Source organism: Mesoplodon mirus, assembly GCF_964341445.2.
Source record: "Mesoplodon mirus genome assembly, chromosome: 10".
Taxonomy (NCBI): domain Eukaryota; kingdom Metazoa; phylum Chordata; class Mammalia; order Artiodactyla; family Ziphiidae; genus Mesoplodon; species Mesoplodon mirus.
In genome coordinates, this window is record NC_138986.1 from 56814926 (window position 1) to 57968358 (window position 1153433).

Genomic DNA, 1153433 nt, shown 5'->3' on the forward strand with positions numbered 1-1153433 from the left:
ATATACTTTTTTCATGTGACCCGTACAACAGCCCCCAGAGTAGTTATTATTGTCTCCAATTTACAGCAAAGATCACTCGGGATTCCACCAGCCCCAAAGCCCTTCACAGCCTCTCTCAGGTCACCTTGTCCTGCCAGGAAAGACCCTCAGCTCTCAACTCAGTGTCTGTGCCTCAAACCTCAACCTCTGGCTCATTGTGGCATCCAGGTTTCTCTCTCCTCCTCTTCCACCTCCTTAAAATCATAGAGGCTGGAAAGGGGGTGTCTTTTTCTTTCTTTTTTTTTCTTTTTTTTTCTTTTTTTTTTTTTTTTTTGCGGTACGCAGGCCTCTCACTGCTGTGGCCTCTCCCGTTGCGGAGCACAGGCTCCGGACGCGCAGGCTCAGCGGCCATGGCTCACGGGCCCAGCCGCTCCACGGCATGTGGGATCCTCCCGCCCGGGGCACGACCCGTGTCCCCTGCATCGGCAGGCGGACTCTCAACCTCTGCGCCACCAGGGAAGCCCCCCTGCTTTTTAATAAAGAATTATATTTTGTTGGGAATATGAACATGGCGCATTTACAGGACTCCTAATACCAACTGTCCACGTCTGAAGACAGTGTGCATGGGATACACTAAACAGGCAAGTGCTGTCATGTGCAGGAAACCTTATGCCCCTTAACCTAATTGAGTGTTGGAAATTTCTCCTCTTTACAAAGAATGTTCAATCAATAGTTATAATGTATCCACGGCAGGCCCAGTAACAAAGCAATGACATGTATTCTCATTTTTCAAATGGCCAAACTGATGTTACAGACAACTTCTACTCTGGTAAATAATAACACAAGTTAAGTTTGTTTAGGTCAAACACTCTCCTCCACACATACACAAACACTCCAAGTACACACACATAAGATAAAACCCTCCTTTCCTTGAGGAAGTCTGTTCTCTTTTTCTCCCTTCTTATAGACCTGAGACCTTTTTATGGCTCCTGACCAAGAATTTTTCCAGGTTGCCACTGAGAGGAAAGATGTTAATTATCTACTTAGCACTTTCTTTTTAGACTCTCAGTAGTGAATGCTCTTCATTTCTCTGCCAAGGTAATTCTTGGTCTATTATCAGAGCTCTAAGGTCCTTATGCCACCATTCTGACTCGCAGCTGTGAACTGCCCTGCTCAAAATACAAGGTAAGAAGGACGGCACATACATAGTTAGGGTGGGCACTACGTCTCTTTAGTTAAGTGTTAATGAAATATTTTAGAGTGACAAGGGTATAAGTTTTCCTGGTCCTATGTGAATTCTCTCTTTCATCTGCAGTACTGCTGTCTTCTTAACATGCCACTTACAAAAGCAAGGTTCTTGTGGTTCTTGTATTAGAAATAACAGGCAAATAACTATTTTTAAAGCATTTTGACCAAACAAGATCTGATCCTGTTCACACGTGTCACTCCCACTGGATGCTGTTGGGGACAACAAGATCACTAAGACTTTTACTGTTCCCAAGAGAACTTACAGTGAAACGACAACGCACACACAAAATTAGTATTTTAGACGTGGGGTGAGGTGCAAATATATATATGTTTAATTTTTGGTAAATAAGTCATTTGATTTTTCATAAGGCTTTATTTTAGAATTTCAGTGTAGCAAACTCTAATAAGAAACCTAAGAATTTGAGAGGAGAAAGAAGAATCATAAAGTAAATTTGAGAGAATGATTTTGTGATGCAGTGGAAGAGCTGGGAGACATAGCCCAGTGCAGACTAACACTGATCGGTGACTAACACTCACATTCCTTATGGGAGGAAATGAGGGTATTGGATGTAATGGTTTCTACATTACACTCTGCTTTTAAACTCTATGGTTTTATGGATTCTCATTATATTTGCTTTTCGTAAAAAAACTAACACATGGATTTTCATTCCTGCTTCGTTCTTTATAAAAGTGGAAGTTTTCAAATTGCTTGATCATGTTAACAATTTCCTTATGTAACTACAAGAAGCTCTTTCAATTTCAATATACTTTCTTGTATTTTATCAAAGCCACCATAGGCTTTTAAAAATCAAACAATAGTAAAAACTGATACTCTCATCCTACAAAGATTTAAAAAATTATTTTCCAAATGTTAATTTTTTGTAGTGACCCAAGCTTTAAGCTTGTTCTTTTGTGTTGACAACTGACTGACAAAAGGCATTCTCAGTTTTGCTCTTCTCATTTAATGCTGTGAAAATAGCTACCATCAGTGAAATGCATTTTCCTCACTTCAAAATGGAGGGAAACATTAAAACGCTGCATGTTAACAAGTGAAAGCTGTACTAAAGAATTCTCAGGGCATAACTAGCCAACAGAGTTAACAACAAGGTAATCATCAGGCTCAAGAGAACCCTTGCTTTTTTTTTTTTTTTTTTTAACATCAGTGATTCATGTTCAGAAATTATCACTGTGTGTTGGTTGGGTTCACATGAAAGAAAATCACTGACATTTTTGTTTATGGATGATAAAATGCAGACTATTACTTCCAACAGAAGTATTAATTCTTAATGAGCTAATTAAAGAAAAATGGATCATAGCAGGATGTATTGAGCAAAAGATGTCTCCAAAACCACTTCCTAAGTAGATAACCCTAAGGGTAAAAAATACTACATTTTGCCTCTGTGACCCATTAGATTACCCCAGAAATTTTACAACAATTTAAAGACCACCAATATCTTTTAGTTACAAACTGTTGGCATTCACTGAATGAATGAATAAATGAATGATAGACAAATTGACTGACAGACTAAAGATAAAGAACCCACTAACAGACTGATCAATTCACTTAAATGAATCATTTAATTTTACAAAACATTTCAAATTTGTATTTCCTCACAGAATTCACAGATAGAAAATACTACCATAACACAAACCTGGTCATTTATTTGCAATCGGTGTGCAAAAGTACTAGAAAGCTTAGGTATTTACATTCTTTTCTGGGAAAAAAAAAAATTGAATAGTGCTGGTTGAAAGTTATTCACTCAGCAAATATTGTCAGGCTGCCTACTAGGATAAGAGCACCAGGGTATGGAATCAGAGATGAAAAGCTTATGGTCTCTACCTTCAAGCAGGTTTTCTAGTTATTTAGAAAATCATACATAATTATATGTGTTCATGTACAAAATAACTATAAAAAAGGCAGACAAATGTGTAACTTCCAAAATAGAGATATTTAGGAGGGCAATGGGATTTCAGAAAGGTAGAGCAATAAGAGTGAAGGTGGCATGTCATCTAGGTCTTCCTCAATATGCAGGAATCTCAACAAAAGCTCAATGAACAACAGGAAGCAGAGTCAAGAGGTAGGCACCTGGCCAGGGCTGACATTCTATCCATATGCCTCAGTTTGAACATGGAAGTTGTTAAAATATTGAGATACTTCCATACTAGGTGGTAACTGGAAATATTTTCATTTCTCCATTTTTATTTTTTCACTACATATGTAATGACACATAACTTTACATAGATACATAAGTATGCTCATGTTGCTTCCTCCTTTTTTTCCCCCCTTTTCCTTTTCTGTCTGATTCCTCCCTTTGGTCTTCCCATTCACATCCATATTTCCCACATATATCCATGCCTTTTCTCCTCCAGGCATCTGTGTTAACAAATCAATAGTCCTTCTCTGTATTCATATAATTTCATACAGAGCTATACCTAAAAATGCATGGGCACACATACACACATAGACTCATTCAGAACACACACACACAGATATAACATGTGCACATATATTTACACATGCATTTTTGTCAGTTTTACCAAAAAAAGGAGGAAAATATTATGTATATATATTATACTTATTGTTTTCTCATTCAACAATATCTTTGGAAAACCCTCTAAGTCATCTGGTATAGTCCCAATTTACTCTTCTTAGTATAGATAAAATGTTACATGGCATGAATATATAATTTATTCAATGATTCTCTTTTTTCTTGAATTTTATTTATTTTTTTATACAGCAGGTTCTTACTAGTTATCTATTTGATACACATTAGTGTATATATGTCAACCCCATTCTCCCAATTCATCCCACCATCACCACTCCCACCCAGCTTTCCCCACTTTGTGTCCATACTTTTGTTCTCTACATCTGTGTCTCTGTTTCTGCCTTGTAAACCGGTTCATCTGTACAATTTTTCTAGATTCCACATATATGCGTTAATATATTTGTTTTTCTCTTTCTGACTTCCTTGTCTAATGTAACATTCTTTATTTTAAAGTCTATTTTATCTAATATGAGTTTTGCTACTCCAGCTTTCTTGTGATTTCCATTTGCATGGAATACCTTTTTCATTCCCCTCACTTTCAGTCTGAATGTGTCCCTAGGTCTGAAGTGGGTGTCTTATAGACAGCATATATATGGGTCTTGTTTTTGTATCCATTCAGCAAGCCTGTGTCTTTTGGTTGGAGCATTTAATCCATTCACATTTAAGGTAATTATCGATATGTATGTTCCTATTACCATTTTCTTAATTGTTTTGGGTTTGTTTTTGTAGGTCCTTTTCTTCTCTTGTGTTTCCCACCTAGAGAAGTTCCTTTAGCATTTGTTGTAGAGCTGGTTTGGTGGTGCTGAATCCTCTTAGCTTTTGCTTGTCTGTAAAGCTTTTGATTTCTCCATCAAATCTGAATGAGATCCTTGGCCACGTAGAGTAATCTTGGTTGTAGCTTCTTCCCTTTCATCACTTTAAATATGTCATGCCACTCCCTTCTGGCTTGTAGAGTTTCTGCTGAGAAATCAGCAGTTAACCTTATGGGAGTTCCCTTGTATGTTGTCATTTTTCCCTTGTTGCTTTTAATAATTTTTCTTTGTCTTTAATTTTTGTCAGTTTGATCACTATTTGTCTTGGCATGTTTCTCCTTGGGTTTATCCTGCCTGGGACTCTCTGCGCTTCCTGGACTTGGGTGGCTATTTCCTTTCCCATGTTAGGGAAGTTTTCAACTATAATCTCTTCAAATATTTTCTCAGGTCCTTTTTCGCTGTCTTCTCCTTCTGGGGCCCCTATAATGTGAATGTTGGTGTGTTTAATGTTGTCCCAGAGATCTCTTAGGCTGTCTTCATTTCTTTTCATTCTTTTTTCTTTATTCTGTTCCATGGCAATGAATTCCACCATTCTGTCTTCCAGGTCATTTATCCGTTCTTCTGTCTCAGTTATTCTGCTATTGATTCCTTCTAGTGTATTTTTCATTTCAGTTATTGTATTGTTTGTCTCCGTTTGCTTGTTCCTTAATTCTTCTAGGTGTTTGTTCTTTAATTCTTCTAGGTCTTTGTTAAACATTTCTTGCACCTTCTTGATCTTTGCCTCCATTCTTTTTCTGAGGTCCTGGATCATCTTCATTATCATTATTCTGAATTCTTTTTCTGGAAGGTTGCTTATCTCCACTTCATTTAGTTGTTTTTCTGGGGTTTTATCTTGTTCCTTCATCTGGTACATAGCCCTCTGCCTTTTCATTTTGTCTATCTTTTTGTGAATGTGGTTTTCGTTGCACAGGCTGCAGGATTGTAGCACTTATTCTCACTCTTGCTGTCTGCCCTCTGGTGGATGAGATTATCTAAGAGGCTTGTGCAAGCTTCTTGGCAGGAGGTGGTGGGTAGAGCTGGGTGTTGCTCTGCTGGGCAGAGCTCAGTAAAACTTTAATCCACTTGTCTGCTGATAGGTGGGGCTGAGTTCCCTCCCTGTTGATTGTTTGGCCTAAGGTGACCCAGCACTGGAGGCTACCCAGCAATTTGGTGAGCTAATGGTGGATTCTGGGAGGGCTCACGCCAAGTAACACTTCCCAGAACCTCTGCTGCCAGTGTCCTTGTACCCGCGGTGAGCCACAGACACCCCCCCCCAACCTCTGCAGGAGACCCTCCCAACACTAGCAGGTAAATCTGGTTCAGTCTCCTATGGGGTCACTGCTCCTTCCCCCTGGGTCCTGATGCACACATTACTTTGTGTGTGCCCTCCAAGTGTGGACTCTCTGTTTCCCCCAGGCCTGTCAAAGTCCTGCAATCAAATCCCGCTAGCCTTCAAAGTCTGATTCTCTGGGAATTCCTCCTCCTATTGCCGGACCCCCAGGTTGGGAAGCCTGATGTGGGGCTCAGAACCTTCACTCCAGTGGGTGGACTTCTGTGGTGTAAGTGTTCTCCAGTTTGTGAGTCATTCACCCAGCGGTTATGGAATTTGATTTTGTTGTGATTGCGCCCCTCCTACTGTCTCATTGTGGCTTCTCCTTTGTCTTTGGATGTGGGGTATCTTTTTTGGTGAGTTCCAGTGTCTTCCTGTCAATGACTGTTCAGCAGTTAGTTGTGATTCCAGTGCTCTCACAAGAGGGAGTGAGTGCAGGTCCTTCTATTCCACCATCTTGAACCAATCTCGATTCTCTTAATAGAAATTTACTGTATTTCCTTTTTTTTGCCACAACAAACAACACTGAGATAAAGAACCACTTATTTATGTCTTTACACATAGTGCATTTATTTATGTGGGATAGGTTCTTACGAGTATATTGCTTGTGTGTATATATTTAATTTTAATAGATACTGCCAGATTGCTTTCCAAAAAGGCTGTAATGCTTCACATTTCCACCAGCAATGTATGAAAGTACCCTTTCCCCCACATCCTAGCCAGCAATACATGCAAAAGCTCTATTCTTTTTCTGCCAGGCTGATGAGTGTGAAGTGATATATTGCCTATTTTCAATTTGCCTTTCCCTGACTGCTAGTAAAGTTGAACATCTTTTCATATGCATATTGGCCAAGAGCCCTTAAAAATGAAGAAGTTCATTTTTTCTTCTTTTTTAGGGATACCCCATAGGGCTTTTTAAAGTATACCCAAGAACAAGCTTATCTAGCCAACCCATGTGAGTAAAATGGGATTTTCTCCAGATATTCAAAACTAAATCAGTCTGGAAAAGATACTCAGCTGTATTTCATATAGAGTCATTGAGGATTTCCCTAGTTCCCACCTGAAGTATCTAAGTGTTCAATTTGGCCAAGGGTTTGTCTTGTGGGGTTGTGGACTGAGAGAAAGAGAGTAAGGCATGAAGACCGAAGTTCATCTGTGGAGTCAACTGGGTAGTCAGCACTGCCTTCAGACTTTTTATATTTAGCATGTGTAATAGTACATAAGCCCATCTGCTCTCTGGTAGGACACATCCCATGTGGTAATAAATTAAAATCAAGACAGCACTGAGGTATTGTGGCAACATGAAAGTTCATATGTATTCCCATAAGAGCCGTAAGAAAAAAATTCAAGGAAAATATAAAGAAGACTCTATACTGAGTTCTAAGAGGTGTCCACATATATTCACAGAATTGGTTTTCCTGGTCATGTTCTAATGTTGAAAAATTCAGGGAGGAATATACACATGACATTTAAATCATGTCATTTGATTTTTAATGGTAAAGAAATATTTGTGAGCACTATATTGAGTTTATATTCAAAAGCGTCTTTTTTTTTTTTTTTTTTTTGTCTTTTTGTCTTTTTACTCAGGAGTAGGGGTGGAGTAAATATGAAAGGCTGGGATTATTTCCTTCCAAAAATGTACTCGAAATTTTAAACTTGAATTGTTTCTCTAAAAGGACTGAAAAAGAAAGGAAGACTTCATCAGGTAGGTCGTAAAAGTGTTAAACATTGAGAAATCAGAGCCATAATGATGCTCCAAATTAGCTTCCCTGAGGAGGGGATTCTGGCCACAGCCCTTGTTAAGTGCTGTAATGTGTAGTGAGTAAAATGAATTATTCATGTAATACTTGAACATACTCTGGGAATTTCTGACAGACTCCAGGAAAAAAATATGAGTTGTCTTTCAGGTGATAAGAAGAATCTGGATCCTGATTTCAAGCAAATAATACAATTCAAGAGCAGCTTGCATTGATTTCATAATCTTTAGAATCCACCCCCCTCCCCAGTAAAAGCAGAGAAAATATAATTTAATCAATTGGGTAAGAACCTGTGCTGATTATCTGAGCACTCTTATGATATTCTCAGAGACAGGACTGCCATTCCTAATGCAGGATTTGTATTCAGCCTGCCTTTCTAAGTACACAACTGCTGTTATTTGTGTATGTGAATTATTTCTTCGATAACAAGGCTGGAATTACATTTGGGAATTTAATTCAAATTAAGTATTAATAATAGGAGCAACTTTTTTAATGTCATAAAAAGTGCCATTGGTACTCAAAACATAAATTGTCACAAAGCATCCTCCCTCTCCCTGCATACCTTCAGGTTCTAATCCCATCATTAAATTTTCTGTCAATGTATTTTCTAAGTTATTACCAATGGAATGAAGGGAATCCAAGTGAGAGTCAATGCTCATTTATTTGAAATTGCTTTAAAATTCTGTTGGTTTTTTTTAAAGAACATTCAGCTAATATTTACTCCCTTTTCTTTGGGAACCTGGTGGCACAAATGGCCTAAGGATGCTTTCAAAAAGAGCAGGGATTTATTCAAGCTGCATTACTTGTACTTAAGTGCTATTTATTAAAAGTTGGCTATTAAAGAATTAAGGAAATGAACCCAGGATGATAATAACTTCAAATAGTACTCAGCAAGGTAATGTTCTTTAAACTTTCAGGACTCATGCTTTGGTAAATGGAAGAGTATTGGGAATGTCTCCCTTTGAGAGGACAAAGAGTTAATGAACACAGATTAAGGATCCACCCCACCCCCACCCCCGCCCCAGACAATGGAAGGTCCCAGTCACTGCTCTTCATACCCACTGACCCTGCCTCCTCCTCTTCTGTCTGGGTGACTATTACATAGACCAACCTCTAGGCTGCTAAGGGCAGAGCCATCCTTTATGTCATGCTGCACAGCTCATTGAAAAGACAAAGTTCTGGAATAAAGCACACCTTGCCATCTGCCCCAGAATGACACTCCTCAGAGCAAGAGGTAGCAGCAGATCAGTAGCTGGATGAACCAGCTGGCTGAAGGCTGACCAAGTCCTACCTTGAACATTCCTAGTTTTCTCATGCTGAAGAGTGGACTTTTGCACTCCTCCCACCCCCAGTAAGGTCTCAAAATGCAAGAGAGCCACTCCTAGAGGCAGGGTGAGGGGAGGGGCAGAGAAGGGGCCCAAGATGCCTGGATTCGACTGCACTAAGCACTGAGCACTGTCCCCCCGCCCCATTCCCACACACTCGTCCCTGGATCTGTTTTTGTTTCACTTGGTCTTACCCTCCCCTGTGATGAGAAGACAACCCTTTTTCCATTCTAATTTTGCCTCTGAAGACTCCTGTCTTTTGGCAGAGATTTAGAAAATCTAATAAAAATATAAATATCACTAAAAAGAATAACTCAATATTTGTGAAAACTCTGTCCTTTCCAGTAAGGTATAAACTCTTTAAGGGCAGGAACAATGTCCATTTCTGTTCATGCTGTAAACCCAGTGGCTAAAACACAGCACGTGACACAAAGTAACCTCTCAATAAATATATTAGGTTAACCAGTGGTTTTAAATTTGCCTGGGTAAATTTGAAAACCACCTGGAGGTCTTGTTAAACCACAGGTTGCTAAGCCTCATCCTCAGTTTCTGATGCAATAGATCTGGGGTGGGATCTGAGAATTTGCATTTCTAATAAGTTCCCAGGTGGTAATGCTGCTGGTGGTCCAGGGACCACATTTTCAGAAACACTGCATTAAACCATATGAAATTATCATTTTTGTTGGTCCAAAAATGGCCAAATATTAACAATTTCACATGACTTAGTTTAGCATGTTTATGAGTTAATAGATATGAATAGATAGATAAATATAATGTAGGCATTTATATTCTTTCTTGAGCTTATTGCAGAAGCCAGCATAAATGCATACGGCATGTTAGAGAGCATGGGCTCTGGAGCCAGAGAGACCTGCATTTAAATTCTCACTCTGACACTAGGTGTAATGCCCCAGATAACTCACTTATCTTCTTGGAACCTCAGTTTTCTTGTCTCTAAAATGGGGGTGATGGACTTGCAGTGAGGAATGAATGAGATAACATATGAAAAATACCTGCATTGTATCTGGCCTGCGACAGATATTCAATAAAGAGTAACCATCATCATTATTAATTTCACCATTATTATTATCATCTTAACATTGGGCCACACTCTAGAAATTAGAATAACTCATGTTCTTCTATGCATTTTCTCTCTGTAAGAAGTAAACCAGAATTGGGAAAGGCTGCTTGAGGGTTATTTCAGAAGAGCAATGGTTCTTCATGCTGAGGAAAATATTCTTGTTATGGCATGCAATGCCTGCTCTAGGTTCAACAGTGGGCTTGGAGAATCCCACATCCCAATCATAGAGCAGCAAAATTCAACTAAATTCTACCAAAATTTATTGAAATGAAAGGATCAGAAGACTTACTATCAGTCTAACCCAGCTTCAAACTCCTCAATATCTGGAACATTTGGGAAAAGTTATTTAACTTTTCTCAGCCTGTTTCCTCATCTGTGAAAGGAGACTAAGAGCACCTACTTTTTAGGCTTATTATAGGAATTAAATAAATATTGTGTATGCAAATGCATACAAAATGCAAACCATTAAACAAGTATACCTGTGCAACATGCAATAAGACAGTCCCAGTTTCAACCACACTATCCCACTGTCCCTATAAGTCCACCTGTACATGTCATACCTATGTGTTGATTTAAAGTTTCTAAAATGTGGTCATTGTAGCTGTACAATCTCTAATTATCTCAGGATCTCAGCCATCCTTCAATGTTACCAGTGAGCCCAAATACCTCCACCACCACCCAGCCCCATTGCACAGGCCCGTATGAGATTTTGGTAATTTAACAAAGCCACTAGTTACACAAAGAGTGAAAGAGATACATTGAAAATAGGATGATTATGAGTAAAAGGAAATGGAAGTGGGTTCTGCAAAGGTGGGAGGGTGATGGGAAAAGATCCTACGCCCCTGTGAAGAATAGATCATATGATAGAACCAAGTAAAAGAAGTGAGTAAAACCAGCTTGCTGCCTAGGCTGAGGAAGATGAAAAAAGACAAGGCATTGGAGCTGTCCACAGGGAAGGAATGAGTCCGAGAAATGTAAGTAAGAGGGAAAACAATGTAAGTTGTATGAGAGGCTTTCTTCTTTCCTATCTTGGGTGCAGCTAACTGACACTCATCTCTGCTCTTAAAGGCTAGGGAAATCATGTAGACATGACCACATTAAGAATAGTGCATTCAAGACTTTCCAGTAAAGATTTGAAATCTCCTTGGCATGTCAGGGTGACCCTGCTACTGGAGCTCTCAAATAAATGAGAGGAAATGGATAATAACCTGGGTTTGGGGGCTCGTTCTCTTCTAGAACGCATAGCTGTCATTTTGCAGATGCTGTTTAGAGTAGCTATTTCTCATTCAATTGATGTTGAGTACACTGACATTTCCATTATAATAATTTAAGAAAAGAGGAACAAACGGTGATTGATGAGAGGAGATTAGCAGAGAGAACAAAGGCGTCTCCTCTCCAACCTTCCCTCACCTGCCCAACCAGCACCCTCACAGAAAGCTGCAACCACCCATCATGCTGCCTTGGAAAGACCACATGGACAGCTGCCTTTTTGGCCAACCAGTGTGAAATGAAACAACAAGGAAAGAAGTGAAGCACAAGAGACAAGCATTTGCAACGCTTAGTCTCAGACTTTTGTAGGGTAGAATTTTGCTTCATGGAAACTTGAATACAAAATTTTACAAACTTTAGTGGAAAAACTATCTTCACCCCACCCCTCCATATGTAGTCTGGTACCAGTCCATAAAAGGGTTGTTAAACTCTGCATAGACCACTTCATAAAAATAGGCTCTTTTATCTGCTGCCAGAGAGCAACAAAAGAACTCTTGCGTGTCTGTGGAGATTCTAGGATGATGTTAGGATGGATAATAGAAAGACAAATACTTGCTAAAATACTGTCTGTTACTCCCAGAATCACTATAGCAATACCCAAGCCAAGCAGCTGAGAAAAGCTTTAACACACTATGCAATTCAAATGCAACCCATCACTGCTGCTGTAATTACAGGCGCCTGCCTTCCTCCTCTCAGATCTGGGGATAAAAGCCTAGGGCTGAATTTGTATCTCAGCTGCACAGAAGCCGAAGCTAGTAGTCAATAAACACAGAGGACTCTGCGTTTGACAGACAGGCTCTTGTAGGATAGACAGCTAACCTATTGTTCAACAGTTCGTCCACACTCAGATTATCAGGATGACAGAAAGGAAAGGGACGTTTTTGGATGCTCCCTAAATGCAAGGACTTTCATTTAAGCCCCACAACAACCATAGAAGTGGGTGTTATTATCCTTATTTTTTAAATAAGAAAAATGAGGCTCAAAGGTTGAGTCATTTGCCTCAGGTCGCACAGCTTTGTAAAGTGTGGGATTGGCCCTGGAATCCCGATCTTTCTGACCACGCTGTCCATGTCTTTTCCAGCTCAGTCTGGAATTGGGCTCCTGGCAACAGTAGGTTATTAGCAATGGGCTGTGGTGCTCATAACTTGTAAACTCTCAAAGGCTGATGCATGGCAATTTTCAAATGAGAATTCTGCACCTCCATCCTTTTAGGGGAAGGTAGAGTGATCAAGATTTAAGATTCCACCGTGGCTATATCCGTGTGCTGGTGGATCAGAAAATATTGAATGTAAGGGCAATCTAAACGATTAAAAAGAGCACATCAGGGCTACTAGAGAAGGAATACTTAAGAAGGCACAGAGAGGCAAGACTTCGAATCTCTAGAATCTCTGTCTTCTTAAAATGGGACTGCAAACATCTGTGCTGAGGTTACATAGACTCTATTAGAGGATGGGGGAGAGTGCCCACCAGCCACGTGGCAATTTTCCTTCGTACACAGAAGTTATTCTCAGATTTTTGCTGTACTAACATTGAATCCACTTCCTTCTCTCTGAGCAGGCCAATAGGGATCTCCTTCCAGTGATGTAGGCTCCTCTCAAATATAGATCCCAGGAGAATCACCTCCAATTTCCCACTCTGTAGATCACAGCATTAGTCTATCTCAAAGGCTCCAGCCACACGTTTTTATACCACTTTACTAGGAATTTATGAAAACTTCACATATCCAGTTTTTTAAAATATGGTCTTAAATACATAGAAAAAAATAAATCTACTATTGAAAAGTATGCCCTTTAAAGAAAAAATTGGGTAAACCTAGCAACAAACCCTGAGGAATGACCCATTTCAAAATGTTGTTATGTGGAAGTGGCTTTGAAGTTCAATTTAATTTCCTGGAAGCCCCAAACAACTCTATTTCCCTACAGAAAATAATTAAGCATGAGGGATGATAATGTGATTAGCAAGTAAAACACCTGGAATTTGCTTAGCAAATCAGAAAGCAAAGAGAGGACTGCTGTGAAACTGCAGCAGTTCCTGCCCTGCCCAACCTCATCACCAGCGCTGAAGAGCCATCCTCATCTTCAGAAGTAGGCAGGGGGGTCAGGCCTGCCATCGTAGAGAAATACCCCACTATTTGTCACCTGCCTAAAGGCCTATTGGGTCCTGGTTGATCGTCTGGCCCCTCATGTTCCTGAAGGGCACCCCCATGGGCCTGAAAAAAAACCACATAGGACTTCTGGGATGTGGGGGGGTGTCCAATCATCCTTCTGAGAATAACATAATATGTAGACGCATCTGATCTAAATGAGCCTGAACCAATTACAGAAATCAGTACTTTGTGTTGCAAAACTAATTAAATGACTGACCAATTGATTGATTAAATTAACATTTAGGTTCTTACATGCCAGGCCCTTCACTAAGCACTATATGTGTTATCTCTTAATCCCAAGAATAACTTTATAAGGTGAATAATATTATCATTCCCATTTTATAAGTAAGGAAACTAAAACTTAGGAAGATTCAGCAGCAATGTTCCAATCATATAGCTCAAAAGCAGCAGAGCCAGGTTCAAATTCAGATATGTGTGTATCCAAAAGCCAAGCTCAGGACCTTACAACAGAAGAACTGGTTAATAAATAACAAACATCTATACAGTGGAAAGTTAGACATTTAAAAAAACGTTACACAAAAATACTTGAAAGGGCTTCCCTGGTGGCGCAGTGGTTGACAGTCCGCCTGCCGATGCAGGGGACACGGGTTTGTGTCCCGGTCCGGGAAGATCCCACATGCCGCGGAGTGGCTGGGCCCGTGAGCCATGGCCACTGGGCCTGCGCGTCCAGAGCCTGTGCTCCACCACGGGAGAGGCCACAACAGTGAGAGGCCCGCGTACCGCAAAAAAAAAAAAAAAAAAAAAAAATGGAATGTCTGAGTAAAGGCCTCAGTAGATCACAAGTCTCAGAGAAACATGCAAACAGCAGGCTTTAGAAATCTTTCCATGCAGATGCGGCTAGATGCCTCTCTTCATGTTAGAATAATTATTTACATGTTACTACTGTGTGCACTTGTCCCACTGTTTTGCAATTTTCTTTTATGTGGTTACCTATACCTGTAGATTATGAGATGCAGAGACCAGTTCTTTTTACTTTCAACTTCTTAGTGTCCTAGAGCCCAATACAGTGTCTGGCATAAGGTAAGCAGTTAAACATTTGTTAAATGAACGAACAAATAACACACTGGATTATTGGTTGCTTGTACAAACAGACTTAAATACTAAGGTATATATTACAAAGAAGCAACATATTAGAAGGTATATATTAAAGCACAAACTCTAGATATTAGAGAAAAATCATCTCCAAGTATATATACATTTTGATAAGTTATATCAAACTAAAAGTGAATTTCAATATGGTGGATTCTTCAATTCTATCAAGGTATTGAAATAAAATATTGAAACAGAGCCTACAGTATGGAACTGAAAAATATACATCTTAGGGCTTCCCTGGTGGCGCAGTGGTTGAGAATCTGCCTGCTAATGCAGGGGACACGGGTTCAAGCCCTGGTCTGGGAGGATCCCACATGCCGCGGAGCAACTAGGCCCGTGAGCCACAACTACTGAGCCTGCGCGTCTGGAGCCTGTGCTCTGCAACAAGAGAGGCCGCGATAGTGAGAGGCCCGCGCACAGCGATGAAGAGTGGCCCCCACTTGCCACAACTAGAGAAAGCCCTCGCACAGAAACGAAGACCCAACACAGCAAAAATAAAAATAATTAATAAACTCCTACCCCCAACATCTAAAAAAAAAAAATATATATATATATATATATATATATATATATATATATACACATCTTACTGCCTATCAGAAAAAAAACAGTATCATTAGGAACCTCTATATAATGTATTTTATAATAACCATATTTTGGGGAAATTTTCATATTTACTGAAATTTTAGTTATGTCTTGCTTTACAATTATTGTATTATGTCAATCGATAATCAAAGAACTGGATCAGATACCAATGCTGAATAAATATCTGTTGAATTTAAATGGAAATTTAAATCAAAAATGGAAGCAAAATTGAAAGAGTTGATAGGAGGCTTTTGGCATCCTCCCTACAACCACAGTATAAAGCATTACTTTATTTTCTGGTAAGCAAATTTAGTTTTATATCCCTTTCTTGAAGAATAGCAACAAAAAAGAGAGAGGGAGAGAGATTACTTATACTAAATACGGCTTTTGCTTATTAATACGTAGTGATCTTTTTATATTCATTTAGTTCCCTTATAACATACGCAGTACAGGAGTAAAATAAACAAATTTGAGCATTAAAATTCTCTCCACAGTTCACTTAGAAAAATATGCTACTTTGAAATCTTAGCTAAGAGTCTATCCCTGTTTATATTAAAAATGCTGATGTAGTCTGGCCACCTGCTAGGCAATAAAAGATGTATAAAATTCAAAGAACTTTGAGCAATTCACTTCCATTACCACTGCCTTGTGGCTGTCAAGTTTAGTAAAGTCAGAGACTCCAACCTAAAGCCAATAAATGAGTATCCTTGAATAAATGTAAATGTGTTAATAATATTATCTACTGTGTACATTTTTTCATATCCAACGCATATATATAAAGTTATCCTAAACAAATGGGAAGGTTAAAGGCATAATAATTCTAACTTATAACTGGATGAATATACAGGATTAAAACCTACTGTGAGTCTATCTCTATTTGTAAATAATTTCATTTATATCATTTTTTTTAGATTCCACACGTAAGTAATAGCATATGATATTTATTTACAAAACAGAAATAGACACAGACATAGGAAACAAACTTATGGTTACCAAAGAGGAATCAGGGGAGGAATAAATTGAAGTTTAGGTTTAACAAATACACACTAATATATATAAAAATAGATAAACAACAAGGACCTAGTGTATAGCACAGGGAACAATATTCAATATCTTATAATAACCTATAATAGAAAATAATCTGAAAAAGAATAGATACATATACAAATGTATAACTGAATCACTTTGCTGTACACCTGAAACTAACACAACATTGTAAATCAATTATACTTAAATTAAAAAAATTCAGATAAAAATTTAAAAAAAACTTACTGTGAAATTCATGCCATAAAAAAGGATTTTTCATAATATGTCTTCCAGAGAACTGCACAGCACTGGATACAATTTTTTGAAAGTACATACTTCCATGCTGTCAATCATTAAATCCCCTTTGAACTATTTTAATTAAAATAACTAACAATATTTAAACACATATTAGTAAACATAGTTGAGCTCCAATAAGAAAAATTCTGAGGAATAGTAAAGTTAACTCAATGAGCTTCTTCAATATTTATCTTAAAATTATCATTAGCATGTAATTATGATGATTTCAATACTTTAGAAAATCTAACCAATCTATAATTGTGCCACTGTTAACGGTACCATCAATAAGGTGTCTCCTATACATAATTTTGTATAAAGTCTCCCAGATGGCAAGTTAAATTATAGGAATATACTTAATTAACTGGTGTTTTACCTATTGGCAATAAATATGGAAAACTCTTAGTTACCAATAATTTGGACGGATAAAGATATTATCAGTTTTAGTACTAAAGCAGCATATATAATTATTGACAATGTCCACCTGAAACAAATATACGAGCATTCTGGCTTCATTCCAAAAGTAGTGTCCAGATTTCAACTCTTGGCACCATGACCTAACAATGACTCAGATAGTATTGTCACAGCAATGGGCTGGGGGAGGGGTGGACACGGTTTAGTCCAGGGGTTTCTAATGAACACCTAGGCTGGACTCTATTTTCAGCCCAGATTCTGGGCCATTTACATGTATTCATGGCAACTGAGTTGGGGTCTTCTTAACTAGAGCAGATGTCTGCTGGAATTTTTTTTTTTGATAGATTTTGGGAAAATAACATTTTAAGATGATCTTTTAGGGGCGACTCTAGTAGGAGGCTGAGAGGGAAAGGTCCCACAAGTATTCATCATCTTCGACATTATTTGTAAAACAACACCTGCTTAAGATTCCCTTGGGCGGTGGGGTTGGTTATATGAGTGTAAATATTCTAAATGCTTAGGTTGTAAAGGATCAGTCAGCCCATCAGTGGTATGCTGAGAGCCCAACACTGTGTGTTCTGAGAGGGATGATAAAATATCCAAGCCACAACCCTTATCTACAAAATTTACTCATTGTTTTACACAGCCTAGTCATGATTATCAATTGCCAGTCCAGAAAGCTGATGCACCCGCCCAGAGGAATTATAATTTTAGGGTCAAAAACTCCTTAGGATTAACTAGCTCAGTGATTGATTTTCAACCTGCCTGGGAGTTTTGTTTTGTTTCTTTTAAGTGCATTTCTTAAGAGTTTTCTAAAAAAGTGAAGGCACTACAACTATGCAGTTGTGGAACTACGCAGCTGTGAAAAATGAAACATTTTAAACCACAGAATCTCCAGGTTTGGGAATCAGGAATTTAAATTATTTAAAGCTCTTTCCATTCTGATGTAAAACAAGGTTTGGGAACCATGGATCTGATCAAACTTGCTTGAATTTATTCTACAGAATCCCTATCTAAAACAGACGTTTTGGAGGAGACAAAACAATCTAGATTTTTAAAAGGATAGTTGATGTATGGAACAGTAAAAGGAAGAGAAATGTATCTTAGAGAACAAGCTGACGGTGAGTCATTGAAACATCACCCCCAGTCCCCAGGAAGGCTTCTTGAGGGATCAACCCAGAATCCTCAGGGAAAGATGACAGAATGGAATACTGCCCTGTCCTTCAACCACTGGAAGCAGGAACTCAACTGCAACTTCACATAGTCCAACATCAGTTCTGCTATGATGCAGAACTGCTTCCAGAAACCCCAAACCAGACTTAAGACAGGGGAGTATTTTTCAACCTGCATTTAGGCCATTCATCCTTTGGATTATCATAAAAATCTGAGACTGCCTCTCCTTCATCCAACTGCTGAAAGTTAGAAATCAGTGCTCCAAAACTTCATTATCCTCAACATCCAGGAAATTTTCCTAATAAACTTCATATTCCAAAGTTTTTAAAACTTTAAAAAATGTTTCCAAATATAAAAATGTATTATAAGTTGAATACACTTTTCAAATGGTCTCCTGGATGCTCTAATGTGGCACCACTGGTGTGGAGTTGAGGGGGTTCCTCATCTCTCTCTACTCACCTCTATGCTGCTTCCCCAACACTGGGTTAGAGCTTATAAAAAAAGAGCCAAAAGTAATTCAGAGGGGCCTTAAGCAAGAATGATGAGGTGAGTGCTGTATGGGTGACACCAGAGTCTGTCGAGCCTTAAAGAGTAAGTCCCAGAAAGACTGCCTAGGACAGCTCCTTGATGAAGATGCCAACATCACCAGAGAAAAGTCCCCCTTTTCTATCCCAAACAACTGTAGTAAATCTGAGTGTTTGTGAAACTTTCCCAAATCAATACAGTCACTTGTGTACCTACAAAACTTGAATAATAGCTAAAAGTTCATAACAGGCAGATGGATGAAGAATTAAGTATATATAAAATCAGGCACAGCTTTTCAGAAAATGTTTTTAAACATAAATTAGAAAGACTACGCCATTGTGAAAAAGTGAAAAATCTTAAACCACCAGACTTAGCATGATTTCTTTGCTTATTATTTTGGCTTTTAGTTGTGATATGTTTCTTACTTATATTGTGGATATTTGATAATGCCAATTAAATTCCTGATATACAGAGAAGGAAACTATGGACTTGCTCTTCTGTCAAGCTACCAACTCAGAAGAAAGTCTGTTCTATTAGTCAATAATCCTTTTCAACATGTTCATAATCACTTCAGGTGCAATCCAAGGAAGTCTATTCATGAACAGTTTAGAAAAGACAGACTATTGAAAATGTTTACGCACATTTTAAGAAGTTGAGTGAAATATACACAAGTGATAACAAATTTGACCTTGCTCTACACATACACAGTAAATGAACAACTACACCTTCAATCCCCAAAGTCCTTTTCTACCAATAAGCCCAGAGTTCTATGTATTTTCCTATTAATTCCAACATTATCCTTGGAAGTTAGATAACAAGTAATACCCATTATACAGAAATAGACATCAAGACCTAATGAGATTTAATTATTTTTCCTAATTTACAGCCACTAGATGACAAAGTCAAGAGTAAAATTCCTAGCTCATACAGGTCTGGGGCCCTGCGTTCATGCAGAATTAGAAAATATCACTACAATGAATTCATTCTACTAAAATTGCTTTTAATTTTATCTTAAATTCTGATTTGAAATAATTTTATTATATATTATATTAAATGATACAATTATTATATATATACATACATATATATGTGTGTGTGTGTGTGTGTATATATATATATATATATATAGTTTCAGGTAATGGAACTCTCTTGGAATTAGACAAAAAACGTTGAGTATGCCTTACAGGCAATATACTATATCCCTCAAGGAAGCTAAGGGTACTTTTAAATAGTCTTCCAATGCATTCTCCTTTAGATAAACTGAAAACTTTTCCTTGCTTAATCATTTGATCTGGCCATGTGTTAAAAAGATAGTCCTTTATTTCATTTAAGAATTTCACTTAAGAAGTATCCGTGATTCCATATTACTTAGTGGTAAAAAGAAATGAACCATGAAGTCATGGAGGAACACAGAAAAACCCTAAATGCCTATTACTAAGCTAAAGAAGCCGACTTATAAAGACTATACACTGTATGATTCCACCTATATAACATTCTGAAAAAGGCAAAACTGTGGAGAGGGTGGAAGGATCTGTGGTTGTGGGGTGGCGGGGGCGGGGGGCGGGGAGATAAGGAGAGGGAGATAGAGCACAAAGGATTTTTAGGACAGTGAAACTCCGTATGATACTCCGTATGGTAGATACATGCCATCATCCATTTGCAAAACCCACGGAATGCACACCCAGAGTGGATCCCAGTGTAAACTATGGACTTGGAGTGATACTGACGTGTCAATGTAGGTTTACCAATTGTAACAAATATACCACTTGATAGTCGGGGAGGCTGCTGTCTGTTTAGGTGCAGGGGTATATGGGAAGTCTCTATACCTTCTGCTCAAATTTTGCTGTGAATCTAAAACTTCTCTAAAAAAAAAGAAAGTGTTTTTTGGGCTTCCCTGGCGGCGCAGCGGTTGAGAATCTGCCTGCTAATGCAGGGGACACGGGTTCGAGCTCTGGTCTGGGAGGATCCCACATGCCACGGAGCAACTAGGCCCGTGAGCCACGGCTGCTGAGCCTGTGCATCTGGAGGCTGTGCTCCGCAGCAAGAGAGGCCGCAATAGTGAGAGGCCCGCGCACTGCGATGAAGAGTGGCCCCCACTTGCCACAACTAGAGAAAGCCCTCGCACAGAAATGAAGACCCAACACAGCCCTAAGTAAATTAATTAAGTAATTTTTTTTTTAAAAAGTGTTTTTAAAAATCTGAAAAAAAGAAGCATCTGTGATTCCAGACCAAGAACTTCTTAAAGGTTTCAATGATCAAGGACAAGGGTGTGTCCTTTGCTTCCATTTCAATAACACAGAGAAAAGAGATCCACTTATTCTTCATCAAATGTAAGCAGCAGACTGAGAAACCACTTGACTGCTTGTTGCAGCCCAAGTCAAGCCGACCCTTTCACTTTCAACTGCTTTCTAGGGGGTGACAAACAGGAGAAGAAACCCTATAGCCTAAATAGTAAAGCTCTGAAAAAGCAAGGCCTTAACTATCCTCTGATAGGGCCAGTCCATTCCCTATCCCAAAGCTCACCTTCTTAACTTCTGCCTAAATTCCTTTTCTTGTTCTGAGTCTTCTGCCAATGATATATTTCCCTGTCTTCTTCCCTATCACACTTTTTTTTTTTTTTTTTTTACAGGTCCTAGCCGGAGTCTAATCTCGCCTATAAAAATGCAAACCCACAATAATCTCCTTTAAACAACAATGTATATATTTTCTGCACCACTCAATTTGTACTTTAATATGTATATGTCTTTTCTCTTTAATTGGACTACAAACTCCTTGAGGTCAGAATCTGGGTCTTAGAACTGTATTTGCCTGGCACACAATATGTATTCAATTACTATTTGCTGAATAGATGGATGTGGTCAAAGTTTTGGACACAGGGAGAAGAATACTCTGGCAGGCATGGGAGAGGGAGAGGGAGATGGAAGGAGCTACAGACAAAGGAGACAAAGAAAAGGGATAACCTATGCAATAATGTTCTATGAAAGAAAAGGTGGAAGAAACAAAGGAGGCAAATGTCTAGGGGAAGCTACCAGAACCACTGACTCTTCCTATAATTGATGCAAAGCACAGAGAATCAGAGGCTACCCTGGAAAAATAGAATAATTCACTGAAAAACATCACTCGACCAGCAGTCAGGATATTCATGTTTTGGTCTAAAACCTGACACTAACTAGCTGTGACCAGAAAAAGAGATTTAACTGCTCTTGGCAACTCATATCTAAACCTAGGATACTAGACTTGATCTCTAAAGGCCCCTTTGGCTCACATATTACATGATTCGATATTTTTCCTTCATCTTGAAAGAGTTTTCATTTCATTTCTTCTGGGCAAGGAGGGGTCTGAATGCACTAAAAGGTATAATAAACAATACGGAGGCTTTCGCTGGTAGAAAGATGAGCAGGATTAAAAAGACAACATAAAATAAACCAAATGCCTATGATGATACTGAAGCAGAACACGTCTTTGATATTTGCGTTGCTTATTTGATCATTTTAGCTGAGCAATATTCCCATTGTGATAGGTCAAGGACTCAGAGTGAGGCAGAGCTGGAGACAGAAGTGGGAATTAGAGGCAACACCTTTCAAACACTTGCTTTCCTTCAATGATGGAAAAGCACCTTGTTGATTTAAAAGGGTGTGAAAAGCATTTAAAGATCCTTTTGATTGGGAGGAGATATGTCAATGTAAGAATATCATTGACATCTGATTTCAAATCATCACATATGCTCAAAGACTTGGACTAATACAAGCAAAAAGACCAATTTACAACGCATTGAAATGTCTGGCAGTAAAGCTAGAAAAGACTGTGTATCAAACAGCATTTGGCGTCCCTCTTTTTTCAACCTTCCCTTCACATCAGTGCTAATCACTCAGCACTCCCTTAGTACCTGGAATTCTCTTTTATATCTGAGCATCTCTATCACAGACAGAATCGATTGATCTAATAAACTTATCCTAACTTTACAGTCTAGGGACTATGTGCTCTCCCTTTCAGAATATACTTGTCTTAAAACAAGGCCCCGGAAGAGGGCAAGTGCTAAACCAAAAACAAAGACTGATAGAATTACATGTACCCGTGGGAAAAACATCTGAAAGCCACAATGTCCCCAGACCCTTTCAGATCTTTACACATACTCTGCTGTCCAGTGACCTGTCTCTATTAAAAGAATGTTTAGTTTTTAAATAAGGAAACAAAGGATTCAAGTCAATCAATAGGAAAATGCTATATTTGAATGCTGTGGTAAATGAAGAAGAGCCTCAAAGCCCAAATATAAAAATAAAATGGAGGGCTTCCCTGGTGGCGCAGTTGTTGGGAGTCCGCCTGCCGATGCAGGGGATACGGGTTCGTGCCCCGGTCTGGGAGGATCCCATATGCCGCGAAGCGGCTGGGCCCGTGAGCCATGGCCGCTGAGCCTGCGCGTCCGGAGCCTGTGCTCCTCAAAGGGAGAGGCCACAACAGTGAGAGGCCCGCATACCGCAAAAAAAAAATAAAAAAAAAATAAAATGGAAAATAAAAAATTTTGCAGGAAGATCTTAAGGGTCTTCTCTAACCTCCCATTCAGTTTTACCATATTAGTTTTATCTGATAAGCTAATTGTCATTTTGAAAATACAACAGTATAAAATGTTTGGCCCTAATGATGTGAGGCAAGAGACAAATAAGCCTACTTGTTCAGGGATCAATGAGGAGTGGGGACGTGGGGTGGGCAGGAGGGTGAAAACTGGTGGCTAGGCTACCTCCTAACCAGCTGAGTGCTTTCGGTTTGGTCAACTTGGAATTTTTTTAAACAATTTTTTAAATTATGTACAATCAAAACTGGGGAGATTTTTATATAAAAACTTGGGTTTGGGGTTTTTTTAGAATAATCAAAGGAACAGACAACTTTGAGAGGACAATTTCACAAGGCAAGAAGCAGTTGGAAGGAACAATCCCATAAGAGACTGAAGCTTGACTTTCACCATGTGAAAATGAGAGCATTAAATGTGTTCTCAATGTGAAGCAAAGAATTGCCCTTTTTCCAGGGGCAGAAGGAACCTGAACGCATTAAAGTATGGTAACCTGAATGGATACGTTTCATTAAGGAAAAACAAGGGCAGGATTAAAAAGACAGCATAAAACCTAAGTCAGATACCTATGACTCTATTGAAACTGTAGAAGAACATTTTTTGAACTTATTTTTGCGGTTTCTCTAGTACAGATAAGCATTGCTTATAAGAAAAAATTGCCAAAAACAAAACTTTTAAAGAAAAGTCAAATTTGTTCCTTTCAGTTACTGAAAAGAAAGGATTTGTCATCAACACTTACCCTCAATACCCTGGATCCTCTCAAAGAATTTTACACGTCTTTTGTTTTTGAAATAAGAAACGTATGTAATTCCATTTATGAAATGAGCTCTTAAAAATATTTCCTTATTGAAACTTGGTCCTCAACCTAAGTTCACAGTATATGGTGAAGGTCTAAAGAAAGCTTATTTAACCTATATTAAATCTTGATAATGCATTAACGAGTCTTTTAAAGGGATAATTTTAATTCCCCAATCTTCAACCATAAAGACTATATAGTGCTAATCTGCCTTGCCCTTTCGATTAAACTTGTTAAGGGCATTCTATTTAGTCAGCACCCGGAAAGGGCCATTAAAATTCTTGCTCGGTAAGAGTTGTGTTCAATGCTCTGTTGTTTTGAATTCCATTAAATCCAAATGGTCTTTATCGCCACATGACCACCGTGACTTCAATCAGGCAATTTAATTATCTTACAAAATTGTCAGCAGAAGCAGCAAAGAAAAACAGAAAGCCCTATCACGTTATCAGATTGAAATCTTCCTCTTCAGTGTTTAATCTAGACCAATCAATAATGATGATGTGCACCTACTTCCTCCTCTTTCAGGGGATTTTGACCTTACCTTTCATGCTAAGATTTAGGGTTTAAGATTCATTTGAAGCACTTCTAGTACCTTGATAACTGGATTACAAATTGAAAGTCCACAGAAGATAAAGCTTCACCACCCAAATGCAAAACAATCAACAATTCCATTTCAATACTTTAGACCATCCTACCGAGGAAAACTTAGGATCTCCTGCAAACCCCAGGTATTATGGATGCAGTAGATTAAAGCCTTAAGGCTATTACAGTTGAAAGACAGTGAACTACTTTCTACTCTGATGTGTAAAAATGGACATCAACAACTTCCAGGGAATCAATGGAATTGGAGCTACAATAACCGAGTAAAATCCTAAGAACAGAAAGAAAATAAATCCCTCTCACTTGAATTTCTACTACAAAAGAGCAAGACATTTATCAGAAATTTTGATAATTAAAAGAAAATCAAAGATTACGTCATCATTATCATAGGCAACCCTTTATTTAATGGTGAATAGACTTGAAAAGGCTCTGATAACCAATGATACATCCTGTGTTTGGTCTATGTTATGTTCCTCCTTTTGTGGGAGCAATTCACATTAACTTTCCTGTGCTGAGTAAATGTTGAAACAGTGTCATTTGAGAATTCAGGACTGAACACACTGCAGTGATCACTTGAATTAAGCTAAAAAGCAAAAGGTGTCTATCTGAAGAAATGTCTACTGACATATAAACCCTTGTTCACTTCTTAAAGACAACCTCACAAAGCCAGAAAACATGTTGAGTCCCATGTGTCTTGGTGGAGAAGAGGTGCTATTTCTAGAGGACGAAAAGATCATTTTTAAGTCATTTTCTGAAACGAGTGTGCCTCCGTTGATGGATCACATCAGAGTTATTCTTTGAAGCTTTAAGAATAAGTGCGAACTTACGTGAAGAAAACAGATCAGATTCTTTTTCTTTTTTTTTTTTAGCGTGGCCCTTGTGTTGGCGATTCTTGGAAAGATTTCCCTCCCCTGCTTTCCAGAGCTCAACTGAGCAGGTGTTCCGGCTTTATCTGTTTCAGACAGTAGCCGCTATTACTCCCCCATCCCCACCTCCCAAGAACCAGTTTTCCAGCTTCCAGCTGTAAAGCCACTCCCCCCTCCCGCCCACCTCACCTCCTAAAGGAAGAAAAATCTCTTCCAAAGATCTTGTAGAGAGCGGCGGCTTCTAAGCCCAGCCAATTCATTCACACTCCTCGATATTGTAGCACATCTGCAACTAATGATTCTATCTGGGAGCACATGGGATAGCCAACAAATAGGGGGTTTTCCATAGGAACACTTTCCGTTCCCTCTCACTCTGTGGGTTTTATAATCCGGGCTGGCCCTGAGCTGGTGGCCTTCACCTTTGGCTTGTGCGCAGGGAGGTGGCTAAGCGCTGTGCCATGGAGCCAGCGCACAGTGCCAAGGAGGTCCGAGCGCGTCTGGGGGTACACCTCGCCTGGGAAGCCTTTTTAAAAAGCCGTCCTACTGGAACGCCGAAAAGAAAAGCTAAGTCGAAACACCTGAAGGGAATGAGTGGCCTACCACAATCTCGGCTCCTCTGAAAGGACTGTCTTGGAGAAGCTGCCCACGAGTTTGGGAGAAAGTTTGTGTTCCTGTCTTCTCTTGGCATTCTAACTGCCATTTCAGATAAGGAATTTGGAAAATCCGATCTCGAAGATCGTAAACAAGTGGTGGCTTGGGAAGTGATTCCTTAAAGAAGATGCCAAAGCCGCCCAACCCCCAAACTCCGAGACGGACTGCTAGCCCTGCGTGGAGCCCCGCCCGGAGCTGGCTTCTAGCCCTTCCCACGCTTTCCCAGGAACAGAGGTCGAGTGAGAAGAGAAGGGTGGCTAAAGTAACAAAAGAAAAGTTCAAGTACCTCGGAGCCACTGTGGTGCTGGGAGACCTTGGAACTGGGACTCGCGCCTTCGCCCGTCCAGCCTCTAGCAGGGCCGGGCCGCAGCTGAGGGGAAACAAAGGTGCCTCATTTACATTGCGCGGCGCCGCGGGCTGCCGGGCGGGAGTTCACGCGAGAAGCCCCGCGGGGGGCGTCGCAGCCTCCGTGCCTGAACACGCCCACCCCAGGACTTCTGACCTGACCTGGAGCGGGGAAACTGACCCTCTAAGTGTCCAAGATCCACCGTGTCCCCCGACAACGCGCCCGCTGGGTGGTCGCCCTGGAGAAGCCAAGCTGGGCCAAGCCAAGATCAAAGGCGGGGAAGCTGCCACGACCCGCTCACGGCGCGGCGCCGCCCGCCCGCGGGCGAGGAGCTGACCCTTGGCTGACCCTCAGGTCTCTTCCCCATCTCCCCAGGCTGCCTGGAAGCTTCGGGAAAGCTCCCTGGGGTCGGCGCTCGGGGGACTTTCTCTAGAAGGTGTTTACAAAGCGGCCTCGGAGTACCAGGCCCTGGTGGGCAGCCCCGAGGCCAGGCGGGGTGGGAGGGGGCGCCAGGATACAGGCGCTCGCGGATGCGACTGCAGGAAGTTTTCCTGGGGACCAGAGAGGAGTCATTGTGCCAGAGTGTTGGACTTGCTTCGCTAGAGTGCATGTGTCCGCGCGCGCGTGCGTGCGTGCGTGTGTGTGTGTGAGAGAGAGAGAGAGAGAGATTGAGCACTCGGAAGATGGGCGGGGGTGGCGAGGGACTCGGCATGTGTCAGCACCCTAGGCTGCTCTCCGATCCACACTCGTTGGTAGGAGGACGCAGACTCAAGTCACAGCACTAGCGGGAGCGGGGGGAAGGCCGGCAGAGAGCCCTTGAAGGTGGTTTGCCACCACCTACGGGAAGAGGGCTTGGGGATGGCCGCCGCGCGGGGCCCCGCGGTTGCCATAGCGCCGCCGCAGAGGCGCCAGGCGGTTGGCAAAGGCCAGCCACACCGGGGTCGGTGGGGAAGGGGCTGGATGCCACCTCCTCAGTAGAGGCGGCGGGTCTCACCCGCACCCCAGGGGCAGCTGCTTCACCAGCGATTCCAACCCCTTCCCGTCCAAGGCACTGGGCCAGGGATGAGGCTCTGGTTCGCCTTTTCAGCTGAAGTTGAAAATAACCTTTCTCAAGAGTGGCTCATACGCGCGCAACCAATCTCCACCCCACTCAAAACATGTTTTTCCCAGAAGAAAATAAAACTCCTGCCATTGCATCAAAACATCCCCAACAGGTAAATGTTCCAAAGATTATCACGTATACAGTCCTTCACCACAGCTCGGATCAGAAATCAGAGAAAATGATCTCCACGTGGAAGATGTTCGAAGTTAATGGAGAAAATAACAAGTTATCTAGAAACTGGGCTGTTGGTTTAAGGTAACAAGGCACAGGTGGGAACGTGTCTGCCTACCCGCCCCATTTCTTACAGACATTCTTAGTAAGCACTGGTCTAGGAAAATGTTTTTTGTGTGTGTGTCAGCTCTTTTGGAAAGCTGCTACACACTGCTACAGTCGCCAAGATTTTTAATATGAAGATATGAAATGATCAGCGAATGTAACAATCTAATGATTCAGCACATATTATGCTGCAAGACCAGAGCAGCAATAATTAAATCTTTAGAGTATTGGTGGCAGTCTTCGGGCTCCCAGGCTTCTTTATTTTCCCCACCCAGTCCTCAAACGCATTAAGACACACTCATTCACAAACACACTTCAGAAGACACCTCAGTATTCCAAATAAGTAGGTTGTACTACTCAAAATATTGGGCAAAACTACCAAACTGTAGCACTTACCATGCTTGAAGCAGAACAGCTGAACACACACACATTTCCAGCAATACAGGGACCTGTTTAATCTCATCCAAAGAAACAAGCATTCCTGTGGACGCTTGTTGCTAAGAGCAACGTGCTTAAGTACCATCTAAAGGCATGAAGAAAGCAGGAAAACTACTACAGCAGGAATCCAGTTATAACTCATTGTCTTTTCTTGTCATTACCAGTCTTCTGGACTCCAAGTGTGTCTATGTATTGGTGGGGGAGGGAAGGTAGGGTTCCCTTTTTCAGTATGTGAAAGCATTCCTACCCTGGTTCCACAAAGCCTGAGATAGATGGTGAATTTTATCATTATAGAAAAAGCATATGGGAAAAAGGCAAGAGAGAAGATATTGCTGACATAATAGGAAGTACAGGCAATCACTCTTCGATTTAAATTTGACCAAGTGACTTAATGTATCTGCTTTTATCTCAGACATATACTCAGGATTATACGGTTTCCTGCATTCTTTGGTCTAAATCCACTCGAACTGTCAAAGGAGGCGCCCACAGTGGGAGCGTTTACCCAGCTGGCTTTCTCCTCTCTGGCTCTTATCTACTTAAGGGAACTTTCCCTGACTAGTTCTCCTACTGAAACTCCATTGGCCATCGAAAGCAGCTGAGCGTTGCCCACGCTTCATTTCCTCCAAGCAAATCTTCTGACCAGCGATTCCACCGGAGTCTCACGTTTAGATTTTCCTTCGAGCCCCAAGGAAACCTGATTCCTTAGAAAAGCAATGGGTTCCCTTCATACAGAATGGCCACCTCGGCTTTTTTTTTTTTTTTTATCATGCTACAAGTGAAATAAAGATGCAGACTTAGACTCCCATACACAGACTCCCTCCGCCCCAGTCACCACTGTCATCATGTATTATTAGTCCAGGACGCTCAGTGAGAAACCTGTGAGGAGGACTCACAAGTTTAAAACAAACAAAAACTCTCCCTCACGACGCTATTTCTCTCAAACAGCAGCCTCGCCTTGTTAAGTAGAGCCTTCAACCTTACAACAATATCTTTAAAAGCTCCGCGTACCCATAAGGGCACCAGGGATGGAAAAACCGGTAGAATGAACCGAAAAGGCTCTCTGATGGCAAATCAAAACGGTTAGCGCCTTTCACTTGTGGACCTGCCCAGGTCCCAGGCGGAAGCGGACAGAGGCCAACTTGCCAAAGAGTTACCAGATATTAACTCATCGGCCGGGCCACCTGAGAAGCGTGTAGCCCCAGCGCGCACGTTCTTGGGGAAGGAGCAGCTGGCCAAGCCGGGAGGCTCCCGGGGAGAAAGGAGGGAGCAGCGGCGGTGGCCATACCCCCAGCGTCATTACCGTCTCTGAGACTGGCTACCATGGGGACGCAACGCAGCCACCACTACCACACACTGACACTCACTTCATCCTCCCGCGGCTAATTTTTTTTTTTTTTCAGTAAAGGGGTGGGGTGGGGAGAAAAGAAATGAAAAGCACAGTGGGTCCTTTCAAACCCTGGGGTCGAAATGCACCGAGCCCACCCGCCTAGAGGAGCGAACAAGTCTGTTTACATCCGGCTGCCTCTGAGCCGGATACCAGGCGATGGAGAGGGATGGGAAATCTTACCAAATCTTAATACATGCGTGGTTCCTTGAGAATATCCAATCCACAGTAAGCACAGCAGGAGTTTAATGGTGCGCCTGAAGACTGGATTACTTAGAATCGGGGAAATAATCTTCATGGTGTTTCTGTGTCCACACGCGCGGCACCCACTTCCCCGATCTAGCGTTAGGCTCCCGGTTCGGGTAGGAATGAGGATGCGTCGAGTGGTGGCCGCAGACACGATCACGGCATGGTCACAGACAGAGAAAGGAGTCTCCGCTTCCCAATCCCATTAGCAATCGCTGCATGTTCTTCACTCACTGCGCCAAGGAGCAACCTTCCACTGCAAGGGATGGTGGGACATCCATGTTAGTCGGGAAGCATCCGGGAGAAATCCAGCACGCACACCCACAATGTCCGGCCGCGCGAGCCTGGGGAAGCAAAGGAGGAGGAAAATCAATAGGAAGCCCAGCCTTGGAAACCGCCGAGGCGTCGGTAGCGAGCCACAGTCCCAGCACAAAAGGCGCTTTGCTCGCAAAGGTTTTGCCAGGCCCTATTCTACTGCACTGCTGCACAGCTTCTGACGTGAAGCCAAGATTAAGTGAGAAAAATTGAGATAGCTGCTTGCCTCTTAAGGCTTCCTGCCAGTGAGCCTCCCAACATCTATTATGCAACAGATCTGGTCGCCCACCTTGAGCTGCAAGGAAGAAGTCGGATTTATCTGCGTGGAAAAAAAGTGCATTTATTTCCAGTAAGAGTCTTTACTAAGGTAGTGACTGATGTATGCAAGCGGACTTCCTACATCAACTGATGAATTTTAATAAATGACAAGCTAAGACAAAGTCACTTTGCCTAGGAGTTGTAAAAAAGGAAGTGGTCTAACACGGAGGAATTTACTGCAAATGTAAACTGTTTTCAGGCTGAAAGAGGGTCTTTTTGTACTTTTAAAACTCTGCCCAGGAATTAATATAGATTGAAGTGCAATTGGAGAGGTGAAGATAGTCTTTAAAAACTTAAGTGGGACATTCCTTGATTACTACCCAGCAATAAAAACAGATTTCTGCAAGTGGCCTTTTAGGGGGGAAAATGTTGAATTAAAAGGAGGGAATCATATTTCCCACCCATTTTTACCTTATCTAAAGTAATTGTGCATATATTAAAAGACAATGATATTTGAATGGGTGCAGCAAACTCCAAAGGCTTCAATAATTTATGCCCAAATTTCTTCTCACTTTGTTTTTCTGAATATCTGTTTCTTGAAGAGGTAAAATATGGAATCATAGCTTGAGCAACATTGAGTGGCACAGTTTTGTCTAAAAATACCTTATTATTTTCTAGTGTTCTGATCAGAATATTCAGAGTCCCCAGACAGTGACTGTCTTGGCTTTCACAAGTAGCAATTTATTCAAGAAAAAAAGTACAGAAATATATTTACTTTTAACATAAAAATATATTTTATTATTGAAACAGGTAATATGCTGTCCTCCGTGCATATAGATTAAAATACCCAATCCTAATATTTTACATTAGTAAGTGAAACTAAGATGGATAGTGATAAATATATTACTAATATTAATATTTTAAAGTGATCAGGAAGCACAAAACACAAATTGCTGGACTTGTATCTTAAAATTAATCTTTTTCATAACCAACTAACAGAGCATAGGTTAACCCTTATGAAAAAATTATAAGATCATATCATATTTAAAGAATATCTAAGTTTTAAGTAAGGAGCGATATGAGTACTATTTCTTCCAGATAGCAAAATTTTTAAAATCTATTTTAAATCTATTTTTTCTTAAGATATTATAAAATGCTTATTTGAAAATAAACCTACATTTCGCAAAGGCATTAAGTGGGCATTGATTTTTTTTAAGATGGAGGCATAACTGCAGTGTCAAAAATAAGTATCATGAATGGCTAGTTCTGCAATGTAGCAGGCAATTCAATCAAGTAATTTGACTATTTGAGCACTTTAAAAGGAACACCTTGTGCTAAAACCAAGGGTATCTAGCGACTCCTTCAGTCCATGTTTAAAATACCTCTTGTAAAGCATGTACAGCCCAACATGTCCTGTCTTGTATTTGCTGTCTCATTTATTCCATTCTATTTGTTCCTTTTCTTTTTGATCCTTGCAGAGATAATAATGACTGCCAGGGCAACAATAAATATTCTTATATTTTCATCCGTCAATATAATTGATATCTACTACCTGAAAGTAGCATGCTCTGTTGTGACTAATCAAAATACTGCAGTTTTGATGTCTGGTTGGCATTTAATGGAACTTGAGAAAACAAAATGTACCATAACTCCTTGTTCATGTATTCTGTTAACATAATGGCATCTGACATTACAGTTGTAGCTTTTCTACTTAAAACTAGCATTCTAAACTATTTAGCTTTTGTGGGATTATTTATTGGGTGTCTAGTTGAAAAGTGAAAGATCAAGCTTCTAATTTCATGAAGTTCTTACACAGTAAATTAAGCAGTAAAAAGTCTATCACAAATTTTTCTTACTATTAATTGGTCCCCAAAGAACCAATTTTGCACATATGCTAAATTAGGCTCATTTACATCCATCAGCTAATCCGAAAGGCTTCAACACCACAGACAGCAACTCCACCTGTCCAATTGAACTTCTGCAAGACAGGAGACGACCTTTCTTCAGTACCGCGGACAGCGCTCCAGACATCAATTTATTCTGGAGCAGTACCTTGAAAGTGGTACATTGAATGGGTAGTGTGCCATTTGAAGTGACAATGTGCATATTTCTGCTGTACAGACTCTGGGAGTTTGAATTATTGCACTGTTCACATCGTCAGAAGGACTATTTTGTCAACTGTGTTGTGTGTATATTTCAGTGTGACTTAACTGGGATTGCTTAGCATACCCAGGATGTGCGAATAGCCATCCCTTTCCAGGGCAAACTACTACAAAAGCCACTTACATTAACTGTGAGTTCCCTTATGAGCACTAAACTTCTTGTTTCTCAGTACAGAAAATTGCCTGAAAGTCCACCAAAATTCAGAATACTGAATAATGCTGTCAATGTTCAGTGGCTAAAGACATTTCTAAAATGTACAATTAGTTATTGCTTTAGAATTCTCCACCTCCAGATTTCCATCTGTTACAAGGGTTATCAGATTAATTTTCATTCTTTCTCATTAAACTTCACTCACTCCCAGGGCAAAAACAACAACAAAAACCCTAAAATTACCTCCCCAATACTAGAACAAAATGATTTGGTGGTATAGAAGATGCCTTATAGTAAAGCAATTGTGAAGTTATTACAAGTTTCTCCACAATACTGATACCATACATCATAGTTCTGGGGCAATATGAAGGATTGATAGAGTCATTATATAGTATTCACTGACCAGATTTAACTCATTTTTAAATTTGTCATTTGCTCCTTTCTCAAAGGAAAAAACAAACAAACAAACCCACTGTTTGATGTCAGACGATCGTATATATTTAGCAATAATGAGATTTACACACCTTATTCCATGGTTTCATTTGCTTTTTTTCTCATTTTAACCATATGGCAACCTTTATTTCTAGAAGCCAAAGCTCTGTAGGTTCCAAGGTCAAAGCAGAGATGACAAACTGCAAATGCACACACATATGCATGCACACACAGGAGCTGTGTCTATAAGTAAGCCTCAAAAAAAAAAAAACCACATAGAAGGCTGACATGAAGAAATATCAAGCCTATGATAAATTAGCAAAGAACAAAATGCATTTCATGTTCATGCAGAGCTTGTTCCAACAACAACAACAAAAAGCCATTAGCTTCATCTTGCACTCTATTTTTATATTTACTGACACTAATGACCTCTTATTCTTGGGCACTATTACTTGAGAAGCAATTTTAGTTTTCTGTCCTCCCAGTGAAAATGAATCTTATTCTAGTTAGCTGCCACCTGCTGGGGCATGTACAAATGTGTAATAATCCTTACAGCACAATGTTTCAATAGACAATGCCTAAACCTTTTGCAAGAAACAGCAAATACATATCCCAGGACAACTTGAATTTCAAAGGTTCTTCCATGTTATATCTATATTTAAGTTTTTCACATGAAATTCTTTTTAAGAATTCCACTTGACGTGTCACTGAAGTCCTGCTGTTGTGTGACATTTGAGAAACCTCATCTTATAGTAACACCTGACCTATTCTTCCACACATGTGGCCTGTTGTATTGCAGCTAAGCTAAAATAAACAGCCTGTTCATCCATGGCATTAGAGGTGCCAGAGAATAATGTCAGAGCTCATATCAGTTAAAACCACACTGTTGCGTATTTGCACTTCACCCTTCCTAACTATGAATGCTATGCTATGCAATCCCTTGTGATTCTGAACACATTTCAGCTGTTCCACCAACATTCTGCTTCACTGATGATTAATGACATTTAGAGTTTTAATTTTTAGATGCGAAAAGAAATGTATCTTAATTAAGAAATTGAATTAGAATAGATTTACATGACCTGTAATCTTTTTTTATTTTTATTTTTTTAATTTCAGAGCTGTGCAGTCTTAAACGGGTTTGAATAGAAGAAAACAAGCAGGTAAGACTTCTAGCATCACTTATTTCTCTAACACCTTCCTCAGTGTGTTTCGTTTTGTTTGTTTAATTAATAGGTTCTTAGGGCCATTGGAAGCTGCCTTGGTGATTACAGGAATGGTTTCTATAAAAAGTTACAAGGTAATGAACTTAGACAAATCAAGATTGAAATATCAGTGCCTATCTTCCAGTAACTAAACTACAAATTAAGATTCAAATGAATCAATCATCTCGTGAAATTAAAATAATCATTAATCCATAAGGTAATTTCTGATGGCATAATACTTACAGCATGAAGATGAAGAAATGATAGAAGGTAATCTGTGCGTTACCAAAAGGATAACAGTAGTAGTAAGTTGTCTAACATCCCTTAATCCCTAAATTGGAAATCATTTTCTAAGAAGGCTCAGCTTGGTCCCCTTGTTTAGTAAAGAACTCCTTGAAGGTAAAAATATCGGAGGATGAGAGTCATTAAAAGTTCTTGACGTTTGTGATCCACCCTGGTGACACTTCTCCCCTCGCCCTAATGGGACGCCCTCCGAGTTTTTTCAGACGCTCTCAACACTGGCACCGGACAAAATGAATGTCTGTACTTTCTCAGCACGGAACTAGGGAGCATGGTTAATGGAAGAATGGGAAGATGGAAGGAAGGCTGGGGAGTTTGTCAGACCCGCAGGCAGACACACAGCTTCTTGCCATCTGCCTCTCTTAGCCTCGCGTGAGTCCCAGTAGCTGAGGCCACTTCCTGACCCGTCCACTTGTTAAATTATTTTATGGGAAGAACGCGAGCGCCTGCAGGGGAATTGGCTGAAGCGAGCGGGACAAAGCCGCTCGCACGGACTCGGTCCAGCGGGTGCCCCGAGCGCACCGGCTCCGCCGCGCCGCTTTTCGCCTTCTTCCTCGCCAGGCGGAAAATGCCCCTCGCCCACTCCGGGTCCCTCCTATCCTCGTGGGAACAGACACCTCAGGAGGCTGCCCGGAGCGGAGCCCACCGGAGGGGAGCCCTTACCTTTCGCAGGGGGTGAGATGGGCGGAGAGGGGGAGGGGTGGTCCTCGGGGAGGAGCAGCCGGAGGAGGTCGAGCTGGAAGTCTCTGGCTCCCTGACGGAGCAGCGCAGCCGCGGGCGCCGAGCGCAAGTGACGGCGGCAGCTGAGACGGAGACCGTGGAGCAGCAGCGGCGGCGGCGGCGGCTGCGGCGGCGGCGGAGACAGACACGCCTCCTGGCGGGGGTTCCTCGCCTCTTGCTTTAAAGGCGCCGCGCTCTTTTCCCCGCGGTCCCGGCGCGCTCTGGGCCGCCGCGGCCACCAGGGCGCAGCGCTCTCCCCTGGACCGCAGGAGAGAAAGTGCGACAATTCTGGGCGCCCACACAGACTTCCACGTTATGAACTCCCCGGCCTGGACTTCGTCCCCAGCGTACAGCCCTGCCTACTCTGAGATGGGGCGACTGGGAATGTGATGCTAGGTTAGGGAGTGATGCAAATCGCCAAGGAATTTGCCTGGCCCTGGGTGGTTGGCAACACGTATAAGTAGCCCGAGCGCGTTTGGTTCTGGGTGGTGGCTTTCATGCCTCTCCGAAACCATGGCAACGAAACTTCTCAGCTGCCAGGATTTGAGGAGCAGCTGGTAGTCTCCAAAGTGGCCCTCTTAGTCCAACTACTGCCATTTCCCTTTGAATTCCACGGGAAAGAACTTGACCTGCGCCTCTCCCCCACCTCTACCTCAAGTGCACCCTACCAATGCGCTTCCCCCTTGCTGCCTGTACCCCCTGAGACGTCCGGAGTCACGGCGCCCCTCTCCCTGCCTTCGTTTCTAAAAACAGAAAGGGACACTCCCGAGTGTAGGGGGCTGGGGGCGGGAGGGTCGGCGGACAGTCTCTGTGCCGGTCTGGCGCCTTAATGGCCGACGCCTCCTTTCCTCCCAGGTCCCTGACCTCCCAAATGAATTGCAGAAAGGAGTTGGGTTTGAGATCTGGTGGGCACCAAACCGGTTGGTCGCAGACTCAAAGGTTGGAGAAAGAAGCCTGGGGAGCATTCCAGGCCTGGCTCTATAGTCTAGAAGACTTCTTAAATAGGCCCGAGTTGGGGAAGGGCGCCTAAGTCCCCTAGTCTTCCGGCAACCCGGCTTCCAGGGAGGGGCCGCCGGCGGCGAGCACACCCGGCTCCCCGTGCTTCTCAGTAGAAACGATTAGCTTCTGCAAACAATCCCCGATCTCCGCTCCTCTGGGTCGGAAAAGTCAACATCTATTCAATACCGTTGCTATTTTATCCTTGGCCCTACACTATTATCTAGAGCAGAGACTTTGCAAGTTGCCCCCAGAGGAAGCTGGCGAGCAGCGATTCGCTGGGAGGTTTAAGTGAGGCTGAGCGGGAACAGGCCGGGCGCGCTCGGCCGGGGCACAATTTTCCACCAGGCTGTGTAAGGAAGGGGCCAGGTGAGATCCCGTGGCTCTCCTGAGTGCTCGAGCTGCACTCATCCCTGGGGACACTGTAGTTTCTAATTCCCAAGGCCAGGGAAGTAGAGAGACTCTGCGTCCCCAGGGACTGGTCGTCTGGGCTGGAGACAAGCGTTTGTCCTTTTGTTGCTTCTTCCCTGCAGGCCTGGTAGAGTTAAGCCCTCCTCCGCGCCGGCCGCAGTATTGCCGCCCTCCACTCCCTGGGGCTAGCGCCTGACTCAGCCCAGCCCTAAAACTTGCAGAAACTCAGTCCTGACAAACCCTCCCCGGCTCTCAAGCAAAAGCACCAGTCTACCCTCTGGATCACCACCTCCTGGCTCTCAAGCTCCCTACAAGCCTATTGCACCAGACCAGGTAGGGGAGACTTGGGTCGTAAAGAGGGTAAGGAGAGATGAGTTAGTGGCAGTGTAGAGCCCGTTAGTCATTTAAAGATCCTTGGGGTGGCAGGGAGGCTCCCGTAATTAAGTCAACAGCGGCCTTATTGTACGGAGTAAATAAATAGTCAATGACTCCATTGTACCTCGTGGAGCGGGCAGCCCAGACGCGTGACCGGCTCTGGGCGCCTGGGATCCAGCTGCTGTGACCTGCAGCCTAATGGGCCCTCCAGGCACAGCCAAGTTTGGGCCAGGCCCAGAAAAATACCCCATTCAATCCCATGCCCCCATAGGAGTAATGAAGACAACTTGTCTACTGGCCAAAGACACTCTCCTTGTCGTCATCCAATTGGCCTCCCCACTTCCAGGGAGGGAGGAGCAAAACACTGGACACAGAGTAGATTCCAGTGCAAATCCCTGGGTGAAGGCACCCAGCTTTGTTTTGGTGTGACTCTGAGAGTGTGTCTCATTTAACTTTGTGATCAGCATAGGGTCTGGCATGTAGTAGGTGCTGAATGAAAGAATGAAGGGATTACTGGCTTGATCTTCCACCTTCCACCCTGTTGTCCCCAAGACCACATTGTATCTGGGGAAGGAGAGGGTTCAGACAACTTCCTCGAAGTGCTATGTGTGTGTTCTTAGAACCTAGTCATAAACTTCTTTTCCAACCTAGTCATGAATTTCTTTTCCAGAGCAAACAGGACACACTTATAAAGAGAGAAATAACAGGCGCTAGCAAGAGCGTGAGGTGCAGGAGGAGAGAGCTGGGAGGAAGGTGGAACAAATCAAAATTATGCACGTTGTTGACAAATTCATTTTCTAAATAAAATGTTATCTGGACCCTAATGAGAAAAGCAGACTAACAAGGGAGCTTTAGTCTATACACACCCATTTAAACCTTCAAAAAAAATTCTCCAACACTGTAAGATCTTTTCCATGAATCAGATCCCAAGTCTCTTTGGAGGAGGCAGTGAATCTTTTTCTTCTCCATTCCCAGTCATCCTTAAGACCTGACCTCCCATCTTTGAGAAGGTCACTGAGTCCCTCCTCTAGAATCCTACGCAGGAACCACCTCTCCATCTTCCCTCTCAGAGTGCTCTTAGAACATTACCATGTCTGGGATTCTGACTCCTACGGACCCAGCAGGGACCAGTGTGAATTCCCAAGCTTACTTCCTTCCAGGTTGTGTTTCTTACTGTTGGTGTGGTTTGTTTGAATTACCTGTACTCCTTCAATTGGAAAATAATATTGTGGATAACCTAGGCCAATGCCTTCATTTTATAAGCGATATAAACCAAAGTGAGAAAAGAGGAATGACTTACTCAGGTTGTGGCAGAACTGAGACTGCATTCTAGCCGTGCAGAGCAACATCAGCCTGTATCCCGCCATCCACTTTCAAAACTTAGAATCATATGAAGTTAGGACTATAAGTAACTTCAAGGACTTCTACTCCATTTCAGGGTCACAGATCTTTCTATGAGGGAAAAAAAAAAAAGTACACATGTGCACACAGCCTGAAAATTTTGCATACAACAATAGGAGATGCATGCAGCACCTGAAGCTCATTGTGGGCTGATGAGTCCCTCGACCCCAGGCTAAGAACCACCAACCTAGTCCAACAACATCATTTTACAGATGATGAAATCTAAACAAACAAACTTACTCACAGTCCCATTGTGGGTTAAGGACAGTTCCAGGACTGGATACCTGGTGTCCAGACTAAAAGTTCCAAGGGGAACAGTGGGAAGGTTTTGGATTTGGAGATATACATAGCAATCTGGAGATAAAAAGTGATACAGGATGACCTGGAAGACCCCAGGCTTCTTGTAAGGACTACTATAAATAGGGAGAAAAGGCAAGTTGGGATTAAGCCTAATGGTCTTCAAGGCATAAGGTGGTGCCAGGTTCTATTATGTGTGGGGTGGGCTTGTTCTTGGACCCTGTTTTTACTTCTGCCTGTGAAAGTGTGGGTTAGAGAAGGTCATGATTGCTGGACCTCAGAACCCTCGAGGCTTTTGCCTGCTATTTTTCCTAGAGGAGATGTCCCTCCATCCCTCAGGGAGGAAGGGGTGGCAGAGAGAGCTAAGTACCTCCTCCAGTGCACTTTCTCCATCTCACCGGGCACCTAGGACATACGACTGATCCTCTTTATCCTGGATAAGACCGTATCCAGACTCAACAAGTCCATGAGACCTCCAAGTCACCTGAAATGAGTGAATCATTTGCTTTTATAAAATCAGTTCACTGTTTCACGTGTAAACCAGTTTTCATTTAGCATCTTCCACATTTAATGCATTCCAACTTTCTCAGCGTCAAAACTTACTCAGTCATTTCACTTTTGCCTGCACTCCTGAAACAATACCAAAACCATAGTACTTCTCAAGTATTCTACTTGAATGACTTACAAATGTGTGAGCATTCCAAAGATTCTCCCTCACCCCTTGTACTAATATAAGTTTTAGATTCTTGAGGTTACCTCGTACTGTCTCGCCGCCTCCTCCTCACTACTATCGCGCCTTTCCCTCACCAATCTCTAAATGTCCAGGTCCTTCTGCAACCCCTAGCTAATTTATTTATTTATTTTTTTAGCAAGTATGTGTTAAATGCCTATTGTGTTTTAGGGGAAAAAACAATGAGGAAAAATGTAGGCAATATACTTTGTAAGATATTTCTTTTGGTTTTTTTAAATAAATTTATTTATTTATTTTTGGCTGCGTTGTGTCTTCGTTGCTGTGCACAGGCTTTCTCTAGTTGCGGCAGGCGGGGGCTACTCTTTGTTGTGTTGCGCGGGCTTCTCACTGTGGTGGCTTCTCTTGTTGAGGAGCTCTAGGTGCGTGGGCTTCAGTAGTTGCGGCTCGTGGGCTCTAGAGTGTCAGCTCAGTAGTTGTGGTGCATGGGCTTAGTTGCTCTGTGACATGTGGGATCTTCCCGGACCAGGGCTTGAACCCGCGTCCCCTGCACTGGCAGAAGGATTCTTAACCACTGCGCCGCCAGGGAAGTCCAATACTTTGTAAGATATTTCTAAAGACACATGGTAACTCCTATTAGCAAGACCATGATATTCCTGCTCCTCCCTTTGTAGAAAGCACTGATAGAAAAGTAGGAGTGTATTGCACACAAGTGGCATCTTTTAGAGAGGCATTGTACTAGAAAATATTTCTTATTAGACTCCCCATCCCACCTGCACAAAGGAGGGAAGAAACCATGCAAAGGCGATGAAGATCTTTACGTGTATAGACAAGTAGAGAGGGGGGCCCACTCTGGGTGAGATAAGGCACACAGGGACATGTTTCCTCAAAGCACAGGATCTAACTTGTCAGATCATGAAGGAACTGCCAAACACAAATCCTCAGGACCATTCCCCACCTACCCTTAGTCTCTACTCTTTCTTGGAAGCTTAATGCAAGGTTTCAGGGGAAGAAAACTGTTATTTATTTAAGTCCTACTCTATTCTAGAACACTTTCATATAAAATATCACATATGACTCTTCGAATAGTCTTCTCAAATGTATAATTACTATTTTAAGGACGATAAAACTAAAACATAGAGAGGTATGTAACTCACTTATGGACACACAGCTAGTGAAGGCAAAACTGGGATTCAAAACTTTGTAGTTTATTGTTCTTGCTGGCACATCAAAGGAGGCAGGCGGAATAAAGTAGTATGTGCCCCAGCTCTTCGTCTCTTATCCTGAGTGTTTCCAATGTGTTATTAACTGTGAGGGATAAAGCCCAACAGTTTAGGCTGGGAATATGGAGGGCAGGAGAATATGGAGCAACTCGGGTTGAGCAGATTTGCTCCCTCAGAAACCCCATGAGAAAAGGATTTGTCTGGAGCCAGAAATCAGAAGCAGTGGCCTCTCAGAGGGGAAGCCAGCTTAAAAGCAAGCAGAGGGCTCTTCTGTTAGAGAGACTTTGTTAGAGTCCAAGGAAACCCCCAGAACTTGATCTGATCCCTTAAGGGTGTTCTCAACAGAAACTAAAGGATATCCTTTGCCAAGAGCATAATTCTTGCAATAAGCGAGAACTAAAGATAAAAACACTTCTGGTAATAACCATTCGTCCGTAAGAATAATACATAATACCTTCCTAGTTGTTCCTTCTATATGAGAATCTATACCTGCCAACTATTATACTAACTTTCTGACTGTATAGCTGTCCAGCACCCTCCAAGAACATCGTGTTCATGGGTTGTTCCAATGATAGGATAGAGTTCACCTGAATATGTCATAGGATTCAAGCAAACTTTGTAAACTGGTTCAGAATGTTGAATAAGGCTCTATATTTAGTTTTCATTCAGCACTGAAACATTCTGATTGATTCAGTATATCATAAAAGCAGTTGTCAGATACAGAATTAAGACTGTTTCCTTAATGGACCCTGCCTGGAGAGGTTATCCATGCTGTAGAAAGCTGTTATAGAGGGACTGACCAGGGTGTCAATAGGTTTTTCCTCCTCTGCTTTAATGTAGTGATGCTAATTAGCAGTTTTGAATCTCTTATTGCAGGTGAGCCCAGCTTCAAGGGCTGACATTCATTAAGGATATGGATACTGCTGACCTCCTACCTTTCACATACCTTCGGACCAAAAGATCACACGGGCTGCTGGATTAGGGCTGCCATGGGCTTGTTTGGACGTGCACTGTTGGAGAGCACGCAGCAGAGGTAATAGAATTCAGTTATGGTTTTTAATTCTGTAAATTAAATTTAAAATGAAAAGAAAATGACCAGTCAGTAGGCTAGGATCAAAATGTAGGCCCAGGCTCTGTACACAAAGGGAAAGTGTGAGAATTGGAAAATAAACTTTTATTTTGCAATCTCTTGTCCCCACAAACTTTTAATATGTAACTGTTTCGAGCTGCTTCCAGATCAGTGTCCCTTTGTAAACACACGTGAAGTTTGAGTACAAAGAGATGAGCAGCAATGCATCACTTAGCTGCATCAATATTTTATGCAGTTGATCATGTAAGAATCAGAAGCAGATTTAGCCTTCCCTGTGGACTGTAGGGACTAAGGTTCTGTTGACCACATTTCCACTTCACAAACAGAGCTATCCAACCAAGACTTGTTTACAAACTGGAAATGTGCTCAAACACACTGTCCCTGATATTTTGTTTGCTCTTCTAGGCTGACAAATTGCTAACTTTAGAGTTATCTCCACAATACTAGATACATATATAATTAGGAAAATAGAAGAAACAAAGTCGTGATAGGGAAACGTCTCTGATGACATCTGATCATTAGAAATTGCTATTTGGGGGGATAAAACACAAGAAATGTAGTAATTTCTATAATATTTTCCAATATTTACTGATTTTAAAGTAAGACATAGGTTTCATGTTTATATGCACTTCACTTTATTTATTTCACTATAATAAGGGACTTAGGAATCAAGATCCAAAGGTCAGTAGCCAGAATTATTGAAAATGGTCTAAGCCAGAAGAGAGGTGAATCTAGGATTTGCAAATTTCTTTTATTTATTTCTCCTCATTCTATACTTACAACAACCACTAAAGAGAGTCATGGGTTATATTCTCCTCACTTTATAAATAAGGAGCAAAAGTTTTAGAACAGTTGTAAGCATAGCAAAAACAACACTGCACTACGAGTCCCACCAGCTGAACCTCTACTTAATTATAATGTCTTTGGTAATTCAGTTAATTCCTGTATGCTTCTGTTTTCTCATTTGTAAACTCTGGAGCAGGAATTTATTTTGAAATCTATGAGGTGCTGAAATCTTTAAAAAGTGATAGTTTCTTGACAGACCCAGGACCACATTATAGTCATTGGTGGAATGGGAGTAGTACCCAGCCCTCCAGAGTTTGGCCATTATCCAGATGATGAAACATTTCTGAAATTAAAAGCTGAACTGCAAAAAATATGTAGTTCTTTGCTTTGATCTTTCATTCCAAGTCATCAGAAACATGCAAAACTCACAATCTAACTTGAAGACAAATAATTCTATAAAAAGAGACAAATTTTGTTCATTTAGCAAAAATCACTAAAAGAACTAATTTAATAATTCTTGGCTAAAATTAATGTGTACAGGAAGTGGTACCATAATAATTTTTTAATAAATATCACCCTGATTAAAACTCACTCAATATTTGGACCCAACTAATAAACATTTCTAGAGAAAATCATAGAACTGAGATATACTGAGTTGAATAGTGTCTCCCCAAAATTCATGTCTACCTAGAACCGGTGAATGTGGCCTTCTTTGGAAAGAGAGTCTCTGTACCTGTAGTCAAGTTAACATTTACTGATGAAGTCTTATTATCCCACAAGTATTATGCAAAATGTAACTAATTTAATTACAAAGATTTTGTACTTTCTAACATGTAAAGTACCACATTATATAGTATATATCACATATTTTTGTGTCCATGCATAATTACTAGTTAAAATATTACAAAATTATTTCCCCGAACTTACAAACTTTACAACTGCTTTTTTTTTCAGAGATGGCGTTTGATAATTAGATACAAGGAATGATCACTGCAGATGGCTAAGTTTTATAAGTAAGCCTCCATCTTGCTAGTGATTGGACAATTCCAGAAGATAGCAATTCCATCTGATTGTGCTTAGAAGGGCTACGGCTTTTAGTGCATACACCAGCAGCACATTGGCCCCTTTGCTGTCGCTAAGACAAAATTATTGGAACATCCTTTATATTCTAATTATTTCTCCTCTTTCCCAAGATTACTCATTTGTCACTGTTTAAGGCTCTGGCAGGTGATCCATATTCAACTTTCTCCTATAAAACCTGATTGCGAGATTATACTGTTACTTTTTTCTTGGTCCTTATACTCCTTTTAGGATTGAAAAAGAAACAGATCTTTGTTGAATAAATTACATGGAGACAGTCCACTAGGTGTTTTGCATAGTTATCTCACTAAATCTTCCTAAAACAATCCTTCAAGGAAGGTATGGAGACCGACATTAAGGGGTCTTCAGATCCTCAGTCTAGTCGTGATTGCGGAGCATAGTTCTCTTACTTCTAAAGTTCAGATTCTTTTCACTCTACTCCCTAGGAATGGCTTTAATAACAAACAAACACCATTTTTTACATGAAATGTATTAGGTAGATAGGAGGCCTTCCCCTGGCTGAGTGTATACTTTGATAATATGCTTGGTTTCACATCAGTACTATCAGTCGATTTTCAAACTAGTAGTGTTCCCCTATTTTCTATAAATGTGGTTTTATTGAAGAAGGACACCTCTCAACATTTTGAAAGTAAACTAATTTTCAGGGCTTTATCTCAGCATATTGTTGAAATGTCTTGTTTATATGTCAGTTTTCTTATACTTCTTCATACAGAACACAAAAAACAATTGTTGATTTTTTTTTTCCTGGTTGACATACCCTTTACACAGAAAAGAATCCTAACTTTCAACTCCATTGACCCTATGTAAACTCTTCAAGTTCAAAACTGATTTTAAGTTTGACACTTTCTATTGCCTGCAATAGAAAGGTGAGGGAAATCTAAGATTAGACCTTCGAGTGTGGGAAAGAAAGATGTAATTGATAGAAAACAGGAGATGTGTGCCCCCAGCTCACTTCTACTGCAAAATGAGAACTACCATTTTGGACAGAGATATTTTTAAAGACTGAAGAATACTGAAGAAAAAAATTCTAAGACTGTGATGAAAGTCCTCTTGTATATTTAACATGTTGATTAATTTATATACATCTATATATCCCTTAATGTAGAATTGGGACACATGATCTGAATATAAAACAAAATAATTGAAATCTGAAGTTTTCCAGAAAAATTTAAAGTTATATTTACAGAAGAATGCATAGTGTTTCCTAATTTAAGGAACAAGAATACTTCATAGTGTGGGGACTTGTTACAATTACATAATAATTTCTGCATTTACTTTTTAACCTTCTCTATCTCCCTTAGGAGTACACAGACATATAATGATTTTTCTCTCTGTCAAAGAAGGTACTACAATTTCTAAAGCTGCCCATTGAGTGTTTCTGAGCCATAGTCAAAAGCTATTTCAAAATGAGGACAGATTTCTTTTCTCCCTGGGGACAGACAGCATGATGCTTCCTCAGCCCTGCGTTCTAAGCCTTTTGTCCCTCAGATCTTGTTCAATCCTAGGCATAAAAAGATACTTCTTCCACTATTAAAATGCTGACAGCAATCAAGGTGGGAGTACATCCATTTTTTATTCATTTCATGTTAAATTAAATCATCTGTAGTTCTGTAACAATGAATTTGGCCATACACTTAAAGAGAAACAAAACGAGTCCACTGGAAAAGACACAACTACCAAATTGCTCTGATATGGGTCAAGAACAGGTCATTGTGAGTATAGCTGAATGTAATTATGACATACATTCGTAAAATCCTGGCATTGTCTCCACTCTCATCAAAGACTGTGCATAGAGGATGCTTTAGATACCAACGGTTACAGCCATTTCATCTGCCTGACCCATCACTGTGTTTTCTCAAGGCTGGCTTGAGAAAACCAGCTCCCCCTCCATCGTATTTGCATCTGTTAGAGTAAAACAACAACGCATTCAGTTATTGTTGCAGAATTTTCCTAATATAGTGCCTTTTTCATATTCTCATAGAGCTTGAACAACCTGCAGATGGATTCTCACAACATCCCTTCAGACTTCCCACGTGGATTCAAACACAATATGCAATTATGTCATTTATATCAGTACAGAGAAACGAAGAAAGGTTAATGTTCCAATGCTTTTAACGGAGTTCTTTCTGCATCATACCATTTTATTTCTCTGTGAGAAAAAAAATGCAGTTACAGATGGTAATAAAAGAACTGAACCAAATAGGCCTGGATCATATTAGTGATATTGAGTCAAGCCTTGGCCCTCAGAAATATCCCTAACTTGCTACAATGCAAGCACCCATGAAGCTACCAACATTCTTTTTCACTGTGTTTGGATTTTCTACCTATTTAACTTCCAGGATGGGATGGGGAGAGGGAGAAGGGAAAGTAATACATTTTGCATGCGAATCATTTGCTTTATAAAGAACAGCAGTGTTGGGCTTCCCTGTTGGCGCAGTGGTTGAGAGTCTGCCTGCCGATGCAGGGGACACAGGTTCGTGCCCCAGTCCGGGAAGATCCTACATGCTGCGGAGCGGCTGGGCCCATGAGCCATGGCCGCTGAGCCTGCGCGTCTGGAGCCTGTGCTCCGCAACGGGAGAGGCCACAGCAATGAGAGGCACGCGTACCGCAAAAAAAAAAAAAAAAAAAAAAAGGGAACAGCAGTATTTGATAAGGTTCAAAATTTTCTAATATTAATCCCATTTTGAAATGAAAATAAGAAAAAATATTTTAATAACTCATTTTGATTTATCTTAACTATTATATTAGTGTTTTTTATCTTAACTATTATATTAGTGTTTTGGGTATGTATCTATGTGTCTGTGTGTGAATTTTTTATTGGAGTCACATGGCCTTTGTAGATTTCTCTCCCCAGGACCAAGATTCCAGTTTGCTGCTTAGAAAAGGCTTGAGTTTTGCCAAGAGCAAATGCATAAACATTCCTATAGCATTACTGCTGTTCCCTGCCTGTCAACTGCCATACCAGGGCCCTGGCAAGGATAAGACTTCACACAAGGGAAGGCCAAGCAAACTTGTGGGTTTAGCAGAAGCCAGGGACTTACACAAGGACAGTTGTCAATGAGATACCAAGTTATGCAGCAGGAAGAAACATGGATCTAAGATGAGAGATGAAAATGGTACAGATGAACTTATTGGCAAAGCAGAAATAGAGTCACAGATGTAGAGAACAAACTTATGGTTACCAAGGGGGGAAGGGAGGGATGGGATGAACTGGGAGACTGGGATTGACATATATACACTACTATGTATAAAACAGATAACTAATGAGAACCTACTGAGAGGTTAACTAATAGATAACTAATGAGAGGTTAGATAACTAATAGATAACTAATGAGAACATAAATAATGAGAACTCAATGATCTGTGGTGACCTAAATGGGAAGGAAATCTAAAAAAGAGTAGATATATGTATACGTATAGCTGATTCACTTTGCTGTACAGCAGAAACTAATACAACATTGTAAAGCAACTAGTCTCCAATAAAAATTAATTTTAAAAATGAGAGATGAATGAGTAAAAGGAGGAGGGCTGACAGAACTCAAGTTCTGAGGATCAAGATCTCAATAAAGATGCAGATGTAGAGAATGGACTTGAGGACACGGGGTGGGGGGAAGGGTAAGCTGGGACAAAGTGAGAGAGTGGCATGGACATATATACACTACCAAACATAAAATAGATAGCTAGAGGGAAGCAGCCGCATAGCACAGGGAGATCAGGTCCAGCTCGGTGCTTTGTGACCACCTAGAGGGATGGGATAGGGAGGGAGGGAGGGAGAAGCAAGAGGGAGGAGATATGGGGATATATGTATATGTATAGCTGATTCACTTTGTTATATAGCAGAAACTAACACACCATTGTAAAGCAATTATACTCCAATAAAGATGTTTTATTTAAAAAAAAGATCTCAGCAGCAGAGATGGAGACTCACACTTAAAGAGAGAACACTTGGGGCTATATCTAGGCACAGAGAGACTTGAAGTCAAGGGTAGGAATCCAGAAAATTAAAGATGGTACCCTCTTTAGCACAAAAAAGAAACGAACTATCTATGAAAAGACGTGGTGATTTTTTTGAAACATATATAAAAAAATCACTGTGCTGTGTACCAGGAACTAACAGAGTGTTGTAGGTCAATTATACTTCAGAAACAAACAAACTCACAGAAAAAGAGACTGGATTTGTGAGGTAGGGGGTAAAGGGAGAGGGAACTGGATGAAGGTGGTCAAAAGGGACAAACTCCCAGTTATAAGATAAGTAAGCACTAGGGATGTCATGTACAACGTGATAAATAGAATGAACACGGCTGTATGTTCTATATGACAGCTGTTAAGAGAGTAAATCCTAAGGGTTCTCATCACAAGGAAAAAGTCTTTTTTTCTATTTCTTTAATTTTGCATCTATATGAGATGATGGAGTTTCACTAAACTTATTGTGGTCATCATTTCATGAGGTATATAAGTCAACTCATCGTGCTGAGACTTATACAGAGCTATCTGTTGATTATATCACAATAAAACTGGAAGAAGAAAAAAAAGACACCATTGAGAAAATGAAAAGACCACTCAGAGAATGGGAGAAAACATGTGTAAGCCATATATTCGATAAGGGACTTATATCCAACACATAAAAAAAAAAAAACCTTACAACACAACAACAAAATGACAATAACCCAATTAAAAATGGGCAAATGATTTGAAGAGACATTTGTCCAAAGAAAATATACAAATAGCCAATAAGCATGAAAAGATGCTAAACATTAGTCTTTTGGGAAATGTAAACCAAAACCACAATGAGATACCACTTCACACCTACCATGATGGCTAAAACCAAATAGTCAGATACTATATGTGTTGCTGAGGTTGTGGAAAAACTAGAGCCTTCATATATTACTGTTGTAAATGTAAAATCATGCAGCTGCTTTAGGAAACAGTTTGAGAATTCCTCAAAGATTAAATCCAGAGATACCATATGACACAAAAATTTTACTCCCAAATATATATCACAAGAGAATTAAAAACGTCTTCACACAAAAACTTGTACAGAAGTGTTCATAGCAGTCTTATTCACAATAGCCAAAAAGCAGAAACAACCCAAATTTTCATCAACTGATGAATGGATAAAGAAATGTGGTAGAGCTACACATTAGAATATTATTCAGACATAGAAAGGAATGAACTTCTGATACATACTACAGCACAGATGAACCATGAAAACACTATGCTAAGTGAAAGAAGCCAGTCACAAAAGGTCACATATGTATTGACCCTTTGTATGAAATGTCCAGAATAGGCAAATCCATAGAGACTGAAAGTGAATTAGTGGTTGCCAGGGACTGGGGGAAGGAGGATGGGGAATGACTGCTAATGGGTACTGGGTTTCTTTTGGGGGTGATGTAAATGTTCTAGGATTGGATAGTGGTGACTGAGGCACAATTTTGTGAATACACTGAATTGTATGCCTTAAAAGGGTGAGCTTTATGATATGTGAATTATATTTCAACAAAGCTGTTTTGTTTATCAAATGGATTAAAGATCTAAATGTACTAAGACTTGAAACCATAAAACTCCTAGAAAAGAACATAGGCACAACATTCTTTGACACAAATTGTAGCAATATTTTTTTTGATCTGTCTCCTAAGGCAAAAGAAATAAAAGCAAAAATAAACAAATGGGACCTAATTAAAGTTAAAACCTTTTGCACAGCAAAGGAAAACATCAACAAGATGAAAAGACAACCTATGGTTTCAGAGAAAATATTTGCAAATAATATTATTGACCAGGGCTTAACATCCAAAATATGTAAACAGCTCGTACAAGTCCATACTGAAAAAAGCAAACAATCAAAAAATGGGCAGAAGACCTGAATAGACATTTTTCCAAAGACATACAGATGGCTACCAGGCATGTGAAAAGATGTTCAACATCACTAACTGTTAGAGAAATGCAAATTGAATCAACAATGAGATATTACCTCACATCTGTTATAATGGCCATAATTAAAAAGTCTACATATGTTGCTAAGGCTGTAGAGAAAAGGGAACCCTTGTACACTGTTGGTGGGAATGTAAATTGGTGCAGCCACTATGGAAAATGGTATGGAAGTTCTTCAAAAAACCAAAAATAGAACTACCACATGATCTGGCAATTCCACTCCTGGGTATATATCTAGAAAAAACAAAAACACTAATTTGAAAAGATACATGCATCCCAACGTTCATAGCAGCACAATTCACAATAGCCAGGACATGGTAGCAACCTAAGTGCCCATCAACAGACGAATGGATAAAAAAATATGTTGTGTGTATATATATATATATATATATATATATATACAATGGAATACTACTAAGCCATAAAAGAGAATGAAATTCTGCCATCTGCAGCAACATGGATGGACCTAGAAAATATTGTGCTTAGTGAAATAAATCAAACAGAGAAAGACAAATTCTGTATATCACTTATATGTACAATCTAAAAACTAATGCAAATGAATGTATATGTAAAATAAAAACAGACTCAGAGATATAGAATACAAACTTGTGGTTACCAAAGGGGAGAGGGAAGGGAGGAGAGACTAATTAGGAGTATTGGGTTAATAGATACAAACTCACTCATTCTCTCTCTCTCTCTCTCTCTCTCTCTGCCTCTCTCCCTCTCTCCCTCTCTCCCTCTCTCTCATGTGAGGACACAGTGAGAAGGAGGCCATTTGAAAGCCAGGAAGAGAGCTTTCACCAGGACCCAACCATACTAGCACAGTGATCTCAGATTTGCAGCATCCAAAACAGTGAGAAAATAAATCTTCGTTTAAAGTCACCCAGTCTATGGTATTTTGTTATGGCAGCCTTAGCCAACAAAAACAGGCGATATCTTTCAGGTCCCACTTCTCCTGAATGAATGTTCCTAAATACTAATCTAAATGGGGCGGGAGGTGGGGAAACATAACCACTGCTTCCATTTAATCAGGTGTGTTTGTCCAATAGGCATCGCTATCCAGACAGAGAGCATAGTTTTTGTAAAGGGAGGGGGAGGACTGAGTGGTGGCTGAGTTGGGGTTAGGGGGTTCAATTCCATGGTTAGGTTAGGATTTCCCTTCTTGGAGGGAAGTTCCATTACTTATAAGGTTATAACCGACTTTCTATTACAAGTGAGAATTAGGGTAGAAGGGTGGGAAATTAGGTAGGGAAACACCCTAGATCTCCTGGTGTGGTGCTTCCCTTGCCTGGGGCTAAATGCCCTGACAAGCTCAGCATAAATGGATGGATAGCTCTACCTTAAAAGAGAAAGTTCTTGTTGTTTGCTCCCCCATTTATAACACAAAGCAAAGTAGTATTTTTATATTTAAATGTAAAAACAAAAAAATTATATATATGGGTGTGTAAATAAATGTGTGTTTTTTCCTCAGGGAGAAAAAACCATTCTGGTCACTGGGGAGTCAAATTTGAGATGAAAGGACTGGTTAGAAATAAGGGTCTCCTTTTGAGTGTGGGGAGGGGGTGGGAGAGGCAGTGCTTGAAAAGCTGGCTGCTTGGGGCTGTTATTCCCTCACTACCACTTCAGGGCTTCTCTGTGCCCTGCCCACACTTCTGGGGAGGCTGACAATGGTTAGTTAACAGGTGGAAGCCCGTGCTAGCAGTAGCAGTCACCTGAGCCCCAGAGATTTGGCTTAAAAGACACACATGTACACACAGGGGTTTGGAAATATGAGTTGGCTGGTCAACTTGAGCATGCTATTGGGGTTATTTTCTGGTGGGACTAGCATGTCACTAAAGCAGGACTTTTGATAGATTTTAAAAAAGTGTTTTTTAAAGCAAAACAAGTTTAGATTTTAATCATATTTGTAGGGTTTCTAAGTCTTTGTTTTACAGAATTGCTTGTTTGCTTCAGCTGTCTCCTTCCCATCTCTGCTCTTGGAGGAAATGGGAACAGGAATGGAGTCAAAACACTTGTAATTTTATATCCTGGTGTCTATTCTCTGAGTGTGAAATATTCCCTTCCTTTGTTAAGATTCCTGAGGAGTTTTTTTTTTTCTTTTATAATAAAAACAAACCCCACCTTCGTCCCTACATTTCCCCTACTGTTTCTGGCTGGTTCTGTGTTGCTGCGGCAGGCGGGCTGTGGTTTCCTCTTACCATGGCAACTTCTAATTGCCATGTACAGTATGTTCAGAGTTAGGTAACTCCTTCCTTATTGTAAACAAACTGTGTTAAAAGCCCAGAGCAGCTCTTATAAGTCAACCTAACATTTCATAAATAAATAAATTAAATTAAATTTATATGTGGCAGATCTTGACCAAACTTCAATCACTGCTGAAGGCAAGAAAACGTATTTAGATATCTACAATCCAACTTGCTTTGGGAACAAGTACTATGTTACTCTGAATGAATACCTATTCTTCAGTATAAAAGATGTGAAAAATCTTTAAGAATATAAAAGTAACTAAGGTGGTGAGTGTACCCACAAGTCCCCTCGGCCCTTCTCTGTTGAGTGACAATGCAAAGGAAAATAGAGGAAATATGGATAAATATGATGCTTTATTTGTTTTTAAAACCCTGTCATTAGAATCACTTCAAAGAAGAGTTGCCCTCCGGCTTTTCTATTCTTGTATTTGCTGAATAATTCCACACTCATCATAGCCATTTCCCACTTATTCTGACTCTTATTTCCAGAGTAACTCAGCCTCATCGTCAATCTACATTCACAAGTTGCCCTAGTGGTGTTTTCTTTTTGCTCTTCCCTCAAGGGACAATGATCAGAATCTGGTGACGTGACCCAGGCAATTGCACACTGAAGCTTAGTGAAGGGTCAGCGATAAAGGCTTCCCCAGCCCTTCCTGGCTCTCTGGTCAGGGGTTGAGTGTGGAGGTGTGGGCTCACAGTCCTGCCTCCGTGAAGCAACCTGTATGTACAAAGTAATATGATCACTCCCTCTGCTTCTGCTAGTTGCAGTAAGAAAATGAAGCTCTGAAAATTCTTTTTGGATGTGATGCTGAAGATGCAAAGAACAGTAATAGAAGCTAAAAATTTCTATTTCAATTTCAATTAGAGGAGAATCTCAACATTCCCATAGGCATTAAAAGAAGGAAATCTGAGGACACCCTAGCAGAGAAGGAAGAGTGGGAAAAATAACATTCAGGGGCAAAGGCAGAAGTTAGAAATTATCTTGACCCCTAGGGTTAGCCTCTGTGGACCTCATGGTACTAAAGTGTCCCCACAGTGAACTGGCTGCCACGTCCTCCCAGCCTGCATCAGCTTGCATTCTGTCTTCCCAAGATACCCTGTTCTAGAGGCAACCAGTCCTCCGCAGTACTACAGCTCATTAGAATGACTACTTGTACTAGGGCCATGTATTGAGGGCCTACTAAGTGCTACACACATTCTCTCATTTAATATTTAGACCAAACTTCAGAGAAGTCCTTACTCTGACTTTTTTATTCAGGACATAGATTCAGAGCCGGTAACTAAGTTGACTAAGGTCACAAGACCAGCAAGGATGAGAGATGGAATTTTACCCCATACTTCTAGAACTATAGCCTATTTAGCCAGAAGTATGTGGTGCTATGTTGGGATTATAACTAGTAAGCAATTTGACACATTATTTTATATTAAAATAAGTATGCAGGGCTTCCCTGGTGGCGCAGTGGTTGAGAGTCTGCCTGCTAGTGCAGGGGACGCGGGTTCGTGTCCCGGTCTGGGAAGATCCCACATGCCGCGGAGCGGCTGGGCCCATGAGCCATGGCCGCTGAGTCTGCGCATCCGGAGCCTGTGCTCCACAACGGGAGAGGCCACAACAGTGAGAGGCCCACGTAACGCAAAAAAAAAAAAAAAAAAAAAAAAAGTATGCATGGCTATCTTATATAACATAATGCCAATTTTATAAGGATTTTAAGATAAGATGTGGGACTTCAAAGAAACTTCTAGGTGTATTAAACCACCATAGGCTCTGTCCCAGGTCCTCTTTCAGTTTCATTCTCCTATGTTGTTGGATTGAAAAGTGTGGAGTATGTTCCTTCCATGCGACTACTTTGACAACAGAGTTTCAGCTTTTCTAAATAAATTTTCTGAGGAAAAATGGAAGAAAGCATGACAAATAAAAATGCAAAAGCTTAGACACAGGAGAATGATTTAAAATGTAGATCTTTTGTGTTTTGGTTGACATAAGCACCAAGTTCTCACTTCATTCCTGTCTCATTGGGCACTAGACAAGACTACCGGGCCAGCCAGCCTGATGTGGGTTTGAGTTGCCATTGTGCTTATCTCGGAGGCTTTCTCAGGTTCTCCCCACAACCTCCTTCCTCGCCCCCTTTCAGGTATGAGCCCCACATCTGGCCCAGGCTCTGCTCCAGTTCAGCTCCTCAGCCATCCTGGCCCGAGGAAACACCAAATATCCCTACGACAAGCCACTCTACACTAACTCTACAGAGGACTTCACCATCTGAAAGCCAGGGACGTGGGCTTGCAGATGCCACCCCCACGATGCTTTCTTGTTACAGCTACCCCAGCACAGAACACACCCCTTTCCACCTTCTTCATTCCTTTGAACCATAACTACTATCCCCACCACTATTTGCAAATTAGCTCACCTTCCAGTCTAAAAGAGCTCGAGAAGCTGGTCTCCTGAGCATTCCAATGGCTTCAAAGTTGGTTGACATCACCTAATCAGAGTCACTATCTCTTGACACTCTGGACCAGGCTATCACTACCTAGCAGGAGTGTTTTACCAAAGTAGGAAAATTTGGCAACTATAGCTGAGAAATCGTAGGGTTTTACCCTAGGTTTTTATAATTGAGAAACCAAGTAAAAGCCTATCATATACAGTAGACATAGAGTTTTTAAAATGGAGACAAGATCTGGGAACACATGTCTGAGCCACGTGTCTCCAGAGGCACAGTCTCCTTTACCTCTTCTTCTGTTCTATCCACTGGGCTCCCATCAAAGTCTCCAATCACTGAAACAGATCCTAAGGCAGTTTACAGGAAACGATGAATGAACAGTGAGTCCAAATGTCCCTCCCCAAATTAGAACTTACTGACTCAAATGAATCTGCTGTCGGTGAAGTAGGTGGAAGAGCTCCCCGTGCAGGCAGACAGGCTCTACTCATTTCCATCACCACCTTGCAAACGAGCAAGGCCGGCAGCAAAATTCATGGAATCACATGGCCTAATGCCATTCACCTGCTGTCCTACCTTTTGAAAAAGGCTTCGTTCCCGTCAGTAACAGTGAAAGCAGTCTTTCAGTACCAAAGAATATATTTTTTAAACTATAGTGGAAAGTATCCAAATACAGAAGTTTTCTACCCCGCTTTTCCCTATTTTTGCTATGCAGCAAATTCTATAATGAAAAACTGGAAAGAAATAACTCCTCATTGTCCCCGTCCCTTTCCAAATGAATTTGCAAATCTTCTGGTCTGCCCTTCCGTCAAAAATTTTCTAGTTTGGGAAGCCTGCAAGATATGACCCAAATTCACCCCATTCTGCCTCCAATCACAAAAGCATAATACCTTTTCATTTTTTAAACGAACATGACTTTGGTGTAGAAGTTCTTTATTTTGATACAAATCTCATTCTGCAAGAAAACATGAATAGTCAATATTTCCTCATGTATCATGCTGTTCATCTGCAATAACCAATTTATTCAGAGATTTATTACCTTACCCCAGCCCAGTGCTTAGCACTGACAAAGCTGATAAGAAATTCACCGAAACTCCAGCCCTTTGGGTTAGGTAAAAACGGTACACGTAAAGATGTGCAATAGCTATCTTTTTATGTTACTGGAGATAGAATCACAGTGTGTTGAAACTGACAGAGCCACCTTACGGAGCCAAGTGTTGCCAAACCTGGCTGAGGGTCTCCTGGGCTCCCACTTAGGAGCGCTTCTGTTAAACAGAAACTGTATGTACGAAAATGCTAAGTCCTTCACATCTTTGACAAGTATGTGTCAGTGTTAAGTTCCCATTAAATGCAAATTTGATCTTTTATAAAATCGTGCTTAAAGCTAATATCACAGAGCATCAATTAGACTTCTGTATGCTTTTAGGAGGCTGAATAATTGCATTCACTTCAAAGCTACCTTGTGATATGTATAAAACAGAAATTTCATCAAGTTTAACTAATCACAAGTCAAATTCCATTCCCAATATGTAAATAAAGGCACCCCACTGTTGTTTATTTACTTGGTTCCTTTTTCCTCTGAAGAATTCTGGTCCCTGAAATCAATAGTAACTGATTTATTCTGCAGTCATGCTTTATTTACCAGGCATGAGAAACTTTGGAAAAAGGGAGGATTGCCCATCTTTTAAACTATACTTTCAAACCTTAAAATTTTTTAATAACATAATCTTACAAATATACTTTACACATTTCAGTTCCTCAAAGAGCAGCATTATTCAATTAGATTGAACCCTCTCCTCCCTCACTCTGCAAGGTTAGGAAAACAAGTATTTTCACTGAACAGAGGGAAAAAAATGAAAGCTCATAGAAGTTAAATGACTTTCAAAGTTACTTATCTTGTAAGTGGAAGACACAATATCAGAATCTTCAGACTCCACAAAAAGTGCTCTTTTCATCAATAAAGGCTTTTAAAAATATACTTAGCTCTCTGCTTTATAAAATAGAAGTTTCTCAAAATATTTTTAAACTTTCTTGATGAATCAAAAATTTATGAACAACTGACAAACTGAACTACGCAGCAATATATTGCTATTTTCTGCTCTTTGAAGTATGAAAGATTGCTTTCCCCAACACTGTATAATTCCAGAATGCTGTGCTGTTCTAATTGGTGAGCCTTAGTCTTAAATTGGCACTAAGAATCCCTAGAGGGTTACTGAGTCATGTAGAACCTAACTTGTCCTTACACTAAGTGTCCTCAGAATATTGTAGTGTTTGAATGGGTGTTTCTCTCTCTCTCCTCATTGTTATCTGGGGACACTCTCACCACTGATCACATGTCAGCAAGTTGTCCCCACTACCATTTTTAATCCCTGAAGGTACTTCCAGTATCATCTTTTTCTGCTGTCCCTATTTTTCTCTGTCTCTGTCTTCTTTAGCCTCGCTAAGACTTAAGTCATTACATTTAACATCGAGTGAGAGTTCCTTTCTTCAGTTTGATAAATTATTACATTGCATCTCCTATTGCCTTTTTATCTTTGTATCTGTGACTCTTTTCAGCAATTTTTATCACTGTTCACACTTAAAATATATATATATTTAATTTTGAGATTTGAATTTGTGCTTGCTTAAAATTGTGGTTACAAATAAGTGGAGATATTGCTGTTGTAAATAGAACAAATTATTCCAAACATATAATACTTAAATTGCTTTTGAATTAATAAAATAAAATAAAGTGATAACTCTCAGTGGTAGATAAAGTAACCCAAGAATATTTGTATCCATTTGGTTCCTGAGTGAAGACTGTGGAACATCTCTAGTGGAATAATGGGATCATGGAATGTTATGGTGTAGAGAGCCTTAGTGACCACCTGAATTAGGCCCTGAAGTTCTCAACCTCTTTTTCTGAATCCACCAATAAGATAATTCTCACAAATATTCCCAAGTTTATTCCTGGAACATAAGCTACACATCTATCCTTTTTTTTCTTCCTACTCAATATCTGCATATAGGAATGAAAATTATTGTGAATGATATTATTCTAGGTATAGCTACCCTAAAATAAAATGTCCATCCTTGGCAAATTTGGCACTTTATGTACCATTAGAAACAAATTAATCTCAAAACACCTCACATAGACTTTGATATAGCTAAGTGTCGGAGATGAGAGTCCAAGTCTTTATGCAGAAACTGGGTTCCAGAGAGGGAGAGTGTCTTATCTAAGGTCACACAGTAGGTGGTAGTTGTGCTAAGGTTGGAGACCACCTCTTCGAGTCTACTGCTGCTCAGAACATATCATGCTGCCTCACAATTAAAATTTAAGACCATGATCTATTAAAACACTGAAGAAAGAAAACACTGAAGAAAGACAGTACAATGATTTTCAAACTGCACTATAATATTGGAGCCGAATATTATTTTTCTGCACAATGTAAGCCATAATGATTGTTTAAAAGTATTAATAGCGATAAGTTAACAGCCAGTGAAAAATTTCTACCATAGAAAAATTACCTCAAGGACAAAAAAAAAAATTCCACAAAAAACTCTTAAAGTGCGACTAGTTAGCACATTTGCTATCATAAACATCCTATTTCTATGCCATATTAGTAAGAAAAGGTTCCAAAGCAATAGCGTCATAATAATCAATAAATATGTATGTGATGCAAGAGGTAATTTTGATACTGAACAAAGTAGTTTCCAGTAAGCTTGTATCTACATGTCCAAAGTAGCAGATGCAAAAAAAAAACTGTCTTCTTGCAGACTGGTGCCTTCTTGCTGTAGACAGAGGGAGAGGGAGAGTGACAGGGACAGGGACAGGGAGGGAGAGAGGGTGAGAGAGAGTACACTCTGGGTGTCTTCTTATAAGGGCACTACTTACATCATGAGGCCCCCCCCACCCTCGTGACCTCATCTAAACCTAATTACCTCCCAAGGGCCCCACCTCCTAATAGCATTACATTGGGGGTTAGAGCTTTGACATATGAATTTTGGGGGAACAAACATACAGTCCATAACAAGATCAAAGTGTTAGGTTTTGTGATTTAATGGCAGAAGTAGATTTTTATCACCAGCTAATAATCAGCGTACTTACAGTACCTATATATATATATATAATATGTATATATTCAAAAACACTACTTATAATTCAATAGAATGTGCCTTGCTTTTCCTTACAGGTGATTTTAATTCTGTTAGGCTATCTGCAGACAAACTGCTTGTCAGATACATGAAATATCTCATCTATTTCTCACACGGTTCACTTACCTGCAGTGATAAACCTTATTCCACATATTCTTTGGGGGTGAAAAAATCACATTCTACTCTTTGCTTGATCCTGAAACACCTCCTCTATGCTCTGTTACCCTTTATGGGTGATGATGCAGATTATATATACATATATCACATCATAAAACAAGATACACTTGACTTGAAACCATTCTGGCATCAAAGCAGTGTTTAATGCTGCTCACTTATCTGCTCTTTTGACATAGGATAGAAAAATCCTCTAAATAAGCCCAGCCCCCTTTTAAAGTGCAGCAAACCAGTACATCACTGGAAAACAACTAGGACAAATCAACAAAATTGGCGTTGCCAATAAGAACTGTGTGATTCATCTTGAACAAAGATCCTGAAGGAAAAAAAAAAAAAAATTGACAGAGTCACAGGCTGCAATAGTGGTTTGAATTGCACCCTCACCTAGCAAAGGAAAAAAAAAAAATCTTTAGACATACAAATAAACATTTTCTCCAAAAGTGAAAGGCAAATTTTGTAGAGATAGTTGAAGGTGAAAGATTAAACAATTTTTGTAAAACAATTTTTGTAAAAGCAGATTCTTTTTTGGCAAGCTTTTTCTCTTGGTGCACATTAGGAAATTCAGAATGCATTTAGTATAATCAGATTTAAATGTAGTATGATTTGAAGTCTTAAATGTGCAGCTAAAATATTTAATGCTTCCCAGTCTATATATGTCAAGTACTTTGAACTTACAGACAGCCATCAACAAATAATCATTAGCAATTCGTCTGGTGGGAAAAAAAAAAAGGAAAAGAAAGGAAAACACCTAGACTGTTCAATGTCTTAAAGACATGAATCTATTTTAGAAAGAGTTGAGGCTAATTGAGGATGTTAAATAAATGGTAAGAAAATGTCTCAAACTGTTTTGTTCCAAAGTTCAGCAGAACAGATTTTATTCTTTATTAGCTTAGTATTCTATTAACTTGTGTTAATCTGATTACAAAAAAAAAAAAAAATCCCTAACCACCACTGCGTAAAAGCCTGAGAAATTTAGTTATATATACATAAAGTAATTTGAAGAATATTGACCAAAAAGGACATGTTAGAAAATAAATATTCCTTTATTCAAAACACCTTTGAATTCCAAATTCCAAACAATTTAAAAATTCAGTACCTTAATAAAATTTGAGGAGTAGCAGTTCTAATATTTATTAGATATATATAATATTATATGTATAATACTCTAATAATATAGGGTATTTTAAAGGTATGAATTTTATAATTATTTTCAAATATATTCAACAAAACTAAAATATCAATTAACCCCATATTGAGTCTACTTTTAGCCATTAAATTCATTTCTTGTATATTATACTTAAGTTCATAAATTATTAATGTTTTATTTCTAAAATATTTAAGAAACTAATTTCAGAGTAGTTCAAAGATCACTCAGCTCCAGGTTTATTCATCTGTACCTTTAAGAGGAGAATATTTCTAAGCAAAACAGGACAAACTTAGCCCCTGCCTAAACTTAGCCCCTGTCTAAAATTAATTTAGATTTTAGGAATTGGTATTGACGTGGTTTATTTCCAAGAGTGTAAACTCCAAGATGGTATTTTTGTCTGTTTTGCTCACTATTATATCTCTAGCATCTAGAATAATGTTGAGCCCATGATGGGTACTAAAATCTTTGTTGAATGTTGAATAAATATATTGTATTCCCAGCTCTACTCCTGGAGAGAGTCTGTTGTTCTTTTCTCTGGAAGACAAAGGCTTGCAGCAGAGAAGTTCTGCAATTTGACTTTTGTCATATGGTCCAGACTTGTCTTGGTCTCAAAGTTAGTATTTTCTCCAGTAATTGCATGCTGTTATTTCCAGAAATAAGATTTTAGTATACGATGTTGCTTTTTTTTTTTTTTTTTTTTTTTTTTGCAGTACGCGGGCTTCTCACTGTTGTGGCCTCTTCCGCTGCAGAGCACAGGTTCTGGATGCGCAGGCTCAGCGGCCATGGCTCACGGACCCAGCCGCTCCGTGGCACGTGGGATCCTCCCAGACCGGGGCACGAACCTGCGTCCCCCGCATCGGCAGGCGGACCCTCAACCACTGCGCCACCAGGGAAGCCCTACGATGTTGCTTTTAATCACGTTGAATTGCAGGATCTTTTAGAAAGCATAAAGTCACTTGGGTATACTTAAAGAAAAAAGCTCCTTGCTAAGCTTCCTCCTCAAGGAAGTTAACTGGCTAAGTGCAAATGTTCCAATTTATTCAGTGTAACCAGGAGACTGATGTGAGCTGGAAATTTAAAAAATGTTCCAAGGATTAGCATTTCAAAAAGACGTATTACTAAATCCTTTTTTTTTAACTGCTCATGCTCAATTTACTTTGAGAACATTTCTCAAACATTAGTAGAAATAAAATATTTCAAAAGATAAAATAAAGATTAGAAAGAGTCACTTTTTTTTTTTTTTAGCATATCCACTGACAGAAGTTAATAAGTAAAACACTGCTTGGAGTTCATCTCCTTTGAGACAATATATTTCAGAACTCATATAAGAGAGATCACATTGCACATTTTGTTATCTATTACCCAGAAATAATCCATCGTTTTTTATTTCCCAGAAACTATGTTTAGAGATACTGTATACATTCTTTAGCCTGACTTGTAGTCCTGGATCTCTGTTAGATGACACCTAAAATATGTTTCAGGAATGTCTTTACACTTACTGCTTCCTTTTAATCTTTTTAAAACTCTGTTTTGTGCTTTAAGAAAATTCATTCTCCTTGTTAAAAAATGTTAACGAAATATGTGAGGTAGAAATTGAAAGTACCCAAGCCTCAAAATTAATAACTATTAACAGGTAATGAACATGCTTCCTAATTTCTTTTACTCCGCATATACTAAAATGTGTGTGTTGTGTGTTCAGACAGACAGCCATGTATGTATATTTTTACAAAAATGTAATCATACCAAATATATTGTGTACACACTATATTATGTACTATATTGTGTGCTTTTTGGCCTGACAACATATCTTGTAAACCTTCCCATGTCATTACAAGTGGATAAATCTCATTTTGTAAAACAGCACCTACTATTTTATAACAATACTATAAAATATCAATATTTATTTAATACCAGACTGATATGTAAGTTTTCCTTTTTTTCCCCTTCTTACAAGTGAACACTCTTTTTTTAATATATATATTTTTAAATTTATTTATTTATGGCTGTGTTGCATCTTTGTTGCTGCACGCGGGCTTTCTCTAGTTGTGGTGAGTGGAGGCTACTCTTTGTTGCGGGGCACGGTCTCCTCATTGCAGTGGCTTCTCCTGTTGCAGAGCATGGGCTCCAGGCACACGGGCTAATTGTGGCTCACTGGCTCAGTAACTGTGGCATGTGGGCTCAGTAGTTGAGGTGCACAGGCTTAGTTGCTCCGCAGCATGTGGGATCTTCCCGGACCAGAGCTCGAACCTGTGTCCCCTGCATTGGCAGGTGGATTCTTAACCACTGTGCCACCAGGGAAGTCCCGCAAGTGAACACTCTTGCATTTAGATTTTTCTTGTGTGCTTCTGTAAGATGAGTTTTCTAGAAATAAAATTTCTGGGTCAAAGGGTATATATACTAGCCAAATTTCTCTAGAAAAAGATGGTATCAATTGACTCTTTCACCAGTATGAATGAGAACATATTTTACTTCACATTTGCCAACATTAAGTATTAATATTTTTAATACTTGAAAATATTTTAGGTGATAAATATCTAATTTTAATTTGCATTTTAATTATTGCTAAATTTACTGGGTAGTTAATGTGCTTTATTTCTTTGTGGATTATTTAAGTTGTTTATTTTCTAGTTTGGTTGTGAAATTATATATATATATATATATATATAATTATATATATATATATATATATATATATATATATATATATATATATACATTGCCATAGAGATGGTTTGTGCCATGCTTAGTAAGATCTTCCTTATATACAAATATATACAACATAAATAGGTGGGAGAGTAGCCTCAAAATATTTAGCACTATCCCAACTTGAGTTTAGACTTATGCACTAAAATGGTAGAGATAGATGGATAATAGATAGATAAGAGATAATGCTATATATTCCATGCAACTGCTTTGCCTATACTAGTATGTACAAACAATATCAATTCTGTACCTATGTTTTCTTTTATTTCTTTGATGGTTTAAATTTTTACATTTAAGTTTTTATCCACATGAAATGTATTTAGTATAAGGAGTGAGGTAGGGACTATAACCCAACCTCCCAAAAGGATAATTATTCTATTATCATTTATTTATTAAATAATTCATTTTAATCCCGTGATATGAAATACATCTTTGTTTTGTATAAATTGTACAGATATTTCAGGGTGAGAATGTTTCAGAAAGACAAAGCAGCAGCAAGGAAGCCAGTGTGGTGGGAGAGGTGTCAGCTAGAGCAAGAGGAGCAGGAAATGGGAGGACTCATGTCATGTAGGACCTCCTGAGCCACTCTGCATCTGAAGAATTTTTTGCTGATTTCCTTTGCTTTGTTGGTTTATTTGTTGATAGCTAGGAATCAGTATAGATTTTTTTAAATCTCCCAATTGATCTCATTCTTACTTGCTCACTTAATTGTCTTTTCTTTTCAGATCAATTTTGATCATTTATATTTTTAAAAAACACCTACTTTATCCAGGACTTTTCCTTAATTCATTAATATGGAAAGGTGCAAAGAAATCTCTTAACATTTGAAGTAGGTATTTCCCCTCAATTAATAGGATATTGCTTTTTTTCATTCCTATTTATGCTTTGCTTTCTTTATTTTTTCCTTCGTTGAGGTATCTAGGAGCTTAGCTTTTTCAAGAGGATTTTTTCATGAAGACGGCTCTTTGATTTATCTATGCCATTGCTTTCCTTTTTTACTAATTTGTTAATTTACATTTTTATTTTAACAATTATTTTTCTCTGTATGCTTTGAGTATATTTTCATTTTCCTAATTTTTTGAGTTTGACATTTAAGGGATTCATTTTTATTGTTTTGTGTTTAACAAGTTAAATGTTTAATGCTTCGTATTTTCCTCTGAGTACATTCTTAGCCATATCCTAGAGCTTTTGATTTATAATGTAGTATCTTTATTTCCTAGAAATTCTACAATTGTTTTGTTTTGATATTTTCTTTAATTATGTTTTGATATTTTCTTTGATCTAAGAATTGAATTGTGAGCCGAACAGAAATTATTTTTTAAAATTAAAAAAAAAAAAGAAATGAATTGTGCAGGAGGAGAGAGGTTTGGTTATATGTCTGGGTTTTTTTGTTTGTTTGTTTTATTTTTTTTAATGTTTTCAGTTTTTCTTGGTTTCTTTTTTTTACTATAACCTCCTGCTTTATGGCTCTTTGTCAAAAATGTGGGGTTTTTTACTGCTTTTATTTCTTAAACCTTTAGTTTTTACATTTGTGGTCTGAGATTCTTTAAAAATTTTTAATAGGTACATTTACACTTAATAGTAAATCTGAATTTAATATTTAAAATTTATTCAAATACTTTTTCCCTGAACTGGTAAAAATCATAGAATAAGCCAAAATCACTACTTTTCATTCATAAAATAAACTGAAATCACAACTTGGCTTTAATGGATCTGATCAATGCAAATCCAACTGAGTCCCAACAATGTGTCAGGTATGGAAATTATTTTATGAATGAGAAAGTTGTAGGCGATTACCAAAAAAAAGAAGACAGAGGGCCACACACAAAGTCTGCTGAAAGAACACAGTAGGGAGAAATTAATTCTGAGAGAAAGATAAATGAAGGCAGTAGGGAATTATTGCCTTTCGTAACAGGGTCTCCAGTATATATTGCTCAACATGTCAGCCTACGACTGAGATCAGAAAAGACAAGGATTGCCTATATGTATATGCATGTATGTGTGTGTGAATATATATATATATATATATATATATATATATATATATATATATATATATATATATATATATATATAGGCTCAAAGTAGCATGAAGTCTGTGCTGTAGATGTCATGGTTTGGATCATAAACCCATGAAATATCTCATTACACATCTTCCAATGACGATTTTCTGGCAAGACATACTAATCTATTTCTCAGCTAATAGCAACCCCCTACCCTGCTTCAACCCACACAATTGAAAAAGATATGTCTTAAGGGAATTTATATTTGAAAGTATGAATCTCTGAGGTCATACTAAAAGCTAGTGAGAAAAAAAAGACCATCAGAAAGGAAAAATAGGTTTTATAAAACAAAATGGGACATTTCTCTTATTATTAAAACATGCCAACATGCCATGGAACTCTAGGGATTGTGGTGCTCAGGTGCAGAATAGCGAGCCTTGATTTGGCAATGGAAAATTCCATGAAGGGTCCAATAATATGTTATGCTTCATTAATATAAGAATTTTTACATTTATACTGTGATTTTCACCCTTCATTATCCTAAAATGCTTTATTAACTGAAGCTACTATGAAGAAAATCTCACCATCACCTTGGGAGAAGCTCCTTGTGATATGTTTTTAAATTAAAATATGAAAAACAATTTTGTTTAAGGAAGGAAGAACAAAATGATACCTAAATAGAAATTTCATAAATACCTAAAGCCAGCAAATCTTAGCACCATCACATTTTAAGTTTAGATTTATACAGAGTCATTATTTTCACTGAGAGTTAGGACAAAGGGCAGGACTGAAGTGATGGTTTAAGAGTGGATTTGGACATCTACCCTGCTGCTTGGCAAAATCCTTGAGTGACAGTCTCTGGAAGACCAGATGTAAAAATGCTACATGACACTTCATACAGTCTCTGTATGAGCAGAGTGGTGAGCAACTCTTCAGTCTGCCCATTCCCCTGTCCCTGAGAAATATGATTTCATTCTCCCCAGCCCCCTTCTCTTCTACCAAAGTTTTCTCTGATGCTCCTCACAGAAGAAATGTCGAGAGATAACAACAGAGTCCTCTGCCTTCCCCTGGGCATGCTAGCAAAGGGGAGATCTCTCACCTCCAGCAGAAACATACACTCCATGAACTGAGGTTGCTCTTCCGTATTCTTGTTCTGAACAGTCAGAGTTAGGGAGTCACACCAGTGCTCTTGGTTTAGGCTTCACTGAAGACTGCATGGGCTATTTCCCAAGGTGTCTTCCCTGGGATAGAAGAAGCAGCCTCATCCATAACAGGCTGTCAGGGAAGCTGATGGCCGGTGGTTAGTAGTGGCAGGGGAAAGTGGTCAGAAGGAATGAATTGAGTCTCCTTGCCCTGACAGGGTCACTGTGATCACATCACCTCTCCAGGCTTCTCTTTTGAAGCAGGATAATATATAAAATGGTTTTTAGAGAAAGCAAATGCAATTTTTTATTCATCAAAAAAAGCAGAAGATCAGACTTGATCTTCAAAGCCCTCTACTGCCACAGCTCTAATTCTTCCAGACTTTGGGTGGCTTCTGTCCAGTGTGGTATCTAACACATACTTCCTCAGAACCAAAAACTATTTCCTAGGTTGACTTTTCTAATAGTGTAGGAGTATGAGCTCTTAAGCTTATGAGTTGGGTGACCTTGGCAAATTGCCTAATCACTTCTTGCCTACATGTCCCCACTTGTAAATGGGGAAAATAACCATACTTACTTCATAGGTTTACAAGGAAAGTGCTTAGAGTAGTAATTCACGTATGGAACGTACTTTACATAAACTGTTATTGTTAATGGTCAGGTTATACAAGGTATAATCAGATACACAGTTTTGAAAATACAAAGCAACGAACTATAAAAAATAATTACAAATCAAAATAACCACCCAGCAATGCTTTACAAATTTACATATTTAAAAGCAAGATGCCTGGCATTTCCCTTAATATAATGGGAGCCTTTTCTCCTATCATTAGTATTTTCAAAAGTGGTTTTATTACAGTCTTTCATATGAGGATATATTGTGATATAGTTAAATGCCCCTATTTAAGAAACAGATTGTTTCCAATCTACTATTTGAAAAACGCTAGGATAAATGCTCTTGTATACAAACATTGGACTAAATTATTGCTGTTTATTTCCTCAGGATATACTCTATGAATGAGATTTCTTGGTCAACAGAAATTATCATCCTCAGGGCATAGCTCCCAATTGCTTTCCCAAAGGGCTGTCCTAATTTGGGGTGTGAGGGTCCTTATCAAACTGCACCCTAGGGGCTTCCCTGGTGGCGCAGTGGTTGAGAGTCCGCCTGCCGATGCAGGGGACACGGGTTCGTGCCCCGGTCCGGGAGGATCCCACATGCCGCGGAGCGGCTAGGCCCGTGAGCCATGGCTGCTGAGCCTGTGCGTCCGGAGCCTGTGCTCCGCAATGGGAAAGGCCACAACAGTGAAAGGCCCGCATACCCCACCCCCCAAAAAAACAAAACAAACAAAAAAAACCTGCACCCTATTCAGCATTGAATATTACCTTTATGTAATCTTTGTCAATTTGATAGATAAAAACTGTGTAAAACTAATATGTTAATTTGAATCTGTTTGCTTAAAGTGAAATTAAACTTTGTCTTCTCATAGTTAAGTAAATTTTGTATTTCTTCTGTAAATTATCTGTTCATGTTTTTTGATCACTTTTTTTAATTATAGTATTTATGTTTTACTATGTATTGTTTTATTATATAACTCTTGGTCATATTTTGATAAAGTTTTCCTCACAATTGCTATTCACTCTTACTTTTGTTTCCAATGATACTTTAGTTATTCAACAGGTATTTATTGAGTACCAACTATGTGCTGATCACTGCTCCCAGCTCTGGAGAAACAAGACAATATTTTCTACAAAGCAAATAGGATAGAGAAGTCCTTGATTTCACAGAACTTACAGTCTGGTCTGGGAAACAGATGTTAACCAAGAAAATAAGTAAGTAAATAATATAATAAATAATATTATAAAAGTGATGTTCAAATGGCATGGGTCATTTTCACCTGCCAGAATACCACAATATAAGATATATTATTAATTATAAAGTCTAGGCAGTGTTTCTCAGAATAGAAAAACTAGAGGAGTTTTTCCTTGACAGTTTACAGGATAATAAAAGCCTTCCTTTTCTTCCCAAAAGAGGGTTCTCAGCTCTAGCTGCTCTTAGAAGCACCAGGTTTTTAAATTCCCATGCCTGCCCACCCCTTCTATCCCATGAATTGGTCTTGGGTGAGGGCTGGGCATTGCTATTTTTTTTTAAGCTTGTCAGGCAAGTCTAATGTGAATTCAGTGTTGAGAATAAAGGGTTGAGGAAGAACTTACTAGTGCCTTCCTGCTCTCTCAGCTTGAATACAAAGAGACCAAGACCTGGCTTTTATGTTAAAACTAAAGGCACTAAACTAGGTCACCTTGGGACAGTGCTGAGAGACACAACTCTCCTCATTCCTGAGTGAAATCCAGATGACTGGAAATCAGTCCTCAAATCGCCTGTTAATAGTTAAAGGGAAAGACTTTGAGAGTATGACTAATCCCACAACTGAAGATAAAACTAAGAGACATACGGGGCAGTGTGAAGGGAAAACTGAACAGCGAGGAGAGGTATATATACAGCACAGAAGGCTGTATTAGTCAGGATAGAAGTATATTACAGCATGATAACTAGAAATGCTAACTTTTAGTGGTTAAAAACCATAGAAGCTTATTTCTTGCTCGGGGTAAATTTCCTGCAAGAGTTGGCAAGGAGCTCTACTTCATAGTCACACTTAGAATTTTAGGCTAACACATGAATTTAAATGCAAAGAAATAAAAGAAAATGAAAATCAAAGTAGCACTCTTTCCAAGTTGGGCCGATGCCAATAAGATTACTGCTTTTTGCTCTACATTCTCAAAAAGAATGGTAGCTGGTTGCTACTCTGGTACCTGAGTTGAAGTGCTCCTTATTTATTATTGTTAATGGTCAGATTATACCTCAAGGCAAAACTGGGCTTATTATTTCCTATCCAAAGCTGAATTTGGATAGGGTAAATAAAGCTGAGTTAATCAACTTTTTATATATGCTGCCCCTGCTCATCAGGGCTATGGTTTAAGAATTTACCCATTCAGTTAGCAACTCCTCCTCACATCTGGATGGGTGTAAGAGTGGTTGGTGGATGGAATTAAGAAAGAACATGAAGGCACAAAGCCATTTACTCCTCCTACATAGTTCTTGACAGTTATGAATAATGAAATGGCATGGAGTGTGTATTCTATTTTTCTAAACTGTTACTGTTTAGTGTATTATGTGGAAAAGACCAGACCCAACAAACAGTGTCACGCCTCCAAAAGAAAACATCAGGTAATACTGAAGGACATAGTTTTTAATATCATCATCTGATCTATGCTGACTCAAGTGGATGGTGTTGTATGGGGCATTGGTTCAACTGATTGAATGCCATGTTCCTGAAAAATCAGTCAGCACTGTGATCCAAAGAAACCTCTTCCCCAAATCCATATGTGACTATCCACTTCTTGGAAATAAAAGCGGATGATATGAAAGAGGTTGGGTTGATTACTTCAAATACTTCCCCATTATTAGGAAAGGAAGTCAGAGTATGGACCTCTTTTAACTTTAAAAGCAACACTCCAGGAATAAAACAGTAGTCTTTCCCCAACTCCCACTGTGTTCTTGAAATACTCTGCATGAAAAAATTTACTACTGAGGAATTTAAGACTATGTGGAAATGGGTTTAGGGAATTGATGACATGAGGGGACCTGTGAAAGCCCTATAAATATTTTTACATTAACCAAAATTAATATAGTGTATTAAACAGAATAGCAAGAACACACTGTATATCTTTCAATGAATAATAACTAACACACTACAATTAATTTCCATTTTCTTTTCCTTCCTTGCTGGAGTTATTTCAGGATATTCTGTCCCACTGTTTTATTGAGAAACTTATAATTGTCTTTGTTTTGTAGCAGCTTATAAAGTATAGTGAAGAGGAGCCTGGACCCTCATAAAAAGTTCAACATCTTTCTGCTCTTATGACCTACATTGTTGAGTTCTGCTTCCAGAAATACAAGAAAACCAAAAGAATTTGTATACTGGACATATTGAGATGAAGGGGAAAAAAGAAGCCACAACAAAATTGTGGGCAATCTTATAAGTTTTTCAATGTATTACAGAGGAGTAGATCTTATCAAGGCCTAACCTCTCCCCTGGAACATGCCAAAAGACCAAGAGACAAAGTTTTTCAGGATTAGCTTCACCCATGAACATAACCAATTGCAACATAAATTAAACACAACAGAAGACATGGACTTGACTCTGTGAAACCTCTGACACTTTTTACCTGCTTCCTACCTAACAGAGAAGGCTTAAGGCTATTTGCCTCATCTTCCTATATCTGTCCTTTAAGGCAACACTGCAAAACCCTCTACCACGCAGTGCTGACCACCATTGTTTTATCTATCTCTATGTTAGAGAGATGAAAAAAGTTCCCTTCCTAGAGTGTGGTGTTAGGTGCTTCCAAAAGTGATGGGCTAATCAATCTCTGTTTTTAACTTCTGCTTTAACCAAGAAATAAATATATGAACAAAAAGGAAAAAAAGAAAAAAAGGAAAAATTACCATCCGCTACCGAATGAATTGTGTCCCCCCAAGTTGAGATTCTTTCTCTCTCAATCTCTCTCCACTTGTCATGTGAGGACACAGCAAGAAGATGGCCATCTACAAGCCAGGAAGAAAGCCTTCACCAGGAATCAAACCAGCACGTTGATCTTGGACTTCCCAGCCTCCAAAATCGTGAGAAATAAAGTTCTGTTGCTTAAGCCACCCAGTCTATGTTTTTGTTTTTTTAAAATGACGACTCAAGCAGACTGTCCCAGAATGATGATGTATCTTTCATAAATCTGTGGATAATTCTAGCATGTTTCTAAGGGTTATCATTTTTTTTCTTCTTATTCAGAACCTGGGGCACGATACTGTGATACTGAGGAGAAGCAACAGAACTATCCTGCCCTTATGGTTTCTCCCCTGCACCTCCCCTGGGGCTCCTTTTCTCTCCCAAGTCTCACCCAATTTTCTGCCACAAAATTGCTTCAACATCCACATCTCCTAAAACTGAAATTCTCCATTTGAGGAGGCACTTTATGAACCCAACTTTCAAGAGAAAGAAACTTGTATGGGGACAGACTAACTTAAGAAATTTCAACTCAAAAATCTGTTATGGTATTTTTTTGTATTATACATATGGTGCATTAATAAGGTAATGTTTAATTTAACAATATTTTCCTCAGATGGAAGCATTTGCTCTTTCCCTAACTTTAAGTAGACTTCAAAATTATGACTGATTCCTTTTTAATGTTATGTTTGAGAGGGTGAGCGGATAAAAATGATCTCACATTTTGATTTTAGAAGAAAAATTATTATTTTGTATAGAAAGCCCTGTAGCCTTCATATCCAAGGATTTCTCAGACACAATCTGATGAATATGAACATGTTAAAGATATGATCTCCTTTGAGGCTGGACCTTGTTACTGACCCTAGGGAGAAATGGACTGTTTTAGGATACCCTTATGTGGTTCTGAGCTATGCTGCTACACTAACCTTGGTGGCTTAATTCTTCCTCTTCAAAGGAGAATTGGGGCCTCAAAGGAGAATTGGGGACTTCAGTGTTGCCCTCACGCTTCATGGGTTCCTTCGGGTATAATATCCAAGCTGGACCTGTAATGGAATTCCTAGGGAAGCTTAGAGAAAGTCTGAAGCATGAGTTGGAGGCTCACAAAATTTAAAAATGCATTTATTGAAGACCTACTGTGTTTCCCTCACAATTTTTCTTCCCTTCTCTACTTGTAGGTAAATGCTCAGTTTATCAATTCATAGCTTCATTTTTCTTCAAAGGCAAATATTTTAACGAAATGATTTTGGTATTCTTCCTCTTCTAATAAGAAAAGGCAACATAATTTGAAAGCTCTATTCCCTTTGCAAGAATCTCAGAAAATACTCAACTTATAAATCAACATTACTGCTAATCATTTCAAACTTTAAGGACTACCATTATGTTTGCTTCTTCATCTTCCTTTATGTTTGTTTTCCATGTGTTTAAAGTGCTAATGACATTTATTGCTTTTGAGATTTATCAGATTAGCACCACCATAACAGTTTATGGTGTTACATTTTATAAGATTCACTTAATATAATTTTAATTATCACTGAAAAATGGCTTCTAGTCATAAAAGTGCTTTAAAAATTACAAGCTAAAGCCACCCTAACTTAAAAGTCAGGGCTTGTGCTGTTAATAATTATTTTATAAAGGAGAACATCACATGGCACAGTAGTTCAAAATTGAAATATTCATATTTTAGATAATAAAATACATTTAGAAATATAAAACTGCCAAATAAAATGGGTTCTTTGTGATAATGCTTTACGGCATTGTAGAAAATTACCTGTATGACAATTACAGGTTATTAGTAATGTGTATTATTTCAAGAAACAAGATTTAGTTTGGAATCTTGGCATTCAACCTCTATATGGTACTTCCAAAATATTATAACATGATGGTGAAAACAGTGCAAGAATCAATTCTATGCTAAGCATTACGAGGATTGCACTTGCATAAAAGTTATACTTAATTTTGAATCACCTACAAATAGAAACTCAATAAAGGCTTTAAATATTGACTCTGAGGAAACAATACTGCTAAGGATCTCCAAAAGATTTTGCCAATTTTTTAAATTCTAGAAGCTCATTTCAGAGGATATTATAAACAAAAGTATCAACTCTTTATTCCAATCAAAACCACTATATAAAAAGGACATTTATTATTTCACATAACTGCTTCGACCTCCCTAAACTTGCTCTAGGATTACTTCTCTAATTTTCCTTAAATTACTTCCCCTACCTCTTACTAGTACGCTTTCCATTTCTCAATAACCTCTTATTACCCACCTCAATTTGCATTAGGTCTTATATTAATTTCAAGACTTTGTTCAAGTCTTGAACAAAACAAAACAAAAACCTTCAAGATTACATATAATTCCTGTCTAGGGTTAGACAGGTGCTGAGTCCTGAAAGGTTGGACAACAATGGCAGGGATTGAGGACATTAGTAACTTAAAACATGAGATCGTGGGTCCAAAGGAAGATATAAAATTTGGAGATGAGTTAATCAAGGGGAAAGAACAGATAGGACCAAAATATGACTAGTCAAAGGTTCTAGACCTTACCTGAAATTCAAGTCATCCATTCAAGCCGGGTGTTTGGCGACAGCAAAAGAGCGGGAAGACAAGTAGCCAGCATTTGAAAATCTGGGAACAGATATTGGAAAACCAGTTCTGGGAAGGTGGTTTAACAACAGAAAATTCATTCTTCTGGAGGTCTAGGGCAGGGATGGGGTGGCAGGTAGGGAGGGACTCATCCACAGAAGCCCAGTGGGAGCTTTATTATTGGGGACTTGAGGCATAAGAATTTACTTCCAGATTCACAAAACAGGAACTCAGATAACAGGTGGGGTACTGAGGCCAGAGTGGAGGCAAATACCCTAAGAACCAGAATGGCCTAAGGCTTCGGGCAGGAGTCATCCTACACTGGGAGTTGGGAGCCTCAGCCATACACCAGAGAAAAGTTTTCCTTAGCCCACTGAAAATTTGACTCCCCACCAGAAAATAAGGACATAGAAACAAAAATTGCCATGCAATTTCAGAAGACCCCTGTCATTTCTGAAGTTCATCTGTGGATCCTTTGGTAGTACATGGATCACTTTCACAACAACTAGGTCTCAAGCTACGAGGTTGAAGCCTAGAAGACCATTGCCCTCCCTCCCTATGGAGCTTTCCACCTGCCCTAGCCTTGACTTCTGAACTCCTGTAGTAATTATTATTTCCCTCATTTATTCAACATTTAGAATATGTTACCAGTGTATAGTTTTAAAAATATATTTATGTTTATGAACTCCATTTCCTCTGAAGTCCGAGACAATGTTTTAAATCTCTTTGCCCTTTATTTCCCAGGAGGCTGGCACACTGGGTATTAATAATAGTTTGCAGATGATGGTGAGTTTATACGACAGGATGGGGAGAGTTGGCAAATACATTGACTTTGAAAATTCAAAATGTTCAACAACTTTGAGGGAAAGGGGTAAATTTATTTACCTTGAAAACTGGATATTGCTCCAGTGAGCTTCCAAATATCAGAAACACAGCTGTTCAGATTAACCAGATAAACTTTAAGTCATTGCCAAGAGAATCTCACAGTTCTCAATATTATGAGAGAAAGAGGAGGAGAGAGAAAGGGTGCAGTATGATTAACTTAAAATTATTTAAATGAGTAGAATTTTTATAATCATCTTTCAAACACATAGAAAGTGATTAAACACATTGAAAAGGGAAAATTTTAAGAGGCTTTAAAAGTGTATGATTAAGATGAAATGAATGGAAAGAAGAAAAAGGAAATGAGGCTCAAAATCAGGAAAGATTTTGGTAGCAGAGCCATTATCCTGAAGTATATAGAAGCGGAGAGCAGGATTAAAGATACTGTGAATAGACAAAACTTTTCATTGCCCCAGAGAACAGACTAGATTTCTAAGTTAATCTTTTCCCATCCAACTAGTGAGATGCTTTGTGAACTAATTGGTACTATTGTGGTTCTGAAAAACCTTGCTCTCATTTTGCTTGTAAGAGTTTCTGAAAGAATTGATGGTTTTCTATCTCAGGACCATATCTTCTTTTCTTTTGTGCTGGTGGCACCTCATATACTCACATTCATTCAACAAGCACACATGCGCGCACACACACACACACAGCAGGAAAAGGAGTAATCTGTGTTCCATGTAGCTTCGAGATATGAACTTAGAGATACCTTATTTGCAAATTCTTGAGTACTGTCATGACTTACTTATGAGTCCTATTGATACTAAATGAAAAGACAGACTCACCAGCCCCATAGTTAAGTTGTCTCACCAGTTGGCCTTAGTGATTGACATATGTGTGCCCAGAGTACCGCTTGTGGACATGGAAGCTCCACTCACCTCATTTCCCCAATTGGGAAGGGGCAGATGTGTGACAATGGTAAGTTACTAAGGGCAAAGGGGAACAGGAGACACACTTGTAAAATGCACTGAAGTGTTACATAGCTGTATAATGTAGGCTGCAAGCAGCAGTCAAGGTAGATCTTAGAATGTAAATTCATAGGCTATTATGCTGGAAGGAACCTTGGGGCTCTCCCAGAACACCCTAACTTGCCCTCCTTAGATGAAGAATTGGAGGCCCAGTGAAACAAAATTATTTGCCTGGGGTCATATGCCCTGGTCAGCAATGGTGAGTTGACTAACATTACAAACTTTTGGAGACAAGACTCTGAGTGACATGGTGTTAAAGGCAGTTTGCTAGCCAATCCATGTAAAGATTTTCATGTAGAAAACAAGGGCAAGACTTTATGCAGGAATAATGGAAATACATGCTGGCTGCCAATACTTTTTTAAAACTCCTTTCAATTATATAGATATGCATTCTTCTTGGTAGTGACATCATCAAAGAAGAGAGAGTATCACATAATGGTACATAAACTGAATAAGAACTATCGTCTTCACTCAAATCTCTCACTTAGCAACAGTGGCCCTACTAATTGAACTCAGCAGCTTTGCTCTACTCAGGGGAAGCCCCTGCAAATGCACGCTGCTTCCTGGTTTAAAATGCCACTTGCCCTCATTTCATTCCATTAGTCTCCTAAGCACACATATATTCATTCATTCATTAACCCTCTCATTCAATAAACATTGTGTGTCTATGATGTTCCAGACACCATCCTACATTACAGGAATAAGGAAGGTGACAAAATAGAAAAATCCCTTTCATCATTGGACTTAAATTCTGGTGGATACAATAAAATAGACAGAATATCACATGACTTTTATGAGGTTGCACATTTACAGTTTAAACTATCTCTTACAAAAGGAAAGATTCACCTAAATGATTTTCTGCTGCCTTTTTTAGCCTTGTCATTTTATACCTGTCAGAGTAATTGCTAGATATTAGAAGTGTAATCATAACTGAGAATTTAAACATCCCCTAATTACAAACTCCCATTCAAAGAGTAAAACCACAATATCCAAACATGGTGCTTTTTCTCTTTTTTCACTGGGCAGTCCCATTTATATTTTCTATAAAGAATCACCATTCCTGCCTCTCACCTCAGAATAATAAAATATTTTAGGGAAAATAAAAAATTTTATTCAGCTATCTAGGAACCAGCCAATCCTAGCCAAGTTCAGGGTGATTTCAGTTCCTTTCTGTCCCTCCCACCCTCCCTGCCTCTCGTTCCTCCTCCCAGCACTTGTGTGATACCCAGGGCTCCATAAATGAAGCACTTGCTGTGATGGGAACAAGAAGTCACCTTCCCCTTGATCTCTTCCCTGGAGCCCAGCAGATGGAAAATGTACCTTTTGTTTTCTGAAGATAATCAATACAGATCCATACCCTAATGTAACTCAGATCAGGTAGATGTGAAAAGAAATGAGAAAATAAAATACTATAACCTCCAATACTCCAGTCCTTTTCATTTTGTTATAAGTGCTCTGGTGGACACAGATTTAACACAGAAGAAACTAAGATAAAACCTCGTGATATAATCAGTAAATAGGTTGCTTCACATTTATTAGCTTTGTTATTCTAAAATACAATTACTAGCATTTTTCTATGTCCTCTAATTCCACTCTCCTAAACCTGATTTCCTGAGGAATATTAATATTAAATCACTGTGAAGTGGCGTATTATTCATAGGAAATGTAGGTGCCAACTAAACAACGTATCAAAATTCAAGTTTGATTTTTAAAAATTTCATGGTTTTATTTATTGCTCCTGAGATATGCTCATGTGCCTCTGAAACCGTAGAAAAGTGTAGGGGTCTGTGCTTTTCTTAATCAAAAAATATTTATGTGGTAAATAGAATGCCTTTGGCCAAGAACTAGCATGTTGACTTGCATTCTGATGAAAATTTAAATAGCTGATTAAACTCCTCAAACACAGGATTTATAATGGATGCCACTATCATTTTGCAAAGTAATTTAGTGCATATTTAGTGCAATTATCATGTGCTCTCTTTTCATAAGGAGACCCAGCTGTGATTCTGCAAGTGCAAGAAAGAGAGCAACTGGTATAAGGGTAGCAGTTTGTTGAGACTTGTGTGAAGAAGGTCTTCTGATCCTCGCTTCACTAGAGATATATAATTGTAGCTTTGAAAAAATCTCAATATGTTGCTACTAGATATTGTATGCATTTTGGGTAAAGCAGACAAACAAATGTAATATTCAATACTCAAGGACTGAAAAAATCTATCTGGAAGTTCCTATTGCTAATTAGATAAACACATCTAAATGAGCACACTCCTATGGTGTAGCCCTTAGACTATGGAGGACCAAGGGAGCTAAAGATTTAGGATGGTGGGCAGAGTAATGCCTCATAACGCATGCGCGCGCACACACGGAACAAATGAAGACTAACTAATGTCACTCTTTTTACCACTACGTGAATGAACCATAAACACATCTATCTTAATTAAGCCAAACAAAAATTCTTCTCCTAATTTCCAAAGATTGTGCTTTCCTCAGAAATTATCCCTGAACTCTCTCAAGTTGAGTACTAATTTTAAAAAATTTTATTATTATGAACTCTCACTTTATGTTCTTCTAGTAGAATGTTCAGATCAGTTTTTGCAAAGAAACCATAGAAAACATGGTACTTCACAGAGAGAGAAAAAGGAGATAGAGAGAAGCCAAAATAAAGGACGAGAAATATATTTTCAGATGAGAGTTAAAATGAACCTAACTAATGTTGTCTCGTAATTTATGTCAAGTTGACTGGAGTCTGCACCATGAACATATTCCAATTTTGGTAGCCTTTTATGAAGAGAAAAAGAAAAAAAAAGAGGCTTACTCCATATATCATATTTTTCATGCTTTCTTTCTGTTGCTTTTAATGAAAATGTTACCAAATCTTTGCAGTGCATTTTGGCATCACTGACTCACAGTGCCTGGCCTGTGTGTGAATGCCTGAAGCAGCCTTCTTCCCATAAGCACCTGAAATCCGTTAGCACCAACTCCCCACCCAAGAAGCATAATAAATGCTTTGGTCCTCTGAACCTCACTTACATTGACATGTTTAGAATACTAACTAAAACTATGCCAATTTCTCACCTCTCTTTAAATGAAATCCAAGATTAGCTACAGAAATGGAAAATAACTGGGAAAAACTGGTCTAGAAAATAATACCCTTTAACATAAATAATATTTGAGAAACATTAATAGTTTGCAATAAAGGGAATGTAATAAAGGTGCCAGGTGCTATCTCCATCATTCCCTCAATCTGGTGCTTTATGGGGGAAAGACAGAGCTGGGAGGGAAGACAAGCTTCCCACTTTTTAAAATGGGAGAATAAGCAATAAAGAGCACCAAGATGTATATATATTTTTAAGTTGGGTTTACGTTAGTATAAGAAAATGCACTAGGGCCTTGGGAACTTCTACAAGAGTTAGTCAGTTTAGTTGTTTTGATTTCTATGAATCAATCCTCTCAACCTAGTGCTTGAAACCAAAAGGTAACCTGGGGCAGCCAAGAAAAAATGTTGGTCCAGAGCTTCTATTTATCAGGTCTTTTCTTAACTAAATTCTCAGGGGAGCTGCAACATTAAAACTTTGGAGTCTATATTTAATAATCACTGTTGACTTTTTCAGTGCTTATGTACTTGTTTATGCTTTTCAGCAGGAGCCTGGAGGGAAGAAAAGCATTCTTTCAGTAGCCCTCCAAGTAGCTCAGCTTTACTGGAAAGGAGAGTGGGAGCAATGGGCAGCAAAGAGGAGGGACAGACTTAAAGGACTTTCCTTCCAGAGAAATCAGGAAACTGAGGCAGAATTTGGAGAGTTTTGCTCAAAGTACATCAACTTTAGAAATCCAACCTCAGAACTGAGAGGGAAAGAGAGAGGTTAAAGACTTAAAAGCACCGGGGTAAGAAACTGAAGTTGCTGTTTTTCAACTCCCTCTGAATTATGTTTTCACAGAATAATTTAATATGTGCTCTTGAAATGTATATATTACAGAAGTGTCAGATACAGTCATATTCAGAACCAAAAATAACATTAAATTATTTGGCAGGCAATATTTGCGATTTTGCATTACAAGCTTCATTGCTCCATTTCACCAGTCGACTTCAATCCACAGTTTAGCAAGTATTTCTTGAAGCTCTACTGTCCATCTGGCCTTGAACTATGAAGGCAGGGGATGGATTAAAAAAAAAACAAAACTGTGATCTGATATATGATCTACACCCTAGAGAAACCTACAGTTTAACTGAGATGTCTACATCCAGAGTCTTCCTACTGATTACAGGAATGTTTGTCCCCTGTTCTGAGTGGACAGGAAATAGAGCTTCATCAAAGGGATTCTGTATGAAGAGTGCAATTCAGTGGCAGGCTGAACCAGTTCCACTGACTTTTCTAGTTTATTTTATTTTATTTATTTATTTACTTTTTTTTTTTGCGGTATGCGGGCCTCTCACTGTTGTGGCCTCTCCCGTTGCGGAGCACAGGTTCCGGATGCACAGGCTCAGTGGCCATGGCTCACGGGCCCAGGCGCTCCAAGGCATGTGGGATCCTCCCGGACCAGGGCACGAACCCGTGTCCCCTGCATCGGCAGGCGGACTCTCAACCACTGTGCCACCAGGGAAGCCCCTGACTTTTCTAGTTTTGAATTCATGTTAATAAAGAGAGTTTTTATAGTTATCAAGAATTAGAGTAACAGGTTGTTCTGTGTTCTCTTGAGCTACAGGTCTGCCAGTGAGTTTTCTACAGCTTAACCCAAATTGAGTGAGTTCTACAACCGACATTATTTCTCTGCTGTTATCCCTGTTCCTGTCTTTCATTTTGGTTTTTTTGGCAAGCAATTGTGATTGAATAAGGTAGTTAACCTGTGTGTCAGCAACACTGCTGGAAATGCTGTGTAGACACAAGGGAGGATTACCAAACTAGAACTTGTGATGCAAGTTTTAGAACAGCTTGAAGAATCTTCAAGAGAAAGGTCAAAGAAACAGGTAGTGAAAATCAACATGCATTCAGGGATTGGAGGAAGCCTAACTTACTAAGGGCACCATGTAATTACTGCAATTGGGGAGGACACACCAACAAATGCACCAACAGTAGCTGGAAGAAAGTATGGTTGGAGGTGCATCAGGATGTTGGGGATTTGAAGAGAAGAGTGATTACTCATGTGAGCTTCCGGGAGCAAGACTCAGCAGAGCTGCACTATAGTAACCCTGTAGAGAAAGGATCTAATTTGAGTTCCCACTTCCAAGAATGCATCCCTACCACCACCAGAGCCTGACTGCATCTTTTCTTAGGATAACAGAGCAAGTTTCTGCTTAGGTATGCCCAATGGTAAAAAGGTTTTGAGCATGTACTCTGAATATGTGTAGACCTACATCTTCTTCTTAACACAGAACAAATTAAAAAGGATGACATAAAGATAAATAAAAAATAATTATAAATATTCTTTGTAATTAATGGGACAAACATATTTTGCTCCTTATAATAAGTGTGGCAAAAGATGTTTTATAATTTTTTTAATTGGCTTAAACTTTGTGATTCATTTATTTGAAGGTCTGGTTTTTTAAGTCCAGTTTATCTGAATCCTTGATTTTATTTGCTATCATAGTTGAAAAGATAGCTCAAAAATATACAGTTTGAAATAGAAGTGTATCACTAGCTATGTTTACAAAATCACAAAACTCATTGCCATCTACCAAGTATATAAAAAATTTTTGCCAAAATTCAGAGCAAAATGTCCATCTTTCCTGATTTAATCAGATGTTCTTACATACAAATTGGAAGACATTTTTCCTTATCTTTTAAAAACAAAGCAGTTCAAAATTCACTGAATAACTTCATTTGGAAGATTTTTAAAACAGGTTAGGGAATTCAGTTCCCCTGTTTTGTAAATACATAGATTTTGTAAATACAAGAGTTTTTATAGGTGACACATTATTTTCAGCAATAAAATCATACAGCAGTGGAAACATCTGCAAATATTCATTTTTGAAGGACTCACACTGTAGTGAGATTTTCTTTTTTAAGTAGCATTTACTTTCTCACTTATTGTTTAAATGTCATCTTTACCTTCGAAAGGGACAGATTTGGTGGGATTTTTTTTTTTTTTAGTATCTCCTAGACAGCATACTGTTGAGAGCCATTTCCCTCACAAAAATATTTAGCAAATTTAAAATATTTATCTTTTCATAAAATAAAAATGTAGAAGTTCTACACTTCAACAACTGTCTTAAATATTATGCCACAAGATAAATGGCAAACCTCTGTGTGGAACATATTTTCAAAGTCATTCCACCTCTCACTGCAAAGCATTTAAAAATTATAATATTTTCAGGTCTTGCTTTTATGAAAATAATCACCTTGGTGGCAATATATGGCAAATAAACTACACTTTTGTCACAAGATAGTAAAATCAAATGAGTGAGGGCAGCCCTGTCAACACCTCCATGTTGAGAAACTTCCATTTTTCCTTCAGGATGCCTCAAGGGCCTGGGTTACTGGCTGAGATGTCAAGGGTGTGGGATCCAGTGTTAACTCATATACGGATTATTAGAAAAGTTATACTTTTTATTTGAAAAGTAATAAAGAGAAGCTCTAGTTACTTTTTTCTCTGCTCTGATGAATGTCCTTGCACACTCCAGGGAGCATAGCCACCATGAAGACCACTGTATTGTGTGGTGGCTCTTTTCTGGATTTTTCTATACAACCATGAGCAGAGGAACTGTAGAAGAATAAGGGCAGGTTTGGGATTTGAACCCAGGTGTTATAAGCTCCAGAAGTCACCTTTAACCATCTCACACAGCCTTTGCAGTGGGGGGATGGGAATGACTGGCCTGCCCCACTTGCCCAGATGTATGTATGACAAGAGACAAAGTCAGAAGAGACCCACCTCCTAAGAACCCAGGTGTCAAAGAGGAAAGTGGACCGCTTGTTTCTGCCCCTGGACCACAGAGACCTTACCATTCGTATAAGGACCAAGGAGCACACCGAACATTGACCAGAATATCATGTTCTTCTTTCCTGGGTAGAAGGACTAAAAGGGGAGGTATATGAAGGAGTAACTAATTCCCACTGACACTCTCCCAAATTGAAAGAATAAAGGGCAAAATCTCCCCTATGGGCTGAGCTTCCCTGTCACCTCTCGACAGACAGGATAATTTCATTCAACCCCTTTGAGCCTCTGTGTCCTCCCTCTGTAAAACAGAGATAGAATTCCTGCTGCCAGGGTGAAATGAACATGTTTAATGAAGTGCAAAATATTGTAACTGCGGGGCTGGATCAGGTGGAAAGGAATGGAGAGGACCTTCACTGTCCTCAGTGGTTCCAGACATGGAAAACATCCAGTGCCCGTGCCTGACTGGTGGGTGAATCGAGGAAGAGAATACTTTTAACTAAGGCAAAGTCAAAGAAACTGGTTTTCAATTCACAGCTTGAGTGGGTACACCTGTTCCACCCACAGCCAGCTGTGCACAGAGAAAACCTAGTCCTGGATTGGGTGGCACCTGGGCTGGCTAGAAAGTTTGAGAAACAGTTCTATTTCTGGTCATCTCAAAACTCCCCAAGCACTCCTCCACAACACGCAATTTACTCAGTGCTTTCCCTGGACCGCCTGTCTTCTCTTTATTAGTATTACATGTTATAAAGTTTTTAGAGATGCAAAGAATTCTCATTAACACCACTTTTTGTCTTCCCAAAAGAGTTAACCAAAACATGACCCCCTTTCCTCAAGCTGTGGAAATCTCATTCATCAAGGAATAAAAAAATGATCCTCTTGTCTAAAAACTGTTTTTTTTCTATAAATGCCTGAACTTCACTCTTATAGAATTGCTTATGAAAGCTTCTTTCAGTTCAGTATTGTGTACAAATGATAAATGAAATGAATAGCATAATTCACAACGAGATATTTTGTAAGTCTTTTGCCTTTGCTAAGAGTCAGGACTCTGCTATGCCTCCCTTTATTAAAAGCCCCCAAATAACCCAACTTATTATAATTCTGGTGCTCTGTATGTTATATGTCTGAAAGGCAGATATTATGTAATGGATCTGAAAATAAACCAGATACAATTATGAATCAATTTTCATTCTTCTAAAGCTACTACTCTGAGTTTCTCCTTCTCTTAACCATTATACGTCTGCGATGAGCAGTCTGTCTCACTGTCACAGTCTGTAGCCTGCTTTCCTTTCTCATCACTGGACTGGAGCTGCTCTCTGGGAGATCATCAGCTGAAACCTCATCTATCTTAAAGTCATGGAACAGTTGACATTAACTCCTCTCCTAGAAATCCTCTCCTCCACTGATATCAAGCTCGTTTCTTCATTCCTTCTCACCCCTCCAGTGGCTTGTACACAGTTGCTTTTGCTGGTTCCTCTCCCCAGCTCCAAGCCTTAGATGATCCACCCACAGGTCTCCCTTTGGCCTTGTTCCCTTGTGATCATTTTACAAATGCCCCCCCCTGGTTTGGCCCTTCTCATCTCTAACCTACAGTCCTTGTAGGTTGGGACTACCCTGTAGGGTAGATGTAGTCCTTCATCTCTAACCTCGTCCTTCTGACTGGTCTGTCACTCTCAAGTTATATTTTATTTTAATAACTTTTTCAGTTATTTCCACCAAATATAGGCTAAATCACATCATTCACCTCCTTAAGAAACTCTGTGGCTTCCCAATCCTTTTACAATAGTGTGTAAACTCCCTAGACTGATGGCTCTCTCAAGACCTGATTCCAGCCATGCTTTCAGCCTCATTTCCCAGCCATTTCTGTGAGAATTCTTCTCTCAAGGGATGCCAGATGTCTTATTGTTCTCTGAGGGCACTGTGCAGTTTTCATATCTCTGTTCCCTAGAATGCTCCACCTGAAGAATGAATGGGATTTCAATAAAGCCCAACAGAAATGGCCCCACCTCTGAGCAACCTTTCCAAATGCTCAATGGAATTCCACCTATCCTGCCTTTGGCCCTCCCCTCCCTCTACACACAGAGCATAGAGCCTGTCCTTTCTGCTAAAGCATTACCGTGACTGCAGCTTGTGTTAGCTGTCTACATGCATGTTTAGCAAAGGAGACTTTAAAACAGAAAACGCTCAGTGAAATACCTAATACAGGATATTAGATTGTATTGACTTGCTGTAGGTGAGGGGGAAGGGGGGATAATTTTTTAAATTATATAAAATTCTAAAATAAAGGGCAAAAAATATTGTAACAAACACTAATGTACCATCCAGAAATAATAAATAAATAAATAACAAGTGTTGATATTTTGTGTTATTTACCACATTTAAAAAAAAATTTAACAAAGCATTTCTGATACAGTGTAGTCCCCTTAGTATTCAATCCACAGTTTCATTTTCTTCTCTCTCTCACTAGAAGCAACCTCTCATGGAATCGCTCTATATCTGATTCACCTGAGTTTTTCATTTTTAATACTTCTTATATGCTCAATAATCCATAAGCTATGTTAGTATTGTATTATGCATTCTAAAAGTTTAAATAAATGGTAACACTATGTAACTTGCTTTTTCCACTCAGTATTAATACTTTTGAGATCGGTCCATATTGGTGCGTATGGATCTAATTCATTCATTTGAATTGCTACGTATGTCATTTTATAAATATACCACAATTTATGTATTCACTCTGCTATTAATGGATATTAAATATTTCCCCAGCTTTCTGGTGGGGAAACAGTGCTGCAACGAGCATACTTGTATCTGTCTCCTCTGCATACATTCAAGTGTTTCTCTGGAGTATAGGCTTAGAGCAGAATTATTGGTTCACGAGTATGGTTTGTTCATTTTCATTCCCAAATTTAATAAATATTGCCAACTTGATCCCCAAAATGGTGGTTGAAGATGGAGATATTTTAATGAAACTTGAATGTAACTGACAAAAGAAAGACTTATTTATGTCATCAATGATGTTCAGAGCTAACTAAAACACCAGGAAGTTGAGGAATACTCATACATTTCAGGAATTGGCCTAATTTATAAAGGCACCAGTGTCAGCAGTTTCTGCCATCTTTCCTAGTATAAATTTTACCATTCTTTAGCAAATATGAATCTTGATGAAAATCTCAAGTAAGCAAAAGCTGAGGCGTTTCTCTTTTTTTCTTTAAATCAACTACATTTTGACAAATCTCTCTATTCTTCTTTTGTACCCACAACCCCCCGAGATATGCAGAGCTTCCAGGAACCTACATAACATCAGGGCTCCCCACAGCCCTCTTCAGTGACTACTCTGGGCTCATCACTGAAACCCTTTGTCCCAGGGCGTGCAGGTCATTCAGAACTGGAAGCTTTGCTTCTCATGAGCCACGTGTAGAGCACAGGAATCTTTGTTGAAGCAGTGGGTCCCTGTGCGTAGGGTCCAGAGGACTCAGAAAACACTATGCAGGCTTCTAAGGCTTTTGCCCCCTCTGTGGGCCACTCTTAGGGAGTGAGGATCACCTAATCTTGAGACTTTACTGCTTTTGCCCTTTTCTCCAGTCTCCTGGAATCCAACACCTCTCTCTCTCTCTCTCTCTCTCACAATCTTTCTTCCTACCCATTTTCTTCAAAGACCTTTCTCTCTCTCTTCCACTCCAAAATATTTAGAAAAATATCCATGGTTGATGATAACAAAGAACTTCTGTCCTATGCTCTGTGGGATTCTATAAGTTTTAAACTTAAGTCCTACGTATTTCAGGGTCAACTGCCACTTTTTGTTGATTAACACAAAAGGTAATTAAGGATACCAATTATGCAGAAGCATTACTTTAATTAGATGAAGTAACTATTTTCTACAGGACTTGGAAGAAACATGAGTAAACCACTTCTTAAACTACTGAGCAGTTTGGGGAAGACAGTTTTAGAATTACCAGTTCTCATTTCTCCCCAACTTTTCTCAAATACTTTGGGCACAGAGTGTTCAAGCTCAGAGTGAGCCCCCATGCAGGACCGTTACCAGCTAATACAAGTTGGCAATGCTCTACCAATTATAAAGAAATAAAAATTATTGTGGCTTAGACCTTACTACAGTTTTGTGAAAAACTGTTTCCTATTAAACTGCTCAATTATTTAATTCTATTTTATTAATGAACAGTTGGGGAAAGTCAAGAAAATCAGGAGAAACCAACTATGTGATTTGATTCCCAGCCCAATTCACCTCCAGGTTTCCACATTTTCTTAGAGCTCTGGGTAGACACTAAGAACAGATCGTCAGGACCTGGTATATAACCCAGCGTGAGCCTTGCTGTAGCTTCTGCTGACCATACTCTACAATTTCCTTATGCACCCAGGTCCCAGCTTTGAGAGTTTAGAGGCTGAGCTATACCAAGACAAAAAATAGGACTAAAGGCCAAAATCTTTTGTGAGCCCATCTGACTGAAAATGAAAGCCTGTGTTCTGCATACAAATTAGGACCTCTGGTGTTAAAAGTAGTCATCACTAACAAGGAACATGCATGTGGATGGCCATAATTTACTCACAATTTACATACCTGAGCCAAATTCTATATATCAAGTGGCAATAGTGGGTGACCATACCAGCTGACTATAAATTTCACTGCTTTATCTCACACTAAGTCTCAACAAAATATATGCAGGTGTGCTTTTCAGCTGCTTTGCTTACAGACCATTAAAAATATTCTCTGGGGGTGAGGGGTCAGTAGAATTGGGGGAAGAATACAGCCCTGAAGGAATTATAACTCAGAATTGGCCTCAGCTCTCTTGCCAAGGCAGTGGCTTGGGTAACCATAAACATATGGCAGTTGACAGATCAATACCTCCTCTGTTGGTGAGGAATTCTGGAGGAAAACCCAATAAACTGGTATTTAACTAAAGGAAGACCTTACTCTGAGAGAGTTATTTCTCAGCATATGGTATCTAATCAGGAGTGAAACTTTAAAAGCCTTTTTTGCAACAGGATGACTTGAGCTTGCTGGAATGAAGGAATCAAGATACTAACCTTTTATTTTTTCTAAGATGGCCACTCAAATAGAGAGATATCACTGAATGCTGTTAAAAATGACAGGGAAACGTACCTGTGAACAGAAGACACAAAAATGAATCTAGTACATGACTTTTTTAGTACTTGACAAAAATATACCTCAGTTGCCCTTAAATACATATTTTGAAGATGGGAAAAGGGGTCAATAGAACTGGGATCAGTGTTCAGTATTCAGCTAAGACAAAGAAAAAGTAAAGAGAGCCACCACTGCTTCTCACTCCACAGGATGGAATAAATAACACTATGAGGCCAGAGTTAAGGTGGGGCGAGGTGCTAGAAGAGAAATCCACAGAACTGGAAAATTCATGGAAAGTTGGTAATAGTTGATCTCTGCAAGCTAACTTCTTACCCATTGGAAAGAAATCCTAGGGTTGTTCCTATGTATATAAGAAAGAAGAGCGGGGCTGGGATTTAAAGTAGCCCACAGGAAAATATGCAGAATAAGGGCAGAAAAGTTAGAAACCAGCAACCAAATAGAGAGTGAGGAGGGAAAGTCAAGCACTGAGGCAGAGAGGAAGATAGGAAAGTGTTTGTACATGAACACAAGTCTTTACACCTGTGCAAAACTGTTTAAACTGGAAAAACCACAAAGATGACTGGGAGACTGATGGGGGCAGAAGAGTTAGGACATCTAACTCTGTAGGGAGGAGAAACTGTCCAAGAGGAAAAAACTTGAAGGAATAAGTGAATAGCAAGTACCAGGTGGAGAAAGATATTGGAAATAAAAAAGTAGTAACACTTAAATAGTTTATGAGCAAAAAAATAAAAATTGTAATGGAAATTAGACAATACTTGGAAAAGAATGATGGTAAACTTACACCATAGCAAAACTATGGTATGCAGGCTGAATATTCCTTAAAGGATGACTTATTGTCTTAACTGCTTAGAGAAAAAAAGGTAGAATAAAAATTACTGAGTTAAGTGTTGTACTTATGAAGTTAGAAAAACAACAGCAGACTAAATTCAAACCATATGTAAAGAATAAAATAAATATGATACTAAATATTATGAAATAGAAAATAAAGATAAATAGAAAGAATCAATGAATCTAAAATATGTTTTTTGAAAAGTCTAAGGAAGTTGACATAAGATTTATCAAGAAAAAACAATATTAACAATGATAAAAGTCATAACTATAAAGTAAAAAAATTAAAAATAAAAGAATTCTATTAATGACTTTATGCTAATAAATGTGAAACTCTGAACAAAATAAACTGTTTTCTGAAAAAATAACAAAAATGAATCAAAATAAATGAGAAACATGAGTAAAACTAACCATTCAATCAGTCATTAAAAATTTATCAACTTCGTCCCAGCTCAGTGCTTTGTGACCACCTAGAGGGGTGGGATAGGGAGGGTGGGAGGGAGACACAAGAGGGAGGGAATATGGGGATATATGTATACGTATAGCTGATTCACTTTGTTATATAGCAGCAACTAACACAGCAATGTAAAGCAATTATACTTCAATAAAGATGTTAAAATAAATAAATAAATAAATAAATAAAGTAGATGGGATAAGGAAGAACAGCTATCAACTTTAATGCATTTTGAGTTTATTTTTGTATATGGTATTAGAGAATGTTCTAATTTCATTCTTTTACATGTGGCTGCCCAGTTTCCCAGCACCACTTATTGAAGAGGCTGTCTTTTCTCCATTGAATATTCTTGCCTCCTTTATCACAGATTAATTGACCTTAAGTGCGTAGGTTTACTTCTGGGCTTTCTAGCCTGTTCCATTGATCTATATATCTGTTTTTGTGCCAGTACCATACTGTTTTGATTACTGTAGCTTGGTAGTATAGTCTGAAGGCAGGGAGCCTGATTCCTCCAGCTCCATTTTTCTTTCTCAAGATTGCTTTGGCCATTTGGGTTCTTCTGTGTTTCTATACAAATTTTACAATTTTTTGTTCTAGTTCTGTGAAAAATGCCATTGGTAATTTGATAGGGATTGCACTGAATCTATAGATTACCTTGGGTAGTATAGTCAATTTAACAATATTGATTCTTCAAATCCAAGAACATGGTGTATGTTTGTGTTGTCTTCAGTTTCTTTCATCAGCATCTTATAGTTTTGGGAATACAGGTCTTTTGCCTCCTTACATAGGTTTTTTTCTTAGGTATTGTATACTTTTTGATTTGCTAGTAAATGGGATTGTTTTCTTAATTTCTTTTCCTGATCTTTCTTTGTTATGGTCAGTTGATTTTTGACAACTGCCATTACCATTCAATAGGGAAATAATGGTCTTTTCAACAAATGGTGGTGGGATAACTGGATATTAAACATATTAAAAATGACTTTTGACCCCCTACCCCATACCATATACAAGAGTTAACTTAAAATAGCCTCCTTTCCCTGAGTTTTATTGACCTAAAGAGTTAATTTCCTTTATATTTTTTAAAGAAAATATTAAATATCAACTCTCTCCAAAAAAACAAAACAAAGAAACAAAACCCCTCAAAATAGATCAGATATCTAAATGTAAGAGCCTGAAGTATAAAACTCTTAGAAAACTTAGGTGTAAATCTTTGTAATCTTGGATTATCAACATTTCCTATGATTTGATAGGTCTATCAACGTTTTCAATCCTACTACATTCATTGCATTCTAACTTCAGAAACTATCCCTAATCCTGCCTATACCTCTGGCTCTCTGTCCCAGCAAAGATTAATTTTGGAGTATTATTCTTTGTCCTCAGACTTTACTGTGATAGTTATTTTCTAATTCTTGTCAATAATTAGATCTGTTCCAACCTTTCACTGAATTCCACTCATGTCCCTCTCCCTTGAACCGCTAGGGCCCAGGGTCCACCATGAAATGTACATTCTGTTCCCACTCCAGAATATACTCTCTTCTAGCCCTCAGTTATATTTAAATATGTCTGACCATAGCTGATTGTTCATTACATTAAAAAAAAAATCCCAGATTTAAGTTAAGACACACAAATAGAATGTAAAATTAACTAAAAAGTTATCCTTCTAATTTTTCAAACTATTGTTACTTAAGAAAAAAATAAACTACTTCATCTTTTAGGTGACTGATTTGTAAATTATAAAAGTAAATAAAAATTTTATTAAATATTTTCTAAAATGAAGAGTGAACAATGGGGCTTCCCTGCTGGTGCAGTGGTTAAGAATCTGCCTGCCAGTGCAGGGGACATGGGTTCGAGGCCCTGGTTCAGGAAGATCCCACATGCCGAGGAGCAACTAAGCCCTTGTGCCACAACTACTGAGCCAGAGCTCTAGAGCCCGCAAGCCACAACTACTGAAGCCCACATGCCTAGAGCCAGTGCTCCACAACAAGAAAAGCCACGACAAGGAGAAGCCTGCACACTGCAACGGAGAGTAGCCTCTGCTCACCTCAACTAAAGAAAGCCCGTGTGCAGCAGTGAAGACCCAAAGCAGCCCAAAATAAATAAATAAAATAAATTTATAAAAATAATAATAAATTTTTAAAAAAGAGCTAAACAATGGAGAAAAATTGAATATTGACATTTTATTACATTTCCTCACTTATACATGAACTCTTTTTACGTTGTTTGTCATATTTCCTAGATTGAAAATTTGCAGTGTTTTCACCTTTTTCAATATGTATTGCAGTTTTAATAAGCTGCATTGAATATTTATAAACACAATTAAACATTCCCTATTGATTGGGAAATTAAGCCATGAAAGGAAGAATTAGAAATTGAATTCAGAGAGACAGTTATACATGTTTAGAATGCAAAGGTTTCTTTCATGAGTCAGACATCCCATGAAACCAGTTGTAGATATTTCATATCAATTTTAGAGATCTCTCCTGGGTTAATGAGATCTAACAATAAATTTAAATTTTCTTTTTGGGAAAACAATCCAGTAATTAATCTATATATTAACACACATATCTTTAGTTTCATCTTTGGCAATAAGAACTTAGTCTTTGACAACTAAATCACCTACTCTTTCATTTTTAACATAAAGAAAATTTTAGGTCTCTAAAATGCAAACTGAGAGCTAAGTGACTTACCAAGTTTGCATGGCAGGTAAGGTACAGAAAGAGGATTCAACATGAATCTTAGGGATTTTGAATATCATACTTTCTCATGACATCATATCATAAGGTTATAAAGTATGGAAAATATTAATATTAATTTATACAGTGGAGCCAATGGCCTGAGAGTCAGGCTTAGTAGAAAATAAGAGGAACAAGCCCAAATGTAAGAGACCACAGAGGGATGATAAACAAGCTAAACAATACTATCTCTTTAGAAGACCAACAACTAAAACTACGTTCTCCTTACGCTGAAGCAGTTTTAATATATCACAGAAGCTTCCAGCGCCAAGTGCCTGACTCTAGTAATGAATATACAATAATTGTCTTTGTACTCATGAATCTATTTCTCTAAGAAAAAATACATCATTTAATCCAACTGCCTATTTAATAGATAATACTAAGATATTACCCACTAAAAAATTGATCCTAATGGATTGTACTTCTGTATAAATACACCAATCACTAACTCCTAAATCTAAGCAAGAAAACACCATATTCTGGGCAAAAGCAAATGACATAAAACACTCAACAATTACTGCTTCATTAGAAGGATTTTGTCCCTAACTACACTTTCAAATCATTTCTTTGCTTTTGCTGTTCTAAAACCTAGTTACATATAAGAATCACCTGGAAAGCTTTTAAGAAAAATACTTATGCAAACACCTTCAATAATGAATAGATCAGTCAGGCAGAAGTAAAGAAATAGAGGACTTGAACAACAGAAAAAACAAACCAAAAACAACCAGGTCTAACAGACACATACAGAAGACTCCACCCAAATACAGCAGAATATACATTCTTCTCAAGTGCACATGGCACACTCTCCAGGATAGAACATAAGTTAGGCCACAAAACAAGTCTTAATAAATTTAAAAAGACTGAAGTCATATAAAGTATCTTTTCAGACCACAAACGGAATGAAGTTAGAAATCAATAACTGAAGGAAAACAGGAAAATTCACAAAAATGAAGACTCAAACAATGCACTCTTAAACAACCAAAGGGCCAAAGAGAAAAAGGGAAAAAAAAGGAAAGTTAGAAAATACTAAGAAGCAAATGAAACCAAAAACACAATATGCCAAAACTTATGTGATTCAGAAAAAGCAGTACTCAGAGGGAAATTTACAGCTGTAGATGTTTACATTAAAAAAGAAGAAACATCTCAAATATATAACCTAACTTTATACCTTAAGGAACTAGAAAAAAATTAGCAAACTAAATGCAAAACTAATGAAAGGAAGGACATACTAAAGATAAGAGCAGAGATAAATGACATAGAAAATAGGAAAATAATAAAGAAAAATCAATGAAAACAAAAGTTTATCAATAAAATTGACAAACTTTTAGGTAGACTAACAGAGAACAAAAGAGAGAAGATACAGGGCCTCCCTGGTGGCGCAGTGGTTGAGAGTCCGCCTGCCGATGCAGGGGATACGGGTTCGTGCCCCGGTCTGGGAGGATCCCATATGCCGCGGAGCGGCTGGGCCCGTGAGCCGTGGCCGCTGGGCCTGTGCATCCGGAGCCTGTGCTCCACAACGGGAGAGGCCACAACAGTGAGAGGCCCGCATACCGCAAAAAGAAAAAAAAAAAAAAAAAAAAAAAAAAAGAGAGAAGATACAAATAACTGATATCAGAAATAAAAGTGGGGCTATTACTACCAACCTTACAGAGATAAAAAGGATTATAGGATAATACTATGAATAACTGTACATTAACCAATTAGATAACCTAGAAGAAAATGAAAAATTCCTTGAAACACAAAATCACCTAAACTGACTGAAGAAATGAAAAATTTCAACAGCTTTATAACAAGTAAAGAGATTGAATAGGCAATCAATATCTACCCAAAAAGTAAAAGTTCTGGACCAAAGAATTGACCAATAAATTCTATTAAATGTTTAAAGAAGAAATATCATAAGTCCCTCTAAAACTCTTCCAAATTTGAAAAGGAAGGGAAAACTTCCTAATTCATTCCATGAAGCTAGCTAGCATTACTCTGATACAAAATCAGATAGGCATTACAAGAAAATTTCAGACCAATATCTCTTAAAAATATAAATATGAATCTCCTCAACAAAACATTAGTAAATCAAATCCAATAGCATATTAAAAGAATTATTCACCATGACCAAGTGGGACTTAACCCAGAAATAAAAAGGTGTTTTAACACAAGAAAGTCAATCTATGTAATACTACACATTGATAGAATGAAGGAGGGAAAAACACATAATCATCTCATTTGATACAGAGAAGGCATCTGACAAAATCCAACACCTTTTCACAATAAAAACTTTCAGAAAACTAGAAATAGAGGGAAGACTTCTCAACATGATAAAGTGTATTTATGAAAAACCCACAGTTTACATAATACTCAGTGGTAAAAGACTGGAAAGCATTCCCCTAAACTCAGAACAAGAAAAGGATAAAGAATAAAGTCAGAAGACTCACATTTCTCAATTTTGAGCCTTAATTACAAAGTCACTACAATCAAGAGAGTATGGTACTGTCATGAGGACAGACATATAGACCAATATAGAATTGAACAGGGAGCCCAGAAAGAAACCCTTATCTATATGGTTAACTGATTTTGACGAGGGTGCCAAGAGCATTCAATGAGGAAAGGACAATCTTTTCAAAAAACAGTTCTGGCAAAACTGGATATCCGCATGCAAAAGAAGGAAATCGGACCCTTAATTTACACCATTTACAAGAATTAACTCAAACTGGATCAAAGACCTGTACTTAAGAGCTAAAACTATAAAATTCTTATAACATTGGAGAAAATCTTCATGATGTTGTATTTGGCAATGACTTTAAGAATATAACACCAAAAGCACAGGCATGCAACAACAGAAAATATAGATAAATTGAAATTGATCAAAATTAAGAATTTTTATATGTCAAAGGGTACTACCAGGAAAGTGAAAGACAACTTACTGAATGGGAGAAAATATTTGTAAGTCATATTTGTAAAAAATACATACAAATAAACCTGTGTAAGTTGTATCTGATAAGACACTGATATCTGGAATGTAAACAACTCCTAAAACTCAACAACAAAAGAACAAACAACTCAGTTTAAAAATGGGCAAAGGGGATTGGAACCAAGATGGTGGAGTAGAAGGACATGCTCTCAATCCTTCTTGCGAGAACACCAGAATCACTACTAGCTGCTGGACAATAATCAATGGGAAGACACTGGAACTCACCAAAAAAGATACCCCACATCCAAAGACAAAGGAGAAGCCACAATGAGATGGTAGGATGGGCGCAATCACAGTAAAATCAAATCCCATAACTGCTGGGTGGGTGACTCACAGACTGGAGAACACTTATACCACAGAAGTCCACCCACTGGAGTGAAGGTTCTGAGCCCCACGTCAGGCTTCCCAACCTGGGGGTCCGGCAACAGGAGGAGGAATTCCTAGAGAATCAGACTTTGAAGAATACTGGGATTTGATTGCAGGACTTTGACAGAACTGGAGGAAGCACAGACTCCACTCTTGGAGGGCAAACACAAAGTAGTGTGTGCATCAGGACACAGGGGAAGGAACAGTGACCACAGGGGAGACTGAACCAGAAATACCTGCTAGTGTTGGGGGGTCTTCTGCAGAGGCAGGGGGTAGCTGTGGCTCACCGTGGGGACAAGGACACTGGCAGCAGAAGTTCTGGGAAGTACTCCTTGGCATGAGCACTCCCAGAGTCCACCATTAGCCCCACCAAAGAGCCCAGGTAGGCTCTAGTGTTGGGTTGCCTCAGGCCAAAAACTGAACAGGGAGGGAACCCAGCCCCACCCATCAGCAGACAAGTGGATTAAAGTTTTACTGAGCTCTGCCCAGCAGAGCAACAGTCAGCTCTATCCACCACCAGTCCCTCCCACAAGGAAACTTGCATAAGCCTCTTAGATAGCCTCATCCAACAGAGGGCAGACAGCAGAAGCAAGAAGAACTACAATCCTGCAGCCTGTGGAACAAAAACCACATTCACAGAAAGAGACAAGATGAAAAGGCAGAGGGCTATGTACCAGATGAAGGAACAAGATAAAACCCCAGAAAAACAACTAAATGAAGTAGAGATAGGCAACCTTCCAGAAAAAGAATTCAGAATAATGATAGTGAAGATGATCCAGGACCTCGGGAAAAGAATGGAGGCAAACATCGAGAAGATGCAAGAAATGTTTCACAAAGACCTAGAAGAATTAAAGAACAAACAAACAGAGATGAACAATACAATAACTGAAATGAAAGCTACACTAGAAGGAATCAATAACAGAATAACTGAGGCAGAAGAACGGATAAGTGACCAGGAAGACAGAATGGTGGAATTCACTGCTGTGGAACAGAATAAAGAAAAAAGAATGAAAATAAATGAAGACAGCCTAAGAGACCTCTGGGACAACAATAAATGCAACAACATTTGCATTATAGGGGTCCCAGAAGGAGAAGGGAGAGAGAAAGGACCCGAGAAAATATTTGAAGAGATTATAGTCGAAAACTTCCCTAACATGGAAAAGGAAATAGCCACCCAATCCAGGAAGTGAGGAGAGTCCCATACAGGATAAACCCAGGGAGAAACACGCTGAGACACACAGTAATCAAATTGGCAAAAATTAAAGACAAAGGAAAATTATTAAAAGCAGCAAGGAAAAAAAGACAAATAACATACAAGAGAACTCCCATAAGGTTAACAGCTGATTTCTCAGTAGAAACTCTACAAGCCAGAAGGGATTGGCATGATAAAGTGATGAAAGGGAAGAAGCTACAACCAAGATTACTCTACGTGGCAAGGATCTCATTCAGATTCGATGGAGAAATCAAAAGCTTTACAGACAAGCAAAAGCTAAGAGAATTCAGCACCACCAAACCAGCTCTACAACAAATGCTAAAGGAACTTCTCTAACTGGGAAACACAAGAGAAGAAAAGGACCTACAAAAACAAACCCAAAACAATTAAGAAAATGGTCATAGGAACATACATATTGATAATTACCTTAAAGGTGAATGGATTAACTGCTCCAACCAAAAGACACAGGCTTCCTGAATGGATACAAAAACAAGACCCATATATATGCAGTCTACAAGACACCTACTTCAGCCCTAGGGACATATTCAGACTGAAAGTGAGGGGATGGAAAAAGATATTCCATGCAAATGGAAGTCAAAAGAAAGCTGCAGTAACAATACTCATATCAGATAAAATAGACTTTAAAATAAAGAATGTTACAAGAGACAAGGAAGGACACTACATAATGATGAAGGGATCAATCCAAGAAGAAGATATAACAATTATAAATATATATGCCCCCAACATAGGAACACCTCAATACATAAGGCAAGGGCTAACACCTATAAAAGAGGAAATCGACAGTAACACAATAATAGTGGGGGACTTTAACACGTCACTTACACCAATGGACAGATCATCCAAAATGAAAATAAATAAGGAAAAGAAGCTTTAAATGACACAATAGACCAGATAGATTTAATTGATATTTATAGGACATTTCATCCAAAAACAGCAGATTACACTTTCTTCTCAAGTGTGCATGGAACATTCTGCAGGACAGATCATATCTTGGGTCACAAATCAACCCTGGTAAATTTAAGAAAACTGAAATGATATCAAGTATCTTTTCTGACCACAACACTATGAGATTAGAAATGAATTACATGGAAAAAAACATAAAGAACCCAAACACATGGAGGCTAAAAAATACGTTACTAAATAACCAAAAGATCACTGAAGAAATCAAAGAGGAAATCAAAAAATACCTAGAGACAAATGACAATGAAAACACGATGATAGAAAACCTATGGGATGCAGCAAAAGCAGGTCTAAGAGGGAAGTTTATAGCTATACAAGCCTACCTCAAGAAACAAGAAAAATCTCATTTAAACAATCTAACTTATACCTAAAGGAACCAGAGAAAGAAGAACAAACAAAACCCAAAGTTATCAGAAGGAAAGAAATCATAAAGATCAGAGTAGAAAAAAATGAAATAGAAACAAAGAAAACAATAGCAAAGATCAATAAAACTAAAAGCTGGTTCTTTGAGAAGATAAAGAAAATTGGAAAACCATTAGCCAGACTCATCAAGAAAAAGAGGGAGAGGACTCAAATCAATAAAATTAGAAATGAAAAAGGAGAAGTTACTACAGACACTGCAGAAATACAAAGCATCCTAAGAGACTACTACAAGCAACTCTATGCCAATAAAATGGACAACCTGGAAGAAATGGACAAATTCTTAGAAAGGTATAACCTTCCAAGACTGAACCAGGAAGAAATAGAAAATATGAACAGACCAATCACAAGTAATGAAATTGAAACTGTGATTAAAGATCTTCCAACAAGCAAAAGTCCAGGACTAGATGGCTTCACAGGTGAACTCTATAAAACATTTAGAGAAGAGCTAACGCCAACCTTCTCAAACTCTTCCAAACAATTGCAGAGGAAGGAACACTCCCAAACTCATTCTATGAGGCCACTATCACCCTGATAGCAAAACCAGACAAAGATATCACAAACAAAGAAAAATACAGACCAATATCACTGATGAATATAGATGCAAAAATCCTCAACAAAATACTAGCAAACAGAATCCAACAATACATTAAAAGGATCATACACTATGATCAAGTGGGATTTATCCCAGGGATGCAAGGATTCTTCAGTATATGCAAATCAATCAATGTGATACATCATATTAACAAACTGAAGAAGAAAAACCATATGATCATCTCAATAGATGCAGAAAAAGCTTTTGACAAAACTCAACATCCATTTATGATAAAAAACTCTCCAAAAAGTGGGCACAGAGTGAACCTACTTCAATGTAACAAAGGCCATATATGACAAACCCACAGCAAACATCATTCTCAAGGTGAAAAACTGAAAGCATTTCCTCTAAGATCAGGAACAAGACAAGGATGTCCACTCTCACCAGTATTATTCAACATAGTTTTGGAAGTCCTAGCCACGGCAATCAGAGAAGAAAAAGAAATAAAAGGAATACAAACTGGAAAAGAAGACGTTAAACTGTCACTGTTTGCAGATGACATAATAATATACATAGAGAATCCTAAAGATGCTACCAGAAAACTACTGGAGCTAATCAATGAATTTCGTAAAGTTGCAGGATACAAAATTAATGCACAGAAATCTCTTGCATTCTTATACACTAAAGATGAAAAATTTGAAAGAGAAATTTAGGAAACACTCCCATTTACCAATGCAAGAAAAAGAATAAGATACCTAGGAATAAACCTACTTAGGGAGACAAAGACCTGTATGCAGAAAACTATAAGACACTGATGAAAGAAATTAAAGATGATACCAAGAGATGGAGAGATATACCATGTTCTTGGATTGGAAGAATCAATATTGTGAAAATGACTATACTACCCAAAGCAATCTACAGATTCAACACAATGCCTATCAAATTACCAATGGCATTTTTTACGGAACTAGAACAAAAAATCTTAAAATTCGTATGGAGACACAAAAGACCCCCAATAACCAAAGCAGTCTTGAGGGAAAAATACAGAGCTGGAGAAATCAGACCCCCTGTCTTCAGACTACTATAAAGCTACAGTAATCAAGACAATATGGTACTGGCACAAAAACAGAAACATAGATCAATGGAACAAGATAGAAAGCCCAGAGATAAATCCACGCACCTATGGTCAACTAATCTATGACAAAGGAGGCAAGGATATACAATGGAGAAAAGACAGTCTCTTCAATAAGTGGTGCTGGGAAAACTGGACAGCTACATGTAAAAGAATGAAATTAAAACACTCCCTAACACCATACACAAAAATAAACCGAAATGGATTAGAAACCTATATGTAAGACCAGACACTATAAAACTCTTAGAGGAAAACATAGGCAGAACACTCTTTGACATAAATTGCAGCAAGATCTGTTTTGATTCATCTCCTAGAGTAATGGATATAAAAACAAAAATAAACAAATGGGACCTAAACTTCAAAGGTTTTGCACAGCAAAGGAAACCATAAACATGACGATAAGACAACCATCAGAATGGGAGAAAATATTTGCAAACGAATCAATGGACAAAGGATTAATCTCTGAAATATATAAACATCTCTTGCAGCTCAGTAGTAAAAAAACAAACAACCCAATCTGAAAATGGGCAGAAGACCTAAATAGACATTTCTCCAAAGAAGACATACAGATGGCCAAGAAGCACATGAAAAGCTGCTCAACATCACTAATTATTAGAGAAATGCAAATGAAAACTGCAATAAGGTATCACCTCACACCAGTAAGAATGGACATCATCAGAAAGTTTACAAACAACAAATGCTGGAGAGGGTGTGGCGAAAAGGGAACCCTCTTGCACTCTTTGTGGGAATGTAAATAGATACAGCCACTATGGAGAACAGTATGGAAGTTCCTTAAAAAACTAAAAATAGAACTACCATATGACCCAACAATCCCACTACTGGGCATATACCCTGAGAAAATCATAATTCAAAAAGATACATGTACCTCAATGTTCATTGCAGCACTATGTACAATAGCCAGGTCATGGAAGCAACCTAAATGCCCATCGACAGATGAATGGATAAAGAAGTTGTGGTACATATATACAATGGACTATTACTGAGCCGTAAAAAGGAACAAAATTGAGTCATTTGTTGAGACGTAGATGGATCCAGAGACTGTCATACAGAGCGAAGTAAGTCAGAAAGAGAAAAACAATATCATATATTCACGCATATATGTGGAACCTAGAAAAATGGTACAGATGAACCAGTTTGCAGGGCAGAAATTGAGACATAGATGTAGAGAACAAGTGTATGGACACCAAGGGGGGAAAGCCGCGGGGGGTGGTGGTGGTGGTGGTGTGATGAATTGGGTGACTGGGATTGACATGTATACACTGATGTGTATAAAATTGATGACTAATAAGAACCTGGTGTATAAAAAAATAAATAAAATTCAAAACTTAAAAAAAGAAGGGGGCAAAGGATTTGAATAGCCATTTCTCCCAAGAAGATATACAAATGTCCACTAAGCACATGAAAAGATAACATCATTAGTTATTAGGGAAATACAAACCAAAACTACAATGAGCTACCATTTCACATCTACTAGGATAGCTATAATTGAACAAGCATTAAATAACAAGTGTTGGTGAGAATGTGGAAAAACTGGAACCCTTGTGCATTGCTGGTGGGAATGTAAACCTTTCCAGCCTCTGTCAAAAACACTGCTTTTAAAATTTTTACTTTACTTTGGAAATTTTTAAAAATTTCTATTTTATATTGGAGTATAGTTGATTAACAATGCTGTGTTAGTCTCAGGTGTACAGGAAAGTGATTCAGTTATATATATACATGTATCTATTCTTTGTCAAATTATCTTCCCATTTAGGCTATTACAGAATATTGAGCAGCGTTCCCTGTGCTATACAGTAGGTCCTTGTTGGTTATCTCTTTTAAATACAGCAATGTGTACATGTCAATCCCAAACCCCCAGTCTATCCCTCCCCCAACCCTTCCTCCCTGGTAACCATAACTTCATTCTCTAAGCCTGTGAGTACATTTCTCTTTTTAAAATAAGTTCATTTGTATTATTTTTTTTGGATTCTGCATATAAGCAATATTATATGATATTTGTCTTTCTCTGTCGGACTTACTTCACTTAGTATGATCATCTCCAGGTCCATCCATGTTGCTGCAAATAGCATTATTTCATTCTTTTTAATGGCTGAGTAGTATTCCATTGTATATATGTACCACATCTTCTTTATCCATTCAACTGTTGATGGACATTTAGATTGCTTCCTTGTCTTGGCTACTGTAAACAGCACTGCAATAAACACTGGGGTGCATTTGAACCATGTTTCTCTCCAGATATATGCCCAGGAGAGGGACTGTTGGATCATTTGGTAGCTCTATTTTTAGTTTCTTAAGGAGCTTCCATACTGTTCTCCGTAGTGGCTGTACCAATTTACATTCCCACCAGCAGCGTAGGAGGATTCCCCTTTCTCCACACCCTCTCCAGCATTTATTTTTTGGAGACTTTTTGATGATGGCCATTCTGACTGGTGTGAAATGATACCTCATGGTAGTTTTGATTTGCATTTCTCTAATAATTAGCAATGTTGAGCATCTTTTCATGTGCCCCTTGGCCATCTGTATGTCTTCTTTGGAGAAATGTCTATTTAGGTCTTCTGCCCATTTTTGGATTGGGTTGATTGTTTTTTCGTTTTTTTTGATATTGAGCTGCATGAGCTGTTTGTGAATTTTGGAGACTTATCCCTCATCTGTTGCATCGTTTGCAAATATTTTCTCCCTTTCTGTGTGTTGTCTTTTCATTTCATTTATGGTTTCCTTTGTTGTGCAAAATCTTTTGAGTTTAATTAGGTCCCATTTGTTTATTTTTGTTTTTTTCATTACTCTAGGAGATGGCTTGGAAAAGATATTGGTGCGATTTATGTCAAACAGTGTTCTGCCTATGTTTTCTTCTAAAAGTTTTATAATATCTGGTCTTACATTTAAGTCTTTAATCCATTTTGAGTTTATTTTTATGTATGGTGCTATGGAATGTTGTCATTTCATTCTTTTACATGTAGCTGTCCAGTTTTCCCAGCACCATTTATTGAAGAGACTACCTTTCCTCCATTATATAGTATTGACTCCTTTGTCATAGATTAATTGACCATAGGTACATGGGTTTATTTATGGGCTTTCTATCCAAAACAGTGGTTTTTTGAAAAAAGTTAAGTATAGAACTACCATATGACTTAGCAATTCTACACCTAGATAGATATCTGAAAGAATTGAAATTGGGGTCTTGAACAAATATTTATACACCAATATTCATAGCAGCATTATTCACAATAGTCAAAATGTGCAAACAACTCAAGTGTACATCAACATATAATGAATAAACAAAATGTGTGTATATATATATGTATAATATGCAATGAATTACTGAATAATGAAATATTATTTGTCCATAAAAAAGGAAATTTTGATATATGCTATATAACATGGATGGACTTTGAAAACATTATGCATAGAAAAAGTAGCCAGAAACAGAACAAATATTGTATGTAAAATGACAGAGTCCACAGATGAGGTACCTATAACAGGCAAATTTACAGAGACAGAAAGTAGAATAGAGGTTGCCAGGTGCTGGGGAGAGGAGGATAGGGGAGGACTACTGTTCAATATGTACAGGGATTTTGTTGGGGATGATGAAAATTTTTATAGATAGTGGTGATGGTCACACAACATTATGAATGTATTTAATTCCAATGACATGTACAGTTAGTAATGGTTAATGTGATAAATATTATGATATGCATATTTTGCTAAAATGAAAATGTATTATTGCAAAACCAAAACCAAAAACATTACATGAAAGGATAAGTATAGCCAAATATCTCTTATGAACAAAGGTACAAAAATCCTCAACGATATGATAGCAGATCTAATCCTATAATGTATAAAGAGAATTATGACCGCAACCAAGTGGGATTTATTCCAGATTTGCAAGGCTGGCTCAACATCTAAAAATCAATTAGTGTAATCCACCACATCAACAGGCTAAAGAGGAAAAATTGCATGGTATACCAATTGATGTAGAAAAAGGATTTGACAAAATCCAACACCTATTTATGATTTTATGAGCAAGCTAAGAATGGAGGGGAATTTCTTCAACTTGATAGAGAACATCTAAAAAATAAAAACAAAAACAAAAACCAAAAACTAAAGTTAACATCATACTCAATTGTGAGAAATTGGATGGTTTTACTCCAAGATTAGGGAAAAAACAAAGAAATCCCTTGCATCACTGTTATTTGATATCATATTAGAAGTCCTAGACAGTGAAATAGGAAAGAAAAATAAATAAAACGTATAAGGATTGAGAAGCAATAAAACTATCTTTGTTCACAAATGACATGACTGTCTATGTAGAAAATTCTAAAGAATCAACAAAAATATCCTGAAATTAATAAGTAATTCTAGTAAGGTCACAGAATACAAGGTAAATGCATAAATGTCAACTGTTTTCATTTATACCAGTAATGAATAATTGAAATCTGAAATTAAAAAAATATCATTTGCATTAGCATCAGAAAGATTAACTATGTATTTATAAATTTAAAAAAATATGTACAGGGTCTGTATGCACAAAACTACAAAACACTGATGAAATTGAAGAAGGTTTGAATAAATGGAGATATATTCTGTGTGTATGGGTTATAAGACTTAGTACTGCTAAGATGTCATTCTTTCCAACTTGATCCATAGATTCAATGCAATCTAGTCAAAAACCCAGTAAGTGATTTTTTCAAGATTGCTAAAGTGATTATAAAGTTTATATGGAAAGGCAAAAAACACAGAATAGACAATACAACACTAAAGAAGAACACAGTTGGAGAATTGACATTACTGGACTTCAAAACATACTATAAAGCTACAATATTTGAGACAGTGTGGTATTGGTGTATTGGCAGGAAAAAAAAAAAGACATCTTGAAAAGTGGAACAGAATAGAGAGTCCAGGAACAGACCACACAATTATAGCCAACTAATCTCTGACAAAGGAGCAAAGGAAATTCAATGGAGAAAGGATAGTCCCTTCAATTAATGGTGCTGGAACAACTGGATACAGAAAAGATACTAGACATAGCCCTTACACCTTTCACATAAATTAACTGAAAATAGATCATAGTCCGAAGTGTAAAATTAAAACTATAAAACATCTAGAGAAAAACATAGGAGAAATCTAGGTGACCTTGGGTTCAGTGATAAGTTTGTAGATACAGCGCCAAAAGTAGGATCCATTGAAAGAAAAATTGATGTAAGACATTATTAAAATTAAAAGCTTCTGCTCTGCAAAAGACATTGTTAAGAGAATGAAAAGACAAGCCACAAACTAGGGGAAAATATTTGCAAAATACATTACCTGATAAAGGACTTCTACTGAAAATATACAAAGAACTCTTAAAACTCAGCAATAAGAAGACAAACAACCTAACTGAAAATGCTAAAAGGTTTGAACAGACACCTCAACATAGAAGATATTCAGATGAAAATAAACATATGAAAAGGTGACCAACATCATTTGTCATCAGGGAAATGCAAATTAAAACAACAATGAGATATCGCTATACATCTATTAGAATGGATAAGATCAAAAATTGACAATACCAAATCCTAGTAAGGACATGGAGAAACAGAAACTCCCATTTACTGCTGGTGGGAATACAAACTGGTACAACCACTTTGGAGGACAGCCTGGCAGTTTCTTACAAAGTTAAACATAGTCTTATCATACAATCCAACAATCATGCTCCCAGGTATTTACACTATGAGTTGAAAACTTACGTTTACAAAAAAAAAAAACCTGTACACGAATGTTTATAGCATCTGTATTCATAATCACCAAAAACTGGAAGCAACCAAGATGTCTTTAAATAGGTAAATGTATAAACAAACTATGGTACAGTTATAAAATGGAATATTATTCAGCAATAAAAAGAAATGAACTATCAAGCAATTAAAAGATGAGGAGAAAACTTGAGTGCATATTGCTCAGTGAAAAGTCTACAAACTATATGATTCAAACTATATGTCATTTTGGAAAAGGCAAAACTACAGAGATAGTAAAAAGATTAGTGGTTACTAGTGGTTCAGGGGGATGGGGGGCAGGGATAAATAGGTGAAGCACAAAGGTGAAGCTTGTATTCTGCATGATACCATAATGGTGGATATTTGACATTGTGCATTTATCAAAACCAATAGAACTTTACACGCAAAGAGTGAAGCTTAACATATGCAAATTTTAAAAACTTATTTATATTATTTTCAATAAAGATTCTAGATTATTGAAAATATTTTTTTAATTCCATGCTTTCAGAGGTTTGCTAATTATTCCCAATGACATGGGAATTAAAGGTGATTGATGAGTATTCCTTATGAGGATTCAGATTTGGGGGCTGTGGTGGTAGGCAGAATGTCCCCCAAAGATATCCACATCCTGATCCCTGGAACATGGGGAAATGTTACCTTGTATGGTAAAAAGGATTTAGATATAATTAAGGTTACAGAATTTAAAATAGGTAGATTATCCTGTATTATATTGCTGGCCTCAATCTAATCACATGAGCCCTTAAAAACAGAAAATTTTCTCTGGCTGAGGCAGAAGAGATGCAGCAGCAAAGTCAGAGAGATTCAAAGTATGACAAGGACTCAACACGCTGGCTCGAAGATAGAGTGACAAGGAATGCAGGCAGGCTTAAGGCGGTAAGGGAAGCTCTAGCTGAAATTCAGCAAGGAAATGGGGACCTCAGTCCCAGCGTTGCACGGACATGAATTCTGCCAACAACTTGAAGAAGTCTGAAAGCAGATTCTCTCTCAGAGCCTCTGGATAAGAGCTCAGGCTGCTGACACCTTGATTTCAACTTTGTGAGACCCAGAGTAGAGGACTAAGCTGAACCCACTCAGACATCTGGCTTACACACCATGAGATAATAAATTTGTTTTAAGCCACTAATTTTATGGTAATTTGTTACAGGAGCAAATTTTGATTTTGCCCGACTTGAAAAAAGCTTTTAGTTTAATAAAAGAAATGCTAAGAAACACTCAGAGTTTATACCCCTCACATAATGTAAAACTGAGCACCATGCAAGAAGATACCAGTGAAGAGAGGATTATACACATACTCCTAGACACTGCACTACGACTGCTATCCTGCTCTTGGGTATTAATTCATTCAATTCATTCATTCATTCAACAGATATTTTGAAATGGAAGATACAAAAAGTCTTGAAAGAGAAAAACATGAAGAAAATAAAGCAATATAAATGTAAATGAAATAAGAAATTATCAGTCGATTCAAGAAGAAAAGAACAAAAGCATAGAGAAAGAACAATGAGAAAAGCAAAAATTCATGGTTATCTTACAGGTGGTTTAATAAAAATGTAACAGAAAAGAACAAGCCTGACTCCATATTGGATCTATTCCTTTAGCTTTGTGCTCTGTTGCCTGTGCTTAGTCATGCTGGCCTTGCACCTCTGTAAAAGAATGTTGCCTATAGCTTGAAATATACATGATAGTCCATTCTCAAGGCTCTGACCTTTAAAGATATAACACTTTTCCATTCATATAAAGATGAAAAGTTGCAGAACAGAAAATAACAATTGTTCTGTTGGAGATTTACAGGAACATTATGATCAGACCTACATGGACAGATGCAAGAACAAAGGATTCCAGCACCAAGAAGTTTGCAGCAACCTTCCACACCTCTCTCCCTTTTAGTATAAGAGAAGCTTGAATTCTAACTCAGGTAAGGTGGTTCTTTGGGACACCAGTCCACCATCTTTTCAGTCTGCTGGCTTTCTGAATAAAGTTGCTATTTATTGTCGCAACACCTCGTCTCTCTATTTATTGGCCTGTCAAACAGCGAGCCTGGACCTGGTAACAAAAGGAGTGGTAGAGGCCTAAATTCTAGTTTCAGTTCTGCCTCTGGTTGGACCAGAGCTTTAAACAACTTTATTAGTTTCATTGGCTCCTCGGTGAGCTGACAGAACTTTTCTAGATCCTTCCAGATTTCAAACTAATAAGAGAAAGAGGGAGAGAGAAGATAGTTGGGGAGTGCCTCTCTGGAAAAATATTCTTGTATTCATGAAGTCCTTCCCTCTGACATCATTACTATGGACTTTAAAGTATCTCAGAATAGGGTCATGACTTCCTGTGGGGGTGGGATGCACTTTGAAAAGGCAATTATGAAAAATCCAGAGAAAGCTAGGCTTTCTGTGAAAACAGAAAGTGACTGTTTAAGACAAAATTCTTTTTAAGGGACTGAAGTGATACAAATGAAAACTAGAAAATCATGAATATGATCTTTTTTCAGCAAAATGATAGCTCTCCGAAGACTTAAGAACTTAACAGACTATTGAAAATTGAGTTTAAATAGAAAGTTTCACCAGTTTGTTCTTCTGTACTGACATCTCATTCAATTACACTTTTAATTTAACTGTTATTGAGATAGTCTGACGCTAGCAAGTTGACAACTTAGTGGGGGCAATAAGGGGAATTCATTTTGGCCATTAACTACTCCCTAAAGGTTTCCATCTGAATGTTTCATCTCATTGAAACTGAAACTAAGTTTGTGTAAAAATTCCCATAAGGGTAAATTGCAGGATTCTCTATGTTTCTCTTTTTCTTTGAAAAGTTGTTTAAGGTAACATTGGCAATGAGTGGGAAACACAATAACGTCATTTACCTAATTACTATCATTACAAGCTTTAAATGAGAAACATGAGTGATTAAGACTTGATGTTGAAATCAAGGTTGTATAAGTTGTTGTCTGAGGACCTGCCAACTCCAGTGGAGAGGGGCTTCTCTCAGGCTGGGGAAGTGAGCTTTCTGCAACTATCTGAGTGTAAAAGGGTGACAATGTCTTCATAGATCCATTATGCTAATGTAACCTGTGGTTGAATAAGATTGTAAACTGTATGCACATTATAACTTAAAAAATTCTGGCTTTCTTCATACAATTTGGATTTTTGAGAAAAATTGAAGAGATTAATTAAGAAAAAGAAAGCCCAGATCAAGGACACTGAATAGGGAAATGGAATGAGTAAAGGGAAAGAAGCTGAAGTTATTTTTGCTTGTTGTCTTTGCTTTTTGTGTCAAATGCAGAAAATCATTGCCAAGATGGGTGTCAAGTTACTTACTACCTATGCTTTCTTTTAGACATTTTATGGTTTCAGGTCTTATTTTGAGTCTTTAATCCATTTTGAGTTAATTGTGCATGGTGCATGAGTGGTCCAGTTTCATTCTTCTGTGTGTGACTGTTCACTTTTCCCAACACTATTTTTTGAAGAGACTATCCTCTCCTCATTGTATATTCTTGGCTCCTTTGTCAAAAATTAACTGAGCTTATTCTGATGGGTTTATTTCTGGGCTCTCTATTCTGTTCAGTTGATCTATATGTCTATTTTTTTGCCAATGCCATTACTGTTTTGATTACTACATCTTTGTAATATAGTTTGAAATCAGGAAGTGTGATGCCTCCAGCTTTGCTCTTCTTTCTTAAGACTGCATTGGCTATGCAGGGTCTTTTTTGGTTCTATACAAAACTTAGGATTTTTCTCTATTTCTGCGAAAAAAAATGCCATTGGAATTTTGATAGGGATTGCATTGAATGTTACATATAAGTTTAATATTTCCTTGAGTTCTACATCTAATAATATTAGCATGTAAATCAGCATTAATAAAACCTTGAATGTATGTATCACTATGGTGTCTACAAAAAATGTTCATATACAATATATTATTTCATCTTCACAACAAACGTGTGAGATATTATAATGCTCGCTTAACTAGTGGCTCATTAATTAGCCATCTCAATTATTGAGAGTATGATCAAGCATCTGGAGAGAAGCAAAAAACAAAACAAAACATTTTAATCACTCAAACCAAGGTCTGAAAAGGCCACCTAATAAAATTTACCTACTCTACTATTAGGATAGGCCCTCAGTTTTACTCTGAACCTACCTATTATTACTTTGGGCACAACTCTAAGAAAATCGGGCACACCTGATTAGAAAACAACTAGAAGAGTTATGCAGCAAAGAAGCAACATGCTGCTATGATGTACACATTGTTTAAGGATAGTAATAAATGGTGTCTGATATTTGAAACACTGACACATTATTTTTATTTTAAAGCAGACTTACGACTGCAGAATGGGATCATTTATTGGAGGCACAAATGCCTCTGAGTTATGTTATCAAGTATGATATATTAATTCTAGCTATTCATATTTATTGACTAGTGCTATTCAAACTATATATACATTATGAGGTAATGCTCACCACAGTACTATGACATGGGAACCTTTAGTATCCCCATTTGACAGATGATGAATCTGAGACACAGAGAATTTAAGTAACTCGTCCAAGGTCTTACAGCTAAACTAGGATTCCTACCCAGGCGGTCAAGCTCCAGAGCATATGCTTCTAACAGCTCTATTCTAATTCACATAATGACCCAACCAAAGGACAAATCTATTATATACAGTATACATGCTTTTAGAAAACAGGGAAATGGTTAGGTTTTTAAGAAACATTTTCTACAAAAATATTTTCACATTTTTAGTTTGTTTTTTAAGTTTATACATTTGTTATTAAAAAATTAAAACTTCCATTCTTCAATAATACTAGGGGTTTTTGTTTGTTTGCTTGATTGGCTGGTTGGTTGGTTTTACTGTATTTAAAATTTCTGGCTACCTACAGCCCAACTGTCCTGCTGGAAAGTTAAATAGCTAGAAAGACCCAAGTGAGAAACTATCTCTGACTACTTTATTAGAAGGAGAATGGAAGAAGATAATAGGCAGTTCACATTAATTTGAATTGATTGTCCTCTGTATGCTGGGTTTTACACATCAGGTGGCAGAGAGGAGAGTTTCTCCCAGCCCATGGAGAAGCTGGAGGTATAGAGGTTCAGCTAAGTGTGGAAGTCTCAGCCCAGTCCCTCCTGTGCCTGAAGAAATGGCTGGACTTCAGGAGTAAATGGCTGTATGAGGGTGACTACACAGTACGGTTCGCCTGGACAGGCCCCTTATAGGTCTGTTAAGTCAGTAGGGCCCTCATTAACTCTCAAATGTATTGATTTGGATTACAAATTTGGTGTAGCTAGAAAGGTTGAATGCTAGGCACGAAGTTCCCAGGCCAGTCAGGTATCTTCAGCAACAGAAACAGAACAGAGGGCTTGGACCAGAAACATTTCAGTGGCAACCAGTGCAGACGAGAGACCAGGAGCCTTCAGTGTCTATGAGGCCTCTGACCTTTAAGCTGGGGTGCTCGAGAATGTGGGCTTGTCTGTCATCTAGTAGAATGGGATTGGGGGAATCATTTTCATGTTAAAGGTAATAATAACATAATGTGAGATTTCTACACTCTGCACCTGAGAACAGGGCTGGCCTCACCGGCACGCACAGGGACCCATGGTCAGAAAGGCCTTGTGCTTGGTTTAGAGATCTGTTGTTGCTATATTGAAATTCCTGGTTTTTGATCAATGGACCCCACATTTTCATTCTGTACTAGGCCCTGCAAATTATATAACTAGTCCTGTTCGTGAATATGCAGAGTTAAACTCACACCTACTACATAGTATTTTGGATACTTTTTATACCTCCACTCCACCTGACTTGAACCTTATAGCAACTAGTCAGGAAATCTTAGAGCTGAGTTAAAATTCCACACCAAATACAAATAAAATCTCACACCAAAGATAATTATTCTTTTGTTTCACAATTTAATAATCTTGTTATCAGATTAAATGTTAGAGCACAAAACCTTCCAGGCAAAGTGGGTTAAAAAAATCCTTCTGGAAATGTATATTTTTAAGCCAAGTAATAATTGAATCCCTGCAGACTAAACAATATCACTTAGCAGCCTGCACAATGTGAAAGACTAAAAGCTTTTAATTAGACTTTTACTCAATAGGGGAGGAAAAAATAATTTAAAAGACTCAGGGCTAAAGCTGAATTGTTAGTTTTAACTTTGAACACAATGAAGAAACAATTTGACTAAATTAGTTTAGCTGTGCATTCATTAGCCTTTAATAGAAATGTGAATGCAAACTGACTCCAGATTATTGTACTTAGAGCCAGCTTTTTAATTAGTGATTGGCAAAATGTTTATCTAGTTTGTTGTCGGAATATTGAACCATCTACACAGCAGGACTGTTGTAAACCTTCATGTAATCTTAATTGGATCTTTCAGGAGAACAAGATTTCATGTACATAAAATCACAAACTCTAGTAATAAAGTTAGCTAATTTATATCAAAGTTGGTATTTAAAAAGAAGTTGTGCTATGTAGCTCACTGAGGTGGAGAAATGGTTAACATCTATTTAAACTTAGTTAAATGTGATGCTCAGTTGAACTTGGCCAAACCTTGGTTATGATTGGCTTTGAAGTTAGACAGACCTGGTTTCCAGGTGGCAAATGGGTTACTAATCCTATGATATTGGGCACATTAATTAGCCTTTCTGAGCCTCAGTTGCCTTATCTGTAGAATGGGTATTATGGTCTTAAACAGTCATTGTGAGCATTGAATATTCAAATTCTACAAAATTCAAAAGGTACAAAAGGGCATACAGAGAAAAGTCATCTCCCATTCACCATGAATAATGTGGCATTATGTGCATGGTTCAATAAGTTGCTAATATGTCATAATAATATTACGTGATCATATAATAGTAATTTATCCTAGAGCTCATTCTATATCAATATACATAAAACTTCCTCATCCTTTTTAATGGCTACATGGATATACCATAATTAAAATAAGTAGTGCCTTATTATCAGAAAATTAGCTTACATCCACCCTTTTGCAGCTATAAAGATCACTGAGGTTAATATCCTTAGGCATAGATTATTTTGACCCATGTGAGTATAGCTTGAGGATGAATTTCTAGAGGCAATATCGGTGGTGAAAGCATATGTGTATTTTTTTCATTTTGATAGATATTACAAATTGCCCTCCACAGAATTGTCACAATTTACATTTCTACCAGTAACTGTAAGTGCTCATTTTCCTGCACGCTCACCTACACTGTATCATTTTTTTCAAAAATCTCTGCCAATCTTACACATGAACATTTTCTCCTTATAGTTTCAATTTTCTTTTCTTTTCTTGTGTGTGAAATTTAGGCCCTTTTTATGTTTAAGAGTAATTTGCATTTCCCCTTCTATATACTATTTCTTCCTGGTCTTGTCTCACATTTAATTTTTCTGAAATTTATTTTTTAGGAAAACTATATGTACTCAGAAAGTCCATCCTTTGTCAATTGTATTTATTTTTATTCATTTAATCTTCTCATATTTATTTTATTTTATGTAGTTATATATCCTTTCTTTTATAGCTTAAATGTTTTATATTATCTCTAACAAACTGTCTCTTTCCAAGATTTTTTAAAAAGTCTTTCATGTTTTTTCCAGTATATTTCTGCTTTCACTTTTTATATTTAAATCTTTGAATTTGTTTTAGTTATCCACTTAGGTGCTCCAGCCTAATTTGCTGAATAATTCATCTGTTCACCATCAGAATACAATGTGATTTTGATCATATGCTAAAATCATTTATTAATAAATTGTATCTTTTTCTGGACTCTATTTAGTCTTACTGATCTATTTGCCCTGCCAACTGTTTTAAATTCTGTAGTATTTATACTATTCCCTTATGTGTAACATAGCCAGTTCATTACTACTCTTTTTTTAAATAAAGTTCAGAATCATATTATGCGTTCTAAAAAGATAATTATTACTATTTTATTGAAATTAAGTAAATTTTCAGATTAAGTTAGAGAAAATAATACTCTTATGATTTTATGTCTTCCCACTCAAGCACAGAAAAATAGAAAATGCCTTTTCTTTTTTCAGTTATAATTTTGGTATCTTATTAATATATTAGAGCTTTCTTTGTATATGTCTTTCATATTCCTTATGTTTGTTACTAAATATGTTTTTTTCTGTAACTGAATCTTGTTCTCAATTATATTTTCAAATTGGTGTTTATGTAACTACATAAAAATCCTATTAATTTTGGTTATTATTTTTATACAAAAACAGCCCTCAGCGATATTACTGGCTTTCTTACTATTTGGAAATTATTTTGATTCTTTGGATTTTTCAGGTATGATATATCATCTATTGAGAAAAGGAATCATTTTACCTTTTGCTTTCCAGCTTTATATCTCTCATTTCTTTCTCTTATCTAATTGTTGAGCTTGAAACCTTCAGACTAAGTTAAATAATAGTGGTGAGAGTGGTTACCACTACACTAATGGACATGTTAATTATTTCACTGGTTTGGAAGCTGAGATAGATTTATTTTATCAAGTTAAGAAATCATCTATCCAATCCAACTTTATTTTTAAAAATTAAATAAATATTGATTTTTTTAACTGCATTTTTATTATCTTTATAAATAATCATATAATTTCTTTCACTGGAATTATTCATTTAGTGAATTTTATTGAATCATTCCTATGTCACAGTATAACAATAGAAACTTTGGTCAAGGTCCTAAAGTGAGAGATAGCAACTACCTAAATGCGTGGTAAGAGAGAACACTCAGAAGAACTTGCAAAAAATTAGTAGCCTAGAACAAGTTACAGTAGAAAGACACCAGCCTCCTCCTTCTCATTGCTTACAAGTGTCTATCAGCAGTAATCTCTTCCTTGAGGAGAGAGGAATACAAGAAAATCAGAGTATCCATTTTACTTAAGCATGGACATTCTAATTGCTAAATTAATGTAATATTTTATTATTTCAGTGTGACCAAAAAGTCATGGTACTGCTCCATGGACAGAGATTAAAAAAGAAAAAGCAGGCTCATTAAGCAAATTTCAGAGGACGGTAGCAGACAAGAGTAAACTTGCTTTGTGACTGAACCTTCAATTACAACTCTTCCTTTAGGCTGAGGAAGAGTTTGTAGCATTTTAAATTATCTTTATTTAATGATCCAATAGAATTCACCTCTGTTATATTTTGTCCTGGTGCATTTTGTCATGATGTTCTTTAATGACTTTCTCTCTACTATAGTAATTGGTTTGTTTAGAATTTCTGTCTTTCTAATTTCATTTTCAATAATTTATACTTATAAATTACATTTATATTTTCCTGCATTTATATTTTCAAATAGAGTCTCTGGCTCATTATAGTCTCTTATGACTCTAATTTCCACCAAAGTCCTGGATATTTCTCTATTCTCATGTAGTATTTGGATAAGCTATTGATAATAATTATTCTACTGTCTTCTTCTTTTTTTTTTTTTTGCTGTACGCAGGTCTCTCACTGTTGTGGCCTCTCCCGTTGCAGAGCACAGGCTCCAGACGTGCAGGCTCAGTGGCCATGGCTCACGGGCCCAGCTGCTCTGCGGCATGTGGGATCTTCCCAGACCGGGGCACGAACCCGTGTCCCCTGCATTGGCAAGTGGACTCTCAACCACTGCGCCACCAGGGAAGCCCTACTGTCTTCTTATTAATGCTACTGATATTGTTGCTTTTACTAAAACAGCTCTTGAGTTTTTGTTTAGCTATAGCACTTTTTGTTTTCTGATTTTATGTCCTCTGTCTTTTTTCATTGTCAATTCCTTTCTTCTGTTCTCATTTAACCAATTTTTTTCTTGTTTTTATAACTTCTTGAGTTGGATGCTTAATTTATTTTTATCCTTAATCTTTTAATTATATGGTTCTTAAGTGTATGTATTTTCTCTGTGTACTATTTTAGCTGGATACAAATGGTTCTATTAGATAGTGATATAATTATTATACTGAATAATTTTCTAGATATTCTGAATTTTTGGTTGGGAGTTCCTTCAATCACAAGGGTTTTCTAATTGAGTTTTAAATTTTCCAGTGATAGGATTTTTATTTTTTTAAAGAATTTATTATTTCTTTATTGGCTGTGCTGGGTCTTCGTTGCTGCATGCGGGCTTTCTCCAGTTGTGGTGAGCAGGGGCTACTCTTCATTGCAGTGGGTGGGCTTCTTATTGTGGTGGCTTCTTTTGTTGCAGAGCACAGGCTCTAGGAGCATGGGCTTCAGTAGTTGTGGCTCACAGGCTCTAGAGTGCAGGCTCAGTAGTTGTGGTGCACGGGCTTAGTTGCTCTGAGGCACGTGGGATCTTCCCAGACCAGGGCTCGAACCCACGTCCCCCGCATTGGCGGGCGGATTCTTAGCCACTGTGGCACCAGGGAAGCCCCTGTTTTCTAGTTTTATTGTTTTATTGAACAGAAAATGTTGTCTTTATTCTTTCTACTTTTAGAAAGGTATTTAGTTTTTGACATGCATAATACATATTTGTAATATACTAGGAGGCTTTAAAAGAAGGTATATGCTCTATTTCTTTGAAGAGTTTGATATTTATTTATTTATACTCAATTAGACATAAATTATTGTTATTTGGTTCTTCTATGCCTCTACTTATTTTTCATCTTTTTAATTGACACTTTTCTGAGAAATAAATTTAAATCTCCTGCTACCAATGAAATCCTGTCTGCATCACATTGTATTTTTATAATTTGAATCTTGTATTCAGTAAAATAAAAGGAATGAATAAATGGGAAAACCATAAAATCAAAAGCTGTTTTTTAAAAAAAACAATAAAATTGAGGAACTCTAGATATATGAGACATACTGGGAGACATTTAAGAGAGAGAGAGGAAGAGACAGAGTGAACAAGTTTACCTCTACGGGATATGGAAGAGGGGCCATCACAACAGGTCCTAGAAATAACAAAAGAATAATAAACAGATATTAGGGCTATATTTATGCCAATCGATTTGCCAACTTAATCAAGCAGGCAAACTACTTGAAAGACAAAAAATTATCCAAAGTGATCCAAGAAAAAACAGAAATTCTGAGTAGCCATATACCTATTAAAGCATTTCAATTTACAGGTACAATAAAGAAAATCCCAGGCCCAAATGGCTTCAATATGAATTCTATCAATCATTAAAGGAAGAAATAATACAAAAACTACATAAACTCTTTCAGGAAATAGAAGATATGGAAACACTTGCCAATTTATTTTATAAAGCTAACTCTGCCTTGATACCAAGGTAAGACACAGATATTACAAGAACCTCTTATGAATATAGACATAAAAACCCTCAGCAAAATATTATCAAGACAAATCCAACAATCTCTAAAAAGGTTACTACACCATGACCAACTACATTTTCCCCCAGGAATGCATGGTTAGTTCAAGATTTGAAAATCAGTCAATGTAATTCAACATATTAACAAAGGAGGAAAACCACATGATTATCTCAATAGATGTTAAAAAAAAAAGCATTTAACAAAATTTGACATCCACTTATAAATTAGTAATAGAAATGAGCTTCTTTAATCTAATAAATGATGTCCACAAAAAGTCTTCAGCTAATATCTTCAATGATTAAAAATTAAATCTTTTCCCTAACATTTAAAACAAGAAGGGAATGCTTGCTCATCCCACTTTTATTCCACACTGCAAAGGAGGTTATAGCCAGTGCAATAAGGCAAAAATAAAAAAAAAAAAGAAAAGAAACAAAAGGCATGGAGAGAGGTAAAAATATGTTAAAAAAAACCATTCTTACTCTAAGACAACATAATCCAGATTATGTACATTGAAAATCCTAAGGATCTACTAAAAACTACCAATATTATAATTCATAAGCAAATTAGCAAGTCCACAGGATAAAAGGGGTCTATAAAAAATCAACTGTAGTTGTATATGCTGACAATGAAAAACTAGAACTTGAAATTTTAATTATTACTATTTTCATTATATTTAAACATTTAGGGGTAAATTTAATCAAAATACATGCCAGATCTGTACACTATAAACTGTAAACCATTATTGACAAAAACTAATGCTCTAAATTGATGTAAAGGTATGCCATATTCATGGATCAGAAAGACATAATATTGTTAAGATGTAATTTCTACTCATATTGGTCTATATATTCAACATAATCTCAATAAGAACCTCAGAAAGGTTTCTTGTAGAAATTGACGAGCTGATTCTAAAACTACACTGTAAAGAAGGGATCTACAAAAGCCAGACAAACATCCTGTTCAAAGTTAACTCTGGTAATCAAGAAGGGAATGGACTGGAGAGTGGCAGGTCTACACACAGAGAGGTTAGTGGACTATAAGTCCAAAGTTGAGGATTTATTTTAAAAGTAGAGTAATTAAGACAGTGTGGTATTGGCATAAGAACAACCATATAGAATAATGGAAGACAGTACAGAAATAGATTCATTAATGTAACACCAAATCATTTGGAATAAAGGGGTCAAGGTAATTTAATAGAGGAATGGATTTTTTTTTTATTTTTTATTTTTTGCAGTACACGGGCCTCTCACTGTTGTGGCCTCTCCCGTTGCGGAGCACAGGCTCTAGACCCGCAGGCTCAGCGGCCATGGCTCACAGGCCTTGCCGCTCCGTGGCATGTGGGATATTCCCGGACCGGGGTACGAACCCATGTCCCCTGCATCGGCAGGCGGACTCTCAACCACTGCACCACCAGGGAAGCCCGGAATGGATACTTTTTAACAAATAGTAATGGAAAACTGGATTGCCATATAGAAAAATATAAACCTCAATCTTACCTCACAACACATGAAAATTAACTAAAATAGCTATAACTGTAAAAAACTATGTTTTAAAAAATTCTGGAAGAAAAAATCTTTGTTCTCTAGGGATGGGAAAATATTTCTTAGGTCACAAAAGAAAAACTGATAAGTGGATCATATAGAAATTTACAACTTTTGCTTTTCAAAAGACATTATTAAATATATATATATATAATATATATATATATATGACCACAGATTTGTACTCATATATTAATAACTCTTACAACTTGTGAAGTAATAAGAAATATATATTATATATTGGTCTCTGCCTCCTGTTCCTGCTAATATTTGATTTTTGATCCCAGTTTCTGACACAGAGCTTCTAAATCCCTTGAAATTTCTAGGTTATAGAGATAACTTTTGCTCTAATGAGGTGACTCTTGGTGGGCTCCTAGATGGGGGCTTTAGAAAGACCAAGCCATGATTAGAAGCTTGGAACTTTCAGCTCTGCACCCCATTCTCTGGAGACGGGAGAGGGGTTGGAAATTGAGTTAATTATTGATCATGCCTATATGATGAAGCCTCCATTAAAAATCCCAAAAGTATAGAGTTGGTGAACACACCCATGTGCCAGGAGGGTGGCACATCCCAACTCCACAAAGACAAAAGCTCCTGCATTCAGGACTCATCCAGACCTCCTCCTATGTATCTCTTCATCTGGCTGTTCATTTGTATCCTTTGTAATAAATTGGCAATAGTAAGTAAACTCTTTACCCGGGTTCTATGAGCCACTCTAGCAAATTATCAAACCTAAGAAGAGGATCATGGGAACCTCTGATTTGTAGCTAAGCCAGACAGAAGATGCAGGTAACCTGGGACCCACTGCTTGTGATTGGCATCTGAAGTGGGCAGCAGTCTTGTGAGATTGAGCCCTTAAACTGTGGGGTATTCACTAACTCTGATTAGTGTCAGAATTGAGTTGAAACGTTAGGATACTAAGCAGCTGTCAGAGAGTTGGTCAGTGGGGAAAAATCCACCCATCTGGTATCAGAAATATTCTCAGTGGTGAGTAAAGAAAATATTGGGGTGGCCAAAAAGTTCGTTCGGTTTTTTCCATACGATGGCTCTAGTAGCACTTAGTTGTCTTTAACTTCATTCGAAACAATTTTGTTAGATTGTATTGTGACAGCTGTCATATCAGTGTGCATTTAAAAAAGAATCAAAATTGGTGAATTTTTGTGTAGCCATTTTAATATTGAAGATGGAAGAAAAAAAGCAACATTTTTGGCATATTATGCTTTATTATTTCAAGAAAGGTAAAAATGCAACTGAAACACAAAAAAAGATTTGTGCAGTGTATGGAGAAGGTGCTGTGACTGATCCAACGTGTCAAAAGTGGTTTGAGAAGTTTCAGGCTGGAGATTTTTTGCTGGATGATGCTCCACAGTCGGGTAGACCAGTTGAAGTTGATAGCGATCCAATCGAGACATTAATTGAGAACAATCAACATTATACCATGCCAGAGATAGCCGACATATTCAAAATATCCAAATCAAGTGCTGAAAATCATTTGCACCAGCTGGGTTATGTTAATTGCTTTGATATTTGGGTTCCACGTAAGTTAAGCAAAAAAAACCTTCTTGACCATACTTCCGCATGTGATTCTCTAACTTAAAGGTAACGAAACCGTTCCATTTTTAAAACAAATTGTGACGGTGATGAAAAGTGGATACTGTACAATAATGTGGAACAGAAGAAATCATGGGGCAAGTGAAATGAACCACCACCAACCACACCAAAAGCCAGTCTTCATCCAAAGAAGGTGATGTTGTGTATATGGTGAGATTGGAAGGGAGTCCTCTATTATGAGCTCCTTCCAGAAAACCAAACGATTAATTCCAACAAGTACTGCTCCCAAGTAGACCAACTGAAAGTGGCACTTGACAAAAAGCGTCCAGAATTAGTCAACAGAAAATTCATAATCTTCCATGAAGATAACTCAATACCTTATGTTTCTTTGATGACCAGGCAAAAACTGTTACAGCTTGGCTGGGAAGTTCTGATTCATCTGCCATATTCACCACATGTTGCACCTTCGGATTTCCATTTAGTTCAGTCTTTACAAAATTCTCTTAATGGAAAAAATTTCAATTCCCTGGAAAACTGTAAAAGGCATCTGGAACAGTTCTTTGCTCAAAAAGATAAAAGTTTTGGGAAGATGAAATTATGAGGTTGCCTGAAAAATGGCAGAAGGTACTGAAACAAAACGGTAAATACATTGTTCAATAAATTTCTTGGTGAAAATGAAAAAATGTGCTTTTTATTTTTACTTAAAAAACTGAAGGAGGGCTTCCTTGGTGGCACAGTGGTTGAGAGTCCGTCTGCCGATGCAGGGGACGCGGGTTTGTGCCCCGGTCCGGGAGGATCCCACATGCCGTGGAGCGGCTGGGCCCGTGAGCCATGGCTGCTGAGCCTGTGTGTCTGGAGCCTGTGCTCCGCAACGGGACAGGCCCGCGTACCGCAAAACAAACAAATAAACAAACAAAAAACGAAGGAACTTTGTTGGCCAGCCCAATAAGTGTTGTTTTTACAACTTGATAAGAAAACAACCTGATAGAAGGTAAATAAATAGCCAATAAGCACAGTAAAGATGCTCAACATCATTAATCACAAAGGAAATGAAAAATAAAGCTATAATGAAATCCAATACATATCCACCAGGATGGCCAAAATTAAAAAGAATGATGCTACCAAATCTTGAAGAGGAACTCATATATAGTTACTGGGAATGCAAAATGATACACTACTTTAGAAAAGATTGGGAAGCTTCTCATAAAATTAAAACATGCCATAAAACACAAAAATTCCATCTCTAGATATTTACCCAAGAGAAATTAAACACATGTTCATAAAAAATCTTGTTCAAGAATATTTACACAGCTTTATTTGTAATAGCCAAAATATGGGAATAAACTAAATGTCCATCAATAGGTGAATGGGTAAGCATATTGTGGTATATCCCTACAATGGACTCAGCAAGAAAAAGAAACAAGCTACTGATATATGCAACAACAGAACTGAATCCCCAAAAGCAGTATACTGAGCAAAAAAGCCAGATATAAAAGAATACTATATGATTCCATTTATATGAAAGTCTGAACACAGGAAATTCAGTGTATTGTGACAGAAATTATAGTGGTTGCTAGGGGCCAGGGTGGGAGGTGAGGATTGACAGGAAAGGGGCATAAGGAAACCTTTTGAGATGATAGAAATTTTCTATATCTTGATTGTGGTGATGGCTATATATGTCAAAACTCATGGAATGCTATACTTATAATGGATCTTTTTTCACATAAATTATACATCAATGGAATTGCTATTTTGAAAGTGAAAGCTGATTTTTTTATACTGGTGGTGAGACTGTATGTGAGTGATGGATTTTATAATGAGGTGCTTGGTTTGCGGTGAGATTTTGTAGAGCAGATTCTAAGAGGAAATAGATTGTGGACTTTGGCTCTGATTAATTTCTTAACGTCCTCCTTTATTAGATAGGAATAATAGTATCATGTGAGGGAGAAACCACAGTGTTTGGGCAAATCAGTAAGGCTTCATGGAGTTAGTGACATTTAAACTTCTTTTATTCACAGGTAGGCTATCAACAGATGAGAGGAAGAATGCACCATTTGAAGCATAACACTGCTTTCAGCAAAGGAACAGAGATAAGAAATTACAGCGTGTACTTGACAACTACTCCAGTTTGTATATGGAATGGCAAATTATTAGGAGAGATGTGGGAGATAAGACATCAAGAGGGTCTTGAATGCCAAAATACAGAATGTGGATAGTATAATTACCAATGGGGATAAATAAAAGCTCTTGACCAAGAGAGTGATTCATCAGAATTATACTTTAGGAAGAACATTCTGGTGATGAAAAGAATAATTGGAGTTTGAGAAAACAGTTACCAAAATTCAAGAGAGTGGTAAATAGGAGTTTATAAAAAATCGGACATCAAGTCGGTTATAAGATACATCATTATTTTTTGTACTATTCTGAAATAACAGAAAGCACTGCTAATTAAACTACAAAAGTCCAAATACACCATTAATTGTAGGACACATTCTAGTTTCAGAGATGTTAACATTTGAACAAATATGGATGTCAGAATTGATGAAATATAATGATTGTAATGAAAAGGAAGAAGAGATTAAAAGTTTTGACAGAATATAACTGAATTACTAAAAGTAGAGTGGGAAAAGAAGGAATTAAACATGGAGCTAAGATTTTTAGTTTTCTTTCTTAATGCCAGTATCAAAAAACGGGAATGATTTCATTAGGGTGCCACTGAAACTTCTGGGGTGCTGTCAATCAAAGAGTTGGAAATGTGGACTAGAACTAGAAAGCATGGTTGTTATTTGAGAGTGATATGTGAAAATCATGTACTTAAGGCTAAGTTATTGAAGTCATGTGAATATGTGAGCTCACTAAGGAACAGAGAATATAGAAAGGAGAGAATAGGATTAAAGACAGGAAGATACACTTTTGGAGGAGGAAAAAGGAACAAAGAAAACAGGCGAAAAAGAATTACAGAATAGAAAAACAGTCATTCTAGGACAGAGAACTCAGATCAGGGAAGAAAAAAGTTTCCAGAAGACTGAGTTGGTCATTAGTGCTAGTGCCTGTAGAACAGTGAAGAAAGCTAACTACTGGAGAAAAAAACACGGCTCTGTTCCAACCAAAGTTAATTAAGTGAAGTTAAGGTTTTATTTCTTGAAAAATATTCTCAAAGAAACATGCTGAACAGATTTCATATTCTTGCCTTTGTTTGAGAAATTTCCAGCATTTAAGAGGGACACATTTTGTTTTAAAAGCTAGTATATAGGTGTTAGAATCTGCCCCAAATTTTTAAAAGCTAATGCATGCACTTTACCAGTAATCTTAACTGAATCTGAAATATAGCTGTCATAATAACTTCTCTAGTTCCCAGTGCTGCAGATGGTCATTAGAATTTTCAAAGAGAAAAAAATAAATGTAGCATCCAGAAATATAAAAACAAAGAGCAGAACATTTCTCCAAATGAATAAATAAATATTAATATGAATCGTATTACAAGTACTTTCTAACAGAGGATAAAGATGTCTGGTGTATATTCTTCTGGAGCCATGAACTCTACCTGGTGACACCTTCCCAAAGGCAGCATATTTTCATTGGGAGGAAGCACCACAACTTGTGCCAAGCTTTTCACTCACCCCCAAAACAACCTGCTTATGTCACATGAAGAAAGAGTGGGACAGAATTCTAGGTCCCTACATGTGCACGGACCTCTCTTCTCCCATCCCAGTTTTGTTTTTTTCCCCCCAGCTTCTATTGTGTTTTTCAATGAGAAGAATAGCCAAGCATCCTAATTCATCTTATTGCTGGACATTATGGCTTCTGGGGAAATGTTAAAGTTAAACCCATTTCTAAGACTATGCCTGGGAAAAGAAAAGGAGGTTAGGGAGAAGCAAACCACTTTATTCAACTACCTCCACTCTGAATATTTCTATACTGGCAAAATCATAGTAAAATGAACATCAGGGGAAGCCTTGACGTAGAAAACGTAGCCTCAAAAAGTAGGGGTGGAAACTAACATTTGTCGAGCATTTAACAATGAGCCGGATCATCTGCTAGATGCTCTAGTGACATTTTTAAATTTTATTCTCAAAACTACACTGTGAGATGTGTATCATGGGTCCCATTTTACAGGTTCTCATACTGAAGACACAATAGGTTATTTATACCGTGTGACAAATCAAGATTTAAATTCAGGTCTGACTCCAAAATGTAGTTTGACTTTTCCCCCAACACAAGTGAGGACAGAGGCCCGAAGCTATGTTTGGAGCATAGTTGACTGTGTATGTGAGGCCTCAGTCCTCTTTTTTGCCATCAGCTTAAGGGGGACATCATCTTCCTACCACATGCTTTCTGTGTCAGTGCTCTCCTGTCCACAGCAGAGAGGCATTGAACTTATCCGACCTAGAATTTAAACCAGTTCATACTTTAAATACTATATAAAGCACTGCTTTTATAAACTAGATAAACATACTTTGTTGTTACCTCTTTCTATCTGCATGTAAATAAGACCCTAAAAGTCTTTTCAAATTATCTTTTGAATGGGATAAATGTGCCCCACCAGGCAAGTTTTCTTACTAGAAAGCCTCTGCTTTTTCTATTCTAATATGTTAAATATTAACTTTTGACAAAGAACTGTAGAAATACAGCTGCTGTATCTCAGATTGCCTTAGGAAGGTGGGCCCCTAATGTGTGAAACAAGTATAACAATATCTACCTTCTAATATGGTTGTGAATACTAAGGATAATTTATTCATTCAAAAAATATTTGTTGAGCACCTGGTATGTACCAAGAACAGTTCTGGTTATGCAAGTCCACAGCACTATGCATGGCACATACCTAGTGCTGAATAAATAAGGGCACCGACCACATCTCATAGGATCACAAGAGAACAGAAAAGAAACTACGACTAAAGGGACGGCTCCTGACTTCTGAGAGGTGTCCTTTTTCCTTTGTGCGCTGGCAGCACAGTGATGGCTGAAGAACAACTGCTCTTTCATCAGTGGCTGCTGTCCCATGCTTTCTTTCCCTACAGCTACATACCTGGGTAACACACTGTTATATAAATGGGCCAAAGATGCCCTGTGTACATTGGCTTCTATGTTGTTTACTTCCTCACAGCAGGCTAGGACTGTTATGCGAAAGCCTGCCAAACTCAAATTCTGACACATGCATGGCTTTAAATACAGCCCCAATGAGCGTATTTTTAGCCATATAGAGTCTGCCTGCTTTGCCCACCCTGTGAAACTGCACCCAACATCTGCTACTCATAGATAAGTCACAGTAAATAAGCACAAACAACAACAAAAAACATGTGTAAGAAACTAGAGAATTGCTGTTCAATGGGTATAAAGTTTCGATTATACGGGATGAATCGATTCTAGAGATCTGCTATACAACACTGCGCCTGTGGTTAACAACACTGTATTATGTACTTAAAAGTTTGTTAAGAGGGTAGATCTTAAGTGTTCTTACTAAAATAAAAAAAATACAAGAAACTAGTCATAAGGAAAAAAATGCATGTTTCCAAAAACAGAATGATACCCTCCCTCACACACAAACACAAAATCTCTAATAAAGGACCATAGGTCAAAGCTTAAGACTAAGCTTAAGACTAAAACAAATAAATTGAAAGAATTGGTACTTATTTTGCCACCTTATATGCAAAGTTAACTCTACCTTATTAATATGCTAACTGTGGGCATTTGAGATACAGTAGCTGTATTTCTACAGTTCCTTGTCAAAAGTTAATACACAGTATATTAGAATAGAAGTAGGGGGCTTTCTAGCAAGAAAAATTATGTGGTGGGGCACATTAAAAATAAAAAAAACATAAAAAAACATAAAAAAACATAAAAAACATTAAAAAACCCATTAAAAATACAAGTTGAAAAGGTTTTAGCGTATTATTTATGTGCAAATAGAAATAGCTGATAGTAAACTACATTTATCTAGCTTTTAGAAGCAATGTTTTATATAGTATTTTAAAATGTGGATTGGGTTTAAATTCCAGGTTGGCCACTTACTAGCTGTGCAGCTGGGCAAGTTACTTATCTTCTCTAGGCCTCAGTGTTTTGATCTATAAAATAGACAGAATAACATTTAGGATGGCCCATATGGAATTGCTGATATCCAATAGTTTTGATCTATAAAGAGGGCAATTTCATGTGGTTTAATCTAATAATGAACTCTAATATGTATGCTGAGGGGATTAGAGAGCCAATATGTGAAGAGCATCTAGCCCACTTCCTGTAATATATTCAAGCCTCAGTAATGTTCCCTCACATTCCTCTCAATTCTCCATGGATGCTTCTGACCTTTACGTATAATCTGTTCTCAATTTTCTGTGTTACTGAAGATAGCCATGGGATGGAAAACCAAATACTACAAGTGATAATCATACACTCTAAGAGCTGAATTGGACCTTAGGTATAAATTGCTCCAGCCTGCTAATTTTTCAGATGAGGAATCTGAACTCAGTCGCTCACAAAGAACCCCACCCCCATCCTAGGTTAGGCTCATGGTCTATAAAAGCCTGCAATTTTTCTAACAGGCCCAGTCCATCAGGATATCACAGAATAGCTCTCAACCCAAAGTTTAAATGCCAAAACATCTGAAAGTGTCTCTTCATGATCATTTTAAAGTTTAAAACATAATCTAACATCAGTGGCCATTTAGACTGATATAAATATGCTAAACAATACAAACTGTAATCAGTTGGGTCACCAAGAACACTTATTAAAACACGTAGAGAAAAAAAAATCCCTAAAATAGAGCTAAAACATTAAATTAGCTCTAATTAAACAATATAGATTTAATATAGTTTCCATACTACTTCCTCTGACTTTCTTTCCCTTATGTCAGGTATTCATATATCTTTGGGGCCTCCGAGGTTTACTTTTTCCATGCATACTTCAACATAATAATACAATATTCACAAAATTTTAAAAAAGAACAGGCCTCCTTGATTTTAGGCATGCTGTTGGTTTACATACTGTCACAGTGTATATGTATGTTATATCTGAAATAAGAATACCAGCTGCTGGAAATAGTGGAGTGTCATGACCACTTCAGTTAAGAAGTGTAGTCATTTGTTAGCTTAATTAAGACTCTAGGTTTTGATTCAGAAAAGTGTTGACTAGAGTTTGGTCTCAACTAGATTCCAAGATGGCAAAAAGTAAACATATTAATATATGGTCACGAATGGCTGACAGTCTTGTAAAAGTCTGGGCAAAAAACAAGAAATTATTTTCTGGGTATAAAACATAAGCATATCATAATCCATTTTCCTTGCTTATACCCTGTCAGTGGTATTATTATATTAACTATGGAATTCAAACTGCAAAGCAATCTTTTTTTTGCTAATGTTGTACTACTGCGCCAGGTAGGACAACAACTCAGAAATATAAAACCACAACTACAGCCCATTTTCAATAAAGAGGAAATAATTGGCTAGGTTTTTATTTAGTGTATGTAGTAGGGTTGCTATCCATAGACAAGGGAAAAAGTAAAGTGGAACAAATTAGAGGGAAAAAAAGAAAAAGTAAAAAATGGCCTCAAAGAGGACTCAAAGGTAACAAGGCCACCAAAGAGTCAGGATCAGAGCACCTCTTTGTCATTTGTTTTCTCAAAGTGTACTCAAAGGGTGCTTCTGGCTTTTGAGTTAAGACCCTGAAGCAATTCTAGCAGTACTTGTCTCTGTCCCATCTATGTTCTGCTCACTCCCTAGCCTAGCTGGATATCACTTCTTATTTTTTTTTTCTGATTAAATTTACAAGAATAATGCAAAACAATTGCATTGTGAATTTTGCCTCTGATACCCCAGTCAACCGAATGTAAAAGTGGCATATGGCACAAAAGCAAGCTGCAGATGGCCCAACAGCAGCCGTGTACATCTGGCACATGGCTGTTTGATTTTGTATTTGCCAACTTGGAGAGAAGCCCAATAACAGAAATTCACTCATCTTCCTTCTTCTACAGGCTCAATGCTTCAGCCACTCTTTTCACCCTCATCAGTACAATCCCAAACAATCATGGGTTCCCGGCCCTTCTAAAAGAAAAAAAAAAAAAAAAAAAATTTCTCCAGCTCAGTTTGATGGTAAATAGTACCCAAGTTTTCTGCTTTTACAACCTCTGTAACTAATTCAGAGCTTTATCTTTGGGAGCTAGTTAGATAGCCTATAAAACGGAAGAACATTTGGTACAATGATTATGTGGGGGTAAGAATACATTGATAGAAATTCAGGAATATCAATCTTCCTCCAAAAGCTTTGCAGCTAGATATTGGAATCAAGCTGCCAAGCTATTTTAAAGTTCATCCAATTTGACACTAGGGGTCCATTTGAAATAGAATGTGAAGAAATCACTCTTTGTTACAAAAATTATTTTATATGGTAGATAATTTATATGTTCTAGGGAAAGAGTGCATGCTCTCTTTAAGTATGAACTATCTGCATAAGATGTCTGTGGTAGTTATTTTTGCTCATCTCCTTACATTTCCAGCTTTACCAAACAATTTGCATTTACCTAAATATCCCATGATTCATCATATCTTCCTGTATTTGCATGTTTTTCACTCTACCTGAAATATTTTCTACTTAATACCATCATTCATCATTTAAAATTCAAAATATTACCATTTCTATAGATTTCTCTTCTTCCTTCTTTCCCCCAACTCCTAAAAATACCTCCTTTGTGTTTTCATAGTGCTTTGAGTACTTTTTTAAAAAATGCGCTCATCCTAGTTTATCACCTTTTTCAGTGTATTGGTTTGCTAGAGCTGCCATAACAAAGTACCACAGACTGGGTAGTTTAAACAACAAAAATTTATATTCTCACAGTTCTAGAGGCTAGAAGTCAGAGATCAAGGTATTAGCAGGGTTGATTTCTTCTAAGGTCTCTCTCCTGGGCTTTTAGATGACTGTCTTCTCCCTGTGTTCACATGGTTTTCCCTCTGTATACATCTGTGTCCTAATTGCTTCTTTTTATAAGTATACGAGCACAACCTCTAATGCATAACTTGAAAGAAAGATATCAAATCATTTCTTCTAGGAATAATTAAACGGAGATGGAAGTTGAAGGTCAGGCCAAATCCATAGGTAGGAGAGGTCATAAAGAGGACATGTGAGGGCTTCCCTGGTGGCGCAGTGGTTGGGAGTCCACCTGCCGATGCAGGGGACGTGGGTTCGTGCCCCAGTCTGGGAGGATCCCGCATGCCATGGAGCGGCTGGCCCCGTGGGCCATGGGCGCTGAGCCTGTGCGTCCGGAGTCTGTGCTCCGCGACGGGAGAGGCCACGGCGGTGAGAGGCGCGCGTACCGCAAAAAAAAAAAAAAAAAAAAAAAGAGGACATGTGAATAGCATGAGGGCACAGGATTAATCAATGACCTAGGGGCCTATGCAGTCATGCTGTTGTCCAGGCAAAGGATAATCATAAAAGGTAAAGAAGCTATTTTTACTGAGGATAGGGTGTGTTCAGCCACAAGTATTAGGAAACCAGGATACAAACCAGCAAATGTAGTTCCAGACAGAAAAAAGAGTAAGTCAGGAATCCTAACACAGAAATGCAGGACTATCACTGGTGTGAGCTTTTTAGTAGTTGTGCTGTGCATTAGTCAGTTATTACCACATGATGCTATGTAAAACCCACTCAAAATTCATTGGCTTAAAACAGCAATCTTTATGCTTACTCAAGTATTTGTGGTTCGGCTAGGGGATTACTGATCTGCTCTGGCTAAACTGGTCAGCTCCGCTTTAAGTTTTCCTTGGGTCTAGGCTTATTTACTCATTACAGGTTGGATCAGGGCAGCTCTGTGTATGTTCATTCTGGGACCATGCTGAATAGGCAGCATCTACCCAGGGGAGGTTCTTCTCATGGGGACAGCAAAAGTGCAAGAAGGCAAACTCAATCATGCGAGTCCATTTCAAGCTTTTGCTTGCTTATCTGCTAACAGCTCATGGGTCAAGTAAGTCACAGGGTAAGCAGAAAGTCAAGGTGGGAGCTCACTCTACCTTTAGTGGGAGGGACAGCAGTGTCACACAACAAAAGCCACGGATACAGGGAGTAATGAACATTTGGGGCCAGGAATACAATCTACCATAAGCCTTTTGAGATCTTGAGGGTAACTTTACAGGAGACAAAGAAGTTGCCTCTCAATCACTTTGCAAATTGTTTTATCTAAATAATTTTCTTTTAAAAATAACGTAATTCCTCAAATAATATACAGAGAGATTCATGTTGTCATCACCACAGAATTATACAACCTGCCCTCAGTTTCAGCTCCCTCCCAATACAACACCTCACATGTGGCTAAATTCTACTTCTCACCCAGCTCCCAGCATAGACACACTGTCTGTGTTAACACACTGCTCTGTGCACTCACAGCACTGTCGACTCTCCGGATCTTTGGAACTTCCACACTTCCTTTACCACAGAGACGACCAGGTCTGGGCTATAATGTTAAGTGCTATTACCTGAACATCTAACACATCTGTGTACGACAGCACATAGTACGTACCAAGTAAATCTGTGTTGAATGAGAAGGAACGATGTCTTTGGCTTAGAGGCAGGCTTCTCAGATTTAAGGGGTAAATCTAATCCTGGACGTCTAATGAGAATAATTTGAAGCTAGACTCATAAATTTTGATGAGAAAGTACTACTGGACCTTAGGAAGGCCCAAGAGTGAATCCTGTATCTCAGTGAATAGGACTTCTAAAGGATGGGTCACCAGGCCTCTGGATACAAAGTGAATGCAGTGACTGACCTCATTTTAGGTTCACATTTGGGCTCTTCTGGTCTACAGAATAATGTTTTTTTTCATCATTATACTTCTTTACTAGAGCACATAAGTGTTCCTTCAGGATAATTTTTTTTGGTTTTTGATCCTTGGGATCAGAATATATAGGTTAAATTCACTTTGGGGAGGTCAGTGGAAAGTCTGAAACTGAATGCAAGTATCTTGTTAACAACAGAAATCCTTCGGGAATTAGGAGTTAACTCAGGTCTATGCCTGTAGCTTGAGTGAAAACCCCAGATGATCTTCTGTATATCTGATAAACCAACAGAGGCAGTGGCAGACAGCTCCTATGGCCCAGGAGAAAGGTGTTGATGGTTCAGAGGAAGGTGGCTGAGGCATTGGGCCCCTTAGGAGAGATCAACAGGGATCCTGAAAAACTTAATGTTCCTAAATTTGCTACCTTCTTATATGGTAGGTTATTGAAAGCACTAAAATAATGAAGGCCCTATATTAAAACAACACTGGTATTCCAGTTCTCACCCTCCAAAAATATTGTTAAAGGCTTGTCTAAAGATAATACCCAGTTTGAGTGGCTTTTGCGGTGATCAAGCAGCAACTTAATTAGGCAGTTGGATAAAACCATCCAAACCCCTCACCCCAGCTTTCAGGGCCTTGGCAATCTGCCCTCCCAGCCTCACCAGCCCCTTCTCATCCCAGAAGGATCCTTGTTCCCTGTGGTCTAGGTACTCCGGTATTGATTCTGAAGCTCTGAAACTCGAATATACCAAAGTCTTTCTCATCTCTCTGCTTTTATTTCTACCATTTCCTCTACTTGGAATTTTTTCCTAAAATATCTTCCCGTGGTGTCTCCATCTCCTCATGCAGGTCTCTGTTCAAATGCCGTCTGCTGAGAAAGGCCTTCCCTGACCATACTTCCCAGCAGTCTCCCCAACTCCACCTACCTTTGGTTCCTTCACTTGACTTTTCTTCATAGTCCTTATCATTCGCCAAAATGATCTGGCCTGTTAATATATTTCTTGTTTATCATAATATTCTCTACTAGAATAGAATTCCCTCAAGGGCAGAGAGTCAATAAACATCTGTTGAATGAATAAATGCATGAATGGACAAAGTAATTCAAGCAGAACCTGCAGTAAGACTGATGCTGAACTTGAGACTATTGACAGAGGGTCCTGGCAGCCCTTGTTATAGGATTGATCCCGAAGTTTGATGTGGGACTGAATTAGAATAATTAGAATTAGAACAATAATTATTAATAAATATCAATTCACATATATAGAACATTTACATGGGCCAGATACTGTCAAGCACTTTATATTCATTAACACTTAATCTTTAAATAACCCTATTAGATAGGTACCATTTTTACCTCTGTTTTACAGGTAAAGAAACTGATAGTTACAATGGCTAAGCTACTTGTTGAAGGACTTTTGGAAAGTAAAGGGCACAGAGATAGGATACAGAGATGTTTTATTTAAAGTGTAAGCCCAATGCTGCATCACCTTGCTACACACAGGCAACCCCTTTGCATTTCTAATAATTATCCCACTAAGGTATGTATGTAATTACCTCACAGTTTTTCTTTTGGCTTCCTTCTCACTCCTGCTTTCCCTCATGCCACAGAGGACTTGAAATCTAGAATAAATCTTATTTCAACTCTCCCTTTCCATCTGGGGTCATCAAGACCTTGCTGACCCATGAGGGTTCTGCAGATCTCTCCCTACAGGCCCCTAAGTCCTTGCAACATGGACATTTCCTTTACTGTCTATTTTGGTTACTTCTTGGCAATCATGCTTTCCTTGCCCATTACTCATGTCTACTGCTCTCTGTCACTGACTACTGAAGGTCACAGAACATTCTAAAGAAACTTATAACCTCTTTAGTACATAAAGTTAGATTGTCCACACACAAATTGGAAATTCCAACTTACTAGTGAATTTACTTTCTGTTTTGAGGACTTCAACATTCCCATCAGAGTCAGAGCATTTCAGACTGAAAGAAACATTTCCCAGGGAACCTCCAAGATTCTAATTTTTCGTTTTGGTTCCTATACCTGGCATATACACAAACATTTAAATACCTAAATTCTATGTGAGGCAAGCATGTTTGTGATTATAGATTTGGGACTAAACTGTTTCTTCTTTTCAGCGTATCCACAAAAACAACAGAATGTTGAGCGAAGAAATAACTGGGACACCAATTATCTAAGCAGAGACAGGGATTATACTTAGTGTCAATAGCAGCAGTGGTAAGGGCAACACTGGAAAACTGAGCTGAGGGTGGTCAAAACTAGGCTAGGTTCCTAGGAATTATGAATCCTGGCCTTGGAAGAGGGAACCATGGGATAGGGTTTTGTTTCAAGTGTTGACTAGTTCCAGTCTATGTATTCTTTCTTCTAATTCACAACTCTAAATGTGGGCTTATCCTTTTATTTTTGGTACATTTTCACATGGTTCCTTTAACTTAATATTTTTACATATGACTGGTTAAATATAAAGTGGCATGAAAATCAAAGTTAAATAAATTATAATCAAAAGAACAAAGCAAAAACAGTCCACATCAATAGGGCTTTGTAAGGAGGGGGCTTAGTGGTAATTGAGACATGTATTTGAGGATTGCTTCTGCAACCAAACATTGCTTCTCCAATGTTTCTCTGGAGAAACATCTATGTTCTAATCAGATTCTATCTTAATAGGAAATGCCATACATGAAATACCATGTGTAAGAAGGTCTAAGGTCATGGCTCTGGAATTAATCCTATACTAAATCCACACATCAAACTCCATGAACTTTAACTGAAGTTGGGAAAGACAATTTCAGAACCTGGCTGTAGGTGGGTAATTTATGATGTAGTGTGAAATAAAGAACTCTCTATACCTGAGCAACACAAAGGGATAAATTTACTGTCATCAATTACTTCTATACAACAGCAGGGTCAGCCTCTGCCCCCAATTACTCATGTACAGAAACAGACCTGATAGCAAGAAAATCAACAGATCATCAGAGGTTGTAAAAGAAACCTGGAAGTGGACTGAGCAGATAACACTGGTCTCTCCATCCTCTGCCCTGGGAACAAGGAAAGCTCTGTGACCCTAAGAAACTCACAGTCAGGCTTTCTGAAATTCTGATTCTTAAAAAATGACTTGAGTTTGGTTCTCCTTATACTATGTGTAAGGGTACAGACGAAGGAGATGCTGGAGCCTAACTGGAGTATCTTGCACCTATCTTTTTTCTCCTGCATTGACTGAAGCAGGTCAGGAGTGCTGTCTAGAAACCATAAACCTCTTGAATGAAGACATTTTATGCAGCAGAAAAAGGTTTCACGCACCAGCTCAACAGGACTTAGCCTCTGCCTATACATGGTACACGCCAACTCTATCAAAGTGAATAAGACAAAAGATAGCTGTGGACTTGCCAAAGTTCAGGCCCAGTCTTCTCTCCATCCCCATGACCTATTTTCTACCTGCATGTTAGGAGTATGGGCCTGGACCAGGAGATATTGGTCACATCTTCTAACCTCTAAGTCAGTTATTTCCAACAGTGCTCCACTACCTAGGCTACCTCCTACTCCTTTGTTCAACCAGAGAATCTCTGAATTTATTAGAGTTGTAAAAATGGGATTCCAGGTAAGGTTTTATTAGAATAAAGTGTATGTGGCTAAAGATTTTGAAAGTCACTGCAGAAGTGGGAGCTCAAATTTTTCTTTACTCTTCACTTCTACATTTGAACTTCTCCTCTTGAAAAGATGAACAAAATGTAGTTCTAAGGAGACCATGAGGCCAGATTCTATGGAGGTACAGCTTTTAGTAAGTGGAATTATACATTGAACTTGAATAGAACCACTCTTTTGAAGGGGTCTGTTTCCATTTTTCTCCACAGAGCTCTCTCCATTCACTCCCATTTAAGATGAGCTGAGGAAGTTAAGGAGGAGGGTGGAATAATAATACCTTTTAATAAGGAAGCCTTATGGGACCAGAGTGGTGTTAAAGTCAGGAGACACAAATGGGGCACTTCCACCAATGTGAGATGAAGTTCCCCTTTTCTTCTTTCCCAATTTTCTCCCCCTGTTTTTTGAGTGGAAACTAAGGGCAAAACCATATACATATCTAGTGGAAGGAAAAAGCCTTTTTCTGCTTTTAGTCTTGTCCATTATAGAATGAAGGTAAAAATGTTCTTGAGGCTCACTTGTGGTTTAGACCAGCTTCACTGGAGTAAAAGATAAGATAGGGGTTGGAGTTCAATGCTCTAGCTAGTGATAATGTATATACACATTGCTTGGTGCCTTCTGAGGATATATTGCAAGGATGACAGAGCTATGATAAGTTCAAGATTTAGATTGAAGTTTCATGACCCCAGAGATCTTCCTTTAGAAGAAACATGAATAATAGAGTGGTCTAAGGGGCAGAGATCAGGTGTTTATAGAAGTGAGTTACACCCATTTAAAATGCCCACAGTGGCTAGAGACCTCTCCCAGGGACTAACTTGGAAGAATGGTCCCCAGGCAGACATAAATTTTCTGGAAAGATAGATAATCTAAATAATTTTTCTTGCCTTCAGCAATTTCTTCTGCCCCTAGTGAAAGGTTTAAATTCACCTGGTTATGGAGCAAAGACGAAAAGGCCTGATAGTTTGCAAGTATTGAAGAGTACAGTCAACATCTACTACATCCAAAGTCGAGGGTGGGCTTTGGGGATGTTGATTCAGGAGAAGTGGGACCTGGCAGGTTATCACCTGTCTTAGTCTGCTCAGGCTGCCATAACAAAATACCATAGACTGGGTGATTTACACAATAGAAATGTATTTCTCACAGTTATGGAGGCTGGAAGTTGAGATCAGTGTGCCAGCGTGGTGAGGTGTGAGTGAGAGTTTGCATTCTGGCTTGCAGACAGCCACCTTCTCCTGGTGTCCTCACATGGCGGGAGTGGGTGGGGACTCTGGTGTCTCTTCGTATAAGGATACTAATCCCATCATGAGGACCCTACCCTCATAACCTCACCTAAACCTAATTATCTCCCAAAGGCCTCACCTCCAAATGCCATCACATTGGGGGTTAGGGCTTGAATATATGAATTTGAGGGGGACACAATTCAGTCCATAGCATAGTTTCTAAATACTTATACTACTGTCACGTACCTATAAGCATGCAAAATACCAAAATTATTATGATGAAGCATTAAGAAGGAACAGGATTAAGAAGCCGTCAGGAATAGAACTAAACCTTTAAGAGATGCAGCATGATTTAGTGAAATAAATATGGGCACTTGGAGCTGGGCAGATTTGTCTTGAAATTGTACACTAGCACATGCTATCTCTGTGACAGTAGAACTCTGGACAAGAATAATACGAATTCCTTTCTAACAGAATTGCTGGGAATATTAGTGAAATAATGTATAAAACATCTAGCACCACGGCTGGTACTTAGTAACTACTCATAAATATTAATTTACCCTGTTGCCTTTTATTGTTAGGAGTGTTTTGAGCACAAATAATAGCAGCTTTGTCAGTAAATACAATTAATTGTTGCTCAAAATTAAGAAGTCTGGAAGTGTAAAGATCTAAGCCTGACACAGTAGCTCAACAGTGCCCTCAAGGACTGCTGATATTTTTTCTCCACCACCTTAGCATTGTTTTATCAAACAAGAACATTATCAATCGATGGTCAAGAGAAACATGTGCACACTTGTACCCAGATGGCTTGGTATACATGTTTGTGACGCCATTGTCACCAGGTGGCCAATGTAGCTCAAAGAATCATTCCTATATTCCATACAGGAAGGAAAAGCTCTGGGAATACCTGTTTATTTTATCAGGAAAGCAAAGGCTTCTCAGCTGCTTTCCAGTGAATTCCCTCTTAATGGTTCATTGGCCAGGTCAGATAGTTATCCTACCTGGAAGGGAGTCTGGAAAACCAGTGGCTTTCCAGCTTCTATAAGGCATATGGTATAGGAGAAAGCAATTAGGAGTGACAGATAGGTTAGCCATCTGTGGCAGGCAGAATTCTAAGACGTGCCTCCAAATTCTCAGCCTCTGGTGTACACACAGCTTCTCTCAGTTATACAATCAAACTCTAATATAAGTACTGCAATGAAGGGATTTTTGCAGATGTAATTAAGGACCTGAATCAGTTGTCTTTAACAAAGGGAGATTATCTGGGTGGTTTTAAGCTAATCACATAGCCCTTAAATATGCCAAGAAGCCAAGGAGAGCTCAAGGCACCTTTCCTGGCTGGGTGATGGGGAAGGTCACAAGGCAAGGAAGGTGGCAACCTCAGGAGCTTAGAGTGCCCCCAGCCGACAGCAGGCAGGGACATGGGGACCTCCGACTATCACCTCAAGGAACTGAATTCTGCCAAGAAGAATGAGCTTGGAGGAAGATATTTTCCCCCAGACCCTCCAGGCAAGAACTCACTTCAGCTGATGTCTTGATTTCAGCCTGTGAGACCCTGAGCACAGCCATGCTGAGCTGGACGTCTAATCTATGGAATTCTGAGCTAATAAATGGGTATTGTGTCAAAGCCACTAAGTTTGTGGTAATTTGTTACACAGCATTAGAAAACTAATACACCGTCCACTAATAATAAACTAATACACTGCCTACCACATCCACTGATTTTACTATTAAAATACTCTTATAAGAAGTATAACAAGTCATATTTATACAGTCAAAGTAATTTAGGAAAACAGTGCATAGGGAGGAGGTGAGAAAAATACTTTGAGGAAAAAGATGATACATTAAAGTCAGCAAAATGAAAAGAGGCAGAAACAAGGAGCAGTAGTGAGCTTTGACTGAAGTCTCTAGACTGGAACAATTTGAGCCTTAAACTTAAAAGTTCCAGGAAAATTAGACACTTAGCTAGTAAATCAAATTTTCCTAAAATAAGGAAGCTTTAAAACTTAATCCAAAGGATGACAAAATTAACATTATTTTATAAAGCAATAACACCATCACTTGTCCCAAAAGAAACTTGGACATTAAACTAAGATATGAACTTGTTTATACTATGGTTTTACTAAAAAGGCCTATTCTACGAATCTTAAGAGGCACTATTATAAATTAAATTTACTTAGACTCTGAATAAAATAGAGCTTCAAAAGTCATAACTGATTATCCAACAAACATGCATTTAATCTAAATACATGTAACATCACTCCCCCAATATTCTAGTTATAGGAATTAAAATACTGAGTGAAAAGCCACTAAAATAAACATGCAGTATCTATATCAATGTCAGATAAGTTGGTCGCCATGGGAGCCTTTGACACATTTAGAAATGGAGAATCACTACTTGATTCCAAAGGGTCAACCAGAACATTGACCCTGGGGCAGGTGAGAACTTACCAAACCTTCCCCTTTGCTGGAAAAAAGAAAACAAGCCAGATGTGTCCACGATCCAATCAATCCCTGGCATCTTATAGAAAACATGGTCATTTGTCAGATTGACATCTGGATACTTTGAGGAGAGTGTGAACCCTAAATATCATTCAGCACATTAGGATTCTAGAAGAGAAAAGTAAAAATCACCCTGTCACTTGGTGGAACTGAAGGCTAGAAAAATTAAACTTCCTTGTGATTAATGTTAATACCTTCAGCTTCCGCTCTGTCACCTACTTGTATGGAATCTGGGTTTACATTGTGGGCAGGAAGAATCAGTTAAAGCACGCATCAAGGCAAAAACAGAGCAAGCTTTTAAAGAAAGATTGCTTTAACTCTTCAAAGAACCTCCCCTTTCACATACATCATATCTCTTTCAGTGGCTGGCTCAGATCAGCGAGTATAATTAGACTGAATCTCTGGTGGCAGGGCAGGTGGCAGCTGAATGGCTAGAAAATTACACACTTTGCTGCTAGGCTGCCAGAAGCTCCTGTTTTCCTATTTCTGATTTTGTTCTTTGAAAAAAATAAGTTTTTTCAAAGAACAAATTGAAGTAAAGCTACATTCAGAATCATTATAAAATAGCTAATTTTGTGGGAAGACAGTACATAAATATAAAATCTTGTTGAAAATGATCTGTAAGTTAATAAAATGTAATATTAATACCAACCAGACAGGGTAAAAAAGAAAAGTAGTGAGATCAATTATATACAACTATTTTAAGTTCATATAAAAATCTAATTGAACTTATTCCTTGCAAAAGTTGAAGGTAAGATCTTGACCCTTATAGTCTTAAGTAAGCGTGTTTATTTTCATCCTTGAGACCTTTAAGAATTAGCTAAAATTATGAACCCTCTCCACATGATAAATATATGTGCACACATGGTATAGTACCAGGACCTATAAATTCTAGAAACATTGGTTTCAAATCTTTTTCAATTAGAATTCTATTCATGATAGATAACAGATTTTAAAAACTCAAAAATATGAGAAAGATATATGAGTATGAAAGAACAATCCATTCCTTCAAGAAGTGTACATCCCAAACTGGACAACTGTCCAAATGTGACAGTTCCTTTCTCAGAAGTAGTATCTAAGATTGATGAAGGTATACCATGAGATAAATTAAGGAAGGCCTTCTTTCAAAGCAAGCTTTAAACTTAAGAAGAGATTGACAGAGACCAGTAAATTATTTAAGAAAAGGGATAGTGGGGAAAAATATTAGACAAGGCTTTACTAGATGAAGTAAGAAAAAGGAGGGGCTGGTTATTTGAATGGAGGCAAGGGAAAGGACAGAGCATATATAAAGATGTACAGAGGACACTGAAAGAGTGCTCTGAAACCAGGAAAGGACTCTGTTGCAAAGAGCAACAGATGGACATGTGAAAACTGTAAAGGGTGAGGATCATTTTCAACGTGGTGTCAAAAGAAAGAAGCAAAGGAGTTAGAAGAAATGAAGTTGATGGAAAAGAAAGTTTATTACTTGACTAAAGAAATTAAGAAACATGGGCTTCCCTGGTGGCGCAGTGGTTGAGAATCTGCCTGTTAATGCAGGGGACACGGGTTCAAGCCCTGGGCTGGGAGGATCCCACATGCCGTGGAGCAACTAGGCCCGTGAGCCACAACTACTGAGCCGCGCATCTGGAGCCTGTGCTCTGCAACGAGAGGCTGCGATAGTGAAAGGCCCGCGCACTGCGATGAAGAGCGGCCCCCGCTTGCCACAGCTAGAGAAAGCCCTCTCACAGAAACGAAGACCCAACACAGCAAAAATAAATAAATTAATAAACTCCTACCCCCAACATCTTCTTTAAAAAAAAAAAAAAAAGAAAGAAATTAAGAAACACAAAGCATGGAATTCAAAAATAAATGACAAAGTTTAGAAATCATAAAATGAGTGTCAGAGGCTTGAGGGTATGATTAATGAATAACTATTGTGACAATTTTTACAACTAAAGTCATCACACTACTTGACTTATGTTTGCAAGGCTGTAGTCCAAACATGACCCAGGGGTTGTGGGATGGGAGGTGGAGAGACCCTTTCCTGGTTGTTCTCACTTGCCTGGAAGAATCACCTTTCAATAGGATACTTTCAGGGATTTCCAGAATATCTGCTTTGCATAGATATTCCCTAATATCCATGAGATATCCTTTGGTCTCTCAATTCATTCCCAAACAAGAATCCATGACCACACCAAGGGACGGATTCTTGCCCTCCCGAACCTCTTAATTTCTCTTCTTTATCTACTGGCTGTCTCTGATTGGAGTCAGCTTCAGTGATCTATGATCTCTCCCAAATCCATGTCTCCAGCTCTCTCTCTCAAGTTCTAGCTCTGTATTTGCAATTGCTTCAATTTGCCTATAGGAAGAGGTCAAGATCCCTCATCAGCATAGAGAAGCTCTTCAGAATCACCTGTTGATCTCTCTGCCCTCATCACCTTCACCTCTTGCTCTGTATTCCACTTACAGCCAAACTCAACTTCCCCAAACACATGAGCAGTGTGCTCCTTCAGCCTGACCAGGAAGATTCTACTCGCTTTTGGCAAAGCTCAAATATTACTTCTCAGAAGCCCCTGCCCTCCCTATAGCACAGCTGTATATCTGCCTTGTCTAAGATATTTTGAATCCCGAGACAAATATGACAACATGCTCATCTCTGCTTCTAATACAGGGCCTGCTACGTCTCATAAATTACTACAAATGCTGAAGCTTCAAATTCCTGTTTCAACCTACAGTTTTCCTTACATACATTATTTTACCCAATGTATAGAGTATACATATGCCTCCAGAAAGAAATATGTTAGAATATAATAGGAAAGGATATTTGCCAGGTGCTTAGAAGTAGTTAGGAGGGGAATTAGAAGCATGCATATTGTTTTGCCATATTATATTCAGAGCAAATATCAAAATAATACTCTGGATATAGCATGACCTGCATTTAAAAAATACAAATCGGTATGTAATCAAATGGATGGTTATCAACGTCATGAAAGAACACAGAGGAAAATAAGGGCAGTTGGGATTTTCCTCCAATAATTAAACTAAGAAAGCAAATACAGTAGATATAAAGACATGGTCTTTAGCCAACAAGAATTGACCATAACCTAATCAACATTATTGATATAACTGAGCTAAGAAAACGTCATTCAAAAAAAGATTGTGCAGCTATAAGAGCACAAAAAAAGATTGTCACAGAGGTAAACATCCACAATGGTAATACAAACACTTACGGGAGAGAAGATACCTTTCCAGGCAGACACAAGCATAGACCTGACCTGGCTGGAGTATTTCTGTTGTATAGCTGGACACCATAAGCTCCTAAAGATGGTTGCTATTACACATCAAGTCAATTTAACTAATACCCCTCACTCTAATTATATCATCACTAATCCCACATAGTTGGTCTATAGAGAGGGGGGGCAAGTCATGCCAAGAGAAATACTTGATTTTTCTATTAACTATATTTCTCATTTTAAATTAATAAGCTACATTCTTGTTTTTATACTGGTCGTTTGTGAGGTCTGTTTGCATGATTCAACATGCCAGCATCTTATCACTTTGGAGTACAGATGAGATTGGATTTCTAACTTTACAAGGCTGTGTGCCAGGTTCACCAGTCATACCTAAGACACACCTTTTATAATTACATGCTTTCTTCCAACACAAATTACCCCAATAAAAAGAGGGAAATATAGAGCAATTGGTAGCAGTCTTAAGAAAACAATCTCCCAGAGAATGATGGTAACTGGGATAAGTTAAAGCAAAAAACCCTTAGACAAAGGTCAAAAGATCCATCAAAAATAAAAGAACAAGAGTGGAGGAAAAAACTATTCCTCTAGATCCTGAAGTGTGATTTCAAAGAGGAAAAAGAAACAAAGGCAATGATGAACTCCAGAAGGAGAAGTAATGAGATTATACACTTGGAATTGGTAATAAGGAGGTGATTTTAATGGACCAGAAACTAGACTGCTGAGAATCCAAGAGAAAGCAAAACAAAGAAAAGGCAATAATATAAATCTTGTAATGCACAAGGAAAAGTGACACAGTAAGATTCACATCCACACAAATCTGAGAGCCTATATAAATCTGGGATTTTGCTCTCAGATCTACAGCAAACCATTTTGGTCATGTGACAGCAGACATGACGGTAAGCAGGAGATTTCAGAAAGGTAGTGGCCAAAAAAAGAAGATGGTGGTCAATGCTAATTATATAAAATAAGAACTAAAGTGGCTCTGCAATCCTTGTGTCTCACACCAAACCAGTCCCAAGAAGAAAAGATCAAAGTTTAGGTGGCAATACAGAGAATGCTGTATCCACTGTAGATAGCAATGCTAGGTTCCTGCTGCTTTACTGCAACAAAATCAAGACTGTTGTGGCCTGTTTTGCACTCAAGTACAGTTTTGCCACGAATTTATGGTCAACTCAAGGAAGACTCTCAAGCCCAAATTTAAAAGGTTAAGAAGCTTTTCTTTTACTGTAAATACTTGTGGATTCCTCTTACAGAGAGGGACAACGTTCACTGTTTTTGAAATGAAAATTTGAAGAGTAAGAGGATCAGTAACACATAGTTGGCAAAGATAATCTTAGCTACTGACGTTGATCAGGATTGATCTAGATTTTAGTATTAGAATGCTTTATATTATAATTTAAATATAGAACAGGTATAAGCCCAAGCAGTTATTTGTTCTCTGAAATGGTCTCCTAAGGCAAGCAGTTCAAGTTTAGTAATTTAATATTGCTAAAGTGAAAATTATCTCCAGGGCTATTGAGAAGGTAATCCTTCATTGGCAGAGGACCAGGCTGACAAATGGGTCTTTTCCATCTTTTATTTCTTCATGGAGAGTGAAAATTCTGAGACCATTCAACTCTCATGGGATTAGACAAACATGAACAGTAAGCTTTCTAAAAGTTGATGAAACTCCCCTTAAAGCAAGGCCCTATGTTCTAACACACTAAAGCAGCTGAGCAAAGCTCAAGCTCTGTAGCACATTATGTGATGCTGAGCAGGGTCAGTGTTTTTATTTAGTTCCACAGGGAGCTAGAGAAATGAGAAGAGAAGAAGATGAAACATACAACAAATATAAATTATAGTTATTTAAATTCTTGCAAATATTAATAAACTGCTCATCCAACATTAAAAGTGTATGTAGAAAAAATTGGAAACAATATTCCCAAGCATCAATTACCTACTTAACTATTTTTTCCTGAAGATCATGGGTCACTTTTAGACTTTCATGGTTCACTCCCTAGTAAGTCACAAACACACACACATAGACATACATACATGCACATATACAGAAACTGACACACCTCACAATACTGCAATGAATTTCACAGGCTTTATAGATCCACTGAAACAAAAACTATTGAATCTATCCTGGCTCTCTCCAAATGCCCTCCTATGATAAAATTGTGCTCTCTGTTCTTGCTATGTGTCAAACTTACTGGTAATTGCAGCCCATCAAGGTCTTACAAAACATAATGCAATTGTAGCTAGCAGAGGTCAAAACTCTGCCTGAGAATTCTCAAAATTCACAAAAAACATAGTTTCATTTAGTGAAAACTAACAGTATATCACACCGAGATACCATTTCACACCTACTAAAATAGATAAAATCGAAAATACTAACAGTACAAAATTTTAGTAAGGATGTGGAGCAACTGGAACTGCCCTTCATTGCTGGTGGAAGTGTAAAATACTACAACTTTGGAAAACTCTTAGGCAGTTTCTTATAAAGTTAAACATGCACCTATATACTATGACCCAGTAATTCCATGCCTTGATATTTACTGAAGAGACATGAAAACATAAGTCCATACAGAGACTTGTTTTAAAAATGTTCATAACAGTTTTACTTTAAATGGCCAAAAAGTGGAAGACAGCCCGAATATTCACTGTTAGGAGAATGGATAAACTAAATGTACTATAGCCATAAAATGGAATATTACTTGGCAATAAAAAGAACAAATTATAGGGCTTCCCTGGTGGCGCAGTGGTTGAGGGTCCGCCTGCTGGTGCAGGGGACGTGGGTTCGTGCCCTGGTCCGGGAGGATCCCGCGTGCCACGGAGCGGCTGGGCCCGTGAGCCATGGCCGCTGGGCCTGCGCGTCCGGAGCCTGTGCTCCCCAGCGGGAGAGGCCATGGCAGTGAGAGGCCCACGTACCGCAAAAAAAAAAAAAAAAAGAACAAATTATTTATATAATATGGATCCCTAAAAAATTACATTGGGTAAAAGAAGTCAGGCAGAAAAGAGTGCATATCATGTAATTCCCTTTATATGAAGAATAGAAAATAATCCATGGATAAAAGTCAGAACAGTATTTATCTCTTGGGGAAAGGGTGGATGAAAGGCAATCCAAGGGAATTTCCTGGGGTGTTAAAAATGTTTTATATTTTGAGTAGGGTATGGGTTAAATGAGGTTAAATATCTTTCAAAATTCATCAAACTATATGTTTAAGATCTGTGCATTTCAGGGCTTCCCTGGTGGCACAGTGGTTAAGAATCCACCTGCCAATGCAGGGCACATGGGTTTGAGCCCTGGTCGGGGAAGATCACACATGCTGCGGAGCAACTAAGCCCATGCGCCACAACTACTGAGCCTCTGCTCTAGAGCCTGCGAGCCACAACTACTGAGCCCGCATGCCACAACTACTGAAGCCTGCATGCCTAGAGCCCATGCTCTGCAACAAGAGAAGCCACCAGAATGAGAAGCCCATGCCCTGCAACGAAGAGTAGCCCCCGCTCGCCACAGCTAGAGAAAGCCCACATGCAGCAACAAAGACCCAACGTAGCCAAAAATAAATAAATTTAAAAAAATTTAAAAAAAGATCTGTGCATTTCACTGTGTATATATTATACCTTAATTTAAAATTTTTTTAAAAAATCTAAGGATAGACATCAAGCTTACTCTGAAACAAGAGAAACCTTAAGAAAGAGGAAGAGCTTAGTGAAACCAGAAGGAAAGATCTAGAAGGAGGTAGCCAGGGACCTTACTGCAGGGACATTCTCCAGACAAATATAAGTCATAGAATCTGCATGTGGAACTCCATCACGTATATTATCCAGCCTTTACCTATTTATTTTTTTGTTTAATTAAAGTATAATTGACAGCAATATTATATTAGTTTCAGGTGCACAACATAGTGATTTGATATTTTCATACATTAAAAAATGATCACAACAATAAGTCTAGTTACCATCTGTCACCATACAAAATTACTGCAATATTATTGGCTATATTCCCTATGCTTTCACCTCTTTAATCTTAGATACTTCCTAGCACTTGCCTCTCTGGAACTTAATCCCTTGCTTTTAGCTCTGCCCAGTGGTACTCACAGATGATAGTGAGTCCTTCCTCCATGGGATAGCATTTAAAATATTTATTGAGAGTCATCATGCCTCTTTAGTCTTCTCTCATCCAGTTCCTTACTTCATTTATATCCACCATGGAACCCAAGGCCCTTCTCTACTCAGATCCCTCTCTTCTTAACAGATCTCCATTTGCTAATGGGCTATGCTTTTATTAATTAATCTAAGTTTATAGTTGCATATTTGGAAGTCATGTCACTTTTTCAAATGAACTGCTACTAAGCCATGTTTCTCCTGTGCTATGCATGGGCAGCGGATCAAAATCACAGAATGTTAAATGCAGAAGGTGCCTCAAGAATTGTCCAGTCCAAACTACTCCTTAAACACCTGAAGAAACTGAGGTTCAAAGACTGATCAACCAGAAGTTTTCAGCACGTTTATGCGGAAATCAGATCAACGTCCTGTCCTTGTTTCCCTGTAACATCTACTACTGCCACATGTGTAGTTTCAGTCTCTAATCTTTAGAACTTTTTGAACTTGCAAAACTGAAACTCTATACCCATTAAACAATTCCCCATTTTTCCCTCTCCCCAGCCCCTGATAACCACCATTCTACTTTGTTTCTATGAGTTTGACTATTCTAGACACCTCGTATACATGGAACCAGACAGTATTTGTCTTTTGGGGACTGCCTGTTTCACTTAGCATAATGTCCTCAAGGTTCATCCATGTTTCAATATGTGTCAGAAAGTCCTTCCTTTTTAAGGCTGAATAATATTCTATTGTATGAACGTGCCACATTTTGTTTATCCATTCCTCTGCTGATGGACACTTGGGTTGCTTCCACCTTCTAGCTATTGCGAATAATGCTGCTATGAACGGGGGTGTGCTCAAATGAAAAAAATTTAATGATTTTTCTTCGTAGTTATAAATGATAATTATATCAGAAGTTAGCAAAACTAGAAGCCAATAAATCAAACATTATGCTCTTGGCAATAGACTAATAAAAGTTTCCATATAAAGTATAAACAGTCAATTTAACAGTCTTTACCAAGTTCAATATGAAAAATCCTGTACTTGCCAAATATATAATTAGAAGAAACTTTTAGAAAAAGAAAATAGTATGCTTCAGTTTTACATACATTATATATGTAAAGTTTCTAATTTTACTAAATTCGTTGAATAATTAAAAGCTAAAAGCAGATATAATGCCGTCACTTGAAAAGTATTCAAGGTAATACAAGGAGTTATTTCCTTATTAATCACTGTAACTAAACTCCTTCAAAATAATTGTCCTGTGTTAATAAGAAAATATCTTGAGATTCATTCCACAGTGTTTTTGGAGAATAGCAGCTAAAGACTTTTTAAAAACTGTGTACACTGAATAAGAGAAATGATTTAAACATATGGCTAGTTCTGCAGCTATAACTTGGCAGATGGTTAATACTAAGTTTGAAAAACTGAAATGGAGTTTCGCACCATCTTAATATACCATGTGATCTTATTTACCTGTTTAATAACCTCTGTGTCTTTCTATGATATAGATTGTCTACATAATGGCTGTATGAGACAAGATTATAGAAAATACGTGTTACAGGGAGATCAGCTCGGTGCTTTGTGACCGCCTGGAGGGGTGGGATAGGGAGGGTGGGAGGGAGGGAGATGCAAGAGGGAAGGGATATGGGAACAGATGTATATGTATAACTGATTCACTTTGTTATAAAGCAGAAACTAATAAAAAAAAAGAAAAAAAAAGAAAATCCGTGTTAAATATAAGAAAAGGAAGTGAAACAACCATAACAATTTACCTCAAAATAATAACACTGATTTACTTATAAAGTCTTTAAATAAAAGTATAGTAAACCTAATCACCTTATTATACGTTCTACTAAATCATGTCCCTCACGTCCTACACATGTAACTCTTACTCTAATGCAGGAAGCCTCTAACAGTAGTGTTAAGTGTTGTGGTTCTTCCACCTCTAGGTATATGATAGAGTTCTATGCCTCTAAAAATAATAAAACATCTACAAAGACCAGTCCCCTACCCAAGCCAGGCTCATGCATTTACTAGAAAATTTTCCGGTTGGATTGTGATGTGGCCATAGAGAGGAAATTTTTAAATCTTTACCTATAGTCTGCATATTTTAATTTTTCATGCATAGAGTCTGAAAGTGTCCATTATTTCTGATTGTTCACACATGGAACAGACCAGAGTTGTACAAAAATTTGTTTAGGGAAATAAATATCTAATAGTTTTAAAAAGGATTACTCACTGACATAAAGTAATGAAGAAATTCCATTTGGTAGGAGACAAAAACACAAAGGTGATTAAATACATACAGCTGATTCTCTCTATTTGCAGTAGTTATATTCTATAAGGTTGCTACCAACGCTGAACTATTGCTCCAGGGAGAAATACAAGGTTAGGTTCCTATGAGCCTCTGGCCACAAAATTTTCATCAACCAAAACACCCCTTGCCATTATACAGGTGCATTTTCCAATGTACTTGTTAAACAAGCCAGTCTCATCTGTACTGAAAACCCATAACCCTTTCTCTGTGTAACACTTTACAGGTATTTTTGAATTCTTTGGCAGCATCCTGATCTGCAGAACTTGCCTCACCTTCAGGTTTAACATTTTTCACACCATATCACCTTTTGAAAGGTGTGAGCCAGCCAGAACTAGCCAAGAAGGATTTAATATTTTCCTGACCCTGAGTAATATGACCATAAATTTCTTTGGCTTTCAGCATTTCAGCCTCACAACAATGCTATCCACTGCATTTTAAAAATCAGTTGCCATCTCATAAATCTACCAATATAGCCACTTATCCATAGCTTTATCACACACCATAGATGTTATTTTAGCACTGGAGCAGCCTCACACATGGATTGAAGAATTTCCTCTGGTTCCATCAGTCTCCAGACTGAGATCACCTAAGTCTAGCTACAGCCCCCAGGTTAAGTGTGATCCTGAGGCGCTTGACCACTGTGGCCTTTATAATCTCCCTGACAGTAGGAGAAACTATTTTTGTTCTTTTCTCTCCCCATATAATCATAAACCAGAAATTCAAAGAAATAATTTCTAGAGGGGCTGATTTTTCTAATTTTCTAATTTTTTCAAGCAGCTGTATCACAGTAATATAAAATAAACTGCACATATTTAAAGTGTATGGTTTGATAGGTTTTGATACATGGATAAACCCATGAAACCATCACTACAATCGAAATAATGAATATATACACACAAAAGCTACCTCGTATCCTTTTACAATCCTTCCCTCCTACCCATCCCAGTCTCTCTCCCCATGCCTCCACTGATCTGCTTTTCATTACTATAAATTAATTTGCATTTTCTAGACTTATATATAAATGAAATCATCATGAATTTTTTTTTGGTCTGGCGTTTTTTATTCAGCACAATTTTTTTTTTGAGATTCATCCATGTGGTTGTATATTTCAACAGTTCATAGCTTTTTTATTATTGAGTGGTATTCTATTGTGTGGGTATATCACAACTGTTTGTTCATTGATCTGTTGCTGGACACTTGTACTGTGTCCAGTTTGGGGCTATGAGTATTCATGTACAAGTTGTATACAGACATTGTTGGGAAACAATGTTCAATGAACATTTTCACTTTTCTGTATGGGTCAGAGCTTTCTGAGCAAAGAAAACTGGCATTTGTGTTAAGAGATAACTGAGTAGTACCCTTAAGGATAGAGACAACCAGAGAGATGTGAAGTCTTATCTCTCCCTAAAGACATTATTTATTTACATTTCAGAGGATAATGACCCTAGAGACTTTCTCTCCCCTCCCCAGAGAGGCTTTGCTTACATTCAAACCTTGCTCTATATCTCTCTCTTTCTCTGGAAGGGAAAAAGGGATATATTTGCCAGCTGCTGTATGTAAAATTCATAATTTTGGAATTCCTCTCCTGTGGTGAAAATCCCTCCCCATGCACAGGACTGTTAGGCCCTCACTGTGTCAGCCGTGGATTATTGAGGCATGAAGGAATGGCACTAAGATGCTCCGTGAGTAAATAATTGCTTTGCTCTCTGACCCAGCAACTTTGTGCTTCCTGTCAGGATAAATGAATAAAGATACAAAAACTTAACTGACATATGCTTTCATTTTTCTTGGATAAATAGCTAGGAGTGAAATAGCTAGGAGTGAAATAGCTAGATCATAAGGTAGGTATATTAAACTTTTAAAGAACCTTCCCAACTGTTTTATAAATTGGATGTACCACTTTACATTCTCACAAGCAATATATGAGGACTCCCATTTCTTCTCATTCTCTCTAACACTTGATATTGTTGATCTTTTTTTACAGTAACCATTCTAGTAAATAGTTTCATCTCACTGTGGTTTTAATTTGCATTTCCCTAATGATTAATAATATGGAGTACCTTTTCATGTGCTTATTTGCTATCTGTAAATCTTCTTTGGTGATGTTTCTTTTCAAATTGTTGGCCCTGTTCAAATTTTTCATTTTAATTGGGTGGTTTGTCTCATTACTGAGTTGAAAGATTTAGGTACATATTCTAGGATACAAGTCCTTTGTCAGATATGTGTTTGGCAAACAGTTTCTCATGAAAGGGCTTGACTTCATGTTCATAACAGTGTCTTTTGAAGAGTAAAACATTTTAATTTAGAGTCCAACTTAGTAACTTTCTTTTTTAGTTCATGATTTTTGTGCCCTGTTTAAAAAATCTTTGTCAAACCCAAGATCACTATTTTCTACTATACTTTATTCTAGAAGTTTTATATATTTACATTTTAAATTTAAGAATATGATCAATTGTAAGTTCATTTTTATATATGCTATAACATGTGGATCCAAGGTGCTTTTTTCTTTGCAAAGGAATACTCAGTTATTCTAGCACCATTTCTTTCTCCATTGCATCTTTGTTAAATATAAGTTGTCCAACATGTGTGGGTCTATTTCTCAGCTCTCTCTTCTCTTCCATTAATCTAGTTGTCTATCTTTATTCAAATGCCACATCATCTTGATAATTGTGGCTTTACAACAGGCTTGAAATTAGTGTTAGCCCTTTAACTGTGATTTTTTCTGTCAAACTTGTTTTGCTTATCCTAGGTCCTTTGTAATTCCATATGAATTTTAGAATTAGCTTGTCATTTTAAAAAAGCTTGCTGGTATTTTGACTGGGACTGCATTGGATCTATACACCAATTTGTGGAGAACTGGCATCTTAACAATATTGTGTCTTCTGACCCATCAACACACTGTATCTCTACATTTTTTAGGTTTTTAATTTCTCTCATCAGTGCCTTTAGTTTTCAGTGTACAGACTGTACAACTCTTATTAGATTTATCTCTAAGTATTTGTATTTTGATGCTATTATATTGTTTTCCAATTTCAACTTTGTCGCTAGCATATAGAAACACAATTGATGTTTGTATATCAGTTGCATATTCTGTAACCTTGATGAACATGCTCCTTTTTGTCTAGTTACATTTGTGTGACTTTTTAGTTACTTTTATGTAGATGCCATAGCTCACTGATGCCCTTTCCTTATTTCCCATCTTTTTCTTGGTTTCATTTTGTATAGTTTCTATTGTGAAGTCTTCAAATTCATTCATCTTATCTTTTTTAGTGTCTAATCTGTGTATTTTTATCTCAGTGTTTTAATCATATACAGTGTATTTTTCATCTCAGACATTGTAGTTTTCATCTCCAGAAATTTAATTTGGGTCTTTTAAAAAATATCTTCATGTTTCTACTTAAATTTTTGAAGATAAGGTCTACAGTTATAATTGATCGGTGTCCTTGCCTGCTAATTCTAACATCTGTGTCATTTCTGAATCAGTTTCTATCGTTAATTTTTTCTCATTATGGGTTGTGTTTTCCTGCTTCTTTGCATCCCTGGTAATTTTTAATTGGATATCATAACTTGTTGGGTGCAGGATATTTTTGTATTCATAAAAATATTATTAAGGTTTTTCCTTGATCCAGTTAAGTTGCTGGGCAACAGTTTGATTCTTTCAGGTCTTGCTTTTTTAAGATTTGTATGGAAGAGCTAGAGTCATATTTACTTTAAAGCTAATTATTTCCCTCTGTTGAGTCAAGACTTCTGCATACTCTATCCACTTCTCTGTGAATTCTAAGATTTTCTAGTCTGGCTTGTAGGTCTATTCCTAGTCCTGTAGTGAGCATTAGGTACTATTTCCTCTAATAATTTTGAATGGGTCTTTTCATAGCCTTAAATCCTTTCCCTGTCACTGAAGTAAGGATACCCAGTATGGTCCTGATTGAACTTGAGTGGCTTGGCATTAGTCAGGTAACTATCCCAAAGCAATCACTGTGGCTTGGGAGATGCTGTGTTGTGCTTGGAACAGGGATTGAATCCCTGTCAATCCTAGGACCAGGATGCACTCAACAGCGCCACACTACATGGGCTGAGAGTCAGGTAGAAATGCCTCCCCAGAAGGTAATCAGGGCAGATGGGATGGCTAAGTGCAGAAAAATAGAACAAAACAAAACAAAACCAAAAATGACACCTGTTATATGATTATTATGAGAATTATGAGAAAGTAAGTAGAGAAAACTTACTTTAGTCATTCAATTAAAAAGTTGTAGGTCTTTTTGTTTTCCTTTTTTGGTTTGTTTTGCTTCTGAGTCATTTTGTTAACAGTTATAGTTTCATAATAATTCAACTGAGATAAATTAATTATATGGTTCAATATTATAAATGCTCTCTGTTCAAGATCATAAACAAAATACATTTTTATTAATAAAATATTCCCAGTGCAGAGAAAATACTAAGAAAATACTGAAAATAATAAGAAGCCTTGTGTTCATCATTAGTCTAAAGTAAACTTTTACATCACTTTGTCAATTATTTAACTTTTCAAGATATATTTTTACAATTCTGTAAAATAAAGACTTTCATGATTTATTTTATACTAAAGACCAGGAATATGCAAACATATAGCCATTGTTAGTAAAGATTTCAAAAATTTATCTCGCCTTAAATTAATTTAAATAAGGTGACCTATCCCTTGTTGACGAGTGGATTTCACACTGCCTCTTGTCAACAGAGCAGATGAGGTGAAAGTACACATTTCTTCCCCCTTTATTTGTATTTGTAAATGATTTATGAGTAGGTAAATATATCCTAAGTAAGATAACAACATTGTCATCAAAGCATGTATTACTGGGCTTCCCTGGTGGCGCAGTGGTTGAGAGTCCGCCTGCCGATGCAGGGGACACGGGTTCGTGCCTCGGTCCGGGAAGATCCCACATGCCGTGGAGCGGCTGGGCCCATGAGCCATGGCCGCTGAGCCTGCGCGTCCGGAGCCTGTGCTCCACAACGGAAGAGGCCACAACAGTGAGAGGCCCGCACACCACAAAAAAAAAAAAAAAAAAAAAAAAAAGCGCATGTATTACTTATTTTTCAATGACCTTTTCTACATTTTCCAGAGTTTCTTTAAAAGTAGGATCACCATTAAAACATAATTAAAAAGTGTTAATCAATATATCTTTCACTTTTTTTTATCATGAATGAGTAACAAGGAATCAAGCAGTTTATACTAGAATCCTTTCTGTCTCCTAACTGCAGCTGTTTAAAGTGGCATAAAATTCATTTTAAAACTTTCAAAAGTCATGAACTAAGAGTTCTTTAAATTAAAATTTTGTGACATAAGTAAAGGTATATCTGCCTACCCTTCAGAATAATGCAATGCCTAACTAGGAAGTGCTAGCTGGAGTCACCTCTCTGGATGCATTTAATCTACAGCTGGCCTACTCCTCCTCACAAACCACCCCTAATTGCCAGTATAATTATATAAAGTTTGAATTACTTTTTTTTTGCATGCATCAGTGCATCATTTCAGATACGCTTAAGCTTTCCATTTGTCCTCTATGATTTTTCTAAAACGTTAGTTCTTTGAAGAAAATGATATAGTAGCTCATCAACTTAAATTGAATAATCCTTTTCATCCTATGGACTACATCAATGCTATCTATATGATTTTATTATTTTTTTCTCATCTTAATGGATGGTGTTGATTTGCCTCTACTTAAATTTTAAAACTACCTAAAACTCTTTTTCAAAGTTATAAAAGAGTTTTTAATTATAGGACTCTTTCTGACTAAATTTACAAAAATAATGACTTAGAATGATAGTTGCTAAAACAATTAGCATTTTTCTGGTTTATTTTAGATGGCTACATAACGTGATTTTATTTTTCAAGATATTTTTACAAACTTTCCTTATTCACCTTATCTCACCACAGTGTCAATTGAGCTGAGTAGCAGCTACTCAGAAACTTACCACATAACCTTAAAAAGTGTATATTGATTTGTGACACAAACTCATCACCCAGCATGTTTTAAATGACCAGCTGTTAAAACATTAATAGATGATTCTTTAATATATCCACTTAAAGATTAAGTATTCAGACTCTGATATCAGAAACCCCAAACTTCCTTAAATGGATTAAATCTATATTTTGTTAAAAAGCAATCATAGAACTGACCAGGAATTCCAATTATGGCCAACATGAAAATACAGATACTGAATGTGAAAAAATTGAAACCATTAAAAACAGGTAGCAGGCAATGAAAGACAGTGATGCCTAAAAGACAGGAAACAAAGGAAGTAATTAAGCCTTACTATTGCTCCAAACCACTGTCTTGACAACATTTCCAGGCTGTGATCTACGATGGGGAACACAGGCAGAGCCTGGAAGAGTCTATAGCTGAAGAGGTAGAGCTGAGAGTTCATGGAGACCAGAGCAGATAGAGTTCTCAAGACAGAGAACCAGAGATGAGAGAGCTACAAAGAAAAAGAACCCCAGAGTTCTGAAAAGGGTTTCGCTCAACTATTTGAAGTACTGATCAGATCATGCATGCTAAGAAACTACCTGAGTCTAGAGAACGAATCATCTGAAAACAATAAAGTACCTCAGACAGGGCCAGAAACAATGAATGTTCCCACAAGTCAAGTTGGAATACTTCGTAATTCATGGGATAATTGGTAGAGTTACTAGAACTGTATTGCCTCATTAGAGTAATGTTTGACCTCACATAACAAATCTTAAAAGCAAACCAAAAATATCAAACTGTTCTCAAGTAACTTAACTACATTCTCGAACAAAGCTCAAGAATATTTATAATGATACAAAAATATTCAGTATAGATAACATTACAAGGTCTGGCATGCAATAAAAACTTACTAGATATGCAAAAGTATGGGAAAAAACATGAAAACAAAATCTACCAAAATCAACCCATAACTGACATGGATGTTAGAATTAACAGACAAGTACATTAACAGAGTTATTAAAACTCTATTCCAGGGACGTCCCTGGTGGCACAGTGGTTAATAATCTGCCCTCCAATGCAGGGGACACAGGTTTGAGCCCTGGTCCAGAAAGATCCCACAAGCCACGGAGCAAGTAAGCCCGTGCGCAACAACTACTGAGCCTGTGCTCTAGACCCCATGTGCCTAGAGCCGATGCTCTGCCACAAGAGAAGCCACTGCAATAAGAAGCCTGTGCACCACAATGAACAGTAGCGCCCACTTGCCACAACTGCATAAAGCCCACATGCAGCAACGAAGACCCAACACAGCCAAAAAATAAATTAATTTTTAAAACTTCTATTCCATATGATAAGAAGCTACAGAGAGATTTGGCTTTTCAAATAGAGACACAGAAGACATAAAAATTATAAATTAAATTCTAGAGGTAAAATCTACAACATATGACATGAAAAATGCACTGGATGAGAGTAACAGCAGACTAAACTTTGCAAAGAAAAATTAGAAGAAATAGCAACGCAAACTATCCAAAATGAAAAAAAAATGATAAAAAGACTCAAAAATAAATGAAGAGAGAATTAGTGACCTGTGGTACAATTTCAAATGACCTAATATCTGTATAATTCAATTGTCCAAAGGTAAAGAGAGAGGAAAATTACTTGAGAAAATACTGGATAAAAAATTCCCAAAATTTATTAAATGTATAAACCCACACATCCAGAATATCTACAAAGTCCAGACAAAGAAAACTACAGAAAGTCACATCACAATTAAACTTCTCTAAAAAGAGCATCACTATGGAAATAAATTTGAAATCAATAACAGAAATATCTGTAAAATACCACCAATTTTTAAAAAGTAAATAATGCATCCAAGTAACCATGGGTCAAGAAGAAATCAAAAGGAAAATTATAAATAGTTGAAGTGAATGAAAATGAAAATATATACAATTTGTGGGATGAAGATAAAGCAGTACTAGGTTAAGAAATTTACAGAACAAGTTGCCTTTATTAGAATAGGTGAAAACGTTCAAATAAATCTCAGGTCTGTTTTATAAAACTAAGAAAGCAGAGTAAGCTCAACCTAAAGTAAGCAGAAGAAAAGATATAATAAAGATTAAAGCAAAAAAAATCAATGAAATGAAAAATAGAAAAATAATAGACAAAAACCAATAAAACAAAGAGCTAGTTCTTTGAGAAGATCAATATATTTAATCAAGTCCCTAGCCATAACGATCAATTAAAAAGGCCACAAGTTACCAATATTAATAATGAGAGATGTGCATTACTATATATTCTATGGATATTAAGAGGATAATAAGGGGACATTATGAATAATTTTATATTAATAAATTTGACAATTTTGATAAAATTGGACCAATTCTTTGAAAGACACAAACTACCAAAGCTCTGTAATAGGACCTGAATATCCCTAAATCTATTAGAAAAATTGAATTTGTAGTTAAAAACATTCTTACAAAGAAAATTCCAATTTCAAGTGACTTCACTGGTGATTGTTTTCAGAAAACCAAAGGGAATACTTTTCAATTCATTCTATAAAGCCAACATTGACCTAAAAGCAAAACAAAGCATTATACAAAAGTATAACTAGAGACCAATACCTCTCCTGAATATAGATGAAAAGTTATTAACAAAATTTTAGCAAACAAAACTCAATAACATAAAAAAGGGATAATACATTTTAATCAAGTGGCATGTAAACCAGAATGCAAAGTTTAACAACTGAAAATCAATAAATATAATCCATTATAATAGAAAACTAAAAGATAAAAAATCACATAATCATCATCCCTATTAACACAGAAAAATCATTTAACAAAATTCAACTGCCATTCAACATTTTTTAAAATCCTTCAATAAACTAGGAATAGAAGGGAACTTCCTCAATATGGATAAAGAGTGTCTACAAATAATCCTACATGTAGCATCACACTTACTGGTGAAAAACTAAATGCTTTCTCCTTAATATCTGCTCTCTCAAGAAAAAGAAAGAAATGGTATTTGTATTTGAAAGAAAGAAGTAAAACTACCTTTATTCACAGATGACATTATCATCCATGTAAAAAAATCCTATAGAGTCTAGAAAAAATAAAGAATAAGTGAGTTTATTAAGGTTGGAAGATACAAAATAGATATGAAAAATATATTGTACACTAGCAGTGAACAATCAAAAATTGAAATTGGAAGAGATACAAGAAAGTTACTGTTTCTTCCCTCAGAAAATCTATGAGCTTCTTTCTGGAGCATACATTTTACTCAAAATAATAAACATAGCTATTTTAATAGTTTAACTAAAGAGACACATTTTGGAAAAAATTTTAAAATTGGAAAGCAATACTGTAGAATCAAAAATGTGAAATAATTAGGGATGAATCTAACAAAAGATGTGCATGGTTTACATGCTGAAAACTAAAACACACTGCTATGAGAAGTCAAAGATGACCAAAATAAATAGAATGACAAACTGTGTTGATGAATCATAAAACCCAGTATTGCTAAGACAGCAATTTTCTACAAATTGACATGTAGATTTGATGCCATCCCAATTTAAATCCCTGTATGCTTTGCTTTAGAAATCGACAACCTAATTTTAAAATCACACAGAAATACACAAGGACTTATAATAAGCAAAACAACTTTGATAATGAAAAGTTGGAGAACTAATACTACCTAATTTCAAGACTGACTTTAAAGCTGTAATAACCAAGGCAGTGTGATTCAGTGTACAGATAGAGAAATAGATGAATAGAACAGAATAGAATCCTATAATAGACCCACACATATATAAACAGCTAATTTTGGATAAACATTTAAAGACAAGTCATTAAACAAATATAATGATTTCTACAAATGGTGCTAGAACAATTTGATATCCATATAAAAAAAATTGAACTTTGATCTATACCTTGCACTGTATACAGAAGTTAGCTTAAAATGGATCATAGGGGACTTCCCTGGTGGTCCAGTGGTTAATACTCTGCTTTCCAATGCAGGGGGCACAGGTTCCATCCCTGGTCGGGGAACTAAGGTCCCATATGCCATGGGGTGTGGCCAAAATTTTTTTAAATATATAAATAAATAAATAATCTATTTGATGGCCTAAAACTGGTGTTTTAGGATCAATGGTTCAAAAAAAAAAAAAAAAATGGATCATAGGTCTCACTGTAATACATTAAGCCATAAAACTCTAGAATAAAACATAAGAGAATATTTTTCTTAGATTAGGCAGAGACTTCTTAGATACAACAACAAGAGTATGATGCAGAAAAGAAAAATTGTTAAACCTGACTGCCTCAAAATTAAAAACTTCTGTTCCTTGAGAGACACTGAAATGAGAATGTAAAAACAAATCACAGACCAAGAGAAAATATTTAAAAACCTGTATCTGATAAAGGACTTGTATCTACAATATATAAAGACCTCTCAAAACTCAATAATAAGAAAACAAACAACCCAATGTTTTTAAAAAATGGGTCAAAAATTTGAACAGAGATTTTTGCCAAAGAAAATATATCAATGGCAGGTAAGTATATGAAAATATGATCATCATTAAGCATTATGAAAATAAAAACTCAAATGAAAATGAGATGCTACTACATATCTATTAGAGTGACTAAAACTAGAAACACCACACCAAGTATGATAAGTACACTGCTGGTGAAAATGTAAATTGGTACAACCACTTTGGAAAACAACTTGGCAGTTTATTAAGAAGTTAAAAGGATACCTATCCCATGATCCAGCTATTTCACTAATAAGCTTTTACCTAGGAGAAATGAAAGCACATGTCCATACAAAAGCTTGTGCATGAACGCTCATAGTAGCATTTTTGTTTTGTGATAGTCCAAAACTGGTAATGCCCAAGTGTCCATCAATAAGTAAATGGATAAACAAACTATGGTGTTTCCATACATTAGATTAATTACAGCAATAAAACAGAATTGATACACACAACAGTATGGATGAATTTCAAAATAATTATGCTGAGTAAAAGGAACTAGACAATACACACTGTCCAATTCCTTTTCAGTGAAAACTAATCTATAGTGACAGAAAGCAGGAAAGGAGTTGTCTGGGAATAGAGGGGGAGGGGCAGGATTACAAACGAGCAAAAGGAAACTTTGGGGGATAATAGATATATTTACTGGGTATTTGCATGAGTCAAAATATATCAAATTGTACATTTTTGATATGTGGATTTTATGGTATGTCAATTTTATATCAATAAACTGTTTTAAAATTAAACAAAACTAAACAAACAAAAGACAAGTAGAGACCAGAAATTATCAGGTCTGTGTAGCACAGTGGATCTAGCTGGGCCTAAGGCGAGATCTGCCCCAGCACTTTGTAGTTCAGTGTGTGAATAAACTTAATCTCTGAGGAAGTTGTTTTAGGTTGGATTTACTGTCAATAGAAACAAAGGAAGTTTTAACTGATATAAAGTGTCTTTTCTACCTTATCCTCTGGGGTGAATTCTTAATCGTTCAAAATTATACCAATTACATTAAAAATTGAGATTTGACATAACCACTAAAACCCTACCTGGTCTCCCAAGGCCTTGTTTTCATATATGCTTCACTCCCAGGAACCACAAGGTAGAAATAAAGTGACTGCATTTCCTCTGCATCCCATGAGCTAGCAGTATCTACTGATGATAAATCATCACTGCTTTTATCCTCACTAGGTCTATTAGGGTTTAGCAAATAAAAATACAAAGATTGCATTGGACGTGCTTATACTAAAATATTATTTCTTGTTTATCTGAAATTCAAATTTAACTGGGCACTGTGTATTTTATCTGGAATCTCTAGGTGAGATAAATAATCCCAGATTTATATCTTTGACAGTTTATATCTATATCTTTATATCTATATCCTGGAACTATTTCTGTTATCAAACAGAAATCACTTTAGGTATCTCAAGCAGAATGAGATTGAATAAAGAGAATTCTATACTTACAAATATGTTGGAAGGAAGAAAAATAAAGGTCAGAGAAGTTTCCTTCTATATCGCAAGTGTACAACTAGATTTCAGGAAATCTAGTGCTTGGGTCAGAAACTGCTAAAAACCAGTTCCACTGGTCATGGCTACCTAACGGCAACTTATAGACTGGGAGAAAATATTTGCAAACCTCATGTCTGATAAGGGGTTAATGTCGAAATCTCCAAAGAACTTATATGACTCAGTAGCCAAAAAATAAATAACCCAATTTAAAAATGAGTAAAAGAAGCTGAATAGACATTTTTTCAAAGACATACAAATGGCCAACAGGTACATGAAGAGCGCTCAACATCACAAACCATTGGGGAAATGCAAATCTAAACCACAATGAGCTATCACCTCACACCTCTTAGGACATCTATTATCAAAAAGATAAGAAATAACAAGTGCTGGTGAGGATGTAGAGAAAAGGGAATTCTTGTAAACTGTTAGTGGAAATGTAAACTGGTATACCGATTATAGAAAACAGTACAGAAAGTTCCTCAAGAAATTTAAAACAGAACTACCACATGATCCAGCTATCCCAGTTCTGGGTATTTATCCAAAGGAAATGAAACCAGGATCTTGAAGAGATATCTGTACTCCCATGTTCATTGCAGCACTATTCACAATAGCCAAACATTAGATATGTAAACAACCTAAGTGTCTGTTGACGGATGGGTGGATGAAGAAAATGTGAGATACACACACACACACACACACACATACACACACACACACAATGGAGTATCACTCAGTCTTAAAAAAGAAGGAAATCCTGCCATTTACAACAACATGGATGAACATGGAGGGCATTACGCTAAGTAAAATAAGTCAGAGAAAGAAAAAGAAAAATAGTATATGATTTCCCTAACATGTACAATCTAAACAAAAAAAGTTGAACGCACAGAAACAGTAGAAAAGTGGTTGTCAGGGGCTGGCAGGGTGGGGTGATAGGAAGAGGTTGGTAAAAGGTTACAAACTTTTAGCTATAAAATGAATAAGGTCTGAGGATCTAATGTATGACATGATGACTACAGTTGATAATACTGTATTGTATAATTTAAATTTCCTAAGGAAGTAGAATTTAAGTGTTTTCACCAAAAAAAAGAAGTAAATATGTGAGGTGATGGACGACAATGTATACATATATCAAATCATCACATTATACACTTTAAATATATTATAATTCTGTTTGTCAATTATATTTCAATAAATCTGAGGGTGGGGAGAGCACATACTGTGTGCATTAATTTATATGAATTTCAAAAATAAGCAGAGATGATCTAAGGTGTTAGAAGTCAGAAGAGTGGTTATCTCTATGGTTGGAGGGTGAGACTGATTGACATGTAACAGGAAGGATTCTTCTTGGGTGCTGAAAATATTCTTGTCTTTAACAGGGTATTGATTACATAGATAAATACACACATAAATATTCATCAAGCTATAAATTTAATATTAATGTACTTTATAGGGTACATGTTCTATTCCAATTAAAATGTTTTTTCAAAAGTCACGTATGCTGAAGCCAACACATTTATTTATCACTACCAGAAGAAGAACAATATCCTCTACTTTCCTTACAACTTTCAAATTTCATCAAATGTCTCTCACTGATGAAAACTGGAGTCATACCAGCAAGAGATTCTGGGGAATTTAGTTCCCAGGATTCTGGGCTTACAAAACAGGGAATAGTATAAAAGGAAGTAAGAATAAGTGCCGAGTATCCCTAGCAATCCATTAATCTTGTGAGAATTTAATTAAAAGCAAAGAATAAAAAGTGTTCTAGAATATGGCACTATGGATGATATTTTTAAAATATTCCTCTTGGAATATCCTAGGATTCATAATTAAAATCCAAGAGAGGTGCATGTGCGTGTGTGTGTGTGTGTGTGTGTGTGTGTGTGTGTGTGTGTTTTAACCAGGATAGCAATATGAGGGAAACATGGTTACCTAGGAACTAGAGTATTAAAATTATGAGTCCCGAGGCTTCCCTGGTGGCGCAGTGGTTGAGAGTCCGCCTGCCCATGCAGGGGACACGGGTTCGTGCCCCGGTACGGGAAGATCCCACATGCCGCGGAGTGGCTGGGTCCGTGAGCCATGGCCGCTGAGCGTGCGCGTCCGGAGCCTGTGCTCCGCAACGGGAGAGGCCACAACAGTGAGAGGCCCACGTACCACACACACAAAAAAAAAATTTCTGAGCCCCTGTACAATTCCGTGATTAAAATTTAAATGTTCTTAGAATGTAGGAATGGCAACTTTAATTAGACTATACTTTAACAGAACAAAACACAAGCATTGATTCTCTAACAAAAGAATTGTTATTGAAATAATAGAAAACGCAACAAAATTAAAATAACACATTTCAACAACTCTCTTAACATAACCAATGATATAAAAAATAAGTATACCTTATTTATGTTTTTATTTTCCTTCTTTTATTTACTTTGCTTAGAAACTTAATCTTTGAATGTACCACGTCTAGCTTCAAGCTTATCAATCCAGTTTTATGATTTTTTTAATTAGCACATTTTACTAGAAATATTTTGCATATTATAAAGTGTCTTGCCATTAATGGTGTGCTTTTCAAGTTTTTTCCAAATTAAAAAAACCTGATTATACATGCCATAAACCAATAGTTCAATGTTTTATCGCACCATATTACAACTCCAAAACCTATGTTGTTACAGAGAATCATAAGTTTGTAAGGCTTACAAAGAACAGTGAAAGTACTTTTAAAAGATTTGTTGCATACTCCTCTGTGAATTTTCATCTTTAATGCTATCCCCATTGCTACAATTTGCCATGTGTTCTCGCCCATCCTCCTGCTACTGCCTAGACAATATCATCTGACAAGTAAAGCCCATATAACTCTTTTTCATTTGGAAGCCTCTAATTGTAGTCTTACCTTGGTATAAATTTGACACGTCTCCTTATGAGGAGGAACATAGGGCTACCCAAAAAATAAAGATACTTTGCCTCACTCCACCTGTCATTTGATCTTTTCCCACCTCTACTGAGAGTGGGAACCCTAGGTTCATTTGAATGTAGTGTCCTCACGTATTTCAGCATGGTCCTAAGGAGAAAAACACAGTCTCTCTAATGGAAAGTATTCTCCCTATCTTCCTCAAATAGCATATTTTGCAGTTTCAAGTTGACTGATCATTTCCTTCTGATTTATCATATACCACTGTGCTGCATGTGTCATCCAATAAACTATTCATGAGAACATTTGCAGCAGGATTACTAGGAAAAAAAAGACAACTCAAAAACTACATTTACCAACATCAAGGTCCTCTCTCTTGCCATTCTCTTTTTTCACGAACATTATTACCCCCTTATTTCAATATTGTAGTCATTTGACATTTTCCATTCATCATTGAAGACTTTTGTCTGAGTTGGATGAGAACATTTTCAAACATGCAGAATTCAGCACCACATCTCTGACCCACCATAACATCTGTAACTTTACTGTGAAAGCTTTTGTTTCTTCATCACTTCTTGGACTTCCATGTGCTATTTGGCATTCTTTCCCTAATTCTGTTTTCTTAGTGATCTCTGAACTTATTTTACAAAATATTTTCAATTCTTCCCCTCTTCTTTGTTACACTCATCTAAATCTGACCATAATTGTCTTTGCTTGAATATGTTTTAGTATATGTAAGTTGCACCTACTTGCTTGTTTGTGGGTTTTTTTTTTTTTGCCTTTTCACCATCTCTTAACTATATTCTTTCTTTTAACTATTTATGTTTTAATTTACACTCTCACTTTTTTCTATCTATGCATACAAGAGGCCCCATGATACAATGGGAAGGCATTGGAGAGGCAAGAGATCTGGGGTTAATCCTGGCATATTAACTCTCTCTTTGACTCTAGGCAAACCACTGTCCCTCTGTGGGCCTCACTTTCCTCACTGTAAATGAGGAAGCTGATTGGGATGCTCTGTGAAGTTATGCTAGTGCTAGAAATTCTGTAGTTCTAAGAATCAGTAACTATATCTATGTCTATAGGCCATATCTATACCTATCTATCTATTTCCCTGTTAGTCGATCTATTTCTTGGACAAAAATAGGATCAAACTTTTTCTCCCAGTTTTCAGTTCTAAATTCTGCAATATTATATTACTTTTTTGGTTCCTTTTTACTTGAACTCCTACTTTATTTGTTGTCTACTTCTTCCTGTTTTGGGTCTGGACTCTAGAGAAATGAGACTGTAAAAGCTGTAAACGTTCTGCTCTGTAAGTCTCAAACCTGGCAACATTTGTGAAGCTGCTCAGTTTGTGAACACATGTGCACATACACATACATGCACACATACACACAATTTGCTGCTTCTGGAATCATACTGGTCTAAGGTCAAACCCTAGCTATACACTTCCCTCTCTAAGCCATAGTTTCCTCAAATGTGAAAAGAAAGTAGTATCCCATAATATCTGTTATGAGAATTAAATAGGATCACGATGTATATACAGTGCTCCACACAGCGCCAGTATGTAGTAGGTCTTAAGCTGTTCTCCTTCTCCACCTTCTCATTATTTTAATATTATTTCACATATAAAATGTAACTCAGCTCCTTGAGGCAAGTCAACTTCCTTCGTCCTCCACACCAGGCACCAGAACTGTGACTCCAGTGGAAAGATGGGGTCCTTCAGATCCCTGGATCTATTTTTAATAACACTTAGAAGAGTTCTTTATTTAAAGATTTTCTGGCAATAATATAAGGATTTGTTGGCAATGACTAAATCAACTCTCCATAAGGAAACTACATAAAGTTTATTCTAAGGTGTAAACGTCAGTTCCAGAACACCCCCTCTTCCCTGAGGAAATGGCACCTCACTGGGCCAGTGTAATCAAGGTGATAACATTTGCCTTGGCCCTGCATGGAACCTCTTCCAGATTTTGTAACATGCAGATTCCTTCTTCTTTGCCCCAATAGGAACTCCTTTGTCTTCTCACCACGAAATCAATGACTCTAACTGTATCCTTACCCTTACCCTTATTCTTCGCCTTCTCCTCCGTTATAGTGGAAGCCATGACTTGCCCACCCTCCACTGGTGCTCCAGATCCTGCTTCCATTCACCTTCTCGGAGGCTTTTACTCCATGGTCACCTCTTTCTCTCCTGCATTACTGATTCCATCTCAACCATGTCATTCCCGTCTGCTCTTGACATGTTCTAGGATGTACTCTCCTTAAAAAGTAAACCTTCTCCCTCAATCCTAAATCCTCCTGTAGCTGATACTCCACCTCTGATCCCCCTTAACAGCAAAACTTCTCAAAAATCTGCTCTACTCTTCATTTCCTCAACTTCCATTCATTCTTCAATCATTCTGGCTTCCTTCACGATTGAATCAGAAGTTTTCTTTGTATGGTAACCAATAAACCATCATCTGGTCAAATCCAAGCCCCTCTTTCTGGTCTTCTCTGCCTTGGCCTCTTAACAGCATTCACAGAGCACTCACTTTTTCTTAAAATATTTTCCCCTCCACTTCCATGTTGCCACACAATCTTGGCTTTCCTTTTATTCTAGCCTCTATCTCCTTTGCTGGATCATCCTCTTTTCCAACATCTAAATATTGGAGAACCTTGGGGCTCAGTCCTGAGAGATTTGATCTTAATCTTTCTAAATTTAGTTTCTCCATCTGTAATCTCCTCCAGCTCCCTAAACAGAATTGCTGCTTTTCAATTGACTTCCAAAATCTTAACTCTATCACCAAGCTCCTCCCTTATATATCTTGTATTTCTACCTAGATATCCAATAGGCATCTACTTGACATGTTCTAAATCAACCTCTTAATATAACCCCCTCAGTTCTTCCAATCCTTCCCATCTCAGTAAATGGCACCATCATCTTTCCTGTTATTCAAGCTAAACACATAGCTTTACCCTTGACTCCTCTTTCCTCCCCTCCCCCAATTTAATCTAGTTAAATCCTGCCTATTATTTCCAACTACGAAATATATCTCAAAATACCCATTTTTCTTTGCCTCAGATGCCAAAATGCCCAGTTAAGCCATCATCATGCTTTCATGTTACCTGGGCAGAGAACTTGGAGTGAAGGGGCATTAAATCATAATGCTGATATATTTACATGGCAAGGAGTTTCCCCAATCTTCAGCTCTGTCTTTTTTTTTTTTTTTTTTCTTGCGGTACACGGGCCTCTCACCGTTGTGGCCTCTCCCGTTGCGGAGCACAGGCTCCGGACGCGCAGGCTCAGCGAGGCCATGGCTCACGGGCCCAGCCGCTCCGCGGCATGTGGGATCCTCCCAGACCAGGGCTTGAACCCGTGTCCCCTGCATTGGCAGGCGGACTCCCAACCACTGCGCCACCAGGGAAGCCCCCAGCTCTGTCTTTTCAAGAAGGAATTTTAATGGATAGGGGAGGCATACAATGTACACTTACTCCATTAGAAGAAGAACTGGAGTGAAGAAGAAATGCGATTACAAATACAAAGAACACATTGACCAAATGGATATGATATTCCTTTTTTGGAAGGTCCCTAAGTATTGACTAGTAGGAAAGCATAATGGTAATAGTTTAAAAATTAAATTAGAAATAAATCCATGCTTTGAATGTGTTAATCCAAAATGACTCCAAAATGCAATAGTTCTGTCTTTCTAATCTGAATATGTTAAATCTGCAACTTTTTCTGAAGGCTCAAAATCATTGTGTTTTCAATATGTTGTAGCAATAAATGAGATTTGGTAGAAAATATATCTTCATGTGTGAAGTTAGAACTTAAAATAATTCTCATTTATTCTTCTTGTATCCCCACATCCCCACCTCTCATACAGTCCAAAAAATAGTCATTTGGGACACTGCTATGTAATTCCTTCATGCTCTAAAGTAATAAATTACTGGCACATAAATGCATAATTTAATATTGACTCAGTTTTTATTGTGGGATCTAACAAATATCTCTTGCAATTCGAGTTACCTTCCAATTCTCCTATTGGTTTCTTCACTTTGGGGAGCAGGGAGTTCCTAATTTTTTTTATTTGCTTGTTTCCTTGGCTCTATGCCACCTTTCTGAAGCCTAGCATAGGGCAGATGAGGCAATGTAATGACGGAAAGATGGCCACCCTCTGTGAATCCTCTGTTTATATTTACCTCAGTGGTTGGCTTTCCCTGCTCTCTAGAGAAGACAGAGTCTCTGCTCTGGTCTTTCAAATATTTTAAGAGAACTAAAATCTTAACTTTGGTTTCTCTCATTGCCATCTTTATTTTTCTAGCTTCTACCAAACAATAATTTTTCTCTTGTCCTCCACCTCCCAGATGACTTCATTCCCCTCAGCTATTCCTTTAAATCTTTCTCTGCCAATCAGAATTCCAATGCTACCCTACTCTATAGTATGTTCTCACTGTAATTTTGTGAAATACATGTGTGTCAGTTGACTCAAGACATCCTTTGAATTTCTCTCTTGCCCTACTGCCATTCTGACTGTATCTTTCAACTCTATTTCTTTCTTATTCTCTATTTCCACTTGTTATAGCTTCTATATTTTTACCTCTATCAAAGTCACAGTGTCTCTTAGCCACACCTTTTCTGATCTTTACTTTATTGAGTGATATTCTTTATTCTTGGCTTATTCAGAGGAATCACTAAAATCATTCTGAAGTCCTGGCCTCTCTTCCCTCATGTATCCTCCAAAGTCTGATCCATTTTTTTTCCCCACCAATATGAAGCTTACAGAAAATTCACTATTAACAAGGATTTTAATTATCTCAAACATGTCTCTTGCGTTCAATCCAACTGAGTTTCTGATCAGCGCTCCCTGGTTAAACAACTCTTCTCAGCCCCCTGTGGCAAGCCTTCATTGTGATTCTTCCCTCGAAGGCACCGCCAGCAGCATCCTCTTAGAGCCTGAACATCTTTCAAGCTTATTCTCAAGCTCCTCCCCACACTAGTCCTTATTTAAAAAAAATCTAAGCCAACAAGGTGAGTTTGTTTTCCTTTTCCTCTCCCTTCTTTTGTTTCTCTTTTCCACACTAACTCATCTTCTCATTATCACTCCTGTCTTTGAAAGTCCCCATTTGCAGGGCACCTAGACACTGACACGGGCTTGGCTTGAGCTGAGGACCACCGCTGAGAGCTCGTCACAGGCAAGCATCACCTGGTGGGCACCCGCTGTGGCTTTCCTCTTCCACGAGGACCACAGTAGCCTGAACAAATGCTCACCTGTTGCTTTCCCCTGACTCCTCCAACACCTGAACCACCTGAGCTTTTAGCTGCAGATTGAAAATTGGAAGCAGTGAAAATTGTTTTAGGAGTCCTGGGCCCTTTACTCCTAATATTTCCTGTAAATTAAACGTGGTTTGCTTTCCTCACTCTTTGCTCTTCCTTTACCCCTCATCCCAGGGACAGTCATGCTGCCTCATCAGAAATACAAGCCTCTCACACAGGTAAAAGAGGGTCCACAAACTACATTTGATAGGAAAGCTATTCGAACTGCATTTGCTTTAGTACTTGTAATTACTTCTAACCTGGAAATTATAGGGGTCTGCTGTGATCTAGTCTGGCAGGGTGTCACAATCAAAGAAACATAGTCAAACAAACAAAAGTAAATAAAAATTATTTCAAATCTGCATTCTTGCCTTAAGAAAGCCCAAAAGGCAGAGTAAAAGATCATTAAAATCCTTTATAGCCATCATTGCCACTCTCAATACTCTCCACACAGGCAGATCCTCACAAAAACTCAACCTATATTTTCTCTCTTTCCATATTTTCTCTCTTATGTTAATGGCTAAAAATCACTCCTTCTTTAGCTCATGAATGCAACTCCCTTGGTCTACACACTACTTTCCCATTTCCCTCCTTCATACTCATGCCATCACTTCATCCACCATGTCTTCCCCAGAAACCCAAGATCTCCACTTATCGAACATTCCAAAGTGCAGAGGAAAGAGGTGTAGTGAATCTGCTTCTCTCACAAAAATCAGCACATCAGCCAAACTCTATACAACAAAGGAGAGCCCATGAACTGACCCATTACTGAAGAATAGAATTCTCCCTCCTTTAAAGTGGGCACAGGAGTGAGAAAAACTATGAATATGGTGAGTAGCTTATTGTATTTTCTTTTTACAAAGTTCAAATCCATATTACTTGACCATCTCCTGCACAGAAAAGCTTACAGAGATATTTTCTGACAATACTCCTACCTCTATGATGTATTTAATGTAACCTTTCTACATACAGGTCTAGAATTAATCAATATATAATCAATATATAATCAATATATTGTCTACTATTATGAGAAGCATGAAATTACTAGTGTATACAGAGCACTTCTGGAATACAGTAGTGAAAAGAACATTAGTCTAAGAGTTAGAAGACCTAGAACTGAACTCTGCACTATCACTGGCTGAATGACACTTAACAAGTCACTTGCTGTCTTAGTTTGGGTTCTCCAGAAGCAGACCCTAATATAAATATTTAAGTACAATTAGCTGACATGGACGATGACTCCAAGAAACATGAGTTATTGAGTAGCAAAGTGAGATAGAAAAAGGCAAGAAGTCAGTAACAGATGTATTATGCCCCATTGTGAGAAACTGGAACTTAATCCTGCTGGGAACTCTAAGAGACTGTATAGGAGATACCCTAGAAGTTATCCCCCTCCAGGATGAAGGAGACGGGATATTCAAATAGCAATTTCTATCAGACATTGGTTGAGGAGTTCTTTTGTGAGGAGAGGAGGTATTAATTCTAGTCTGCCCTTAGAACAGACAGAGAAGGATCTATTGATCAGAATAAGCACTCAAAGAGTCACAAATCCTATCAGTTGGAAGATTTTACAGGGAACATGGAAATAGTAAATATCAAGGGGCTATGAGTAGGCACTTGTAGTGTCTTGCTACATTCCTCCCCTTGCACCACTCAGATTCACTCATACCTCATGAAGGTCCTTCCATCCTGTCACCAATTCACAATTTCTTTTGTAAAATTACCTTAGGAATGTTAGTGGAATAAGCTACAGTCCTCACTGCTTCAGCTGACTATGAGACCATAATTGATATGTCCTTTCTTTATCACTCATGCTAGCTTTTTCTTCCTCCTCAACCAGCGCTTCAGCTTCTCTCAGTTGCTTGCCTGTTAAGGTTCCCCAGCCTCTCATCCCTGAGGGATCTGCATCCTGGTTCTTGTACCCTTGTCAGAAGTGGCTGCTGCAGTGTGCATTCAAAGTTATCAGGCATGGAAGAACCAAGAGGCACCTCACTGAATCCTCTGGGCTCCAGACAGGCTCTTTCTTTCCCCCATTAGGTACCAGCAACTCTATCTCCTCTTGATAATCAGGGTCAGTTATCCTGCCAGTATGGTAATGTGTTTCTTTGCCTGCTTGTCTACTATTATGAGAAGCATGAAATTACTAGATGATAGTCCTAGCTAAGATCTAATGGAACACTTATCATGTCTGTTGGCAAAAGACTTACTTCCCATTCTGGGACCCAAGACCTCTAATCCAGCAGAGTTTAAAGTTGTGGAAGGAGGAATCATAAATTCCCCCAATCAAACTGATGTTAAGAATAGCCACTCTGACTGGTTCCTTTTCTATCATCAGGGACACAGAGCCATAAAATGGCAAGCAATTCAAGTATATAAGACCTCTTGAAAGCGGCACCTCACCTCCTCAAAGCTTCATCCCCAGCTGGCTTCATAACCATGCCTTTAAGAACTAAATTACACAGTATTCCATCAGGCCAGCAGTTTCTGGGTGATGCATATAATGGTAGAATGGGTCCCTAGGTCATATGTTCATTGTTGAACCTCTAACCCTGTGAGTGCTTCCCTTGATCCAAGGAATGCCATGTGGAATTCCATTATGATAAATCAGACACTTTGTGTGTCCCTCTGATTGCGGTTGCTGGAAATGCAAAAGGTCACATTTATTGTCAATTTGAAAGCAATCTGGCATGCACAGAAATGAGAAATGTCAAAGGGATATGGGTGGGGCACTGACATTATCGGCAAAGTGCCTGAATCTGTCTCCTCATCTATAAATTGGACCAAATAATAATATATCTCAAAGGATTTCTATGGGAACCTGCTTTTGAAGTAGTATAGAAATGTAAGCCTTAAATAATCAGTGTTTTGATAGAAGCTGCAAAAGAAATAAATATCATACTCCAGTCTCCAGAAAATGAGAACCTGGAGTGTTCTTTTGGATTATATTTCATACTTAGCCACCTGTGGTTAATATGTGACTTTAAGATATAAAAATGAGGCAACTAAAAAGAAAAGCCATCTTAACTTACAAATGAAAAACAGAAAATAAAGATTTCCATTTTCAAAAGGATTGTTGCTCTTAATAAAACATACAAAAGAAACTAAGAATAATTAATTTTTTTAAAATAAAGTCTGTAATTAAATAATTGGGCAGTTGATGGAGGGGAAGGTCATTTACTGGTTTATCTTAGAAAATATGATCACTTAATGATACCCTCGATTTCAAAAATTAATAAGAGTAATCATTAAAGTAGATTTTTAAATATTATTTCAAAACATTAAATTGCTTTAAATATATCAATAGTATTTTCTTTCTATGAGGATCAACTAAAACTATTTTATACTCAGTAAGTACATATTCATTTTTGTGAAAATCCAGTTTCTGTTAAGCTGTATTAATTTTTGTGAAATTTATAGGGAAAAATGATGGCATGGCCTTAGGAACATGAGGCTATATTGTGAAATGCAAGAGCCAGTCTTGTAGAAAGAAAAGTTGACTAGGAAAGAAAAGGCACTAGGCTGAGACTATAAAGAATAAGAAAGAAAGTTTAATGGCGCAGAGAGAGCATTTTTGTACCAAGAAGTTATTTTTAAGAGAAAGAACAGATCTGACCTACTTGGTCCAAATATGAACGTTCATGAGTGAGAATAATCTCAGGGAGACAGAAGAAGTTCTCTCAGAAGAATGAGAGTGTCAACCGTCAGATTTGGTAATCAATTAAATCTTTGAAAAATACTGTTATTTTTAAAAAGAGACAGTTTCCATTTGCAGAAATTTTCTTTGTCTTTCTTTGTCATTTGTTATTATGGTTAATTGTAATTGCTTTAACTAAAAAATATATATCTTGTTATAAATAAATATCAACATTAACTTTTATGAGACCACTGTAAAATCTTCACATTCCTGAGGTTGTTCAGTTATTCTCTCATAGCTAAGGAATATCTAGTATCTCTTCTCACCCAGTGCCAGTAACAAATGACTTAGCACAAAATCTTAGCTGCAGCTGAGAAATCTAGTTAGATCTGTCTCAAACCTCAAAGTAATAAGAAAAATAGTGGTCAAAGTCACACTCGGTAAAAAGACATGATGAGATCCCTTACATCTTTTCACAAAGGGCAAACATGAAAAGAAAAAATTCATTAATGACAACAAATGCCTGTCTCAAGGTTTCAGGCTGGACAAATCAGGACTTATAACTATACCAATATTCAACATTAATGTTCTCTTCTGTTCACATGGAGGACCCGAGACATGATTAAAGGTCTGTCTCTTGACCACATCCCCTCTAGTACTCTTTCTGCAAACAAAGAAATGCTTTCCTTCTCATCATCCTTAGAGATAGCTATACCATATTCTCATCCCCACACTCAGGAAAAATTTATATAATATTGTGAAGCAGATTGACTTCATGTATCTTACCACCTGTGGCATAAAAGCTGGTACATATGTATATATATATTCATATGCACTTATGTATATATTTATAATATATATATTTTATATATGCAATAAGTTTTATTCTTAACTTCTTGATGAGTTATGCTTGTCTTCTATCAGCATAGAGGTACTCCCCTGCAGTATTTAAAACTGGTGTTCTAGAGGAAATAATACTTTTGGCAATACCGGGGGGAGAGTTTATTTTTTCCATTACAATGCAAATGCAGAGAAGTTTGTTTCTTTTACACCTTCACACTTGGACGATATTTTAGATATTATTTTTCAAACTACCTTAAAAGAAATGTGCATCTCAAGGTATCTAATGATGAGTTCAATTCCCAAAAACCAGGATATATGCAAAAAGGAAAAAATGAAATGTTTAAGAAGAGAAAAAAGTTACATGATTGCCAGGACAGGAATTATTTTTAATTACAAGGTAATGATGAGAATCAGAATTCCAAGCCCCTGGTCTTACAGTTTATAGTAATATAATTTTCTATGAAATTTAAATATGTAAAAATTGGAATAAATTGTGTCAAAATGGAAAACTAGATCAAATATTTTGTCAAAAAAGGATGCTCAATTCAACTTAAAATTTTTAAACTGACTGCCAGTTACATTATACAAATTGAAGCGGTTTTGTTCTATTCAAAGGAGAATACAAAAGAGTTAAAACACAGAGTTTCTGATTTACAGTATCTGGAAGATTATATTTTATATATTTATTCTGTTATGCTTTCTTGTTGAGCAATTTTATTTAGACTTAATTTGCATTACTGACAAGATATTCAACTAACCTGATCACCATACCACAATTCGAAATATTAAACAGATACAAGACAAGGTTGATTTTCCGTATTTGCTTCAAAGACCTGGCATTTCAAAGATAGAAAATTTTAATGAAAAGGAAATTCTGTGAACTAAAGATGCCACCTTTATGTAATACTGCTATTAAATGCTTACTACAATCATTTTATAAATTTACAACTGTCTTAGAACACTTCAATTAATGTACACTTAAGATGTTAAACAAAAAAAATGTGGTTCTAATGCAAATTCAAATATATAAAACTATCTTAACAAGTAAACCTAATAAGTAAATGTATCTGAGTTCAACAATAAGAATGTGCTCTGAATATTCTGAATTCTCCTCAAATGACTATACAAAAAAACATGAAAAAGAATGGAGAAAAGGATGGGAAAGGAACTAATATTTATTGAATGCTTTTCTCTGTGTTTTTTCTGTTTTAAGTATATTACATAGATCATCTTAAATAGCAATTGTCTTCCCTTCTGTACTCTGAATCAAGGGTTGGCAATCTTTTTTCTATGAAGAGCTAGATATAGTACATATTTTAGGCTTTGCCTGTCTCTGTCACAACTATTAACTGTCAATGTAGCATAAAAGCAGCCACAGACTGTACATAACTGAACGAAGCACCTGTGTTCCAATAAACCTTTATTTATTAACACTGAAATTGGAGTATCATAAAATTTTTATGTCAAAATATTCTTCTTGTAAATTTTCTGAGCTATTTTTAAAGGTAAAAATTATCCTTAGCTTGCAATTGTACAAACAGTTGTCACGCTGAATTTGACTCACAGGCTGCAGTTTACTAACCTCTGCTCTAAATTTATCTCAGTATGATCTATATTTTAACAAATTAATGTATTGATATTCTACCAAATTCAATTAAATTGATGGCTTAATTAAAGATCTATTTACTTTTATTCATCTCTTATGCCTCTATGGATTACATTTCCTTTGTGTTTATTTTTCAGCACCCAAAACAATCCCATAAACTTGGGTAGAAATTGATAACTAAAGTCAAGGTGATTATTGCAAGATTAAAATTTTAAATTTCATTAATTTTAAAATGAAATCTAAAATTTAATGCCTATGGTCTACAATGAATGCTAAGGTACTTTTTTTTTCTTAACATCTTTATTGGCGTACAATTGTTTTACACTGCTGTGTTCGTTTCTGCTGTATAACAAAGTGAATCAGCTATGCGTATACATATATCCCCATATCCCCTCCCTCTTTCATCTCCCTTCCACCCTCCCTATCCCATCCCTCTAGGGGGTCACAAAGCACCGAGCTGATCTCCGTGTGCTATGCAGCTGCTTCCCACTAGCTATCTATTTTACATTTAGTAGTATATATAAGTCCATGCCACTCTCTCACTTCCTCCCAGCTTACCCTTCCCCTTCCCCATATCCTCAAGTCCATTCTCTACTTCTGCATCTTTATTCCTGTCCTGCCCCTAGGTTCTTCATAACCTTTTTTTTTAGATTCATATATATGTGTTAGCATACAGTATTTATTTTTCTCTTTCTGACTTCCTTCACTATGTATGACAGACTCTCGGTCCATCCACCTCACTACAAATAACTCAATTTCGTTACTTTTTATGGCTGAGTAATATTCCATTGTATATACATGCCACATCCTCTGTATCCATTCATCTGTCGATGGACACTTAGGTTGCTTCCATGTCCTGGCTATTGTAAATAGGGCTGTAATGACCATTGTGCTACATGACTCTTTTTGAATTATGGTTTTCTCAGAGTATATGCCCAGTACTGGGATTGCTGTGTTGTATGGTAATTCTATTTTTAGTTTTTGAAAGAACCTCCATACTGTTCTCCATAGTGGCTGTATCAATTTACATTCCCACCAACAGTGCAAGAGGGTTCCCTTTGCTCCACATCCTCTCCAGCATTTACTTTCTGTAGATTTTTTGGTGATGGCCATTGACTGGTGTCAGGTGATACATCATTGTAGTTCTGACTTGCATTTCTCTAACGATTAGTGATGTTGAGCATCCTTTCATGTGTTTGTTGGCAATCTATATATCTTCTTTGGAGAAATGTCTATTTAGGTCTTCTGCCCATTTTTGGATTGGGTTGTTTGTTTTTTTGATACTGAGCTGCATGAGCTGCTTGTAAATTGTGGAGATTAGTCCTTTATCAGTTGCTTCATTTGCAAGTATTTTCTCCCATTCTGAGGGTTGTCTTTTCATCTTGTTTATGGTTTCCTTTGCTGTGCAAAAGATTTTAAGTTTCATTAGGTCCCATTTGTTTCTATTTGTTTTTATTCCATTTCTCTAGGAAGTGGGTCAAAAAGGATCTTGCTCTGATTTATGTCATAGAGTGTTTTTTTGGCTGTCTTTTATCCATTGTATACTCTTGCCTCCTTTATCAAAAATAAGGTGATCATATATGTGTGGGTTTATCTCTGGGCTATCTCTCCTGTCCATTGATCTATACTTCTGTTTTTGTGCCAGGACCATAGTGTCTTGATAACTGTAGCTTTGCAGTATACTCTAAAGTCAGGGAGCCTGATTCCTCCAGCTCCGTTTTTCTTTCTCAAGATTGCTTTGGCCATTTGGGGTCTTCTGTGTTTCCATACAAATTGTGAAATTTTTTGTTCTACTTCTGTGAAAAATGCCACTGGTAGTTTGATAGGGATTGCATTGAATCTGTAGATTGCTTTGGGTAGTATAGTTATTTTCACAATATTGATTCTTCTGATCCAAGAACATGGTATCTCTCTCCATCTGTTTGTATCATCTTTCATTTCTTTCATCAGTGTCTTATAGTTTTCTGCATACAGGTCTTTTGTCTCCTTAGGTATGTTTATTCCTAGATATTTTATTCTTTGTGTTGCAATGGTAAATGGGATTGTTTCCTTAATTTCTCTTTCAGATTTTTCATCATTGGTGTACAGGAATGCAAGAGATTTCTGTGCATTAATTTTGTATCCTGCTACCTTACCAAATTCATTGATTAGCTCTAGTAGTTTTCTGGTGGCATCTTTAGGATTCTCTATGTATAGTATCATGTCATCTGCAAACAGTGACAGCTTTACTTCTTCTATTCTGATTCCGATTCCTTTTATTTCTTTTTCTTCTATGATTGCTGTGGCTAAAACTTCCAAAATTATTTTGAATAATAGTGGTGAGAGTGGGCAACCTTGTCTTTTTCCTGATCTTAGAGGAAATGGTTTCAGTTTTTCACAATTGAGAATGATGTTCGTTGTGGGTTTGTCATATATGGCCTATATTATACTGAGGTAAGTTTCCTGTATGCCTACTTTCTGGAGGGTTTTTATCATAAATGGGTGTTGAATTTTGTTGAAAGCTTTTTCTGCATCTATTGAGATGATCATATGGTTTTTCTCCTTCAATTTGTTAATATGGTTAATCACATTGATTTGTGTATTGAAAAATCCTTTCATTCCTGGGGTAAACCCCACTTGATCATGCTGTATATCCTTTTAACGTGCTGTTGGATTCTGTTTGCTAGTATTTTGTTGAGGATTTTTGCATCTATGTTCATCAGTGATATTGGCCTATAGTTTTCTTTCTTTGTGACATCTTTGTCTGGTTTTGGTATCAGGGTGATGGTGGCCTTGTAGAATGAGTTTGGGAGTGTTGCTCCCTCTGCTATACTTTGTAAGAGTTTGAGAAGGAACAGGGTTAGCCCTTCTCTAAATGTTTGATAGAATTCGCCTGTGAAGCCATCTGGTCCTGGGCTTTTGTTTGTTGGAAGATTTTTAATCACAGTCTCAGTTTCAGTGCTTGTGATTGGTCTGTTCATATTTTCTATTTCTTCCTAGTTCAGTCTCATGTTCTTCTTTGCTAAGAATGTGTCCATTTGTTCCAGGTTGTCCATTTTATTGGCATATAGTTGCTTGTAGTAATCTCTCATGATCTTTTGTATTTCTGCAGTGTCAGTTGTTACTTCTCCTTTTTCATTTCTAATTCTATTGATTTCTGTCTTCTCCCTTTTTTCCTTGATGAGTCTGGCTAATGGTTTATCAATTTTGTTTACCTTCTCAGAGAACCAGCTTTTAGTTTTATTGATCTTTGCTATCTCTTTTAGTTGGAGCATTTAATCCGTTTACATTGAATGTAATTATCGATATGTATGTTCCTATTACCATTTCCTTAATTGTTTTTGGTTTGTTATCGTAGGTCTTTTCCTTCTCTTGTGTTCCTGCCTAGAGAAGTTCCTTTAGCATTTGCTGTAAAGCTGGTTTGGTGGTGCTGAATTCTCTTAGCTTTTGCTTGTCTGTAAAGGTTTTAATTTCTCTGTCGAATCTGAATGAGATCCTTGCTGGGTAGAGTAATCTTGGTTGTAGGTTTTTCCCTTTCATCACTTTAAATATGTCCTGCCACTCTCTTGTGGCTTGCAGAGTTTCTGCTGAAAGATCAGCTGTTAACCTTATGGGGATTCCCTTGTATGTTATTTGTTGTTTTTCCCTTGCTGTTTTTAATATTTTTTCTTTCTATTTAATTTTTGATAGTTTGATTAATATGTGTCTTGGTGTGTTTCTCCTTGGATTTATCCTATATGGGACTCTCTGTGCTTCCTGGACTTGATTGATTATTTCCTTTCCCCTATTAAGGAAGTTTTCAACTATAATCTCTTCAAATATTTTCTCAGACCCTTTCTTTTTCTCTTCTTCTTTTGGGACCCCTATAATTCAAATGTTGGTGCCCTTAATGTTGTCCCAGAGGTCTCTGAAACTGCCCTCAATTCTTTTCATTCTTGTTTCTTTATTCTGCTCTGCAGGAGTTATTTCCACTATTTTATCTTCCAGGTCACTTACCCATTCTTCTGCCTCAGTTATTCTGCTATTGATTCCTTCTAGAGAATTTTTAATATCATTTATTGTGTTGTTCATCATTGTTTGCTTGCTCTTTACTTCTTCTAGGTCCTTGTTAAAGTTTTTTTGTATTTTCTACACTCTGTTTCCAAGATTTTGGATCATCTTTACTATCATTACTCTGAATTCTTTTTCAGGTAGACTGCCTATTTCCTCTTCATTTGTTTGGTCTGGTTGGTTTTTACCTTCCTCCCTCATCTGCTGTGTGTTTCTCTGTGTTCACATTTTGTTTAACTTCCTGTGTTTGGGGTCTCCTGTTCACAGGCTGCAGGTTCGTAGTTGTTTTTGGTGTCTGCCTCCAGTGGCTAAGGTTGGTTCAGTGTGTTGTGTAGGCTTCCTGATGGAGGGGACTGGTGCCTGTTTTCTGGTGGATGAGGCTGTATCTTATCTTTCTGTTGGGCAGGACCACATCCAGTGGTGTGTTTTGGGGTGTCTGTGAACTTAGTATGATTTTAGGCAGCCTCTCTGCTAATGGTTGGTGTTGTGTTCCTGTCTTGCTAATTGTTTGGCATAGGGTGTACAGCACTGTAGTTTGCTGGTGGTTGAGTGGAGCTGGGTCTTAGTGTTGAGATGGAGATCTCTGGGAGAGCTTTTGCTGTTTGATATTATGTGGAGCTGGGAGGTCTCTGGTGGACCAATGTCCTGAACTTGGCTCTCCCACCTCAGAGGCACAGGCCTGACACCCGGCCGGAGCACCAAGACCCTGTCAGCCACACGGCTTTTGGGAAGTCTGAGGTCTTCTGCAGGCATTCGGTAGGTGTTCTGTAGGAGTTGTTCCACATGTAGATGTATTTCTGATGTATTTGTGAGGAGGAAGGTTATCTCCACGTCTTACTCCTCTGCCACCTTGAAGGTCTCCCCCCAGGGTACTTTTTAAAACATAAACCTTTAAGAGATGGTTAATATAATAGTTTAAAACTATATTTCATAGTATATAGTTAAGTATGTTCACTTTGAAAAATTGTAATAAGAAATATGAATTCAAAAACATATAAACTAGGATTCAGACCAAGATGATGGAGTAGGAGGGTACAGAACTTCCCTCTCTCCATGAACACATGAAAAATACATCTACATGTGGAGCAGTTCTCACTGAAAACTAACCAGAGACTGGTAGAAAGACTATAGTACAACCAAAACTGTAGAAAGATCCACAGGGAATTGGGTACGTAGGGAAGAGGAGAGATCAGGTCAAGACCTGTGACCCTGGGAGGGGACTTAGAGCAAAGGGGAGAATACACAGGTGGAGATTCTCCCTGGGGAATGAGCGGTTTGAGCCACATATTGAGCACCCCAGCCTTGGGGTCCAACTCAGGGAAGACAAGTCCCCCTAGGATGGTTAGAAAACAAGTGAGACAAGCAAGAGGTCTGTAAGAAACCTAGGCTCCACTCCTGAAGAGCACACAGATGCTTGCTTACTCCTCAAACAAGGTGTAGATAACGGACTGAAACTGCATGGGACTTTGGCCAGTTTCCCATTACTGCTCTGGTGCACACCCCAGCCTGAGTCACATGCTCACTCTGCCCCCCCCCCTTGCTCTGCAATGCAGCTCTACACTAGGGCTGCCATGGGTGAGGGGAATGCTCAACTGAGAGGGATGGGAGCCAGTCCATCCCAGAAATAGCATCTGAATGGGGGTGGAAGTAGGGCAGTCCTTATTGGCAATGGTAGAGGCAGTCCATCAGAAGCAGACCTGGACTCTGCAGCCAGAACCAGCATAGCTTACTCCCACACTAACACCAAGCCCCACTGCAGGCCTTCTTGCTCCAGCACTGCTCCCCTCTGGGGTGAGGGTTCTGGAGCCGGGAGGGGGAAGAGCACACACTTAGAGGGAACAGAGCCAAGTTGGACCCGAACTTCAGGGCTTCTGTTCCAGCAACTTGGGACCCGACTCCACCCCCAATAGGATAGTGTTGGCCACTGAGCAGAGGAGAAGCCCTGGGTCACAATTTGCTCTAGTTCTAGCTCCTCCATCTCCAGCCCCACCTCCTACCAAGGTGATAGCTGACAGCACACCCTGGGGAAAGATGTGACTCACACTCACATCAGATCCAGCTCTGCCACCAAAGCCATTGGGAACACGCAAAGTGTACAGGGACACTCCCATATATGGACATCCCTTCAAGACTGAAATAGGTAACTGATTTCATAAAGACAGAGAAAGTTAAGCAAAATAAGAAGACAGAGGAATTTGTTTCAACTGAAAGAACAGGAGAAAACTCCTGAAAAAAAACTAATGAAACAGAAATAAATAACTTGCCAGGTAAGAGTTCAAAGTATTAGTAATAAGAGTGCTAACTGAATTGGGGAAAGAAAAGATGAACACAGTGAGAATTTTAAAAAGGAACTAGAAAATATACAGAAGAACCAGTCAGAGCTGAAGAATAAAATGACTGAAATGAAAAACACACTAGAAGGAATTAACAGCAGACTAAGTGATACAGAAGAATGCATAAGTGATCTGGAAGACAGAATGATGGAAATCACCGAACCAGAACATCAAAAAGAAAAACAAATTAAAAAAATAATAACAGTTTAAGGAACCTCTGGGACCATCCAAAACCAACAGAGTACACTTTCTTCTCAAGTACTCATGGAATATTCTCCAGGATAGATCACATCTTGGGTCACAAATCAAGCCTTGGTAAATTTAAGAAAACTGAAAACATATCAAGTATTTTTTCCAACTTAAATGCTATGACACTAGATATCAATTACAGGGAAAAAAATGTAAAAAATACAAACACATGGAGGCTAAACAATATCCTACTAAATAACCAAGAGATCACTGAAGATATCAAAGATGAAATAAAAAAGTACCTAGAAACAAATGACAATGAAAACACAACGACCCAAAACCTATGGGATGCAAAAAAAAACTGTTCTAAGAGGGAAGTTTACAGCAATACAATCCTACCTCAAGAAACAGGAAAAATCTCAAGTAAACAACCTAACCTTACACCTAAAGCAATTAGAGAAAGAAGAAAAACAACAACAAAACCCCCCCCACAAATTTAGCAGAAGGAAAGAAATCATAAAGATCAGATCAGAAAGAAATGAAAAGGGCTTCCCTGGTGGCGCAGTGGTTGAGAGTCTGCCTGCCGATGCAGGGGACACGGGTTCGTGCCCTGGTCTGGGAAGATCCCACATGCTGTGGAATGGCTGGGCCCGTGAGCCACGGCCGCTGAGCCTCCACGTCTGGAGAGGCCACAACAGTGAGAGGCCCATGTACCGTGAAAATAAATAAATAAATGCAAAAGAAATGAAGGAAATGATAGCAAAAATCAATAAAGCTAAAAGCTGGTTCTATGAGAAGATAAACAAAATTGATAAACCATTAGCCAAATTCATCAAGAAAAAAAGGGAGAATACTCAAATCAACAGAATTAGAAATGAAAAAGGAGAAGTAACAACTGACACTGCAGAAATACAAAGGATCATGAGAGATTACTACAAGCAACTATATGCCAATAAAATGGACAACCTGGAAGAAATGGACACATTCTTAGAAAAGAACAACCTCTGAGACTGAACCAGGAAGAAAGAGAAAATATAAACAGACCAATCACAAGCACTGAAATTGAGACTGTGATTAAAAATCTTCCAACAAACAAAAGCCCAGGACCAGATGGCTTCACAGGCGAATTCTATCAAACATTTAGAGAAGAGCTAACCCCAATCCTTCTCAAATTCTTGCAAAATGTAGCAGAGAGAGGAACACTCCCAAACTCATTCTATGAGGCCACCATCACCCTGATACCAAAACCAGACAAAGATGTCACAAAAAAAGAAAACTATAGGCCAATATCACTGATGAACATAGATGCAAATATCCTCAACAAAATACTAGCAAACAGAATCCAACAGCACATTAAAAAGGATCACACACCATGATCAAGTGGGATTATCCCAGGAATGCAAGGATTCTTCAACACATGTAAATCGATCAATGTGATACACCATATTAAGAAACTGAAGAAAAAAACCATATGATAATCTCAATACATGCAGAAAAAGCTTTCAACAAAATTCAACACCCATTTATGATAAAAACTCTCCAGAAAGTGGGCATAGAGGCAACCTACCTCAAAATAATAAAGGTCATATATGGCAAACTCACAGCCAACATCGTTCTCAATGGTGAAAACCTGAAACCATATCCACTAAGATCAGGAACAAGACAAGGTTGCCCACTCTTACCACTATTATTCAACATAGTTTTGGAAGTTTTACCCACAGCAATCAGAGAAGGAAATGAAACAAAAGGAATCCAAAGCGGAAAAGAAGAAGTAAAGCTGTCACTGTTTGCAGATGACATGATGCTGTACATAGAGAATCCTAAAGATGCTACCAGAAAACTACTAGAGCTAATCAATGAATTTGGTAAGGTAGCAGGATACAAAATTAATGCACAGAAATCTCTGGCATTCCTGTACACTAATGATGAAAAATCTGAAAGTGAAATTAAGGAAACACTCCCATTTACCATTGCAACAAAAAGAATAAAATACCTAGGAATAAACATACTTAAGGAGACAAAAGACCTGTATGCAGAAAACTATAAGACACTGATGAAAGAAATGAAAGATGATACAAACAGATGGAGAGAGATACCATGATCTTGGACTGGAAGAATCAACATTGTGAAAATGACTATACTATACAAAGCAATCTACAGATTCAGTGCAATCCCTATCAAACTACCAATGTCATTTTTCACAGAACTAGAAAAAAAAATTTCACAATTTGTATGGAAATGCAAAAGACTCGAAATAGCAAAAGCAGTCTTGAGAAAGAAAAATGGAGCAGGAGGAATCAGGCTCCCTGACTTCTGACTATACTACAAAGCTACTATAATCAAGACAGTATGGTACTTACACAAAAATAGAAATATAGATCAATGGAACAGGAGAGAAAGCCCAGAGATTATCCCACACACATATGGTCACCTTATTTTTGATACAGGAGGCAAAAATACACAATGGAGAAAAGACAGTCTCTTCAATAAGTGGTGCTGGAAAACTGGACAGCTACATGTGAAAGAATAAAATTAGAATGCTCCCTAACACCGTATACAAAAATAAACTCCAAGTGGATTAAAGACCTAAATGTAAGGCCAGACACTATAAAACTCTTAGAGGAAGACAGAGGCAAAACGCTCTATGACATCAGTCACAGCAAGATCCTTTTTGACCCACCTCCTAGAGAAATGGAAATGAAAACAAAAAGAAACAAATGGGATCTAAGGAAACTTAAAAGCTTTGTACAGCAAAGGAAAACATAAACAAGACGAAAGACAACCCTTAGAATTGGAGAAAATATTTGCAAATGAAGGAAGTGACAAAGGGTTAATTTCCAAAATATACAAACACCTCATGCAGCTCAATATCAAAAAAACCAAACAACCCAATCCAAAAATGGGCAGAAGACCTAAATAGACATCTCTCCAAAGAAGTTATACAGATTGCCATCAAACACATCAAAGGATGCTCAACATCACTAATCATCAGAGAAATGCAAATCAAAACCACAGTGAGGTATCACCGCACGCTGGTCAGAATGGCCATCATCAAAAATCTACAAACAATAAATGCTGGAGAGGGTATGAAGAAAAGGGAACCCTCTTGCACTGTTAGTGGGAATGTAAATTGATACAGCCACTATGGAGAACTGAATGGAGCTTCCTTAAAAACTAAAATTAGAGCTACCATACAACCCAGCAATCCCATTAGTGGGCATATACCCTGAGAAAACTGTAGTTCAAATAGAGTCATGTACCACAATGTTCATTGCAGCTCTATTTACAATAGCCAGGACATGGGAGCAACCTAGGTGTCCATCGACAGATGAATGGATAAAGAAGATGTGGCACATATATACAATGGAATATTACTGAGCCATAAAGGAAATGAAGTTGAGTTATTTGTAGTGAGGTGGATGGTCCTGGAGTCTGTCACAGAGAGTGAAGTAAGTCAGAAAAAGAAAAACAAATACCGTATGTTAACACGTATATATGGAATCTAAAAAAAAAAAATAATGGTTCTGATGAACCTAGGGGCAGGGCAGGAATAAAGACACAGAAGTAGAGAATGGACTTGAGGACATGGGGAGGGGGAAGGGTAAACTGGGATGAAGTGAGAGAGTAGTACTGACATATATACACTACCAGATGTAAAATAGATAGCTAGTGGGAAGCAGCTGCATAGCACAGGAAGATCACCTCTGTGCTTTGTGACCACCTAGAGGGGTGTGATAGGGAATTGGGAGGGAGATGCAAGAGGGAAGAGATATGGGGATATATGTATACATATAATTGAATCACGTTGTTATACAGCAAAACTAACACAACATTGTGAAGCAATCATACTCCAATAAAGATGTTAAAAAAAAAAAAGGAAGGGCAGATAAACCAGCTGAGGAATTTCCCAGCCAACCCACAGAAGCAGGGGAAAAAATAAGTTGGTGGTGTTTTTAAAACAAACAAATAAATAAATAAATAAATAAAATTTATTTAAAAAATATGCATAGTAAACGAAGAAGTTAAGTGAAATATTTAAATAGTTATCATATGTGTCCTTGATCTCAGTATTAGGGGAAAAAGTAAATTTCAATAATTCCATTTGAATTTAATAAAGCTTGTATTTAATCCAAGAATCCAAACTAAACTCAGGTAATATTTCATTTGCCTGTAACCTCAGTAATCAAGCAAAAAACAGTTCTTCTTGAAAATAGACAAAATGAAATTCATTATTGAAACAACAGTTTGCACAACTATTTGAAGTGAAAAACAGTAGAGCCCTATGCTGAAAAAAACAAAGGGCAGGGTAGCATACATGTGCAATTACCCAGGAGCCTAAATCAATGCTACCCATCTGTGGAACATTGATGACTTGCTGGACTATCTCTGCAGAGAATTCTGAAGTAGAAGAGGGGGGGATATAGGGATGGAGCAGAAATTGAGAGGGAAAAGGGAGAATTAATGGTCTGAGGCTTTAGGAGAGGCAGGCAGGGTCCCTTGGAGTTTGCTAGAGAGAAAGAAAGAATTGAATCGACAAACATGACTTGATCCACTGAGTCAACAAACGTCTGAATGCTTGCAACATGCCAGACCATGGTCCAGGCATTAATGACATTAATTTCAAATACTTGAAATAATACCTTCCAAGACATAGAACTCAGTAGTCCTTGATAAAATATTATATAACTGAAGCAAAGTAAGAAACGTGAGTACCAAGAAATGCAGAGCAAATGGCAAGAGTCGACATGAGCAAATAAGCAGGACCGATAACTGCTGGGTTCGACTGTCACGACTAAAGCCTATCATCAGTTGAGGGATGCTAAAGCACTTGTGTTCCATTGTTTTTATTTTTCTCTTGGAGAAATATGCTTTTTACCAGCCTGTATATTGGAACATGACTTATATTTCATAATATAAAGAGTCAGTTTTAAGTTGATGAGAGCAACAGTTCTTTTTTTTTTTTCTGGTAGCGCACATGGAACGTGTGGTCTCCTCTGAACCCCAACACACACACTCCTGATGTTCTTATTTAGATTTATTTGCAGTTTGGAGCAAGATTTATAACTGCAAAACCTCTAAACATAATGGTGACTAAAATTTTATTTGCTTGACAAAATGAACAGTGTTGTAGACCTAAGATCAACAGATCTATAAATCTAAGATAAAAGCTTACTTTGAAACATATAATATTTCAAGGCTCCAGGGCCATATATGTCCTTACAGTGTCAACTACTTTCTTTTGCCCCCACTCTATTTGAAAAACTGCTGTGGTGTCTTCTTTCCTAATCTGAGTTAAGCATCACATTTTTCCTCTGGTCTCAGCCTCACTGAGAGTCGCTTAAAGACAGGTGCCGTCCTTCTGTCAGCTGCTTGCTGCTCATCACTCACTGAAATAAGAAGACTCACATAAAACCTTAGTCTGCTCTACCCCTATTCATCTGAGGGGAAACTTCTTAGGAAAATACCAGGTGCCGTGTATAATTTTATAAATTATAATCCAGTTAGAAAACAAAAACTAAGTGATTATTACCACAAACATCCAAAAGATACATTCTAACATCTTAAGCATAATAGAAATTCAATAAATATTTGCTCAATCAGCACACAGATGAATGATAAAATCAACCTGCTTTTTTATTCACTATAGGGTTGAATTATACACATCTAATGGTATGATGTTCTATTTACTTGTTCTGCATAATATTTTCCATGATTTTATATTACTGTTCTCTTTTCTAACCTATGAAATACTATATTCTGCAACTTAAATATATAAAAATTTTAATTACAAGTGGCACATTTGTAGACTGGGGTCTTTTCTCCTTAATAAAAACTATTTTTGACCCAGAAGATAACAGAGCCAAGACCACTTCCATCTATTTGGTCAATGATAACTGACCTAAAATGTCCTAAATTAGGTCATAGCACAAGACACCATACTGGCTGAAACAAGTCATTAGGCTGTTTCAACTTCTGACTTCTTTGGATTTTTCTAGATAATTATAAAAACATAATTTTTTTAAAAAAAGGAGAAAAAATTTAAAAAAACTTTTTATACCCTCATACAGACATGACATTTAGACCTTCATAGTTCATAATTTCCACAAAAGCTAAATGACTATTGCCAGTCATCTAGAGCTGTCATAGATTATAAAGCAGTTAAGACCTTTTTAAGAGCTCATAATGACTATTTTTTCCTAGAATATTATGGCAAGCAACAAATGACATTCAGCTGCATTTAAGTCATTTTAATGGTTTGATTGGATCACATTTATCATTAGGATGAAAAACTCAGAAGGCACATTTTTCATAATCTGTACAAATTATTGTTGCACATGCATTACATAGACTCTTCTCAATTCCTGGGTTCAAGGTCATAAAGGTAGTCTTGAAATTTTAGCTTTACCTCTATTACCTTGAGTTGGTGCATTAACACTAGACTGTATCCTCAGCATTTTATAGGAACTCTTTCTGTTGCCATAGGGCCTTCATGTCTACATATTTTTATGCATGAGAAGATATATAGAGCTATGACCAGAAGGAAGTATTTCTGAAAGCAAGCCACAACCATAGATAAGTCTTTTAAATGATATGGAAGACAAGTGTAGTGAGCAAATCTGTGTACTGGCTGGAGTGACAGGTAAAGATAAAGTCAAGTTCTGGTTATCAAGAAAGGACAGAAAGAAGCTCAGTGCTTAAGAAAAGTGAGTGGAAATGTGCTGCCTGAATGCTCTGAAACAGACACTGAGGTCTGGATGACAGCTTCCATTCTCACTTACTGCTTACACAAGATTGATGACAAGTGGTAGACGAAGGAAAAAAGATCGTCCCAATCCTATATATACACAGCATCTTTCAGCAGTTTCCTTGGGAATATTAAAGTTATTGTTTTTAAAGCCTAAACCCAGATATAGTTCTAAAGGGTAATCAAGAATCTAACCAAAATTATATTAACACACAGGATTTGAAAGCATGGAATAATGAAAGCTAAAAATACATTTAAGAAGAGAGGTTTGAAATTTAAATTAGTCTTTCATAATATTCAATATATAATTGATCTGATGCATGCACTTAACTTTACAGGATGTAAAACAGCATTCGGTGACATTTTATTTTTACTAAACTTAGGTAACCACACTTTTTTGGAATGCCATCCATGAGTCATGGTACATGTTGAAATCATTCCTCTTTGGTAGCATGAATATATAGGCCTTTAACCAAACATTAAACTATCTCCTATCATTTCTGAAATAGAGTAGATTCAAGGATAGAATCGGATAATAATGGTTCGCTGGTTTTGTATTTGTCATCTCCCTGGTGTATCATCCCTTTCTTCAGTCATAGTGTCAATTGTCATCATCACCATTGTCATCATTATCATCCTCTAAAATGATAGAATGGGGCCTCCCTGGTGGCGCAGTGGTTGGGAGTCCGCCTGCCGATGCAGGGGATACGGGTTCGTGCCCCGGTCTGGGAGGATCCCATATGCCGCGGAGCGGCTGGGCCCGTGAGCCACGGCCGCTGGGCCTGCGCGTCCGGAGCCTGTGCTCCGCGACGGGAGAGACCACAGCAGTGAGAGGCCCGCATACCGCAAAAAGAAAAAAAAAAATAAATAAATAAAATAAAATGATAGAATGTTTGTACTAGAAGGAACAGTAGAGATAAAGTTGCCAAAGTGCTTAATTTTCAAGAAATTAAGGTCTAGAGAAGCTAAACAATACAGGACAACCTGGCAAAAGGTCGGGAATTCAAGTATCACCACACATAAGCCAATACTTTGCTGCTAATTTTGCGTGACTCTGAATGGCTGCTTCTATTATATTGTATTTCATTTCATTCATAGTAAGGCACTATCAAGTATATGGCATATAGTTATTTTATATACCATTTTAAAAACTGATAATGGACATTAAACTATGATACACCGCCAACTGTATGCCACATCTTCATTTCAAAGATGTTAATTGTGAAAAAATAGGAGTCTTAGAACTGCTGAAATATGGTATCACATACTATACATGAAGGAAAGGATCACTTCTTGGACTAATCAAATTCATAATTAGATAACTGATGATTATCTAATTCATACAACTTTAATTTTATAAGCAATTGAGATCCAGAAGAGCAAGTGACTTTCCTTAAATCACATAGAGATCTGATATAAATATTAAGACTTAAACACAAATTTGGACCAGCTGTGATGGCAGCTTTCATAACTTTAATTCCTGTCTCAAACAGTAGGTCACTCTGTGACAGCGGGTGAGTCATAAGGCCCTCTCTCTGAATTACTGGCTTAAGAAAAGAGGTCTGCAATAAAAAGGTAGCACCCAGTGATCTGTGCAAGTCCTTCCAGACCTAATCGTCTTTAATTATTATGCATGTATGCAATAGAATATTCTACACACAATATATCACGGTCCTTATTAATTACTTGCAAGAGAAATGCAAACATTTATTGACATCTTTTCTCTATCTTATACTGAATTCAGTAGAAAAGCTATAAAATAAAAATTCTAAATGTTTATGAAGGATCTGATTCTCACCATGTCTACTACAATCACCACTTTCTTTCCACTCTCCCATTTCATGAAAAAATTTATTGAAACTTCAGATATATGTTGGACATCAGTATCTTTGTGGTCATAATTTGTAGATTGTAACAGAGTCTAATGTTCACTATTCACATCTAGACCCAACATATTAGGGTTTGTTAAGCATAAAACCCTGAGAATTCACCACTCATTACACTTGTAGGACTACGTGTTGCCCTTCCAGTCTCCTGAGACTGGAGGTTGAGACTAGACATAGGTCTGGACCCTGCTTGGACCAGCCATCCTGGGGCAGGACCTTACAGTGATAATCTAGGCAGCCACCTGGGAGAGACACTACAAGGGGACTGAGGGACCAGCACAGAAACCACACAGAGGTTGGGGTACTGGAGGGGATGCTTTGGTATCCCATCCAGATCACCCATTTGGGACTGAGGCACTTATTCCTCCAGCTGCCAGGAGTGTTCACCAACAACGGTTCACAGCTGAGTCCCACTATAAGTAAGCATTGCCCTTAACCAAAGAGAGTTGCTTCACCCAAGCTTACGCCCTCCCCAGGGGCAACCTATATCCAATGACTGAGCAGTGTGGGGTACAAAAGCCCAATATCCTTGCCTCAAGTCAGGACAACTCTGAGAGTCCATAGCAGCCCCAGAGATCCCCATGGGGTCCACTGACCATTGCAACTGCATGGTAATTCAGCTTCTCCCCCTGCCCAGTCCATATTCCCTCTCTCCCTCACAGGTGTTTTTCCCAAAAGCACTCCCAATACATCACTTGCATGTAAATCTCTGTTCCAGAGTCTGATTTCCAGGGAAACTGACATAAGAAAGGAACTGTGGCCTTCTGCCCATACTACCTCCCCCTTTTTGGGAAAAGAGGTTAAATTTATATAAATTAGATAATATTATGTTGAATAATATTTTTGTTGCATTAAGTAATTCTATAATAAATATAAGTATTTTGAAAATCTACCTTTGTCAGTGTCCACATCTTTACATTAAAACCACCTAATATGTTTTACACTGTGGGCTTTAGACCTGCAGTTGTTTTGTTACTGCCTTCATATATATTTGTAAACCAATTGTTGAATACTATTCAAATATATATAAATACTACAATCTACTTAGCTAAATCACTATCCATATATTTGTTTTTAGACTAGCTTTTATATAATGTATATAATTTCTGCATATGATAGAAAAAATAGTAACTACACAGAAGAATATAAAATAAGTAACTTCTCCCTTACACTTCTCCTTGACTTCTAGGTCCCAATGGTAACCACTTTATATTGTCTGTTTTTTATTTTTTGGGGGGACTTCCATTACAACTCTAAATAATATAATTGAACTTCTTTTTTCATAGTTTATAAATATAAATAGTATCTGTTGATACTTCTTATTAAAGATAAATTTATACTATATTTTATCACTCTTGCCACCTCTTCACTTTGTTTCACTATGTTATTATATGTAGTTCTTCTAATGGTTTCTCTTTTACATTTAAAAAGTACACTGAAGCCTCAGATTCTTGATTCACCATTGTGAGACATTATTCATTACCTTCCCACTACTTATGATAATAGTAAGTAGTGAGACTGGGCCTAAAGTGAAATAATTATAATTCTCTTCCCCTTAAAAGAAAAGCAACCGTGCATCTAGTTCTTCTGAATTCTCTTTTAATTTTTTTCCTGAATTTCATCACTTTTCTTAGATATAATCACCTACCTTTACTTATTGTATCCTGTTCCATCTTTCTTTATTCATTTTATTGTTTTGGTCATTTTACTGACTTACTCCCTGAGAATGATATTTTACACGTAGAGTGTATGAACAGTAGATGTTCCAAGTACTATTGCGTCCACATTTTTTTATTTTTCTGATAACTTAACTGGATATAAAATTCTGGGATTAAAACCCTCAAAAATTTGAAGAAATTGTTCCATGATCTTCTGATATCCATTGATGCCAGAGTAGTTCTCATCCCTTTGAAGTGACCTGTTTTTTCACTTTTTCTCTCCAAAAGGCTTTAGAATTTTCTTTGTCCTATGGGTCTTAAATTTCACCAAGTTGTATCTAGGTGTGGTTTGGGGTTTTTGTTCAGTTTTTATTTTTCTTTTTATTAAACACACTCGGCATTTGGCAGACCCTTTCCATTTAAAGACTACTTCTTCAGACCTGAGTTGGCATTTTGTTTTTTCTATTTAATGGCTCATTAGTATCCTCTCCTCTCTCGACTTTATTTCCTTTTTTTTTTGGCTGCACCTCATGGCATGCAGGATCCTAGTTCCCCAACCAGGGATCGAACCAATGCCCCCTGCAGTGGAAGCGCAGAATCTTAACCACTGCCAGGGAATTCCCCCTTTATTTCCTATTTTTAAACTTCACATTAGAAGAATATTGCATCTCTTAAAATATTCATACATGTATTTTAGTTTTTCTCATTTTTTTAAACTTTTTATTGCCTAGCTCTGTGTTCTCAACTTTATCTTCCAAATAACAAGCTTGGTACTCATACAAGTCTATTTTGTTTCTCATTCATCCACTGAATGGTGTTTATTTAAGGAAACATAATTTTAAGTTCTTTCTTGTTCTCTATTTCTTTTTCATTAAGGTTTATTCTTGATTTATGGGCACAATTCTTCTGAGGTTAATAATTAGATTTTTTTATATGTATTTCTTATTTAACTGAAATGCTTCCCTTTCTAACAGAGTTTTTGAGCCTTGATGATGGATACTGTGGTGTGCTGCCCACATGCCCATACAGGAAGAGCTTGTTACCCTAACTGTGAGAGTATTCTGCTGTCAGCCACATCAGTTGCAGAGAGCCCCATTCCACAAGACCACGTCCCTTCCCAGGATTTCCCACATCTCATGAGGGCTTGACCTGGCCTAACCTGGGACAACTCTGAAGGGACACTCCAGTCCAGAGCTCCCCTTATCATTGGCTGAGGCTCTCATTAGGCCTCCATCACAGCTCAACTTCTCTCTATGCCACGAGAAAGAAGGAAATATGGAATATTATTCAGCCACGAGAAAGAAGGAAATCCTGCCACCTGCAACAATATGGATGGGCCTTGAGGGCATTATGCTAAGTGAGATAATCCAGACAAAGAAAGACAAATACTGTATCATATTACATGTGGAATCTAAAAAAGCTGAACTTATAGAAACAGAGATAGAATGGTGATTACCAGGGGCTGGGAGAAAAGGGGATAGGGGAGATCTTGTTTAAGGGTACAAACTTACAACTAACAGATAAATTAGTTCTGGATGTCTAATGCACAGTGTAGTGATTACAGCCAACCGTACTGTATCCTTCACACTGATAAGAGCATAGTTCTTAATTGTTCTCCCCACCCAAAAAGAAATGATAATTATGTGACGTGATAGAGGTGTTAAGTAATGCTTTGGAGGTAATCAGACTGCAATGTATAAATGTATCAAATCAATACTTTGTACACTCTAAATTTATACAATGTTATATGTCAATTATATCTCAATTTAAAAAAAGAATGAATGTATCACTTCTGTTTCTTAACTGGAAAAAGGATTCAGAGAAGAGGTGAGATTTTATAGATGTCATAAAAGATGATGTTGACTTTGTCTCTAATCCATTTTGAAAATGCTGGATAATAGCAGATCTCCATACATGTATACATCACAGCAACACTAAATGAAAGTAACAGTTCTACTTTCCCCCTTTAATACTTTATGCTACCAAGAAAATCTCTTTGAAGAGAGTGGTTTTGAAATAAGTATTATTGATTGACAAAACCTGAAGAAATTTTAAATATTTTAAACCATTGCCTCATTTCCATTTTCAAAAATGAGAGCTCACTGAGCTCCTCTGAAGTCAAAGCAGCTTGGAAAGTATGTGATAATTTGAGGGCAGGCCAACAACCTGATCCAAAACATTTCATATGCCTAGAATAGATGTAAAATGCATCTCAACACTATAAAGATATGGTTAATCCTATTCACATGGAGGGGGAAATGTGAGATCAAATTTACTATAAACTGATTATCTTCCTTCCTTCCCTGAATTCAAGTTTTCTAAATTTCAAGCTATGAGTAATGACAAAGAAATGGACTAAATCCTATGTTGTCTGAATCTAACCATCTGCTATTCAAAATTATGTTTAGAAAAGGACACATAGGGACAAAGCAATCAGAATATCTTCTACTGCAAACATTCTATAAATTAAAAAAAAATATTTCCTTAAATAGCAAGAATCTCCCAAGAAAATAAATCTTGAAAATTCAGTCATCCACTTGACCATGAAAAACAAAGCATCAAGATATTTTGAATAAAAATGTTATATCAGTTTCAGATTTGAATCTAGCACTTTTAAAATATAAAGTACTTAAAATTGCTTACAGTGTTATTTTTGTTTGTTTTAACAAGACTGATTCCATATATATGGCTTTTTTTTTTTAAGCCAGCCACAGATAGTAAAAATTTGGAACTTCTAGTCTTTAAAACACACACACACACACACACAGTAACTTCATAGCTATATACAGATAAAAGTAAAATTTTAAACACATTATTTCTAGCACTTATCTCTTATGAATATAGTAGATTTTCTGGGTATTCCCATAATTATGTAGCTATGTTTTCTATGTCTAGTTTAATTAGTTCTTATTTTTCATATTAATGAATCAAATCACAATCATAGATAGACCAAAATAGTACAGAACCTTCCTTCCACAAAAAAACAAAACAAAAAACACTTTTCATTGGAAAATAATTCTGTCTTTAAGTCTCAAGAGGCAGAATGTGAAATGGCTAAAAACATGTGCTTAGAGTCAGACGTCCTAGGATGGATTCCCAGCCTCACTATGTATGACTGTGATTCTGAGCAGATTTCACAATCTATCTAAGCCCTAGTATCCTCATCCACAAAACTGGAGTTGCTGATAATACCTACCTGGTAGAGTGATTGTGTAGATTAAATTAGTTGAAGCATATGAAGTTCTCTGAACAGCTTCTAGCACATAAGTGACTAATAAATGTTAGCTGGTAGTAGTAGACATAGCAGTACTAGCATTCTGGAAATCCGCTGCAAACAAAATTATAAAACCACAAAGGAGGTGATTTTATAACTTAGGAGGTTTTAGGATCCAATATTTACCATACGTACAGATCAGTGAAATTAAACTCACTATAATTTAAAAGTTGAACATCACAGGGCCTGACAGCTGAAAGGCTGCCTCCTGACAACACTCTCACAATTAGGGTAATAAGCTCTTCCTTGAGGGGGATCTGGGCAACACATCACAGGATCCAAAAAGAATCAAAGGCCCTGTTAGAAAGAGGGACATTTCAGTAAAATAAGATACATATATTATATATATATATATATATAATTATTATCCTCAGAGGAATTTGTACCTGTAAGTCAAAAATAAGCTTTAACAAAAAAGGAACAATCAGGGAACCAGAACAAACTAAAAATATGCTTACTTTAAAAAAAAATTCAGTGGATCACTGGAAAGAAACCAAAGGAGCTGAGAGTTGTAAGAATGGGTATAAAATACTAAAAATCAAACAAATTCAGAGTTTAGAAGAAGCAATAGTCTGGATTGATGCTAAAGTATCTATTTCACTAAGAAGTTAGAAAACCTAGAAGACTAAACAGTGAAATCAAAGTGAGGAAAGAATGTCTATAACAACTTTAGCCCAGTTACTTTATCATTCCTGTGACTCTCCTTGCTTGGAAGATGAATCCAAGGAGTTTCAGCAATAGAAAGAGATGAGAGAGTCCCTGCATAATTTTTCTCCATCTTTCTAGCTTGATTTCACTTGGAAGTAGGAAATACTAAATGATAATGAGAAGCTAAAAGGTAGTTTGAAGACTCCCCTCAAAATGTAATGAGCAATGGGCCAAACCTATGATGTCCCATCAGGGGCTGTTTCAAAGAACAGAACCTGAGGGTTGAAGTGACAGCTTCCTTCATAATGAGGTGGCAGTTCAGGGAGAAAGACTGCAGGGATTCTAGGCCAACGCACTGAGCTGCCAAACAATGGCAGAGGTGCCTGCTGCAGATGACCCCCGAACACTTCAGCTCATAAGAGAAGTAGTTTCAGAATTAATGCCTCTAGCACCTAACTGAAAGACAGTGAGAATGAGTGGTATTGAAAAGACCTTGCATTGAGCCTAGCTTCTTGTTGCTTTCAACTCTTGTTCCTTGTATATGTCCATATTTATTAGCTTCATGTAGCAGTGTTTATTTTAATCATATTCATTCCATGAATTTTCATTCATTCATTCCAAAAAAAATGTTTTTAACTTTATCGGTATCTGCTTTAATATGTTCCCAACTTTCTGCCTGTACGCCCCAGTCTGCACTCACCACCAAGTGCCTTCTCCGCCTTATATCAGTTCCTTCAATTTGCAGAAATGAGCCTGAAGGCAGTAATGAGCCTAAAGAGGGCATGCCTTGCCACCATAATATGATTTTAGTGACAGCCCATAAGATTTGTACCCCTCATTTTAGGTAAGGACTCTGAAGCCAAAAAAGATTTGTAGAAAAAAAAAGTGTCCAAGATCATATGGCTGCTTCTGCCACCACCACCCGCCCTGTGCTGGGCTGGGCTATGTCAGCCTCTATTACACCCACTAGGCCAGGAGCTGCCACAGCTCCAGGCCCCAAGCCCAACCCAAGATTTTGGCTTCTTCCACTCTTCCATACTCAGATGAAGTGTCATGCCATGGGATGTAGGATCCATCTTTCAAGTGGCAAAACACGGAAGTATAGGAGAGGACGATGAGAGGATGCTGACAGATCTCTCTCCCTTCCTCCCTCTGTGAGACTGTTCTGAAGTGCAGTGGGCTCCACAGCTCACCTCATCCACAAATAGCTGTGGTTTTTCATCAAGTCATGCAAGTTTGGTAATGAACCACCTCACACTGACTGATTCTCCTCCCCTGCCTCTCCTTGCGTTTCCCCTCATTACTGACCTGGGATTACATTTACACTAAGATACCACCACAAAAAGTTTTGCCTCGGGCTCTATTTTCTGGAGATCCCTAGCTAAGACTAAATATTTTGAGTCACTCCTCCAGGAAAGGTACTCCACAAGTTGAAACACATGTGTGTGCTGTTTCACCACCTAAGGACTGTATTTCCATAGATGAGTGGTCCTAATTTGTACCTGCAATAAAATTTTAATGTTGCTCTACTAGTCTTGGTTCTTTTATAATTCTCAGATATGCATTCCACTAAAACTGTCTAAGTATACTTGAAAGTCTTTTTCTTCTAGTTATTTTACTCCACCAAGCTTTTCATAAGCTTTAATTTGAAAGTATACTGTTTAAGCTTGAAATATTTCCACACTTCAACAAAGCTTTTATAGTACAGATTTAAAATTTTTTTCTCAATTAACTCAAAGTTTTAAAAGGGAAGAATGTTGTTCTTAAAATTGCAGAGCATGAGTATATATAAGAATAGAAGGCTTAACAATTCCTTCTCTATCTAAAGTGGACGTGTAAGACACATTTTTTGGAGGATACAATATAAAAAGAAGTGATAGTTCTTAAAATACTGTTCCATCACCTCTAGATTACTGAGTAAAGAAAAGGTCACACCATCAAAAGAAGAGAATTACTGTATTAGCAGGGAAGACTGAAAGGATATCAGATTATGCATACCTAACTTACAGGAAGTAAGGAGGTTTTGTTTGTTTCCATTGAATCAGTTGATTCAATTGAAGCTTTCAGATATATGTACTAATTATGCTCAACGATAGTGATACACTGGAGATGAATTACATTTTCATAAATAAAATGTACAAAGGATCCAGAGAGGCTGTACTAGGTCCTAAAGGGGGTTACTGTAGATAGTCAGTCCAACTTGAGGACAGGGCATTCAAACAGTGGCAGCTTGTCATAGGTCATTGCAACCGAACAGAGTAAATGAAGAATTCACAACAGTACAGGCTCTCAAAGAAGGAAAATATTAGGCTCCCTTGCCTTTAAAAATAAATTTTCTACTGGATTTTTTAAAGTTGTTTTCCCTGAGATACAGTGAAAGCTAAAGAATCTTAAAAGCTTTCATTAAGCAGGTTCCAACGTAACACCACGCAGAGAATATCAATTGAAATCTCAGCACAGGGGTGGTGATGTCTTACCAACAACAAATAATAGACCTAAGACTGAGTGAGCAGATGTCTACCATTTTAGGGAAGTAGCTACACATCCATCTTGTTTTCCTCTGTGGAAAGTTGTGTGGATTATGGCATATGCTTCCTTCTCAGTTTTTGACACACTTGCCTTTGAGAAAGTCACCAAATCCCTGAGAACATGAATTTCCCTTCCGCCAATGCAGCCTTCATTTAAATGAGGCAGCCATAGGAGAAATTTATAAAACTCTTCTAAATGTGATGGTGACTCCTTTGCCTGAATCAAATAAGAGTACACAGCTTACACATCTCACATATCTTTTTCAGAAAATTAGGCACCCCTGATCTATACAACTGGTGAATAGGGATGATTAAAAAAAGCACTTAGAAAATCATGCTTTTTAAATAAAATGTGTTCATTATATTAAAAAATGTGTTTGAATGGGTAGGAAGAAAGAAGTAACTTTGAAATCAGCGGTCTACTTGCTTCAGTAATGAAAACTTTACCTTTAGAAGCTAATGATTAGGAGGGAAAAGGAAGAGAGAAGGGATGAACCGAGTAGGGTGGTTGCCTTGGCCAGCATAAAAATAGAAATAGCCTGTGACAGAAGCTTGGAAACATATAACTATTGCTGATTGAAGGCTGGCATCACAGGGAGACAGGAGAGAAAAAGAGAGAGAAGGAATAGCATATTTTCTATTTTTATCTGAAATAGGCAACATCAAGCAGTGGCCCTTCTAAGAAATGTACTATAAACCAGCCTCCTAGACCGTGAGCTCCTGGAGAACAAGGTCTGTGTCTTCTTTATATCTTTATCCCCGGCCAGCACACAGTATGTGACTCAGAGAAGGTGGGCGATAGATGTTTATTGAATGAATAAACGACCATGCAGCTCTTTAGTAAGAGGGAAGCACAACCAAGCAGGATACAGACCCACAGGAAGTTAGCTCATGGAAGATATTATCTGTCAGTGACCACCACACACAAAGGAGCAGAGACACATACAGCCTGAGAAACCCCTTGTCTTTTAGCTACTGTCTCCACCATTCAAGTTTTATGAGATTCCTAAACAGAAGCCATTTTGTGCAAAGAGGTTGAAGGTATTTCGTATTTTTTTTTATATTTTAATCACTGCGGAAACTAAAATTCCTTCTTGAACTATTAGAGTATCTTCTCAAATGGTGCTATTAGAGGCTAGAACATCCATACCTCAACCATGGTCTCACCTTCTTTGCCTATTTGTTCTACGGGCAGCTCAGTTTTACTTCTATATCAAAGTTATGCATATTCAGAATCACATTTACCTTATTTACTCGTGAAGCTCACAAATTCATGGTACCCATTTGATTGTGGAATGGCTTGAGAATATATTCTAGTCACATTTTATGTTTATAATTAAGAAAAATATTGGCTCAAATCCCAATCTGTAGATATAACTCCTCCTCATCAACCGCTAAATGTATTCCGTGGCTATTTGTCTGGGAGGTTTTATGTCCCCAAAAACCAATTCAAAACAGAACACAGGGTAAGTCATTACTTAAAGCACAGCCACACTTTAAACTGAGTGTTTAAATGACATTGTGAATTTGTTTTTTCTAGGTGACATTCACATTGTTTTATTATTTAACACACCAGTGTGTGATTCTCCTGAATACTAACATGAAAAAGCACTGCTTATACTACTGGACACTCCCCATGATGTCTCCTTATAGCAAGTATGCCTGTCCCAGGAGCACTGGCCACTCAGCACATACGGGGGCATCCAGACCCACGTCCTCCTTGGGTGACTCTCACGAACTAGCTGACACCTTGGTTTGACACACAGTCCTTGTCAATCCTAGTTTTCTAACCTTGGCTATTTTCTTGTTATGGCTACATCTCTCCATTTTGGCAAATGATCCCATAAACAAAGCACTTTTGTTTCTACCCAAACTAGAACTCTTGGACCCACATACCACCCCAGGGGGTAGTTTTCATCAGGTTTGTCCCCAAATTGCAGAAAGAATTTGTACAATATTTTGATCTACAATGGAATGTACCATATAAATCATGCATTATTATATGCACTAATAAATTGTTTAACTATAGACTTTCTCAGCATGACAAATAATCAATCAAATAGATAATATGAAGCTCATCCTTTCAACTCTCACCTTTTGCCAGCTTTGTCGACTAAATATTGTAGCCACAAAAATAAACACACCCACCTGTGACCACACCCATCCTGATTTACTGTTGTTCAAGGATTAGCAGACCTCACTTCAACCCAAGCAATGACCTCACAGCACAACTCCTTTGGTCAGATTCCACTCTTGAGCCTCACCTCCCTTGGAAGTTCCCTTTTGCTCCATTTTGACCATCTGTGTCTCAGTATTCTATTGACATCTACTTATCCTCTCAAGGACAGACTCTCCCACTAAAACTAATACATACTAAGTTGCTGGTAAAGCTTATTATGGAAAAGCTTATTAGAGTAGCTTCATTCTAGTGATGGACAATTGTTTACTAATGGTCAAATCTCAGTCATCAGCGACAAAATTAAGAGGAGATATTCCAGGGAAGAAACCCTTCTCACAGGAAACTACTTACCTCCTCTACATAAAATGGACTGACCTCCTATCCTCAGTCCTCAGTCTTCCCAAGTGTAAGTGATCAATAGGACTAAACTCTAAGCATCCATTGAATGACAGCCTCTCCTATCACTGCCAGTAATTAGATTTCCTATAGGTCCTATTGTTTCCTGTTAACCAAATGTCAATTTCACTAATTCAATAAAATAGATATAACATCATCTCAGGATGTACCTGATGAATTCTACAGTGTTCTTCATTCAATAAAATATCTTCTTGACCCCTAGAGTCAATTACTTCATAAAGGAAAGCCTGAGATTTAATCGAGCAATATTTAGCAAATTCCATTGCTAAGAGCTTTATTTATGTGCCACTAAATGATCAGGCCATATTAAACTAGAAGGTCTCTTTTCAGAGTTGACCTCCATACCGCAGGCCAGAAAATATCTCTCAAGATAAAAATAGTAAACCTTCTCCATTAAGGCAGAAAAGACAAAATTTGATTGTTAAGAGTGACTTAAGTAGAAAAACTTATGTTTAGCAAGAGTATAGAATGTCCCAGTCTCAAAAGTAATTATCCTAAAAGTAATGGTGAATGAAATTGAGTTTAAAATTCAATCTTAAAATTGAAGGGCATTATCAATTCTAAATCTGACATAAAAACAAAACTTGCTAGTTTTCACATCATGCCCACGTGCGATGATTCTATGCCTCTGTGCTAGCTCTTCCCTCCAACTGGAAATCACCACTCTCCTTAGAGAGCGTGGTGATTTAGAGAATTAGAAACTAATTATCTGAGTCTTTCAAGACTCTATTCAAATGCAACCTCTTCAATGGAGCCTTTCCAAATACGGTGGGACACTAGTGATGGGATGACTGGACATTATATGCTTCATGATATGGAGGTGATACATTAGGAAATATTCACCTCTACCTATAAAATATTCTTGCAAAAAAGTAGAACCTCTATCGAATAAAGCTCTATCTAATAAAGCTCCTCAATCTAACAATCAGTTTATAGGAAACATATGAACAGAAAAACCAGTTAAATGATACCCCAAATAAGCAATTAGACAAATACAGAACATTGGATGTTCTCCAGTACAAATTAGTGAGATTTAAAATGTTAGGGTCACTTTCACAGAATAAAACTTACAAAGAGACATAATAATCAAATGCAATAGGTGGATCTTATTTTGCTCCTGATTCTAACAAAATAACTCTAAAAAGATATTTTTGAGATAATTAGGCAACTTTGAATATGTACTGGATATTAAATGATATTAAGGAATGGTAATTAGGTATTATAATGAGGTGGATCTTATATTGAAATATTTTTTTCAGTTAGAGATTCATGTTAAGTGAAATGACATGGGATTTGCTTTCAAATACTTGAGCAAAAAAAAAAAAGAGTAGATAACAGTTGAAATAAGATTGGCAAAATGATGGAAATTATTGAGGCTGGTGGTAGGTACATGAGAGTTCATTAAACAATATTCTCTATTTTTGTGTATCTTTGAAATTTTCCATAATAAAAAGTTTAAAAATGCTAAATGTCTACAGTGTGGAATAAAGCCACAGGGCATAAACATGATGGCCATCCTAGGGTCTGTCTGCTACCTGTATAAACAATATTTATACCATAATATTACCATAAATTAATTTGTTTTAATTTTTAGAATCAACTTACAAAGTATAGTTATTAATAGTCATTATAAAGTTTTTAACAGGAGAGATGGAAAGTATTAAAAGACATGTTCTAAAGTAGGTAAATGAATAAATGAAGAGAATGTTATTTAAAGCCATAAAGGTAACCACTGGAAAAACTAAAAATAAGACATTAATGTAATAGATTCTTCATCTTTTATAAAGGGAGTCTATATTTTCTGGTAGTGAAACTAGAAATCAAGCCACAAGTATATTGTTTAAATGGTAATCACTGGAAGAAGTGAAAACCAGAAACCATTAATGCTTGCTTGTGTGACACAGACCAGTGGTGGGAACAGGGGAGAAAGGAGACTCTTAATTTTTCTTTAGACCCTTGTGTACTACTTGATTTCTTTTTACCATCGCATTATTTTCATATTATTTTTAAACTTTTTTTAAACATAAGACATTTTAAGGAATTGGGTGACAATATTTACATCAAATATAAAGCCCTGAAAGGAACATAAAGATTATCAACACCATACTCTCCTTTTTACAGCCACAGAAACTAAGTCAGAGAGAAATCACATTGTTTATTCCAGATCACCCTGCGGACTCTAGACAGAGCCATGAGTAGAACCTTGGTCTTTTGATTCTAAAACTATTTCCCATCCCTGTATAGCATACTGCTCAAATACATTTAGTCAAAAGGCAGGACAGCTGGGTTCTGGGTTCTGGGTTCCAGTCCTGGATCTGCCAATAATTTGTTTGGGGCAAGTCATTAATTGAGCTTCAGTTTCCTCGTGTATAAACTTCACGGTCACGTATAGATCGATGATTTTTAATCTTTTTTTTAAAGCAGCAAAATTTATTGTTCAAACGAAATACTGGAGTCTCAGATTTGACAGAAGCTTGAAATGAAAGGGAAAAAAAGTCAAACCTGAGCTTCTCTGATTGAAGAGGGCAGAATGAACACTTCAGGCTCTCTACAGCCCTGAGAGACCCTCTTTCAGAGTCTATAAAGTTCTTTGGTCCAAGTATGTGAAAACCATCGTTAGATCCTAATTGAGAGGCTGGGTGGGTAGGAAGGCAGAGAGTCCACATTTCTAACAAGACTCCAGGTGGTGCTAATGTTGCTGGCCTTTTAGCAAGTCGCTAGATGATCTCAAGGTCTTTTCTAATGCCTAGGTAGATTTTATCTTTTCTTCATTTCACTACTTAACACTCATTTTTATGAGCCCATTGACAACAGAGACCAATCTCAAAGAGCATGCTAGTTCTCTATTTACTAGTGAAGGAGCTTACTAGTGAAGGAGCAGAACCATCTGAATCTGCACTGAGGCAGCAGAGCACAGTGATGGACAACATAAACTCTGAATGTGACAGAACTTGAGACTCAGGTCTCAATTGTCCCACTTACTGTTTGGGTGACCTTGGCAATTAACTTCATCTCTGTGAGTGTAAGGTATCTTATCTGTAAAATGGAGATAAAAGTATCAGTCTTCAAGGTTGTTGGGAGGATTATAAGTGGTATTATTCTTTAAGGTCCTTAGCATGGTCCCTTGAATATAACAGGCATTCAATAAATGTTAGCTATTAAAGGGGCATAAAGGATATTTTAAAGAATTGTTTGCAAAACCTCAAGTCTAGTATCAAAGCACTTATGTATAAAGAATTCTAACCTGTGGTTGTTAGACTCAAATCAAAGGTACAATGTACAGAGCAGAAGTGCATGAAGAGTTCAGCAGAAATAAACTACATTATTTCACCAGGGCCCTACTGACTATTTATAGCCTATCAGGAGAATAGTGTCATGATTTCATTACAGTTACCCAGTGCATCACCAGAAAGTATTGTTCATGTAATGTGTCTTGTAAGAACAAGTTATAAATAAAATACAATAAGAACAGATCTTTTCTGTTATAACTAATTAAATCTGTCCTGAAACATTGATTCCATCTCCTTAGCTTTTCTGTCATTTTTTTCCTGCTAAAAACTCTACTATTACAAGAAAAAATACATATTTTATACTCATCCTCAAAACAAAGATTAACATTCTTTCCACCATATCAAAAATATTCCTTCTAATATTTTCCCCCAGCTCACCACACACAAATTACCAAAGTAAATTTTTTTGAAGATTCTACAGACTTCTAGATTTAAACAGGAAGTTATGCCACATTACCGGGAAACATACTCAAGAATGCTCTGGTTCTTTCTGATTTTCTTTGAAGTGGCACTTCCCATGACAATACAGCTCACTGTATGGGGTAGCCAAGGAATTTAGTGATTTGGGGCTAAGGCATCATGCTAAATTTTGGCAGAATGTTGTGCAAAGATCCAACCTCTGTCCAAATGCAATTCCAGAAAGCTGAACCGTGAATAGACAGCTAATTTAGAAAATAATCAAAAAGTTTAATCTGTTAGTAGAACATGAAAGAATAAAGAAAAAAATGCTAAAACTTCATCAAATGACTATTGACTAAAAGCTGCACATATTTCCAAAAATAAAGCTTAATTTACTAGAAGCATATACATTGCAGAAGGGCAACAACGCAAGGCAAGAAAGGAATTGGTTGAGCCTTAGTGAGTTTCCCAGACAATACTAAAGAAAAGAAGGTGAGAGATGAAGCTCATCTACATGTTCCAATAAAATGTACTTTGTTTTCTCACATTCAAGAAGTAATGTATTGTCATTTTTATAACTTCTAGATTAAAAAGTGAATTGATTTCTTTCCCAGTTTTACCTCTAATGGGTTGTATGACCTAGGGCAAGCCATCCAATTTCTCTGAACTTTGACTTTTTAATTTATTCAATGAAGGGATTGATCAATTCAATTATAATTTTATTATAAACATTATATTTATTCTAATATAAATATGCTCATTATTCATTTTATTAAAATATAAATTTATATAAAAATTTCTAATTTTTTATATTTGTTCTCTTTTTTTTTAACATCTTTATTGGAGTATAAGTGCCTTACAATGTTGTGTTAGTTTCTGCTGTATAACAAAGTGAATCAGCTATACGTATACATAGATCCCCATATCTCCTCCCCCTTGCGTCTCCCTCCCACCCTCCCTATCCCACCCCTCTAGGGGGTCACAAAGCACCAAGCTGATCCCCCTGTGCTATGCAGCTGCTTCCCACTAGCTAGCTATTTTACATTTGGTAGTGTATATATAATTTTTTATATTTGTTCTGTGCTTATTTCTGTAACCCTTTCAATACCCATCTCTTTCACTTCGTTTCAACTTTCAGAAACTTAGAGTAACAAATTTTTAAATGGTTAAAATAAATTGTATTTGAGAAGGAGAATTGTATATGTGAGAAAGAGAGACACAGAATTCACGCCTGAAAGAATACATATGTTTTTAAGATAAATGAATATCTCTTTCTAAAACAAACCCAGGTTTTAGTTTTATTTGAATTGTGTATTTACACTGCTACCTCCTGAAGGAGAAGGAATCCTGCTTCAGAATGATTCTGCACAGCGCCTGTTATGGTCTCACAGGCACGTAGGGAGTTATAAGGCATCATGCCCAGTAGAATTGTTTCTTCCCTAAACAATTGCTCTCTTCCTTCTCTTCCATGACAGTTCTTATTTATTTCCCAAAAGGCACAGTGTCTTATATGTGTTGGCACTCAGTAAATGCTTGTGGAACGGAATTGAATGCTAGCCAATGCGAAAATAGAGCAAAAGGAGCAGTGTCTCCTTCTGAACTTTTTCTCCTATGTCTGTAAGTGTCTTTCTCTTACTTTGATGTCTCAGTGTCCATCCTACCAAGGAAGTCTGCCCTTTCTCTACTTCTCAGCCTGGAAACCTCCTGCAGCTCAGCCACCTGCTTCGGATAGAGTTAACCAGCATGCGCCTCCCACACCAGATGGCTCCCTTCCCCTGCCTCTGCTTGTCAAGAATTTATAAACATGTTTCCATGTGTCCAGACCAGGACATGCATGGACACATTCAAGGGTCAAGATTCTGTGTAAACATCAGCAGAAGAGGCCCAAACAGCCCAAATGAACTTGGAAGATCTGTGCCACTATACCATTTTGAATTCTTTTTTGTTTACACTGTTGGTGTTTTGGTTTTTTTTTTTTTTTTTGCATACAAATACTTTGTTCTAGAAGCTTTGTTTCCCCCATCCATCTTCAGAATTCCTCACAAATTTTTCAAGTTTCCTCAACAAAGCCATATCAGAGAACTGAAAAGATTTCTTTAATCTCAGTTTCATATTTACCTCACAATTTTGTGTAACCATCAGTCCCAGCACCACCGGGATAGTGAAATAAAGGCTGGAGTGCTTCTGTAGTGCAGCTAGAATTAGAGGTTTGGGAGGGGAAAGTGTGTGGAGGAGGCAGACTTTAGAAGCTGCCTGGAAACCAAACTGGCAGATCACTTGTACAGGCCAAAAAAGCAAATTTTTCTATCCACATTTCAGAGATGCCTATCACTTCTCTCCTTCTTTTGATTTAAATTGTTCAAAAATGAATCCAGTTTTCAAAATGGGACTATAGAGTTGAAACTGAAAGAACTTTCTTTCCTTCTGGTCCGTCTGTTATGGAGCTGAAGGAAGGAATCAAGTCTTACTTATACCTCAGTTCTTCCTATTATACTGTATAAACTAATGTAAAAAGGGAGCTGAAAGTAGAACAGAGCAGCCTTGGAAAAAAGAGAAGCAAGAATTTAATTCTCAATCTCTTTAACAACTACCTTCCTTCACTAAAAATCAGTGACATGTCTGAGCCATTTAGCTCAGTTGGTTAGATCCATGGTCTCAAAATATAGGCAAGGAACGGTGAATCCTTAAGGTATACCAGGTAAACTCTGGGGTGGTCTTAAATCATGACATTTATGATATTGCTGAGCCTAAGCTAATAACTGTAGAGTAACTGAGTAATTTGTCTAAAAGTTTTAGTAGAAAACTTTTACTGATAACATTTAAAAACTATCAACTTGCCCCCTCTGTCCAGTGAAGTTCCTTGGCTGGTCCACTTGGTTGGGAGGTTGGTTAAGGTAGAAGTCAAAACATGGTTTGAATGGTCCTTGGCTGTTTCTAGACATTATCAGGGCCACTGCATATATATTCCAACTATTATGTATTTACTAGCATGTCTCCCAACCTCACAAAATTATCCTCCCCACACCTGGAGAAGGAAATGAGAAAACCAAAAAGGTGATGTCTTTGAATAATTTCCACTTTTACAAATATTTTTCTCTCCTTGAAAGAACAATCAAGGCAAAAGCTTTATCAGTTTCACAGCCGATGGGAGGGAGAAAATCTTGTACATCCATCATTTTCTTAAACATTTTCCTTTAGTTCAAGGAGATCCTTCCATTAAGGATCATTGACACTGAGCCACACAGACGGTTAAAACAAAGACACAGTGAAGGTTCTGAATATCTATAGCTGCTTCACCCCTGCCCTCCCACTGTTGTTGTCTGTCTCCATTATTCCTCATTTGAACCAGTCTAGCGTAATGCTCTTCCTGTGGACCAAAGGTTCTGAAGCCAAAAGCCATAAGTTTGAAAAAAAGGAAAGTAATGAACATAAACATCACTTCTCAATCACTTTGCTTGCTTCCAAAAGCATTGGTGCATTCATTTTTATTGCCTTCCTAAAGACACTTCCCCTAAATTGCTCTCAAGAAATAGCTGAGGAAAGAAGTCAGGGAAGGAGGGAAGAAGAGAGAGAGAAATAAGAGACCAAGGTTAAGGGTTGGCGTTCTAAGTAGCACTGGGTGTGGCTGTCTACCTTGTGTCCTTTCAGAAAGGCTTCCTCGCCCCACAAATTTCCTTACCCCACCAGCTTTCTAAGGTTGAAAATGCCATCTTTAGACTTAGACAAGTTTGAATTAAGATGCTAGCTCCTATTGAAATACAATTGCAAACTCTGAGAAACCTTAAATGATTTATGAGATCCATTTATAAGACTAGATTTTGATAGCAGTAGTGGAGGACAAACATGAGAAACCTGAGGATGAATTAAAAAAAAAAAATGACCAAAAAAAAAAAGAGAGAGAGGAAAACATAAGAAGAGAGGAAAACATACAGAAAAATTATTGCCTGACATGCGACAGATAAACTGCTACTGCCTAACTTTGAGGTCAGCGTTAGGTTTTTAGTAACAAGAGAGAGAATCGCAGGTTCTGGTAATACATTCACATTATTTGCTGACTCTCTCATAGAGCAGTGGTGAAATGTGCAGACTCTGGCATTAGAGTGCCTGCTTTGATGCCTGGCTCTACCACTTGCAATCTATGTAACTTTGGGCATATCACATAACCCCTTCCAGTTTCAACTTCCTTATGTGTGAAATGGGTATAATAACAGTGCCTGTGCATGTAAAGATTAGTGATATGTTACACATAAAATGCTTCATTCAGTACCTGCTACATTTCAAAACCCTAAAAAGTGTTTTCCATCATCATCATAATTATTATATGGGAAAACTATGAAGGAACATAGACATTGTGTAAGAAAATTAGATAGTAAAATGGTTAATTTAAAAACAATTCCCTGAGGGAAGGGATGTGGGAACAGATGTATATGTATGACTGATTCACTTTGTTATAAAGCAGAAACTAATGAAAAAAAAATACTGAAAAAAAAAAAAGACAGCAAAAAAAAAAAAAAACAATTCCCATTTCATACTAATATTCCCTATAAATGAAACTCAGTGTCAAATTGCAGTTGGCTTATCTTGAATGATAATAGTCATCATTTATTGAGCAACTACTAAGTACAAGCACTATATTATTTACTATATACATTCACATTTAATCTAAGACATGATACCCTCTACAAAGTTTCAGTAACACATAATGAATAAGCTCTGGACAACACAGGGCCTATAGTTAACAATACTGTATTGTATACTTAAAATTTTGCTAAGAAGGTAAATATTATGCTAAGTGATCTTACCACAAAAGAAAAAAAAATATTTTTAAAATAAATAACAGGGGCAGGAGCTAATTTTTGGAAGTGATGGATAAGTTTATGGCCTTGATAGTGATAGTTTCATGGGTGTATATTTATCTCCAAACTCATCAAGTATTAAACATTAAATATGTACAACTTTTTGTATGACAACCATACCTCAACAAAATGGTTTTAAGAAAAAAAAAGAAAAAGAAGACACAGTACCCTGGAGAAAAGCCAATTTTTCCTAAATAAGCAGATTACATTTTAAAATTTCTTTTCACACAGCAATTTACCTTCTAGAAATTTTCCTAGGGGAAAACATCAATTTATGCACAGAATTTTATATACAATGTTTATAGCAGCATTACCTATAATGTCAAAACAGTGGGAAGAAAACCTGGATGTCTGAAAATGTAGAATTGGGTAAATATAAAATATTCACCCTTTTGATGAAATACGATTAAGCTATTTAGAAGAGAAATATTCAATGCCATGGGAAATTATTCAAAATATTTAAGTAAAAAAGGCATTTTACAAAACATTATTTATTGTATTATTTCACCTGTATAAATATTGGTACAAAGTATCTAGCACAGAGCCTAAATCAAATGATATTTGTTAAATATATGTAAATCCAAAGAACAAAGACAGTAAGGATGTTTAATGCTACCAATGGTTATGTAGGGGTAGAGGGATTACATGGGATCCTTGCATTCTTCTTTATAATTTTCTGAATTCTCCAAATTTTATATAATAAGCAGATATTATTATTGTAATTCAAGAGAAAACAACAACAACAACAAAACCTCATTCTGACTATCTCAGAAAGTAAACAATTCTAAGAAGCTCAGCAGAGGGGGAGCATTTATAGGAAACAAGAATGAAAATCCTACAAGGCAGGTAAGTGAGGGCTTTAAAGATTGAGAACAGGAAGCAGAACCTGGACACATTTCCTTAGCGGGACAAAGGGGAGCTGCAGCTGTTATTATTACACGCAGCAGGCATGAACCAGGAAGTAGGTGTTAAAGGTTCCAATCCACCTCAACATTCATTAGTGTCAAAAAAATTAATGGCTACTATTACTGCTTAAAGCATATAGACATGTTCCAGAAAGTTGTTCACTGCCCCCTACAGGAGACCCCATGTGACCAATTCTTCTTAGTTTAGTACCAAAAGGAACGCCTTCTTCTCTGAAAGAAGTTTAGATGTACCCTCTTTAGCTCAGGTGTCTGCATGTGGAAAATTAATGTTATAGTAGTAACTACTTCATGGGTTTTAATGAGGACTAAATGAGATACTACATGTGTGATTGAAATCACTCATTAATATTAGCTGTTTTTATTACTGCTATCAGATAATGAAGTATATATGTCAGACAGTCTTTCCCTATTTGCCTAGGCTTCCAGGGAGTCCTGCGTAAAATTTAACCTTCAATTATACTAACTAAATTACCCCTTGTGAATAGACTATTTTCTTAGTTGGCTTTTACAAAATTTTACTTTTTTATTTTATGTTTAGACAGCATCGAATATTTAACCTTTTTCACAAAATGACACAAATTATTTTCTAAAGGAAGTAACTATTTTTTTTAAAAAAATCTCTCCATTCTATTTCTCTTTCTAGCTCTCAGCCTATCTCATCTCCTTCATGCTCAAACTTCTCCTAAGGATTTTCTATATTCACTGCCCAATTTCCTTTTTCCTCAAACCTCTGTAATCTGATTGTGCTCTGTTGTGGCCCAATCACACCACTGAAGAGCCTCCCTCCAAGGTCAGCAATGGTATATGAGTAACTAAACTCACTGGATATTTTCAGGGCTCCTTTTACCTGACACTCAACAGTGCTTATCATGGTGGGTTACTCCCTTTTAGAAACATTCTCTTTCCTTGGCTTCCACGACACACCTCACTTAATTTTCCTTCAAAAATCTCTGCCTCTGCCTTCTCTGTCTTAACTCACTGGCCTCCCTCTCCCCACGCTAGCCACTAAATGTGGATATCTTCAAGTGCCACACTTAGCGCCTCTCCCTGCAGAGGATGTATCTATCGATCTCCCTGGGGATTTCCCCTAACTCATGTCATAATCCATCCAATGATTCCCAAATTACTTCCAGCTCTAGGCCTGAATAACCAGCTGCCTACTAGATTTCTCCACTTAGATGTCTCAAAGGATGTTTAAGTTGTTTTCTCAAATCCGAAGTCACAGTTTTCCCCCAATGGTTTGAATGGCTTCATGAACCAACAACGACAACAAAAATAATTCCCTTTCTCTAACCCCACACACGGTCGATTAATCCGTTTTACATAATTTACTTCTCTCTTCTCCCCTGAAACCAGCTTGGCTTAAACTATCACCCCACACCCAGACTAGTGTAATAGCCTCTTAATCGGTTTCCCCAGGTCCATTTTGCCCAGCACAAGATCATTCTCCATGTATCTGTCAGAGTATTCACCTTAAATTATAACCAAATGTCTCGCTGCTGTTTTAAATCCTTTGTTTTGGGGCTAAAGCACAAAGACTTAATCTGACCTCTGAGACCTTGAATGATCTGGCCTCATTTCATGGCCTTGCTCTCCTTTCATACTGCTCTCTCTCTATTCCTCTGCTTCAACTTCATGTGTCTCCACCCAGTTGACTGAATGTTAACACCAGTTTCTCTTTCACCTTGAGCTTTTGAATAAGCTGGTCCTTCTGCCTAGAATACTCTTCCACCCCCCTCCCCATCTTTTACGTGTAATTCTTACCCATCCTGATTTCATATCTAACATTACTTCCTCAGGGAACCTTTCCCTGCATCACAAGCTTGGGTCAGATCTCCTACTCCATGCTCTTCTAGCACCAAGTTTATTCCCTTCATAGCCCTGTGTTTGCAATTACATAATTATGCAACTATTTGAATAGTTTCTTGCACACTACTATATCATATACCTTATGAAGGCAAAGACCATTCCTCTTTTGCTCACCAGGATTATTTCAGAACCTAGCAGAGTCCAAGGTATCCAGTACATATTAATTGAATGAAAGCACAGCATAATTTATTCATCCACTTCTTCCCATTCCTACTGCCTCTTCAAAATCAGACCTGCATTATCACTTTCCTAGGCTACCGCAATACTCCTTAACTAGAATTCCCACCTCCCAGTCTCTTCCCCCTTTAGCATATATTACAATTTACTGCCAGATTAATCTTCCAGAAGCATAGCCCTGATCATTTCATTCCCAGCTCAAGAATCTTGAGTAGTTTCCTGTTGCCCACAGAATAAATCCAAATTCCTTTTGGCCTCCAGCCAAACTTTCAAATCTTATTTCCCCACTAATCTTCACATGCCCTGTGTTCTAGTTAAAATGAACTGTGTGTGATCTGACACATTCTGTAATTTTTTTGCCACACATGGGATCCTTTTTTTCACACTGTTTCTTACACCTAGAATATTTTACTAATGCCTCTACCATCTCCACATACTCAAATCTTTGTGATTTTCTGAATTTAGCAAAAAACTAATTCCTCCAAGAAGCTCTTTTTGATTTCTTCCAACTAGAAATAATCTCTCTTGCTTCTGAATCCCCATCCTTCCTTTCCTGTACCTCTTGAATCAAGATTGTCATTTTCTACCATTCGTTAGAGCTATTTATCATGTGCAAGCTCCACTAGACTGCAAACTCTTTGGAGACGGGACTGGAACACCCAATCACTGCCTTGTGCTACACAAATATTCACTGAATTTTTGACTTGTGCAAGTATGTGAATTATTCTAGTCAGATGCTCATTAAAGATTATTTCATAATTAGAAAGGGAGAAAATCCATCTACATTACCACTCCTTTGAGGAAAGAAGTTGGTTTTCATTGACCCAGTAGGTAATTTTCTTTGTTTACTTGCTTAATTTCTTCTAATCACTAAAGTGGCAAAAAAATGATACAGGAGAAAATTACATGTTTAGCCATTTCCTTCCCTTTGATGGTAACTTCAGGAAACGTCTGCTAGAGATCCTTTCGATAGAATATAATTATAATCTATAGTTTTTATCTGTTTCTTGTTAATTCCATTCAGGGGCTCCTGATGGCAATTGAAATTCTTAGTTTTTCTTTTTGCCTGAACTGCTGCTTCCAGCTAGATTGGACAGCTCATGCTGTGCACCCAAGCCATTTCTCTCAAGGGGCTCCTGCTTCCTCTTTTGAAGCAAGGAGGCAAATCAGTGAGAGAAAGTGCCTTTCCTGATAAATTTAAAGCATTTAAAGGCAGAAAGAGGGAATTAACCCATCAGCATAGCAATGTGGACTGTTGTCACAACTTTATTCTCAAAAATTCAGAATCAAGTGAATTCTAGGAAAATGAATTCAGATTAAGAGATCTCATAATTATGGCTTTAAACTTGTTTTGTATATTTAGTGCGGTTATACAAATACAAGACATTGTTAATACTAACCAGATGTGATCCAAAAGACTGATACAGATATAACATTTAATTATGCATGAAGGATGTGCCGCATAATGTTTGAGAACCTAAAGTTTTTAAACAGGAAGTGACTCCATTCCTACCTCTCAGGCAGAGTGGCCCACTACAGTGAAAGTCAGGAAACCTGGTTCCATCTGCCCCTTGCTGATCATGAGTCGCTGGGTAAAGTACTAGACCTCTCTGAGCTGAAGATTTATTTTCCCTGAAATGTAAAGAATATCTATTCTACTGCCCCTCTGGATATTTTTTGAGAATAAAATGAGAACAAATGAAATATACAAAAGCATGCTGTAAACTGAAAGCACATGATTTCAGTGACACATTTTCAGCCTGAGTTAATATATGACATGAAATTCAAATATTTCCAAAAATATTTACCATAAACCAAATTTTAAATTTGTCCACCCATATGAAAGGCGATAATAGCACACCTTCATACATAATTGAGTGTAGTCCTTATTTCTTCAAATAATCTGTTTGATTTAGGTAAGACTACTACCTTGAGCCTTTTCTTACATGGCCTATTCCCTCAAAGTTAAAATCAGTCCTCATTTTCTCTTCACCTTTTCCAAATTTCCAAAATCTGATTTAAAAGGCTGATCTTAGCAGTAGACAGACTGAGCCAATGGATACCAATTTGTGGTTGTCCTTATTACCTTACACAGTTCTTCCTTCAAGCTATATCTCAACACCTATTCACTTATCCTACCATCATTCATTCAATAGCATTTATTGAGCACATATTATATGGAAGGCAGTAGAGAATGCATTCAATGTAGAGAATACAAATTTGTGTTTGATTCTATCTTGGCTTTCAGGAGTTTACACTTCTGATAAAGAGATAAAACATGCAGACAGGTAATACTGTCAGAGAATGGTTCAGTGTCAACAAAAAAACAGAGAAATTTTTTTTTATCTGTGGAAGCTTTATTCTAAGAAAGTAGCTTAGACATTCATGCTGTCCCATGAAAGGATATTTTTTACTTTTCTCAGGAGCAGTTACGTATGTAAATTCTCAGAATCCTAGGCTAGCAGCATCTGTTAACTTTCTTCACATGTTTAAACAACATTCTTCTTTACCAAGACCAGGAGACCTCCTGAATCTAATCCAGGCCCTCTCAGACTGTGTTGCTGTTTCATTTTTAGGCATGAGACAATGATGTTTTTATTATGTCCAATAGCACTGACTCCAAATGAAAATAGAACCCAATATGGCACTTTCAAGTGAAATAGGATGTTAGAAATCTTCTGATTCAAGCTCTTATTTTACAGATTTGGCAAATTGAAGCCCAAAGAAATTAGCCTGAGGTTCTATAAGTAACTAGTAACTAATCTATGACTGTCTCTCCTCCCAGGCCAGTGCCTGTTCTACTACACTTCAAAAGACTGCTTTGCACAGCTGGAAACCATAAACAAAATGAAAAGGCCACCTACTGAATGAAAGAAAACATTTGCAAATCATATATCTGATATGCGATTAATATCCAAAGTGTATAAGAGTATAAAACTCATTAGTAAAAAAACCCAAACAATCCAATAAAAAATGGGCAGAGGATCTGAATAAACATTTTTCCACAGAAGACATACAGAGGGCCAACAGGTACATGAAAAGAGGCTCATCATAACTAGTCACCAGGGAAATGCAAATGAAAACCACAGTGATGTATCACCTCACACCTGTTAGAATGGCTATTATCAAAAAGACAAGAAATAAAGTGTTGGTGAGCATGTGAAGAAAAGGGAACACTTGTGCACTGCTGGTAGGAATGTGAATTGGTGCAGCCACTATGGAGAACGGTATGGAGGTTCCTCGAAAAATTAAAAATAGAACTATCATGTGATACAATAATTCCACTTCTGAGTATTTATCCAAAGAAAATGAGAACAGTGACTCGAAAAGATATATGCACCCCCCATGTTCACTGCAGCATTATTTAAAATAACCAGGATATGGAAGTAATCTAACTGTCCATTGATGGATGAATGCATAAAGAAGATGTGATTAAATATAATGGAATATTATTCAGTCACAGGAAAAGAAGGAAATCTTACTATTTGCGACAACATGGACAAAACCAGAGGGCATTATGCTAAAAGAAATAAGTCAGACACAGAAAGACAAATACCATATGAGCTCATTTATACGTGGAATCTAAACAAACAAACAAACAAAAAAGTCAAGTTCATAGATACACAGAACAGATTGGTAGTTGCTGGCAGTGGGGGTTGGAGGCTGGGCGAAGTGGGTGAAGAGGGTCAAAGGGTACCAACTTGCAGGTATAAGACAAATAAGTCATGGGGATGTAATGTACAGCACGGTGACTAGAGTTAATAATACTGTATTACGTATTTGAAAGTTCTTTGGAGAGTAAATCTTAAAAGTTCCCACCACAAGAAAAAAAATTGCAATTATACATGGTGGTGAATGGTAATCATTTTGCAATACATACAAATATCCAATTATCATGTTGTACACATGAAGCTAATGTTGTATGTCAATTATATCTCAATTTAAATTTTATTTTAATTTAGAAGTTTTAAAAAGGACTTTGTCTTTCAGAGATGAAGATGCAGGAAGAAAAAATAAATCCCATGGAAGGATGAAAGAAGCTCTGGGCTCCACGACCCTACCTATTTAAAGCTTCTCTTCCCCCAACACTGCCTCTGCCAATCATTGTGAAGGGAAGTGCGGTCCCAGAACAGACACTGAATTCCCATTCCTGAGGCCAACACTCTGGTTCCACCTCCATTTAATTAACTCTGACCAGAAACATGTTGCCCTTTTCTGTAAAATTAGAAATCAAATTAGAAGAATTTTAAGACAGAGTTCCAAACCTCAGTGATATTTTTTCTTCTCTCGCCTTCTTAACCCCATCCACAAAGATAAGCCTCAGCAATAATAGATGTGCTTTAGGTCTGCTCACTGGCTCTAGAATGGAATGCTAACAGTCTAGGCGGAAAATGCTTTCGCAGTGTGTTCACTCTCATCCCTTCCCTTGATCCTGAGGTAGAAGAGGCAAGCATTGTTATTGAAGAAACCACACAGAAGAAGCATGTATAGAGGGTACTTCTAACCCCAAATCAAATGTAATTATCTCCAAATTATTCCAAAAAGAAAAGTAAGAACTTTTCAGGTAAAATTCCAATTATCTCTAAGTTTTTATTCCCTGTTTCTTTTGCAATTCAACTCTCTTTCCAGTCAAAACTTACACTGTACTGAATCTTTTCCGCAAAGATCCAGAGATTGCTAGCTCACGAGGGCTAGTAGCATGAATTGAATCTCAGTGCCTAACACAATGACTGGGCATAGAAGGCACTTAATTGTTTTTTAATATATCAATTAACAGCTTCAAACAAACAGATAATTGTCATTATTTCCAAATGATGCACGATAATTGAGAGAAATCATCCACTTTTTAATTCATGTGTATGATTATGAGCTTGATATATTAATACTGACTTACCCAGAAATAACTGTTATATCACTATGCTCACCTTACAGTTAATTTCTCCATTTTTAGTATTTGATTCTCCTTTTGTCTGGATCACAACCATCCAGTTCACCATGCCTGTGCTGGGTACTACATTAAATAATTGTAGATTCTCACTGAAAACAAAATATGCCAACACAAACCCTTTAAAAATTATTTTTGCTGAATAAATAATCTGGTTGCTTACAAAAGTTATCCATGTAGATAACTGAGAAGACTATGAGGTCAGGAGAAAATAACTTCATTTTTTATATTCTAAAACCTTTTACATTAACATCTTTGATCTAATTAATGCATTCCTTTGTCATGAAATGAATTTAGGGTCTACTACTTCAAAGAAGTCATAATCATTCGGACTTTCTTTGCATTTTCATTCTTCAATCATATATGAACGTTATTTGCTTGAAAAATTTGCTCTCACTTGACTCCTAACACTTCTCTCAAAATTCATCATAGATGAAAAGTTCTAAAGTAATACTGAGTTTTTCATTTTTAGCAATATGTAAGAATGACTTCATTCTTCCCCTGAAGAAGCTTTTTTTGAAGTTAGTATGAGATCTGCAATAGAAGAAACAGAAGGGAATTAAAAATCTAACTGTGAAAGTATCTGTAAATGAACACAAAAATAAGATTAGAGATCTAGAAAACCTCAGAACTTTCAACTCCACAGCCACATCAGTTTTAACACATGGATTGGTATGTCCACAAGTGGGTGTGGAGAATATTCTATTTCTATAATGAAAGAGTACAGTGCTCTGAACATAGTCAGACTAATTGGTGAATGCTAGAGCACTGGACAAGTTACTTGGATACTGGGTCATTCTTTGTCCCCCCCTAATTCCACATTTATCTCAATGTTAAATAAATTAATTAACATTTCTGGGTGTCATTTTCTGATTGTGCTGTGAGGATAATAAAAATGTGTCACTTTTCTACTTTACAAGTGCAAGTGCATCATTATCTACAATATGTCCCAAGTAGTCTAAGGACAGCACTATGTAGAACTACACAGAACTGAAGGGATTGCCAAAGAGAAACAGTAATGGAGGGAAAAAAATGAGAAAATTTATGTACTGGCTGAATTGCAAGTTTTAAAAGATGATCAAGTTATTTATCCAATAATTTCTGTCATTTCAATGCATTTGACACAAAAAAAGTCACAAAATCATTACTAAATGTTACATGGTAGACAGACGGTGTTCTCTTGACAATATAGCAAAAGTTCATGAATGGAAGGCTAAGTGTTACTTGTGTTGGCGGGGATGCTAAAAAAAAATATGGACACTTCCTATTTAAGGCAAACATTTCAAGAACAGACCAGATTGCTCAGTTCTGATTTTTCAGCAAAGAGGAAGAACAGTGGGTGCTTTCATTTTTCCTCTGAGGAAGGGCCTTGGTCAGAGGGCTCCCATCATTCCTTATTTGCACAGGATCCTGCCTTTTCTTTTGGCCTGAACTCTTAGATGCCACTGATTTCACAACTATTTACTATGATCGCATTGTGAGTAATTGGCAATATCCTGGTTTATATACTGTAAACTGAAAAATGAACATGGCACATGACAAAGCATCTAGAATTATGTCAGCCATTTCCTTGGGGCAAAATCAGCAACAATGATGATAAAGATATTTTATTCTGGGACTTCCCCGGCAGTCCAGTGGTTAAGACTCTGCCTTCCAGTGCAGGAGGCGTAGGTTCAATCCCTGGTTGGGAAACTAAGATCCCACATGCCATGGGGTACAGCCAAAAACTTAAAAAAAAAAAAGATATTTTACTCTAAGGCCCTTACAAAGAAAATATTTAATCTGACTCCAATATTCGCATTATGGAAAATAGTCATAATTCATGTAATATTTATATAGCAGCTTTCTCTAAGGAAAGTGTTTTCATGACATGAGTATTTTCAAAACAGTTAAAAGCAAGTTTTTTTATTTTTTTAACAGAGAAGTTACATTGTATTTAACAGCATAGCTAGCACTGGAACCCAGGTTGCCTGTCTCTTATGCAGTATTCTATGCCACACTTCATTCATCCTTTCTTCAACCAGCTGATGAATAACTCCTACGTGTCAAAGACAGTGATTGATACTCTGAAAAGAGTACACAGCTTTGGAGTCTGAGGGTTGTGGTCTGAAAATGAGTCTAATCATTAGTAAATGCATGATCATGGGCAAGAGATTCATGAGCTCTTTGAAACGTTCTTTCATGTGTGATGCGGATATACACACCAGACTCCACTGCTTTGAAATGGGAATGCTCTGAGTAGGTAAAGTGTCTGGTATATTATAGATGCTCAATACACGCAAAAGAGGAAGAAGAGAAGGAAGAGGAGAAGCGGGAGGACTACGAAGAAAACAGAATGAAATGGAGAAGTGAGGATATGATTATTCATTTTTGGCTTCAACTCCTTCACTTTAACCACAGTCATTGTTATTCTCTTTCCTATCTCCCCAAATCCAAAACACAACCATAATGGGAGTTCTCATCAGCATGGATAAAGCCAACTGTTTACCCTAAATTGGCAAAGAGCCGGTGACAGTGTCTCTGCACCACCTTTCTTTAAAATGTTTTCTGCCTCAGGCTTCCTTTCTGCTCTTTCTCTTCCCTGATGCCTGCTCTTTCCTTGATCCCCATCATTCTTTGCACGTGGTTTGGTTTCCTTCTACTCCTCCTTTTTTTTTTTGCAGTACGCGGGCCTCTCACTGTTGTGGCCTCTCCCATTGCGGAGCACAGGCTCCGGACGCGCAGGCTCAGCGGCCATGGCTCACGGGCCCAGCCGCTCCGCGGCATGTGGGATCTTCCCAGACCGGGGCACGAACCCGTGTCCCCTGCATCAACAGGCGGACTCTCAACCACTGCGCCACCAGGGAAGCCCCTCCTACCTTCTTTATTGCCTCCTCTTCATTCTCAGCTTCTAAATATAGCTTTCCCTGAAAGTTCTATCCTGTGAATTTATCCCTTCTTCCTGTATATTCTCCTTCCTCATGATCTCATCCACTTTCATAACTTCAGCAATTCAAACCTCTTCTTCCTGAGCCCAACATTCCCACTGTGCTCCAAATCTGCATTTTCAACTCTCTGCTTGGCATCTTAGCTAAAGTGCCCTGCATTCATCTCTAACTACTCAAGATAGCTTTCCTTTGCCCTCCAGATCACTGTCCATCCTGCTGTGTGCCCTGGAGGCTGACCCAAATGGAAGACATTAACAGCTCTCTTGACCTCTGGCTTCAAGTTGTGCTTGGTCAGTGGGGGAGACCTTGCAAGAAAGTGGAAGTGGAGAGGAGAAGAAGCCCAGGATATTTACCCTGAAGTTGCTCTGGACCAGCTGCCTCTTTCTACTACAGGCTTTCTGCTCCGCACAATTCTTTCCTGGGTTCTGATAACGTTTCTGTCCCACACCACTTCAGACCTAGCAATGGTGATGGTCCCTGCTCTAACAAGTCCTAAAGAACTGCATTATCTATCCCTTATGGTTTCCCCCAAGCCAACCACACTTTTGAAAATAGCACTTTTATTAAACTCTCCTCCAATGACCCAAATTGAATGTGCCATTTGTTTCCTAACTGGACTCTATGTAACACTTCTTACATTCTTACTAACTCTCCAATCCCTCTTAGTAATCCAGGAGTTAGAGTATTGCAATAATGCACAACTCAGCTTCTCCCCTCTTATCTCTCTCTATCCTCCTATCTGCCAGACCATATTTCTTGTACCATAGCATCAAACCTACTCTTCTTTTCCTCAAACCCTTTCAGTGGCTCCACACTTCCAAGTAAATGAAGTCTGGGTATTTCACTTAATATTTAGGCCCTTCTGCAGTAAGGCTACCCTGACTTTCTAACTTCATTTCCTATCACTTCTCCAAGTATACCTTAGATCCAGATGCATTCAATGATTCCAAAATAGTGAATATTCAAATATTCACTGTTTCAAAACACAGACCACTTCCCCACTGGCACAGCTCTGCTTATGCTCTTCTTTCTCCAATCCCTTTGCTCCCCACCAAACAAAATCTTATCCTTTCATGTCCATTCTAAATGTCATCCTTTTCAGGAATTTCAATTACATGAACTAGTTTCTGCTCTTCAATTCCACAGGAATTATTTGTACTTTTCTTATTTGTTCTTAATTATAATTATTTGTGTTCTATCTTAGCTCCACTATTGAATTGCGGGGTTTCTTAAAGACAAAGCCTACATCTTGACCCCTTTTTTATATTTGATGTAAGGTTAAACTTTTCATGGTATTATATCTTACGTGCATATTTTGATATATATGTGAGCTACTAGCCAAAAATTATGAAAAATATGCTGGTTCTGGTTCTTGATATAACACATACACTTCTTTGGCAGTTGTATAATTGTGTCATTCTTTCTCTCTATATTTGTAGTTTTGTATCTATGTATAGTAAAACATAGAGGAATTTCCTCACCAATTCTATTATTGCATTTGTATGCAGTAGGGAATCATATGGGACTTTGCTGTACCGGATTTTATCCCACATGTCATGTCGGAAGCTAGGGGGAGAGTGCTGTCACGAAGACTAAGTTAAATATCAAAAATCAAAAAATGCCAAATTTTATGACTCAAGATGAAAGGGTAATATTTTTTGGCCTGTTTGCTACCCCATGTATACTAGTTCATTGCTGCTCAGAATCAGGGCAGAGCGAGAATAGCACTTCCAAATTTCCAACAAGACAGGAGAAAGCTGCACTCAGCCCAACTCTAGTACAGCTCTTTCATTTTCACGTTAGCCATCTTGTCCAAAGTCAGGTTGTTGGTGGCTGGTTGAGCATAACAAAACAGAGTATTAGAGGATCTTAGAGCTAGGATGGTTAGCTTGTCTGTTTATTGGCACATTCACCGATTCATTCAGTTACTCATCGAATACAAATTTGTGGAGTGCCTACAATGTGCTAGCCATGGGGAATTAGCAAATACTAACGAAAAAAAAGTAATAAAAATTACAAAGAAATGCTTAAGGGAACTCACAGTCTGGTTGGGAAGGAATAGACTTCAACTGTTTCCTTTTAAAAAAAGTCTAGGAGAAGGCTCTTGTTTTCCTCACCTCTATTACTTTTTGTTATAATAACCAAAATATTAAGGCACATATATGATATAAACGTTCTTAGCACTTAATTTTTTAAATAGTATTGAAACAGAATTCTTTTATGTAAAATGATACATGATATATATTTATAATATGTATCATTTAATATATTTGATATAATATATCATTATACAAAATGAAAAATTCCTTGGACAATTAAAATTTTAACTGTTAGGTGGAGAGTACTTTGCTATTTCGCCATCCTGAAGCATCTCCATGGAGCCACTGTGTTCTCAAGAGCAGGATTTGAAACCTGTTCTACTTTTCCATGTGCCTCTTTGACATCCTGTCAAGAGTAGGGAGGGGGGATTCTTCTTCATGATTAGAGGAAGTCTTCTTTAATCCTTAGTGGTTTTTTTTTTTTTTTTAAACCAAGACACAGAAGCGAGTGAGGATCTTAAATAAAGAAACTCACAGTCAATTTCTACTGACTCTATGTGAATGGGGAGTCAAATGATCCAGAAGAATGTGAATTCAAGAAGCAGTGGTTAATTGTTTGATCTGGTCCTTAGAGAATGCTCACAGTACAGTGGGCTAGGTGCCACATCAAATTAAAACTTGCATGGTTCTTGTCCTCTAGGAAACTAAGGACCTGTTCTGGACTTTGTTTAAAAAACAGAATCCTCAAGTGGACCAGTGTTCATTTACTTTTTCTGTTTTACACAGAAGCACTACTCAGCTTCCCTTTGCAGGGTGGACATCCTGAATGACCTGAATGTTAGGAGCAATGACTCCCCAGAGAGAATTCTGTATCAGTTGAATGATCTTTAGTGACTTTCTGGCTGCCTGAGGACCAGAACTAAAACAGTGAAAGATCCCATTTGTGCCTAGTCTTAAAATAACTTACCTAAGCCCTCAGTTTTGATCTAACAGAGAAAGTAATCATTCCTGTCTATATAGTTACACTGTCACCAAAAGTAGAGTTCAGTTTCACCTGAAAAGTTCAAAAAGTCTGAAAGGAGTAAAAGAAAGAAAATATGTGCAGATAGATAATATCAATGTACACAGTGAGAATATGGAGGAAATATTTTTTAACTAATTATTCTGAGTAAAATAAAATGAATAGAGAAACAAGAGCGTTTCTAAATAGACTATGAAAAGAGAATTTTAAAAAGAGAAAATGTCTACTAAATTTTAGTAGACAAATAAGAGAGAATAAATAAAGTAAAATAAAAGCAGTGAAATAACACCCAGCACACTGGCTGAAAAATGCCAACCAAAGCAGGGGCAGCAGAAGCTTGGTTGACATTTTATGTCTAGCATGTGAGCTTTCCTACATTTCCTTTCCTATACATTTTCTTATCAAACCTTTGTAGTCAAGGACCAAAGCTACAACATGCTGTGAAAAGAAGAGAGGAGAAAAGATTCAATGACCAGAAGCTAATAATAATAACTTCATGGAATGATAAGGAGTTTGGACAAAGCAAACTGTTATAGTACAGAATAATCTTCTAAAGGTATAAGTTAATCTTTTTCATCATTTTATTGGAATAAAGGAAAAACTGAAACACAAGCATTAGCTACTAATCTTCTGTCATAAAGATCTGATCTGTCTCTGTAATTGCTTCAAGAACAGCTTAATTCAAAGAGAAACAGAAATAGGAATATAATATCACTAATGACAAAAATCAGAGTTTCTTATTTGTTAAGCAGATATGATAACAAAGCTTTGAAGGCCTCCTCTAAACACTAAAATCAATGAAGTGGTCTTCTAAGCATTTTCCCAAAGAAAACAAAAACACTAATTTGAAAAGATATATGAACTCCTATGTTCACTGCAGCATTATTTACAATAGCCACAATATGGAAGCAAACTGTGTCCATCGATAGATGAATGGATAAAGATGTGAGATAGACAGATAGAAAGAGAAAAAATGAATAGCCATAAAAAGAATGAAATCTTGCCATCTGTGACAACAGGGATGGACCTAGAGGGTACCATGCGAAGTGAAATAAGACAGAGAAAGACAAATAGTATATGATCTCTCTTATGAGTAGAATCTAAAAAACAAAACAAATGAACAAACAAACAAAACAGAAACAGACCCACAGATACAAAGAATAAACAGAGGGGAGATGGATGGGGAGTTAAGTGAAACTGGTGAAGGGGATTGAGAGATACAAACTTCCAGTTATAAAATAAGCAAGTCGTGGAGATGTAATATACAGCATAGGAAATATAGTCAATAATACTGTAATAATTTTGTATAGTGACATATGGTTACTAGATTTATCATGGTGATCATTTCATAATGTATTTACATGTCTAATCACTAGGTGGTACACCTGAAACTAACATAATATTGCATGTTAACTATACTTCAATGAAAAATCAACTCAACTCAAATGACATCAGATCAAATCAGTGGAGTCGTCTATTTCTAATGTTCTTTCCTTAGTTTTTACAATAGTCTGCAGTCATGTTATGGAAATCCTAAGTCAGAAGAGCTGGCCGGCCTTCACTAAAACGTCTGTCTCTGACATCGAGTATGAATACAGGTGTACAGGTTGAATTTTGTCTCCCCCACAGAATTCATATGCTGAGGTCCCAACCCCCAGTACCTTAGAATGTGCCCTTATTTGGAAATAGGGCCATTGGAGACATAACTAGATAAAATGAGATCATACTGGATTAGGGTGGGTCCCTAATCCAGCATGACTAGTATACTTATAAAAAGAGGAAATCTGCATACAGATGTGCACACAGGGAGAACACCATGTGATGATTAGAGTTTTGCTGCCCCAAACCATGGCTACTATCAGAAGCTAGGAGATAGGCCTGGTACTGATCCTCCCTTGGAGCCTTCAGAAGGGAGTGTGACCTTGCCAACACCTTGATCTTGGATTTCTAAACTCCAGAACTGTGAGACAATAAATTTCTTTTATTTATAACACTCAATTTGTGGTATTAGAAACTAATGCAACAGGGCTGTAAATACTCTATTAGATTAATTAATTCCTATAGGTTGTTTACTGACAGTCTCACTCCCATGGTAGGAAAGTCATGAGAACTGATCAAGTTCATTATAAGGATAATTAGTCTCCACTTTAAATCGAAACCTATGGATGAAGAATTGTTCAAAGACCAAATCACTTAAAATGAAACTGAATTGCTGGATTAGAGTATTATGGGAGATACAGCTTTGTACAAGCCTTGAAATACCCTAAGATCATAGAAAAAGGGAAATCCAAGTTGCTTTAGTCCTTAACTATTCTACAGGCACATGTACTTTATTTTTCCTTGAGAAAGAAAGATTCAGCATTGGATCCCCAACTTTTAGAGTTGAAGAACTAAATAAAAAGCCCAATCAGCTTCCACAGTGCCTTTCCACATCCCTGTGTAACAACTGTGATTAAAAGATTCCACATGTGAACCACTAAAATTATGCCTCATGAATAAAACAGTAGAAGCAGAATAAATGAATGTGTATTCTCAAAGTGATAGACAGTGGACATACAGAATAAAGCATGTCTAATTTCATGGTTAATTTGAAATTATAAACCTTGAGAACCATGTGGAGCCATCATTATTGTTCAGATAGAGTAGACTATAGCAGATGATATCCATTAAAACATATTTACTGGAAATCTTATTAATATAAAAAGAGCTTTATATGCTACTGTATTAACAGTTCTTTAGTAAATATTATCTCTTCAAATAAGAAGGTTGGTGGCATTACAAAAGGGAGGAAAAAATCCACATGAATTACATATATCAAATGTTTGGCCCTAAGGACAATACTTAGAAAATGAAGATGAAAAGTAGGATATGATGTGTATTTTATACTAAACTTTTTTGCAACTCTTGGCTTTAATTTTATAGATTGCTTATTGACTTCTTTTTTTCACTCATATTTACTGATGCACAATTTACATATATAACAAAATTCATACTTTTTAGTATTCAGTTCTATAAGCAGTTCTGTGAGTTCTGATAACTGCATAGAATTGTGTAAACCTCACCAAACCAACAAACAAACAGGTCCATCACTCCATAAAATTCCCTTGTGTCTCTTTGTAGTTAAGTCCTTCCTGTTATAGAGTGAATGTTTTTATCCTCCCAAAATTCATGTTGAAATGTAATACCCAATATGATGGTATTAGGAGGTGGGGTATTTGGGAGGTCTTAGGTACTGAGGGTATATTTTTCATTAATGGAATTAGTGCCCTTATGAAAGAGAACTGAGAGAACTCCCCAGCCACTACCACCATGTGAGAATGCAGAAAAAAGATTGCTGTTTATAAACAAGGAAATGGGTCCTCACCAGACACTGAATCTGCCAGCACCTTGATCCTGAACATCCCAGCCTCTAGAATTATGAAAAATAAATTTCTATCTTTTTTTCCTGCAGTATGCGGGCCTCTCACTGTTGTGGCCTCTCCCGTTGTGGAGCACAGGCTCCAGACGCACAGGCTCAGCAGCCATGGCTTACAGGCCCAGCCGCTCCACGGCATGTGGGATCTTCCCGGATCGGGGCACGAACCTGTGTCCCCTGAATTGGCAGGTGTACTCTCAACCACTGTGCCACCAGGGAAGCCCAATTTCTATTATTTTTAAGCAACCCAGTCTATGGCATTTTTGTTATGGCAGCCCCCAAAACTAAGACACACCTTCTACTCCCATTATCTGACAACTACTGATCTATTATCTTCCCCATTCTTTTGCTTTTTCCAGAATGCCATACAAATGGAATAATTCAGTATATAATGATTTGAAACTGGCTTCTTTTACCCAACACATTAATATTTTCGAGATTCATCCATGTCATTGCATGTATCAGTAGTCCATTTCATTTCATGGCTGAGTAGTATTCTATTTTATGGATGTACCACAGTTGATATATCCATTTACCAGGTGCTAGACATTTTGGTTATTACCAGTTTAGGAGCTATTATAAATAAAGCTGCTATACACATTAGTGTACAATTTTTTTTTTATTTCTCCTAAATAAATTACTTAAGAGTGGTAATGCCAGACCTTATGGTAAGCATATGTTTAACTTCATAAGAAACTGGTGAACTGTTTTCCACAGTAGCTATACTGTTTTCTATTCCCATCAGCAATACATAAGAGTTCCAGTTGCTCCACATCCTTGCTAGTGCTTGGTACTAGCAGTTTTGTTTTTGTATTTTAAGTATTCTAACAAGTGTGTAGTGGTATCTCATTGTGGGTTTAATTTGAATTTTCTTACAAATGCTTATTTGCCATCCATCCCTCTTCTTGGTAAAGTGTATATTAAAATCTTTTACTCACTTTTAAATCAGTTTGGTTTTTTTTTCAATTTTTTGTGATTGCATTGTGAGAGTTCTTTCTATATTCTGGATACTAGTTCTTTATAAAAGATGTATGTATTTGAAATATTTTTACTCATTTGGTGACTTGTCTTTTGATTTTTCTTAACTGTGCCTTATGGAGAACAGAATTTTATAATCTTGACGAAATCAAATTTATCAAATTTTTCTTCTATGGATCATGCTTTTGGTGTCATTTCTAAGAAAACTGCCTGACCTGAAATCACAAAGATGTTCTCCCATGTTTATTTCTAGAAGTTTTATAGTTTTACATTTTACATTGAGGTCTATGATCCATTTTGAGTTAATTTTTAAAATGGGTGCAAGCAAGGTATGAATCAAGATCCTTTTTTTGTTTCATATAGATGTCTAATTGTTCCAGCACCATTTGTTGAAAAACAATCCTGGATGTCTGGTTTCAGCTCCAACATGCAAAGAGCTTGGAAGTCATACTCCCATCCTCACAACAAGAAAAATACTGAACAAACTGAAAATCAGTGAATTTTCTTGGACCCAACAGAGAATTGAGGTTGCAGGGCAAACTGCCACACCTGAAACCTGGAGAGAGAAGTGAATCTAGAGAATCACAGCAAGATCTTTTAACCTAAGAGTAGAAGTCACAAAACTTAAGGGTAATTTTGGAGCACTTAAGGGTAATTTTGACTAATTACTGGAAGTTGAGTGTGGATTAGCATGAAAGTGAGAAACTCCTCAGAATCACAGTCTTAGAAGGAGGGCTCCCAACCGTGAAATCCCACCAGGTTCTCAAAGTGAAGAGTGAGGAAAGAACAGAGCACTGGGGTTAGAGGGCTTTGCTGAACATAGTACCTTTTCATCTTTACATCTTCTGGGATAGTTTCTGCATTTCTCAAATTTGGGGTTGTATTATTTACTTTTGGACTCATAGCTGTCTCTTACAGTTAAGGGTACCAAATAATTGGAATGTTAACTATACTTATTTGGTTGACAACTACAGGCCAAATATCTATCACCAGTACAATTAAAATATTTGTGAAATATAAATGAGAAATGGAAATATAAACTACCATAGCCATTAGAATTTATCAAACAGTAAGCCACCTTTTAAAGGAATTTATTATCAAAAGTTAAATTGAAAATAATAACCTACTAATAATGAATTCAAATGTTTTTTTGAATTGTTTGTTTCTGAAATGTTCTATGTAAAGAAAAATTAGAATTCAGTAGATCAGGTAAGGTAAAGACTAGATAGGATAAATGCAGGAGCATATAAAAACTGTATAATAACAAATGAAAAACTGAATCACATTCACTGATAAAAACATCTTTCAGTAATGTGGCTTGAAAAGTTGGAAGGAGCTAGAAAAGGAATAATACCACAATGCTACAAAACCAATAAGAATAACATATAAAAACGCACGAGGAGCAGCTTGATCGATGGAAGAAATGCCTGCCTCTTTCCAAATAGAAAAAGGAGCTAGGCAGAAAATAACTTAAGTGCTTCCTGATTGCAGAATTCATGAATAAGATCAAGAAATAGTGCAAAGAAGAATGGAAGGGGCAAAAATGAGCAGTGGAAATTGGAGAAAAAATAAGCATACAGGTACTGATAAGCTCAGATCACACATACAGAAATGAGGAAAAAAATTTAAGCAGAAATAAAATATTTGGAAAAGGTCATAAAGATAAGGGATATACCAAAAATAAAAACTAACAGAGGCAATGTGTTTCAAATATTGAAGCAAAGAAATAAATGCCAATTGCATGCCGAGAAAATAAAAGAGAGGTTTAAATAATAAAATCTCACTTGAAATGACAGGGAAGACCCCAAAAAGCTAAACAGAATACCCAAAGGTCATGAAAGTATATAATCAAAAAGGATTAACCCATAATAAGTTACCACAATAGCTAGTTTCCAACATGTTTGTTTAAATCAGTTGTCCAATTTCTTTCACGGATTTGAAAGATGGAAAACACTAAAGAAAGGCCAATGATTGGAGTGTAATTATTTTTTAAATGACTACAATAAATAAACAATGTAAAAAATACAAAAAAGAAAAAGAATGAATGTTTATTTAGTGCTTATTATACACCTAAGCTATGTCATTTGATTTTCACAGCAACACTTTAAAGTATTAGTGTTCACATTTTATAGCTAAAGAAACTAAACTCAAAGAGTTTAACAAATCAACCATAGGAATATAGCTCTAAGCCAAGAAAAGGGATTTAAATACAGGCCTCTGAATGTAAAGCTCATATTCTTTACACTTTCTATGTTGCTTCCCTACTACAACTAAATCTAAAGATGCACAAAATAGGGGGAAAAATGACAATATAGATTCTAGGAATCTACAGTAGAAGTAGAGGCATTCACTGTAAAATTCATTCAACTTTGTTGTGTGTTTGAAAATTTTCAAAATAAAATGTTGCAGTCTGGGGTTGGAGAGATACCTGACAGTTTAAAAGCGCTAATTATAAAGGAAACTAGACATTACTGTGTTACTTACAAAGACTATCAAAAGGCTTAAAGGCCCATTTCCTTAATGGGCACCTTCACCAGCATGCCAAAAAAACATTAACACCCCTTTTGGTTAAGACATTCATAGCTCTGTAAGTCTCCTGTCAAAATAGAGATATGTTGCCTTGACTGAGATCACATCGTAAACCATTTAAATCCATGACCACATTATGATAATGACATCATCTTAATACTTTAAAAATCAGAGAAGAGGGCCTTGGAATAACGGGACAAGGAACAGGTACACTTTGATACAGAAAACAGTAATGATAATAGTAGCTTCACACCTACACTGTGCTTGCTGTGTTACAGGCACTGTTCTAAATACATAACAAGTAATAACTCATTTAAACTTCTTAACAACCCAATAAAGTAGGTATCATTACTATTATATGATACAACTGATACCAGCAGTTTGATTCCAGAGGACACACCCTTAGCCCCTGTACTGCACTGACTTTCTGAGGTCGACTGCTATCTCTTTGGAATACATGGAACCCCTGGATACCTAGGAAATGGTAGAAAACACTGAAAGAGATAATGGTCAAGGTCAGGGGATGGAGAGGGAGTTAATGGTGAAGGAGGATTGAAAATAAACAGAACTACATGACTTCACTTAGGTGCTAATTAGTGCATTTCTTATAATAGGATAAGAAAGGAAAACAAGATACATGCAAGATATTTTTGATAAAATAAGTAGGGAGAAACAGAATATAAATTCAAAAAGAAAAGAAGCAAAAAAAGAAAGGAAAAGAAAAAAAGGGATGCTTATGCACTGGAAGAAATAAAAGTTGAGCAAGAAGAGGGGAAAAGATGATAAACAGTGAAGAACTCTTCAAAGTTTATTTTTAAGAAAGGAGAAAATTTCCAAGTCAACAGTAGTAACATTGTAAATAGAAAAGTATCAGGATAGAGCATGGTGTGAGTCTGTTAGTGCAAATGCAAGGCATACGCAGTCATTACACTTTTCTATGCAAATGTATTTCCTTTTAAATGTTTCCAGTTGCATTATTTCATTTCATTATTATGTTTTGCTACTCAGCATCCAAATACCTTCTTCTGGAAGAAAATCCCTCATTGTACCTTGTGAGTGAAGTCTCCCATTCTGATTCCCAGGAACTTCCTCTCCTCGCCCTCGGACAAAGGGAAGGTATATAATCTAAGGTTAGCCAACTGGTGTTTCCACTGGGGACTGGAAATCTTGCAGGTGTGATGCACACGCTCAGTGACTGGAATCTAATGTGGAATCTCAGATCAGAACTATGCCAGCTCCAGTCAGCAAGCAGAGGCTGGAAGCCTCCAGCAGGACCCAAAGAGGCTACTCTGAGGCATGACCTCTGCTGCACTGCCTGTTGCAAGTGCCTTACTGATTGCCATTCCTAAGCTTAATCTGTCAGTGTTTCCATCAATCCTATGAGCTATCTTCCAATAAATTCGTTTTCAGCTAAAATAATCAGATTTAGTTTTGTTGCTTATAACTAGAAAACTTGACAAACAAAAAAGTGTCCCCTGGAGGAGGCTGCAGCAGTGAGGGCAAGATATGGAAGGCCACATGGTAAGAAAGAATTGTGAACATCAAGACCTGCTGGTGACACCTCTCCCAGTGGCACTGAACAGATTAAAGAGAATGACAAGTTTTATCCCTAAATATTTGGCTTAAGAAACAAACTGATAATTAGAGACCTCCTCTGAAGAGAATAAAGAATTTCTTAAGTCTTGAAACTTTAGGGCTGAGGTGGCCAAAAACCTCACTTAAGGTTTGGGTGAGTAACATGTTGAATTATGTCCACTGAAGTTTAGAGCCTCTTCAGGTTCTTTTTATGTAAAAGTTACAGTATTGATGAAGAAAGAGTAAGACCCTATAAACAGGGATAGGGATAAATAAAAGGTTTCAGGGGACAAGAGCATCCTGAACTCCAACCTTTCATCCTCACCTCTGTGAGCCTCCCTTGTCAGCTACCAGTCCCTCATTGTCTGTGAGGCTGTTCCTCCTTAGCTCCTTACAAGAGGAGTCCATGTTCAAATCCCACCCCTCCTTGCCCCTTCTGCCTCAGTCCCAGCGTGCCTGGAAGGTCAAATGCATCAGTGCAGGCTTCAGTGTGCTGCCTTGAGCAGCTGGGAAGGATTATAATTGATTGCTCATCTGATAATTAGAAACTTGGAATCACTGGTGGACTACACAAAACAAACATGCCAAAAAGTCCTTGTTAGCTTCCATTAGGAAATCCTGTTAGCTCTACATTCAAAACATACTCAGGGTAAAACACTTCTGACCATCTCAGGTTCCAACACTGTTCCCATCGTGGACTGAGCCACCATCATCTCCCACCAGGATTATTGCAAAAGTCTCCTAACAGGTTTCTGGGCTGCTACCCTTGCCTCCTCCACCTCCATCCTATAGACCATTCCTGGTTCAGCAGCCAGATGGATCTTGTAAAAATCTAAGTCATGCAATGTCCCTTTCTTCAAAACCTTGCCAAGGCTCTCCATTTCACACAGAGTAAATCCAAAATGCTCATAATGGCCTATAAACCTCTATGTGACACAGCTCCAGTTGGCCCTCTGAACTTTTCTCCTACCATCCTCCTCCTCACTCACTGCTTCAGCCACACTGGCCTCCCTGCTCGTCCCTGAACTTGCCCAACACACTCCACCTTAGGGCTTTTTTGCATTTACTGCTTCTTCAACCTGGAACGCTCCATCCCCGGATGACTATGTGGTTGACTTCCTCACCTCTTCCAAGTCTTTGCTCACCTTCTCAATGAAACATGCCCTGAAATCCTGTCTAACTCTGCAACCTAATCTCTTCTTCCCATCTGGCAATTTCAATCCCTCTTGGCTTACTCTTTCTTTTTTTTTTTTCCCTATTGGCACTCATCATCTTCTAACATGATATGTAATAATTTACTTAATATGTTTACTGTTGATCATCTTTCTTCTTGTGGTAGAATATAAACCCCTCTAGATTGGGCGTCCTGTGCCAGTTTTTGTCTCACCTATTTGCCCTCAGATTCCTTCTGAGCCCCTCCTTTGCTTAGCTCTGTACCTAAGAGGTGCTGACCTCCACAGGCTGCATTCTCCAGCTCCCAGATCAGTCACTTTGGACCAAAGGGAAACAGGCAAACTGAAGTTGGCTGGTAAGGTAGATATTATCTTTCACACCCACTATACCATGGCCCTCCAGAATTCTGATGCTTTTAGAAAAATCTTTAATGTTGTCAGTCTTCTAGGATTCTATTAATTGCAGTGAAGATGTGCAGTTTATTAAATAGTAACCTGAAGGCTTTAAAGAGTTAATGTCACTTTAAAATAGGCTGAACATAATCAGGTCAAGTCTTTAGGACTGGGGAAGAAATGGGGTTTTGTTTAATTTGCTGAGATATTTGTTTTGCTTTGTACAGTTTTCCTCAAAATTCTAAAACTAATACATTCATTTGAAAAGGCATATCAGTTGAAAATTATTATAGAACACTTCTAAAGCTAATTTATCTTCTCTTGATTATTTTCCATAAATATTCCCTGGTATCTCCTTCTGTCTTTTATGTTTTTTGGAGTAGTTTTGAAGTGTCTGAGAAACAGTCATGGTGAGCTAGCTGCATGTGAGTGTTCCGAAGTCTGTTTCCATATTTCCACCCGACAGTAGGCCATTTGTTCTTGGATATGTCTTGAGGCAATCCTGACACAGAAATGCAAAGTAATCACAGTTATCTGGAATCTTTGATTAAAACTTACAGTGATAGCTTTGGCAGCCAAAATATTCTTATACACCAAGGTGTCATAAGGCTCATTTTTTAGACTGTGATTAGATAATGAATCCACATAATCCTGCAAAAGCACATTTAAATTAATTGCAAAGGCAACCATTTATTTAGCCCAGTTCTGTACTGGCCATTTTAAAATATCTTTTCGAATTCTTACAACCCTGCTAATGCTATATTATTATTCCCATTTTATAGATGAAAAACTGAAACTTGAGTCATATAGCTATAAGTGACAGCAGACTGAGGCAAGAGCCCCAGACATGCAAGTGATGTACTATGGACCCTCCAACCACAACTGAACCCCCCGATGACCACAGAGGAATATCACCTTGGGCTTTATAAAAGGCAGGATGGTAAGAGATAGGGATACAAATATCTACAAAATTTTTATGATCCCCAAGTTCATTTCAGGAGAGAAATCATAGGAGAATGAGGTATGTGCAAGCCAGCAGATCCAGCTGGAAAGGAAGCCAACTGGAAATAAACTGCTTATTATCTTTTGTGGTGGTGGCACCAACATGTAACATATATAACAATAATTTCATTATTTCTAAATTAGTAAAGACGTTGGATGATGAGTCATTGAAGAATCTAGGAGGAATACACAGTGAAAATTTTCTCTACTACTATTAACTAATAATAATAGATATATTTTTCATGGTTTAATATGTGCCAGTCACCAGGAGAAGTATGTAAATGTCCTTCAAACACTTATTATCAACTATTATAGCTAACGAAATTCAGACAGAGAGGTTTAGAGTTTGTCTGATATTTAGCAAATAGCAGAGTTGGCAATTAAGGCTCATGTTTTTAACCAAAATTCTCCCAAGCACTGTAGAGCATTCATAGTACACTATTAAACTGTAATGCAGCTCCACTACATGTCCTCTACCCTCTTGCAGGGTCATGACATCTTAGAAAAACAATTTTAATTGTTTAGAATGCCATAGCACAGAACATTAAACAGAGTAATACTTGAAATCATCTATATATATCATGTATATATTTTATAAAGTTGGGAAACATATATTATGGATCATTTGTTCTGCAATAGTAAGAATCATCAACTTTTCAACATAACATTTTGGAGGGAGATCTTATCACCACAATAAAACCCCCAATGAATCACCTCTCTGGTGGCCACATCTTTGTGTAGTCTGCTCCCACAGTGACTCTCAGTATGGCCATATGCCTTGCTTTGGCCAGTAAAACAGCAAACACAACAGAGGCAGAGACTTAATAAGTACTAGAACACTAGCACATGTTCTTTTGGAATACTCCCACCAAACTATCCTGCTTGAGAAACTACATGGAAGAGAACCAAGCAACCTGAGGCAAGAGCCCCAGACATGCAAGTGATGTACTATGGACCCTCCAGCCACAACTGAACCCCCCGATGACCACAGATACAGGAGTGACTCAAAGCAATATCAGTAGAAGAATTGCTAGCTGAACCTAGCTAAAATTAAAGAATCAGTGTATAAGTGACTGTTACTTTAATCCACTAGATTTTGGGCGTAGTCTGTTACGAACAGTAGACAACTGATACACTGACATTTTTCTACATGTGTAAGCACACACAAACACACATACACACTGTCTCCTGTCAACATACTTTCATACATGACCTCTGTTCTTGACACTGGAAAATAAAATCTTATAAAATGTCTGGGTCATATTTCTCTACAATGTGGGAATCATTGATACTGCTGTCTTTTGGCTGTATTTTTATTGAGTTTATGAATACTTCACAAATACAAGTTTATTGCACTGTGGTATGATACTACCTAGCAAATATGATGCATACTAAAATACAAACTATTATTTCATTGAAACATTTACATATACAAGTATTTAGGCCCTACCTCCTTCTTCTAGTGATAAATGATAAGGGATTCCAAGGGAGACCTTCAAGATGGCAGAGGAGTAAGACGTGGAGATCACCTTCCTCTCCACAAATGCATCAGAAATACATCTACATGTGGAACAATTCCTACAGAACACCTACTGAATGCTGGCAGACCTCAGACCTCCCAAAAGGCAAGAAACTCCCCACGTACCTGAGTAGGGCAAAAGAAAAAAGAATAAACAGACACAAAAGGATAGGGACCTGCACCTCTGGGAGGGAGCTGTGAAGGAGGAAAAGTTTCCACACACTAGGAAGACCCTTCACTGGCGGAGATGGGGGCTGGCAGGGGGAAGCTTCGGAGCCGCGGAGAAGAGCACAGCAACAGGGGTGCAGAGGGCAAAGCAGAGAGATTTCCGCACAGAGGATCGGTGATGACCAGCACTCACCAGCCCGAGAGGCTTGTCTGTTCACAGGCCGGGGCGGCTGGGGGCTGGAAGCTGAGGCTCAGGCTTCAGAGGTCAGATCCCAGGGAGAGGACTGGGGTTGGCTGCGTGAACACAGCCTGAAGGGGGCTAGTGCGCCATAGCTATCCGGGAGGGAATCTGGGGAAAAGTCTGGAATTGCCTAAGAGGCAAGAGACCACTGTTTCGGGGTGTGCAAGGAGAGGGGATTTAGAACACCACGTAAACGAGCTCCAGAGATGGGCGCAAGCCGCAGCTATCAGCACGGACACCAGAGACGGGCATGAAACGCTAAGGCTGCTACCGCAGACAACAAGAAGCCTGTGTGTAAGCACAGGTCACTATCCACACCTCCCCTCCCGGGAGCCTGTGCAGCCCGCCACTGCCAGGGTCCCGTGATCCAGGGACAACCTCCCCGGGAGAACACATGGCACGCCTCAGGCTGCTGCAACATTGTGCTGCCCTCTGCCGCCGCAGGCTCACCCCACATTCCGTACCCCTCCCTCCTTCGAGACTGAGAGAGCCAGAGCCGCTGAATCAGCTGCTCCTTTAACCCCGTCCTGTCTGGGTGGGGAACAGATGCCCTCAGGCGACCTACATGCAGAGGCGGGGCCAAATCCAAAGGTGAATCCCAGGAGCTGTGCGAACAAAGAAGAGAAAGGGAAATCTTTTCCAGCAGCTTCAGGAGCAGTGGATTAAATCTCCACAATCAATGTGATGTACCCAGCACCTCTGGAACATCTGAATAGACAACAAATAATCCCAAAATTGAGGGGGTGGACTTTGGGAGCAACTGTAGACATGGGGTTTGCTTTCCACATCTAATTTGTTTCTGATCTTATGTGTATCTTAGTTTAGTATCTAGAATTTATCATCATTGGTAGATTTGTTTATTGATTTGGTTGCTCTCTTCCTTTCTTTTATATATATAGAGATATATAATTGTTTTCCTTTTTCTCTTTTTGTGAGTGTGTATGTGTACGCTTCTTCATGTGATTTTGTCTATATAGCTTTGCTTTTACCATTTGTCCTAGGTTTCTGTCTGTCCATTTTTTTTCTTTTTTGTTATTACTTTATAATTTTATCTTAATAATTTTTTATTTTAATAACTTTATTTTATTTTTTGTTCTTTCTTTTTTTCTCCCTTTTCTTCTCAGCTGTGAGGCTGACATGTTCTTTGTGCTCCAGCCAGGAGTCAGCCCTGTGCCTCTGAGTGGGGAGAGCTGAGTTCAGGACATTGGTCCAACAGAGACCTCCCAGCTCCATGTAATATCAAACAGTGAAAGCGCTCCCAGAGATCTCCATCTCAATGCTAAGACCCAGCTCCACTCAATGACCAGCAAGCTACAGTGCTGGACAACCTATGCCAAACAATTAGCAAGACAGGAATACAACCCCACACATTAGCAGAGAGGCTGCCTAAAATCATAATTAGGTCACAGACAGCCCACAACACACCATCGGCTGTAGTCTTGCCCATCAGAAAGCCAAGATACAGTCTCATCCACCAGAACATAGGCACTAGTCCCCTCAATCAGGAAGCCTACACAACTCACTGAAAAAACCTTACCCACTGGAGGCAAACACCAAAAGCATTGGGAACTACAAACCTGCAATCTGCAAAAAGGAGACCCCAAACACAGTAAGTTAAACAAAATGAGAAGGCAAAGAAACACAGCAGATGGAGGAACAAGGTAAAAACCAACAAGACCAAACAATGAAGACGATATAGGCAGTCTACTGGAAAAAGAATTCAGAGTAATGACAGTAAAGATGATCCAAAATCTTGGAAAGAGAATGGAGAAAATACCAGAAACGTTTAACAAGGACCGAGAAGAACTAAAGAGCAAACAAACAGTGATGAACAACACAATAAATGAAATTAAAAATTCTCTAGAAGGAAACAATAGCAGAATAACTGAGGCAGAAGAATGGATAAGTGACCTGGAAGATAAAAGAGTGGAAATAACTATTGCAGAACAGAATAAAGAAACAAGAATGAAAAGAACTGAGGACAGTCTCAGAGACCTCTGGGAAAATATTAATCGAAGCAACATTTGAATTATAGGGGTCCCAGAAGAAGAAGAGAAAAAGAAAGGGACTGAGAAATTATTTAAAGAGATAATAGTTGAAAACTTCCCTAATATGGGAAAGGAAATAGTTAATCGAGTCCAGGAAGTGCAGAGAGTCCCATACAGGATAAATCCAAGGAGAAACACGCCAAGACACATATTAATCAAACTATTAAAAATTAAATACAAAGAACATATTTTAAAAGCAGCAAGGGAAAACCAACAAATAACATACAAGGAAATACCCATAAGGTAAACAGCTGACCTTTCAGCAGAAACTCTGCAAGCCAGAAGGGAGTGGCAGGACATATTTAAAGGGATAAAAGGGAAAAACCTATAACCAAGATTACTCTAACAAGCAAGGATCTCACTCAAATTCCACCTGGATACTAAAACCTTTACAGACAAGCAAAAGCTAAGAGAATTCAGCACCACCAAACAAGCTCTACAACAAATGCTAAAGGAACTTCTCTACGCAGAAAACACAAGAGAAGGAAAAGACCTACAATGACAAACACAAAACAATTAAGAAAATGGTAATAGGAACATACATATCGATAATTACCTTCAATGTAAATGGATTAAATGCTCCAACCAAAAGACACAGACTGGCTGAATGGATACAAAAACAAGACCTGTATATATGCTCTCTACAAGAGACCCACTTCAGACCTAGGGACACATACAGACTGAAAGTGAGGGGATGGCAATAGATATTCCATGCAAATGCAAATCAAAAGAAAGCTGGAGTAGCAATTCTCATAACAGAAAAAATAGACTTTAAAATAAAGACTATTACAAGATACAGAGAAGGACACTACATAATGATCAAGGGATCAATCCAAGAAGAAGATATAACAATTGGAAATATTTATGCACCCAACATAGAGCACCTCAATACATAAGGCAAATGCTAACAGCCATAAAAGGGGAAATCGACAGAAACACAATCATAGTAGGGACTTTAACACCCCACTGTCACCAAAGGACAGATCATCCAAAATGAAAATAAGGAAACACAAGCTTTAAAAGACATTAAACAAGATGGACTTAATTGATATTTATAGGACATTCCATCCAAAAAAGGCAGAATACACTTTCTTCTCAAGTGCTCATGGAACATTCTCCAGGATAGATAATATCTCAGGTCACAAATTAAGCCTTGGTAAATTTAAGAAAACTGAAATAGTATCAAGTATCTTTTCTGACCACAACACTATGAGATTAGATATCAATCATAGGAAAAAATCTGTAAAAAATACAAACAAATGGAGGTTAAACAATACACTGCTAAATAAGCAAGAGGTCACTGAAGAAATCAAAGTGGAAATCAAAAAGTACCGAGAAACAAATGACAATGAAAACACGATGAACCAAAACCTATGGGACGCAGCAAAAGCAGTTCTAAGAGGGAAGTTTAGAGCAATAAAATCTCACCTCAAGAAACAAGAAACATCTCAAATAAACAACCTAACCTTACACCTAAAGCAATTACAAAAAGAAGCACAAAAACCCCCAAAGTTAGCAGGAGTAAAGAAATCATGAAGATCAGATCGGAAATAAATGAAAAAGAAATGAAGGAAACAATAGCAGAGATCAGTAAAACTAAAAGCTGCTTCTTTGAGAAGATAAACAAAATTGATAACCCATTAGTCAGACTCATCAAGAAAAAAAGGAGAAGATTCAAACCAATAGAATTAGAAATGATAAAGAAGTAACAACTGACACTGCAGAAGTACAGAGGATCATGAGAGACTACTACAAGCAATTCTATGCCAATAAAATGGATAACCTGGAAGAAATGGACAAATTCTTAGAAAAGCACAACCTTCCGAGACTGAACCAGGAAGAAATAGAAAATGTAAAGAGACCAATCACAAGCACTGAAATTGAGACTCTGATTAAAAATCTTCCAACAAACAAAAGCCTAGGACCAGATGCATTCACAGGCGACTTTTATCAAACATTTAGAGAACACCTAACTCCTATCTTTCTCAAACTCTTCCATAATATACCAGAAGGAGGAACACTCCCCAGCTCATTCTACGAGGCCACCGTCACCCTGACACCAAAACCAGACAAAGATGTCACAAAAAAAGAAAACTACAGGCCAATGTCACTGATGAACATAGATGCAAAAATCCTCAACAAAATACTAGCAAACAGAATCCAACAACACATTAAAAGGATCATACACCATGATCAACTGGCATTTAGGAATGCAAAGATTCTTCAGTATATGCAAATCATTCAATATGATAAATCATATTAACAGATTGAAGGAGAAAAACCATATGATAATCTCAATAGATACAGAAAAAGCTTTCAACAAAATTCAACATCCATTTATGATAAAAACCCTCTACAAAGTAGGCACACAGGGAACTTACCTCAACATAATAAAGGCCATATATGACAAACTCACAGCCAACATCGTTCTCAATGGTGAAAAACCGAAACCATTTCCTCTAAGATCAGGAACAAGACAAGGTTGCCCACTCTCACCACTATTATTCAACATAATTTTGGAAGTTTTAGCCACAGCAATCAGAGAAGAAAAGGAGATAAAAGGAATCCAAATCGGAAAAGAAGAAGTAAAGCTGTCACTGTTTGCAGATGACATGATACTATACATAGAGAATCCTAAAGATGCTACCAGAAAACTACTCGAGCTAATCAATGCATTTGGTAAAGTAGCAGGATATAAAATTAATGCACAGAAATCACTTGTATCCCTATACAATAACAATGAAAAATCTGAAGGAGAAGTTAAGGAAACACTCCCATTTACCATTGCAACAAAAAGAATAAAATACCTAGGAATAAACTTACCTAAGGAGACAAAAGACCTGTATGCAGAAAACTATAAGACAATGATGAAAGATACTGAAGATGATACAAACATATGGAGAAATATACCATGTTCTTAGATTGGAAGAATGAACATTGTGAAAATGACTATACTACCTAAAGCAATCTACAGATTCAATGCAATCCCTATCAAAGTACAAATGGCATTTTTCACAGAAGTAGAACAAAAAATTTCACAATTTGTATAGAAACACAAAAGACCCCAAATAGCCAAAGCAATCTTGAGAAAGAAAAACGGAGCTGGAGGAATCAGGCTCCCTGACTTCCAACTATACTACAAAGCTACAGTAATCAAGACAATATGGTACTGGCACAAAAACAGAAATATAAATTAATGGAACAGGATAGAAAGCCCAGAGTTAAACCCACGCACATATGGTCACCTTATCTTTGATAAAGGAGGTATGAATATACAATGGAGAAAAGACAGCCTCTTCAATAAATGGTGCTGGGAAAACTGGACAGCTACATGTGAAAGAATGAAATTAGAATGCTCCCTAACACCGTATACAAAAATAAACTCCAAATGGATTAAAGACCCAAATGTAAGGCCAGAAACTATCAAACTCTTAGAGGAAAACATAGGCAGAACACTCTATGACATAAATCACAGCAAGATCCTTTCCGACCCACCTCCTAGAGAAACGGAAATAAAAACAAAAATAAATAAATGGGAACTAATGAAACTTAAAAGCTTTTGCAGAGCAAAGGAAACCATAAACAAGATGAAAAGACAACACTCAGAATGGGAGAAAATATTTTCAAATGAAGCAACTGACAAAAGATTAATCTCCAAAATTTACAAGTGGCTCATGCAGCTCAATATCAGAAAAACAAACAACACAATACAAAACTGGGCAGAAGACCTAAATAGAAATTTCTCCAAAGAAGATATACAGATTGCCAACAAACACATGAAAGGATGCTCAACATCACTAATCATTAGAGAAATGCAAGTCAAAACTACAATGTGGTATCACTTCACAGTGGTCAGAATGGCCATCATCAAAAAATCTACAAACAATAAATCCTGGAGAGAGTTTGGAGCAAAGGGAACCCTCTTGCACTGTTGGTGGGAATGTAAATTGATACAGACTCTATGGAGAACAGTATGGATCTCCCTTAAAAAACTAAAAATAGAACTACCATACAACCCATCAATCTCACTACAGGGCATATACCCTGAGAAAACCATAATTCAAAAAGAGTCATGTACCACAATGTTCACTGTAGCTCTATTTACAATAGCCAGGACATGGAAGCAACCTAAGTCTCCACTGACAGATGAATGGATAAAGAAGATGTGGCATATATATACAATGGAATATTACTCAGCCATAAAAAGAAACGAAATTGAGTTATCTGTAGTGAGGTGGATGGACGTAGAGACTGTCATACAGAGTGAAGTAAGTCAGAAAGAGAAAAACAAATACTATATGCTAACACATATATATGGAATATTAAATGAAAAAAATGGTTAGAAGAACCTAGGGGCAGGACAGGAATAAAGACGCAGATGTAGAGAATGGACTTGAGGACTTGGGGAGGGGGAAGGGTAAGCTGGGATGAAGTGTGAGAGTGGCATAGACTTATATGTAGTACTGAATATAAAATAGATAGTTAGTGGAAAGAAGCTGCATAGCACAGGGAGATCAGCTGGGTGCTTTGTGACCACCTAGAGGGGTGGGATAGGGAGGGTGGGAGGGAGACACAAGAGGGAGGAGATATGGGGATATATATATATATATATATAGAGAGAGAGAGAGATGTATAGCTGATTCACTTTGTTATAAAGCAGAAACTAACACAGCAGTGTAAAGCAATTATACTCTAGTAAAGATGTTAAAAAAAAAAAAAAAAAAAGTTTCCAGCAAGGTGGGAAAGAGTTTAACAGTAAATTGAAGAATATTTTTAAGTTAAGGAACATTGGCTTAAAGTCAATTTCTTGATAAGATATAAAGTATTGATATCTGTTTATGGGACCCTCAAAAATATTCTCCTCACCTACATTACCCATGGATGATAGAAATAGTATTATGATATTAAATATTGTGGCACAGGGCTCTGTTCCAAGTCAAAATGTGAATCCTGGACTTCCCTGGTGGCGCAGTGGTTAAGAATCCAACTGCCAATGCAGGGGACACAGGTTTGAACCCTGGTCTGGGAAGATCCCATATGCCACGGAGCAACTAAGCCCGTATGCCACAACTACTGAGCCTGCACAGTACAGCCCGTGAGCCACAACTACTGAGCCCACACACCACAACTACTGAAGCCCACGCACCTAGAGCCTGTGCTCTGTAACAAAAGAAGCCACCTCAATAAGAAGCCCGCACTCTGCAACGTAGAGTAGCCCCCGCTCGCTGCAACGAAGACCCAACGCAGCCAAATAAATAAATAAATTTTTTTAAAAAAAGAAAAAAAAAAGCAAATCCTTGGGAATGGGAACATCTCTAGATTCCTCACTCATTAACAATTTAGTATAATGATATTTCTCCTTGAGTAGGGGTTTCCCAGGATATTAGGAAGAATGTGAAGAATCTAAGAACCCAAAGGTGTTTGACTAACAAGAGAAAAGGGTGTGGGAGACACCCAATCCATTTCGTTGTTACTCTTGAGACTAGGATGGAATCAGCCTGGCTAGATCTGCTTTCAGGAAGGTAGGGAGGTACTAGCCACATGAGTCCCCAACTCCACAGAAGATAGGCTTTTACAGACACAGGATTTTAATGATATATAGATGTCATTTACCTTAGGAGTCCCCAGCTCCCCCAATTTTCCACACAACATTGTTGTTTTTGTCCCCGTCCCTCCTAGAAACCTGTACAACTGAGAAAGGGAGAGTCACATAGGCTTTTGTGAAATAAGAGAAAAAATTCTAGAAATATATTTAAAGCTCTGCTACTTTGACTTAAGTTCTCTTGGTCCATTCCTTCTGAAAAATGAGGATAATAAATCTTTTCTATGATTGTTCTAAGGCAAGGGTTAGCAAATTCTGGCCTATGGGCCAAATTTAGCCCATCCCCTGTTTTTGTGCAGCCTATAAGCTATCTCTATTACAGCCTACAAGGGACACATCATAACCAGCAATATGACAATTTTTTCTTCTGATTCTTACTAAAAATTTAACCCAATAATTCATGCCAAAGTTTAATAATTATAAAGATGTCTCTAATAAATACTGCTTTTAATAAACTCTGGAGAGCACAAAATACGTGTTTTTGTTAACTACTATGAAGGAAAAATAGTGTTTAGTACCTAGATGATGCTCATGGAAAACTTTTAGATGAATGAATTCATTTAAACATTTTTATCCATTACTAACAGCTTAATTAGTTATTCTTATTTGCTTATGTACAGGCAGCAAAATCCCCCCAAATTCAAAGAATACTGGGTAAATTAGACTAATACAGACAAGAAAACCAATTTGCAAGATGGAGTTATTCAGACTGGCTGCCTTTACTGCTCTAATTACATAATAATAGCTCTGTTCCTGTCTGTTTTGACTTGTTTGTGTGGCCCTTGTCTTAAACAACAAAGTGCAGTATTTGAGGCTAAAGAAAGCAGAAGAGGGAATATTTCTAAGAGAAACAGAGGAATCCTGGGAGCAGATGGGCAGATTAGAGAAAGAACAGCAGAGCCGTGGCAGTAGCTGCACCTGTCAAAATTTGGCTGGAGAATGCAATCCCTATCAAACTACCACTGGCATTTTTCACAGAACTAGAACAAAAAATTTCACAATTTGTATGGAAACACAAAAGACCCCGAATAGCCAAAGCAATCTTGAGAACGAAAAATGGAGCTGGAGGAATCAGGCTCCCTGACTTCAGACTATACTACAAAGCTACAGTAATCAAGACAGTATGGTACTGGCACAAAAACAGAAAGATAGATCAATGGAACAGGATAGAAAGCCCAGAGTTAAACCCACGGACATATGGTCACCTTATCTTTGATAAAGGAGGCAGGAATGTACAGTGGAGAAAGGACAGTCTCTTCAATAAGTGGTGCTGGGAAAACTGGATAGGGACATGTAAAAGTATGAGATTAGATCACTCCCTAACACCATACACAAAAATAAGCTCAAAATGGATTAAAGACCTAAATGTAAGGCCAGACACTATCAAACTCTTAGAGGAAAACATAGGCAGAACACTCTATGACATAAATCACAGCAAGATCCTTTTTGACCCACCTCCTAGAGAAATGGAAATAAAGACAAAAATAAACACATGGGACCTAATGAAACTTAAAAGCTTTTGCACAGCAAAGGAAACCATAAAGAAGACCAAAAGACAACCCTCAGAATGGGAGAAAATATTTGCAAATGAAGCAACTGACAAAGGATTAATCTCCAAAATTTATAAGCAGCTCATGCAGCTCAATAACAAAAAAACAAAGAACCCAATCCAAAAATGGGCAGAAGACCTAAATAGACATTTCTCCACAGAAGATATACAGACTGCCAACAAACACATGAAAGGATGCTCAACATCTTTACACATTAGAGAAATGCAAATCAAAACTACAATGAGATATCATCTCACACCAGTCAGAATGGCCATCATCAAAAAATCTAGAAACAATAAATGCTGGAGAGGGTGTGGAAAAAAGGGAACACTCTTGCACTGCTGGTGGGAATGTGAATTGGTACAGCCGCTATGGAGAACGGTATGGAGGTTCCTTAAAAAACTACAAATAGAACTACCATATGACCCAGCAATCCCACTACTGGGCATATACCCTGAGAAAACCATAATTCAAAAAGAGACATGTACCAAAATGTTCATAGCAGCCCTATTTACAATAGCCCGGAGATGGAAACAACCTAAGTGTCCATCATCGGATGAATGGATAAAGAAGATGTGGCACATATATACAATGGAATATTACTCAGCCATAAAAAGAAATGAAATTGAGCTATTTGTAATGAGGTGGATAGACCTAGAGTCTGTCATACAGAGTGAAGTAAGTCAGAAAGAGAAAGACAAATACTGTATGCTAACACATATATATGGAATTTAAGAAAAAAAAATGTCATGAAGAACATAGGGGTAAGACAGGAATAAAGACACAGACCTACTAGAGAATGGACTTGAGGATATGGGGAGGGGGAAGGGTAAGCTGTGACAAAGTGAAAGAGCGGCATGGACATATATACACTACCAAACGTGAGGTAGATAGCTAGTGGGAAGCAGCCGCATAGCACAGGGAGATCAGCTCGGTACTTTGTGACCGCCTGGAGGGGTGGGATAGGGAGGGTGGGAGGGAGACGCAAAAGGGAGGGGATATGGAAACATGTGTATATGTATAACTGATTAAATTTGTTATAAAGCAAAAAAATAAAATAAAATAAATTAAAAAAAAAAAAAAAAAAAAAAATTTGGCTGGAGAGTATCTTCCCAGTTGATCTGATTTTAGAGTAACAGGATGCGCCCATGAAATACTTATCCTGACACTTTAAAATTGTGGATTTTACGGTTTGCTGCTGCTCCTGCTGGGCTGCCTGTTCCATTCAGCTATGCTGAATCCACATATCTGGAAATGGCACCTTTTGTCAGAGTGAAGACTCCTTCTAAAAAGGCCAGTTTAGCCCAAAGAGACCCAAGACTGGCAGTAAGTGCACAAGGTATTATAAGGCTTAGAATGTAATAATGAATAGAATATTGGGGAAAATACTGCAGCATTCCGGTAATCAGTGAAATTGATAAATCATACAAAGATTTATTACCTGGCTCTGAATCTTGAACAGAATAAAACTTGGTTTCAATGGGCTCTAAATGGTCTTTAGTGTTTGAATCTTTAATTAATTTAATGTATTTGAATCTGTAATGAATAAAGATTAATATTGTATTGACTAGATACTGTGGCTATCAATTAAAAATAATCAACTAATGCAAGAGAAGGCAAGAACAGAAAAAAGAAGTATAGAAGAAGCATGGTAATCAAAAAGCACAAAATATGGTTGTAGAAATAAATTCAAATATTTTAATAATTACAATAAATATAAATGAAAAAAATGTTCCACTTAAGACAAATACTATGACTAATTCCTTGGATTTCTATCATGGATTTCTTTTTAAACCCTCTTTACAAAAGACACATCTAAGGTACAAAAAAAACTTACAGAATTCAGACATACTGAAAGAAAAATGATGGAAAAAGATATACAAATCAAACACTAACCAAAAGAAAGTGGTGTCACTCTCAGTATGAGACAAAATAGATTTTAAGGCAAAAAATAGTTATTAAAGATAAAAAAGTCACTACTTAACAGTAAAAGATTCAGAAATATATAAAAATCCAGAAAATACATTAAATATATTAAGATATATAATTATAAAATTTTATATATTTAAAATATTTAAAAATCCTGATAAAATAGTGGCATTGTCTTTAAATATAAATAGCAAAAATCAAGAGAATTACAGAAAAAATTAACCTAAGCAGACAAGTAAGTCTAAGTAAATCTAGTAAGGATACTGAAAATTTCAATTGATGTAATTGACAAGCTTTATATACATAAACATATATAAATAACTAGATTCAGCAATTGCAGAATACATATTACTTTCAAGCTCACAGAGAACAATTAAAAAATTCACCAAAAAAGTGTTTATAGTGCTAGTCTCAATAAATTTCAAAGGGCTGGGATTATAACCATTACATTTTCCATTCCAAATAAATTTAAAAGAAATCAGTAACAAAAAATAAATATTTGCATTTGAAAATTGACATGTCCTTCTAAATAATCAAGGGGACAAAAAAGAAGTCATAAGAAAAATAAATATTTTCAGCTGAAAATAGTGGAAATACTGTATATTAAATTGGGTAGAATGCATCTGAAATAGTATTTGCAACCTTAAATACATATTAGTAAAGAAGAAAGTATAACAATTAATGAGGTAAGCATGCAACTGGCTTCAGTCTATGTGACTTTGAGCAAGTGACTTAACCTCTCTGTGCCTCAGTGTCTGTTTCCTCATCTACAGACTAGTAAAAACAATAGCACTTAGTCAGGATTGCTGTGAAGATCAAATGGGTATGCTAGATATTTTACATTTGCTCCTTCAGATCCACCCTCCTGTCTTCCTCACCCTGATCTGTGTCTCAACAGGCTGACCTGTATGGACTACAACTACCAGGCATTCTTGCCCTCTGTGGGTATCAAGTACCAGCAGGAGAATGGTTGCTCAGAGGAAAAGAAAAAGGTAGTAATCATGTGCCTCCTCCACTCCAGGCCACAATTTCATAATAGCTGCATCCCTAAACCTAAGGACATCAGTCCTGTTTAGTGGTTTTCCTCACTAGGTTCCAGTAACCACTGTTTTTCGTGCACTTTAAGGCTTAGAGGTGGTAACAGCTTCCCACTTTGTTAGCCCCAGAGTGTTTCACCATCTCTTTGTTTCCTTTCATCTTAACAAGACCATCAAAAACAGTCCCTTCATTAAAGTGTTTTCAACTACCCACAATGTGTTTCCCACTAGGACTCTGACACAATGTGTTAATATACAGAGCATTAATATACAATGCCTAGCACATAGCAAGCTTTACATAAGCATTAGTTATTACTAATATTATTGTTTTTGTTGTTGGGTCAATACAGGCAGAAAAAAGCATTAGATAATTTAATACCCATTAATGGCTTTTTTTTTTTTTTTTTTTTTTTTTTTTTTGTGGTACGCGGGCCTCTCACAGCTGTGGCCTCTCCCGTTTCGGAGCACAGGCTCCAGACGCTCAGACTCAGCGGCCATGGCTCACGGGCCCAGCCGCTCCGCGGCATGTGGGATCCTCCCGGACCAGGGCACGAACCCATGTCCCCTGCATCGGCAGGCGGACTCTCAACCACTGCGCCACCAGGGAAGCCCCCCATTAATGGCTTTTTTAAAGCCTACTTACAAAGTGAGAATAAAAGGGAACTTTCTTAAATACAATTGACAACTTTCAGGTCATATCTTACTTAGTCCTCTCAGGAATTCCATTCCCCTAAGCACGCTCTGCCTTGAAACACTCCTAGTCCTTGATCTCCATGTATCACATTGGCCTAATCTTCCTCCTAACTTTATGACCTTTCTTTCTACTTTTATAGGCTCCTTTTCCTTTACTCATTCCCCAAATACTGGCATTCCTAAGGTTCTTTTCTCTGTTTTCTTTTTTTTATTATACATATTCTCCTTGGATGATTTAATCTCAAACTTGTTGCTGATAATTCCCAAATCTCTATCCCTACCCCAGACCTCTCTCCTGAGTTTGGAACCCATACACAACTATTCTAAAATGACCTGTCACCCATGCTTTGCAGCCCAGGTCCCAGGTCCCCAGATATGATGATTTTCCCAGCACAGAAATGATTTTTAACCATAACAGGCTACAGTACTTGTGTTTTATCAACAGGACACCACAAAGGCCCTCAGCAAAACCAGACTGAACTGAATAGATCCACAATAGTAGGGGAAGTAGGCTAAAAGTCTCCCTTTTCCTTGCCTTGATTTAGCTCTGTTTCCACACCAAACCCTGAGAACTAAAGGACACCTGTCCTGATTTTTCTGTTTTTGTTTCAAAAGTAGCTGGTGTTTGGCAGAGATGCTTTGTGACTGTACTTTGAGAGATATACAGTGGTCAACTTCCCTGGAACCAGCTCCAACTTGACCACAGGAAAGAGCCTGCACAGGTGAAACCTGGATGTATCTGAGAGCTACCTTTGCTTCATTACCATGCTAAGATCTCCACTCCGAGCCGTGGCTATCAGCACGAACACAAGAGACGGGCATGAAATGCTAATGCTGCTGCTGCTGCAGCCACCAAGAATCCTGTGTGCAAGCACAGGTCACTATCCACACCTCCCCTTCCAGGAGCCTGAACAGCCCACCATTGCCAGGGTCCCGTGATCCAAGGACAGCTTTCCCAGGAGAAAACAAAGTGCGCCTCAGTCTGTTGCAACATCACGCTGGCCTCTGCTGCTGCAGGCTCGCCCCACACTCCATACCCCTCCTTCCCCCCAGCCTGAATGAGCCAGAGACCCCGAATCAGCTGCTCCTTTAACCCTGTCCTGTCTGGGTGAGGAACAGACGCCCTCAGGCGAACTACACGCAGAGGTGGGCCAAATCCAAAGCTGAACCCCAGGAGCTGTGTGAACAAAGAAGAGAAAGGGAAATCTCTCCCAGCAGCCTCAGGAGCAGCGGATTAAATCTCCACAATCAACTTGATGTACCCTGCATCTGAGGAATACCTGAATAGACAATGAATCATCCCAAATTGAGGAGGTGGACTTTGGGAGCAACTGTAGCCTTGGGGTTAGCTGTATGAGACTGACTAGTTTCTGATTTACATGGTTATCTAGGTTTACTTTTTAGCGCTTGTTCTCACTGGTGGATATGTATTGGTTTGGTTGCTCTCTTCTTTTTTTTATTACTTTCTAATTTTTTTATTTTAATAACATTAATTTTTTTTATTTTAACATTATTAATTTATTTTATTTTATTCTATTTTATTTTATTTTATTTTTCTTTCTTTCTCTTTTTTCTCCCTTTTCTTCTGAGCCGTGTGGCTGACAGAGTGGTGGTACTCCAGCCGGATGTCAGGCCTGAGCCTCTGAGGTGGGAGAGCTGAGTTCAGGACATTGGACCACCAGAGACCTCCTGGCCCCAGGTAATATCAATCAGCAAGAGCTCTTCCAGAGATCCCGTCTCAACGTTAAGACCCAGCTCCACCCAACAGCCAGCAAGCTACAGTGCTGGACACCACATGCCAAATGACTAGCAAGACAGGAACACAACCCCAACCATTAGCACAGAAGCTGCCCAAAATCATACTCAGTTCACAGACACTCCAAAACACACCACCTAACGCAGTCCTGCCCACCAGAAAGATAAGATACAGCCTCATCCACCAGAACACAAGCACCAGTCCCTTCCACCAGGAAGCCTACACAACCCACTGAACCAACCTTACCCACTGGAGGCAGACACCAAAATCAACAGGAACTATGAACCTGCAGCCTGCAAAATGGAGACCCCAAACACAGTAAGTTAAGCAAAATGAGAAGACATAGAAATACACAGCAGACAAAGGAGCAACGTAAGAACCCATCAGACTAAACAAATGAAGAGGAAAAAGGCAGTCTACCTGAAAAAGAATTCAGAGTAATAATAGTAAAGATGATCCAAACCTCATGAAAATAGAATGGAGAAAATACAAGAAACGTTTAACAAGGACCTAGAAGAACTAAAGAGCAAAGAAACAATGATGAACACCACAATAAATGAAATGAAAAATTCTCTACGAGGAATCAATAGGAGAATAACTGAGGTAGAAGTATGGATAAGTGACCTGGAAGATAAAATAGTGGAAATAACTACCACTGAGCAGAACAAAGAGAAAAGAATGGAAAGAATTAAGGACAGTCTCAGAGATGACTGGGACAACATTAAATGCACCAATATTCGAATTATAGGGGTTCCAGAAGAAGAAGAGAAAAAGAAAGGGACTGAGAAAATATTTGAAGAGATTATAGTTGAAAACTTCCCTAATAGGGGTAAGGAAATAGTCAATCAAGTCCAGGAAGCACAGAGAGTCCCATACAGGATAAATCCAAGGAGAAACATGCCAAAACACATATTAATCAAACTCTCAAAAATTAAATACAAAGAAAAAATATTAAAAGCAGCAAGGGAAAAGCAACAAAGAACATACAAGGCAATCCCCATAAGATTAACAGCTGATCTTTCAGCAGAAACTCTGCAAGCCAGAAGGGAGTGGCAGGACATATTTAAAGTGATGAAAGGGATAAACCTACAACCAATATTACTCTACCCAGCAAGGATCTCATTCAGATTTGACAGAGAAATTAAAACCTTTACAGACAAGCAAAAGCTAACAGAATTCAGCACCACCAAACCAGTTTTACAACAAAGGCTAAAGGAACTTCTCTAGGCAGGAAACACAAGAGAAGGAAAAGACCTACAATAACAAACCCAAAACAATTAAGAAAATAGTAATGGGAACACACATATCGATAATTACCTTCAATGTAAATGGATTAAATGCTTCAACCAAAAGACATAGACTGGCTGAATGGATTCAAAAGTAAGACCCGTATATATGCTGCCTACAACAGACCCATTCCAGACCTAGGGACACATACAGACTGAAAGTGAGGGGAGGGGAAAGATATTCCATGCAAATGGAAATCAAAAGAAAGCTGGAGTAGCAATTCTCTTATCAGACAAAATAGACTTTAAAGACTATTACAAGGGCTTCCCTGGTGGCGCAGTGGTTGCGAATCCACCTGCCGATGCAGGGGACATGCGTTCGTGCCCCGGTCCGGGAGGATCCCACATGCTGCAGAGCGGCTCGGCCCGTGAGCCATGGCTGCTGAGCCTGTGCATCTGGAGCCTGTGCTCCACAATGGGAGAGGCCACAACAGGGAGAGGCCCGTGTACCGCAAAAAGAAAAAAAAAAAAAAAAGACTATTACAAGAGACAAAGAAGGACACTATATAATGATCAAGGGATCAATCCAGGAATAAGATATAACAATTGGAAATATTTATGCACCCAACATAGGAGCACCTCAATACATAAGGAAAATGCTAAGAGCCATAAAAGGGGAAATCAACAGTAACACAATAATAGTGGGGGACTTTAACATCCCACTTTCACCAATGGACAGATCAACCAAAGTGAAAATAAATAAGGAAACACAAGTTTTAAATGACACATTAAACAAGATGGACTTAATTGATATTTATAGGATATTCCATCCCAAAACAACAGAATACACTTTCTTCTCAAGTGCTCATGGATATTCTCCAGGATAGATCATATCCTGGGTCACAAATCTAGCCTAGGTAAATTTAAGAAAATTGAAATCTTATCAAGTATCTTTTCCAACCACAACACTTTGAGACTAGATTTCAATTACAGGAAAAAAAACTGTAAAAAATACAAAAACATGGAGGCTAAACAATATGCTACTAAATAACCAAGAAATCACTGAAATCAGAGGAAATCAAAATATACCTAGAAACAAATGACAATGAAAATATGATGGTACAAAACCTATGGGATGCAGCAAAAGCAGTTCTAAGAGGGAAGTTTATAGCAATACAATCCTACCTCAAGAAACAAGAAAAATCTCAAATAAACAACCTAACCTTACAGCTAAAGCAATTAGAGCAAAAAGAACAACAACAACAACAAAAAAAACCCTACAGTTAGCAGAAGGAAAGAAATCATAAAGATCAGATCAGAAATAAATGAAAAAGAAATGAAGGAAATGATAGCAAAGATCAATAAACGTAAAAGCTGGTTCTTTGAGAAGATAAACAAAATTGATAAACTATTAGCCAGACTCATCAAGAAAAAAAGGGAGAAGACTCAAATCAACAGAATTAGAAATGAAAAAGAAGTCACAACTGACACTTCAGAAATACAAAGGATCATGAGAGATTACTACAAGCAACTCTATGCCAATAAAATGGACAACCTGGAAGAAATGGAAAAATTCTTAGAAAAGCACAACTTTCTGAGACTGAACCAGGAAGAAAAAGAAAATGTAAACAGACCAAGCAAAAGCACTGAAATTGAAACTGTGATTAATAATCTTCCATGGGAGGGAGGGAGACGCAAGAGGGAAGAGATATGGGAACATATGTTGATGTATAACTGATTCACTATGTTATAAAGCAGAAATTAACACACCATTGTAAAGCAATTATACTCCAATAAAGATGTTAAAAAAATAATAATAATCTTCCAACAAACAAAAGCCCAGGACCAGATGGATTCACAGGCAAATTCTATCAAATGTTTAGAGAAAAGCTAACACCTATCCTTCTCAAACTCTTCCAAAATATAGCACAGGAAGAAAGCCTCCCAAACTCATTCTATGAGGCCACCATCACCCTGATACCAAAACCAAACAAAGATGTCACAAAAAAGAAAACTACAGGTCAATGTCACTGATGAACATAGTTTCAAAAATTCTCAACAGGGCTTCCCTGTTGGCGCAGTGGTTGAGAGTCCGCCTGATGATGCAGGGGACACGGGTTCGTGCTCCGGATGGGGAAGATCCCACATGTCGCAGAGTGGCTAGGCCCATGAGCCATGGTGGCTGAGGCTGTGCGTCCGGAGCCTGTGCTCTGCAATGGGAGAGGCCACAACAGTGAGAGGCCCACGTACTGCAAAAAAAAAAAAAGCTCAACAAAATACTAGCAAACAGAATCCAGCAGCACATTAAAAGGATCATATACCATGATCAAGTGGGGTTTATCCCAGGAATGCAAGGATTCTTCAATATATGCAAATCAATCAATGTGATTCACCTATTAACAAATTGAAGGATAAAACTATATGATAATCTCAATAAATGCAGAAAACCCTTTCAACAAAATCCAACACTCATTCATGATAAAAAACTCTCCAGAAAGTAGGCACAGAGGGAACTTAATTCAACATAATAAAGGCCATATATGACAAACCCACAGCCAACACTGTTCTCAATGGTGTAAAAGTGAAACCATTTCCACTAAGATCAGGAACAAGACAAGGTTGCCCACTCTCACCACTATTATTCAACATAGGTTTGGAAGTTTTAGCCACAGCAATCAGAGATGAAAAAGAAATAAAAAGAATCCAAATTGGAAAAGAAGAAGTAAAGCTGTCACTCTTTGCCGATGACATGATACTATACATAGACAATCCTAAAGATGTCACCAGAAAACTACTAGAGCTAATCAATGCATTTGGTAAAGTAGCAGGGTATAAAGTTAATGCACAGAAATCTCTTGCATTCCTATACACTAATGATGAAAAATCTGAAAGAGAAATTAAGGACACTCTCATTTACCTCTGCAACAAAAAGAATTAAATACCTAGGAATAAACATACCTAAGGACACAAAAGACCTGTATGCAGAAAACTATAAGACACTGATGAAAGAAATGAAAGATGATACAAACAGATGGAGAGAGATACCATGTTCTTGGATTGGAAGAATGAACATTGTGAAAATGACTATACTACCCAAAGCAATCTACAGATTCAATGCAATCCTGATCAAAATACAAATGGCATTTTTCACAGAAGTAGAACAAAAAAATTCACAATGTGTATGGAAACACAAAAGACCCCAAATAGCCAAAGCAATCTTGAGAAAGAAAAACGGAGCTGGAGAAATCAGGTTACCAGACCTCAGACTATACTACAAAGCTACAGTAATCGAGACAGTATGGTACTAGCACAAAAACAGAAAGATAGATCCATTTAACAGGATAGAAAGCCCGGAGATTAACCCACACACATATGGTCACCTTATCTTTGATAAAGGAGGTATTAATATACAGTGGAGAAAAGACAGCCTCTTCAATAAGTGGTGCTGGGAAAACTGGACAGCTACATGTAAAAGAATGAAATTAGAACACTCCCAAACACCATTCTCAAAAATAAACTCAAAATGGATTAAAGACCTAAATGTAAGGCCAGACACTATCAAACTCTTAGAGGAAAACATAGGCAGAACACTCTATGACATAAATCACAGCAAGATCCCTTTGACCCACCGCCTAGAGAAATGGAAATAAAAACAAAAATAAATAAATGGGAACCAATGAAACTTAAAAGCTTTGGCAGAGCAAAGGAAACATAAACAAGATGAAAAGACAGCCCTCAGAATGGGAGAAAATATTTTCAAATGAAGCAACTGACCAAGGATTAATTTCAAAAATATACAAGCAGCTCATGCAGCTCAATAACAAAAAACCAACAACCCAATCCAAAAATGGGCAGAAGACCTAAATAGAAATTTCTCCATAGAAGGAATACAGATTGCCAGCAAACAGATGAAAAGATGCTCAACGTCACTAATCATTAGAGAAATGCAAACCAAAACCACAATGAGGTATCACCTCACACTGGTCAGAATGGCCATCATCAAAAAATCTAGAAACAATAAATGCTGGAGAGGGTGTGGAGAAAAGGGAACCCTCTCGCACTGTTGGTGGGAATGTAACTTGATACAGCCACTATGGAGAACTGTATGGAGGTTCCTTAAAAAACTAAAAATAGAACTACCATACGACCCAACAATCCCACTACTGGGCATATACCCTGAGAAAACCATAATTCAAAGAGTCGTGTAGCACAATGTTCACTGCAGCTCTATTTACAATAGCCAGGCCATGGAAGCAACCTAAGTGTCCATCAACAGATGAGTGGATAAAGAAGATGTGGCATATATATACAATGGAATATTACTCAGCCATAAAAAGAAACGAAATTGAGTTATCTGTAGTGAGGTGGATGGACCTAGAGTCTGTCATACAGAGTGAAGTAAGTCAGAAAGAAAAAAACAAATACCATATGCTAACACATATATATGGAATCTAAAAAAAATGGTTCTGAAGAGCCTAGGGGCAGGACAGGAATAAAGATGCAGACATAGAGAATGGACTTGAGGACACAGAGAGGGGGAAGGGTAAGCTGGGACGAAGTGGGCAAGTGGCACTGACATATATACACGACCAAATGTAAAATAGATAGCTAGTGGGAAGTAGCCACACAGCACAGGGAGATCAGCTCAGTGCTTTGTGACCACCTAGATGGGTGGAATAGGGAGGATGGGAGAGAGATGTAAGAGGGAGGGCATATGGGGATATATGTATACATATAGCTGATTCATTTTGTTATACAACAGCAAGTAACACAGCAATGTAAAGCAATTATACTCCAATAAAGATGTTTAAATGAAAAAGGCAAATGAGCCCCAAAGGGATAAACTGGGAGATTGGGATTGACACATACACACAACTACATATAAAATAGATAACTAATAAGAACCTGTTGTATAGCACAGGGAACTCTACTCATTACTCTGTAATGGCCTATATGGGAAAAGAATCTGAAGAAAAAAAAATGAATTTGAAGCAAACTGACTTTGTGTGTAAGGAATATAAAGAAAGCACTGGTTAGTTTGGCAGAGCATAATTATAACAGGATGTATTAACTACATTCTCCGGTTTTCAAGTTTGAATTGTAATAAAATTTTTGATGTGTTATTTCAATTTTCAGTACCAAATACACAAGTGTATAGAAGATCTAAGTAAAAAAAATAAAGGAAATTTGCGGTGGTGATACATTTAGTTTGTGCTTAATGAGATATATTTCTCTTTCTTAATTTTGTGAGGTTTATGGTTTCTGTCATCTTCTTTTTTAAAAAATTTATTTATTTAATTTATTTATTTTTGGCTGTGTTGGGTCTTCATTGCTGCACATGGGTTTTCTCTAGTTGTGGCGAGCAGGGGCTACTCTTCGTTGCAGTGTGCAGGCTTCTCATTGCGGTGGCTTCTCTCGTTGTGGAGAACGGGCTCTAAGTGCGCGGGCTTCAGTAGCTGAGGCATGCAGGCTCAGTAGTTGTGGCTCACGGGCTCTAGAGCACAGGCTCAGTATTTGCGGTGCACAGGCTTAGTTGCTCCGCGGCATGTGGGATCTTCCCGGACCAGGGATCTAACCCGTGTCCCCTGCATTGGCAGGTGGATTCTCAACCACTGCACCACCAGGGAAGCCCTCTGTCATCTTCTTAAAATGTGTAACTTTGTGCTTTCTTTTCCGGTTTTAAGTAAATGTTTACTTTTGTACTTCAAAAAAAAAAAATTAAATGAGCCCCTTTCTAGAGGAAAAAAAAAAAAAGATCTTTGCCCAAAGTGGGTGTTTGTGTTGTTAGGCACAATTTGTGCCTTGTGCAAAGAAGCGTGGAAGACTGCACATGCCCCAGCTGCCCCTCTGCTGCCTGGGGAATCTCCACCCCTTTCCTAGAGTTGGCTGACCCGTCTGCCTCCTAACCTTTAAGTTCCCTTACTCCCCTCCCGTCGGGGAGAAGGTGATTTTAGAGCATGAGCTCCCCTTCTCCATTCTGTGGCCATTGAATAAAAGTCTGTCTTGCTCGCACCAAACTCAGTTTTGTTAAGGGCAGTGCAAACCTGATTAGCAAATAACTCCCTGGCAGAGCTGGGGGGCTTCAGTTCAGCTAGAACCCCAAGACGGGGGCCTTGCATCTAATTCAGTAACAGACCTACAGGTACCTCAAACTTAGTCTTTCCAGAGAGCTCCTCATATTTTCCTCCAGGTTCACTTACTCTTCATCTGATGTTCCTGATTTCAGTAAGTCCCCTCTATCCACCCACCCATCCCAGCCTGAAACCTAGGAAATCATCAGATGTCCGTTTTCTCCCACATCCATCCTGTTTACCTCCCTAATATCTCTCAATGCCATCTGCTCTCCCTCTCACCTGACTGCACTACTGCAACCCTCTGCTAACTAGTCTCAGAGTATCTCTCTTGGCTTCTTCAAACTCATTTTCAAGGCTGTACCGTTTCCTAGTAATCAGGTTACTCCTGCTTAGGATCTTTCAATGCCTTCTTATTGCCCTAAGGATAGAGTCCAAATTTGTAATGTGGCTTTCAAGGTTTCCTTTGCAAACTGACACCTCTAGCTTCGCCCCTTGTGTTCTTCCTCTCTCACTCTATCCATATGGAATTTATTTCAATCCCTTGAAGATGGCATTCTCCCCTACCTCTAGATGGATATCTATGCATATCGTCTTCTCTACCAGAAATACTTCCCTCTTCACATGGCTAATTTTTAAACCTTGGAGTTTTTATTTTTTATTTAGCCTTTTATCTTTTTATTCAACTTTTATGGGAAATTTTTAAAAATACATAAAAGTAGACAAAGTAGTTTAATAAAGCCCTATTTCCTATCTCTCAGCCTTAAATATTAACTCACGCCAATCTTGTTCCATCCATACTTCTTTCCACTTACACTTTCCTACATTATTTTGACATCATATCATTTCATTCGTAAAATCTGTGAAATCTTCAATATGTATCTCTAAATTGTAAGGACTTTTTTTTTTTACCGTAACTACATTACTATTTTCATATTTTAAAAAATTAATTAAGGGGCCTCCCTGGTGGCGCAGTGGTTGAGAGTCCGCCTGCCGATGCAGGGGATACGGGTTCGTGCCCCGGTCTGGGAGGATCCCATATGCCGCGGAGCGGCTGGGCCCGTGAGCCATGGCCGCTGAGCCTGCGCGTCCGGAGCCTGTGCTCCGCAACGGGAGAGGCCACAACAGTGAGAGGCCCGCATACCGCAAAAAAAAAAAAAAAAAAAAAAAAAATTAATTAAAACCTTCAACTATCCAGGAGAGTTCAAACATCCAACTGCCTCATACATTCCATATACATAAAGTTATTTATACTTGTAAATCTCAGATTCCTCTTCCAACCTCTGCAATTTACTAATTGAAGAAAATGGATTGGATGCCCTTTAGAGTGCCCCATATCCTGGATAATTCTGATTGCATCTTTGTTGTGTCATTTAACATGTTCCTCTGGCTTCCATATTTGCTATAACTTGATAATTGGATTTAGAGACTTAATCCGAACTAGGTTCTTTTTTTTTTTCCCCAAGACTACATCATAGGTTGCATTGTACTCTTCAATCAAGAGATATATAATGTCTGCTTGCCTCTCTTATTGTAATGTGAGCAGTCCATGAAGATAGGTGCTCAAATCCACTAACTGATTAAAGGTTGGTAAATTTCCTGACTTAATGTAATGTCTAAATATCTTATTCACCTTTCATGTCCAAATTTAATACACTCCTCTTTTGGGGAACTCTTCTGTGACTTTTCCCATCAGTCTCTATTTCCATACTAGACCATGTTCTTCTGATATGTATCTACTATCACACTCTTTACCTCACATTGTCATTACTTGCTAAATTGAGTATCTGCCCCACCAAAATGGAAGTCTAATGTGGTGGGGACCACATCTCCTTATTTACCATCAAATCCTTAAAACCTTCTACAATATCTGACACACAGTAAGGGTATAAAAAGTGAAGAGAGGAAGGAAGGAAGGAAGGGAGGAAGGAAGGAAGGAAACAGGGGGAGGGAGGAAGGGAGGAAAGAGGGAGAGAAAGAAAGGGAGAAAGAAAGACATTTTAAAAGGCTGGTGAGAGTAATGGATTTTAAAACATGTGACCATTGACAAAAGACTACAGTCGAACATATTCTTATCTCAGATGAGATAAGAATAGTACAGAAAATAATGCATTAAGAGGAAGCTGAGATACTAAGAAATACTCTGGAAGCCCTATAATGATTGGACTATAAAAACAAAAACTGAATGGTGACGGGCAGAAATGTCAGAAATGTTTTGCCCAGTGTCCCTCCTGTACCACACACTCTGCTGGCTTCCCTCTTTGATAAGTATTTTCAAAGTCAGTTTGGGGAAAAAAATAAAAATAAAAAACTTCTCTCTTTTCCTATCCCTGCCGTATACCCTAAAACATAGAGATATTTGTGCTAGTTCTGAGAATTGAACATAACTAGGAGTCACTAGTAGCTTGTATTTCTGTTGCTAAGAGGCTAACTCTATTTTCCCTGGGTATTGTGTATTACTGGAAATGTGAACAAAGAATGGGTAAGTACAACAAATAAAATATCCATCCTTATTTACACAGAATGAGGTAAAGTGCCATGTTTTCATAATAATCATCTTTGTTTATAAGAAACTTTGCCCTTATCATCCCTCAAATTTCATATGTACAGAAGACTTTCTTAATCCTCAGGATGGACACAGGTCCCACCTCACCATTCTGACAGTAGCTTGGGTATATCAGCAACAAACTTCCTATTAAACTGAAATTTTCTGACAGCCTCATATCATGCACTACTCTAGGGCAGTGATAAAGTTGCTTTCATAATTATATTCCTGTGCTGTAGCACATGCATGCATAATACATGTTACATATTTTTTGAACAGTGGCACCAAGGTGATCCCTTGTAAAATGACATATACCTTCCCCTTCCTCTAATTATCACCAAAAGCAGTCCTCCAACATGAGAGACAATATTTAATCTGCTGTTACAGTAAAAGAATAAACCTAACAATCTTAATATAAACAAGAAAATTTTCCTCAAACTTTATCTCCGCTAAAATTAGACTTCAACTGATGCCACTGATATGTAATGCCAATACCTCATACCAGGTAAAGTATGTGAAACAGGAAGACAATGAATATGATTGTTCACATTCATCTTTGAATGCAGGTATCTGTTCTAAGTGCTAAGCTTTTATATACTCCTTCCCTTTCTTTCTTGGCAAGGTTATCTCATCTCCTCAAAACACTTTCAAACATTTAATTTAATAATGTAATATGACGTAACAGAATGCCCTCAAACGATCCCATGGTGTCTGAAAGACAGTATAACACAGTAAAAGAGTCCCTGAAACAACTTCAGGACTCCCTAATCGCCTAGGTACATAATTAAATATATCAAATTAATTAATAATATTTTTCTGTGAACTGATTTTTGTAGGGATTTTTTTAAACAAACAAGTGAGAGAGCTGGATGGTGGACGTGTGGGCTTTTATCAATTCTGAGTATTTAAAGTTTTACACAAGTTAAAAGAAATGAAGGAACTCATTCCAATATTGAAGTGGAAGTATGGGATCCAAACTAGAGAAGAAAGATTAACCGCATCTAGGTCAAGGGTGAAGCATATTAGGAAAATATAGGAAAGTACACATCACTTCTTTTGTCTCATTCTACTGACACCTCTCAATGACATGGAATTTTGGTTATGTGTGGATCCCCATCGGATCCAATTTTTTTTGTTTAACATTTTAGAAAGCAATACAGGACTTCTGATGGAATACTCTTTTTTTTCCTACAAGGAAAGATCTCAAGTATGACCTCATCAGGACTTTTTCCATAGTCATGATTTTAAGAGCCCACCAAAACCTGCACCCTCTCCTTGCTGAGGTTGCCTATATGGGCTAATTTCAAAACTGAGCTCCAAATCTAATATCATGAAAGTCTGAACTTCAAGACTCTAATGATTATTACTGGGAGTTTATTGCAAGGCTGGAAAAATCAATAACTTTATCATTTAAACTCTTTTCTGAGAGCCTCTCAGGCACTGTCCTAGATGAGCAGGGTGTCTGAAAATTTAGAATGTTATTCCTGCCCTCAAGTAGCATAGAGTAAGACTTAGCATGGCTTTGAGTAGTCCATGAGCATTAGAGGAAGGAGAATACTCAAGGGCAGTAGAGCACATGGGGTTAAAGAGTGTAAACACTGAAGCCGAGGCAGGGTCCAAATGCTAAGTTGCTTATTCTCAAAGGAGTTTAGCTTCTTAAAGCCTCAGTTTCCTTAACTATAAAATGGAGCTAATGATACTCACCTCATGGGGCTATTGAGAGATCAAATTGGATAAGGTATACAAAATGCTTAGCACAGTGACTGGCATGTGAGAAATAAAATAGGAGAGTTAATATAACGCCAAGAACAATAACTAATTCGTGTGTGCAGAAAGATAACATATTTATTTTAACTCTCTTTTGCTTTATTTCCAATGAAAACATTTTTTTTTCTGAAGTATCCATAGGTAAGAATTTCTTGGCTTCAATCTTTTACTTACTCTCTGTATACAGTAATCCTGGATTTTTCTTCTCTAATTTGTACTATTGTTTGATCCTTTTTCAAAGAAGGTCTATTTGAGGTTGACTCTTTGCATTCTCTGTACAGCATACTTAGAAACTACAAAAATGAATTTAGGCTTGTTATGTATGAGTTGAAAGAAAGAGGACTGTGGGATCTTGTATAGTATGAATACATTTTTCTTACTATCACCTAAGTTTCATGTATTCTGCAATCGAGTGGGCCATAAATGATTTTTGAATTCAGTCTCACTGTGTCTAGATTATACTGAGTATCCCTGTTAGGACAAGATTAATGCTTGGTTGCTTTAAGTACTTTTTTGTTTGTTTGTTTTGTTTTTTAATACTATTACAGTTCCTATGATGCCTTATGCTGACAGTTGCAGTTTCCATAACATTTAGCAATGTTAATTTTATTTTGTATATATATATATATATATATATATATATATATATACTTTTTTTTTTTTTTTTGCAGTATGCGGGCCTCTCACTGTTGTGGCCTCTCCCGTTGCAGAGCACAGGCTCCAGACGTGCAGGCTCAGCGGCCATGGCTCACGGGCCCAGCCGCTCCGCGGCATGTGGGATCTTCCCAGACCGGGGCACAAACCCGTGTCCCCTGCATCGGCAGGTGGACTCTCAACCACTGCGCCACCAAGGAAGCCCTATTTTTTCTATGTTTTTAATAATACCATTTAATTCATTTTTAACAGATCCAATTTGACTAGCTTCTATCACATGAGGATAAAAATGCAGCATAATGACAGTAAATGTGCTACACTGAAGATTTCATGTGGCCTTTTGCATGTCCTCTGGTTTCTTTGCTTTTAAAGCTAGAGGGGTAAACACAAAAATTACTGTATGAATTAAAACTTTGCCACATCAATTTTATTGTGGTACTAGTAGGTTGGCAGGGTACGTTTCAGATTATGGTGATACAAATGCTTAATCTCTGAGCAAAATAATAAAATTCAAAAACATAACATTCCTTTGTGGGGAGGAGTTGCTTTTGAATGAACTCAATAAAAAAAAAAAGCCAACTGATTACTCCAATAACACTGAAAATTAGACATCGCCAGAAGGAATGTGTAAAAGGCTTTCTGATGTTTTTGATTAGAGACAACTGTTCCACAAAGCCTATCAGAGAGAAATGAAATAAATGGAAGGAAGACGCAGACTCAGTCTTTGTTCCAATAACTGCCGAAGGTCATATTGGAATTCTCAACACAAAACCAAATGGCTGGCAAGATCATCTGTATGCAAGTGACCCCTCCCAGATCAGTCGCTATTTTGAGATAATTGAAGTCTATATTATATAGGAAAGTAGTTTCTTTCCAGAACTATGTTGCCTTTTCAAGAGACCTGAAAATGGGAGCCCTTAATGCCTAAAACTATGTTACTTTTATAGTTTAATAGACATGTGCCATTCCTGTAACTGTCCAGCATCTGAAACCACTTCCTACCTGGTGAAAGGCAAAGCTTCATCTCTCTCTGAAAATCCTAATAGATCAAATGTGACCTCTCTCTGACATAGACAGGTAGGACAGGTGACCCAGGCTTGGCCAATCTGATGATCCTGCCTGCCACTCTGAATTGTGAGCAAGTGAAAGAAAGAAGCAGGGACAGGTTACAATTCATTCCAAGAGGCATCTCCCAGGGCCAGTAGCAGCATCCAGTGTCTAGGGTGGTGACCAGGGGAGGTGTGGTAGCAGCAGAGTTCAGTGGGGGATGTCCTTACCAGGCTACTTCTGCAAGATGACCTTGGCTGTGGTTCCTCCTGCTTGAAACTGCCTGCGTTCCTGCCAGTTTACAGGGTCTCTAGGCTTCTCAGCAAACAAGTGAGCTTCCTGACACCCTGCCAGCAAATCTCTCTCTGCTGAAGTTAAAGAGAAGCAGCTTCCAATGCTTGCAACAAAGAACCCTAACTGATACACGGACGGTTTACTTATTGTTAAGTATTGTCAGCGGTGCGCCAATAAGTTTTGTTCTATGTATAAAAAGAACACTTGAGGAGAATATACCCAGTCTTTCATGTGACTATTTGTACAACAAAAAGCCACATAATTCTAAGTATCACCCATTTAAAACATCATTTCAGAGATAGATTAGTCAGAATTATTCAAGATTGATATTGTGGTCATGTTACTATGTATCACATAATAAGTATAACAAAGGATTGGTTACTAAAAATAACAGAAACATACTTCTAGCTCCTAGAAAGCTTTCTTTATAAAGAATAAACAGAAGAATTTACAATGTCCAACTCTGTATCAGTAAAAATGTCACTTTAGAAATATATAACCAGCAAAAGACTTTGGGAGGCAGCACAGTATAATTATTAAGACCAGGGATGTGGGTTCCAATTCCAATTCGGCACTTACTAGCCATGTGACTTTAACCATTCTACATCACATCCTCCTCCTCTATACAATGTGTGCACTGATACCATTGAGTTCACAGGGTTAACATGAGAATTAATCCCAGAATCTGGGAGCACAGTACTAACACATAAGAGTTTATAAATGACAGAGGCCTATATGCCAGCAAGTCCATTATCCGATGAGACATATGTCCCCACTTATGTGTGTGGGTGCCCCACCCTGAAAGAAACACCAACACCGCCACCACCAGCCTCTCTTATATCCCCACACGTAGCTTTGTAGGAATTTATGTTGGGAAGGTTAACACAGCTCCAACTAGCTCTCTCCCCCTTGGTCTCTCAGGGATTTCATCCAAAGACCCAATCCTCTCCCTAGGCTACAGCACCTGGAATCTGCCGGTGGGTGTGGTGCTGCCAGCATTGTCGTTTTCTGGCCTCTGTCACGTTGAATGAAAGGAAAAACAAAACACAAAACCTCAACTCTGTCGAGAACAATATGAGGAAGTTTGCTCTAGGATGGAACACCCTAATGATTTAGACAGGAGAGAAGCGATTGGAGAAACACCATTGAATTCTCCCTGGCTTCTTCCAGACAAGTTCCTCCTCCGTTTCCTCCTCCATCGCTGCACTTCTCACCCCTCCGCCTATTGCTCACCTTAAACCTAGAATCGACTGATGAAAAAAGCATCCTGAAACTTCAAGTTACCGACTTGAAAGTAGGGTCGGTGGTCCAAAGCTGCCCATTGTTAAAGGACTGACCCCACATCTTTACCCTCACCACCCTGGCCTGACCCACTGCCATCTCCCCCGGCAGCTGCCCTTCTGCCTCCTAACTGATCCGCCCCTCCCTACACAGCCGCCATCAGGTCTCTAGTCAACCTCCTGAACGACCTTTACTGCATCAGCTCACAGCTCCTCACCGAACATTCAGTCATCCACCTCTACACTTAGAATCAAATCTAAACCCCAGCTACGTCCCCACAAGCTGACCCGTAGTCTGTACTTCAGCCTCCGCCTCTCTGTCCTCATCTGAAACCCTCTGCCCTTGCCCACTGCGTGCTGGCGCATCCAGCCTCCATTCCCTTCCCTGAACAAGCCACGGACTTCCCGACGTGGGACCTCGGGGCCAGCTTTCCTGCAGCACAAACACCTTCTTCCCCCAGATCATTTCCTAGTTATATCCTATCAGTCAGGTCTCAGATGTCACAGCCACCCAAGGACTCTCAGTCCCATCACTCTGCTTTATTTTCTGCGAAGCTGCTTTCTGAAACAATCTGGCATGCTTATTTCTCTCTCTCCCGGGTACCAATGGAATTAAGCTCCATGCAAGCAGGAACCAAGTCAGCTTTGTAGTGTGTCCCCAGTACCTTAAGCCATATTTGACACATGGAAGTTACACAGTAAATATTGGTTCCCTGACTGACTGAATGAAGGAATGAATGTTTGGTCTGCTTTTGAAATCCCCAAAATAATGTTCTCTCCCATCTACCCCTCACTCCTCTTTCCTCTCATTTCTTTTTTTTTTTTTTTTTTTTGCGGTACGCGGTCCTCTCACTGTCATGGCCTCTCCCGTTGTGGAGCACAGGCTCCAGACGCACAGGCTCAGCGGCCATGGTTCACAGGTCCAGCCGCTCCGCGGCATGTGGGATCCTCCCGGACCGGGGCACGAACCCATGTCCCCTGCATCGGCAGGTGGACTCTCAACCTCTGCGCCACCAGGGAAGCCCCCCTCTCATTTCTTAAATAGGATTCTGCCAGGAAAAAAGAAATAAAATGGCTCCACAGCTGCTAGCAACTTCTGGTTCAGCTAATAAAAGGGGCTTACAAGTGTTTATAGCCCCTGACAGTTTCCCAAATAATAGCCTGGACTTTCTGTTGCCAACAGGGTCTTCTGTGCTCCTTTCTGGACTAAGGAACTACCATCCGGTGCTGTCCCCCAGACCAGACCACAAGCAGACACCCTCATGTGGTAACACCACACCCAAGGTCAGGTCAGGAAATTTCCTTACCACACGTCAAGGTATCAGAGGTACCTGAGGGCAATTTCACGGCAGGCTTCCAGCTCCCCACAACAGAGGGGGAGGAGGAAGCTCATTAACCAAGTTTGAATTTAAGTATAAAATGCCATATTTTCACAGGAGGAAGTAGATGTGTTTTCTGTAAAGAATTCCAGTCTGATTTCTCGCTTAGTCTTCTAATTCCTAAATTCAGAAAAAAATACTAAATAATAAGCCTCGTAGAATACATACAGAAGCAGCTCTGTTTAACCCTAAGCTATTTAACACCTCAGTGGTTTTATAAGCACCAGGGAGTCTCATTAAATCTTATGTGTGTGTTTGTATGGGTAAGGCACAGGGTGGCCCGGGAGTGATCACCGCAACCCTGACCGTCACATTGAATAAGCTATGGAAGGGCTGAAATTAGGAGGCAAGCAACAGTGACATCTAGTGTGGGGAAGCAGTGCCAATACATCACAGCAAACTCCCGCTCTTCCTGTAGCAAACGGGAGGACGTGACAGAAACAGATGGCACATTAGGGTCAGAAAAATAATGTCGAGAGCAAACGTGAAACCAGAATGCAGATATAATAGATGACTATAGATAAAGCATCTACTCACATGACACTGTCACTGACTTATCTCCCCAATTCTACATTATTATGTACTTTTCAATCCCACAAAGTCCCTAAGCTGATCCAGTCTCCCACCTGTTTCCCCCTCTTCATCCCAAACCCTCCCACTGTGGTCCCTGGAAGCAGTAAGCCCCCTCATCCCCAGCCTCTTCTTGGAACACTCCTTCACCTCTTGTTAAAGAGCTCTGTTTGGAGACCACCTGCTCTGAACCCCTTTTGAGGAAAAGCTCTTTTGTTTGTTTATCTCACCCTGCGTTCCCACCCGGCCACTCTTGCTTCCCCTCACCGATCTCTTCCATCCTCTTACAAAAATCCCTGCTCCTCTGAGCTCCTGCTAATGGGATGTATCACTCTATCCCCACACTGGTTGCCATAATCTGCCAAAGCCCTCCTCGATCATTTGTTGACTAATTTAACTCCTGGCTCACAATCTTCCCTGGACCACACACTTATCATCATTTTCAGTGTCACCACTGACTTCACCTTCCATCAGTCGCCTCTTGGATTCACTGTCCTCCTATCCAGCCCCTATACTCAAGGTCCAATATTTTATTCCCTGCCTTGCAAATGCTCTCAATTCCCTTACTCCTTTCTCCCTCCATTAAACTGATGGATAAGATGGCTTATCTATGCTTAAGGTTAAGCAGCTGAACATTCCTGAAGAAAAATTACTCAACCCAGCTGACCAGTTTCACTTTAAATTCATGACCACAAACCTTAGGTCGATGCCCACTAATGCCTGACAATCCTACTATGTTTCTCTGCAGTAGTATTACTTCTAACTCACCATGAACTAGTTTATACATACTTCTTCCTTAGTACAGAGGCCTCACCTCATTACTCTTTGAAAATAAGAAAGTCAATGATCTGCTTCATCTTCTCAGCTTCTGCACCCATTTTTCCTTCTTCCCTCCTCCTATCAAAGCCTGGTCCCTCCTTGTGTGATCAGGTTCCCACCTTCTGTCTCACCTTCTCACTGGCGGATGTCACTGCTTTAGTCATTCCTCCCTGTTCTACGTTAGCAATTCCCCTCTGTATGAAAGTAGTTCTATCTTTATACAAATATGTTGCAGGATTGTGGATCTAAAAAAAAAAAAAAAAACCAACACTCTCCCAGTCCCAAAATATTCTGCTACCTCCTTCATAGCTAAATTCCTCAAAAGAAGCATTACGTGCCTCCACTTTCTCACCTCCCATTCGCTCTTCAACCCACTTCAGTCTGGTTTCTGCCCCCACCATCCTGGTGAACACTTCTCTTTCCCGAAGCTCTCAGGAACATTCATCAGAGTTGAAACCTCCATCCTTCCGCTGAGCAAAGGACTCTACACTCTGCATTTTCTTCTACTTCCCTGGTCACTCCTTGTCAGTCTCCTTTTGAGGCTCCTTCTCCCCCAGATGAAATCTGTAAGTGTTGGTGATTCTCCACGCTCAGTCTTGACCCAACTTTCCTTCTCACCTTATGGGATCTTATGCATTCTGACTGAAAATAATATTCATGTGTGTATCTCCTAAAAACTTATGTCTCCAGCATGAATCTGTACTGTGAACCTCAGGCTCACATATCCAGCTGCCATTTAATATCTTTACTTGGATATTTCAAATACATCTCAGTCTTAACATGTCCAAAGCTAAACATTTATCCTCTCAACGTCCTCCCTCCTTCATTCTTCCTGATCTCAATAAACAGCGATGTTACACAACCCATCATTCTTGATTCTTCCTTTGCTTCCCTCCCCACATCCAAGTATTAACAGCTGTGCCTGTATGCTTTCATCCTCGGGGTATACCTTTGAGTTACAGCACTTCCTCCACTTTTTTCTGCCATTACCCTATTCATGGCCACCATTATCTCTCGTGAGGTCTCTGGAAAAGCCTCCAGAATTAGTCAAGGTAAGTTAGGCAATGCTGTAGCAACAATCAATCATGAAATCTGAGTGACCAAGAAAGGAGAAGAACTAGAAATATTTGGCATTTGGCACTCATGACTACCAGAGTCTGCCCCTCTAGTATTCAAATATTCCATTCATCATTCTTCCCACAGGCCCCGTATCTACCTGTCATGCTACGGAAGCTACCCAACATCGCATCTGGCTGTGGTATCAAGCTCAATGTTCAGCATTTCCTGGTGATGTATAATAGGCTCTAAAATACTAAAAAATTGAAAAATGAACTATCTTCCCTATACATTCCCTGAACACAATAGTGGAACAAACAGGATAACTCCAATAAACACTCCCATCAAAGAGCAAAAGAATGGGAATAAGAGACAAAATAGTCAATATTCCATGGTAATTGTGAAATCCCAACTGGGGCTGGAGAATGTTCTTTGATAGGCTCATATTCTTCTCCTGGAGAGGGCTTCCACAATCTGCACCACCACCCCCGCTTTCCTTTGCTAAAATTTTAGCTGGATGAAATCAGCAACTCTGACTTTATCACTTACTGCTGTATATCTATAATAGCAAGCTCAGTGCCAGGAGTATGTATAGTAGGTACCAGTAAATAGTTGTTAAATAAGTAATTAAATGAACATTACCTAAGTTTCAATGATGATTCTGCTTTCAGCTCCACATTCTACTTCCCTTAATTTTCACTCTTTTTTCTTCTTATCTTTTCTTTGTAAAAATGCTATGGTCCAAGTCTAAGTGGCTTCTAATTCTAGTCTTCTATTTCCTTCACTGCACGTTCTCACTTTCCTCTCTCAAGTACCTTCTGGGTCCTGACAAGGTGCTGAATTCTAACTAATATTCTTCATCTGTTTTCTTAAGACATTATCTTAGCGTTCTCTAAGTCTAGAGCAGTGGTTTTCAATCTTGGCCACACAGTAGAATCAGCAGGAGAGCTTTTGAAACTCAGCTCACTAGCCACACACCATCAGTACTTTTCATAACTCCCCATGTTATCCCAATGTGCAGCCAAGATTGAGAACCACTGATCCAGAGTGAGCTCTCTCCCTATCTCCTTCTTTCCTCCATAACTCTGAACCCTAACACTGATTGCTCAACCTATGGATCTATCATCATTCCAAACAGCAAATCAACAAGTATTGAATTCCCTAAGTACTCACATCTGTGACTAATTTTACTTCCTCCTCACTCTTTTTCCCCCCTCCCAGCTGCATCTCTCCATCTCTATTCATGGCACTAAATTCTTGATTTTAACAATTGCACTTTAATTTCCTTTTAAATCTGTTCCCACGTCTTCTCTCCTCAATTGCAAAACCTTACTTAAGATTTCAACTAAATCTTCAACTAAATTTTCAACGAAATTTTCTCATGCAGCACATGTGCTGATTCTCTCTTGCTTTCACTTACTCTCATCCACCTGTCTGTTTTGTTTTAATCATAAAAAAGGGGTATACAGAGATTTTTAGTAACTCAGCTTGTCTTTGTTAAATGCCCTGTCCTCTAGTCTGTCGTGACTCTTGCTTATTTGAGTGCAATTGCTGATCATAACATCTTCTAAGTATGACATTCTACAAGAAGGACACATTGTTATTACTGTCTCAATGTCTGTAAAAAAGTAGTAAGAATACAAACCACTATTTCATATGCTTTGGTATGGGCCTAGTGATTAACAAATAGAGTGTCTCTTAAAAGAGAATAGAAGAATGGATGTTTGAAGATCCATAATTTTAAAACACACACATAAACCCAAAAATATATGGTGAAGAATGAAAACACCCTTCAACATTCCATCATCTTTCTTTATCACGTCAAACGGTCATGAATATGTGCGTGTAGAATATCAAACTCAAACAGCCCCCAAAGCTGGGGCTAAAAGGTGGTATTGCTGGCAAGCTGGCATTTAAGCTTCCTCTGTAGATTCCACCACACTCTAAATGCAACAGAGCAAGCCACTGGAAACCAGACTGTGGAAATGTTTCTAGTCCAGAGTATAGTTTGTGCAGGTCACAGGTACATGCAGTAGCTGAGTTCAATCCACACTCACCTGGAGGAAAGAGGCTAACAGTAGAAACAATCAGGATCAAACAGAGAAAGGATATTCACTGATCTGCTTAGCAAATGCTTGTTGATTTCCTAAACCTTCCCAGACACAGGGCAAATCACTGGAATTAAGAAAATCAAGGACAAGTGAAGGAGGTAAATATGCTAAAACTATACTACAATTCAAAAATTGAGATGTACACTGAGTGGAAACTTGACACGGAGGAGTGTTTGAATAGGTCTCTAAATCCACTAAGAATGAGGAGCTAGAAATTACAGAATTAAACTAATATGTAGGAAAATGTTGCAACAATTAATTGACAAAAAAATGTTAATGGGCTGTTTTGGAAAGTAATGAGCTTCCTTCCCATGAAAAGGAGGCTGGTCACACCTGACAGAAATGCTGGAAATTTCTTCACCTAGAGGTGAAGACAACCAAGGTGCCTTATTGAGTAACTACTTCCCTACTCTTCTCTCTGAAGCCCTGGAGTTCAGGATGGGAAGTTAAAAACAGAATCAGGGGCTTCCCTGGTGGCGCAGTGGTTGAGAGTCCGCCTGCCAATGCAGGGGACACGGGTTCATGCCCCGGTCTTGGAAGATCCCACATGCCACGGAGCGGCTGGGCCCATGAGCCATGGCCGCTGAGCCTGTGCGTCCGGAGCCTGTGCTCCGCAATGGGAGAGGCCACAACAGTGAGAGGCCCGTGTACTGCAAAAAAAAAAAAAAAAAAAAAAAAAAAAAAAAAAAAAAAAAACAGAATCAGGTAGGTAGATAAAGATATTAGATATATAAAATGAGATCACATGCATGGGAGAGAAAGGAAGATATGACAGGAAAAGACAATGTCTAGGGCACCTGCCAGCCACTGGTGGGGGACCCTGACACACAAGGAGATAGGAGGACCCCCAAGTGAACCGGTAGGATGTGGGGGACTGAGAGGGGAGGAGAAGTGGACGCCAGACAGGATCAGAACCCCTGAGGCTGGGGAGATCAGGAGAGGCAGGCAGGAGGGGCCCTCAGGGAGGAGCAGGAGAGGACTGGAGGGTATCTGCCCCACTCACTCAGGTCCAGGGAGGCTGTTGAGCTCCTAGGCCAGTCCCCTGCCCTCCAAGCGTCCCCCTCCCACCCCCTGCCACATTGGTCCTGGGAGCATAGGAAGGAGGCCAGGGGAGAAAAGGAGAGGCAGGTGGGAGGGGCCCTCTGGACCAGAGGAGGAGGAGAGGAGGGCATTTGCCCCACCCACTCAGCCCAGGAAGCCTGCTGGGCTCCCAGGTGAGGTACCCTGGTCTCTGAGACCAGGGGTGGGGGGCACGCCTGGGACCCTTCTGTTCCTTGAACCAAAGCCCCACCCTTCATGGCCCCAGGGCCTTTTCCAGCCCTGTGGGTCCTGAGCATAGGCTCCACCCACCACCCAAACCTTGCCCTTGCTTAGGCCCCACGCTCCACAGCCAAGGTTCCCCCACCCCTTTTTTTTTTCTTCTTTTCCCTCCTCTTTTTCACTACTGTGGTACTGTTGTACTTTCTGGTTGTCGATTCATCTGTATTTCTATTTTTATATTCTTTGTAACATATCTGTTAGTTTCCTACTCTAATTTTATTTTTTACTTTGTTATTGTTCTTTTTTTTTTTTTGCCACCCCACATGGCTTGCAGGATCTTGGTTCATGAGCCAGGTGTCAGGCTGAAGCTCCTGCAGTGGGAACTCTGAGTCCAAACCACTGGACTAACAGAGAACCTCAGACTCCAGGGATTATTCATCAGAGTGAGTACTCATGGAGGTGCTCATCTCAGCACCAAGACCCAGCTCTACCCAAGAGCCTACAAACACCAGTGTTGGAAGCCTCAGGCCAAACAACGAGTAAGACAGGAACACAACCCAACTCATAAAAAAAAAAAAAATTAGACCACAAAAAATATGTCACAGATGAAGGAGCAAGGTAAAAACCTACAAGACCAAATAAATGAAGAGGGAATTGGCAATCTACCTGAAAAAGAATTCAGAGTAATGATAGTAAAGATGATCCAGAACCTCGGCAATAGAATGGAGGCATGGATTGAGGAAATAGAATAAATGTTTAACAAAGATCTAGAAGAACAAAAGAACAAACAAGCAGAGATGAACAACACAATAACTGAAATGAAAAATACACTAGAAGAATCAATAACAGAATAACTGAGGCAGAAGAACAAAAAAGAGAGCTGGAAGACAAAAGGGTAGAAATAACTGCTGAGGAGCAGAATAAAGGAAAAAGAATGAAAAGAATTGAAGGCAATCTCAGAGAACTCTGGGACAACACTAAATGCACCAACATTCGAATTATAAGGGTCCCAGAAGAAGAAGAGAAAAGGAAGGGGTCTGAGAAAATATTTGAAGAGATTATAGTGGAAAAATTCCTTAACATGGGAAAGGAAATAGCCACACAAGTCCAGGAAGCACAAAGAGTCCCATACAGGATAAACCCTAGGAGAAACACACAAAGATACATATTAATCAAACTAACAAAAATTAAATTCAAAGAAAAAATATCAAAAGCAGCAAAGGAAAAACAAGAAAATAGCATAAAAAGGAATCCCCATAAGATTATCAGCTGATTTTTCAGCAGAAACTGTGCAGGTCAGAAGGGAGTGGCAGGATATACTTAAAGTGAAGAAAGGGAAAAATCTATAACCAAGATTACTCTACACAGCAAGGATCTCATTCAGATTCAATGGAGAAATCAAAAAATTTTCAGACAAGCAACAGCTAAGAGAATTCAGCACCACCAAACTAGCTTTACAACAAATGCTAAAGAAACTTCTCTAGGCGGGAAATGTAAGGGAAAGAAAAGACCTACAATAACAAACCCAAAACAATTAACAAAATGGTAATAAGAACATACATATCAATAATAACCTTGAATGTAAATGTGATCAAATGCTCCAACCAAAAGACACAGACTGGCTGAATGGATACAAAAACAAGACCCACATATATGTTGTCTAAAAGAGACCCAATTCATACCTAGGGACACATACAGACTGAAAGTGAGGGGATGGAGAAGATATTCCATGCAAATGGAAATCAAAAGAAAGCTGGAGTAGCAATACTCGTATCAGATAAAATAAACTTTAAAATAAAGACTGTTAAAAGAGATAAGGAGAAACACTACATAATGATCAAAGGATCAATCCAAGAAGAAGATATAACAATTATAAATGTTTATGCACCCAACATAGGAGCACCTCACTACATAAGGCAAATGCTAACAACCATGAAAGGAGAAATCAACAGTAACACAATAATAATAGGGGACTTTAACACCCCGTTTACACCAATGGACAGATCATCCAAACAGAAAATAAATAAGGAAACATAAGCTTTAAGTGACACAATAGACAAGATAGATATAATTGATATTTATGGAACATTCCACCCAAAAGTGGCAGAATACACTTTCTTCTCAAGTGCACTCAGAACTTTCTCCAGGTTAGATCACATCTTGGGTCACAAATCAAGCCTCAGAATATTTAAGAAAACTGAAATCATATCAAGCATCACTTCTGACCACAACGCTATGAAACTGAAAATCAATTACAAGAAAAAAACTGTAAAAAAAACCCAAATAACTGGAGGCTAAACAGTGCGCTACTAAATAATGAAGAGATCACTGAAGAAATAAAAAAAAACACAAACAAATGACAATGAAAACCCAATGACCCAAAACTTATGGGATGCAGCAAAAGCAGTTCTAAAAGGGAAGTTTATAGCAATTCAATCTCACCTCAAGAAACAAGAAAAGTCTCAAACAATATAACCCTACACTTAAAACAACTAGAGAAAGAAGAATAAAGAAAACCCAAAGTCAGTAGAGGAAAGAAGTCATAAAGATCAGAGCAGAAATAAATGAAAAAGAAATGAAGGAATCAGTAACAAAGATCAATAAAACTAAAATCTGGTTCTTTAAGAAGATAAAGAGAATTGATAAACCCTTAGCCAGACTCATCAAGAAAAAAATGAGAGAAGATGCAAATCAATAAAATTAGAACTGATAAAGGAGAAACCACAACTGACACTGAAGAAATACAAAGGATTATAAGAGACTACTACAAACAACTTTATGCCAATAAAATGGACAACCACGAAGAAATGGACAAATTCTTGGAAACGTACAATTTTCCAAGACTGAACCAGGATGAATTAGCAAATATAAACAGATCTATCACAAGTAATGTAATTGAAACCATAATTAAAAATCTTTCAAAAACAAAAGTCCAGGACAAGATGGCTTCACAGGTGAATTCTATCAAACATTTAGAGAAGAGTTAACACCCATCCTTCTCAAACTCTTCCAAAAAATTGCTGAGGGAGAAACACTCTGAAATTCATTCTACGAAGCCACCATCACCCTGATACCAAAACCAGAAAAAGATATCACAAAAAAAGAAAATTATAGACCAATATCACTGATGAACTTAGATGTAAAATTCCTGTACAAAATACTAGCAAACAGAATCCAAGAACACATTAAAAGGATCACACACCATGATCAAGTGGGATTTATCCCAGGAATGCAAGGATTCTTCAATATATGCAAATCAATCAATATGATACAGCACATTAACATATTAAGGAATATGTTAAGGAATATTAACCATATGAATAAAACACATAAGGAATAAAATTAAGGAATAAAAACCATACAATCATCTCAATAGATGCAGAAAAAGCTTTTGACAAAATTCAACACCCATTTATGATAAAAGCTCTCCAGAAAATGGGCATAGAGGGAACCTAACTCAACATAATAAAGCCCATATATGACAAACCCACAGCAAGCATCATACTCAATGGTGGAAAAACTGAAAGCATTTTCACTAAGACCAGGAACAAGACAAGGATGTCCACTCTCACCACTCTTATTCAACATAGTTTTGGAAGTCCTAGCCATGGCAATCAGAGAAGAAGAAGAAATAAAAGGAACACAAATTGGAAAAGAAGAAGTAAAGCTGTCTCTGTTTGAAGACGACATGATGCTATACATAGAAAATCCTAAAGAGGCCACCAGAAAACTACTAGAACTAATCAATGAATTTGGTAAGGTTGCAGGATACAAAATTAATGCACAGAAATCTATGGCATTCCTATACACCAAAACCAAAAAATCAGAAAGAGAAATTAAGAGAACAACCCCATTTACCATCACAACAAAAAGAAAAAAATACCTAGGAACAAACCTGCCTAAGGAGGCTAAAGACTTGGACTCAGAAAACTATAAAGGAAAACTATACAACACTGATGAAAGAAATCAAAGATGACATAAACAGATGGAGGAATATACCATGTTCTTGGATTGGAAGAATGAATATTGTGAAAATGACTATACTACCCAAAGCAATCTATAGATTCAATGCAATCCCTATCAAACTACCAATGGCACTCTTCAGAGAATTAGAACAAAAAATTTTACAATTCGCATGGAAACAGAAAAGACCCCAAATAGCCAAAGCAATCTTGAGAAAGAAAAATGGAGTTGGAGGAATCAGGCTCCCCGACTTCAAACTATACCAAAAAGCTACAGTAATCAAGACAGTATGGTACTGGCACAAAAACAGAAATATAGATCAATGGTGCAGGATAGAATGCCCAGAGATAAACCCATGCACATATGGTCACCTAATTTATGATAAAGGAGGCAAGAACATACAATGGAGAAAAGACAGCCTCTTCAATAAGTGGTGCTGGGAAAACCGGACAGCTACACGTAAAAGAATGAAATTAGAACACCACCTAAACCATCCACAAAAATAAACTACAAATGGATAAAAGACCTAAATGTAAGACCAGACACTATAAAACTCTTACAGGAAAACATAGGAAAAACACTCTTTGACATAAACCACAGCAAGATCTTTTTTCACACACCTCCTAGAGTAATGGAAATAAAAACAAAAATAAACAAATGGGACTTAACTACATTTAAAAGTGGAGGCTCTTCAGTGGGGCTAATGGGAGACTCTGGGGGGTGTTCACACCAAGGAGTACTTCCCAGAACTTCTGCTCCCAGTGTCCTTGTCCCCATGGTGAGCCACAGCCACCTCCCAGCTCTGCAGGAGACCCTCCAGCACTAGCAGAGTACATTAGTAAAAAGACAGTTCAAAATCTCACTTGGAATGAGGCAAGGATTAAGTAAATTAATGGAATAAAGCCCATGGTGTATGTAGTGCAGATAACATTATCTAAATTATATGAAGTGCTAAACAGAGGGCAGACAGCAAAAGCAAGTAGAACTACAATCCTAAAGCCTGTGGAACAAAAACCACACTCACAGAAAGGTAGACAAGATGAAAAGGCAGAGGGCTACGTACCAGATGAAGTAACAAGATAAAACCCCAGAAAAACAACTAAATGAAGTGGAGATAGGCAACCTTCCAGGAAAAGAATTCAGAATAATGATAGTGAAGATGATCCAGAACCTCGGAAAAACAATGGAGGCAAAGATCGAGAAGATGTAAGAAATGTTTCACAAAGAGCTAGAAGAATTAAGGAACAAACAAACAGAGATGAACAATACAATAACTGAAATGAAAACAACACTAAAAGGAATCAATAGCAGAATAACTGAGGCAGAAGAACGGATAAGTGACCTGAAAGACAAAATGGTGGAATTCACTGCTGTGGAACAGAATAAAGAAAAAAGAATGAAAAGAAATGAAGACAGCCTAAGAGACCTCTGGGACAACATTAAACACAACAACATTTGCATTATAGGGGTCCCAGAAGGAGAAGAGAGACAGAAAGGACCTGAGATAATATTTGAAGAGATTACAGTCGAAAACTTCTCTAACATGGGAAAGGAAATAGCCACCCAAGTCCAGGAAGAGCAGAGAATCCCATACAGGATGAACCCAAGGAGAAACACAACAAGACACAGAGTAATCAAATTGGCAAAAATTAAAGACAAAGAAAAATTATTGAAAGCAGCAAAGGAAAAATGACAAATAACATACAAGGGAAATCCCATAAGGTTAACAGCTGATTTCTCAGCAGAAACTCTACAAGCCAGAATGGAGTGGCATGATAAACTTAAAGTGATGAAAGAGAAGAACCTACAACCAAGATTACTCTATACAGCAAGGATCTCATTCAGATTCGACAGAGATATTAAAACCCTTATAGACAAGCAAAAGCTAAGAGAATTCAGCACCACCAAACCAGCTCTACAACAAATGCTAAAGGAACTTCTCTAAGTGGGAAACACAAGAGAAGAAAAGGACCTACAAAAACAAACCCAAAACAATTCAGAAAATGGTCATAGGAACACACATATTGATAATTACCTTAAACGTGAGTGGATTAAATGCTCCAACCAAAAGACACAGGCTCACTGAATGGATACAAAAACAAGACCCACATATATACTGTCTACAAGAGACCCACTTCAGACCTAGGGACACATACAGACTGAAAGTGAGGGGATGGAGAAGATATTCCATGCAAATGGAAATCAAAAGAAACCTGGAATAGCAATACTCATATCAGATAAAATAGACGTTAAAATAAAGAATGTTACAAGAGACAAGGAATGACACTACATAATGATCAAGGGATCAATCCAAGAAGAAGATATAACAATTATAAATATATATGCACCCAACATAGGAGCACCTCAATACATAAGGCAACTGCTAACAGCTATAAAAGAGGAAATCAACAGTAACACAGTAACAGTGGGGGACTTTAACACCTCACTTACACCAATGGGCAGATCATCCAAAATGAAAATAAATAAGGAAACAGAAGTTTTAAATGACACAATAGACTAGATAGATTTAATTGATATTTATAGGACATTCCATCCAAAAACAGCAGATTACACTTTCTTCTCAAGTGCACACGGAACATTCTACAGGATAGATCACATCTTGGGTCACAAATCAAGCCTCAGTAAGTTTAAGAAAATTGAAATCATATCAAGCATCTTTTCTGACCACAACGCTATGAGATTAGAAATCAATTACAGGGGAAAAAACGTAAAAAAAACAAACACATGGAGGCTAAACAATATGTTACTAAATAACCAAGAGATCACTGAAGAAATCAAAGAGGAAATTAAAAAATACCTAGAGACAAATGACAATGAAAACATGATGATCCAAAACATATGGGATGCAGCAAAAGCAGTTCTAAGAGGGAAGTTTATAGCTATACAAGCCTACCTCAAGAAACAATCTAACCTTACACCTAAAGGAACTAGAGAAAGAAGAACAAACAAAACCCAAAGTCAGCAGAAGGAAAGAAAACATAAACATCAGGGCAGAAATAAATGAAATAGAAACAAAGAAAACAATAGCAAAGATCAATAAAACTAAAAGCTGGTTCTTTAAAAAGATAAACAAAATTGATAAACCATTATCCAGACTCTTCAAGAAAAAGAGGAAGAGGACTCAAATCAATAAATTTAGAAATGAAAAAGGAGAAGATACAACAGACACCACAGAAATGCAAAGTATCCTAAGAGACTACTACAAGGACCTCTATGCCAACAAAATGGACAACCTGGAAGAAATCGACAAATTCTTAGAAAGGTATAACCTTCCAAGACTGAACCAGGAAGAAATAGAAAATATGAACAGACCAATCATAAGTAATGAAATTGAAACTGTGATTAAAAATCTTCCAACAAACAGAAGTCCAGGACCAGATGGCTTCACAGGTGAATTCTATCAAATATTTAGAGAAGAGCTAACACCCATCCTTCTCAAACTCTTCCAAAAAGTTGTGGAGGAAGGAACACTCCCAAACTCATTCTATGAGGCCACCATCACCCTGATACCAAAACCAGACAAAGATGTCACAAAAACAGAAAATTACAGACCAATATCACTGATGAATATAGATGCAAAAATCCTCAACAAAATACTAGGAAACAGAATCCAACATCACATTAAAAGGATCATACACCATGATTAAATGGGAGTTATCCCAGGGATGCAAGGATTCTTCAATATTCGCAAATTCATCAATGTGATGTACCATATTAACAAACTGAAGAATAAAAACCATATGATCATCTCAGTAAATGCAGAAAAAGCTTTTGACAAAATTCAACACCCATTTATGATAAAAACTCTCCAGAAAATGGGTATAGAGGGAACCTACCTCAACATAATAAAGGCCATATATGACAAACCCACAGCAAACATCATTCTCAATGGTGAAAAACTGAAAGCATTTCCTCTAAGATCAGGAACAAGACAAGGATGTTCACTCTCACCACTCTTATTCAACATAGTTTTGGAAGTTCTAGCCATGGCAATCAGAGAAGAAAAAGAAATAAAAGGAATACAAATTGGAAAAGAAGAAGTTAAACTGTCACTGTTTGCAGATGACATGATACATACATAGAGAATGTATACATAGAGGATCCTAAAGATGCTACCGGAAAACTACTAAAGCTAATCAATGAATTTGGTAAAGTTGCAGGATACAAAATTAATGCACAGAAATCTCTTGCATTCCCACACACTAATGATGAAAAATCTGAATGAGAAATTAAGGAAACACTCCCATTTACCATTGCAACAAAAAGAATAAAATACCTAGAAATAAACCTACCTAGGGAGACAAAAGACCTGTATGCAGAAAACTATAAGATACTGATGAAAGAAATTAAAAATGAGATATACCATGATCTTGGATTGGAAGAATCAATATTGTGAAAATGACTGTACTACTCAAAGCAATCTACAGATTCAATGCAATCCCTATCAAATTACCAATGGCATTTTTTACAGAACTAGAACAAAAAATCTTAAAATTTGTATGGAGACACAAAAGACCCTGAATAGCCATAGCAGTCTTGAAGGAAAAAAGCAGAGCTGGAGGAATCAGACTCCCTGACTTCAGAGTATACTACAAAGCTACAGTAATCAAGACAATATGGTACTGGCACAAAAACAGAAGTATAGATTAATGGAACGAGATAGAAAGCCCAGAGATAAACACTTGTACCTATGGTCAACTAATCTATGACAAAGGAGGCAAGGATATAAAATGGAGAAAAGACAGTCTCTTCAATAAGTGGTGCTGGGAAAACTGGACAGCTACATGTAAAAGAATGAAATTAGAACATTTCCTAACATCATACACAAAAATAAACTCAAAATGGATAGAGACCTAAATGTAAGACTGGACACTATAAAACTCTTAGAGTAAAACACAGGAAGAACACTCCATGACATAAATCACAGCAAGATCTTTTTTGATCCACCTCCTAGAGTAATGGAAATAAAAACAAAAATAAACAAATGGGACCTAATGAAACTTAAAAGCTTTTGCACAGCAAAGGAAACCATAAACAAGATGAAAAGACAACCCTCAGAATGGGAGAAAGTAGTTGCAAATAAATCAATGGACAAAGGATTAATCTAGAAAATATACAAACAGCTCATGGAGCTCAATATCAAAAAAAACAATCTAATTAATAAATAGGCAGAAGACCTAAATAGACATTTCACCAAGGAAGACATACGGATGGCCAAGAGGCACATGAAAAGATGCTCAACATCACTAATTATTAGAGAAATGCAAATCAAAACTACAACGAGGTATCACCTCACACCAGTCAGAATGGCCATTATCAAAAAATCTAGAAACAATAAATGCTGGAAAGGGTGTGGAGAAAAGGGAACCCTCCTGCACTGTTGGTGGGAGTGTAAATTGATACAGCCACTATGGAAAACAGTATGGAAGTTCCTTAACAAACTAAAAATAGAACTAGCATATGAGCCAGCAATCCCACTACTGGGCATATACCCTGAGAAAACCATAATTCAAAAAGAGACATGTACCACAATGTTCACTGCAGCACTATTTACAATAGCCAGGACACGGAACCAACCCAGATATCTATCAACAGATGAATGGAGATCAGCTCAGTGCTTTGTGATGACCTAGAGGGGCGGGATAGGGAGGATGGGAGGGAGGGGATATGGGGACATATGTATGCATATGGTTGATTCACTTTGGTGTATAACAGAAACTAACACAGTATTGTGAAGCAATTATACTCCAATAAATATCTATTAAAAAAATAAAGGAAAGACAGGCAATCAGAAAAAATAAAGACAAAAGATATGAGCAGGGGACACCAGTTTCAGGAGTTGATGCCAGAGCTTTGGACTTCTGAGAATCCTGAGAGTAGTAAAACTGTTATAACTTGTTAAATAAATGCTTTTTCATTATTACAAAAAGGAAAAGATATGACAAACTCTGCTTAATACACACACTTGGAAATTTTATAATGAAGTCAAATGGAACAATGTCACTCACAAAATCTTACCAAATATGCTATCTTAAAACAAGTTGAAGACTCTCATGACTGAGACCCAGGGCTGACATACTAACTTATACAAACATTAGACATTTTCAATCATTTTGTGATAAACTGTATCATAGACCAACCCAATCAGCTGAATAGACTCCTTTCATCTCAGTACCTACATCACTTTATTATTATAATCATTTGCCTACATGTCCTCTTCAGGCTACTTCCCATTGTACTGGTTTATACTCTGGGATCCCTATTTTATAGGCCTCCCAAAAGCTTCTCATCATTTTACAGGCTGTATCTCTAATAATGTCTGTGATTATGTTTTAAACACCTTAATCTACTCTATAGTATTGCATTGGTCATGTTAGCAGAATGTGATCAGAAAGCCAAATCTTATAACACCGATGAAAAAGGGGTTAATGATTTTTCAGCTTCATTTCTTGCTGATGAATATGCCACAGATGAATATTTGCAAAATGAATATGAGCAGTTTTAGATGAGTGCTCCTTAAATGTCACTGTGTATTAGTCATGCAAGGATCATTAAGGGGTATGAGGGGTAGACTTGCATATTTCATCTGAGACACAGATTCTCACTGTAGACTGTTACTGTCAGAGTTGCCAGGTTAGACTCTGCTGGTAATGATTATTAATGCAACTGAAGTGTTAAAATGGTTCATTTTTCTCCATATACGACATTTCCAAAATATTCAGAAAAAAGGAAACGGTTTTCTGCATGAGTCCTTGAGGGGTGGGAAAGAATACAACGTAAATAAACTGCTACAAAATCCAAAATAAATTGATAAAATGGAAAATATCTTCCATTAAAGTTTAACTTTATATATATATATATATATATATATATATACTTTTTTTTTTTTTTTTTGGTGGTACGCGGGCCTCTCACCGCTGTGGCCTCTCCCGTTGCAGAGCACAGGCTCTGGACGTGCAGGCCCAGCGGCCACAGCTCACGGGCCCAGCTGCTCCGCGGCATGTGGGATCCTCCTGGATTGGGGCACGAACCCGCGTCCCCTGCAGCGGCAGGCGGACCCCCAACCACTGCGCCACCAGGGAAGCCCAACAATATATTAATTAATATAATACCTAAGACATGCATGTACAATGTGATGCAATTAAACAAAACAATAGGCCATGTCAAGCTTTGAAATATGGAATCTGGTGTTAATTGACATAAGAAGGCTTTTTAGAGAAACAAGAATTTAAACTGAGCCCCCAGGAGCAAAGAAATGGAGGTGAGCAAAACAGTATGACAACCAGGAAGCCAAAATGGGAGCCTAACAGCAGGGGAATGAACACAAAGAGACAAATCCAAGCAATAGAAGAACAGAATATAATAATGTATTATGCACTTAAAAGCCTAAATGTGCCTATTTATAGGCAGAAAGCATATTTCTGCCAATGAACAACCTTAGTGGTTCCTTAGTTCTTTAGGAGAACGTAAATCATTGAGCGTCTTAAATGATACTCACATCAGATACCAATCCCTGGTTTATAAGTATACAAGTACATATAACTAACCTTGAGATGACATCTGCGTCTCCTTAAATATTTATATGACAAATGGGAAATGCTTCACAATCTCTTTCCCAAACACACTGGGTGACCTATCATTTAGATTTTATCGGGATATCAAGTGCTTGAAAGAGTCTTGAGATTGATCAAGGAAGAGATCCTTTGAAACTCACCTGATTGCCCCGACAGTGCATCTGGGCCAATGGCAATTTTCTGCAGAAAGGTGGGGTAGGTCTGGACCAATGGTCTGAGTCAAGCTCTAGAAGCCTTTCTAAGAAATAATACCTCTTCTCAATACCAGGTCGCACATAAGCAATTCCTTTGACTGAGCAATCATTTACCTTCAGCTTCTCCATCCATAAAATGAGAAGCAAACACCTCATGGGGATGACAAGGTTGCTTAAGGCTTTTAATAAGGTTCTTTGAAGAAAGCTAATACAATTTGCTTATAATTATAATACAGCAATTTGAATTTAAAGAATTGTTTTCTCCTGAGAGATTCCAGTTACTGAGCATTCTTTGTCAGGGTGGTAAATTATTCTAACTAGGTAAGGGTAGCCGGCAAAGTGTGAAAAATTACTATCAGAATCTTAACTCTGAACAGAAAACAAACTATCACTATAAAATAGCAGAGTCTTTTATCTGGCTGAAATATGAGTAAAGTAGCATATAAATGTGATTTTAAGCCTCATTATTAAACAATGAGGGTTTTTTAAACTTTTTTTAATTTTTATTTTGTTTATTTATTTTTGGCTGCGTTGGGTCTTCACTGCTGTGCGTGGGCTTTCTCTAGGTGCGGCGAGTGGGGGCTACTCTTCGTTGTGGTGCACGGGCTTCTCATTGTGGTGGCTTCTCTTATTGCAGAGCACGGGCTCTAGGCACGCGGGCTCAGTAGTTGTGGCTTGTGGGCTCTAGAGCGCAGGCCCATTAGTTGTGGCACATGGGCTTAGTTGCTCCCAGGCATGTGGGATCTACCCGGACCAGGGATCCAACCCGTGTCCCCTGCACTGGCAGGCAGATTCTTATCCACTGGGACACCAGGGAAGCCCAACAATGAGTTCTTAAATTGAATAGAAATCCCTATGCAAGAAATATAATTCAATGGTGTCTACTGTTATTCCTATGATGTTTTCAGAATCCAAAGCTTTATATTAAAAGCTATAATTAAATTTCTAAATGTTAAATCATATCATTAAAAAACTTCCTTTTTTCTCAGTAGAATAAAAATGATTTTCACTTCCTGACAAAAATATGATTTCTGAGAGGTCTTTCTTGTCTATCTAACTCTATTTATCTCTCTCCTGTGCATAATCAAGTAGAAAGTCTTCAAAGGCAACTCAAATGATTCAATAAAGTAGCCCTACATATCACAACCTCATTAAATGAGCTCGAGGTAGAAGTAGCAGGACACGCATGCATCTTAAATGTACTCAGGCCAAACAGGAGGGGGAAACTATAACTTCCCTATCACTTCAGACAATTTTCATGAAATAATATGCTCCATTCCCATTCCCATTATTTTAAGTCCTGTATTATAATTGTGAACATAATCATCTAATTAATTAAGACATTAGGGACCAAGAAAATTAAATGACAGGTCCAGGAATCTTAAAAAATCAGAAAGACACATACACACAGAGGTTTGGGACCAGTCCCTCACTTGGTACTGAGGGCTTGCAGAGAACTATAAACATGGCTTCCCAGCATCCTTGTCTTAGTCAATCCACCCTCCATACTCCAAGTATCATCAGGATGAAGCCCAAATGTCTTAGCAGCACCCGTACAGCCCTTCAGGCTTTTTCCTCTTTCTCCTAATCTCTTCAGATTCATTTCTTGCTACTCCTCATGTACATTTCATGCTCTTTCCCATCTTTCCCTGACATGCTATACACATACAAATGTACATATATGCTCACAACACACAGACTTTCTTATGTCTTCACATTACTCAGAACTCCTATTCATCCTTCAAAACCCCCTTTGAGGACCTCTCCTCCAGGAAGCCTTCCCTGGCATCAAATCCCAGTCTGTATTCCTGTAGTACCCTATTTACTGCTGTCATAGTGCTTTTCATAGTCTGCCTTTTCTCTGTTTTCTCTATAAACTGTGTGCAGCTCAAGAACAAAGGCTCTGTCTGCTTTATTCCTGCAGCCTTGGGGCCTGGCACAGAGACTGAGACATACTGAGTATTTGGATCTGGGCTCTGCTAGTGCTAATAAGCTGGTCAAATACCTAAGACATGCATGTACAATGTGATGCAATTAAACAAAACAATAGGCCATGTCAAGCTTTGAAATATGGAATCTGGTGTTAATTGACATAAGAAGGCTTTTTAGAGAAACAAGAATTTAAACTGAGCCCCCAGGAGCAAAGAAATGGAGGTGAGCAAAACAGTATGACAACCAGGAAGCCAAAATGGGAGCCTAACAGCAGGGGAATGAACACAAAGAGACAAATCCAAGCAATAGAAGAACAGAATATAATAATGTATTATGCACTTAAAAGCCTATTAAGAGGATAGATCTCTTATTAAGTGTTCTTACCAAAATAAAATAAAAGACCCGATGTCACTCTTATAAACTATTGTTGGGAATGTTAAAGTTGTACAGCCTTTCTAAAAGGCAGCTTTTCACCACTAAAGCCTTAAAATATACATCCATCACCACTATTACCACACTGTTGACCTTATTCCTTTCTCTAGCTATTGATACAATAATTCTACCTCTAGCAACTTTCCTAAAGAAACAATTAAGAATATGTGAAAAGATACATATGTATAAAGCTGTTCATTAGAGTATTCTGAAAATTAGCCAAAAAAAGAAAATAATTTCCCGTTAATAGAGGACTCCTTAAATAAAGCATCACATTCCATGTAATGAAATATCCAATTGATACTTGAATATTCATTTTCTGTTGTTATCATGATATAGTAATAATAGTATTAAACGAAAATGCTAGAATGTTAAAGATATTGTAAGTTTATAAAAAGCATTTACATTGTTATTTTATTTTTAAATATATTGACAGGAAAACAACTGAAAATATAAGAACATGTTAACGATGGAGGAGTCATAGGAACTTTTTTGTTTTATTTCTTTGCATTTTATATGTTTTCTAAAAGAATAGTCTATTTTGTAGTAAGAAAAATAATAAATTCATCTCGATTGACATAAAATCTTTACTGCTTTAGGAAATGAAGGAGGAAGAATAAGTTGGATAGGAAGATTATTTGGGGGGAAATGCTGAGGTTATTTTAGAATTATATCTTATAGAATGATTGATAGAATCCAATGAGATCAAATGTGAAAGAACTCTGAGAACTGGAAAGCATAGTGATTGCATTTCTTGAAACCTCTTCTCAGGAATGTTTATAGAGCCTATGTCAAAACATTGCATGGTATAATAAAGGTAGAATATTCTGAGTTAAGCAAAGTTAAGGGGATTTTCACTGCAGGACATATCAGAGCCTTTAATATGCTGGTTTTTGCTGTGGAACTTTAAGAGGGCAATATAATATGCATTGTTTCCCAAGCATAATTGACCATTTTCTCACGGAATATCTGATAGGACCTATGTTTCATAGAACACACCTTGGAGAGATGTCTGCATTAAAAAATGCAATGTAATGGTCATTTTGAAGTGATTACAAGCACCTATAAATACAGGACTGGCACAATCAATGTCAGAGTCATCACCATAGTCAGGTTTTCTCAACCTTGGCATTACTGATAATTGGGGGCAGATAATTCTTTGTTGTGGGGGACTGTCCAGTGCACTGTAGCATGTTTAGCAGCACCCCTGGGCTCTACACACTAGGTTGCCAATAGCAACCACCACCTCCCTTCACCCAGCTGTACCAACCAAAAATGTCTGCAGACATTGTCAAATGTCCCCAGCAGTGATGAAGAACACTGATTTGAGGAGTTAAGCTAGGAAGCTTTGGCTGAGGTCAGAATTCCCAGGCCCAGTTCTTCAGTCTTTTTAAATATAAGCTGCCTTAACATTTGCAAAATGTCTGTGTGCTCTAGCAAATGCAGAATGTCATCATGTTACTTTTCTAAAACACTATGTCAAAAAGAACCATCTGTTAAAATGCTACATTGCACATCTTCATCATTTTATCTATATAACATTTTGATGAATGCTTAATTTTAAAAGAACATTTAAAAAACAATTATGACTTTTACAAACAAATGAAAATATCCTCTTTTTTATGTTAACTGCAACAAATAGGTGTGCTATTGGGCAAATCAATTACTCAGAGCCTTGGTTTCCTCACATACACACAAAAAAATGAGGCTTAGGTCATTGGCCAAGATAATTTCTAGAGTCCCTCCCAATGCTAAAAGTCAATACAAGCTTTTATTTTTCATTTATGATATAAAGCATTTTACACATCGAACTTACTTTTTGGTTGTTGCAACACTTTCAGTTGGGAAAATGGTACATTCAGACATTGAAATGAATTATATTCAAAAGAAACCAGGAGTATAACCAAACTTCTTTATACTTTGGAAACCCAATGAGCAGCTGGGGAAATAAGCTATGAGTTTATCAAAAACAATAATACAAATATATGACATGAGGAATGAGAAGGGAGATTTAACTTCAGAAACAGAGATTTTTAAATTATGAGCAAATACTATGCTAATATTGAAATTAGAATTATTGATGAAAGAATTTTCTAGGGAAGAAAGATGAAAGAAATTGAACAAGCTACCCAAAGAGAAGCCAAGCTCAGTTTTATGGCAGAATTCTTTCTTCAGTTTTTTAAGGAACGACCATACGACCCAGCAATCCCACTACTGGGCATATATCCTGAGAAAACCATAATTCAAAAAGAGTCATATTCCAAAATGTTCAATGCAGCTCTATTTACAACAGCCAGGACATGGAAGCAACCGAAGTGTCCATCAACAGATGAATAGATAAAGAAGATGTGGCACATATATACAATGGAATATTACTCAGCCTTAAAACGGAACGAAACTGAGTTATTTGTAGTGAGGTGGATGGACCTAGAGACTGTCATACAGAGTGAAGTAAGTCAGAAAGAGAAAAACAAATACCATATGCTAACACATATATATGGAATCTAAAAAAAAAAAAAAAAAGGTCATGAAGAACCTAGGGGCAAGATGGGAATAAAGATGCAGACCTACTAGAGAATGGACTTGAGGATATGGGGTGGGGGAAGGGTAAGCTGGGACAAAGTAAGAGAGTGGCATGGACATATATACACTACCAAACATAAAATAGATAGCTAGTGGGAAGCAGCCGCATAGCACAGGGAGATCAGCTCAGTGCTTTGTGACCACCTAGAGGGGTGGGACGGGGAGGGTGGGAGGGAGGGAGATGCGGGAGGGAGGAGATATGGGACATATGTATATGTGTAGCTGATTCATTTTGAGGGAGGAGATATGGGGACATATGTATATGCATAGCTGATTCACTTTGTTATAAAGTAGAAACTAACACACCATTGTAAAGCAATTACACTCCAATAATGATGTTAAAAAAAAAGAATTCTTTCTTCAAAACACAGATCATTCTCTATGCTATTTTAACTCCTCCAGTGTAGAAAAATCTTTAAAACTTGTTGATTGTTTTTAAAAGCTATCATAATCCTGATACTAGAGCCAGAGTAATATATCATCCCCAAAAGAATATTAAAATAACAATCTCACTAACATAAATGCAAAACTCCTAAGCAAAATTTTAGAAAATCATATCCTGTAATGAATCAAAGGAAGTATCTGACATAATTAGATGGGATTCAATGCATCCGTTAATCCATTCAACATATTCTTATTAAGTATCTGTAGTACAAATCATAATTCTCAGTACTTGGGATATATCATCGTTTAAAACAAAGATCTCTGCCTCGTGGAAATTACTTTATAGCAGGGACTAAACTGGCATCATTAAATTACACAGTAAGTTAGTGATAAGTGAGACAGGGAAAGAAAAATTAGAGTGGGGTAAGGGGATCGGGGTGTTGAGAACAGGAGGTGGGTTGCAATTTTAAATAAGGTCAGGAATAGACCTCCAATGAGTTGATAGCATTCGAACAAAAACAGGAAGAAGACCTGGGAGTTAGTCTCGTGGATACTGTTAGGAATAACATTCTAGGTAATGGATACAGCCAGAGCAAAGGCCCTAAAGGCCAGATTATGTCTGGCAGGTTCAAAGAACAACAGAGGTCTGTGGGGCTGGAGGAGAGCAAGGTATGGGAGAAGTAAGAGACTGGGGTCAGAGAAGTTACAGGGCCAGATCAGATAGGGCTGCTTTATAAAGGCTTTAGCTTTTACCCTGAGTAAAATGGGGAGACTTGGGGGATTTGAGCAGAGCAATAACACAGATGATCTATATTGTAAAAGAATCACTCTGGCTGTTGTATTGAAAGTAGACGATAGCGGGAAAGGATGGGATCAGGGAAAACAAGAGATTATTGTATATTGCAGGCAAGTGGGTAGTTAGACCAGTGTGGTACCTGGGAAGGTGGTAAGAAGCAACTGGAGTCTGGATATATTTTGAAAATACAGCCATCAGGAATTGCTGATGTATTGGAGAGAGAGGAGGTGACAGTGACTCCATGGTTTTAATCCTCAATACGTGGAAAGATGAAGCTGCTATCAAGTGCAATTGGAAGGCTATAAGTTGAGGAAGTTTGAAGGAACAAAATCAAATAATGTTCTGAACATACTGTATGTAAGAGGAATTTAGACATCCAAGAGGAGACGTTAAGTAGGCAGCTGGATAAACACATTTGGAGCTTTAGAAAGAGTCTAAACCAGAGATATAAATTTATAAGTCTTCAGCATATAGCTAGTATTTAAAGCATGAGACTCAATAATTTCAAGGGTAGAAAGCAATAAATGAAAGATTTATTTGTAGCACTTGAACATTAAGAGATTAGAGAGAAGAAATGAGCAAAAGAAACAGAGGGAGAGAAAAAAAAAGTAGGAAGCAAGCAAGAAGAGAATGGTGTTCTAGTAATGGTGTTCAAGTCTGTCTAAGTTCAGTAAAGTAAGGATGGTTCAACGTAAGAGAACCTATAAATATAATTATATTAACAGAATTATTTTGGCATAATTAATGAAATACTTATAGGTCAAAGAAGAAAAATTATATCATCATCTTAACAGCTGCCAGAATGTTATTTGATAGAACTAAAGGCTATTTAAAAAGGTATGTGATCAACTAATAGCCAATATCCTACAAGTGTGAAACAGTGGTAACATTCTCACTGAAGACAGGAACAAAAGTAGCATGCCTATAAGTACCACCATAATCATCTTTTTTTTTTTCTTGCAAACTTCCATGAATGAAATATGCAATGTCCCTTTATAAGAAAAAAAAATGAAATAATGAGTTATGTATATTAGAATGCAGGACAATATGATTACTTAAAAATCTTCTGAAAAATCAATTTTAAAACTTTGTAATTAATAAGATAATTAAGTGAGGAGATTAGTTACAAAGTAAATAAGAAAAAAATATATTTTTACTATAAAAAATAACTAGTCAAAAATTATAAAGATCTTATTTTCAATAAGCGCAAAAAGATAAAATATCTAGAAGTAACAGGTGATATGATAAAAATGTGGCTACTGAAAGTGCCAGTTATAAAGCATGTAACTTTAGCCAAAAGGATATAAGAGCACTAACCTGTGTCATACAAGATATCAAGCAGAATGGCCTGCATTACTCCTTTCCTTAGCATTTTTATAAGACCCATACCTGGAGTCACCTGCCTCCTCAGCTTTCTCTTAGGCTATGGGATCAATTTTATTTCTTGTTGGTGACATTTTGGTATCTCCAGCCCAGGCAGCAGTCATTTCTCTGATCAAACTAGATGCACATGATCGTCACCATTATTTCCCACCTGGAATATATTACTTTAGGACAATAAACATACATTTTCAAAGCCACAAAGTTTCCTATCTCTTAGCTCCTTTCTATTTAGTATATATTTGTTATTCTGGAGAGAATAAAAGAAGGAAATTTTAAGAGCCATTGAAATTATAAGGAAGTTTTAATTTTGGTGCAATAAAATATAAAATCTCCCAGTAAACCTTTCATCATAATAGGTCAGGTTTGGAAGAGTGAGCCATAGAGAGCATCAAAACTTTTATCTCAGCCCAAATAGATATTTGAACCTCTGAAAAGATTTCCAAAAATTGTGATTGAGGCCTGTCAGAATGCTGGACCTAGAGGGATGGTTTTTATTAGATCTCTTCCCCTTGAAGAATGTGTCATAGTCATGTGTCAGATTTCAGAGAACAAACTGAGCATTCATGAGCAAAAGGCAATACAGACAAAAAGGATTTATGCACTGTCCAAAATGGCTGGAAACCGGAATTCTAGTTCAACCTGCCTGTTCATCCTATTAATTCTAGTTCATACGTTATAGCTGTGTAGAACTTCAGCAAAGCAGTTTAATTTTCACATTAGGCATGTGAGGTCTCACATAGGCTTGTTTCAGAAGACAAAACCTAACTTCTTAGAGATTAAAAGACTTGCCTGAGGTCACAAAGACAGTGAGAAGCAAAGCTCAAGGTTGAACTCAGGCCTCCTGACACCAAATCCAGGGTCTTGCCACTACATCTGCATAGCCCTGGACCAACCAGATCTCTTCTCTAAAGACTCAGTTTCCTCATCTCTACAATATACAACCACTAAAGTTCCAGTCCTTCTGGGTCTAAATTCTTCGTGTTTTATAGACGTTTAAAAAGAGGTTTGAAGTAAATTTAGATGTATATTATAAATGGATATTTATATCCTATGGTCAGTGAAAAAATTTTTATTGAATTTTTGTAATCTCATACACATCCTTCTTAATTTTTGACACCACCAGCGTAATCCTAATCCTCAAATTTCAATTTTTGAAACCTAGCTAGTTTTACTACTGGACCAATCGTGTGGTATAGATGGTACCAATCATTACAACACTTGTCTGCTCAAGCACTTTTTAATATTTCATCACATTCTAAATCTTACCTCTTCTGTTTTGTGTTTAAATTCTCTCTGATTTGGTCTTATCTCATTTATCTAATCTTACTTCCCACCTTGAACTGCCTTCACTTATGACATCAGTGTCCTTGCCAATCAAAGAAGCCACAGTTCAATTTCACATTTGTGTCTCTGGTTACACTGTTCCCTTACCTGGAATTATTCCCCTGACATTCCACATATTTTAGGGCTATGTCTCCTTAAAGACTGCTCACTTTCTGCTATCACCTCAAAACCTCTTACTGCTACAACACTGCTAACACCTCTTTGGCCAGCTTCTCCTCTAAAAGCCTCAAAATGCTCAGAGAACTCATGGTCTCCTCTTGAAGGTCCTAATTATATTTAGTACGTAGATATTTTTCTGTTTGTGACCACAGAGAATTGTTCATGCCCACCTATGTTCAAAGATAAAGAAAGATCTAGTTCTTTTGTGTTCAGTGCGCTACTACGTTATCACCAATACTTGAACTCTTAGTAAAACAATCATTCAGTATATTATAAACTACGCCCTCAAAGTATTTTATAGAAAGCCTACTATTTTATATTGTTCTGGATGAACTACCTTAGTTTTAATTGAGAAATATTTCCTCAAGCACAGAACTTAAAGGAAAACTAACCAAGTTGATTAACCAAATTTCTCATATATTGCTAGAGTCTAATGTACATAACTACTTTAATATAAAACATCATTTTAGTATAAAATTACAAGTATAAGACATTGAAGCAATAAAAAATTTATATATAAAATGTTAAAAAATAGAGATTCTTAAGTTCTATAATATTGCTACATTATGGGCAAGATGTAATATTCAAAATATTCTAATAGGTGAGGTATGAAATATACCTTACAGTTCTTGGAAAAGCTTAACTTTATACTTCCCTGAAGGCTTAAATCTGAACAACTTACTTGGAAAAAAGAGTCAGTTGAATTTAATGACTATTCCTGCCTGAATAATTTTCTGCTGACTGTTGAAAGCATAGGTCTTTTTCCTTTAAATTTTTTAAGTAGGGATAAGACAGTCATGTTACCTGTGAAACAAACCAAGAAGACTGTACATCTATTTAAAAATTGAGTTAATTTTTAAAATAATAAGCATGGTAATTACTGTGATGCATGATACTTGGAGGGAAGAAGGACATGGTCCTTCTGGAAAAAGCACTGGCTTTGGACTCATAAGACCCAAGTTAAAGGACAGATTTTAACAACATAATAGTGGTGTGAATGTGTATATGAACTTTTATGAATAATCAGTTTTCACATCTGTAAAATAATCCCATAAGACCTTCTATCATCTGACATGGTAAGAAGTTAGATGTACGTATTCCATGTAATAATGTATATGAAAACATTTTGTATACTGTTAAGGTACTATATCATTTTTTCAAAAACTTTTCTTGTCCTTGTTTATGATTATAAAAAAGTTTGTCAAATAAAATAAGAAATGCAAACTTTATTTAAAACTTTAAAAATTTCAAATTACTAATAATTTTACCATACAGGAATAATTATTACTCTTTTCCAGTGTGTAGCTTTCTAGCTTTTCTTCCATGCATATATATGTTCATATACACATATCTTTTAAAATTTTGCATTATGCTACACTTATTGCTTTAAAAGCTGCTTTTCTCATGTAAAAAATAGTACATCAATTTAAGTCATCATTAGGTATACATGACAATGAGGACACATAAATGTGGAAAAAAAGTTTTCCACAATCAAAACCAGTATTGGGGGACTCAGGTAAATAAAACAAAGATAAACAAAGATGACAATGAGGACACATAAATGTGGAAAAAAAGTTTTCCACAATCAAAACCAGTATTGGGGGACTCAGGTAAATAAAACAAAGATAAAAAGTGTGTAGTGAGGAGGCAACTTGACATTGAAAATCTCTCTGGGAACCCCTGAATGTATAACACAAAGGACCCTCAAGATTAGAGTCTCCCTGATTTTCCAGTGAGGGCTACCCCAAATGTCCTCCAGCTGGGAGCCCTATATTTTCACAGGCAAGGGCAGCTCACACCTCAGACTTCATACTGGAACCAGATGGAGGAAGAGAAAGTAGGTGGGTGCTCTGGTGCTCTGACTAGATCCCCTCTTCAGATCAGAGGCACCCATGCCCTGGATGCTGGGGTTGTCACTGTTGGTGCACAGCTGCCTGCTTGCTTGGAATGCCCTTGGCTGGGAACTGCCTCACCCAGAGTTGGCTCCCAGCCATTGGCTCCTGATGCAGGGATCAGGGTTTGTCCTGTTGCCTCAACTGACAGCAAGCCTATAGGGCCTTCCTCACTTTCTTACAGGGGTATCTCCAGAGAGTTTCCCCTAAACCGACTTTCTCCCAGTATACTCAGTCTCAGAGTCTGTTTGCAGAGTACCCATGACAACTTCTCCAGGAAGAAGAAAAAACAAAACAAAAACCTGAAAAGCGCTCAGTTACAGAAAGGAAAAAATTAAGTTTTATAGCAAGAAATAGAAGGTTGAAATCCAGAGCCACTTTAAATAAAATACCGTTACTGGATAGCACTTTGCCAGTTACTAAAGACTTTCACATATATTCCCATTTGATCCTTACGATAGCCCGGTGAGATGTGTTTTATTATCTCCATTTTATAACTTAAGCATCTGAGAAAAGTAGACTGAATAGTATGATTTATGGGGAAATAGTCCTATTCAAAGATCCCTCCTCTAACCCACTGACTCTCTGAAACTCTAAGATTTATCAGATACCTATAGAAGAGTTAAGGGAATGTCTTTAATTTCTTTAGTGTTAATTGTATTCCTTTCTCCACAGTTTCTGAGATGTAGTTTTAATGGAAATTTTTAGGAGATGAAATGGTGGAGTAATAAAGGTAATCTTAGAGGATAATCCTCTCTCCTCAACCCCCATACCTCATACACTGGCACATCCTACATTTTCAGTCTCAATCTCCCACTGTTCCCCATCTCATGGCACATCCTCTAGCTAAGCTTAAACTCTGTTCTTCAAGCAGGTCCAACTCCTCCACATTTTACACAGGAGTTTGGTTTGCTCTGCCTGGAATGCACTTCATACCCCTTTGTGCTTAGAAAAGTCCTATTCACCCTTCAAGATACATTTCAAGTTCTTTAGACTACTTTTTCAAATAGAGTTGATCTCTTATTTCACTACTCCACATTCTTTCTTTTATGTCTCTGTGCCCTTGTTCATGATCTTGGAAAAATGGTCTTGTAATTATTTGCTTACATGTCTAATTCAACCATTAGACTCTGAGGGGACAGAACCTCATCTAGTTCATCTTTGCATTCCCAGGGCTTTATTCATTTTCTGGTAGGTCATGGGTTCTCAATAAATGTTTACAGAATACATGAATGAATAGGGACTGGGCTGGGTAAAAAGCCACAGAAGGATTGCATGGAGGCAGTTTAAATGATTAAAGTGAGTTTTGAAAGGTAAGTAGGAATGTTAGGGTGACTTAGATAACTTTTATCACGTGGTTTATATTACCACATTTTACTTTATTAATTTTAATAGTTTTGAACTTGCATATTAAAAAATATAATGGATCTGAATTTCACAAAGTAGACAGGAGAAAAAAAGGGGGATCTGGAATGCCACGTCAGACAACAGCAGAAGGTACTTCTGTCAATAGGGCTACAGAAGCTCCATCTTATATACCCATAGCCAGATAGTAGTAGTGATTGGTTTACAAGAAACTACCTTATATAAGAGTGATTGTTCTGAAAAGTTTACCAAAAATTTGACTATTTATGATTACAAGAAGTTAGAAACATATAATGTTCAAAATTGACTTCAGAGAGAAGAATCTGGTCGTACTCAAAGGACAGTAAAAAAAAAAAAACTAAATAAATCTTTTAGGAGAGATTTATAATGGTTTCCTCTTGGATTCAAGGCAAAAACAAAACAAAATTACCATTAACTCTAAAGACATAAAATTATGCTTTTAATACTTTAAAAAAGCATTTAAAAGTGTTTTTATACTGCTGGATTCCATACACAAAAAAGAAGTTTTATATTTTAATATATAACATGTATGTGCAATTCCCTGAAATACCTGAATTGTGTGTGCAATGTTTTTCTGTTCTATAAATCAACCTGTTCAGAAAATAATAGAGAAATTCAACAATTGACAGTTATTATTTTCTCCTGAATCTTGCTATAAGTGTTGCTTAGATAATACTCTATTTTATGAATATTTTAGTAATCAAATTATTACTTATTATTCAACTTGAAAACATAAAAGTTAAGTAAAACATCAATTTGCTGCTATAAATGGTTTCTAAGTAACACAATTTGAAGTTCTAAAATTAAATTACAGAAGGAATGTGTTCAATAATTAAATAAACACTTTAAAAGTAACTATTAGTCTAATTCTCTTGAGCATAGCACCCACTCATTTCTATAATCTAAGATTTGTCCCTTTGTTTTATCACATTTTGCCAAGTATTGGGTTGGCCAAAAAGTTCGTTTGGGTTTTTTTTTTTTTTTTCGTTCGGGTTTTTATACGATCTTATGGAAAAACCCAAACGAACTTTTTGGCCAACCCACTACAACTTAAGACTGCCACTATCTATACATGAGCCAAACCAAAATGAATTTTCTGCACAACATTGCATAATGATTGAGGCATGGCAAACAAAGCTGCTGACCTTGGGAATGGTACAGGAGAGTGATGTAACACATGTACCTATAACACTTTATCTTGGCTAGTGTTAGTATAACCCAGATTACCTAAACCCTGACCCACTAAATCTGAGGAGCTCGGTATGAGTTTACCCCCAAAATGCTATGGTTTTTAAGTTAAAAATCACAGTGACTCATGAGAACTGAGGATCATTAACGAATCATGTACTATTCTACTGGGTGTGTAAAATACAATTTAGTTGTTTTTAGGACATTATTCTAAAATACAGTTGACCCTTGAACAACTCGGGTTTGAATCACAGGGGTCCATGCAGAATTTTTAGTAGCAAATACTACAGTGCTACACGACCCGCAGTTAGTTGAATCCAAGGATGAGGAACTGAAGATATGAAGGGCCGACTGTAAATTACACGTAGATTTTGATTGCAAGGAGGGTGGGTGCCCCTAACCCCAGCATTGTTCAAGGTCCAACTGTAGTTCCAAAATTGTTTTGGCAAGTTAATATGAAGCCATTTGCATTTGAAATATGTAATCTTGTCAAGTTCACCTTATTTACTTCATGGAAACACTAAAGAAACACAACTACCTTTCTACTGTCTCAAAATTTATGGTCAAATTCTAAATGTGGTGTTGAATCTCCTCCATTTGCTCTCCCCTCCCCAGATATGTTCTCCATCCTTCTCCACCATGCTCTGTGCCCAGGACGCTGACCTCTATGCTTTGCCTTCTGGATTCTGCTTGGGTTTGGCCAATGAGAAGCACCAGTAGCCGATCAGAGGGTGGAAGGAAAGAGAGATGGGGTTATTTATTTCCCTGGCCCCCTTTCTGCCAGGAGCGTGTTAGCAGTGGCTACACTTCTCTGTCTAAGCCTACAGCTCCTGCCGGTCCCCCTCTGCTTCAGCTACAGCTCTCTCGGGATTCTGGTAACCCCTCCTTCCCCTACGGATCCCCTGTGGTTGTTAGCCTCGTTGAGTTACCTTAATTCTGCCCTCACGTTACAAATAGTCTGTTCATTAAATAAGCCTAATTACCAGAGTGGAGAGTGCCATTTGTTTCCTGCCAGGACCCTAAGTGATACAAGTAATAAAGCAGAATATGTACTATTTTAGAAAAAAGAAATATTTTCTTCCCTGCTAAACTGAATTACCCCTTTAGCTACTATTTCAGTTCATTAGGGAAAAACAGTTATTTTGAGAAGAAACTATATTTCTCAAACATAGGGGACCATGAATTCTATTTCTACGGTACCCACCAAGCATCACAGTCCCCTGATTACTAGAGTATAGTAATGTGCATCTATTAGGCAATCAGCAAATGGTCATTGGCTTCAAATACTGAAATCTAACCAAAATAATTTCTATAGGTGATTATTTTATGATCCCAACTACCTCAGTAATGTTACCTGGGACAAAACTAATCATTTAGCAAAAACGAACGAACAAACAAACAAAAAAAACTTATCAGTCAAATAGGAAAGAGCACATAGTAGTTTCAAACTCAAAAGCTTTTGAAATTTTTAGGACCACGTTTGGGAATTGTCAGTGAAACTGAATAAGGCAGGTGGATAGGAAAGAGGTAGTTTTTAATCAAATACAAATCTAGTAACTGCATATGTTTACTGATGGACAGAATTTAGTTTTTACTTAAGGTGTGAATTAACTTTATATGTATTTTTAAGAAAATTTCTTAAGAAGCAGGTGGATCTAATTAAAACAGACTTTCCGTCTCCTGAATTTTCGTTATCGTTACAAAATTACACATGGCCATCTTATAATATTTCAGTAATTACAATAGATAAATTGGAAGGGAAATAATACATAAGTAAGGCACATGTTATTCCACAGCAGATTCAAATAAACATTGAAGTGTTTTTCTTATTCCTCATTCTTACCAAGTAGGTTATAAAAAGTTATTTGCACAACCTAAAAATAGAAAATTTGTAGAAATTGAATCTTGCAGAAATTTATTTAACTTTTCATTATGTAAATCGAAGCAGAGCACCCACAGCTTTGACAAATGAAGACTGAGTACCCTATGTGTTTTGGTTAGTTCACTCTCTTTCACAAGCCATAGTCCTACAAGTGAGAAGGGTCCCATTCCAGGTGGAAAGACAAAGGCTTTTAAGTCCAGAACAAGCTAATCTGCCCATCTACAACCTTGTCTCACTGAGGAAGACCAAGAGACAAAGGGATCAGCAAGTCTAGGCAATGAGGATATGTGTTACCCAAGCCACGTTTGAGAAAGTCAAGGACAAACCTGAGACTATGCAGATAGTTCGTAACATGCTCTGTGCATAATCAGAAGTTATACTTAATCACTTTATGACAAAGTACTCAAGCCTCGGCAGCTTAGAAATGTGATGCTCTAGCTTACAAATATTGTGCCATGAAAAGTAAATATAACAATAAAAATCTTCAGAATGATGAACACTGTTCATTTTGGAGCCACTAAAAAAGTAGTTTTCCCTACTTAGTGGAATCTAACTCATCATACAAAAAAACAGTAATTTCTTACATAAAAAGGTATCATAATTCTTAAAATTCTACAATATAAATTTTAAAGGTAGATAATTATAATACTAAAGTTCATGAATATTAATGTAGAGAAACATTTCAAATATCAAATTGGAAAAGCATTTATTCTAAGAGAATGTTTTTTAAAACCTTCTAATTACAATGCATCGTTCTCTTTTTCTCAACCTGTGATCCTGAAAAGCAAAGTTCTTGGTTCCTTTCCTCTTAGAAGTTCAGGAGAGTCATTAAAATTGTTTTATGGTGGCATTTTAAAGTAATATTTATTTTGTGATAAAGTAAATTTTTCATTTTAAAATACAGAAAAATGTAAAGAAGAAAAAATCATCTATAATAAGCCAACCAAAGACAGCCATTGTTTACATTCCAGTACTGACTATGCCATTTGATTCCTGTCTTATCTATTTAACATCATATCATCAGTATTTTCCTGTGAGTTAGATGTATCATAATTTAGCTATTATAAATAACACCTTAATTTGAACACCTTTTTAATTAAAGTTTTGTCTGAATCTTGAAAATCTCTTTAGGATTGAGTTATAATACTGAGAGAAGGAAAACTAACATTTCTGAGATACTTGATATAGATGGTGGTTAATGTTCTCCAAAGAAACACTCCCTTAAACACTCCCTCAACTTAATAATTGCTTAAAACTATTAATTTTCTGTGATTTTAGACTTCAAAGTTCATAGAAAAAGAAATAAAATACACTCAAGATGCTGAACACCTACCATAAGAACAAAGTTTATAGGATAACTAGTGATTAAAAAGCACTTTTATTTGAAAATCATTTCTGAATTATATATACTGGCTATCCTTGGCAAAGAAAAATTACACTGGAAGGAGTTAAACAGGCCAGGAAGACTTTATTCAAGACTAATGCAATATGGGTGAGAGGTTGAATTCAACTCCCCTGGGACAAAAGTCAGGAGAGTTTTTAAGCGCTGGGATGAGCTGGTGGAAAAGTACTGAAGGACATCAGGGGTGCGGTGGTCAACGAGATTAGGCCATCTGTGTCTGCCAGTTGGAACCTACAGAAGTTAGGCTCCTACTCTCTCATAGAGGCTGAGATCTGGGGCATCATCTTTTTCGATAATTTCATTTCAGAGGGATGGCGCCCAGTTCCTTGAGAAAGGCAGTCCTGAGTTATAGATTTATATCTCAAGGAGGCAGAAAAATAATTTACAATTACAAGTTTTCTAATGTAAGCGCTCTAAGAAAAGGAAGGTCGGGAGCCTGGAGTCAGGAAGGAGGCTGTGTAAAGCTAAGTCAAGTTGAGGGGAATCTTAAGGCCTTCTTGGTCACTATCACCAATGAGGACCCTGCCCCATTGTATCGGATGGCTGGTTTTATGGACCTGAAAACCAGAGAAGAAATATCTGTCTTGAGGAATATCATTTCCTATTAGTTTGTCTTATGACTAAATAATAAGAAAGGACACTCAGTAGCTGCTGCTGACTGAATCCTTCTAAAGATGTGTAAATACACCAAGTGCCAAGCGTTTAACCTATTTTTTCCTGGTGATCTCAAAAATCTCAGCTACATGGGATAAAATTCCCATAGGCCACCACTGGCCTGTGACGTGAATGAGAAGTAAACCTTTAGTGCAATAAACTCTAAATATTTGGGGGGATTTTGTTACTAAGTAACTACCTCCCTCCACCCCCAACTAATTCAACCTGGAAGAATTAGTAGGAATTCAAAAGGTGAACAAGAGAAGAATGAAAAGCACCCTCTAAACTTCAAGGCAAATTTCCAGTAAAATTTTCAACTACAAGGACCATAGATTATTTCTAAATTTAATTATTTAACCTAATAATATTCAAAATCTAGAACAAAATGCCTATTTTCGACAGCTGGTAACTAGCCATATCTTAGAGAGTAGATCATTATCATGGGCATACCACTCTAGTTAATGAAACATAAAAACTATTGTATAGACGAATGAATGTTGGGGGGAGGGGAGATAAAACATTCAGTTTATATTCAGAGCCAATAGGTAAGTATGTCACTTGAAATTCCTCTAATTATTTAAGGACTCATATTTGTGTGAGTAAAATTTATTTTTCTTAACATAGGCTGATTAGTGGCAATTCTAAGAACAATCAAATTTAACTGCTTGAGTTTTCTGTATATTAAAGTGTGAATAAAGTCTCTTGAAGTCTTTTGAAAAAATGAGGAACTTTGTCCAAACATCTATTCCTATAACAGGCAATCCTCTTAGAAAATGCCCATCTAACCACATTTTACCAAACAATTCACCATTTTCCCCTTCTTTATGACTTTAGCTCTACGTAAAATTTATGTAGTTGTTTGCAGAATTCAGCTTTCATAGAGTAAAAACACGCTACAAAGAATTGGGTAGTAGCATACAGATCTAGTCTTTCAGAAAGCCATTTCTGAGACACTTCCGGGTAAGATGGCGGAAGAGTAAGACGCGGAGATCACCTTCCTCCCCACGGATACACCAGAAATACAGCTACACGTGGAACAACTCCTACAGAACACCTACTGAACGCTGGCAGAAGACCCCAGACCTCCCAAAAGGCAAGAAACTCCCCACATACCTGGGTAGGGCAAAGCGGAGAGATCCGCACACAGAGGATCGGTGCCGAGCGGCACTCACCAGCCCGAAAGGCTTGTCTGCTCGCCCGCCGGGGCGCGCAGCGCTGGAAGCTGAGGCTCGGGCTTCGGTCAGAGCGCAGGGAGAGGACTGGGGCTGGCGGCGAGAACTCAGCCTGAAGGGGGCTAATGTGCCACAGCTAGCCGGGAGGGAGTCCGGGAAAACTCTGGAGCAGCTGAAGAGGCAAGAGACTTTTTCTTCCCTCTTGGTTTCCTGGTGCGCGAGGAGAGGAGATTAAGAGCGCTGCTTAAAGGGGCTCCACGGACGGGCGCGAGTCGCGACTGAAAGCGCGGAGCCCAGTGACAGGCGTGGGACGCTGGGGCTGCTGCTGCCGCCGCCAAGAAGCCTGTGTGCGAGCGCAGGTCACTGCCCACACCGCCCTTCCGGGAGCCTGTACAGCCCGCCACTGCCGGGGTCCCGGGATCCAGGGGCGGCTTCCCTGGGAGAACGCACGGCGCGCCTCGGGCTGGTGCAACGTCACGCCGACCTCTGCCGCTGCAGGCTTGCCCCGCACTCCGTGCCCCTCCCTCCCGCCCGGCCTGAGTGAGCCAGAGTCCCCGAAGAGGCTTCTCCTTTAACCCTGTCCTATCTGAGCGAAGAACAGACGCCCTCCGGCGACCTACACGCAGAGGCGGGGCCAAATCCAAAGCTGAGACCCAGGAGCTGTGAGAACAAAGAAGAGAAAGGGAAACCTCTCCCAGCAGCCTCAGAAGCAGCGGATTAAAGCTCCACAATCAACTTGATGTACCCTGCATCTGCGGAATACATGAATAGACAACACATCATCCCAAATTGAGGAGCCCGGAGTCAGTGCTGTGCCTCTGAGGTGGGAGAGCCAACTTCAGGACACTGGTCCACAAGAGACCTCCCAGCTCCACATAATATCAAACGGCGAAAATCTTCCAGAGATCTCCATCTCAACACCAGCACCCAGCTTCACTCAACGACCAGCAGGCTACAGTGCTGGACACCCTGAGCCAAACAACTAGCAAGACAGGAACACAACGCCACCCATTAGCAGAGAGGTGGCCTAAAATCATAAAAAGTCCACAGACACCCCAAAACACACCACCAGACGTGGACCTGCCCACCAGAAAGACAAGATCCAGCCTCATCCACCAGAACACAGGCACTAGTCCCCTCCACCAGGAAGCCTACACAACCCACTAAACCAACCTAAGCCACTGGGGACAGACACCAAAAACAACAGGAACTACGAACCTGCAGCCTGCAAAAAGGAGACCCCAAACACAGTAACATAAGCAAAATGAGAAGACAGAAAAACACACAGCAGGAGAAGGAGCAAGATAAAAACCCACCAGACCTAACAAATGAAGAGGTAATAGGCAGTCTACCTGAAAAAGAATTCAGAATAATGATGGTAAAGATGATCCAAGATTCTATTTCCCAGATCCAAAATCTTGGAAATAGAATAGACAAAATGCAAGAAACAGTTAACAAGGACCTAGAAGAACTAAAGATGAATCAAACATCGATTAAAAACACAATACATGAAATAAAAAATACTCTAGATGGGATCAATAGCAGAATAACTGAGGCAGAAGAACGGATAAGTGAGGTGGAAGATAAAATAGTGGAAATAACTGCTGCAGAGCAAAATAAAGAAAAAAGAATGAAAAGAACAGAGGACAGTCTCAGAGACCTCTGGGACAACATTAAACGCACCAACATTCGAATTATAGGGGTTCCAGAAGAAGAAGAGAAAAAGAAAGGGACTGAGAAAATATTTGAAGAGATTATAGTTGAAAACTTCCCTAATATGGGAAAGGAAATAGTTAATCAAGTCCAGGAGGCACAGAGAGTCCCATACAGAATAAATCCAAGGAGAAATACGCCAAGACACATATTAATCAAACTGTCAAAAATTAAACACAAAGAAATCCTATTAAAAGCAGCAAGGCAAAAACAACAAATAACACACAAGGGAATCCCCATCAGGATAACAGCTGATCTCTCAGCAGAAACTCTACAAGCCAGAAGGGAGTGGCAGGACATACTTAAAGTGATGAAGGAGAAAAACCTGCAACCAAGATTACTCTACCCAGCAAGGATCTCATTCAGATTTGATGGAGAAATTAAAACGTTTACAGACAAGCAAAAGCTGAGAGAGTTCAGCACCACCAAACCAGCTTTACAACAAATGCTAAAGGAACTTCTCTAGGCAAGAAACACAACAGAAGTAAAAGACCTACAATAATGAACCCAAAACAATTAAGAAAATGGGAATAGGAACATACATATCGATAATTACCTTAAATGTAAATGGACTAAATGCTCCCACCAAAAGACACAGAGTGGCTGAATGGATACAAAAACAAGACCCATCTATATGCTGTCTACAAGAGACCCACTTCAGACCTAGAGACACATACAGACTGAAAGTAAGGGGATGGAAAAAGATATTCCATGCAAATGGAAACCAAAAGAAAGCTGGAGTAGCAATTCTCATATCAGACAAAATAGACTTTAAAATAAGGACTACTAGAAGAGACAAAGAAGGACACTACATAATGATCAAGGGATCGATCCAAGAAGAAGATATAACAATTGTAAATATTTATGCACCAAACATAGGAGCACCTCAATACATAAGGCAAATACTAACAGCCATAAAAGGAGAAATCGACAGTAACACAATCATAGTAGGGGACTTTAACACCCCACTTTCACCAATGGACAGATCATCCAAAATGAAAATAAATAAGGAAACACAAGCTTTAAATGATACATTAAACAAGATGGACTTAATTGATATTTATAGGACATTCCATCCAAAAACAACAGAATACACATTTTTCTCAAGTGCTCATGGAACATTCTCCAGGATAGATCATATCTTGGGTCACAAATCAAGCCTTGGTAAATTTAAGAAAATTGAAATTGTATCAAGTATCTTTTCCGACCACAATGCTATGAGACTAGATATCAATTACAGGAAAAGAGCTGTAAAAAATACAAACACATGGAGGCTAAACAATACACTACTTAATAACGAAGTGATCACTGAAGAAATCAAAGAGGAAATTAAAAAATACCTAGAAACAAATGACAATGGAGACACGACGACCCAAAACCTATGGGATGCAGCAAAAGCAGTTCTAAGAGGGAAGTTTATAGCAATACAATCCCACCTTAAGAAACAGGAAACATCTCGAATAAACAACCTAACCTTGCACCTAAAGCAATTAGAGAAAGAAGAACAAAAACATCCCAAAGTTAGCAGAAGGAAAGAAATCATAAAAATCAGATCAGAAATAAATGAAAAAGAAATGAAGGAAATGATAGCAAAGATCAATAAAACTAAAAGCTGGTTCTTTGAGAAGATAAACAAAATTGATAAACCATTAGCCAGACTCATCAAGAAAAAAAGGGAGAAGACTCAAATCAATAGAATTAGAAATGAAAAAGGAGAAGTAACAACTGACACTACAGAAATACAAAAGATCATGAGAGATTACTATAAGCAACTCTATGCCAATAAAATGGACAACCTGGAAGAAATGGACAAATTCTTAGAAATGCACAACCTGCCAAGACTGAATCAGGAAGAAATAGAAAATATGAACAGACCAATCACAAGCACTGAAATTGAAACTGTGATAAAAAATCTTCCAACAAACAAAAGCCCAGGACCAGATGGCTTCACAGGCGAATTCTATCAAGCATTTAGAGAAGAGCTAACACCTATCCTTCTGAAACTCTTCCAAAATATAGCAGAGGGAGGAACACTCCCAAACTCATTCTACGAGGCCACCATCACCTTGATACCAAAACCAGGCAAGGATGTCACAAAGAAAGAAAACTACAGGCCAATATCACTGATGAACATAGATGCAAAAATCCTCAACAAAATACTAGCAAACAGAATCCAACAGCACATTAAAAGGATCATACACCATGATCAAGTGGGGTTTATTCCAGGAATGCAAGGATTCTTCAATATACGCAAATCAATCAACGTGATACACCATATTAACAAACTGAAGGAGAAAAACCATATGATCATCTCAATAGATGCAGAGAAAGCTTTCGACAAAATTCAACACCCATTTATGATAAAAACCCTGCAGAAAGTAGGCATAGAGGGAACTTTCCTCAACATAATAAAGGCCATATATGACAAACCCACAGCCAGCATCGTCCTCAATGGTGAAAAACTGAAACCATTTCCACTAAGATCAGGAACTAGACAAGGTTGCCCACTTTCACCACTCTTATTCAACCTAGTTTTGGAAGTTTTAGCCACAGCAATCAGAGAAGAAAAGGAAATAAAAGGAATCCAAATTGGAAAAGAAGAAGTAAAGCTGTCACTGTTTGCAGATGACATGATACTATACATAGAGAATCCTAAAGATGCTACCAGAAAACTACTAGAGTTAATCAATGAATTTGGTAAAGTTGCAGGATACAAAATTAATGCACAGAAATCTCTGGCATTCCTATATACTGATGATGAAAAATCTGAAAGTGAAATCAAGGAAACACTCCCATTTACCATTGCAACAAAAAGAATAAAATATCTAGGAATAAACCTACCTAAGGAGACAAAAGACCTGTATGCAGAAAATTATAAGACACTGATGAAAGAAATTAAAGATGATACAAATAGATGGAGAGATGTACCATGTTCTTGGATTGGAAGAATCAACATTGTGAAAATGACTCTACTACCCAAAGCAATCTACAGGTTCAATGCAATCCCTATCAAACTACCACTGGCATTTTTCACAGAACTAGAACAAAAAATTTCACAATTTGTATGGAAACACAAAAGACCCCGAATAGCCAAAGCAATCTTGAGAACGAAAAATGGAGCTGGAGGAATCAGGCTCCCTGACTTCAGACTATACTACAAAGCTACAGTAATCAAGACAGTATGGTACTGGCACAAAAACAGAAAGATAGATCAATGGAACAGGATAGAAAGCCCAGAGTTAAACGCACGGACATATGGTCACCTTATCTTTGATAAAGGAGGCAGGAATGTACAGTGGAGAAAGGACAGTCTCTTCAATAAGTGGTGCTGGGAAAACTGGATAGGGACATGTAAAAGTATGAGATTAGATCACTCCCTAACACCATACACAAAAATAAGCTCAAAATGGATTAAAGACCTAAATGTAAGGCCAGACACTATCAAACTCTTAGAGGAAAACATAGGCAGAACACTCTATGACATAAATCACAGCAAGATCCTTTTTGACCCACCTCCTAGAGAAATGGAAATAAAGACAAAAATAAACACATGGGACCTAATGAAACTTAAAAGCTTTTGCACAGCAAAGGAAACCATAAACAAGACCAAAAGACAACCCTCAGAATGGGAGAAAATATTTGCAAATGAAGCAACTGACAAAGGATTAATCTCCAAAATTTATAAGCAGCTCATGCAGCTCAATAACAAAAAAACAAACAACCCAATCCAAAAATGGGCAGAAGACCTAAATAGACATTTCTCCACAGAAGATATACAGACTGCCAACAAACACATGAAAGGATGCTCAACATCTTTACTCATTAGAGAAATGCAAATCAAAACTACAATGAGATATCATCTCACACCAGTCAGAATGGCCATCATCAAAAAATCTAGAAACAATAAATGCTGGAGAGGGTGTGGAAAAAAGGGAACACTCTTGCACTGCTGGTGGGAATGTGAATTGGTACAGCCCCTATGGAGAACGGTATGGAGGTTCCTTAAAAAATTACAAATAGAACTACCATATGACCCAGCAATCCCACTACTGGGCATATACCCTGAGAAAACCATAATTCAAAAAGAGACATGTACCAAAATGTTCATAGCAGCCCTATTTACAATAGCCCGGAGATGGAAACAACCTAAGTGTCCATCATCGGATGAATGGATAAAGAAGATGTGGCACATATATACAATGGAATATTACTCAGCCATAAAAAGAAATGAAATTGAGCTATTTGTAATGAGGTGGATAGACCTAGAGTCTGTCATACAGAGTGAAGTAAGTCAGAAAGAGAAAGACAAATACTGTATGCTAACACATATATATGGAATTTAAGAAAAAAAAATGTCATGAAGAACATAGGGGTAAGACAGGAATAAAGACACAGACCTACTAGAGAATGGACTTGAGGATATGGGGAGGGGGAAGGGTAAGCTGTGACAAAGTGAAAGAGCGGCATGGACATATATACACTACCAAACGTGAGGTAGATAGCTAGTGGGAAGCAGCCGCATAGCACAGGGAGATCAGCTCGGTACTTTGTGACCGCCTGGAGGGGTGGGATAGGGAGGGTGGGAGGGAGACGCAAAAGGGAGGGGATTTGGAAACATATGTATATGTATAACTGATTAAATTTGTTATAAAGCAAAAAAATAAAAGAAATTAAAAAAAAAAAAAAAAAAAAAAAAAAAAAAGAAAGCCATTTCTTTTGTAAATCCCTTTAATGGTTTTTGGTATCTTTTTCAAAGCATACTTTGATTTATTATTACAACATGGCTTGTAAGAGTTAAACCTTAGCTTTTCTTTTTTTAAACTATGCTTTTTAATGATCTGGGAATGGTAATCCTCTAAGTACAAAACCATGGTAACCCAATGTAAAGTATTAATTATACCTCAAACTCCGGTGCCCTCATCATCTTCTACCCAAAAGCCTATTTAATGGCTGTATCCCCATCTTTAAAAATAGTAGATATTTCTGTAATAATCATAGCTGTATAAAAATGATATATGTATAAAAACTTTAATTAAGAGAACTCACATAAATAATTTTAAAGGCCAAAAAAAGAAAAAAATGGCATGTCATCCTTCCAGTTATCCTGCCTTTCAACCTCAGCTACTCTGCTATCACCTTCTCATATCCAAGGTCCAAAGTCCTACTAAGTCTGTATCCATTATGTTGTCTTCCAGTGCAATCCATATTACTACAAGAGTTCTCTTTTAAAAAAAATACAAACTGAAAGCACAGTGAGATATAAATCTAGACCCCTAGAAAGACAAAAAAAAAAAAAAAAAGACAAAATATACCAAGTGTGTCAATGATGTCGAAAAGCCAGAACTTATACAAAAGCAGGTAGGAGTATAAATTGATGCAGCGAGTTTGGAATTCAGTTTGTAAGGTGTACTACAGCTGAGTAGGTGCACATCCAGCCACTTCACTCCTAAGAATATTCCCCAAGTGGCAGGGAATGTGTTCACAATGTAACTTTCTTTGTTCTCTTAGATCAGAATTAACAGAAGAAGAGAAGTAGCCATTTTTAACTAGACTACTAACTAGACATAGGAACATACTTTTTATTTCTTCAACATACTCATGATTGTAATACAATTAATAAAATATTATGGTTAGATTCAACTATAACTGCATTAAAAATGCAACAAATCATATACATTCAATTTAATTTAACAATAAGGGCAATAACCAATAACTGTCTTTTAGTGCCCTTCCGCATTTCCTACTGGCTTTCTGGCAGCTGTTCAGGCCCTTATGACTGCACTCCTTGTGTTCACCACTCTATTTTACTGCTTTTGTTGGTGTTGGGTTTTTCTTTCCTGCCTGAAATTCATCTATTTACCAGTTGTTTTGTACAGTTTCCTTTTATACCAACATAATTTATTTGTACATTAAGGTAGAATATAAATAAAGTTAAAGTGGCTCTTTATTTTTGATGGAAATTTTAAAAATAATTTAAGAGGTAAGGCCAGATTCAGAGAAAAACTAATAAAGTAAATGTTATACTGTAAGCAAAACTTTTATTTCTATTCTGAACAGATTAAAAACTTGCTTCTTTTGCAAATAAGAATCAGTATTTGTCATTTTGATTGTTGTAGCTTCTACTTTATTCATATGAATATAAAGATTACTCCTATGATATCTTTTAGCATTTAGTCTTAGCTCTAATCCTCATAAAATAAGGTGAATCAATATCCAGAAGATTGCTGCCCCAGAGGCAGATGCCTATAAATAACCTGTTTGCCTTTTTTTTTTTTACTTTAAACGTGAAGCAGAAAGCATCTTTCATGGCTGGAATAATTTTCATTTTCGCTGTCTTAATATACTTATTCATTAGTGTGAACTACTTGTGTTGAGAGTAAGTTGAACAGGAGTGAGGGGAAAAAATTAAGTTGAACAATGTTACATGTATCAATTCCCCTAATTGTGACAGGAAATCAAATAACATACGCTTTATTGTGGGGGGATAATCCAGGATAATTTTTTTGCCAACACATCCACTGCAAAGAATGGATTCCAGTTATAGTACTTTATCTGACTGCTTTTGTTTGTAACGAATCATTTTGAAAGTGGCATGACATTTTGCTCTGTCAGATCATTAATCTGTACTTTTCCTTAATACTCACTGCAACTCTATGATCATGTCATGGCTAATAAAGGATATGGTGTAACAAAAAGCATGAACTCCGTGAAGATTTGTGGCAAATGCATTTTGGAACTAAGGGCGTATGTTCAGCAGGCTTCCTCTGTGCACCAGGGATGATGCTGGTGCTATAAGGGAAAAATGAAAGAGGAGAAACAACAGTCTCTGTTCTTAAAGAGCCAACATCCTAAGTAAACAATAATAATGAATTACAAAGCAATGAAAATGTTCTCTAAGAATTACTTGCTGGGGGACCCAGAGCAAAGAGTGACTAACTTGGGAGACTTGAGAACTCACTGGAGACAACCTATGTGGTGGATCCTACAGGACTGGCAAGTTTCCTTGGACTAAGTCCTCTCTTGGTACCAAGAGAGGAATGGAGATTCCAGGCAGAGGAAAGACAGGCTGGACCCCCAAAACATGGAATCTCCAGATAAGAAGAGGGTTATCTTGTTCTAACACCAAATAGCCCACAAAGGACAACGCTCTTTTCGGTGTGTAAATCAAATAATGGCAGCAGGGCACTCCAGTAATTCTGCATTTATTTGGATTGGAGAATTCTGAAGGAATTTATCTGCTGCCAGAAAACTGAATTTATTATTAAAGCCATTAAGGCAAGGCGTTTAAGCAGAACAAATGCAAAGTGTGTCTGTCAGTGCATTTTGAAAGCTGCTGAAGGGCCTTTTTCTCTGAGTTTAATAATCCAATTCAAGGCTACAGAGTTAGACCCTATGGAAGGAAGAAATACTTCTTTTTGTTCCAAATTTTTTCTCTTGTCCCACACTGATATTTCAAGTCCATTATGTTAGACGCAGCATGGTCTTAAGTCTCTTCAACTGTGTGATAGCCGGCCTAAGAGTGAGACGAAGGTGAGAGAGAGATGGGGGTGGGTGGGGGGAAGGGAAGCTACTTCCAGTAACATTGCATTAGCTATTTTTATTTAGGCTGAATTGTTTCTTTAAAAAAAAAAGAAAAGTAGCAAATGTTAATATTAAGAGCGAGTTGTCAGTAATCTTCAATGGTTTGGGTTCACATCAGGGTATCTTCAAATCCTTAGCATATCATGCCCGATAACATCTCCTCCAGTGAGATTTCAGCAATGACTACAAAATGTTTGGTATGTGTTGTTGTATAGCATTAGTATAACAAAGGACTGGGTTATTTACCCAATATGGTGTTCTCAGAATACTTCTTTATTGTTCTTAAATCTAAAATTATTTTTAAATTCTAGAAATCAGACTGTCCATGATGATAAATTTTTAATATCGTTTTTACATATGTTCACAAAGAGAATACCCTTAAATCTAACATTATCTCCTCTTCCTGGGAATCCTTATGTAGGAAATACTTATACATATGGCGGTGCTCAAACCAGCACATCAGACACGACCTGCTGTAGTACCGTTTCCCTGATTGGAACTTGAAACACGCCCACCTGTCTCCCTTGACCAGCTCCAGCATTATCTCATAAGACTATGTCCCTTATTCAGTCTCACTGCTCTTCTTTCTGACTCTTGAACACACTGAATAATTCCCACCTCAGGACACTTGTACTTGCTGTTTCCTCTACCTAGAATAATCTAATAATCTTTCATCAGATCTCTCTCTCTCTCTCTCTCTCTCTCTCTCTGTGTGTGTGTGTGTATGTGTGTGTGTCAGGCGGCTCCTCTTGGAACTCAGCTGCCATATGGAACAAAGTGTTCCTGTCAACAGCCCCAGCAAAGGTCTCAGCCAACAGCCAGCAACAACTGCCAGACATGAGAGCAAGCCTCCAGATGACTGTACTTCCTAGCCTATGAGCCACTCCAGCTGATTCCAATTTGAGCAGAGATTAAACTCTCTGCCAACCCCTCCCCAAACTGTGAGCAAACTATATGTTGTAATCATATTAAGCCACAAAGTTTTGGGGTAATTTGTTATGCAGCCATAGTAACTAGAATAGATTTTTGGTACATACATTGTACAGAAAAAATATATATGTATATACACACACACACATATATACATATATGTACTGTCTATATATACAGTATACACACACAGCCACACACACATGTATGGCTAGGTGTGTGTACAAAATAATTAAACTGCACAAGAAATACATGATTGTTTTTGTGCTTTCACAAACAATACTGTTTTTTCCTGTCAATATTCATATACTCATATATTTTCCCCTTCCAGTGTTCTGTATTTTTTCCTGCAGCTTCATGCTTCCATCTATGATCATTTCTTTTGCTTAAAGAACACCCCTTAGTATTCTCTAGTTTGGGTTTGCTGGTGACAACTTTTGTCACTTTTTGTTTAAAAATTTTGCCTTTTTTTGAAGGACATTTACGTAGAGAATTATAGATTGGAAGTTCTTTTCTTTTGGCACTTTAAAGAGACCATCCCGTTGTCAGTCTAATTATTGCTCTGTTGAAGGTAATATGCCTGTTTTTCCTAACTGCTTACAATATTGCCTCTTTGTCTTTGTCAGTTTAATTACATCATCTCTAAGTACAGTTTTCTTTGTATTCATCCAGTTTAGGGCTGATTGAGTCTTCCTCGATGTGGTTTAAATCTTTTTTAGCAATTATCTGTTCAAGTGTAGTTTTTGCCACATCCTGTTCCTCTCTGCTCACTCTGGGACTATAATTACACATATGTTGACACTTTTCACCATGTCCTATATAACATATATATTCTGTGTTTTCCATTCTTTTACCTTTCTATGCTTCAGTCTGAATATTTCCTTCTGACCCATCTTCCAGTTCACCAATTCTCTCTTCTGCTGTGACTAATCTGATGATAAACTATTCATTGAATTCTTAATTTCAGTTATTGTCTTTTCAGACAAGAATTTCTAGAAATTCTACCTATTATTTCTCTTATAATTTCCACTTCTCTATCAAAATACTCACTTTTATATTAAACTTATAAAGCATATTAATCATATTACTTTAAATTCCAAGTTTGATAATTTCATATTAATAATTTCAATACCTGAACCTTCTATAGGTATGTTTTGTTGTCCAGGATTTTTGTCTCTTGGCTTTCATTCAGTTCTTATCTTTTTATACATCTAGTTACTTTAGACTGAATGCTAAATACTGTGAAATCTCTGAATGATGTTATCTTCCATCAGAGAGGATTTACAACTGTTTTTGGCAAGCAACTAAGCTAGTAAGAGATCACCATAATGTAATCAGGCACTGAGCTAATTCGAAACTGGGTCTCCATTATTTTGAGGAGTGGTTTATTACTAGCATACCCTTTCTCCTAGATATTAGCCCTTTGAGGTTCCAATGAAAAACTTCAGGTGTTTACCAGGGCCTCTCCTCCTTAGAGAGGTCCAAATTCTAGCAGCACTCAGAGACTGCTAAAATCTCTTCTCAGTTTAAAGTCTAAGCCAAGGTTTTAACTGCAGTTTCTCAGCTGCCACTTCTGAATCAGCAAATGCCTCAAGGGGAAAACTGATGACAAATATTGGATTCATTTCTAGGTATTTCCTTACACATCTTTACTATCTTGCTACCTCTCTGATGCCATCAAATATATTGTTTTTATTTATTCCAGCTTTATAGTTATTCCCAGTGGGTGGGGTGGTAGAAAACAAATTAGTCTGTTATTACTGAAAATTGATCCCTGGATGGCTTATTCTTAAGCATGAGATGACTACAAAAATATTATTTTGTTCAGAAAGGACTTATTTCACCATGGATTGACAAAATCATCCCAATTCGCATTCCTTTACTTTCCTCCATATTATCTTGTTTATTTCCTTTATACCATTTATCACGATCTGAAATTATCCTGTCTACTTGTGTATTTATTAATGATTTTTAAATGATATTTCTCCCAACTAGAAGGCATATTCCATAATAACAGGAACATGACTTTCTTGATTATTACTATCCCCCAATGCCCAGCACTATGCCTAAACACTGAATAAATATTATTTGAATGAATAAATAAATGAATAAATTGCTTCATAATCAGCCAGGAGATTCAAAATGTGTTTTCTACTGAGATAACTAAATAAAAACTAAAATGTCATAGGTAACATACTATTAGTTGCAGTGAACAATTTACCTATATATTTTTTTTTATTAGTGCAAAGAGTAAAAAGGTTCCTCATATTGGGGTTGATAAAGTTTAGAGAAATTATATTCTGAATTCTGTCAACCATGTAACAAGTATTTACTGAGTAGCTATTAAAAACATCCTTTCTCTGTAAATTATGAGAAGCCACGGGAGCATTTGAAAACAAGCATCCTTTCATGTTCCTTCTTAAATCAGTAGGTATTATGGCCACCACTATTTCTCTCTTTAGAGTACTCTACAATTAAAACTACTACTACAATTGCAAAATAATTTTCTTTTTCCAGCATTTCTTTTCTCCATCTTTCTACTGTATAGCTCTAAAAGTGTTTCTTATGGAATCCATTTTTAAAATTTATTTCTTTTGAAAAATCTCTCTTACTGTCAGAGCTATTGTGTGTGTGCATATGTGTGCATGTATGTATGTGAGGGATAAGGAGAGGGATAGAGAGAACTAAATGGCAGAGACTCTGAAATACATTGTTAATGAATTCACTCTAAATAAGCTGGGTATTCAATCTGCCTGAATCTCTGAACCATGCTCAAGAGGACAAGGACATTTAAATAGAAGTTTGTTTTTACTTCTTCTAACACTCAGGGAGAAAAATGTCCTGTAGCTAACCTGAAACCTTGTGTGTGTGAAAAACATGAAGAGCCAGTTCTTGGAGTCTGCTTACAAGATCCATGTCAGGGTGGGCTGTGACAGCTGGTGATAAAGCACTGCAAGTTTGTGCCACGTCAGTGCCTCAGTGAACATCTTCTCCATACCAAAGGGGAGGTGACCTTTAAGTACACCACAGCTACAATAATTCTTTCTAGGTACTAGCCACAGACAGGTCTTCCAGAATGGGGATGTTTTACTTACTTTTCCAGAAGACTTAGCTCTGTCCTATTACATCTGGATGAGTAATAAAAAGGAAAGATGTTGGGACCAATCTAATATGTACTGATTACTATAGGAAGGCTGATGGAGGAAATAAAAGACATAAAACATCTCATCCTTCCTTCATTTTCTTTTAGTCAAAAAATTCAGCCTCAAACCTATTAAAGGTAAAGCTTGAGCTAGTGATTGAACATAGGCCAGAAATCAAAATTTTAGAATAGAGGTCATAAACTGGCAACCTATGAACTGAATTGACCCACATGTATGTTGTGTTCGGGTGGCACAGTATTCTTAAAAAACTGAATGTAATGCCTTTGGATTGGAAATGTGTCCTTCACTCTGCCAAATCTCTCATACTGCCTAGTATTTTACACCAAGCACGAGTCACTCAAGCACGCTGTATGCCTGGCCTCCTCAGGCATTTCAGATTGCAACCTCAATTTTAGAATGTGTGTATTCAGGTTTTTTAAATAAATGAAATTATCTTTAAAAAATGAAATGCACTAAATTAGTTTGCAATGTCTTTAAGGATATTGAATAATGATTATTATAATTTTTATTCCAAAGGAAATATTCAATCACTTAGATACCAGAATAGCTAGAAATGCACAACCTAAAGTTAGAAGATGGAACACTTGGGTTCCACTTTATTTCATTGGATTGCCCAAAGTCCTCCAAAATCATAAAAGTTATACATCACTATAATTTTCCTTCTAATTTAGCTTTACGATTTATCCATAAAATAGGAATAACAAACAACCACAAAACCTCAGTGGCATACACTAAGAAACATTTGTGCTCAAGAGTCTATGGGATGGCTGGCTGATTCTGCTGATTTGAGCTGGGGCTCAACCATGTTTCTGCTGGCAAGTCAAATGGGGATAGGCTGGTCTAAGATAATCTTAGTTAAGACAACTGGTCTCTCACATGCCAGCACACTAATCTCTGGTAGCAGAGTCCTCAGAGAGAAGAGAACAGCACAAGCCTTCTTGAGGTCTAGGCTTAGAGCTGGATACCATCACATCATGAAATTGGCCGAAGTAAGCCACAAGGCCAGGCCAGATTCAAGGGGTGGAGAACAACACTTCATCCTTTGATGTAACGTCACATCTCAAAAGTCACGTTACAGTGAGAGGTCGAAAATTGAGGCCATTTAAAAAAAAGTCAATCTACCAAAGTAGAATTTTCTAAATCTCTTTTTTCAATATACCAAAAGATCCTTAGAAATAAATAATGCCCTCAGCTCATTTCTTGGGAACATTTTCACGTTTAATAGAACAGGATTTTAATGTTGCCGTGGAATCAAAGGATTCATGTTTTAAGAATATGTTTGAGAATTATGACTTTGAATATCACATAATATAAAAACTAGAGAGGCTAAGAAAAACAAAATAATTTAATGGCAGAACCACAACTAGGTATTTCCTCAACTACACTCTGATTTTCCTTAAACCTTGTTGGTTCTGTGTCTGTGTATGTGTGTGTATGTGAAGGTTATCTTCCATCTGGAATATAATAATAATTCCTAAGAGCTTTTTCTGCTTCCAATCTGGGAACCCCTCCAATGCATCACACAGCTGCCAAAATGACCCTTAAAATGATATCTGATTACACAACTCCACTCTGTAATCCCTTCAATGATTCCTATGCCCTCAGGATAAAGTCCGAATCCTTAGTTCAGCATCACACATGAGCACACACCTCACACCACCCAGAACCATCTGTTTTTTTCCCATATCTAACCTCATCTCTTGCCACCTCCACATGCTCCTTTTGCTCTAACTGCACCTCAACATTCTAAGACTATGCTGTGTGGTATCAAATCTCTGAGCCTTTGTGATGCTGTTCTCAGTTGTTGCCTATGAAATTGATAAAAATTTTTAAAGTGGCTAAGGTGCAGAGAAACAGATACTTAAATACACCTGTTGGTAAAATTATTACCAACTTTCTGGAAAATAATTTGGCAATATCCAAATCTTTATATTAAAATGCAAGATATTTCCATTTTAGGGGGAAAAGAACATTAAACCTCGATATTTCTGCTTCAATTTCTATTCTAAAACTAAATATTAGAATAAGAATGAGAACAGTAAAGTGAAATTTAACTGAAACTTACTGGTAAAAACCATTGTTAAATAAGTAAGATTCTAAGCAATTAATAAGTATCATATAGCTGAAAAGTCCAGAAATACACATTTTTAACCAGTGAAAATTTAAGTCTTATTCTTAAAAGTATAGTTTTTTTTTTCAGCATCTCTTCCAAGGATCAGAACATATATTAAAAGAAAGATAAAACCTTGTAACCTATATGAGCAAGAAATGACCCTAAAAAGCCAAGCTATTACTAGAGATGGCCTTCAAGCAATCCTGTGCCTCCTTGGGCCCTCATTAAAGTTTATTTTTTATAAGATCCACATGAAGATCAGTCTGTTATTCTGAGTAAACTGAATGTGGATGCCCCTTCCTATCTGGTTGTGAGATGGACTTGGACCAATCCCCAAAACAGAACAAGTTCACAGTTGTGGAGAGTGGAGGAACATTGCTAGCATCTTAGTGAGGCTTGCAGTTTTGCTGCTGAGTACCTTCTGATGAGTCAGGTGGACAGCCTGAGCTGGAAAAGGATGATGGGCAGATGATGGACTAATATGACCAGAGTGTACAGAGAGACGGTGAGGCATCTGCTGACCCCCTGGCTCAGTACATACAAATCCATGTGTTGTCAGCTAAATGGGGAGAGAAGGAGCTGACTCTGCCTGCTTTCTGAAACTGACCTCACACCCCCCCACTCACACCCCCACCCCATGGGGTGACCTACTTAACCAACCTTTAAAACATGTCTCTTCAATGAAACCTTTGGATGATAGACTAACAAAAAAATATTTTTGATCAAGGATTACGGAACTTCACACTCCAAAGTTTATTCAGATCAAATAGAAACAAATTGCAGACCTACAGTTGGCATTGATTTTTTTCTATACTTTCATGGTTTTAAAAAGCAATTTTCATAAATATAAATAAACAATTCCCTTCGGCATATAGTCTATGAAGTGAGGGCATTTGAGGCAGTTACTTACTGATAAATAATTTACTTTTTACTATTAGCCAGTGTGTTCCATAGAGTTGAAAACTAGAAGTTAATAGCTTAGGAAACAGATGTAAGTAGCAAATTTCTTAAACTAGAACCTAACTTCATATATGCCCATACAGAAAACCATATACTAATTATATGCCAAGTATTAGTGATAGTATTACAAAGAGATATCAAAAGAGGGGAAAGAAACTCCTTTCTACTCTCAGAGAAAAATGTACTAGCATTTATAGCCATTGGCCTAAAACAGGATTAATGTTCAAAATCACTGAATGATGTTTGGGAGGAAAAAACCCAAAATCTACTTCTTTTATGTATATTCTATCACCATTTCTATTTTTTAGGATCAAATAGATTTGTCATTACCAATTGCATTACCATGCAATCACATGATTTAGGAGTCATGTGATTTTTTAACTTGGAGGATAATCTATCATGTATTTAACTGGAGTTGGAAACAGAGCCATCCCCAAACCTTAACAATACTCCAGAAAAGCTGGCCCAATGCAGAGGGAGCCCAACTCACTAAATCTGCCTGCAGGACTGTCTTCTCCATTTCTGAGTTAGGGCTATGTCTTAATCTCATATAAGAAAAATGTATCATTTAAACTTATTCTAAGAGCAACCTAAGTGTCCATCAACCGAGGAATGAATAAAGAAGATGTGGTACATATATACAAAGGAATATTACTCAGCCATAAAAAAGAATGAAATAATGCCATTTGCTGCAACATGGATGGACCTAGAGATTATCATACTAAGTGAAGTAAGTCAGACAGAGAAAAATAAATATCATATATCACTTACATGTGGAATCTAAAAAAATGATACAAATGAACTTATTTACAAAACAGAAACAGACTCACAGACTTCAGAAACAAACTTATGGTTACCAAAGGGGAAAGGTGCAGGGGGGAGAGATAAATTAGGAGCTTGGGATTAACATATACACACTAATATATATAAAATAGATAACCAACAAGGACCTACTGTACAGCACAGGGAACTCTACTCAATATTCTGTAATAACCTATATGGGAAAAGAATCTGAAAAAGAATGGATATATGTGTATGTATAACTGAATCACTTTGCTGTACACCTGAAACTAACACAACATTGTAAATCAACTATACTCCAATATAAAACTAAAATTAAAAAAATAAAAATAAAATAAAATAATTCTAAGAGGAAAAACTTACAAACTAAACTAGGAAAATATTTTTTTCCATATGATAAGTTTGCTATTTTCAATATTTTAACACAAAGGGACTCTCCTGTTCCCCAGTGTGGAAGGCAGAATTCCAAGATGATCCCTAAGACACCCATCCCCTGGTATGTAACACACTATCTCTCCCTTTGAGTGGGAGTAGGACCTGCAATTTTGATAGGATATCACTCCGTAACTATGTTATGTTGTATGGAAAAGGTAAAAGGATTTTGCACATGTAATTAGGGTCCCTAATCAGGTTAAATTCATTAAAAGGGAGATCATCCAAGATGGGGCTGACCTAATCAGATGAACCTGTTATTTTAGAAAAAGTCTAGAGATCTGAGACAGGAGAAGTCAGAGAGACTCTCCAGCTGGTCTTGGAGAAACAGTCAGTCATGATGTGAACTGCATTTGGACAGAGACGCCCTCTGGAAGCTGTCTTCAGTCCTATGGCTGCAAGTCATTCAATTCTGCCAGCAACCTGAATGAGCTTAGAAGAGGACTCTAAAACGTAGATTACAGCCCCAGCTGACACCTTGATTTTAACTGGGTGAGACCCTAAACAGAGCTGATTCATACCTTGGCTCCTAACTCACAGAAACTGTAAAATTATAATGTATGTTGTTTTAAGCTATTAAGTTTGCAAGTAATTTACTGTAGAGTAGTGATAACTAATACACCCAGTAGGTTGTTGGTTGAGTTCCATGGTATTTTCTTGAGTGGAAAGGACATTAGAAGTCTAACTTTTTATCCAATTAGTTATGTAAATACTCTCCTGATTGGAGAAATTAATGTCTCCTTGTTTCCTTGACTACATCCTTTGTAATACATGGAAGGACTGCATATAGCTTTAAGGAGCAGTTCCCATAGTCCATTCATTTCCTCAGCTTACACATGTGGCTGGAACCGACGTGGGCAGAGAGCAATGGTGGCACAAAGTGGTCCATTTTGCAATGCACAGGACTACACGGTGCTTAGTTACAGTTAGCTGGTCCAAAAGTAGGTTTGAGATTTAACCATCCAATTTAGCTCATGAGGATCCTGCCACTGGCCAGGATCAAAACAATGGATATGGACACATTCTAGACATTCAATTCTAAATAGAAGGTAATTTACAAATTCATATAACTTTGACATGGGAGTCTGAAGATTTAGGTGCAGATTCTATCTCTGCCACTAATTCATTGTGTCATCCTAGGCAAGCCCTGAATCTCTATACATAATTTGTATAGTTATGCTAATTATTAGAGAAAACTTTCCAACAGGCCTGCTAGTGCAAATGTTCTAAGATTATGTTAGTTCATACCTATTTTTTTAAGTAGTGCTGAACCTACACTAGCTCAGATGATTGCTTTGATCTACCCCCCTAGAAATACTGTTTTTATTTTATCTAAATGAAGAGCAGCAATGGTGAAAACAACCCATAAAAGTGCTATTATGACCTCTTTGGCATCTACCCAGCTAATGTCCCAGGTCATAGCAGAAGAAAATACAGGCGGCTAAGGAGGATAGGAACATAAAGCACCAAGAAGAAAGAGGAAATAGGGATAAGAAGAATATAGGCTGTGAAATAGGAATTATAAATGTAAAAGGCAATGACTACCGACTTCCCCAACCTCATTTCCTTTCAGAGAAAGAATTCCAGAAATGAAATTATTCAAGAGACCAATATAGAGAGGCCTTTATGTAGAACCCAGTATCTAAGAAACATATGAACAGGCCTCTAGCCTACCTACAACATGAATTCAGAATGTCCCTAGAAACAGCTATAGAATCTTAAAGGAAACTCAGATTTCACTTACAAGATTCTACCACATTAGAGAAGAATTAGTCTCAAGAGACGCCCTGAAATGACAATATCACTAAGATCCTAGAAGGCAGAGTCAATGTTTAATAATTTTTTTTGCATTATCTAGAACACTATTGCATGAATATTAGCTCCTACTAAATGCTTTTCAAAATCCTACTGCAGACAACGTACGGTTAAATAAGAGATCTGTAAATAATACCACCCAGGAAAGAACAATTCAACCACCTGTCCCTTTGAACTGTCAGTGAGCACATCTTTAAGAGTCTTAAAAGAAGTTGACAGTGAATGCCTGGGGGACTTAGGGTGACCATGATGTCCCATAAAGAAATCTAACTCCCAGGATCCCTGTAGATCTCAGGGTGTGTAAACCAGAAACAAAATACCTAGAACTTTCACAAGCATCAATTTCAAATGACCTGGTAACTAAAAGGGAAATTAATGTATTCTTCTTAACAAATGTTTCAATACAAAGTCCATGGAAGATATAATTCATACGATCTATGTCTGTAGGATTCTCGTTGAGGTAAAGAGTAGGCAAAGGGGAGGGGGGATGTCTAAGGCACAGATACTAACAATATTATGAAGAACTAAGACAAAAATTTTGAACTTCATAGTGCCAATCAAAAATATAATTCAATAGAGGGAAAGCTGTTATTTCCCCCAGATTTCAGCCTAGCTTTCTACAGTAGATAAAAGTAAATGCTATATTGGGAATCTCTTTTGTGGAGGAAGGTGTTAAGTCTCCAATTACATCTCAGAAAGGAAAAAAAAAAAAACCTCAATAGTTACGCATCATAGAAAATGGCATATATTTTGAGATCAAGAGTCAACCACCTGCCTGGGACATAGAGTGAGAGAAAGATAAAAACAAATCTATCTTACAGTCTGTGATAACATAAGTTTGATAAGAAAAATGACAGAGAAGATTAATACATAGCATAGCTGCATGGTCATAGCTAAAATTAATGGCCTTCAGAGTTCTTTTCCGACTCTCTCATGAGTGTCCAAAAAAGTCCTTTTGAAATCTACAAAGCTTCACAGTGCATTTCGGGGTCACGAGGCAAAAAATCAATTATGAAATAATTTTTCAAGTCATTTTAAATGTTATGTATGTGTGTACACAGATATATGTGTGCACGCATAAGTGTATGTATACATAAATAATTTTCTACAAAATTCTTACCTTTCATACCCCACTCTTTTCATCTTTATGGCCTTAAGCTTTGACTATCATGATAACTAATAATTTAGAGTTCTACCTGTGAAATATTTCCTTCTCAGATAGAGACAACGGAATCCAGGTGACAAAGATAAACTGCAGGCAACCTAGAGAAGGATAGAAAACTGTTTTGAAAGCAAAATTTAAAGAAACCCACAGACACTATAAAGGGAGAGAGAATGATCATTATAAATATTGGGCAGGTGTAAAAAGAAGATGATACATACTTATAAAGAATCTATACTCTTAGAAAAGAGTATCTCTTTTCTAAGAGTATAGAAAATCTATACTCTTAGAAAAATGCAGAGAAATTTGGGGACTGAATGGCAAGGATTAGCTGTTCTTGATATACACTTTCTCGCCAGTAGAGAGCCATCTTTAAATTAATAGAATAATTAATGAGTCACAGCACATTATAAACTGAAAGTTTATAAATTTAAAAAGTTTAGAAATTTAAAGTTTAGAAATTTAAATTGAAGCTTATTTTAAGTACAAGGAAATAGTTTTGTGATTTATCACAAAGCCCACTCTACGCCTGCACAAGTGTACAGTTGCTCCTCCTTTGCAAGGTAAGTATGTTCATTCTTTTGATACTCATCAAATAAATACCGTATTTATTTACTATTTACAAGATATTTGTAAATTTGTAAATATTTACTTATTTACAGGAGGTAGTGACTTGGAATGTTACTTAAGAAAAATTCAATGGGAAGGAAAAGGTTAGGAGTAAAGCATAGAATATACTCCTGTTTGTGGAAAGGAAGCAGAGCATACATTGAAATGTGCCCAGACTATCCCAGGAAGGATTCATAGAAACGAGCTGCCTCCTGGGAGGGGATCTAGGGAATTAGAGATAAAAGTTACAGGAAGACTTACTTTAACTGTATACACTTTAGATTCTGGTCTAATGTTGTGCCATAAGTATATATTACTTTTTCAAACAAATAAAAATACAGAAAAATGGCAGGTACTTGCCATTTCTTACCTGTAGTGGGGATTAGGAAGAAAGCAGCGTGTATAGAGCCACCCAGATACAACTGTATAATCACATCTTTCATCCAGAAGTCCAGGTGCCCACAGACCTCAGGTCCATAGACTAAGCCCGCATCCCCAAAGTGAACATGGCGGAAAAGGCCTCTGGATTTGGTTGTAGCTTCACAGTAACTAGCCACCAGATCATGACGTCCTCACCTGTGCCTTGTCAGCAGACATTACCTACCTCATTCTCACAACGACCCTACTAGCTGGGTATTCTTTTCTGTCTTTTGAACGGAGGTTTGGTGAGGTAAAGACAGTGCCCCAAGGTTTCACAGATCCCAAGCAGCAGAATGAAAAACCCCTCCGGATATTCGGCTCCGAAACCCCACGCTCCCCGGTTGCTCAGGAGTTGGGGGCACAGGTATTAGGAACAGCATACTAGCTAAAGCAAGGATGGCAGCCAATAGACTGGAGAGGAGAAAGAAAACAACTTCGACTTCAGAATTCTGGCATCCTTTAGAGGTCTAAGGACTCTTAATACTCTTAGGAAAAAACAAACACTGAAGTATGTTACACTGTGTTAGCTTCCCTACTGCTGCTGTAACAAATTACCACAAACTTGGCAGCTTTAATCAACCCAAAGGTATTATCTTTCTGGAAGTCAGAGTCCAAAAGGAGTCTCACCAGGCTGAAATCCAGGTAGCAGGGCTATGTTCCTTCTGGAGGCTCTCGGGGAGAATCCATTTTCTTCCTTGACTTGCAGACCCCTTCCATCTCCGAAGCCAGCCACGGTCATTGGAGTCTTTCTTGTGCTGCATTGCTCTGACCCAACCCTTCTGCCTCCTACTTCCTCTCATGATTATATTGAGCCCACCTGGATAATCCAGAATAATCTCCTTATCTTAAAGTCAGCTGCTTGGCAACCTTAATTCCATCAGCAACCTTATTTCTCCCTTGCTACCATACCTAACACACTCATAGGTTCCAGGGATTAGAACGTGAACAGCTTTGAAGGGCCGTTATTTCGCCCACCATATATCTTTTTAGGGAAAAAAAAATCATCAATAATGTTAAAATGAAGTAGCTTTCAGCATTTTAATTATCTGGAAAATTTCCATATGATTCCTTGATGTCCCTGGCGGGGGGAAAAGGCATTCTTGAAAGTTCATTGTGAAAAAGGAAAGCTATATTGTCTCCAACAGTACTTACACATTTAGGAGTCTGGATAAATTACATAAATCATTATAAACAATACTATGTGACTTTATTATAAATTTTTAAAACCACATTTTCCTGCTGTTTCAGCATCCTCACAAACACTTGTGAGCACCTCATGCAGGGGACCAGGTGCACTACTGTGATAGGCTGGACCCTGCCCCAAGTTCCCATTCCTGCCCTCTCCTGACTTATGACCTAGTGACATTCAAACAGACCAGTGAAATCCCTAGTGCCTTTTTTTTTTTTACATCTTTATTGGAGTATAATTGCTTTACAATGGTGTGTTAGTTTCTGCTGAATAACAAAGTGAATCAGCTATACATATACACATATTCCCAGATCCCCTCCCTCTTGAGCCTCCCCCCCACCCTCCCTATCCCACCCCTCTAGGTGGTCACAAAGCACGGAGCTGATCTCCTTGTGCTATGCAGCTGCTTCCCACTAGCTATCTATTTTACGTTTGGTCATGTATATATGTCCATGCCACTCTCTCACTTCGTCCCTGATTACCCTTCCCCCTCCCCATGTCCTCAAGTCCATTCTGTATGTCTGCGTCTTTATTCCTGTCCTGCCCCTAGGTTCTTCAGAACCTTTTTTTTTTAGATTCTGTATATACATGTTAGCGTATGGTATTTGTTTTTCTCTTTCTTTTTTTTTTAATTTTAATTTTTATTTTTTTATTAGTTTCTGCTTTATAACAAAGTGAATCAGTCATACATATACATCTGTTCCCACATCCCTTCCCTCATGCATCTCCCTCCCTCCCACCCTCCCCATCCCACCCCTCCAGGCGGTCACAAAGCACCGAGCTGATCTCCCTGTGCTCTGAGGCTGCTTCCCACTATCTATCTACCTTACGTTTGGTAGTGTATATATGTCCACGCCTCTCTTTCGCTTTGTCACAGCTTACCCTTCCCCCTCCCCATATCCTCAAGTCCATTCTCAAGTAGGTCTGTGTCTTTATTCCCGTTTTACCCCTAGGTTCTTCATGACATTTTTTTTTAATTCCATATATATGTGTTAGCATACGGTATTTGTCTTTCTCTTTCTGACTTACTTCACTCTGTATGACAGCCTCTAGGTCTATCCACCTCATTACAAATAGCTCAGTTTCGTTTCTTTTTATGGCTGAGTAATATTCCATTGTATATATGTGCCACATCTTCTTTATCCATTCATCTGTCGATGGACACTTAGGTTGTTTCCAGCTCCGGGCTATTGTGAATAGAGCTGCAATGAACATTTTGGTACATGTCTCTTTTTGAATTATGGTTTTCTCAGGGTATATGCCTAGTAGTGGGATTGCTGGGTCATATGGTAGTTCTATTTTTAGTTTTTTAAGGAACCTCCGTACTGTTCTCCATAGTGGCTGTACCAATTCACGTTCCCACCAGAAGTGCAAGAGTGTTCCCTTTTCTCCACACCCTCTCCAGCATTTATTGTTTCTAGATTTCTTGATGATGGCCATTCTGACTGGTGTGAGGTGATATCTCATTGTAGTTTTGATTTGCATTGCTCTAATGATTAATGATGTTGGGCATTCTTTCATGTGTTTGTTGGCAGTCTGTATATCTTCTTTGGAGAAATGCCTATTTAAGTCTTCTGCCCATTTTTGGATTGGGTTGTTTGTTTTTTTGCTATTGAGCTGCATGAGCTGCTTATAAATTTTGGAGATTAATCCTTTGTCAGTTACTTCATTTGCAAATATTTTCTCCCATTCTGAGGGTTGTCTTTTGGTCTTGTTTATGGTTTCCTTTGCTGTGCAGAGGCTTTGAAGTTTCATTAGGTCCCATTTGTTTATTTTTGTCTTTATTTCCATTACTCTAGGAGGTGGGTCCAAAAGGATCTTGCTGTGATTTATGTCATAGAGTGTTCTGCCTATGTTTTCCTCTAAGAGTTTGATAGTTTCTGGCCTTACATTTAGGTCTTTAATCCATTTTGAGCTTATTTTTGTGTATGGTGTTAGGGAATGATCTAATCTCATACTTTTACATGTCCCTGTCCAGTTTTCCCAGCACAACTTATTGAAGAGGCTGTCCTTTCTCCACTGTACATTCCTGCCTCCTTTATCAAAGATAAGTTGACCATATGTGCGTGGGTTTATCTCTGGGCTTTCTATCCTGTTCCATTGATCTATCTTTCTGTTTTTGTGCCAGTACCACACTGACTTGATTACTGTAGCTTTGTAGTATAGTCTGAAGTCAGGGAGCCTGATTCCTCCAGCTCCGTTTTTTGTTCTCAAGATTGCTTTGGCTATTCGGGGTCTTTTGTTTCTCCAAACAAATTTTGAAATTTTTTGTTCTAGTTCTGTGAAAAATGCCAGTGGTAGTTTGATAGGGATTGCATTGAATCTGTAGATTGCTTTGGGTAGTAGAGTCATTTTCACAATATTGATTCTTCCAATCTAGGAGCATGGTATATCTCTCCATCTATTTGTATCATCTTTAATTTCTTTCATCAGTGTCTTATAATTTTCTGCATACAGGTCTTTTGTCTCCTTACGTAGGTTTATTCCTAGATATTTTATTCTTTTTGTTGCAATAGTAAATGGGAGTGTTTTCTTGATTTCATTTTCAGATTTTTCATCATTAGTGTACAGGAATGCCAGAGATTTCTGTGCATTAATTTTGTATCCTGCTACTTTCCTAGTGCCTTTTACTTGTGTACTCCACCTCGACCCACAATAAAGGCACTTGCCCACGGGCGTTCGCTCTCTCACAACTCCCCACCTCCCTGGCTGAGCCTGCTCCCTTGGCCTCTCCCCATGTGGCCCCCTGTGTATAGTGTGTGTGCCTCCCTCTTCTAGGACCTGTGAGTATAATAAATCCTTTAATTTCACAGGCCTCTCCACGTGTAACTCCCATGGATATGACAGAGTGATCCTTAAAGATCTCATGGGGGACTTACTTCCCATTTACAGCACAGTGACTATAATATGCTTATAACATCCATAATAATCAGTCGAAGAATTCACTTTATTAAATAACCAGCACTGATGTTGTAACTTTCTATATAATTTTACCTCTCTGTGTTACATCAGACATACTCATGCGCTTGAGAAGTCCCTTCCAGGTGCACCCAAAAATGAAGGCCTCCATAGGCACACAGCTGTCATCTATGTATATCCCTGACCCTACACCATCCCTCTAGGACTTACCTTCTAACATCCCCAAACCCTTACTAGACCCAACAAATCCAACATTTTTCACATAGCAGTAAAGGAGATCAAATATTTTAAGCGCCCAACTAGCCAACAGTTCTATATTTAGTTAATTGACCTTCTGCCCTTATATCCATCTGCTGAAAAACCAAATGGTACCAAAGATAAAAGAAGAATTTGACTAGCATAGTTGAAAAATTATAGAATTTTTAAAGCATCTAGACTCTATTAAGGATAATAGTTGAAAATATTTTTAAACATGTAATAAAATCATCCAAATTTGTATTTTTCTAGCTAAAAACATCATTGGCTAAAGAGATGGCAGATGGGGACTTCCCTGGCGGCACAGTGGTTAAGAATCCACCTGCCAATGCAGGAGACACGGGTTCAAGCCCTGGTCCGGGAAGATCCCACATGCTGCAGAACAACTAAGCCCATGCACCACAACTACTGAGCCTGCGATCTAGAGCCCGCGAGCCACAACTACTGAGCTCGTGTGCCACAACTACTGAAGCCCACGTGCCTAGAGCCCGTGCTCCTAACAAGAGAAGCCACCACAATGAGAAGCCTGTGCACCGCAATGAAGAGTAGACCCCGCCCACTGCAACCAGAGAAAACCCCGTGTGCAGCAACGAAGACCCAACACAGCCAAAAATAAAATAAGTAAAACAAAATAAATTTATTTAAAAAAAGAGATGGCAGATGATTGATTCCAAAACAATTGAAAGAAAAGATCCAATGTGAGAATTTAGTATATATATGTGTGTGTGTATGTGTGTTCCAGTTCCAGCAAGTTTGCCCAAATACTAAGTTAGGCAGCAAATCACAATTTGTCAGGTGTGGCACTGGGTAACTTACAGTCATTAGTTTTGGTTCAGTGCTTGTAGCCTTAGGAAAAAAGGCGTTACATTTTATGCACATTTAAAAAGCAATTTCATAAGCTTAAAATGCCAACAGTTTCTCATAAATGTTGCTGTAATTATTTTAAATTGCCTAATAATATTCCAGGAAATAAGTGAATTAACTGTGTTAAGCCCAAGTCCATTTCACAGAAAACATCAGCATGGCCCACAGCTGGGGTATTTTTTCTTTGTTTTGTTTTTGGTTTTGTTTTTTAATCAAGGTGTCTGTCGCAGATCAATTATTATTATGGTTTCCAAGAAGCCATCTCTAGGCAGGCATAAAATATGATTTAGTTGATTTAAAGAATACTGACTAATGTGGAAGATTAATAGACTGGGGAGATATACAAAAAGCTTCTTTTGTGGGCTAAAAATCTCCAAATGATCCTTATCTACCAGCATGGGAAAATCATAAGAGATTATTTTACATTCAAATCAGTTACCATTTCATTGTTAGCCTGTATACCGCTTCCTTCAGGAATCCTGTTTTCACAAGTGACAATAATGAGAAAATATGATCTATGCAAATATGAAGAAAGTCTAAAATAATGATCTGCTAAAGGCCTTTTTCATAAAAGCGTCAGAACTTCCAAATAAGCAAACATATTTTCGTCTCCAAACAATCAAGTTTTCTGTTGGTTTATATTTTGTTCTTTATGAGGCATTCTTATTACCTGGGTCTATGCGACAGGGGATGAAATGTATTTGGTTAGCTTTTTTTTGTGTGCTGTGCATCAGGATCTTATCTACAACAATTCTCTGTACTTTCCATAACCAGTCATATTCATAGGTACTGGCCATGATACTTGGGCTTGTAGGGTTCAGGAGGCCAAAGAACAAACCACTTCAGCACACAGCCTAAGCTCACTGGGTCATGTACTAGGTAAGCAAAATAAAATCGCTGTTTCATAGTTAAGAAACAATTAAATACTATTCCCTTAAAAATTTTTCAAATTTTACCATATATTTGAAATTTTTCATGGCAAAATGTTGGAGAGGAAAAGGTCAAATATAAGCACATTCATATAGTTAACCTAATAGTATTTCCTAATTCTATACATTGAATTTCTGAAAATAGACTCCTCAACCTTCTGTGCCGTGATCCATAAGTTCTAGCTACTTCTACTTTATTAACCAAAGTCCCAGATTCTGCCTGGTGGCATCTAGCATGCTGCCACCCAAAACCTGTGTAAAGCACAGCAGTGAAGTTGAACGGATAGTGTCTCCTCATGCTTTCAGGAAAACATCCTTCCAATTGCCTCCCTACATTTCTGAAAACAGGCCACCTAAGTTTCCTGTGCTCAAGCTGCCCCTAGTCATCAGTACAGAGGCCATCCAGGCTTTTGTCCCTAAGTGCCAGCTCCCTCTGGGAGTCCCTTCATGCAATCATCTAAATGTGTTTTATCTATCTGGGTCCAGTGTGCACTTCCTCTTCAGCTTACCACCTACACTCTGTGCAGTCCCTACAGCATCAACCTCCAAACTTTTCCCAGTTCAGTCTTTCCTTTGGAAGTAGCACCAGTTTCAAGATCCTATCAGATATGTCTGTTGATTATGAGGACTTGCTCAATGCATCACTGCATGTAGAGTTTAAATAGTCATATCACCTATTTTGAATGGTTACAGTCCATAGTTTCAAAATGATTGCACCACTTGGAGAAAAGGAAGATCTTCCTTCCACAAGGAAGACAAGCCAACTGGACTGTTTATTAAACATTCAACCAATATTTACTGAGCCAACAATCTACCATGATGGTCTGTGAAAACAAACAAACAAACAAAGAAACAACTAGCTTCTCCTCACAAGCTTATAATGATTCTCAGTGAATTCCAATATAAAGATTTCTTTTAAAGTACAAATTTCAATTTGTAATGTTTAATTGTTTCTATTTTTATTTTTATCCAAGTACCATTCACATAGCTTTAAAAGTCTAATAGTACTATGAGCCTTCTAATAAAAAGTTGCAGTACTCCAACTCAATACATTCCCCCCTTAAAATTTCCAACAAAAAGAGGAAATATCTGTCAACTCTCTTAGCTGATTATTTTGTAATTTAAGAATACATTGTTGGGACTTCCCTGGTGGCACAGTGGTTAAGAATCCGCCTGCCAATGCAGGGGACACAGGTTCGATCCCTGGGCCGGGAAGATCCCACATGCTGTGGAGCAACTAAGCCCGTGCACCACAGCTACTGAGCCTGCGCTCTAGAGCCCGAGCCACAACTACTGAAGTCCACACGCCTCGAGCCGATGCTCCGCAACAAGAGAAGCCACCACGATGAGAAGCCTGCTCACCACAACAAAGAGTAGCCCCGGCTGGCTAAAACTAGAGAAAGCCAGCATGCAGCAACGAAGACCCAAGGCAGCCCCGCCCCCCAAAACTTAATTAATTAATTTAAAAAAGAATACATTGTTTATTTTAGTGAACAACTGCTTTCATGGTGCTTACTACATGACAAGAGCTTTCTAAGTACTTTACAATATTAACTCATTGATTCCTCATAATAACTTACAAGGCAAGTTATTCCTACCTTCTAGCTAGGAAATTGATACAGAGAAAGGTCAAGTAACTTTTGCCCAAGGTCACATAGACAGTAAGTCATGGAGCCAGGATTCTAACCCAAGCAAGTCTGGTTCAAGCTCACAATTATAACCACAACAATGCATATATATTTCTAAGTAGTAATCTTAAACTACTATTTATTAATTTAAAAAATTTTGACAATATTGATTTTCTATGATGAAAAATCAGGATAATTTTCCACATAAAATGCACACACAGGGCTTCCCTGGTGGCGCAGTGGTTGAGAGTCCGCCTGCCGATGCAGGGGACGCGGGTTCGTGCCCCGGTCCAGGAAGATCCCACATGCCGTGAAGCGGCTGGGCCCGTGAGCCATGGCCGCTGAGCCTGCATGTCCGGAGCCTGTGCTCCACAACGGGAGAGGCCACAACAGTGAGAGGCTCACGTACCACAAAAAAAAAAAAAAAAGTGCACACACAAAACACAAATCACACACTCACACACACAAACATCCCCTCCCCATTCTCCCAATATAAGTATTATATTTTTGTTAAATTACCATCTAGTTTACATTTTTGTAAAAGCTGACTCATGCAGTGCACATTGATTACATCTTTCTTGTACAGATTTTGGTTCTTAAGATTTTATTTTCAAGAAAATTCATGGATTTTCCACATCACACCTTGAGCTATTTGTTCTGTTTGTTGTGTTACTCATTTGAAGTAGACCATATCCCTGTGATCTTACTAAGTTTAAATCAACCCTATTTCCCAAACAAGATAGTTTGTAGAATATTGGCTAACTGTACATGAAGAAGAGGTTAACCTTCCAGGCTCTCCTAGATTGTAATTGGCACACACAACACTGGTAAAGAACATAGACTTAACTGAAGGACTATATCCATTGCCACATTTATGTGCATATTTCCTCCCTCTTATCAGTAGATATTTTATTGCTAAACTTACTGAATTGAAATGATGCATATTTCCCTGACTAATGCTGACCAGACATCTAGAAAACTCTAGAATTTCCCAATTCTAGTTTGAAGAATATTCCCACTCCCACATAGAGCAGCCCCAGGATGCTATGAAAGAGCAATTGAAGAGCAATTACCAGTGCTCCTTTTACTTTTACAAAAATAAACAAAGTCACATCAAAATGATTTCATAGCTCTTATCAAGCTTTGAATGTCACAGAAACATACAAAAAGAGAATTATGGAGGGGAGATCAGATGTTTAGTTAAAAACTTATGGATGATAACACATAAGGAAATATGGCACTATTAAAATTAGAAGTAGGGAATTCCCTGGCTGTTCAGTGGTTAGGACTCTGTGCTTCCACTGCAGGGGGCATGCGTTTGATCCCTGGTTGGGGAAATAAGATCCTGCTTGCCATATGGCATGGCCAAAAAAAAAAAAAAAAGTGCTCTCAAGTTGGTAGTGAGAGGTGACTACAAAAACAAAATAAAACTAGAGGTACATTAACAATTATATGTATAGTATTGTTAAAAGAATTTCCAAATTTGTTGAAAGTTAACTTGACTATTTTAAACATATATCATTTGAACTGGGTTTAACCTGTTGACAAATGAATAAACATATCTTTGAATGCAAACTAAGAATTATAAAACAAATCTGCAAATTTCTTGAAAAAATCCTTTGTAAATAAAGTTTCCCTTAGTCATGTTGTTTATTTCCTTAAAAACTTATGTCTCAAATAACATGAAAATAAACTTCCATCTAGCCTGCTTCCTAATAAACACAAATCCTGAATCAGTGAAGTGAAGTCTATATTCATGACACTAAATTAAACTAACTATAGGGTTTTAAAATAAAATATTTTAACATGTTCACATATCAACTATTCAGTCTTCCCCTTCTCAAAATCACCTTTCAATTTTCAGACATAAAGTCAGTCTTAAATACATATCGATAAGAACAAAGTTCAAAATTACAATATATTTCCATTTAGGTCAGAAGTTATCAGAACTAAAAATCCCAACATTTTATTTATAGATGATTTTTTCTAGACCATGTTAATGTAAGTACCTCATCCACTGTGGAAAAGTTCAGTAGAATTTAATCTTGTATTCAAAATCCAATCTTCCTGTGGTGCAAGCTTTGAAAATATTAACATTTTCCCCCAGTATCACCTCAACACAGTAAGAGAAAATAAACCACATGGCATAATTCATTCTGTCAGGAAGAAATCCATCAAGTCATCCTAGACAGTAGAGACTCAGCAACAGAGCTGAGTAAGTAAGTAAGTAAGTAATGGATCAGGCTCAAGAACTTACAAAAAAGGTTCAAATCACAGTATACATAGCAAAGTGGCATTTAAAAAAAAAAGGCAGCCATCTGACAAGTACACCATCTATACATGCATTCTGCATCCTTTGTACAGACTAGAACTTTTAGACAGAATAAAGAAGGTAAATTTAACAAATTTATCAAAAAGAAAAAAAAAGAAAGAAAATCAGAGGATTTGATTCAATAAGTCTTTAACAACTAAAATTATTTTAAAGTTTAGTCATCAACTCTAGTCTCCTCACAACTATCTAATCCTGATCCCTAAAACTAAATACATTAGTAAGTTTCATAAGGCTTCACCAGCAGACCCAGGCCTTTGCCAGTCCTCTATCTAACCTGAAAAGAGCAGGTAATATATCTTGTGAGGCTGGTACACTTGATGGAGATACAATTCCAAGTTCAGATCCAGTGACCCAACAACAGCTATAAGACTTCTGGTCACCTTGTTGCCCTAGCTCTGCCCCACTACCAAGTTCAGTTTTATTTTTGGATAAGAGACCTGGGATCTGGGCCTGCATCTGAGTGAGGCTGCTCTTCTGAAATGTTCCCTGCATGCCAGTGGGTGGGATTCTGACAGGTCCTATGGACCTATGTTGCCAAGTTCCAATTTGGCAATAAATGGAAGAAGCAACAGTTCAAATGATCATTCTTAAGAATTTGATGCAATTACCCTGAATATGTATATATTTCTTTAAAAAGAGGAATTGTATATAACTTACAAAAACTTATATAAAATATAAAGATAGATAAAGAATTTTACTGAGCACCTACTATGTGTCAGTGATAATGTGTCTCTCATCATCCAGCAACATAGCCTGGGCTTGTTCATGCATGGTGGCAGGGGACCAATAGAACCAGTGGATGCAATCAAGACCCCTTGAAGCCTATGCTTGAAATTGACACAATCTCAGCACATTATCCAGCCAAAGCAAGGCACAGCACCTACCCACTTTAAAGAGATGAGGAAATAGACTCCACTTCTTGATGTTAGGATCTACAAAGTCACCCTGCAAAGGGCATGGATATAGAGAGGATGCAACCTCTCTATATCCATGCCCTCATTTTTACAACCAAGTCACCACACACCAAAATGCCAATTATTGCAGCAAACCAGAGTAACACTGCTTGTATATCCATATTGAAAACTTCCATTGGAAATGGATTGTTGGGATAAACACAGGATGAAGGTGATTGTAAATTGTAGTTTAAAGGTAGAAACTGGTCAAGTCTCAAGAGTTCATGATGTTCTCTGTTGGGGTGGGATTTGTATTCCCCAAGGGTTCCACTGGCTGACCCTGCCCCGTGGCTTCACTGAGCGTTAGACTCATCCTTTGAAACCAAGGTGGAGACAGGTGCCCTCCCCACCCCACCACACTCTGGGCTTGTGGTGACAGTGGCAGCCCTGATCATCTCTGAAGCACCTTTGGGGCCCTTCTTCCCATGCCTTGAAGAATAGTACAAGTTCCCAACTGAATGACTCTGTGGTCTGGTCCTGCAGGGTCTTTTTCCATCCTGTTTTCTCTGTTTCCTTCAGTTCCAGCTGGCAATGTTTCTGCTGTTATAGTCTCATCTCTATGCCTGCCTTTTGTTGAGGTTGATTAAATCCTTGGGTCACACACACACTAATCTCCTGTCCAGTCTATCACACCCTTAATGTTCTCTTCTGAATAGCATTCTCATCTTTCACAATATGGACAGGCTGAGAATCTTCAAATCTTTAAGTATCTAGTTCCTCTTTGCTTAACCACGTCATCTTTACTTATTTCTCTCCTCTCACATTTTACACTAAGTAGTCAAGAGGAACCAAGCTGCTCCTTCAACACCTTCCTTAGAAATCTCCTTTGCTATATATTTAATTTCATCACTTGCAAGTTCTACCTTCCACAAAACACTAAAAAAAGAATACAATTCAGCCAAGTTCTTTGCCACTTTATAATAGGGATTGCCTTTCCTCCAGTTTCCAATGACATGTCCCTCATTTCTGTTTCAGATTTCATCAGAGTGGCCTTTACTGTCCGTATTTCTACCAACATTCTGTTCGTGGTTGCTTAGGTACTCTCTAAGAAGATGGAAGCCCTCTCTACAGCTCTCCTCTTTTCTTGCTGAGCTCTCACCAGAATTATCTTTAAAATCTGTTCACTGCGATTCAGGCTTTTTCTAGCATGCAGCTCAAAATTCCTCCAGCTTCTACCCATTACCCAGTTCCAAGGCCGTGTCCACATTTTTACAGCAGCACTACCACTTCTGGGTACTAATTTCCATCTTAGTTCACTCAGGCTGCTATAACACAGTACCATAGACTGGGTGTCTTATAAACAACAGAAATTTATTTCCCACAGTTCTGGAGGCTGCAAGTCTGAGACCATGGTCGGGCTTTGGTGAGAGCTCTCCTTTCGGTTGTAGACTGGAGTTTCTCACTGTACCTTTGCTTGGCAAAAAGAAATCTCTGGGGTTTCTTTTATAAAAGCATTAATTCCATTCATAAGGGCTCCACCTCCATAACCTAATCATCTTCCTAAAGCCCCACCACCTACTACCATCACATTGGGGGTTAGGACCTCAACATATGAATTTGAGGGTGGGGGAAGGAGACACAAACATTCAGTCCACAACACCAATGAATTGTTTTCCCCATCTCTAGTAAGAGAGAAATTTCTATATCTTATGAGATCCTGTAATGATCAGTATGGAAATTATGATAAAAATTCTCTATGCTAGAGGAATGAAAATATGTTTTTCTAATGTAGTATAGGAGCAGTTTTGCTATAGTCTTATTAAAACTTGCGGATTTGTGTGGAATTGCTTAAACTTCAAAATATACCAGAATATAGTCCGAATATATGGTGATACCAAGGTAATGATTCCTGGAACATATCATGTGTGAGATGTTAGAAGATTTGATTGGGCACTAAACAGACTAAGGGACAATTTCTGATAGGAAAATTTGTCTTCCATTTATTTCTCCTCCAATATCCAGGAGAAGTTGTCAGTTTGTAACACTCTGAGATAAATAGACAAAAATAGAGGATTATCCCAAAGATCTGAAATTGGAAAGACAAGGAGTGACGATTTGAATGCTAACAGCATTAAGAGCCCAATAATAACTACATAAGTGAAACATCATTTTAAAACTCATCGCTTGCTCGGTGAAATACGCTTAAGAGTAGTTTTCGGGCTTCCCTGGTGGCGCAGTGGTTGAGAGTCCGCCTGCCGATGCAGGGGACACGGGTTTGTGCCCCAGTCCAGGAAGATCCCACATGCCGCGGAGCGGTTGGGCCCGTGACCCATGGCCGCTGAGCCTGCGCGTCCGGAGCCTGTGCTCCGCAACGGGAGAGACCACAGCAGTGAGAGGCCCGTGTACCACACACACACACAAAAGTAGTTTTCTACACTGCTCATATTTGAACCTATCTGTGTACGGTAGCAAAATTTGCCACTCCAAAATGTGTCTCTTTGCCACAAATATTAATTTAGGCTGATTATTTTTAAGAAACAGAAGACTCAGGAAGTCTTCCTTTTTACCTCCCCCTTAGCTGCTTAAAGAATTCAGATAAAGCGTCCGTGCCAGGAACAAAGCCATCACCAGAGATACCTGCAAAGAACATGGGCCAGGTGTGGTGGGAGAAACTCAGATCCGAGTCTACTCTGTGTCCCATGTCTCTGCACCGCTCAGCACATACAGGTTTACCAAAGTTGCTTTTCCATTTCCATGTCAATTGTTTTTCTCCCCTCGGAAATCCCAAATCACTACCCCCAACATCCTCTTTTGTCTTTAGCCGAAGATAGTTTCTAAGGTGAGGGTTTCAACCGTTTGGTGAGTTACTCAATTTTCCTGGGTCTCTCCCATGTATACATGTTATTCAACTTTTGTTTGATATTCTCCTGTTAATCTGTACTATGTCATTTTAATTCTTAGACCAGCTAGAAGAACCTAGAAGGGTAGAGGAAAATTTCTTCCTCCCTGGCACCTGCATCATACGTGGACCTCCTTTGACAGTGCTTCTCACCTATACAGGCAGAGTTAGTCACTGATGCTAGTCTAAAGACACTTTGTTTTGAAAATTGAGGTGCCATTTTGAATATCACTTGCATTTAGAAACAGAACAAATTGAAATGAAATCAAATGCCTGAATTTGAAAAACAAACTACTCATCTTCCATCTTTGATGAAGGAATTAGAAATCATTTGCAAACCAATTACCATACTAGGCAATTTCAAATATTTCTGAATATATAGTCAAATATACTTTATATACAAGAGACTCTCTCTTGCAGTTGTTAGCTAGAGAGTTGGGGGAGAGATGTCCATTTTAGTCAGTCTTATCCTATGATAATGTATGTAACAAGATGGGAGAAGATACAACTCAATCCCATTTTTTTGCTGATTTACTGCCACTCACAAGGCTGACAGAACATTGCACCCGAGGCATCAATATTAATCATTCCACAGCTGTTCTCAATTTACCTCTCGAGCTTCCCAAATGTTAATAGCATATACTGGTCCAGAATGGCAAAAAGAAAAGTTTTGAGTAAAGGTTTAAATAGTTATTAGGAAAGATATATACATATATAGATGACATTGTAAGTTACATATCGAAGCAAATATGGCCTTATATATGAAAAAGGGACTTGTAAAACAATTCTGTTTTTACATTTGTCATAAACTACATGTAGAACTACAGAGTTTAAACAGCATTCCTATATGTTTCATATGCTGCTTATATGAATTTGTATAAGTATGTCCACAAGACCTAGGAAATTCTTTGACAATTAAATGTCACAAGAATAGTTTTTCCAAATGAGTGAAGCTTTATTAATGTACACGTTAAGAAAAAAACAGCTTGGCTTGTGGGTTTAGACTTTTCCGATGTACAAGCAGTCAAGAAGGAAAATGGAAAATTACTCTTTTTTTTAAGAAAATGAGATAGTTTGCCACTATCTCTATTTGCTTGCCTACCTAAAATTTCTTTTAGAAATGGTGGATAATTTAAAAGAATAATTTTAACCTTAATTCCCTGAATAAAGACTGGGAAAGAAAATTCAACACTGACCACTCTCTCTTTCTATTCTACTGAGAGTTTACAGGGCCCCCAAATTAATTTTAGATGAAAAAATTAATTCTCTTCTAAAGTGGCTTTAAAAAGGCTGGAGGAAAATAAAACATTGGATGGTAGATAGCTCACTTAACCTGTCTCTGAACTTTTTTATTTTCCACATTTATAAAATAAAAATAATGTTATCATCTTCATAAGAGTTGCTGTAAGGATTAAATATGATAATATACATTTTTTAAATGGGGATGAATAATAGTCATTTTTTCTGGAATAAAAAGTATGGGGCTGGAAAGAAGAGTAACTCCTAACAAGAAAGTGTATAATGACAGTCTACTTTCTTTGCTGGCTGGCTGCTGACCGAGGGAATAAATGCTACAATCTCACTCTTCTCACCACTTCTGACTGCCTGTTGGGTTCCCATTGCCCAACCAGAAGTCAATGGACAGGCAGGTCCATGGATGTGATCCGTATTAGATCAGCCTCGTGCAAAAGAGAGGATAGAGAAGGATAAAGAGTGAATTTGAAAGGACAGATGGAAGATACTTGGCACATGACATTTTTCATTGATGTTTCTTGAACACCTTGAAGGTGAGATACAGCTCATGACAACTTTTACACAACTCTTTATTCTCTCTCCCATTGACTTCTTACACCACACTACCCTCTCCCAAACTACCACAAAAAAAGGACTTGGAAATCCTGCCTAACACCATTAGCCTTTCCCTCTTCTCCCTCTTCTCCTTCTTCTGACTCACAACAGCCCAGAAAGAGTCCAACACTGGCAGAAATCCTACCAGAGGAGATGTGTAGATTAGAAAATAAGTAGACAAGGTGGATATCCTCTTCCCAGATTAAGGGGGGTTGAGGAAAGACTCAGAATATTCATATGATAATTTTTCCCAGTACAATGGCAAAAGTCTTCTCAAAGCTATTCTTGCCTTTTTCTGTTCTACCTCCTTTCCATTTTCCCTACTGCTGTTAGAGTAACTACTCTAAATACAAATTTGATCCTACCATTCACTCCAAAACATTTAAATAGTTCCTGCTGTAAACTGCAAAATAAATAAATAAATAAAGATGGCCACAATTCTCCACTATTCCCTATACCCAGGCCTCTTTGCGATGGTGATGTGACTGGTCCTCCTATCAAGAGGGACAGTCTAGTTCCTCTCACTCTTGGGAAACTTGCCATCTGTGAACAAGCCTAAGCTGCCCTGATGGATGATGAGAGACACTTGGCCCAATAACCTCTGTCACCCCACCTAAAAGCCAGCCAACCACCAGATATGTAAGTAAGGCCATCCCACCCAGCCAACCACAGACCAATAAGCAAGTCTAGTCAAGTTCAGCAGAGCCTGGCCCAGATCAGTATTACCAACCAGCAAAACCTTTGGCTTGTAATTAATAAATGGTTATTATTTTAAGCCATAAAGTTTTGAGATTGTTTGTTATATAACAATTGATAACTGATAAACTCCCCATTGCACATAATTTTTTAATATAAATTTATTTATTCATTAATTTTTGGCTGCATTGGGTCTTTGTTGCTGTGCACGGGCTTTCTCTAGTTGCGGCGAGCGGGGGCTACTCTTCGTTGTGGTACACAGGCTTCTCATTGCGGTGGCTTCTCTTGCTGTGGAACACGGGCTCTAGACGCAGGCTTCAGTAGTTGTGGCACATGGGCTCAGTAGTTGTGATTTGAAGGCTCAGTAGTTGTGGCTCACAGGCTCTAGAGTGCAGGCTCTTTTTTTAAAAAAAATTATTTATTTTTGGCTGCGTTGGGTCTTCATTGCTGCGCGCGGGCTTTCTCTAGTTGTGACGAGCGGGGGCTGCTCTTAGTTGCGGTGCAAGGGCTTCTCATTGCAGTGGCTTCTCTTGTTGTGGAGCACAGGCTCTAGGCGCACAGGCTTCAGTATTTGTGGCACTCAGGCTCAGTAGTTGTGGCTTGCAGGCTCTAAAGCACAAGCTCAGTAGTTGTGGCACACGGGCTTAGCTGCTCCATGGTGTGTGGGATCTTCCCGGACCAGGGATCAAACCCGTGTCCCCTGCATTGGCAGGTGGATTCTTAACCACTGTGCCACCAGGGAAGTCCCCCCATTGAATATAATATTAAAAATCTGAACTTATATAATAATCAGATCCTTCATAAAACCTAATATAAATGTTCAGCTTTATACTCCAAACTCTAAGCCTATCTATATTACAGTTTAACCCTTAGAGTCTGATCAGTATTCTGAAAACAAGTGTACACCTTCATATCTCTGTGCTTTGCACATGAGTTGGAGGACAAACAGGAAAGGAGATTGAAACTAACATGTAGAGAATAACTACAATGTCCCAAGATTTTTACACGTGCTTGCTAATTATACCTTCACAATTAACCCTGTAAATTATAGTCATCCCCATTTTATAGATTGGAACACTGTGGCACAAAGAGGTTAGATTTCTCAAGGCTACAAAACTAACAAGTGATAGATCTGTATGACTTCAAAGTTCGTGATCTTCCTATTGCAAAACTGGTTCTCAGTTTGGTGACCAGGTGGGGAATAAGCTGCAGTAGATATTCAGAATTATTTTGATAATGCTTTCAAAAATTATGTGATTACTCTAGTTATTCTGTTGGACACATAAAAATTTTATCAGGGATGGAAATGGACTCCTCTAATACAGCTCTCCCTCTTCCATACTCCCCTCTTTGAAAACTACCATACTTACTTTTTCTATATTATTATCTCTGTCTGGAAAATTTTTCCTCCTTTTCTGTCTGGTAAATCATACACATCCTTCAAGGCCCAGCTAAAAAAATCTAATCTTCTCAATGAAGAATAGATAGAAATATTACAGATAGAAATAAATGTTCACTCCTCTGCGCTTTAAAACCACTTTGCCAATGTCTTTATCATAGTGCATTGTACTTAGTCATGTACCTTTCCCTTCTTCCTTGTGAGCTAATTGAGGACAAGAACCACGTTTTACTCATTTGTGTTCCTGAAACTATACCTGGTGTATAGCAAGTGTTCACTAAATATTTGTGGAATTATGGTGAATAGTTTTCAATTTGCTTAACATGAGATGGAGGACATATGTTTCTTTTTTAAAGCTTAGGGTGAAAGAGCTGGTTTGTGCTAAAAAAGAGATATTTTCTGAAACCACAAATTCTGTTGCTATTCCTAAATAAGAAAATTTGTTCAAATTTATCTTATTAAGTAATTTACAATATAATTAATACTAAGAATTAAAACATGAAGCCCTCTAGAGAAGAAAAATAATGACAGCAGAGTCTGGGGTAATTGGGGAATGTAATTGTGAATTTGCCCAATAGACAAATATAACCCCTGAAGAAATCCATCCTATTAAATGTAGTTATTAGCAAAAGCACGTATTAATCTTCTCATGCCAGATAAAATTTTGTACTTAAACTTTTACCTAGTTGATTACTTAGCTGACAAAGCTGTAATTACAGCTACAAATTTTAAAAGAAATATCAAGATATTGAAGTAGCCTGGTCTAGAAGTGTGAAAGTTATTTGTGTTAAGCCATTTTGGTAGATAATGTCTTTTTTAGAGAAAAAGAATGACAGTGAGAAGAGTACCTCTTATAACTATATTTCTGGACTCTTTTCAATTATCGCCTCAACCCACATCCAGCCTTTCAAAGGGAAGGGCCTCTAACTGTTATACCTTGACACTAGGCACTCTAAGTAATTGTGGCTCCCTAATGATTTAGCCCCATTTTAACATGGCAATATATACTTCAGGGTTCAAGATGCTATTTTAAATTCTCAGATTAAGTTTGACCTTTGCCCCCTGTTCATTTCAGTGACTCTCATACCACCACCATCCTCAGAAGTGCAGGATCAACTCTGGTAATTATTGCCTGTAAGGAGATAATGAAGATTATTTCCTATGTCTTCAATGTCTATTTTTATAAAAATGTCAATTGTTTAGAGTAATAAAATAGGCTTATTTTATAAGTACACTGATAGATGACCACAGTAAGGTGTGTTGAATCATACATCTGAATCTGGCTACATGGAAAATTTGTATGAGCATAAAGACACATATAACAGCACACACAAAAAGGGAGAAATCCTATAGGTGAAATGATTTAGGCAGCAAATTGATCACAGATTATGAGAAAATGATTACTTGCTCATAAACAACAGAGCTGAGGATGCACATGAATTCATTAATCAGTGAGATGCAGTATTAAGGGTATAAGAGTGCAGGCTCCAAAAAAGGCTCCTCCAGGTGTACAATCAATCAGTTATAAGGCAGGGTAGCTTCTGGCTCCCTGGGAACACATTAGTCACAGTTCTAGCTTTAGACAACACTGACTTATTGTAAATGCATGAGTGGGAAAGGGAATTGCCACTTGGACTAACCATGAAAATCTCCAAAATTTAAACTTCAGCTGTCTAGGGCAGTTATAGGTATAGATATATAGCTATGGATTGATTCATTTTTTAAAAAGCAAAAATACAAAACAACATCATCTTCAAAATTGGAGAGATATACCATGCTCCTGGATTGGAAGAATCAATATTGTGAAAATGACTCTACCACCCAAAGCAATCTACAGATTCAATGCAATCCCTATCAAACTACCACTGGCATTTTTCACAGAACTAGAACAAAAAATTTCAAAAATTGTTTGAAAAAACAAAAGACCCCGAATAGCCAAAGCAATCTTGAGAACGAAAAAAGGAGCTGGAGGAATCAGGCTCCTTGACTTCAGACTATACTACAAAGCTACAGTAATCAAGACAGTGTGGTACTGGCACAAAAACAGAAAGATAGATCAATGGAACAGGATAGAAAGCCCAGAGATAAACCCACGCACATATGGTCACATTATCTTTGATAAAGGAGGCAGGAATGTACAGTGGAGAAAGGACAGCTTCTTCAATAAGTGGTGCTGGGAAAACTGGACAGGGACATGTAGAAGTATGAGATTAGATCATTCCCTAACACCATACACAAAAATAAGCTCAAAATGGATTAAAGACCTAAATGTAAGGCCAGAAACTATCAAACTCTTAGAGGAAAACATAGGCAGAACACTCTATGACATAAATCACAGCAAAATCCTTTCTGACCCACCTCCTAGAGAAATGGAAATAAAAACAAAGATAAACAAATGGGACCTAATGAAACTTCAAAGCCTCTGCACAGCAAAGGAAACCATAAACAAGACCAAAAGACAACCCTCAGAATGGGAGAAAATATTTGCAAATGAAGTAACTGACAAAGGATTAATCTCCAAAATTTATAAGCAGCTCATGCAGCTCAATAGCAAAAAAACAAACAACCCAATCCAAAAATGGGCAGAAGACTTAAATAGGCATTTCTCCAAAGAAGATATACAGACTGCCAACAAACACATGAAAGAATGCCCAACATCATTAATCATTAGAGCAATGCAAATCAAAACTACAATGAGATATCACCTCACACCAGTCAGAATGGCCATCATCAAGAAATCTAGAAACAATAAATGCTGGAGAGGGTGTGGAGAAAAGGGAACACTCTTGCACTGCTGGTGGGAATGTGAATTGGTACAGCCACTATGGAGAACAGTATGGAGGTTCCTTAAAAAACTAAAAATAGAACTACCATATGACCCAGAAATCCCACTACTAGGCATATACCCTGAGAAAACCATAATTCAAAAAGAGACATGTACCAAAATGTTCATTGCAGCTCTATTCACAATAGCCCGGAGCTGGAAACAACCTAAGTGTCCATCATTGGATGAATGGATAAAGAAGATGTGGCACATATATACAATGGAATATTACTCAGCCATAAAAAGAAACGAAACTGAGCTACTTGTAATGAGGTGGATAGACCTAGAGGCTGTCATACAGAGTGAAGTAAGTCAGAAAGAGAAAGACAAATACTGTATGCTGACACATATATATGGAATTTTTTTAAAAAATGTCATGAAGAACCTAGGGGTAAAACGGGAATAAAGACACAGACCTACTTGAGAATGGACTTGAGGATATGGGGAGGGGGAAGGGTAAGCTGTGACAAAGCGAAAGAGAGGCGTGGACATATATACACTACCAAACGTAAGGTAGATAGATAGTGGGAAGCAGCCGCAGAGCACAGGGAGATCAGCTCGGTGCTTTGTGACCGCCTGGAGGGGTGGGATGGGGAGCGTGGGAGGGAGGGAGATGCATGAGGGAAGGGATGTGGGAACAGATGTATATGTATGACTGATTCACTTTGTTATAAAGCAGAAACTAATAAAAAAAATTATTTTAACACTAGTGAAGTTTAAATCAGAAGAGAGCAGCTGATAAATAATCAGAATCTCTAAAAATAAAAATGTCATAGTAAAGGTGAAAAAGTTCATCAAACCATATGTTTTTATATGTCTCTAAAGAATGATGATGGCTCATGGGGAAACATAATTGAAATATAATTTTGAAATATAATTGAAAACTGGAGGCAAATTCTACATGTTTTCTTGTATTTTTTTCCCCACTAAAGATTTTGGTTTGAGTTCTATTTCCTTTGCTACTTTCCCCTGCCTGAAGTCATAATCTTCCAACTGTAACATAAAAAATCTTTTTTGTAACAACCAACTGTGATACCTCAAACAGAGACTACTCCCTGAGACTTGAAAAAGCAGCAGGAAATGACTGTCAAAAGGTTTTTTTTTTTTGTTGTTGTTGTTGTTGTTTTAAATCCCAGTAAAGAATTAAGCAAGAGAAATTCAGAGAACATAATGTAGAAACAGAATTGACCTTCCAGAGAACTTCTAATTTTCCCCAAGAGATTTCATGGGTTCTGTTAGGCCATTTTCACAAAATACAAGGATTCATCCTGAAAATAATGACAAAGCTTCAGAATACAGAGAATTTAAGGCCCAGAAATTGTTTAAAACTCACAGTTCTAAAAAATCTCACTGTTCCAAATAGAAATGTCTCAGAATTAATTTCTTAAAAATGACCGAGTAAATATTAGTAAGTCAAACTCTAAGATAAATATTAAGGAAATAGACTACCAAAAATAGAAATGTTACAACCTTCCACTAAGTTATGCTGCCTCTATCTATTGAAAGAATTTTTAACAGTTATAGAATTGGCAGACCAGGAGACAAAAAATTGAACCATGAAATAATTCTGAAATGAAGAAGCATTTAAATTATGTTGCTTGAAAGACACAATTAAATCATTTTTTTAAATCCCAAATTAACAACTACATGATATCTATTGCTCAAAAGTGATACCATCCAAATTATTCAGAAGACCAAGATCACTGGAACACTAAAAAAAAAAAAAAAAAAAAAATCTAGATTGTTGTGGGAATTAAAAGAGATAATACACATGAAAGAACTTTATAAATATGAAACATTGTTCAAATAAAATGAATTGTAGTGATCATTTTGGGGTTGTTGACACAAGTGATCATGCAGCAGATTCTAGGGTATTTCACACAATCACCTGATTTTGACTCTTTCAATCCAAATGTATTACTCTCTTTTCCTGATTGGCTCAGGAAGCATTTTCTTTTTACCTTTAACACTCTATCTCTTGGTAATATTTTAAGGATGTTATACTAGAGGGGGTAAGATCTAGTAGCTTGTAAGCTACTTGTAACTCTCTTAGTTTGGATTTCCCTGAAAACAGAGTCTGAGATGAGCACCTGTATGCAGGAGAGTTTATTGTGGAGACAAAGTGAGACAGGGAAGGATCAGTTAATGAGACGGTGGCTGCTGAGGTCACTGATATAGGCACCCCAGCACTTCTGGGAAACAGAGGTGACTGCTTGAAGAGCTATGGAACTTTTATCTACTGACTCTAGTCTCCAATAAGTTAGTGGTTCCTTCAGAGCACTACATCCCTCATACTTTCAAGCTATGATTGAATAGGGCCAGAGAAGTTTCTACTGCATTGGAGAAGACCCTGGGGTAGAAAGAGCATGGACACACAGTGCACCCTGAAAGGAGGATGCCGCCCAGTGAGAGGTGAGTCTGGGCTTACACAGAACTATGTGCAGCAGTTAAGGCTATGTAGTATTAGTTTGCTATTACTGTGTAATAAATTACCGCAAACAGAGGCTTAAAATAACACTCATGAATTCATCCATAATTTCTGAAGGTCAGAAGTCCAGGCATAACTTGATTCTCTGCTCAAGGCCTCACTGGACTGAAATGAAGGTGTTGGCTGGGGCTGGGGTTCTCATCTGGACTCAGGGTCCTCTTCCAAGCTCACTGGTCATTAGCAGAATGCACTTCCTTGTAGTTGTAGGACTGTGGTCCCTGTTTTCCTGCTAGCTGTCAGCTGGAGACTGTTCTTGGGTACAAGAGCCTGCCCACATTTCCTTCCACGTGGACCCTCCCCAGGCAAGCAGTTCACAAGATACATGTTTGCTTTCTTCCAAACCAGTAGGAGCACATCTCTCTGACTTCCTTTTCTGCCACCAGTGGAGAAAACTCTGTTTTCAAAAGGTTCATGTGATGAAGTCAGATAATATTCCTATTTTAAGGTCAACTGATCAGGACTTTAACTGTATCTGAAAAATCCCCTCACAGCAGCATCTAGGTTAGGGTTTGATTGAAAAATTGGGAAAAGGTGTGCACACCAGGGGCCAGGACCTTGGGGAGCATGTTACAGTTCTGCCCACCCCAGACTGAACTATCAGATCGGCTGAGAGGATATGACATGAGACACCAAAAAACATCTGCTGTAGCAATTTTTAAAAGTGAGTTTGTTTTTTGCTTAAAAATTTAAGTAAAGGAGCAGCCAAAGTCTAGCAAGATGGGTCTGAATTAAGAAGTATCTCCTAAAGTTTGGTTTAGGGAATTAATTGATCATATTTTTCTGATACATAAATAAAGAACCAAATAGAGTAGATCTCAACACCCATCATAACCTAGGTTTTCAGTTATTTTCTATGATATCTTCTACATGGGGTACTTAAATAAGTATACCTGTTAAATAAAAACTATGCCATAAAACTGATTGCTCTGAAGACCTGTGCAACTACTAAAGAAGGTAAAGTGGAAGATTTTTGAATATTTAGTGAGCATTATTTGAATGGATTACAATGGACTCAAATTTTTTCATACATAATTGTTACATTGTATCTAGCCTATTAAATCTAACATTTAAATTAAAAAACCCAGTTAATATAAATTAAATATCTGCCAATTTTATAGCTATGAGCACATGCTAATCTTCTTGCTGGAAGATGAGCCATGCAGATTTTAAGAAACCAAGCTATATTTAGAAGCACATTACTAGAGCTGGGCATTTCAATTCGAGCTCTGTTAGATCTTGTATGACGTTCTTTTCCATTTTGGAAAAACTATGTTCAACAGTTCTTCTAATTGTATAATTTAACCACTGGGAGCCTAAGTGGCATTCCCTAATTCTAAGCGGATAATAGCAGTGTTGTGTTTGTGGTTACTGCGCACAAATGCAGCCCTCTGATTTTTCTGAATTCATTTCCTGCTCTAGGGGCATCTCTGGTAATCTCTGCTGTGGCTTCCTGAGCAGCTCGCTGGGGTAGTACGAACAAGTGGGAAGCAAAGGGAAATACAAACCACAGGGGGCTCCATCTTTACTCTCCGTGCACCCTGATCACTCTCCTGCTTCTTGGCTTGAAAGAGGGTGTATCACGCATATGTGTGAACCCTTAGTATATGCCAAGCGCTGTGCTGAGAACTTGATTTGTATGCTTTATCCTCATTTATCTTCATACAAACTTTAGGAAATAGGCACTAGTGATATCCTCATTACAGATGAGGTTACAGAAAACCTTATGTGACTTGCATATGGCTAACAAGGTTGCATAGCTAATAATAAGCTAATAAGGATTCAAACCCAGGCAGCCTAACTCCACAGCCAGTGTTCTGAACCGTTATGTTATACCATCAAGAAGGTGGTGAATACATTAATTTTCTAAAAATGCTGCTCAAGATCCAAAGAAATTAGTAAATTTTCCCTTGGGTCCTTAAAACCAAAATAACTGGAGGATACAGATTCATAAAGTACTATAAAATGCCGCACATAAATATACCACCAAGTACACTTTAATATGAAGTGTTTGAAGATCCCAAGGCTTCTATTCCTCTTATACAACATGCCGTTTATTGAGGCATAGACAGAATTTTTATTATCAAATGTTGATTTCCCAAATGGAACAATGACTATAGAATTATTTTTACTTTAAAATAAAAAAATGTGACTACCAGAGCAACTATCTCAAGATCAGAATTTAGATTCTATTCATTTTTTTCTTTAAATGTCAGTCACTTTTGAAAAATAAGGCAAAAAATTGTCTCATGTCCCATATACTCATACGTGGCAAGTACTCAGACCTCTAAGTCCCTTTTCCCCAAACTCCCCAGAGGGTTCTCATTGCTTTCACTCAGGCAGGATTCATGATGGGTTTTAAGGGTAATCATTTACAAAGGCAGAATGATAGAAAACTACTAACATGCATTTACTATTATTTGTCAGAGAAATTTTCCTCTTGAAGGATGGCTCTTATTTGGAGGGAACAAAGTGTCCCCTAGAATTAAAATACTACCAAATGGTGATTCATAGTCCAAATGTCTTGATTCACATACTCTAAAAACAGAATGTTAAGCTAAGCCTTTAAATTGCCCATATGGACTTTGTAGGCTAAATGAGATTCGGGTCTGAACCACAAAATGCATCAGGGATAAATTTCAGCAAAAGAATTGCTTCCAAATTTAGTGTTATAAACTTCCAATCCATATCTTATAGGATTTTGTCTAACATTGGGGAACCAATATTTGAGCTCATGCATTTCTTTTTCCTTTAAAGGGTCCTGATATCCTGGAACTGGAAGGGATGTTCCATAGCTGTAGATGATCACCCATATTCCACTACGCCATTCAGTTCAACCCTCACTGAGTTCTCAGAGCTTCTCACAAAGTTTGAAATCATTCATTTCCTCTCTCCCATTGCACTGGATAAGTTTTACTCAGTATAGATATATTTGGGGGTTTAGTATTATTATACAATCACAGTGTAAGAATAAAACTACTGGGTTTTTTTCCCAGTTTGAGTAAAACATTTACATATTCAAAATAAAAATTATAGGATCAGTGAAAGAAATACAATATTTTTAAGATACTTGCAAATTAAATGCTTAGCCTGAGTGATCTGCATTATCAGCAGAAAACCTTATTATGCACATAATTTGGGCAAGTTCCTTTTATAGGTTCTACTGAGAAATGATGAGTATAAGCTCTTAAAGTATATGATCTTTTAAAGAGATTATAATCTACAGGTAAATCATTAATACCATAGTTCCATGAGAGTTATATATAATAAAATTACCTCTTTAAATGAAGCAGAAAAGTTGTTTTATTTAATTTTTTACTGTATTTTTTCTTTAGAGTAGCAATTAATTCAAAGTACAAATTCAAAAATATTATGTCCTCAGGTATTATAGTGAAATGACAAACATATATCAAACTTTAAATCATAGAGGGATGTCTGATATACCATAATTTGTTGCATTTTGGATAGAGCAAAAGTCTTCTTCTGTAAAAGATAATTGATGGATCATTTTCTCATTTGGCTTAATATTTGTACATTAAGTATAATTCTGATACCTTTATTATTTGATGCCATATTAATCCTTATTTAATCATTTTGCTGGAGAGCCCTGAATCATGAAGGATTCATACTTCTGATTCAATCTCCCATTCAGAAACCAAGGAAACAGCCCAGGAAGCAAGTCCAAGTTGGAATGTAAAATTAAAATTAAATAGATATAAAAAATAAATAGATATAATATATATTTAGATAATATGTGTTTCTATATTATATAAAACTAATAAAAAGCAAATGCAACAGATATTATATTTTCTTCACTGGGCAGATAACCCAGGGAGGTGGGAGGTGTAGTGTTTGTGACCTTGGCCTCAGATGACAGGCCTATGTTTTAAAAGAGCTCTTATTAACTGAATGACTCATGAGCCTAACCTCCTTCCCATAAATGAAAGTAACACCATAGATCATTGGTTTGTTGTGAAATAATACACATCAAGGAGTGAATAGAATACAATACATTTTTGAAACAGTAATTGAAATAGAGCTATTTATTTAATCCTTACAAAAACCAAACACTATTTCCTCATTTTTTTTAGGTAGACATTGTGGCTCAGAGAAGCTGAATAACTTGCTCAAGGATGCCTACCCAGAACACAAGAATGCCAAGTTTCAAACACAGATCTGTCTGATTCTTCATTTATACCACACGGCCAACTATATTCTACAATTCCCAAAATCCCCCAATAGGGGACTTTTGTTTGTATTTTAGCTTTAGTTTTCTCATTGTCATTTATAGTCCCTGCCTTAGTTTGCTAGGACTGCTGTGACAAAGTACCAAAAACTGGGTGCCTTAGAATAACAGAAATTTACTGTCTCATAGTTCTGGAGGCTAGAAGTCCTAGATCAAGGTGTCATTAGGGTTAGTTCCTTCTGGAGCCTGTGAGGAAGAATCTGTTCCATTCCTCTTTTCACTTCTGGTGCTCTGCTGGCAATCTTCGGTGTTCCTTGGCTTTTGCTGCATCACCCTGATCTCAACCTTCATCTTTACATGGTGTTTTTCTTGCATGTGAGTCTTGTCTAAATTTCTCCTTTTTATAAGGACACCAATCATTTTGGATATGGGGTGAACCCTACTCCAGTATGACCTCATCTTAACTAATTACATCTGCAATGACCCTATTTCCAAATATGATCACATTCTGAGGTATAGGCAGTAGGACTTCAACATATGAATTTGGGGGGAAAGAATTCAACCTATAGCAGTTCCCAAAGGGAAAAAAATCTTTTCAAGCAGGCAGGTGTGAAGTCTTGTAATGCCACACTTCCTAGTAGGATTAGCCCACACAGTGCTTGGTGTATTGGCGTGGTCATTTTGCTGCTACGTTGTCTGCTGGCTTGGGCTGCTCAGTGCATTTATTGTGTATTCAACTCTGGCACCCAAAGCGAACTTTCTCATGTTATGTCTCCTCCTAGCCAGCAACCTTTGATCATTCAAGGCTCCCACCATCCATTATGAGTACCTAGATATTCCACTGGAAAGCGAGGAAGATCTGACCTGAACAGTGATCAGCTCTTGGGCTGCCCGTGAAGCTCGAGCAATCACTACTTCTTGTTGACACTTCCACAGCCTATTTTAGAGTTCAACAACTTCTGCTTTAGAGTAACCTAGAAACATAAATTTCTATTTTTCTGAGTGGCAAATTCTCCTCACCTTTGAGTTTTTCATCATTGAAGATTGTTCACTCACATTTCTCCTCTCAGGGATTACTTGTCATTACCAAGGTGACATTTTCCTGCTCCAGGATGTTTATGTGTTTATCCTGCTTTTCACAGCATCATCCCTGACTGACTTTTCAGCCAGTCAGTTGACCAAAGCCTTACTTATCCCACCCTGGAAGATGATGAGGCATTTTTCCTGCAAATTGCCACATCTTTCTTTCCAGGTGTCACCAAACTAACTCAATTTGTTCTTAGTTTCTGAGATCCATAAAAAAATAGCAACAATGAGCATGCATTACATATGTGTTAGACTTCTCTTGCTATTAAGGGGGCAAGATGTTGGGGCCTGGAATGTCATGATTTTTGTTTGTTTATGGATATACCCTGTTATTCAGACATAGAAAATTCAAAATCTGATATTATAGCATTTATTAGAATATATATATAACTCATATATATATAAATAACTATATAACTATATAACTATATAACTATATAACTATATATATATATATATATATATATATATATATATATACATATATATATATATATATATTATATATAAACTCCTAGAGTTCCATGGTTCCATGGGTTCCCTCAATAATTAGTTCCAGTTAATATGGATTCTCAAGGGGAAGCAGAATGGAAGAAAAATTCAGTGCTTAGGCTATAGGGTCTGGCAAGACCAAGATCAGGTCCCATTTCTGCCACACCCCAGTTCTGTGACCTTGAGCAAGTTAATTAACTTCAATAACCTCATGTGTAAAATGGGGAATAAAAAAAGCTCCTACACATAAAGTTGTATTTGTGTAAAGCAGGGTTTTCAAAACTTGCCTAGTGATAGAAATCATCTGGAACATAGTAAAAACACAGATTCCAAGACCCTTTTTCTGGAGAATTGGATTCAGAAGGTCTGGGTGAGGGATCCCAAAACAGTTTTAGTAAGTACCTCAAATGATCAGTATCAGGCAAGTGCTGGAAATATTTCTGTGTTGCACGGTTCATGTCCCACTCAGGAAATGTTAGTGCATTTCTGTTTATCAAAATTGATTTCCTAGAGACCCACAGGGAGGAAGCTGGAGAGGCTGCTCACAAGACAGTTTCCTCTTCCAGGTCCCACTGCTAAACTACATTCCAAGGTCTCCTTGCTTCTCGGTGACTCCATGAGATTAGTCAGAATAGTTTGTCTGAAATCAGCAGAAATAGTTTGTCTCTCCTCTCTCTTCATCTCCCTCCCTCCAGTGTGATAGTTGTGTATACTCTAAGGTAACCTTGAAACCACAAGTTAAAGATGGTAAACCCACAGTTTACAAATTACATGGGTTTGTAAGTGATTCTGTAGCATTAAGGTCCCCTACTCGCTCATACTGACCACAACATGAAGAGGAATAAGGCTTTATTGGGTTAAGCCACTGCCTTTTGGAGCTGTTGCACAAACCGCATCACATAACACATCCACATTACATCATCTAAGATTACTGAAACTGGTCTCACTTCCTTCATTCAGGCTTCTCTCAATTCAGCTTGCATACCATTGCCTGACGCTAATCTTAAAACCACATTTTCCTCACCTCACTTACCTATACAAACACATATTAATGACTTTTTTTTTTTTTTTGTCACACCACGTGGCATGCACAATCTTAGTTCCCCGACCAGGGATTGAACCCATGCCCCCTGCAGTGGAAGCTCAGAGTCCTAACCACTGGACCACCAGGGAATTCCCATTAATGACTTCTTTTATATATCTCATCAGGTCAAAATTCTTCACCTTTGTTTTAAAAACCCTGAATATCCCATCCTAACTATCTAAACTTTATTTCTAGAGAATGGAAAAAATAAAATGCCTAAGAGAAGTGTAAAGAACTAGGGAGCTAGAAAGATCATTCTTCCTTCGTGGAAACCTTGTTTCACTTGGTGTCAGAACCACACAACACAGCGTACCATTTTTCTGTTATTTTTTCTGAGACAGCTCTATCTCCTCCCCTGGATGATGCCATTGAACATAGGGTCCATGTCTCACACTTCCTTTTAATCCAATTTCATCTCTGGTGCCATTCTAAACACACAGCAGGAATTCAATAAAACCTTGCTCCTTGATTACTGAGCTGAGTTCATACGGTTTTACATCCCCTTTCTTAGTTGAAACTGTTTATTTCTGAAATGTAGCATACCTTACACAAAGTGCTGGGATAATGTGAGCAACCAGAGAAAGTATGCTATTGCATGGCAGGCCGCAGAGTAACTAAAAGCTGCGTGGTTTCCTGGATTGTAGAAGCATGTTGAGAGCTGGTCTGCCCCACAAGACACACTGCAGTTCCATGTGTTCTGATAAGTAGTTATTTGTTGCCAGTTTTGGTACAAATATAGAAATTACCCAAATCCTTAGATTTTTTAAAAATGGATTTTAGAGGAGAAAAGAACCATAAAAATTATCTAGTCCATCCCCTTCATTTTTATAGACAGGAAAATGGCATGGTGGAAAAAAGGTTTGACCGAAGCCACACATCCATGTTCTGGTTTCAGTCCCACATGTATGGTTTGAGCAAGATACTCAGTTTCCCGCAGCCTCAATTCCTCATCTAAAAATTCAGGGAACGCGATGATATTTAAGGCCCCAGCTAGCTCTGGGATTCTAGTAGTTCTATATGCTTATTAAGTACTTTTTGAAAAAAAATGTTAATTTATAAACCTATGTAAATAATATGATTACTCTATTTATACAGTAGACTTTGAAAAAGTCTTTATACAAAGATTTGAAAAATTCATACAAGATGCTGGGTTAATAAATATACTCTGATATTATACTTAGCAAAAATATAGCAAAACTAAGTTAATGAGCCCTTAGTTTAAATCAATATAAAAGAATTACAACCAAAACTAAAATTATGGACTGTTCTTTTAGTATCTGCAGTAATAGATTTTTTTCCTGCACTGCTTTATTTAAATCTATCTTTGAGCATACAATGAGTGAGCTCTCCCCAGCACCTAGGTTATGACATGAATATCAGTTAGGCACATCAAGAAAATGAACTTTTGCAAGCTATCACATTACTACTTAGTGCACAGAGGAAATAAAATTACTAAACGATACCCACAAGATTTGGGGGGAAAAAAGAATGCTAGACCCATTCTTATTCACTATTAACTATATTTAACATGAAATCCTCTACCCTTTGAGCTCCAAGTAAAATTGTCCCCAAATCCCCTCCCCTGATTCTACAGCCTGTACAAGCCCAAATCCCTCCTGAGGTTTTCTGTGAACAAAATCATGCATCCTCTGCCTTCTCACAGGTGGAATCTCTTTCACTCCTCAGCAAATCAAATATGAAATTCAACAGCCATTCCATCCACTTCCACAAAAGCTACATCAAAGCATTAATGAGAATTGAACACCTTCCTGAAGATCAGGGAACATGAGGAGGAATCACACAGCAATTTTAAGATTTTTACTAGATATTCCTTTCCCCGAGGACCCTTCAACCACCCTGTCACCAAGGGTCCTCTCTTGTCATTTCCCTGACATAGCATCCTCCTGTCATCTCTCTTCATGCTAAAGAGCCACAGAACAAAAAAATATATATTTTCTCATCCCACAGAGAGCATCTCAGCCTCCTTTTCTAAAACTTTATTTAATCCTCAGGGGCTTGGGGTCTTATCTTTTATGCCTAGAGCCCATTAAGATATCTTTAAGACAGGAGTCTTTATGTTGGAAGTTACTGAAAGCAACAAATTAGCTTAAGCCACAAAGGGAGATTTATTAGCTCATGTAACTGGGAAGTTCGGGGTGGATTCTAGGACTTAAGTGTCATTTAGACTTTCTCACTGAGTCTCTTGCTTTTCTCTGGATGCTGGCTCTATTCTCTCCTACCTGTCCATGTTGTAGGAGACTTGGCAACTGGCACCTAGAGGTCATTTCATTAGACCTCACAATTCAAGAGGACCAAGAGACCCACTTAATCTGTTATTGCCATTCTTCAGAGGCAGTATGGCTCCTTACTCAAAGTTTGAATCAGGTGTCAAGACTGAGGAAACACACACACACACACACACACACACACACACACACCCCATGAGGGTATGAAAAAGGCTTATTACTTACATAATGAGGCTTTCTGGAGAGAGTGGGGCAGACTTTCCACACTGGTCAGAAAATGGCCTGAGAGAACAAAGAAAGGAGACTGGCTTGAGGCTTTTATTGTGATTAATAAGTGGGGCTAGAGTAAGGATTCCCATGCTTAGGCAGGTGCTTGCCTGGTTTGAACCTCCCATCAGCACCAAAGGAGAAGCCCTGGCCTTGCTTATCATCTTGCCCAGATGTGAGGCAGAAGGGATGAGGAAGGGGTAGGCTGAAAAGCTTCTCAGCAGTCAAACACCAAAATATGGAGTCAGACTATTTATCACAATACCTCAACTTAAGACGCATGTCCAACAATCAGAATTATCACTGCATCTGAAACGATACAATCCTATAATAGATCTTATGCTCACATGTGTGGCCATGGGGCCTGGCCATGGGGCTAAGATGCTGAAATTAGCAGCCCCGCCAAATCCAGTGTAATGGGTGGTGAAAAAAGAGCAGATCCTCAAAGACAAGATATATGCTCTTGCTATAAAAAGTTGAAGTAGCAGGCTGAGCAAAATAATAACAATAATAATAATAATAATAATTCCATACCTCAATAAAGAGATTATAGAGCTACCTGATAAGATTTTTTAAAGTCCCCATCTTGTTATGTGCAATTGGCAGCACAAATAATCAGCAGAGGTGCATAATATAATTGCACTGAAGTTTGGATCAGAATGAACTAGTTAGGAATGAAAAACCATTCACTAGCTCTGGGGATTTAGGCAAAAGTAAAATAAGAAAAGGAAAAAGGTAAAAAGGAGAAAATAAAGATTTTTAGAACATACTTAGTAAGTGCCAAGTAACATGCTAACTGCTTTGCATGGATTATCTCGTTTAATCTCCCATAAGAACCCTATGATTCGGATGCTGTTATAACTTCCACTTTATACATATGAAACTGAAAGTTTAAAAAGTTAAATAACTTCCTCAAGTCCTACCGCTAGAAAGTTTGGGCTCCTGAACTGAACTCAAGTGCAAAACCTGCATGATTAACCACCAAGGCTTAACTTCTCTAACCCTCAGTTCGTTCCCTTGTAAAATGAATAATGAATAAATTTAAAAAATAGCTCAGAAATCTTTGGTCCTCAGCAGGCCTTTAAATTTTAAAGAGCAACTTTACTTTAAAATTTTTTATTGTATCATGTAAAATAGATTCCACCTCTACTTCATCCTTATTGTCAGCTTCAGACTGGTTCCCAAAGATCCCACCTTCAAGCCCAAACACCTCTCAAAGTATTTTTTCAGGTTAAGATAATTCCCTCCCTGAGAATTGTGCTTATAATTTTTCTATCTCACGAAAAATAATCAAAATAAAAATCATAAAGAACAACAATGGCATTACTATCTCACTATCTCACAAGTGACAATGAAATCAATTTTTACTGTGGGGTTCAGCAAAAATCAAGTAGTCAAAATTGCCCTTAAAAATCCATCCAAGGTAGGAAGATGGCAGAAGAGTAAGACGCAGAAATCACCTTCCTCACCTTCCTCAGATACATCAGAAATACATCTACACGTGGAACAACTACAGAACACCTACTGAACGCTGGCAGAAGACCTCAGACCTCCCAAAAGGCAAGAAACTCCCCACGTAACTGGGTAGGGCAAAAGAAAAAAGAATAAACAAAGATAAAAGAATAGGGACGGGACCTGCACCAGTGGGAGGGAGCTGTGAAGGAGGAAAGGATTCCACACACTAGAAGCCCCTTCACGGGCGGAGACTGCGGGTGGCGGAGTGGGGGGTGCTTCGGGGCCGTGGAGGAGAGCGCAGCAACAGGGGTGCAGAGGGCAAAGTGGAGAGATTCCCGCACAGAGGATCGGTGCCGACCAGCACTCACCAGCCCGAGAGGCTTGTCTGCTCACCCGCCAGGTCGGGCGGGGCTGGGAGCTGAGGCTCGGGCTTCAGTCAGAGCGCAGGGAGAGGACTGGGGTTGTGGCGTGAACACAGCCTGAAGGGGGCTAGTGCGCCACGGCTAGCCGGGAAGGAGTCCGGGAAAAAGTCTGGACCTGCCGAAGAGGCAAGAGACTTTTTCTTCCCTCTTTGTTTCCTGGTGCGCCAGGAGAGGGGATTAAGAGCGCTGCTTAAAGGAGCTCCAGAGACGGGCGCGAGCCGCGGCTAACAGCTCAGACCCTAGAGACGGGCATGAGACGCTAAGGCTGCTGCTGCCACCACCAAGAAGCCTGTGTGCGAGCACAGGTCACTCTCCACACCTCCCTTCCGGGGAGCCTGTGCAGCCCTCCATGGTCAGGGTCCCGGGACCCAGGGACAACTTGGCTGAGAGAACGCACAGCGCGCCTCACGCTGGTGCAACGTCACGCCGCCTCTGCCGCCGCAGGCGCGCCCCGCCTCCGTGCCCCTCCCTCCCCCCCGGCCTGAGTGAGCCAGAGCCCCCGAATCAGCAGCTCCTTTAACCCCGTCCTGCCTGAGGGAAGAACAGACACCCTCCAGCGACCTACACGCAGAGGCGGGGCCAAATCCAAAGCTGAACACCGGGAGCTGTGCGAACAAAGAAGACAAAGGGAAATCTCTCCCAGCAGCCTCAGGAGCAGTGGATTAAATCTCCTCAATCAACTTGACGTACCCTGCATCTGTGGAATACCTGAATAAACAACGAATCATCCCAAATTGAGGACGTTGACTTTGAGAACAAGATTATTTTTCCCCCTTTTCCTCTTTTTGTGTGTGTATGTGTATGCTTCTGTGTGAGATTTTGTCTGTATAGCTTTGCTTTCACCATTTGTCCTAGGGTTCTATCCGTCCGTTTTTTGTTTTTACTTTAAAAAAATTTTTTTAATAATTTTTTTTATTTGAATAACTTTATTTTATTTTACCTTACTTTATTTTATTTTCTTTTATCCTCTTGCTTTCTTTCCTTCTAATTTATCTCCCCTTTATTCTGAGCCGTGTGGATGAAAGGCTCTTGGTGCTGCAGCCAGGAGTCAGTGCTGTGCCTCTGAGGCGGGAGAGCCAACTTCAGGACACTGGTCCACAAGAGACCTCCCAGCTCCATGTAATAACAAATGGCAAAAATCTCCCAGAGATCTCCATCTAAACACCAACACCCAGCTTCACACAACAACCAGCAAGATACAGTGCTGGACACCCTATGCCAAACAACTAGCAAGACAAGAAAACAACCCCACCCATTATCAGAAAGGCTGCCTAAAATCATAATAAGTCCACAGACACCCCAAAGCACACCACCAGACGTGGACCTGCCCACCAGAAAGACAAGATCCAGCCTCATCCACCAGAACACAGGCACTAGTCCCCTCCACCAGGAAGCCTACACAACCCACTGAACCAACTTTAGGCACTGGGAACAGACACCAAAAACAACGGGAACTACAAACCTGCAGGCTGCAAAAAGGAGACCCCAAACACAGTAACATAAGCAAAATGAGAAGACAGAAAAACACACAGCAGATGAAGGAGCAAGGAAAAAACCCACCAGACCTAATAAATAAAGAGGAAATAGGCAGTCTACCTGAAAAAGAATTCAGAATAATGATAGTAAAGATGATCCAAAATCTTGGAAATAGAATAGAGAAAATGCAAGAAACAGTTAACAAGGACCTGGAAGAACTAAAGATGAAACAAGCAACGATGAACAACACAATAAATGAAATTAAAAATACTCTACATGGGATCAATAGCAGAATAACTGAGGCAGAAGAACGGATAAGTGACCTGGAAGATAAAATAGTGGAAATAACTACTTCAGAGCAGAATAAAGAAAAAAGAATGAAAAGAACTGAGGACAGTCTCAGAGAACTCTGGGACAAGATTAAATGCACCAACATTCAAATTATAGGGGTTCCAGAAGAAGAAGAGAAAAAGAAAGGGACTGAGAAAATATTTGAAGAGATTATAGTTGAAAACTTCCCTAATATGGGAAAGGAAATAGTTAATCAAGTCCAGGAAGCACAGAGAGTCCCATACAGGATAAATCCAAGGAGAAACATGCCAAGACACATATTAATCAAACTGTCAAAAATTAAATACAAAGAAAATATATTAAAAACATTAAGGGAAAAACAACAAATAACACACAAGGGAATCCCCATAAGGTTAACAGCTGATCTTTCAGCAGAAACTCTGCAAGCCAGAAGGGACAGGCAGAACATATTTAAAGTGATGAAGGAGAAAAACCTACAACCAAGATTACTCTACCTAGCAAGGATCTCATTCAGATTTGATGGAGAAATTAAAACCTTTAAAGACAAGCAAAACCTGAGAGAGTTCAGCACCACCAAACCAGCTTTACGACAAATGCTAAAGGATCTTCTCTAGGCAAGAAACACAAGAGAATGAAAAGACCTAAAATAACAAACCCAAAACAATTGAGAAAATGGGAATAGGAACATACATATCGATAATTACCTTAAATGTAAATGGATTAAGTGCTCCCACCAAAAGACACAGACTGGCTGAATGGATACAAAAACAAGACCCATATATATGCTGTCTACAAGAGACGCACTTCAGACCTAGAGATACATACAGAGTGAAAGTGAGGGGCTGGAAAAAGATATTCCATGCAAATGGAAACCAAAAGAAAGCTGGAGTAGCAATTCTCATATCAGACAAAATAGACTTTAAAATAAAGACTATTACAAGAGACAAAGAAGGACACTACATAATGATCAAGGGATCGATCCAAGAAGAAGATATAACAGTTGTAAATATTTATGCACCCAACATAGGAACACCTCAATACATAAGGCAGATACTAACAGCCATAAAAGGGGAAATCGACAGTAACACATTCATAGTAGGGAACTTTAACACCCCACTTTCACCAATGGACAGATCATGCAAAATGAAAATAAATAAGGAAACACAAGCTTTAAATGATACATTACACAAGATGGACTTAATTGATATTTAAAGGACATTCCATCCAAAAACAACAGAATACACATTTTTCTCAAGTGCTCATGGAACATTCTCCAGGATAGATCATATCTTGGGTCACAAATCAAGTCTTGGTAAACTTAAGAAAATTGAAATCGTATCAAGTATCTTTTCCGACCACAACGCTATGACACTACATATCAATTACAGGAAAATATCTGTAAAAAATACAAACACATGGAGGCGAAACAATACACTACTTAATAACGAAGTGATCACTGAAGAAATCAAAGAGGAAATCAAAAAATACCTAGAAACAAATGACAATGGAGACACGACGACCAAAAACCTATGGGATGCAGCAAAAGCAGTTCTAAGATGGAAGTTTATAGCAATACAATCCTACCTTTAGAAACAGGAAACATCTTGAATAAACAACATAACCTTGCACCTAAAGCAATTAGAGAAAGAAGAACAAAAAAACCCCTAAGTCAGCAGAAGGAAAGAAATCACAAAGATCAGATCAGAAACAAATGAAAAAGAAATGAAGGAAACGATAGCAAATATCAACAAAACTAAAAGCTGGTTCTTTGAGAAGATAAACAAAATTGATAAACCATTAGCCAGACTCATCAAGAAAAAAAGGGAGAAGACTCAAATCAATAGAATTGTAAATGAAAAAGAAGAAGTAACAACTGACACTGCAGAAACACAAAAGATCATGAGAGATTACTATAAGCAACTCTATGCCAATAAAATGGACAACCTGGAAGAAATGGACAAATTCTTAGAAATGCACAACCTGCCAAGACTGAATCAGGAAGAAATAGAAAATATGAACAGACCAATCACAAGCACTGAAATTGAAACTGTGATTAAAAATCTTCCAACAAGCAAAAGCCCAGGACCAGATGGCTTCACAGGCGAATTCTATCAAGCATTTAGAGAAGAGCTAACACCTATCCTTCTCAAACTTCCAAAATATAGCAGAGGGAGGAACACTCCCAAACTCATTCTATGAGGCCACCATCACCCTGATAGCAAAACCAGACAAAGATGTCACAAAGAAAGAAAACTACAGGCCAATATCACTGATGAACATAGATGCAAAACTCCTCAACAAAATACTAGCAAACAGAATCCAACAGCACATTAAAAGGATCATACACCATGATGAAGCGGGGTTTATTCCAGGAATGCAAGGATTCTTCAATATATGCAAATCAGTCAATGTGATACACCATATTAACAAACTAAAGGAGAAAAACCATATAGATGGTTTATATATATATATATATGAAAAATATATATGAAAACCATATACATTCATATAGAAAAACCAATAGATGCAGAGAAAGCTTTTGACAAAATTCAACACCCATTTATGATAAAAACCCTCCAGAAAGTAGGCATAGAGGGAACTTTCCTCAACATAATAAAGGCCATATATGACAAACCCTCAGCCAACATCATCCTCAATGGTGAGAAACTGAAAGCATTTCCACTAAGATCAGGAACAAGACAAGGTTGCCCAATTTGACCACTCTTATTTAACACAGTTTTGGAAGTTTTAGCCACAGCAATCAGAGAAAAAAAGGAAATAAAAGGAATCCAAATTGGAAAAGAAGAAGTAAAGCTGTCACTGTTTACAGATGACATGATACTATACATAGAGAATCCTAAAGATGCTACCAGAAAACTACTAGAGCTAATCAATGAATTCAGTAAAGTAGCAGGATACAAAATTAATGCACAGAAATCTCTGGCATTCCTATACACTAATGATGAAAAATCTGAAAGTGAAATCAAGAAAACACTCCCATTTACCATTGCAACAAAAAGAATAAAATATCTAGGAATAAACCTACCTAAGGAGACAAAAGACCTGTATGCAGAAAATTATAAGACACTGATGAAAGAAATTAAAGATGATACAAATAGATGGAGAGATGTACCATGTTCTTGGATTGGAAGAATCAACATTGTGAAAATGACTCTACTACCCAAAGCAATCTACAGATTCAATGCAATCCCTATCAAACTACCACTGGCATTTTTCACAGAACTAGAACAAAAATTTCACAATTTGTATGGAAACACAAAAGACCCCGAATAGCCAAAGCAATCTTGAGAACGAAAAATGGAGCTGGAGGAATCAGGCTCCCTGACTTCAGATTATACTACAAATCTACAGTAATCAAGACAATATGGTACTGGCACAAAAACAGAAAGATAGATCAATGGAACAGGATAGAAAGCCCAGAGATAAACCCACGCACATATGGTCACCTTATCTTTGATAAAGGAGGCAGGAATGTACAGTGGAGGAAGGACAGCCTCTTCAATAATTGGTGCTGGGAAAACTGGACAGGTACATGTAGAAGTATGAGATTAGATCACTCCCTAACACCGTACACAAAAATAAGCTCAAAATGGATTAAAGACCTAAATGTAAAGCCAGAAACTATCAAACTCTTAAAGGAAAACACAGGCAGAACACTCTATGACATAAATCACAGCAAAATCCTTTCTGACCCACCTCCTAGAGAAATGGAAATAAAAACAAAAATAAACAAATGGGACCTAATGAAACTTCAAAGCTTTTGCACAGCAAAGGAAACCATAAACAAGACCAAAAGACAACCCTCAGAATGGGAGAAAATATTTGCAAATGAAGCAACTGACAAAGGATTAATCTCCAAAATTTATAAGCAGCTCATGCAGCTCAATAACAAAAAAACAAACAACCCAATCCAAAAATGGGCAGAAGACTTAAATAGGCATTTCTCCAAAGAAGATATACAGACTGCCAACAAACACATGAAAGAATGCTCAACATCGTTAATCATTAGAGAAATGCAAATCAGTACTGCTATGAGATATCGTCTCACACTAGTCAGAATGGCCATCATTAAAAAATCTAGAAACAATAAATGCTGGAGAGAGTGTGGAGAAAAGGGAACACTCTTGCACTGCTGGTGGGAATATGAATTGGTACAGCCACTATGGAGAACAGTACGGAGGTTCCTTAAAAAACTAAAAATAGAACTACCATATGACCCAGCAATCCCACTACTGGGCATATACCCTGAGAAAACCATAATTCAAAAAGAGTCATGTACCAAAATGTTCATAGCAGCCCTATTTACAGTGGCCCGGAGATGGAGGCAACCTAGGTGTCCATCGTCGGATGAATGGATAAAGAAGATGTGGCACTTATATACAATGCAATATTACTCAGCCATATAAAGAAACGAAATTGAGCTATTTGTAATGAGGTGGATGGACCTAGAGTCTGTCATACAGAGTGACGTAAGTCAGAAAGAGAAAGACAAATACCGTATGCTAACACATATATATGGAATTTTAGAAAAAAAAATGTCATGACGAACCTAGGGGTAAGACAGGAATAAAGACACAGACCTACTAGAGAATGGACTTGAGGATATGGGGCGGGGGAAGGGGAAGCTGTGACAAAGTGAGAGAGTGGCATGGACATATATACACTACCAAACGTAAAGTAGGTAGCTAGTGGCAAGTAACCTCATAGCACAGGGAGATCAGCTCGGTGCTTTTTGACCACCTAGAGGGGTGGGATAGGGAGGGTGGGAGGGAGGGAGACACAAGAAGGAAGAGAGATGGGAACATATGTATATGTATAACTGATTCACTTTGTTATAAAGCAGAAAATAACACACCATTGCAAAGCAATTGTACTCCACTAAAGATGTAAAAAAAAAAAAAAATCCATCCGAGCCCCTAATTGAGACCACCATTTAATTTGTAATTTAGTAAGTCCAGCTCAGCCAGATATTCCCCCAGCACTGAAGAATACCACTCTTTTTGATTGAGCCTGGTGGAATATTGGGCTTGTGTTTAAAAATCATGTATAAAAAATACATACCTTAGTCACTAAAATTACATTAAGCACAGCAAGAAACTCACAGCATGAGAGGTGTGAAGAAATTCAGATTAGTTGTAGTAAGAGTAGATTCAACGTGTCTTGGAGTAAACATGAAAGAGATGATATTGTTTTGGCATTTGAGAAAGATTATTGTTTCAATGTGGAAAACAATTGAGAAGAAAGAGACCAGCAGGAAGACTGTTACAGGACTACACATGGAAAGATACTGGTAGTGCAAACTCAGGTAGCAGCAGTAGGGGTGGAGAGAAGGAACTGATTCAAGTGTTCTTAAGGAACTAGACATAATACAACTTGGTATTTGATTGTTTGTAGAGGTTGAAGGAAAGGAAAGAGTTGAGGAGGAAGACTGGATATTGAGATGATTTATGTGTGACACTACCAACACAGAAAACACTGAAACAATTACTATTTGTCATGTGGGATACTGCCCTTCCATTAAAGCAGCATGATTGCTCTTTCAATATCATGCTAATCTTTTAACCAATTAAATCCCCAGGTTTTTTTTTTTTACAGAAACTTCTACCAAGCTAATGTCCCCCAATCCTTTATTGGATACACAATTTTTTATCCTCCTGTTCCAATATGTGGCAGTTCTCAATTCTGATGCTTTCATTTGAAAATGTGTGAACTATAATTAAATATGAGAAGCATGGTTAAATCTAGGGATACATTAAAAACTTTATAGTCTGTTCTTTTTTTTCCTTTTACTAGCTATGAGGTAAGTCCAATTGTCATGTGGATGAGGGAATAGAAATTTCTACATGACTTCATGGGACAGAAACAAGACTATGACTATGAGCTACAGGAAGATCAATTTTAGCTCTATATAAGGACAACCATTCTAGTATTTGTAGCTATTCAGAAATGGAATGAGATAGTAAATGCTCTGTCTCTGACGGTGTTTAAGAGGATTCAAGCATTATTGGAAGAATTAGACCAGATAATCTTTCCAAAAGAAATAATGATGATGATGATGATGATAATTAACAATATTATACTGAAGCCAAAATATATGCTATCATTTAGGTGTGAAAAAAAGAAAGTGTTTATTTACTATAATTTGACCTTATCTTGCTCTAGAGCTCAAATCTTGATGATGGCAGTAGAGAACATAGTTTCTTTCAGTTTAATAGAAATATCTTCTGTCAGGTTCTTAACATTTTTCAAAAAGATTCACAGTTTTCTTCACTTTCCTAAGGTTATGTGTGGGGATATAGTTGAGCATAAGAATACACAGGGAAGCAGGGTAGGGAGCTGCTGCTTCTTGTGCTGTCCTCCCAATTCTCACTGGCCTATGTGAAGGTGTCGCCATTCCTGTCTGGGTTCCAGGTGTCCACAGTAACCATCTACTGATACATGGGTAATCCCTTCTGGCTTGGGGAGCCATTGTACTGAAGCCTGAAATCTATGGTTTCTGTCATATTCTCCTCTCATTCTGAAAATTTTAATTCTTGCCCTAGGCATCTTCATGTCCACCAGTTCTATCCTGGAACATATGGAAATTCTGGATACCCTACATGTCACATTCAATTTCAGGATGGCTTAAATAGCAATCTTAGAACCATCTAACTTGCACCTCCTTCCACTGATGCTACTTTATTACTCCTGCACCATATTGGATGCTACACTGTACTAGAAAGAAAATTTCTCTGAGAGGCTTGCAAACTTCCTAGGATACACATGAGAAAGTGAAGCATTAGTCTGAAAATTTTGGAATTCACACAAATTTTTTACCTGCCTCTCCCCATTCCCAGGGTTTCTCTCCCAGAGAAAAGAATGGTCAAGACCTTGCCTCTTATCCTTGCTCTTCTTATGATTTATTTCTCTTTGGCTCTTTTTGTCAGTCATCTATTGCCACAGTAATGCTGTGAACAAGTCATTTCAATAAGTAAGTGGCTTAAAACAACCACCATATGTTTTCATTCATGCATCTGTGGGCTAAGAGTTGGGGATTGCTGAACCTAGGCAGGCTTGGCTGGCTTAGCTCCAAGCTGAAGATTAGATCCAAATCACCATCTCCTGTTTCTCATCCTCATTGGCCCAGTAGACTACTCAGGTCACATTATTCTCATGACCAGAGGTTGCAAGAGATCAAGCCCAACTACAGGAACACAGTTCAAGCTTGTGCTTATGCCATATCGGTTGGCCTTTGCATTGGTCAAAGTACTTTCCACCTACTGTGAGGCCAAATCAAGTCACATGACCAAATCCAACATGAATGAGGTAGTGATGTAAACTCCATCCATGGTGGTGAGGAAAAGGCATGTGAATATATGTGAGCAATAATCTAACAGACTATACTCCTCCTTCCAGCACCAGAAAAGTTCTCTATTTCCTCTTTCTGCCAGAAAGAGACAGAAAGAGAACAAACCATGTAACATTGACCCTCTCATTTACCGTCCCATGGAAGAAAAAAAAATTGGATAATATTTCAAATATAATATCCCCAAAGCAATTGCTAATATCAGTTGGTCCAGGTCTTTGGTAAGCCCTTTACTACTCCAGATTATTTAATTATTACCACAGCCTAGTGTAATAATTTGTTAGTCTTTATTTTACAACTATGGACCACGATAAAATTCAGAAACTTGACCAAGGTTATCCAGATAAGTGAAAGAGACAAACCTCAAACCAAATTCTTTATGACTCAGTAATTTACTACCAGCAAGGATTCAAGTTCAGCACGGAAAGCTAGCAAAATACTTTGTAAACCCTGCAAATATCCTTGTAAGAGAACTCTAAGTTTGTTAGATTTGAATAGCTAAATCTTAACATTTCTTATAGACATTGTTTCAACGTCTATCCATTCATCGTATTGTCTTAGTGGTCATTGGCATGCCAGTAATTTGTTTTGCATAGTGACCTCATATTTTGCTCCAGAATTCATGGTTCACAAGTCAGAAACTAGGACTTTTTTTATTTAGCATCATCTAGTCTCCAGATATCAGGCATTGCTATCTGTCATGGTAACTTTATATCTTAATTTAGGAAAATCAATAGGAGCAATAGGGGCAGAAGTTCTTGCAGTAACAGAGATCAGGAATCAAAATGTACTTGTGTGAAACAAACAACAAAAGGGCTACCTGTAAGACACACACACAAACCATAAAATACCAGAAGTCCCCAAATCAGCCACCATAACTTATTACCATCACAAGGTGTGAAATCAGTAATGACAACAGCAATGATTCAAGTTAATTGAATTCTGAGCTCTCTTATTGTTATCTTCACACCCCAATAGGTGCTCAGGCCTCTTTCTCTGACTGAAATCATCTGTATAATACTTTCCACTCTCTCCTTTAATGTGCATAATATGTAAGAAATAAAACCAAATCTCTCTTTCTCTAAGCAGTTCACAAAATGATTGAATGAGTCTTGTGCCCTTTGCTCACTTTTTCTACAAAACCATCATCCTCAGTTTAAAATAATATTATTTTGCATGTAATGTACTAGGCATTGACCGGTGAATGAGAGAAACAGGTCATTGCTTTGCACAGTTCATATTCTGGAAAAGAAATATATGCAATAAACAAATGAAAGTTTCATGTGGTGATAATTGCTATATATTATGTGATGATGGTTGAGAAGGGAGTAGCAACTTTAGATTGCATAGAAGGAAAGATGTTCTATGAATGAATATCCACCAAGACAGCCAATATTCTTCTGGGGTAAGAAATGACCTCAAAATCTCAGCAGGGTTGAGAAATCTCTGCTCCAAGTCAGAACAACCCTCCAGGGTAACTGATATTTTTACAGTGATTCAACAACACAGGCTAGTGGGGTCTCCACTTTCCTAACTGCACCATCTGAAAGAGCCCATTTCTTCACTTGATATGACAGGGAAACAAAGACTGAAAAGCAACACAGTCAATGGCTTTTCACTGTCACCCTCCTTTACAGCCCATTGGCCAGAACCAGTCACCCAGCCCTGCCCAATGCCAACCATCACTGGTACTCTACCCTCAAGATGTACCCTTCACCTTGGTACACAAGGACCATCTTGACCTATGAACTCCCTTGTTTATATCCCGCACCTCTGCCCTTCCTAAAGCAGAGTGGGGCATGTTCATATAACATTTACTTCCAATTCCTGAAAAATTCTTCCTGTCACCATTCACCTCCCTTGCTTTTCTCTGGGATAATTTTTATTTGGGTTTCATAACCCAACATGCTTGCCCTCTCCTCTGGAGAATCTTCTGTGACTCCCCCTAGCTGGGCTAGTGTCCTTGTCTGTGCTCCTCCTACCCTACACTCACCTCTGTATTTGTCACTTTATTACTCATTTCTCTCCCTGACTTTCTACCCGTCTGAAAATTTATGATGAGCTTAACTGTGTCCTCCTAATTATTATACCCCAACATAGTTTCTTAAAAACATAGGAGTTAGTTGAATAGTTGTTGAAGGAAAAAAAATGGGGAGAAAAATAGAAACTAGAGGAAAGATGCTGGATTGTTAAGTGTAGTTGATTCACAATATAGTCTCATTCACAAAAAAAAAAAATGGAGAGAATCATGAGAATAAGCAAGTTTGATGCAAGAAAGAGAACTGGAATTTTTGTGAGAGCCTATCATATACTAAGTACCAAGCAAGAAGTATTATGGATGTTCAGTTAAGGTTTGAACATAATGAATTTGAGATGCTATTAGAATAATCATTAGAACATGTCCAAAAGATAGTTGAGATTGAAGTCCAGTTGTCATGAATAAAGACATGTAGATTTGAGATTCATCCACAGATGATAATGGGATCCATCCAGTGTGGATCCCTGAATCTCAAACTCTGTGTAACAATACTTGATAGAAATAAAGTCTGGTCAAGTCAATAGCCCACAAGCATTGGGGGAAGAAGCAGTTATACAGATATGGAGTATAATGGTATATTTGGTATATACTAAACGGAGCAGTTATACAGATGTGGAGTATTATGGTATACTTCTAATGATAATTTCCAAATGTATTAAATAAAGGAAGGAGCCAGGAGAAGAGCAAGAGAAGAGGGAAAGCCAATAGGAATAAATGTAAATTAGTTATTACTTGCTTAATGATGAAAGAAAAAATTTTCAATTTACAATTAGCCACTGGGAATTCTCTGAAAAAAATTGTTTTATTTACCAGCTGAAATGCCATTTGCATCTGATTTTACTTCTCATATCATTAATCTTTGATGCAAGAACTAGTTAATTGTCCACACAAATCTGGGAAATGCCACATATTGGCTGGGGCTGCCTGACTGCCAAAGAATCATGTGGGGCTGAAACAGTCAGTTCAATATATATTTTTTAGCTCATGATGACAATCTCTTGAGATCAGTGTTTGAAACCTTCCTGTTTCATGCCACTTGTGGAGTTATGTAGATAGACTGTAGTAAACTGGAAGCAAGAAATCCTTTGTCCATGCCAGCCCAACTCCAGTCCTGTAAATATTGCTATAATGGAGTTGCCCTTTGAGCCTCTTTGATTTTGATATCACTCATCCAGAATTTGTAATACATTGACTCATTCTGGATGAAGTTTTTTTTCCCTAAAACCTAAAAACTCTCTTTTTCATTTCTAAAAAGTATCTAATGAGATTATTTTTGAAGAACATTCTGCAGAGTAAAATATTCAGGTTTTCTTTAAAGTGTTAAACTCAGGAATAAGCAAAGTTGAACATCTTTATTTCCTATGAAATTTCTAAGATTTTTTAATACATCAGTGCCTATTGTGATTTTCTTAAAGGCAGATATACTATGACATGCTGCCAAAAGTTATTTGACCTTGGAACACTTTTTCCTGGAACACATTTTGGGAAATATTAACCTACCTTAAAGCATGCCAGCGTAGATTTCATTTATTTTGAGAGCATCTACTACGTGACAGGCATTGTGCTAGCACAGTCTAAGGAAGCAGACCTAATTTCTGTCTGGGTAAGACAGACATTAACTTATAATTAATTTAATAATTCTGAGTGTGCAAATTACTGTAAGAAAAATGCAGGGAAATTTAACCTTGCCTGGGAGGTTAAGGAAGGCTTCTCTGTGAAATATAGCTTAAGACCTGCAAAATGGGTGTGAGTGAGTAAAATGAAGAGAGGCAACAGAGTATTCTAGGTAGAGGAAACAGCAAATTCAATGGCTCTGAGGCAGGAGAAAGTACAGTCAATCCGAAAAATTGCTAACAATACAGCAGAGCTGAAATGCAGGAGACACCCCTCGTGCAGCATACTTTGTAGTTGGTAAGAAAGACATGCTCTATACTTTACCCTTCTAATTCCAAACCATGAGGAATCACCTTTTCCAGCAAATGATGAACTAGTTATTCAGGACTGATACACCACTGAGAATAACCTGAAGAGCAGGAAGAAGCATGAAAATCATCTCTCTGAAGACACTGGAGAGCTACCAAGGTAAACATCTAAGGGAATGAAATTCCAAAAATAAGGGAATCTCGGAGAGGTGAAGCAAATGTGGGGAACCTCTCTTCACCTGAAGGCATTAGTCAGCTTGGAAGCTTCAGCTGAAAGCTTGAGAAGCTTAGCAGGGCAGTCAGCAGTTTTACAGAGTTTGGGTGACAAAAATGATGTCCAGGGTGTACCAAGGAGAAGGAACAGTTTAAAACAATGAAGGTATTCATTTGAGAAAACCAAAAGACTACAACCTATGTCTGAAATGAGTATTCACAAAGGCTAAATCCCAGCTTCAAATCAGCTCAATCTCTATTTAGATAAAAGTGGTCCACCGTACCCTAACTGTGCAACAGAAACAAAATTAAATTCCCTCAGGAGGAAGAGATCATCATTCCAAGCCCCAAATTATCTTTACAAATGGTAATTCACAATGGAAGGCACTAAAGGTCAGAAGAAAACACCAGACTAAAGAAGAAAAAGGAAGAGGACTTCCCGTGTAGTGCAGTGGTTAAGAATCCACCTGCCAATGAAGGGGACACGGGTTCGAGCTCTGGTCCGGGAAGATCCCACATGCCGCGGAGCAACTAAGCCCATGTGCTACAACTACTGAGCCTGCACTCTAGAGCCCACGAGCCACAAATATTGAGCCTGCATGCCACAACTACTGAAGCCAGCATGCCTAGAACCCACGCTCCAAAACAAGAGAAGCCACCGCAATAAGAAGCCTGCGCACCACAACGAAGAGTTAGCCCCCACTCGCCACAACTAGAGGAAGTCTGTGAGCAGCAACAAAAGCCCAATGCAGACAAAAATAAATAAATAAATAAATTTTTTAAAAAAGAAGAAAAAGGAAACAAATATGGAAAGTATAGAACACTGCTTAAGAAACATTTGTGGTTTGGTAAAACCTTGGCTAACTTACCTTGAAGTTTCAGCACAAAAGGAGTGAGAAAGGGAGCAAAAGGTCCCATTTCAACAGCTAATGACCAATAACTTTCTAAAACTAATGAAAAAATACTAAGCCACAGATATAAGATGCACTGTAATTCCCAAGCAGAATAAATGAAAGGCACATCTAGACATATTGTATCATAGCAAAATGGTAGAAAATAAAAGACACATATCCAATCTTAAAAACAGCAAGAGAGAACAGGACACATTACCTCCAAAGAATCAACAGTAAGATCGAAAGCTGACTTCTCAACAAAAAAAGTAGAAGCCAAAATATACTTCAAAATATTGAAAGAAAAGAACTGCCAAACTAGAATTCTATATCCAGCCAAATATTTACTCAAAAATGAAGGTAAAATAAACATATGTTCAAATAAATAAAAGCTGAGAGACTTACGCTCCAGTCGATTTATACTAAAAAGATACCAACATTTGGGTTTTCAGACAGAGGAATAATAATCATAGGTGGAAGCATGGAAATGACAAAAGGAAAAAAGGAATGAGGACTAATGGAAAGGATAAGTATATAGGTAAAACTGATAAAAATTGATTGTTTTAAACAAAAATTATGTCTTGAGGTCAACTCTCTATATATACATATATACATAGAGAGAGAGAGAGAGAGGATAAAAAAACAGAGGAAAAACACAGCACAAAAGTTTAAGGGAGGCTAAATATAAATAAAATGTTCTAAATTTCTTGCATTGCCCAAGAAGTAATAAAACAATACATTTACACAACACTTTATAAGTCAAGGATGCATGTCATAGGATGTATGGTAACTACTAAAGAAAAATAAAAGAATAGATAACTAACAATTGACAAGGAAATATGAAATTAAAATTCCTTTTATAAAAATTAAAAAATTTTAATACAATTTTTAAAGGTTACTCTCCATTTACAGTTATTACAAAATATTGGCTATATACCCTGTGCTGTATAATACATCCTTGTAGCCTATCTTACACCCAATAATTTGTACCTCCCACTACCCTACCTCTACTCATTGGTAACCAATAGTTTGTTCTCTGTGATTCTGCTTCTTTGTTGTTATATTCACTAGTTTGATGTATTTTTTAGATCCCATATATAAGTGATATCAAACAGTATTTGTCTTTCTTTGACAATTTCACTTAGCATAATGCTCTCCAAGTCCATCCATGTTGCTGCAAATGGCAAAATTTAATTCCTTTAGATGGCTAAGTAGTATTTCATTGTATATATACCATATCTTCTTGATCCATTCATCTGCTGATGGACACTTACGTTGCTTCTATATCTTAGCAATTGTAAATAATGCTGCTATGAACTTCGGGGTACACGTATCTTTTCAAATTAGTGTTTTGGGGCTTTTTTGGATATACACTCAGGAGTGGAATTGCTGGATCATATGGTAGTTCTATTTTTAGGTTTTGGAGAAACCTCCATACTGTTTTCCACTGTGGCTGCACCAATTTACATTCCCACCAACAGTGTACGAGGGTTCCCTTTTCTCCACATTCTTGCCAGCATTTATTTGTGTTCTTTTCAATGACAGCCACCTTAACAGATGTGAGGTGATATCTCGTGGTTTTGTAAATTAAAATTCTTAATTGAATTTCTGATTCTACCGTAACGGATTAGGTAAAGAACTTGCCCTACCACCATAATCAACTAGAAAACTGGACAAATGATATGAAACAGCTGTTTTAAGACATTGGAATAAAGGCAGCAGATGACTGTGATCCCAAAGAAAAGCAAAACAAGTGAGGTAGGACCCACTACTGCCAAGGCTTTACAGATGGAGTTATTTTCAAGACTACAACACAGGAAGGCTTTAACCAGAGCATGGATGTCTTGCTGACTTAAGGAACTAGAAAGCAGAGTATGAGGAGACTGAAGTGGCTGCAATTTGTGGGACAAACTACCACTAAGAAGGAAGATATGCAGAAAAAGAGACCCAGAATTCTGCATAGGGATCTCTTGAGTCAGCTGCTAACAATAAGCTGCACGTGGATAGACTCGACAAGGACAGGCAAAAACCTATCAAGATCCATCTGAACAATCCTAAGGCTCATGTAGGACTAGGAGACATTCTAATTCCAACCAGTCAGTGTGAAGAAGCTTTTATTCATTCATTTATTTTTGGCCACACTGCAGGGCATGTGCGATCTTAGTTCCCCAACCAGGGATCAACCTGTGCCCCCTGCAGTGGAAGCGTAGAGTCTTAACCACTGGACCACCAGGGAAGTCCTAGAAGAAGTTTTCTAAATATCCAAAGCATTCAGTAAGATCCCAGATGGGACATGTCTCAGCAATAGAGCTAAACTAATCCTAGAATAAAGGCTACTTTATCTACTCTCCTTTTTTAAAAAAAGATGAAAAAAAAAATGGGGGGAGGAGAGGAGAGGAAACCTTGAAAGAATCAAGTTGATCCACAAAGCTCAACACAAGAAGAGAAGGCATACATAAAAAGAAACGAAATTGAGTTATTTGTAGCAAGGTGGATGGACCTAGAGACTGTCATACAGAGTGAAGTAAGTCAGAAAGAAAGACAAATACCATATGCTAACACATATATATGGAATCTAAAAAAAAAAAAAAAAGGTTCTGAAGAACCTAGGGGCAGGACAGGAATAAAGACGCAGACGTACAGAATGGACTTGAGGACACGGGGAGGGGGAAGGGTAAGCTGGGACGAAGTGAGAAAGTGGCATGGACATATATACACTACCAAATGTAAAATAGCTATCTAGTGGGAAGCAGCCGCATAGCACAGGGAGATCAGCTTGGTGCTCTGTGACCACCTAGAGGGGTGGGATAGGGAGGGAGGGTGGGAGCCTCAAGAGGGAGGAGATATGGAGATGTATGTATATGTATAGCTGATTCACTTTGTTATACAGCAGAAACTAACACACCATTGTGAAGCAATTATACTCCAATAAAGATGTTAAAAAAAAAAAAAAAAAGAAGAGAAGGCATGAATCCCACTCAGTCATGGCAACACTAAGGCCCTCTGCTGGACATGCACTGTAGGTCCTTCTTCTAGGACAAGGTAAGAGCAATACTATCGGTGGGAAAAGAAAAATAAAGAGATTGCTTAGAGCACCACTGTCCAATAGAATTTTTTTTTAATTTTCTTTTGTTTTTTATACAGCAGGTTCTTATTAGTCATCAATGTATACAATGTATACACATCAGTGTATACATGTCAATCCCAATCGCCCATTCATCACACCACCACCATGACCCCGCCGCTCTCCCCCCTTGGTGTCCATACGTTTGTTTTCTACATCTGTGTCTCAGTTTCTGCCCTGCAAACTGGTTCATCTGTATCATTTTTCTAGGTTCCACATATATGCGTTAATATGCGATATTTGTTTTTCTCTTTCTGACTTACTTCACTCTGTATGACAGTCTCTAGATTCATCCACGTCTCTACAAATGACCCAGTTTCGTTCCTTTTTATGGCTGAGTAATATTTCATTGTATATATGTACCACATCTTCTTTACCCATTCATCCGTCAATGGGCATTTAGGTTGCTTCCATGACCTGGCTATTGTAAATAGTGCTGCAATAAACATTGGGGTGCATGTGTCTTTTTGAATTATGGTTTTCTCTGGGTAAATGCCCAGTAGTGGGATGCTGGGTCATATGGTAATTCTTGTCCAATAGAATTTAATGCATGCTACATAGATAATTTAAATTGTCAAGTAGCCACATTTTTAAAAATGGATAAGATTAATTTTAATGTCTATTTTATTTAACTTGATATATTCAAAATATCATTTCAGTCAGTAGCTAGTGGAAAATAAATTATTATTGGGATATTTTACATTTTTTTCATGCAAAGACTTTGAAATACGGTGTGTATTTTATGCTTTCAGCAATCTCAATTCAGACTTTCCTCATTTCAAGTGCTTTACAGCCATATGTGGCTGGTGGCTACTGTATGGAACGGCACAGGCCTAAAGCTAGGGAGTCTGGCTTTGTCAGCTATGTATAAGAGTGGTCTAGGAAATCCAGCATCTCGGGACCTTGAGCTAATAAGAAGTTGCAGCCCCTCCAGCTGGAGATAGGAAGTCATCATTCCCTTAGGAAAGTAACCATAGAAGCTGAGTTTGGATGCAGCCCCTTGTGATCCTCCAGGGTTATTTTTGGACAATTCTGTTTGTCACACCACAGAATGATATTGTTAATATCCAAAATATTTAATTAATGTGTCTGCCTTCTGTCATTAAAATAACATACTTCTTTCAAAAGCTTAATCAGACCATGAGATAAATAGGAGCGACCCAATACAAGAATGTTCAATCTTTCAGAGTCATTGACTGCCAGATGTTAGCAATGAGAATCATATGCAAACTGATAAAGATCGTTTCCATAATAGATCAATCATATTTAATAAAGCCATGCCATTTACTACAAATAATCCATCTACTTTACTACTACAGACAGCAGCAAAACAGTAGTCTATCTACAAACTATAAATAGACAATGAAATGGAGTAGCTCCTGGGTATAAAACTGCTTGTTGGGAAAACCCACTAGTCACAAAGGGCATGCTGGTATGTATATCTAGACCTTATACATGTAGGATACAATGTCACTTGTTTATGATTATAGATTTTTCATGTTACTCAGTGACATAAAATACCTAGTTTTCCCAGATATTTTGCATAGTATAAAAACAATGTAATTCATAGATCTGAGTCACAAAAGGAAATAAGTCTCCTTTGGTCTTTTAAACAGTATTTGGCCACGTTTCAGCTAAAAGCCATAAAACCAGAAATACTCAGAAGGCTCGTTTGGGGGGAATACAAGGTAGATTTTGTCTGGCTCAGTGATTAGAAGGTCCTGAAGACCTCATATGGTTGTGTCTCATCTGGCAAACGTACTTAGTCTCTGAATTTCTCGTTTCTGTTTAACTTTCAGGCCTTCTTCAGTAACTTTCAGATTCCTTGCTTCTGGAATCTGTCTATTTTAGGAGTGTGTAAAAAAACAAAACAGTGTATATTTTTTTAATGGACATCTGAAACCTCTCCTGTGACTCTCACAGGATTCTTTCCTGTGGCCAAGATTCTCAGCTGGAGTCTGTGGCAAACGCTCCTTTCTAAATGACTTCCCTGTTGGAAAACTCAGGCAGCTGAAAACCTGAGCACACCCCAGGCACACCCCCAAATAGAACTATGTAACTCTGAGCTGGGGACTTGATATCCTTTTAGAATAAACCTATTGAGGGAATTTCTGCAAGGCTATTAACAACAATGACAACAACAGTACTGATATCCAATCTCTCTCCTTTTTTAATATTTATTTATTTATTTTGGCCACGCCGGGTCTTAGTTGTGGCATGCAGGATTTTCAGTTGCAGCATGCGAACTCTTAGTTGCAGCATGCGTGTGGGATCTAGTTCCCCAACCAGGGATTGAACCTGGGCCCCCTGCATTGGGAGCATGGAGTCTTACCCACTGGATCACCAGGGAAGTCCCTATCCAATATCTCTTGAATGCTTATTACATGCGGGCGTCAAACTAAGCATGTCACATGGTTCCCTAATTCTATTTGTACAAGAATTTTTGAAGGAGGTACTCTGATTTTCCCCTGAGGGAATATTAGGGAGAAAAGTAAATTATCCAAACTCACCCTGCTAGTAATGGTGGAGCTGGGGTTTGAACCCAGTCTAATTTCAGATTTCATGCAGTTCTTGCTGCATATACTGACTCTCACTTGTGAAGGAGCTAAATCCACTTACAGTTAAAAATCAATTCAGACTCAACCAATAACCCTGTCTGCACCCCATTCTGGATCTAAAACTCAGCTAAGTATCCCTCTTCTTTGTTTTCCGAAAGCACGTTTTCATTCCCTATTCACCATCTTTGCATTATTTAAATTATCTATTAATTTCTCAGTGTCTCCCACGAGACTTAAATTTCTTTAAGGCAATAGTTTTTTTTTTTTTTTTTTTTGCGGTACGCGGGCCTCTCACTGCTGCGGCCTCTCCCATTGCGGAGCACAGGCTCCGGACGCACAGGCTCAGCAGCCATGGCTCACGGGCCCAGCCGCTCCGCGGCACGTGGGATCTTCCCGGACCGGGGCACGAACCCGTGTCCCCTGCATCGGCAGGCGGACTCTCAACCACTGCGCCACCAGGGAAGCCCCCTAAGGCAATAGTTTTAAGCTGGAAGTGATTCTGCCCCCCAGGGCACACTTGGCAATGTCTGGGGACACTTTTGCTTGTCACTATTGGCGGAGGGGTTCTACTGGCATTTAGTGAGTAAAGGCCTGTGATGCTGCTAAACATTTAACAACACACAGGACAGCCTCCCACTAGAAAGAAATATCCAGCCCAAAATGTCAATAGTGTTGAGGTTGAGAACCCTTCTGTAAGGCAAGACCAACTATATATTATTAATCTTTGTATTCAGCACCCAATATAATATCTGATATATAATAGGTGCTTCTTGAACAGGACTCAACTGATATTGTAGGTTAGAAAATTATGCTCCATTTTCTATTCATTTGAAAATGACTTCCCTAAACTTCTCATAATGAGTTGGCCATTCTCCACAAGCTATTATTATCTTAAGTTACCTACCAGACTGAAGAAAAATCTCTCTGTTTTTACATACGTGCTAGATGGTAACGTCCTATCAGTTTTAGATATCTTAGCATCTCAGTTCCTGCTTCTACAAAGCAATTTTTAAAGATACTAAAAAAGACTATGTAGAGAAAGACTTACCATAATTAGGTGACATGTTGGCATCTCCCTCCCCAGAATGCGTAGCCCACTCTGAGTCCCAAATTCTACAGGGCACGCAGCCACAAGGGGACCTACAGTCAGCAGAAGGCAAAATCATCTGGGTGGGATGAAGGCTGGCCCTGGTGTGCATTACTCTTTTTTATTTTCTGTTTTTCTATCATGTAACCTGTAATCTCCCATTATATATAAGCTATAACAGCTGGCCTTATTCAAGTTTCTCTCAAACTTACATTGCTCTCCATTGAGGTTGTGATTTTATTTCTATCTGTTTTTCACAGGTCTGAAAAAGCATGTCGCCAAAACTGGTGTCAGGACATTCTGCAGTAGGGACTTTCTTGCTTTTCTTGTAGAGGTAGCAGAGTATAAGCAAGCATTCCCATGAGAACTCGCTACAGAAAAAGTTGTGATTTTTCTCATTGGAAACAGGTGAAATAGGATCAAGGGCCATAATGGGTAGCTCCTATTCAAGAGCAAGAAAGTGTTTCTTACAAAAGGCATTGAAAAGTGTCTGTTAAATCTCATTGGGTTATTAATATAACTTACTCAGACTCTTTTCATTAATGTTTTGTTTGATAGCAGTCTAATATTCTAATATTGGTAGAATAATGGTAATTTCATGTCCCTCTTATTTTTGATGAATTATGCCCTGTAGTACTCTTTCCTTAGCTTAATATCTCAGTCTTTCTTAGGCTGCCCAGTCCACCTTTCTGGTCTAAGATTTAATTAAGTTGTTACTCTGGTGTTTTTAAAGCACTAGATAAATAATCATCTGTCATTAGATCATTCTTTACATCGAGGGAAATGCCATTAAAACTCCCACTTTTAGCTATGACAAAGTAACTACTAGCAGGTCAAAACTCACACAAAAAACAACCAGAAAAGCTGAATAAAGTACAAAACAAAACAAGATTTTGGAGGTACTGGAGAGCTTCAAAGCAGCCAGAATTTGAGGGGTCAAGCACTCAAAGAGACAAGACACTTATTGGAATGAGCTCGACACCTGTGTGCCAGCTTTCCCCTTTGGGGTATTTTTCAAATCTTTAGGACTTTGGAGCAAGAAACATGAGGCTGGTCAGTAAAGAAGTAGAAATTAGCTGGTAAGTAGCACTTTGTGTGGCTGAAAGAAGCTGGGGGAATAAAACTGAGTTCCTGCCTGACAAGGAAGCCAGGACTTGAGGGACCAAGAACTTGTATTGAGGAAAGGATAAGGTTTAATAAATGATACTGGGACTGTAGCAAACCTACACAAGAAAAAAAAGAGAGAGAGAGAGAGAGAGAATCTTGACCTTTATTTTATGTCATACCATTTAAAAAATCCCTTCCAGATGTATTTTAGGTTTAAATGTAAAATTTAAAACTAAAAGCTTCTAAAAGATAACATAGGAAACTATATTAAGGATGGAAAAAAAAATTTTAAGCACCTAAAAGGCACTAACTACAAAAGAAAAGATTAATCAGTTGGACTACATTAAAATTAAGAACTTCTGTTTTTTTCAAAAGACACATTTAACAGATGAAAAAGGTAAGTCACAGGGTAAAATAAATTATTTTCAATTCATATATTCAACAAAAGACTTGTATCTAGAAAATATAAACAGCTCCTACAAATCAGTAAGAAAAAAATAGACAACCCAACTGAAAAAATGAACAAAAGACTTACACAGGCACCCGATATCAAGATGATATCAAATGGACAATAAACATGAATATGTATCAAAATCATTACTTATCATGGAAATGCAAAGTAAAACTACAGTAACACAATAATGGCTAATAATATTTTAAAAGAATAGTACCAATTGTTCATGAGATTGTGAATAACTCAAACTCTTACACACTGTTCTAAAACTGGGAATTGGTGCATCCACTGTTTGGCAATATATGCTAACATTAAATATATTCATAACATGACCAAGCACTTCTACTCCTATGTATACACACTACAGAGATACAAAAATATGTTCATCAGATGACACTCATGATAACATTCATTGTAACACTATTTGTAATACTCCCAAACAGGAAACAACACAAAGGCCTTTTGGCCTTTTAACAGTAGAACTGATTAATAAATCATAGTATATTCTGATAAGGTGATATTAAATAAGAATAAGAATAAAATACTGTAATATTAATAGTTAGAAATAAGAATGAAATACACACAGCAACACTGATAATGTTAATGAAGGAAAGAAAGCAGATACAAGGGAATACAGACTATGCAACTTCATTTATTAAAGTTTAAACACATATAGAATTAGTTGGTGGCAAAGATGTCAAGACAGCAGTTGCCTTTGGGAGGGATGTTAGGGACAGGAAAGAGTGTGAGAGAGGATTCTGGGCTGTTGGTAACATTCTGTTTCTTGACCTGAGTAGTAGTAGTGTACCCACTAATGAAAAAAGTTCACTGAGCTGTACACTTATGATGTGGGCACTCTTCCTCTGTATGTTATACTTTAGCACAAAGTTTATGCTCTAAAAATTCCATTACAAATCATGACAAAACAATGTTCATGTCTTAGGAAAAGCCCACAGAGAAAGTATTATATGGTCACCTTGGAAAAGAAATTCTGACCTCAATATAATAAATCTTTTTTTTTTTTTTTTTTTTTTTTGCGGTACGCGGGCCTCTCACTGCTGTGGCCTCTCCTGTTGCAGACCACAGGCTCCGGACGCGCAGGCTCAGTGACCATGGCTCACGGGCCCAGCCGCTCCGCGGCATGTGGGATCTTCCCAGACCGGGGCACGAACCCGTGTCCCCTGCATCGGCTGGTGGACTCTCAACCACTGCACCACCAGGGAAGCCCAAGACAAAATCTTAATTTCTTCTTTCTACCACATATTTTCACCACTTGACATTATATTGTATACTGACTTATTTATTGCCTGTCCCCCTGCCTAGCATGTACTACATGAAGGCAAAGAGTTTATCTATTTTATTCACTGCTGTATACTCAGCATCTAAAATAGTACATAAAAATCCCTTAATACATCTTTACTGAATGAATGAATGAATCAAACTCCTAATGGTCATTACTGGTCATTGATGCTTTTATTTAAATTTAGTTTGAGTTTCACACACATGAAACCTTACAGAAAGCCTTCAATAATTCCAGGTCTTAAGCAACTTGCATGAGGTGGGCAATAAGTAAGATAACGCCTTAAGCCACTTCATAGCTACAATGAAAACATGATAGGAAGAAGCCAGAAAGCATTATAAAGTATTCTTTTGGTTCAAGGGAGTTTCTTGCCAACCAGATTCTTCTCTACAAAATTTTTAGTATTTTAAAGGTAGAAAATAGTTCTTCCTGTCATTTAGACAAGAAGAAGGAGGAAAATATGGTTCAATGACTATGGATAATGTAATGACTGGACTAGTGTCTAGAGTGGTGTGACCATCTGCTGCTGACTGATATACATCCCTACCTAAACCACACTGGGAAGGTGAAGTAATGGTGAAAAACTAAATAAGAACACCCCCTTTATGAAACAGGTGATACAAGCCCTTTCCTTACAGGCCAGTGGCTGCAGAGGATGTGACCTCTGGGCTCAGATAAGCAACACAGAGAGGAAGCCAGAGAGCTCAGCTCATTATACCAAATCACAAAACTTGGAAGTCTATTCACTTCTGGAATCAATGAGCCTGTATATTTCCTGAATATTTAAGATTTCGACCAGTACGAGAAAAATCAAATCTGAATAAGTGCGCAGCTATTTCATAAATTCAGTTAATACTTCATTTTTAAAGCTAATTTTAAAGAAAATTAGTAAGTCTCCAAAAAGATTTCCAAATGATCACTAGTTTATATTTTTTAAATTACCAAATTCTGGATGGCTGATGTCCAGTAAGCCTCTACATGACAGAGACATGTACCCTCCCTACCCAGCAGAGAGCAAATGGGAGTGTTACATGGCAAGTTCCCTAAATAAGGGTGGTTTGAGGGATGTCCGTGATCAAGATTGAGTTTGAAGGATATCCTTCACTACCCAAGTAGAGTAAAACCTGACACACCAATCTGCTTCATTTGAACCCTGAGTCCATGCAGTTAGGGTTTGGTTTTTCTTCATAGCATAAATATGGCTCAAACTCAGTACTGAAAATTTTATTGGAAAAAGAAAATGGAAATTTTATTGGGTCAATAGACACTGCTAAGAATTCAGAATTAAAACTAATACTAGAAACTGTTAGAGGCTTCCTTTTTTTAAATGCAGGCTCACGTAAAACATACCCTAGGTAGGTTATTAAAGCTCTAAACTGAAATATCTTTTTTTCCATAGAAGTTAAAATGTTAATGAAATGTCATTACCAGGGCAAGGGAAAGGAAAGGATTAAACAAACTCCTGTTGTGTAACTCCAACTTAAGGGACAATATCCATGATGAACCTATTATCTCTTTTTCCAGGCAAGATATTTACTGAATCCACTTTTTAAACCAGCCAAAATTGCAAAATGCAATTCATTCTTTAAATAATTGGAAAAAAGTATTGTGAATGGATTTTGATTGCTAGAACAAAATGTTAGCTTTTTCTTATTAGCAAAGCACAGCTGAAAATGAAGATGGAAGACAAATAAAATATAGACTTGTTAATGGACCCTGGAAAAATAAATGAGGTTTTCTTAATTTCTTAGTAACTGTGGAGAGAGTGTTTATGTCACAATGAAAAAGACAGCTCTGTCAAAACTCTGAAAAGTAAGTAGGAAGCATATAAAAATAGGTATTAAATTAGGTTATTTTTTTTCTCCCTAGCAACTTCTTGAAAAGGACTTTTAAAAATTAAAAAAATGAAATAAATCACTTATTCAGATTTGAGTCTTAAATATGGAAATATATCAAAAAGAAAGGGCTCTGATCCAAAATCATATTTTAACTGTATATATAGATTGGTGTTGGTTCCTTAATTTCTGAGAGTTCATTTACTCATTTGTAAAGTGGAGAAAATAATACCATCCAGCTCAATACTCATTGTGAAAATGAAATTAGATAACAGAAGGAATAGGCTGTTGAAAGAGATTTTTCCTGTTTCTAGCGTCTCATTCACTAGCTAAGCATTTGCTGACTTGCAGAAGCTTGTATGCCCACTACTGGGCTGCCCGCTGAGTGAAGAATGATGAGGCTGTGTATTAGTCAGGCTTCTCCAGAAAAACAGAACCAATAGATCTATCTATCTACCATCTATCTATCTATCTATCTATCTATCTATCTATCTATCTACCTATGTATCTATCTACCTTTATATACATAAAGGGAGATTTATTATGAGGAATTGGCTCACACAATTATGGAGGCTGAGAATCCCATGATCTGCCATCTGCATGCTAAAGACCCAGGAAAGCCAGTGGTGTAAATCTCAGTCTAAGGGCAGGAGAAGATGAGATGAGATGTCCTAGCTCAATCAGTGAAACAGAGAAAAAGGGACAAATTCCTCCTTCCTCCGCCTTTTTGTCCAGTCAGGCCCTCAAGTTTGGAGGGTGCTCACTTACATTGGAGAGGGCTACCTGCTTTACTGAGTCCACCAAGTCAAATGCTAATCGCACCTGGAAACACCCTAATAGACTCACTCAGAAACAATGTTTAATCTGGGAATCTGCAGCCCATCCAGTTGACACATAAAATTAACCATCATAGGCTGATACTGAAAGAACTTGGCAATAGTCCCCCAAGAGACTGGGACATAGTTAAACACAGAGACAGGTGCCTGCTTCCTGCTTGGAGAACTGTGAATACAGAAGTCTGGCTAAAGTACCATAATGTCAAGGCAAGAAAGAAAGCCACAATAGGCAGTTTCCTGTAAACCAAGTGAACACCACAAAGGTTTTCAGACTTAACTGTTCTCTGAGTGACACCCTCTCAAGAGGGTGGCCAGGATTAAGGCGTTGTGGAGTACTGTCCAAGGCTGGAGCTTGGGGTCAAGAAAATGCTTCACAAAAGGTCAGCTAGGGAATTCATCTCAGCTTCAGAGAATGATACTGCCTTAGTCCATTCAGGCTGCTATAACAAAAACAAAAACAAAAACAACAAAAAACCCAAACCAAAACAAAACAAAAACCCCAAAAACATTGACTGAGTGGCTTATAAACAACAGAAATATATTTTTCACAATTCTGGAGGTTAGAAGTCCAAGATCAAGGTGTCAACAGTTTCAGAGTCTGGTATTTGCCTGCTTCCTGGTTCACACATGGACATCTTTTCACCATGTCCACACATAGTAGAAGAAATGAGGAAGGTCTCTGGTCTCTTTTATAAAGGCACTAATCCCATTCATGAGAGCTCCACTCATGACCTAATCACCTCCCAAAGGCCTCACCTCCTAATACCATTACATTGGGCATTAGGATTTTAATATATGAATTTGGAGAGGACACAAACATTCGTCTGTAGCAGATGCAATCAAATATGCCTCATCCACAACACACACAAATGAACAATGAAAATGCCCATGTTTGGTTGCTTACCACGCAGAGGACGTTCACAACCTGACTGCAACAGTCCCAGGGATGTAAGAAATTGGACGATTTTCCACTTATCTGCTCTTCTCTCGTTGAAGGAACAAGAGTAGGAAGAGGAGAAGGTGTAGGAAGAAGCGTGAAAGAACAAACCATCCTTCCTGCCACCCCTGCCCACCACTGCAGAATCTCTACCGAACAATCAGGCCTGGGCTAAAAAAAAAGAAACATTTTGAATAGGATGTGAAATTAAAGTTTTTATTTGGACTACATTGGATTGGAAAGCTTTGGAATCTGCTAATGATAGCGTCAGGTATCAGGAAAGGGAAATCTAGTATAAAGAGAGGGATTGGAAAAAAAAAAAAAAGGACCAGTTCTAATGTATACCCCATTGAATGTGCTGGTTCAGTAAACTGGTTCCTTAGATTATAAACATATTTCAATATTTAAAGCAATATAGAAATATTAGGGTTTATGTCTATTGTGTTTGTAGTTATTATCACCAAATCATAAACACAGGTATAATATGTGTTTACTTTTTTCTTTCTTTAGTTTTAGAAAGACAACTACTATCAGTAAGCAATATTTACCATTTCAGTCTTGTCATTCATCTTCAAAATTCTTAAGTGGATTTTCACATATATAAAATTTGAATAAGTTACTTGTTATTTAAAGATGAAACACTGGGCAACATCTTACGTCTTCTCACTTATTAACTTCTTTCTTTAACATTGATATCATTAAATATAATTGCTGCAGTTCATGTGCTTTAGACTTCTTTAAGAAATAGCTTTCTCTGGACCTGACTCCTCCCACCTTTCCCTCTTCCCTTCCACAGAGTGAGTTTCTTAGAGGTTTCTTTGTGGGTGTTTTAGCATCTTTATACCTGGAAAGCTCTTTCTCTTTGCCATTCATTCCCTTAACAGAGTTCTTGGAACATTATATATATATATATATATATATATATATATTTCTGAATATTTTCTCACATTTTGCCATTATTAAATGAAAAGTAAGACTCCTTCGTTTTACAATTAATTTTTTCTGGCCTTTCTTGATTAATGACCTAAACCTCCTTCATAAAAATACCCTTATCATCATTCAATGATTAAATCTCAGTGATGCCTGGAATCATAACCTATAGACATACACGCTTCCTTTTACCACCCAGGACTGTCTTTAGGCACAGGGAAGAAGGGCCACTGATCTGAAATCTGCAAATGTCTCTTTCCTAGCTCCATCCTCCTGAGGGTAGATGTCCTGCAGTTGTGCACATAATACACTGAGAAGTAGCCAAGGGTTGGCTGATTGTAGGAGGTGTGCTAAGAGCTTGGATGATGGGTCAAGCTGACCACAGGTGTGGGTGTAAGTCCCTCACAGAGTAAGGTAAGAAGAGAAGAAGGTGGGTCATCTCATTGCAGTGCAGAACTTCCTGGAGTCTGAAATTTATAACTTTAAATTTAGCTTTCCAAATCAGTATGAAGGTCCATTTGTCAAAGGAAGAGGCTAGGAATAATTTTGTATAACAGTTTGGTGGCTTGATTTGTAAATTTAAATATTTAGATATTTGGCCTCCATTTTCACTCTTGCCAGGGCCACGTGATGTTAGGGGCAGGAAGGACTGACATCATCCTCCAAGTCATGTGCCAGAAGTAAAGCTAAGGGGGGCTTCCCTGGTGGCACAGTGGTTAAGAATCCACCTGCCAATGCAGCACACACAGGTTCGAGCCCTGGGCCAGGAAGATCCCACATGCAGCGGGGTAACTAAGCCCATGCGCCACAACTACTGAGGCTGCACTCTAGAGCTCGCAAGCCACAGCTACTGAGCCCACGTGCCACAACTACTGAAGCCTGCATGCCTAGAGTCCGTGCTCCACAACAATAGAAGCCACCACAATGAGAAGCCTGCACACTGCAACGAAGGGTAGCTCCTGCTCACCGCAAGTAGAGAAAACCGCACACAGCAACAAAAACCCAATGCAGCCAAAAATAAATAATAAATAAATAAATTAATTTTTAAAAAAAGAAGTAAAGCTGAGGGGACATACAGAAAGGCCCCTTGAGAAGCAATGCTTCTTCTTCTTCTTTTTTTAAAGATTTAGTTTTCTCCTACATTCTTGGATAAGCCAATCAAATCCAAGCATATATCATTCAATTTCACATAACAACAACTAAAAGGGATAAGTGAATTCAAGAATTAACTGTCCTTTATGTTTTTTCCTCTATTCCTTGAAACTTCTATTTTACTGCTGGGCTCTTTCATATCTCTAAGGAAATTCCTGTTCTAATGCCATGATATCTTGTTTCAGATCACAGAGAAGCAAGGGTAAATTATAGCATATTCTCATTGTCTTGAATTTACTTCCTTTTCAGAGTGTTGGCTAACCCCCATTTAGGTAATTGATAGTATCTAATTAAACTACCTATGTGGGTTTAATTTGTTATGGCATTTTTCAATGTTCCTACTCACCCAGAGTTGGATGAAATATTTTCTAAGTCTATCATTTTGTAAAGCTCTCCAGAGTGAAACACAAGATTAGTATAAGGTCATAATCGTGATGATAAAAACATAGTCTTAAATTTATGTTCGAAGTTTCTATAATGATTTGAGAAAAAACTTTTGTCATTATAAATTGTGATCAGTGGAAATGTATGTCATTCAAATTTTAAAACTAAATTGATTAGGAGATTGCTTAATTGATATTCTCTGCTTTGATTTTACAATGCTTCTGTCAAATTTTCAAGCCCATCTCCAAAACAGATCGACCAGGCACTTGCGAATCAATTTAGCTGCCAGTGAATGCCTGTTCTAAGAAATGGGGGCCCCACAGCCCCTACTGAGTGGGCAGGGGGCCATCTGACCCTTCCCCTTGGCCTAGCTGAATGAATGAGGATGATCACTTGACTTGAGCTGAACCAGTTGGGATTTCTTTCAAAAATAGGTTCAAGGAGGGACTTCCCTGGTGGAGCAGTGGTTAAGACTCCGTGCTCCCAATGCAGGGGGTGCGGGTTCCATCCCTGGTTAGGGAACTAGATCCCACACGCACGCTGCAACTAAGAGTTCGCGTGTCACAACTAAGGGGCCCACGTGCCACAGCTAAGGACCTGGCGAGCCACAACTAAGTAGCCTGAAAGCCACAACTAAGGAGCCTGTCTGACGCAACTAAGACCCAGTGCAACCAAATAAATAAATAAATATTAAAAAAATAGGTTCAATGACTCAAGAATTCTTGTCAGTCTCTGTTGGGCACTTGATCCGATACAGGGTTCAATACCAAGGTGAGGGTAGCTATGTTAGTTATGAGCAAATGGAGCAGAGGAAGTCTGTCTGCAAACGGAATCATAAAGCAGGCACATACACAGAGATCTTAGCAGAGAGCCCTTATAGACCACAAGACAGAGAAAAAGAGAAAGAGAGACACTGCCTTGACTTCTGCTACTTTCCTGATCCTGCTTCCAGACCAAGTGACTGACAACTGCATTAGCTCCTTTGGGTTCTAAAAAGATGCCCTTATATATTTATAATACATTAGATATTTTGCTTATACTAATTTAAGGGGTATCCAAGAGCAATCATCTTTCAATAAAGAATAAATAGATTTTACTGTCTCTAATTCTGTAATTTTGTGATGACATTTTGTATACAACCCACATGCAGAAATGAAGTTAAACCTCATAAGGATCCTATAATATAGGTACTATTAGAATCACCACTTTACAAATGAGAAAACTGAGGCACAGAGAAGTTTCATAACTTGTCCAATGTCATTCAACTAGTATTTGAGGTCATTCGGTTAAGAATCAAAAACAGACTGGGTCGCTCCAGGATCCACACTCTAAAGAACTATCTAATTCACAGCGTATCAATCATTTTTCTATGACTCAAATAATCATATTTCAGAGAAGGCTGATAGTAACTCATAACTTATTTAGTAACTGCATTAAGCAAAGTAAATAAAAGAATACAGCCATTAGAAGGAGCTTGAGAAAACCATTAGCATTAGGAATTATGAGTCTGATATGCAGATTAAAGTCATAAAACCTTTAACCTTCCTTTACAGAATGCCTCATTGACTGTCCTTTCTCAGAGGAGTTACAAAGAAGATTGATATATGATAAAATCATTATGAAATTAAGGGTATTTAACTTTCCAATGAATAAGCAAACATGAACTATAGAGTAATAAGACCAAATATTTATTAAGCACTCAAGAGAGCTTGAGTAACATTTCTTGCACAGCTGAGAATCTCTTTCCAGTTAAAATAATTTTTGTATATAGCCTTCCTTCTGTTATATCATATATTTCCTTCCTTCTATTATATCATATATTTCCTTAACATGAGACATAAGAAGCTAAGACTACTGTGGGATTATATTGAAATTTATAAAGTTTGGGGGTTTGGTTTTTTTTTTTTTTACCAAAATTGATACCATTTTAAGATAAAGCCAAATACAATCTCTAAAAGTAAGTTTTAAAATGTTAATAACCAAGAACATAACAATAATAAACAATGCTATGTTTTGGATCATTAAGAATTAGACAATACTAATACTGCTGTTTATACTCTGAGCCCAGTTCTCTGAGGTACAGGAGAAATACAGGGCAAAATTCCTGCCAGTAAGAGTGTACAATCTGGCTTGGAAAACAAAAGGAACCCACATGAAACAAGCACAGACTGATAAATGAGGGTATGTTTTGTTATTTATTATACTCCCAACCCATTAAAAATATATCTGGTCAACTTCAAACACCAGTATATAATCCAGCTATACATTGTGGGGATACAAAATAAACATCTAACAGAGAAGGACACGAATGGGGATGCAATAGTCAAGGATGATATTTTGTAGCAAGAAAGTAAGACTTTCTTTACCTTATCCTCCAAGATGAGAAGTATTTCAATAAGCAGAAAGAAGGGAAGAATTCATTTAACTCCAGAAAAGCTGCATAAACATAAGCTTGGAGACAGGCAGTACTATACTGTGATTGTCCTTCCAACATCCATTCTTGCCTGTAGGTTAGAAGATAATGTACTCAATTCCAGGAACGAACTGGGCCCCAGGCAATTAGTGCAAATCCATTTTTTTATCCATGGTCACTGGTCCAGATTATCCAGGCCTAAACCAATCAATAAGTGGTATTCACTGGTCTGAGTGATTCAAAGGTGGGCTCGATTTTGTTGTGGGACGGGATGCTTTCTCACATTGGCCATAGTGAATCTTATATTCTTCACAAGTATTCTTAAGTATTGAAACATGAAAAGTGTGATTCTTCATACTTGTGGGAAATAGAGATGCTTTCTACTGAAGAAATACTGTCAGCTTGTAATACCACTGATTGGTGATTCTATTCACAGTCCTTAAAATGTGACATCTATAAACAGGAGTTTTGTGTTCTGGTTGTATAATATTCTCATTGATAACATATATCAAGAATGAAGATTTGCAAAACATTTCTACTGTGTATGATACTGACCAATCTACTTGACTTCAATGATTATCACTTCATTAAAAGTGAAATACAATGCTTTTGTCCCTCTATCTCACAGAGATGGTTTGAGAGTCATTGTCTATAAAAGCAGGATGTTGTGGTGATGCACAATAAGCTTTTAGGAAGAATACAAGCATAATTGCACTAAAATGAAAATCACTACTAAGCCAAATTTATATTCTTTTTTAATAAAGAAGTTTCATTAATGTGTTCTAGTTTCTAAAACACCCAGAACACTAGTCATAAGGCTTCTTTAATCAGAGTTCTTCTGAATCATTTTCTTTTCCAACATAGTTGAAACATTTGGAATGACCCAACATAGAGTAAAAACAGTAACTTTATATAACTCCTACTTCAAATAAGGAAAAATACAATGCAACTAATCCATATTCTTTGGAATGAAAGTCCGTTACAGTATTACTTCAAACAGCTGAATTTCTTATTTTTCTCTTGAAATGTAAACAGTCCTTTCATAACTTGCAGGCAGTGATTTTTAACTGCAATTTAGGTCACCCAATTGTCCTCTTTTTTCTCCTATTCTAGTTTCCAAATCTCTAAGTTTCATCAATTCATTTTCTGTCAGCACAATAAATAAATACACAAAATCAATACTCAATCTGAGAGATACAGGACTAATTTTAACAAACTATTTCAATCAAACCTTATTCCAGATGTTATCTTTATTTTAAATGCCCTATATTACTTACTATTTTAAAATTATTTTCATTTCACTCTCAACACCTCTCTCTTCACACTATCAACAATAGCTTGTCTATTTTCTCTTATTTTCAATTTGGAAATTTTTGCCATTGGAGAAGGAGCAGGAATTGATTCCCTTTTCACCTCAATTATATCTTTCAAAACAATTTTAATGTACGGAAATAACGTCTTGCCTCCTGAAAAGAATACTAACTAACCCTCATAGACCAACAGTTCTGGTTTATTAGACTTCCATAATATACTTAGATTTGGGGCAAATTTTAAAAGAAAAAAAATTTAAGTCAATAATAGTTTCTTTCAATCTCTAAAAATTAGTCTTCTAAACTCCTAATCACCTCAACAGAAGCATGAAGTTAAAACTTTACAAGAAACAGAAATCCTATATTTGTCAAAAGGTATTTGTGTAATATTTTGCTGAACCCCCCAAAATATCACCCAACAACCTGTTAATAAAGCCAAACCAAGGTCATTTGGACTCACGGCACTAAGGGAGAATACCACCTCAACAGAGTGTTAGCAGTATCTCAGAAGAAGGATGTCAGAAGTGAAATATTTATAAGACTTTGGAGTTTGAGCTTAAGTGGTTAAAGATGAGTCTTTCAAGGCAGGGAATTAGTTAAGATTCAATAAAAATTTGTGATACAACAGCTTAGGATTGGTAGACATAGCAAAGTGAGGGTCTTGAAGAGACTCTTGGAAAGTAAACCTCTGTTTGAAAAGTAAGCAGTTTGCCCAGGTGAGCAGATTATATTGTTTCCAATAAATTGATCTATAGGAAATTCCTGAAGCAAACACTGAAGTTGTTTATTGGTTTATAGCTGTATCTCTCCCAGGCAAAATTTTCTTGGAACAAACAACTAAGTCAGGTTGTCAACGTTGGTCTAAAACCTTACTGAAGTCCTGTTGATACAGATGGTCGTTCTCAGTCTTCCCTTTTGATCATTCTTTAACCTGACCTGGAGTATAGATGGTTATCATAAGGGGAAATGATTAAGGAGATGTTTGTAGAGCCATCATTAAATATCAGGGTCTGTTGTTAGTCATTTCAACAATTACACAATCAGGTTTTCTTGTTTTCTGTTGGATTATCATTTGATGGAACAGTGCCTATGAAAGGCACTTAAGATTCTAAGGGTTACATATTTGAACATTATAACACAAATACTTAGAATACTATGATCAGATTCTATAGTCCACATCTAAGCCAGAAGCTAAGGGTGATCTAATTAAACCAAAAGAACAGATTGCAACCATAAAAAAACCTCAGACTAGATATGGGTATATTAGCCAAACTGCCTAATCTCATAATTTTCTTTGTTTCCTGTACCTTCCTAGTAATATTAAAATTCTCATAAGTATCTATAGGAATGGAAATGCAGTATTCTTTTCCTAAAGTGGTATTTGTAATACCTCTGCAGTTCAGTTATGTTTGGGCTTCTTTTTTTCCCTTTTTTTGGCTGCACCCCATGGCATGTGGAATCTTAGTTATCTGACCAGGGATCAAACCCAACCCCCCTGCTGTGGAAGCACGAAGTCTTAACCAGTGGACCAACAGGGAATTCCCTAGGGCTTCTTATTTTTTGAACTGAGAAGGAGTTCGATGGATTTCTGACATTATCTAGCTCTCCTTTCAATCTCTGAATAACGGCATGTTAAGATTTTCTTCACCATCCATGCCTCTAGTAGAGTGATATAAAGAGGCTTAAGGACAGAAGAAAATCATCCCTAATTTCCCTTGAGTAGTTAAGCTTTCAGATCTCAAGAGAAGTTCAGTTTTTTTTTTCTCCTGCTTGAAACAAGCTATATAATTATCTCCTTTCCTGAGAGTGTCAAATAGTGGACCAAAATGTAGCCTCAGTAGTATCGCAGACTCCTGACTACCCTGAAACAGGTATCAATTCACTAAGATAAGAAGTAGCTGTCTGATTTGTTGGTAGTAGTCAGTAGGCTTTTGTGCCACAAATTCAATACCTATGGTAGGGGGCTGCCCAATGACAAATTCTTAGGCAAAATACCCATGGGTGGATGCCAAGTCTTATACAGTTTCAGCAGTATTCAAAAGTTTTAGGTACTAGGTGGGAGAATATATAGTAAAGATGTCATGAAATAGATGAAGTGTTCTGCTTATAGGAAATCCAAAGATTTCCTACATGGTAAACCTTGTTTGGAAGGGCTATAAACATGAGACAGGTGTTAAATAAATTATACAGGTTCCCTTTCTGAGTCTTACCTCTGTAAAAGTTCAGTTATACAGAGATGTGCTCCTACAAGTGATACCTGGGTATTACATAATCCTTCCTTTCTATCTTCCTAGGTATGACATAACGGCGTGTTTCAGTTTTTGATTATCTGCTTGATGTGCTATCCTCCACAAAAAAACAAACAATAACAAAAACCACACATTAGTAATTGAGTCATATGATTGATGAAACCATATTTTTTTATTGTAAGGAACTGGAACTAAAGGGAGCTAGTTGACATGGAGAAAATGGTTACAAGTTCAGCCATTGGTTCAATCGTATGTTTTACCCAAATCCAAATCATGAACAAATTGCATCCAGATATTGGACTTATATTTAGGTGTGAATAAGATGGAAGAAAGCAATGTTGATCACAGAGAACTCATAAGTAACACAGTTAAAAAATAACAAGTGTGTTTCTTTAAAATTCAGATTTTTAAGCCAGAAAAAAAGGGGGAAATGGCTAAAAAATTAAATAACAAAAGCATGTAGATTAAAGAATGACAATCTGTGGCTCCAGTCCTTTAGAATCTGTTCCATAGCTCTGAAGTAGAAGCTATCCATGTCATGCAGCCGTCTTCTTCATTCAAAACTCTTGGTGGAAGCTGTCTCCTTTCAAAAACCATCTGCTGCTAAGGATTCTAAGAAACCTCAGTTTTATAATAGACATGAGAATGGCACTTCAGGTATCAGTGGGTATTGTTGCCTACCACTTCTTGGTATTCACACCCTTGTGTAGTCCCACATTGTACCAAGTTTGGTCTGTGTGATTAATAGACTATGGCAGAAGTGATGGTATGTCACTTATGAGATTAAATGGTAAAACACACTGGCTTCCTTTTTGGTTGTGTTCTCTCTCTCTCTCCCACTCTTCCTCTCTCTCTCTCTCTTCTTCTGTCTCTCTCTTCCTCTCTTTCTCTCTTGTCTCCGATCATTTTTGCTCTGGAGAAAGCCAGTTGCCATGTCGCATGCAACCATATAGAGAGGCCCACTGATGAGATACTGAGGGCTCCTAGCCAATAGTCATGTGAATAATCTTGGAAATGGATAGTCTAGTCCAGTCAGGACTTCAGATGATTGCAGCCCCAGCTGATAGCTTGACTGGAACCTCATGAGAGACCCTGATCCAAAATCACCAGTTATGTCATTCTCAATTCTTGACCCTCAGAAATTAGGTGGAATAACAAATGTTTACTGTTTTAAGTCACCAAATCTGGGGGTCATTTGTTGAATAATTTGTTCCTCAGTGATAGATAACTAATACCGAGGGTGAAATCTTGTATCTTTTTAACTAGAAGACATAAATCTAGGGATCTACACTGTAGAGTTTAACTGCCATTAGAGTGGCTGATAAAGTTCTTTCCAACATGCCTCCTAACAGTTTTGTTTTCCCCTCTTGTGTCTTTTTCCTGAAGAGGAAGTCTCCAGGTTTTAGCCCATATAGAGTTGCTTAGGAGGATGAAAAGGAAAGACAACTTGAATCTGTTGCAATAAGAATGAATGTATAGCATGAATGGTTTGCAGTAATTTGCCATGTATGTCTGAAGTAGAGTCCAAAAGTCCAAAATCAGGGAAGCAATGTCATAGGGTAACTTGTAACAAGTTCACATGGTAAGAATTGAACCTCAGGATCTTGAGAGTCAGAGGAAGCCGAGAAGTGTCAGTTTTGCTAGTTTCAGTTTAAAAATATCATTAATTCTGCCTCATTTTCTTGAGGTTCGAGGAGATGAGAACAATGAAGTTTCTGAATAAGTTCAAGGCTTTACAAAATTTTCTAAAAGTCCCATTAAAATGGGTGCCTCTATCACTGGAGAGATTGATTGGACCTCCCCAGGTTGGGATCATAAAATCAACAGTGTGTTTGCTACTGTCAGAACATAGCTCTCCAGGAAGGAAATGTTGCATCCACTCTAAGAATAAGCAAACAATGATCAGAAGGACATATTAAAAACCCATAGAAGGAGGCAGTTATTTGAACTCCTTCAAAAATGTCCATGGGGACCTAGAGCCTGGGTTCTTGTCCATGTCCATCCTTACAGACACGTACAATCTTAGTAAAAATTTCCCCGTCAGTGATGACTATAGTAGTCAATTTGTACTTCTTATGGTAGGTAATTTCATGTGAAATTTTTGTCAAGGTTCTAGTTAAAGTCCTTGAGTGACACCGAGTATCCACTTTGAAGTGTCAGAGATTATATTCATGTAATTTACAATTGGAATTTTTCCAATAACTCTTCATATTCTGGGGCCAATCACTGTCATTCCATAAAAGTTTCCTTCAACCTCTCAAAAGAATTGGCTTCTAGGACCATCATGGGAGACAGAACCTTAGTGAGGCCTGCCTGCCATATTGATTATCTAGGCTTTTTTTTTGTTCCTCCATGCTGTTTTTGCATGGCTTCAACCTTTATGACAGCCAACTCCTTAGGAAGTACTAGAGCATTTAAAAGTTACTTAATCTGTTAATCCTTTTTTTTTTTTTTTTTTTTTTTTGCGGTATGCAGGCCTCTGACTGTTGTGGCCTCTCCCGTTGCAGAGCACAGGCTCTGGACGTGCAGGCTCAGAGGCCATGGCTCACAGGCCGAGCCGCTCCGTGGCACGTGGGATCTTCCCGGACCGGGGCACGAACCCGTGTCCTCTGCATCGGCAGGCAGACTCTCAACCACTGCGCCACCAGGGAAGCCCTGTTAATCATTTTCAACTGAGTTAACTGCTAAGGTGATAAACCTTTATTGTTACTACTTCACACTCCTTAGGATGGATATTATTAAAATATGGAAAATAACAAGTGCTATCAAGGATGTGAAGAAATTGGAACCTTTATGCATCACTAGCAGGAATGTAAGGTGTTGCAGCCACTGTGGAAAATACTTTATGTTTATATTAATATATTTACCTTAATGTTATGTTATGCTAAGTGAGGTAAGCCATACACGAAAGAAAAAACATTGTATGATTCTGCTTATATGAAGTACCTAGAATAGGAAAATTCAGAGAGACAGAAAGTAGAATAGAGGTTACCAGGGCTGAGAAGAGTGGGCAGTGAGGAGTCACTGTTTAATGGGGATATAATTTCTGTTTGGGATGATGAAAAAGTCCTGGAAGTAGATCATGGTGATGGTTATAGGCACCTTGTACTTGGGCTTCCCAAACTCCAGAACTGTGAGAAATAAATGTTTGTTGTTTAAGCCACACAGTCTATGGTATTTTTGTTATAGCAGCCCAAATGGACTAAGATATATATGTGTGTCTACATAGATACATAACCATAATTTTAAAAAATCTCCTTTGTTTCCAAAGCATTCCAAAATCATGGACCACTATAACAGCCTACCTTCTACAAGTGTATATATTAACTCTTGTCTCTTATCAATTGGCAAGTTCTGGCAAGTACAAAAAAATTTGACCATCTGGGCTAAATTTACTTCAGATAAAGGGTCATATCCTAAGAGTGAAATGAGATATGTCATGACATATCTTGTCTAATATTTCCCAGTTTCAGAAGTAAGAGTTGACTCATCAACAAACAATACTAAGCCAGGATTTTCTATGTATGTTTATAACAAATCCGTTCAAGGCATAGTCAGTTCTTGAACAGACTCTAGACAGCCATGGGATTCCCTTTTCTGGGTAATAAAGATTAGTAGAATTTAAAATACTACAATGATGGATACAATGTGTAAGAAAAAGCAATAAAATTTCATTGGAAGTAAGCCCACTTGCTGAATAATGTCATCTATGTTCAGCAAGTAGTAAAGATTACACAGTATGAGATACCATCATGTTTAAGGAAGATCCTGAAACCAAGTCAGTATAATGTTCTACTTGTTTGGCTGCTGCTGCTTAGATGAGGAGATATGGGTCTAGGAAAAGGCTGAAATAAACACTTGGTCTGTGATGGTTCCCATGGGTTTGCATCAGAACATTAAGAGAGTATCCCAGGGCATGGATGTAGAAATAGGTAGAAAGTTTTGTAGTTCAGAAGACCCAGAAAGTTTTGTAGTTCGGAAGACCCAGAATATAAGGCTTTTGAAGAAGTCACAAAACAGCTGCTAATAGTTAGATTCTCAGGAAAGAGTTTCAGTTTCCAAGGACTAAACAAGTTATACAGAGATGTGACTCGCAGTAGCCAGTGAAAACCAGAAAATCTGTAAATTGTCTTTTAGTAATCTGTCTAGGAAAGTTTTGAATGGCTTGTAATCTGTCAAACATGAAAAATTTACTCTCCTTAGAATAAATTCTATTCTGGACAATGGACTCTGTTCTGAGGAAATTGTAATTTTTCTTTTGAAATGATATAACCTTTAAAAGTTAAAATAGTTAAGTATATAGAAGCTAATCTTTAAGCCCGTCTCATCTTGAAAACATAAGGTCACCCACATATTAGATAAGAAAAATTTATAGTACTGAAGTTCCTAACTAAGAAGCTGTGGAAAATAGGAGGGTGCCTCAGTAAATCCCCAAGGCATAACTGCCCAATAAGTTGTTGAACTTCCAGTTTTTTTTGAGGGGGGGCAGGGGTTGACTTTTTCAATCTAAAGAAAAGCAGAACACATGCTTATAATGTTGGCACTGAACATAAAGTAGCATTGGGGTTTGGTACCACAGGGAAGCAGAGATAATATGTTTATTTGGGCTTAAGTTCCTAAACAAGTCTATATCTTCACTAAGTGATTTCTTTGACTAGAAGAATTGGAGTATCACAAAGACCATTATAAGGTATGACCAATATTCTTTTTCTACTTGACTTTCAACTATTGACTTGCCTTTTTTAGCTTCTGGTTTTAAAGGATGTCATGAAAGCTTAGGATTTTATGAAATCTGAACCTTGATGAGTTCATCCCCAATAATTCTGCCAATATCCCTAGAACTTTTTGCCCACAAAGAACCCTGCATCATGTAGTGATTTTCAATCAAGGCTTGATTTAAACAAAAAAATACTGGAAAGCCAAAGTTTAATTTAGCTGGGCAGCTATGATTTGATAACCATAGAAATTCGGAGAGATGTGAAAAAAAAAGACTATCAAGAGAGGTTTTAATTTAGCAATGCCACTGCTTTTCTAAATCTTTCTGGGTTCTTGTGCAATTCAGAGTCTTCTTAAGTAACTGTATGCAAAATGCATCATTCACTGCATTTGTGCATTTTCTACCAAAGGGTCCATATCTTTCCTCAAATGAAATCATATAACAACCATTACCCTTTTCTTGTTCCTTTTGATGAATACCCATTATGTGCAATCTTTTTTTTTAAACATCTTAATTGCAGTATAATTCCTTTACAATGGTGTGTTAGTTTCTGCTTTATAAAAAGGTGAATCAGTTGTACATATACATATGTCCCCATATCTCTTCCCTCTTGCATCTCCCTCCCTCCCACCCTCCCTATCCCACCCCTCTAGGTGGTCACAAAGCACTGAGCTGATCTCCCTGTGCTATGCAGCTGCTTCCCATTAGCTATCTGTTTTACGTTTGGTAGTGTATATATGCCCATGCCACTCTCTCACTTTGTCCCAGCTTACCCTTCCCCCTCCCTGTATCCTCAAGTCCATTCTCTAGTAGGTCTGCATCTTTATTCTCGTCTTTCCCCTAGGTTCTTCATGACCTTTTTTTTTTTTTTTTAGATTCCATATATATGTGTTAGCATACGGTATTTGTCTTTCTCTTTCTGACTTACGTCACTCTGTATGACAGACTCTAGGTCCATCCACCTCACTACAAATAACTCAATTTCGTTTCTTTTCATGGCATATTCCATTGTATATATGCACCACAATGGCATATTCCATTGTATATATGCACCACATCTTCTTTATCCATTCATCTGTTGATGGACACTTAGGTTGTTTCTATGTCCTGGCTATTGTAAATAGAGCTGCAATGAACGTTTTGGTACATGACTCTTTTTGAATTATAGTTTTCTCAGGGTATATCCCAGTAGTGGGATTGCTGGGTCGTATGGTAGTTCTATTTTCAGTTTTTTTTTAAGGAACTTCCATACTGTTCTCCATAGTGGCTGTATCAATTTACATTCCCACCAACAGTGCAAGAGTGTTCCCTTTTCTCCACACCCTCTCCAGCATTTACTGTTTGTAGATGCTTTGATGATGGCCATTCTGGTTGGTGTGAGGTGATATCTCATTGTAGTTTTGATTTGCATTTCTCTAATGATTAATGATGTTGAGCATTTTTTCATGTGTTTGTTGGCAATCTGCATATCTTTTTTGGAGAAATGTCTATTTAGGTCTTTGGCCCATTATTGGATTGGGTTGTTTGTTTTTTTGATATTGAGCTGCATGAGCTGCTTGTATATTTTGGAGAGTAATCCTTGGTCGGTTGCTTCATTTGCAAATATTTTCTCCCTTTCTGACGGTTGTCTTTTGGTCTTGTTTATGGTTTCCTTTGCTGTGCAAAAGCTTTGAAGTTTCATTAGGTCCCATTTGTTTATTTTTGTTTTTATTTCCATTTCTCTAGGAGGTGGGTCAGAAAGGATCTTGCTGTGATTTATGTCATAGAGTGTTCTGCCTATGTTTTCCTCTAAGAGTTTTATAGGATCTGGCCTTACATTTAGGTCTTTAATCCATTTTGAGTTTATTTTTGTGTATGGTGTTAGGGAGTGTTCTAATTTCATTTTTTACATGTAGCTTTCCAGTTTTCCCAGCACCACTTATTGAAGAGGCTGTCTTTTCTCCCCTGTATATTCTTGCCTCCTTTATCAAAGATAAGGTGACCATATGTGCATGGGTTTATCTCTGGGCTTTCTATCCTGTTCCATTGATCTATATTTCTGTTTTTGTGCCAGTACCATACTGTCTTGATTACTGTAGCTTTGTAATATAGTCCAAAGTCAGGGAGCCTGATTCCTCCAGCTCCATTTTTCTTTCTCAAGATTGCTTTGGCTATTCGGAGTCTTTGTGTTTCCATACAAATTGTGAAATTTTTGGTTCTAGTTCTGTGAAAAATGCCAGTGGTAGTTTGATAGGGATTGCATTGAATCTGTAGATTGCTTTGGGTAGTAGAGTCATTTTCACAATGTTGATTCTTCCGATCCAAGAACATGGTATATCTCTCCATCTATTTGTATCATCTTTAATTTCTTTCATCAGTGTCTTATAATTTTCTGCATACAGGTCTTTTGTCTCCTTAGGTAGGTTTATTCCTGGATATTTTATTCTTTTTGTTGCAATGGTAAATGGGAGTGTTTTCTTAATTTCACTTTCAGATTTTTCATCATTAGTGTATAGGAATGCAAGAGATTTCTGTGCATTAATTTTGTATCCTGCTACTTTACCAAATTCATTGATTAGCTCTAGTAGTTTTCTGGTAGCATCTTTAGGATTCTCTATGTATAGTATCATGTCATCTGCAAACAGTGACAGCTTTACTTCTTCTTTTCCGATTTGGATTCCTTTTATTTATTTTTCTTCTCTGATTGCTGTGGCTAAAACTTCCAAAACTCTGTTGAATAACAGTTGTGAGAGTGGGCAACCTTGTCCATTATGTGCAATCTTGGTGAAAATATCAAAATGCCATCTTTCCCTAGCCAACAGCTGAGTACATAACCTAAAGCAACCAGTTTTCTTCTCTCTCGTCTCTCTTCTCTCTCTTTCTACCTCTTCTCTCTTTCTTCTTTTAATTTTAACTAAAGTGATACAAAGGCATCAAATATTAGCATAATAATAAGGCTCTTCAAAAGATACTGTTAAGAAAATGAAAAGAAAAGCTACAAACTGAGAAAACACTTACAAATCACATACTTGATAAAGGATTTAGATTCAGAATATATAAGGAACTCTCAAAACTTAATAAAAAACCCAATTTTTAAGAATAGGCAAAACATATAAAACTATAACCAAAGAAGTACAGAATACAATTACAATAAAATAATATTTTCACCTATCAAAATGACAAATTACTTGTTCCATACTTGCAAGAAAATATGAGGACAAACATTCATACTTTTGTAGGAATGTAAACTGGTAAAATTTTCTAGAAGGAAATTTTGATGGTATTTATTCTAGAGTTTTAACTGTGTTCATATTATTTGACCCATATGTTCCCTTCTGTGTAGGTAAACTAAGGAAATAATTATACACATAGTCAAAGATACATTCAGCACAGGAAACCATCAGCACTGAAAGGCAGAAAGATGTTATCTCTTGTCATTTATAAAATATAGGTTTCTGGCTATATACATTTTTTAGATTGTGGATAACTTTGTCTCCCTTATACTTTACAATGTTTTGTACAATAAACATGTATTTCCTTTATATTGAAAAACAGATTGTTTTCTTTCATTTATTTTAGGTTGTAGAGCAATCATTTAAGTGATGGTTTTCAGGCACTGATTGATCACAGGGGACAATGAAGTTGAAATACAGATCTGGCTTTGTGTTAATATTTTTAAAACACAGATTAAGAATAATAAACTCAATCAGCATGTTCTTCAAGAAAGCTAAATCAAGTGACAATTTTCAAAGTTTTATGTGAATACATTTTTAAAAATATTTATTGAAGGCCTATAGTTTTTTTTTTAATTAATTCATTTATTTATTTATTTTTGGTGCATTGCATCTTCATTAATGTGGTGAGCAGGGGCTACTCTTCATTGCGGTGCATGGGCTTCTCATTGTGCTGGCTTCTATTGCTGCACAGCACGGGCTCTAGGCTCCCGGGCATCAGTAGTTGTGGCTCATGGGCTCTAGAGCACAGGTTCAGTAGTTGTGGTGCACGGGCTTAAGTTGCTCTGTGGCATATGGGATCCTCCTGGACCAGGGTTTGAACCCGTGTCCCCTGCATTGGCAGGCGGATTCTTAACCACTGCGCCACCAGGGAAGTCCCTTATGTGAATACATTTTTAAGGCTGAGTTTGAGAGTGGAGGGCAGAAAGTAGAGTGAATCAATGATCTTTCCTTTGACAGTGCAGGATGGACAGAAAACGTATCGCTAGGTAATGGGTTGACTAATAGCTTTTTATAAGAAAAATAAATAGAGATTGTTTTGTTCAACCTTCTCACTTTATAGATCGAGCATCTGAGACCTTACTACAATCCCCATGTTAAAAAAATCTACTAATACTAGCTAGTTACTATTTTCTATCTCTAGATTCAAAGTGCCTGCCACTACTCAGAATTTCATTGAGACTTGGGACATCAGTTATCCTTCTTATTTGTTGTGGTAAAAGACATAAAGGAATGCAAAGGCAACCAGTACAATAATAAATAATGGTGAAAAATGTGGCCCCAAATATGTCAGAATGAGCTTCTGCTAGTTTTATTGCTAGAAATCATCTCCCTTTCAAACTGTGCCTGAGTGATTTCAGACAATTTTCCAGTGTGCTACCTCTCATGTGCTCTCATGTCCTATCATCAGCTGCTCCCTCAGGCCAGCACTACTACTTTGATGCTGATGACCCTCCTAAGATTGCTTTACCATTGGTTATAGCTGCCCTCATCCAGTGGCCACCTCCACTATCATCATCTGGCCTCAGAGAAAGAACTCTGCCCATTCATTGTCTACTTTGTCATAAATGTTGACCAGGTACTTCTCTTTAATTCCCCATAGCACACCATCAACCCTTCATTACATGGGAAATTGAAATTTGTGACATGCCTTTAGTGAAGGATCAGGGATAACAGAAAGGAAACTTAAGGAAACCTACAACCCCCCATGACCATCATTTGAGTAAATCACACAAAAGTAGTGCCAATGGATTTACACCACAAAAGGGGGGGGGGCGGAGGGCTGTTAATCACACAATTCTATTTCCCCTACACCACTGTATCCTCTAGTAAGCAAATACGCCATGCTCTTTCCAAATGTCCAGAGTCTTAGATGGCCATTTCCTTGTCAATGATACATCTAAATCGTAAAATCCCTTTAAACCTGAGATAAAAATGCTTTTCCCATCACTAGGTTTTACTACCGTGGCTCCCCTTCACATTTGTCATTTCTGGATTGTTTGAATATTTACATTTGTAACTCTGAAGGATAGGTATTATATTACAAGTTCTTACCTTACATTTGTTTCATTTATCTAAATTCCATCTCCACAGCTAAATGACTAACATTTCAAGGAGAGGAACTACTATTTCTTTTTCACTTTCCATAATATTTTGTAGAAGACCAGACACAGAGTAGGCTTTTGATACTCAAAGACTTCAGTGAATTTGACTTATAGCACTAGGATAATTTGAGATTTGAGATACAATGGCAATGGTCTTTCTTCAAATGTTTATTCTATTTCTTTGGTGATTGAATTTAAGTGCCTTTGCCCTAAATATAAGAGTGAACATAAATCATTGTAAACACTACCAGGAAACAATAAGGAATTAAATCCAGGATTAAAAAGGAAATAACTATGTATACGTATGATTAATTATTTGAACTTTACAATCCTGTGTTATTTTCTTTCTTTATGTAGCTTGCTTAAGCTTTTAATGACAAAAATCTTACTTGAAAAATGTATTCTATTTTATTATCAATCCAAGAAAACACACGGATCAGTAGTATCCTAAGCACATTAACCTGCTGACTAGGGATTATCTTAAAAAACAACAAATCTAACATTCATTCACTGGAACAAGGACAAATAGAATAGAAAAACTGTTCACCTCCAGACTCAGGCAATTAGTTTTAAATATGTCTAGATGAGTGCTGCTACGAGAAATAAATGCACTGAATAGTACCTACAAAAAAAGATAAATTGCAAAAGAAGCCAAGGTATAAGTAAATATCCTAACAGAAGGCACTTGAAAATAAATCCTCACTACTATTGGAGGTTTCAGAATATAAAGATCTATTAAGTTTTATTTTTGAACTTCTATAACTGTCCCCATGGTAACAGTCCAGGACAATTCAGATGGAAAATTTAAATTAAGAACCATAGTTTGGACAGAAAGCACAAATGTCCATAAATCGCTAACCTAATTGAGAAAATGAATTCTAGCATTCATTTTTTTTAAATAGCAATAGGCCTTCTGTCATGATCAGGAGATGGGGTAATCTGAAGACAATCCGATAATACTTTGTTTAAAAATGTAACCATAAAAATACAATGTGGCAAAAATTCTGAAGATAATAGTTATCCTTCCCCAGAATGGCAGATATTCCTTTCTAAGTAAAAAGGCTTTTATTTTGCTCTTATTATAAGAGTAATAGGTGTATGTAGAAACAAAAATTTTACAAATACAGAGGGGTTTAAAATGAAAAGCAAGTCTTTCTTCCTGCCTCCTACTCCCAATTCCATTCCCCATAGACAACAATTTTTTATACAATTTCTGACTTTAGTTCTTCTAGAGATTACCTTCGTTATCCCCTTAATAACAAGGATTATCTAGATTCTAGGTTATCTTCTCGAGGTTATCTATATAAGCATATAACAATATTGCTGATACCACTACACCTCTATTTCTTTTATTGATTGTTGTCTCTAGCAGAAAAAATGAGAAATTAGCTCATGTTTTCTGCACCTTCCCCTCCCCATTCAGTCTTTATTATATTTTTATTTTAGTAGGTTTACTTGAAATTTTTAAGTAATCTTCTTAAACATCTCGTTCTTTAATTTACATTCCCTAACTCCTTGCTATAAATATGAAAAATATTAGTACTTCTGTAGCTCATTCTACTTCTCCAAAACTCAGGCAGATATACCATTATTTTACTGTCAAGATCTATAGAATTTGCATCTTATTCTCTAACTAAGATAAATTTTTTCACTTTGTCTATATGTTGATTCTGAAAACTGAAAACCAATAGAAAGCATTTCCATTATCATTCATTACAGAATGACGTTTCATTATTGGATTTAGAGAAAGAAATCTAATCTACAAAACTGAACCTTGTAAATAAATATTCCAAGAGCATGGGTCAAAAGGATTCTCAGTGTTTACTTGGCTGCTTCTCAAAGCCTTTGACTAGGAGGGAATATCTGAAGAAATAATGAAGTTATATTTTCCAGAATTTTTTTTAAAGGTGAAATAGTTCAGATTGAAAATGTCCTTAAAGTGTCAAAGAGAAGAAACAGGGAAAATCCACCTTGAGACACACCAGAGTGATGTTTATGAGCATCAAAGACAGAGAGAGACTTCCCTGGTGGCGCAGTGGTTAAGAATCTGCCTTCCAATGCAGGGGACACAGGTTCAAGCCCTAGTCCAGGAAGATCCCACATGCCGCGGAGCAACTAAGCCCATGTGCCACAACTACTGAGCCTGCACTGTAGAGCTCACGAGTCACAACTACTGAACCCATGTGCTCAGAGCCCGTGCTCCACAACAAGAGAAGCCACCGCAGTGAGAAGCCCACACACCTCAACAAAGAGTAGCCCCTGTTGGCTGCAACTAGAGAAAGCCTGCACGCAGCAACGAAGACCCAATGCAGCCAAAAAAATAAATAAATTAATTAAAAAAAATAAAGGTCACAAAGAGAAAGAACAGAGAATATACAAAGGAATAAAAATTAGACTGACTTCAGATTTTTCAGTAACAACACTGGATGAAAGAAGACAATGGAGAAAAGTCTCCAAAGTATTAAAGAACAAGAATTTAGAATCTAGAGTTTTCTATGTAGCCATTAAAATGTGAAGGCATGATAAAGTATTCTCAGATCTATAAGACCTTGGAAGCTTTGCTGCAATAGAATTCTTCTTGAATTCTCAATTCTTACCACAATGGCTGACACAAGGTAGGCAGTTAATGAATACACAATAAAGAAAGGAAGGAACAATGGGAGGGAGGACAAAAGGAAATGAGAGAGGAAGAAAGAAAGAAAATCCAAAAGTAAACTCAGTCCTGAGTTTTATGAAAACACAGAGACACTATGTCCTATGTAGCTGAACAGTATTTGCTACATAAAGACCTACATGAAAAACAAATTTGGATACTTAAATAAGAGGAGAGAAATTCAAAAGATGTTGTGAGAGAAATTTGAAGTAAAGGTGATAAAACATTTTGGTAAAATTTATTGTTGCCTTTTAAAAAAATCACTGAAACTAATTATTCAGCCTTGGACAAAACCTATGCTACACACAAGTGAAGCTTGAGGACATTATGCTAAGTGAAATAAGCCAGTCACAGAAGGACAAACACGGCATGAATCCACTTATGTCAGGTATCTAAAATTGTTAAACTCTTAGAAAGTATCAATAGAATTGTGGTGCCAAGGGCTGGGGGGAGGGAGAAAGGGGATTGTTGTTCAATGGGAATAGAGTTTCAGTTTTGCAAGATAAAAATTTTTCTAGAGGTAGCTTGTTCAACAACATGAATACAGATAACAATACTATACTGTACACCTAAAAATGGTAAAAAAGTAAATTTTATGTTATGTATTTTTTACCACAATTTTAAAAAATAGCTGAAACTAGAGCTTTTGTCTCTGCAATTCACTAGCAACATAGAATAGCTGTCTTTCGAGTTCCTTAGGGAAGACATATTAGCTATCAGGTTTTTAAATAACTAACACTTTTTCTCCTATCTTCTGCTGGGTATTGATTCCACTTTCTTCACTATTTTGACTTCTGTGACCGTGAGCCTAAACTAAGTCAGTGAGACTCCCTTTCTCAGTGTTATGGACTGAATTGTGTCCCCTGCTTCCATCACCACCAAGTTCATATGTTGAAGCCCTAACTGTCAGTTCCTCAGAGTGATTCTATATGGAAACAGGGTCTTTAAAGAGGTAATTAAGTTAAAATGAGACCATGAGGATGGGATCCTAATGCAATATGACTGGTGCTCTTATAAAAGAAAGATACTCCAGGGGTGCACATGCACAGAGAAAAGGTCATGTGTGGACACAGCCAGAAGGTGGCCACTCGCAAGCCAAGGGGAGAGGCCTCAGGAGAAACTAAACCTGTTGACACCTTGATCTTGGACTTCTAGCCTCCAGAATATTGAGAAAATAAATTTCTTCTGTTTAAGCCACCCAGCCTGTAGTATTTTATTATGACAGCCCTAGCAAACGAATATATTCAGAAACCTTATTTTGAACAGAGCCACCAAAGACTAAAGTTAGTTGGTGTGATAGAGCAGCTAACATTCTGGGGCAAGGGTGGGAGGTAGAGGGAAAGAAAATACACACAAATAAAACTCAGTGTCAAGAAGCAATCAGTCCGGGACTTCCCTGGTGGCACAGTGGTTGGGAATCTGCCTGCCAATGCAGGGGACATGGGTTCGATCCCTGGTCCAGGAAGATCCCACATGCCGGAGCAACTAAGCTCGTAGGCCACAGCTACTGAGCCTACATGCCACAACTACTGAAGCCCGTGCACCTAGAGTCCGTGCTCCACAACAAGAGAGGCCACCACAATGAGAAGCCTGCACACTGCAATGAAGAGTAGCCCCCGCTTGGTGCAACTAAAGAGAGCCCATGGGCAGCAATGAAGACCCAACGCAGCCAAAAATAAATAAAGTTCAAAAATATAAAAATAAATAAAATAAAATAAAATAAGCAATCAGTCCTATGAAAAAAATTACATGAGAATAAGGGAATATAGTGATGGAGGATGAGGGCCTATTTTAAGGTAGTTAGGTAAGAAAATATTGAGAATTTTTGTTCATTACATGTTTTTCTACAAAGTCTCAAAGGAAAAAATTCTCTCTAGTATCAGCAAGAGTTTTCTGTACCTTTAGGAGCAACTGGTTCATGGTCACCATGTTAAAACCACAACACTTGTAACTGTTCACATTACCCATGTAACATTTGTGATTTACCCTTATCACAGGGTTACCAACAAAGGAAAGACAACTAGATGGACAGCTGACAACAGCAACAACGAAAGACAGAAAACATAAGGAAAATATTTTCAAAGTGATGAGAGAAGATACCATCATGAGATTGTCTGAAGTCATATTTTAAATGTAAACCACCTGGATCTAATAGCAGGTGTGTCCTTGTTATGGAGATGGCTACATCGGTTTACTGATGTTGAACATTTGAATCAGGATAATAGCTGATAAAAATATCATCTGCCTACAATATACATACAATCCCTAATCCTCAAAACAACCCTAAAAATAGACATTATTACCTCTATTTTATAAAACAGAACCAGAGACTCAGGGAAGTTAAATTACATAAAACCATACAACTAATCGAAGCATCCACTGTTACATTTCATAGCCCATATTCTATATGTTAAATCATTGGCCTTTCCAAATTTGCTCTAAATTTATGTTCATCAAGCAAAATTCATATTTATGCTTATATAAATTTTCTCTTCAGGGAAAAAATTGCATACTGTTATTCATAAAATTCATGTCAGAAATATATTTGAAATATTAGGGAATTTATATAAATTTTATTTACACAAATCTTTAGAAGCATGTCTATGATCAAAATCATTACAAGCATGTCTATGATAAAATGTATTTAGATTTACAGAGGTAAATCTTACAGAACCCATTTTTTCTAATTATATTCGTAACCTACCATCTTTAATAGATAAAGTACTAACTTATCATAAGAAGGACATGAAGACTGGGATTTTTCTCAGTAGAAATGAAATGTTAGTACTACTCTAACTTGCTTTCTTACTTGATTTTATTTATGCCTCTTCCACCCCCCAGTTGCAAGATGGACATGATTAAGTGTTTAACTCAGCCGTAGAACATTCTGACCCACAAAGAAATCAAATTCATGTCCTTGGCCTTATTAGAACAGTTTCACGAATCATTGTTACCCAAATTTATGTTTTAAAAATTCCAATAGTAATTATTGTCTGTAGAATTCTTTTGGTAATTAATCATGTACTGCTTTGTGACAAACCTATTGTTCTCTTGAACTGTTAACTATTCTGTTATTTATCTTGATGCTACAGTCCCTCTTTTATACTGTCACAAAATTATCTTCCTAAAGCACAGATATTATGATCATGTTATTGCCCTGCTCAAAAACTATGAAAGGCACATTCTCAGGATTCCCTCTGGCTTTCAAGCCCCTTGCTTCCACTGGATTGGTGCATTTTACAGATCATGACACTGTTCTACCTGTACTTTCTGTTCTTCCCCACAGGGCAGAGTAATGGACCCCCCAAAATGTCCACATACTAATTCCCAGAACCTGTGAAATATTAGCTTGCATGGCAAAAGGGACTTTGCAATTGTGATTAAGGATCTTTGTGAGTGTGTGTGTGTGAGAGAGAGAGAGAGAGAGAGAGATTAAGAATCTTGAGGTGGGGACTTCCCTGGAGGTCCAGTGCTTAAGACTCCATGCTCCCTATGCATGCTCCCAGGCAAGGGTTTGACCCCTGGTCGGGGAACTAAGATCCTGCATGCCACATGGTGCGGCCAAAAAAAAAAAAAAAAAAAAAAAAAAGAAGAAGAAGAAAGGAAAGAAAAGAAAATCAAAGCATCATATAAGGAATTAAAAAAAAAAAAAGAGAATCTTGAGATGGAGAGATAGACCTGAATTATGTAGGTGGGGCCAATGTGGTCACAAGGGTCCTTATGATGGAAAGAGGACAAGAGAGTCAGAGTCAGAGAAGAGGTGACAACACAAGCCAAGATCAGAGGGAGAAATTTGAAGATGTGATGCTGTTATCTTGGAAGGGGGAGGAAAGGGCCATAAGCCAAAGAATATGGGAAGCCTCTACAACCTGGAAAAGATGGAATAGATTTTCCCCTAGAGCCTCCAGAAGAGACCAGCCCTACAGATACCTTTGTTTTAGCCCTATAGGGCCCATTTTTGGACTTCTGACCTCCAGAACTATAAGATAATAAATCTGTGTTATTTTAAGCCACTAAACTTAAATTAATCTGTCATAGCAGCAATAAGAAACTAATACAGACCCAGTTGAGGAAATCAGTCCCTTCTCTCAACTTGTAAAGCAGGACTCCCAAAACTTTACTGCAGATTTCGGGAGCTTGAGCAGGGAGTTCACATTTCAGAATAAGGAATATTAGACATCTCTGCTTTTAAAATACTCACCTATAATTTTTTCTTTCCCTCTCTGTTGTACTCTTCCCCATTTTCTCAAATTATTGTATATCATAAATAGAAGTTAAGCTTTCCCCTTTGTTTGACTCCTGATAATCCATGCCCTTAGGATCTCATTTTCCAGGTCAAGTGATTTTTATCTAAGTTTTTCCTCAGTAAATTCAAAAGGAACTCTGATACCAGCTGTTACTATAACTGTACAAACTACATGAGACAGAAATCTTAAATATATTATTTTTACCTCTCCAGGTCCTTTCTTATGGTAGATGTTCAGCATGTTTTTCTTTAAATTTACTTGATCAGAAGTGCTATTATCTGAATTCAGCATATAAGTTTTATCCACATACATAGTTAGATAACCTTCTGCTGAAAGCTCCTGGAATTGCCTTTGAATTTCCTGTCAGGAAGAGGTCAATGGATCTAAACTTAGCAGGACATTACTTTATTTGCTTTCCTTTAGTGCTGATAGTTTACATAGAATTACATGCAACCTCTCCAAATACTCTCTGTGACTAAATGGTATATAGTTTTGAAATGTTTGCCCATAATTTTTTTTTCTCTGCTCTGTTTTCCTCATAAACTGAAACAAACAGAGGTCTCTGAATTAGAATTATGACCATGACTTATGGGTTTTTTTTTTTTCAGAGAAAGAGATATACCTGAGACCAAGAGATTTATATTAGACTATACTAACCAATAGGTCTAGGAACACAGACGGTTAGAAAGCCAGCAACAAGGCAGGTGGTCAAAAGTCAAGCACAAATACTGACAAAGAAGTACAAGGAATACTACAGGATTAAGCCAATTTCTTGTCCTTATTTCCTAACTTTGTAGAAAGTTAATAGCAAAATCATTGAATGTGGCCAATATGAGGCAAGTCTAGGCTGCCTGGAGTTTTTATCTTTTGTATTTATAAGAAAAGTGTCTGGGGCTTCCCTGGTGGCACAGTGGTTGAGAGTCTGCCTGCCGATGCAGGGGACACGGGTTCATGCCCCGGTCCGGGAAGATCCCACATGCTGCGGAGCGGCTGGGCACGTGAGCCATGGCCGCTGAGCCTGCACGTCCGGAGCCTGTGCTCCGCAACAGGAGAGGCCACAACAGTGAGAGGCTCACGTATCACACACACACACAAAAAAGTGTCTGATTGGTTTGACAGGAAGGAGCCAAAAAATGTTATATGTACTACTCTATAAAGGAGTTTATTTTATAAACAGCATTCTCCAACTCAAGGTAAGGAAACTACAGCACATAAGCTGAAGTCTGCATTTGATTTTATATTACCTGAGTGGGAACATATTATATCCAAAGAAGGTTTTATGGTATTTGACGCTAGCATACCCCATTCAGAATGGAGTTGTATTTTTGGGATTTAAAGATCAGAACAGTTGAAGCATGACTAATAGTGGTTAATTAGATACTCACAATTTCAAAGGGCAGAGATATTTGATCATTTACTTAAAATCCTATAGTTCAGGTAAATAGTAGAATGTGACATAAAATTATTTATTTCCAATTCACTTCCACCATGGGAGACTCAAATTACTTATAAAGGGCATCAGTCTTTTAAAGCCCTTCCTTGAAAAACTGAAGTCTCAACTCCCCACCAACTCCTCACATCTAAGTTCAATGGACACAATATAGAAACATGAGATTATTATTAAAATAAAAGGAAAGCCAATAACACAGATAATATTCAACAGACATATGACAGTAGATCAAATGCTTGCAAATGAGCAAGCAAATCTCAGTGTCACACATCGTTTTGTGTGAAAATATGCTAGACAGCATGTCCCAGTCTCAGTTACACGGCCCTCCCCTGGCACTCTCCGCTGAAGTAATCATTCTCCTGTGACTGCTAACAAGCTTCTTTGGCATAAGCTGCTTTCAAAAGGTTTTGTTGTTGTTTTTTGTTTTGTTTTGTTTTGAATTGTCTTCTACCCTACTGTCTTCTATGTTTACCCCTGCTGGAGAAGCAGATATCACCAAGTGTAATTCCAAGTGTATTGCTGAGGAGTATTCTACTGTAAGATATTCCATAATTTATTTATTCATTCACCTTTTGATAGGCATTTGAGCAGTATCCAAGTTTTAGCTATTGCAAATAATATTGCTATGAACACTTGTGTACATGTCTTTGTGTGGAAACCTGTTTTAATTTCTTTTGGTAAATTCCTAGAAATGAAATTATTGGATCATACAGAAAGTGTATATTTACTTCTTCAGAACTGGCAAGCTGTCGTTAAAAGTGGTTGTACCATTTTTTTTTTAATAGTGATCTTGGGGTCTTCTTATTTATTTATTTTTATTTTATTTATTTTTGGCTGTGTTGGGTCTTCGTTTCTGTGCGAGGGCTTTCTCTAAGTTGTGGCAAGCGGGGGCCACTCTTCATCGCGGCGCATGGACCTCTCACTATCGCGGCCTCTCTTGTTGCGGACCACAGGCTCCAGATGTACAGGCTCAGTAATTGTGGCTCACGGGCCTAGTTGCTCCACGGCATGTGGGATCTTCCCAAACCAGGGCTTGAACCCGTGTCCCCTGCATTAGCAGGCAGATTCTCAACCACTGCACCACCAGGGAAGCCCCTGTACCATTTTTATATACCTGGGAACAGTGTATGAGAATTCCATTTTCTAAACACCTTCACCAAAAGGTGGGCAGTCTGGTAGGCTTGGTTGGCCCCCAGTCTGGTTGGTTGCCAGGCCCCGCCTTGTATGGATGCTGCTGGCTGCTGTTTACTGGGGCCTGGTCATGAGGTGGCTGGTCGCTGGCTCACTGGTGGACAGAATCAGGGTCCTGGAGACTCTGGGGCTGTTGCCTACTCACTGGCCGGTGAAGACAGATCCTGGGGTTAGTGCTGGACTACTGGTAGCAGAGCTGGTTCCTGGAGTCTAGCTGCAGGGCTGAGGGATCCCAGAGCTCATTTCAGACCATTAGTGGGAAGGGGTCAGTTCCTGACACAGTTGGGTATAGGGTCGGGAGTGTCCCGAAGGTTGCATTGGTCTAGTGGGCAGGGCCAGGGCCCTGCTGGCTCCAGGGTAGGGTCTGGCCTGCGTCTGGTGTCTGCCCTCTGGTGGTGAGGCTGGTCTGGAGGCTTGTGGAGGCTTCCTGGTGTGAGGGGCCAGTGCCTGCCCACTGGTGGGTGGAGCTGGGTCTTGGCCCTCTGGTAGGCAGGGCTGTGTCTAGGGGCATGTCCAGAGGTGGCTGTGGGCTCTTTAGTCTTTAGGCAGCCACTCTGCTTATGGGTGGGGCTATGTCCCCCACCCCCCACCCCCCAGTTAGTTGTCTGGCCTGAAACATCCCAGCACTGGCACCTCTAGGTTGTTGGGTAGGGCCAGGTCTTGGTGGCTTGGTGGCTAATAAGCCACCAGTGACAGCAGTGTTCACATGGCAGAGTGTTTTCCCTTATGCATGTTTTCCCTTATGAAATGTTTATTGTTCTTTTAGGCTATAATTTGTTACACAGCAAGACATAACTAATATAATGGAGTGCATTCCTTTCACTCACATTTCATTTAGTTTCTTCGACCACATATAACCAAAAGAGTCTAGGAAATATAGTTTGTCTATATACCCAGTAAGAAAGGGAGAACAGCTTTTGGTGGAGAGCTGGCATTCTCTGCAAAACACATTCTAGTATCTGGACATTATTTGACCTGTGCTTCAGTTTCTCCAACTATATTGTGAAACTGGAAACCCAAATTTTAGTGACAATTAGTTATTTCTGCCATAGCTGACTTGTGTTAAATGCACGCACTTGAACCAAAGAATGGAGGCCAAGAAACTGGATTAACAGCTACTAATATGACAGCTGTCATGGTATACAACTGGAGACAAAGGGAGTAGTTCTCAGAAGATCCATGGATGGGAGCACTAGGAAGACAATTGCATAGATACACACTACATTTCTCAATAAATATCTTCAGAATGAATTAATTGGACTTTTCTACAAAAGAATGTTTAAAATATAAGACTGTTAATGGGCATGAGATAGACGTATATATCATGACATGGAAAGAGCTCTGTGGTATACTGTTAAGTGATAAAAGCAGATTATAGAATCGTCTGTATAAAATGACCCCACTTATAAAAGCAAACAAACGAATATGAATAAATATATATGCATGAAACAGCCTTGGAAAAAAATGTAACTCAAACTGTTAGCAATTGTTGCCCCTAAGGACATTCACTTTCTGTTTACTGTTTTGCTATTTGAATTTTTCTACTATTTTATACACACTGCATTATTTAAATTGTTTACAATAAATATCTCTTATAGGGATATGTAGTAATAAAAAGCAAAAAGAGCAATAAAAGTAAATATATTCTTTGGGGGAAAAAAACCTTTCTCTCTAAAATGCTTCACAAATCTGCCTTTTTCTCTCCATTGCATGCTATTTCCTTAGTTTAGTCTTTACCGTTTATTAACTAAACCAGGATTCAGCAAATGTTTCCTGTTACGGGCCATATAGTAAATACTTTGGCATGCAGACTATATGTTCCCATTCACATCTACTCAGTTCTGTTGTAATAGCTTGAAAGCAGCTGAAAATGATACCTAAACTAGTGAGTGTGGCTGTGTTCCAATAAAACTTTATTTACTAAAACAATTGGTGGGCTAGCCCATGGGCCAGAGTTTGCTGACCACTCACTTAGACTACTTCAAATTATATCTCTGACTCTAATCCTCCCCTCCTCCCTCTCCCATATCTTACACTGTTCCTACATATGTCACATAATTTCTTCACATGCCATGTTTTTACTTAAGTCTCATCTGTCTGGAAAATTCTTAGATTTCTGGTGACATCTAGATCACTTTTTAAGACCCAAAGTGCCTTCATGACCCTGGTAAATAAAATTGACTGTTTTCCTTCCGTGCTTCCACAGTTTTTGTACATACCTTGATTGACACCTTGTATTGTGGTGATTTCCCTATGTGCCTCTCAGTCAGACACAGGAGGGCTGAGACTATGCTTCTGAATTCCTGGAACCTAACAGAAGACAAAGCAGAGAAAAGGGATTCAGAAATGTTTGCTGAGTGAATAAAGACACAGAGAGAGGTATCTCTTTGGCCTTTTAGACTTTCAAATTAGGTGCAGAAAATTCCTCCTTCCAGCAGTCCTTTTTCCCTCCACAATCAGAGCAATCAATACCTGTCAGCTTGGATCTTTCTTCTTTCCTTCCTCTTTATATCTTTGTATGCTTTAATGCCCAGAGCAAATAAAACCATATAGATAATATCAACTCTTTGAATCTAATTTGTCATCTGATCCAAAACAATACACTAAGCATTTACAAGTTACATCATTCAGGGGGATGGTTCATATTTGCCTTCTAGTCCAATTTATAAGGATTTTCCCCCAACCCAGGTTCACCAGATGGTGAGCCACTTGACAATGGGGAGTATATTTTTGAAAAGCTGAAAAATATTTAGTGCATAAATGAATGGCTCCCTAGGTCACAGCCTGACAAGTTCAGAATGTGCCCCAGGTATGCTTAGGACCTTTTCACAGAGCTTGTACATAGGAAAAGTATTACTTATATGCAACAAACTATCAAAAAGCCCATTACATTATTTAGCTTAATCCTCCCTCAGCCCTTCAAATGGCTATTATCACCAATTTGCTGATGAGGAAACTGAGGCTCGTGGTTGTTAATTATCTAGCCCACTGTCATAGTGAACAAGGAGGGAGTCCTTCAGATTTTAAATCCTGTGTCCTTTTCTCATATGTGACTTACTCTCATCTTCCCTTGACTCTTAACACTTGGATGATAACCTTTCGCATATCATTTAAAATGAGTTATTAAACTATCCTGTCCAGTACTAGAGCTTTTGCAGCTGACTTTCTGCTTAATAATATGGTTAATTATGCAAACTATTGTTAAAAGGGGTTCCAAAAGTTTGCCTGTTGTATAGTTTTTAAATGTTTAAAACAGATAATTAACATGGTTTTAAGCACCACTCTATACTGAGCTTTGTTGAGCTGTCCCTAGGTTTTGGCGGGCAGTGAGATGGACTAGACTGACATGACCTGCATCTGAAGACTCAATAAATATCCATCTACAGGCAGGGCAGGTGAGCTGCTAGACCTGAGCAGCCCGAAATGGTCAGGAAAGGTTAATGTCAGTTATAGTACTGGAAAATTCAACAGTAGATGGGAACTCCAGTATATGTACAGAATATAATAACAAAAGATCCAGAGATCTACCCATCATCCAAAAGATCCTGAAGCTAATAATAGAAATCTACTCTTAAGGGTAGAACTGAATCAACAAAAAACCGGGAAGAAGCCCAGCCCCATAGGAGCTAGCATACCTGTCTTAGGACACAAGGCTGAGACTCATGCACAAGGGAACCAGACAACACATCAGGGGCAAGAAGGAGGCTGCAAAGTTAAAGTGACAGCAGCTGACTTGACTTAGGGCCTTCCCATTCCCTCTTCTCAAAAGGCAGAAATGTACCAAACAGTTATATAGGTTGAATTCTATGGGTGATGGATACAATCTTCCAGCTAAGAAGAGACAGGAAAAACAAGCAGAGATTACAGTGCACCCATCTCCACTTCACTCTTGTCTGCCTCCCTTTATTCCTTTCTCCTCAATTTTCAAAGGTTTTAAGTAACCAAAGTATACTTTGGAGTATTTGTCTTAATTATTAAGTGATGTTTATTTTTCTTGTTCTGAATTTTTAAAATAATTGAATATTTTGTATTTCACTATGAAAAAAATATAATATCCGATTGATTTTTCCCCCTTTGTGTCAACAGCCCTCTGTAGAATCCCTAACCTTGCTTTAACCAACTCTTTACTCACCAAACTGAAAATTGCAATTAATTCAAACTGCACAGATTAGGTTTATGTTTTTAAAAAATCTCCACACTCGGAACTCTCTGGTGGTCCAGTGGTTAGGACACCACGCGTCCACTGCAGGGGGTGCAGGTTCGATCCCTGGTCAGGGAACTAAGATCCCACATGCCGTGTGGCGTGGCCAATAAAATTAAATTAAATTAAATGAAAAATCATTACACTACAAAAAAATTAAGGGTATACATGCCTCTTAAATATTCACAAATGATGAAAGGGTTAATTATTGTGCATTCTCTTGATGAAATATTATGCACTGACTGAAATGATATTTTAGAATGCCAAGAAACCAAGTACACAAATGCTTATATTTAAAAAATTAAAATCTGAATCCATAACTACAACTAGATAAGAGTTTTATACGTGGGCAAAAATGATAAGAGAATACTGAAGAAACAAAAATGTGGTTTTATAGAGAGGCAGAAAGAAAGACTAATAATGAATTATATTTTATTTTTTGGTGTTATAATGTTGTTTGGGCAATTAATCATATTTCTTATAATGAAATGTATATCCCTCACCTATTTTTTTTATATTTAACTTTTAATTAATTGAGATGAGTTCATGAGCTTACATAACATACAGTTTCACAGAATCAATGCTTAGCTGTTCCACTGTGATACATCTAAAACAAAGCAATTCAAAGAATCTAGTATCTTTGGGAAATGGAGCTGTAACTTCATGTATCTAAAAAAAAAAAAGTCTTTCCATGCTAGCATAATAAAGGAAGGTGTCATTCAACACAGCTTAGAATAGAGTGTCATTCAACATAGCTTAGAATAGAGTGTGTTCCAGGGAAATCTCTTATCTGTGACCTCCTAACCACCTCCATCCCCTAACTCTATCCCTCCCCATCCTCCTGCAATTTTCATTTGTGATTTGAAATTTTTCTCTAATCCTCAGTGTTCTCACACAGAACGCTAAAAGATTTTGCCTTTCTGCTTTTTGATATGCCATTTTTGGTTTCTAATTTGAATGCACTTAAATCCTGCACAAAATTAAATTCTGATTATGCATTCACTTACCTTTTATTCCTTAAATGTAGTTTTCCTTCCCCTGAGTTCATAGTGGCAGGCTGATAAAGGCCTGCTTACATGGGCAATTTTATTAAATTAATACACATTCAGTGGAAACATTCAGGTATGATTATTTTACTATTCATAATACATAATTTGTTTCCTTTGAGAAATAGTTTATTCTTCCAACAAATAACTTCAATAAAATACAATAACATAAGATTGAATATATGGATAGACCTTTTTCATTGAGAGGAAGTATTAAAAATATGGTCTTTTCCCAAAAGAATTTTTTAAACATCAGTGCTAAAAAGATGAAGTAAAATGAATTGTTATGATAGTATTAACATTTGTAGCAGGTTAAATGAAAGAAGATTCTAATATGAAAATGGTTATTTTTTATTGTTTATATCTTCAGATTTATTGCCACTATATTGTTTCGGCTGCTAGCTGTGACCTAGTTTTCATTTGCTTATATTTTTTATTTGATTTTTTTTTTTTTTTTTTGCTGTACATGGGCCTCTCACTGCTGTGGCCTCTCCCGTTGTGGAGCACAGGCTCTGGACGCGCAGACTCAGTGGCCATGGCTCACAGGCCCAGCCGCTCCACGGCATGTGGGATCTTCCTGGGCCGGGGCACGAACCTGTGTCCCCTGCATCGGCAGGTGGACTCCCAACCACTGCACCACCAGGGAAGCCCTGCTTTATTTTTAAAATCTTATGGCAAAATAAAAAATACTGAAAGTTTCTTTTAAATAACATCGAAGATTTTTATATCAACCATACTACAAAACAATCTGAGTATTAATGAATATAAATTTGGAGTGGTGATTCTGAGGCAGGAACTTGCTTAGAATATTCAACAATAGCAAGGAGGCAGGATGACTGAAGCAAAGAGACGGAAGAAGAGGGTGAATGTAGAAGGTAACATCAAAAAGGTAACTAAAGGGCAAGACATTGGGCCATCGAGGTCTTTAGATATTATTATACATGCAGTGGGAAGCCATTGCATTGAACAGCATAGTGACATGACCTTCTTTAACTGTGAATGACTTTGAAAAGTCAAAGGCTCACTCAGGCTGCTGTGTGGTGAGTAGACTGTGGAATGAGCAAGAGTAGAATTAGGGTAATGAGGACGGTGGCTTGGAGGTAGCTTGTTTTTGTACTGTGTGGTAAGGTGTGGTTAGATTTTGGAGATACAGAAACCTACAGATGTACCCATTACCAGGTTCACCTGTTGCTAATATTATATCCCACGTGCTTTATCATTTCTCTCTCTCTCTCTCTCTCTCTCTCTCTCCGTGTCTCTCTCAGTCTCTCTCTCTTTCTCCCAGGCCTCATTCAAATAGTTCCTCTGAACTATTTGAGAGTAAGTTATATTCATCATATATCATGGTCCTTTACTTCTAAATTCTTCCATGTGCATTTCACAAATTCAACTTCAGTAAATTTAACATTGACACAGTATCTAATTTTATCTAATTTACCATTTGTATTCCAATCTTGTAAGTTGACTTAGTAATGTCCTTTATAGCACTGTTCCCTTCCAGTACAGGATCCCGTATTACCTTTAGTTGTCATGTCTCTTTAGGCTCCTTTAATATGGAACATTTCAGCAAACTCTGTCTCTTGTGAATATATCTTTAATGCAGAGCCAGCTGACAGGACTGAACATTTATACAGATGGATTTGATGTGGGCTTTGAGGAAGCTGAGGATGACCCCAAAATTTTTAGCTTGAGAAACTGAATAAATGTCATTTATTGTGATAACCAATACAACAAAGATGGAGGGGGGCAGGTGGTAGGAATAGAAACAACTAAGGAGGTGCTTCTTTGTGAAAGAGACTTATAATTCTCACTCATGTCTTATTCTCCTCTCCTGGACACACTGCAGGATTTTACTTCCCCACCACCTTACACCTACCTGGGGCTACATTATCAGTTCTAATAGGTTGTGTAAAAAATTAATAAACAGAAACCTCAATTAGAGCTGGGACTCTCATGCCCTGTGATGAGAGCAGAGCCCAACAGGAAGAAGAAAGACCTCTCTCCTTTTCTAGCAAGGATTTAGCCAAGGAAAGGTCAAACTCTGTTTACTGCAGCCCTCCCAACTTCCTTTTCCTCTACATAAAAGTGTCCTCCTTCCCTTGCCGTGTATCCGGGAACTTGCGCATGCCTCTCTGTGGTTGCAGACCTTGAATGGCAATTCTCTGCTAATCCCGAATAAACCCATTTTTGCTGGAGAAATATCTGGCAGCCTATTTGTTCTGGGTCAACAGTTGTAAACTGAAGTGATAGTGTCGCACCCCACGTGAAGCATTCTGTTCTCCTGTCTCACTGCTCAAGGAGGCTGCGTGTTTCAAGTGGTGCAGCTGCAGGATGGTGGAGGCTCCATCAGTCTAGATTATTGAGTTGTCACATGAAGAACATTTGCCCTGGAGAATTGCCCAGACACACAGCAGACTTTGTATGAGCAAATAAACATTTGTTATGTTAATCCACTGAAATCTGGGGGTTGACTGCTACCTCGCCTGTCATGACTAAGTCACTATTAGACACGCAAGTGAAAATGGTAAATAGACATTTGGATATAAGATTTTGGAGTTGGGATCGGGTCAGGTCTAGGAAAGTTCGGGAACCACCAACATGCAAATGATGGTTAGAGGCATGAGATTCCCCCATCTAGAGAGTGTAGGCATGGATAATTGATTAATAGGTGATTGATTGATTGACACATACATACAGACATGATGGCCTAGCCCTCTATCACCTACCATAAATGATCATTCCAGGAAAGAGTATCTGACCAAAGTCAGCCACTCAAAGTCTTTTTGCAGGATTTTTCAAACTAGAAATAAGAGAATCAGTCTCCTTTATGTGGTGGGAGTCAGAGACCACAGTCTATGAGGGTCAAGAAGTTATGCTCCAAGCCATGTGTATGAAACTAGAAACAGTGGGTGAGAGGAAAGTAGAAGCAGAGAGAAAAGAAGAAATAAGAGGGAGTCCCAAAACCATTCAGTTCCCTATTTCTCATTGTTCTTGAGGCCATTTCCTTCATGTCTATTGGATGGTTTGGTCATTCAACACAACCATTAATTACAAGAACCAGTAATTCCCATATTCTCCTAATATAGTTTGAATTCGATTTCCATGACCTAAAGCCCAAAGAATGCTGGATAGTAAATGAATGTTACCAAGTTAATAAAATATAAACTTCTAACTTAAAAAAGTCATGATTGGCTTCTCCTGTTTTTACACAGAGCTCTAAGTGAAAGTCATCACTTACTTCCTATCCCTTCCCCCATTTAAGATCCTGTTCCACTTATCTATAGATGCATAAGAAACCACTCCAACACTTAGTGGCTTAAAGTGACAATCAATCTGCAATTTAGGCAGGGCTCTGTGGGGAAGGCTCATCTCTGCTCCACATGGTGTCAGCTGGAAGACCTGAGCAAGAATATTTGAGTACAAAGTGACCACTGGCCATGCCTGGGGTGGGGGGTGTGTGTGAGTAGGTGTAACCTCCCAGGTATGGCAACTCCACTTAAGTGGGGGCTGTTCTCCAAAGGCTGCAGTTGTGAGTGCTTAGCATCCAAAACTCACAGTAGCTGGGATGGATATACCCAACCAAGAAAGAAGTTCTGAGCAGGGCAACAGCATGTTCACTACACATCTTCTCTTGAATGTCTTACTAGAAGTTGTATATATCAACCTGATATCTAGGCATAAACTGAGAAGAAAATTTGACTAGCCCTTAACTAGATACAGAGTGAATAGCAAGTCTTACCATTGTCTGTTGAGTAGAACTCTCCTTGTTTGAAGATGAAGGTAAAAAAATCAACAAAGTATCTATGAGAGGGACTTCAAGAAATTAAAAAAAAAATTAAACTCAACAAAAGTGGATCACTGGGACTTCCCTGGTGGCACAGTGGTTAAGAATCCACCTGACAGTGCAGGGGACACGGGTTCGAGCCCTGGTCCGGGAAGATCCCATATGTCGTGGGGCAACTAAGCCCGTGCGCCACAACTACTGAGCGTGCACTATACAGCCCGTGAGCCACAACTACTGGAGCCCACGTGCCTAGAGCCCGTGCTCCGTAACAAGAGAAGCCACCACAATGAGAAGCCTGCGCACCGCAACGAAGAGTAGCCCCAGCTCACCACAAGTAGAGAAAGCCCGTGCACAGAAACAAAAACCCAACGAACCAAAAATAAATAAATACATGAGTTAATTTTAAAAAATATGTTAAAAAACGTGGATCACTGAAAATTATTTATTATATACAAAAGAATTGGGTGATTTTAATAGTTCTGTTAAAATACAATTTATATATCATAAAATTAATTGATTGAAATAATTGAATGAATAAATGTTTTACGTTTACATATACAACCATCACTACAATCTAATTTTAGAACATTTCCATCATTATTAAAAAAATCACATGCCCATATATAGTCATTTCCCAAGCCCACCCCTCTGCCCCCAGCCCTGGGCAAGCACGTTGTATCATGTATCAGCACATCTTTGTTCTTTTTATTGCCTGTTACTACTGAAGAGTATTCCACTGTATTTTTTTTAACACATTTACCAGTTGATGAACATCTGAGTTGCTTCCATTTTTTGGCTATTGTGAATAATGCTGTTACAAACGTTCATGCACAAGTCTTTATGTGGACATTTTTACTTTTCATTTCTCTTAGGTAGATATCTAGGAGTGGAATTCTTGGATCATATGCTAACGCAATGCTTAACTTTTTGAGGAACCGCCAAACTGTTTCCAAAGCAGCTGCACCATTTTACATTCCCACTAGCAGTGTATGAAGGTTCCAATTTCTCCACATCTTCCAATACTTGTTATTACCTTACTTTTTTGTTGTGGCCATTCTAGTGGACGAGAAATGACATCTCATTGTCATTTTGTTTGTATTTCCCTGATAGCTAATGATTTTTTAAATGTGTTTATTGGCCATTTGTGCATTTTTTTTGGAGGAATATCTATTCTGATCCTTTGCCCATTTTAATTAGATTATCTATCTTTTTAGTATTGATTTGTAAGAGTTCTTTATCTATTCTGGATATAAATCTCTTATTATATATATGATTTGCAAATATTTTCTCTCATTCTATGAATTGCTTATTGACTTTCTTGATGGTATCTTTTGAAATGTAGAAGTTTTTAATTTTAAGTCCAATTTATCAATTTTTCTTTTATCCCTTGTATTTTTCTGTCACATCCAAGAATCACAAAGATTTTCCCCTATGCTTTCTTCTAAGAGTTTCATAATATTAGTTTTTACATTTAGGTGAGGTCTGTGATCCATTTTAAGTTCATTTTTGTGTATAGCGTGACATAGGAGTTGTGTCATTTTTTGCATGTGGATATTCAATTGTCCTAGCATAATCTGCTGAAAAGACTCTTTCCTATTGAATTTTCTTGGCACCTTCATCAAGAAAACTGAATGATTTTAGAAAAGCAGTAGACATACTCAGTCTGACAAGTCCCTGACCTATATCATAGAAGAGTAGACCATTAGGAGAAAACAGTGTGACATTAAAACAAGAAGAGAATAAGATGAACTGGGTAAAATAAAGAAATAATGCAAAGGAATAAATAATATAACAGAAGCATTAACATGCACAGTACAGAGCAGAAAAGGAACTACTGAATGTCTAACCTCTTCCAGTTATATACATATATATGCACATATAAATATATAGATGGATAGATTTTTAAAAAACTGTAAAGCAGAAGTTGATAAATATGACAGAATAAAAATCCAATATAAGAACTTTAGATGTTTTTCAATTAAGAAATTAGAATAATTTGAATAATAATTAAAGACATAGCTGAAGAAAGAATCCCTTAAGTAAAGATGTGAGTATATGGATAAGAAATGCCCAGAGCTTCCCTAGAAAAAAATCCAAAAGAAATCTCCACATAGATTTATTCTAGAAAAAGTGTATTAAAGGAAAATTCCTTTATAATCTAATTAAAATGGGCAAAAATGTATGAGGAAAAATGCTTTCTTTGCATGACAGGGGCAATTGGATTGCTCCAGTTTCCTCTACTAAACAATAAATGTTAGAAGACGGGAAACATTTCAAGTTTTGAGTAAACAAACCTTTTTTTTTTTTTAAACCAAAGACATTAAAACCTGGGAATGTTGTCTTTCATTTGAAAGCAACTAAAAAACATCTTAGAAATTCAAGGGTTTGCTCTCCACCAATTTATTTGAATAATAATAACAATAATAATCATAATAATCATAATAACAGATAACACTTATTAATGTGCCAGGCATTGTTCCAAGCACTTTACATATATATATATTAACTCATTTAATTCTCACAACAACTCTATGAGATTGATACTGTTGTTATCCCCATTTTACAGGTGAGAAACTGAGGCACAGAGCACTCAAGGAACTTGCTCAAGGTGACATGATTAATAGGAGGCAGATTTGGGTATGAACCCAGGCAGTACGGCACTGGAGGTCATGTTCTTAACCACCAAGATAGGCTTCCTCCACTACAGATGGTACTATATTTTTCTATATTCACAGCTCCTAATATCAGTGAAAGGCACTAGAAGTTGTTTAGAGGTTGAAAGAAAGTATTCAATTTTTAAAAACCTGAATTGCGTATTATGTACTAGTCACAATGCTAGTCATGGGGATACACAGAAAAAGACAGACTCAGCAACAAAGAGCTCCCCACAGTCTAGCACGAGAAGCAGGCGAGTCAGCAAAGGCAGTTCATGAATGTAGCAGGGGGATGCAGAGTGCACAGGGAGAAGAGGCACTGAACTGGCAACCTGGGGGCTTAGCACAGTGTTCCTAATTTCAGTCTGCGACTAAACTCATTCTCTGAGTTGGACCAAAAGCCCGTAGTATTAGGCACCCACAGCTGGGCCCACCAGTCTTGAGTCAACTAAAGATAGAAGTTTTGCAAGTTCAAAAAGCAGCAGCAACAATTCTTTTTCCCTTTCCTTCCTCCTAAACAATGACTGGTTGTTGCCCTTTGATTCTCTTGTGCCTAATTAGACGCTGAAGAAGCTAACCAGGCTTCTGTTAAACTTAACTCGAATGATGTGTTTTACAGAATCTTGCAGACATGAAAAGTGAATTGGTACCCACTTTCAGGTTTGACTCTGTTCAGCAACTGTCCAAGGCAATGGACAATGGAAGCTACGGGAGGCTGAGCAGTTAAGATTGTAATTCTGTTTCTTTCATAAAAACCATGGTCAAATAGCCCAGAAATAGACCCGCATAAATGCAGTCAACTGATCTTTGACAAAGGAGCAAAGGCAATACAATGGAACAAAGATGGAGCTGGAACAACTGGACATCCACACGTGAAAAAATGAACCTAGACTCAGACCTTACACCATCACAAAAGTTAGCTCAAAATGGATCAGAGACCTAAATGTAAAATGCAAAACTATAAAACTCCTAGAAGATAACAAAGGAGAAAACCTACATGATGCTGGGTGTGGTGATGCTTTTTTAGATACAACACCAAAGACAACTCATGAAAGAAATAATTAACAAGCTGGACTTCACTAAAATTAAAGACTTCTGCTCTGTGAAAGACAATGTCAAGAGAATGAGAAGTCACAGACTGGGAGAAAATATTTGCAAAAGACACATCTGATAAAGGACTGTTACCCAAAATATACAAAGAACTGTTAAAACTCAACAGTAAAAAACCAAACAACTTGATTAAAAAATGGGCCGAAAATCTTAAGACATCTCACCAAAGAAGATACACAGATGGTAAATAAGCATGTGAAAAGTTGCTCCACAGCATGTCATCAGGGAAATGCAAATTAAAACAACAACAGGATACCATTACACACCTGTTAGAATGGCCAAAATCCTGAACACTGGCGACAAAGGCTGGTGAGGATATGGAGCAACAGCAACTCTGGTAGCATTACTGGTGGGAATGCAAAGTGGTGCAGCCACTTTGGAAGACAGTTTGGTGGCTTCTCACAAAACTAAATATACTCTTACCACACGATCTGACAGTCTCGCTCCTAGGTATTTACCCAAAGGAATTGAAAATTTATGTCCACACAAAAACCTGATATGCAGGGTTTTTATAGCAGCTTTATTCATAATTGCCAAAATTTGGAAGCAACCAAGATGTCCTTCAGTAGGTAAATGAATAAATAAACTATGGTACATCCAGACGATAGAATATTATTCAGCATTAAAAAGAAATGAGCTATCAAGCTCATGAAAAGACATGAAAGAAACTTGAATGCATAGTACTAAATAAACCAATCTGGAAAGCCTATATACTATGATTCCGACCACATGACACTCTGGAAAAGGCAAAACCATGGAGACAGTAAAAAAGATCAGTGGTTGTAAGGGCATAGCAGGGAGAGAGATGAATAGGCAGAGCACAGAGGACTGTTAGGGCAGTGAAAATACTCTGTATGATACTATAATGATAGATATATGTCATCATACTATTGTCCAAACCCATAGAAGGTACAACACCAAGGGTGAACTCTAAGGTAAACTATGGACTTTGGGTGATTGTGGTGTGTCAGTGGAGGTTCATTCTTGGTAAAAAAAATTTTACTTTCTCATGAGTGATATTGATCATGGGGAAGGCTACGAATGCGTGGGGTCAGGAGGTCTATGGGAAATCTCCATAGCTTCCTCTTAATTTTGTTGTAAACCTAAAACTGCTCTTAAAAAATAAAATATTTTTTAAAGGGTCAAAAAAAAAAGAAATTCAAGGGTTTAAACGCAATGAAAATTTCATTGTCAAATACAATGAAAATATGACATCCATGTATCTTACTGGTATGTTACTGTGTGGGAAGGTGTGATGGTCTGCCCATACTCATTCTGAACCCCAAAGGAGGAAATATAATTAGATCTGGTTTTCAGGTTGGTGGAGGAAGGAATGTGGAGGTGGGAAGAGTTTGAACCTGTGATGCTTCACTCAGCTGTTTCATCAGGTTCTTTCTTAATGAAATGTGTTATTTCTTGAATTATGACCTATAGTCCACAATTTAGGAGGCCTCACACTGTCAATTTAGTGCTTATTTTTCTCCTGTGGAGGGAGTAATTTATTGAAAAATATCATTTCCTTATCCAGACCATGTGAGCAGAGTTCTTCTGCAGACCTACCTCCCTGACGGTAATTTGCTAATGAGAAAAGATACGGGAAAAGAGAGTGAGTGCCCTTTGGATACAGCCTCTTTTGGAGTGAAGGTCATTCAAAAATGCAACTAGCACAGAGGTCCAAACTCTGAGATTAACTGAAGTTTCACTTAGATTTAATACCATACAAGCACAATACATTTCAAGATTTCCAAGTACCTCATAACCTGTAAGTTTTCTGTCTTGATTCATTCAAAATCGTACAGCTAATGCACTTAACCTTCACTTGGAGGTTCATTTCCACCTCAGATACTGAAAGCAGTCTTCACTGATGAGTGTCAGGAAGTCAATTTGGTTTAACTCAACACACTTTTATACTTGCCCTGAACTTGGCACTATGCAAGTTACTGATGACAAGATAAATAACCACAAAGAGAAATCAACCACAGGCTTTATTCTTTAAGTGACTGCATAAGAACTGCCTGAGAGGTTGTTAAAAATGTAGGACCTGGCCCAGTTCCCGGAGGTTCTGATTCATTAGTTCTTCTAGGGGACCCAGAGTGAGAGACTTCTTTTTGGAAACATTTGTCTAGAAGCCAAGCACAGAATAGATATCTCAATACGATGTCAAAATTAACCATTATTTTAATAATGGTTAAAATCATAGACTTTGGCACCAGAAAATCTGGATTTGAATCTAGTACTACTACTTACTACTATATGACATTAGGTAAGTTATTATTATATCTCCACAAAATCTTACCTCCTAGGCTTGTTGTTGATGATTATAATAAATGAAGGAATTTAAGTCTAAAGAAATGAATTAAAGCTTATAGCTTTAATAATTCTGTATTACTGAGGGGTACTGTAACAAAATGTCCCATTACAATAAAGGGACTTGGGAATCAGTGTAGGCAAAAGGAGAGATGAAAACAAGATCTAGAGTCTGTATGGAAGAAGAATGAGATTTTGAAATGAGAGATGAAAAGAGATATCTAATTAAGAAGGTTGCTTAAAGTTTGCTCTGTTGTGTGCAAGGTACATTTCCCAAAGAAAACTTCATAACATTTACATTACTAGCCAATGTTTTTGAAGTTGGACTTGCTTTTGCAGGGAATGCCAGAAGAAGTGCTGAGTCTGTTCTCAGAGTAGGCTGGGTGCAAGAGAAAAGGCTGCTCAAAGGGTATAGTCATATTTTTATTACATAAGTAAAATGCTACTAGGCTGACACATAACAAACCTCCAATAAAGCTATGATTCACAGGATGCCATGTGCTCTAAAAAGAGGCACGTAGTAGGTTGAATAGAGACTCCCCAAGAAGACATGTCCACACCCTAACCCTCAGAACCTGGGGATATTGTCTTATATGGCAGAAGATGTGATTAAATAAAGGATTTAGGGCTCATGCATAAAATATCTGTATGGGCCTTAAATGCAATCACATGCATTCCTATAGATATGAGGCAGAGAGGGTTTTGAGACCTAAGAGGGGGAGGCAATGAGACTGGAGCCATGAGGCTGCAAGCCAAGGAACTCCTGGAGCCACCAGCAGGTGGAAGAGACAAGGAACTGATTTTCCCTCAAAGCCTTTGGAGGGAGCAGTGCCCTGTTGACAGCTTGATTTCAGATTTCTGGCCCCCAGAACTGTGAGAGAAAAAAATATCTGTTGTTTTAAGTCACCCAGTTTGTGGTAATTTGTTACAGCAGCCATCAGACAAGAAACAACAATTTTTTTCTGAGAAATATAAATGGTGGCCATATGGAGAGATAAGAAATAAAATCAGGTATGTTCAGTTAGGTCTTTGAATGGCACAACTAAGAAGCCAAAACTCTAAGGCCTTGGTACTCAAAGTGTGGTTTTTGGAGCAGCAGCAGCATTACCTCAGAGCTTTTTAAAACTGTAGAAGTGGGGGCCACATTCCAAACCTACTCAATTAGAATCTGCATTTTAACAAGATTCACGGATCATTTGTATGCACTCTAATATTTGAGAAGCATGCTTCTAGGGCAAGGCTATTGGAAGATTTTGAAAGATTTAATGCAGATCAGTGACAAGGTAATATTTGCATTTTAGGTCAAACAATCTGGTGGTATTATGAAGAAGACATTTGACAGGGGTAAAACCCAAGGCAGAGACAAGTGACTGCAACAGTACTAGTAAGAGATTATGAAGTTTTGAACAGAGATGGTGGTAATAGAGAGAAGGAAAAAAACAACACAAATTTAAGAAATATTCAGACCCTGGTCTGATGTGTACTAATGCTGCTCACACCTAGGTTCTATAACGTGTCCTTATTCGTTGTGCTTCTATTTCTAAGAGGATCTCAAAATGGGATTCTTTCTGGCGTAGTTTCTACTGAAGCACCAACAGATGACAGGATACCCAAGTGAGTATGAGATACCTTCTCCTCTCCACAGGCAGGTTTACAAAGGAAATGTGTTCAAGAAACTATCACATGGGACTCTCTCTCTCAGTCTGCCCATGTATCTATCCACATGTACTGTACTTTTTTCTCCTAATAAATACTTGTTAAAAAAAACAAAAAAAGAAACTATTACATGATTCTCTGAGCCTTCAACCAGATTTAGGATATAAACAAGTGTCAGAGAAAGTAAAGAAGCTTCTTCAGAGAACTGCAACTATGTTGTAGGCACCTACCCCCTGCAGGGAATAGAATCTCACGTCTAGTGGGGATACTGCCAGGGGACCAGAGGAGAGCTTTGAAATGTGTTTTCTGCGTTTGGAAAATGCAAAGAACTAGTGTACTGATGTCCCAAAATGCTTAAAGTGTACTGTACACTGAGATGTGATTCCACTTCCACTCCAGGAAATTTAGAGGCTAAGAGCATGACTGACTACTTGGTGGAGCCAGAAGCGTGCCGTTGCTTTAGGACTGGCCTTCACTCCCAAACCTTATCAGGGCAAGGGGCATAAGCCAGGGAGAAGAGAGCTAGAGTGGGTCATCTTGGGGTCTGTCCAATAAAGCCATCTGGAGGAGAAAGAGGTTTCCCTCAAAAAGAAAGTAGAGGTGCACAGCGGGCTTCCCAGGGTCTGAGGAAGGAAAGATGCATCAGTCAGGGGACTGCAGGAGTTGGGAGCATCTAGTTGAGAACCTTCAGAGTCCTCAAAAGTGCCCCCCAACAGAAAGAGTCTGCTTTAATCATTTGCCTTTAATCAGGACCTGCCAGGGTCCCTGCTTTTAGAATCAGAGAGGGAAACCACCAGGCTGTGTAGCCAAGCAAGAAATTTCCTCCATCTCCTGACCTCCTTTCAAACCCCAGCTTGTAAGGCATGTGTGTGTCCCTGGAAATGACAACGCTAAGTGGGGTGGGAGGATGTTGCCATACGGAGAAAGGAGAGAGAAGGCCCACCCCACTTCTTCAGTTCAGGCCTTCGGCTCCAAGTAGGCTTAAGTAAGCTGGTGGAAGGGAGAAGAATTTACACTAAGTCCAATTCTTCACTTTCATTTTTATACTCTAGTGAATAGTCTAGTATTAACTAGTCTACTGAATCACAATAGCGTTTGTGATCTAAAATGACAGTGGAAAGTTACATTATCTAAAAGTAAACAACAACAATAAAACTATAATCTCATGGGAGTTTTCCTCCGGGAACAAGTAATCCATTCCAATAAAATTTAAACGAACTGTGAGAGAAAAAAAGGTTTCATTTTGTCTATGTCAAAAGCTATGCTTGCTCCAGTTGCAGATTAAATCAGAATTTTAGTAAATATTGCTCGTCAGCCCTCAGGTCAAGAATCTAGTAAAGTGACAGATGCCTTTCCGGAGCCTGAACCTCCAGGAGCAATGCCAGCCTCAGAAGTTGAAGAGGAGGAAGGGGCCCTGGAGGCCATGCTGGCTGTGCACTGCAGGTGGGGCCATCCCGTTGGGGCCCTGGCTCTTCTCACCGCCCTCCACGCACATGCCTCTGAAGCCTCACTTGCGCTGCACCTCTATGATGAGGCATCACATTCTGGAGTTCTTTGCTAATTATCTCTTCACTCTTTGCAGAGGTTTTGAGATCTCATCTTCAGGAGTATAAACAAAAAGATCTTTTGTGGGGCTGTGCAACGAAGTCCATCTTCTTGCAAAGCACTTCTGAGAATGGATTTGATTGCCTGAATATTGAGGACTATGTACATTTTATTGTCTTTAAAACACATAAATGAATTTTATATAAATGGGTTTCAATAAATTACTGCGTTAACAATTTAAAAACATAACTAATTAAATAAAAATAATACCTTAGATGTTGGCTTCCTCAGAGGAGTGTGGGAATTTGAATTGGTTCATTTAGGTTAGAAGATGGCTAAACAGAAAAAGACAGCTTCTGGCACTTGTGTCAGTTGTGGGCATTAGTAACCCCCATTCATGTCTGTAGGACGTGGTCTCAACACACTTAGGATATGGTTGTCTATTTCCAGAGTTTCAAACTATGAGAGGATATTTTACTCTTGTTGCTTTTATAAAAGGAAACACTATAATTGGTGTTACACACTTAATAAAAAAGTGTTGTTTATACTTGTTTTGCTTATATATGTGTTTATAATTTCTTGCTGTGTCTCTGTGAAAGCTTAAAAAGAGAAATTCTCCCATAGAGAGTATATGTCAGAATTTATTTTGTAAAATTCACTTTAGGGGTTGTTAAATAACCAGGTCTGTTCAGAGATGTGTAAATCTAGGCTTTATGTTCAAGCAGACAATTTTTATCATTGTACATTGATTGTACCTAGATTTTAAATTTTCAAATGACGCACTTGATGAAATCCATATTAAACGAAGAACATTTTAAACGAAGAACTTATTTTTAAGCAACCTTCGATATATATTTTAAGTACTAATACTAAAATTAATTATCTGTCCCTATTTTTCTATCTTTCTTCTGCATAATAGCAACATAAACACCAACAGACAGAGCTATAACCAAAACGAGTCCCTTCTTCTGGTCTAGAAAATACTAGGATTCTAGATGATAAACCATTCAATAAAGAAGGGAATGAGGTAACCCTTGACACCTTTGTCATCAGTCCCCAGGTCAAGTCCTCCTTTATGAAGTTCCACACCCTGCCAAAAGATGGGGCTCTTGTATCCAGCACAGAAACTGAAAGTGAGAGAAGAGAAGGCTACGCAACCCGCGAGGGCCTTTTGCTAGTAAGAAAGCTCAGCTTTGGAGGATGCGCCAAGAGGCCTTTAGACGCATTCTTTCAGTCAGATTGTCAACCTCTTAGAGACTCAAATTTCCTTACCTGTGAAATCTAGATAATAAAAGTGAGAATTATAGAGTTCTGGAAGAAGTGCTTATTAGCACAATGCTTGGCAAAAGAGCAGATAGATGGGCAATGAATGTTAGCTGTCATCCCTAAAAGCCAACAGTGTTTGTCTTCTCTGCTAATGTGTCTGCTGACCCATAGTAGGTATTCAATACACAATATATGATTTGAATGAAAGGCTGAATGAACCTTTGAATCAACCTATAGAGTTAGCTAAACATAGCTTTTAGTCTGAGCCTCTTGAGCCTTTGAAATCGGAATCTTATCCATGACTTAAACCTTGAGCTTCCTGACCAATGACTATAATATCTGCCTGCCCGACCTGTGATTTGATTGACTTTAATTGTTCTGGTCCTGCTAAGGTGGTGTTTCAGTTTTCAGCCTGTTTCAGTTTGTTTTGTATCTTATTATATCTTAACAAGAACAAAACAATCACAACTCATTTTAAACTAGGAAGAGAGCTAAACCTATCAAAATAGTAATAAAAATTATTTTAAACAGAAATTTGACATAAACAATAAGTGGCACCTTAACTCTTTAAATCTTTTAATTTCATTTTAAGCCATAATGGCATTAGTTCCTCAGAGACAATTCTTCAACACATTCATGTAAAGAAAAAATGTTCAAAATATAGGGACGATTTTAGACAATTTCACCATTCTTTATGGAGGTTTTTGGGAGTTTACACTCTTTCTAGGGGAGTCTTACCCAATCCCCAAGCCTCAAAATCACTGAAATGTTGCTAACTCAGCCTTGTTTTTTAGTATTGTCAGTTCTGGTATTGCTCGTGGAAAACTCTCAGTTTTATTGTGTAGCTGTTGCCCAACTTTCAAAAGTACAAGTCCGTAATCTTGGTAGAATCCTCGTATTTATATATATTGGACAATTAGGGAGAAAGAAAATGTTAGTGATCCTGCTCCAATCCTAACTCTCTTGTCAAATATGCTGAGATACTTCATAATAATTCAGAATCCTTAAAAATACAAACTCATGAAATTAATCATTGAGAAAAAATATTTTGAAGAAACAATTTAACTTCAGGTTTCAGAAACAACAAATTCTCCAGTGAAGATTTAGGGGTTATGTAGTAAAGAATTGGGGCTCGCCCAAAGAGAAAACCTGGCCTTTGCCCTCAGCCTTACAGTATCTGTCGTTTGCCTGAGGGCCTTGGGTCCTACTGGGTTGTCTAACAATATAATCTAGGGTGGGGACTGGCCACACCCATACAGTCTTAGGTTGGGGGCTGGCCCTTCCAAAGGTCCAACTGTGTGAGTTAGGGTGGGGGCTTTGAGTCACAAAGTATCCATAGACCTGGAAACTGGGATTAAATAACTGGGTGATCAATCAAGCCTACATAATAAGGCCCCCCCAAAACCTCTGGACACCAACCTCAGGTGAGCCTCCCTGATTGGCAGTACACTGTGCATGTTGTCACACATCAATGTTGGAACAGTACCATGTCCTGACTCCGTGGCTAGAAGACAACTGAAACTCTGCATTTGAAACCCTCCTGGACTCTGCTCTATGTGTGTCTGCTTTTGACTAATCTTAATCTGTATCCTTTCCCTTTAATAAAACATAACCATGAGTATAACAGCTTTCAGTGAGTTTTATGAGTCTTTCTAGAAAATTATTGAAACTGAGGTAGTTTGGGGACCCCCCCCACCCATACCCCTGCAAACTTGCAGTTGGTGTCAGAAGTGAGGGTGTTTTTGTATAAGGACGGTGCCTCTAACTTTGTAGTTGACCTAAACTTCACAGGGGATTTCCAGATTTGTCTGAGTAAAAAAGTCACAGCAAGTTAACTTGACTGTCATTTTGGAACTACCAAGCTATACTATAATAGTGCAGGATGGAGTTATGCTGGCCTTGCCTACACTTAAAGTAAGCACAAACTGTCTTTGAAGTTCAAAGACCAATGACAACTCTAATGTATGTTACTACCTACTAAACACCTTTTCCATACTTTTCTATGGTTTTTCCATAAGAAAAGACTTTAAAATGAAGGGTGGAAATCTCTTTCAAGTATCAACAAGCCTCACAAATTAAGACCAAGGTAGCAAAAACCTGAAAAAATGTTGTGTGATATATTATTTTATTTATATGAATTTTAAAACTCGGAATATAATCTATGTTGATAGAAATCAGAATAGTGGCTTCTTTGGGGTGGCTGCGGTGGGGTGAGGGGATTTGAGTGCTGACTGGGAGGGTCATAAGAATATCTGGTAGAGTTAGAAATGTTCTACAACTTGATTTGGGTAGTAGTTACATGAGGTGGTATATGGCACTGTACAATTAAGATTTGTACACTTTGGTACATTTCAGGGTTTTTTTGTTTGTTTGTTTGTTTGTTTGCGGTACGCGGGCCTCTCACTGTTGTGGCCTCTCCCGTTGCGGAGCACAGGCTCCAGACGTGCAGGCTCAGCGGCCATGGCTCACGGGCCCAGCCGCTCCATGGCATGTGGGATCTTCCCAGACAGGGGCACGAACCCGTGTCCCCTGCATCGGCAGGTGGACTCTCAACCACTGCGCCACCAGGGAAGCCCTACATTTCAGTTTTTTAAAAAAGCTATACCTCAATAGAAAAATGTTAAGTCCTTTGTCACATAATAAAAAAAATACTGAGGGTAAAAGAAAAATTGTGTTTATTTAACAGATACTTGGTGTCTAATATGTGTCAGGCATTCTGTTAGTACTTGTGGATACAACATAAAGCAAAAAACAGAAATGGCACTTGTTAATAGATGACCAAATCAGTCATTTTTAGCCTTTAGGCTACCATCAGCAACAGCTTGTACTTTAGAATTCAGTATGTGTTTATTCTCTAGGATTAATCCTACAAATAAATCTTTCATAATTTTGCATATGAAACATTTTGTTCTACCTATTCTTTTTTTTTTTTTTTTTTTTTTCTTTTTGCTGTATGCGGGCCTCTCACTGTTGTGGCCTCTCCCGTTGTGGAGCACAGGCTCCGGATGCGCAGGCCCAGCGGCCATGGCTCACGGGCCCAGCCGCTCCGCGGCATATGGGATCCTCCCAGACCGGGGCACGAACCCGTATCCCCTGCATCGGCAGGCGGACTCTCAACCACTGCGCCACCAGGGAGGCCCTGTTCTACCTATTCTTATATGCCCAGTTCAGTTTTCACTATTTCCACAAAGGTTTTTAATGTCTTGTATCCAGAGGTGGCCTATCTTTACTTTGAATTCCTTTTGCACTCATAAAGTAAGTATCATGCAACTCAGCACTTAATTGTTCTTGAAGCGTCTTGAGTGTTAAATTTGTCTTCTACCCAAACTGTAGATTCCTCTAAGTTCCTTGAGACTAGAGATCATATCATGTGTTTCTTTGGAATGTTTCACACTGCTTAGCAAAGTGTGGATTCTGTGATATATCCTTACTTTCGTGTGGGTAGAATAAATGAAAACGTCACTTTGACCACATTGAACATGCTTAAGAATAGGTTAAACTTCAGGAAAAATTAATCCTTAAAGTAATTACTGTTCAGGATTTCATTTTGCCATTTTTTACTAGCTCACTTTTTATGTGCTAGAAAGAGATAAAAGTTATTCTTGACATTCTCTTCTGTTCCCTTTGGCTCAGTTCTGGTAAGAAGGGAAGAGAGGCTATTCTTATCTGTTTAATAACAGTATATTTGCTTTAATTAAGAAGGAAAGTATTCTGGGTGAAACATTTGCCTCCAAATATTTCCTACCTCCTGATTATTTAACTTAGTACAGGGTTGCCTGAAATAAATACTACATTTCCCAGCTTCCCTTGCAACTCAGTACAGCCATGTGACTGTGAGTGATAGGTATACTTTCAGTTTCCCAAGGGATGTCCTTTGGCTCCTCCTCTTCCTTAGGACTGCTACTTGGAATATGGTCACGACTGTGAGTCAGCTTGGACTATTAAATGAGGACAACACCCTAGAAATGGCAGAGCAATGAGAAGGTGCATGTGTCCCGGGATGAATAAATCGAGAAAGAAAGTACAACATACTAGGATCACCCATGCATCCTGTATATGAGATGTCTATTGTTTAAGCTACTGTAATTCTGGGTCTCATTATATATAGCTTAAGCAATTTCCCACCTTATCCATGGGGGTAATCACAGAATGGCAACAGTTAGCACAGAATGATTCTTCCCTTCCCACACAGTACTTTAAGGAATAAACATGTTTCAGCCCCAAACTTTGGGTGGATCATTTGCTTGTATAAGACAACCAGACCTAGCTTCTGCTATCAAAAGACTAGTTAAAAATTAGTTTTGAAGCTAACTGCCTCTAATCTTTTTTCCCCAAAGTCCCATTCACACACACAAACATATACTCAAATGCATTCTCACACTGACCACGGGGTATCACCTGGCATTTGGGCAACCAACTGGATATCAAGTTAAAACAGCCAATAAGAACCGGGTGAATAGTAGTTTTCATTGCATATTTTATATTGACTTTGAGTGGTGTTGCTTTTTAATACCTAACCTTGACTGCATCCTTGAAATTGGCTTTTGTCTGTATTTTGTAATATTTTATGAAAATTTAATGTATCTTATTATCTTATACGAAATAGTTTAAAATATTCATCCACTGAACAATTCATAATTTCAAGGCTGCTGAAAGATGCATAACTTTCATTTCATATGTTCAACTTGGAAATTATTATAGCTATACATACCTCAATACCTTGAACTTACTCCTGTATATTCAAGCATCTTCTACTTCTTCTGTCCTATCTCACAGAAAAACATCCTCCTACCAAGATAAAGAAAAACCTCACCCATGGTCTTCAGTGCATCCTTGTCTGCCTTTACCTCCTTATTTCCTTACTTAGCTCATCTCTTTCTTATAGGTTCTTTCCCTTTATCAATCCCTGCCCCTCCTCTTCTATCTTAAAAACACACACAGACAAAAGTCTCTCTCGGACCCTAATATTTCTTCATGTCTTGCCTTGCTTTTTTAGACAAAAATGATTATCATCAGTGTTTTCATTTTCCCACTTCTCATTTACTCGCTTACATTTCCATATGATTCCATCTTTATCAGGTTATAAAAGGGATTCTAATTCATCAGTCACCTAAATCTCCAAGGACATTTATCCAGTCTCTACTCTCCTTGACTTTGAGCAGGAATTAACCTTGTTGATTACTTAAAAAAAATAATTCTATATATCTTTGCTTATCACTTATCTCTTTGACCACTCTTCTCCTTTGTTAGCTCTCTTTCTTCCTCCCAATCCTAAGTATAATGGATACATTTTGTTTTGATCCTTTTCCTGATAGTACCTTTTCTGAATTTCTTTTAAGGAACTACCCCTGTCTACATTGTATCCTTGCACCATTTGATTTACTACAACTTCATTTTTTTCAAATCCCCTACCTTACCATCAATTCTACTGAATGCCCCCTCTACCCACCCCTGCCCCCGCCCCAGCATTTTCTCCTCTAAGACTTGCTCCTTGAACCCTTCAGCTTTGTGCTCCCATCTACACTGCTTCCTCTCTAGACGATGCACGGCACTCTTCCATGATTTTTTTCTTTGCCTTTTTCTAGGATTGATACACTTTTTCCAGAATTCCATGGTCTCCTCTTGGTTTTTGCCCTTATTTTGCTGGAGTACTTGGTCAAGTAACTTTCTAAAAGATCATACCAGAGGAAAGTGTTCTGTAGTTCCCCATCCTTACTGATCTGAAAATATCTTTAGTTTGCTCTTGTAGTTAATCGATAATTTGAATGAGTACAGAACTCTAGACTGAGAAATATCTATCATTAAAACTTTGAAAGTATTCTATAATTGTCTTCTAGATCCAGTGCTGCTGAGTAGGTCTTATTTTTATTCCTTTGTTGGTAAAATGTTTATGTTTGGAAAATTTGCAGGTTTATTATTACTATTATTCATAGATTTTATTCTTGATTTTTTTTCTCACTTAAAAAAGTCTTTCTCTTCTACTGATTGAATTGGCTGGTTGGATTGGCTCTCCATGACTCTTATCTGTTTTCATGTTTTCTGTTTATGCCTTTATATCTTATATTCTAGATTTCCTTGATTTTTATCTCCAATACTTCCAATGAATTTTTTATTTAAGTAATCATGTTTTTAGTGTCTCAGAACTCTATTTTCTTCTGTGGTTGCTCTTTTTTCAGAATATTTGGTTTGTATCTTATAGATCCAATATATTCTGAATACTGGAGTATATAAATTGGAGTGCTTTTTAAAAATGTCCTTTTTTATTTCCTGAATTTTAATGGCTTCCTTTGGAGTTAGTTACTCTGTTTTTCTTTGTCTTTCTCTTTCAGAATGGTGATTTTCCTGATTTGCCTGTTGATTCTTCACTGTATGTTCCTACATAAAAAGAGCTGGTCATTGATGTGGTTTTCCTTTGCTTTTAATAAGTAGGATGTCTTCCAGCTCTTTCTCCTATGTGGAAATTGTGAATACACGGCCAGAGCAGGGCCAGAAATCAGGTTTCACTTTAGGATTGGTAGGCAAGTAGCTAGCTGGCTCTCTGAATGCTGGCTCTGAATGCCAGAACAATAGTGGTTTTGCTCTGTGTTGTCAACATAAAAGTTTTCACTTCTTCTCTACTATTTGTGCAATTAATTTGGAGGAGACTTTGGGGTCTTTTTGGTTTCTGTTTTTTTAAAATTTATTTATTTCATTTATTTTATTTTTGGCTGCGTTGGGTCTTCGTTGCTGCGTGCGGGCTTTCTCTACTTGCTGTGAGTGGGGGCTACTCTTTGTTGAGGTGCGTGGGCTTCTCATCGCAGTGGCCTCTCCCGTTGCAGAGCACGGGCTCCAGGCGCATGGGCTTCAGTAGTTGTGGCTTGTGGGCTCCAGAGCACAGGCTCAGCAGTTGCGGCGCATGGGCCCAGCCGCTCTGTGGCATGTGGGATCTTCCCGAACCAGGGCTCAAACCCGTGTCCCCTGCATTGGCAGGCGGATTCTCAACCACTGCACCACCAGGGAAACCCTTGGTTTCTGTTTTTGTCTGGTGGCAGATGTGTTTGTCTGCTCACAGTGTGCATGGATGAGAGAAGGAAACGTGTATTGTGACTGATTCACTTGTACCATATTTAGAATGTTACCTCCATTTTCAGCCCTTATTCTCACTTCTGCCCTCTGCCATGCTCCCAACTAACTCTTTTGTAGCGTCTTCACTATATTTTTTTAGGCGTTGGTTTTGGGTGTTATTACTAGTCAAATCACTACTATTAGCTTTGTTATCCAGGAAATTGTTGAAATTTCATTTACTTTTCTCCCCTTCTCTACCTACTGTCCTCTCCTTAACATGAGCACATACATAAAAACACACATATCTTTATTCTTTTATTTACTCTTTGGTTTTTCTACTTCTACATTTTTATTTCAGTAGTGTCTAGGAAAGAATAGTTGGCAGATGGTATGCCAAGTTCACCATCTGGAACAGAAATCCAAGAACAACTCTCTATATTTTATAAGCATATATTTTGCCATTTGAATAAAACATATTGCAGAATCCTCCCTAGCTGACTATCCCTTGGACATGTGACCACCTCTACAACATTCTTATTCAAATGGAAATAGAATTACTACCAGCGTAATGGGAGGAGCTCACATTTCTTTAGTTCTTTGGAACTTTAACAAATTCATTTTATTAAGTGAGGGAGAGGACAAAAATGGTGGCTGGGTAGGCAACCAACAGTCTGCCATGGTAGTGATATTTTTTTCCTTCCCAACTCAGTTCATTAAAAAGTTTAGGGAGGCTTATTTTAGAATTGAGTCTTTTATTATTCGGTGTCCCCCAGCAGTTAAGTGTCAGCTCCAGGTAAGGAACTGCACTGGGGTCCATCAAAGATGGACTTTTAAGACCCAATGTTGCAAGCTGGGGTAGGGAAGATGGCAGGACATTGGACTGAGAATAGGTAAAACCAAAAAAGGCCTATAAGCTAAGGCTGTGGGGCACTAATGAGCTGGGCAGACCTAGTGGTCTTACATACTGAGATACTAAGAGACTGATGGGCTGGAAATGAGTCTGGAGCTTATTAACCCATCCCAACAACCCATGAGGTGACAAAGGCTGAGATTGAAAGGCGAATTTGCTAATATGATGGAACATAGACATGAAAGAGCCAAAAACATGGATGACTTTGTTGAGCCACTGAAAATACCCCACACTGAGATTTTGCTTTTGAGACAATTTTGGAATAATTAAGGTAATTTAGTCAAATGATCTAGTTACATACACATACATATATAATTTTTCATATATGGGGTCATATTGTATATATATTGTTTTGTAAACTATTTACTCAATTGTATATCTTGATATGTTTCCATATCAATTGATTCCACTTTATAGATGTGCTATAATTTATTTCAATCAACCCTCTATTGAACATTTTTTGGTATAATACATTTTTAAGTACAATGAGTTTTAATTGGTTGCCCAACCACCCATTAATTTCAACCCACTATACTCAATATTGTCAAGATAATCTTACAATCCCAGTTGGTAACTGCCAAATCCCGACTGCCTACAGAACTAAATTCAAAACTGAGTCTCTCTTTACAGACCAGTTTCTAGCCAATTTTGACTTTGTCACTACCTTCTAATAAGAACCTTCCACTATAGGCAAACAGGTTACTCACCACAGAATGCATCTGCAGTCTTGTTTCCTTGTCTTTGCTCATGGCATATTTTATGGACAGTCTTCCTTCTCTTCATGAGGAATCTTGTCATCGGACTGTCTTTCCATTAATGTTTTGGAAAATCCCCCAAGGACTACAAAGGGTACAAATATAGTTCTTAGAGTTCAATGAAGTATATTTCCTTCTAGGTCAGGACTATCTAATAGAACAAGATACAAGCGACCTATGTAATTAAAAATTTTTCTAGTAGCCAAATTAAAAAAGTGAAAATAAGTGAAATTAGTTTTAATATACTAACCCAATATCTACCAAATATTTCAACATGTCATCAATATAAGAATTAAGCTATTTTACGTTTTTTTCTTTGTACTAAGTCTTTGAAATCTGGTGTGTATTTCACACTTACTGCATGTCTCAATTTGGACCAGCCACATTTCAAGTATAAATATTCATATTTGGCTAGTGGCTACCCTATTGGACAGGGCAGTTCTAAGCAGTCTACTTACGATTTCCTTCTTGTCCCCTAAGTCTCTGAAACTGTGATGAGAACAATCTGTCATGTAAACTCCTAGAACTTATTGTTAGTACCTCTCATTATCATATAGCCTCCTTGCATTTTTTACCTTTTGATGCATTTGACTTGTCTCATAGCTAACCTGTAAATTCTAAGGCTGGAACCATGAACTGATTGACTCTCAAGGCTGTAAACACCTTTAACAAAACCATCAACTAATTCTTCTCTTGATGCCTGGCTCCCCTGCACCTAGTTCCTATTAAGTAAGCCTTCAGAATCTACTTAAAGTCAAATCCAGGGGTCAAGGCATCCATGTAACCTAAAGCAGACACCTTCTCTGGCGAGTGCTAGAAGGGGATCTTCTTTTCAGGATCTGAAATCTGTTTCTCTCAAGTCTGCATCTCTTGAGACCATATGAAACAAATCTATGTTACATGATGAGTTTTCACATATTTGGAGATAGTCCCAGTAGCTTTCTCTCTTCTGTGAGAATCTTCCCAAGTTCAAAGAGTACTTCTTCATTTGTCATGCTTTTGAGCACTCTTCATCATTTTGCTCTTCTCTGAAATAATTCCAACTTCTTTGAGGTCTTCTTAAAGTGCTTGATCTAGAACTGAACGCAGAACTACAGAAGTAGTTTGGGCAATGAACTGTATAATTGGATCACTATTGGCTGCCTCTCTATAAAACACGGTTCTATGAGGTGTCAAGACACATTCCTTACGAGAGGGGTATGGAAGCGAAAAAAGGAGCCACAACACATTATTAACTCATACCGCCTTTGCATGCCCGGCTTTTAGCCTAGAACTGTACACACATACAGCACATTCTTGAGGTTAATTGTTCTTAATGTCATCTTCCTGATTCAGTTGAGCCAGGGAATCTTCGGGTATTTTGTTTTTGGTGGGGTTCGTCCGACAAAAGGACCGACTAGAAGAGGTAACTTTAAGAGAACTAAACTGAGAATCCAGAAGGCTTAAGGAAGGCGGGACTTGAGAGGAAGGAACCATATATAAAGTGACCAGCAGCCAGGATTTCTGGCTGGCGATGACAATGGCAATTACTTGGTTCTTCACTCATATTCAGGGCTCCTCTCTCCTTTACCTGTAATAGGAATTTCCTCCTCCAGGTCTTCAACTTACAGAGAAGGGCGGGGAGAAGATGGAGCCGACTCAAGTAACTGAAGGGAAATATGCTCAGGTAGCGATCTGGAGGTGACAGGCCCGGCCTGGCGAGGGCTCCTCACAGACACTGAGTCCCGGGAACGCGCGCGCCCGCGCCCACGCCCGCCCGGGGGCGCGCCCTCGCCGCAGGCCTGGTCCCCCTTGGCGCTGGGCGGGCGGCGGGCGGCGGGCGGCGGGCGGGGCGGTGGCGCGCGCACGCGGGGGGGTGGGGCTGGGGGAGCCGACGTGCAGACGTTGGCGCCGCTGCGGGCGGGTGACGTGTGGCCCGCGCTTGCTCCGCCCCCTCCCTCCTCTCCGGGTCTGTGGGTCTGTCCGGCTGTCGGGCTGTCTTCGCGTACCCTGCCCCGTGGCTGGAAGGGACCCGGCAAGCCCGGCGTGGGGTGCAGACGAGAACGCGGCGGGGCAGCTGCCCGCTGGCATCCTCTGCACTGCCCTCCGCCCCTCACCCGGCGTGGGAAGTAAAGATCAAACCGAAATGGAGGGAGGCGCGGAGGCAGGAGCTGGCGGAGAGATGGGAAGCGCATGAACCGGGGCCGAGAGGTGAGGAGAAGGAAGTGGGAGGAGGAAAAGGGGTGCTGCGGCCCTGAGAAGCCGGTAGGAGGCGGGGCCAGGGTGCCCCTTGGACGATTCCCGTTCGGCCCCGGAGGCAAGCCTGGACCTGTCATCCCTCTCGGGGCCGGAGACTTGTCTGTGGTCTCGGATAGTCTCGTCCTGCTCTTGGAATTTGTAGGGTGGGGGTGGGAATAAAAAAATGAACCAGAGTCACATGTTGCCAAGGTGTTAGGCCACAACGTGATGACCAGATGGGTAATTTAAAAAAAATTTTTCTTGTGCGTGGGTAATTTGTTTTCATTAGGTTTTTTTGTGTTTTTTTCCCGTTACAAAAATGTAGTAACTTTTTCGTTTTCTTCACGTGGACTTGGGAGAGAAATCAGCTTCCTTGTATTTTTTACCTCCACGCTGAAAAGTAAATAAAGTGGGTGGGGAGTGGACCATGGTGAATTTAGCAATCGAGGAGTCTAGAATGTTACTTCGAAATAAGTGTTGTATGTGCGAGCGTGCTGAGGTGTTGTGGCTACGTGGGCAGTTCTTTTAAATAGGCTTCTTATCATATATTAACTCATTCATTGACTGCAGTGTGTTCGTGTATTTTGCTATTTAGTTTAAAAGAAACATTTTAGCGGAAGCTAAAAATTTTATATGAATGGTATCACGTGTGTAGTTCAAACTAGTAATCATATTTTCTGTCTTTCTTTCCCTAAGTAAGATTAGATTGAAGAACGGTCACCATCACCAGAATGCATGTTTCATAGATTGAAATCACTTTTCTGAGTTTCAAAGTGTTCTCAGAAGTTGAGAATTCAGCTTTTGATTCCACTCTGGATCGTGCTTCTTTTCATGTATCTTTCATTTTTAATGATAATTATAATAATATTCTTGCATAAGAAAAATGCTCCTTAGAGATACCAGTTAAGTGTAAGCTAAATAATATTATTTAAGTGAATTAATTTTTCATAGCTTAAGTTGTGATCCCTACTGAATAGTTTTAGTTTTTGTTCATTCGTCATTCACTTATTTATGTCTTCATATGTACCAGGCACTATGCTGGGCCTAGGAAATCAAGAGACATAGGATGTCGGTACTTATGGAACTTTCTGTAGTCCAGCACCCTTTTAGTAGAGAATCTGGACTAGGGCTCCTCCTCATGTCATGGATCTCTAGTTGACCTAAGCAAGGCTTTTTGCAAGAATAAGTTATTGTCAGTGTTTATATGTAAGTGGCATTGAAAGAGGAGCAGATTATTTTACTTGCACAGCATGACTTGATTTTGCCTTTGATCAAAAAGATGGTGTGCATGCTAGTGTTTTGCCAGTTAAGAGGAGTAAGTTTTCTTTTTGCAAAGTTGGCTTAGTTGTAAAATTCACAATTGGAAATCAGTTTCTACCTGAAAAATAATACTTTATTTTTCCAGTTTTTACATTGATCTGAGGGATCTATGTGTTAATAACTTGTAATTCATAAGCGTTCTATGCACAAAGCATATTCATGAGGAAAATGTATAGTACTTGTTGAATGAAGTAAATTTATTGCCCCATAGTACCTTCCATGGGGAGGTAGTTAACATGAGCCCTTTTAGTACAGAATAATCTTGATGTAATGTGGCACAGTTTTCAACTTTGAACAGATATCTACCTGAAACTGAAATTACAGCAAAGACATTTATGGAAAGAAAAAGTGCATAATTACCAAGGAGGAGAGAGTAAGGTATCTAATATGTATTTAGTAATCATCCAAAGGGAGGCATTATGTGTTATACTCTAAAGTTACTTAAAATAGAGACTGGATCTTATTTCTCATTTCTTTTGCCTGGTATAATACTTAGCACATAGTTGACAGACCCATATAGATGTTCATTAATTCAATATGTACCATCTCATTTGAGTATTTTGCATGTAGATGAGCAAGTGAGTATGTTTGAGTGAGTTTGTCTATTGTTTGTTCATTTTCCAGCTCTGCGTTGGCTGTGATAATGTCTTATAGGTTGTCCTAATTTATTTCTGAGACTGTCTCTGTGATTCAGAGTTAATGCAATTCAACTCATGTTTGAGTATTCTGATTTTAATCAGATCATTCAGCCTGAAAGGGGCATAAAAAATCATTTTGTTATTCCTTTTCATTTTATTGATCAGAAAATTGATATCCTGAGAAGTTAGCTGATTTTCTGCCATCAAACAAAAATTGGCATCTGAACTAATTTTTTTTTTTTTTCTTTTGCGGTGTGCGGGCCTCTCACTGTTGTGGCCTCTCCCGTTGCGGAGCACAGGCTCCGGACACGCAGGCTCAGCGGCCATGGCTCACGGGCCTAGCCGCTCCGCGGCATGTGGGATCTTCCCGGACCGGGTCACGAACCCTCGTCCCCTGCATCGGCAGGCGGATTCTCAGCCACTGTGCCACCAGGGAAGCCCTGAACTAATTTCTTTTTATTTTTATTCTGCTGCTTCCTACTATAGTCTGTCTCTCCTCATTGTTATTTGAATAGAATAACTCTTGGAGACCTTTGTGAATTAAGATAGATTCCCATTTTATCTTCCTGGTTTTGGAGTTTTTGGCTAGTTTTCCTCCACTTCTGTGATTCCCTCTTTAAAGAGAATTCTTAAGAATTGCATTCATTATCAAAGGTTTGAACTGACATGGAAAATAAGGGTGCAATTTTGAGAGGTACATGATTTAAAGATATAATATGTAAGACAATTACCAGTAACAGTAAGCATTCTCAGGATATGTTTTAATAAGATAATTGGCAAGAAATATTTATAGTTGAAGAGAAGAAAGTTCATACCTAGTTATTTAATGACTAAACCAAAGATTGTCAAACTGCTGAATCATAATCTTGGGGGGTGGTGTCTAGAAATGTCTATTTTCAAGCAACTCCCAAGTGATTCCAGTGCCACCAATTCATATTGTTGAAGAACTTCTATATTAAAGCATATGAATTCAAGAGCCTCTTAATTTTGGATAATATCTATCTTATTACACCAGAACTTCAAAAGAAGGAAGGTGGTTTATCTCAGGATTATGGAGTAGTCAGGGAGGCAGTTGCTAATGTTTTCCAGCATTTTCAAAGACTTGCTAGGTCATTTTCAAACGAAGTCAGTAACTTGCAAGTTACTCAGTTGTGTGTAGCTAGGAAACATGGCATATGAATTTGATAAAGGAAAATTTATATTCCATTCCAGGTGAGGAAATCCTTGCTTACCAATGAGACAACTTGTCCTTGTAGAAAAATTCTTGAAAGTGAATAAAATGTCCAACAAGCCAATCAAATAGAACAACATAAAAATGATAAATTCTACTCTTATTTATAAATATTGATAGATATAAGTATGTCTTAATCTTGATTTAAGAAACTTAATTATAAAAGTCTACATAAATGATTTATAAGAATAAATTAATGACAGTACACAATCTGCAAAAATAATTTCAGTGCATCCTTTCCCAGTGCACATATATTTTCTAAAATGAGACCTGGTTTAAGTAGTACCTCTAACACCAGGGAGGCTCACTAAGCGTTCTTTCTGAGCGTTCTTTAAAGAGTGAAGGAAGCTTTGAAAAAATATTAGCAATGCTTTTACTCTGAAGATTGGTGTAGTAAGGAATAACCTAAAAATCAATTCTGGAAAGCTTCACAGTAATACTCTGAGTACACATCATTGAACAGATATTTATTGAGTTCTTTGGCAGAGACCAAGAACCATACAGGGTACCAGGGAAAAGAAGACATACATCACTTTTGCACTCTTGGAGATTATAGTCAAGATGTTGGCTTTGGGAGACTGTTCAATGAAATTCCTTAAGGTGAGGAAAAATACTAATGCATGGCCATTGAATGCCCTTTTAGCCAACCTGAAGTTAGCAAAGTAGAGGCTTTGTCACTGATTAAAAAAGTGAAAAAGCTTGTATCCTAAGTCACTGATTTTGGCCATCAGCTTGGAAAAAAATGAGTGTGTTTTAGAGAGTGAGGGGTGGCTTGGCTGAACACCAAGTTTTGAAAACTCCTCTGTTTGTATTTATTAGAAACAGAACACTGGAAGAACATAGCTAAAATTCTATATCCAATGGACATTTTACCACATGTCTTGACAGCGTTTGACATGGTTGCCCATACCTCTTCCTTAAAACTTATCCTTTCCTTGGTTTCAGAGACACCACCCTGGCCTTATTTGGCCTCCTGTTGTTCAGAATCTCCTTTATAGACCTTTCTACCCATTTATTCTGTAAAGTGTCGTGTTACTCCAGCTTCTGCTGTTCTTGTCTTCTTAGTCTTCACACAAATCCTTGGGTGATTTTTATCTATTCCCATGATACTCCTTATGATTCTCATGTTTGTATCCAGACCTCTCTCCTGAACTTCACACCTGAATATTCAGTCCCTACTGACCATTTCTACTTATATGTCATACTGACATCTCAGACTCAACTCTTCCGAGATTGACCTCATGATATTCCTAACTGCCTCCCCCACTCAAGAAAAACTCTGAGCCCTATTTCAGTGAATTCTGTCATCAACCTGATCTATAAATGTGGAGGTCAGCTGAGGTCCTCACCTCCTTCCCCACCACAGATAGAAATAATCAGAGTAAGCCAAATAAATTTAATTGAATTACCTGATTCCTCCACTTTTCTCTAAATCACTACCACTACTTCGTTTCAGGAACCCATCGTCTCCTCATCTTCATCTCTTCATCTGGATTATTGCAGCAACCTCCTAGTATCTTTCTGCTTCAGGTCTTGCCTTCCTGTGGTCCATAGTACTGCAGTCATAGTAATGTCTATTAAACATAGCTCAAGTCAAAAACTCTTCTGAAGATTTCTTTTACTATTAGAACAATTTCTAAACAACATAACTTATGAGGCCCTTCATGACCTCATTCCTACCTATCTCTCCAGCTCCATCTCTTGCCACATTACATACTCTTTGACCGCTATGCTCCAGTCATCTTTTCAGTTCCTTGAGTGTGAAATGTTCTCACCCCTCATCTGGAGTATGTTGCCCTTTTTACCTAACACTTCATCCTTGAAGTCTCAAGTAAGAAAGCTGCTTTTCCTTCCCAACCTCCTTTCTTGCTAGGCTAGATGCACCTGCTTTGTGTTCCGATAACACTCATTACTGCCTCCTTTTATAGATAGCAGTCTTAGTTTGTATTGAGATAGCTTATTTAATTGGGTTGTCTTCCCCACCAGGCTGTGAGCTTCTCAAGGGCAGGTAGCAGATTGATTTTGCTCACTGTGGTTCACCCAGCCTGGTGTCCAGCATGTAGTGGAAATACTACTTAAGAAATATCAATTGAGTGAAAGTTGTTCCTGCATTCTTCTACTATGATTTTCCTGCTGAGCCCACTCCTACCCTAGAGTTTCTAGCAACTGTTGACTATCCTTTTACCCTTGCTTTTGCTTTTCTACTTTATTAGCTTGAGAGTTTGAAAAAAAACTTACCCCCAAAATAAGAATCAAATTTCTGCATATATAAGTTCTTTGAAAAGAATGGCATCATGAGTTGAATAAATCACATTAGCTTTTGATTTCTTTTGTGTTTGAGTAAACTTCCTTGTTTGTAAGACCTCTTTTCTTAGGGACTGAAATAAATTAATCAAATAATTAAGCTAATTTCTGTGAAACTATATTTTTGAGGTCTTGAAAGAAAGATGATATAAGCTTCAACAAATAAATGTATAGGAATCCAGACCTGTAAATTCTGCCTCTTTTTTTTGTGGCAGCTTTGGCCTCGCTTTTTCTTCCTGTCAGTCCATCCATTCAGCCATTATACAAATATTTACCGAGACTGCACGATGCCCCAGGCACTGTTTAGGTGCTTTGGATACTGCAGTGAACAAAGCAAAGTCCCCACCCTAGTGGAGATCTTACTCTATTGGATGAAGCTGACAACAAGCACAGTGATAAGTGCCTTGAAGTAAAGTGGGTTGGGTGCACGAGAAGGATGAAGGAAAGGGTGCTGTTTTAGATAGGGTGGTCCGGGAAGGCGTCTCTGGTAAAGAGATGTTTGAGCAGCAACCTGAAGGAAATGAGGGACCTACCTTTGTGGCATCTGGGGGAAGAGTGTTCATCCAGAGGGATCTGCTTGGTATGGTTATATCACTGCAGCAAGGCCAGTGTGGATGCCCCAAAATGAGCAAGGAGGAGAGTTACAGGGGATCAAATCAAAAAGTAGGAGAAAGCCAGATGCCTTGGGAGTTTTGAAGTTTACTTAGAGATATGGGAAACCTTTGGGGGGTTTTGAGCAGAGGAGAGCCACAATGCTATTTGTTTTAGAAAAGCATCATTCTTGTTTATATGTGGAAATTAGATTGTTAGGGAGTAAGGGTGAAAACAGGGAGACTAGATAGTCCATTGCAGTAAACTGGGGAAGAGATGGTAATGATGAGAAGTGGTCAAATTCTGGATATATTTTGAAGGTAGAGTTGGGAGACTTTACTGATAAAGTGGATGGCGTAAAGCATAACTCCCAAGTTTTTTGGCCTGAGCAGCAGGCAGAGTGGAGTTGTGATTTATTAAAGTGAGGTAGACCATAAGAGGAGGTTTGCATGGGAGATCAATTTTGACATTTTTAAGTTTGAGCTAGCTATTAGACATCTAAGTGGAGATGTGGAAGAGGCATGGGTAGACAAATCTGGAGTGTAGGTGAGATGCGCAGGATGGGGATAAGAATTTGGTGTTAGAAAAGAAATGATACTTAAAGCCTTGAGACTGAATGGGATCACCTGGGGAATGACTGTAGCTAAAGAAAAGGTCTGGACTCTGAGCTTAGGGGCATAGCAGTGTTAAAGGATAGGAGGATGCAGAGGACCCAAGAAGAGTGGAAAGAGCCAAGAGATAATGTAGGAGAAAAAACAAGACATATTGGTGTCCTAGATGCCAAGTGAAGCAACTATCCAGAAGGGCTGGGCCAAAATCTCCTGACAAGGATCAAACAAGGACTGAGAAGTAACATTGAATTTGGCAATGTTGAGCTTATTTGTGACCTTTATAGCTCTTTTGGTGGAATAGTAGAAGTAAAAGCCTGATAGGACTGGAGTGTCTGCTGTAGATAGTGATCAAAAAAGTGAGGTGTTAATTGAAAAGGGCTGTGGAGTTTTTAAATATGGGAGCAGCTACAGCATATTTTGGGGTTTTGGAAATCATCCAATAGAGAAGAAAATATTACTAACGCGAGAGGAGACTTTCACTTCAGCAACTTTATCACTGTGTCCCCAGTGAATGTTTTTCTTTCTTTCTTTTTGGCTGCGTTGGGTCTTCGTTGCTGTGCGTGGGCTTTCTCTAGTTGCGGCGAGCGGGGGCTACTCTTTGTTGTGGTGCACGGGCTTCTCATTGCAGTGGCTTCTCTTGTTGCGGAGCATGGGCTCTAGGCACATGGGCTTCAGTAGTTGTGGCATGTGGGCTCAGTAGTTGTGGCTCATGGGCTCTAGAGCGCAGGCTCAGTAGCTGTGGCACACGGGCTTAGTTGCTCCGTGGCATGTGGGATCTTCCTGGGCCAGGGCTCGAACCCGTGTCGCCTGAATAAGCAGGCAGATTCTTAACCACTCTGCCACCAGGAAGTCCCTGAATGTTTTTGTTGAATGAATGAATTAATGGATGGGTAGAAGTATTTTCACCAGATGCAGTATAATTTTTTTTTAATCAATGCTGAATAAAAAGTGGAATAAAGAACACTTTAGTTAACACCTCCTTTTCCAGATCGTTGTGGGAATTTTTAGGTTTCAGTCTTCTTTGGTTAGATTACCATCTTGAAGTTTACTTTTTCACCCTGGTGAACCTGGTGCTTCTCAGGTCTTTGCAGCTGCCCTCACAAATGATCTATTAAAATGTGTCACCACTACAGACTTGTCTAATCTTTTACTTTTTGTTCATTTTTCTCATTTGAACTTTTAAAGAGTTGGTACCTATTTCAAAAATTTTGAGACCTCTTGTTAACTATTATTCTTGACTTAGAAGATACAGTATTTGCCAGAAGAGTGAACGAATACAGATTTTTGAATGTTCAGAGTAGGGTTGCCAAATAAAATACAAGATGCAGAGTTAAATTCGAATTTCAGGTAACAACAAGTAATTTTTTTAGTATAAATATATCCCATTAAGTATGTCCCAAATATTGCATGGGACATATTATACTAAAAAATTAATTGAAATTCAAATTTAATTCTGACTTTATATTTTTATCTGCTAATCTGGCAACTGTAATTTAGAAAAAAGGTTTGTATGATTCGTAGTCTGAGAGTATAAACACAAAGGTAGATCTTCAGAGTCTGGGTCTCTGGAGAATATAATACTGATGGTGTATTCACACATAACTCTGATGATCAAGAAGAGAGAGGTATCTCAAGAAACTGATGTTGCTGTGCCTGAATATTTTTAAAAAATATAAATTGAACATGGAGAAGGAGTACACGAACTAAGAATGAATTAAAGAAAAGAGTTTGTGGGACCTGTGATGCGTATCCTTGAAGAAACATTAAGGTTAGCAAGAACAATTTTTAAGCTACATTCAACAGTGTGTTTCTTGGGGCAGTTACTAGGATGTTAAAAGAGAATATAGAGTTCATTAACTACTTGATCTCTTCTTTCTTTTGTGCTAAGGAGAATGGAGAATAGACTCTGGATTGAAAATGGCAGAATTGATTTGGGTTAAATGGAATTGAAGCACATTATGGGTAGCAATATTAAAAGAGCACCCAGATGTTCAGCGTTCAGTCTCTCATAAGCCTGAGCATTTTCAGTAGTGCTTTCGGAACCTGCGATTTGGCAGACATTCAGTTTGATGCTTTCACAACTCTTCTCTCTCTTATTAGGCTTCTGTGTTTATTTAAAACTTAATTAAAACTTTTAATTGTGGAGTATTTCAAGAATATGGAAAATTATCAGAAAATAATGTAATACCCTCCTATACTTGCCATGCAGATTTAACAAGTAGTAATTTTTGCCTTATTTGCTTCAGTTCTTCTCTTTTGAAAAGTATTGCTAATTTTTTCCCCTCTTTTGTCACTTCTCTGCTGCCTCTCAATCCATTACCTTGAAGCTGGTGTATATAGTTCTCATGCATGTTTCTACATATTTCTGTGTGACAGGATATAAACCAAGGCTTAATGAGGGAGATTGATGGAAAGGAATGGGATTGATTAGCCTGGTGAAGAGAAAATTTAAAGTAGGATTACAGGCTCCTTCAACTATCTAGAAGTCACTCATGTGAAAAGAGTACTTAACTTTGATAACTTATTGACATTAGGCAGTACAGATAATTTTTTAAGTACTTTTAATATCAGAAAGCAACATGTAGTACTTAGTGACCTTTTATGGTCTATACTTACATGGAGAATTTTATAAAACATTGAAAAACATCAATGTTCCACCTACACAAATGTCATCTTTTAAAAAAAATCAACAACAATCATGATTTTCCTAATGTCTTTACTGTAAAAATGGTTAACCAGCAATCTTTAGAGAAATGACTATATTACTATTTAAAAATTTGTTAAGGGCACACAGCCTGAAATATTTACGACATCAGAGAAAGTGAATTTTTAAAAAATGTTCTTCATGTTTTGATGCTTTTTGAAGCATGGTGTTTCTTTCAGTAATTACATTCTAAAAAAGGTGGGAGGTATCATTGACAAAACCTGTTTTTTCTCTGAACTGTAGTATATATAATATGTTGGTAAGAAAAATGGCTTAGAAGTTCGAATGTAAGAAAGAATGAGAGATATGGGTCTGGCCCTTTCAGACATGTTTCAGTTTAGGAAACTGAATAGCAGAGGATGGAATCGATAGGGAAGTGAGAGTTCAGCTCAGAACAAGGCACAGAGAAAACATTCTTATGGACTATATTTGCCAGGGCACATTTCTGACTAATACAAAGTGAAAGAGAGTACCCTGTTTTTGTAAGTAATTAAGTTTTTAATCATAAAGATTGAAACAAACAGTTCAGACCAGAATGTTAAATAATGGTCATGGCAATACATTCTTTCAGAAAGATTAAGTAAAGCATACATGACATGTAATATAGTAGCACAATAAAATTCTTACCATGTGTTTGTTCTAATTCATAATGCCCAATTAGTTAGTGCTTTACTTTCCTGTTTTTATATTTCTTGTTTACCACATAAATTCATCTGAGTCCTGATTTTAGTGTCTAGTTTTTCTCTACTTGAGAGAGAGGGGTAGAGATTTCATTCTGCTATTATGAGCTAGGTGCCAACTTCTTTTACACAGTGTCAGTGTTAGGGTGATTTAAGAATTTCCTCTACACCGACCTTCAAGATGGCAGAGGAGTAAGACGTGGAGATCACCTTCCTCCCCACAAATACATCAAAAATACATCAACACGTGGAACAACTCCTACAGAACACCTACTAAATGCTGGGAGAAGACCTCAGACTTCACAAAAGGCAAGAGACTCCCCACGTACCTGGGTAGGGCAAAAGAAAAAAGAAAAAACAGAGACAAAAGAATAGGGACGGGACCTGCACATCTGGGAGGGAGCCGTGAAGGAGGAAAAGTTTCCCCACACTAGGAAGCCCCTTCACTGGCGGAGATGGGGAGTGGCGGGGGGGAAGCTTAGGAGCCACGAAGGAGAGCACAGCAACAGAGGTGCAGAGGGCAAAGCAGAGAGATTCCTGCATAGAGGATCGGTGCTGACCAGCACCCACCAGCCTGAGAGGCTTGTCTGCTCACCCACCGGGGCGGGTGGGGGCTGGGAGCTGAGGCTCAGGCTTCGGAGGTCAGATCCCAAGGAGAGGACTGGGGTTGGTTGTGTGAACACAACCTGAAGGGGGCTAGTGCACCACAGCTAGCTGGGAAGGAGTCCAGGAAAAAGTCTGTACCTGAATAAGAGTCAAGAGACCATTGTTTTAGGGTGAGCGAGGAGAGGGGATTCAGAGCACCGCCTAAAGTAGCTCCAGAGATGGGTGTGAGCCGTGGCTATCGGCGTGGACACCAGAGACGCTCATGAAACACTAAGGCTGCTGCTGCAGCCACCAAGAATCCTGTGTGCAAGTACAGGTCACTATCCACACCTCCCCTCCCGGGAGCCTGTGCAGCCCACCACTGCCAGGGTCCCGTGATCCAGGGACAACTTCCTCGGGAGAACACACCTCGTGCCCCAGGCTGCTACAACGTCATGCCAGCCTCTGCCGCCGCAGGCTCACCCCACATTCCATACCCCTCCCTCCTCCCAGCCTGAGTGAGCCAGAGGCCCTGAGTCAGCGTCTCCTTTAACCTCCACCTGTCTGGGTGAAGAACGGAAGACAGAGGGTGACCTACATGCAGAGATGGGGCCAAATCCAAAGCTGAACCCCAGGAGCTGTGTGAACAACGAAGAGAAAAGGGAAATCTATCTGTGCAGCCCCAGGAGCAGTAGATTAAATCTCCAGAATCAACTTGATGTACCCTGCACCTGTGGAATACCTCAGTAGACAGTGAATCGTCCCAAAACTGAGGTGGTAGACTTTGAGAGCAACTGTAGACTTGGGGTTTGCTTTCTGCGTCTAATTTGTTTCTGGTTTTATGTTTATCTTAGTTTACTATTTAGAGCTCATTATCATTGGTGGATTTGTTTATTGATTTGGTTGCTCTCTTCCTTTTATATGTATATATATATATATTTTTTTTTTTCTTTTTCTCTTTTTGTGAGTGTGTATGTGTGTGCTTCTTTGTGTGATTTTATCTGTATAGGTTTGCTTTTACCATTTGTCCTAGGGTTCTGTCTGTCTTTTTTTTTTAGTATAGTTTTAGTGCTTGTTATCATTGGTGGATTTGTTTCTTGGTTTGGTTGCTCTCTTCTTTTTTTTTAATTAATTACTTTATTATTTTATTTGAATGTATTTTTCAATTTTACTAACTTTATTTTTTTTTAATTTTTTCTTTCTTTCTTTTTTTTTCTTTTCTCCCTCTTCTTCTGAGCTGTGTGGCTGACAGGGTCTTGGTGCTCTGGCTGGGTGTCAGCCCTGAGCCTCTGAGGTGGGAGAACCGAGTTCAGGACATTGGTCCACCAGACACCTCCTGGCCCCTTGTAATATCAATCAGCTAGAGCTCTCCCAGAGATCTCTCTCTCTCAACACTAAGACGCAGCTCCACTCAATGACCAACAAGCTCCAGTGCTGGACACCCCATTGCAAACAACTAGCAAGACAGGAACACAACCCCACCCATTAGCAGAGAGGTTGCCTAAAATCATAATATGGTCACAGACACCCCAAAACACACCACCAGATGTGGCACTGCCCACCAGAAAGGCAAGATCCAGCCTCATCCACCAGAACACAGGCACCAGTCCCCTCCATCAGGAAGCCTACACAACCCACTGAACCAACCTTAGCCACTGGGGGCAGACACCAAAACAACAGTAACTACAAACCTACAGCCTGTGAAAACGAGACCCCAAACACAGTAAGTTAACTAAATGGGACCACAGAGAAATACACAGCAGATGAAGGAGCAAGGTAAAAACCCACCAGACCAAACAAATGAAGGGGAAATAGGCAGTCTACCTGAAAAAGAATTCAGAGTAATGAGAGTCAAGAAGATCCAAAATCGTGGAAATAGAATGGAGAAAATACAAGAAACATTTATCAAGGAACTAGAAGAACTAAAGAGCAAACAATGATGAACAACACAATAAATGAAATGAAAAATTCTCTAGAAGGAATCAATAGCAAAATAAATGAGGCAGAAGAATGGAAAAGTGAACTGGAAGATAAAATAGTGGAAATAACTATCGCACAGCAGAATAAAGAAAAAAGAATGTAAAGAATTGAGGACAGTCTCAGAGACCACTGGAACAACATTAAATACACCAACATTCAAATTTTAGGGGTCCAAGAAGATGAAGAGAAAGAGCAAGGGACTGAGAAAATATTTGAAGAGATTATAGTTGAAAACTTCCCTAATATGGGAAAGGAAATAGTCAATCAAGTCCAGGAAACACAGAGACTCCCATACAGGAGAAATCCAAGGAGAAACACGCCAAGACACATATTAATCAAACTATCAAAAATTAAATACAAAGAAAAAATATTAAATGCAGCAAGGGAAAAACAATAAATAGCATTCAAGGGAATCCCCATAAGGTTAACAGCTGCTCTTTCAGCAGAAACTCTGCAAGCCAGAAGCGAGTGGCAGGACATATTTAAAGTGATGAAAGGGAGAAACCTACAACCAAGATTACTCTACCCAGCAAGGACCTCATTCAGATTCGATGGAGAAATGAAAACCTTTAAAGACAAGAAAAAGCTGAGAGAATTCAGCACCACCAAACCAGCTTTACAACAAATGCTAAAGGAACTTCTCTAGGCAGGAAACACAAGAGAAGGAAAAGACCTACAATAAAAAACCCAAAACAATTAAGAAAATGGTTTGGGATAATAGGGACATACATATCGCTAATTACCTTAAATGTAAATGGATTAAATCCTCCAACCAGAAGACATAGACTGGCTGAATGGATACAAAAACAAGGCCGGTACATATGCTGTCTACAAGAGACCCACTTCAGACCCAGGAACACATACAGAATGAAAGTGAGGGGATGGAAAAAGGTATTCCATGCAAATGGAAATGAAAAGAAAGCTGGAGTAGCAATTTTCATAACAGACAAAATAGACTTTAAAATAAAGACTATTACAAAAGACAAAGAAAGACACTGCATAATGATCAAGGGATCAATCCAAGAAGAAGATATAACAATTGTAAATATTTATGCACCCTGCATAGGAGCAGCTCAGTACATAAGGCAAATGCTAACAGCCATAAACGGGGAAATTGACAATAACACAATAATAGTAGGGGACTTTAACACCACACTTTCACCAATGGACAGATCATCCAAAATGAAAGTAAATGAGGAAACACAAGCTTTAAATGACATATTAAACAAGATGGACTTCATTGATATTTATAGGACATTCCATCCAACAACAACAGAATGTACTTTCTTCTCAAGTGCTCATGGGACATTTTCCAGGGTAGATCATATCTTGGGTCACAAATCAAGCCTTGGTAAATTTAAGAAAATTGAAATCATATCAAGTATCTTTTCCAACTGTAACACTTTAAGACTAGATATCAGTTACAGGAAAAAAAACTATAAAAAATACAAACACATGGAAGCTAAAAAATACACTACTAAATAACCAAGAGATCACTGAAGAAATCAAAGAGGAAATCAGAAAATACCTAGAAACAAATGAGAATAAAAACACGACAACCCCAAACCTATGGGATGCAACAAAAGCACTTCTACGAGGGAAGTTTATAGCAATACAATCCTACCTTAAGAAACAAGAAACATCTCAAATAAGCAACCTAACATTTCACCTAAAGCAATTAGAGAAAGGAGAACAAAAGAATAAAACCCCTAAAGTTAGCAGGAGGAAAGAAATCATAAGGATCAGATCAAAATTAATAAAAAAGAAGAAAACAGTAGCAAAGATCAGTAAAACTAAAAGCTGGTTCTTTGGGAAGATAAACAAAATTGATAAAACATTAGCCAGACTCATGAAGAAAAAAAGGGAGAAGACTCAAATCAGTAGAATTAGAAATGAAAAGGAAGTAACAACTGACACTGCAGAAATACAAAGGATCACGAGAGATTACTACAAGCAACTCTATGCCAATAAAATGGACAACTTGGAAGAAATGGACAAATTCTTAGAAAAGCATAACCATACGAGACTGAACCAGGAAGAAATAGAAAATAAAAACAGACCAATCACAAGCACTGAAATTGAAACTGTGATTAAGAGTCTTCCAACAGACAAAAGCCCAGGACCAGATGGCTTCACAGGCAAATTCTATCAAACATTAAGAGAAGAGGTAACACCTATCCTTCTCAAACTCTTCCAAAATATAGCAGAGGGAGGAACACTCCCAAACTCATTCTATGAGGCCACCATTACCCTGATACCAAAACTAGACAAAGATGTCACAAAAAAAGAAAACTACAGGCCAATATCACTGATGAACATAGATGCAAAAATCCTCAACAAAATACTAGCAAACAGAATCCAACCAGCCTATTGAAAGGATCATACCGCATGATCAAGTGGGGTTTATTCCAGGAATGCAAGGATTCTTCAATATATGCAAATCAATTAATGTGATAAACCATATTAACTAATTGAAGGAGAAAAACCATATGATCATCTCAATAGATGCAGAAAAAGCTTTCGACAAAATTCAACACCCATTTATGATAAAAACCCTCCAGAAAGTAGTCATAGAGGGCACTTACCTCAACATAATAAAGGCCATATATGACAAACCCACAGCCAACATCCTTCTCAGTGTTGAAAAACTGACACCATTTCCACTAAGATCAGGAGCAAGACAAGGTTGCCCACTCTCACCAATATTATTCAACATCATTTTGGAAGTTTTAGCCACAGCATCAGAGATGAAAAAGAAATAAAAGAAATGCAAATCGGCAAAGAAGAAATAATACTGTCACTGTTTCCAGATGACATGATGCTATACATAGATAATCCTAAAGATGCTACCAGAAAACTACTACAGCTAATCAATGAATTTGGTAAAGTAGCAAGATACAAAAGTAATGCACAGAAAACTCTTGCATTCCCATATACTAATGATAAAAAATCTTAAAGAGAAATTAAGGAAACATTCCCATTTACCACTGCAACAAAAAGAATAAAATACCTAGGAATAAACCTACCTAAGGAGACAAAAGACCTATATGCAGAAAACTATAAGACACTGATGAAAGAAATTAAAGACGATACAAACAGATGGAGAGATATACCATGTTCTTGGATTGGAAGAATCACCATTGTGAAAATGACTATACTACCCACATCAATTGACAGATTCACTGCAATCCCTATCAGACTACCAATGGCATTTTTCACAGAAGTAGAAAAAAATTTTCACAATTTTTTGGACTACAAAAGACCCCCAATAGCCAAAGCAATCTTTTTTTTTTTTTTTTTTTTTTTCGCGGTACGCGGGCCTCTCACTGTTGTGGCCTCTCCTGTTGCAGAGCACAGACTCCGGACGCGCAGGCTCATTGGCCACGGCTCACGGGCCTAGCCGCTCCACGGCACGTGGGATCTTCCCAGACCGGGGCACGAACCTGTGTCCCCTGCATCGGCAGGCGGACTCTCAACCACTGCGCCACCGGGGAAGCCCCCCAAAGCAATCTTGAGAAAGAAAAATGGAGCTGGAGGAATCAGGCTCTCTGACTTCAGACTATACTACAAAGCTACAGTAATCAAGACAGTATGGTACTGGCACAAAAACAGAAATATAGATCAATGGAACAGGATAGAAAGCCCAGAGATAAACCCATCCACCTATGGTTACCTCATCTTTGATAAAGGAGTGAAGAATAAACAATGGAGAAAAGAAAGCCTCTTTAATAAGCTGTGCTGGGAAAACTGGACAGCTACATGTAAAAGAATGAAATTAAACACTCCCTAACACCATACACAAAAATAAACAAAATGGATTAAAGACCTAAATGTAAGGCCAGATACTATAAAATTCTTAGAGGAAAACATAGGCAGAATACTCATGACATAAATCACAGCAAGATCCTTTTACATCCACCTCCTAGAGAAAGGGAAATAAAAACAAAAATAAAGAAATGGGACCTAATGAAATTTAAAAGCTTTTGCACAACAAATGAAACCTTAAACAAGACGAAAAGGGTAACCCTCAGAATGGGAGAAAATATTTGCAAGTGAAGCAACTGACAGAGGATTAATCTCCAAAATATACAAGCAGCTTATGCAGCTCGATATCAAAAAAAAAAAACCAATCCAAAAATGGGCAGAAGACTAAATAGACATTTCTCCAAAGAAGATATACAGATTGCCATCAAATACAGATTGCCATCAAACACATGAAAGGATACTCAACATCACTAATCATTAGAGAAATGCAAATCAAATCTACAATGAGGTATCACCTCACAGTGGTCAGAATGGCCATCATCAAAAAATCTACAAACAATAAATGCTGGAGAGGGTGTGGAGAAAAGGGAACCCTCTCGCACAGTTGGTGGGAGTGTAAATTGATGCAGCCACTAGGGAGAACAGTATGGAGGTTCCTTAAAAAACTAAAAATAGAACTACCATACGACCCAGCAATCCCAGTACTGGGCATATACCCGGAGAAAACTGTAATTCAAAAAGAGTCATGACCACAGTGTCCATTGCAGCACTATTTACAATAGCCAGGACATGGAAGCAACCTAAGTGTCCATTAAGTGATGAATGGATAAAGAAGATGTTGCACATATATAGAATGGAATATTACTCAGCCATAAACAGAAACGAAATTGAGTTATTTGTAGTGAGGTGGATGAACCTAGAGTCTGTCATATAGAGTGAAGTAAGTCAGACAGACAAAAACAAATACTGTAGGCTAATACATATATATAGAATCCAAAAAAAAAAAAGTTCTGAAGAACCTAGGGGCAGGACAGGAATAAAGACACAGACAGAGAATGGACTTGAGGACACGGGGAGGGGGAAGGGTAAACTGGGTTGAAATGAGAGAGTTGCATGGACATATATACACTACCAAATGTAAAATAGATAGCTAGTGGGAAGCAGCCACATAGCACAGGGAGATCAGCTCAGTGTTTTGTGACCACCTAGAGGGGTGGGATAGGGAGTGTGGGAGGGAGTCGCAACAGGGAGGGCATATGGGGATATATAGCATTGTAAAGGTATTATACGCCAATAAAGATGTTAAAAAAATAGAATTTCCTCTACTATGCATAAAACAGTAAGTAAAGATCAAAGCCATCATATCCTTTGGTAAATACTTTTTTGGATTTAGAGTGTATAATCCTAGTTGTTTGAGTTTAAAAACTTGCATCAGATTTCTAAAAGATCACCAGAGCTCATATTCAGGAATGTAGTAGTGTTCTGTATAATTGTGGTACAGAGAAACAAGTAAGTGTACAAGGTCATGATAATTCTTTGTCTAAACAGCTAAGGCTTCCTCCAGAGCATCACATGAGCTTTGGTTTGGTGTATGAGGGTACCTCCTGAGAGGTTTCAATTCAAATTAATCTTTTCAGGGCTTATTAGGGGACAGGCACAAATTCCTTGGGTCTGTCTTTAAGAGGCCCATAGATTGGGATTGAATGAGAATGTTGCCTTTCTCAGCTAATCTGGCCCCAGACCTTTTTCACTGGAATGAAAATATGTACTGCTTCGTATGTTGTGGGTCTCCTCCCTGTGTTCTCTACAGTATTGTGTGCTGGTTTGTTCCTTGTGGGATGTTCTTTCTGACTATTCTTGTTCTCCTGTGCTGATTCATTATTCTAGCCTCTTATTTTCCCAAGAACATTTAAAAGAAAACTTTTCTTATCCTTTGTTAAAAGTAAAATTAATATAACCATGGAGGTCTTCTGTAGACTCTGGTTTATAGTTATGAGCCTGGCTAGGTTTTCTCCCCCACCTTTGGATGGGAAACCTGGAGTTGATATAAGTAAGTAATTGGAGGGAAAAGTTAGAGAACAACAATCTCATTTATATAAATTTTATTCTTAACAAGCCATTATAAATTTTGATTTATACAAAAAGTATATATGGATTCATTATCTTTCTATTCTTTACATCAGGAGTACAGCACAGGTCTGGCTAAAATCGAGGCACGAGCATTCCTTTCTGGAGGCTCTAGGGGAGAATCCATGACTTTATCTTTTCCATCTTCCAAGCACTGCCAAATGCCTTGTCTTAATGTCCCTTTCCTCTATCTATAAAGCCAGTAATTTTGTATCTCTCTGACCATTTTTGCCCACTATGCAACAAAGCCAATCTACTAACAACAGGTTGTGGTGAAGGAAAGTACAGGCTTTACTGCAGGGCACCAAGTAAGAAGAATGGGCAACTCATACAACTCAACTCTTTTCCCTCCCTTCCATTTAATAATTATTTCTTGATTAATGATAATATAAAAGAGATGGTACTGGATATTTCAGAAACCTGAGACACATCCATAAGAATCAAAGGAATAATATAAAGTGGAAGTAAATTATAAAATTTGCCCAATAATTAAAAAAAAATCAGTTAGGTTATTTCAGCCTTTGCCATTTGATCTTCGCCCACCCATTTTCTTCTCCATTTTCTGTCTTTTAATATCCCTCTGCTTCTACCCATATTTTCATTACTTTTTTTGAGTGTTTCTCTTTCCATCCCTTTTCATCCTCTTACTCATGTGTCTTTTGCCTCCTGTTTCCCTCGGTTTCCTATATTACTATCTTTTAGCACACATTCAAACCACTGTGGGAAAAAACTATTTTGTTCTAAAATACTAAAATTCCCCTGAATTCATTTTCTCCTTTCCATCCACTTTATCACTGCTCAAGTTCACACTTTCATTCTCTCTTCTCCCTACAACTTCCTTACTAAATTTCTGCTTCTAACTCTCCTAAATCCCCTGACAATCCATCCATCCTCACCTTTACACTATTCTCTGACTTTTCTAGCAAACCTAATCTTGTCATTCCCCTACTCAAAGCTCTTCAAAAAAAAAAAAAAAAAAGTATATATGTATATACTTAATCATCTTTCCCTTTCTTTCTCTGTTCTCCATGCTCTGAGTGTGTTTTCTAATTTGACTGGAAACTATTCAAGAGCAGTTGCTTCATGCTTAAGAATGAGTTAGGATCTAAAGTGAAATTGTTGGCTGGAAACTATAAATAGTTAAAATTTGCCTTGAAAATTCTTTAGGAGGACACCAGGTTGTCACAACATACTGTCTCTCAATATGTTGTATGCAGCCACATTTTTCCTCCAAACTTGGAACATATCACAGTTTCTGAGGGTGTACCAGATGAAAAAGTTGGCTTGTGTTTAATGGCCATGTTGTATATTTTTTTAAAAGGGAGCTTAGTTTTAAACATTGGAGTCATGCAGTGCAGCAAGATTCTCAGTTTGATATGCATGTAGTGATTGAAACAGATTAAGAGAGCATCATATTCTTGTTGCTCACCCCCATTCACTCTAGAGCATGTATTGAGTACATGAAATAGTGGGCAGAATCTCTAATATTACTGTTTATGTCTGTCTGTGCCTTATATTTGCCCTCTTATGTTTGATTGATTCAAATAATGAAATGCACCTGTAATGTGACTCCACTACATTAACCAATTGGTGGCAATAAGGTACAATAAAAGTAAGGAATACAAGTTCAATACGATTAAGTTAAAATTTTCTTTAGGATTTACCATGAAAAAAACCACCCCCTTTTGAAATGGCATAATAGAGGATTATATATATAATGTTTTACATATATTAAGGCTATTAAGGCTGATGTTTTCTGAATTCTGATCTAAACAGTGTAAACTATATCACAACTTGATTTTTTAAACTTTTTAAAAATAAATTTATTTTATTTATTTATTTTTGGCTGTGTTGGGTCTTCGTTGCTGCACGCGGGGTTTCTCTAGTTGTGGCGAGCGGGGCCACTCTTCGTTGTGGTGCACAGGCTTCTCATTGCGGTGACTTCTCTTGTTGCGGAGCACGGGCTGTAGGTGTGTGGGCTGCAGTAGTTGTGGCTTGTGGGCTCTAGAGTGCAGCCTCAGTAGTTGTGGCGCACGGGCTTAGTTGCTCCGTGGCATATGGGATCTTCCCGGACCAGGGCTCGAACCTGTGTTGCCTGCACTGGCAGGCAGATTCCCAACCACTGTGCCACCAGTGAAGCCCATGGCTCGATTTTTTAAACTGGTGAATTAAAATATAAATATTTTAGCTTACTTTTTTTAACAATATGGTTTGTGGGCATATAATTCTATTTTAAGTACTGAAATTTTAAATTCTAATTTTTACTCCATTCATAGGCTACTCCTTCTTTACAGTGTTTTTATTCCTTACCTACATTATATCCCTTTTACATTTTTTTTTTCTTCCTAATAATTACCTGGTATCCATGATCACCAACAAGTAATTGCTTGGCTTTATACTCATTAGGAAGTATGGTTTGTCTCTTCTGGAGTTTTTGTTAATTTTTTATAATAAAAAATACTGTAATTATATTTTCCTAAAGTTGCTATCAATCTGTTAGACCCTTTTTAGAGTTGAGAAACACAGGTTTGGAATATGAAGAATAAATCTTACAATTTTTTATGTGATACTTCAAAATAATGTGTACTAGAATTCTAACCTACTCATTATTGGTTAATATCATTTCACAAAGGGAAATGCATTACTGTCAAATTTTTATCTTCCCTATTTGAATGTTAAAAAGGGCAGTTAACTTCTTCGAGACAGTTCCTTTTTATCTGTACATATATCTAATCACTGTAAAGATTCATTCAGATAACCATAGTGAGGGGTACTTCAGGCCAACAGGAAAAAATTGACTTTTAGGGTTTCAGTCTTTTAGCAATTATATTTGTTCTGAGGGATTTTTTTATGTGTACATTTGTCATTTAGTAGGCCATACTAAATGTGGAATAAAAATTACTGTGGTAACAATTGCTTTGCAGTCCCGTTTATCTTGATGAGCATTCACTGTGTCTTATATATCAGAAATTTTAACCATAACATTATGACGTTGTATCTTTAAGACCTCCTAGGTGAATGTTTTTTCCTTTCCTTTGGATCTCAAATCCAGCACTTAATCATGCGCATCATTTAGGCTCCACTGTCCTCCTACTGTCCCTGTGTTATAAAGCCTTAACCCTCTATGATACCAACCTTCATTCCTTTGCCAGATTGTTGCCATTCTAAATTTATGGTTTCCGGTATGAATGAGCATTCATTTGCCACCTGAAAAATCCTTTTATGGTTAATTAATCAATTTCCTCTCATTTTTGGTGGTAAGGTCAAACTTTTGCCTCTGTCTTTAAAAATTCCATCTCATCTTTTTTTTTTTTGTGGGCCTCCCACTGTTGTGGCCTCTCCCGTTGCGGAGCACAGGCTCTGGACGCGCAGGCTCAGCGGCCATGGCTCATGGGCCCAGCCGTTCCGCGGCATGTGGGATCTTCCCAGACTGGGGCACCAACCCGTGTCCCCTGCATCGGCAAGCAGACTCTCAACCGCTGTGCCACCAGGGAAGCCCTCATCGTCTTTTGAATAGTCTTGGCAGATCCCAAAGAAAATAGTCATTTTGGTGGAACTCTCTTTTACCATATTTCTTCTCCCCCATGCACCTTCTGCTTCCCATATTACGAATATACCTGCACTTTGACTCATCCATCCCTCCATGCTCATCCTTCCATCCAAGTCTTATCTCTAGAACCATGATTCTCTCTCCTGCATTCTCAGGGACCCTACTCCCCTAAGTCATAGTCTTTCTTCTGGTTATTCAACCTCTCTCTCTTTCCCTATTGGCTCTACTCTGGTTATAGAATTGTGCTCAACTCTGTCCTGTATTTCTAAAAACTCTCAACCGCATGCATTTCGCTATTTCTTGCCTCTTCTCCTTTTCTTTTCAACCAAGTTCCTTGAAAGAGTAGCTAGTACCCATTTTATTTCCCCATTTCCTCCCTTTCTGTTTATCTTTTCTTTAAATACATTTATTTTTATTTTTATTTTTGGCTGCGTTGGGTCTTTGTTGCTGCGCACGGGCTTTCTCTAGTTGTGGCGAGCAGGGGCTACTCTTCTTATGGTGCACGGGCTTCTCATTGCAGTGGCTTCTCTGTTGTGGAGCACTGGCTCTAGGTGTGCGGGCTTCAGTAGTTGTGGCTCACGGGCTCTAGAGTGCAGGCTCAGTAGTTGTGGCGCATGGGCTTAGTTACTCTGCAGCATGGGGGGTCTTCCCGGACCAGGGCTCGAACCCATGTCCCCTGCGTTGGCTGGTGGATTCTTAACCACTGTGCCACCAGGGAAGCCCTCCATTTATCTTTCACCCACTGAAATTTTCTTTCTCTGACCATTTTTTTTGAAACTATGTGTACTAAAGTCATCTAAGACTTGAGAGTGGCTAAGTACACTGGACTCTGTAGCATGACTTGAAACTTTCTTTTTTCATGTGATACCACTTTCTTCATATGACAGCTCTTTGCTGATCTCTTAGGACTCTGTCCTTGGCCCTGTACTGTCTACTCTCAAGAGGTTTTTCGGGGTACATGGATAGGTTTCATGACATTCATGCAGCCTCTGAAATGAATTACAAAATGTTTATATGTGTGTATGTCTCTTTTCTTAGGGAGAGGGTCCACAGGTTTATACATATAAATAATTTGACTTAAAGGAATATGTTCATCCATGCTTTTAACTACGTTGAAGTGATAACACTAAATTCTGTACTTCCAGCCCAGACCTGTGATAGGAAACCCCAAACTGTATATCCCACTTGATGGACCATGATCAAAACTTTCCAAAGCAGAATTAATCATCTTTCGTCTTCCAGTTTGCCCTCTGTACCCATACACTCTGCTGTTCTGCTTCTCCTGAACCAGAAATATGGATGTCCTGCCCTTTTCCCCTTGATCTTCACATCCTGTCCCGTGAATTTATTCTATCTCCCAAATATAAGTATCTCTCAGATCCATCCTTTTCTGCCTTTCCCTGCCTCAGTTGTATCCTCTGTCTCTCACCTGGTTTCTTGAAAAAACTTTCCAACTGGTTTGCTTGTCTTCAGTTTGACCCCACCTTTCATCTGTTCACTACACTTATATTTGAGTCATTTTTGTACAATGTGTTAAATTTTTTATCAGGATAAAAAAATGCTTAAATTGAGACATGTTGTTGGATTTCTGCTTACATCTTTAGTCTTATTTCATGAGTCTCCAAATGCACTATTATATAGGGATTTTTTATGCAATAATCTGTTATTTTAGTTTTCTTCTTTATATCTCTACCTTGGAATAACCTTTTCTTCCCCACCAGGCCAGCTCATTCAAGTCCTTTAAATCTCAATTTCCTTCCTTCTTATCTACCTTCCTTCTCACCCTCTTAGGTGTTTTCTCCCTTGTCTTCCTGCAGTTATATCTGCACAATTATTGCAACTATTTTTCTTTCTTTTCAACCATACTGTAAACTTGTTATTTAGGGCAGCTGCAGTCATACCAAAATTTTTTTTCTTTTAATCTCTAGATCCTTGCAGTGTATCTAATATATTGTGGGTGATCTATAGATATTTGCTGATTAAATGAATAATCAAAGATTTAAAATTGGCTTTCTCATTTTGACCTTTATACATTTCAGATACCCTTAAATGTTGGTGATCTTTTTACTGGTACAGAATACAATGAGTTTTGAAGAACAGAGTTCTGTAAGCCTTATTTATACTCAGTGCCTAGCACAGTTCCTACTAGATAGGAGATACTCAAGTATTTGTGAATAAATGATTTATAGGTGACTATGAGGAAATGAGCTGTTACATTTTACAGTGTTGGTCATTTAACGGGAGGAAGAAAATAGATAAAACCAAATTAGAAAACCAAGTAATGTGCTTTACTTCATTTTTTGGCAAGTATAATTCATACTGATTATTTTGATGAGCGCTCAGGAAGCTTTAGAGTTTTCCTGTTAGTGCAGTGTATAACAGTGTGATCTCATTACCAGGCCCCATTGTTAGATCTCTTCTTAGAGTTTCAGTGTGAGCGTGTGAGCGGTATCTTGTTTTGTTAGGGTTTGTTAGGTTTGTGAATTAGAGTAAAAATCAATGAAATCTTACTGCCTGCTTTTTAAAGAGAGGGACAGGACATTCAGATTATTGTGAGATATGTCAAAAATGATGAAAGTAGTGGTCCCAAATACTTGTTAATTCATAAGACCTTGCCTGAGGCAGAATAGTCCATATATCCCATGTCTCTTGTTGTGATTCTACATTTTGAAAGCACTAACGTGTGTGGTTAAAAAGTAGGTTCCGAGGCAGAATACTGTTCAGTTTAGTGTCAAGACCTTTCTTTAAAGACTTCTGACTTAATGTCAGTCATCATGAATAGCGTTCTTGTCTTTGAATAGAATTCTCTAAGTCTAGGTAGAGAATTTAAACTCCAGTGCCCTAAGGCATACATTGTATGCTTTACTTCTCAATGTATGATATTAACTATGTTCCATCTGTAGGAGAATTGAGAAAAAAGTCATTCAGTTCACTTTCAGTAAGACCTTGTTGAGAAAGACTGCTGGGAAGCAGATTGTGCAACCTAATTCAAGCCACCGAATTCTTAATATAGACGGAAACTCCTTGGTTACTATTGATTTGAGACAAAATTGAATGGTGACTTCAGAATAAAAGATACTATCTCTAAAACTGGTTCTCAAAGTATGGTCCTTGACCTGCTGCATCACTGGAGAATTTGTTGGAAATATAAAATTTTTGTGCCCCATCTCAGTGCCATCTGATCTGCTGAATCAGAAACTTGGAGGTGAAGAATAGGGTGGTGGGGCTTAGCAATTTGAGAAGCCCTCCGGTGACTTTGATGCACACTAAAGTTTGAGAGTCTCTTTGCTGTCCACTGACTCCTGCTTTCATTTCTTCTTCCAGATGCTCCAGAAAGTATGTTATCTAGTGTTAGAAAAATCCAGATGTGGTTCTCTGAATCATCTCGTTTCCAGAAATGCTCTCCTACATTCATTCCCAATGGATACTTGAAATTTGAAGTCAGCTAGCTAGGGAGTTTATTTGCAAATTGGATTATTTTACTTTTCTGATTAAAGTTCTTCAGTGTGGTGTGGATAATCCATCCATTTTTTGCCCCAGCCATTCTCATACCATTTCCTTACAGATTTGTAATGCAATCATCTATGTTTTTTAATCTTTTGTTTCTGATTTCTAATCTAATTGTACTTTGCTCAGAAAATATGAGCTATATCAGGGGTCAGCAGACTAATTTGGTCACCCTGAGCCCAAGAATGGTGTTTTTTTGTTTGTTTTGTTTTTTTTTTTTTTTTTTTTTTTTCTTTTTTTGCGGTATGCGGGCCTCTCACTGCTGTGGCCTCTCCCGTTGCGGAGCACAGGCTCCGGACGCGCCGGCCCAGCGGCCGTGGCTCACGGGCCCAGCCGCTCCGCGGCATATGGGATCCTCCCAGACCGGGGCACGAACCCGTATCCCCTGCATCGGCAGGCGGACTCTCAACCACTGCGCCACCAGGGAGGCCCTGTTTTGTTTTTTTAAAGAAAAGAAAAAGCAAAGATTATACAGTAGAGACTGCGTGTGGCCTGCCAAACCTAAGTATTTACTCTCTTTCTGCAAAGTTTGTTGACTCCTGATCTATATGATACTTATTTTTTGAAATTTGTTGAGATTTACTTTATGGCCTTGTATACATAGACCATTTAAAATTGTTACAAGTGTACCTGCAAAAGAATATATATTTTCATATATGTTAGGTTAAATTTACTAATTTCACAGCTCAAGTTCCCTATTTTTTGTTGAATTTTTGTTGATTTGACCTATCAATAGTTAATCAATTATTGAACTTTCACTTTGATGTTGGACTTGTTACTTTCTTTTGGAGGTCTATTTGTTTTAATTATTTTGAGGTTATTCCATCAGGGCATGCAAGTTCAAAAGTTTTATATCTTCTTAGTGAGCTGTATCTTTTATTATTATGTAGAGAAGTGTTTTGTTTTGTTTTTCCCCCCATCCCTAATAATACCTTTCGTTTTTAGAGTCTGTTTTGTCTGATCTGATACTATTGATATAGCCACCAGCTACTTTTGGTTATTATTTAACCAAATATTATTATTATTTATTTGGTTATTATTTACCAGCTACTTTTGGTTATTATTTACAGGAGGATCTTATTCTATCTCTTAACTTTCAACCTTTCTCTGTCCTATTTTAGGTATAGCTCTAGTGTTTACTTGATTGCTGTTTAGTAATTCAGTCTGTCAATCTTTTGGGTGTTAAGATTAATTCATTTACATTTATTGTGAGTATCGATATATTTGGACTTGTTTCTCTTTGATCTACTTAATGTATACTTTCTCTAGTTGTAACAGCATACTGTGTTATTTCTTCAGATCTCTCATGTCACCACTTTTCACTGTATTTAATCTATTGTTTAACTCATATATTGATTGTTTTTAATTTAACAAGTATGTATTTTTATTTTTAAAAGTTATATTTTCAAATTTGCCTAGTCATTTTATTATTATTCATTATTTTTAACTTCTCTCTTATTTTGTTAAGCATTTCATACAGTTATTTTATATCTAATTACACTAATATAGGAGCCAGAGATTTTTCCAAGTATTAAGCTTTGTAGTAACTTCAAAGGGTATATGCAATCAAGAAGAGCAGAAACAGGGAGTGGTCTGAGACATCCTATATGTCCCCCTAGTTGTTCTTTCTTTCAGTCTCACAATAGACACATGCTCTTTGGCCCAAACAATTAGTGAGGTCTCTTAATTGAGTTTTGTTGGTCTTTTCACACTGTGAGAAGTGTTTGGGTTATAAAACATCTCTATTTTAGACTAGAGTAGGTTTTTATAAGCTCTGCACTATTGACATTTGGGACTAGATAATTCTTTGTTGTGAGGAGGCTGTCCTGTGCCTTATAGTATGTTTAGCAGCATCACTGGCCTCTACCCACCAGAAAACAGTAGTACCCTCCCAACCCCCCAGATGTGATGTCCCAAAGTGTCACCAGATATTGCCAAATGTCCCATCGGGGGCAAAATCATCCCTATTCGAGAACTGTCCTAGGGACTTACATAGCTTATGTGACATTCTCCAGGGAGTCATGCCTTATAAACATTGTAGTTTTGTTGTAATAAGCTATCTTAAACCAGGATAACCCTCTAAGAGTATTCCATAGATGAGGACTCCCCTCATAGTAAATATAATTAGTCTATTTGTGAAAAGATTAGTTGTTTAGTTGTTAGCATATAAACAAGGAGATTAGGTCAGATTACCTGACTTCTTTCTTTCCCTGGGAATTCTCCCCTTCCTCAGCTGCTCTAATTCTATTCTCATTCTTCAGTCTCCATGTTACCATGGTCTCCTTTTCTCCATTTTTCTTCCTTTTATTATTAACCAAATAGTTACTGAGTGCCAAAAATATTTTAGTACTGTTCTGTTTGCTAGGGGAGATCAGTGAAATGAAGGTCTTCTTTTTGTCATGAAGCCTACCCTTTGTGGGGTAAGACAATATATAAATAAGTAAATAAATAAGAGAATGTAAAATATGAATTAGTGCCTATAAAAATAATTGAAATTTTGTACTATGATAGACAGTAACCGGGTAGCTGCCCTGTCTAAGATTGAGTGGTCAAGAAAGGCCCCATCTCAGGAGGCATCTTTTAAGCCAAGACTTTTGTGTCAAGGAGTCAGCTGTATGAGGATCAGAAGAGCATTCCAAGTAATGCAAATGCAAGTAGGTGGAAACATGCTTGATACTTTAAGAAGAGAAAAAGCCAGTGAGACTGAAAGTAAGGGATAATGTGAAATGAAATCAGTGAATGTAAAATGAAATTGGAGAAAAGATGGGCAGGTGCTTTTATCTCTCTCAATATTATTGGCTGTAGTAATACAGTATTTGACGCCTGTACTTAGGAATCGGTAGAATTCATTTGAAGGAATGTTATGGTAGTACCCACAAACAAGGGGGGTTTCTTTTGTCTGTTTCTTTTTCACCTATAAGCTAATGCATTATTAAATAAACTACTTGGGTAGAAAATGTGTCAGGAGAATTTTTCAACATTGGTAGCAATTGCTTTTAACTAATTGGTTTCTTTTTTTCTTGTACAGGCTAATTTGTTGAATTTGATTACCTCTCCCACCTCCTCTCTACAGATAAATATCATCTTGTTTTGTTTCAGTTTCAGGTTTCTCGATGTATGGATCACTGATTGAATAATAGATGGCTTTGCCTCGTCTCACAGGAGCCTTGCGCTCCTTTTCAAATGTCACCAAGCAAGATAATTATAATGAAGAAGTGACTGACTTACAGGTAAACTTTTTAGATGAAAACCATTATAAACATAAGATACGGCCAAATATTTGGCATTCTTTTTCTCAATTCTGTGTGCTTTTTTTTGTTTGTTTTTGGCTGCATTGGGTCTTTGTTGTGGCATGCGGGCTTCTCTCGTTGTGGCATGCAGGCTCAGTAGTTTGGTGCGTGGGCTCTCTAGTTGTGTTGTGCAGGCTTAGTTGCCCCACAGCATGCGGGATCTTAGTTCCCCGACCAGGGATCTAACCCGCGTCCCCTGCATTGGAAGGCTGACTCTTAATCACTGGACCACCAGCGAAGTCCTGTGTGCATTTTTAAAAATGGAAAGTTTTATCTTTTTTGGTATTATACCAAGAAGGGGAATGTGCATATTGATGTTTGCTATGGGAATACTTATCTTAAGCACTTATAAGTTTATTGTGAAAGAGAACAAACAGAACTATGATATTGAATCCTTTGTTAACTTTTCTGTTCCTAAGATACCTGCCTCAATTAATTTTGTAATTTAATCCAGTAATTTACCTCTAGATCATCTGAGTAAGTTTTCAGATCTCTGGTCAAATTCTTATCAAGTGTGAATATTGATCTCTTAAGCTCTGTAGCTGGTCTCATAATTCACTTCTGTCTTGTCCTTATAATTGGTTGTGGATGTAATAGGCCTAAAGGTCCACGAACTGTGCATATGAAGGAATGAGCCATTTAATATTAGTATATAAAGGAACTGGCCCTATGCTGTTTTTTAAAAAACAGCAGTCCCTTTTCTGACTCCTTATTTGACTCTTGTAGAATATTAACATTGTTTCCTAGTAGGTTGGAATTTTATTGCTTAAAGCCCTTACGCAGTTTTACAGTTAATAGCTTCACTCAAAGGTTGACACTAGGAAAAAAAAGATTTGTAACAGTCTTTAGGTAGATTTTTCCTCTAATGATGATACAGAATTTTTCTATACACAAAACAGTTAACCTTCTTTATGCTGGGAGCTATTTTGCATTTTCACAGCAATTAAAATAAGGATATATTCTATACAGTTAATTAATATTGCTCTCTTAAACTTGAAATATTTCCTCTCATCGCCTAACCAAGGCCCTTTACAAGTTTTTTTTTTTTTTTTTTTTTTTTTTTTTTTGCGGTACGCAGGCCTCTCACTGTTGTGGCCTCTCCCGTTGCGGAGCACAGGCTCTGGACACGCAGGCTCAGCAACCATGGCTCACGGGCCCAGCCATTCCGCGGCATGTGGGATCTTCCTGGACCGGGGCACGAACCCGTGTCCCTTGCATCAGCAGGCAGACTCTCAACCACTGCACCACCAGGGAAGCCCTACAAGTTATTTTATATAAGAGATGCAACAGGAGATTTTAAAATTTGAAAGTTATAAGGACTACATGCTCATCCCATGTCGTTTAATTTATTCTTGTAGGCTTTTAAACACTTTTTCCCCCCTCTGAGGAAAGAAAGCGGCAGATATAATGAGCCTCATTTTAATGAAATTTTTTATCTTGGGAGATATCCAATATATACAAAAGAGAGAGAAAAATAACATGAAACTTTGTGTACCTATGACCCATTATAACAACTTAATTCAACTTAGGGCCAGTCTTATTCCATCTCTACATTTGCCTGTTTTCCTCCCCCTAAACCCAGATTAATTAGCTCCATTTCAGTTTAGCAAACTGAGGCAGGGAAGTAATAGTGAATTATGAAAGTAATAGGAATATTGTCAATAGAACCAAGAGCAAAATTACAGTTTTCTGTCAGACCCGCTACTTTCCATTTGGTCACAAGACGTCGTGAAGTTTAATCCATGGATCAAGTCCAATGATGTGAAGTAAAATTTTTATTGCTTTCTGTGTCAGTTCTTGAGAATGGAAGGATTTATAGTCTCAAGGAAAGTGTGTGTATAGATAAGAATCTCCTGGATGCCTAACTTGTTCTAGGATCAGACTTAGGAAAGCAATAGTGATTTGAATATATTGAACCTGTCATAGGAGTCTTATTTTCTTTAAATGCCTTTCATCAAAAAGCATCACATAAAGTTCTTATATACAGTATGGTTTAAGCTATGTTAAAACGAGCAGGAGGGGGCTTTCCTGGTGGCGCAGTGGTTGAGAATCTGCCTGCCAATGCAGGGAACACGGGTTCGAGGCCTGGTCTGGGAAGATCCCACATGCCGCGGAGCAACTGGGCCCATGAGCCACAACTGCTGAGCCTGCACGTCTGGAGCCTGTGCTCCGCAAGAAGAGAGGCTGCGATAGTGAGAGGCCCACGCACCGCGATGAAGAGTGGCCCCCGCTTGCCGTAACTAGAGAAAGCCCTCGCACAGAAACGAAGACCTAACACAACCAAAAACAAACAAACAAATAAATAAATAAAATAAATTAAAAAAAAACGAGCAGGAAAATGGAAAAGAGGTATATGGGGTGTTACCGATTGTTATCTGGATGTTGGACTTTTTGCTTTTTACTTTGCCGTATGAAAATGATTTCATAATGAGTATTCATTGTGATTAAACTGTAAAAAAAAGAAGCTTTTTAAAAACATATCTTTAAACAAATGAGATTCTTTTAAATCACAGTTAAATAAAGCTCCTTCTGGGAGCTGTAAATTTGGATGTGAGTAGATACAATTTTGAATTCTTGTGGGTAGTGCCAAGTTGTATAATGTAATGCAAAATATATGTAATAAATGATAGATTTGAGAAAACCTTTAATCAGTATGTTTCTGTATTATTCTGTATTTCAGTTGAAGCGGTCTAAACTTCATGAACAAATTGTAGGTTTGGACCTGACATGGATGAAGATTGTAAAATTTTTGAATGAAAAGCTGGAGAAGAGTGAAATGCAAAGTGTAAATGAAGACTTAAAAGATATATTGCAGGCTGCAAAACAAATAGGTATAATTTTGTTATTTTTTTTAAACCACTAAAGTTCAAAAATAGATTCCTTTTAAACTATATGCTATAGAGTGAAAGGTTAAAATTTCCAGGGGAGTATTCATAATTATGAGACAGTCTTATCTATCAAAGAGCTTAGGATTTAGGGAGGCAAAAGTAAACTAGTAATTATAATACAGTCAACTTGAGGGATTTATAGGAATTTAGAGTTTTAAACCACTCTCTTTATTGAAATAAGGATTAGGGTAAATTAAAAATTTTAGGTAGTTGGAAGGAACCTTAAGATGCCCACCTAACACACAGTGAGGGCCAGTACTGAAGCTGAACTTTTCTTCAATTCCTGTTGCACACTAATATTTACATCATTTGATTACATTTGAAGGAAATTGTAGTTAGAGGTTGTAACACTCTGTGCTTAACACAGGTTAGTTTGCCAAGATTGAAGACAGAGTAAAACAAATCATGTGACTCTTTGGTAAAACATCTGAGTTTCTTCATGAAAATGCATTGTCCCGTTCCAGACTGATAATTAAAAAGCATAGTTAACAGTACTGTAGTTCTAACTTCAAATTCAGGTTTCTATCTATAAAAAGTTCAGACTGATAACTTTGGCTCTGTATGATCTGGCCTTCACCTTTCTCTCTGACCTTGAGTCATCCTTGCTTTCACTAACTGTGCTTCAGACACATGGCCTTTTCTTACTTCTGCAAACTCACCAGGTTGGTGCCTATTTGGGGATCGTTGTACGTGGTTTCCTGTGCTGAGAATGTTCTTCTGTCCTAATCTTAGAGTGTGTACATCCTTTCTTGATATTCTGAGCTCACCTAAAAATTATTTCCTTAATGAGGCCTTCGCTGATCATCTAATCTCAAGTGGTTACCTAGTCATTCTTTATCTTGTAACCCTCGGTAACATTTTCTCCATATCATTTATTATTTGATATTTTGCTTGTTTGTTTATTGCCTGTGTTTTGCTACTAGGATATAAGTTTCATGAGAATAAGATCTTATTTTTCTTGTCCAACACACTCCATCCCCAGTGCTTAGAATAGCGCTTGGTATATTTTAGGGTCTTAATAAAATTTCACTTGATAAATAAGTGAAAAAGTTTTCTCAGGTGATTTCTTAGTAGAAGGTAAATTTAGATCCTAACTTCACCATATGCTGGTTGGCAGTTTTCTTCCCTTCACCAACTTTGTAAGGTGTTTCTATTATATCTTGTATACTTGAAGACTTTTTATTTATGATCATCAAATCTTTGAATTTATTATTCACATATTTTGACTTTGATGTATTACTTAATTATCATTGGTTTGTAGTATAGTATAATATTGAATTTAATGCCCCCATAATTTAAGTTGTGAAAGTACAAAATGAATGTCATGTATGTTTTTGCAGTTAGATGATCTTTTGAAGTTCAAGGGCTTTGGTAAGAATTGAGATTACTTACTAAGCCTAGGGAAAATAGAGCACACTGATGTGATTTGTGACAGCATTTGACATAGACTTTATGTTTTAAGAATACTGAGGCAGTTAGGTTCATTAGAAAGTAGTAGCAAAAATGCAGTCTCCAATCTATCTAGATTACCTTGAGTAGAATCTTAACCCTTCTGGGCTTCACTGTCTTCATTTCTAAGATGTTAGAATTATTTGTCGGCGGGGCGGGGTGGTCTGACTTAAGTAGTTTTCAAAAACTGTAATATCCTTCCTTTAATTTTATTATGAAAATACCTCAGAATATTTAGCAAAAACAGTATAAAGTATTGAGCTTATTCAGTACCATGACTAAATATTTCTTTATTAAATGATGTGGAAATTAAGGTTATTAAAAAATAAGTTATTCTTTAGACTACTTTCCCCAAATATCTCTGAAAAGTCAAAACTTATTGTTTTAAATAGCCGATCATTAAACATAATTCTAGGAGTTTTGCCTGTTAGCAAAGCATCTGAGTCATACTCAGGAACTAATCTATTGACTGACGTGTTTAAGGAATTGATTATTTTGAGATGTAATGTCTCAAAAGAATATTTTCATGACAGATAAAATCTTAGGGTTGTATTTAGGAAAATGCTATGTTATATCTACTTTTTTTTTTTTTTTTTTTTTTTTTTTTGGTACGCGGGCCTCTCACTGTTGTGGCCTCTCCCGTTGCGGAGCACACGCTCCGGACATGCAGGCTCAGCAGCCATGGCTCACGGGCCCAGCCGCTCCGCGGCATGCGGGATCTTCCCAGTCCGGGGCACGAACCCGTGTCCCCTGCATCGGCAGGCGGACTCCCAACCACTGCACCACCAGGGAAGCCCTATATCTACTTTTTAATGGTGTGTTTAAGTTGAAAAACTATTAGTGAAACTAGTAGTTGACTAGTAGTCATCCACTCTGTCTGAATGAAAATACTGCTGATACTGGAAATGTAATTAAAACTAGCAGCATTGAAATGATTAGTCTTATGGAAAAAATGTCTTTGTGTTTTCTCTTATATCATTCTTTTAGCACAGGTAATTTTGGTGTAATTGTGTTAAAAACGTGGCGCAAGAGAATAAAGTAAAAAGAACAATCACTTATATTTCAGTTGAGCATAGTAGTATGAGGTACATGTGTATTGACCAGTCAGAGTAATAGGTATTTTAAGCTGGAGGGGACATCAGGGAACATTTTGTCCAATCCCTTCATGTTGTATGTGAAGAAACAAGGTCCTTGAAGGTTAAGTGAATCCAGTGGTTGATTTGTGGTACAGGTAGGCCTAGACCAAAATTCTGAAATGGAAACATGATGGAAATCCTAAATTCTTTCCTTTCCTTGTAGTTAGAGATCATGTTCTGTCAAAGTCTACTTTTCAGATATTCTCAAATTGACTCCATCTACATATTTGCCCTAGTTTAGGCTTTTACCATAGCATGTCTGAACTACTGCAGTAGCCTATCGCCTCACCCTTCCTTTCTTATTCAACTTCTTCACAGTCACTAGACTTATCTTTTTTTTTTTTTTAGACTGATTGTTATAAGAAGCAAAGCTCATTTTTATTCCCAGCTTGCTCTTTAGACCAAATTCCTTAGAATGGGAAAAGTTCCTTTATGAATTGAAATAATTTACCTTTTCATCTCCTTGCCATTCTGTCACATGCAACCTTTGTTCCTAACATATATAATGTTTACTATCTTACTTTCCTAAGCAGTCTCTCTGTCATTATGTGTTAGCATAACTTTCCCCATTGTGATCATCTGGTAAAATGCTTCTCATCTCTGAAGAAATGGCTTAACTTCATCCATGTCCTTTGTTATTCCTTTCCAGTGTTAGTAGACAGTGTTCCATTAGAATGGCATCTATTCTATATTTTTTAGAGTACTTTCTCATTATTTGATATTTACCTCTGTCCTCTCCCTCATGGACTGTGAATGCCTTGATGATACAGGGATTCTAGGAATCACAGTGTCTTTGTACTCCAGTGCCTAATGTGGTGCAAGGGATACACATTTTTTCAATAAGTAAATGAAGTATTGAGAATCCAACTAAAAGTCAACCATGGTCTCTACTACCTCTGATGCTGACAATGTCTTACAAGTGGTAGCTTTTTAAAAATTTTTGTAATTTTAAAGCACTTATTTTCCTCTCATATTTATATTTGATATATTCTTATACCTTTTTATAATTTCATTCTCCCCACAAAGACCATTTTAATAATAAAACTTAGCTTCAGGGAGAAAATACTATAAATTATTTAAAAATAGTATTCTTGGCACTTAATCTTAGTTTATTTAATTACTCATTGTAGATATAGCTATCTCCTCCATGGATTTTGAAGGATAAGCATAGTCATATTAACCTATATTCTGCTCGTAATGAAACTTTGTCAGTATATTTTATGTGCTCTAAGTAAAAACAGTTTTGAAAATAAAGGGGTCAAGATTGAGAATGACAGTCAGTAAAATGCATTATGTATTAGGCATGTATTTCTGTTATTTGGAGTTTTAAATGATCATTTCAGGAGGCTAAGATTTTCACAGAGTACATAGAAAGTAGGATGGGGGTCAAGAATGGTGGAAAGATCAGTAGAAAGACCCAGCAGTTCCCTAATCAGCTTTGTAAGTGAATCTCTCTCCTAAGGCCAAACAGAATGATCTAATAATTTTACTCTGAATCCTGAATACAGATCAGGACTCAGCCAGAAATGAACTAGGTTTTTTTTTTTTTTTCAGTGTTCAAGTTATTTTGCCATACACAGACACGTTTATTTTGCCTTCTTTAATTTATAACCCCTGCTTTATTTGGATTTTGGTGTTTTTATGCATTTTACTTGTAATAACTATCTTTGAGAAAAGCATGAACCAAAAGGTAGGACAGGAGTAACTTACAAAGTGTGATTTAGGGAATTTGGGAATTCATTATGTTTTTTGAGTTGTTAAGGAAATAAGATTTTACTATAAAAAAGTGAGGAATCAAAACTGAGAGTGGAAAGCAGTGTATAAAGTAATGACTGGAAAAAGGAAGTATAAGAAGGTATTAGCAGGATCTGGCAATTCTGTCTATGGAAGCAAGGGTAGGCATTTAGAATAATAAAGGCCTGTTGTGTATGGGATATGGCAGGAGGTTTTGCAGAAGTATTTGTGAAAAATAGCTATCTTGGAAATTGTGGATTCCAAAAAAGTTGAGTTCTACTTTTCATAGATTGGCAGACAAGGTAATTTGGAACAACTCTCTGCTGAGAATAACTAGAAAAACTATAAAACATAAAATTTGTTTGACTGCATCAGCATACTACCAAACCAGTGAAGAATTATAGGGCCAAGATCTAGAAGCAGGAATAAACCCCAAAAGCATGACCCTCGTTTGGGCCACTTTTTCCTAAAGGTGACTGTCCATTCTGGAAGAGGAGGCCAGATGGAAAGGAAGAAGATGAGACAATGAGCAAAGCTTTTGACAGATTCAAAGGACCAAAATGACAAAAATGACTAAAATGGACAAAAGAGGAAACAGAAAATCTGAATATATGACTATTAAAGAAATTGAATCTGTAATTATCAACCTTCAGACAAAGAAATCTATGTGCCTTTTTGGCTTTACTGGGCAAGGTCATTTAATGTCATTTAGAAAGGAGGGTATTGTTGATTAAAGGAGGTTACAGGCATATAATAATCAAATGTAATATACTATCCTTGATTTAATCCTGAACCAGAAAAGAAGTATAAAGATATATTTGGGGCCATTGTAGAAATTTGAATATGTGTTGGGTATCATTCGGTAGTATTAGGTAAGATCTTAGATGAGATAGGTGGTGTGGCTATGTAAGATATCCTAAATCTCAGTGTCATGAAGACTGCAATATACTGTCAAGTGGATCAGTTAAAGAAATACACGTGAGAGAGAGGGCGCAAGTGCATGTGAGTGCACAAAATGTTAACTATTAAATTATTAAATGGGAAAAATAGTGTGATTCATGTAAAGCAATAAAGGTTTAAAAGTCATATGATTATTTAGTAGATGAAGAAGAAGCATTTTATGAATATCTAAAATCCAATTGCGATTAAAAAAATACTTAGCTAACTAGGAATGGAAAAGGAACTTCCTTAATTTGCTAAAGGGTATCTATAAAAAACCCTAGATCAAACATTATATTTAACGTTACAATGTTGAAAAATATTCTCTTTTGAGATGGCGAATTAGAGAAGAATGCCTATCATCACTTCTGTTTCTCACTGTACTAAAGGTCCTTGCTGATGTAATAAAGCAAGAAAAAGAAAGAGTATAAAGATTGAAAAAACTGCCGTTAGTCATATGACTCTATTGTTAGAAAATGAATTTAGCAAGGTCAGTATAAAAATCAATTTTATTTCTACTTACGAGCAGCAAATTTTCAAAAATGCCATTTTCAAAAGTATTAAAAATCATCAGATACCTAGAAGTAAATTTAACAAAAGGTGAGCAGGGTTTCCTCTTGGAAAACTAAAATATTATTGAGAGAAATTAAAGATGTCCTAAATAAATGGAGGGATATACAAAGGATTGAAACACTCACTACTATAAAGATATCATTTTTACCCAAATTGATCTACAGATTCAATGTGATCCCAGTCAAAATCTCAGGAGGTTTGTGTTTGTGGGTATGTGTTTGAATGTAGGAATTTACAAGGTAATCTGAAAGTTATGTGGAAATTCAAAGGTGAAGAACAGCCAAGTCAACCTTGAGAAACAAAGAGGGAGGGCTTACTCTCTGGATATTGACTTATTATAAAGATCAGTAATTTCGACAGTGAAGTATTGATCCAAGTATAGATGAATAAACCAGATGGAAGAGAGTCCAAAAACTGGCCCACAGATATTAAGGATACTTGATTTATCATGAAGGACTTCAAGTAGTGAGACATGGCTGAATGTCTCACTACTTGAAGTCCTTTTGGAGGAATAAACTTCAGTTATTTAACCTTTCTATGTCTGTGTTTCTCTGTAAAATGAAGAGAATGTTTGTAAGGTTCATGTGACAACTTTAGATAATATACTTGTTAGAAAAAAAGTACATTAACAGGCAGTGGACACAAATATGTAAGAGGGAAAAAATGATGAGATTATGGGATAGTTATGTTTAAGTTGAATCATTTTTGTACTTTTTTATATGTAATGCTGTCCTAGGAAAGTTGCTGGTACAAGTATTTTACATATTTGTAAAATAAATCATCATAACTATCAGTTAGCTAATCTCTATTCAAGTATAAAATGTTTATAGCCACTTGCCTGCCTTGCTGGTATTTTTAACAAATGGAATGAGTTTAAGTTAATAATGTGATGCAGGGTTATAATATATTGGTATTTACAGTTACAGATCAAGTGTCGGGGTAAAATGGACATTTAAAGTTTGGCCATAACATGAAAAAATAAATTTGTAAAATACTTTATCCTACACATTGAAGAATTAATTTGTCAAGGAAATCATTTGTTGACAACTTCTAAATTGAATATTTAGCAATTAAGGATGTAAACAGTTGATGGATATTTTTATTCATTTTTCAATTAAAATTTCCTACTCATCCTTTTTAAAGAATTCCTCAACTATAAAGGTAGGCAGCTAAAAAGTTATCATTTACAGCCTTTTAATTCTTAATATTTTGCAATCAAAAGAAAAGTATGTAAGTAAATTGTGTGTTGAGGATGATTTGATTGTCACTACTCAACTCTAATTTTACAAATTTGTTTTATGTTACAATAATCAGTTACTAATTATATCTTTACACTTTTACATTTCACATACATCTCATTTGCTCTCAATATAACTGTAAAGCAGGCAGGGCAATAATAATTTATTATTAATAAAAAGTGTTCTAGTGACCTTTTAAGCATATCTCTTTAAATGTATTGCAGTTGAAGTGCTAGGTGCATAGAGCCAGTTTTCTGGGCTACAGCACCAGTGTTTTATGTATAGAAAATTAGATGTTCAAGTGGTAGGTAACTAGACTAGCTTCCTTAAAGGTTTGGAGATCTTAAGTTTCATTCAAACTTTAGTCAATTGATTATTTAATGTATATTTTATTCTTTACTGAGACTTTATTTTGAGGACAAAACTAATTTCCTAAAATCCCTATTCCTCTCAGAAAGATTAGCACAGTCAGTGGTGTAATTGACCGAAGAGTTTCAGCCTAATAATCATTTAAAAGATTACTTGTTACTAAATTGTACTTAAAATGTAAAAGGAAATGGGGGGAAAAAGTGGTTATTTGTGAACAAGATCATGGTTAATCTAACAAGTTCCATTTTTGGATATAGTGTGTGAGAAAGCAAGAACACGGCTACTTATTCAAAATTTCTACTCTGGAAGTGTACCACACACATTTTCCCAGCGCCCCCCTCCCCGCTTTCAATGTGGTCAGTAATTTGTGTGCTGGTTCAGCCGGCTCGTGGAGAAGCGGAGCAGCAGAGAAGCGTTTAGGTTCCATTTTGTTGAGAGTAGGTTGGGGCCTGCCAGACCTTTGACAAATCAGACATGTGATTGCATTCATTCCCTTCAGATCTTTTCTCTGTTTTACAGACACCCCTTACATTTCAGTCATCCAAAGACCGCTTGATGGGGGAGCTGTACTAGCAAATTGGGGGGGCGCCTTTGTCGCTGCCCTCCTTGGGCCTACAGTTCTCTGCTCCATCCTGAGCTGCCTTCTTATCGGGGGTCCTCTGACTGCCGCTCCCCTATGGTGATACGTCATCGCGTGAGGACGGCACGCCGCAACCGTGTCTCGGCTCCGGGCTGGAAGACACGTGTGCGATCGCCTTTATGCGGCACCATCGAAGTCGTCACTTTGCCGTTAGCTTCAAAATGTGATCGTCTTTTTCTTTGTTGGAGAGCCAGCAGTGGCAACAAATGCTGTTTGCTAATGCTTCTGAAAAACTGGAACTCCCAGACTCTCAAGTAGCGCGCTGCAGAGATTCAGTTTTGAGAAACCCCTTTGTGGTGTTGACACGTGTCCGTTCTTAGCAGCCCAGCGCAGAGATGGGATGGAGTAGGTTGTGCAGAAAAATTAGTAGTTAGGCAAGGATATTCACATGTATGAACCACCCTTACCGAACTAGGCTTAAGAGTTTAAAGTATTTGTTATTTTTGAAATTTTGTAGATTACAAAAGGGCTCAAATTAGACATTTGAAACCTTGAGAAAATTGGTTTTGATCTTTGTAGATGCTTTATGAATCTGCAGTTATTTTTTTTCTTCAGAAGTGAACTCATAACTTACTTTTTTTTTTCCTCACTTAATGTATTGTGGAGGTTATCTTGTGGAGGCAAGATATATGGACCCACTGCATTATGTTTAATGAATGTAATGTATGGCTGTAACATAATTTAACCAGTGACCTAATGATAGGTATTTAAGTTAATTCCACTTTTGGTAATAAATTGACTATTCTTAAATTTATTTATTTCCTACGGTGGTGATTATTTATTTGTTTATTAAATGAGAATTAGAGATAAATCTACTTTCTAGAAGTGTAGTGTAGTAGAAATAACTTTTTTTAGGAGTTAGAAGATTTCTTTGAATCTTGTTTAATAACTAAATAGCTGTTTGATCTCTCCCAAATTTAATTCTGAGTCTCTATTTTAGCATCTAAAAGATGGAGATAATTTTGTTAGGAAGAATTGAGATAATTTAATGTAAAAGTTCTTAGTAAGGAAAATCCCAAGATGCAAAATGATACTATCTTTACCAAAGAGTAACATTTACAATGTTAGATAAAGAATGAATTTGTAAATGTGAATTCCAGTTTTGGTCAGACTTCGGTAGTCCCAAACCTGTTGAATTATCTGTAGAGTTATCACAATCCCTAAGTTATCCAAAACCTAAGTTCTCCAAACCTCGTATGTAGACTGAATAAGTAAAATATACACAAATCCTATTCAATTAATTAATTCAAAAGCATTAGTTAATTTCTAGAAGATTTTTGTCATGTATTCTCCTAAATACTAAAAGAATAATTATATGTCAGATGGTGTTTTATAAATTCGTTATAATCGTAAAAGTAGACTTCATACTTAAAGAATTTGTAATAACAGACATACATTGTAAAATTGCTTATCTTCACTTACATAAACTGTTAGTCTTCTACACACATTTGTAAATATCAAATGAAATAAAACAATAAGAAGTAACAATAAAAAGTTACTCAGGCAATGTGGTATAATGTAGGAACACTAGTTTGGTGTCATTGAGGCCTGGGTTCACTTCAATTCAACAGTTTAAATCTCTGCTGAGACACCTATTTTTGGCTAGGTAACAGTGAGGGAATACAGCAATGTACACAGTATTATCCTCACTTTGAAAGAGGCAATTGAGCTGGATTCTGAAACGTGGCTAGTATTTGAATAATCAGAGACCTTGGGGAAGATTAAAATAAAGGCATAGGAAATAGGCATAGAATAGAACAGGACCTGGGTTTTGGATGTTAAGAAATTCTTGTTGGCTGGAGCAGGAAATGTATAATAGCCAGTAAACCTGGAAAAAAAGAATGGGGTCAGTTCCTGGCATGACTTGAAAACAAAGTATAGGAGTTTGGATTGAATTTCTGAACTATATCGTAAGCTGCTCAAGATTTGTGATTAATGTGATTGGAGCCATGGTTTCAGGAAGATGATGGTGTTAATTATATTATTGCTAACTTTACCAATATTACTTTAGGTAAGTCCCATTGACTTTTGGGACCTTTTCAAGATTGAAGTTCCTTTTTTCTGCTCTTAGAATATTCTTTGAATTCTATGACACAGATACAGGTTCTTCTTTTATTTAAGGGAATCAGATATGAGATATTAATGCCTTAAAGAAATTAGGGGCTGCTCCTTTTTACTTCCTCTTACTTTAGTAAGAATTTACTTCTGGCCTCTTCTCAAGAGCAGAATTTAAAAGGAAATGTGTAATATGGCTGACTTTATTTTAAAAGATTCTTTTTATGTTCATCCTTGACCTTTCTACCCTTGTAGAAAAGGTATTAACTGTTTTTAAAACTTTATTTTTTATTGAAGTGTAGTTGATTTACATATTAAATATTTTTGAACGAAAACTATGTAAATTTATTTCTTGCCATCTTAGATGTATAGTACGTGGAAAGAAAGTTATGGATTTGTGAGGCTTCCTTCCAGCTCCAAAAGTCTATAATTCAGACTTTTTTTGCACCTTACTTTTTTTTTTTTTTTTTGCGGTATGGGGCCCTCTCACTGTTGCGGCCTCTCCTGTTGCGGAGCACAGGCTCCGGACGCGCAGGCTCAGCGGTCATGGCTCACGAGACCAACCGCTCCACGGCATGTGGGATCCTCCCGGACCGGGGCACGAACCCGTGTCCCCTGCATCGGCAGGCGGACTCTCAACCACTATGCCGCCAGGGAAGCGCTGCACCTTACTTATTTAACTAGCTCATCAAATCAGTTTTTAAAATTTGGTTTTAAATAAGATTTAGCTAATGCTTCAAATTGTTTTTAGAAAGAGGTAAGGGGTTGTTGTAGGTAATTACTTTGCTATAACACTGATAATGGGTTATTTACCTAATACAATTCTTTGGGAATTTGGGAATGGATTTAAAGGGATTTTCCTATTCCTGAATTTGTTATCTTTATCCATCTATAGCAAAATGTCAGTCTGTTTTCACTGTTGGATTTACTCAGAGGAAGATTTAGTAGTTTCTTTGAAAATGGAAACTTCAACCATGATCCATTTGAGCTAATGCTGTTTCTTTTGTCTGAATAGTTGGAACGGATAATGGGAAAGAAGCAATTGAAAGTGCGGCTGCATTTCTCTTCAAGACATTTCACTTGAAGGACTCTGTTGGTCACAAGGAGACAAAGGCTATCAAACAGATGTTTGGTCCCTTTCCCTCATCATCTGCCACTGCAGCTTGTAATGCTACTAATCGAATTACTTCTCGTTTTTGTAAAGACAGTCTTACTGCTCTCGTCCAGATGACAACAGATGAATATGGTGATAGAGTTTTATTTGGTAAAAATTTAGCATTTTCATTTGACATGCATGATTTGGACTACTTTGATGAGCTGCCAATAAATGGTGAATCCCAGAAAACTATAAGTTTGGATTACAAGAAGTTTCTGACTGACCATTTTCAGGAACATTCCGCCCCAGACCTCAAGCCTGTGGAGAAAGCAAACGACTCCTTTTTGTGGTGTGAAGTTGAGAAGTACTTAAATGCAACTTTAAATGAAATGGCCGAAGCAACAAGAATAGAAGATCTTTGCTGTACTTTATATGATATGCTTGCTTCTGTTAAAAGTGGTGATGAACTTCAGGATGAGGTATAGTTGAAGTAATTGCAGTTTTATCTTAATGTGAATTATCTTAATGAAATAGCCTTTTAAAATATGGGTGGCTGGCAAAGAAAGTATTTCTTTAATATTGTGCTACAGTGGTCAAATATGTAGCCAAATGGTTTTACATAGTAGGCATGCGTATCTTTCCACTACGTAGTTGTAGGAGGACTGTGGGTGTCATGAATAGTAGAAGAGTCTAGGGCAATAGTTTGGGTGTCCACAAGTCCTGGTTACTGGGACAGCTCTGGTTAAACCTGTTGTTACATTGTAATAATTAGTAGTGTCTCATCTTCAAAAAGTATATAGGTTTGAATGATAAATTATATGGTTAATCTAGTAATAACTGTTTACATTTGTACAGCATTATATATTTCTATGAGTTCTTTGATGAAAATATAATAAACTTCAAAACATTAGAAATTTTATCTATATACTGAATGACTTACTGATTTAGAAGAATATTTTTGACTAGTTTCTATGATTGAAAGAGTAAGCTTTGAAAAACAGACTGATCTAGAAGTAATTGGACTGTTTTATACTACTTGTTCAATAAATAATTGTCTTTATAAGTTTTTTATATCACACAAAGGAAACATTATTTTAATTTCTTTCTATGCCACCATTTGGTTATGTTATTCAAAATGATGAATTACTCTTACCGTCACATGAAAAGTTCAGTTTTGCTCTCAATTACTGGCATTATATTCATTATCTGATATAAATTTAAAATAATGTCAGCCCAGTTTTAATACTGGATGAGTAACATATTTGATGAAGATTAAGAGAGGTGGCATATTGTTGTAGAAACGGCAGAGACTGAAATCAGAAGTCTTTCCTTTCCCACAGTTTGGTAGTGAGAGTTCAGGTAATTGAATCCCCTAGAGGCTTTTTTTGCTGGGTTCTCTCAGGATAAAAAGAATGTATAGATTATAGAATTGGTATAAGCCTTAAATGAGATACCATGTGTGAGATGATAAGTAGCATTTAATAAATACTCGTTACGTGGTAGCTGTGATTATTTTTGTTATTGTTATTATTGAAATTAAGAATTTTAAAATCACATGGAGTATCAGGAATGTAGAAAAAAATCTAGGTCCCCCCCCGCCCCGCAGAGGAGAATTAATTTAGGGAATTAGCTATTTCCATATATCAAAGTTTTATTAGAGTGTATACCTGATAGATCAGTAAATAAATTTTTATCTATGCCTTGTTATATATAGATGTTTCAAGTAATTAATAAAATGATGCTTGGAGGCTGGGTCTTAATTCAGAGAATTATTATTTTTACTGCTATTTTTTTCTGCTTTGCTTTTTTAAGTCTCACTATTCTAAAGAAAATCTTTTGAATTGAGTTTTTGAAGTGAGTTCTGATTTTAAAAGTTATTGGTAAAATAGAAAAGATGTTAATAGGAAAATACTTGGGAATATTGGAGATGGAATATACATATCTCTTGGTATTATTTCAATATTAAGTGCTATTTGCAGTTATCGATATTGATGTAAGCATTGATAGAGTTGTGTAACAAGTTCTTTGGAAAAGTGAATTTTGAGTTATTGATATTATCATAGTTCGTGGTTGTACAGCTGGGGTTCATTCTTTATAGCATTTCTAATTTTACATTTGCTATTAGCATTATTTCTTGACTCTATGCAGATGGTGTTATTGACCCATGTGAGTTCAGTCCTGAACCTAGCCCTGTTCCAGATACGTGCCTGATCCTAAAAATTAGGACTTACTTGGTTAGAATGTCTTCTGAGGGAAGACTATTTTTTTAGTACTTATTTGCATTATAGATGATTCCAGCATCCTTTGAAATTTTGATAGAGTAATTAGCATAGTTTAATACAGTAGTTCCCAAACTTTGTTCTCAAAACTCCTTTACACTCTTAAAAATTACAGAGGATCTCATAGAGTTTTCCTTATGTTGTTTATCAATATGCTCTATTGATATTTACTGTATTAAAAAATATTAAAAATTAAAACAAAAATTTTAATATATTATTAAATATTGTATTTATTAAAATAATACTAAATAATATATAAAATAATACTAAATCTATTACATTAATATAAGTAACTAAATCTATTACATTAATACTAATAACACTAAATCTGTTACATTAAGTAGCATTTTTATGAAAAGTAACTTCTCTGAAATAAAAAGTATAGGAAGAAGAATGGCATTGTATGACATTTTTTCAAATCAATTCAATGTCTAGTTTAATATAAGACAGCTAGATTCCCATATGTGCTTCTGCATGCAGTCTGTTCTGATATTACACATTATGTAGCCTCTGGAAATTTCCACTCACTTTATACTCGTGGGAGGATGAGGATGAACGAGGCAAAGACTATTTTAGTGTTATTATGAAAATAGTTTTGGCTTCATGGACCTCCTGAAAGGATCCTGGAGATTCTAGACCAGACTTCGAGAATCACTGATTTAATATATATACTACAGTTTGGTAAGGAGGCTGTCGTGATGTTTTTGGTACCCAGAGTAGGAAATCTAATATTATCATGCTGAATGATTAACATTAATGTTTCATGAAAAGGTTTTATATCTATTAGGTATTGTACATTCTTTTTGGTAGTCTTAGCCCTGCTAGAATATAAGGACACCAACATTAACCAGGTTGACATTAAAATAATGTCTCTTCAACTGTGAGGACAAAATATGTGCTGATTTTTCTGTCGTCTTTCCACCAAATAATCAGAAGAGCCCTTCCCCTGCCCAGAGTCTGAATAGAGAGCTACCATTGGGTAAAATTATACTTAGAGAATATTTAGAATCATAGAATTCCCCCACCCAATGTATTATTTGTGTGTCTAGCATTCTATCCAAGTGGTGCCCATATAATAAGGGCTACTTACTCTAATGAAGAGTTTCTTTTTTTCAAAAGGCATCTTAATCCCTTGCTTGAGTAGTCCTCATGTAACTTACTTGTTTTGCTGACTGATAACTGCTCCTATTACGTCTACCATTTAGTCTTGTGTTTGTACAGGGGCAGTAAAGTTGTAGATGTCTACTCTTTTATATGACTGTGTTTTAGACATGTGATGGCAGTTAAATTTTTCCCTTCCTTAGCCTTTGTTTCTAAGTGTAAAACTCCTTCAGTTTTCCTTTACGTTAACATTAATCCATTATATCAACACAATCTGTGTACAGTTGTTCAGTTCTCCATAGATCTAACAGTATTGACCTGTAGAATGCTTTCATCATCTCATCTTCAAAGATAATCAAACTTTCCGTTGCTTATCCAATCTAAGAACAACTAACCTAATAATCTCATAGGAAAAAGAATTAAGACTATTTTGCCAAGATTTTACTTGTGAATTCTGTTCTTCTGTGACATTTCCATGTGTTGATATTTAAGTTAAATAATTTTCACAACCCATTATTTTTATCATTTCTTTTTTAAATTGGGGAATTCTGCCTTCATCTGGCACTTCTGTTTTCCTTTGTTATTTCTCAGAGATATTAATGACTCTGACCTCAACTCTGTAAGCAGTTCTTGAACCTTGGGATATGATTCATCAAGGTCTGAACACCTGAACTTATTTATTTGAAGAAGTTAGGTGATTCCTTACTACTTTCTCCATAAGGTAGAACTCAGTATTTCTCCATTGGTAGCATTCAGTATTTATGGTATTTGTTCTGCTCTTTCCTGTCTTAAGCTAATATTCTCAGTAGGGGAAGATGCATGCAAAGTGAGAATGGACTTGCTTCTCCCATCTTCCTCAGGGAAGAACATATGTCCTGCTTTTATTTCCTTGCTTCAAGCTTGGTAAAAGAACTCTCTTTGTTATTTCTCTTGTTTTTACGTGCCTAGATATTTTTAGAGATTTAACCTTATAGACACTACTATAATAGGTTTTGAAAACATATATGTAATTATGTTAGTTTTATTGTGATTTTGCTACCATATTGTCTCTCATGTCCCTCTAATATTTTTCAGTTTATAGTTACTGCATAGCTATAGTGTTTTATTAAAATCCAATTTTTTTCTCTTATTTTTTTCAGGATTGTGGTGGAAATTCTAGTCTTTTATGCCATTTCATTTTTTAATGCCAACTGTTCTTTACACAACTTTATTTTTCTAATTTAAAACAAAGTATCATTGTAGAAAATTTAGAACATAAAATGTAGGAACAAAATCACCTGTAAGATTCTCACTACTATCTAGTGATGGCCACTGCAAATATTTTGGAGTAATTATTTTAAAAAGTATGAATACTTAAGAAAATGGGTCCTATAGTATATGTAATGCTTTTTTGTTACTTAACACTTCTATGCATGTTTTTATGACAATAAAACATGCAATATATTATCTATTGTATTTTTTTTAGTTGAAGTATAGTTGATTTACAGTGTGATTAGTTTCAGATATATAACATGGTGATTTGGTTAATGTATAATAACTTTTAATGGCTGCATAGTATACATTTATCATCATATCCTAGTTTGTTAAATTAATACTCTGCTATTGAAGATTTAAGTTAAATCTAGCCTTTCCCTATTATAAATAACATTGCAGTAAAAACTCTTATGCTAAATATTTGCTAATACATATTTTTCCCTTGAATATATTACTAGTACTGAAAATTTTACATCCAAAAGTACTGACAAAATTCTTTCCTGAAAGAATCTACCAGTGTACATTTCTGCCTATAGTGTATGAGAGTATCCTTGTACTTACATTCTTGCCAACCCTGTTTATTAGGGAGATAATTATATCTCACTGTTTTAATTACATTTCTTATTACTACTGAGGTTAAAGATTTTTTTCCCCATATATTTATAGGCCACTTACTGCTTAGTGAGAATTGCCAATTTTTCATTTGATGAAGTTCAGTTACTCTTTATAGGAGAATTTATAATGAGATTAAAAAAATCTTTGTGATGTTTTGAGTGTACAAATAGGCAAGTCTATTCATCTTTTCATTTAGGAATCTTTTTTTGGTATTATGCTTAGAAAGGCGATTCCAAAGACATGACTGAACCTCCCATCTTTTTTGAACTTTTTTCTTTTTAGTCTCACTGGTTTTAGTCAGAATGTTATTTGGATCAGATGTATCTTTGTATTTAATTTGTAGGTGCATATCTGAATATGTCCATATTGCATACTCTAAAGTGATCTAGCCATTTTCTCCCAAGGTTCTTATTACTTCCACATTGTCTGCCATTTTAGGTTATTCATTCCTACTTTTACTTTTTAAGGAATGAAATTTTCATGAGGAAAATTCATGTTCTACTTTTAGCTGAATGTAAAATTTAGGAAAGGTCAAGGTGGTTGAAGTGTTACCTGCTATAACAGGTCTCTTAAGTTTTATGGTCTATATTGGGAAAGCACTGGCTGTGTTTTTGTATTTATCTTGGTTGAATGTTGCTTTTATCTTCTTTGTGGCTCAGATTGTTAGAATGATGGGCTGAATATGACATGATAAAATAGATAAATATAAGTTCATATACTTGTAACCAGGAACACTGTTAATTATAGATAGAAGATCTAGTTCAGCAGCTTTCTCTAGTTATGGCAAGCGGGGGCTACTCTCCCTTGCAGTGTGCGGGCTTCTCATTGTGGTGGCTTCTCTTGTTGCAGAACAGGGCTCTAGGTGCGCGGGCTTCAGTAGTTGTGGCACGTGGGCTCAGTAGTTGCAGCTCATGGGCTCTAGAGAGCAGGCTCAACAGTTGTGGCGCATGGGCTTAGTTGCTCTGCGGCATGTGGGATCTTCGCGGACCAGCGCTCGAACCCGTGTCCCCTGCATTGGCAGGCGGATTCTTAACCACTGCACCACCTGGGAAGTCCTGAAAAGGTATTATTAATATGTTAACTTAAACTCACAATGAGGACTTAAAAATACTTGCTTGTTTCCAATTTGTGGTAATAACAGATTCCAAACTATTTTGCTCATAGTTGGAATGGTTGTTCGAGGAGTAAGACCTTTTACCAAATTTTGTACATTTAGTCTTATTCTTCTCTGTTTGGCACTGTTCATTCACTCGTTTATTCATTCATTCTCAGCTGTGTGTCAAGTACTCTTAGGTTTTGGGAGACAAAAAGGAAAGGTAACAAAGTTCAATCAACTCACTCCCATTATCTTGGTTTCTTAAGCCTCCTCCTCTTGGAATTTTCATACGTATATTTAAAAGAATGGGCATGAAAATTATGTTTGATACAATGAATGTTATGACTAATTTGGAAGAGCATATGGATTTTATAAGTTGAGAAATATCTGTAATGTTTCGATATGGGAAAGAAATAAGATAAATACATTTTATTAGTAGAATAAAGAATAAATATCTATCTGTGTTTTAATAGTCTTTGAGATGAGTAACAAAATTCTGGATAATGTTTATCCAGTTGATAAACATAGATAAGTATGACTATTAGATTTAGGAATTGCTGTAAGCATTTTTAAAATATTTAAAATTTAATACATTATTTGTCCAGCTTTATATGTACATGTGCACATACGCACATACATACATATGATGGCTGTAAATTTGTTTTCACTAAGGCAACTAAAAATCAGCATATTTTGTTTTTAAGAATCAAGGAAGCTATCAATTTGCCACGTTCATGAAAATGTAAAGTAAGCTTTTAAATATACAATGGTACCTAGCTTTAACCTTACTTACTATACATCTAATTAATTATAGTATGTGAGGAATAAATAGTATTTACATTCCAAGTAGTTTTAACTAAGTCGTAAGTGACCTTGGTTTTAGCTTTGTTAAGTTGTTGTGTTAGATTAAGTACCTGTAAATAATGAACATTAGTTATTCTGAAAATATAATTTATCTCATTCTCTGCAGTGCAACAACAATTTGCATAGCACATTTTTCTTGAGAGATAAATAAATGCTAAATAAATGCTGTCCTAATTTTCACGGTCATTTTCTTTTGTTGTTTAAGACTTTATTTTGGCATGTATGAATACTTAATAATTTTTTATGCCACAAACCAAACTAAGAGTAATTTACAATGTTATAAATAACATACTCTGCTTTATGTAATTATTCTGATACTGAGTTCCATATGGACTGTTAATTCAAAACTTTTTTCAGAATTACTCAGTTAACATTCTCTTTTAACATACTTCATTATTCTTTGTTTTCAATATGCACATCATTTCATGTGCTAATCTAAAATTGCTTGTTATCTCAAAGGAAGACATTCCCTAAATTGAGTATAGTTTTTCTTTGGATACCATGTTTACTACAGTGTATAATGTATGCTGTTTATACAGTAGAGGTGTAGATACAACTCCAAGTTTTAAAATGCCTCCCTTTATAATTAAGAAAGGAAATACATGGATTTGCCTTAGTTTAATTTATGAGAATCAGAATGCCTCCTCTTTTTCTTGGGGCTTATTGGATAGTCACTGGTGCATCACATGGTTTTCCAATCCTTCTACTATTCTTAGAATCCCAGCCTGAGTAGAGAATTTGTAAATTACCCTGTTTTAATACTAATACCTAAGGTTATTCTGACTTCATAAAATAAACTTCTGGAGCTTTCTCTGTCTGTTTTTAAAAAGGTTTCTATAAGAAAGCGATTATTTCTTTCATGAAAGTTTGAAGCAAGTATGCTTCTAAAACTATGTTGCCTGGTGTCTTTTTGTAGGGCAGACATTAATTAGCAATTCAGATTTTCCAGTCGTTGGTTTATTCAAATTTTCTATTTCTTCTTAAATCAAATTTGATAATTATATTTTTCTATGAAATTAGCCATTTCACTAGCCAAGTATTCAAGCTTTTTGCTCTAAAGTTATTCATAATGTCTTCTTATTTAAAAAAAAATTTTTTTTTACACTAGCTTTTGGTTATGTTGCCCCTGTATTTCTGTCTGTTTTCTACTTTCTAATTTTTGATAGAGGAGTGTTTGTTTTCAGAGAACCAGCTTTTAATTTTGTTGCTCTTCTCTTTATTTTTTTCCCCCACATATGTTTTAGCTTTTATTCATATCGCAGGTATTAGTTTTAAATAATAAGACATCTGGCAGTTTCCCAGTCTTCAGATACAAAGTAGTTGGGACAAGCCTGATGTCCTTGTAGTTACATCCAGTTATAGCAGGTGTATTTGTTTCACAGTGGAAATGGGTTTCTTCTTTAAAAATTTTAATCTGTTTATAACTACTTGTTTTCTTATGCAATCAGTAATAATGATGATAACATTTGAAATACTCTAAAAATATAAAGTGACATCAAGGACATTCATTGTATCTGAAAAATAAAGTAGATTCCAATGAGAATGTTAAAAGAGATGTATATTTTATGACCCGATAACTAATGCTGATAGAAAATGACCTCATATTGATCATTAATTACCTCTTTTCATTACTTATTCATTTTCTTCACAAAGATTTGTTAGGCATCTTTTTTATATTTTACTAGGTAGTTTTTGTTTAAACCACAAGTGTATGATCATTTAAACTTTACAAATATTTATCAGCAGTAGAATAATCACCTTGATTGATATAGATTTCAAATTATTTTTTCCTTGAATCATTTATCATCTTTTTTTAATTAATAAACTTTTAAAATAGCAGCCTTAAGTTTACAGAAAAACTTAAGCAGCCTTAAGTTTACAGAAAAACTTGAGCAAAAAGGATAGAATGTTCCAATAAACCCTCTTTTGTTTTGTTGCATAAATTCTTTTAATGGAAGCAACTGCTTTGTTACCTCTTGGAGCTTTGTAATAGTACTTATTTGAAAGTCTTTATCACATTGTTCCATATTACCTTCTTCTGGAGTGAACTTAAGTTCCATTGTTGATTTTGTTGACTGTCATTTTTAGTTTAAGATTTCATATGTTTTAGAATTTTAATTATGCTGATGGTGATGTTGATTTGTAGCTTCTTCCTTCTACATTCCCGCTCCTCCCCATCTTAGATTGCTATAGAGTTGTGGCCCCAAGTCTCATTTTGGTAGTAGTTCTTTTCAGCCCCTTCTCATAAAAACAGGGGAGCCCCATGCCCATGCTCTGGGCCTCAGCTAAGCCTTGTTCTGCTTTGCACATTGTTTACAAGGAGCACTTTTTTTTTTTTTAATTTTTTTTTTACATTTTGGCCATGCCGCAACTTGTGGGATCTTAGTTCCCCTACCAAGGATTGAACCCGTGCTCCCTGTGGTGGAATCGTGAAGTCTTAACCATTGGACTGCCGGGGAAGTCCCCACAGGGCACTTTTCATCTAGGTTATCTCACAGGAGCCAGACTCCTGGCCTTGCTGTCTAGAACTGGAGCTCAGCTTGTTACTTTAGCCCTACTCGGTGTTTTACTTTTTTTAGCTCAATTTCTGGTCCAGGGAGGTATTTTTCTTCTTTTTAAGTTTGAAGTTTAAGTTTTAGGTTTTTAGGTTTTTCTCTTTTTCAGTCTTACCAGAAGAGGTGCATTCAAGTGTGAATTTTGTGCCATACCTTCTTTTTCATCTTAATCGCTAATACTTGTTTTCAGAAGTCAGCCTCCTTCACATGTTAAGCATAAAAGGGAAGGGAGTTTTTTCAAGATAGTTTTAGGAAGAAATTTAAAAGTAAAATATATTTTAGTTTAGTTTTTTTTTTTTAAGAGAAATGACTGTGATTATCCTTATAGGATCATCATATTATTTATTGTGACAAACTGCTTAAGGGTTTTGTTATTTAGAAACACTCTAAAACTTGAAAATAGTAGAATAACTAAATTCAGTATATAGAATGTCGATTGTACTGTCAGAATCAGTGACCAATAAACACTTATTCAGCTATTTCTACTTAGGGTTAAAATTGAAATCTTAAGTTTGCTCAAGGCAATGGAAAATTAATCATGACAGTTATGTAGTTTTAATAAGAATAACTTAACTATAGACTTTACAAGTATTTTGATAATTTCAACAACAAAAAAACCCCAAACCAGGAGCTCATTGTTACTTATATTATTATTAAGCCTTATATATTTTTTGCTTTAGTTTGGTATTTTTAACCCTGTCTCTTGTTTTATATGAGTACCTGATTATCATAACTTCATTGCTTATGCATTTTATATATCAACTGATACCCAGAAAAAGTGATGTATGGTATAATATTCCTGGAGATTCAATTTCTGTGTAGAGAGTTAAGTGTCTTGCAAATCCCCCAAATAGAAAGATCCCCTAATAAATGCTGTGATTTTTATTGTCTATGCCAATAAGGAAAGAGGCTAAACATTATTCCTTGCATATTATCAGTCCACCATGAAACATAATAAATCTCATAACAATAGTAAATGTGTATTTGAATAGTTACAGGTATTGCTTTCTGTGAAAAATGTTAATTTTCTTTTGATTAACAATTAAATAAGCTTACTTGGAGAGTAATACTTTACCCACTCGCTCCATTTTGTAAATCTGGCCATATAGATGCTCAAGCAAATGTTTCATTTCTGTTTGTAAGCTGCTCTTCTTTTCCCTAACCAGCTTAGTTCAAAGTGCGAACCATGGCTCTTCTACTTGGAAAGAATATAATGGACATTCTGCACTTATTGCATCTCTTAAGTAGTTCCAGTTAGATATTAGGATAAGGGATTTGCTTATTACCTCAAATGATTAAATTGTTAAAACATCTATTTTATTGCTATTATGAACTAATAATAATTATATTATTAAAATTACTGAAATAGTTTTTCAGTGATCAGAGTTTTTAGAAAATGGTATATGTTAGCGTAATTCCTATGTGGTTACATTGTGCTTGATAAAAAAAGGGTTTTCATTTGAAAAATAAGATTTGGTAGAGGAAATAAAGTTTAAATTATTCATTGGTCCTTGTACTATTAGTTATCAGCTGATTTGTCTACATGGTAAGGGATTTTTTGGTTTATATAATTTGTGTTCATTCCAAATATGGCAATTTGTGAAAACCTATTTTATTTATTAAGTTAGTGATGCTTTGTGTCCTTAGCGGACAAAAAGTTTAAAAAATTGGTAAATCAGAATCTGGTTTATATTATTTTTATTTATTTATTTATTTTTAAAACAAATATACTTATTTATTTATTTTTGGCTGCATTGGGTCTTCGTTGCTGTGAGCAGGCTTTCTCTAGTTGTGACGAGCGGGGGTTACTGTTTCGTTGCGGTGTGCAGGCTTCTCATTGCAGTGGCTTCTCTTGTTGCGGAGCATGGGCTCTATGCGTGCAGGCTTCAGTAGTTGTGGCTCGTGGGCTCAGTAGTTGTGGCTTGCAGGCTCTAGAGCACAGGCTCAGTAGTTGTGGTGCACAGGCTTAGTTGCTCCTTGGCATGTGGGATTTTCCCGGACCAGGGCTCGAACCCATGTCCCCTGCATTGGCAGGTGGATTCTTAACCACTGCGCCACCAAGGAAGCCCTGGTTTGTATTATTTAAAAAAAATAAAAATAAAGCCTCTTCTGATTAAATAGTATGTGTTCATTGTAGAAAATTTGGAAAAGAAAAAAATGAAAAGTGTGAAGTTTAGTGATAATCATTCAGCATTTCTCTGTATAGGACTTGCTTGCATATTTTTATGGATGAGATAATTTGAGTAAAAAACAGAATTTAATGAAATAAAAAATAAAGACAACTGTCAGAAGCAAACAAGATATTCGTCAGTAGGGAAATGGATAAACTGTGGTATTTCCATATGATAGAATATTATTCAGTGATAAAAGAAAATGAGCCAGCAAGCCATGAAAAAGCTTAGAAGAACCTTAAATGATTATTGCTAAATGAAAGAAGTCAATCTGAAGTGGGTACACACTATATGATTCAAACTATGTGACATTCTGTAAAAGGCAAAACTTTGGAGATAGTCAAAAGATAAGTGGTTACCAGGGGTTGGGGAGAAGGGAGAAAGGGGTGAATTGGTGGAGCATAGGGGATTTTTAGGGCAATGAATCTCTTCTGTATGATACTGTAATGATAGATACATGTCATTGTGGTCATCATACATTTGCCAAAACTTGTAGAATATACAGCACAAAGAGTAAATAAACTCTAATGTAAACTATGAGCTTTTTAAAAAAAAAACCCTAATTTGGTAGTCAGTGTGATAAACTAGACAGATAGATTTTGCTGTGTAAACATATTCTATCTAGATCTAAGCAGTGTTTTACAGTACAATCAAAATATCTCCTAGACCAGTGCTGTCTTTTTGTGATGATTGAAATATTTTGTTTTCTCTTCAACACAGTAGTCACTAGCCACATGTGGCTGCTGATCTCTTGAAATGTGGTTAAATGTAACTGAGGAATTGTATTTCAAATTTTGTTTAATTGTGATTACTTGGCGTACAAATAGCCTTGTGTGACTAGTGGCTACAATACTAGATAGTGAAGAATCTAAATTAGACAAGATATATCGAGAAATGTCAGCAGTGATTAATACAGTTAAATGGAGTTAATAGTTGATTGAAAAACCTTATTGTAAATATTGGTTCATTGCCAATGTGGAATCAGGTCTCCATTCTCTATCGTGTAGTTTTTTACTTTTGTCCTGTCCTCAGTACTTTAATCAATAATTTGTATAAAGGCACAGTTATTGAACTTGTGTTCTGGACTGGTTCAACACTGATAGTGTTTACTGATATAATAGATTGCCAGAATCCAGATTTAAAAAGCTCTCTAAAGACTAAAAAAACAAACAAAAAAAAGAAGAAAATGAAATTTATAAGGGATCTATTTGAAATTTTGGGCTTAAAATTATCATATAAAGTACAGGATATGGGAATCTGTCTACTAGGAATTTATGTGGAAAAAAGCTAGAACCAAATACTTTTACTTGGCTACACATTCAATTTGAGCCAATAGTGTGATATTGTTCCAATTTAAGCTGTGTTTAGAAAAGTTTAACATCTAGTCTAGAGTTGTTTTAATAATCTCTGTGATCTGCCCCTATCAAATTATATTTGAAATGTTATGCTCAGTTTTGGATGCCATTAAAAGTTAAAGGCTCAGTAAAAGGTAGATTTCTAAATGAACCTGGATAAAGAATCATCAAGAAACCAAGTTATATGACTAATAGTAAGGAATTGATGTATGTTTACCTGGGAAGGAAAGAACTTACCAGTGAAGTGTGCCTAATACTTTACTTGGCCTTATCTTTAAATTTTTGAAGGGCTGTCTTGTAGAAATATTATTAAGATCATTTTCTGTAACCCCAGAGGGCACAGCCAGTGTTAGGTGAAAGCTATAGTGAGTCTGATTGGGCTCAATGTACGGAAGGATTTTTTGACATTAAGCATCCTCTAGCAGTGGCATGAGTTTCCTTATGAAGTGGTCTACTGCTGGTGGAAGTATGCTGGGTGTTCATTAGCCAGAAAAAAAAAAAAGTCAATAATAGCAGTAAATATGTATAGAGCACCTATTGTCAGATCCCATGCTAATTTCTTTTAACAGACAGGAAAGCTGAGGCACAGAGAGCTTAAGAAAGGTGCCCATAGTCATATAAGTAGGAATTGACAAAACTGATAAACTTAGTTCTGAGTCCAAGCCCGTGCTCTCAGCTGTCCTGTTTTTCGGCCTCCTTTGGCAGTAATTATTGATTTTTGAGAGCTTTGTTTAGATGTCCTCCAAGGTCCCTTCCAAACTGAGCTTAGATGAGGTGACCCCATTGTAGTTTCTACAATGTATGGGTGTTTGTGAAAGCTGACTGTGAGGGAGATTCATCTGGTTCTTGTATTTAACAGACTGAAATGGAGGAGGCATACTGGTGGTTGTCAGGAAGGTTAAGGAAGCTGTGATCTAACCAGTGATTAAAGTTTTAGTTGAAGCAATGGTTTCAAATCTTATCGCTGCTTTTTACAGAACACTAGGATATATTGTATTTAGTTTCACCATTGAACCAAGAATAATTTTACTAGCAGAAGTTGGAGTTAGAATATATGCATGCACATATTTACAATCATGAGCACACTTTCTTGAGAAAAAAGGCTGAAGTAAATATGCATGTCAGATATTTGTGTTAATATTTGTTGTATGTTCATTTATTTCCTGACAAGTGATAGTTGATTATTCATACTTTTGTAGTATTTTCTTTGAATTATTATTCTATCATGATTGCTTTTAAATGATAGATGCATTAGTATTATGTATATTTAGCAAAGATTCACTGAATATTTCTTCAGATGAAGACTGTGAAAATATTTGCTTTAGATGTAAAGCACTTAATTACTTGCCTGGGACATAACTAGTGTACAGGTGTTAGGTTTTGTTATCATTTTCACCGTGATACAAATTATTTTGTGTACTTTTCTTACTCCCTTATTTGATTATGATTTGTTTATTTTGGTAATACTAAATACCTAATGTTAATTACTTATTATATGCAAGGCACTGTGTCATATACATTTACATACATTAATTAGTTCACATCACAACCCTGTGAAGGGTATGTATGTGCTCTTATTCCCGCTTTACAAATGAGAAAAGGAGGCTCAGAGCAGATGTCTAAGCTCCTAAAGCCAATGAGCAGCAGGCTTATGATTTGAGCCCTGACTGACTTCCTTCTAACCTAAACTGCTGTGTGTTACTAGTATTCATAAGCTTGGTAAATTATTAAATTAAGTTGACTGACAGGGGGTAATATAAAGTAAAAACTGAGTTGCTGACTTAGAATGCACTTACACAGAAGTTTTGAAAATATGAGCAGCAGTGGTATCAGTGGATTTGTACCTAATCTGTATTTCCTTACATTCTATAATTATAAATTATAATTATAAATTAAATATAATTTAATATTTAACATATCTAATAATTAATATATTTAATATAATTTACGTATGATTATATAATTAAAATTATAATTATATAATTTAAATTAAATTACTATAATTCTACTGACCATTTTCAGAAACACCATTCATGTAAGAACATTTTCAAAAAAATATTATATTAAATATAAATATTGGTTATAAAATATATCCAAATAAGAAAACTTACATTGTGCAAAACTTTCATAACAGAATGATACTTTAAAGCATTGGTCTCCAAACTGTTTTGGTTATACTTTCTAACCACGTTTGATAATGTATCCCTGATATAAGTGTAGTTATTTAATTTTAAACTGTATATGATATACAGTATAATTTTAAATTATGCTATGATACCTTACACTCATTATAAAACATACATAGAAATGGAGAATTAAAAAGGATGCTGTTTTAAAAAAGAGTATTTAACTTTATTAATGATATTAAAGTTCTTTCTAGTCAGGGCAATGTCATTGAATATACATCAGTATTTTTGACTCTTACTATAGCACTTTTTGATGTTTTGAGGTTCTGCTTCTGTGTTCAGTTCAATTCAGTACTTCATCTTGAGAACAATGGAGAGCAACTGGAAGTTTGTTGGCAAGGGTTGGAGGGAAGGTAGCATACGTTGATCAGACCTACATTTCCTAACATCTTCTGTCTTTGCTATGTGGAGAATGGATTGGAATGTGTTTTGGATAGATGTGCAGAAACTATTTAGGAAACCATTTGCATGGTACAGGCAATAACTGTTTGGGATCTTAAAACAGACAAGGAGAAAGGCTTGAAATCTGTTTAGTAGTTGAGATCGAGAGGACTTAAGAGTGAATTGGATGGCGGGGTAGGATTGGGTGCAATGCATAAAGAGGTGGTAAGGGTGCATTTTAGGCTTTTGTGTAACTAGAAGGATGGCAATGCCATTCATGGAAATAAAGAATACTTAGAGTGAAGTGGGTGGAAAACCAAGAGATGGTTTTGGACGTATGTGGAATTGTGAGAGGCCTTAAGACCTCCAAGTGAAGATGATAACTGGACAATTTGATAAATGAAGCTCAGAGTAGAGATCTGGGAAGGATGTGTGATTTTATGAGTTTTCAGTATATGCTTGCTAATGGGAGCTGAGAGCTTGCATGTGAACAGCTAAGGAGAGAACATGGAGTGGAAGTAAGAGAAAGCCTGGGATTAAACCTTAAGGAACTCCAACATTTAATAGTCAAAGAGAGCCTAAAGAAGAGATAGGAATGTACCAGCCAGAGTGGTAGGATACATATCAAAAGAATGGCGTGTCTAGAGAACAGACTTGTGGTTGCCTAGGGGGAGAAGGGGAGGGAGAGGGATAGACTGCGAGTTTGGGGTTGGTAGATGCAAACTATTACATTTAGAATGGATAAACAACAAGGTCCTACTGTCTAGCACAGGGAACTATACTGAATATCCTGTGATAAACCATAATGGAAAAGAATATAAAAAAAGAATGTCTCTATGTGTATAACTGAGTCACTTTGATGCACAGCAGAGATTGGCACAGCATTGTAAATCAACTCTACTTCAATAAAATAAAATGAAATTACTTAAAAAAAAAGAATGGTGTGTCAAGGATATCCGAGGAAAAGTATGTTTCAAGAAGGATAAGGGGTATTTAGCAATGTGGAGTGATGCATGGAGGATGATCCAGGAAGATGGGACCAGAATAATATTCATTATCTTTATCAAACCTATGAATGAGTATCCTTCAAACAGAATGGATAATAGTAACAGATCTGTTGTCCTTCAGACAGAATGGATAATAATAACAGTTTGCATAGATATATCTTATTTTTACTTTCTTTTTCATGTTCTTTTCTTTAGTTTTTTATTGTAACCTTCTTAAAAAGTATAGATTAGAATTGAACTCAGCCCTCTAAATATGGTTCAACCAGTGTAGTATCCTTTGAGATGCTAAATGGGGTTTTGGAGATACAGTATTGCTATTACTACATTAAATTTTCCCTAGCCTTTATTACATTATTTATTTATATTGAACCTGTAAATAACCAACTCCCTACCCTTTCAGGATTTTTCTTAGGAATTTATTTGTGGGATAAGGTTTCCCCATCTTGTACAAGTACACATGAGTTTTTTAAACTTAATTATGGGATTTTATATTTACCTCTATTGCTTCTCCTTAGGTCTGGCCAGATTATATCAGACTATTTAGAAAATTTTTAAATTTTGATTCTATCATGAAGTAAATTAACACCTTTAACAAATTTAATTTAATATCTTCTAGTTTATATATATATAATTGATAAAATATTGAACAGGACAGAGCCATGACCACTCTTTAAAGAACAACTTTAGTGGGTGATCTCCATATTGAGAATAATCCCATAGTCCGCTTAACTGTATTGTCCAAAAGGATACCTCATTCACATCAAGGTATTATGCCTACTGTGCATCACTAGCTGTTTTTCAGAATGCCTGTTGACTATTTGACAGGGAGAATGGTTGGTGTCTCTTTTGAAAGAGGTCTTTTCAGAATTTCAGATAGACTTATTTTTGACTTTTAATGAATTCTTTAATATTGACTAGATGGAAACAGAATGGAACTGACAAACCTTTTATAAATGTGAATTTTATTATGTTTAAAGCCTGTTTTAGTGATTAAATACTTTGTTCAACATGTTTTGACTAACCTGAGAAATAGGGTTCAAACAGGACATTAACATGACCAGAATTACCTTTTACTTGGAAATAATGTTTTGCCTCTAAATCTTTGAGTAAACCCGTAATGCAAGTAAGTGTGTTTGTCATGTTTATTCTGTGGTTTCACAAACCCTCAGCATATCTGCATACCCCAGCTCTTGAACAGATTTATAGTTCTTATTTAGGCCCATTATAACTTTTTGTTACCAATTTTCCTAAGATTTATAGTATAATTTTCTGTGGTATATTATTTAAAGGTTTTCATTACTTTATATTTTGCTTTTATAATGATGTAATGTGTGTGAGTCATTTTGATACTGTGTTGGGGATATAGCATCCACTAGAGCATCGTTCCTATTGGAATAAAAATGATATAACACAGAATACAGTGGAAAGTGGGGTTTACCTTTCCTGAGAGATTCACAAACTACATTCATCTGTTACAAGTGTAAGAAATAAGGAAGTAATGCTGCTTTAAAGTTAGTCTGTACAGGGACTTCCCTGGTGGTCCACTGGTTAAGACTCTGTGCTTTCACGGCAGAGGGACTGGGTTCGATCCCTGGTCAAGGAACTAAGATCCCACATGCTGTGCAGTGTGGCCAAAAAAAAAAAAAAAGTTTAAAAGGTAGTCTGTGCATGTTCTGCGATAATTTTTTTTTTTGACATCTCAGGAGCATAGTCTGTTGGTTAATTTTTTTACTTTAATGAAGAACTACTTTAATTTGATAATTTAATGAAAAAGGAATTATAATAACAATGAGAACCCTGAGCACCTTTGTCTATTGAGAAGTTCCTTAATAGATAATAATGGCTTTAGCAAAATCTACCAGGAAAAGGATATTACCTGTCTATTCCTATTGTGCTTCCTTTGAATCTCGTATCCTTAATTTATAGCCAGAGTAGTAAAACTTGCCTTTTTATTGTTTTGAGAGCTGCAGTTTTGTTTTTTTAAACTCTGTAGTTGATGCCTGTTTCTCTACCCATAGCTAACTTTTCCCTCCTTTTTTTTCAATTTGATAGCTTCTGGAATTTGTGTCAGTGTATAGAGCAATGATCCAGACAGTTGTACCTTTACAGACAGTCACTCTCAGTGCCAAATTAGTTTGTAGTGCAAATCTTGAATGAGAACTGCACCTGCTCTCAGTGTAGATGAAAATGGCAAATGTTAGGGAAAGCGTAATTTGGGATTGCTTTAAATCTGATGGCTGCTGACCTCAGAATTCTGCTGGGGATTCTTCATTTTGGGTTATGGAAGTCCTGCTATTCAGAGCAAAACAGCCTTCTTGTCTCTTTTGCTAGGTCTTAGGTGTATTATTTTTAAGAAATAACATGCTCTTTGTGCTGTGATTCTATATCTGAGATGTTTTATCTAGAAGTTATCTTCCAAATACATTGGTGGTTTCCTAAAATTATGTTGGACTAAAAATTTCTGAATCTCTAATTTATCATATGTCAACATTATATTTCAAATATGCAAAGGTAGCTGCCACAATAAATCACATTCTTACAGAGGAAATGGTCTCAATTTGAGAATTAACATGTTCTTTGAAAGTTGATAGCATGTAAAAGACATTTCATGCTGTATGTAGAGAGCATTTCCTACTACAATTTGTTTGGAGTATGGGGGGGAGAAGGTATCTTTGTAGGTATGTATTACATTTATCTTTTTTGAATTTGCTTGTTCTTTAATAACACCCTTACCTTAAGCATAGGGCTTGTGTCTAAAAGCAATTCAAAACACTCACTTAAAATGCTTATCAGGAAAATTGTATTTAATCTTTATTTTTCAACCCTGAACAGTTTACTGGTTACTTTTAATATCTTAAGTCATTTTGGTTCATAGCTTTAAAAAATAGCTTCATTGATATATAGTTCACATACCGTACAATTCACCCACTTAAAATGTTATAAATCAGTGTTTTTATGTGCAACCATCACCACAGTCAATTTTAGAGCATTTACAAAACCTCAAAAAGAAATCCTAAGCCTTTAGCTAGTATTCCCCTACTCCCCCCGCCCCCTTCTCCCAACCCCCAAGCCCTAAACAACCACTAGCCTACTTTCTGTCTCTAGAAATTTCCTTATTTAGGACATTTCATATAAATGGAATCATAATACGTGGCCTTCTGTGACTGGCTTCTTTAACTTAGCAAAATGTTTTGAAGGTTCATGCATGTTGTACCCTACTTCATTCCTTTTTTAAAAAAAATAAATTTATTTATTTTATTTATTTTTGTCTGTGTTGGGTCTTCGTGGCTGCCTGCGGGCTTTCTCTAGTTGCGGCGAGCAGGGGCTACTCTTCATTGCAGTGCTTGGGCTTCATATTGCTCTGGCTTCTCTTGCTGCAGAGCATGGGCTCTACGTGCATGGGCTTAGTAGTTGCAGCACACGGGCTCAGTAGTTGTGGCCCACAGGCTCTAGAGCACAGGCTCAGTAGTTGTGGCGTACAGGCTTAGTTGCTCCGCAGCATGTGGGATCTTCCCTGACCAGGGTTTGAACCCGTGTCCCCTGCATTGGCAGGCGGATTCTCAACCACTATGCCACCAGGGAAGCCCTACTTCATTCATTTTTATGGCTTAGTAATATTCTGTGGTGTGGCTGTATACCACATTTTGTTTATCCATACATGAGCTGATGGACATTTGGGTTGTTTCTACCTTTTGGCTGTGTTAATAGCCTTATTTGTGTGCAAGTTTTTGTTTGGACACATGTTTTAAATTCTTCTGGGTATATACCTAGGAGTGGAATTGCTGGGTCATATTGTAATTCTGTGTTTAACTTACTGAGGAACCAGAAAACTGTTTTTCACAATGGCTACACAACTTTGTATTCTGGCACTGTATGAGAATTCCAGTTTTCTCCACATCCTTGCCAACACTTACTATTTTCCATTAAAAAAAAATAGTTGTTCCAGTGGTTCTTCTTTGCATTTCTTTGATGACTAATGACGTTGAGCATCTTTTCACATGCTTATTGGCCATTTATATGTTTTCCTTGGATAAATTCAGATCCTTTGCTCATTTTTTTCATTGGTTGTCTTTTTATTATTAGTAAGAATTCTTTATATATCCTGGATCCAAGTCCTTTAACAGATATATGATTTTCAAATATTTTCTCCCATTCTGTGAGTTGTTTTATTCACTTTCTTGATGGTGTCCTTTGATGCAGATGTTTCTTATTTTGATGAAGTCCAAATTATCTGTGTTTTCTTTTGTTGCTCATGCTGTTGGTGTCATATTTAAGAATCCCTTACCAAATCTGAGCCAATTAAACTTACTTCTGTAAAGAGTTTTATAAGTTTATATGTTAAATGTAGATCACTGATCCATTTCGATTTAATGTTTGTATATGGTATAATGGTCGAACTTCAGTTTATTTCATGTGGCTAGCCAGTTGTCCCATCATTTATTGAAAAGACTGATCTTTCCTAACTGAATGGTCTTGGCGCACTTTTTGAAAATTTTACTTATTTATTAGTTCTAATATTATTTTAGTACATTCTTTAGTATTTTCCACATAGAAGATCATAGTGATCTATAAATAGAAATGGTTTTACCTCTTAATTTTCAATCTGGATGCTCTTTATTTCTTTTTTCTTACCTAATTACCTTGACTTGAACCTCCAGTACAATGTTCAGTAGAAGTCACAAATGCACATTTTTTTGTCTTATTTCTGTTCTTAGTGGGAAACTAATCCAGTGTTTCACCATTAAGTATGATGTTAACTGTGGGATTTTCATAGATGCCCTTTATCAGGTATTAGAAGTTCCTTTCTAGTCCTAACTTGTTGAATGTTTTTACCATGAAAGAATGTTGGGTTTTATCACATGGTTCTTCTGCATCTGTTGAGCTGATCTTGTGATTTTTGCTTTTTATTCTATTGCTATAAGATATAAATTGATTGTCTTATGTTGAACTAACCTGATATTCCTGACATAAATCTCACATTGTCATGGTATATAATTATTTTTATAAATTGCTGGATTTGATCTGGTTTGCTTGTATTTCACTGAGGATTTTTGTGTCCATATTTCTAAGAAGTACTGGTCTTTAGTTTTCTTATGACGTATTTATTTGGTTGTGGGGTCAGAGTAATATTGACCTCATAAAATGAGTTGTGAAATATTCTTTCCTCTTGTTTTTGGAAGTGTTTGTGAGGAATTGGTTTTAACTTAAAATGCTTTGTAGAATTCACCATTGAAGCCATCTGGACCTGGACTTTTCTCTGTGGATGATTTTTGATTATTAGTTTAATCTTTCACTTGTTTTAGGTCTATTCAGGTTGTCTGTCTTGAGTTAGTTTTGGTAGCTTGTGTCTTTCTAGGAATTTGTCCATTTCATCTAGTCTACCACCTCCAGGGCTTGTTACTGTCATTTGCTTGTTTATTTGTTTAGTGACCTGCTGGATTATTTTAGTGCAAACAGTTCCTTCTACCCTCACTCCACAGTGTTGAGCTTCTGATGTCGTTCCCCAGGGAGACGCACCTGTGAGTATACCCATAGTCTCTTTGGGATGAAGGTAGTGTTAGCACAAACAACCCTCTTCTACGCTTTCCCTGACTCCATTCAGCTGTTCAGATTGGGACTTTAACCCACATGTGATCTTTACTAATTCCCAGCTGACCATTCTGATGTTTACAAAAATGCCCCTGGGACATAAATTGCTCCATAAACTAATCCAATAAGTTTGTGACCCCTTTGAAGGAATAATTCCAAAGGTCAGTGTTGATATATAGTCTCACCCCAAGAGGGTCGTCCCAGTTGTCTCTCCCCTCAGTTAGTTCTCTCTTGTAACTTAGTTGTTGAATCTGTGAATTTTCTCCTAGTTGTGATTCACCACAACCTCTGCTCTTTCTGAGATAGCCCTTTGGCTTCAACTTCCTGGTCTGGTTGCAGATGTGGTCTATTTCTTTGGAAGAGATTGGGATCTTTCTGTTTTATGGCTTGGTTCTACCCTCAGGCAAGATTTCTGAGGCAGAACTCTGGAGCTAGGAGTGGGGACAATGGAAGGTGACACCCCTGCTTTCGAAGCTGAGTACTTGATGGAAGGGGTAGGCTGTAGCCTAAATTCTAGGCTTGCCTCTCCTTGTGTGGAATCACTGCCCTATCAGCCAGAGTGAGAGTGATTGGATCACCAGTATTTTCCTTGATGTTTTGCCCAAAGATAAGGCCTGTCCGTCCACATTTGGGGACAGGGTGGAAGACAGGTGGCCTTGTGTTTAGATAGTGTCAGTAAAATGAACAGCAAAATGAAAATATTTACTAAATATTTAATGCCTTATATATACTCAACATAAATTCCTACTTTTAATGATATTTTTATTTGTGTGGATTCTCTAAGAACAGTTAGAATTTGTTTAATATAAAATCTTCACATGTAGAATTAAAGTATAACATTTATGGACAGGAAAAATATATATACCCCCAAACCATATATGAGGAAATCTAAAGGCTTTCTGGCACAATTATTTCATACAGTTATATAACTGAAAGTCTCTGAATCCTAAAACTGGTTCTCTGACTCTGGAATCAACTTAATCTTTGGCAATCACTCTGCATGGGAGAATAGGATATGCATAAAAACTTTAAAAGTTACAGAAAGCACTTGCAGTACTGTGTTTCAGATTTCACATATGTTAAGCATTGAAAATTATTGATACTTATTAATTAAGCATTAATAAAATAATAAAAATATACTTTAACAAAAAAATACAATTAATTGTTTTTTAAGCACTAAAAATTTTGTATGTCATGATTTATTAAAGCATTCTAATGATTTTTAACTCTAAAATGATAGCTCTTATTAGTAAGTTTTAAGAAAAATGGTACTCTGCACTCTATTTGGGAAAACCAGAATGGTATGTTAAAAAGCAAATTAATTTTAGAATTTCACTTGGTTATACCAAGAAAAAAACAAGTGTCAGAATTTTTTATTCTGTGATTTAGAGTTTTATATATAAATCATAATTATTTTAACAGTTGGATCATGCTCTTTAATTATATAATTGCAGATAGTCTTATGAAGCCAAAAGCTCCTTAGCAATGTGAAGCAATGTAACTTTCCTAAGTTATTATTTTTTTATGATTCTTTTCTAAATACTTTTTAGTTTCTTCTGTGTTAGTTTAGCTTCATAGCTGTGTTGAATAGGATGTTAATAACTTGAAAAAATAATTAATTTTGAGGTAACAGTTTGTTTTGATTTTCCTCTTATAAGCTGTTTGAACTGCTGGGACCTGATGGACTTGAACTTATTGAGAAACTCCTCCAGAACAGAATTACAATTGTGGACAGATTTCTTAATTCTTCAAATGATCATAAGTTGCAAGCTCTTCAAGGTAAGAAAGTGTTCAGTGGTAATTCTACTTTAAAGGAAAAATTCATTGTTTAGCAGTCTATTTAATACAATTATACTTTTAATATTCTTTGGTTGATTATATTTACTGATACCATTCTCTTAAGTAGATTTTAGGTGTGGCAGATTATGAAACAAGTGTCAATGCCCTAAATAGGGTATTATGTCAGAGATTCTGTTTATGTTTAGGTATAGCAGAAGATTTGGAAAGACAAAAAAAATTTTTAAGGAAATACATATAGTGCTTACAGTGGGTCAAGTAGAGTTATAATTTATAACTACTTTCATTTTGAAAACTTTCAGACCTTAGTAGTGGTGCAAGGATAGTGTAATGAATACTCACATACTCTTCATGTAGATTCACCATCATTAACATTTTGCTTCCACCCTCCCATTATCATTCTCTACACACACACACACACACACACACACACACACACACACACAGGCATATGCACACATGGACACACACATACACACATTTAAAATTTTTGCTGAACAATGACTAGAAGTTGCAGACATTATAATACTTAAGATATAAAATTTCAACATACAGTAAGAGTCTCCTGCTTACCTGCAATAGTTATCACATGCAGCAAGTTGAACATACATATAGCTATGTATTACATATGTTTGAAAACGCCAGAAGAATTAGAAAGAGTTGTCAAGGAAGCTAATTTTTTTTTTTTTCTAAAAGCCTGACTTACTATGAGACAACTGATGCCAAACTCAGATTTTAGGTGGTAAGTAGGAAAACTGAGTTTCTTACCTTTACCCAAATGTCTTTGCCAGCTTTATAAATAGTTTGGAATTTTTAAAAAGTGCATGGGCATAAGAAATTAGACCCCCTTCTTCAAACTAGTCAACATTTACCCTTCTTTTATGTAAGTGACATCACCTTTTCCTTATGAGTGTGGCACTGAAAGGAAATTACAAAAAGAACCTTGATTTAAATCCAAAATTTCTTATGGGTTTTCTTTATCCTACACCTTGATTACTGATAGTTGCCTTGGAGTTACTTTGAGATTTCTAGAAACTTGGAAGATTGGAGTTTAGCCACTTTGTCTTTCTGCAAGTCTCTTGGTTCTTCAAGTATATTGAACACTTATAAACTACCTTGCTGTAAGAGGACTTTCACCTGTTAAACAGTGCTTAATCAGACATTGCAATAAGCCAGCAGAACTTAGGAGCATTTAAAATGTGTATCTGCCAGAAGAAAAGGAATGAATTTAAATATCTGGTCTTGCGATGTAATTTCTGAGAATTTGATGTTCATTTTGTCAGCCTTTTAAGTGCTGATACGTACTGATTCTACCCTTTATTAGTGTTAATTTATTAACGAAAAGTTCAAAATGAGTTCAGCTTCATATATTTTTTTAAGAAAGCTGTGGGTGATGAGTTAATGTTTTGTAGTTTCATTATGTCCATTTTTGTTTAACATTTATACACAAACTTTATTCTACTAGGATAACTTTAAGAAGCAACACACTTTTTAACCTAAAACCAAATATTAAATTTGAATTATTAAAAAATATTTGAACCATCAGTCTGCCCTGAAATATTTTCTACTCTTCTCAATCGGCTTTTACTCTTTTAGTCTATGCTAGATTGTTACTAATGTTGCTACTATTTAAGAATAATAATTATACCATAGAAAATTGGGGGCATTTAAACAAACTTCTTCTAAGGACTGTGGTAAAAAAAAGAGCTGACAATGAGCATATTAGGTTTTTTGTGTATATTCATTAAAGATGATTTTCCTTATTTTTGGGGGGAGGGAGAAATATTCTTGAAGAAAAGAATCATTAGACTCTTACTTTATCACTGTTCTCATCCATTTATATCTTTTGATATAAATTTTATGTTAACAATCCTTCAAAATTCTCTTAAAAATACCAAATTGTATTTGTATTCTCTATTAAGCTACCTTAGTAAGACAGCTGCATCCTACTCTTTTCTCTATTCCACAAAATCATGGTCTTAGAGAGCAATAGCTTCCTGCCATTTAGCATTTTCTAGCTTTCATACTGATTTTCTTTGAATCCTTTTATCCAGATATATATACATCCACCCTACTTTATCTCTGTTCTTATAACCAGGAAATGTAAGGTAGATGAGAAGTGGGTGGGTATAGTGTACTCACTGCTAAATTGAGGATAGTTGTGAATTAAATTCTGTTTTGGGGATGGTTGTAGAGAATGTTTAGTATGAGGTGTATCATAAAATAAAAATTAAGTTAGCTCATGCTGTCAAATGACAGTGTTTTGAGTAGTTATACAAGACTTTTTCTGTCATAATAACATTTTAAAAGGATACAAGCTCTACGTGTTCTTCAGTAAAATTTTGTATTAGAATTGCTGTTAAGCTTATTCATTTCATTTCTTCTTGTCAGTCTCTACAGTTAACTGAACCCAACAAGGAGAATCATGCACTTAAGCATTTGTGCTTTATAACTTGATTTTTTAAATCACCTATTATGTTCAATCTTATGGGATTTCAGTATATTCTGATTGAGGCCTTATAAAGCTATTGATGAGGTAGACATATTTTCTTTTTATAATTTTACTTTCCTTATTTTGATGATCACAAATGTGTCCAGTAGTGTTTTGTTACTGTCACATTTGTTTAAAATGTTAATGTCATTAGCATAAAATATAGTATGTCACCCAAAGTATTTAGTTTCACGTACAAAATGTTTAACATTCATTTATAGTAATAAGCACATGGCATTATTCACATTTTTAAAAATCCTGCTTAATATCTCTGTCATTGAATGTGTGACTTTGCGAACAGGTTAGTTTTTTTCATAGTTCAGAGTACATTTGAAAAATGCCAGTATATTCCTTTCTTTCTCTAACACTGAGAGTTAGTTGGTTATAAATTCAATCATTATAATAGTATATAAGATTTATTTACAAAGTAAAACATATAAGACTTACTTAGAAAAATACTTTTGAGCTATAAAATGTAGTTCTAATATAGATGGGATTATATCTTGTTTCATAATTTTGAGATGTAATAAATCTTTATTTCTCACTTTCCTTTTTGCGACTTATAGAGCCATTATATGGAGGGGTTATTTCATGTGATTGAGAGTTAAAATGACTTATTCAAAATCATGTAATGAGATAGTGACAAATGTCTGAGAATTGTGAAGATTTGACTTAGAAAGCTAATTTCCCCCTCTTGATGTTGTGCTTAATTCCTTCCTTGTTCTGTATTGGATCTTGGAAGTTGATAAAACAACTCGCACTATGCTCCTTCAGAGTATGGACCAATTCCATTCTTCATTGTCTTCCTAGCCTAGCAGCAGTGCCTGGCACCTAGTAGGTCCTTAACACAGTAACAGTATTGACTTGGTTTGCTTTCAGTGACATTCCTATCAGTTCTTTTAGGGCTGCAGTGAACCAAGATACTACTACTTGGAAAGATTGAATTAAACACAGAAAGTAATCCTGTTGGAAGAAAATTTTTCCTGTATATTGAGTTGACCAACCACAGGTTTAAATTGTACCTTGTAAACACTGAGCTTTGATTGACCTGATTCCTCTTAGTGGTTCTAGACTTCTTCCATTTTTAAAAAAACTGCATTTCCCAAATCAAAACTACAATGAGGTATCACCTCACACCAGTCAGAATGGCCATCATTAAAAAGTCTACACATAATAAATTCTGGAGAGGATGTGGAGAAAAGGGAACCCTCTTGCGCCTTTGGTGGGAATGGAAATTGATACAGCCACTATGGAGAACAGTATGGAGGTTCCTTAAAAAACTAAAAATAGAACTACCATCTCACCCAGCAATCCCACTACTGAGCATATACCCTGAGAAAACCGTAATTCAAAAAGAGTCATGTACTAATATGGAGGTTCCTTAATAAACTAAAAATAGGGAATTCCCTGGAGGTCCGCTGGTTAGGACTCTGCGCTTCCACTGCAGGGGCCTGTGTTTGATCCCTGGTCAGGGAACTAAGATCCCACAAGCTATGTGGCGTGACCAAAAAAAAAAAAAAAAGAAAAACCAAACTGAAAATAGATTCACCATATGATCCTGCAATCCCACTCCTGGGCATATATCTGGAGAAAACTCTAATTTGAAGGGACACATGCACCCAGTGTTCATAGCAGCACTATTTACAATAGCCAAGACATGGAAGCAACCGAAGTGTCCATTGACAGATGAATGGATAAAGAAGATGTGGTATATGTATGCAATGGAATATTACTCCACTGTAGAAAAGAATGATATAATCCCATTTGCCTCAACATGGATGGACCTAGAGATTATTATATTAAGTGAAGTAAGTCAGACAGAGAAAGACAAATATCATATCACTTATATGTGAAATCTAAAAAAGAGATACAAATGAACTTATTTGCAAAACAGAAGTAGGCTCACATAGAAGCAAACTTATGTTTACCAAAGGGGATGGGGAAGGGAGATAAATTAGGAGTTTGGGATTAACATATACACACTACTATATATAAGATAGATAAACAACAAGGACCTACTGTATAGCACAAGGAACTATATTCAATATCTTGTAATAACCTAAAATGGAAAAGAATTTGAAAAAGAATATATATATGTAGCTGATCACTTTGCTGTACATCTGAAATGAACACAGTATAAATTAACTATACTTCAATTTAAAAAATGGTTAAAAAACCTGCATTTCCATGAAAAGGTGGATCATACTGTTTCTTTATTTGCTTTAGTCATCTTCTAAATATATCCTGAGCTGTATTTTAGTTTTATTTTATTTCATGTATAAATTAGTAGTGACATATAGACAATTTAACAGAGTAAGGTCTATTACATAGGGAAAAGTATCTTATATGTAAAAAATATCTTTATTTTATTATTATGTTAACAGTAAATGCTAATTAGTATTGGTAATTATTATATTTATTGAAATTATATAAACAGATTATTTCAAAATTGTGAAATAGAAGTTTTAGGTTCCTGATGTTATATCCAAGAATTTATAACATTAAATTATTTAGTCTGTAAGAAGAAAATATCTGCTGACTTTTCCAAAACCAGTATACCATTTAGAAATTGTGATTTAGAAAAACTCTCCTTAAAACATATAATTGAATGTGTCAGTTTTAAAAAAAAATGAATTCTTAGAGCATTGTGCTATCTTATGTTTTGGTGAGAAGGAAAACAATGGTTTTCCTAAAGGTTAAACTTGTACAATATGATCTTAAATTTGCTTTGCAGACAATTGCAAAAAAATTTTAGGAGAAAATGCTAAACCTAATTACGGTTGTCAAGTCACTATTCAGTCTGAACAAGAGAAGCAGTTAATGAAACAGTATCGCCGGGAAGAAAAAAGAATTGCCAGACGAGAGAAAAAGGCTGGAGAAGATGGAGAAATTGCAGAAGGACTCCTGTGCTTTGATCCTAAGGAATTGCGGATACACAGGTAATAAAAGCCAGAAGCTGAAAAATGCTTGTGTTGTAATTGCTACTTTAATGTATCATTATCATTATTTAGTTTAGTTTTAACAACTTAGATGATTCTTATTTCTAGTCACGTTTTCTTACAAGAATAGAATTTTGTTGTATGAAAACCTAATTTTCTGGGATAAAAAATTAGTGATCTGCTTAATTAGAATATTCTTGGTTGCATCAACGTAGGTGAGAGATTTTGGTGCTGTGCACACACCACTAGGTTAAACTTTATGAAGCGTACACAAATTTATTTTGAGACTTTTTTCTTTCCTACCTTAATGAATACATTTTCCCATATTGTTACCAAGAAGTAGAAAGGAGAAAAATGAAATAAGGGCATTATTATACATGGTGTTTAAATATTGAAACCCATTTAAAAAAAGGAATTTACACTATGTTAAATATCTTTGTATTGTGACAAAGAAAATTATAAATAAAAAAACATTAAGTCAAACTTATCAGATGATGTTATCTAAAAATAGTACCTGAAGATGTGTTGATGCTTATATGGTTGCACAGAAAATTTCAGGATTGCTAATAACTTCCTTTGTGTAGTTTAATTTCTTCTCTTTTATAGTGAAAGGCTGCATGAAATAGTTATTATAATGACTTTGTTTTAGTATATGCTTTCCTTTGCAAGATAAAAATTACAGATTTAGCCTATTTTTTTTGTATTTACAGAGAGCAAGCACTTATGAACGCTAGAAACGTTCCAATTCTGAGCAGGCAGAGAGACATGGATGTTGAAAAAATACATTATCCACATGTTTATGATTCCCAGGCTGAAGCCATGAGAACATCTGCATTCATTGCTGGTGCAAAGGTATGCATTGGTATATGACCACTTTCGGATAACATGTCTGTTCTGAGGAAATGACACATTGATTTTCCCCGTTTCTTTTGTGATTCTAGTACTAGTTGACTCTTCTATGCTAAGTTGTATTTTTAAATATTGAGGAAAATGAGATAGTGCAGTTTATGTAAAATTCTTAGTGCATGGTAGGTATTCAAAACATATTTGTTCTCCAACCTTTCATTATTTATGCAGCTTGTGTTTTTGAGTTTTAGCAGTTGCATCACTTTTTGCCTAAACTTTACACTGTGTATTGCACATTTTCCCTGGCTACATGACTACATTTGTCTTCAGGAATACCATCTAATTAATGTACACTTAAAATTTGTCAACATAATATGGTTCGTGTGTTATATGAGATATCTGATTCATGAAAGGTTTGTGTGTGTGGTTTTTTGTTTGTTTTTGTTTTGTTTTTTCTTGTTTTCCTTTAAATTAGCTAAATTTATTTACCAGTGCTATGTCATAAAACCAATAGTGTTTTTTTTTCCTCTCTTTACTTAAAAAATCTTTACCAAAGTAATTGTTCTGTTTTGTATTATTATTGGATTTTAATTTTTGATGTTTATAGATGATTTTACCAGAAGGAATCCAAAGAGAGAACAACAAGATATATGAAGAAGTAAAGATTCCTTATAGTGAACCAATGCCAGTTGGGTTTGAGGAAAAACCAGTTTATATCCAAGACTTAGATGAGGTAAGATTATCATTTTATAAAGTTGATATTTTTGATGCTTGGTATGTTTTTGAATGCATTCGTATTGGAAAAGTTATTTTTAAAAGTTAGTTGGTTAGTACAGTAAAGAGATACATGCAGTTGGTTACTAATGAAGTAGGGGAGTTTAAATTAAAAAAAAACACATATATACATATATTTCTTTACACATTGAACATATTTATGTATATTTTATGTATGTATTTCTATAATTATATGTTTATTTTGGTTATTTTAGCTAATATTTGGTTTAACCTATGTAAGCTGACTTAAATAAACTTTTTTTTTAATTTTTTTTTTTTAAATAAACTTTTTTAAAGGATTCATGTATTGATAGGTCAAATGTTCAACCTATAATAAAATAGAATATTATTTGGGGCCAGGACCAAATTCCAAACTATTTAATTAGCTTTCCCTCAGCTTTTAAATTTTGAATACTTTCAGTCCTATGGAAAAGATGCATGAATAGTACTATTCTTATACCCTTTTGTCTTGATTCACCATTTGTTAAAATTTTGCCATATTTGCTTTATCTCAAAGTAAAATATTTCTTCATTTAGTTTAAAGTATGTACATTATTTAAGGTTAACCTTTTCATCACCAAAATGAAGTTGCTTTATTTTCATATATATATGTCATATGAAGTCATTCAGAAATACCAAATAATATAGGCAAGCAAAAGGAGCAGCAAAAAGAATATCTATAGCCAACCAAAACTGACTCCATTTTATACATGTGTGTGCATGTTTGTTTTGTTTTTACAAAAATAGAATTATATCACACATTTTGTTCTGTGTTTGTATATATACTTATATACAGCTTTGTATGTCAGTAGACATATTTCTACAGCTTCATTTTAAATCACTATACAGTATTCCATTTTATGTCTTTATTAGTTTTAAACCAATTTGTTATTATTACAATTTTAAGTTGTTTCCTGCAATAAGTTTTTATAATAGACTAAAATTATAATTAAATCTTATATTAATGGGTTTCATCCTGTGCATCAGAATTATCTGTCGAACTTTTTCAAAATCCAAATGCCTCGGTCCCTGTTACATCATAATCTCTTGGGAGGGGCCCACATATCTATATTTTAAATATGATTTTTAGAGCTCTGTAGTTGATTCTGAAATGCAGCCAGGGCTGAGAGCCTATAGGATTAAATAATTATATATATAATCTTGTTAAACCTTACCAATCATTATAAGGATTATCATCATGAAGATTTATTTAATTTTATATATTAAATATTAATATTTTTTCATATAAAAGCATCATTGACATTCATTGTCTATGTAATGAATGAGCCAGGCTTCTTAGTTTTTTTTGTACTTATTTCAAATATTTTGTTCATTTTAATTTAGATTATAGGAGTAAAAGAGATTTCTGAATGGGTTAATTCCATCTGCAGCCTTAATGTCTCTTTGCCATATAACCTAATACACTTGTAGGTTCCATGGATTAGGATGTGAACATCATTGGGGATCATTATTCTCCCTGCCACACATGATGTGGGTATGACCACAGTTTAGGTGTTCACCTGTTGAAGGACATCTGTATTATTTAGTGTTTGGCTGTTATGAATTTTATGAGTCTGTTTGGGCTGCCGTAACCACAGCCTAGTTGGCTTAAACAACAGGCATTTATTGTTTCGCAGTCCTGGAGGCTAGAAGTCCCAGATCAGGGTGCCAACAGATACGTTTTCTGGTGAGGACTCTTTTCCTGGATTGCAGCCAGGTGTTTTCTCTCTGTGTCCCCGTGGCCTCTTCTCTGTGTGTGTACACAGAGAGATCTCTGGTGTCTTTCCCACTTCTTATAAGGACACCAGCCCTATCGGATTAGGGCCCCATTCAGATGACCTCATATAACCTTAATTATTTCCCTGAAGGTCCTGTCTCCAAATATGGTCACTTTGGGAGTTAGGGCTTTAATTTATGAAACTTGGGGGGGTAACATAATTGCATCTATAACATGGTTAAAGCTGCTCTAGACATTGTTGTACAGGTTTTTGTGTGAACATAAGTTTTCATTTCTCTGAGATAAATGCCCAAGAGTGCAATTACTCGGTCATATTGTAGTTGCATGTTTAGTTCTCTAAGAAACTACCACAGTTTTTTTCTAGAGTAGCATTTTATATGCTCATCAGCAATCCAGTGTGATCTAGTTTCTCTACGTATTCGCCAGCATTTGGTGATATCACTATTTTTAATTTTTATTTTAACCATTTTAATTCATAATTTTATATATTATTTATATTTTTATTTTATTTTAACCATTCTGATAGCACGTAGAGAGTTCTCATTGTGGTTTAAATTTGCACATTCATAAGGGGCAATAATTGGGGAATAATAATAATGCAATGTGTCATTATAAGTACATAAGTAAACTCTTTGCCGTGTTAGCAATGTCGATAATGATCCCACCAGCTGTCGTTAACCATGGATATTAATATAGAGCTCAGGAGAAAAATATAGATGTTAACAGAATGTGAGTTTAGTTAGATGCTTCTGTTGGTTTGGATCTTTTTTATGCAAGGCATAAAATCTTTAAAATCATAAGATCTTTCTGTATCAGGAAAAGTGCTCTTGAATATGGTATCTTTCTCTTTTCACTAAGATCATAATTGCATGCCATTCCTGACAGTCCTATGGAAGTATAGATAAAACAATTTTATGTCCTCTCACTGACTGAATGTCGTATCAGATAAATTTGTCCTCTCTTCTTAAATTACTTCTATAATTTGATTAAAAAGGTAAGGAGAATTTTAAAATTCTAAAATGATGTGCAAAATTTCTGTTAATGCTGTTAAATGGGTTTTATACTTTCTTGGAGAGGGAATAATCTAAAAAAAAAAATTGATGGGTTTCTGTATTAGGACTCACTCAGTCAGAAGTTAGAGAAATGAAACTGAAATCAAGTTTTAGCAATGAAGGCAGAATGTTGGCTTTTCTAACCAGAATGTGCAGGAGTAAAGCTGCCTATGTGTCCAGATGGATATATAGGTTCACATGATGTCATCAGATCTTTTCCTCTGCTTTCATCTTTCTCTTTCTCCATCTCTTTATTTCCTTCTCTTCTCTTTCCTTTCCCCCTTATCTCCTCCTCCCTCTCTTTTACCCCTTGTCCCCCTCCTTTTATTTTCTCTGGTTCTTTTCATCCCAACTCCCAGATATGCTTTCTCCATATAATCAGGGAAGAACATAGGACGGCAACTTCGAGCATATCTGCTCCCCCCTCCCCTAATTCTAAAAGCAAGAGGGTTTTCCCCACAGAAAACCCCTGGGATGCCATCAAGAGTCAAGGAGGACTTTACCAAAGAAAGATGAGTGCTGTTATTACCTTAAAAAGGAGAAGGAGAAAGATGCTAAGCAGACAGAACTATGTCTGATATTTTGGTGAAAGAGTGAGGTTTGCTTTTTATTGGTGTTAAGTAAGTTGACTGCTATCTATTTCCACAGTTGGGAGTTATATTTTTTAAATAGCCAATAGAGTGTTATTCAGCAGAATTGAAATACTGATCCAAATATACTGTTTAGTTTGGAAAGGTAATATAAAAGATGCATAGAATGTTTCATTTGAGAAGTTAAGAAAGTTGAGTCCTATGAAGTCTGAATGTAGAGAATTTGAGATTTTCTGTGACCCCAGGTTATTGAATTCCATGCTTACAGGCTAGGTTCTGGGGGAAATGATGAATAGGGTATTATCCCTGATCTTAAGTTACTCTGTGTAGTGTATCTGCCCCACACCGTTTCCATGGAAATAACTAATACAGTAGGGTATGTTGTACAAATTTCTATGGCGGCACAGAGAAAGCAGACTAAGTTCACAGAAGAAGCCATTATGAAGGTGAATGAGGGCACAGGATTTTTCCAGATAGACAAAGAGGGTGGGGGGTGTAGATGAAGGATGCTCCGTGAAACAGTTTGTGACCTTTTGTAAACAAGTACTTCAGTATTATTAGCATGTAAGCTACATGTGGAGAGTGGCAGCAAATTAGTTTAAAAAGAGACTTAATAGTGCACATGAAGGGCTTTGAAAACCATAGTAGGTTTAGACTCAATATTGTGGGAAATGCTACTTCTTAAAAATAAAAGTAAATGATCAAGTATTTTCACTTCCAGAATTACTCTGGTTGCAATTAAAAGCTGATCACTGAGAGTAGAGCTGCTGCAGTAGTTCAAGGGAGAAATGCTATGTGCCTGAATGAAGAAAGTGGAGCCTATATAGAAAGTGGGACAGTGGAGAATAGTTCAGCTGTTAGTACGTGTAACGTCTGATGACTGGTTTAAGTGACAGGAGATGAAGCAGAGAGAAGAAACTGGAATGACATCCAGGGTAACATGGGCGAGTGCCAGTATCATTTATTAAGATGAGGAATAGGGGAAAAGGAAACGGTTTGTGCATGTTAAGTCTGGGAGGCAGCGTGTTGGTGAAGAGCAGGGCCTGTGAATCCAAGCTGACAGCTTGAATCTTGGCTCCCCACATTCTAGCTGCGAGACTTGGGGCAAGTTACTCTCTGAGACCCAGTGTCTCACTTGTAAAATTGGGATGATAGTACCTACCTCATAGTTTTATTGTGATGATTAAATGAGTTAATATATGTAAAACACTTTTAAGTGTGTTGAGTACTTAAGACATTTTAGGTAAAATGTTTGCTTAAAATGATAAATGTAGGGCTTCCCTGGTGGCTCAGTGGTTGAGAGTCCGCTTGCCGATGCAGGGGACACGGGTTCATGCCCCGGTCCAGGAAGATCCCACATGCCGCGGGGCGGCTGGGCCCGTGAGTCATGGCCACTGAGCCTGCGCGTCCGGAGCCCGTGCTCCGCAACGGGAGAGGCCACAACAGTGAGAGTCCCGTGTACCACAAAAAAAAAAAAAAAAAAAGATAAATGTAAACTGACACTGTGAGATCAATCATAATATGGATAAAATGAAAAGACTTATTGTTTCTTTGGAAATTATATTTATTAAATAAATTACTTCTGTTTTCATTTATGCTCCTCAGCTATTCTGTCATTCCAAATACATAAGTCATTCTATGAAGACATAGGGTAGTTTTCAGCTAATTGATAGAAACTAAAGAAACCAGTCATTATAATTACTAACGTTTGTGGTTATCTCAAGACTTAAAGTTTGGATAAAGGGAAATAGAAGAAGTATAAAAAATGTTACTTTTCCTTTGGTTTTACTTTGTTCTCTGAGCCTGAGTGCATCCTAAAGCTAAAGAGTTTAATGACACAGTTTGATTCAATCAGTTTACAAAGGCAAGAAAGCTAAAAGAAGCATCCAGAAAACCACTTCAGAATGTGAGTCTTTTTTATGAGATCAATTTGAACAAGATAAAATGTCACTAAAGTCTGGACATAGGCCCAACTAAAAAGTCTTTCCCTGAAGCATCCCACAGCCCGCTTATTATACTGTCAAGCATATTATCAGTTTCATCAGAACATGACCTTGAATCACTCGCTGCCTTTTTAAGAGGTGGTATCAAGAAATAATAACAAAATATAAAGTTTAAAACTGAAAAGTGAGTTTGCAATGTTTTTCACACTGATAGGGATCTTAGCAAAGAAGATTTCATAAATTTCATGATGAAGGAAACAGTGTGGCAAAAATTAAATTTCTAATCATTTTAACAAATTTGAATTTCCCTTGATGTGTGCATAGCCTCACCTGGCAATTAAAGCCATGAGTATTCTGATAAATTTGCTGCCATATTTGTTTGTCAGATTTTTCACCACTTATTACCACCAAAACAAATAAATGAAGAAACACAACATGTAGATGTAGACTCCTTCTACATTTATTGTAAACTCCACCATACATTGTTATTCTTTTTGCCTTAACAGTCTTTTAAAGGTATCATTTAAGATATCTAAATAATAACCAGGAAAAGTTTTTATACTTGTGCACCTATCTGGCACCTTTATGCCTTTGTGTAGGTAGATTCAGATTTCCACCTGGTATTGATTTCTTGTAGTGCAGGTCTGCTGGTGATAAATTTCTTCAGTTTTGTCTGAAAAAAAACTTTTTTTTTTGTCTTTGTTCTTGAAAGATATTTCATTTGTTATGGAATTCTAGGTTGACAATTTTTTTTCTAGTACTTACAGATGTAGCTGCATTGTCTTGTTGTTTACATTGTGTCTGCTAAGCATGCCTTCATTCTTAATCTTCGTCTCTATGTAATATGTCTTTTTTTTTTCAGGTTGATTTTTAAGATTTTCTTTGTATCACTGGTTTTAGGCAGTTTGATTATGATGTGACTTTGTATTAGTTTTCTGTTATTGTATAAGAAATGACCAGAATACTAGAGACTTAAAATATCCATTTATTATCTCAGAGTTCTAGAGGTCCAATTTGGGTGGGCTTGACTGGGTTCTCTGTTCAGGATTTCACAAGGCCCAAATCATGGAATTGGCTAGACTGAGTTCTCACCTGGAAGTGCTGGGGAAGGATTCCCTTTCAGATTCATTCGGGTTGTTGGCCAAATCTATTTCCTTGCAGTTGTAGAACTGAGGTCCCCATTTCCTTGCTGTCTGTTATTCTTAGCTCCTAAAGGCTGCCTACATTCTTTGGCATGTGGCTCACTCCGTCTTCAAAGTCAGCAAAGGCTAGCTCGCATCTCTTGTGTGCTTCAAATATCTGACTTCTCCTGGCAGCTGAAAAAACTCTCTGCCTGTCACTACCATGGTGTGGTTTTCTTCAGGTTTTTTTTGTTTTTGTTTTTTGTGCTTGGCATTGGTTAAGCATCTTGGATCTGTGGGTTTATAGAAGTTTTCATCAAATGTGGGAAATTTTCAGCCATTATTTTTTCAGTAATTGTCTGCCCCCTTCCCTCCTTTCAGGAACACTTATCATAGGTATATTAGGGTTCCTGAAGATGTCACACAGCTTAATGATGTTCTATTAACTTTAATTTTATTTTGTTTTTGTATTTTTCTTTCTTTATGTTTTATTTTGGGTAGTTTTTACTGCCTTGTCTTCAAATTCAGTATTCTTTCCTTCTGCAGTGTCTAAAGTGCTGTTAATCCCATCCAGTGTGTTTTTCATCTCAGTCATTGTAGTTTTATCTCTAAAAGTTTGATTTGAGTTCTTTTAATATCTTTTATGTCTCTACTTAACACAATCATTTCTAGAGCTTAAGGGGTCATCAGACTTTTTCTGTAAAGGAACAGACAGTAATTATTTTAGGCTTTGTGGACCATATAGGGTCTCTGTTCCATATTTATTATTGCTTTTTTATTAAGGTACCCTTTCAAAATATGATAACTTTTCTTAGGTTATAGGCCCTACAAAACAAAACAAAACAAATGAAAACAGGCCTCAGGCAGATTTGGTCCACAGGCCATAATTTGCTGAATCTTGCTCTAGTTCCTTGAACAGTCTGTCATTTATGTTATTTCTGGATTGGTTTTAATCAGTTTTTCTTATTTCTTATGATAATTTTTTTTTTCTGCTTTTTAGTTTGTTTGATCCTTTTTGACTGAATCCCAGAGACTGTGATTTTACCTTGTTGAGTACTGGATATTTTTCTTATAAATATTCTTGAGTTTTTTTCCCTGGGACATAGTTAAGTTACTTTGGATCAGTTTGATTATTTCTGGTCTTGCTTTTAAAATTTCTTAGGTGGACCAGAACAGCATTTTAGTCCAGGGCTAATTTTGCCCCACAGCTGAGACAAAGTCTTCTGAGTACTCTACCTAATTCTCAGTTAATTAGGAGGTTTGCTGCTGTGGCTGGTGAGAACAAGAACTATTCCAGACACTGTGTGGTCAGGTTTGAATTTGCTTCCTCTAATGGATTCAGATGGTTCTTTCCCTGTACCTTGGGTAGTTTTCTCATATATGTGTGCTGTTTAGTACTCACCTAAAGACTTGAGGGAGACTCTCTGTAGATCTCTGTAGCTATCAATTCTCTCTGATTATTTTTTTATAATAAAAGTATCTTCCCAAAAAGGAGAAACTCAGCTCTAAGGGAATAAAGTAGGACATAAAGCTGATGGAATAGAACGTGAAGCTATGTTTTAACAGAATCTTCAGTGTTTATCTGTGGATTTTATTTTTCTTTCTGAACCAAAAGCAGCAGATAAATCTGGAAATTGAGAATTACAGTCAGCCCTTCATACGTGGGGTTTCTGAATTCGTGGATTCAACCAACTGTGGATGGAAAATAGTCAGAAAAAAATTCCAGAAAGTAAACCTTGAATTTGCCACCAACTATTTATATAGCATTTACCTTGCATTAGGTTTTACAGTAATCTAGAGATTACTGAAAATATACAGGAGCTGTGTGCAGGTTATATGTAAATACTACACCATTTTATATAAGGGACTCGAGCATCTGCATATTTTTTTTATCTGCTGGAGTCCTGGAACAACCCCCTCAGACACTGAGGGACAACTATAGCAAGACAAAAGGTATGTTTTCCCACCTCTCTCTGAAGGAGGCTAATGGCTAATGCGTTCCAAGGTAAGTTGTTATCAAAGGAGGGAAAAAATCTTCTTCTCATGATTAAATTATGAAAAGTAAGGTCTGTACTTTCAAGTAAGGTTTTAAGTAAAATGAGAAAGGAAAAAGGAGTTGACCCCACCCCACCTTTTCCATTCTTTACCTACGGTAGCGGTTCTCATTCGGCATTTTGCCACCTCTCACATCCTCCTCAGGAGAAGCTTGGCAATGTCTGGAGACACTTATTTGTCACATCTAGGAGGATGCTACTGGCATCTAGTAAATAGAAGCCAGGATGCTGCTAAACATTATACAGTGCATATGACAGCCTCTCACAACAAAGAGTTACCAAAATGTCAATAATGCCAAGATTGAGACGCCCCTAAAGAACAGAGCTGTCCGCCAGAACTTTATGCCGTCCATGGTTGGATATCTGGAAACTTGGTTCTTTTCTCTTCTTCTTCTCTTCCTCCTCCTTCTTCTTCTCATCCTCCTCCTCCTCCTCCTTCTTCTTCTTTTTTTTTTTTTTGGTCTCTTCTAAGCATCAAGCAGATCTAAAACTATTACAGAGTAAGTTTGTTAAAACTTTTAAACTTCAATCACTTCCTTCCTAACTTCTTTGATGTTGTTGTCATGTACTTTAGTTCTATCTTGTTTTAATTTTTACACCAGATACTATTATTGTTATTATTATTTTATAGTCAATAGTTATTTGGATTTCCTATATATTTTGCTCATTGTTTTTAAATTTTATCTAGTGCTTTCATGTTCTGTGACTTTTCATTGCCTAAATTTTCTTTAGTGGGAATCTGGTGGTGGCAGATTAAGTTTCTTTTAATTTTTGTTAATCTAAAATACCTTTATTTTACCATTATTTGCAACAGATATTTTAGCTGGTAATAGAATTCTAAGTTCGCAGTTATTTTCTCTTAGCATATTAAAGATATTACTATATCATCTGCTTTTCATTTTTGCTTTTGCAAAGTCTGCGATCAACCTAGCTGTGATTTGTTTTAAGGTAAGATTTCTCTCTGGTTGCTTTTCAGATCTTCCCTTTGCCCTTGGAATTTTCTAGTTTTACCATCATGTTTCTAGATAAAGCTTTCTTTTTAACTTCTTACTCATTTTCTCATTCTGTTGTCTGCTTAACATCAGCAGACAAAGAAGAAGGAAAAAGGACTTACATTTTTCATGCACCTAAAACATGGCAAACATCGGTAGATAGTATTTTTAAAAAATCAGCAAGATGTTTCCCCTGTCTTCAGTGAGTTTGCAGCATAGTTGGGGGCATAAGATGGCATCTCTGTTGAGTATTTACCAATAGTATACTGTGCAATGTACTAAGTACGAAATCAGTAGTTTGGATTTAATGTAATCTTAAATGGAAGGCAGAGGGATCAGTGCAGGTTATAGCTGTTAATGAAGATTTTTTGGAGAACTTGAGACTTGAGTTGTTTCTCGACTGCTGTGATCTGGGGGATTGGGCTTTTTCTGAAGAATGACAATGAACTGAACAATGTTTTTCATAACACAGCTGATGTGGGGTGTATAGAGGAAGGAACAGTTCCTGATTTTGTGTTGAAAACTTTGTGTAGACCTTATATAGAATATTGGAGATTGTGTCTTGTCCATATTACTTTGTATATAGAAACTTTAAAATGGTATTTTTGTTATAAAAACTTGGTCATTGTCAGGAGGGCCATTATGTTATGTATTCAAATATTATTTAAAGTATTACTATGGAAACTGTAAGGAAAATCTTTAAAATTTCTCAGCTTACTCTCAAAAGTAATTGGGATTGGATTTTGATGCACTCAGTCTGCTTTGTGTGAAAGTATACTTTTGATAAGATATTGTCTTCTGTTTTAGGGATCAATAAATTTTCAATATGTAAAAATTTGTTCCATTAGATAAGCTTTCCTATAAATGAGATTTTTATATATTTTTGACTCTCAGCAAGTATTTAAATTATATGATTAAAAAGTAATGTTTACTTGCTATGAAAGTTCACTATAGTTCAAATATATGAAATAGCTAGGTCTCATTTGAAGGGAAGTGCTATTTATATTTTCTTTTCTAAAAAAAAATTAATTCTGCCTGTATGCCCTGAATTTTTTCAGGATTGCAGTACCATAAAGTCTACTGGGAACACTTGCAAACAGCTAACTAGGAAACGGGCACCAGCTGCTTGAAGAATACCTGCTAAACTAAGGAGAGTTATACCTAGCATCTGCCTCTAGCTAGGAGTAATCAAACAAAATAACTTTCTTTACAACCTATACTTTATTGATTTTATGGGGAGGGAAATTAGAAGAGAGAGCATTAAAAGCATAATGGCATATTGAGCTACACCAGAACGATAATTTTAGAACTCAGATGAATTTAGAAGTCTGAAAAGTAGATGAATTTAGCTTATAATGTGGGAATTTCAAGTTGCTTTAGAAATGGACTTAGTCCATATCTTCCAACATATCTATGTATTGTGGTTACACAGGCCTATCATAAATAAACAGAAATATTGGGTATGATTGTATTGCTACTCACAGGTTTTCATTATTTGTCTCTGAAAATATGTACATCAGCAGTCATTTCTTGAACTCTTGATTGATGCAAGGCACTGTGCTATGGTGGGTACCAAAAGATTTAGAATTATGATCGTGCCTTTGAGGAACTTACTATCCTGTTAGGCAAGTAGAACTGATGTTGAATTCTGAGCTTCACCATTCGCACATTTTGTGGTATGGATCAAGTTACATAGCACGTCTAAGTTTGTTTCCTCATCAGACTATTCTGAAAAGAGTACATGAGTCAGCACACAGAATATGTGTAGCGCTATCTGTGATATATTTTGGGAGATTAGCCACCCAAATTGCAGTATGATATTGCAATCCTGAAAAAGTTCAGGGCGTACTTTGAATCTTTCTGTTAAGAGACATTGATAGGTGGAATTATTTTGGTATAAATAACTTTAAAATTCCTCAAAGATGAATACTGAAGGTAATGTAGAAGACAGCCTTAAATGAATAAAGATAAAGCAAAGGAACTTGCATTTCTTTAGTTAATACTGTGCATTTCTTATATCACATTATTTAATTTAATCACCTTGTATAAACACTGAAAACAAGAGGTTTTGGAGAGGACAAGTTTAAATTTGATCCAATGGTGCAAATATCAAAGAGTGACTAAATAAACATAGGTAGGTCACCTTGCTTTTTGTATTCTCAGCAAGCTCTTATGTTCTTGATACATTTCAGAGTTGTATGAAAATAATAATTATGTAATTTGGGGTAATTTTAAATGTGTCAGAGGAAATCAATATATAAAGAAATCTTAATGGATTCTTAAGCAGTCTGCATAATATCATGTTTTATTCCACATCTTTCACAATTTCTTTCTTTAGATGCTTTGTTTATCCTTTAAATCTTTACATATTACACAAGAAGTTCAAGTAAAGCATTTATCTTACAGGGGGTCCCCTTACCTAACTTCTCCCTTCTAATTTGATACATGTTTAAACAGAAGTTTTTCTGAGTAAAATGTACTTTGTTCTTTCCAGAGTAGGTTGTGTTAAATTATGAAAAAATCAGATGACTAAGAAAACCTTAATCATTGTGTTGGGAGTGAGTAGGGAAGGTTAAGCTAACAGTTCTCAATCCTGTTTGTACTTGATAATCACCTGGGAGACTAAGAAACGTCCAGATTACTGTTCCCCACGTTAGCAAATAAATGAAGATCTCAAGGGTTGAGTCCTGAAAAATCTGTCATTTTTCAAAGCACCAATACTCCCTACCCCAAGTAGGAAGAAGCTGTTCTCAAAGCATCAGCCACCTCAGCACACCCTCAGCCGAGCTCCTCCCTTGCAGTCTTTGACTAGGTCCTTCCTCCACTCTTTTGAGTGGTGGGTTCAGTGTATATTTAACTCTTTTTTTTTTTTTAAATACTCATTTATTTATTTGGCCGTGCCGGGTCTTAGTTGCGGCACGTGGGATCTTCATTGCCGCATGAGGGATCTTTTAGTTGAGGCATGCGTGATCTTTAGTTGTGGCATGTGGGATCTAGTTCCCTGACCAGGGATCGAACCCGGGCCCCCTGCATTAGGAGCCTGGAGCCTTAGCCACTGGACCATCAGGGAAGTCCCTGGAACCCTTCTATGTGAGCTTCAGATCTCATGAGGGGAATGAGCAGTAAATTTCAATTTAAGGAAGCCATTTATAAGTCCAGTTTACTGCTTGTTTCCCCAGTAAAGAAAATTCTGAGATCACCTCTTTTATGGAAATGAGTTAATGACATTAAATTGTGTTTTTAAAATATTGGAAAGTTTGAAAGGTACCAATTTAAATAGGCATTTATAAATTTTTGTTCTTCAGGAAGTCAGTACCAAGTATGTTATTAAGCATTGGAATATTTGAATACACACATGTGTGTACATTTGTATATTGAACTGACTATTCTAAATAAGTCATTAATACTTTCACTTATATAACACATTTTTGCTATATTATTATTATCTTACATTAAATGGATTCTTGGCTTAAAATCTAATCTCTTAGATTAGTTAGTGAAAATAGTCTCTTTTTTTTAGAAACTGTTTATTTTCCATCAACCTATTTCCCATTTTAAGAGTTTGAAAATAGTCTCTTATCCTTCAAAACAATTTGATGAGGATTCTGTTAATATGAAATTTTCTTGTTTAAGGAGATATATATTTAAAATGACATCGTTGCTTTATTTAATTAGTTTTAGAAAGTTTAAAGTCATTTGTACTGTAAAAACATTTTAAATTAAGAAATTACCTATAATTTAACAACTGTAACATTTTGTGAGCTTGACCGCATAAGTGCCCAGATACTTCACCCTCTTTAAAGATTTCAAGCAAGCTAGTGAAAATAATTTACAAGTTAAGGTCAGAGCTGAAACCGGTTATTGCTATAAATATCAGCCAAGAAACTGAAAATGACATTTTCTTTGTGGGACTTAACAGAATTTGACAGAGACTCTTTTGCTTCTATTTTATTGCCGTGGTTAGAAGTGCGGCTGTTTATTAGAAGGCAGGTCCCACAGTTTGGGTCAAAAAGACTATAATACCAATTAAATAATAGTGTCTTACATTTTTAAGATCTAACACTTAAAGTGATATCCTGGAAGGATATTTATAATATATACATATCAGGATAAGTTTATCTCCCTTATGAAAATAATTTATTAACTTAGTAGAAAATGCCAGATTCTTTATCTCTAATTTCACTTGTGCTTTAAGCATCTGAAGTTTGTATATGTAATTGTAATACTGGTTTTGTGAATCCAGCCCTCGCTTATTCTGATGGTTCTGTCTAAACACAAGCAAACCAAACCTAGCCAAATCAAACTCATAAATGAGGTTCAGTCATGTCTTTTACTGTCTTCTTGTGCATTTGGGAATGTGACTCTCGGCATAGCACGTTGGTGAAGGTGTTTCAGAAGGACATCTGACCTGCTGACTTGTTAAGAGTGTGCTGGTAGAAACCCACATGTGCAATCTTGATGGTTCATCAGTGGACTTTGTTACTGTGCAGCCAGAATCTTGTTTGTCTTTTAAAATTCCCTCTTGAGATTTTTTTCTTCAGTTTTCTCAGCAGGTAAGCCTTAGCTCAAACCTGGGAATGAGGAGCGTACCTTACCCTTCCAAGAAGAGGTTAGTGCTCCTTTCTAACACCCATTATGCCTTAAGTCCTCAATTAAATCTAGCAGTGTTGCTATTATTCGTTTTTCTCTCCTTGTTTTTTTTCTCTTCAAGGCCAGTAATACCTACTTATTTATCATTTTGCCATCAGGGAGTACAATATATTTAGAAGTCCCATTTGGTTGTTGTGAAATGGACTATTTTCAGGATGAGAGAATTTTTAGGAATTGACACTTAAGGGCATATTGAGTATTTTTGGTTACTCTTCTAAATGATGTAAATGCATTCCTTTAAATAATATGAAAGGATTATGAATTATGCATTGTGATTTCTTACTGCTTTTTTGTATGTAATGAAAATTGGCTCAGTTTCATTTTAGACAGTAACTAACTTACCTGTTTTTCACAAAATCTTACAATCTCATTTCCTTCAAAGACTTAACAGTAGATTACTCTCCTGAGGTCTTTTGTTGCTAAGACTTAATTTCCTCTACCCAGATTGTCTGGTTCAAAATGAATTAATATCATGAAACATTAAAACACACAACTCTTCAGTAAAGAGGAACTAATAGTGGCCATACACTGTCTTTCTTATCTCTTTTTTTCTTTTTTTAATTTCTTAATTAACAGAATTCAGTAATATTTCAGTTTTCAAGTGGGAGTACAAATTGGAAATTCGGGGTTTGGTAAAGATGTAGAACTCTTTATATGACATAATGAAAAACAGGGTGAATCAGTTACTTTATATTGACATAAAAACATTAGGTATTTATATCTGTCAAGAAAGAAATTATTATTATTTTTAATACATTAAGACAGCATACAGTAGGTCTTCCCCTTTTGTTTTTTCTTAAGGTAAATATTTTTTTATGTAAAGAGTAAAACGTTTTTGTGAAGCTGATTATAAAATCTGTTCTATAAAAAAGTAATATCTAAAATGTAATATCTAAATTTATAAAACAGGAGATAAAACTTCCTTTATAATCCCAGATCCAATGGAACAGTTTGATGTATATCTTTCCATAATTTTTTGTATTAACAGATTATATTTAATTATGTTACTGTTCTGTGGCATGTTATAAGCATATATATCTTCCTCATCCTATTTAACTACTATAATTCATAAAGAATGCATCATGAATTACTGATCTCAGTCTATTTATGGACATTCAACTTGTATTAGTTTTTTTTATTATAAATGATACTTTAGCAGACATCTTTTTGCTTATTTATCTGGCATTCTTGTTCAGTTAGTTTAACTTGGATACATTTTTGGAAGTGGAATTTTTAGGTTAAATGATATACAAATTTATTAATGTTGATCATTTAAAAGCAATGTGTATGATGCATATGAAGATGTAAACATTAGCAAGAGTAATCAGTTTTTTAAAAATCTTAAACACCCAGATTAAAAAACACTCTGACTCTATTTTACATTTATTTGATTATTAGTATGGTCAGTATTTTCATTGACTTTATATTTTTATATTTATTTTTATAAAATTAAGTTACTTTGTTAAAATATCAGCATAAGGAATAAAAGTGTAAAGTAATGAAATAAGTAAGCTTTACAAGTTTTTAACTTGGACTTTAAAATTTGAACTTTTGTTCCAGTCTTGCTCGACTACTTATTGGCCATTTATCCTAGGGCAAACTCTCTAATCTCTCCATGCCAAGTTTCCCCATCTGTAAAATAAAGGTAATAAAAAAGACCTACTTCATGGGTTTTCTTTCCATGTTGAGAGAAATAATCCCCTTAAAGCATCTAAAGCAAAGCCTACTGTGTAGTATGTGCTCAGTTAGAAATGGTAGCTAACTGGTACTATTATCATTAAATGGATTAGTGAACAACTTACTTGCCAACTTAAATAATAAGGAATATATTATCTTATGTGTTTATCTACAATTAAGAACATTAAAGATAACTTAACATTTTAGGTTTTGTTTTTATAATGTATTAGTCTACTGATCTGGTCACAGATCATCAGTTTGGGGTTGGCCGTCAGTGAGGTAGCGTGCCAGGTCTTCCCTGGTTCCGTTCCTTTAAAGGTTAGGGTGTGGAGGTGTATGGTAGCAGAGGTATAGTTGGGGCCCAAGTAACAGACTCCTGGTGGTCCAGATTCACTTGCTTCGCCTTTAACTCTTGAGGACAGAGAGTAAGTCCTCACAGCTTGGCACTTGGTAGGCAGAGTTCAGTGTACGATGAACGAATGGGAGGGTGCATTTTAGATAATGGCCAGGTGTGGTTTAGGCTTTGCAGTTAATAACAGGTCTGTACTTTTGTTGAAACCATAGAGTCCTAAGTGAGGTCCCAGCTCTAATGCTACAGGTATTGGATGTAGGAAGAGAACCTTCTGTTTCTTCTATTCCTAAACTTTTAATTGAGAGAAACCTTTGAGGAACTCAGCCTATTAAGACCAAAAAAGAGAATGTTGAGGAGGACAGTGAGTGGAGGGACATATGACTTAAATTGAAATACTCTTCTGAAGGTTTTTTAAATTACCTTTTTGTCTCTGGAGGGTAAAACTCTAAGAATAATAAGAACTTTTTAATATGAAATATTTTTGCAATACTTGAGAGCTCATTTAGGCATCTCCACTTAATCAGACACATCTTTAGTTTTTCCTTTTTTTTTAAGGAAGTCAGTTGTATATCTTGTGTGTGTTTTTTATCTTTTTCTTTTTGCATAGGTATTATCACATTTTAAAAACTAGAAATCTTTAAATAGTGAAAAGTCTCATAATTTATCCTTGTCCCCTGTCTGCCCAGATCCTTATTTCAGTCTATTAAGAATCACAGTATTAGATTTTATGTATTCTCCCAGAATGTCTACAAGCAAATGTAAACATATTTTAGTGTTAACTGTGAAATATATATAAACAGAAGATTCTTATTCCCTACTGCCCACCCCCACCATCTTTGAGAAAAGTAGCATATTATAATATGGGTATGCATCTTGCTTTTTTCAGTTAACAAGATCTTTCCATCTTAGTGAATAGAATACCTTCCATGGCTGTCAAGTAGTCTGTGGTGTGGAACGTGGTTTATGGGAAGCATCAGAGTGGTGGATTCCAGCATATAGAGCTGGGACTGCCTGTACTGAGTTGTGATCATCTCTGATTCTGAAATTTTGAACCTAAGGCACATGCTATCTAGAGCCAGAGGAAACTTAAACTGTGAAAATTATATAATGTATGTCTTTGGTATCTATATGATTTTTCCTAAATACATGCCAAAATTGATGTTTGCTGTTAGAATATTTAAAACTTAAGCTTATGATACATATACTAATTTGGAAGGGATGACATGATCCTGGTTTCATCTTAGATACCCAGTTAATGCATTTTAACTGACTGGCAGTATAAGTACCTACATTTGATTACTATAAACAGTTAGTGCAGTATGTGTAGTGTACATTTTAAAAATAAATTTATTTATTTATTTTTGGCTGTGTTGGGTCTTTGTTGCTGCACATGGGCTTTCTCTAGTTGCGGTGAGCGGGGGCTACTCTTCGTTGCGGTGCACGGGCTTCTCATTGCAGTAGCTTCTCTTATTGCAGAGCACGGGCTCTAGGCGCACGGACTTCAGTAGTTGTGGCACACGGGCTCAGTAGTTGTAACTTGCAGGCTCTAGAGCACAGCCTCAGTAGTTGTGGCACACGGGCTTAGTTGCTTCGTAGCATGTGGGATATTCCCGGACCAGGGATCGAACCCATGTCCCCTGCATTGGCAGGCGGATTCTTAACCACTGTGCCACCTGGGAAGCCCCTAGTGTACATTTTTGTTCTTCCAGGTAAATAGTATCGTCCAGATTATTTTTTAAAAATAAAGCGTGCATTTGGTAACAGCCTGTGTAGCTAGTGTTTGCTAAAGTATATTAGAAACATATTTTCTATGGGATTGCATATATGAGTCATGTCATTTCTGTAAGATTAGTAGTCTTATGAATCCAAAATATACATAGACAAGTGGATTTAGGATGAAACTTGTAACAGTTTCATCTACTGATTATGATGTTTTGAAAATGCTTAGTTAAAACTAATTAAAAAGGAAAATGGTACATATTTCGAATGACTGTGCTATACATAAAGCCTTTATGATAAATTAGCCATGATACTCAGTTTTCTATTTAAGCGCAAATACTAAGACGCTAAGAAAAATAATTGCAGTTCAATTTTGTATATTCATTCATCTGTAAAATGAACACCTGTGTTTCTTCTAAGTTAGAAGAATATCAAATATTTGGAAGCAATGATTGTTAGTGCCATTTAATTAGACATTAGTGTATGTATGAAATATAAATAAAACAGTGAATATTATTACTACATAGTTCTAAATTTAAGTAAAATAGAGTTTTGATATAGTCACACGTTTTCTTCCTCTTTAATCTTTTGTTTTCTTAAGATATTTGTGAATATACTTTGAATATTATTTCAATACAAGAAATTCCTAATGCTCAGTGAACTTTAACTTAATTATCTCATGTTCTAGTAGCTCACAAACATAACTTAAAACATACTGAATCCTCTAGTGATATTTTTTAATACTGTTACAGTTGCTACCTGTACACATTCCTTTTATTTTTTTTTTACCAACAAGTTTATTTTGAAAATTATTTCATCCATTTTTTCTAAATTTAAAATGAAAAATGAAAATAAACTTTGGGGAGAGGGGCCAGAATGTGGGCTGTGGAAGTAATTTATAAATTTTTGTAGGAGTTTGCTTTTTTTTGGTAACTTGTTTCTCGTCAGCATGTTCTGTTGCTAGTGAAGACTATATATGCAATAGTAATTTAAGGAATCTTTTGCAGTGGTTTTAAAATGAATGTCGAGACATTAATTGGCAAACTGAATCATTGTATGATAGTATTTTAGACGGTATATTTGGTGGTAATTCGTGTTTGGAGCTAAGACAAACTCAGTTCAGGTCTCATCTCTTCCACAGTTTATTAGCAGTGTGGACTCGGGTGAGTTGTTTAACTTCTCTAGGCCTTAGTTTCCTCCAGTACCCTGTATTCTTTCAGGAAAATCTTTAGAGGTAGGTGAGTCTCTATGGTAGTCCCGTCTTCATAGTCTGGTCATAACCTACTTTTCCATCTTCATTATCTCTGCTTCCCCTTCCTCCCATCTGTGTCACACAACGACTAACTTTTAACTAGTTCCAGGTGTTTCTCTAACACTCAGTTCCTTCTACCTGAAAGAGCATTCTTCTTAGTGACTCTCTCTCCCCTCAGATACCTCAACACATAGTCCATATCTTTATTATAGACAACTGAAATGACCTAATATAATTTTATCACCTTTTTTCCCCTTTAAACCACAAGCTAAATATTCTAAGGATCATTTTAGACACTCTCTTACTTTTGTTAAGAGAAGAAATATTTATACTGACATAAGTCCTTAGTATAGTAATATTTATACAAGTGATCAGTAAATGATTATTGAATAGAATGTTATAAACCTCCATGTGTAATAGGTTTATTTGTGAGTATATTCTTCTAATGCCTTAGTTTGCTTCTCGAATGAACTGTAACCGTTAAGAACAAAAGAAATGTTTCTTATTTAAGATTGAATATAGGTTTTTTCTGGAACTGCTACTTATTTTGCTTAGATCCAGTTTAATCTTCCTTTGGAAGATATTGTGAATGAAGTGTGTATCTTCTTAAGATTTTTAAGACTTTTCCCCTTATTTATTCAACTGATTTATCAATCAGTAAAAATTCATTTAGAGACCTATTATGTTCCTGGCAATTGGTTAGGTACTATGGTAATGCAGAGAGTAGTAAAACTGAATCCTTAGTTTAAATCCAGTGGGCCAGATATACATATGAATAAATCATTTCAGTGTTTGTGGCTAAGGGCCATAATGGCAATATATATATAAAGGGGGTGGTGTGAATGTCCAGCTGCTGAGAGAAATGGGAGTTCCCTAAATCTTTTGAAATATGGCAGAGTATAAATGCATAAATATAATAATTGCATATGGAATTGGAGGGGACCAGAGATTACATTTGAACTTGAACTTGAATGATAATGAAGAGTTTCTCAATGCTGGGAAAGGTATTATAGGTGGTGCAAGGCACAAAGAATGTCCAGAGAATAGTATGTATAGGTAGCAGTAGTGGAAGATAATAACAAGGGTTCACATTTTGAAGGGTTCTATTTGCTATACCTTCTGTGCCTTGAAAGATCTTGTATGCTACATACGCTGTATAGTTAAAATGGACAGTGAGAAGTCTCAGAAAATCTTCAAGCTGGAATGTGACATGATCAAATTTGTAGTTTAGGAATAGTGGACTTTTGTCATGAGTCTATAAAGACTGGAAATTGTAGCATTCACTTACCATAGTATTTTAGAAGCTTCATATAAAAAACAAAGATGATGTATGACAGTGATGATAATAGATGCTATTAATTTATTTCACCACAGTTGCAAGTACCTACACTGTATGGTTTATACTATATGGTTTATAAACATTAGCAATTAAAGACTGTGATTCTGAAGTTACACTATCTTCGAATCCTAACTCCACCATTTATAGCTGTGTGAACTTAAGTCTTTTGAAGTCTCTGTTTCCCCATCTGTAAAATAATCTGGTATGGTTATTACAAATAATTAGGATATTCATATGAAGGATTTACCCTGTGATTGGCTCATAATAAGAACTCTGTAATTGTTGGCTATTTTTATTATTTTTATAATTTCCTTGTGTGATAGTGTAACTAACCTTATTTTACAGATGAGGAAATAGAACTCAGAGGTGTTAATTATGTTCAAAGTTACATTGCAAATACAAAGCCAATCTTTTAACCTTGGCCTCTGACCCTAAGCCTCGTGTTCTGAAAAATGTGCTGCACTGCCAGTCCAAGGCTGAGTCATCAGCAGAGATCAATGAGAAAGTATCGCTGGTACTCTCAGGTGTTTAATCGGTCTGCCCAAGAGTTTCTAGGCCCTAGAGATACTACTCTGATATCTTCAAAGTGTGTGTATCCAATTGAAGGCATAAGTGGATATAACAGATAAGTCTATAAAATTATTTTTTATTTTAAAAAGACAACTTTATTGAGGTATACTTGACATACAATAAACCATATATATTTAAAGTGAGAATTTGATAAGTTAGCCTATGTAAACACATGTGAAACCATCACCACAATCAAGATAGTGAACATAATGGTCACTTTCAAAAGGTGTTTCGTGCCCCCTGCAAGCCCTCCTATCTCTCCCTCCACCCACCTCCCTACCCCCAAGCATCAACTAATCTGCTTTCTGTCACTATAGATTAGTTTGTATTTTCTAGATTTCTATATAAATGTAACCATGCAGTATGTATTCCTTTTTTTGTCTGGCTTCTTTCATTCAACAATCATTTTGAGATTCATCCTTATTTTACATGTTTCAGTGATTCATTCCTTTTTATCACTGAGTAGTATCCCATTGTATGAACGTGCTACATTGTATTTATCCATTCATCTTTTGATGGACATATGAGTTGTTTCTAGTCTTAGCCTATTACAGATAAAGCTGCTATGAACACTTGTTTACAAGTTTTTGTATGTACATATACTTTTTTTTTTTCTCTTGGGTAAAACCTAGAAGTGGTATGGCTGGATCACGTTAAGTGTATGTTTAACTTTTTAAAAATTAAGTGCCAGTTCCTCCACATCCCCACCAACACTTGCAATGGGCATTTAAAATTTTTTGAGGCATTTTAATAGGTGTATAGTGTTATCTCATTGTGGTTTTAACTTTCAATTCCCTAATGACTCACGGTGTTGAGCATCTGTTTTGTGTGCTTATTGCCATCCACATACTTTCTTTGGTGAAGTGACTGTTCAAATCTTTTGACCATTTAAAAAATTGGATTGTTTGTTTTCTTATCATTGTATTTGGAGAATTCTTTATATATTCTGGATTCAAGTCCTTTATCACTTGTAAGATTCACAGAGATATTCTCCCATGATGTGGCTTCTTTCATTTTCTTAACATTATCTTGAAGACTATAAGTTTTTCGCTTTGCTTAAGTCCAGTTTATCAATTTGTTTGTTTATAGATTGTGCTGTGTTTAAGAAATCTTGGCCTAACTCAGGACCACAAAAAATTTATCTTTTATTTTCTTGAACACGTTTTATAGTTTTAAGTTTCATTTTAGGTCAATGATCCATTTTGAGTTAACTTTTGTATATGGTAGGAGGTATGGATCCAAGTTTATTTTTTGCGTGTGGCTATCCATTTATTCCAGCATCATTTATTGAAAATGCTATCCTTTGTCATTTGCATTGCCTTTGAGCCTTTGTCAAAAATCAGCCGTCCCACTAGCTACCTATTTTACGTTTGGTAGTGTATATATGTCCATGCCTCTCTCTGGCTTTGTCACAGCTTACCCTTCCCCCTCCCCATACCCTCAACACAGGGAGATCAGCTTGGTGCTTTGTGACCACCTAGAGGGGTGGGATAGGGAGGGTGGGATAGGGAGGGTGGGAGGGAGGGAGATGCAAGAGGGAAGAGATATGGGAACATATGTATATGTATAACTGATTCACTTTGTTATAACGCAGAAACTAACACACCATTGTAAAGCAATTATACTCCAATAAAGATGTAAAAAAAAAAAAATCTACATTTTCTAAACCAAAAAAAAATCAGCCGTCCGTATATGTGAGGGTTTCTTTGTGGATTCCTTATTCTGTTCCTCGATTTATTTATCTTTATCTTTATCTTTAATGCTGTTTTGATTTCTCTAGTTTTTTAATAATCCTTGAAATCAGGTAGTTTTAGCTCTCTTACATTGTTCGTTTCACAGTTGTTTTGTCTCTTCTAGATCCTCTGTGTTTCCATATGGATTTTAGAACCAGCTTGTTAATTTCTATAGAAAAGCCTACTGAGATATTGAATTGGATTTGCATTGAATCTGTATATCAATTTGGGAAGAACTGACATCTTTCATAGATTTTTTTTCATTCTGTTAGCAAGCTTACATAGTTTTTAGTACATAAGTGTTTCCTATCTCTTAAAATTTTTATAATTTCAATGCTATTGTAATTGATTTAAAAAATTTTTTTACTTTCAGATTTTTCATTGATAGTATACAGAAATACAATTTTTAAAAAATGCTGGTCATGTATCCTCGAACCTTCTTAAATTCACTTATTAGTGTTAGGGGATTTTTTGTAGATTCCATCAGATTTTTGCCTAGGAAATCATGTCATCATGATTTTCTTCTTCCTTTCCTATATGAATGCCTTTATTTTTATATTAAAAATAATGTTTTTTCCTGGATTGCACTGACTGGAACATGTAGTACTATGATAAGTGGTGAGTATAACATATAGTATGGAGTTAAGTGGTGAGTGTAATATCTTGTTCTTGATTTTAGGGGAAACCATTTAGTCTTTCACCATTAAGTATAGTATGAGCTGTAGGGTTTTTGTAGATATCCTTTGACAGTTTGAGGAATTCCCTTCTATTTCTAGTTTGCTGAGACATTGTTTTTCTTTTTGGTTGGGAATGGATGTAGGATTTTGTCAAATTATTTTTCTACATCTATTGAGATGATCATATGGCTTTTCCATTATAGTGTATTATTATGGTGAATTACATTGAGTTTGAATGTTAAACTAACCCTGCATTCCTGTGATAATCCCCACTTGGTAATGATATAGTATTATGTTATAGAATTCGATATACTAAAGTTTTGTTTATAATTTTTTTCTATGTTCATAAAGGATATTGGTCTGCAATTATATTTTGTCTGGTTTTGGTATTAGGGGAAAGCTTGCCTCATAGAATGATTTGGAAAGTATTCTCTCCTCTGCAGTTTTTCTGAACAGTCTAAAACTCCATGAAAAATTGGTATTATTTCCTCATTAAATGTTAGGTAGAATTTACCAGTGAAACTGTTTGGGCCTAGAGTTTTCTTTGTGGGAAGGATTTTAACTTCAGCCTTAATTTCTGTAACAGATATAGAGTTATTTAAGTTGTATATTTCTTCATGAATGAACTTTGTTAATTTGTATCTTTTAAGAAAGTTCTCCATTTGATCTAAATGGTCAAATTTATTGGCATAAAGTCGTTTATAATATTCCCTTATATTATTTTAATATCCGCAGCATCTGTAGTGATGCCATCCTTCTCATTCTTGGCATTAGTAATTTGTGTCTTCTCTTTTTTTTTGACCACGCCATGTAGCTTGTGGGATCTTAGTTCCCCAACCAGGGATTGAACCCAGGACCTCAGCAGTGAGAGTGTAGAGTCCTAACCACTGGAGTGCTAGGGAATTCCCTGTCTTCTCTCTTTTTTTCCTGACCAGTCTGGCTAGAGCTTAATCAATTTTAGTGATCTCAAAGAATAAGCTTTTCTGTTTTCATTTCATTGATATCTACTTTGATCTTTATTATTTCTTTTATTCTGTTTTACTTCGGTTTTAATTTTTCCTTTTTCTAATATCTTATTTTGAAAGATGAAGTCATTCATTTGAAACCTTTCCTCTTCTTTCATATAGGTGGCTAGTGCTATATATTTTTCCTTGAATAGTGCTTTAGCAACATCTACAAATTCTCATATGTTGAGTTTTCATTTTCTTCAGTTAAGAATAGTTAATTTCCCTTTTGAGTCCTTCTTTCATCCATGGGTTATTTAAGAAGAACGTTATTTAGTTCCAAATATTTGTATGTTTTCTAAGGATATTTCTAGTAAGCACTTCTAATTTAACTCCATTGTGATCAGGGAATATATTTTGTATGTATTGCTTCCTTTTCAATTTATTGAGACTTGTTTTATGGCCCAGAATATGGTGTATATATATCTTGTGAAATGTTCCATGAACAATTGAGGAGAATTATTGTTAGATAAATAAATGTCAGTTAGGTCAAATTGGTTGATAGTGCTGTTCAAATCTATTGTAGCCTTGCTGATTTTCATGCCTACTTGACTTATCAGTTCTTGGAGAAGGATGTTAAAATCTCTGACTGAAATTGCAGATTTGCCTATTTCCCTTTGCATGTCTATCAGTTTTTGCTTCATGTGTTTTGAAGATCTGTTATTGGGTTTATAAACATTTAGGATTGTTATGCCCTAATGATTAATCATCTTCTTCATGAAGTGACTGGGTCTCTATTCCTGGTAATATTCTTGGCATTTTTTTTTTTTTTTTTTTGCGGTACGCGAGCCTCTCACTGTTGTGGCCTCTCCCGTTGCGGAGCACAGGCTCCGGACACTCAGGCTCAGCAGCCATGGCTCACGGGCCTAGTGGCTCCGAGGCATGTGGGATCTTCCCGTACCGGGGCACGAACCCGTGTCCCCTGCATCGGCAGGCGGACTCTCAACCACTGCACCACCAGGGAAGCCCTATTCTTGGCTTTTAAATCAATTTTTTTCTGGCATTAATTTAGCTATTCCAGTTTCCTGCCATTAATTCCTTCCAGTGTTTTGTTTACTCTCAGACATTGTAGTTTTCATCTCTAAAGACTTTTTGTATAGAAGATTTTAGGAAAAATTAATTAACCACTCTGTGTCTTTAATTTCTTCTCTATTAAAAGGACGTAATAATGGTACCTATACTATAGAATTGTTTTGAGGATTAAATAAATAAATATATGAAAGTGCTTACAATTGCATGTGTCACAGTGTAAGTTCTGAACAAACATAATCTACAGCTGTTATTCCTACTATTGAGGCTGCCTTTTCAAAAAAGTATCTTTAAAAATCTATAACATATTGAAACAGAATTTCTTATTGATTTATATCCCCAGGAATTTTCTTGTTTGCACTTTCATTTGTCATCCTCAATCTAAAAAAACTAGGCTATCATTATATGAAATCAAAAATACCTGTTTAATTTTGTTTCATTACATTATTATCATGGTTTTGTACTTAGGATTGTGTACAAAGATACAGGTATAGTCTCATTATCATATTTTTCAAATTTAGTGGGTTACAATTCCCAAGTGCATTAGAATTGTACAATAGTTGTGAGTTGTCAACTGTGCATACTTAGTTTAAATACAGGACACATTGAGAGACTAAACAAATTAGTCATTTGTTTGTTTATCACAAAAAATTTGCATTTAATGTTTTGTATGAGACCTTCACATTATTATCATTTATAGTGGGTCATGTCATTTTTAGATTGGACAGCTGGCTTTTAAAGGAATGAGAAGACTCAATAGAATCCAGTCAATTGTGTTTGAGACTGCCTACAACACCAATGAGAACATGCTGATTTGTGCCCCTACTGGAGCTGGAAAGACCAACATTGCAATGCTTACAGTTTTGCATGAAATTCGCCAGCATTTTCAACAAGGTGTTATCAGAAAGAATGAATTTAAGGTAGGAAATTAACAAATCCGACAACAGCTTTTTAAATTGTAAAATTTAAAATCATTTTGCAGTTGTACATGTTACATGAGATCTGGAAGTTTTTAAGGATATTATACATGAAGTCGTGTAAAGAACGCTGCATGATTTACTTCATTACTTTTAGGCAATCCTTATTTGTGTTATGAAAATCCCACTACCCCTGTGAAAGCTATGAAAATGCACTTAGCTTTGAAGCACCCGTTTTCAAAGTGATAAGGCTATGTAAACAAATTCCATTGTCCTGTAAACAGCTGCACACTTATGCAACAAAGATAAGTACTTTTCATATATCACTATTAAGATTTTTCACCCTAAGTGGCTAGAATCATATTTCACAATAAATAGTAACTTGTATTGACATTGTAGTTTTTGCTCATTCATCAAGCTAGTGTTTCTTTGGCGCAGATTGTATATGTTGCTCCAATGAAAGCGTTGGCAGCTGAAATGACAAATTACTTCAGCAGACGTCTAGAGCCACTGGGCATCATTGTGAAAGAATTGACTGGTGATATGCAGTTGTCAAAAAATGAAATTTTACGAACTCAGGTATGTTGTATACTTAGATTTTTGTTGTTGTTGCTTAATACCATTCTTTTTTTTTTCCAAGCAATTGTTAAACAACTATACCTTAAGTAACTATAAAACATAATACGAATGTAACATGGTGAACTTCTTTATTTGTAACCACAGCCTATCCTCTACAGAAGAGGTTTTTGCTGGTGCTTTGTTCTATTATAGCCCTTCTAACTTCCATGATTCTTGCCTTATCTTGAATATTGTTAGATTCCTGGTGTAGATTTTAAGTCATTGACAGTAAGTGTTGATCTTTTAAAACAATAGGCAATGAGGATTTTCATAAGACCAGAATTCAGTTTTAAGAACAGGAAAATGTATCTTTATACTTTATATGTTATAGATCTTTAAAGGATCCCACTAGCATTCTAAAGTATTCCATAAGGATGGTTTAATGTATATAAAAAAGTTTTTAGTCATTCTGTATTTTAGCAAATAGGAAGCTACTAAATCTTGCACTCTATATAGCACTATATTAGGTGAAATGTATGACAAGCAGGGCATTTAAGATACCGTCCTGCCTTCAAGGATCTTATATTATGACTGAGTAGGCAAAAACTACATTAGAACTACAGCTAGATTATCATTAATGGATGCAACATGTAAGCAGGTGATGTTCATAGTGCTTGTAAAAAATAAAATAATGTATTACCAAATATTAATGGGACAATTCAGGGGAGTTTAATGGAAAATAGATGATGTAGCTTTTGAAACAGTGAATAGACATTGATTTAAAATGTGATTTGAGGGTATCTTCATTTCCTAGTTAAACAATATGATATTTCACTTGATAAAATATTCCTTAAAATGATGTTTTCTGGGAATTTTTAATGGCCTTAGAAATTGAAGTTTAGAAAAAAATACAGGAACAACTCTTTATGTTAATACAATTATATATTCTATGCAATAACCAAAACACTATCAGGAGGAATAATTATAGTAGTTATGTCTGGTGGTAGGATTATGGAAGATTTTTTCCCCACTTTTTCTACTGTAAGACTGTGTTAATGTTATAATCTAAAAAATAAGCATAATTTTAATTTTACTCTAGGTATCATTGTTTTATTCAGCATAATTATTTTTCTTCTATATAGTTGTTTCATAACCTATCACCCAATTACCTAATTTTTTGGTAAAGGCTAGGGAAAGGAAAGTAAAATTTATGGGACATCAGCTAGCTTGATGCTCTTGTCACTATGCTAGTTGCCCTACAGACATAACAATGCAGTTCTGTTAAGGAGAGTAAGGCTTATTGAGGTAACAGGTCTTGCCTGGGCTCCCATTTCCAGTAAATCATGTAGATAGGATTGGATTCCAAGTCTTCAAATTTCAAAGTTTGTGATAAATTTCTACTAAAATATTTCACTTTTGCCCATCTTTTATATCCACAGTTTATTGTTTTAGGTGGTGATGGTGGTGGTTTAAACTACCAAGATACTGAAGGAGCTTGGTAGTATTTGAAAGAAAATAAGTAAAATGAGGGTTTGTCGTGTGAGGGAAAAAATGCCTATCTATAGATGTTTAGTTTTCAAGTCAGTTCAATATAATATGTATAGCAAATAAATGAAATAATTTTTAAAGTTACTGAAAATAACAAAATTACCTTATTTAGAGATCAAAAGTTGGGAAAGTAAAGGTGTGTTAACTTAATTTTTTAAAGAAATTACAAAATGCCACCATTTTAGGACTTAGTGATTAATAATGAAGGCTCTAGTTAAGAGTACTTTTAGAAGTTTGGAAAATTTCCCAAAATGTAGAGATAATGAAGCCTTTAGTTCACTGAAGTATTTGTTTTTGTATTAATAGCTTTAGTTTTTGGAATGCTAAAATTAAAAAAATTTTAAACTCATCTCTAAATTGTAAAATAGAATTTTGTCATATCAGTGGTGACAGTATTTGTTACTATTCTTTTAGTTTGTGAAGGACTGATATTCAGCTGTTCTCAGGGTATATGACAGTACCAGTTGTTAAAATATTGAAATATTTTTTAGCTCATTGGGAAATGGATACTGCTAAGAGCCCTCCAAGTGCAGCTCCTACCAACTCATAATCCAGCAATTAAAGGGTTAGTACCTGGACCAGCAGGAGGCCTCTAGGATGTAGTTTTAGCACTAGGGCTGCTGTTCCTATTAGTTTGTTTTCTTGCAGTTAATCACCCTATTTCGTCCTTTCCTGTACCCATGCTGACTTCCCCAGGCCTCAGTGCTGGTCTGGGGTGGGAATGAAAGAATACGTTTGCCTGTCAGCCTGGCATCCTTACCACCCTGCCTTTCTGGTGGACAGTTGTCCATTCATACTAGTTGTTAAATATTTTAAATATTATACCTGATTTTTAATTAATACTACTAGAGTTTAAAGATTTATTAGTGAAGACCAGTATGTATTTCAGTAAAGGTCAGTAGATAAAAGCAATAATCAAGGATGTAGTTCTGGTTATTAATGACAGTTTCCTTCAATTAAAAAAATTTCTTTTACCATATTTATAGTAGCCTGTTTAAAGTCATTGCTGAACACAGCATGTGGCCCATTACAAGTCAGGTTTTATTGACTGCCTTTTTTTTCTGTGAATGAGTCACATCACCCTGTTGCATATCTAGTAATTTTGGGTTGAAAATAAAAAGTTTTAGTAACTCTAGATTCTATTCATCCAGCCTTTTCCTTGAAACATTTTAAATTTGATTTTGTTAAAAAAATCTAGAGAATTATCACCTAAAAACAATAACAATTAAATTTATATATAGTCACTTTAGCTAATAAATTTTTATTCTTTTTATATAATTTGTAGACTTAGCACAATGAACTGAATCATGTTTAAAATATTAAGTTTATACAATAAAGAGAAAGGAGTTTTAAGATTTGTGTAACAGTACAATGTTACGTACAGTTTCTATATTTATGGACACATTTATAGAAATAGTGTTATGTATGATAGCTTTCAGGGCTAGCTGAACATATAATTGCAGACAGAGATCATTATCTTAAAACTACACATCAAGACACATAGACTGATAGATATTTTTTTAGTGTGTGATTTTTACTTTCATAATGTCTTATGAAGTCACGCAAATTAGATAAAAATTTGGCACATAACCAACTGTCTTTATTAAAAATAAAATTTCCTGAAACCGGAACCATTCTAGAGCATCTGAGACCATACCTATGATATAGCCTACCTAAAGAAATGAGTTTTGTATCCTGGTGGGTACAATGAAATTAAGGGAAGAAATTAAGTCAGTTTGTTCCTCTTTTATTACTTGCAAGTACCGACTTATGAAATTTTCTGTAAATGTTAAGTTTGGCTTTGGTAATCTTATCTCACTGCTATGCTGTATCCAGGGTTCTTCTGTATCTTTCTGCATTAGTCTTTCTGCATACCGTTAACAGACCAGTTAAGAAAATGAAAAAACAAAACAGACCAAAAACCCCCTGCATTGACCTACTAGAGAATGGACTTGAGGATATGGGGAGGGGGAAGGGTAAGCTGGGACAAAGTGAGAGAGTGGCGTGGACATATATACACTACCAAATTGTAAAATAGATAGCTAGTGGGAAGCAGCCGCATAACATAGGGAGATCAGCTCAGTGCTTTGTGACCACCTAGAGGGGTGGGATAGGGAGGGTGGGAGGGAGGGAGATGCAAGAGAGAAGAGATATGGGGACATATGTATATGTATAACTGATTCACTTCGTTATAAAGCAGAAACTGACACACCATTGTAAAGCCATTGTACTCTAATAAAGATGTTAAAAAATTTAAAAAAAAACAAAAACAAAAAACCCCTGCATTGATTTGGTCTTTTGCATTGCTATAGAGAGGCAACTCTCAAAATTGATATGGGGACACCAGAGTTTGCTAAGACTCTTCAGGGGATCAGCGAAGTTAAAACTAGTTTTTGTAATAATATTGTGATGTTATTTTCTTTTACTCTCATTTTCTCACAAGAATAGAGTTGAGTTTTCCAGAGGCTACATAATGTGTGATGTCATCATCACTGACAACTAATGGAACGAGTACTTTGTAATATTGTGTTGTAAAAATTTCTTAGTTTCAATTTCTCATGTAAGAAGTATTGATATATATAACCCAGAAAAAGAAAAGCTGTTTGGGGCCTCAGTAATTTTTAAGAGTGCAAAGGAGTCCCAAAGGCAAAACGTTTTGAGAACTGCTATTATAGGGGAAAGCTCCTTATGTTTGACATTGGATTCTCTTCATAATCTACATCCAGCCTGATTTTCAGCCTAATGTTCCCAGCTGCTTTCCAATATGAACTTCAGCCAGACCATTTCTGCTTTTTCTAAAATAACATTATTCAACATTTTTTCAAATGAACTTTGCTAATTAGTAAGTTTCGTCTTGCGTTTTCTTTTTCATGATGTCTTCCTTTATTCATTGACATTTCTCTAAATCTTACCCATTCTACTAAACTCAGTTTGAACTCTGTAAGTACTTTATTTTCCTCTTGCCTGAGTACAACAGCACCATTCATTTATATTCATGAAATAATACCTTGACCACAAAGAACATGCTTTTGGATCTGGTGTGGTCTTAGAAATCTGGGCAATCTCAAACAAAATTTTGATTGCTCTTATACCATATTCAATTGTGTTAATGAACTGATGCTAGTGAAAGAGTATTTATGGAAAGAAAAGGCAGGTAACATTTGAATTCAAATTATGGGCCAGTCACTATGCTAAGTGCATATATACATCCTCAGTAAGTCATTACAAAAGCCTTATTGAGTAGTGTCTCCATTTCGCACATACAGGAAGCAAAACTCATTAAAATCTATCTCGATTTATATATTATATATTCAGAAGGTTGATGAGCATCTCTTTGTCTTTCATTTGCTCGTCTCTGTACTTCCCTAGATCTGGGCAGGGACCATGTGCTTGGCCTCTGTAATAGTTTATAAGTGGAACCTGGTATTTTGTGCTTGCTCTTTATTCTCCTCCGATGTACCCCTACTATATCCATGATGGTAATTTCTGTAGACCTGAAACTATATAGTTATTAACCTCCTCACACTATCTTTCTACCTATTCTCACATGCTCACAGATTAATGGACTGTGCTGCTATCACTGCCTTTGAGGTTGGGCTGTAGAGAGAGCAAAGCAGGAATATTGCAGGGCATGTGGGAGTACAGACACACTCAACTTATATTTTTGAATTTTTAATTTCCTACTTTCCCTACTTTTTCCATTTTTATCATTTTTAATAGCTTTTTAATGATCCCCATTGTAAGTTTCCTAATAATTAACACAATTAAATATAACCTTAAATTTTCCCTGTCTTTTTTTTTTTTTTTGCTTTTTCATATTTTACTACAGAGGTACTTCTGATGTATTATTAGTTAATATGTAATTTGTAAACTGCTGCTTCATATCCTACACATACAAAATCATTTTACAAAAATGTTCTAAAAACTAGTAGATAAAACGTGTTCTGTGCTGGGCTGTTACTGGAAGGTATCATTCCCTGTCATTTTTAAATATGTTTTCAGTGTTGTTTGTTTATCTTTTTTTTTTTTCTTTTTAGTATGGGAAGTCAAATCTCATTTGCAAATTCTCTGTCATGCTCTTCTGATCATATTATTTCCTTGCTCATAAATTTTCACTGGCTCTTTACTGTTTACTGAATTAAGTATAACTACCTAGCTTGTTAAGAATCTTGTATAAATTAAGTATAATGCGAGATGTAATCTGTTTTGTAGTTCGCTAGGGATTGTCAGGTCTAGCAGCAGTTATGATTTTATTGAGGTTTGATATAAAATTTCCTTTTACAAGAGAGAATTATATAATTCTAAGATTTATTGTCAGAAGAAGTAGTCTGTGTAGGCAACAGATACCTCTTTGGTGTTCAACTGAAAAGCAACTTTGAACAATTTAGTAAATTTGTCATCAGTGAAAACATCAATCTACTTTTCCAACCTTATTTTTCATTATTCTCCATCTATTGTTAATTTCAAACGTCTCCCCCTAAATGTACTCTTTATCAAGAATTGCTGTTTTAAGATATTCATTTTGCTTTTCAGTGGCTCCGTTGAGCAGTTGAGCTTTTTCTTAAACTCTTTCCTCAACTCAGATTATCCCTTCTACATTCTTTCCTAGTATCATAGGTGCAGTATTCTTTTAAATCTCAGTGAAAATACTGGTCAGAAATTTTAGAAAAGGTTTCTCCTCTCCTAGCAGTAACTCTGTATCAAAGCAAGGCATTTGCTCTGAGTTCTGAAATCATTATCCTTTTTAAAAAATTTGTTTGCTCATCCTTATCCTGGGCGGAGTTTATCTCTGCAGCTTTGGAAGTTGAGATGGGTTATTTCAGGTTCTGTTTTTGTTTCCATTTTGGCTGGGGATGAAGCGAGCTTTGTCAAACCTGTTAGGCCCAGGCAACAGCAAAGGGAACCCTGAATTTCTGTTGTATTATTCTGCCAGCTCAGAGCTCATCCAGCAACCTTAGTTGGGAGGGTGTGTGTGGTGTGCATATATGCATGTGCTTATGTCGCATTCAGTGTTCCTGCCCCAATTTACTCTTCTCTCAAGGGGATTCTTCCTCTGGCATATATTTTATTGATTATTTCACTGAAAATGTGTATATACTTAAGGGTGGAGGGGAGGAAAAACGGGGAGGAAAAATGGTTAGAAATTACACATGCTCAGGTTACAGTTTTATCTGGATATCTGTGTATATGTTTCATTTAATGTTGCTACCTTTCTGTATAAAATCGGAGGATATCTTTATTGCATCTCCAGTTCTAAAAGATATTTTTGCTGGATATAGATTTGTAGGTTATAAGTTCTTTTTTTTCACCACTTGAAAAATGTGTCACTTTTTCTGACCTCCAAGGTCTCCAAAGAAATATTCACTGCCATTCAAATTACTGTTCCCCTACAGGTAATTTGTTTTTTCTTTCTCTTGATCACCTTTCAAGATTCTTTCTCTGTCTTTGCTTCGTGTCTATAGATTTATGTCTTTTGTCAGGTTTGGGAAATTTTTATCCTTTATTTCTTCAGCCCTTTACTTTTTCTCCTTTCTTTGTTGGACTGCAGTGATGGGAATGTTAGTTCTTTTGTTATTGTCCTACAGGACCCTGAGATCTGGTTTTCTTTTTCTATTCTTAAATATGTTTTCTCTGTTGTTCAGATTGGATAATTATGATCCATCTTTGAGTCCACTGATTCTTTCATCTGTTGTCTGAATTCTTGCTATTGAGCCCTACCAGTGAGTTTTTAATTTAGGTGGTTGTATTTTTCAGTTCTAAACTTTTTTTGGTTTTGCTTTATGTTTCTTTGCTGAGACTTTGTTTCATTTGTTTTGAGTGTGTTTGAAACTGTTCTTTAAAGGATTTTTATGATAGTTGCTTTAAAAGTCTTGTCAGATAATTCCAACATCTTTGTCATCTCAGTGTTGAAATTTGTTGCATGTTTTTTCTCATTTGAGTTGAGATTTTCCTGGCTTTTATGTTATTTTCAGTCATACCCTGTACGTTTTGGGTATGGTGTTATGAGACTCTGGTTCCTACTTAAATCTTGTTACCTGTTACTCTCTGGCTGGGATAGTTGTCAGGACTTTTTCTACACGTGTCCCCAAACCCTCAGTGCCAGTCTCGTTACACAATGGGGTTGGGGAGGAACAATTTTTTTTTTCATGCTGTTTGGCTGGTGGTGTCAAAAAGTTTCTGTTCATGGACTTCCCTGGTGGTGCAGTGGTTAAGAATCTACCTGCCAATGCAGGGGACATGGGTTCGAGCCCTGGTCCAGGAAGATCCAACATGCCGCGGAGCACCTAAGCCCATGTGCCACAACTACTGAGCCTGCACTCTAGAGCCCACGGGCCACAACTACTGAAGCCTGTGTGCCTTAGGGCCACGTGCCGCAACTACGGAGCCTGCATGTTGCAACTACTGAAGCCCGTGTGCCTAGAGCCCGTTCTCCACCATAACAAGAGAAGCCACCGCAATGAGAAGCCCGCGCACCACAATGAAGAGTAGCCCCCACTCGCCACAACTAGAGAAAGCCTGCATGCAGCAACAAAGACCCAATGCAGCCAAAAATAAAATTAAAAAAAAAAAAGTTTCTGTTCATCAGGGCTGCCCTCCATCAGTACTTTGTTTAGAGAAACTTCTTGTATCTTGGTTGTTTTGTTTTATTTTGTTTCATGGATGGGTTCTGTACCCTTTCACTTTCCTAGTTTTGAGCTTCTTCAGCACCTGATTGGGATATATAGGAGTCAAAGAAAGAAAGAAAGGAACGCACTGCCAGGTTATTCCTTGAATCCTGAGATCCCTATGCAGTCTCACTTCTTATTTCCAATTTTTAGAGTCTTCTGATGTCTGTTTCATGTATTTTGTCTAGGGTTTTTAGATGTAATAAATAGGGTAAGATGAAATGTGTCTACTCTGTTTTGCCCAGCCGTACAGACTTAAAATTATAATACAGTCAAATTTATCAACATCCTCTATGGTTTGTTGCCTTTTTTGTTTGTTATATTTTCTTGGAAATACTAAGCATGATTTGGAGATATTGCTGGTTTGGTTCCAGACGACCACAGTAAAGCGTATATTGCAGTAAAGCGAGTCACATGAATTATTTGGTTTCCCAATTCATATGAAAGTTATATTTATACAGTACTGTAGTATATTAAGTGTGCAGTAGCACTGTGTCTTAAAAAATAATGTAATACCTTAATTTAAAAATACTTTATTGCTAAAAACTGCTCACCATCATCTGATAGTGAACAGTTGCCACAACCTTCAGTTTGTGAAAAACACACTATCTGCAAAGCACAACAAGGTGAAGTGCAATAAAATGAGGAATGCCTATACTATGACCCAAGTTTATGAGATCCTTTTCCTATATTTTTCTTCTAATAGATTTAAAGTTTTGTTTTTCACATTTAAGTCTTGAATCTCTCTGAATTTTAGTTGTTATTTTGGTGAGGGCAGCATTCTAATTTTATTTTTTTACCTAAGGAAAGCCAACTATTTCATCATCATTTTCTCTCTATACTTCCCTGGTAAATTTGAAATGCCATCTTTATGATATTCTAAATTCTACTGTTGTCTTATGGGTATTATGGAGCTTTTTGTTGTTACATTGTTGTATATGTCTGGCCTGGCCTCGGGACTATGCTGTTTTAATTACTGTTATTTCAGAATAAGTCTTGAACGTAAAGCAAATTCCACCTCCTTATTTTATTCTCATTTTTCAGATTAACCTTAGCTATTCTTCAGCCTTTACTTGAGCATTTTCATTTTGAAATCAGACTCTAATTTCAGTACATCAAAGGACCTGTTGAGATTTTATAAGAATTGCAGTGAGTTTATGGAATACTTCGGGGGAGAATTGACACTTGTATCATGTCATCTCTCCATCCATGACCATTGTATATTTTCCACTTTTTAGGTCCTTTTTGACCTTCAAAAATGTGTTATAATTTTCGTCATGGGTCTTATATGTCTTTTTAAAGATTTGTTTCTGGGGATCTTATATTATTTGTTGCTGTCTTTTAAAATTCCTGTTATGTAATGGTTATCATTGGAGTTTAAGAACACTATTAATTTTTGTGTGTTTATATTTTATCCCACAATCCTGCTCAATGCTCTTATTAATATTAATAGCTCATCTATAAATATCTTTGGTTGTCTGTATACATTGTGATAACAATCTACAAATTACAGCAGTTTGGTCTCAATAACTTTGAAAGTAGCCCAGCCTTAGACGCTGATGTCTTTGGCTTTTCTATCTTAGTGTATGTGTGTTTGTGTTGTTTTAAATATTTCCTCTTATATGTTTTTGAACTAGAGAGGGGAGTTTACATCAGCTCATTCTGCTTTATTGAGTGAAAGTTACAAAATTCACTGTTCTCATGCTAATGGACAGCAAACAATTAAAATGATCACAGAATAATGACTAAGCTATATGTGTGTGATTACTAAGAAAGTTTTTTTGTTTTGGAAGTCTGGAACTTCTAAATATTTTACTATTTAAAGTGACTATTCTATTGAATTAAAAGTTGAAAACAGAGAACCATATAGTTAGCTCTGAGAAGAAAAAATTTCATAAACAGAAATGTGAAAGTTGTATAAAGTTCAGAAGTGCAAAAGCATTCAGCCTATATTTTTTACTTGTGGAAAAGAGGCTTAACTGTACTTGAAAACATCATTTGTCATTTTAAGTTTAGCTAACTGAATATAAATATCCACTCAAAGCAAGTTTTAAAGTACTAGTGCTTCTTTGATTAATAGCAGTTCCAGACCTCATTTTAAGGGGAAAATCCTGATAAATTACGTTTGTGTCCTATTCTTAAAAAAAAAAAAAGGCAAGGGCAGGGACTTTATAATTCAAGCATATCTTCAAATTTCTTCCCCCAAGGCATCACAGAATCATAAGAGCATTCTATATACTCATTAGTATCTGAGATATTTTTTGAAATTTTGAATTTATTCTTATAACTTACCTCTGGAATTTAAAAAAAATCTCTGCTTAGGGCCTCCCTGGTGGCGCAGTGGTTGAGAGTCCGCCTGCCGATGCAGGGGATACGGGTTCGTGCCCCGGTCTGGGAGGATCCCATATGCCGCGGAGCGGCTGGGCCCGTGAGCCATGGCCGCTGGGCCTGCGCATCCGGAGCCTGTGCTCCGCAACGGGGGAGGCCACAACAGTGAGAGGCCCGCATACCGCAAAAAAAAAAAAAAAAAAAAAAATCTCTGCTTAAAGGATCTGATGAATAAAAACATTCTCTGTTAATCTGAATTCTTGCACTTTCTTGAACAATACCAAATGCTTATGCTTTCTTCAGAAATTTCTAGTTTGATATGGTGTGATGTCAGTGAGAAAATACAGTCTTATAATACCCTGAGAGCTTGATAGGTCAGGGCAATTTTTTTAGTTCTTGATTTGAAAGCAAGTTTTCTGTTGTTGGGGGTGCTTTGGTCACTCTTCAAGGAAATTGTTGTCAAAATGTCTCGTCTCATAAACACTGCAGCAGAACTACAAAGTTGCTATAAACCTAAAATGCAAGTCCAGAGCTGGCTAATTTTAGGATTTGTAGGGAGCTGTGCTTTCTGTAATTTCTATGACTGATCTAAATAGCTTCTCTTAGATGTATAATTTTCATTTTCACATTATTGTAAAAAAAATATTTTTCATGTATCAAAACTAGAAATATATGAAATCTTATTTTTGCAAAGCTTTGTGCCACTACAGCCATAAATAATTTTTCTTAAGGATACTAATTGTACTTGGATTCATCATTGATTTGAACTTTTGTTAAACTCATTACATAGAAATATTTACTGCCTATTGTTCTTGGATAAAGTCATCACAACGTTAGAGGGCACGCCTATTCATATTATGATAAATATTATGTTAGATCACATATTTTAAACCATTTTGTATCCTACAGGTCATTTTCTGTGTATTTTGTTGTGTAGTTTTACATTTCTAACTGGAGCTTTGTGGCACTTTTAAAAATCAGTGTGAATTAAAAGTTAATTTTATCTTGAGAATTTCTGTACGCCACATTTTTTTTTATTCCAAAGGATAACATGCTCATTGTAGGAAGGTTTTAAAAATACAGAAAATTACAAAGTTTAGTATATATCCTCTTAATCTTTTTTTGAGGCAAGGATGTATAACATTAAAAAATGAAAGTTGATTGTTTGTTATTAAATTTTTCCAGTAAATATTTTTGCATAGTATTAAGGATTAGTTCGTATTGCATGACATTTGATGGCTGCAGAGTATTCCCTTTACTGGATATAATATGTTTACTGTGCACTTCTGATGACTTTTACTTAAAAATAAAATGTATTTACTTATTCATAGCAGATTGAATATTGAGGGAAAAGAGCTAAATAGGATATTTCAGAAACTAATTTGATACAGTGGAGAAAAGAATTTTCTCTTCTAGTTTTTAAGTTGATTCTTCATGAACTGCTGGTTAAGGGGTTTTCTTTACGTTCCCATTTATCAATGGCATTACCATAAGCATAGACTTCTGTTTCTTTTAGTGCAGCGATTCACTGGGTCTAGTTCCCTTGAAAGGGAACTAGAAAAGGTTCTTTGTCTTTTCTGTTGATGGGTGATAGTTATATATATGATGCACTCCCCTAGGCTTACTCATAGGATGGGCCATGGGTTATCTAGTTCCTGGTGTTCCACTTATAATTTTTTTTAAAAACAAATTTATTTATTTATTTATTTTTGGCTGCATTGGGTCTTCCTTGTTGTGCGCGGGCTTTCTCTAGTTGCGGCGAGCGGGGGCTAGTCTTTCATTGCGGTGCGCGGGCTTCTCATTGCGGAGGCTTCTCTTGTTGCGGAGCACGGGCTTTAGGCGCGTGGGCTTCAGTAGTTGTGGCGCACAGGCTTAGTTGCTCCACGGCATGTGGAATCCTCCCAGACCAGGGCTCGAACCTGTGTCCCCTGCATGGGCAGGTGGATTCTTAACCACTGCACCACCAGGGAAGCCCCAGTTATAATACTTTTTTTCTCCGTTATTCAGAGCGCCTCTGAATGCAAGCTAATTTTGGATCTGTTATATTTAAAAAAAAAAATTATTTTCTTTGGTACTTTAATATGGTACCTTAATTCTCATTGCCGTCTAATTTATATGTTGTAAATATTTCTTTTATCTTAAAGAAATATTAGGCACCTTATCTATAGCGTGTAAGGCATAGTACATGTGTTGGGGAGTCAATCGTGTTTAAGGCAGGGCCAAGCCTCAAAAGCTAATAGTCTAAAAGAATAATATCTGTGGTCTTGCCTGTTTGCCTTAAAAACATTTTCATTGTATATTGCTTTGTTCCCTCAAGTTATAGAAGACTAAAATATTTTAAGTGTCTTACTGTTGTTATTTGATATAACATATAAAAGGTCTTTTGGAGTTAGAACTTTGCACATAGTTGTCCTTCAACAAATGTTAGTTTCTTTCTGCATCTTCATTGGGTTCTTTATTCTTCTCCTATCCCACTGTACTTCATGAGAGGTAACCCCAGGGTATATACTTGATTTATGCTACACTGACACTTTGAACTATACCTGGCTGTTTCAGTCTAGGAGAAAAGAAAAAATTGATGGCTTTCCCCTCAGTTTTAGAAGCGACAGTATAGTTAAGTGTGAGTGGCACTTATTTGGTACTAAGTAGAATATCCTTTTGACTTATCCCTTTGGCAGAACAATAATCTGTGGAATTGATTAAGGAGAGAGCCTTTTGAGAAGGCTTGTTAAAAGAAGGCTTTTATGTTAAATTTGATCTTCTTTTTTGTAAGAGAATTAAAGCTATTGATTCATTCCTACATTTGGGACTTTTCTTACTAGAAAGGAAAATAACAATCAATTATATTCTAAGGAAAGCACTAGATACTACTGCATGTTATACTTAATGCAGGCATGCTAGTTGATCTCTAAACATTTTATTTCGGGTTTATTGAGGTATAACTAATGTGCAAAAATCATACATATTTAAAGAACACAATTTAATGAGTTTTGACTTATGCGCATACCAGTGAAACCATCACCACAATCAAAATAATGAACATATTCATCAGCCCTAAAAGTTTCCTCACATCCCTTTGTAATCCATCTCTCACCATCTGCCGCTCTCATCCCCAGGCAACCACTGAAATGCTTTCTGTCATTAAAATAAAATTTTGTTTACAATTAAAAAAAATTATTAAGTAGAATAATACATTGTATGCTTTTTTAAAATCTGGCTTTTTTCACTCTATAATTATTTTGATATTTATCCATGTTGTTGCATGTATTAATGGTTTATTCCTTTGTACTGCTAAGTAATTTTGTGTCGCATGGGTATACCATGAATTGCTTATCCATTCAATTTTGATGGATATGTGCCTTGGTTCCAGTTTTTGGCTATTACAAATAACACTGCTATGAACATTCTTTTGCAATCATTTTTGTGGACATAGGCGTTTCATTTCTGGGTAAGTACCTAGGAGTTGCTGGGGATATGGTAGATGCATATTAAACTTTTTAAGAAACTACCAAACTGTTTCCAAAGTGGCTGAAATGCTTTACATTCCCACCAGCCGTGTATGAAAATTCCAGTTCTTTCACATCCTCTTTAATACTTCAGCTCTTTAATTTTAGCTATTCTAGTGGATGTGTAGTAACATCTCATTGTGATTTTAATTTGCATTTCCCTAATGACTAATGATGGTTGAGCATCTTTTCATGTGTCTTTTTGGCATCTGTATATCTTCTTTGGTGATGTATCTTTTCAAGTCGTTTGCCTTGTTTAAAGTATTTTAAGTGGGTGGTTTGTCTTACTATTGAGTCATAAGACTTTTGTATGACTCTAAATACAAGTCCTGTGTTGGATATATGCTTTGCAAATATTCTCTTACCTTAGTAGACTTGCCTTTTCATGTTTGTAATAGTGTCTTTTGAAAAGTAAACACTTTAAATTTTAATAGAGTCCTAATTATTGACTTTCTCTTTCATAGTGCATACTTTTTGTGTCCTGTTTTTAAAATATTTACCAAGCCCAAGAGAAGTAAGATCTTTTCCTTATGTTTTCTTCTAGAAATTTTATAGCTTTAGTTCTTAGTTTTAGGCTGTGATCTATTTTGAGTTAATTTTTGTGTAAGAGGTAGGGATTGAGGTTCATTTTTTTTTGAATATGAATATCTGTTGTTCTGATATCATTTGTTGAAAAGGTAATCTTTTTTCCATTGAATTACCTTGGCACCAATACTGAAAACGAATTGACCATATATGTGACTATTTCTGAATTCTATTCTGTTTCATTGATTTGTACGTTTATCTTTACGCCTGTACCACACTGTCTTGATTACTATAACTATATAATATGTCTTGAAATCAGGTAGTATAAGTCCTCCAAGTTTGTTCTTTTTCAGAGTTGTTTTGATTATTCCAGGTCTTCTCTTTTCCATATAAATTCTATATATTGTGGTTGATTTTTGTTAACTTTTTTCCATTTATTATTATGCAATTTTATCTAGTAACCATAGAGAACATGTTATAAAAGTGTGAATTGGGGGGTTGTAGCTGTTTATTTTTAATTATTTTGCAAAACTTGAACCTCCTGAAAACATTGCTTTAATGACAATGGAAGCCGAAGTGACTAAAAGAGATTAGAAATATTTTGAAAAGTAGGGAAAGATATCTACAACACCCTAGGATTATAGATCTTTTTAAAGTATTTAATTATTTTTAATACTTCTAAGTTTTAATTGTTTCTCTTCTCTTTTCAAAGCACATTCTTTCATTGCAGAAAAATTTAAAAATAGGCAAACAAAAACATGTCCAACTGTAAGTGTATACTTTCTACTTCTCATTTTTGTGCCAAAATATATACATGTATTTAATGAATGGTAGTATGGCATAGTGGTATGTGGAAGTTAATTCATTTTATACATGTGAAGTGTTTAGAATGGTGCTTGGCAATAATAAATTCTTAATAAGCAATAGCTATCTTTTAATAAAACCATACAAACAAGCTGCTCTGTATTCTGCCTTTTTTATTATTTAACAAGGTACCATGCATGAATAGCTAACCATCCATGTCAATAGGTATATGTGTACGACAATTTTAATGTTAACTAATTACGATTACTGATTGTTGCAAAAGGACCACCTAACACAAACCTGCCATGTATTCCTCATTAATTAAATTGGGAACATAGAGCAGTGCTGTTCAGTACAGTAGCAAGTAGCTACATGTGACTATTTAAATTAAAATTTAATAAAATTAAAAGCTTTTTTCCTCATTTGTACTAAGCTCATTTCAGCCGCTCAGTAGTCACCAGTGGTTCCCAAATTAGATAATGCAGTTATAGAACATTACTACCATCACAGAAAATTCTACTGGACAATGACAGTATACTGCTTAAGGCAGCGTTGTGGTAATATAGAGAGCAGAAGCTGAGACAGTGTACATGCATGCACATGCAGTTTCTTTTGTTATGGGGCATGCAGTGTTCCAGTATACAAAAGGGTCCTGGGACAGTTGAGAAAGAAGCCAAGTGTCACTCAGCCACTCCCCTTTTGTAGAATTCAGACTTACAGTCTCTGGGCCTCAGTTTAAGGGAATGTTTACAAACATCACCCTTTTCCGGTTCTGAACCAATTTTGATTCAATTCTCAATTGTACAGTTGAGAATTCCCTGCTTCTAGATTCCCAGGGTCCTGCAGAGCCCTCTCCTCATAGTAGTACACAGCATTGTATGGGTATTTTATGTTTTCTTTAATTCTTGCTTGTATGTTTGTTTACAGTGTTTTCAAACTTTCCTGTTAGAGAAATCAGAAAGCGTTCATGATTGGTTGAAGGTTGCGAACAACCCTGTGGAGCACCAACATTTTAACACATTCGAATTAGTAATTGGAAATAGCCTTTTCATCAATTTGTCATTTCAAACGTTGTCACTACAAAATTATTCTTGATGCTATCATTTTTTATTATTATCTATAGTCATATTAGAAACCAGCTTAATTTCCAGTCCATGTCTTTTTATATTACATATCTAGGCATTGAATTTCCATATTGCTATGTTGATTATATTTTGCTCTGGAAAATACAGCAGCACAGTTTACAGCTTACTTATAATAATCACCATCCCTCCCCCACCTTCCTCTCCCACCCAGTGCTATATTTTGTATGAGGAGCTAAAAAGAAAATAACATAAATTTAAACCTCTTGATAAAATATGGAATAAAAAACTAAGAGGAAGTGAAAATGAGGCACAATGAAAATTTTATCAACACAAAAGAATTTGTTTCAACTTCTGGATGTTGTACAGATCTGAACTTCTGCTGTGTATAACTAAGGACATTCAGGATAAAAATCATCGATCTAGCTCATTAAAACACTATGTATCTTTTTAATCAGTGAAGAAAGCTACTCATTTAAAATCACTATTTACTAAGCTACTTAAGCATAGTTTTAAAGCAGTTGAAAAACCCAGAGTCTTAATGGTGAAATCTAAATATTATAGGTATTGATTTAGTTTAGAAATTAGTGTGGTATTTATATTTGTTATAATGTTGCTTCTTATTTCTCTAGTTGTCTTCTTTGGTTTTGGGATTGGTTTTTTTAATATTATTGGTTTTTTAATATTACTGGTTTAAAAGACAACAACAATATTCTTTTGTATTTTGAAGGAGATTCTTGACTGTTTAAGCTTAATTTTTCAAGTGACTGCGCAAGCGTAATTAGTGTGTTTTTGATGGCAGTAATGATTTTTCAGTCCTTCGTAAATCTAAACATTTTGCTTTTTCTAGTTTTTTTTAATTTGTATTTACAATTTTATCGAATTAAGCAACTAATAACCCAAATGAATTTTTAAACCTCCTTTCATTAAGAGACATATCAAAAAATGGGAATAGAACCTGAAATGTGAAAACTTTGATCTCTAAGAGAACAGATAGTTTTAAAAGGCTTAACCATATGTTTATACATAATGGAATTAGAAGGCTACCACTTTCAAAATCTCTTGATGAAATGTAAATATTATTTGCCAGGATAACTATTTCCTGCATTAAAGGCATGCCATTAAGAAGTAATGAGTGTTCTGTTTTGAAGAATGTCTCGTTACTTTTATTAGTAAGTAAGCTATAGATTACTTGGAAGCTTCATGGAGTTCTTAGTGTTAGTTATTATTTTTACTTTTGCAAGGTGTAATGGCTACTCATAAAATATATTAAAATGCTTTGAGTAAAAAAGCCCATTTCTATATATAAACTACTATTTTCAACTCTTTTGTTCTTCTTAATATACTTGGGTTGGAGGGGGTAGTGAGAGTGCTATAATTTTTTTTTTTAATTTATTTATTTATTTATTTTTGGCTGTGTTGGGTCTTCGTTTCTGTGCGAGGGCTTTCTCTAGTTGCGGCGAGCTGGGACCACTCTTCATCGCGGTGCGCGGGCCTCTCACTGTCGCAGCCTCTCTTGTTGAGGAGCACAGGCTCCAGACGCGCAGGCTAGTAGTCGTGGCTCACAGGCCCAGCCGCTCCGTGGCATGTGGGATCCTCCCAGACCAGGGCTCGAACCCGTGTACCCTGCATTGGCAGGCAGACTCTCAACCACTGCATCACCAGGGAAGCCCCGTGCTATAATTTTTGATGCATAAAAATCTGTCTAGCGAATGCAAATTATTATGTGAGATCCTTTTCTTAGAGAATAATTTAAAAGCACGCAGGAATCTAACTACCTTTGCTTTCACTGAGAACTTTTAGAACAACTTTGCCTATTCCATGAGTATTCTTTTGCAGAAAAATAGCTTGTTTCATAGTATTAGAGGAATGAAGAGAGGAGTGAGGGTTATATTCTATTAATGTCTTTTTTCTTCTGTTGTATTTGTTTTACATCAACATTTAGTTACTTTTTTATCATGTGATTATTTTATATTCTTACAGACATTAACTAAATAAAAGTAGCAAAGTAATTAGAAAATTTATTTTTAAATTAGTTCAGGACCCCTTCTTGCAAAGTATATCACGCCAACTTACTGAAATGCAGATCAAAAGCCAATAGAAAGTTTATTATTTTCTTCTTCCCAAAGTGAAAAATCAGAATTTCTTCTATTGCAAAATTATACTACAATACATAGCATCCTTAGAAGCAATCTAGTTTCCCTATAAACAAGGACCTAAAAATAAAAGGAAAAGTCAAGGTAACTATGATGCTCATCCCAAGTATTCTAATTACTTATTAAATTTCAGAAAAATCCTGCCACCATTAAGTGGTAAGATGGGAACTCACTAACCACAAATATTAGTATCATTTTGAAAAAATTACTTTTTTCTCCGGAATATGACATACATGTATTAAATATTAAAGGGTAGATTGTGTGGTCTTTCATAATTGCAAATTCCTTAAAATAAGTATTTTCCTTTAGTTCTCAAAGGCTATCTAATGAAATCTGCAAAATATTTAAAATTTTTGGAAGTTAATTATTGTCAATAAATAATAGGCCTCAGCTTCTAGAACTCCTTTATATTTTGTTTTTTGTTTGTTTCTTTGTTTTTCTTTTAAGCTCTTAACTTATCTTACAGCTATTGGGGTTGAATCTGTAAAAAGGAGTTTGACACATAAGTAAAAGTGTTGGCAGCTAATGACCTAGAAAAGATAGATGAAAAGGCTAGCCAACTTTAATTTTCTTCTACTATATTATCAAATCAAGTCAGAAAATTTTTCTCGGAGGGTGACTTGTAGCTGTATTGAGTATTTCTTAATGTTTTATTTGTGATTATCTCATCCTGAGCAAGGAGATTAGTAAGAAGTAAAATATCTGGCACATGGGGAATTTTCTGCAGCATATGTTTTTATATTATATTATATATATATATTTTAGAAAAAGTCATTGACTATATTTAGCTTAAATATAGCCTGTATTTAAATATAAGGTAAATATAGTCAATCCAGCACCAATTTCTATTGATTATTGATTTTATCTCCTGAATATTTCTTACATTTATCCATGTCCTCTCCATCTTCACCAGGACATCTGCCTAGTCTGAGCCTCCAATCATCTTTCACCTTGATTACTTTTATAGTATTCTAACTGGGGTACCAGCATCCAGTCTGCCCCCTCCAATTCTTTCTCCACAGATAATCAGAAAAGCAGCCTGGTCAGTTTCACTCCTTCCCTTCCTGCTCCCATAACTCTGTCCTATGAAAAACAACAGCAATCAAAAAAAGCCACTCATAGTTTTCCAGGCCTACTGTAAGGGGAGATAAGAATACAACTTCTGGAGGTGGCTAAAAGGCTGAGTAGTCTGTGCCTGCCCGTCTTATTTCCACTAGTCTCCAGTCTTCTCATCCTCTTTGCTCCAGCTGCACACTGCCTCTCTTCAGTCTCTCCCATCCATTTTTCTCTCACATGCATGATCTATGCCTGTAACTGCTTCTGCCTATTACTCTCTTTTTTTTTCCTTCACCTAATTAATTCCCTTTCATCCTATAGATGTTAAGTCAAATGTCACTTTCTTATTAAAGGCTTTTCTGATTTCTCTGGTTAGGTCAAATTTTCCTATTATAAGTTGTTGTAACACTGCATAGCTTATTCTCAGTAGCTTATCACAAGTAAAATTTTATATTTTATGGCTTTTTGATTAATGCATCTTGCCACTCAACCTTCACTACAATGTAAGCCCTATGAGATCAAGGGCTGTCTGCCTTTATATTTCCTCACCATTGCATAGTGCATGGCATCATGCCTGGCGCATTGTGATGAGGAGGAAGAGAATGATGCTGATGATCTTAGAGAACCTAATTGGTCCCTATTTTATGTCAGGCATTATTCTAAACATTTTATTGTATTAATCTGTTTCATTTTCATTATAACCCTATGATATGTATGTACTGTGTTTTGTTTTTTTTTAATTTATGGAGGAAACTAAGATTTGTAGTAGTAGAGATAATAAATATCTGATAAATGCATGAATGAAAGATACTGAATGTTTTTTTATTGAGCATTCACGATATATTAGAGATAATGTATTGATAAATGAGATATGCCTATAAGAATACTTAGAAGTGTTGATAAATTTGCTTATAGAAATATAGGCTTCAGTTCATGGTTACAGGACTACCCACTCTACTTTGCTTTGGAGAAAATTAAGGTAGGAGTCCTCAGCTATTGCCTGTGAGACATAAGGAAGTGAAAAACTGGCGTGTTCTGATGGGAAAGGCCTGGGAGGTGGAGGGAGAGAGGCAGGAGAGGAACATTATAAAAATCTGTAAGTCCTGATTGCAGAATGTTCAAGTTATATTCATTCCTCTTTGAATGATACTTTGAGATACAATTGTGCTCTTCCTGAAAAGATGAGGATACAGGCCACTTAGCTTCCTTAGCTTACTCCATAAGGAGCCATCAAGATCTCACCTTTCCTCAAAAACATTCACCCTAAGTGAAGTAACATCTAGATACCAGAAACCTGGAGTGTCACCCCCCGAGGCCACAGGGTGGGCAGTGGGGGTACCAGTGCCTTCTTTGTCCAGCACTCAGTAAATGGGCCTCTTTCTTGTATAAGCTTTCAGATTTTTCAATTTGGTAAATTTACGTGAACAGAGTAGGGAAGAGAGCATTTCCCTGGCTAATTCACAAAATCCATTATGTGACAGTATCTTAAGCATAACTTTCTAAACCTAAATATCTATGTGGTAGAACACAAGTTGTGTAAATCCTGCTATTAAATGTAGAAGTATTTGTTCTACTTTTTTTTAACATCTTTATTGGAGTATAATTGCTTTACTACTTTTTTATTAGGCAAGGATAGTTACCATCAGTATTGTGGAGTTAATAATTACTATCTGCTAAAATATATAATCCATCAACAGTTCTTGAGTATGTACCATGCAGCAGACCACTTGAAGACATTGTAGATACAATAGCTGTCAAGAGAGTCACTGCCCCTGCCTTGTCTGTGCCTGTGGTTTATTAAGGGAGACAGATATTTAAGCAAGCAATACAGTGTAATAGATGCTGACAGAGAAAATATGAGCACATATTTTCTATGTGTGGGATGCTGCAGAAGCCTATCAAAAGGAAATAGAGTATTGTAGTTTTAAAAAAGCCTTCTAAACATTTCAGCTCAGGAGCTGAGAATGTAGAGAAAAATATGGATATGTGGTTTTGTTTTAATTTAATAATAATGGATCATATTTATGTACATATGTGTATGTGTTTGTATAAAATGCATAATATTTTGCCTTTTCCCACTTAATATCAGTGCGTATAGATCTACATTATTGCCTTCTAAAGAACTTCATGCATGTCTGTCTGTATGTATGTCTTTATTCTTGGGTAGAACTTTGGAAGTGAGATTGCTGGACCTAGGGTTTGTGCATTTAAAATTTTGATAGATTTTGCCAATTTGCCATCCAAAATGGATCCACTAGTTATACTTAATATCTCTGTTAAAGGGTGAGTTTATGCAAATTGATGATGTAAACCCAAACACTGAATACAAAAATAGACTCTTACTACAAGGGAAAAATGCAAAGTTTCATAAAGTAAGATGTTAAACATCACTAAAAATCAAATAAATGCTAAATTAAAATACAAAGCAGGGCTTCCCTGGTGGCGCAGTGGCTGAGAATCTGCCTGCCAATGCAAGGTACATGGGTTCGAGCCCTGGTCTGGGAAGATCCCACATGCCGTGGAGCAACTAGGCCCGTGAGCCACAACTACTGAGCCTGCGCGTCTGGAGCCTGTGCTCTGCAACAAGAGAGGCCGCGACAGTGAGAGGCCTGCGCACCGTGATGAAGAGTGGCCCCCGCTCGCCGCAACTAGAGAAAGCCCTCGCACAGAAACGAAGACCCAACACAGCCAAAAATAAAAATAAATAAATAATTAATTAAGACCACATATTAAGAAATAAATAAATAATAAAATCTTTAAAAAAAAAAATACAAAGCTGTTTCTCCATGATAAATTAGTACAGGTAATGAAAATGCCCCACACAGACAAAGCTACACTGTAATTTCAGCTCTCAGCCATTGCAGATAGTGTGGTAAAATCTTTTTGGTGACTGATTTGCTTAAAAGAAATCTATATAGTATAGTGAAAAACAGTTTACTTAACTGAATAGAGAATGGATATTGGAGTCCTGGGGTCCTGGAAATTTGACAGATTTAGCCAGTTCTTCTTAACTCAAGTTGCAATGTCAGAATTACTTGGGCAGCATTTTCCTACTACACACACCAGTGTTCTTTTTTGGTAATAGACATCCTAACAGGTGTGAGGTGAAAGATCATTGTTGTTTTGATTTGCATTGCCTGATTATTAGTGATTTGAGCACCTTTTCAGGTATCAGGTGCGGGTTCATGGGAGCCTGCTGGTAGGTGCCGTGGATGCTGCCTGAGGCTGTGGGAGCCGCCCTGCCTTGGGCTGCTGGAGCTAGTAGGTGCTGGGGGTAAGCCGGGGGCCTGGGTTTGAGAGAGCCTGCAAGGGGACACCTAGGACCTTGGGGTTGGCCTGATCCTGGGACCCGCCAGCTCTGGGACTGAGGTGAAGTTGGGCACTCACTTTACTTTCGTTCTCCAATGGGGAAGGTATCTCTCTCTGTGCTGGGCTGCCTGGGCTTAGAGGAGGAGCGATGGGGGTAATGTGATTCTATCTTTCCTACCTTCTTACTGTGTCTTTTCTTATTTCTGTGCTTTACCTACATGCCGTAATCTCTCACCTGGAATCCTTAGCTCTTGCGAAGCAATCTTTTTGTGCAGATAGTTCTTCAAATTAATGTTCCTAATTGGAGGGGATGAACACTAGAAATTCCCATGCTGCCATTTTGCTGACATAACTCCCAGTTTTTCTTTTTCAATTAGGTGTTAAGAAAGCTTAGAGCTGGGCTTTATATTTAATCATGGATATTATATTAGCTAATTCCTTGGGCATATTTGCTTTTCTCCTTATCACTTTTCTAAGCCTTGTTTGTATTGAATATGAGTTTCTGTTAAGCCACTTCAGCACCAATAACAAATAATTGTTGTTTGCTCTTTTTCTGTGCTGTAAATTCGTTGGCTTGTAGGAAGTGGAAGGGAATGGAGGAAAGAAATGCATAAAAATGTATAATTTCACTCGGTTCTGCACTGTAGTGATTTTGGTGCTATATGTGTAGCTTATATGTGTAGTTGTGGGCAGATTCAGTGGCAGTTGCTTGAACAAGGTTAACTGCCCCCTCATAGGTGACCTTTGCATTTCATAACATTGTATGAGAGAGTTTAGACCACATTTCACTTCTTTGCTGTGTTTTCACCTTTAAGTATAGGCTTCTAAATTTCTTGCCTTTATCTTTGTGTTCTTAACCATAGACAAATGCCTGAAGACATTGAGTTGAGTGAGTTAATCACAAACTTTTATTGAGAAGTCCTTTCAATACCCATAAATTTTGATTAAATAGTACACATGTCCTGCCTTTTTAAAAAAATAAAATAGGATCCAAATAATGGAAGTAGGTTAACAATAAAGACAACTAATTTCCTTAGTTGCAGTCATTTAAAGCAGCTTATGTCCTGCCATAATTTCTTCATAAGATTTTAGAATCCTCCTTTCATCCATCTCTTCTTTTTTTTTTTTTGCGGTACGCGGGCCTCTCACTGTTGTGGCCTCTCCTGTTGTGGAGCACAGGCTCCAGACGCGCAGGCTCAGCAGCCATGGCTCACTGGCCCACCCGCTCCGTGGCATGTGGGATCTTCCCGGACTGGGACACGAACCCGTGTCCCCTGCATCGGCAGGCGGACTCTCAACCACTGCGCCACCAGGGAAGCCCTGTCTCTTCTTTCTGCTAATAGACCCCAAACAAACTTTTGATTAATTGTTCTTGAGTTAGTAAAATCTCTTAGTATTGAATGCCTCGAATTAGTTCGAAGAGATGAAACTGGTATTATCTTGGTATTATCATTTTTGTGAAGAGCTGCAGAATACATTTTTTTAGCTCATCACATGTGAGGTTTTAAGTTTGGTATTACAATGTGATATTTAAAAGTGTTTCATTTTAGTAAGAAATCGATCCTCAAACTGAGCTCTTCACATGCAGTAGGAAAGAGGTGGTGACTATCAAATGTTCAAAGTCATAGGAGAGAGGATTTTTTCCCCCACTTTTAAAGGGCACATATACCAGTTTGATTTGAAAAACAAAACTGCTTTATAATAAACCAAGGAAACCCATTCACTATGAGCCCTATCCCAACTGTAAAGGATAGAATTTACAGCAGGGCAGGTTTCTACCACAAATTATTCATATTCAAGAACTATGTTTTATGAGTGAACAGAATAGGAGTCATTGTTAAGTTGTATCAGACCCTTGCTCTATGAGACTTTAATGGAACGAAATCCTGGGGTATTATGGACAGGCAGTTAGAATGATGAAAGCAAGGTCTTTATGACTGTACACACTGCAATATAAACAATTTTTGTGTTTTTCTCTATTATGTGTAATTACTTAAGTTTTAGGGTAACCAAGCATTGTATTCTTTATACACTTATGTTGATGAGGCTAGAGTTCAGTATATAATGTTCTGAGATTGTTGGAAAGTGTTTTAAATCAACAAAAAGATAATTCTACTACAATTATAAACACAATTCTACTACAGTTATAAACACAGAACAAAGTATTTTCTTAAATGTTCAATTTTGAATTGTATACTACAAGAGCTTTTTCTCCCTTACCCCCAGCACTCCATGCTCTGTTCCTTCAAAAATATTAGGTTTTCATATTGAATTATATACTTCGTTTCTTTATTTAGTAAATCTTTACCTTTGAACTTTTAACTAAAAGTAGTATCATACAGATTTTTTCCCCTAACATCAAAATGCCAAGATACATGTCAGATTACAGTATCCTTTATGATTTTGCTTGACCGTATCTGTACTTTCAACAAGAATATGCATAAGAATACATTTGTACTTGAAGATTTTCTGATTAACTTTTATATTTTCATTTTATAGTTGAAAGCTGTGGTCCTTGACATTAAATAAGTATAGCTAGATACTTCAGAAGACTTTGTGCTTTACATGAGTGTGCACTCAAGCGTGTGAATTGGTGGGAGAGGAGGGAACATAAAAAAGGTAGAAAAGGAGTAGTTGGAACTAACTGATTTGTTGTAGTGTCCCAAGGGGTAGGTACAATCTGCAAGCTGTCAGGTTCTATGACAGGGGCTGTTGCCATCAATCAGAGCTGACATTTGTATAGCAGAGGTTAGTATAACTGTAATTATATGTGTGTTTATGGAATTTAAACCATGTGACATTGTAGATTTTATCCTTAAATTAAAACATTCATATAATTTATAAGCTTGTTGGTTGAGTAAGTGTGGGATTATGTATTTTAAAAAGGAACATAGACTTCCTAAATCCTGCAAACTGTTGTGCGGTCTACATCTATAGCATTATAATGTGATTTGTAACAACTCCCGGCTGACTGTCTTCAACACAGAAAATGTATTAAGCAAGCATTTTTGAATATTGTCTTTTAGCTTAGTTAATAGATCCTTAACATTTTCAACTAAATGTACAATATTTCATCAATTGTAAGACATTTAAAAACTTTATTTGGTAGTCTTTTTTTAACTTCTTAGTGACACATAAAATGAAGGTGTGGCTTAAAATTAATAGCTCTTGAGATTTGATGAATTATAGTAATATACTCATGGATTTTAATGACTATATTTTGGTATTTTACCTTTATGACTTTTAAAAAAGTCATTTATATAATGGGTTTAAACAATTAATTTTTTTTCTATAGTCTGACTACCAAAAATTTCAAAATGAATTTTAAATATTATACAGGTAAGAAAGTCTACTTCCATTTTTTAAAATTTCTTGTATTCCATTGACATTTTAAATCTAGTTTTAATTTATAGCCATCTGCCTCAAAGAAGAGTACTGCTACAACAGTCAAAATGTTTTAAAAACAAATATTTAAAATTCAGTAGGATATCAGTGTGACTTGTATAACTTGAAATAGACATAACAGGATTTGTTAAACATAAAACAGACTGCTTTTAGACATCACAAACATTCTCTGTGTCTCAATGTTCATTGCAGCTCTATTTACAATAGCCAGGACATGGAAGCAACCTAAGTGTCCATCAACAGATGGATGGATAAAGAAGGTGTGGCACATATATACAATGGAATATTACTCAGCCATAAAGAGAAATGAAATTGAGTTATTTGTAGTGAGGTGGATGGATCTAGAGTCTGTCATACAGAGTGAAGTAAGTCAGAAAGAGAAAAACAAATACCGTATGCTAACACATATATATGGAATCTTAAAAAAAAAAAAATGGTTCTGAAGAACCTAGAGTCAGGACAAGAATAAAGACGCAGATGTAGAGCATGGACTTGAGGACACGGGGAGGGGGAAGGGTAAGCTGGGACGAAGTGAGAGAGTGGCATGGACATATATACACTACCAAATGTAAAATAGATAGCTAGTGGGAAGCAGCCACATAGCACAGGGAGATCAGCTCGGTGCTTTGTGACCACCTAGAGGGGTGGGATAGGGAGGGTGGTAGGGAGACGCAAGAGGGAGGAGATGTGGAGATATATGTATATGTATAGCTGATTCACTTTGTTATAAAGCAGAAATTAACACACCATTGTAAAGCAGTTATACTCCAATAAATATGTTAAAATAAATAAATAAATAAATTGTTTTTAAGAAATGTAAAATGCACAACTGAACATGTTCCTCTTGCACTCTTACAGGTATGTTGACAAGAGGCTTTGTGATCTCTTTAGTAATTCTTACCTTGAAATTCAAAGAATTCTATTTGGGACAAGTCTGTTAAAACTTGGATTCAAGCATGACATTCTTCTGTGAAACACCACCTTTCTGGTGTGTTTTGATAAAGGGTTGCTGTAGTGTCCAATTAGTGGATTATGCAAATAATTATAAAAAATTCAGCTTAAAAATTTTACTGTTTTTCTCCCCTCTTACCCTCCCCAAAGAGGAATATATTTCACTTAGAGGAAAAAAAGTATTTGAGTCATGAAACAATCACAGAAAACTAAATGTTGTAAATTTACTGTTTACAGATGTAAGAAAAGTTTTTAATAATAAGGTGTAAGTGCTTATGGGATGTAGCAAAAGCAGTTTTAAGCTGGAAGTTTATAGTTATACATTAAGAAAAAAGAAAATTCACAAATAAACAACCTTACTCTACAGCTCAAGGAACTAGAAAAAGAAAACAAATTAAGCCCAAAATTAGCAGGACAGAAATAACAAAGATCAGAGCAGAAACAAATGAAATAGAAACCAGAAAACAGAAGAAAAGATAAATGAAACTAAGAGGTGGTTTTTTTAAAGACAAAAAGTATTAGCGGACCCTTAGCTAGACTGACTAAGGAAAAGAAAGAGAAGACTGAACTAATTAAATAAAAGCAGAAATGAAAGAGGAGACATTACAAAAAATACAAAGGATCATAAGACATTACTGTGAATAATTATATACCAACAAATTGGATAACCTAGAGGAAATGGATAAATTTTTAGAAACATACAACCTACCAAGACTGAATGATGAAGAAATAGAAAATCTGAACAGGCTTAATACATCACTAATACATTAATACAATGAAAGATAAAAATCACATGATCCTCTTAATAGATGCAGAAAAATCAGTTGACAGTATTCAACATCCTTTCATCATAAAAACTCTCTACAAATTGGGTATAGAAAGAATGTTCTTCAACATAATGAGGGCCATGTATGACAAACCTACAACTAACATCATACTCAACAGTGAAAGGCTGAAAGGTTTCCTGCTAAGATCAGGAACAAGACAAGGGTGCCCATTCTCACTACTACTATTCAACATAGTACTGGAAGTCCTAGCCAGAGTAATTAAGCAAGGAAAAGAAATAAACATCTTCTAAATCAGAAAGGAAGATGTAATATGGTCTCCGTTTGCAGATGATATGATCTTATATATAGGAAACCCTAAAGACTCCAGCAAAAAACTTTTACAACTAATAAACAACTTCAGTAAAGTTGCAGGATACAAAATCAGCATGCAGAAGTCAGTTGCATTTCTATACACTAACAGTGAACTATCTGAAAAAGAAATAAATAAAATAGTCCCATATACAATAGCATCAAAAACAATGACATACTTAGGAATAAATTTAACCAAGGAAGTGAAAGATCTGTACACCAAAAACTATAAGATGCTCTGGAAAGAAATTGAAAAAGACACAAATAAATAGAAAGATAGCTCATGTTCATGCATTGGAAGAGTTAATATTATGAAAATGTCCATAATATCAAAGCCATCTATGGATTCAATGCATCCCTATCAAAATTCTATTATCATTTTTCACAGAAATAGAAAAAAACGATTCTAAAATTGTTTTTAGAATTGGAACCACAAAAGACCCCAAATAGCCAAAGCAATCCTGAGAATGAACAAAGCTTGAAAGCATCACACTTCCTTATTTTAAACTATATTATAAAACTATAGTAATCAAAAAGTATGGTACTGGCATAAAAACAGACACATAGACCAATGGAACAGAATAGAGAGCCCAGAAATTAACCCACACGTATACCATCAACTAATATTTGACAATTGAGCCCAAAGCACTCAATTGGGAAAGGATATTCTCTTTGATAAATGTATGGGGAAAAGTGGATAACCATATGCAAAAGAATGAAAATGGCCACCTATTTTATACTGCTTACAAAAAATTAACTTGAAATGGATTAAAGGCTTAAATGTAAGACCTGAAACTATAAAAAATGCTTGAAGAAAACAAGAGAAAAAGCTCCTTGACATTGGTCTTGGGAATGATTTTTGGATATGACACCAAAAGCACATGCAACAAAAGCAAAAGTAAGCTTCTGCACAGCAAAAGAAACAGCGAAATAAAAAGGCAACCTATAGAAGGGGAGAAACTATTTTGCAAACCATCTATCTGATAAAGGGTTAATATCCATACAACTCAATAGCAAAAAAAAAAAAAAATTAAAAAATGGACAGAGGACTGGCATAGACATTTTTCCAAAGAAGACCACCAAGTACATGAAAAGGTGCTCAACATCACTAATCATCAGGGAAATGCAAGTCATAATAACCACAATGAGATACCACCTTACAGCTGTTAGAATGACTTGTTACCAGAAAGACAAAAGATGACAAATATTGGCGAGGATGTGGAGAAAAGAGAACCCTTGTGCACTGTTGGTGGGAATGTAAATTGGTACTGCCACTATGGAAAACAGTTTGAAGGTTTCCCATAAAGTTAAAAATAGAACTACCTTATGATCCAGCCATTCTACTTCAGGGTATATATCAGAAGGAAGTGAAATCGCTATCTTGAAGAGATATTTGCTCTCCCATGTTCTTTGCAGCATTATTCACAATAGCTAAGACATGGAAACAACCTCAGTGTTCGCCAAGAAATGAATGGATAAAGAAAATGTATATACATAGAGTGGAATGTTATTCAGCCATAAAGTGGTGGAAATTCAGCCTTCTCCTACAATATGGATAGACCTTGAGGTCATTATGCTAAGTGAAATAAGTCAGACAGAGAAATACTGTATGTTCTCACTTATGTATGGAATATTAAAAAAAAAAAAACCTCAAAGAAACAGAGAGTAGAATGGTGGTTGCCAGGAACTTAGGGGTGGGGGAAATGGGGAAATGTTGGTCAAAGTGTACAAACTTCCAGCTATAAGATCGATGTGTTCTGGGGATCTGATGTACAGTGCGGCAAGTATAATTAACATTCCTGTGTTATGTACTTGAAAGTTGTTAAAGAGAGTAGACCTTAAACGTTATCACCACATACACACACACACACACACACACACACAGGCACACACACACACACATGGTAATATGATGTGAGGGAATGGAAGTGTTAACTAACCTCATAGTGGTAATCATTTTGCAATATATATGTGTATCAAATCATCACATTGTGCACCTTAAGTTTATATATGTTACATGTCAGTAATAACTCAATAGAGCTGGACAAAGAGGAAGGAGAGATAAAGTGATTTCCCCTAGGTCACAGTGTATTAAAAGGCAAAAGATAATAATATTAATGTTTAAGTTAATTACCAGATGAGGTGGTTCTAGCAAGTTGTAGGTCCTTTGGTTTTGCTGTCAAATGGATGGAGCATTTTAAAATTGAATACACCAAATTGTTGGCACAGTAGTGGCGTATAGCATCTCAGCTCTGCCATTTTCCCAGTGGTCAGGCTAAAATTGGAACAGTTTGTAATAATGATTTTCATACTCCTGAGGGAATAAGTACATGTATTGAGAGAAATTTGAGTTGACAGTAAAAATATTGACAGTTAACCCATGCCCTAATAGAAGAGCAGATGGAAATGTCTTGCATGAGTTCCAATTCATTAAGCAAATGTGACACTTTATTTTCTAGCCATTTTCGTTCAGGGGATTAGAGTAATGAAATGGTAATATAAATGAAGCCACTTCTCACTGTGCTGAAAGTAAGGTGTATAAAACAAAATGCTAAAATGGATTTTTAAGGTTTGGTAGTATAGTTTTCTGATATCTGAAAAATTTTACTTTACAATTTAATCATTACCACATTATTGTCTTTGTAGTATACTTTGTAGCTTTCTTAACATTTATTAATAGTAAGCTTATTTTATATTTTAATGTGACATGAATTTACAGTTTAAGAGAATTACTGTTTTTGAAATCACATGGGCATATTTTTTAGGACTTTTAGTGAAAGGGTTGTTAGTAAGTGATCCCTGGGTATATTTATAATGATATATCTTGGGTTATTTTAAATTTGTCATTTTTCAAAGTAGAAGTTCTGTTTAAGTTATTGGAATATAAAAGATGTTAATTAAAGCATACTGAATGTTTCAACCCATTTTAGATCTTAAAATTCATTATACATCTGTTAATACTTAATTCCAAAGCATTTTTTTAATGTAAAATTTGATGTGATCTCAACATTGCCATTTGGCTTTAGCAAATTAACTAAGTAGCTTTGGATTTGTAGTATTTCACACCTTAGATATGAATGCCTTAATCTATTTCATTATAGTTTGCTAATTAATGTTACGTCGAAGTACAACTGCTAAATTTTGTGGTTGATATAGTTCATTTCAAAATGATAGCAGTGATATCTCTAATAATGCAACAGGTTATATTGACAAACTTGGATTATGCATTTGTTAAGAATTATACATCATTTGCAATCTAAAAAAATAAGATTATCATCATTCCCATAAGTGACTTCAAAAACAGACCTGAGATAACACAACAAAAATGTTGAGAACAATCTGACCCCCTTAACCTCTTCACTCTTCAAAGCATAGTGAGTTTTGATTGTCATCAGTCTCTATAAGCTGATATACTGGCTAAGAAAAGCTTTGGTTTTGATTTGTTACCTCATGTGTTCTTTGAGTTATATAAGGGCTTATTTCCTAGTTCAATATTACTGTAGTAGAAAGTTTATTAAACTTTTCTTTTTCTCTGCTATAGTATGCTTTTAGGGGACACAAACAATTCAATATGTAGAAAGCAAATAGACTTATTACCACAGCTCACGTCAAGTGGTCTCTTCTAAGAACTTTACATAAGTACCCTGGGCTTACCTCCTGCTCTTAGTACCCAGGATCTCCGGTGATTCATTGTTTGTGTTGCTATTTTGTGCGTTATGCTGTAGTATATGTGTTGTTTTTTAGTATAAACTTCTGCATATACTAGTTGATATTAAAGGGTAGTTTTTAAAAACTGTGTGTCAGTAGTAAAGCTTCAAATTTGGAAAAGTATAAACAGGTAACCATTCCTAGAGTGGATCCTTGGTTTCCTTTTCATTTCCTTTTAGTGCTTCATTCACTTATTTTTGTCCCTTTTCAAATAAAAGCCATTATCAGTACACACTTGTTTAGAAGATAGTGTCATTTGGTTTCTTACATTGTAAGACACATTTTAAGTAAGCCTGTGTATTTTGTACACTTCACACTACAATTTACAGACAGACTACCTTTACTGAGTTTTAATGAGTAACTGCTTAATATCACAACTTAAAGAGAAGTGACTGTTGTCTACAGTGAGTCAGATATCATTCTGGGATATTTGTAACACTTTACTTGATCTGTGTATAGGTGGTCAATCATATTTCTTTTTGAATAACACAGTGGAAGTTTAAATAATATGTGACCTCTTTCTCCTTTTTAATTTATCTTTTCTTGTCTTATAGATGCTTGTGACCACACCAGAAAAATGGGATGTAGTGACAAGAAAGAGTGTTGGGGATGTAGCTCTTTCCCAAATTGTAAAGCTTCTTATTCTTGATGAAGTTCATTTACTTCATGAAGATAGAGGACCAGTATTAGAAAGCATAGTGGCACGTACTTTACGTCAGGTAAGGGGAAGTTATTTGTAAGCTTACTTTGAGGGATACATTTTTAAACTTAAATGTAACATTCAAAGAAATATTAATATGTATTGTTCATGGGGATAAAGATAATTTTCGTAGGGAGAAACCTTCAGCTATTTCATTTTTATGTTAAATGTACCCTATTTTTCTTCCTCCCAGGTCTTATGTTATTGAAGTCTCTTTAAATTAACCAAAATAAATACAGGAAAACTTCTATTCTAAACCTGTGTTTTAAAGCTAAATGTAACTTTGACTAAGCAGTATTTAAATATGGTAGAACATAGGAGAATTATTAATTATTCATCCATTTCTCTCCATGCCTGACCTCTCCCCCCATTGAAAAAAATCTGGAAATGATTTATATTTTCCTTAATATACTAGATAAAATGAAATATTTCCTAATGTGCATAATCTTAATTGTTATTTTTAAAAAGGGACGTGTAATTGTTGTCTCTAGTTTTGGACCTTTGTGGTTACTCATAAATTGTCCAAATCAAAATTGGTAATTTCATCAATGATCTGTGGTTGTTTTCTGTTACCCCTCTTTTCATTAAGTGAAAAGATATCTTAAAGTACCCATGACTATTAAAATGATGTTTGTTGGTAGATTGTGCATGTAAAGACAGTAGATGAACACTAGTTTTTTAACATAATCAAGAACTCTAATTCCTTGACTTCCCATCTGTTGTCTCTGATCTGTATTCTCCTGGCTTTATTTTCATTCTGAAATAGCCAAGACTCCATGACCAGTTTTTTCTTTTGTCAATAGCCTTAACTTATTTATCCCCTGACTCCCTGGCAGAATTCCAATTGAACAGTCAATTGAACAATTGAACAGTATGTTTCCCTCCAGTCAGATTGCTAAACACTAGCTGAGATCACACAGGGGTGGTGGAGACGAAGGTCACTACACATTCGTAGACTCTGAATTCACCTGAATCGTCGGGATTTACCCCGTAACTTCGGAGCAGCTTCCCTTCTTTTTTCCAAGCTTCACCAGACTCCTCCCTCCTTCTTCCCCACCCTGTCGTGCCTCATTCTTAGAAGACAATACTTTTTACTGAGTGGAAACACAGGCCTTCATGGTCGAACTCCCTCAGTTTGCATCCAGAAAAAACCTCCCTGCCACCCAGCAAAAGCCTCAAACCCCTTCCCAGATCTATCCTCATCATTCCATCCCTCATCCTTTAGTTAGAGACCCCCTGTCCCCTTGTCTTGGACTCCATTCCTTTCACTCTGTAAGTTATCCCTTTTCTTTTTCCTGGGTCTTTAACTTCTCCTTCTCTGTGAGCACTGTGCCTTCAGCTTTAAAGAATTGCAAAGTCCCACCCATCTTTATCAAAATGCCTCCCTCAAAGTATCCTGCTCCAATAACTTCTGCTTAGTAAAGCTGTTTTTACCACTCAGCTTCTGGAAATATTAATCTGTATTCAACAACTGTGGTCTGGTTATTGCTCCAGCATAGGTCATAAAAAGTTTTTTGTTTTTTAACCAGAATATAACTCATTATTTCTTCAGAATTGAAACTCTTTTCTGTTGGACTCCATGATGCCACCCTGCCTTGATTTTCTTTACTTGATTTTTTTGTCACCTACTTAGCTGTTCTTTTTCAGGCTCTCCTTTTCTCACCCTTGAAATGTTTACATTCTCCACGGTGTTGGTTTGCAAATTGGCTTTGTACACAGAGGGCAAGGAGAGAACTGAAAAAAGAGGCAGACCACTCCAGATTGGTAGGTGACAGTTTTAATAAGCAAGGGAACTTACTTTTGAGGCTTGTCTTGGGCAACTGCAAGATCAGTCGACCTCTACACCTGCCTTAACTGTATGTAGAGGCCTTAACTGACTTCAGTCACATATACTGTCCAGATGGTCTCAACACCACATTGCTGTCTCAAGGCTGCATCCTCGGGGAAGCTTCTAGCTCAGGGAAGGCAAGCGGAATGCATATTCCTAGGACAGCAAAGGGGGTGAGGATCCTCTGATTGACGAGGTCTAGCTTGTGGATTAATTGGCAGTCACATCCTCTCAGTGACCTTTTCCAATACAGGACTCTGGTCACTTGCCATCTTCTTTTTTTATTCTACATATTTACCCTGGGAAAATAACACTTCTATGCCTGTGTCACTTAAATCTCTGCATGTAGTCCAAATCTCCCCGCTGACTTCTATTCCTCTCCAAACACAGTTGTATGTTTCTACTCTGATATCCCATAGACATCTCTTGCTTAAACACGTCAGAAACTCTGCCATCTTCCCTCCCTATTTATAAACGGAATGACAGTCCATTTGATTCTCAAGCCCAAATTGAGTGTGTGGGAGCCACACTCAATTGTTCCTTCTTCCTTAATACTCACCCTCACCCCCAATGACTAGTTAGGTGTCAGTTCTTTTATATTTCGTATCCTGAATAGCTCTCATCTAGAACTAGGTATGGGAATTTAATATGAAGGGAGTACAAAATTTGAGGAAGTCTATATTGCATTTTCAAATGTTTTAAAATAATGTGCTTTCATCTGGTAAATCCAACATAAAATTCTAGATGAATTAATGATTTAGCTATACCAAACAAAACTCAGTGCATTAAAGAAAATATGAAAGAGCATTTAAAAAATAACCTTGAGGTGGAGAAGCTCTAAGCAAAATGCAAAACTCCAAAGGTTACAAAGGAAACGTAGCGCATTTGGATATGTAACTATTAAAAACTTCTGACCAATAAAGATACCTCCAGAAAGTTCAAATGTAAGACAGAATAATAGAAATTATTTGTAGCACATGAAATAAAGCTTAAATGTCCTTTATAATTAAAAGGTTATTGTAAGCTAGTAAGAAATATGTTTTTTTTAAATTTGGAAAAAGCACTTTACAGTAGAAATAAAAATTCTGAAAATCATAGAAAAGATGCTTAAAAGGAATCCAAATCAACATGAGACATTTCTCTTACATAGATTGGCAAAGTGAAAAAAGAATGTAATTTGAAAATGCTCACTAAACTGTGTTTTTACTTCTTGAAATCTAACCTATGGAAATAATAGCACAGACACATAGCTATAGTAACACCAGTATTCACTGACGCTTTCTTGTTAGTGTAAAATATGTTGGAAACAACCCAACTGTCCAACAAAAGAAGAAATGGTTTAATAAATGCCATTAATTCATAAAATAAAATGCCACTTTGCAGTCTTTAAAAAGAACGAGGTAGAGCTATATGAACCGGGTTTGAAAGATATCCATGTTATATTCTCATTGAAAAGACACAATATACAGCACAATCCCATTTGTGTAAAGAAAAAAAATGCAATATATTTATATTCTCATTCACTCATTTAGTGAACATTTATTAGCTACCTGCTATGTGCCGGCTACACAGTTCTAGGTGCAGTGGTTATAGTTACCAAATAAAGTTCTTGCTTACATTTAGATTTTTAAGGTGGGGTAGAGTAGGGTGCATAGATGTGGAAGCATATGCAACAAGCTGTAAAAGTGGTTTTATAGTAGGGATGGAATTAGAGGACTCTTTAGGACATGTTTGCTTTTTACCGTATAAAAATATGTGCATGCACATGTACAGATGCACATACATAAAACACAAAGCATTGAAATATTCAAGGTAGACACACAAAAATCAGAGGTTTTAGCTAATACCCAACTTAAGAATAATGTCAATAATACATGTAGTTGTGAGACAAAGGTGAAGCATGGAGAAGTCTGCCACTGCCATCACTGTTCTCCTTTCTTGCCACGGTGGATATGCTCTGGCACAGATTTTACTTGTGAGGTCTCGAAAAGAAGCATGCAGGGCATCATTTACACAAAAGAGACCTATTTTGATCATGAGATTTTTTTTTTTTTTTTTTTTTTTGCGGTACGTGGGCCTCTCACTGTTGTGGCCTCTCCCGTTGTGGAGCACAGGCTCTGGACGCGCAGGCTCAGCGGCCATGGCTCACGGGCCCAGCCGCTCCGCGGCACGTGGGATCTTCCCAGACCGGGGCACGAACCCGTGTCCCCTGCGTTGGCAGGCGGACTCTCAACCACTGTGCCACCAGGGAAGCCCTGTTATGAAATTAAAAAAAAAAAATTTTAACAGCTTTATCGAGGTAGAATTGATATACAAAGCAGTGCATATGATTAGTGTATTAGGTAAAGTGAGATTAGTAGTTAACAGAAGGTACTATTTCCCAAGGTGATACTTCCCGATTATGAGATGTTTTGATTTGATACCTTGATACGTACATAGCTTAGTGATCTTTTCAGGGATCCAGGCCACATAAGTCCATACATTCCTGGTTTGTTTGCATTGAGCCACCTAGAGAGACCATGTCCATCAGCTAAAAGCATTACAAAGATAAAGCTTTCCTGCAACTATAGAACATTAGAGGTCAAGTAAATACCATTAGTACATTTGCCAGGAGGTCTGTCATTAGCATGTTTACAAGGGGATTTGACCAGGGCACCTTTCTTTCTTGAGCATTCCCAGTTGAGAGAGAAAATAGATTGCAGGCCTGCTGCTGATGCTTTCTGTACATATGTACACAGACACACACACATTATGTACCATATGTACTTTGAAGCATTCGTTATAAATTTATAAATATTTTGTAAATTATGAATATATAAAGTATAATTTTCTATATATAGTTTATAAACTGTGAAGTAAAATATATATTGTAGGTTTGTTTATTACATATGTAGTATAATTATAAACATATCATATGTTAACATATGATATAGGAATATATAATACATTGTATGTAATATGGATATATAATATGTAAATATACATTAATTCATCCTACACATTGGCTTCTTCATAATATAGCCAAATTCCAATTGTATAGTTTATCACTTACTATGCTTATAAACCTTTGATGACTTGCTGTTTGTTATCTTAAGAAAAATGTTTAAATACTTTAACTGGACGTTAAACACTACTGAAGCCCTGACCTATTTATCCAATTTTAACTTCTCCATCATATTCCTTAGCTGATGTAGGTTCCAGCCACACAAAACCATTTATTCCTTCCCCACTTTTTTTCCAATGCCATTGGCCCTCTTTCAGAGGTAAAACTAATCTTACTTACGTCAGAGTGTATTGTTAGTTATGAGATGAAGGGTTGTAAATGCAAAATTATATATTATTGCTCCACACGTCCATCTGTTGAAAACTTACTATTCTTTTGAGTCTGCCAAATATCACTTCTTCTATGAAGTGTTTCCTAGTTTACCACTCAGAATGAATTACACCTTTTCTGTGTTCCCTCTGTACTCCCTTTCTTTGCACATTTTTAGCACTCATCACAGTCTTCCTTATAATTTCACAACTTAACTATAGGTAATTCTGTCTTTATATGTGTCTCTCACTAGATTTTAATCTCCTTAACAGAATGATCTATATGATTCTTCTATTTCCAATGTATTAGTGCAGTGCTCATAAATATTTTTAGAAAAAACAAAGTTCCTTTTTGTTTGTTCCTTGTGATTACCAGACATTCCCAGTAGATGGCAGTGCTTTACATGGCACTTCAACAATTTGTAACTAACATAGACACACCATTGGTAGCTATTCTAATGCAGTGTAGATTCTGTTCAGTTTCTGAAGTTGCATGGTGGTATTAGGGACTAAATTCACAACATACTTGGCATGAGTGAAAGAAATTTGGAAAATAAAAAAGTATAATGAAGCCCTAATCTGTTATATTTAACAACATTGAACTAACATTAGTTGTCATAACTAAATTTACTTTCAGTGAATAGACTTTGTCCAAACTTAGATTTTATGTGAGGGAAAATGCTATAAAAATTTACTGCCTAGTTTTTGGGGTAATAATAAAGAAGAAACTGTAAAATGTTAATTTTTTATAGCTTTCAACTATTAATATTTTCAGATAACTCTGTATAGTGTATAGAGTTTTGAGATGTGGTTTAAGACATAAACTTCCAACTTATCCATATTTTAAAGAATATATTTCTCATACAGCCTTATCTGTGTTGAGAATGATATAATTTTTTTAGATTAAAAAATGCAGTTGTTGTAAAATGGGGTTTTACCAGAAAAATATCTCTAGTGTTTGCAAGATATCATGTATTTAACATCAAAAGTCCTTAAAAATATACTCAATAACTTTTGTGTTGAATGATTTTAAAACTAAAAATCACCTTTATATCCTTTCACATCACCACCAATAGGAAATAGAACTATGGTATAATTAAAATTATCATTCTAATTACTGTAAAGGATTCTAATCGTAGCATGTAAAGGAGATTTCTTAAATAATAGGTAGGGTCATCAGTTTCCCTTATTTAGGGTTCTCTTGTTTGGGTTGGGTTTGGTTTGGGAGCCATATGTATATCTCATAGGTAGTGTTTTATTTAGTCCTCAAAGAAGCCCAGATAGAACCCATAACAGTGAGTAAGCAGATTCATTTTGTCCTACTTACAGAATGAGTTTGGAAGGCACAGGGCCTTTCTAAGTGCCTGTAAATAATACTTGTGTGAGGGAGTGAACTCAGGCCCTTGGACTTTCCCAGCCCATATATGCATTGTATAGAAATATCCAAGGAGAAATCTGACATTGGGAGCTGCTCACTTAGGTATAATAACTTGAAGATACCAGCATGATGCAAGCAAGTTTTGACTAAAGTTAGATGTAAATAAGAGAGACGTAAAAACTGAAAAAATAGTTAAAATAGTTGCCCAAGTAAATATATCCCATGAATCCCCTTATTTTACTTATGATAGCAAGAAGGTGAGAATGACTTAAAAGTTCCTAGATTTAAAAAATAATAATATTGTATAGTCTTTTGTTAAAGATTGAGAATCTTTTTATATGCATTCTCTCATAAAGGAATTTGGTCGAAGGTTAATTAACTTACCAAATTCATTCCAAGTCTTATGTACTTTAAAAAATCACATCAGAGGTTTTCAAACTTTTTTCCCAGGTAAGAAACACTTTTTTAAATTAAACTTTTACATGGAAGCCTAGTATAGAAAAATATGAAAGCATGTAGGATTTGAAAACCCAGATAGAAGGGATATTATAGGTGCATGGGGCTGCAGAATGCCCCCCATACTTCTGCAGAACCCCTAGGGCTTAGCTGTGAATGGTCCTGGACTGTTCCCTTTAGCAACATTTGGCATCTTAATTTAAAATGGGAAGTTTTTATGTAATGAAAGTAATACTTTCTCTTGGCAAATGCTTAACTTCCTGTATTGTAAATATAAAATATAGAGAATTTGAATAATATAATTAATGTCATAAAGTGGTCAAGCACATAGAATTGTATACCCTAAAAATAGATAAATTATGTTCATCTTAGGTCTCCATGGGACATTTTCTCAAAGCAGAAATTGAAAAGATCATAGTCTTTACAAAATACAATAGAGGGGCTTCCCTGGTGGTGCGGTGGTTGAGAGTCCGCCTGCCGATGCGGGGGACGCAGGTTCGTGCCCCGGTTCGGGAAGATCCCACATGCCACGGAGCGGCTGGGCCCGTGGGCCATGGCCGCTGAGCCTGCGCGTCTTGAGCCTGTGCTCCGCAATGGGAGAGGCCACAACAGTGAGAGGCCCGTGTACCGCAAAAAAAATATATATATATATATACACAATAGAAATTTAGAAATAACCTCTATATGGTAAAACTATACACACACACACACATCTATATATGCATATGTATATACAAACACATATATATGTACATACATTCTACACTTTTGTATTTGATAAATTGAAGACATAAAACCCAACCACTTGAAAGAATAGTCTTCTGACACTGAGAGCTCAGTAAGTGATCATGAAAGGAAGGAAGGGAAAGAGAGTGACAACACTATTATTAGAAAATAATGAAAGTTTATTAAGTACAGACAGAGTTTATAATTCAGAGTTTGAATTATACTCAAATGAAACAGGAATGTTGGGACTATAGTGAGTTAATTATTAAATTTTAAATGTTGGATAATTTTAAACAGAATGTTCTAAAAAAATGGAAAAACAATACAGTTGAAAAAAAATTAAATACAAACTAGGAAATCAATAGAATTAGATTTATTAGCTAGAATCCTATATTTTTAAAAAAGCAAAAGCTAGGTTTTAAAGAAGGAAAATAAACATAACAAATCCAATCACAAATAAGTAGAAAACCTATGAGTAAACAAAATTAAAAAGGATAAAGATATTTTTAAAACGTTTAGAGATGGAAAAAGATGAGAATACTCTCATCTATCATCATAAAAAGTACTTGAAAGAGAATGGAATAGTGTCGTGTGCTCATCAGCAGTAAAATGGAGAAACTCCGTGGCATGCGAGATTTCTCATGATCATTTCTACACTTCTGCATTTCTAGCTCGTGCCGTTAGTGTTGCTAAGTACAGTACCTTAAACACCATTCTTTCTGGCCTACCTGGCAGGTCCTAGCTGCTCTCTTAGAACACCGACAACTGTCACCTCTGCGTGCCTTCCCTGACTTACCCGAGCTTGATTAGTGATCTCTCTTCATTGTTCTCAGTTTTTAGAAGGTGCTACTATTAATGGGACACATTACAGTGTTTTTTTTGTAATTTTTACAGACTCTTAAACCCCTGCTCTCCTGGCTTTGTGCCCATCATTAAAAGCTTAATAAATGATAGGCGAACAAATTAATTGATGTTTTCAGTAGAGTTCAGCAACAAAATTAGAATATTACACCCCACCAGTGAACACAAATAATGCAGCTTAGGACATTCTTTGAGTAGTTTGTGATTTTCTTCCCCCAAGTTTTGGCTGTTGTTCCACACAAACTGTCCCTTATACAGTATATCATTTTGAATTTAAATTTGTGAAACACTAGAAGAATCTACCTTAATTATTTCAGACTTATGTGGTTGTGTGTTTAAAATGAATTTGAAATTATTGAACTTGAGAATAAAGAGCATATACTTTTAACACCTGAAATTATAAAGTGGTAAAGCTTACACTAAAACCTAACACATGTCACTTGCCTTGTTAAATTCTTAGGGGGGATAAAAAACAGAACAGAAGAAATCATTTAACTAAGAATTTTCCAGCTTAGAAAATGTACTAAAATTATACTTTTAATCACTTCATATCATTCCACATGCCAGATTTAGGCCAGTTTTTTTTTTTTTCACATTATCTGTCTTTTAGATTATGTGTTGTTATTCTCAATTTCTTCAGTGATCTTATTTAATTGTGACTACTTCATCATTTATACTATTAAAACTTATTTTAAACTTAGTACAAATCCAGATGGGTTGAATCTATCTCATATGTTAATTAAAATAACCCCTATAGGTTGAATCCACACAGAGTATGATAAGAATTCTTGGACTCTCTGCAACCTTACCCAACTACCTCGATGTTGCTACGTTTTTACACGTTAATCCCTGCATTGGACTTTTCTACTTTGATGGCCGCTTTCGACCTGTTCCTCTTGGACAGACATTTCTGGGGGTTAAAAGTGCAAATAAGGTAAACATTTGTTTTAAAACTTTTCTTTTCCAGAAATATTTTTGTTGATGTATTGTTTAATACTTGTTTGAGGTTAGAGACTCCAAAAGACCATTTCAGTCACATTACAAATATCACAGCCTAGAAAAAAAAATCAAGCACACTTCCTCAGCTGTATGTAGTAGAATGTCTCCTGCTCCAAAAAGCTGCTTGTAGTAGTTTGCATTGCTATTTTCAGTGTATATTTTGTATTCTCAGCTAAGAACACAAGATATATATAAGAATATGTTTCAAAAAGTTAATTTGATAGGGTTGAAGGCCAATGTGAAATAATAAAAGACTTTAGTTAAGTCAGTAATATATATCATGATATAATATTATTCATCTAAAATAAGTAATACCTTATATGCAATAGAAAAATAATTTCATGATAGCAACTATTAAAGGAGGGGCTCTATTTAACTTATAATATTGTATAACCATCATATTAATTATATACATAAGTGGCATTTCTGAAATTCTTTGCAATGTTTTAAAAAGTCTGTTTATCTAATTCCTTAAATAGTATTACTATGTATCATTTGCATTATCAGGGTGCTTATTTTAGGCTTTTATAATGTCATGAAGGAATATTTTGCTTAAAATTTATATGTTTATCATTCTGTTTAATGACACTTTTTCCCCCCCTGTGGAGGAAATAGTTTTAGGAGAAGATTCACGGGCCATATGACCTCTTTATAAAAGAAAACAGGATAGAATCATGTGTTACTATGTCAACCTTGGTCTTTAGTGCATTACATTACTTTTGTCTAAAAACAATTTTATTAGTAAAACAGGGTCATTTTTAGCCTACAGTATTATAAATAAAATACTCAGCTTAGAAAATACTAGAAGCCAATGTCACTGCAACAGTTAAAATGCTCCATCTGCATTGCATAAAAGTAAGGTATGTTTAGAATTGTGGGGAACCATTTCAGATGGATACGTAGAAGAACAGCTCATGATATGGTAATAGTTATGATATGCATCTTTTACCTTCATTGTTTCAAGAGCTTTTCAGTATTACTTGCTGCTTGTTTTTTTCAGCCATATCTTAATATATATTTGATTATTTAGTTTATTTTAATGTATCATTAGAACAGATGTAGAGCTGTTTATAACATTAGATTGTTCTTTCAGCTTATAATTTAAATGATAGCAGATGGTTCTCACAGAAAGATATAGAGAAGGAAGTGTTTTCAGATGCTTGTCAGGGGTCTTAAAACTTATTTTCTTTTAATTTCATCATAGAAGGTGGTAAATCACTTCAAGCTAATTAACTTCCATGTATTTTTCACCACAGTATGTTAGCATTGTAATCACAAAAGGAATGGTGTGAGATGTTGAACTGTCGTAATTATTTTTGAAGGTTTAAAAATTTGGCAAAATTTAAAAAATATTTTTACAAATCTTACACAATGTAAATAGTAAATTAATTATATATATTAGTTATAAATATGCATTTTTGTCTTACTAAAATGTATTAGTTTTACACTCAGCTGACATACACAGTTGGTAACAAGAATTCCCCCAGGGTGTTGTTTAATATATTCTAACTGTTGTTAATTTGTCATTTCTTATAGTAAGAAATCCTTATAGATTTCTGAGAGTTTCATTCAGAAGCTCATGATGTGATTCAGTTGTTGTGGAAGAACACAAAATAGGAAAATGGTGTCCATGACACGTCTAATTTGAAATAATGGCTTTGACCAGAGCTCAATCCAAAATTCACCAAAAAAATTACTGAGAGTTTTGTTTGGAGGAGTTTTTGGTTTGTTTTTTTATCTAATCATTAATGGAGAGTAAATTGTCTTGTGATTATCTCATCTTACTTAATCACTATAAGTCATAAGAGTTCCAGAATGTTAAAATGTTTCCTTTATTAAAACAAAAAATCTAAATTATAGTCATTTCAGATGTGTAACATTTTCATCCCCTCCAGACTCTTAATAAATGTTAAATAGAGAGATGCAGGCTGTGTCACATGCCTACTCTTTGAGGTAACTACCATACCTTTTTGGTTGGAAGCTGTCTCATCATTAATAGGGAAAATGAGACCTTTTTTAAATTCATTAATTTGATATTAAATTTCCAATTAATCTGGAACATGTTTCTGTAGAAAAATATCTACCGAATTCTGTATACATTTCAGAAATAGTATATGTTTCCATTTTAGCTTTATATGCCATGATATTCTACTGGTAATATTCCGGTGATTTTGAGAATTACACAGGAAAGCTCTATGTATAGTTTTATAGACTGAAATAGAAGAAAAACAGTCTGAAGAATGGGCTTCTCTGGGGAAAGCAGTGAAAAGAACTTTAAAATTATTTTAAAATACCTCTAACTAGAATATTATTCTTAAACATATTGTCTTTAAAAAACTTGCATTCTTATAAAGCTAGTACACTGAAAGTATTGCATGAGGTATTTTATTTGTATTTTTTAATTATATTGTGTTTATTTCCAGTTGGGTTGTTATATATCAGGTGTTGATATTGCATTTGTTGTTTCTGCGTTCTGGCTAGTCTGAAAGTAAAAGGAGATGTGTCGTAATTGATAAAGTTTCCTTTGTGGTTAAGAAGTTTATAATTGCTTCATTTGATATTTTTCATGTTTTAAAAACTTTAAGGTGCAACAGTTGAATAACATGGATGAAGTATGTTATGAAAGTGTTTTGAAACAAGTAAAGGCTGGACACCAGGTACACTTTATTTTATCCTGTTTTTAGAGAACACTTAATGATTAAAATTATCAATTTTATGCTCTTAAAAATGTTCTTCAATTCTGAGATAATGATTCACAGGTTTTATTTCTTAGTAATTTTTTAGCCCACTGGGTAATCATATAAGTCATAAAATATTCATAGGTAATAGTATCATTCCAGTATTGATAGATCATGCTGTTTTGTTTGCCACTTTTATTAAATAGATAAGAGAAAGGAGAATTTCATCCTTTACATTTCAGGTTACTTCTTTATTTTAAAGCACCAACCTTCTCTCACACATCAAAAATTTTAATTTACTTACATAATGTAAAACATTTAAATATTATATTATTCTTACTGTTTTCTTGAAGTCGTAGCAATTGAAATATATATAGTAAATTTTCGTATTGTTTGGATATTAAGCACTTTTAAACTTCAAAGTTCAAGATGCTCCAATCAAGATGGTTAAAAAAAAAAAAGTGGAATGATGTGTGTAGCCTTTTCAGATTGGTTTCTTTCACAATGTGTATTTGAGGTACACAAATCCCTGTCTTTTCATGGCTTGATAGCTTATTCTTTTTAGCACTCAATAATATTCCATTGTCTGGATGTACCATAGTTTATGTGTACATAACAGCTGTGGATGGGTTTTATGTGGACATACGTTTTCAGTTCCTTTGGGTAAATACCAAGGAGTGTAATTGCAATATCAGTATTTATTAAACTACTCAGCCTTTCTCCATATAATCTTATGTTATAAAATATGTCTTTAAAAAATGGAATGCATCCTTATTCCTGAATGTTGGGAAATGTAGCAGTTGTATCTTGTAATGTAGGTAGGTAAAAGTCCAAGTAAATGTAATTTAAAGAATCCTAGGAAGATTATGTCCTCTTCCTCTTCTGGTATAGTTCATTCTCTCACTGTTACAGGGGCTAACATGTCCCGCTAGAAATCATGATTTACAAAGTTCAGATGCTGGCTGGGGGTGTTTGGTCAGTAGAGATTAGATCTCACTGCCAGCCCTTTCATTCTTAGTGTGAATCCATCCATTGCATTACTTTTCAAAATGAAAACTGCCATAGGGCAGGCACTTGTAGTAGTAAATTCAGACCAAAGTTGAGATGGAGAGCTAGGTTCACAGTGCTGGTTCCTGTTTAGAGGACAGACTAGGTTGGGAAACGCCAGGGGAGGCTTCAGGCGGTCGGGGGCCAGCTGCTGTAGGGCAGGAGGAACCCGGAAATGAAGAGTGTACAAAGATGAGGCAGAAGTCGCACACAGGCATTACCTCCCACCTTTTGTGTGCATGTCATGGCATCCACCAGTGCCAGCCTTTTAAGGACCACCAAGCTGTCTCCTCCCCCTACACTTTTGTCTGGCTAAAAATGCACTGTGGGTGACTCTGTAAAGTGTGGTTACAGTTTAAGAACCCACTGAAACACTTCAGTGTCAGAGTTCCTGTACAGATCCATGCTTACATCCCTCTCCCGAAACAAGAATGGAGCAGGATAAGCATGATCATTTTCAGGTTCTCTGCCATAAGAAGTAGGGTTTAGGTTGCAGGTCTCCCAGTTTCTGTTTCAGTGATTAGTGATGATGTTTGTTTTCCATAAAAGTAGGACTTTCTTCAGTTCTCTAGACATACCTACATATTATTTACTTTTTTTAATTGTAAAAATAAAACAACAATAATAAGGAAAATTTTCATAGTTCCACTATTATTTTACCATTTCAACATTATTATTGTAATGTTTATACATGTCCTTCTGGTTTTTTTTTTTATCCATTTGCACATGTAGCTTTTAATTTTGCTCATTCAAACTTAATTTTAATTACTAGCTACAGTCCATTGCTAAATTATAATTACACTGTATATACAGCTTTATATTCAGTTTTCCTTAATGAATACTAAAGATTTTTCGTTGTTCCTACCTGATCTTCACAATTTTAATGTCTGTAATAGAGAGAAGGGAGTTTTTATTCAAGTTCTAAGTTTCAGATGCCATGTAAGTCACTTCGGACTTTTAATCTTCACAATCTTCTGACATAAGCATTAAATCTCCTTTTGTTAAAAGAGAAAATGAGCCTAGGACATGTTAAGCAGCTTCTCAAGGTCATACAGCTAGTAAAAGGTCGCTCCAGGATTGCAATACAAGTCCGTGTTGATAAAAGCCCACAGCATCTTCAGAACTTTACACTGCCACTTTGCCATTGAGTTGACATTTGTTGATCCTTTTATTATTGGTTATTCCTCCATTATTGAGTACTTTAAATGTTTGCAACTTTCTGTTATTAAAAAATAGTGCTGCTATAGTGATCATCTTTCTGCCTATTATTTTTTCTGCTGAAACATTTACTTAGGGTAAATTCCCTGAAATAGGATTATGGCTCAAATGGCCATATTTTGTGGTCTTACCACATGATTCTATAATGCATTCCGAATGGGTTATAACATCTTATTGTCATAGCAGACCTACAAAGGATTTTATTAAATGTATGCCATGTTCTGAATAGCATCAAGTAGTGTGATGTAAGATTATGATCTGATGTGTGTTTGCCATTTTGAATTTGTTTTACAATTTTAAGTTACATAAGACACAGTGGTGTTTTACCAGTGAAATTTTTTTCTTAGGTAGCAACAATTACCTCTAAATCATGATTACAAAAACTCATGTTTTACATACCATATTGTTCATGATTTGCTTTGGGTATGGACTTAACTTTCAATTAGAAAAACCCATTCTTCCCAGTGCTTTTGCCTCATATGTGATCCTGTGGTCTTTAACCTCTGTAACTGTGTCTTTAAAATGTTTAATATAAAATATGATTAGTATAAAAGAGGGTGACCAATAAGAGTGTAAACAAATTTAACACTTGGGTACACGAAAAAGCGAAAATGAGGGGAAAAAAACAAAAATGAGGGGGAAAAATCCCTGAATTCTATCACTCAGAGATAGTTTCTGTTGGTGTATGTCCTTCCATTTCTTAAAATGCATTTTACTCCCTTAATTTTCTATCCTTTTTTCTCCGTTATCTCTATAGTTTCTCTATTTTCCCTACCTCAAAATATGACAGAACCGTACATAGAAGCAGTAACATGTAAATTAACATTTTAGCTTAAAGATGTTATAATTTAAAAATTTGTGTTCTATGCAGTGTTGTTTTTTTAGGCTTTGTGTACCAGTAGAACAGGTCGTACTACGTAAGATTGGGTTGTAAGGAAATACTGTTGGTTAAGTTCCTAGTATAGTGTCACGTACATGGGGACTCTGGTAAATAGAATCTCATTGTGAAGAATTGCTCATCTTCAAAGATCCTTAGTGAGTCGGGGCTGTTGGAAAATACGAAATGCATCAGGACCATGGCCCATTAGTTGGTATTTGCCTCTAGTATTGCTAGTACTACAAATGCCCAGGCCAGTGCCTGCAGGTTATAAGTACTAGGTTAAGGCAGCATCTTAGTCTTTTACATTAACGTAATCATCTCAAGTAAAAAACTCGTTTACAACATAATTTGAGAATAAACCTCTCTCTTTTTCAGTTTTTTAAATTATCTGTATTATGTATGTAACTTCAGGAAAGTTGCCCAAAACTAAAATCTTTTTCTGTTTTAGTCTTTTCAAAGGGATCGCTCTGTCTGTTTAAGTCTTCTGTTAGCAAGTTGCTCTGCCAAGTACCATTTGGCTTATAAGTTCAGTTAGCATGATAAGTGACAGCTTCTGCTGATTGTCTTTGTAATATGTCCAGAACTGGAATTGCAGTGTGCATACTTGGAAAAGAGGACTGTTATACATTTTGATTTTTGGAAGCTGAGGTAGATACCTGTTTCAACAAGGCTAGCAATCTTTGATTTAATCCATCACACAAGAATTGCTACTTCACAGTAGTCTTTGATTACTGAGGCTCATGTGGAAGTTTGTTTTCAGGGGCTTAGAACCCCTCACTGGATTATTTTTCTTTTTTTATCACCTTGAAGAAATACCTTCTCTAAGCTGTGGTCCTCTGCTTTTATTAGAAGGTTAACAAAGAACGCCACAATAGAATAGAGTTTCTGAGTTTTGTTTTTTCCCTTGTAATTGAGGTTGAATATAATGTTATACTAGTCACTAGTAGTCTTTGTATAAGGTTCCAAGTGATAAATTTCAACAAATGAATTTGTATGTATCCATCTGTCAGAAAATGAAAAATAGGTAATTCAACAATCTTTTACCTTATTATCTAAAAAACTGACAGCCAGTTTAACTCTTCAGTTACATTATTCTGCCTGACTGTAATGACTAAAAGGTCTAACTATATGTGCTTCATTCTAAGAGACTCTTCTGTATAAATGTTTTGTTGTACATATAAAAGTACAGTAAATTGTGTGTGTGTGTGTGTATACACAGAGAGACAGATACAAAAACAGAGACAGAGAAACAGGAGACAGAGAGAAACAGAGAGCTTTGCTCTGGAATTCAGTTTTATTTGTAACTAACTGGACATTAGTGCATTGTTATTAAGCAGCCAGCTATGTATTTGATCAATGTGCTTTTCCTTAGTAATAGGGGAACATAAGTTATTTCTTGTAGCACTGTGTACCTAACAAACCTAAGCTTTATTTTGTTGCCTTTTAAATATATCTTAGCAGTTAGTATATAGTAGTAAGAAATTGTAAGTCAGTCTATTCTAATCCAGGAAAACAAATTGAATTTTCCTTGCGACAACCTCATGTCCCCCTCTCTTTTTGCCAGCTTGTTAAAAATTCTTCCAGTGAATACTCCTTGATTCTATTTGTTTGCTTTCAGGTTGTTTAGTATTTTGGATTTTCTCTCTAATTGTGGTGTCCCTAAATAATTTTATTAAAGCAACTACTTTTCAGACCATTATTAAGAAGACTAAAAATATGTGTCCATTAAAAAAAAGAACTATAGGGCTTCCCTGGTGGCACAGTGGTTGAGAGTCCGCCTGCCGATGCAGGGGACACGGGTTCGTGTCCCCATCCAGGAAGATCCTACATGCTGCGGAGCGGCTGGGCCCGTGAGCCATGGCCGCTGAGCCTGCGCGTCCGGAGCCTATGCTCTGCAACGGGAGAGGCCACAACAGTGAGAGGCTCACGTACCGCAAAAAAAACAAACAAAACAAAACTATAACTCTAAGGCAAATAAATACTTTTCATGCTAAAAATTGTTTCCTCTTAAATATATAGACGAATTAATTTTGTTTCTCTCTGCTTAGATTAAATTAGAATAAAGCAAATTTCATGTTCAAAAGCCATGCTGATGTTCTCTGATTATAGTATTCCATGGGTTTCAGTATACCAGTCATCTACACTCGTGTGTTTGCGTACTTAATAGATTTCATGTGCAGCTTTGTCTTAAAAGTATTAAAAACAGTAGGAGGCAGTTGTGTTCCACTCAAGCATGTGTGATGACAGGTGGAGAAAATCTTTTCAGGTTGTCTTTTCAACAGTCGTACTCTGCAAGACTTCAAGCTCTTCTTGGCTATTGGGAAATTAAAAGTTGGTGATTCAGCCGTTAATTTTGATCCGTCTGCTCAAACTAATGAGATGTCTCATTTGTAAGCTTCTCTTTGGGTTACCAAATGCAAGTACAGCTCTATCATTCCTGTTAATAATTCCCCTTCTCCGATGTAACTCGCAGAATGGGAAAATAGTTGATGCCTTAACCCTATTGAGATTTTTCTTTTTATACAAATTTTGTTACAGTCATAGGAAAAGAAATTAGAAACTGCCTCAGAGATTATGGCATATTTTGTAAGTTAACTTGTTCTTTTTTCACATTATCAAAATGTTAAGACCCTTAATCAGTAACTTCTTACTCAAAATCTACCTCCAGTTTCAAGAATAAAAGGTTTTGCAGTGTTAAAGGGAAAAAAATCATCTTCAACCTTGGATTAATGCTAAACATCAGCTTTTCCTTATTCACATGTGTCTTCTCTTTCTTCATTGTTTATAAGTTTTTCGTAGATGTTGCTGTCTCTAATAAGAAACCACCTTTAAAACTTGGCCGATAATTATGGATTAATTTACTATCTAAAAGGAATTCTTTTTGTTTCCTAGTGTTGCTTTTTAGCTTATATAAAAGTAATTATGTACAATTGAAAGAAATTTTACTATGCTAACTTCAATAATGGAACTTTTCCTTTGGCCCTTTTGCCTAAAAAGTTTTCTTCCTCCAGGTACAAGCGTCTCTAATTCTTGGTACTAATGTTTCTGTCGTATCAAATTTGTCTAACATGAACTTTATTGGTAAATTATTTGAGAGCTTCTTTCTTTTCTGCCTTCTTTGCTTCCCTCCTCCCCCAAATTGACACATAATCCCAAAGGAATATAAGAGCAAAATTCTTAAGAAGGAGACATTTGCACAATTATGAGAACAAGAATTAAAGACGTTTCTCCTTCATCTTTGCTGCTAAAGATGGTACTGCTAAAGAAATATTTCAGGTGTTTTTTTACTGTAAGAAAATCTAAAGGAAGCATTCACTAAACCTCTACCTATGGAAACAGAAAATCCTCCCCACCTACCAGAATAAAGCTCTCATGAATCTTCTATCAAATTGAGATTTTCTTATCCCTCCTTATTTTACAGGCAAAAACTAGTTTTTGGTACTCTTGAGTTCTGTATTTTAGTTTTTAATTAGTATTACTAGTGTTTACTTAGAATTTTTTTCTTCTCTCTGTATGATTTCTATAGTGTATCTGTGTACAACATTTGGTTAAAGTGAAGGCGAACACAGAATATCATCATCATAGAAGGAATTTCTGGTATGACATAATGAAAATTCATTAAAGAAAATTTAATTATATATTTAGCAGTCAAAATTTTTTAATTAGTATAGTTCAGGGACAATAATTTCTTATCACTGTCAGCTGCAAGCTTGATCGTGTGATCACTGTGCTGCATATTTTGGTCATGCCTAATTCAGGAACATGGAAAACGATGTCAGTCTAGGCATTCTGCTGTTTCCCCTGCCACAGGGTTTCAACTAAATATTAAGTCAAAGCAAAGCTTGACACATCCTTAATAAAAGTTTACTTTTTTTTAAGGCAAAGTTCCCTTATGACAGTAGCTCCTGGTTGAGAATAAAATAATCAAAGGATTACAGAGAGGTTGTAGAAGTGGAAGTAGTTGCAAAATGCCAATTTTTCTTTGTGCCTTTCTTTTCTGGCTCTTGTGATACAAAGCTCCTTGCTTTCCTCTCTCTTCTAACCTTTTGAGCCATCCTTTTTCTTTCCTTGTAGCCTTTTCCTTCTCTACCTGGCTCTTTCTTAGACCCTTTTTTTAATTTAGCACTCTCTCTTGTATCATTCCATCCCAGTTAAAACCTTTGTAGAAATAACTCATATATTTATATTCCTAACCCAGACCTCTTCCGTAAGCTGTAGACCTATGTGATCGTGGCTGGCCTCTCCTCTTGGGTATCACAGATGTAGTATGTCCAAACCAAATACATAATTTCCCCTCTAAACCAGTGGTATTTCCTCCATTATTCCTTGGTTCAGTGAATGGCACGACTATAGATTTAGTTCTGTAAAACAGAAGCCTAAAAGTCACCCTTTCAACTCTCTCTCCTGTGTTCTCATTTCTGATCCCTCATGAGGGCCTGTCCATTTGACCTAAGTGTCTCTCAGATCTGCCTGTTTCCTTACATTCCCTTCTCCTTCTGCACCGTCATCTCCACCACCTAATCCAGATACCCATCATGTCATCCAGGACACCTCTTAGCTGCTCTACCTCTGTTAACTGTTCGATGTCCATTCTGGCCTTGCTCTAGCTGTTCTGTATACTGCAGCTAGCTAGAATGATCCTTTCAAAACAAAGCTCCAGAGTGACCCATGAATACTTAAAGCTCCTTTAAAAGGGCCCAGGGGTTCCTATAGTGTTGGGCCATTACCTCCCTCCTTTCTTCTTCATCACATACATGTCTCTCCCTCATTTCCTACCTCCCTGCTTCCTGGCCTTCTTTCAGACCCTCATCATAGAGATGCTCTTTCACTCAACCTCTGAGCTTTTGCGTAACTTGTACCCTCTGCCTCACACATTCTTCTTTATTCTCTGCTTAGTTGACCTCTACTAAATCCTTTAGATTTCATCTTTCTTAGAGAAGCCTTTTTTTTACCTCCCTCTCTCACCTCCCTATTATGAACTATATAATAACACGGCATATGTCTTCCTCCTATTTCTTGCTGTAGTATAACATTTTTCCTGGCTATTTTTGATTAATACCACTTTTCAGTAGAAGATCATAAGTCCCATAGGAAAAGGGCTATCTCTGGTTTTGCTCATCATTGTATTATCATGGTCTCAACAGTACCTGGCACACAGTTGGTGCTCACATAGTGTGTGATGACTAAGTGAACGGAAGATGTGGTAGTCTTCGTTAAGTCTGAACTTACTCTTAAAGGATTAGGGAGCAACGAACTTCAAAGAAAATCAAGAAAATAATAATTAGTTCCACAGTAAGCTGAACATCCAGGCCGAGGGGAGAACAACCTGGAGAAGTGGAACGACATCAAAGATCACTTTGATTACTTTCTTAAGGAAATTTTTTCCCCCTGTAGTCTGTAAAGATCAATGAAAGAATGTTGGTATTCTCCTTAAAAATGTTTCATCCCATACAGTTACTCTTAATATCATTTCATCTAGTTATAGTCTTTTCTGTTAGAAGTTAGAAGTATTAAATTATCTCATTTTCTCCTAAAATAAAATATCCATCTGACTTAGCTATTTTTCATGATATAGATATCATTCATGCCACCAGTTATTTTAAGTTAATATATTCTTTCTTTATTTCTATTCATTAAGCCCTAGAGGGGTAACCTTTGAACCCTTTTAAAACTTCACATTTTTAAGGGAACAGAGAAAAGTTCCATTTTTCTGAACTATAGCTTACCATAAGGGTACTCAATTATATTCTTGAGATTTTATATATAGCAGTTTCTTTGTTAACCTTGTAATGTTCTCTTCATTTGCAAAGGGAATACTTTTTGATGAGGAATATTATTATTGCTTTTTTCCTTCATTGTTCTTAACATTACTTTTTTCCTACGTCTCTGAGGATTTTTATTACTGAAATAACACATTCTTATAACAAGTGAATAAACACAAACATGTAAAGAAAAGACTAATGAATTACTTTCTCCTCACTTCGCCTCACGCCCAGTACCCTTGCCCCTGAGTGTATTCAGTTTTCTCCTGGCACGTACAGACATATACAAGTATGTCCATGTTTTTAGGTATTTGAGCTTTTTAAAGTTGTTAATCAGTGGTTTCTGGAATTACAGCACAAATTGAGCACATGGAACAGTTTGTCTCAGAATGATGTTTAGAAACTTTCAGGTATAAACTAAATTTTGATCCGTCCTTGTACAGTTTACAGATCTTCAGCCAAAAGATCAAAAGAAAAAAAAATGCTGTGCTTAATCTTGGAATAAAATTGGAAGCAATACAAGTGGTTTTATTTTCCTGAAACTGGTCCTCTTTATATTTTATTCATTGTTGAACCCAAGGAACATATATAATGATTCAGACCTGGAAGGCAAAGCTTTATGCTCCATCCATTTCATCTCATCCACTTCATCTATTAAATAGTTGTACATTATCTCTATTTTTATATGTCAGGTCAGTATAATTCCCTTATAGAAGTTCTCACCACTTCTATCCATTTTCTCGTTCTCTGTGTCTTCTTTGGTGCCCCTCTTCATATTTTATGTAGCAAAATATGAAGATAGTACAAGTTGCTATGTCCTCTTACTAGGTACTATTACCATACTGTCATATAATTTTCCTCTCAGTTTGTTCTGTTTCACACCTCCAGAATGTCTTGCATAGGAACAACCATAACTGTTGGGTTTTGCATATATGCTTTATGCATGCAGCCAATGCATAAATGCATGTTTTGTGTGCAAAGAAAAGTTAGTTAAATTGTATATAATTTGTTATAAATTTTGTTGTTTGAAAGATTCTATATAGATCCACAGTTGATTTAAATCAAATATTCCAGACTTACAAAGTGAACTTACTAGATTATTTTGTCATTTATTCATATAATTTGTGTAATTACAGTATTAAATTACAGTAAATATATAATTATCAGATTAAGTAATATAAAAGAAACATTGATTCTATTTTGTGGTATTTAATTTTGTCAAATACTCTGTATATTTGGTATTTTCACTAATTCTGTTGAAAATAAAACCTAATTTATATACATGTTTATTTTATACTGTTATTTTAATTATTTATATTTTTTGAATAACAGTAATAACATAGACTTGGGAAGTACTAAAACAGTGTTTGACTGCTAGTAATCATTTTTCTTTTATAACACCATAGAAAATTATCTGGACAGCTTTTCAGAATATTTTATGTTAAATTGTCAGAAGTTAATTTGACAGCTGTTTATTTCACTTTAGAAAATGATATATTGAATCTCTGTTAGCTGGTTTCCAGCTGATATTTGGACTTAGAAGCAGTTGGTAGGTATATTTAATCAGTTTAGTTACCACCACAAGCATTTGTTGATTACATTTTTGTAGCCATCTTTTGATAAAATTGAACAAACAGTATTTTTATTAAAGCTAAGTATAATATTTTGTGTCCCAAGGAAATCTGATACAGCTATTCCTGTACTTGCTCAAAGTGCAAAAAAGGGAGTTGAATATTTAAACTCAATGAACCATTGCAAACGTTTACTGTCTTTTCTGTAACTAGGGTTTTTATTTTTCTTGTTGTCATGGTAGCATATTTAAGTGAGAAGGGGTGGAAAGGAAGGAGCTATGTCTCTATAGTTAATATTGTAAAATATGATTGATTCTGTTTTTAAGAGAGTAGTGTAATAGTCTCAGATCTTATCTTACTTTTTTCTTGGTTTTATGAATGAGTAGATGGGAAATGCAGCTCTAACTATATTACAGCAAATAAAGTGGGCATTTCCAACCTGTACAGCATTCATCAAGTTAGTGGCTGCTCTCGAAATATGGTCAGAGACTTAAGTCTTGTGAAGGATCTAAGATATTCATGGTAGCTTGCCACAGGCTAACTTCATTATATACCCCCCACACACACACACACACAAATGCACACGTGCATAGGCAAAAACAAGAGACACCTGGGTAGGGAACCGACCTTATATTTATTCACAGAGCATGGTGTTGGTTGCCCCTCTCTAGCTTTACAGGGTAACATGGTAAGAGCCAGCTACCTCTGTGCACATGGGTGGCCCCATAGGAGTGCTCCAAAATTATGAAACTTGAAGCGTATATAGTTGTTGCTGGCACATCCTCCCTTCTGGTGGGGGGAAGAGAGGGTGTAAGAAGAAAGGAGGAGGGAGAGGGAGAAAGAAGGGAGGAAGAAAGGAGACAAAGAAGTAGACCAACTGACCTGCCCAGGGACCTTTCTCTTTCACTCTGGAATATAAACAGATTCTCTCTTGAGGAGGGAAGGGGCAGCCTGTACCCTGGAATATAAGCAGTTGTCTCTTTGAGTGATAAGAAAGGAGCCTCTAGGCTTTATTACCTATAGAATGAGAAGAAATGGCTCTGGGGGAGTGGAGGCATTCTCTACCGTTAAAGCCCTTCAGTTTCCACTGCTCAGAAGGCCCTGACCATGTAGGATCACCAGGAATTTCAGGGAGGATTGTTTTCCAACAAGACCTAAAGGTGTCTTGAAAGGACATGTACTCTACTAAACTATCCCAGTAAGATAGTTTGCTACCACTGTCTGCTTTATAAAAATCTTTCTAACCTTACCTATATTGCATAGTCTCTCCGATGGTCCTTTATTATGTTCTCCATGGACTTTGGTCTCATTTTTTTTTTTTTTACTATGGTATTTTATTTGCTCTGTCTTGTAGCTGTGTTTTTGAAATCATATGGAGAAAGGCAAAATGCATGGCTTAATGGATGGTCAGATAGCAGTGCACCTTTTTTTAAGTGCAGTGTAAGTACCTCAACTTGGATTTGTAGATAAATCTTTTTTTTTCTTGTTTTTTCCTTTCTCTTACTTTTTTTTCTTATTAAAGAGGGTCAATTGAAGAGTACAATACAGATTTATGGAAAACCGAGGTATTTTTCATTATGTAAGCACAAACATTAGAGCAGCCTTAAAAAAATGGAGATAGTTAAGAGCCAATCTAAGAGGAATTACAACTTTGTGATTTTTCCCTTTATAGCAGTACTGTTTCAATTAGTCTAGCTAGAAAATTTTATTGAGAGTATATTGCCTTAGTGGGATTCTTCTGCTCAAGTAAGTTTTTTAAAAAAAGCGTATTCTTTTTAGGGAGAATCTATTCAAGTGTGTCACTTGAGAATATTAAATGCACAGTTGGATGTTTAGAATTATAAGTAGTGATTATTGTCTAAGGAAATAAATGAAAAATACTGATAGAAATCTTTAAAATACATTTTTATGTTGTTATTTTACTGAAATTAGATTCAGTCCAGAACATCTTATAATATTGAATAATAATAGAACTTCAAGTCCAGCAGCATCTTTAGAAATGAAATTGTTAGCTCACTAATGAATTTTATTTGCATAGTAATAGACTAGCTGGTCTTGCTTAATTTGCTCTACAGAATAGATGTTATTTTGGGGCTGTCAATAACAAATGTCAATGCAATTTGGATTGTCAGGGAGGTCAGTAAAGTATTTTTCTGTGTGTGATGCTACAGTGTATTAAAGTATTCTTTATTCTGTCTTATCAGTCTTTAGCGGATTGACCTAGGTTTACCAATGAATTAAGCTGACCCACAGTTGTACTATGGGGACTAACTAAGAACAGTGTAATTTGGGTCAGATTTTAGTCATATTTGAAAATATCTTCAGTGAAGCATGAATTCAGAGTGGTTGGATTTTTAGAACTTCATTAAATTCCTTCATTATTAAACTAATCATTACAAGTAGGCCAGCTTAATGTTTCTTAAAAGTTTTGCTTATGTGTGTCTATATGAACATTTTATAATTAGTAATGCTTATAATCTTTTAATACTTATAATGTAGGCTGAAATTTAAAATGGAAAGAGAATTCTAGACTTTTGAAGCTTGTAAATTACTGAGAATGGTTCATAATTTGGGATCTTTTTCTGTAGTCTATTTGCCATGTTAAGGTAAGAGTTACAGTGGGTAGAGTGCCAAATATAGACACTGCTACACTTTTCTTGTAGCGTATGAACTATATCTGACTCATCAACCTTAATTCTAGGTATTGAACAGGATGGAGATAGATGGTGTTTAAGACTAAACCAAGGCAATACTGTTAATATTCAGCAAGTATTTATTGAGTAGCCAGTGTGTGCCAGAGATTGTGCTGAAGACAGAAAACAGAAAGATACACTCTGCATTAGTGTTGCTTATAATCTGATGAGAACCAAAGGTTAATCAAATAATTATGCATTAAATGTAAATGTACAGATTTCACAATAAACTTTCACCCACTCGTTTTAGCATTTATTGATGATTTTCTAACTCCCATCCCTCCTTTCATTCCATTGTATGTAAGAAAGAGCTTTCCCCCTTCCCATTTATTCATTTATTTCTCTGTCAACTCAAATTCTTATTGTATTCAAAAGGTTATAATCCATTATTACATTATTACAAGATGACCATATTAGCCCAAATTTGGCAATCGGGAACCCCTTCAAGTTGCCTTCTTTATCCTTTTGACATGCTCACATCCCAGAATTGGAATGAATCATTTCTGATTAATCATTTCTGCAAGCAAACCTAGTAAGAGAATGGTATTTAGAAACCAGTGAAAGTATGTTATTTCTTTTTTTTTTTTTTTTTTTTTTGCGGTACACGGGCCTCTCACTGTTGTGGCCTCTCCCGTTGCGGAGCACAGGCTCCGGATGCACAGGCTCAGCGGCCATGGCTCACGGGCCCAGCCGCTCCGCGGCACGTGGGATCCTCCCGGACCGGGGCATGAACCCGTGTCCCCTACATCGGCAAGCGGACTCTCAACCACTGCGCCACCAGGGAAGTCCGTATTTTTATTTCTTAAATGAATATTTCCACTTATTTCTTTCCCCAAAATATTATCCAGAAGAATGAAAGAGATTTGGGGTTTTCAGAATTTTCAAGAAAATACAATGTTGAGCTGTTCCTTTCGCCTAGTAGAGTTGCTCTCACAGCTGTTATTTTCAGACTGCTCCAGCGTGCTCTGAGGGGCCACGGGCATTGTTGGCGTGAGGTTGGGCGAGGTGTGCTGTTTGGGAGGAAGAAGTGAGATACGAGATTTGGATCTCTCAGGACCACTCAGGCAGCTTAATCTTTTTTTTTTTTTTAATATATATATATATATATATATAGAGAGAGAGAGAGAGAGAGAGAGAGAGCACTCCTGCAAAAGAGTTTAGTGAAAGAATTACACAGCCAAAATGAGTTTTTAAACCACTGTTCTGTGGCATTAACTTTTCATAATTTCCATAGGATGAATAGTTTCTGTTCTTGTGATGGTGATACCAAGTGGACTGATACTTGTGGTGATAACCAAGTGGACTGATCTTTTCCGTATGCAGTATCAATTTAGCTTTTCAGTAGAGGTGGGATTTCATCTTCTACTTTGTCATGTATACATTGGACTAAGCAAACCAGTAGTTTTTCCCTTCTGGGCCTTGAAAACCAGGTGGAATACTAATGGTACATACTGGCTGGATGCAGTAGCCTGGAAGTTTTTATGTGTAGTGTCAGTAGTCACAGGCAACTGTAACTCCTCTGTTGCTTAAATCAGGTACCAAGTAATGTATTTGCATATATGGTAAGACAGACCTGTAGCTGAAAATGCTGTACTACCCCTACAAACTAGGGTTGAGCCAGAAAGTATAGTTTTCCACAGCCCCTTCATGCTTAAGAAAACATTTTTAATTATGTTAAAAAGTTTATAGCAAAGGGAAAATACATTCAAAATACTTAATATTTTAAAATTATGTTTTAAAAGCTCTACTTTCTTTCTCTATTTTTTGTGGTCTTAATATTTTAGAGACGATACTGAAATACAACTATCTTATGCTTCAAGTGTATTGTACAATGTCCTGATATATGCAAATTGGTTGTAAGACAATACTTTTTACAGTGGGCTTAGCTCTGATGTTATATATTTTTGCTGTAATGGTACATACGGACACTAAGCCGTCCAACTTTGGTTTTTTTTTAATTATTATACATTTTAATAATGAGTATCTTTTAGGTTTTAGAAGATGTAAAGTATTGTGGATTTCTTTTAACCAACTTTAGCAGTTAAAGCTCTATACAACTGAAATATAGAAGCTGATAAATATTAAAATGATTCCTTTAGAGAAATTGATGAAGAATATATTTCACATTCAGGGTAATGCCCTAAAATGTAATTCAGTAATGATAACCTGAATCTGTTTATCACTTAAAAAGCTTAGGTTTCTTGAGAAGAACTGCATATTCTCAGCATGAGAGCCCAGAGGTGGCTCTGAACTGCTGAGTGTAGATCTAATTACACAGCTTGGAGCTGTGGAACCACTTCTCTCTCTACCTCCAGATTACTTTCATTGGTTTATTTGCATAATTTAATGCATGAAGACTAGTCAGTGAATTATACATTTTTCTGAGACAGCTAAGACAAGATAAATTAACCCTATTTGATGTAGTTTGTATATGTGATAAGCCTTTCACCAGGTCTTTTTAAACTAAAACTTATGCTTTAGTGATGCAGTTCATTGGCAGGAATATCTGATAATAAATGCTAGTTGTTATACTCGTGATTAATAAGTTTAAATTTTATTAAGAGAAGTTTAAAATTTATCATTTTAGCCCTATATTTAGTAATAGTAGTTTTATTGATGTAATCCAAATATAGTAGTGTTAAATTTTCTACCATTATAAAACATAAAAATGCTTTCTTTATTCATGTCCATCAGTAAGACGTTATTTGGGTTAACGGATCTGAATAATTTGATTCATTGTAAATGTAAGTAGCTTTGATTTAGGAACTGTCTTTGACTTCAAAGTCAAGAATTTTTTTTAAGATGCTCTTAGACTAGCTCATTTTATAAATTGTTTCTTTTTAAAAATCCAAATTTTAAACTTTACAATGGCATTAAAATGTACAGTTGACCCTTGAACAACGTGGGTGTTGGGGGCACACCAACCCTCCATACAGTCAAAAATACACCTATACCTTATCATCAGCCCTCAGTATATGCGGTCCCTTCATACACGTGGTTCCTCCAGATCAGCGATTCTGCATGGGATTCAACCAACAGTGGGTCGTGTAGTTCTGTAGGATTTACTATTGAAAAAAATCTGCAAATAAGTAGACCTGCCCATTTCAAACGCATGTTGTTCAGTGGTCAACTGTATACACATAACTTTACAACAGTATCAAAAGACTAATAGTAACTATTTTAGTTATTAATTATCAGTGGAACATTTGCTAATAAATTTAAATAAAACTATCCAGGAAAATTAATTATCTAGTTGAATAATTGGAAGTTAGCTTTATACCCCATATTCTAATAAAAGGTATCAGTGAAAGTATTAACTCAGCCTATATCCTATTATTATTTATAAACTTTTAAATTCATATCTCTGCTCAAAAATGTGCTAAAAATAAGTGTTTTTTGTGAAAGTTGACCATTTTTAATATTGGAATTTCAGCAGTCATTTATGAGTGCCCACTGATTTGGTGATAGCAGGGAGAGTGGTATGGGGGATGACAGGGAGACCTCAAAATTAGTAAGGTGTAAACGTGCCCTCAGGCAACACCCAAAGAGGGAATATAACTTAGTGGAAAGAAAATAGGCTTTGGACTATGAAATCTGAGGATAATTCCCAGTTCTGCTCTTGAATGTGTAAAAAGTTATTAAAACTCTGAGCTTCAGTTTTCTCATCTTTAAAATTCTAATAGAATTACCTACCTAATTGTGTTGTTAATAGTAAATTAAATAACTATGCCTGGCACCTAGTACTGGGCCTAGCACATAGTAAGCACTTAGTAAATCATATCTTTGATTATTAGTCCTAGTAATTGTGTACAACAGCAGAGAGACCTATATATATCTCAAGATTACACAAGGCACAAGTATGAACAAAGTGCTGTGGGAGTGATAGCTTTCCCTGGAGAGATTGGAGGAGAGTCATTAGAACTGGGCCTTAAAGGTTTGTAGAATTTCCCCAGATGAAGTTGGCAGGAGAACTAAGTAAAATAAAACATGGCTAAAGGCCTAGAAATATACAAATGCATGGAGGCTTTGAACAGCAGGAAGGATTTAGAAAGATGACACCCTAAGGCCAATAATGAAGAAACCTGGAATGTCATCACCTTTAAATCAAGAATTTGCTAATTTTGAGAGAGGACCCCAATTAATTTCTAGACTATGCTTTTATTTCTTCTTCTTCTTCTTTTTTTTTAACCTGCATCTTCTTCCTGTAGTTGTTCATGTAATGAATGGCAGCTTCTGTGTTCACCATTTCCCAGACTCCAATCATGCATCATAGTAACTAGATATAAGCTCCATAAGCACAGGGACACATGCCGGCCTTGCCCACCATTATATCCCCAATACCTGTCATGTAATTGTTGGATGATCACAGACTCACAGAGGAGCTAAATCAAGCACAAAAATAGTTCAAAATAAAATATAGTCAGTGATAAATGCTTAAGAGAGGAGCCTGTGAATTCTTTGGATGCTCAAAAAATAAAGTATCACTTGTACCTAGAATCGTCAGGGAAATTTTTATGATTTTAATTTAACCATAATAGTAGCATCATCTCCCCCCATGTAGGTATAAGGGTTTCTTCTTTTCTTTCTCTCTTTTTTCTTTTTTTAAGTGACTTTTATAGATTTGTACCAATGTTTCAGGTAGTTTATTGGCTACAAAGCTATATTTTAAAATGTTTAAATCAGAGTTCTTTTTATAAGATCTGTCTCAAACAATCACACTATTTCTCAGGGAGACCTCCCTAAGTGCTTTCTCGCTCATCTTCACTCTTCATAAAAAACAGGGCCACCTTTTTTCTTTTAATAACCCCAGCCTTTTAAAATTGTCCTGTCCATTGTTCTATCAATTTACATTCCAAAATCATCTTTAGGTTTTTCCTATGTTTTATCCACCTTTTTCTTTTACACTTCCTTGAGTCATAATTTTTTTTATCAACATGTAATGTATATTCCTTTACAAAAATTCATGTTTTTTCATGATGATGGCATTCTCTTTAACTGCTCAGTTTAAAATCTTTGTCTAACATAAAAATAATTTTTCAAGTATTGCTTTTAGTGGTATCATTTTTTTCTGACTCTTGAGTGAATTTTCTCGTAAGTATACATTTTGTAATGAGGTTGTATTTTGCCTTTCCAGCTATTACTGCTCCTCTGTCTACTTGTCCATTTCTGCCTAGAGCCAGTATTCACCAAATCCATATGGATTTGCTATCTTCTCTGTGCCTTTGACCTCTGTATACTTTTCCAGGAAGTACTATTTATTTTCTTCTGCTAGACCATGTCTCTTTTTTCTTCTTAAAGCATTTCCAGGTGAACTAAAACAAGATAAATGTGTCTCTTCGATCAAAAGTACCACTACCACCCTTCTAAGTTCATTGTTAAATATGTGTTCTTTAAAGTTTTACTTTGACACCGTAAATCCCTTAGCAATAAAATAATCACATCAAATATGGTAGTACAATAGTATATTATAAATATACTATTATAACCTCATCACTGATCATTTCTCCTGTTCAATATAATTTATATATTCATAAAACTATTAAGGCTTGTTTCAATGGGTAAGATAAGCAATATAAGATATACAGAGAACACATTATCTTTTTATACTCCCCATCCCATTTTCATTTGTGAGGTAATTACTTTGGTGGGTTTCCATCCATATCTCCCTATTTTTAAACACACACACACACCCTTTATAATATACTCAGAATAATACTATGGAAATTGTTCTTCAACTTGATATTTTTTTATGTGGCACTATATTATGGATATCTTTGTAGATATCTTTGCAGATAGATATGTGTGTTTGTGCGTGTACAAGAGCAAAATCCAACTCTGCTTGTGCCCACCACTGGATTTCCAGAGCCACACAGTGCTACTGAAGTTTAGCACCTTTTCATATGTTTATGACTATTTTCACTTTCTTGCCTATGAATTTCCCAGAAGTCATAGAGAAAAATCCTGGCAGATTTAAAGAAAAATTAACTATTTCCATACTGAATAAGATATCATAAATAAATTCAAAAGATAAAGCATAGACTAGAACAAAATATTTGCAATATAGAAAAAGACAAAACTATCTTCTGTATTGTAAGAACACCTACAAATTAATAAGAAAAAAAATGCCCAATAATAAAACAGACAATATTCAGAATAGGGACATAGTTCAATGATCATATATACTTTGACCCAACAATTCCACTTCTATGAAAATATCCACAAAATTGTGAAATGACTTGTGTACAGAGTTATTTATTACAGCATTGCTTTAAGTAAGAAAGGATTGGGAACAACATAAATGTCCATTAAACAAGGACTGGTTAAGTAAATTGTGGTATTTCTAAGTAAAGGAATACTACGCAAATGAAAAAATAAATGAGGAAACTGGGTACTGGTGTGAAAAGATCTTCAGATGACCTAAATGTCTTTAGCTGGTCAGTATTGGCAGACCTAAAATGAGAACTGATTCACAGCAATCAGAATGAAGCCTCTTAAAATTGAATTTACTTAATATCACAGATAGGGTAATATAATCACAGCAATAAAAACTGTTTTGTTGCCTACATGCCCTTGTGGTATATAAATCTGAAATATACCGGCAGCGGCACTCCTCATTCAGACTATAGAACATGGAAAATGATTTGGCTCTTTTCTTCAGTCTCCCAAAGATAGTACTTAAAGAACCATTTTAAATGCACAGAGGACAGGTTTGGGGGGTTTTGTTTTTGTTTTTGCTTTTTACATACAATGGATGCCATTTCACTGGGTGCTCAAATTTTAACATTCATCTTATTAATGGCTTATTAAACCAGATTGCTGGGTCCCAGCCTCAGAGTTTTTGGCTCAGATATGGGGTGACGCTATTAATTTGTAGTTGTAACAGGTTTCCAGAGGATGCTAGTCTGGGGACACATTTTAGAATCACTATTTGTTTAGGTCATCGGGGCTTAATTCTCTTGAGGGTCCTGGGTTAAGAAAGTTGGGAAGAATTGAGAACAAAACAAATAAATGGCTGTGCTGGTTAGAGTGAAAACATAAACACCATGACATAAACTTCCTCATCCTCAAGCCTCATTCTTTAACTTGCAATAGACAATACCATAAATTATAAAACATTATTTCTCAGCAGCATTTCCTGTGGGACATCTATCTGCCATGTATTTTTTCCAGGTATTTCGATTCTTATTCTTCCTTCTTAGTGGAAATTTCTAGAGAAGGGAATTTGATTCAAGATTTGACAATCTTTGGCCTCCTCCCTCCAGTTCTAAAATAATATCAGGCTTAAATATTTCTACTGATTGTTTTATTCCTAGTTCATCTGGCACAACACCCTTACAAAGGTTGTTAAGGGATAAGTGTTCTTTTAAATTGTTTTTTGTGGTGTTAGATATGCACACACGCTTGCATAAGTGAGGAATAAATGTTTATATAGGTGTCAATTTATAATATTCATTCACTGATCTAACCACTTAGTCTTTTAGGTCAAGTTAATTTTCTTAATGCTTATTACCCTTATCATGGTGTTAATACTTACCAGCTCTGAGGAAGTCTCCAAGTTCCTGTACAAAGAGTTTTAGCATCTCCTTTGAACCTGTTAGAAATGCAAATTCATGTCTTGCCTCAGACCTACTTAATTATAAAGGGGGTAGAGGGAAGGAGCAGCAGTTTGTGTTTTTAACAAGCCTGCCAGGTGATTTTGATGCATTCTAAAATTTGAGAGCTGTTGTTTTACTAAATGCAGTGTTTCACTTACACGATATCCTTTAATCCTTACCATAATCCTATGACTCTAGTAACTATCTATGTACTAGAGGAAATAAAGATCAAAGAGGTTAAATAATTTGTTCTAAATCACACTGCTATTTAACAATATTTCAACGTAGAATTTTTGGTCTTTTTAAAATAATATGTCCTTCTCTCATTTGAATACACTGAAACAATATCAGTTACTTTGGCATTTTGGTTTTTTGAATGATCATTATCTGAACTTTTACTTTTCATTAATTTTAATCAGCATCTCATTTGAAGAACACTTTCTTTGATAAGTCAAATAACAGGACCAGAACTCAGATTCACATACTTTCTTTTCCAGTCCAGGACTGATTCCATCATACATTTTTTAACTAAATGACTTTTTAAACAAAAAATAAGTATATAAAATATTTTAATTGCATTAACCTAACAAACCTCGAATAAAAATATAAAGTTTTACAAAACAGTCAAAATTTACCAACATTATTGAGTTGAATCTACTGTTCTAATCTTATTTTAGAAACACGCCCATTTAACTGCTGTTTGGTTACCAACAGCGTTTCTAAGATTAATTAGTAGTTATTTCTGCCATATGAAACAGGGCTGTCCTCTCTGTTAGTTATAATTTTTATATGAGTCTATTTAAATTAATTAACCAAATTAACAAACCATAAAATCAAGTATGTTTATAGAGACCCAAAACCTTGTAATGGCCTCTGTTGGAGCCTCTAGACAGAAAATTCTTAATAAGAAAAAGAGTTTATTTTACTGAACAAGACATGATGGATTCTTTAATAAAAAGAAATTGCTACTTTAGTTGTAACCAGTATTTCTCTTGGCTGCAGTAGAAAATAATTTGCAAAGTGATAAGTTGACAAGTCAGACTTAAATAATTAAGATTTAGGGTCATATTTTATTTTCCCTTATGTTCTCCATATCTGTTATTTTAATGGGATTTACATAATGTGCCATTTGAATTATGGAGAATAGAAATCTGGTTGTATTATAAAACCCTAGCCTATCTGGAGAATGATCTTGGGGCTATAGTGGTTATATAAAATATCTTAATAATCCCTGATGTTTCATATGTATAGGTAAATAAAGATGGGTTATTAGGGAATCTTTGTAATGGTGGTATTATATATGTTTTATTTATGTTTCCTTTGAACTTCTTTTAACTTAGAAGAAGAAAACTAAGTTGGTGGTAACCATTAACTAATTTCACACAGTAGTACAGTGGAGATTTCGATAGTCGTTAATAATTCAATGTTTAGACCCCACTGCTAGATATTTTTACTCAGTTGGTTTTAGGGGAGGACTCAGAAATCTGTTTCAACAGGCCCCAGCAATAATTCTGATGAAGTGGTCCCTGGGCCTCAGTGTAAGAAACTTTGAACAAAAACGTACTTCTTCAAGCTAACACACTAAAATTACCAAGGGTAAATACTCTAGACTAGTGTATTTAGCCTCCTCCATGCAGACTGCATCCTGCTTCCACAGCCAGCTAGGGCTGATTCCTAGTGATTCTCTCTTGCCGTAACCATAGAGTTCCAATTTGGTGCCTTGGAACATATTCATCATGGTATCCCTGGTGCTTTGGCCACTGTTTGGCATGCAGGAGGTATGTGTAAATGTCGTGACATGGATGAGTGAAGGAGACCAGCTGTCTCCATGTTTAGCATTCCCGTGTTACCCGCACTCCATCCGTCTTTTGGATCAGCTCCCTAAATTATGTCTAGTTTTATCTCCCTCCTTAAATTGTATAGAAGAAGGGACCATGTCTTATCCATTTCATATCTCTCCTTCTAACAGTATTTTTCACACACACATGTCCAGTAAATACATTTTAAGTAAAAATTATTTTGTGCTTATTTAATCCATCATACAAGATTCCCATCTCCATGAGGGCAGGGACCTTGTCTCTCTTTTTCATAGGAGTTTTCTCAGGGCTTGGTAGTGACTGCATGCTCAGAAACATTTGAATGAATAAATAAATTAATAAAATAATAAGTAATGTCATTTTAATTAAGATTTTTCTTAAAATTTAATGTTGGGGGTAAATGAGGTTTTGTGTATGATCAGATTTATTTTTATATAAAAGAAAATAATCTGCCTTCCCCTTTAAAAAGAAACTCGTAGTTGAAATGTTCCTACCTTGTAGAAAGACAGGATGGTAGAATTTGACAGATTCTGAATTGGTGGAGCTTCAGCAAGGCATTATGGTTAATAGAATCTTCCATCTAACTTAGTATTAAATAGCTGATGTCAGGAATTATGAAAATATCACAGTGAACTTAAATGGCAGTCTCTTGACATCCTGTGAGGTAAAGATGATTCCCCAGAAAGCTAGAGAGCCTGTGAAAAGCAGATTTGGTTTTTGGCAGGGGTTGAAAATAAGGAAAACAAAAAATTTTCTAAGTATCCACGAAACTTTCTGAAATAAATTTTAGTAGCGTACTCTTTAGAAGTACTCTTTTGATCATATTTCTTTTCAAATCACATTGGTATCAGAAAATAAGTTAGAGCTCTGATAAAATGTGAAGTCTCAAGCTTTATGTCTTTGAAGGCTGTGATTAACTTATGTTCAGTTTCTCCAGATGACTTGCAGTGCTTGTTTTACTTTCTCTAAACACTTTGGGAGATTTTCATTGAGGCACTTCTGGTCTTCTCCAGATTATTTTCTCTCCTTTACTTTGAATACACCCTAAAAGAATATTAGTTAAGTATTCCAGTTTCTTGAATGATGGTTATCTGAGGTTTTACTCTACTATGAATTTTATCAGATCCTATATGTGGAACATTCCCTTTGACAAGTTTACTATGGGCTAATTATAAGATTACTATGGGTTAATTATACAGCATGTGCTCTAGATCTTTGTCATTCTGTCTCCTTTCTGGTCAAAGCCCAGGCCTCCTTCCCTTTTTCACTTTTGTTTGTCCTCAAAATGATCTTCTCTTACTCAGGTCAACTCTCATGAACCTATTAATTCCCTGACTAAAAACAATGTTGCGTGTCCTTCTAAGTGTGTAGCCTGCAAATAACACCAAAGTTCCAGCTTCTGGGAAAACAATTGACAGAAGAACATGGAGAGACACTGGGAAGACAGGCAAGAATTAGGAATTAGTCATGGCTCTTTGGGAAGGCTGGGGCTGAGCTATGGAGGGAGGGGACAGGGAGGTGGAAGCCAAAGAAGAAACATCACAGAGGAGAGAAGGCAGGCCCTGACAGGCAGCAAATGCAGACTGCTAGTTACTTCCTGATTTTATTCTCTTCATTTGCCTTCACATTCTTCCTGACTACTGTCCCTGGAAGGACTTTTTTCCCACTTCTTCTTGACAAAGCATCCCTCACCTTCCCCCTAATTCAGATTTCCACAGTCGCTTTGTGAATAATTCCACAGGAAGGTCTGCCAGAACAGAAAATTCCAAGTACCTCTCTAGAAGCTTTTTCATCTCCAGTAGTCCCCTAAACTCTATTCTAAATGGTTGTTCTTAGACATGATTTTGTCCAAGGAAGAGTGGTCTTTATTGTTTCCAGTTTCTTTAAACATCTTTATACTGGCAATTTCATTGACTGTGGAGAAATAAGGCTCTAGTATATTTTTATACTCTGTCCTCATAAGATATGATTGTGTTAATGAATCATGTCTTCAGAAGAGAAATGCACAAATTAAGTTCCACATTTTATATAATCCATTAATTTCATTCTGATTTCTGCCAATTATAGACTAATAATAAATAAAGCTATGTTATTGAATTTTACTTAACTTGCCTTTATCCTATATATACTTTGTTCTAAAATAAGCAAATGTTGAAGTATTCATAAACTGGGGGTTTATTTTGAAAAATTAATAGTCATTTATATAGGGTGATTTCCAGACTAGTATTAAGCCATCTTTTAATGAATTTGAGTATTAAATAAACTGCTTTCCTTTATTTTAGGTGATGGTGTTTGTACATGCGCGAAATGCCACTGTAAGAACGGCTATGTCTCTAATAGAAAGAGCCAAGAATAATGGCCAGATTTCCTACTTTTTACCTCCTCAAGGACCTGAATATGGACATGCAGAAAAACAGGTAGGGAACAAATGACAGCACAATACAAGAACTAAAACACATAATGTGCCAGATATAGCAGATATTTTATATATGAAAGATCCATGGTTTCTAGTTTCCAATAAGTTAATTTTACAGATTTATCATGTTATAATTTTGACTTTTTTCTTGACTTTCAAAGGATCCGAATGCATGTTGTGTCCAATTATCACTTTTTTCTATATGATTATAATTGTAGTGTTTAGTCCCATAGTTAAAGCATAAAATAGTTATATTTTATAAAATACATTAACATCTAATGGATTATGGTTCTTTTAAAGATATAATAGATAATTTTTTTTTTTAATTTCTAAGGTTAACATGACAGATGTAACTTACATAAACAGAAGCTCTTTTTGAGAGTGAAAGTTTGAGACCAAAAAGGTTCAGAACAGCTGCCTTGCCACTCACTGTACGCTCAAAGGACCTAAAAAGTCTGGGTCCTCATTAGAAACGCAGAGCCTCAGGCCTCACCTGAGACTTACCACATCATAATCTGCATTTCTACTTGATCCCCAAATGATTTATGCACGTTACAGCTTGAGAGGCACATCTCTAGGTAATTTGAATATCAATAGTATTCTAATATTTATAAAAGGTTTTATTTAATTGTATCAAGTAATGATTTAGATCAAGAGTGGGCAAACTACAGCCCGAGGGCCAAAGGTGGCAACCTGTTTTTGTAATTAGTTTTATTAGAAAACAGTCAGAGCCCTTCCTTTGTCTTCTGTGGCTGCTTCTTTACACACAAGGGAAGAATTCAGTACTTGCTGCCGGGATTATATGGCTCACAAAGCCTAAAGTACTCTCTCCCTTTGCAGAAAATTTTGCCCTGATTTAAAGCTATAAAAATAAATTTTTAAATAAAAAAACTATAGACATAAAATGATAGTATCTTCAAAATATTTTCTATGCATAACTTAAGGTTCAACTGATATTTGCTGAACAGCTGCCAGGCATTGTGCTGTGCACCGTCACATTTACCATTTTAGTAAAATGTATTTAGTTATTAGGATTGTGCTCTAAATTTCACCATTTTATATTGAGATTTTAAATTCTGACTATGATCATCTGATGCAGGTTGTTTTGAATGTCAGATTCTCTTTCAGTGTAACTACAAAATTTATTCATTTTTTTCTTTTTTTTTGCTTTATAAAGTTTTCTATTACATACCACCTATTATGCAGCTTTGTATTCTTCCAGTTATTTATTATGAATTTATGAGAGTCTTTGAAAAGTCAGGTCGGCATTCATAATGGTGAATTATGAAAGGTCTTGTTTCATTTCTTTGGAAATACAAAGCAGCTCTATTGTGTTTAAAAGCCAAGCCTTGAGAGCCACCTTGTGGATTTCTGGTTATTTTATACCGCTCAGTTCTGAGAGTTATTGCTATTCTAAATCATGCAGGTTTATTGTTTCGTTGTTATAATAATAATATTCAATATTTATCAGAGTTTACTTGGGCCAGGCATTGTTTTCATTGCTTTCTATAACTCATTCAGTGTTCACAACAACCTATGATGTAGGTTTGTACTATTATTATCTCTTGATATGGCATTTGTGTATAAGTAATTCAAATATAGCATGAAATACTCTAAAGCATATAGAAATAATTTATGTAGAGGCATTTTCAAATGATATTTATTTAAGATCATGTCACCAAACGTATAATGACAGATCACTATGCTGAAAAAAACATGGAGACTTGAAAGTCCCTAGTCATTTTATTATACCTTTCTTTTTTGATATTTTCATTATACTTGATTTTTATCCTGACCCACCTGTTATTACTGATGTTTTTTTTTAACAAGAATGGATTCCACGGACATTATTAATAAGTACATGTTTTCAAGGAATGCTGTCCTATTCACCATCATACTCTTTAGTATAGCATTTGGCTGATAGTAAGTACCCCAAAATTACTTTTTTTTTTTTTGCCTTTGTTTCTTGGAGGCAGACATTATTAAGAGATGTTCTTACTTTAGTTTTCTCATTTGCTCTCTACCACTATTCTGTCCTTTAAAGATTCTTATCCCCATTTTACAGATAAGGAAACTGAGAAAAGAGAATAATTTTCCCAGAGACTCCCATGTAATAAGTGGAGCTATGATTTGAACCAGACTGACTCCAAAGTCTACTCTTTTCACTACAGTGCATCCTGTTTGTTCAAAAGCAAACAGAACATATCCAACCTGTGACTTTTAAAGCCTTTAGAGCTTTGAGTCTTTTTTTTTTCCTTTAATAAAATGGAAGAACATTTCTTCAGCTCAGCTATATCCCTCATTTCTCCGAAAGAGAGATTCAAAACAGTTGGCCCCTGCACAGTGAAAATTATTTATAACAAAAGATAAGGTAATCTTTCTGGATGTTTTCTCGAAGCTCCAGAATTTTAGATTATTCTTCTAAATCTAAAGTTGAATGTTTGTTCCTATTTCTTGAAGTGCCTTTTAAACTTGAATGGTATTAACTTACTAGCAATTAATTCTAAGGATGCTATTACGATGATGGCAGGTGATATTTCTTCTGATGTTTTTGAAAAATAGGAAATTAAGTACTCAGAACATTAAAATAAAATTAGAAGGTAAGTTTGCTATGGTAGTACATAGAAATTTAGCCTCCTGACTCCTGTTAATGGAAATAAAACTAAATCCCTTCCCTGCCACAGTGATCCTTTATCCCTAAGTGTTTAAAGTAACCATCTCAATTCCTGACTCAGCAAGTATGGTTTTTAAAAGCATTTCTTCACAGTTTTATTCAACACACTGTAACTTTATTTGTATAAATAATAAATAAAACTCCATTAAGGATTCTTTTTCTCTGTGTGTGGGGGGCGGGGGTGGGGGAGGGCAGTGTGCGTACATAATGAGGCTGTGTCTGTGCCTTAGCCACAGCTGAAGATCAGTCATTTCTTTCCAGTAAGTAACGGTTATACTTCACGACCCCTCATACCATTCCTATCTTTGATATCAAATTTACTCCCAGCTGAACAAGCAACTATATTTCCAAATTGTCCACTGAAACAGGAAAATAGGGAAAAGAAAGTGAAATACCCCAAGGGTAGATTAAGCTACAGAGATGGAGCTTGCAGTTCTCCCTGGGGAAGGGAGTGTCTGAGGAATTACAAAAGAGGCCCAAAGTAAGAGGACACATTAGCAAAAAGCTCTGGCTGTGACTTCACCTCTAGAAGCCCTGTGGCCTTAAGCACCTAAACATTTCTTAAAGATACTTTTTCTTCTATCAAATGGAGTAATAATGGGGTAAATAATACCTATTCTAGTAGTTTACTATGAGAAACAAATGAAATGATATATGAAATTATTTTGGAAACTAGCTGAAGAATGATAAAACATTGCATATCATATTCTGGAAATCTCCTTCTAGAAGCTTACTTTGCATATTACTTTTTGCCTTCTCCCACAAAGAAACTCTCTTAAGAAACCACTGTTTTCTGTAAGATAGAACATACCTTAGGGAACAGTAGCAGCTTGCATTTATACATAGAAATATATCATTAGAGATACAGACATTTTCATTATTAAACCATTATTTGTTTGTTTTTTAAGATTTATTTATTATTTATTTATTTTATTTTTGGCTGCATCGGGTCTTAGTTGCGCCACGCAAGATCTTTGTTGAGGCATGCGGGATCTTTCATTGTGGCATGCGGGCTTCCCTCTAGTTGTGGCAGGCAGGCTCCAGGGCAGGTGGGCTCTGTAGTTGTGGCGCCTGTGTTCCAGAGCGCATGGGCTTTGTAGTTTGCGGCACGTGGGCTCTAGTTGAGACACACGTGCTCAGTAGTTATGGCGTGTAGGCTTAGTTGCCCTGTGGCATGTGGGATCTTAGTTCCCCAATCAGGAATCGAACCCGCGTTCCCTGCATTGGAAGGCGGATTCTTTACCACCGGACCACCAGGGAAGTCCCCGTTGTTTTTAATTATAATTTTAATTTTAAGTTGAATGAATTATTCCAATTAGAATCTTCAGATTCTGTTTCATTCTCCATCTCAGTCAAATAAATTCTTGCCTTTAGGGACAAAACTTTTAACAGGCTTTAAATATTCTAGAACTAGAATGGATATTCCCACCCACCCTGTATGGTATTTCTCTGATTAATAGGCACTGATGTTCGATTTTTTACATATATTAGTGATATTAAAAGTTTTCCTTATAGATAGATACAGTCTGTCATGCAGCAAGCCTCATGAATGTAGTGATTAGGAATATCTGTTAAACAAATCAGAACACTAGGAAAAATCGAGTAATAATATGTACCCTCAAGCTACCTTAAAGTATCATTTTATGACTTTTTATTATTATCTAGATCTACCAACCATCGCCTGCTTTCATAGGTTAGCTTTAGCCTTTGCCTAAATTATAGGAATTTGGCTTTGATGTAAGTAATCTGATAATATTGATAGCTTTAATTATTTCTGGTTTAGCAGCTTTCCAGTGTCAGTATAACCAAATAAAATTAGAATTTCCTCTTCCTGGAATAGATGATATCTGTTAGCTAAAGAGAGTAGCAAGTACCTAAGAGTCCCCTTTCTCTTGTTTTTTTACTTTAAATAAGTGTAAACTGTTGTCTCAGAGTTTATTCTTTCCTCAGGCATATCAACCTCCTTTCCTTTAGGAGGCTAATGTATTAATTCTACTGTCTGTTTGTAACCACATAGAAAGAATGTTATAAGTATATTAATTTTTTAAGTAAAATGAAAGAAAATTAATAAAAAATAGATTTCAGTGGTTAATTGGATTTTTTCATTTTCAAAGGGAAATAGGCTCTTTAGAATAAAGATTTTGAACCCAGGCAAACCTTGAAGGCCCATGTGTATTGTAGCAAATGGTAGGATTTCCTCATTTTTTTATGGATGGCGAAATAATAATCCACTGTGTGTGTATGTGTGTGTGTGTGTCTGTGTGTGTGTGTTTGTATCACAAATTTGTTATTCATTCATTCATTGCTGGATACTTAGGTCGTTTCCATGTCTTGGCTATTGTATATAATGCTGCTATGAACATGGGGTTTTAGATATCTTTCCAACTGTTTTTGTTTCCTTTGAATATCTTCCCAGAAGTGGAATTGCTGGATCATATGGTAGTTCTATTTTTAATTTTTTGATGAACCTCCATACTGTTTTTCATAGTGACTGCACCAATTTACGTTCCCACCAACAGTGAGTTCACAAGAGTTCCCTTTTCTCCACATCTTCACTGGCATTTGTTATCTCTTCTCTTTTTGATGATAGCCATTCTGACATTCTGACGAGTGTGAGATGATATGTCATTGTGCTTTTATTTGCATTTCCCCAAAGACTGACTAGTGCTGTTGAGCTTCTTTTTATGTGCCTGTTGGCCATGGCCATCTTCTTTGGAAAAATGTCTCTTTAGGCCCTTTGCCCATTTTTAATTAGATTATTTTGTTATTTGCTATTGAGTTTAATGAGTTCTTTATATACTTTGGTTATTAACCCCTTATCAGATATATGGTTTGCAAATATTTTTTCCCATTCTATAGGTTGTCTTTTTACTTTGTCAATTTCTTTTGCTGGGTGAAAGCTTTTTAGTTTGATGTAGTCCCGCTTGTTTATTTTTTATTTTGTTGCTTGTGCTTTAGGTGTGATTTTCAAAAAATTATTACCATGACCCATGTCAAGGAGCTTCTTTAGTGAGACCCTTTTTAAGAAACACAGAAAGTAGCATTGGAATTTTATCTTTATTTAAGTAGCCTTGATTGCAGCAATTTTTGTTCCTGTGCTTTAAGATGTATTTTAGAAACATACAATAAATTTCTTAAAACAAGTTTATACATCTTGTTAAAGAACCTTGCTGTTTTGGAAAAGTATGTATATTAGAATATTATTGCTCTCTCATTTGAAAATATTTTAGTAGGAAAACCATTTTAAAAACATATAGATTGGGCTTCCCTGGTGGCGCAGTGGTTGAGAGTCCGCCTGCCGATGCAGGGGACACGGGTTCGTGCCCCTGTCCGGGAAGATCCCACATGCCGCGGAGCAGCTGGGCCCGTGAGCCATGGCCACTGAGCCTGTGCGTCCGGAGCCTGTGCTCCGCAACAGGAGAGGCCACAACAGTGAGAGGCCCGCGTACCGCAAAAAAAAAAACAACACATATAGATTATATAAGTAAAGATTTCTAAACCCTATTGGTACAGAGATTTGTATTGATAAAATTTAAAGAGCAAAATCACATTTCACAGTGATTTTCTTTTTATTTTTTTATTTCAGCATTTATTTTAAAATGGCCAAATGGGTATGAAGAATACAATTTTAGATGAGAGTTCTCTTCTACTGATTAGGGTGCTCTCTCTAGAATGCTGACTTGTGTCTGTATAATTGGGTTGTAGTTAATACCAGGGTAGCTCATATGGGATATCAAGACCATCTTTCAAGGATTATAACATGGAACAGGGGACACGGTACTTCTTTCTCCCCAGTTAAAGTACATAATTCACACAGCTAGAATGACATATGGAAATTGGTTATGGGAATTAGGCTAGTCTGTGTCATTGTGAATTGACTATATACACATAAACCTCAAACTGTTTTTAATGGTAGTCACTCAGTGAATATTTACTGAATGTAAGCTACCTAGCAGTCACTATAGTGGATCAATAGGTATCAAGATAGATAAACTCTGCTGTCAACCTGTTTAAAGTGGATTGAGAAAGTTGTGTTGTATCAATCAGGATTCATTAAAGGAAACAAACCATTGTACTTATATTTTAAATAGAAAATAATTTTGTGAAAAGAAGTTAGGTAATTCCTAGAATGTTTATAAAGATCGGAGTTGTAGAAGTCAGGCAACTACCACTGGAACTGTTGAGTTTAAGAACCAGCAGCCAAACCATGGTGGTGGTCCAGCGTGTAGAAGCTACACCTGCTACTGGGTACCTTTCATCGTTCATGAACATGCTGGAAAACCAAATTTTAAATATATAATACATCCATTATAACTTTTAAGCCTCATTTCTCCAAGATTTTGCTTGCCAGCAAAAGAAAACAGCAGAAAATGGTTTCCTCTTCACTTCCATTGCCTAGATCTTGCATGAGTGCATTTAATTAGCAGAATGGATTTTTGTATCCAATACCCTGACTACAAGAGATCTGGGAAGTACAGATTTTACCTTCTGGCTCATGCAATACAAGAAGGCCTCATTGAAGGAGGTGGGACTTGCATGCTGATTAACATTCTTTGCGTTAATTGGGAATGGAAATATATTTTGGAAGAAAAAAAGTAGCTGCCCATTTATTTTTATGGAACTTATGTTCTGGCTGAACAGAAAGACTAACAACTAATTAAATAATTGATTTTAATTACATTGTATTAAATAATAAAGAGGCATTAAGTGCTAAAAGAAAGTAAAATTGGGAGGACGCTTAGCTAGCACAGTGACATTTAAGGTGAGATATGTACACAAAGCAAAGGACAGCAGAAGAATGTTCTAGGAAAAGTCTCTGACACCAGAAAAGCAATAGCACATTGAAGGATGTGGATAAAATCAGAGTGACTAAGAAACGTAGAGAATGATGGGGAGTGGTAGATGCCATGTTTATAGCATGAGTCTAATATTGTAGGCAAGGACCAGATTGTGAGGGCCCTGTTTGTCATGTTACAGATCAGGTATTTTATCTTAAAAGAAATGGGTTATGATTAGAGAAGTTTGAGGAAGGGAGTGGCATGTCATTAACTGTATTTCCCTCAACTAATAATATAAAAATAAAATGACAATTTGAGCACACAAAACAAGTAATTTTCCTAACAGGGTTGTGCTTTTAAGAAAGATCACTACACACAGGCAGGGCAGGAGAGAATGGGAATACCAGTTAGAGATGTGGATTCATTGGGGCATATTTAGGAAATAGAATTGATTGACTTGGTAGTTAATGGGGTATGAAGGGTTGAGGAAGAGAGATCTGGAAGTTTTCTGGCTTCTAAAAGATGTCTGGCTTAATACTGTTGAATGGTTAGTTGGGTCATTTATGAGGAAAAAGTAGTAGAGAAGGATTACTTTGGAGGGAAGGGTACAGATCATGAATTCCATTTGGATGTGCTGAGATGAGGTGCCTGGGATACTTAGAGATGTAGAGTAAGCATCTGGATGGATATGTAAGTCTAATGTATCAGAAGCTCAGTCTGTTTTGGAGTGGGAAAACCATAGAAGTGGATATGAGTGGTAAAAGAGCCTACGACCAAGTCTTGAGGAATTCTGATATTTAATGATTAGAGGAGAATGAGCCAGCAGAGGAGCCTCCAAACACTGGAGTATACCCTGGAGTAAATGTCATAGAGGCCAAGGAAAAGAGCATTTCAAAGAGAGGAAAGAGATCATCTATACTGATTCCTGCAGTGAGTGGTCAAGTAATGTGAGGGCTGCAAAATACACTGTACATAGCCACGTGGAGGATATTGGTGACCTTATTCAGGGCCTTTTCACTCCCAGAGTGAAGAGCAAAAACTAGATTAAGCTGGCTGATGAATGTAGATTAAAGTGTAAACATCAATTTTGAGAACTTAATTTATATATAGAAGGAAAATGGATAGTATCTAGAAAATATGAAATAGTACTCAGAAAGGTAGACATACTATTTTTCTTTTCAAGGTGGAAATGATATGCTTATATTCTGTGGAAACTATTCAAGAGAGAGTGAAAAAGGATTAAAATTGATTGATTATTCATGTAGGAAAGGAAAGAGACCACAGATAACCTATAAGAGTCCTGAGAATTTTCAAGAGGCATGGGATCCAAAGAAGAAGTAGAGATTTTCCTTAAATAGGAGTTAGGGCACTACAGAAAGACAAATACCTTATGCTAACACTATATATGGAATTTAAGAAAAAAAAATGTCATGAAGAATCTAGGAGTAAGACAGGAATAAAGACACAGACCTACTAGAGAATGGACTTGAGGATATGGGGAGGGGGAAGGGTAAGCTGTGACAAAGTGAGAGAGTGGCATGGACATGTATACACTACCAAATGTAAAATAGATAGCTAGTGGGAAGCAGCCGCATAGCACAGGGAGATCAGCTAGGTGCTTTGTGACCACCTAGAGGGGTGGGAGAGGGAGGGTGGGAGAGGGAGGGTGGGTGGGAGGGAGACGCAAGAGGGAAGAGATATGGGTACATATGTAGATATATAACTGATTCACTTTGTTATAAAGCAGAAACTAACACACCATTGTAAAGCAATTATACTCCAATAAAGATGTAAAAAAAATAAAAAAATAAATAATAAAATTTAAAAAAACAGAAGAGAAAGTTAGAGAGATGGGTTCTGATGCAAATAGGTTTTAGGTGTATGGCAGGAAGATAAGGGAGCTTCCTGTGACGTATTGTATTTTCCTTGTGAAGTAGTTGTTAAGGTCATTCTCTAAGAGTCAAGGATAACAAGGTGGTGAGAAGTTTGTGGAGAGCCAGTCAATGCGTAATGTAGACTTTGTGAGACATGTGACAACAAACTGACCATAAAGACATCACAGAATTGCTTTCCAACATGTTGAGATTGTGATCATGGATTTAGACTGGTCTCTAGTTGCCCTTGTATGTAATTTTTCTTAAGCATTAGCTACCTTGGGTCATCTGAGTTTGACATTCTGCCAGTCTTATATGGCAAAAGGGCAGATGAGTTTAAGAAATTGGCAGGAATGTGATTAACATCTTGGACTGTGTTATCTGCACCGGAAGAAGAACCAGAATAAAGACTGGGGCAGGGATGGAGAGGGCGTGCTGCTGATGAATATTAAGAAAGTAGAGGAATTGTGATCTGGAAGTATCATTAATGATAAAGAGCTTAGAAAAAATTAGTTGGGCATGCTTGACATATAGGAATCTTTGGTCAGAAATTGAGGTGTTTGTACTAGCGATTTTGGTTTTGGAAGTAGTACAGTTGTGGGTTGATGACAGGCCTAGAATACAATCGTTGGGATGGCTAAGATGGGACAGAGGAGATGTCAGTGGAAATGAGGGTGTCAAGGAATTGAAGAGCGAGGGTTTTAGATGTCCACATGGAAAATACTGTCACCGAGGATCATGATAGGAAATGGGATAGACAGGAAGAGTAGGAGCCATATGTATGGAGTCTTCATTGGATAAGGTAGGGTAACAGGTGACATAGCAGATATACTGACCCTTAAAGGAACAGAGGTTTTTGTAAAAAGTTAGTACAGGCTGACCTGGAAATGGTGAGAGGGAAGAGAGAGATCATCCCCCACCACTTGAAAGATATGCATGGAAAACAAGAGTCCATGGAAAAGAGTCAAGTTTCAGTTAAGGCAGGGTGGGAGATGAGGTTGATATAGTTTCCTTATTACTGAGTGGCAGTTCCAGAGAATAGAGTGAAGAATTTCATACCTAAGGTGAAGAAATAGTAGAGGAAGTAGGGAACCGACTCAAGAGCGAAGAAATACCAAGTATTATGGGAACAATAGTATAATAGGGCATTGGTTCCCCATGTTTCCATGGCAGCTGTCAGAATCAGAGTATCTGGAACTAAGACCCTAAAATTTTAACATGATCCTCAGAAGTTCTGATCATAGCTAGATTTTGTTGATCGTGTGAACAGATGGCTAATAGGCCTTATCCTGAGAACTGGGTGGGAGGTATGATGTGTTTCCTTCTGAAAGACTCATGGAACACAGAGCATTGCCGTTCTTGGCTCTCTTGGTGTGGACGCCAGAGGAGCGATTTCAGATGTCTCGGTGATAAGGGTTTAAAGTGGAATAAGAGCTTTGAAAGAGAAAAAGAGAAAGGATGGGGAAAGATGATACTCCTTAGATCTCTAAACTCCCTTGTCAAAAGATAAGCCAGGTATTGGTTTATGCTCCTAACAATGTAAGCAGGTCCACTGATGAACTTTATAACTTTATTGAATGATAAAAATTGCACATACCAAAGATGAGGACTCTATAATATTTTTTCCGATATTGATAAGGCATACTCACTAGTAATTGTGAAAAAATAATGGTATCATTTGGGAGAAACCATTTGCCTCCTTCTGGTTAAATTTTAGTTTTTATAATGACTGTTAAGTTATTTCTTCCTAATGGATTTAAAATAATCCACATTAAAGCATACCTTATCAAGATAAATTACCTCAGAAGGCTTACAAAGGTCACTGAATTATTTATGCCATTTCTTATTGTTCTTTCATGCAGGGTTTGTAACTGAGCTGAAGGTCTTGTGTTAGTTCTATATATTTTTTTATCTTATGGAGGAAAAAACTAATTTGTTTTCTTTTAATATCTTCAGTTACTTGCTGTCAGTCTTCGTTCTTTAATCATGTATGTATTTGTGTTAGTTTGGAAGTCAACTTTGGGAAGTGGTTACATTTTAACCTTATTCATTTTAAAAAGTACTCATACTGATTTTCTGTGTCATAGGTAGGAAAAAGACATGTAAAGTCATAGAAGGAAGCTTGGGGCATGCTTTCACTAGGGGAAAAAATTTAGTAGCCTCTGTGTGCTAATGGATTCTTAGCAGTTGTCCATTCTATTCTAATTTTACTGACAATAAAGCCCTGTATGGGAAGTTCACTTGTGACAAGTGGAAATATAAAGACTGAGGAAAACAAGTTTACACAATTCTACTACACACCTGACTCCCTTTACCTTTCACAGCTGGTGTTCTTTTGTGCTGAATTTCTATGTATAGAGATACTTTATCCAGTGAGTATATAGTATTGGATCTCAAATGGCTTTCTCGGAGAATCCAATGCTCTGTTCAGACAATGTGAACAGGGTGAATTATACCCCTCCAGTCCTGCAGAGACTAACAAAGCCCGGACTCCAGGTATAGTTCACCCTGAAAAAACAGGTGGAAAACAACACCTGTTCTGATACTTGAGGAAGCAGCAGGCATCTTGTAATAAGTTTAGCTTCATAACTCATGGTCTTAACCATCTTTCTCCATTGATTTCTCCAAATAAAACTCCTATTAAAAACCTTCTTCCATTTATGTTTCTTTCAAGGGAAGGTTTTGTACAAACTGCCATTGTGTGTGTCTGCATGTGAGTTTCAGTATGAAAAAATTAGATCGTGTTAGTCACACTTTTATGTCTCATACTTTTTTCACTTAGTAATACATCGTGGAAATCTTTCCAGATCAACACTGAAAGATCTGATTCATTCTTTTAACAACGGCATAGTGTGCCCCAGGGTGGACATTATCTTAATTCATTTACCCAGTCTGTCTCGATGGATACTTTCGTTGTTTCTAGTTATGTTGTATTGTAAACAGTGCTGCAGTAAACATTCTTGCTCACACTCTCGGCAGTTGCAGTGATGTCCACTGGGAAACTTCCTGGCAGTGGAATTTATTTATCAACACGGTACATGCATTTAAAATTTTGGTGAATGAGTGGTCCTGAATTGCCCACTGAAGAGATTGTTCCAACTTATATTTCCTGGAACAGTAACTTCCTCCCACCTAACTTTGCCAGCACTGAACAGCATTAGAGTTTTTGAGATTATGACAGATTAATAGGCAAAAAATGGTAATTCGTTATTATTTTGACTGGCATTTCTCTATGAGTGAAGCTGAGCATTTTTCATACTTGCCATTTGAATTTCTTTTTCTATAAATTGCATGTACTGTTATATGTATTACAAACATTTTTCCTACTTAATCTTTGATTTTTATTTTTATTAATTTATGAATATGTTTACCATAATGAGATTTTTTTCAGTTTATTTACAGTATTTGGGCTTTGTCTTGCTTATAAAGATCGCATTCACTCATCTTGATTTCCTCCAGCCCTTTTTTTTTTTTTTGCGGTATGCAGGCCTCTCACTGTTGTGGCCTCTCCCGTTGCGGAGCACAGGCTCCGGATCCACAGGCTCAGCGGCCGTGGCCCACTGGCCCAGCCACTGTGCGGCATGTGGGATCTTCCCGGACCAGGGCACAAACCCGTGTCCCCTGCATCAGCAGGCGACTCTCAACCACTGCACCACCAGGGAAGCCTTCCTCCAGCCCTTTTTGAGTTTTTAATTTTCATTATTAAATCTTTGATCCATCTAGAACTTATTGCATATAGTAATGGTGTTGATTTGCAGTCTCCTCAGGACCTTTCTGGGTGTAATGTGAAACTGGCCCCAAAACACAGAGGACAAGGAAAGACTTAAGAAAGAGGCAGGCCACTCCAGATTGGTGGGTGGCAGGTTTAATAATTGAGGGAACTTATATACAAGTAGATCTCCGCACCCACCTGCCACAATCTTAAAAGTTTATATAGAGGCCTTAACGGGGTTTAGTCATGTGCACAGACAACACCTCATTTCTGTCTAAGGGCTGTGTCCTTGGGCAGCCTCTAAGTGAAGGCAAGCAGAGTGCACATTCCAAGGACAGGAGAAGGGATGAGGAGCCTCTGATTGCTTGGGCCCAGCTTGTGGGTCAAACTGGTGGTCACATCTTCTTGATGATCTCCCCCAGCAAAGGCATTTCTGAATACTTCCTGTTTATTCTCACATTCCAAATTCCAAATTCTCACATTTGCCTGAGTCAGTTTCTGAACTTTGTTTTCTATTTCCTTGATCTTATTGTCTCTTCTCTGGTATCAAACTATTTTACTTATTTGTTTGTTTTTTTAACATCTTTATTGGAGTATAATTGCTTTACAATACTTGTTTGTTTTTTTAATATTTTTAATATGTGATTGGGATAAGCATCCTGATTATTCTTCAATTTTAGAATTTTTCCTGGATATACAGGTTTACTTTTAAGGATGAACTTCAGTATCACTTCCAAGAAATAACGTTTATCTTTTAGTTGAGTTAGTGCATTGATTTACAGATTAAGTTACTGAGAATTGGTATTTTCACCAAATCAAGTTTTCCCATCTCAAAAGCAAAGCGTATCATTTCATTTCTTGAATGTCCTTCAGCAGTATAATAATGCTTTCTTCATGTAGGTGCTACCTATTTCTTGTTTTTTCGTTTTTGACGGCTTTTATAAATGTGCTATTTTCTTCCCTTTTATTTTCTAACAAGTTATTGTTTATATACAGAAAGACTTTTTAAAAATATTGATTTGGGGGACTGTCACCTTTCTGAATCAATCATTATTTTAGTTAGTAGTTTTTAATTAATCCTCAGTTTTCTAAATAAATGTTTATTTCATCTGCAACTAATAATTGCTTTGACCTCTTCTGTTCCAGTATTTCTACTTTTTATTATTTTCTCATGTCTAATTCCATTGTCTAGGACATTGGTAAGCTGATTGTAAACATCTTTGCCTTGTTCCTAACTTAAATTGATATACACCTAATGTTTTATGATTCAGTGTGATTTGAAATCGATGTTTTGTCACCTCTGCTCATCAAGATTGAATGTGATCTTTTGTGAGACTTCAGTGCCTGGAGATGATCATACGTTTTTTCTCCTTTGACTTATTAATAAATATGTTAATATATTTATAGGTATAGTGCCCTTGCATTCTGGGGTTTAATTTACTTAGTTGTGGTATATTGTTTTAATGCACTGGTGAATTCTGTTTTCTAAAACTCTTTACTATTTGGATTAATATTCTTAAGAGAGATTTCTCTATTGTATTTTGTTTTCTGCTGCTTTATCAGGTTTTAATATCAGTGCTATTACACTGCCTCTGTAAGATTAATTTTTAGACTTCTATTTCTGTGCTCTAGGGCCTCTTAGTAACAGTAGAATTAATTTGTCCTTAAAAAGTATGAAAGCCTAGATGTTAGCCTTTACATTTTCTTCCATTGCTTTTATTATAATTTTCTATCACTTTTAATATAAATGTTAGTAACATTTTCCTAGAAAATCATCTGTTCCAAACATTTTTAATAATGGAATATATTGAATTTTTCAGAATACTCTTCTGATTCTTTAAAATTGTGATATATTTCTGAACACTTCTTTTTCACATTACTAATTTTGTGTCTTTGTGCTTGTGCTGTTGTGTTTGTTTTCCACTATGTATCTCCTTTTACTTAAAGCCTAGACATTAAGTATTTTAAGCCTGCAAACATATGGTGTCTGTCACACTCCTCAACTCCCCTATTGTAGCTCAAAATCAGCCATAGACAATATGTAAACAAACTGATATGGCTGTGTTTCAATAAAACTTTATTTACAAAACAGGCAGTGGGCACATAATTTGCCAACTCCTGCTGTCCAGTAATAGACATTGTCTATTTTTATTTATTTTTTTTTAAATTAGAGTTTTTATGTTTACTTATCAATTTCACATCTTAAAAATCAGATTCTATTTTAACTTTATTAGGGCATTTCTCCTTTTTTCCTTGGCTTTGTTATATTTTTTTATAGATTTATGAATTAGATGCTTGATTTACTTATTTATTATATTCTTATTTAGTTACATAAGTATTTCAAGTATGATGTTTTCTGAGAGCACAACTTTACTCTATCCTATAAATTAGGGATGGGGAACAGATCAGGGGGTGCCAGGAGTTGTAAGTGGGGAGGGTTTAACTATAAAGGAATAACAAGAGAATTTAAGGGGGGTAAAGGAACAGTTTTGTATCCTGATTATTATGGTGGTTACACAATTTGAACATATGCCAAAATTCGTAGGACTGTACACCAAAGTGGAAAGAGAATTTTACTGTATGATAATTTTTTAAATAAGATTTTAAAACGTACTCATCCCTGGGCCTCCTCCCCAGGATTTCTTGTTTATTTGTCCTGTGAACTAGGCTAGATCACAAATGGCAGATTCAGATTCAAAGACAGTTGAGAATGAACAACCCAGTCTTATTTTAAGATTGTTGTCACTTCATGTCTCTAATGAATCAATAAAAAAAGCAATGCACAGAATGTGAGCAGGAATAGAGACAAAGGCGAAGTGACTCCTGGCACTTCTTGGTTGCTTACAGAGAACAAGCTGGTTGAACCCACCTGGTCAGAGTTGGAGGTGATGTGTCAGCACCCCATGATCTACCTGCTACCTTATAAGAATATTTTTCACCGCAGTTACATATTTCCTGCATTCAGCTTCTTACTGTGTCACTGGTGTCACAAGCCAAGTCTTACCTCAACTGGATGTTGACTGAGAATCTTCATTTATAACAAGCACATCAGGATATTCCAGCGCAGGGGTCCACGGACAGCAGATTCACCCAAAACAAAGAGCCATCCAGCAGTATGATTTTTTTCTGACTGTCTCCAAGCAGTATTTTTTTAGTTTCCTCTGTTAGCTCTGAATGTTCACTCATGAATATTAGCGAAGAAATGAAGTAGGTGAAGTGTTTTTCCTTCTTCTACCTTGACCCCATGAGGGAGTTCTGTTATATGCAAATATATGCAAATACTCCATAACGTGGAGCCCGTATTTGTGAGACTGACAATAACACACGTCTGAAAAGATGGAAGTTAAGGCAATACGATCCAAATGTAGTTAATAATAAAGTGTATTTATACAATTATTTCTAAGAGGCTGACCACACGGCACAAAAATGAAATAATACCCTTCCCTTGAAACTTAATGAAGATAACTTTTTTGTGTATATGTGTATTTTGCTTGGGACTCAACAAGGCTCAAAATTCTAAGTTGTTATTTACTTGGCTGGCCACTAGATGGTGCGGTTTGTTAATGTTTTCCCTTCCATTTTATGTCTGTAGCAGAGTTCATGGAGCGCAGTTTTCTTAGACCATTTTCATAGTTAATTATTATTAATTTAGAAGTTAAAAATTTTAAGTAACCTTAGAGATAATCAGTGTGACTGTACTAGAACCCCATTCCCTGCCAGTGTAGTGCTCCTTACGTGAAAACTATGGAAAACGCTGTTTCAAAAGAAGCTATCAAGATGTTGATAGTGAAATTTTCAGAGCAGTAGCAAATAAGCACAGGATGTGATGCCCAAACAGAAGCTTTGACTGTATGAACACTTCTGTTAATCCGTAGTCTTTAATTTTGCAGAAAAAATTTCCCCGTTGTACAGTGAGTCGTCAGTGGATTTTGTAAGATCTGCTGTGACACTTATACAGATTGCAGATAAGTGGACCATATCCCACATCTGAGGTCAGACCAGGCCAAAGAACAGACCTCAGAAGCGAAGTTAGTATATTCAGGGCAGATTTAAAGTTGAGGAGCTAAGACAGGTGGCCGGTGCCCTCCTGTCAGAGATCAGCAGGAACACAGGTGTCAGGGAAGCACAGTTGGGTTTATTGGCTCTTACTATGAGAAGGAGCGCATGTCCCGCGGAACCAGGGGCATCTCAGTAAGGGGGAAAGGCTTCCAAGGCAGTGGGTCTGGAACAGAAAGTGTAAAGACCCTGAGGCGGATGTGGATTTGTCAAAACAAACAAAAAAAAGGTTGGGGGGCACTTAAGAGAAAAAGCCAGCTCTTGTGTCTGGCCTGAGTAAGTAAGTGAGGTTCAGAAATGGGAATGATTTCTGTAGGTCTTGCATCCTAAGGACTCTGGCCTTTACTCTGAATGAGTTGGAAGCCACTGAGATTTATGCTTATTTTTAATAGAGTTTTTTTAAAGGATAGGAAGTAGGTAATACTGATTGATTGCAAGAAGAGGACACCTGAGTGAAAGAGACACTTGCTTTTGCCTTCTTTCCTTTTGGATTTTGTGCCATGTTCAGGGTTACCTGTTTTTTAAGATAGAGGAAATGTAATTTTTAATGATTTTGTGTAAAGCATTATATACTAAGACTTAGTAAGACCTTGAGATACTTAAAAATAATTCTGTTCTCTCTTTGATAAACTCATTCAAGAGATGATAAATAACAATTGCTTTTAAATGCTAAATAACACTTTTATGTTTTGTTGATACCTACTCTAGGTGCAAAAGTCAAGAAATAAACAAGTACGAGAATTATTTCCAGATGGTTTTAGTATTCATCATGCAGGAATACTTCGGCAGGACAGAAATTTGGTTGAAAGCTTGTTTTTTAATGGGCATATCAAAGTCCTAGTCTGTACAGCTACATTAGCCTGGGGTGTCAATCTTCCTGCTCATGCTGTTATTATTAAGGTGAGAGCTTACCTTCCTTTGCGCATGGATTTGTGGTATCTTAAAACAAACCTGTGGATTGATTTATTTGAAAATATTGATTTGGCTGCTTCAGTGACTTTGAATGTTATTTATATAAGGTCAGAACTATATTCTCCAAAAGAATCTAGTTTATATTGTGAAAATTTAATGCTATCACAGATGATGAAAGGATTAGTTAAAGTACACTTTTGAGATCTTGCCATATTTGCCTAATTTCAGTATTCAGCTCATCAGGATTATGTTTGTGTGTGTTTATGTAAATTTTTATTAACTTTTCCTCATCTAGGGAACACAAATATATGCTGCAAAAAGAGGCTCCTTTGTTGACCTTGGAATTTTAGATGTCATGCAGATATTTGGTCGAGCTGGAAGACCACAATTTGACAAATTTGGGGAAGGAATCATCATAACAACCCATGATAAACTCAGCCATTACCTCTCTTTGCTCACTCAACAAAACCCAATTGAGAGTCAGTTTCTGGAAAGCCTTGCAGATAACCTAAATGCAGAGGTAAGATCTAATGAGTTAAAGGTTGGAATAGAATCATCAGCTTCAAGAATGACCAAGAAAAATAAAGTTTGAGTTGATTGCTATTTCATGGTATTTAATAATAGATTTTATTTCATATGCAGTCATAAGACACAAGAGGTGGAATGGCAATATTATTGATTAGTTCAGAGCAATATAGAATGCAAATGATAACTGATAAGAGCTCATTGCTTAAAGACTATACTTTTAAATCATGAGGTTTTGTTATAGGACAGAAATCTAACCAAAGCTATACAAACTAGGGAAACAGAAATAGCAATAACAACAACTATATCTGTACTGCACTTTAATAAAGTTTATTATGAAGTATTTTATAAAGTTTTTATAAGGTTAATAATGCTCTTCTGTCTTAGATCATTTGATTAACTTTGCTATAGAAAATATGATTGCTTAAATTGAGCTACAGTATTATAGTTTATTTCGTGTGTGATGTGTGTTTGTGGTTTTTTTTTTTTTTTTTTTTTTACTCAGGATTACTTTTATTGTTTTAATTCTAGAATTTTCAACCATAACAACCATTCACAAATAGTTATAGGTTAGCTTTACATGTAAAACCTTCCAGTAAATACTCTGGAGAAGAGCAAGCACATATGAGTTTAGTCCCTATACTTTAAGATCTTAAAATAAAATTATCACAGTAACTTATGTTGACCACCTTTCTACCATTGTGTAAAATAATATTTTTGTTATACCTTTCATTTTCAGGAGACGTATGCTTTAAGGCCAAATTTTACTGGACCCTATCAGAATTCTGACTGACATCACATGTTAGGAATTCAGTTAGGCTCAAACATTTACATTAAAAAGCCGCAGTCAAGATAAACCTTGACATTTTCATACACTGCTAAAAAAGAAAATTATTTCCTTTTCTCAGAGGTACAAAGATAACACTTTCACTAATAAGACTCTGTAGATAAGAAATTAATGTCACCTATGAGAGCAGTTTCACAGGTGACTTGTATAGTCACCATTATTGTGTTAAGATTTAAATAGCAGACCCTGGAAGCCTAGATAACATCTTAACTGGTAAAGAGGATGAACATTCTTAAGAGTCTGTGTGTCAAACAATCAAATGAGGTTTTGCTGTTTTCACCGCATTTTTAATTGTTGCTCTGTCATCCAACACTTTCCTACTTCTTTCCTATATCCCTTCTTACCATTAAAATTGACTCAAACAATTTTTGAAAGTAGGTGGGTTATAACTATTAAATAAATGAATAAGTGAAATATTTGAACTGAAATATTACAGAAATTTCACTTATATTCTATTCATGTTATTTAGAAGTCTTTTTAGAGGATGAAAAACACACTCAGTATGCAGTTTCCTCTGTTAAGGAGTGTATAGTCCAAAAGGGGAGAAAAAGACACAAAAACACAGTGCAATAATGTTGGTGAGTAATAAGTTCTAAAGAAGGATTCAGTAGAAGGAGAAAATACTTTTGGCCCCAGCTTATCAGGAAAGGCTTTGTTCATGAAGGTGGTAAATCTGGGTTCAGAAGGTTAGGTAAGGTTTAGAAGATCTAGTTGGAAGTTAGAAAAAAATCATGAAAGATGCTGGTTTCTAGTAGCATAATTACAAGAAAGTGAAAACGATTAGGAAATGAATTATGATATTAGGAATATCTCCAAAGGAAATATATCTCAGTTTCAATCCTCATTACCTACTATGATGGCATGGTTTAAATACTTAGGTCTTGGTCATGGGTCACCAGCATCTATGATGGAATAGTCTAATGTACAAAGATAGTAATAGTAATGTACAAAGATAGTAATAGTAATCCTTCAGTGGACTGAGAACGTGCAAACCTTCTGGGTGCTTTTTGTATATTCTCTCAGTACTGCTACTAAGGAGATATTATTGTCCTCAGTGAGATAGGTAACTGACCAAAGGTCATTCAAGTACTAACTTTTGGAGCTAGTATTCAAACGCAGGTCTTTTTAACTACAAACTTAGTCTTCTTATTATAGCCTAGATTTCTGATATATAAAATATAGTAACTTAAAGGTGAATACATTTCTCTATATTAATCAACCTACCATTTGCCTTCTTCTAAGGCCAGGAGTAAATATTTTCCAAATTGTAGTAATAATTTCTCTGATTTACAATAAAAAGCAAGGCTGTTTTATATAATTTTTCTAGAAAAGCATATCAAGAAAGACTACATCTTTGTAAACTTAGAATTATTTTCCTTGATAGCCTTTTGTAAGTGGTAAATTAAACACAAAATGGTGATGTTTTTATGCAGAAGACACAGGTGGGTAAAATACTTCTCTGGTCTTCAAGAAATTCTTTTTCTTAGGGACTATAATAAAATAAATGAAACTATTTGGTCAAGCCCTGAGAAATAAAAAATCAATTGTAGCCCATAGATTCACCTCATATTCATAAAATACTTATTAGGGTTTGTCATTTTCAGAGATGTCAACTAACTGTAATGATAATTCCATTTAATGCCATAAATGGCGTTCAAAAAATGAAACATATACCTTGAAATTTTTAGGTAATATGGTGAAGTATAGCCATTGCCAAAATTTCTTTATCATATTTTGTCTACTAGACTAGCTCCCATTTAAAGTAAATTTTCTTCTTAAGGAAACAAACTCCCTTAAATTATAGTTGAGTGTGAAATTAAATTTGGTAATCTGTGGAAGCCAAGTGTGAAATTAGTTTATGAAATGAATGTGTGCTGTGCTCTTAAGGTAATGGATTTTTAAGTCTTTAGACTCCAAAAATCTTTGCAAGACTGTACAGCAGCAGTGATCAACATCAAGGACACGTTAGATTAGGAATGTTGCCCATACTAATATCTTTGATAACACTAGTTTAGAAGAACTGGAGAAAGTATCATATTAAGCTATCATTTTAATGCAGACATTTTATGAGACATCTTTGCTGATTGATGCCTAATGGGGCTGACTCCTGAATGCTAATTAATGCCAAAGCTCACAAGTCCCAGCCCTGTATAAAGCCTTTTAATTTTTCACTGAGAGAAACACTGAAGCATGTTTGAGGCTTATTAAAATTTATTCAGCAGACATTACTGGGTATTGTTTCACGGTTTCACCTGTGAAACTGTTCTCTCATAGGTGACATTAATTTCTTATCTATTCTGTGCCAGTCCCCTATGGTCCATACTTTAAAATGTATTAATCTTTCTATAATCTTACGTACATTCTTTGTTCAGAGTTCCTCCCATCTCCGCAGGGCATAGTACAAACACTTTGTCCTTGGATTTAAGGCCTCAACAGTCTGACACCTTCACAGTTCTGGCTCTGGTTACTTTCCAGCACAGGTCTTCTGCTCTAGACAGTCCCTTACTCTACTCACGTCACCTATAAAGTGCCAATCTTCCCATGTATAAAATAGGAATAATATCACTAGATTGTTGTGAAAATTTAACAAACACCTGTGCCAAGTTGTTATTCAGTACAGAATTGTAGTTACATTATCTTATAGTCCCTCTAACCTCAGCCCCAATCATACTTACTACCCGCACTCAAATTTTAGTGGAATAAGTAAATGAATGGTGGCATAAGTGGTGTTTTCATACAGTTACTAAAGGGGTTTGTGTATACATATGTATTTATATACATATGATTATTATATTTGCTTGTTTAGTTTTATATGATTTCAACTAACTTTTTGAAAAACACATGCAAATAAACAATTAAGATAACCTTAATGACTAAAGTTTTAATAGGTAAATTAAATACAAAGTGATACTTTGAGCCTTACTTCTAAATTACCAGATTTGGGGTAGTTTTTCCCCCCCTCTTTTACTTAGAGCATAAAGCTGTATTACACTATATACTAATGGCACTTTTATAAGTTTCACATGTTAGGTGTTTTTCTTTCAAAGCATTTTTGAATACGTATTATGTCCTAAGCACTGTGAATAATGGTTTCATAGATGTCATCTTAATTTGTCACATGTATCTCACCTATAAGACTACAGACTTCTTGAGACCAGGAACCATGCTCTATTTATTGCCATATCCATTGTACTTTATACTTTACATAGTGCAGTCTTGTTACTGACTTCCTATATGATTATTGAGATGAGTGAATAAATCTCAGAGAGATACTGTGAAAAATACTTGTTTTATAAAAGGCTCCTGTACTAAGTAGCCACTAGACCACAAATATTTGTAAGTAAATTTTTGTTTTTGTCACTAGGTGGCATTCAAAGATTAATCTCACAACATAATGTACCATTATAAATTTACATCCATTTTTCTGAGTAGTCTTTTCCTTTTTGGTGAACATTTGGGAGACTTGCATTACTTGATCCAGTTTTTGGTACCTATTTCATCTTTTCCTTTATTCTTCTCACTACCTGGCAATAGGTAATTATTTATTATTGTTAATTTACTGAGTCTGATTTTGAAAGTATAATAATAGCAAGCTTATTTTATCCTTTATAAAATTTTCTACTCTTAGGAGTTGTGTGGTGTTGTTTTAAAATATCTATAAGTCATAAGGGGATTAACACAATTTGGCTGTCAAATAATAGAATCACAAATGGAGGACACTGTCGCATTTTAAGCCATATCATCAAACTAGTTTCCTTTGCCTAAGCAGACTAGAAAATGTTTAACTGTGTTACTTGTTAATATTTAGGAAGTGTTGTAGAACTAACTCCTTAGCTAAATTTTAGTTCTTGTTACTCTTTATTTTGTGGAAACTCTTACAGTTCACATTTTAGGAAGTGTATGTTTACTTATATTGTGGGTGGTTTAGTCATTTGTAAATACATTAATGTATTTACTTATATTGTGGGTGGTTTAGTCATTTGTAAATACATTAATGTAAATTAATTTTTTCCTTATATTGTATTTACTTATATTGTGGGTGGTTTAGTCATTTGTAAATACATTAATGTAAATTTATTTTTTCCAGCTTTATGAAGATATAATTGCCATATGACATTGTAAATTTAAGTTGTACAATGCAATAATTTGACACACATATGTATTTGTGAAATGTTTACCACAATAAAGTTAGTAAACACATCCTTCACCTCACATAATAACCATTTTGTTTTGTTGTTATGATGAAAGCATTAAAGCTCTACTCTTATATCAGCTTTCAAGTACACAGTACAGTATGATTAACTGCAGTCACCATGCTGTACATTAGATCCCCAGAACTTACTCATCTTACGCCTAAAAGTTTGTACCCTTTAACCAACATCTCCTTATGTCCCCTACCCCTCAACTCCTGGCTACCTCCTTTCTGTTCTTTGTTTCTTTGAGTTTGATGTTTTTAGATTATTTGTATAAGGGAGATCATACACTATTTGTCTTCCTCTGTCTGACATATTTCAAGACAGTGTAATTTTTAAAGTAGATAGAATCTGCCTTACCATTTATTTACTTTTGGTCATTTTTTTTAAAGGACAAATAGTATGGTGTAATATTGCTATATGTCATCTTCAACTAACTAAAGATATCTAAGCATTTGCATACCTATTTTACAAAATTAGATATACAGAATTTAAATTATAATTTGAGAATGAAGCAAACATTAAGGTTTATATTTTCTTTACTATTTAGTACTTAAATAAGAGGATTTATTTTTCCTTCTTTTCTCCTAAAATTTGGTTATTTAGATAGGGATCATCACTTCTCCTTTGATTAAAGTATTAAGAGGTTAAAAAAATTTTTTTCAGTTACAGATTCAGAAAAAATTATTCAACTGTGAAGTTTCACAACTTGGATAAATTTGTTAATTAAAATGAACACTCTTAAGTATAAAAGCACAATGACTGCATATAGATCCAGTGGCTAAAGAAATGTATTTTTAAGAAAACTTTTCACTGCAATTCTGGCTTAAGGTCATTTTCTAACATTTCCCTTTATTACACAGATTTTATATGTTATTGTTGTGTTTTAAAATAATTAACCTTTGGTTTCATTAAATTAACATGTTATAAAGCTACATTAAAATGCTATGTTAAAAATTATATTTTCTTTCAGAATATAATCTAAAGAATTACCCAGTGTTTATTATAATTCAAAAGTATAAATATCTGTTTTTTCCATAGGTTGTTTTAAGTTTACCAATAAAAAATTAAAACCACTCCCTGTTCTTGTATGATCTTTTTAAAGTGTATGTATTATTAATATGTATAAATCCCAATAAAATATGATTTTGTTTTATGCAAAAATTACTGCATTTACCATTGTATTTATATTATATATTTATACTAGCTCTGCTGCAAATGGGTATCTTTAGAGGAAAAAACTACTAATGTTATGCTCTTTGTGATTTTGGTAATGACAGTATACAAAATCACAACAAAGAGGGATAGAATCAGCAATATTATGTTGTTTTGATTGTGGTGCAGTCACATTTAAAACTGTCAGTAATGTTGTCACATAAAATGAAACCAAAATTTAAAAGAAGCAAAAAGAAGAAGAAAAATTAATGAATACCAAAATGTTTATAATACTATATGGAATAAAATTCAAATGGGAAAGCTAATCAAATGCCATAATAATAAGTAAAGTTTGGGAAGATAGCATTTCTAATGTACTGTTCTCAATTAAATGAGGCAGGACTGATTTTTAATTAATTGGAGAAACATCATGTCCAATAATTGTGCTTACCTTCTTTTAAATACAGCATAATGATATATTTTAAAAACTTAACTTTCAACAAAATGGTCTTTGATGTAATGTTTATGTTCAACTTTAATGCATTAGTTTAACTTTTGTTATATTTTTGATTGGCAGATTGCTCTGGGAACAGTTACTAATGTGGAGGAAGCAGTGAAGTGGATAAGTTACACTTATCTTTATGTACGGATGAGAGCAAATCCATTAGTGTATGGCATCAGTCACAAGGCTTATCAGGTAGAAAACTCATTTACTAAAAAAAAAGTCAGACCTCCTTTTTAGTTCTGTAATCCTTTCATGATATGAGGATAAATATTTGCTACTTCTGCTCATCTGAAAAGATTTAGGTACCTGGAAGAAAAACAAAGAGCTTTAATCTTTTTTAGAAAATACTAAGGAAAATTAAATTTGTCCCTGGTAATCATTTCACTTTCTTTATATATCTTTTCCACTGATCTTTATGTTATTATCAATTTACTGCTCAGATAAGTTTCCATTTGATATTAGTATTTTGCTATGTTTTTTTAACTATATTTTTTAAATTTAGTTTTTAGAATAAACCAGACATGAGGAAACTTAAAAACCACTTTTAATGATAGGGTTATATTATATACAGTATATTCTTCTTATCAAGTCCTTCTAAGCCTTTGTTTCTAAATTAAAAGATAGCATTAATGAGTTACTATCTTAACAGTTTGGAGGCTGGATCAGTTCTGCTGTGCATATAGACTGAGAATCAGATGCATGTGGTCACAGCTCTTCCTATAAACTTCACAGCTGTGTGGTCCACATAGCTTACAGATTCTGTGAGATCTTGTCTTTTCTTTAGAACTCTGCTTTATACCCTGTAAATGCTCCCTAATTACAGATAAAATCCAGTTGTTGTCTAATGAAAATACGATTTTACCACCATCATATCGATATTCATTAGTGTTAAAATTAGCAAAGAAGTTGAATTTAACTTGGAATTATAGTTTTCCTCTATTTACTAATAATGATAATTTTGTGTGTGTGTGTGTGTACCATTTTGTATCAAAGCAGTTGCCTATCTTTTTTTTTATCTTTCCTTTTCATATACTTTCCCTTTCATATAACTTTGACCGTGGGAAAATTGAAACTTAAGATTTAGGAGGGAAAAAAAAGAAGAAAAATAGCAGCAGCAACTAGTTATGAAGCTGTTCATCTGAAATCATTTGGTTTTTATACTTAGGTTTACTGTAGATGGGGGAATTCAACTACCTTTATTCTTCTTCTCAGTTAAAATCTGTGCTAATCTTCAAATGGATATCTTTTACAACCAGATCGCTCTCAGTTATAAAATGTAGGTGTATTGTAACCTGTACCTTTATAAATTTTAAAGAATAAGGCACTAGCTATTCTTATTACAAATGTGGGTTTTGTGAAAAGAGTCAATGGCACTATGAAAATATTCTGAAGGGGTAAAGGAAGACCAAACACAACATGTATTTTTTCATGGGCTAAGGCATCTCAAATCTTGGGACAAGATAAACACATCAGTTGATTTTTGTTTAAGTACCAGGTTAATATCGGAAGTCATTTTTTTTATAATTTTCTAGTATAAAAAGTGGGTGTTTTTCCTTTCTGAGATACAAAGTTTTACAACCTTCACAGTTCAGAGAATCTTACCTTTTTATTTTTTTGACCTAAGTGTTTTTATTTTATTACTCAATAAGAATGTGTAGCCACAAAACTCATGTGAATTAACACAGATCATGTAGTTTAATTCTTTTTAATGGTTTAATAATATGTGATTAATAAAACGGTTTCATAAGATGAGCCTGAAATATACCGTATGTTACCTACAGAAAATATTTAAGACTTTTTTTTTTTTTTTTTTTTTTTTTTTTTTTGCTGTACGCGGGCCTCTCACTGCTGTGGCCTCTCCCGTTGCGGAGCACAGGCTCCGGACACACAGGCTCCGCGGCCATGGCTCGCGGGCCCAGCCGCTCCGCGGCATGTGGGATCCTCCGGGATCGGGGCACGAACCCGTGTCCCCTGCATCGGCAGGCGGACTCTCAACCACTGCGCCACCAGGGAAGCCCTTAAGACTTTTTGTATTTGCTAATTTGACTGGGTTCCATCTTACTTCCCTACAGTTGATTTTCCTTTGCCTCATTATGATTTGCTCATTTATTTTAGCTATATTTGATGCATGAATAAGCTGCCATAAAAATCTAAGTTAGAACAAGTGGTAGGAGTATTAACTCATTAATTGATTTCTAAAGTATTTATACTTCCCCCTTCCCCCCTTTAAAGGTCATACTTCATTTTATAGCTATAAATATATACATATATTTATATACACACACACATCATAGTAACAGGAATGTTTGTTAATATCTTGTGTTAAATGTCCTTTCTGCTTAGAAAGATACTGTAATAATTTCTAAACTATTCAGAAATTCATTGTCAAATTGATTTTACTCTTTGCTTCTACTACCATTATAGGCAGAATGGGTTTTCCCATCAACAGTTATAAAAACTGCTAGAACACTAAAACCATGCTTTTGAAAGGATGACTTTTAATTTATTTTTGTATACCTTTATTTGAACAGAGGAGAGCATTCTCACTATCATTTCTCTAAATAGGACTGTGGTTTGATATTTTTAAATTCTTATTTATTTTAGTGTGGGAGGGAGAAAGCAGTGATTTTTTTTCATGTATCTAATTCCTAATCCTTATTAATCTTAAAGATTATAAGACTATACAGGAATTTTAGATTCTAAAATATTACTTTCTGAAGATAATATACAGATTAATAATTTTAGTTAATTTTAAAGCTTTCTTTATTTAATGGAATAAAGTATTTTCTAATTATGTCCTATCTTTTAAAAAAGTGCATTCTTTTAAAATTATAATAAAAAATTTATACTAACTAAAGCATCAACAGAAAATTTTAATTTCCATAACAGGAAATGATGACTCTGCAAATGATGACTCTCTGAAGAATTATTCAAGTGTTTTTCTTTCCTATAGATTGACCCAACATTAGCAAAGCATCGAGAACAGTTGGTCATTGAAGTTGGACGGAAACTAGACAAAGCTCGGATGATTCGTTTTGAGGAACGAACTGGATATTTTTCCTCAACTGATTTGGGTAGAACTGCCAGCCACTACTATATTAAATACAGCACTATTGAGGTAGTATACTGAGTGGAACAAACAGAATAATATGTTTGTCTTTAGATGCAAATACTTTCTAGACTTCAAAATATAGTATTCATGCAAAATAACAAAAGCTACTAATAGAACAAAATGCATTTGACTTTTATGAATTCAACAACATAAACTCAGTAAAGATAAGAAAAAAAATAGAACTATAAATATTCAGGACCCTCTTGCCATCCTGTTCAATGAGTATATCCCAAGCAGTAGACACACCCAAGCCTAAAACCATTGAGCACATTGGTGAGACCTCTGGAATGAGTACCTGAATGATTTAAAGTGGGGGCTGATGGCTTAATGATATCCACGAATAAAAAGTTGAAAAATTAATTGCAAGTTATTGAGAAACACTGACTAAAAAGAATTATAAAAACTAATGAAAATATCAGGGCACTGAGCAGTACTATTTGGATAATTGAAGAGATTTTTCAAAGGTAATTTTTACTACACAATCGTATCCTTGCCTGTTTCCTTTTAATGTAATCTTATGTAAGGTAGGGTGCCACTATAATATCTACATTTTAAAGAATATATACTTGTCTTCGTGTGTATTTCTATACCTACATATGTACCTTCACATGTTAATACATGGGAAAACTTAATAGTGATTACCTGTGAGGAGAGGACTTAAATTTGAAGGGACTTGGATTAAGGTGAATTTTTACTCTTTACTCTTTTTATAGAGAGAAAGTTTTTTTTTTTTTATGTTCATTTTTATTTTTATTCTTAAAATTGTTTTTTAAATGAAAAAGTAATAGAAATCACTAAGGTGAAATTTCTTCAGAAATATGAACACCAAGGCCTATATGAAATCTAAGTTTTATACTTATTTAACATGTGCTTATTATGCAGATAACGTTTCAGAAAACATTTTCACAAGCTTAATAGCTTTTCCTCATCTTGCCGCACATAAATCTTGTGTTTGTATAGCACTTTAGGTTTCTTCAAAGTCTTTTAACATATATTACTCACAACCGTGATCTGGTAGTTCCTCAACCCAAAACATTTTCCCTTGCCCTCTGTTGCTGCCATCACCTACTCATGTCCACTCATTTTGTCCATCAAGTTACCTTTCTCATTTGTCCACTAGGTAGTGTGTTGCTGCCAAACTACATCTTAAGCCTGTTTGCAGCTCTCTTTCAGGGACTGTAGCCTTTCTTCAGTTTTGTTTTTGTTTTGATTTTTTTTCTTTCCAGTTTCCTGAATTTCTGTATGCCCTAACTAGCAATGTTGTGATATATTTGCCGGAATCTTAAGTTACATATTTTTAGTTATTCCTCTCTGAATTTTATGTGATATATGATCAGCTTTAAGTTGATGAATGGTGCAGATTTACATATGCCCTTGCTGAAAATGAGCCAAGACAAGAATGTTATGCTGAATATTGTTTTAGATATCTGTTGTAAGTTTCATTAACTGATTTTACAGATCTTTTTGCTTCTAAAGGTCTTCTCTAGCTAATTTTGTTTGGGGAATGTTTTTTAGTCTTTGATAAATTTGACGATGTTTAAAATGATGATTTTGGAACAGTATGCTACAGACATTATAACTGCATATTCTAGGGCTCAGATGTTCTCTTAGAATGTGTGATTTATAGTCACATTTTTAATTTAAAATATTTTACTGGACCTTCTATTTTAACCAAATATAACACTTACTTTGGTAGACCTTCAATGAACTCTTTGATGCTCACAAAACAGAAAGTGATATTTTTGCTATAGTCTCCAAAGCTGAAGAATTTGATCAAATCAAGGTAAGATTACTTGAAGCTTAAATCAAATACATATAACACATATGTGTTGATTCATTTATAAAAGTTCATAATTAATTGTTATTCCTGATACAATATAAGCTGTATGACACTTCACATTTTGAGTACCAGCAATGTTCTTCCATTTATCAACAATGTCCACTATCCTAGATTTTGATAGTATGTCATACCTGACCTCATTCTTTGCTCTCTACTGCAAATCAAACATAATTTAAATAGGTTTTGCAGTAATGAAACTATCAGAGAATATAGTATGTAGATTTTGGTTTATTTGCAATATAAGGTTCGCTGAAGAAAATATAAAAGACATCCATGATTCAAACTTAGATATGAATACTTCTGTACCCATATTATAATTTAATCTTATTAACAGTGAAAACTTTAATACTTTGAATCATAGTACTTCACAGCTTTAAGCTATGAATGCCTTATACCATATAAAAATATATGACTGTAATGGATGCGTTCGAAGATAATTCAAGTTTGCCCTAATCCATTTGGGCAGAGGTTTTACTCTGGTCAAATAAAAAATGAAATCTCATCAGTTGAAGGATGGTGAGGTCAGAAGACTTAATTTTTGTGACATATCAAATTTGTATATGTCAATGGCAATTTTAATATTGGTGATGAATAATAAAATGTAGTCTTATCAGCATCAAGATAGATTTTCATTGTATTTTATTAGCTACCTATGAAAAAATTGCTATTATTTTAGTATACAAAAGGAAACCTGAGTTATCACAGATGGAAACTTTTAGAAAACATGCAATGTGGTTTAATTTCAATATAAAAAATTTAAATAAATCAGCCCAAATAATCCTATAAAAACATTGATTCTTCCAGGTCAGAGAAGAGGAAATAGAGGAGTTAGATGCCTTATTAAACAACTTTTGTGAACTCTCAGCTCCTGGAGGTGTAGAGAACAGTTATGGGAAAATAAACATCCTACTACAAACTTATATCAGCCGAGGGGAGATGGACAGTTTCTCCCTTATATCAGATTCTGCATACGTTGCACAGGTAAGTATATTACTCCCTTCCTGTTTTCTCTTCCTTGGTTACTTTTAGAGATTCAAGGAATTAATTCGTGATATACTATGAATGTATTGCATTGTGACATGCTGTCAAATTACCATTTTATCTTAGAACTGGTTCTGTTTAATTTGTACATCTTTTATGTCATCTATGCTATTAGATCAGGAACAGAGGTGGGATTTGGTGGTTTGTTTGGCTTTTTTTGATGTTGCTATTATTTACATTTTAGAGTTTAAAAATATCAATATCTGATTTTTTTTCTGTTTTAAATGATAAAATTCACTTCTTTTACTTAGGAAGGGCAATAGTACAAGAATATTTCAAGTGAAAAGAAAAGATTGTGGAACCTTTGTAGCATTCCCCAGATGTTAGAAATATAAACAATTGTTTTTAACCATTAAACAAGGCTTAATAAATATACCCCATACCATATATTAAGTATGATATATCTTTTATTAAAAAAGTAATCTTTCTTTCCTACTCTCGATACTTACAAATTGAGTACTGAAGGAAAATTAATCTGTAAATTACAGCTCATTAAATGTTTAAGTTTTTAAAATTGCCGTAGTGTAAAATGTTGTAATATTTGTTTTTAATATTCAACCTCTCATATGATACAAAGTAGATTTTATTTTCAGTATTTACCTTTCAAATGAAAGGTTTCCCTTCTAGGTGTACTTTTTTTAAAGATATTTTTTATTTATCAAGAATACTTTTAAAATTATTTTTATTGAGTAATGCCTCCTCTAGGTTAAGGAGAAATAAAAGGTTGATCTTATTTTAAATATAGAAAATATTCCACCCACTATGTATTTTGTGTTTGTAATTTTGCTCAAAGACTTAATATAGAAGGAGTATGTTTGTGTTAAATGAATTATTATTAACAGCTATGAATATCCCAGAGTGCTTTGAAATAACTGTAAACATGAAATATTTACAAACATAAACCAAGATATATTGGTAAACAGTTTGAATGAATGCAGTAATTTAATCAAAGTAACCAAGAAACCAGGTGATGATTTCATATATTATATAAAGTAAATGTGGATGTGGTAAAAACATATTTTTTTATTTTAATTTTGGAATACATATGTTTGTGCCATAGAAAAATACATATATTCTCAAAAACCTAAAGGCTCTACAAGGAACCAGTTTTTAAAGTCTTTTGTTTTATCTGTTTTTCTGAAAAATAATATAATATTGTCATTTTATTTTATCTAATGATTTTATATTGCAATAGTTAATGATTTAACTAAAAGGTAAAGCTTTACTGGGTTCTGGATGAACAATCTGGCCACATTTCTGCTTGATTCAAGATTATGAAGATATCAGAGACTGATTTACGAATTGCTTTACAATATAAAACTTACGGTTTCTTCATGATTGGTACCCAGAAAGTCCGTCTCAAAAGACTGAGATATATCTCTGAGAATCCCTTTAAAAAAAATATTATGGGTTTATCATTCTTGAATATGTTAGATAAATTACTGTTGATTTTTGGTGTGGGGGGGGTTGGTTTTGTTTTGTTTTTGTGTGTGTTTTTTTTTTAGTTTAAGCCATCAGTAGTTCCACAAGCACTCTCTCAGCTCTGTTAAATGGTACTTCCTTGTATATTTCTGAAACTTTATTCCCTCAGCCCTTAAGATAAATCCTTAGCTCAGATATTCTATGATCTTATAAAGGGGCCTATATTTATCTTCTGCATTTAGAGATTTTGATCATTATTCCCATGCAATTTATATCATTTCAGATTAAAATGTCCTGTTGGTATCTGCTCACATGGGATTTCTCTTTCCATTTCTTTTAGCTTTTAGGGAACAACTATAGGTTCTGAAATATATAAACATACTTTCAAACAGTTGAGAAAATTAGCCTGGCAATTTTTTTAGAAGAACAACTGAGCATGCTGTAGGAAGACCTATTTGATAGCTATAAAATCAAAATATTCATTTTACTTATCATTTTCTGGGCCTAATAAGAGATATCCTGTCAATTTTTAATGGGTGTTACAGCTATCCTCATACTTCTAAATACCATTTGTTCTTAAATTTCTAATACTGAAACAAAGTAGTCGAATTTATCAAAAGATGAATAACACTTTTTATATAAAATATAAAACCAAAGTCCTTAATTCTTATGATCATTTTTCACCTCATAATTTCAAGCCGGATCATCTGTTTGCTATTTAAAATCTTATCTTTTTCATCTCTTTTTATGATTTTGATCAGATTTAACATTCTTCATTTTCAAATACAGATATCATTAGATATTGTAAGGTTTCTCTAGACTTATGATTTTAATCTTCCATAAAACAGTCTGCAAAGTTAATGATAGAGGGAAGGAAGAAAAACAAACTACAGAGATGTGAAAAAAGGCTTCAATCATTGTAACTTTCTGTATGTCTACTAATGAAGTTATCTTCAGATCACTGAATTTAGAATTTTGGAGTTAAGTTTGGCATTGTTTAGATCTGGCTTTCAATAGATACTCTGACACCAACTCTCCTGGTCAAATTATTAACCTCACCAAACTTTAGTATCTTCATGTATAAAATCATAGTACCAAGACCAGTCAAATGCAGTTGTCATAAAAATTAAATGAGATAATATATGCAAAGGGGTAAGCATACTGCTTGGTTTATACAGGAGCCATTAATATGGGTTAGTTTCACTCATCAGTATTTCTTTGTTGCTCTTCTCTCACTAATTGTTCTCTCTGACTGGATCCCAAAGTCTTCCTTATTTCTCTAAATAGCTTTATAAATTTAATCATTCCACTATATACCCAAGGGCATCCTTGGCTGTCTCTTAGATTCTCAAATGGCCTCAGCACCCTCCGAATACTTTGTATTTTTTTTTGTCTCTTCCTACTTCATTCCTGTTTAGGGGGTGTGAGGTGGGGCTTCCTAAGGACTGGGAAATAAAGCTACTCTTGGAGAGTTAAACAGGATAACATCCACATATAAAGGATATGATTATTCTTGTGTAGAAGTAATAAAGATAATTAGGGTTATATGAGCATAGATGTTGCCCACAATTAAAGGATGCAGCTAGACATACTTTTGAAACTGAGTCTGAATAATAAATTTATTGACAAATTTAAAATTACACTGGACCTAACCACCAAACCCCCTTTTCATTCTTCAGAACGCAGCTAGAATTGTCCGTGCTCTTTTTGAAATTGCTCTGAGGAAACGCTGGCCTACCATGACCTATAGGCTCCTGAATCTAAGTAAAGTCATCGACAAGAGGCTCTGGGGTTGGGCTAGCCCTTTGAGACAATTTTCAGTCTTACCACCACATGTTCTAACAAGATTAGAAGAAAAAAATCTTACTGTGGATAAGCTGAAAGACATGAGGAAAGATGAAATAGGTAAGAAGGAAGCAAAAGTGTTTTAATGTACTGTTTCATGCAGTTAAAATATTTCACTTGACGTAAAAAAAAAAGTATTGTGAACTCCCACATTACTAAAGATAAACTTTTACCATTTTTATCAAATTTCTTTTACATTGATCTAAACTCAGGCAAAAGTCTCTCTAAATTTTATTAAGTTACTCAATAGAATTAGCAGTTAAAATGGAGTTTAGATTGTCACACCCTTGAGTATTTTACAGATAGAATCTTAGCTACAAATGATGAGAATTAGTCAGTGAGGCTTATTCTCAATTTATTTCTTTTGTTCATTTAATTTCGTAGTCTTTTGTTATGTATATCAGCAGTATTACAGCAAAAAAGTATGTCAGCATTAAACCCTACATTTCTTCAGTTTCTAAATGAGCTTCATCATTACACATGTATAGATCTTTAAACACAGTTGGTATTGGTGTGTAAATAGCATTTGGTCTTCTATGTTTTTCACATAATATTGAAAAATTACCACTATATACATTGCCATGTACCTTAACATTCTGTTGGACAAACATTGATTAGGTAATATTTCAGATTCTGAATAGAACAGACATTACACATGAAGGGAGTCAGGCTGAGGAGAAATAGGGGGACCTGGCAAAAGGTCCGTAGATGTGTAGAGAGGCTGAGATAGTTATTTCCCTTGTATAATAAGAAGAATACTTCTCAGATGGAATGGAAAAGGGGAGGTATCAATAAAAATAGAGAGAAATTGAGAATACAAACTAGGAAGTTGAGATTACTCACCTTGGGTAACATAAATATTTTATTAAAATAAGGAAAATCACTTTAGATTTTCAAACTTTGGTGAACATAAAACATTTTGATTTACTTGTAAATATGCTTTAAAAAATTATATTATGAAGCACCAAGACATACAAGAAATATTGATACTATAAGATACAATCTATATCCGCTTAGTCGCTTGGCCTGAAGTAGGAAAATGTTTAAAGTTAGTCACATCTGTTTGTGACCCTCACCCCCACCCTGGTGCCTTCATTTGTATCTGTATTTCAGAATCTGATCATTTACAAAAATATGTATAAGTGGTTAATTTTGTGCTGGACTGGCCATATTTTATATGTTTATCTTTGTTTTCTGGAAATGGTATGGATAGGTTAGTTATGTTTGATTAGTAAAGCATTTTCCATCATGGTTATAGAGTTCTGCAATAGGCCTTGAATAAATTAATGACTGTTTTCACAAAATACTGAATATTTCTATAATGAGTCTTATTAAACTGGCTAGGAGAAAAGTGGAACTGTTTATAGTAGTTTAAACACTATCAAGTCTCAGTAATTTTAAGAACCCTATTAATAGCTGAAAAAACCTTGATACTGGTTTACAGAGCTATGAATTGCTAATTCAAGTTAACTATTACAAAATATTCAAACATGCCAGGTCAAGAATGTCAGCTATTCTACATAGCAAATCATAAAACAAGCAATAAAAGCACCTTCTCTGAAATCCCATTTACAAGTCAGATTATATTGCTTTTTTTCTGTCTGGACACATTTCTTCTAAGTGACATTTTCCCTGCAGGTCACATTCTGCATCATGTGAATATTGGGCTCAAGGTCAAACAATGTGTTCATCAGATTCCTTCTGTTACAATGGAAGCGTCCATTCAGCCCATCACACGGACTGTCCTCCGAGTGACGCTCAGCGTCTGTCCTGATTTCACTTGGAATGATCAGGTAGAAATGGAAAACACCTAAATCTACATTAAGGAAAAATGTCTGTACTGCAGGTTCAACTTCACCTCCTTACGTCTGTCCTCAAGGCATATAGAAAAACCTTTAAAAAGAATATATATCGAAGAATCATTTAAAACATTGTATCAATAGTATTATTTACTCTCATCCTCAAGATAAGCATGTGGTATAATATATTAATAATATGTCAACCAGTGAGACCCCTTCAGAACATTTTAGGAAACCTAAAATTTCACATTGTATAATGGTTTAGTGGATTCAGCTCCATAGGGACTTTGCTTAATTCTATCTTCTTTCATTTTTCTCTATGTGATCTTCATTTTTTCCGGCTCTTCTTACTCTGTCATTTTAACCTACTCAAAATTCAAGATTCTTCATGCTAAAAGGGCCCTTTTAAAATCCTGAGGTTTCTCAAACTATCATTCTCTTCTTTACCATTAGACTTGTAGAAAGAGTAATCTGCATTTTCCTCCTGGTCACCTGTTTCCTGCTGAGACTACTTGTTCAGTGATCACCAAAGACTGACTGATTGCCATAATAAATGGCTTTTCCTTAGTTATTTTCTTTACTTCTCTGAACATTCAGTCCTATACATTGTCCTTGAAAATGTCCTTCTTTGGCTCCCATCACTTTTCTGTTTCTGTTTTTACCCCTACTTCTGTTCTTTCTTCCAGACCTTAGCTGTTACTATATACTCTGGATCCTCTTCTTATTCAGTCAGTAATTCTTAAGGTCTGTCTTTGCACCAGTTACTGAGCAAAGAGTACAGTAGAAAAGAGATTGTACATACAGGCAAGTACGTGTCAGTCCTTTCATTCAAGAAGCCAGTGGGGGAAGACAAGTAAATCAGTGAATGTAGTATAGCAATGCTTACTTTACATGGTAATTGTGAGGTTCTAGTTAAGTGTAAGTAAATATCTTCTGCATTACCTGACATTAGTACATCTTTAAAGTGAATGCATTTTATTCTGCGATGTTACGCAACCATAGTCCTAACCCAAATCTACCATTGGTCTTAAAGTGTCCTTAAAGTGTCCTAACCACTCATTCCTTCAGTTTCCTCATCTGTAAACATGTATAATAATAATAATTATCTTTCTCATAGAATTTCTGTGAGGACAAGATGATATAAAATTTTATTTAATATTTTTATAAATATAGAATTTTACATAAAGTATACCATTACAAGTAGCCACAAACTCATTTCAAGTTTTTATATTTTCAAATGCATAAAAGTTTTATGTTTTTTCACCCTGTTTTCTTGTATCAAGATCCATAATAGGAATTCCCTGGCGGTCCAGTGGTTAGGGCTCTGCGCTTCCACTGTTTGGGTGCCCAGGTTTAACCCCTGGTCGGGGAACTAAGATCCCACAAGCCACCCAGTGCAGCCAAAAATAAAATAAAATAAAAAAGATCCATAATAAATCTCCCACAATTTGGTTTAATTCATCGTTAGAATGGAGTACTTAATTGTTCATAGTTGCTTCTATCAGAATTCTGTTGGCTGCAAGAATAGCAAATATGACTTGTCTCAAACTGACTTACGCAGAAGAAGATATATCATCTTACATAATATGATAGGTCCACAGGTAGAAGATGATTGAGTCTTCTGTTTAATGATACTCTTCCGGACCAGGATCTTTCCATCTTTTTGCTCTGCTGATATTGTTGGCTACTTCCCAAATGTTTTCATGCTTCCTTGTTCACATTTAACAGAGAGAGGGAAAAATACCCCACCTGCAGCAGCCCAGAGCATAGGCCAGAACACCTTTTCTTGAGCCTAACTGGGCCTGTATTGGGCACATGCCTACCCCTCACCACAACCTGTTGTAAGGGGGACACCCTAAGCTGATTAGTGTATGCTAACCAAAATTATCCTGGGAGGTGGGGTTACCTTCTGAATTACATGAGAGAAGTGTGAGTACTAAACAAGACTAGACTTTGTTAGGAATAAAAAAAGAAAGAGCAATGAGTATACTAAATACAGTATATCTATGCAATGGAATATTATTTGTTAATATGAAGGAATGAAGGACTGATGCATGCTATGACATGCACGAAAACATTATGGTAAGTGAAGGAAGCCAGTCGCAAAATCATTTCATATATATGATTCCATTTATATGAAGTGTTCCAAATAGGCAAATCTATAGAGAAAGAAAGTAGATTGTGGTTGTCCAGGGCTGGAGGTTGGGAGGATGGGGGGAAGATAGGTAGGGTACAAGGTTTCTTTGGGGGATGATAAAAATGTCCTAAAATTAGGTTATGAAGATGGTCACAAAACTTTGTAAATGTATTAAAACTATTGAACTGTATACTTTAAATGAGTAAACTTTGTTATCTAAGTTACATATCAATAAATCTGTTAAAAAGAGAGAGAGGAATGGGTGCTGGGAATACAAACAACAGTATCCCTTACTTGAGTTACAGTATATAGTATTAGGATACTATTTTTCTTCTAGGTCCATGGGACAGTAGAACCCTGGTGGATTTGGGTAGAAGATCCTACAAATGATCATATTTATCATTCAGAGTATTTCCTAGTTCTAAAAAAACAGGTAAATATGTATATATGGCTCTATCCTTATTATGTTGCTGTCATTAGGAAGAAAATGTAAACTAAATAATTTCTATTTTTACATATTTCTCTATAATTTCATAGTGCCATTAAAGCTTTATGTATTATTTTTTATGTTTCTGTTTGGTTTTAAAGAAAATAGTAATCAAATGTTATAGTATTCATATATTCAAAGTGATTTTCATTTGAGAAATTTAATTATAATCTTTCTAATAGTTTAAGGCATGTCTTCCAGAGGGGTGGGTGGGATAAATAATATTTTTAAAAATAAAATAAGTAAAAAATAATAACTTTAGGTGTTATATAAGCACAGTACTAGAGAATATTGAATCACATTGTATAAAAGATAGTTTTTTAAATTCTCTATAAATTTCAAGAGAAAGACTCAGTTTGATGAAAGCTGTCTTTAACTGTGATGCTTCATTCCTAATTTCTCTTTTTATCAAAGAGAAAGCAAGCTAGCTTTAAGCTTGAGTGGACACCCATAGAATTATATAGCAATATTTTATTTTCATTGCATTTGTGTTCATGATTATCTTCTATTTATGTCAAATGTTCTGTTATTCCACTTATGGTAGTCAAAGAATTTAGAGAAAACTATTAAGTAAATAATTTGGTAAAAATTAATGAAGTAAAGTACTTGAATGAATGAATTTTGGAAAATTCTGATAATGAGTCAAATTGATAACCTGTTAATACATGATGATATGCATATGTAAATAATATAAACTGAGTGTATAATAATACACTCAATACACAATAATATAAACTGAGTGTTTTTCCTTCTGTAATATCACGTATCCTCAGAAGGGAACCACCTACAAGTTTCTGAAGTATCTGAATATCTCAGCTATTTAGAAATCCAAGATTTTTTTTTGTCTTTAGTACATACTTCTATAGATACGATTGTTTTTACAAGAGACTAATAAAGCCTTTATGCTACTAGAATAGCCATATTCATTTTAGACTTTATTTCACATTAGGTCATTAGTAAAGAAGCTCAACTGCTGGTGTTTACAATCCCTATTTTTGAGCCTTTGCCTTCTCAATATTACATCCGAGCAGTGTCTGATCGATGGTTAGGAGCTGAGGCTGTATGTATTATTAACTTTCAACATCTGATTCTACCAGAGAGACATCCTCCCCATACAGGTAACATATGGAATAGTATAACTTGAATCACTGATTTTTCCAAAATTTTTGTTTTAGCTCATGTTGAAAAGTGTCTATGCTTTAAAGTTGCCTGAATCTGAATAAAAATCCAACTTATTTCTCAATACAGCTTGAAAAGGGACTTTTCAAAATCAGATCAAATGGCAGGCCTTAATTTTTTTCTTATTTGAGATCCAAAAACATTAAGACTAGTTCAATTTTTATAATTTAACAAGCATGAGACTCACTGTTTCTGTATTACTATGCCTTGATCTCTATTTTTACATTATAATTTCTCCACATCTCCTTCCTTTTTCATTGCAAGTGTTGTCATTTTATCTGTGCTCTCTGTGAAACTTTTGAGATATCCTTTTCTCCTTGCATTTATTACTGTTAAACTTACTTTTAGTATGTTAATTTAATTAAAGTGAACTGTAGGGTTTTTTCCTCCATATAGTGTGCTTCTACACCAAAAAGTGCTAATACTAAGGAGTCAGGTTACGGTATTACTACAGAATGGATTCACGTATACTTCGAGTCAGTTTGTGTCTTACAAACAACATATACTCTTTATGTTGGTTCTTTTCTTCCACACTAACATTATAAAAGGGTATGCGATGATCTGCAGTATCATGTAACAGTGTTTTTCATTGTTTTCAGTGTTTGATAGTTGACAAAAATCCATTGTAAATTTTTTTCTTTTTCTTTATTTTTTTGGTACGCGGGTCTCTCACTGCTGTGGCCTCTCCCATTGCGGAGCACAGACTCCGGGCGTGCAGGCTCAGTGGCCGTGGCTCACAGGCCCAGCCGCTCCGTGGCATGTGGGGTCCTCTGGGGCTGGGGAACGAACCCGTGTCCCCTGCATCGGCAGGCGGACTCTCAACCACTGCGCCACCAAGGAAGCCCAATTTTAAATTTTTATAACATGATGGAGTGCCTTTCTATTTTGACTTGTTAAAGAAGCAAATTTTCATGAATAAATATTTATAATGATACTTTTAAGTGGCCTATAAAATATTCTATTTCAAAAATATCTTGACATTAATCTATTAACTAATTAGTATATTAAGTTTATTTCTTCTCATTGAGAATTCATAATGGATGAGTAAAGATTTCAAGAGACCCTTAATTTATAGCAAAATGAAAGTCAATTTCTCTTTTCCAAATAAGTCTTACGAAGACAAACTCTTTGTTTTTTCAAAATAAAAATAGTAGTTTTTACTGCTTTCAGTGAACACATTATTTGACATCTTTTTTTTTTTTTTTTCGGTACATGGGCCTCTCACTGCTGTGGCCTCTCCCGTTGTGGAGCACAGGCTCCGGACGCGCCGGCCCAGCGGCCACAGCTCACGGGCCCTGCCGCTCCGTGGCATGTGGGATCCTCCCGGACCAGGGCACGAACCCGTGTCCCCTGCATCAGCAGGTGGACTCTCAACCACTGCACAACCAGGGAAGCCCTATTTGTTATCTTTTGAGAAAGTAAAGTAGGCATTAATGTGACTAATCTTTGTCATTTTTGTACTTTGTTCATTATCTTAGCATATCTTAAAGAGAGATACTTTAAAGTACAGCTTAATACCACTTTGATATCTTGACAGAGCAAAACTAAAAAATTGTCAACCTAGAAAAATAATATGATTGCAGTATCTACTAATCTACTCATTGAAGAGGACCTTTCTGGTTTTCTTTTGTCAAATATGCTTTGTGATATCTGGAACCTCAAAATAAAATACATAAAAATGTTTGGTGCTTTCATTTAAAACGTATGCTACCAACATCACTACTGGGTCTCTCTGGCTGAAGTACCTGATTTTAACATGTGTTAACGTTATATTTTCATGCTCATTTAATCACTTCTTTGTTGAGTGGCCAAACACGTCACCTTATTTATATAATTGGCTGATTTTCTGACTACATTTTTAAAGGAAATAAATGTACCACCATGACATACCAGTTGATATTTAAAATGCATGATGTGGGACTTCCCTGGTGGCGCAGTGGTTGAAAATCCACCTGCCAATGCAGGGGACACGGGTTCGAGCCCTGGTCCGGGAAGATCCCACATGCCGCGTAGCAACTAAGCCCATGTACCACAACTACTGAGCCTGCACTCTAGAGCCTGCGAACTACAACTGCTGAGCCCACGTGCCACAACTTCTGAAGCCTGCGTGCCTAGAGCCCATGCTCCACAACAGGGGAAGCCACTGCAGTGAGAAGCCCGCACACCACAATGAAGAGTAGCCCCTGCTTGCCGCAACTAGAGAAAGCCCACGCACAGCAATGAAAACCCAATGCAGCCATAAATAAATTAATTAATTAAATTTTAAAGAATGCATGATGTAACCTCAGTGATGGCTAGTTCTGTTTGGCTCCAAGTATACATATAGGCATCTCACTGAGCTCAAATCAGTCAGGAAAATATCTTCATCTTTCACAGAAGTAAAGCATCTTAATTTAGCATCATCAATAAATGCCAAAATATTTATTTTTTTAGTCTTTATTAAGAAAATGTCTATGCTTTGATTAGCATTGCAAGTTAAGACTTCCTCCGTTCTTGATTTTCAGTGCTGCAAAAAATATAGGATATTGTAATCTGGTATAAGAAACATACAGTTCTCAATTACCTGTGTAATAGAGTAGAGCAGTGGAGCAATGATAATATTTTTAATTAGCTTTTTTACTTTTAAATACATTTTCTGAGGAGAGAATTCTGCATACTTTCCCATCTGAAACTGTACGATGAAGATCTAACTCAAGATACAAGCCACCATGTCCCCTTACTGATTTTTTTTCCCTTCTTACTCAAACTTCAAATGAGTAGAGTCATCTTCCAGGAAGTAATCCTGGGAGTAGCCAACTGATACCTTTCTGGATTATACGAAAATGAAATGACTATCAAGTTCAAGGGTATCTAGGTATAAGTTTATTTCTCGAAATCATTTTTATTTTCTAATCTCCTAGACCTCTAGTCTACTTAATGATTTACAATTAAATCTAGTTTCTTTCAATGTTTTCCCAGCACAGTTCTTATTTACCCAGTCATGCTATGATTTAAAACTCCCACCCAAGTTTCTTCTTGGAATTATTTTAAGTTCATATTAGTTTGCGTTGGCTAGAACAGCAGTTCATGCGACCATTCTGTTTTGTCATTGTCTAACAGATGAACAGTAACTTGTTATTAGTAACCATTCTACTACTGAAGTTTGCAAATGGTTTTCCTTCTTCTACAGATTGGTATAGTTTTAGTTTTCTTCTAAAACATGCATATTTTCATTTACCTGTCATTCAGATCACTTTCCTGATTGGAAGAGAAAGATGTATCATTAGCACTGTCTTAGAGGTAGCTACCCCAGAAAAGTTTCCAACATGTCAATATTATAAATGTCATAATGGAAAAAAAGATTGATAACTAGTATGTAAGAATTTGTTAATCCTTTTTTCCCTCTAAAGAATTAAGGATTATTATAATTTATTGCTAAGAGACAGTATTCAATATTGTGCATATTTTCCAGTTATTGTATGTACCTGTTGAATCTTTTCAGAATTACTGGATCTTCAGCCTTTACCAATCACAGCTTTGGGATGTGAAGCATATGAAGCACTATACAATTTTAGCCACTTTAACCCTGTGCAGACACAAATATTTCATACACTGTATCACACAGACTGTAATGTCCTACTTGGAGCACCCACTGGATCAGGAAAGACTGTTGCAGCTGAATTAGCCATTTTCAGAGTCTTCAACAAGTACCCTACTTCAAAGGTCAGTTGGAAACAATCACATGCTTACATTCAATTAGAAAGCATAGTTTATAATCTGTAAACTAGCCAGTTCTAAACATACTGGCAGGACTCAATAAATAGATTTGTCACTCTTGGTATATTTTCCAGGGGAGCCCAGATCAGTATTAGAATAACTGGCCACAAGAAAATTTATATTAAACTTTGGAGTCCTTTAGTTAGATTTCTAATGTACATTTTGGGGCTCACATGTCCTTTCCTCATTGTAAGATACCTAATTCATAGCCATATTTGTAAGAAATATAATGATTCATAATCATTAATCATAATCAAATCCTTTGGCTATGAAGGAAATGCTAATACTTTAACATGTACAGCTTGATTACACAAGGAAATACAGAGGCAGCTTTTATTCCCCATTTCTCCAAATGTCCATGATATCATTAATGTAAAACAATGTGGCAAGTCAAATAAGTGTTGATTTTAAGCTTTCTTGAAATATGACGTACTCTCACTTTAGAAACATTATTTTCCAAGAAAGCTAATTCATATGTTGTGATTAGAATTATGTGATTTTTTTCCTCATCATTTATAATTTTAGAAATGTTTTAACTTACTTTTTCAGTGATTTCCAGTTAGTAGCTGTTCTTCCCTACTTAGCTTTACATTTTCCTACTCCTCAGTTTATTATGTGGCGAGTGATTCATTAGGAGACATACTAACACAACAGTAGAGCTCTGTTCTAAGTTAGAAACATTTTATAAAGGAAAGAATTTTTTTCAGTGAATAATCTGTATGTAAGTTTGGATTATTAAAGATCGGGAGGGGGGGTTGTTTATTTTTGCTTTTTAAAAGGTAGAACACCTAAAATGTATGACTGGCATTGGTGTCTTCCATAAAATATGCATTAAAATTTAAACAACCAGATTATTTATCTTTAGAATTTCAAAACTAGTAACTTTTTTCATGAAAGAATTATAACTCAGGTAACTCTTGATCATAAAAACTTTTATTTTCAGTAGAACCTTAATTTTCTCTAGGTAATGTATTATCTCATAGTTTTTTTTAATTTTTCACATTATGTTAAAAGATAATTTCATTATAAACTACCTAAAGAAAATACAAATGGTGCTTTTAAAAAAATACTTAAAATGTTCTATGTCAGTATTTTTATGATGTGCTGTATTCATATCTTACTTTGGATAAGTGTTGTTTAAGTTAATGACTTCTTTCTGTTAATTTAAAATTTTAAGTCTTTCATTATTAAAAGATACATTTTTTAAATGACAGTTATATTTTGATAAATTTTATCGAGTTTAGCTTTATTTGAAAATGATGTCACTATTTTCATGAGATCTTTTTGCACCCCCATTTTAGGCAGTATATATTGCACCCTTAAAAGCCCTAGTACGTGAAAGAATGGATGATTGGAAAGTTAGAATAGAAGAAAAACTTGGTAAAAAGTAAGTTCTTACTTTTTCAGATGATATGCGTTGAATAATCTAAAAGGATCAACCAATAAAAGATTTGCATAAAACTGTTGAATGCTTTTACAGTGATTTTCATAGTCTTTTTATTTAAAGGTATGGTGGTTAAAATATTATCAATATTCTCATTTGTTTTAAGATTGCAAGTAAATTAAGGGCTTTCACTTTTCACTTTTATTTGGCAAGATAATTTTCTCAAAATTTCTAGATTCAAAAGCAAAAGAAAAATAAGATACATCTCTTTATTCTTCTTTCATATCTTTCAGGGTAACTTCCAAAAACCACTTAGAAGGCATTTTGCATGTAAATAATTTACCAAAAATTTAAAAATCATTGAAGAACATGACTTAAAAAAATTTTACTGTTGACAAGGTTATTTATTATAGTACTGTTTTTAATAGCAAGATTGCATTCTAACCTGAGTGACCAATAGAGCATCACTAAGTAAATTATGGCACATTCACACAATGCAAAATATTGTATTACTCTATTAAAAAATGAACTCTATGGGCTTCCCTGGTGGCGCAGAGGTTGAGAGTCCGCCTGCCAATGCAGGGGACACGGGTTCATGCCCCAGTCCGGGAAGATCCCACATGCTGCGGGGCGGCTGGGACCGTGAGCCATGGCAACTGAGCCTGCGCATCCGGAGCCTGTGCTCCACAACGGGAGAGGCCACAACAATGAGAAGCCCGCGTACCGCAAAAAAAAAAAAAAAAAAGTATTGTCTCAAAAATGAACTCTATATACTGAAGAAATGATCTTCAGAGATAGTTAAAAAAATGTTTTTAAGTTAAGTACCCCTCTTTTGTTTTTAAAAATGGTAAAGAATATAAATATGTGGTTGTTTTAGAATGAGAACTGGGTGACTGGAAAATATCCATGTTACAGAGACTATTTACTATATATTCTTTGAACCATATGAATGTATTACCTAGAATGTAAAAAAAATGAATAAAACTAAGTAAAAGCTTTAGGAATGCTATACTTGGAGGAACTAATCTTGACCTTTTTCTGTTTTTCAAATCAAAACACATATAAAAATGACTTAATGATTTCCTAAAATTTGGAGTTAGTCTTCAGATTTCTGTCTTTCTCACTCTAAATCTGAGATACTCTCAGAATGGGGTGGCACATATTTGCCCCAGGTTATCTTGTTTTTGTCCTAATATGTTTGAATTTGCCTATAATATCTATAAAATTTCAACCTAAGAAAAGAAATGAAGCTCACACATAATCATATTCTTCTTTTTTTTTTCAAACATCTTTATTGGAGTATAATTGCTTTACAGTGGTGTGTTAGTTTCTGCTTTATAACAAAGTCAATCAGTTATACATATACATATATCTCCATATCTCTTCCCTCTTGCATCTCCCTCCCACCCACCCTCCCTATCCCACCCCTCTAGGTGGTCACAAAGCAACGAGCTGATCTCCCTGTGCTATGTGGCTGCTTGCCACTAGCTATCTATTTTACGTTTGGTAGTGTATATATGTCCATGCCACTCTCTCACTTTGTCACAGCTTACCCTTCCCCCTCCCCATATCCTCAAGTCCATTCTCTAGTAGGTCTGCGACTTTATTCCCCTCTTGCCCCTAGGTTCTTCATGACCTTTTTTTTTTCTTAAATTCCATATATATGTGTTAGCATACGGTATTTGTTTTTCTCTTTCTGACTTACTTCACTCTGTATGACAAACTCTAGGTCCATCCACCTCACTACAAATAACTCAATTTCGTTTCTTTTTATGGCTGAGTAATATTCCATTGCATATATGTGCCACATCTTCTTTATCCATTCATCTATGGATGGACACTTAGGTTGCTTCCATATCCAGGCTATTGTAAATAGTGCTGCAATGAACATTGTGATACATGTATCTTTTTGAATTATGGTTTTCTCAGGGCATATGCCCAGTAGTGGGATTGCTGGGTCATATGGTAGTTCTATTTTTAGTTTTTTAAGGAACCTCCACACTGTTCTCCATAGTGGCTCTATCAATTTACATTCCCACCAACAGTGCAAGAGGGTTCCCTTTTCTCCACACCCTCTCCAGCATTTATTGTTTGTAGATTTTTTGGTGATGGCCATTCTGACCGGTGTGAGATGATATCTTATTGTAGTTTTGATTTGCATGGCTCTAATGATTAATGATGTTGAGCATTCTTTCATGTGTTTGTTGGAGAAATGTCTATTTAGGTCTTCTGCCCATTTTTGGATTGGGTTGTTTGTTTTTTTGATATTGAGCTGCATGAGCTGCTTATAAACTTTGGAGATTAATCCTTTGTCAGTTGCTTCATTTGTAAATACTTTCTCCCATTCTGAGGGTTGTCTTTTCATCCTGTTTATGGTTTCCTTTGCTGTGCAAAAGCTTTGAAGTTTCATTAGGTCCCATTTGTTTATTTTTGTTTTTATTTCCATTTCTCTAGGAGGTGGGTCAAAAAGGATCTTGCTGTGATTTATGTCATGGAGTGTTCTGCCTCTGTTTTCCTCTAAGAGTTTGATAGTGTCTGGCCTTACATTTAGGTCTTTAATCCATTTTGAGTTTATTTTTGTGTATGGTGTTAGGGAGTGTTCTAATTTCATTCTTTTACATGTAGCTTTCCAGTTTTCCCAGCACCACTTATTGAAGAGGCTGTCTTTTCTCCACTGTATACTCTTGCCTCCTTTATCAAAGATAAGGTGACCATATGTGCGTGGGTTTATCTCTGGGCTTTCTATCCTGTTCCATTGATCTATATTTCTCTTTTTGTGCCAGTACCATACTGTCTTGATTACTGTAGCTTTGTAGTATAGTCTAAAGTCAGGGAGCCTGATTCCTCCAACTCTGTTTTTCATTCTCAAGATTGCTTTGGCTTTTTGGGGTCTTTTGTGTTTCCATACAAATTGTGAAATTTTTTGTTCTAGTTCTGTGAAAAATTCCAGTGGTAGTTTGATAGGGATTGCATTGACTCTGAGATTGCTTTGGGTAGTATAGTCATTTTCACAATGTTGATTCTTCCAATCCAAGAACATGGTATATCTCTCCATCTATTTGTATCATCTTTAATTTCTTTCATCACTGTCTTATAGTTTTTGCATACAGGTCTTTTGTCTCCTTAGGTAGCTTTATTCCTAGATATTTTATTCTTTTTGTTGCAATGGTAAATGGGAATGTTTTCTTAATTTCACTTTCAGATTTTTCATCATTAGTGTATAGGAATGCAAGATATTTCTGTCCATTAATTGTGTATCCTGCTACTTTGCCAAATTCTTTGATTAGCTCTAGTAGTTTTCTGGTAGCATCTTCAGGATTCTGTATGTGTAGTATCATGTCATCTGCAAACAGTAAGAGCTTTACTCTTCTTTTCCGATTTGGATTCCTTTTATTTCTTTTTCTTCTCTGATTGCTGTGGCTAAAACTTCCAAAACTATGTTGAATAATAGTGGTGAGAATGGACAACCTTGTCTTGTTCCTGATCTTAGTGGAAATGGTTTCAGTTTTTCACCGCTCAGAATGATGTTGGCTGTGGGTTTGTCATATATGGCCTTTATTATGTTGAGGTAAGTTCCCTCTATGCCTACTTTCTGGAGGGTTTTCATCATAAATGGGTGTTGAATTTTGTTGAAAGCTTTCTCTGCATCTATTGAGATGATCACATGGTTTTTCTTCTTCAATTTGTTAATATAATGTTTCACATTGATTGATTTGCGTATATTGAAGAATCCTTGCATTCCTGGGATAAATCCCACTTGATCATGGTGTATGATCCTTCTAATATGCTGTTGGATTCTGTTTGCTAGTATTTCGTTGAGGAGTTTTGTATCTATGTTCATCAGTGATATTGGCCTGTAGTTTTGTGACATCTTTGTCTGGTTTTGGTATCAGGGTGATGGTGGCCTCGTAGAATGAGTTTGGGAGTATTCCTCCCTCTGCTATATTTTGGAAGAGTTTGAGAAGGATAGGTGTTAGCTCTTCTCTAAATATTTGGTAGACATAATCATATTCTTAACAAATGTATCCTTTTGTCTTAATAAGTTAACACTTTCCCTCATTAGAAAGGTGTTTATTCCAACATATGTTGGAGGTATGAGTTCAACTCTATAAAATCACATAGGGCAGATACTTTGTAAACATAATCAAAGCAAAGTTCGATACCCTTGCATGTCTGCATAAAAGTTAGATTTCAATGATTTGCTTTTGTACATTCTTCATTTTATGGAAGGAAATCATCTTAGAATTATTAAGAAACATCTGTTTTGGACTCTAGTCAGAAAATTTCAGAAATCAAAGGGAGATAAAGTAGTTTTAAGCATAATAAAATTTTATTTTGAAAGACGTATTTTTGCTTTTCCAAGCTCATGTGTTACCTGAAAAATTAAAGGGATCATTTTTATTCTTCTCCAGAGTTATTGAACTAACAGGGGATGTAACTCCTGATATGAAATCCATTGCCAAGGCTGACGTTATCGTCACCACACCAGAGAAGTGGGATGGAATCAGCAGAAGCTGGCAGAATAGGAACTATGTAAAACAAGTCACTATTCTCATCATAGATGAGATCCATCTGCTAGGTGGGTGCCACTATATCTGAATCCAGTTTACAAACTTCGACTCTTCATACTTGCAGCAGCCAGCATCAGGACTTGTGTTAAATGATTAACATACATTATTCCTATTTCTTAGGGGAGGAAAGAGGCCCTGTTCTAGAAGTCATCGTATCTCGAACGAATTTCATCTCATCCCACACAGAAAAGCCTGTTAGAATAGTTGGACTATCTACCGCATTGGCTAACGCCAGAGACCTTGCTGACTGGCTCAACATTCGTCAGGTATGTGGAAGACTGATAAATCAGGCATTTAATAGTATGGCTCAAGGCCATATTAAGGAGGTGCTATAACACTATAAACTAAAGTATAAAAACTGGAAAGGTTTCTCTCTCATTTTTACTCTAGATGGGCTTGTTCAACTTCCGACCATCAGTGCGTCCAGTTCCACTGGAAGTTCACATTCATGGTTTCCCAGGTCAACATTACTGTCCTCGTATGGCTAGTATGAATAAGCCTACATTTCAGGGTAAGCTTCAGATTCTTGGAATGAAATACCAACCATTTTGTATGGTAGCCTTTAAATGCATTCTAAATGATGTGGGTTTCTTTGAAAGGGTGGTACTGTTCCAACTTCTACAAATATCTAAACCTATTTACCTTAACTGTTAAGGAGTATAAATATATGTTGAATTAACTATTGACAATTAGATTTCATAAGTGATAATGTCTTTATAGTAGAATAAATGTATGTAACTTTTAAAAATAATCAAATTAGTCTTAAAAATAACATATTAAGGTACCATGGTAGTAGCTTGAGTAAATGATAAATAGAGGGTACAAGTTTTAAAAACTCACATAATACTGATTTTTATCAGAAATCATCTTTAAAATTTCAGTACTTTTTTTGGCAATGCATCTGTTTATATGTTTTGTTTTGTTTTTTTTTGTTTTTCCCTTTCTTACAAATTAGGCAAGCAAGAAAGATTTGAGAGTAACACTCCTATCTTACTAAAACATGTTTTCATGTTTAGGCTGCATAAGGAATATTTATTATATCAATTAAAAATAACCTCCAAAATAAATTCTCTAACGTGAACCGCTGTTGATTGTGAGGTGACAGTTGTGAGGTGACTTTTTAGCTGCTGTAATTAGCCTTATGACAGAAGCAAAGCATTGATTGTGAACTAGAGACCAATCTTGGCAGTTCAGATTATTTACACCTCCACAGAAGCATTGTACAAAATCACTAATGAACAATAAATCTGTCGTGAGCTGTTCAGCCACACCTGTTCTTGCAGCAGCAAAAATCCATTAAATGTTGAGGTTTAAAAAAGAGGCAAATTCATTCATGGTTATGTGTACAAATGATACCAATATTGTACTAATATGTGTATTTTAAACGTTGTATCTCTAATATGATTTATCAAAGCATTACCATTTGCATTCTGTAAATTCTGATAAACTGTGAGTGTGTTCATTTTTCATAGTATGTATTGTAGATTGCTTATATTTATCTAAGGAATGGCTGATTGCAAACCAGTGATTGAAATGAAGCATTTTGTGTTATATAAATCAATAGTAAATAACCTATACCTGCACTTCTCTAGATATGGCATAAGTACAGTAGCTGTCCTTGTAAACTATTTATTATACCTGTAGTAGATCACTATATTTCTTTCAGTTTAGATTTATGATTTTGTGATAGCTTTATTTCTCACTCTTAGGGTATAAATATAGTCAAAGTCCTGTCAACATTTCCATTTATGAACCTTGTTCTTTAGCCCATAAAAAAGAAATTCTACAGCTCACATTTCAAACAAGAAATTACAAGGAGGTTGAACTTTTTATGTAAAATAAAAGTTTTTAATAACTCTGTTTTAAGAGACCTGTGTACACATAAGTATAAATTCTACTTGTGCCATCTTATCAGCATTTTGGAGCCTATGCATAGCAAAGAAACCTCAACTCCAATTAGGTCAAATGATTTATGTGGCTCTTTAAGTAATATTTTCAGTCTTATTACCCAGTTTTCAAACTACTCATCTTCTGTGTGTCTACTCCCTATGTTTCGTCACTCAGATATAGATTCAAGCGTGGTATTCTTTTCACCTCTCTTCTACATTCTCTTATCTTCCCTCTTGAAATCTTACGCATATGTTTTCAGAAAAAACAGAAGGAAAACATTCCTCTGACTTATTTCTGACTAATTTATTGATACAAACTCTCTAAATTTTTCTATCTACTGGCAACAGGACAAAAATAAAAGGAATTTTTTGTGGCTTTTCTTCACCACCCGCCCCAGGACTTGACTCTCTCTCCAGACCCCAGGACCAATTAACTGTGGAATATCACTGCTCAGGCAAACAGAAGCACAACTCAGAAATAGAAAACCCCACCTAAGATTTAGTATCCATATACAGCTATTAATGGAGCGTCTCGGCTTTTAAGTTTCCTTCCTTGGCAGTTCAGAACAGAACCGGGAGTCGAGATAGTTCAGTCTTCCCTGTCCTAGGCAGAATACTCCCCTAAGCACAGCCAGCTACCTTTCCTTTCCTATCATTTCTCCAATATGCTGTCAGATCCAGGTAGTAGCTCAAATAATGCTATACTTCATGACCAAATCATGAATTCAGTTAAATCATTTACACCATTAGTTTTCATGTGTCCATTTGATGTCCTGATGAAATTCGGATTCTGATATAAGTGGCTTACCATTGTATTTTCCATAACTTTTCAACAGCAATTAGAAGCCATTCTCCAGCCAAACCTGTTCTGATATTTGTCTCATCAAGACGTCAAACCCGTCTTACTGCTTTGGAATTGATAGCCTTTCTGGCTACTGAAGAAGATCCAAAGCAGTGGTTAAATATGGATGAAAGAGAGGTAAGCAACATATTTTATTTCTACTTCTTATACATGTCAAATTAGTTTGTATTGTAGTATAATGGAAATTATGCATATAATTATGTTTAGTTTTAATCTACATTAAAAGTTTCGTATAACATTACAGAAATTTGGGGAAAAGATAGAGAAAATGCATAAATACTGCCACCTTAAAACTATTAATATTTTGATGGATTTTCTTCCAGTATTTTTCCACTAAATATTTTTTACATCACATTTATTCCTGTATTTTTCCCTTTAACATCATCACCTATGCATATTTTAATATTCAGCTAAGATTTCTCTAATATTTGAGTGTTCACTGCCCTCATGGAATTTATAATCAATTTTGGAAAATTAACTTTTTATAAACTATATAACATGACCATTTTTGAAAATTTAGAAAACACTGATAAGTATGTGAAAATTAAAAACCTATTGTTATCCTTTAACTAAGTAATAACCGTTATTAAATTCTTTTATGTCTACATAATAATATTCTATTATGTGGCTATTCCATTGTATTTTTCTCCTATAATTAAATAATTATGCATCTTTATTATTATAGGTTTTTCTTTGTTAGAATTATTTCCTCAGTATAAAGTTCTAAATTTAAAATCAATAGGTCAGATAATGTGGACATTCTTATAGCTTTTCATATACACTGATAATTACTTTCCAAAAGGGCAATAGTAATTGTGGTTATCACTTTTGATGTATGAATTGGCAGCAGTATATGAGAGTAACAGTTTCACTACATCCTCATTTGTCGTAATTTATTGTTATACATAAAATGTTTCTTGTTGCTTTAGTGTTTATGTGTGCCTTAATTTTTTTGTGGTTGAACATTTTTTTAATATATATTTGTTTAATATTTTTCTTTTTTGTCCCTTCATTCCTTTGGGCTTTTATCTGTTGGAGTACAGCAGTTTTTCTTACAGATTTGTGTGGGAGCCTTACCAAATTAAAATACCACACACACACACACACACACACACACACACTCCCCTAAAACTATACAAGCTTACCTTGGAGATATTGTAGATTGGGTTCCAAACCATTGCAATAAAGCAAACCTTGCAATAAAGCAAATCACACGAAATTTTTGGTCTCCTAGATCATAACAAAAGTTATATTTGCACTATACTATAGTCAGTTAAGTGTGCAATAGCATTATGTCTTAAAAGAATGTACATACCTTAATGTAAAAAGACTGTATTGCTAAAAAACGCTAACCATCATTTGAGCCTTCGGTAGTCGTAGTAGTGACATCAAAGATCACTGATCACAGCTCATTGTAACAAATATAATAATGGTGAAAAAGTTTGAAACATTGAGAGAACTTCCAAAACGTGACACAGAGACATGAAGTGAGCAAATGTTGTTGAAAAAATGGTGTTCATAGACTTGCTCAATGTAGAGTTGCCAGAAACCTTCAATTTGTAAAAAAAAACACAATATCTGCAAAACACAATAAAATGAGGTATGCCTTGTGATGTCACTTTTTTCCATGTATATGTATTGATTATATATACGTATTAATCTTTCATCTACTTTATTAGTAAATTTTGGTAGTTCACTGAATGTCATTTATCTTAGTTGTTTTTTTGAATAGCAGTTTTTGCATTTTATGTGATACAGTCTGTTTATATGGGCTTTGTGATTCCTTCTAATACTTCTAAACGTAGGTATACCTCCTTCCCTCCATAGATTTGTAGACAGTGATTTTTCTTTTCTAATACTTTTCCAGTTTTTAAAAATATGTTCCTAGTTGGAGTTATGATGAAAAAATAGTTGATATCGGTAATAAAACTGTTGCATTGGGGCCTCCCTGGTGGCGCAGTGGTTGAGAGTCCGCCTGCCGATGCAGGGGATACGGGTTCGTGCCCCGGTCTGGGAGGATCCCATATGCCGCGGAGCGGCTGGGCCCGTGAGCCATGGCCGCTGGGCCTGCGCATCCGGAGCCTGTGCTCCGCAACGGGAGAGGCCACAACAGTGAGAGGCCCGCGTACAGCAAAAAAAAAAAAAAAAAAAAACTGTTGCATTGTCCTCCTTCTCCCTGCACATCTCCCCTTTCTCATCTCACGCAGCCTGAAGAACAGTAAACATGCTGGTCCTGGCCCGCTAGTGTCAGTGTCAACAGTCACTTATTTCTCCCCTTCCACATCTCACGACTCATTTAGGGTTAGTACCCCTGTTGGATGGTACCATGTATATTATGGTCATACATTAACTAATATTAGTTAACTAATAATAGTAAATATTTCAAAGTGTTCTTGCATAGGACCACAGATGACCCCAAAATTAGCTTCATATAAAAGGTGTCACGTGACTCCATGAAGTAGAGTGAAATTTATCATTTTGTCTTTTAAGTTTCATCATTACTTCCTTACTGTGACTTGTAGGCATATACAAGGTGTATAATTCAAGATCATTTAAAATCAAAATAATTTTGTCAAAAGTTCCTTGTCATGTGTTATTTAATTATTGTGCCCAAATAATCACCCTGTTTTGTCTAAACAATGTCTTGACTTAGAAGGCAAATGCTGAAAAATAGTTGTATGGAATATTGACAGTTTAGTTTATGTGCAGCATCTATCTAGGCTTAGTTTTGTTTTTTGTTTTTGTTTTTGTTTTCTTCTTGTGTCTTATCCCTAACAGTGTTCCTAATGGAGACTTTTCTTAGAAGTCAAGGTGCAAGGTACCTACTTATTGAATCCATTTTGGGATGTTTGCTCATATATATAAGAGCTGTGCCTTTAGCACATATGTGACTCACATGAACCTCAAATGTGAACCTCATGTGCTCTCCCCAACTATAGTACAACTCTACTATTCTTTATTTTTTTATTTTAAGGTATGAGACCTAAGGAATTCTGGACAGCTCAGCCATTATATGGAACTACCTCTCTGTGTTGTTTTGTTTTGTTTTTATTTAACCCAAAAATCTATCACCAAGGCTCATTAGAAACCATAGAATTTACTTGCATGGTTTCTGCTGTTTCATAGACTTTCATTGCTAAGATAGACAGCTAGAAATTGTCATTTCTGCACATTTTGTGTCACTAAGCCCATCTCAAGAATGAGACAACCCAGGCTTTGTTTTTATTCCTGCCTCTAAAAGCAATCACCTTTAAAATCAAAATTTCTGAGGGTTTATAACCAATTATTATGCAAATTCATTCTGATTATACCAAAACTTCCTATAAAGCAGGTGTTTCCGTGCGTTGTTGAATCCCCTAAATAATTAAATTAGGAGGACTTTTTAACACTTTAATTTTGTAAGAGTTATCTTCTGTAATATCCGGGGCTAGACACTTAGTGACGATTCCTATTGCTGCTCCTTGGACAGTGTCAGGTTGGTGTTCTGTGGTAGGTCATGAGTACTCTGGTTAGGACTCTAGTGTTGACAACTTGAGCATTCAAGGAGGCAGAGTAAACACGGGAGCAGTTATCCTGGCAGCTGTGAAGCAGGGTGCTTGTGGAAGAGGGCAGCATCAAAGTCATTCTGAAACTGAATGGTGTGAAGTCAGAAAGTGTCCCTCGATGTGGAGGTGGGAGGAGAGAGGTTCAGTGGGGGAGGAAAGAAAGCTAGGGCAAATCTGAAGAGGTTAGAGAAAGAGAATGTGACCAAGAGAGAATATATGTGTTGTATTTTGTTTCTCAGCAAAGAGAAAAGGAGTTGTCCATCTAACTTTTTAACCCAGTAAAGTCTCTTTACTTTACCTAAAGTAAAGTATTAGGAAGCAGATCCTCTTCAGGTGGATCACTGATATGAAATCATACTGCAGAATGAGAAAACCCCAAAAGTAACACCCTTTCATATTTGCCATTATGAAGACTTCTTGCGCTGATTTCAAAAGTTTGTGGGCATGTGCTGCCCTGTCTCTTGAATTCTCAGTTGGACAGCCACCACTTCCACCATTAACCTCAAACCATTCTTGGGCTTTTGCCTCACTCTCTCAAGCTTCAGTTTCAAGACAGAAACATCTGAATGCCTGAACTTCAATCTCTAGCATGCAGCAGGAATAGGGAATATCTTCTTCACTTTGGCCTCTACTGAGGGATTTTCAGATACTGGCTGTCTAAAAACAGTGTAGGTACAAGCAGTAAAGGTTCACTATAGTCTATTATTTGTCCAAACTCATTGATACACAGTCTCTCCAAACCTACACTTAAAAAAACAAATTTCTTCTAACAATGCAATTCTGCCTCATATAACCAAAATCCACTCATCCCTCCCCAAGGGGGGCAACTGAAAATTTCATCATTAAATCCATTAATCCTAGATCTCTTGATGATATCCAGTCACCCTCTGGTTCTTTGGCAATCCTCTCTCAATATTCTCTAGCCAATGGACTAAGTGATAAAGTTACCCACAATTAACACATGCTATATTCAACAGTAGAGGATAGGGAGAGGAAAGAGAAATGAAATTAGTTAAAATATGTAACATATTGTTAGTTAAAATATGTTAGTGCAGGGCTTCACTGATGGCACAGTGGTTAAGAATCTGCCTGCCAATGCAGGGGACACGGGTTTGAGCCCTGGTCCGGGAAGATCCCACATGCCACGGAGCAGCTAAGCCCATGTGCCACAACCACTGAGCCTGTGCTCTAGAGCCCGTGAGCCACAACTACTGAGCCCACGTGCCACAACTACTGAAGCCCACGCGCCTAGAGCCCGTGCTCCGCAACAAGAGAAGCCACTACAATGAGAAGTCCGTGCACCGCAACAAAGAGTAGCCCCCGCTTGCCACAACTAGAGAAAGCCCACGCAGAGCAATGAAGACCCAATGCAGCCAAAAAAATAAAATAAATAAATTTTAAAATAAAGAAAGAAATAAATAAAATATGTTAGTACATATATGAGATAGAAAGGGTAGAGACCACAGTATTTGTTTCTGCAACTGATTGGGGAGCTAAAAAGATATTTGTGATTTATTTTCTCTGCTATCCATCACCTGTACACTTCTTCAACCAGCCCCTAAGCTAATTACGATTATTTATCCAGTCGAGTTACCAAAACCTACATTACTGAGACACTGGAAATTGGATGTTCATATATGCTTAGTATATAGGGTTTTTTAGAACTTTGATTTATTTTCCAAATGTGAGAAGATTTCTCTGAGGTCCATTCAGGGTTTTCCCTCTCCTTATTGTATAGCAGTAGCCCAATTTTTCCATCAGGGTCAGTCACCTAAACTACACCAGGACCATATTTTGCTTGCTCACCCTGTAACTTAAGGGCCTCAAATGGCCCTGTGGCTGTTTCAGCTTCCAAGTAAATTGTTACATCCCTTGGATATTAAGTCTGTAAACTAGAAGAGCTAGAGGTATAGGGAAAGGAAACAAAAAATTTCCAAGTGGTTTATTAGCTATGTTTGCAGAAGACATCGGCACACACTGACTACTTGGTTCCTGGAACTGTATGTTCTGGCAGTGAGAGAAGTAGTATCATTTAATGATTGCTTAGTTCAGAGCATACACCTTATCCTACAAAATAGCACCCCAACCTTGCCAAAGTAATGTCTCTCAGCTGCCACTCTGAGTCATTAATCTATAAAACGTGCTCTTTCTGGGTAATGAGAGACATAATAGGAACAGTGGATCCCATGGCGTCCATTGTCTTAATCTTTCTCTATGATATGAGCTCTTCAGTCAGAAACATTATCATACAGGATATCATGAAGATGTATAAAGCATTCAGTAATCCTACCATTGAAGCCACTGGCAGGGCATGATGGGCAGGATAGGAGAATCAAAATCTGTAGCATCCATTCTAGACATCATCTCAAATAGATGTCCCCTCTGTGATAGAAAGGGTCCAGTATAATTCCCTTACCACCAGATAGCTGTCTGTTCCCATGGCGAAGGTACTTATAATGGTCCCAGGGTTGTCTGTGTTGGTGGCATATGGGGCACTGAGCCGTGGCAGTAGTGGGTCGGCCTGAGGAAGTAGAAGTCCATGTTTAGCCCAGGCAGAGTTTCATCTCTTCCACCATGGAGCCACTTAGTACATGAAACCATTGCACAAAGACCTGGGGCCTGGAAGGGAAGCTGCTGGGTACCCTCAGATGCCCACTTGGCTGTTAACAGCATTTTCCACACTGCTGTTAACTTTTTGGTAAACATCTTCATGGGATATAGGTAGCTGTTTATTCTAGCACCATTCTAAAAGTTCATCTACATAAAACTTATGCCTTTCTTGCCACTTGTCTTCCAATAGCACTCTTGCCAAGCTCCTGACCATTTGGCTAATCCAGTAACTACAGAGCAAAGGATGGATCATCAATTTACATCATGTCTACTTTGTAGGAAAGTGACAAGGAAATACATAACACTCAACTTTTACTCCTTTCCTTAGAGTCATCCGTGAAAGGACCATAATACCACATCAGTGTACTTCTTATGGTGCCACAATCTTGTTCAAAGCCATTTGGAATTTGGAATTTTTTCCCCCTCAGTCAATTTGACATAAGAAATACCCATGGGGCCTAGGTACATAGGTTGAAGTAGGGATAGTATGGCAGGAATAGGCACACACATGGAGGGTTCATGGATCACCTTTCATGATATTCTTCCATCAGCTCCTCTTATTTCTAATAATGATGAGTGCTGCTAGGAGCACTCACATATATAGCTAGATAGCTCAGATAACATCCAGTTCATGATCAGTGGCTTCAGCTGCAAGGTTACCTGGTATTACATAGTCAGGAATTCTTTCTCCCCCGGCTCAAAAATATCCGTTAAATAATCCTCTAACTTCAATCAATAGGTAGCTCTTAAGAGAATTTGTAAAGTATTCGTTTATTTAACATATATTTATTGAATGTCTACAACTTACCAAGTACTTTGTGTTAGCCTTACTGATCCCAAATCTCAAAGAGCTTAAGTGAAGAAAATAGAAATTTAAAAATATATGCATGATTAAATAAATAAGTTGATATCAAATTATGAAAATTGTATGGAAGAAACCAATAAGAAATGAAATAGAATAGGGGAATGGGAGGCTTCTTTAAATAGATTAGTCAGAGAAGACTTCTCTAAAGAGATGACATTTAAGCTGAGCACCAAAGCATAAGAACAAGCTGGTTACACAGAGAAGATAACAGCGTTTCAGGTGAAGGGAGAGCATGTTAAAGGAACAGGGAGAAGATCAGTCCAGCTGGAGCCGCATAAGCAGGAGGAGGGTGGTACAAGTTACATTTGAGAGACAGGCAGGAGCCAGCTCATGCAAGGCCATAGCCCCATGGTTAAGGAGCTTGGATTTTTATTCTAAGTACTGTGGGAAGACAGTCATTTTTTCATTTATTAGACCAAGATTTATTGAGCTCCTTCTGTGTGTCAGGTAAAGTTCCTGCCCTATGGAATTAACATTCTAGTGGGAGTGATAACTAATAAGCAACTATGTCAAGTTGTAATAATTCATGTGGGGGAAAAAATAAGCAAGTTAAAGGGAACAGGGAATGCCAGAGATGGTAGTGGAATGTTGTACATTAATACAAGTTGAGAAGGCCTCCCTGATGAAGGTACCTTTGAACAAAGAACTGAAGGAAGCGAGGAAGCAAACTAAGCAGATATCTGAGGGAGGAGTGTTCCAGGGCATTAAAGGGTTTTAAGCTAAACAAATTACATACCCCAATTTACATTTTAAGATCACTTTTGCTGCTTAGTGGAAAATGGATTGAAGTAGAAGTAAGCATGGAATTAACGATGGTGGTGACCTAGGGGCCACCTAGAGTGGTAACAGTGGGAATGAAAAAATATATTGGGGGCTAGATGCAATAGGACTTTCTAATAGATGAGAAATGGAGATTCAAGAACTGAAAAGAATCAAGAATGGTGCCCCAGTTATTAACCCTAAACATCTGAGTAAATAATAGTGTCATTTATTGAAATGGGGAGAGCCGAGACTGTAGGATAGAGAGGAAGGAGGAGACAGATTTAGGATGGAGAGAGAAAGACGGAGAAGACAGATCTGAGCTTAAAAAAAAAAAAAAAAAAAACAGAAAAGAAAAAAGAAAAGAATGTTATATTTTGGACATGTTAATTTGTATCTCCAAGACTTAAATGGAGATCTCAAGGCAGTTAAATGTAGGAAGTCTGTAAAACCCACAGAGAATGTGAGATATATGAACTTGGGAGCATCTGCATAGAAGCAGCCTTTAAACCCAGGTGAGCACCTGAGACCCTCAGATAAGGAGTGTGGAGATCAGAAGGCAGGCCTGAGGGACTCTCTCATTGTGAGCTTAGGTAGAAAATGAGCTGGCAATGAACCCTGAGAAAGCAGTGCCAGTGAGGAAACACAGTGTCCTAGAACACTGTAGACAGGAAGGGTTCGTGAAGGAAGGAGTGCTTGACTACATCAGATGTTAATGGGAGCTGAGTGAGATGAGAGCAGAGAAACACCTGTGGGATTTAGCACTTGGACATCTTGGACGAACTTGGCAAGTAGGGTCAGTGACATGTTGTGAACATAAGCCAGTTTGGAAGGAGTTGAGGAATAAATGGGTGGGAGGGGAAGGAAATGGAGGCAAATAGCATATACAACTCCTTCTAGAAGCCTTTCTATGTAATTTAATTTGTTATAATTTAGTGCCTAACAAGTGTGGTTCGTTGGCTTCTGCCAAATACTCTGCAGTCTGGTTTGACGTGCAAGGGTGAATGGTGCTGGTATCTGGATAGTTGCCAACCTGCTTGGAAAGATAAAAGAGCAGAGGGAACACCCTTACTTCTGAGCGGGTTTACTGATTGAAAGCTCAGAATACTGTGCTTATTTCATCACTCACACCTTGCATGAGATGCATATCTGGGATGGGAAAGCAGAACCCTGGCTGAAGATTAGACTTTATTCTTCAGTCTTACTTATATTCTCCTCCTCAACTCCTCTGTGTGTCTGTCCAATTAGCCTCAGGGCTAACCCTTTCTTCTTCCACACTGTTAAATAAGGTTCAGGTAGTTAAAAGAAAAGCACATCAAAGACAACTAGCTTTTTTTTTTCCCCCTTATCCTTACAAGTAGGAATGAATTAAACAGAGTCCTACAAGCCTTTTTGCCCTGAAGGTCCTGGACCACAATGTTTGAGTTGTGTTCTAAAGTCTGCGGTACCACCAGAAGGTAGATGCTGGGAAATAATCTGAAGCAGGAAAGGGGATAGCTTTCTGACTGAAGCACAATACGAAAAGAATCCAGATGTGGATAACATGAAAATCAGAGGAGTATGGAAGATAAGAATTCCTTGGAACATAGTATTGTTAAACCTTGTTAATTCAAATTAATTGGTTAGAAGACTCACACAGATGACACTGAATATAATTAAGGAAATGTGCTAATTATAAATTTACACAATGCTTCGAAGTGAATTAATGAAAAACTGTAGCATAGGTGCACAGGAGGAGCACGTTCATGAAAAGTAGAATTGGTGTTATTTCCACGTGCTTAATACTGAAGGGATTTTTTGATGCTTGAAAATTTTTTCATTTTAAGCTAAACATAACTCACCCAACCTCATTACAAGTAAAACCTTTATAGACGTACAAAGATGAGCTATAGCCTAGATTTACACAAATTGATCACAAGTTCAGATTTGGTGGAATTTCTACTACTGACATTTTACTATAGCTTTCTTTGATTCATTTGCTTTTTCATTCAACATATATATATTGACCTCTTCTTGTAGGTAAGAAGTTAGTACCAGGCTTTGAAAATGGACTTGGAGATTGTTAAAAATCAGAAATTAAGTTGAGTTTAATGTAGGGTAACCACATTTTCAACTTGAACAATCTGTTTTATCAAACTAAAATAGATTTAGCTCATGATACACAACTCCCACCCCAAGTGCTTTCTATTTTGATCAAGCTTCAAACCTCTTAATGACTACCCAATAAAGAAAACTATTAGGCTCAGAATATTAAGTGTCAAAACAGACATTATCTACAGATTTGCTGAACATTGGACATTGAACTGAGTTGGGTCTCATGGAATATTTGTGTAATTAAGAGCAGCTTCAAGATAGACTGTTCTTTTTTATTTTGTCTTAGTTGATATCATATATGTCCTATTGACTAAAGAGGCAATGCTCTTATTATGCTTAGTAATAATTGCTATATTTATCAAGTACTTTATAGTTCACTAAAGACTTATCCCATTTAATCATGAACTCTGGGAGGGTTGTTCCTGTTATCCCAATTTTACAGATGCAGAAACTGAAACTTAGAAGAATTAAGTGACTTGCCCAATAGCACAAGGCAAGTAAGTGGAGCGTTGGAGCTCAAAACCAGAGTGGCTGTCTCAGAGTAATGTTCTTTTACCGTCCCGCACAGTAATGGAATCATGGACAACATACTGTCTAGAGAAGATGGAAAAGTCAAAGTAAGGGTGTGTGTCATTTGATGGGGACAGAAGTCAGTAGCTAAAATATCGAATGCAAGCAACCAACAAGAGCTGTGCTGTTCTCAGTCATGAGAGGTGATACCTTAGTTTAGAAAAGAATGTTATTTTAGGTATTCTTCATTTTGAGGCATAGGGGTAGAAATACTCAAATAATAAAGAAGAGATAGATTTGCAAATCATCTGCATAGTGTTCCCCAGCTGTGTGAGTCTAGGACATTACTCATTATTTCAAATCTTATCTGTTTTTTGTATACCGTTTAAAACAACGTGGTCCAGCCCTAAGTCAAGTGGATGATGTCATTACTTCAAGTAGTTATTTGAAATATCCCTCATTCATGTGATGCTTAGAGGGTGGCATTGTGATTGAGAGCATGGACTAGAGCCAGGCTTCCTGGGTTCAGTACTGACTGCTCACTGCAAGTGGGATGTTTCACTTCTGAGCCTCATCCTTTAATCTGTGAAAGGATGATAATCTATCCCCACAAGAAGCTTGCGAGGATTAAGTGTATTAGTACATTTAATGTACATAGAACAGGCCTAGAACAGAGTTAAGTAGTCAATAAATGTTATTACATTGAGTAACATCTTTTAAACAGATAGATTCTTTTTGCTGGAAGCTCTGGTAAAATTTGGTCATATATTTATAATCTTTTGCTTGTGGTCCTTCACAAATTTAATTCATATTAATATAGTATTTGTTCATTTAAAATTGTGTTACTTTAGAAAATCAATTCTATAATGTCCCTTTTATCAGCTTTCTCTGCATTTTAAAAACAGAGATGTATGAAAATGTTCTCCAAGAATGTTTTGGAATTTGAACTCACCAGAAATTGAAATAAGCATAAAATGTATACTCAAAAATTACCAATAGCATAGTGAATTAAATTGGAAACATTAATAAGGAAAATTTTGTAATATCTCAGCCCTATATAGCCCAGTTTTGATATTGCTATAATTAAGAATCAGGCTAAACTAAAAGCAGACATTGAAAATAGTGTTTATTTAACAGACAATAGCAAAGAATCAGGCTAAACTAAAAGCAGACATTGAAAATAGTGTTTATTTAGCAGAAAATTGTGTTTATTTAGCAGACAATAGCAAAGATTTACATGTTTAGATTTCATTTATATATTTACTTCTCATATAATTATATTTTTAATCATTTATAAATGTATTTATATATTAACAGTATCGTAAATTACTTTGAGGTGTGCTTGTTTTGGGTTTCAGAGGGGGCAGCAAGAGAATATGTTCTGAGGTGTATTGGTAAAGTTTGGAAACTTACTACCTTTAATTAATTTTATTTTTTTATTTTTTTCCTATTAGTAGATCAAAAGAATGTTCTAAAGTGTTTCTTACATTTTAGTTTTTCCCCTTCAGTCTGTAGGGTTTATCATAAAAAGTGTATTTTAAGAATAAAAGTAATTATGAGGAAATGTTTCAACTTCATTTAACATCTGTACCAGATGTGATATATTTAATTATTTTTTTAAAAAAGAAAGTCTTTGTAACTTTCATTATTCTTCTGTATGGTACATCTTTTATTGAGTGTTTTATACAATTGATAAGCATTATTCAGTGGCATATGGTCTGAGTCTGATGTGCTTTGAAAAGAGTACAGAGTTCTGATAATGAGGATTCTGTGAAAATGGGAAAACCAGCACAACAGATACGCTTTGAGAAAGTATGGGTTTTTAGCATCTTGAAACAATATATCACACTCAAAGGGACAGAACTGGGCTGCACAATCTGTTAGCTCATTCTTGTCCAATCTGGTCTCCTCCTTTCTTTTGGAGCCAGCATTGTCATCAACTCACTGAATTATATTCTGACTGGAATGTATTTCAGGCACAGAGTAATGTATCTACTTAAATGGAATCCTATCTTTCTACAAAAGCTTTTTGAGTATAATAAATTTAAAATATAAAAAAAATTTCTATTAAGTTAAAGTAATTGGTTCAACAGTTTACATATGTGCCTTCTCCCCCACACCCTAAAGAAAGACCACTGCTTGGAGGAGCATAGGTCTGTTTTTATTTATAATACGGAAAAACTTTTTTTGGTTTAACTAACATACAGTCAGATGTATTTCAAGGACCGTTTATCGGAAAGATACCTGCACATTACAGCAGTCGTTCCGTGAACAGAAATGAACTATGGAAGTAAAACTTCCTCTATCAAAGTGTTTTAGTTACATGATTATTCTTTTTAAAATTCTATATCAGCCTTTCTTAACAAGAATTAAGGCTTCATGTCCTAAGACATCCAATGAATGTAATAAATGAACTTTTCTCCTAACCATCTAGAATGGTACTAACTATCCTTGGAGAAATTAAGAAGATGGTAATTCAGATATTTTTTTGTGAGGCTCAGGGAACCAGAATTGAGAAAGACTACTATATAGTACTCAAGGCCACTGAGTCTTTTAACTTGAAGCATAGTGTGTTGTATAAAAGAATTACATGTTACTTTAGGGCTATATGTATGTAAAGGATTCAGTGTGATAATTTTTGTAAAGTGATAAGCACAATGCCTGACACATAATAAGTACTCAACAAATAATATCTGTTATCATGTTTTAAGCTTTCATTATCCTAAATTCCTGAAAAATTTTGCTTGTGTTATGTTGTTTTGATCCAGATGAAACCTATTTTAAGTGTAGGGATGAAGGTGCATATAATCTAATCAAAAATTATATTTTCAAATTTAAACAGACTGTCCTAGTAATATTTTATGCTTAAAGATTGAGTAACATTACTATAAATTTTGCTTTTTTTATGATGCACAAATAATTCAGAATTCATCCACAGTAACCGTGTAATAAATGAAGTTGTTTTCTGTGATTGTCCTCATGAGGATTTTAGGTCATTACCAGTTTAGATAGGCAAATAGTTCTTTTTAATGCATTGATTTATGTGAAAGTGGGGGAAGGGAATGAGAAACAGCCAGGCTTCCCTGATGCGAAAGGATGAGATATTACTGCCTCACCAAACCTCCTGCCACAGGATTCCTCAGCTTTCCTATGGTAAATGGTATGTTATTTTTTGGATATGATTGGCATTGCCATGGAACACTGCAAATTATACAAGTTATACATACACACTGCTATTTAAGTTGTGAAACTGAAAAATCCCGAAACTAATTGTCAGAGTAAGAATAATGAATTATTCTTGATAGTGTAAATTGAAGATATTTTATGCAGTGAACTATTGAACGAAAAAAGGATGATAGGCTGTCACTTGAGAACAGCTAACATAATTTATGAGACAGGACAGTACCTTTCTTTATAGCATGCATTTGTAGTCAGCATTTATATTAATACATTTCCATATTCTTGCTAAACAGATTGTAAAGAAAATAATGCAGGAATATCAGGTGACTGTACTGTGACTATGAAACAGAATGAATTCTTTATATATTGCATTCAATTCAGGAAAGTGGGTAAATAAGACTTCTGATGTATATGTTATTAAAATATTACCTAGTCTATGCAGTGCTTTTTATACATTAATAATTATTATAAAGCCAAACTCCATCTTTCTTTTTTTTTTTTTTTATTATTGGAGTAAAACAACTTTTTCCCACATAAAAAACTTGGAAAACTTTTCCAACCATTGAAAATAAAATTAGTAAGAATGAAAACAGTTGGAATGCTTCATTATATGAATATGTTTGTCTTTTTTTTAAAATTGGGGTATAATTGATTTACAACGTTGTGTTAGTTTCAGATGTACAGCAAAGTGAATCTGTTGTACAAATACATATATCTACTCTTTTTTCAGATCCTTTTCCGATATAGGCCATTACAGAGTATTGAGTAGAGTTCCCTGTGCTATACAGTAGGCCCTTGTTACTTATCTATTTTATATATAGTAGTGTGTATGTGTCAATCCCAATCTTCCAATTTACCCCTCCCCCCAAATATGTTTGTCTTATGCATTTTTACCAAGTGGCAGCAGCCACCTGAAGTTTCTCTAGATGGAGATTTTGTGAACTGTTTACTGATTTATGCAGAGCCAGGAACATAAGTGTATTGCAGGTATACTTGTGTATATTCGAGGTGATTAATAGTAGAAGGCAAAAAGGAAATAAAGTCTGAAAATAATGTCAGTCTTCCAACTTCTATCTCAGTCTTCAGGCATATAATAGTTATACATGTATTGATGCCTACTTCCAAGTTCCTTCTCCACTGTTGTTTACTGATGTGGTCATGAAGCTGTAGACATAACTAAAACATGTCCTTCTTCTCAATGCTCATATATTCTCAAACCACTTGGTCTCTGCATTACTGCCCTCAGGGAGTTGCCCAAAAAGGTGCCCAGGCTGCACCTAGTGTCGTCATCTTCTTTAGGGACAAGTAGAGGTCTATCATTAAACAGAAAGAGATTGGGTTTTCTGTTTAGTTCTTTACAGGAAGTAAGTTTTGTAAGAAAATAAGATTTGCTGCTTGTTGCCATAAAATCTGTGTTGCATTAAGAGTCTTCCATGTAGGATGGAAAGTGATAGAATATTCTGAGAGTATATATAAAATATAAGTTTCAGAAACTGTTTACACATATAAAATTCAATGAGCTAAACTGAGGCTGGAAATGCAATCTGTTTTAAAATGCAAAAACTGGAATGTATAAGAATTCTGAATAGTAAAGTTAGCATTTAAAATAAGTAAGGTAAGGAATTACTTAACCAATATTGCTAGAATAATTAACTATTTAGGAAAAATAAACTTAGATTTCTACCATACTTTCTGTTACAAAATTACAAGTTAATTATTTAAATGTAAACAATAAAACTATAACAGAATTTAAAGGAATAGTAGGTGAGTATGTAATTGATCTCAAGATGAGGAAAAGTTTTCTAAGCAAAAAAAAGGGGGGGCCAATTTAAAATTTTAAGTCCATAAAGTAAAAAAAATTAAATAAATAAAATGAAGTACTTATAAAACTAGATGAAAGTTTATACCATGTGATGGACAAGGGGTTGATACCCTTAATACATAAAGAGCTATCACAAACCAATAAGAAAAAAGGCTACTCAATAAACGGAAAGATAATTTACCAAAAAATCAAAGAGTAAATATGAAAAGTATTTTAACTGAACTGTTGATTAAAGAAATGAGAAGTAAGCAAAAGTATATACCAGTTTGATTTTTTAAATGAAGAAACTGAGGCTCAGAGAAGGTATGTGACTTGCCCCCGGGTCACTAAGTTCAGTGAGAAAGCCTAAATTTGAACGACTACTCTTTGGTAGGATTATGACTGATTTTTCCCATTAATTTTTTGTCCATACTTTCTAAATTTTTATCACTGAGGCAAAAAATAGAGGTCTTTTCTATAACAAGACCAACACAGACACCGAAACATTTTAGGCAATATTACAGCCTTTTAGTAGTTGTTACTCAATAAGGGGTAATGAATACAGACTTTTTTCCTTGATGCATAAAAATAAAAGGGATAACATTTACATTTTAATTAATTTACAGTATACATACTCACTAAGTAGATATTCTTTTCAACTAATTTAACTTTAATCATAACTGCAGATGGGACCTATATTTTTATGCCCACATAGCATAAGAATTAAAAAAACAAAATGAAAAATGTAAAGCTAATGCACCTACATCTTGTAATTGTGTTTTTATTTGCAGATGGAGAATATCATTGGAACAGTAAGAGATTCCAACCTGAAGCTGACACTTGCTTTCGGAATAGGAATGCATCATGCTGGACTACATGAGAGGGACCGAAAAACAGTAGAGGAACTATTTGTAAATTGTAAAGTTCAGGTAATTTTTTTCCATGAACAGATATTTTAAAGTAACTTAAAAGTTGTATTTTAGTTAGATATAAGATATTATCTTTTATTTTTTAGGTTCTTATTGCTACAAGTACATTAGCCTGGGGTGTAAACTTTCCAGCTCATTTAGTAATTATTAAAGGAACAGAATATTATGATGGAAAAACAAGACGATATGTGGATTTTCCCATTACAGGTAATATTTTTAAATTTACAAATTAAACATCTGTTTTAGCATTAATAATTTGAATTTGCATGAATGAAATTTTAGAGAATTGGTCACATGTCAGTGATGAACAAATTGTAAAGTTTTTGTTTCCAGTAAAAATATTACTCCAAACTATTAAGCCATTTTATTTACTTTTACTTATCCAATGTGTTAATGAATGTCAAAGGCACAAGTAATTGTTTTAAATTTATAAATAGATAAAAGTACTGATTAGTAGGAATTAGTGACTTAATAAGTTATAATTAAGCATTATGTTTAATTTTAAATCTCCCTCACTAGACATGATATTTCCTATAGGACTTCTAGAACCAAAGCACTTGTTGCTGTAACTTGTACATGAACAGTCTATTAACATATTTTAAAACTTGATAAAAGCATTTTCAGTGAGTTTTGAACAGGAAAATATGCCAAATGTGTACTTCAACTCAATGAGTGCATATAAAATCTGTATCATTTCTCAATCATTACTTACCTCAGAGACTCCTGCAGTATAAAAGAAAAATTTTATACAGTGGATGGGAAGAAGAGGAGGCCTAAGTGGATCTATTATTCATGGGGAAAAATAAGCAAATGACTCTGCTGAAGAGGTTTTGCTATATAAGAGTTATATAGTTATAACTCTTAAATAGCATTTTTAAACATTTACCTAAAGGAATCTTTGATCTTTCTTACTTTTACACACTGTAAGACTCTTTTGGGGACTCAATTTTCTATCACAGTGAATGAATTATTTAATTATTAGGGAACTCAGTAGTAGGCATCAGAGAGAGCATCCCTGGTCTCAAAATACTCTTCTCCCTTTTATTTTGTTGTGTTGTAGAAACATGCCATAATCCATCAATATTTCTTGTGCTACATGCCACACTGCAGAATGCCTCTTGTTCTCTTTCTTATAGATGTACTCCAGATGATGGGGCGTGCTGGGAGGCCTCAGTTTGATGACCAAGGCAAAGCTGTGATTCTGGTTCATGACATAAAGAAAGACTTTTACAAAAAATTTCTTTATGAACCTTTTCCTGTAGAGTCAAGGTAAATTTTGCTGTAAATTAATTTAAATAGATTATGTCATAGCAGGTTGATATTTTTGTGCTGACATTGTATTAGATGAAAATCAGTAAAACTTCTAGTTCAAAAGAATTATTTGAAGTGAAGCAATATATTTATCACAATAAGACAACATTAAATTATAATTTTCACTATAAAAGAAAAACATGCTGTTTAAAAGAAGCAGTGAAGGGACTTCCCTGGTGGCGCGGTGGTTAAGAATCCACCTGCCAATGCAGAGGGCACGGGTTCGAGCCCTGGTCCAGGAAGATCCCACATGCCATGGGGCAACTAAGCCCAGTGCGCCACAACTACTGAGCCTGTGCTCTAGAGCCCGCGAGCCACAACTATGGAGCCTGTGTACCACAACTACTGAAGCCCACATGCTTAGAGCCCATGCTCTGCAACAAGAGAAGCCACTGCAATGAGAAGTCAGTGCACCACAACGAAGAGTAGCCCCCACTCGCCGCAACTAGAGAAAGCCTGCACGCAGCAACAAAGATCCAATGCAGCCAAAAATAAATTAATTACTTAACTAATTTATTTATTTTTTAAAAAAGAAGCAGTGAAGTACATTGTTCAGTCACATTGACTCTGGAGCAAGACAACTTGGGTTCATATCTGAGCTCTCCATCACTTGCTTGATCTTGAGCAAGTTATTTAAATCCTCAGTGCCTTAGTGCACTGTCTGTAAGATGGAAATAGCAGCAATACTGGCCATCTCGTAGGGTACTTGTACTGATCAGATGTATCGTGCTTGGAACTGTGTCTGGCACATAGTAAGCATTTAATAAAGTGTTAGTTTGGTGTGTGTTTTTGTAGAATAGTCTGTAAGTAAATATCCAAAATAAAGGGATTGGTAATGAATAATTTAGGCTAGTGGCCAGTTTCAGAATTATCACATACTTCTTTGTGGATACAGTAACTGCCACCCTTTTGACGAAGTCTTTCCTAATTTTCTCAGCTGAAAATAATCTTTTGTCTGTCAGATTTATACATTTTTCATTCCTAACATTTATCACTTGCTACCTTTTATCATAGTCTTCTTTAATATACTAAATCGCCTTTACCATATTCTAACTGCAAAGGACGAAGTATATTTCTAATTTATACTGTAAATAGTTATTGAGTTTTTTACTGTGTTAGAAGTTCTGATGTTCCTTTTTTTTTTAATTTGGAAAATACAAAAACATTTAATATTGTGGGAGATAGCTAACATTGTGCTGAGAGAAAATTTATGACCATAAATATATGTATTTTAAAAGAAAGAGTGAAGGGCTTCCCTGGTGGTGCAGTGATTAAGTATCTGCCTGCCAGTGCAGGGGACACAGTTTCGATCCCTAGCCCAGGAAGATCCCACATGCCGCAGAGCAACTAAGCCCGTGCGCCACAACTACTGAGCCTGTGCTCTAGAGCCCACGAGCCACAACTACTGATCCCACATGCCAAGAGCCTGTGCTCCGCAACAAGAGAAACCACAACAATGAGAAGCCCGCGCACTACAACGAAGAGTAGCTCCCGCTCGCCGCAACTAGAGAAAGCCTGCGCACAGCAACAAAGACCCAACACAGCCAAAACTAAAAACAAACAAATAAATAAATAATCTTTTAAAAATAAAAGAAAAGAAAGAGTGAAAAATGAATGATCTGAATATGTATCTCAAGAATTTGAAAAAAAATTAGCAAATTGAACTCAAAGAAAGAAGATAGAAAGATAAGAGAAAGAATTAATGAATTGAAACCAAGCATACATTAGAAAAAAATCAACAAAGCCAAAAGTTGGTTCTTTGAAAAGAAGAATAATATTGATAAACCTTTAAATCTGGTCAAGAGAAAAGAGAGAAGGAACAACACAATATCAGGATACAAAAGAAATCTAAAAGGTAATAAGACATTATGAAAAAATTTATACAAATAATTTTTAAATTTTAGATCAAATGGTAGAATGCTTTTTTTAAAAAATTACTAAAACTGACACAAAAAGAAATGGAAAATTTAAATAGCCTCTTATCTATCAAAGCAATTGTATCTGAAATTTAAAATCTTTCCACAAAGAAATTTTCTGACCCAGACGTTCCACTAGTGAATTCTTTATAACATCTAAGGAAGAAATTGAACTCATGAAATTGAACACGAACTCTTCCTGTAATAGTTGAAAAGATAGGACTATTTGCCAACTTATTTTATGAGAGTAGAATAACCTTGGTTCCAAAACCTGATAAATTTACAAGAAAGGAATGTAACAGAGCTGTGTCTCTCATGAATATAGATGTAGAAATCCTAAATAAAACATGAGTAAATCAAATCTAACAATGTATAAAAAGATAACATATTACAACTAATTACAATATCAGTGCAAAGATGACTTATTACTTGAAAATAAATGAATGTAATTCACCGCGTTAGCAGGAAAAAATGAGAAAAATTATATGATTATCTCATAGATATTATAAGAAAGCGTTTGGTGAAATTCCATACCCATTAATTATAAAAACTCTTAGCCAACAGGAATATAAGGGAATGTTCTTAATCTGATAAAGAGTCCCTACTAAAAATCTACTGCAAACATCATGATTGATGATTCAGTATTGAAAGCTTTCCCTCTGAGATAGGAAATGATACAGGGATGTTGTTTTCACCACTGCCAGTAAGCACTGTGCTAGAGATCCAAGCCACTGCATTAAGGTAAAGAAAAGAAATAAAAGTCAAAATATCCTTTTGAGCAAGAGGAGTGACTAAAAAGCATAAAAGGAAGACTTCTGGGGCACTGGTGATGCTTGATCTTGGTGGTGGTTACACAGATGTGTTCACATTGTGAGTATTACTTGAGTTGTACATGCATAATTTATGTAATTTTTTTCTATGTGTACTTCAGTAAAAAGTTAATTAAGGGCTTCCTTGGAGGCGCAGTGGTTGAGAGTCTGCCTGCCAATGCGGGGGACATGGGTTCGTGCCCCGGTCCGGGAGGATCCCACATGCCGTGGAGCGGCTGGGCCCATGAGCCACGGCCGCTGAGCCTGCGCGTCCGGAGCCTGTGCTCCGCAATGGGAGGGGCCACAGCAGTGAGAGGCCCGCGTACCAAAAAAAAAAAAAAAAAAGTTAATTAAAAATTAAAATGTGTACCTTGATATGACTACTATTAATATTTTATTTCTACAGAGTACATATACAGAAGTTATATGTTAACTTCTCTGTTAACGGACATTTAGAGAGTTTCTAGTTTTTAACTCTTACATATATTGCTGCGGTGAAGTATTTTGCTTCCCTATCCTAACCTATAAGTGTTTCCCTATCAGGTGATAATGAAAAAGTGAAATTGCTGGGTCACGGTGATTGTTCAAATAGATATTGTCAAATTGCCCTCCAAGTTAGCTATATGGATTTATACTCTGCCACTGGTGACTGGAGAGTAACATTGCAACTTTTTTTTTCATTCAATTTATTATGGCCATTGTCTCATATCCTTAAAAACATCCTTTGCAAAAACTGTTTTTTAATACCTGCATATTGTTCCATGTATCATAATTTACATGGCCTTTTCTTTTGTTGGACATTGCTTCCCTTTTTTGTAATTTATGTAAGAAACTGAAATGATCATTTTGTTACACCAGTCTTGCAACACATCTGATCATCTCTGTATATTCCACAACACCTAGCACATTTATGTCTTATATGACTGAACTTAATATTCACTGAATGAATGAAGGGAATATCCTTGCTCTAACCTAACCATCCCCCCTTTCTTACCAACTCTCCTTTCATCTGCCTCAGTAACTCTTGTCTGCTCTCCAAGGCGTATCGTCCCTCGTCTGCTCTTACCTCGGCTCTCATCTTCTCCTCCTGAAAGTTATTAGCTCCCTTCCTGTCAGCCTGTGTTTATTTCCACCTAGCAATTTATTTCCCCAAAATTATATACAAAAGATACAAATTACACAAAACATTTGTTCTGTATCCTGGAACATCAAATCTGAGTCTTGACCATGTGAGATAAATTGTTTTTCATTTAATGTTCATGTATGTTTCCCATGTCTTATTCACTCTGTAGCTTATTAGGAGTGCTCTCTGACCATTTAAATGCAGAGATTGCTGGTGGTACAATAACATCTAAGCAAGATGCAATGGATTATATCACCTGGACTTACTTTTTCCGACGTCTTATCATGAACCCCAGGTAAGTGCGGAGCAAATATTTTTCTGTTTTACACTAAAATAAAATATGTTTGAAGGTAATCATCTCTAAATTCAGGTACATAACAAAAATGCCAGAACATTGGACATCCTAGGTATAGGAATTTGCCCAGAGAATCAGATAATATCTCTGATATGTTCACAATGTATTGTGATATATTAGAAAATAAATGTGTGCTCTTTATTAGCTTATTTTAATTAACTTAGAATGTTCTCAAGGAGTTCACTCTGTAGTTAGGGAGACAAGACACCTGACCTCATTAGGAAATGTGCTTAATTAAGTTACATGGTAGTGGCTGACTTGGGTGCAGTTGGAATTCAGAGAAGAATAAGGCCTGTGAAATTGTAGGGGGAAGAATTTGTGAGGCATTTGTAAAGGTTAATAAGAACTCTGCAAGATGAAATAAAATGGGGGAGTTGTGATGGAGTATCTTTTTACTCCAGGCAGGATAGATTGTATCTTCATTTAGCACCTGTTTATCAAATATTATGCTAGACATTGAAGCATGAGGATGAGTGTATATCATCTCTTATCTTCAAGGGCTGATCTTGTAATGTGGAGATGGACATAAATGATTACAGTGTAAATCATAAGTGCTCTAACAGACTGTATTTAAGCCTGTGAGAGTGAAAGCTTCACAGACGAAGTGATACTTCGCCCAGAACTCGAATCTGGAACAGAAGTGGAAAAGGTGGAAGGCACAAAAATACTAGATGGGCGGAGGCCCTCGGGGCTTGAAAGAGTCTCTAGAGAATGCCAAAAGTTAGATGTAAAGCTTAGAGTGTGAGGCAAGAAGATTTTCTTGCCTAGAAAGTGGACCAAGCACCAGAGAGTAAAGGGCCTGTATGCCATGCTAAGGGGTTTGCATCTGATCCTATTGGCTGTGGTTGGAAGTTTTTAAATATAGTTTAGCATCACCAAATTAGGTTTTTGTTATTGTTGTTGTTTCCTTTGTACGTTTTGAGCCCTTCACCCATTTCTCCCACCCCCACCCCCACCTCTGGCAACTACCAGTCTGTTCTTTGGTGTTTTGTTTTTAGATTCCACGCATAAGAGAAATCATATGCTATTTGTCTTTCTCTGTTTGACTTATTTCACTTAGCATAATATCCTAGCGGTCCATCCATGTTGTTTCCAAGGCATGATTACATTTTATTTATTTATTTATTTTTGGCCACGTTGGGTCTTTGTTGCTACACATGGGCTTTCTCTAGTTGCGGCGAGCAGGGGCTACTCTTCATTGTGGTGCATGGGCTTCTCATTGCAGTGGCTTCTCTTGTTGCGGAGCATGGGCTCTAGGCGTGCAGGCTTCAGTAGTTGCAGCACACGGGCTCAGCAGTTGCAGCTCACAGGCTCTAGAGCACAGGCTCAGTAGTTGAGGTGCATGGGCTTAGTTGCTCAGCGGCATGTGGGATCTTCCCAGACCAGGGCTCAAACCCATGTCCCCTGCATTGGCAGGCGGATTCTTAACCACTGTGCCACTAGGGAAGTCCCTACATTTTTTTATGGCTGAGTAATATTCCATTCTTTGTCTATACCACAATTTCTTTATTCATTCATCCATTCATAGACACTTAGGTTGTTTCCATATTCTGGCTATTGTAAACAATGCTGCAATGAACATGGGGGTGCATATATCTTTTCAAATCAGTGGTTTTGTTTTCTTCTAATAAATACTGGCTTTGTTTCAGTACTTGCAGCACTGTGGTAGGGAATGAGCTAGAATGGGGAAATATTTATAGCAGGGAGACCAGTTACAATGCTTTTTAACAATAAGGCAAAGACACATAGGACCTTAACAGATGCAAGGGGGATGGAAGGAGGCCAAAGGTGAGGGACATTCCTGATATTAGTAAGAAGAAATATTAAACCATTGTTAAGATCTTGAACAGAGAGATCATGATGAAAATGATGAAATGAATTCACTAAATCTTACCAGTTGGTACTTTAAGAAATTTGTTTCTCTTCAGCCAACATTTCCACTTACATAGGTAGGAGTTTGAGAATATGGTGATGTTTTGCTCAGTTCCGCAACTGTATTAGGCCTCTGGATTAGGTACAAAATTTCATTTGGGAAAATGACTACAAAATTAATGAGATAGTCTTACAGTACCACATATTTTCCATAGTAAACAGATCACAGATTAGCATTGTGGAATCCTACAATGAGATAGACTTTACATGTACTCTAGTCCAACCTTCTTGTTTGGTATTGAAGAAATGGAGGCTGGAAACTTAAAGAGACTTGTCCTGTATCCCATAACTACTTTGTGATAAAGCTAGAACTTAAAAACGTAAGTTTTGTGAATTACTACTCTTTATGTCTTTGGAGGGAGAAGAATCATGGTGTATAACTGTAGATATATTCATTTTTCTTATATCACAAGAATGGAGGCAATTAATGTGATAGAAAGAGCTTTGACTTGGAATCAGAACACTGATTCTTGTCTCAGCACTGCTTTTTAGAAACTGTGTGACCTTGATCGCTTCACCTCTCTTGGCTTCACTTTCTTCATCTGGAAAGTGAGTAATAGCCTACCTCCTTCACAGGGTCATGTTGGGAATCAAGTACACGAATTAAAGCCTCTCTAAGTTTTGTATTAATTATGAAAAACTTAATTAACGTTATTAGTGAGCTGTTATTCTTGTACTCCTTTCCAGTTGCTTTACTGGTCTATACCATCCTAAAGACTCTAGTCTAGGGCATTTTCTGGTGGTACAGTGGTTAGGACTGCACGCTTTCACTGCCAAGGGTGCAAGTTCAATCTATGGTCAGGGAACTAAGATCCCACAGGCTGCATGTCCCAGCCAAAAAAAAAAAAAAAAGACTCTAGTTTAGAGACTTAGAACCTAATCATTTCTGTCAGCTTGTCTGATCAGCAAACAAGGGAATAATTCTCTGAGGCAAATTGAGTTCTTTTGCAAATTGTACTTCTTTATTGAATCCACAGATACACTGAATTTTGTGTGTGCGTCTTCTTTTCTTAATTAAAAATTTTTTTAACTTTTCATTTTCAAACAATTTGAGATTTTTTTAAATTGCAAGAATAGTACAAACAGGCACTGTGTACCCTTTATCCAGCTTCCTCGAGTGTTAACATCTTACATGACTATAGTACAGTTATCCAAACCAGGAAATTTACATTTATGCAATACTGTTAAGTAATCTACAGCCTTCATTCACATTTCATCAGTATTTCCACTAATGTCCCTTTTCTGCTGAAGACCCAATTTAATAGTATCCTGCATTCCATTTAGTTGTTCTGCCTCCTTAATTCATTTCAATCTGTGCCATTTCCTCAGTCTTTCTTTGTCTCTCATAACCTTGACACTTCAGAGGAACCCTGGCCAATTATTTTGTAGAACATCCTTCAGTTTGGGTTTGTCTGAAGTTTTCTCATCCCTGAATTCAAGTTCTGCCTTTTGGGGCAAGAAGACTGTAGTAGTGATGGTGTGCTCTTTTCAGTGCATAATATTAGGAAGTTCTTCTCTAGAGATCCCTTCTGTATTTAAAATATCACTTGTCTGTGAAAGACCCAAAATAAGTTACTCCAGCTGTTCCCCATCCCAAGTTACAGTCTCATTTCTCCACCTGCCTTCTGAATGTTGCCACATGGACTTGCCACCATCATTTCAAATTCAGCATGTCTAAAACTGAATCAGATATCAAAATTTTGCTCTAATATCACTTTCTTACCTTTGTTAATGTTATCACTCTGCATCTACTTATGTTGACTTCAAATCTCAAATTTCCTTTTTAATTTTTCTCCTCCCTTAATTTCCTTAGTTCTTTACCTGCTTAATCTTCTTTTAGTCTATCCTCAATCTAGCCTGATTTGCAAACTGTCCGAGAATACTTATCAGAAATTAAAGGTATTGGAGACGGGAACTAGATAAGTTGTGCTTAGTAGACATAGAATAAGTGTTGACATCTGAACACAGACTTGAAAGAAGTAAGAAGGTTGACCACATGAATATCTAGCGAACAACATTTCAGGCCAAGGGAACGGGAGAAGTTCTAAAGCAGGCACATCTGGTGTGTTGAAGGCGCAACAAGAAGAAGGTGTAGCTGAAGTGGAATAAGCGTGGGGAGGAGAGTAGTAGGAGATAAAGCTAGAGATGTGGGCGGTCAGTGGTCATACTGGTCATGTGGGAGCTTAGACACCATGGTAGGGACTTTGATTTTTATTCTGGGTGACATGAGAACCATTGTAGGTTTTCAATCAGAGGGCCGACAGAATCTGTTCATACCGTTAAAAAGGCCAATTATAATCATAAATGTTATAAATAATTTAAACTTTCCTATTGAAAGACAGAAATTCTCAGATTTATTTTTTTAAATCCCACTAAAAATGATTTATAAGCAACATATCAAATCAAAATGATATAGAAAAGTAGAAAATTGGGCATTGAAAGAAAACCTGAAGGAGAGTACCAAAGAGAAACCAATAGCTACAGAATTAAAATCAGACAAAATGAAATTCAAGGCAATAAAGATTAAAAAGGACAATGAAGAATGGTTATATTGATAACAAGTACAATCACTAAAAGTTATAGTAGATTATAAATATTTAGATAACTAGAAATATAGCATCAAAATACATAAAGCAAAACCAATAGAAATCTAAGATGTTAACTAAATTATAGTCATGTTGAGAGACTTTAACACATATCCCTCAAAAATCAGCATGTCAGGGCTTCCCTGGTGGCGCAGTGGTTGAGAGTCCACCTGCCGATGCAGGGGACACGGGTTCGTGCCCCGGTCCGGGAAGATCCCACATGCCGCGGAGCGGCTGGGCCCGTGAGCCATGGCCACTGAGCCTGCGCGTCCGGAGCCTGTGCTCCGCAACGGGAGAGGCCACAACAGTGAGAGGCCCACATACCACACAAAAAAAAAAAAAAAAAAAAAAAATCAGCATGTCAAAGAGATATAAAGTATTTCATAAAATAAAAGATTTGAATAACAATATCCTTGAATATGTGTATGTGTTCGTAGTACCCCCTAAAAAGAATATGCCGTACTTAAAAACACTAATGGAATTTTAGTTATAAAAATATACCATGTACTAGGCTACGAAGAGCAACTCACTGTATTTCAGAATGTAGAGATCATAAGGCTACATTCTCACAGTGTAATGCAATAAAACCAGAAATAAACAAGAGAAAGGATGGCAAAAAAATCTAACTGCTTGGCATTTAACTACTTTTATTCTAGTGAAAGATGAAAAATTTTTTTAAATAGGTATAGGCTAGAACTATACAAAAATAAAAGTGTTTTAGAACAAAACCTATGAATTTTAATCAACACACAATTCCAAGGAACATGCATATCTTTAGGGCACCTACAGGAAAGCGTGAATGCTTGAAAATAATTAAATATCCATCTCGAGAAACTAGAAGAACATTAGCAAAAACAAATACAAGAAGAATATATAAAAATTGAAGTTAATAAAATGGGAGACAAAAACTACACTAATATTATTTATTACTGTATCTGCTGTATTTGAGATGCTGTTTCAAGAGCCTAACTCATTTAGTACTGTTATGACCCCCATTTTATAAATGAAGAAACTGAAACACAGGGAGATTAAGCAACTTGCCCACAATCAGGCAGGTCTGAGTGACAGAGGCAGAACTACTGATAGAATCCAGGCATTCTGGTTCCAGAGGCCACATTCTTCATCCCTGAGCCCATTATCAGGTCCAGAATTCAAATATCCATACTTTCTATCCAGATCTCTTTTCAGGGCTCTGATGGAAAATATGTTCTCTTTAGAAACCATACCATACTAATTCTGAATGTCTAATACTTTTGTTCGTTTGGTGCAAAAAAAAAAATTGTCATTTTTAATATCTATACCTTTACATCTGGATAAAAATGGGAAAACGTGCCTAAATAAAGTTTAACAAGTTACATATTTTACGTAGTCTGCTATAGCATGCCCTGCAATTTTCTTTCTGATTGGCCCTTATATCTTTTTATTATTGTCTGTGTTAAAATCACCTATACACAAAGCTAGAAGCAAAGAAAGGCACAGGAAATTGGTACACTTTTTCTACTTATTTGTAGATCTAGTAAAAGCTTTAAGAAACCTAAAATCATTGTCTCAAATGAAGAGCTTGTGTTATATGTAGTTTTAATATATACTTCATGCTTCCTGTCATTCAGTGCCATAAATTGAGATTTGACTTTTCTTTGGGTGGGAGGGTCTTGTATACACACATATGTGCATGCATGTATGTGTAACAAGGAAAAACTGAAGTTTACTTAAAATACAAAGGGCAAAGACCACTCTCAAAATACAGTCACATATAGGTAAATAAATATGACCCAATTCTCCAACCCCCTTCATTTAATCATATTACTGTAAAGTGTCCCCCCAACGCCACCACCAAAAGTAAAATTTATGTTCAGAAAGATTTCAGTTCCTGGTTGTTCTCTGTATGTCTGTGTATATCCTTAAGTTTTTGATATGCATGTATATGCAAATATATGTATGCTTATAAAGATACATATTTATATGTGTAAATATATATGTAGACACACATATATACATTAGTTCGTTCAAATATATATAAACACATGTATTGGTGCATCATGAAATCTAATATATTTCAAATTGAGTTCTGGATTCAATTTGTATGTTCAATTTTACTCTCTGTTTTCCCCTGAGAAAGCTTCTAATTAATTCTAGGGCAAAAAAATGTTGTGGTAGTTTCAGCTGTCCCTGCAACCACTTTCATTATTTGTGTCATTATTACTGCTGCATAATCTGAACATAAAAAAACATGGTGCTGTAACAAATGACTTCCCAGTACTGACAGTTATAGCAGCAGCATTTCAATACTGATGAAAAATTTCCCAGCGAGGTCTCTGGCCAGGTTTACATAAACCAAACAGGAAATAGCTGCCACTATTCACATTAAATCCAAACTGTTTGGTGTAACTTTATCTATGTTTTACGTTACAATAAAATCTCTTTCATTTTCAGCTGGTGAAATTGCGTCCTTATTAACGTTGGAAAAAGATAACTTGAAGTTTCTTGTGTGGTATTCTTGTTTGTCCTTTGATAAGATCTTTTAGAGATAATTTTTTAAAAGTTGTTTTACTTTTTGACTGTTTAAATTTAATGAACTTTGTAAAATTTTATGATAGGGAGAGGTTTGTTTATAATTTCTTCCCAATGGACTGCTAATAGAAGTTAGCTTGTCTAGCCCATGTGCTAGATGCTGTCAGTATCAAACTGCCTTTGACTTTCACACCTCTCAGGGGACTAGTAATTGTTGTGTTCAAACAGCCTGTAATTGTGATCCCGCTGGCTTTCTCAGTATGCTTCTGGCTATTAGAATCATTAAACAACTCAGCACCTGTTAACAGCATTGTAAATATTCAACCCTGCTTGTGTGCAGGTTGAATCCAATATAGAGAAATCTTACAGAGCTCAGCCTCATAAATTAGAGCCTCTGACAAGTCAATTATTGTGAAACTCGGTTTCTCTGTGAAATAAATGAAATAGCATGCTGACAAAAAGGTAGGCTGTCTGTTTATGGCAAAGAGAAGATAATGACTTGACGATTCAATGCAGTGAGCGTGAAACTACATTGTATCCTTTATCCATAATTAAACAGTTGTATAATATTTCTGTTTTAATAACCAGTAAATTATAAATTTTCTACTGTGGAGAGTGCAACATGAAAACAGACCTTTTTACTTAGCAGTTGCATGCTTTTTTCAAGTTAGTAAAATAATTATTGAAATTAATGATATGTAATTTTTTAAGCTAAATGCTTATAATTATTTAGGCTAGAAATTGCACAGTGGCTGAAAAGTTTACATGTTAGAAGCAAAGGCCATATAATGCTACTAATGAAGATCATGTAAATATAAACTCCATCCTTTATTCACAAAAAATAGTATTAGAATATATTCTTTCTCAGAATTTTCTGGGACCTAAAAAATAGTTCCATTTACACTTAGTTTTATTACTTTATAGTGTCTTGTAAATTATACATCTAATTAAGATGTAGCAGTATACTTTCTTAAGGATTTGAAAATATTTATGTAACCTTAGAATCTCAGTTCAGATATTAACAAAGAATAATATTTGGTATAAATCAGTGAAGTCATAACCACTAACAAAAATAGATGCATTTTAGTATTTGTGTTGGCTGCACAGGAGAAAAGTTTTTTAATGTTTGAGATTTTACTATTATATTCAAGAATGTAATATTTTAACTAGCCCTCTCTATTTTTAAAGTTGTCACTTTTAAAAAATAAAGTTATCACATATGCCAGAATATCTGAAGAAAACAATTTTAGGGATTTTTAAAATTCTAGATTACACCCCCCAGATGTAATAAGGATAAAAGTTTTGATATTGAATAAATTGAATGTCAATTCGCTTACTTAAATTGAGTTTTTCATTTCTCATATGCAGGTCAGTAAGAATGTTGGTGAGCATATTGGAAAAGAACAAGTATATTAAGAAATAATCAATGGAAATTTTTTAAGTTATTCTGCTCAAAAAATGCATTAATTTTTAGCAAGTTAGATTATGATATTTTAGTGTCGTCATCAGATAATTTGTTGCAGTCTCAGAGCCATGATTTTACTTGACTTTTTTTTCTTTTTTACAATTCACTGTAAATGTTTAAAAAATATTTACCCTGACTGTACTTTCTCTGGATAAAAGCCACAAAGTAGTCTAAAAATTTTTTCCAATAGATGTAAATGAACAAACTTCAGAAGGGATATTAGCCCATCAAAATATATCTTGTAAATACATAAAACAGTGAGTAAAATAATTATTGAAAAAAGAACCTATAATTTTTGGAGAAAAGTTTTTATCATTAATGGTTTTAAGTATTATTTGTAAGTGTACCAAATTATTCATTTAAGCATAATATGGTAATGTTGGCATTCCAGTTATATTTATATGGGAATGGCTTGTAGTGATCCATAGCAGCAACCATGAGATTTTTTGTTTTCAAATGGCCTAAGAAATTTATAGATAAAAATGGAATCATAACTTTTTGTTTTTCATGGTAATATTATTTTCATAATGTCTTCCTTCTGTAATTTTAATTGCATAAAAAATAGCTTGATTCTTGCTCTACAGATAGTACTACTTATTCAGTGTCCTGGGCACATTTTCACTGTTTTTCTTCCATTTGGATATAACTTTATCAACCATATATTAGTCCAGACAGCTGAAAATCATGTTGGAAAATTTATAGGCTTAGCAAGCCAAAAGAATGTGAAATATAAAGTAAGCACTTACATTGCAGAAAGTTTGGCTGATAAATTTCATTTGTTGGGGGAAAAAAATGAAAGACAAAAAAATATTGTTGATTTGAAACAGCTTTGGGGATCTGTCTCTTTTATGGAGCCTTGAATGTTCAGAATTTTTATTTTCACCTCTAATGCAGAATAAATTATTCTAACTATATACTCCTTCTCAGTCACAATTCAGGATAAAGGAAATATTTTCTAATGGTTTCTAATGCTGGTTTTTCACTTCACATATGCCTGGTTAGATAAAAGTCTGTGCATTTTGTTTAAAGTAACAACAGCACTGATCTGTCTCGTATTTGTTCATTGATAAATATTGCTTTATTTTGGTTTATGAAAAGAACTTTTCCAGGAAGGGCAATAATTTCTCTACAGACTAAAATTTAAAGTAACTAATTCTCTTTTATGAGAATTAAAATCCTCAGCATATAACTATGATTTACAGTTATTTTCCCAAATAAATAACCTATTATTAATCCATACTCAGTGGAAACTCATATATTTGGTTGTACCTAGACTTTTGGGCTAACTTCTCTTTCTAGTGAAAATATATCCTGCCATGATTTAAGTCCTGCTTTTTCTGTTTTTAAATAAATTTTTATAGTATTGACCCCAAATCTTTCCCTTGGAAGAAAGAAAAAAAAAAAATCACCATGCTTGGGAGGCCTTTAGACCTCTCCCATTGGAGATTGTTAACACTTTCTTCCTTAGGCTGTGACCACCCCTTCCTAGTCCTGTATAGATATAAATCCCTTGTGCTGGGTTTCAGTGATGAGAGTCTGTTCTCTGAGGCCACTTTCCACTCCTGTTCTTTGCCTTGGGTAGAGGTAGGGCATGTAATTCTCCATGCTGACTAGTGGACAGGGTTCACACAACAGGAATTAGCAATCTGCCATGACTGTGGAGGCAGTCCCTCACCTCTTGGATCTTCTCCCAGACACGGATTCCTAGTGATCTTAGGGATTTGCCAAAAATCTCTTGGAGTTACAGGGAGGAGCATTCAGGTGAATTGCATGTCCTTAGGTTTTTTACTCAGAAGATATATAGAGCTGAACCTATGTGTTTTCTGTATAGGTAAGCTTACTTACAATGCTTATTTTTGTTAGCCTGATGATGTTCCTTCTAATCTTTAGAATATTTACTCCTTAAGCATTAGGGGAACAATTGACTAAATTTCCTAAAAGAACTCATCTGCCACCCAAATCAATTGTTCTTTGAGTTTTTTAATGTTACTGAGGACGAGAGTTTACATAAAAAAGGGAATTATATATTTATATATAATATGCTTCTCACTTTTTCTAAATCTAGTATATAAGTTTAGTTTGCTGTAGATGTGTAAACTGAAATAATGTCAGTTTTAACACTGGAAAATTAGTATCTTTAATGTGCTGCTGAATTTTATCTGCTTATCTTACATATTTTTAACACATTGCCATTGTTCATCGGTGTCAATAAACCTCAGTATGGGGATTTTGATCTGTGAAATGGAAATGGTAATTGCAATTGCTTTATTCCTTTGATTTGCTATAAATGGATTTTTTTTTGAAATTCTGAAAAGAACGAGGTGAAATTGAAGTGATGGTTTTAATAGGAAATATTTTGAAACAAATAATGACCTTGCTTGTTTTCTAGCTACTACAATTTGAGTGATGTGAGCCATGATTCTGTGAACAAGTTTCTGTCCAATCTGGTTGAGAAGTCCCTGGTTGAATTGGAACATTCCTACTGTATTGTGATGGGAGAGGTACGACTTGGTCATACACATTCCAACTGAAAAGATGGCCCAGCTTTTTAACAATAGGGCTTTTGCTTCTAATGATAACCAAAAATTGTAATGAAACAGTTGGAATAACAACCTACAGTATGAATTATTAATTTTATGAATATACACTTCGATTGTACTTTTTATTTATGTTATTTTATATTTCTTTTGAAACAGGATAATCGGACCATTGAACCACTGACGTATGGCCGGATTGCCTCTTATTACTATTTAAAGCACCAAACAGTTAAAATGTTCAAGGAGCGTTTGAAACCTGAATGTGGTACTGAAGAATTGCTTTCAATTCTGAGTGTGAGTTTCATGATATTATTGCATTGTTTTTAATACAAAGAGATTATATTTTATATATTTCATACCTTCACTTTTAATTTGGGTCTTAATTTGTTGCCATCTAGTTCCTCTTGAAATTTGGCAGAAACTGTTTATGAAGTTCTTTCTTCTGTCAAGCACGATCACTACAAAGCAAATCTAGACTAAATTCCCCATAGATAAGATGACCGTGTAATTTATCATCCAAACTTTGGTTAGTCCGAGAATGGAATGGGGCACTATTGATATTTAAGCCAGGATAATAGGTATAAACTGGGCTCTCCTCAGCAGCCAGGTGATCTCCCTAACCTTCAATGCAATAACCTCTCTGGATTATAGTTGAAAGCTTTTCTTATTGCTTTTTTTGGGTAATTCTTGTTGGAACTATGATGTTGCTGATGTTTCTTAATATAAGGATCTACTTGATTAAGTTCTCTTAGAATTAAATGCCAGAAAAGTTAACTCCTCCCATTCCCCCCTTCCAAGAAAAATATACAATCAGATTTATCACATGGTAAAAAACTATACTATGTTCATTTTGCTTTTTTGCCGAGAAGCTAAGAGCTAAGTTTAATATTGAAGTTAAAATTACTATTAGGAGTATCTTCTCCACTTCCTTCCTGCATATTATATATGCATTATTTTGTTGTTATTGTTGACTTTAAGTGTAATAATTTACCATGAAACTTTGTTGGCACATTAATCAGGATATATGTTATAAGTAAGTACTGTATTTTTTTTTTTACCCCTCAGGTGTGTTGGTACTTTTTTTAAAGTTAAGACCCATTGGGCTATTATGTCTTTAAGGTCCTTCTCTTATAAATTCACTGATTCTGCTGTAGTTCACTTACTTATTAGCTTTTTCTCTACCTCTCCTATTGCTTTATCATTCTCAATAGACATCAGTATCCCATTCACAGTTTTCCAATTTTTCAGTGGTTTCCCTTTGAGAAACTAGTGTAGAGATTTTGTGTGTGGCATAGGGCCAAAAACATTGTAATGAGTCAGAAAATATTTGTTCATGAATTGATGGATGGGTGGATGGATCCTGTATAAATCAGTTTTCTATTGTTTGCTCTATGGAAATGAGTAGAGGATTAAAGTATATGAGGCAGCTTTCAAGGAAATGATTTTGCTGTCAAATTAACAATTCATTTCTCAGGTAAGAATATTTTTTAAAAGTTAAGAATCTCTTTTAGGTTTCTAAGACTGAGGTTTTTATCATTTCCTAGACAGATATTCATAAAAACAGGATTTTTCTGGGGGGAAAACAGTAAAATAATGGTTAGTTAATTTCAGCAAGCATCTTAAACTAGTATCTGTTAGATTTAGGAATATAATGTTTCTTTCAGATTTACCTACCTTGATATATTTACCTAATTTAGTATTTTAAAGTACTTGGGAACACATAATAACAGCTAATACCTTTGAGCACTTTTCATGTGACAGGCACTATTCTAGGAACTTTACATGGATAAACTCATTTAATCCTAACAAAGCCACTCATATGATATTGATAACATCCCATTATTATTCCTATTTTAAAGAGTAACCAACTTGTCCAAGGCTGCACATCAAGTGAGTAGTTTGAAGTCTAGCACCTTAGTATGCATTCGTAGCCACTGCACTGTGCTGCCTCTCATGCCCCTCCCTCCCTCCCTCCCTCTCTCTCTCTTTCTCTCTCTCTCTCTCTCTCTCTCTCTCTCTCTCTCTCTCTCTCACACACACACACACACACACACACACACACACACACAGAGTGAGCTGGAAAATACCGAGTTGGGAGGTTCAAAGTATGTCTAGACTAGATGCACATTGTTCGTAAAAGTTTGTGAAAACCATATGCCTATTCCACCCTACTAAAAAAAAAACCCAAATGTATATAGTACCAAGGGAATGCAATCATTTTTCTCTTCAGTCTTTTCCATAAAAAGGCACTGATAGAGCAAGAGGTCTGTTCACATCCTTTCAGTAGCCTGTTTCTTTCCAGCATCACACTGCCTAAAACCAGTTAATACTGATCTCATGGTATATCTTTATTAAAATAAAGTCAACTCTTTTGTGAATAATAAAAAAAACAACTCATCTGCAGATATACAGAAGGTAAGCTACAGTATATTCACATAGATTTTGTTCTGCATACTCCCTTAATGATTTCTACGGCAACAATGATATCTCTTCATCCTATGGTGTCTAGTCCATGAAACTCTCAGCTTTTGCTACGTAGTGTCTAAGTCTGTAATATCTAAGTGAGACCTCTTTTTGAGGGAGGACACTGGGATATTAGAAGTATAGGACTCATATGGATAAGGAGATCTGCAGGTACCACGGTTTTGCTAATTTCTTATCTAGAAATTCTCTATGTACTAGAGAACATATGTGTAACTAACAGAGAAACATTAAATAATAAAGCAGGATTGTGTTTGAAGTAATTATAATACAATTTCTAGAAATCATTCTTTCACTGAAAAGTGTTTTTAAGTATTATTTTGTGATCACACCAGAGAGTCCTAAATGACTCACATAGCTTCGTTATCTTCTCTGCTCTTACCTCCAAAACTGCATATTAATCTCCTTGTGGTTTTGAAACAAGGAGATACAACTGGTCAAGCAGGAGCTATAGAGAAGAGGATGACAAGCACAACAGGGCAAAGAAAAGTAGTGTGTGTGAAAGACCTCGTTCCACTACCATTGCTTTTGTTTTTATGTTTAATAATGTCACATTATGTTTTCGAACAATGCAGTATTATAACTTATTTACTGTCAGCATCTCCTTTTACTAAGATACAGTGACTGATGTTTCTGAAGTCATTTTCAAACTTTTTTATTTTTATAATTTATTACTTTTTTTTTTTTTTTTTTTTTTGCGGGACGCGGGCCTCTCACTGTTGCGGCCTCTCCCGTTGTGGAGCACAGGCTCCGGACGCGCAGGCTCAGCGGCCATGGCTCACGGGCCCAGCCGCTCCGTGGCACGCGGGATCCTCCCGGACCGGAGCACGAACCCGTGTCCCCTGCATCGGCAGGCGGACTCTCAACCACTGCGCTACCAGGGAAGCCCAATTGATTACTTATTTTTAAGAGGAATTTTTAGTATTCCCGAAAAGATCACAACTAAAAAGCTTCTAATCTCTTGAGTATTATTTTGAATTCACTATAATATTTCATCAATTTAATTTTGGCAGTGAATAAAGTTTTCTCAGTATTTCTTAGGCTACATATTGTATTTAACTTTTGGTATTTATTGTCTTTGGTATTAATGATAGTATAGAAATTATGTTCATGAAGATTTTTATTTTAGGTGTTCTGAATATGTTGCAGTGTGATTATTGTTGGCACAGAGAAAACAAACTAGAAGGTAACCATAGAATGAAAAAAGGAATATTAAAACATTCATTGGGGCTTCCCTGGTGGCACAGTGGTTGAGAGTCCGCCTGCCGATGCAGGGGACACGGGTTCGTGCCCCGGTCCGGGAAGATCCCGCATGCCGCGGAGCGGCTGGGACCGTGAACCATGGCCGCTGAGCCTGAGCATCCAGAGCCTGTGCTCCGCAACGGGAGAGGTCACAACAGTGAGAGGCTCGCGTACCGCCAAAAAAAAAAAAAAAAAAAAAAAAATTCATTGACTTTCATCAAGCATTTAAAAATACATAAACTTGGGCCTCCCTGGTGGCGCGGTGGTTGAGAGTCCGCCTGCCGATGCAGGGGATACGGGTTCGTGCCCCGGTCTGGGAGGATCCCATATGCCGCGGAGCGGCTGGGCCCGTGAGCCATGGCCGCTGGGCCTGCGCATCCGGAGCCTGTGCTCCGCAACGGGAGGGGCCACAACAGTGGGAGGCCCGCATACCGCAAAAAGAAAAAAAAAAATAAAAATACATAAACTTTTAAGTAGGGATACAATTTTATTGCTTTTCAAAACTAAAAAGAGAAAGCCATATAATCAGGTCATTTCATGGTATGCTTCCTTTCACAGTGTTTTTGGCCCTTCAGGCTTCCCTCTTCCACAGTGTTCCATAGCAGAAGGTTGTCAGGTTTGGTTAAAAAAAAATTCCATACATTAGGTACATGTATACCCTAACTTTTGAATTCTATCCTTTTTGTTCTTTTCCTCTATCAGTAGGCTTGTTGGGGTCAGCCTGGTATTTTGCAGAATAGTATCTATTATATTGACAGTATCACCCTTTTGACAAAGGATGGAGGCAACAGGAAATTTCTGAGTTTAATATAAAGATGAAAACTAAACTCTTCCAAATAGTAAGGAGGTAAGCTAAATGGAGTTGTCTTAAGAAATATCTTAAGCATATGATGAAGTATGTATAATTTAGATGTTTTATCCTTGATATGTTATTCTACATGTGTCCATATTAAATTCCATCAGTCACATTTCTACCCACTGACCATATATTGATTCATCCAAAAAATATTTACTTTGTGCCTACAGTGTGTAAGGTTCATTCTAGGGGCATGATATAGAATAGTGAACATTAGTGGCAAACTGTATGTGTGTGTGTGTGTGTGTGTGTGTCTTTGTTAATGCACAGATAATCTATGGGCCATGGTAATAAACTATGAAAGACTTGGGTGTTGCACCTGACCGAGGTCATCAGCACAGTGTGACACTCCAAGAATCATAGCAGAATGTTGCCCACCATCAAAAAGAGTCTCTAAAAACAAAACAGGATATAGTATTCTTCCTTCGTGTTAATCTTCCCTGTGCACAAGGTTTGCTATATACATTTCTGCTGACCCTACATCAAAAGAACATCATGGAGAAAGTTTGAATGGGCCCAAGGGAGCCACTCAAATGATGGGAGGTAGGTGATTGGGGCATTGCAGTCTGCAGAGGCAGAGGATATGAATCAGGTAACAGAAATTAAAATCATGGACCTTATGAATGGAGGCCCTCTTTAGATCATGAACACAAGTAACCTTTTTAATTAATAGGAAGTTCCATCTGATCCTGAAAGTAATAAACTCAGAGAATTTATTACTTCACTTGATGAATATAATGTAGGCCAAAAATATATAGATTCAAAAAGGGCTAGAAAGAATTTATGAATGATTAAACTACTAATGAATTGTGCATGTCATATTTGGTGTGGTAGATGCTGATCATTCTGTTACAGACCAAGGAGACAGGGATGAGGATTAGATGAAAGTGTGTCATCTGTATGATATTTTTCTCTTGGTCCACTAGATACTTGGAATATTTTTTTTAAACATCTCTATTGGAGTATAATTGCTTTACAATGTTGTGTTAGTTTCTGCTGTATAACAAAGTGAATCAGCTATATGTATATATATATCCCCATATCCCCTCCCTCTTGCGTCTCCATCCCTCCCACCCTCCCTATGCCACGCCTCTAGGTGGTCATAAAGCACTGAGCTGATCTCCCTGTGCTATGCGGCTGCTTCCCACTAGCTATCTGTTTTACATTTGGTAGTGTGTATATGTCCATGCCACTCTCTCACTTCGTCCCAGCTTACCCTTCCCCCTCCCCGTGTCCTCAAGTCCATTCTCTATGTCTCCGTCTTTATTCCTGTCCTGCCCCTAGGTTCTTCAGAACCTTTTTTTTTTTCTCAGATGATACTTGGAATATTTTTTATCCTTCAGAATATAGGGAGTGGGGGGGGTGTTATTTGATTTTCTAAATGTGACAGTCTATTATACTTCCAGGAACTAATTCCTGTTGATTATTACTCCATTATATGTAAATCTTTATTTCAGTCAACACCAAAAAAGAAAACACACTTCCACTAATTTTTTTCTCTCTGCTAACACCTCTTTTGAGATTTCCGTTTTCACTTACTCATCTTCTTCTTAAGAAACTGAGCTGTTTCTAGCTTACATTTTTAGATGTCATTGTCTTTAAATGATAGTAAAGTACTCTATTCTAGGTGTAAGACTGAAGATTGTATTAAAACTATTTCTCTTCACTTATTCTATGACAGCAACCCATTTATTTAAATCTAGTCTTTTCAATATATTCATTAAAAAATAATAATAACTACCTTTTATGGAGCACCTACTATATGCCAGGCACTTAATATACATTATTTATAATCCTCAAACAACACTTCATGGTAAATGTTAATATATAGAAAATGAAACTGAGGTTTGATGAGGTTGTTTAAGTTTTCCCAGGTTCCATACGAAGTAGCTCTTTAGAACTCTCTTCCCTATTCCTTACTTCCTCTCCTAGATACATTTATCCTTATCCTATGACTTAATTCCAAATGTAAAAAGGTTTTTAAGTATTGAAATGTAATGGTATATACTTTTTAAAAGTCAGTTAAGAAGCAGAGTTGCTTTTAAAATTATGTGTGACCTTGTGACTTAGAATTACAGGTTTTAAATACATATATTAATTACTAGCAAAATAGTTATTTCAACCTTCCTTATGGAAAACATAGATTTTAAGTTTTAAGCAATGTCATGCTACTTGAAAAGGTTAGATATTTTATAAGAACTCTTGCCAAGTTTTTTTTCAACACCATGAATTAATAAGCTTCATAATTAAGGCAGCTGCTTCACACTTCTATTGTTAACCAGTGACATTACATCTGTCTTGCTCCACTGATGCCCTCCTCCTACTTATTGAAGCATTTAGCAGTTTTGGCAACAGGGATTACATGGCATGGAGTAAGTAGTCTAATTAGATATAAGTGAAAATCCTGAGGGAAAAGGATATTTAAAAAGTAATTTGAAGAATCTCTTAATGATGTTGGCACTGAAAGCCAAGTCTAGAGTAGAAGGTGCCGGTATTGTGACAAACAAGGATTATGATTTGATATGTTAAGTGGACTTCTGGAAGGTAACCTAAGAGTAATAGAAATAAAACGATTTCAAAGTTGGGGAAATTTATTTGAATGAATTTTTCATAATATGCTTACCATAGTATTAATAGCTTTGAAAGAAAGCAAAATATTCCCCAAATGTATTTTGTCTCTAAATGAAACAAATGAACTTATTTACAAAACAGAAACAGACTTACAGATATCAAAAACAAGCTTATGGATACCACAGGGGAAACATGGTGGCGGGGTGGAGATAAATCAGGAGCTTGGGATGAACATACACACACTACTATATATGAGATAGATAACCAACAAGGAACACAGGGAACTCCACTCAATATTCTGGGATAACCTATATGAGAAAAGAATCTAAAAAAGAATGAATATCTGTATATCTATAACTGAATCACTTTGCTGTGCACCTGAAACTAACACAACATTGTAAATTTTCAATAGATTTTTTAAGATATACTCAGTTCATAAGGTTCTTGTGACTACACAGAAACATGAATTTATATATCAAATATCCAATTTGAAAAGTTGTGAAATTCTTATTTTTCCACAAAACCTTAGATAATTGACTAAAAGTATGGGTTTCATGTGTTCACATAAAATAGAACCATTCCAAATTGAGAAAAGTACCATAAAAATTTAGATTTTTATATATTAATAAATTTCTGGGGACTTCCCTGGTGGCACAGTGGTTAAGAATCCACCTGCCAATGCAGGGGACACAGGTTCGATCCCTGGTCCAGGAAGATCCCACATGCCACAGAGCAACTAAGCCCGTGCACCACAACTAATGAGCCTGCACTCTAGAGGTCGCGAGCCACAACTGCTAAGCTCACCCACTCACCTAGAGCCCGTATTCCACAAGAGAAGCCACGGCAAATGAAAAGCCTGTGCACCACAATGAAGAGTAGCCCCCGCTCGCCACAACTAGAGAAAGCCCACGCACAGCAACAAAGACCCAATGCAGCCATAAATAAATAAATAAATAAATTATTTATTTATTTATTTGCTTGTTTATTTATTTCCAGGTTTGACAGTTCTCTGCACTGCTTTATTTAAAAGCATACTGGTTCTTTTTTTGCTCTGCCCATATAGACGACATTTTCAGTGATATAGCATTTTTTTTTTTTTTCTTTTTTTGCGGTATGCGGGCCTCTCACTGTTGCGGCCTCTCCCGTTGCGGAGCACAGGCTCCGGACGCGCAGGCCCAGCGGCCATGGCTCACGGGCCCAGCCGCTCCGCGGCATATGGGATCCTCCCAGACCGGGGCACGAACCCGTATCCCCTGCATCGGCAGGCGGACTCTCAACCACTGCGCCACCAGGGAGGCCCGATATAGCATTTTTAATGCTTGAATTTTATCCTCTTTGGGACACAACCACAAATCTCTTGGTTGAAAATTACAAACGTATCTTTCTTAAACATAGGCTTGGAAAAATAAGCAAGAATTTTTTTAAAAGAGAAATTTTAAATGGAATAAATAAAAAGGACAAGCCAGATATGAATACCATTGGTAGGGGACCCCACATGTAAAATTAAAGAGTTCATTAAAGGAAAAATGAAGGGAAGGAAAGGTTAACCGAGCAACAGTGAACATCACCAACCTCATGGCCTTCTATTTCCAAATAACCTCGTGACAATTGCAGGATCCCATCTGCTGCTCTTTATCATCCTAGTGAGGAAACCTAGTGGGATATCTTCCAGGGTTCATGAGAAAGAGCTTCCTAACCCTCAGTCTGGGGAGCTGCTTGGCATCTTTTGGAGAGGCACAGATGGCAAATGTCTCGAAAAAAAAAGTATCTTTCTACTTGGTCTCTTTTCCTTGAGACCTTCCCTATTTTCCATTATTTCCTAGTTTCTTCCTAGCTTTCTGCACTTACAAGCTTTTCTTAGGACAGAGAAAAGTGAAATATTTTCCTGGTGAAAGCCTTCATTCTCAGATCTGTTGTGATTTAGTAGATTCCTCTAAAGATTTTTAAGCTAATTGTGTTCTCATGAGCATAAAATGTATTTTTAATATTATCTGAAATTTGTCCTGTTTTAAATTTTTGATACTTTTTAAAAAATTACTTTTGGCTTCCTAAACTGTCCCACAGAATACCTGTCAATTACTGAGATTCTAAATGTTGGTGATTAAATAGCGTTGTTAATTAAGAAATAAGTTTAGATACCAAAGTATGACTATCCTTAATATTTCTTTCATTATTACCTAGTTTAACTTTCTCATTTTTTCAAAAAACAAAGACCCAGTTTTGCCCAAGATGACACAAACCGGTATGGAAAAATAATACAAAAACTCAGATCCCAGAGGGCAGAGTTGAAATTAGAATTCATATCCCCCAGCAACCTTTTAAATGCTCTTCTCTTTTTTTCCCCCTTTGCTATTTTGTACTTTTCTTTTTCCTCTTCTTGCATCTTATTTTGCCGTTTTATTTAAATAAAACTACAAAACATGGTATGTAAAAGGGATATACCATTAACCTTCTCAGCCTAAGTTATAAGATTTGCTAAGTATTCTATCCAATACTCAGTGCTCTTGGGGGAATACTAAGGAAATAATAGATAGACCTGTATCTTTTAAGGAGATTTGTCCTAGAGCCCAAAGAACCTAATAAAAACAAAGGAGTAGGCTTGTGTCGAGTCTGTCTGTCTCTTCTGCTGTTGCTGCTTCATATAGCTCTTCTGCACGGGAAGTGTTCAGTCCTGCTTATGGCATTCAAGGCAGAAGTGTTGCTGATGCTGTCCTCAAAAGTCAGAGTTAGCAGCCTAGCCTACGGGCAGGATTGGATCACCAAACTCCTGGGGGTCACGTTAAAAGCATTTGCAAAAGGAGACTCCATTTAGACATTTTAAAATTACAAATAAAATCTTGGGTGGTTTCATATAAATTAAGTCATGTTTGTAAAACTCCAGGGTAGTCTGCTTTTCAGGGAACCCTATCATGAATCATTTGGCAAAGTAAATCACTGTTAATTTGGTTTTGGATATATTTTTGTTTATCGTTGGTAGTAACTCTCTGCTTAACGATATCATAACTATTTAGAATTGTCAGTACACATGCAATCACATTGGGGAAATAAAAATGTAATGAAAATAAGATTGAAGATTATTATCTTTGTGGGAATAAAATCTCTTCCCTAAATTCTAACCATTTGTCACTTCATTCTGCTTTGAATAAACAGAGCATTGTTTAGACTATAAAAATAAGTGGAAAATAAAAACTTTAATAGTGGATAAAACATTTTAAAATATAATTTTCATATGCTAGAAATTGGTTTCTGCGCATAATGTTTATAATTTCATGCCAATAGAATTTAAGTACTCTAAAATTATTGTTAGGGTTTCATTGGTCCAGCAGGTGGAGCAGTTCAGAAATCAATGCTAGCTCACTCCTCAATTAATAATGGTGATTAGAAGTATTCCAAAAGGTTCATGGTTCCTGTCGTAAATATCTTCCCAATAGAAATAATGCCAAAACATTGCCTTGTATTTTAACAAAGCAGCCAAGTAGGTAAATAAGTGTGACCATTCCCAATACTTAAAGCCAACTAAATCTACTTCAATATCATTTTCTGTGTAATAAAGCAAAAGAAAAATTAAACATCCTAAAAGAAAAATGAAATATCCTTCCCAACCCCCTATTGGTATAAGCAGAGTCCTTCAGTATTACATTGTTTTGGAAACATGTAATTAAAAAAATAATAACCATAGAAATACTCCTTGGTGCTGAGAGATATACAGCCCTTTAGGTTAACTAACATGCCAGACTTTTTCTCTATGTAATAATGTATAGAAACACTATATGCTCTATTTCAGGTAAAATTTTTATAAATTCTCTATCATAAAGTGTGTTAAAGTGTATCCTAATATGTGTTTAAGGACAAGATATTATAGTTAGCCATCTTCTTATTTTATTGAATCTTGTTTTACAGATAATACTGCTTTTATAAGTTTGGGGGGCGGTTTAATGAAAGCAGTACAATTACCCTTTTTTAATTTGTTTGTTATTCCTGGCTATATTTCCTTATACTTAATAAATACTGGATTGTTCTCTCACCTCATTGGTTGTTACCAGACCACCACTAGTCCTCATATATTAGCTATTATTTCGATTGTGTAGGAATTTATATCTCCTCGTCAGTTTCTCACAAGACAGTTTCTCGTCCACTAATCCTTCTGAGTTGTTCTTTTTATAGTCATTGTGTTTTAAAGAAAAGAGCCTATAGCCCAAGTAAAGAATGATTCCATAATTATGGATTTTGTGATATTACCACCATAAGTATCTCATGGACTTATTGGGGAGATTAAATTAGTTAATAGAGGCAAATCACAGAGCAGTGGTCATTTGCTCATTTGTAGTACTTAGTTAATGTTAGCTCTTCTTATATTTGGTAATATTTGTTGAGCACACACTATGTTCCAGGCATGTAATACACTGCAGCATGCTAGGCTGATGAAGTTCCAGTACTCATGGATCTTATCTTCATAATGGGGTTGGCAAACAAACAAGTTAACAAATAAACATGTAATATAAGTTCAAATGTATATAAGATTTTTTTTTTAAATAAGGCAGGAGTCTGAAGGTAACTAGAGAAGCCTATTCTTACAGAACAGTTAAGGAGGGCTTTTCTGAGGACATGATATTTGAACAGAGAACTGAGTGACATGAAAGAGCAACTCATGAGGAAGCCTCAGGGAAGAAATTCTAGGCAGAGGGAACAGCAAATGCAGAGGCCATGGAGCAGGAGGTACTTGTCAGAGGTTCAGGGAACGACAAGAAAGCCTGTGTGGCTAGCGTGGAATAAGCACTTAGCAGGCATGGTGGGCAGGGCCAAGGTCGTCTTTGGCCTGACTGAGGAGTTTGGATTTTATCCAAAGTGTTCAGAGAAACCATTGGAGGAATTTTGATCAAAAGAGCTATGTGGTATTATTAATTCCAAAAGGACTACCTCCTTAGTAGAGAAATGATTATTGCAGAAATCATTTATCATTCGGGATGTTTTGACGGTTGAACCAACAGTAATTAGTTGATTGATTATAAGTAAACAGAGTAAACAGAAGAAATAAAGATGATGCCTAGGTTTGGGGCTGGAACAATTCAATAAGAGAGAAAACCATTTATTGAAGTGAAGAAGGCTGAGTTAATAGCAACGTCTATGTTTGTTTTGGGGGCCGCTGGTGACAGGCCACATGGATAGTATTCAAATTTTCAGAGTCCAGAGGAGGGTTGAGATCATCTGGGCAATGAGTATTGAGCAGAGGTCTGCAGATTGCACTCTGGGGACTCTAGCTTATTGAGGTTGGGGGAGGAGGTGGGTCAGCAGAAAACCGAGAGTGAAGGATGATAAACAAGAAGGAAAACTTGCAGGAGAGTGCACTGATCTGAGCTAAGGGAAAAAGGAATCTCAAGAATGGGGTGGTGATCAACTGAGTTAAAACTGTTGATACGGAATGGATGAGAGCTGAGAGAATCACTCGACTTGACACGATAGAGCTCCTAGATGTCTTTTTTTTTAACACCATTAACACCATTGGAGTATAATTGTTTTACAGTGCTGTGTTAGTTTCTACTGTAAAAAAAAAAAGTGAATCAGCTATACGTATACATATATCCCCTTCCTCCTGCATCTCCCTCCCACCCTCCCTATCCCACCCCTCTAGGTCGTCACAAAGCACCTAGCTGATCTCCCTGTGCTATGTGGCTGCTTCCCACTAGCTATCTGTTTTACATTTGATAGTGTATATATCTCACTGCCACTCTCTCACTTCGTCCTAGCTTACTGTTCCCCCTCCCTATGTCTTCAACTCCATTCTGTAGTAGGTCTGCGTCTTTATTCCCATCCTGCCCCTAGGTTCTTCATGACTTTTTCTTTTTTTTCCCCTAGATTCCATATATATGTGTCAGCATACAGTATTTGTTTTTCTCTTTCAGACTTACTTCACTCTGTATGACAGACTCTAGGTCCATCCATCTCACTACAAGTAACTCAATTTCGTTTCTTTTTATGTCTGACTAATACTCCATTGTATATATGTGTCACATCTTATTTATCCATTCATCTGTCGATGGACACTTAGGTTGCTTCCATGTCCTGGCTATTGTAAATAGCGCTGCAATGAACATTGTGGTACATCACTCCTTTTGAATTATGGTTTTCTCAGGGTATATGATTGGTAGTGGGATTCCTGGGTCGTATGGTAGTCCTATTTTTACTTTTTTAAGGAAACTCCATACTGTTCTCCATAGTGGCTCTATCAATTTACATGCCCACCAACAGTGCAAGAGGGTTCCCTTTTCGCCACACCCTCTCCAGCATTTATTGTTTGTAGATTTTTTGATGATGGCCATTCTGACAGGTGTGAGGTAATACCTCATTGTAGTTTTGATTTGCATTTCTCTAATGATTAGTGAAGCTGAGCATCCTTTCATGTGTTTGTTAGCAATCTGTAATCTTCTTTGGAGAAATGTCTATTTAGGTGTTCTGCCAATTTGGGGATTGGGTTGTTTGTTTATTTAATATTGAGCTGCTTGTATATTTTGGAGATTAATCCTTTGTCAGTTGCTTCATTTGCAAATATTTTCTCCCATTCTGGGGTTGTCTTTTCATGTTCTTTATGGTTTCCTTTGCTGTGCAAAAGTTTTTAAGTTTCATTAGGTCTCATTTGTTTATTTTTGCTTTATTTCCATTTCTCTAGGAGGTGGGTCAAAAAGGATCTTGCTGTGATTTATGTCATAGAGTGTTCTGCCTATGTTTTCCTCTAAGAGTTTGATAGTGTCTGGCCTTACATTTAGGTCTTTAATCCATTTTGAGTTTATTTTTGTGTATGGTGTTAGGGAGTGTTCTAATTTCGTTCTTTTACATGTAGCTGTCCAGTTTTCCCAGCACCACTTATTGAAGAGACTGTCTTTTCTCCACTGTACATTCTTGCCTCCTTTATCAACGATAAGGTGACCATATGTGTGTGGGTTTATCTCTGGGCTTTCTATCCTGTTCCATTGATCTATATTTCTGTTTTTGTGCCAGTACCATACTGTCTTGATTACTGTAGCTTTGTAGTATAGTCTGAGGTCAGGGAGCCTCATTCCTCCAGCTCCGTTTTTCTTTCTCAAGATTCCTTTGGCTATTCGTGGACTTCTGTGTTTCCATACAAACTGTGAAATTTTTGTTCTAGGTCTGTGAAAAATGCCATTGGTAGTATGATAGCGATTACATTGAATCTGTAGATTGCTTTGGGTAGTATGGTCATTTTCACAATGTTGATTCTTCCAATCCAAGAACGTGGTATATCTTTCCATCTGTTTGTATCATCTTTAATTTCGTTTATCAGCATATTATTTTCTGCATGCAGGTCTTTTGTCTCCTTAGGTAGGTTTATTCCTAGGTAGTTTATTCTTTTTGTTGCAGTGGTAAATGGGAATGTTTCCTTAATTTCTCTTTAAGATTTTTCATCATTAGTGTATAGGAATACAAGGGATTTCTGTGCATTAATTTTGTATCCTGCTACTTTACCAAATTCATTGATTAGCTCTAGTAGTTTTCTGGTAGCGTGTTTAAGATTCTCTATTCTCTATGTGTAGTATCATGTCATCTGCAAACAGTGAGAGTTTTACTTCATCTTTTTTTTTTTTTTTTTTTTTTTTGCTGTACACGGTCCTCTCACTGTTGTGGCCTCTCCCGTTGTGGAGCACAGGCTCCAGATGCGCAGGCTCAGTGGCCATGACTCACAGGCCCAGCCACTGTGCAGCATATGGGATCTTCCCGGACTGGGGCACAAACCCATGTCCCCTGCATCGGCAGGCGGACTCTCAACCACTGCGCCACCAGGGAAGCCCTTACGTCCTCTTTTCTGATTTGGATTCCTTTTATTTCTTTATCTTCTCTTATTTCTGTGGCTAAAACTTCCAAAACTGTGTTGAATAACAGTGGTGAGAGTCGGCAATCTTGTCTTGTTCCTGATCTAAGTGGCAATGGTTTCAGTTTCTTCACCATTGAGAACAGTGGTTCCCTCTGTGCCTACTTTCTGGAAGTTTTTAATCATAAATGAGTGTTGAAATTTGTCGAAAGCATTTTCTGCATCTATTGAGATGATCATATGGTTTTTCTCCTTCAGTTTGTTAAAATGGTTTATCACATTGATTGATTTGTGTATATTGAAGAGTCTTTGCATTCCTGGGATAAACCCCACTTGATCATGGTGTATGATCCTTTTAATGTGCTGTTGGATTCTGTTTGCTAGTATTTTGTTGAGGATTTTTGCATCTATGTTCATCAGTGATATTCCCTGTAGTTTTCTTTTTTGGTGACATCTTTGGTTTTGGAATCAGGGTGATGTTGGCCTCGTAGAATGAGTTTGGGGGTGTTCCTCTCTCTGCTATATTTTGAAAGAGTTTGAGAAGGATAGGTGTTAGCTCTTCTCTAAATGTTCACCTGTGAAGCCATCTAGCCCTTGGCTTTTGTTTGTTGGAAGATCTTAAATCACAGTTTCAATTTCAGTGCTTGTGATTTGTCTGTTCACATTTTCTATTTCTTCCTGGTGCAGTCTCGGAAGGTTGTGCTTTTCTAAGAATTTCTAAGAATTTTGTTTATCTTCTCAAAGAACCAACTTTTAGTTTTATTGATCTTTTCTATTGTTTCCTTCATTTCTTTTTCATTTATTTCTGATCTGATCTTTATGATTTCTTTCCTTCTGCTAACTGTGGGGTTTTTTTGTTCTTCTTTCTCTAATTGCTTTAGGTATAATGTTAGGTTGTTTATTTAAGATTATCGATATGTGTGTTCCTATTACCATTTTCTTAATTGTTTTCGGTTTGTTATTGTAGGTCTTTTCCTTCTCTTGGGTTTCCTGCCTAGAGAAATTCCTTCAGCATTTGTTGTAAGGCTGGTTTGGTGGTGCTGAATTCTCTTAACTTTTGCGTCTCTGTAAAGATTTTAATTTCTCAGTCAGATTTGTATGAGATCCTTGCTGGGCAGAGGAATCTTGGTTATAGGTTTTTCCCTTTCATCACTTTAAATATGTCCTGCCTCACCCTTCTTGCTTGCAGACTTTCTGCTGAAAGATCACCTGTTAACCTTATGGGGTTTTCCTTGTATGTTATGTGTTGCTTTTCTCTTGCTGCTCTTAATATTTTTTCTTCGTAGTTAATTTTTGATAGTTTGATTAATATGTGCCTTGGCGTGTTTCTCCTTGGATTTCTCCTGTATGGGAGTCTCTGTGCTTCCTGGACTTGACTGACTATTTTCTTTCCCATATTAGGGAAGTTTTCAACTATAATCTCTTCAAATATTTTCTCAGTCCCTTTCTTTTTCTCTTCATCTTCTTGGACCCCTATAATTTGAATGTTGGTGCATTTAATGTTATCCCAGTGGTCTCTGAGACTGTCCTCAATTCTTTTCATTCCTTTTTCTTTATTCTGCTGTGTGATAGTTATTTCCACTATTTTATCTTCCAGTTCACTTTTCCATTCTTCTGCCTCAGTTAATTTGCTATTGATTCCTTCTAGAGAATTTTTCATTTCATTTATTTTGTTGTTCATCATTGTTTGTTTGCTCTTTAGTTCTTCTAGGTCCTTGATAAATGTTTCTTGTATTTTCTCCATTCTATTTCCAAGATTTTGGATCATCTTGACTATCATTACTCTGAATTCTTTTTCAGGTAGACTGCCTGTTTCCTCTTCATTTGTTTGGTCTGGTGGGTTTTTACCTTGCTCCTTCATCTGCTCTGTATTTCTCTGTGTTCCCATTTGGTTAACTTACTGTGTTTGTGCTCTCCTTTTTGCAGGCTGCAAGTTCGTAGTTCCCATTGTTTTTGGTGTCTGTCCCCAGTGGGTAAGGTTGGTTCAGTGGCTTGTGTAGGCTTCCTGGTGGAGGGGACTGGTGCCTGTGTTCTGTTGAATGAGGCTGAATCTTGTCTTTCTGGTAGGCAGGACCACACCCGGTGGTGTGTTTTGGGGTGACTGTGAACTTATTATGATTTTAGGCAGCTGCTCTGCTAATGGGTGGGGTGGTGTTCCTGTCTTGCTAGTTGTTTGGAATGGGGTGTCCAGCACTGTAGCTTGCTGGTCGTTGAGTGGAGCTGGGTCTTAGCGTTGAGATGGAGATCTCTGGAAGAGCTCTCAGCGATTGATATTATGTGGGGCTGGGAGGTCTCTGGTGGACCAATGTCCTGAACTCAGCTCTCCCTCCTCAGAGGCTCAGTCCAGACACCCAACCGGAGCACCAACAAAGACCCTGTCAGCCACACACCTCAGAAGAAAAGAAAGAAGTAAAATAAAATAAAATAAAGTTATTAAAATAAAAAATAAATTAAAATATTATTAAAAATAAAAAAATTTAAAAGCAATTAAAAAAAAGAAAGAAAGAAGAGAGCAACCAAACCAATAAACAAATCCACCAATGATAACAAGTGCTAAAAAGTATACTAAAAAAAGAAAAAAAAAACGGACAGACAGAACCCTAGGACAAATGGTAAAAGCAAACCTATACAGACAAAATCACACAAAGAAGCATACACATACACACTCACAAAAAGAGAAAAAGGAACAACATATACATACATATATATATATATATATATATATAAAAGAGAGCAACCAAATCAATAAAGAAATCTACCAATGATAATAAACTCTGAATACTAAATTACGATAAACATACAACCAGAAACAAATTAGATGCAAGAAGCTAACCCCAAGTCTACAGTTGCTCCCAAAGTCCACCACCTCAGTTTTTGGATGATTCGTTGTCTATTCAGGTATTCCACGGATGCAGGGTACATCAAGTTGGTTGTAGATCCTGAGGCTGCTTGGAGAGATTTCCCTTTCTCTTCTTTGTTAGCACAGATCCTGTTGTTCAGCTTTGGATTTGGCCCTGCCTCTGCATGTAGGTCACTTGAGGGCACCTGTTCTTTGCTCAGACAGGACAGGGTTAAAGGAGCAGTTGATTAGGGGGCTCTGGCTCACTCAGACCAGGGGGAGGAAGGGGTACAGATGCCGGGGCGAGCCTCTGGCGGGAGAGGCCAGCGTGATGTTGCAATAGCCTGAGGCGTACCATGTGTTCTCCCGGGGAAGTTGTCCCTGGATCACGGGACCCTGGCAGTGGCAGGCTGCACAGGCTCCTGTGAGGGGAGGTGTAGATGATGACCTGTGCTTGCACACAGGCTTCTTGGTGGCTGCAGCAGCAGCCTTAGCGTCTCATGCCCATCTCTGGTGTCCACGCCGATAGCCACAGCTCACGCCCGTCTCTGGAGCTCGTTTAGGCGGTGCTCTGAATCCCCTCTCCTCATGCACCCCGAAACAATGGTCTCTTGCCTCTTAGGCAGGTCCAGACTTCTTCCTGGACTCCTCCCGGCTAGCTGTGGTGCACTAGCCCCTTCAGGCTGTGTTCATGCAGCCAACCCCAGTCCTCTCCCTGGGATCCAACCTCCGAAGCCTGAGCCTCAGCTCCCAGCCCCCACCCGCCCCGGCGGGTGAGCAGACAAGCCTCTTGGGCTGGTGAGTGCTGGTCAGCACCAATCCTCTGTGCGGGGATCTCTCTGCTTTGCCCTCTGCACCCCTTTTGCTGCGCTGTCCTCTGTGGCTACGAAGCTTGCCCCTGCCACCCCCCATCTCCGCCAGTGAAGGGACTTCCTAGTGTGTGGAAACCTTTCCTCCTTCACAGCTCCCTCCCACTGGTGCAGGTCCCATCCCTATTCTTTTGTCTCTGTTTTTTCTTTTTTCTTTTGCCCTACCCATGTACGTGGGGAGTTTCTTGCCTTTTGGGCAGTCTGAGGTCTTCTGCCAGCGTTCAGTAGGTGTTCTGTAGGAGTTTTTCCACAAATAGATGTATTTTTGATCTATTTGTGGTGAGGAAGGTCATCTCCACTTCTTACTCCTCTGCCATCTTGAAGGTCCCCTCCTAGATGTCTTTAATGAGTAATTTCAGTCGAGTCACAGGAGATAAAAGCCTTGTGTGAGAGGACTCGAGAGAATGAGTTTTAAGAAAGCAAAGACAGCAAATACAGCTAATTCTTGCTTGGAGCTTGAGAGGGGAGATGATATGAAATCAATTTCCTTTCTTTTTTTTTAAGATTTTATAGCGTATTTATATGCTGATAGAAATGATCATACAGAAAGGGAAAAGATGATATAAGAAAGAGAAAAAATCCTTAAGAAAATGAAGGGGAAATAGGAATCACTGCATAAGTGGAAGAATTGGCCTCTGATAGAAGAAGAGACAATCCACTGTAACAGGAGACTAGACAGTGTTAGGGCATAGGTGTCAGGAGGTTGGTAAGAGATGTTAAGATACTGAGGAAATTCCCTTGTTTTTGCTTTGATTTTTTTCATGATTATCAGCTGAAACTGAAGAGGTTGAGAAAGACCTATAAATGTGGGTGATGGCCATTAATAGTCTGAGGTGGCTGTAGTGTGGGGGAATAAATATGGTATTTGCATTTAGGAAACAGGGGTTCAAATCTCACAATGGCCAGTTTAAGTCTTTGTATAAGTGGCAAGTCATTTCATCTCTCTAAACCTCAGTTTCCCCATTCATTAAAAGATGTGCAATCAGACCTGCCCTACTTAAAATCACAGGATTAGTGTGAACAGCTAAGGTATAAGATACGTATTGGAACATATCTTGATCTAGATAGATGTTTAGTTTTGTGTTACATTTTAGTTTGGGTTTATTATTTATGTTTTACTTTTGTTTTACGTTCAAAACTGCCTTACACTAAATACCTTTAGGGGTTCAGAACACTTAGTCACTGTCAGAAAGGCTGGCCTTATTGGACTTACTCAGAAACTTTTTATTTCATTATTACTATTTGGAGAGATAAAGAAGAATACAGTCTGGGTTTCCTTATGATCTCTAAGAAAACTTTACCCTCACCCTAGCATGTATCCTTTAGTGAGTTTTATTTTAGTATTGCTTTTTTTTTCCCCCCGTAAAGAACATATGGTAACTTCATTTGAGAGATCTTGGTATTCTTTTTTTTTTTTTTTTTTTGATTTTTAGAATTTTATTTATTTTTTTATACAGCAGGTTCTTATTAGTCATCCATTTTATACACATCAGTGTATACATGTCAATCCCAATCGCCCAATTCATCACACCCCCACCCCCACCCCGCCACTTTCCCCCCTTGGTGTCCATACATTTGTTCTCTATATCTGTGTCTCAGTTTCTGCTCTGCAAACCGGTTCATCTGTACCGTTTTTCTAGGTTCCACATATATGCGTTAATATACGATATTTGTTCTTCTCTTTCTGACTTACTTCACTCTGTATGACAGTCTCTAGATCCATCCACATCTCTACAAATGACCTAATTTTGTTCCTTTTTATGGCTGAGTAATATTCCATTATATATATATATATATGTACCACATCTGTATCCATTCATCTGTCGATGGACATTTAGGTTGCTTCCATGACCTGGCTATTGTAAATAGTGCTGCAGTAAACATTGGGGTGCATGTGTCTTTCTGAATTATGGTTTTCTCTGGGTATATAACCAGTAGCGAGATTGGTGGGTCATATGGTAATTCTATTTTTAGTTTTTTAAGGAACATCCATACTGTTCTCCATAGTGGCTCTATCAATTTACATTCCCACAAACACTGCAAGAGGGTTCCCTTTTCTCCACACCCTCTCCAGCATTCGTTGTTTGTAGATTTTCTGATGATGCCCATTCTAACTGGTGTGAGGTGATACCTCATTGTAGTTTTGATTTGCATTTCTCTAATAATTAGTGATGCTGAGCAGCTTTTCATGTGCTTCTTGGCCATCTGTATGTCTTCTTTGGAGAAATGTCTATTTAGGTCTTCTGCCCAGTTTTGGATTGGGTTGTTTGTTTTTGTAATATTGAGCTGCATGAGCTGTTTATATATTTTGGAGATTAATCCTTTGTCCATTGATTCGTTTGCCAATATTTTCCCCCATTCTGAGGGTTGTCTTTTCATCTTGTTTGTAGTTTCCTTTGCTTTGCAAGAGCTTTTAAGTTTCATTAGATCCCATTTGTTTATTTTTGTTTTTATTTCCATTACTCTAGGAGGTGAATCAAAAAAGGTCTTGCTATGATTTATGTCAAAGGGTGTTCTTCCTATGTTTTCCTGTAAGCGTTTTATAGTGTCCGGTCGTACATTTAGGTCTCTAATCCATTTTGAGTTTATTTTTGTGTATGGTGTTAGGGAGTGTTCTAATCTCATTCTTTTACATGTAGCTGTCCAGTTTTCCCAGCACCACTTACTGAAGGGACTGTCTTCTTTCCATTGTATATCCTTGCCTCCTTTGTCATAGATTAGTTGACCATATGTGTGTGGGTTTATCTCTGGGCTTTCTATCCTGTTCCATTGATGTATATTTCTGATTTTGTGCCAGTACCATATTGTCTTGATTACTGTAGCTTTGTAGAATAGTCTGAAGTCAGGGAGTCTGATTCCTCCAGCTCTGTTTTTTTCCCTCCCGCTTTAGCTCTTTGGGGTCTTTTGTGTCCCCATATAAATTTTAAGATTTTTTGTTCTAGTTCTGTAAAAAAATGCCATTGGTAATTTGATAGAGATTGCATTGAATCTTTAGATTGCTTTGGGTAGTATAGTCATTTTCACAAAATTGATTCTTCCAATCCAAGAACATGGTATATCTCTCCAGAGAGATCTTGGTATTCTTGATCACACTGTCATTTTTCTGAGTTTTCTCTCTTAGGTTGTTCTGCTCTTATTCCCTTATTGCCTCTGCCTTTTTCCTGAGGTTAATATTTTACTGGAGACCATGGCTCTGGGTTTTAGTGTACCACGGGGGAGTGACAAAATCTGTTAAAGTAATGATTCCCCACTGCCACATTATCCTACCTCCAAATAAAAAAGCACTACGATTCTTTAGTGAGACATTACCCTGACTTCCAGACCAATGTCTGTGCTCCTAAGAGTGCTCATCTATTTATAGTTGTTAAAAAACACTTAGTAATTAGAAGAAATCATAAAGTAATTATGATTTGTAATAGTGATTATGGCTGGGTGATTACTCCTTCACTAAGATGCTTTGCAAATAGATGAGCACTTCTTTGAATTAGGAACTTGGGCTTGAAATCTATGAGGAAGCTGTATTAGTAAGAAAAATGTTCTTTCTTTTGGGACTAAGTAGAAAGCTGTAAAATAGCCAGGAAGCCATTGGAACCTGGCTGACAGAAAAATCAGGCAAATCAAATTGGCCATTTTATTAGGCATATATTCATCTGGAAAAATTCTCTTCATTCAATTGCAATTAAAATGTTGGTCAATTTAATATAGTTCATTAGTAATGCCAGCTCTAACTTGGGCTGTGATATAATAGTTTCTCTTCCTGAACAATTAGGTAAACATTACATTGCTTAATATGAAACTTGGGGGAGGGGGCCATATTTAAAGTCTAGGTACTTGCTAAATATAGCTTTTCAAAAACTAGCATTTTTGATACACAAATAATGCATTGCTTCATTTTAATTTTTAACGGGGAAGTAAATGACCGTACCTTTTTTTCCCACACTTCTCTAATCGCTTCCTTCCTCTACTTCAGTTTCTTCTTTGCGTCCCTTACTAGTTACACTTTGTCTTGCTTGTCCGTCATTTTCTCTTATTTGGAAGCTTATCTATTCTATACCTATATCACTATCCTACAGACATTCTTAAACACACATGTTCAACAGGCCAGCAAGTACTTATTTAGCACCTACTGTGTTAGGTGCAAGAGGACAAAGATAATTAAGATACGGTTCCTGCCTTCAAAGAAGGAAAAGGCCTGTCTAAGAAGTAATTATAGTTTGATATTAACTATTTTAAAAGTGTAAGTTGTACCAGCATGTCTAGAGTATGCTGAAAGTCTAGTTATTAAGAACATGGGCTTTAGAGTCACACAGACCTGACTCTGTCATTTTCTAGCTATGTGGCCTTGGGTTAGTCACTTAATGTCTCCAAGCTCCATGCTCCTTTATAAAATAAAGGGGAAGATTAAATAAAAGAATGTGTGTAAAGCCTCAGTACATTACCATATGATAATCATTCATTTCTGTTCTTACTAGTTTTTATTAATAGTAATATTTTAACATTGATAAAAAGTTCTAGTAGTTGATTTATTATAATTTATATAAATCATACAAACATAGGACAAATATCATTATCCTCTTCTATTGAAAAACACCTCATAACATAAATTCTGATTCCTTGGCATGCCATATGAGACTGTTCTGAGCCAGCTCCACGATAGGCTAGAGTAGAAGCAGCCTCCCTCTTCCACTGCTCTTCCCCTTTTGCATCTCTGTGGTGGAGCTCCTTCTGCTCCATAGGCCAGGAATGCCTCCTTTCCCACCTCAGCCAGGATTGTTTTCACACATTGGCCAAGACCTGTCTCACTTAATCTGTGTGAAGCACTAACCAAATAAAAGGAAAACATCATAAAATCATTGGTTAAGAGGTAGTTTATTCAACGGATATTGTTGGGTAAATTGTGTAACATTTTGGAAAAATATTCGTTAGAGTCTAATTTCATAGCATATACCAGAATAAAATTCAGTCAGATTAAAGATCAAAGCCAAGAAGAATGTTTAAATTTCAAGGGAGAGGGGAAGAAACAAAAAGCATAAAGGAATTTAAGAAATTATAAAAGGAAGTGAATGAATTTGCTACATAAAAATATAAAATATATGCATATCTCTATATATAAAACTTTCAAAACATTAATATTTGTCATTATTATTTTTAATTATATCAAAAGGGTAATATATTTTAATTTTTTAAATCAAAAAATTGAAAAAACAACCACTATGACTCCAATGATAAAATGAAAAGAAGGTATTGAATAACAACTTACAGAAAAACAAATTCATTTTTAACAAACATAAAAAATAAACCCTCAGACTTCTCAGTAATCAAGGAAATATTAACTGAAACAAAAAAACAGCAATCATTTTAGCCTGTTAAATTGTTGGAAATTCAAAAAGGATAATATCCATTGATGGTGCGTGTGCTGTGAGTTGCAACATTCCCAGACGCTGCTAAATATTGTTGACCCAAACTTTCTAGAAAGAAATTCGACAATATCTATCAAAGTTTAAAAAAAAAAAAAAGAAAAAGAAAGCTTTAAAAAATTTCTGCTCCATGGCATTGTAATTCCATTTCTAGGAATCTGTCCTGAGGAAACAAGTCAAGATATATGTACACAGATGTTCATCACAGCATTACTTATAATAGAAAAAAAAAACTGGAAAACTTTTCTTACAAGACCAATATCTCTTTAAGAATAATTTATAGTCACTTAAACTTAAGTTTTTGAAAGTGAATCAGTGGGGAAAGTAGTGTTTGTTTTGATATGTTTTCATGTAGCCCTATATGTGAATTCTACTATTGAGATATTTATAAAGCTTGCCTTGTTAGACAGTAGAGGATAACTTACTAATTAACTGAATAGTTTTGAAAAGCTCGTTCAAGAAAAAGATCTAAATAGTGATTAATAATTCTTAGCAAACTATAGTCTTCCCACTGTGAGAAGGACTAAAATGAATACTCTTATGCCGAGCCATATACATATGGCAGAAACCTAGAGGAATTTCCTCTCCAGAGATATATTAAAAGCTGAATATCTTTTGATTTCTCAACCCAAAGAAATGGATGTGCCCCATTCTCATGTGTACATGTATTCTAAAAATTCGTGTTGTTACTACCAAATAAAATACATCGTGATGGTCTTTATTACAGTGGTATTATTCACACCATCTGCATTTTATTTTTATGTTCTCCTAAAAAAGAACTTCACTTATTTTACAATGTTTTCCAGCTGACAATCCAATAGAATTTAAGCATGTCTCAGAGGTTTGATTATGTCAGAAATTTAGAACTTACCTTGCTTTAAAAACAAAAAAAAAAAACACGAAACAAAAAAATCTGGAAGGTAAGAAGGATTTACAAATGTCATTCTCCTCAGATGCATAAATTCTACACATTCTTATGTTCTAGTCATTATTTTGTATGTAGTTCGGAAGGATAATACAGTCTGGCAGAGCACTGTAATCTGTTTTAAGGATTTTAAAGATTTCCATTGGCAACAGAGAATTCTTCTATATACACTCGCTTCAACTTACTAAAACATAGGTCCTCCATTCCATCTCTGTAGGTATTTTCTGTTATTTATTAAACAGTGTCAGCAAATTTGTAAGACAAATGCCAGACAGGTGTCATCTTCTACTGACAGATGAACAAATAAACTGTCTTGCAGAACCGGTGACTGAGCTGGCAATGTATTGCTTATCTGGGCTGAAGCACAGAAAGGGTTGTAACATTGAACTACTTTTACTTTTTTTGTCAGTGAAGGAGGAAGAGAAGTGAGAAAGGAAAGAATCAGTAAGACATTGAAATAACCAGTGAATTGCAAGTAAAATCAGAGAAAAGGGAAAGATGAATTAATTTTCACTTGGGACCCACACCAAAGTCATGTGGGTAATACCAGACTAGCTTAAAAGCAGGGTGGGCTTTTTTCTTTTTCTTTTTTTTTTTTTAATTATAGAATAGAAATAAGCTGTGATAATTATTTAAAATATTTTTGTTAATAAAATTTCTGAATATATGTCTTATATGGATTTCAGAATTCAAAGAACTTTAATGCTATAGAATACTCTTAGAACTGTGCTGAAAAAATTTTTCTTTGATCATTCAGAAGACCCATAAAGATCTTGCAGAGTCTTGAAGCTATCATTATAAACATCAATTATCATTACATTATGGGTATATTAAAATGCTAGAGGCCTCATTAAAAAAAGAGCTGACAGAGTCCTGATAAACTGAATTTTGCTATTTACAGACCAAAAGCAATGGTTCTTTCAGTTTTAGAGCAGGCAAATGTCCACAGTTACCCACTACATCAGTGTGTCAGTACAATAAAGCCAAGTGAAATCAAAGGTTTCTCTGTGTAGCACTTTGTCAGAAACTGATTTTACAGCCTTATTTTTCTTTTTGAAACAAGTAGTTGGTTGCTACATCTGAGAATCTGGAAAAGTGTATATGCCTAATGTATTCTCATATTGCACTCTAAAAGTTTAATTTTGAGTTAATCAGCCCCATATGAATACCAAACTTAAGACCTATACTTTATAAACTCTGAACCTGTACTCTATTTTCCAACATTTCAAGCACCAAGGAAATGCAAACTAAATTGAGGAATTGGGTTAATTTAGCTTACAGTATGTGATTGCCTGTGATCGAGTAGGTAGGTAGGTAGGTAGGTAGGTATAAATACAGATATTCCTACAGGATGTTATGGGATTTGAATATGACTTTAGCCATAAGAATGCATGTTTGCTTTCTTTTGATTCACACAGAGCAGATGGATGCTTGACTGCCTGCTAATCCACAGCTGGAATGGTTTCAGCAGTTTCCACGTTGCCGGGTTAGAGTGGCTTTTCTAGTGGACTGAGAGGGCAGCAAAAGAGGGATATCATTATTCATCAGTATCCCAGTGGGAGCGCTGCCAGCAGAGATTAATTTTTTCTGTTATGCTTGTAAAACAAGCTCAGGTGGAGTCTCTAATCCTCAGGGCACGGGTGGCAGATCAAGGAAGATGCTACAAAGCTAGTTAATTTTCTGATTCTGGGAGAAACAGAAGCTCTGTTAGATGTATAAATACATGATTGCAAATTTAAGTAGCTCAAATCCAAATGGGATCTTCCCAGACATCTGGTACTGAAAATCTCTGTTTTTCTTTGTTGTCTTTAAATATAACTTCTTAGAAGTTTGCCCTGGAGCCAAAATATTGGTAACTCTAAATATGAGGAAGTAATTACTTTTATGAGTTAATAACAAAATATTTAATTTTTACAAACGTGAACAAAAGCAAACTGTTTTTGCCTAAACAGACTCAAAGTTAGATGCCTAAAGTACCTACTTAAGTATATTACCAGAAAGTTATGACACTAGCTATCTGATTGGCAGGATTGGTTGTTTTTCTTTTTGTTTTTTTAATGTATATCCAGTCTATTTTTTAATGGTTTTATTTTTATTCTCTCAATGTATGATTTCTATGTGACACCTGTTCCCTGTATCTTATTATATGATCCATCAACATGTTCATAGTTTTAAGCAATTAATATAGGCTTCAAAATAAAGTTAGGTGACTTTTTTAAAAACAGAACTTATACATCCAGTAGCTATTGTCTTCTTAAGATTATTTATCTATAAAAGCTATTTACTACATTTATTACAAAAATATGTACTTCTTCCAGGCCCATGGCACGTTCTGTTGATTATGTTGGGTACAAGTAGACGTTCATTAATGGTACTTTTTTGTTTGGATGCTTGCTTTTGTTTTGAGAAAATGACAGGCAGTTATTGGAAGCCTAGTCAGAAGACTAAATTTGATTGATGAAGTCAGAGAGTATACTTTTTGGTTGTAAAATTAGTTATGACTACAAGATAATGTGTAGTTCCTAAAGTCATTCTGACTGCAGTGCCAAAAAAGAAGTTTCAAAATGTTTTGAGTGACAAAAGCCTTATTGAAAGGAATTTATAATCTGTCAGGGTATTTATTTTGCGTAGCATGACATACCTATGTTCTGGGTTATTTATTTAAAATCAGTCCCTCCTGTGACTCTAGTCACACCTTACACACCTTTCTTTTGGTTAACTTTTGGATTTTTGTTAATAATGAGTCCCAATCTTGTTGTTTTACCAAAAGCATTTTGTAGTCCAAGAGGAGATATACATTTTAAAAAGCACTAAGTAGAATGCAAAAACCAGTACTTCATGGAAGAGGCTCCTACAAAATGCAGGATTTGTGAGGGTCAGGAAGGCTTTCCAGTCATGAAGAAATAGCCAGAGGACATAACATGGAATGAGAGTTAAGCAAGTCTCAGAGAGACTAGAGAACTAACTGAGGAGTTAGGATGAAGCCTAGAGCCATTTGTTAATAATTTTTGAAGTAGTAATGACTGCTAATAAATTTAAGTAATTGTTCCCTCAACCTGTACCAAATAAGCCAGCTCTTGTTGTCAGCTACCTGTCCCACTCAGAAAAAAATATAACAATTTAAATACTATACCTAGCCTAAACAAGAAACTCAAAATCCCACAAATCTGTAGTTTCTTCATTTGTCCTTTTCAGATAGGACTTGCGAATCATGTGATTAATCCTATAGCGTCATTTGACTCTCTCCATAAGGAACATTGTTTCAAGAGAGAATAGAAATTGTTTGTTGAATCAGTCCTTAATTGTAAGCAGTACATTTTTGAATCCAAGTAGAAAATTAGAATACTTATCAAAATTTTTTGGAAATTTTAGGGATATCTACATTTTTCTTCCTAATCAATGCAGACTTTGCTTCTTGATGGAATAGTTCATATATACACTAATGTATGCAAGCTACCATTCCAGTAAGTATCCTCTGAGAACCTAGATTTTTGCATTTCAAATAAATCCGAAGTTCCCTTAGACTATTTAAATAGATTTTAGAAAAGGAACTTTCTACTTAGTGAATAAAAAACAATAAAATCTAATACATTTGGAGAAATACCCTAAGCTGTTTCTCCAGTACCAGTAGGAGCCATCCAGTCAGTATGGCTGACTTTCTATCACTCTAGGTGCTATGGCACAGGTCTCTCTTCTTCCAAACTCTGGACATCAGCAATGAGTTTGTTGATTAGACATCTAGGAAGAGATTTTTTTTTTTTTTTTGAAACTTACAAGGCTGTATTTGTGCACTGACCTATTTCACAAGTTTTACTATTACTGTTACATGTGTTCTTTGTAGCTTTTAGTTTCTTGATATTGGTAAACTATCCTGAGGAGCAACCATTTATAAAAATTAAATTTTATATTAATGATAATACTGTCCAGATAGAATTCTATGATGCATTTAATATGTTCACCATATGTTCAAATATGCAGATCTACATACCCCGTTGTAGCTTGAAATTCAGATTTTTACCAGTGGTGTCATGTTCTCCCTCTTGGTAAACTGTGTTAAGACTTTCAGGCCATTGAAACAGAGATTTAGCGTAACATTTTTATACAGATATATAGAATTGCTCACTTGATTGTGAACTGGGAGCTTTGTACATAATTGTATTTTTATTAAAGCATAGAATTTATACCACATTCAAAATCTAATTAATTGGGAGCCTTGTTACACCATTGCACTAAGATGGAAAGAGTCAAAGGAAGAGACAGTACTAGAAAACTGAGGATACTAGTCTCTAGAAAAAGCCACTAAAATTTAATCTACTTAAAAGAAAGCCTAATATTTTATAGTAAGTGGGGAGAAGGAAGACCGTTTAATTGAAGAAAAAAATTTTATCTTAAAAAATGAAACTAAAAGCTGTGGAGAAAAGTTCATTTTCTTTTATAGTCAACAGAATTTGAACTTATATCTCAACTAAGTCTTATATCTTTGCTAACTCTTAAAGGCTGAATCAAATTTATTTTGTTTGTGGTGATTTTTTGAGGCACACTTTCAAAATGACACAATTTTCGAAAGACAATTTTTCTAACATAATTATGTATCGGTATAATGCTTTTCACTTTGGGTTTAAGTTTTAGCATACATTTTTTTTTAAGTTTTTTGATGTGAACCTTTTTTTTAAGTCTTTATTGAATATGTTACAATATTTCTTCTGTTTTATGTTTTGGTTTTTTGGCCACGAGTCATGTGGGATCTCAGCTCCCCGACCAGGGATCGAACCCTCACCCCCTGAATTGGAAGGTGAAGTCTTAACCACTGGACCGCCAGTGAAGTCCCCTAATATACAATCTTAAAGAAAACAATTTTTTCCAAAAATACACTTAAGGACATCATCAATTTTCCCAATAACCTATTTCAGTATTTTGATATTGAAATCATTTGCTTTTGAGCACTTATGGTATCATCATTCATACGTATTTTTCTTCTTCAGTTGTTAATCAGCCTAACTCTTCCTGATTCTCATTTGCCAATGGATTTGCATGTTATTCAGACAGTTTCTCTAGTATCACTTTCATTCACTTAATGAAATAATGCATCTTTACCAAGATGTTTAGTTTTACTTTGCAGTCATTTTTCTAATTTGTTTTGCATTGTATTGTTGAATTGATTTTAGACAGAGACTGACAAAATTGTTGACTGATGGCTAGGGATAAATGATAATGTTCAATCAGGAAGAATGATCAAATGACTAATTTTTAATTGGTTGAAATATTTAAGAATAGTTGGGGACTTCCCTAACAGTACAGTGGTTAAGAATCCACACTTCCACTACAGGGTGCACAGGTTCGATCCCTGGTCAGGGAACTATGATCCTGCATGCCACATGGTGTGACCAAAAAAAAAAAAAAAAGAATAGTTACGTTATGACTCTTGCTTGCTTGCACAACTTTGTAGCAGACTTAGATAATGAATACTCAGATGACAAAAACCCCTACATAATAGAAAGAACATGACTTTGGAAATTTATACTTGTAAATGCCTGTATTAAAGAATATCTGAAATCAATAACCTAACCTAATTTGAGAAGCTGGAAAAGGAAGAAAAAGCTAAAGGAAGCATAGAATAAAGATTAACATTGAAATAAATGAAATAGAGAATATAAAATCAGTAGAGAAAGTCAATAAAACCAAAAGTTTGTTCTTTTAAAAGATCAACAAAAATGACAAATCTTTACCTAAACTCATTAAGAAAAATAGAACATTCAAGTCACTATAACCAGTAATGAAACAGAGGTTATTACTAGTGACTTCACAAAAGTAAAAAGGATTATAAGGGAATACTATAAACAACTATATGCCAAAAATTTGTATAATATAGATGAAATGGACAAATTCCTAAAAAGACACAAGCTTCCAAAATTTACTCAAGAAGAAATAGAACATCTAAATTTGACCTATAACAAGAAAGAGATTGAATTAGTAACTTCAAAACTTCCCACTAAGAAAAGCCCAAGCTCAGATGACTTTATTGATGAATTCCACCAAACATTCTAAGAGTTAATATCAATTCTATATAAATTCTTTCAAAAATATGAGAGTACACCTCCCAGCTCATTTTAGGAAGCCAGTGTTACCCTGACACCAAAACCAGACAAGGATATCACAAGAAGACTTCAGACTAATGTCCCTTGTGAATATAGATAAAAAATCCTCAACAAAATACTAGCAAACCAAATCCAGCAGCTGAGTAAAAAGATTATACACCATGACCAAATGGGATCTATTCCAGGAATGCAAGATTGATTTAACATCCAAAAGGCAATTAATGTAATTCACATTTTAATAGAAAGGGAAAAAACCACAAGATCATGTCAATAGAGAAAAAAACATTTGACAAAATCTAACACCCTTTCATGATGAAAACACTCACCAAAAAGTAGTAGAATTGAACTTCCTCAGCCTGACAAAGGGCATCAACAAAAAACCCTCAGCTAACATCATGCTGAATGATGAAAAACTAGATGCTTTCTTCCTAGGATGTCCATTCTCACCATTTTATTTAACATTGTACTGGAGACTCTAGCTAGGGCAATGAGAGAAGAAAAAGATTTTAAAGGCATCCAAATTGGAAAAGAAGTAAAACTATTTCCAATTCCAGAAGACATGATCTTGTATATAGAAAAGCCTGAAGGAATTCACCAAAATACTAATAGAGTTAATAAAAATGTTTAGCAAGATTTTAAGTTACAAGATCAATATACAGAAATCAATTATGTTGCTATATCCTAGAAATGAACAATATGAAGTAAAATCAAGAAAATAATTTCATTTATAACAGCATCAAAAAGAATAAAATATTTAGGATTAAATTTAACCAAGGAAGTGTAAGTCCTATACACTGAGAACTATAAAACACTGTTGAAAGTAATTAAAGATCTAAATAAATAAAGAGATATCCCATGTTCATGAATCAGAAGACTTAATGTTGTTAAGATAGCAATACTCTTCATATTCATCTGCAGGTTCAATACAATTCCTATCAAAATCCCAGCTTTTTTTCAGAAATTGAGAAGCTGATACTATAGTTCATATGGAAATGCAAGGCAAGTAGCCAAACAATCTTGAAAAAGAAGAGCAGAGTTGGAAGACTCACACTTCTTGATTGAAAACTTACTACAAAGCTAGTCTGATCAAAATAGTATGGCAAAAGCATAGTCATATAGATCAATGATATAGAATCGAGAGTCCAGAAATCAACTGTTACAGTTATGGTCAGTTGATTTTCTACCAGGGTGCCAAGTCAATAAAATGGAGAAAGAATGGTCTTTTCAGCAAATGCTACTGAGATAACTAGATATATACATACAAAAGAATAAAATTAGATCCCTCCCTCACACCATATACAAAAATTAACTCTAAATTGATCATAGACCTAAATATAGTAGCTAAAACTATAATACTCTTAGAAGAAAACATAGGTGTAAATTTTCCTCACCTTGGGTTAGGTAATGGCTTTTTAGATAAAACACCAAAAGTGCAAGTAACAAAAGAAAAAAAGTGGATAAATTGGACTTCATCAAAAAAGTTCCTGTGCTGCAAGTGTTACCAACAAGGAAGTGGAAAGAAAGTATTTCACTTTCACCAAATGGAAGAAAGTATTTGCAAATCATATAGCTGATAAAAGACTTGCATCCAGAATATATAAAGAACTTTTAAATTTCAATAATAAAAAGATAAATGGCTCAATTAAAAAGGATCTGAATAGACATTTCTCCAAAGAAGATACACAAATGGCTAAAAAGCACATAAAAAGATGCTTAATATCAGTAATTATTAGAAAAATACAAACTAAAACCACAGTGAGATACCACTTCATACCCACTAGGATGGTTATAATCAAAGGGACAGACAATAACAAATGTTGGCGAGGATATGGAGAAACTGGAACTCTCATACATTGCTGGTGGGAATGTAAAATGGTGCGGCCACTTTGGAAAAGAGTTTGGCTGTTCCTCAAAACGTTGAGCAGAATTACCATATGGTGTACCAGTTTCACTCCTAGGTAGATACCCAAAAGGATTAAAACATGTTCAAACAAAAACTTGTACACAAATGTCCATAGGAGCATTATTCATAGTAGCCAAAAAGTGGAAACAACCCAAACTATGAATAAACAAAATGCGATATATTCTTATACATTTTTTAAATTTATTTATTTATTTATTTTTGGCTGTGTTGGGTCTTCATTGCTGCACACGGGCTTTCTTTAGTTGCGGTGAGCGGGGGCTACTCTTCGTTGCAGTGCGTAGGCTTCTCATTGTCGTGGCTTCTCGTTGTGGAACACGGGCTCTAGGCATGCAGGTTTCAGTAGTTGTGGCACATGGGCTCAGTAGTTGTGTCGCACGGGCTTAGTTGCTCCGCGGCATGTGGGATCTTCCCAGGCCAGGGCTCAAACCCGTGTCCCTTGCATTGACAGGTGGATTCTCAACCACTGCGCCACCAGGGAAGCCCAAAATGTGGTATATTCTTAAAATAGATAGCAGTTGATTCTCACAAGCTGGCTCTAGTACTCCACTGGTTCTCCCCCTCATAACTTTTTTGTTGTATAATTTTCTCAGTAGATCTCTTGATGTTGTTTCTTATAAACTTTAAAACAACTTTTTTAACTTAACAAAATGTACTTCTAAACACGTATAGATCACCCTTAGTCTGGGGAGAAGAAGAAACCTCTGTATTTGGTTTTAACATCCTCCTCGAATTACCATCTTATTTTCTTTCTCCCATTCAGTGCAAAATAAAAAATGAAATTTCAACTATCCATTTCTTTTCAGTCCATTTATTCATAGCTTACTATAATCTGGATTGCTATTATTCAAATTTTTCAGAGGCCCCAGTGCCCTCGTAATTATTCAGTGCTATTGTCTTTTCGTAGTGCTCATTCTCTTTGATCTTTTTATAGCATTTGACATGAGTTACTTCTTGATACTCTCTTCATCCTTAAAATGAACTTTCACATCTTATCCAGTTCTTTTTCTTATGATTTGACATTGGCTCCTCTTCCTGTGTCTAACTCTAGTTGCTCTCAATTTTTTTTTTCTTGCTTTCCCATGTACTCACTTCCTCAGGTCACACCACAATTACAGTTTTAAGTGTTACCTTTAAACGGGTGAATCTGATAGCATAGTCACCAGTCTTGACCTGTTATGAACTACAGTTCCAACTTATGCTTGTTCAGTGCACATTCCCATTTCATTGTCCCTCTGTGACCCAAACCAGAATGTCTCAGTCTTGATCTTCATTATTCCCAGAATTCCTGTCCTTGTTTTGTCTGTCAGTTGTATATGCATTCTTTCATACCCCCAAGATGAATTCCTTCAAGTAATCCATGACTCCTACTTTTCTTCTCCCCAATTCCACGTATTAAACCAGTTACCAAGACGATTCCTTCATAATTTTTTTGTTTCTCCCTTTTTTAAAGAACGCTCACTGTTCAGCTCCTGTCTGGGTTCCCATCACCCCATTTCTAAATAACTGTGCTAACCAGTCTCCTAAATGATCATCCTACTTTAGTTTCTCTCTCTCTCTAATCCACCCAACTCATCCCTGCCAAGTTACCTGTTTTAAAACATCATCTGTGGGCTTCCCTGGTGGCGCAGTGGTTGAGAATCTGCCTGCCAATGCAGAGGACATGGGTTCGAGCCCTGGTCCGGGAAGATCCCACATGCCGTGGAGCAACTAAGCTCGTGCACCACAGCTACTGAGCCTGCACCCTAGAGCCCATGAGCCACAACTACTGAGCCCACGTGCCACAACTACTGAAGCTCGCACGCCTAGAGCCCAGGTGCTGCAACAAGAGAAGCCACCGCAATGAGAAGCCCACGCACCAAAACAAAGAGTAGCCCTGCTTGCTGCAACTAGAGAAAGCCCATGCGCAGCAATGAAGACTCAACGCAGCCAAAAATAAAATAAATTTATTTTTTAAAAAAAGAAAAAAACATCATTTGCATCATTTCTCCCCTCAAAAATCTAAAATTATGCATATAATACAGCATTACTTCCTTAACCTGTGTATCAAGGCTCTCCACAGCCGTCCTTTTTTACCTGAACCTTCTCTCACCTTTAAACATGCTATATATATGCTCAACTTCACACCTTTGCCTATGATTCCCACCTGGACAATGTATCTAACATTCATCCATGCATCTTGGCTCAGCTCCCTCTTAAAATATTCCCTTATTCGGATGCAGTGGTTGCTACTTTTTCTAAATTCATGACACCAGTGTCTGTTTCATTCATTCATCAATCACTCCTGTATTATCTTGTGATATTTCTTGTATATTGGCCTATTTTGATATTACACTTTTAGATTTATTTTACTTTTTGTATATGTATATCTTAACTCCTGGAAGAAACATACTCAGTAGATAATAAGTAGATTAGAAGTGTTTTAATGTTTCCACTTTGGTTTTTATCTTTTAGTTTTTTACTTGTTTTTTATTTGATATTATCTCATAGCCTGTAGAAATGCAAATTATAAAGAAAGTCACCCTAATAAACATATGAAGTTTTAAAGACAGAAGCAAGATGGTAAAAAAAAAAAAAACACTTTGTTTAGCTTTTAAAGATGGATTGCCAAGTGTGACATTTAACCATACATAATTATTATATATTGCTGCTAATCTCAGTTATTCCCTTTTAGGATTCGATTCAAACCTGATAGCCTTAAGAGGAGAATATCTAAACATTGTTAAGCTGTAAGGCATTTTTATTATATCCTTGAAAACTGAGGAATTTTTTTTAAGTTTCATCAAAGAACAATTTTTTAAGGACTTAGCTATAAATCCTGGGAAATAGAAGTTTCTGATGGAATTCTTACCACTGAAATTATTTTAAGCACAACAGACCTGCTGGTACTCACTATTGTAAGATCCCTTAAAATCCAGCTGTCAACCAGGTGGTCATTCTTACACTGGAAAGAGTAAGGTATTATTTCTTGTGCATATTTATTTTTGGCAAATGATTCTGTGCTTGCCCTAACTGGTTGAAGGCCAAACATATGTCCATAAGTTTAAGACATTGATACAAATCAGACACATATTTTCATATAAGCCCTGACAGGAAACACACATAGATCTATGAGTAATTACAATTACATCTGTCAGTGTTTTCATGTTTGCCATCTGCATATAATAAAATTATTTTGATATTTCATTTTAGTGAAGCAAATTGTATGCATATTGGACAAATATTTTATTGCTTAACTAGATCTTAGTTTTATCATTTTCCAATAAATGTTTTATAACCAAGGGCTCTTTTTTTACTTTTTTTTTTAACCTGTAATCTTATTAAGTTCATTCCTAGTATACCTTTCACTGCATTTTGAGGTTATTGTAAGTTCCATGTAAGTCTAGTTTATAGCAGTCTTTTATTTTAGAGATATACTTTATTCATATGATTTATTTACTTTGAATAGATAATTTGAATAAAAGTAAGAATCATAAGTGCTAGAAACCATACTAATTATATACATAGATTTGATTTTAAAAACAAGTTATGTCAGTTTTTTCATAGATTAATGACTGAATAAAAGGTAATCTGAAATAATAAAGATAAAAATAGGAGGCTTTTTTTTTAATCCCTTAATATATCTGGACCTGGCTTGGTAAATGCCAGATTATTTTTCAAATATTATTATAAAATATATAATATACAATTAATTTAATACTTCAGAGAGGCACAGAAATTAAACAGGGTTCCTATCAGGGAAATTTACTGAAATGCTTTTTCTACAGCTTCAGTGGCCAAAAGACAGCACTGGAATGTGAGAAAATAATTTTGGTTTGTTTTAACGCCTCAGAATGTTACAAATTAATCAAGTGCTACTTAAAGTCTAGAACTCATTAACTTTATAAGTTTTGCTTTTCCCATGACAGAGATTAAGTTATAGCATAAAGCTTCTTTAGTCCCTCACTTGATCAGGTTACCATCCCCACTGTTCAAGTGCCCTCTTACCAACTACTTAGTGAGTTCAGCGTAGGCAGTGCTGCGTCCAGCGACATAAAAGTACTAGTTTACTGTTATGTAATGCTTACACGAAACCACACATGAATCCATTCTGGCTATTTCTTACCTCAGTAATTTGCTTAGGTAAAGCAGACTCATATAGTTACTGCACCTAGAATAAATACACTCACACATACACAGTCAAACAGAATTCACTTGTTTACACACGCTCACTAAAGAGAAAAAGCAAAGTAGATTTTAAGTATTTGATAAGCTTCTTATTAACGAATCTAAAAAGTAAGCTGTACAATCAGTGGATTTAAGGGCCACAAGGACATGTAAGAGTTACATATTGAATAATGCTACGAGAGTCCTAACTAAACCCAAGTGCCAGCTAATCACTAAAAGACATACCATACCTCAGTAGTGTAGATTTGCCAGATTGTTCTTCAGAGAACAAGCAAATAAGTTAGTGATACAGTGGTATGAACAAACCATTACGTAAGAGTGTGTATCCTCAGTAAACTAAAATCAGTGTTAATATATAAGCAAAATGTAGTAGCATACATACATATGTTTGTGGGGTTTTTAATTTTTCACTTTATGTGCAGTAGCTGAGTTTATGGCATTTGTAGAACAGATTGAGGTTTGTGATGAAAAGGGAAACAAAAGGAAAACTATTGAGTGAACAGCAGGGCCCATTTGATGTGATTATGAAAGATGTTTCTTTATTCTGATTTCTCTTTTGCAATCTGAAGACAGTAGCAGGGGTTGCAAGCAGAGTTTATCATAGGTTGTCAATCACTGTTGTTCAGCGTTTGCAGGGAAAATGTCTTTATTCAAGGACAGCTGAGCAAATCAGAGACATAGATTTACAGTTAGTAGCCTGTCCAGCCAACACTAAATAAACAGGGACAGGGTAGACAAACCAGCCTCTCACATAAAAATATAATGGACTCCACTGACCTCGCTGCCCTCCATTCAGCTTCAATCCCAGTTGCATAAAAGCTTCACTGCCCACTTTCAATTTCCTTTAATTACCTACATGATGTAGATAAGAAAATGAACCTCACTTATAGTCAGTGATCACACACAGGAAATTAACTAGACAAGTTGTTTAAAACGAGAGGAGTAATTTGGAGGTAAATAGAGTGTCCTACTGAGGAAGAAGTAGCTAGAAAGGGTTTTTGTTTGCTTGCTTGTTTTTAAGCAGGGATTTTATTATTTTACTAGCTCTCTCTGCTGATCCTGGGTTTGCTGCTTTCCTAATCAATCTACGTAAAAAACCTCCATTGCAAGTATTCTGAAACACCCAGAATAAAATACTTTGAAGGGGGTAAGAGCTAAGTAAAGTAGTGAAGCAAACACACCACATTCTAAAGAGCTTAGAAAAATTGTGAACTGGAATCCCAGGAATAAATGATCATGGTTTTCACAGGAGGGTCTGGCAGAGTAGTTGAGGGTTAAATAGCAGTGTCTTCAGTGAGTCTTCATTTTAAATTGCTTCCTGAGTCCGTAATCAAACCACGAAAAATTAAATTGAAAATGCTGATAATATTTTTATGTATTCTAATTGATCTAAAAATCAATATTTTCGGTTTCATTCTTGTGGTTCACAGCACTTAAATTTTAATTAGAAAATACTGTAGGGTTTCAGGGTACTATAACTATACATAATACTTTGTCTTCAGAATAGTTGGAGCAAGTGTCTAATATAAATGATTCTTCCTCTTCCCTGTCTCTTCATACTATTTTGAGTTAGGTCACTGAAGAACACTGAAAAGAGCATCTTTCCTCATCACACACTGATGTGCTTTTGTGAACATTTAATTAATATGAATTTAAAAGAAACCTATTTGGAGATTGGAAACTAAAGCCTGCAGTATCAAACCTATAGTTCAAGAGGATATAATTTCTCAATATTTTATCTTTAATTTGGCTGTCTCTTGTATTGAGAATATTGTCTTTCAAAGAACGAATATATTCTGTAACACAGTTACATAAAAATTGTATGATTATTTGAGTAAAGTGTATGTGCCACTACTAGTAAAGCATTGGTAAAAAGTAATAGTAATCTTGTTTCTTTAAATAATATTTAAGAATCATGATTTTTTAAAAGTGAGTTAATGAAATGTCATTTTAGAAAGGAAAGTATTTTTATATAATTGTAAGCAAAGGTTTGCAATTGAAAACTGTAGAACAAAACTCAATTGAATTTTAAGCCTCAGTTAACATTCTGTATGTGATCAAATGTGGGGATGATTATTATAGTAATAATGCCTGACATTATACCAAGTCTTACAGCTTTCAAGTGTTTCATAAACACTATCACATTGAATCCTCACACCAAATCCCAATTTAAGACAAGGAATTTGGGACTTAGGGAAGTTCAGTTAGTCTCAGAAGATCACATAGCTTGTAAATGGCAGAGCTGCAAACTAACCTGTTGTATCAGTTCCCAGACCCAGTGTTCTCTCTACCACCTCACACCGTGCATCCCACCCTCGTGATCTATAACGTCTCTAAGGGGATGAATTACTTACTACATTCTTTGGATTCCCCTTTAATTCAAACACTGGAAACAGAAAAGGAGGGATCCTCAAAGGAAGTAATAGCTTTTGATGAGACCTCATTTAATTATGGATAATTTTTAACTACAGAAACTATTATTGATTTGATATTTTATAAACATAAATCTAATGTCAACTCTTTGAAGATCTCAAAAACATTGCCTGGGTCAAATTTAATAATGAAAAAACATTACTTCTCAAAAGAATATATTAAGTAATAAAATCTATGTAAGCATCCTAAAGAGTGTTTTCCTATAATAAGATTCCGTGTCCCTCTTTTCCACCTCAAGTTTGAACCTTATCCTATCACTTTTCCCTTTTTTACCTAAAAAAAAATATGTTTTACTGTCTTTCAGCTCAGTTGAAACCTCCCCAAAGATACCTTCCCTGACCCACTGTTATTATTTGTACTCCTCCTTCCTTATACTTGTCCACTTGTCATTTTACATTTATTCATGGTCAATTTTGATTGAGGTCTGGCTCCCCCACTTGACTGTAAAGCTTCATGAGAGTAGGGGATCGATCGTTTGTTTTTGTGCATCACTGTGTACCCAGCAGTAGTATATGCTGAATAAATATTTGGTAAACAAGTGACTCAGCACACCAAGACCTTGTCCATTGTGGTTATTAAAATGCTTTTCATTATTATTATTAAAGTGTATAGATTTTGCCAAGAAATTAAGGAACCCTTAGCTTAATTAATAAAGGAACCCTTTGATTGCTTTTATGCCCCAAGAAAAGGCATCACTAAATTAAGCTTTTCACTAAGATCACTGTCTTTGGGTAATCTACATTAAAGATCTGATTGCTCCCCTAATCAACCTAGAAGGATCTCTCTACTGCAGAGCATTTTTTCTGACCTAAAATGTACTCAGCTGTTAGCAGACTCATCTGATACTGATACTGCTGGCAGTGAGCAAATTCACAATCCTGGTGAAGCAGGGGATAAAAGCAATAAATCAGAGGTAATTCAAGCAGAATTGGCATGGTTTGGAGAATTGTGGAGTCACATCTTACATGGAGTTTAGATTCTAAAGCAAGCAAATACAATAAAAATCGCTAATGATAAAATTTACCTGAAAATAACCCCAAAAGTAGAATAAGCGTAATTTTGAGTAGTCAGTCTTGTTCAAATACACTGGTTCTCAGTGAGTTCAACAGTACTAGTTTTCTCTCTAGTGTTGGAGCAGATCATTGTTTCTTTAGCACCACATGAAGTAGTTGACTTGCATTTAGAAGTCATAAGTCATACTTTATGAAAAAATGTGCATCTTTGGATACTAGAATCATACATCACAGAAGGATGTTCACACTTTCAGAGGTATTTGGGAACTAAGACTGGGAAATACCTAATTTATATTTTTGCCTCCCAATCAGTCAATCAATATCTAATCAATCTCTCTCTTGCTCTCCCTCTCTCTCTCTTTCTTTCTCTCTCTCTCTCACTCACACACACACACACACACACACACACACACACACACAGTGTGGGGAAGAGGGGTGTGTAAGGTATATAATCAGATTTGAACAGGATTGTACAGAGGGAAGTGGATCACTTAGATAACACTATTCACTAGTGCTTTCAGCCAAATTCTTACTTTCCATATAATTTGATTTTAATTTAACTTTTCATACAATTTGTAAGTCTAAACCTATTTCCTACATAGCTAAAACCTGGAGGACCAATACAGTTTACAGTATTAAAATAGCTATTCGGGGCTTCCCTGGTGGCGCAGTGGTTGAGAGTCCGCCTGCCAATGCAGGGGACACGGGTTCGTGCCCCGGTCCGGGAGGATCCCATATGCCGCGGAGTGGCTGGGCCCGTGAGCCATGGCCGCTGAGCCTGCGCTTCCGGAGCCTGTGCTCCGCAACGGGAGAGGCCACAACAGTGAGAGGCCCGTGTACCGCAAAAAAATAAAAAAAAAAATAGCTATTCGATTTTCTTCTGGAAAAAGATCAGAAGAAGTTGTATTTTATGAACAGTAGAAAGAAATCTAAATATGAATAAATTTTAAACTGTGAAACAGATTTAAAGCTGATTTCTTCTCCCTCCACCTCCACCCAGCTATCTGGATTGTGGTCCTCTCTTTAAGTGTTATTTTGCACGCTTAACAGAAAGCTCCTGCTCACTGAGTGTTCCCAACCTCTCTTCTATTAATAGCATCATCATTCTCATCCCTGAGGCTTAAACCTTAGACCCCTCCTTATCTGTTTTTATGGATCTGCTCGTACTATTTTCTGTGCCTGGAATGCAAGGAATCTTTCTCCCTCTCTCCTCTTCTACAAATTGTTCTAAGGCTAGAACAAACAGTATCTCTTTTAGGAAACTTTCCAACACATCCAGTTCACTTCAGTGCTCTTCTCTGAATAACAGTATTTTATTCTGCACTTAGAATAATTATTTATATAAATTGTTTTCTCCGATATCATTTTAATTTCCTTTAAATAAAAGGTCATGTTTTAGATTTCTGAACCATCTTTTTCCTTATCTGCTGTTATATTTTCTTAAGCCATTTGGCAAGGCTAGGATGGACGGGTGTTGATGGGGTTTTGGATGGAGCCCAGATATTAGGTTGAGATGTGTTAGTTGTCGGGTGACAATGCTTCAGTCCTGAAATTCACCTGAAATCAAAAATAATAGCACTGCCATATATAACTGGTCCCTCTTTAGCAGATGGCTTCAGAGAGAGCAGGAAAGAACATAAATGGCATATGAAAAGAAAACCAAAATGACACATAGGGGCAAAACATTATTAACTGCTAATGTGTCAGCATATACTTCTTACATAAAACAGCACAAAGTGGTAAAGACAGTGTTCAAAATAGTGTAAAGTGCTGTGATATTTCTGACTATTGCAAAACAAAGATGAGACAATTCATGAATGAGAGAAAATGTAATGATTATTTTAATATTCCTATTAAATATGTTTAACTGAATATTATAAAATTGTATTTGTTTATTTATTCAGTTCAGTTAAACAGAATGTTCCAAATATTCACTTAGGATATTTTTTCAGATGTTACATCAGTTGAAATTATTTTTAGACAACATTTTTCAGTGTCTTGGACTTACCATTTTCCCTCCCATTATAGGGCCTTTGCATATACTACATACTGTTCCTAGAACACTCTTCACGTCTCTGTTCATCTAGTTACCATCTGCTCATCCTCTGTACCATAGCATATCTACCTTTTCCTTCAGGAAATTTTTATGACCTTCCTAACTTGGTCAGATTTCTTTGCTAAACTCTCCTGCTTTTCTTCTTCAGAGAATTTGTCACCATATCAAATTCACATTTATTTATGTGACAGAATAATGTCTGTCTCCCTCATAGGGTGGATATTCAACAAATATTTCTTACTGTTTCCTATTTGTTGCCCTTGTTCTGTGTTCCTGTTTTTGTCTTCTACTTTCTCTGTCTTTTGTGGTCTTAATTGAGCTGTTTATATGATTCCATTTTCTCCTTTCTTAGCATATCAGCTATACTTCTTTTTTTGCTTTTCTTAGTGGTTGCCCTAGAGTTTACAGTGTACATTTACAAGTAAATCAAATTCCACTTTCAAATAATACTATACTACCTAATGGGTATGGAATCTTATAATAATAAAATAATCATAATTCCTTCCTTCCATCTCTTGTATCATTGCTGATATTCATATCACTTATATATAAGACAAGTCATATACATAAGCATATAACATACATAAGCATACATAATTGTTCAAAAATATTATTTTGAACAAAGTGTTGTCTATTAGATCAATTAACAATAAAAAAATAAAAGTTTTTATTTTACCTTCACTTATTCTTTCTTCAGGGTTCTTCCTTTCTTTATATAGATCCAAATTTCTGACCTATATTATTTTCCTTCTCTCCAAAGAACTTCTTATATTTCTTGCAAGGCAGGTCTACTGGTCTGCTGGCAACAAATTAACTCAATTTTTATTTGTCTGAGAAAGTTGTATTTCTCTTTCACTTTTGAAGGATAATTTCACAGGATATAGAGTTCTAGGTTGGTGGGGTTTTTTCCTCAACACTTTAAACATTTCACGCCACTCTCCTTTTGCTTGCGTGGTTTCTGAAGAGAGTAATTCAGAAGTATTACTTACCTTTGTTCCTGTACAGGTAAGGTGTTTTTTCCCTCTGGCTTCTTTCAGGGATTCTTCTTTATCTTTGATTTTTAGTAGTTTGAAGGTAATATGCTTAGGTGTAACTTTTTTTTTTTTTTTCTGTTTATTCTGTTCAGTGCTCTCTGAGCTTCCTGGATCTGTGGTTTGGTGTCTGACATTAATTGGAGAGGAGGGGAATTCTCAATCATTATTGTTTCAAATATTTCTTCTCTTACTTTCTCTCTACTCCTTCTGGTATTCCCATCATACATATGTTACATCTTTTGTCATTGTCCCTCAGTCCTTGGATATTCTCTTGTGTTTTTTTCAGTCTTTGTTCTCTTTGCTTTTCAGTTTTCAGAGATTTCATTGATATATCCTCTAGTTCAGAAATTCTTTCCTCAACCATGTCCAGTCTACCAATAAGCTCACCAAAGGCATTCTTCATTTCTGTTAGTGTTTTTGTATTCACCATTTCCTTTTGATTCTTTTTTAGGATTTCCATCTGTCTGCTTCCATTGTTCATCTGTTCTTACATGCTGTCTATTTTATCTGTCAGAGCTGTTAGCATATAAATCATAGTTTTAAATTCCTGATCTGATAATTCTAACATCTCTGCCATGTCTAGTTCTGATGATAGCTCTATTTCTTCAAATTGTGTTTTTAGCCTTTTGGTATACCTTGTAATTTTCTTGATAGCTGGACATAATGTACTGGGTAAAAAGAACTGCTATAAATAGGCCTTTAGTAATGTGGTGAGGTGGGGCATGGCAGTGTAGGGGAAATATTCTCTGGTCCAATGATTAGGTCCCAAGTCTTCAGTGAGTCTGTGCCTCTGCGCTGTGAACTTCACAGCCATTTCTACCCTCACCCCTTAGGTGGGACAGGATGGCTAGAGTGAGCTGGAGTGGGGTATTTCCCTTCTCCCACACGCAAAGCTTGAGGTGGTTACAGTTGGGTACTTCCATTCCCCAGGTCAGTTAGATTCTCATAGTATATCCCAGCAGGGTTAGGCTCCACTTAACTAGTTTCTTCTGAGAGCAGGCCTTGTTAAGGACAGAGTGCTCTAACATATTTCAGGATGGTTCTTTTCCCCTCCCCTTGCTAAGACTCCAAGGCGATTTTTCTCTAATATTTACTGTGGGAATCTGGTTGAGCTCCTAAAGGTAAATTTTACAGTATTGTGGGGGCGCCCTATGACTGGGTCCTCCTGGAGTTTTTAGCTCTCGGAGTTGTCTGCACTGAACCTCCCACAATTCATCAGTTACAGTTCAGGTTTTCTTACCTCGACACTGATTCCCAAGGCATCTTCTGCTTGTGAGCCTCTGCTCCTCTTAGCCGTGACTCCCTGCATTTGCCTGCGTTTCCAATCTTGGAGGCAGCAGTTTGCCCTGTGTTCTGCCTTTTCATGGATTCAAGACGAGTTGTTGGTTTTTTCAACCTGTTCAGCTTTTTACTTGTTAGGATGGAGTGGTGGCTTCTAAGCTCTTTCATGTGGAACCAGAAACCCACAATTTTGAACAATTTTATTTTAATCTAATTTATTACAGTAAGTCTTAAGTTAATGATCCTGGTCTTCACCCTTTTCTTATCTCACCAACCCTATCCTCATCCCCCTTTCTCCCAGCCCTATCTTATTTCTTCCACTCATTCTGTAGATCCTCACTTAAATATCTCTTTTTCCAAGACGCTTTCTCTGACCTTCTGAAATAACTAAGTCCCCAAACTGCATATCCCTTCAGCACTCTGTGCTTACCATATCATAACATTCATTTCCACTTTCAGGACTTGTTTTTCCCTGATGAACTCTCAGTTTCTGGTTCATTGCCTGGGTCCACTGTCAAGCATAACATTTGATGCTTACTAGGATCTGTATTATTTTTGTTGACTGGATAAGTAAGAAGAGCATTCATGAATTTCAGATGTATTATACATTACTGGCTTTTGCTTAATATTAATAGTAGTACTGACCAAAGCAGAATTTTAAGGGATATGGTTATCTTACAGTTTTTCTAAAGCATGTTTTAAATGTCAGTAGTTAAAGCTAAGAAGTACATTAAATATTATACTTTTGATACAGTACATTTATATGTACATTATATATATATGAGTTTGTTTGTTTTTTCAGGATGCAGAAGAATACACAGATTTGCCAGTAAGACACAATGAAGATCATATGAACAGCGAACTGGCAAAATGTCTTCCTTTGGAATCAAATCCTCATTCATTTGACAGCCCTCACACCAAAGCTCATCTCCTACTGCAGGCACATCTCAGCCGAACCATGCTGCCCTGCCCAGATTATGACACTGATACCAAAACAGTGTTGGACCAAGCTCTCAGAGTATGTCAGGTATGAAAGTCATTTCTAATCACCTACATTTTCTCCCATTCTTTGTTTTTTTTCTTTTTAGAATAAAATATACTTGCATTTAAAGATTTTTATTGTAGCATTGTCGAGAAAAAATCTGGTGACTCAAATTAAGGATTTTTGAAGGAAAAGCAAATATAAATGCAGTAAGATAACAATTTTAGTCATCCATTCAATCAAAATTTACTGAAGGTAAACTAAGTGCCAGGTACTTTGCTAGGTTCTCAGCATACAGCAGTGAACAAGACAGAAGAGAACCTGCTGTAATGGGCTTTCACTAGAGATGGCGAAGACAGACAATTAAAAATATAAGTCAAGTGGTGATCACTGCTATTTTAAAATAATAATAAAGCATAATAAAGGATATATGGAGAAAGATGGAGGGTGCCATTTTGTACTATTTTTTAATGTGGTATTCTGGAACTATCTTTCTTATGAGGTGACATTTAAGAAACAAAAGAAGGGAGTGAGCTGTAGGGTTATTCCAAACACTAAGAAGAGCTAGTGCCAGGATTCATGTAGGAACTTACAAGGTATATTCAAGAAAAACCAAGACGGCCATTGTAAAAATGATGAAAAGGTGTGGATAGAAATGAGGTCAGAGAGGGGTGGGAGTGGAGATTATAGATAAAATGGGGTCAGGTCACATAGGGAGTTTGTAAAACCATGCTAAGGCTTTTGGATTTTATTCTGAATGAGAGAGAAGCTGTAGAGCAGTGGTTCACTAATGGTTATGGTGGCTATATCTATGATTATTTACTGTATTAGCGAAAATGGAAACATTCTCAAATATTTATTACTTCATTTAAAAATAACACTAATATACCCATTATTATGTAATGATTTTTCATGAAAAATAACTATTTTCCAAAACAATTAGTGAGAACTGTAATAGCATTTTACATTTTTGCAAGTATCTTTCATGTCTAGCTTAATAGAAGTCAGCTAAATTCGTTTAGCACCTTTTGCAAGCAGTCTCTTACAATATGGTGTTTTAATTGAAGTATATGAAGGAAATCCAGCCTCACTGAGATATGTAGTTTAAAGAAGGAAGAGTATTTTTATAGCCTTTTCAGAAAATTGTAGATATTCTCTGATACTATACAAAACCTTGACATGTTATATTCCTTAGTTGGTTGCAATGTGGAATCTGAAACCGTATCAGTGAACATTATACCTTGAAAGCTGTAAGGCTAGGCAAGAAATGATTGTGGCTGGACCAGGTTGGTATGGGTGAGACTGGTGAAAATTGGTTGGGTCCTGTGTATTTTTTTAAGGAGAATCTGCTAATGGATTGGACAAGGGTTTTTAGGGAGAGCAAGGAGCCAAAGATGATTGATTCCAAAGCTTTTCTCCAGAGCAAGTGGAAAGCTGGAGCTGCCATTTGCTGGGAGATGACTGTGAGAGGAGCAGGGTGGGAGAAGCACACCTAAAGGATTGAGCTTATAAGAGATTTTGATTTACTACATTATGGCTTTTTGGACATCTATATATAAAAAACAATTTTTAAGATTTTCAAAAGACTGATGTTTTTAAAGGTAGAATAAATGAGTCTGTGAAGATTTGTGTATAGGCATTTGCAAAATTAAAGACTTAGAAATAACCGAAGCATCTTTCAGGTTATAGAACACTGCCAAATATTACAATTCCATTTATTAATTCTGTATCTGTGTAGAATATATACATAAATATATGAAAATATATCTAGAGAGAAGATCCAGAATAGTATTGACCAAAAGATTAAGTAGCCGTCTCTGTGTAGCAGCATTTGGGATGATTTTTAATTTCTTCTTTATGCTTTTCTGAAATGTTCGAATGTTTTCAAATGAGCTGATAACAATTTTATGATCAGAAAAAAAACGCTTAATTTTATTATTTAAAAGAATAGGTCTGTTTCATAAAATAGAGTATGCACAAACTATCAGGAATTAGAAGGGAAATAAGGCCATAATAAACAAGTAAATTATTTTTACACCTTTTTTGTAACTAACATTTGGTTTATCTCTCTAGGAAGATGGTTTGCCACTCCTTATTAGTCGCACTTTATAAACGAAGGTTAAAGTTCCTTAAGTTTTAGCTGTGGCCCTGGATACTCATTTGTGTTTCCTCTAGCTATTTTTTCCCCCTCAAACACTGACCTGTTAATGAACTCAGGGGTCAGGAAGGGTTGGAGAGATGTTGCAGGAGGAATTAAATTTTTATACTTACAGGTATACTTAATAGGTGTACATATTTATATCATATATAAAAGTTACGATGTATATCAACTCATGCATACCTTTTCACCACTCAGTTAATAATGATTCAAAGGCTATATAATAATAGAAATTAGCTGTTTCACAAGAAGTCTATTTCTAAATTTATTGTAAGGGAAAAGGATTCAATCAGGTACTTTAGCCTCTATTTCAATATTATGTACAGTTTCGTGGATATTTATATTTCTTGACTTTTTTTACTCCTTCTAAATAACATCTAAAGAGAAATAGTTTTCACTTTAATTATAAAAGTAATACACTTCATTGTAGAAATTTGGAAAAACAATGTATTAAAATTAAAGTCATTCATAGTAATTATATCTTCACCCCCATCAATGAAGCTCTTTTTTTATTAATGAATTTATTTTAATTCAAATTTTTTTTTAATTTTTTCATTTTGAAATAACTTCAGACATAAAAAGTTTGTAAAAATAGTACAATGAAATTTCCATATATCTTTCACCCAGCTTCCCCTAATGTTAACATCTTGCCTCAGTACTGATCCAATCCTGTTAAGTAATCTACAGACCTAATTCCAGTTTTGTCCATTTGGATTTTATCCCACTAGTGCCTTTCTCTGTTCCAGGATCCAGTCCAGGATCCCACATTGCATTTAGTTGTCATGTCCGCTTTAGTCTCCTTGACTTTCAGGACGTTGGCACTTGTGAGGAATATTGGCCAGGTATCTTATAGAGCTATCCCTCAGTTTGGGTTTGCCTGATATCCCCTCATAATTACACTGAAATTATATATTACTGGCAAGAATACCATAGAAGTGATGTTTTGTCCTCTCGGTGTATCATATCGGGAGACTTGTGACACATGGTTGTGTGTTATTACCAGGGATGTTAACTTTGTACACTTGAGGTGGTGTCTGCCAGGTTTCTCCACTGTAAAATTACTTTTTTTCCTTTTGTAACTAATATGTTGTGGTGATATACTTTGAGATTATGCAGTTATCCTGTTTCTCATCATATTTTCCTACATTATTTTCATCATCCATTGGTGACTTTTGCCTGAAACAATTATTACTGCTGTGATTTTCTATTTCCATCATTCCCAGAATTTCTGTTTTCCTCCATTTATTTATTTACTTTATTTATTTATTTATTTATAAGTGTAGGCTCACGAGTGTTTGTTTTTATTAGAGAGTGGTTTTAGAGACTAAAATCTGGGTGCTTCTTGACTCCATCACTACCTGGGTATTATTGCCTCTGGCCCCCTCAGTGGGCAAAGCTAGGAAATATAAGTACGTATACATAGACATCTATATCTATTTGTGTATCTACTTAGCTGTGTGTGTGTGTGTGTGTGTGTGTGTGTGTGTGTTTGGGTATGTGGAAAACATTTGTATTCATAAAACCATGAGTTCATTCTAATACCTCCAATTCCAGTTTAACACCAAGGGTTCATTCTAGCCTTCCCCTTTTTTAAATTGCAACTCTTTTCTCCACCCGTGAGAAACTTGGCTCTCATTAATCAAAATATGTTTACTTAATTCCTCCATTCTAGCATACTCCTGATGTAGTTTTATAATGACTAATGCTTACTCCTGCAAAAAAACAAGTTTACTAACTACAGTAGTTGTGTATAGTTCTTTTTTGTCTTTGGAGGCTCAGAGTTTCTTTTTCTTTTTGCATTTACACAAAAACACACTTGCTCTCACTTTCTTCCTTTGCACATTTTTATCATGTTATTTTCTAACCTTTTTTAACTTAATAATTTACAACATTAAATATTCTTCTCAAGCATATTTTCTAATGGATGCACTATATTTCTTCATAAGAAGGTCATAGTTTACTTAATTAGTTCCCTGTTGTCAGACATTGTGTGTGCAGTTTTCCTTTAGTGTAAATTATAACATTAGTTATGCTTATAAATATGGATTTGGCTTTTCAGAAGCCACCTGGAAAGAAACTTAGTTGTAAAGAGATGGCAACCAGCTTCATATCCTAAATCCTCTCATTCCTGCAGTTTCTTTGTAAGATTGTGATAAAAGTAACAAGTCAGGAAGAGGAAAGAATATTAGGGTTGCTAATGGAAAATCTGGGGGGGAAGTCATGACTTAATAAAATTTTCCATGACTGAGTGACAGTTTTCATCATTGTACCCTATTGTTCTCATTTGATACATGGATACTGTTGGCCTAGAAAGCATTGGTTCAGGCAGTTTTCCAAGCTGCAGTCCTGCTGGCTGATTGAAAATTATACTACTGCCCTCATGGGACATCAGCATGACCTTGTGTTCTGTGTATGGAACTCGGTGCCACCAGCTCTTACTATAAATTCAGCTCTGCTCCTTAGAGCCTTAGTATAAGGCCTTAGGCAAGTCACTGAACCCCTGCTGTCTGAGTAAAAATAACACCTTACAAGAGTGGGACATTAGTTAATATTTATAAAGTAAACAATGATTTGAGGACTCGAACTAGGTCTATCTTAGTCTCCTCATTCTGAGTAATTCTTTTACTTCCTTGCTTTTTCGTGGTCATTTAACTCTAAATTTTTTACTCCCTTTAATTTATAGAAATGTACCTTTTACATGAGCTGCCATTTAGATTATGAAAACTCTGTATGACTACCCGTGTCCTGGGGAATCTTTTACAAAAGAAAAACATAGTTGTTGTAGTAGTATTCACTCTGGCTTGAGGTCAGAATGCACAGTATAGCCTGCCTTCTCTTCTTGTACCCATTTGAAATTATGTATCAAGGTCATTTGTGTCATTTTTGGGTTTAAGGTGTTTTTGTCATGGTTCTTAATATTTTACTGTTACTAGCATTTCCATCTCCATCCCACCCAACAAAAATAAGAGTAAAAATTTCTGTACATATCTCAAATTTATTAAACCTGCTTAAAATACACTAGTTTATAAATTGAGCAATTATGGAATTGATTATTCTTGCCATTAGTCTTTGAGATCCTCTTCTTGATTACGTTAACTCTAAAATATATTTGTAATATGTAGTAAATGATGTGACATATTTTGTATGCCAGATGTACCCAAGGAAAACTTTATGTTAGCTTTTATGGGAAAATGATAAATAAGAAATAGCAAAAATTAAAGTGACTTGCCTAAATTTTTCAAATTCGATGGCAAAGTCAGAACGGATGAAAAGTGTCTGGTGTTTTGATTAGCCCCACACTGTTTTTTTAATCAAGGGACAAAGAAATTGGTTTTCAAAGAAGTCAAATAACTTAGTTAAAAGGTGATCTTTTGAGGCAGTCCATGCTGAAACCAAATGGAGATAGCAGGACTTTAAATCCTGCTCTGATAGCTCTGATCTTTTCTAAGAAGTGCCATAAGTCTTTACATTAAAATCAACCTCGTTTAAGTGAAAAATAATTAAATACCAAGCCAAGTAGTATAAGAGTACAGGTTTATATCTTAGCCACGCCCACTACCTCCTCTGTGGTATCTACAGCAAAACTGCCCAGTAACTGGACACTTTCAGATGTTTAAGGAAAAAAGGGAAACCATGGCTCGAGGAGCTGACTCAGTGATCTGAGGACCAAAAGGCTGTGTGATTCAAAGTGTAATTGTGCTGTCAGTTTGCTGGGTTAATTCTGGAAAGTTGCTTTCAGATATAGTAGAGACCATATTTACCCTTCAGCTAATGCTATCTACCCTGCAGCCTAAGTTTAATAGATCAAAACATCTGTGTACACAGTAATACCTCTTAACGACTACAAGATACACCTCATGAAAGGAGAACACACACACACACAGAAATATGACAGTGTAGATTGATTAGAAAGATCTCTGGAAACCTATGCTTCCAAATTGAAATTGGAATTAATGTATATTAAATACCAGATTCAACCAGAATATTTGGAGAACTGCATACCATCCCTGTACTCCGCACCAAAAAATTGCTATTTAATGACGGTCCATAAGGCACGCCATCATTAACAGTGGTGCTGGTGAACATTTATTAAGGATTTTCTTTGTACCAGGCTCTGTTCTACTTGCTTCACATTGCATAGACTCATTTGCCCTAATAATCCAAGGAATCAGTACAATTATTATCCTTATTTTACAGATGAAGAATAAGTAACTTTCCCAAGATCATAGCAGAAAGAAAAATAGTTTTCAGCATAGGTTGGATATATAATAAAAGTTTATCTTACTGGGTTCCCTTTGCCCTGTAAAGATGGATCTAAAAATCGTACTCATGGCCTAGTCGGATTTATTTTAAAATGTGAGAACTTCACAGGAATTTCTACATTTTTTTTAGACCAAGAATTCCCACTAGAACATGAATAATATTTTTTAATTAATCCCTTCTTTTCAATGTATACTCAAGTCACCTCCTTTTAATTACTCTAGTTCCCTTTCAACAGTCTGCCTATAATTACTTTAACCAGTTTCCAAGAGGGACTTGTTAATATGACTGATATTTGTAATTGCTTTATTATATCACTCTATAATGTCCAGTTGATATGTTTTTTGTTTCAGCTGCTTATGATCCTTCTCGAGGTTTTTATATCATGCTAGGTAATGCAGTGAATTAGCCATTTACTTCCTCAGAGTCTCCCCTAAAACTACAATAATTGGAAATAATGGGGGAAGGATCAGATTGCTGATACAACCACAGGAAGAAAAAGGAATGCCATAATAATTATAAGATACTCCTAATAATAAGTAGTGATGCACACTATAATGACTGTGCTTAGGTTTACTATTACAACACACATACACACATTTTATGCTCCTCTTTCATTCTTCACCGTTTGCCTTCTCTGCTTAGGTTAGGTTTTTGGCTTCTTTCACTGGGTAACCACCACCACCACCACTAGCAGGGCTCCCCTGGAGGCAGCTTTTGTCCATCCCCCTGGTCCTTTTTGAAAAACTTCAAACGTCTAGTAACAATAGGCAATCTCAGAGATTCCCTGTCCCAAGATACAGAACTACCAATTCCCCCAAAAGATAACAGACATCTCCTCTTTACTATTGAGGGAGTGTGAAGTTCTGTATTCTGTATACCAAGGCACTTGTTTATATAGATTGAATTCATGTTCCATTGCACTAATGGAAGTAGGCAAAAGGTAAACCAGGAGACTGGCTTTGAAAATAATTTAGGTGATTCAATGCCTGAAAGGAAGACCTTTAAGGAGCTATGTTCTGATGGGTAAGTTTCCATTGTTTCATAAATTCTTGCATCTGACTTTAATATAGGAGCTGTCATTTTACATCATTTTCTTTAAGGCCCAAGTTTTTTTTGAACAACTAAGTTTCCAGCCTTTCTTCTCTTTCACACGAGATAATATGTAACTCATACACCACTCAAATTAATGTTATCATGTTCCAATAGGATTTATCAATTGTCACAAAAGGTGCTTGTCAAAAAATAACTTTAATAAGCTGCATAAATAGAGAAAGGGGGGAAATGTATGAACTGGTATGCTTTCCTCTATTCAGAAAACCCTCTTAAATTTACAAAACTGAATTCCTAAATGTTTATTGGTAGGGTTGTTGTTTAGTCCAAACTTCAAAACAATAATTTGACCTCTTTATCTCTCTAACAGTTTCTGATAAACTTAAAGTATATTACATTTCAAATAACTAGTATCATATATTTTCTATAACCCACAGCTATTCTGAAAACACATTGTGTCTTCAAACTATTTTTTTAAGTATTTTAATCAATAAACTTAAGATGTGAATGTATACATATATTGGAGTCTGAGAATAGAAAAGAGTAGGATAATGGAAGCAAAAGATACAATTATAGGAATATTTTTTATTGATCTGGTTATTTTAACAGAGATACTTTGACTATAGCTGGGTCTATATTTCTGTTAACAAATGATCCCCATTTTTAGTGGATTAAAAAGCTAGAAATATTTGATGATACCAGGAGATAGAATTGCCATGGAGCAAGGCTAACATAACCTTTGAGGAGTATTTACCTATGGATGCACTAAGCACAGGCTCAGTGGGCTATAAATTAAATGTATTGAAGAATGTCAGTGTCAATTAGATGAACAAGTTCTAGAATCATAGAGTCAAATACAGTTAGCAGTGAAAATAGTCCAGGTGGTGCCGAGCTTAACAAAAGAAGTAGTTGGTCAAATCCTTAATCCAATACTTGTAAGAAATGTTTTGATGTAACAATGGTAGATAAAATCTCCTGTATATTCTTAGTAGAATCCTTTCACATTTTTTAGATGCTTATAATTATTATGATTAGATCAAATGAAAAGCTTATCTTTAAGTGGACAGTACAGCACAATAGGCTTCAGAAAGCTTCTTCAAATCATTTTGAGAAAAAGATGGAAGGATGATAAATAAATAATTTTAGACTTCCAAAATTGGATTATACATAATTAGTAATCTACAAAGAGTTCATTTCTGAAACTGAAGTCTTTAAAGGATCCTAAGATGAAAATTACACTATTAAGTTTTAAATATATCTTTTATATTTTTATGGGTATGTTTCAAGGAATATTAATACTATGAGCATACATTTGGAGGATTCTGATTCATATTCAAAATATGCTGGAACCTTATCAATAACTATTTATAGTGTCACTGACTGTTAAGGTGACGGGCATAATTCTTGGCACATAATAGTTCTCAGTATATCATGGGTGAATGGAATGAATAAATATTTCACTTTTTCCTTTCTAGTTCTTTCTTAAGAGAGGATTGAAAAGGGAGATTTACTGTATGTGGATTCTCACAATGTTTTTAAAATTATCTGCCAAATCTGAATTGTCTACTAACAAATGTAGTCTGTTTGTTGTAAACATTCATGTGACCTTATCAAATTCATAAAGACAGGGAAGTCTAATTCAGGCTGCTTTCCTGGCAAGACTGCCAGGAGCTCATATCTTGCCATAGAAGCCTAGTGAGGTTTCATTAATGGATGTCTATTTCAAAACAAATAATTTTAAGTGAACTTAATCCTGAGTGATTATTCTTCCAGATGCAAAGATCTGCACTATGGTGCAGAATCATCATCCAGCTAGTGCTTATTTTATCCTGTATCAAAGTTATTACATTTTAATTCCACAATAGAACACCCAAAACACCTAAAACAAAGCACCATTCCCCACTACAGACGCAACACAGAGCTAATGCATTTAGCATTTCCAAAACTAACACAAATGTGTGGATTTTGATGTGTAAAACACCTTCATTACTCTTGTGGATTTACAGGTGATCTCCCTTCAAAGACTATAATATAATTTGGAAGGCTATTTCCCCCTGGATGACTCTACCTGTAAGCCTTTGAATGACAATTTGGTGCTGGTTTATTGATGATATGATGCTATTTTGAAGGATCCTTCTACCTCCAGCTCTTCTCCTCATACCTACATAACAACCCTTTTCCCGGTTGGGGCTGTAGGAAATGAGTAATGCTTAACCCATTTGTGTGATCAATTCACTTAAGCAGCTACTGTGAAATGTTAATCACAACTTTAATTTGTACTGCATTAGCATTTTGATTAACTTGTAGGCTTGCTAGCACACTTGAAGCGCTTTTACTCATAGTTACAGCTCGGAAATGACTTTTTGATTAATTAAGTTTGTTAGACAGCAGCTGAGCTTCCTGAATGCTAACCTTCTGGGGGTAAAAGTTCAGGAGAAAGTTACTGTGAACAACTGTTGCTATTGAAAAAGATTCTTGTAAATGTACTTATAGCATTTTAATTATTGGCAAAATATTGTATCATTACTTGCAGCTGACCTGAACCTTTAAAGGAGTGTGCCTTTCTGTCAAGAAAGCTTTTCTTCAGGTTTTCCCATCATTGTAAAACTTCTGGGAGCTCTTGAACTAAATAGTGCAGTTTCTAGCAGATGTCTAACAACTAATGTTTTAACAGGCTGCCTAGGATGAATTTCCATAGTTTCTTTTTCAAGTAAACTGTATTTTAGAATAGTTTTAGACTTATAGAAAAGTTACAAAGATAGTACAGAGATTTCCTGTATATTCCACACTCAGTTTTCCTCTGTAATTAACATCTCACATCAATATGGTACATTTGTCACAATTAATGAACCTTTATTGATATATTATGATTAACTAAAGTCCATACTTATTCAGAATTCTTTAGTTTACTTAATGTCCTTTTTCTATTCTAGGATTCCATTCAGGACACCACATTACATTTAGTTGTCATGTCTCCTTAGGCTCCTCTTGGCTGTGAGTTTCTCACACTTTCATTGTTTCTGATCTTTCCATAGAATTTTGCACTTTCATGATGTTCCATAAGTAACAACTTGGTTTCTATAAATTAATGAGATTTTTTTTTCTCATTCTGGACTAAATAAGTCTTTCTCTTCAACTCTGACCATGTATTATATTTATGTCATTTCATTTGAACAAATGTAGCAACATTTTCTAGCCATTTCAACCTTCCTCATGACCTTATTTTCATGTGGTTTTTGCGATCCCTACACTGTCACTAGATACGTTAGAATGACTATCAGGAGATGTGAGGAAAAGTAGAAAGTTTCCTTGAAGAGGAGAAAGGCTAAAGGGAGGAAGAAGAGAGAATGCAGGTCATAGAATGCTGAGAGGGAGCAGAGAGGCTGGATCATCTCTGTCCGCTCCATATGTTCACCCTACAGCCACAGCTGGAAGACACTGAAGACTAAATTCACAGACTTTGCAAACTGAAGTTTAGAAAGTTTTTAACAATGGATCTTAAAGCTACATCTCATTATGCATCTGTTAACATGCCTCTTGATGCACATTGAAAATGATAGTTTTTCTTTTAGTGACCTAAGTCAGTGTTGCTATTTCCTTGCAGCGAACTTGACTTAATTCAGTCACAGTAACTTGGATTATTTAAACCCAGAATTCACTTATGTTTCAAAAGATATTTAATGCCTGCATATCAAATATTAAGATGTAGTTTTATAACCAAGTGGTGGATTAAAATTTATTTTGAAATTTTAGGTTTTCAAAAATCCTGTTGACAGAATTTGTTCAGAGACAATAATCAGTTAAATGCATAATACTTTTGTCTGGAGTCTGCATTTTTCTGTTAGGCAGGGAAAAAAAGGATAGATGTAAACCACTTTAAATCCTCCTTGAAATAAGACAGGGTATATGTAAATCATTCAGAGGTTGTGGAATATAGTGTGATGAGCACAGAAAATGAAATTAGAAAACCAAGATCAAGTCTTAACTTACCACTTTTCACCATTGCAATTACAGTCACTGGACTTATGTGAGTTTCAGTTTTCCCATCTGCGAAAAGGAGACTACTAATGTCTGCCTCATACTTGGTATTAAGAGCTATTTACAAAAGTATTTTATAGTCTACACACTACTGTACAAATATTTTCATCACACTACATGTGCATACTGTCTGTACAGTTTGTATATAATTCACTGCTACTTTTCACAATAATTGAATGAAATGTATTTGATACAAAACATAGATATATTGTCAAGCTTGCATTTTTAAGTATAATCTATAGTAGCAGAAAACAAAGGAAGATATCTGTAGATTTGGATAAATCTATCCTTTGCAGAAATAGTTAACATTACTATGAAATGTGGTTGAATTTAAATGCCAAGACCCAGCTTGATATGCTTAGGGAATTCTTGAAATCGATTCAAAATAAGTATTGAGGACATGAGGTGTATTCAAGTCAAAAAGTATGCCATTGGCTTCAGGACCCTTACAGCCTAAAAATTCTCTTCCAGAGAGTGTCCATTCTCTGAACTCTAGTTCATTTTGATTGTGGGGATGAGGGGCAGGTTGTTTCTGATGGGGGTAGTGGTGGTGGTTTTACCTTTGTACAAAGCCGGGTCCTTGAGTTTGCCCTGTGAGTTCCACATGAGGATGAGGTCTGGGCTGTGTATAGTATGTGTACCCCTCTTTGTTTTTGCCTCTCCCTCTCTCCTCACCCATCTCGTCTCTCCTTTCTTTCTCTCTCCTTCCCTCTGTTGCTCTCAGTCAGACATAGGCAGACACAAACACCACCTCATTTCTACATACCCTGTGAAACTCCTGAGCTGACTCATCCTTCCTGTTTTTCCAATAATCAACGTCTACCTACCTCCTCAGAGCTCTCCAATCTTTCTTCTCAGATTCCTCCTTCTTTTACCCGTGTATATTTTACTTTGTGTCTGTAAGATTCCTTTTTCATCTGTGTTCCTAAGTCTGGATCTCTTTCCCCACCTTCCTCAAACCCCAGTTCACAGCCTTCAGCTTCATTCCAGCTCCTGCGATCACCAGAGTGGCTTCAGCAGATGACCTTTTCAACACTAATCGCATGCATCCCAAACTTCTCTGCTCTAATCATTACTATATCCACACCACTTCTGCCATCACCTCCATGGTATCACCCTCTGACTCTCCTCTCTCACCTCACTTCTTTACCTATCAGCTTGACTGAATGTTTGTTACTCATCATCCGGGCATCTCTCCTCCCCTCCCTGATCCCTCGGTCCAGTCCTCAGTCCCCTGTGACTTCACTTGTCACTGGCCCTAGAGTTGTCCATTTCAACAATGATGTCACCAGTAACCTAAAATCTCAACATCCGAATTCTCTGCTTTCACACCCAAATTAATCCTACTCATTATTGTCGGAAACAATCACAAAACATTTCTAATTATTTCTACAATTTCTACTTGTTTCTAATAATTTCTATAATTATTATTTCAAAGTCATGCTGTTGAGACTCAACACTGCTCTGGTTTTTATTCACATCACTAATTCCCCCAGTACTTACTCCGAACCTTTTCATGCTCCTTTACAGTGCTTTTTCCCAGGAGGAGGCATCACCTCCAACTCGCAGAGCTGACTGAGACCCTGCGATAGGGGTGCTGTCAATTTCCATTCTCTTCCTTCAGAGCTTCCCTCTCTCCAGTGAATTTGTGTGAGGTCTCAGTGACCTGCTGAAGCCTCTCTTCTCTGTGAGGCCCTTGCTCACACGCCCCGGCAGTGGAACCCTCTTCTGATCCCAAGAGGGTCTTTTCTCTCTGCATCTTACTCTGTGCCTACTGTAGACTGCCTTCTTTTTTGACTTAGGCTTTTCTGCCCCTAACTCCAAGGGTGTTACAGTCCATCTGGAAAGATAGAAAGTGAACTTTATAAAAACAAACAACACTATAGTGTGAGTATATTGGCATTTTATTGATGAAAGATTAAAGTTTACAGAAGATAGACACAAGCCTAATCAAACTCCTTGGTTTTTAAAATTTTTTAGATGAGAAAAATAAATACCATTAAGTCATTTGCCTCAGGTCTTATGCTTAATTTAAAGGCACAAGCCTCTAACCTCTGAGGCCAAGCCTCTTTCTAGTATACCACACCATCTTCAAACCAGTATCAATTGTTCATGAATTATACATCTGTTTATACCTCATCCAAACTTATTGCTTGCTTTAAACATTGTGTTGTCAGGAAACCTTCTCAAAGTCTCATTTTCTCGTAGCACATTCATCAAGGAATCTTCTGTTCTAATCTAGGACCCGATGGAATTCCACACACTCTCCTCTCATCCTGAACTTTATAGGCAGAGTCCTATGCTGGTTAAAAGCAAGCACTTTGGAGTCAAGCTCCCCAGAATTTGAATCCCAGCTGTACCAATTAACCAGAGCTATGCAGCTTTAGGTATATTTCTTTCCCTCTCTGAGCCACAATGTCTTCATCTGTACAATGGGTTTTCGTTCAGTAACTTTCATAAGATGGTTATCAGAGTATCCGACAAATAGTACATGCTTCACAAATGACCACTGTGAGCAGTTATTTCAGTAGTGCCCTTAGAGTCCCTTACATGCTCTTACCCCTTTGTTCTTTCCTGCATTTCCTCATCTTATCTCCAGGTAACTGCTGCTCTGCTATCCTCACCTCTGCCCCAAAGATGCTCATTTTAACTGTTGTGGCTGCCCGCTTTGTGCCCAGGATTTCTGAGTCCACATCCCTAGCCCATACTCTCTCTCCAGAGCTCATTTATACCTGGGCTTCTCACCTGGCTTCATAGTGGCACCTCGGTTAAAACACATTCAAAACCACCCTCATTGCCTGCTTTCCTATAAATAAATGACAACCCCACAGTTTCTGTTAATTATGGTAAGGTTTTATTTGTGGTGTAACTTCATAAATCAGTGCAATGCTAGGAATCATATTTCCACTCTCACAGCCGGAAATGACAAAGAATTCTGAGTCAGCAATCAATTGAAGTTGACTTTAACTTAGTAGGAGAAAGTCTCACGCGTGGAGTCAGCCTCCACCCATTTGTTCCCATAGACTTAGAATCATCCTAGCTTTGTCTGATAGGTAGCATGCCCAGTAGAAGATGGGTAAGAGGTAAAGGGGGATTCAACATTTGCCTAACGTTAATGCTAAGGTGGAAGAATGTGCAGAGTTTTTTCTCCTCGGTGTACTAAAGCAACCTTTTGTTGTTTGAGTATTAAATCTCTGTAAGGAACTTTGAGGTGTCTTGGGGAACTGAGCCATGATCTCCAGCTGTTACCAAAGCCAGCCCCATTCTAAGGAGGAGCATATACCTATTAGTTCTTTTTTTTTTTTTTTTTTGCGGTATGCGGGCCTCTCACTGTTGTGGCCTCTCCCATTGCGGAGCACAGGCTCCGGATGCGCAGGCCCAGCGGCCATGGCTCACGGGCCCAGCCGCTCCGCGGCACATGGGATCCTCCCAGACCGGGGCACGAACCCGTATCCCCTGCATCGGCAGGCGGACTCTCAACCACTGCGCCACCAGGGAGGCCCCAAGTTCTTTTTTTTTAAATACAATTTTTAAAGGTTACACTGCATTTACAGTTATTACAAAGTATTGTCTGTATTCCCCGTGTTGTACAATATATCCTGGTAGCCTGTCTCACACCCAGTAGTTTGTACCTCCCACTCTCCCACCCCTGTATTGCCTGCCCACTGGTAACCACTAGTTTGTTCTCTATATGGGTGAGCCTGCTTCCTTTTGGTTATATTCACTAGATTGTTATATTTTTTAGATTCCACATATAAGTGATATCATACAGTATTTGTCTTTCTCTGACTTATTTTCATTAGCATAATGCCCTCCAGGTGTATCCATCTCACTGCAAATGGCAAAATTTCATTCTTTTTTATGGCTGAGTAGTATTCCATTGTGTATATATACACCACATCTTCCTTATCTGTTCATCTGTCGATGGACACTTAGGTCACTTCTGAATCTTGGCAGTTGTAAATAATGCTGCTGTGAACATTGGGATGTATGTATCTTCCAAATTAGTGTTTTCATTTGCTTTGGATATATACCCAGGAGTGGGATTGCAAGATCATATATTAGTTCTATTTTCAGTTTTTTTTTTTTGTTTTTTTTTTTTTTTCTTTTTGCGGTATGTGGGCCTCTCACTGTTGTGGCCTCTCCCGTTGCGGAGCACAGGCTCCGGATGCGCAGGCCCAGCGGCCATGGCTCACGGGCCCAGCCGCTCCGCGGCATGTGGGATCCTCCCAGACCGGGGCACGAACCCGTATCCCCTGCATCGGCAGGCGGACTCTCAACCACTGCGCCACCAGGGAGGCCCTATTTTCAGTTTTTTGAGGAACCTACATACTGTTTTCCACAGAAGCTACACCAATTTACATTCTCACCGACAGTGCACAAGGGTTCCCTTTTCTCCGCATGCATTCTTGCCAACATCTATTTGTGGTCTTTTTGATGACAGCCATTTTGACAGGTGTGAGGTGATACCTCATTGTGGTTTTGATTTGCATTTCCCTGATGATTAGAGATGTTGAGCATCCTCTCATGTGCCACTTGGCCCTTTGCATTTCCTTTTTGGAAAAATATCCATTCAGTTCTTCTGACCATTTTTTAATTGGTTGTTTCTTTTTTTGATGATGAGTTGTATGAGCTGTTTCTGTATGTTGGATATTAACCCCTTATTGGTCACATCATTTCCAAATATCTCCTCCCATTCAGTAGCTTGCCTTTTCATTTTATCAGTGGTTTCCTTTGCTGTGCAAAAGCTTTTAAGTTTAATTAGCTCCCATTTGTTTATTTTTGCTTTTATTTCCTTTAGGAGGTGGATCCAAAAAAATATTGCTGCAATTTATGTCAAAGTGTTCTGCCAGTGTTTTTTTTCTAGGAGTTTTATAGTATCCGGTCTTACATTTAGGTCTTTAATACATTTTGAGTTTATTTTTGTATATGGTGTTAGAGAATGTTCAAATTTCATTCTTTTACATGTAGCTATCCAGTTTTCACAGCACCACTTATTGAAGAGACTGTCTTTTCTCCATTGTATATTCTTCCCCCCTTTGTCATAGATAAATTCACCATAAATTTGTGGGTTTATTTCTGGGTTCTCTATCCTATTCCATTGATCTATGTGTCTGTTTTTGTGCCAGTACCATACTGTCCTACCTGTTAGTTCTCATCTACCAGGAAGACTGCTGTAAAAGATAGTGAGACATAGGGAGTCCTTCCTAGGCTCAGTCATACAGAGGTATGTCAGGGTGACCTGCCAGACCCTCAAACCCATTTACCTGGACCATCCCTTAGCCTTAGCCCCTTCAGGTACTTACCTGCATGGTGGCACGGACTTGTCCACTCAAACTGAGAACGAGGCCCATGTCCTCCAGTTTGGCCTGGGCTGCAGGGTCTGTCTTTGGCCTTATGTGTCCCCTGACTCTCTTGCAGTTGCTCACCTCTGCTGATGAACGGTTCTGCCCATTCCATGCATTTGCTCCCCACCTTACATGCCCTGCTCCTCGAATCCCTGTACTACTCAGTGCAGAAATCAACCCCCAATGGTCCAAAGAAGTCCCTCTGAGAAAGAATGAGTTGTTTTAGGGTGTTCTTTTCATCTCATCATAGAGGAACGTTAAAATAGGTACCTGTTTACTGAGATCTAATATTGAGGCCTAATAGATCTATACTGTTCCAGGCAGTATAGTAGATATCTTACATCGTACATCATCTCATTTTACCCTCATCACACCCCTATATGGACATATAACACCCTTCTATCCGTGAGCAATCTAGCGGTCATAGGGTTAGGTGATTTCCCAAAATTTACACATAGTAAGTGGGACAAAATTAGGGTTGAAACCTATGTCTGACATCAAAGCTTGTAATGTTTTCCTACGCTGTGCTGCCTTTGGCAGATGTGCAGTAACTTAGGTAGAATGTTTGTTATAATTATTGTAATTGGATGTTTACCAATATTCTTTAATAAATTGAATATTTCTTGAGTGCTGTGTGCTAGGGCTGCAGTTCCAAAGACTACTTCCAGAACCTTGCCATCAAGGAGTCTATATTTAATCGGCACATGTGTAAACAAAGATTCACTATAGGATAGTGGTGGCATGTGTCAAGATTAGCAGATACACAGGAAAAGAAGTGCCTACAGTCCATCAAGTAGCCTTCACAGGAAGAAGTAACATTTGAGCTCAACTTGAAGGCTGAATAGGAATTTCCCAGGTAGGCATGGTAGAGGGAGCAGGATTTATAAAAAGAGAACCTGCAGAGAGGAGCATTAACTTTTGTCCTCTACACAGCGTGGAGCCATTGAAGAAATTTAAGCAGAGGAATTACGTGATCAGTTTTACCTCTGTAAAAATGTACTGTGGTAACAATATAAAATATAGATTGAAGAAAAATTAGATGAGAATGAGGATGAAGGGATATTTATAATATTGCAGGTGAGAGTTGATGAGGGTCTGTGCTACGGCAGTGACAGGAAGGGGCAGAGAAAACAGGACCCACAAGGGAGTGGTTGGGCACAAGTGTGTGGCAACATTTTGTTCAGCACATTTAGGTAGTCACAACCTTCTCTCATCCTGGATTCTCTGTCTCCCTACCTGCCTTTTCTTGAAATTAAAACAAGATAAATAATAGTTTTCAATTCATAATACAGCCTTTTCATTTACTTCATGTAAGCAATCACTTTGCATGATTTTTTACGTTTCACATCTGGATCATACAAAGAAAGATTGTGGGGAACTCTCATAAATTTTATGAAATCTTTCAACTTCATCATGAAAACTTCAAAGTTAAAAACATATGGTCCGTCCATCCAGCTCTTCTAGTATGTGAGCTTGTGGTCTGGAATTTATTTCCAGTCAAGTTGTAATGTAAAAATCACAAGTAAAATCACCATAGTTACTCCACATTACAACTTCTGACATCATCATGATACTGCATTATTCATGAGGTATAATTACTCATTTCTCTTCCCTTACGGAGTTCACGAGTTGTGACTTGTGAGCTAATACTTTTATTTTTGTCTGAGTAGTGTTCCTCGTGACCAGCTTGTCTCATATACTTCAAAGACAAAGTGTTTAAATCAGTTGTGCAGAGAAATAGGAAGAACAGAAGTGGACTTTCCCTAGATTTATAAACATATACCTTTGTACATGTACACACTTTCATATGCACACATACACATATACATACATATAAGTATATCTATTATACCAACCATTATGATGTACAATTAGTAGGCTCATGGGTGCTAAAGACCAATTTGACCATTCCGTCACGCTAACCATGGTATCCAGAGACGTGGATCCATTTCCCTGTAATGTGTGTAAAAAGACCACAGATTGGTTTAGCCAGATGTTTTTTAAACTATTTTACTTTTCCTAAATTAGAGAGCTCTAAGTAGGAAATTCAAAACTTAGAAGGAAAATATGTCTGATTCAGTAGTACTAAGTAGTATGGCAAATCAATTTTACTAACATAATAGACCTTCAAGAACCATTTCTAAAAAGGTACTAATAGATTTTGTACAACATTTTATAAATATTTTACCATCAGTGAAACGGTAAAGTATCATTTTAGGCATTTACGAGGTACATCTGATTTCTTTTACCCTCATCTCTTCATTTCCCAAAACAAGAGAGTACACTCCTAAAACTGTATAAAGTAGCTGCCTCAGATCATGATATTAACTTATGTGTCTTTAAGTCAGCATTCACCAGAATCTAATTTAATTGAAATAGCTTTGCCTGTGTAAACTTCTCCTTTGTTTAAATAAGATTTCACTGTTTAGTTTTGCCTTAAGCAAATGCAGCCGTTTGTTTGTCCATAAAACATTGGATTAAATGTATAGACTAATATGAATAGCTTCTCATCCTTCCACATGTACCACTGGTCCTTCCCGCTTTTACTGTGTGGTATAGTATTTTCATTGAAAACCAAGGCTCTGCCTTTAGCCTGCTCTCTGGGGAAAATTAATTTTTGGCAAGAAGACTTCCTATCACCTTGCCATTATTGCTTTTAAATTTGGAAAAGACTACCTGAGATTTATGCTTTAAACGCGGCAACTAGTGCTCTTGATACATTGGATTATAGAGGTATTTGCTCTCAAGGTACACTGAGTTTTTCTCTTTGTTTTATTACTAGGTGCCAATATTATCTGCTTATCTTTGCTGACCTAAAAAAGTTAAATATTTGGCGCTTTATACGAAGTAATGTGCAAAAAATGCTGTGAGAGGTTCAGCGTGTTCCCTCCAATCCAACTGTAGTTTATTTTTTGGTTTCTATTTTAATTAATAGTAATTTAGAGGTATAATGCTTGGGGTTTTTTGTTTGTTTTTTTGTTAAGGCTATCATCATCAGACCCCCCACGGAGGGGGCAGGTGCCATGATATAACATATGCGTTCTCCCTGTTCAGGCAATGCTGGACGTGGCTGCACACCAGGGCTGGCTGGTGACTGTCCTGAACATCACCAACCTGGTGCAGATGGTGATCCAGGGGCGGTGGTTGAAAGACTCTTCTCTTCTTACGATACCACACATAGAAAACCACCATCTTCACATTTTCAGGTAAGTATTTTAATTTTTTTTTTTTTTTTTTTTTTTTTTTCTTTTTGCGGTATGCGGGCCTCTCACTGTTGTGGCCTCTCCCGTTGCGGAGCACAGGCTCCGGATGCGCAGGCCCAGCGGCCATGGCTCACGGGCCCAGCCGCTCCGCGGCATATGGGATCCTCCCAGACCGGGGCACGAACCCGTATCCCCTGCATCGGCAGGCGGACTCTCAACCACTGCGCCACCAGGGAGGCCCAAGTATTTTAATTTTTGATGTAATAGGGTTTTATTATTTCAAAAAATTATTTCCTTTACATGCATGTTCACTTGAATTTCATGTGGTGCCTAGAATACTGATTCTTTACAGTGAAAATGCCCGTGTTTCCCAGAGGGAGACATGGCCTAGCGACATAGCGTTCCCACTTGGAATTTGACCATTGGTCCCAAGCTGAACCACAGTTCATTTTAACCTTCTATTAAGTTGTTTTCCATTTGCAACATCGAATACATTTTCATTTTAACTGTGTTTATTCCTTTACAATATCAGCCTTCATTTTAAAAGATGTTATTAAAGTGCTTTGTGACCTAGAGCAAAATAAATTACCAATTTCTTTTATTGCAGAATAGATTTGAGGGATCAGAAATCTGTTGTCAGAAGTAAACTGTGCATCTGCAAAATGTCCAAAACTGAGCAGTTATATATACTAGCAGCTCAAGATATAACCTGCGTTTAAAAGAAGAGTTTATATTCCTGATAAAATTTTTCAATTCTTAGGTCCTATGTACATGGCTACATATATTTTAGCAAAGGAAAGAACAGTACATATTACAGGCAAGGTTGGCAGTGTTCAAATGAAAATGTTTCTTTCACACCAGCTGAGAGATACTTTGCAGCCAAAATATTGGTTCACGGTCATGTAAACAAGCAAAACTGTCTGGCTGTGCTTGCCATCATGCACCCTCTCCCTCTCATCAGCTGGACAAGGAGTGGCAGCCATTTGAGGCATCTAGAGATATACGCCAACCAGAACCTCAGGCACACATGGGGTCTCCTCAGGGAAGTCCCTCCATTTGACTGCAGTATACTGGATTCCAGGACAGGTGTTTCCACGGTGCTTGAGTCCCCACCACGGGATGTCCCTGGTAACTAAAAGGCACATTCAGAGAGGGGGCCACACCAGCAGCAGGTGGCCTGGGGGGAAGAGCAGATACCTCATGTGTCTGCAGCTCAGTTTCAGGAACCCTTCCAATATGGTACTAAAACTTACAGGAGTTGGATTTCAGCAGAAAAGGAGACACATGAGGGTACTAACCCGACAGCACATGGGTCTGTTAGGGAAGCTGGTTGGGGCCTAGGAGATTTGATCCAATTCTTTACTGTTACCCAGAAAAGTGCTGTATTTGTCTAATTTCAGTGATATTGTTCATCTTGCCATATAAACAGGAAATAGATTTAGGTAGATTCCACTCCTGATGATCCAGCACTATTTATGCTATAGATCTCAAACATTCCCAAAATGCACTTTTAATTGTATGATCTCAACAACTTACAATGAAAATTTTATTCAAGTACTTATATTAGAGACATTTGCCTGCACCCATTAAAAACATGTCAGGGGGCTTCGCTGGTGGCGCAGTGGTTGACAGTCCGCCTGCCGATGCAGGGGACATGGGTTCATGCCCGGGTCTGGGAAGATCCCACATGCCGCGGAGCAGCTGGGCCTGTGAGCCATGGCCGCTGAGCCTGCGCGTCCGGAGCCTGTGCTCCGCAACGGGAGAGGCCACAACAGTGAGAGGCCCGCATACCGCAAAAAAAAAAAACACGTCAGAGCTCTGCCAGTTCTGTACTTTATCCACATGGAAGCATTATCACACTTTAGTGCCTTCCTATAGAAATCACCAACTGTCTGTCAACCCTAATTATCTACTGAGCTCACATATGATTTACACATTTTATGTCGTGATAGCCAAACTGCCTTGGATTGATGAGAATGCTGTCTGATTTTGAAGCTTAACAACAGTGGCCTTGGCATGGACATATATACACTACCAAATGTAAAATAGATAGCTATTGGGAAGCAGCCGCATAGCACAAGGAGATCAGCTTGGTGCTTTGTGACCACCTAGAGGGGTGGGATAGGGAGGGTGGAAGGGAGATGCAAGAGGGAGGAGATATGGGAACATATGTATACGTATAGCTGATTCACTTTGTTATACAGCAGAAACTAACACACGATTGTAAAGCAATTATACTCCAATAAAGATGTTAAAAAAATTAAAAAGTTATATAGTAACTTTAATTTCTAAACTGTTCTAATCATATAAACCATCATTGTCAGAAAATCTCATTTGTGCTATGAAAGAATCATTTGGTTGGTGTTATTCTTTCTCAGGAAATGGAACCCAGGTATAAAGGGCCCACGTGCCGGGCACCCTGTCTCCATCGAGTGCCTCCCTGAACTGATCCACGCCTGTGGAGGGAAGGACCACGGATTCAGCTCCATGATCGAAAAAGAGCTACCGGCCCCAAAAATGAAGCAGGTAAGGCCATCACTTTCATGTTTCGACGCTCCCTCACTCTGGGAAGTTGTACCAAGAGTTTTCTAACTTAGAGTGCTGCTTTCAGAGTCAGACTCTCCTGGGTTTAAGTTCCACCCGCCATTTACTAACCCTGATTATGAACGTGAAAACATTATACCCATCTCGTGAAGTTTTGGGTGAGATCAAGCAGGATGTTATTATGTAAACTGCTCTATGTAGTTCCTGGTACAGAATAAGAGCTCAACAGATGGTATTAAATAATGACAGTAACAATAATTAGAAGTAGCGTCTAATTATTAGAAGGTTGTTATTAGAAGGTTGTTTCAGTATAATGCTGTTAAGCCGGCTGAGAAAGGCCTACTATGACTTGCCCATTACTAGGCTGCATTGCTCAAGAGCCCTTCTAATCCCTTCTTCAGAGTGGGTTTTGTTTTGTTTTTATGCTTGGGTATATTTTTGTGCAGTTCCCTCAATTACTTTTTTATGCCTCCACCCCATTTTAATCACTTTATTGTTTCTAGATTCTAAAGTAGTCCTTCAAAGAAACTCCTTATTTGTATACCCTGTAGTTTAGATATAAATCTAAATCTATGTTGTGAAAGACAACATAGGTCATTGCTCCAAACTATCTTTGGAAAGATCAAAAACATGAATGAACAATGCCAGAAATATTTGGCATATATAGACTTTTAAGTCTTAAGCAATTTCACCCTAAACATGTCAAAGTAAATGTTAAGGATTTATAACATAATTAACATATTGACTTGCAAATGCAGATATTAAAATAAAGAAACTTCTAAACCATGTCATTTTTTTTTCCCAGTGGAACTTATTTTTGAGCAGGACTTGGAAAAAGTATTACAGGCGTCAAAGTCTGATTGTTCAATTTCTGTTGAACCTAAAATTGGCACCAAAAGCTACTTAAATATTCATAATAAGTGCCTACCTTTCTAACTAAATTATCATCAAAATTATGAATAAAAACAATATATTTAAAATGAAAACAAGGCTTCTATTAGCAGCAACAGATTTCTAACATAACGTACAGTGATTTCAAGCCAAGTTTTAGATGTGATAAAAAATTAGAACATTGTTGTAATTAGTTCAGGGAGAACTCAGAAGTAAACTTACTTAATTTATTTGCATAAATTGCCATTCTGTTATCTTTAAAACCAAATGCAAATTGGCTCAGTCTGATATGATGATGGTTATTTGGCTCAAAAGTGCTTCAATTTGCAGAGCAATCTGGTGTCGGCTCTGCAGTGAGGCGATCCCAGGTAACATACAAATCCTGAATTATTCCAGAAATTAGTATGTTTAAAGCATCAATTTAAGTGCTAATTGCAGAGGTAATGAGAAAAAGCAGTACGACTGTGAGATTCGCATCTTCTACCACATCAGTATGCCTGGAACGGCTGCTGACTGGCAGAGGATTGGGCTGCTAATTAAATAATTGTATGCATGGCAGTGCTCTTGCCTGATTCAATAGATGAAGATTAATCCTCAGATAAATATGTTTGGCTGGTGTTGAAATGTCTTAGCAATTTCTTTAAAAACAGCTCATGTTTTATATACGCATATGTGAGTGTGTGTGTATGTAAGTATGTTTGTGTGTATATATATATATGTACAAATATATACACATAGAACAAATATATGTATATACATTGAAGATTGAAAGTAATAATTTCGAGTGCTGCAAAAGATTACAAATATATAAAAGTCAGATCTGACTTTGGAGAGCTTTGTGAAATAAAATTCCAACGAGTTGCTAATACTTAAAATACTATATTGGTAACTCATTTAAAGGTACAAGTGAAGAAACATACGAAGTCTTGCTTCATGTGGTAAATGTTACCTGTGTTGTCTCACGAAGTTAAATGCTTTACAGAAATGGTGTATTTGTGTCTTCACTCTGGCCAGTCTTAAGAGAACATCCAGTGGTACAGCTTCTAGACTCGGTGACTGTTGGTTTTAGCAGGGGATAAGCCATCATTTGTACCTTGAAGCACAGGTAGACCATTCTGTGGCTTGACTATTTCAAGATCTATTCCAAACGTAATTTCAGATTCACAAGACAAGTTATAGGATTGGAGTTGAAAATTTGCATTGGATTTACATTTTTTGAATTCCTAAGGGATAGTTTGATTCATCAGGGCTTCTTCATTTCAATTAGGTGGTATACTCAATAGCAATAAAGTCTTAGCAAACAGGAAATCAAAGCCTATCAGGAAACCTGTAGTATATATTAAAGAAGTACAAGGAATATCAAAATTAAAGTATTCATGTACTTTTAAAAACTAACTTAGAAGGTAACAACAGATAAAACAGCCAATATATAGAGAAGTTTTCCTGACTGATAGTGATATTTGCCACATATTTATAAATGTTAGAAAAAGATGACAATTAATTATCTGAGGACATTAGGTTTATTTTTTTACATCTTTTCCATAATCTTAGGAATTCATTTATTTATTCATTCATTCAACAATGATAGGGTCTTCCCCAGTGGTCCAGTGGTAAAGAATCCACCTTCCAATGGAGGGGATCCCTGGTCGGGGAACTAGGGTCCCACCTGCCCCGGGGCAACTAAGCCCACACACCACAGCTACTGAGCTCACATGCCTCAACAAGAGAGAGAGAGAAAACCCGCAAGCCACAACTAGAGAGAAGCCGCATGCGTCAGCAAAGATCCTGTGTGCCACAACTAAGACCCGACGCAGCCAAAAACATAAGGAAAATAAATTTAAAAAAAAAAAAAAAAACTGGGCTTCCCTGGTGGCGCAGTGGTTGAGAGTCCGCCTGCCGATGCGGGGGATGCGGGTTCGTGCCCCGGTCCGGGAAGATCTCACATGCCACGGAGCGGCTGGGCCCGTGAGCCATGGCCGCTGAGCCTGCGCGTCCGGAGCCTGTGCTCCGCAACGGGAGAGGCCACAAGAGTGAGAGGCCCGCGTACTGCAAAAAAAAAAAAAACTGATAAGCACTTACCATCTGCATTTTGATTTCTCACAAATATTTTCAATTAAAAGAGCAGGAATAAAATTGGTAAAATATTTTCTACCCCTTTAATATGTGCCATTTAAATTGGTATTCTCAATATGATAATGCCAAAAAAAAAACATATTTCTTTCTAGAAAGAACCCTAGACTTAGAGGGTTCCTTATGATATACAAACATATAGAAACGTTTTCCTTTCAGAATAATTTGGACTATGAGCAAAAGAAAAACCCATTTTGTACAATAAATGATCAATGAATGACGCTGAGTGACATCAACAATTGCATCACAACATTTTTCTTTCTTTTTTTTTTTTTAATTTATTTATTTATTTTGGGCTGCGTTGGGTCTTTGTTGCTGCGTGCGGGCTTTCTCTAGTTGCAGAGAGCGGGGGCTACTCTTCGTTGTGGTACGCGGGCTTCTCGTTGTGGTGGCTTCTCTTGCTGCGGAGCACGGGCTCTAGGCGCGCAGGATTCAGTAGTTGTGGCTCACGGGCTCTAGAGCACAAGCTCAGTAGTTGAGGCGCACGAGCTTAGTTGCTCCGTGGCATGTGGAACCTTCCCAGACCAGGGCTCGAACCCGTGTCCCCTACATTGGCAGGCAGATTCCTAACCACTGCGCCACCAGAGAAGTCCCACAACATTTTTCAAGTTGCTTTTATATCCCCAAGTAATGCTCTCTGCCTTAGAAGTCACATAAATGCTATACTAGATGCTTCTCTAAAACTAACCAGTTCAACAACAGTTATTTTAAAACTTATTCTTTAGTGTAGTCGGTAGTCACTCAATGTCCAGAAGGGATTTACAAGAAAGGGGTCACAAGTTTAGGTAATGATTAATACTTCTTTAGGTGTTTTTAAAGGGACTTTACAAAGATTAAAAGCACGCTATTTTTACACACAAATAAATGAGTACAAGAAAAACTAGGAAATCTGAACAAGAGCTGTGGCTTGTATCACTGGTATTAATATTGTACTTTAGTTTTGAAAAATGCTACCCTTGGGGGGAACTGGGGAAATGGTGCACAGGATCTCTCTGCTTTATTTCTTACAACTGCATTGAATCCAGAACTAATCTCAAAACAAAGAGGTTGATTTTTTAAAAGCTCACTATTTCTTAGTTGCTCACTACATTTTGCATTAACCACTCCTTATCTTTTCTTTCTTTTTTTATTCAGGCGTGGAGTTTCTTATCTCATTTGCCTGTGATAGATGTTGGCTTAAGTGTTAAAGGCTGGTGGGATGACTCAGCGGAAGGACACGATGAGCTCTCTATCACAACCGTGACTTCAGACAAACGCAACGACAACAGATGGGTCAGGTTGCATGCTGATCAAGAGTATGTGCTTCAAGTCAGCTTGCAGAGAGTCAGCCTTGGGTTCCACAAGGTATAGTGTTTGGTTTCCATTCTCAAATGCTTCACACCAGATCCCAGCACGCACCAGCACACATGTCTTTTATATTACTAATGCGTCCGTGCCCTTCACCAATCCCGCTTCCTCAACTGGCCTTAAGCAGCAAGAGTCAGTCTTCTGCAGTTAGTCAGTTCTCATGTGCCATTTTTCAACCCCAGGATACCCACGTGACATAATAATATAAGGCCTAGAGTCTTTGTCTCAAAGTATGGTCTACAGGCTCCACAGAATTTTCTGGAGTACCTTTAAGAGTGCAGATTCTTTGGCCCTACACCAGGCCGCCTGCACCAGAAACTCAGCACTCTGAAGGGGTCTCAAAATCTAGACTTCTACCCAGCACCCCAAATGAAGAAGATGAAGACGCTGGCTAAACTTTTCTGTGGCTCACTTGCCACATCTGCCTGTTTCCTTCATTAGAATGCATATGAGGGAGCTTTGTCAACGTTCACACAGGCCAAAAATTTACAGTATTTTTTTTAAATTACTGTGCTCTTTTCTGTTGCCTGTGACACCAAAAATAATTATTGGGCCCTCTAAGAATATTAGTACACAGCATGTGGGCAGATTGGTTTTTAGCCCATAATAATCGAAATAAGAATTTGCCTTTTCGTTAGCTCAGTGGAGTCAGGGGCTTTCCCATATCTAGAACTAGCCCTCAGGAGTGAGGTTGTAGTTCATTAATACTGTCCCCTCTGTTGTCACACACGAAGTGGTCAGTAGCTTTCTGTTGGTACAATGTCTTTTCAATACTGTGCCTTTAAGTCCCATCTCATTTGATTTCTAATTCTAAAAATCAGTCAGTGTAAGTATGAACTGATTGGCCTCTGGCACTTCAGAGGCTTTAATATGAGCATTTTTAGATGACCGTATATCCCAACTTACAAAAGAAAAGGCAGTACTAATCATACCGATAAAATCATGAGGAAAAAAAACGAAGATTTTTTTTTTATAGCTGCCGTGTGAGGGGTAAAATTCCCCATTTTACAGAATAATGGAACTTGGGGAGTATAGGAATTTGCCAAGGTCCTAGAGTCAGAAAATATGAGAGCAGGCTGGGAGCACAGAGTTCTCTGATTCCAGTCCCTGTTCTCTTTGCACCTACCATGTGCAGACACGCTGACAGAAGCGAGGCCTGTCACAAATAGCTAAACAACATACCCCAGCCTCAGGGGGCTCACAGTCTCAACAAAGAGATGCTCAGGCAGCTTATCATAGTGCCTGGATAAACAGTGTACTGAGGTGTATCTAAGGTACGTTGAGAGCGCTAATTAGAGAGAATTTTATTTTGAGACCTTTGCAAATATTTCTGACAATATTGTATTATAAGATTTTTTTTACTATAGTATTAGTACTTAAACATTAGATTTAACTGTGCTAGAAAAACTCTAAAATTTTGTTTCTAAGTGCTGTAAAAATACATTGCTCTCTGACCTTTCTTTTTAAAATGCCTTAAATGAAACAACTCTCTCTAGAATATTGAGTGAAGTCTGATTGAGAGCATGTCATTATTAGTACATTTTACACCATAAATCTTTGTCTTAAGGAATCTCTAGAATAATCTTGGGTTTTGTAAAAATCAATCTAAAATAAAGACTTTAAGTGTCGTCATTATGGTGATAGTTAATCTTGGATGGTGGTGATTAATATATTTTATAAATTGCTTGGCTTACAATTTCCCATTCCTCAGAGAAAGGACTTTTTAAATATCACCATATTAGAATATGTGCTTTTTCATGTGAGCTTTATTCTTGGGGGATGGGGGAAGATGTTTATGTGACAGAGTGCTTATTATCTTAAGATCCAGAGTCTAGCCTGGATTGACTTTTTTCCCCCAGTATCAATTTCTTGCAAATAAGACTTTGGAAGACTTGGTTGATATGTTTGTATCTCAGTTAGTTCATCTGCAAGTGGGGAATTAATTTCATTTTTAAGAATGATGTGAGAAAGATTCGAGGGCTTTCTGTTCTCATGGAGCCACAAAGTAGTGTGGGTAGAGTGTGCTTCGAGAATCTTGAAAAAAAGGTAGATGATAGCATATCAAACACACCAAACCTGAAAATTAAACACATCCCAGATACTTAGATTTATGGCCTCCAAGAAAGATAGCGTGGCCTTTTAAGCACAGCCAAGTGGTATAGAAAATCTAGCCATTAGTAATGCTTTATCTTTCCTTTTTTTTTCCTGGTTTACAGGGAAAGCAAGACAGCCATGCAGTCACCCCTCGATTTCCCAAATCAAAAGATGAAGGATGGTTTTTGATATTAGGAGAAGTGGATAAGAGAGAACTTATCGCTTTGAAAAGAGTGGGATATGTCCGAAATCATCACGTTGTCTCCATCTCTTTTTATACTCCTGAAGTACCTGGAAGGTAAGCAGAGTCTTACCCCACCAGAGTCCCGAAAGAATTAACCGCAACAGTGATGAGAACGGTGGTCTTACCTTTTCGTTCCTTTTTTATATTCTAGGTATATCTACACACTGTATTTCATGAGCGACTGCTACCTTGGCCTGGACCAGCAGTACGACATCCACCTCCACATCATACCAGCCAGTGTTTCCGCACAGGCCGATGAGATCTCCGATGCCCTCACTGACCTCAAAGTGAAGTAACCCGACCGAATCCATTTGAAAGAACTGTTGAGAAGCCTGACTGTTCAGTCATCTGGACAAAGTCAAATTACTTGATGTTTGCCTTGGAGGAATCAACTTCCAACCTCAAGGCACTGCAGAAATTGGCGGTGGCTGCAGCTCTGACTCGAGCAATGCAGAGTCAGCTGTGGGGGCCTTTTAACAAATGTTGCCTTTTATAACGTTGTCTTCAAGGGTCTCTTGATGTGTAAAATGACTATGCCCATAGGAGAATCTTTCAATTTGTGTATATTGAGATGATACCTAGGAATTATCAAATCTTACATTTCACAGTGTACTGTTTACAAGAACATCGGTTTCTCTTTTTTTAAGGAAAACTAACTGCACAGGGGCGTGACAGTGTTAAGATTTGTTATAACAGATTTCTAACCCTGCAGCGTAAAATATATAAGATAAATCTGTACAGTGACACACTGTGTTTTGTTCACAAAATTTATACTTTGATCACATATGGAAGTAATTTCAAGAATTTCTTATTGTCACAAATGTTAATAATATATGATGTAAAATTACATTACAGAGCCCAATGATGATTTAAAAGAAAACAGAATATACTGATCTTAGAAAATGTAGATACTGTAACTGGTAGAAATAAAATATTTAGAGTGCCACTTCAACACAGCCTGACTCACTTATTCCCTCTGCCTCCTTTCCATTATAGCCCCTCTTACTCTTCTGTTCTTTTTTTCTTTTCCTTCTCTGTCCAGACTTCACTTCCATTCTCTTAATACTTATTTACACAAGGAGAGAAGTATAGTCTAATTCATACAGGCCACGTAGTACAAGTCTTTGTCTCTGTGCTCATCAGGGCGGGCCTGAGGCAAACCTAGAAAATTTTCAGCCCCTACAGGTATGTTTTCACCTGTGATACAGAAAATTTTCCTATTACAGGAAATTTCCCTATGTCCGAACAATTTCCATCTTGAAAAATACTTTTTTTCCACTAAAACGTCGTTGGATTCCATATCCATATAACATACATTTTCTAGTGAAATGAAATTCTGTTCTTTGCAAAGAAATTTCAGTTATTCCTGGTCCTGTGATCAATTATTTCAAAATACTTTCCAACGTAACCACCGCAAGTACTGGAATTTAAAACTTTTTCTGAAACTGGAACATATTGCTTATGTGTACCTCCTTTTCCATACCAAAGAAAAAGGTGGGAGAAGGAGGAATAAAAGTAGGATGGGGAGAACCAGGCGTTCACTTCCCAAAATTAAATCTAAATAACTAATGTGAACTCACCAAGTGCAGTGGGCATGAGGTGTCCAAAGGGCTGTAGTCTCAGAAGTTTACTTCATATAAAGAGGTCTTTCTGCCTTTCCTCTGGCAGTTTATTTCCTAGTTGCAATTCATACCTAAGCACTGTTTGAGTGAAATTAAAAGAAAATGAAGATGATATATAGACAATTACCAGTCCATACAGGAACCTGAAGAGAAACAACTCATTGTCTTCATGTTTATCAGCATCGTTCTTTTTTTTTTTTTTTTAAAGAAAGCAGGCAACTTTGGGGGGATGGGAGAGATCTACTTCACTGGACATGCAGCAGAGGACATAGGAGCAATAAGAAAGAATTTCTGTTATATCCGTTGACAGAAAAAGCATGACTTATTAAAATTAATTTTAAAATTGAAAGTGGGGCTTCCCTGGTGGCGCAGTGGTTGAGAGTCCGCCTGCCGATGCAGGGGACACGGGTTCGTGCCCCTGTCCGAGAAGATCCCACATGCCGTGGAGCGGCTGGGCCCGTGAGCCATGGCCGCTGAGCCTGCGCGTCCGGAGCCTGTGCTCTGCAACGGGAGAGGCCACAACAGTGAGAGGCCCGCGTACCGCAAAAAAAAAAAAAAAAAAAAAAAAATTGAAAGTGATTAGTTCGCAGTAAAGCTGCAGAAGACACTAGTAAGGCAAGGTGTGCTTGGATGGGAAAGTTCATCTTATTCCGAAGAGTAACCAATGCTGTTTGTCAACGATGTTATCCTCACTCATTACCTGACCAAAATTTTAGTGTTAGGTGTGCACTGTAATATAGGGCATGTGCCAACACAATCAGATCAATTCCATATTTCATTTTTAATTCCATATTCCATTTCATAGTCCCCTGGATTTTATCAACTCCAAATAATGGAAGTGCCAGTCAGATATTCATTCTAGGTATGATGTGGAGTACTCTGATATCCACATGAATCAGAAACATGTCCTTCCGCTTAGACAAGGTGGCCTGGTGACGAAAAGAAGATGTAGATAACTATAATAAAAGGAAGTCATTGCAGCAATGAAATATTTGGAGAAATCATGAAGGGACATTTAGGCTGAGTTTTGAAGATGGTCAGAGATGAAAGAAGAGCCTTCCAGGTAGCACAGCATTAACAAAGGCTCTGAGATAACCTAGGGTGTCCAGTTGGTCTGCATTTTCAGAGACATGAAAGGGACTGAACAAACAGACAAGAAGGATGGAAAGGTATGTAAATTCTTACCTTGAATTACAGGGTAAGAACTGCAAATCTTAAGCGAATGCAGTGGAATTCCTTGGGAAGGCACCAGAGAAGATGAGAAGGAATTATGAGATTAGAACAGAGGACCAGTGGAGATGGGAGGGTGTGAAACCATGCCTGTGGTGGGGAACAGGTACTAAATACCAACAAGACTGAGTCTCTCCCTTGGATTTTGACATTCCCTTCTAGTGAAGTAATCCAGTAGCCTTAGAAAACCACATACTTCCCAAACACACACTTCACAGTTTCCTCCAGTTGCTCAGAGGAAAGGCCTTGGAGTCATCCTTGACCCCCGCCTCCCTGCCAGCCACAGTGGTCACCATGCTGCTTGGTGAACATCCCATGGTCTTTGGCTGCTCCAAGGATGCTGCTCCATCAGCCTGGCTCTTTCTCCAGACGCCCACAGGTCTAGCCATCTTAGTTTAAATGTCAACCCACCCAAGCTCACCTATCCCCCCATCCCCCTTTCCTGTATTTTCTCCATTGTTCTTATCAGCACTATAAAAATATTCATTTATGGGAATTCCCTAGCAGTCCAATAGTTAGGACTCGGCATTTTCACTGCCATGGCCCGGGTTTGATCCCTGGTCAGGGAACTGAGATCCCATAAGCCGCAAAGCGCAGCCAGAAAAAATATATATATATATACTTGTTTATTATTAGTCTCTCCTAACTAAGCTTCCTGATTAAGCTTCAGGAAGGGTTTTTTATCACTCGTGTTCAGGGCTACATAACCAAGACCTACAACATAGCCTGGCACATGGTAGCTGCTTGATAAATCCTTGCGGAATGACTGTTTGAACACAGAGACACCCATGGATTCTAAAATACCACACACCTACTTCAGTTGACACCTGTTCTCCTGGAGGTGGCATCTACTCTCAGACTCACCAAGAGCAAGTACTTGCCTGGTCCTCACGTCGCCTGTCAACAGAGGAGAGGTATACTTAAGCTAATTGGTAGCTTTATGATGACGATGACTATGGAATATTTTTATATAGCAGTGGATCTTGGGTATTACAGGTATTCTAAAACTTCAAATTATCATAAAACCTTTTTAGCCTGAAGTTTTAGCTCTCCCTTCTCTCACCAGACCCCTTTCTTTCCTCCATCACTGCTGCTAACTATTCACAGTGAAAGGATCCCCAAACAGGAACTCCATACATTTAAAGAATATGAACTGATAACTTCTTTCTTTCAGCAATAATTCCAAATGAGTAGGCAAACATTATTTCATGCACTAGCTTCTTACAAAGAAAAACCTGAATTAAGTTTTAAATCTTTCAACTGAGTATTACCAAAATAGAACTTGGCTTCAAAGTTATATATTGAGCCTCTAGATTAGCTTTCTTTCTCTGCTTTCAGAAATCTAATTTCTAAATCTAAGAGACACAAGAAGATAAAATTTTTTAATTTAATGAGTTCTAATTATATTACTTTAAGATCCTCAAAAATGCTCAGAATGGTAGCTGATTCCAGGTTGTCCTGAAAGCCTGGTGTTTTGGTAATGGAGGATGGCTACAGAGACTTCTGGAAAGAGTTATTTCCACAGTTTCAAGCTCAGTTCTTTCACTTTTCCTTATGGAGCATTCCATCCTATTTCTGAAAAATAAAGTTCTTCAAATTTGAGAACTTTAAATGAGATTTCAAAGATTCTTCTTTGCACCTTCTTCCCAAGTTTTTTTTTTTTTTTCTTTTTTTGGTGGAATATATATATTTTGGTAAAAAGTAAAGCATCAACACTTATTATCTTTATACATTGCAGAATGTCTCCCCCACTCACCCCCCTCTTCCTGAACCTCTTCCCCCCCTCTTTTTTTAACATCTTTATTAGAGTATAATTGCTTTACAATGGTGTGTCAGTTTCTGCTTTATAACAAAGTGAATCAGTTATACATATACATATATCCCCATATCTCTTCCCTCTTGCATCTCCCTCCCTCCCACCCTCCCTATCCCACCCCTCTAGGTGGTCACAAAGCACCGAGCTGGTTGCCCTGTGCTATGTGGCTGCTTCCAACTAGCTATCTATTTTACATTTGGTAGTGTATATATGTCCATGCCACTCTCTCCCTTTGTCCCAGCTTACCCTTCGCCCTCCCTGTATCCTCAAGTCCATTCTCTAGTAGGTCTGCATCTTTATTCCCGTCTTGCCCCTAGGTTGTTCTGACCATTTTCTTTTTTTTTTTAGATTCCATATATATGTGTTAGCATACAGTATTTGTTTTTCTCTTTCTGACTTACTTCACTCTGTATGACAGACTCTAGGTCCATCTACCTCACTACAAATAACTCAGTTTCCTTCCTTTTTATGGCTGAGTAATATTCCATTGTATATATGTGCCACATCTTCTTTATCCATTCATCTGTTGATGGACACTTAGGTTGCTTCCATGTCCTGGCTATTGTAAATAGAGCTGCAATGAACATTTTGGTACATGGCTCTTTTTGAATTCTGGTTTTCTCAGGGTATATGCCCAGTAGTGGGATTGCTGGGTCGTATGGTAGTTCTATTTTTAGTTTTTTAAGGAACCTCCATACTGTTCTCCATAGTGGCTGTATCAATTTACATTCCCACCAACAGTGCAAGAGTGTTCCCTTTTCTCCACACCCTCTCCAGCATTTATTGTTTGTAGATATTTTGATGATGGCCATTCTGACCAGTTTGAGATGATATCTCATTGTAGTTTTGATTTGCATTTCTCTAATGATTAATGATGTTGAGCATTCTTTCATGTGTTTGTTGGCAATCTGTATATCTTCTTTGGAGAAATGTCTATTTAGGTCTTCTGCCCGTTTTTGGATTGGGTTGTTTTTTTGATATTGAGCTGCATGAGTTGTTTCCCAAGTCTTTTGCATGCCAATTTGAGAAAGATCTTGGGGTGCTAGTCAGATGTTGAGTCTAGTCCCACCCAAGGTCAAGCTTTGGGCTCTGACAGCCACATCTGAATAGATGCTTAAATTTTTATTGTTACTCTTCAACTGGCCTGCAATTCAGAGAATATTTTTTAAATGCACTTGATTGAATTTTCACGGGTAATACTGTGTCTCTAATATTAAGCAGTTCCTTATGGAGACTTCCTGGAGAACATAATGGACTGTAAATCAATCCACGTTTGGTTAAGAAGAATTAGAGCACCTCCTTCTAATTAAAAGTTCTTTGAATCCCCAAACCCATGTTTCCTTACTTATTAAGTTTATTATTTGTCTGTTCTTGATTTTATTTGCACTTGTTAAATAAATCCCATAGATGTCATGCCCATCCACTGAAAGCAAGTATAATCATCTTGAATGATTGTACCCTTTGATTCCAGTTATATTGGAAGCAGTTTTTAATGATTTGAAGATCACAGGGCTGATCTAAGATGAATTTTATTTCTGAACTTTCATCCAAGTACAGCTGGCTCTTGATATCAAAATACTGCACCTTGCAGGATATGGATTGCTCTCACCAGTTCAGGAACTCCCTACAGCCAATGGCCCATTTTCCCAAATAGCCTTGAAGGTGCCAACATTTCAGAGAAGAATGGAGCTTCTGAAATAACCAAATAATTCCTGCAAGTGAGATGGCTAGTAACACTGTGTAATGCTGACTGCCATAAAAGTGAAACACCAAAGACAATTAGAAAAGGGAGATTCTGCAGAAGTTTTTCATGGCAATACATCAGAATTGGTGCATATTCTCTAAAAGTAACCGTCTACAGGGTAAAAATTCATTTGGATGTGTCAGTTCTAACCAAAGTGGACCAGCAAACCATAAAATCGACTTAAATTACAGAAGGGAAAGTTTGAATTGGAACAACAGCAACAAAACTTCACAGCGTGTTTATGAAATACTGCATAGCCAGTCTACCAATGGAGATCTGCATTAACCAAACATTATCTGCCTCAACATCATAGCTGTCTCTCCACCCAACCCCACACTAGAGACAGGTCACTGCATACTTCTTTAAGTATCTGAAATTGAAACCACATGAAAATGTCTGATAGTCATTCTGAAAAAGAATGCCAATATCTTCAACTGAGCTTTCAAATAAGCTTGTCTAATTACAATACAGAAATGGCCTAATTGTGGGCAATATACCAGGAATGTGCATCTTTACCTATGTTATTTAGCTGGGTATTGTCAGAAAATATGCTCTATTTCCTATCACAACACAGTTTTACCAGAGATCTGGAAGGAATAGATATGGGTTAGAAAGAAAACTGCATTTGCTGTATCAAGAGAAGCAGTTTGGGTTTGGAGGTTTTTGTTGTTATTTTCCTTTCATTACCTCTTACCCCTGTATTGTCTTTGGTGATCCAACCCCATATTGGAAGATTTTAGGACAATATATCTGGTCAGCTCTCTTCTGTTCCCATTTCCTCACCTACAGAACAGTGGTAATACCCGCCCGTGCTTCCTCTCAGAGTACTTGGCTCCATCATAAGAAAGGCAGCCGTCTTCATCGCTGTGGCACAGCAAGTGTTTTACCAATTTTGTTGAACTAATCATTTACGTGAAAATGCTTAGAAAATAATAAGGCACTATAAAGAGGAACTGAGATGTAAATGAAAGTCTAAGGTGATAAATTATAAATCACCTCGTCTGCAGGATTGATTTTATATGTCAATGAACAATAGGCTAAGAGCCCACCTCATCATTGCTACCCCCACCAGAAACACTAAAATCTTTATGCCCAGAGAGGGACGTGCTTGTGTTCCATTCCCTTGTGCTACAGTATTTCCACCTCTCCAAACGCAAAGGCATGCACACTTTCAGTTGTAGCTCAGCACACATAGGGGAATGGGTGTTACTTCAGTGGAACTTTGCTGAGGATGCTTCCTGGGAACGTGTTTTGACAGATAGTGAAGGGGAGACAGCAGCCTCAGGCAGTGGAGGAGAAGTCTGACCCTCATTTCTGCCCCTTCTAGCTTCTGAGGACAAACTTCACCACTTCACAACCTTGCCAGGGTCATTTCTGATGTCCAGATTAGCAGAAACAAGGACCATTCTGGAAGCAGAACAGCTTTTGAGAGCAAGGGCTGTGGGCACCTCACACTTTGACCAAGAGTTTGGGTTGTAAGACATATTGCACCCAGAGTGATATGATATTTTCAAGTAAGTTCTAAAATTTCCTCAAGAGCATTTATGTACTTTCCTTAATATTGCAAGCAATACCCACTCTGTCCAATTTCCCTGGGAGTTGCGTTTGCTCCCATGCTTGTATAAACACAAAAATCAATTTAAGTATATTCAGTAAAAACCTAAACCCTTTCCTTTTGAAAGCAAATATTTGATTTTTCTTTCAGAAGTAACTATTTTTATACCATTTTGTCCAACTTCTGAAACCTAACTCTAGCCAAAAAATAAGGAGGAGAAAAATGCAGCTGGCTTCTAATATAGTATATTAGAAGCAGTGAGAATCATACAGACATCTCAATAAAACCTCAGTCTTATTTTCTGATACTTTAGAAAATGCATTCCTCTAAAAACACATTACCCTTCAAGTGGCCTTTGGAGAAACTGAAACATTGAAGAAATCCTTGGACTGCAGTAAAGAACATTCTCCATGGACAATTCTAATCAATTATAGAAACATAACTGTACCCAGATCATATAATACACCAGTGATGATCCTGGCTTCTGTCCTTCTTATAAAATGCTGCAACTCACAAACATCGGTCCTGCTGCTAGTTGCAGCTCTCCAACCCAGAAAGATTTACTCTCAACTGATTGTTACTTTTCATGCTGAAAATGATAGTACATCTGCATCTTCTATTTCAGTTTTGTCATTTCGTTGTCTTTGCCCACTGTGTTAATCATTTTTGGATGCTTCAATCCTATCTCCAGACAATATATTTGAAACACTCATGAGGATGCATTGCATAAATATTGAATGTGTTAAAGACAGAGTCTGAGGTAATTCAGAATGAATTTAAGTAAATTGATTGGAATCAGCTTTTATTTAGGAAATCTTCTAGGGACAATTCCAACATATTGAAAATAACTAACTGTTCACAGAGATGCAATCTGCATATGCATTCCAATAAATCCATGCATCAGCAATCAAAACAGAAATACATGCCTTTAAGATGCCGGAAAACAACTAAAAAGTGATACAAATTACAGTAATAAAATAACTGGGAATATTCTTCAGAACAAAAATGCTTTAATAAAATCAGATAAAGATAATGTAACAGTGATGAGGTGTTAAAATAAAAAGGGGAAATGTAAGGTACACCCAAGCTGTAATTACATATGTGTTTTATAGGTTCAGTAGACAGAAAAATGAGATCTGTTCCACCCTGGTGAACGGTGAGGGAAAGAGAAGTGACAACGGTAATTAAAAGTCAAATGTCTTGGGATTTCCCTGCTGGTCCAGCGGTTAAGACCCCGTGTTTCCAATGCAAGGGGCCGGGGTTTGATCCCTGGTCAGGGAACTAGATCCTGCATGCTGCAACTAAGAGCCTGCATAACGCAACTAAAGATCCCACACACCGCAACGAAGACCCGGTACAGCCAAATAAATAACTATTTTAAAAAAAAATCAAATGTGTTGCATTGGGTTTGGCAATGATTTCTTGAGTATGACACCAAGGGCACAGACAACAAAAGAAAAAATAGACAAATTGAGCTTCATAAAAGTAGTGCATCAAAAGACACTATGTATTAGCAATAAAAAGGCAACCCACAGAATATGGAGAGAAAATATTTTCGAATTATATGCCTGATAAAGGATTAATATTCACAATATATAGAGAACTTATAAAGCTCAAAAACAACAAAAAAACCAACCTGATTCAAAACTGGGTGTTGGGCTGCACCCCACAGGCTTACAAGCCCTGTACTTGCCCAGCTTCAAGACCAAAGAGTCTGGAGTCAGCAACAGAAACATCAGTGGTTTAATGGATGGGCCAGCTTACAGGTCTGAGGCAAGGTTCTGAACGGCAGACAGGACTTGGCTGCAGTCTTTGCTCCCAGGCAGAAGGGGAGACTACCACTTATCAGGGAATTGACATCAGGTGGGCTCATTAGTTACCAGGGAAACCAGTAGAGGGGCACACCCCTCACCACCCCTTTGATAGGAACAATCACCAGCTGGGGCCTGGAGCAAGTACATAGGAAGGTCAGTCATGTGCATAAGATATAGGTGAAGCAAGCACTGGTCGGGCAGGGGATGTGCAGAGAACAAGAGAACAGCCCTCTTGAGTGGCCTGACCATACAGTGGGGAATAGATAAGCACCCCCCCCAAAAAAATAGATAAGTCTCAAAAAAAAGATATGCAAGTAGCCAATGATCACATGAAAAGATGCTCAACATCACTAATCACTAGAGAAATGCAAATCAAAACCACAATGAGATATCGCCTCACACCAATTAGATGAAAAAAAAAAAAAAAAACCCAGAAAATAACAAACGTTGATGAGGAAGTGGAGAAATTGGAACCCTTTTGCACTGTTGCTGGAAATGTAAAATGATACAACCACTGTGGGAAAAGAGTATGGCAGATCCTCAAAAAACTAAAAATCGAATTACCATATGTTGGGCTGCCCCCCACAGGGCTACAAGCCCTGTGCTTGCCCAGCTTCAAGACTGAAGAAAGAGCCTGGAGTCAGCAACAGAGACATCAGTGGTTTAATGGATGGGGGAGCTTACATGTCTGAAGCGAGGTCCTGGAGCAACACCCCACCGTGTGCAGCCGACGGCAGACAGGACACAGTGTCAGTCTTCACTCCCTCCCAGGGAGGAATGGGAGATTACCAGTTATAAGAGAATTGATGTCAGGTGGGCTCAGTAGTTACCAGGGAAACCAGTAGAGGAGCACACCCCCCCTCACCACCCCTTTGATAAGCTATCACTAGCTGGGGCCAGGGGCAAGTACATAGGAAGTTCAGTCATGTGAGCAGGGTGTAGGTGAAGCAGGTCCTGGTCAGGCAGGGGATGTACAGAGAGCAAGAGAACAGCCATCTTGACTGGCCTGACCATACACCATATGATCAAGCAATTTCATTTCTGGGTATATATCCAAAAGAACTGAAAGCAGGGTCTTGAAGAAATATTTGTATACCCATGTTCATAGCAGCATTATTCACAGTGGCTAAAACAAGTGCCCATCAACAGATGAATGGATAAGCAAAATGTGGTATATACATGTAATGGAATATTATGCAGCTTTCAAAAGGAAAGAAATTCTGACATATGCTGAAACATGGATGAACTTTGAAGACATAATGCAAACTTAAATAAGACAGTAACAAAAAGACAAACACTATATGATTCCACTTATATGAGGTACCCAGAATAGTCAAATTCATAGAGACAGAAAGTAAAATGGTGGTTACCAGGGGCTGGGGAAAGGGAGCATGGGGAATTAATAGATAGTTTCAGTTTTGCAAAATAAAATTTAGGAGATAGATGGTGGTAACAACTGCGTAACAATATGAATATACTTAATACCACTGAACTGTATACTTAAAAAATGGTTAAGATGGTAAATTCTATGTGTATTTCACAATAATAAAAAAGATGTTATTATTATTGGGTATTTTTGGCCATGTTGTGCGGCTTGTGGGAGCTCATTTCCCTGACCAAGGATTGAACCCAGGCCATGGCAGTGAAAGCCCAGAATCCTAACCACTAGGCCACCAGGGAACTCCCAAAACAAGATGTTATTTTTTTTTAAGTCAGATATCTTGGATCGAATGTGAACAGTAATAAGAGGGGCTTCCCTGGTGGTGCAATGGTTGAGAATCTGCCTGCCAATGCAGGGGACACAGGTTCGAGCTCTGGTCTGGGAAGATCCCACGTGCCGCGGAGCAACTAGGCCCGTGAGCCACAACTACTGAGCCTGTGCGTCTGGAGCCTGTGCTCTGCAACAAGAGAGGCCGCGATAGTGAGAGGCCCACGCACCGCGATGAAGAGTGGCCCCCACTTTCCGCAACTAGAGAAAGCCCTCGCACAGAAACGAGGACCCAACACAGCCAAACATAAATTGAAAAAAAAAAAAGAATAATAAGAAAACCAAATGACATTCAAAATGTTTATTAAAAGCTCTGGACAGGGGCTCCCCTGCTGACGCAGTGGTTGAGAGTCCACCTGCCGATGCAGGGGACACAAGTTCGTGCCCCGGTCCGGGAAGATCCCACATGCCGTGGAGCGGCTGGGCCCGTGAGCCATGGCCGCTGAGCCTGCGCGTCCGGAGCCTGTGCTCCGCAACGGGAGAGGCCACAGCAATGAGAGGCCCGCGTACCGCAAAAATAAATAAATAAATAAATAAATAAATAAATAATTGCTGCAACCAATACTTTTCCCACTTCTTTTTATTTTTTTATTTTTTTATTTTGCCATGGTACCCTTTATTTTACTAAGTCTATTTCTTAATTTTTTATCATGCTTTTATCTAAGGGATTTGAGATCATTTACTAGGTTACCATCTAATATAATTAGGGAATCACATAAAACAGTTTGAAGTGCAAACATTGCAATGGGTGTTACAAGTCACCTGGATTGAGCTATTTATTATTATTGGGCTCTAAATTTGATTTATATCTTCATGGCACTAGAGTGTCCCACTTCTTTTGTTGTTGTTGTTGTGCCACAAAGCTTGTGGGATCTTAGTTCCCTGACCAGGGATTGAACCCGGCCCCTTGACAGTGAGAGTGCGGAGTCCTAACCACTGGACCACCCCCAAAATTCCCTATTTTTCCCACTTCTTATTGAATGATCTTTCATTTCATAAAAATGCATATAGCTCAATAATATTCAAGTTAAGATTTTATTTCAGGAATCAAAAGAGACTAGACACAAAGAATTTATGATTTGACTAGACTAGTATGACGTGTTTATATTTTGAGGGCAAAGTGTAATCTGCCGTGTATTTCTCCACAGAAACATATCTAAGTAGGTGATACTGAAATTGTAGAATACAATAAAGGCAGCCATGGAACCACATTCCAGGCCAAGGCTGATGCAACACAGGCAGCCATGGTCTCATGATTCCCTGATTATGTACAAACTGAACTAGTTAACATGCATTTTCCTTTTCTGCTGCTCTTTTAAACTTAGACTGAACTGCAGAATTTCCCAATGGATGCTTCTTTTGTGCCTCAGTGGGCGATGTCCTCAGGTGGATTCTCTAGGCGTCGCCTGAAGAAAAGAGTCAGGGAGAAGAGCCCCAGTTTTCAGCGCTCTGCTGAGGGGGAATTCAGCAGGCCCCGCCTGGGGGCTGCAGGCCTTTACCCTTCCTGTACCACAGGAGCTAAACTGAAGTTGTCAACCTCCTAAGAAATGGGAACATGCCCTGTCATCATCTCTCCTGGCAAAATAAGACTGGTTAAAATGTCATCATGAATTAACAGGCATGCCTGCGTGCTTCATGGTGTGACAAAGGTCTTAAAAGGCTCTCTTCTGTTTTTGATATGCAGACTTTTAAAGCTGGCATTAAAAATATTCCTTCCATACAGCATATTTGGTCAAATGCTATCACATTTTTGGATAAGCTTGGTTATTTGTATTAAATCTATCTCTTTATATTTCCTATCACATGTGATAGGAAAGGAGAATCCTGCAGACACTTGCCTCCCAGTTTTAGCCAAAGCTAGAGCAGCAAGCTACCCCCAACACCCCCACCCTCGTGAAGGCACAAAAGTACTAAATAGAGAAAAGCCGGCTTTGATGGTGAGGTGCAAATATAGTAACAGCCCTCCGTGTGTTGCCTTGAATGGCTGTTGTCCTAATGCATGCTGAAGGGGTGATCTATTTAAAGGGATGTCAGACATTTCAAAGAACTTGACTTACCATTTCACCACAACCTAAGATTTATTCAAGAAGAAACAAAAAGATCACATTAAAAAATTCCTTCATGGGGACTTCCCTGGCCATCCAGTGGTTAAGACTTCGCCTTCCAATGTAGGGGGTGTGGGTTCGATCCCTGGTCGGGGAACTAAGATCCTACATGCCTCCAAAAGACCAAAATATAAAACAGAAACAATAGTGTAACAAATTCAATAAAGACTTTAAAAATGGTCCACCATCAAAAAAATCTTAAAAAAAAAAAAATCCTTCATTATTTGAATCATTTTCGGAAGCGATCTGTATCTCTCTCAGAGTATATATATATATTATCTCCTGAGCGTCCACTGAAGAAATACATACTAAGCACAACCTTCAACCAAAACTGAGCTATGCAGATGCTTCAGAACACAAGAAGCAACAAAACTCAGCCACTAACCTGGGCACTAACCGGTTCACCTTAAACCCTCACCTGCAGAGCCCACCGCCCCGTATATAGGAAGCGCTTGAGAAATACCTGTGGCACAACTACAATTTTAAAATAACAGATTGGAGGACTGTCTCATATAGACCATGAAGCTAACAGAGGAAACTGAAGGTAATAAAGCTTCTGCAGCACCCACGACGCCCACTGTTCTCTCTCAAAGGGATGGGGTGAGGTGTCTCCAGTGAGGGTCAGCAGAACAAAGTGAGGTTACGGAATATCCTTCCTGCTTGCAGGTCATTAGGCAGACAAATGCCTTCCTGTGCTGGGAAAGATGATCTGAAAGAGAACCAAGTAAGCGCGGAATTTAGGAAATTAAAGGTATTTTTCAGGCAGTGGGTCCCGTAGTAACTGTCCCTGATGTCTAACCCCCACTGGAGAATATCTTACAGCCTCCACTGCAGATTGCTATTCACTTAACATGTTCCCAACCAAATGTGCAATGCCTTAAGAACTCAGCGCTCGCCATAGAATAATTCTGGAAGGATATACGAGGAATTTATGAGCAGTGGCTTCTGAGGGGGGCTCTGGAAGGAGAGGTTTAATATGTAATGTTTTGCACTATTTGATTTTTTTTACCTTGTGCTCACACAGTATTTTTCCATTGAAAATAGTTGGCTTGTTTGATAAAAGAAAAAAAATCTCTCAAAAGTATAACCTGCTTCAAAAAAACTGAACCAAACCAAATGACTGTGCTTGGTATTTCCTTTACAAACTGATTGACTAGTTGTGCCCCTGAGGGGATAGGGGTTCCATGTCAGGTTAAGAAAACAAAAACAAAAACAAACAAAAACAAAAAACCCTTTAATTTCCTGTTGAGGACAACTTTGGGAGAAAGAGGGTGATTGCTGGTTCACGCGAGGGAAGGGACCCCCCTGAGAGTGGGCATGGGTTCTCTGGTGTGTTTACTGTATGTGAAAATGGAACGGCCTGTGCTGAAGCCCCCAGCTCCTCCACGAGGCACTGTGAGCCTGAGTGGATTGTCACTAGCGATGATTCTCCATTAAAAGACAATTAAAACAAGGGGAGATTCAGTGTTTTATTTAGGGAAGAAAACTGAAGATTTTCTGGGGAAGGGGTTTTAGTTTTGTGCTTTTTGTACTTCAAAAAATCTCAAGGTGCTTTCTCTCCTTTCATCCCTATTATGGGTTGAATTGTGTCCCCTGCCCAAAAAAGATATGTTCAAGTCCTAGCCCCCAGTACCTCAGAATGTGACTGAGTTTGCACACAGGGTCTTTACAGAGGTCATCAAGTTAAAATTAGGACCTTGGGGTGGGCCCTCATCCACTATGGCTGGTGTTCTTATTAAAAGGGAAATTTGGGGCTTCTCTGGTGGCGCAGTGGTTGACAGTCCGCCTGCCGATGCAGGGGACACAGGCTCGTTCCCCGGTCTGGGAAGATCCCACATGCCGCGGAGCGGCTGGGCCCATGAGCCATGGCCGCTGAGCCTGCGCGTCCGGAGCCTGTGCTCCACAACGGGAGAGGCCACAGCAGTGAGAGGCCTGCGTACCGCAAAAAAAAAAAAAAAAAGAAAGAAAGAAAGAAAAAGAAACACAGGGAGGATGCCTGTGAAGAAGGGGGCAGATATGGGAGTCAAGGAACGTGTGGGACGGCCAGAAGCTGGATGAGGCAAGGACAGGTCCTTCCCCTACAGGCTTCAGAGGCAGCGCAGCCCTGCAGATGCCTGGCTTTCAGACTTCTAGCCGATGCACTGTGAGACAATGGATTCCTGTTTTTCCTAAACCGGCTAGTATTGGGTACTTTGTTATGGCAGCCCTAGGACACTAATACAAACCTTTCCTGTAACTTCCGGGCATACAGGCCCTCAGTGACCTCTGCCAGGTCTCAGTCCCTGTGGCCTTTTGCCTCAAACCTGAAACCTTGTGTTTTGTCTCATTGCTTTCAGTTCTTTCATGCTACCGGCACCTCCAGGCCTTAGCCCAGTTGGTCTCCAAGCTTGGAAGGACTTCGGGGTCTTGGGGGCCTTCGTGGCTGTCCACCTCTCACTCATCCTCAAGTCTCAGCTTGGAGGCATCTCCTCAAGGCTGTGAAGCTCCCATTCCCAGCCCTACTGTTCCTTGTCCCTCCTTCATTGCTGCACCTGCCCACGATGCTGAAAGTGTCTGTCTGTGGGTCTGTCTGGCCTGTGAGAATAACTCTTTCCAGGGCCGGGACCATGCCGTCTTCAGCTTTTACTCCCAAGCCTGCCACAGTGCCCGACGCACAGATGCTCAGTGAATCATTCCCGAGATGAACTGCCCTCTGAGTACCTACCATTGGTGCGACCCTGTCAGGAGACGCTCTGTCATTCCAACCACCTCCAAGTAGGAGCCAACGCCCAGAATCTAAGCAGCCTGTGGCGGACTAGAGAGGAGACACATCATGACAAGGAGAAATAGGGCATCTGGTCTGTTTCTAGCACTTCTGTAACTATCACTTGCCGCACTCAGGGGTCCCATGAGACAACAGCCCAGAGCAACAAACGGAGTCCCAGGAAAGGCATCCAGTCTGGGTTACAAAGCTGCACTGTCTGGGGTATTTTTCCCCCATTATCTCTCACTTGTCTACTTGCACATCTGCCTTGATTGCATTTGGGGCTGTAACCTCCTCTTCCGAGAGGGGCCTCTGGGAACTGAAGAAATGATGGCTGGATTGAAACTGCAAAACCGGGAGACTGAACAAATGGGTGGATCTGAACGAAGGCTCTGGAAGAAGTGGATGGTCTCATTCCCCCCACTTGTTTATTATAAGACCAAAAGAACATGTTTGAAGGACTAATGATTTAGAAGGAAAAAAAAAAGTGGGAAATGAAAACTGTATTTTTCTAAGGAAAGAACGTTTTTCCCTTGATCATCCACAAATTATAAGACGACATACATCAGCATGCTATTTCATTAACAAATTACAGTCCCCTCTCCACAGCGGAGGAATAAAGCAAAAGTTCACCTAATAAGAGAGGTTAGCCCCTAATTAGGATCAGGCTGTAGAATTTGCCGGGTGTAATTTTCCACTGCAAATTGTTCTCGGGTTGACCTTGGCTGCTATTAAGGACATGGGTTTGAAAACACATCTCCCCTTTGCCAGCACGTCCCCACAAAGCCCTGGTGCCTTCCACAGCCCATTGCTGAGTCTGTCTCCGCCCCCCAGCCCCCTGCTCGCCAATTGGCCTCCCTCCCTCCCTCCAGCTTTAAGGGATTTTTTGAAGAGAAATTACCATTTACTGAGTACCTGCGGGGTAGCAGAAAAGGCACAGGACTTGGAGTCAGACAGTCCGGGCGCTGAATCACGTCTCCACTCTGTGGCTTCCCTGAACCCGGGTTCCCAGCTGAATGTTGAAATGATGACACCTGCTCTCAGAGTTGTTGTAGGGCTTAAGGGTGGTGTGGAGGTATAAGGTAAGCACTCACACGTGTTATTTTCCTTCTGTTTCAAGTCCTGTCAGCAGCTCTGTGAGCCTGGCATTCCTCCTCGTTCCACAGCTAAGACACCCGGAGAGGCCAAGTCAGTCTCTCATGGACATGCAGCCCAGATACGGTGAGGGCAAGATATGAACCTCTGACCCCAAAGGGTCCAACTCAGCCGGTTGTCCACCCAGACACAGTGACCTTGAAGATTGGCTGCTCAAGCTCATACATGGGATGTGGGCCCCCCAAAATAGAGGCACAGTGGCTGTTCATGCCTTTCCACCCTTTGGGGCTCAAAACGTGAGTCTGGGTTGGCCAAGGCGGCCCTGGGCATGGCTCTCCTCCTTTCCTCCAGCCCCGCCCCCTGGCCAGCCTGTCACAGGGGAGCACCTGCTCACCTTGCTACCCTGGTGGCTTCTAAAGAGATTGTGTAAAAGCCTTGAGAGGTGATTGCTCTTTACTTCCAAGAAACCCTCACTACCTACCCTCTCATCCCGTCTCACCTCCTCCCGGCAAATACCCTGTGAGGCCCCAGGTGTGCTGGACCTGTGGGCAACTGAGGTGCTGATCTCATAATGAGGCAAGGATCAGAGCTGTGTACAGTCATTTCATCCATATTGATTGCTTCACCACATGCATAGGAGACCTGTGGAAAAGTTCTATAAATGCACAGCAAGCAATCCAGCTCCCTAGGTTAGCACTTTGGAAAACTTTGGGGTTTTGAAAAATTTCCAACGGTTCCAGAGATGTCAGTGTGACCTTCAGAGGCAGGACAGTGGCAGGAGGTGGGGGAGGAGAGAATGATTTTGAATTCAGGTGAATTGTGCTCTCATATTACTACAATGAATAGGTATCTGGGAAATCTTACCGGAAAAGAACTTGAAAATAGAATTAATAGAATCTCCTCAGACTTCAGACTTTCCTTGATTCCTTTTAGGGTTTGTTATCTCTGTTTGCCCTAAACGGTCCCCACCTTGAGCTGCCTGAGAACTATCATCAAGAAAGGAATTTCAAGAAAAAAAAATCAGTTAAAATCTCTAAACTTTAGAGATTAAAGATTGCCATAGGTTGTGGAAGACGGAGAGGTAGAAAGAATGAAAAATAAGAATGGGAAAATAATTCTTCTTAGCCAGTACTTATGGCAGGTGATACAAGGTCTTTTCACAAACACAAGAATCTCAAAGCAGAGTTCTTAACAGGCCCGTGTGTTTTAAAGGGGAAGAGAAAAGATTTGTCTTTTCCTCTTGTGTCTTAAAAGGAATCATACAAATTTCAACAATCTTCCTTTGGTTAAAAATGACTTTTATGAATTTGGTTATATAAATACTCAAAATTACAGCAACTGGAAATTTGGAAAGCAGTCTGACTTTTAGCAAATCCCCAAAATGGCCCCTGAATGGGTATTATTTACTTCAAAGTCATCATCTCAGCAGACTGTGCTTATTTCAACAATGCAGTTATAGCCCACAAGTGTTTGAAACTCCCTTTCCAAACTCCCTTCAGAACCCAAGGTACATTTCTCCTCGGTGTTGGCAAACATTGATTCTCTGAGAGATACTTTGATTTTTGGAAATGACCAAAAATGAACACAATCAGTCTAGGTAAAAACAGCTTGAGTCGAAAGCAAAATGAGACTATGATTCTGGAATAATTGACTTTGAAACCAGTTCCCCAACAGGAGTTTGAAAAAGTGTTCTCCCCAATGGCAGCCTGTTGAAAGTAGGAGTTTGTCCTCCCAAGATGGATGTTCACTCAGCTGTATGAAAAGTCATTCTCTACTTTTCTTGAGCCTAAATCCCAGTAATGAGTTTTTTTCTAGCTGTTTTTCTCAAAGTTTTAATTAGACATTTACAACTTGATGATACCATTTCTCCTTTCACCTGGGATCAGTGATTTTTTTTTTCATTTCTGATGTAGAAAATTAGTTCTCTTAGAACCCACAGAACTAATTAGCTAGTGGAGGGGCCACTGTGGATTTGCTCAATTGATTTATTCTTCAGTTTACAACATTTTCTGGCATTCATAAGCTATTAAGATTAGTGCTAAGTTGTAGCTTTACCATGTTTCTGATGCCAATAGCATGTGGAGGTGAGCTGGGCCTCCTCTCCTCTCTAATTTAGAAGCTCATTAGGAGACATCTATTTACTTCAAAAGTGCATGACCATCAAGGTTATCAGGTGCTAATCTCTGCCATCTCATCAAAGGACTGAGGGACCAAATGCTTCTACACCCACAATGTTTATAAATGCCTTTTGCCCAGTTCCTGTGGCAACTTCTCTGTATTCTGGGGAAAGATCAAGGGTAGTACCTATGGGAAGAAAAGGGATAAAGTCATTTCTAAATGATGCTCTCTCTGCACTCACTTGAGGCATCTGTGTACTTCCTTGTGGTCCAAGTCTGCTTCTTTCATCCAACTGAAAATAAAGCACCTGAGCATCTTCCCTTTTCCATTAAATGCTGAGGCTCGGCCACAGGGGCTGAGATGGAATCCTGGTGTTTGGGAAAACAGTGGAGTCACCCAGGCTACCAGGGGTGCCGGTTCCACAGAGGTCAGCTGTCATGAGCCCATCTGAAATTGGCATCAGGCTAAAACAGGGTGTGTGTTCCCTTGGGCCATATCAGAGGAGAGTGCTCAGAGGAGGAGCCTCAGGCATCTTAGAAAACTCCAAGTCAAGCGGCACAGGGACCTGCCTGCAAAGAGCCTTTCAGATGGCAGCTCCTAAAAGCAGGTGTTCTGCCTACTGACCCACCCTGATATTCTGGGGCTGGGGGGTCTGGGTTTTCCCTCCCCTGGACAAGAAGGAGGATGAAGGACTTCATGCCGGTCTATTATTAATGTGAGTGTTTACCTTTGTCACTGATGTTTACCTGGGGATTTTTATTTGATTAATATAACTTAATGTCATATATGTAAGCTGAGCTCTGATGTATATATTCTTTTATTTAAATAATCAAATCTTTGTGACTCTAGATTAGAGAAAGGTGCCATATTTATTCCTTTTGAGTTTAGAATTACTAAACACCCAGGATAGCTTCCCAAAATGGAAGTGAAGACAGGTGATTCTTCTAAACTAGTATCAGGTGAATTATTTGCTCAGGAAGACGAAGAATGTAAAGTTAGATTCTGAATCGAATCCCTAAGTTTGCAATAATGTTTCTCTGGGGTACATTCTACTGACAAATTTGCTGCCACTTTAAAATACACAGAATCTGCTTTGGAAACTGGGTTTTGCCTAGAGTCAATGTTTTCCTGTAGGATCACATGGCCAGTCTCAGGTGGTTGGCTGCCTAAGAGGTAAAGAAAGAGAAAGGACCAGAGAAAATCAGGGATAAACTAGAAAGGTTATACCCTATGGTCCTTCCCTCCTCTGCCCCCCTGTTGCTTTATTGCTCAATCGTCACTTGAGAAGCTGGCAGTAACTTAAATATATGTTGTTTGTATAGATAACTCTAATAATTTGTCACGGTATAGTCAGCACAGAGCAAGTTTTATCGAGAGAAATCTGCTTGCAAAATGCCTTTCCTCCCACTCTGCCCACAGGTCAAACTACCCCCTGTTTTTGACACATATGAATGTGACTTTAATAAGGGAATAAAACACAGACTCACCAAGCATTCCCTCTCCTTTGTTTCCTCAGCCTCTGTCTCTATGTCTCTGTCTCTCTGTCTCTCTTCACTGTTTATTTTTGAATTTGCTTGTTTGTTGGGGAAGAGAAGGGGTGGGTAAGTGCTATGCGGAGACAGTAGTGATGAAAATCTCTAGCCCCTGAGTGACACAGGTCAAGTTTCTCTGTACGCTGGCAAAGGAACCCACAGTCACTGCCAAAACCACAGAGTAAAGTCTTCTAAAAATCCCCTCAGACATCGATGTTTTAAGAGTTAAGCCTTTTCATTTATATTTGGACAACCACCTGTTGACTTCTACTGGTGCTTGTCAAGGGCGGATAGATGGCGGGAACCTGCAGCAGAATTAGTCCATTCAGAGGGCTTGACGCTCCCCTTTGAAGACCTTGCCATTGTTTTCAGTGGAGCCTAGTCAAGGCTCATAAGATCAAAACATGAAAAACAAAAAGGAAAGAGTTTACTTGGGGGAGGGTCTCACTCTCCTCTTGTGATTATCACGGCATCCGCAGGCCATCCTTTTAAATCCAGGAATCGATCAGGGCAGTCTTTACGACGCACTTCCCAGTCCTGAAATGCGGTGGGCGAGAGCCAGGGAAAAGACAAGGGAGAAAGTCCACGGTGGCAGGGCCTTCCCCATGGCTCCTGCTCTGCCTGAGCTTTTTCCAGGGCAAGTTCTGCTCCTGCCATGAAGAAAGAGGGGGGATTCCCTGGGGGCGCAGTGGTTGAGAGTCTGCCTGCTGATGCAGGGGACACGGGTTCGTGCCGCGGTCCGGGAAGATCCCACATGCCGCGGGGCGGCTGGGCCCGTGAGTCATGGCCGCTGAGCCTGCGCATCCGGAGCCTGTGCTCCACGACGGGAGAGGCCACAACACTGAGAGGTCCGCGTACCGCAAAAAAAAAAAAAAAAAGAGGGGAAGATGAAGGCAAAGTAAAGCCAGAGGAAAGGGAACACAGTGCAAAGTGTGCTTCAGCTAAGTCTCATTTAAACCTCAAAGTTGTGATGGGAAAGTCGACCACCATAGGATGGCATCTTTGGCGAGGTGCAGACAGTTCTAGGTACTGACAGAGATGCCTAATTCTCCAGCCTGCCTTGATCAAGCCACTTCACAAGTGTTCTGTGAACGTTTCCTATACCTAAGCCTTATGGTAACTCAACGGTGAATCCACCATAGATCCTGCCCAGATGAAAATATACGTTGTCAATTACCCTTAACAACCCCTAAGAGAGATCAGAAGGCAAAACTCAGAACCGTAGGTCTGTTTTTGCTGAATAAAATATTCCAAAGTCTCATTTTGGAAACAATTCCTTGGCCAATTCAACAGCATGAGCAGCGGATGGGGGCCTTTATTTACCAACATGACACTTACTGTGTACACCCAGATCCAGAATTAGGCGAAGGACAAAGAGCTGTAGAGGCAGCTGGGGTAAGAAAGCCAGACTTGCCCTCCTCCTGTGAGGGCTGTGAGGTCTTGACAAGGGTGCACCTAGCTCCACCAGCTTCCTCCTATGGCTCCCATTTCCCGCCCACAAGCCACTCACTTCAAAGCCACTTCTTCCCCCACCTGCCACGGACACGGGCTCTGCCACAGCTTAGAATTCATGGCCCTTCACTCTCATCCATACCGACACCAGCCAGCCCCTCAACTCACAGCAGCAGCAGCAGGGTACGCAGACTCTCGGCTGGGCACTGGGGAACCAAGGCTGAACCCAGATGGTTTCTCCCTGCCCTCAAAGTCAACACCATCAGTCCTAAACTGGGGTGTCTGTGAAGTGCTATGGGAACCTAGAGGGTCTGCATTGGATTTTGCCAAGAGAGAAACAAAGGCTTCTGTAGTCCCGATTAAATGCAGCATCAACTGCAACCAGACCTGAGGCAAGGCTCAAGCAGGCAAAGCAGGATTAGGGCTTCTATGGCGCTATGGTTGCTCGTCAGATGCTCAGTTCCCCAGATTTATCTTTCGATTCCCCAGACAGGCATCTAAAAGTGGTGTTTGGCTTTCAAAGCATGCAATGAACATGCGTGTCATCTCCACGGTGTAGCCAGGAGCAGAGGTAGGCACTCCGCACAGCAAAAGAAAGGGTGTTTCCAACTGCATTCCTTCCCACCCTTGCGTCGCTGCCGCTTCTATCCCAGGGCCTCACCTACCCCTGCTCTCCAGATGAATCCCATCTGTCTATCCACCTTGAGGGCCACTGCCAGACTGTCCTTCCCCAAAGGCCATGTGCACCTTGTCCTGGCAGATTCTGATAGAAACAGACAGGCACACTGACAGGGTTGAAGTGAGAAAAGTTTAATGAAGGGACTGTGCAGAGTGGTCCAGGGTTTTGGGTGCCACCAAAGGATGAGGGAGCACCTAGAAACTAGCAAGAGTAAGAAGCCCTTACCACCTCCAGGTCTAAGAGGGCAAGGAGAGAGAGAGCTGCCACCGTACAGGAGGGGCTGTCCACCAGGGCCGGAGCCTAGAGGAGTATGACCACTGGCAAGGTTATGGCAGCAAGAGGACAAAACACTACACAGTTCAGCCTTTCCCTCTCCCATTCTCCAATGGCTGCCCACTGGTGGAATTCCATCAGAAGCTGAAGGGAGCCCAGCTTCCCCTTGGGATCCTCTGAAGAGGTTCAGTACTGGGGAGAAGAGAGCAGGGTCAAAAGGGCAGAGAATGGATCTGTCGGGGGAGGGGCAAATAGAAAATAACCAGCACACAGCTACTATGAGATTGTTCAGAAACCTTCAATCTAAGGGACATTTATTGACTCCCAAGGATACACATTGCCATGGTATTACTTCTGATTCACACCAGACCCGTGAGCCCTGTGGGCTTCAAGCCATGAGCTGCAGTGGGACAGACAAGCCTCTAAAGTAAGCAGCTGCTGGGTGGGTGTGTCAGCACACACTGTGGATGCAAATCTGGAAAGCATCGGGAGCTCTCAAAGCCAAGAAGAAACATTGATAGCCATGGGAATGGGGTGATGGCTGACACCTTCGGGTAAAGAACATTTGGGGAACTTGCTGGGCTAAGATGAGACAAAGACCGAGGCAGGGCCTTCCAAGACCCCCGCACTGAGCAGTTCCTCCTGACTTGAAGAGAATGCCGTACTGCCTAGCACGGCACGCAAGGCCCTCCTCCCCTGGGCTCCACACACTTCAACATTCCTTCCCGCTGATTCCAGAGACAAACCCTCATCTCTGGTCCAAGCTGCCTCCACTTTTCCACCCCTTCCTCCTTTCCCGTACCCTGTGCCTCGTCTTGCTCACACCCTGCTCCTCCTTCACAAAGGCTTCGGCCTGGCCAGTGGCTCCCTTTCTTGACCCTCGGTAGTTCCCACATCTCCACCACACAGCACATGCTGTCTTATAGGGCTTGGGTCTTTTGTCTCCACCCCATATGGAGAATTAGGCGCTCCATATGTGTTGGATGTAGATGGATCCAAAAACAGTTGATTCAATCACTTGCTTATTTTGGAGGTAGCCAAACGTCTTTGCAGCCAAAGGCCAACTTTCTTGTTTGTGTCACATTAGCCCAACAGTGTAGACTAATTTGTTATTCCTAAAACAGCACTCCAAAAATAGTAGTGGTAGTATCGCTGGACTATATGGGTAGACTTCCAAAGGGACTATGCAAGAAGGACAGTACTTATTTGGAAATATATTACAGTGGCTAAAGGCATGGTAGGCTCAGGAATCAGATCATCTATGTCAAATTCTGCCACTAGCACTCAATTCCTTGCAATCTGGGGCAAGTTACTTAATCCTTCTGTTTTCTTATTTGTAATAGTGGTACTTATTTCATAGGTTTGTCAGGCAGATCAAATAAGAGAGTGCTTGGCCCAGGGCCTGACAGGTAGTAAGGCCTTAATAAATGCTAGAGATCACTGTTATAATTACTTTTAGCCCCTAGAGTCTAGCTCATTAAAGCTAGAAGGAGCCACACAGAAATTCTAGTCCAATCACTTCATTCACAGATGTGGAAATGGATGCTCACAGCTCAGGCCATGATCAGGCAGAGCTCAGCTATCATAAAACAAGGCTCGGGCTTCCCTGGTGGCGCAGTGGTTGAGAGTCTGCCTGCCGATGCAGGGGACACAGGTTCGTGCCCCGGTCCGGGAAGATTCCACATGCCGCGGAATGGCTGGGCCCGTGAGCCATGGCCGCTGAGCCTGCGCGTCCGGAGCCTGTGCTCTGCAACGTGAGAGGCCACAACAGTGAGAGGCCCGCGTTCCGCAAAAGAAACCCCAAAAAACCCCCAAAACAAGGCTCGTGTTCTTTCCTTACTGACCAGTATTATTCAAGGGAATGCGGGATGGTTCATACCTGTACGGGTCCACGCTTTCACGTATATTACAAGCAGTGGGGCAGAGTGATCTGGATCTGCTTTCTGTTTTTAAATTTTCCCTGAAGATTGCTGGTGATCCTTACAGGAACACTGAAAGCAAACGTGGAGAGTAGAGCTGAAGTAGAAGGCATGGGGGTGTTTTGTGCATGACACTTTTGTTTTCGTTTTAGACTAGTATCTCGGTCACAGGCAAACACTTGTCATGAAAATGTCCACCTGTAGGTGGCAAACTTACACTGCTGGCATTCTGTCCTTGGGTGCCCTTGCAAACAAATGCCACTGGGGATGGAGATGAAAGTGAAATTTAAAGAAAGAAAACAAGCAACCTAAAGGCATCCAGAAATAACATTCTCACACAAATGTACAATGAAAAAGCACCCACATAATTTCACAAAATACTTAGTCTGATTCGTCTGCAAAAACACCTCGTGGAATTGCACCAAATGCATTTATTTGAAATATATTTCCAGAGGCCCTACAACATAGCACTCCCTGGCTTGCAGTGAAAAAGACATACTTCACTGCCTTCCGAGCCCTGACAGTCCAGTGGGTGGCCTTCCACACACAAAGCACTTCCAGCAACAGCTCTCATTTGGTCACAGCCATTGTTCCTGATTTCCTAGATGAGGAAACAGACGCTCAGAGACACCGAGGGCAGTAGCAGTGGAGACTAGAGCCCAGCCCTTTGGATTGCAAGTCCTGTCTCTGTCTGCCACTGTATGCTGCCTCCAACACAAGGCAGAAAGGGACGAAATGATCCAGGATTGGGAAGAGGACTAATTCTGTTGGGGTTTATCACTCACAAAGGAGCCCCAGCTGGTTCTTCCAGAGTTTTTCTGAATAGAGTGTCCTCAGCTGCCCCAGCTAACCTTACAGACTCGCTCCCTAACCATGGGGGGTAGGGCTGTTTCCCAGAGTACAGGTCTGGACCTCCTGGGACCTCTAAGGAAGGTAATGAAGAATCTAATTTATCAACAAGAAAAACATCCGTCCACACTACTTAGAAAAAATCTTTGGATATAATTCAGGGTTTTTTTAATGTCTTTAATTAGAACAATATTAAATGACTGTTTAAACACAGAGAGTAAACTCACTCCTTGCTCCTTTCATGAGTTTCCTACGTATTATCCCAGACCTATGGCTGTGTATTTACAGAGATGGGGGTACGTAAGTGATCAGATAGAGTTTTCTTTACCCACTTCATGCATCATTCGGCCACTTGCTTTTTTCATTTAACGGTGTATCTTGGAGAGCTTCCTGTAGATATATGTCACTCGGTTTAATGTGGCATGGTGATTTATAGTTTGGATGTACCATAGTATATAAAACATTCCCCTACTGGTGGGTATTTAGGTTGTTTCTGCTTTTCACTATTACAAACAGTTCTGTAGTGAAAGCCTTTTACACATAACTGTACACATGGGCAAGTAGCCCTGAAGGATAAATCCTAAAAAGGAAAAATTGTTGGAACAAAGCACATACACATTTTAATAAATACTGTTAAGTTGCTCCCCAAGAAGCCTGAACTTACGTTTCTGTTGACTCTTTCCAACTTTTTTTTTTCCCCTTTCTCTCTTACTGACTTTCTATTCTCATCTAATTTTATGGGTCACTTTTTTCTTTGCGGTACGTGGGCCTCTCACTGCTGTGGCCTCTCCCTCTTGAGGAGCACAGGCTCCGGATGCACAGGCTCAGCGGCCATGGCTCACGGGCCCAGCCGCTCCGCGGCATGTGGGATCTTCCCGGACCGGGGCACGAACCTGTGTCCCCTGCATCGGCAGGCGGACTCTCAACCACTAGCGCCACCAGGGAAGCCCTCTCTGGGTCACTTTTATACCATGTTCTAACTTTAACCTCCAAGTCTTCCTTCTCCCTCCTTCTCTCACATCCAGTTCATCAGAAAGCCCTTTGTATATACCTTCAAATATGTCCAAAATCCAAGCCCTATCTCACCATCTCCACTGCTAGCACCTGGTGGAAGCCACCGTCATCCCTGTCCTGGATCCGGTGTTGCCTCCTACACATCTCTCTGCTTCTGCTCTTGGCCTCCTTCAAACTATCGTCAACACAGCAGCCAGAGTGACCCTGCTAACACCAAGTCAGATGGTGTGGCTCCCGCCTTCACTCAGTGGCGTCCTCACAATGGCCTCCATGGCCCCCGTGATCTGCCCGTCTTGCTGCTTATCCTCTATTCTCCCCTCCGCACCCCATTCTGCTCCAGACACCAACCTCCTGCTATTCCTCGAGCGTGCCCCCACTTTGGCTTGTCACTCCAGCAGTCCCCTCCCTCCAGACATCGCTGGACTTACTCCTTCACCCCCTTTCAAGTCAGCTCAGGCTGAGCACTCTCAGCAGAGCCACCCTGACACTCTTACTTGATCCTGCAAATGCCGCCTCTGGATCCCTGTCCTCTTTGCTCCTTTTTCTTTTCCCTCAGCACTTAAAACCTCTTATCTGCGATGTGACTTTTTATCATGTTGTCTATGTCCCCCCATCTGAATGGAACTGCCCCATAGGTGCAGGGATCTTTGCTCTTTTGTTCACTAAAAAATCCCGAGTACACAGAGCAGTAGCTGCTACACAAGAGATGTTTAATAAATATCTGTGGAATTGGAATTGCCATTCATCCCCCTGTTGCAATTATGAAACAGCTTCACAGAGGTGTGGTTTTGACACTGAGGCATTCCCTGATGGATGATGTTGTGCTATGGATTTAAAAATAAGTTTCAAAAAGAAAAGGTGGAAGCATTGGACATCATCAAAATCTAAAACTTTTGCTATGTGAAAGACCCTAGAAAGGGGATGAAAAGACAATTTGGGGAGAAAATATTTGCAAATCACATAACCAACAAAGGGTTTATATACATAGAATACATACAGAAACTCTCAAAACTAACAGTAAAACACCGTAGAATCCAAGTAGAAAATGCACAAAGGACATCAACAGACATTTCATCAGAAGGGAGATAAAGATAGAAAACAAGCACATGATAAAATGCTCAATATTGGGCTTCCCTGGTGGCGCAGTGGTTGGTTGAGAGTCCACCTGCCGATGCAGGGGACATGGGTTCGTGCCCCGGTCTGGGAAGATCCCACATGCTGCGGAGCTGAGCCTGTGCGTCCGGAGCCTGTGCTGCTCAACGGGAGAGGCCACAACAGTGAGAGGCCTGCGTAACGCAAAAAAAAAAAAAAAAAAAGCTCAACATCATTAACCATTAGGGAGATTCAAATTAACAGCATAATGATTTCAGAGCTATCACAATGACTAAAATAAAAAATAATGATAACACCAAATGATGGCAAGGCTATGGAGAAACTGGATCACTCATACATTGTTGGTGGGAATGTAAAATGGTGCGCTCTCTCTGGAAAATAGTTTGGCAGGTTCTTTTAAAACTTAAAAATGGACTTCCCATACAACCCAGAAGTTGTACTCTTGGGCATCTATCCCAGAGAAATGAAAACACATGTTTACATAAGAATTTGTATCCAAATGTTCATAGTGGCTTTATACATAACATCCCAAAACTGGAAACCACTGGAATGCCCTTCAGTGGGTGAATGGTTAAACAAGCTATGGTAGCTTCATAGCGTGGAATATTATTCAGCAATAAAAAGGAATGAACTATCAGTGCATGTAACCACTTGGATCAACCTCAAGGGAGTTATGCTGAGTAAAAGCGCCAATCTCAGAATTCACATATTATAGGGTTCCATTTTATAACATTCTTGAAATAACAAAATTATAGAGATAGAAAGATTATTGGTTGCTAGGGTTTAAGAATGGGAGCAGGGGAAAGGGACAGGCATGGCTGTAAAGGGCAGTGTGAGGGAACCTTGTAGCAATGTTATAGCTCTGTGTCTAGATGTTATACTAAGCTACACATGTGACAAAACTGCATATGACTACAGACACACACACACGCACACACACACGCAAGTGCATACATAACTGGAGAAACTTGAATAAGCTCTGTTAACATTGGGGCAGGCTGGGTGAGAGTGAAAGGGGTGCGCTGAATTTCCCCGTACATTTCTTTGAAACTTCCTATAAGTCTATAATTAGTTCAAAATGAACAGTTAAGAAAAATTTCAAGAAGAAATCCAGGCCAGCTAGTAAGCTCCTCTTCTTTCAGCCCAGAGATCCTTCTGCTTCCTTGACTTCGTGGGGATATTTGCCCCTTGGGTTACTCTCTTTATCTTTAATACACGTCACCCCTTTTTACTTAATTGTGTTCTAAAAGTTTCAATCACTTTTCGAAAGAAAATCTGGAAATACTTACTCTGGTGAAGATCATTCCTGTGGGGTTCTGGGGAAGTTACTCAGATTTCTGTTCTTCAGCCTTCCCTTTGGAAACTTGGAGAGATGTCATCTGTCCACTTCCTCACAGGAATGCTGAGGATTACAAATTCACAGAGTTCCAGGGAAGTCCTGAAATCATGGAGTGAATGAGAATCCCTTCCAAGTGCCCTTCACATTCTCCTCACTGCACAGGTGCTTCCTTTGCACTGTCTCCTTGGTCAGGTGTCAGCTCATTCTAGAAAGATGTGAAGGTTCTGTATGAGCTATGGCATTGCTGACCATTGGATAGCTGGTGGTTAATAACACTATTAAATATTCTGGGCCTATGGTGATTTATACCCTTCAAATTACTCAAAACGAGTGTGATTTTTCAAAAGTTACCTTAAAATGCATAAAGGTATTGTTGAGTAAATAGAGTTTGTAAAATAAACACATTCAGCTACTTTAAAGCATTTTCCCCCTGAATTTGGCCAATAGATTTTCAAAACTTTTCGTGCATGTCGATGTCAACACTTTTGACAAACTCTCCCCACGGTGCTTTCCACCTGCACATGTTCCCCTCTTTCTCTTCATCACAGTAACCTTTCTTTTTCACTCCCCTACTTTGCCTGGAACATGCCCTCACTAAACAAATTTGCTGTGTCACTTCTATTCTTATACTCCCCTGGAGTAAACCATTATTTGCTGGTTGCTCTGATCAGCACTGGCAACTGGGGTTAACCACTGAAACCCCTGCATGGTGATTTGCAAGGGTCGTGATAAACATTCCTTGACATGTGTCACACAGCCTAGACTCACCAAGGAGGGCAGTGTTAGCCCAAGCGAGAGCCACTCCACATAGCACCTTTGTGCAACTTAGAAAAAGGTATCTATCCTCCCTGGGTAGGACATGGGACTGAGTCCTGCCTGAATTTCAATCTTGACCTGCCCAGGTGGGGCACAAGCTCCAGAACTGGACTCAGACGCTCTAGACCAAGCTCAGGTACACAAGCTCAGCTCCTTCTGACCTTTGCACTGACTCCATCATTGACTTGCAGTGTTTCTAAGAGCAATCACCTGACCCATGTGTGACACAGTTTTTTTCCTGGGTCACAGTAAAAATTATAAAACACTTAGGCACAAGGTATTACAAACCCATCCTGTTACAAGTTTCTTTTTTTTGTCACTGTGACAGTGGTGTCAGTGCTCACTGGGAGATCAACAGGTCACTCAGCTCTAGGACAAGCTCAGACCATTTTGGTTTCCTTTAATGAGGAGGGGGAAACTCTGGCTATTTTTGTCCTTGTTTAGTTTTCCCTTTTCAGTGCAGTGGTCTGTGACTCACAGACTCCATTCATGACTTGCTATCGGGGGCCTGAGGCACACATTCTCTCCAGTTGAATGAGAACATTTGACTCTCTCTGTCAATTTGCAGTAGAACACAGCTCCCAGATTTTCCACACTATGGGATACCAGCTCTGGACATTTCTCATTCAGTGTTCATCTCTGTCAGCTAGTCTGAAAATTGGAACCAGAAACACTTGACAAATCACTGGCCACATTATGGTTACAGGTGGTGACATATTGCTGCCGCTGCTGCTGCTTATTCATGAAACTGGAGGTTAAGACCCCATTTCTGAGATGTAGAGCAGGGAAAACCCCACATAAAACACCAGCGGTGGACACAATATCACATAGACAGTTTCCAACTGAAATGCCGGTTATTAGAAGTCATGTGGAGTCAGGAGTTGCCATGGAATCCATTTGTTTCTAAACCAGATCCTCCTGCTGGAATAGTTTTTCATTATCATGTCTTTCTTACAGAGGGAGGGGGGAAGAGGGGCAGAGAGAGAGAGACAGACACACAGACAGATGGATGGGGGGTGTAATTTGATATAAAACTATGTTATAATTCTTATATACTCAAGCCCTAAAATTAATCAGATATTTAAAAGTTTAAGGAGGGTTAATATCAGCTTTAACATACATTCATATTGCTGTCTGGTTTGGAGGAAAACAGTCACATTGCCATCATGTGACTTCTGATTATTCAGGGAGAATATGCAGTGGCTTATCATATGACATTTACCTTCACAAACAAGTTATCAGATCTCTGGGAGTGAAAATAAACATCAAAGCAGATCTAAACTACGGTAGGTAGGCTGCACACTTGCAGCACACTGGTTTTTCCTGTTCCTCCTATGTATCATTTTTATTTAGATTCTTAACCAGATCATTACAAGTTTTTCCTCTGAAACTACTGCCAGGATCAGTCTATCCCCTTGTTCCTCCAAGTTATTTGCTTAAATCTTGAGATGTGATTGGCTGGCGTATGTTCATGCTTGAGTTGTTTTCGTGGTAAATTCTCCACGTGTTTGTAGGTAAAATACTAAAACAGTTGGTTCAAATACCAACTTGGGACAACTGAATTTCAAACCATACAGAATCCATAAATTAACCACTATTTTAACATATGTACAACACAATTGAAGATAACTAGTCAGGAGATCAGTTGGATGAAGACACATTAACATTATATTTGCATATTTATCTTCTGTGTTTTGCACTAAAGAATATTTCATATGGGGGTGGGGATAAGTGTCAGTAGATGACTCCAGAACCTTGAATCTGTATTTCTGACTGTCTCCACTTCCCAGAGTTCTGGTGAGCTCTCTCCCAGGGGTTCAAGAAACCCTCACCTCCATTAAAAGCCAGGTTCCAGCTCTTCCTCCAGCCCAGGGCCCTTAACCCTGTCCAGAGCCAAGAGGGCCCCATCCTCAAATGTTTCTGGAAAAACAATTCAAGAGGAGAGAAACTTGAAAAGCCCTTAGGCATATGAAAAGATATTCAACCTCTATAATTAAAGAAAAACAAATTAAAAGTAGACGGAGTTTTTTTTCACCTATCAGATTGGCCAAAAAAAAGTTATAATGCGCTTCATTGCAAGGCTGTGGAGGAACAGCCCCGCTCGTGCACTGCTGGCGGGAGTGTCAATGGGTACAACTTCTGTGGAGAGCAGGGTGGCAGTACCCATTAGGAGGACAAATGCACATACCCTTGATCTAGCAACTCCACTTTGGGGAGTCTGTCCTGTGGTTACACGGGTACACAGGTAGCCGACATGTATACAGTGTTCATTCTGCGCTGCTTGTAGTGGCAACGATGGGGAACAACCTAAATGCCCTCAGTGGGTGACAGGTTAAATAACTTATACTGATATATTCTTAAAATAGAATGCTTACAGATGTTTAGGAAAGAAAGGATGAGGATGTTGTCATGGAAAAAATCAAGGTGCAGGACAGTGTGTAAAAGTATCAATCCTAACGTTTGCTTGAATACACCTAAAGCAACTCTAGAAATATAATAAGAAATTAAATATTGTTGCATAGTAGTGGACACCGATTGGCAACCAAACGATGCATTTGCTTGGTCGGCAAAGCATTTTAAAATTGGATTTCAATTAATAATCTGATATCCAGGTGAGGAAAAATCGTGAAGCAGGCCAGGTGTTAAGATAAGAAAGGGTGCTGGTAACCTAATCTGTTTGGATTTTCCACCCAGCTTTAGGGTCATACCTCAGACACAACTAAAGCCGGGTGTGGGGACTCTGCAGTGTGAGCTCGGAGGAGTTGACCCGTTTTACACCAGGAGTGGGGCTGTGACTCACGGATAAATATCCTGGTCCCAAACCTCTCTCCAGGTTTCCAGGCTTAGGAGCTGCAGCCAGGAGAAGGCACACTTAGCATCCCCATCATCCCAGGTGTGCCAGGAGCAGCATTTGTCACAACAGGTCCAGGGCCTAGGGCCCATGATAGTTTCAGGAGCCCACAGAATGTTTTTATTCTAACCTATTTTACAAAAGAGAAGAAAAGAATAAATATAAGATTAATGAATATATGATAATGAATTCAGCCAGAATTACACTAGTGTTTGCACCAACCCAATTGTAAAATATAATCTTTAGGAGTTTTTATGGAGGAAGGGGCCCATAAAAACATGACAAAAGCGTCCAAAGACTGACAAAGTTATACTGTCCCAACGTGGCCCTGCACAAGAGGGAGCACGCGCCACTGACGAGGAGGCTATGGGGCCCAGCCAGGGCCTCTTCCTCCACGGACAGTTCCCCTGCACCAACACCACACATATCTTGGGTCCTTTATGCTCACGGACTCTGGCAAAATTAGGGAATGATTTCAAGGCCAAAAGGAGAACCAGTAGCTTATCTGCTATTTTTCCTACGTGTCCTACCCGAGGTGGATTGGCCCAAGCCCTCTGGACTTCTTCTGCAGCGAGAACCCTGGAACTCTGGAACCTTCTGGCGGTGGTCTGAGCACTTCCCTGCCCTTTGGAGGCCACCCCCCCCCAAAGCCTGGTCTGGCTGGGTTCCCCCGCCTCCTCTCCCTCATTGTGAGGCCACCATCCTCTTTTTTTTTATTTTGCGGTACGCGGGCCTCTCACTGTTGTGGCCTCTCCCGTTGCGGAGCACAGGCTCCGGACGCTCAGGCTCAGCAGCCATGGCTCACGGGCCCAGCCGCTACGCGGCATGTGGGATCTTCCCGGACCGGGGCACGAACCTGTGTCCCCTGCATCGGCAGGCGGACTCTCAACCACTGCACCACCAGGGAAGCCCCCATCCTCTTTTTTAAGGAGGTAGGAAGGAGCCATCTTCACAGCCATGAGCCTCACCCCTGGACCTCAACTAGACGGTCATATTATTTTCCGCCATATGCCCAAGCTCCTACAGTAGGACTCTCACTTTAAATCTTTTCCCTCCTGACTGTCTTCTCCAAAGACAAGCTGAGAAAAGGCAGACTGAAGCAAGGGTTCTCAAAGTGGCAGCAGTGGTTCCCTCACTGGGAACTTGTTAGAAAGGCAAATTATTGGGTCCCATCCCATATCTGCTGAATCATAAACTCTGGGAGTGAGGACCAGCAATCCGTGTTTTCACAGGCCTCTCCAGGCAATTCCCATGCAGGCTCAATTTCTAAAACCATCAGCTAGGAGCAAGGATGCCCAGACTTTCAAGGGCAGATTCCCAAGCCCTAGGACTCAGAGGTGATGAGGCTAGCTAGAGTGGGACTCCAGTGTGCCCCAGAAGCCAGAGGCACTTGGTCCCCGTCCCAGAACACAGAGGTGCAATACTTCGCCGGGATCCTGCGGTGACGCCGGAGGGCAGGAACGGGCGGCAGCTCTTCCAAATTTCGGGCTGGCGGCGCCCCAGCCGAGTTAGGCCGCAGAGTTGAGGGAGGGGGAGGGCGGGGAGGGAGGTCCGGGAGGCCATCACCGCGCAGTGGGAGGCGGCGCCCGCACCCCTCTCTCAGAGCTTGTCCTCACCCCTGCTTCTGCGGCTCGAGGAGCTGCCTGGTGCTCGGACCACCCCCGTCCCTCCCATACCTTACGAATGCCAACTCCAGAGTCCAACAGGGATTTCCGATTCCTAAATCAGAATGGAGCCCGAGGTCCATATTTAAAAGCTGCGCTCCGCTGAAAACTGCACCCTAAGGGACCCCGGCGCTCAGCCAGGTCTGGAAGTCCCGTCATCTGTTTACGGATTAGAGGCATCTGCCTCCCGAGAATGCCTTACCCACTCCGCCTAGAGAGTGCAGGGCTAGGGGGTCCTTTTCAGGCGCTCGCGGCACAGTCCCGGGGCACACTGATCCCAGGAGCTAGACTCAGAGTTGGGGCTCAGAGAAGGGGAAACTCTCCAGAAACCTAATCCAAAGGCTCTCAAAGCAGGACAGTGAAGCACAAGCCCTCTGGATCCACCCAGTTCTGACGCCCCTCACCCGTTTCGAGGCCGCGGACGCCTCTCCGCCCCCTTCCGGCCACCTCGCCTCCTCACCCCCGCCCCCCGCGCGTCCCGGCCACCCACTCGCGCGCCCCGGCCTGGCGTGCGCTCCAGCAGCGCACCGAGAGCATGCTTTGGCCTGAAAATCGGAAACCGATTTCGGAATCCAAGTGTCTTTCAACCCCAAGTCGCAAACCAACGTTCATCTTCAGCTTTTTGCACACCCCGATTTGTGCTCCTGGGCCCTGCTTTGCTGAATTATACACACACACCGTCCACAGCTCTATTTCTAGAGAGGAAAAGTGTAAAATGTGCCGGCGGTCTGAGCCGCAGGCACCCACCCGCTCCTGTCCTCAGAACGCGCAGGGTCAGAGTTTTTCAGCTACTGTTAATGTTTGAATCATTCAGTTCTTTAAAAGTGTGCACAGTTTAAGAAGCACTTTTGTTTTTCAGGGACCAATTCAAGGTCATAGTAGACGACAGCTTCAAAATCTGGGTGGAAAATATGATCCAGAATATTTAGAGAAACTATATAAAATCTTTACGTGCCTTTGCCACTCTCATTTTTCCAGTTGGTACATTTTCCTTTCCTTCCTTCCTTCTTCCCTCCCCTCTCTCTCTCTCTCTCTTTCTTCCTTTCTGCCTCCCTCCCTTTCTTTTTTTCGGTGTGTAACCACTGAAGCTAATTGTTTGGACAGGTTAATGGTCAATTCAGACAGGCACCTGAGAAGTAGTACCTCAGAAGAGAGCTGTTTTGTTTTGTCATAAAATAATGTATACTTTCCCAAACCTCCTAATCAAACAAGTAATATATACAGTAATTTAAAAAATATTAAATACGCCCCTAGACTTTGTTTTCTAGCAGACTCGCCCGGGTTAAAGTTATAAGGACCCTTGTTTCTGCCTCAACAACACAACGTCTAAATGTGGTAATAACATGGGGCTAGAACAGGATTCACTTACATGGAAGAAGAAACATGTTAGTATTTCCCTGGACATGACTATTTCCCTAGGTAAATTCTCCTTTCCACTGGTAGAGAGTGAACATCTGGATATAACACACAGAGATATTGAAGTGACCACCTTCAGATTTTGCATCTTGAATGTAAATACATCCGTCATCCTGACACTGGCCATTGAATAAAATCTGTGCCCGTGTGCTTTGTACAATTGTGTATATGTGATATGCAAGAGTGTAAAAGTGCATGTGTGCGTCCCTAGCAGTCTGTTTTTGTTTTTGTTTTTTTAAGTGTTACGGGTCGGGGGCGACGTGGGAGACAGATGACTGTAGTTTTAAAGCAGCAGGGCTCAGGGAGGAGTTACCAGAGGTAGGATAGAGGTCTGTGCCCGAAGCAGGGGTCGGGGCCTCTGTGCTGAAACCGGCTCGCTGGTTTGCACCGGAATTCCGCTGGGCGTTCACTCGTTCTTTTACCACCCAACTCAGCTTCTCTAGACTGCGACGTTGGGAGCGGACGGGCGGCCCTCAGAGGACCCGCCTTTTCGTTCTGGGCGCTCAGAGCGCGCAGGACTCCGCACGCACAGGCGTGTAGGTTCTCGGCTCCGCCACGGTGGGCACGTCTTGCCCAACCCCCACCCCACCGCGAGCTTGAGCCCTGGACCTCTGCACGTCTTGGCGCCCAGGCCCGCGGAGAGCGGCATCCATGCGGGCAGCACCCAGGGTCGTCTCGGAGGAGGAAGAGACTCCTAAGTGCGCGATGTCACGGCCTCTCTGGGCTGTTTGCTCTCCTGGGGAAGGGGGTGTGTGGCGGGGGAAGGAAGAGGATGTTTGTTTATAGATCGGCTCCGGTTTCTTCCCGCGTTAGGACCGCGTAGACAGTGCCCGATCGCCAGAGGGCTGCAGTTTGAGGCACCCGCGCAAGGAGGCGACGACCTAGCTTCTCCCAGGGTTCCTGTTTGGTGTTGGTGGGTCGCTTGTGCCCGTCTTTTTCCTTTCTGGGGCTTTTCCCCTTACACTGGCAAAGAGGTGGGTAGGATTAGCCTCTTAAGCCTCAAGAAACTGGTTTAAAATTTCTCCTGCTAGAGGCGAAAGGCGGTTCTCCGAGCACGTGGGAGGCTCCCGAGGTCCCGGCTCCAGCCCATGCAGGAGTGGTGCGCGCGGGGCCGCGGGCGGGGTCGCCGGGAGGGTGCGAGGCCGGGGCCGGCATCGGGCGGGGGAGTGCCGGAACCGCGTTCCCGCTCCAGCCGGGGTTCAAAGATTAGAAAAACAGGTGTTACGTCGCCATGCTAATTCACTCTCTCGGTAAACGCGGCTCAGACAGCTGTGTGCGGAGGACTTCGTGAGGGGCCGTCACCACCTGGCCGTGCATTCACTTTGTTTATTAAAGGACACATTCCCAGTTCATCGACTACTGAGCTTCCCTGGGACACTGGAGCAGCCCTCCTGGCCCCCACCCCAAGGACGTCGCCTTTGGTGTGAAGACTTCCATACTCATCTTGCTGCTGAAGGCAGAACACTACATTTCTTCGGCGCAAAACGCACCCTGTAATGGGAGGCGTGCACTGCCTGATCCCCCAGAGTCCCTGCGACGGCCTAGGGTTTAAGACAGCAGCAAAGCGCCAACACACCTGCATGTTGTTTGAAGTAGAGATAGGGTTTACAGTATCCGCCGACTTAAGTGACATCCTTTCTAGAACAGTCGGAATAGAAAACTGCTTCTTACCCCTGAAGTGTCCTTGCTTCGCCTGGCCGCTCCATATTCCCCCTAAGTTCTGTCCAGGTTGGGGGCGGGGAAAGTGGGGAGAAAGAAGGATCTCAAGGAAGGTTCTTTCAACCTTGCCAAACAACCGCCCCCCACTCTTGTTTTGTAGGGGTCAACTTGATCTTATCTGGTCTTTCTGCAATCTTGTGTATAAGGGAGCCACAGTACATCTCCCTCTCTATTCCTACTCATCTCTTGTTAAGAGTGCGTTACTTGGTGGTTGAACCGCCCAGAGCCGGGTCTCTAAGTGCCTACAGCCTCTGGGGAAATGACTCCTCCTTCTAGATTAGAGCCCATTTGCTGGATTCCAGTTTTGGAACACCTACCACATCTCTATATTTAGTTCTTTTTCAAAAAAGTTTTTTTTTCTTCTGTCCAGAACGTCCACCACCTCCTCCTGCCAGGTGTTTCCCAGATGTGTAAATACCCCGAGGACGCTCCCATTGTCGTTCTTCGAGCTTACTGCCATCGGGCGGCAAGGAGGTGGCAGATGTGGGTATTTTTTAACAACCATTCAAAGTTGTTCCCAATATCAGCAAGATGGCACACACCCCTCTTCAGAGTATATGTTTTCTTGGAGGCAATCAGCGCCACCAACGAGAAGACGAGTGCAACATGACTGGTGTTCTCACTCTTTTACCGCTGATGAAACAACTGCCTCCGAGTCGACCTCCAAGAGCAGAATCGTAATCACCAGCAGCACCAAAACCAAGCAGGGAATCGCATCTGTAGGGAGTGACTCGCAAGCAGCAATAATTGTCTTCCGGGACGAGTGAACTTCTTCCCGTCGCTATCTGTTTTCTATCCTCAGACGACAGGGAAGGCGATTCAAATGAGAGGTTCTCTTAAATATAACTTGTCAGCAATAGTACTTACAAGCGTTTGTTTAAACGGCTCCTGTAAGGGATCGTAAATGCTGTAGATTCGTTCGTGCAGACTGTATCCCTTCTGTAAGGAATATTCATGTTGGACTTTTGTTTCCTGAAACAAAACCCAACAAAAACTCTTCGCTCACGTTTAAGGTAACGGATTATTGTGAGATACTTTATATCAACGACTCTAACTCGATTTTGGCCTGAAATGTAACCTCTTTTCCCCTAGTGTCCCCTATCTGCTCCCCATAGGAAAACTCCATGACTGAGCTTTCTCCCGTGAACAAATCAGCCCCTAGATTCGACCCATTTCCAAAAAGACGCTCCTCTTTGGGATTAATTTAAAGACGGGTGTATTTATCCTCTCTGGCGATGAATTCGGTGTCGCCGTAGTTTCAGAGAAATGCGAAAAAGAAAATATAGCCCAAAGAAAATATAACCCACCGGCCCCGTGCACGCCGTGGGCCCCGCGACTTGCCCGCGGGAAGGGAGCGGCCGCCTGGTCGGCCTTTGGGCGAACATCGTCCGCAGCCTGGGCTACTCCTGCCTCGCCTGCCGGGCGACCCAGCCCCCGGGCCCGACCTTTGCGGCCAGGGGCCGCCGCCCACCGCTTTGGGGCGCCCCTAGCACTGCGGGGCCGGCGCTCGGGGCTGAGTGCACAGACACTCAACCCCCGGGATCGCGGGGAGCGCGGGTCCTGAACGTCGCCCTCAAGGCCCGGGAGGCCGAAGCAGGAGCTGCTATAGCCGGGCAGCGCAGACACCGGTGCCCCCGGCTCGTGAGGAGCGCTGCGCGCGCGGGTAGCAACGCAGCGAGCCGGGAGCCGGGGTGAGCTGGGGGGAGGCGCGGTGCGTGCACGCGTCATTCAGCTCGGTCGGCCAATGAGCGCCGCGCCCTGGGACGTGCCGGGCCAATCAGAAGCGAGGAGGTTTGTGAGTGGCATTAGGGGAGGGCGGGAGAGAGGGAAACCGGGAGTGAAGTTGAAGCTAAACCCCGTAAGCCATTAAGAAGTTAGGGGGGCGTTTTCGGCTTCCAGTCAGTAATAATACTGGCTTCGTAGCAACTACCGAGGAGGAGGATTCTAAAACCACCTCACCCGTCCCAAAGCCCGCATCCCCCTCCTTCTGCCACGCACCCCTCCCCCAATTCATGACCAAGAAAAGAAGAGAGAGCCAGGGCACGCTCTGCTCCTCTCTGCGGGTGGGAAGCAGAGAGGCCCGCGGAGAGGCTTAGTTGGACGGTAGGCATGAGTACAATTAAGAGGTGGGCGCCTGCGCACGCTTTGCTGCCAGCGGGGACTGAAGGTAGGTGAAGCGGAACACGCCCTGCGCCCGCCCATCGGCGCCCGCAGCTCTACGGCGGAGGGGGAGAGGCCGGGCGCCTCCCGCCCCCCGGTGCCTGCGAGGGGCTGTCGCGAATGTGCCACCTGTTAACCTGGCGCAGCCGTGCCCGGCGTGTTGCCGCCCCTGCTGGGCAGGGAGAGCGCTGGGTCGCCTCCTCGGCAGTCCTGAGGGACTTGATGTGTAAGTGCTACATTTTGAGGAATCCCCGAGACTTGAGACCCAAGTTAGAAAGCCAAGTTCCGGACCTGCCAAAGTGGGGGGACGGAAAGGTGCCCGAACGCTGTGGAGGAATTGTGATTTGCGGAAACCTGCCTTCCTGGGACTTGCGCCTGGCCTGGGCGGGGGCACAGGGACCGGCGGCTGAGGGGCTCCTACGGGTCTTGCAAAATCTGCGTTTTGTTGTTTGGGCAATTTCCCAGGGGGCTGGAGAATGTGTCTGACGGGGGTAAGAGAATGGGAGCGTTATTTGCAGGGGACTCAGTCTCGCTGCTGATTTCTCCAAATCTTAACCAACCAACCAACCAACCAACCAACCAAAACACTGAGCCCGGCGAGGAAAGCTGAGGCGCGCTGAGGCCCTTCCCGGCCATTTTTCAGAATTGGGGCGAGCGCGCGAGTGATTGTGGAGCCGCAGATCTCTTACGCTCTGATGCTGTTGTCTTCACAGTGGCCTGAAAGAGTTGTCCGTCCTTCCTGTTCTTCCCAAAGCGGCTCGGAGCCACCCCAAGGGCCGCGGGACTGAAAGCAAACGTCGGGGATTATTATGTCGATTTCCCGAGAACCGGGGTTCGCAGCGCGGAACCGAAGAAAAGGCTAGCTCCTCGGAGGTCCCGCCGGCATTTGATACCCAGCGACGCCTAGGATTGTCCAGATCGCCTGCGGTGGATCAGCAACTTTCCTCTACTCGTATCCCATATTTTTAAAGAAAAAATTTTCTGTCCGCCGCGTTGGTCTTTTACTGCCATCAAAACACTGAAGCAAAGACTTCAGTCTCGTCATTCAAAGTATGCTTTATTTTTTTGCCAAATATGATCTCTAATTGAAAGTTTATTTTTGGTTTTGGATGAATCTGTGGAACTTATGTTGTAAGAAGAAAGGGGGAACGAGACACGATGAAAGAGAAGTCCAAAAATGCTGCCCGGACTAGGAGGGAGAAGGAAAACAGTGAATTTTATGAACTGGCTAAATTACTGCCTTTGCCCTCGGCTATCACCTCGCAGCTGGACAAAGCATCCATAATCAGGCTCACCACCAGCTATCTCAAAATGAGAGTAGTGTTCCCAGAAGGTAAGTGACTTTGCCCAGATGGAATTTCAAAGGCAGAAGGGGCACGGGATCTGCTAGTGAATGAGCCTACGCCACCGGGCAGAGAAGTACATTCATACTTACACACACTCTCTGCGAAGGGAAGTTTAGCATGGCTGCTTAACTAAGGACCTCTCTGCATTTAGAATTTCTGTTGCCTTTCCGTGGCTCTTTCTACTTCCCCATGAATACTTTCTCTTCAGTCCATCAGATATGTTTGATCGGGAAGCAGCTCAACAGTGCTTTTGTCAACACTTAGATACTGAGCTCAGTTGAAAGTACTACTAATCCAAACATGACTTTCTTCTTTTTTATTCCTCTTGCTAAAATTGTATCCGGCAGAGAGCAGGAACATCTCTAACTTCTTGCATTTTTGTTATGTCTAGATACACCCATGTACATGGAGCTAGCTAAGGCAGATAATAATTTCTCTATATGTCAGTAATCCTGCAGATGAGGAGCAGGCATATTCATGAACAAATATGTCCTGAATGTACCCAGTCTCTTGACTGCTTCTAGCAAATTTATTCTGAGCTGTTGAGATGTTCACAGATTCCGAAACTAACTCTGGGACTTGGTGGTTTGCAGCTCTGGGCTTGATATTTTCTCTAAGATATAAGGTTGAATTAAGATCGCCAGCCTGCTTAGAAAATATCTTCTAGGTGGTAGGTTGGCAAATGGATCCCGGGGAAAATTGTCTCATAAGGCCTAGAAGTTAGGATAGCTGAGCTTTTGACATGGTTTAAAATGTGTATTTAGATGATCAAGATTCATTGTGTGAGGACAGAGTTGCCTTGATAGAACACTGTCCTGTATAAAGCCATTTATACTCCCTAGGGGGAGGACTCTTCTATTTCCCCATCCTTTCCTTTACCCACATTCAAATAACACACAAACAGATTTAAAAAAATATTTTAGATAAGTCTTTGCTGGGAGAGGAGGATTTGGAAATATAGAGAATACTAAACAAACAAAAATTCAAGAGAAGGAACCCTGTGTACTTACAAACCAGAACTTCTTATGCGACAAAGAGAGGTTTATGTTATTGTTGATTTTGGATGTTTGGAGTTTGTTGTTTTCTTTTAAGGAAATGGGGGGGGGAATAATCATTATTGGGCTTTGAGTTTCACTTTGCTTCATCTTGACTAAAAGTTATTATCTGAATCAAAATCTTGCAAAACATGCCCCCAAATTAGTCAGGGGCACTAAAGGAAAACTTTCAAATTATAGTTCGGTTTTACCCCAAAACTATAAATAGTAGTATGGTCCTTTTGTCTTAAAGCAGTTCCTTGAACAATCTCATCTGAGCCTCGAAACCACAGGAAGAGAGGAATCAAAACCTAACATACCTGAAAAGTTTTTTAAAAGGAGAAAGAAAAAAAAGGAGGGGGAACATATATTAAAAACCATATTTCCCATTCAAACTGTGCTGAGAATTGCTGGTGGGAAAATTACTATTATGCTACATTGCCTTCTGTTTAAAAAAGAGATCTCGTTGTCTTTATACTGTCAGCGCCTACTTTATAAAAATAAAGCTATTGCGAACTCCGCTGGCCGCTCTGTTCCTAACAGGATTATTAGCAGTGATTTGTCAGCCCCTGCGGTCTCAGTGGGCTCCCTTTCTGCGTGATTTCTAGCGGGTCTCGTCAATTATCGGTGCCGATGTCGCTCGCTGTTTGATCAGAAGAAGCATATGGTGTTGCTTGTGAGGCTGCGAGTAATCGCGGAGGAAGAGAATAGAGGGTCGGCTTCCCCGGCGGGCACAGAGAGGGACAGAGCGTCCGGGGAGTCGCCAGGCCAGGGCCTCGTTTGTGTCGTGCAGACCCCGGGGCAGGCGCGGCTGGAGGGAATCGGGCTGGTTCTCGTTTTGGTTTTGTTTTAAAGAGAGCAAGATTTCTTGTTTAATTAAGTGCTAACCCTACCAATTATAAATTGCATGATAAATAAATAGGAAAAGTAAACTCTCTTAGCCAACTTCTCGTTATTTTTAAAAAAGAACGCCGGTGAAGACTCCGGCTGGAGTCCCCTTGGTGCCCAGGCCGGTCCCCTGTGGCTACTTTAAAGGCGACTGTGCTTTCTGCAGTCCCACGCACCTTCCTTCGGAGCTCTGGGCCCCGGACCCCTCCTTCCTCTCCCTTCTTCTGTGGATGCGTGTGGGTTTATGGGGAGGAGGGGATGGACGATGTGTGAACTCTGGGCACATCATTTATTTCCCCAGCTACTGTTGAGCTCATAACTCACCCGTAGCCTCCACCGGGTGAGTTAGACAGGGTCATCCGGACAGCTGGTTCCTAGGGATGAGGTTTTAATTTTGAGGATAGATTAGCTTCAAAAGTCCAAAACCCCAGACACAGCCCTTTAAAATATTAAAGGACAACAGCAACAAACAGTAAAACCAACAGCTTTCAAAAGGAGTGAAATAATCACAAGCCCGCAGAGCCAAGCACAACCTGCAGAGGGTGCGAAATTTGGGTTCAGCTGTTGACTGATGGCAGAAGGTGGGACAAGAGTGGGTCCATGGCTGTGGGGGAAACTGGGCACTTTATATGGGGGTAAACTTTTTTAGTGCTGAGAAATGGGAAAGAATTTGTTTGAAATGAAGTTCATTTTCATATCTGCCTTAACACCATCTTAGCACATAGTAGGTCTTCAGTAAAATTTTAAGGGTGGGATGAAAGTAGCTATTTCATCATGGTAAGCCTGCTATCACATGTAACATGGACTATGCAAGGTATATATTCTAAAATACTTCTAAATCTGGTGACATCTTAGTTACAGGCATAAAAATGACTGTAAAACTGAACTGTTTTTGCTCATATTACATTTTATTTTTAATACCCTGTAATTCTAAAAGACTTAAAACAGAAATCTTTCCATACATATATGTGAAAAAAATTAAAAATCCTTAATTCTCTCCCCCCTCATTTGCTGAATACAGTTTTTCCCCCCTAGGATAGCAGATTCCTTGTCTGGGAGCAAACTTCAGCTTTTTATTTATCTGAGTAGATAAAATTGAGCTGTTGAGGGAAAAATGAGAGAGAGAGAGAGAGAGAGAGAGAGAGAGAGAGAACAGATGAATGGGCTATGGGTGCTCGGAATAATTAAGAATAAAGCATTAGATTGGAGATTTCATAGTAAAAACAAAAACAAAAACTCTGGTACAATTACTGTCATTAGAAATCATTAGAATTGCATATCTCCCAAGTGGTAACATATTCTATTCTAAAATAGCCTCGCAAGGAAAAAATTGGCATATCTAGATATGTATGTCTTTGGTGTTATCAAAACCAAAAAGACAGGATAAAAAAAGTGATGATGTGACTTTATTTTTGTGCAAAAAAGGATAAATTCAAATAAAAATATATATTTGTTATTTAGATATAATATAGTTTTGACTGGGGGCGTAGTGGCTTGCAGAATAACCTTTGAAAAGATCAGATGTTTTCAAATCTATGGCCATTCAGAATCTTGGTAACATCACTCCTATTTCATTGTCAAGGTGTCTTGGGAAAATAAAAATAATGACAGAGTTGAAATTAGTAGCTGTGTAGGAAAGAGAGTTTCTACAAAGGCTGGAAGGACAAGGATGGTTAAACAAACCTCCACAGACACTTTCTGTAATAGTCACCTCAAGATTGAAATCCTTAATCGCTTTATACTTTTTTGAGGCCAAGAACTGAAAGAGAAAAAGAGGTCCCATTTCCCACGTGGATGGGTGATTTAAAGCTGTTTTTCTTGCTGCTTGGGGAAATGATTGAGCATTAGGTTTCCATGTTTATTTTCTTACAGAAGTTTTTCTCATTTAAACGCCTTCAAGCACAGTTTATGCTCCACGCTGGTTTTCTCTCTTTAATTCCAGTTTTGATGTTGACTTAAAATGTAGAGTGCAGAACTAAACTCCGTGCAGAGCATTTGCAAGGCAGATTTATGTGCTAGAAATTATAGATCAGATCAATAATGAAAAAAGCACTTTTTTGGAAAAGGGAATGATCACCAGTAAAACCAGTAACGACAACAGCAACAAAACTACAAAAACAGGGTATGATAACTTACGGCAGGGTACCATCACCTGTCTGAAGCTAAAATCAGGTTAAATTTCCAGAGGGCAAATCCGATTTCTAGGGGAGTTATTTTTCAATTCTGGGGACATCTTGGCAGCTTCCAGCTTTTGGGGCTACAAACGTGGACACAGAATTCGAACCTATGGATTCTCGCCTCATTTCTCTATCTGGCGGCTCAGGTATTTCTCAAGAGAATGAGGTTCAGACCCAAATAAAACCTTATGATTTTAGCTGCTCACCCAGTGCCAGTCTCTGATCCGTGGAATTTTAAATTTTTCGTGGGGACGGGGAATCCTCAATTATTTCGCAGTGGGCCTGAGAATCAGAAAACACTAAAACAGTGTCTGAGAATTGAGGAATAAAGCTTCTTCCTAGGGTAGCGCCCTCGGGCAGGCGGCTCCTGCGCGGAGTCACTCGACCTCGGTGGCTCGGACCAGCCCGGGGACAGCGACGTCGTCGAAGCCCCCGCCGCGCCTCCCGCAGGGCCCGCAGCACGCAGAGGGGAGAAGTGTAGGCCGCGGCCGGCCGGCCAGGTCGGCGCCGTGCGGCCCATTCTCTCCCCGCGGTGGTGGCCCGCGACCCGCCCGCCTTCCCCCGGTGGCCGCAGCCGAGGGTGAGCCTGCTCGCGGCCTCCTACGGAGTCTCGTCACTCCCCGCGCGCGCCCAGGTCTCTTCCCTCCCGGGGCGCGAGGGCTTCTGCGCCCGTGCGCCCGCCGTCCCTCGTCCTGCGCGGGCCACTGCCCCGAGGCCCGGTCCTCGTCTAAAACTTAAGCCAAGATCCCGCCCGAGGGGCCGCTGTGCGTCTGTCGAGTCCCGACCGCCAAGTGGAACAAAAGCGGGATGGGCCCGCGCCGCTGGGCAGACCCGTCCGCCTCGCCCGCGCCGGCCTTCGGACGCCCCGTCAGGCTACCCTCGAAGGCCCGGAGTCTTGAGTGGACACCGCCTGACGCTCTCAGCCGCCTCGCAGCACTACCGTCAACCCCTCATGCGTGTTCGTCCCACGGGTTAGTTGGCACCTGGCCGAACCTTGCCTGTCCCTCGTTCCTGCAGTACGTGTTCTCTCGGTCTAGGCCCCGCCCGGGAAGCCCTAGCTTCGGGACCGGAGCACCACGAGGGCGCAGAGGGAGAGTCAGCGCTGCGACCGTCGGTCTCCACCCCAAATTCACACTAACTTCAGCGGATCCCCCGCCCCCCACCCCGGCGCGGCTCGGGCGTCTCAGAGGCAGGCAGGGGAGGGCAGGGTACACACGCACGGTGGGGGCCAGGCCGCCTCACGGGATAAAGCCCGGCCCCGCGCGGCCACCGACGCCCTCGGAAGGTCGGCCACACCCGCCATGTGGCCCAGAAGGCCGTGCCGGGCGTCCGAGGTAGGCGTGGGTGCGCCTCGGTGCGCGAAGCGGCCTCCTGCCCAGTGACCGCTCCAGGCGCTCGGCCTCGGCTAAGCGCGCCCGACCTTCCCCAAGGAGCCCAGCCGCCCAGGCTCCCGGATCCCTAACACGAAGGCCGCTCGCTTGTGGGCTGGGAGGTTTGGACAGTGCGCTCTCAATGAGCACGCGCAGGCCCTGTGGAAAAACCAGGTGGCTGAGACAAGGCCCCCCGCCCCCCGGGACCAGAAGTTAGGAGCGCGGTCTCGGAGGGCTTTGCCCGTCTCAGTCACCAAGTTGTCGCCAGGTCATGGGACAGCTCCCCCAGCAGCCCCATACTGGCTAAGGGGCACATCGCGATCCGTCCAAGAGAAGGTTCCCAGGAACGACAACAAGGAGGACACCTTTCTATTCACGTTTAGTGTTTATTTATTAAAGGAGAGGAAAAAAAAAAAAAAGAACAGTAGAACAAGCTCTCCTCCTCCTCCTCTTCCTGTCTGAGTGAAGGAGGCGATGATGCCAGGTCTGTAATCTACATTTTGTCAAGGGTATGAAATTCATTCCGAAGGAAAAGCTCGATCAATTTATTTTTGCTGCTTGCAATAACACAGCTGGATGATGCTTTGAGCTCACGCTAGACTGGGGCTCATCATTCATTCGCCAAGAACGGGCCTAAATTGTGCCTGTGGGATTAGGTCAATTTTAGTGGATCTACTTCGCCTCATTTGGTTACTAATTGGTTTCTTGTTTTATAAATCGAAATCTCATTTTCAGGAAATTACAAAACCCGTGCAGTCAGTCCATTGAGGTAATCCTTGGGTCAGGGGGTATTTAAATGGAAATGGCTCAACCGAGCACTGAGGGTAAAGCAACAGTGAAACTTCGCCCGGGTTTTCACGTGAAATGTGAGCTAGCCCTTTAGATCCATGATAGATACATCCCTTCTGATACTACTTATGTAAATACGATAAACCAGACTTTAAGGGAAGAGGGGGGCGGGGAGAAGCAAAATTTATCTGCTAAGGTTAATGTGGCATATCTTGGAAATCTTCCAAAATAGATTATGTTTTCTTTTGTCTTTGGCCACTTTAGCTGGGGAAAATCCTTTCGTCTAAAACCCGATTTAGTTATCGCCTCCCTCCCAGAGCTCCTTTTCTCCTTTGCAAAACCCCGTTCTCTCGGCCTCACCGAATTACAAGAGAATCTTTAGATCTTGTTCCCACTGTAATCCTGCCGCAAAGGGAGTTGGTTTCCTCCTCATTTTAAACAGACAATCAAAGGATTTGCGAATTTTCTGCGGTAGGTCAAGTGCAGAAACGAAATCTCAGCTTACCCCCCTCGCCAACTGAAATGGGGTGCGGGAGCGCGTCACTGCAGGCAGAAGGTGAGGGGGTCCAGGGAGAGGGGTCTCTAGCCCACTCCGGGCTTTTCGGGAGGTGAAACCCATGAGCAGGGCTTCGAAGGTGTCCTGGGCAGGCTGACTGGAGAGCTCAGCCCTGATATTAGGTCAGGAAAGCTCGGCAGGTAGACGAGGGCAGCCAGTCCCTTATAAAACATTAACCCAGGCATAACCGTGTGACGGAGCTTTCAGCCGGGAACAGAAGAGAAGGCGATGCTCGGTGAAAGCAAAAGGTTCCTTAAAAGGTGGTGGTGGGGGTGTGTGTGAGGGCGGGTACAGGAAAGGGCGACGGAGGCCCCTGTCACCCTGCGCCCGGCCCGGCTGCTTATTAACCTGCCGGTAAGTCTTATTTTTCCCTCGTAGGCGCATACTAATGAGGCCGCAGCCCGAGACCACAACCAGCCAAGGCTGGCGCCGGGAGTTCGGAACCAGTATTTAACCCTGAGCCCAGCTCGGGGGACTTTCAGATGATTCGGGTCGGGAGGCGGCTCCCCGGCGTCCCCAGCCGCTGTGGGGGGACCTTCATAATTTTAGAATAAAGAACTGTGTTGGCTGCAGGCGCAGGCTTCGCACTCTTCCAGGAGCTGAGGAAGACGGGATTCCAGACACAAGGCGGCCGCGACCAGCTCACTGCACGCCCGAGCGCGCGGCCCCTCGCCCCAGCGAAGCTTTGGGCTTTCAGGCCTCGGCTGGGCCCGCGGTGTCCAAGGGTCAGCGCCATGCTGGTCCTGGGCTCTCCCAGCAAGATCCTTTCCCCTTTCCCCGTGCGGCCTCCCCGGCTAACCCCTCCCCCCACTTCTTCTGGGTGTGTAGGTGTGATCCGGGATGAAAACATGAACAGGTCGTGCCAGAAACCAAGGAGGATAGCTTGACTGAGACGGGAGGAGCGAAGGGAAGGTGACAAGGCGAAGGGGTGTGTACAGGCGGCTGTGGCGGAGGACCTCCCGCACGGTCCAGGAGGACCCCAGGGCTCAGGGCAGTGGAGTCGCTCTGGGGAGGAAAACTGGGGCGGGCTAAAGAATCAGGAGGGGTTGCCGAGACGCGAGGGAGGGAGAGGAGTCCGAGCGAGGTGCGGGGGGCGGGGAACATCAGTGTTTGCAGAGCTGTGGGGAGATCGTTAGATTTATTTAAATGTGCAAACACCCAGAAAGACCCGATTCGAGCTTAAGGGGCGCTCACGGTTACTCGTTACCAGGGTTTTGATCGCTAGCTTCGGAAGCAGCTCCTGGCCAACACATTTCAGGAGTCCAACTCCGTGTTTTATTCTGCAAGATCCGCCTCCACCCCCATATTACAATGCGAGTGTTTGTCATTGGGTACTTCATAGTGATTTGTCCCGTAATGCAGTAAATCAGTAAATCACCCCCCCATTTTTTGTCACGTTTAACCTTGTTTAATCGTGTAAGCACAAAAGAATTTAACTACCTAGTTACACTAATTTCAGCAACAACATTGTTAAAAGATATTTCCCATAAGTAGTGTAACCTCGGTCTTGGCAAGTTTCTTCTGCCTTATTTTTCATTTTCTTCCTGAAAACAGGTACTATAGCAGACTCCATATTAATTTTAAAAAATCAGCCACGGGCATACAGGGAGTTTTATTTTTTAGGCATCACCGGAGAAATGATTTGTGGCAAAGCCTGGAAAGATCTTAACGTGGTAGCATAAAGGAGAGGAAGGAGCAGTCTTTGTTAATAGATGATACCTGGGAAGTAGAGAAGAGGAATGATTCTCTACGTCCAAAAGGGAACGAAGATATTGTAAGACGGTGTTAGCACCTGAAAATAAGTGACTTTCAGAGAGCTTTTTCTTGGAGTGGGGAGGGAGCTGAGGTTAGGACGTGGAAAGGAAAGGCAGAGGCAGGACTGCGGAGCGTAGCTGGTACTGGAAGCCATCCGCAAGCACAGGGATTTTTCCGAAGGGGATTAAAGTCAGAGGCCAGGGAAGGAAAATGGCTGGAGAGCCCCGCAGCCAATCAGAAAGCCCACCAGGACGAGCCGCAGTCTCAGGTCGTTCCCGGCGGGCAGCGGTATTCGCTGGATGTGTGCACACCCTCGGCCTCTTGATAAGGGTGATGAAACTTGGGGTGGGAAATAGTGTCCCTCGCCCGTCAAAGCACACTAGTGAACCTACGCCAAAGTTATCGCTCTGGTGCGGCGTCGGGACCCCTTCTGGGCACAGACTGTCCCCAAACTCGGCCACCTGTGGTCTTCCCCGGAGTGGGGGGGGGCGGGGTAGGGGCGCTCAGCCAGGGCCCTGCGCTTCCTGAGAAGCCCAGGCTGGTCGAGCAGAGAGAGAGAGGGAGTCTCACTTCTGTTAAACCCGTTAGAAGCTGAGCGGGCAGAGCCGTCATTTACCCTCTCGCGTCCCTGCGGTCTAGGTGGGGAGGGAGCCCGGGTGGTATCGGGTCGTGTGTGCAAGCTTGCCTGGGTGACAAAACCGCGAAACTAGTCTCAAACCGCCAGCCGGGTCGGAGTGCGTCTTTTAAGGGTGTCTCTGTGTCTCCACAGGGCTCGGCGAAGCGTGGGGCCACTCGAGCAGGACCAGCCCCCTGGACAACGTAGGCCGTGAACTGGGCTCCCACCTGCTCCAGGTACTGACTTGGGCCTCCCGGCGGCGCACGTGCTTCGAGGGCCCGGGTGCCGGTCCCCGAGCCAGGATTCTTGTTTCCCGGAAAATGGGATCCCGTCCGGAGGTTGCCGTTTCGCAGCCCCTACGACTCGTTGTAGAGTTAAGATGTTTAGCTCTTAACCTCGCTAGGTGTGGAAGGCGCCTCTCGAGGTGACAGTCGGCGCGTTGGGTTCGGAAGGGAGCCCGGTAAGGCCCGAATCAGGACGGCTGAACGGAGGGAGGGGGCGCCATCTGACGCCATTCAGCAGAGGGAACCGGAGGCCAAGCTGCCGAGGCCGGGCTGCAAAACCGTCCCAAATGAAGAATTTATCCAGGAAATAACGAGAATCTGGTAGAAATGCCCGTCAGTGCTTTAAGTCCACACGTCCCGGATCCAGCTGCGTCCGCAACTCGTTTCACCTCCTCCCTGTAGCCCCCGGGATCCCTCCTCTCTCTCCACGCGCCCTCACCCCAGGCCTGCCCGGGCCGTGTGCGGACCCTCGCGGGTACACACATACACCTCCCTGGGTAATGAGTTTATCCAATGTGGTGGCGCCCATTACCGCGCTGTTTGCAGTGTACACCGTTTTAAATTGCCCGTTGCCCGTGTAAGTCGCCTAGCAAATATTTAAAATAGTAAAACTCCCGGGGGCATTTTTAGGCTTGACACTTTTATCGCACCCTGCACCCCCTTATTCTTATTATTCAAGTGCACCACGGGCTCCTCCCGTGGGAGCCTCAAACCCAAGCAGCATCGGATTGGGGACTCTGAGCCCGTCTCCCTCCTGGACCAGGCATGAGCAGCATCTCATGGCAGGAGTGCCGTGGCCTCTCCTGTCCCATCACTACCTTGTGCCTCCTTCGATCCCAGAGGCCAAAAGAGATTTTAGTTTCATAGAGCAAAGAGAGGCCCTGTGTGAGCATTCCCTCCCAGGCCTGGCCTCCATGCCTCCGAACTGAACTAAAAAGATTCTGTCTCTCCCCTTTCTCAGGGGAGAGAAAGTTGTCTTTCATCAGTTGTCTCTCAATAACTGACCCCCACCCAAAGCTCTCCATATTCCCAGCTAACTTTCCTCATCAATGTAAACAAGAGAGCAAAACCCAAACAGTCCCTCACCCCTTCTAGTTCTTGCCCAGTCTTTTTCCTAGTGTTCATCCCAAACTCCTTGTAGGACTTCATGATCCTCCCAAGTTCCATTGCTTACACTGCCCCCCTCACTCCCACACCGCTTGCACGCTGGCATCTCTCACAGCTGGTGTGCTCTGCACAGGCCTCACAATATTTTGATATCCAGCATAAGATGCTCATCTCTTATCACGCCTGACCTTGTTCATTCCACAAACATAGGAGGCCCAACTGTATGCCAGACAGAAAGCCCTGCCCTCATGGAGCTGACATTCTAAAGAAAGCAGCCTTGTAAACCCACACAGGTGCACAGCATGGTGTGCCAGGTGGTGTAGGTGCCATGGAGAAAAAGAAGTAGGTGAAGGAGGTGAGCTGTGTTTGAGTGGTGCCATTTTAAATGGGGACGGTTGCAGAGGACCTCACTGGGAAGGTGACATTTGGGCAAAGACTGGATGGAGGTGACGCTGCTTACTTGACATTCTGCCTCTCCCTGGGTCTCTAAAGTAGCACAATTTCCCAGATTCTTCTCCCTCTCTGCCTGCTCTTCTAGGTTTTCCCAATACTGTCTGGTTGTAAATGCTGGCATCCCCACCCAAGGTTCCAGCTCTGTATCTCCTCTCACAGCTTCCTGGGTTATCTCAACCTCAGCCAACACCACCACTTCAACTCCTTTCCTCTCATTTGCATGACCCCACTGGTTTCTCGTCTAGACACCCCTCCTGAGAGCCAGACCTTTATTTCCTACTGCCAACTGGACACATCCAAATGGAAATCTGCATATACCTGAAGTTTAGCATACCTAAGACAAGAATTCATTATCTCCTTCTTCCAGACTTCCACTCATACAAAAACTCACCAGGCCTCCCTAAATTTTCAATGATCTTGAAGTCAGTCTCAGCTTCTCTTTCTGCCACCACAAATTCCACAACAGCCAGAACCACCTTTGACTTAGACTCTTCCCCCACCTCGTCTTCCTTGTGGCCACCCAAGTTCAGCTTTGACCATCTCTGATCTCCTCATTTCCACTCTTTCTTCCTATAGATCACTGTCCACATTCTGCCAGGAGAAAACAAAAACAAAAACAAAAACAAAACACATCTAAGCATGCTATTTCCCTGCTTAGAAACCTCTGTTGGAATCTGATGCCTGCAGGAACATCTCCAAATTCCACAGATTGACATCTCAACCTCTCCAAAAATCCAGCCCCAGTGTAGTCCCTCAGCCTCATCTCTGGTACACCAAACTCATCAAACCTGAATACACCAGACCCACCCTCCACCCCCAGTCCCTGCTTTCCATACACCATTCCTTCTGCCTAGGGTGCCCTTCCTCCCTTCTCATGTTCAAGCTTCCTTTTCAAGGCTCTGCTCAAACAGCTCTCCTAAAGCCACTCTGGTTCTCCCCCAGGCCTCTGGCCACTCAGTCTCCAGGCCCTCGCAGCACTGGCTATTCAGCTGTATGTTCATTATATCTGTCTTTAGGCCAGTTGTCCCTTTTGGACTTCCAGATCCTTGAGAGCAGGATCTGACTCATCCTTATCCTTCACTGGCTGGACTGAAGCCTCATTCACAGAGATAAAGGAACAGTGAAAATCGAAGACTTTTCTTCATGGAGAGCCTGCCAGTTTGATGCATCAGTGTAAACACGCACATACACACTGTAGCACTTCTCTATGGACTTGCTGCCGGGAAAGCCTCCCGTCTCCTAAATGCCCCTCTCCTGGACTCTTTCCAGAGCCACTAGCCAGCTGCCTTCTATCTACAAACTTTTCAGACTGCCAGCCCTTCCACACCTCCCAGTGCCTACTATTTCCCAAACCCTGCTAGCACTCTTCCCATTATAGAATGTCCCACTATGAAACTCTCCAAGACTGACACAGGAAACTTCTGGTTTGCTCAGTGACCATCACCCCAAGGACCTAACCCACCTCTTATCACAGACTGTGATTTTCCCCCCCAGAATGTTTGTGTATGTTCCAGATATGTCTGCTTTGTCCATTTTGGTGAATCCTCAGTCTTGGTGGGCAGTAACCTTGTCCACCACTTCCTAGAGTCTCTCCTAGGGTGCTGCATGTCCCATGCTTACAAATTTGGAATGAAAAAAAGAGAGACCCTTGTGGCTGGTTTTCTTTGCCCTATTTCCTGCCAGGCCCTGTCTACTCCATCACTCTGCACTTCTGGCAGAACCTCTCTAACTTCTGTACACCACCCCCCCAGTTTCTCTCGATGGCCCAGAGGGCTCTCCATTCAATGGTTTCTGTCTCCCCAGACCTTGGATGGCTTCATCTTTGTGGTGGCCCCAGATGGGAAGATCATGTACATCTCGGAGACAGCCTCAGTCCACCTGGGTCTTTCTCAGGTAGGTGAGTGGTCCACACCTCCAGCCTTCAATGTTTACAGCCAGGGCTGGAGGCTGGAGGTAGGGTCGGGGTGGGGCTTTCCCAAAGCTTTTATACGTGTTTCTGGGGCTGGAAACATCTCAGCTGGCGGGAGTCTGGATCTCCCTCTTTCTCTACTTATCCTTTAGCATCCACCCCAAGCCCAAACAGTGGCTACCTTTTTGAGCTGCTACCATAAGCCAAAGACCATGGGAGGTGGTTACATGCTCATGTCGTGATGTCTTCACCAGAACATTGCCAGGAAGCTACTACTATTACTACTTCAATTACTATTATTATTCTTTCCTCTCATAGATAAGGAAACTGAGGCTTAGATAGGTTGCAATAGGTAGCAGGCAGCAGAACTGGAATTAGAACTCAGGACCGACTCTAGAGCTGTGGCTCCTGTCCTCATAGCCCTGCAGACCCCCGGCTCAATCTTCCAGCCCCTCCGTGGGGCAGCCCACCTCCTCGGAGAAGGTGATACCCGCCTCTTTACAGGTAGAGCTGACCGGGAACAGCATTTACGAATACATCCACCCTGCGGACCACGATGAGATGACGGCGGTGCTCACGGCCCACCAGCCCTACCACTCTCACTTCGTCCAGGGTAAGGCGGACGCGCGCCGGCGACACTCCGGCCCATCGCAGCCCCTGGTAGCTCTTCCTCCGTTAGCCGTGGCAGGGACATGGCGCCGCGCCGCCGGCCTCACGTCCTGCGCCTCCGTCCGCTCCTCTCTCCAGAGTACGAGATCGAGCGCTCCTTCTTCCTGAGGATGAAGTGCGTCTTGGCCAAGAGGAACGCGGGCCTCACCTGCGGCGGCTACAAGGTGCGTGGCTGAGAGGGGAGATCCACGCCCCGTGGCGGCCGCGGCCACCGAGCCTGGTGCAGGTGAACGGGGCAGGACCAGAGGCGCGTGCGGCGGCGTGGGAGGGAGGCTCCGGCCGCCGGGACCACAGTGCCCCTCACGCGTCACAGCGCCGGGCGCACCGCCAGGGCCGTTAAACTTCGCGAGCACCTGGGGACTACGTTTTAAGATTGCGTACGTCTCACTGGGTCCGGGTGCTGCCTGGCCGCTGGGGGTCTTAACCTGGGGCACGCAATGGGCCTTAGGGGTGTGTAAAGCGTCTGAAACGGTCGGTAACTTCGGTGGATTCGTAGAGTTTACGCACAGCGTCAGATTCTGCCCCCTCCCCTGCCAGAGGTTAAGAACCAGAGCTGGAATCCAAGTTTTTCTTGTTTAATAAGCACTAAACATGATCAGAATGCAGGTTCCAGGGCCCCACTTCGCGATCCGGATGCATTAGGGTTGGCCGGGCTCAGGCCTCTGCATTTTCCTCAGCTCCCAAGTGAGCTCACTGGGGCAGTACAGTCGTTCCCTTGAGACACGTTGGAGCCCCAATTACTTTGGACACTTCAATGTGAGGGCGTGGCCCACAGTCGTTTGTGGCCGAGGAGAGTCTCCAAAAGTTTCAGTCCCTTCCCCCCCTTTTTGGATGTTTCCTGGCTGTGGCTGAGTCTCCCACCCTCGCCGTCCGCCTCAGGTCATTCACTGCAGCGGCTACCTGAAGATCCGCCAGTACAGCCTGGACATGTCCCCCTTCGACGGCTGCTACCAGAACGTGGGCCTGGTGGCCGTGGGCCACTCGCTGCCTCCCAGCGCCGTCACGGAGATCAAGCTGCACAGCAACATGTTCATGTTCCGCGCCAGCCTGGACATGAAGCTCATCTTCCTGGACTCCAGGTGGGCGGTCAGGGCGGGAGGGGGTCACCCCTAGAGGGAGGACCGCCCCCGCTCAGTCACTGAGAGCTCCTCGTCCACCTTGTGAGCCCATTTTGCAGATGAGGCGACTGACGGGGCCCTGCGAAGTGAGGGTGGGCACCCAGCGCTGAGGCGGCTGTCGAGGGTGGGGACGGCCCAGCAGCCCGCGCTCATCCCTCCGGGGTTGCTCTCCGCAGAGTGGCGGAGCTGACGGGGTACGAGCCTCAGGACCTGATTGAGAAGACCCTGTACCACCACGTGCATGGCTGCGACACCTTCCACCTGCGCTGCGCCCACCACCTGCGTAAGGCGCCACGCTGCCCGGCCCCGGGGCAGAGGACGGTGGGGGGAGGGGTGGGGGGATGGTAGGAGAGGCCCTGCGGGCTCCTGCCCCAGCACCGGTCCCACCTCATTTCCCTCCTCATCCGCGGGCCCTCACACAGGCCGAGGGAGAGCCTCTGAGTTTCTGGGTGAAGTTCTCCCAGGAGGGGTCTTGTTCACCTATTGATAGCCGCCCCCCTCCCCCACCAAGATGGAAACGGAAACCGAGGCTCGGCCACTTGGCTCACGCGTGTGTTGACTCGCTTCAGCTTTGGATACAGCTTTGCTTTGAGTTTAATCTCCGAGACAGGGAACGTGAGCATCGGAGCTGAGCGGCCCAGACCCTCCCTTCCGTAGGTAGAACATCGAGTGCCGGGAATCCCCCAACTTTGCCCTCCTTGCTAACCTCGAGGGACCGGAGCACTCGATGCAAATGAACAGGACAGTCGGTTCATTTGGGAACCTTCTGGTTGTCTCTCCCTCCTGCCCTGGGAGCAGTTATTAGGGCTCACGGGGGACCCGCCCTCCCACCGCCAGGGATTACATTTGGGCCGGTTCAGGAGCGGGTCCGTTCACCATCAGCTGCCTTGTGTCTCTCCATCAGTGCTGGTAAAGGGGCAGGTGACCACCAAATACTACCGGTTCCTGGCGAAGCACGGCGGCTGGGTGTGGGTGCAGAGCTATGCGACCATCGTGCACAACAGCCGCTCGTCCAGGCCTCACTGTATCGTCAGCGTCAACTATGTCCTCACGTGAGTGCAAGTCTGGGACCCCTTTGCCCACTGCAGGCGACCCTGGTTTCCACGAGGGTGCAGGTGATGGGCACGGCCGGGTTAGGCGAGACTGGGGTCCGCGGGGGACGCCGGTTTTGACCCTGAGCGCTGGCTGAGGGGCAGCTCCAGCACTTTCGCCGCTATGAAGAGACTTTCTCACGTTCTAGAGAAAGATTTAGGACTTTTCCCATCCACAGTCCATATTTGCTTTCTACTCTCTCTCTTTTAACCTTTTAATCTAACTCTGCATTAAATAAAACAATGCGGCAGGAAAGAGAGAGAGAGAGAGGAGGGTCCCACGTACGGAGCCGTTTATAGTTAATAAACAGGACATCTGTTTCACTTTTTCAAAGCTGGGTTTGAAGTTCTTAATTTTAACCAGAGTCTCCAATCAAAGTTAAGAGTTCTGAGAGAGTGATTCCTTCCTTGAACCACAAAGGGGGTTTAAGTGACCAGGAGGGTCTAACTTTAACCTCCAGAAAGCAAAGGGACCCGACCTGAGCTAAGACTGCAAGTCTTGGCCGGGCGCCCAGGCCCGGCTTGTGCAAGCATCCTCGCTGCGTGAGGAGCGAGCCTCGCGGTGCCACCTGCGGGCGCGGCTGGCTGGGCGGCCTCGGTCGCTGCATTGGAGCCTTACTCTTTCTAGAAACAATAATCACTTCTGGTTAGCGGTGTGGCCCTGCAGGCTGATCACGTGTCCTGGTGTGCCTCTCGTGAAGAAAGCACGTTCTGTATAATGTTTGTGAAAATAAAAGTGCTTGGGGTTGAAGCCTTTATGAAGAACCCTTTTGTGTGCAGAGTTACCTTTTTTTTTTTTTCCTTTTGGTAGAGGTTGAAATTCTTGTGAATTTCTTGTGATTTTAGGTTACCTCAGCAGTTATTTACTTTGGAAGCGTTGACACACCAGGGCACTTAGTAGAAATGCTATTTTGACATTAAGAAGTTGGTTAAAAGGTGCTATTTGGAATCAGACTGTACTATGGGCCATGAGGAGTAGATTCATTTCACGTTCTTTTAAATTAACAAATTAAAAATGTAGTAGTTGGAAATATTATGCTTGGCAATAAGATTATTTACTCTGTGCCCTGTTTAATAAGAAAATTTAATTCAGTAGGCTTGGAAAATGAACTTGTTTTAAATGAGGATTCAGCATTCAAGAATAATAGCTGGGGGCCTCCCTGGTGGCGCAGTGGTTGAGAGTCCGCCTGCCGATGCAGGGGATACGGGTTCGTGCCCCGGTCTGGGAGGATCCCATATGCCGCGGAGCGGCTGGGCCCGTGAGCCATGGCCGCTGGGCCTGCGCGTCCGGAGCCTGTGCTCCGCGGCGGGAGAGGCCACAACAGTGAGAGGCCCGCATACCGCAAAAAGAAAAAAAAAAAAAAAAAAAAAAAAGAATAATAGCTGGTTATTAAGAAGAACCTTTTTCTTTCTTTCCTTTTAGTAAGTGGTATTAAAACAAATACTGTTAGGCTCTTGTAATAGCAAGAGAGCTGTGGATTTTAACAGAGAGCAGAAAACATCCCAGTATTTGAGGTACCATGAAACAAAACCATCTATTTTATGAATGCAGTTTTTCATATTGTTAAAATAAACGTAAGAGAAAATGGCAAAACATAATTCATAAACTAAGCCACTTTGTGGAGTAGAAATATTAAAGAGTGAAAAATTATGTCTGCTCACCATGGAAAGGAAACGGACATTCGTTAAGAAGGTGCTTTGTATGTCTGAGACATCACGAGCATTATACATACACTCTGTTCTATGGTGGGTGCCTGTGGTTATAATCATTTTTTATCAAGCAGCGGGTATATAGTCACACAGCCCCATATAAATGATCAGAATGCAAGTTAGACCTCCCAATGGGTACACTTAATTTATGTTTAGAGTCATTTTGAAATATTCTGTTTTGTTTTCCAGGGGATAAGTGTACGTTCTTTCTTCTGTTGACTCTGTCATTCTTCACTCTACACACTTCTTCAGAGCTGCAGGATTAGGCTCCCAACTCTACATCAGATTAAAAAGATGTAATGAGGATAAATGAGTTACAGAGGGAAAAATAACATCGCACACATTTTCCTGAATGTTTTATACCTCTGAATGAAAGTGGAAATAAACACACAGAAGCACACAAGATGAAAAGCTGAAATTGATTACCCTTTTATGAGGCTCAGCTCCAATTCTTTGTATAAAAATTCTTAGGACAATTTTTATAGCTGCAAATGTGGAAACTGCCTTAGATGGAATGTCATCAAGTGGCTCTGTGTGTGTTGACAAGATTTTCATAATGAACAGGTTGCAGTTTGTTTGATGTGTATATCACACATCTGGCTGGAAGTTACTAATTTACATTGTCTTAGCAAATTAAATAGATGGCTATTGATTCTCTATGGTAGCAGTGAACTACCACATACATTTGTTTTCAGGGCTAGTACTCTATGAAGCCTGAGAATGATAAGTGAATTCTTTCCAAATACACCACCTCAAACAATATACTTAAAACCACAAGCCCCCCAAATAACTTGACAGGCCAGATGTTTTCCAAATTTAGACAGTTTAATAGCATGCTTTGTGAAGGGGTTTTCATGTCATGAAAGTAGAGAGGATTTTAAGTAGTCATTGGTCAAATGAAGGTGTGGCATTTTGGTGGAAGCTACATTCATCAGAAACTCATTTTTTTTTTAATTGGACAAATCTGGGAATTTATTTGAAGTATTTTTTAAGTCATTTTGAAATAATTTTATACTTTTGGAAAAGGTGTAAGAAAGTATAAAACACCACTGTATAGCCTTCACCTAGATTTTCACCAGTGGTTAGCATTCTGCCACTATGCTTTGGCATTCCCAATCTCTCCCTTCCTTCCCTTTCCCCCTCCAAATATAAACACATGTACATATACATGCACAAATATTACTATCTTTTATGAACTATTTGAGAGTAAGTACAGCCGTCAAGCTCTTTTACCCCTAAAAGCTGAAGTGTGTGTTTCTTAAGAACAAAGACATTCACTCATATAACCACAGTAGAATTATGAAAAGCAAGAACTTTAACAAATACAATACTATTATCCAATATACAGACCTTATTCAAATTTCTCCAGTTGTCTCAGTAATGTCCTTTGTAGAAAAACTTCTATTATTTTTTTAAGGTCCAGGATCCAATCCAGGATCACACATTGCATTCAGCTTTCTGTTTCGCTAAGTCTCTTTTAGCTAGAACATTTCCTCATGCCATTTTTGTTTTTCATGAAAGTGACTATTTTAAAGGGCACAGGCCCACTATTCTATACACTGTCCCAGAAACTCATTTTTCTAAGTTCCTGGTGGTAGATTTATTGTTGAAGTTAAAATATGCCTAGAAAAATTAGTCATTATTATCTAACAAAAGCAATGATGAATAGAAATGTTCAGTAACCTTGTTTTAATAAGCGGCTGCGACAGTGATTGTAGGAATTTTAGAGGCAGGTGGTGTTTTTACTGGCTTTTGTCTGACCACTGTACAAAATGTTGGTGTTCTGGAAATCTGGAGAAGGGAGAAGACATTATGATTAAATTTAAATTTTTTTCTTAGTTTTTCTCTGGGTCCTTGAGGTTCCCTGAAGCTTGTATAGCTCTTCATTAAAACTCGCCCCCCCCAAACAAAACCCCAAAACAGGAAAAAAAAAAAGCTGACCAGCTCGCGACTTATTATAAGACACACATACCCTGTTAGCTTAAAAAAAAAAAACTTTCTTATAAACTTTGAGTGCCCACGGAGTTTGAAATAAGTGTTAAGTATGACAGGCCCTGCTCCCTGATTATTTTCAAGAGGAGAGGTGAATGGAGCTAGTGTCTAGTAACAGTGAATGTGGGGCAAGTCCAGAAAGTATGGAGAGTGAAAAAGAGCATACGGTGTAAAACCAAAGTAATTTTCTTGAATTTGTATGTCCTCGAGTTTGTTTAATTAGTAGTGTTAGTTATTCATAGCCAGTTCAGATGGAAAACATTAGTACTTAATGTGAAGAAGATTGAAAATGTGGAACACCCAATAAGCTGTGAAAAATAATTTCTAGAAAAATGAAGAGTCTTGCTTCTCTTTATGTTTTAAAAATTAAACTTTTAAAATCTACTTTTAAGGATTAACCAGTAAGGTGTAACAATCTCATTTTAAAATATTTTAAAACGTAAACTTTCAAACATACAAAGAAGTTGAAAGAATTGTACAATGAATATCCATATACACATCATCTATAATACAAGCCATATTTGCTTTCTGTCTCTCTCTTCCTATATATATGTCTATTTGTATATACATTTTTTTCTCCACTGAATCGTCTTAAAGTAAGCTACAGACATCATGATACATCATCCTTAAATAACATTCTCCTACATAGCCACTGTACATTTATTATGGCACATTTTAAGTGTTTGTGTGTAGAAGGTTGCAAAAATATACATGAGATCTAGTTTACGGATGCCAGTAAAGACAATCCACCACTGAAATTCAAGTACTCACTGATGCGTGACCTCATTTTGGATGACTGATAGACAATATTTTGTGAGGGGACTTCTGTAGGATATAGTAGTAAATGTTAGTGTATTTTAAACTAGACTTCTAATGAGAATTGTAAGCTAATACACTTCTGATATTTCGCTTGGAAAGTAAGAAGATTTTCAGAGTAATTTGGTAATTTTGGAATCAGATACATTTAATATCTTCAACCATTTTTTGTTATTGTTGTGATAAAGAAGCCTTCTCTGTTTATTTCCTAAGTTTAGAGTAGAACAGCGTTTCAGTGGAAAATCTCACATGCTGTTTTAGAGTGATTCACTGAACATATAGAAGAAAGTAATTTTCTGTCTTACGGTTTCTATCTCAGTGTTACAGAAAGCAGAACAAGTAGAGACAATTTACATTAGTGGTCTATATAACACTTGCTATCTACTGAATAATCCTTTGAATTTGTAGAAAAGTTAGGGCAAATGCCAAAGGAGACATACTTCCTTCATAGAAAAGAAAAAAAAAAGACGGTGTCTACACTGTAATTATTGCAGGTCCCATAATTTTTGTTCTTCCTTGCATAAAACCACTCACAATTAAAAAGGGTTTTTAAGTGTTAACATATTCTGTGAATATAAACCCTTACGTATCCTTACCATAAAGCAGCAGACATTAAAATATGCTCATATTAGTTTGCCTTTCAAGTGTGTTAATAGTGCTGAGCTAATTTGAGCACTTAAATTAAAAGCTTTTTTAATTAATTTAAAGGCCCCGTGATATTATTGCTATTACTGCTAGGAAATTTTAGAAAATGCTTTTTAAAAACTTGACCAGTAATTTGAGTAGTTATAAAAATGGACTTTGTTTTTCTGGCTTTTGTAGCAAAACCACCCTTTTCTATTACAAGTAATATCAAATGAAGCACCTTTTGACTTAGCAATCTACACCAAAATATGAAATAATTTATTCTCGTGCCTCAGATCGATGGAGCACTCATTGCATAGATTTAATGTTTTTGATCATGAAAAATAATAATCATGTACCAATGTATACCCATAACTTAGGTTTGATCCCTAATTGTGTTGAATTATTATTAGGATAATATTGAACATCAAAGCCCCTGTTGTCCTTTTCAAATGATCTTTTATGTAACTGAATGGTCATAGAAACAAATTGAAAACACATTTGTATAGACAGTAATTTATAACAACCCAAGCTATAAATAGTAATTAATATTAATTTTATAACTACCAAAACAGTTTATTAAAGGAAAGGACTGGGACATTTAGTCTGTTTTACAGTACCTAATACCAGTACTCACTTAAATAATCTTATCCTTCATACACTTTTCACTAATTGTAATTTTTTAATTTTTATTTATTTATTTATTGCGGTACGCGGGCCTCTCACTGCTGTGGCCTCTCCCGTTGCAGAGCACAGGCTCCGGACACGCAGGCTCAGCGGCCATGGTTCACGGGCCCAGCCACTCCGTGGCATGTGGGATCTTCCCGGACCGGGGCACGAACCCATGTCCCCTGCATCGGCAGGTGGACTCTCAACCACTGCGCCACCAGGGAAGCCCAACTGTAATTTTTTTTGATCAAAATGATCTGTATTTAGTTTTGAATTTCTCATTTATACTCAACATTTTCCCTCCATGCCAAAAACATATTTCTTTTAAAGCGCTGCCACATTCGTTGCTTAATTTGCTCTTTTGACATCTCTGTACAGTGATTGGGGCCAGGATCACACTCCCCATTTTCTAGGTGAGGAAGCTGAGGTCAGATCTGCTGAGTAAGTAGTGAAGCCAGGGTTAAAGCCTGGAATGTCAACCGTATCCCCCAGTTCTCTGTATGGTGATGGTGGGGGAGAAAATGTCTGGGAGAGAGGAATGGCTTTAAATGAGTAAGGCCTGTAGTGTTAGGCCACCCAACTTCTGGATAGGCTTTCATCTGGTCTCATGATGGAACATTAAAATGCTGCCTCTGTGTTGCTGCTTCACAACTATGTTCAGGTATTGACAACTGAGGGGATTAAATTAGCAGTGCTACCTTCTCAATGACATTCAATTAAGAATGTATCTTTTTTTTCTCCTTTAAGGGCATTTTCACTGTGTAAGAAAAAATGTGGCCTGCAAACATTTTAGTTTTTTATTGAATTGCTTGCCTTTAGATTACACAGATACAATATTGCTATTACTAATTATTTCTTTTCTGCAACCAGATTTCACATTTTATGTTCTGGTTAAAAGTCAGTGAATTGGCAAACCAAGTCATCCTTTTTTTTTATCACATGAGACACCAAATTACCTCCTGTGGTGGCAGGCTATTTGAGAGAGAGAGAGAGAGAGAGAGAGAGAGAGAGAGAGAGAGTGAGTGAGTGAGAGAGTGTATGTTTCTGGGGGTCAGCACTGGCCCTTTTCTGTTTTTGAAGGATAATGGCAGAAAAGGTTGTCCCCTGGGGACTCTGTCCGGGGGGCTGGGGATGGAGAGCTTCCCAGCATGCTCTGGGCAGGTGCGTCATCCTCTGCCCCTTTGGCAGTGCTGCTGCCTGGCTGCTTCCCCTTCCGCAGGCCCCTCTTGCTTCCACTCCTTCCTTTGTTGTTACCCTGACCTGGATGGCACTGACTCACAGGACCTCCCCATTACTTCCTGGGTGGAGGCCGCTTGGTGCTTACTAAATGACCAGCCTGACCACTCTTCTCTGGCTGTTGGGAGGAGAAGGGTTCTGATCTTTGAGTCACATCATGGAGAAACATGGATCATTACATTTGAAGGCAGGGATTCATCCATGTTATTGTGAATGGATGGACAAATTCAAATTAGGCTTTACTGGAACTCCAGAGAAACACGTTTTGTCTTTTGACTTAGCGTAGTCATGAGGCAAACGCTGTTATGTTTGGTACAAGATGTGTGTGTGCGGAGGTGGGTGGTTTATGTATACCTTTTTTTTTTTAATTGAAGGATAGTTGATTTACTTTTTTTGGATTATGCATATCTTGATAATTTAGTAAAAGGCTGCTACTTCCTTCCCCTTATCCAGTGCTTTCCTCTCTGTTTTCTGTTCTCATTGGCTTGTGACATCTTTCCAGATGAGCAGGCGGTGATAGAAAACTCATTTGGGTTGAAGTGCTGGTGTCTGTGTTTAAGCCATCATGCAAAAAGGATTGGCTGGCGTTTAGATGGAACCTGGAAATACCCGAGTGCCTATGAGTGGAGGGATTTAACATTCTGCCTTGTCTGAAGGAGTAACTTCCCATCTCCTTTCCCCCTGCTGCAGGCATCCCAAGGTCCAGAGAGCTGGCAGTGGGGAGAGGTGGTCCATGGTGAGGGCAGGGCTAAGGGCCATGAGAGAGGAACTTGCTTTTGTTGGCCACTGACAACGTTAGGGGTCTGGCTGAGTCTGGGCCATCTGTTTACCACCTGTGACTTTTACTCTGGGAAGTTATATTGCACTAGGATCATGATTTTGTTTTTTGAAAAGCACAGTATCATTCGAAGCAACCTGCAAGGGAAAGGCATGGGCTTTTGTGTCAGATGGATCCAGGTTCGAATATGCGTTGCTGCATAATAGCTGTGAGAGCACAGCTTTACTCCTTTGACCCTCTGTTTTCCCATCTGTGAAATGGAGACATTTGCACACACTTTCTAAGGACCGAGGGGGATTAAATGAGATAATGTATGTATAGCACAGTACCTGGCAGAAAGCAGATGCTCAAAATATATTAACTGTTGTTATTAGCTCTTGCCAATTATGTGACGTCAACTGAAATACTTTGGAAGGAGATGAATAATTCCCTCTTTAACTTGGATTTCAAGATCCTCGAATCCACAAATTTAAGTGTTTATTTTCTTTCCCCTCTCCAGTCCTTCCATTTACACCCCTCCAAGCATTGTGCTGTTTGTGTGTGGTGGCTTCTATAGTTTGATTAAGCTCACCCTGTTTTTCACTGGATGCTCTAGAGGGAGCTGAGATTTCTGCTTGGATGGAGGTAAGCCAGTATTTACCAAGTGCCTTATTTATACCAGGCAAGGTAGAAGGTGCCTTACATGGTGAAATGGTGTTTACAAGGAAAAAGAGGGTTCTAAGAAACTAAGCTTTTATCAAATTTCTGAGGTCAATTTTGTTGGAACCAGTGTTTTGTCAATTTTTCCAAGTCAGTAATTATAATTTAAAGTGAATAAAACCTGCGACAGTGGCATTTTTGATGATCAGTGGAGGCTTTTGTATGTTCCCTATCTCTCTACATGGACTGGGTATGGCTATCTCGCCAGTGTTTTACAGAGGATAGCAGATTGCAATGATTTACTGCGTGTACACATGAAGCAGAAGTCTTGGCTTCTCTTGAGTAGTTTACAATTTAGTTGACAAAATAAAAGTTTCATTTAAATATTTAAGAACTCAGATTAGTCTAGTTTGAAATGATATGGTACACTTGGACTATTTGCTAAGGGCACAGAATTCAAAGGAGCTTGAAATGAAGGTGGAGGTGTCAGGGAAGGAGTAGAATTTTAAGGGCTGGACAGAAGTGGGATCTTTTGAGATGAAACAATAACTTCCACACATTTGTCCCATTGTTCTTTTTCCATAAGTATTTCTGTGACAGTTAGTCACTCTAAAAATTCGATTCAGCTGTGCTTGTCTCACTGCTCTTGTCTAAGCTGGGTTTCTTTCTTTCTTTCTTTCTTTCTTTCTCTTGTGGTATGTGGGCCTCTCACTGTTGTGGCCTCTCCCATTGCGGAGCACAGGCTCCGGACGCGCAGGCTCAGTGGCCATGGCTCAGGGGCCCAGCCGCTCCGTGGCATGTGGGATCTTCCCGGACCGGGGCACAAACCCGTGTCCCCTGCATTGGCAGGCGGACTCTCAACCACTGTGCCACCAGGGAAGCCCAAAGCTGGGTTTCTTTCTGTCTCTACCTTTTTTTTTTTTTTTTTTTCTTTTTGCGATATGCGGGCCTCTCACTGTTGTGGCCTCTCCCGTTGCGGAGCACAGGCTCCGGATGCGCAGGCCCAGCGGCCATGGCTCACGGGCCCAGCCGCTCCGCGGCATATGGGATCCTCCCAGACCGGGGCACGAACCCGTATCCCCTGCATCGGCAGGCGGACTCTCAACCACTGCGCCACCAGGGAGGCCCTGTCTCTACCTTTTTACCTGAACTTTTTTTTGTTGGAACTGAGCGTGTTCCATCAGGATTGGAAACTATTTTCCCCAAAGCTCTTACCTTTCTCAAATGAGTACTAGTATATCTTCAACATGTTCATCTGACTTTAATAATAAATATATATATTTTTAGCATCCAGGCATAGGACATAGTTTTTAAAGTTTTAAGGGATGTCAGTATTCTGAATTGAACTTAAAATCTTATTGAAATGAATACACAGTGGCACCACAGTGGTATAATGGTTGTATTTTTTAAATTATTTGTAGGAAGTAAATGTGAGATATACATTAGGACAACAAACAGAAGCAGAATGGAGGAGAGGGAGGTGCAAAGAAACTATGTGGCCAGCTCCAGATTTGCAGAACCGGAAGGCCTCCCCAGTGCTGCGTTTGACATTGTAATCCTACTATTAGAATATGATGCAGCCTAACCCCTAGGCTTCTTACTTAGATGTTTCAAACTCTGATAACCATAGGGATGTTTTACAAGATATTTGAAAAATGTGTTATGAAATGAGATATCACTACATTTTATTATGCAATATAGCATATTAGTTAAGGGTTTGGGCTCTGGGTCTGTTGCCTATTTAAATCCCAGCGCTGCCACTAACTCTGTGGTTGTGGGCAAATTCCTAACTTCACTGTCTTTTTTTTAATCTGTAAAATGCGGGTAATAATTATATCTACCTCATAGAGTCATTATGAACATTAAATGGATAACGTGTGAGGTTCTTGGCACTGTGCTTGATTACAAAGTAACGTGGGATAAGTGTGAATTATTAGGGTGATTATTTCAGTGAAATTAAATAGGATAATTTTTGGCCTGCCAGTAAACGCAGAATAAACGTCTGTGAGTCTTTGGGCTGAAGGAGGGAAAGCACAAGTCTTCAGAAGGCCGAGGGTTGCCCAAGAATAAGTCACCAAACATTCTGAGGCATCTGGAAGGGACTGTGAGACCATCCTTCAGTTGGTTAGTGCTAATAGGCCTTTAAGCATTTATAAATGATTTATTGAGCACCTATTATGTGTCAGGCACAGTGCTAGGTTCTGAGGACATCAAAATGAACAAGACAATATCTGCAGGAAAAAGAAATAAGCACAAGTCCAAGCAATAGCCTACCTTGATTTCTCCATAGGTTTGCTGATGACTGAGATTCCTTCCTGGAGGGAAGTGCTTCCATCCACAATTAGAAGGAAGAGGGCCCAAAGTACCTTGGGACTGTTAGGGCACCCCTGGGGAATAAGCTTGCAGGTGCAGTCAGACTCCCCTCTGGTTAGATGGTGGGGAGGGAGAGGATGCAGTGGGAGGAGCCAGGCCCCTGGAGAGAGGGCTCTGTGTGTGTGTGTGTGTGTGTGTGTGTGTGTATGGAGATCATGATTGGCAGCAAGGTAACCGATTGCAGGCTAAGAAGTCCAATTTTAATTCTCACAAGGACATTACCCAGGGCAGGTCCTGTGTATCTCATTACCTGAGCCAGAGAGAGAGAGCAATTGTGCCCAGGTTGACTTTTGTCCTGTTGGAATGATGTTGAGTAGATTTTTGTTCTGCTTTGAATGTGAGTTTTGAATATTTTGTGGGGCTGACTTCTAATAGGATTATGCATCTGAGCAAATTTTAAATTGAAGAATCTCTCTAGAGTCAAAATAGTCTTTGCCGATTTATTACATTTTTAGGAAGTGTTGCTAATTATTTTAGGTTAATATAATTAAACTTTTCTTTTGTAAAGAGAAATTCCCAGGCATTGCTGCTGCCTTACCCTGGAGAGACTGGAAGATGATTGTCAGCTCCAAGCTGAAGGAGGGGTGGGAAGGTGCTCTTGTTTGTTGCCAAGCTTAGAAAGGTTGGGGAATAAGAAGGACTCGCATTTGAGGGGCGGTTATTTTGTGCCAGAGGCTCAGAGAGGCCAAGTGACTTAGCCAATATAACACAGCTCAAGAGTGAGCATACCAACCCAGGGCCCAGACTCCAGAGCCCATCCAATTTCCTCTTTGGTATGCTGTTTTTAAGCTGGTAACATTGTACTAGGGTGAACCATATGAAATTGCCATTTCTGTATATTGAAATAGTCCAAAATTGGCAATTTTATGATTCCACCTATTGCTCAGGAAGTAATAGGATGTTCTGCAGAGATTTTACCAAGGTCTATGGATAGTTCACTCTCTTGTTCAATATGGGGTCTCCATTGCTTCCCAGAACCAGTCAGCTGCCATGCAGTATGCTCACTTCCAGGCCCCAGCCCATCTCCCCTCCACCAGTTTAAGCGCCAACAGTCATGACATGTTCACAAAACAGCAGTCCAGAAGCATCACCTGTAGACCATTATTTTATTTAGAACATCTAATATTTTACCAGGACTCAAATGCAAGCTGCTGTTTTTACTAGAAGGATATCTTTCCTTTGATTGATTGCTAAGTAGATAGAGCTTGTGAAAGGATCTCTTTCTTTTTTTCCCTGGGATTTCTTGTTCAAACAGAATTTGTTGTATCCACATCAGTAAAGCCGTGCTAATATGGGCTGCTGGCCCGATCGTGGAAATAGCCTCATTATGTTGAACTGGATGTCATAATGGTACCCATTAAAGTGGGATTCTCTCTGTGTTTGTACTTTTAAATCCAAGTCCCTTGCCACTTTTTACGTCTCTCTGAGAATAGCAACATTCTCTAGTAATGCAATCTGAGAATGTGCTGGCTCTCTCCTCCTACTACTGAAAACCACGATAAAAATAGAATCCTGGTTTCAGAGCATTTTTAGGGGTTTGTGGCTTGCTTCTGCTCCTCGGTCATTCATTTCACTCTCTGCGCTTGTGATGACTGTAATGTGTTCTGGTGGCTGAAGGTAAGGACCCACGAGATTTACTTCTTTCAACACTCCCATTAATTGATATTGGTGTCCAAATATACGACAGGAAAAGAGCAGCATTTTTTTCCCTCCAGAACACAGACCTACTAGAGAATGGACTTGAGGATATGGGGAAGGGGAAGGGGAAGCTGTGACAAAGTGAGAGAGTGGCATGGACATATATACACTACCAAACGTAAGGTAGATAGATAGTGGGAAGCAGCCGCATAGCACAGGGAGATCAGCTCAGTGCTTTGTGACCATCTAGAGGGGTGGGATAGAGAGGGTGGGAGGGAGGGAGATGCAAGAGGGAAGAGATATGGGAACATATGTATATGTATAACTGATTCACTTTGTTATATAGCAGAAACTAACACACCATTGTAAAGCAATTATACTCCAATAAAGATGTAAAAAAAAAAAAAAGCCGTTAAGAGACTAGTAACGTCACAGCATTTCTATTAGCTGTTGAAATCTTGCTACAGTCCTGGCAAAGTGAAGTATTTGTTGTGCTGGATTTGGGTAATGGACCCCTGCAGGGTTACAGCTCAGAAATGCTGGAAGGATGAAGCCCACAAAAGGGAGGGCAGAATGGGTGTCAATCTCATTCCTGCAATTAAAGCAGTTCAAGAAATAGCAAAGTGCAGGGTGATATTTATTGTGAGGGTTAATTGAAAACCAGGGGAAAATATTTAGAGATGCTACATGGCATTTCACATTGTAATCTCTTTTCTATTTGTGTCTTATCTTGTTGACTCAATAGGACCTTCATTATAAGCAAATTTCTATCATTAGAATTAGCTTAATTTCTGTGACTGTAATTAAGAGGATGGTAAGAAATGTTGTAGAGCATAGTCCTCTCTGCTGAAAACTGGGCATGTTTCTTGCATTCACTCTGCAAGTATTTCCCCAGTGTCTACCACATGCCAAGCTCTGTGGTAGGACTCTGGTATGACCAAGACAGACAAGGTTCCTACCCTCATGGAGCATAAATTTTAGTGGGAAGAAATAGATAGTACTTATAAACAAGTAAATATGTTGTATAATGTCAGGAAATGAGGGGGAAAAAATTAAGGGACAAAGAGATGGAAGTGGTCAGGGAAGTGCTCTCTGAGGACTCTTAAATGAAGGGAGGGAGGCAGCCATACCAAGACCTGCAGGGAGAATATTTCCAGCAGTGGGAAGCAAGTGCAAAGGTCCTGAGGTGGCAATCAGCTTGACAGGTTGACAAATGGAGGAGGTCACTATGGCTGGAGCAGAGAAAGAGAGGGGAAGAGCAGAAAAAGAGGATGCTAGAATAGGCAGAGTCAGGTCATATTGGGTCTCAAAAGCTTTGGGAAGCCATTGGAGAGTTTTGAGCCAAAGGCATAGCATAAAGTAATTTAAGCTTTGAAAGTATCATCTGGCTGATGTGGAGAATAGGCTTTGGGGTGGGTGATGGGAAGAGGCAGGGAGACCAGTTAGGAAATGATTGTAATTGCCTAGATGAGGGAAGATGATGGCTTGAAAGAGGGAGGTTGTGGTGAAGGATCAGATTCAGGATGTTTTGTTTTGTTTTGTTTTGTTTTTTTAATTTATTTATTTTTTAAATTTTATTTGGCTGCGTTGGGTCTTTGTTGCTGCACATGGGCTTTCTCTAGTTGTGGCGAGTGGGGGCTACTCTTCGTTGCGGTGCGTGGGCTTCTCATTGCGGTGGCTTTTCTTGTTGCGGAGCACAGGCTCTAGGCGTGCGTGCTTCAGTAGTTGTGGCACGTGGGCTCAGTAGTTGTGGCTCGCATGCTCTAGAGCGCAGGCTCAGTAGTTGTGGCACACGGGCTTAGTTGCTCCATGGCATGTGGGCTCTTCCTGGACCAGGGCTCAAACCTGTGTCCCCTGCATTGGCAGGTGGATTCTTAACCACTGCGCCACCAGGGAAGCCCCAGATTCAGGCTGTTTTGAAGGTAGACCAATGGGGTTTGCAGATGGACTGGATATGAGTTTTGAAAAAAATAGGAGTCAAGAGCAGCACCTAGGTTTTTAGTCTGAGCCACTTGAGTGACTCATGGGAAGAAGTAGATTTGTAGGAAAGGGCAGCAACCAAGGGTTGTGTGTGGACATGTTTAGTCTGAGTTGCCTGTTATTCATCAGAGTGGAAACACCAGGTAGGCAGTTGGATCTGGGTGTCTTGGAGTGAGGAGGTCTGAGCTGAAGATCAGGGTCATCAGCATATGGAATTTAAAGCCAGTGGAGGGGCTGAGATCACTAGGGAGTGGGTGTTAATAGAGAAGCAGCCTGAAGACCAAGCCTACAGCTCTGAGTGGTTTAGGGTCTGCAGGAATAGGAAGTGCCCAAGAGGAGGCTGAAAGGAAGCAAACAGTGAGGGATGGGAATAGTTTGGTGAAATATATGCAGTCAGGGCAGGCCCTGGGGAAAGTGTGAATTTTGTCTTTGGAATGTTCCCTCCCTTTTCAGTGGTTTTCCATCTTCTCTCTGATGCCCTTTCTTTCAACTGATTCTTTTAGTTTCTCTCATCCCTGATAACAACTGCTCTAGTTCTCAAAGTGTGGTCCCCTGACTGGCAGCATCAGCACCATCCAGGAGCTTGTTAAAAATGCAAATTGTGGGCTCTACCCTAGACCTACAAATGAGAAATTCTAAAGAGTGGAGCCCAGCAAGCTGTGTTTTAATACATTTTTCATGTGCTTCTGATGCATGCTGAAATTTGAGAATCACTGCTCTAGAGAAAGAAGCTGATAAACTGAATCAATGAAAGATAATAGATGAGGCTTACCCTATTATCCTTTTCTGAGCCATCTGTCTAAAGCCAAAGAAATAAATGTCTAACAACAGATATTGAGTATCAACCACTAGACCATTCTTGAGACATCTTCATGGGAGCCAAGGAAACATCTCCAGCCCTAAAGATAATAAAAGCAGGCAGCTGCCTATCCTGTCTTTAGTAGTAGGCTCTATTTATAACTATATAGTCTGTAGAGTATTATACAAGCTCTCTGACCCCAAATATGGCGACAATGAAAAATTTGGCATTTCAGTGGGCAATTCAAAATCTCTAGCAACAATTCAGAACTTATTTTGTTAAAACACAACTTATTTACCAGGCAATTTAAAATATCTGAATACCAAGGCACATAATAATAATAATGATAATAAAACATTTGTTGAATTGTGAATTCTTATTCATAAAATACATCTCAAATTTATTTTAGCTGTTTAAATAATAGAGTTTAATGTATATTTAGTTAAGCATTACAGTAGTAAGGACTTAAGGAGATTAGAAATAAATGAATCCAATTAAAGAACACATCTGTGAGATTTGATATGTCCTAGGTATGAATGAACTGTTTGCACAGCAACTGTAAAGAAACCGTTAAATGATTAACTATCTAGAAGAGGTTTAATCAAGAATAAATGCTATAGGACATATTTTAAAATATTTAAGTTAAACAGATGAAGACTTTGTGCATTTGAAAACATCGCATCATGCCATCATTTTTTGCTGAATCTTTTCCCAGGGAGTTCAAAGACTGAGGTTCCACTTTTCTGTGATCTGCAGACATGCCAGGGCCTTGTGTTGTGTAGGAAAGGGCGGAGCTTCCAACAGTGCCATGAGGTTTGGCTTTGTGGGGCCTCCTCACACACTGTGGGGAATTGGGGGGCCCTGAGATCTTGAGGATAGGATCCCAGTGTTGGGGAAAGATTATTTCTTCGTGATTACAGGTATTTTTCTGTTCCTGGAGTTTGTGGAGTTGAAAACAGGAGGTGTGCTCTTTCACCCTCTCTACCAGAGGATTTTAGGGTTTAGGAATCAGCTTTGTAAGGGTCAGAAGAACTACGTGAGAAAGCTATTCCTGTGAGAATAGAACCTCAGCCAAATATAAGGTGTTAGGTGATGGATTCCCCCATCACATATCTATCTTAGATATTGGAAGAGTTCTAAAGAGAACATATATTTGAAAGACATCAGCTTAATAATTGACAGTGAAGGTGAGAGGGGTGGACAGAGAGGGTGGGGAGGTGAGACAGAATGCAAAGAGATGGAAAAGAGGGGGCCAGAATAACATGTGTGCATTTTATTTTCTATTTGTGAAAAATTTTAAATGTAAGAAAAACTTGGTTATATTAATATCATTTTTTTCTTTCTTTATATTTGGCTTTTTTTTCCCTCCAGAAGTGGGCTAAAATTAGGGATTCTCCTGGGAAAGGAGACCGACCATTTTTAATCTACGCCTTTGATGAAAGAGGCAGCACATTTTGCATTTAATTTATTCGAATCTAACTTTTAAAGTCCACCTCAAGAAAATAAGAAACAGCACAGCTATAAGATCAATAAGATTTGGAACTTGGACCGGGAAGGTTCACAAACATACCTAAAACTTTAGTAGCTAGATATAGAATGAATTCTGAATGTAAAAAATTAAGTTCCTCAGAACAAGAAATGTGGCCCCAAAGTAGGGTTTATGCCATTTAAACAATGACAAATATGTCATCTATAACTCATATGAAACTAAATTGTTTTAAGAAGCTCCGCGGCAAGACTTTCTTTTTTTCAGTTATAAGTAATATTTTAAGTTATAGTCTCCAAAGAAGGAAACATAAAGTCCTATAGTTCACTTGAAAGCCTTCAGAGACCGATAATTCTGTAAGGTAGGAAGGGTGGAAAATAGATCAGAAAGTAAGTGAAATGTACAGGCACCAAGAGAGCATAAGGTCATTTGGACATTTAAAAATTATAAATGGTGCGCATGAGAAGTTGAACCTGTGGGAAAAGAAGTTTTGTAGTGCTTTCTGTCTTTTGTAATTTAACATTCACAAAGAAGTAACCCTGGATATATAAGGAAAAGAAATTGGGGAACCATTTCACAATGAAGTAGGAGTGCCTGAAATTTGCCTCAATTAGTGTTTCTTTTTCAATAAATGTTTTTCTGATTATAAAAGTCATACATGTTTATTATAGAAAAAACTAAGATAATGTGGAATGGTATAAAGAGAATGCAAAGAACATCATTAATTTATTTTCCAGATCTCCTGGAAAATAACATTTTTAGTTAACATTTTAGTTTTTTAACATTTTAGTTTTTTGCCTCCCACTATGGTACATGCATATACATGCCTATACAGTACATGTTGATTTAAAAAGAGAAAATTTTTCACATTGTCAATAGTATTTTTCACATTGTTAGAGTAAAAAAAATTGAATGACTGCATAATATTTTATCACATTAGTAGGCCATAATTAAGTAATGCTTCTATTGTTGGTTCTTCCTATTTGTTTATAATTAAATACAAGAAATTATGCTGATAAACACCCTTATATATAGACTTTTGATACTCATCTCTGATTATTTTCATAAGATATATTCCTAGAGGTGGAATTACTGGATTTAAGGTATGAACACTCCTAAGACTCTTGATAAACATTGCTAGTTCACTGTCTTAGCAGTAGAATATAGAAATACCCATTTATTTCACCTTGCCTTCATTGAGATTTTTTGTCATTTAAAAAATCTTTGCCAATTTGAAAGGCAAGAATGACATCTGGTAGCTGCCTTAATTCACACAGGTTAGTAGTAGTGAGGCAAAACCTTTAAAAAATTATTTCTCAGCAATTTGTACACTGCTTAATCCTTTTCATATTTTTCTATTGCAGAGATATTGTATTCATTAGTGATTTTTAGAAGTGTTTCTCTGAATGTTTAAAGCACTATTCCTACTCACCCCTTCATTACAACTGTAATGGTTCCAAAGACATGGTTGAGGATGAAATTAATTTAGTATTCTAGTTTGCCTAAATATCACATATGCCATGCCTGAATTATACCTTGATAAAAAATAAGTGCATTTAATTAATATACATACCACTAAAACGGTAGCATATGATTTGTTTCTTTGACTTAAGATCTCACAGAATTTCAGAATGATCATTATTAATTATAATCTGGGAATTTAAGAATCCCTCACATAAACTTGCTTACTTAGCAGATATTCCTTTCTTATTTATGTAGAAAAGTTTGCCAGTTTTTTGAAGTTTTGGTCATTCGGATTGGAGTAGAATAAGTTTATTGCAATGAGAATTATTTTGTTAATCACTTGCAGGTGAGCATCTGTTCTCTGTAAGATATTTGTGCTAGACAGTAAACAGAGACTATTAGAAGAGAAGGAATTTAAGATATGCCATTCACTGTGAGACAGATTTACAAGTGCCAGATGAGCGGTGGGACAGTGACTGGTAGAGGAGCTCAGAGGAGGGAGCAGGGAGAGATCACTGTGACCAATAGGGAGAAGGAAACAAAGTCAGATGCAATATGGTGACAGGTCTGGATTTAACTATATTTCAACTTGTGTCATGGGTTTGTATGAAGGTGTTACACTAACCCTGTTGTGAGGATGGTTGGTCTTGCCATATCTTACATTATAGTTTTTGACTTACTTTTTGGTTGTTGTTGTTTGTTTACATCCCTGTCTTTCCTTTCTGAAATCATAATGTGATAGTAAACCTCATTCACTATCATGTAATACTCTCACATACGACAAGGGTAAGTCATCCCTTACCCTTGTGAGGCCATCCACTCCATAGCATGTTGGATGAAACCTACAAAATGGAGGAGAAAGTGGTTTCTAGGCAATGTTTATGTAAACCCCAAGACTTTGGGGAACTACTAAAATCACCAAATCAAATGGAGAAAACCACAAGGGGCAAACACAAATCCACTTATTAGTATGAGACTATTACATTTCCAAGGGTGCCTTAGCCTAATTTCCCAGCAGATTGTCTAAGTCTGTGAGCCCCTCACAGTATGGAATCCTCCTTATCAGCTATCTCTGCTGGGCTCTGTGGGAGCCTGAAAATGAAACAGAAAGTAGGTCTCTCTGCTGCAAAGGTTTACCCAGTGGCCAGGCAGTAACTCTGCCAGAATATAAAGAAGGTCATGCACTTCGTGTAACAGTGACTCTAGAATCCAATTAAAAAGTTTAGTATAAGGCACAGTCATTCCTACTTAATCCGATCATGGTTTAATGCAATCCTTTTCTTATTTCAGTCAGCGCCTTTGGAGCCAAATCAATTGTATGTCTTTGTTTCCACGTTTTCCTCGGTAATTTGATCACCTTCAGCCGTTAAAAAACAAAAAAGCTCAATTGGGAAATCTGGCAGCATCTTTTACGAATTGCCACATTACATAAAGTCAACAAACTTCAGAATGGCCAGCTCCAAAACTGACATGACAGAAACAAAAATTCAGTGGAAACAAAAGCAGAAAAGGGTAAGGCAGAGTTGAAGAGGGAAATTCTTGCAAAGAATCTTGACTCAGCATGAGCTGATCAAATACTGTTGATTACTTCTCTGTATACTCATTCCAACTCACTTGAAGGCCGTGCATATGTTGGTGCTGCTGTTCGCATCATGGATGCCAGTCTCCCAGTCAAAATGATAGACATAATATTGATGCATTTCTCTGAAGCTGACAGTACCTTTCATCAGTGAAGACACCTTTCATTTGCTTTGCAAGGGCATCACAGTGAGCTTCCCATATGGCACTTTGGCATTTACCTTGTGAGTGGTCATGGAATATTGCTTAAGGAAAGGCTGAGAAGGCCAATGATGCAAAAATAGCCCCTTTTATTCTATTAGAATTTGAGTAATTCCAAATATGTACATGGCTATTATAAAGTTTAGAGTAGACTCAGATGGTTAATTCTGCAAATTGAATGATTTCTGACTGTCCATCATGGAATAAGAGGATTACTTTGGTCTGTGTAAATATGGGTGAGATTGACAAGCTGCAAGTCCTAGTGATTGCAAATTACCCATTTCACATAGCTTTCAGAGCCTAGGTACCTGAGGATGTCTATGGCGCTGGTACAAGTCATTAAAAAAAGAACAAAAAAAAAGTAAATTGAAAAATATGCCAAATGGCATATGTCACAGTTCCTCTTTCAATATGCCAGTCATATCTGAGAGAACAGCATGAGCTGCCCTTGAGAGGGTTACCTATGGGGTCCTTAACATGGTCTGTGAGGTGCTTCTCAAGAAAGCTTGAGCAGGGCTGAGTCCTTCCTTTATTAAAGTCACCTAAGTCAAGCTCCTCATCATACTCATTTCAGAGTCTAAGTTCTGTGCACCCACGTATTTTATTTTGTCCCACTCCACAGGGAAGCACTGAACGGCTTTACTAGGCATACACCTAACTTTGAGGATGTGTGTGTATACCAGAATACACCTCACTGGGGGAAGGGGGAGAGGTAGGGCCAGACTCTTCTTTGTGTCTGAGTTTGGAGGAGGGAAATGGAACTCAGTAATGTGATTCCCATCAGCATCTAGACCTTTAATCTATACAAATGAAATACTCAATGTAATAGAATTCTAAAAGTAAAACAAATGCTTTGTTCTCAGTGAATCTGCCATGCAGAGTTGCTCTTGGCAGTACATCAACCGTACTTGAAATGTCTTTAAGTGGGTATTTTTTTATTGTGCTTTTCATCCTAACACATCTTTTGAGCTGTTAGAGTCTCAAACAGAGAAACAGGAGCTCCTCTCCGAATGCCAGGTCTGTCTTGCTCTATGGTCTTCAATTGCTGACTTAGCAATAAAGAACTTAATGAACTTAATAAATATGCTGGCCACGCTACAATAGAGTTTAGAAGCTAAAAAGGAACAGAGTAAACGAAAATGAGTTTGGAATAGAAAGGAAAGAAATACAGCATAGGGAAGTGTTTGTAATGAAATGTATTACCGTTGCTACCAAAGTGCCAACTATCACTTTGGGGAAATCAGGTGCCAAAAAGTGCCATCGAGGGTGGAAGTGAAGAAATAATACTATTTATTGAGCGTTTACTATGTTCTAGGTACTGTGCTATAAGCTTTCCACATATTTCATCTGAACCTCAGCACATCCCTGTGAATTTTAAGGAGGAAATTAAAGTCTAGACAGGTTGTCACACAGTAAGAGGCTCAAACTGTGATCTACCTGACTTCATGATCTTCTGCTTAATTTTGGTGGATTTGTTTTTGTATTTTTTGGTGCACCAGAACATTAATATCTTAACTGGTGTATCCAAAGTATAACTCTTTTTGTATTTATTAGCTTTTTCATGTGTATATGTAGAATTTTAAAGCATTTACTGGCTTTCAAATTTTATTTAAGCCTATTTAATTTGGAGTATTTTCTTCATTGGAAACTATGCAAAAATTTTGGAGAGACTTTTTCAGTAGTTGAGATGCATACTCTGGGGTCTGATAGTGTGCAAGAGAAAAGTGAATCCTTGTTTACTCTCTGCTTGTAGCCATGAAGTCTCTGTGCTGAAATGTTGCATTAAGAATGAGTTGACAAAAATGATTTGGCCAGTTTTCAGGGGTGCATGATTTTTGCTGTCAGTCTTAGGGACTGGATGGATACTCTGCTGCCCAGCAGACAGAAGTACATTTGACACAGAAGATGGTCAAGGATGGGGGCTTTACCTCCTGTCAGAGCCTAGCTTGCTCACTGTCATATCCATGTGATCTCAGGGCCAGGTTGGTCTGGGGACGCACAGCCCACAGGGGTCTTTTTCCCCAGAGAAAGGCTGTTGGGTTCCAAGTTATTAGTAGTCATTGAAGAAAACAATCCTTTTTTAGTTGCATCCTTACCTGCTTCCTCTTCCATCTATGTGAACTATTGTGCAAAATGCCTTTGGAATAGAGTAGGTCTTGACTCTAATCTTCTAGGAACTTAGAATCCACTGGGAAAGATAAGACATAATCTCTTGAAAAATAAGATTAGAAGAGGAAAGAGATAAGCTTCTGGTTCCTTCCCCACTTCCCTCAGGAACTGGCCCTGGTGCCTTGGTCATGAGGGTAGTGACTTAGTCCTTCTGTTCATTGCTGTGTCCCCATGGCCACAACAAAGATGCTTAGTAAACACATACTGAAGGAATGGATGGGCTTAGCAGCTGGGAAGGGCTTCCTAGAGGCGAGTGGGATCTAAGATATTTCTTTATAAGAGGGGTTTTATAAGTATGTGTTGGAGCAGAGAGAAAATCAGGGAAGTATAAGGTCAGTTTGGAGAGAACTATTTTGGATGAAGTGAGGGCTAATGAAGGAAAATTCTGAGATATTGTCAGAAAAATAGGTGGGCACCACATTTTGGCGGGCATTGAGGTTCTGACCAGGGAATGCTCAGAGCCTGTGCCATGTGTTGTCCTTGGGAGTCGATTAGAGCTTAGAGTATATAGCAAACCGGTGATGTGATCAGACTCCCCAAGCCCAGGAGACAATTCCCATGCCTACCTTCTAAATTTTTTTTTTTTTGGCCACGTGGCAGGTGGGATCTTAGTCCCCTGACCACGGATCAAACCCATGCCCCCTGCCATAGAGCGTGGAGTCTTAACCACTGGACCGCCAGGGTCCTACTTTCTAAATTTTTGTTACTCACATAGGTGAATTTATTTATTTATTTATTTATTTACTTTCACTGAGTAGATGGACTGTTTGATAAGAAGCCATTGCAATTTGTTGACATCTATCACTACACTCCAGTTAGTTGCAGTGATATTATTGGACCTGTTTTAGCTGGTTTCTATTCCTGGTCACTTGAGGAGGAACTCCTTGCCTGAATTATACTTTTGCTTTTGCCAGATCTCTCTGTAGAAGAATGGGTAGGGAAAAGGAGAAGAAGGTTAATGAATATTCGCTGAACCATGGACATCTGCCAGTCACTTTTACATATATAATTTTATCAATTTGTTACACTGAATATAGCTATCTTAATCTGAAGAGCATTGAAAATGCATGGAAAATGATTGAAAAGGTGAACCCATTAGAGAAAGGAAAAATAAGATAAGAAAAAATAAAAGAAGTCATGGAGTTTCTTGCCCAAAATGTCTGACCTGAGGACTTGTATACTTGCTAGAGGTGGTGACACATCAGACTTGGGCTCAGGGCTTTTTGACTTCATTGCAAAGAGGGAAACATGATGAATGATATGATTCACAGTGCTTGTGAGATAAAAAGAAATCAATTACTCAGGAGCAGCTCAGCTAGTTCTGGAACCTGAGAGAAAATTCTCCCACGAGTCCTCACAAAGAAGACTCTGAAACATTTTAGTCTGGCTGCCAGTGGGAAGGGGTGAGGAGTGAACTGAGACTCCCCGCTGCCTGGAAGCAGGCTGAGGTGGTAGCTGCGGGCAGGGCCAAGCTGTCATCTGTAGTCCCTCAATTCCTCAGCAATACCTTTGTAACGAACTTTCTGAGATACACTCTTTATCCTGGTCATATCACAGTCTGCAGTTATTATGTTTATTTGTTTATTATTTCTTCTCCCCAATAGATTGTAATCTGCACAAGGGCAGGGACTCTAAATGCCTTATTTATCCTTTCATCTCCATATAGCACAAAGTCTGGTATATATTAGGAGCCTAATAAATATTTACTGAATGAAGGAGTAAAAAGAACTGGTGGGAAAGTGTACCCTAAGGTAACTGAATTAGTTAGCCTGTTGAAAGGGATTTTTAAAAAATATATAATTGAATTAATTAATTTGTTTATTTATTTTTGGCTGCATTTGGTCTTCATTGCTGCGCATGGGCTTTCTCTAGTTGCAGCGAGCAGGGGCTACTCTTTGTTGCGGTGCACGGGCTTCTTGTTGTGGTGGCTTCTCTTGTTGTGAGCACAGGCTCTAGGCGAGCGCGGGCTTCAGTAGTTGTGGCACGTGGGCTCAGTAGTTGTGGTTTGTGGGCTCTAGAGCGCAAGCTCAGTAGTTGGGGCGCACAGGCTTAGTTGCTCTGTGGCATGTGGGATCTTCCTGGACCAGGGCTCGAACCCGTGTCCCCTGCATTGACAGGTGGATTCTTAACCACTGCACCACCAGGGAAGTCCCGAAAGGGATTTTTAACTAATAAGCTAGATACACTAGTTTGCTAGCCATATGAATATTTGTAATGTTTACCTAGAATGATTGATCTAGGAGCAGCTGATAGAAGACATTCTTCTTGCCAGTGATCAGATAGCATCAGATGGTCAATTGTCTATGGCGCTCACCCCACACAGAAAATTTTTAGAGTAGATTTTATAATCCATATCTTACCAGTGAGGACAAAAAAGCTCAGCGAATTTAAATTATAGATTTATTTTCTACTTATATAAAAATAATGAAAAATGTATTTTTTAGTCAAGACATCTTCATGAGCATATCATATAATTTATCTGTGGAACCTGGGGCAGCTACATGCAGAGGCATTAGTTAAATGTTAGGCACTTCTAAAATAATCAAGGTGTTTGTGGAAACCAGTTACATGGTTAACTTTTTCTTGCTTCCTTTTTGAATATGAATGGCTGTCATTTCTGGTAAGAGAACATGTGTATCCATTTCCTGTGGTGGCCGATTAAGGGCTGTGTCTTCCCACCCTGCAGAGACACGGAATACAAAGGGCTGCAGCTCTCCCTGGATCAGATCTCAGCCTCCAAACCAGCCTTCTCCTATGCAGGCAGCTCCACTCCTGCCATGACTGACAGCAGAAAGGGGGCCAAGTCCAGGCTCTCCAGCTCAAAGTCCAAGTCCAGGACTTCCCCATATCCTCAGGTAGGTGCACGGCCATTTGGCAACTTCCTGTTTTTGTGACTTGGTTTGGTCTCACAGTAGAGCAAGTATTGAAGCTGTTTGGAATTAATTATCTGGCTTTAGTACATTTAAAACTTCTATAAATCTGGAAAGCTTTCTAAAAATATCTTCTTCCTTTAAAATAACTGTGCTAGTAAAAATTTGAAGTGATCTTGTGGTTTACTGCTTTTATACGAAGGTTGTGAGAGGCTTAGTGGCAGTCAGAACCATAACTTTATTTCAAGGAGATTGGTCCTAAATTTTTTCCTCTACACTGATTAACCAGAAAGAAGTAGCCAGCATAGAAAAATATGGAAAACAAGAGCTTGATGTAGAAAATTGAATCTTAGGACAGGAACTGAAGTCAAAGGATAAATTAAGAGGTGGAGGCAAAAGATCAAGGATACATTTCACCATGAGATTTGAGCACAGATGGACTATTTATGGGGAGGAATGAAACAAAGAGGGTCTTCCAGATGGCAGGAATGGTAGAAAAAGCAACCCTCTTCTCATCTTTGCAAGGTGATGAGCTGATGAGACCCAGAGGAAGTATTCCAGAAACACTGCAAGGTACAAAGATGAGTCCTAATGCTCAGAAGGAAAAAAAAGAATGTCTTTCTTCATTAGCCACTGAGATATAGAAACTTGTCTGTGTCAAGGTGTAGGGACAACTCTCTCCTGGCCTGAAGGAAGTGGGACAGAACTGAGGATTTACCACTCTCCATACCCTGTGACCACCTCCACCTTTAAGGGTGCCACATCCAAATTCCTGCAGTTCATTAGAGTAACTCAGGAGATGATTCCTGGGCTAGTATAAAACCAAACTGAACTCGGAGGCATTTCATCAAGGTGGTCTTTATCATTTATGTTTCTAAATATATTTTTTAAAGTAAAAATGGCAAACCAGTGGGTCCAGAAACTATTATTTTCTTACTTATTAGAGCTATATTATTCTGTTGACTTCTACAAGTGGGTACTGCTTGAGGAAATGTCATTCATTGAACTAATGGTCACTAAGAAGCTACTATTTGCTAGATTATTTTAGCAGCTTGGTGTGCGAAGGTGAGAAGATCATGGGCCCTAAGGGACTGATGTCTGGTGCCACAGAGACCAGATTTCTTTACCCTGACAAAAGGGAGGGGAGTAGATGTGTGATGTCTGGACATTTTTCAATGTACACCTTCTGTTATGAGGACTGAGCACGTTACTTATAAAGTGCATTTTAGTTCAAGTCACCATGGAGGAGTTGCTTCTTTTTATTGAATATCTGAGCAGCTTTTCTTATTACTATCTTGTACCTTGGGAAAAGAGTTTTACTGTCTCTTTTTAGTACTTGAAAGAATGAATTGCTCCTTTGGGTAATTCTATCCGTATATGGATAGGAGTGCTGGACACTTAGATGAAAGGAGAATTTAAATTAGGAAATACTAAGTTAAGAAGGAGTTTGTCCATTGTTATATAGAAACTAAGCCACAAAAACAAAATCTCCCCACTGGACTTGCAAAACCTCATTGCCTATGTTTTCTTTCATGCTCAGCTCTTAAGTCTAAAATTTCTTTAGTTTACTCTAATTGTAGACTACCTACACATTTTTTAAAAAATGTTTTAACTGACATTAGACTGCTCCTTGTGTTTATGTGGGGAGGAGTTAATTTGAAAGTTGTACATGTTTCATAGTTTTAAAAAAAGCAATACAGAAGAGTGGAAAGTAGAAAATCACCCACTGTCTCCTCCTTTTCCCTCTCCAAAATGGTGGTTTCTTCTAGAAATATTCTATGATGTATCTATAAAATTCAGTCACATGCACACACATATATCAACATAGGGTTTCTCTTGACTTTTTTGTGTTCATTTTTGTGATTAATACTTATATAAATGTAATCCTTAGAACTTTGGCCCTATGTCTCATTTGAAATCTCAGTCATGAATTAAGTTCACTTAACATTTATGTGCCTAGTAAAGGTTATTCTTTAATTATGTTTGCTATAGATAATCATGGTGCTAGGTCAATCATTGACTGAGTTTCTCGTACATGGGCTACTAATATGTAGAAATCAGAAATGGAACACAGTCTTTGCTTTCGAGGAGCCACTTGTGTAGACAGAAAAAGGAACAGTCTTTGCAGTGAAAAGGGGTCATGGGGTGAGCAGAGGGTCCTCTGGGGACACAGGGGAAAAGTGTGACATCCAGGGCAAACTCATCTGTTTCTGCTGGAAGAAAACAACTCAGTACCACCATCTTGGATTCTAAATCCTCAGAAATTTTAAAGAAAAAAAATAATTTAGCTTCTCAAAAGTCTTATTTGGTCCAAATTGCCCTTATATTATTATTTTTTATTATTTTTAAAATTTACTTATTTTTTTTGGCTGCATTGAGTCTTCGTTGCTGCACGCGGACTTTCTCTAGTTGTGGTGAGCGGGAGCTACTCTTCGTTGCGGTGCATGGGCTTCTCATTGCGGTGGCTTCTCTTGTTGTGGAGCACGGTCTCTAGGCGCACGGGCTTCAGTAGTTGTGGCACATGGACTCAGTAGTTGTGGTTCATGGGCTCTAGAGCGCAGGCTCAGTAGTTGTGGCGCACGGGCTTAGTTGCTCCACGGCATGTGGGATCCTCCAGACCAGGGCTCGAACCCGTGTCCCCCTCATTGGCAGGCGGATTCTTAACCACTGCGCCACCAGGGAAGTCCTGCCCTTATATTATTAAGGAGTACTTATTCTTTAGTTTTCTTGCATCATTGCTCTTATGTGTCTTAGACTCAGTAAATGCTAGCTGAGTGCCTACATCAGAAAGATGCTACGCTGGCCATTGTGATGAATGAGGGTGGAGGGTAGGTGTTGGGTAGAAGGTGCTAGAATATAAAGAAATGGTGTAAGAAATGCCCTTAAGTATTGCAGTACAGTTGGAATGATAAGTTATATACTAGGATAAGGAGTGTATAGAAGATGATGTATACAAAAGGCTTTAGGAGTGGTGTCAGCCTGGATGACTGGGGAGGGTGTTGACCTGGCTTTGAGGGTAGAATTCAGGTATATGCACATAAGGGAAAGGAGAAGACACTTCAGAAAGACCAAGATTCTGAAGAGATGTAGGAACACACTGTTAGTGTGACTGGGCCTGTGGGTGAAGTGGGGTAAGGTAGGTCCCTGTGGATAAGGCCAAGGGGTTATATGTTTGGAAGCATTCATTGATTAGTGCCAATATCTACTAGGCCAAGGAGTCTAGATTTTGCTGTGTGGAAAACCAGTAAAGGTTTTGAACAGGAAATGAGAGCATTAAGGTGGCAGAAGCAAGGCACACTACTCGAGATCTCGGTTTAGTAGTCTTGATGTGAGTCTAGGAAGGTCTGAGCTAAAGTTCTCAGCTGAAGTAAAAAGCATTGTAGAGGAAGGATGAATCAAATTATTTTTATCCTTGGCTGCTTGTTCTTCTCATCATAGATGTGTTTTGATCGTTATAGATTTATTTTGAAATTATATATATATATATATATATATATATATATATATATATATATATATTTTTTTTTTTTTTTTTTTTGGTACGCAGGCCTCTCACTGTTGTGGCCTCTCCCGTTGCGGAGCACAGGCTCCGGACACGCAGGCTCAGCGGCCATGGCTCACGGGCCTAGCCGCTCCACGACATGTGGGATCTTCCCGGACCGGGGCACGATCCCGTGTCCCCCTGCATCGACAGGCGGACTCCCAACCACTGCGCCACCAGGGAAGCCCCCTTGAAATTATATTTTAAAGCTTACATTTTTTAGTTAATGCCACACTTACACTGAATTTCCCTTTATATTTTAACAGACTCATAATAAATACATTTTTATTCACTGAATGGTCAAGCTTTGCATGGTATTTAATTTTAAATGCTTTTGCCTCTTCTCAAAAATAAAGAGAAAATCTTTTAATTTTTGTTATTTCCATGTTTACATGTTTTTAGCATGCAAATTCTCCTCAGATTTTTCAAGAGGCCATTTCCAGAGCAAAATTGAGCTCGTACGGTAATATCTTGTGCCTTTTATTAGTTATGAAATGGTGATTTAATGATTCTATTAATATTATTTATTAGGCTCTTTGCTCTATTATGTATTAGGCATATCTAGAAATTTCTAACAGACGTTCGAAGCATGGCAAACAGCAACGTTGCTTTTTAGAATTATCTAGGCACCCTTATTTGAAGACGTGAGACATGCACAAATTGTAATGCACTGCCACCACCAAGTTTGTCTGCAGTAGTAGATGAACTTTCAGGTCCCCTCCTGGTATGAGATGCCCTTGGGAATAACTTAATTATATTATAGTCACTTAATGAAAGACCGAATCACCTTTGTACCTCTATGTATTACTCAGGACAAGAGAGGTCAAAATAGAATTGTTTTGAATGGTTTTGGAAAAATTGTTGTAAGAAATATTATAGATAACTTCCAAAGATTCTGCAGCTAGCTACTGTGCTGCTGTAGAGCTATCTTACCACTAGGACAGTTGTATTTTATTGTTATTGGGTTTATATTCATGAAAATAGCAACTTATTTTTTTCACGGTTCTGTTGAATTAGAAATATTGAGCTTATAGAATTTATTTTTCAGATCTTATCTCTAGCAATTGTTAGCAGCAATTGCTAGAGTCTTTTTCTCCTATTTTTATGGAACTAGTCATGGCTACTCTAATACAGTTGGAAGTTATCCTGCCATAGGTTAGCCATGTCAATCATGAATAAACTGCCTCCTGATTCCAGTTTCCTTTTAAACTTCTCCTCTTGGCATGTTTATAGTTGTTACGTTTATTAGAGACAGTGCGTGCCCTCCGGTTTTATTGCATCATTCTGCCCTCCTCTTGCTTTTTCCCTAGTCAGTAATAAGCAATACACTATATAAGCACTATAAGCAATACACTATATGATTCTGTAATAACAGTGCATGCATAAAACCATGTATGCTTCTGAAACCTGAAAATATTTAATCTCTTGTTACAGATACACTGTAACACTTGCAGGTTTAACTTCACATCTGTTACCTTAAATAATCCCACAGAACCCTCTTAATTTTCACTGCCAGCAATCTGGTTTCCTTTTGGTGAAGGTAGAAACTCTCTCCCTGCAAAGGTTCTTTCTGGCCTCAAAAAAAATACATCAGTGACTGCTATGCTGACTTTTTAGGCTACAGAGAAAAGAAGGACCAAGAATTTCTCAAGTGTAGTTTTCCCTTACACATAGTAATTTTATCTCTACCAGGATAGATGTCCTTCATTTCATGTTTTATGTTACATGAAAACATGTAATCCTTGACCATTAACAACGACAAAAACTTTAATGCATCATGCAAAAAAAAAAAAAAAAAAGAGGTTATCTTCTCTGAAATTCTTACACTACAGGCTTGTTTATATTTTCTGGCCATGTCTAAACTTCAGATATCTTCTCTTCTATAGAAATATCAGGAGATTATTAAAGTGGACCCTTATGGTCTTTTTAGATTGTCTTCATAAATAAACCTCTAAGTATTATTTTAGAAAGCACTTCACTCAGTAAGGTGAGACCTCTGTGTTACAGATTTGTACTTTGGTTTTTACCAACTCTTGCATTTAGTTAAATATTTATTATGTGCACTAAAATGCTAAAGGTGGGCCCTTAAGGAACCATGTCCATGGTCTCACTGGGGAGGCAAGACCAACATTTTAGAGAGGAATTGTAAGATGTGGTTGGTCATGAGACCTCCAGGCCCCTGCGGCTGCCTTTTCATTCCCTGGCACGTGGTTGGGAGAGGGGCAGACTCCCCATTAATCAGCCTCCTTATACCCCCAAATTTACCTTCCACTACCCTGCTTCTCTCTCTTCACTCAGACACATGGGTTTCAGGAGGAACCTGGGGCCTTGTTTGAAATAGGTCAGTGAAGTCTGCTAAAAAGCACACACAAATTTGTTGAGGGGATGTGCAAGGTAAAGGAATGGTCCGATTAAGTGAGTCTGTAGAGAAAGGTGACATTTTAAGAGGTGTGATGGATAGGATGGGTGATGAGATGGAAGGAAACAACAATGGGGCCGGGCAAAAGTGGTTGTTTCTAGGACAGTCTACTTGCTGTTACAGGGAACTTCTTTGTCCTTCATCTTGCTTGGGAGCATGATAGTATAAATATTGGTAAAAGTAAGGTAACTATTTATGGTAGATAACTAGGTATATGGGATTCAAAATAGGACCAAAAGATGATATACTTTCTTGCTAAATAGTTTACTCAAGGAGGCAGATATCGCAAACAACACTGTTTCGTTGGTGTTTACTAAAACATACGATATATAATGATACGTGTTGTGTAAAATGCATTCCCAATAGCGAGAATCCAATGATGACAAATCTCACACAAATTGAAATAAACAGGTGGCTGTGTTTAGTCACATTAGATTTATATGTTAGGCAGCAGGACTTCATTGAATAAGAAAAGACCAATGAGAAGAAAAAGATGAAAAAAAAGTGGCATGAATGAGACTTTGCAAAAATTATAAGATGAAAGGAAGAAAATGTGGAGGCAGTAAATGGGGACTTTAAGAGCCTTGAGGACAGGAGATGTTACCTTTGATAACAAGATTGCCTTGGGCACCCAAAAGCCCTTAGGACATATTGAGTGAGTGGGTAAATGAATTGATGGATAAGCCCACCAAGGTGAAGTTGATAAGATAGGTGGATAAAGAAACAGAGGAGAGATGAGATGACCTGGGTATGCAACCCTTTCCCCAGAGGCTTACAGATTCAGTGGGGGAGATAAGAATGGAAACGGATAATTTAAACACAGCATAGTATGTATGTGATAAAGGCGTGTGTTGGCAGTGGTGTAGCTATGGTGGTGTGTGTTGGGGGCTCACCTGTCCTTCCAGCAGTGAACTGAAGGAGGGAGTTGGGGGCTGACAGTGAGAGAACCAATAGCCTCTAAGCTTAGAGACCTTCATGCCATGGGGAGTTTCCAGCAAGTTCAAATTTATTCCTATTTGCAAGGTTTTCAGTGAGCTGCAGGTTGGCAGTTAATAAAGCCCTGAACCCCTTGGGTGCCCCCTCAAGGACCAGACTCATGCTCCATATCTAGCTGTGCTTTCCCCCCCTCACCCATTTACCCTTCTTCTCCCATTGCCTGTGTCCCAGGAACTCCCTCACTCTGGAGGAGTGCAGCACATCTTAATTTTCTCTCCACTTTGGAAAATTTTCCTCTCCAGTCTTCCCTGCTTCTCAGATTGACCTTAAAAGACCACTGATCAGTGTTTGGAGACTTGCCACAGTCCTAGCTGTCACTCAGGGTCACCTATAATTGGGTCCTAAATTACCTGCACCCTCTGATCTGGCCAGACTTCTCTGCTCACTATTTGCTAAACACCTTGTCCTTTCCTGCTTCCATGCTTGTGCTTATGCATTTACTTCTGCCTGCATTGCCTCTATTTTTCAAAATTCTGACTATCTTCTAAGGCCTGGATTGAATGCTGCCTCTTTCATGAAATATAACTGAGTTATATTTCCCCTTTGTGCCTCCATTTATAATAATCTATCTTCTACTGCCTTCTAGATATGTCAGATCTCCTCTCTTGGACTATAATATCTTTGAAAATAGTTAACCATGTCTATTTCATACCCACCCCCAACCTTGCCCCAGCATCTAGTATGGTGTCCTCCACATATTCACTCACTAAATGTTAATGAAATGAATGAATGGATAAGTAAATACATTAAAAAATTATGCAGATACTTAGCTGGTTGCCTATAGAGACATAAAAACTCCAAGTAGGGAAAATATTCTGCTACTATGGAATTTATAACCTATGTAAAGAGGCAAAAGATACACAAGAAAAACAACCTAAGGATGGTTTCACAAATGCAAAATCTTGCAGTACAAATCAAACACCTACCTGCTGAGGGGGAATTAAATGTGGTAGAAGCTAGAGGCTCTTTCAAGAGTAAAACTTTGAATGAGCACTCTCTGGCTCACATTCTAGGGAAGAGGACTGTCCACATCCTGTCCTGAAGTGGGCTTTCTAGTCTCCATGTCTCCACTGTGATCTCCATTGCAACAATGGAGAGAGGTGACAACCGATATTAGCTCTGTGTGTGTATGTGTGTGTTTTGGGTACAAGATAATTGCCCTGATGTGAGTGCCTGTACAAGAAATGCCATTTGGTTCTGTCTTCCATCTCAGGAACCTGTCTTTGTTTATGGGCTCAGCCCTAGTTCCAGGGCCCACTTCCATGATCAGTAGACACTTTCTAGATCACTCTCTTATTCTTTTAATAATCTATGTGCATTTTCGGTGCTATACCTTTATATCTAGGAGGGATAGATTTCTTCCATAACAAAGGGAAAAGTCTTAAATTTTTGGTTTCTTTGTTTAGTTGGTTTGGTTTTTCTTTTTTTGGCTGTGTTGGGTCTTCGTTTCTGTGCCAGGGCTTTCTCTAGTTGTGGCAAGCAGGGGCCACTCTTCATCACGGTGCGCCGGCCTCTCACTGTCGTGGCCTCTCTTGTTGCGGAGCACAAGCTCCAGACACGCAGGCTCAGTAGTTGTGGCTCACGGGCCCAGTTGCTCCACGGCATGTGGGATCTTCCCAGACCAGGGCTCGAACCCGTGTCCCCTGCATTGGCAGGCGGACTCTCAACCACTGCGCCACCAGGGAAGCCCCTGGTTTGGTTTTTGACCTTTGAACACAAAAGGCCTTGTGAGGGTAATGTTCCTTCATGGTGTGTCTTGACCCTTAGCTCCTCCTCTACCTGATCCCCCCTGTCTTTGTCCTGTTCCAGGCTCTTCAGAACAGGACATCACATTTAGACTGCTTCATCCCTCCTTATTGTCCTTTCAGTCTCTGAGCATTCCTGCCAGAGTAAGCTTCCTGAAATATCATTTACATCGTGGACCTCCCACCCCAAGCCCTACTTAAAAACCTACAGTGTTGGTTATAGTATGAAGTCTGATCTCCACAATCGGCCCAGGCTATGTCTTTGCCTCTTCCAGCCACCTCTAGCCCCACCACATCAATTCTCCATTCTAGCTGTGTACTCGCCCTAAGGACACCTTTCCTGTTGAGCTTCTTAAATCCTACCCACCCACCAAAGCACAGCTGCAGCCCACCTCTCATCCCCCCCAGATCCCTAGCTATAAGGCATAATTCATGTTAAACACATCTCTGTTTCATAATGTAGGATGGTTTGGATCTAGTGGAGAGTTAGTGTCCAAAACGACACTGAGCAGTGGGCAAAGCAGCTGTGCTAAATCAGATGGAACGCCTCTGCTTCTGGCTTAATGGAAATGAAGGCTGGAATTTGTGATTCTGCTCTGCAGCTGAACAGAAGAGAAGTGGGGAATGGCTGAATCCACCATCAAAATGTGCCTGGGGAAATTTATTTTAACAAAACCTATAAAATCAAATTTTATTAAAACTAAATAGTGAAATTAAAGAGAGCAATGCCTTATTTGACAGTGCTTGGTGGGATCTGACCCACTCATAATGGGTACTTTGTAGTGTTAAGGAAGTTGGATTTGGATATCTTTGTCTAAGAAATTGAGATTTCTTGGGCTTACCTGGTGGCGCAGTGGTTGAGAGTCAGCCTGCTGATGCAGGGGACATGGGTTCGTGCCCCGGTCTGGGAAGATCCCACATGCCACGGAGTGGCTAGGCCCGTGAGCCATGGCTGCTGAGCCTGTACGTCCAGAGCCTGTGCTCCGCAACGGGAGAGGCCACAACAGTGAGAGGCCCGTGTACCGCAAAAAAAAAAAAAAAGAAAAGAAATTGGGATTTCTTTAATTCTTCCATCTTTCACAGATTTTTAGGAAACTTCTTTAAGCATATTGTAGCGCACTGGATTATTTTCCTGGAAGGTCAAGGTCTGGATGTATATTATTTAATAGATAGCTTATGCTCTTTTAGTTTTCCTTATTATTTTACTGTGCTTGGCTTAGAAGATGAGAAGGTAGATCCATCCTCTTCCATTTACAGACACCAGTTTGAAATTGATTAACTCAGTAGAGGGCCTTTGAGCTTCAATTTCTTTTTACAAAATTACAGATCTGATAGATCTCCTCTTTTAGTATGCAGAAGGCCAGTAATATATCTGCCAATCTGTTGGCCCAGTTTTAGGACACTGCCAAGAGCAGCTTGGGCAGCCGTCCTTTGTCCAAACTCAGAATAAACCAATGGAAGGCCAAATAAAGCAGCAGTAAGGGGTTGGAGCAGGTGGCACCACCTGTATCCATCTAATTCAAGCCCATCTAATCTGCCACTTATATGTGAAAAATCAGAGTGAGTCAGAGTATCAGTGAAAAGATGGATGTGGTTCTGGCTTATGCTCAAAGCCCATCATGGAAGAAGATTACCATTAAAACTAGTGCTACTGGTCCTGGAAACTAAGGATTTATCCAATGGGCTAGAGCCATTTCTGTATTACCTATGCAAGTTGAGATATTCTTGATCATTTACAGCTGTGTGTGCCAGGACATAAAGGGCCTAATTAAATGTTTATTACCTGTTTAAAATCTTCAGTGCAATGAAGATGCCTGCCAGCCATTAGGACTTTACCTTCGGATTTATAAGAGGATGTGGATTGTGGATTTCATGGTTGGGAACAGCTCTCTCCATATGGAACCCTATAGGAGAGTCCTTATAGAGTTACACTGGAGGAAAACTGGCCTCTGGTTCCGAGTGCTGATTCCCTTCCAGCTGCATGTCACCCTGACAACCAATGAGATGTCGACTATGCTTACTTTTCTGTGAGAAAAATGAGTGAACCGAATCCCAGGAACATTTTTGTAACTGTGTGGGGGTGGATTAAGAGAAGCCCTAAGACATTTCAAACCACATTTGAGGCATATTAAAAAACTTCTCATGTTTCTACTTCATGAAATATATCAGGAACTTACAGGTATGAAAGATTTCTCACCAGAATATTCTTTGAGCTAAAAATAACTAAAATGTGGATTAAAGGTAAAAACAACATCACAATAAATAACAGATTATACTATAAGTGGAGCAAATCATAACAATAATGAGTGAAAATCTTGTGAACCATTCTTAAAAATTGATTTTGAGAAGATGACAATTTATACCATTTTCTAAAATGAGGGGAGAAATAGCCAAAATATTTAAAATTTTTAATAATTGAATTTTGAGTCAGTATTTGCTTTCTAATTATTTACAGTGTAACTGGAAATATTTATTACTCAGTTCCTCTAGTGAAGCCATCCTTGACTCTGGAATGTGACTCAAGATTGATATTTTTTTCTTTTAAATTGCATTTTCTTGAAGGTTTCCTTCCCTACAATTTCTAGGTAGTAAAATTTTTCAAGTTAGAAATGGAATCTATTATTTGACTGCTGTTGAGTTACAGTATCACAGGCAAATGTTTTCAGTCGGCCTCCCAGTTTAGCAAAATAACTTGCATAATTGTCATTTTAAAATGCATTTGATTTTGACATTAGTTTTTCTCTTACCCTTATGTTTATCGTTGAGAAGACCCCCGGCAATTTCCAATGTGTGTAAGCCAAAGCCGTTCTTTACAGTAAACACGACTCCTGTTCAAGGGAAGCATCCCCAGCAGTGGGGGTTATTTTAATGGACATGCTGTATTACTTTAATCTAACCCTTTTACCATCTGTTCTTCCCATAACAGTGAATGAAAAAAAAAAGGACATATTTTATGTTTCAGGGTTACATTAGTAAAAAGTAAGATAAAAGTGATTTAAAAGCATGCATATGTTCTTAGTACAATGCAGTCTGCATCTGTGATGTTTTTTCTCATGGTTCAGATACAAATCAAGAGGAAAGCTGCTCATGCCTGATAGAGTGAAAGTTTTTCATGGAAAACAGGACTTTACCATAAGAGGGTCTCTCTCTCTATTTTACAGCTAAAAATGATTTAAAAAAAACCCCAAAAACCTCAGTGAGCTGCCAGAATAAAAATAGATACCTGTAGCATCTATTGTTGGAACATCTGGTGTTTTTCCTGAGTTAGCTTGCTGCCGCCACATCCAGATGAATGCAGAACACCTGTCTGGAACATGCTCTTGAGGCAGGAATGAATCTCATGACTGTTTTCAAAAGGGGAATATCTGTGTTGTAATTGTGGTGGAAGAACGCTTCAGTGCTATGAGGACGTAACCGAGGCTGTGTGGTGTTGGTCTACTGGAGTGTAGAGGTTGGAGAAAAACCCCTTTGTAAGAACATGCTTGGGGACCTGGGATCCATTCCTGCATAGAGGTAGGACACTGCTGTCTTTGTTCTCTAGGTACCTAAGTCTAGATGAGTCCAGGATTCTGGAAGGAGTAAGGGCTCTGGAATTGCATCTCTCCTCTTAAACTTCCTAATCATGTGAACTTGGGCAGTTCTGTTTTCTGGTTTTTTTTTTTTTTTTTTTTTGAGCTTCATTTGCTGCATCAGTAAAGGGATTAATGATACTTTTAAGATGTTGTCTTAAGATAAGATAAAATAATGTCTGTGGGATCTCAGTATAGTGACCAGAGCATAGCAAGTATTTGATGATGGTCGCTATTGTTATTGTCATGGGCATTAGTTAGCATAGGCAAATCATATGGTAAATTGCCTCTTAGCCATAGTTCATTTTCCCTTCCCAAGCAGCTACAGTGTTAAAAGAGAGTGATAGCTCCCTTCTTTGAACTCCTAAACGGTACTGTTTTTTTCTTCATTCAGGCCCTTGCCATTTTTCAACTTGTTTTAATGTTATGTTCTGTGGGTTATTTATACCCCTCCTAATATGAACACCTTGAAGGTGGGGCTGTATTTCTCACATCACTTGGCACACTGTCTTGCAAATACTAGGTACTCAATAAATATTAGAATGAATCATAGAATGAATTATTATAACTAGTTCCCATTGAATGCATATAAAACCCCAGCTGATGGCTCAGACTTTTAACCGGATGAGGTATCAGTCTCTTCTAGAAAGAATGATTCTTTCATGAGCCCTGAATCTCAGAGAGGAGCTGGGGTATGTGGCTGGCGTCTGACATCCATTTCTGGCAGGCATCCAAGCTCTTTGCCGGTCAGCGTTAGCCCACCTTTGGTGGGTGGCATTTGGTTTCATAGTTATTAGAACCAGGGCATCCTTCGTCTAACTCTCTTTCTTTTTTTTTTTGGCCGTGCGTCATGTGGGATCTTAGTTCCCTGACCAGGATGGAACCCGCGCCCCCCGCAGTGGAAGTGCGGAGTCTTAACCACTGGACTGCCAGGGAAGTCCCCTGACTCATTTTTAAATTTACCAACGTGAAAGCCTGTTTTGAAAATTAAACTTTAAATAAGAAATAGGGGTAAATTAAAGTGCAAAGTATTCATAATAGTAACAACTTTTCTAAGAAAGAGAAACAGAGGTTTCCGCAAAATTAACCAAAAATTAGTTTCAGTGAACTTTCTTTGTTGATGTAACCTAATTAAAATAGGGAATCGAATCATTCAGTTTCTTAGCTTTAAACAGAGGAGGAAGTGTTGTTACCTTTTCAAAGGAAGAAGAGCAGATATTCTATAGCTCCTAAAATGGGATTTTGTTTTACCTGAAAATAGTCTAGATATCAACAATTGCTAGGAGAACCAACCACAGGTTCCAGCTAGCTAATCGATCATGAGTGTCACTCTCTCTCCACCCTTAAAACAGATCTGTGGGCTTTTAGTCAAAGTTTAAGTGATAAGAATCGTTGGTACCAAAGAGCAGTTCGACTTTGAAAATCAGAGCATTTGGAAGAAAAGACCCTAATGTTTAAGTGATTGGCCAGTGGCCTGATTTCTTTTTGCAGCTGGGATGGTGATTTCTTTTTTAAAATTTTTATATTGAAGTATAGTTGATTCACAACATTGTGTTGGTTTCAGATGTACAGCAACTGTGATTCAGTTATATGTATATATAATATATTTCAGATTATTTCCATTATAGTTTGTGATAAGATTTTGAATATAGTTCCCTGTGCTATACAGTAAATCCTTGTTGCTTATCTATTTTATGTATAGTAGTTTATATCTGTTAATCCCATACTCCTAATTTATCCCCCCCCCTTTCCCTTTGGTAACCATAAGTTTGTTTGTTTTTTTTTTCTTTTTGCGGTATGCGGGCCTCTCACTGTTGCGGCCTCTCCCGTTGCGGAGCACAGGCTCCGGATGCGCAGGCCCAGCGGCCATGGCTCACGGGCCCAGCCGCTCCGCGGCATATGGGATCCTCCCAGACCGGGGCACGAACCCGTATCCCCTGCATCGGCAGGCGGACTCTCAACCACTGCGCCACCAGGGAGGCCCCATAAGTTTGTTTTTTAAGTCTGTGAGTCTGTTTCTGTTTTGTATATAGATTCATTTGCATTATTTTTTAGATTCCACATACAGGTGATATCATATAATATTTGTCTGAGTTGCTTCACTTAATATGATACTTTCTTGGTCCATCCATGTTGCTGTAAATGGCAATATTTCATTCTTATGACTGAGTAATATTCCATTGTAAATATACACCACATCTTAAACAGATCATCTGTTGATGGGCACTTGGGTTGTTTCCATGTCTTGGCCTATTGTAAATAATGCTGCCATGAACATTGGGGTGCAAGTATCTTTTCAAATTAAAGTTTTTATTTTTCCCAGATGTATACTCAGGAGTGGAATTGCTGGATTATATGGTAGTTCTATTTTTCATTTTTTAAGGGACCTCCATACTGTTTTCCATAGTAGCTGCACCAATTTACATTCCCACCAACAGTGCACAAGGGTTCCCTTTTCTTCACAAGAGATGTGGATTTCTTTATCCTTTAACATACATGTTTTATCTCTGGCATGCCTGTAGGATGGGACTGAAAATATGGCCTCTAGATCAGCGGTCCCCAACCTCTTTGGCACCAGGGACCGGTTTCGTGGAAGACAGTTTTTCTGCGGACGGAGGGTGCCTGGGGGCGGGGCATGGTTCAGGCAGTAACACACACGAGCGATGGGGAGCGTCAGGTGAAGCTTCACTCACCCGCCCGCCGCTCACCTCCTGCTGTGTGGCCGGTTCCTAACAGGGCTTGGACTGGTACTGGTCCGCGGCCTGGGGGTTGGGGACCCCTGCTCTAGATAGTACAGTCTAGGGAAAAAAATCATTTTTACAAGATGGTGATATAACTATTCCTGTCTACCAAAGTGAAAGTCGTTAATCAAGGACCTTTACATGATACATACATATCTGTAACATTTGCATTTTTAAGAGTACTTTGATACATATTATTTATTTGATCTTCCCTGTAATCATATAGTGCAGGTAGTCTGTTCCTATTCTGCCGATGGAAAACTCAAAGCCCACAGGAGGTGATCTTTTGTACAAGTCATATTGGATGATAATAGATCAGGGTCCTCCCATATTTGAGTTCAGTGCGGTTTCTACTGGAATCCCTAGTTGATAACTTAAAATTACATTTTTTATGCACAAAATATTAATCATCATTAATGAAAACAAAGATATTTAATTAAATTATAGCTTTATCAGAGCATGTCTCTATTTCTTCAGAAAAAAAAGTTTTTAAAAAAATAGCCTTTTCCCTAATCATTCTATAAAAATAAGATATGTTTGCTATGTAGGATTTTTTATTTTAAAACACTTACTTTGAGGGAATTCCCTGGCATTGCAGTGGTTGGGACTTGGTGCTTTCACTGCCAGGGCCAGGTTCCATCCCTGGTTGGGGAATTAAGATCCTGCAAGTCGTGTGGCACGGCCAAAAAAAAAAAAAAAAAAAAAAAAAGATTTTATACATAAAGAAAAGTTGCAAGAACAATAAAGTATTTTTGCCTACTAAACCTAGGTTCATCAGGGCTTAACATTTTGCCATATTTGCTTTATCATATTCTCTGTGTCTTTTCCCATCTGCCCTCATTATTTATTTCTTCTGAACCATCTTATAATAGGTTCCATATATGATGCCCCTTTAACGACACCTTACTACTTCAACGTATATTGCCTGGTGTAATGGTTTCTTAGGAGCGGGAAACTGCCGTTTTTGTTAGCGGTTGCCAAATTCCCCTCCATAGCGGCTGTATCAGTTTACATTTCCACCACCGATGCATGGGAGGGAGTACCTCATTCTCTACACTCTGCCAAACAATATGTTGTCGAGCTTTTGAACTTGTGTTAATCTGATGGTTAAGAAATAGTATCTCAGTGTTCTAATTTGCATTTATCTTATTCAAAAGTTAAACATCTTTTCATATGTTTCAGGCTATTTTAATATTTTTTGTGAATAGTCTATGTCTTTTGACCATTTTTCCTTGTGCTTTCTTTTAGTTTCTTTTGTTATTTTTCTAGCTTTTGAATTGAGAATTGAATTTAGTTTTATTCTTTCATTTTTACTGATTTAGGTATCTAAAGCTATATATCCCACCCATAAGTCCAGATATATAGTATTTTCATTATCCTTTTCCTGGAAATTCTGTAGTTTATGGTTTATTTGGCTAGTTTCCCCAGGAGTTAATAGTTTTGTTTTTTTCAGGTGGAAGGGTTTTTTTATTGTTTTTTTAATTGTTCTTAATTTCTATTTGTTATTCATTGTGGTCAGAGAGTGTTGTTTATAATATTTCTACTTGGTGAAATTTACTGAAATTTTCTTTGTAACCTAATATTTGATCAATTTTGATGATTAGTCATGTATGCTGAGGTTTATTCTTTATTATATGTAAAGTTTGATATATAGCCATAACATTTATGATTTTGTTTTTTAAGTCTTCTGTAGCTTTTCTTGTTTTCTTGGTTTTTTTTTTTAACCTACTTTATTTGTCTTATACTGAGAGTGGTGTCTTAGTCTCTTATTATTAGGATACTTCTCCTTGTATCTCCTATAGTTTCAGCTTTATGTAGGTGGTATCACCATGCTATTTGATGCATAGACAGAAAGACAGAAAAAAAAGAAGAAAGTTTTTAAGCAAGAGAATGACATGATTAGATGAGAGTTTCAGAAAGATCTCTGAGGTGGTTAGGTTCTGGGAAGCCCCAACACCAAGCCAGGTTGGAGGTTCATGGGGTTCATTTGTTTTTCCTCTGTCAGGAAGACATCAGCATCAGAAGGACAGAAAGCAGCTTGGTGGTTTCTAGGTGCTGGAGAAAATGGGGAGTTATTGTTTAACGAGAGTCAGTTTTACAAGATAAAGAGTTTTGGAGATGGGTGGTGGTGACGGTTGCACAGGAATGTGGACATACTTAATGCCACAAAAATGGGTAAGATTGAAAGTTTTATGTTATGTGTATTTTACCACAATTAAAAATAATCTTAAAAAGAAAGGGAACAGTTAAAGAGGATCTGGAAGTGGGAAAACATGTTGTCATAGACATTCATGTGTAGGTTTTGGGGTTTTTTTAAATAAATAAATTTATTTATTTATTTATTTTTGGCTGTGTTGGGTCTTTGTTGCTGCCCGTGGGCTTTCTCTAGTTGCGGCCAGCGGGGGCTACTCTTCGTTGCGGTGCGTGAGCTCCTCGCTGTGGTGGCTTCTCGTTGCAGAGCACAGGCTCTAGATGCGCAGGCTTCAGTAGGTGTGGCACGCGGGCTCAGTAGTTGTGGCGCACGGGCTTCGTTGCTCTGCGGCATGTGGGATCTTCCCGGACCAGGGCTCGAATCCGTGTCCCCTGCATTGGCAGGCGGATTCTTAACCACTGCACCACCAGGGAAGTCCCTATAGGTTTTTATATGAATATAATTTTCATTTTTCTGGAAAATGTGTCCAGGATTGCATACAGTAGGTGCACATTTAGGTTTTTTAGAAAGTGCTAAGCTGTTTTCCAGAGGGGCTATACCATTTTACGTTCCTACCAGCAACACATGAGCGAGCCAGTTTTCCTTCATCATTGTCAGCACTTGGTATTGTCACTATTTTTTGTTTTTTTTTTTGTGGTACGCGGGCCTCTCACTGTTGTGGCCTTTCCCGTTGCGGAGCACAGGCTCCAGATGCGCAGGCTCAGCGGCCATGGCTCACGGGCCCAGCTGCTCCGCGGCATGTGGGATCTTCCCAGACCGGGGTACGAACCCATGTCCCCTGCATCGGCAGGCGGACTCTCAACCACTGCACCACCAGGGAAGCTCTGTCACTATTTTTTATTTTAGCCAGTTTAATAGGTATGTGGTGATATTTCACTGTGGTTTGAATCTTCCATTTCCCTAATTGCTAATGATGTTGAGCATTTTTTCATGTGGTTATTTGTCATCTCTTTACCTATTGAGTGAAATGTGTCTTCATGTCTTGGGCACATTTTAGTTTTTTATTGTTGAGTTTTGGGAGTTCTTTGTACATTCTAGACGCTAGTCTTCTTTTATGGAAATGACACTTGTCTGAGGCTGCCACTTTGGATTTTCCTTGATTTTGAGTCCCTTTCCTGTGGCCAGTACTGAGTTCCAGTAAATACTGACTTGTCTTCATATTTTGGCATTTACTTGTGCTTTTCTTTCAGAGGATGACTGTCTTCATTTTGCCTATGTCCTAATCTCTCTCTCTCTCTCTCTCTCTCTCTCTCTCTCTTTCACATAGTCTCTTAAACATATCAGTACCCTACTCTCTGTATCCACAGGCTCATAGCAGCTGCTGTTGGACTTTCTTTTTTTTTTTTTTAACTTATAAGTAATTTGAACTTTGGCATATTCCCTGCCTCCTAGTAATGCTGATAACATGGATCACGTGTGATTTAATCAGTGCTCTGTGATGAACTTATAGTTTCTTGGGGGAAGATGTGTGAAGAGATTCAGAGTCAAATGGATGCCATTATCCTTCCTGCTCAGAAGCCACTAGAATGGAATGATTTATTGACCAAAAGACCTCATAATCCCTATAAAACTTGTGTCATAATGGGATACTTGGGGGAAAATTGACATTATAGTAAAATTATAACTGACATCATAACCTTTCTCTTATAATCATGACAATAAAAATTCTTGGTCTTGGATTATAGTTCTAATTATCTACTTTAAATAAGTGCAATATAGGAACAGGCATAGGGATCATATGTTTCAACACTAGAAAGGATAACAATAATTATATCATATAGAATATTAGAGCTGAAAGAAAAGTTCAAGAAAGACTAATCTAACCCTCTATGTCATTCTACAGCTGAGGCTAAGAAAGGTAAAGCAATTTTCCTGAGGTTTCCCTGAGAGTTACTAGCGAAGATGGCCCTGGAACCAAGTCCTCTTGGCTTCCTGTCCCTCGTGCCTCTTCCATTAAATGGTCCCAACTCTGGTTCAGGCTTTGGTAGGTTTAGTATCATCATGACCATTTTCCTGTTGGGACAAAAGAAATTAAATCACTTGCCCACGACTGTACATGTCATTAAGTAGCAAACACAGGTGCAAGGGAGACCGGGAGGCTTCGCATGCAGCATTCATTCACACGCTGCATATATTGCCTGGCTGCCTTCCTCCCTTTCTGCCTTCTCTCATTTCTCAAATACTTAATGAACACCTGAACTATTTCAAATTATGGGGTGGTAGTGTTAATAGAGTGTGGTCTGTTTTAAAGGGTGGACGTGGCTCATAGGTTTTGTTTTTTTGTTTTGGCTGTGCCGTGTGGCATGTAGGATCTTAGTTCCCCGACCAAGGATCAAACCCATGCCCCCTGCAAAGGAAACACGGAGTCTTAACCACTGGACCGCCAGGGAAGTCTGCAGCTCACAGTTTTGATGGTGCACACAGGTTCAAGTTTACAGGCCTTCTCTTAAAAAACAAAGGTTTACGGCTAGGCTTTTCCTCCGCACCTCTAAAGCAGGGGGAGGGCTCGGTCTAGCTGAACCACCCAACTTCTGGCTGCTTGAAGGGCAATGCCCTTGCTGCTGTGGTTTCCTGATTATCGACAAGAGGCTTATCTGTCAAACTCTTCTTTGGGTGCTCTTGAAATGTGTACCTCAGGTACGCCAGGGCTGCCTCATGTTGAATTTTCTTTGTCGGCGAAAGACAGAATGTTCTTCTCTGCTGCGCCAAGAGCACTTTCCCATGTACACTCAGGGAAGGCATTTCCCCCTCTCAACAGGGCTCAAAAGTCTTGACTGGAGTACTTCAGAAATAGGTCTGGTTTATACTTTTATAAAAACAAGCAGAGTCTGGGCAATTCCTAGCGTGGAATAGCACTGATGATCTGAATTTTTCCTAGGCAAGCACATGGATGGTGCTACCAAAGGGCAAATGGATAGCACTTTGGTCCCCACTCAATAAGGAGAGAGGGTGGCAATCCCCGCTTGGTGAAAGTGAAGGTGGCATCTTATGAAAAGAGAGGCTGGTGTTCACGGAGAGAAAAGGCAGATGACAGGTGGAGGTGTGAGGTGGAAGAATGGTGCCTCGATGTGTCCATTCTACAGGCCTGCGGGAAAGAATTTATATTTTCTGGGGTTTTTTTTTGATGGAATATGCTGATAGTCCATATGTACATTTGGAAAATAATTAAAGTAATATTAGAAATGGTCGTGGAAAAGTCTTGAACCTGGAATTGGCTGGGACTCTGTCCTGAGCATGCTGTATTTATCAGTGTACTTTGGAGTTGCCCCAGAGGAGCCTCTGTACCTCATGTCCCTGGCTGCAAGGGACCCTCGGAGGAGCTGCCTGTTTGCACTGAGTTGGGAAGAGCTGGGGATTCTTCCTCCTTTACAGGGTGGTGCTAGTAGGACGGGGAGAGTTTGCCTTGTCCTGGGAAGGTCTCATCATGGGTCAAATTTGCTCAACTAGTGTGTGACAGGTGAAGAACAATGGAGCCTGGGAATATCTCCTCTCCCTCCCCCCTTTCTCACCGCGACACATGCCTGTCCCTCTTTCTTCTTGGGGGTAAGAAAGAGAATGTAGAATGGACTTGGATTTATATTTTCATTCCTGAGACTGTAAAGCAGTTCCTGCCACTTTTCTGGAAATCTCTCTAACGGTGAAACTTTTTTTCTCCTCTCTTCCTTACCAGTATTTTCTCTCAAGTGTAAAACCATGGTTTAGAGTGCAGGCTTTGAGACCAGATAGACTGTGGGATGGCTGTGGCATCTTATTAAAACTCAGTGATGCACTATCCCCATCTATAAAATGGAGCTATGTTACTGTCCAGATGGTTAAAAGGATTCATTGATATAATATACGGTCAGTAGTTAGCATATTGCTGGGCACACAGTAAGTTCCCAATAAATGACACCTATTATTATTATAGCAGGTAAACTCTCTATGGTACCTAGAATTGTGTTTGGCATTAGGTAACCAAAAACTGGTAGAAATGATTATATTACTGATTTCAGTGGCTCTTGAGGAGCTTCAAACTGAGCGTACCTCCTAGGGAGGTCCTCAGAGCCTTTTTTGTTTTCTTTCAAGCACCTGACCAAATACTCTGGCAACAGGTGAGCAGCGTGATTCCAACAACAGCCTGCAGCTGTGTTGTCCTGATGAGCCTGTGCATATTTGAAGTTTCACTTTAGAAAGCAAGAAACACATCCTAGTGAACAGGCCTAGGTTATATGGGGCAAGACTTTTCCAAAGTCACAGTGAGACTGAATTAAGTTAAGCATTTATTCACCACCTTGCCATGTATCCAGCATGGCCCTCAGAGAGCTAACGGTCCAGTGTGAAGCCTTAAAACTTATATTTGGATTGCTTTTTAAGGAAGAAAAAATGTGAAAAGTCAATAGGAATAAAATATGGTGCCCTCTTGGACTCTCCCTTTGGCAGTACCATTTGTGTAGTGATGGAGAACTTGGGCTTGAATCGTTGCTCTGCCACCTGCTCACCCCGTGGTCTTGGGCAAATCATCTCCGCTCTTAGGGCCCTAGCTTGCCTATCCATATAATGGGTTACTAATATCTCCACTTCAACGCTTTTAAGAATTATGCGGAGTAATTCACGGGAAGTACCTCCAACAGTGCCTGGCGTTTAGTTCAGTCCATGTTTGTTATTATTAGTTTTATCTCCTCCTTCCAGCAGCCAAAAGGATTGTATTTTGCAGTACCATGACTGACTAGGTGATCCAAGTCAGGGGTGTCCAGAGTGGTGCTAGGGTCTTATTTTGGTGCCTTAAGCCCAATACGACCTTAAGGGTGCTTTCAGACCTTGGGGCCTTTTTCTTTCTTTTTTTTTGCAGTACGCCGGCCTCTCACTGTTGTGGCCTCTCCCGTTGCGGGGCACAGGCTCCGGACGCGCAGGCCCAGCGGCCATAGCTCACGGGCCCAGCCGCTCAGCGGTATGTGGGATTTTCCCGGACCGGGGCACGAACCCGCGTCCCCTGCATCGGCAGGCAGACTCTCAACTACTGCGCCACCAGGGAAGCCCCTCTTTCTTTCTTTTGAAATGTACTTTTCTCACCCTCTCGGTTTCAGTACTCGGGATTTCCCGCGGAAAGATCTGAATCTGATCACGACAGCCAGTGGGGCGGCAGTCCTCTGACAGACGCGGCCTCCCCGCAGCTGCTGGACCCCGCGGACCGGCCGGGCTCTCAGCACGACGCGTCGTGCGCCTACAGGCAGTTCTCGGAACGCGGCTCTCTCTGCTACGGCTTCGCGCTCGACCCCTCCAGGCTGGTGGAGGAGAGGCATTTCCACACCCAGGCCTGCGAGGGCGGCCGGTGTGAGGCAGGCAGGTACTTCCTGGGAGCGCCGCAGGCGGGGAGGGAGCCCTGGTGGGGCTCTCGCGCAGCCTTGCCCCTGACCAAGGCCTCCCCGGAAAGCAGAGACGCCTATGAGAGCAGCATGCCTCACATCGCCTCGGTCCACAGGATCCACGGTAAGGGCGGCTCCAGCGACTCCAGCGTTGCGCCTCTGGGCAGGTTTATCATAGTCTAGCTTTGACCCTGGAGTGATCCCCACCCAATGGTTTTCTCCTTGAATTTGCAAATCAGAAACTCTAACCAATGGGATTTAAAAAACCAAATCCACTCTTTTGAAGTGTATTAATGTTGCTGATGTTTGCTAAATACATTTGTTTTGGACAGGCGAGTAAACATGATTCCCATTTTTTTTTTTTTTTTTTTTTTTGCGGTACGCGGGCCTCTCACTCTTGTGGCCTCTCCCATTGTGGAGCACAGGCTCCGGACGCACAGACTCAGCGGCCATGGCTCACGGGCCCAGCCGCTCCGCGGCATGTGGGATCCTCCCAGACCGGGGCACGAACCCGTGTCCCCTGCATCGGCAGGCGGACTCTCAACCACTGCGCCACCAGGGAAGCCCCATGATTCCCATTTTAACATCAAGAAAAAAAAAAGTAAAGAAATTAAAGTGAATTGTTACGTCTATTGAACTTGTAGTATGTATGCATCTAAATTTCTCATTTTAACATCAAGAAAAAAAAAGTAAAGAAATTAAAGTGAATTGTTAAGTCTATTGAACTTGTAGTATGTCTGCATTTAAATTTCTTGTGTATTATTTTCTTCTGTATTCTCACCGTTCAAATGTGGACCGGAGTAGTTTGGGGCTCATCTAGCAGGGTTTCTCAATGAGGGCACTATTGGCGTGTTGGGGAGGCCTGCCTTTGTTTTATGGCCTATCACTCATGTCACAGGTGTTTTAACCTCCCTGGTCCTCTGGGCATTAAATGCCAGTAACTGTCCCCTTCCTCCATCATATGGCAACCCACAGTATCCTCTGTGAGTTGAGGATGGAGTGAGGTGTGGGACCCATGGGGATTTTCACCTTGGGATTATTACACGGCTCTACAAACACACAGAAATGGGCGCTGCAGTTAAAGCCTTTAGTGTTATGAATGCTCTTCTTTGTCCATTTCAATGTAAACTGGTCAGGGAGAGCTCATTCTTTCCATTCCAAGCTTAGGTCCAGGCAGGTCTTGAAAACCCTTCCCATTTTCTTAAAAGTCAGTGACACTAAGATTGATCCAATGGCTGTGCTATTACTCTTCTTGCTGTGTCTCTAGGATAAGAAATGTGCTAGACGCTGTTGTTCTCACACATAGAAGTCTCCTGCACATACCACCTAGGCACTTACTGTTTTCTATGAATGGTTTTGCTTTGTTTCCATTTTTGCTTTCTATTTTTCTGCTTTTATTCTGAATTTCTCTAGTTTGGTAGCCTGGGAATGAAAACCCAGGGCAAAGGGCAATTGCTTACCCAAGAATGGAGTGAAGTGAAAATCCTGCCTTAACCCACATGGTCAGGAGGAAGATATTAGAAATAAAATGAGAAGAAAAGGGAAAAGGAAAGCAATGACTAGTGTGATCCCAGGGTTCTCTGTTGCATTAAGCAGTTTACAGCTTTCATATATCCCTTTCTGTTTCTTTTCCCTCTTTTTATATTGACTTCAGACTGTTTTGAGAATAACGTAATTTATGGAATAATATTTTAGATGCACTTTTCCTCCATATTAGATCTCTTTCCTTGGTTCAGAACAAGTTGTTATTAACATTTAAAATATTTATTCTTATTTCAGAAGCAATATCAGGGTTACTGTATGATTATGTGTGAAACAGATTTTTTTTTACCACTGGATTTGAGAAGGCAATATTTATATTTTTAATTGGAACTATATATATATATATATATCCATGCACACAGATACACACACACAAATATATGAATATGTATACATATTTTAAACCTTCAAATAGTTTAATAACTTCAAATAGTTTAATAACTAATGTTAGAGCTTTATTGTAACTCTACTTAAGAAACATGTAGCAATTTTAACATTTTAGGTGATTTAGTTGGAATTGAGAAGCTAGTCCAGCCTATATCATCATCTTCCTCAAACCCAATGGAAAGCATTATCTAAGCATCACTTCGACATAGCACTTCTCTAGACAATAACAGAAACCAAATCCTATGTATTTTTCTTTTATTATTTACAGTCAGACAGGTCCAGGGATGTGCATCCATGGACAAGTATAAACATACTTTACTGTCTTGCTAATTGGCATTCACAACCCACGAACAAGGTTTACCTTCTAGAAAACTTGTTATAAACTTCATCTGCACTTAAAAGCCACTGAGAACTATGAATTCCAGGACAATATGTTGACACTGTCATGTGAGCCTGTGTCTGTTTCAAATATCGGGGCATATATTAAAATGGAAAAATATAAGGTTTCTTTTAATAGGAAAAAGAAATACACTTACAATACTGGGGGTGATTTTTGAGACCACTTACTTTTTTACTTTTTCTAATTTCTAGGGCGAGGTCATTGGGATGAAGATAGTGTGGTCAGTTCTCCAGACCCTGGGTCTGCCAGCGAATCAGGTGACCGGTATCGCACTGAGCAGTATCAAAGTAGCCCACATGAACCTAGCAAAATCGAAACTCTGATCAGAGCCACCCAGCAAATGATTAAAGAAGAAGAGAACAGGTTGCAGCTGAGGAAAGCCCCCCCAGACCAACTGGCTTCCATTAATGGAGCTGGGAAAAAACACTCCCTCTGTTTTGCAAACTACCAGCAGCCCCCAACGACAGGCGAAGTCTGCCACAGCTCCGCTCTTGCCAGCACTTCACCATGTGACCACATCCAGCAGAGAGAGGGAAAGATGCTGAGCCCCCGCGAAAATGACTACGACAACAGCCCCACAGCACTGTCGCGGATAAGTAGTCCCAATTCGGATCGCATTTCCAAATCCAGTTTGATCCTAGCTAAAGACTATCTACATTCGGATATGTCTCCTCATCAGACGGCAGGAGACCATCCTGCCGTCTCTCCAAACTGCTTTGGCTCTCACCGGCAGTATTTTGATAAGCATGCTTACACATTAACTGGATACGCCCTGGAGCACTTATATGATAGCGAAACTATTAGAAACTATTCCTTGGGCTGTAATGGCTCACACTTTGATGTAACTTCCCATCTAAGGATGCAGCCGGATCCAGCACAAGGACACAAGGGAACATCTGTTATAATAACCAATGGAAGCTGATGTTTTTTCTAAAATATTTTGTTCTTGAAGGATCTCTGAAACATATTTATCATTTAATGGCCCATTACCAGCATTTACAATGCCACAGATTGTTAGAGTGGATAATTTAAGTTACTGGGTATTTGACGTGTGTTCTTGTGAAATCAAAGATAACAGCACTGGCATTCAGGGTTATACACAGATAATGGAGCTAAAGTGAATACACAAATTGCCCCTCTATTTATATGGGAACCAGAATAGATAAATTTTGAATTGAAAAATACTTGTGTAGATTAAGTGAGCATATATATCACATGGAAGGACCGATGGATGACAACAATCATTATGATGATCCAGTGAACTTCATACACACAGACCACTATCCACAAACTGCTATATATACTTTACATATGGAAATGTAGACTATATACCATAAATATACCCCAAGTAGGTAAGCTTCCTTAACCCTAGCACATTAAGCATCTTAAAGAAATTTCCATTCCCAAAATAACTTAGAAAGAGATATATCTTGTAAACTGGTTTCTTCTTTGTGGTTTCAACCATCCAGCTCATTTGGTTCAGGCATAAATTAGGGAAATGGTTCTGGATATGATACAAGAATGAGTTTTCACCTGGCATCCATTATAAGCAATCAGGAAGTGGTGATTTTTCACCTTACTTTTGGGTTAGACAAAGAACAGGATCACACTGACATAGCAGTAAGGGTTTTTCTAAGTAAAAACACTGAGATAGTGGGACACACATCAAAAGCCTGGTGTGCCCAACTGGAAATAGATTAGTAGAGATGGAAAGGCCAGAGGCAGAGAAAAATGAAATGATATCTCAAACAATTTCAGGGTCAGCATATGTAATCAACATATTTGGGGCTTGTAAAACTAACCAAATAAAAATTCAAACTAATTCACCAAGAAAAAATGGCTGAGAAGTGCAAAAAAAAAAAAAAAAAAAAAACTCCCCACACACAAAAAACTAAGGGAAACCAGTGAATGCTACATGACAGCAGTGTGTTTGAACACATTTCAAAGCACAGATGTGCAAATGTGACATGTGGAAAGCCTCAGGAGAGAGTCTAAGATAAAAGCCTAGGCTGACAGACAAGTGGTTAGAAGAGTACGAGTAGTACTCTGACTGAAGGAACAGTCAAAGTGTTCATTTTTCCATATTGTTTGTAAACAGCAAAAAACAAACTTGGTCTTACGTTCATCTGATACAGTAGAAAGACCATCAGACTAGATGCCGAGATCTCTGAGTTCCAGTTTGACCCTGCCTGTAACTTATTTTGGGAGCACAGATGTATCACTGACCACACCTGGGCCCCAAGTTCTTTATCTGTATGGCAGCTCTAAAGTTCCAAGGTTCTGTGGTTTGTTCGTGCAGCAGTACTGAACTTGTTAACCAGTTATCTCTCTGCTGTGAGGTGTCAAGGCTCATCATTCTGGCTTACCTGCACTCATACAGAGGTCTAGATGCTTTGAAACTTAAGCAGGTGCATGGGCTCTTTTAGGCATATTATAGTTGCAATCAGCTTTCTAGTTCAGCCGAGATATAGATGGTAGAAACTGATGAGGGAGAAGAAAAATAAGTAAGATTTATTTAATGCACCATTCTCTAGTAATCAAAGCAAAGTGACATAAGTGATTAGAGAAATTTTATAGAAAATATTTCCTAGGAGTCCCATGCCTGAAACTCTTGCCATATGGAAGTGGGGAGGGAGGTATTAGAACTAACATTTTGAAAACAGAACATGACATTGAACACTCAGGGATTGGTAGTATATTTTCATCATTTAACACAGTTATTTGGCAGTCCAGAGGCAGGTGACAATCTGAATGATGGTAATCTGAGAGATGAATACTGGGTTGTTTGTACGTGAGAAAGGAGGCTACGTAAAATTAAATAAATAGCTCTTGGGTATGACAGCAACATTTGTGCCGTAAGTGAAAAAAGGTGCACGTGAGTGAGAAAGTTAGTGGTTATCATATATACTTTCAAAAATGTTAAAAGAACAATAAAAACTAAAATTTGAACTATACAAGCAAAAGTATTTATGGAAAACCCTGGAACACTTAAAATGGATTTTTGATCAATTTGCAACATGAAATAAGGTTTTAGGAATGCTAAAGTTTTTGCAGAATTCTGTAGATGGACAAATGGTTCAAAGGCACAGATATCTCAAGAATATGGTGCATTTTGGAAAGGAAATCTACACAGATGTGTTTTACTAATGGATACACATTCTACCAAAAATGTCAAGGACAGATGGTATAAAAGAAATGGAATCTTAAGAATCAAGAAAAATGAATTGATATGAAAGAAAACACTGTCCAAGTAATTTCAGTGGGATTTTTCTATGGGAGATAGTTAACTGATGAAAGAAATAAATTATGAACTCTACAATTAGGGGGTAGTCAGAAGGAATAATGCTCTTTAAAATGGTATGACAAATATTTTTAAGTAAAGACAGAATTAACTGAATTACATCTTAATTAAATTTTTGGTAGATTGATCCAGTTTCAAACACAACCTATTTATTTAATTTATGTGTCAATAATTTTATGGTAGCAGCTTTATTACATTACATATAATGCTTATATATGTATATGTATGTTCCCATTTAAAATTAAACTTAAATTGGCTTTAGTTTTAATACTTGATTTCTGTTACTTTGCTAAATGCTGAGAATTGACTGAAATAGAGAAGTATGATTTTTATATCACTTTGGGGGTTCATAAAAATGTGTTATATCCAATTATTAGAACAATATGTAACCATTCATTAGATGATGCAAACCCCATGCTTTCTAGTAATAGTAGGAGTATCTTTGTTTCCCATTTTACCTGTCTGCCCTACCTAATTTAAAAATTTGGATGACCAAAGAAATAAATGAATATTTCCCCATCTTCCTTGGGAAAATTTAGTTAAAACTATTATTGAGAATATACAGATTTGATGTATTATTTTTGGATGCATAATATTAATGTCACAATCACTACAGGTCAGACATTTAGGTGTGTCACACAGGTTTTTTGACATACTGTGCTGAATATAATGGGCTAGCTTTTTCTAAACTGTAATTGCCTGATTTAGGATAATACAACACAGGGCTGGTGTGACATTCAATATGAGACAGGATGCAATAAATGATTTGCCTTCAGTATTATACAGAAAACTCATTTCTTCTTTTTTGATTATATTTTATAGGACTAGAATATTTTCATGGGGTGCTATTCTTAATTCTCTCTACACCCTGTTGCCACATGCTGCTTCTGGGCAGAGAATCCCACTTAAACTAGGCTTTAGTGGGCTCTTCTAGAAAAGGATAATATGCTTCATTTTCTTGTCTTTTTAATGGAGGATGAGGATCAATTCAATAACAGATCATTTGGAAAATATGCATAGGCATTTTAAAATAAAACGAAATGATTTTTTCCCCAAGACCTAGACCAAATAAGTTTGATAGAAGACACTACAGCTAAAGAGACCTTCTGAATACAGATATAATATTTTATAGCTCTCTTGCTTTCTTTTAAGAGCTGGATGTTACTAAGCTATTCAGTGCAATTCTATTAGTACTAGTAGTATTTGGAAATGACAGAGTCAATGCTGATGTTTGGAAAACTGAGAATTTGGCCATATTGGGGTCACTTACCTTGCCCAGCAGAATAGCTTATGCTTCAATGTACTCTGATTTAAAAAGTTTGAGTGCCCAGATTTGGTTCCTTCTTTCACTCAAATTACAGGACAGAAAGACACATCTTGTTTTCTTAATGACTTAATAATGAATGTGAATCCTATGGTTCTCCAAATAAGTGATTCAACTTTCATGTCAGTGTCAGGTTTTGTGAATAGGAATTTGACTATAAGACAGCAAAATCAATTGGTTAGTCCTTCCTGGGAAATGCACTGTGGATAAAACATTCATTTTCATTCTAAACCTCAGATGAATGACAGAACAGCTATGGACACTTGCCTAGTAAATATTCTTGGGAGAAATTTCTGTGTGGGGCTCATTTCTTGTGCACAAGAGTTGTACGGGTAATGCTGAACTCAAAAAGTGAGATTGTGCTCATATCCAACTAGGGTTTGCTCAGAGTTCCTTTTCTAGGACAGTATGCAGAAAGGCTGTGTGTATGTATAGTACACACACACACACCACACACACACACGCACACACAATTGTAAAACAAGTAACAAAGTTCTATTCTGCTGTGCTCCTTAAAAACTGATGGTTCACATAAGAAATCCTAACTGATAATTTAAACCAAACATTTATCATTTTATTTATTACAGTTTTGCTGCATGGGAATTTGCTTTCATAAGCCTATATAGTTTGTCCTAATTTGCTGATCCGGAGCACATTTAATCACAGTTAAATTTGTACCCAACAACCCTGGTGTGTTTACATTTCAAAAGAAATGAAATTGGCATGGAAAAAATTTTAGAAGTACTGTAACTTTTTTCCAATATTTTTCTCCAAAGGGAAATATTTCAAAAAATGAAACATATGAGTAGGCACTTCAAAAAAAGATAAAATATTTTATGTTTGTTTTTTGACTGACATGCTATAAAAGGATTATATTTGTGAAAGAAGATACTGATTGCCAATATTTCAAATACCATCTTGCAATGTATAGTTTTTAGTGATATCATAGTATAAATCTGTAATTTGAACTTTTACTTTGGAATGTAAAGTAGAAAATATTAGCTATGTCAATGATATCTTGCAAAGTGTTCCCATTTATAATTATTTATATTGTAAATAGCTTTCTGAAGTAAATTCGAAGTTAATGTGCATAAAATGTATTTATTATGTGAGGAATTTTTTGGTTTAAAATATAGTTACCAATATGCAGTTTGAGTCTGAATTATTGATTGAAAGTAACATTTCTATAAGACAAAGACTGTCAACTAGAAGACTAGCAATGTAAAGAAATAAGGATTGTTTTAGGTCTAGATTCTCTTGAAATGGATAACACACACACACACACACACACACACACATATTTTAAGAGACCTAGTAATAGAAGCTTACACATATGCACAGTAACTATTAGGTAACGGATCTGATTTTCATTAGACACTGGAGAACGGTTTCTCAATTTTTTATTAGAACATCTTAAGCCGGACTTCGTTGGTCTCCACTTTGCTAAAATAAAGCGAGAAATTTGAAAGCATAGGTTACATGTTTAATGTCCAAAGGGGGAAAATAAAACCTATAATATTGAGATTATCTAATTTGAATATCTAAAACTAGTTTTAGATAGTCTAAATTGTCTCATTTATATGGATATGGCCAAATCCATATAAATTGTCTAATTTAGACTATCTAAATTAGATAGTCTATTGATTATCTAGTTTTGAATATCTAAAAATATATTAAAAATATAGCTTGAATAATTTTTATTTTGGAATCCAAAGTATTTTTAAAATTTAGAAATTAGGAATTCAGGTCAAACAAAAAATAGATTGCCAGGTGGTTCTCTCTTTTTTCATTTTCATAGCCCCCAACATGGTTTTTTCTGCCTCCAGGGATTTCTGATTTACCTCGATGTATTCCAGAAATTGTCAACCATTAGCCAAGTCAACAAGCCTACACGATATAGTTTTAATTCATTGGAAATGTTATTTGTATTTCATTAAGCTTTTTGACAAAGCTGCACAAACTATTGCCATTAATATTACAGCATTTATCAGATATTTTCCTACATGATTCTTTAAATACTTGTTTTAGTGCTTTCATTTCTGAAAATAAAATTATTTTCACCTACTTTACACTTCAAAATAACTGCACTTCCAAATTAATTCACAACATTTATGGAATTCATATTATATGCCCCACATGGGATAGACACCAGAATCTTTCTCATTGTAGGACATTATAGGAAAGCACATACAGAGGGTCTTTGATTTTCCTGATGCGCTTTGAAAGTGCAAATTCTTTAGATAATCATAAAAATGACAAGCATTTATTGAATCATCATGTGCCAGGCATTGAACCAAGCTCAGATTATCATTGAAATCTGGATAGAGACCATCACAGAGGGAAATACCAATATGCTCTATTTCATTGATGAGGAAAGGGAGACAGAGTGATTAAGTAACGTAGTGACACAGCTAAGTAAGTGGTGGAGATGAAAGATGAACTCAGGCAGGTTTACTTCAAAACACTACCTTCCCTAATTCTGCTTTCTTTATATAAATAAATAAATAAACAAACAAACAAGTAAATAAATCAAGGAAGTGAAAGAAAATATTGTCTAAACGGTTGCAGAAAACAAATCCCTCAGTCCAGTCAGTGGTGGTTCCAGTAGCCCGATGCGTGGTCTTTGATCTGGGCTCGCTCATTCTCCATTATCACACTGACACGTGATGACTGGTCCAAAGAAGACAGAAGCCGAGACTGCTGCTTCCTTGCATGATAATTTGCCTTCCTGCTGAATGAGTGTTCTGATGTTTCTCTTAAATAAGTGTGATCCCAAGAAAAGCCTAGAGCTTAGATAAGCTACAGGCAAATTATCCTCACAGGAGCCCCGTGATATTTGAAAAAATTTTTTTGAGTCTTTCTCAATTAACAAAATACAAGTGGGTTAAATAGTAAGTAAAAACTATACATTTTTTTCATCCAATATTTTCAAGATATGAGCCAAAACAAAAGTAGTACTTTTTCATGATTGTCATTAAATACTGTTTTGTTTCACGGAAAATTTTCCTTCCTCTTTGGATAAAGACCAACCAAAGCCCACTCTACCAAGAACCCATGTGTGTCAGTATTACCTGTATTATTTCAGGGCCTGGTTTCAAGGGTACTTTACAGGGAGAGCTTTAGAGGGCTGTTACAGCTACCATCTTATGTATTTTCCTCACATGAAGGGAAACCGCCCAAAAGTTATCTGACAGAAAGACTGCCCCTCAGAACACAGACGATTCCTGTAAGGTGTCCTTAGGCAATGGTATGAGCTTGCAGGCATTGGTCTGTCTCGGGCTCCCTCTGTGACGGTGGTAACTCCTGGGTGCCAGCAACCCAGTTAGCCTGTCCAGCCATCCCTGGACCCTGGCCTCCGCCTCACAGTATCAGGAGGGTCGATCCACTGTAGCACTTTTTGGCCTTTTCATAATTATGCTTTATAACTTAATATGTGCTGTATTTACCGATGGAATTAGATCCAGGGTGGGAGAAATGTAAAACAGCCCCTGCTTTGGGGGTTTGTAAATAATCTCCTCTTTGTTCAGCTTCCCCCAGGTCAGGCTCCTGTGTGGGGAGTAATTCCATATGGGAATCTGACTTGAGTGCCATCTAAGTAAACCTTAAAGGGAATCTTGGCAGCATCTCCCAAGCCATAAGGAAATCATTCTCAGTAACTGGTGAGGATTTTCTGATAGCTTTGTATTTTATATATGTGTGTATATATATATATATGTGTGTGTGTGTGTGTATTTTTTAAAAAATTGAACCTGAAAACTCTTTCTATGGTTAAGATCTCCAGAGTTCACTTAGGAATGGGGAATTGAGATCTAATGTGAGAAGAATCATCCAGAAAATAACTGAGGTTCATTATTCAGTGAATTTCTACATTTCTAATTTCAAATTTCAGCCCTTGTGTTAGCCACATGCCCTGTTAATTTGGCAAGATGGGGTTTGTCTATGGTGCCATGCTAAATCTACTTTTAAATTTAAAAGTTCAGAGACACCTTTTTAATAAACATTTACAATTCTGTTACAAAATTAAAGGTAATCAATAGCTAAGAATTTTTTTTTTCCCACAGGGTGGAGAGGAGAAGTGGTGGGAAGGTTAGCAAGTCTTCATACTACTTAAATATGTCTTTCAGTTACCTGTGTACCTTGTTAATATCCACATCTGCTATGTAATTAGTCCTGATGTTTTTTCTGCATAAAGGTAAAATATGTAGAAAGTGTCTTTTAATGTAAGAGATAGAATGTTTTATTTTTGAAATTCATTTTTCTTTCATGGACACTGTTGTTGCTCCATTTAAAGTCCCCAAAAGGAAATAAGACAGAGAATTGTATCACTTTTTCATATCCCCTTTGGTTGGTTTACAGCCAGGTCTCCTTTTTTAGAGACTGTATGTCATACTGTATTGTTCCAAATTTTTATTCTTTTCTCAAGTTCCCCTCATCCTGCAGACATCATGTCATTTTACTTCAGTGACCTAAATGAAGACTTACAAAATATGTATATATAACTCTCGCACCTACAACAATTAACAGTAACTTCTTGCCACTCAGTATGTGGCATTTTGTAAAAGGAAGAGACTGAGATCAGGAATGAAAATTTGTCCTTGTGTCTCAAAGTCCTGAGGCCTCTCTTTGGACACTCCCAGCCTTCAGCCCTTCCATAGCTCTCTTCATCACCTTACCCTCATCTTTGTCCTCTCTCTTTTGACTCCTCTCAGCCCCTCCTGGGGATGTTTAAGTGTGCTAGTGTTCATCTGACACATACTTAGGTACCTATCTACACACACGGTCTCCCAGATGAGGCCAGCCTTCAGTTCATCAGACCTCTTTACTGCTCAGTTACTCTTAACTCAACCCTCACAGCTGCTGCTTTAAATCCTGAGAGTGACTTAAATCCCACTCTGAGTTGAAGACTAGGTGCTCTGTAGCCCTTGCTTTTCTGAAACATCTCAGTATCTCTTCCCAATATCTCAGAATAGATCTGTGTCTTTGCCTGCTTATCTCATGAACCAGGTGACTTTCCTGTGTCAAATGAGAATGCTGGGGCTCCGTATCTCAAAAAGCTGTGGTGGACATTCAATGAAGCAATGACCGTGGAGCCCTCCATGGACAACAAGTGCACGATAGAATTTGACGTATACTGTTACAGGCCTCTGAGAATACGATCATGCAGTTTCCCGCATCTCCTTCATTTGTCATCCAGTCAGCATCCAACTAACATGTTCCCAGTGCCTACATGGATGATATTAACTCGCTACTGGCAATACAGACAAAACACGTGTGGCCTCAGAGTCAAGAGGTCCGCAGTCAGAGCAAGAGGTGAGGGAGGACCCAGATGCCCTTCTACTCCTCCTCCACTTGCCCCTGGGCTGCCCCTCCTCGGGTGCCCACCTCTCATGGCCTCCCCTTCGCTGACCCATCCCCTGATGGTTTGGGACTCACTTTTCTTCTGAACTCCCCGTGTTGATGTTCTCAGCCAGCTTGGCAGCTGCTCCCTCACGTTGTCTAGTGTGTTTATCTGGGCTCTTTCATTAGCAGCAAAGACCCTCATCACAGGGACCATTCCCAATTCCTTCTGTTCCCTGCAGCCCTGCCCCCAGCACAGTACCTGCACATGATAGAAACAAGATGAGATTCTGTTGGATGAGAGACTACACGCTCCCTCACCAAGGATGGTGATATATTTCAGGTTATTTCATCTTGTTCTACAGTCAATATTATAAAACTTCCCGTGGCTTGTGCTACCTATAATAACATTCTGGATTCTATAAACATTATAGTTGCTTCATGATTTATTTTTAAAAGATATTTTATTTATTTATCTATCTATCTATATTTATCATTTTGGCTGTGCCAGGTCTTAGTTGCGGCAGGTGGGATCTTCCTTGCAGCATGCAGCCTTATTAGTTGTGGCATGCAGGATCTAGTTCCCCAACCAGGGATCGAACCTAGGCCCCCTGCATTGGGAGCCTGGAGTCTAACCCACTGGACCACCAGGGAAGTCCCGCTTCATGTTTTCTTTATGGGGGAAGAGTTGCAACTTGCTTTCAATCTTTTGATTTTGAGACCTGAAGTCTCATCCGTGTAAACGATGTTCCCCTGTTACTTGAATACTGAAGGAGATGATGTGTATGTGACACCCTGGGGGCAGTTTCTGGCTTCTGTGGGTATGAGCACCGTGCCTCCCACCTCTGCTTCCCTCTCAAATCCACCTTGCCTCCTAATTTGCCCAGGGCCTCTTTCTGCACTTCTTACGTATATTCCATATTTCTAAGTTATATTACATGACTTAGATCCATTTTAAGAAAACTTTTCCCAAATCTTACCCTGTCATTGTGTGAGACACTACCACAAATTCAACTTTCATCTTTTCTTCCCAAAATCCCCCTTTCCCCTCAAACTTTCTTCCATCATTCTCTACATCTCCCCCGCTCTTGACAGGGTCTTCTTCCAGAATTTATGCTGTTCACGTACTTAAAAAGGCCCTTTGTATCTTATTGAGGCCGAGGGAAATGTAAATTCCTGAGCTTGTTACATTAGCTGCTTCACAACTGAGCCCCAAACTACCTTCTCGGTCTTTTCCCCATCTGTCCCCCCAGACACCCTAGGTTTCTGCTGCACTGGGTTTTTCAGTCTTCCTGGAATGCACCATGCCTTTCACTCTCCTAGTCTTGGCATGGGCTGTTCTCTGTGTGGAATGCTCCACAGCCATTCTTTATTAAGAAAGTTCCTCTTCGTACTTCATGGCGCAGAGTTCTCAGGTGAAGCCTGAAGTCCAACTCCCTTTGCGAACGTTTTACACTTCCTTTCTGGGCTCTCACTGTACTTGGTTCATACTTCTCTTATCATGTTTATCAAATGTTCAGTGAGCTGTAGTCATGTTTTTTTAATTACAAAAGCAATAAGTGAGTTAAAAAATGGACACAATACAGAAATGTGTACAGTAAGAAAGAGAATGCACACAATCATTCGATCTTTCTTTTTCACTTAACAATGTAGCATGGGCATCCTTCTACGTCAGTTTCTATATATCTCTTGGTCTCTTCAATGGATATATAATATTTTATAGTATGGATGTGCCATGGTTTACTTAGCTATTCCCCTTTTGATAGATATCTATTTCTTTCCAATTTTTATTTATTATTTTACATTACATACATACATACAATAAACATCTTTGCAAATAGATCTTTTTGCATCTGTGACTGAATTTCTGTAGAATGGTTTCCTAGAAGTAAAATTGCTGGGTCAAAGAGTATCTTCAATTTTGAGAAGGACTACCCAGTTGCCTTCCAAAGACACTGTAAAAGTGGACTCTTCCCCCAATAGTATATGAGACTATATCCTTGTCCTTTAACAGTTTCCTACCTTGTTTCATGTAGTCTTGTATATTTCTTGACTTTATTCCCAGGTACTCAATAATTTTGTGAACTATTAACATGTGGACCTTTTTCTATAACTATTTTTTTTCTAATTTGGAATTGATAGTGTATAGGAAAGTGCTAAATTTTGTGTATATATCTTGTACCACTTATTTTTTATTTACTCTTATGTCTAATAGTATTTAATTGATCCCTTTGGATTTTCTGTATAAACAATAATATTTATTTTCTAATATTTGCAATTCTTTCTTTTTATTTCTATGTGAATATATCTTTAAACATCAATAACAGGTATGTAATTTTATCAAGTGCCTTTCTGGCACTCAAGATAATAGTACATTTCTTTCTAATTTCCTAATTTGAAATATTCTTTCCAAATGTTGAAACATCTTTGCATTCCTGGCCAAAACCTGCTTCAGAGAATTATTCTTTTAATATACTTCTGTTTTCAGTATGCTAATGTTTAACCTTCGACCTTTTCCTCTATTTTCTCAGTCGTAGTCATTTTCTTTTATTTGCTTCTATTTGAATATGGGCTCTTTGAGGACAGGAACCATATATTGTTCAACTGTAAATGCCCCTCATCTCACATAACACCTGGTACATCGTAGATGCTAAAACTATGCCTGTATTTGTGTTCTGAAGTCCTGGATTCAAATCCCAATTCTGCCTCTTACTAATGATGTGGACCAGTTACTTAATATCAGTCTGTTTCACCATTTGTAAAATGTGATATTACTTCCTTAAAGGGTCTATGTAAAGATTAAATGAAAGAACATGTGTAAAGTATACATTACAGTGTTTAGAGCATAAAAAGTAAGTAGGTTTCTCTCCTTTTGTTTTCCCCCTGCTATAGAAAAACGATCTGAATTTATTTGTCATGGGAGAGTTATCAGGGCAATCCAAGAATTTTTAACCGATAAGATTATAAGTGACTCTGAACCTCCACATTCTCACTGCAAAATGAATGGATGGGTGTCAGCCTTCCTTTGATCACTGTCATCAAATAAATACTCGTTAGGCAGCTCATAATTACAGCTTGAGAAAAAGTGAATATCATATAGATGGCAGGAGCCAATTAGTAAAAAATTTACATTGGAATTATAGTTCATCATTTCATGTTTTCTACTTTAACAACATGTGTTCACACTTGCCACACATCTTTTTTAACATCTTTATTGGAGTATAATTGCTTTACAATGTTGTGTTCGTTTCCGCTATATCACAAAGTGAATCAGCTATATGTATACATATATCCCCATATCCCCTCCCTCTTGCGTCTCCCTCCCACCCTCCCTACCCCACCCCTCTAGGTCATCACAAAGCACAGAGCTGACCTCCCTGTGCTATGTGGCTGCTTCCCACTAGCTAGCTATTTTACATTTGGTAGTGTATATATGTCAGTGCTACTCCCTCACTTTGTCCCAGCCTCCCCTTCCCCCACTGTGTCCTCAAGTCTGTTCTCTACATCTGCGTCTTTATTCCTGCCCTGCCACTAGGTTTATCAGTACCATTTTTCTAGATTCCATATATATGTGTTAGCATATGGTAGTTGTTTTTCTCTTTCTGACTTACTTCACTCTGTATGACAGACTCTAGGTCCATCCACCACACTACAAGTAACTCAATTTCGTTCCTTTTTGCCACACAGCTTTAAAAAATTTTTTTTATTCTATCCCTGTTAGAACCTGAAATGATAGAATTGATGCTGACTGATTTAAGTCACCAGTTCAGCAGTAATGATGAGTATTTTGTGATGAGATTGGTCTAATTTGAGGTTTTTATTTCCTCAAAAAGAGAAAAAAATAGTAACTAGACTGTATAAACCTGAAACCTCCCTCCCCCAAACTGAAATATCAATGTTTTCTCATATACAGGAGAATAAATTGTATTGCCTATGCATGAAGTTGAATCAATGCCTCTGGTGTCATTTCGCTGAATGGTTTCAAATAGGAATACAAAGCCCAAATGAAACTAAGATGAGATGGTAGAAATTGTGACAGGGCTATTTTTGAAATGATGCTCTTAGGAAAAGCTGCTGATTGAAATCGATACCTCAAGACCTGGAATTTGAAAAGACCATTTCTGAGACCTGAGAGGGTCACTGAATAGAAGTGTCAGTTGATGGTATTCAGACCATGCAATTGCTTTCACCAAGGTGTCTCTGTGTTTACTTAAGTGACTTGTGGTAGCTGGTGGCTGAGCATACATTGAGAGAGTCTCCCTCCATTCAGGCTCCGGGGATGAGGAGACTAGAGAGGACATTGTCTGGGGTCTAAATGAGTAAGTCCTAGTGTGCTATATTGAAAGAAATGAATCGAACTGCATTTTCCTTTTCATTTATCCCCTGGAAAGAAGATTCTGTGAAGGATATGAAGAATATAAACCTTTTGAATATTAAAAAAAATCAGTGCGCCCCAAACCTTGCAATATTTATTTCAGACCGAATCCTATTTAGTAAATTATAATTGATCAGAAAAAATCATTTGTACAGATCTCTGCTAATGTTTCCATTTTTCTCCAAGGAGTCATTTCCTTTTTGTTAAGTGTGAGATTTGTGTGTGTGTGGTGATGGCCTGGGATGTGGGGTGACACAGAGGCTATTCACACAATTCAAATTGCTTTATATAGAAATTACCAGATTGCTTAATTACACTAAGATTTGAGAGGATGGTGTGGGGAGAAATGTAGTTTAATGAAGCTATTAGCCTTTTAGGTTTAAAAAAATTTTTTTAATAGCATTAGCTTTTAAAATTTAAATTACAGGGAAATCTGATTTGTCTTTTTCTGTATGTCAAAGTGAGTAAATCGCATTTTAGTGTCTCTAGCACATGGGGTGTATCTTAGTTATTACTTTTGTTCACTAAATTTGAGATTGTTCATTTGAATGAAACTGAACATTTCAAGTACTCTGAACCCAGCTCTCCACTTTCCCATCAACCCATGGGACTGTCCCAGATTCATGTGCACGTCACAGGTGCAGGTGACCATCACAGGTATGGGAGTAACAATCCTCACCCCCGAGCCAGACTCTGTCACACAGCTGCAGAGCTGGACACACTCTTCAGAACCATGAACATGGCCAAACTGAATGTAAATTAAGCTTTGGATTCTGAATCAATGTTTTAAAATGTCAGAAGAACAGTTTGGAATGCCACACTGCTCCATCAGCTGCCTTGGTTTTGTAAGAACATGTTTAAAAGGGGGAGCCTGTTGTTGCCGCCCCTGTTCTGAGAAACTCTCCCAGTGGACAAGCTCTGAACACCATGGCAGGATGTGAAGTAAGGCGGGGCTGGCTGGTTGGGAGCATTAGGAGGAAAACCAGCCTCAGAGGTTGTAGGTGTCCAACTGTGTCCTGGGGACTAACACATCTGACCTGGAATCAGAGCCTGATTCTTGGACATTTACATTACATGGTTACTATAGCTACTGAAACTCTGCCTACAAGACCCACCAATGTAAGTTTGTCTACTAGGTCCTTTTAAAGAAAAAAAAAAAGAGTTGATGAGATAGGTTAAGCCTAACTGGAGAAATTTTCTGCCATTTCTGACAGAAAACTCATAAAACCAAGCATTTTAAGGACTCATAAAACCAAGCATTTTAAATGTGACCTCATAGCCAAAATCTTGCTAGTCTGCATTCTAGTATACCAGCAATATGACCTTGAGCAAAGAGCTTGATCTCTCTAAGTCTCAGTATCTTTGACCATAAAATGGGGATAAGAAGAGTCCCTACTTTATAGGATTGATGGAAGGATTAAAAGAGTAATGTCTTCAAAGCATAGAAGCATCATACCTAGGACATAACTAGCTCAGAACTCAAATATTATTTGTTATGATTAGTACTATGATTATTATAATCATTATTGTTTTGATATTGTTCTTTGAGCTAAATTCTGTAATTTTTGTTTCTAGGATTAAACAGAAATCTGAATTAATATTTATGGATTTTTCTATTCAGGGATTCTTTTCCAAAGGATGTTGCATCTCATCAAAAGCATTCTTCATAAAAAGAAAAAAAAAACTGTTGGAATGTATGTGATAGTTTTATGTTTATTGCAGTTATTTAGTGGAATTCCAATATTATTCAGCATGTTTTATGCTTACAGAATTATTTAGGGTATAATCAAGAATGCCATAATACTGTCTTCATACGTGGGCAGTGTTTTAAAAATTAGGCATAATTAGCAGGAAGATATTCATAGTGTAGGTCTGACATTATTATGACTTCAATATAAATTCCACGAGGTGGAGAAGACCCAAGAAAGAAGGCTATAGATTTATCATGGTATGATGCATTTGCAATATGGATTGTACTTATCTTTTTATTTGCCACAGACAATGTAAATTAGGAACATCTGAACGAAGATTCAAATAACTTAGCATCTGTAGCCCACTATAAAATATGCTGTTCCGATGCCTAGAGTAGAAACAGAAATTTACTGTTTTCTTACTCTACTGATATGATGATTTGGTTTTGAGTCCCAGAGGTAGCCTCCAACCAGTGATGAACAGGGAGCCATCCTGAAGGAAAGGTAGGGAAATGGCAGTGGATCACTTATCATTATTTCCTCCTCTTCTCTCTTTAGTGTTTTAAAGAAATTTTGCTCTTTGGTCAAGATGTTATCGATGAATAAAACCCTTTGAGGGGGTGAAGTTTGGGGTAACAATGTCTTTAACCCATTTTCCATCTCAATGTTATTCATTCTATTGATAAAATTATAAGGTTTAAGAAATGTAAATGAGCTATTGAACATTTAAGTTCATATAAATATGTGCGAATTTGGGGGGGGCCTTAACGGCTCTAAATATTTCTGGTTGGATAACTTTCCCAGCATGCATGAAGAACTCCATGGTGTTCAGGGCATGAAATTAATCACGAGGGCCATAGACAAAGGGCAGAGGGCCTGCCACAAGCGGGGACCTCATCATGGGATTTTCATGTTTGCTCTTCCCCCAAACCTTATTATCCTCATTTAACAGATGAGGAGCCTGAGGCTCTGAGATTTCTCTATGATTTACTCTAGGTCACTTGGGTCACAAGTCAGACTTTACAAAGCTTTCATTTTGTAAAAAATAGAATATCATAATTTGGTTGAGGGTAAAGTTGTGGACATATAGCAGAGTAGTAGGTCTCGGCCCCTTGAATGCCCTGGGATATCCTAGACTGCTGTGAGCCTGGGAGCAAATCTTAGCTGTGAAACTGCCATGATGAGGACACGGGTGGCCAGAGACTTTTGAGGGAGAGAGTAGAGGCAGGAGAGAGAACAAGAAGGGGCTGTGTCTCATCGTGGCGCTTAACTCGGCTCAGCTTTCGGGCATGACAATGAGGAAGAGCAAGGGAAGTTAGTGTGTCCTTCATTCACTCTGAATGGCTGGGTGCGTTTTTTTTAAATTAATTTTTATTGGAGTATAGTTGCTTTACAATGTTGTGTTCATTTCTGCTGTACAGCAAAGTAAACCAGCTATATGTATACATATATCCCCTCTTTTTTGGGTTTCCTTCCCATTTAGGTCACCACAGAGCACTGAGGAGAGTTCCCTGTGCTATACAGTAGGTTCTCGTTAGCTATCTGTTTTATACATAGTAGTGTATATATGTCAATCCCAATCTCCCAATTCATTCCACCTTCCCCCCCCCTTGGCATCCATATGTTTGTTCTCTACCTCTGTGTCTCTATTTCTGCTTTGCAAATAAGTTCATCTGTATCATTTTTCAGGATTCCACATATAAGCAATATCATATGATAGTTGTTTTTCTCTTTCTGACTTACTTCACTCTGTATGATGGTCTCTAAGTCCATCCACGTACCTGCAAATGGCATAATTTTGTTCCTTTTTATGGCTGAGTAATATTCCATTGTATATATGTGCCACATCTTCTTTATCCATTCATCTGTTGATGGACATTTAGGTTGCTTCCATGTCCTGGCTATTGTAAATAGTGCTGCAATGAACATTGGGGTGCATGTATCTTTTTGAATTATGGCTGGGTGCATTTTTGAAGGGTTCTCACGTTTTCTCATTAGACAATAATTTGGAAAGTTTGTGTAAAAGTGGCAGACTCTCTGAGAGGACTCCTCAGTCTTGTCTAACCTGCAGTGTGACTGAGGCGTTTTTCCCACTGGGGATAAGAGGGGCTTCTCTGTGTGGCACCCATTTAGCAACAAACAACAGCTGGGTAGTTTTGATCCAGTTATAGCTACTAATTTGCAAGTTGTTCTAAGCAGATCTGAGCTATCCCACAACTTTCTCTGAGCTGTGTGCCTTGAGTTCAGAAAGTGGAAACATGATGTGCCTCTGCCTCCCAGGCTACCATGAGAGCCTCAGCTTAATGCGGAACTGATTTCATTCTTTGAGCAATAATAGCACAGCGAACACTTCAAAAAGACCAATCCATCTCCTCTCCATAAAACGTTAATACCCTTCAATGTATCAAAAAAAAAAAAAAACTCCCCAAACAAAACAAAACGAACAACCCAGGAGGCTTTCACCCTTTGTATAGCAAACACCAACTGAAAAAAGCAAACAGAACCAAGAACATTTGAGTATCTTCTCTTGCAATCCATCCGTTATCCATTATCCCATATTGTAAAAATTGGAGAAAATACATCCTCTCTGTGGTTCGCTGTAAGCTTGAGCTTTGCTTATTCATGGGGAGGGGAAAGGGACAGCATCCTCTGCGGAAGAGCCCCCAGCCCTCTCCAGGAGGCTGGCTGTGTGGGGCTCCTTCTCCTAGGTGTTGGCTCTGTGACTTCACATCAAAGCCACCTTCCTCAGTTGGAATTGGGACCAGGGATCTGGGCAAGGAAATTCAGTCTTCAAGATGCACAAGAACATGAACTACTGAAGAGACTGTGACTCTGTCATCCTGGCCCACCTAAACCCCGTTGGGAGATAACACCATGGAGTTCTTGGTTTCTCTTTGCCCTCATCAAATTTCCATACTGTCCAGAGTCAGTCTGATGCTTGGAGCACACAGTCACTTTCAGGGAGAGGTATTTTTGGTGGAGAGTGGGGACAGGAGGAAACTAGTAAACAGTTTCCTTAGTTGCATCACTTTTCCACCTATATTCAGGACTAGGGATCAGCCATTGGCTTGGAATACCAAGTAGTTATTTTTCTACACAGAAATGGCATGAGAAATATTTAACACATTGCATCGAGTATCAGTTTTAGAGAGTTTGTCACCCCTTAGTTTTTAAAGACTGGTTGTGGTTAAGAACTTGAACTCTGGAACAAGATTCTCTATTCAAATTCTAGCTTTGCCCCAAACCAGCACCATCACCTTAGACAAGTTACTTAACTTCTCCAGGTCTCCATTTTCCCATCTGTAAAATGGGGTTAGTAATAGAACCTACCTCAAAGTATCCAGACCACCATCTGGTAAATACTCAGAATATGTTAGTTGGGGTTGTCTTATCACAGGTATTAGGAAGGTAATTCAGTTTTATTTTGTGATTCCATTTTGTCAACATTATATAGGTAGTTTATTCTTCTTGCTGGAAAGTGATTGAAACAAACTCCCCTAGACTCAAAAGGTAAAATTTTTACAAAAACCAGCTAGTGCTTTTTGAAGGGATGTTTTTCCCCATTGATAATGATAGCATCTATAAAATAAACATAATTCCTGACACATTTCTGAGTTAACTCTTATAGAGTATCATCATGGAAGAAATAAATATGCTGGTGTATTTCAATGGCCTGACAGATACGAGTCACCTTTAGGTTTGAATCACGTAATATTTTCTTTCTATTTAACACGTCTATGTTTGTGAAGGTTGGTTGGTATATTACTCTTTGAAATGATACTCTCTATTTAATTGGTTTTCTAGGACCTTCTGCAAAAGAAAGTGGAATTCTAGATCATTTTAAAATGAGAGCTATGAGACAGAGAAACTGAGGAAGATCATGTTCTTGATGGATAATACAACAGTGTTATCAGGTCACATAAAATACCTTTGCACTATTACTCTTTTCCACTCTGAGGACTTTCAGAAAAATAACTAAGAGAAGCTGAGATGAGGACTAGGAGAAATAAGGAGCAGGATTATTACAAAATATGGAATTTAATCTTGCCTTAGGGCTTTGGTTTTATCCTTTTATTGCAAAGGATATTCTGTTTTTCTCTTAGTCAAGTAAAGGGACAGTACGAAACATATACATAGGTTTTGAAAGGTCTGTGGAAAGGATGTTGTACGGTCTCACACAGGGTATTTGGTGTACAATGTGCCTAAGATTTGTAAATTCATATACAACAATTAATAAAATAGCAAAAAATTTTTGAGCACCTACTATGGACCAAGCCATTTAGTGCTGGTAAAATATCACATCATAACTATGCCATTGTTTTGATAGACTGTAAAAACATTGCTTTCTCTCTTCATCTTTACTTCTCAAGTAACCTGCCTACGAATGCCCTTTGTGCCAAGAATAACTAGTAAGAATGAGGATGTCTTCTCAGAACCTTGTTCTCCTCTCTTCTGGGCATGCTGCTAGATTATATCCTCCAGTCTATTTGCATCTAGGTGGGGCCAAATGATTAAATGCTGGCCAAGAAAAAGTGGTGGAAGTGATGCAGGCTACTTCTGCACTCTCTTGAGCTTCCTTTCTGTAGGCTGGATGGAGAAGATCCAGTGATGGATTCCAAGGCCATAGAATATGGAGAAGGTACTAGGCAGGCGGAGTCTGGGTCCCACACTGGTGAGCAGAACTACCTTTACATTGGTCAGTTAGAGGCAGCTGTGGATGGAATTGGAACCTCTGACTTTGGTGTGGTCATGTTTTTCCAGTATTACGTCAAAGAGCAGGGGGAGAGGGTCTATACGGTGAAGAAACTTGACCCTATGGGACAAGAGACCTGCTCCACCTATCCCGTTCACTTCTCCCCAGATGACAAATATTCTCGACACCAAATCACCATCAATAAACGCTTCAAGGTGCTCATGACCCAGCAACCACGCCCCATTCTCTGAGGATGTCTTAAAATTTCATGTCTCTTCTGCTGCCTGCTAGCCCTTAAGAGACTTCCTGAAACCAAGCTCTTCAATCTGTGAGTCCTGAAGCCTTCCTATGACCCTTGCTCTTTGGAATCCGGTCTCATTATTGCTTTTGATCATGCTTGTTGTGAGGCAATCGCAGTAGCATCCTTTTTAAAGGGAAGAAGTTTAAATCTTCTTTTCATACTTTGAATCACTGCCAGGTTATTAAAATGATTTGAAAGAATAAAAGTATTACCCTTACACCTCATCTTGTAACGTGAACAGAAAACACTCTTGTTGAACTAAGCTCACTGAAATTTTGGAGTTGTTTGTTTTACAAGCTAACATTGCTTACCCTGACTAAAACAGTATGAATGTTTCTTTACTAACATAGAAATGACTCAAAATAGTAAGAGTAGCTAACATCTGTTCAATATTAACTAAATGCAAGGACTGAAGCTTAGAGAGGATAAGTTACTAGACCAAGGTCATGAGCTAATGAGTGACAGAATCAGCATTGAAAGCAGGGCAGAATGACCTTGAAGTCATGCACTTAACAATTTTGTTTTGATATTTTCCTATGAAATATAACATTTATTATAACTGTTTTTGTATTATAGAAGTAAATCATGGGTGAAGTTTGCTTCAACTGTTTTTGCTCTAATCATCATAAAATAACATTGTGATAAGTAGCTATAAGTAACTATAATTTTCATAGCTGAAAATCTCTGTCCTTAGGTCATCAGGTACTCATTTCAGCACTTGAAGCAATATAAATAGATAGGTATCATCTTTACGGTTTTCTTCCCCAGCTGGGCCAGAATACCTCAACCGAGACATAACACAACAGGTCCACCCACTTTTCTGTTTTTGATTTGGCAGGATTACTTTTTATTCCCATTAGTTCCACATCACCCATGTTACTCTGTGCATTCCAACGGTCAAGGGAGTATGGCCTCTGAGTCCCAATGGTCACAATCCTAATGGTGATGGTGGAGGTGGTCTGTGTGAGTTTGGGTGGGCGGGGCTAGGAGAAATGTCAGATAAGTGGCAAGATGGGTCTGGTAACCCATTACATTTTTGTTCCATGGGAATCCATTCTTTGTATTTCTTGTTTGTTGGAGCCTCCTGAAGAACATTATTTTTCTGTCTCCGAAGTAAAATGTATACACTCAAACTTCATTGACCTTAAGGAATTTTAAGTATGACTATATGGGTTCCTTGTAGAAAAACCACTTTTAAAGTGTAAAAAAAAAAAAAAGGTTTTTTTTAAAGCTAAATTAGAAACAAAAAGATCTGAAAACTCTGGAACCTATACATATAGAAATCGTTTTTTGGGGGCCATATGTTCCTCTTTGTAATACAAATGTGTCGAAAGAGCAAATATCTGCAAAAATCAACTACAAAGAATACCATGCGAGTTAATGCATATCAAGCCATTCAGTCACGAAAAAAAATTGGAGTAACCAGCAGTGGGTCCGTCCAGACTCACTCTCTGCAGTGGTGATAAAATCCCAGATGCTGTGCCAGCCGCGTGTGGAGGCTCCAGGTCGGAGGCACCCCTGGGATGTGTGTGCCTGGGGAGAGGGCAAGATCAGCTCAGCCTCGTCGTTTGAAAGCTTTGAACAGTCTGTTTGGAATGCTAATGGGTTGTGCTTTCTGCTGGTAGAGAAGGATGATGTTTTTCTGCAAAGCATTAAATCATTCCCCACCCCAGGTCTTTCCAGTAGTAGTGCTATCAAATTCTATCAAACAACTCTCTCTGAACTGATTTTTACATTCAAATCTGGAGAAGATACGCCGCAATCCAGAGGGACATAAGAAAGGCCGAATAAGGAAAGCAGGCCAAGTGAAAAAGGGGTAAAATGGGAAGGTCCTCAAAGGGTTCCTGGAGAAGAGGAAGGGGGAGAGAGGGGTGAGAGAGGGAGGGAATGTGGACCTAGTTACTGTGCACGTTATCTGTGCAAGGCTGAAACCCGGAGCTCCTGAACACGTAATGGACCTTTGCCTAATCATATGGCAATGTCAATATTAGATGTGGTTTTGACTCCAGTTATAATATATTAATTTATAGAGAGAACACATATCACAAACAGGGAGAGCTGATTTTTAATCTGACAGACCGTCGAAGGGAATTGTGTTAACTAGCAATTTCACACATCTTTAGCTGAATGATAAATGGTGGTCAATGATGTTGTGCCTAAAGCAGAATGAGATCCTTCAGGGCCTCCCACACCACAGAGGGACAGATAAGTTTATTCCATGTAACGCAGTGAGCGTAACGTTTTGCGTTCCTATCTTTGGAAACTGATGACCCATATATATATCGTCTATATGGTAACTGGATTTAATTTTATTAACCAGGGCGTTTCATTTCTAATAAGTATGTGAATAGTTTATACTCAATGAACTCTGAGTTTCTCTAATTAATATTCCTTCTTGTCTTGAAGTGGAGCTTTTCAGGGTACTTAGCTGTGGTCTCTGGGGTTGAAGCTGAGGCTCATTTGCTGAGGACCAGAGAGGAAAATTACATTTAAGGCTTCCCATGGTGCATTCTGCATTCTCATATTCCAGTCAGGCTCTTTCCTTAGGAAGCCTGTGATAATCATATTCTCTTACCTGATGATTCTCCTGTTCAGTCCTACAGAACTCGCCTTGAATTTGTTTCCAACTTTAGTTTCTCTTAATCTTGCAACTTTATTTATTTATTTATTTATTTTATTTATTTATTTATTTAGCTGTACGCAGGATTCTCGCTCTTGTGGCCTCTCCCGTTGCGGAGCACAGGCTCCGGACGCACAGGCTCAGCGGCCATGACTCACGGCCCAGCAGCTCCGCGGCATGTGGGATCTTCCCGGACGGGGGCACGAACCCGTGTCCCCTGCATCAGCAGGCGGACTCTCAACCACTGCTCCACCAGGGAAGCCCTAATCTTACAACTTTTTTCTCCCCACCCCAGCCGTTGAAACTTTCATTGCCTTCATGGTTCCATCAACAGCACTGTCGAGTTAAGAGCAAACTCACCTCTTTGAAAATTATTGTATTGATTGACATCATCAGCACTGTTTGAGAACAATGTAAGGCCAACCATAAGCGAGCACACCCAGGTCACCTGGCAGTGTGTCCAGAGGTTGCAGCCATGACTATGAAAAACAGGGAGAACTTGCCTCGTACCCTTCTCTCCTTTCCAACTGAAGCTAGAAGAAAACTGACAATCGAGTATCTCCTAACTGCTGATTCCTAAAAGGCGGGTACCATACCAGACCTGACTGCTGTACAGAACAATTCTCAACCATATGCCCCTGGTTTGGAAAATCTCTGGCTCCTACAGTGTGTATCAGACTTGGCACCAAGCTGCTATCACACAACTGAAACATTTTATTTTTCATGACAATTTTATATCACTTCCAGACTTTAAAACTTTTTCCATTTTATTGAAAATTCTTGGTTTACTTGTTGGCAGATCAAACGCTGTTCTTAAGTGCACATATTTAAAAATTAACTGTCCTTTAACTCCAGTGAACAAACCTGGTTAGAAAGCTTTTTTACCCCAACACAAACTCTTTTAATTTCTTCCTCAATTCTTATGAACTAAGGAAATAATTTAATTCCCGAGACCTGTGGATTTAGTGTCTCTCTACATATGGTATACAGGATGTGTGCCTGACTGCCTTGTGAGGCAATAATTTTTAGTCTTGGTTGCTAGTAAATTTTGTGTGATCCCTAGCCTTTGTTAGCACACTGATTTAAATTGCATTTTTAAATTGGAATATATTTATTTTATCTCATGAGAAAGGTGGGTCATATCTAGACTACCATCGAGGTGGTGCTGGGTCACTTGGGTCCGGGCACACCAGTTTCCCTCTGTCTAGGACTCTGGATTGGACAGACTGATTACTCTGAGGGTCCACCGTGACGCCTTTGGTTGAAAAGCTGGCTCTGCCATTTACTAGCACTGTGACCTCTGAAAAGTTAATTAACCTTTCTGAGCCTCAGTTTCATAGTTTGTAAAGTGGGGATGAAACTAGTACCTAATTGTAGGGTTGTCCGGACTATTAATTGAATTATTTCACTTAAAAAACCTAGAACAGTGTCTCAGAAAATGTTAGCAATTATTAAGTGGGACCATATCTAAAAGATCGTCTTCAAGGTGTTTTCCTTATTAAAAAATTAGTTCTTGTAGTCAGACAAGAGGGAAAAGGGACTCTCATTACATCGCCTCCTCTGAAGTGAGATTCTGATATTCTATAAACCACTGCAGTTCTGCTCTGTTAACTTGCTCCTTGGGCCTTTCCATTATTAGTGTTAGTTTTGGCATTTTCCAATCTTCCTATATCTGTGGGACTGTAAAGCCTGTCTGTTTTCTCAGGACACAAATTGCGAAACCATAGTCACAGTATCAGCAGTGGATACTTTTGAAGAGTCCTCTTAACCCCTGTGCTATCTATGGCTCCCTGGGAACTGCCTCTCAGCTCCACAAGGTGGGTTCTTGGCAGTCCCATATTTATATGCTGTTACCTGTCTCTTTAGTCACGGCTGTCAGGATACCTGTCCTGAAATGAACCAATCACATTCTTTCTCCCAATAATTTGGCTTTGGGACTGAGACCTCTAGTTGCTGCCTGTGGCTGGTACTGTCCTATGTAAATCTGGGAGCTGTAGGGCCGTTATGTTGGGCCATTGGTGCAGAGAAGTACAGAAAGCCTGTCTGCAGGCAGAGAAAAGAATGGAGCAGATGAGAGAAGTCAAGATATGATTCAGATAGATTTAAAGGGAGCTGACCTATAGGATTCCTGGGGGCTTGGCAGACCCAGCTGCATTCTTGCCCTTCAATTTCATGAAGAATTCTCTGCCTACATAATTCTCTGTTTTTACTTAAGGTACCTGAGTAGCAACCTTAAAGACTCTTGGTTCCGATCAGTGACGATTTGAAATGAAGTTCATAAGTCCATTGCCATCCACCCACGGGCCCCCATCACTCACCTGTGACCTCTGTCATTCTATTGCTATTTGTTTTTTGTGCAGTGGAACTTGGTATCCATGTGTTTTTCAAACAGTTAATTTTTTTTAAGCTCTTGGAACACAGAACATTTCTGGTTTGGTTATGTAAATTTGGAACAGTCTAATCTTATAATTGTGCTGAAAGTTTGACATGATTATTAAGTAAATCCATTTATTTCTAACCCAGTTTTAATTTTAAAGGTGCCTAAAGAATATTTGTAATAGTTAGTGCTAACTCGTGTTTAAGAAAGAAACTGTGTAATGTTTCCGGTATCAGTGGAAGTTGAGTCTCAGAGCAGAAACATCCTCACTTTGGTCCAGCCCAGGACTTGGTGCCAGAGGGTGGCCCTCAAAAGAGCTTCCCAAAGTGTATTCCTTGTTTTCAGTTATGTTAACGAGAGTAATGAATTAAGGGGTTCCACGTACACATATGCTGTGAGATGCTGAAATTTAAACACAGTTCAGCTCTTTATTAAAGGTTTATGAAAAGATTTTATACAATGCTACCCATTGTGATTCTCCAATTGGTGTATAGTTGTAGTCATTCCTAAAGTATTTGACCGTGGAATCCTTCTGTAGAGAACACCTTTTGAGACAAGTGTTCCATGGAACATATTTTGGATGTATTGTCCTAAGGGAAGTATTTGGGGAAAGTTGGTGTTGCCTGGAGTGGTTTGGCTTGCCCTGTTTTCTTATTGCTTAATACAGTTCTTTCATTTATAAACGATGCCCAAATCCCTTTGGAAATTTAAGGGTTTTTTAAATCAATGCCAGATTTTAGGTGACATTGGCACAAATGAAAAAATAGTACAAATGGCACATAGACTACCCCGACTAGATTACAAAACCCTTGAAGTGAAGTGTCTTATTCATCTTGGGATCTCTCTGACAGGGCCAGTTTATGCCAATCATATAGGTTGAATTGAATTATTAATTTGCTGAAGAGATAGAATTAAATGTTATCTTTTCAACAGTTAGAAAACTGCACATCTCTTTTTCCACAATAGCCTCCTTTAAAACATTTATTTTAATGTATCAATGTTATAACTGAACTGGCTACATCACCTCATACCATTTTAACTCTTGGGGATAAATTGCCAGCAAGTGCTTTACTCTTTTACAAGTTTCTTTCAAATTTAGTGAAATATCTGTTGTACTTTTGCTAAAGGAGAGAATGGTAAATCTTTATTAGTTGGGGAAATCAAAAGTTTGTTCAGGCCTTAAGTAACAGATCATCAGTATGATAATTTAATAAAAGTATAAGAGAATGTGATGGAGACCAGTTCACTGTAAGATTCTGTTGTTCTTATATCATTAATGGAATTGACTCTGGCAGTATGAAAACAAGCTGGGCAAAGTTAAGATGCTTTAGATTACATGAGTATTCATACTTATAATGCATATAACATACACACTGCATTTTAATTTATGAGCTTAAGGGAACAGTGATTAAGTAGGAGAGAGAAGAACTTTTTAAACACCTCCTGGGGAGTGATTTCTATTCTTTGCTGTCACATCTCCAATTATTCTTTCTCTTCAAATACTTATTCTCTTTCTTTGAGTTTTCCTGGTACAGGTGGCTGCCATTTGTAGAGCTATCAATTTTGCTGCCCCCTTTTAAGGCCCCTTTTAAGGCTGTCCCCTTTTATTATTTATGCCAGTTCCTGCTTATCCTTCTTTTGATTCGTTTAGACAAGAACAGCTACAAAACATTTTAAACAGCTTGAGAAAAAGGTTCACTTTAAGGATCACATGTTATCATGCATAGCCTCCAAATAAAATGTTTAATCTGCTCCAGCACAACTCTCAGGGATTGTGACTTTAACATGCTTTTAATTTGAGCCACTCTTTTAGATGCCAGAAATGTGGGGATCAACGCCATCCTAGCAGTGTAATGCCAGCAAAGCTATTCCACGTAGTGGCCGAAAACATAAGCTCTGTCAGAGAAAAGGTTTTTTGTCTTTGAAAGACTGTGAAACCCGTGTCATCCGGAAGAGTTGCTTTCCTTCTGTTAATTGCTGTTGTATATTTCACTCTTCCAAATCATTTGGTTTAAAGTTTGTTATGTTAGAATTAATGGCAGGTTTTGTAGTCTGTTAAACCATAAATTACCACTGCTTGTCTTGGTACTGAAAGAGATTACTTAGCCATTCACAATTTTCCATGGGATGTTCTCCAGATGTGTGCCATCTGAAGTCTCCTGACGCCTCACTCCAGTGGACTAAGCTGGCCTCTTGTTGAGGAAACAAAGAACTGGAAAATATATACATCAATGTTAAAACATGCAGGTCCTCAGACAATGTTAAGATGCCTTCACACTTTCACTGAGTCCATTTGCGTTTCTTAACAATGCCCCTACTGTGGTGGGCAAGTGCCACGGCTGTACTTACTCTCCTTTATGTATAATTTTATGCTAATCCCTGAATTGTTCAAGGAGCCTTTAACAGTCAGCTGCCTTTCGCTGTCTTTTGAGGTATCAAATGATGTTACAACTTGGAAATCCCATAGACGTGGGCAATTGTGTCTTTACACAATTCTGGCCCATTGGGTTTTCTAATATATTATGTGTTAAGGGCATGGTTCTCTCCAGTCCATCCTGAAATGCTGCAGGGGATCCTCTATTTCAAAGTGGCCCAAAGGAGATAGCCATTAAGACAACGTTACCTCTAATCCAATTTCCCATAATCTCAAACGCTATGCAAAAGCAAATGTTGAACCTGGCGCTGAACCCAGTCTTTTGAATACCAAACCAAGACCCATAATGTATTATCTTAACTATTTTGGGGAGAAGCTGATTGTTTGCAAAATATCTTTGCGTTGCCATTAGTTAGCATTTAATCCTTTAGAAATATTCGGCACGCAGGCCTATTCAAGCCAGCGAGTCTGCACTCCTCCAGCCCTTCGGTGCGGCCTGTGCGATTGTTTGTGTACTTAGCCCCCACTTATTTTGTTCAGGTTCACGATCAGGCGAGACAGCGCTGTCAATTCAAAAAGACATTCTTTTTTCAAACTATTGATCTCCGTTGCTCTTGCAAATCCTTTAGTATTGGCTCTCAGGATTACTATAATGCTATAATCATTCTGTTAAGGATTCAGATTTGTGGTGGGCTAAAAGATGGGAACATCAAAAGGACTGAAATGCCCTTGAAGCAATCAATTTTTGTTCATCAAATACAAATGCTGAGAGGCTGCTTTTGGCTAATAATTTATAACTGAATTAATGACACATGGCTTCCTTCGGTCTTTTTTCCTTGAATTGTTCCCTACACCCCCTACCTCTTAAATGATCTGATTTTATATTCTGGCAAGTGAATTTGAATTGCATAGTGTTCTAAACAAGAAGAATGCTTTGGGAAGTGAAAAGCTTGTTTCACTTGCTTTCAAACTGCTAAGGCAGTAGAAATTTTTTCTCTTTCTTTGGGCTGTAAAATAAGGTAAATCCTAACACGGTATCTATTCTACTTCCTCTGGTAGATAAACATGCGTGTGTGGTTTATGTGTGGGTAACATCCCGGCAGAAGCCTCGATCAGCAAAATAATTTCTGTTAAAATCACAAATGGCCTGCTGTGTCTCAATCACTTTTATACAAAACAGTTCCGACAAACAAAAGTTTATTAATAATAAGATAATGATGTTATAGGACAGGATTTTTCTTTTGTATTAATACATATGTTACAGATCTCTGTTAACATGATGATTAAAACCGCTAAAAATTTAAAAAACTTCTGAAGGCATTAAGTTATTTTCAATTGCATTCCTCACTTTTCTATTTTTCAAAGTGAGAATGCTGATGTTTATATCTTGGACAGTGAGGAGATTTTGCGATGGGAGCCCTGGATGTCTGTACACTTCTCATGTGTCCAGTGACACAATGAATCATGAAGACACCTAAGAAGAAAGTTCTAAATGTGATCTGAGCCCAGTTGAAGAGCAGAATGTAGAAGAGCCGCAGAAACCCAACAAAACTTTTGAATTTGGTCTCCACCCAGGTAGAAATTTTGATTAGTTAACTAGAAACAGTTGAAAATTTCCTTTACTCAGTCACCTATAAGACAGTAAAAGTTAATAGTGTGGAAAAAATGGGGGAGGAGTAAAATGGTTGAGAAAAAAAATTTCTTGAATATATTAGAAGCATTTATGTACCTGTAAAAGCAGAGTCCCTAATCATGTGCAATATCTGTTTAATTTTGTTAACAGTTCATTTTGTAAGCTTAGTTTGAGTTACTATCATATTCAAAAATAATGCAACCTTTTTTTTCTGTCTGCAATGAAGACGTTTACTAACTCACAACGTCTCTTACCCCATTTCATTCCCGTTTTGGTTCAAATAACTGGCAACAAATACATCATGAATGCCTCCTCTACCATCTCTGAGGGGCCAGTGCCCGGCATCGAGCCTGGCATATGGTACGCACTCAGAAAACATGTGTTGAAAGAATGAAAGCCATACTTTGTGTATGTTTTTGGTGTAAATTAAAACATTGCAAGATTTTGAGTCAAATTAATATTTTAGACTTCTTGGTCAATACAGATTCAAGAAGAGAATCATCTCTAAATGTTCTGAAAATGTTGGTCTGTCTCAGTGTTCTTATAAGAGGAGATGAAAATGCATAGAGATACAGTTATATCACCTTGTCTCTGGGTGAGAAGGAAAGAGAAAGCTGGGGAGCGTCCTCTGGAACACTGTGTATATGTGTGGGACCCCAAGTAATGCTTTTCAGGCTTTAATAAAAATCATTTTGCATGTGGATAGCATTTTTAACTTTTCAGAATTTGTGACCTTGTGCTAACTTCTATTCTCACAGCAACCTCTGGGGGAGATAGGGCAGATTTGTCATATAAGCGCCTCCCCCCTCCTTTTTTTTAAACAGAGGAGAGGATTCTGTTCCAGAGACGTCAAAAACCTTGACTGTAGTCACACAGTCGGTTGAGGCAAAGCTGGAGCTGAACCCCAGGGGCCCTGACTCACAACATCGGATTTTTCCCCCTTATGCCATACTCACAGTTTTGGGGCTCCAGCAAAAGTATTCTTCTCACCTTTTTTTCACTTCATTATGCATTTACATTCCATTAAATATTACACATGTGGTAACAGAAATTGTGGATGTACATCTGGTATAAAAGGAAATTTTGGTGAGAATGGGTTTCCACAGTTATACTTTGATGGTTACTTTGGGGATTCCAACATAAAAATAGATGTATTTTTACTTAAAGAATAGCTCTTAAGATCTCCTGTTCTCTTCCATATTCCAGTTGAAAGCTATTCTGAGGAAATAACAGTATAATTTTCACCAAAGTGTAAATAATGTTTTCCTCGGGGACATAGGCCGTTTGATGAGAGACAAACTATAACCCACAGAAATAAAGCTGCAGTGGAGGAACTTTACTTATCAACAAGGGAGGTCCTTTTAGGCAGCAATGTCCCTGAAATCTTACCAGTCTTTACTGTTAATCTTACATGCTCCTGCCAATTTCACATCCTTTTAAAGACTGATCTCAGTGGGGCAGTGTCAAAATACGCATCTCATTGTCTGAGTCAAAATCCACTTCCAGAGATGTCTAATTTAACCCTGATAGTTGTACTAGTATTCTCTACAAGTCATTTTTGCAAAACTTTTGACATTTGCTTTTTTTTTTTTTTTAATTTCCCACTGTTTTTCACACTGTTGGGAGGAAGTCACATCTTAAGTTCGTTGCTTGCCCGAGTTTCTCAGTGTTGTCTACCTTAATCTCTGTAAACTCATATCTATCGGAGGTCGCGGCAGAATGTTTGTTATCCCTCACGTCATGTGATATTTATCTAGCTGCAGTAGTAATACTTTGGTATTTGGAAATAAATACCAGCCCGCTTGTTTTAAAAAACCTTGGCATTTATGCAGGTGTTGAGGGTAATGGAGAGCCTCCTATCTTGGAATAACTGAGTTATCATCTTTTAAACAGAGATTGTGTTTTCTACTAATGGCACTTAGGAGCTTACTACACGCAGGTGTGAGCACGGGGGGTGGGGCAAGGAAAAGAGATACTCTTCCTGCTGTTGTGGGATCAGACAGAAAACTAAGTGGCAACAACATTTATAGATTAGTCAGGAGAGATGTTTTTTCTTCCTTTAAAGCAAGAACCATCGCTTCCCGATTTGTTATTCACACAGTCCCAATACACGTGCAACCAGCCGGAACAGAAGGAAAACATACACAAGGGTCATAGAACTTTTAGCCACAAGAAGGAGTCTATTCTCTTTATATTTGTTTATATATTTTTAATATATTTCCCTGCAGTGGCAGCAGAGCATTGAGGGTGACTTTAAAGTGAAACATGGATTCACAAAATAGGAGCTGATGCTCTCATCCTAACACAATTCCAGAGAGTGGGTTGTGTTGGGAAAGAAACATTCACCCTGTAAACCACTGGATATCAAGCCCCACGTTCCAGGTCTGCTGGAACCCTGTGACTGGCCCCAGCATGCTACAAGCACCCTCTAGACTTAGTAATTTTAGCGGCACTGTAGTATACATATAAAGAGTAAATAAAATGTGATATGTTTTAAGTGAAAATTTAAAGTGACCTAAATGGACCTGAACAATCTCTTAAACGCACAGACCTCATGTACTTGGTTCATTTATGGCCAACGCCGTGTTGCTCTGTTGGCTGCGAGTATTTTGATTTAACGAGGTTGGGGAGGAGAGAGGAAGCAGAAAGCACTTTCTCTTTCCAAGTATGAAGGTTTTTCTTTCCTTCCATAGTTGAAAACAGAATTCTGTTCAGGACAATAAAACCTTTTCTTCCCAGTATTGAAGCATTTGATATTGATTACTTTTTGCTGTCTCTTTCTCAATGATAAGAGATTGGATTTTTCTGATCAATCCAGAGAGAGTTTAATAACATTCCACTTCACGGAATCAGTGTGTTGGCTCTCTCAGGAGGGGAGAAACAGGAGTGTGTTCTGGACCTCAGGTCGTGGAGTCGACTCTTAGGGTCCATGGGAAAGTGAAGAGGCCGGGAAGCTGTCCAGGATCAAAGAGCCTGACCTCAGAGAGGACTGGGGCACTTTCTAGGATAAGATGGCAGCTCTGTCCGTTGAACTTGCCTGTGGCTCCACCTTTGCCCTTTACTTTTCTAGCTGCTCTCTTTCCTGCTTCACCAATAACTCCTCTCACAATATAATATCTCTTGGGATCTTCATCCGTTGTTGAGGGACCATCCAGGGTGGTGCACATCTGGGGGTGTTTTTCCCTCTGCCAGAGGATTTGGTAGGCTCCAGGGCTCTGGATCTAACCAGGGCTGCCCAGGGTGGCAGGGTCACAGGCGATAAAGCAAGCATGGCAGCCTCCACCAGGAAGAGTGGATGTGAAAGTGCGTCCTAACGTATAAATCTCTATAAGTGTATTATGTACTACATACCTACTTGTTATATACTATATAATATACATCCTATATAACTACATCTTATATAATATATCTTATATGTTCTTGAATGTAATCATTTAATTGTGCCTGGCACATAAAAGCTTTCAATATATGTTGCTGAAATTTGCAGAGGAGTCTATAGTAAGTCTATGCGTTTATCATGCTCGTGGCTCTGTAAGAGCAAAGAATCCCTCACAGTAATTGGGGTAATAATACACACTTTCCCAGCTCTGTAGAATTGTCATAAGGCTCAGATCAGTTACTGTATGTGAAAGTGAGAACTAACACTACACACATCTAAGGAATTATTATTAGCTTTGTGTTCAAAGCCAGATTTAGGAAAATTGTAAAAGGAAAAATCAGACTTTGGGAAATGTGTGTCCATGTTATTGGACATTTGTGTGTATGTTTTGGAAGACTTGTGTTTTGTAGGTACCTGGACAGTATGAGTAGCACCATCTTCTCAATGTATTCAAATACATAAGCATATATATCAGACTTAGTAATTTTAAGTCAATAGCTCAGAATAACTAATGCATTGGTTCCTTTAGAGTGAAATCCTTTATCCAGGCCAGAATAGAAAAAGACTAAATCCTGTGTCCACTGGAAAGAGTGAGGACTTTATAAAGGTAAAAGGGTGGGCAAGATGGAGAGGCATAAAAAGAGGGTGAGGAAACAGATAGCAGTTTTGAAGGAATCAGAGAGGGTTTGGGGGGAGCAGGTGGCTTCCTGTGTGGAGCCCATGGAGAGTAGCAGAAATGGGGAGAGAGGATTTTTTTTTTTCTGAAGTAGTTGACCACTTTATACTGCTATCAACAGTATGTAAGAGTACATATAGACAAATGTATTTTATTGATCAATAATATCTTCAGTGTTGGAACTACCAGAATTCATGATTTTTGAGAAACTAGGTATAAAAAGGTCTCTCATTGTGGACTTATTAGACATGGTGCTGATAAATAATGATGTTGCACTTTATTTTGCATGTATGCATTGGCCATATATGTTTAAACTTCTCTGAAATTCCTGTTGGTATATTTTTCCTGCTTTTGTTTCTGCTTTAGAGGAGTTTGTTATAAATTTTAGATACTATTTTTTTGTCAATTACATATGTTACAATTATTTTCTTCCATTTTATGGCTAACCTTTTGTTAAGAACCACTCTTGATAACAAAAGTTTAAACCATCAATATAATTATATATCAGTATTATCCCAGTATTTTCCTTCATGGCTAGGAATTTTCCAGTTTTCTTTTTTACCCGATTCTGAAGTCATAAAGTTATTTTCCTATATTTTTATCTAAAAATTTTAAAGTTTTGCTTTTCATATTGAAATCTTTGTTCCCATTGAAAGCGTTTTTTTGTGTGTAGTGTAAGGTAGTATTTCATTTTTTTCCCCCCTTGAGTAAACAATTGTTTGAACATCTTTTAGGAACTATTCATGCATATTTACAGTGCTCTATAGCGGCACATCTGTGATCTATTACAGTTCCATATATATATAGGCATGTAGGTATATATTGGCTCTTATTTAATTCCATTGATCTCTCTATCACTATTCCAGTATCATACTGTCCTAAATACTTGAAATTTATAGTAATTCATGATATCTTGGAGGAGAGATTCTCCACATTAATCTTGTTTGAAAATGTTTTGGCTATACTTGACCCTTTGCTCTTCCAGCAAAATTTTGATGTCAAATTCTTAAAAAAAAATCCTTTGCGGATTTTTATTTGAATTACATAGAATCTATAGTAATTTGGAGAAACTGACACCTTTATGATATTAAGGTTTTTTATTTGTAAACATATCTCTCCATTTCTTAGGTCTTCATTAAGACCTTTCAATAAATTTTTCATTATCTCCACAAATGATTTAAACATCTTTATTTCTTCCCAATCAATGTGTACATTTTATTGCTGTTGTACATGATATCTTTTAAAAATTATCAGTTTGTTTCTGATGTAAAATATTGAAATTTATTATTTCTTAATTATCTTGTGTCCTGACACTTCACTTTGCTATACTTATTTTTAATAATTTGCATAGTTCCTTTTGGATTTTCAATGTAGACAATTATATCTTCTTCCAATAATGACAGTTTTATTTCTACTTTTCCAATTCTTAGTCATTGAGTTTCATCTTCTTACCTGATTACTTTACCCAGGATCTATTAGTTAGTGCCAGATGAGCTATTGATGTGCATCTATATAAATATTTTTTTAAATGTTGTTTATTTTTTTTTTTTGCGGTACGCGGGCCTCTCACTGTTGTGGCCTCTCCCGTTGCGGAGCACAGGCTCCGGATGCGCAGGCTCAGCGGCCATGGCTCACGGGCCCAGCCGCTCCGCGGCATATGGGATCCTCCCAGACCGGGGCACGAACCCGTATCCCCTGCATCGGCAGGCGGACTCTCAACCACTGCGCCACCAGGGAGGCCCATGTTTATTTTTTAAATTAAATTTTAAACCTTATTTTTTAGAGTAGTTTTAGATTCACAGCAAAATGAAGAGGAAGTTACAGAGGCATCCTAAATCCATGTGTGGATGGATAACTTTCCCCTTTAACAACATCCTCCACCAGAGTGGTACATTTGCTATAACTGATGAAATTATATTGACACATCATTAACCAAAGAGCATAGTTTACATTAGGGTTCACTCTCTTTTTTTTTTGGCGGTACGCGGGCTTCTCACTGCTGTGGCCTCTCCCGTTGCGGAGCACAGGCTCCGGAAGCGCAGGCTCAGCGGCCATGGCTCACGGGACCAGCCGCTCCACGGCATGTGGGATCCTCCCGGACCGGGGCACGAACTTGTGTCCCCTGCATCGGCAGGTGGACTCTCAACCACTGCGCCACCAGGGAAACCCAGGGTTCACTCTTGATGTACATTCTATGGGTTTGGACAAAGGTATCCACCATTATAGTTTCACACAGAGTAGTTTCACTGACCTAAAAGGCCTCTGTGCTCCACTTATTCATCCCTCCCTCTGCCCAATCCCTGGCAAACACTGATCATTTTACTGTCTCCATAGTTTTGCCTTTTTCAGAATGTCATAGAGTTGGAATCATACAGCATGTAGCCTTTTCAGATGGGCTTGTCTCACTTAGTAATATGCACTTGTTTCCTCCATGTCTTTTCATGGCTTGATAGATCATTTTTTTTTAGTGCTGAATAATACCCCATTGTCCATATGTACCTCCGTTTATTTATCCATTTACCTACTGAAGCACATCTTGATTGACTCAAAATTTTAACAAGTATGAATAAAGCTGCTGTAAACATCCATGTGCTGGTTTTTGTATGGACATAAGTTTTCAGCTCCTTTGGATAAATACCAGAGTGTGATCATGCTATCACATGATAAGAGTGTGTCTAGTTTCATAGGAAAACTGCCAAACTGTCTCCCAAAGTGTCTGTATTACTTTGCATTCCCACCAGAATGGGTGTTCCTATTGTTCTGTATCCTTGTCAGCATTTGTTGTTGTCATGTTCTGGATTTTGGCCATTCATCAGAGGTACGTAATGGTATTTCATTGTTGTTTTCCCTGATGAAATAGGATGCGAAGCATATTTTCATATGCTTACTTGCCATCTCTGTATCTTCTTTGGTGAGATGTCTGTTAAGGTCTTTGGCCCATTTTTCTCCTGTCTTATTTGTGACAGGATGGCTTGTGTGGGCTGTAGTTGGTATTTCCCTTTGGGGTCAGTTAGGTTCTGATAATACCTAAGCAAATTTAGTCTCTGGTAAAGTAGTTTCTCGTGAGGGCAGGCCTTGTTAAGAACAGAGTGCTCTGGAGTGTTTCAGAATGGTTCCTTTTGCCCTTCTCCTGCCTGAGTCAGAGGAGATTTTTCTCTGATGTTTACTGTGGGAATCTGGTTGACCACCTGTAGGTAAATCTAACAATATTCTGGGTCCCCCTGGGGTTTTTAACTCAGGGTTGTCTGCACTGAGCCTGTGCAGTCTGTCAATTATAGTTCAGGCTTTTCTTCCTCTGGCACTGGTTTCTGGGGCAGTTTCAGCTTATGGGTCTCTGCTCAGGTAAGCCATGACTCCCTATCAACACTGGTCTCTCTTTCCACTCTTACAGGCCATGGTTTGCTCTGTGTCCTCTCTTCTCTTACAGATCTAAGAATTGATGATTTTTTCAGTATGTTCACCTTTTTATTTGTTGTTACGACAGAGTGGTGACTTCCAAGCTTGTTACATGCAGAACCAAAAAAACTGTATCTAATTTTTTAGGGTATGCTTCCAAAATTCCCTAATATTTTAGGGTATGCTTCCAAAATTTTAATTCACCATTAAAAATGAGGTTTGCTGTAAACTTTTCATAGGTAACTTTTAAGGAAGTTAGTTCTAATTCCTAGTTTTGCTAAGTGAAGTTTTTTAATCATGAATGCATGTCGACTTTCATTAAGTTTTTTGTACATATAAGAATGAAAGTATGGATTTTCTATTAATAATGTCAAATAATTTGTGTATTGTTAGGATAAATCCTACCTGGTCATGATTTTTTTTCCTGTATACCACTATATTTGGTTTGTTAATATTTTGTTTGGAATTTTTCCATTTGGGTTCACAAATAACAGTAGCCGTTTCTTTTCTCATTCTGTTGTTGTCTGGTTTGGTATCAAGGATATGCTGATCTCATGGAATGAGTTGGGAGTTTCTCCTTCCATATTTTCTGAAAAAGTGAGCTTAAGATTGGAACAACCAGTTCCTTGAAGGTTTGGCATGAATTACCACTAATCCTAGATGACTAGTGTTTTCTTTGTGTGAATTAAAATTAACATTCAATTCGGGACTTCCCTGGTGGTCCAGTGGTTCAACACAGCCAAAAGAACTAAATAAATAACATTCAATTTAATTGACTAATAAAGTGTTCTTTCCTAGTTAGTTTTCATAAGTTATATTTTACTAGGATATTTTAATTTCATCTAAAATTTAGTATTCTTTTTAACTTTTTAATTGCTGTGATATTTAAAGTTATATCTCCTTTTTATATTCCTAATATTATTTATTTGTATCTTCTTGGTAAAATTTTTACATTTGTCCATTTTACTAGTCTTTTCAGCTATTACTCTTTGTAGTAGTGGAATATAATGAATGGGGTGGTGGAGTGGGCTTAGCTGGGTACAGGCAATAAGGAGGTGCAGTATCTTTTGGGAGGTCTGAGGTCTTCTGCCAGCGTTCAGTAGGTGTTCCGTAGGAGTTGTTCCACGTGTAGATGTATTTCTGATGTATCTTGCCATGGCTCCATCTCCGCCTCCTCACATTCCGTAAACCTGTGAGTCTAGTTCCTATTGTCATTGACTTCCCATCCCTAGTCTCCTGGTCTTTAATGGAAGTTTGCATTGCTTGTACACAGTCACATGCCTCACTTTCAGAGGAACAAGAATCAGCATTCGACATGAAAAGATGCTCATCATTCCTGTCTGAAGCCAGGTCCTGGAACTACACGCTACTGCCTGCAGCGGACAACAGAGCAGGCATGGCGGGAGTCTTGGCTGAGAGAGGATTTTTAAGATGTTCTATTGTGTAAAATTATCCCTTCCCCACCTCCCACCTGATCCATATATCTTCTGTAGATATTAAATGAAAATTATATTTTAAAAAAAAACAACACATCAGAGGATGCACTCCAGGGCCACCCATATTATTTGAACTGTACCTTCAAAACTATTACTCTCTGAATAAAAAGTATTTATTGAGCATCTACTGTATTCTAGGAACTATGTTTGATCCTTTCATGTTATCTTGCAGAATTCAAACAACAACACAGCAGAAGTGGGTACTATCTCCATTTTATAAATGAGGAACTTGGTGTTCTCAAACTTCAGTCCTTCAAAATCACCTGGAGGACTCGTTAAAACTCAGATTGCTGGGTCCTGACCCCAGAAGTTTCTGATTCAGTAGGTCTAGGGTGGAGCTGAATAATTTGCAATTCTAATATGTTCCCAGGAGATGCTGGGCTACCATACCTTAACAATCATTGACTTAAGATCATTTCTTTTTAAAGCACAGCAGCCAGGATTCGAACTAGTTTGACCACAGAACTGGTTTCCTCCCCTTTAACGCCCATGCCTCTCCAGGCTAAGGTGGTGACTCTCAACCTCAACTGTGAGTTAGAAGCACCTCGGGATGCCCAGGCCACAGCTCAGGAGTAAAACCTCTCAGGTATTTTCAATGGGTTGCTAAGGATAATACTCACTGTTATAAGGTAAGAAAGCATGGAATACAGCTTAAATGTTCCTGGGGTCCCAGAGCCTGTGTGTGTGTGTGTGTGTGTGTGTGTGTGTGTGTGCGTGCACATGCGTGCACATGTGTGTACACGGGTGTGTTTACACATGCATGTGAGGACCTACATGCATCCTCTCTAGAGAACCAAAGCCTGAAGAAGTTATGTCCTTACCTTATTTGCATTTTCTCCAGTGATCCAAACATGGAATAAGCACAGGCATTGGAACCTGACCACCTGGGGTTAAATCCTCTTTAGGCCACTTTGTAGCTGTGTAATCCAAGGCAAGTTCCTTTATTGGTGCTGATACATTGTTTATGTGGAATGAATGTGATATAATCCATAAAATATAAGCAAGGAGGACCCCCTTCCCTTATTGTGTTCCTTTAGGGAGAGATTGGTTTCGTGGCTTTATTTATTTATTTAATTATTGTTTTAAGCCACTACTTTTTTTTTTCTTTCTTTCTTTTTTTGGCTGCGTCAGGTCTTCATTGCGGTGCGCGGGCTTCTCTCTAGTTGTGGCGCACAGGTTCCAGGATGCGTGGGTTCTGTAGTTGTGGCGCGTGGACTTAGTTGCCCTGCAGCATGTGGGATCTTAGTTCCCTGACCAGGGATCAAACCCACGTCCCCTGCATTGGAAGGCATACTCTTTACCACTGGACCACCAGGGAAGTCCCTTGGTTTGGCATCTTTATATCTAAAGCCAGCATTTCCCAAAGTGTGGGAGTCTTACTGCTGGTGGCACAAGAGATGTTGTTTGTGCCCCAACATGGATGAAATAAAACTGAATCATATTATGAGATGATTTTTTCCTTTTCAAATTTTTTCAATTCTTCTGATTAAATCAAAGGGAAAGTTTCAGTGTTGTGCTAGCATGCCTTTACAGCGCCTCAAAACTTGTTTCCTAATAATCCATATATATATGTTTCATATATATGTTTATAAGTTATATAGAAGTTTCAGGTGTATGGCATTATCATTTGACATTTGTATACACTATAAAGTAATCACCACCACAAGTCTAGTTGCCATCCATCACCATATGGTTGATGCTCTTCACCCATTTTGCCCACCCCCACATCCCCTTCCCCTCTGGTAACCACTAATTTGTTCTCTGAATCTATGAGTTTGTTTTGGTTTTATTTTGTTTCTACATTTGTTTTGCTTTTTTTTTCAATTCCACATATGAGTATTTGCCTTTCTCCATCTGACTTATTTCACTTAGCATAATACCTCCAACGTCCATCCATGTTGTTGCAAATGGCAGTATTTCATCCTTTTTCATGGCTGAGTAGCATTCCAATAGATTTATATACCATGTCTTCACATACCACATCTTCTTTATCAATTCATCCATCATTCGATGCTTAGGATGTTACCATATCTTGGCTATTGTAAATAGTGCTACAATGAACATAGGGGTGCATACATCTCTTTGAATTAGTGTTTTCATGTCCCTCGAATATATACCCAGATGTGGAATAGCTGGATCAGATGGTAGTTCTATTCTTAATTTTTTGAGGAATCTCTGTACTGTTTTCCATAGTGGCTGCACCAATTTACATTCCCACCAACAATGTATGAGGGCTCCCTTTCCTCTACATCTTCTCCAACATTTGTTTTTTTTTTTTTTTGTCTTTTTGATAATAGCCATTCTAACAGGTGTAAGGTGGTATCTCATTGTGGTTTTGATTTGCATTTCCCTAATAATTAGTGACGTTGAACATCTTTTCATGTGCCCGTTGGTAACATACACCACTAAAAATGATGTTAGCAGTGAGTTTGTCATATATGGCCTTTATTATGTTGAGACACATTCCCTCTATACCCACTTTGTTGAGATTTTTTATCATAAATGGATGTTGAATTTTGTCAAATGCTTTTTTTGCATCTATTGAGATGATCATAGGATTTTTATCCTTCATTTTGTTAATGTGTTATATCACATGGATTAACTTGCAGATGTTGAACCAAACTTGCATACCTGGAATAAATCCCACTTGATTGTGGTGTATGATTCTTTTAATGTATGGTTGGATTTTGTTTGCTAATATTTTGTTGAGGATTTTTGCATCTATGTTTATCAAAGATAAATGTGGTTTTAACTGGAATGAATTGACTGATATCTGCTGATAACACTCTCATCTTGGGCAAGAGATGTGGTCACCTACATGACCTTGATTTTCCCAATTTAAAGGGAAGATTATAATAATGTCTATATTACAGCATTAGTTTAAGAATTTATTAAGGTCATGCTCATAAACTCATTTTGGAAATTCTGAACTGGTGAAGAGGTAAAGGATAAGAAATTAAAAAGCTGTCTTCCTGTTGCTATTTCTCAAATATGGAGCCTATAGAGTAGTTTATGATGCTTTTAGGACACATAGCAGGCACTCCTGGGTCATCTAGCATTTATTTGTAACTTGTTCTAAAAACATCGTGGTAACATGAACTGAAATAAGTAAACAATCTCCCATGATATTAGTACCTCTACGAATACAACTATTTATTTTCCCATGTTTCCCTTTGATTCTTATCCACACTATGAACAAAATAGTTTAGATATGTATTGCACAAACACGATTTTGTATTCTTTAACATTACATGCTAAACACATTTTTCATGTAACTACGTGGTCTTCACAGCTATTTTTAATCATTGAATAATATCTTCTTGAGCTGTGTTAAAATTTCCATAATCATTTTTCTTATTGTTGGGCATTTAGGTGATTCTTCTTAAAAGTTTTTACTTCTGCTGCTAAAAATAACATTTTTGCTAAAAATTTAACATTTTCCTACATATGAACTTTCTGAATGATTGCATGATGTTCTTAGGATGTGTTTCCAGAAATAGAATAATTGGCTCAAAGATATAAACATTTCTTTGGGTCTAATTGCTTCCCTCAAATTTTGCCAATGTACATCCCCTCCAGCAGTGTGAGTTGATATTTATGTATTTATTTCAGAGTCCTCTTGCCAGATTTAAAAATTCTTTTAAAATATTTAAATATTTATTTTTTTAAGAATCAGCTTTATGAAGGTATAGTTACATCTGGTGAAATGCAACCATGGAAATTCAATAGATCTTGGTAATTGTATACATCTATGTAACCACCACTACAATCAAGCTATAAAACATTTACATTGCTCCTCAGAATTTTCCTGTACCCCTTAGCAGTCAACCCACCCCCTATCCTGGCTCCATGCAACCATTGATCTACTTTCAGGAAATTAGTTTTGCTAGGCTTACTAGAATTTTGTATAAATGGAATCATGCAGTCTATACTTTTTTGTGTCTGCCTGATTTTGTTCAGCATCATATTTTTGAGATTTACCCATGTTGTATATATCCATAGTTTGATTTTTTTATTACTGAGTAGGATTTCATTGTACGAATATGCCACAATTTGTTTAATAATTGACTTACCTGTTGTTGAATGTGTGGGTTAATTCTAGTGTTGGGGTGTAATGAATTAAGCTGATTTAAACATTTGCATACAGTCTTTGTGTGGGCACACGTTTTCATTTCTCTTGGGTAAACACCTAGGAGTAGGATTGTTGGGTCATAAAGAAAAGCACATATTTAACTTTGTAGAAAACTACCAAACTACTTTTCAAAATGGTTTTACCAGTTTACATTCTCACTAGACATGATGGGAGTTCCAATTGCTCCGTATCTCTGACAACACTTGATATAGTCAGTCTTTTTAATATTAACTATACTAGTATGTGTGAACTGGTATCTCATTGTCATTGGTCATTTAATTTTCATATGATCTTTACCTACAGTTTTGGATAAAAGTGAGGTCATAATGTTTAATTTCTACTATTATATTGAAAATAAGGGAAATGGAATAAAGGTATAATAAAAGTTTAATTTCTGGAATTGTAATGAAAATAAGGGGAAATGAAAGAAGCAGAAAAAAACATAATTTGTAGAGGAAATAAAAAGACATTAAATAGATTTTATCACATAGATGATTACACAAAGTATGGATATTTGGATTTGTTTAAAATGAACAGATCCCCAGTACATCATCAGAAGGGGCAATGGAGGCAGAGACAGCATTGTGAGCTGCTGGAGAAGGCTTGAGACAGGGAGAGCGCCTGCAGTTCGCCTGTAGAAGCAGGCAAGAAGCAGGTAAACATTCCTGAGAAAGTGCCCTGAGGCTGAATGAGTCCTTTTCTTATGGTCCTGATAGAGGTTGCATTAATAATAAGTATAGGGGGCTTCCCTGGTGGCGCAGTGGTTGAGAGTCCACCTGCCGATGCAGGGGACACGGGTTCGTGCCCCGGTCCGGGAAGATCCCACATGCCGCAGAGCGGCTGGGCCCGTGAGCCATGGCCGCTGAGCCTGCGCGTCCGGAGCCTGTGCTCTGCAACGGGAGAGGCCACAGCAGTGAGAGGCCCGCGTACCGCAAAAAAAAAAAAAAAAAAAGCCACTTTCCAGTTGACCCACTCTTTTACCTCCTAAACTGAAGAAAAAAGAGGATGGAGTTGAATATTTGCCATTGTTGGGCAATGATCTCCCCTTCAATTTATGCTCAGGCTTTGGCGTACTGGAATGGAATACCATTTGGACTCAGTCTGTGGGAGTAGAAAGGACAAAGCCAGTCTATTGGTTAACCTGAGCAGGCTTAACAGACCTTAAGGAAAAAGTTGATACTCCTGAGTCAGCAGTGATCATGCCCAAAGCCCTCAGTCTCCAGTGTTTGTTTCATGGACGTCAGAGGCTTTTTCCCCAGTCTAAAGGCTTTGTGAAGTTACTCTCCGATACCCTAGAAATTAAACGTATTGCTTATGCAGAACTTGGTAAAATGTGTAGAGGCATATGGGGGATATAATTTCAATCCAGTGATCTTTTAAAAGATAAGCACAAGATGATAAAAATGACAACATTCAATTAGAAATTCTCACAAAGCCAGTAATACTCCCATTCTCTGAAATACCACTGATGCTTATGTGTGTACTGACACATTTTGTCCTAATGGGATATCAGAAAGCTCACAATCTGAGAGAGATTCTCAAAGAAGAGTGATCTTGAGCAATTCATCATCTGTGATGGGGAACCAGTGACAGCCAGAGTGGGTGAAATTGCTGCTCAGAATTATTTGGAACCACATCATCATCACTACCCCCAATACATTTTTTTCATTGACATTTGTTTATATCTTTACCAAAAAGGAATTTGGAGGGAACAAACTTGAGGGGTCTTGGTCTATGTGAGGGTTATAATCAAAGCACACAGATTTAATCCTGATCCATCCTCTGTTGCTATTGGGACCAGATTTTCAAAATTCAATCCAATGAATAATGCACTGTACTATTATTTTCCATTTTTTGAGACATGTCCTTTTCCAAGTCATGTAAATAAAGACTTACAAGGCTACTTTATCTTTTTTTGCCCAAAGTATGGTTTTTAAATTTCAATGCTGGGCATGTAATACTATAAACTAATTAATTGTCTTAAAAATATGCAAAGTGTGAAGTCATTGTGAGGTTACTGTTGCCACCAAACATATAACTTGAAACTTATGCCTCCAAGCGATGAGTACTTCAGAGAAGACTCCAGAGAGAATTAGACCCAGAATTCTGTTATGGAGCTTTGATACATTTCAAACACTACTAATGAAAAGGAATAGCATATTGAAAATGGAGATCATATGTATGGTGTAGCCTTTCTCAGGAATTCCTTAAAACAGAAAAAAAATTGGCAATAAAGTACTATTCCTTCAAGCTGAGAAATGGTGTCATGATGCATCAATAGGGACTTGGGTTAAATCCAATATGGTCCATCCTTAGTAAAGAATACTACTCAGCTATTGAAAAGAAAGAGGTAGGTTTACACATATTGACTTGGCAAGATCTCTAAAACATATTTTTAAGTGAAAAATGCAAGAACAATAATATTGTATAATCCCATTTATACAAAAAAGAAATGATGTGTAATTGAGATATGAACACACATGTATATAAAGGCATGACATGCATACCAAGCTATTGACAGCTATTCCTACTGACAGCACAGTTGAAGACAGATCTGGAATTGGTTCTATAATGCCAAAACAATTAATTGAAGATGGAAATAAATAGAGACACAATCCAGGGATAAGTGGTAAAGGTCTATAGACGTTCTTGCTCTCCATTCTATCCCTCATACCTAACACAGATCCCAGCATAAAGCAAACGGTGCAGTAAATATTAGTTGGATGAGTGTTTTCAGTCTGTTGGAAGCATATATTTTTATGACTTAAAATGCAAATATGAATCAAATGATATTATTTAGCATATTAGAGACAGTATGAATTTTACTACCTGGATTAATTCAGTTTCCTTAGCAAAGACCGTCACATCAAGAACATTAGCTGCTAGTGTTTTGTGAAAACAGAAGACTGCAAGAAACCAACATGGCATCCAGCTCCATACCAAATGGAAGTTCTCCAGATGATGGTAGTGTCCAGCCTTCCCGAGATGTCACATCTGGCTTCTTGAGCCATTCCTTCAGCAGTATCCACCAGCAGTATATAACATGAAACGAGAAGCAGGGTCACCCACAGCATGCTGCTGGCTCTCAGCCCGGCTGCCTACCCTGTGGTAAAGCTGTCTGCAACACAAGATCTTTGGGAAGGACATATGTGGAGAATGGATGGCAGTGCAGGCTCTGCACCGGGCTGAAATGGGATTGCCATGAGCAGGGTGGGCAGAAGAAACACCGCGAATATCAAATGATAGGCTGCGGAGGTGGGCTTCTGGGAAATCATATGCAACGGAAAAATTCCTTTCAGGCCAAGAGGTCCGCTGGGGAGGGGGAAGAGAATAAAGAATGAAAGAAAAATTTTTTGAAGTTTTAGCTTTGACTGAAGGGATATTATTAGTGGACGGGTGGAATATAAAATAGTCTGCCTACCAATGGCTGTCTTCAGTATGGTCATAAGAGTGTTATTAGTTTTAAGTGCAAGGGATTTTGCACAGATAATCCAGGATATGTCTATAAGCGTTACATTTATGTGGAAAAAGTGTTTTCACACCGTCCTGGTGTTTACCTAGGTTTGAGATTTGCAACCGTGTCACATTTTAAAACTTCGGAAAAATAATTTTATGTTCATAATTTCCAATGTAAAATGAAAACACAGACCATCTGGAAATTATCAAAATGCTGTGTAAAGGCAATGATGCCATTTACTGTATAGAATCAATTTAGCACACCAATAAAAACACACACACGTATAAACCTCGAAAAAGCAGGCTATTTTTTTCCATAGAACTTTTCATTTAAATTCTGTAGCCATTGTTGTGCAGTAAATTTCGTTGTCACACAGCTATAGCTAAAGAGCTTTTTATTTTATGTAATCCTACAGCATCATTAAAATATCAGCATTTTTTATGTTTTGCAAATATTTGTGGACACCATTAAGAAACACGAAACCTAGTGCAGTAACAAATGTCCATTTTATGGCCACTGTCAGACTATATATTGTACAATGCCCCAATATTATCAGCAATCTAGACCTAAATTATCACAACCCTAAGTCCATGAAACACAAGACACATATATAATCTCCCTTAGTCCATGTATTGAAATGTTAGAATTGAAAGCTTGGGCTATCAATTCAGGCAGAAAATGTTGTTTTCCAGAGGAATTTTTCACTCAGGACAAAAAAGGAGAAAAGGCAAAAGAATGAAGCTAAGGGCTGATTTTTGAGAACGGCTCTAAACCCGAGAGAAGATTTTTTGTTTTTTTAATATATTTATTTATTTATTTTTGGCTGTGTTGGGTCTTCGTTGCTTCACACGGGCTTTCTCTAGTTGTGGCGAGTGGAGGCTACTCTTCATTGCGGTGTGCGGGCTTCTCATTGTGGTGGTTTCTCTCGTTGTGGAGCACAGGTTCTAGGCACGCAGGCTTCAGTAGTTGTGGCACATGGGTTCAGTAGTTGTGGTTCACAGGCTCTGGAGCGCAGGCTCAGTAGTTGTGGTGCACGGGCGTAGTTGCTCCGCGGCATGTGGGATCTTCCCAGACCAGGGATCGATCCTGCGTCCCTTGCATTGGCAAGTGGATTCTCCACCACTGCGCCACCAGGGAAGCCCCCTGGAGAGAAGATTTTTATGTCCCCAGAGAAGAAACAGAGATGAGAGGGGAAGTAAGTGGAAAAGTGGGAAAATTTTTTTAAATCACTGTGCTTTATTACTATTAATTAACAAAGACATTCAGATTATCAGTAAACAATGTTGGTTTATGGGGTTAGAGATTTCCTCTCAACTCACAATTCTTCTTGAGAGAAACCAAAGAGATTGATGTTTTAAACTATGATGACAAATTACCCGTAACATGGTTCATGGCAAATACAAAGCAAATAGTCTCTAAGTTGCTCAGGAATGCAACCAGCTAAGGTGCAGCAGGGAATCTGTACAAGACTGGGTCAAAATTGGAAATACTATGTCATGAAATTAGGCAGAATTAGTGTGGGACTTGTTAACACCTGGTGATTCAATTTGCCCTGTGACAGAAGCCCCCCAACTTACTGATAAATATTTCCTTTCTTCTGCTAAATTTCTTTATCACTTCTGTAAATCATAAAAGACAAATCACCCCTCACTTCCCACACATCTTATGGTCTTCTTTTTTCGTAGAGCTTTGAAGGTGGTGAAAGAATCGATTTCATTGACTACAAATGATAATTTTACTCAAAAGAGGCTGCCGGGACTCATAATGGTGAATGTGTCTAGAGGGGTCGAACTGGTAGACTACCTTGGCCTCTTGCATTTCCCTTCTTCAGTGTGGTCCTCCATGGCAGCACTTGGAGGGAGCTGCTGAATCTGGCTGCCAGAGAGACAAGGCAATGGAGAGGAAAAGTTATCAATTTGAAAAGCAAGTGTTCTCACTTTCAACTGGGCTTGTATTCAAACCTCAAGGGCATTTTGACAGAAGGCAAGCCATTACTAATCATGAGAGAGATTTCAAAATCTTTTTCTGAACTACGCAGACCAAATGCACATAATCTGCTTCCTAAAACTATTCTGCAACACGGTACTTTTATTTTTAATTGTCTGTTTATTATGATTTTCACAGTATCTCTTCCAACTGAAGAGTTGTATCTTCTTCTGACAGAAGTTGCCTCATTCATCAGATGATCAGTTTGAATGAAAACTTCCTCCCCAAGCGTTTCTTAATATGAGAGCCAATGTAGAAGTTGGATTTTCACTCCATCGTGAGTCGTTACTGTTATTGACAAGATTTGCAACAGGGTTATCAGATGGCTTGATCAATAATTCTGAGTTAATAAAAAAAATTACAGCTTTACTTGGAGAGTCTTTTTCTCATATGAGATAAATTATGTTGTAGAAGAACTAGAAGAGAATTTTTTATATCTCTAATTAAAAAGGAAGTTTTTTATAGATAATTCTATTTCAGGTCAGAATATGTTGAGGTGAAGAAATAGTTCCTTATTCATGTAAATGAACAAAATTGGGATTAAAAATTTTTTTTTAATTTTTAATTTATTTTTATTTTTATTTTTTACAGTACGTCCTTGTTGGTTATCTATTTTAAATATAGCAGTGTGTACATGTCAATCCCAAACTCCCCTCCCCCTCCCCCTTGCTAACCATAAATTCATTCTCTAAGTCTGTGAGTCTGTTTCTGTTTTGTAAATAAGCTCATTTATAGTATTTTTTAAGATTCCACATATACGTGATATCATATGATATTTGTCTTTCTCAAAATTGGGATTTTTTTGAGGTCTTAAAAATAAAGACCTGAACTGAATTACTTTAATTAAAATATTCAAAATATGTTCAGATATAGTAGACAAGTGTTAAAGTTACAATTTGATGAGATTTCAAAACAAATTGTAAAATTGAGACATTTTTCTAATTTTAGCTGCCTTTTAAAAGATCTAAATGTAAATTTTTGGAGTGTTTTACTTATTTTCATACACTTATTATATAAAATAGATGTGAATGTTAGAATATACATTTTTAAAAATATCTTCATCTCTTACCTAAATTTCTGTATTTTTTTATGTTCAATCTAAGCAATGGCAGATGAAGTTAGGCTTTTTTAGATTGCTTTAAGTAGCAGTTTACAAAAGAAATTTCATATCCTACAAATTAGCTTAGGTTTTTTCCTGACTTGTTTCTCTTTTAGGGTTTTTGATTTTTTTAAATGTGAATATTTGAAAGTTTTCTGTTTATTTGTTTTTTGATTTCATTTTCTTTTGGGACCACATAGAATTGTGTGGATAATTCTCCCTATCACTTGTAGTGTAGGTTTGGATGTATTGTATATGATAAGTCATTAGAACTAGTTACAGGGACTAGAAACAACAAGAAACAAACCACATACATTGATGAATTTATGTTAAAATCATGTTTCTTACAAAATATCGTGGAGTATGTAAAAAGATAGTGTTTATGCTTTTCTACACCAGTATTTTAATGATTAAGGCAGAATAGTTTTCCCATTTGTTTTAAAATGGAAGAACATTATAAAAATATTTGTACAATGGTAGGTGAGTATATGTAAATGTGGGTACAAATATAAACATACGTTTCTGGATGGATATATTAAAAAGTTTTAAACAATTTTAGAAACAGATAGGGGTAGGTGGTTGTGAGAGAAGTGAGGAAAGTTTTACTTTCCATTTTATGCCCTTCTGAACAGTTGGAATTTTCTAACTCTGTGTGTTTTACTTTTATTTTTTAAAGTCAATGATTACAATAAATATGCTAAATGGAATTACGTGCTATTTCTTTTTTCTTTATATTTTCCTGTGTAAAAATGTTTTGGCTAATAATTTTTTTAAATAAGCAGGATTTAAGTATATTTTTTAAAAAGATTAAGCAGCTTTATTACTTTGCTTTTAGGAATAGGCTAAATAGGCTCACACCCCCGGGTTGGGCTCTGTTCCCACTTGGGCGGGTTGGCAATGTTGTCAGTTCAGTGTTGGAAGGATTTCTTTTCAAATTATCATAATTCCTCCTGTGGTTGTTTTGAAGGAACCCTGCCTCACCTAGTGTGTTTTCTAATTAATCCTAATAGGTTATTTTGATGGAAAAAAAACACATGGTCAAAAATATCTTTTAAATTAATTTTGTTTGCTTTTGTTCCACTTCTTGCTACAAAGTTTCACATCTGAATATTTCGATGATCATAGCTTTGCTTGATTTAGAGTTAGTTGCTTTTCTGTTGATTTTCTATAGCAAAAAAATCAATACTGAGATCTTTCTGTGACATTGCTTAGTTGCCGCTCACAGGTTTGGGAACCATTGCCAGGCGGAAGTGGAATGTCCTGTATAAGTCTGTAGGGATTGCCTGTAATCGGTGTTCTTTAAAGTGATAGGATTTTCTCTACCAACATTTGGAATTTTATGTTTGCTTGGCATATCATTCTGGTCTGACTTTGCATGCAGTATGATAGGTCTTCAGTGGACAGTAGAGTGTCTTTCAATTCTAAACATCCATTTGGGTGTAATTAAATAATGTCTACTACTATTCCTTGTCTTCTCCATTTCATAGTTATAGTTTTAGTATCTGGAAGAAATAATTAATTTTGCCTTACACGGAAATAGGATTTGAAAAAAATATATTTTATTTATTTATTTATTTTTGGCTGCATTGGGTCTTCATTGCTGCGTGCAGGCTTTCTCTAGTTGCCGCAAGCAGGGGCTACTCTTTGTTGCAGTGTGTGGGCTTCTCATTGTGGTGACTTCTCTTGCTGTGGAGCATGGGCTCTAGGCGTGCTGGCTTCAGTAGTTGTGCATGTGGGCTCAATAGTTGTGGCTCGCAGGCTCTAGAGCGCAGGTTCAGTAGTTGTGGCACATGGGCTTAGTTGCTCTGGGGCATGTGGGATCTTCCCGGACCAGGGATTGAACCCGTGTCCCCTGAATTGGCAGGCGGATCCTTAACCACTCCACCACCAGGGAAGTCCCTGAAATAGGATTTTTAAGATTAAAAGCAATGTCAACTTTCAAAGATAATACTCATCTATTCCTATAATTAGAACTATATACATGTGAGGTAATAATTCATTTGGTTCCAAGATATATTCTGCTGTTGGCAAAAAAAGGACTGAATTATGTAGTCCTACCTTATGTCTAAAAGATGTCAAAACAGTAAGTTTAGTAACAAAATCATTTGAAACAAGTGTCAGAAAATTTTTAGCAAAAACAACTGGCCAGTTTAATATTTCAGTTTTTAAATAGTGTTTCTGATAATCACATCGAAGCAAAAATAAAACAAAAAAAATGACATGTTTCTATATTAAATTTATACTACAGAATAAATAAAAATAATATTATTATTTCTGTCTCAAAATGCAGAAAATAATGAGTGAAAAAATTTCACATCATATAGATAAAGAGGATGTGGTAAAAATTGTTACCTGGATTTAAAGACAGAAGATTTGTTTTTAAGTTTATAGATACCATGTGGACTTCCAAGATTAACTATATATCTTGCACTCAACTTTTTGTATTGTCATAAAAGGAACTGCTGGAAATGGTAATGAGGCTATTGGCCTTTGAAGACTTTATTCAGTGTGGAGACACAATGCTTAGTACTATGTACCAGAAGAAAAGGTATGTATGATTCAGGATTTAGAAAGTTATTTTATTTGTAGATAATTTTAATTAAGCACCATATAATTTAATTTTTAAAATAAAATAATGGTTTATTCTTAAAAAAGAGTCAAACTCTTGAAGCAGAATTTTCATCATCATCTTACTTTTAAATCAATATGGATTTCATGTTTTCTAAGACTTTGATAATATTGAGAAAGCAACTTAGTGACTTAAAATATGTTATTCAAAGATCTGTGGTGTCAATTTATCTTCATCTTTTTAAAAAACATAAGTTAGTATTTTTGAGATATGTGTAGTTTGCTTTGCATAATTACTATGACAGTGATTCAATACTTTTTACACAAATATCTAAGTTATGGTTTTGTTGAAGATTTTTTCAGGGAATAATGCATCAACAGAATGATTTTTTTTTTTTTTTGCTTTATAGCCACAAATTTCTGTCATACAATTTTTTAAACTATTTCCATTTTATAAAAAGACATTTGCCTAAATTACTGCCACTGCTGTTGCTATTATTATTTCCAATAGATAGTATCAAACACTTAAATTTTTCCAGGCACTATGCTTAATGCATTACATGTATCACCCCATTTAATCCTTAAAAAACTGCATGAGACAGAGACACTTACCTTAAAGATGGAGAAACTGAGGCACAGAGAGGTTAAGTAACTTGGTCATTGTTTCATAACTAGCTAATGACAGCCCTGGGATTTGGAACCCAGGCAGTCTGATGCCAGAGTCCATGCCTGAAATTCTATAGACATGGGATTCAAATCAATTCGAAAGTTTGAATTTCCATTTTATGTTTTGTTCATATAATAACACAATTTTATGAGCAAAAAAATGAAAAATGGTTTGTTGTTGTTAAATTTTTTTCTGTCTATGGGTAGGCTTTAGACTTACAGAAAAAAATAAATTGTGTGGCCTCTTTAGATTCAAGAAAGAAGCTGCAGATAACTAATTGGGGCATGACTGAACAAATGGAGAATAATAATTTTTTTTTAATTGCTGTCTTTATGTGTCTATTGATATCTAGAGGTAAGGGCATGACTCCTGCTCTCAATTCCTTACAGTTTGTTTGGGGAATCAGTTGAGTAAATAGATAATCAGATGCAGTATGAGCAGGACTAGATCAGAGGCAAATCTAAGTTCACAGAAAAGGATCACCTACCTTCCTTAGTTTGAGGGAGAGTGGGAAGGCTTCCTGGAGGATGTGACCCTTGAGCTGCATACATTTAGAAGGATGTGTAAAAGTTTTTGAGGCAGAGTAGGAGTGGAGTTGGAGGGCCTTGAAAGCAGAGAAACACCAAACTTAAAGGTACAGAGACATATAGCAAAGCTTGATTTGGAAACTTCATGGCTAGAGCATGGATCATAGGAAATGAAGCTGGAGAAATAAAGTCTGTAACATAAACTGCTTTGTACACTGTTCTAAGGACCTAGGATTTTATCTTGAAGATCATGGAGAACCATTTAAAGATTTAAGTAGGGGAGGAAACAATTAGGTTTGTGTTTTATAAAGATTGCTTCAGACACGTAATGAAGGTTTTAACGCAGTGGGGCAAGACCAAAGTTAGGAGATGATTGTAAATGACTCTAGTAATCCTGGTGAGATATAATTAGAACTTGAATTAAAGCAATGGAAATGGAAACGGAGAAGAGAGGATAAGTTTAAACGCTACTTAGGAGATGACTAAATGATCAGTTAGATATCTTCCAAAGGTAACAATTATTCTGATTTCTGTTACTAGAGGTTAGTTTTGGTTATTTTTGAATTTTATATAAAATTATACAGTATTCTTTTTTTGGTATGGCTTCTTTTCCTCAACATTTATGTTATTGCACAAAGCAGTAGATTATTCTTTATTCACTGTTATAATTGTATTCCTTTGGGTGAATATATCACAATGTATTTTGCCTATCTATTATTGAGTGACCCCTGGGTTGTCTTTATTTTTGTGTTAATTTAATTAGTGGTGCATAAATATTCTTGCACATGTTTTTTTGGTGCATATATATACATTTCTGTTAAAATTGTATAGATACGGAGAACAAACTAGTTATTGCAAGAGGGAAGAGGATGGGGGATGGGCGAAATAAGTGAAGGAGATTAAGAGATACAAACAATTAGTTATAAAAAAAAGTCACTGAGATGGAATGTACAACGGAAAATAGTCAATAATATTGTAATAACTTTGTATGGTGTGTAATGTATAAAAATATCAAATCATTAAATTTTATACCTGAAACTAACAACTAGTATAACATTGTAAGTCAACTACATTTCAATAAAAAAACACAAAAAAGAAATGCTGGTTCTTGGGTTGTATGTTCAGCCTTAGTAGATATATCAAATATTGATAGTTTCCCAAAGTGTTTGTATCAAGTTCACACTCTTTTCAACACTAATCAAGGGACTCAGGTACGCTATACTCTCATCAGTAGTTGGCATTTTCAGATTAAAATTTTTTTCACAATCTGAGAGTTGTGTTGTGGGATGTTGTAGTTCTATTTCACATTTTCTGATGACTAATGATGCTCACCACCTTTTCATATGCTTGCTGGTCATTTGGATATCAAACACTGGCCATTTGTAAAATTCCTGTTAAATCTCTTGCCCATTAAAAAAAATGTGTTATCTGTCTTTTGCTTATTGATTGCTGAGAATTGATTCTATATGCTAGATATAAGTCCCTTGTTGGAAAATACTTCTTTTAAAATTAATTAATTAAGTTTTTGGCTGCGTTGGGTCTTCATTGCTGTGCATATGCTTTCTCTAGTTGCGGCGAGTGGGGGCTACTCATTGTTGCGGAGTGCGGGCTTCTCATTTCAGTGGCTTCTCTTGTTACGGAGCACGGGCACTAGAGCACGTGAGCTACAGTAGTTGTGGTGCGTGGGCTCAGTGGTTGTGGCTTGCGGGCTCTAGAGCGCAGGCTTGGTAGTTGCAGAGCACAGTCTTAGTTGCTCCACAGCATGTGGGATCTTCCCGGACCAGGGCTCGAACCCGTGTCCCCTGCATTGGCAGGCAGATTCTTAACCACTGCGCCACCAGGGAAGTCCCCAAAATACTTTTTTTGACCTATGTTGGGAATATATTCTCCTGATCTGTGGCTTGCCTTTCATTCTCTTAATGTCTTTGGAATAACAGAAGTTTTAAATTTAGTAAAATCTACTTTATTAATCTTTTCCTTTGTGGTTAGTGCTTTTCGTGTTCTGTTTAAAAAATACTTGCCTCTCTCAAGCAAGAAGACATTTTTCCATCTTTCTTCTATAAACTTCATCTATGATAATCTGGAATTGATTTTTCTCTATATTGTAAGGTAGGGGTCAAGCTGCATTTTAAAAATTCACATATGTCTATCCAGTGGACCTGGCAGCATTTACTGAAAATACTATCCCTTCCCCATCGCACCGCAGTGGCACTTTTATAATAGATCAAATAACCATACATGTGTAGGTCTGTTTTCTTGACCATTTTGTTCCACTAGTCTATTCATATATCTTTGTTCCAATACCACACTATTTTATTATTGTAGACTTATGATGTCTTTATATTTAATTGTGTATGTCCTCCAAATTTTCTTCTTCTTGATTGTTATCTCTGTATTTGCATTTCCATATAAAATTTGTCATCATTTGTAAGTTTTCCCAAACCTACTATTACTAATATAGTATATTACCTATTCATAATGGAAATAACTGTTCTTTTTCAGTTCGGGATTAACAGAAATAAAGTTGTTTGTTTTCCCTTTCAATTTTTTGGATCTCCTGAATTTTAGTCCTTGATTAAGAATGCCTTATATCTAAAGGCACAGTTTTAGCTGCTTTCTTCAAGTTTTTTATAATAGAATGTATTTTCATTATATTAAGGTTAAAGTATTTTCTAACTTTTATTGTGATTTCTCCTTTAATCATTACTATTTAGAAGAATACTCTTTAAATTCTAAACATGTGTTATTGTTAGTCTGATTGCATACTCTGTATTTCAATACTATTTATTTATTTACTTATTGACGTATAGTTGATTTATAATATTATATTAGTTTCAGGTGTACAATATAGTGATACAATATTTTTATAGATTATACTTCATTTACAGTTATTATAAAATATTGGCTATATTCCCTGTGCTGCACATTACATCTCTGCATTTTATTTATTTTATACCTGGTAGTTTGTACCTCTTAATCCCCTTCCCCTATCTTGCCCCTTCCTCCACCCTTCTCCCCACTGGTAACCACTAGTTTGTTCTTGTATCTGTGAGTTTTGTTTCTGTTTTGTTATATTCATTTGTTTGTTTTATTTTTTAGATTCCATGTATAAGTGAGAAAATGTTTTAATTTCATTCTTATACATGTAGCTGTCCAGTTTTTCCAGTACACCTACTGAAGAGACTGTCTTTTCCTCTTTGTATTTTCTTGCCTCTTTTGTCATAGATTAATTGAGTATATGTGCATGGGTTTATTTCTGGACTCTTTATTCTGTTCCATTGAACTATGTGTCTGTTTTTTGTGCCATTACTGTTTTGATTACTGTAGCTTTGTAGTATAGTCTGAAGTCAAGGAGCATGATACCTCCAGCTTTGTTCTTTTTTTCTCAAGACTGCTTTGGTTGTATTTCAGTGCTTGGAAATCCACTGGACTTTATGGCCTAGTTTATGCTCTATTCTGGTAAATACTTCCTGTGCACTTTACAAATCAATGAGGTCCATTTGTTTAATCATATTGTTCAAACCTTCTACAGCTTTAGTGATTTTTTTTTCTGTTTCTTCTATAAATCACTGAAAAGCATGTTAAATATCTCATGTTGATCATGGGTTTATTTTTAATTTTAGTGTTAATTTTTACTTTACATGTTTTGATGTCATTAGGTATATATAAATTTTGGATTGCTATGTCTTCTTGTTAAATTGACCCTTTTGTCATTATAAAATATCCTTCTTTATCTCTAGTAATACTTAATAATACTTGTTGCCCTAGAGCTCATTTGTTTGATATTATTATAATATGGAAGCTTTATTTTGATTGATACTTGCATGGTATGCCATTTTTAATCTATACACTGAAAGTTTTTGTGTCACTGTATTTAAAGTATGACTCTTGGGCCTCCCTGGTGGCGCAGTGGTTGAGAGTCCGCCTGCCGATGCAGGGGATACGGGTTCGTGCCCCGGTCTGGGAGGATCCCATATGCCGCGGAGCGGCTGGGCCCGTGAGCCATGGCCGCTGAGCCTGCGCATCCGGAGCCTGTGCTCCGCAACGGGAGAGGCCACAACAGTGAGAGGCCCGCGTACGGGAAAAAAAAAAAAAAAAAAAAAAAAAAAAAAAAAAATAAAGTATGACTCTTGTAAATATAATATATATATTATATATATTTGTGTGTGTGTACACACACACACACAATTATTGCCTTTTAATTAGGATATTAATTTGATTTACAGTTAATGTAATTACTAGCATATATTGGTTTAAATCTTCCATTTTTTATATATATTTTCCATTTGTCTCCTGTTACTTTTTTCTCTTTTTTTGCATAAGGTCAGTTATGTTAATTATAAGATTAACATAAGTTAATCTTATAAATTCAAGATAAGTTTCTATAGCAGAAATAAAGTGGAGAGAAGGAAGAACCAGAACATTAACAGAACTGGGAAGACTGGGTCTTCAACATATCATCTAAATTGCCATTATATTCATCTACAATTGCCATTATATTCATCCAGGATAACAGTGGGGCTTCACCCCAGATGATGTCACACATTTTGAAGGCTCTTTTTCTGCCAGGTGGCAGATGGGATGCAGACTTTGAAAGCTCAGTACAGCAGCATGCACTCTTTGCTGAGAGAGAAGTTGGGAGCAGTCTTTTTTTTTTTTTTTTTTTTTTTTTTTGGCATAGAGAAGGCTTGGGAATCAGGAGTGCTTGGAATTAAGACGAAGGTGTTAAAGATGCAATGGTTATTGCATATGCTCAGTCTGATGGTGGTCAGTGCTGAGCTGGAGCAGATGGCAAGGAAAAAGGGACTGCAAATAACAATTCATGTCACACTTTTCTCTAGAATTTGATGTCTTGGAATCAGTTGGGATCAGTTGCTCTGCTGGGATCTCCATGACACATCTCTGTACTTGTAAAAGCATCCCACCTGGAAGCTGCTGATGCTACTAGTAGAGAAAGAAGCAGAAGAAGATGGGAAGTGGACAACTTTGTGAGGATAGCATCCCAAATCCACTTTATTCCATTGAGTAATCCACACATAAAGTTACTTCCCACCCTGGGGTAGTGGTAAAGGCACTATGCCATACACTATACCTTGGTATTTGAAAATTGAATTTACCAGGCAGTTTGGCAAACCAAACAGCTCAAGTTTGTCATTATGATTACAAAGCAACATATGAACAACAGGGCCGGCAATCCTGAAGAAGGTTTATTCCAGGTGGGTACCATGGAATCCCACAGAGTTACAGCTCTTTCACTCCTGCCGGTTTTATGTTGCCCTTGAATCTTTCTTCTCTCAGTTCAGGCAAGTTACATTACAAGTTGGATATTTTATGTCCCTACAGTGGCAATTTTCTTGACTATACACCAATGAATCCATGATTTCTTCCTGACTGAAAATAAAGCAAAATAAAAACAGTTGTGTGCCCCTATTTAGAGAATTTGGACATGTTCTATTAATTCACTTTCCCAGTGAACAGAGCCATTTCTCATTTGGTTGCTTGGCTAGAATCTAAACTTTATAGTTTGGTGGAAGGCTGTTTTGCTTAAACTCTTTGAAATAATCTTTGTCTCTGGGTATCTCTCTTTTCAAGAAAAGAAATCTGAAGTTTTGTTACCAAATAGATAGAGGATTACGTGTATATTTAGTCTTACTACTGTCTTAGATTATAGGTGCGATTTTTTTTTATGAAACCAGTACATTTTGTCACACTTTTTGGGGTGGTTGTGCCTTGTACTTCTTTGTTAGAAACATCCTTGTATAATGCATTGGGATGGAATTTACAAAAGCACAGTTAAAGCTCTTAATATTTTCCTTCTTAACACATAAGATTTCCCCCAACATCCCTTAGAGACAAAAAGCCAAAATCGTCTTTAGAAGATTGTTTTTTTTCCTCCCCTCACTGCTCTGTCAACCCATCTGACTGTGGGGACCCCCATCCATCTTCCTCAAAGAACCAGGCTTCTGCCTTCACAAGTGGTTTTTAACTTAGCACAGTAGATAATTTTCTCCTGGACATTATCTTAATCCTTAATTTGTACTTAATGTTTTTAGTTAATGTCGGTTTGCAAGGCAGAAATAGAAGCACAGATGTAGAGAACAAATGTATGGACACCAAGGGGGGAAAGTGGGGAGGGAGGGGGGGTGGGATGAACTGGGAGATTGGGATTGACATGTGTACACTAATATGTATAAAATAGATAACTAATAAGAACCTGCTGTATAAAAAATAAATTAAATTTAATTTTAAAAAGGGGGCTTCCCTGGTGGTGCAGTGGTTGAGAGTCCGTCTGCTGATGCAGGGGACACGGGTTTGTGCCCCGCTCCGGGAAGATCCCACATGCCACGGAGTGGCTGGGCCCGTGAGCCATGGCCGCTAAGCCTGCGCGTCCGGAGCCTGTGCTCCACAACAGGAGAGGCCACAACAGTGAGAGGCCCGCGTACCGCAAAAAAAAAAAAAAAAAAAAAGGAAAATAATTTTTTAGTTAATGCATTTATCAACATTATAAGTAGTATCTAGAGGTTAAATTGTAATATATATGAATATATCTAATTTGACAAATAATCTTTTATTTATAAACTTCACCTACAGCAATCCATACTCATGAAAACATTTCCACAGCAAATCTATCAGGTACATAGTCATTACGAAGTAATGTGGCTAAAGAAAAAGTGTGTGTCTGTGTGTGGAGGAGCATCTAGGAAGTTAGAATTTCCTACCCAGTTCTCTACTTAACGTATCTTCCTCTTTTACTTGTTTTTTGGCATGCTTTTAACTAAAAGCTAGGAAATGCTATGAATGGCTGGTACCATGCACTAATGAGTAATTTCATGAGGAAGGATTTATGAAATGTTTAAGTGAATAAGTCATGTGGCTGCAAGTAAACATGTGCAGAAAGGGTTTGCACTGGGTAATAACCAGGTAAGTTCCAGATGTCCTCATCTTTGGAAGGTGGCCAAATGAAGCCAATGGAAGATAAAGTATTCCATGGTAAGAAGGGTTTGATCCCAGTCTGAACACTCAAGACTTGGCTGAGGAAGGTGGGCTGGGCAGTGGAAGAAGTGATTGGAGGAACGTGAGTTCAAAAGCGTGGAGAACACTTTAGTGGTGCTTTTTCTGACAAGACCCCTCTCTCTTGGGGTCTAAGGTGGTTGTAGAGGTTCCTTGCTGGTTAAAGGCAGTGGTTAAGGCTTTGGGGCCAAGGGCATATATCACATGACCTCCTGGGCTCTTCTCATTGCTATGACCACCTCTTTAGGCTTTACTGTGAAGAGGGCATTTAATTAGAAACCACAGACACATCCTACACGCTCTCCATAGCTCTGGAACTTTGTAGTGGGGCAGTCTCTTTCTGCTTATCTTCAGCTTTAGGAGAGTTTGCTGTTGGGTGAGCTAGAGGGTAAAGTTCCTAAGGACAGGAATGCAAACACAACCCTCACTGAATTGCTTTATAAAGAACAGAGCACAGGGCTCTGCACCTCACTGATCACATTCACATTCCATAAACTCCCTGTGATGTAGGCACCCTTCTTCTCTCCATTTTACAGATGAAAACCTGAGGCCTAGAGGCAATAACTTACCTGAGTCAGTAAATGGCAGGGCTGGAGTTCAAACCTGGAAGTCTCCCTCCAGAGACCATACACCTAACTACTGTGAGATTTGTTGAATTAATTTTAAATGCTTTGATAAAAGAGGAAACTGTTGCTGGGGGCAGAGGAAATGCTGTCTCTAGGATTGTCCTTAGAGTTCTAAGTATAGCCAGAAAACCTAGGGTTTCTCCCAGTGGAGGTGCATACTTGAGATAATTTTCTCATTGTTGTGGCCTCTCCCGTTGTAGAGCACAGGTTCCGGATGTGCAGGCTCAGCGGCCATGGCTCACGGGCCCAGCCGCTCTGCGGCATGTGTGATCTTCCCGGACTGGGGCACGAACCCGTGTCCCTTGCATCGACAGGCGGACTCTCAACCACTGCGCCACCAGGGAAGCCCTAGAGATAATTTTATTATCTATTTATTTTTAATTTTTAAAAACATTTTTATTGTGAAATGTACCACACAGAACAGTAAAACTGCTATGTATTCACCATGTCTATGTAGGTAACACCATAGAACGCTGCCAACCCCCAGAAGAACTTGCATTCACCTTCCTGATAAACACTCCCTAGGAAACCACTCTCCTGGCAGCTACAGGAATCATTTCCTTGCTTTTATTCATAGCTCTGTCAACTACATACTTGAGATAATTTTTATGATCCTTATGAGGATGATTGGAAGTGTGGCTAAAATTTGAAACAATAAGCAGGAAAAGTTAATAATTTGTTATTGATTCAAATGGTAAATTTGAAAAGTTTCTGATGAAAGCAGCCCTCCTCCTGCAAGCTCAAAAAACAAGCAAATGAAAAACCATAGGGTTTCTGAATTCCTTTTATTTTCTCTTTCCCACAATGCAACCAACAATATGAATTCTTCTAAAGATTTTGAGGTAATTAATAGACATTTATATGTAACCTTCAGGCACAGAGTACATGCTACTTGCTGGAGACTAAAAAGTAAAGATGAAATAAAGTCCTGGCACTGAGGGACTGCTGTTCTGGTAGGATGAGAATAGGAGACAAGGCCAGCCCTTCATGGGACTGGTGTGGGAGTGCAGAGAACATGATGGAAATGGTACAAAGAGGAATCAGAGAGCATTTCCTGGAGGAGTAAGTCTTGAATGACAATTTAAAGCAGGGATTAATTGTGACTTGGCAGAACCAAACCTAATTTTGTTATTCTGGGACCCAATGGAGATGGGAAAAGGTATACTGAATATTGACCTAACAGAACAAATAATATCAAATTAGGAAGGAAAAAGAGCAGTGGTACATGAGCCAATGGTTCTTTTAGAGTTACATGTGGAATCTATTAAAAGAAAAATAAATGCTTTTTTTAGGGGATAGTTTTAACATGAGAATTATTTTGGTAGCAAGTGATAACTTAATTCAAAATGGCTTAAATAAATCAGAAAAAAAAGTGGGGAGGGAAAGAGGAATTTATTGATTCACTTAACTGAAGTTTGGCGTATCTAGAGTTAGGAGCTCAGATGACTTGGTCTCTCTCCGCCCCTCACTCTACTTGTCTTTGTACAGGCTTGCTTAGGCAGACTCTGTCTAGAAGGTGGGACCGTGGCCCCAGAAACCCCATACTAACCCCATGAGCCTCTCAGCAGCCCTGGCTGACTCAGGTTCACTTGTTTGAGTCACAGTCCTATCACTGAGCATTCTGGAGGGATGGGACACTCTGATGGGCCAGATCTTGACCCAGTGAAGGAGGGTGTGGTACAGTCAGACCCACCAAGCTACGGGGACTGAAGTAGGGGAGGTATCTTAAAGGAAAAATACGCTCCTATTATGACAAGGCAGGGCAAAAAGCAACAGATGTTCACAGCAATAGTGCCTTTACTTTCTGGAATGTTCCCCTATGGTATTATATTCTAACACAATATAATAAGTACAGTTGTGTGTGTATGTGTGTGTGTGTGTGTGTCCTTAAAATAGTTTTAAAGACCCCCGAGCCCTTCACATATGCTCGTTCCCCTGCCTGTAATGTCCCTTCTATGTTGACCTCCCGCTATAAGCTGGTTGATATTCATTCATCCTCTGTGTCACTTTTTCAGGAAAGTTGACCTAGAAAACAGGGTAGTGCCTCTTTTCTTTTTTTGCGGTACACAGGCCTCTCACTGTTGTGGCCTCTCCCGTTGCGGAGCACAGGCTCCGGACGCGCAGGCTCAGCGGCCATGGCTCACGGGCCCAGCCGCTCCGCGGCATGTGGGGTCTTCCCGGACCGGGGCACGAACCCGCATCCCCCGCATCGGCAGGCGGACTCTCAACCACTGCGCCACCAGGGAAGCCCAGATAGTGCCTCTTTTAAATGCAGCTCTCAGTGCTTTGTTTTTGTACACTTATGTAAGTCTTGTTAGTTAATTTTCCACTAACATTTACTTTTTTGTCTCCCTGACCGTTTTCAAACTCCATGAGGACAGGAATGTAACTATGTCATTTATTGTTCATTGCTAGTGCTTAGCACCGTGCCTGGCAAAAGTGGGTATAAAAATATTTGTTGAATGAATAATAACCCAAATTAAACCTTAAAAATCTGAAGTATTTGGCTAAAATTTAGAATAAAATGCATTAAGCTTTCTCCTTTATTATTATTACTATTTTTGTCTAAAGCATATCTGTCTAACAAATGGGCACCCCAAGGTTCTGATACCCAAAAGACCTGAACTTCTGTTGAGAGTTACAGTAGTTCACCTTTACTTATGGATATTACACATTTTATAACTAATCACACTTTTCTTATTTACTGGATTTCTAGGAAGGCAAAGAGGCAAATTTTCCGAGTTCTTTAAAGATTTTATCCTCCACTTTGGTAAACTTAACTCAAATACCCTTCAAGCACAAGTGAGGTATATGTAAATAAACAATAAGAAGTGATGGTTTTCACTCCGAAATTAAATTTAAAATTAGAACAGATAATTTGTTCCCCACAATTATCTTTGTTAAACCCACGGTAGATATTTGAGAAAAGTTGAGAGTTAAATTCTTTCATATGATCTCTTCCTACCCTGGAACTTGAGAAATTATAAAGCTATATAGTTCTAATTACCAGAAGCAAAGCTGAGTTCATTTAGGGTGGATTAACCTCTGTTGAGATCACCTCCCCTTTGCTTTCAGAATATTTGCTACTAGGAGATTTATTTCTCTTAGTTTGGCTCACATCTGCCTCACATCGAAGTCTTGGATGTTGATAAAGCCATGAGGAATCTAAGAAAGGGGTTCTCCAAGAAAGTGTGAATAACAGCACAGCTGGCTGGCCATCTCCTCTTTCCCCTAGAGCCCCCTTATTTAGCCACATTTCCAGAACACTTATGTGAAATGGAGGTAAAGAAGGTGTCTCATGGATGTACATACCAAAATCTCCCCCACTGTAGGGTGATGTGATAGCAATGCACTTCTTCAAGAGCTGGGGTCTCAAACATATATTATCAGAATCAACCATGATTGATTCTAATAATCACTAAATTTCTCTAAATCTGCCTCAGAACTTTAAGGAGTAAGAGCAGGGAAAGTGTGTTTCTTGAAGATTCTGACTAATCATGAAGTCTTTCATGAAAGCATCATATTGAAACAATGTGCTTCTTGCTCTGTGTTTATGGAGAATCCTTATACACAAAATTTCCCTAATTCTATTTCTGTACTATTTTAGAATTATAATATTAAATTAAGTCAATCAGTTTTATTGAGATACTTTTTGCCTTGATGATTATTCTGGCTAGCAAACCAGTTTGTTTAGTTTTGTGAAGAATAAAATAGTTCTGTATAGAGTAGATGGACAGTAGTGTTCAGAGTTAGTTAAGGAAGAAAAGAGGTTTTTCTCCCTCCCACACCTCTTTTTAACCCATGGTCTAAAAGTTGAATACATTTAAAAGACTCAAGCAAGACTTGACCTCAAATAATCTTTACAGTGTCTTTAATAAGATAAGTATAAGTGAATGGAAACATGTGGAATTAATTTTCAAGAAAATAGATCCTGATTCTAAATTAAGAGCAGAGTATTTGAAAAAATACATCTTAGATTTCAACAGGTTTAAAATGGCTGGGAGCAAGTACAAGTTGTTTCCTGAACTAGAATCCCTTTCCTACTTTTGATTATACCAAGGATGCCTTCTCTCACCCCCCTTGTCTATGGCCCAAATTTCAAAGGAAAGAATGGACAATATGATGGGGCAAGACTGTGTCAACATAGTATCTAAGCAATGGGATGAAACTAGTGAGAAATTTGTAAAAGCTTTTCTGGCATTTTAAAGAGATAAAACAAATTAAAGAAGCTGGTGGTGGTGGTTTAGTACTGGGATGGGATTTCTAAGTGCTTGTCTGTTTCTTGGGTTCTGAGTCTGCTGCTTAACTTCTCTTTGTTTCATGGAAGCCAAAGGACTTTTTTAATTTGGATAAATTCCATGGGAAGAGAAGATGATAATTGGCTTTCCCTGTTGTTTGACTTCAGAGAAAATAGTAATAGAAGCTTTACAGATGGGAACCATAACCCAAGAAATTTTAAAACAATAAAAAACCCTTATTAATGGTAGGCTTCTTTATAGAACATAGCAGGCTGTACTCCTCACTACTTTCTAAAATATTATCATTGATTATCCCCATCTGCCACAATTGCTGCTCCTAGCCAATTTACCAAATTGTCTTTATAATTTCTCTTCTTTCCTAGATGTTTTCTTACTTAATGTAAGATGTGAAGAAATGCTACAGTTAGCTGCAAATTCTGATAACAACTTGGGAAATTATTTATTTATTATTTTTTTAACATCTTTATTGGAGTATAATTGCTTTACAATGGTGTATTAGTTTCTGCTGTATAACAAGGTGAATCACCTATACATATACGTAGAGCCCCATATCTCCTCCCTTTTGCATCTCCCTATAACAATCCCTATCTCACCCCTCTAGATGGACACAAAGCACCGAGCTGATCTCCCTGTGTTATGTGGCTGCTTCCCACTAGCTAGCTATTTTACATTCGGTAGTGTATATATCTCACTGCCACTCTCTCATTTCATCCCAGCTTACCCTTCCCCCTCCCCGTGTCCTCAAGTCTATTCTCTACATCTGCATCTTCATTCCTGTCCTGCCCCTAGTTTCTTCATAACCATTTTATTTTTTAGATTCCATATATATGTGTTAACATACATTATTTGTTTTTCTCTTTCTGATTTACTTCACTCTGTATGACAGTCTCTACGTCCATCCACGTCACTACAAATAACTCAATTTCATTTCTTTTTATGGCTGAGTAATATTCCATTCTATATGTGTGTCACATCTTCTTTATCCATTCATCTATCGATGGACACTTAGGTTGGTTCCAGGTCCTGGTTATTGTAAATAGTGCTGCAATGAACATTGTGGTACCTGACTCTTTTTGAATTATGGTTTTCTCAGAGTATATGCCCAGTAGTTGGATTGCTAGGGCATATGGTAGTTCTATTTGTAGTTTTTTAAGGAACCTCCATACTGTTCTCCATAGTGGCTGTATCAATTTACATTCCCACCAACAGTGTGAGAGTGTTCCCTTTTCTCCACACCCTCTCCAGCATTTATTGTTTGTAGATTTTTTGATGATGGCCATTCTGACTGGTGTGAGGTGATACCTCACTGTAGTTTTGACTTGCATTGCCCTGATGATTAGTGATGTTGAGCATCCTTTCATACGTTTGTTGGCAATCTGTATATCTTCTTTGGAGAAATGTCTATTTAGGTCTTCTGCTCAGTTTTGGATTGGGTTGTTTATTTGATATTGAGCTGCATGAGCTGCTTGTAAATTTTGGAGATTAATCCTTTGTCAGTTGCTTCATTTGTAAATATTTTTTCCCATTCTGAGGGTTGTCTTTTCATCTTGTTTATGGTTTCTTTTGCTGTGCAAAAGCTTTGAAGTTTCATTAGGTCCCATTTGTTTATTTTTCTTTTTCTTTCCATTTCTCTAGGAGGTGGGTCAAAAAGGATCTTGTTGTGATTTATGTCATAGAGTGTTCTGCCTATGTTTTCCTCTAAGATTTTTATAATGTCTTGTCTTACATTAAGATCTTGAATCCATTTTGAGTTTATTTTTGTGTATGGCATTAGGGAAGGTTCTAATTTCATTCTTTTACATGTAGCTGTCCAGTTTTCCCAGCAGCAATTATTGAAGAGGCTGTCTTTTCTCCATTGTATATTTTTGCCTCCTTTATCAAAGATAAGGTGACCATATGTGTTTGGGTTTATCTCTGGCTTTCTATCCTGTTCCATATATTTCTTTTTTTGTGCCAGTACCATACTGTCTTGATTACTGGAACTTTGTAGTATAGTCTGAAGTCAGGGAGCCTGATTCCTCCAGCTCCGTTTTTCTTTCTCAAGATTGCTTTGGCTATTTGGGGTCTTTTGTGTTTCCATACAAATTGTGAAATTTTTTGTTCTAGTTCTGTGAAAAATCCCATTGGTAGTTTGATAGGGATTGCGTTGAATCTGTAGATTGCTTTGGGTAGTACAGTCATTTTCACAATGTTCATTCTTCCAATCCAAGAACATGGTATCTCTCTCTATCTGTTTTGTATCATCTTTCGCATCTTTCATGAGTGTCTTATAGTTTTCTGCATACAGGGCTTTTGTCTCCTTAGGTAGGTTTATTCCTAGGTATTTTATCCTTTTCGTTGCAGTGGTAAATGGGAGTGTTTCCTTTCCTTCCTCTTTCAGATTTTTCATCATTAGTGTATAGGAATGCAAGAGATTTCTGTGCATTAATTTTGTATCCTGATACGTTACCAAATTCATTGATTAGCTCTAGTAGTTTTCTGGTAGCATATTTAGGCTTCTCTATGTATAGTATCATGTCATCTGCAAACAATGACAGTTTTACGTCTTCTTTTCTGATTTAGATTCCTTTTATTTCTTTTTCTTCCCTGATTGCTGTGGCTAAAACTTCCAAAACTATGTTGAATAATAGTGGTGAAAGTGGGCAACCTTGTCTTGTTCCTGATCTTATTGGAAATGGTTTCAGTTTTTCACCATCGAGAATGATGTGGGCTGTGGGTTTGTAATATATGGTCTTTATTATGTTGAGGTAAGTTCCCTCTATGCTTACTTTCTGGAAGGTTTTTATCATAAATCGGTGTTGAATTTTGTCAAAAGCTTTTTCTGCATCTATTGAGATGATCATATGGTTTTTATCCTTCAATTTGTTAATATGGTTTATCACATTGATTGATTTGCATATATTGAAGAATCCTTGCATTCCTGAAATAAACCCCACTTGATCATAGTGTATGATCCTTTTAATGTGCTGTTGGATTCTGTTTGCTAGTATTTCGTTGAGGATTTTTGCATCTATGTTCATCAGAGATATTGGCCTGTAGTTTTCTTTTTTTGTGACATGTTTGTCTGTATTTAGTATCAGGGTGATGGTGTCCTCGTAGAATGAGTTTGGAAATGTTCCTCCCTCTGCTATATTTTGGAAGAGTTTAAGAAGGATAGCTGTTAGCTCTTCTCTAAATGTTTGATAGAATTCACCTGTGAAGACATCTAGTCCTGGGCATTTGTTTGTTGGAAGATTTTAAATCACAGTTTGCTTGTGATTGGTCTGTATATATTTTCTATTTCTTCCTGGTTCACTCTCAGAAGGTTGTGCTTTTCTAAGAATTTGTCCATTTTATTGGCATAGAGTTGCTGGTAGTTATCTCTCATGATCCTTTATATTTCTGCAGTGTCAGTTGTTGCTTCTCCTTTTTCATTTCTAATTCTATTGATTTGAGTCTTCTCCCTTTTTTACTTGATGAGTCTGGCTAATGGTTTATCAATTTTGTTTATCTTCTCAAAGAACCAGCTTTTAGTTTTATTGATCTTTGCTATAGTTTCCTTCATTTCTTTTTCATTTATTTCGGATCTGATCTTTACAATTTCTTTCCTTCTGCTCACTTTGGGTATTTTTTGTTTTTCTTTCTCTAATTGCTTTAGGTGTAAGTTTAGGTTGTTTATTTGAGTTAGGATTGTATTGCTGTAAACCTGTCTTAGAACTGTTTTTGCTGCATCCCATAGGTTTTGAGTCATCTTGTTTTCATTGTCATTTGTTTCTAGGTATTTTTAAATTTCCTCTTTGATTTCTTCAGTGATCTCTTGGTTATTTAGTAGTGTATTGTTTAGCCTTCATTTGTTTTTATTTTTTACAGATTTTTTTCCTGTAACTGATATCTAGTCTCATACCGTTGTGGTCAGAAGAGATGCTTGATATGATTTTAATTTTCTTAAATTTACCAAAGCTTGATTTGTGACCCAAGATATGAGCTATCCTAGAGAACATTCCATGAGCACTTGAGAAGAAAGTGTATTCTGTTGTTTTTGGAGGGAATGTCCTATAAATATCAATTAAGTCCATTCTGTTTAATGTATCATTCAAAGCTTGTGTTTCCTTATTTATTTTCATTTTGGATGATCTGTTCATTGGTGAAAATGGGATGTTAAATTTCCCTACTATTATTGTGTTACTGTCAATTTCCCCTTTTATGGCTGTTATCATTTGCCTTATGTATTGCAGTGCTCCTGTGTTGGGTGCATAAATATTTACAATTGTTATATCTTCTTCTTGGATTGATCCCTTGATCATGATGTAATGTCCTTCTTTGTCTCTTGTAATAGTCTTTATTTTAAAGTCCATTTTGTCTCATATGAGAATTGCTACTCCAGCTTTCTTTTGATTTCCATTTGCATGGAGTAACTTTTTCCATCCCCTCACTTTCAGTCTGTATGTGTCCTTAGGTCTGAAGTGGGTCTCTTGTACACAGCATATATACAGGTCTTGTTTTTCTATCCGTTCAGCCAGTCTATGTCTTTTGGTGGGAGCATTTAATCCATTTACATTTAAGGTAATTATCAATATGTATGTTCCTATTATAATTTTCTTAATTGTTTTGGGTTTGTTATTGTAGGTCTTTTCCTTCTCTTGTTTTTCCTGCCTAGAGAAGTTCCTTTTAGCATTTGTTGTAAAGCTGGTTGGGTGGTGCTGAATTCTCTTAGCTTTAGCTTGTCTGTAAAGGTTTTATTTTCTCTGTGGAATCTGAATGAGATCCTTGCTGGGTAGAGTAATCTTGGTTGTAGGTTTTTCCCTTTCATTACTTTAAATATGTCTTGCCACTCCCTTCTGGCTTGCAGAGTTTCTGCTGAAACATCAGCTTTTAACCTTATGGGGATTACCTTGAAAGTTAATTGTTGCTTTTCCCTTGCTGTTTTTAATATTTTTTCTTTGTATTTAATTTTTGATAGTTTGATTAACATGTGCCTTGGCATGTGTCTCCTTGTATTTCTCCCGTATGGGACTCTCTGCACTTCCTGGACTTGATTGACTATTTCTTTTCCCATATTAGAGAAGTTTTCCAGTATAATCTCTTCAAATATTTTCTCAGCCCCTTTTTTTTTCTCTTCTACTTCTGGGACCCCTATAATTTGAATGTTGGTGCATTTAATGTTGTCCCAGAAGTCTCTAAGACTCCATTCTTTTTTTTTTTTATTCTGGTGTGTGGAAGTTATTTCCACTATTTTATCTTCCAGATCACTTATCTGTTCTTCTGCCTCAGTTATTCTGCTATTGATTCCTTCTAGAGAATTTTTTATTTCATTTATTGTGCTGTTCATCATTGTTTGTTTGCTCTTTAGTTCTTCTAGGTCCTTGTTAAATGTTTCTTGTATTTTCTTCATTCTATTTCCAAGATTTTGGACCACCTTTACTATCATTACTCTGAATTCTTTTTCAGGTAGACTGCCTATTTCCTCTTCATTTGTTTGGTCTGGTGCGTTTTTACCTTTTTCCTTCATGTGCTGTGTATTTCTCTGTCCTCTCATTTTGCTTAACTTACTGTGTTTGGGGTCTCCTTTTCACAGGCTTCAGGTTCGTAGTTCCCGTTGTTTTTCGTGTCTACTCCCCGTGGGTAAGGTTGGTTCAGTGGGTTGTGTAGGCTTCCTGGTGGAGGGGACTGGTGCCTGTGTTCTGTTGAATGAGGCTGGATCTTGTCTTTCTGGTGGGCAGGACCACATACAGTGGTGTGTTTTGGGGTGTCTGTGAACTTATTGTGATTTTAGGCAGTCTCTCTGCTAATGGGTGGGGTTGTGTTCCTGCCTTGCTAGTTGTTTGGCATATGGTACCCAGCACTGTAGCTTGCTGGTTGTTGAGGGAGCTGGGTCTTAGTGTTGAGATGGGCATCTCTGGGAGAGATTTTGCTGTTTGATATTACATGGGGCAAGGAGGTCTCTGGTGGACCAATGTCCTGAACTTGACTCTACTTCAGAGGGAGAGCCTGACACCCAGCCAGAGCACCAAGACCCTTTCTGCCACATGCCTCAGAAGAAAAGAGAAAGAAAGAAAGAAAGAAAGAAAGAAAGAAAGAAAGAATGAAAGAAAGAAAGAAAAGAAAGAAAAAAAGAAAGAAAAAAGAAAGAAAGAATGGAAAGAAAGAAAGGAAAGAAAAGAAATAGTTATTAAAATAAAAAATTTAAAAATATTATTAAAAATAATAAAATAAAAGAAAGAAAGAAAGAAGAGAACAATCAAACCAAAAAACAAATCCATCAATGATAACAAGTGCTAAAAACTATACTAAAAACAACAAAAACAGACAGACAAAACCCTAGGACAAATGGTAAGAGCAAAGCTATACAGACAAGATCACACAAAGAAGCATACACATACACACTCACAAAAAGAGAAAAAGGAAAAAAATATATATAAATAAAAATAAAAAGGAAGAGAGCAACCAAATCAATAAACAAATCTACCAATGGTAATAAGCTCTAAATACTAAACTAAGGTAAACATAAAACCAGAAACAAATTAGATGCAGGAAGCAAACCCCAAGTCTACAGTTGCTCCAAAAGTCCACCGCCTCAATTTTGGGATGATTCATTGTCTATTCAGGTATTCCAGAGATGCAAGGTACATCAAGTTGATTATGGAGATTTAATCCACTGGTCCTGAGGCTGCATGGAGAAATTTCCCTTTCTTTTATTTGTTCGCATAGCTCCTAGTTTCAGCTTTGAATTTGGCCATGCCTCTGCATGTAGCTCGCCCTCTTGCATCTGTTCTTCACCCAGACAGGACAGGGTTAAAGTAGCAGCTGATTAGGGGGTTCTGGCTCACTCAGTCTGGGGGAAGGGAGAGGTACAAAATGTGGTGCAAGCCTGTGGCAGTAGAGCCTGGCATGATGTTGCAACAGCCTGAGGCACACCATGTGTTCTCCCAGGGAAGTTGACCCTGGATCCCGGGACCCTGGCAGTGGCGGGCTGCACAGGCTCCCAGGAAGGGAGGTGTGGATAGTGACCTGTGCTTGCACACAGACTTCTTGGTGGCTGCAGCAGGAACGTTAGGGTTTCATGTCTGTCTCTGGTGTCTGCGCTGATAGCCGTGGCTCACGCCCATTAGTGGAGCTCATTTAGGTGCTGTTCTGAATCCCCTCTCCTCACACACCCCAAAACAATGGTCTCTTGCCTCTTAGGCAGGTCCAGACCTTTTCCCGGACTCCCTCCTGGCTAGCTGTGGTGCACTAGCCCCCTTCAGGCTGTGTTCACGCAGCCAACCCCAGTCCTCTCCCTGGGATCCAACCAAAGCCTGAGCCTTAGCTCCCAGGCCCCACCCGCCCCGGCGGGTGAGCAGACAAGCCTCTCGGGCTGGTGAGTGCTGGTCAGCACCGATCCTTTATGTGGGAATCTCTCTGCTTTGCCCTCCGCACCCCTGTTGCTGCACTCTCCTCCGTGGCTCCAAAGCTTCCCCCCATCACCCCTTGTCTCCGCCAGTGAAGGGACTTCCTAGTGTGTGGAAACTTTTCCTCCTTCACAACTCTTTCCCACTGGTGTAGGTCCTGTCCCTATTCTTTTGTCTCTGTTTATTCTTTTTTCTTTTGCCCTACCCAGGTACATGGGGCTTTTCTTGCCTTTTGTGAAGTCTGAGGTCTTCTGCCAGCATTCAGTAGGTGTTCTGTAGGAGTTGTTCCACATGTAGATGTATTTTTGATGTATTTGTGGAGAGGAAGGTGATCTCCACATCTCACCCCTCCACCAGCTTGAAGGTCCCCATGAACTTGGGAATTTTAAAACTGAAATTTAAATTAACTATAATGATCAATTGTCAATGACTATAAGCACATTCTTCACTGGAGGATTTTGTATATTCAGCTTGAAAATTTGGGCATCAGGTGAAATTAGGTAGCTGTAGAAGACATACCCTAAGGTGGCCCCCATTGAGGTCACAATGACCTCCCTGTATAACATAATCCTCTCCTACTCAATGCAGAGGGAACTTGTTATTTGCTTGCAACCAGTGACAAAGGTAGTTGATGTCACTCCCATAATATGTTTAGTTGGATAAGACTGTGTCTCAGCAACCTGAGTAAGGGAGATTCTCCTGCTGGGCTTGAAGAAGTAAGATGCCATGTTGTCTGAGGGATTTAAGAGGGCCACATGGGGGAGAATGTGAGTGGTCTCTAGGATCTGAGGACACCCTCCTGTCAGCAACTTGTAAGAAGCTGATGCCTTTAGTCACAGTGCAAGAAAATGAATTATGCCAACAATCTGAGTGAGCTTGAAGGTGGCATCTTCCCAAATTGAGCCTCCAGAGGAGAACACAGCCCAACATTAAATTGGAGCCTTGTGAGATGCTGAGCAGTGGAGCCAGTGACGCTGTGCTTGGAATCCTGCCCACAGCAACTGTGATATAAGTGTCTGTTGTTCAAAGCCACTATGCTGATGGAAATTTGTTATGCAGGATAGAAAACTAATATCGCAGTTGACTTGCTCTAGCTACTCCTTCCCAGGGTAGGCTGTTCTACTCTCTCTCCCTTAATGGTCCCAGATGATCTCACCGTCTCCTTGGAAAGGTGCAAAAAATAGAGAGGTAGCAAAAGAGAAATGAATAACTCAGCAAATTAGCTTGCCACAAATAGAAGTAATACTGTTAGCAGGATTTTCTTGAAAGTGGAACAGACATTTAAAAAGAGAAATTTCTTAAGAAGCTGTGAAATAACTAAGTTATATTGACTTTAGGTAATGAAGTTTGGGATAAATGCTAGAAGTCAGTTGCCTGAGAAATTAAGATTTGGTAAGTTAAAACATTTTTGGAAAATCAATATATACTCTATGTGGGGGAAGTTATAAGCCCAATTAAATATACTAACACCCAGTACCTGATGGTTCTCAGTGATGAGGACTATTTTTCTTTCATAAATCACCTTCTTACTCTTCTAACCACAGAGTATTTATTTCATGGGTATCCATGGAGCAAAGGTGACTGCTGATTACATTTTAAAATCTGTTGAGTTTGACTTTGGTTCCCTTGGAGTCAGCTTTCTGTATTCTACTTTATTTTAATCAACCTTTGAAAGCCTTTTTACATTCTCCTTTCCCTTCCCACCAAACTCAGCTCTGATAATGTTTTCTGGTATCAGTAATCCAGGTCTTTAAGTCAATGATTATATTTCTCAGGACACTTTGCACTTTAAGCTTTCTCTAATTCATTCATTCAATCATCTGATGCATATTTTATTGAGTAATTTCTACATGTCAATCAATATATTAGATGCTTGAAACACATAATGGTGGCAAAACAGACTTTGCTCTTGTTTTGTTTACCACCTAGTAAGAAATAAGGACATTAATCAAACAATCCCAGGAAATCTAGCCACAAACCAGCCGGGGTTAGTGTATTTTTGAGGTTAGTCTTGTCTGCAACATTGATATTCTAACATCTCTTGGCCAAGAGATACCTACTCTTGCTCCAAAGAGACCTACTTTTGGAAAGATACACATATATTGCAATGACTTCATGATTAGTGGGTACTTAAAAAGAGACTATTTTTCTTTCTAGAACCCTTGCATCTACTTTCTGAGCATTTCAGAAATATTAACAATGAAAACGTGCTTTATCTGTTACAGGGAGCAGGTGTTGAGCAGCAGAAAATTGGAGCTAACTTAATAGCTCTATGTAAGAGAGTGAGCAGCAACCCCTTTGCTGTCAACATGAGCCCAGTTCTATTGGAAGGAAATGTTCTTGGGGACAGGCTAGGTTGCTCATTGGCTAATGATGTCTGAAATCTGTTTTGAAAAGAGTAAAGGAATCTGATAACGACCTTGGAGCACAGTGATGATGAGAAGAAGAAGTGAAATGAAAATATTATCTATAGTTATCTACAGAGCCCAAGATGTGTAAGAAAATTATTGAGAGGATGAGGGTCTGATATGTCCCATATTTCTCTTCATATATTTAATTTGCTTTTAACATCTTTCCATTTCCGTTCCCACTCTCTCACAGATGCTTTCATTATATCTCTATGTTTTTGCTCTCTATATGTTTTTGCTCTTTTTTTCCCTTACTTCCCCTTTTAATACGTTTGGGATAGTCTGTTCACAGACTGAAGTTAGTGGGTAATTGAACAACTAACCTACTGAATCCAGGGCTCTTTGGTGTGTAAAAAGTGTGGGAAATTCTGAAGATGCACCATCAGACACTTTTTTGACATGTTTTTAAAAGAATACATAAGAAGTAAAAGAGAAATAATTACCCTACACATAACTCATTCTCTATCCCATACTGTTTATGTTTGAACTATTTATCCAACTTGTATTTCTATGCCACTGGAAAAGAGCACAACATCAATATTTAATACACAGAAACACATTTAATACAGAGGAATTCAAGTTTATTGAATATTTACTGTGTGAAAGGTGATAGGTACCTTTCTCGTAAGTAAAGTCAATTACTATAAGTTTCAAAATCTTTTTAGAAGAAAATTCTTGGAGGAAAAGTATTCTATTTTTTAATTCAAATGACACATATAACTGTGGAAATGTTAGAGGCAGAAAGTGATATTATATTTCAAGGTGCTCCCTTTTAAAGTTCATTGGAATCTTGAATCTGAGAAACACAATAGAATTTTTAAAATCTATAACCTAGATTCAGTCAACCAATATTTATATGCTTTGCAACAAGAAAGTCACAGACACACACTCTGTGGTGGGTAGGGTGAGAAGGCACCATTTGTGCTCCCTTGGAAGTCACAATCCACTAGAGCTGATGGGACTGACGTATGGAAAAGTAAACTGCAAGGCAGAATATGATAAATGCTACAAGAATGGTACAAATTGAGTGCTGGAAGTCCCAACAAAAGAGAACTGCCTTTTACTTTTAATGTATGAACAGATGAAGCATCTGAGCCTGGACTTGAATAGTGAATAGGCAGAGATGTGCATGCAGAGAGCCTACCAGCAGTCATGGAGAACATGAGTGTGGACCTCTTTGGGGAAAAGAGAATATTCCAAGCTTCCATGAGAGGCTGAGGCCAGGTCACTGTAGACCTCCTTGAATGCCAGGGTACAGAGGTTGGGTTTTGTTTGCTACACCATACACATTCAACGCAGGTCATCAGAGGAATGGTAGGGCAAGAACTGTGACTGAGAAATGTGATTGTGGAAGTCACATTGACAACAGGAGCAGGGAAGAAACGTGGAGATAGGAGGCCAGTTAGGAGGCAACTACCAGAGTTGCCAACTCTCAGGGAGAGAGTTGACATGGTGACAGCAATGATGGAGAGAGTGGATGCAATACAAATTAACTTATCTGCAAAACAGAAGCAGACTCACAGCTGCAGAAAACAAATTTAAGTTTACCAAAGCGGGAGAAGAGGGGGGAGGAATAAATTAGGAGTTTGGGATTAATATATACATACTTCTATATATAAAATAGACAACAAACAAGGATTTACTGTATAGCACAGGGAACTATATTCAATCTCTTGTTATAATCTACAATGAAAACCAATCTGAAAAAGAATATATATATGTATATATACATATATATATATAAATGAATTATTTGCTCTACACGTGAAACTAACACAATATTGTAAATCAACTATAGTTAAAAAATAAGAGAGATCTGGGAAAAGAGATCCACAGGACTTGGCACCTGAGGGGACTGAGGAAGAAGACTGAAGGAGTTGAGCGTGGTCAATAAAAGAAGTGTATCTATAGGGTACGTGAATTCAGTTTTGGTTAATAAAATAATTGGATTTTATTTTTTTAGGAAAACATAAATTTTTATTATGATTAAAAAAGAGATAGGATAATATTACATTCCTAATGTTTCACTTACAGAAGGAAGTGCCAAATTAGAATTCCACAATAAGCATTGTGGGTGATGTCATCATATGTTTATGAGACACCTAGAAATCAAGCAGAATGCCATCTTTTTTGGGTCCCCTCCCTGAACCATCTGGCTCCCCGTCATCCTTTAGATCTCAGTTCAAAGGGCTCGTCCTCAGAGACTGCCTCATCCAGCTGGATCTGACTCTTCTTGAGGTGTAGCTTCATTCCTGCACCTGTAACTTCTTTTATGGAACTTGTCATGCTTTGTATTATATGTATATATAGTTATATGCTTATTATCTAACTTTCTACTGAATGCTTTAGAGCAAGAACTTTAATTATTCTTTAATTAATTATTTTTAAAAGTATCACCACTATATGCTCAAAACATATCTTATGCTAGCAGAGTAGAATAAATGAATACTAAGTACGTGTGGTCATACTAACCAAGGAAACATTTGCAGCTTATTGAAAGTTTCATACAACAGGGGGAATCAGGTGGGTATTGCCAGATAACTAGAGAGGGAACATGAAGAAGAGTGTTTCATGTTCATGAGTGTTGACCAAAATATCTTTTTCTGGCATCTGCTCCCGTTCGACCTCACTGCATATAGATTGTTCTTTTATTGAGTCAAATGAAATTCTTCTAGTGAGTGAATGATCTCTCACTCTCTTCCCTTCCCTGCGCTTCAAAGAGAGTAGGGAAACCATGACATTGCTCAGTATCAGTTCTTGCCAAGGTTGGGACAAAGAAGAGTTCTTCACCAGTGGGCAGAAGACTGAGAAGCTATGGAGCTATTGAAAGAGGCTGCAACCCACATACACCCTCAGGATTGTCTGCACACCATATGCATTCAATAATATGTACCCATTAGCAGATGTTGCGGTTCATAAATTAAAACACATGTAAAATATCTTCTCAATCAAGAGGTATTTTAAAAGACTGGCCCAGGCCCTGCATCATACCACTTAGGGTGAATTTTGACTGTGTGACTTTGGGCAGTTATTTAAAATTCAGCTTTATGAGAAAATGCCAAATTATTCTCCAAAGTGGTTGCACCTGTTTACCTCCCCCCAGCAGTGAATGAGAACACCCCTTGCTCCTCATCTGTTCAGTCTTTTAAAATTTTTGCTAAACCTGTGCGCGCAAAATGGTATCTTACCGTGGCTTTAATTCTAATGAAGTTGTAATATATCTCATTATGTATTTTTATATATTTTGTATATTTATTAGACATCTAGATTTTCTCACCTGTGAACTGCCTGTTTGTGACTTGGGCCTATTTTCAACTGAGTTATTTATTTCTTACTGATTTTTATGCATTTGAAAATATTTTTGGCATGTATATTTCTTCTGCTCGGTTGTATGTGTTGTGAAAACTTTTCTCAATTTGCTGCTGGTTTTTTTTTTTTTTCCACTCTATTTGTGGTGTCTTTGATGAAAAAAGGTTGTTAATTTTTCCTTGGCCCAATTCATCAAACTTTTCCTCTACATAGTTTGAGTGTTAAGAAATCTTTTCTCTCCCCAGGTCATAAATGTATTCTCCTTTTTTTTTTTTCCTTCTAAAAATTTGAAACATTTGCCTTCCATATTTAACTTTCAATTATTCTAACAGAATAAGTTTTGTATACTTACCTTTATCATCACAGTGTTTTGATGCTTATGCAGCAGGCATCCTATAGCTCCCAATTGCCATCGTTTAAGTTGAGGTACATTACAACAGATCTGCCCAAATATGGTAACTGTACAAGTCAGAACTACCAACTTTTCATCCTGGAATAGACTTGCAAGCTCAGTCCCAAAATGCAACTGTGTGACTTCTTAGAAAGCGTCAACTCAGTTTTTCAAGTATTTTAAAAGTTGCATGATAATTTTGTATTTCAGACTACAGTCTCAAAATTGTGAGTGTTTTCAGTCCCTAGGTAGCTAACATGATCTTCTCTGAGCTGGAAGAAAATGTTTTGTGACCATGTGGGATAAAGGGACTGACTAGGGGCAATGCCATGAAAAATATCATTTGGAAACGTTAGACATCAGTAAAAGTAGCCAATGTTGCTGATGAACCGTAGTTTCTGTTTAAAAGATTTACTGTTAGGTTGTTCTTAGTGACTTTACAAATTTTAGCAAATCCAACTTCTAGAAGTCTCATTTTATATATTAAAAATCTCTGTGTACATAACATAAGAAGAAATATATTCATAAAAAATTTCCGAAACTTTATGTCTTTCTTCTCCCCAAAATGCCTAGCTAAGAATTTCTCAGTCCTTTTTCCCTCAAAGATATCAGGACAATTTTTTAGAAATGTCTAGTCTCAATGGAAAACTCTGAAAAACGGCTTTAATTTTTTTCCAATATAATTTTTCTGTAAGGAACAGTTAAATATCTGATTTTTTTCTGTCATTTTCTTAGGGAATAAAAGAAGATCTAAATCATATAGACCAATACTAGTATCCTTTGGATTAAATTGGAATGAAATTATTCAAATCATGTATAAGTGTTGGTCTCTCATGTCATATCTGTGTAAAATTAAATGATAAAATTGCATCACAGCAGAAACCTGCCCCTATGAAGATCTAGGACAATCTCATAGAGAATTAATGATTTGATTTCCAGAAGTGGATTTAAGGTAGACTGGATATTAAAGCAGTTTGAGAGAGTGCCTTTGTTATTTTCTTGGGCATTTAGAACTATGGTTTGGAGATAGCAATAGAGTCTGGTTGAATCAATAGGGATAGTAAATATTTAAGTATGTCAGAATAAAAAGAGGTAAAGTAGTTAAGCTTAATCCTGGGTAATAACCATCGGGACCACTGGCCTGCTTTTGAACTGAGAACACACCTGCTTCCCTTTGCATTCTTTGCCAGCATATGTGTATCACTTCAAGCTGGGATTTCAAGGACAGTCAATACAGATTACTGCAGAATCTCATTTATACGACACCCTGGGTGTTCTGAGAAGAACCGGGGAAACCTATGCTATAGTTTATAGACCAACAGGACTTCCATATTAGGCTTTGCCTTGGCTCCGGCCATGACATGAGCCCCTGTTGCATAATCCCTTTTGATGGAGGGGTACCTCTTGCAATGAAAGTCAAATGTATTATTTTGGCTATTCAGTCATCCCAGCTGCCACATATTTTATGTCGAATAGGCAGCTGGTTACAGCTGCCTGGAGATGGTTGCGTCCATTAGAGTCTTTTGGTGAAGGTTGGTGCTTCTCGAAATGTAGATCATGTGTGGTAGGTGGGCCCACAATGACACTAATGAGACAGCCTGAGCAGCTTTGGGGCTTAGAGAGAACTCCTCTGATGCAGGGGCATTCTGAAGCCTTGGGTTCCAATCCTCACCCCAAATACTGTGTTTTGTGGACTATTCATCCTCCTCTGAACTGTATTTTTCCTTTTCACATTGCTTTTGATCATCCTGCCTCCACCTCTGAATCCTTAAAAATGGATAGAAATGTCGATATAAGGGAAAGACACAGGATGGTCTTTCAGGGTGTCCTTTCTGCTGAAGGAGCAGTATTTTAGGACTACTAAGAGAGTTTGAACTCTTGAAAGATATTGTTACAACTTTTGTTGCAAACTTGTGCAGGAGCTCCAGTAACCATCTGGGACCAGAAGCTGGAAGATGCTTTGTGGATGTCAGAACAACAGGAGAGAAGGAGCGAGCAAAGCATGTCTGGATGCGCGCGTGCGCGCGCACGCACATGTGTGTGTGTGCTGTGTTTGTTAGAGAAGTCACATCAAACCTGCATGCTAATTCATTTTTGTGCTTTCTTTCCCTTATGAGGAACCTGCACTTACTGATATCTGGAGTGTTTTGTGGTATAGATATGCAGAGATGCTGATTGGTCATAAAACCTTAGAATAGAACACAGAACTGATCTACAGACTAGTGGAGAAATTTCTTTTACAACCGTTGATGTAAGTGCCACCTTCTGCTGGGAGACCTCCATCACACTGCTTGGGAGACATTCCATTCCATAGGTGGACAACATGAATTATAGTTGGAAATGTAAAGACACGTCCTATTCTTTTATTCACAAATTTACTTTCAAACTTTATTGAGTTCTTCCTTCTCTTGAATATACCTCTGTTTCTTTGTAAACACATTTATTGGTCCTAGTTTTGCCTTTTGTAGGTACATAGCAGATTCCACACCCCCTTCCACAGAATACATGAAGAAAGAGTGTGTTCTCTTAATAATAAGGAATATTAATTGAAGACCAACTACATGCTAGGCTCCATTCTTTACTTACGTCTATGGCTGCATCCAATCACTATAATCTTATTAGACAGGTCCTATTAGTGCCCTCAGTAATTGCATCTTAGAATAATTGGGTGACTTGCCCATGACCACACAGCTAGTAAGAGGCTGAGACAGGGTTTGGACTCAGGCAGTTCCAGGAGAGAGCTCAAACTGTAATCACTTCTCTTACTTTACTCTTTTTTTTTCTCTCAGTCCAATATCCCCTCCTGCCAGTGATTACCCTATAACAGAGCTTTCATCACTTCTTCTCAGCTCTTCTCTGTCATCTGTGGTCATTGTTGTTTGTCTGGCTTGAAGCCCTTCCCCTCCATGTTGGTCACATTGGTGACACAGTCAGGTTGTGGATGAACGGGGTGAGCAGGACAAAGTCAAGCCTATGCCTCCTCCTGCTGTACACAACATAAAAAAAGCCACGAGGTAGCCTTTTTGGACGCTGCCCTCTCTATCTCCCTCACTGAACATGCCTTTGTCAAATGCTCTGCTGATTCAGAGGTATAGCTTTCTTCTCCCTCTGTAATCAGGGAAAGTAGATTACATTTTAGAACAAGTTCTAGATACTGTTTCCCCTAATCTATCACACATGTTTTAGCATACATGCTTTGAGGGAAAGCCCTTGGGCTTTAAGGAGGGAAACATCCTAGGCATTGTTATGATGTGTTAAACCTAGAAAGGACAACAAACTGCAAACTTTAGAAAACCAATAATTACTCTAAGCAGCTTTAATAACTGGAATAATAATGGTATATTTGAATTCTTTCATGGTTTTTTTTTTTCTCCATTCCATTTATATTGTGAACTCATAGGCAGTGTACTAGTTACACATATTAAGACCATTTCATCAAAAGTGAAACTAGGAATGTTAAGACTATTTCATCAAAAGTGGAACTATGGAAAGCACATCTGATTTGACTCATAAGCTGACTATTCTCACATTATGTGTGATATTCATTCTTGGATTAAATCTCTGCTTCTGCTCTACATCACTGTAACTAGATTTCCATTTCAATTCACAGAGTTAAAGGAAGCATTAGTCAATGCTGGTAAAAGTTCAAATGTCGCGGGGACCAGATCAGGATGAAATTAGCCAGTGGAACTAAAATATTCTATTTTTACTATGTTCACATTGGACTTTGCATTTTGTAGGAACTCTAGAATTCAGAAATAAAATAATGATGTGGTTGTTGGTCTCACTGATTAGATTCCAGGTGTACCCTAGGCAAGGAAATACACGTTGAATATTACGGCACCTGCTGTATGAAGTTGCAATGCCCTTTTATATCACCTGACTCATTGCATAAGGGAAGGAGAAAGAGAAAGAGAGGTATGGGGAGAGGAGGGCTGTTGGATGGGCCACTCCTCCTCCATCTTACATTGAGGTCCCAATCATGTTTAGAACCAATAAAACTTTAGAACCTCTGGAAGGGAAATAAACACCAACAAATAAAATAATGCGGATACTCTTAGTGTTCTTATCAGCACCTGATGTTTGGACTATTCACGGCTTAGAAAAATTTTTTTCTTCACTGTAATTCTGATAGGCAGGAAAAATTGTTCTAAGGAAGCTTTTTCCAATGTCTCTGTGGCATTAGTGTTGAAAGATACTTTATACAGAAGCATTCAGAAGGCAATCCTGGTTTAAACAAAATTAAGCAGTTTTCTTTACTTTGGAATTTCTCAAAGCCTTGCTGTGCCAATGTGCACTGAAAATTTGTGGGGGAAGAGGGGGCCGAGGTATAGTCGTCAGCAGTTCCCCAAACTTATTTGACCATAGCATTTTGTTTTCCACAGAATGCCACTCAGATATTAGTATTACATGGAATGCACTTTTTAAAATGATCTACTGAAGACTTGTTGGATAGTTGCAATATTAAAATCAAATTATAGTGAAGTAAGTTCAAATTGGGAGTTGAAAATGGGATTAGGACCCACTCACATTAATAATGACATAAGCTGTCAATCCTTGCTGAATATTTTATAAATAATGTTAAAAACTCTGAGTGTCAACCATAAGTCTAAGGGACTCTCCTGGTGGCTTATAATTTCACTGTGATAGCATCTATTAATAATAACATTTTAAATATCCTTTTGCTTATAAGAAAATATGTTTGGTTGACAGGCCATAAACCTTCCCTCCCTTTCTGGTCCTTCATATATTTCATGTCCTCTGAAAACCTTTTTAGTTTCTATTGAGTTTTTAAAAGTAATGTGTCAGGTTCTAATGTTCCTGCTGGTTTAAGGAAAAATGCTCTCACTAGTAAATTATAATGAATTGTCAGTCTCAACAGGCCTGTGACCTTCACTCGGTGGTGGGGTTGGAGCTAAACTCCACTTCCCCCGCTTCTTGCTGGAGCCACTTTTCTTGTTCTAGCCTGTCCTCTTAATTGATGGGTGGGCTTCCCACAGGACAACTCACCTGCAAAAATAGTTCCTGCTGCGGTGTTTATTATACTAAGTAGGTTTCATGCTGACTGAGAGTTTTTACAAGGGGATGGAGTTGCTGTCAAGATCTTCCATCATCTGAGCAAAGCTGGCCCTCAAATTCTCTCATATTTCAGCGTATTAAATTTAGTGGGGTGGGAGTAGGATGGATGGGAGTGAGATGGGACACAGTGGTGTGAAATTGGCTTAAATGTCTTGCTCCAGGACCTCTGGAAGTCTGACTTTAGTAAAATGTATCAGTAGGACAGCAAAGTAAAAAGACGTGTTAGAAACAGTAAAATGGTGCTCTACTAGCAAAAGGTAATGAAAAATCTCTGTGGTCTACGTGAAGTAATGCTAAGATAAGTAGCTTTAAGCTGATTTTTTTTTTTTTTTTGGTGAGTTGAGTGAATACTCACTGGATATATTCTCTTTATTCTCTAATTATTAGTAAATATTCCTGGCTTATTCAACTAATATATTCTCCTTATAGAGAATTTGAAAAGAATAAAATACAATAACAAAAAAAGAGGAAAAAATCCTGCCACTCTCTCTTAGGGGCAATTATTTTTTTTTTTTTTTTTTTTTTTTTTTTTTTTGCTGTACGCGGGCCTCTCACTGCTGTGGCCTCTCCCGTTGCGGAGCACAGGCTCCGGACACACAGGCTCCGCGGCCATGGCTCGCGGGCCCAGCCGCTCCGCGGCATGTGGGATCTTCCGGGATCGGGGCACGAACCCGTGTCCCCTGCATCGGCAGGCGGACTCTCAACCACTGCGCCACCAGGGAAGCCCAGGGGCAATTATTTTTAATTCTGTCGTTTTCTTTCCAATGGGTCTTCTATGCATTTTTGTCATAGTTGTGACAATAGAGTATATACAACTCTGTGCCTTCTGTTTTGCCTAACATTGTATCATAAGCATTTCCCATATTACTAAAAACACTTTTCAAATATACATCATTTCTAATGCTAAACAATGTGCTACAGCAAGCGTGGTTTTTTTTTTTTTTTTTTTTTTTGCGATACGTGGGCCTCTCACTGTTGTGGCCTCTCCCGTTGCGGAGCACAGGCTCTGGATGCGCAGGCTCAGCGGCCATGGCTCATGGGCCCAGCCGCTCCGCGGCATGTGGGATCTTCCTGGACCGGGGCATGAACCCGTGTCCCCTGCATCGGCAGGCGGACTCTCAACCACTGCGCCACCAGGGAAGCCCTGAAAGATTTTTTAAAAATATTTGTTTTACTTGTTGAATAAATCTTGTTTCTCTGTCCTTAATTTAAAAAGCAGACGAGCTGAATCTTTTGTATTTTTCTAAGAAAAAGATATATAAATTAATTTAAAAAAATATTTTTTTATGTCAGTGACTCTGGAGAGGTGGGACAAATCTTCCCTGCTCCTGTTTTAATGGTCCAAAGACTGTTGAACATCAGTCTGGATGCTTAATCTGGAAGAGTCTGGAGCTTAACTGGAAGAGTCATTCCCAGAGAAAGAGAGGAATTGATGTGCATTAAAAGTAATCTAGAGCTTCCCTGGTGGCGCAGTGGTTGAGAGGCCTCTACCTGAGAAGCTGGAAAACACTCAGGAGACACCTACGTGACAGAGAACTGTACTCCGATGACTCAAATCCCACATGGTCACACACCCTGTGACCAAGTGCCAAACACCTCATTGAGAAGGAAGGTTCCTTGCTTTTACTACAGTATAGTTTTGATGATTTGCCACTGACACGGAGATGATTCTTCTAGCTGGAAAACAGTGTTGCTAATGATCTAACCAGGAAGAGTGTATATCCTGGCTTGCTTTGTCTGGGTATGGAGTTCTGAGGGAATAGTGGCTCTGTAGACATGAGAAGCTACTTAATGAGGATATGTTTTGAGTATTCAAGAGTTAGCTCAAGAGAACAAAGAATTAAAATGAAAGGAACAGTGTGTTGCTATAAAATAGCCAGAATGTATGTGTGTGTGTGTATGTATGAGAGAGAGAGAGAGAGATCAAATGAGTAGAGAAGAGAGCTTCAAGTTTTCACCTTGTATACTTTTAAAAATAGTGAAGGTATAAGTGAGTTTTACTTTCTTGTGGTTTTTTTTCCCTCCTGTTTTCCTTTCAGTAGTTTTCAAACAAAATATTTCTCACCTCCCCTAAAAACATCTACAGTGAGTTGTGGATCACCACAGTGGTATTGGGTGAGGGAGTGACCTGGGAGGTCAGTTCATTACAAAGCATTTCTTAAACCTACTGGAACTTAGAACCCATTTTTCTTGTTGTATCACTCAGGATTGGACTTTTTTGGAAACTTTATTCTAAACTAGTAGAGCTCATTTGGTTATTATACCTATCAAGTAATAAATCTTCAAGAAATAAGCTGTTTTAACTGAATGTGGAATTCATAGTGGAGCAATATGGAAGGTCACTTAGAAGTATTTACTAAAGACCTATACAAGTAATTTAACCTACTCACTTAGTCAATACCTGCTTGCTTGGTTCTGTTAAACCTCATCATTCATAAAATACTTGCTCTCATCTCAACTTTTGCATTGGCCTCATCCAATTCTCCTTATCTCTTCTAACCACTCTTTTGGAAGATTCAAGCTTCTCTATTCAGCTAAAAAATGTGCTCATATATTAATTAGTAGTCTCCCTCATTGCCTCCTTGCTTCTTTTACTTCAAAACATTCAAACTAGTCTATATAATTCATGCAAGAAAAAAAATAGAGAGAGAAAGTGAAAGAGAGGGAGGGAAAGAGAGAGAGAGAGAGAAGGGTCATAGAGAAAGAGCAACCAAATTAAACCAAATAATTTCTTTGGTTATGGTCTCAAAATATAGTAACAGTAGTATCAGAATATAAGAACACCAAACAATGTTTTCTTTTATTTATAAAGTGGGTAAGAGGGCTTGAAAATTATTTAACATCCATTGTATTTTTAAATTCTTCATTAAAATGTGAAATGTGTTGGAATATTAGAAGTGCCTAAGCAGATTACAAAAGATACTATTAAGCCTGCATTGAAATTGCTAGGATAAATCAATTTGTTTAATGAAGAAAATATTTCAGTTAAAGGGGAGGCTTCATTATGAATGCTCATAGCTCTCCACTTTAAACACAGATGTGAATTCTAAGATGTTTTGACAATAAAAAAAAATTAAGACATGTAAAAACTAAGAAAAGTTGTTTATTTATCTGAGATGGGAGAAAGAAAATTCCTCAAGTGGTTTGCATTCTTTCATGCCAATCAGGGTATTCACATTCAAACAGCCTAGGTCTTGGGAGGGAAGGCGAAGAAGAAGAAAAGACAAGACAATAAAATATTTTAAAATTTGAGTGCATCAAGGATAAAAACCTGAGAATATATTTGCTTCCACCCAGACTGTCACAAATCTGAAAAGCAAGATTGAGGCCCAATTAAGAATATGGCCCAAGATGTAATGTTATCTAATATTTGCAGACGATGTGTAACTTACAGATTTTAGCTGTACAGCTGTGAAGACACCTGCCAGTGCCCTCCCTCCTCAGATTTCTTGCCTCTGCATTATTGAAAGATCCTATCTGATTTCCATGAGGATATTTCTCCCCATAGGTTTAGGATATGGTGACTGCAAATGTTTTATTTGGGTCTCATGTGCCTTCATTTTAATGCTTCTTTTGTTAGAGGAGTAAATTACTAAGCACTCATTCAGATATTTGAAACACAAAGCCACTTACAATAACTCCTAATTGTCTAGGTAGTTCATCAGCCCCTTCATTTATGATTATTAGATGATCAGAATACAATGTGCTTTTAAATTGAGAGGACCTGTGTTATACCCTTCATCAATGTGGCTTTCCTTCAGAACAAGGGAATTCTCTCTGAAGTTACCTGAAAAAAGGTATTACATGTAAATTGAAACAAAAAGAAAAAGAAAGCTGGAGTAGTAATACTTTTATCAGACAAATTAGACTTTAAAACAAAGACTGTAATGAGAGATAAAGAAGGACATTACATAATGTTAAAGGGATTGATTCAGCAAGAAGATATAATAATTGTAAATATAAATGCATCCAAAATAGAAGCACCTAATACCTAAAGCAAATATCAATAAACACAACTAGATAGTAACAAAATAATAGTAAGGAATTTTAACACCTGACTTATATATGTTCTATATATAGAACATTTTATCCCAAAGCAGCTGAATACATGTTCTTTTTAAGTGCACATGGAGCATTCCCCAGAATAGATCACATGCTAAACCACAAAACAAGTCTCAGTAAATTTAAGATTGAAATCATGTCAAAAATCTTTTCTGATCACAATGCTATGAGACTAGAAATCTACTATAAAGAAATACTGCAAAAAACACAAACTTGTGGAGGCTAAAAAATATGCTACTAAACAACCAATGAGTCACTGAAGAAATGAAAGAGAAATCAGAAACTACCTAGAGAAACATGAAAATGGAAACAATGATCCAAAATCTATGGGACACAGCAAAAGCAGTATAAGTGGGAAGTGGGAAGTATATAGAGATACAAGTCTACCTTAGGAAATAAGAAAAATCTCAAATAAACAACCTAACCTTACATCTAAAGGAACTAGAAAAAGAAGAACAAACAAAATCCAAAGTTAGCAGAAAAAAATAGAATAAGGATTTGAGCAGAAATAAATGAAAAATAGACTTAAAAAATAGAAAAGATCAATAAAACTAAGAGCTAGCTCTTTGAAAAGATAAACAAAGTCGAGAAACATTTATCCAGACTCATCAAGAAAAAAAGAGATGACCAAAATAAATAAAATCAGGAATGAAAAAGGAGATGTTACAACTGACACCCCAGAAATACAAAGTATCATAAGAGATTACTACAAACAGTTAAACATCAATAAATTGAACAACCTAGGAGACATGGACAAATTCCCAGAAATGTACAATCTCCCAAGACTGAATCAGGAAGAAATAGAAAATATGAACAGACTAATTACCAGTAACAAACTTGAATCAGTAATTTAAAAATTCCCAACAAACAGAAGTCCAGGACCAGACAGCTTCACAGGTGAATTCCACCAAGCATTTAAAGAAGAATTAATGCCTATCTTTCTCAAGCTATTCCAAAAAAACTGAAGAGGATAAAACACTTCTAAACTCATTCCACCAGGATGGCACCACATCATAAAAAATAAAACTATGGGCCAATATCACTGATGAACATAGATGCAAAAATCCTCAACAAAATACTAGCAAACCAAATTCAACAATACATTAAAAGAATCATACACCATGATCAAGTAGGATTTATCCCAAGGATGCATGGGTGGTTCAACGTCCAGAAATCAATTGATGTGATACACCACCTTAACAAAGGAAGGACTTTTAAAAAATCATATGATCATCTCAATAGAAGCAGAAAAAACTTTTGACAAAATTCAGCATTCATTTATTGACCAGAATCCCATTCTAGTCACATCCCAAACATGACCATGGCAAGTCAGACCACTCTGCTTCACTTGTGAAGTGGGAGAAGGACCCCTACACAGGTCCCTTGTGGAGCTGCTCTAAGGCCAGGATCCCAAGACAGAGGCAGTGCTTGGAGATGGAAGCAGCATAAACAAAATAGAAGACTGTGTCATGGGTGCAGACTAAATGTTTTGCATTCTCTATGTAACAATAAGATCATCATTTCATTTATAAAAACTCTCAACAAAGTGGATACATAGAGAACATACCTCAACATAATAAGGGCTATATATGACAAACCTACAGCTAACATCATGCTCAATGGTGAAAATCTGAAAACATTTCCTCTAAGATCAGGAACAAGACAAGGATGTCATTCTTGCCACTTTTATTCAACACAGTATTGGAAGTCCTAGCCACAGCAATAAAGCAGTAAAGAAATAAAAGGAATCTAAATTGGAAAAGAAAAACTGTAACTACAGATGACATGATCCTATATACAGAAAATCCTAATGACACCACCAAAAATCTATTGGAACTAATAAATGAATTTAGTAAATTTGCAGGATACAAAATTAATACACAGAAATCTATACACTAACAGTGAACTATTAGAAAGAGAAATTTAGAAAACAATCCCATTTCCAATTGGATGAAAAAGAATAAAATATCTAGGAATGTATCTAAATAAGGAGGTAAAAGACCTGTATTTGAAAAACTATAAGACATTGTTGAAAGAAATTGAATACAACAGAAATAAATGGAAAGATACACTATACTCATGTACTGGAAGAATTAACATTGGTAAAAAGACCATACTATCCAAGGCAATCTACAGATTCAGTGCAATCCCTATAAAAATTCCAATGGCGTTTTTCACAGAAATAAAACAAATAATTCTAAAATTTGTATGGGCCCCCAAAAGACCTTGAATAGCCAAAATAATCTTGAGAAAGAAGAACAAAGCTGGAAATATAATGTTCCCTGATTTCAAATTATACTACAAAGTTACAGTCATCAAAACAGTATAGTACTGGCACAAAACACAACAGATCAATGGAACAGATTAGACAGCCCAGAAATGACATCACTTATATGGTCAATTAATCTATGACAAATCAAGCAAGAATATACAATGAGGGAAAAAACAGCCTCTTCAATAAATGGTACTGGGAAAACTGGACAACTACATGCAAAAGAATCAAACTGAACTACTTTCCCATACCATATGCAAAAATAAAACCAAAATGGATTAGTCTTAAATGTAAGACCTGACACTATAAAACCCCTGGAAGAAAACATAGGCAGTACAATCTTTAACACTAGCCTTAGTAATATTTTATAATATGTCTCCTGAGGCAAAGCAGAGAAAAGCAAAAATAAACAAATGATATTACATCAAACTAAAATATTTTTGCATAGCAAAAGAAACTGTCAACAAAACAAAAAGGCCTCTTATTGAATGGGAGAATATATCTTCAAAGGGTATATCTGACATGGGGTTAATATCCAAAATATACAAAGAACTCATATGACTCAATATATATAAAAAAAAGACATACAGATGACCAACAGACACATGAAAATATGCTCAACATCACTAATCATCAGGAAAATGCAAATCAAAACCACAATGAGGTATTACCTCACATCTGTCAGAGTAGCTATTATAAAAATGACAACAAATAACAAGTGTTGGTGAGGATGTGGAGAAAAGGCACACTTGTGCATTCTTGATACAAATGTAAAATGATGCAGTAACTGTGGAAAACAGTATGGACGTTCCTCACAAATTTAAAATAGAACTACCATACGATCCAGCAATTTCACTGTTGGGTATTTTTCCAAAGAAAACAAAAGCACTAATTTGAAAAGATATATGTACCCCTAAGTTCACTGAAGTATTATTCACAATAGCCAATATATGGAAGCAAACTAAGTGCCCATCAATAGATATATATTACTCAGCCATAAAAAAAAACAATGAAAGCTTGCCATTTGTGACAACATGGATGGACCCAAGGGCATTATGCTAAGTGAAATAATTCACAGAAAGACAAACACCGTATGATTTCACTTATATCTGGCATCGAGAAAACAAAGCAAATGAACAAATAGAACAAAACAAAAAAGAGTCATAGATACAGAGAGCCAACAGGTGGTTGCCAGAGAGGAAGTGGGTGGGAATATGAGTGAAATAGGTGAGGGAAATTAAGAGGTACAATTTCCAGTTACAAGATAAATAATTCACAGTGATGAAATGTACAAGAATGGGGAAAATAGACAGTAATAGTGTAATATCTTTGTATGGTGGCAATAGTAAGTAGACTTACTGTGGTGGTCATTTTGTAATGTATAGAAATACTGAATCACTATGTTGTGCACCAAGAACTGTCACAGGGTTGTAAGTCAATTATACTTTAAAAAACAAACAAACAAATTCATAAGAAAAGAGATCAGATTTGTGGTTATGAGAGGCGGGGGTGGGGGGAGGGTGAATGTCTTGAAGGTGGTCAAAAGGTACAAACTTCTAGTTATAAGATAAATCAGCACTAAGGGACTTCCCTAGTGGCATAGTGGTTAAGAATCTGCCTGCCAATGCAGGGAACACGGGTTTGAGCCCTGGTCCGGGAAAATCCCACATGCCGCGGAGCAGCTAAGGTTGTGCGCCACAACTACTGAGCCTGCGTTCTAAAGCCCGCAAGCCACAACTACTGAGCCCACGTGTCACAACTACTGAAGCCCGTGTGCCTAGAGCCCATGCTCCACAACAAGGAGAGCCACCACAATGAGAAGCCCATGCACCGCAATGAAGACCCAACACAGCCAAAAATAAAAGCAATTAAAATAATAATAATGATAATAATAAAAGATAAATAAGCCCTAGGGATGTCATGACAACGTGATAAACAGAATGAACATGGCTGTATGTTCTATATGACAGTTGTTGAGAGAGTAAATCCTAAGGGCTCTCATCACAAGGAAAAATATTTTTTTCTTTTTCTTTTATTTGTGTCTATATGAGATGATGAATGACCACTAGACCTACTGTGATAATCATTTCATGATGTATGCAAGTGAAATCACTGTGCTGTACACCTTAAACTTATAGAGTGGTGTCTGCCAATTACATCTCAATAAAACTGGGAGGAAAATAATAAGTAAAAGGGAAACCCAATACTCAGCATCATTAGATTTGTTACCCGGTTGTTGTAACGGTGGGCCGTTGATGCCAGATCTTCCCATTTTTTATCTGGATAAGCCTGAAACTTTAATGTATTTTAGTGTCAAATCTCTGAGTTTTAGAATGTTGGTAAGCAAGTCAAATTAAACAAAAACACCGTGCATGACAAGCAAACCACATCTGTAGTTCATAGTCATCTGGGAAGTTTCCCATTTAGGCTTCTGACGTTGATAGGAGATTTAAAGATGCTCACATCTTCACACAATTACAGTTTGGAACCTGAGCTGTCTACTTTTTATACAACCCTGCGCATAAATATCACCACTTCCTTGAGAAATTTGTGCGTATATGTTTGCCCCCCTAGAGAGCAAATGCCTTTGAAGAGAAGAATTGGGTTGTCTTGATCTCTGTATCCCTCAAGTACCTACCCCAAAGCTTTACATGTGTGAGGCACAGATACATGTTTGTTCAATGAAAAGAACAATAAATACCACAGGATTGTCATACACTGGTCCTGTTTTAAGCATTTTGGGTTACAATATTATGACAAAAATTAAGCAAATTAAGTGTAAAAATTAGTCTCTGTGGGAGAGTTATTTGATTAAGTTGGTGCCAAAGGGTTTTTTAATAAAACACTCTTACTCTGATTTAAACCTGGAAATCAGAACTGGTTTTCTACTACTGTTACTTAAAGTATGGTTACACTTTGGTAATATAAAGGCTTAAAGAGTAGGGCTGTGGAGCCTCTGCCTGTGTTTGCCATTTATAAATTTTCACCTGCAGTATCTCATTTGCTAGAGGTATCATGTGATATAAAGCTAGTGAGATCATTTGCAAAAACTAATTTTTATTTACAACATTAGGTTCTATATTGCACGTAGTTGATTAGATTATACAATCAGGTACTTAGTAAAATTCTTAGCAAATCAATTAAGGAGCAAAAGGTTAAAAAAATACCCTCTGAATACTATTAGAAAAAGCAGAGTAGAATATTTGGAATCCAAAAGAAGAATCTTAGAGTTGGGAGCATATTTCTCAGCAAGACATGAGACCCAGAAATCATAAAAGAAAAGAATGGTGGTTTTGATAATTTAAAAATTAAAAACATCTGTATGGAAAAGGGACAAATAAATACATCTTATAAAAGTGATCGTGAGAAAATGTTCCCTCTTTTTTTCTACCTATATCATCCATATATCTATGTATCTATGCCTCTATGTCTATCTATGCATTTCTCTAGGTCTATTTATCTATCTAATCTATATTTCAGAGTGTTAGCAAAAATAATAAGCTAAGAGGTGCTAGCAGTCAATAAGAAAGAATTAAGCCACTCAGAAAATGGGAGAGAATTCCCTGGCGGTTCAGTGGTTAGGACTCCACGCTTTCACTGCCAAGGGTACGGTTTCAATCCCTGGTTGGGGAACTAAGATCCCTCATGCCACAGGGCACGGCCAAAATAAATTAAAATATTTAAAAGGAAATGGGAAAGGAGATGAGTTGGCGATTCACCGAATAATACTAAATAAACTTCAAACAATTAAAAAAATGTTTAATCTCAATAGTGATCATGCAAATTAAAATGATAATGCAGTTTTGTTTTATTTATCAAATTAACAAAAGTTAAAAATCTTGATGATACTGAGTATTGGCTTATATTTAGGCAAACAGGAATTCATACATTGTTTCAAGGAATATAAATTGGTACAAAATTTTAACATGGCAATTTGAGGGTACCGGTAAAAATAAAAACATATACACCCTTTGATATGCAGTTGTAAATATAGAAATTTGTCATACAAAATGATGCTTGTAAGTGTTCAGAGATGTCCACACATGGATGCAGCATTCTTTGTAGCAGCAAGACGTTAAAACTACCTACATGTCTGTCAGTGGCAGATTGTTTAGGTACGCTCTGATTCTGCTATCCTATAAATAATGGAGATCTATCTACCTCTCTACATACACCGATATGAAGAGACATCTACAACATGGTGAATGAAGACATGTAAGGTACAGGAAAAAAAAATGTTCACATTTTGTAAAGTTATAATATATGTCTTTATATACATTAACATTTAAAAGATTTTAAAAGCATAGGAAACATTCAGAAAGAGAAATATCCTAATAGTGGTGAACTCTGGAAAATGAGATAGAGAGGAGAAATTTTTTGTCTTATACTCTTCCAAAATTTTTATTATTTTTGACAACAAATACTCTGCTTTTTCATTGTATGCACCTAATAAAAATGCTGCTTTATGAAACAAATCCTTAGCATGTAAACTCATTTTCCATTATGACTTTCATGTCACATACATCGTTTTTTTTTTTTAATTAAAGGTGTCAAAGATTTAAGAGTTCAATATAGGCATAATTTATTCAATAGATACCTCATCTGAAATGATCTGCTTTAATGGAATTAATATAGAACATATGATAATATCTTAGTGCCCACCTTAGTACAATACATTATCCCCACTTGATATAGGTAGAGGCCTCTGGCCCAAGATGTGGTCAGTGCCCTGTGTCTGAGATTTATGTGTTAGTTTGCTTATGGAGGATATGGCTGAAGCATTTTAGAATATGGTCCATTGTTGCATGAATTTATCTCCACTAAGGATTCAATTATTACTCTTCAAATCTCACTATGTACAATAAAGCCTAGATGAGCTCTGTCATGCATTTTAGCACTGAAATATTTTACAAAGGACAAAAAACACGACTGTGTTAGGACTTCCCTGGTTTCAACAAAACTTTGAGGGATTGGTATTATCTTTTGTTCAGTTTACAACTGAGAAAATTGTATGCTATTTAAGGCTATGCGAGCAGTAATGAATAGAGTCAGGATTTGAATCTAATATTTTAGTGAGGCAATGTGGTACAGCAGAAAGGGCCTAGACTTTCAGGTAAAAAGCAATGAAAATTCTGCTTGATGATAACACAATAAACTATGAAACTAAGGAAGTATCACCTAGGCTGTTGTGGGTTAGGAGATCAGGTAAAAAAATGTGGCTATATTAGTGCCTCTTCCTTCTGCAAGTGTGAACTGGTCAGGTCATAAACACTGTACTTTATGGACAAACCCAATAATAACAAACTTAATACAGCAGTGGAATTTACTGATGTACTCTGCCACTAAGGCTGTCCTAACCCAGGAACATATGCAGAGATGATAAATTTGTGAGTGCGTATGGTAGAAGAGCTGAAACAGATGTGCAGAGTGAGAGACATCAAAGTTAAAACAATTACCATCTCAACAAATGGGTAATTCTCCCAGATACAAGCTTAGCATTTTTAAAAGACCTGGGCTATCGGCAAATCAGAGGTGGTATATTCAGATGTGAAGCATATGTAAATCATTAAAATAAAGCAAAACAAGAATGAATGGCCACTAGTTGCTTTAAAAGATACTGCCTCTTGGCAGCAAATGTCGTGGCATACATTTGAATCATCTGGAGGGACAGCCTTATTTTTCTCCTGCCCCCCACCTCACCAGAGGCTTCCCCAATATGGACACATCTGCCTTTGATGCCTTCACAAGCCTGTGAGTTGGGACCAGAAAGGAGACCAGCTACCTTCTACTGCCAGGTGATACTGACAATGGGGAACACGGTGAGTAAAGGCTGTGGAAATAGAGATAGACATGGCTGAATGCAGAGCAGGGGTCTTCTCTGGACAGTAATGCTGAAATCATCACCATGTGGATATTTCATTCAGATGATGAGGTTTACAAATGGTTTGAAAAGAACAATCATTCAGTGTGCTGTTTTGCCTACATCACATGTAAAGGAATTTTAAAAGATTTTTCTATTAAGTGATTATTATATGTTTTACTCTATTTGTTATAATAAGTAAGACCCAGAGTTAACAAATTAATAAGTAAATGAACTATGGTCTTTCTGACTTTATGTATAGATATTTTTTATATTGAATAGAAATGGGCCAAAACATAATTTTAAAAAAATTACATTTTCATTATCTGTGGCTTCATTATCTTACCTTGAAAACATCAATAACTGAAAAGTCTTGCCCCTGTGGATATTTCAAAGGGTGCTTTGCCTGAAAATGGTATTTATTTGATAATTTAGTAGCTTTTATATTCTCATGCTCCTGTTTAATAGTCTCTAAGAAAATGTAAACCACTTGTCTGTATTTCTGACAAATGATAAATTACCTAGATAGAAAAATAGCATTATAATGAATTAATGGCTGATGGCTGTTCAATATCAGGTCTGAAGACTCTGCTTTTTCATCGTATGCCCCTGGTGAAAATGTTGTTTTATGAAAATGACACCTCAGCATGCAAACTCATACTCCATTAGACTTCCATGTCATATTTACCAGTTCAAAAAAAAAAAAACAACTGTTGCTATGCACTATGCTACTGGAATTGAATTAAATTATTAAACACAAGCTGCCAAAGAAATAATAGTGCAGCTGAATATTTTTGTGGATTTGTTGGTGAGCCTGTGTTCTTTAGTGTTTAGTTGTAATTATAGGACTTCTCCGAGAGGGATGACTGCAGTTTTGAATTGCTGCCTCCAAGAATAGAGAAGATGCTGTGTAGCAAGGGGAATAAATAACATTTGACTCTCATTTCTAAAAATGACATAAATACAATTTAGTAGGTATATTTAGAAATTGTTCCTTTAATTTAAAAGGATTCTGGGAGTATATAATTAAGTGGTTTTGGTGCCATATGGAATAAAACCACAGTGGCAGAGTTTCTGACCTAAGTGGTCATGTACTGGACTGAAACAATCGCCAGTTTGCCAATTACACTTATCTTGCCAGTGCTTTCTTATATCTGACAAATTCCAGGTGTGAATCATCCATCTGAAAACAGACCAGCATACTGTAGCTGTGCTCTCTAAATTCCTCTTTTATGTATGCCTTACAAATAAGCTAAGGTACTTAGTACGTTGATTAAAAGGCATACAGAATTGTGTTGAGATCATGGACAAATAAAACAGTGGAGTTAGAATCTGTAACCCCACCCACCATTGTTCTGAACTTGAAATATTTTATCCAAAGCAGGCTGTGTAGAGTCCTGAGGGACCAACCTAGGACACAAATTTAGCATGCACTTTAAACTTTGGTTGTTCTATCTTTCAAGCTAAATTTAAATCTCATTAATTTTTAGTGAAAGAACAATAGTTAAATATCTTGCAGATGTAGCTTGTGTATTTAAAATTCCTTAGAAGGTTTCCATTTAGGGTTTTTACAACATTAGTTTGATCTACTGTGCATGACAATATGGCATGTGCATTTCTCTCAGGATGTGCAATTTGATTTCATACTGTGGAAAAATTCAGAGCGTAAAATATTAGCATGAACAGTGTCAAGTGTCGATGCTAATTCTTTTATTACTGTGACATTATTTAATGACAACAATCATTCAACCATTTTAAATGATAGATATCAGAGCTTGAAAAACAGCTATGTGATCAGCTAAGACATGTCCTTGGAGAGGAGAAAGTTCTAGAAAGTGCTAGGAAGACATATATCCAATCATAGATTTCTCCTTCTTGTATAAGATTACAGAAGATGCAGCTGTTAACACCAGTGAATAAAATTAGAATGTAATGTTTTAGTATTGTTTCATGTATGTCACCAAATTTGGTCACTTTGGTGATCACAGGCTAAGGACATTTATTTCCAAAGAAGCATAGTTACCTTCGTTCTTTAGCAGAACCATATATTTTAGCACAAATGGTGATACCTTGCCAGATGAACAAAAAAATTTTTCAATATGAATTTTGGGGACTTCTAAGGAATTAGTGTTGAATCCTTCTGTTAGAAATGAAAATTATTTAAAATAAAAATATCCTGATTTGCATTGCTTATTTTTAGAAGCTATGTTAAATTAAAACTTCACAGAGAAAATTCAGTTTGAATAGAAGAAAATTCCCTACAACTGGTTTTCTCTTGGATTCACCTTTCTTATCCTGAATTTTGGAATAGAACCACAGTTCTCTTCTCCAAGTAGTTGTGGAAAAGCTATAATGTGTTCAGTGGACGGATACACTAATAATATCTTACTTTATTATAGTGCTCTCATAGTTGACAGAGTACTGTCACCTATATTATTTATGTTTCTAATATGCATTCATTATGAATGTGTTTATCACTATTTCAAGTTCTAGAAATGTCAATTCATTCATTCAGCAAATGCTTTTTGAGTGCAAATCAAGAGCACGTAATTAGATGGGTTAGATGTTGAGGAAGAAAACACATGTTTGCGTTGTGGAGGGAGAGAAATTACGATACAACAACTACCACAGCTCTACACAGGGACAGGTGCAAAGGGCAGCAGGACAACTCATCTACTTGGGAGAGGGGGGAGGTGGGTGTATGCAGGGAGGCTCCAAGGAGGAGACTGATGGTGAGCAGAGACTGGAAGGACTTGGAAGCATTGATTAGCAGGCAGGCAAGGGGATGGCAGGTTAGACAGGGAATCTAAGGGAAGACAAAGACAGAGCTGTGAGCAAAGGTGGCATGCTGGGCACTGCACGAGGGGCATTATGGCTGGAGCACAGAGTTTGATGTGAGGGGAGACTATGGTTGAAGCTGGGATCAAATCATGCAAAATCTTGTATGCTTTGCAAGGAGATTAGATTAAATCTTACAGGTAAGTGAGAGCACTGGATTTTGCGCAAGGGAGTAACATTCTCAGATTTGAATGTTTCATTAAGGCACCTGTTTGGGGAATGCATGGGAGGAAAACATCTTAGATAACTCTTGGGTTCTGGATCAGGTTGATTCTGGTGCCATTACCTGAGTTTAGGAAAGGAGCAGGGTCAAAGAGTGGGGATGGGGAAGACTGAAGGAGACAGGGAGGTAAATTTGAATGTGCTGAGACTGACAGGAGTTAGAAAGTTCAGGTTTCTAGTAGGCAATTATATGTAGTGGTCAGTACTCAGTATGGAGCTAGACTGAAATGCTAATGAATATAAATGGGTGAGTCATGAAGCTCACCATAACTGGAGAAGTTATAGGCCATCATGACATCTCAGTCATTCTGAGCAGGGAGTCGGACCGTGAAGAGAGAGGCAGCAAAGTGTGTGTGTTGAGACTCTGGAGCCAGGTTGTCTGGATTTGGATCCTAGCTCTCCTATTTCACAGCTCTAGGACCTAAAGCAGCTCTATGACCTTGGCAGATTAGTTTCTGTGCTTCAGTTTCTTCAACTGTGAAATGTAAGAATAGGATTATTGTGAGGATTAAATAAGTTTCCAAAGCTTTCATGTTTTATTTATATGTAAAGTATATGGGACATATAAGTGATATTATGATTGTTATTATTAATTATCTTTATTATTCTTCTCACGAGCGTTCATGCTGGAATGGCTCTGTGGTCTACTGGGTTAGAATGTGGTGGTTCAATTTTATTCTGGTTGGACCTGAGGGATCTGATAAGAAATGGTTAGCCATGGTGATGGAGGTCCCAGTAGAAAAATGGAATACTCTAGTCTTCAACTCAAAACTCTCATTTTCTTTGAAAACATGGGCTAGCAGCCAGGTCAGCTTGAGGGAAACTTGTAGGTGCCTTTGGGAATGTAGAATCAGCTTGGTGGAGCCCTTCTGATTGGAAGGACCAGAGTTTCCCTACAGAATTGGCTGAAAAGAAAATGGGGCAGATGCGGGTGACACAGAGACTTGTGACTGTTCCAGCAGAGGCTATCGGAAGCTGAGTGAATGGTAACTCAGCTTGTGCTTTAGAGCGTTTAGCGTCCTTTGGTGAGAAATGGCCAGAACTTTGAGTGTCCCCAGGGTGTTCCACCTTGATGACCCACCATTCTAGGCACATTTTGTGGGAATCTGAATTAAAGTCATGATTTAATATTTTATTTATTTGAATTTCACCTACCCTTCAAGAGTCAGTTCAAACCCCACTTCCTCTATAAATCCTTCCTTGGAGCTCCCAAACTAACATAATCTCTCCCTTCTAGCAAATATTGTCATTGTGCAAAATGTTGCAACAATGAATGGGACAAAAACTAAGATTTATTTAAAGCTTGCTATGTACCAGGCACAATTTAAGCACTTTGCATTCATAATTTCCTTTAATTCAGACCATAGTATAGTCTTACAAGTAATCACTTATTGCTTGTGATTTTTTTTTGCTACCTTCCATCATTTTTTTAATAGTTTACATCTTAGTTATGTAACAAATTTTGCATTGTTTATTCATATATTTTCCATGAGCTTATTCCTAGAGTATAACAACCAGAGAGCAGGGAGCCCATGTTATCTCCTTCAGAACTTAGTTGTATGTTGATTTGATCTAATAGGATTAGGACCGCCGTGTTGCACAACTCAAGGGTATCTATTCAACTGGTGGTCAGTGTGAATGGTGCCCCCTGCAGCTGTGCAGTGCACAGATAAGTTGTCCATACACATTGGCCCTGGATAGGACACAGCTGGATATATTATTGAACTGGAAAGCAACCTTACACAAAAACTGATGAATTACTCACCTATTGGTCTGTTTCCCTCTGGCAGATTCTGAGCTCTTGGCAAGCAGGGCCCAGGTGACTCTGTTCCTGCCCTGTCTTCCGTACCACCTAACACAAGACTTTGCAGAAAAAATATGTGCAAATGGTAATTATTTGAGAATAGGACAGGGCACTGGGGCAAGGTGGTTCGGCCACCCCATCTGTACTCTTCTTTTCTTCTGCTCTTAACAGTAGAATTAATGGCTTTGTTGCACCACAAAGTGAAAGAAATATCACTAAACACATTGACGAGAAGGTAAGTTAGAAAATGGACTTCATGGATGTTACAGCGTGCCTGTCACTCACATACTATGGATAAGGCTAGGCAGGCCAGAGAGGTTAAATGACTTGCCCAAGGTTACACAGGTCTCTGGCAGTGGAGCCAGGTCTAGCTGGCTATTTGGTCTCTGATTCCCACTTCAGTGCTTCTCCCATTACACACTTTCAGGAAGAATGTCATGTAATGATTTGTTTTCAAGGAAAGGAAATCCCAATAGGCATTTGCAGACTTTCCAAATAAATAGATTTAAAATTTCTGAAATTAACCTACTGTCTCTTTAACAAAAGCCCTCCCAACTACTGTGTCCTAACACCTACTGAGTTGTGTCTCTATGTATGTACATATGGATGTATATTTCTAAGCCCTTATATTTCTGATCGAATGTTACCCTAACACATTATGCTGAACCGATTTAGAATATTTGCCTTTGTTGAAACAAAAGCAGTTCCTTTCATTCACATCAATAACATGTAATTGTATGTATAGTGAGCCGCGCTCACCCGGGCTAATGAATATTCAACCAGTAGTGAGCGAAGGGCGCCCTTGGAATGGTTACGAAGGTCCCTTTCTGATTTAACATCGCACCCAAGTGTCAGACAAGGACAACATCGCTTTCTCTCCCCCGTTCGATCGCCGGGGCCTGTGGCTCCGCCCACCCTGACGCAGAGGCCCGCCTGTCTGATTTGGGGGCTCTGGCAAAAAGCCTGAGCCCATTGATTACAGATCGCTGTTAATAAAGAGCATTTGTAATGCAGCAGCGGCGAGGCGGTCTCCGCACGCCGGTTCATGATGGCCCTTCAGGCTCCACAATTAAGTCGTCCAGCAGGCATGCCCCCTGTTGCAGCTGCTCTGTCAATCTCATTTTGAAGCACAAATGATCTTAGACCCAGTGTTTGACATGGGGTTTTAACACCAAAGAAGGCAATTCTGCAACTTCAAATGAGCCTAATTGGCTGAGCGCTCGGGCGTTCACTCAAGCTGCTTCAGTCCATCAGAGAGAGATTTCCCGCTAATTGAACTGCTCAGAAGGAAAAGGACCACGAGGAATCACGAGGTGCCGAACCATTGGAGAGGGTGGTATATATATTTTTCATGATCGCAAACTTAAAGTTACATCCCTACTCTTTAATCAGCCACCTGTCAACATAAAAAAGGTAGCTATCGTTGCAGATGCTCACCGAGTTGCGATCTAAAATTTTGTTCCTTTTCGGAGTGTAAATGTGCGTATGTTTCTAACAAAGGACATTTCAAAACCCTTGGTCCGGACAGCATTTTTCTGCATCACTCTGAAGGCTGCCCGAAATAAAGACATGCAAATCCAGGCCGTGTGGAGAAGGAGGAAACTAGAGGCGCCTCAGATGGAGTCACTGTGTATTCATCCAGCGCTTTATCCATCCACCAAGGCACATCCATCACCTGTGCCTTGGTTCTTCCTCTGTTAAAGGGCGATCATATAAGAAGAGATGTGATATCTATATCCATATCTGTATCCCTATCTTTATCTATATAGCTGATATATCCATATCCACCCCCATATCTATATATCTGATATTCCTCACGTGACCCAGAATAAAATATTTTACGGAAAATAACAATCTATACAGCAATATTAAAGCGTATTTAATTGAGAAATTGATATAGTCATGTATCAGACAGCATCTTGGAACTAAGGGAACTGATCTGATGTGAGTTTTTCTAAACCAAAGCACTGCTTAAAAATTATGACTTAACTTGTTTCTTGGTGTCAAATTCTCCACACATGTATCTAATTTACACAAAAGTGGTTTTACATGACATGGTGATTGAAAAATAATTAGGGGGAAGGGTAAAGAAGTGAGAAGAAGATACATACAAAGATTTAGGACTGGCTCAATTTTATTTAGATATTTTATTTTGGATATGGAGAGGATCCAGAAAACATTCCACTACATATTTTAAGATACGCAGGAAGTGAGTGAAATATGCTCGGCATCAGCTACTTTTCAGCCTGGGAGCACGTGGTGTACGTTTTATGGTGCCCAAGCTTGAGGAGGGTAGTTGCGTTCAGGGAGCTGTATTTTACATCTTTAGAGTTGTTCATCTGAGCTCCGCCTCTGCTTTACTTTGTGACCTTAGGTAAACTGTTCACCTTCCCTAGGCCCTAGTTTTTCATCTTCAAAGACAGCAGACCAAGGACGATCCACCAGCAGCAACATCCTGAGATGCTTAATGAAAAGGAGGAAACAGTTTTTTCACATATTTAATCTCTTTATTGGCTGGACCTGCTTGATTTTGCACCTTGAATCGTTGTAACATTTCTATTCAAAATCCAGAAGAGATCAGATCTTCCTCGATTCCCCACTCAGGGCAGATTTAGCAAATAATCCTGGTTTGGAATTTGCCTCCCTGGGCTGAGTCAGTTTTGGAATCAGCACGGTGACACCTGCATGTCATGGTTAAAAGATAGCACTAAAAAGCTTGTACTAACAGTTACAACTTCTATTCCATCCCATCCTGTCATAATTCCTGCTTTCCAGAGGAAACCACTTGCTATTCTTAGAGCTTCTTCAGCATAGTTACCTTCAGTTTCTAACTAATATGCTTATTTCTCTAATATTTCTTGATTTGTCCACTTTAGGTCCAATCTATTATTAATTTCTTGTTACAGAAGATGAGGAACTATCTTCTACCTCTCCTAACTTCCCCATCCCAACCATCCATTCTACTAGTATATCAACATTTTTGGTTAAATCAATCATATACATTATGGTAGCTATGCAAATTCATCCATGTCATGTGATACAATTATTTTTGCTCTCATGAACACCTTTCTTTCCCTGGCATCAGGATTTGCCTGATTTCCCCATTTCTTTATTTGTTTTTAATAGGGTTATTGAAATATAACACAAAGTCCACAAAGTTGTGTATAATTTAATGGTTTTTAGTATATTTACAGCATTTTGCAATCATGTCCCTAGTCTAATGTTAGAATATTTTCATTACCCCCAAAAAGAGACCTAGAACTCACTAGCGGTCACTCATCATTCTCCCTTCTCACCCACTCCAGCCCTAGGCTAACACTAATCTGTATCTATCTCTACAGATTTGCCTATTCTGGACATATCATAAAAATGGAATCATACAATATGTGGCCTTTTGTGTCTGACTGCTTTCACTTGATATTTTCAAGGTTCATTCAGGTTGTAGCATGTATCAGTACCTCATTCCTTTCTATTGTCCAGTAATATTTCATTGTATGGATAGACATAGATATCCATTCATCAGCTGATAGACATCTAGATTATCTCCACTTTTTGGCTATTATAAATCATGATGCTGTGAACATTCATGCATCCTCCATTTATTTTTATTTGTATAGTTTGCTCTTTGACCATCCTTATTAATTTTTTTTCCTATCTGTTCCATCAGGTCCAATACACACTATTAGGGTTTTTTTTCTCCAGTGCACTAATATATCACATAAAGTTTTTCCCTTTTCTTCAGGAAAACTCCTTTCTGAGCTTTCTTTCCTCCTGCTCTAATCTGGATGGTTACTCTCAAATTTACAGCATAGCTTTTTTACTGGAACATTCCTTCAGTGTACCCCTGTGTCAGAACCCCTATTTCCTGAATCCCATGCCATTCTCTTTCTCAGGTGATTCCCCTGTTTGGCTGAATCTTTGTAGGGCGTGGGAGGGCACCGGGGGTCCAACCGTCGGTGTACATCAGACTTTCAATTGACATCTCTCATCCCACCGCCACCCCCCCGAACATCCTGAGGTGCCCGGGTGAATTAGCTCACTTCTTATTACTATCCCCTCTGCTCTGCTCTTAAGTTCCAAATATGTGTGAAATCCCTTGTGTACAGAAGACTCCCTGTGTACAGAAGTTCTCTTTGTCCTTAAGAGTTTCTACTGTCCTTGTCCCTTTAGATCATTGAAGAAACGTCTCTGGAGAGAAAATGGAGGTAAATGTGGGGAATGAATGTTTGGGGGGGTGGGAGCTCAGGTCTTGATTTCAATGATTTGGAGTGGTTCCTCAAAACCACTCTTTCCCATATGGCTTTCTCCTTCCTCTGGGATTGAAATTTTAAATTCCTTTTAAGAAAAAATAATTGTCAATCTTATTTTATCTTACCTATTTATACTTGCAAAACCTACATGTTGTAAAAATTATGAAAACAAAAATGAACTACCAATGGTTCATAAATGGCTCAGTATGGACCAAGCCCAAGAGGTGCTGGAATCAATTAGAATGAGAAGGGAGATTAAGGCCATGAGGCCTAACTCAGTCCCACAGGAATGAGGAAACAGGCTCAGTGAGGCCACCTGTCATGCTCTGGGTCCCACAGCTAGTAGGAGGGAGAGTCACAAGGAGGACCCAGGTCTCTGGACTCAGTCCAGGAGCATATTCTTTCCAACCACTGCCTCCCTTATTGCTGTTTGACTTTTGCTAGCCTGTGAAGCCCTCAAGGAGGGATCCTGCAGCCTCTGCAGAGGCATTTTCCAGTACCCAGGGATCCCCACAGAAATTTGTTTATATCTATGATAGGACCAAACCCTCTGGATCACAATTGAAGACTTTTTTTTTTTTTACCATGTTTCCTTAGTAGGGATGTAGAGTCTCTGATTAATTAGTTTTGATAAGTATGAAGTCTTTCTTCATTCTCTCTTTCTTCATGACTGCATAGTACCCACCTCTCAAGGCTGTGAGGATGAAATAGAGTAACATGTGAGAGTGCCTGAAATAAAGTCAGGCACCCTATAAATGCCAGGGCCCATGCTTTATTTTTCTTTAAAGTAAAACTGTCATACAAAACATCGCATTGATATGAGCCGGGTATCTGATATATCTATGGTCATTATTTGCTTACTATAGGAATTGTTATGGAATTATTCAATACTTTGAATAACTCTAACGTACAGACATTTTGTCAGTTAGCTTTTGAGTCAAGTTCACCTCTAAGAATCTGGTGAGAATGGGATATGAGAGGTGAATTTCAATGGGCCTCTCAGGTTGTGCTCAGTGCCACTTCCCCAAGCCCTGCACTGATTCATACCTTCCTCCACCATGTTTGTGATATTTCCCATCATCATGAATTGCTATAATAACCAACTGCCTCTGTATGATGTCTCATTCTTTTAAGGAAACTCTTGCTTGGGAAAACTGTGTTCTAAGACTGTCATCTCCTCTTTATTCTTGAGTAACTTGTCCTTGATTTTTTGCAATTCTTTTTGTAGTTTTTATCCCTTTTGTGATATATGCTTAAGTAAATTATACTATACCATTTTGGAGAGCCATAAAACTAACAACAAGTACCGACATCAGTTAGCCTGTAGTTTACAGACAAGGGAACTAAGGCCCAGAGATGGGAAGTAACTTGCCCCAAATTCCACAGCTTATTTATGGTCCAGGGCTCCTGAACTCCAGACTTCCCACTCCTTCGTAACTGTCTCTTGCTCAGCTATACTCCATTTGTTCCGAACTATTATTCTTGCATATCTAGGCCACTTAAAATTCTGTCTTCAAGTTTCACATAGATTATTAATAAAGTGAGCATTTTTTTCATTCTTAAAAGCTCATTTCAAATTCATTGTATTAGAGTCATACAAGCTTGCATGTTAGGGTGACTGGTGGGCCTGTGGGTCATGATCTCTCTCCTCTGTTCTGAGAAGGCACCACAGACAGTAGCAGGCTCTGTCTTTGCAATGGATCGTGTGTGCGATAGCTAAGAGCTTTCTTGCGAATAGTGCTTTAACCTCTCAGAAGAGACTATTAAAAGTAGAGATAAATGCTCTTAAAACTTCCCAGAAAATATAGAAAAATCTTTACAGGAAAAGGAATTTTAAAATTACATGGTCCTGGGCTTTCCTGGTGGTGCAGTGGTTGAGAGTCCGCCTGCCGATGCAGGGGACACGGGTTCGTGCCCCGGTCCGGGAAGATGCCACATGCCGCAGAGCGGCTGGGCCCGTGAGCCATGGCCGCTGAACCTGCGCGTCCGGAGCCTGTGCTCCACAACGGGAGAGGCCACAGCAGTGAGAGGCCCGTGTACCGCAAAAAAAAAAAAAAATTACACGGTGCCTTCCAATATCACACTTTGGGGAGGATGAGCGGGAATAATGGTGGTGGTGAATCATAGTTATAAATGCTAAGTCAGAGATCAGATAGAAAGTCTACATTGAAATATACTCTAGGATGATATCATGCCCTTACAGAGTCCTTACAGTGCTCCCTCTATGTCTCTGTCTGACCCAGCCCTGCCCAGACCCCATCCTGGCCCCGGTCTTGGCTTGCTCATCTTTGCCTCCCTGTGGTTCCTTCAAAGAACACAAGGAGCGCTTTCATGATGGCCTTTGTCTTCTCTGTTTTTTTGAACCCTGTATGTCTTGCCGCAGATATCCACATCCACAAAGCCAACTCCCTCAACATCCTCAAGTCTTTGTTCAGATATCTCCGCAATGAGCCTACGCTGACCATCCTACTTCAAATTTCAGCAGCATCAACTAACCCCCATCCACCATGTCCTGCATTCTGGATCTCCTTGTCCTGTTCTTTTTTTTTTTTTCCATAGAACTTATTACTTTCTCACATATCTATAATTTGCTTTTTTTATTGTGTTTATTTTTCATTGTTGGTTTTTTTTTTTTTTTTTTTTTTTGCGTTACGCGGGCCTCTCACGTTGCGGAGCACAGGCTCCGGATGTGCAGGCCCAGCGGCTATGGCTCACGGGCCCAGCCACTCCGTGGCATGTGGGATCTTCCCGGACCGGGGCACGAACCCGCGTCCTCTGTATCGGCAAGCGGACTCTCAACCACTGCGCCACCAGGGAAGCCCCTATTGTGTTTATTTTTTATTTTTGCTTTTGCACTAGAATGTAAACTTCATGAGGGCTTGTGTCCATTCTTCTCCTTGATGATTCAGTACAGTTTGTTGATTGGATGAATGATTGTGAGCATGCATCCTTCTGCCTGATGGAAGTAGTACCTTCACATTAAAAAGTTAAAAAATTTTGATTGGTATTTCTTATTATAAAAGTAACATGCTTATAGTAGCAAGATCAAACAAAACAGAAGTGTATAAAATAAGAAGAGAACGTCTGTCTCTCACCCTCACACATCCCTGGAGAGAGTCACTGGAAATAGTTTGATATGCCTTCCTCCTGATGTTTCTATTTGATTACTCAGATGTATATTTGAATATCTGTATAGGTATATGAATATCACTTAACATAGCTTGTTCATCTTTCCAAGTCAGCATATTGGTTTTTCTTCTTAATAAGTGCATATTTTTGATTTTGTGTGCTATCGTCTGTTGACGGGCACTTATGATATTACAAAATTTTCTCCTACAGTGATGCAATGAATACCTTGTATGTAAGAATGTGGGTATTCACGCTAGTGTTTCTATAGATACATTAGAGCTCTTTAAAGATATGTACATTTAAATTTTTTAAATCATCTGCCAACATGTCCTCCAAAAAGTTGTACCCATTTCCACTATTTCTAACATTCAGACCCTGCCTGTTTCTCCACACCTTTGCAAGTACTAGATGGTTCACTCTTTGCCAATTTTATGGGGAAAAATAGTTTTTCTCTTTACTTAGCATTCCCTGATTGGTAGTTAAATTGAGTACTTTTACACATGATTACAGTTATATATATTTATTCTACAAAATGCTTATTTGAGAATTTTCCCATTTTTTCTAATGGTTTTTTTTTTTCCTTTTCTTGAGTTTTTACGTATTGGATAGTGTTCCTTTGTTGGTTAAATGGGTTGCAAAATTTTTCTATCATTTGTCTTTTAGCTTGTTTATAGTACTTTTCACTATACAGTGGCTTAAAATAGTTATGTTATTAAATCTGTCAGTCTTTTCCTTAATGACTTCTAGGACTTGGGTCTTTTCTAACTCCAAACAGTATCAAAATCTGTTAAAGTTTTATCTTTTAGAACATTCTTAGATATATATATTTTTGACAATTTAACTAGAATTTATTTTGTGTACCTTTTTGAGGGAGGGATTTATATTTATCTATTTCTTTTCAGTAAACAACCATAATTCTAACTCAAATAATTAAATAAATTAATATATTCCCATATTTTAAAATGCCACTTTTATATTTATAAGTTCACATATATTCAAGAGTCTTTTTCTGGACTCCCAATACTGGTCCATTGATATATTTGTCTTTCTGTGCCAGTATTACACTTCTAATTATAGTAATTTTATAGTATATTTTGATACCAAGTAGGGCAAGTTCAGAAAAAAAAATTTTTGAGTATTTTTATTTTTCTTTCTTCTTACGTTGCCCTTTTCCAACCTAACTGCAGCCTCTCTGGTTTGCTATGGCTGCACTGATTTCTCTGTTTATCTTGGCTCTTCAAGATCTCATGCTTTGCATTCTTTTGTACTACAGCCATTTTCCTCCTCCGTTGAGGCTAGACCCCCGTTTGGGAAGAGCAGTGTTGTGATTAAGATTCAGAAGATTTTAAACTGCATCTTTACATGCCAAGTGAGGTAGATTTTGAAGGACAAATTTGGGTAATTTGATAATTTTCAGCTCATTTGGCCAAAAGGTAAAATAATTCCCAGGCTCCTCCAACCTCATTCTCCCAAATTATCCCATTTCTATTTACCCACTTGGACATGTCAAATTCTCAGTCTATGCTGAAAACAAAGAAAACTTATAATCTGACGGCTGCTCCATTCATTTTCACTATTTAAAAGAATTGCTTAGTATAACTATATGATCATTTGGCCAGGTTAAGATCAGTGATATGTTCGTGGAGAATAAGAATTAAATTGCACATTGCAATACTGTCAGCTTTCTTGATAATAATAATAATAATAATAAAATAAAGAATTATATTTGTAATGCACTTTAAAATTTCCAAAGTGCTTCCATTCATAATGTCAGTCCAACTGACCCTTCAAAACAGGATTTCATGTGACATAGAATGGGTGTGTGTCCAAATATAGGTATTTTAAGTGAACTATATCATTGAACATCGAATACTAATTAAATCCTTGGAATGCTGAATACTAATTAAAATTAAATTTAATTAAGTTTTATAATGAAACGTTAGAAGAAAATAATTTTTTATTTTATTTCCAAAGTTAAAGTGGAGTTTTGATTTCTTTTTTTTTCTTTTTTTCTTTTCATTGGAGTTTTGATTTCTGAATTTCGCTGGAATAACATGATGGTTTGGGCTATAATTCTTCCATTTTTCATACAATGTTTTAAATCTAACATGGAATGTCTCCCCTCATCCAATCCTATATCGAAGAGTGATCGGTGGATGCTGGCTCCCTTAACAGTGGGGCTGGATGTGAACTCTAGGCTCCCCTGCTGTTGAACATAACAAACAACTGACCATGAGATTCCAGATGTTTCTACTTCTTTTTGTTTAAGACTATTGGACCTCCCAGGAGCAAATATCAGCATGGTTGAGTGGGAGACCCTGTCCCCTTCAGGTTGGGAACAAATGTTAACCTTGTGGCGTTGCCAAAAATTTAAACTTGGGTCCCTCAGAGCAGGAAGGTTTCACAGACCCAGAACGTCAACTTGCACCACTAGCAACACCAGTCAGAAATATAAGTCCATTTAGAAAACATAGCCTAGGTTGAATGACAGCTGTCCTGATTTGATGCTGTAATCGGGTCACATGAATTTTTACACTGACCTCTGACTGATGAACACACAGGGAGTATTCTAGTTGTGGTTTTAAAAATCGGTTGGGGAGGAGAAGGAGGTTATGGAGAGACTGAAGTAGAAAATTGATGCCACCTAATTGGGTTAAAGAGGACTCATAATAGAGCCTCTGCCGGGAGAGAAGGGGGAAGGCTGGTAGAAAGAGTCATCAGGTGTTGGGTTTGATGAAGCTCATTGTTTATCTCATTCACTCTGCTTATCATCCCAAATGTGCATTTGTGCATCAGTCAGCAAGAGCTGGTTTTAAAATGAGAAAACCTACTTAAAAACCCATTGACAGAATCAGAACTTTTGAAAAACAACCCTTTCACAGACTCATCACATTTTAGTGGTATGTGGGCCTCAAGGTCAATGCCATGGAATGAATTAATCTCCTCAAGTACACACTGGCTTACATCTGAGCTTAATGTGGTTGTTTTAGACTGATGGCTTATTAATCCACGACTGTTTTCATAATTTTATTTTTTTGATCTTGAAACGAACAGTCCTTTCTAACAAGCCCTCTAAACTTCTACTTAAGATTCCACAAAAACCACACTGAAGCAATTAGTGAGAGGAATTGAGAGTTATAAATGTTCCTCACAGTGGTTGTTTGGCATTGGGGCTTTTAAGGGATGGAAGGTGTGCTGATTGGGTTATTTTTGGGTTGCAACTGGAAAGACACAGAACCATTCATGATGCTAATTTTAAAAGCCAGTCAGTAAGATAAATTAGACTGAGGAGTAAAATAAAACTCATGTGGGTTTCTCACAGAGAAGCGTACACCAAACAATGGGAAAGGGCAAAAAAAAAAGAAGTAAAACACTCCTTCACTGTTAGAATATTTCCAGGCCAAAGGCAAATTTTCCCTAGTGTGCAACTGTGGTGCTTTTGATTTTCTGAAGAAGTGATATCCTGTACCTCCACCCCCGCCTCCCCCTAGCCTGCCTGCTCACTATTAAAGTTGAGTTTTCACTGGGCTGAAAACTGCTTGTATGTTGGCCATTTGACTTGCCAGCATTCTGCTCTCCTGTGGAAAATGTGGATCTTCAGTCACATAATGTCTTTCCATTAGCTATGGCGGCTCTCCAAAGTAGGGCTGTGGTTTAAACACAAATGGGCAGTGTGGGCCAGAATGAATGCAATTGTGAGTCTACTATCTTTAAAAGGTGGATCTGGAGGCAATTTAGTGAGTGTAAATTACAATTGACTTTGGAAGAAATAACTCATACACTTGAACCTCCTCAGATGTGTAGCCAATAGGGGGTAGCCAGGCTAACATGAAATTTTACACATCCATCAGCTAAAGAAGAGATCCAAATGTAAAAATCTAGCTATCATATGGATTCAAAACACCCCCTGGAGGACTCACGGCCCACAAATCAATGAATGGTTTATGCTGAGCCAAAAATTTACTTTCACAGCATTTCTCATTTTCCTTAACCATTTCAGAACACCATATGGGAGAGGCCCAGCAGCCCAGGAATTGCTTTTGCAGAAGGCAGAGCTTGGCAGTGAGAGGGGTACCCTTCGAGGTAACCAGGGACAGGTCGTTGGCCAGCTCCTTGGCTCTGACAAGAAATGGTATTGAGTTACCTTTAAAACGCAAGCCCAAGGGGCATTTTCTGCCATACAGGTGTTTTGGTCTTTGGTATTCTAGAAGCCATCCGTCGTGCTACTTACTACCACTGACTCTTCACGGTAACGCTACTCATCAGTGATGGATTAAAACAATCTGATTTTGGTTACTGTCTTGCTCTCTTCTTTTGTGTTTGCTGAGACCTGTTCATCTTTACTTGACGTCCACAGCCAGAAATGTGGACGCATTCACAGGGTTTGCTCTCTCTCTGTGCCTTCCCGATTTAAGGTTCCGGAATAGAAATGTATTTAATGGTAGCTCTGCCTATGGGTAAAAAGGACATTTTTTGGTAGTTAAATTTTTAAAGCATTAGTAACTAAATTACAAACGGTGAGAACTGTTTATTAACGATTAAGTGAATAAAATGCAGGTCATTTCTTTTTGGATAATGCTGTTGTCTAAGGTGACATAATAGATAAATACTTTTGCATCCTTTGAAAAAGAGGACTGATGTTTATGTTTCTTGAGTACCAACATTTTTCCATTTAGCACACTTTAATAACAACATCTTACTTCTCTGCCTGCATTAAAAAGTTGTCAACTAGGACTTCCCTGGTGGCGCACTGGTTAAGAATCTGCCTGCCAATTCAGGGGACACGTGTTTGAGCCCTGGTCTGGGAAGATCCCACATGCCGTGAAGCAACTAAGCCCGTGCACCACAACTACTGAGCCTGCACTCTAGAGCCTGCGAGCCACAACCTCTGAGCCCATGTGCCAAAGCTACTGAAGCCCGCTCACCTAGAGCCCATGCTCCGCAAGAGAAGCCACCGCAATGAGAAGCCCACTCACCACAACGAAGAGTAGTCCCTGCTCGCCGCAACTAGAGGAAGCCCGCGCTCAGCAACAAAGACCAACGCAGCCAAAAATAAATAAATGAATAAATAAATTTAAAAAAACATTTGTCAACTAAAATGTTCAAAACAAAGGCTTATGTAGATTCTGTATACGTGGATGATTCTAAACAAGTAGGTATGGAAGAAAATGTTTTTCATTTACTGTAATATATGACTTGGAATTCCAAGTTTTCACTGCATTTTATGTGTGTTTTTATTAAATATATATTGTTGTCGTTGTTACCTAGCATTTCAGTTAGGAATTGCATCCAGCCACTTGTAACAGAGATCTGAACAAAACAGTGGCTTAAGCAAATTTGGACTTTCTTTTTCTGTCATGTAAAAGACTTCCTGAGGTTGGAAGTTCAGGGTTAGCACGATGGCCCCACAGTCTCAACAATGATCCAGAATCCTTCTAGCTTTCTGTTCTGCCATCCTTAGGGTAGGGAGTGTGACCCTTTCCCCATATGCTCAGAATGGCTGCCAGTGCTCCAGCCTCACAGTTGAGTTTCAGGCGTGAATATAGAGGTCAAGAAAAGGAGCCTTCCCACTGAGTCAGCCCCTTTAAAGTGCTTTCCTAGCAGCCTCATCCAGAGACATCCACTTAGATCTCATTGACAAGAACTATGTGATAGGACCTGCTGCAGAGGAGACTGGGAAAAATAGATTTTGAGCTGGACACATTGAAGCCCATCAAGGCAGAAGGGAAATATATATTGAATAAGTAAGTAGTACTATTTGCCACAGATGTGGTTTGCAAGGCAGATATGACAGGTATATTGCCAAATCCATACATAGGGCAATGTATTATGCAAATAGAGATGTCTTTAAGGTAATTTAAACTTCTCATGAGGACACACTAGAAAACATAATGACTACCCAATGCACGCCTTCCCAGAGGCTGCTGCTCTTTCTGTTCCCTTTGCCTAGAAAACTTTTCTGAGGGATTTGCAGAGCTTTATGCTTTATTCAGCTCTCTGCTTAAATTTTACCTCCTCAATGAAGTCTTCCCTGATGCCTGGAGATTAATCCAGGTTTTTCAGGGTCCGAAGTGTACACAATTTGGCAGGCCCCTTTAAGAAACAGAAAAAAATATGATAATATCAAATTGGATACTTACATATGAAAGTGAGTATTGACTTAGAATGAGAAACCACAAGTTATACAATTAAGAAACTTCAAACTACTACAAATATCACAAAATCTAGAAGAATAATATAAGTTTTATTAACTGGTTAGACAGAACTCTTTAATGCTTCCTCACCCTCCACCATTTTTTGATTGTATATCCTTTGATCCTCTCTACATGTGATAACAATTTTATAATATTTTCTATAAAGAGAATAGAAAAATATCCTCTAGTATGGCTTATAAAAACATTTTTTTTGTTATCATTGAGAGTTTAGGAAAGTTCCTTTCAGCTTCTAAAAACCTGTGATTGGTAACATCATGTAAAATTTTAGGATTATCGTCAAATTTGGGAAAACATCTATCAAGTTTTTTTGGTATACGAACTTTAAGATTTTAGGGAATATTACATTTTCTTATGCATTGACTAATCTTAAATATCCCTTGATTGCAACATTCATTAACTTCTCACTGATGTCCTCTCTGTAGTGGCATACTATGTATAGTTTATATTATCTTTGTTGATATCAGTTTTTTGTGTCTAATTATCAAGTAGTTAATAATGGCAAGACCATTTTAGATTGAGAGAAAATCACAGGAAGAGGAGGGGTCCAGTAAAGGCAGGAAGTCCAGTTTGGGGGAGTGCAGTGTACAGGTAGAGTCGCACAGGTGATAAGACTGGAAAGGTGTGTTGGAACCAGTGGGACAATTGTCAAATACTGGTATGTGACTGGGGAATTTTTTTTTTCTTTGAGGTACGCGGGCCTCTCACTGTTGTGGCCTCTCCCGTTGCGGAGCACAGGCTCCAGAAGCGCAGGCTCAGCGGCCATGGCTCACAGGCCTAACCGCTCCACGGCATGTGGGATCCTCCCAGACCGGGGCACGAACCCGTGTCCCCTGCATCGGCAGGTGGACTCTCAACCACTGTGCCACCAGGGAAGCCCTACTGGGGAATATTTTAAGTTATGATTCCTTTAAGTGAAGAAATGGAAGGCTTCTTAATAGAAAATTAAGCATATGAAAAGTGATAAAGCATTATGCTGAAGTTGTTATTAGGGTTGGACAAATCCTCAATTCAAATCCTAGCTCTGGTGCTTACTGGTCTGTGAGAACTCTTCCTACTTAGTAGCACTGCAAGCAGAAGGGACAGTGAACTGCATAACTAGATCTCGCTAGACCCAAACCCAATGCATCTCTAGCTCAACTTCCCCTTAGCTGTGTCCTAAGCATGCCCAAGGCCTCCCCAGCACAACTACACAAGGAAAAGTATGACGGAGGGGAAGTTGGAATGGGAAAAAATAGCAGCATAACCGGTTTCAGAAAAAACCTCATACATTTGCAAATTTTACAAAAGTATGTTGGGAAGGGGGCATAGAGTGGGCGGCCCTGACACTTCAGCAGCATTGGCTTCACAGTAAATCCAGCTCGATGATGACCCCTTTCAAAGCTACTGACCTCTCCCCTACTACCCATGGCTCTCCCAATTTTCCTTGCCCTTCTTAAGTTTCTCCACAGCACTTGTTACATATTATATAATTGTAATATTGTCTATTTACTTGTTTACTGTTTGTTGTTTAATTCACCTCACTAGGATATAAATTTCCAATGTGAGGACTCTTGCTGTGAGTGTCTCCCCAGCATGAGAAAAGTATATGGCACATAAAAATCTGTTGAGTGAATAAATGATTCACTGGTTTCACTGTTTTGTGTTGTATTTTTTGTGTCTAGATCATATTTGGTTTATTCCATGGAAGTAAACAGACTGGTCAAATGATTGTTTCTATACTGTATTTTTGACTTTCAGAAAGCAAAATGGGAAAACGTGGGGAGGTGGAGAGTGATGGAGGTGGGGGTGAAGAGAAGCCAAGGACAAGGAGAAAATTCAGCCATAATTAAAGAGCGAGCAAATGAAGTCCCATAAGAGTTAGCCATCTCCAAGATGCCACAGGTTAGCCAGGCTACAGTTCTGACTTTCCAAGTCACTTTAAAAACTGTTTTTGATAAATGTGTCCTTTGAATCCTAAGGTGTATTTATTTATGTTGCAATTGAATATTTCAGACCTCCTGCTTCTGCTTGGTTCTCCCATCCAACATCTATCTGCTAACCGCTGCTCCACAGCCCCGGGGAGACACGGTGTTATATATGAGTCCCATAAGGTCTCAGCAAAGACTGAAATCTGATGCTAGTATTGATGTTGTCTTGAGACTGAGAAGCCTGACGCCATGTGTAGATACTAATCATACACTTTGGTCCCCTACCCAATAGAATTACTAAATAAAAAGTCGAAAGGGACTTAAGTTTTGCTTTTCCATCTTTTCTATACATTAATACAGCATTGAGGGAGGTAGAGTGGTGTGCACAAACCAGAACTAGAATTCTGCTGTTCTACTTTTTAGCCCACATTCTTTTAACTATAATGCAGGGATAGCTTAAAACATAGCTTTCAGGTAGGAATGTAAAATGGTGCAGCCACTATGGAAAAGAGTGTGGAAAGTTTTCAAAAAACAAGTAAAAATAGGACCACCATATGATCCAGCAATCCTACTTCTGGGTATGTATCCAAAGGAGATGAAAACAGGACATGAAAAAGGTATCTGCGTTCCCATGTTCATCGCAATAGTATTCATGACTGCCAAAATGTGGAAGCCTATCAGTGGATGAATGGATAGAGAAAATGTGCTATATACATACAATGGACTATTATTCAGCCTTTACAAAGAAGGCAATCCTGTGACATGCTACAGCATGGATGAACCTTGAGGACATTATGTTAAGTGAAATAAGCCAGACACAAAAAGACAGATGCTGCACTATTTCACCTATGTGAGGTATCTAGAGTAGTCAGAGCCATGGAGACAGAAAGGAGAATGGTGGTTGCCAGGGGCTGAGGTAAAGGGGAATTGTTGTTTAAAGGGTATAGGGTTTCAGCTCTGCAAAATGGAAGAGGTCTAGACATCGTTGCAAAATAATGTGCATGGGCTTCACACTATTGTGCTACACATTAAAGATGGTTAAGATGGTAAATTTTTTTTATCTGTTTTTATCCACAATTTTAAAAATTCAGGATGACAGTTCCTTCTTTTAAGCAGGGATGGGGTACAACGTATGACATTGGAGTGCTCAGACCTTCCTCTCCTTGGTCCCGGGCTCAGTCTCTTTCCATTCTCTTACCCTCCCAAGAGAAGGCAACCTTGGATCTTGGGATTTTTTCCCTGAAGAATCAGAAGGAAGAGGGGAGGTGAGTAAGGCAACAAGGGGCCTAAGAGATGAAGGATGGAGTTGCTTCTCGAGGGTTTCTGGAGAGAGAAGAAAGAGGAAAGAAAGAAACTGGTGTGGGAAGATCAGGGCCAGCGCTAGCCTATCCAGAGCCTTTGCATGGATGAGAAAAAAGGGCCACTCTCGGTGGATGAAGCCCACCTGCTCCATGGCTGGCACCTTTGTTTGAAGATACAGAGCCCCTTCCTCCAACAAGTGGAGTCCCATCAGAGCCATCTCTAGACATGTGAGTGTAGGCTAGATTCTGCTTCCCTTGGCCTTGGTGAACAAAACTATTCAGACACTCTCTGGGAAAGGCAATGTATGGGAGAGAAAAAGAGGTTTTTTAAAAATATATAAGTAAACCTGGAAATTGTGTCCCCTTCATAAGTTTAATAAGTTTTTTTTTAAAAAAGGACTTAAGATTTTTTTAAATTTTTATTTATTTAATTTATTTATTTTTGGCTCTGTTGGGTCTTCGTTGCTGCGCGTGGGCTCTCTCTAGTTGTGGCGAGCGGGGGGCTACTCTCCGTTGTGGTGCGCGGGCTTCTCATTGCAGTGGCTTCTCTTTGTTTCAGAGCACGGGCTCTAGGTGCACGGGCTTCAGTAGTTGTGGCATGCAGACTCAGTGGTTGTGGCTCACGGGCTCTAGAACACAGGCTCAGTAGTTGTGGCGCACGGGCTTAGTTGCTCCGCGGCACGTGGGATCTTCCCAGACCAGGGCTCAAGCCCGTGTCCCCTGCATTGGCAGGCAGATTCTTAACCACCGAGCCATCAGGGAAGCCCGAGGACTTAAGATTTTAAATAAATTGTGAAATAATTAAAAACATAAATCAATATAAATAATAATATAACAGACCCTATGCATAGCACCACGATTGAACATGGATCAACATATTGTTGCCTTATTTTCTTCAAGATACAGCAATTGCAGATACGTTCTTGCTAATGCTCCAGGCACAGTTAAAATCCACTTTGGCTACTTCTCATTCCTCTCCCTAGAAGTAAGCTTCATGCTGAAGTTGATATTTATCTTTCCTGTGTTTATACTTTTACCACATTTGTTTGCATATGTAAACAACATATAGTCATCATTGGGCATATTTGAAAAATAATTAAATATTATATATATTAAATAAATAATAAATATATATAATTAGATAAATACACACATATATATATACACACACAAAGAAAGAGAGAGAGAGGCAATAGAGAGAATCCTTTTGAAACTTGCTTTTTGCATTCAATATTATATTTTTGAGCTATTTTCATCTTATCATGTACCAATCTAGCTCTATTATTTTAACTGCTCTATAGTATTCCCTTGTGTGACTATACCATTATTTCCTTAACTGTCTTGCTATTGAAGGACGGGTGGGATGTTTGCACTGAAAACAATGCAGTTCCTGTGTGCACGTTCTTAGGAGCACGCACAGATCCCGCCCATTCTGTTACTTCCCTTATGCAAAGAGAACTACTGATGGACTGCCCTGAAACCCCAGCATTCTTGGGGTGAACATGCATATTAGGTCCCTGTTGTCAAAGTTGGTGCAAGCAGAAAAAAAACCCATTCTTAGAAACATTCTGCCGCCGCCCACCCCCCCCTTCTCCTCGTCGCCCTCCCCACTTGCTCTCTCTCTGCCATCAAGGTCCTAAAATGCTTTGAATCTTTGTTTTTGTTTTAACATCTTTAATGGATTATAATTGCTTTACAGCTTTACAGTGGTGTGTTAGTTTCTGCTGTGTAACAAAGTGAATCAGCTATACATATACATATACCCCATATCTCCTCCCTCTTGCGTCTCCCTCCCACCCTCCCTATGATTCTTCCATTTTGCAGAAAGATTGTCCAGAAGGAAATGATGTCCTTGAGTTTGAGTCCAGACTGAAATTTAGCCTGAAGATCTTTGAAATCTTGATGACAAGGGTAAAAAGAGAAGAAAATATTGTTTAAAAGCTTCAGTTTTCTCTCTTCCCAGGAGTGAAATGCAGACCTGAATAGAGGTGGGAGTGGACTCACTCTTTATCTGGGACAAGATTTTGAGTGAGACCTTTAGTTTTGCAAACTTAAAGTAGAGGCTACAACCAGACCTGATGCTTGCATCAGCAGCACCAAGAAGCTCCAGGTAAAAATATAGTCTAGGGGCTTCCCTGATGGCGCAGTGGTTGAGAGTCCGCCTGTCGATGCAGGGGACACGGGTTCGTTCCCCAGTCTGGGAAGATCCCACATGCCGCGGAGCGGCTGGGCCCGTGAGCCATGGCCGTTGAGCCTGCGTGTCCGGGGCCTGTGCTCCGCCATGGGAGAGACCACAACAGTGAGAGGCCCGCGTACCGCAAAGAAAAAAAAAATTATATATATATATATATGGCCTATTGTCTAAGAGGTAAGCAAAGTCGCATCTCTGCGAATATTGCTTCTGGAGCAGATTTTATTTTCTAAGGAGGACTGAGACTATTTTGTCCCTGAATACTGTGGTTACTACTTGTGGAAATGGATAATTAAACAAACAAACAAACAAACAAAAACGGGGACTGCTGGAGCTTAGGTATAGACACTGAACTCTGGTCAATGCAGGGCTACTTTGGGGCATGGTTGCCAAAAAATTATTTGTTGAATAAATGAAAGCAGGCTAGGAGTTGGGATGCAGGATATTCTTTCCACCTCCACATGGACTCTAGGATCCTGTGGAGAGATCCATTAACAGGAGCAATAGTAAGGAGTCCTTGTGGCTTGTGAGCAGGAGAACAGGGGGACCCAGAAAAATAGAAAAAGAGGGCAGAGGGGAACCTTTGGGTAGCTCATGTGATCACCTCTTTGGGGACTTCCAGAAAAAAACTGGGAGACATTTTATGGGGGCACAGAAATCAATCAGGTGAAGAGACATAGGAATTTGAACAATTGAGCATGAATACAACCTTATTGATATTCACAGGCTGCTGAAGAACTCATGCTGGTGAAGTATGGAGGCTGTACAGTTGTTTTCCTTTTCTTTTGGAGGAGCAGTGCTAAGAAGAAATGGCTGTGTTTCCTTTCATCTATATGCACAGAAATCCTTTGGAAAGCGGCAAATTTTGCAGGGAGTACATTAGGCTTGAAAAGGAGGCGATTACAGATTAGAAAAGTGAAAAGATTTTTAGCTAGCAATCCCTGGCAATTTGACTTATAAATGTACTTCCTATATATTTTGGATTTAATTCCCTACCTTTTTGTCTAATCTGAATGTTAAGAGTTGGGGGAAAAAATGGTCAAATTCAAACAACCTTTCCACCATCTGAGACTGAGGTTTCACACTGATTTTTATGACATTTTAATCTACGTATATACTTTAAAAGAATTCCTGGGATAATTTTCTTCTCTGATAATTGGAGTGAGATGGTACATTTTACTTTTGACTAAGTTTCTCAAATACATTTGGCATGTATATGTAATGAATGTTCAGTATTTCTACCCTTGAGGGCTAGGAGACACCTCATTACTTGCCTGGATCACTTAGGACTTTAAAGTCCTGATTTTTAAAGGTATTGGTTTATTGTTGCTTTTAATTTCATTTTGAATTATAAAGCTCTCTGAGACCTTGCCGAAGAGGGCTGTATGAATCTATTATATTTTTCTTATTACTGGTCATACATTATCCATGCAGTATTAATGGAAAAACCAGGAGAGATAAGGTAAGGTTTTAAAGCAAAAGACTCATTTATAAGAACCAAACCTTAGAGCTTTTCCTTTTTCCTTTTTTTTTTTTTTTTTTTTTTTTCAGTTTCATCATTTTTCTGCCTCTGCCTTGTTCGGTTAGCTTGTTAACGGTATAGTTTCTATAGCAACACCTATTGGTTGTTGTGATAATGAAAGCCACAGCAAGATCGCCTGCAGAGAAATCCTTGATGCTGACAAGATCAACTCATATTTTCTTTGTCCGATGTTTTCTATTTCTTCTTGGAATGACCCTTTCAGCAGAATATAAAAGATCTCTACTAACTACTTGTGAAATAAACAGCTGAAGTCAGGCAGCCCTGACAACACATCAGTTATTAGCTTTATTTCAGCGATGGTGAGATACTGCCTGAAGGAACAAGCCAATTTCTCTAGCTATAAATTTTACTAGCCAGCACTGTTAACATGACGTAAAATGAAGGTCAGTCGACTTCTTCCAATTTGAGTTAAAAGGTTTTATTTAGAGAAAATTTCCCATGTACTCAGGTTTTAGCACTTCATCAAAATAGCAAAAGTAAATGTATGATGTTATTTGGATGTATGATTTACAGCAATCAATTAAAAATAAATATTAATTCTGATAAGATAGGTTCGGATAACCATTTAGACAGCCACTAGACTAAATCCTCCGCTTTGTCTCTATTTTGGGAGCTCTAAGGTGCAAATTTTTCTATCGAATATTCCTTTCCTGAATCATTCAGATACTGCACTGCTTCTCCATTTTGCTTTATGTGACATAATCATAATTGTTAACTTGAAATGGGAGGAATTAAGAAGTTACGGGATTTCTTTACTGCAAATTTACCCACTGTGCATCATTAACCAAAAATAAATAGGGACTTTCCTGGTGGCGCAGTAGTTATGAATCCGCCTGCCAATGCAGGGCACACGGGTTCGATCCCTGGTCCGGGAAGATCCCACATGCCGCAGAGCAACTAAGTCCACGAGCCACAACTACTGAGCCTGCGCTCTAGAGCCCACAAGCCACAACTACTGAGCCCGTGTGCCACAACTACAGAAGCCTGTGTGCCTAGAGCCTGTGCTCTGCAACAGGAGTACCCACCACAATGAGAAGCCCACGCACTGCACCACAATGAAGAGTAGCCCCTGCTCGCCACAACTAGAGAAAGCCTGCACACATCAATGAAGACCCAACACAGCCAAAGATAAATAAATAAATAAAAATAAAATGAAAAAATAAATATTATTGTTTTACATACTGCTTAATGCTTAATTCCAAGTCCTTGATCTGTTGAGGGTCTCTGGCTTTATTTCCTATCTGCTCCAGTTTCCTTGTGTGGTCTTTCTGATTTCCATGTGAATTCATCTATTTACTTTTGTTTTAGTGGTATCTTCCTTTTCTTCTCATGAACAACAACAAAACATTAGCATTAAGTTGGACTCTTAACAATCTACTTTAATTCTTTCTGGTCACTAGCCATCTATTCCATAAATTTAAATAATTTTCTAAGGATTTTAAACAGTTTATCCATCTTCCAATAGTTTAAACAGTAAATATTATTAAAAGTCTTAATGCCTAGGAATCAAAAGCAATACTGGGATACTGAGCCTTTTTTTTTTTCTTTTGTGGTATGCGGGCCTCTCACTGTTGTGGCCTCTCCCACTGCGGAGCACAGGCTCCAGACGTGCAGGCTCAGCGGCCATGGTTCACGGACTCAGCCGCACAGCGGCATGTGGGATCTTCCCGGACCGGGGCACGAACCCGTGTCCCCTGCATCGGCAGGCGGACTCTCGACCACTGCGCCACCAGGGAAGCCCCGAGCCTTTTGATTTCCATTCGAGACGTCTAGTATTTATGCAAAGGATTTAATTAAATTAAAACCCAGAAATTGACAAACCAAGAGAAATATCTTGTAATAACTATAATGGAAGAGAATGTAAAAAAATAATATGTATATGTATAACTAAATCTCCTTACTGTACACCTGAAACTGACACAACATTGCAAATCAACTATATTTCAACAAAAATTTTTTAAAAAGGGAGAACAAGGGCTGAAATTCTTGTTTCCCTTTCCAATTTCTTTCATATCTTTATATTTAGAGGAGGTTCTCATGTCTACCAAGGAAACTGCAACAATTTTCCAAAACTGTCATCTCTTTAAAATATATAAACACACATACAAACATACATATACAGCAAAATATGAGTAATGTTGAGTGGGCTTTTTGTGATGGACTTAAAGAAGAGGTTTTTTTTCTTCTTAATGCATTTCTGTATTTTTTCCCAAAATTTATTCATCGAGAGTACCTTATTTTTATAATTAGAAAAAGTTAAGGAAAAACTTCTTGGTAAAGTTAATTATGGTTAAATACCTTCCTACTAGGTTTCATAAAATCTGGTCAGCCTCTGGGTGTTATTTCATCCTGAAAAATCTGTAAATCTCATCTCTAGCAGAAGAAGTGGTTAATGCCAGAGATAATAAGAAAAAAGTGTTAAGGGCTTTGCCACCTGAATCTCAATGTAGACTATCTTGAACCCTACAGATCCCTTACTTAAGGTACAAAGATACCCAGATTAAAAATCCCATACCTCATCTAGCATGTGTCTGAAAAGTACTTCACCGCACACTCTTTGTAACAGTGGTCTCAGATGTAAACTTAGGCTATGTCTGTTGTTCTGATTCATCAGGGTCTCTCTAGAGCACTTGTTTATTATTCACTTCCTTAATCACAGCCTTCAAATACAGGTGTTTCTTAGGGTTTGGAATCCCAACTGGCCGGATCATCAGCTGATGATGGATCCAACTCCATAATCTTGAATGAATGTTTCCATGACCACAACCTGCATGTTCCCAACTTTCATAGCTATTAAACCTTCTCTCCATCTGCAACAAGCCTCCAGTTATTTGATTCCTCCAACTTTACTCAACCAGTCACCACTGTCTCCCTTGGAGCCCACTTTTGTCTACAAGCCACAGTCAGGGACTTCAGTGCTTTTGCCTTCTCCTTCCTTGACTTTCTCATCCACTGACCAGCTGGCACGGCGTAGCAATAACCTAGGTCATTACTGGCATGCTTTATGCATAGCTCCTTCCCCTTTCTTTATAGTATACATGTGCCTTCACATCTTTAAAAAAAATCAAAACCAATAAACAAAACAAAACAAAACAAAGTTCCTGTGCACCTTTATACGTTTAATCAGTATCCAACTGACTTCTTCAATTTTGTTTCAAGCTCTCTAGTGAGTGATCCAAACCCTCTGCCTTCCACTTTGGTACCATTTTATCCACTCCCTAATTCCGTGTAGAAGCAAGTTTCTCCCTCCGTTATTCTTTTAAAACTAGTTTCTCAAAAATCACCAGTGAGCTCTTGGACAAACATAGAGGCTCTCTTTCAGTCCCCATTCTCCTGGGGTTTTCTGTAGTGTCCACCAGTGTTGACACTCCTAAATGGCCGTCTCCCTTGGTTTTCATGAATACCGTTGTTTCCTGGTTTTACTTGTCTTTTTTTTTTTTTTTTTAACTTAAACCTCAAACTACTCACTGGCTTTCCTCTTATTTTCCTTTTCCTCACCTGGGGGCATCACCCAACCCCCAGAGCCAGGCTTATGCCTTTGTCTCCTTATACTTTCTCCCTTGAAGAAATACCAATTTTTGAAAATACGATCCCCACAGTGATCACCTTTTTACATTCTAGCCCTTACTCTTTGCCCCAAAGTCATATGCCAACTCACTCCAGGCACAGAAACTAGGAAATAACCTATGATTTCTCAAGGTCCCTCATTTGGATATTTTACTCTCTGAAGCCATGTCACATATTGGTTCCCAGTAGGATTTACTTGAGGTAGGGTGAAGCCTGGTGGTGGTGGTGAGCAGGGACCTTTACCGAATTTTGTTGGCCAGATCCTATCCCTAGGGGCTGACCAAGTGCAGAGTGGGTGGGAGTGGTTTGCCCTGGGGACAGGCAGGCAGTAAGGGTGTGGGTTTTCCGTGTAGAATTTGAAAACAATAAAACTGACTAGAAGTTGATCTGCCTTTTATTATCACCATGTGCCAGCAATTCTAAAAAGTCAGTGAGAAATTCCTCCTCCTCAAAAAATTTCCTTTGTTGATCTCCATTCTAAACAACTGCTGTGATTACTGTTGTTATGTAACTATATATACAATCTTTAAATTAGGACATTTTAATTACTTGTCCTTTAATAAACATTACATTCTACATGAAAGTTGATTTGAAGAACGTCCCTTTTATACAGTCAACCCAACACATGGGAACTCAGCTACTATACATGTTCCTTTCAAGAATAAGTTCAAAATTGTTCCGATTCTTTTGAGCTCATCTCAGGAGCAGTTCTTGTCACCAATCCCTGTGCTGCTACACGTTCCACATATTCTTGCATTTAAATGGAAGAGTCAAAATTAGCCAGTGATTGTAAGACAGAACTTGAGTTACTTCAATTCTGTTATGCTAAATGATCACTTGGAGTTTTTATCTGAGTTTAAAACTAAAAAAGTACAATGTTGTGTGAAAATTTTAGCTCATACGTGCAATAGTTTACCAAATTTTAAAATATATTTTAAATTTATTCTTTTAAAAGTGTTTGCTTTAAAATCAAAGAACAACTCAAAACCTGATGATTACATAATAATAAATGATTACATAAATACATTACATAACTAATGATTACTGATTATTACTCAAAATAATTTTGTTTTATAGATGAGGTGGTTAGCAGATCACAACAAATGTGTACTCCATAGCCTCTTGGATTTTTATTTATTATTTATTCAGCACTTTTATAGGCATCAATGCTTGGTGTTTCCTGGTACTCTACATAATACAATATTCATATCACATATTTTAAAACTTCCACACTCATAAAGATTAAATGACAACAGTACAAGAAGCTGACTCCCAAGCAGTATCTTTATTTTCCTTTGTCCATGAATGAAATTTTCTGTGCTCATCTTCTCAGTTTATTTTCTAAAATCTGGAAGGTCATTTGGTTCCAAAACATTTTAATGGAACAATGGAGATATGCGTGTGTGTGTGTGTGTGTGTGTGTGTGTGTGTGTGTGTGTGTATGACTGAGTCCATTCAGGCTACGATAACAAAATACCACAGATTTGGTGACTTATAAGCAACAGAAATTTATTTCTCAGTTCTGGAGGCTGAGAAGTCCAAGATCAAGATGCTGGAAAATTCAGTGTCTGGTGAGGGCCCACTTCCTACTTCCTAGATGGCTGTCTTTTCACTGAGTCCTCACATGACAGAGAACAGGGAGAGGAAGCAAGCTCCCTTGTGACTCTTATATGGGCACTAATCCCATTCATGAGGGCTCCACCCTCATGACCACATCTAATCCTAATTACCTTCTTAAAGTTCTACCTCCTAATACCATCAGAGTAGGTATGCTTCAACATAGATATTTGTGGAGGGACACAAACATTCAGTCCATAACTGTGTGTACATATATCCCTATGTTAATAATATCTACTTATCTCTGTATATATGCATGCACAGCCATACACTTTCTTTCTTGACATCTCTGTGACATTTGAAATATTGACCACTCCTTTTTTCTCTCTTTCATTAACTTCTCTGATATCCTTTTCTTGACTTTTACTGATCTTCGTTAACTTGCCCTTTGAATGCAGGATTCCCTAAAGCTGAGTTCTGGGTCTTTTTGTTTTTCATCCTCTTCCAGGGCTTTTAACTACCACTCATGAGTCCAGGACTCCAAAACAGATTTCTACCCTAGGACACTTGCCTTTGCTTCAGGTCCATATTTCCAAGTGGATATGCCATAGGACTTCAATCTTAGCATATGCAAAGCATATTATCTTCTTCCCTCAAACCAGCTCCTACTCACTTTGGTTAATGGCACCAGAAATCTTGGAATCATTGAAAGGTTAAACCTAAAAATCATCCCCGACATCCCTCATCACCCCCATTTCCAAATCCTGTCCTTTCTACCTCCTACATGACTCTCTAATCTATTCCCTCCTCTCTATTCTCATTCCCAGCATCTTAATTTGGGTCTTCCTAAAGATTTAGTAAACTAAATTCCTCAAATTAGGCTCCTTTCCTCTCTTTTTATCCCCCTCTTCCTCATCCTTATCCTGTTTTTAGAGGGTTTGTTCTAAAACATTCATCAAACTGTGTCACGTCCTTGTCTAACATCCTTTATTAGGATTCCTAATACCTTCATAACAAAGTTCAGACTCTTTAGAATGTGAAATACAGTCTGTAATAATCTGATGCTTCTTTATCTTCCCCAGAATATCTCTAGTATCTCCTCAAATGTTCCTTTTTCTTCAGCCCTGCTGGACTAGTTTGAGTTGGCAAATCTTCCCAAGCCCTCTCATTCATATCTCTCATCTCTACCTGAAGTTTTCTTCCTCCTTCCCTACTCCTCACCAGACCAATACTTCTAAGTGAAGCCAATCGTTTCCATTTTATTTTGGTGTGGAATCTTCCAGAATGATGTTTTTAAATGCAAAATGATATTTCTTTCCTAAAGTGATTGGTCTGTCAGGCAAATTTCTTTCCTAGATCTGATTTTGTTCAATCTTCTGTTTCATGTGAGACAGTGTTATAAAGAATAAAGGCATAAAGATCAGAGTAATGTCAGACACATAAGTAAATTGATAATTCACATCTAGCTGTGGAATGTGTGGAATACTATGTTTACCTTTTTTTCTTCCTCTCATTTTAGTGAGTTTTATTCTAATCACTGATTTTAAACTATAAATTTATTATCTGTGAGAATTGAGTTGAATTCCTTTGCTATTTCTAGCTCCAAATTAAAACCTAGAGCCTCTCTCCTATCACCCCACCTGCTGAAATTATGACTTACATGATGTTTTTAAAATGTAACAACTCATTTTTATAGTCCCCACACCATGCTTTGCTAGGGCAATTGAGGACTCTATAATAATTCAAACATGATTTTTTTGATAAGGTTATCAGTACCAATACCTCTTCACTACTCATATGAATTGTGTAAGCTTGACAATTTCTGTAGAAGGGGCCAACTCAAAGCTTGTTCTCTGGTGTCCAGATCTTTCCTAAAGTGGCCCCACTCACTGCTCTCACCCTGTGTGACAAGGTGTGCTCTGCCTTCTAACACCCTCCTTCAGGAAACAAACCTGAAGGGGAGGACAGAGGGAAAAGCAATTTAAGGATGTAATAAACTTTTAGATAATTTAGAAACCATCCAATATGGTCACAAGCAGATTTCTGTAAGCAGTTTTAAAACAAAACTTTTGCAGTTTTTCTAAGAAAAATATGCCCATCTCTTTCTATTTCTAAAAAAAAAGAAGCAGTAGCATGAAGGGAGTTACTGAATCAAGAATAAAAAGGAAAAATAGATTTGAGACTTAGCTAATTAATGAAATGTTTAATCTCAGTATAGAAATGATCCCATGCTGTGCATTCCACAAAATCCAGACTTGTGTGCTATTTGGGCTCGATTACGTATTCAAATTCATTCAGATTTAACTGAGAAATCACTTACTCACGCATGAAAACATGGACCACCCTTTTAACATTTTCAAGTGAGGTTGTCAACTCCATTTTACCCTATGTGAAATGTATGTGCTCAGATGATTTGGTTTGTAAATCATCTATATTCCTGTAATTGATTGGAGCCAAGTAAAATGGAACCATGAGCCGTCATCTGAGCTCAGTCGAATTTGGTGACAGCCTTATGAAATGGAAAATGTTAAGGTGGAGATAATAGCACAGATGTGAAGAAACTAAGCATAAAACAATAATTTGTCTTTCTTTAAAAGTTCTAAAATTCATTTGAAGGAAATATTGGAGTTTTATTGTCACAGTCTAAATAAAAGCACTATGCGGCCTAAGAAAAAAATTCAAAAAGGGACAAGAGTTGTTTGCTTGAGATGTTCTTTGTAGTTTTATCTATAAGAATAAAAAAAAAAATTGAAGGCATCCTAACTGGCAAGTTTAGAGGGGATTTGACTAGTATATTATGGTACATAAATGAGACAGAATGTTATTGAGCTACCAAAAAGGATGAAACATAATGATATTAAATAATATTTAGTAATGGAAAAAAACCAGAATGCAAATTGAAGCTGTGTTTTGATTTCAGTTGTGTTGAATTATGTGGGTTTGTAATTATGTGTATTTGGATGATGGGAATGTGGAATTTCCCCTTTTATTTCCTTTATTGCAGTAAAAAAAATCATTTGTGCATTAAATGAAAATTAGGCAATAAAGATAACAGTGCCATTCCTAATATAAAAATATTATGCAACTGTTTTCCATTTTTTCTGGTTCTGCTTCTGTTGAACTTGATTCTTATAAAGACGGTGAGCTTGACTTCAGTGATTTTGTTGTTCACCAGATAGTCCCAGGATAACTGCATTTTACTGCTGAAACACCATCTGGACTTTGTTCAAAATCCTCCTTAGCATGAATTGTGGTTGGCTAATGTCTCTCCCTGTATAAACACCATAAATTATCTACTCTCAGTAGGGACCTCTATCACTTTATAATTTAGGTTATTTCAACCTTTCAAGACACAGCTACAAGAACTTCTCAATATCTCACACTATTTTTTGGTTACACTTAGTATGTTTTTTAAAGAAGCTTTATATTGAGAGTTTTTTTTTTTTTTACATGCTCAGATTCAGGTATTATATATTTATATATTAGGTACTTCTCAACTTTAAAAGTTGGTAATTATTTTAAAAAACAATCAGACAAATCCAAAATATGTGGGACACATTTAGAATAAGAGTAGCAAGGAACCATTCCAGTGTTTTCTCTTACTTTAGCTGACAGAGGTGTGGAAGTCATTTAAATTTTCTCATCCAACCGTCTCATGTTCCTTCCTGTGGTGGTCTTACTCCTTGTCATCCCGGGAGGTTCCTGCTCCTCAAGCAGCCAGCAGCTGTTGGAGGTGATAAGGATGTGATAATAATCACATCGAGGTGATTCTTTGTGTTGACAAAAGGCAAACACTCCAGCCCCAAGAGATAGGGAAGAGAGATTGACCTCCTGTCCCTTAACTGGAGAAACTAGAAAGAAGACTTCACTTTGAATCTTCAGAAACACAGTGGCTGCCTTTTCATCTCTTTTGGGCTGATAGGTCTGCCTTTGCCTTTCTCCACCTACCACGTTTTTTTTGTCCCACAGATACAATGAATCACCTTGTGGGTGTTCAGTAGGGACGTTGTCATTTTGACCCCGGAAGAACATTAAACCCATCCTCACTGCCCTGCTTTCTAGGTGTGGTAGTGACCTAAGAGCTTATTAGATTCAGGCATTAGGTTCACTTTGGAAGAACTGAGAGACTATTCTAGCAGTCATGGAACAGCCCAACTAAATCTGAGATAAAATACAGACAGGAAGGTTTTGAAGTGATTGTGTAAGTAAGTAATTATGCCAGAACTGGAGCACACAAGTGGGCCTGATGGAATTCCAGTCTTTGCAATTGGCCTCCTATAACACCCCAGTGAGTAACCCATGGGGTAACGTCACAGACAGAGAGCAGTGAATTGCTACAAGGGGTACAATGAAGCACCAAGATGCACCATCCTTATCTACCCACTGAAGTGACCCATTCAGTTGTATTCTCTCCAAAATAGGGTGTCCCAGGGTGAGCCCTTCAGGAGCCAAGGAACCCAACTATGAAGACCAAGTAAGGGAAGGTGGGAGTAGGGAAAAGGAATATTGTGCGCCTGCTCTGTACCATGCACTGGGCTATGTGTTTTACATATGCTCATCCTCAGAGGAACCCCGTGAGTGACACTGTCACCCTTGTTTTCCAGATGGGGAAACCACAGCTCATGATGGTAAATTGTGGAGATTATAATTGAACTTCATCTGAATCCATGGCCATCCTTCTACCACGTGTTGTCTGTCATAGAATGTCTAAGCCTAAAATAACTTCTTGGGTTTGGGGGTTACTAGATGGAGACTTGACTGTAACTAGGCAGAGTGGGAGAGGAACCGACGGGGTGGCAGTCAGAGGATTTCAGGGTGACAGTGGGAAAGAGCAGCCACTGTGCTGTTTTTAGGTATTGGATGTTTACTAGAGAAATGGTGATCGCTAACAGTATGCCTTTATATTTAAAACTTCCAAAGAGCTTTCTGCTCCATTTTATCTGCCAAACTTCACCACTTACATTGAGGCCACAGCTGGCCCAACTAGACATATGTTGAACTGCAACGGTGAGGACGTGCATTCAGGAGGGCTGAACTTGGAGTAGAGAATCTTTTTTTTTTTTTTTTTTTTTTTTGCGGTACGCAGGCCTCTCACTGTTGTGGCCTCTCCTGTTGCGGAGCACAGGCTCCGGACGTGCAGGCTCAGTGGCCATGGCTCACGGGCCCAGCCGCTCCGTGGCATGTGGGATCTTCCTGGACCGGGGCACAAACCCGTGTCCCCTGCATCGGCAGGTGGACTCTCAACCACTGCGCCACCAGGGAAGCCCTAGAGAATCTTATACTCAGGGTAGAATAAGACCCTGAGAGTAGGGAATACAAGTCAAGTCAAAGTCCATAGGAAGAGGTCAAAGGTCACATCCAGGGAGACCACGTATAAACATCAAGTCCACAGTGCCAAAGGTAGGATTGAGGGCAGGGTCAGAGATCAAGAGTTTGAGATCAGATGGGGATGAGATTGGAGCAAAGTCAGGCCAAGGGCAAGCGGGTTAAGACTGAGGGCTGGAGGTGAGGCTTAGGATGAGTTCTTAGGACTGTAGTGGAGGTCTGCACTTGTGTTCCTGGAGGTGGGCTCCTGGTGTGTGGATGGGTAGTACTGGCTTAAAGCTGAAAACACTGTTAACACTGGCGTTCCATCTGCAGGATGATAGGCTATATAATACTATCTGCAGTTGTCAAATAAGAAAACTGAGACCAAGTGAGATTGCCTCCAGCTACTCACACATCATGGGAGTGATGGAGCAGGGGGTTGGACTTATATGAAAGGCAAAGAAGAAGTGAACACACCAGCACTATTCATGGGAGTGGGACAGAAACAGGCAGAACCCGAGCACACCAACTGCAGCTGTCCGCTGACGGTCCAGCAGGTTAACACAGGGGTGGAGAGACAAAACTCAGTCCACAAACTCAAATGTACATGAAAGGCTACCTTTATTATTTTAAAGAATAAGAGTATTTAAAAATTTTCTGTGATGATCTTCTGCCCCATGACAAAACATCTCAGTCAATTCAGGGAAAACACCCTTTCTCCCAGAGTTGTATCAAATTGCAGGTGGTGTGGTAGTACCTGGGCCCACGGAAGGAGAAGGGTGGGGCTGGGAATCTGGGGCGGGTCTGTCTTTCTACAATGGCACCTACTGACTTATCCTCAGTCCAGTCTGTTCTCCAGAGTTGGTCCCTTGATTTCTGCAGGGCTATTTCTTGTTCCCAAGTACAAGGTCCCTGCAGCTGCCACCCATGTCCTCAGAGGGCATGGACTCATTTGCTGTTATACTGGGGTGAATCTTGGGGGTGGTGTTGGTGGGGATCTCTGGTCTCAGGTACAAAAGAATCTCTTGTTGGAAAACTCACCCTTGCTCCTTTCATTATTTCCACAAATCTCGGTCCCCCACTCCATCCCACCACTGATATGGACAATTGGCACTTCCTCAATCTAATGTGAATTGCAGGCAGTGGTGCCCCTAAGTCCTCTTGCATGGAAATTCTGGAGCTGCCCTTGCTGGCTCCCCTAATAAAGAAACAAGACTTCATGGGGTGCTGGGCAAGATGCAGAATGCAGTGAGTTTCTCTGGGTCATCCTGCCCAGTGTTTATCTAGCTGCCTTCACTTTCCTTAGCGACCAAAAAAAATTGCCAAGTATCTAAATGACAAGGTATGATTCTGGCTCCTTCACCAGAAATTATAGCTAAGGCCAGGTCAGTCTGACATGAAGAGAAGTCAATTGCTGGCAGCTGACCTCATCTCTGGCTGATATTCTTTTGTAAAACATGAATAACCTTACACGTTTTAGGAACATTTGATGAATGCTGATAGAATATTCTGCTAATATTCATCTATTAAAGATACTCTTCTTTTTATTATAATAACTACATGAATATTTTTACAGTTGATTGAGTAGAATAGTTTTACTCTAATTTGCACTGTTTTTTTTTTGTTGTTGTTTAGGCTCTAGTGTCATATTCCAATGTAGTAGTGTGAGGGGTGAACGTTATAGAATTTCTGGCATGAGACTGTGAATCATTTAAGCTAATTGTGTTGCTATAAAATTTAACTTATTCCAGAGATAATTCTATCACATAAGTAAGTGGAGCCTTTATAGGCTGTTGCATTTTTCTTTCTTTTTTTAAAATTTTTAATTTAATTTAATTTATTTTTTTATATAGCAGGTTTTTGTTAGTTATCTATTTTATGCATATTAGTGTATATATGCTGCCTTTTTCTTCATCCACAAATAGAGGGGCTGTGGGTACCATGAAATGGAATTGGATCAGACAGATTGGGTTTGAATCCTGGCTCTGTAGTAATGTGTCATTTTGAGTCAGTCACTTAAATTCTCTGAGTCTTGGTTTCTTCCTCTGCAAAATGGGTCAAAGTACCTGCTTTGTGAGGACTGTCCCTAACATTGCACACCTGTTCCAATGTATCCCGCCACACCCTCTTCAGCTACTTAGCAGCTATTTACAGATATATTATGTTTAATAAAAATTGAAAATACAATAATAAGGTCAAGAGATGTTATTAAAGCAGAAAGACCTTTTCATTACTTCGGCTGAGGCTAGAGGGGTAGCAGAAAGAGTGCAGGTGTCAGAAGATCTGGTTTCAAATCTTGCCTCTGTTATTTCTGAGCTATTGGCAAATAATTTCTCTGAGCCTCGGTTGTAAAAAAAAGAAAAAAAGAAATAGTAACTCTAATTCAAAGAGTTGTAGGATCCTAAATGAGATAACACACATGAACAATTAGAATGATGCTTGACCTTTATTAAGTGTGCAATAAATGTTTGTTGTTGAATCAAAACACTAAGCTTTTTGAGAGTTAATTATTTGAATTGAATTTCCATAGAGATAGCTTTGTATTATGGAACATCCCATAGTTTGTTCTAAGTAAATATATCCAAAAATATGACACTAGAAAATAACATTTCATAGACTAGCCTATTCTCCCACAAAAATTAATGCTGACAACAACTTCATTTACATACAGAGAATCCCTATGTTAATGTATACAGCTTTGGCTTTGACACAACTGGTAATGGGGTCTTATTCTCCACAGCAGCCTTATCCTGATCAGTTCTTTAATCTTGCAATTATGACACTACAGTTTAAACGATTGAATTTTTTTCAGACCCCATTTATAGTATTATGGCGAAGTTAACAACAATTCTACCCCTGTAGCACCACTATTATGTTTGCTTAAATATGTTCGCAGACTGTATTAGTTGCTACTATATTGCAGAAGAGGAAACTGAGCAGATAAATGGTCATCATCTGAGGCAAGAAGGGATGATAGCAGAAGTGGATAGGGCCTAAATGAGGAAAAAAAAATTTTTTTTTTTTTTTTTTTTTTTTTTTTTTGCGGTACGCGGGCCTCTCCTGCCGTGCAGCACAGGCTCCAGACGCGCAGGCTCAGCGGCCACGGCTCACGGGCCCAGCCGCTCCGCGGCACACGGGATCCTCCCGGACTGGGGCACGAACCCGCGTCCCCTGCATCGGCAGGCGGACCCTCAGCCACTGCGCCACCAGGGAAGCCCTTGAGGAAAATTTTGAGACAGTTTGTCTTCAATGCTCTCCTACTTACCCTCCTTCATTGCTAACAGCATTGTTTCTTTGTTTCAATTTCCAATTGTTCATGGTTAATGTATAGAAATACAATTGATTTTTACATTGACCCCGTGGGAACTTACTATATTTCATTTGTTAGTTTTAGTACATTTTTGGCAATTTCTTTAGAATTTTCTACCTAGACCACCAAGTCATCTGCAAATGCAGAAAAAGAAATAAAGTTTTAATGATGGAATTTCAGACATAAAAGAAACATCGGGAAGGTGCGTCACAGGTATGATTTGCGAAAGTAGATACTATAATCTGTGCATGAACCTGACTTCAGACCTTGTGGGAAAAAACAAAAACAAAAGCAAAACCCTTAAATCCCCTTCCACAGACGTGTGTCCTAAATCTTAATTGTAGGGCTTCTCTGGACTTACCCTTAAAGTTAATCAGCATAATTTGTGCTAAAGGTTAAATTAAATGCAGCCATTTAGTGACTTCTCAAGGGGACTGAAATAATTAGGATTTGAATTAAACTTTTAAGCAAAGGGACTACAGTCACATCCGGAAGAGGTGCAGGGAAATCATAATGTTAACTTCATTCTTGCAAGTCAATCGGATTAAGCCTGAACAACTGTAATTAAGAAGCAGATACAAATATATTACATATCAATTATATTCTCCTCTTTCAAGGTTAAAATAAAGATAACTTTATGGTTAAATATTTGTTGATAAAGGTTCACAATATTTTCTTCATTTAATGTTGAATATCATCCAGCTCTCTCTCATTCTTGCCAGCTCTGGCCATTTCATCATGTTTGTGGTTAATTTATATTCTACTGAAGGAATAACTTCCAGAAGAATATGCTTGTCTTCTGGTTAAAAGCTATGGAGTATTAAAGACCATAAGTCTTTCAAAAGTTCAGAAGGTTGCTGAACCTTTTTAATCAGAGAATATACTCATAATGCTTTTATGGATAGTTCATTTTTAAATAATGCTAATCTTTCATTATATTGATGTTGACTTCTCTCAAATGCATATAGAGCTTTAAAATGTGCATCGCTTTTTTAAATGGTCAGTTTTATTCTCCCTAAAGGTTGATGTACTCAAAATAGATTTTTTTCCCTCTGAGACTGCATTCCAGTCTATATGTAAATTGAAACACACTCAGATTAAATTAAAATAGCTGTGAATTATTGGACAGTTTCCTCACATGAAGTCTTTTCTTACTTAACCTTTCTACATGAAAGAGAGAATCTGTATTTGGTGTCTACTGAACCTGTTTGACATTCCAGGGATGTCAGAATCCTGAAGAATACATCTTAGCTGGTCTGGGTAATGCTTTTGTTGCATAAAAGAACTAAGCTGGAGAGGGATTTGTGATTTTTCAATTCTAGAAATAGTATGATGAAAAAACTAATGATCCCACACAGAGTTCAGTGTTTGTGCAATGTTTATTCAGCCAAACAGAGAGCTGTTTTTCTCTGCTATTAATCTTCAGCTTTTCTTAGACTCCGGCATAAAGTATTGGTGGAAAGCAATGTTTTAGTAGCCTGTTACATTTCATTAAATAAATGTGAGCATATGACTGAATCACACAACTCTTTTTGAAGTCAAGCACATTTCTAAACCTAAGAATTTAACTCTTTAATTTGTATTCATTTTTACTTTACAGAAAATTATATACTTTCACCCCTTCTCCCTTTTATCTTGCAAATTAGTGAGAATAATTTAATATTAAGTCCAAAAATCTTTTCATAGGATCATTTAAAATGTCCCAAAGTAAAAAAAGATTTTTGTGTGCATGAATGACACATATTATACATTCCCTTAAATTTGTCTTTACTTTTTCTCCTAGTCACTCTGAACGTATCTTATGAACACATTCGAAATGACTTGATCCAATACGAATTCAAATTCCATTGTATGTTTTCCTCAAATCTCTTTAGTCATTGCATTTTCCCAGTAACATGCCTGAGATTACCATGTTAGCTTACTAGAATCACTTATGCATCCTTTTGTGAAGTAGTTTTGGATTCGTTGTTGTAAAAGCCTAAGTATGGTGGCAAAGAATATAGCTGAAGTAGGTGAGAGAGACAGAGAGGGTAGGGAGGGAGAGGATCTTCTGGAATCTTAATGAAGTTCAACCAAATTGCAAATCTTACTTGACATTAATTGACCACTTACTACATAGTAGGCACTGCAAAAATTGTCTTCCATAATTTGTCTCACTTAATAACGAATTCCTATGAAGTAAGCAGTCTCTTAATGCCCTCTGTAAGGTGAAGAAATCAAGGAATACAGAAATTAAGTGGCTTTTCCAAGGTTACACAACTAATAAATAGCAGAAATGTGACATGAGCTAAGGTTTGCCTGGCTCCGATGTGTATGGTAAATCCATATTGCCACCACCTCGGTTAGGAGCATAAATTTTCGGAAGGGCTTGTTTTCTTCTGAAATTACTCAGAATGAGGCCAAGGCTGGTGTTTTGGGTTTTATGTTCCTTTGACAACTTGCAGCCAGACCCTCACTTCCCCCCAAAACAACTTGGAACTCTTATTCTAAGTTTTTTTGTGCAAATTTCTTTGTAAATAAAAAATGCAATGGAAACAGAGAGGTATTAAGTTCAAGCCAGCATGAAATCTGCCCTATGTTAGTCCGCCAAACCCTGCTGATGGCCCCAGAGGGGCTTGCTTGAGTCAGGGCAGCATTGTGAGAAGGATCTGGAAACTGTGCTGGGCTTTCCCAGCCGAGCCCCACCCCGGTGCCTGCAGACACCCTGCTTTGACCGTGGCTGCATCTCATTACCGAGCAAGGATCAACTTCCCAGCACTTTGTCTTTTACAGACTGGATTAGCTGTGGTTAAAGATGTAGAAATTTTATTTAAAATAGGAAAATCTAGGATAGTGTGATCTCACTCTTGTTCTCCCATCCCTCCTTCTTATCCCTAACCTCAGATTTATGGCCATCCCTGATCTTTTGTTTCAGAAAGGACAAAATGTTTTGTGCCCTGATTTCAACTGCATTTGATTTAATAAATAATGACTTCTATGTAACAGAAGGTATCAGAAGGGGCTGCCCAGTGCCCCCTCTTTCTAAACCTGGCTTATAACTGAAGTCCCAGTACAGCGCTGAAGAAAAGGATGCCAGCAGTATTTTCTTCCACCCAGAGTTAGCAGCACTTGTATAATATTTACAAAGCATTTTGTCCTTTTATGTAGGGGGATGCTATATGGCAGTTTAAATTTTCTCTAAGATAATTATACTCCAGCTGCTGAAACTTTTCACTTCTTTTAAAGTATTCCAGTTGCGGTAAGTATTCTTTCTTCTAATATCGTTCTATTGAGCTCTAAAGCCACCAAGTCTTGTTTAGAAGGGGTGGTTGAGGAAGAGGGCCTTCTGGTTGAGCCAATATCCTGATTAATTTAGATTTAATGCGAAAGTCCTTTTGGTTAAGTCTTAGAACAACATTTAAAAACTGATTTGTAAACGTAGCAAATGGCATGTTACCCGATCGTTGATGGCTGACACATACTCAGGATCTGAGTTCATTATCTGAATGCAGATCCTGGACAGAATTCTGCAAAGCAGCCGCTGGTGGACCGTCCACTCATCCCCTCTGAGCCCTTTCTTACTTGGGTTCAAATCCCAGTTTCTTTAGGTACTATTTGATCTTGGGCAAGTTCTTTATTTTCTCCCAGCCTCAGTCTTATCATCTATATAAAGAATAGTAACTACCTCAAAGGGAGGCTGTGAAGACTAAATAAGTTAATTCATATCAATGTCTTAGCACAACGTCTGGCTTGGCGAGTGCAAGTGCTAAGTCTTCGCAGCCATTAACACACCTTCTTTAACTTTTAGTGTTTTCTGATCTCAACACCTACTTTGAAAATTGCTTTCCTTTAGGTAAATACCACATAAATAGTTTTCTTGCCATCTGCCTCTTTCTTTTGAAAAGAGAATTTAGTTGTAGCGGAGGGAAAACTACTGTAGCCGACTGGCTCTGGATTGGGGGGCACATAAAATGTTTTGTGTAATTTAACAGATGTAATAGTTATTTTATAGAGAGTAAAAATAACTTGGTGAAGTTTGATGAATGCATATGTAAACGTAAGAATGGTTGATTGACTCAAGAAGACGAATTTCAAATTCCTATTTTTTGGATTAACAAAAATCTTTAGTAATCTGCCTCGTTACTTTGATGGCTTTCCACAATGAAGTGGCTGATGACCAAAGTTTGCGCCTAATTAGACCCCCTGTTTGTCCCTCTTTTCCTTCTTTCCCGCTCTTCCTTCCCCTAGATGGGCATGACAAAGGGAAATAGGAAAGAGCTTGTTTGCTCACTCTCTCGTCCCTCTCTTTGACTCTACTCTCCATGGTGGAAGGTCGGTGAACAAAGGTCACCATCCAGGGCCCCTACATTAAACACTGACCTCACTGCCAAATCACTTTTCCAGAAAGTGTCACCAGATCAAGTGTCACTTTTATGAACTTTTGGTCTGGCAAACCTGATGTTGTGTGTCACCTCCTTCTTGGTTAAAATGTGTGCTCCTTAAAAGCAAACACAATGGATGGAGACAAGTTTGTTTCCAGCCTCATTTCAAGAACTTTCTTTACTTCTTTCTTAAAAATTGAAAGTATATTTGAAATACAGTACCACAGCAGGAACCTAGAATTTACAGGTTAACACCTTATTGGCATATTATATCTAAATAAGGCACTAAAACAAGGTTACAATTAATGAAACATTCATTGTAATTAACTCATTTAGGAAGTGTGTTTGAATGTCATTGATTGGAAGACATCTGCAATTTGATCAAAGAGTTGATTCGTATAAACATCAAGTGTTATGTTTTGCTCATTTAAACCAGCTTTCATTGCTTTGAATGTGTTTGCTTTAACCTTATTAAATACACAATGGTATATTGCTTACAATTTTGGCTTCACTAAAATGAATAAATATATTTTACATTTAACTTTTGAAACATTTATTTCTTTTGAATGTTTATTTCTTTATGTTTTAATTAATAGTTCAAAATACTCTTCCATCCTTTAACCTCCAAAGCTAATTCATTAATAATAAAACAAATCACCTCCTCTCCCTGACCCGCCCAAAATCAAACCAGGCATTAAAGCATGTTTTAGTTGTTAATATACACATAGATCTCACGATTTACTTTCCATTTGTATTTATGGAGCAGAAAGACATTCACACTCTTAATTTTTAAAAATGATTAGAGTTATCATGTGAAAACTGGTATCTATGTGCATTTTATACATTCTTATAATTACTATTTTGTTCAATGCTACAATTATCCTTAAGTAGACTGAATATATATGCTTCACATCTGCAAATTATATCATTTTAAAAGAAATATTTACACAAAATGTAATAATTTTTGACATTGGGATTACAACTACTTATTAATATTTTTTAAATGTACACTCTCGTCAAGTCTATTGATTTCTCTTGAGTGCATTTAAGTGATTGCCTACATTTAAAACTAACCAAATTAATTAAAAATTTTCAGTAGTTATATTCCAAAACAACTAACTCCAATTTAGAAACAATAACAAAAATCCTGTATCTTTATTTTATGTTTAAAACAAGTTGAGAACTCACAATATATTTGGTGATTTCAAATCAGAAAAACAGATTTTCATGATCCTGCTAGCTCTGATAGGTTCACTAAAGTTTGTTGATATTTTTATACGTAACTGGCAGTTCTTATATTCTAGAAGATTACAGCCAATGGGAATGTTATTTACATGTGAGGGAAATAATGTATAGTTTACCAAAGGATCAGCAACTATTTCCAGCAGCAGACAGGTTATGATTATTTTACAAGATGAGACACCCTTATAAATTTACTTATTGCTAGTGCTGGGTGATTAAATGTTGTAAATAGTAGTAAGAGATAGTGTGCTTTTTTTTTTTTTTTTTTTCCTAGCTTGAATTCACCAGTGCAGTGAATGAAAAACTGGAAAAATAAAACTTGAAATGACAGAACCACAGACTTACAGCAGAGGCGGAAACTCTCTAGAAACAAATCTTTCAGGCACATTGTAGCTATGCAAGTACCCAAAGGTAGTGTTCTGTCCTATTTTTACAGCTTCCCACAGAAGGATATTACATAATTTATTCTCTTTAGTTACACTGATTAAGTGTTAAGAAGACTAATAATTATATATGACTTGCTTATGTCCATTTTTGTTTCAGTGTGGGAGAAACCAGGTACAAAACCATCCCTGGCTCATTTAAAGAGCTTGCCTCAGTGGCAAGCTCACAAGACTGTCTTTTCCACCTGGTAGTCCCAGTCTGGGCAAAGTACAGCAATCTCCCCATAAGACTACTTTTGGAGGAGTGAAAATCCATCACTTTCTTCCAACCATTACCTTCTCTTCACTCCCAACAAAATCTCCAGTAGTTGGCCATCTTTCATGGGGGCACAGCATTAAGACGAGCAAGGCAATCCAGTCTGCTAAGTTCACTCAGTAGCTGTCTCCACCTAGCTCCCCATGTCCCCACCTAGTACACTGATGTCAAATTTGACCTGCTGACAATGCTCAGGTTTGAGACCAGGCATTGAATAGTTGAATCCATAGAGTTAACTTTGGAAATGTGAAGGGACTTCACTCTTGCCTCTGAGCAACTTATTTTTAAATACAAATAACCCTGGATGGGATGACAAGTTGAGTTGTTGTAGGTCATCTTTTCTTTACCTGCAAAGGTATTTATTAGATTCCTTTCTTTAGCGTCCTACTGCTTAAGGTGGAGTTTCTGAGATAAACTGTCAGATAATTTTAAACCTGTGGTTGGTACTGGATGAGGATGATCTATCTTGAAGGGGTCCTGAGCTGGATAACATGAGGGGTTGGAGAAATAGCAGGAGGGGATCATAGTGGCCAGAAGAACCAGAGTTTCTAGAGTGCTTACCAGGTGCCAGGTATGGTCCTAAGGCCTTTTATATATACTGATTCATTTAATTCTCATAAAAGTATTATGAAGTAAATTCTACAATTATCCCCCCTTCTACTGACAATAAAAGGTCCCAGTAAATGACAACGTGGGAATTTGAACCCAGGTAGCCTAGCTCTAGAGCTTAAGCTCTACTGTCTATTCACCTGGTTCCATATGGACAACAGTAAAGACCTGGGGGTGAGAATCTATGAGGGGAAAAGAGCCCAGAAAAGGAGTGTAGGAGCCCCACCAGCTACCTCACAAACTTCAGTTTTGCTTCAGATCAGTTTTACAGTCTGTTCAGGGAAGGAGATAGCTTTGATCCCATGATCTCTCCCAGAGGTAGAATCTGTGTTTTATCTCAGCTCTGCTAAGTCATGCTACTTTGGATAAATTTACCTTTTCTATACATCTCAGATTAATTTACAAATAAATAAATTGGTTCTACAAAAGAAAATAAATGAGCATAGGTATTTTTAAATGTGAAGTCATCATTCTGTATGGTGGTACATGTCACTGGTTTTGATAACTTTTTTGTTTAACATGGAAACAAAGAAAAAAGCAAGTATCCCAAATAAAACAACTCTAAATAAAAAGCACTTGGAGAATAAAATTTTAAAAAGCCTTTAAAAACAGGTAAACTTTAATTTTTATTATATACATAGATCTTATCTCCAATGCAAGGTGAAAAGTTGGTGAAATTGTCTAGGTGATTCCTAAGGAAAGATTACTTGTGTCCATATGCCCTGACAAGGAGAAGAACAGATAGTCTTCCCTACCATGTAGGTAGGTTTCTCTGACTGATTGATTGATTTTTGTCCTTAAATCCATTGTTCTCCTAAATCCATAGGAAAATTTGTCATGAGTGTATAAGTCAACTGTGGTATCTGGAAAATTGCTTTTCTTTTTTAAATTGAAAGACATTTGGTGAATTCTCTATTCTAAAATTGGCAGTTTGGGCAGGAACATTCTGGGATTGATTTTGGAATCATTCTTCAGTTGTATCTACCTTCACTTTGCCAGTAGACATTGGTCACTCTCCACCAGCCTGGTGCTGTGTTTTGGAACTTGGAACTTCCCATCATTGGGGGTCATTATCACACACTGCTCAGGAAAATTAACTGTGTAGCTGTTGGTAGTTTCCAGGAAAGCCATTCTTCTCACTTTCCTGCTCTGAATCAATAAACAGGTCTGTTATTACTCAGGCCCCTGGGCAAATATCTCTATGATGAGGTCCAGCCTGGGGGGTAAGGAAATTGGGAAATAGGGTTCGGCCCAGGGGAGTGGGTAGTTTTTAGAGTCATGTGAAAGGATCAGCCAAATCATCTCAAATATTGCTTTCATTTTAAAGTTTAAGGTAGCATAAATTGTTTCAGAAGGGTCAGGGTTTTTTGATGTAACTGGAAAGTTGTTATTTAGTCCAGCTTCCCTTGAAGGAATTGGTCCCCTGCATGACGGCATGGAGGCACATGATCAAGTTAATAGTAGCAGGGTGAATAGCAGAAAGCTGAATTCAGCCCATTGAGATGAGTAAAGATCTAATCAAGTGCCGTATCAGCAGAGTAAAGTGAAAGAGCATTTGGAAAGAACCACCAATGCCAAGGTTTCCTTGCATGAAATATAGCACAAGTTCAGGCTTCTAAACTCTACATACCTCCGACCTTTGGCTCTTTTATGTCTCTATTTTTCTGGCCTGACAGACCACATGCCAATGTGCAACCCAGAATCCCTCACCCTCGTGATTTATGACTTACAGCTGCTTCAGTGTCTCAACCATGGCAGCTGCTTTTCAGATGTCTTCAAACTGGAGGGAGAGTGTTAATGTGAACTTGAGTGGCTGCAGAAGAGAAGAAGAAAAGTTGATGAAAAAATCATCTGAATTCAGCCCCAAAGCTTTCCATTGATCTTTGCCTTCGGGGCCAAGCAAAATGTTTGGTTTATTTCATAAGCTAATTAGGTGTGTGAAAGGCTACTTGGCATCTGCTATTGACTGAACCCAACAAAAGTGATCACCAGGCTAGGTAATCAATAAGGGATCAATAACAAGCGTGTGATTGGATTAGCCATTTGATCAATGCTGTGTGCTAATATATTAACAAGCAAATTACAGAGCAGCCCTTAAGAGCAGAATGCTGACTCTGATTGCATTACAAACTAGTGAGATCTAATGATCCGCCAAGTGCAAGGGGTTAGTTATACAAATCAAGATCTGAAGGTATTTTTTTTCCTTGAAGATTTCTTCCCCTGCCAAAGAAAATGCTTTCTTAAGTGAGATTCAAATTAAATTACAATTAGCAAGCAGTTGCACTGGGACACCCAATTTCCAAGCAAGTATCATTCATGAGGAAGAGGGCTTGGGAAGTCCAGAAAAAATAGCCTAGAGAACTTTTAGGAAAACCCAGGTAAATATCGGAAAGGGCAAACACAAAGAATGCCAGAATAGTCACTAACATTTCTCCAATAAAATTCTGGTAAATGGATTCCTAGTTTGGATATATAGAACTCTTTCTTGACAGAATCTAATGGTGCTTGATCTTTATCAGAACCATCGATGTCTTCCCAACTTACATTTTTGTTTTAAGGTAAGCTACTATCTTAACTAATTCAGCCTCAAAATGGGTCAGTAATGAGAGACATCTGTGTGCGTGTGTGCATGTGTGCATGTACCAAATGCACAGCGTGAAGGATTGTGGCCAACAGCAGAAGTGCACTTTCAAAAAAGAAAAAGAGGGAGAAAATTACATGACATAGGACGTGGAGGAATGAAGGAAATGACTTCCACTTCCTAACCCTTCAGAACTTATTTCTATTACATGATTCTATAAGTGACCTCACAAGAGTAAAAAGCCACAAAGCAGAGCTTTTCTCCTCCCTGCTTTCCCCATGATTAGGTGAACCATTTATTCAATTGACTGTGCTCTTTCTGATTCCCTAAGTGGAGACCAGGCAAGACTTTGCTCACTTTCTCTGAACCCTTTTCCTTTTAAGAAATCTTTTTTTTCTCTTTGCCTGAGGGAAGCTGTACCGATTAGTCTGAATTCTCCAGTGTTATTTGCAGACTCGAAAGGCCTCCCAGGGCCTGGATGCAGAGTGGCAGCCGAGCCTTCGGTGAGGTGAGGCAGACGGCAGCTGACAAAACAGGCGGCCTGGCCCAGGGAGCTGGGGGCCGGGAGGGGAGAGGCTGTCAATCAGCATAAAAGAAGCACAGGCAGGGGATGTAATATCTGATGGAGCCCTGTCAGTGCCAAGGTGAACCAAGGTTGATTTGCCTGAAGCTGAAATGCCTAGGACCTCAGGGGTGCTGTAGGCAGATTTTCCCACTTGCCCTGCATTTAGTGAGTTTCAATGTTTATACCTTCCTATGTTCATTTTTGTACCCAAGTTCAATACCATCAAGAATACCTAATGATGTTTCTATGAGAACTATTGTTCCTTTTGAATAAATCTGCTGATAGTCAATGATCACAGTGATGACAGTCCTCTCAGACCCATTCCTCTGTGGTGGTGCCTTGTGTGACAAGCCCTGTCTGTGGTTTTTTTTTTTTGCGGTACGAGGGGCTCTCACTGTTGTGGCCTCTCCCGTTGCGGAGCACAGGCTCCGGACACGCAGCCTCAGCAGCCATGGCTCACGGGCCTAGCTGCTCCGTGGCATGTGGGATCTTCCCGGACCGGGGCACGAACCCATGTCGCCTGCATCGGCAGGCGGACTCTCAACCACTGCGCCACCAGGGAAGCCCCCTGTCTGTGTTTTTAAATACCTTTTTTTCTGTGCCTACCAAAGCATAATGTACAGGAAGCTAGCCATATACAGTGGAAGAGCTTAACTCCATTTAAATTTGGCAGTACATGAAACTATGAAGCCATCATATTTATTGTTGGTAGAATCTACCCACCACTTTACCATTGGTGAGATTTTGTAAATAAATGACAAATCTTTGGGATCTCATGCAGCTTAAACTACAGTGGCACATGGTGTAATGATATAATAGTCTATGCTACAAGATGAATTCTTTCAGTCATCAGCGATTACATTCATGGTAAGAAGCAATGTACTTTGAACCTGCAGTAAAAGCCACTCTAATTAATCACATGTTCACCAAAAACCTTAAACAGAGTTAAAGAATATTCTGCATCTCATAAATGCAAGACAGGTGACTAGAGTGCTATAAAACCCTTATTGTGATGTTACTGGTTAATGCCTCTGACATGATTCTACTCTCCTTCTGTAGTGTTATTAATTTGAAGCTTTAAATAATGTCATAAATATTTCTCCAAGAAGAACCAGCTGTGTGGCTCTGGGTGATAATGATTATAATTATTTAAGATAGAAAGCATTGGAGGACAAGGGTCTTGCTTGTCACTGTGTCTGATTCTGTAATATGCCCTTTTGCAGGAAGAACTGAGAATGAAGGGAGAATGACAACAGGCGAAAAAGAAATTTGCCAATGGTCAATAATTCATTTGGGAATTTGTGATTGTTTTGCTTGGGGAAGACAACAGCATCTTAAGTGACTTGATAAATGTAATCATTAGAATCTATTACAGCCTGAACATCATCTAAAGTTTATGTATCTTCTAAGTAATACTTTTCTTTAAAATAAAAATATCTGTTTGTTTTCTAAACTGTCTCACTTTACCTCTTCCTTGTTAGGTTTAATGACAGTGAATACTGAAGATTTAATGTGATATTCCTCATCAGTTTGAAGATAGTTATGTTTCAGAATCTGTTTCCTTTGGCTTTAGCTAAACCTTATACAGCCTGATGTGGCCCACATCAGTATGAGAATGAAAGTCATGCTCCTTTGCCTGCTTTCATCTTCATGAGAAGATTCATCTTCCCCAAAGTGCTTACATTCTCGAAAGCTCCAGTGGGCTAGACTATGACTTGGTTCCAGTAGATAGCTCAAGTGTTATCCTGTGCAGGACTGATGATTAATCGAGACAAAAAGGTAGGAATGAGTGGTTCGCTGAAGCATGTATGCGTGACGTGGCTTACAGGAAGGGAAGTGGTTCTGATAAGAAAAACACTACAAAGTATTAATACTAGGTAGGGGTCTTCACATCCATTAGGATGGCTACTATTAAAAATATAGAAACTAAGTGTTGGCAAGTATGTGGAGAAACTGGAACCCTTGTACACTGCTGGTGGGAATGTAAAATGGTATAGTCACTATGGAATATAGGATGATGGTTCTTCAAAAATTTAAAATAGGATTAACACGTGATCCAGCAATCCCACTTCTGGGTATAGATCCAAAAGAATAGAAAGCAGAGACTTGAACAGATATTTGTACACCCATATTCATAGCAGCATTATTCACAATAGTCAAAAGGTATAAGCAACTCAGGTATCTATCGATGAATGAATGGATAAACAAAATATGGTATATAATACAATGGGATATTATTCAGTCTTCAGAAAGGAACTCTGAGGCAGGCTGCAACATGGGTGAACCTTGAGGATATTATGCTAAGTGAAATAAGCCAATCACAAAAGACAAACATTGTATGATTCTAAATACTTATATGAAGTGTCTGGAGCAAATTTATAGGTACAGAAAGTAAAATGGTGGTGCCTGAGGTTGGGAAAAGGGGGAAATGGGGAATTATTGTCTAATGGATACAAAGTTTCTGCTTGGGAATATGAAAAAAAGTTCTAGAGATGGATGTTGGTGATGTTTGCACAACAGTGTGAATGTTCTATTGTCACTGAACTGTATGCTTAAAAATTATGAAAATGGTAAATTTTATGTTACCCAGAGTTTATCACAACTTTAAAAAGTACTAGTTAAGGAATAACCCACAGAGACGTCTTTGACCTTCGTATGTCTCCTTCAGGCTTTTTGAGCAAAGGAAGGAAGCAGTCACCGGCCAAAGTGCATGTTGCATTTTTCCTCCTTCTTCTGGGGGTCAGGCTGGAGGAAATTATTTTTTCGTTCCCATGCTTCCCATGGCTGCCTGGGAGTGAGGTTTGAAGGGAATGCTGAATAAGAACTTGAACTAGTCATGCTGACCTCAGTCAGCTTTCCCGAGTAAGGATTACAGTTCACACAGGTGTACTCTGCCTACTAGAAACTTCTCCTACTGCATTGGGAGGCCACAGTAAGAGGAATTACAACTTTCACTTTTTAACCTTAATTCAGTAAATATTTACTGAGTAATTATGTGCCGGGCTCTGTGATTGGTCTCATTTTATTCAAAACCAAGCCTCACATCCTCAATAGAAGTTGTGGTTATTTCAGCCCTTGATCAATGACTGTCTACGTAGGCTGCCATGATAATGGCTAATGTCTGTCTCAGGGGTTAGGGCTGTAATCCCAACAAACCAGTGTCCTTTAAAGACATGCCATTGGTCAGTTAGTTCTGAGTTTTCTAATGTTTTTGAATCCCATTTATACTTTTTGCCATGGCCTTTTAGGGGAGCAAGAGTTTCATTAATATATGAATATTATTGAATGATTGTGTTAAATACCATTTCTTTGAAGCAGATAGCACCTGCAGTTTATATAGCAGTTTTACTTACTACCCTAAACTGACCATCCTGTAGTCTTACATTTTAAGATTTATTTTTCTTATTTGTATATTTTAACCAAGACACTGAAAGCTTAAGTGTCTGTCAAAAGTCACATTCTTAAATAAACTTGGAGAAAAACTTTGTGATGTTTTCCCTCTCGGGCTAGTAGCAGTGCTTTTTTCCACTACATTTCACTATGTACTGCATCCCTAATCTGTCTTGGACATGTCTCTGTAGAATCAGACAGAACGTGGGGATGACCCACTGAATCAGTTTTTTTTCTGTAGTCTTTCCAGAATTTGGTCTAGCCCCAGATTGAATTGGCTAAAATAAATGTTGGATCCATTCAACTTGGTTTTATGGAATCAAAAAAACCTTTAAGATATCACATTTTTTTTTTTTTGACACAACAGCATGAAATCCGGTAGGGTTATATAGTTTGAAAACCAGGGGAGAGAAATTACAAAAATATTCTCATTATCCAAATAAGTGAATATTAATTACTGTGTCACTTTCAAATAAATAATTTATAATGTTATTCACAGTAATACATTGTTGGTAATTACAGTTTCTTAGTAAGTACAAACTTCGGTGAAACATTATATTTGAAGTATAGAATAGTAATACCTATAAAAAAGTTAAATAAAAAACTCAAGTGATGCCCCAAAAAACAACTTGCATTTTGTTTTACTTAATTAAAGTAGGGAGAGCTATAAATTTCTTTTATAGCTTTCATGAATTATTAAGAATCTTTGATAATATGCCAGGAAAAAGAATATGTACTTCATATACAAGGTGTTATCTATCTATAAAACTTTATGTTATCCTAGCTGAGTTATGGAATTTTATATTGAAAATGTTATAAATATTACTGCTTTCCTGCTTTCCCTTCCTTCCTTCCTTCCTCCCTCCCTTCTTTCCTTTCTTGCCATACCTTGCAGCTTGTAGGATCTCAGATCCCTGACCAGGGATTGAACCCAGGCCACGGCAGTGAAAGCCCAGAATCCAAACCACTAGGCCATCAGGGAACTCCCACTGCTTACTATTTCTCTGCATTAGAAGGAAGAAATGATTTTTTACTCATGCATTTACGTATGCATTTAGTGTTGATAGTGCAAAATGTACCCTTGGATGTACCTTCAAGCAACCTAAAACCAGCCTCTTCAGAAAAGTTAGGGATGCTTAGCATTCACCCCTAACTGCAGTCAACATGCCATCATGCACTCTGGCCATGACATTGCAAATCAGCCGTTGCCAAGGGAGAGCATCAAAAATGGGCACATTGTGGATGGCAGAGATCCAAAGGCATCTGAGTGGTGTTGTCCTCTGTAGCTGGATTCTGTTTTCCCACCAAAAGGATTTTTAGTGAAATCTGGCCACCAGTGGCTTTATCCAGGCATAAAAATACAAAACTATTCATAAGGAAATGTTTGTATGAATAAAGTATATATTAACTCATGGAAACAAAAGATAGAGATAAAGGGTAAGATTAATAGCCATCAATAGATAAAACCTATTAATATCAGGAAATACATATTTTTGCTCAAATGTATTTACCTTTAATAATTATTTCAATGTAATTTCAATAGCTCAGCTTACTATATACTCCAGTCAATATGAAAGACAGAGTGTTCTACCGACAACCCATTTTTTTCTTTGATTTAGCTTTTATTTATCTTCCTTTTTTAGTATATAAATTTAGCTTTTATTTATCTTCCTTTTTTAGTATATAAAATATATACATTTTAACATTTATATAATGTCATCAATAAAATACCGGTTTTATCTTCATTCCTGGGTATGAATACTCCTTGACTCATTTAAGGATATGAATTATACAAGCCATGGACTCTTTCTTCCCGATTACATAGGATGCTGGCTTGCCTTTCATATTTGCAATCTGTATGCTGAATACATTGGTGTGTTCCTTTCCCTTCAAGAGGCTACATATTTCATACATATGTGGCAGTTGTAGGTACATATGTCTGCTGTAGGTACAGCTTACATTCTTTGCAAGTAATTACACAGAAAGGGTTATAGTGAGCAAAGTGAGTTGATAAAAATGATAATGCGAGACTCTATATTTATTCATTTGCAATGATTTCCACATCAACTTCACTCAGTTTATAAATCTAAACATTAGTTCTCTTGCTGTCAGCACTTCAGACTCCACCTGGGATCAGTCAGCCAAGCTGTGCTTTCTGCCTACTAGAATCATCATGCAAAATAAAGATTCTGCGTTTGGAATGTAGCTGACAGGTTAGTTGATGATGCACCAGACAAAAAGGAATGCAGTTTTCCTCCTCAGCTGCATAAGCTCCCTTGTTCCAAGGGCTTATTTCTTTAGTAAGAAAAGCAGATGTGACTTAAGTAGCAGGGACAAGGAGGTGGTAGGGAAAGAGCTATCCTTTCATAAGCACATCTTAAATTGCAACACATTTTTTTGTCCTATAAAGCAGCGGTCCCCAACCTTTTTGACACCAGGGACCTTTTCTGTGGAAGACACTTTTTCCACAGACCGGGGGTGTGGCGGGGTGGAGGGATGGTTCAGGCAGTAATGCGAGCGTAGATGGGGAGTGATGAGGAGTGGTATCGGTCCGTGGCCCCGGAGGTTGGAGACCCCTGTTATAAAGTACATAAGTATGTAAAATGTCCTGGTGCTCAATAGCTAATTACGTCTGCTATCTTTATTCCTGAAAGAAAAAATTATATGGAAGTTTTGCATTTTTTTTTTGTTTGTTTTTTTGTTTTTTTGGTTTTTTTTGCTGTACGCGGGCCTCTCACTGCTGTGGCCTCTCCCGCTGCGGAGCACAGGCTCCGGACACACAGGCTCCGCAGCCATGGCTCGCGGGCCCAGCCGCTCCACGGCATGTGGGATCCTCCGGGACCGGGGCACGAACCCGCGTCCCCTGCACCGGCAGGCGGACTCCCAACCACTGCGCCACCAGGGAAGCCCTGGAAGTTTTGCATATTTAAATGAAGGTTGCGATAACAGATTTGCCAAAGAATCAATTTTGTCCAGCTTATAATTCTTTTGCTTTGGAATTTCACTTCTTTTTACATTAGAATTTTTTTCCTGTAACACTAATTGTGGTAGAATTTATCAAGCTGCTTCTCTTAAACAGGCTAGTCATGTGTTCCCTATCTCTGAGGGATAGAATAGTAAATTCACAGATTCTTTTCTACTTGAGGCTTTGACTACCATTCATTCATACATTTCTTCTTTTCTATCGTATGCTTATATTTCACAAAAATAATTATTATTAAAACATGGCATTTCTCTTTTACTAGTAACACCTGATACCTTGAAAAAAATAACTTCAGAAGTCAAGAAATACTCAGAATTAGGTTGCTAATCACTTCTATGCCGAAGAGGCAGACTTTGTTAAACAGAAATCCAGCCTAAAGTGGATTTTGTTGGGTATCTGTAATTGTTGTGATGGATATCACGTCAGTAAGTTGATTACATACACAGCAGCTAGAAACTTACCATATTGAATTTTAGTATTTTTGCACATGAGCTTTAGCAAAGCTATGAATAGAAATGTTTTCATAAAGGAACTATCCCATTTGTATGTTTGAAGCTTACTTTTGAATCATTCTCTCTGCTGTTTCTCCATCTCCTCTTCTCTCAAGTAGGAGTTAATCTGTTTATTTAGATTAGACAGCAGATCAAATAAAGTGCCAAATAAGAGTCTGAGTAGCTGAGGAGAGCTAAAAGTTACTCTGCTGTCCAAGATGGGAAAATAGATTAATAAGAGTGATATCTCAGCAAGATGTAATTATATTTCCTTTGGTACTTTACTTACTGTACCAAACATAAAATCTTCCTGGATACTTCATATTATTCTTAAACTTAGTAAATTTATTATTAAAGTAGTATTTACCTATGTATTTTTTACCTTGCTAATGAGAATATGTTCATAAAATTTTGTTAAATCTTAAAGAATTCTTTTTCAAGATTTCTTTCCCTCACTCAGGAAAGATGTGTTCATTTTAAAGTGGAATGAAATGTAGGTCTCTAAATGTCTTATAGGGCCTTCTGCACTTGTATTGACCCTTTGAAAAGTCAGTTCATTAAACAATTATTCTGGGCTATGTTCTGAGCTTCTAATGGAGCAAATTTAAAGAATCTAAAGCAAAGATAATACTCGGATACAGAGTCAATGGCTGTGTACTGGGAGGGGTCCACTGGCTGGGAGTTGTCATGGGTTATCTCCATTGCTGGTTTCTCATGCCATCTGGGTTCATATGACAGCACCATGGGGAGACTTTTTCATTCTTTATTTCTTTCCTTTCAAACAGCTAAAATTAGGGATACGTTTGTGGCTGCTTCTGACAAATGCACGCTGACAGAATCCAAAAACAGATCTTTCCTTGGAACCACAGCATTCATGAAAAGCAAAACAAAATAAAAACAAATCCTGTCTGCTTTGCTGAAACAATTAGGGATTGGTGATGGATGGGGTGGCTTGGAACAATGCCTGGTACAAAATTTGTACTCAATAAATAAGTGTTGAATTAAGTGGAGGAATAAATACTTAACTACCAATAACTTAAGCAACTTTTAGGAGTGGCCCTGTGATTCATATTTTATCCCCAAAGGGGCTATTTAGTCATTCAACAATTATTTACTAGGCACCCATCCCATGTAAAGCTGTAATAGCCACTCCAGGGGATACCAAAGTGGATAAATCATAATATAAAACATACTGATAACTGAATTATCATAATATTTGCATAATTACTAATGCTAAGTGGAATGAAAGCACTATGAAAGAGATCCAGATAAAGTAAGTGCAAAGATAACTGTTAGTTATTCCCTGTTGTGGCTAACGCATGTCTCCCACAGATACATTAAGGTCTATACACCCTCTTAATAAAAGCTACTACTTATTTACTACCATCACGAAGTGCCTTGTAGATGCCAGGTACTTGGCTTCTATTATTTCTAATTTACTCAACAGTCCAGTGAGGATTGTTAACATCATTTTTCTCATTTTATAGTTGAGGAAATGAATGTTCAGAGAGAATAAGAAGGAAATTTTCTCAAAGCCACATAGCTAACCAACTCCAGATCCACAGTCTCACATTGCTGCAAGAGAAAGACCTACCAAATTCTTGCCTGTGCCTCTGCCTCTCTCCTCTTTCTGCAACCCAGGCCTCTTCCTTCTTAAAGGTTCAGCCTGGTTCCTCCAATCCTACCCAATCCCTCTCTCTAGAAAGAGGAGATTTAAGATACTCTGCAACTTGGCTTCCAGTTACCTCCAATGCTTGTCTGGGAGAACGAGAGACTTCTGGGTTTCTCCCTTGTGCCTAAAATGAGTCCCCTTGTGATAATTTTCACCCTCTTGTTTCCGGGGCCCAAGTTCTGCCTGGATTGTCTACCAATCTAGTCCTTCTAGGACTGGGGCCCTGGCTTGTCCTGGTCGTCCCTTTCTCTGGACTGGAATCCTTCCCTTGAACTCCAGCCAGAAGTCCAATGCCTAGCCACCCAAGGATAGAGTTCACAGTGGATCTCCTGGCAGTGTCTCCTTGGATGCCTCTGTGCTGAAGATTCCCTGACATGGTATCTGAGGCCTTTGAGGATGGGGCTCCCACTCCTCTCTGCAGCCTCATCCTCATACCCAACCTCAGTCATACTGAACTCTTTGCAGATCTCTGAATTTGGCCTGTCCATTTTTCCCCAGAGGACCTGGCATAAATTGTTCCCTCTACCTGGCTACTTTTCTTCACTCTTCTCCTGTTTTCTAGGTCTGCCCTTATTTACATATCACCTCCTCCAGGAAGCTGTCCTTTGCCTTCCTGAGTCACTCTGGGTTTACTCCTCAGTCTCCTTACTGGGCTAAGAGCAATTTGAGGACATCATTATTTTATCTCCAGAAACTAAGCCAGGACCTAGCACATTGCAGACACTTAACAAATGTTTTTTCATTGGTATAAAATTACTTACAAGGCAATTTACAAGGACCATAAAAATCAAACAAGCAGTACTTGGATGACACTGATCTCCAGTTCCCTGATATAGTAATTTCCCCCTTGATGCAATATTCTAATATACTAGCTGACTCTCAAGAATCTTGTAGGCAACCATGAGAGTTTGAGTTCCAGCATGTGAGAATCCCAAGTCCCTCCTGCTGGGAAAATTATTTTAACTCATTGTTATCGCAAGAACTTACAGGGCACATTATTGTGATTTTCAGATGAGGAAACTGGGACCAAGAGAAGTGTCAGACGATGTTATGATGAGCCTTGATTAATGGAAGATTTGAATTTATGTTTGGTTCATATTTCTACTGAGATAGAATGTCAACATTTGGGATATATTGCTAATTAAGAAGATTCTGTCTGTAAATCTTACGAATGACAAAGCATTTTTTAGAAATTTAAAAGATTATTTACATAGATTTGTTCCTAGGAAAACATTTGTCTTCTGCAAATGGAAATAATAAAAACCACTAAAGTACACTAATGCAAAATCTGGAAGGTGGCAGATTTATAGCTACTACTGTCAACAGGTCACCTGCCAACCCTCCTTGTCCACCTTGTGGGCTATCAGTTTGCCATGTCTCTGAGCAATGCCATTTTGAGAAAGGAGAGAATCTTCATCTGTGGGTGTTGTGGCTAACCCAGAAGATGCAGTTAGTATCTCATGTGGAATGGAGCCATTGCAAAAGGCCTAGAACACTGAAACGTTGCAGGAGTTTTCTGGCCACATTCTCAAATGATTAGGAACATGCTGTCCTTTTATGCTTTGTGCAAGTCTATTGTGCAGTTATCATTCTTTAAATAAAATTGTCTCTCTCAGTGAAAGGAAAGGATTTCACTGTTTATTGAATTTGTGTTCCCTGAGGCTGAATTTGCATACACAGAGAGGTGTTTTAAATAAACAATTCCTGACAGTATTATTGGAAGAAAACAAAAGGAGAGCAAGGTCAAGCTTTCTGGTACACATCAATTGGCACTAATGTTCATTCATTCAGCAAAGTTTTAGAAACCTAGATTACTCCAGACACTGTGCTGGGCATGGAAGTACTGGAGATACCAGAGTAAGTAGTGAGCAAGGCACCATCGCTGCTTCCAAAGGGCCTTCGAGCTCTGGGAGAGGGGGCTGGAAGGGATTGGATGCCATTAACCAGGGTGAGATCTTCCTTTTGACCCAAGTCTTCCTTTCTGGGTTCAGAAGGCAAAATGTCCCATAAACAACAATGCAAGGAACAAAGTCCTTTCTTTCACCTAGCTCTCTAAATTTCTTAAGAAAACGGATAACTCTCAGCTGGAATCTGCAGCTTCCTGACCACTAGTGAGAGGAGATTGATAAATTACCACCCTGCCAGGGAAACTTGGGCAGGTATGAATACTTCCCACTCTGTTTGCATTCCCCGTGAGAGCTCTGTGCTTGTATGAATTCACGCATAGAGCAGAGAGACATTTCATTCTTGGATGAACTCAGGAGAGGTGAATTAGCCTCCACATTTTAGACAGTTGAATTATTCTTTCGTCTTCTTTAAACTGCAAAGGGAAGTACATTTCATCCCATGCAAATACATATTCAACCTCTTTTATATAATTGAGTTCATGAGTCAGTCTCCTATTCTATTTTTATTTACTTATTTGGTAGTTTTGAGGAAATTTCTCCATTTTACTAACCACTTTAAAATCCTTCTCCAGATTAAGATCAACATCTGAGGCTAGAATTTAAACCCCAGAAAAGGTAGTAAGTAAAGAAATCTTTAATTTATGAAACTGAACAAGTTGACTTATCCAAACATCTCTAGGGCTTTAATGGGGGATATCTATAATTCTCTGAATTGTATTCCTTTCACAGTGATATTTTGTAATTCCATTCTATTACCCTTGCTTAACATTAATGAGATAAAAAGATCACATTATGGCGATTGATGTTCTTCAAATTGAATGCACGTTTCCATGTACAAAGCTGTCTGCTAATTTAAAAAACATAGCATGTAACATAGAATCATGACCATGGTCATCACTCAGCTGGGACCAGATAGCATTTTTTATCTATTCATTGGATTTAACAAGGCATGAGATGGAAGCAGAATACAAAGTGTGGGTAGATTATCCCATATCCCTCCTTTTGGCCAGTTCTTGGCAGTCTCAGCAAGGAAACTGAGGCTTCATGTTTCCATGGAAATAAACCTCAAGGTCAAAGGGGCATATGGAAGGTCAGACAATGACAAAGGAACATCTGAGAGGCCATCTGGATGAGTGACCTGACATAATTAGTCATTAATCCCACTCTGGGGAACAATAGAGCTGGCAGAGAGTGTGTTTGGGCTTTGATCGTGGTCTGGGTGATCTCATGGGGAAGAGGGAAAAAAGCCCCACTTGGTAACTAAGCAGATTACCCCGGCATGCTGTTAACTAAAGACGGGGTGGCCGAGGAGGCCAATGGGATACGCATTTTACATATTAGACTACATTTCCCTTAACTTACCCCAGGCCCCTCTAGGGCCATGTGGCTTTCGGATTAGTTTCTGGGTAGCATTTTTTACAGTTTACAATGGAAGGAGAGCGAGAGTCCCAAAATACATTGCTTAAAATTCTCAGGCAACAGATGGGAAGATAGCTGGAGAGCCAATGGCATTAGCCAGCTTGGTTTACAGGTGTCAATATTTACTAAGCAAAGTTTGCAGGGTGCCTTTTGGGAAAAAGCAGAGAGAATAGTTCATCGGTAAAACAACAGCAATGAGTCCATTGTCTGTTTTTAGCAGAATGGTTAGAATTCTAAGTTGTCTAAAATGGTAAGAAGTGCTCATCAGCATCTGTCCTTCTCTTGGGCTCTTCTTATTCATGTGTATTAGTCTTAGCTGACTTTGATTAGCTACCCCTCACACGTAGCTAGAATCCTTCTATTTGAAGGGCTGGTGATGTTCTGAGATTGACTGTGTGCACTTTTGTAGGATGTGAACGTACTAGCAGTCTTTATAAATGTATGTATTTCGCCAGCTGCTGAAATCATCATCTGCCCCCCAGGGATAACTGATTATACTTGCTGTGTAAAGAATGGTAGCCAGCTGAGGCAGTAAATATATTGGACCAAAGTCTCTTTCTTAGAGTAGCTTTCTGAATAATGACATTTAAAAGTCATTGTCAGCTTTTAAATTTTGAAACCAGAATCTGATTAGTCATTTGGGTGGCATATTCGGGCAAACTACAGGTGGGGCTGTAGAAAAAGCACTGGCTGAGAGTGGGCAGGTGAGACACACTGTTGCTCTGACTCTGCCACAAGTTTGCTGTACAATCCCTTTGTGAGCGTTTCTTTATCTGTGAAAAGATAGGTTGTGCTCCATCCCAAATAGCAAATATACTTCTTCTTATAATGCCAACTATGAGAGATTGATAGTGGATGCCTACACATCTACTGAAAATTGAGAAAGACTCTGAGGGGAATCTATGCTTAGTAAGAAGGATTGATTAGTAATGTCTGCCTTTGGTGTGGGAAGAGAAATGGCAGCATGAGTGTTAAATGTATGTATCTCCAGATTTGGTTATCTTATACATCACTTCCACTTCTATTTTGGAGAATTGAGGGGGGGGAGATTATTTACATAAATACTTTAAAAACTAAAGTTGTGACATACATTAACTGTTAGTACTAGTAGTAGCAGCAGCAACAACACAGGACTCTTGTATCAGACATGGTCTAGAAGTTATGGTGATGGGAAAACCAAAGTAGCTTGGTTACCAATATTTAACTACGTTACCTCAAGTAGAATGTGGACACCTAAGTCACAGGGTCTACTGAAAAATTAAGATGTCAAATCCTCCAAGGAGGATTTTGTCCCCCCTCCTGGTCCCTTCAATCTGTTATATCGGGAGTCTGCTTCTCTGCCGTGACACGTTAATTCACATGAGTGAATACTCAAGCATTCTTGCCGATGCAAAAAATTTCTGAAATCCCTTCTATGATTAAAAAGTACCTAAAATCAGCATGAAGTATTCCTTGTGTTATATTATCATAATAGCTTGAGTTACTCAAGGGAGTATCCTTAGCATCTTTTATTTATGAAATGTCTACATGTGAGAATTTTACAAAGGGAGTTTCAGGTGTTTTGAAAAACCATGATACTCAATTTCTGCTAAAACTTTGTTTATTCTTATGAGCTCACCAAATCATCTCACTTTTGGGGTCTATGAGTTCCGGGAAGCTAAGAAGTTGTCTGAAAACATTCACATTTAGAGAAATGCTGAATTTTGTTTCTTTGGCCCACACTTCCTGGTGTGCAGCTGCTTCAAAAATTTACTAGGGAAGTTTGCAAGTAGGTAGCAACATGCCTCATGTTCTTCTTTTTATTTCAGCTTTATTGAGGCATAATTGATGAATAAAATTGTAAGATATTTAAAGTGTACATCTTGGTGACTTGAGATAACTATACATCGTGAGAGGATTCCTGCCAGCTAGTTAATTCACACATCCATAACCTCACATAGTTATTTATTTATTATTTTGGTAAGAACACTTAAGTTCTACTCTATTAGAAAATTTCAATTGTATAATACAGTGTTATCAACTATAGTCACCATATTTTACATTAGATCCTCAGACCTTATTCACCTTATAGCTGAAAGTTTGTACTCTTTTACCAACCTCTGCTTATCTCCACCATCTCTCAGACTCTGGCAATCACTTTTCTACTCTTTTTTCCATGAGGCTGATTTTTTTCTTTTAATTCCCCATTGAAGTGATACAATGCAGTAGTGTCTTTCTTGGTCTGGCTTATTACACTTAGCATAATGTCTTCAAGGTTCATTCATGTAGGTGCAAAGGGTAGAATTTCTTTCTTTCTCATGGCTGAGTAATATTCTATTTTATATATATGGATACCCATATTAAATACATACTCTGTATATATCTCACATCTTCTTTATCCATTCATCCACTGATGGACACCTAGGTTGTTTCCATAACTTGGCTCTTGTGAATAATGTTGCAGTGAACATAACAATGCAGATATTTTGTTGATATCCTGTTTTTATTTCCTTTGAATATATTCTCAGAAGTGGAATTGCTGGATCATATGGTAATTCTATTTTTAATTTTTTGAGAAACGCCCATACTGTTTTCCATAGTAGCTGTACCAAATTGCATTCCCACCAACAATGCAGAGGTATTCCCCTTTTTTCCACATCCTTGTCAACACTTGTTATTTCTTGTCTTTTTTATGATAGCCATCTTAACAGATGTGAGGTAATATCTCATGGTGGTTTTGATTTGCTTTTCCATAATGACTAGTGGTGTTGAGGACTTTACAAGTAACTGTTGGCCATTTATATGTCTACTTTGCAAAAATATCTATTCAGTTCCTTTGCCCATTTTTAGTTTGGTGTAGTCCCACCTGATTATTTTTGTTTTTGTTGCATTGCTTTTGATGTCAAATCCAAAAATTCATTGTTAAAACCAATGTCAAGGAGCTTACCACCTATCTCTTCTTCTAGGAATTTTATGGTTTCAGGTCTTACATTCAGGTCTTTAATGCATTTTGAGTTGATTTTTGTATATGGCATAAGATAGGGGTCCAGTTTCATACTTTTGCATGTGGTTGCCCAGTTTTCCCAACACCATTTATTAAAGAAACTATCCCTTCTCTATTGTGTATTCTTGGCTCCTTTGTCATGAATTAATTGAACATATATGCATGGGTCTATATCTGGGCTCTCTATTCTGTTCCATTGCTCTATGTGCATGTGTTTATGTAAATACCATACTGTTTTTATTATTATAGCTTTGCAATATATTTGAAATACTGACGTGTGATGCCTCCGGCTTTGTTCTTCTTTCTCAAGATTGCTTTGACTATTCAGGGATTTTTTGGTGGAGTATGGTTGGTGCCACCCTGTTCTTTGTGGCATACTGCCCATTACCACTACCTTTCTCATGGCATTTTTATAAGGTATGACAATTTATTTTTCTTTTTACAATCATTTAAAAAAAGTTCCCAAGTTTGGGGCTTCCCTGGTGGCGCAGTGGTTGAGAATCTGCCTGCTAATGCAGGGGACACGGGTTCGAGCCCTGGTCTGGGAGGATCCCACATGCCACGGAGCAACTAGGCCTGTGAGCCACAACTACTGAGCCTGCGCACCTGGAGCCTGTGCTCTGCAACAAGAGAGGCCACGGTGGTGAGAGACCTGTGCACCATGATGAAGGGTGGCCCCCGCTTGCCACACCTGGAGAAAGCCCTTGCACAGAAATGAAGACCCAACACAGCCAAAAATAAAAATAAAATAAAATAAAATAAAATAATTTCCCAAGTTTTTATTTCAAATAATTCAAACCTATGAAAAGCTTACCAAATGGCACCATTGATAACCATATACTCTCCCCCTAGATCCATGGATTGTTAGCACTTTGCCATATTTGCTTTCTGTCTCCCTCCACCCTCATTTTTATATCTGTCATTTGAGAATTATCAGTAAACATCACTATGTTTCACCTCTAGCTACTTCAATATGCATCTCCTAATGATAAGTACATTTTCCTTCACAACCACAACCAGAAAATTTAATATTGACACACTATTGTTATCTAATATGCATGCTCCTATACAAATATTCCCCCATTGCCCAATTATTTCTTAAGTGGCTTTTTTGTTTTTTTTGGATTCAGGATCCAATCAACAGTCACTTGTTTTATTTAGTTGTTATATCTCTTTTTTTCTTCTTTAATCTAGAACAGTTTCCTAGTCTTTTGAGGAGGATGGGGTAGATAAAGAGGGAGCTTTTTTGTTGTTGACATTTTCTTAGAATCCTGGACAGTTGTTTTCAGAATGTCCCTCCATTTGAATTTGTCAGCTTGAATGTTTCTTTATGATTAACTTAGGTTAATTATTTTTGGCAAGAATATTACATAGATGATGTTGTATATCCTTTACTGAATCATATCAAAGGCACATGATGCCAGTCTTTGCTATTAGTGTTGCTAAATTTGGTAATCTAGTAAATAGTGTCTCTCAACTCAATTTCTCCATATACTGCTCCCAACAAGCTTTCATCCAATAATTCTAGCATCCAAGGATGATCCTAACTGAGCAAATTTTTTTACAGTGCTAGTAAAATGATGACTTTCTGTTTTTATCATTCCTTCTACATTTATTAGCTGCTTTTTAAAAATTTTAATAAAGAAAGCTTCTCCTTTTCTCCATCTCTCTCTTAAAAAATAAAGGTTCTGGGCTTCCCTGGTGGCGCAGTGGTTGAGGGTCCGCCTGCCGATGCAGGGGACATGGGTTCGTGCCCCGGTCTGGGAAGATACCACATGCCGCGGAGCGGCTGGGCCCGTGAGCCATGGCCGCTGAGCCTGCACGTCCGGAGCCTGTGCTCCGCAAACAGAGAGGCCACGGCAGTGAGAGGCCCATGTACCACAAAAAATAATAAAAAAAATAAAGGTTCTAAAGTATCATTTTGCATTTGTGAACTTTTAAAAAATATTTAATGCTATTCCCTATTCTTGTCCTTCTTCATTTTGATGCTCAAAGGTAATTGTTTATTTACAAGCAGTCTCCATTAGACTGTGAGCCTCTCGAATATGAGTCACAGAGTCACGTCTTGTGGATGTTTTCCGTTGCCTAACACACATATAAAATCCTATACATTTTTATCGAATGAATAAGTGGATATAACCACCAAATTATCATTCAATTTGTTCATAGTTTTTTTTTTTTTTTGGTTTTTGCGGTACGCAGGCCTCTCACTGTTGTGGCCTCTCCCGTTGCGGAGCACAGGCTCCGGACGCGCAGGCTCAGCGGCCATGGCTCACGGGCCCAGCCACTCCGCGGCATGTGGGATCTTCCCGGACCGGGGCACGAACCCCTGTCCCCTGCATCGGCAGGCAGACTCTCAACCACTGCGCCACCAAGGAAGCCCAATTTGTTCATAGTTTTTAGCAGCTAAAGCAATGAGATATTATTTATTATTTATCAATTTGACAAATATTAAAACATGTTAATACTCATTTTTAATATTAACACATTTTGGATTTTAAAAGGACATTCATCATATGCTACTGGAAGATAATTTAGTAAAGGTATTAAAAGTCTTTAAGGAATAATGGCTGAGATGAAGATGAAAATGGTTAGAGTTAAAATACTGCCAAGTTTATCAGGAATAGATAAAACATGTATTTCCTTTGACTCAACAATTCTACTTCTAGTGGTATGAGGGATGCATTTTGTGAGACATTAAACCTATGTGCTATGTGGCAAGCCCCTTTTTAGAGTTGTTTGGCAGCTGCTCCACCCAGTGGATCAGTGGAATTCATTGCCATGGGGAAGTGGGGAGGGAGGCTGCCAAAAAAAGGGAATCATTGCCCAACTTTAAATTTCAAAACAGAGAATATTGAATCCACTGTGAATTAATAGCCTAAAAGCAAATTCTTTTGATTTTTCAAAAGCCAGACTTTAATGAGAAATGGGAAAAGTGTGTACATTTCAATGAGTCAGAACTTCAAGGCCTGACCACAGAATAGATGATAAAGCAGGGAAAAATCTAGAATATTATGTAAGCCTTTCCTGGGGCTAAAGAGGAGAAGCCAGAGAGAAAGGGAGAGAAGGCAAGGAGTCAAAGGCAAATGTTCTTGTTTCCTCCCTTCCCGTTTGAACATCACAGAAAGGGAGTGTTTTGAATGGGAGACCAAAGCATGTCCTCTGTTTTTCATTTGCTACCCTTTCAGAAGACTTGCAGAGTATCCTGTGCCAGTGGGAGAGTAGAAATGGCAACACGAGTAGCTTAAAGTAGAGAGGGGTGGGTCTCCATGTACATAGCTAGAAATGAAGCAGCGATTGTCAAAGGCCCAGGGAAGGATTCTGTACACAACTGAGAATTAAAGTGGTGCATCTTTCAAGGATGGTAGCCAGTGAAGGGGCAACCTGAAGGTGGGCACCAGTGTGCTGAGGGTGGGACGTGGATAAACTCCCAGACCAGTCTCTGGGAATGGCCCAGGCCAGAAAGTAGAGAAAGGGATTTATTCGCTGCAGACTCTGCTTATGGGGCTATATGACTTCAGGCTGGTGCCCAGGGACCAGTAGAATGAGACCTTCCCCCACAGAGCTATCCCCATTTACAAGCTACCCCTGCACCCAGATGGCATCCTGGGGAGGAGGAGGCAAAGTTTAAAAACCTCAAGAGACAAGGTACACGTACACACCGCTATATTTAAAATGGATAACCAATAAGGACCTACTGCTTAGCACAGGGAACTCTGTGCAATATTGTGTAACAACCTAAATAGGAACAGAGTTTGAGAAGGAAAAGATACATTTATATGTATGGCTGAATCATTTTGCTGAAACGAACACAGCATTGTTAATCAACTATACTCCAATATAAAATAAAAAGTTAAAAAAAATTTTAAAGTTAAAAAGAGAAGAGGTACAGTCGTCCCTTGGTATCCACGGGGGATTGGTTCCAGGACCCCTGTGGATACAAAAATCCTCGAATGCTCAAGTCCCTTACATAAAATGCACAGTACAATGAAGGAAATCAGCCTCCATATCCATGGCTGGGAAACCCACGAATATGGAGGGCAGACTGTATTGCCTAGATAGGTGGCTTCAGTTTTGAACTGAGTGTATTTATGCTTGAAAAGGATTTAGTTAAACTAGTGACTAGGTTATTATCTTTAATTAGCTAATTTAAGGTTTTTCAAATATTGAGTGGGAATACAGATTCCTCAGCAAGATCATATCAATTCTAGGTTAAATAAGAAGAAGAAAATTAATAAGGAGTAAGAAATAAGAAAGTTAGTATTTTTTTACACACCAAATTTTGGTAAGGCAATTTCCACCCTGTAGCATAAGTAATTTGCCCTAAGGGAAGGATCAGACAAACACACAAAATGTGTTTACAAAAATGAACAAGCTGGAGACACCTTGATACCACATAAAGCATTGAACAATTTTACGAGTTACTGGGCAACATTAAGAACAGCCTTGTAGAGTTATGTTTATTGATATGGAAATATGTTCACAGTATGGGTTTCACCCACAAGAGTTTTTCTATTACCCTGTCATCTCTTTTTAAAATAGATCTCTTCATCATTTCCACGCCAGCCCCTGCATTTCCCATCTGAGTTCCTTATTTGATTCTTTAAAACCATAGTCCAATTTATAATTGTTGCATTAATTTTCCATGTGTGAGTGTGTGTGATATTTTCTAAGCAACAACAGTACAGTATTATACCTAGTTTATTTACTCTTATCTACCCAATTCTTCAGCACATTGCCTGACTTGGAGTAGTCAGCAGTCATTTGTTGAAAGACAAAATGAAACAATTTTTTTTAAAAATTAAAAAATTTTTAAAATTTAAATTTAAAAATTCAAATTGCAAACAGCATTTACAGTAGCATCTTACTCATAAGAAAAAATACATTTATAAATATGCATGAAAAAATCTAGATATATATAAATATATACATATATTTACAAAAATTATTATATACAATAATTATTATAGGAAGGTAGAAATGCAGGTGATCTGAATTTATCTTTAAATGTATTTGTATCTTCTAGTTTTTCTACAGTGAATAAGAATTTGTCCTATAACAATTTTCGAAGATAGTATTTCTACATTTCTAATGGATTGCAAATAGTTTTAGTATGTACAATAACAATTTTGGTCTTAAAAAATCTCTTTATATACTTTAAAAAAATATATAGTGTTAAGTTTCACATTCACCCTTTACCAATACAATTATTAGATTCTAAATGTTGAGTCATGAAATATTTAACAGTCGTATCTTTATGTTTGAGAAGATTCAATTAGCTTGTATGTTTTATATCCCTGTATTTGTTTCTTTGTCCAAGTTCACTTATGGACCAAACTATAAGATGTTCTTCCACTTGTAAACTGGTCACAAGATTATTACATTTTAGGGTTGGTTAGGCTCATCCACTGTGAAATCCCATGCTTAGTGAAGTCAATATGTCCTACTTTGTTTCACACAGTTTAAAGGAAAGATGAACTCTATATTTTTACTACATATCTGTCTGGGAAATTTAAATTTAACTCCATCAGAAATATCTTAGTCTTATTGCTGTGATCAAAGATCATAGCAAGGTGTGAGAGTAGGAGTTCTGTAGTTGTTTGGGGGTGAGAGGCAGTCACAGCAGCTGTTTGCCATTTAACTGTTAAGTTTCTGTTCCTTGTCCTATCCATCAAATCGTAAATGAATGGATGGGATGGGATTTCCCAGTAAGTCATACCTGGGTCCAGGTTCAGTTCTCGAGTGAGTATATTGTCTCCTTTTGGAGTGTTCTGCACAATTTGAGAGAGTTCAACAGTGAAAAACATGTCCAGCACACCATTGAATGGCTTTTGCCTTTGTTCTTTTGGTTTTTGTTTGTTTGTTTTTGTGTTAAAGTAGATGTGCCTTTAAGTTTTGTTTACTCTTTACAATTATAGATCTTTTTGTTTCAAAGAAACGAAGCTTATAAAAAAATCTTACAAATCTGCAACCAGTCTGTCTGGTTCCTGTTCAGCTACTTTCTGTGTGACCTTGGTTGAATCACTTAACCTTTTTGTTTGTCACTTGAGAAATACGAATAACAATACCTAATATAATAATACCTAAGTACTGGGTTACTGGGAGGATTAAATGAGTAGATACAAGTAAAAAGCTTAAATAGTGGTTAAGTGTTCAATAGTAAGTGTTCAATAAATGTCAGCTGTTATTGACCTTGAAAAAAACCATTTTGGACATCAAATGGCTATTATAGTGGGCTGAGTCAAGATGGCAGACTAGGAGGATGTGGAATTCGAGTCTCCACACAACTAGAGCACCTACCAGGTACCGGTGGGGGACCGCGGACACCTAAGGGGATGGGAGGAACCCCCAGCGACTAGGTAGGATGTGGGAGTGAGCAATGAGGAGAAGTGGAGGCGGGACTGGAACGGTCCCCCTGAGGGGCAGCTGGGGGAGGGGAAGGGATCCCACACCAGGAGTAGGAAAGGGGGGAACCATTGGGAGGGCAGAGAGGATCAGAAGGGAGCGTGGCCAGCATTTCCCCAGCCCACTGGGGCCCCGGGGAGCCTGCTGAGATCCCAGGCCTGATCCTTTGCCCACTGAGGTCCCCTCCAGCTGTGTGGGTCTTGAGGGAGTGGGAAGGAGGGAAGGGGAAGCAAAAGTAAAGGCCGGACCGACAGGGGGAAGTGGGGGGAGGGGAGGAGTTCCCACACCTGGTGGGACCCACCCACAAGTTCAGCAGTGATGGGGCAGATGCTCAGGAGAGCAGAGAAACAGAAGGGGGTGTGGCCAGCACTTTCTCGGCCCACTTGGGCACCGGGGAGCCTCTTGGGCTCCCGGGCCTAATCTTCTGCCCTCGGAGGCTCCCTCCAGCATCGCAGAGCCTAAGCCCCACCCCTACATCCCCACTCAGGGCCCTACCTCTAAAGGCAGCACTTGGAGACCCCCTCCAACTGTGCTGGGCCTAAACTCCACCCACACACCCTCACCCAGGGCCTTACCTCCAAACTCTGGAATTCCACACTCCAGAGGCCTGGCTCAGGATGTGCTACCTTTCCCCTGCTGCTCAGGTCCTAAGCCTAGGCCCTGCCCCTACCATAAACCCCACCCCTGCCTAAGCTCTGCCCCCCACAGCCAAGGCCTTTTCCAGCCTTTTTTCTTTTTTCTTCTTTTAGGTTGTGGTTCTGTTTTACCTTGTTGCTGATTCATTTATGTTTTTATTTTTTGTAGTAAATCTTTTATTTTTCTAATTTTATTTTATCTTTTATACTTTGTTATTGTTCTGCTCCTTTTGGAGTGTTCCCTTTTTTTTTAATTTCTTTTTTCTGTTGTGGTTCTGTTATACCTCGTTGTAGTTGTTTCAATTGTATTTTTATTTTTCCTAGTATATTTATTATCTTTCTAATTTTATTTTATTTTTTATTTGTTATTGTACTGCTCCTTTTTTTTTCTTTTCTTTTGCATGTCACGTGGCTTGAAGGATCTTGGTTCCCAGGATGGGTGTCAGGGCTGAGCTCCTGTGGTGGGAGCACTGAGTCCAAACCGCTGGACTAACAGAGAATCTCAGACCCCAGGGAATATTAATTGGAGTAAGGCCTCCCAGAGGTCCTCATCTCAGCTCCAGGACCTGGCTCTACCCAATTGCCTGCAAACTCCAGTGCTGGATGCCTCTGGCCAAACAACAAGTAAGACAGGAATACAGCCCCACCCATCAAAAAAAAAAAAAATGAAATGACCAAAAAATATGTTACAGGTGAAGGAGCAAGGTAAAAACCTACAAGACCAAATAAATGAAGAGGAAATAGGCAGCCTACCTGAAAAAGAATTCAGAGTAATGATAGTAAAGATGATCCAAAATCTTGGAAATAGAATGGAGAAAATACAAGAAACGTTTAACAAGGACCTAGAAGAACTAAAGAGCAAACAAACAGTGATGAACAACACAATAAATGAAATTAAAAATACACTAGAAGGAATCAATAGCAGAATAACTGAACCAGAAGAACGGATAAATGAGCTGGAAGATAAAGTGATGGAAATAACTGCCACAGAGCAGAATAAAGAAAAAAGAAAGAAAAGAATTGAGGACAGTCTCACAGACCTCTGGGACAACATTAAATGCACCAACATTCAAATTATAGGGATTCCAGAAGAAGAGAAAGAGAAAGGGTGTGAGAAAATATTTGAAGAGATTATGGTTGAAAACTTCCCTACCATGGGAATGGTAGTAGCCATCCAAGTCCAGGAAGTGAAGAGAATCCCATACAGGATAAACCCTAGGAGAAACACACCAAGACACATATTACTCAAACTAACAAAAATTAAATTCAAAGAAAAAATATTAAAAGCAGCAAGGGAAAAGCAACAAATAACATACAAGGGAATCTCCATAAGGTTATCAGCTGATTTCTCAGCAGAAACTCTACAGGACAGAAGGCAGTGGCAGGATATATTTAAAGTGATGTAATGGAAAAACCTACAACCAAGACTACTCTACCCAGCAAGGATCTCATTCAGATTCAGCAGAGAAATCAAAAGCTTTACAGACAAGCAAAAGCTAAGAGAATTCAGCACCACCAAACCAGGTTTACAACAAATGCTAAAGGAATTTCTCTAGGCGGGAAACAAAAGAGAAGAAAAACACCCACATAAAGAAACATAAATCAATTAAGAAAATGGTAATAGGAACATACAAATCAATAATCACCTGAATGTAAATAGATTAAACGCTCCAACCAAAAGACACAGACTGGCTGAATGAATAAAAACAGTAAGACCCTTATATACGCTGTCTGCAAGAAACCCACTTCAGACATAGGGACACATACAGACTGGAGGTGAGGGGATGGAAGAAGATATTCCATGCAAATGGAAATCACAAGAAAGCTGGAGTAGCAATACTCATATGAGATAAAATAGGCTTGAAAATATAGACTGTTACAAGAGATAAGGAATGACACTACATAATGATCAAAGAATCAATCCAAGGAGAAAACATAATAATTTTAAATATTTATGCACCCAACATAGGAGCATCTCAATACATAAGGCAAATGCAAATGGCAAAGGGGAAATCAACAGTAACACAATAATAGTGGAGGACTTTAACACCCCACTTACACCAATAGACAGATCATCCAGATAGAAAATAAATAAGGAAACACAAGCTTTAAATGACACAATAGACCAGATAGACTTAATTGATATTTACAGGACATTCCACTGAAATGCAGAAGAATACACTTTCTTCTCAAGTGCACATGGAACGTTTGCCAGAGTAGATCACATCTTGGGTCACAAATCAAGCCTTGGAAAATTTAAGAAAATTGAAATCATATCAAGCATCTTTCCGACCACAACACTATGAGGTTAGAAATCAATTACAGAAAAAAAAAAACTGTAAAATACACAAACACATGGAGGCTAAACAGTGTACTGCTAAATAACCAAGAGATCACTGAAGAAATCAAAGAAGAAATTTAAAAATACCTAGCAACAAATGACAATGAAAACACGACAATCCAAAACCTATGGGATGCAGCAAAAGCAGTTCTAAGAGGGAAGTTTACAGCAATTCAAGTCCACCTCAGGAAACAAGGAAATTCTCAAATAAACATTCTAACCTTACACCTAAAGCGACTAGAAAATGCAGAACAAAGGAAACCCAAAGTTAGTAGAAGGAAAGAAATCATAAAGATCAGAGCAGAAATAAATGAAATAGAAATGAAGGAAACAATAGCAAAGATCAATAAAACTAAAAGTTGGTTCTTTGAGAAGATAAACAAAATTGGTAAAACCTTAGCCAGACTCATCAAGAAAAGAAGGAAGAGTACTCAAGTCAATAAAATTAGAAATGAAAAAGGAGAAGTTACAAGGGACACCGCAGAAATACAAAGGATCATAAGAGACTACTACAAGCAACTACATGTCAATAAAATGGACAACCTGGAAGAAATGGACAAATTCTTCTAAAGGTACAACTTTCCAAGACTGAACCAGGAAGAATTAGAAAATATAAACAGGCCAATCACAGGTAATGAAATTGAAACTGTAATTAAAAATCTTCCAACAAACAAAAGTCCAGGACCAGATGGCTTCACAGGTGAATTCTATCAAACATTTAAAGAGTTAACACCTATTCTTCTCAAACTCTTCCAAAAAAACTGCAGAGGGAGGAACACTCCCAAACTCATTCTATGAGGCCACCATTTGGTGGTTTTGGCCACCACCAAAACCAGACAGAGATATCACACACACACAAAAATTACAGACCAATATCACTGATGAACACAGACACAAAAATCCTCAACAAAATACTAGCAAACAACCTGAAGTGATCAGATCTCCTTTTAATCAATAGCAAAGAATGCCTGTACTACAGACATTTTTCCTTCATATGGATTTTGAATAACTTTTATTGTGGTGGTGGTGGTAGTGATTGTGGTGTTTTTTCAAGAGGGAGGGTTATAAAAATGACTCTGATTAAGGGTAGAAATTTTCAAAATAGGCAACACTAAAAAGAAGTACATTGAATTTTGACATTCACAATCTACCACCCAAAATTAAGTACTATTAATACTGTCTTGTATGTCCTTCCAGTCTTTTTTTAATCTGTGTACTTTTTTTTCATAATTGAGCTGATAATGCATATACTCATTTGTATTGTTTATAATGGTTAAGTAATATTCCATCATATAAAAATACTGTAAGTTAAAAAAATGGCTATTATAAATGATTAGTTAACTGTCAGTTAATTAGAACATGTGGATTAAATTTCTCCTTCTAAATATCCATTGGTTTAATACTGTAGGAAAGCTCAGAGTAGGGTGCCTCAGAGTATTTGTTGTTACTTACTGACTTTCCAAAAGGCAATGAAGTCATGGAGGAAATATTAATTGAAAAGTTAGGTTCCCTTCCCCAATTATCCCCAACTTTTTGAAGAATAGTTTATATACAGGCATAAGTAGTAGTTAATGGGACAAAATTTGCCCAGTGACATGCTTTATTTAAAAATGCAGGGACTTCCCTGGTGGTGCAGTGGTTAAGAATCCACCTGCCAAGGCAGGGGACATGGGTTCAATCCCTGGTCTGGGAAGATCCCACATGTCATGGAGCAACGAAGCCCATGCATCACAACTACTGAGCCCACATGCCACAACTACTGAAGCCCGCGCACCTAGAGCCTGTGCTCCACAACAAGAGAAGCCACTGCAATGAAAAGCATGTGCTAGAGAAAGCCTGCACACATCAACGCAGACCCAACGCAGCCAAAAATAAATAAATAAATTTATGAAAAATAAAAAACTAAAAATACAGTAGCTCCGTTTATGCATTGGTACAAAACCTATTAGCAAGTTCTCTTTTCAAATGAATTAGTGACATAAATATATAGATTTTAGTGGATATCCTTTCTCTTCTTTTATAATAGTGAGAGAGAAGAGCTGAAACCATACTCCCTGCCATGACCTCCTAGGCTGAACATGATCTGGTCCGGACCCACCACTCTGACTTCATTTTGCACCTCTACCCACCATATTATTCTCCAGCCACATGAATCTACCTTCAGTTTTTCAAACAGAACAAGCACGTTGCCACCTGCCCTTCCCCAGCACGCAGCACTAGTGGGGTTCAGAGATGCCTTCCCCATCCACCTATGCTACAGATCTGCCCCCGCATTATTCTCCATCTGTACTTAGATTCGTTTCCTACGTTGCACATATCTCTATTGGGATTAGCTTAAAGTATTTGTTTCCTACCTGTCTCTCCTTATTAGAAAATAAGCTTTACACAACCTAAATGGCCGTCAACAGATGAATGGATAAAGAAGATGTGGTAGGAGCTTCCCTGGTGGTGCAGTGGTTAAGAATCCGCCTGCCAATGCAGGGGACACAGGTTTGAGCCCTGGTCCGGGAAGATCCCACATGACGCGGTACAACTAAGCCCATGCACCACAACTACTGAGCCTGCACTCTAGAGCCTGCGAGCCACAGCTACTCAGCCCGCGTGCTTAGAGCCTTGCTCCGCAGCAAGAGAAGCCACTGCAATGAGACGCTCGCGCACCACAACGAAGAGTAGCCCCATCTCACTGCAACTAGAGAAAGCCCACATGCAGCAATGAAGACTCAACGCAGCCAAAAGTAAGTAAGTAAATAAATAAATAAATAAATAAATAAAAAGACGTGGTAGATACATATATATAAAATGGAATACTGCTCTTATTTTAGATTATACTTTTGTATAATCTAAAATATGATACAAATGAAACTTATTTACAAAACAGAAACAGACTCACAGACATAGAAAACAAGTTTAGGGTTACCAAAGAGGAAAGAGGATGGGAGAGGGATAAACTAGGAGTTTGGGATTAGCAGATACAAACTACTATATATAAAATAGATAAACAACAAGGTCCTACAGTATAGCACAGGGAACTATACTCAATATACTGTAATAAGCCATAATGAAAAAGAATATGAAAAAGAAATATATATATATGTATATGTAACTGAATCACTTTGCTGTATACCAGAAACTAACACAACATTGTAAATCAACTATACTTCAATTTTTAAAAAAGTTTTTAAAAAGAAAATAAGCTTTACAGGAGATGCTGTGTTTGTCTTATTCAATGACATGACCAAAGCTTTGGCACATAGTAGGTTCTAAATAATGAATGAATGAATGATCCTCTGATATAACCCTTGCAGAAAACTATCAATATATAAATATCGTAGGGAGATGGTTTGCTGCCATAAATGGAAAGAATGAATCAAATAAAGCTGTTTTAATGCTGGAGCCTCTCTGGGACACTGAAAGGTTCAGCTACTCCCTGTTCTCTGGTCAAGAGACTTTCAGCCCTAGTTGGGGAAAGGCTCTTGTCTTCACCTCAGCATAGTTCCCAGTGGAGAGGAAGGTGTCTAGGACCATTCCTAGAGAGATGGATTAATATCAGGGACCAAAGGGCGATGTCACAGGATGAAGAGGATGCTGCTGAAGAGGAGATGAGTGGGAAAGCCACACTGCCAGTTCTTGGAGCATCTAAGGGGCAGAGAGTGAATAATAGGTGATCCTCATTGTGGAAGCTACTTACAAGAAAAAGGAAAAGGGGGTGTGAAGCTTTAGTTATTTCACTCGTGAGGCTGGCAAGTATAGAAATTATTACAAGTTTTTAAAATAATTACTATTGTTATGCTACCTCTTAATTTTATTCCTGAGTTTGGCATATTCTGGCAAACTCCATTGCATATTTTCAGAAGAAACTGCCCCCGACAACTGCTTCCAAGCAAAAACTACCCTTGAGTTGCTACAGCTACATTCCTCTTTTTTAAGTACTCCATTTAAAAATTATATATTCTCCATTCTCTCATCATTTTAAAATATTTCAAAAATAAATTGACCATTTTTATGGGTGTGACTGCTCCTCCTTTTGTGTCCCTAAAAGAATTAAAGACAGACAGCAAAAATAATATGCTTATGCTTCTTATTTTAACAAAAATTTTCTTTGAACTTATAACTACAAGATTTTCAGAGTCTATAAATTATGGAGTTTTCTTTTGTCACTACTAATTAATGTCTATTTGAGGGATTAAATATGTTTGTATGGTATAACTCAAGTGTTTCTATTTGAGAATAATAAAGTTAATAATGAACAAAGTTCCTGCCCCTCAAATAATGGACAAAAGAATGATGCATGTATGTTTTGTCTTTTTGCCTTTCTCTGGGTTATAGACTAAATAGTTTGTAGGCAGCAACAATAAGTAAAAGACTATTTGCATTTCCTATTCAGTTCAATTTAAAACAAAACAACAAACTTTTATTAGAGAGATACAATTTAGCCAGATTAAGATCTGGACCTTTGAGAGCCTGCCTGTGAAACAAATGTGCTTATTTCTATGACGATATCACATAATTTTGTAATTGAATCTGACCTTATTTGGTGGACAGGAAGTTTCCATCCAACACCAGATCAGAAAAGAGTCCAAGTACTGAATAAGGAGGAAAGAGAAAAATCTAGATACTGTTCTGAGTAATCCAAACTATCACCTTTCTTTGGTTTAAGGTATTCTAGTGGGTAGCATCACATGAAGCAGAAAGTTTGATGAAAGTGGGGGATTGTGTCATTGTTCTAAACATTTTATTTCTTGAATTGGAGGACCATGTAAAAGAGAGTGGCAGAGAGGGGTCAGTGGTTGGCAGTGGGGAGCAGTTGTCATGGAAATGAGTTATTTCAGTGAAGGGCCTGGGGAAGATCCTTCACTTCCGCTGATGGAGGTAAGAGTTACTATCTGAGACAAGCCCTCCTTTCTTCAATTTCTGTCTCCTTTTCATTTCCAGGATGATAGACAAGACAGCACAGGCATCAGCAGCTCCAATAAGCCTTAAACCTGGCACTGCCAGAACCCAGGAGAATCACAGCTTCAAACCCTTGTGAAAACCTGGGGTCCCCTATCACTAACTGTCAACTTTTCTGGGTTCACTGGAGCAGCTGATCAACAGCATGAGCCGTGCAAAGGAAGGGGGCTCTCCTCTAGACCACCTTTGTAGATCTGCAAGTTGCATTATGTATTTTTCAACAATAGCATAATCGTGGTGTATGCACACTAATTCTGGGATGTGTGATGGGTTAAGTGTATTTAACTATGACCTCAAACCCATTAGGGTATCAAATTGTTTTTACATGAAAGTCTATTGTTTCAAAATAGACTTCTGAGCTCCAGACAATGCCATGCTTGCTTCAAATAATGTTTCCTACCACATTTCTACAGAAAGACTTTGAACAGTAACTTAGACATTGCTGCAATAAAGTCTGATAAATTTCCTATGTACTTCATATGAAGATACTAACCAGGAAATATTGTTATGGATTGGGTAGCAAGAATAATATGGCTTGCATCTTCAAATTTTTATAAAAATAATTCTTTGAACTTAGAAATTCTAATATCAGAGTAATACTAAAAGGTACATGTGGGGACTTCCCTGGTGGTCCAGTGATGAAGACTTCACTTTCCAATGCAGGGGGTGCGGCTTTGATCCCTGGTTGGGGAGCTAAGATCTCACATGCTTTGTGTCCAAAAAAAACAAAATGTAAAAAGCAGAAGCAATATTGTAACAAATTCAGTAAAGACTTTAAAAATGGTCCAGGTTAAAAAAAAAATTTTTTTTAAGTTACATATGAACTGGCAAGATAAATCCGTGTTTAATGTACATAAAGTTCATTATGTTTTAAATAGAATGAATATATATAGACAATGAGGAACATTCCTCACTACTCAGTTTTAGACCCGCTTTAACTCTAGATTTCTTTGTTTTTAAGGGAAATAAAAGAAATCTGAGGCACCTAAGCAAACACAGAGGGGGAAAGAAAACTTTTTTAACAGAAAGGAAGAAATAATTTTCTAGAAGACTGTGGTGAAATTACCTTTTTATTTTTAGCCTGGACATAGTTCATAAGCAACTTAATATTTGTCTTCAAGTCACTACATTTCTGTAAAGGTTAGCATTAAAAGAGGCTTTATATACAAGGTAAGTTTGGTCAAGTAACACAGAGGGCGCCACTGAAGTCTCTCTACCCCACAAGTACAATAGAGGATGGAGGAGTGAGTCAGGCCCCAAAATCATCGAGAAAGTTCTTACTGATTCCCGAGGGGCTCACTTACTCAAGGTTCACTTTGGCTTTTATGTCCTGCATCCACTGCCCTATTCCCCCACCATAGAGAGAGACTCTCTACCTCCACCCTGGCATTGCATTGGCCCAAACATAGAATGCAGTCTGTTTCCTTGTACACACACACACACACACACACACACACACATTGCTCTTGTGGAGAAAAGACAAGCAATAAATACATAAATTAATTAATATGTAGACTTTGACAGTTGGTGATATGCGTTATGAAAAAACGAAAGATGAGTGCTAGAAAGGAATGGGGATATGTGGGTGATAGTTTATACAGGCTTCGGCAGAGCTTTGAAGGAAGTGAAGATGTGAGCTATGCGAAAATCTGGAGGAAGATTCTGAGAAGAGGAAATAGCAAATGCAAAGATCCTTGAGGCAGAAGCATAATCGTGTTTTGTTTTGCATTTCCCTGATGATTAGTGATGTGGAAATGTCTATTCAGATCCTTGTCCATTTTTAAATCAGATTGTTGTTGTTATTGTTATTGCTGTCACTGTGGTTATTGAGTGTATGACTTCTTTACATATTTTGGATATTAACCCCTTATCAGATACATGGTTGGCAAATATCTGCTTCCACTAAGTAACTGTCTCTTTATTTTGTTGATAGTTTCATTGCTGTGCAGAAACTTTTTAGTTTGCTCTAGTCCCATTTCTTTATTTTTGCTTTTGTTGCAATTGTTTTTGGAGTCGGATACAAAAAAACATTGCTAAGACCAATCTCAGGGAGATTGTTTTTCTTCTAGGAGTTTTATGGTTTCTGGCTTTACATTCAAGTCTTTACTTAATTTTGAGTTAATTTTTGTATATGGTGTAAGATATATGGCCCTGTTTTATTCTTTTGCATGTGGCTGTCCAGTTTTCCCAACACCATGTTTTGAAGACTGTCCTTTTCCCATTGTATATTCTTGCCTCCTTTGTCATAAATTAGTTGGCCATATTTGCGTGGGTTTATTTCTGGACTCTCTATTCTGTTCCATTGATTTATGTGTCTATTTTTCTGCCATTACTGTACTGTTTTGATTACTATAGCTTTGTAGTATATCTTCAGATCAGGGAACGTGATGTCTCTAGCTTTGTCTTTCTTTCTCAAGATTGCTTTGGCTATTCAGGGTCTTTAGTGGTTCCATACAAATTTTAGAATTGTTTATTCTATTTCTGTGAAAAATGCCATTGGAATTTTGATAAGCATTGCATTGAATATGTAGATCGCTTTACGTAATATGGACATTTTAACAATATTAATTCTTCCAATCCATGAGCAACGAATATCTTTCCATTTATTTGTGTCTTCTTCAATTGAAATGAAATGGTACTTAAGCAAAATTAGCCTTATTTCCAAAATCATTCTCTATTTGGGGACTCTCAGTTGCTTTAGCAATGTAGCCTCCAAAATAACAGCCTATACGAGTAAGTGGAATGATGATTGGAGAAATATCAATAAAATTTCTATTTTTTTGAGATTAATTCATATTGAGAAAAAATTCAGAGTTTTCCAAGTGGTTTACCTTGGGAGGAAGGAGAAGGAGACCAGGGCATCTGAGAGGTAGTGATGACATGTCACAGGCTTCCTGCCCTGGCTGCCTGTTTCTGTTCAGCGTGAGTCACTTCATTTGCACAGTTGACTCTTGCTGCCAATGGCGGCCCTTAAGGGAGGCTGTGGATGTGGGAACCAATGTGTGAGCTTTGCTTTCACACCTTTCACAGGCAGACTCAGTGGCAGCTGCTATGTGCAATCTAACACTGGCTGTGACCGCTTTTCTTAACTCTTCATCTCAGTAGTATCTTGGGTCCTGAAAACCTTGCAGAGAAGAGAGTTTTTCAACAATTGTTATTTATGCTTTTACATGTGAGGTGGGGTCTCAGTGTATAGAGTTTCTACTTTGTTGTGGGGTCCTTATTTCACATTACACATCAGTGCATGGGTGGCCTTCTGTCACCCACACTTAGCATGCTTTCTGAGTGTTACTGCTTCCAAAATAAGAGAATAATTTTTATGCAGTTTCACGATTAATTTTTTTTGTGTGATAGTCGAAAAGAATGAAACCCAAATTTATCTGGTGATGTGCATGCTTCAACTTGTTTTGGAAGAATCCACAAAAATAGCATTAGTCCTGAAACCCAAATTCTCCTTATGCCTTTCTTCATCTTGTGCTTAAGGTTTTACATTTTTAGAAGGTCTTTTCTTTGTGAGATATATAGCAGGGCATTTTTATTCAAATGGATAGATAGATCCATGAAAATGAATTCAAAACACAGTAAAATGTGGTAATGATATAACTTATTCATGACTGAGAAGTGATGGAGAAGGTGATGAGGAAAGAGAGTGAGTGTGTAAGACTGACTAACAGCCAGAACATCTGTTTCCTCTGACTCCTTATATTGTTAAGAGACAGGATACTTCTAGAGTCGTCTTTCCTTTTACTTAGAATAATGTTTGCATTATGGTAATAACCTCTGTCTAAACCTTCTTCTATCCTCCTCCATTTTTTTATTAAGAGAGGGATATGGTACATATTCACAGGAGGAAGGGAAAAGCTGCCAATGCATGGGTGCACCCTCCCATTCCCTAATACAAAGAATCTTAAAGAAAACCCTATGGACATTCCCTAAATTTTGTTCTACTCAAGGGATGTGACAGGAAGGGAGACAATTCTAATCTGGGAGAGGCGTGGGTTTCTTGTCAAAAGTGTTTGAAATCAAATGAAGCCTTTCTATCTACTGCAAAACGCTCCTCATTTCCTTGTGGGTATGTTTTTCCTCCCTTTCCCTGTGGTGTCACACTCTAGGGACTGCTGGGTCATTATCACCGTCATCATCATTGTGAGACACACAAGACTTCACAGATCCCTTGATCTTTATACCTTGTCCCCAAGGGAGGATATGGTTTTCTTCCTTTCAGTCATTGGCCAGCTCTCCTCTGCATGTAATAAATAAGGTCACCAGGCTGGTCAGCAGCTGTCCTCCCTCTATTTGTCACAACTACTTGGGTCCTTTCTTCTGCCCTATTTGACTTGAGACCTTCACTCACCCCACACTTCCTTTCTTATCCCAGTTCACTGCTTCGAAATTCTCTTGGCCAATATTGAAATTCTCCCCCTCCCCATGATACTACAGTATTGTATTTTCTCCACCTCAAAACTTAGAGACAGTGATTTTAAAATCAAATTTGCTAAAGATAGTGATAATAAAGATATTTTTCAGAAAAAATGAAAAAAATTTTTTTAACTTTTTCCTTTTTTTCACCATCTATTTTTAATAAACATTAAGGCCTAAAATTTTAAGGCAGCTAACCAATTAATTATGTCTTGCATCTGGAACTGGGAATGTTTAGTTTGATTACCAGATGCCCCATGTAGATCTGCTGAGTTATTGCTTGTGATGGGGAATTATGAAAATTACCAGTTCATGAATTTGTATTTTTATCCAGATATAGCCCTCAAGAACTCTCCTTAGTTAATAGAACTGAGATAGCTTATAACTTTCTATGTGTTTATGTATATGTACCTAATAATTATAATGGAAACAAGTTTTCTCTTCATTTAATATAGGAATAGAGTATTAACCAAATAAGGTTATTTTAACTTTTTTATTATCTCATATCTTATGCCCATATTTTCCTTAAATTTAACTTATTTTAAATCTTGGTCTCTCAGAAGTATTTTCACAGATTTACATATATATTTGTATTTATATAGATCTATATAAATATAGATATGGACATAAAATTGCAAAATTCTCTCCTTGGAAAGTAGTCAACAAGACTATATGCTCGGGCTTCCCCGGTGGCGCAGTGGTTGAGAATCTGCCTGCTAATGCAGGGGACACGGGTTCAAGCCCTGGTCTGGGAAGATCCCACATGCCGCGGAGCAACTGGGCCCGTGGGCCACGACTACTGAGCCTGCGCGTCTGGAGCCTCTGCTCCGCAACAAGAGAGGCCGCGATAGCGAGAGGCCCGTGCACCGCGATGAAGAGTGGCCCCTGCTTGCCACAACTAGAGAAAGCCCTCGCACAGAAACGAAGACCCAACACAGCCAAAAATAAATAAATACATACGTACATACATACATACATAAATACATAAATAAATAGCCAAGCATTTAAAAAAAAAAAAAAAGACTATATGCTCTAGCGTCTGTTTTGGGGGGAAATGGCTGGTCTGAAGGAGGCAGCTAGTTGATGTTCTTTTCAGCCTGTTTCTCATGCTCTCTCAAATATAATCTTCTCATGGCTGCTCTTTCTTGCACCTAGGACTCAGCTCGGGCATTCCACACTCAAGGAGGCCTTCCCTCTGCACCCATTTCAAGGAGTCTCTGGTCCCTGCCCCCATAGGCTTTTTAGTATCATTCTGATTCCATTTCTTCATGATCCCAATTTCCTTCTGATAGTATATTTCCTTTTGTCAATTACCTGTTTATTTCCACTCATCCCAATTACAATGTAAGCTCTGCTTAATTATCTCTTTTGTCACCACTATGTCCTCAATACTTAACAATGGTGCCTGGTCCCAAGGAGGTGATCAGAAAAGAAATATTGGCTGAATACATGTTAAAAAGTTGCCATTACTGCCAAGGTCACAGAGAAAAGATACAGAACTGGTACAAAATTGGAGGGGAAGGGGCTTCTCCCAGGCAAATGAAGCTGGAAAATCCTTTACAAGCCACTACTTCGTACCAGGGTAAAAGAGTTTCAATTGTTCTATCTGCAGTCACTGCTTTAAAGGAAAATGGGAGACTTCTTAAAATTGTTATGCCTGAAAAGACATGGAGAAAAATCATTTTAAAAGTATAATTTTTAAAGAGAGAAGGAGAAAACAAAGGGAAAGGGAGATGGTGTTGCTGAAATGGTTAAAGAGTTAAAAGATGTATTTGAAGGAGACTTTAAATGACTTTTTTAGTAAAGATTATTTTTAGCCTTTGAACGGGGATAAGTGACTTACACTGGGGGAAATTTCATTTTGAAGCAGATTCTCATAAACAATATTTTAAACCTTACATGCAGAAGGACTTTTCTTTTTCCTTGTCAGGTCTGCATAACTCTTCGGAGGGTGGGGGGAGACCTTCCCACTTGGGCAGGGAAGGTCCCTGCTCCCCTTCCCTGTTGCTTTCCCAGTGGCCTTGCCCTCTTCTCTGGCCAACAGATGGTCTCGTTGAGCAGGGGAACAGCAATTGGAAGAAAAAAACAAGCACTGAGCTGCACCTGCTCCGAGCATAATGGAAGTAGAAGGCTGGGCGCCAGTCTGAAGGAGGGCTAGAAACCAGAGGAAGCCAGCAGGAGATGACACCTTGTTTTTATTTTTTAACTTTTTATTCAAGGGTGATCTTCTTGGAGAAGTCAAGTGTATAAGAAGATGAACTTTTACAAACTGAGCACCCCTGTGTAACTGGTACCCAGATCAGAAAACAGAACATGACCAGCCCCTGGAAGGTCTCCTTGTGGCCCCTTCCTCTCACTAACCCTCCTCACCAAGAATAGCTATTCTCCTGTTTTTCTTGTTTCTATACTTTATGTAAATGGAATTATACACGACGTCTTATTTTGGGTCTGGCTCCTTTCATTCTTCATCTTGTTTATGAGATTCATCCGCATTTATCATACACTGTGTTTGTTCATTCTTCCTGCTGTGCCATGTTCCACTGATGAATATAACACAATCTATTCACTCTGCTGCTGACAGGCAATTGAATAGTTTCCTTTTTGGAGGAAGGGGTGAGGGCTCTTGTGAACAGTCTGTTATGAACATTCTAGTACATCTCTTTTGGTGAAAGTATACACACACACACACTCCTGTTGGATATAAACCTGGGAGTAGACTTTCTGGGTCATAGGATGTGCTTATGTTCAGATTTAGTAGATAATCCAGGTTCCAGAGTGGTTGTATGTACTCATACTCACACCAGCAATATAAGAGAGTTCCAAATGTTCTACTTCCTCACTAATATTTGGCATTTTCTTTTTCATTTCTTTTTCATTTTAGCCATTCTGGTGGATATATATTGAATGTAGTTTAATTTCTATTTCCTTGAGATTACCTTGTTTTTAATTGCTCTAGTCACAAGGTTTTGATATCATGTCTGATGCTGAAGCCTGGAGGGGACTACCCAAGGGGATTATGTACAGAATGAGACAAGAGGCCAAATTCATTCCAAGAGACTAGAAAGGTTAAAGGTTCTTGGACTCAGAACCAAAGAGAAAAAATAAAAGAGGGCAGCAAGGTTACTTTTGAATCAACTTTATTTTTCCCCCCAGCAATTCATCAGACAAGGTAGAATCCATCTTTTCAGATAGAATAACTCTTTCTACTCTATTCAAGAAAAACAGGAGATTCTTTTTTAATCTGCAGTCTTTAATAGAGAAATGGCTACATAATACTTGACTATAAAATTCAAAACAATGGTTAGGTGATGGACAGATCTGTGAGAGACTTGGTTCTCATCCTCCTGGAGTGTCCATTCTGAATGACAGTGAGAACGAGAACCCCAAAACTTACAAAGATGAATAAGCCTCAGAAATCACAGGTTTCGTAAACATCTCTCCAGGAATACTGTTTTTGGCAAGGGGAACAGATATGGGTGGGAAGGGGGGAGGGGAAGGTGTGTTCCTTTCTGCTTTTTTTTTTTTTTTTTTGCGATACGCGGGCCTCTCACTGTTGTGGCCTCTCCCGTTGCGGAGCACAGGCTCCGGACGCGCAGGCTCAGCGGCCACGGCTCACGGACCCAGCCACTCCGCGGCATGTGGGATCTTCCCGGACCGGGGCACGAACCCACATCCCCTGCATCGGCAGGCGGACTCTCAAGCACTGTGCCACCAGGGAAGCCCCTCCTTTCTGCTTTATTCTTTCTGCTTTTCTCTTTTGCTAATAGGTCAAATTATAGGCTGGACTCATTTAAGTAAACCAGATGGAAATACAGAGCATTGCAGCTGAATTCTTGGGGCTGCCCCAAGAATCATGGCATTTGGTTTCTGGTTCTCAGAGATAATTAGTGGGCTTGATTCTGTGTCATTATAACTGTCCTGCCTCAGAAGGCACAGGCCTATCAAAAGTATCTTCACTTTTAAAATCTATTAAAGTATTATAATTATCTAATATTTTTCCACAAGAGAAGCTGGGTGAAGAGTACATAAGACCTCTCTCTTTTGGCAACTTCTAAGTAAAACTGAAAACATTCTAAATATCTGTCTTCTAAGGCAGAGAATCAATCCATAAAAATAAATTTCTTTGAATTCCAAACAGATATAAAAATTTTCTGGAGAATTCCCTGGTGGTCCAGTGGTTAGTACTTGGCACTTTCACTGCCGGGCCCAGGTTCGATCCCTGGTCAGGGAACTAAGATCCCTCAAGCCGCACTGTGCAGCCAAAAAAAAAAAAATTTTTTTTCCTGCGATTTTAATTGCAATCACATGTATTCCTCTAGGTTAAACATAGCAGAGAAATTCCTGTCCAAAGTGTCTATTAAAAGATTTTTACATTATCTGGCAGCATTGACATACTAAGCTGTGGTACTGAAGCATAGCATCCCAAGTACTCCACTTAGGTGATAGATATATGACAGTAATTTTCACTGCTTTATTTCTCCAACATGAAATTGCCACTTAGCCTTTATAAAGTTTTTAATGAAAAAAATTAAGAACATAATCAGTGTATGTATGACTGATTCACTTTGTTATAAAGCAGAAACTAATAAAAAAAAAGAAAATGGAAGCTATATGGTTTAAATGGTAAGAAAGTAAAAAATTCATAATTCAAAAAAAAAAAAAGAACATAATCGAATAGTCTGCAAACAAACCAGCAAACTAGTTGGCTATAAGGGCCTGCGTTAGGTCACCTATTTAGCTTCACATAAGAAAGACAAATAAATAGAATTATTCCTAAACTCTCATGAGGTGCTGATTGAACAGGCAAAAGTAACCAAATTATTCATCCACCCCCACTTCGCCTTTAGCTTCTAAATTATTCTCAGTTTTAGTTCTTCAGATTTAACCTTTTCAAATAAATGACCAGATTTTTAAAATGTGAAGTGGAAAGCCATTAAACACTTAACAATTTTAATTGTGGCACTTAAAATTGAGAATGAAATAATAAATATTATTCAATTAGATTTCACTCTGACCACTATTCAAGAGAGGTTTCTTTTTATGAGCTGGAGAAGGAAACAAAACTTTCAAGAAATTAATTATGCTTTACTTATTTTTGACACATTAAGTTTTTCTTCAGGAAATCTCTTATGAAAGTTTCTTTGTGGAGCTTGCTCGCTTTCTGGGGACTCTCACAAAAAAAATTTTTTTTTCCAACAGATACTTGTCTACAGTGAGGAAAAGCAAAATGAAAACAAACAAAAAATGAGTGATTAAGTAAACGTCTAGCTGTAGATAAGCACCTCATAAAAAATGATAAATATACCAAACATCAAGATGATTTAGTGGAAGCGTTATGCATATTGTAAAACATATGTGAATTTGTACATAGGGAAAAATAGAGTGGCAGAAAGCTGAATATTCCCACTAGGTAAATAATACATGTGAAGTTGGATAATGCAAACGAATTCTAAATATGCATAAAACATAACCAACTAAACACATATTTACTTAAGAGGTCCCATAGATATTTATACTATTCACTAATATTCATGTAATATTAGTATGGAACATATTAAAAGGCATTTGGTCACACATACCAAACATACAAAGACTGTGAATGAGTGTTATATATCAGCTATGTTAGCTTTTCACAAAGAAATGTGAGACCCCAAGAGAGGTAATTAGATGTTATGGTAGAAGGAGGTGACTAGAGCATTATCTTACTGAGGAACTGATATTTGTGACAATATGGTAAAGTTATGAATACGCTTGCTCTAAGAGCCAAATAATTAGAACTTCAATCGATATAGCAACCCGGATGCTAGTGATTGAAGCAAATCATTTTTAGGTAAGGCTGAAAGAATCCCAATGTGCACATAATGTCTCTTTCATTAGAAAAAAACTTGCATTTCTTTCTTGGAATGCTGCATATATAACTGAATTTCCAACTCATTCACTCTTTTATTCATTCATTCGCTCATGCATTCATTTATCCAGCAGCAGTGAGCAAAATGACAGATATCCCTGCATTTAGGAGGACAGGAAACAAATAGTAAGACATACAATAGGGTATGTAGATGGGGAAAAATAAAGCAGGAGGGACAGTGGAGACGGGGTGGGTTGCAATTGAAATAAGGTCGTCAAGGAAATTAACATTGGTGAGGCAAACAGAAGAGGGAATGAGCCTTGCAGGTACCTCAAGGAGTGATGTTCTAGGCAGAGGGAACAGCAAGTGCAAAGACCCTGAGGTGGGAACAAACTTGACTCCTTTGAGGAATGGCCAGGAAGCCAGTGGGGCTGGAGTAGAATGAGAAGACAGAGCCTCTGATCGGGAGGTCAGCGAGGTGATGGTGGGCTGCTGCTATAAGCTGCGTGAAAGGTTCAGCTCTGGTTCTGAGATGAGGGCACGTTCTCTCCCGAGAAGGTAGCGGAGCCGATGGGTGGCAGGGATGGGGGCGAGCTAGCTGGAGGGAAGAATTGGTGGTGGTGGTGCTGGACCCAGAACATGGCTGGTTCATCTGTTTTTCTTCTGCTTGAAAGTTATCGATTATCTCCCAGCCTGCTTTCGGGGGAATGACTGGAAACAATAAACTAGGGGTCCCGTGAGAGAGACCCGAGTTCTGTTCCCCGCGGCCCCGATCCCTTGTTCTTCGCCGCCACCGCGGGCCCCTTTGCCTCCTCTTGGCCTTTCTCTCTTTCCCCTTGTGACTTTTAAATTTGGACCCTCACCCAGCAAAACATCAACAGGCCGCCAGCACCTATACCACACAGGTCACACTTCTCCACCCAGACACAACCAGCGGATTTTATTTTGATGAACAAGAATTTAAAAGTCTCTATTTAGTTCCAGTTGACTTGTGAACCTTCACTCCCCCTGCTGGTTGTGAGGAATGTGAAAAACCACCGTTCTTAACGCTGCCCTGCTAGGAGAGTTCCAGTGGTTCTACAGTTTCCCGTCGAAGCCAGAGGAGGAAGCCGGTCAAGCGGGTACTGGGCATCGAGCAGACAACCTGTGGAGGGAAAGTTTCATCCTCTGCGCCGCCCGTGATGGAGCTCTGGAATCAGCACTTCAGCCCCGAGGGGTACAGGTGCAATGCGGAGGATGAATCCCAGACACTCAGGGCCCGGTTTGGCTCCAGGTGCACAGGTAACCTAGGGCAGAATCGGGGCTTCGAGAAGCGCTCTCGGGGCTTGTCGTAAGCATGAAAGCTTCGTGGATGGTGAGATTGTGCTGTTAAGAAGTGTTTAGGTAGCTTTATTTGCAGCACCACTTTTTGGGGAGCTGATTGTAATCTCAAACTAATAACTGGTGGGAGAGGGTTTATCTCCAGTCCATCAAAGGCAGAAAATGTTCATCTCTTAATACGATAGTAGGGCAGTGACATTCTAGCCCAAAGTCATTTCAGTTATTCTCTGAACTCATTAAATGACTACCCTGATTGAATCTAGTTCCATAAAAATAAACACGGAGTCCTAAAGCCTTTCTTGGGCTTTAATGCCTTTCTTCTGTGAGACCGTGAGGGAGACATCACCACGAGCAAAGCATTTATTTTCAAGTTCTCGGGTGTGCCGGGTGTAGCCTGGGATCCTGTGCCGAGTTAAATCAAAGAAGCTTGGAAGTAGTTTGGGAAGAAATTAACTTGTATACTTACTATTTTCCCCCACTTTGGGCCACGCCGAGCAGCATGCGAGATCTTAGTTCCCCGAGGAGGGATCGAACCTGCACCCCCTGCAGTGGAAGTGTGGAGTCTTAACCACTGGACTGCCAGGGAAGTCCCTGTATACTTATTATTTTAATAGGTCAAGCATTTTCTACTCCCCCACATCTGATGACTAACACCCGAAATAAAAGGAGATTCACTTTACATACACCCCATTTCCTGCAAAAGCCAACAAATACCAGACATATATTGGTCAGAGTGTTTGCGCCCCTGCTCATCTTTGCAGGAGGCAGGGAGGTGGAGTGGCTGCTGTCTCCATCCTTCCTTCCTTGGGTGACATGGGTACTGTGTTGATGCAGGTGGGAGAAAGAAGAAAATGCCTGGCCCTTGTCTCTTGTGAGCACTGCTGGCTGCAGGACTGATGTAGTTAGCCTTGTAAGTCAGTCACATGGTCTCTTTTGCCTTCTTCCTTGTAGGACAGTTATTTGTGTACTTTCCTTATCAACCTTCTTGCTTATAAGCTCCCTGAGGACTGAAACAATGTCCTATTTTTTAGAGCACCTAGTATGTTCCAGTTATTTGTTGAATAACTGAGGAGTTATATACTAGGTTCTGAATAAATGTTTGTTGAATGAAAGAATAAAGGTATTCACTGGAGACTTTTCCAAAGCATACAAGAAGCTGTGGATTGCCTTTAGCCAATAAAAATATTGTTAATAATGTTAGCTATGTGTGTTAAGCATTTATAATGTGTCATGGACTGTGGTCTGCTTTACAAATACTTTCTCACTTATACAACTTGATGAAGTAGATCACAGTTATTTATCCCCATTTCACAGATGAGAAAACTGAGGCTTAAAGCGATTAAACTACTGTTCAAATTTGCCTGGCTAAGGACTGTGCCCCAACCTATTTACATTATCTTTGATTATTCTCTTATGACATGATTTGGCCACAAGGGGCAGTGGTACCAGGAAAATGAAATCTCATTCTGCTAACCTGAAACTGTATTTTATTTTATTTTTTAAATTTTATTTTATTGAAGTATAGTTGATTTACAATGTTGTGTTAATTTCTGCTGTATAGCAAAGTGACTCAGTTACACATATAAATACATTCTTTTTCATTATGGTTTATTACAGGATATTGAGTATAGTTCCTTGTGCTGTACAGTAGGACCTTGTTGTTTATCCATTCTCTATATAATAGTTTGCATCTGCTAATCCCAAACTCCTAATCCATCCTTCCCCTGCCACCTCTCCCTTGGCAGCCATAAGTATGTTCTTTAAATCTGTGAGTCTGTTTATGCTGAAACTGTGTTTTAAGCCACCTTTCCAAAACAGAACAATCAAGGACCATATTAGCGATTAGAGTATGAATATCTTTGGATTTACAGAGATTCAAATATCTGGAATGCCTTTGTAGGGCCTTTACAACATTTTCATTCCTTTAATAAAAATGTCTTGCTGTGAGGTACTGCAGATACAGAGATGGTTGAGATACCGCAGCTCTAATGATTAAATCATTAAACCCAGTGTGCTGAGGGCTTAATTATATGTGTGGAAAAAGCAACATGGCAGCTTAGAACAGGCAACCCCCAATGCTACCGGAGACCCATCTAGACAGCCTCCCCAGGGAAAAGGACATTTGAGAGGTGTCTCAAAGGGCAGCTAAGAGGAAGTGGGGGAGCGGAGGCACAGTGATAGAGGAATGGCATGGGGAAGAGTTCATGTGTCCCCTATACTTCCCATTCCGTTCACACTTTTAATCATCTTCAGTGAATGCAATGCCTTATATATATTTTTAAATAGTGAAGAAATCCAGGTGAAGATTACTAAGTGCTTTAACAGATAACCAGACTTTTTTTCACTGAAAAATCCATACGACTAAACATAAAATGTTTAGTTAAGGGCAAAATAAGGCATGGATGAATTTTGATGGATTGATGGAGACTGGTTAGCGGAGTTGGCTAGAACACCTTGCAGAGGGAGCAGTATGAGTTAGAGCCCTTCTTGTACCACAGGTCTCAAAAGAACTAGGTAAGAGCAGGTGAATGGATCAGAGCAAATTAATCTCCTCATCCCAACCCCAAACCCAACTCCAGTCTCAGTACGGGAACAGGAAACATCCCGCTTTGTCTTTTTTTTTTTTTTTTTTTTTTTGCGGTACGCGGGCCTCTCTCACTGTTGTGGCCTCCCCCGTTGCGGAGCACAGGCTCCGCTGGATGCGCAGGCTCAGTGGCCATGGCTCATGGGCCCAGCTGCTCTGCGGCATGTGGGATCTTCCCGGACCGGGGCACGAACCTGTGTCCCTTGCATTGGCAGGCGGACTCTCAACCACTGTGCCACCAGGGAGGCCCTCACTTTGTCTTTGAAAGACAGAATTATCAGGTTGTCACTGGGAAATCACGGAGTTGCAAATTTATAGCATTTATTTTTGGCTACTGTGAAGCAATAAATGAGAGCTGCAAAATTAGAAAAGAAAATTGCTATGGCTTCTGTTTCTTGAGAACAATCTTTACACTGACTTAAGCCTTCATAGGTGGCAGAATGGAAAAAGTACAGTTTTTAAATGTTTTTAAAGATAATTACTTATGATATTGATGTTTCCTTTCTCCACCAAATTTCATTAAAATTACATACTTTTTATTCCTTTGTATTTAAAAGTTATGCTAACCCTAATGTTTGAACTTTCTTTGTAAAGCTTATGAAACTGACTGCCCTATCTCCAAGTCATTTAGACACTTTTTCCCACCCACAACTTCAATTGCCTGTTAATATCATTTTTTAACATATATTTTCTTATGTCAAACAGGAACACTACCTTAAATGCAAAATGTATGTATAATTTGTTACAATCTCTACATCATATCTAATCCATGTGAGCCAGACCAGATTGTTTTATTCCTTTATAAATGATTAAACATCAGTGAGTTGGTATAAATAATGATATACATAAACATATGTATAGGTATTTATTCTCTGAAAGGCTCTAACTGTAAGATTTGGTATAATTATTAGCATAAATTTTTTTACACAAAGACTATTTGCTGCATATTTAACACTACATAACTAATATAAATAATGTATGGATGGTAGGCTGTATGAATTTTTAGTAAATGTTAGGTCTAATTCCCCTTAATAAGTCCAGTTGAAAAAAGCACGTTTCAATTGAAAGAAGAATACACCACTTCCATGGTGCTCTAGCAAGTCAAAGGGCTTGTCCATTTTCTTGACATTGTATTTACTCAAAAGAGTTTATCTAAAGGGAAAGAGCAAGGTTGCAGGCAGCTTAGAACAATGTTGTAATTGTGACTAATTAAGTGCCCTCAGCTGTGTCTATACTGGGCCACTATTGACTTGCCTTCCACATACTCAGCTGTAGGTAACCACACTAAAAATTCCTCCACTTATTACATCCCTTGCTGTTCTCATTTCTACGTGGTGAAATATTGACAAATATGTCACAGTTGTCTGTCACACTTTGTTCTGTGAGTAGGTAAACTGAGGATACAACTATTCTCCCCTATTTTGAATTTTCTACACCGAAAGTGGCTCAGGGTGTGGGGATACTTATGGGCTGGACTGATGAAATGATTCTGAAGAGCAGAAATTCAGAATGATTGTGCATGGAGTGGTGCTACCCCAGTACTAATCCATCAACATACTCCAAACACGCTCTTTATAACCACGGCAAGCAATTCCCAAAGCTGCCTGGTAGTTCAGCCAGCATCTAACCATCAACAAAGTGAACTGTGACCTGATCCATGACTGGGTTTACTTAGCATCACACGTTAACCACCAGAGCTTTCAGCCTTAGAGACCTATGAGAATTGGCTTTTGTCACCTTGAACCATTCTTAAGCTTTCCTTGCCTTCGTTGCCATGTTTGTAAGAAGATGATGAAAGACTAGATGTGTGTTCTCAAAGTTTAATGGGCACATGAATCTCCTGGGCATCATATTAAATTCAGATATGGATTCAGCAAGTCTACAGTGGGGACAGAGAGTTCACATTGGCTCCTAGGTGCTGATCTAAGACCACATAGTGAGTACCCGGGACCTAGCTGATCTCAAGTGAGCCCGTCAACTTGAAATTGTCTCATACGGGCTTTGCTTGTGAAATATACTTTATCTTAAACTATGTATAAGTTCACAATCCATTTTTTTTTTTTTTTGCATATCATGTTATAGGGTCTTACAATGCCAGTGAACAAGATAATGAATGAGGACTAAATTCAGCCCTCGGACTATTTTCTAAAGTTTAAAAACTTATAAAATAATAATAAATGTAGGAATTAGGTGCCAAGGCTGTATGTCCATGATTTTTATCCTCAAATACTAAATCTCAACAAAGTAGATAAGCATCTTCGTTATCACTACCGTTTCAGAACTCCATAGGGCTGTGTGAAGGATCCACTAGTGTTTGCTAGTTCCTTTTCTTTGCTGTGGATAGATACACATTCTGAGAAGAGGATGAGCTTTCAAATATTTATATATGGAATGTTTCATGGATTTTATTTTGATGCATTCATTGATTCTCTTCAAAATATCCCAGAATTCTGGACATCTTAAGATTTTCTCCATTTTTGCCTCTCACCACATTTCTCCCATATACCCCAATACCCCACTCAAGTTCCCAAAGGCCAAATTAGATAGAATTTTACCATAGAACACTCTCCTTCTGGAGTCTTTTCATTTAATTCAATTGAACAGGTAGGTTCCTAAGAACAGCAGAAATACACTCACAGAATTTAAAAGCCTCTATGGTCTCTTGTTTCTTGGGATGTTATTTTAGCATCTGCGCTCAATTTCAAAATCAGCTTGACTATTTCATAGTCTTATGATTTTATAAATCTTGAATAGCATTATACATCTTGGTCTGTTGGTTTTATTGCACCAGTTGCTAAGCAATGGTATGGAAAATTTTAGCAAAAATATTCATTTCGTATTTTTCTTTAAGACAGTAAATGCAATACGAGCACACTTTTTTAAAAAAAAAACCTGTTTTTCCATGTTCAAAGCATAATCTGAAAGCCTGGAGTAAAGGTTTATGTAGATAATGCATTCATGATTGAACTATTTGTATATTAAATATGGTTGTAGGACATAAATTAACTTAAGCTCTTGAAATTTATAGATGAATTCAAAAATGTAAATCTGCTCAGAAAAAAAGCTATTTATCTCATCCGTTTGTATGGTAATTGACAGTTCATAATGAAATAATCTGATGCACACAGTCCAGCTAAATTAGCCCACCCATAATGTACTATCTTGAAGCGACTTCACATTCTCATTAGGGCCTTTCTAATTTCTAAAGCAAAATTAATGCAATTAGTGATCAAATCAATACATATTGATCATGAGTTTCTTCAATATGGCATGAAAATATCAGGTCAAAAAGAAAGGGCTTTTTAAAAATCACAGAATTAATATAAGAAATTTAACTTGTGGGAAAAAAAGCTTTGTGCTATTTTTCCACAGTAGCTACTATTTATGAGAAAGTGACAATATTACTTTTTAGCATTGTTTGCATGAAATTCAACACAATGTGCTACACCCCCATCCCTGCCCCCCAACACATCAATACTGTATTCATTGTCCATATGGATTTTTTTCTCCCCATAAATATCCAAAAGCAAATTTTTTCCTCATGTGCAGAATTTCAGATGACTAATTACTCAAAAGCATTTTTGTCTTTTTCAGATGCAAATGTAAGCAAGATTCCAGGGAGAAGTACATCTCCCTCCCAAATCGTCGACCCAATACGTGTACCCCTGGCGGAGTGGGCTGGAGTTAAATGTATGCAGGAAAGGACTTGAAGCCCAGAATAAAAAAAAAATCAAAACACATTTGTGAAAATCAAGGGACTGCTGCTTTTCTACATACTAATCAGCTTATTTCAGTGTGAAATAAAAAGAGACTTCCAAGAAGAAAAAAAAAAAGTGACTCAGTCTCAGAAGTCCCTGTCACCTTCAGCCAAATGGATGCTGAGATGTGGTTCAATCGGTGTCTCCTCCTGTTGTGTGAGGGGAAACGTGTGATGAACTGCCTTAACTGCTCAACTTCTTGGTCTAAGAGTCACCAGATTATGTAGATCCTGGGGGATATTTCTGAGTAAACCCAGAAAAAAAGAACATATTGTTGGGTCAAATCTACCTTTGAGATCTTCCAAAGGCTAAGCTGGGGAGAGGACCGGATCCAAAGCTGTAAGACCATGGATTGCAGTTGTGGCCGGTGAATTTGCTTCTGCATCTTGGGGACATGTTAGGGCATGAGCCACTTTTCCTAAGTCATATTTCGTGACTGTATTTCCAGAAGTTTTATGGCATGTGAATAAATTCCCTTTCTGTCTGCGATAAAATTCAATTGCTTTGTTTTAAAAAAGGTAATTAATTTGAAGTTTTTCTTGCAATTTTCACACCATATGAACATGAATAAAGCTTTTCATGGTGTGTAAATTTATAAACTGTGATTACTTAAATGAATGGCAGTAACAGGTGTACATTTTATTTTGTTTACAGACTGGTCCCATTGACTTGAAAGTGATTTCACAGATTTTAGTTGAAGTTCAGACATTTATTTGCTGGAATGAAACTCTGGTGCTTCTGACGGAATTGATTTAATGTCCTCACTAATGTTACTGTTTTTGACCTTAGTGTTGGTGAAAATAATACATTTATATTTGCAAAATCATTTCTAAATTATCTCGAGGAGAACAGTACATGTGTTTATAGGTGTTTCTAGAATATTACTTTAAAATAGCATTATCTTAAGTGTGTTCTACTTGTCTCTGGTCCTATGTGATGCTTTGGCAAAAAAAGGATTCCACGGAGAAATATGAAGTTTAGAAATGCCTATAGATTCCATTGTATATTTTTAAAATTAATTTATTTAATTTTGGCGGCATTGGGTATTCGTTGCTGCACGCAGGCTTTCTCTAGTTGTGGCGAGCGGGGGCTACTCTTTGTTGCGGTGTGAGTGCTTCTCATTGCAGTGGCTTCTCTTGTTGCAGAGCACGGGCTCTAGGTGCGTGGGCTTCAGTAGTTGCAGTGTACTATGGGCTTAGTTGCTCCTCAGCATATGGGATCTTCCCGGACCAGGGCTCGAACCCGTGTCCCCTGCACTGGCAGGCGGATTCTCAACCACTGCGCCACCAGGAAGGTCCCGATTCCATTCTATTTTGGGGGGTAAATTTACAATGGCTTCTCTTTCCCTGTGAGTGGACCTTTCTCCTAGGTTGGAGGTGACATTATTCCTAGAGGTGGTCCCTGCAGGGGACTAAGCACTGCCTTGCCCTCTGTCTGTGCCTCTGTCTGCCAGGACCTCTGCTGTGATTGTAGAGCCAGCCAAACCCACCATCCCCCTGAGGCTGCTTTGGAAATGCCTGGGGCCTGACAGTTAAAGCCATTTCATAGAGGCCGCTGGACCCCCGGGATTGGCCCTGGTTTCTGGACAAGCTCCGAAAGCCTGTGTTTACCGCTGTGGGCTCTGATCTTGCAGGAGCCTTCATGGAAGCTAAGGGTGGTGCTAATTTGGTTTCATTTGATATCTGAAGTTACACTTGTAGACATGCCGTGTGTAGTTACACCAAAGGTTACAAGAAGCCTTGCAATAAAACAGGGGCACAAACAACAAGATTTTCTAAGAAAATGGAAACCAAAATTTATTATCGTTTTGCAAAAGACTTCTCTTAAGACCCCAGTCTGATTTAAATGCTCTTTATTTGTATTTCCCAACTATTTTCACATTCCTATGATTCCCATCACCTTGTAGTGCTTGCCTGTCTGCCATTGCCCAGGTATGTGAGCACCTGCAGGATACACAGCCCTGTCTTATCTGTTTATTTTTTAATTTTTATAATCAAGCAGAGACCGTAGACACCGAGTTGTGGAGCAGGGAGCTTGAGCTCTTGTTCCAGCTTTGAGAAGTGGTTAAAAGCATGGACTCGGGAGGCCAACTGCCAAGTCTCAGATCGCCGTGACCTTGGGCAAGTTATTCAACCTCTCTCTGTTTGGGTTTCTTCATCTAAAAAATGTGGATGATAATAGCGTGAGCTTCACAGGGCTATTCTGAGTAATAAAGAGTTGATGCTTATAATGCACAGAATAATGCCTGACATATAGTAAGTATGGTATGGCTATTCATTTAGTTTCAATCTGGTCATATCCAAATGCTCCCCAAGCCTGTTTCCTCACAGGTACAAGTGAGCTATATTGGAAGTGATCTGTACAATGCATGGAGCATACTGCAGGCTCCATGGACACTTCCTGGACCACACTTATAATACATTGTGCGTGCCCATGAAGGTTCTAGATGGGGCAACCATGAAAGTACGCTAAAGACATGCATGATAGCAACTTCTTGGGACTCTTGCTTCTGAGCCCTCTTTGCTGCACATCCGTTGTGGTCATCAGTTGGCTACTTTAAGTTATATCTCCCCAGGTTTTTGCTGTTGTATCTCGTGGGGAGAGGGTGGTATATGTGTGCGAGTATGTGAGAACTCACATTAAAACAGCAGGGAATGCTCAATCCTGTGTTTCACCAACCCTTTCTCTCATAAGCCATGACATTTTGTAGTGTGGATAAGAAAGGAAATCATAGCTAGGTCTCCAGATTGGAGATGGGAAGGAAGCCCATCTTTAATGGCATTGAAATAGGAGGTGAAACTAAACTCACCATTGCTTATTTATGGCTGTAGTTATTTCTCTGTGGTTCCTCCCAGAGGGGTTACTTTCCGTTGTTAATTGGAACTTCTAAGCCATTTTTATTTACAAAGTGTTTTACAGTCATTGGTATTGATGACTTATAATTCCCCCATGAGTTAGGTGTCAGGATGAGGCATTGACACAGCTCCACTCTCAGGAAGCTGGGACGTGAGGGTGGATAAATCTGCCGCTCCTCCCATACGGCAGCCTTGGGGTCCTGGTTTGCTTTGTTTTGGCCTGTCAGATGTGTATTACCTTCTCCATGTGTTCTCATAGCACTTATGATTGGATTCCTGGATAAAGGGTCTTTTCAGGAGGGACTGAGAGAAAGAGTGACACAGAATCCACTTAGCAATAATTTTCTTCCTTCTGCTCCCCGTTGAAATGAATTGTCCTTGCAACTGTATGTCTTTTGGCACACGTATTTTGTTTTTTAAAGAAGTAAGACAAATAACTGCCTGTTTATTGTTAAATTTGTAGTGCCAGTCATGACAAGCATAAGGATAGTAACACTTTTGCCAGTGGGGTGCTTATCTGTTTTACTAGTTCAGAAGGACTTGATTGATGCGAAAGACCAAGGTCTCAGTAAAGATAATTTAGCCATTTCCATACAGTTTATGCTTGTGTTGGTTGTCTCCTGCAGGGGAGTCCCAGGGGGCAGCTTCGTTGACCTTCCCTCTAAAAGGTAACACATAGGAGATTCCTAAAGGAACCATCGTCTAACAAGACTAATGACGGCTTCCATGCCTATTATCATTCAGAGACATAGAAAGAGGCTTTAGAAATGCAGTACCACATTCCTCCCTTGATGTTCCACATGATCTATTAAGGCATTATGTGGCAGATAAATTAATCATTAAAAACTTACTGTTAAGTCTTTACAAATAATAACCAGGTGTACTTTGATTATCTTTGATCTCAATATATATTTTTTCTGTCACTAAACAGATGATACATAGCAGTTTGTTTTGCTGACAACTAATCTGAGAGACTCAAAGAAAGGATGCTATTTTCTTCCAGTATATTTTCTGCCTCTTTTTTTTTTTTAAGTTAGATGGGTTATAAAGAAGTTCTTCACTTAGTAGTAGCTCATGACAGCCGGGATCACTTTTTCATATTGCTTTGCTGGGGTGTGAGTATGAAGCATCTTCATTGCTTATTATTCCAGCTCTCCTCCCATCTGATTTATTTCTCCCATTCATTGCTACTTAGTATTTAAAAGTTCTGACCAGGGGACACGCTCCACATCTTGTGTGCATTAGGCATTCCATGGTACACTGGATTCCACTTAATGCCATCACTTTGGATTGAGGTGGATGTTTTTTTTATAATGTGTTTTTCGTCACATTAACCACTTCCAGAGCTAACATTTTTTATGTTCCAAAAAGAAAAAAGATAACATGAAATAATGTAAATGCAACAGTCGAGGGAGATGTATGTTTAAGACAAATGAAAATGCATTGCAAGGATTAGTGTCATAAATGATTTAATCATTTCTTATTAAGAACAACACTGAAATGTTTTAATATGCTTCTGGGGAAACTCGCATGAATAGAAACTGAGTAACTGATGAATTTAGGAAACGCACCAGGAATGCTATGATAGAGATGAGAGGTAACAGAAGAGGACAGGGTCCTTCAGCTGACAGTAGGTTTCATGAAGAAGTTGAAGGAAGGGCGTTTGGTTGAAATCCTCGTTCAGATCTCTACAATCTATTCCATTAACTAACACGGATTTCTACTGAAAGCTAGTTTAGTGAAGTAAAATGTTTAATTTGGCATTTCAAAAATTTAATTGGAAAATCATTTCTTTATAGATATGTGGATTTCCTTTGTATTTTGTAATATATTAACAACTGCTTTATGGCAAGATATTGAAGTATGGGAGTCACTTGGGAGGGGGAATTAAGATTATTTTTCCAGTTTGTTGAATATAATATATGTGAAAAGAATGTCTTTATTCACTCTGAATTCTGAGCAATTGGTGTTGATAATATGCACTTTTACTTTTTGAAGGTTTTTGTTAGACATTATTAATGGGAAGCAAAAATAATTATGTCTTCATGAAGATGCCAACTATAACAATAATTTACTTGAGAGCTTGCAATATTTGGGGAGTGTTGGTATATCTAAATGTTTTCTTTAAAATAAAAATTATTCTTAAAGGGACTAATGGCTATTGTTAACTATGATAATAGCTAAAATGTATCAAGCATTTATTATGTGTTAACTGTTCTAAGTGTTTTACATGTGCTACCTCATTTTATTATCATAACATCATAATACCTAGTAGGTATTATTTTTCCCTGTTTGTAAATAAGAAACAGAGGCAAAGAAGATGAAGTAAATTACCCAAGAACATACGGCTAGTGAGCTGTAGAACAGTGATGGATGAGACAATGTATGTTCTCTGCTAAATAAATTATGAGGCTTCGGTGATGAAAGTTTTTTTCTTTTTTGATCAGACTGACAGACCAACCAACACCACTCTGGCATTTTAAAATGATAAAACTTGAGGTCCAGAGAAGTTACGTGATTTGCCTAAGGTCACACAGCAAATTAGTGGTAAACAGGAAAAGCTCTTTTGAATCCTACTGTGTTATTTGAATTGAGCTTGTTTGGCAGCCTACGCTAGACCAGACGGCTGCCGGGTGCCGGGGGTGAATAGGTCCCTTCCCTCAGAGAGCAGGAGGGAAAGGGATTTGGTTAAAGAAATTCAGCCCTCTCTTCAACTGTAAACAAGACACACTTGGGAGGAGAGGAAGAGCGTGAGTCAGGACCAGCCATAGGCACATGTATGGGGAGTTGACATTTTTCTTGGGTATGATCCCCACTTCCTACCACTACCACCTCATTCTTTTTCCAGTGTCTCCAATTCAGAGTCCTATTGTGTATGCTATCTGAAGCCCAGTCTCCCGGTAAAGCGGTCTATTTTAAAGTGTTAGTGCTTTAATAATCTCTTTCTGAAGACTTAAAAAGAGACCAGCTAAAAAAAAGAACATTGCATGCTGATCTTTTTTTTTTTTTTTTACGGTACGCAGCCCTCTCACCGTCGTGGCCTCTCCCGTTGCGGAGCACAGGCTCCGGACGCGCAGGCTCAGCGGCCATGGCTCACGGGCCCAGCCGCTCCGCGGCATGTGGGATCTTCCCGGACCGGGGCACGAACACGTGTCCCCTGCATCGGCCGGGGGACTCTCAACCACTGCGCCAGTAGGGAAGCCCCATGCTGATCTTTTAACTATTATAGCATCTAGGGAGAGAAAAGAATTTAACATAAAAGGAGTTTCCAGGGCTTCGCTGGTGGCGCAGTGGTTGGGAGTCCGCCTGCCGATGCAGGGTACATGGGTTCGTGCCCCGGTCCGGGAGGATCCCGCATGCTACGGAGCGGCTGGGCCCGTGAGCCATGGCCGCTGGGCCTGCGCGTCCGGAGCCTGTGCTCCGCAACGGGAGAGGCCACGACGGTGAGGGGCCCATGTACCGCTAAGTAAATAAATTAATTAAAATTTTTTTAAAAAAGGAGTTTCCAAGTATTCTTCAATTCAGATAATTTAAACAACCAACTTTTCCAGTTATGAACATGCCTGACCTGAAAAAGGTAATAAAAATTTTTGGAAAAACATTTACAATATGAATAATATTACATATTTATTTAAGACTACCTATCTTTGAGATGCTCAAGCATGGTCAGATTTTAAAAATAAAACCAAGTCTATCTTAGACTATTATCCAATATAGTATCCCTTCCGCCATTAAAATCCCTAGGGATAAAATGAAAGCATGCAGAAGTTATTTTCTAAAAGAGTACAATCAAAGCAAAGATGGAACCTTCCTGATTCTCATTCGCCTAAGCCGTTATACTGATTTACTTAGTAATAGTTGCATGGATGGCAGTAGATGCTGGGAATATATAACCCTGGGACTTCAGACTAAAGCAATTATTTTGACTTCTTAGACTTCTGGACTAGTCTGACCAAACGCTAATTTTCTAGGGTTTTTTTTTCTTTTTTTTTTTCTCTACATGAGTCAACCTTCAAGTACAGAACACAGACTCACAAGCAAAAATTTTATATCTTTCCCTGTTTTCCCTAAACCTAGTGAAAAAGAAAATGAAGGATTCCTATCCAGAGAGGCAAGTAATTTCTTTTTACTACCATAATAAGGTTGTCAGATTTAGTAAAGAAAACTACAGGATACCCAGATAAATTTGAATTTCAGATAAAGAATAATTTGGGGGAGGTGTATGTCCCATGAAATATTTGGATGCCCTGTATTTACCTGGCGACTCTGAACAAGGACGCACCCCACTCCTGGTGGAGAAGGGATGTGGGCATCGCTCCAAGAACCCGTGGGTCCCGGTGGGGGGACAGTCCTTCTGCCATAGACCTTGGTACGTGCAGTCGTGTGTGTGCGCTATTGTCTCAGGCTGCACTGGAGAGATGGTCACTGGCTCTTCTCCATTCAGGGCACCCAATTCATGTTGCGGAGGTGGCCAAGCATTCTGGAACCTGGCCACTGAGGCAAAGGGAACCATCAATCCTTTTACACTATATTGATAGAAGCCACTCTTACATTTTGAGCGTGGCCTTAATGTCTGTATTCAAACTGCGAGGTTTTAATCCAGCTGCATTCGCTGGATTATATGCAAGGTCTGCAGGCTTCATCTAATCAGGCCATAATCTGCTGACTAAAAAAATAGATTTTATTACAAAGTAGCGTTTGTTGTGGGCCCCCTGCACAGTCCCCCAAGGGGGATTTTCCCAGGTACCCCTCCCAACTCTATGGTAACCAAGCCAAAATCATTTGTCCGTCTCAGTCTTGGCTTCTTCCTTTAGATGAAGTACAGGAAATGAAACCATTTGAGGGATAAGACTTAGCCGAATGATATTATAACCAGAGCTAAGAAGAGCTGACTCATCCAACAAGTATTCAATGAAAATTGGCGTTGATTTTTTTTTAAATGGTAAAGCAGTTCTCAGAGTAGTATTTATATTCCCAGTCCTGGCTATTTAAGTTTTTTTTTTTTTAAATAAATGTAAACTAGCGGGAGACACAAAACATTTATAATGATTTTAAATGTGCAATGTAAAAAATAACTCAAAACATCACCCTTACTTATTTAAAAAAAAAATCTGGTGAGGTATTTTAGCCAAGGAAAAGAAATTAACACAAATTGTGATGAACACCCTTGACCTGTAGTTTGAATAATAAGAATAAGATTTTGACAAGTCAGTACAGTAAAAGGCATGCTAAGAGCGTTAAACAAAAGGGAAAAGCCAAAAAGCTAGTATATGGAAAGGCATTTGTTCAGTATAGCTGTTTACAATTGCTGAACGGTCTTCTCCTGCAGCATTTGAAGGGCGCCTAGTGACCCCTAGCTGAGGAATCTATATAGCTTCGCACCCCTCCCCCACCTGACAGACAGCTGACAGTCCTGCGCGCCTCCGCCCCCAAACTCCATCAGCTCTAGGGGGAGAGTGGCTCTCTATACAACAAAGCACACCGCTGATGCAGGCTTTCCCTGCCAGCAATCCATGTCCTTTGTGTGTTTTAGCAGTCAAAACTCACACCTCCTTGTCTCTCCCTTTTTAAAATGATTTCTCTTCAGTATTTACATCCAAAAGGAAGATGCTCAGAGTGATAAAGTGGTCCAGAGCCTCTAATGACACAGCAGCAAGGCACAAGGATCCTGCATTGCTCCCTGGAATTCAAGTGCGTCGTGAGTCAGGGCCTGGGGAAGCAGTCGGTGTACATGCAGGTTTTCCACCAGTGGCTTCCTATCCACCATGGTTCCATTAATATACTAGAAATTAAGATCAGTGTCTATATGGTAAAAGCTTTTTAAAAAAATCTTGTAAGAAAACAAACGAAGATGGATGTTTTTGGGTGAAGAACTATGGTTGATTTTTTAAATTGTATTTGCCATAATTTTAAAATGTTCTAAAATGAATACATATAACTTTACAGGTAAAAAAAATAATTGAATAAACTTTATCTCATAAAGCAAAAGGAATTCTGGTTTGGATATTCTGAGTCCATGCCTCTCATTAGGTTTCAGTTCAGTATAAACTAAGAGTTTATGTCTTAAGCTATCAATAAACTATCTTCCAAGTCTACGCAAAAACAGGACCCAGGCCCATCACTGGGAAAAGGTAAAGTTCGAATGTCCTGGAGAAATCTCATTGTTACCTTGGTGAGCTTCCACTGCAGAATCAGTTCCTTTGCATTACTGCATAGCAGTGATTCCTGTACTTCAAAGACCAAAAGCAGGAGAAAACAGCTTAAATTGCAGAGACTCCTCACTGCTGCAGCCCTAGGTGAAGGATGAACATGGGCGTGCCTTTTGAATCAAGAGACGGGCAGTTGGCTTTAAACTTCTTGGACTGAGCCAGCTTGTAGCAAATCATGTGGCAGCTGAAGAGTCAACGTAGAAGTCACTTTGAAACATGCAGAAGTGGATCCCCATAAATGAAATGCAGAATGGTTGGAGGAAATGAATCCCTCACATGTACCCATTCTCTTTTTCTTCTAGACTGGCTTGGAATCTTCATGGTGAAGTCAGGAACCATATGTATCTCATATATTTTCCCTTCAAAAGTGCCTGGCACATAGTAAACACTCACTGAATTTCTCTTGAATGAATGAGTTGTGAGACCAATTCAAAATGAAAGCATCACATCTGATCAGTATCCAGTTAGATGAGGAAGCACACATGAGACATCTAACACAATGCCCAGGACCAGAGTGGGCGCTCAGCAAGTGCCACATCAATGTCTCCCCTCTAGACCTCAAGTATAGTCTGCTTTCTATAAATTTGTGCACTTTACTGTAAGATAGTATTTATCAAATGGCAGCATTTGTGCCCTTGGAGATGTCAATAAGTGATTGTTTAAAGAAATAAATTTTAAAGTTCTGGGGCGACATCTGTTTCGGAAATGCTGCTTACATTCTTCCGCCCTTAGGAATTTTCCACTTACTAAGCATTTGAGAAGTACAGCAATAAAGCAAGTTGCTTAACCATTTCAAAAAATATTTTTATCCTTATGAAAGTTATATATGCACATAGTTCTATAATATTTGTTAGGAAAAATAGCAATCTCTCATCCCAGCTTCCCATTTCCTGCTTCCCAGAGGCACTGACTGATTCTTTTGGTATTTATTTCAGTACCTCTAAATAGCCTTAAACACCCACTTGTACTACTACTCTTTGAGTTTTTGGTTTTAGGTGTTATCTACTGACTTTGGCAATGGAATTGTTGGGAAAAGGGCTCAGGCAATGCCAGAAGCGTCAAACAGTGCAGGCTACAACCCATAAGTGGAAGGACTGGCAGGGCGCGCGGAGAGGTGTGCTTGAGCCAGGCGTGGCCAGACACATCAAGGATGTGCTCTGGAGAGGGACACCTCCATTGTTCCTGTTGCTCTCTTTGTGCGGGGGGCCTTGTGGGGAGAACATAACAATGGGGTTTATACAGATGAACGTGGTATGCAGTGGAGATCCACACCTAGCAGCCCCATGCCAGCTGCCTCGGGAAGCCACACACCAGTCTTGATAGACCCTGTGCAGAGGGGAGCATGCGTCCCAGTTAACTCATTGCCAGGTAACCAGGAAGAACGGCTGGGTTCACCGGTAGGCAACCCTGTAGTACTCTGTTACTCCACTGCCCCATCCTCCTGGTAGCTACTTCATACTTTGGTTAGATCAGCATTTATTGTGTTCATTATTATCATTTGAAATGCTGTTCATGGTTGAGCCATATAGTATCTTTTGATTAATATCCCCTCCTGTACAACTTTTTCCCTGGAGTTATTTTATTGTTTTAGGTTTGCAAAATTCTCTATATGCCTATCACTAATTTATCTTCAAACTTTCAATCCGTTGTGTAAACTTCCTCTCAATGTGTTCAAACACATTAAGCATTCCCTCCCATATATCTTCTTGAAGACATCACTCCCAGAGCCTTCAGACCTGCCCCAGTCTGAATGCCTTGCCCAAGCACATGAAGATAACAAACAGCTTTTTAGAGCCTCACTCTTGAAGTTAAGAGGTCAACCAAGATCACCAAAAATCCGAGGATCTTTGACTTGTCATAAAAGACAGAGACAACAATCAAAATAATAATGGTAACAACAAGAAAATTCTGGAGAAAGCAGAAACTATACAAGAAAAAAATCAAAACATTATCATTAATTCTTTAGATAAACAAATATACTGAGTTCCTGAAACAACAGAAGGATACCATGAAAATGGAACAGAGGCAAATATGGCTCTTAAAATTAAAAATACGATTTCAGAAATTAAAAATTCAATGAAACTTGGAGGATAACATTGAAAAATAATCTCTCAGAAAATAGAACAAAAGACGGTGAGAGAACAGATTTTTTAAAAATATTCAATCCAAGAATTTCAACCTCCAAATAACAGAGATTACAGAAAGAGAAAAGAGAAAAAACTAAGAGTGTAAACATTTCTAAGAAACAATTCAAGAACATTTCTCAAAACTAAAGTACAGAAGTTGCCAGATTGAAAGAGCTCACTGTACACTGAACACAGTGAATAAAAGTAGACCCCCATCAATCCACATCACTGAGAAACTGCAGAACACTAGGGAAGAGAATATTTCTTAAGAGAATGCAAAGAGGAAATAAGGTAGCAGAAAGAGGTTTCAGGAATCAGAAAGTTCCCAGACTTCTCAGCAGCAGCACTGGAAATCAGAAGTAATGGAGCCCTGTCTCTGACATTCTGATGGAAAATGATTTCCAATATAAAACTCTACACTAAGCTAAACTATTGATCATGTGTGAGAGTAGAATAAAATATTTTAAGTCATTCAAGAACTAAAAATTTATCTCCCATGCAACTTTCTTAGGAAATTACAGAAGTATGCCTTTAACCAAGAAGGAGAAAGACACAGTTCCAGAAATGAGAGAGCCAACTCAAGAGGAAGGTGAAAGGAATTCCCAGGATGATGGTTGTCTTAGGTCAGGTTCCATGGAAGCATAGCCTGAAACAGAAATTCATGTATCCCTGATTTATTGAGGGGGAGCTGTCAGGAGAACGGGAGAGAGGGAAGCAGGATAGAGGAAGGAAAGGAGGCAAACGAGGGTATGGACTCAGCTGGAGGACAGCTCAGTCTGATCCCGTGGGAAGCTAGCTCTGTGGCATAAATTGCACCACAGAGATGATCCTACCTAAAGTCAAGGAGACCAGACTTTTGTAGTCTTGTGTCCATCCAGCACTGACTGTGGGAGGGGTGTACTCTGGGTTGAAGTGCCTCCCATTTGGCTTCAGGTAATTCCCTGGAGAAGGGGCATCTTTGAAACATTGCCAGTCACAGCAACTGCAGGACTGGTGTCCCAGCCACGTAAGGGGATCTGGGCAAGTACCAACAGTGACCACTACAATGGTGAGAAACTGAGGTGCAAGTGTGCAACCTGCAAGGCATCTGGAAGAGAGAAATGTAACATTCTATCAGCATTATAAAGGTAGACATTTTCTTTTAATCTGTGGTTCTAACATACACTTTCTGTATAGCAAATAACTTCTGCAAAGGCAACCCAATAGACCTAAAATTAGGACCATACCTTTGATTTAAATAGAATATAGTAGCCAAAGACTAAAATATAATGAGGCTATACATTTCCTCATTAGTCCTTTCATAAAGGAAATAAAGAAATGGAAATTAAACTCTTGCTAATAAGATGCTGGTTATTGGCTGTGTATCTTTTGAAAAAAATAAGAGAAATCATAAATCAAATCAGCTTTTAAAGTCAAATAGAATCATGCTTACTTGAAATGTATGTCCATGCACAAGCTCAAAAGACTGCCCGTAACATAATCTAGCGAAGACAAGAGTCAGAGAGAAAACTGTTTATTGTGCGGAGTTGCTAAACACACATGTACTTCAAAACAGGACGACAGATGTGGAACAGCTGCTCATTATCTGGGATGGGGGAGTCTGACTTCTTTGAAATTACTTATAAACTCTTTCATGATTAGGTCTAATATTTTTTCTTTTGGGTAAATAAAATTAAGCATCCATGATCAGAATTTTAATATATATCTTGATTTGCAACAAAAATGCTCCCATATATCAGATTATCAAAATTCTTCACATTTTAATCCTAGCAATATTCATGAGGGTCCTGTTACTTACAGTAGTTATAGCAAACATCTACCAAATGTTTACTATGTGCCAGGCACCACTCTAAGTAGTTTAACTCATTTGATCCTCAACTACCTTCAGAGGTAGAGCATAGTCTCATTCTCATTTCGCAAAGCTCAGAGAGGTTATTAACTTGACCAAGATCACACAGCTAGTAAATAGTGTTGTCCAGATTCAAACACCAGCACTCTGACTCCAGAATCTACACTTGGCTAAACCATCACTTTCTATACTACTGCTCATAATACAAAATATAGACTCTTTCAGGTGTGCATGTTGTGAAGTATGTGACAGTGGTTGCCTTAGAAGAGAAACTTGCTGAGCGACAGGATTATCAGCCAGGATAGGCGTGGCTAAGTTGTGGAAACAGAATGACACAATAACATTTCATGCCCCAGGCAGGTCAGCAGGAAGCTCTAGCTCCCCACAGCTAGTTAGGGACCTCGACTTCAGTTTTCTCCGGCAGAAGAGAGGCTGTGGCTTTGGCAGAGCAGTTCTTAAATGCCTCAGCACAGAAGTCTCACAGTGCACTTCCGTTCACATTTAACTGGTGAAACTAGTCAGTTGGCCTCACCTCCCTGCAAAGCTGTTGGGAAATGTGAGCAAGGGGTAGAAAAAATCTTGGAAAAAAAGCAACTGAAGCCAAAGAGGAATAAAAAGATCGCAAGGAAGCATTTAGCTACTCGAAATGTTTAGCTCCTCTGAATGCTTACGGAAATTTAGGAGACGTGATACGGTCAAACTTCAACAAAGCATCTGACAACAGTATCAAATGGACAAGACAGAGACATGGTGGCCGGAAGGTGTGGTGGTTATAGAACAAGCACGGCCCCTGGGGAGGTCAGCTGGGTGCAGGGCTGCCCCTCACAGCAGCCTCAGCCTGATCAGCAGTCCTTGTGCCCAGAGACACCAGATGGCTGGCACATCTGAAAGTTCAGGTCTCTCCCTGACAACAGTGATGTCTGAATCAGATTGCCAAATTATTGATTTCTTTTTTTTGGGGGGGGGCGTTAAGTTCCATTTACTGAAAGAACACTGTGCTAAAAAACTTCTTTCATCTATCTTACAAAATACACATACGTTTCTTATATGGGAAACCAGCACTTGCTTGCAGTCTGAAAGTCTTTCATTCCTATTCACCCTTAGAACACAAAGCCTAGCATAGCTTTAAAATAAACTTTAGAAACTGTATGTGCCCAGGTCTTTCAAACATTTTACTACATACTCCAAATTTGGGGTACAGGTTCCATATACTGAAAGAACACTGTGCATAAAATTTTTTTCACCTAGCTTGCAAAAAACACATATGCTGATTATACAGGAAGAAAGCTTTTTCACGTAATCTGAAAGACTCTCACTTCTATTCGCCTTTCCAAGAGAGATGTTAGCGCACCTATAACAGACCTGTAGAATTAGCAGTATTACAGGTTTAAACTACACACTACATTCATCACACTGCAAGTATACCATCCTCACAGTGAGAGAACAGGGCATAGTATTTCTTTACCATAGAGAGAAACCATCCTTTACATTCAGTATATGAGACAGATGTTGAAGCATGCTATCTGAAAGGCTTTAACTTCACTTTGCTTTGCTCAACAATCTGCACAAATTAAGCAAGGCTAGATTTACAAGTTTTTGAAACAAATCACTACAGGTATCACAGCTTAGGTATCAAATTACTGATTTCTAATGAGATCTACAAAGTGGATTATTCTTATTTGGGCTGATTTATAAATCCTGAATGATATATAAATTCTCTATGCATATCATATAAAGTCAAAGTAGTTATGATAAGAGCAAAGAGAGTGAATTAGATTATTTTAATTGCCATTGGCTTAAAGCTAGGAGAGCCCCGAGCTATGTATGCAAGACTGACTACAAAGGCAAGTCTAGGTGAGAACTGGTGAGAATGATATTTTGGATTCAGCCAAGTCTAGTTTTAATTGGTCTGCCATCACTTCAGCCAGCGAGCAGAGCCAAAGTCATCCCGGATCAAGGATTCATGAAGAAACAAGTAGATACAAACTGCTGGTATTTTTCTGCTCATCCTGTGGTCCCAGCAGACTATGGGAAGTAAGTGAGGATTCTGCCAGGTTGGAGGACCCCAGAACTTTAAGCGCACTGCCTTCATACAGTTTGGGGCTGGGGAAGGAGGGTAACAGGCAGGGGACATGTCAGCCATGTCGTGAGGACTTACCATCTGAGCTCTGGGCTAATAATTTCTTTTCTTTTTAAATGTTAGTAAAATATACATAAAATTTATGATTTTAATCATCTTTAAATGTACAGTTCAGTAACATTAAGTACATTTGCATTGTTTTGCAAACATCACTGCCCTCCATCTACAGAATGTTTTCAACATCCCAAACCAAAACTCCATACCTATGAAACCGTAATTTCTTTTTTTTAAATAATAAATTTATTTATTTATTTTTGGCTGTGTTGGGTCTTCGTTGCTGCACGCAGGCTTTCTCTAGCTGCGGCAAGCAGGGGCGACTCTTCGTTGCGGTGCGAGGGCTTCTCATCGTGGTGGCTTCTCTCGTTGTGGAGCACAGGCTCTAGGCGCGTGGGCTTCAGTAGTTGTGGCACGCAGACTCAGTAGTTGTGGCTCACGGGCTCTAGAGCAGAGGCTCAGTAGTTGTGGCGCACGGGCTTAGTTGCTCCGCGGCATGTGGGATCTTCCCGGACTAGGGCTCGAACCCGTGCTCCTTGCAACGGCAGGCAGATTCTCAACCACTGAGCCACCAGGAAAGCCCTGAAACCCTAATTTCTTGATACACTAAAGTTACCAAGACCTAGGCACCCCCCATGTTTTATGTCTTGTCTGCTGTCTGCCACAAGGCAGTACCCATGTACATCCAGCTCTACCCTCCTAATGGAAACACTGATCTCCCTTGGCTTCTGTGACCCATTACCCTCTAAGTTTTCCTCCTATGTTGCCGGCTGCTCCTTCCTCTGTCTTTCTTTGCATCCTCTTCTCAAGGGCTATCTTAATTATTGAGTTTCTCTAGGTTCAGTGCTCTGACTGTTCCTCTTTTCATTTGATGTTCTTTTATACTGATTTAATTACCATCTATGTGCAGAAGACTCACAAATTTGTATCACTACCCAAGAACACGCTTCTGAGCTCCAGACACACATAAACTTCCTGCTTGATATTTCCTCGTGGACTTTCCAACAACTCTTCTTACAAAACTGCACTCATCATCTCTCTTCCCAAATCTGGCCCTCTTCCAGTGTTTCCAACCTCAGTGAATGGCACACCGCCCTTCCAGTCACATGAGACCGGGGCTATAAGACCTTCCTCACCCTTATCACCCCGTCCTTCCTCCACCTTATAGGATCCATTACCAAACTCTATCAGTTTTTCTTCTAAATATTTCTCTACTCCATGGTTTTCTTGCAGCTCCATCAGGCCACCTTGCCATTTTCTCTCACCCGCGTTCCCATAGTGTCTTTTTACTGATCCACACGCATATACTGGAGTATATGGTGTCTCCTCAATCCATGCTTTGCGTAATCTTTTAAAAAATAAAATCCCACCTCCCTCCTGTTTAAAGTTCCTGCGTGGTTTCCTATTTGTTGTGTTAGGCTGAAGATAAAACATGGCCTCAAATATCCTGCTTGATCTGGCAACTTCTACTCTCTGGCTTGCCTTACTTCCTCGTTTTGCTCCACTCACGTTGGCCTTCCTTCTATCCCTCATACTTTCACGAGGGTTTCTTCTACCACCCCCACTGCATATACCCTTCTCTGTGCCCAAGAAACTTCGCTGTCCTCTCTTTGCCTTATTGCCTCTACCCTCCTTCAGGCTTCTGCTAAAAAGAAGCCTTTTTTGAGCTCCCTGATTAGTTCACATTCTCCTGTTACAGGTTCTCCTGAGACTGTATACCTTTTCTTAGGACTTGTCACAGATGTGATTTTACGTTTATTTGTGTGATGATTTGATTCCTCTCTGTATCCGTCACTAGACTGTAAGCTCTATGAAAGCAGGGACCATGTTTTCTTCTGCTCGTTTTAATCTCCAGCACCCAATACAGTGCTAGACATAGATTAGGCCCTCAGTATTCACCAGAGAAAGAGTGGAAAGGAGAGAGGAAGGAAGGTGGGAAGGAGGGTGGAAAGAAAGGAAGGAGGAAAGAACAAAGGAAGAAACAGGTCAGTGCTTCTCTACATTTGCCAATTTGCACCTGGAGCATTGAGCTAGGTTCGGAGCCCAATGTCTCTACATTTTGAAACAAAAACAAACTAGAATATATTCAGAAGAGAGGAACAAAAAAAGTAAGGGGAGGCCGAGTTGGGATAGGTAATTGAATGCCATTTATAATTTCTTCCAACCAAGAGATTCTGTTTTAAAAGTATGTATGAAATACTATTTCATGATGTGAAACATTTTACATCATTTCTCTGTCACAAATTAAGGCATTTAAAAAAGAAAACACTTCAAAATATTTTACTGGACAAAAATACATGCAAAAATTCTGTAATGTTTCCACACAACACATCAATTGGCAGTTTTGTCCCCTTTTTCCTGCTTTTTAGTTCTAGACTAATATAATGAAGTTATCTGCTTCAATAAATTGTATGAAGAGACTTCTGTGAACATATATGGTCTAATTCAAGAAGAAATCATTTTAATAATTGTCAAAACCATTGTTTTATATTAAGTAGGATTTCTGCCTGTTTACTTCTAAGCTTGAATTATCTTGGCTTTGATAATGTTACATATGTATATAATATTTATAGCCATGTGGTCATGAATTAGAGAAAATGTAAATATGTTTACATATTCTTTATGTAATACAATGGTGTGATGGCAAAGTTAAATTTAATTAATAACCAGATTAGCTGCCAACTATGAACATTACCAGAAGTGACTAACCACATTATAAAACTATCTGCTATGGTCATTTATTGGGAATTGCCAAGTTTCTAAAAGTTGCTGATGTTTATTAGGTATCATAAGCAATAGTTTGGACTTTAAAAACTTTTTTCATTTCTATTTCTCCTATTATACTTTAGAATTCCATGATGGCAAGTATACCGTTTTCACCACTTATAAACCTTTGAGCTGGGTACCAGAGGAGTTTTCTATTTGTTTGTTTGTTCCAATACCAGTAAAAATAGAGAATGAATCAATCGACTTGATTCTGGATTAGGGAAGGATATTATCAGAATCAAAGGAAGAATCTATGTCCTGCAGCACTTAGCTCACAGTAGAGCATTCAATTGGACCCACTTCGATCTGTCACCAAGGGCTCAGTCAGTGACCATGTTAAGGGAGTGGGAACACGGGCTGAGCTCTGAGTCTTGTGGCCCCTCATGTTGGAAAGAGGTGGAGGTACCCACTCTATGTGGGGAAGAGGCCTGGATTGAAGCATTGCTTACAAGAACATGGCTAAGGAGCAATTCAGAGAAATCACATAGGACTGGTCCCCAGCTCAGACCTCAAACAGGTGAAGGCCAGGGAGAAGGCAAGTGGAAGAGCAGGACTTCAGTCCCTGGTGAAATCTCGTTGAATTGTCTTAGAACAGAGTCCAAATCAGCTCCACTGCCTAAGAGATCAAAGCATCCCACAGAGCCAGCACCAGAGTCAAGAGCAAAATTGCTTCAAATGAACCTTAAGTAAATGGAGGAATTCAGAGTCCCTCAGGTAGTGGGCAGAGAAAAATGTGAGAGATTAAAAGAAAATGATCATGTTGACACTTTGAAAGCCTTCTGTGAATCAGAAAGTTACTGATGTTTAACAAAATGTTGGACTCAGTTATATTAAAGTATCTTATGTAAGTATTCTGAAGAAATGAACTTTGACAATAAACAATTATATGGCTAACTGACTCAGAACCCCCCCTTCATTATTCCTGTGTAAATCTGGCCATTGGCAGCACCCACACAGGACAAGGAATGAAGATTTCAGGTTGCCAGAAAGATTTCTGAACTTTCTTGCAAGAAATATATTTTCAGATGCACTTGGCCATTCTATCTGAATAAATACATTGCTAAACATTGTTACCAGGAAGAAAGAGGCGATCCTGTCCAATGCTGGCAGAGATTTTATGATTGGCAGATATAGTATAAAATTTGCAAAGATATTGGGCAATGAGCATGTTTACATCGGAAAAGTGAAAAAGCCCAGCTTACTCAGTGAACTTCATTAATGACAATAGTCAATTTGAATAATATAGGCCCCCAAAGTTCACTTTTCTTATCAAAGCTTTTGCGTCAAAATTATTGGGAAAATATTTCAACTCACATCTCTAGGTTTTTAAGGGAAGAGGTGTCAAATTTGTGAAACAGCAAATATTTGTTACTTGACCAAATTAAAAGAAATTCCAGTTGAAAAAGTAGCTGGCAACATACTCTATGATTTTTTTAAAATCCACTACTTAACTTTTGGTTTTGTGTTTTTAATAGCCTTAGAACTTGTAAGCTTGAAGCAGTTCTATTCTACGTGCAGTAACTCTTGGAAGTAGCACATGTAATTCAACTCTGAATCTCAATCTCTAATCACTTGGTTTTGACAACTTCTGTTTAGTGTGTTCTGCCAACACCATATGAATTAGATGTGACCCCATGGTTCTAGGTCATTGCAGGAAAGCAAATAAAGCTCCAGGGATTACATGCTAAAACTCAACTATCTTCTTGGCTGCTTTGTAAAATAAAGGAAGTGGAAACCTAAAGTAATTCTCATCAAGAGCAGCTACAGGAAGAAAAAGAAGGCGCTGGGGACACATGGATTACCAAGATTATATGTCTCTATGATTTGTTTACTTTGCCTACATAAACCTACTTAGAGTGGTCCTACCAATGCTTCCTAAGCAATCTGCTGAGTTTCTAAGGAAAACATAAAGGACTAAATAAACAACTTGAATTTTATGAAACCGACGGTATAGAAAGTACTCTGCTAAAAGATAGAAGCTAGTGTGGAAAACATTTGTGCACGGCAGCAAGGAATGTAACTCAGATACTCAGAGGGGAATTATCATGTCACCTGTCCTAGCCATATCGGCATTTAGTTGAGTAGTTATTTCCCCAAGAGACTGATATTTAAATGATACATATCATCATCATTATTACACGAATGACAATAAGGGTCAAATCAGTATAATAATAAGAGAAAAATCAGTATTCATTGACAATATTGATTTGAATCATTGAATTAATCTTATTACAGTTAAAATCTTTGGATATATCAAAATGAAGTGATATTAACAAGATTTATATGATTATAACACTGATGATTAAAAATAAAAACACTAATGGAAAGTGAATCTCTATAGTATAAGTTTTCATTCTTAGAATTTTAGAGAAAAAGGTATCCTGACCTTTAAAACAATTTCCCTGTCAGAAACACTAATTTCCTTCTGTATCCAGTGCTGGGCAGGGATGTGGATGCTCTCACTTTTCCCAGCATGTGGTATTGACTTTGGAGTAAAGCTTAAATGGGACCCAGATGTTTCTGCCCTCAGTCCTCCAACTTCTGTTTCCAGTCCTGTGGTCTCTGGGTTTCCTTAGACCAACCCTGATTCATAACTAAGCACCTTTCTGAGTTCCTTGAAAAGAATCCACCCTCCCAAAAACATTATTGAGAGATATAGACTTTATTGAAGACTTTGAGGGAACAGAAAGGAGATGTGCTTTGCAAACTCAGTAGCAATCAACTTAAAATTAATACAAAATCTTCCCCTCAGCCCTCTTCTTGGACACCTGCTACCCTTCTCTTTTTCTAACCATCTGGATGGGTTTTCTGCTCTCCTTCCGGATCTTCCTCTGGAAATTTCAAATTACCCGCCCCCCCCATCTTTTGTGCAGAGCCATTCAACTCTGCCCATCTTCCATGCCAAACATGGCACACTCAAATGCAGCATGACATTCAGCCAAAGGGCCCTCCAGGTAATAATACCTACCTGCTTTATAAGGCAATTTACTGACCCTTTAGGATTTCATCTTCCATACAAAGAAGTCCATCCAACTGCTTTTTTTCCCCTAAAAATATGCAATGTTCTCCCTAAGAGGAATTCTGTAGAATATAAATTTCTCTATTTATTTTAGTAGAAGAGTCACTTTCCCTGATTCAGCAATCCAAATAGCCTATAACTACACAGTAAGAAATGCCAAGGAATGTGACAGTCCACAAACATATCTATCAACTCCCTGGAGAGTTCTCTCCTAGAATAAATTCCAGAAAATTCTAATTTCAAAGTATAAATTGCCACAAATGTTTTGGTCTATGTAGAAGACCTGATTTTAAGTAGATATCCTTGATTGAAAATGACCTTTTATCACCCATCATCATTCCCCCACTCTACTCTCCAAGAATACACACTTTTTTTTAGAAGAAAAGTCTCAGAAGTTTGTATATCTCATAAGTTCATATCAATGGGACCTAAACCTTTAAAAGGAGCAGATTCATCCAGTGAAATAACTTGTTCAAAGATCCTCTCTTCTTGTTACAGACCACACCAAAGAAAAGTTGAACTTGCAAATATGGGTGTTAAAGGTGTAACTACATATGTAAGATGTAACTGACAAAATTAACTGAGCACTGGATTATGAACCTAAGAAGGACCTTGGTCGAGTGATGAGGAGTAGGGGTTAAGGGGGGTGTAGGTTGAGTGGAAATGACGCCTGTTTGATTTTCTAGTTGTGCATTGTGACACCACATTAACTTGGCAAAAGAAAAAAGATTTAAGCTACTCAGAGTCACAGATTCAGGTGTGACTATAGCTCTGTCTCTAACCATTTAGCATTGCCAAGATATGGCATCTTTTCAGCTTCAACTTTCTCATCTGTCAAAAAGGGATAACAAATTCTGCCTCAGAGCTTGTCAGCATTGTTTATTTGAGAGTTTTACACATGGAAAGACATCCTCAAGAGAGCACCATTGGATTTTCATAGATGCAGAAAGTGAGCCTCTTCCCCCTCCTCCTCTCAATTCAGGGTGTCTCTCTGCCAGCCCCCCAAATCATTCAACACTCTAACAACCTTCCATGGAAATTACTTTGATGCAATATTTCTCTAAAATGTCCTGGGTTAGCTCCAGGGCTCCAGGGATCCACACTGACCTTCACCAGTCCTGGGCACTTTTGTCCCCATGGGTTCCTTCCTCTGTAAAAGCATATTGAAAAGTATGTTTTATGAATGTGCTGGCATAAAAGTGGGTACAATCCAGGCTTGATCCATTTTTATATATTCATTATTATAATCTTCATTTTCTTCTGAATTTTGAAAGAAATTAAAACATTTTTGAGGGCTCCTATAAGTACCTTGGGTCCTAGGCATTCTCAATGCCTACTGAGACTAGTAGAGAAGGCAGTCCCAGTTCACGTCCTGCTCCTGTCTGAGGCTCCAACTGTTCATTTCTGGTACATTTTCTCAAATATTTAAGGGCAATTCTCAGTTGTCTCTCTTCTTTTTCTCTTTGTTCTACACATTAATTTTCTCTAATCTCTCTTCAGAGACTCAATCCTCTTACCCTTTTATCATCTTGGTTGCCCTCTTCGGGTTCCTTTGGCTTCTAGCCAAGGTATTGATGTTTCTCTTTGGTAAGTGTAAAATTATATATGATACCCTGGGCCACTTGATGTAGGCCATATTGAATAAAATGATTTATTTCCTCTTCAGACAAGTGAAACTCTACTTTTTGAACTGTTTGAAATGCATTTGCACATTTTAATTTTTATTTGTTTTTAGTGGCTGTCAGAGCATATTTAATTTCTTCTGAACTCTTACCCTCAGATTTTACTGCTTTCCAAATGTCATTGTTTCATTTGCTCCTTTTTTGACTTCATACACAGAATATTCCCAAATCAATAATAAATCAAACACTTAGCCATGGAGATTCAGCACACCATCACCTGTCTCCAAAGTGTAGCCATTAAAAGAAAGGAGCAACCCTAAGGATGCAGATTTTAATAGGGCTTACGACAGAATGGCACACGAAATATGACACAATTCGCCTTTCGTTGGTACTCGGTGATCACTTAACTTAAAACATTGACTTTACATTTATCTAAAAGTCATTTGTACTAGTTTTTATTTTATTTTATTAACTAGTTTATATTTTTACATTATTTCTAGTTTTAAATTCTAGATGTTTAAAAAGAAATGGCTTCTCTTTTTTTCCTCCACAGTTTTACTAATGAGCATTGGATCCAAGTTTTCCAAAGATTAATATGATACATTTTTATTTATACTCTGCTATAGTCTAAAGATATAAGAAACCTATAAAGATGTATACAGTATGGTATCATAAAATAAATGTTTTAAAAATTAAGGAAAAACTCAAAGAGAAAGTAAAGATAAGGAAATAAGTTGGAAAAAGATATGTAAGGTAATGTATGCCATGTGTGCACACACTCTGACCAGAAACAGGTCACTGATTTGACTCTAAGCTCAGTTTAGAATACTAGGAAGGGCAGACAACCTATGCCTCATTTTCCCCACCAAAAACTGATAAAAAAAATATTTACCAGATACTTACCTAGGATAAAGAGAAATAATATCAAATAATTCTTTATATGACTGTGACTCCTTTAAAGAGAAGACAAAGCATCATACCATAAAGCTTATCTCTGCCCCATCCCCCTCAGACCTCCCATCTGCCACGTCTGATTTCTCAGTAACATAGGAAGATTGTCAATTATCTACAGCCAGAAATTCTCATCTGCTTTTTAAAAATCATCAGGGCCGCCAAGTTCTCCATTGGCAAACTAGGGCATACTATTTCACAGACTACATGTTAGAAATAAAAAATTTGGAAAATACAGAACAAATATAAAGAATATACAGAAAAGTATGATGAATTTTAATCACAAAGAGATAATACCTCTTAACACTTTGTTGTTTTCCAGTTTTATCGTTTTAAGGACAAATTCCTAAAAGTGGAATTCCTGCATCAAAAGATAAAGATTATCTTTAAAATATAATTTGCCAAATTACCCTCCAATCTGTAATATATGTGGATGGCCATTTCAGTGTATCCTTGTTAGATTCATGCGGCTCAGTTTTTTTTCTTTATAACATGAATATAATAATATCACCTAACAATAACCCTATTACCTCTCAGGGTTGCTATAAATATTAAATGAGTTAGCAATATGTAAAGTACTTAGAGCAATACCATGCACATTCTTGCTATTATTATTTGCAAATTTTGTAGATTAAAATAGTGTCTCATTTTCTTTCATATTTATTTATTAGTAATATGGAATGCATTTTCATACATTTATTGTACATTTTTGTTTCTACTTTCACTAATTGTCTATTCAGATTTTTAGCACAACTTTCTAATGGTTGCATGATTAGTCTTACTCATTTTATGTTCTTTGTATACTAAGGATATTAACCCTTTAACTGACATATATTGTTTCAAATATTTCTCTCTGTTCTCATTTAAAATTTTTCACATTCCTTTCTTTACATGCAGATGTTTAAATTTTTTTAGCAAGTCAAATAACCAATCTCTTTGTGTTTTTTTCTTTTATATTTAGGAAGTATATTATTTTCCTGTGGTTCCTGTAACAACTTGCCACAAACTGGGTGGCTTAGAAATAACAAATTTATTCTGGTACAGTTCTAGAGGCTCGAAGTCCAAATCAAGCTGTCATATGGTTGGTTCCTTCTGAAGACTCTGAGGATAAATTGAGTCGGTTCCCATTCTTCTCTTTAGCCTCTGGTGATTGCCTGCAACCCGTGGCATTCCTTGGCTTGTAGATACGGAATTCTCATCTCTGCTTTCATCTCCACATGGTCTTCTCCCAGCTATGTTGATGCCTGTGTCCAAATTTTCCTCTTCTTATAAAGACACAAGTTGTATTGGATTTAGGGCCTATCTTAATCGAACATGACTTCATATTAACTTGATAATATCTGCAAAGGCCTTATTTACCAGTATGGTCACATTCACAGATTCTGGGTAGACATGAATTTTTGCCGAACACTATTCAACCCAGCACAGAAAGTAATTTTGTAACCCAAGATCACAAAAATATCACCTATATGTTTTTTTTTAAGCAGTGTATTTATTTATTTGCTTTTATTTTATTTTTGGCTGTGTTGGGTCTTTGTTGCTGCACTCAGGCTTTCTCTAGTTGTGGTGAGCAGGGGTTACTGTTCATTGCCGTGCGCAGGCTTCTCATGGTGGTGGCTTCTCTTGTTGCAGAGCACGGGCTCTAGGCGCGCGGGCTTCAGTAGTTGCAGCACGCGGGCTTCAGTAGTTGCAGCACGCGGGCTCAGTAGTTGCGGCACATGGGCTTAGTTGCTTCATGCTATGTGTGATCTTCCCGGACAAGGGACTTAACCCGTGTCCCCTGCATTGGCAGGCGCATTATTAAGCACTGCACCACCAGGGAAGTCCCTCACCTATATGTTCTATGTATGTATGTATGTACTTACTTTTATGTTGTTCTTTAATCCATCTGGACCTCCACTGTTTTCTGATGCAATGAGTAATAATCATTTAGGCTGGGTTATATTACCTTGAAACTTAAGAGTCTTTCCATTTCTTTCAAGTGGTAATGAAAAAGTAGAGTACCAAATGAACCATTTAAGTAAAAACTCAGCCATTTCACACACAGAGAGAAATAAGAAAAATTTAAAAGGACAACTTAATGACCCAGAACTTGCCTAAGAAATACCATGTTTGATTTCCATCGCCCATTGCCTAATAAATACTCCTCACTCTTGGAAATCTCAATACTTATAATTCTTACCTCTTCCTCCAAGGATAAGATTTTCACAGTTTTATATGGATGAAATCACACACTGATTTATCAAGAGGTTCTCAGCTGAACAGAAGAGATTTGTAGTACAAGAAACCCGTCAGCATTTTTTTTGCCTTTGATGACTTCACGTGATGGCTCTCATGTCACATTTTCCCTCAGATCCAACTTTCAGGCACATGGACACTCCACTCAGTGCTCTGGCTTTGTTCATTGCCATATTGGCCCTCCTCATCCTGTAAAGGTTATACTGGCAGGACTCTTTGTCCTCCACATATTTTCCTGTAAGTCACATTCAATTCTTCCTTTTTACTAGCGTTCAATAGGTTTCCTCCTTGTGTTACCTTGCTGACTGTGCTGTTACAGTCTGGAATCTCTTGTGCTTTGATTCTCCACAATAGTAAAGAACATGTATATTTTAGCCTCTAAGACTATAATCCTCTCTATCCCACCTGCAACGTCTCTGCATAGACTTGTATGCTAATTTATCAAGTACCAGTTATTTTTTTCTGGACACCTGTGTACTTCTACTAAAGATTTTGGGTGGTTGTATATCCCACTAAAAATTATTGTATCAAAGAAATTTCACCCACTGCAATATTTTCTGAATTGTATAAGTGCCACTTTGAAGAACAGATTTAAGCTGGTCTTCAAATTGATATATACATTTAATATTAATCTACTTAACAGTGAAATTGGAAAAGATGATTTTCAATCAGTTGCTAAATATACTTGAATGAAAATATTCCTTCTGGATCTGGACTTCTGGGTGCTGGGAAGACAGAACTTAATAGGCTAACATTAAATTAAGTAAATATTAAAACAATACAATAAAAACCATTTTTGGCAGAACGAATCACCTTATCAATAGCTTTTATCTCTTATATAATGAAATTTAGAATGTTAAGTAGCTAAGTAATATTAGGACAAATGGATATTAGAACTCTTTGGGTGTACATTATTTTATATATGAACACATATATTTATATATTTATATATATATAAACATTGTTATCTCTAGACATAAAGTACACAGAAGTATGCCAGGCCTCATTCTCAACCGTGTTTCTGTGAGGTCACCAGGAAAGCTGTCCCTAGATATAAATATTATGATAAGCTTTTTGAGCTCCCTTGAGTTCTTCTACATCATTGTCATCACGAACATACAGTTAGGAGATCTACTAGAGGCTTCCTTTGAAACAAGCCTTTACTGGACCACAACTATAGATGCTGAAAGAGAACTTTAGCTCTGAAAGAGACAGTATGTCCTGAATATTTAGTCTAGCAATATTAATAACTTTCTAAAAGTTTCTGACCTGTAATCAGGTTGCTGTGAAGGTCAGGTTACCATCATGATCCATCTATTCTATTCATCCAACAAGTAATGATTGAGCACCTACTATGTGTCAGGCCCAGTTCTAGGCATTAATGAACAAAATAGAAGATGATTCCCTGCCCTTACGGAATTTACTGTATAGTAGATCCTCTTTAACCCAAACTGCAAGTTTCATAGCCTCCTAAGTGTAATGTTCTGAAAGGGATTTCAGGAATAGCAAAAATAAACGGACTTTTTATTGAGATCTACTAAGAATGACATTTTTGTTACACTGAAATAGATATGAGATCCTACGTGAGAGAAGAAATAGGGCCCATATCAGTAGTTTAACAACAGTGGAAAAACTATTATAAGGTAGGGTGTTACTGCCACTGGGGTGAAATGAATGTATATAAATACTTTGTTAGCTCAAAGAAGGAAGTCTTGGCCAGTTGGACCCACTTTAGTAGTTGGATGAAGACAGTTCATTAATGCGGAAGCTTAAAAGCAGCAATACATAGCACAAATTAGCTGGCCCCAGATTTCACTTTCTTGAAATTCTAGACTCTGGATAAGAACAGCGCCAAACCAAATACTGTGTTCATTTGGTCCTTTAATCTTTTTGTCCAACAGTGGAATGCTAAATGACAGGAGAAAGCTTCTTCATAAACAATAATGATTTGTGTCTGATGTCAGCTGCAAAGTCATCTAGAAACAATCCCTTGCCATGGCCTTGCTCAGCTGAGCAGCTGCCATTTCCCTGGCCCAGCTTTTATTGTTGCAGAGCTGGACGACGCAAATGATGGTCCTGCACCTGCCAGCGTGATGGTGGTGCCATCATCCCAGCCAGGAGGAACGGGGCCACGAAACACAGACACACGCCCTTGCTAGCTCAGCTGCTTTCCCTGGAGCTGCCCTCCTGCCAGACCAATGGCCAGTCCCATTTGCCTCACAACTGTGGTATGGACACAAAGAGCATCACAGGGGACAGACAGACCTTCCGGAGAGACACAAAATAAATTGGGTCAATCAGACAGTTTCATTAACTTCCCGTGGGAGAAAAAGTGTAACCTGAGTGTTAGAGAGCATCGTGCATGGGAATCCCTAACCCAAATGCCCGTTCTCTTTGTTTTCATCTGTCATTTCCCCTTGTCAACACAATCGTGCTGAGACGTAGCCTGTTTACCATATCCAGGGAAGGGAGATAAGAGTCTTCAATGATGGTTCATATCTCCTCCATGACTTTCTCCTCCCTGGTGATTTTATTGACATCAGGGTGCAGGCACCAGTCGTCTTGAGATGACTCCCCCAAACCATAACTTCAATTTAGAATCCTGGAACTTTGGTGCTGGAAGTAACCATTGAAATGATCCTGCCTACTCCGCAAGTTTTTTTAAAACTTTTACTAGAGTAGAGTTGATTTAAAATGTTGTGTTAGTTTCAGGTGTACAGCAAAGTAAATTGGTTATACATATACATATGTCCATTCTTTTTTAGATTCTTTTCCCGTATAGGCCATTACAGAGTATTGAGTAGAGTTCCCTGTGCTATACAGTAGGTCCTTATTAATTACCTATTTTATATATAGTAGTGTGTATATGTCAGTCCCAATCTCCCAATTTATCCCTCTCCCCCACCTTACCCCCTGGTAACCATAAGTTTGTTTTCTACATCTCTAACTCTATTTTCTATTTTGTAGATAAGTTCATTTGTACCCTTTTTTTAGAGTCCACATATAAGCAATATCACATGATATTTGTCTTTCTCTGTCTGACTTACTTCACTCAGTATGACAATCTCTAGGTCCTGAAGCTCTGAGATGTGAAGCGACCTTTCAAGCTTATACAAACAAGGGGCTGGTAAAATTGAGATTACACCCAGGATGTAATGGGTGTAATAAAATTACACCCATTTTATTACACAAAATAAATTGACTCCCAATCTAGTGCTCTCTCCACCCCTCCAGGTTATCTCTGATGCCTCTCATGATAACTCATCCCCTCCCCTTATTTTGATGTCTACAGTCACTCTGTATTCCAGGGGGTCTTAATTTTCACAGTCTTTGTAATAGCTTCCTGGCTGATATCCCACCTGCTTTCCTCAAATTCACTCTAAGGTAACGGCTGCAGATTACATCTTAAAATTTTTTTAAAGAGCTTTATTTTTTTGTGATTCTTCTAACTCAAAAAACTTTAACGGTTTCTTACTGCTTCAAATTCGGTCAAAAGTGGATCCAACCCTCCATGCCCGACTGCCTCCAATTCCCTGTCGTCAGAATGCTGCCCACTCTTTTCCACTGACTGCTCCTTCTGTTTGGAAAGACCACCCCATATCTGCCTGGTAATATTTTCCCCAGCCTTTAAGGCTCAAATCAGCTGTCACCTTCTCCATGAAGCCATCTCTTACCCCCCAAATTGACTGTGACCTCCTCTTTCTATGTTCTCCCATCGCATTTAATTTTCTTTCTCATACAGCCTCCAATTCCACAGTGTAGCTACTAGTGTATGTATTTTATCCCTTCAAGTAGACTTTAAATTTCCCCATGCCCGAGATTGTTTCCTATACAGTCTAGTACCCTGCCCCCAACAGTACCTAATAGAGTGCCTTGAATATGGCAGTTGCTCAATTGAATGTCATACTATGTGAGCGGCCATGGCTCACGGGCCTAGCTGCTCCGTGGCATGCGGGATCTTCCTGGACCGGGGCACAAACCCATGTCCCCTGCATCGGCAGGCGGACTCTCAACCACTGCACCACCAGGGAAGCCCTTAACCATTTTTAAGTATACAGTTCATTAGTATTAAGTACATTCAGATTGTTGCCATAACAATCATCACCATCCATCTCCAGAGCTCTTTACATTTTGCAAAACTGAAACTCTATACCCACCAAACAATACTCCCCGTGCCCCTCTTCCTTCAGGCCCTGGAACCACCATTCTATTGATACTTTCTGTCTTTATGAATTTGTTTACTCTAGGTACCTCATATATAAATGGAATCATACAGTATTTGTCTTTTTATGACTGGCTAATATCACTTTGTATCATGTCCCCAAGGTTCATCCATGTGGTAGCATATATCAGAATTCCTTCCTTTTTAAGGCTGAATAATGTTCTTTTGTATTATGCCACATTCTCTTTAATCCAGTTATCCATCCATGGGCATTTGGGTTGCCTCCATCTTTTGACCATTGTGAATAGTGCTTCTATGAACATGGGTGTACAAATATCTCTTCAAGACCCCACTTTCAATTCTTTTGAGTATATACCTGAAGTGGAATTGCTGGATCATATGGTAATTCGATTTTTAATGGCATACTGTTTTCCACAGCATTTGCACCATTTTCTATTCGAAAGTGAGATTCCTTTCAAAATTTTTTCTGAAAGTCTAAGATGTAACAGAATACCCGAAGTAAAATATAATGGAAACTGCAGCTCTGAGATCCAAGCTGCTTCAGTCAGATGAATCACAGCTGGTGTCTGGAAGCCAATTCAATGTGAGGAATATGACCCATAGCCCTGGAGTTCCTGAGCCTGGCTGTGCATCAGAATCCTCCCACCAGATATCCTGAGCTAGAACCTCTAGGAACCTGCAATTACACAGAGCTCCTCCCTTGGCTATATGGCCTGGGTGTATGTGAAGAGTCTTTTCATGGACTATGAGTATGTCCACGCACTTGTCTTGGTGCTTATGGCATTGGGGCTGGGGGAGAGGAACAACCAGTTAGTATTTATTTTAAAACACTTCGTTTCAATAAATTCACATTCATGACAATACCTTGGGACAGGACCCCTACACTGGAGTTAACTCCAGTGTTGGGGGTGTACAGAGAAGCTGGAGCCACAGAGATGAACTATGGGACCAGACCCAGCAGGGAGGAGGTGAGAGAACATTAGAGGGGTGTCCAGGAAATCAGTGGCTGTGGATTTGATCGGCTGTACACACGGTGGTCAGAGGATGATAGAAGAAAGACTGTAACACAGGATGCAAGAGTAGGCAGGACTCGGAAACCAGGTAGGTGGGAAAGCAGTTGGCATCAGGGAATTCCATCAGTAGGGGGCAGGGGCAAGACAAAATAGAGGGCAGGGAAGAAAGATCCTAGTCCTAGAGGGACTGAGGTATTTGGAAGTTCACAAAATTAAGAAGTCAGGCATAACGGAACAACCGTAAAAATGAGAACTAGGCTAACGCTGAAACGGACATCCCCATTTCTTCAATTTGTCATCCTTTTGTCCACGCAGTGACAATTGCCATAGACCTACTTGGTGTTTGGCAATATGATTCTGGGTTCAGAGTGCTCTTCTGGAATCTTCCAATTCCTTTTATTTAAAGTAAAGAATGACCCAGAGCGCCTCACACACAGAATATTTTTACTAACACATATAAACTGATTGATTCTCTTAGTTTAAGTAGTGTGTGTGTGTTTTCCTAAGAGTCCAGGTCTGTGAATAAAAAGTGGGCATTCTTTCATTAGGTATTTCAACAATACCATCAAAAGGGGCATTTCAGTCGGTCAACATTGTTTTTGATTTCTAACTTTGCCAGTACTCTTTTGTTTAATTCAGACAACCACTGCTCAGCCAGTAGACTTTTTTCCCTGATGTTTGTGTGTGTGTGTGTGTGTGTGTGTAAACTTCTCTCCCCTGTGCCCCTGCTTTATGGACTTTCATTGCTCACTAAATTAATGTATGAACAGGAGTAGGAAAAATAACAAAACTAAAATTAGTCATGTTTCCTACTTTTTAGCAGCAGTGATATGATTTACTACAGGAGGAAATTGGAACTGTGAACTAAAATTAAACTTTTGAATTACCTGAAGATTTCACTCATCCTTGTGATACCTAACCCCAGGGAAGAACTCTGCGAGCTGGGGAAAGTTGCATGCAAAACATAGACCAGTTTCAAATGTTTCCTGCCAAATCTGAACAAGCATAAATTGTGTTTATTTCTCGAACATTTAGGTTGGCAATCTTAATTTAAAATATGCTGCCCATAATTTCATCACTTATGTAGTCGTTAATTAAACTGGTAGTGGTATCAAAACAAAACTGAGTTTCAATTTAGTTTTACAAATATATTTTTCATCACCCGAAACTGTTTTACAGCTAAGTATAAATACAGAGCATTCTTTGAATAGATAATTATCATTCCCTAAATTAAGCGAGTGTTTGAGTATGGCACACTATTTCTGATTTTAACTGATAAGAGGCTGACTTATCTGCCCCTTGCTAAGTGACTTACCGATAACTTTCACTGCATCCATTATTCCTTCTGAAACTGTGCTCTTTTTGTTTCTTGATTTGTACTATCTTCATGACATCTCAGTTGTTAAGTAGGTGTTTAGGGTTATCACCTCTGAGAGTTTCTGTGGAAGACATTCAATACATTGGACGTAGAGAGAGAATGACTTATTCTGCTCTAATCTTTGTAACCTTATGCAAATGTTTAATATCAAAATTCAACATAGATGCTTTACAATGGAAAAATTCCATATAAGTATTATGAGGGATACATCTTTCTAGTTCTAGTTCATTGTTTTCCAAAGTTGTTCTAAGTATCCCAAGCCTGTAGGATACTTCACAAAAGGAAAATGGTTCTGAGATCAGAAAACGGTGCATTGTATTCTCATCACTGGAGATGTCCAAGGAGCGTTAGTATTTTACAGACGGAGTAGACTTGCTGTAAAGTAACCTGTATAACTTATTCAAGTTTTTCCCACAGTTACTCAGAAAAACTTTTCCTCCCCGATGGAGATAGTATTCCAAGAAACACATTTCAAGACACACTTTTTTTTTCCCCCAATGCTTAAAGCACGTTTACCAGTTTATCTGTGTAATTACTATATGTTAAAAATAGAGCACAAAAAAGAGCTCCCTTCCGACTAGCAAATTATGTGCTAACTTTAAAATACAATGTAGATTCCCCATTAAATGGCATATTCTTCCATTCAGAAAATTTTCTTGTTGATATCTAGCAAATAATGCCAGATGGTTAAAATTCGCATGTTGAGAAAAAGTACAACAATGAAATGTTCCCCAGGCTTTTAGCATTTTCAATAAGTTATAAATCAAATATATATATCCTTAAAATTACTATTAGTTTCTTGTTGAAAGGACTAGTGTTCCTAGGGATGTGAGGATTAATATTTCTTCCCTCAATGAGCTGGCACCATTTTAAGTTCTATTTCTTCCTAAAGATCATCCTTCTTGTCAGAAAAATTTCAATACATAATTATAACTAAAAAATGACAGTTGTTCCTTGCTCTGTTTTGACTTTTCCTTAGAATGATACTATGTTTCAGCAAAAATTTACTGTTTTCCTCTTACATAGGTGAGTTTTTACTTTACATGGGATTAACATTTTCAGAAGGCTTTGGGATATTAGAGGAAATAATAGCATGGGATAAGCATCAGCATCCAAGCATTCCTGTCCCATTTTTGCTTTGTGAGTAAACAAGTCCATTGAGTCTCTCACCAAGTTTTCACATTGTAAGAACTGACACAATGAGAAGCAGATGGACTTAAAAATACCTGGCCCTAAGAGGCACATGAAAAGATGCTCAACGTCCCTAATAATTAGAGAAATGCAAATCAAAACTACCATGAGGTATCACCTCACACCCGTCAGAAGGGCCATCATCAAAAAAATCTACAAACAATAAATGCTGGAGAGGGTGTGGAGAAAAAGGAACCCTCTTGCACTGTTGGTGGGAATGTAAATTGATACAACCACTATGGAGAACAGTATGGAGGTTCCTTAAAAAACTAAAAACAGAACTACCATACGACCCAGCAATCCCACTACTGGGCATGTACCCAGAGAAAACCATAATTCAAAAAGACACATGCACCCCAATGTTCATTGCAACACTACTTACAATAGCCAGGACATGGAAGGTACCTAAATGTCCTTCGACAGATGAATGGATAAAGAAGATGTGGTACATATATACAATGGAATATTACTCGTTCCATAAAAAGGAACGAAATTGGGCCATTTGCAGAGATGTGGATGGGCCTAGAGACTGTATTACAGAGTGAAGTAAGTCAGAAAGAGGAAAACAAATATTGTATATTAATGCATATATGTGGAATCTAGAAAAATGGTACACATGAACCAGTTTGCAAGGCAGAAATAGAGACACAGATGTAGAGAACAAACATATGAACACCAAGGGGGGAAAGGAGGGGTGAGATGATTTGGGAGATTGGGATTGACATATATACACTAATATGTATAAAATAAATAACTAATGAGAACCTGCTGTATAGCACAGGGAGCTCCACTTCGTTCTACAGTGGAAACTAAGACAACATTGTAAAACAACTATACCACCCCCCTAAAAAATAAATAAGTAAATAAAAATACCTGGCCCTAAATAGGGGGCTTGGGAAACAGATTAATGTCAAATGTAAGAGCTGGAAGTCACCTCAAAAATCATCCAATTCCGGAGTTTTCCTGGGCAGCTTGGAAGCAAACAAACCAGCAAACAAACAAATAAACAAGGTTTAAGGGTTCAGCACACAAAGATTTAGATTCAGTTGATCTAGGGTCAAGTCTAACATCTGGGATTTAATATTTTAAAAAATATTACTGGGCATATACACAGAGAAAACCATAATTCCAAAAGACACATGCACCCCAATGTTCATTGCAGCACTATTTACAATAGCCAGGTCATGGAAACAACCTAAATGTCCATTAACAGAGGAATGGATAAAGTAGATGTGGTACATATATGCTATGGAATATTACTCAGCCATTAAAAGGAACAAAATTGGGTCATTTGTAGAGATGTGGATAGACCTAGAGACTGTCATACAGACTGAAGTAAGTCAGAAAGAGAAAAACAAATATTGTATATTAACGCATATATGTGGAATCTGAAAAAATTGGTATAGATGATCTTATTTACAAAGCAGAAATAGAACCACAGGCATAGAGAACAAATGTATGGATACCAAGGGGGAAAGGGGGGTGGGGTTGGGATGAATTGGGATTGACATATATACACTATTGATATTATGTATAAAATAGATAACTAATGAGAACCTACTGTATAGCACAGGAAACTCTACTCAGTGTTCTGCAGTGACCTAAATGGGAAGGAAATCCAGAAAAGAGGGGATATATGTATACGTATAGCTGATTCACTTTGGTGTACAGCAGAAACTAACACAACATTCTAAAGCAACTATACTCCAATAAAAATTTTTAAAAAAATCTCTAGTGGGGAGGAAAGATCTCAAGTGCCGACAGGGTTGAGGACAGCTAATCTTCTCACAAACTTCCTCATTTTATGAGTGAGGAAACTCTTGAGCAGTTAAGTGATTTACTTGCTTACTGTGCAAAATTAATTAGTTCGTTCAAATCAGAAAACATCTTCTGATTCTTAACCAGTGCGCTTTCACCATGTAGACTGCCTCCCCAGGCCTCTCTCCTTGGCTGTGTGACCTGGGCAAGTCACACGACCTCTCTGTTACCTTGTCAATCGTACTTGACAAGGGTCATTTTAGGATCAAACAATCAATGGAAAACATGCCTGTGCAAGCTTAGATGGCATTGCTAATTCACTGTCAATGACCCAGATCACTTTGTTCATTTGCACTAATTAATAGGCTGTTTCCCATAAGCTTTCACTTGAAAAAGTGTTTTCCTCAATTTTTATTTGAAATCTAAGACTACCTCTTGGCATGTTATTCACTCCCAGGCTCAGTGTCTTTCCTGAATCCACTGAGTGGTTTTTACGCATCTGTCCCAACATACAACCCACTATGGGACACAAAACCTTTTTAATGGTTTTTCCAAAAGAAAACAGAAATAGGAATCCTTAAATAAGTGTGCTAGCTCCATGTCCTGGGCCACGACAGTGCTTTGAGACACTACAAAATAAGAAGCAAAAGCAAGTGAAGAGAAAGTACTTTCTCCACATCTTCCCCCAGGGATGCAGCCAGCAGACTCGTTCCCTTTGGGATGGCCCACCTGCCCCCTTCACCAGCTGCATCCCTGACCTTCTGAGCCCCACTTCACACAGCAGGTTCTCCCTGCTGCTAGCTGCTCCACCACTCCTCAGAGCCTCCATCGTCAGTGGGTCTGCCTCCCCTTGAGAAGAAAGCTGCAGAAGAGGATGGAGGAAGGCCTCCCTTGGATAGGATTGGATGCCAGGGCTGCCAGTGTTTCTGCAGAGCAGATGAACTGGGCTGCATCCATGCTGGAACTCCAAGTGGTTCTTGGAGCACTCTTTAGAATCTTGACATCTTTGGAGGCCAGTGGGGATGAATGGGTAGTTCAGCAGGTGGCTACTATGCTAAGCTCCCACCTACTACCCTGGAAAAATGCAGAAAGTACCTCTGACAAATGCCTAACTGACCTCTGGGTACACGGACCCGGAGACTGCTGTTATTTCTAGGCCATCAGGACTTGATGCTCCACTGGGAACTGCAGGGCAGCCTGCCTGTTCCTCATTACCATGAATAATCGAAAGTTGGAAGTATGTCAGAGGGCTTCTGTGGACCTTGCTTTTCACCTACCATAAAGTGATGGCAGTCGGTAGAAAAATGATTTCATGTAAGGTCCCTAGAACGTGCCGATCTAAGCAGCTAACATCAGCCCCTCTAAATCAATCATGCCATGGTTTCAGCCACATTACTGGAATTGGTTTTCAGGCTAAAGTCAGTAAATACCAGAAAGTAAATTTTATTGCAAAACAGATTGCAGTTCCAGTAAAGATGACGTGTGTGAACAGAAAAGTGCTGGTTACAGATGTCCATCAGGCCCGATCCTAAGTAGTATATATGACAAACTGAAGGGGGAGGGTACCCACAAGCTGCTGAAGGGGGAGGGTACCCACAAGCTGCAAGGACAGATGCTCCTAGCAAGGAATCACAAATCAAAATCAAACCTAAATGTTCACAAGGGGTATGCTGTGACTGGCTGGAATGAAATCAGACAGACTGGATTTTAAAAACTGCTTTACTTGACAGTAGTCTCCAGAAAAACAAAAAACAAAGAAACAAAGAAAACGGGCTCCATTTTAATTCAATGCCTGTTGGAAAGCCTTCATCTACAACTCTGTGCCTTGGCTAGAGCAGGTACTCAGTGATGTGAGCTACACAAATCCTATAGACATAAAGAGGAAAGTGCATGTTTCAAAGAGCGTTCTATCAGCCTTGTGGCTCAGTTTGTGCCTCCAAACTACGGGGGAGAAAGACCTGTGACCAGCAGGGGGAAAAGGTGGTTATTTTGCTCTGGGAAATGGAATCAAGTTTCCCAGACTTCTGTCTGGTGCCTTTATGCCAAACAAATATCACTTGCTGAGAGTCTGATATGTTCACCATTTATTCCCTATTTCTTTTCTCGGATGGGGGAAAGTAATGATCTCTTTGAACCTAATAATCTTTTAGGCCTTTTACCATCAGTCTGTAAGCCTCTTTGAGAGGGTACCGTATCTCTTTCCTAGCATATGTAATAGGTGTTCAGTAAATAACTGCGTATTCGTGTTAGATGTATGTCTTATGCAATGGTCTTGCTGATGAGGCCACTATCAGCCAATGGATCTTTTCGATTTGTGCCTTTGTATTCTGGACACTTTCCTATATATACGGACAGACTTCATTTCTCTCTTACTTTATCCTCCTCTTCTCCCTCCCAGCCCCTCCCCACCTCCATCCCCCAGTACAGTGTGTGGGTCCAGATCTGGCTGCTTTGAGGAGAATTATCTTCTACCTCACTGATATGATTTCAGAGCTAGTGATGAAGATGGATGTAGCTAACTTTGACAACTTTTTTTTTTTTTTTGCGGTACGCGGGCCTCTCACTGCTGTGGCCTCTCCCGTTGTGGAGCACAGGCTCCGGATGCGCAGGCTCAGCGGCCATGGCTCACGGGCCCAGCCGCTCCACAGCATGTGGGATCCTCCCGGACTGGGGCACGAACCCCTGTCCCCTGCATTGGCAGGCGGACTCCCAACCACTGAGCCACCAGGGAAGCCCGACAACTTTTTTTGAACTTAAAAAATATATAATCCCTGTGCCTTCCTCCTGAATTATTTCATAAAAAAATTAAAGTTTTTTATAAATGAACCTCAGGTGTACTGAATTGGGTTGATCCAAATTCTTAGTTTGAAACGGATTTGTCACTATCGGCTCCTGCACAGTCTCATTTTAATGCCTTTGTTTATTTATCCAATAGCAGTGTGAGCCCTTGTGAGCACACACAAACCCTGGAACATTGCTAATGACTTAGACCAACCCGCGTGCTCCAGCCCCTGGCTCCAACGCACAGGAGCTACTGTCCTGAAGTTTGTCATTATCTGTCATCCCCAGGCCTTTTATCATGCATGTGCCTAAAGGATGTATTGTTTAAGTTTAGTTGCTTTTTGGAAAGGATATCCTGTCTTCTGATGTCCTCTAGCACTTGCCTTTGTCACTCAACGCTGCCTTCACAGGATTCACTCCTGAATCTCCTTTTACGATAAAATAGATTTATCGTTAAATGAAAAAAAATCTTTTCTTCTCATTTTTATTGGAGTATAGTTGATTTACAGAGTCGTTTTAGTTTCTGCTGCACAGCAAAGTGAATCTGTTATACATATACGTATATCCACTCTTTTTTAGATTCTTTTCCCATGGAGATCATTACAAGAGTATTGAGAAGAGTTCCCTGTGCTATACAGTAGTCCTTATTAGTTATCTGTTTTATATATAATAGTGTGTATATGTAAGAAATGCTTACATATTCTCCCTATGAATGGTATGACCCTGAATTTGGGTTATGTTAAATGAAAGGACCTCTTCTGTAGAATAACATCTAGAGTAAAACATCAGATGTTGTGTCATTTATTCTCAGTAACTTCAAGTAAGGCTAATTCAAGAGTAACTGACAAGTTATGTCAATCTATGCATCATGTTGTTATTCTGTAATACTTTCTATCAATGTTGTTACATGAGGTAAGATACAAAATACATTTTTACATCAATATATGCTAAAATTACTGTGTATACTTTTTAATATGATGCTCAATATATTCGATTCAAAGAATTCCTCCCTTGAGCCTCATATCTGGTCTTTTCAGCTCATGAAAATACATCTCAGAAAGGTATTTCTTTTGGCATTTCTGGCTCATATTAATACGATAGCCAACACCTCTCAAATTTTTCTAGATAAGTTTTCTAGGCTCCACACTATAATAACTCAGAATTAAACTCCCTGGGCTCTTTGGGGGCTGCTCACAGGATCTAAGTCTTTGCATCTTGTGAGACTCGGCCATGAATAATCTAATGGATCCTTTCGCTCAGTAGTTGCCCAACTCACCACTGAGCTGCAGCATCAAATCCAATGTGATCACAGAGATCCACCCAGCAGGCCCGGAGGAAGCTGGCCAGCACTTCATTTTCCAGCTGGATGATTTGGATCCTCATATGCATCACATCCCTCCTGCCAGGCAATTTGCACAGCACCATGGAGTTTTGGTTAGTTTTTTTAAAGCCTTTTGGATATCCTCAGGAGCTGCTGTGGAAGTTTCAGCTGCACGAGATGAGTCTGAAATGTCAGAAATAACAAATACAGGATGGGGCTTCCCTGGTGGCACAGTGGTTGAGAGTCTGCCTGCCGATGCAGGGGACGCAGGTTCGTGCCCCGGTCCGGGAAGATCCCACATGCCGCGGAGCAGCTGGGCCCGTGAGCCATGGCCGCTGAGCCTGAGCGTCCGGAGCCTGTGCTCTGCAACAGGAGAGGCCACAACAGTGAGAGGCCCATGTACCACAAAAAAACAAACAAACAAACAAACAAACAAAAAAACAGGATGAATGACTAGAAAAATCCAGACTCTAGTTCTTGACCTGGTAATAGTGTAGAGGGAATCGTGAAAGTGTTAAGTGGGGGCAGTGATCCTAATATAAAAGGAAAGCTTTCTTCTTTATTTCCCATGGCCTTGAAGCTGTAGTTAAGGAACAACTTTGAAATGATTTGCTTTGGTTATATGATTGCATTCTTCTTATGTGCTTGGCCAAGACACCGGCTGGTCATTCAGAGTTCTAGTAGGTGCTGGAGAGGGCACAGAGGAAGGAAGGAAACTAACATTTATTACATGCCCAACACTGTGCTAGACACTTCCCCTTTACAGATGGGGTCACTGGGGCTCAGACAAGTTACCTCATTGCTGTGCTTTATAGTGTCAGAGCCAGTTGAAGTGCAAAGCCCATATTCTTTCCATAACAGCATTGTCTACTCTTAAGGAATTTTAGAATGTAATTGAAGAGAAAGGGAAAAAAAGAAAGAAACAAGCATGGTATGCCTACTGATGGCTGGAGACGGCATCAGGCCATCATTGTTGTCAGAGTGGTGGAAGAGGGGTAGAATCCTCAAGGAGAAATGCTGGTTTGGGTTCAAGTTCAAGTTAGTGATCATCAGGAAACATAATAGACTTGAGTAGGATGGCTTTGTAAACAATGGATTTTAGAGAAGCTGATCTGATTATGGCAGTCCAAATTTCATAGCTGTAGTCATAGGAATGGAGAGGAAGTGTCTCATAAGAGGGTTTTGTTTTTTAATCTCTACAGTTTGGCTAGAACATGTTATATGGTAAATAAAAGTTTATTAAATGCAAGACAGAGATATTGTGAAAGAGGGCATGAGAGAACTCAATAATATATATATATATATATATATATATATAGTCATTCTGAAAGACTGAGAGAATCATTGTGTTGTTGGAATAATTGGGAAAATCATAATACTAGCTAACATAGAGTGTCAGCTATTAGCCACGTGTGATTCTAAGTCCTTTTATTTACAGTAATTAATATTCATAACATCCCTAAGGGTAGATACTATTATCCATATTTCACAGGTGAGGCATGGGGAAATTATTGTCTTGCTCAGACTGACATAGCAACTGAGCAATAAAGCCGGGATTAGAACCAGGCATTCAGGCTGCAGAGTCTCCATCTGCAATCTCCATCTGCATAACCTCCATGCATGAGATTTGATACAAGAAGACTAGGGTAGAGATGGTCTCTTCCCCTTTTGACAGGCTTTCAACATAGAAATTCAGAAGGGGGATAGATTTTACTGAAAGGAATAAAATACACAGATGAATTGTAGTTTTACAGATATGCTGTATCTGCAATAAAAGCGAAATATTCTAGGGGCATTGTCAAATACTGCATAACTTCAACCGATGCCCCAGAGCTGGGCACTGGTAGCAGGCATCGCTCGGCACACCAGCACCCCATGAAGCATAACGTCTCTCATTCCTCCCACTGACAAGAGCCCTTACTTAGTTATAGGCTATGGAACACTGGCCAGAGTTCTATAAATTTCTTCAAATTGATTTCTAGTTTTGTGTACATGTTTTTCATGCCTGTCTTAGTCAGTTTGGGTTGCAATAAAAATTACCATAGAATGGGTGGCTTAAACAACAAACATTTATTTCTCACAATTCTGGAGACTAGGAAGTCCAAGACCAAGGTGCTGGCAGATTCGATGTCTGGTGACAGCCCTCCTCCTGGTTTATTGTAAATTCACATGCAGAAGATATAACTGCTCAGTGAGACAGACAGAGAGAATCTCTCTTGTATCTCTTCTTACTCATGAATGATCATGAGGGCTTCACCTTCATGACCTAATTAACTCCCAAAGGCCTCACCTTCAGATACAGTCACATTAGGGATTAGGGCTTCAGCATACAAATTTGGGGAGCACATTCAGTCCATAGCAACCCCCAACTAAAGTTTAAGACCTTCGAAGACAGAAACTGTTCCTTTGCTCTCGTTGGTATCCCCAGTGCCTATGACCACCCTGAGCACAGAGTGGGTACTTAATTCTTTTCTGAGCAACTGAACGTTTTTGAAGGATAACCTGAGAAAGACTATTTTCAGTTATGCAACATCAACTCCCCAAATGGCAACTCTTTATCCTTTCTGTTCTCATCCGCAGTCTGCTGGTTGGAGCAGTCGCAGTTAGGGAGAGAGATATGGGAGAGAACCCAACTTCTAAAAACGGTAGAGGAGGGAACAGGTTAGAGCCACTATGGTGCGCCATTGAAATATCGAGCAGAGCTGCAGGGAATTGTTAATAAAAACAATCTCTCTTACATTGTCATTACTTACATTTGTACCTTACATATTGTCTGCAGCCTCACCTCTTCTTCCCTAGTAGATACATACTGTTTCCCCAGCAGCATTCTTTTCTTTGTCAAAGTTGACTTCCCCTCTCCAGGTGGTCCAAGTGGGGCTGTCAATAACATCTCTTCATCACAGTGAGATGCACTTGACCTATGATGGTTAATCAGACTAGCCACTCGCCCAGCACAGTAATTTAGTGGAATGATGCAGAGCCAATTACAGTCTTCCATGAGATTTGCTCTAAGGCCAACAGGACGTGGAAGGTCTCTCCACCTTGAATCATACGTTGTGAGAATGTAGGCTTATAGATGCCCTCAGCCATCTCTCCACCATATCAAGAGACTCTGCCTGTGGAATGAAGCTATCACACAGAGAAGGCAGAGGTGAGATACAGCAAGAGAGACAGATCCTGATGGCACCCGAGTTCCTGACTCATACTGTGCTTATGGCAGCGCCCACCCCTGGACTTCCCGGTTACATGGGCCAGAACTTCCCTTTGCGCTCATTCTATTTGGAGCTGGAGTTCTGCTGCAACTGAAATGAAACACTTGTTGCTAGTACCGCCCTTCCCCACCTGATGATTACCAGTCTCTCCTTGTTTCTCCCAGCTCTCTGCTAGCATCTCTTCTGCAAGAGAAACTTCTTTGAGGGTAAAATTACATTTCATACCTATTTTTAGGACCCAGCAACACCTATAATAACGATAGGCACACTGTGGTAGGTGTTGCTAACTGCAGACATTCTTCTTTATCCGGATCTAACACATTGCATTTTGTGCCAGAGAGCGTGGGTTCTTGAGGTGCCTCAGGGAAGGTCTGTTTCCAGCCCTGGGGCTGGGCACTCCAGGGACACTTCCCGTTATGAAACTCCTGACCTTTAGTTCTGACACATTTTTAAAAATTAGTTTTCTCTATTTTCTTTGCTCTCCCTTTATAGAACTCGTATTTTAAAGATTTGGGGATCTCCTGCATGATCCTCTAATTCTACTGTATTTTCTTTCCTATTGCTGTCTTTTTGTTCTACTTTCTGGGGGACTGCGTGAACATCATCTCGTAAGTCTTCTTCTGAGCCTTTCATTTCTGTCGTCACAATTTTAATTTCTAAGAATTCTAGTTAGTTCTCTGAAAGTTCTTTTTATGGCATTTATTCATGCATTGCATGAATCTTATTTTTCTGAGGATACTGGTAGATTTTAGGGAAGTTTTATTTGCCTCTGAGTTTCACCTTTCCTCTGAGTTTTATTAACACTTTCACATGGTTTGTTGTGGTTGCTTTTCCCTAAGTTTTGATGATCTGGGGTTATTTGCTCACATTTAAGATGGAGGCTTAGGGTGCTTGGGCAGAGCTAGTCAAGCATGAGCCTCTAAAATTCCTTAAGAGTAGACAATGCTGTTATGGAAAGAATATGGGCTTTGCACTTCAACTGGCTCTGACACTATAAAGCACAGCAATGAGGTAACTTGTCTGAGCCCCAGTGACCCCATCTGTAAAGGGGAAGTGTCTAGCACAGTGTTGGGCATGTAATAAATGTTAGTCTCCTTCCTTCCTCTGTGCCCTCTCCAGCACCTACTAGAACTCTGAATGACCAGCCGGTGTCTTGGCCAAGCACATAAGAAGAATGCAATCATATAACCAAAGCAAATCATTTCAAAGTTGTTCCTTAACTACAGCTTCAAGGCCATGGGAAATAAAGAAGAAAGCTTTCCTTTTATATTAGGATCACTGCCCCCACTTAACACTTTCACGATTCCCTCTACACTATTACCAGGTCAAGAACCAGAGTCTGGATTTTTCTAGTCATTCATCCTATATTTTTTATTTCTGGCATTTCAGACTCATCTCCTGTGCAGCTGAAACTTCCACAGCAGCTCCTGAGGATATCCAAAAGGCTTTAAAAAAAAAAACCAGAACTCCATGGTGCTGTGCAAATTGCCCGGCAGGAGGGATGTGATGCATGAGGATCCAAATCATCCAGCTGGAAAATGAAGCACTGGCCAGCTTCCTCCGGGCCTGCCGGGTAGATCTCTGTGATCACATTGGATTTGATGCTGCAGCTCAGTGGTGAGTTGGGCAACTACTGAGCGAAAGGATCTGTTAGATTATTCATGGCCAAGTCTCACAAGATTCAAAGGCTTAGATCCTGTGAGCAGCCCCCAAAGAGCCCAGGTAGTTTAATTCTGAGTTATTATTATGTGGAGCCTAGAAAACTTATCTAGAAAAATTTGAGAGGTGTTTGCTATTGTTGTCAGAGTGGAGGAAGAGAGGTAGAATCCTTAAGGAGAAATGCTGGTTTGGGTTCAAGCTCAAGCTAGTGACCATCAGGAAACAGAATAGAGGCTCGAGTAGTACAGCTTTGTGAACAATGGATTTAAGAGAAGCTGATCTGATTATGTGTCTTTTTTTGTGCCAGTACTATATTGTTTTAATTACTGTAGCTTTTCAGTGTAGTCTGAAGTCAGGGAGCATGATACCTCCAGCTTTGTTCTTTTCTCTATAGATTGCCTTGGCTGTTCAGGGTCTTGTATGGTCCCATGTAAATTTCAGTTTTATTTGTTATAATTCAGTGAAAAATGTCAAGGGTATTTTGATAGGGATTGTATTAAATATGTAGAGTGCTTTTGGTAGTATAGACAAATTAACAATATTAATTCTTCCAATCCATGAACAAGGGATATCTTTCCATTTATTTGCACTGTCTTGAATTTCCTTTATTAATGTCTTATAGTTTTCAGAGTATAGGTCTTTCACCTTCTTGGTTAAGTGTATTCCAAGGTACTTTATTCTTTTTGATGCAATTGTAAATGGGATTGTTTTCTTGACTTCTCTTTCTGATAGTTCATTATTAGTGTATAGAAAAGCAACAGATTTCTGTATATTAACTTTGTATCCTGCAACTTTACTGAATTCATTTGTTGATTCTAATAGTTTTTTTGTGTCTGTGGAGTGTTTTTTAGGGTTTTCTATATATAGTATCATGTCACCTGCAAATAGTGACAGTTTTACTTCCTCCATTCCAATTTGGACAGCTTTTATTTATTTTTTACGTCTGATTGTTGTGGCTAGGACTTCCAATACTATGTTAAATAGAAGTGGCAAGAGTGGGCATGCTTGTCTTGTTCTTAATTTTAGAGGAAAAGCTTTTAGCTTTTTACCCAACTGTCCATCAACAGAGAATGAATAAAGAAGATGTGTGTGTATATATGTGTATATATATGTATACACATACTCAGTGGAATACTACTCAGACATAAAGAAGAATGAAATTTGCGTTTTGCAACAATATGGCTGGACAGGGAGGGTATTATGCTAAGTAAAATAGTCAAACAGAGAAGGACAAATACTGGATTATATCACATATGTGGAATCTAAAAAATAAAACAAACTAGTGAATACAACAAAAAAGAAACAGACTCACAGATAGAGATAACAAACTAGTGGTTACCAGCGAGGAGAGGAAAGGTGGGGAGTGGCAATATAGGGGTAGAGGATTAAGGGTACAAACTATTATGTATAAAATAAATAAGCTACAAGGACATATTGTACAACACAGAGAATATAGCCAATATTTTATAATAACTATAAATGGAGTATAACCTTTAAAAATGTGAATCACTATGTTGTACACTTGTAACATATAAATTATATACAACTATACTTCAATTTAAAAAATCCAAAAATTTTTTTAAAAGAAAAAATTTATATTTTATTTCTAATCATTTTTTGAGTTCTGTCACTTCATGTCTAAATTTTTCCCATTCTGACTTACATTGTTCATTTATCTCTTGTATTATATTCTCAAGTTTTAAAAGATTTTTTGAAATAGTATAATTTTTTGCTTCTAAATGTGTATATAGTATTTAACTTACTATTGCTCATTTTAATGTAAATTTAGTTTTCCCGAATGTTTAAAAAGAAGTAAGCTTCAAGACAGAGTTAATAACTGCACAGATTCTCTTCATGTTCTTGTGTAGTGTTAAAAAAAATTGGCAGATTTTTTTGTTGTTGTTGAGATTTTCTAGCTCTTTTTCCTCCCCCATTTTTATCTGGACCTTCTCTTTCCTTCATCTCTATTGTCTCAGTCCTCAATTTTTATTCATATCTTATTGTTTCTCTTCTATTATGAATGGAGTCATGACTAGTCCATGTTGAGAGCTCATGGGGGCTGGTCCGTTCCGGTCCCTCCAGTCCTTATCCATAGGCTTTTTGCACTCCTATTGGATTGGGCACAGTCTCTCTGAGTTTCTCAAATGGGCATTCTGCCCTTTTAGCGAATGTCTGTTGACGGTGTGGGGACTCCCCTATTCTCAGGTCTGAGAGACGTCTGCTCTTTCCCTCTGCTTCCCCCCACATGGAAGCCGAAAACATCTAGGTCTTGCAGCTATTGGTAATCTGTTCCCATCTCCTTGTATTCTGGAGTTAATGGGGATACTCTGTCACCTTTTTGGGCTGTTCATGGGTTTTTTATCTTGCTATCTAGTTGTCTATTTCTTTTTTACATGGTATCTGGGAAGATTCAAAAACCATGTTGCCACCTGTGCCCCAATGGGTCTCAGATTTCCTCTACATAAATTAATAGTTTTTGAATGTTTACATGTCCTAAGCACTGTTCTTACTGGATTGCTATGGATTAACTAATTTAATCCTCACACTAATTTTATAAAGTAGAATTTATTATTACCTTCATATTATGGATGGTAAAACAGAGGCATAAGGTGGTTAAATAGCTTGCTCATGGTCACACAGAGGTAAGTGGGTACCAGCCCAGAGGTAAGTGGGTGTCATCTACTAGTCTATTCTGTCTTCCAACATTTAATATCAGAAGGAAATAGCTTCCAAAATGGTTTGGAGGGCAAAGTTTATTTTTCAAGTACTGTCATTTGGGTAGAATACACATTTGAAAATTAATATGGGATTTACAGAGCAGAGTTAAATGCAGTCCTTGGTCACTTTTCACATCATATGAGTCAAGCTAGAACACCCTCTTTGTCACATCCACACAGCTTTTTCTCCACTTACACCAGTGATAGAAAATGGCATCAAAAGTAGGTAGGGAGGGCTTCCCTAGTGGTGTAGTGGTTGAGAGTCCGCCTGCCGATGCAGGGGACACGGGTTCGTGCCCCCGTCCAGAAGGATCCCGCGTGCCATGAAGTGGCTGGGCCCGTGAGCCATGGCTGCTGGGCCTGCACGTCCGGAGCCTGTGCTCCGCAACAGGAGAGGCCACAACAGTGAGAGGCCCACGTACCGAAAAAAAAAAAAAAAGTAGGTAGGGAGTCATGGAAACCTTAATTCAGTCACTTGACCCTGAGCACCAACATGTTTTCTGCCAGGTTTTCTGGAGTGTGAAAAGGTGAGTTGTACAAGCAGCAGGAAAATCAGTGTTCTCACCTCACCATAAACTCTGGGCTGCTCCTGCATGGTTGAAGGCCACCACAATTTCAGGAGAACAACTTCTTTCTTGACTCATGCAAATGGGTCTTGACTTTCAATAACCAGGGGTTAATTCAGACAGACATCACAAAGCAATTCAGACCCCCATAGAGAGAGAGAGCCGCGAAAAACTTCACAACTAGCAGCTTCTGCAGAACTAAGCTGTTGCTGGTATTGCCCTTGTCTGTTGAGTTTTTCCGGTATGTTTTCCACTTTTTTATTTGCCCATCTCCCCAAGTGGTCTACAGAGCAGGTAAGAGAGTTTTAAACATACATTTCCTGAAATAAACTTTTTTAGAAGAAAGAATACATGACTTTTCTACGTCTTAAGGACTTTGCAGAACCTGTAGACTTTGAGGGTACAGAGGAACAGCAAGGTAGAAACGATGAGGAGAGGATGGATAGACCCTCCTCCACACACGGCTTCTCTGGGGTCCCTCAGCGCACAACTACTGCCATAATGGACACGTGCAAGGTAGAGTATAGAGCTCCTGAAAGGGGTCATGAAGAGGACTAGGTTCTGAGCAATGGCATCAGGAAAGGAAAGAAGAGGTAGTGCTGTGAGTTTAATACCACCCAGGGGCATCTGTGGAAGATGCATGCGTTTCATTCATAGATTGTGTCTTCCAGTGACCGGCCACTTTATGAGTTCTGTTTCTCTTTCTGTGTGTGTATTTTTGATACCCTAATGTTTGGAAGGGATGGAGAATACATTGTCAGACAGGAGATGATATTATTAGATAAACAAGATTACATCTAGTTAGAGGGCGGAGCGAAACAACTTTGTATTTTTCCTCTTAAATTGCCCATTACTCCAAAGTGATGCCATCTCAGCTCAGTGTCAAGGATTTTCTCCTTCTCTGTCTCCTTCCCTCTGGTTCAACTCCCCTGATAGTCCAGACCACCTGTTCACTGGTTCTAGGTATCCTTACGGTGAGAATCTTTGCCATAAGCAGTTTCACCACACAACCAATTGGCCATAAGGCAATTTTGCTATAAAAGAGAAGATAACTGGTTTGACAGTTTGGTTTGACAGTCTGGTTGCAACTGATTGACAGTTTGGTTTCATGCCTCCATAAATACAGTAAACTCCCATTTTTTATATTGTATACATTTTAGGCCTCATAATGGTCAAGACAGTGATGAGGAGACATGACAGTCTTCAAATAGTGGATAACAACTACTTATATCGACTTAATAAAAACACAGTGATAAGAAAACTTACTGGAATTGTGAAATAATAGTGTAAAGCCAGCCTGCATACTACATTAGACTAGAAGAAAATAACATATCAGTTTGCAAATCCTTCAGTGAGCAAATCCCTCTCACCCATTAAAAGCAAAAGTTTACAGAACTATAAAAACTATAAAAGAGGCAGCTAGTAATTGACAACAGTCTTCAAGAGCACTAATTACTGATTCTTTGGCTGATTTTGACACAGCAGCTTGCCCTCAATGCCACCTTTACCCAATTTATCACACAATATTAGAAGTTGGGGGCAAAAGAAGAATCAAGCTCCTCCTATAATCCAAAAAAGAAATGGTTACTGATTCCTGATAAGTACAAGTTTCTTGAAAATGGTGAAAATTTTTTGCTATTTGATAGTGGAGACCATCGTGTAGACAGAATTTTGGTATTTGGCACAGAATCTGGCTTAGACGATTTGGTGAAATATAGGGACTGGGCATGAGATGGAGCATTTAAATATAGTCCAGATATGTACTACCAATTATACACATTACACATAGATAAAAAATAGCAGCATCCCTCCTCTGCTCATTTTACTTCAGGGAAATCTAAAGAGACTTAAAGCAGATTTTTTAATATCGTAAAGAACTTACATCTATCATTAGATCCTGAATCCTTAATGATCAACTTTGAGAAGAGAAGTATCATTGCTTTCCTAAGATATACTTGAATACAACTATAACCATGAATCTACATATATTTTAAGTGTATTCAAATATTTTTTGTATTTTCATTTTTCACAATAAAATCTTTTGAAATTTTCATTATTAATTTTTCATGTTTTGTTACTCCTTTTTAATGTCTCTCTTCTATTTTATTTTCATTATTTTATATTTTTAAAAAAAATTATTTATTTGGCTGCGTCGGGTCTTCATTGCCATGCGTGGGTTTTCTCTAGTGTGGCGAGCAGGGGCTACTCTTCTTGTGGTGTGCGGGCTTCTCATTGCAGTGGCTTCTCTTGTTGCAGAGCACGGGCTCTAGGCACACGGGCTCAGTAGTTGTGGCTCACGGGCTTAGTTGCTCTGCGGCATGTGGGATCTTCCCGGACCCGGGCTCAAACCCATGTCCCCTGCATTGGCAGGCGATTCTTAACCGCTGTGCCACCAGGAAGTCCTTCATTATTTTATCTTTTACAGCAAAACTGTCTTATGGCCAATTAGTTGTGCAGGAAAAAAGCTTGCAGCAAAGATGTTCATAGCAAAAATACCAGACACACTTTTCATCTCTCCACCCCAGGTATTAGATTTCAGTTACATTACTCCATCTTGACTTCCACCTCCTTCTCAAAGAGCTGGGAAGGCTAAGGGCAGGTTCTTCAGGTACTTTGTAGTAAAATATTTATAGGTAGACACACACGTATTTCTTATAATATGACCACTTCATTCAGCATAATGCCAGGACGTTATTATTATACGGTCCCTTTTCTCGGCTGTGTCAGATATCTACCTCTATTGCTCTAGTTTGGCATGGGCAGTGCTCAGGGAGAGAGGTGAGCCCCCTCCTGCCATTGCCCTCAAGAAGAGGGTACAGGTGTGGGAGGAAGGCCCCTCCTATCTTGTGCACCCTTTGAAGCCTATAGCACAAGCATGTCATTAAAGCTCACCAAACAGGGAATAATTCTCACGAATGCTAGAAAATGCAGGTTGCAAAGATTTTCCTGGTTGCTAACGCTGAGAAAACACAGAATATGCTAGTTATGCAAAACAGACCATTTAGTCAAGATGGCAGAAAAACTGAATTGGGGCAGTTTCAGCCTTTTCTGCTCATAGCTTTTCCTACCTTTCACTGTGGACCATTTTTGTAAATCCCAGTGCAGTACCAGGTGTTCAGTCTATGTTAACTTCCTTATCTTCGGAAGGTAATTTTTGTAAATTTGAAGGCTGCCTATAATTAAAGGTAGTCATACCAAGTATGAAATATGTAATAGACACAAGTGGTAACAGAACAAACGCCCTTAAAAAGGTTAGTTCCTAAATATCCTATGTTTTTCCTAAGATATCTAATTATGCTATCTGTTTTTTCTTCAGGAGACGACTTCAGAAATAAATGTGTCTCTAAAGCAACCACTTGTATGTGAAGCTGGAAATACTAACCGAATCATCCTCTCTCTCCCCTTTCTCCCGAGTCCCAGGAGGCTGAGGCAATACCAGTAATGGAGACACTCAGATATAGGCAAGATACACATTTAACAAGTCCCATGAAGGAAAGCTTGTTTGCTGTGTCACTATGCTCTCCACAGTCAGCTGGGATGATGGCAAAGGGCAACTGTCTTACGATCTTTTATGTTAGTGCAGAGAAGTGTCCTTGGTGGTCAGAATTACCCACTTCATACCAGGCAGTCTTCAAAACATTTCTAAATATCATAATTCACCATCATAGAGACCGTGTTATTAGAGAAAATAAAATTATTAAGCTAGAGTAAGAGGTCAGGCTGTCCAGTATTAACATGTCATAACAACACAGAAGATGTTGAAGTAACCTGACCTTCCTGTTACAAATGAAAATCAAGTATAAGCTTTTTCTGTTACGTTAACAATCATGTAATCCTCTAAAGGTGGCTTTTACAACATGAAGGATTCAACATTTTCTAGTACATATTAGGAACATTCTTAAATTGAATCTTTCCTTTCTTGAGTAGAATGACATCTAGTCTTTCTAAAAGGTGTTCCCTTGGGGATTTAATGACCATGATGAACATCTCTAGTTGAGATTAGAGAAATCTAATCTAATCATTTCCAATTGTTATTTGCTAAGCATTTCTTGACCACCTACTATGAACTGAACAGAGTGAGACAAAATGAATAAAAACTCCAGAATCTGCCTCTCAGAAGAAGATAATCTTTCTGGGAAAACAACAAAGGTTTAAAAACTAGAAAGTGGGCTTCCCTGGTGGTGCAGTGGTTGAGAGTCTGCCTGCCGATGCAGGGGACACGGGTTCATGCCCCGGTCCGGGAAGATCCCACATGCCGCAGAGCGGCTGGGCACGTGAGCCATGGCCGCTGAGCCTGCGTGTCCGGAGCCAGCGCTCCGCAACAGGAGACGCCACAGCAGGGAGAGGCCCATGTACTGCAAAAAAAACAAAACAAACAAACAAAAAAAAACTAGAAAGTAAGACAAGGTAGAATATGGAGTAGAAATAATAAATGTTACAGGAGAGATCGCAATGAAAGGAAAAGGGATGTTAGGGGAGGTCTGGAGCTTGGCAAGAGGGTAGGGAAACCAACCTGAGCAAAATGCCGGTGGGCAAAAGAGCATGGTGGGTATAGAACATAGTGAAGAGCCTTGGGAAATAAAGTTATTACCATGAGGGGTTAGATGATAAGAAAGTTTCAATCCCAGAAAAAGGAACTTTTTAATTGATCTCATAGACAAGGGAGTTATGGCAGTGAAAATGAATCATGCAAGCAAATGGCAGTGGCACACAGAATAAACTCAAAGATTAACCATATGCAAACCTGAAAATTTAGGGTAGGGCTTTTGCAGTCATAGATTCATTAAGGGATTGGAGTCCATGGGACTAGACAGGAAAAACAAAACCGAGAACATGAGGGAAGGACTGATTTATGACAGGGTTCAAAGGAAAATAAAGCGCTGCAGATCAGGCCCTAGGACAGTGTCTGACAGATAATCATTTTTCAGTGGGTGGTGTTTGAATGGATGGCCAATATGTAAAGCTCAGATTTTGAGCCTGGGTGACTGAGACATTGATAGACAGACAGTAAATGACAGACAGTAGTGTCACCCACAAAGTGGCTTAACTGTCTCGGAGATGACCCAAAATTGAAATTATAGTCTCTCAGGGTCAGTTCATTTAATTCAGTAAATCCAGTTTTTAAAAAATCATACGCGTTAGTTTAGTGGTACATAGGAGGGACAGCTAGCTTTTAAATATTTCCCTTCTTGCCTAGTTGGCTTTGATGTTGTAGCAACCTAGGTTCATGAACTTGGAAAGATGGAGCCATATTAGGGGTTGTGAGACGTACTAACCTTTCCTCCATATTCTTCTTTTACAGAAAAGATACTTGATTGAGCTATGTTTTCAGTGAGTAAATATATTCCATGGGCTCATTTGCAAATGCCAAAAATAAAGAGAGCTTTTCACTGAACAGCATGTGGTTTTGCCTGAACATAATAAGCTGTTTCCATCAGGGGAGTTCTTCTCACCTTCACAGCCTTCAGGAGAGATGTCACTCCTTCTCTTTTCCTGCTCCTGGTTTTAAATTATTTCTTTATTGTTATTGCTTTGGCTCAAAGCTCCCATAATAGCTTCTTTCTTAAGCACAGGGACATGGAAATCAGAGCAATGGTCACAGCAGAACAGCATGACTGGTGTGAAGGATGGGAAAGGCCAGGCGGTGATGAGAAACAGGCCGACACACAGTGTTATGTTAGCATGGAAGTCTCAGGCCACAGCCTCGTTCTTGAAACTCTATGCTTTGTTTTATTTTCAAGTCTATAAACTTGCAGTATTTCTTTGGAAGGGAGTGTTTTCATAGGAAAGCCAAAACAAGTAATATTTAATCCAAGACTAGAAGAGATCACTAATAATTTAATACTTCTTGCAGAGTTCCAGATTGGTGGTGTCATTTAGATGTTTATTTCTGGATCCATTGTTATTACGTAGTTACTGTATCTTTACTTCTAATTAAAAACCTCACCAGGGGAGGATTTGAAAGCTATGAAGGTGCTGCCACCTTGAGGATTCTTCCTTTCCATTTGGAGATGTATCGTACCAAGCAAGAGTTGCCTGGCAGTGGTATCTTTTATGCCATAAAGAAACTGAAGTAAACTACAGTTCTCCCATTTGGGATATTACAGAACGTGGAGACACACATCTTGATGGCTAATGGCAGTTTACACTCTTAAGCCGTACATTTCAGAATCAGGTGACACAAGCACGGATCTGAGGTGGCCTCTCACATTTTCCTCACTGGTGCCTGCTTGGACTCACATGAACTTTGTCATGCAGTTCCCTCTTCTTTCCTCACTTTTACCTCCCATAAGCAATAGAAAATCATTGGAGAAAGAAGATAGGACTCTATTTCACTGTGGTTGAAATTGACATGAAACTAATAAATAACTAAAAGTACAGATATAATCACAGAAAGAGAATGACAAAACTTAACCTTTCCAACTCTTCCAAATGCTATCAATTCTTTCAGCATGAAAGCTGTAACTAGGACAACAGTGGTCTAAAAATCCCCTGCTCAGAAAACAGAGGAGTTAAGGATTCATGGGATCTCACTCTTAGATTTATGAAAGGGGGCAGGATGGTTGCCAAATTCATTATCATCTACAAATGAAAAGACGATGAGATGTATTACTAAAGGTACTCTTTATGGACTAGTCCCGATTTGGTGAGCTTTAGTTCTATGTACATTAGATTGATGTATTTTAAAAAAATAAATGTATACAGTAGACTGTTCATTTGGAGAATTTTTTTATATTTCTTGGCTTTCAGAAGCCCTTCTCATTAACCCTTTAGTATGTTCCCCATGAATTCACTAAGCATAGTGTTTACCGAGATGCCTGCTTCTGGCATGCTGAGAAAAGGAAGACTTGAACTTCTATTGAACCTGAGGCCTCAGCACAACTATGGGGCAGAAATGGTTCCCTTTCCCCCATTAAAAGCTTTCATTTGCAAGCCACAGATGAAATTTCATCTGCTTTGCATCAGTGTAGTATATAACTTGAGAGAACTTGGCACCACGACCCTAAACCCCATTATTGGTGTTTTCCCTTTTGAGGGAAAATAATACACTTACGGCTCAGTTTTTGTTTATTTTGTTTTTGTTTAAAGAATAAAACACAGTGGCGCCCTCACATTTTTCACCCCTCATTCAAAAGCTTTATTCTGGGCTGCTCTGAACTGAGCATCTCCCGGAATGACAGCCATATGTGGTTTTTTGGTCTCCATGTGTATTGCCAAGCAACCTGGAACTCTGCTGGCACTTACAAACACCCTCTTGGATTGCTGAATCCACTTCCATCGGAAACATTGTTTTATGTAGAAGAAAATAAAATGGCATATTTTTAGTTTTCCCTTAGAAAATATAATCATAGGACAAATATGCATTCTCTTTCTGCATATTCTTACACTACAAAGGTACTACCCAGTGGGTACTTATAAGACCCATAAAGTGTAGTTTAATTTGAGGAGCCATAGATTATCTTTTATTTTTATTTATTTATTTATGTATTTATTTTTTGCGGTACGCGGGCCTCTCACTGTTGCGGCCTCTCCCGTTGTGGAGCACAGGCTCCAGATGCACAGCCTCAGCGGCCATGGCTCATGGGCCCAGCCGCTCCGCGGCATGTGGGATCTTCCCAGACCGGGTCACAAACCCGTGTCCCCTGCATCGGCAGGTGACTCCCAACCACTGCGCCACCAGGGAAGCCCAGCCCCAGATTATCTTGATTGGACACTGACAGCCACGTGGAGGAGTCTATGGAGTTCAACGCAAGGCACATCTAATTCAATAAGAAGCTTATTGAGGACAGGAGCTGGACCCTCCCATTTAGAGAGTGGGTATTTATTGATCAAGGACATAGAAGAATGAGAGGGGAAAAAAGGAGAAGAGAAAGAGAGGTACTTGCTACAGAGTGGTTAAGCACTACTAGTAATTGCCAGTGGCATTGCTCAGAGAGTTCTAGGCACTGGGGAGGAGTCGGGCAGTGGATGCCCATCTTCATCCCTTCCACAGAGTGGTATTCCCAGAAATTAACCACTTCCATTTCTATATGTGTGCTACGCAAAAACAGTGATGAAATGAATGCAAAATCCACTGGAACAAGCCCCCATTTCATTCTGGCAGGGATTTCTTTACCTCCTCTTTTGGCTAGGCTTCTTCTTTCTGAACCAAGCCCTTGTAACTTAGCTACTCTTAGCTATTAGCAGTTGTAACTTAGCTTAGCTATCATTATCAGTATAAATGTCTGATTCAACATTCATTTTGCCAATATGGAGAAATAGTTTGGCCATAAAGTAATTGGCTGAACTGAATAGATTTTACCATACAAGACAGGGGTCAAATCTTTGCAAAAAGCATAGCATCGACATTTTTCTTTCAAATGAAATTTTAAAAGCAAAATGTTCAACTTACTCTTCAAAGCTAAAAATAAAAGAAGGGAAGGGTTTCCCTGGTGGCGCAGTGGTTGAGAGTCCGCCTGCCGATGCAGGGGACGCAGGTTTGTGCCCCAGTCCAGGAAGATCCCACGTGCCGCAGAGCGGCTAGGTCTGTGAGCCATGGCCGCTGAGCCTGCACGTCCGGAGCCTGTGCTCCACAACGGGAGAGGCCACAACAGTGAGAGGCCCGCGTACCGCAAAAAAAAAAAAGGGGGAAAAATGCAGTTGTTGAGCTTCTTGACAGGTTAAGTCACAAGTCATAACAGATATTGTGATTCACATTCCAAATCATGTTATCATGTCCCCAAAGTAGAAACACTTTAAAAAATATTTTAAGATTTAACTCAATGACAAAATTAATTAATTACATGTTATTTGTCCTATCTCTCTTCTTCATCTGAAAACAGAAATAAAATATGACTTACAAGGTAAGTATGATACAGATATTTAGAATAATAAGAATTTCAAGATAAGCAGCTAACTTCATCATATGAATTTCTATCACCAACCTTAGATAATAATAGCATAATGGTAACTGTAAACCAGGTACTGGGTTAGAAGCTTTGGAGCCTTCATCCCATTTAGTCCTCGAGCCCTATAAGGAGGTTGCTTTTATTATTCCATTTTGCTCTGACACTTAACGAGATGGGACAACTTGCCCAGAGTGATACAGGAGGAAATGGCAGATCAGAATTCAAACACCTGGAGTCCAACACCAGAAAGTACCCTGTGGGCAACCACAGAGTGAAAGCATCCTGTTAGCATCAGTTGTTTATTCTAGTTCCATTTCAAGATTCTTATTTCTGGTGACGATTAACCTTGGTTCATATTGTCCTTTGAGTGGTGACTTCTGGTGTCTACAGCACCTAAATTCATTTCAGGGAAGTTCTAAAAGAATCTGTTCAGTTTTGTTTTTGTGTTTTTCTAAGTTATAGTGGATGAGGAAACAGTCTTTTAAACTCACAATCTCTAAAAAGTCAAAAGACTTTGATTTTAGATAAACCAAGTTGGCAGTCTAATTTTTAGGTATAAAAAAGACAGAGAGAAAGACCTGGCAGTCAAACGATTCATTCATTCTGTTACTCCATTAAAAATCTTACCAAAAAAAAAAAAAAAGCTTAAGGAAGAAATTATTAAACTTTTTAGTAGTTTTATAATATTGGCAACAGTGAATAGCTGGCTTTAGAACTAATTATTGAGCTAGGAAAAGAGATCCCTAGAACATTGTTTTATTGGCAGTGGCAGTATGTCCCTTATTATTTTGTCATATGAAAAACAATGGGAGCAACAAAGACTTGCTGTCCTCAACTTAGCCTTATGGATCCCCATTGCCTCCATCTACCTACGAATCTCTAAAACGTGTTCTCACGAATCAGCGGCGTTGCAGTGTGCCTTGTACAGAGTTATCATTCATTGGAGATGTTAACTACCACAGTGGGTAAAGAGATAGGTTTGAAAGAGTTCCCCCTAATTTTTCACGGTTCACATACCAGACAGGCATGTGCAAGGTCAATTTACAGCAGAGGGCAGAGGTGGCTATGAGAGCATTTCCCTTAATTTTATTTAAAAAAAAATAAGCACAGTGGATTTAGGAAGTCCTTTTAATGATCTTATTAAGAGATTTTCTTGGTAAAGACAGGCATGCAATATCTTTTTATTTTCCTGTAGTTTAAATAATAAATAAAGCCTCTTAGGAATTTTGTGATCGTATAATAAAAGCCTAATTTATGAGGCTTTTATTTTATTTTATTTTTTTTGCGGTACGCGGGCCTCTCACTGTTGTGGCCTCTCCTGTTGCGGAGCACAGGCTCAGCGGCCATGGCTCACAGGCCTAGCTGCTCCGCAGCATGTGGGATCATCCCGGACCGGGGCACGAACCCATGTCCCCTGCATCAGCAGGCAGACTCTCAACCACTGCGCAACCAGGGAAGCCCAAATGCAGTCTGATTTTAAGTTATATTTGGTCAAGGGTGCTTTTTGTTGCTTGGGACTTTCATTTATGATCTAGGATGTGGCCACAGTTTGAATAAGTTTCCTTGCCTGTGAAGAGCCCAGCTGATGAAAGGGATAAATCACCTCTTATCCATGACACTGCATACAACACGACATAAGCCACCTCACTGCTTATTCTGGGCACTTCATTATTCCCACCGCTGTCAGACTCCTTGGTAATCCTATTTTAGAAACTTGAACAAACTTGAAGAGTCACAGAGCACTGAGACACTGCTGCCCTGGAAGTAGGTGGATAAGCTACCTCTTCTCTCAGACAAGTATAAGTAACTTGGCCTATTCATACACTTAACTTGGCCATTTTTAGACAAGCAAACCCACCTTCCCTTCTCTAGATTTTAAGTGTGCGTTTTTTCATATATTTGCACCAGCTCGTTCATCAACATATTCCTTTTCTGACGAAATGTCATCACTTTTGCTTCAGCTTCCTTACCCACGGCCTCTGTTCTCCATCAGAAATGATTCCTGGGATGTTCAAAGTGGGCATCTGACTCATACATAATAATAAAGAACTCTACAAACTGCAGATTATCTTTGAAACCCTCTTTCTAAGAGAACTGTTTTTTAGGAAATAGCCAACAGTAACTTTCATTACTATGTTTTACTAAAATAAAGTCTTCCAGCCTACACAGTAAAAACAAAGAGAGATAACTCCCTCCCTGCAAAGACACAGATTAAATGGCATCCGGGAGAGGCAGTGGGCTAAGGTGGAAAGGGACCCTGAGTAGGACACAGACAGCCTACTGGACTCAGTGTCGTTGAGCAAGTGTTGAACTACTCTGGACCTCTGTGAAAGCAACTTAAGTGTCCATTGACAGATGAATGGATGAAGAAGATTATATATATATATATATATATATATATATATATGAATATTTTATAATATATGAATATTATTTAGCCATAAAAAAGAATAAAATCTTGCCATTTGCACCAACATGGATAGATCTGGAGGGTATTGTGCTAAGTGAAATAAGCCAGAGCAAGACAAATACTGTATGATATCACTTATATGTGGAATCTAAAAAACAAAACAAACACACAAACAAATAAAACAGAAACAGACTCATAGATACAGAGAACAAACTGGTGGTTGCCAGAAGGGAGAGGGCTGCGGGGAGACAGATGAAATAGGTGAAGGGGATTAAGAGGTACAAACTTCCAGCTATAAAATAAGTCGCAGGGATGTAATATACACATAGGGAATATAGTCAATAAATTTGTAACAACTTTGTATGGTGATAGACGGTAACTGGTCTTACTGTGATGATCAAATCATTATGTTGTGCACCTGAAACTAATATAATATTGTATGTTAATTATAACTCAATAAAAAATAAAAAATGAGGATTTATGCTAGGTGATCACTAAAACTCTATCCAGCCTTATATGTTAAAATCATAACTTTATAAATACAACTGATGGCACAAGCTTTTAGGTTTGACTGTGTCTCTTGTGCACGCGTACCTGGCCTTATTTCACATATTTATTTCATAACAGCTCTTTACTTCTGTTCTGATAATGAAATCACGCAGGTAAATCCAATTAGGGGTAGCCCTTCTCTCCAGGTTCCAGCAGAGCCACCAGTCGCTGATCATTAGAGACCCCTCCACATTCAGGTAGTTCTTCTTCAAAAACTAATTAGAGCACTTCCATCAGGATTTTTTTCTCCTGTTGTGGAGCACAGGCTCCGGACGTGCAGGCTCAGCGGCCATGGCTCATGGGCCCAGCCACTCTGCGGCATGTGGGATCTTCCCGGACCAGGGCATGAACCCGCGTCCCCTGCATCGGCAGGCGGACTCTCAACCACTGCGCCACCAGGGAAGCCCCCATCAGGATTTTTAACAGAAAGATGTTGTCTGAGAATAACTCCGAAGTGATATGGACAAAATGATAACCAGCTTTATTAGACACTGAATAAAACACCAAACAAATTACAGTACCTGTAAGTGAGTCAGCAGTTGGTGGCTGCATTTTTTTTTTCACATCTCCTTCCCTGTTAACGCATTAACCCATCTCAACCCATATCTTCTGCCGGGCATCTTCCTGGTGAGGCCCTTATGAGTTGTGCGGTTCTCTGGGTCTCTAGGACACCGTTCATCTGAGCTGCTGGGAATACTGAGAACATGACAGACCCCAGCTCCACAGACATTTCTCAGCTCACAACCTGCACCACAGCCTGTTGTGGGAGCTATTTGTGGACAATTCTTATAACTTCTTCATTTCTCTGCCTCTTCCTTCTACCCTGCTTATACAGTGCTCTCTCCTGTATTCTCTCTTCCCCCAGCCTCTGAGTTTCTGAGACAGCTTTCTCCATGCTCTGCCCTGCCCTGCCCTGCACAGGGGCTGCTTCAGCCATCTTCCTATCCTTTTCTCCAATGTGCGTGGGCAATCATCTATAAAACGAGAGGCTAAACTGGGGGACCCATAAAACCTTGAGCAACCCACCTGCATAGGCAATCACTGGGGTTGCCTACAAAGATCCCTCCATCCTTGGTTCTTGGAACTTACTGAAGAGGAGAGGCTACTTATGACACAGATGATGTTTTGGTGGCAAGAACAAACTTCGGGGGCATGCCACCGTGGAAAAAAAGATGCCTCCAGGAAGCTGAAGGAAGTTTGTCTGTAATTTATTTTTCTTCATTTTAAAGCATTCTCAAAGCCCACTGATATCAAAGCCCACTGATTCTTAACCCCATCTTTACCCATACTTATAGGTAATAATCATAAGCAATGCTTCTGAGCACTTGCTATGTGCCAGGCACTATCCTGAGTGCTTTTATTCATCCTCACAACCACCATTTGAGGAAAGTACCATTATCATCCCCATTTCACAGATGGGAAAATGTGGCTCAGAGAGGTTAAGTAATTTGCCCAAGGTCATATAGTAGCAAATGGCAGAGATTGGCTTTGAAATTAGGCAACCTGGCTCCAGGGTCTTTGTGCTCTCCTGCCTCTAAATATAGGTTTTGGATGTGCAAAAATTTGATCGGGATCGTGTGTATGTGGGGGAAGGGGGGTGATGAAATGGTTTGGCTCCATTGAATAGCAAGTAATTGCCTGGATTCTCTTTCCCCCTTTTCAAAACAAATGCTTGACCAAAGCACATCTTATTTGAGAGACGGATGCTGTTTGTTTGTTTTATGGGTTCCTATAAATCTAAAGTTGGCATATTCTCCTCAGAATTTATCCATCCTGATTTGAGCTGGTAATGGAGGATTTTCATCTGCTTTGGGATGGGTTCAGCAACTTTAACAGAGCACCATGTGAATAACAAGACATATAAAAACATGGATGATTAGAGCCGGAAGGGACTTGATTTGTTTTTAATAAGAAAGAAAACCGAGGCCCAGGTTGAGGAGGGGACCTGCCTGAGTTCATGACGTTTGTTAGCGATAGGATAGAATTAGAATCATCAATTTCTTAGAATTCTTCTTAGAAGTGGATGATGCCTCTTCTCTGGTGAAAGTGAAAGTATCTAAAGTAAAGACCATAGCCCTGCTTCTCTCAATGGGCTTATAGTTTTAATAACACTGTATATATTTTCCTTTCTTTCTACCATCAATATTCAAGGGTAAAGAAAATGTCAAGAAGGAACTAACAACCGTAGTCCCTGACCTTTTCTGCCATCCCAACACTGAGGAAGCAGTTCCTCCCCTCATCCCCACTTCCGGGCCAGTGGGACCAGGGCAGAACCTGGAGAAGGGGGGATGTAGAGAAGAAGGCAGCGCCAGAGTCACCATCTGGACCCAGCCGTACTCATGGTGCACTTCTTTGGAAATTCTTTTAAAGTAGGGTATCTTTCTTTAAACGAATACTTCCTCTGTCCCTAAATCCTTAGTTCAAACTCCTAAAGCAAATAGGCAAATAACCCAATCATTCCAATCATTAGATGCCCCCTCCATGCTCTCTTCCCAAAGTTAGGGAATAAAATTTCGATGCCAAAGAATACTTCCCTATCATGAAGTCCTTTCTAGGTTATTTGCCTTTGCAGAAAGGCTTCCCTCCCTTTCTTTTTGTATTTAAATAAGGTAAAATCCCATGAGGTACAGCCATAAAAGGAAACAAAATTGAGTTATTTGTAGTGAGGTGGATGGACCTAGAGTCTGTCATACAGAGTGAAGTAAGTCAGAAAGAGAAAAACAAATACTGTATGCTAACACATATATATGGAATCTAAAAAAAAAAAAATCGTTCTGACAAACCTAGGGGCAGGACAAGAATAAAGACGCAGATGTAGAGAATGGACTTGAGGACATGGGGAGAGGAAAGGGTAAGCTGGGACGAAGAGAGAGAGTGGCATGGACATATATACACTACCAAATGTAAAATAGATAGCTAGTGGGAAGCCGCCACATAGCACAGGGAGATCAGCTCAGTGCTTTGTGACCACTTAGAGGGGTGGGATAGAGAGGGGTGGGATAGGGAGGGTGGGAGGGAGACGCAAGAGGGAGGAGATATGGGGATATATGTATACGTATAGCTGATTCACTTTGTTACAGAGCAGAAACTAACACAACATTGTAAAGCAATTATACTTCAATAAAGATGTTAAAAAATAAATAAATAAAATAAAAAATTTAAAAAAATAAAAGGTAAAAAACAAAAAATCCCATGAGGTAAAAATTAAAGTTTCCCTAATACATTTCTTTACATTAAGCGATGCCGCACTCTGAATAGACTATCTGGATTTATGCATATTGGGATTGATCTTATTCCAGCATAAGGGGATGAACTATATTATCAAGAGTAATCTAATACTGGACTTCCCTGGTTGGCACAGTGGTTAGGAATCCATCTGCCAATGCAGGGGACACGGGTTCGAGCCCTGGTCCAGGAGGATCCCACATGTTGCGGAGCAACTAAGCCCGTGCACCACAACTACTGAGCCTGCACTCTAGAGCCTGTGAGCCACAACTACTGAGCCCACGTGCCACAACTATTGAAGCTCACTCGCCTAGAGCCCGTGCTCCGCAACAAGAGAAGCCACTATGATGACAAGCCTGCGCACCACAATGAAAAGTAGCGCCCGCTCGCAGCAACTAGAGAAAGTCTATGCGCAGCAACAAAGACCCAATGCAGCCAAAAATAAATAAATACATTTATTTTTTTTAAAAAGTATTCTAATACTACTCATGTCTTTTTCCTCATTTCAGTTTGATGGCTTAATACTTTTCGTTGAACTCTGCTTAATTGATTAGCATTTTTAAGAGTCTCATGATGACTATGTAACAGAAAGGTGGCCTCGTTGCTCCCCCAGCCACCAAGGCTCCTGGACCAGGGATGGACGTCACATAGGCCTATCAATCTGCTGATTGGCCAGATTCTCTCCACCAAGAAATTGACAACAGACACGGGTACACTAAAAAAATTGGGGGTTGAGGGTGGAGCTGAAAGGTCAGATAGAAGCAGAGCCAGACTTAGTGACAAAGCAAGTGAAAGCCACAAGCAAGATGAATGTTATGGGAAAACCCACACTGAGTAGTAAATGAAGAAGTTCAGCGAGAAAAACAGGTAAGAGTCTATGTGGCTTCAGAGCAATAGAGATAGCAGTTCTGCTGTTTCCTGAGGACTGATTCTCAGCACCCATCTTGGAGGTTGTATTTTCTTCCTTTGATTCCTTCACCTATTCCTGTAGCCCTTAAATCCCTCACTTTTTGCCTAAGCCAGTTCAGGTAGGCTTGTGGGTTTTTTTTTCTTTTTAACCAAACTCTAATTAGCAAGTCTACATTATCACCCATATAGAACAGTCTTATTTGTTTGTTTAATCATTCTTTCAGTAAAATAGTGAAACATAAGGAGTCTCAGTTGGGAAGGAACAAAGTTAAATGCTTCCAGATTTTAAAAGGCCTTTTTTTGGCATGTTTCTACAACAAATCTATGTCTGTGTGAAATCAGATGAATTAGCAATATGGTTAGTTTGAGTTCTGCTACCATCATGCTGGGCATTTGTTTAGCAGGAAATACATGCTATTTCAGACTTAAGATAACTATTCATCATTTGGCAAAGTTGAATCTCCATAGTCAGACAGAGTGCTCAGATTCAGTAAATAGAATCCCAGCACTTGATGTTTCCAAACGAGAATGTATGGTATACTTTTAACATCAGGCTTCTTAAATGTAAAAAGCAAACACACACACACACACACACACACACACACACACACACACACACAATTTAAAAGCAAGCAGCACCACACAGCGGTGGGACAAGGAATAGCCACCATTTGAAGGAAGCACCAGTATTTGTTCTCTTGGAAAACAGAGGACTGGTTCTTTGTTATTTTTTCAGAGAAGTTTAAACATGATCGACACGGTGTTATTTTCTGTGAGAAAGAAACCATTTTTATGATGTCTTTCACTTCTCGGCATCTTGACAAGAACAATTGTTGGCTAAATGTCAAACTTACTTACAGATGAAAATACTAACAATAAAAAAGTAGTTGTCATATTTTACCATGTGTGGTTGAGTTTATTATAACCAAATGCATTTGAAAACACAATGACTCAAAAAACACTATATTCTGCAGAGCAAGGAAACCACCAACATAATGAAAAGGCAACCTTCTGAGTAGGAAAAGATATTTGCAAATCATGTATCTGATAAGGGGCTAACATCCAAAATATATAAGGATCTCATACAACACAATAACAAAAAAAAATCTGATTAAAAATGGGCAGAGGACCTGAATAGACATTTTTCCAAAGACACACAGATGGCCAACAGGTACACGAAAAGATGCTCCACATCATTAATCATCATGGAAACTCAAATCAAAACCACAATGAAATATCACCTCACACCTGTCAGAATGGCTATCATCAAAAAGACAAGGAATAACAAGTGTTGGTGAGGATGTGGAGAAAAGGGAACCCTCTTGCACTGTTGGTGGGAATGTAAATTGGTACAACCACTATGAAAAACAGTATGGAGCTTTCTCAAAAAATTAAGAATAGAACTACCATACGATTCAGCAATTCTACTTCTGAGTATTTATCTGAAGAAAATGAAAACACTAATTTAAAAAGATATATGCACCCCTATGTTCACTGCAGCATTATTTACAATACCCAAGACATGAAAGCAACCAAAGTGCTCATCAGTGAATGAATGGTGAAGATGTGATATAGATATACAATGGGGTATTATTCATCCTTAAAAAAAGGATGAAATCTTGCCATTTGTAGCAACATGAGTGGAGCTTGAGGGCATTATGCTAAATAAGTCAGAGAGAAGATGACAATACTGTATTTTCTCTCTTATACATGGACTCTAAAAACATTTTTTCAAAAAGCTGATAGATAGAGAGAATAGATTGCTGGTTGCCAGAGGTGTAGGTTGAGGGGTGGAAGACATAGGTAAACTGTTTGGGTTTTGTTTTTTTTTTTAGTTTAAGTAAACTGAAAAAAAAACAAATTTTAAGGAAAAATACCATTGCTTTATTGCCTGAGGACATTCTTTTTATTCTTGGGTACAGAGAACATTTTATTGCTAAACTTAATCTGCTGAAAATCAAATTTTATAACAGTAAATTTAGCACAAATGTAACCATAGGCATTAGAGTGATCACATTAAATAAATGAAAGTAAAATACACCTCTGATATTATAAATTGAGTAACAGTTTGGCTCATAATTTATTCCATGTGTGAAGTATAAAACAGTGATCTGAAAACCATTTCCACCTATTTCAATCTAAAGATATTACTTCTTCAGTTCTTTGAAGTGTGAAGACTTTAATTTCTAGAATGTATTCTGTTTGTGTCACAATGGGATGTTCATCTTTCCTCAACAATGCTTGATCTCTTAATACCTTTACCGACACCCTCAGTGGACAGCCCTCCTAGGCATTTCTCCATAAATGAAGAGTTTTTAAGAGAACTTCAGCAGAATCACTGGTGTCTAAAGAGCCATTTTCTCATTATTTAACTTTTTAAGCCTTCTTGCTGTTGGAAAAAACATGATTAGCAGAAGTGCTGCAAAATAATCTGTAGCTTAGACGAATGCATGGTCAGGATCAGCACAGCTCAGATAGCATATTTGAATGGTTAACAGAGCATAAAAAATAAAGACAGTCCTTAGCACAGTTGAGTGACGTACTGAGTGATGCCCGTCCTGGTGTTTTCAATACTTTTATGAGTCTGAATATCCCCAGAACACAGAGGATGAAAGGTCCTGTATTAACCATATTTTTGTATTTTCTCTATTTCTTAATTCTCTGGGGCCTCACTTGCCATGGAGGGACTGGCCCTCCCGGGCTGGCCAATTCCTAGAGATTGTAAAGAACTTGCCTGCAAGCATGACTTTCATATACAAACCAACATCCAGAGCCCTTGCTCCCCAACTACCTCCTTTCCCAGGCTCTCACATATCAAGCTACTACCCTCCCTGCCCTAATCACCTCAGGACCAGGCATCAGACAACTCAGGACATCCCATACACCCCAGAGACCACTGAAATTATTCAAAGCAGCCAATCCTAAGCCTGCTTACCCTGCCTTGCCCATTCCCTTCCACAGACACCACAACAAAGGTTTTTGCCCACACTTTCTCCTTGCTTTCCCTCTGCCTCCTGAGTGACCCTGGTGCTTCCTCATGTGGCCCTGCATGGCATGCCTGGCCTCCTGCTTCTAAGGATCTGTAAGTAGAAAACTTGTCCCTTCATGCTAGTCATCTCCATATCTGCAATGTCTCACCATAAAACAAATCAGAACAATCCCTGGGAACATTTTAAAACAGGTTTCTAATAATGTAAGACTCTCTTGTCTCCATCATTTTCATTTCCTGGTACACTTTATTCCCAGAATTATGTGAAAGTATATTTTGTCCAGAACCACGTTTGGATTTGAGGCTCAAGAGATGTGTAAAGGGAAGATGATTACTCTCCTTGTTACCTTGTGTGTGGACCTTATTTATGCCGCTGAGAAAAACTTAACCCAAATAGTAATTGTAAATCCATGCTTTCTGGGACATTATGACCCAAATATAATCTGTTACTTTGAAATTTGATTGTGGCTCTGGTCTGTATTAATTCCAACCTTTTTTTTTCATTGTAGTGGATTTAACTGATTTTAAAGTGCTAAAAACAAATATAGAACTGATTAAATAACCAAGGCATTAATTTGGCAGTAATCAATAGTCACCACATTTACGTATTTGTCCCACGTGGCTTGGGCACTTAGCATATTATGACGTATTATATTTTCACTAAATAATTAACTTCCAGTCTGCCTGATAAATTGTTTCACTCTTCTCATAGCTTGTGCCCAATTGACTCTGCTGTTCAATTTCCTCTACTGGATTCAGAGTGCTCCAAGGCTCAGCCCATTTCATTTGTGCAACTAAACACTGTTCTCCTAGGGTTACATTTAATTAAAACAGCAGTCAGTAAGAGAAATATTTCACTTCTCAGGTCTAAACCAGCCTTTGTTAGTATAATTACTTTGCAAAAATCACACTGTGGCAAGACAGGAAGAAACCAAAACAGATGCAATTGTGGAGTCACTCTCTGAAAGCTGAAGAACAAAATCATCAGGAAGCAGCAGTCATTTTTTTGCCTTGTTTCAACTTAATAAATTCATAAATCAAATATATCAATAAAATATCCATAGTAGATGCCCAGGTCTGCTGCATTTTTATTTTGCTGAGTGAATATAAACAGCTTCTGAATCTTGTATCGAGTATGGTAGATGTGTATGAATGTGTAGTTATGTGTATACATGTGTTGGTGAATGAATGTGTGTGTGTGTGTGTGTGTGTGTGTATGGGGGCATTATCATTAATTAAATACTTACTATACACAAGGCACTTGGATTAACTACTACTGTACATTTGTTCTCATATTTTGTTCGTATAGTTCTAGTGACTATTGTGATTCTTACAATTATAGCCCTATGTAATTAATCAATTTTAAATGTTCTTAAATAACATAAAGATTAATAAGAATGGATATTTATGTTTTAGACATAGGTAGAGAACTTAACTGCTGAAATGTAATATGTTCTAGAAATTCTACTTACAAGGAGTTAACATTTCTGTGCCAGGCCCTGAGTTAAGAATTTTACATATGTTTCCTCATTTATGTCTTACTACAGTGAGATGAGATTTCCTTTTCTCTTTTTACTATTGAGGAAAATGAGGCTCCCTAGAGGTTAAATGACTTTTCAAGGTTATGTAGCTCTTTCTACTTTCAGGTAGTTTGTGTCAAGGGAAATCCAGATGGTGAGGTAGGTAGTATTTTAAGATACCTTCTTGGTTTGCTTGTGGCTCTCCCCTGAGTGCGTCAGTGGCACTCTCAGCCTTGGGTTGGGTGGGCAGACACAGCTTCCCAGGTCTCACAGAGAAGCCCATGTCAGGCTCAACATGGTGCTTGAGCAGGAAAAAGCAAGGGTCCAGGCCGAGGCTTTTCAAACTCTGTGGTGAAGGAGCAGTTACTTTTGTAATAAAAATAAAATATTATACGTAAAATAACAAAGTAAAATGATAAAAATGAATCGCTAGATATACAAAATGAAAAAATCCAAAGACATGAAAAATAAAGCCCCAAGTTTTGATTATTAAATTCAAATGGCTACAAGAAGTTTCTAAACTCTTACTCCCAATTTCTGTACCTATCTCATTGAGAACTAGTTACAAATAATTTTTTATAGTGTTTAGTTATTTTTACTTGTTGACAGTTTGCTTTATTTATTTATTTATTTATGGCTGTGTTGGGTCTTCATTTCTGTGCGAGGGCTTTCTCTAGTTGTGGCAAGCGGGGGCCACTCTTCATCACGGTGCGCGGGCCTCTCACTGTCGCGGCCTCTCTTGTTGCGGAGCACAGACTCCAAACGCGCAGGCTCAGTAGTTGTGGCTCACGGACCCAGTTGCTCTGCGGCATGTGGGATCCTCCCGGACCAGGGCTAGAACCCGTGTCCCCTGCATCGGCAGGCAGACTCTCAACTACTGCGCCACCAGGGGAGCCCCACAAATAATTTTAATAATTTATGTATATTACGATGTCCATATACCACGCTTTTTAGAGCATGGGTCAAAGCCATAAGCCTGAGGCTAGCCATCCAGAGTCCTACTCAGCTTCATTTGGGGTAGGGAAACTAGTCAGGGCTTCCTGGTCCCTAAAAGGCAGAAAAATGTTTGAGGAGACTGAAAGACTAAAAAACCCTTCTGCTTGAATCAAGGTGATGCAGTGAGCATGGAACAGACAAGTGAAGGACGTGGCAGGATGGCAAGCATCAGCGGCAGATGGAAAAGAGGTAGAAGTCAGTACTCAAGACGTGGTGAGATGGTTACACCTCCGTGAGGGCCTCTGAGGGCGGAGATCATCGACCAGACATGCATCCTTCAAATGCACCTCCATTTTCTTAAATAAGCCTCCATAAACCCAGATTCTTCCAAAGAGAAAGGAAGAAGCAGGGGGTGAAGAATCCTGAATGGCTGACTAGGGAGCTCCCCAAAAGACTGAGTTTAAAACCGGAAGTGACCGAGTTTCCTTGATTTGGCAAAATTCAATTTTCTGCTGTTGAAGGGAAGGTGGGGGGGACTTGTGTACTAAAATGAATGTAATTCCAGATATTTTTAAAGTGTATTTTTGAAACTGGAGTGTGTATTTTGTAAAAGATCATATCTTCTACATGGAATTATTTGCATTTTAACAGAAGACAACGCCCTAATCTAGAAAAGTGGATTTTTAACGGAAAGAATTTCTGGTAACAATCACAAGTAACTAGGAGAACTTAAATCTCCTAAATCACAATGCCACAGAGAATCACCTTCCCATACATTCAGCTCTTTTGAGAAGTTCTGTTGTCCTCCACAGAAATCACTGGCAGATCTGTAATAATATATTTCTCCATACGGCTTTGCATATTAGAAATCACTTAATATTCTATTTGTTTATTTGAGAATTTAGAGTAATATACAGTTATATATCTGAGTGGTAAATAACCCATCTAGATAATGAGCTGACATTGCTCCTTCAGTCAGATGTTTTGCTAGCATGCAGACAGACTGTAGCATCCATGTGTCACTCAGACCTCACGGTCTCATCAGTGTTTGCAGCTATGCCCTCCAGGCATGGATACCCCACTACCATTAACGGCAAGGGCTGTCCAAACTTTTTAGCCACAAATTTCTTTTTTCAAGTAAAACCAAACACAGATTCTCAGTATATAAAATCCCAATTTATAAACAGATAAAAGAGGTAAGGAATTGGAAGCACATCTTACTAGTAACTTCCTCATCATGTCTCTCCCTGAGGCCATGCAAAACCCTGGGTCTCTGAAGAACAGATTTGGAAACCACTTCAGGGCTCCACCTACACAGATGGATATCTCCTTTCTGGAGAAAACTAAACTCTGATCTTTACCCAAGTGTGTACTTCCCTCATATTTAAAGCAGTAAACAGCCAAAAGACACTTCAGTGGGGAAAGTTTTGGTTGGTGGTTAGAATGAGAACAGTTGATGAAGAGAATGTCTTGTGTCTGAGGACATGGACTGTATGATATTTTAGATGGGGACTTAAGAGAAAGTCTCTTTTATGTGGCCCTATCATTGGACTGGAATGAAAAGATGTGGTTGGTTTTATTCACTGCAGCTTGCCAAAAAGGCAATGACTTACAGCAAAAATCTGAAAAGTACTGGGTTCCTATCTTACTTATTGACACTGACTCAGCTAAATGACATCAACTACATGTTTTTAGTCCCATATTTTCAATGAATATATCCAGATTTACTGTTTTGACTTCTTGTGATGACATCTGAAACAAATTTTGAAAAGTAATGACATGAACACTTTATGCTGTCTTCCACTTCCTATACTTTAATCTCCATATTGAGGGCACAGCTTCTTCTGTGCATCAACCTTCTAACTTTCTGTTTGGTTGTATAGGGTAATAACAACATATGGTAGCTATTGACACAATCAATAGCAAAAGTAACACCCAAATGCTCCATTTCAAACATAACCACTTTCTCAATCCATTAATTTAGGAAGGTATTTTCAAACCAACATGTTTATCATTTATTTAAAATCATATAAATAAGCCATTATTGAATTCATTCTTAACTTCTCTTTAACCTTAAAATATATATTTATTGAATGCCTACCTTATATGATGCCCTGTGTTGGGATTACCAAAGTGAACAAACCGTAAAAAGAATAGATACATGTATATGTATAACTGAATCACTTTGCTGTACACCTGAAACTAACACAACATTGTTAATCAACTATACTCCTATATATATATATATATATATATATATATATATATAAAGTGAGCAAGCCGTGATTGAACTAATGAGCTCTCTACAGTTCAGTAGGACTGTCAGAGATTTAGAAAGGAGTGGAGTACATGTCCCTCTTCCCAAAAGAACCTTGAGTCTCTTGGGCATGAATTTTGGTTATAATTGACCCCAGTTCTCCTCCAAGGACAGCTTCTGATTGGCTCAAACCATTCAGCATAATCCCATTCTCTTGACCTTGTCCCAGAATAAAAGGCATGATCTGATTTGGCCCAACCAGAATGAAGCCCTGCCTGAGCTTTGTTCAGGGAAAAGGAAAGAGAAGCTTTCTGATTCCTGGGTACTCAGCGATGGCAGGTCTGATAGATTGATTGTATTATCACCATGAGGGAAACCAGTTGGAGGACAAAGCCTACAACAAGGCTGAGAGAATTTAGAGAAACATAACCAGAGCCACGATCAAACCAACCCTGTGGATTTTTACTGTATGGACAACAGATTATAGGGGTTTTCTACACTTGCTACAAAAACACTCCAACAGAAACAATATCAAGAATGATTGACCTCAAGGAAGGTGGGAGTTACCAAAACTATAGTCAGACGTTTCCAAAATAATCTTATGGCTTTAGATGACATCTAAAATTGAGCTGAAGGTTGTTATCAATTCTAAGTGACAAATTTTATTCTAAAAAAGCAGGAGCAAATATTCTGGCATCTCTTTCTAAAGGGATGATATGTGTGAGGAATTAACTTTAGGGTCAAGTATTTTCTTAGACACAGCCCTGGCTTCAGGTAAATGTTTTATTTAAATTCCGCCCTCCTTAACTTTTGAATAGTTGACTATGGTTCTGGAATCTGAAATCTTGTGAACTAATGATGAGGAAACTCATTAAACAAAAACAAATTACAGAGTATTTACAATGATCCTTGTTATTCACCATTGCCCTTTATCCCCAATCACTCAACTAGGACATCCTAGCTCTAGCAGTCTATGATTTTAAGCATCTGTTAAGCAGCTGCTTTGGACTTGACACTGTGTGAGGCTCTGTGAATTCCAAACATTTCAGTGAAGTCTGTAGCATACTAAGCATCTCAGCCATGACCAATGTGAAGCTTACTAAAAATAACTGACTGGCTTCTTTAGTTTAACTTAGAAGTTTAGTTTAATTTAGGACATAAGTTTGATTTACTTACAGCCCACTGGTATGAAAAATTTAATAAAGGATACTGCTTTTCTACGTTAAAATATTCACCAATGTAACAATGACTTTATCACTTTTTTTCTTAGAAAGGAAGGTCTAGAAAGAAAGGAAGTGTATAAACACTAGGTGGCACTGTAGCTTGAAATAACATTCAGATAAAAGGCACCTAAGATATTCATGAGAGATGGCAAAATAGAAAAAAGAAAACCAAAAGAATATAATAAATCCATATTTAAGAAAAGATTAAATACCGGTCTTTTAGTGCTTACTAAATAAAGTGAGTAAACATTATGCAGTCAATGAATTAACTTTAAATGAACTTACATAACCTAATAGATCAGAAAGATAAGTTCTTCCCCCCAGCTGAAATAAAACCAGTACTCACTGGAAGGCAGCATCTCATTAAGCCAGAGATAGTTATTCAAAACTTTTTTATTATTCCAGATAAAGCCTAAATTTAGGTTTCATCTTGTCCACCAAATTTTACAAACGAATAATTTTTTTCTTCTCAGAAAACAAAACAAAATATCCCTTAATGAAAAAATAAGTTACATGAGACGTTAGGTATATGGCTTATTGCTTTTCTCTATTTAGATCATAGGCACATAGCTAATTTACATCCAATAAGCTCAGTAAATTATACCTCTTATAAATTTAGAATCTTTGCCTGAAGTGAGTTTTATATATATAAATGCAGCATTTTATTGACCATGCATAGTCTTTGTTAACCAGTTGCAAATGAAGAATGCTGGCAGGGTACCTGGAAGGTATTGGTCCCCTGAGTGAGTGATTCATTTGTCTCCACCTTGGCAGGAACCCAGAACCATCCAGAGAGCTCTTGGTTAGTTTCCAAATTCATGTCCTCTGTCCTTCAGAGCTATCTACTCATATGATATCAAGCAGGAGGCCTTAGACAACTCCCTCCCAAAGCCACAGAGTCAAGCCTAACACTGAAATAAAATTGATTTTTAAAAACTTCCTGTGCATATTTGATTTCATGTGACCAAAGACTTCATAGAATAAATGTAAGCTTGTTTTTGTCCATCTGAGAGAAAAAAAGTGCTATTTTTCTGGGTCAGTTTGTGCTCCCTAAACAACCTCTGCCAGGCCCCACCCTCTCTTACAGTATATAGTGACTAGTCACTCCTGTTGAGTGACTAGGAAAAGGTATTTTCAAAATAATTAGGTGCTGTTCTGTTAGGAATTTCTCTAGGATTGTCTTTACTCACAAAATACTACTTTTGTGGCTGGAGAAGCTTATAATATATTCACTACCTAAGGCAAAAATATTATTCTCATAACATAAAGAGGCCAAGAGAACTGAGAATGAGGTTCTTTTAAGATTTCAATTAATAACATGTTGCTTTGTTTTGCTGTTTTAAGAAATGAAAATAGAGTATCTTTGAGACAGAAACTTGAATTATAAGAAACTAGAAAAGAATACAAGGGTTCTAGAGTAGCCATAAATCACAAATATATACTGAATTCTCTATTTCTAAGGAACAGGATTAAGGATCATGTAACAAAAATACATAAGAGATGGTCCCAGTTCTTTAAAGAGCTTATAATTTTGGAAAGAAAAGCTATAAACACTCAGAAAGTTAATTAAGTATAAAAAATGTAAATAACAGTTCAAGGCAGGGATAAAGGTAGTACCTAAGATTTCCTGACTGAATAGTACAAATACAAGAGTATAAAAATTATTTAGGAGAGAATATATTTATTAGTTGCAATATAGACTAAGCTACTGTAAAAGAAAGAAAGAGAGACCTAAAAATTCAGAGGCTCAAATAGGATAGACTTTGGAGAAAAGGCAGTCCAGGGAACATATATATTTTGGTTCCACTGGGTCATCTGGGGACCCAAAGCCCCTTCTACTTTGGGTCCCCCACAGTATTGTATTGGTTAAGGTGCTGCTAACATCTAGAAGATAAAACAAGCATCTCAGTGGCTCCACACAATCATTTCTTACTCACATAAAGTCTGGAGAGTGACCAGAGGGGTGCAGGGGGAGGTTGTGCACCAGCTCCCTGCAGACATTGGGAGACCTAGGTTGACTGAGGCTCTGCTATCTTCAACAGCATGGTCCTCAACATAGACATCCAGCATTGATTGCTTATGCAAATTTGGAGGCTCAAAAGTTATTTTTTAATTTTTGTTTTGTTTTGTGGTTTCTTTGACAATAAAATTCCCTCAAAACTTTAGTTGACTTCAAACCTATTTATTCTCATCAGTTCCTGTGGTAGGCAGAATTCTAAGATGGTCCTCAAGATTCCCACCCCATGGTGTACATGCCTTGTATAATGTATAAATGCCAACTTGAATTTAAGCAGACCTGTGAATACAATGGTGTATCATTTCCATGAATAGATTACTAATCAATTGACTTTGAGTTAATCAAAAGGGAGTCAATCTGCGTGGGGCTGACCTAATCAAATGAGCTCTTTAAAAGCAGGGAGTCTTTCCTAATGTCAGAGAGATTCCACGAAAGTAAGAATATCCATTGCTGTCTTTGAAAATGGAGGGGTCTGTGTGGCAAGGATCTGAGAGCAACCTCTAGGAGCTAAAGCAACTTCCAGCTGACTCTCAGTAAGGAAATGGAGACCTAAGCCCTACAATCTCAAGAAATTTAGTTCTGCCACTGCCAGTGATTTTTGGAAGTAGGCTTTGCACCTCAAATAAGACCACAGTACCAGCCAATACCTTAATTTCAGCCATGAGACCTGGGCAGAGGATTCAGCTGCCATGCCCAGACTTCTCAACTATGGAACTGTGACATAATAAAAGTAGTTTCAAGCTGCTAAGTTTGTGGTAATTTGTTATACAGCAATAGAAAGGTCATATAATTCCCACACAATTGCTAGACATACTTCTCAAGCTCAATTTATCTTCTTCTTTCTTCTTCGTGCTCACACTTCTTCCCTTCAACTTAAAGTATCTTTCTTGAGACCATCAGACTTGGGAAAAAGGCCACATCCTTAATATGATATTTTCTACAAGGCTAAGTATTAATAGGCTTTTGTTACCTAAAGACTTTTAAAATTTTACTTCTTCCCTTTGAGGCTGTCTTAGTTCAGGCTGCTATTACAAAGTATCACAGACTACAAGGCTGGAAGTCCAAGATCAGGGTGCCAGCAAGGTCAAGTTCTGGTGAGAGCCTGCTTCCTGGTTTGCAGGTGGCTATCTTCTCCTTCTACAGGAAATAAGAAGGAAGCTCTCTCCTGTCTCTTCATATATGGGCACTAATCCCATTCATGAGGGCTCCACCCTCATGACCTAATTACCTCACAAAGGCCCCACTTCCTAATACTATCACCTTGGGGATTAGATTTCAATACATGATTTTGGGGCTGGGGGGCACAAATATTCAATCCATCTCAGGGGCCTACAGGAAGCTGGCATTTCCAATCCCTCTAAATCCCAAATTTCTGGACTGACTCTATTCCCTGTCCTTTCTCTTGCAAACCTGCTAATGCTTGCTGTGGTGTTCTCTTTCTTGTATAACCTTGCTAAATGAAACCAGTTACCAACACACACACTACTAACATTCTGTTTCCAACTACATTTGAAAATCTGAATGAAAGGGATAACATTTCCAAGAAAAATATAAATTATAAAAATTTGTTCGTAAAAAGAAGCAAATAACTTGCACTAACAAATAATAGGGTAAAATGACAGTTTTGAAGTAAAAACATTAAAAACATAGCATTAGGCTCAGATAGTTTTTTTGTCGAAATTCATTAAAACCCGTAAGGAACAATAACTCTCATACTATTTATATACTTCCAGAGCAGAGAGGAAAAGGAAACTTCAAGTATTTTTTTTAATAAGCTATTAGAACCTTGATTTCAAAACCTGACAAATAGAGGATGCAGATAGAGACCAATCTCACTTTTGAATAGGATGTGCAATCAAAAAAATTGGCAAAAAATATGTATTTTAAATATAGATGTAAAAATTCTGAAATATTAGCAAAGAATCCTACAGTATAACAAAAGAATAAAACTGCATCACCAGAGGAGGTATATTATAGTTCTGTGAGCAGAACAAACAATATTGTTTAATATTAGCATTAGTTAGCAAAGTGAAAATATATCATTATACATAAAGGACAAAAAGGGAAAATTAGATCTTGATACACCTCAAAAAAGATGTTTGATGACATCTAACATTTATCTATGATTAAAGTTTTCAATAAAATAAGAATATGACATATTTCCTTAACGCAGGGGAGAGGAAAGGTGGAAATCCATTTATAATCAACAGCCAATGTCATGCTTAATGATAAGACAGTAAAAAGCGAATCAGGAATATTTATTATCATCATTATTATTTAACAAAATGCTACAAGTTCAAGTCAAAGTCATTTAAGAAAAAAAGTTGTAAATGTGATTGTACTTCGCAAGTAATATGATTACAAACCTGACAAGTACCAAATAATCAATTGAAAAAAATTAATTTTTAATTAATTTAGTTTAGAACTAACTTTTAAAAAGTTATGGGTAAGACAACAGATTAAAAAATAAACAATAATATTTTAAATATAAAAAATAATCAGTCAAAATATAATGGGTAAAAGCCTTATTCATAATAACACAAAAATAAATACTTAAATTGAACTTAATAAATGCAGAAAATATATGGAAAAAAACTACAATAATTTTTGAAATTCAAGAAAAGTTGAAGCAGTATTGGCAAAAAGGCATTTGGGACAACTTGCTAATCACCTGGAAACATTAAGATTTCCACCTCATAATTTATACCAAATGTATTTTAGCTGAATTAAATATAAATATAAAAATAATATTATAAAGCTAGAATGAAGGATTAGTGAGTATTTTTAATTTGGTGTGACTACAGACTTGTAAGTTTGACTTCAAAGGCAGATTCTTCCAAAGAAAAAAATTTGTAGGTTTTATCATATAAACTTTAAAACCGTCATCTGTCATTTTCAGTGGAGAGGAGGTATTGATGATCAAAAGGCGAGCCCTCTCTTTCCCATGGATAGAAGCATATCAGAATCTTTGTGTGTGTGAATTCTATAATTACTCTTACTTTGTGTAACTTTTATTTTTTTAACTGTCATTAACTGAGTGTTTAGTATGTGCCAGGCAATGATCATATGAAGTGTGCATCATTATTTTCATTTCACAGATGAAGACTGAAATTTAGAGAAGTTATCAGTACCAAGTAACACGATTAGCAGCTTGCATATTCTGAATACTGTGCTAAGTTCCTTATAAAGAGTCTCATTTAATTCTCACAGTAACTCTATGAGGTAGAAGCAATTACTACTCTAATATTCAGGTAAGAAATCTCAGGCTCATAGAGGTTGAATAATTTGACCTGTTTGTAAGTGGTAACCTGGAGCTGAGACCAGTCTGCCTTTATGTCCCCTTCCCCCATGAGCCAGAGTTCAGAAACATTAGTTATGCTGTTGAAATTTTGTTGAAATTCTCAAGTAATCTTAAAGGTAGAAATGAGATGTTCATGTTTTTCAGAAGCAGATTTTGTTTGAAGATGTTGAGAAACAGTAACTTAAAACTTTTCTAAATTCCAAAGTTACCAGTTAACAATGTAACATAAAATATTACGTAAAATATAACATAAAAATAGGGAAAATTGTTTGTAACATGTTTCATAAGTATTTATTGAATACCTACTGTGTGGTGGACATTGCTTTAGGCACTGAATATCTAAAGAAGCAACAGATAGGTTTCTACCATTATGGAGTTTACATTCTAAAAGTAGGGTTCATAGCCTTACAAACTGTTAAAGAAAAAATAATCAACAACCCAACATATAAAAAAAACAAGTATGCAAATAGTCAAGAATGAAATGAATTCTTGGGAATATATGCTCACACTCTTATTAGTAATGAAACAAATGAAATTTAAACAACAAGATATTATTTTTGATCTACAAGAAGAGCAAAGATTAACAAGAATGATTACAAGTAGTCTTGGGGTTGGTGTGTGGAAGGTCATATCCTACCAGTGGGAGCATAAACAACCCAGAAATTGATGTAAACCTGTGGAAACAGGACTGTTACCAACTCAAAAAAGTTGGACACAACCAACCAACAATAAGGAATATAATAAAATGGAATTTACATATAATGGAACATTATTCAGTCATTAAACATGATGATTAGGTTGCTACTTACCAAAAGGAAAGATTGTTAAGAAGTAAAGAATATCATTAGGTGAAGAAGAGATTACAGAGAAAAAAATATTTGAAATG

The 1153433-nt window shown here is 37.9% G+C and overlaps 4 protein-coding genes and 2 long non-coding RNA genes across 14 annotated transcripts in view; 3 read left to right on the forward strand and 3 right to left on the reverse strand.

The window, feature by feature from the left end:
• GRIK2 (glutamate ionotropic receptor kainate type subunit 2) overlaps nt 1-41790 on the reverse strand; it is a 648281-nt gene extending 606491 nt beyond the window's left edge. For 2 of the 5 annotated variants that reach the window (XM_082633756.1, XM_082633752.1), the window contains exons 1-2: nt 35352-35706; nt 29806-30212 (exon numbers count right to left, since the gene is read on the reverse strand). In XM_082633756.1, the coding sequence (XP_082489882.1) occupies nt 29806-29920 (115 nt within the window). In that variant the 5' untranslated portion in view covers nt 29921-30212; nt 35352-35706. Of the gene's footprint in view, nt 1-26362; nt 26447-29805; nt 30213-35351; nt 35707-38490; nt 38643-39258; nt 39373-41745 lie in introns of those variants that run through there. The other 3 variants (XM_082633755.1, XM_082633754.1, XM_082633753.1) reach the window with 2 other exon arrangements.
• Nucleotides 41791-400057: 358267 nt separating this feature from the next.
• Nucleotides 400058-442423, reverse strand: LOC309811241. 2 transcript variants are annotated; one of them, XR_014295123.1, is made up of 4 exons: nt 442238-442423; nt 440582-440714; nt 414571-414661; nt 400058-400386 (listed from the first exon to the last, which is right to left on the reverse strand). It is a non-coding gene; the product is annotated as an uncharacterized lncRNA (long non-coding RNA). The 2 variants fall into 2 exon arrangements; XR_014295124.1 differs by having other exon boundaries at nt 442200-442423.
• A 142-nt stretch (nt 442424-442565) lies between these two features.
• Nucleotides 442566-775887, forward strand: ASCC3 (activating signal cointegrator 1 complex subunit 3). Its single transcript, XM_082633455.1, has 42 exons — nt 442566-442819; nt 471539-471669; nt 474410-474560; nt 485766-486325; nt 509958-510078; nt 515322-515526; nt 516237-516378; nt 516980-517105; nt 543358-543558; nt 543994-544134; nt 576847-577011; nt 586311-586487; nt 589138-589209; nt 614096-614230; nt 632032-632223; nt 632531-632755; nt 639533-639652; nt 642414-642578; nt 644269-644355; nt 645217-645393; nt 648555-648780; nt 650359-650513; nt 652994-653089; nt 654093-654261; nt 657804-658024; nt 659380-659465; nt 663875-664041; nt 664154-664299; nt 664424-664544; nt 666759-666901; nt 682940-683077; nt 683164-683284; nt 684214-684346; nt 688406-688531; nt 699474-699585; nt 699781-699915; nt 745446-745670; nt 765537-765688; nt 768064-768211; nt 772385-772594; nt 774814-774989; nt 775087-775887. The coding sequence occupies exons 2-42, from the start codon at nt 471580-471582 to the stop codon at nt 775229-775231; spliced, it is 6603 nt and encodes a 2200-aa protein (XP_082489581.1). The 5' UTR covers nt 442566-442819; nt 471539-471579; the 3' UTR covers nt 775232-775887.
• Nucleotides 775888-776350: 463 nt separating this feature from the next.
• On the reverse strand, nt 776351-810440 carry LOC309811327. 2 transcript variants are annotated; one of them, XR_014295133.1, is made up of 4 exons: nt 809807-810440; nt 808332-808512; nt 804666-804814; nt 776351-776635 (listed from the first exon to the last, which is right to left on the reverse strand). It is a non-coding gene; the product is annotated as an uncharacterized lncRNA (long non-coding RNA). The 2 variants fall into 2 exon arrangements; XR_014295134.1 differs by lacking the exon at nt 776351-776635 and adding an exon at nt 800205-800472.
• Nucleotides 810441-815063: 4623 nt separating this feature from the next.
• Nucleotides 815064-885912, forward strand: SIM1 (SIM bHLH transcription factor 1). 3 transcript variants are annotated; one of them, XM_082633952.1, is made up of 12 exons: nt 815064-815348; nt 816055-816674; nt 826026-826108; nt 829520-829609; nt 830130-830238; nt 830373-830458; nt 831174-831373; nt 831589-831695; nt 832317-832464; nt 857342-857510; nt 879812-880214; nt 882611-885912. In XM_082633952.1, exons 2-12 carry the CDS (start codon nt 816500-816502, stop codon nt 883339-883341), a joined length of 2301 nt encoding a protein of 766 aa, XP_082490078.1. In that variant the 5' UTR covers nt 815064-815348; nt 816055-816499; the 3' UTR covers nt 883342-885912. The 3 variants fall into 3 exon arrangements, with proteins under 3 accessions (XP_082490078.1, XP_082490079.1, XP_082490077.1); XM_082633953.1 differs by lacking the exon at nt 815064-815348 and adding an exon at nt 815423-815567; XM_082633951.1 differs by lacking the exon at nt 815064-815348 and having other exon boundaries at nt 815423-816674.
• A 17284-nt stretch (nt 885913-903196) lies between these two features.
• Nucleotides 903197-903429, forward strand: LOC309811328 (H/ACA ribonucleoprotein complex subunit 3-like; the record flags this gene model as incomplete). The annotated part of the gene is made up of 1 exon (XM_082633967.1): nt 903197-903429. The coding sequence occupies one exon, from the start codon at nt 903197-903199 to the stop codon at nt 903389-903391; it is 195 nt and encodes a 64-aa protein (XP_082490093.1). The 3' UTR covers nt 903392-903429.
• Nucleotides 903430-1153433: the final 250004 nt, after the last annotated feature.

Coding starts and splice junctions, on each gene's coding strand:
- ASCC3 (XM_082633455.1), top strand. CDS start 471,580: ATGGCTTTGCCTCGTCTCACAGGAGCCTTGCGCTCCTTTTCAAATGTC. Junction 516,379..516,979: donor CATTCATTGCTGGTGCAAAG/GTATGCATTGGT, acceptor TGATGTTTATAG/ATGATTTTACCAGAAGGAAT. Junction 614,231..632,031: donor ATGGACATGCAGAAAAACAG/GTAGGGAACAAA, acceptor TACCTACTCTAG/GTGCAAAAGTCAAGAAATAA.
- SIM1 (XM_082633952.1), top strand. CDS start 816,500: ATGAAAGAGAAGTCCAAAAATGCTGCCCGGACTAGGAGGGAGAAGGAA. Junction 832,465..857,341: donor AGCGTCAACTATGTCCTCAC/GTGAGTGCAAGT, acceptor CCCACCCTGCAG/AGACACGGAATACAAAGGGC. Junction 880,215..882,610: donor CTCGGTCCACAGGATCCACG/GTAAGGGCGGCT, acceptor TCTAATTTCTAG/GGCGAGGTCATTGGGATGAA.